The 1144434-nt window shown below is 36.8% G+C and overlaps 1 protein-coding gene across 3 annotated transcripts; it reads left to right on the forward strand.

Annotated features, from left to right (window-relative positions):
* The first annotated feature begins 133149 nt into the window (after positions 1 to 133149).
* CADM2 (cell adhesion molecule 2) lies at positions 133150 to 817795 on the forward strand. Of its 3 annotated transcripts, XM_042789099.1 has the most exons (11): positions 133150 to 133837; positions 576959 to 576985; positions 625504 to 625653; positions 683901 to 684053; positions 686525 to 686662; positions 692457 to 692627; positions 714200 to 714290; positions 746561 to 746739; positions 766539 to 766658; positions 808560 to 808685; positions 810236 to 817795. In XM_042789099.1, exons 1-11 carry the CDS (start codon positions 133228 to 133230, stop codon positions 810352 to 810354), a joined length of 1884 nt encoding a protein of 627 aa, XP_042645033.1. In that variant the 5' UTR covers positions 133150 to 133227; the 3' UTR covers positions 810355 to 817795. The 3 variants fall into 3 exon arrangements, with proteins under 3 accessions (XP_042645033.1, XP_042645035.1, XP_042645034.1); XM_042789101.1 differs by lacking the exon at positions 766539 to 766658; XM_042789100.1 differs by lacking the exon at positions 576959 to 576985.
* The last annotated feature ends 326639 nt before the right edge of the window (positions 817796 to 1144434 follow it).

Consider the following 1144434-nt stretch of genomic DNA (forward strand, 5'->3'; position numbering starts at 1 on the left):
GTCATTGGAACTCTTGGCTTTTTCCCTACTTTTATTTACTGCAGTGGACCATAACTACCAACTAAAGATATATCTACATATACAACTTGCTACCTTGGAAGGATGCTAAAAATTGTGACCATAACATAACAGCTCATGTACTTGGAAGTTTCTTTTCATTTGGGGTTATTTTGGTGGGTTAATTCAGGCCACCTGGAAAGAAATTTTCTAGTGCTTCCAACAGTTTTTGACATATTTAACGTGTGTTGTTGTATACCAATCCCAGAAAGAAAGGCTGCCTCCACTATATAACAAGAAATGAGTCTATGTTCCTACTTGACTCAGTCAGCTTTCTTCCACCTCACAGTGAAAGTAGACTACAAAGTTTTTCTTATCAGCCTTTCTGCTTGAATAAGGTTTTTATGGTGCATTTCCTGTTTATTTGTTATTGATATCTGTAGCTGTATAGTAACCACATCTTGTTCTTTTTTAGATTTCCTCAAGTCCTATTAACATGATAAATGTACTTGTACCTTAAAATCATTATAAAATCATGCTTTGCTGCATGCTCCTTCAGTGTTCTGATTAATCATTTTGTAGTGCTTCTCCGACTCTTGTTTAAGGATAATTATTCCTTTAAGAAACATTTACAGAGGTGTCACAAAGACAGGAGAGGCAGGAAAAAAATCTGACATTAACAGAGTTCTAGAAAACTTCTTAAAAAAATCAGGTTTTGGTCACTTTTAAGAAGAGGCCATAGAGATACTTGTTTAGGAAATAAACTTTTTTGCCACCACTTTTGGACAATTTGAAAATGAGCACTGGTGGGTGCACAGACGTAAGGGGGTTTTATTAATACTTTTTTAAACTTTAAATTAATTTCAAAATGTAATTCTATCTCTATGATTCAGTTTCTTGGAGAACAGTCTCAAAATTCAGATTCGAGGCAGGGGATGGTGGTTGGGTTTTGTGTTTTTTCATTTTTGAGGGTTTTTTTTAAGAATTCAAAGCTGTTCATTTTCATTTTGTGGCTAATCCATTTCTCTCTAGAAATAGAAGCTATATCTTTGCTGTAATGTGGACCTCATTGTTAGAAAAAGAAAAATCCAACTAAATCATGTAAAGAAATCAACTTCACTTTTTCTTAAACCGATTTTTCACTTAAATAGCTTCAACTGTAATGAGAACAAAGATCCATGACAAATCCATCATCTGCTCAAATGTATTATTCAGGTCAGTGTACTGTAAGTGTAAGCTCTGTGGGAAAATTTGAGTGGTAGTTATTTTTCTCCACAGAAATTACAGGTACAGAAGTTAAAATACATTTCTAAGCAAATAATTTCTTCCTAATGATTTGCATTCATTGATAAATGTCAAAACAGAATAATGCCTGATATTGTCCCTTAAACAGAACAACAATAAGTCCTTATGCACAAGAAGAATCTAAACTTCTGGCCTCTCATTCATGAAACTGCATCATAACAAGAAATTTATATTTTGTGATGCTATCTCAGTTAGAAATAAAATTTTTGAAAATATTCCAAACTACAAGCCAAGAAAATCTTATTTTAAAGAGCAGAGGAAAGTTGAAATAAAAATAAATAATATGGTATGAAAAGTATAAAATTAACTTAATAGGTATCCCCCTCTTTAAAATTACAATTAGATCCCAAGATCCTTCAAACCTTATTTAATTTGCATATCATTCATTGTCCATCTGTTGTATTTCCAATTTCTTCTTTGCCATCTGTTTTTCTAATACTGAATCCACCACACAAATTTTTCTACACATAAGGCCTCTAAATTGTAACCTACTGATTAAAATGTATTATAAAATAAATATGTCTAGGCTTTTTTGAAGACCTAGCTCACTGCTTAACACTAATTATACACCTTGAATCACCCAGTGTAGCTGATAAGGTAACTAGTGACTGTTAAGTTGACTCCTATGAAGAATGGAAGAAAAGAAGGAGCCAGAGCAAAAGGCCTAACCAGAGAAATCAAAGGAAGGGTTCTCAGAAAGGTTATGAAAAGATAAATCTCAAAGCAGTTCAGAAGAATGAAGATATTGACAAGAATACACAACTGAGAGGAAATCTGATGGTCCCAGAATGTGTCATGCCATGTGATAGGGAAGCAGTAGCAGCTGGTGAATGTTAAACAGTACTTTACTCTGCAATTGGTCCTAATAATTTTAACAGGATAGATTTCTATTCACTGGTGTTTCATAATCTGTCCTTTGTAATATATCCAGCAATTTTGTCTCTTCATACACCCCAGGACTCTTAGACTGTTCTAGTTGTTCATCTCAGCTGTTCTGATTTTTCTCTCTAACTGTTGCATGCTTTTCCCAACAGGCACTCCAACTCATTCAATTTAACAGCTGCTACAAACACTTCTATTTTTGGCACAGTATCCCAATGGTTTCAAGAGGTTTACTTGAAGAGTAGGTGGGTCAGAATCTATATTTCTGTAAAATAAGATACACATCTGATCCTACATGATCTTTATGGGTGTGGTCCAAGAGATTGTTCTGTATTCCATGGGTTCTGAAAACATACTCTAATTTTGCCCATTATATTTTCAGGCTCATCAAACAAATAATTTTATGAATCTACTCATCCAAAGAGGGGTCAGTTGTTGCAGAAGTGACTGCAAAGAATCAGGGAAAGTTAAAGATGTGTTAAGGAAAAAATGATGGCTTGTAAGTGAGGAAAATATGACATGGGGGGCCTAAGAATTTTAAATTCTGTTTAACCAACACAGTTGTAAGAGTTTATTTCAATCTTATCTACCTGCTTCTAGCTACATCTAGATGGTTTTTAATACCTTGTGATAATATACAAAGCTACACAAAATTTTTAGGTTTAATTCTGCCAAACTTGAAGTCCAATATTAGTGACTGTAAATCTACACTGCTTTCCTGGGAGTATGGGGAGATGTTCTTCCTTAGCAAAGTGTAGTGCTTTAATACATGCTCAATATATACTAATACATCAGGCACATTGCTTAACCTTCTTAGAATAAAACATCACTGATGCCCAGTCAATATGTAGACAAGAGCAATGATTTTTCTCTGCCTTCTCCCTTTCTTCTTCACTACAATATCTCTCAGTCTGTCTGAAGGAATAGGAGTGATATATCTTCTTAAACTGCAAGAACAAAATTTTGTGTAAGATATCTGTGGTTTACACTGTGATAAAGATGTGCAAGGCTGACACAGATTCTGACCCAAAATCTTCATTAAACCTACTCAAATTCTCTCCTTAAGGGACTCCAAGTCCAATGCAATTCAAGTGGACACAAATCTGGAGCAACATCAGATTCCAGTTATAAGCAAGACATGATTTCATGAAGTTCTAAATTAAAACACTCTAATTCTTAAATTACACCCCCATCTCAGGGGCATGTCACAACAGAAGAAAAAAAGCTTCAAAATGTTTTAGAAGGACATATTCAGATCCCTGATTTCTAGCTCTATCACTTGAAAAGTACTAAAAAAACCCAACATTCTGGTTCCTCATTGCAATATCTAACTAACAAATTTCACTTAACTGTCTCAAAAATGAAGTTAAAACTGCTAATTTCAAACAATTTCCCTTCCTAAAGAAAATCTTTTTGACAAGTAATGCTAATTGCGAAGAGACCGCATTCAGCTACCTTTTCTCATGTTACTTAGCCCTTTGTCAGCAATCCCTGCTTGAAGCAGGAAGTTATTCCATGTAAGCTAGAGTATGAAGACTGTTTTTAAGAACTTTTATTTCTCCCCGATTTCTGTTGTGAAAAAAATACATAGAGCTTACAGCAATGCAGAAGTTCCCACAAAACACTAAAACACATATTTTTTTGACTAAAACTTAAAAAGCTTTAGATATTTTATTATTTGCAGATTACAAACAAGAAAAGGATATAACATTCTAAATAGCTCCAGGAAAACAGCAAATATCATATGATACCTAATGTATTCATCTTTAATATTTTTTCTAAAGTGATCCTCCCATACAAGGACACTGACATCAGAGGAGATACCCATTTACAGGAAAAAAATTCCAAGGCAGAGACACCAACTGCACAATAATTCTATTCTGGAATAACAATATTAATCAAAAAGGAAGGATATATGTTGATATTTCTGTCCAATGAGGGTATGAATTTGAATCATGACACAACAGTTTCCTCACTAACTAAGCTCAGTATTTCTGTTGTCAATCCATCTAGCCAAGAAATGTACTGTAGATCTTCCCATTTTAAGGGTTGAAAAGAAAGGGGGAAATTGAAATGCCTCAATGACACTAAGCTGCATCATTTAACCAGAATCACAGCTGGCATTAGGACAGTTTTCCAAAAACTTAAATAACATTGAAATATGTTTTCACTAACATATACGACTAGCTGAAATGTTGTTCTGATGAACTGCCTAGAAAAAAAGTAAAAAATCCTACTGTATGTTTAATTTGCCTTTTAAACTCAAGTATTTTATTCCAAAGTAACTTTTCATGTAGACTATACTAAAATATTTTAACCAAAATAACATATATACTACTCCACAGTCTATGGATTACAAAACAGCAACATACTCTTATTTTTACTTGCACTGAAAAATCCTGCTTGCAGATGTACCATTTACATCCTCCTATTAAATGCTTCTTTTGGATTCAAAACAAATTTATAAGTCAAATTTTAGAACACAATTACAATGTTAAGTACACAACACGGTTTCTTCATATGTTGGAGGGAGATTGATTCTTTTTTTGCAAAGGTTCATGCCAACAAACTTTAGTTCAATGATTTGGCATTTGCCAAACTTTCATTTTCAAAAAGTGGAAGAAAGTAACACATTTTGAAATCCAGAGAAAAACGCAGCTGTACATAACAATATTGCACCTTAGAGACTTGATGCAGTGAACATATTTCTAGATTATATTTTTGATTGAATAAATATCCCATCCTTATATACATACACATGAAAATGATAGGTGGATATATATAAATTCTATAAAATGGGCTTTCCTTTCATGCACTTATTTTCTTACGCGGAATCATTTGTCTTATTACTCCCAAAACTTAGGGCCTCTCAGTTCACATTCACCATCATGTAATTAACACGCAAATTAAGTTTCATATTCAAAATAATTAGGTTTTCCCCCCCTCTGCTCCTTTACATTAGAAATTGTTCCAGAACCAATCTCTCCTGATTAATTGTTAGAAGCAAAAAAAAAAAAAGAGAAGCAAGATACCAAAAAAAGAATATTACACATTACTGTGGACTTTTACTGCCATTTTCATAAACGCATTCTTTCAGAAATTTAATTTCCCTTTCAATTTCTTATAATAAAATAGGAAGGCATATACAGGAAAGCTGAACTTATCTGTCTACCAATTCGCAGTACAAAATAAGAGGTTCCTAGGGCACACTCATTCTCATCAGAACTTGATCAGTGCAGAATTGTGGAGCCGCGGGTAAATGACACGCCGAGACGGGTTCAACGTGGAAGATAGAGCATCAAACTATGTGTGTGTTTATTGGTCCAGGGTACGTATATTTATACAGACAATGATAATTATTATGCCTACTAGTCACTAGCTGATTGTCTTAAGCTCTAAAGGTCGTACTCGCACGGTCCACCTACTTGCAGTTAGCTAACAGCACAAGCTTCTCATAACACTAAGTTTCTCATGTTACTATTTCTAATTCCTCTTGACTTGTTTTCGATACACAACAGTACCATAACACAATGTTTCTCAGACCACCGTTACCATAACACTGGGTTTCTCAGACCACTATTCCCAATTCCTCTCAACCTGTTTTCGACACACCACGGTGCACAAGGCCGAAGCGTCCTTGACATTCTTCATGTATCAGCAGCTGCAAGCAGCTGCAGGCAAACCCTAGTGAGGCCCAGCATCAGTGAGACAGCATCAGCCCTTAGAACAGGCTCTGATCGTACAATTGCTCGGTGGGCTCAGGACCCTTGTCTCTGAGCCATTCTCCAACACAGAATCATGGTAGACAGCTGCTAGAATGCAGGCTCCTCTCTGGTCCAAGTTAGAACTGGAAGCAAGCACTAATGGATAGAGGAATAAAAATCAACCTTAAGTTTCTACTTCATTGAAAGATATGGGTGTGTCATCTAGAACATTCAATGGGTAACTCACCACTGCTAATATCTTGATACAGATCTACCATGACTTTTATGTCACTGATTTGTGAGTTCACTTATAAATTGCATTACAATGTATTCTGGGTGTAAATGCATATGTTTACATAGAAAACATTTGCTGAAAATAATTAAATACTAGTAATAAAATTGCATCTCCCTTTTCTTTAAGAATATCTGGATCAAAGAAACTATATACCATGACAAGCTTTTGTTTTTGAAGGTTAGGATGGTGTGGACATTAAAGGCCAATGGCACTTGGCACTTTTCATAATGAAAATCAGACCTCAAGATGATTAAATCAAAGTGACACCAGAAGAAATTTATAATCCCTCTCCAGTGTCTTTTGAAAACTTTAACAAGTTGCAGTCTCTGTTGGTTACTTTGATTTAGCATTCACAACTGGTTTATTTCTATTTCTATCAAGTGTCACCAAAGCCATTTGTTGATACACACAGGTGTTTGGTGTCAGCTCAGAGGGAAGAATATCACAAAAGTACTTATTTTCCCTATGGGGGAAAAGCATATTTAAAAAAAATAAAAAAAAAAAGAAATGTTCTAACTTCTCCACTACTGGAAACTTCTTCAATACTAGAGTGACTACAACATGTTCTTAATTTCTGGGGGACTAAATACTCTCACCTATTTATTGTCTTCTCCTACCCATGATATCCATGGCTTTTTTTTATCCATAATATTTTCAATGTCTGTCCCTTCATTATACCACTCATTATACCATTCTCTCTAAAATCTATTAAAAACATTTTATCCTAAAATATGGGTCAACTTTTGGATGGCCAAATTACTTTGAGGGATCAAAATTTCACTCCTATGTACCATCAGAACTCTGGAAACATACAGGTTTCTGATTCCCTTTCACTGTTCATAATTTCACTGATATAGATTAGTAAGAATCCTCATGGCAAAGGGTAATGTAGTAAGAATACAAAGACAGAACTCAAGCTTCATTGTCTAGACTAGGAAATAACTGTTTTTTTCTGCTTTTTTGTAATGAGAAGCAAGTAGGGAGAATGACGCAATGAAAATAGTGGACAAAAATCAAAATGTGGATGAACTCAATATGAACAAACAATGCAGTTGAGAACGATTCCCTGGCCAGAGGTGCTAAGGTAAGATGTCTCAATTTGGTTGATCAGAATGAAGGAAATTGGCACAAAGAGCAAAATGCTTTAAAGTAGAACAAAGCTAAAACCAGAATTATTTCAGTTAAATTCATCCTTCTGAGAGTATAAAGACCCTCTTTCTTTCTGCCACCCTGTTCCACCTTATATGCCCAGTTGATATAAAATAAATAGTGCTATTAAAAATTAATTTGACTAATTTATTCGGAACATATTCCTTCTTTCAATTTTTTCAAAAATTTCCTGTTGAAAGTTTAAACATATTTTTCATTTGATATTAAGCTTTCATTTCTTCCTTACAGAGTTATGGCAGTTCCCTATGTGATGCACAGATATGTTCAAGTTGGTACACATTTTTAAACTGCAAATCACAGAATGCAATGCTCTTAGCACATGCTTTCCTTGACACTTTGTTCTTGCATGTTAATCAGTAAGTTCCTGGGGGTCTTTTTTGCCATTGAATACTGAAAAGGTTACTGCCACAAGGACAAAAAAATGCAAATGATTGAATTACAGGCAACATACAACACAGTGTCACACATCATAGATAATGATCACAACTGCTGAGGGGAAACTGTCAAAACAAAGAATTTAATGAACATTTCAATACAGTTTAAACTAAACATCAAACTTCATTAAATTTATTTATTAAAAAGATACTTTAAAATGAGAAAACATTCATTAGAAGTAAAGTATACAATTTTCACTGAATACTGACTTTCCTTGGGTAGATTTCTCTTTTAGATTTTTTTTTTATATATTCATGAAAATAATAATTAAAACCACCCTTGAGTATCTCTGAAATCCAGTACCTAAAAATTTTAATAAACTTATGCTTTCCCACACAAAAGATGTTCAAATTCACTTGCAACTATAACTGAGTTACATCGTGCTTCATAAAATGCTGTGATCACTTTAATAACTTTTCCACTTTATTTTAGAAGCATTGAAACAGAATCCCTATTGTACAAAAATTTGTGTTTCACTTTCATGCAGAGTATCCAATGCAAAGATAGAAAATTTAAAAATTAGCATATTAACAAATTAACCACTTTCCAGAATGATTGCACAAAATAGTAGAGGGTCAAGTTCCATTGAATAATTCATTATCAATTTTGTGATAAATCATGATACATTACTATTCTTTTTATATCCCATTTTGATTTCTGTCTAGCTATGTGTAAGAATTAATATTATTTTTGTTGCTAGAATATGTATATGTAGGATCAAGCTTTAGATCTGCAAATCTTATAGGAATAATTTGAGACATAACTTTATTAGAGAAAAAATACATATGTTTGCAATACTGACTGCAAAAGATGTGCTCTTGTAGAAAATTCTAGCCATCTGGAATGGTGCTAAATGAACTATTTGCTAGGTTAGTGTTTTGTTTTGTTGATAGCCAGAGCACTTGTTTTCTATCTTTGGCATTTATTGTTCTTTGCAAATTGCTTTTCTCAGCCACTATAACACTATTATAGCAACACATTTTAACCCTACTTAAAATACATTCTCACTTGTGACTGGAAAACTTTGACAACAAAACTGAATAAATTAATCATTACAAATTTCTCAAAGTCATTAGGATTGCATTTACTCTCATTTATCAGGCTTCAGTTGTCAGTTAGAAATACAGGAAGCAAAATTTAGCATAAAGAAAACAACTTTAAATGTTTATATTTGGCTTAATAATTATCTTCAGGCTGGATGACAAACTGTTAAAATGGTAAGTGGGCCAAGCTAATTGTATTTACTTGATTACAAAAAAACCCACAAGAGAAATAGAAACACATATATTTAATCTACATTTACACTCACTATTGAACATTTTCTGTGGGCAATCACAAACTATTAGGGGAGAAATTCCTATTAATGAAAAATTGATAAATTATATCAACACCAAATTATGATAGACGGGGCATATACCAAGTTATTTTACATGGACAGATCTATTAACCAACACTCAAAACCAAAATACAAAGTCTTGTGCACTAGTGGAAAACACACAAATGGTGCCAACAGAATCAAGGGAACAACTTCTGCCAACGTGTGTTCAGTGGTATGAACAGGAGGAGGTTTGGAGTCTCGTCTTAACAAAGGTTGACCTTGGCATTTGTTCCATATGCTTGACTAGAGTATGTATTGAGCGGACTATCCACATGGTCTCTGAATGTGAGTTTTGATCTAACCAAGCTTGCTGAAACACCAAGCAAAGTTTGGGATCTCAAGCCAAAGAATAAACAGATATATATTTATTCTTTACTTTTTGTACACAGTGCACAAACTATACTGCTTTGTTTTTTCCTTCTTCCTTCATGCATGTGCATGAATGTTTATTTTCGGTTGTATTGCTCTTTGCTAAGTGATACAATTTTAATAGCAGTACCTTACCTAAGAACTTAATTTTAAGCACACCATTAATCTCATTGGAACCAAATGAATATCAGCACATTTCATCTTAAATATTTTATTAAATCATTTGTGACTAAGTAGACAGTTCCTCCAATGCAGTGGGCTACCAGGTAAGGAAAAATGTAAATTAACATCCCGTTATCTCCAGATTTGGTGCAAGACAAGTCTCAAGAGTTAGATTTTTTTTTTTTTCCACTCTTCCTGCTGCCTTTTTCAATCTATTATGCAATGAATTCTGATGTCCCAAGTTTTACATGAAGAAAAGGCAATAAATCAGACTTGTAGTTTGATTACAATAAGTAACTTAAAACACAATAAACACAATAAATTGCTTCACAATTAACAGAAACAATAGAAACCTGGTGTAGATTTTACCTAAATATATGCATCTATGACATGGGCATCCTCATTTCAGGGATTCACACCAGAATCACACTCATGATGTAACAAGCTCACATACAGTTCATTGCTTTAACACCTCAGATTAAAAACCCATATGCCATTTAGAGTTCTAACTTCTGTAGATGTAAGATTTAGAATAGATTATGTTTGCCTTCAGTAGTTTGGCCATATTTTTAGGAAACTTGTCATAGATTACTATTATTAGAAGTTGCAATTTTCCTACTTTTCATAATTTATAAGGTAATTTTAGCAAAACTGAGATTAGAAAATAGCTGACAGTTTACCTGAGACAGAAGGATTTTGAGTTAACATGTTATTTCAGGGTATTTTTCTGCAATATAAACTATAAGACCATTTTGGTCCTTATGTACATGACTGTATTTCTATTATTATCAATAGAAAATGCATCTAACATGGAATATATGCTTCTGCCAAGTGAGGCAATCAAATGAGATACAAACTTTATCACTAAAGGTGAAATAATTTGATTTAACATGGGCATCTGAATTTCAGTTAGTCTTCCTAAGTTTTCTTTATAGTCATTGGAACCTGATCACTTTGGCCTGTGGTGTCTAAGGCACAGCTCAACACATCTAAAATTAGGTGTTTAAGACAAATCAGGCACTAAAAGTACATATTTCTACTCATCAGCTATAAAAGTAATGTAAGGTGATTAGATCTCTAAAGACAAAGACATTTCCACTAAATGTCTGAAATTCACTGAATGGTATTGAATGAAGATTTTGTATCTGTTCTAAATTCCTGGAAAATTTCACAAACTGTTGGAGAAAAGCTTGATGTCTTGATTTAACATTTCTATCTGGATCTGACAAAATAAAGTATATATATATATGTGAAAGACTTTAGAAATAATAAAAGTATCCATTGGTTTAGAGCTATTTTCCACCGTAGTCAAGCTCTAAACTGGACCGATAAAATCCAATGATACTACAGATTTCCTGGTGAAGAGTGGCATATGACATGTCAAGAGTAAAAATATGTGTAAGTCTACTATATAATACAACTACATGTATATTATATGGATATATAAATATATATTCTGACATACCTATTAAAATAAGACAAAACTTGCTGAATGTTATAAAAAATTACTTCCAAACTACCAAGATTTTGACATTTTTACAAATAAAAGGGTTTTTTCATAACATTACTTTATGTATTTTTAAAATTACATTCTGAAATTATATAGTTAGTACTTTGATAAATACTCTCATCTCCAATTCAATTATAGTTATTTTATTTCTGTCACTAGATGTAAGATGAGCTATTCAAATCTATCTGGAAAAAATATCCCACTTGGGAAAATAGTCACTCTGCTCTGTTACTATGAATTCTATGAAATACCTGTGGAAATTAGAGTAGAGCAAGAAAAAAAAAAAAAAAAAAAGCCAACAACTCAAACAGACAAACAAACAACAAATAACCAACCAACCAACCAAACAAACAAACAAACAAAACCCCACACCACAATTTTGAAATTTTAAGCACTTGGTCACTTTTGTATTTGTACAATTTGTACCTTGGATTGATCAAAAATCTATACTCAAAATACTCATAACAGAAAGTGGATGTGAACAAAACAAACATCTACTCTACTGAAATAAATTTCAAAACATTGTTTGGGGAGATTAAAAGTTCTTAAAAAAAAAAAAAAAACAAACACTGATTTAAACTAATTGAAGTATTTGCTAGCATGACTTTGAAGAGCTTAAAAATTACTCTATAAACAGTCTGTTATTCTTCAATAGAAAATATCTTTGAGGCTACAGTGTTTTCCCCTAAAAGGTAAACTTGTCCAAATCTTATTCCTATTAGCAAAGTATTGTTCAGATAAATAAATATTAACTCTGTTGAATATGAAATTAGTTGTCTGGCCCAATAAACATTTATTATGAAATACTATTCGACATACCTTATTTTTCCGTCTTTAAAACATGCAAAATGTTGTCACAGTTTTCTGTGTTTCCAGGTTGAATATTGAACATACAGCAACACAGCTGAAACCCTGGCCTCTTAAAAACGGAGCATATTCTAGTCCATGAGCAAATCGATATGGCTGTATTTATATGAAAGTAAAAGAGCTCTAGCAGCAAGGACTAAGTTAGAGAGCAACCTTCACATATCCACGAGAATGGAGGACATGGTTTCAAGTCATTGGCATAAAACATCTGTCCAGAAATTGAAATCTGTTTGATATATCCCAAGCAAATGCACATCACCATCACACTGTTAGCTATCTGATTTTCTTCATCTTTGTCTATTTTGAACCAGAAATTCCAACCTGAAGTGAAACACTCAAAGTTTTATTTTCTTATTGAATTCTCTTATCATTTTAATGTCTTGAATTTGCATGTTTTCCATTCAAAGATATAATAATGAATGTTTTCTGTCAAAGCTGTAGCGTAAATCCATTGCAGGACAATTTCACTAACTCTTAAAAACTGAAACTGTAAAGTTTAACTAAGCTAATTTGGCTTGAAAAATGGCTATGAACTCAAAGATTAAGGAGCCAAATTCTATCTAGAAACCCAGTAAATCAGCACCAATGCAATGGTTTCAATTTTTATATGCTAATTCAAAATAGTTGAAGCTCTATCCCAAGATTTTGTGAGTTAATGGAAGCTATCATTGTAATAGGAACATACTAGAGATTTACATAATTGGGTTGTAGAAAAGTCTCTCTCATTTAAAGCAGAGACTGTCAACTTTTCATCTCCTGTTAAAAATGAATTTTTGGTCCTTAAAAATCTATGGCAAACATTTTATTTAAATTAGGCAATTGAGGAATTGGGATTTGAGTATGAAGGTGATGCATGCTCCTGAGCTTCTCTGGACAAAAACTCCTCTTGACATTTCAGAAGGGTGTCTACACAGCATTTAAAAAAAATTAGAATCCTACTCAAACAGTTTCATTTTAGCTCCAAAGCTGCTTATAAACAAATGTAGGATGAAGGACGGGGTTTCTAGAGCAGAGAGAATTGCCTTAATCAAGCTAAGCTGAATAATAAAAACCCACAGGAAAGATTTTTGTTAATCAAACTCCCCATTGCCTGTAAAGGTATCTGGAAACCCCCATACCAGGCCAGAGCCCTGGGCCAGGCCCTCCCTGCTGCTCCCAGCCAGGGTTTGGGGTCCGAGGCAGGGCTGGCTCAGGACCCAGCAGGGACAACTGGGAAACCACATGTCGTGGGATGAGTCTTTTGGAAAGGGCTGTGGGAAGTCAGGACTCATCCTCCTGCCCTGAGAACTGCCTCTCAGCCCCAGACATTTTTCCCTAGTCAGCTCTGGGCCCTGATGAGACAGGCTTAACCCCAAGGCTGGCCTGTCCCAGGGGCTGCCTTCCTGGTGGGGCCTGGGGCCTGTGGCAGCACCTGTCTGTGGTCAACAGTGGCCGCTGTCCCCGGCCTGGATCACTGGTGGATCTGGGATAGAGCCGGCCAGGGGTAGAGGGCAGGGCTGGAGGCTTTGCTGGGCTGCCCCGGCCCATCCTTCTGTTTACTGCCCTATCTCTCACTGCGTCTGACACCACAAGTTTCAGACTACAGATACTTGATAAGAAAAGAATTTGTTTGTGAGGTTTTTTTTCATTCAGTTGTTTAAATTTAAATGCCAGTAGGATTTATTTCCTCAGCTGTTACAATTACTTTTTAATGCCACAGGTATGAACAACTCCAATCACTCGTTCCAGTTAGCATTTCTTTACATCTGTTAGGAACGAATAACATTATCCAACCTACTGCTTATTCATTTAACCTTATTATTTACTTCAGAATGTTTTCAAGTTTCATTATACTTGACTAGCCTCAGTAATTTAGTATCAACTATAAGTTTTGCTTCTCTGAAGTCCTTTTTTCCCTTTTTATATGCCATATAATTATCTGTAGAAAATTTGACATGGAAAGTATCATAACAACTGTTAGCTTTTGGACAAACAGAAGAGTTGATTTACACTCACATTGTCTGGCTTCTGCTTTTCATTCCTACTTTTTAATCATTACCGTTAATTTACTTCTCACTCTGACCATCTTCCCTGAATAGTCTCATGTAAAGAATTAACTCTGAAATGGTTAGAAAAATCAAATAAATTATTTTAAAGACAAACACATGATTATACCAATAGACTTTTAAAGAGTATACCTATATCTAAAGCACAAATACAAGCCACATTTGTTACGACTTAAAGACAGATACCTTTGTGACTTCTTGTCCAGAATCTGCTGCCCATTCATGTATGTGTGCAAGTACATGTGTATTCATACACACAAAAAGCCAGCTCTGTATACTTCAAAACTCAAGATGACATAATATTTTGGGGCTTGTGAGATGAAGCATGCAAGTCCCACCTTCTCCTCAACTGCTTTGTTGTTTTGTTTTGTTTTGGTTTTTTTTTAAGATAAACCAAAATCATATACACTCTTCAATGGGAACCTTTGACCATCCCCAAACTGAAGTCATGTCTTACTTATGGATATTGATATGGACTAAAATATGCCTGATCAGCAGTAAACAAACCAGCTTTAACTATCATATCCATACAGTAGAATGAGACACAAAATATAGTTGATAATGTCCACATCCTCATCAACAGCTCAGAATTATGTTGATCAGGAAAGAGTAAGATTTCCCTCCTGGTTCTCTCAAAATTGGCCTCTGGGCAAAAGGGAACATAATGCATACTTTGAGTTACAAATTTACTAATAGTTCAGTTAATACTTTGAGAGTGTATTAGTCTTAACAGTCTAATTAATACAGAAGAGACTCATTGGTATAACAGGCAAACCTGCTCCATAAAAACTTCCTAGTATCCATCCCTTTTCTCTGGTGTATGGCTTGCCCTTCTCATGTGCCTCTAGCTCCTATGGTCAACAGTTTCAGTAGCTTCAGTCATTCTCAAGAAGACTGGGGGTTGTTAGGGCGAGGCAGCAGCTACAAAAGCACTTTTCCAGGAAGAGAAAGGTGTGCACAGTGGCTGATTCTTCCTTGTCAACCTTTGATATGCTCAAGTCTACTTCTCTGTGCTTTCTCACCTCAAGCTACTCCCTTCTCGCACCTCCCAACCACAGCTGAAAGCTGTCCTGTGCCCCTCTCATGTTCACAGGCAGATGTTTGTCATGCAGGATCTGCCTGAGGTTGTTGGGCCCTTCCCCATGGTGGGACTTACACACCTAGACTCACACAGACTGGGTAAGAGTCACTCAGCCCCTAACAGTTGTTAAACCATCACAAAATCATTGGGGGCCATAACAAGTCTGGTCAAGGCCTGAGATCCTGTGCTGTCAAGTCAGTAAAAAGCCTACAACCTGGTACTACTGACAGTAAAAGCCGTATTATGTTAGGTTTGTATGTGGCAGGGTTTTGGCAGCAGGGGAGGGGGCTACAGAGGTGGCTCCTGCTAGAAGCTTCTTGAAGCTCCCCTGGCTCCAAGTTGGACCTGCCTCTGGGCAAGGCTGAGACAATTAACAATGGTGGCTGCACATCTGTGATAATGTATTTAAGAAGGGGAACCTAAGAGAGGGAGGAGGAGTTGTCAGATAAATACTTATGCAAACACTAAGGTCAATTTAAAAAAAAAAAAAAAAAAAAAAAAAAAGAGGAAGAAGGGGAGGAGGTAGACCAGAGCAGAGACTTCCCTGCAGCCTATGATGAGAGGGCAGGCTGTCCCCCTGCAGCTCGTAGAGGTCCACAGTGGAGCAGATGCCCACTTGTAGCCTGTGGAAGACCCCACACCAGAGCAGGTGGCTGCTCCCAAAGAAGGCCGGGGCTCTGAGGTAAGCCCTCATTGGAGCAGTCTGTTGCTGGGAGGATGGCAGCTCATGGCAGGGACCCATACTGGAGCCATTCATGAAGAGTTGCAGCCTGTGGGAAGGACTCACATTAGAGAGGTTTGTGGAGGACTGTCTACTGTGAGAGGGACCCTACACTGGAGCAGAGCAAGAGTGTGAAGAGTCCTACCCCTGAGGAGGAAGGAGGAGCAGAAACAAAAGGTGATGAACTGACCACAATCCCTATCCCCTGCGTCCTGCACCATGGGAGGGGGGAGGAGGTAGAGAAACTGGGAGCAAAGCTCAGCCCAGGAAGAAGGGAGGGGTGGAGTGAAGGTTTTGTTTATGATGTGGTTATATTTCTCACTGTCTTACTCTGATAAATTAGTGTTGGTGGTGTTCAATTTAAATTGATGTTCTTTTTTTTACTTCCCCAGTTGAGTCTGTCTTTTGCCTGTGACCATAATAGATGAGTCAGCCCTCCCTGTTCAGCAAGGGGCTGCATGCTGCTCAGTTGCCCTCTGGGTTTAAACCATGATACATATTTACCAGACTATAGTCACAAAACATTGATTGTTGCCTTTCTCTACAGATAATTCCTAATAATAGAGGAGTCAGGAGGAAGTTTGCATCTGTTTCCCTAATTTTAATATTAATTGTAACATAAAGGATGCATTTGACTAGAGAGAGTTACAGATATGAAGCAGAAGTTACTGTCAGCATTCCAAGAGTGATCAGCACTAGAGCCTGCTTAGTCCTTGATGTTCCAATCACAAATGTCTACTTTCAAATCATGAATTTGTGACTGGTTTGCAGATGTAAAATAACAACATGAACATTAGCTACTCTAGTCTGAAACAATATCTGCACCTGACACATGATCTGTTCCACCAGGTATAAATATGTCTCAAAATGGCTCATGTTACCTTCACCCAAAGGAAAAGATACAACTCAGGCTGATTAATGACCTTCAATAGCAGCTGGGATTTATCCTGCAAAAGATACTTTTAGACAAGTGACAAAATTTCAAGTGAACATTAAATGTTCCATCTGAATCAGGTGTGATATCTGAATATTCACCTGTAGACCCAGACATTTAGTAACAACCATACCATTCAATCACCTTCTTAGGCAAGACAGGCAATCAAACTATTCCATTAGATGCATTATGACGAATGTAAAGATTTATCTGAAGACTCTTGCTGTCAGGAAAAGCCAAATGAAAGGTCTTTATATGAGTGTCCTGGGTTGAGTGAGTGGTGGAGTTTTTTGGTGGCAGGGGAGGGGGCTATTGGGGCGGCCCCCTGAGAGAAGCTTCTCGAAGCTCCCCCAGCTCCACGTCAGCTCCACTTCTGTTTGGGAAATTGAGCCAATTGGCTGCGCCTCTGCGATAACATATTTAAGAAGGGACGTGGTGACGGGCAGTGGGACTTGTGAGGAGGAGTTGCTGCAGCTGCATGAACACCAAGGTCAGTGGAGGAACGGAGGAAGAAAGGAGGGGGGAGGTGTGCCGGAGCAGAGACCCCCCTGTATCCTGTGGTGAGACGGCAGGGTGGCCCCCCCTGCCACCCATGAAGATCTACGGTGGAGAAGACATTGATTTGTGGCCTGTTGCTCCTGATCGGATAATCAAGGTTCTGTGCCCGAAGAAGGCCGGGGTCTCATGGGAAAAGGTAGCTCCGCTGCTGTAATTCAGCGCTGGGAGGATTGCAGCATGCGGGGTTGTCCCACACCGGAGCAGCTCGGGAAGGGCTGCAGCCGTGGGAGAGAATCCAGTCGCAGGAAGTTAGTGACCCATGACGGAGCAGTGTGGGGAACGCTGCGGCCCGTGGGAGGAATTCAAGTCAGAGAAAGTTTGTGGAGGACTGTCTCCTGTGAGAGGGGGACCACGATGGAGCAGGGGGAACAAGTTTTGGACACTCCCCTCACCGATGATGAAGGAAGTGGCAGCACTGACTGCACCCCCCATTCCCTGCCCCTGCGCCACTGGGGGAGAAGGTAGAGATATCGGGAGCAGAGCTGAGCCTGGGAAGAAGGGAGGGGTGGGGAGAAGGTGTTCTCAAGATGTGGCAATGCTTCTCACTGTCTTACTCTGTTATGTGTTGTTAGTGTCTGTAATAAATGTATGTTCCTTTTTTCTTCCCCTAACGAGTCTGCCTTTTGCTCGTGGTCATAAAAGGGGGATTTTTCCCCATCCCAGTCCTATCTTGAACCCCAAGCCTGACTCTGTCCCTTCTCATTGCCGGAGGGGAAGGGAGAGAGAGGTGCTGCATTGTGGTTGGCTGCCAATCAGGCCTAAACCACGACAATGAGAATATCCTGTCCAGTTCAAAATGTAAATTTTTCTTGTTTGAAAACTTGAATAAGAAAGTTTACTTGAAATAATCAACTTTCAGGATGAGATAGATGTGTCAGGGAGACAGGGTGTTCAGTCTCCAGGCGTTCCATGGCCAATATTGAAAACACACCGCAAGTCTTCCTGGCTGCAGGAGTCAGACAGACATGTGCACGATCAAAACATCAGGATCCCTGTCCTGCTGCCCTCTAGTGAGTGGGCTGCTTAACAGGGATCCCTCAACTCACTCCTTACTTCATGATTTGCTACCTTTACATTCCTTTTTACACCTTCTAAGTCCTTTCTCTGTACCACACTCACCAAACCCCCAGCACTCTTTTCCACTTGGCTGATTTTACTCACTTATTTGATATTTGCAAGACTGTTGCCTCATTAATTTATATCTTAGTTAGAAATTCTGTCAAGCTACTGCCCCCTTTTGTTATATATGTAATTTTCCATTTCTCATGTTGTTATCTCATCACCTAAGAAGCATCTCTTCCTCATCTTTTCAGCTGAGTTTTGCAACACATCAACTAAGTCTTCTGTAACACTTTTACCCTTCTTAACAGTTTGATTTACTTTCTTCTACTCAGTCTCAATTTTCATGATTTTTTCTTCATCCAGTGTGCCATAGCATGCCAAAGTTTATTTTATATGTCTCTATTTCCTACTCAAGTTCTCTCATTATGGAAATACAGTTTTTGCCCAACACTTTGCTAGATATTATTTATACATTACTGAAGGAAGTTACATTTTGAAACTTGCCATTTAACCACATTATATATATTTTTATTCTTTTTGCAGTTTTGATCTAATCTGTATACCTTCTGACAGATATGATAAGCTTAACCTTCCCATATCTAAGGATTTCTAGTTTTACACTTTTCACTTTGAAGCCTATTTATTAAGGGTCTGCTGGAGGTTAGATATAGCCTGTTAAGGTTAGATGTATTTACTCATTTTTCTTCTTGAGCATCCAGTGTCATATTGGTAGGTTGTTTTTATACACACAGTTTATCCCTCAGGATGCTAAATTTAATTATATTGTGGCAGCCTCAACTGCTACAGGCTAATGGTGTTGAAACTTTCATGACTATTTCTTTACAATGTTGTATAACTTAGGTCATTGTTTTCTTCCTACATGACTTGATAAAAAGACAGTGGACATTTTTCCTTTAATCGGAACTTCCTATGAACAATAATGAAATGACATTAGAAGTGTTTTTTAATGCTTTTGCAAGTTCCCTTTCCATACCAGCCCACAAATCCAGTAGCTCAAATTATGTCTAATACAGGATTTCTATACAGGTTTAAAGTTTATTATCCTGCTCCTCCCCTAGCTTTTTCCACTCTAAATTGTGCCATGGGATCAAGGGGTAACCATTTTAAACTGAAGGAGGGTATGTTTAGATTGAAGATACAGAAAAAAATTTTAACCATGAGGGTGGTGAGACACTGAACAAGTCAACAAGAGCAGCCATGGATGCCCCATCATTGGATGTGTTCAAAGTCAGGTTGGATAGAGCTTTGAGAAATCTGATCTAGATGTCCCTGCTCATAGAAGGAAGATTAGACCAGATTATCTTCAAACATCCCTTCCAACTCAAACCATTATATGATCAAGAAAAGAAGATCTGATATTGCCCGAGTCTCTGGAAATGACAGGTAAGATTATACTAAGAGGTAAACCTTCTCACACTCTACATGAAGAGGAAAACTCTCTTTGGTCAACTTCCTCCCCAGAATTCCTAGAACAAAACTCAGCATTCAGTGCAAGCAACATGCAGCAAGCAGACACCCAGACAGGATCCTCTGTGCTCTGAATGCTTGCAGAACACTGGAAACTACATGATACACAGTACACTAGGTAAATATTTCAGAGAAAATTTGACACACGTTGCTCTAGACCCAAGCATTTAAATCATCCATGTTTCAGATTACAGTGGAAAAAGCAAAACTTGAAACACCAAGTTTTGTTGACACCCCTTATGTATTGGCTCAAGTGATGGAAGCCTACCTTTGTTTACAATCACCTTAGGCCCAGAAAGAGGAAAAATTTACTGTTTTGACCAATTACATAATATGGTCAAATGAGATTTGTTGTTAGTATGTGAGGAGCAATGTAGGCCACCTTGTACTTAAACCTTGACAAGAATGACCAGTTTCACACATATAATACTAAGCCTTGATGGATCTCAGATCATCCAACAAAATATATACGCACAAGTACCTACACATTTACACTGTAGAATTCTTTACATAAAAATATCTGTAGGTATCACAGCATTTCAATTTCATTACAAAAGGAAGTTCTCTGGACTATTTTACTACGTCTGCATTAAGAGAGTACTTCAGAGCCAATTTGAAAATAGCAGGGGTCACAGTACATTAACAAAGATCAGCCCCATGAGATTATTATGTTTTTTGCACTGCAGCCTAACAAGATATACATGAAGCTTAGATACTATTTCATAATGAAATAACAAGGTTGTGTTATTGCTGCTCAAAGGGAACACTTTAAATGTGACCAAACTGCTAATTCTACTATAACTGTCCAAAGTGCCTCAAGGGCCATTTATTAAAAATAAAAAATAAATTGCTTCTGCCACTGTATAAATCTCTAAATATACAAGGTCTTGAGGGCAGCATTTTGAAGGAGAAATATTTAAATCTTAGAAGCAAAATTTGCTTAGTAGGAGACTCTGGATTTTCATTTAGTTACAACAGAGCTACATGTGCCTGTCTCAAATTATGATAATATGTAGTTGAAGTCAAAACTGAATATCATAAAAGATAATGCCTACACTACATCAAAACACAGTATATAGACACACTCCATTTGCAAATCACTTTATTTATTACAGCTAGTGATAATCCAAATTGCCAAAGGGGAAGAGAGGACATCCTTTATGGAAAAAATTTGTCCTCTCTGTTCCATACTGCACCTAAATCATTAGATAATAAGAACCATTCCTTGGAAGTTTAAGCTACACATTAAAGTTAGTTTTTTTGTTTTGTTTTGTTTTGTTTTTTGTTTTTTTTTTTTTTTAATGGAAAGCTGACTACCTAAAAGACCTGCTAGTGGTCATTCTGTGGCTGTCAGCTGACATAATTTGTTATATTTTTAATGGGTAACTCAGTGCAGAACCAGTATGGGCCAGACTCTGCTTTGGTTTAAAGTGAATGCAATTTTAAAATACTTCCATGTAATTAATTTAATATGTACAATCTTTGTGATAAAAACTGCATAATTTGGCCTTTGAAATTAATTATTGTCCTGTGAAGTTATGTTGACATCTATAAAGTGTGTGGTATTTAATTATAAAGACAACCTGATAAGCATCTTACAAGTGTCTATAAAGAAAGCAGTAAATAAAAGGAACATTTAAACATGGAATTGTACTACTATTATCATGAACTATGCAGATCTGAGCACACAGAAGTGATCAGCCCTGCTTCTTATTAGCAGTGTCATAGTTACTATACAATAGTATTACATTATAGTAGCACTTACTGTCAATTTCTGACAAAGGAGACCCACTCTACTATGTTCTGTAAACACACACATGGAGAGACAGCACTGACTCCAAAATAATCTCATGTATTAGTAGACAAGGTTGAAAAGTTATCACCTGATCCAGAGTTCCCAAGTTCCAATTCAGTTCTCCAGCCAAAATACTATCTTTTATATTTTTTCCACACTGACTATTATAATTATGAAGTTGTTACTCTCAAACACGTTCTTCCCAAACAAAAGGAAATGTGATTGATATCAAGAAAAAAAAGGGAAAAGGAAAATATAGACTGTAGCAGACTAAAACCTTCTTTGCTGTAGCAGTCCTAGTGTCTGTACACTGCATACCAAAGATTTCCAATTCAAAGAAATGAAGCAATATCTTCCTATTTATCAAATTTTTCTATAATCAGCTGTGTTTGACCCTTTCTCAGCTCCTTTCCTTTTAATGCTTCATACTACAGCAAAAACATTATGCTGGATTTGTGACATAATTTTCATGACTGCAGTTCTACACATAAGATTACAATTTAACCAAAGGATCAAGCACAAAACAAGCTGTAAGCTTTGCTGCTGGATTAAAGCACAAATCTTCAACAGTAGTGAACAGGAAAATTACTAACCAAGGACATTGCTTCTACTATAAATGTTCTCACTCAAACTTGCTCCATTATAACAGCTCACCTCATCATCAAGATAGGCAAGCATCCAAAACTAGAAAAACTACAGGCAGCTTGTCTACATCAATGGATAACATGACTTTTTTCTTGCTACATTTTTTTAGCTACTTAAGGCTTTTTGGCCCATGTGAAAAAGGGGAGCAGTTCTTGCTCTGCAGAATAAGGAGACATGATCACCTGCTAGTTCTTATTTTATGTGGATATCAATGTACAGATGGTTTCTTCAAGAACCTACCATCCTTGTAGTTCATCACAGATTAAAATCTGGGCTTTAGCATTTGATAACTCATAAAGAAGTCTTAGTAAGTTACCTGGATGTCTGTATCATTTGTCAAACAGTAGCTGTCCCAGAGACTTGACTATTCACCTTCAAATATTTTTCAAAAGATAATCTGAAGTTTTCATTCAATAGCAAAAACCAATAACCTGTATTCACAAAGAAGAATGTTCTGTGCTATAAATACCTGTGCAAGAAGATAGACAGACTCTACACACCTATTTTGCTCTTTCACAGGATCAAGAATAGAGGAGCTGTGGATCATAAACACTTCCAGGCTGAAACAAGTAAGAGTAGATGTTGACATGCAAAACTGGTGCTTCACAAAGTACAGCACTTGGGTTTAGTATGAGTTCCCAGAACCTACTTTGTTAGTGCCTTGAGCAAACAAGGACAGCACAGTTCTACTTCTACTGATATAATCTTCATATGCAAATGATTACCATCATGTTATGCTAAAGTCTGTGTACTCATCATTTAAAAGGGGGTTTTCATTAACAAGCTGAGGGTTTTTTTGCCATGTAGAGTGGTAGATGCATTGGGACAGAGGAGGCTGGACATGGTGACAAAAAAAAAGGAGAAAACAAACCACACAGAACAATTGAGGTAACGTGCAGTGTTAAATTTCATAATGTGTATCCCTAAAGGCTCCACTGGGATTGAAGCCCTAAACATTTCTGCAGTGTCAAGTCAACTGGAGGGCATTTTGTTTTTTTCGTTAAATGAAAAGATGGAAGAATAACATTTATGGTAGTTGCTTTGTAAATATTTAAGACACCAAATGACTCAAATAGGGTCATCAGAATATGACGCAAAACTCCAACTCATTTTCATAAAATAATGTGAAACTAGTAAGGAAGAGTAATTTAGGCAATAGTCACCATCACTAAGTGCTGCTGAAGTACTGAAAATTAACAACCTATATTGTCAATTTCACATCTGGAAGAATTTCAGATTCTAAGGTAATAGTGTCAGTTGGAACTCATCAAACACTTGGAAATGCTGCAGGCAGAAGTGTATTTTGTACTCCTCAGCTCGTACTAAAGAAAGTAAGGTCTTCCCAGATAGATATTCTTAGATTAATGCTGTGAAATCAGTCTCATTTACAAGAACAAAATCCTTTATTAGTGTTACTACAGTAATTTTGAAAAGCTCTGACTTGAAACTCACAGCCAGTTCTGAAGAAACTACCAGTAGAAACAGCAACCACACTTCAAGTATCATGCAGTACATGGATAAATAGGAAGAAAAATGGAGAAACAGTAGGGCATCACACCTTGAAAATTATGGTGATTAAAAAGCAGAAGTTGAGTCCTAAACAAATAAATTACTTCTAATAGGGGAAAAAATATTAAAACAGCAATCCTAAACCTATACTCCTCAGAATTCAAAGTTTATAAGTGTAAAACAAAAAATAAAAATAAACAAAACACACACAAAAGCTGCCAGCAACCATTTAAAAATGTTTTTGTGAATAGGAATACATGCTTTAGATGAGTTTTTAATTCTGTTAGCACAGATTTGTCTTACTCCCAGATGAAGAGTCCACAGCAGCTTTAATCCAAAGAGAATCTCCAAGATCAGTCCAAGTTATTCTTGCAAAATTTTAACCACAAGAGACTCTACAACTCTAGCTGCAGTTGCACAAAACAGTAGGGAAATCCGCTCTAGACATTTACATGTTATCTTTTTCAGATTCTTGTAGTCAGATATAATATCTAGATACACAGTGTAAAGGCCTTTACTACAGCCTCCTCTTTCATAAAGTTTTGGCTACCTGGACTCAGGAGTAACTGGGAAAGAACATAGCTGTATCTAAGGAAGGGAAGCTGCTGGACCTCAAAAACATTCACAACTCTTCTCTGGGTGCTGCTTTTAAGCTGAGGCTCTCAAGGTTGGTTCCAGCTGCAAAACACTGTAGCTGTGTTACAGACCTGCCATGCTCCACCATCTCCCCATCGATTCAGACTCTGCTCCTGACCCACAGACTAGCTTGCCCTTGGGTCTGCCTTATCACTGTGATCTTGCCAACAAAGCGCTGGACTGTGTCTGACTCTGTTTACTGATCTGATGCTGTTCCAACCCAGGGGTTGTTTTCCTGGTTGGGCTCAGGGCCTGCAGCGGTGCCTGGGGATGGCTGGGCTGTGGCAAGCCCCATTGCCATCCCTGGCCCAGCCCAGCTCAGCAAGCTGGGGGCTGTGGGATAGGGCTGGCTGGGAAGGAAGGGCACTGCCTTTCCCTGACAGCCCTGGGTCCCCAGCCTTTGCACAGCAGTCCACTACCATGCTACCCAGACACAGAGGATCAAACTCTGATCATTGTTAGAGTTTCCAAATCAATAGGTAGCTACTGTAGTATGGTTCCCTAACTTTCTGTCAAGGCAAATAAGTCCAGCATGCTATATGTCTCCCCTGCCCTCTTCCATCCCTCCCATTCGCGCACTAGTACCCTCCTCAGCAGGAATGGCCTTCCTCAAGAAGAATGCTCTCATGGAGTCACTGAATTGGTCTCCTGGTTATTTACAAATACTGTACAAATATGTATCTGGGATAATATATCCCAAATAAAATCTTCCCTTCTCTCTCTGTTTTTTCAAACCTAATGCAATTATGGAATGGGACATTACACTCAGCTTCTATCATGTCATTAGTCTGAAACTGCAGTTAAATGACATTGTACAAATTAGAAATAAGAATCTTGTAAAAATTTCAGATTTATTCCTTAGGATGGGGTAAGGTCTAATGTCCCAAAAGACTTGTCCCTGAAATCCCAATAGATACATATCTGCCTCATTCAGCAGCTGGACTCCCAGGAAACCATTTTTCCACTTTCTTCAGCACAGAAAGAACACCACTGTCATAAAACTGATAAATCAGGATACTGGCCCTTTTTACAGTGAACCTAAACTGTAGACCTAATAAATACCACACAGATGTACTTGACAGGATGATAGTGAGGTAGAGCACCATTCTTCTACCTCTAGAAACTTCAGGGAACGTCACAGGCTTAATCTGCAATTTAAATGAAGACAGTGGATTCATCCTTGTCTACTCGTAACTCACGGATGCATTTCTCCTTGTACAACTATTTAAACTCATGTATCTTCATTGACTTCAACAGATTTCCTCCAGAATCACAGTGGAGTAAGGCATATCTAGCCTGTAGGATTTAATAGAAATGTTAACAAATGTAGCCAGTACATTATGAAAGAGTTTCCAAGTAAAGTCATCAAAAATGGGCTGAAATGTTTGAATTCATTGTGATGTAAATTGGAGGACATTCAGCTTACATTAGGGTTGAATTTGGCTATCAAATTTAGGAACTTATCCAAAGAAGGAAGACATGCATTTGCTGAAAGACATTGCTCCTGAAAAACTAAAGAACTATGCTGGTCTTAAAACAATTTAGCTAAAGAAAGGATTTGATCTGTAACTTTAGTAGATAATAAGCCTTATATGACAAGCAACACCAGTAGACATTACACTGCTATATTTGTTTCCATCAATTTAATGCAACAATTCATTATAGCACATGAAATAAACTGAAATTAAAAAAAAAAATATTCACAACCTCCTATTTTAAAGCTTAAACACTTAACTTTAAATAGGCTTTCAATTTAATACATAGAAAGAAATTGTGGGCAGATTTGATGTGCTAGTTTAAGGGAACTATAACACACTTGTATAACTTGGTATATACAGAAGGTCTTTCAGTACTAATACACTATTTAAAAAACTATAAGCTACAGGAAGGTTGGGTTTTGAAACAGAGCATAGGCATTTTGTTTTTCTTCCAATTAACCTTTTATGTAGGTGTTTGGTTGCAAAGCTCAAGATGTTAAAAGAGGTTTGTGACTGGAACAGCATAAAATAAAATGGCAGCAACATATATTTATATTGTTAGAAATCAATTAGGGTGAATTCTATGTCAAATCAGTTGAGGAAAGTACTGTACTGATTTTTGGGCTAATAAGATCGATTCAGGGCAATCATGTCTTGTGTTTCATTGTAGAATGAGTTGTAGTTCCATGCTGAGTCTTTGCACGTAATGTGAGGGATACTGACACAATCAATAGTCTGTTCACTACAAAAAATAGTTCAAAGATTCTATGTGAATAACATTATCTTATTTTCTCAAAATCCTTCCCAGCATCTAGTATGGCAACAGAAAAGGATTACAGCTAAATTTTAACATAAAAAAAAAAAAAAAAAAAAAAAGAAAAAAGACGATGAAGGTTCAGCAGACCAGTAGGAAGCAGAGAATTCGTGCATTCTTTCCTGAAACTAACTTGATTAAAGTCAATGATCTCAAATAAAATTAAGATAACTAAGGCCTAACTTCTTAGCAATAATTCTTGTTGAGATCTTTTCTTCTCAAAGACCAATTAACTGCTGTAATCACAGAAAAAATGAGGAGGAAAGTAGACTATTTATTTTTGTTGGGTTTATTGCGAGTTTTTTCCCTGCTGATAAAATAAATATGTGTAGGACCATAAAAAAATATCTCCTTCTGTCAGATTTTTTTTTTAAAGTATGCACTTACCTTTTCTGTCAATACTTTATTATTTTATTTTGCTGGGTTTATTTCTTTTTTTTAAATAGCCATTGTTTTGTTATAGTTTTCAGTTAGACCTGTTTAGTTTTGGGTTTGTTTTTTTTTTCAATTGTTGCACAGCAACTTTTAATTCTGGGGTAAACAAGTGCTTGCTGTAATGACCGTTTGTGTGTCTGGACTTCATTGCTTTTTGAACGTACATGGGCTTACATTACAAGTTTAACTAGGTCAATATTTACTCTAAGTCTAGATCCATGTGTTCCTTTTAATGAAAGTGTTTGCCATATTCATTACTAAAACATGGCATGATTTTTCCAGTGAAAATTTTATTTATTTCAACAAGAAGGCCATAAATAATCATTCACAGTAATTTTCAAAACTATTTCAAATATAATATAGTTACTTTAGGGCAAAAGAAGGAAAGAAAGAAGAAGAAAAGAAGGAAATCTCTACCTAGGAAAGAATTTTTTCCCCTCTATTTTGAAGTTAAATATTTTTTTGGTTTCAAAATACATTTTCCATGTTTTCACTTCTGCAGAAACATAAAAATAGACATAGAAATTAGTTTTTATACATACAGCTTTTAAGTGTACACAGTGGTGACCATCAGTAACAAATGACAATTACCCATATGGCTCAAATTATTTTAATGTGCATATTGTGTTTGGGAGTTTAATTTTGTTCACAGCCACTCCTCATGTATTCCTATATATTTCTAAATTGACAGCAAGACAACCTGGGGGAGAAGATTTCAGTGACCAAATGCTGTATCAGGGTCACATCAGGATGGTTGTACCAACAGGGCCTTGAATGAGACATGAAGAGCTTCTTATGAATCAAAGGGAACTGGGAACACTTTGCTGGAGCTTGAAAATCATAGATTTCCTGACAGCAAGGATACATTGAGCAGGGGAAAGCTGTACATAATCCATCATTACTCTAGTTTTGTCTTCTCTAATAGATCAGTGTTAGCTGTTCAAAAAGGTTAGAGAGTCTACTTAATTTTCTATTAAGAAATTTAAAAAATATTTAACAACCCTTTGATCTTCAGTAATTCATTTTATAGTGGAATGGAGACAGAACTAGACATATATTTCTCAAAGCTTTGGCCAACTTAGGTTAAATGGTAACAGGAGTTGTAAAATCACATTGAAAAAGCTCACTAACAGCATAGTAGCTCTTCTCAACCAAATTCCAGTATATGGTTTCAAACCCAAGTATGCTTTCTGAACAAATAAGAAGTACTAGCACTAACATGTATTAAAAAAACCAAAACACACACAAAAAAAAAAAAAAAAAAAAAAAAACTCAAAGAAACAAAAAAAAACATCAACCAGAACTAACTACTTTTCATACCCAAGCTACAAATACTGTGTCACTTCACTTTAAAAAACAAAATTACACAAGACAGCTTGAGCCAATCTAACACCTTGTCACTGCTCCTTACTACATGCTGTCTCTGTTTACCTAGCTTTAGCTGTAACATACATCAGGCCTCTCCATGAGACACTTTCAGATGGTTTTCTGCTAGGTTAGTGCAATCAACCTTTTCAGTGATGATCTTGAGTAGTGTAAAAAGGGGCAGAACCAAATCATGTGGAAGAAGGAGGAGAAGCTGCTCCTGCAGCCACATAAGAGGAAACGTCCCCATTTGGAAGTGGTCAGTTGTGGGACTGAATCAGGGTCTCACATAATTCCACCTTCAGAGAGATCAGGTGATAATCAATTTGACATCTTTAGTGCTTAGGATTTAACAAGCTTGAGAGGGACTTAAATAGATTAATGTTCATTCTGATGACTAAATACGTGTAGGATATATAATTTTACTATCTGATCATAGTGTAGAGAAAAAACATCAGATGTCAGGTTTCATTGTCAAAATTTCAAGAGCACTGGAAGACTGCTGTTGGTTAGAACTAACATGGCACTGCTGATAGAGCATGGCATGCCTATGATCTCAGAATATGAAAAGTTAATTGTTACGAGCACTGCAGAAATTGTGCTGCCTGTTCCATCTGCTGCTCTCCAATGGCAAGAGCCCCCTCCATTTTGTAGACATTAAGCTTTGTCTTAGGTGCACAAACAGTAGGTCAAACTGCATTCTTGAAATACCACAATGTACAGTTTCTGTTGTCTCAGCTCTTACAGTTCGATACAGAGACCCAGTAGGGAGGGAGTCACAGGAGAATTTAAAGGAAAAAATGTGCTAGTAGAAGGAAAAAAAAAATTATGAAAGGAGTTACCATCTATGTATGTAATTATGTCTAGATATGGTTTTGATTGTTAAATTGCCAATATTTTTTAGGATTATCTATTTTTTTAAGTGAAAATGAGAATAATTTTATGAAATGTTATTGAAATAATGTGTTTATTATTAGTGAAGTCACAGTGTTATTAAAATTCTATTGGTACAGGGAAGGTGAGCCCACTAAGTTTATATGTTATTATTTAGAAGCTCTTAAAAGATACCTGATGTATTTCACAGGTGTTTAGCTTCAGCATTTTAAAATGTTCTTATAATATAGAAAAGCTACAACAAACAAAGATAGAAGATTATACCAAAATTGCTTTAAATGTAAAGATTAAATCACAGCTTCCCATATTCATTTATTTATCTCATATCAGCACAGGTAAGGGTATACCTCTTTAGATTATGCATATCATGATCTGTCAGATCATGCATATCTCAAGAGCAAAGCCTGTCTTATAGACCAGAGGACTGATGCAAAGTAATCTTTCAAAAATGCAAAATAAAGTAAACCTAATATGTATGGGCATACAGTGGGATAAAGAAGGCCAGTAACTGATGATGGGAAAAGTAATTGTAACTATACATTTTTTGGCTTTCATCATGACTCCCTAAGATATTTGCATACTGAAAGGAAAGCAAGAGGAATAAAGGTGGACACTTTTTAAAGACAGTCAGCTTCTTTTATATGTCCCAGTTTTCTGAATCTTATTTTTATTCGCACACACACACACACACACATGACATTCTGAAAAGAAAAACAACAGCCCAGATACTTAAATTATAGAACTAATTTTCATTTTCTCAATGCATGATGGTCTTGAACTCATATGAATCCAACACCAGTGCAGAAATATTTCGGTGGAAAGGTCACCTTCCATGTGCAACTGTTGGGGATACACAAAAAAAAGGCACAGAGAAATCTGAGGATTCACTGTTCAATTAACCTTTTCACTCCACAGGAATAATCATATTCAAAAATCACCACATCCATTTCAATCATCAGGTGGATGTAGCTGTTGCCAAAATCAGAGTCAGTCCTCTTTCCTTCCATTGAACTCCATAACATGCAGCACAGTTTCCTGGCATAAAGCTGAAGAACATTCTGACATAGACATATTTGTAAAAATGAAGCAAACCCCACTCTCCAGCTGGGAAAAGCAAATTCAACATTTTCAGAATTCTAAGAAGGCTTATTTTCTCATTTAAAGCTGTAAATAGCTAAGTACACATGCATCTTGGCAAGTGGAGGCTTTTGCATTTTTTTAACAACACCTGCAAAAAGAAAGAGAAGAATGACAAACTAAAGTATGTGTGGGATGATCACATGCTAGAGGAATGGTTTTACATCCACTATATGATTTGTAAGAAATGAATTCATTTTGATTTAAAGTGATAAACACTTCTTTCAAAGAAAACTGTGACAGAAAATATATCATTTTAGTTTTCCTGTTCTAGAGCAATTTTACACTGAACTAATACTCTGCTAAGTTACTGCACACAGCATTTTACAGCAGCCTAAATTAAAATATTCATTATATGCAAGTGATAGTTTGTGACCTATTTCTATACAGGTCTTCACTTTGTTCACCTATCACCTTAAGATATATCAAGAATTTTTTCCTTTTATCTTTCACTGAACATGCCCTAAACCAAAAAGCACTTATATAAATCAGAATGATCAAGAAATGTGTTTGAAGTTTAACATTTTTAGCATCTCTGACATAGTTTTTCCATATTAATATTAAAAGGAAACAATCTCAGTGAACTACAGTACAATTTAAGGAATAATTTAGCTCCATAAATATTTTAGCAAACGCATTATTAACTCTTGTAAGTATGTAGCTTATCTACTTGTGTGACCAAATTAACTCTCTAATGCACTGAAAAAATCTGTATCCTTCTTAATTGAATGATCAGCCCTGCTTAATGATATAGTGTGTATTACAGAACTGAAATCACCTTACTTTGGTTTCCCTTAAAGAAAAAGGTAAGAATTTATTGTTGATACAGTTGCAATTCACTGTATGCAGTTGCTTTGCTATGTCAGTAATCTAAGTGTGAAATATAGATTGTTCTAGATGTTTAGCTCACAAGTTGCTCTAAATCTTGAGAACTGAGTATTAAATATTCAGATGTTAAATTTCTGATGTATTAGACTGGGAGTCTAGAGACTCAATTTCTGTCTGTTTCTATGTCACTTAAGATGCATTCATGTTTTCGAATAGTGTTTGTCTAACTTGTCCTGTATACTTATATGATAAGGTTCATGCTATATCATCAGGAAGGAAACATTATGTCATTTATTATTGTTGATTCCAAGATGGATTCCATACTCAGGTGTTACAGAAGCATCTCAGATATGAAAAAACACCAAAAATATTGCAAATCTAAATCAAAATGTAATATTTGTTCAGAAATCACATTTTATTTGACACTGTCATGCTTATCTTTCTTCCATATCTCAACCAGAAATAAGTAACTTTAAAGATACACAAATCAGTATGTTCTTCTAAGTGAAGCATTAGTTACACTCTTTTTAAACTTAATTTTGTGTACCACCATTTAGAAGACCTGCTTCTTTCTTTCAATAAGTTCAGTCTACTGAAACTGATGTTTCATTCATATACTGATCTGACATATGAACGTAAGAACAAATAGTTGAACAAACAGTGATAATTCCTAGGATGCTCCAAATGATCCTAAATTCCAGAACAAAACAGCAGGATAAGAACTTAAGTGTCTGTCCTGCTTAATGTCCTTGGCAATACAAAGGATGGAAAAAAAAACAAACCAAACAAAAAAAAAAAACACAAACAAATAAAAACAAAAACAAAACAAAACAAAACAAAACAACAAAACAAAAAAAACCACAACACATACACACACATCCCCCCCCCCCAAAAAAAAAAAAAAACAAAAAACAAAAAACAAAAAACAACAAAAAAAAAACCAAAAAAAAAAAAAAACAAACAAAAAACTAAAAAACAACCAGAAAATTTGGATATGTGATTTGCTGGTTTTGGCATAATGCTTTTGGTTTTGGTTGTGTTCCTCCCTCCTCCCCAAAAGCCATCTTCTACTATTTAACCCTTAGAAACACTATAAACGAGCTCCAGCCTGCCTGCTGAATGCCACAACACAAAATCTGTTCAGAGCTAGAAAACCTTTAGCAGTGACAACTTTCAAAAATACATCATCTTCAGATGAAACCCCAAGGGCAGAAGTAAAAGAGACCTTTGAATTGCTACCATTTCTTCAATCATCGTGGAAGATTCTGCTCACCTAATTTATATAGTCATTCCAAACCTCACTTGACTTATGTAGTTATTACCTTTATAGGTTTTTTCTCAGGGGTTGCCTAAGAAAGGTCAATTTCTGCATCTGACAACCAGCTGTTCAGCAACAAAGAACAAATGAGATTGTTTTACCTGGCTCTTGAATGTGTTATCCTGGAAGTAGGCTAGAAGGGAAGAATTGTGCCTCAATTCGGTGTGGATAAACTTCTTCTCCCCATCCATCCTAAGTGGTGGAAAAGGAGGGAGGGAAACCTCCCTTGAATGATCCCCTGTTGTCCCCCCTGCAGGGCAGCACCAACAGACCCCCACTCTCTGCAAGCTGGGAAGCACCTCAGCTCTTCTAGCGCTGCATTGCAGGTGGCCAGAGGAATAATAAAGCTGCCCACTTCTCCTTCACATGCCCGCTATTTAACTGAAACCTGGACGATCTCAAGTACCTCAAGATGGCTGTGTATTACATCCTGTTGCAGTGGCATTCCTCAGAATGTATTTTATCAAGAAATACTGGAGCTGCTGCTGCACTCTTAACTTGGAAGCAGTCATCCTGGATCTGCAGTAGTGAGAGGTTTTCCGAGATAACCATAACTGCTACTTTCACTGACTACTTACCATGCAAAGCAGATGGATAACATAGGCTTCCAAAACTACTCTCTTGCTTCTGACCAGCCCTAATAGTTGTTTGCTTTTTGTACAGCAGCTGATGGCTCACCTGATCAATTCCCTGTAGTCAAATACAGTTCTGTGAGTGGGTTCTTCCCTCAAAAGTCATGAGGAAAAATCTCAAATCATAAGCCATTCTTACTTTGCTTTAGAGTTTCTCTCACAATGAAGGTTCTTCTCTGCATAGTATCCGCAGCAGTTGTTTCACCAACAAAAAGTCACTGATTGATAAGACTTGACTTATTAATTGTGCAAAGGGACCAATTAAAATATATTATTAGGATGTACCTTTGTTCCTGTAGATGTTGAGACTAGAATCATAGGAAGTCAAATATTATGACAACTATTCATTTGGGCTTGGCTAAGGCTAAGGAGCTTGAAAGTTATTGAAATAAAATATAAATGGGTAGACACGCATTTAATATAATTAAATGTATTAAAATAGTGCAGGAGTTCCTAAAATGTGACTCATGCTTCTGGAAACACACAAAGGAAAAGAACTGTTGTTGCTAGAATGAACAGTTGACAAAAAGAGTTAGTATACAAAAGGAACCCAAATAAATAACCTTCTCAAATAAGAAAGCATGCAGCTGTATTCTTATATCAGAATATGACTATAAAGTAACATATCAAGGATGTGAAGTGTGAAATAGAATCATTTGGCTTCTATTTCAGAATTTTAGGATTTCAAATACTGAAGAGATGTTTCTGAGGTGAAAGAAAATTGTGTTCTAGATTATCATAATGCATCTGTTAAAAAAGTTCTAGATGATTATGTCACAATTAAAAAACAAAAACAATCCTGTAGATCACCTGGCACCTAGTAATTGGTTAAAAGCTGGCTAATGTAAACTGGTTTCTTTGCATAGAAATCTTAAGTGTTTGGAACCACAAGACAATATGGTTCCAGAAGGCACATTCTGTCTAGGTCAGTGCTATGCAGCACCATGACCGCCTAATGCCTGGTGTATTGCAGCAGGCAATATACAAAGCATTATTTACAGGACAGTGATATTTTCATGCAATGTGTGCATTGATGTGTTTTTAATACATTAAGTAATTTTAATATTCAGAGCTTGTCAATGTGTTTCAATGGCTTTGTACACATTTTTATTTCTTTGTGGCTGCATTACCTCTATCTAGATTACATTTTACGGTCATACAAATCCAAAAAGCAGAGATTTCTATCCATGAGTCTATGATGGACCAAAAGTAGTTTCTCCAGAGTGGAATAGAAAATGAAAGCTAGAAATATGTAAAGACAGCCAGATTATGGCATGAGTTTATTGCACCTAACCGTGTAATTCCTCTATCATTCATTTGGTCATACATTCCAATGACATAAATCCCATTTAAAAGGTCGAGTAACAACATGTAGTTTTAACTATTTTGTTCAATGGGCACATAAATGCTTTTCTGAATAGGAATCTATGCATTTTTTTCCTATTATCTTTTTGTCATATGCAATGACTTCTGAGAAGCAGTCTGTGTTCTGAAAATGACATGTATTTAGTACGTTGTAAAAATTTATGAAAGGGGAAGGGAGAGTCTGTATTGATTAGTCTTTAAGAGGATTTATGAATACTTTCTTAACTATTTTTCTTTCATATTTTATGCTTGCTAACTAAGCTTTAGTGACCATAAAACATTCATCTAAAAGAAATATCTTAAGGTTGCATATCCCCAGTTTTATTCTGATTTACAATTTGATCATAATTTAATTTTTTGGATTTCTGAAGAAATTGCACTGATAAATATAGCATAATCTTTTATTAGAAAATTATAATAGATCTCATAGAAGATTATCTCATTTATCTTTACATTCTTGTACCTTTTTTCTTTTCCTGTGTATGTGACAATTACCTTTTGTTATTGATGATACTGTGAATAAGACAATAGAGATCGTTGCTGATGGTGTAAGGTGAAAGTTGGCCCAAGGTTCCCTTCTTCAGAAGACACTATCACCTGTCCTTTTCAGAAAAAAGGAAATGCTGACATTTTGTAAACAAAATCAACTGGCTAAGCTAACAGTACATACAGTGTTCTGTATTCAAAGACCCTTAAAAGCTATTATCTGATGAACATTTGTGAAAAAATAAATATTACAATATGTAACGTTATTTTACCATTTTAGTGAGGATATTTGCATATGGCAAAGACAGAGAGATTTGTACACAATGTGAAGCTGACATGTTGGCATCACTGAAAAGATGTGGACTAGTCACTTTTGAAAGGTCATTCTCCAAAGGAAATTATTTTTCTCTGTTATCTCGCATACAATTGTTTAGTTTTCAAACTTTCTGAAGACATTCAGATTTCAATATAATCACAATGGTGCATTCCATTAACTATAAAAAAAAGATTATGAGTGACCTTTCATCAGGCAAAAAATATAGCACAACTGCAGCTGTATGTATTTATTTTCAATTAGATATAAAAATTCAACAATGATCCATTTTTTAGCTCCATACTTGCATAAAGACAGGCATTTTGGACTATGCAGATACTAAGAAAATTTAAATATTAAATGAAAAATAAATCTGTATGAAAAAGTAAGGATATTTTTACAAAACAAATGAAAATTTATTATGGCATCTGTGAGAAGATATAGTGCATTTAAACAAATAAAGAAAGCAAACATCTGTTTATGGTCATTGCTACAATACTTGTCCTTTTCATCAATATTTTTGCTTCTTTATAACCATTTTTGGGTACATGAAATATTCAAGCAGGAAAAGCCAGACCTGGCCAACAGATACCCTTTATTAGTGTTCCATCAAAACACAGGCTTGATTCATCTTCCATATAGTCTAGTAGCTTCTCCTAAACTACAAATTTGGTGAGATGTGGGCTGAGTGTTGCCATTTTGCCACCTTGGTCTGGATGATCTGTGCTTTCATCCCAGGTTTTCTTTCCAATAGGTACCTGGCTGTGAGAGGATAGGAAGAGAGTGGGAAAGAGACTAGAGGAAATGGTGTGTACCTAATTCTTGTCACACAAGTGGCCAGTCACAGCTTCCAATTTCAGGGTATGTCTGCCAAGCAATAGCTGTTCCTAGTCTGCTCCAAAACTTCTCGAATAACCCCAGGTACTTAGAGAATTATCTGTGATGGAATAAAGCTCAATGTTGGCAACACTCAAAAGCTCATTGATTTTTGTTCTATAAGCAGCTATCACTGCAGCAAAGACATGCTTTAAGAGTTTGCTAATGAAATCCTTCTGGCTCCCATCAGATTCATCTCGTCCAGTATGCAGTTTTATCTCCAATTCTCAGCTTTTTCTTCCTTATTAAAGAGCTCAGCCATAGGCAGGGTAGGGAGATCTCTTGATTAAGATAATTTGGGTTAGGTTGCAGCTTCAAGCTCTTCTGGAAGAGGCAGTATGCTCATTCACACACATGAATATTAGTACTAAATAAATCTCAGAGAACCATTTCTCAAATTGAATCTTGGAGCACACTTCTCACATATTATGACCTACACAACAGGAATGACCCTACACCTACTGAACTCATTTGACTCAATACCCACTGAAGACCATCAGTGGCCACTGCATGGAGATCTACTCATTTTCTTTGGCCTTGGGCACATGCAGAAATGGGTATACTCTGTGACATGGAGCCAAAGTCAATTGGGTAGTAGTTGTCACTGTTTCCTGGATTAATCTTGCCACACACTTACATGTGTCTTATGATAGAATAATTCATCTGAACCATCATTCTTCATCAAAATCCAAGAAATCAAATGTGATATATTTTGAGAATTTTGCATTATTACTATCATAATACCAGTTTGTGCAGAATTATAAGATTACAGCTGTATCAAAAACCAGGAAGAATTCATCTCAGCTCCAGGGATTTATTTTATAATAACTTCCTTTCTTTTCCAACAGATACCCAAAAGAGAGGAGTTCAAATACTTTTTAAAGGATCTCTGTCAAAATAAACTGATAAAAAGCAAAACTGAATCAACCCATTTCCTGGATGACCTAACTTTACTTCTTCCTTTGTCAACTCTCCCTGTTTGTAGAGCAATGAAAATCAGTTCTGACACTGATTAGTATTGCTAGACACATGCAAAAATGTGTGCTTTTTCTTTGTAAGAACATTCTACCTCCAAGGAACAGAATTCAAGCAGTTTATACAAGACAAAATTCTGAAAGTAGTTTGGCCACTGGAGTATTATCCCCAATTTCAATGTCTTTATTATGTTATCATCCAGCACTTACAATAATTAATTATGGTTATATCAGAAGAAAGTACATATATCTGATGCCTATATTAGACTTTTGAAGATTTGCTTTTTGCATGTAACTGCAGTGGGTAATTTCAGAATTCATATTCTAATAGTTTCTGCATATACAAATTTAATCAGTAGAAAAGAATGACATAAAAAGAACACAAACGTCAAACAAAAATTCCCAGGATCACTATCACAGCAGTAGCCAACCACCTTTCATGTAAAAGGAACTGCTGAAACACACACTGGATTTCACAGTCTGGCTTTTCCTAATTTAAACAGGAGCTCCGCTTCAAGCAGGCTTTTGTTTGAGATTTTTTTAAATTTAGTTAATTTATTTGGTGGAGAAAGAGGAGGAAGACAGTTTGAAATTTGCAGGTTGAAGTGAGAGACAGTGTTTGCAGTAGCAAGGCCTTTTAGAGTATTTTGTGTTTGCTCCCAAAGGGAGTCCGAGTGGATTCATGTAGGGTCCTGGCAGAGTGTGTTCCCTGGCAACCTCTCTTTGACTACAAAATAAATAAAGAAAGTGTAGTGAAAGCCTTTCTACTTTCAAATTTGAAAGTAGTATTTTTTGTGATATTAGTCTGCTTTCTACCTTTGCACATCATCAGTATCTGTACTCTTTAGGCAGAATTAAAAAAAAAAAAATAGTGTATTCAGTCATTTTTACAAGATCTGCAGAAAAAGCTGGTTTGTTAAAGTTACAGGTAATAATGAATGGACTCTGAAGTCCCCTAGAGAGAAAATCCCTGCCTTGTGCCAGATCTTTTGTATTACCAGTTTGATATTTCCTCTAGTAGCACAGAGCTGGCAGGACTGGCATGCACCGGATGGCTCACTGCCTTGGACTGTGCACTTTGTGGCAGTGTAACCAGGACAGCATATACCTCTCTTCTGTCAAGCCAACATTGTTTGAGTATGAACACTGTCCACTAAGGTTAAGAGTGGCCTAGGAGCATCAATAAAAGTAGCTATAGCATATATGAAAATGAGATAGATATGACGGTGTTGCAGACAGTTCCCTGCATAACCACTGGCCTTTCCCAAACAAGAAGCTGTCTCATAACACAGTTCCCAGTCTTTTCTGTCATGTATAACATATACAAAGAGGAGTCATTTTACATTTCTGTATGCCCTCCTCATTTCTTCCCCTCCCATACATATTCCCCTCTCACAGGCATGGATCAATTGCTAGTGTCACACATTTTAGTATTCATATCTACTGGTGCAAGGGTAAATATATGTATTCCAAATAAAAAGATAGTTCAAACTTTTAAAGGTTTATTTTTAAAAGTATATCATAAAATGCTTTTACAATGGTATCTAATTTTGTGTGTATGTGTTAAGGTACACAGGCTTCTGTCTAGAAATTCAATTCTCTCTTCCTTCTGACTTCATCTTTTCCTTTCTCAAGTTGAACTGGTGTTGAACTTAACGATAATTCCTTAAGAATACATGTCCTCAGTCAGAATTTTGAACATATGGCATATTCTTATCATGACATCAAAATAATTTTTGTACCCTTGAAATATACATTTTCAGTATTACTAATAGTAAGTTTCTTAGTTCCATATTGTGCTACATCAAAATGATTCTGGTAATATTATCATTTCTACTTACATAATATTATCATTTCTATTTATGTAATATTATAATTTCTATTTATATACTATTTCCAAACATTCTAGAAATGTTTCTTCTTCTAATCATGGTTTCTTTTCTATTAAAACAAGATACAAGTGCCAAATTTCCCTCCACATAGCTATTTTATTGGTCTTGATTTCAGAGATCAATTACGTTGTACACATACACATGAACACATACACACACACACAAAAGGAATTTAATTACCCATCCCCTTGTATCTAGCTTACTTATTTCTGCAAAATAGGTGGTACATATGAATGAATAGAAATGTCATATTTTGGTTTTCATACAAATAGTTGCACACAAATAAAAGGAGAATCAAACCCACAACTCTTACAAAAAATGCAGGAAAATATTACCAAACACACACGCTCACATTCCCTCCCCCCCCCCCCCCCCCCCCCCCGCGTTATCCAAGCTGATATGAAAGGACTCATCAGAATTAGCCAGCAAACACATTAATAACAGTAATCCTAGTCTAGACGAGGTATTATAATTTAAAAGGAGATTTACAGAATCGTCTGAGAGTTACTAGTCCTCTAGGTTTCAGGATGGGATCACAGATGCCTTAGATTTAGGTAAGAGTGAAACACAGTGAAACAGTTTAATGAGGTCAGTTACAGGACAAAGTGGATAATACACTATTAGCTTTATGTGAAAAAATCAAAAATGCAGAAAAAAAAATTGAAGAATTTAAAATATCATTGGATTTTCAGAAAATCCTTGATGTGTGTAAAAATTTGCACCTTAACTGACTACATTAATTAGCAATTACCAAAGCTATTAAAGGAACTTAGTTTCCTAAAATAAATTAAAGCAAAAAGACACCTGTATAAAACACAAGAAATTTTGAGGGACATACATTTTTTTTCCTGTAAATAAATCACCAGTCCCTGACAGCTTTTCTATTGATTTTTTTTTTTTAAACCTTTAAAGATTGCTTAGTTCCCCTCTATCAGTCACAGGTAGAGAAGTCTTATTCTCAGGATGTTTATTAGATGCTTTTTACTTCTATGATATTTTTTAAAAAGGTAAATATATCAAGGAAAGTAATTTCTATAGGCTGGTATCCACAGTTAAAAGAAAATCTACATTCTTGTTAAAGTACATGACTCCATCAGAGTTCTCTGTTTCTGGCAAGACCAGCAGAAATAAAATTTACTTTGGTTAAAAAGAGAATATGCATTGAACAACGGTACATGTTTATGGACATAAAACATGATCCAATCTACACACTACAAATACATTCCCAGGCACATATGTTTGAAATCTTACACATGATGAAAGAGTTAATGAAAGGTATATTAATCATGAGATTCTCTTTAGCACCTGAGTTAAAATGCTTCAGTAAAAAACACTGATGAGTTTCACAAAATTTGATAATTTTAATACAAACTCAGACAATAAGTACTATTGGGTGAAAGTGAGTACAGTATGTAGAAAGAAGGAACAGAGATAGAATGTGGTCATGACTATCTTCTCATCTTTTTGCTGCACTCGTGAAAAATTAGCATAGTATACCATTTTTTTCTGTCAGAAGATTCTTGCTGCCACCTTTCTTTATAAAAGTACATTTATTGAGCCAAGCAGCTGACCTCAGGAGAAAGAGAAGGCTTATATAAATCTTAGAAAGAAGCAAATATTCTTTCTCTTATATTCCTGAAAACATCTTTAAAGAAACATAAGTAGATGAGTTTACTCTCAAATTATACTTTGACTAACACACTAATGCCATTGTGGTGCCCTTCACATTACATCAGTTTATCCTACGTTGAATATTAATATATTAGGCATAGGTCATTTATCCCAACAATCCTTATCTGTATATCAGTTGAAGCAAATGTTATTTCTCTAACAATAGCAACAGGGTAACACATCCCACTTCACTTTCTTTTGACTATTGAATGGTTGCACTGCACTTAAAGGATTAAACATTGCATAATAATCATATCAACAAAAATATTACTAAGACAAAGTACATTAAAGCTGTTTCAAGGCACACTTTCTCATTTAATCTTTGTATGAAGAATCACATGCTCAGCTGTAAGAACACAGATAAAACTGGGAAAGTTTTTGTACACTTACTATAAAATAATGTGAACCACTAACATTATATGTCAATGGTGGACATGGAAGAAGCCTAAAATTGATAGCAAGTAACGTCTGAAAAAAAGAAACATTAAAAAAATAAATTGCTTTTTCTGTTTGGGCACCTTGTTTGGGCATCTGATAGTACCCAGAATATTCAGTGCAAATTATTTGATCTGTGATCAGTCCCTAGATAAGCACCAGCAAGATTAGAGGCTTAGATATTCCCCAAGTTTTGGACCCTAAAGAACCTGTTTCCCCAAACACTTTATAGTGTCTATCCTTTCTCAAGAGAACAGCCATTTGTATTTTAATTAACTTCTTATTTGAACAAAAGTACTCCTGTGTCTGAGATTTTCAGTGAGGTCAATACAGTGATTATATCATCAGCTTATTATCAGCTTTCCTTTCCAACACCTTTGTACCTAAAATTAAAAATTTTCTCATGTTAGCTCATTAGATACATGATCCATTGTTGAAAAATTTTATTGGGCTGTTTTTGTGATAGGCAAAAAAGCACTTTTTTCTTGCAATCATGTTATGCAAATACAAAACCAACAGGAACATGTTGAATCAGGGTTTTACACTTGGATAGAAGAGATTCTGGGATCCTAGTCTACTTAAGCTTTGAACTAAAGCATAAAACACAAATTTAAGAGCTACAATTGTCAAATTAACACAACATTAATGAGATAATATTAGCAAAAATATGACCTTGTAAAAATCACAATTTATATAACTCTGGGTTTTGGGGTTTTTTTCATTACTCATATTCAAAATCCTGGATTAAAACTTTAAAAATCTGCTGCTTGTGGATAAAGTAGAAGAGGAATATCATATATGGGAATGCTGATATTTTCTACATGTTAATGATTTCATTTTATACATTACTTCATCTAGATTTTTTTTTTCCCTATGAAGAGGGATAATTTTCAAGAGTTGCTGAATTTACCAATCTGGTATGACTGTGGGACTATAATACAACCCAATACAGTCCAATAGTTTTGTTAGCTAGGAACTTTGAATGTCTGATGTTTCTAGGTCTTCACAAAATATATTTCTATAAAATATAACATCCCCCTTCCTGTAGATCTGTAAGACATCAGTGCTGCATATTTTCACCTAAAAGATTTTTCAGTTGCTTGAAATACAGTCATAAGCTTTTTGTTTCTAATACTTTAGATTTTAATACCACAAGCTTCCATGGTCAGTGCTACATAGTCCTCAAATATATTTCCAGGTTTAGAATAAAAACTTACGATCACCTAAAGATGACCAAATCATGTTCACCAGGCAACAATATCTATATCCAGGACCATCTTACTCTGGGTTTACATGGAGGCATTAGAAAAGGTACTGCAGGGTTAAATGAGCCATGGACAAGGTAATAAAAATTAAGAACATGTACTATGATTTTTATCTTCAAGGTTAGCAAGCCATCTAAAGAAAGACTGATATTCCATAGTCCCGTGTCTGCTCATTTCCAGAGAAAGAAGTCAGAATACCAGCAAGCATGCTATGTTGCCTATGGCTGTTCTGATGGTGATAAAAAAAAACTTGTAAGCATGAAGTAATGTGGTTGAATTGTCTAGCTCTTTAGTTGCAGCTACAGATCCAAACTAATAATGGTCTTTTTGATATCTTAAGTAGGTACATTTTCTTTCTTGTGCCACTTCTTTTCATTATTTGAGAGATATCCTAGTCTTTTCATGTATTAATTTTATGACACCTGAGCATATTTCACTGCATAAGTGAAAGTCAGTATGGAAAGGCAAACAATCTGAATGCTCTCATTCAAATATTTTAAAGCATTCTGCACTCACTTAAGAGAATTAATCAGTCAGATTTAAACCACCACATCTTTTTGGTGTTTCATCTTTGTAACAGAAGAGATAGAAGGAGGGAATGGGAACACACAAAAAAAAAAAAAACAAACAAACAAAAAAAAGAAAAGAAAAGAAAAGAAAAGAAAAGAAAAGAAAAGAAAAGAAAAGAAAAGAAAAGAAAAGAAAAGAAAAGAAAAGAAAAGAAAAGAAAAGAAAAGAAAAGAAAAGAAAAGAAAAGAAAAGAAAAGAAAAGAAAAGAAAAGAAAAGAAAAGAAAAGAAAAGAAAAGAAAAGAAAAGAAAAGAAAAGAAAAGAAAAGAAAAGAAAAGAAAAGAAAAGAAAAGAAAACAAACAAAAAAACCCAAACAAACAAACAAAAAAAAAAAACCAAACAAACAAAAAAAAACAAAACAAACCCCACAACAGTTATGATCTAGACTTCAGACACTAATTCAGTTTCAGTATTCAAATACCCAAGTCCTTCTCTGGTAGACTGGAGAAGCCTGAGGGGAGACACCAAATTCCTCCCTAAGCCCTTTCACAGCACCCTAGGTTGGTGTAAATAACTTACACATGCAGTCTCAAAAAGAAAAATTAATACATGTATAACTCAAATCTCACTGCTAGGTCTTGAAAAATATGCTACCTTCTTGTGTATTTTAAAGTTTATGCACCTTTTAGTTTTGTTGTCAAAAAGAAGAGGGTAAGTGAGGGTCGGAGGGACACTGCAACAACAAAATACAGTTTTGGTTCACAAAGTTCTCTAGGGTAATGTTAAAGTAAACCCAGTTTCAACTGGATTCAGACTCCAAGTAAGCAATTCAAAGTATCATCTATCAGAGAAAGCATATGCTAATACTTTCCTAATCTGAAACTGAGGTTCGTAGTCAAACTGCAGAAAAAAACAGTGTGGGCAAAGCAAAATGGACTGAGACCTACATAGATATATCCTCACTGGACTTCTACAAGGGACTGTTAAGATGATTGAAAGTATGATCATTGCTAAATGTTGAATGTAATAATTTCTGAACATTTCTAACAAAAGTGTTCCACTGTCCTAAAAAGTAAATTTTCTGAAATCTCCTTTCCCTCTTACCTTCATTGATTATTAATGTAGGAGTAACAGATAGGTGCAAAACACGTGTGGATACTTATCACCTGTTTGTTGTGAAAATCAGTACTAGAATTTAACATAAATAATATAGTTTATTAAGTAGTTGATCTAAAATTCTGATTAATATAATTAGGGGGAGAAAAGTTTAGTTGTAGACTGAGGGGTTTTTTTAGAAATCAAAACTATTTCTGAGACTCATGCTTCATTGTATTTATATAACTAGTTGGGCAAGGAGGGGCATAAATCACACAGGCTGAAAAAATTAACTCTCTCGCTAAAAGTTTCTAAAATTCTTTGTAAGTACTTCATCTTAAGTCCAAACATATGAAAGGACCAATTCAAAGCTGCTCTCATAAAACTTAACCCAAACACAAAGCACAGATATAACGCTTTCTATTCTTGTTTTCTACCCAATATATATAATGGGATATTATGTTCAGTAACTAATAATTTTAAAAACATAGAAATTTCAACATGACTTACAAAATAAAGGAGCCATTTGTGTCTGTTTGGGCTTTTTAAAATCTTACTAGCATTTAACCTGAAAATCTACAGTCAAATTTATTTGAGCATACAAAGTTTGGTGAGTCTGAGGTTTTTTCAAACAAGGGTTTGGGGCCAATAATACAGTATTCAGTGTCCAAAATAAAGCACACAGGTCTTTCTAGGGTGAAATAAACTTTTCTGAGAAGAAATACATCAGAGGTTTAGCAGATTTGAACTCTGGAAAAAGAATGAAGTTATAAATACTGCCCTGTACAAGAGCAGCTACTGTGGATATGGACTATATTCATCTTCTCTCAGTGCATTCTTATTTATCTGCTACATCTTTTGGAGAAGTAACTGACAGGGTGAAACCCTTTAGAGGATCCTTGGTGAGCAATTGAGCCTGCTCTGAGAGAAATTTTAGGAGGTTATGGTGTTTAGGACTCCAGAGATTTGGAAAAGAAAGACAGCACCTGATGTGGAGACTGTAGTGAAGACCCCAATGCCAGCAGCCAGGACCTGGGAAGGACTGACCTTCAAGGAGACTCCAGAAGGCTGGGCAGAACTGAAGGAGTAAAATCAGGGCCAGGACCCAAAAGCAGACACAGGGGGTCAGAGGACATGTGCGTATGATCCCATTTTACTCTGATCTGGCCAGTTTAAGATATGAAGGATAAACATCCTACTTCTTTATTCTAAGAACGCCTAGCTTACTGATTTTAAAAGCTTTTCAGTGTTCCTTGGGGATATAAGGGTCCAGTTATATTCATCTCAAAACAGGGGCAAATTTACCATGTCAGGCAGTAGTTTTTATTATTTTTATTGTTTTCTTTGCATAATGTTTTAGCCTTACTTTCCATCTTTGCCAAGGAGACTATATCTTTCATAATATAAATCCAAGAAGCAAAATACTCTTAAGATATTTGTCAAAACTTTCAGAAAACTGTTATAATGGTGCGAGGTGGCACAGAGATACTCTTCTGTTAAATTATTAATGTAAAATCTTTGGGAGAGGTAGGAAGTGGGAAGGTATTAATATTAAATTGTATCCATCTATGAAATTCGAACACAAATGCTGAATTTGGGCTAGATATTTATTTGGTGTAATCAGCATAATTCTTTTGAATTCTCTCAAATCCAGACAGTATGTACAAGTTGATTAGCTGGTTCAGTTCTCATAGTCATCAGTACCTCTGCCAAGGACAGAATCGGACCATAGCCTCCATGTGTTCCATGCTGTTATTCCCTATGATAGACTGGAGTATCAGGCCATGTGAACCTCTATGCTTAAATATACATCAATTTTGATGAGAAGTCACACAGGCATAAGGGTCCATCTGCCTAAATGTCTTTCTGGAGCTGGAAGATAGTTTGTTTATTCTTTTCAAAGTAGATGCTTATCAAGCTCCACAGATTGAGACTATTTCATTTTTTAGAGAAGCCCTTGTCACATTTGTCAAAGTAACGGACTACTTATTCATTCATTCATTCATTCATTCATTCATTCATTCATTCATTCATTCATTTGTTCATTCATTCATTCATCTCTTTTTCTGTTTTCCAAACTTTTCTTTCCATTGTAGCAGTTGCAGTGGATCAGAGCCATATGGCTCTGACTTTTAACTGATGCAACAAGCTGTTCTACCACCTGGTGAAGGTCTGATACAGACTCTGAAGCCCTGCTCCTTATTTCCAGAAATTCAGTATCTACTTTTGCAGTGCCTAGGATTTTCACAAATCAGTGAAAGAATGAATCTAAACTCACTTAACAGACAATATACAGATTGTTGTATTGATATTTATTGAAAATATGTGTCTTAGAAGACTACAACACAGGAATTTCTTTTTAACATCTTAGCAGTGCAAAAATCGGGGAAATTCCTAATGATGACCAGAATGTGTTTTGTAGATTTTTCAATTAATCTTGCACTTAGAAATAGATGAGTAGATATATTTGATCTTCAAATACCACACACTTCAGGAGTTCAATGACAACTTCTTTTAAAAAAATAAAACAAAAAACCCTCTTCAAATTTTTTTTTTATATTTAGGACAGTATAATAGAATCAGTGTTTATCCCTTCACATTAGTTACATTTTCATATAACATGCAACAGTTTCTCTATATGGTATATATCAAAAGAGTCAAAAAGGACTACACATTTTTCCCTTTAAGTCTTGTAAGTGAAATATACATGTCATTATCATTCATGCTGTAACTGAGGAGCAGCTTGAAGGCCAACATGAAAAAAAAAAAATATAAACCAGGAGTACTTTAAATAAAATAGAAATAGAATATGCACTGAATATCCTTACTCAAGGGTGCATTTTCCTGAATATGCAGTAGTGGTAGGCTTCACAAACAGGATAGAATATGTAAAGTCTGTCTACATGTATTGTACTCCACAGGCTTCACGTTCATCAACATCAGCATTTTGTGGAATTGCATTTTCACCCTTAACAAATCTGGCTGATTCGTGATTTTATATTATACAGACTACTTGCAGTTTTTTGTTTGCAATTCATTGATCATAACCTAAAGTAACTGTGTAACAGCCTTATTAATTGAAATGCAAGCCGCATGAAGAGGAACTCTTTGTTCTCAAAAAGTCAACAAAGCTGTCATTTCTTGCAAGTAAGAGAAGATTGGGTGAGGACTGATCAAGGAGAGAGGTTTGAATGCTAGGATGGAAGGCATCAATAAGATACTTCTTCACATTAGACCATAAACCACTGACTGCATATGCTTTATAACAAGACATTTTTAAAAAAAGATGAAACATGGGAAAGGCAGAAGCACAACGGAACAGAAGGAGTGTGAGGATAAATAAGGAAGGCAGGAAGGAAAGATTATGATTTCAAGAAATGGAGAAGATTGGCTCGCCTGTCAGAAATGGAACTGTTTACATTCTAGTGTCCTGGAGAATGAACAGAATAAGAGCTCTGATATGAGCACTTTTATATAATCACACAAAACCCACACTACAGTGACTTCTAACATCCTTGAGGAACTGGAGGTGACTAAAAGAAGACCTCATAAAATTGAAGGGGAAACTAAACTTCTAAGAAAATTAGCAGCCCTGATGACTCTGATTTAACAACCCATCTTTCATTACCGCCTTGTCATGTGTTACTAAAAGCCCTTTTAAATTCCAGCTCATTGGATTTCTGACACATTATAGCATATTTTAAAGTGAACTTTGGTGCTAGCAAAGCTCAACAAACTTAAAATGTAAAACCCACTATAAGTACAGAGGAGTTACATTATGTGCAACTGCACAGTGAAGTTCATCAGCTCAGCTCCTTGTAGTGTGTTGTCAAAGGACATAAGAACAGCTCAGGGTCCTTTTTTCTCTGGGAACCAAGCTAAAATCTGGTATCTTTGTGACATCAAATAGAAATAATTCAGTAGCACTTAGGAAATGGAGACTTTTATCTACTAGTTTGACACCTCTTGGTCATAAATAGCCTTGACTTTCAGTCCTTGTTGATTTGATGGGGTTACATTATGTCCATTTCTACTCTGCTAGAGGACAAGTTCTTTATAACTCTATTTTAGCCTTCATCAATGCAAAAAGCCTGTTTTAATGATCTTCCAGTGGAATGGAGCAAGCATTATAAAAAATTTGCAGAAAATCCAGCCATTAAATTATTAACAAGTTCACATGGAACAGTGTTATCAATTACCCTGTCCAGCAGTTGTCATTGATTTCACGTAAGCACTAAATTATAGTATTATGTCATTCTTGATTTGGATTATTTTTGTTGTTAGGTTAGACAAAGATCTCCCTCTTCTGCTCCTCTTCTAACTTCTTCCTTCCTACAGCCCCACACCCCTCTTTCCAGAAGCCTCACATTCATGCAGTGTGCAAGTGCAACCCACCAACAGATGAAGAGAGCCCAGAAATGAAAACTGAATACCTGACTCATTTACACTCACTCATTAGCTATTTGTTAATTTAAGAACTGCTTCACTTATGTAATTATTTAAGATTTCTATTGTGAACAAATTAGTGTCATGGTTACTATGCAGTTGATGCACTCTGCACTCCTCAATTTTTGACAGTTTTCTACCACATCATAGAAAGAACAGCATACTAATGGACTAAAGCCTCTGTATACAGAAATGTTACTCTGTTGGATTATCATGTAGAAACTGGTAGCTACCCCAACTGGTATATTCAGTAAATAAATTATACGTAACATGCTTTTCCAAAGCCATGGAATAGGCCACAAAAAATTATGAAAATAATGGGGAAAAAAATGCAGTGTGCAATGATAAATTAAGTTTGCTGCAAAATATCAACACTGTTATAAATAGGAGGAAGAAGATGAAATAACACAAGTTAAGGATATAAGTTCAACTAATTACTGAACTTAAATTATGATACACATTTTTTCTTGTTTTTTCCCTATTTTAGACAGAAAGATAAATGTACTTGACAAAGTGAGAAAGAATACCTTTAGACAATAAAAGCTACAAAATGCATGTCTAAAATTGCAGATGCAGGCAAAATATTGGGTGTCCATGCACCTCTCTGGTTAAGGAAGAGTTTAGTTTTGATTTTAAGAACAGATTAATATGAGTATTTTAAAAGAGATATATGTGATTTACTCTATTCATCTACAGCTTTAAACTCTAGAATGTGAAAGTCAAATGATTTTTTAACATCTCGTTGTCACTACAGCACTGACTTATTGTAGCAAACTGACAGATGAAAAATATATACACTTGTCTGAGGCAGTGAAATTAGGATATGATAAATATCAAAAACTATTATTTAACAACTTAACATAGACATGTGTATACGGGTGCTTAATCATGAGGGAGGAGAGGAAGTAAAAAACCCATTTGACTGTTAGTATGATGTTCCTATAATGATACAAGTTTTGAACCATGAAAGGAATGAAACCACAGAACTTCAGAGATGGCTTCAATAGGAGCCTTATTCTTCTGTGTCCAGTAAGAGCAGATGCAATACTGTTTAAAAATATAAGCTTGTGTTCTTGTGCTTTCATCATAATCAGGTGCCTTAACAGATTGTGAGGGGATTTGGCCATCCAAAATGAAATAAATTTGTTATTTTACTTTCTTGCTGATCAGTGCTTTTCCTTCTTCTGTCAGTACCTCATATATCTTAATTCCCCTTTCTTATTGCTTAGCTCAGCCCGCCAACAAAAACAAGAAGCTATCCCTTTCTGAGATGTTTTCTGTTTGTTTATGAATCCCAGCTTCACACTCTGGTGAAAGGAAAACCTTGAGCCTCAGTTTCTAAAGATATACCACTGTTCTTTCTCGGTATCATTGCTGAGCTGGGAAGGCAGTTAGACACTACTTTTTTACCCTTCTTTCTCAGCAAATGGAAATGTACTTTAGTACAGATAGTGTCTTATTTTTCCTTCTGAATTATTCAGCTTTTTCCCTAGCTTTCCTTCATACTACATTATGTCTAAACTATGGTTTGTTTTTCTAGCCTGTGTCTTTGTAGCAGTGGAGCTATGATATGGAGCTCTGGGAAGGGTAATCACCAGAAGATAGGCCTGTCTTCTCAGGTAACATCTATAGCCTTCTTTCAAGTTCACAAAGATTCTATCATTATTTTATAGTATGGTCATATTCTCAGTCTTCTCTTTTCTTCCCTTAAATTTTCTTAGTGTTTTCAACTCTATTCTTTCTAGGGTCCTTCCCAAGCTACCTCTCAGAAAGCCTGAGGCGGATTTTTCTAAAGCAATCATTGGACAATTATGTCAGCAAAAACGTGCTTCCTCTTGCAGACAGTCTTGCTTTGAGTCTACTAATTACTCAGGTATTGCAAGTTCCAAAACATCTTGATTTTTGAGAAACCAACAAGTGATTTGTTATGCACAACATGAGACAGGCCTTTAGAGTAAGATCTATTTTATCTGACATAGCTCTGCTGTTGAAAAGATTAGATGAAAGAATTTAGCACCACATTGAGATTAATCTCATCTTTATTTTAAGGGTGGGTGAGGAAAATCTAGTCTGTCTCATACTCTGGAATATAGTTTTCTGAATGCCATAGAGTTCTGCACTAAAATTTCTACAAGGAAATGCAAGAAATCCTATCAACGTTGTATCAAATACTTTGAATATATGTTTTCTATCCAAAAATCATTCTGCACTACCTTCTGAACTTAGGATCAGCCAATGTTTTGGAGTGGAATCAAGGAAATACTTATGAGCATGCATGGTTTGGCAAAATGTTTCCATAAAATTGTAGACCCCAATTACTCAAATAATGTCTCTACAAAAATTATTAATATAATTAGAGGACAGAAGAGAGGATCAGAAGGATTCGAACAGTATCAGGACTCAACTGATACTAAATTAATTAACAAGACAATTGTATTTCTTTCCAGTATTGGAAGTTCTACTGTCACTTCCTCTGTTTTAGATTCAAATTCCTTACATGTTTTTGTATGTTGATATTTGGTATCTCAGCAGAACTGCATTGTGTCTCACCACCAGTTTGTGGTATAACAGTTTGAAGAATGACAAACATGTTTAAGGAAGTGGATTTTGCCAACTTTATAGTGGTGTAAGCCTGTTTTGGCAAAGGTCCACACAAGTGGGCATGAATTTACAAACCTTACTAAAAAAGAAGTAATCTAAGGAATCTGACATGAAGGGATCAATGGTTCTTCTTCCCTTTTTGATGAACACTAGGTGAAAAGACCAAGTTGCCACTTGTGCTAGGCCTAAACAATCTTCCACCTAGGTCTAGGAAGGGAACGCAGAGGAGACAAACGGCAAGGAAGATCATGTTTGGAGTCATATAATTATGTTTTTCTCACAGGCACACCTATTAAAAAGTGAAATACACAGTACAACAGTTCTAATGAGCATTGTAATAGAGCTGAGGGACAACATACAAGAATTTCTACAGTAATCTATTATAGCATTATATGTGAATGTATTTAACACTGTCTTTCTCAGATTGCTCATCCTTCATTACAGTAGCTCCTTAATAATTTGATATATATTACCACCTGAATATTATCCCTATCAACTTTAGGTACTTATAGTTGTCCCTGTGATACCTAACTGTTGTGTTCTGCACAATGCAGAATCTGTAATATTGTTTAAACAAGAACAGGTCTGTTTTTGAAGAAGTCTTATATTAGATCTTTTCCATATTTTCCATCTTCTCTTCATTGCAAGAGTATTTACGTAATAAATCATAGAATCATGTGGTCAACTCATGGACCACATCAAGGATACATATTAAATGCAATCAGCTAAAATCTAACTCTGCCCTGTCTGTCAAATCTTTACTTTTCAGAATGTAAACACACACCAGTGTTGGAACAGCTGCTTTTCTTTCTTCATTTTCTTTAATACAGTGGGACCTTTTTTCAACTACATTTATTTCCCCACAGAAAACTAATGTTTCTCCTCCCTCCTCTTCCCACCCTAAATATGATCAGTATGATGGATAGATGGGACAGGGTTTAGTCTACATCTAGGGATCTTTTTAAGGTACAACATCTACTAATTATCATTGCTAAAAAGTGGGTGAATTATACTAAACCTGCTCCATGCTGAAAGTAGTAAGAAGATATTTTCTTCCAGTCAAGAGGGATATCTTAGCAAGCTGGTCTGTCTGGGAAACTTCATAGACCATACGATGTTTCCAAAACAGATACATTAGGCACTGATCACACATACACAAATCCTAATCTAAATTTGCTTCTTAACAATAATCATGTGAAAGAACACTTTCTATAAACCATCTAGTTAGGTGCCCAACTACTTCAGTCAATATTACCTGATAGAACAGTCTTTTTAAGATACATGGTGAAGTAATCATTTGTCTCAAACTGATTAATGGGAATTAGAGATCTTAGAAATCGGAAGGAATTAGTGTTCTCACCATTACTGCTTTGTTTCCTTCAAGTGTTGTACACTCAGAGGAAAAGGGTATTTATTTGTCAACCTATAGCATTAGGAATTCTCAGTCTAGTGACTGACTAATGGAAAATTGATTGTAGTTAGATGCACAGACTCATTACAGAGGTATGTTTGAAGAGCATTATGATGAAAAAAGCCAGCCAAAACAAAGAATAAAGCCAAAGAAGGAAGTTAACAAAATAACCTAAGGAATGTAATTATATGGGAACAAACATTGAAGGATCATAAACACAGAAATTACCTTTATGTAATGACACTCTTTTAAACACTGGTCAAATCAATCTCTAATTTCCAACTAACCATGGAGCTTGTTGACACCAGCTGAGTCTGTACAAGTACAGGTGTTTCTGCTTTGCCAAACAGAGGCATAAAATCCTACACACACAGGAGGGCCTGTTTAAGCACATGAAAGAAATTTTGCAGGAAACATGAGCTGTACCAAAAAGAATGAGTGGAAATAAGGGTGAAAACAATAAGAAACCAGCACCTTAAATAAGTTAAGTACACTAAACTTCAGAAGATGATGACCAGAAAAGCTAGAGAAGGGAATTTTAAAAAGTGACTCAATATTTGCATGCCTTGAGTGTTCTGTGTCTTTACCTTTCTTTAAAGACAGAAGAGTAAAAAGGGCATCATATAGTTATTTTGCCTACTTAGCACAGTTAATTATTTAGGTCTGATACCCTTTATCTTATTGATTAACACATTATTCTGGGAGTAACACCTTGAAATCATAGGATCTCTCAGGCACAAGGTCTCCCTCAGTAAGAGTGTCAAAAAACAGCCCTTAATTAATCAACATTGAATTATTAAAGCTTTATTCAGTATTGAAGCCTATCATTTCTACAATCAGGAGAATAGACAATGAAGGAAGGGAAACTTGGTGTCTCAGAACAAACTAGCATTTGTCATGACCAATTTTTCAAAATGGATAATAAATGCAAGCTCTGGCAAGACTGGCTGTCATTAAGTTTGCATAAAACTAAGGATTTATGAACTGGAAACCCCAGTGTAAACATTTTGTAGCTATGCAGATAAAACATGGATCACCGCTAAACAAATTTCACAACGAAGGAGTATTTGCTTATTTGTGATGTGTGGTCTTTCTTGCAAATATAGGAATTTAATTGTGTTTTTTTAAGTAAGGTGTCTGAAATAGTTTGCATATTATGGCTGCCTGCATTATCCAGGGACTTGGACTTCGTAAGGCAAAAGATTCCTTTCTGTCAATTTCCTTGGTAAAATATTGTAGAATCTCTGCCCCTATTGTGTCTATTATGATTGTCTAATACAATCCCATCAGTATAACTGTAACCATTTGACAAACTGCAAAAGATCAAGTTTCACTGACTATCCTTTATTTACATATTCTGAGAAGCTTATTCTAATCAAACTTTATACTAAAACTACCTCACATTTCCTACTTAAAGGTGGAAGGGTTCAGAGCTTTAAACCTGCTGAAACCTGTATGATTGCTCATGTGTTCAGATGTTTACAAAATAATAACCTTCCTCATCCTTCTTCTCCCTGACCTGTCCCAAAGGCCCTCAAATTCAGGAAATCCTCAGATATCATGCACTGGAACAAAGATTTGACAATGTGAGTCAGAGGGATCAGTTTTGCCATTTCCTTGAAGTTCAGCCCAAATTTTGTCAAATTCCAAAACTTAAAAATTGCAGTTGTATAAGCATATGCATAAGGAAGAGTACATGTAAAAACAAAGTCCTGGCAATATTTTTGAACATTGGCGAAGCTTGTAATATATGGCCTTCAATTCATTATTTTTCTTCCTCTGTTTTTAGACACAGAGACAACATATGATAATAATCCTAAAAGAGTGAATTAGACTGGAGTCTGAGATACTCCCCAAAAAAATAAAATGAAGGTTTATTAGAAAAATAAAATAAAATAAAATCCTTACTGTGACAGTCATTCTCTGTTACTTCCTCATCTCCTTGCACCATCCTAGATTATTTTCTCCTCGAACACAATAATTACAGTATAAGGTACGCATCATGTTTAAATTGTTAACAATTACTCTTGGATAACAATGCAATCCACATATTATTTTGATCAGAATGTGTGCAACATGATTTTTTTGTTTGGTTGTAATGATATTCATCTGACTGTTGCTTTGATGAGTCTTGTCCAGTTAAACACATATATTAAAAGTTCAAATTTGTGACTTGGCTCCATGCAAATCCTCAGTTCGGGTAAATAATTTTAAGAACACCATCCTCCCGACCCAAATATGATAGCAAAGTGTCCTAGTTTAGGCCCAGAGGGCAAATGAGCACCACGCAGCCACTCACTCTTCCCCCCTGCCCCGTCCCAGAGAATATGGGACAGGAATGGCTCAAGGAATCCATTTAAGGACTGGAAGGAGTCACTCTTCCATTATGGTTACAGGCAGAAGACAGACAAATTAGGGGAAGAAAAAAAGAAAGCATCACTTTAATTCAAATGCTAAAAAGACAACACTTAACAGACAAGGTGGGGACATTGAGAAGTGCCACCACATCCAAAAACACCTCCCCCACCCCTGCCTTCTTCCAGGGCTCAGCTCTGCTCCCCATCTCTCTACCTCCTCCCCAAGCAGCACTGAGGGCAGGGAGTGGGGGTGCAGTCATCTCACAATTCCTTCCTTCTTGGGACAGGGGGTGAACGGCACACATTCCTCCGGTCCTCCACATGGCTTCCCTCTCACTACAGACAGTTCTCCATGAACCTTCTCCAGCATGAGTCCTCCCCACAGGCTGCAACTATTCCCATGCTCCTCCAGCACTGGTCACCCCCATGTGTTGCAGTCCTTCCAGTACCGAACGGGGCTGCTTCTCCCCTGAAACCTGGCTTCCTTTAAGTACAGACTCCTGTCCTGTCCTGGCGTGGGCTCCTCCACAGCACAACTCCACAGGTTGGCTTCTACTCCACTACAGACCTCCATGTGTGACAGGGTGGGCAGCCCTGCCGTCTTACCACAGGATACAGGGGTCTCTACTCCAGCGTACCTCCCCCACATCCTTCTCCTTCCTTCCACTAACTTCAGTGTCCATCCTTCTCCCAACTCCTCCTCACCACAAGTCCCCTCACAATTCCCAACCACCTCTCAGGTTCCCCTTCTTAAATACATTATTGCAGAGGTGCAATTGATTGGCTTGGCCCTGGTCAGAGGCAGGTCCAACTTGGATCAGGCGGAGGTTTTGAGAAGCTTCTCATAGGAGGCACTGCTGTAGTTCCTCCCCAGTACCAACCCCCCCACCCCCTAAAAAAATGTGCCACAGAAACCCAGCACATAAGGGTATGGGAAGCAGTTTCTTCCAGAAGATGAATCAGATAATAGCTCTTAGAAAAATCCACATTTTCACTCTCTAGGTATCAAGCAATTGTGAGCCACTGTCTTCTACAGCAACACCATTCAAGTGCTCAACTTTGTACTGTTAAGACCTGTTGGGAGCTCATATTGAGGCAATTATCCAGAATTACCTATACATCCATCAGCAAATTATTAGAGTTCCCAACACAGACTCTTCCATCCTCTTAGGATAACTTTCCCAGATGCAGTACCTTGCATTTGGCTAAACTGAAGTGCTTCTTCTTGGACATTATTCTCTATCCAAGTGATTCAGATTTCCCTGGTTTTGTACAATATCTTATCTCACAGATCTTTATTATCTCTATGCTTCACCAGCAGGGTTGTATAGCATCATCTGGATCACTGATACAAATATCACACAGCAAACAAGCTCTGAGCTCTGTGAACCGTACTAGATATGGTCCTATACACCCTTCTCAAAAACTGCATCATACAATCTGTCAAGTCTTTAATCCATCTAATCAATTCCTTTATATATGCAAACTTCTGAAACTTAATGTCATGTAGTGTCAAGTCAAATGTCTGGAGAAAATTAAATTTACAAGATCAACATATTTGCTTTTATCAGTCAGACCTTTAAACTTGGTGGAAAACATATCAAACCATTCTGGCTAACAAACCATTCTGGCTAACATTAATTATAATCTAGCCACTATTTATTTTGTTTATAGACCCCATAAATTACCTTTCCATTATGTGTCAGGCTAATTTTTCTTGTCTGTCTACATTCACTTGAAGTACTATAACAATAGGTAAGAATTTCTCTAGTTTTTCAAACGTAGTTTAAAAAGCTGTTGATTCAGATTATTCTATAGATGGTTCCTTAAGTGAAACTTAAGTGAGCCCATTTATTTGGAACTTTTAAGTTTTTGTTCAAATTTAAACAGTTATTGGGAGATGTTTTAATTGACTCAAGAAATAAATAAAATAAATAAATAAATAAATAAAGCTTCCCTTCAAATTATTTTTGATCTGTTTTCCTAGACCGAAATAGAAGCAGAAAGATTAATTTCTGGGAACATCTAAAAATACCCTCAAGGTTCTGGAGGTGGCACAACGTCAGTTTTGAAAACCCTCCCAGTGCAGGGAATGATCAGTAGTTTGCAGGATTTCTAGGGCTACCAAACCTCTGGCAAACTAAATCTGGAGTAGCAGTATGGCCATTCAGCTCTCAGGAGCCCTGCCAGCATGTCTGAGCAGCATTGCACTGCGCTCTGTACACATACCCAGAGGATGCGTGACCCTGAGCGCCCCAGTGTCAGACTGCGGTTGCATGGGCCTGAAAGGAAAATGAACGCATCGTTCCCAATCAGGCATCAAAACCTTTTACATAATAGATGGAGAGGGTTAGATGATTCAGAGTGAGATTAGCAGTAACTTGAATGCTAATGGAGTATGTCCTAGAATAAACAGATAAAATAAAACTGAGGTTTTATGCTACCACCTCCTCTCCTCACCAACCCCATCTGAGATTCAAGCATCTAATTCCAGGCTGCAAGAAGAAGCCGGCCTCCACATTCGGTCTATAACTCAACTGCTGCAAGATGGGTTTATAAGAAATTTCCATAAAAATTAAGGATTTACTCCTTCTTAGAGTATTACATGGCAGGAGGAAGCAGTACCATGCCCTGCCCATTTTATACTAACAAATATTTGAAATACGTTCAAGTTATGGAAGACAGTGTAAATTAACAGAGTAAGTTTTAGTCCAGGTCTTCACCCTTCACCACTTTACCACCACGAAAGGTCATTGTAACCTTTTATTCCATGTCTTCTGATCAGGTATATCTTTCCTGTTTTTCTGCTAACCAAACAGGTGAGAATAGAAAGTGTCCTCTTCCTCTCTCCCATGCACACACAGAACAATATGTAAACTAATAATTAGACCACCATCTGAAAGGGAAAAAATGTGAGTTTCAACACATTTTTGGACACTACATCTTCTAGTGAGACTAATCTTTTACACACGTGGTGTTTATTCTGAATATATCCATTAGGTGAGACCTCTTGTAGAACACAGAGGAAAACATCTATTTTCAGGAGCAAATTTAACTCCTATCTAGCTCGCCACTGAAAAGACTGAATCAGTTCTTGGGCTGAAATTAAATTTTGCCTAAATCCCATTTTAGCAAAATAAATTTATTACACATTTGGCTCTTTTACCTCCCCATTTTTAATCAGAGTCTTCACATTCTGCTGTGGCATTACTTACCTTGAAGTCAGTCCTGAAATATATAGGCTGCACTATTAACTTGTTTAAATTGGACTAGGACAATAGGAAACATAGCAGTTCACACCTGATTTCCTGATCCTATATTATCAAGAAGTCCTACAGTATTTAAAATGTTGTTTTATCTAACTGTAAAGTCTATTTAGATACATATTTTATCTTGTATTCTGAAGTCCAGAAAAAAAACATTACTTATGAAGACTCATGAATGAGGATCAAATTCATCTCAGGTGTAAATTAATTCATAGATACATTTGGCCAGATGCATTCTGTCTCAATGATTAGAACTTTTTAAACAACCGCTATGCTGTCTTCCATGTTCCCAATGAAAAGCACTGTTTTGGAAGCAGGGGGTAGAATACTTCCACATGGAAGAACTGGTAAGCCTTTTAAAATTACTGATTCATAAACTGTAGTGTTTGAAAGCTAATCTCAGTTATAATTCTAAGGCGTACTGTTGCACAATGTGATAATGGTGTTTTCTGCCTTAAGTGGACTTTGATTCAAACAACAGGCTCAAATAAAGAAAAGAGGAAAAAGAACCAGTCGCTTACTATATGTTCACTGTAAACCATGTAGATTTCTTTTTTTTTATACAGCGGGTACAAGAAAGCCTGTACAAAGGGCAGGAACATTTTTTTTTTTTTTCCTCCAAGATAATTTTGTCTTTACTGAACAGTAATTCTAAATATCTTTTAAGAAAGACATGTAAGATTTGAAAAAGAGATAACAGAATTTGATGGTTTTCACTAACATAGTAGTATTGCCACACTAATTTGTAACTAGTTCATAGTCATATAAAAGCTATGAATCAGTTTATTATTTGAATAAACATTAGAATAATTCCATTGACATCTTGACACTTGGGGGGGAGGATTAGTAAGAGTAAAAACAAATCCATGTCCTAAGATAAATGTAGTTTCTAACTCTAGCAGATAAAGTTTGAAAACACAGAATTCTCAAGAGCAGTTCAGGAGCAATTTCTTGCAAAATAAACTTTATAATAAACAAAAAATGCTGAAAAGGTACATCTTGGAAATAATACTGAAGTCTCAGATGTACTATCAACTTACTAGAACAGGAAACAGGGAATGTTGTTGCATTCCAGATACAGTACCCAATCCACAAATCCCGGGAATAAGCATCCGAAACACTTACAATGAAGAGCAAGCATTCACCTATTCTTGGCCTTCTTCCTAGAGGCTCCCTTTTGCAGACCCTGTCAGAGAAAGAACACGGTTTTTGACATGTCTTTGATTAAAACAATTGCTTAATAGACAGGAATATTTGAAACTGAACATGAATGAAGGGTAACTTTGTTTTTTGACATCCAGTCATTCAGAGTACATTATACTATTCATCTTAATCATTGCCAGCAGAACTTGTCTGTCTTTCAAAAAGCTCCATCTTTTCACCTTCTGACTGAGCTTTTCCTCCTCACAAGCAGATATTTGGTACCCACTTGTCGTGGTCTGAGCCTGGTCAGCAACCAAACACCACGCAGCCACTCACTCCCCCTTCTCTTCCAGCAATGAGAAGGGACAAATGAGCCATGCTTGGGGTTCAAGAGAGGACCAGGATGGGGAAAAATCACCCTTTATGGTCATGAGCAAAAGGCAGACTCATTAGGGGAAAAAAAAAAAAAAAGAACATATATTTATTACATACACTAACAACACTTAACAGAGTAGGACAGTGAGAAACATTGCCACATCTTAAGAACACCTTCACCCCACCCCTCCCTTCTTCCCGGGCTCAGTTCTGCTCCTGATATCTCTACCTCCTCCTCCCCCAGGGGTGCAGGGAATGGAGGGTGCAGTCAATGCTGCCACTTCCTTTATCTTCAATGGGGAGAGCTTCTGGAACTTCTTCCCACTGCTCCAGTGTGGTCCCCCTCTCACAAGAGATGGTCCTCCACAAACTTTCTCTGATCTGAGTCCCTCCCATGGGCCGCAGTGTTTCCTTACACTGCTCCAGCATGGGACACCAACTTGCTCCAACTGGAGTCCCTCCCACGGCTGCAGCCCTTCCCGAGCTGCTCCAGCGTGGGACACCCCCACATGCTGCAATCCTCCCAGCGCTGAATTACAGCAGTGGGTCTACCTTTTCCCACAAGACCCTGGCCTTCTTTGGGCACAGACACCTTGATCAGCTGGGAAAAACACAGGCCATAAATCGATGTCTGCTCCACCGTAGATCTTCATGGGTGGCAGGGGGGGCCGCCCTGCCGTCTCACCACAGGATACAGGGGGGTCTCTGCTCTGGCACACCTCCCCCCTCCTTTCTTCCTCCGATCCTCCACTGACCTTGGTGTTCACACAGCTGCCATAACTCCTTCTCACAAGTCTGACTCCTCCTCACCATGTCCCTTCTTAAATACGCTATTGCAGAACTGCAACTGATTGGCTCGGCCTTGGAGCAGAGGTGGGGCCAACTTGGAGCTGGGGGAGCTTTGAGAAGCTTCTCACAGGGGGCCACCCCTATAGCCCCCTCCCCTGCTACCAAAAACCCCACAACACACTCAAACCCAGGACACCCGTTTCAAATCCTGTCTCAGGAAATGACAAGATAACTTGCCTAGACCCACAGTACCTATCTGCAACAGCATTGTCATCACCAATACTCTAATACATTAGCAGACTTTGAATGAGGATCACTCTGTAAATGAATTAGCCAAAATTTCAAGACTTTGCTTTGGCTTCAGATGAAAAACCATTATGTAAAACACACTCCCAGTTTCTCTATGAATGTGAATTAAGCGAGAGAATGGGAAAAGAACATTTTCAACTACATTCATTCTGGTGAAAACTGAAGTAGCTCCCAGTAATCCACTGAAAGAGGTTTCCTTTTGCCACATGAGGATCCATCCCACAAGTAAGATATTGAAGATAATTTAAATGTTACAACAAGGCAAATAAATTTTCATAGGACAGAAGGGCAGATCTTAGCTTGGAGAGAGAACAGAGCCAGGTGTTTGAATTCCTGCAAAGGAAGCCTATTATCCAGAAAAAGAAGCTAGTCTTAAATGCCAATGCTCATAAACTTGGAAAGTCTCTGACTGAGAAACTCTTCAGAAGACCTGAAATGTATCTAGAGAACTAGATGTCATTTTAAACAGAACTATTTAGTTGGAAAATAAATATGCTGTTTATAGGAAATTAAAGTGCTAGAAAGTCTATCCCTGATGTGGTTTTTTTTTTGGTCTGTTTTTGTTTGTTTAATACCATTGTTCTATTTTCAGGGAAAAGCAAATGAAACATAGATCCACCCAATTCCATTACCCTTAACAGAGAAGTATATAAAATTGATATTCTTATCTGAGTTGAACATATTCTGGATGATTAGCACTGCTGGGATGAAATTTACATGATCATTAGAAATGGAGATATATTACTTCAACATCTTCGCAAAAATTGTGAATAAAAAATTTCTATTGCACAAATTATTTCAATAACAAAGCGTAGGAACCTAAGACAAGTGTTCTAACAAATATTAGAATTAAATATAGCAATGCAGCCTTCATTTGCTCTACTTTGTTAATACATAGCACTATAGATAAGTAAATCACATTCAGGAGTTATAGTCAACACAAACAAGGACAGAGATTTATCAATTTTATGCTGAAAGACAGTAGAATTATTTGGAGTAGTCCTGCCATACCAGAATCCTGATTATTTTCATGGCTTTGTCATGGATTACTTCCCAAGATTTCACTTTAATTATCAGTAAAATAGGGCAGCAGGAGGCTGTATCTACCTAATTCCTGAATTGCATGTGTGAGACTAGCACAGTTTGTTTTCTTAACCAAGAAGATATTTGGATAACAGCTAGAGGAACAGTATGCCCTTTCTGAATATTATCTGTGCACAGACTATACAGGAAGCCTAGTAGAGACTGGCAGTGTTTTCTCTGAATCTGGCACATACCAAAGCCTTTGGTACCGGAGCAGCTTCAGTGGTGATATAAAGCTCAAAAAGATCATATCAGGCCCCCGAATGTGATCTACTGAGCATATGTAAATGGTGATTTTCAGAGGTTTATGCCCCAGTCAAACTGAGAGGAATTTTCTTAGAGACAGTAATAGTCTCTTTGACCCAATGACTATTCTCCTGTCAAATTTTGGGCTCCTACTACAAAGCCAAAGAACCGTGCTTCAGAGAAATTATTTTACAAGAATCTGATATGAGTGAAATGGTCTGGATGGCTTAAGCTCCTTCATTTTTTTTTTTTTTTTCTTTTTTAATACATAGCTGATATGTTCTGTTCTGCAAATAAGGAAACAAATAAATGGCTTTAAGACAAACAAAAACACATACATAAAAGTTATCACAGAAATAAATGCAGCTGTCTGGTGCACAATACAATTGTAAACTATAATGACGCAAGGTGGGCACATATTTTTACATCAATTAATGAATTCACTGAAAATGCAGTGTTGAGGAGGCAATCTACTTGCAGTTTTGTGTTCAGATCTGCATAAAAAGAAGAGGCGGAGGGAAAAAATTAAATTTCAGTAATTTTGGAATATTTCCATTTCCCTTTTAAATACTAGCTTTTCATTTTCATTTTGAAGATGATGAAATTAGGTTTATGTTTGACCTCAAACTTTAAAAATAGGATGAAGCATATTTAATAATACCAAAATATAACAAAGTATTTCATTCTTAGTTAAATTAAAAATGAGTTCAAACAAACCCCAAATTTTTAATTTAAAAGAAACAAAGCTTCAATTCAGCCTCTACTTTTTTTTTTTTTTTTCTTAATTGTTCAGATTAGCAACAAAGCTCACAACCCACTTTTCTGACACCTGTACTAATGCTTAAGATCAGAGCCTCGGTACATAATTCATCGGATGCAGTAAAATACTATGTCTCAAAACTGCTGGAAAGTTCAGATTCCTTCTGCATTTCTTGACATGCACATTCTCACTATTTACCTTATGCTGGCTCTGGAGTTTGCCAGACTGCTCCACTAGTCCATTCAACTCTCTGAAGTGACATAAAGCAAACATGGGTGTTGAGTATGGTTTTCTACTCATTTAGTCAATCAAATCAGCTGAGGGAGGGGGCCAAGCATGCTGGAGTCAGCACAAGGAAGGAAAAAGGAGAATGCCACCTTCTCCTTTGGGTAACAGTGAACTATTATTCTGGTACAAATGTATGTGAAATTGTATTCATATAATAAAAATAGTAAGTCAAAACGCTAGTTTGGAAAAAGCACACTGGACCAGTCCAACTCCTTGCTGCTTGAGACAGATAGCTGCTATGATAAGCAACTGAACAATGTATATAAAATATACCGTCACAACTGCTGAGCATACAAGTTTACTTTCTTACCAGTTTTCTGAGTTAATTCAATTAAATTCACTTGTAGATAGGCAAATGCATATGATAAATTATGAAATTTCAGGTAAAAATAGAGTTATGTTTTCTTAAAAAAAAATACTTTCCTAAAAGTATTTAGGAAAACTTGAAGTAAGTACTTATTTCCATACCTTGCCAGAAAATATTTTCCTATCTACCTAAAATATACAAGTTATACATTACTCTAAATTATAGCTTCTAAAAAAATGTTTCTTTTTCTCACATTCCCGTTACTGAATTTTCATGAACTGATGTGTGGTAAGCTCTTTTACTTCCATAGGACTTAATTTCAGAAACTTTATTTGTAGTGGTGATTCTGAAGAATTTTAATTTGACATGAGTATCAGGGCTGAAACTGGATACAAACAATGTTCATCAGCCTGCACCAATAATAGCAGGCATTGTGTTATGAACTTACCAGACTCTACACTCTCAAATGAAAGAGCTTTGTGCTGAAGTTGATATTACATACTGTAAGAACCGGTATGGATGATGGATGCTTAAATGATCACTTGCTGTTAGCTTTGGACTGTGAAGCTGCAAGAAACACTGATATGAACAAAGCTAATGCAATTTCTGCTACTTTAAGATCATTCAGCTGTCTATTGATGTGAGCACAGATTTGATGGACACAACAATCTCTGGCTATTTGCTCCCAAGCGGCACATAAACTTTACTTGCAGTTCTTTATTGTCCTAAATTTTTAATCTGAGAATAGTGGAATAGTCCAAGAATCCCTTGGAGAAGAGTGATTGAAAATGAAAAAAGTAGAGCAAGTTTATTAATTGTTCATCTGAGCTGGAATAGTTTTTGTTGTAACAGTTTTCTTACATCAAGACTTTCCAATGAGTGAAAAAGTGACAAATGTTTACAGGAGCTGGACAACACTTCTTGCTATAGTTTAAAATGAAAGAATTCATCATGAAGTTGTTCCCCCTTGAAGTATAGCAGCATGCTCTGTGTGCCTACTTATTGCTCATAAACCTGGCAGATAGAGGTTCAAGGGCTGGAGAATTAGTCCACTGCCCAAGTCTCAATAGAGTTTGTTCCTTCCAGCAGCATCAGAGAACCTAACGAAGTCCAAATACCAATTGCATTTAGGACCACAGCACTGTTTTCTTCTTCCTGAAGAAAGAGTAGTTGTCTTAGGCTCCCACAGATAAGCCATAACAATAGTCCCACAGACAGAACTCATCAGGCTGCAGAACATGATCCATGTTGCAAAAAACCTAAACGTACTGAAACCACTCAGGTTATCCCTTCTGGAAGGTAGCCATGAGGAATTGAGGTTTTCACAGTTCTAGAACCAGCAGAGGATAGTTTTTCCCTTTTATATTCTCTCAGAAGTCTTAATTTATTATAGGAATGATTACTGAAAGTGATTTGAATGCAGAAATTTATTAACCTTCATGTGAATGAAAACTGCACATACATCATTAAAAACATTCAAAAAAGTGTTGAAATATTCAGTTGTTGTTTCATAGTTGTGTAGGTGTGCTTCTGATGTCTATGAAATGTGAGTGAGCAACTGATAATTATATGATTCAGTTTCAACATTTTCTGCATTTTCCCCTATAGGAAGTCTGCCTGTCTCGGACTGTGTTAATTTTTAATTATTGCATATTATTGCATGCAGACTGGTGGTTTTTTTTTTACATGGTTTAATTATTTTTCATGAATTATAGGTATGATCCACGGACCAATATAGTCAGAAGATGAGGATGACTTTTGATGAAAGAGGAGATTTATTAGTGCTCAGTGACTGTTCATGTAGCTATATTAAAGCCCAGTTATTTTTAGGATTTCAGAATGGGGTTCTGTGTGTGTTGGCTTGGGGATTTTTATTTTTTTATTCAACCAAACTTTGACCACTGAGCTCTTCTTTGTATTCTGCTTGTTTTACCTTCAACCCTCCCTCCCCCCATTTCTTTATTTCTTAATCACATGGGGTACAATGAAGCTGGAGGAACAGAAGACACCCATGAATACACAATAAATTACAAAGTGACTTAAGCAGATTGGAGAAAGAGCATCTGCAAACAATGGAATATTTGGCCCTGATAAGTGTAAAATATACTGAGAGAAAATAACTAGCAGAGATACTAAATGAGAGGATATGAACAAACTGCAGTGGATTTTCTTTTACTTTATTTTCTTAATTCTGTTTTAGTAATGCTATTTCATGTCACCAAACACTACAAGTTAGTGGTAAAAGTGGTTGGTGTTCATAAGAACTTTTGTTCTTTATTTTCTAAAAGAAGTTGCCAACAATATGGAAGTAACTGAAGACTTCATAGATTTAAGTAGTGGCTGAGATCTGGAGATGAGTTCTTAATGCTGGTGTATTACTTGTAGGAAAACAAAAGTGCATAGTTAGGCCACTTTTATCAGTCTGTTATTTGTTTAAATTTATGTAGCATTTGTGAATATACTGGTTTTATCCAAACATTCAGAAGATACACATAAAAGGAGGATAGGCATTTCCAACATTATTCCATCTGTACATCCTAGGTCAGCAGGAAGAGTGTTCAGTCCCCGAGTTCATTAATTTTGTGTCTATTATAAATCCTTGAGAACTTTTCTGAGATTTCTGTGGTGTTACAATAAAATAAATATACTTTCAGTAGGAAATATATTTATCCCAAATGTATTTACTTCATATAGGCTGGTGAACAGCCTTCTGATGTTAGCAATAGTTTTTTCAGCACTGGATTTGTGAAAGAGGTTAACAGTTTCCAGATAATTCAATGGCTTTACTCTAGTAGATCTTATGCCCTGGGTGTTTATGAATGAATTTGGTAAATTTAAACTAGTACTTTTTCCTGGGCTTTCTAATATGTACTTTCTGTCACAGATGCCTTTCTTAGATGTGCTCACTTACAGTCCCTCAATCATTTAGGCCCTTAATGTTAATCCCTGGGAGTCTGGAAGTAAAGACCCTAAGGAACCTGATAGTGGTTTCTCTTAATTCCACTTTACACCATTCTAATATCAACAGAGCCATAAAAATAATGTAAATATAAATTATTCCCATTTTAATGTCTCTTTATATCACCAGAGTGATGTTAAGTGCCCTTCTTACAAATGAGAATGAGGTCTCAGGAGCCTGAATTGATGTAATTCACATGCTGATGGACAAAATGATAGGAATAAAGCAAGCAAAATACAAATCTATGAGTTTACTTCAGAGCTTGTTTAACGGGCACCTTCTGTTTTCCTTTGGTTCCTTGTCAAGTCACTCATGGTACTTTAGTCACCTGTGTGTTTACGCACACGTAAGTTTCTGAAGAGGGTGAGGTGTGTGGTTGTCTGGGACTTGGGCCTTCTCTCAGCTTCACTGCTTAAACATTTCAGTGATTAAAGATGAGGCACCTCCTCCAGTGCCAGAGTCCCCAGGAGGAAAGCTGGAAATTCAGAAAGTACATTTTCTTCTTCATGTACAGTGAGAGTCCCAGCCCAGGCTTGTCTCCCCCAGCATAAGCTCAGGCAGCAGGTGCGGAGGTGCTGGCATGGCGGGGCACAGGCCTTCTCTGCCATTTTACCTCAGCAACAGAAGTTAAATACAAGGCACATAAAAGGTTGGGGAAGGTATCTTTCTAAACCCAACAAAATAACAAACACTACAGCAGCAACTACCACAGTACCAGGCATCATTTATTTGCCAAAACATAAGAAGTTTTGAGCGAATGAAATAAAAATTACCTTTCATCTTTCTGGGGGCTGTAGGATCGGGCTGGTCAGGGAAGGAAGGCAGGGCCTCTACCTGTCCTGTGCTCTCCTAATGGCAGCCACCTCCTCCCTGTCCATCCTTCCTGGGCCACCTTGCAAAGAGAAGTCCAGAGCATCGATCTCTAACTCTTGGCATTTTACCACCCTAAGAACAGGGCAGCTCCTCCTAATATATACACCGCTTCATTGGGCAGGAGTACAGCCTTACAAAACCTCTTGCTTCCTCGTAGCATAACAAACCAAGAGGAGTTTCTTGTAGACAAATGAGTAAGGTCTGTATCATCACAGCCATGATTTATCCCCCGAGGGAGAGTCACTGTTACCTTTTTTAACCTACTCTATTACTTTCATTGATAGAAAAATTAATTTCTTTGCACTCTTAACAATAATACTGTGAACAGGTATGTTATGATATGCATTTTGCCAATATTTGCTCTTTGTGTTTGCTTCTTGCTTAAATATTTTAAACAGATTGGATACAACATCTTTGGTCAAAAGTGCATGTTAACAATACCAAAGGATGCCTGAATGACTACCAAGTTATAAATGGAAAAACTAATCCAAATATTTTAAATAAGTAATTAAGCATTTTTTCATGTGAAGGTTTCTATTAGAAATGGAAGTTGCCATTAAATGTTTATTAAAGCCAAACAAGAACCCCTAGGAAAATAACAGATTTTGACATTTCAACAACTAGCAAAACATTTTATTTCATATCTCACAAATCTCAAAAACGTGGTACTTAAATGTGTTGGTGAAATATCAACATGTATTTTGATTATCAAATCCACTTTTGTGGTGTAACTATGCATGATTTATTCTATATTAATATTACCCATCATAATAATCCCATAAGAGATAAAAGCGCAGATAAATTATCTGGCAAAGTAATGAACAGATACCGTCACTTTTTCTGTTCAAATAGAATAAATAATGATATCAAGTCAGTCTCATTCTAGAGAAATGTTGCTAATTCTGAAATAGCCTGTTACAATTGTTCTTCAAGACTGTTATTTTTTCCTAGCAATCCAGTATGGTATCAGCTTGGTCTGCCTGGCATGCAGAGAGCAGCTCAGGAGCAGTTAGCATCAATGTACTCCTGTGTTTTATCAGATTCCATAGCTTTTACAGAACAATTTCAATATTGCAATTTAAATATGGCCTGTTTAAGCATTATAGCTAAAGAATTTCTTTTTATACAATTAAATAATTGTTACCTTACCACTCTTCTCTTATGTGGTCACAAATCAAGGGACAAGTATCCCAGAACACTTCATTATGTTTGGGAAAATAAAAGTTTCTATCTAAACACTGTTGCTCTCAGTTCAATGCCTTTAAAACATTGTTTTTATAAGTCAAAAGATATATTGTATAAAAATTATATAGTAGACTGTACTGAATGTTAACATTGTTTTTTTTCTTATGGTATTTTCCTGATAGCTGCAATTCTGTCATTGTGTCATGCAAAATATGCTCTAGTTAAATGGAGTTGATGTTCCTGAGGGTAGGTGTGTTCTTAATTAATCCAGACTGGAGAGACAATGTTGTTTGTGATGTTGAGCAGTGTGCCTCAAACAATCTAGGAATGCAGTGTTCATTTTACTTGAATCTTTAGGCAAAATGATAACATGACTACATTTACCAATATTAACAGCAGTATCTTGACAGTATCAGATTCATGTTAGGGGAACAGGAGTATTTGCTTCGCACAATCAAAGATGATAGCAGACTTAGGTCAGTTTCATTTTGTTGGACCCAGAATTCCCACATTGTATTCAATGTCTGAAAAACTTCTAAAATATGCTTATTTTTGTATATTTTCCAAAGATATGAAAAGACAGGCCACATCTCATTTCCGTGACTGTTGGCTAGAGATAAACGTGAAACATCTTTCGACCTTTGTAAGAGGTACTCCTAAAAGTTTTCTTTTTTTTTTTTTTTTTTTCCTTTCCCCTCCCCCAGTCCCAGGTATGTTAAAATATAAATCAAACACATTCTGAGATTCTAAATTGTCTGAGTCTCTGAAGTGCCTTAGGTATGAAACATCTTACCTTCAGTTTTAAGACACTATGTAAAATATTTTGTAAAATGAGGACTAATTGTGGTTACTAACCCTAGTACTTAAACAATTTACTAGCTGATGTCAGTTTTTAATTAAGCACTACGTATGTCTACCTGTATAATGGTATGGTAAAGATAGAAGAGTGTCAAACATGGACAGCTGATCTTAAGACATTTCAGACCTGAGGCCATGACAGTGCAAACTCATCTATTAGTAATTTATGTATCTTTGAAACTCTTCTTTGGCATTAAGTCCAACTGGAATAGAGTAGACCCTGCTGCACCTTTTAAAGACTCTCACCTTCCACAACATTCTGTCTGCATCCCAAGGGTCATTTCAGAATGTTCCCTGGCCCACACTGATGCCTGAGCAGTGCCTGGGGATTGCTCAGGAGGGTACTAGATGGAATGGACCAAAATCATGGTAGGGGCATATTACAAATAACATAGTTAGCTAGATTCCAGCAGTCAAGAACGTTCTCTGGCACTTTTTAATTTTCTTGTATAATCATATATATTTATGCCAACAGCTTTTCTTAAAGCTTAGAAAAGAACAAAGATGGCACAAAGTATATGACCATGTCTGAATAAATAAAGCAGATATCTTAGTTCCAAAGGGACACATTCATCCAGTGTCCTATGAATCTGAAATGTCCTGTATTTTCAATTAATAAATTGTTTAATAAAATTTTCATTTAACTCTTGTTTCATAAAATATACAAATTATGTTCCTTGGTTCTTTCATTGTAAGATATATTTTCCATTTCTTTAATCATTGTCTGAATCTTTGAAATTTCTCCAGGCCACTTACTTTTTTTTAAAACTGGAATCAATGAGAAATTAACATAATATTCCTGAAGCAATGACTTCAGTGCCAAAGAAAAAAAAAAAAAAAAAGTCAAGATGGTTTTAATGCAAATTGGCCTCTCTTTCAAAATACATCTAAATAGCAGCATAATTGCACTGTGAACTTGAGTTCAATTGATTATTCATCCAAATCTTTTCCAGAGTTTCGATCCTTCAAGAAGTATGGCTATATTTTTTATTCATAAAAATATGGTTTTACATTTGGCCATACTGAAAAGCATAATGTTTATTTGCAGTCATTTTACTAAAAATAAAGCTTTCTTTTTACTACATGATAGTTCCCTAATTCTTGTGCCATCCGCAAATGTTATCAGTAGTGATATTTTCTTCCAGTTACTTGTTAAAATAGTAAATAATGTAAAACACAATGAAAAAACCCTTCTAGGTCTTCAGTAGAAACATGCCTGAAAAATAAAAAAAAAAATATTAGAAAACCTGGGGTGTAACTGAGCTCTTCTGGATACTACATAGACCTTAGAAATAACTATTTATCTCGTTGAGACAGAAACTATTCATTTAAGAATAAAAAGTTTTAAAACTATATGTAAAGCCTCTCTATCTTCAATTTCTACATCTTGAAGCAACAGCATTGGTATCAGCTAGAAGGCACTCCAAAGAAATTGGGGGTTATATTTTACATATGAAGGAGGAAGTTCAAGCTTGTATTCAATCTAATTTCCATATGCAGAATAAAAGGAGGGCATTTTTCAGATTACTTTCAAACAGGAAAAACATAGAATCTGTACTGAAATCTGATACTTATTTTAATAGCATGTTGCTAAGAAAATTACCTGCTGGCATTATTTTTATGAGATATTATGGAAAATAAATTCTAGCTAGATATTTTGTGTAAATTGTGATGTACAACTAAGAAACGCACAGATTTTTAATGTGTAAGTAAGGGCTATAATTTCACCCTCTGGGCGATACTGGCTGCTCCATAGAGGAAGGCGAGCCAGGAGGCCAGCACGACGGCAAGGCGGGCACAGGACCAGGATCTGATCAGCATGGGCGCAGTCTGGTAACATCCAAGCGAGTGGAGCAGAGCAGGTCTGGTGCCAGTACCCAGGGTCAGCCAACAGCTCAGTGCTCGTCAGGCAAGTCCACAGAGATGAGGAAGGTTCCAGGTCAAGGCGGGAAGTCAGGCTGGTGGGGCAGGGGCAGAGGTTGGGGTGGGCTCTGCTGGGCACATGGCCAGGCACAGACTGGTCTGCAGAGCCGCTCGGGCAGAGACCAAGGTTGAGGGCCGGAACTTCAGTGCAGCCCCCAAGGGAAGGAGGGGAGGGTGAGTTCAGCTCTTCCACACAGGGCTCTGAACCAAGGTTGTACAGCTGCTTGCCAACACTGACCTTGAGTGTAGACAGCTAAACCCTTGGGGTGTATTCAGGGTCTTGATAGGCACTATAAATAAAACAACATATTTTAGGAGGGAAAGAGCTATAGGGATAGAATCTGTGTGGGTCACTTGCCCTCAGGGACAGCAACTGGTCATGGTACCTACTGGTACAGACATAGCCTCCAGTAGTGTCTTGTTGAAGGATGTGTACAGCAGACCTCATGCTTTGTTTATATCACAAGTAATGCAACCTAACAGTTAAAACAAGATCTTTCTAGGTATTTTCTACAAGTTAACATCTGTATACAGAGCACCTACTTAATCCATTGAGCAGATTTAATTCTAGCACACAACCAGGAGAAAACCTGCAAAAGAAAAGATGGGGTAATCACTCAGTGAAGTTCTTGCACTTCATTGTTTGTTTGTTTGTTTGTGTTTTTAAAAGAGATGCCTTCTAAACTGGGTGCCTTGCCATCCAGATGGACATGATTAAACTGTTCATTTCACATACACTTGGCAGCTTACCTAAGGTGAAAATAGAGATCTCAAGATCTCACACACCTCAGGAGATGGGTGTGTTGAAAATGAGGAGATGCTGAAAGGTACAATACTTTTTTATACTTCCACAATCTGTGATTTGTGTGTTTTTGTCGCTGTCGCTGTTGTTGATCTTCATTGTCATTTACCATATTGAGCAAGAAGATCATCAAAGAGCAAGTGTGTATGTCTTTCATCAGCACATATCTGCAATTTGTCAGTGTTAGCATTTCATGACTAATCTTTCCTGTGGGTTAATCTGATTAGGCTGTATGTCACAGCTTCCTGTAAATCAGCTCGCTGGTAATAAAGTCCAGGCAGAGAAGACTTCATTCCTGCAAAGTGCTCTGCTTCTCTTTCAGCTGAAGCTGCATTGTGTCATCATTGACATCAAATCAGGTTTTTTGTCCCCTAGATAAAGTCAATAATTTGCATAAATAATCACATAAAGCTTACTATTTTCCACATTGCTGATGTCATGAAAGACATTTTCAACTTTAGACAGAACATGGAATGGCTTTGAGCACACAGCTCCTTGTAATTTTCCCCGCTTTATATTTTTTCTTTATTTACTGCCATATTCAGGTTGCAGCCGTTATACAAGTGTTGTGATGAATTTTGAGCAAATTGAGTGACCTGTGTAGCAGTCAGCTGGAATCACATCAGTGATTTAAAAGTCACTCAAGTAGGTGATGATAATGCAGTTATTATGGGCCTTCTCAATACACCTTTTTCTTGGTTGGTTGTTGGAACATGATGCTGGTGATTGACTGGTCACAGCTCATATGTGAGATTACGAAGAAGATTTCACTACTATCAGCACAATCTGTCCTCTATCTGTACAGCACATAGAGAAGACAAACAGCCCTATTCCCCCTATGTCCATTGAAGTCTACCAGAATAAGAAACCTCTCAGATTTGAAGACATCCAGCCCCTGTTATACAGACTTTCTTTTTTCTTTTCTGGACATAACATAGTGCATAAAAGATCATATGCATTCAATAATGATTTATATATTACTATATTTTTTATGGTTTAGTATTGTTTCCAATACTTAATTTTATTCCTTATTGGAGAGCTAGACACAGGAAGACTATGTTCTTTAAAAGCAATTGACTGCAACAATTGCATGCTTCTTCAGAAGTTAATTTTCAATCAGTACAATAATGTTTATTGCATTTGAAGTTCACTGTTTACCAGGGAGATACAGAGATACAACTGGCTTTGGACTATTCATTACTACTCAGGCATTCCAAGTGATAATAGTAACTTCCTCTGGTCACCTTTGCAACACTGTATAGTTGGTTAAGATGATGTCCTTATGTATATAGTGCATTATCCCTTTACTCCAAGTACTACATAATATCTTTTTTTTTTTTTTTTTTTTTTTTACTTTTTAATGAGGCTTGTAATTCCTTATTTTTTTAACTCTTAATGTGATCCCTTAAATCCTAAAAGGAGAAATAATATTTTGTTTATTTATTTAATTTCATGAAAGAAAGAATGATAATGTATAGTACATATAAAAAAAGAAATCTCTTTAAAATGTAAGATAGAATAGAATTCCAGAAAAATGTTACCTCACTAATTGTTAGTGATTAATTTCTAAATTTATACCAAATTATCAAGCAAAGAACTAATTGATTTCCTGCATTAACTATTATATAAATATATATGTAATTTTTTCCCAGTATGGGGCTGATCTCATTCTCATTCAGATCAATAGTAATTTTTCAATTTAGCTCAACAGGTGTTAGAAAAGCTTTTCTGGGAAAAGTATCTTCCCCGAAGCTGATTAAAAACAGAGAGACTTTCCATATAAAAAGAACTCAACATGATTATCCCCTGTTAAAATAATAATGCCATTGATATTTGCATGTTATGCTACAGGTCACAGTTCTAAGGGCTTGCATCCAAAGTAGCACCATCCTCCTGTGTTTCTTGGAAGGCCATTTTCTTACACTCTATTGGTAATTTCTCTAAATATGGAAAATATAGCAGCAGTAGTCATTGTCCTAGAAATGTTGTGAATAGGTTGCAGGGTTTTTATGACAAAGTACTGTTTAGCTTGACACTGAAGAGGACACTTCAGTATATTTCATTATTAATTTAAAAATTATTTTAGATCAAGACATCTTCTCTGAAGGACTCTTAGTTGAAGCTATAAATTGGGAGCTGGTTGCATCTGTTAAAAAGATATCACATCACTTTCATCACTTACATCTTTCATAATGCATATTTTTAGACATTAAGAAAGAGAAATAAGAAACTATCTCTATGTATCAGTCATCTCGACATAATATCTAGTATGTGAGATCATACAGGCAGCATTTATTATAGAATCACAGAATGGTTTGGGTTGGAAGGTTCTTTAAAGATCATCTAATCCAACCCCCCTGTCATGGGCAGGGACATCTTTCACTAGACTAGGTTGCTCACAGCCCTGTCCAACACTTTCAGGGTGGGGACATCTACAGATTCTCTGGGCAACCTGTTCCAGTGTCTCACTACCTTCATCATAAAAAATTTCTTCCTTATGTCCAGTCTAAATCCACCCTTTTTCAGCATAAAACTGTTGCCCCTTGTCCTGCCACTACAGACCCTGATAAAAAGTCTCCCTCCACCTTTTTTTATGAATCCCCTTTTAGCACTGGCAGGCTGCTATAAGGTCTCCCCAGAGCCTTCTCTTCTCCAGGCTGGACAACTCCAATTCTCTCAGCCTGTCCTCATGGGAGAGGTGTTTGAATCCTCTGATTTGTACTTTTTCCTAATCTTGTTAAAATGTAAGACAAAATTTACATTTTTGTCCCTCCACATCATAGCATGCAAAATTCCTCACAAAATAAAGGTTTGCTGTCTCCTTGGCCTGCTATGTGATCTGTACTTTAAAGTAAAACTGTTCAGTTTACTGGTTGATCCACTGAAGTACAATTAACACTATAAATTAAGAGAAACACTTTGTAAAGTTATTTTTCCTTACCTCATTTGAATTATTTGAGATAAATGTAGTTAGTCAGAAGATTATCAGCACATTTTGTGATGCTGAACTGATCACTAGGTAAATCACTTAATAGTAACAATACATTGCTCATCTGATAACATCAGCTGCTTCTGGGTTGTCAGAATTACTTAAAGGATCTGAGAAGCCTTTTTTTTTTCCATACACCTTGATAGCATGATAATATCCAACTGTAGTCCCACGCTCCGATTATACCTGAGCATTACTAACTTATTGTATTCGAATACAAAAGTCTTCAGTAAAGTCATTAACTTAAAATGAAGATATAAAAGTCAAGAGACTTATAGATCATTCATGATGCTCATACAACAACATTTGTAGTTGGATTTAACCAAAACTTAATCCCAGTCTCTGAAGCTTTAGCCTCTGAAAGTTATTTTTGTCCAGTACCAGGCTGGTGATCTGATATTGCTTCTTACGATTTAAAAACAAAACGACTTCAGCATTGGAGTTCCTACTTTTTCTGATCAGCTTCAATGTAAGACTATATCATGCTATATTAATATACCTCTGTACCACGTTTGCCTTTCATTATGTTTTTTCATTTACTGTCTTTATGTTAAAACCTTTGAGAGATGTAAATATCTTCAAATTTTCTCCTTTAAAATTTCTCCTTGTATTGGATTTGCATGGCAAAGTTTTGGTAGCAGGAGGGCTGCAGGGGTGGCTTCTGTGAGAAATTGCCAGAAGCTGCCCCCATGTCCGACAGAGCCAGTGCCGCCGGCTCCAAGACAGCCCCACCGCTGGCCGGGACCGAGCCCGTCAGTGACAGTGGTAGCGCCGCTGGGATAGCGTATTTAAGAATGGGGATAAAGTGTTGCAAAACAGCAACTGCAGATGGAGAGAGGAGTGAGAATGTGTGAGAGGAACAGCTCTGCACACACCCAGGTCAGTGAAGAAGGAGAGGCAGGAGCTGCTCCAGGTACCAGAGCAGAGATTTCCCTGCAGCTCATGGTAAAACCATAGTGAAGCTGAGGCAGGCTGTGCCCCTGCAGCCCGTGGAGTTCTGCAGTGGAGCAGATCTCTACCTGCAGCCCATGGAGGACCCCACCCCAGAGCAGGTGTATGTCTGAAGGAGTCTCTAACCCCATGGGAAAACCACACTGGTAGCAGATTCCTGGCAGGACTTGTGACCCCATGGGGGACTCACGCTGGAGTAGTCTATCCCTGTGGGACTGCACCCCGTGGGAGGGACCCACACTGGAGCAGTTCGTGAAGAACTGCAGCCTGTGGGAAAGGCGCAGGTTGGAGAAGTTCATGGAGGACTGTCTCCTGTGGAAGACAACCCACACTGGAGCAGGAGAAGAGTGTGAGGAGTCCTCTCACTGAAGGGGAAGGAGCGGCACAAACAATGTGTGATGAACTGACCACAATCCCCTTACCCTGCCCCCCTGCACTGGTGTGAGGGAAGAGGTAGAGAATTTGGGAATAAAGTTAAGCCAATGAAGAAGGGACGGGCAGGGGAAAGGTGTTTTAAGATGTTGTTTTATTTCTCATTATACTGCTCTTATTTGATTTGCAATAAATTAAACTAATTTTCCTGAGTAAAGTCTGTTTTGCCCATGATGGTAACTGGTGAGTGATCTCTCTGCCCTCATCTTGAACCACAATCCTTTCATTGTATTTTTTTTTCTCTCTCCTGTCCTGCTGAGGAGGGGGAGTGATAAAGCGGCTTTGGTGGGCACCTGGTGTCCAGCCAGGTCAACCTGCCACAGCCTTTTAAAGTTGGAAGGATTTTTGGGGGCAGTCTGTCCAAACACATCTATGCCATAAACATACCCCTGAGCTCACCCTACTCTGAGTCACAAGCCTGAGCAAAGTTATTCTTGGCATACTGTACCAGTTTATATCTGAAATAAGGGAGAAGCACAGTTTTCTTTGAGTGACTGAAATAGCATTTTCAACCTGATTCAGTAACACTGAAGCTTTTGATTTTCTTATTACCATCCTGACTCACTGGAGTAGGTTCAGTTGTTAGTTCAGGAAATTGTGAAACCAAGGATTATATTTTTGTTTATGGATTAAGTACTCCTGTACTTCGAGTGACATGAAAAAAGCCTTTGTGAAGTTAATGATTCATCCAGTGATTTCTGAATCACAGAATACCCTAGATAAGCACCTAAGCAATGACAGTTCCAAAGAATGAGCTAGTATTCATTGTGTAATACACAACATGGTAAAGTGCAGTTTGGAGGTTTATGTAGTGAGATTTCTGTTGATACTGCACCTCCAGTGCAGAAATTCAGCTTCATAATCTATAGCTCCTTGAAGAAGCATTTTTGTATTTAGCATTCCAGTTTTGCATTCAATTAACAAGCCGTTTCGTCTGAAAGCCAGACAAAGCCAAGGAATTCTCTCTGGAATGTGCAGGTTTGATGTGATATATTTGATCTGACCTCTGTTCCCCAAGCAGCGTTATCCATCTAAGACAAAACAATCCAAAATCACATTCATGACAGAGAGACATTTCCCTGCTATAATAAAGTGCAAATCTTAAAGCTTGCTGAGCTACTATTTTGGCATTGTGAAAAAAAAAACAAGACCACGACACAGTAGGTATCTCAAAGAGAAAAGGGACATTGAAGGGAAAACTGTCTACAAAATCAATGAGACAAAAAGATAAACACTTTATTGAAGCACTGAATGTTCGGTCTGTCTTATACAATTCTTCTAATATAAAAACAGAAACCGACATTTGATTTAACTGAGAAATTAGATAATTCTGACTTCAAAGGAGGAGAAGAAAATTTAACAGACAGATGAAACCAGCTACAAAAGGGTGTTTACCCATCATTAGTAGAAAAGGAACTGAAGATTGAGGTCTCTGCCAGAGATCACTGATGACAAGAACAACCCAGTTTATTAGAAATGTTCTGATATTCTAAGTGCCCTAGTATAATAGTTGATCTCATTTAAAATGTTATTTTATTCTTTTTTTCTTCTTCATAAGTTAGAACTGACTCCCCCACAGCTGTAAAATCTTGTCTACTTTCAGCACAATCTCCCTGTTAATTTCTCTAATTTTCCAGAAAGCATTCAGCTTCTAGCAGGTATCCACCACGAGGCTGAATTATCAAACCTAGATTTCTTTACCTCTCTCTGAAAAATGAAAGGACTCTTGCAATGCATGAAGGTAACTCAGTGAGCTGTTATATTATCAGAATAATTAAAAGAAAGTCAGCATGAGAATCAAATTTCTTCTACGCATGGCAGAAGTAAGGAAAACTTCAATTCCCTGAGCCACTTTAGTTGCTGTAGCTGTAATGATTCTTTGGTAGGAAAAAAAAGACAGAAATTTTATATTTGGGAACTACTTAGAAAACAGTAGCACAACTTCAAATTATTTTTTAATATTATTGGACTTTTAAGGCTGGTAAGAGAAATAACTGGGATATAAAACCAGATAAGAACTTTTTATTTATTCTGACTTGTGGGTTTATTGATTTTACTTTTATCTAAACACACATACTTTCTTCTGAGGCTAGAAAATCTTAACTTCCACATAATCTTAGGAACTGATGCAGTGATTCAAAAAGTGCTATATTTTAACAACAACAGAAAAATTATAACAAGTCTTGGGATCTTGGTTAATTGGCTTTTATTTTCTAGCATCACAGCAAGCATAAAAGATGTTTTCTTCAAAGTTTCACTGACATCTGCTTTGTATGCATCACAGTTATGCATCTTTCTGATGTGTCATCTTTCTCCTCCTTGTCACAGGTGAATAAAGGACCTGGCCATAAACTTAACCTTGATATTAAATATTTGTGCCAAGAATCTCTGCTCTGATTTCTGAGCTGATTTGATTCACTGGAGCTGCTACTCAAAATACAGGTCTTTTGAAAAGCAATGTTCGTTCTTCCCAGACTGCATAGTGTCAGTGTTTGCCTGCCTGACATTAAAGAGCAGTTAAGTTTTCTTCTACTTTTGTTAAAAATTAATGAGATCAGAAGGACTTAAAAAGCTTTGTTGTTCTAAATTGCTTCTAAATTATTTTCAGGGCATGCTATGTTTGAAAACCTTTGAGCAACAGAAATATATGCCATTTGAGAATCTAGAATTCCCGTGCTGAACCCATAGGTGGTAATGACATTTCATAGAAGGAAGAGGTAAAATGCTTGAGGAGATCTGTTCTAATTGGATGATAGAAAATATGCACAAATTGTTGAGAGATAATTTATCCAAGAAAAGGAATGAGACAGAGGAGAGAACAATCCAAATCAGGTACAGAACAATACAAGTAATATATTGCCTCCAAAAGCCTTGAGAAACTACAGTTTGAGATCTTGTATCATCCATGGGATGCAGCAGTCTGCCTGCAGCTTTTTCTCAACAGAGAACAGTTAGAGGGGATTTAATATCTCTTCTTATAAAGAAGTGATTGCTACTTGGTGTAGATTTTGGCCACTAGAGAAGAAGAATGCAATGCTTAAGTCTCCTGATCAGAATCAGATTTGTCAGTTACACTAAGAATTATTTTCATCTGTTTTTACAAAAAGTGTCCAGCTAAGAAACTAGATGTTTGATTTGAGATGCATATGTTCTGTAGTAAAAATGATACATATAATAACAATTCAGACTTCTTTAATCCTTAATGTCTCACTAAATAGATGAGAGCAATTCTGTCTTTGACACTGAGCAGTTTTACCAACAGCAGCAATGTAAACAGTTTTGAATTTCTTTTGTGGTAACCCTCTGTGAGTCAAAACAATTCTTGTGCATCATCAGGCCTAATGTGTCCAGTGAAATTAACATACAGTACTTACTCACAGCAGGTCTGAATTTGGTATATTGATTTTAATTAGAAAATAAAATGTGAAGACAGAATCTTCCTGATGTAAAGCAAACTGACCACAGTAATTAAGGTAACTGACATCTTATGACCCATGTACAAGTCACAGAGGATCACAAAGAGAAGTTCTCCTAAAAATAAAACTAACGGAAGATGGCACAATAGAATATAAGGAAGATCTAGGAAACAATGAAAGAGCACTGCACATCCTTGCCAACAGGAAGAAGATGATTCCTGCAGATCTTCAATTATGTCTCAAAACGTAATTCTTCAAGAAGAAACACACTTTGAAAATTCCACAGAGGATGTTTCTGACAGAAAGGATATCTAAGATCAATGTTCTGTCATCATAACTGAGCCTAAGGACACAGATAAGAATCTGCAGGCAGCACATACGATTAGAAACAAACCTGAAGGTACAGAAAACCACTGTATTTTGTTACGAGTGTTGCTCTAGCCATTCATAGCAAAAGGAACTGGGATGCTCAGTAAATATTTGTAGATGAGAGCCATGTTTTACTACACTGTTTCTGGTCATCCTGGAAGTCTGACTGTGTTGAAAACCTCTAAAAGATCTTGATCCATGTGGTAGAAAACAGACGCCTGGGAAAAAAAAATTATAAAGCTCCAAATAGATGGCTCTTAGAATTAGGAATAACTGGACATTTACTTCAGTGATAAGGAAAGATCAGATTATGTTCAAATGATATTACTCCCATAATTAGTTTCAACATTATACTACCAGAACAGGCATCATTATTAAGTTAGTTACACACCCGAGGTTTGATGTCTCTTCTTATAAAGAAGGGATTAATACTTGGTGTGGATTTTGGCCAGTAGAATTTGGTCCAACAAATCTGACCACTACTGCAATTTCCAGACACTAGATAAGAGCATGGTTTTTATGCTTGAGATTAAAAATGCAACATTTTTGCCTGGATGATGACTTATGTACTGTTTCTACACAAATGTGAGCATTTTCATGATGTATAGTTGTAATTTTTCTCTGTATGGCATCTGTTGAGAATTCAGAGAAATACCAAATTTAAAGAGGAAACAATGATGAGTTTATTAATTTATGTTAGTAACTGGGTCATGGTGAAAGGTTATGATATTAGGGAAACTGTTTTAATTTTATCAAAATTATATTCTCCTATAAAAAATATTTTTATCAAAAGACAAATATTCCATGGGAGAAAGCAAGTTTAAACCTTTTTTTTTTCCTCTTTTCCAAAGAGATAGTTCAAAATTGTTTCCCCCTTGACACATCACAATTAAAATAAAAATGTCATTGGACTTTGAAAGTGTACCATTCTGTTTCCTGTGGGGGAAAAAAAAAAAAAATCATTTTTTGAGATTTTAAATTTGGATCCTTAAAGGCTCAAGTGAAAGGTAGCTACCTGGAAAGTAGTCATTAAGTCAAATATTTCCAGAGGAAATTAAAGGAGCTATGGTAGTAGCTCCAAATGAAGTTAGGATTTGGAAACATTGGGGCTGACACCTTCCAAAGACCTTGGGTCCAAAAGATAATCAGGAAATGTGAAACACCTTAAATTGTATTCATTCAAATGCAGAAGCATCTATGGAGAAGAGCACATATTTCAAACTAATTTCATAGAGTTGTATCAAGGAAGGCTACCCTCAGATAGATTACTTTAGGGACATAAAATCACCAGAAGCACTGTTGGTAAATCAGTGATAATGGCAATTAGACTCTCTTGGCTGTTTTCACGATTCACACTACCTTTTGTACATGTGCAGTATGTCAGTCTCCTCACTAGAATGACTCGCCATTCTGTACTTTACCAACCAGAATTGTGCCAAATATGGGATGAAAACAGTGTCTGGGGGGGGGGGGGGGGGGGGCAAACAAGAGACTGTGGAGAAACTCCAAACTGTGTTGCTATAGCTCTGTTACTAAACAAATGACATTAACATACAAAGAACATTATAACTGATTTTGTTATTCAGGCTTAGGCTACATGAAGGTTTGTTACTATGATATTATGTATCTACAGAATTTAAGTCAAACGCAGCCTTGTAGGATCTTTAGTAAAGTTACTCTCACTGTGGGATGTAAAACATTGTATACTCAGCTGAGTAAATATCTTACATACCCAACCAGATCCCAACATGAGTACGAGATAGTCTTCTTGTCCATTTTGTTATAAATTTGTTTCAGTTTCAGTACTAAGTGTCTAATTTCAATTATACATACTGTTCTTACACCAGTGAAATAAATGCAATAGCAGGCACAATTATAACGATGTATTAAGAGAAGGGTGTTGTTTCGGAGCAAAATTCACTGCTTCTTAATGGTGTCTGGTTGACCATGCTGATTGCTGAATCAAGCTTTTATCGATACCACTTTGAATGTATCTCTCCTCAGTGCTGGATTTGTGAACAGGATCATCTTTGAAAATAACAATAAAATATCCAAGAAAATAGTTTACCCATTAATGGCATAAATGTTAACTGTCCAGAAAGGACTTTCCAGGTTGCTAATTAATTCCAAACTAAGAGCTGGTATTTCCAGAATTGCTGAAGACATGGTATGTTCAGCGCTCTTTCACAGAACTGATGTGTGTAAAGAGAACAATACATGTTGGATATGACATGTTTTCACAATGAGTGTTGCAATCTTCTGTATCACACTTGAGTGCCTACACTCTCCTAAAGTAAGGAACATATGGTCACAAGCATGTGAAAATGGCGTATGTCTACACAAGAGATTACAGTGGACTGAAAAGTACTCAAAGATATAGATACAAATGTGCCATTCCAATACTGTAAGTAACCTAGCTGCACCGTTCAGTAGATTATTTGAAGTTATGCTTTTTGTCACTAGACCTTTCGTCTGGAAGCTTGTAACAAATTAACATCTCAGATATTTTCATCAAAAAATCAATCATCTCTTCATACAAAGATCCATATAACATAAAGAAAATAAAAACTTGATTATAGGTACATAAGATTTAATACATATTTCTTTCTTAGATGTATTCAATAAATTCTTGCCAACTTCTGAAATCCAGTTTCCCTCATTACTGGTTTGGGACTAGAGCCTAATCATTGCAGTTTTTGTGCTTCTAGCTGACCGAATCCTCTCTAAACAGCATGGGTCTGGAGATTTTACTTGAAACATCTTCCAGGAATATTTTTCTAGTTCATACCTATTTCACAGAAATGTGAATGCTATTTTAAAATATTGCAAAAAAAAAGTTTTGAGTGTGATAGTCAGACTACTGTTTTATTTCTATTTACCTTTCTTATAGTCTAAAAGGCCTAATAACATTTGAGGTTTTCAATATTAACAAATAAATTCACATTGGGCCTGGATAACAAGTAGCACAGAATAACATAACAGTGATTATTGACTGGCAGATGAAAATGCCACAAGCTGCCTTCAGCTAGAATAGTAAATGGTTGAACTGCCCAAGGCTCCAGTAAACAAATGACCAGCAAAATCTGTCAGCAAAAGTTGGTTAAGTTTTATTTTCATATAAATGAGTATAGCAAAATAAAGACCAGTGAGCAGGTATGCAACGTTGTTGTCTTGATATCTCCAAAAGAGTTGATAAAAATATATTGAAAGACAGACATATTGTAGAAGAAGAAGAAACCAGTGATTAATATATATTCTTCAGAAACATGCAGTAGCAGAAGTGAAATTTTGGAAAAAAATAAAAGCAGGAGTGAAATGTGTTTTTTGTCCAAACATTGGTCACAGCTAGGAGAAAATATGATAAGAACTGTGCAAATTAATTTTATTTTTAACTTCAAATCTGTGAAGGGGGGAGAAGATCCTACTGTGAGATAAAACTGACTGCTAAGAAAAAGTTAACAAACAATCTGCAATAATAGTTTTCATAGACTACAACTGAGAAAGTACCATCTCTTTTTCAGAATGTGTTAAAAAATTTCATTATGTCCTTCAGGCAGAAGTATTGAACTTAAAAACCAAGATTGAAATCTTTGAGCATATCAGGAAAAGGGCAGAAGCGGAAGTAGCATATGGGTGGATGGATGGATGAACAGATATATATCTTTCCTTTTGGTCCTTTATGTATAACCTTCTATGTCAAGTACATGCTTTCAGAACAAATGGTATTTCAGTCTTTCCAGTAGGTAGTTCACCAGCAACTGGCTTTCACTTTAAGGGACAATAAACAAATGAGCAGCCACAGAGGAAAATTATGAAATTTGATTCACTGAAGATAGTGGTCATTTTAAGATAAATAGTTGTGCATGAGCATGGATCTTGAGTTGCTCTGTGCATCTTAATGTTCTGAAACTGTGAAACATGAGAAGGCATATGTAGTGTTGCTTTTTTCATGTTGAAGTACCTATCTGGATGATGGCAAGCCCATTATTATAGATTTTTCTTCTTTACACAGAAACCATAAAGTGATTTGTAAGAGAGCCATTCATTACTTAATAAGGGCAACATATAATGTGCATCATAATAAGAACAGAGAAACAGCAAAATAAACTAGAAATTAAACATAAAAATGAAATTATTTTTAAATGCTGGCATTATTGAATTGAAAGCCTACGATGATATTTCTAGGCTATGTTTCTTTGTGTGTTATTAAAGAAAGTGTTTAAAACATCTCATAGGAAAATATAATGTCATACTTCCTTCAATACCGCACCAACTCTTATACTGACTTTTTTTTTCTAGCCATCTACATTTCACTGTTTATGCCTCTCAGGGGTGCTGCTTCAAGGTCAAAGTAGTACAAATTCATACTCACTTCACTGCCAGTTTTGCTCTTCCAAGCAGTTTCAGAGTAAGCTCCCATTCTATTTACAATTTGTCTCTTGTGGGAAGGATGTTGCTTGTCATTTTTTTTCAGTACTGTGATGTGGAATAGATATGTGCTGTCATGCTTTTGAGAGATTTGGGGAAAGGAAACAACTGATTTCTAAACCAGATTTAGGCATTTATTACATATCAACATGTAAGTCTTAGGAAAAATAAAGAAAAAAACCCCAGGAAATTACAAGATGTGCCATATTTTGAATATTGTCCTTCAAAAATGCTGGAAATTCAGCACTCTTTCCACGAAGAACTATTTGTTTTCCAGAAAATTAATTGGTGTTAACATTAAGCATTGCTTATTTGTTTTACTTTATGATTATTTAATGGGTTTTATGGATAATGAAATCTGTCTTTTGTCTTCTCTGTCAGATAATGAAATGACTCCAGAAAAGTCAGTATCAGGAAGGAAGCTCATGGGATGTACAGGAATAGTGAGCTCAATGTTACTTTTCTATTGACCCCTTTTCACTGTGCAGCCTTATGCTCTTCTAACTCTTCTGGATAGAATTTACTCCAAATCATGGCATCTACAAAGATAATAAAGGATAAAAGAAGGATTTTAGGGTCTTGGTAGGCAGCAAGATCAACATGAACCAGCAGCACGTCCTGGCAGCAAAAAAGGCCAACAGCAACCTAAACTGCATTAACAGAACCAGAGCCAATAAAGTGCTTTGTGACAAAACCCCAAACATTTAATATATTTGGGGAAAGAGTAAGGTTGTCAATAGCACAAAACAGTGACTTCTACCAGCAATGTGTTTTCTCAAAAAGCCTACTGAACGTAAATCTCTCTTGTCATGTAAAGGACAAATCCCATGTATCATGTCCTGCCTGGTACTCTATTTTGCTTCTTTTATATGGTGCAACTTCTATAGTAGTTGATGACATTTTAGTTCAACAGTTAAATGACAAGTCATATTTACATGGCAATTCTCACACATGTCCTTTACCAGCTGAACAGTAACAAGAGCCATTATGATAAGAAAATGCAGTAATTTCTGCTGTTAGCATATAACAGGCAACAAAAACTTCAGAATATTAGATCATACTGATTTTTTATTCAACTAGATCAGCTTGAATATAACAAGAACAAAAATTTTTAATAGGTAGAAGGTACAATAATTGGAATTTATATAGTTATTTTTCAAAAATCATCAATACAGTACTACATAAAAATACCATGAACTGATAACAGACAGAAAAGCTTTACCGTAAGATAAAAGATTCAGATAGCAACACCATTTTCCTCTGGTTTTCAGCACTGGGTTTTTCAGACAGGAAGCATGACAGCGGCAAAGGGGCCCAAATGTCTCTACATAGGCCAGTGTTGAGCTCAAAAGCCATAGCCTAATCTCTTAATGAAATGTTGAAATGCTAACAATTAAGGGTTCCTACCTCAAAGCTATTTTAGATCTTATGTTAAATTCAACCTAAGAACTCCAAGGACTAAACTGGGACAATCCTTCAATCCTTAATGGTAGCCGTTTCTGGTCATCACGATGACTGCACAGCAAAGCTGCTGCCTCTTTAAACAAGTATAAAACTCTCAGTACTTTACAAACACACTTTTCTGGAAAGAAAAGGAAGCAGAGTGAGCAGTGAGTGCCCTTTAAATTAAGGGTGAAATATGGCAGAGAATGATCTGGCTATTATGAAACATCCTGACAGCAAAGATATCTGAAAGATTGTTATGAATCAAGGCATACCATTAAATATATATTTGGGATAAACACAGTGAAAAAACTATAATTACCATCTTAGAAATGCCAGGATACAATATTCTTTTCTGTGTTGCCAGTTCACAAAGCTCATTTTCTCAACACACTTTCTAGTCTTGTTTCAGAGTTAAGTCAGAATCTAGTCACGGTGACAATCTCATCACAAGTTTTTAAAATATGTTTCAGTAAATGATGTTAAGCAAATGCTTAGCTTGAAAAAAATATTAGAAATTGTCATTCTTTCTGAAGAATCTGTATATTGGGAAATAGTTTTAAGGAATACATTTAAGAACTTGGAGACTGACTTGTGCCTCCCAGAAAAGGTATATACAAATACCAGATTTGTATGCACAGATGTGGCTGTTTTGAAAAATTGGCATTGTAAGTTGAGCACCTGATTGAACCTTTCCTATTTCTGCTGTGCAGTACTTAATTCCAGAAGTTTTTATAGACCAGTGTATATTGAACAGGCGTTGTGGTAACATTACTGCTTCTTTGCCCAGTTATATTTCTTTCTTAGAATTAGTGATCATTTAATGAATGCAATGTCTACTTTGCCTACTTGAATAACTGGTACTATGAACTAACCCCTCATTCTGAGAGTGTGTGGAATGGAATATTATTTCTGGAATCAGTTGTCAGCAACTCATGGCCCAGAGGATTCAAAAGACTCTGAAAAGATTACCCACAAGCTATCATTTTATATTGGTATAGGAAGATGGCTTCCAATTCACAACACTGCATATCCCAATTCTTGTTGACCTCTCCTCTGTGAACTCAGCTGTTCTGATCAATACGATTCATGGGGTAAAGAGAATTGGCTTGCCCATCACCTTACAGATGGGAGAATTACATGTATTTACTCCTATATGATGGTGCCTGGTGTTGAGGTAGTCTATCCGGAGTCAGGTAAAGAAGTTTCTTATTCTCCCATATCTCTTTGTGCAGATGATCAAGCCAAATCATGAGTTAAGTGCATTTTATTTCACTTCTCAGGAAATAAAATTTATTAGAAATCTTGCTTTGAAATATCTTTTTTTTTTTTTTTCCTGTTATGTTCCATTCCATAGTTTTCCCTTTTTGCTTTACCCTTGGACTTCCTTTATTTTCCAGCCTTCTAAATACTAAATGCTACATCACAACACAAAGTAAGCTATAAATGTCCATATATGCATGATCAGGTATTATCTTTCTAAGCTAAAACCAGATTATGCTACTAAATAAAACCAGGAAGTTATGTTAAAACAGTTTCAGGCAAGTAAAGACATGGGGCATTAAGAAAACTGGATGGACAGGGATTGAAACTTGCAGCTGAATGAGCAGGATAAATGATAACAAGCTTTAGTGATAGCAAGACTAAACAACAGGCTTCACTAAGGAAAAAACCCTCTGAACATTGTATGTCAGCAATGCACAGAGCTACAGAACAGATTATCCAGGAGTATAACAAAGATGAAATTAGCATTAGTATCTCCAGAGCTTACAAACAACATTATTAAAAAATCACAGATAAGGTATTTCTGCCTGCATATAAACAAGCAATGTTAAACCACCCCTTTCTTAATTTAGAAGTTAAGATTTATTTGTAAAAGCTGCATGGATTAAATAAAGATAGAATCCATATCCATGGAAGTGGAAAGACTACTATGCATATTACATTTAAAATGAGAAAGAATTTAGTTAATGAAATGGTGAGAAAAAATATCAAACCTTACGCCTGTAAGAAAAAACTGTACATCAGTAACTACACAGTATACCACATGCATCCAAACCATTTGAATCATATGGAATAGTCTTTTGGTGGTCAACCCATCCTTCTATGTGGGAAGATATTTTTTAGTAATAGATCCTGTTGATTTTCACTATAATGGCATTTCAAATAAACTAACTCAAAATTAAATGACAGCTTTAACCAGGACAGTCTTCTAATGCCTGTTTTGTGGCCCATGTTAAATCTTTGTCTCTATAAAAAATTTATAAAAGGCAAAACCTGTGACCAGCTTGCCTTTTCATTGATGAAGCCAAAGACTGTAGGGCAGTTTATCTTTAGAGGCATTGAGCAGTACTTTTGCTTCACTAGCAAAGTGCAAGTTGAATAAAACTTCGTGGTGATACTTAAATAAACCATAATTCTTGAGATATAGATGGTTACCACAGAGTGGAACTGAGACTCTCTAGTAGAACAGTGTACAAAACCCCCAGAATTGTCATTACTTGAGTTCTGTGAACTAATTAAATAGACAATTATGCTTTGCACAGCTGCTAGTCCAGCGCCTTTCAACAGAACAGTCAGCTCAGGTCTTGTAGAGAGAAACACCTACCTGCATAAAGTATAGCATCTACTTTCAGGAAAAAGTGATTCAAATATACAGAGAAATGTAATTGTCCATTTGTACTATAATTAACATAGCCCTTCGATAACAATAAACCAAGATTATCTGCAGAAGCTTGACTTTGGCTCTGTTGGTTTTTGATTTTGTTTTTGTTTTTGTTTTTTTGTTTGTTTGTTTTGTTTTTTTTTAATAACAGGAAACAGATAAAAATTCATTTTTTTCTACCTTTTAAATTAAAATCTGATTTCTTAGGTATGAGGTGGCATTTAAAATTTTACTTTTCACCTAGCTCATTAATATTAATAGATAAATAATATTTCAAAATAAAAGAATGATTGACACGGGAAAATGCTTTTTGCTTAGTCATTCTCCTTTTTATTTGCTAGACTATCTCAGTGTGATATGATCAAATTTTCTCTTCAGACTTTTCAGCTGACATGAGATCATGTTTGCAAATGCTTTCCATTTCAACCTTGTAAATCCAAATCAGACGAGATACAGGGATAAAGAACATGTGGAAGTATAATAACACTCTCAAGGCACTAAATGACAGCAGGATGAGAGCTCTTGGAACATTAACTATTTTTCTCTAGCACAGCAGGAATTTTTTTTTTTGAAGGAGCTTCTAAGAACATACACCTTGAGAACTTTTCTGATTGAATTTCTAGTCTTTTCTCCCCACAAAGGCCTTAATAAAGAAGAGCATTTTCTAAGACATCTAAGAGAACTGAGAACGAGACACCAAGATATCTGTTTGGCCCTGCAGAAGTCTTACATTACTTTTCCAGAAAAATTGCTTTGCAAGAGGTTTTAGCCTACCACATATCATACCTAGGCTGGAAAGACATATCTTTGTGCTAAATTTCATCCCTATTTGAAAACATGGTTCAGAAGTTTCCAGTAATATAACCTCCATATATCAAATCAGAGTCATAGTTATCATTACTTGTAGCTCCCCAGTTATTTGTCCAAAATAAACATCTGAAAATTATTATAGGGAAGTCAGAGCTAAAGGTGTGTCCACAGCAGGCAGAAAAAAATAAAAAAGACAGAAAATGAAGCAGATTGAAGCTAAGTGGAGTGAGTCACAGTCACAGTGAGTCTTACAGTTCCAGGCTGAAAAATAAATATTAATATTAACACTGATATTGATGGAGACTTGCAGGCAATTTCATTGTTCTTCACAGCAAAGTGGAGATTAGAAAAATGCAAAGAAAGGAAAAATATAGTCACAAAATAAGTTTCATAGTTACTGCTGGTTTCCTCTCATAGGTCAAAGAAATAATTAAAGGTGAAAATATCATGAAGAAAATGAAGAAAAGTGACAGAATGCAAGTGTAATGGAAAAGGAAATGTAATCTCCCAAAAGCCTGGCAACACAAGGTCTTAAATTTCTTAATTCTGCTTAGATGCTTCACCACTGGTTTTCATTCCACATACTACAATATTATATCTAGAAATGCCCTTCGTATTTTTAAGTTATATAATGGTATTAATAATCTCACTATACTTTCTTTTAGATACTGAAAAAAGCACCAAAAGGAAATACCTTGTTAATGGAGAAAATAAAGTCATCAGGTTTTTAAGATTTTTTTTCACATAATTATTAATTAAAATAGATCAATATGTCTGGTTCTAAAAAATCATGAGTTTGAATCTGAATACCAAATTCATATAAACAAGCAAGCAATCATGCACAACTGTCATGACCTAAAGGGTGTATAGAAATCACCACCGTGAGTTTGTAAGAACCCTTAATACACAAGGATGCAGAAGCTTTATCATCTAAACTTCTCTACTATACTACAGATTACCACAAATACCACACAGTGGTATTACACTATATTAAACTATATTAAATATACACCAGTAGCAAGTATAAAATAATATATACAAATATCTATCAAGCTATTACAAATTACTATCAGCAATAATATAATATCAGTCAAAGGTATAGGAAAAAACAATAATAGCAGTAACCAATTGTATAGCAACAGTCAGTAATAGCAATAGCAGAGCCACTATATACCATTACAGTTTGCTATAAACTTATCATTAGTAAAAAAATGTATCTTCACAACATAACAGCATATATAATGGTTACTTATATGTAGATATATAAATACCTATAAAAGATGCAAGATAAATATTAACTATATAAGATAAATCAATATCAAGTGAATTAGGTTTCAGAAGGGGCGAAACCAACACAAAGGGGAAGACAAACTGATCTCAGAAGGGAACCCAAATGTCCCAGAAGTGAGATGATAAACCGAACTGACCCCAAAAGAGAGCCCAAAGGAGGACCAGTAAGACAACAGACAGAGGGTCCCTTCAGAGGTGATCCGCAGAGTCTGGAGTCAGTCAGGCATCCTTGAGGAGTGTCCAAGATCTTGTAGAAATCCCCTGGCAGAATTCAGCCTGTTTAGGAAAAAGAAAAATTATATGTAGCATAGGATATTCTCAGAGAGAGAGGCTCCATTTGGGATAAAAAATAAGTCCTTTTTATAACATGAAAGGATGTAAGACATACTACTTTGAGCAGTCAATAGATGTTGTTAATTTTGATTTTTCACCTCTAGCAGCCAACAGATGTTGATGTTTTCTGTTCTTTCAGAGCAATTTTATTTTTCCAGACTGTTTTCCACCTTCTCAGATGACAAGCTGCTGTTTCAGTTCCCTGTTTTTGCACTTGCTGGTGGTATCTCAGAGAGTGTCTGGCTTCTAGGTCCCCCAGTTGTACTTCAAAGATGTCAGCTGCACTTTTCAAGAATGTTTCTGGTTCACAGGGCTAGTTCTTAGGCTCAATTTTCCAGGCTGGCAGGCCTTCCTCTGGTAGTATTTTTCAGAAGACAATTTCTTTTTCTCAGTAATTTTCCCCTTCTAACCAGTCCACCTTTGTTGCTGCTCATATCAACATCTTCAGGGTTTAAGGGTTATCTTTGAAGCCTTTTCTGCTGTCATCACTGTTTATGCAGCCCTAGCAAGGTCTAGTCATCTAAGACAACCCAGAAAGACTGAGAAAGGGGACAAGAGAAAAACCAGAAAATACTTCAAATTCAAGGTGCACAGATTAAGTAAAAGAAAACCATTTGCACACCAATTAAGCCTTTATTAGAGAGTTACAATTTTCTTATCAGTAAAGACCTCAACCCTTAGCATTAGATGATAGTGAATTTTCATAAATTTGGAAATCCCACTGAACCATGGAATGGTCTATCAAATAAAAATCCGAGTCAGCAGGTTTGAAGAATTACATTTTTTCTCTCTCTAGTCATCTAAAGTGAACAGATACATGCTTGATGATTTGCAGACGGAATAAAAGGCTAAGAAAATGGAGGAACAATTGGTCTAACCATGCAGTCATTTACCCAAGCAACCTATTTCCATTTAAATCAAAAAGCACTGCTTACATGAGCAAGCATTTCCCATCTACATAACAACTCGCAAAAATGGAATTGAAGTCATCCCAGTAAAGTATTACTTAAGAGTAAATGGACAACAGATCAACAGTCTTTCAATGAGATAAGCAAAATTTTAACAAAATTTTAAATCTGACAGTATTTTAAAAGTATCACATAGAAATCCTCCTGAGGAATGAACATTTAAAATATTCTCCAGATGACAGAGCACTTTCTAGCTCATGTATTTATTGTAATGTCTGTTTTTCAAATTGCAGTTTGCTTATTTTCCCAATTTAATTACAGGCCTAAGTCTGAAACAAACTTTTCTCCATTGTGCATTCTATCAAGGATAGAATTCTATCTAGTTTTCTTGCCTTCAAAAATCTATTTAGGAATACAGTTGGAATAAATATTTATATACATTTATAAGTTTATCAAATAATTTAGATGATGCTCACCTACTTACAGAGTGCCTTATACTACATGAAAACTGTTTGCATTCAGACAGTTCACTGTTCAGGTAAGGAGGAATATATTTGTGGATTTTGGCAAGGACAATGTTTCTTATTCAATAGACTTTACACAAAATTCACCTAATTAAAAGTTAGCTTTAAACAAAAGATACCAATGTTGAAAATATAGAACCTTAGGAGTTTTAGGCAGTCACAGTAGAGTACACTAGCATCAAGGATTGAAAGTACATTCTTATCCCTGTCTTATTTTCAGGAGGCTCATGAAACCTAAGGGCTGCTTCTGGCAATTCACCTGGATGCCCTTTTTCCCTTTTATCAGTTCCACTGTGTTTTACAAAATGTACAATGGCCTGTGGTGGCAGAAGATCACCCACAGAGTCTAAATCTGAGTCCAGCAGTGCACAGAATACATGTATGCAAGGAAAGTAACTTCTTTAGAATTAAAAGTAGAAGGGCCAGATTGTGGCATTGGCCTACACTGAAGGGGGTATGGAATGATATTTGCTTGTGGGAAAACACACTGAGCCTTCCTGATTTCTGTAGGAGTTCCAGTGCTCTTTAGACAGTGTGCTTATACTATCACACCCTGATATTTTAGCAAGCTCTTCCCTATATGTCAAACCTACCATAACATCAAAGTGGAACAAGAATAAAGAACAGCCTGAAGTGGTGTCAGGCACACAGGTAGCAACAGATCCCTTTTTGCCTCCTTCATTCCTGTGGGTGTTCAACAGGGCCAGAAACAATCTGTTGTTTCTCAGGTTCAGCTACAGAGTTTAAAAACAGCTACCTACTTAGAAAGAAGACATAGCAAACTAAGTCACCATGAACTTCTTACATCTGTTCAATACATAATAATGATGTGCAGGCTCATGGAATCCCCTTATTTTGCCAAGTCATTAGTTACATTGGCAAAGTTGATTTCGGGAAAAGGCAATGACATTGGACTGAAAATTATGTTTACTCTCTGGTTCTGTTACATTGTTTTATTATTACAGAAGTAAGTTCTACGCTTCAGATTTCTGATGCCAGAAAGTAAGCACAGACAAGTGGGATGGAGGAGTGTACGTTGTTTTTTGAGAAAAGTAGGGCCTTCCTTCCACTGTAGAATGGAAGCACTGAGAGGGAAGTAAGACAAATATATAACACAATGGAGCTTCATATTAACAAATTCAGGAGGCTTGAAAGTAAGCTAGAAAATGTAGGCACCCTAGACAACTGTGCTTTGCTGGTTAAAGTACTTGACTTAACTAATGGCGCTTCCCACCCAGCAAGTCAGAGTCTCTTGTGGTAAAAAAAGTCACGCATTTTTACTAACAATTAAAAAACAAAAAAAAAAATTATAAACAAGAAACAAATAAGAAAGCACATGCAAAGAAAAGTGCAGGACAAGGAAACCACACAGTTAGTTGTAGCTGCTACCAATTTATTCAGAAAACTAGTAGGTGTGGTCCTATGGATCTCTGAAGGGTATAGCAGCTCATAAAACTGGTAGGTCTTTAAAGATTACATCCTTCAAGTACAAGAATAGTCCATCCCAGTAATTAACGAAAAAAAAGGAGACATCAGAAGACTCATCCTAGCTAAGCATGAAACTCAAGGCACAGCTCCAATGAAAAAAGGCACTATACATGAGGTAGAAGCAGGGACAGACTATAAACAATGATGTTAAGAAATCCAAAGCTCAGTCAGAGTTGAGAGTTGCCAAGGGACATTAAGGGCAACAAGATCTTCTACTGCTACATCCATGGTAAAATGGTGAATAAGGAAGATGAGGGAATATTTGTGGGTCTTCATTGCACTAATAAACCCTATGGCCTTGACCACCTTCACCTGAGGTCTCTATCCACCATACTCCTTTGTCCACTGCTCCAGGAGCTGCATTTCAGTACAGGTCTAGACCTTTAGTCCTTGCCTGATCTGCATCATATCTATCCTTGTCTCCAACCTTGTCTCTGGTCCTATTTTCTGGCTGAACCTCTACATTGAAGATAGTCTGTCTCCTGGATTACTCTCTCTGACACTTGTCTATTGTCCCATCTTCTGCTGTCAGATGGCCTCTGGACCTTGTTTGCTACCTCACCTTGTCTGGCAGCAGATTCAGGCTGACCCAGCAGCAATCTGCTAGTACCTAGGAGTGGTTACCAAGATGGAGGCAGGCCTTTCAACGGTGCACAGTGGAAGCACAAAAGACAACAGTTAAAATAAGAGAAGTTCAGACTGGATATAAGAAAAAACTTTTACCCCATGAGGCCAGTCAGGTAGTGCAGCAGGTTGCCCAAAGAGGTTGTGCAATCTCCATCCTTGGAGATTTGAGACATGACTGGATAATACCCTGGTCAACCTGGTCTGACCTTGTAGCTAACTCCCCTCTTAACAGCAGATTGAATTTGAGACCTCCTGAGGCCCCTTCCAAGCTGAATTACCTTATGATCCTATAATTCTACCCCTAAGAAAATTAGCATTCTCACTTGAGGCACACCTGTCCACATTGTTACAAAGTAAACCCTGTAGTTGGAGTTCATGTTTTAATTATTATGCTACTCTCAGAAATCATTTTCACAGTGTACATATATAGAATCAAAAAGCTTATATTCCACATTAAATCAAAATTTAACAAGTGTATATAACAGATGAAGGGAGTGCCAAACATCACCAATGCTGCTAAACACAAGAAATGCCAGTCACACAGATGAGACTGGATTTAAGGCTTGGAGATATTTGCTCATTATTAAAAATGTTTCTAATAATAAAAATAGTAGGCATTATGAGTAGTCATTTTAGGTCATCTGTAAATCACTTATAACTGAATGGATCTTAACTGTCTTTGTATTACTTAAATAACTAATCTAACCAAGGCAATGATAAAAAAATTAAAAAGAACAAAAAATCATCCCCAAATCTACTAGAAGAATAGCTACTCCTATTACTAGAACTGTCATGGTTTGAGATCAGAGGGCAACTGAGCACCACACATCCACTTACCTTCCCCTTCCCCCAAATACTGAGAAGGAGAAAATAAGCCAAGCTTGAGATTCGAGATAAGACAGGGAGGGATAAATCACCATTATGGTCACGGGCAAAAGGCAGACTCGTTAGGGGAAGAAAAAAGAACATAAATTTATTACAAGCACTAACAACAACAACACTTAACAGGCAGAGTAGAACAGTGAGAAGCATTACCACCTCTTGAGAACACCTTCCCCCACCCCTCCTTTCTTCCCAGGCTCAGCTCTGCTCCTGATATCTCTACCTCCCCTCACCTCAGTGGTGAAGAGGGCAGGGAATGGAGGGTGCAGTCAGTGCTGCCACTTTTTCCATCTTAAATGAGGGGAGCTTCTGGAGCTTGTTCCCCCTGCTCCAGCGTGGTCCCCTTCTCCCAGAAGACAGTCCAACACAAATTTTCTCCAACGTGAGTCCCTCACACAGGCTACAGCTGCTCTGATGTGGGACAGCCCCACATGCTGCAATCCTCCCAGTGCCAAACTATAACAGCAGGCTGTCCTGGTTCGGTCTGGAATAGAGTTCATGTTTGGTTTTGGTAGCTGGAGGTGTGCTGATGCACACTGAGACTTCAGGGACTCTCCAGCTCTGTGTGTCCTGCCTGTGAGCAGGCACGCAAGAAGCGGGGAGGAAACACAGATGGAGCACTGGGCCCAGACTGGCTGATATTCCATGTCATGTGACATTATACTCACCATATAAGGGAAGGAATGGGCAGGAAAGGGTGCGCTCTCACTTCCGGGATTGTTGCCGCTGCATCTTTGTGTTTCAGGATCACCAGCCAGGAGTGGTTGGGGTGTCAGTTGGTGGGTGATGAGCAATTGCGTTGTACATTACTCGTTTATACTGTCACCATATTATTTTATTACTCTTATTAAACTGCTTTTATCTCAACCCACGAGTCTCCCTTTGCTCCTCTGATTCCCCCTCCATTCTCAAGTGAGGGAGGGTGGGTGAGCGGCTGTTTGGTGTTTGGCTGCCGACCAGTCTCAAACCATGACACAGGGGCTGCTTCTTCCCACAGAGTCCGGGCTGGCTTTGTGTGCAGCCACCTTAATTGGCCATGATGCAAGGTCCCTCATAGGCCATAAATCAGTGTCTGCTCCACTGTAGACCTTCATGGGTGGCAGTGGGGAGCCACCTTGATGTCTCACCACAGGATACAGGAGGGTCTCTGCTCCGGCACACCTCCCCCCTCCTTTCTTCCTCCATTCCTCCACTGACTTTGGTGTTCATGCAGCTGCAGCAACTCCTCACAACTCCAACTCCTCCTCCCAAGTCCCTTCTTAAATATGTTATCACAGAAGTGCAGCTGATGGGCTCGGCCTTGGTGGAGACGTGGGTCTGATTTAGAGCTGGGGGACCTTCAAGAAGCTTCTCACAGGGGGCCACCACTGTAGCCCCCTCCCTGGCTACCAAAAAACCCCACCACTCACTCAAACCCAGGGCAAGAACACAAGAAATGTGGACTTTGTAACATATCACACCATAGTTCTTTTCTCTAACTCTAGCATATACACCAAAGAAACAGAGCTATTCTCTTCCAACTGTAATTATCCACTTCTTTTTTTTCTTAAGTTTGCTCTTACTGCCGTGGTCTTCACCATCCACACACTCCACACCTAAGCTCCTCCATTCTTTCTGGGTTGCTGCCATGATCACATGTGCCCTCCTAGCATCTTGTCCTGCCCCAGTATCCCAGTTTATTGGATATCATCCCACACAGTTATTCTAGTGTACTTCACAGATGAGGTGTGTTTCCTCATTTGGGAATCAGTCTTGCACCTACCACCATCTTCCAAAGAACTTGCACCAAACAATTGCATCTTCAAACTAACTAAAATTAATAGTGTGTTCTTTCCAATCTAAATATGCTGAAACTTGGAAATGTCTTAAAGCAAATTTCTGACTCTCTATATAAACTACTAGACATGTCTTTTCTCAAATGCCTTCTAAAACGTTTGTGGTTTTTTGGTTTCCTTTCATTGACTTTTTAGGTATATGGTTTACCATTGACAACTGAGACAAATTTTCACTATCACTAGATCTGAGAAAACTCCAAAAGTGGTAAAGATATTCCTGGTAATATATTCTTTAATGGACACTGTCACTTATATGATTTTGATGTAGGAACTTACAAATGCAGAATTAAACAGGCATAAGAGAAAAATTACTTATATGACAGAATTGTACTATTAGTAATAAAATGCCATATTCTTATTTTTTTAGCCCCAGGAAGAGCATTTCCCTTTTTTTTCACCAAAATATATAATATATATTTTATATTATATTGATATAGTTCCAGAATTAAAATGTGTCATCCATCTGAGGGAATTCACTCTAAAGGAATTTAGCAGTCAAAATGAGAAGCCATATGAGAAGCCAGCCACAGCAGAACTGATACATTATTTAGGGCTATTTTCTTTAGATAACAGTAACTAACATGGATTAGGATTTAGAGGTTGATTTTTAACAAAAAGAAGCTTAGATGCAGTTGTTTGAACTATTCAAGGAATAGTTTCATATCACAGAAATCAATAGGAAAAGCAGCACAGAAATTTCATAAGATAGTTTACACTCTGTGTGGGGGTGGCTAAGAAGTTAAAGACAGAAGAATAAAGTACTGTGACTCACAGACCTCTTCCTCTGAAACCCATATGTTTGACTCATTCAGCTCCCTTTCTTCCACAGAGAATATAATGGTTCCATACTATGCAAGCATATAAGACTAATAATAGCATCCATCGTCATAATCATGCTATTAAGGCAGATGATGACAGCAGGAGTATGAAGAGAACAGCATTGTACATAAATCACACAACCCCAGCAGACAAAAAAAAAAAAATAGGGAGGGATTTGCAGCAAATCCTGTGCACTGACTTCTCCTAGACTCTCAGTAATGAAAGGATCAAAGCCAGGATCTTGGAATCAGTTCTGATATCAGCAGAAAGGGCAAAAGAGAAAGTTACAGGATAAGAAACAAGGTACTGCAGAAGTTCCATCAACAGAGGAACAAGCTTCAAAGAGTAGCAGGAAACAAAAAAAAAACATAGGAAGAAATTAAATTGTTCTATCTATAGCATGATAGCTAGAGAGTTTGACAAAGTGTTGGAAGAATAAATGTTTTCCCTAAAGCAAAAATGTCAGCGTATCCTCACTAGACCTAGCTGTGTGCCAAGAGCTTCAGCAGTTCCAAGAAGGTGTACTACAGTATCCAGTCTATCATTTTAAACGTAAGAAGTGATTTTGAATCACTGAAGCCCAATATTATAATATGAAGGTCAAACGATTCAAAAGAAAAGAAAAAAATACACTGCTGCAGGTAAGAGATCTGAAAAGAAAACAATAGGCGGGAAGAGAGAACAAAATAGCATTATATTGACTGTTAAGTACGAATATGAATCAGTAAAGAAACAGCAAAATAAAATTGACAAATTGTCAATGGCAGGAGTACTCTCTAAGCAAATAGAAGGAAGGTGTATTTGTTGTGAAAGAAGTTCGCAGCCTAAATGTTAAAACTGTATTGTGTCAAAAGTCAAGCATCTTCTCAGCATGCCTTCCCTTGAAGGTAAAAAAGGGAAAAGGGGAGGGCCTCAGAAAACCGGACAGCTAGGGTTGAACTGTGGGTAGTCAACCCAGACACAAACCATTAAGCAGCAGAGGAAAGGAAAAAAAAAGAAACAAAGGGAAAGTAAAAAAAAAAAAAAAAAAAAAGAAGGAAAGCAGTTTCATATGTTTCAGCTCAAAAAGAAATTGACACAGAATTAATTAAAAAGATACAGATAAATGATATCAAATAATGAATATTAGAGAGAAACTATACAAGCTATATAAGTTAACAATAAAGACCACAAATAATTAATCTGCTCCAGATATTAATAAATGACTAAATATTAATGTATGCAAATGATTAATATTTAAAGGCATGTTACCACCTGATTTAACCCAAGTGATTAATCAGTGGATCTCTATATAATTGATAGAAAACAAGTTCCTACCTGAAAATAAGGTACATAAGCAAACATTTCAGAAACAACTGAATATAAAGAGACACTGTTTGGCAAGAAATATAATTCAGTCCCAATACACAGACAACTAGGAAGACTAACATCCTTCTGGAGACCTGTAGAGTCAAGAGGACATGGCAGAGGCACTGCCAGAAAGCAAGGCAGAGCTGAGATTGCACAGAATTATAACAATGGGTGGCCAAGAGCAGGAGAGGAATGAAGTTTACATCAAGCAAGTCTTAGCACAGGTAAAATCTGAAACTCAAGCTACACCACCCAAATAGCTGTCAACAGTATACTCACTGATAGAGCACAGTAGTGTGAGTATGACTCATTTCTTGAAAAAGGCATAAAGTGATATATTTCCAAAATTATTTCTATTAAAAAAAAAAAAAAAAAAAAAAAAACAACAACAAACAAACAAAAAACAAGCAAACAAAAAACATAAAGAAAAAAATTTATATGGTTTATGCCATAATATTTGCTGGAGCAGCAAAACGCCTTCAGATATTCAAAACAGGCATAGGTGCACAATTCAACAGCTTTCCTTCCAGGTGATACACATAGAGCTTGGCAAGAACTCTGACATGACAGGCCAGGGGTCAGGTGAGGCCGGCTGTGCATGCACAGCAGCCACAGGATGTGAGGCAGAAATGCATAATGCAAACACCATCAGGGAAAACACTGAGTATCAAAAAGGTACGGAAGTTGACTGAAATTGCAATTACTCTGGGGAAAGCACACAATCATTTGTTTGGTTTAGGGTGCTAAACCAAACAAGTTTGCAGATGTGATGAAGGCATGGAGCACCTTAGGCATGACTGTGGGATAAACAGCAGCTAGCTTACATTGCACCACCCCCCTTCTGACCAAAAAGACTAAAGAAGAAATGTTTCCTATGCGAAGTACAAATCAGAAGAGCAGAAGCCTGAATGGATCTAAATCGATCACCTCAGTGATAGCTATAGCAAAGAAAAATACAAGAAAGAAATTGAATTTTTATATGTCCAAATGTGTTAGTAATATACTATTGTAGGAATACTACAGCCACCATTAAAGGCTGGGTGATATGACATTCAGGTTACTATATTCACTGTTCAAGGTGATCAAGTGATGCATTGACAAATGAAGCCAGATTAGAGAAGCAGCCTGCCAACTTGCAGCATGTCATTTGGCAGTTGCTGATTCTTGTAAATGTCCTTTGCATCTCATCTGCAGAAGAATGGGATTTTTTTTTCACTTTTCCAGAAGAAAGAACATGAGGTGCTGGAAGGACTGAACAGAGTGGATGTCATAACTGACAAAATTCCAAAGTATAAATTCACAAGTCAGCAGTATAACAAAAAATTCATAGTACTGCTTAAAAAAAACATATTTGCAATATATAGCTGATTCTGCACTCGTAAAAAAGCAGGTGGGAATCACACAGTTCAAAAACATTTTAGGAAATGCACTCGTAAAAAAGCAGGTGGGAATCACATAGTTCAAAAACATTTTAGGAAAGAGGTAGCAGACATGAAGAAAGATCAAAGGAAAAATAATCAATATATTTTCCAGTATATCCACAATTTGTCAAATATTTTGGGAGAGAGTAAAAATGCCTAGTGACATGAATTTGTACTGTAAGGCTTGACATTTGCCACAGCATCAATATTCAATCAATTAAAATGCCTAGAAGTTAAGCAGTTTGTGTATTCTGTGGTTTAGTAAACCTTGTTCTCTCTCCAAGCACGTCCTCCTTACTTTTTGTTACTGTTATCCTGAATGTTGTATAAAGAGTAAGTGCTGAATGAAGAATTAATGCTTTCACCTATGCACTGTAATATCATTGACTTCAAAATACCTATTATATTTTTGGGAAAATAAAGGAAATCCCAGAACGAGTTTGTTTTGTTAGGATCCTCCTGAATAAAAGACTACTACAATTCTGTTTTCCAAATTTCTAGAAAATTAAAATATTTTAAAGGTCAGAAAATTTGCAGAATTGGGATTCAGTTGTGATACAATTGCTTTTCAGAGTTTTCATCTCTACAGTATTTCAAATTTCACTCTTATCCTTCTAAGATTTAAGAAAATAGATATCAGCCTTAAAGAAGATTTTCTAGCTTGTAAAATCTCACTAAATTAAACAAGAATTTCCCATGTATATCACAGTGTCAGTAACTACAAAAAGAAATATTAGTTGTTATGCAGTAGAATTAAAATAATTTCTGAGACTGTAGAGATTAGCATATGCTCTCACTACTGAGTAAATCTGTCACTGAGGGTAGGCTTAAAAATATACGGTTGTGAATAAAGACTGAAAAAAAAAAATGGTTGTTCAGTCCTGAAGAGAGAAGATTTCAAGGAGGACTTGCTTTCAAATAAAGGAACAACACTGTACCTAGGTTCATAATCAATAATTTTCCAGGAAACTGGGGAAGATCAACAAGAAATAATTTTCATTTATAGAAGATATGTACATTGGACACTGAGCGGAACATTTTCTAACAATAAATGTTGAAATACCAGAACAAGTTCATAACTTGGAAAAAAAACCTACAGGGAAAGGTTAAATATACTTAATTTTTTCTCACTAAATGAATTAAGATAATCTCTTGAAGTAATTTTGAGTCCTATACTACTATGATAACTCCCAGAAGCAATTAAGGTGTTGTTGTTTTCTTTCCATTTATTAATTACTCTTTTCATAAGGCATTTCTTTTAATATATTTAGGCATTTGTCTCTGCTACTGATGAATTTCTCACTTTTTTAGCTATATATTGAAGTGGAGATTATTGTTGAGTTAAAAATACTTACTTTGAGTCTTTTCAGGTTTTTTTATGTTCAAATTGCTAATGAGTGAGTAAAACTCCTTTTATGTTTGTGATATTTCTTTCTGAATAGCCCTTGTATTTCTGAAAAGTCTGTAAAATCCACTTCTTATGAGCTTTTGCCTTCTAATACAGTATTTATGACTTCCTAAATACATTTTTTTCATAAATCAGTAACTCACGCCTCCAGCTTTTGTTTCAGTTTTTGACCATTTAAGTTATCACTTGTCTGCTGGAACAGAGTAAAGCTGATCTCATTGTCAGTCAAAACTTAATCTACTACCACACTTCTGTTAAACTGTGGAATAGTCTGTGTACAGATCATATCTACTCATCTTTGAGTGTTTCTCAACTTCAGTATTCTAGTCATTTGTTCAAAGTTTGAATTTATTTTAATGATACAAATCTATATCTAGTCATAAAGTCTTGATATTGCTGATCTTTGTTGCTGGCATGCCATAGTACTTTGCAGTGAATTGCAATGGAAGAGAAACTTACAACTCAATTTTGTCTTCTCCTTTATTTTCTTCTCATATATAAAACTAGTAGAGACAGCAATTTCACTTGTATGAAGATTCTAGGTAGGAGGATGTATCCACAAAATAAAAACTTCTTAGAGTATCATGAGTAAGACCCTACCTCCAGAGAAAAACAGATAGCAAATAAATCCTTGTGCAGAGAAGGATGACACCAAAACAACCAATTCAGCGAGAACAGCTGTTATCCAGAGCAAACAGCAGAGTCAACACACAGTCTAAATCCAAAAGAAACAAAATGTTAAAAGAAACAAAAGTGTTTGCAGAGGCATGGCTATTTTTCAAGTCTGTGAAAGAAAAGAAATGGATTAATAGTAGGTTTACTACAAATCATATTTAATGTTTTATTCTTGCCTATATAGCAGATTCTCATGCAGCCGAGTGAAGGATTATTTTCTCTGTATATTATGTTGAAAGTCAAAGTTAATGTTCTATGAATGCATATGATCCTTACCAATAGGCTGTATAGCATGCCTAGAGCAAGTACAACTGGTACACATGCAACATAAAAAGAAATATCTCATGTAATACCTAAAATTAATATAACTTCAAACAATATGCTACAGAATGGCAAAACCTTCAAGATTTAAGCTTAATGAAATCAAAGATACATAGGCTTAAAACTACTATTCAAGTTCTGTCAGCCATACTATTAACTTAGTTGGATATTTTTCATGTTGAATAGATTCTACTCATAAATGTCACCACAGGTATATTTGTTCACTAGAACATGTGCTAGTAATTGCAAACCTTTGAGCAAAGGTCCCCCATTGTGACACTTCTGTGATCAGGATGTCAGTGTGTTTTGGGATTTCAACTACCATGGCAGCTAAAATTCCAAGCAGAAGTTAAGATTCATTTACTATTTTTTAATAACTCTAAATGGAAAGGAAAAAACTGGAGGGAAAGACATAAAGAGAGAAGAGGGAGAGGGGGAGAGAGAGAGAGAAGAGCAACTAGCTTTTCGAGTCCAGCAATAAGATATTCTTTAAATTAGTAGCCACTTCTCAGCAGTATACAGAAGTCTTTTACCACAAGTATCTCCCATTTTGAATCCAAATTACCTGGGTATCCTACCATAAATAGATATTGTCATTCAATTAATAATAGGTGTAAAGAAGCATAACACTGTAAAACAGTTACCACAATGCTTGACTTGTCTGATTTATTCTTGGTGTTTTCTAGTCAGTTTGAAATGATGAATGTTTTCTTTTCATTATTCTTTATTTGGAGCTACACTTCTCATTTTCTCTCTCATATTGAGCTGGCAAAAGGTAAGAATTCACGTTCCTGACAATTGAATTATAAAAAACAAAACAAAACAAAACAAACAAACATGATTTTTAACTATAGATTAATCTATTATTCCTCTTTATTCCTACCTTCCTTCCTCCTACAAGCCCTTGCCAGTCCTTCTCACACAGTGACAGCAACTTATTTGCATGTTCAAAAGACAATACAATAAATTATAGTATATTTTTATTTAGTGGCATTTTTAGTTGTAGAAATATTTAAAAATAATAAAACCAGGAATTCCTGACTATTTTATACTTAGGGTTTTGCCTGTTGAGAGTTTTATGCTTTAAAAATTTTAACACGTAAAAAAGGGTGATATTGGATCTTCTGGTCTTTCTTTTGTGGAGATTTCACTGTACTTACAAATTCTCCCACAAAATTGATATTTTTGATTCAAGTGTCCCAATAATATGAAAGTTTTATAGTCTTACAAATAACTTTACTCCCTGTCTATGTGTAATTTTGCAGGGCAGGCTTCATACAAACTGGATCACTGCAGAATCAGTTTCCAAATTCTTCAAATCAGCCTAAATAATGATTTCAGTCTTGATCTTTTGCTGAGCTTCATGAAATGAATTCTCTGCATATACCAAGCCCCTGTATATTGGCACTGGGTTTGGTGCTGTACTTGTTTTTCAACTCACTGGATGTTATTTCCAGTTAAATTCACTGGATTGAAATTAAGATGGCATTTAGGGAAGTAGTCATGCTTTTCTGTGCTTCAGAAACTAAGCGGGAAATTCTGAAAAGAAAATATGAAAGAAAAACAAATGAATGGAACGCAGTGTGAGCAGCAACAGTACTCACCATCTCCTTCAGCTTTTCTGTTGGTGTTTCTGCAGTGTGTTTGAACTCCCACATAATCCCTCTTTGACTTTAATTTTTCTGCCAACTTTCTCTGACCATGACATTTTTTATCTCTTCAGTTCAGTCTCCAATTTTTGAAACAGAATATAATACCGGAAATCCAGTTTCAGTTTTAAAGTAAACAATGGAAAATGATTACTGTCTTCCCAAGACAACCTCAGTTACACTTTTAAAAGAAAATAGAGTTGATATTTCTCTGCATAATGCTAGGGCAGCTTTGGTTCCACTGAAAACTGTTTATAGAAGAGATAACATTCTGTCTCAACACAGCTGCCAGCTTTGTAGACGTTGCCAGGACTGGCTTGCTATAAAGCTGGAGGAAAGAAGCACCTAGATGTCAAAAGTCTAGGGTACATTTTCACTACAATTTCTTGAAAGGGAATCCTTCAGGCTTATCCTTTATTCTTCTGCTATTGTTTTATAAGTTTGAACTGTTCTCTTAAATCCACCAGAGATGGGCTGGAAGTCCCCTATGCATTTCCTAATCTTTCCCCTACACAAATACACTGATAACTCTATGTAGCTAATTACATTGTCTGAGTCAAACACATATACATATAAAGTATAAAAATGCATATTTATTACTAACTTAAAAAAAAAAAAAATGTAGCAAGAATGCAGTGTGTCTTTCTAAACTACATATCCACCACATTTGGTTTTCTATTGTCTATGCCCCCCACAATGTTTCTTAGTCTCATTGGCTCAGTCCTAGATACAGTATTACAGCATGAGATATGCTTCCTTTCTGCTTACAGAACAGGTAGATAGCTATTGTCTTTTGATCTACTTTTACATACTGCTTCTAGTTCCCTTTTATTGTAACCATAACAGAATTTAAAGCTTCCACCTATGGGAAACTTTAAACATCTGTAACCTCTGTGATAGCACTAACATGTACATAACTGCCCCTGCTATTCCCTAACTCTTGTACAGGACTATCACCTCTCCTCCACTGAGTGACCACAAAACACTCGCTGCTGACAAAAGGCCCGTATTTAAGCATTTATGTATTAAACCACACATCTTACAGAAGGCACAAATACAAACAGCATTATGGCCAGTACAAAGATGGGTCTCTTCAAGATCTTTTCTCCTATTCTTTCTCCGGAACAAGTCTGTCTTGGAATATAATGGCCAGGGGCATGAAGTCTGGTGCATGGTTAAGAAAACAAAAGCAGTTGTGAAAATGGATGACAGGAATCTTGCTAGCATCTTAACAAGATACACTAGTATTTAATACCAAGACAGTTGTGATGTTATCACAAGAATTGTCAATGCGACTTTTCATATGATCTATCTTCCAGGCAGGTAATATGTTTATGTACAGACTCCCACATAGTGAATACACCAGGTATTTAATGCAATACTGGAATCTAACTGTGCTGAGGTTATACGCCAGCTTTTTAGCTATGCACAGTAACACTATGAAAGCCATCTGTTAAAATTGTGGTAGGATTATAGGCAGTTAAACCGCTAAATGTTATTCGCCTGTCTTTTTTAGTTCTCCCTTCTGTTCACTGAGACTCACTGGAGCATGTGTAGTATTCTGCAACTCACTGAAATAGGAGGTACAGTATTCAGACTAGTCTGCTATCAGAGATACAGTATTATTTTGTCATTTTTCCTAAATAAGTCTCAGAGGAATAGAGAATGATGCTACCTGCAGGCTGCTGTTATTGCTTGACTCTCCAGTGATGGCCACGTCAGAATTTAGGATCTTTCATATCATTACTCATTCCAAATGTATGTTTGCTTGTCTGTTATGAAGAAAGTGGTCAGCCAGGAAAGTAGTACTGGTTAAGGTCAAGTCTGAATGGTTTGATATCAATTTCACTCACTGCATCAAGATTTTTTTCATAAGGGAGCTCTTCTCCAGAAAGACTGATGTTGTCTTCTTTGAGCAACTGTGTGCCCCTGTGCTAACTCAATCAAGCTAACTCAACAAAACCAAGCCAAGTTGGAGGGAAAGCAACAACACTGTAAGAGGAAAGGAGTGTGCTCAAAACCAAAAACCCCTTTTCTTTCTCTTCTGAACTAAAAGTCCAAAAGCTAGAGAATAAAAGATGTGCAGAGAGATGGTTGCTCTAAGACTAAACTGAATGATATCCCTAAAAATCAAGGACACCTATGAAAATTGTTGCACCCTTCTCACCTAAGAACATTTTAAGTTGTTTGGTGGTTTTTTTCACCAAATAAATCACAGTTGCCAAAAAAAAATCCACTCGTAAATACCCATGTTTCTGCTTTAATTCTTCCACCAGTTGTGTGAAACATTCAAAAAAAGATGAAACTTCATTCTCGTTCAAGATCAATCAAACTATGAGGTCTAATAGAGAATTCATAGTTTGTGAGATATCACATGTTATGTCACCAGGACAGGTTGTAAAGTATAAAACCCCACATTTCGTATGTTATAAATAAAGTAAGCTATAGGAACACTAATGGTAAGTTTTTCCAAAAACCTCAGTTTTCATGACAGCCAGAACTGAAGTTTAATACAAGTCCACAAAAAATGCAATGAAAGCCCACTTTTTAATACAGGTTCAAATAAAAGGTTATTTCTATTCATCTTCTTTTTACCTATGGAAAGAGAACAAAACTAATATGGGATAAGAACATAACTTTGTAAACTAATTTCAGATTGTTTTAGCTACCTCTTCAGACACTGCAGATACTAGCTTTTCTTCAAACATAGTCCGCAGGCATTTTGAAAAATAACATGTACCACTTCCTGGAATTAGGTCTTCAAACTGTTTTGAGACACTTTAACTTAAAAAAAGATGGTTATATCTTCTTTATATTTGAGCCCAGTAAAGGTACACCTATAAATATGAGTCACCAAAACTAAAAATCATTTTCCAGAAAGGTCACAGGATTTTCTCACAGACCTTGACAGTCTACTAAAAAACAAATGCCCTAATCCTTCAAATTTTAACATGTAGTCTCAACTTTATTGCTGTGCATCCTATTGAAGCTAGTAACACTTCTTACAGTGGAAAGTATATACATGAATATTTACAGGATTGTTGCTTAACTATTCAAAGGGATAGCTTGTTAGATAAGGAGAGAAGGCAACAAACACCCTTGTACTCATACCTAGGTATGGTAAGTGGTGACATATTCTAGAAAATTCCTGAAAGAGAAGTATTTTATATATGAAGTGACAGATCCAAGTTTTATAGGCTCCCACCAGACCTGTTTTCTGACTGCAAAAATAAGAGGCTTAATACTTCCTTAAAAAGCATATGTATGAAATCTTAAAGTAAACACTAATATTCAACAAGTTGCATATGTAAGTAGAGTGGTGGGGTCTGTCTGTCCACTAAAATCCATGGCAGAGGAGATAGCCTTCCTGACTTTGTACAGTGGCATTTATTTTTGTAAAATGAATCAGATTAATTCAAACTGTTTCAATGTGAAATTAAATTCTTATACAATTTCGGGATAAGAAAGTAGTTCAGGAATGCTGGACAACTTTAATGATTAATGTTTGTGATGCCTATACATGTACCTCTCAAGGGTAAATTTTCTGCATGGTTCATTATTAATGGAAATTGCATGCTTAAATCCCTGTACACCATGCAGAAAATATGCTCCTTTACATCTATCATGATAGAAACAGTAGGAAAATATTTATTTTCTTATTTTAAAATTATATTCAAAGTATCTCTGATAAGAAGCTAATAAATATGCAAAGCAGCTGAAGAGAAAAATAAGTAGAAAGAGGTTCTAGCAACAATTTATTCTTGACACAATAAGGTGATTTGCAATATCAATGTAAATATAAGCATTCTTTAAGTTTATATCTTCTTATAGTTTCAAAACAGAGTATATTTTATTTGTTTCTCCAGTAGTAATTATATAAGGTTATAAAATACATATTATGTACTTAAAACTACTATTACAGAAGAAAAAAACCCCAAACTACAGATAGCCTTTTTCTTACATTACTGAAACACATTGAGAAAGCATTTCTAGAGAAAGCAAGGTATAGAACCACACTAGTTTATTAAAACTTGATATGAAGGAGTTCCCCGTTTTACAAATGTTGACTCTTGACCACACATGTTCCCCTTCAAAATATTGGTAATTTAAATGTTTAGTTTCTGAACAGTGTTTCTGAACATCAGAATAAACCTTCTCGCTGCCTTATATATGAAACTTCAGTCAAATAAAACATATAATCATAGCATATCTCAAGTTGAAAAGGACCCATAAGGATCATCGAGTCCAACTCCCTGTTTCTCATAGGACTACCTAAAATTAAGTCATATGACTAAGAGCATCATCCAGATGCTCCTTGAACTCTGACAGGCTTGGTGCTGTGATCACTTCCCTGGGGAGCCTGTGGTAAAATAAAGTATGTGTGAGGTAAATGTCATGAGATATTTAAAGAATATATCATTTATCTGATATAAACTGCAGTATATCAGAAGACCTATCACAATATTAAACATAGCATCAAAGATATGCAAAGATATGGCTTGGGAAAAATGGGGTTTTTTTGAATGAATAAAATACTGTTTACAATACAAAATACACACAAATATACCATGAAAAATCAGATAAACAACAGTGGAGGGCAGAAAAAAATCCCAGGAAAGAACAGTATTGTATAAACAAAGAAGCCTTAGAAAGTGGGATACTCCAGGACTAACTAGAAACAAAACATGATTATGATTTGCTTGCAGAGTACTGGATAGGTGAATAATGATGTGACAAAACCCTTGGTGATGCAAAATTAATGTGAAGCTAAAACAGATTCCCAAGAGTTACAGAAGAATCTCATACAAAGTAACACAGTAAAATGGGAAATAAAATTCAATATCAGTAAATGCAGAAGAATGTATGTACAGCAGAAACAAAATCACCCCCTACATATTATATATATATATATACAGCCCCTTCCCCTTCCTCTCCTTTCCCCCAACATATGTACAAAGATAAGCAACTTCCATTCAGGCCTCTACTAGTCACTGTCTGGTTTTCTATTGAAACACTGATAGTGTTAAGTAGTAACAAAGCAATGTTAGAAAATATCAATAAAGAAAATGAGAACAAACCAAAATCATGGCATGCCACTGTATGAATCTATGGCTGCCCACATAAATACTATCTGTCTGGTCACTGCTTCTCAAAAAACATACAGAAGAACTGGAAAAGATACAGAGCAAGTCACAGAAAGATTGTAGCCACAGTACGCTCCCTTACCAAAGAGAAATTGAACAGAATGGAGAGGAGAGGGAAGGAATGTTTGTCCATGATGTAAGGAAATCATGTTGGGCTGATGAACTGAGTGAAGTGTTACTCACTTAATGAAATTATGAAGTAGTAGGCTTAAAACAAGAACAAGAAATAGGCTTAATACAAATAAAAAGAGTATAACTTATACCACACATTCAAAACTGTGGATGATTTTGCCACAGGATAGAGACAATTGCAGAAAAAAACTCTATTAAGATGATATTTACAAGGTGGCTTTGATATAACTTCCATCTCAGGAAATTCCTAATTGTCAGCCTTGCCTTCTTTCACTAGACATTCACCACTGGCCATTTTTGAAACTAGGAGACTAAGATGGATGGAACTCTGGAATTACATAGTTGGGTAATTCCCATATTTCTAGATTTCTACATGAAAAGCCAGAGTTAGTGTTCTCCCATTGTCTACTGTTGGAGAATGGCTCAGAGACAAGGGTCCTGAGCCCACCGAGCAATTGTATGATCAGAGCCTGTTCTAAGGGCTGATGCTGCCTCACTGATGCTGAGCCTCACTAGGGTTTGCCTGCAGCTGCTCGCAGCTGCTGATACATGAAGAATGTCAAGGACGTTTCGGCCTTGTGTACCGTGGTGTGTCAAAAACAGGTTGAGAGGAATTGGGAATAGTGGTCTGAGAAACCCAGTGTTATGGTAACGGTGGTCTGAGAAACTTTGTGTTATGGTACTGTTGTGTATCAAAAACAAGTTAAGAGGAATTAGAAATAGTGCGATGAGAAACTTAGTGTTATGAAAAGCTTGTGCTGTTAGCTAACTGCAAGTAGGTGGACCGTGCAAACACAACCTTTAGAGCTTAAGCAAATCAGCTAGTGACTAGTAGGCATAATAATTAGCGTTGTCTGTATAAATATATGTACCCTGGACCAATAACGAGATATGATGCTCTATCACCCATACTGAACCCGTCTCGGCGTGTTGTTCTTCTGCGGCTCCGCAATCTACTTTTATTCAAGTCTGGACTTGGAATTTCTTTATTTCATATTTATTAACAATGTACGTCTTCTATTGCTGTACAGTTACGCAGATGTTAAAACCAAGAGTTGCTTGCACAATACTCAACAGTTCAATGAAAATTCTAATAAATCCCATTGACAGTTCTTATCTGTAAATACTTGAGATATTTTTGAACATATTTCACCATTATTTGCTAAATATGAACAGCATATTATGTTGTAACTGATACTATATCTCCATATTAGAAAATATTTAAATCTACTACCTATTGCAAACCTATTGCCTACCTGACTCTCAAGATATCTCAGGACCCTTTTAGTATCACTGTCCAGAGCATGATTCTTAAAGCTACTAAGGGTGATTCTGTTAGATGCTATTAAGGAACCTCAGTGTCATCTTGAACCCTCCTATGCAGTTTCCTGCTCTCATGAGGTTAAAACAGGATGTGTTAGCAAAAACAGGGATGAAAATCAAAAATGAAAATAACTTATACCTCTCATTAGGACTCTGTATAACAAAATCAAGTAGAAAGCAGTATAGGGTACAGAACTCATTGTTCTATTCTAAATGTAAAAACTCGGTAACAATATTCTGTAATAAGCCAAGTTTCTGGATGGTTTTCAGATGTAATCTTGTATAGACCATGCAGTCTTGAAAAACCCAAACAGATCCTAGACTTGCTTTGTTTTCTTACCCTCTGGACATCTGGACACTGGAATTATTTGCTTTACCACTTTCCCACTTTAAGTGATCTCCTGTCATGTAATGAAAATGAGAAAGATTGGTCATAAATTGCTCTAATTTGGAACTCTGCACTGCAAATCATCTTTAATTCTGCAGAAATCAAAATATATTCAAATTGTTTATACTTAGTAAACCTATATACCCACATTTCATCAGCTTTTTCTGCTTTTTCTTCTTTTCTACAGAATGAAAAATACTGTTTGAGACAACCCATATGAAAGTACTAAGTACTATGAAATTAAACAGCAGCTGTAACACTTGTGCAAAATCTAATCTGCAAAAAGTTGAAGCATCCAATCTTACAATTTCAATTTATACCCCCAAATCTAAGCAAGGTGATTGATGAGGTAATCTTATTTTTGTGATTTGATATGGTTTTAAACATATTTTTTCACATTTCTCATGGCTATTCCATATTGCTAGTTGGGGAAGTAGGAAAAGAATTAATTAAATCAGAATTTATTATTTTATCTAATTTTTGTATCTGCTACCACTTGACAGAACTTTCTTTGAAGGAGTTAAAAGTATGGTCTTACAGTAATTTATTTTTCTAAATGAGAAGTGTTGGTTGACTGAGAGGTACTGTAAATATTTATGTCAGGTTCTCTGTACAACCAGTTCAAACACTAATGGCATACAGCAGCTATCTAGAGCCTTCATTCAAACTAAGATAGTCTACATACTGGGTTGCTGGCTGTAAAGAGTTTAACATCAATATTTAAAACAGTCCACAGACAGCACACACCTGGTAGCATTTTCATCTTCTGTGAGGAGATAGCAAGATTCGATACCAATAGATGAAAAATATAAACCCCTTGTTTCTGGACAATGAACAGCAAATATTATTCCCTTGTATCAGACCATCCACTCACATGGAACAACAAAGGGGCATAGCTCCACCTCAGTGGAACAATTCTTGTAAAAGCCATGGGAATTAATGGAACCATTCAGACATTTATATTTGAACATATGCTACATCTTTTACTCATTTAGTACCTGTGAAAGTTGCACTATCCAGGAGTTCTTGAATCATGCTGAGGAGATATAAAAAGGACACCAGGACAATAGACTTTCACAATGACATCAGTAAAGCATCCTCAGCATTTCTCCAAGGCTTCGAATCATTAGGAAGAAAATTATTATGATGCTAGTTTTACTGTTATTATATTAATTGTAAGATTAATAAGCATTAAAAAGCAGCTATATTGAAAAAGAAGCTTATTTGTAGATGGGAGGTACTGTTTGTAGTACATATAGATATGGAAAGAAAAAGTAAAATATTTCAGCAAAGTTTCAGTTTAGGAACATTTTTTCCCCAATATAAAATATACTATTTTTTTATTAGTTTCAAGAGATCATATAGTTAATGATATACAGCAGCTAAATTAGTATATATTGGGAAAACTGTTGGAGTTGGTAAGAGATTACAAAAGGAGTGCCACAAGAGCATTTACAGCCTATTTTGTTCAATTAATATAAGAATGACAGGTAAGTTGCTAAAACACGTTGATAACAAAACACAGAATGAAGAAGGGTCAGCCAACATGGAGAAGACAATGTAATTCAGAAAGTGCTGGAAAAACTAGCAGTAATGACTTATGCAATTCAGTGTATAGAAGTGTAAGACAAGCAGCCCAGGGCCAAAAAAAGAAAGGAAAAAAAAGTACAAGTTATTACACGCTCTCTACAGTAATATTTTCCACAGTACTGAACAAGCAGAAGTTCCCAGGAAGTAGTGTATAAAGTTTTAAATCCTTCAGAATACTATTCAGTGAGTAAAAAAAAGATACTCAGTGATAGACTGCATAAATGGATGCATTGCATATAAGACAGAAGAAATTCCTCTGCAGTATTATTACAGCAATGCTGTATTTTGATATTTTGTATAGATCCTGTCCCTTTCACTAGAACTAAGAACTTCTGAAGGAAACCACCAGGATGCAGAGAATCAGAAGTAGTTTCCATTCAAATAGGTAAAAAAATTTAGGTCTTACTTAGGGGAAAAAAACAAACAAACAAAGAAAAAAACCTTACACTGAAATTATTTGAGCTAGTTATCTTGAGGGACCTAAATGGCATGGGAATAATTGATTTCCATGAATTTTCTGATCTTCCATAAGATTTCTCTATAGATACCAAGCCATTCACACTGCTACACAACAATATTCTTGACCACATAACCTTATTGCAGAAGTCTGGTACATTAATTGAAATTTTTATATACCAATTTACCTTCTCTCTTTTTTTTTTTTTCTTCATATGGATATATCTAAGCCATTATAACAAAGTTTTATGAGCCTGTTGTGGTCTGAGCCCAGAGGGCAGCTCAGTGCCACGCAGCCATCCATTCACCACTTCCCTTGAGTGCTGGGAAGGAGAAAATGAAGTAAAAGACTCAGGAATCAAGGTAAGGACAGGGAGGGATGACTCACCCATTATGGTCATGGGCAAAAGACAGACTTGTTAGGTGAAGAAAAAGAACATCAGTTTAATACAAATACTACCAACAACACTTAACAGACAAGGTGGGACAGTGAGAAGCACCACCACATCTAAAAAGAACTTCCCCCACCCCTCCCTTCTTCCAGGGAAGATATTTTATCCAGACTTATTAGACTTATATTAGTCCAGAGCTCTGCTCCTGATCACTCTACCTCCTCCCCCAGCAGCACAGCGGGCAGGGGATGGGGGTTACAGTCAGCTCACCGCTCCTTCCTTCTCAGGGGGTGGGGTGAATGCCACACATTCCTCCGGTGCTCCACCTGGCTCCCTTCTCACTGCAGACAGTTCTCCATGAACCTTCTCCAGAGTGAGTCCTCCCCATGGGCAACAGCCATTCCTTTGCTGCTCCAGCATGGGTCTCACTCACGTGTTGCAGTCCTCCCAGCACCAAACTACAACAGCGTGGGCTGCTTCTCCCCTTAGAGTCCCAGCTTCCTTTAAGTGTAGAGCCCTGTCCTAGTGTGGGCTCCTCCACAGGCTTCAGGTCAGCTTCTGCTCCACTGTGAATCTCCATGTGCGGCAGGGGGGCAGCCCTGCCTCCTCACCATGGGATATAATGGGGGGGGGTCTCTAGTCCAGCACACCTCCCCCCCCTTCATCCTCCATTCCACTGACCTCAGTGTTTGCATAGGTGTCCTTCTCGTAACTCCACCTCACAAGTGCCCCCAACCTTCTCTCAAGTTCCCAGTCTTAAATATGTTATCACAGAGGCGTAGCCACTGTCACTAATTGGCTTGGCCCTGACCAGAGGTGGGTCTGGCTTAAAGCTGGGGGACCTTCGAGAAGGTTCTCACAGGGGCCACTGATGTAGCCCCCTCCTCCACTGCCAAAAACCCCACCACTCAAACCTAGTCATTCCTAATAGTCATTCCTAATAGTGATTAGTTCTGTGACTGCTAATCACTGTTCTTCCTGCTGTGTCCATCACTACTGCCAGACTAGAACTATTCCCACTAATTTCAGATCACCAAAAACTTTTTTCTCCCCAAAGCATGAAGCATACACAGCTCTAGATTGTCATTTCACATCCTTTTTGGTCAGTCTAAATCATCAGGAAATAAAAACTGTTCCTTTTCTGCTTGTTTATATTTTAGGTTGTTAAACGGCATTCCTGGAAACTTTCTTGAATTTCAAGTATCAGCTAGTTTATTAGCAAAACAGATGTTTTTTCTTTTAATATTTATCTTTCTGACATGTGCTACAGCATGGCACTGGCTCTGATTTTTAAGTAACACTTACTATTTGAGGAGCCCACTTCATACTCGTAGGACTCGAAGATGGAAACACTGCATACTTGTTTTAGAAATGAGCAATTCACTACAGTTTATTATTCTAACTTTTGGAAAATAGCGTCCATACCAAACCCAACTTTTATCATTGCATGCTATAAAGATTACTTTCCTGACATGGAATTTTTGGACCACCAGAGGTCTGTATATGCAGCATTTGCAGTAGCAGAATTTGAACACAACACTTCTTCTCCACGTGCTGAGCTCCTCAAATGGAAGGCAGAGAAATTCTCAACAAATATAAGAGAACAATATTTTTGGAAAAAGTAATTAAATACTAAAAACTATCACCAGATAGGAAAGAAGTTGGCAAATCCAAATGACAGCTTTACCATGGACAAATTCATACCAAAAGCAGAGCCTGGCACTTTCAGAGAAATTTCTGATTGTTTAAGCATGAACTTCAATGAAGTCATGTGGAAGGTATATGATGCATCTGTGCATCACTGACTATATGCTGCTAAGCCTTTTTCAAGTGGGACAGATATTAAAGGACATGCTTTAACAACACTCTTCCGTAACAAAAGGTCACACAGACATCACTTAGAAAGGGAAGTTCTTAAAACAATGTAGAGAAATATCTAGTCCATCAATACAATAGTCAAAAGACTGAATTGTACGGTCCAATGTGGAAATCATGAACAGTAATAGATGCTTTATGAACCTAAGAATGCAAATGCTAAACAATTAAAAACAGAAATACATTGTCCATATCATTATTTCCTTCACAAAAAAAAATATCATGTACTTCAGCTGCTTTTTCTTGTGCATAAACATATATAAACTGGAAGTAACAACAGTGAAGTGCAGGACAACTCAATTGCTCAGTTGTGGACTACTTAATGTTTCCGGTTCATTATATGTTCATTAATATTGTATAGATACTGATTTTACAAATTAAAATATCTCAAGTGCAACGTTATTACTTTAATGTAAGTAAAGTTTATAAATCTTAACTGATACCAGTAAAAATCACATAGTATATATTATATAGCTATTATTGCATATTATTATATAGTTATTATATAGTATATATTACTGACCGAGGTCAATATATTTCAAGACAATGAATTTACTTCATGCTACTGTATGAGCATTTTTACATCAAAATTCATGTTTTTTGAAACTTAGAAAGTAGAAAGAAACTGAGATAGCTATATGTACATTTAGAGGCTAGATTTTCTTCAAGAAAAGTTTGTACTTTCTGCATTAAAAAGGAAAAAGTATTACCCAGCCTGACTTATAAAAATTATTCTAAAATTTACAATCCAAGTAGATTTTGTTGTATTGTTAACTTAATGAAGTTTGTTTGGATTTGATAGAAAAGACACACTGGATTTGGAAAAAAAAAAAAAAAAAAACAAAAAAAAACCAGCTATATCATACAAATCCTTATATAAGCTTGGCTACTTCTGAGTCTGTCTAGTTTTGTGAATGAAGATTTAGGCAGGTAAGGACTGTATTTTGAATAAAACCAAGCTATAACTAGAACTATCTCATTATCCATATCCCTATTACCTCTTAATAATTTTGCTTCTTATAAATTTATCTTTCCTCATTGGAATTATCACAGAGATTTCTTCATGAAATGTAAATTACAACAGTACAAATAACTTATGGGCTTGTTAGCTGATTCACTACAAGTTAAGTGGGTGAGGATAGCTTGAGCATATGAGAAAGAGGACTGAATATGGATGCAGGAAGAGAATATGTACCCTAACAAGTTCTTGCCAAATTCCTAGGTCAGGGGAGTGGCAGTCTTAAACTCTGCTGCGAGGACTGCCACAATTTCTGCAGCAACAAGTGAAATAGAGATGTGAGATGCACAAAGTGAGAAGGAAAGAGAATCACCATCTGAGCTACAGATCCAGTCTGATACTGTTTTTCAGGAAATAAATGAGATTCCAAACCAAAGGAACACAAAATTCCCACTGTAACTGAAAGAGGGATTTTCTCCATTCAAAGGTACACTAAAAAAAAAGTGCTTTGTTTAAACTGCTCAGTGGCATACTATCAAAACTTCCATCCCACAGCATTCAACCAGGGTCATAGCATTCTCTTCAGGAAGATGCTAAGGAGAAAGACAGCCTCAAGGAGCATGTGTTTTTCTTATATATGTTTAATAGCATGTTATTAATAACATCTTATAAACATAACAACATCAAAACTGTTAGCCATAAATTAATCCCCTATTAAACTATTATGTCCATACATCTATTATCTGTTTGCTCTAAATTACACTTCTTAGAATTATTTGATGTTGTTAGTGTTCCTGCATACTGATCTTAATATTCCTTGCCAGTTCACAAAATTTTAATTAACTTTCCAAGATGCTCTGATTCTGGTCAAGTGATAGTTTTATCCAAACAAGGTTTCAAATAGAACTTAGTCACAACTTGGTTGTGCAACAGAAGAGGCCTTTCCAAGTAGTGATGACCCAAGTAGCACCGTGAGAAAAGGGGAAAAACTTAAGCTACATTCATTGTGAGAAGCAGCAAAATGCTTGGTTTTCTACTGAGACTGAAATGAGTTTGAACTGTTACTTGGAAAATCCAGGATTTGATATCTCTTGATTTTCCAGTGTTGAAAATAAGGGGGGACTATTTACAAAGTCCCATAGTCTGAAAAATTCAAAGCTATAGAAAATACAGGTTTTTGAAAGCAATTTCATTTAGTACAAGTAATCTTCTGAAGGAAAAGTTCAGTTGTCAATGAAGGAGGAAAATTTCATTCTAGGTCCACAAAAATCTTTGCAGATCTAGTGGTTTTTTTGTTCCCTCCTGTATTTCTAAAAAGCACCAAAACTCTGTCTCCTGCCTTTGAGTGAGTAGTGGGGTTTTTTGGTAGCAGGGGAGGGGGGCTACAGCAGTGGTCCCCTGTGAGAAGCTTCTCAAAGCTCCCCTGGCTCCAAGTTGGACCCACCTCTGCACCAAGGCTGAGCCAATTAGCTGTGCCTCCATGACAGCGTATTTAAGAAGGGATCTGGGAGGAGGAGTTATGACAACTATGTGATCACCAAGGTCAGTGGAGGAACAGAGGAGGAAAGGGGGGGAGGTATGCTGGAGCAGAGACCCCCCCTGTATCCTGTGGTGAGACAAGGCAGCCCCCACCCCCCCCCCCCCCACCACCACCCATGGAGGTCTACAGTGGAGCAGATGCTGACATACAGTTTGGCAGGGGGACCACACTACATTTAAGGTGATTGCAACTGAAGGCAGCTGGAATCCTGTGGGAAGAAGCAGCCCTTGCTGTTGCAGTTCAGTGCTGGGAGGATTGCAGCATGCAGGGGTGTCCCACTCTAGAACAGCTCAGGAAGGGCTGCAGCCCACAGGAAGGACTCCAGTTGGAGAAAATTTGTGGAGGACTGTCTCCTGTGAGAGGGGGATCATGCTGGAACCTGGGGAAAAAGTTCCAGAAGCTCCCCCCACTGAAGATGGAAGAAGTGGCAGCACTGACTGCACTCCCCATTCCCTGACCCTAAGCTGCTGGGGAGGAGGTAGAGATATCGGGAGCAGAGCTGAGCCTGGGAAGAAGGGAGGTCTGGGGAGAAAGTGTTCTCAAGATGTGGTAATGCTTCTCACTGTCCTATTCTGCCTTTTAAGTGTTGTTTTTGTCAGTGTCTAAATTATATTTATGCTCTTTTTCACTTCCTCCAATGTGTCAGTGTTTTGCCCATGGCCATAATGGGTAATTCATTCCTTCCTATCCTATCTTGAATCCTGAGCCTTTGCTTCTTTTCTTCTTCCCAGCACTTGAGGAGGGGTGGGAGAGAAGCAGGGAGTGAGAAGATGCAGGGTTCTCAGTTGCCCTATGGACTGGAACCAAGACACCCCATTATGCTTTCAATCATTAAATTAATACAATTCAATTAATGTAAAGAAATGCTTGTACATAAGGATATGCATATGCTACCGAGTAACAAGACAGATTAATAATGGATCCGCACAATAAAACTATTCTGAAACTATTATTAGCATATGGGCAGGGAGGGGTTACTTAGAATGACTGTTGTCCGGGTTTGTGTATAAAACACCTGTAAGCTGGTGAAGTGCATGAACTATATTCTCAAGCTTGCATTATGATTTAGTTTCATACAGAAGAAATCCAGCTTGTGCACTTCCAAGACCACTCCACAATGTTATGCAAAGCACAGTAAGTGTGGGTGATCTGGAATTTCACAGTAGCAGTACACAGGATCAAAAATACACCAGTGTAAGCAAACCTTAAAGTTACCATACAGTCAGAATTTAGAAAAGTAGCAAAGTGCCTGCATAGCTTTAAGCACAGGAATGTTCTCAGTGGTTTTGTTAGAAAAGCTCTTAAGTTCATGAACTTGGCAAAGTTTATATACCTCATTATCTGTATGCTTTGTTAAAATACAACCCAGCATCATTCTATGAAAACAGTTTTTACATTGCAAATCCATGTAGATTTTTAAATTAAATGACATGTTCTGAAACTCAAAAACATCCTGCACTTTCTTAATATTTATGTAGATAGTTCATTTATCTAGCTATTTGTTTCCCTTACAGTACAGAAGTACTTTCAGTGACAGATGTCTTAATGAAAAGGAATACGTCATCTTCTCTCAAAAGTATGAATATGCAGTTAATATCATCAGCTTGGTAATCAGAAGTTAGAATGACTAAAAGGTTGGAAAAACATTAGTGGTGTTCTGAGGGTCACCCAACCAAGCCAATATTTTCTGTTTTTACAAAAAGCTGTAGAAGGATTATCTCACTCTTCTATGACATGTCAAAACCCACTAAAGACACAAAATATTAATACATTTGAATTTCAAGAAAATCAGGGAATAAGTGGTTTTTACTTCTCATTTTTTTTCATCATCCACAAACAAGTATGGACTAGCATGGATGTCATGGAGAATAATCAGGTAATTCATCCTATAGAATTAGTTTTACAATGGTAACATCCTTGTGGTGAATGTCCATAAGCACAGGAATATATGTCTCCAGCTTTGCTACACCATACTATCGATTCATATAGCCAGATTATGAGACTATGAAAACATGACAAAATGAAAATGAAGACTGAGAAAGAGAGCTATTTCACGGTCATATTTGGAAGTGCAACTTATGGTCTATGATGACAAACAAAACACTTAAATTGGCACAATTCAAAGTGTCAGACTTGAATTCTGTATCATATGACATAATAAAAATTATAATTCTCCAGCCTTATTCATGACTGTAACCAACAGTGAATGACTAATGATAACAACCAGAATTTCAAATAAGCTGACTTTAGTTGATGTTAGTTTATGTAGTACAGATAAACGTGTTAGCTAAATGTAAATCAATTGTTGCACAGTATTAGACAAAGATCTAATGCTCACTGGAACTTGCAATGTGTTGACTGTCAGAATGATCATCATGATCTCATATTTTTATCAAATTGGACTGTCTAACCTCTCAAAGGAGTGGTGAAGTCCAACAGCTATAGGTTAAAGAGTTTAAAGAGATTCCTCAACAGCATGAACTGCAAAACCACACACAGCAAACATTTCAAACATTTCCCTAAAATTCCTGAAGAAACCCAGGCTAAAACATACTAGAGAGCATAGCTCTCAAAAGGTCAAGTTAAAAACCATGAAAACTCCTTTGCCTTTCTAATTTTGGTATTGTTCTCAGTATAAAAGATTAATGAATGGTACACTTAAATTATGTAAAACTGCTGGATGTGATAACCTCCATAAAAACTGGAGATCAAAAGTTACACCTTGGTAAATACACTGCAGTGAAGTCCAGAAAATTCATGAACATCCTTAAGCTTGGAAAGAAAACTGGACACAGAAGATACAGGAAAATATAGTTGCTTATCAGCTGTTTCAGATTGTTCTAGTGCCTTCACTTGCAGTTACTTTAGGGTCATCTTGAAACAACTGAGATTTTGGTCTTGATCTTCTACTGTATTACATTGGTCAGCCATGAAGGAAATTAAAGGCAATGGCTATACACATTGACCTCTTTCTGGGTATCAGTTCATATTGCCAACTGCTATAACTGCTGTACACTGAAAAGTCTGAAATGATCAGTAGTAGTCATCTGCATGATTATCTTGGCTTCCAAACTAGTTGCATAAGAAGTTTTGGTAATGAAATCCCTCTGAATTCTGTGTTTGTACCAATACTTTCCATAAGTAATACCCCATCCGCCTCCTTCTGCAAACATATGTGTACAAATCACATCACAATTACAGATTAGGCTCATTCCTAAGAGAAGATCACTCTTGAAGTTGATGCAACATTAGAAATCTACCTCAAGGTGCAGGAACTGAAACCAAGTACTTGAACAGTCAAAAATCTGTAAAATTTCTTCAGCAGGACTGGAGTACACTCAACTACACCTAAAGAAGACATAATTACATAATAGAGACAATAACGGCACATGCTCCAACTAACTTAAACTTCAAATTGTCTCACATACTCACATGGTTAACAATCTCTGAGTATGCCTGCATATAGGAGGCACAAAAAGAATTAATTGCATCTTCTCAGATACCTTTGAATTATTTAGTAAACTTGGTGACCATTTACAATCCGTCATGACCTTTGGAAATGTCATATGTGAAACAATTATGAAGAACAAAGAGAAACTTTATTCCTTAAGTTTAATCTTCTTTAAATATCTGAAATAAAAATCCAGATTCTTTTTTTTTAAAGATAGCCATGTATATCAGAGTGATATAATGATGATTAGTTTTAATATGCAGAAGCATTTTCATATATTAAGACACACTTTGGAGTGTAAATACTGGAAAAGTATCCATTCTTACCTTCCATTTTCCACATGTAGCAGGTGCCTGAACAGAATGCGTGAACTGAACATAAATAATATTTCTTATTTTTACCTTTTATATAATAAATAGTTATTGTATACTGTTAAAGTGAAATATTGTAATTATTTAATTAACCTGTTTTGCCCTCTGTAAAATGCAAAAGCTATAAATACAGAAGCAAATCAAATTGAGTTCTGCCGTAGGCAAGAAACCAGCCTCCAGTGGATAGCCTGCTGCTCAAACATCATTTGTTAATTTCAGTCTTTATATTTTCACGGGAAAAAGTAAGGGTACACATGCAGTATAGTGGTATTTAGCAATTTTCCAGAGTTTGGTACTATAAAAATAATTCTGATCTTAAAAAAGGAGACACAGCTTAATCCAATTAATTCAGGAAGAGAAGAATCTCTGTTCTAAGTGAAACATTTCAGACAAGTAAAACCCAGAAAAACAATTTTTAAAATGACATTTATATGTGTCCCTACTTAACATTGTTTCCATACACAGCCTCTAGCAAAAGCTGATTTTCAGTATAACTCATTTTACCCATTGTCTGTCACCTAAAAAATTACTGACAATAGGCTACAATACAGTCCTGATATTAATAAAAAACTCAGGAAATAACTTAAAACCATAAGAAAAAAATCTTGCTTTTTATGTCACTATTTTAAAGTGCTGTTGGTAACATCATCTAACGGCTGAAGTATTAATGGCAGCCAAATGCACTTGCCACAACCTAATTTTGTGATTATCAGAGAACTTAGATTTGCTTTAACAAGTACAAGCACACTGAAAACCTTTTTATAGTTTCTTATACTCCTCTGTCACAAATATCTTCATTTATAACTCTTATATCTCACTGCAAGAGAAATCTGAGTTATGGACGTTAACCCATTAAATCTCCTGTATTATAATTTTTTTATGGGAAAACAAATAATGCACCTCCTAATGGCTGCAGATACTGCAACATATATTTATTTTTTTTCTTAATTCTATTCTCCACTTAGTAGCAAGCTGTCTGACTTGATTGTCCTATATCACAATGGCAAGTCATCTAATGAAACACTTTACTGCATTCTTACGTAAAAGAGGAACATTAAAGAATATGCCATGTTTACTTCTTTGCTTGCTCATTAAACAACATATTAACAGGGCTTGTCATATTGCAGGTCTAGAACCAGACTTTCACCTCTGGTAGATTTCACATAAATAAATTTATCAAACTTATGAATGTTTGTATTTCATAGATCTCTGTGATGCACATACATTTCAATATGATCACAAATAAAAATGTTCTGCCTAAAAATAATTAGAAGTTTACTTGCAAAATAATGTAGCAATTACGGTAACAAACATCTCATCTACTCTGAAACAAGAAGTACAGGTCAACAAAGACTGACAAGTTGCTGTGTTTTGCATAATTCCTTCAGTTTTGTTTCTTGCCAAATATACTTCCACTGTTTTTCTTCTAAAGATGGGTGAAGTCAGTTCTGTATTTTGGGTTGGTAACAGGTAGCAATGTAAGTCATTATTTACCTTAGTAACCATAATGTCTGTGTTCAACTGTGATTTACTGGATTAACACAAGAGATTCACATTCTTCAGGGGAAAAAAATTCTGAAACTTTCACTGACTTCATTTGTGATGATTACATTTCTGAGATATAACAGATTTTAAAATAGTAAGCAAATATTTTAGAAGAGTAACTAAATTAAAGCTAATAAGCCAATACAACAAGAAAAGCAAATAACTGAATTCTTATAAATGACCAAATAGATAGACAAAGCCATATTAACACCACTAAAATTGCAAAATCAAAGTGTTAAGAAATGCCAGGATTCAGAACTGCTTATGCAACTTTAATTTGTCCTCACGCTGCAGATACATTATAATGGAGTGTTTAATTAAGATTAATGTTAAGGGTAACCACTAATTCCGAGTGGCCAATTTTCATTGCACAGCTCTGTGTGTTCCTAGTTCAGTTCACACTGACTTTAGGATGTCTGCAGTACTTCACATTTCTGCAGTTATAAGTCTTTGGATGAGGTTGGAAACTAAGAAAATGAGCATTAATATCAATTTATTACCACTGTAAAAACATTTGGTTTAAGTGACTTACCTAACATTGCAGAGGAACTCTGTGTCACAGTGAAACTTAATCCAATTCTCAAAGGCATCATTCAATTACTCTAAGACTGTCTTTTCCTCTTCTTTCAGACCTCTGCCATATTGACTGCATAGTTTCAATTTTTTTTTTCAGCTAATTAATTAGAGATTCTGTCTATGAATGCCTTCCTTCTCCCCAAAACCATGAATCATCCCTAAAGCTACTCCTTGGGCTGAATGAGACCAAGACTCTGTGTTATACAGGGTGGAACAGAACGACAGATGGACAAGGTGCAGGAGTAGACAGAAGGAAGGGCTACCACATAGTTATCATTCACCGTATAAAAATTCAAAGTCAACATAAAGATTGTATAACCAACAAGTTCATATCTTTCATTATGAACATCTCCTAAGTGTAAGATCCTTACATACAGTACATGCAGGTATTTCCCTAAATAGTGTGGAAGTGAATGACAGAAAAAAAATGTTATCACATTGATACCCATAGATCACCAGAAGGCTTACAGTCTTTAAATCCACCTCACGCCTTTACACTTAAGATCATCAGTTAGGGAGTAGTGCAGTAAATTACTACTCCCTAGAGGAGAGGGTAACCTCATATATGCTTTATAGTGAATCTTATTTACTAAAAGCAGATGTACTATGAAAGTGAGATACATTGAGTTTCAGGCTCTATTAAGCAATTTGGGTACAGACATTTCTTCTTTTTCTCTTAAAACTTGAAGTTTTGTTACTCTCTTTATCCTGTCTCATCCACTAGTAGCTACTTTTATTGCTCCCCTTTCCACTCCTCTGGCTTCTCACCTCATGTTGCGTTAGTGGTATTACTTAAGTCTTGATTTTCTTTTCCCATGCTTTATGTCTTTTTTTTTCTGCTCTTGTCATTTTTTTTTATTGTCATACATTATTTTCTGGTTCTACATCACCACAGAGTTTCCCTTTGTTACCTCTTTTCTAGTCTTGTCTCGTGATCCCCATCCTGTGGCTCCTTGGTCCAGTCTCTGTGCTCAAGGATTCTCAGTTTCTCTTTGAAGTTCTACTCTGTTTTCATATTTATCTTACACTTCTTATTTCCCAAATCATCTTCTGCTGGTCCTAAACTTCTTGTCTGGATGATCACACACTCCTTTCTTCCTGGGGTCTCAACAACACATTTCCCTTGTTTTGTTCTCCTTTACCAACAATTCAATTTTCCGCAGACACCAAGCTGTTATTCCAGCCTTTTTCATCCATTCAACACCTAGTCCTATTTTTACCCTGACCTTTCATCACACTTGGGCTTATTCTAGATCTAGTCTCCCCAAAATGTTTATCTGACTGTATTTTTCCTTCCTCCTTTATCTAGTTTTCCTTTTATTTTGGGCCCAGTGACATAATTTTGATTCTGTATAGTGTCAGCAGCTTAAAAAACAACACAAATCTCTGCAACCAAGGATCTGGAGCTATCTCACACTTCTTGGGTACTGTGTTCTCTCAGACCACAGCTGCTACGGAACAACACGAGCAGGGCTGCTCCCTACAAAAAGGTGAGCTAAGAGCACAGGGATGCCCAGCCCATCAGCACAGATACCTCACTCGCCACAGCCCCATCCCACACTACTCAAGCAAGAACAGACCCAGAAATTATAGCAAAGTCCAACCAAGAGCCCAGGTCATAAAGTAATACCAGGGCAATAAAGCAGGTCAGAAATCACAGCATGAAGTCAATCTGGAGATCGTGGTTCTGATCAGTGATCACTAGGCAAATTAAGATTAAGACACTGATTAAAACCTGGATTAAAGTATTCCAGGGCCATGTAAAACTAGAACTAAGCTAAAGACACAGCTTCTAACATGGCTCAGCTTAAATAGAGATTCCAGGCCCATGAGTGTGGGTGGAGACCCCAGGTGAAGCTGGTCAGGACCATTAAGTCTTACCAATGCCATCAGCATTCTGACTGAACATCAGGGCGAAAATTGGAGTATACAATTTCTCATATTCCCTGTTTTCTTGCTAAAGAGAATTTTGGTGTGCATGCCATGACACAATCAAGTAGGTCTTCAGTAAGGGCAATTTTAGCATCAGAACTGTTTAGACAAAAGCTAAGGATAGTCTACTCTTTCTACTCCTAATTGTGATATCTAACGTTATGCCACCCAACGAAATTGCAATCTCATTGCTAGAAAGCAATAGCAATCCAGTTGGGCTGGATAGCTGTATTTCACTGCTAGATCACCTAACTCTTAGGAGAATGTTGAGTAGAGAGAGAATGTGTAGAAATTTTAAAGGCTATGATCTAAGTCGGTCGTGTGCATTTTTTTTATTTCCCTGGGGCTTATGCCTTCAGCTGATTTTCATAAAGACAGCAAAAGAAATACTCTTGACAGAAAGGCCCCATCAAGTCTCAATTTTTTTTTTTTTTTTTTTAAGCAAGGATGTGCTAGAACAAATATCTTAGGAGTCTTTAGTATGGGCAAAACAATGTATTTGTTCAATTCTTTGAGTATTACTCTGGATCAGCTAAAATACTTCTGAGTTTTATTTTAAATAATTTTCAACTCATGATGCACTATTGTGAAAAATTTGGTTTGAAAAAAACAAAATCTTGAATCTAAATGCTTAGAGCCTCCTTTTAAATTACCAGAACGTCTGAAAAAATCACTGTAAATGTACTGGTGTCAGTAATCAAAGATGCTCTTAAGAAAGTAAAATGGATGACTGTGATCTACAGAATGAACAAGTTCCTTTTTACTGAGCTTTTGAATACTTCTTTGTCACCTCAGCCAGGTGAAAGAGAGGTTTTTTTTCAACACCTCACATAATCTCTGCATAAGTAATAAAACACAAAGCAATTAAAAATTACAAAGCATGAGAAATAACCAAACAATAGATAATTGGAAAAATATATATTTCAAAGACGTTAGATAGGATGTATTCTAAACTATATGTAAACATGTTCATCCAAGCATATTTAAAACACAGTCTCTAATTAATTCCATGCAGTAATATGTTCTTATGGTAAACTGTAATGTACATTATATGTGTTTCAATCATAAGTAAATAAGGATATAAGAGGTGTTAAAGTTATATAGTTCTGTAATTTTGTAGTTTGGGTTAAGTAAGTTTAAAATTTCTTCAAGTAGTTGCTTCTTACTTGACAGATAGAAGACGCGGGAGAGCACACACTTTTGATAATTATCAGACACTTAGGAGGAGGAGGACATAACTAGAATGTATGGAGAATCATGTTACCAGCACCATTTTTTCTGTGTCTTCATTTCACAAATTATATGGATGAGAGGTCAGGTAATGAATAAGATAATTCTGCTTCCACTCACTATAGGTAATTCTCATCTGCAATTATTTTCACCAACTCAAAGTGTCCATTATCTACTTTTCAATGAGAATGATACTAGTTCGGTTTGACCTTGGTTCCCTTTGCATTGCCATTGCATTGACAGCACTGTTTTAGAGACTTTTTTTTTTCCCCAAAAAAGCCAGCAAAATATCTCATATTTATAATTGCTATATAAATGGGACTTCATCCCACACATATTTTATACGTAGTAATTGCAGCATGCAATTCCTTTTACTTCGTTCATCTTACCAACTAACACAGAAGAAAATTTCACTGAATTCATAATATTGTTCTGGAACTGATACATACTGTATATTTACACACCAATATGTTTTATGGAAATGAACACATTTCTTCTCAGGAGCATATTTTCAAACTTCAATTGCTCTTTACTGAAGCCAATTTTTTTCAAACAAAAAAAATGCAATGCGTTTCAAGTCTATATATTTTTATACACACCAATATATTTTCACAGTTGGATAGATTTAACTAAATTAGTAGTTACAGTATTTGTTCAAACCAATGCATTTTTGCTGGCATCTGGTAAGTAAATGTTATCCAATTTTTTTTTAGGAATCGTCTTCAACCAAACCCACATCATTTAAAACAACAGCAATTCACCTCCACCCCCCAAAATTTCTTACCCAAAACAAACAGAGCCCCAACTCTGTTGTTCCAGCTGCTGAAGTGTGGCAAAGGGGTAACGTAAAAACCAAATACACAGACTTCAGTCAAGGCACGTCTGATCCCAATTTCCAGGTAGGCCCATAGCGGTGCACAGGGCAGGGAAATGCTCTTCCTGTGATGGTACATGTTGCCTTCTGGCCTCTGCCCTAGGGAAGCCATGCCGCCACTTCCAGGTGGGAGAGGGCAAATATAAGAATGAAGGACGCGCTGCTGCGAGAGACGGCTCTTACCCAACCGTAAGGCCTTCTGTAAGGCTAGGTGGCAGCTGCATGGGGTTTTTGTCACAACATTTTTGTATTGAGCCATGTAAATAAGTCTCACTTTCCAAATTACTATTTTAAATGTGATCGTGAGTGTTTAGCAGTATTGCAAGTCAGGATGGAATCTGTCTCTAACTTCTGTCACTTCCAGCTTGCCTTCTCCATACCTTATATCCTGTGGGGCTTTTTTGTTGTTGTTGTAACTCTGCAATTTTATTTTGACTACTTCCTCACTACCCTCTAGAATATACAAAGTTTACTTAAAAATATGTATCTTTCAGACCATAACACAGAGCAAGTGTTTCTAGAGCTGTGTTTCACAGCTTGTAAGACCGGAAATTTCTCCCTCCTTAAATTCTCTCAACATCTCCCACTGTTTCATGAATTTAACAGAACCACAATGTTTTATCAAATAAATAAGCCTTCCTTGGGTATCATTTGCTCTTCTTAATCCCTGACTGCTGATGCTATCAAGAGGCAGCATTGAAATCATGATTACCCCTTCAGATTCTCCTTGTCTTTCAAGGCAAACTCTAGAGGCAAACTGACCCAATGCAACAGACGCCTCCTTCTAGAGAAGGTGTAATTTAGCTTTTCAGAGAGAAGCCCAAACTCTTGATGATCAGGAGAAAAAAAGAGCATGCAAGCAAGTTAACAGAGCACGAGGTGGGCCAGGTAATGAAGTGGTTAGTGGTCTGAGCTGTCTATCGGGGCTGCACGCAGTTCCATCAACTATTCGCTGGCACCTGTGAAATCTATGTTGTCTAGAAAATGATGAACAGGAAGTAATTGAGAGGAAACAACTACGAAAGCTGGCTGGTCTGCTAGAGGAAGGGTTTGTCTGCTAGTTTTTGAGTGAACACAAACAAGAAAAAAATTGTGAGGCAGGAAAGTGCAATGTAAGATCTATGCTGAAAGTGTAGGGGAAGGTGGGCAACTTGCTATTTATTAATTCAGCGAGAGGCAAAACTTGCGGACTCCTGAATCATGCTTGGAGACTAAGTTATTTTGCTTTGTTTAGCATCAGGAGTATTTGTAAGTGTCAGCATGACGGATATCAGGATAATGCTGAAGAACTTCTCTCTGGTTCTGATAAAAAGTTTACCTTTTGCACCTGGTTTACAGTGTTATGTCCTGTTGGTATTTTAGGGGACTACTTTTTACTCTGTTCTGAAGTGTATTTCATGAAGAGACCCTGTTGCCCTTTCGGTCTGGAAGTGACAAGGCTTCTGGCCACTCTGTGCCCGAGCTCAAGCTCCGCAGGCTGATTACAAAGTTCTGCCCGTTAGGTTAGGTTTAGACATGAGCTGCCACTGAACGTCGTAAGACAGCTGTAGCTTTCCTATAGCGCTTCCTGGAACAAGGCTACAATCAAAAGTGTGTTTTATCAAAAGTACAGAGCTGTCAGTTATCATAATTAATGCAAAAGCACTTCAGGATGGATTACAGTCCCAATTTAGTGAAGGGTGTCAGTTACTTATTTTGTCAGAATTGCCTTTTTAATTTCCTCCCCTACCCAAAAAAATGCAAATTTGGAACATTTGTTAACATTTTTAGTGCTGCCTTAAAAATTATGTTTCTTTTTGTAAGACTTCTAAAATATTTTGAGAATCATTCCCCGTTCATTATTGCCTTACACGCACTGAACCTTAAGTACAGTGGGGAAACCTTCGCCTATTGTGTATTTTTTCAGTAGCAATAAAAAAGAAGTAAATCAAGAATGTACTCATCCACCAGAGACAGACTTCAGCTGCTTTCCTGTCCTCGGGCACATTCCAGTGCAACATCTTGGATAGCGTTCAAGTCACCTACTGAAGGCATGGAGATGTACGTGATGTTCATTTGCTACAAAACTGTACAGATGATAGAACTTTAAAATGTAATTCTGTAATTTGATTCTGTACTGTGCATGGACATCTTTTGGAGATAGGGGGAACTCAATGTAAATGCTGATGCAATCTCAACTGTTGCTAGGCATAATCATCACTTGCTAACGAACAAAGTGGAAGATATGACTGCAGAATACAGAAATTCCTGGATCCCACTCTAGTGCAAGCTCTTTAAGGTGAAGTTGACAACTGTTAACACTTCCCTAATGATCTGAGGCCATGCACTCTTCAGAGAAATGAGCTTTTAAAGAGCTTCTCTCTCCTATAGCTAAGAGTATTGCATCACTTCTTCATCTCAGTAAAAGCTGTTTGGTGTTAAAGAATGAGAGATCGAGGTGGAAATTCAGAGAGGTACTCTGCAAAATACACGGCATTGTATTGGAGAACACATCTCAGCAGAAAAAGGATGGAACCAGAGGTGGAGATACACCTGATCACCACAAGCATCTGGGTGCAGTGGAATCCTGCTTTCTGCAAGATAAGGCAACACAATTCCCTCCACAGATGTTTACAGACAAATCCAGCAACTTAAAAATAAGCTATTCTGACTTCATTAAGAGGTTTTGGAAAAAGGTGAATGACACTGTACTAAACACCAAATACGCAAACACGAAGCAGCAGCCTGCCATCCTGGATTTCTTATGTCTTATCTTTTAGGCCATAAGCAATTCAAGACTCCTAGCTGAATGCTACACATCCTCCCAAAGAAAGCCCTCAAATAAAAACCTTTCTTTGTTCCATTCAGAGTCCAAGCAACACTGCGAAAAGTCCAGAAAGTTCTTTATTGCCATCGTCTGGGTACCTCACAAAAGGAGCTGGTCTTATTGTTACAGTGGTGAAAATATTTAATTCTGAGGATACCGGAGACTCCGCCAATCCCTCTTTCATCTGCGGCGTTCAGGGAGACGGGAGGAGAGAGGGCTTTACACCTCCCGTGCAAGGGCCGGAGCTGGGTCCTTTCCACAGCCCCCGGCTCTGGCCGCAGCTCGCGGATACTTCCCCCGTTTGTCCGGGGCAGCGAGGCGGAGGATCCGGCAGTCCGAGAGGGGCGGGCGGGGCGCGGGCCCCGACATCCCGCGCTCCGTCACCTGCAAACTACTCCTCCCCCCGGGGCGGCTGGTGGGGTCGCTGGATTCGCGCTGGCGTCCCAACCCCACGGCCCCGCCGTCGCTGCGGCTCCCCCGCGCCGCCCGGCCCCGCCTGCCTGCGGGCTCCGGCCCCGCTCCCTCCCGTGCCGCCCGGACGAGGGGCGCCGGGCAGCGGCTCACGCCTGTCCCGCCCCGCCGCTAATCCGGCCGCAGGTGGCGGCTCCCCGCGTCGCCCCGCCTCGCCGCGCAGGGAGGCCGCCGCCGCCGCCGCCGCCGCCGGGGCTTTCCCGCTTTGGCCGCGCCGCAGCCCGGTGCTGGCGGCGCTGGGGGCCAGGGCGCGCGGCGACGGACACCTGCCGCTCCTCCCCACTTCGCGCCGCCGGTGTGGCCGCCGGGAGCGCCGCCCCCACCCCGCCGCCCGCCGCTCTCTGCCCCGGGGCGGCGCCTCCCCCCGCCGACCCCGCGCTCCGCCAAGCGCGCCGCCAGCCGCCACCGCTTCAGGACCGGGTCTGGACAGCGCCCCGCCGCCCGCCCCCCCCTCCGCCACCCGGTCGCTCACCGCCCATTGGCCGGAGAGCCGTCTCGGAGCCCGGTCTCCTCGCGATTGGCCCGAGCCGGCTGCCACTCAGCGGCGCGGGAGGTAGGGTCTGGAACCTCGCTCGCGGCTGAAGGCTCTGAGAAACGCCCGTTTGTTTTGTAACCTGCCGTCTCGCACCTCCTCCGTCACCACCTCATTGGCAGTCCGGCCCAACCCGGGGACTTCCTATTGGAGAGCCCTCGGTGCCAGTCACACACCCACCTGAGGGGGCGGTCCAGGAGCCAAGGGGCGTGCCGTGCCCCTGGAGGTGTGGCCAAGGAGGGGCAGGGGCGTGCCCACAGCACAGGGAGGGCCGGGGTGTGGTCCGGGGGGCGGAGATGTGGGCGTGGCTCCGGATAGAAAGGGGCGGGGCGGGCGGCGGGGGCGGGGCGAGGCCAGGGGAGCCTCGCAAGCGGAGATTGCCCTTGTGTCTCGAGCCGGGAAGCGGCTGGGAGCGGAGCGGAGCAACCTCCCCGCGCGCCGCGGCGCCAGTGCAGACCACCCCCTCCCTCCCCCCCCCGCGACGGGACGGGACAGGACAGGACGGAGAGGCGAGCGGACAGACGGACGGACCCTCGGGCAGGGGCAAGGAGAACCACCGGCGGCAGCCGGCACCGCTCCGCAGGGGGAATCTGAACCTGCCCAGCAGCGCCGGAGCCAACGGAGAGAGCCGCTCCCCCCTCCTCGTCTTCCTCCCTCCCCAATCCACCCCCGCGACCCTGGTCCTCCTCCTCCTCACCCCACTGGATACAGCGAGGGAGACACTGCGGCGGAGGCGGCGGCGGCGGCGGCTCCTGCGGGGGGAAGGAAGCGCCCGGAGAGCGGAGCGGCGGGAGGCTGCGGACCTGCGTGCCTGGCGCCCACCCAGCCCGAGGGGAGCCCCCAGGATGCGGCTGCAGCCGGGCGCACTCCTGCGCTTCTACAGCCTCTGCGGGATCCTCGTACAAGGTACCGCCTCCTCCCCACCCCTGCCCCGCGTGGGGAGGGAGGGACCCCGGGGGGCACCGCCGCGGCCCGGGGCACCCCAGGCGCCCCTGCCCACCCCCGCCCTTCCCCCCCGCCGCCCCTCTCCTGACCCGGTCATTTTCTCGCCCCTCTGCCGGCTCCCTCCGCTCCCCGCCGCCCTCTCCTCTCCTCGCCGGGCGCCCCCAGCCTCCCGCTCGGGTAGCGCTATCCAGCGCTAAACCGCCGCACGGTTGTTAACCCTTCCTGCCCTTCCCCCGTCAGCCTCTTCCCGCCCTCGTTCGCCCTCCGCGCTTCTCCCTTCCCTCCTCCCCCCCCCTCCCCCGCCGCCAGCCGCTCGCCGCCCCCCGCAGCCACCCCCTTCAACTCCCCGTCACCTCCTCGCTCGCCCGCCCGCCGCAGACGTGCCCCCGAAAGTGCGAGTGCAGCCGCAGCAGCGGCGTGTGCGCTGCAACAACATCCCGGGGAAACGTGCGGGCTCCGGCCGTGCCTCCCCGGGAGGGAGACGGGGGGGTGTGGGGGGGGGCGGTGCGGGGTGGTTGCGGGGGGGGTGTGGGGGGGTTGGGTCTGTGCCTCGGTCGCGCCGCCGCCGAGAATGCGTGTCTGTATGTGAGGAATAAAATATATACGCAGGGTAATCGGATGAGCCGGGGGTTCGGAAGCGGATCCCTTCACCATCCTGCTCCAGGCTGCTCATCCTGCAGCTAGTTTCCAGACTGGATGCATTCCCCTCTCCCTCCCCCTCCTCCCCACCGCCGCCTTCTCGCCCGCCGCACCGCCGCTCCCCGCAACTAACGCCATCCGTCCGAGGCCAGCGTAGCGGCCGCCGCGGAGGGGAGACCCGCGGCACGCTGCGAGGGTGACGGTGACCGCCGCGCCTGCCCGCGGGAGATCATCCCGTTCCCCCCTCCCCCGACCTCCCCGGCTCCGGGGGGTGAAGCGGGCCGGTAGCCGAGCTCGGCGGCGCTGCGCCGCCGCCGCCGAGAGTTTGCCCCCTCAGCGGCGGCGGGATGGCGGCGCAGCCCCCCCGCCGTGGGGCCCGCGCGGGGCGGGCGGGAGGTAACGGTCGGGCGCGCGGGTCACGGCGGGCGGCGGCCGCGAGCGGGGTCAGGCGGGCGGCCGCTCCTCAGGGCGGCGGCGAGGGCCGGGGGGGGTGGGCGTCCCCCTCCCCTCGCTCGGCTTGCGGGGTGTTTCGGTTTGGGAGGGAGAAGCGAATGAACGATTAAACTAAGTGACCTTCTGAGATTATTATATTTTTTCCTTTTTTTTTTTTTTTTTTTTTTTTGCCTTCTCGCCTCCGTTGTGCCATTTCGCGTCAAGTTTAATATATTTCGCGTTTCCCTCGGCTGCGTCATGTGTCGGGCGATCTCCGGCGGGAGTAGCGGCTGGCAGCCCGTAGCGGGAGCAGAGGCGGCCGCCCCGAGGGCCCGAAACACGCGAGCCTCGCACCCCACGCCTCCCCCCGCCCCCCCCCCCCCCCCCCCCCCGCCACCTCCCTCGGCCAGGAACCGCCGAGGGCTCCCGCCCCACAGCCCGGCGAAGTTACCGGTCTTGGAGGCGAGAACGAAGGGAAGGCGCTTGGCAACTGCAAAGGACAGTTTCATCGGGCAGATTATTTGTATTCTTTACCAATGTTTATGAGTTGCCCTGTACGTCACTGCACAAGGAGCTGCTGTGTTGGGGCTATACAAGATTATTTATTGGGGCATGTGTGGTGGGCTGCACCTGGGGGTTGGTTCCTCTCTGCCTTTTAACATTTCCCTGTGAATTGTCAATTCATTGCCCTGCAAAGAAGGGGGTGGGGGGGAGGGGGGGAGGCGTCTGGACTGACTTTCTGTCACCAATAGAATGGGGGATGCTGCTGGAGGAGGAGGATTTGATCTTTCCTAAGATGCAATCAGCTGCATTCAGCACTTCGCAGTTTTGAGAGTAAACCAGTGATTAAAAACAGTGATGCCTTTCACTGCAGTTTAGGGAGTGTGCCAGGCAAAATGTAACTCTGTGAACTGCATCAGGTAAAAAACATGTTGCAAGAAAAGGGGTGTAATACCAATCTGACAGTGGCTGTGTGAAAATAACCGGATTGGGCCTGTCCTTGCAGATGGGTAAAAGTGGTGCATAACACACTGCCCAGCTTGCTCTCTGCGTATATAAAACATCTTCTTCTTTCCAGTTTCTCACACAATTATTTTTTCAGTTCCTGATTAAAACTTCAATCAAAAATACTTAGTTGCTCCATATACCATGCTTCATCAGAGTGCTGTTTCAGGATGCACTTTTGCTGGGCACTATTTAAAAAAAAAAAAAAAAAAGGCCGAGTGACATGACAGATATATCAAGAACCCGTAACTCTCAAACAGGAGTGAGAGGAAATAAGTTCTACTCTCCTTTTCTCCTAAGGTAAAGGAAAATGGAGAAGATGATGAGTAAATATTTTCTAGGAGAAGACTGTCCTGAATAGTGACCATAGCTAACAGAACATTAAATTCTTTTGGTCCACCTTTTAGGGCTACTTCATAAATGTTGTTTTCTCAGTTTATGCCACTTATTTTGGCCCAGCTAGCAGGCACATTTACCATATTAGACACATTTCTTGTTGGCAGCTTTATACCTGCATTTAAAAGTAGTTTTTCCCGTTGGCTTGCTTTGCTTCCCCACACTGTGTGGTGAAGTGGCTCAATGGATTTGTTAGTTTCCTCTGATTTTCTGTTTGTGGGCCATGGGATACGCAGATTTTTCATTAGCTCTGTACATGAATAAGATCTTTGTTCTGAGGATTTGAAGCACTTCAGGATTTTAACTACGGATGGTTCCTGTTAGTGAAACTGAAGCTAATTAAGTTGAAAGACAAGGTGACAGAGTCAAGCTGACGTGTGTGCTGTATGGAAGTGTGCCTTTCTGGCATGATCTGAGGAGAGACTTGCTTAAGGAATCTGTCCTGAGTATTGATGGAGCATCAGCTGAGGGAAGAGGACATAGAAAAATGCTTCTCAGCTTGTGTGTGGAATAGCATTAACAGCAGGCAGTCCCTTCAGAAAGGAGGCAAACAAGAAGTAAAAGAGCCCAGTGTCAACTGCTTGCTGTGAAAGGGGAGCGATGGAGGTGGAAGAGGGAGTAATAACATGTTGAGCTGAGAAGCGGTTTGTCAGCTGAGTTCGGGTATGATAATAGTCTGCTCTGCCCTCTCCAGCGTTTGCTGTGAAAATGGTAGGATCTCTGGCTGCTGCTGTTCTTAGCTTGTGTACTGTAATGATTTTCGAGTACTTAAAGGGTGTCCCAAGGGGTTAAACTGTTACACGTGTTGACTGTCGGTGTTACATTTTTGGTTAGTTCTGATTGTTTTTTTCCTTTCAAGAATTTAGCCTTCCTTAGATAAAATGTAACAGTTGGAGGACAGCATGTATTTAGAACAACTGAAGTACGTCATCTGAGTTCTTTTTATGCGATCTGAAAAGTAAGCACTTTATTGTGAGGAGTTATCACATGAGAAACTGTAATATTAAAAATAGTTTTGTTGGATTCCTAACATACAGATACGGGTTAAGATTATCCCGGCATTGTAGCTGCTGTAGCCCCCTGCTGTGTGATAATGCAAATGGCATCGGATGCCTTAATGTGCTCCGCTTCCAAGAAGACTCCGGGTTGTGCTGTGTGTGGTAGCAAATGATCTACTTTCGGTTCTCTGCCAACACCAGGCAAATCTTCTCGACATGGTTTCTTCAGACACTACACTTCAAATGCTTGCAACCTGTCTACTAATGAGAATAATGTAGGGGCACTTTAATTTGTTTGAAACTGTGATCACTGATGCAACAAATCAGTCAAGACAGATAATTGCTTACGGTGGGACAGATTATTTTTTCTTTTTCATAAACCCAGATCTATTACAAGCAGAATTAAAACCAAACCAAGCAAATATGCAAATGAATGGCTGCTTCTCAGATCATCTAAGATGATTTAAGATAAAGTTGTCATATGCTACTCAGTATCTTGTGTACATAGATTGTTTGGAATTTTCAGTAGGATTTCTGTTAGTAGAATCTTGGCAACCCAGTGTCAAGGGTATGCATAGGAATTGTCTTGACAGCTAAGTGTTGTTGCACTAATACAGTGTAGAGCAAGCCAGAAGCATGTTGTTGTAATGCTGTAAGTTCTCAGAGCATGTAGACAATTTCAGAAGATTGTAGAAGAATAGATAGTTTTGATAGAATCTTTATTTGGAATATTTTATGCACAAGTTGAAACACAAAATGTATCACTCTACTTGATGGTGGCTGTCTTTCTATGACTTCTGTCAATTGAACCAAGGCTTGGCAGGTTTATTAGGTGCTGTTTTCAGGTTAGTTAATATTTTATGATTTTTTTTTGCTTGATTTCTTAATGATAGTCATCATATAGCAGTTCATGTTAAGTTTTAGAACATGAAGTAACTAAACCATCCAAATTCCCATTGATGACCTCATGCCACTTCCCTGAGGAATACATGAAAATGAATCATCTTCATAATATTTGACTCTTACACTCAAAATCATTATCAGGTTTCTATCATCAGTTCAACAGGAAACAGTTTTAAAGTATCTCACTGAAGAACTAACTCCACAGAGACGTTGATCAAGAGAAGCACCTCTGTTGAAACAAACACATTTTTCTTGTCGGCTTTCTTGTTAGATTTTTTTTTTTTTTTTTTTTTTTAATTTCAGGAATATAAAACAGTGAATTTCCCTATGTTTTTAGATTTGCTTAATTGTCAGTTGCAATTACATTATAATGTGCTATAAATGTCTTTAGCCATAGTATTTTTATTATGGAAGACTTAGTTGTTCTCATAATTAGCTTTCTCATCACTCTGGCCTGATCCTACTATTGACAGAATGTGTTGAGTGTGATTACCCTTTCTCTTTCCACCAAACAATCTTTTAAAAGTGCTAAGTAAAGTCAGGAGTGGATTTTGAGGTGTTTGGTATTTTTTTTTTTTTTTTAATTTATTCATCACAAATGGTGATTAAGTAAATGGTAACAACTGTATGTATGGTAATGACATGGATATCAGGTAGTTGCCAAGAGATTAGCAGCATAACCAGAGCATGGTTTGTTGTAATATTTTAAAAAATAGAAGATGCTGTCATTGTCCTCTCAATGCCTTCTCTGAAAGAAAGAATACATCAATTTTGTTTTAAAACATGAATCTAACAGCAGGCTAATTCTCTGAGACACTCTCAAAACAATGGAGGGTCTTCTCTAGAGAGAATGCCACTGATACACTTTTAAAAATATACGTTCCAAAACAAATGTAGAATGGTAAAATTATTAGACGTAGTTTAGGACTTGTCTCCTCCAGAATTGCATAAATATTAAGTATGATTATAATGAGCATATCCCTTCTTCCCAATGAGTTTTTGAGATGTGTTTGAAAGGAAGAAAAGCAAGTATCAAATTCCAGTGTCAAGGAGTAATTTGTAAAATCATGATTTCTCCCTGAAATCTGCCCTATGATCTTTCTACATAATGAAAATGTTTTGAAAACAATTGAATATTTAAAAAAAAATGAATGTGGGTGTCTTTGCAGGGGTAATTCCTGTTGTGGTTTTTTGTTTGTGTTGTTTATTTTTTTTTTCTATTAACCTATTTCAGGATCTTTTCCCTTTATTTTATAAATGAAAACTAAAGACAATGTTCAAATGTTTACAATTTCTCTTAAGTTAATGCACAATAAGTTCAGGATGGGTGCTGTAAATGTCAATACATTTGACATTATCATAATTGCATTTTAAAGGGGCAGAAGAAGAAGTAGAGAACGTTTCTTTCAATAACAAAACAGAGTGCTAAAACTGGAGGCTGTGTATTGCATCTTCCAGTGCTCTCTTAATACCAGTGTTTTGTGTCTTGGACTTTCTAACATGGAGAACTTCGAACAGGCAAAAAGGATTCAGTGAAGAATGTAGGTAATTATTTTTGTTGTGGATGGGCTGGAAGATTTCCCGTTTCTTCGTTTAACAACATCTGCCTGCCTATCGTCCTATCTCCTTTCTCTAACATCTGTAAATGTGAAAAATAAAATCATACTTGCGTCCTTTGCCATCTTTTTATTTGCAAAACAGAGCTCTTGGGATCTATGTAGGCCTTATTCAGGAGAGGTTTTGCCATCTGACAAGTTTGGGATTTTTGAGGGAAAGACCATTTTTTTCCTAATCATGAGTATTTAAGTTGTATTTACTGCTTTCTAGTTTAATCCAATGGCTCTTGGAGAGTGTGAATGCCTTTATAGCTTTCATGTTTTTCGTAACAACAGATCACTTCTAATATAGTTTTACATTACTATAAATTAACACATTTAACTTGTTTTCTATTGTAATTCTCAATTTAGGAATATTCTTTTTCATACATAGCTGTTAAAGAATATGAACTGTCCATAGGCAGCTGCTCTTCAGTTTAAAAAAAATAGTGTATAGTCTCTGTTTCTCACTTTGAATCCCTAAAGCTTTTGTCTGTGTAAGTTTTGTTCGCATAGAATATGCCACTGAACTAATCTCCAGCTTATTCTTTGTTCTGTGAATGGAGCTGGAAAGGTTTAGGTTATTCGTAAAACAGCGCATATTGTCATACATGCAGTACAGTGTTTGTCTGCGCTGCTTTGATATTCCCTCTATCATCATATTTCTGTAAACAATATGTTGACTACCTGTCTTTGTTGAATGGGAAGGATAGTGGGAGAGAGACTTTTCTTGTTAGAGGTGAAAATATTCTGATTATATTTTAAACTTCTTATATACCACAATATTAATTGAACAATTATTCTAATCATGGCAATTCAATTGCCAAATCTTAACTAAAGTAACCTGAGTATGCTATTATATGAAAAAATAATTTCTGTCCACCTATGAAAATACAGTTACACCTTCTGTATATCACCGATATATAATACCTTGCATTATTGCCACTTCTTCTGGCAGAAGCTGAATAGGTCAGCACAGCTGTACTGACCCATCTAAGTCTTAAAACTCTGGCTTTTTCAAGTTCAGTATTGGAAATCCCACTGCTGTGACTGACTGACAGCTCTGAAGAGAATAAGGCCAAATTACTTCACAGAAGCAGTTGTAGTAGGCACTTTGGTATTTTCCATTTGTTCTGGTATTTATCCCAAACTGACCTACATCTGTGGGATTAACAGTGTAACTTGACCTGCTTTTATTCCTGCTATGCTATAACGCAGGAAGGCTGTTCTGGTTAGTCCCTAACAAGGGGAAAAGCTGTACTGGTTGAAGCAGAAGCAATCAAATTACTGTTAATTACAAGATTGTACAAAATATGTTCTAGTGTCAAACTCATTTTATATTTATCCCTTTCAAAAGCTTTTTTTTTTTTTTTTTTTTTTTTTTAACTTCTTCCCTGAATGTTAACATGATTTTTTTATATGTGGAGTTTCAATCTTGACATGCTAGTTGGTGCTTTATTGTGATACATTGATGGATGTAAATTGAAGAACAGTGAAGAAGTCTCCATTGGTTTGCACACTTTATACAGAAAAAGTAAAACTTCATTTGATGTCTGAAAACACTTGTTCACGCTCCAGGTCACCACCTGAAAGAATTTTTTTATATCTTCACATGGACAGAAATGTCAAACCACACCTGTTTGCAAATTGGAAAATAAATGCAGTGACTAGAGCTATTACTCACTAAACTGATTACTAATCAAGGATTAACAGAGTATCTCAAATCAGTGACAAGTCATAGAACGCTACGATATATTGGATTATATTGTAGTATTTCCTTTACATGAATTCTTTTTGTTAACATCTAAAATAATAGTAATGAAAATGAGAGAACTTATTGTCAGTATGTTTGGAGAAACCTTAAAATAACATTGTAATTTTTCATGAGTTTAAATGACATGTGAAATATCTTGTTAATTAGAGTAAGCATAGCAGTGCATTTTCTTTTTAATTTTACCATTTTTTAACTTTTTCATTGCACTTGCAGATTTCTAATAATGTTATTAATGTCTCCAGGCTTGCATAGTGTGGCCTTGTAATACTATGACAAATAGATGAAATTTGGACTAATATGGAGGAAGCTGTAAGTACCATCTTGTTTAAGGATCATTTTGGTTAATGAAAAATTATATCTGTACAGTCAAAAGGAAATCCCTTCAATTTTAAATTAAAACCAATTGTAGCAAAATCAGCATCACCTAAATGGAGGAGCTTTTCAGAACTTAAATATCGTCTGGTAAATACTGGGACATTACATATTAAAAGAGAGTGTGTCTCATCTTTTGGTATAGAAACAAATTAGCAGTGAATTGGCTTCATTGGCTGTGCTTCCTCTACAGGCTGGAGTCCTGAATCTAACATATTACAGTCTTAGGATATATGTTGACTGCTGCTTATAGAAACACAATCAAGATGATGTGTATTTGAATGCAAATAGTGTGTAAGTTAAGTATGGGCTAGCACCTTGACTAGTCATTTGCCCAGCTTCTTCAGAAAATTCTCCTTACCTTATCTGGAATTTTTTTGTCAAGTTTTTAGCATATCTCTCCTCACTAAGTATAAAGTTTGTATGTTCCAAACAGCTGGTAATGCTGCTTTTTGGTATGTAAAATGCAAAATGTATGCCATCCTTAGAGTGAATAAGTCTCATTCATTCCTTAAAGAATGATCCAAAGCTCACATAATTTCAGTATTTTCCTCATGAAATAAGTTTGAATTTTAAAATTGTATTGGACTAAAATTAAAAGGTTTTCTGCTTCCTAAATCATCTTTGTTTTGCAAATTATAAATCATTATTGCTTTACTGTGTTCTGAATGGTGAATTTTGGAGGTGGTAGGGAAAGCATATAACGGAAATATATGGGCCATTTCTTTTTTTATTTATGGCAGATAAAAACCTCAGTGTCCTAGACTTATTTATGAGATGTTCACATATGTTTAATGCACAAAATTAATGTAATTTCAGAATAGCTTGAAAGGTAAGATTGTTTTAAGGGACTAGGTTTTCATATATTTTGTGTAAGCAACACTTGAGGTGGGGAGGATGTAATTTAAAGTAACATGATTGCAGAATTTCCTAAACTATCTTTGGATTTCGAGGAAGAGAACATCAGACTTTAAACAGATTTGCTTTTCTCTGTTAGAAAAGCAAGTGATACTTCTACAAAACCACTTTTTTTTTTTTTTTTTCCTAATCTGATGCAAAATGGAGTAACAGGAAATCTGGATAAAGAAGGCAGGTGAACATATTGTATAACGTGTGTACTCTTCATTTACTGTGACTCCTGTACTGCAGCATTTGGAAATGCAGATGTGTCTAACGTTCATTAGATTATGCCTATTGCAAATTGAAATTCATTATAAATCCCAACAAGAAAACAAAATCCAGTAGGCTATATCATTTAAAGTGAACAAATGAAAAATTGCTGTTTAATGAATTGTTATTATTATAGGCTTTTTTATTTTAATTGGTCATTAAAAACTCTTTTCATTTGAACTTCTTCCAGCAAGGAAACACTTTCAGAGAAAAAATTCAAAATAGGTGACTGGCTGGTCACAGATAAATGCAGAGTAATAACCTAGGCAGCCAAGGCCTGCAGGGAGACCTGTTTAGAAAACCAAACTTTGTTTTCTTCTGTTTGCTTCAAGACTTGAAGTGGGGAAACAGCAATAGCCCTACTCTCTATGCATGAAGGGATCTCCCTTCTTAAGACTGTGAGGATAAAGGTATCACATTTGGATTCTATTTAATCTGTTTACATTTATGTGTCAAGTCTGCAACAAGTGAGCTATGCCATGCTAACACCTAAGCGGCCTTCATTGATGATGCATAGATAGGTAGATAGAGAGGAACAGGGAACGGGTCAACTTATTTTCTCTAGGAATAAAACATCCCCTCCAGATGCTGTGAAAGATTAAGATGTATCTGAAGATTAGGCTGGAACAAAACACTATATGACTTCAGGCTTGGAGGATACAGCATACATTTTCATCTTTCTCCTGCTATGACTTTCCACCTCTTCCTTTCCCCAGGAAATTAAATGAAACAAGTGAAGGTTTTGAGGCAAGTGCATTCTCTAGAAGCTACAAGAAGACATTCTTCTCTCTACCTTGGAGTAGAAAATACCTGGGAGGAATGTGATAGGAGGCTTAGATTTTTTTTTTTTTTTAATTATTTTCTTTTCTTTCCCCTACTTATCTCTCCCTTCCTCAGATGTGCACTAACAGAAGTGAGGAGGGGAAACAGTGGGAATCAGTTGGTCCCTGGTACTGAGGTTTGACTCTTGCCATGGGCACCAGTTACAGAAGCTTTTCAGTGAGGTAGTCATAAAACTGTAGCCTCTTTAGTCTGTTAAGAGCCTGATTTTTTGCATCAATGCAGTATGGAAGACTGCTTATAGGCATTGGTAGGAAGGGTTAAATTTGAGGGCTGAGAATACTTCAAAAGCTACCCTATGAAAAACAGGAATTGAAATTAACTTCAGCAGATGGATGCAAATGTGCTACATGAGATCATTTCAGTGTAGCTGCATTTCATTTTCCTTGTTCTAACTTAGATAAATCAATTATTTGATTTGAACATTTTGTTCAAATGCAGCTAAAACACTCTGTAGGTGCGGTTAATTCCATTTTTCTCTATAATGTTACAAGACATGCCATCACAATGTAAAATGCAGTACTATGCAGAATAGTCATAGTATCAATGTCACTTGTGCTTTATTTCAATTAAGTGCCTTACAGAAAATATCTAGTCCAATGTATATTAGTATAAGAAACCAGAGTTGACTGTCAAAACAGATGATCTTGTCTTCAGAAATACAGTTCTGCTACTAGTATGTCCTGCTGATGTGAGATCTTAGAAAATCTACCATGTTGAGAAGAACAGACTAACTATTCTGCATGGGTAGCTGTGTGCTTATCAAATTGAAATACAGGCAGCTACACTAGTAAAACTTGGTTAAGACATCCACATGGTAGGAGTAGGTAGTTGCGACTGTTGTGTCATGGTAAACTTCTGGATTGTTTAAATATAGATCTTTTATTCTCTACCAGGAAAATTCTTGACAGGAAAATGTTAAGTCCAACTAACATCTAAAGTATCTACTCCATTAATGAAAGGTTTCTACTGTTTGCAGAGTAGAAAAGTAAATAGGAAACAACTTATATGAGCTATAATTAGTTTTATTTAAACATGTTGCTGAGGCTCTTGTGATGTCTGTATCATGAATATATTTTTTGCATCTGGAACACATACTATGAAGTGTCAGATTACTGTACGGGGGGAATCGGTACAAATACAGTGTTTTGGTTAAATTAGAGAAATGGTCCCACAAGTAATATTAGGGACAGATGAGCAATCCATTCAGTGTTTATGATGCTTCAGAACAATAATTGTATTATTACAAGTCTCTAGCATTCTTGCATATGCAAGCTTTTTTTTATTCAGAGTACACTTGTAAAATATCTGCATCAGATGCTTTAATAAGTCCTGACAAACCAGTTATTATTGTTTCCTATGGAAATGTGACAGACTTCATTGCAGAGTACACGTGCATATGTGAATATAGATTACAAAAATACATCAATGGATGATAATGTTTGAAAACTTTTAAATAGAGAACTAGGTGGTGCTGTTCTTTCATCTTTGTAGCTTAGCTGAATTCTTAAGTATGGACTAGGAACACCAGGCTACCACTTTTCAAGAATGCATTTAGCTCTCTTAGATGTTTGAAGAAGTTGTTATTTCTGATTTAATTGAGAATGTTACTTTGAGAGCTAATAACTACACAATATACTCTTTCTGTTTTATGTAGAAGAACTTCTGCATCCAACAAATGGTCTAGTTTTATTCAGCATGGTGATACACTTCCTTTTATTCTCAGCTTGAATGACTTTAGAGTGAATTCTAATAATCTGTTTCACCCTTTACTTGGCTGTACATTAGTGATTATTTGGTCAGATCAGTTTAGCATGATTAGATGCATGAACCTTTGAATCCTTTCCCATTGTTGGTTTCCTAAACACTTCGGGACTAATTTGCTAACAGCACAGTGAGATCATCAATAATAGCTGGAAGAAATTTGTTGTAATTATGTAGTAGCAATATATAAACCACAATTAATTAAGCAAGATAACAAATTTATTAATTTTTTTCCATTTACAAAAAATATAAAGTTTTAATCGCTGTCTTGTCTCAATGCCATTAATGCTGTAATAGGAAATAGTGAAGCTAGTCTATAATGAACTGCCTGGGACCTAGATAGATTTGTTATATCAGTGTTCAATGTTGCAGCAGAATAATAAATGTCTAATTAGAATCCAGCTTCACTATGTAGCACTTTGGTAGAGAATGCTTGTCATCGACCACTGCTTGAACAGGAATGTTGAAAGAACAGGTTTTAAGATAAATAACTAAGGGAAAATGTATTTCTGTACTGAAAAAGTGATGAAAATGTGCTCCAGCTAGGTCAGATTTATATGTTTGCTCTAAGTAGGTAATTACTTATTCAAAAAATAAGCTGTAGCTGTTAATAGTCCCAAATGGGGAAGTGCGAAAGCACTTTTTCTTGCAGCTTTTCTCCCCTATTCCTTCTAAAGCACTGGAATATACAGAGGAATTTGAAACAGAAAGTTTAGTTTGTACTTTTTTATTGTTCAAGAGTAAGCATAAAATGCACTTACTTGACTTGGATTAGAGATTTTGTAAAATATACAAATAATACCAATAATATTGCAAATTAGTGTCTACCAGGGTTAAAAGTATAACACTGATTTTTGTAAGATTTTAGTGTCATAACTCTAGTTATTGCTGTTCCAGTGTTTGAAAACTTCCAAAGGGTATTTTGATTTATTTTCAGAAATTGCAAAGAAACCCAAACCAACTTTAAAAGGAAGAATTTAAAAAATGCCTTTTCATTCTTGACAATCAAGTATTCTTGGCACTGAAGCAGAATCTATGTTTGAATAGTATACTGTGTATGTTAATAGACTTTGTACAAAGTTTTTGATTCATACCATTGAAAACTACTTGTAAAAACTCACTGCCATATTTAATTCTGTGCTTAGCATTTGCTTATTCCAGAATGGTATGTCAGAGATAGTGATTCAAGTTTCATGGGATAGCAGACTAATTACTTTTAAAAGGGATGCGTTAATAGATTATGTGTTGCTAAATGTGATTGGCTACAAGTGTGCAGAAGATTTCTGAATGCATATTATACAATGAAAATTGTTAAACTAGCTACCTTAAGAAGTTTCTGCTTTCTCCCATTACCTTCAGTTTGGCCTGTGGATTAGTACATACTCATGAATATTTGAAGTACTGCAAGTTGTAGTATTTTGCTCTTTTTCAGGAAAGTGCTGGACTCCTGAATCAGGTCCTCCTATATGCACGTGTCCTCCTAAAGAAGCATTTAGCTGGAAGGAGGGAGAGAATGTATTTCACGTAGTTACTTATTTTCAGTTCTTCTGATTCAAAACAAATAAAATTGACAGTTTGTGTACGGTATTCTAGATGGGTCTGGGCTGTAAATAAATAAATGAAGGACTGCTTCTAAGTCTTTATGCACCAGCCCATGCCTTTCGAAACAGCCAAGTATGAACATGTGAAGGAGTGAGGTGCTAGAGTCAGAGCTACTGGTGTTTTACTGAGAGATTTTTTCCAAGTTACAGATGCTATTTAAGAATCTAATTGAAACCAGTTGCACTGAAAATGTCTTGTGATTTCTAAAATATGCCAAAGTATTTTTTTTTATAAAATGGATGTTAGTTGATCTCCGGATTTGAAGAGAGAGAGGGTTATTATTTCAAGACAGAGCAAATAAGAAATAAAGCTGATTTTTTTTTTTTCATCTGTTCTGTGTAGATACTGTGAAATGCAATGGATCTGAAAGCATCAGTAAAGCTCTAGTTTGCTGTCTGAGTACATTAAAACAGTGCTAGGTTGTTTTTTATACCCCCCTCCCCCCCGCCCCGAGAATTACCGGTATGGGGAGAGATCTGAAATAGGTACTGAGTTTTAGGTAACTTTTCTATTTGAAATTATTGAGATTAGCACTGTAGTTTTTTTTTTTTTTTTCCCTTAGCTTACGTTGCAATGAATAATTTATACATGAAATGCAAGATAACACCATATATAACGTTACTTTTCTAATCTGAGAAGGTATCACAATGTCAAGAAACCTTAAAGTACTTTGCATTTTTATTTGTGAGAAAACGATACTTATTTTCTTCAACATTCTTTGATTTCCAAGGTCCCTTATTCTTTGTATACAATTTTCAGTTTTTATTCCCTTTTAATGTGCTCTTTCATCTCTTCTTCCTGCATTGTCTTGAGTTTTAGGTCTTTTTGTTCTTCTTATGTCAGTGTGCTGAGATAAGATTTTATATTTTCAGTATATTAAATCAGTTGATGAACAGGAGTCTGAATAAACCTGAAATTATTATCTGTCTCGGGCCAAAACATGAGGAACCCACTCTCACCTGAACTTCAAACCAGGGTTTTCTTATCTTGGACATAAGACAAAGTAAAGTTTTGTGAGGTTTTTTTTTTTTCAATTGATTTGTTTAGATTTGGTTAAGGATAATGGAGATCACCCTAAATAATGTCTAATTTAATAAAAAAGACAATCAAGTGTAACTTAAATTTCATTGTACCTATAGAAGGGATAAAGATTGTGAGAAATGTACAGTACAGAACTACCTTCTTTTCCTAATAATATCTCTGCTTTTGTTGTGGCTGCACCACTTTTAAGTTGTTAGATACTTTCTTTTGATATTTACAAAGACTTTCAGTTTGCTTTCATAGTTTTTTAGTTGCCACAGTTACAGTAGCTGTTTACTCTTAATATTATTAACACTGTAAAGATTAAGAGTAAATTAATAATTGACTCAATATTGTTAAGACTCTTTAGTATAACTTCAGTATAGTGTATGACTTTCATTTGATTCTTCATTACAACTTTAGACAACTCATACTTCAGAGTTCAGATTAAAAGAAAACTGATATGTGTAGGGAGTTTAAACTTGCTGTTAAACTCAAGGGGGTGGGGGAAAGCCTGAAATCTTTCTCCCAAATATGTAATTTAAAGGAAATATTTAAAATAAATATTAAATATTTATTTAAATGAGTACTTTCCCCTTCTTTTCCCTGATAATGGGATCACAGAACCTTTGGGTTTAACTTTTTAAATTGTAGTTCATCAGTTCTAATTAAATTGAGCTCTTAAGGCTATAGAGGTTTATGATAATACAAATGTGTTTTTTGAGGGCTGTTTCATAGTGTTTGTCATGATTAATTACTCTTGAAAACCTCTGTCTATGCATAACATTGCAAACATAAGGGAATTAAATGGAAATAGAGACTCGTGTTTGTGTACATCTGTCTATATCAAAACTGAAAATAAATGATCAATAAGATAGGGCAATTATTGCATGTTATTTGATGATCTAGTTATTTAGTTGGCTGTATATAAATATTCCCAATATCCAGGAAACAAGTTGTCTGTTTTCTCATTTTTGCCAGCCACCATCCATCTTCCCTCCACCCCTGAAGAATTTTAAGTGTGTATAAAACATTTCTGGCAACACTTAAAAAATAAGTAAAATACTGAAGTCCAATTCTTTTGTCATGAAACCAGTTATCTAAACTGAATCAAAGATGTTTTTTTCTTTTCATCTGGGGGTGACTGTATTATTTGCAATTCTGTTTATTTTCATTGTGAAACACAAGCATTGGTATCACTGCTCAGATAAAATCAAGATTTTGTTACTGCAACGGAATTACTTGTGTGTTGTCTATAATTTTTTTGCAATTGCAGGTATAGTCCATATGCGTGCTCTATATCTGTTTCTGAAAATTCAAAGATGCAGTCACAGTGTGTGAAAAGTCATTCAGTCGCACCAGTGTTGGCATTTTTTCAACTTGCCAAGTGCAACAACTATTTATCTTAAGTAATTGCTGTACAGAAACCTCATACATATAACAGGACCTTTTTATCTATGCTTATTTGTCATCACCTGCATCCCAGAATATACATGTTAAATAAGTACTAGTATTCTGCAATTTTCAGTTGTGCATGCTTTTAAAATTTCTCATCACACCAGCAAATCAAAACCTCTTCTGCCAGCCCCCCTCCAAAAGTCTGTTGAGATTATGCAAGTACTAAAATAGGTTAATTGAAGAGATATAATATCTAAAGCTTTTAGCCACTTAAAATGTTGGCTAAGTGGTGACTATTGGTTCTTTGTATGTTTTACCTTATTGCTGGGTCTGCTGTCAAATGCCTTTTAACATATTCAATTTTGGGGCGCTCTCATCAGAAAATATCATGAGACAAAGAATGAAGTGAAGCAAAGTTTTTTATTTTGCACTAACTTTTGTGTTGTGCCTGTCTTATTCCACATAAAGTATATCTTCTAAGTAGTTGAAGTTCATTGGCTTACCGTATATCTAGGTTATGAGGTTGAAAGTAGAGATCTCCAAACAAGTCTGGGAACTAGAAACATCATGGGGCTACAGCTGAGCTAATTAGCCCATGTAGTTCATCTCTGATCCACTTTTTTTTTTTCCTCTTGTGGTTACAAACTCAACCATTTAAGTATTTGTTAATACATGTCTCTGCAGCAAAGTATTTTAGTATCAAATCATGCTATCACTGTAGTAAACCAGTTCTATACATTAATCTTGGTTTCTAGTTATAATATTTCATAACATAAAGTGATGAAGCAGAATGCTAAAAATACGTGTTGAAATTCAGACTTTTGAGTGAGATGTTATTCAGCTTACAAAAGTGCAGTACCCATTGTGGTCAGTAGAAATTAATGTGCAGAAGCTAGAAAAGAATTGGATAGTTTTTCTGTTTTCTAAGTAAAAATATATGGTGTACAGACTGCATTTATTGAATATTCATATTTTAACAAACTTCATATTTTTCATCATTTGATTTGCTCTGCATTCAAAATTAGTAAATTAAGTGTCCATGCATGAGTTAATCTTCTGACAAGAAAGAGAGGACAAAACTAAAGAGAACTTAAGTGCAACAATTGAAGTGGTCTGAAAGTAAAAAGTGAAAACTGCTTTGGAAAATGTTTATTTTTGCTCTCTGTTAATAAAAGTCACTTTGAAAATATGCACTACTTGTTTTTAAGTGTTGCTATCAATACAGCTCCATTATGAAAGACCTGTTACCAGCTAGTTGAATAGACTCAGAGTTTTATTCCAGGTCATCATGGGTCATATGGTTAGTGCTGGATGTGAAAGGCTGTACTACATTCCAGCTTTTGTCCTATTTTTGTGAAACAGCTGTTCCTCACTGAAGAGACATAATTTCTATGAAATGGGTAGATGTCTAGTTGCCATTCTTTAAATACAAGCATTTTAGTTAATTTCTCTTAAACTATTGTTTATAGCTTCAGGAATGCATATGTTAAAGTTGTGAATTTCTTAGACTCCAAGATAAACTGAACAAATGGAAACAAATATCCAATATAAATATTTTCAGTACTTTTAAGTTTTTCACTTGTTTTGCAAGCATGAGATGATTAACCCTAAAAAAGGTGGTTTAAAGTAGTAACAAACATAACTGTTAATGTGACCTCCTGTTTTTATGCAAACAGCCTAAAATTTACAACACAAGGAGGTCACATGGAATGCATCTAGTTTTGCACTGAATTTGGTTTAATGATTGTTTTCTTTCTTTGAGATTTCATTGCTAAGCAGTAATTCTCCTGTAAAACATTAGGCTATTTACTAACGAGGTAAAAAGGTAATACGTCTAATGAAATACGATTGTACGAATTTTATTGTGTATTTGAAGTACATCACTAAAATTGCAGTGGCAGATGTATTGTTTTTATTATTGACTGACTTAGACTCAAATGAGGAGAGCTACCAAACCAGATCTTTTGAATGCACCTTGATAATACTGAGGTTTAAAGACTAATCTAACTAATCTACAGACCTGATTGTGCATGTATGCACGGAGTAAGCATCTGGGGAAAAGGATAAGATTTGCAAGGCTAGAAGACGCTGGTGTAGTCGGGTAGAAGAGGCTTTTGATTAAATCCAAACTTTTGGATCCTTTTCTTTCTCCTAGGTGGTATTGGTCTCAGTAGCTAGCAACAAACTATAATTAGTTGAGCTTGACATGAGTATCCCATCTGAACACTCCTCCTCTGATCCTTATAAGAAGACAAGGTCATTTTTCCTCTTCAAAATGAAAGTAAGAATGCCCTCTTCTAATGTTGACTCACCATGATTTGACCCTCAAAACTGCTAGATCAGATTCTTCTTAAGCAGTGTTCAGAGAATTAGAGAAGCACTAGGACTTTCTAAGAAATGACAAATATTCTTTCTGAACACCTGTTCAGACATCTGCTTCACTGCTCATTATTAACTGGAAAAATCTAGAAGCAAACTATAGTAATACAAAAAAGGAACAGATACAGTTTGATACAGAATGACAAAATTCCTGGAGGCAGGATTCATGAGAGTAATGCTGTTTTTCATTCTTTAACAAACTTCTCAACTTCTTTCATGTTTCCTTTTTTCAGAAGCTTGAACGTAGGACCACATTTCCTCAGATAATATCATGTTATCTGTAATGTCTATGTAATTGTTCTAAAATTTTCCTAACTGCTGTATGGAAAAAAGTTGTTAAGAATTTGATGCAATGAGAAAAACATTCATAAAACCAGTTTTGATTAGTCTCTTATGAACAAAACCCCTTGCATTATTCTCCTGTCTCCCTCTTTAACCACTCTCCACCGTGAACAATAAAAGTTTGTAAAGAAGATGCTTCAAGTTTGAACTTTCTTCCCCAGTGTTTTGCTAAAAATATAAACAAATGAAAGGAGGAAGTTTTTATAGCTGCAGCTTCTTTACTTGAAAATCAAGCAGCAACATATGCTGTATCAGTTACCTGAAATCCACATCTGTGCGGAAGAGCAACTGAAATCGGAGTTGGTTTAAATTTGTAATGACATATTAGAAGCATTTGGAAGATCTTCTCTTATGGGAGAAAAACCTTTTTGGTTCCTATTATCTGTTTTCATGTAAACTGGAAATTTGGCAGTGGAGTTTCATATACAGCCTTGGAAGTGTGGATTTCATCTGATGTCCAGTAGTGACCTGTCACAAAACTGTTAATGGTAAAGCTGTAGTCTTGTAACTTTCGTTCACCTCTCTCTAATTTTGAGTTTGAACATTGATACTTTCTGCACATTATAATGTTGCTTCAGTTGTCTTGGAGAGTGTCTTGTCTCATAAGACTTTTTTTTGCTTTATGGCAAAATGTCTTATGGCTTTTGCTTTTTGGCAGAATGGCTTGGTATGTGTGTTGCAGTTTCTCAGAGAACACATAGCCAAAGCACCAATGATGGAATTGATCTTAACATAGCAGCAAAAATATCCCCACCTTCCTGGATAGTGTTAGGTGTAAGGAGTGGTTGTGGGTTGTGTGTGGGTTCTTTGAGAGGTGTTTTGTTTGTTTGTTTTTTAATCTCTTGATCCTCTTACCAAGGTCTTTACTGTGTTGCCTTTTTAGTCAGAAAATTGTAAATTTGGAGAGGTAGTTCTTAATGAGACTAAGCTGCTGGTTGTGCTTGCACAGCTTAGAACTTCAGGAACTTCAGAATATGGCATAAGATTTATTCATTGCAAAGTCTTGCACCTTCCTAACAGCACTCAACAATGTATTACATCCTGGTGTTTCTGATGGGTACTTCTCTGTCAGATGAGGAGAGATTTGGGAGAAATATTGAGGTAGCAGGCAAGCAAACAAGAAGATATGACTAAATTGAATAAGATCTCCCCCTCTGCTGACCATTGCAAACAGTGGCAAATATTTGAAAATTCAGGGAGGATAGATAGCCAAAAAAAGGAGGCGGTGAAAAAAAGGAGTAGTAGAGCTGGCCAAGGTTTCATAGCTTCAGTTTGTCTGAGTGACATTTTTTTTTAATGCCAATACAGTAAACTTCCTACAATTCTAAATCTTCAGGAAATTATCAAGGTAGAGGTAGGCACAACTTTATTGACTTTGGAAATGAAGTTTGAGCATGAAAAAACCACAAGCACTGTAAAAGAGGAATATTGGACCCACAGAATATGCATGTGGTACTGCAAATGTAAATATCTTTTGGGCTGTTGTTTCTAGGCCAGATCACAGACAAAGACCTAAAACAAATGAGCATTGTCTGATGTTCAGCTTGCTCCCATTCCTTGGTAGCTACAGTCATATGGTAACTGAAGATGACGCTGTGATTAAAGAAAGGGCAGAGTGCAAATAGTTCTGAAATGGTGAGTGGAAAGTAGAGGGAGAGAAGTAATCTACAATAATACGTCAGAGGGGAGATAAACAGAATGTGTAACATGAAGGGGGGACTGCCTGCTGTAAGGTATAGGTATAGTAAAACAACATAGGCAGTTTCAGCTGGAAAAGAAATACAAAGATCCCTGCTATGTGTAACTAGGTTGGCCTCAATACATAGTTGTAACCAAACTGGAACTTAAAAATATTTTTTAAGTTCTTCATTAAAATTAAGAAATTACATGTTTTGCACAAGCTTCTGCTCTGTATGCCTTCTGTAATAAAAGAATAATGTACTATTAATTGTTTACTGTTCTAAAAATTGAGCAAGTTTATCTTATTTCCTCACTATTTTTCTATATGGGATCTCTTTAATTATGATTTTCCTGTTTCTGTGGTTGGTTCTTCTAGCATCTGATTTCAGAAGAACAACTTCAGTGAATTGCTCTATTCACTTGTTATATAGTGACAAATATCTCATACTTCTATACCTAATACTGTGTTCTTGACTAGCCTCAATCCAGAGGGTGAATATCCCTTTATGAACAGAGCCTATACTAATAGTTTTCAGAATACATATCAGCACCAATATACTTTTTAAAGCTGCCTCACAATATAGTCCCTTTTATGAACTAAGAATTCATTTATAAATAAGATTATGATTTTTTTACTAATCCTTCCTTACTTTTAATGTCCACTGCTGCTGGATTACTACATTCATCAGTTACAGGCACTGTCACATTTAGAGCTCACAGTTGTGATCTCTGAATTTTTTTTGGCTTTGCTTCGAAGTCCTAAACTGTCATCTTAAAACAGCAAACTCTATAGCATGAAAAAGGAACGAATAGCTACAATTTCTAATTTCAGAGTTTTTTATTGCTTCAGTACTTTAAGTCATGAAGTTTCTTCTAGATGTTAAATTGTGTTTGCTCCCTATACTGATAGCTCTTCCTAAATTTATCATCAGTAAATTTAATTATCACATTAACTATGTGGTAAGTGTTGCTTATAAGAATATTAAATGAAATTTGTCCAAAGATCAATCTGAGGCTCTCCAGAAATAAGCAGAATCTAGTAGAATTTATTTTCTATATGATATATGCAATATTTGCTGTCTTGGGACAATTTGCTAATATTTGATTCCTACCTTGTATTTGTGGTAAAAAAAAAAAAAAAAAAAAAAAAAGATGGTGATTTATTTTTTTTTTTTTTACATGTACTCTGTATGGCAGTCATCACACTTAAAATATTCTACAGCTTCTGATGCAGAATTTGAAATTTGCTTTACTTTTTAATCAAAATTCCATTTTCATTGCAGTAAAAAATAGTTTACATAGATATAAAGATCTAAGAAGGAAAAATATTTCTATATTCTTTGCAAGACTTTACTTGTTGATAGTTCTTTTAATCCTCTTTGTAAACATGAATTTACTCTTGCCTTGTTTTGTTTTGATTAATACATTTTTCTGTGTCACTGTTTTTAACAGGATTAGGTGAAAATTGATCAGAGTAGTCTCTTGATATAGCTGTCTAGTCAGTGAGAATAGATAGAAATCAGAAGTTTCTCCAATAGGTTTTTGGGTTTCTTCATTTTGATTAATATGCTCTTTCCAGACAAACTCATGTGAAAGTTCTGATTCTAAGAATCTTCTACATTTCAGTGGGCTTGGTGTAGATGCTTTAATTCTTCATTTTGTAATTCTGAAATAAAAATGCTTTATTTTAGGCTTGGTTTTGTTTATCCTCTAGTTTAATCTGAAATGCTTTCTGGTGGTTCAGTCCAAGGTTATATCTGCACTCTGATTTAGCTACTTAACAAAACAATGTCTAAGATAATACAGCGTCTAGTTTATACTTTGGCAAGAAGTTAAAAATCCCATGTCAATCACATTTCTTTATTCCCAATACTGGTACAGTGTGCTCTTGAATTTATATCTGGAAAGCTGAAAACTCTATAAATGATTTAACTTCTAGTAGTGTCTGGCTATAGACCAAAACCACCAAGTTGTCAATGGAGACTGTACTTAAAAAGGAAGATCTCCTACAAGACTTCCAGGATTCTTCTGTGAGTTAACATCACAAAGGAGAGAAAACAGATGGTATTTTATTTTTACTATTCAACTGCTTATAAACATTTACTTCTGTCTTTGACTAACATTTTAAAATATGGCTTTTTCAGATTTGCAGGGTTTTTCTATTACTTTGGAATAGCATGTAAAGTTACTTGACAGTAGTATAAAGAAATTATTGCTTAATATTAAGCTAATATTTTTACTGAACTAAAGCTGTTTTTCACCTGGGAACAGTGTATAGGTGTTACATTCATCTAGCAAGACTTCACTAGTATTAGTGCATATAATTTTGAAATGGATTCTTGACCATCTATAGTTACTTACCTATAAAATGTAAGTTCTAAATTTATAAAATCTTCTCATGACAGATATTTTATTAATGTGTGTGCATATATGTATGTGTGTGTATGTGACATTTAAAAAAAATACATTAAGAATGTCTGGTGTATTGAATTATGATTGATCTTTTTTTTTAGTAAGAAGGACAATATTTCTTAGCATCTTTTTACTTGTGGCAGTCTGATGTTGATGTGACTGAGGCTGAAGGTTTTTTGACTTACATTTTTTCCCCTAAGAAGTTTACAACTGCAAAACTTAACGTTCTTTTAGAAAGCAGGTAGTGGACTTAAATAACTCTAAATACTTATATATAATAAGCATATAGATAATGCTTATATACTTACGTGATATAATGATTCTGATACTCCATGTGCATATGTATGTAAACTCTTGTAGAATATTTTATGAGCATGTTATTGAACGTTTAATCTAACAGGTGTTCAGAAACAATCTTCAGTTTCTCCTTTGCTTAGTGAAACTTAGGAAGTGCTCCCTTTGCAGAGCATATTAGAGCAAATCTTTTGAACAGCTTCATCAGAAACTACAGAGTGCTTAAGGCAAGTTAGACACCAGAATGGCTTCTTTATGAAATCTGCTTATTACATGGTATTCGGACAGATTCATATTTATCTACAAGTCAATTTAAAATTATATTCTTTCAGTAAGCACCAAGACAATGGTTAGAAAATACTTCTTTCCATCATAGTTAGTGAAGGAAGAAAACCCAATAGGACCAGGTAACTGATCCATTTCTACCAAACTGTTTTCAAAGATTCACTTTAACGTTGGAGCAGACTAGAAAGTAACAACTAAAAGTAGTTCAGAATTGTGGTTTGCTGCTGTGTTTACCACAAATGACATCTGTTAAAATCATACTAAATCCAGGCACACATTTAAAAAGTTATTTAACTTATTTCAATTATTACACTGAGGTTGACAAATTAGAAGACTGAATCATTGTTTATTTTACCAGTGTCAGTTGCCAGAAAGATCACTATCTTCCCACGTTGTTTTTAAACATTTTTGCTTGGGAAAATGACCAAATTTTTCATAATTTCTGACTGCCAGGATGCATTTGTTCTGCATCTTAAAGCTGTTAGATATGCTCTAAATACTCTGAAAATTACAGATCAGTTGGATGGCAGTGTTAGTCAGCGTCTTCAGCTGCTGTGTTCTTCCAGTAGGCTTTTTAAGGGTGATAGGTAGAGCAAGCAGTGTTGCTCAGCTTTTGCATTTGGCTGTGTGCTCAATGGAGGTTTTCATTGTGTCATCCTTGGTGTGCCTGACAACTCAGAGAAACGTGGAGTGGCGCCTGAGGCAGCGGGTAGCTCCATCTCTGAATACTTTTGGTTCTGCACTTGCCCATACGGATGGAGCTGCAGCAGGAGGTAGGGAGGAGGTGGTACAACCACATTTGGGGAGTGGTGAAGGTTAGCAGAGGAGCCGTAAGGAAGAGTGACTGATGAGGAGACACTATGGTACCTGCAGGAGAGGAAAACAGAAGCTGTGAGGAAGAGGATATGACAGCAAAACTGGATCAGAGCAAGAGGGAAAGAGAGGCTGAAGCAGTGTGTGGTGAGGAGACAGCAGTCTGTGGAATATGGACAAGGAGAAGGGGAAAGCAATGGCCATGGGCTTCTTCAGAGAAGGTGGAACCAAGCCAATTAGTGCTTAGAACTACTTACCCTATTTTGTTTGTGTATATTTTTATACTGTTATCAACATTAAAATGGTTCAAGCAAGAACACATACAAATAAAATGAGGTATTCTTTGTCCCTTTTAGTGATGTAGCAACATAACCAGATGACCTTGGCACTGCTGAAAGTTTAATCCATGAGCTTGGAGTTCAGGACACAGTTGGAGTGCCATTGACCTCTGTATGTTTTTGCACTTGGGTAGTGTTCTGAGATGCTAAGATGATTTTGCTCCAAGTTTAAGACCTCTTAAGTTGTCTCTTGTGCTGCACAGAACAATTTTACTGCTGCCAACATTTGCAGGTTTGATAATGTCACAGAATTTATTTTACAGATGCATTAGCTTTTAAAATATTTAATAACTACAATTGCTAAAACAATTTAATATGTCTGTATATACTCTTTCATTATTTAAAATTGTGTTGCTTTGACTGTATCACACATACAATTAAAAGAAAAAAATAAATGCAAACTATAAGTATAATGAATTTAGACTTTTTTTCTGGTATATTAACACTGTGCTTTGATAATACGATGCTTGACTTTGGTAACCATTACAAATACCTTAACTGGTCGAGGCAATGTGTGAATTATGTGTGCATAAAAAAAGAACCAAACCTATTTCAAATATAGACATTATATTACTTTGAAAGACTTTAATATGTTAAAAAAATGTTATTTTTATAAGTATTTGTATATAAAATATTTTAAAATAATTTTGTAAATATATATTTATATAAGATTCTGAGACCTTATGGTGTTATAAATTGTGCAGTAAACCCTGATTTTGTAATAGTCATCCAGCAAAGATCAGGAAGAACTTCTGTCTAGCTTTTTCCTCAGCTTCACATCTGGCTTTTGCATGAGCTAAGAATACTCTTTTGTTATCCATCATTAGAGTTTGTCTGAAATTATTTGTCAAATTTAGAAGTTTTTTTTTTTAAAAAAAAACACCCCAAAACCAAAATCCAAAGCTAACCCTTCTCTCTCCATTTTCCTTTTTAGGCGTCTTAGATCTTTCAGGTGAAAGTGAAAAATGTAGCAGTAGAAGACATGGGCATGCTTTTCTACATGTCAAATTCAAAGCAAACTTCTACTTTTTTCCCCTCCCTTTTGCCAAACCATCCGAAATGGCTGGTTTCTTCCTCATCTACCAGTGGGGTATTTGAGAGGGGACAGGGGGCAGCTTGATGGATCCTTTTATTCATGCAGCTTCCTCCTGGCTTATCAGAACTATTTTGCCAGTTTTAAATCTTCTTTTAGCTGCCTCAAAGTTTATGGCCCATCTGTTGGACATAAACAAGCTAGCAAGTTCTCTTGGGTTGTAAGACCTGCCTGTCTGATTCAATCACCGCTCAAAGCAGAGCCCATTACTGGATAGGGACAGTGTTGTGTGCAAGTAGACATGTACAGCATTCTAGATGCTTTTGTAATACAGTGGATGTTAAGGAGTAGGGAAATTGAGTGGCTCGTGACTGAGAAAGAGGTAACTGATTCCACTGAGAGATTGTTCTTTCAGAATACCGGACCTTAAACAGTGAAAAGTAACTCCCCAAGCTGTGTTGCCAAAATCTCTAAATCAGCCGTTTGCATGCATACTTGCAGATAATTTACTACCTTAAACGTTCTGCACAGAAATAAATGAAAATATTTTATTCAGTTTCAGGGCATCAGGATTCAGTAGGTCCGTGACTTTTATAAAGTTGGAAAGTTTTTGCTGTTGCTCACTGATATAATGAACTGCACGGGTTACCTTGCTGAAGCTTAGCTGCGGTTCACTGGAACTCTAAACCCCAATACACCTGATCTTCCCCATGCCAGGTCGTGCAGACAGGTGTTTTGACACTGCAAGTCCCAATGCTCCCTCTGCTGCATCTGTTACCAGCTCCATGTGCTAGTGTATTATTGGAATGTAATGCAAGGCATGGAGACTTTTATTTATTAAATAGTCCAATTTTAATGTTGATGTTGAATTTGATGAAGAGTGTTCACTTGGTTCGAAAACTCTCAAATTGTTTATTTTTTGAAAGCAATATTTTTTCGCACAGTAAAATTTCTACAGCAGTGTAGTTTTATGTAAGAAGATACTCCATATTCATAGAGGTAAATGTGATTATCTAGGGAGAATATTGTGGTTACATATTAATAGGTACAGCCAGAAGTGATAGAAACACAGACTTGTTATTGATTTCTACTAACAAAATTATCATGCGTGGGGAACATGTTATAAGTTAAGAGAACATGAATTCAATACTCAAGGTGTGGTTATAACCACTCTGTTGTAGTGCTTAAAATTGCTAAGACTGAGCTGGTTTTATCACTTGTTTGCCTATGCCTGTACCTGTACTTGGTATGTTCTTTTCCAGCTTTCTCTGTTTAAAAGTAGAAAAATTAATATTTTTCTTCCTAACTGTATACAGCATATGTTTGCTGTATAATGTGGTGGGGGACAGCAAGTTTGCCTGTTGCTTTTAGGAGCTGTGAAGCTAATTAATTTAAATGCTCAGTCTGTTCTGGTGCCTCAAAGTAGACAATTTCATTTCCTGTACTTGTAGACACTATTCACAGGTGTCAGTTCACTGGTGTGGTAAAACACATTAAAGTTTGAAGTCAGGATTTTTTTTTTAATGGGGCTATTTATCTGGAGCATCTGGATGACTTAAAAAAATGTTGATCATGAAGTTTTTCTTTATTCTTTTCTTGTCATGATTTTCTACCCATTGGAATCTTAGTAGTTTTACTGCAAAGGTGCAGTTAGCATACATTTTCAAGGACAATATTAAGTTGAAAAATATTCTGACACACCCTTATCAATATGTTTCTCATTGTTCTCCTTGATGCGTGCAAATAGAAAGTACTTTCAGAGTTGCCTTAATATTTGCTTAGAACAGTGGGATATTTTGAGTGAACACTTAAGACATCTGGTTATTGTCTAATCCCTCTGCCGACAGCCCCTGATAAAACTGGGTTCTTTGACACTCATGTTCATCTGAAACTATTTCACAAAAGGCTCTCAAGCACACAAAAACAAAACAAAAACCCCTTTGCTTTTGAGGACTTCCTTAATGTACTCTTTTTTTTTTTTTTTTTTTTTTTCTTTTGTCCTGATTTAAAAGAGGGGGCATGTTGCATATCTCTTCAGGATCCTCAGCCTTACCCACTCTGGCTAGGGGCAGCTCCTCAGAGCACTGAGGTGCCTGCACCACACTTGCCCCTGACTAGCCAGGACCCCTGAATTTCATTAGGCCCTCAAAGGAGTTTGCAGCAGAGGGACAGGTGAATCATGTGGGCTGTATCCATGACATGCTTCTGCTACTCTCAAGGCATGCCTTTGGGGTTATTGTGCCAAAGTTAAAAGTTTGGACAGTTGTATATAATGAAGTGTTTTAATTCCCCAAATTCAGTAGCATAAAAATTGGAACTTTAAGGTCCTAATAATTTCTGTCAGTTCTCAATTTATATTTAGAACACGGGAGGGGCGGATGAGAAGAAGATTTGAAGTGTGTGAATAGTTACATTAAAAATAAATATTCTCAAGTTTAAATGATTTGCTGATAATGATGTAGCTTCTTGGCTTATATTTAAAATAACAATGTAACAACTTTTCTATACTTTCAAGCCAGCCTTCTGGTCCTTAAAATGGAATTTGTAACAGAAAAAAATTATACGTGTCTTCCAAAAAGAATTGAGCTTGGTCTTCTGATTGTGTCTGTTTTATGGAAGTATTGTGTATATGTAACGAAATACCTAGCTAAGTAAAAAGACAAACCATGTATATCTGAAAAAGCTTAGATCAGAATGTGTACCATAATAGTTTTGAATAAACTACTACCAGTGTTTGAGTGGTATGAATACTTTTTTCCAACCTTTGTAGGCTAGCACTTGATACATAAAGTGTAATGCTAGATGTGTGTAGTCAAACAGTAGTCAGTATTTGCCCACTCCATAGCCTGTATGCTACTCCCTACTTTGACAGGTATCTTCATTGTCTTCTTTCATCTGTGGTTCTAATTATGAAAATGTCTGAGTTTTCCAAGTAGAGTATTTTAACTTTCTATTCTGTAGGGCACATGGTTCAGTGATTTGTGTATGCTGTATGTCTGCATAAATTGAGGAATGTGTATTGTTTTGATGCATGGGTGAAAAAACTGTAGAGGATGCAGACGAGTAACTGAATTTTACATGCATTGGTTGCGCTCCTAAGCAGTTTTGGTTTACTTTGAAGGGATAACAGTTTTATGTACTTTGTTGAAGAGGGGTGTGGAAATGTAGGTGCTTCAAGTGCTTTGCTGTATCATGGCTTTTGATAGAAAAGTAGTGATTTTTATAGTCACATCTTACTCTAAAGTAAGCCTTTATTTTTTTTTCTCAAGTTCACAAGCTTTTATTAGGTGTGGGTAGTTTATTGTTTCAATGGATGGACCATAGATTTGATAAAAGATCATTTTCTTAGATGGAAATATATTTTCTCATACTGGATTTATTCTGTGGAAGATCTTGAGCATCAGAATATACTTTGAATTTATTTTTAAATGCAGCTGTATTGAACTGCAGTGTTTATGAAGTAAGGGAAGAGGTAAACCCAGTTGTTAGTTTGTATGTTAAAGACAAAATCATAGTTAATCTAGAGTGAGAAGGTGTGTCTGTACGTCAGTAAGTCTTACAAGAAGTTACTTAAAAGAGTCAAGGCAGGAAGTTCTATTCTGAAGGTAAAGCTTGTAATAGTTCCTCAATATATTACCTATATATTCAGTATATTGACAATGAACACTAATAGCTTTGTTATTGAGCCACTATGGTTGCAGATGACCCTTTTGTACACATAGCTTTTGTATTTAGGGTTTTCATTTGAAGCTTTCGAGATTTTCTGAGTCTCACCACTACTGTTCAAATAAAATACAAAATACAGATAAGTAAATTCAGCTAAGCTAATAAAAATGTGGAACTTGTATACCTAGGATACCTGGGATGCAAAGTCAACATTTCTATAACCTAAAGAAATCATAGGTGCCTAAATAAATGTCAAGGATTTATGGTTGCATACTAGAAGATGCACTGATTTCTTGTCTTTGTGGCTGAATTTGTAATTATTGATTTAATGAAAATGTGGCAAGAATAATTTGCATATTCATACAAAGACAAGCTTGATGCTAGTAGTCTGGAAAAATCATTGCTTCAAGCCAATGTGCTTGTTTCATCTACAAGTTGGACAAATCCTGTATTTCAAAATTACCCTTTTATTATCTTCTATTCTTTTGGGGTTTTGTTGCTCAATTAGTTTCACTCTTTTGAGGAATTTCTTCTCCCACAGCTATAGTATTTAAGCAGATAAAAGCTAACTAAAAGGGACGCTTTCCAGAGGCTTACTTGAGGTTTTATATACAAACCAGTTTCTTTGATCCGCTTCCCAAATAGTTAAATCTCTCACTTCCAGTGTGTAGGCCAAGATGCAAGTTGAGAAAAATAAAAGTGGAAAACTAAAGTGAAACAAATCTTGCTTTTGAGGACTTCCTCATTTTGAAAATATTATTTTTTTCCAGACAAAACAGAAACCATGCCTTAAGGTATATTCTGAGAATGAAAGACTGTGATTGTGCAATATGTTGGAAATAAAAAGTATTATGTAAAATAGTAGTAAATGTGTTGATACTTTGGTAATTTGCTGAGAGTTCTCATAGGCATTCTATACATCATAGAGCTGTATGCAAATTGCTGAATGAACATTAGTTTGCTGGTGTTAAAGAAGGAGAGTTTGGGTACACTTATATGCCCTAATAAGATGCAAGGAGATCAGAGTACTGATTTAGAGAACTAAGCTGAATTTAGTTTAGAAAATAAGAGGATTAAAACTCTGAACAAGCAGGGACTAAATTTACTTCTCCCTGTTACGGAAATCTTCTGGAGGACTAATTTGTTAATACCCCTGCAGCTCTACTGGAGGAGTCCTACAGTAATTTTGCAGGTAGATGTCAAGCAGGTTTTATTTTGTTTTTGTTTTGTTTTTGTTTTTGTGGTTTGTGCACTTCACTTTTACTATTCTGTGCTACCACTAGCTTCTCAGTAACATTGATAAAATTTTTAAATTACAACTTTACAGAATAGAAGATCATGTTGGTGGTATAAGTGAAAATGTAGGCTCTAATCTGTACCTGCTACTGTCAAATTGATATCTGTTTTTGTAATTGTGTATCAATTGACCTTTCAAGCTTTTGATACCAAATTGACAATGTAGTATTGTGAACTGCTTTCTTTCATTTACTTCTGTTTTCAATATTCCATTTAATTACTTAGCTCAGACTAATAAATGGTTTTGTTCTGAAATGTAGTTTTACTTTAATTGCTATATCTGATTTCACATTAGCGCTCAGTATCCTAGCAACTTAATTCCTTGGTAGTTTTTCTTCATTGTTATTACTTCTATTATTTGACCAATCTTTTTTTTTTTATTTTTTTCTGTTGCAATGCAAATCTAAACCTGGTTCTGTCCAATCTGCCATTTATTTATCCAAAAAAAATGGAGAATATCCAGATATAGAAATGGAGTCTAGATTAGTCAGGTCTACTGAAAACAGATGTAATGTGTATCTGCTTGCTGTGTTAATGGATTTCTATTCTTTCTCGTTTGTTCAGATGAGGTAAATGTAGCTTTGTGCCCTGAAATCTCTCGTGACCCTGAGAAACTGTTTTATAATCTTCAGTGCATAGAAAGTTATGTTGTGCAAAATTTGCATTCATATTGGGGAGATCATCCTTACAAGTATGTGTTTTCAACTCCAAGGCTGTTCGTTTTGGAAACTAAATGGAAAGAATGCTGTTATTTCTGCATATGTCTGATGTTGTAGCAAATAGGTTTTGTATATTGGATATCTAAATAGGTCTATTGTTGGTCTTTTTTTTTTTTTGAAAGATTTTGAATGCTTGTAATAGTTGGACGTGTCTACTGTTAAAGTGAAATAGAAATTGTAATGTATTTAGCATCACTTCTGGCTAGTTCCTTTATCAAAGAGTATATTTTTGAAATAAATTTGTTTACATTTTGGGTCCCTGAAATAGAAAGCAAACATCATCATGGATTTAAGATTAACATCAAGCTTGGAGAAAATAGGATTGGAGTGCTGTGCAGTTAGAATTATCTGAAAGTGCGCTGGGGGTGGGGAATTAAAGGACAGATGTTTTTCCATGTAAACTAATATGGATATATTAAATATGAAAGTAGTGCTGACATGTTTATAAAAATAAGAAGCAGAGTATATATATATTTTATACCGGGAAGAACTTAAAATCTTTTCTGACATTACAAACTTAAGCATTGAAGTAAATAAAATTAGTCGAACCCATGCATAATGCTTGGTTACTGAAGTGCTCAGTAACATGTGACTCAGCTTCAAGACTATAGCTTGATTTATTGAATTTCAGTCTCGGGCTTTAAGGAACCTGTTTGGAAATGGCCAAGTTGACAAAGCTATTTCTAGGAATAGAGACAATGCCTATGATACTGGATAATCTTTGCTAAATAAAATCCAGAATGTGTTTAGGAAAAAAGTAACTTGTTAGAAAAAGAATGGCTGTAAATACCTATTCCCACAGTGTACCTGTCTTAGCAGCTGTAAAGTCAGAAGACCAGAGAAGACTGGAGTTCTTGAGGATCCCTGTGGTTAGAAGGAGATGTGCAAAGAATCCGAACTGCACCTACTGGCTGCTGCTGGGCATTGGGAGTCCTTGGGGAAAACAGTAAAGCAGATTTAAATCTGATCTCATAAATCTGCTATGGAAAGGACAAGCCATCACTTCAGCTTGAACTCTGCATTTCTGTGTTCTGAAAACTTAGAAATATGACTATAGCTTTCCTTCCATCTCTCCCCACCTTCCCAGGATTCTGGATTTTTATCTTTGTGTGTAGTATTTATTCATTACTGCATCTTTTTAGTTGATGGATTAAATGGTTATGCTATTTAATAAGCAAAGTTACGTTTTTTTGAGTCTTCCCAATGGAATACTCCTTATCAATCCCTTATCCTTATGCTTTCCATACTAAGAGTGTAAAGAAAATGTGTAGTTATTATTAGGATTTTTAGGGGAAAAAAAAGTTGATCTGCATCTTAGATTAAGAATATAAGATATTCAAAGAAAAAATAATAGTAATGAGGATATTTAATACATGCTAATAGTTCCTTTTACTAATGAAATTTAATGTAATGTATCAACATATTTTCTAGGCACAAATGAAGAAAAATAGAGATCTAGTTTGTTTTAATCAATTTTTATTAATTCTGCCCTGAAGCTCTTCATGATTTCAGCATGGAACACAAACATGCAGAGCAGCAGATAGAGAGAAATCTGACTCATTAATCTTTTTTGGATGGAGCATGGTGGAGAGTCATTTAGTATGCAGACAGGCTTTATGGATAACATGCTGTCCATGTTTCTACCCAGGCCAGAAAGGCTTCCATGTCCTAGTCCAAAAAGTTGCCAAGCTGTTAGTACAGAGAGTGAAGTCAGAGAACAGGTGACCAGTTTCCTAACTTCACCTTGGGAGGTGGGGCGAAAAGGCAAAGATCTTGGGATTTTTCTCCTACTAAAAGAATTATTGATATTAAATTACATAACTGTGTCTGATCAGAGGCCTTGGGTGCTTTGTTTTTCTAAGTTGGGATAAAAACCACACAGCAATAATTGAAAAAATATTATGGGGAATACCTTAAAAAAACCCCGAACCAGAAAAATAAAAACCACACAAAAACCCAAACCTGTAGGAGATCAGAAGCTACCGATAGACCTTCATGCTGTTGCCTGTTTCACATTGCTAATAGCAGTCACTAATTTAATGAATAGCAGTTGTGCAGCAGATGAGACAAAAGTGATTATGCTGAAGAGTTTGTAGATTTTTTTAAGGCAGTTTGCTCATACTTAGCTACACCCTAGAAAACTCCCAGTTCTTCAGCCAGGAACTGGAAGCCTTCACAAACCAGGCTCCAGCTCAGACCTTTCATGTGCTCTTAGGCAGAGGCACTCTCATTACTCCTTGGAGCCTGTGCTCCAAAGTGTGTTCAGGCTCCCTGTTCCAGAGACAGGAGACATGGAAATTTGGGCTCAGAAAGGCTGTTCCCTATCTGTTTACCAACATCCTTATGTAATTGCTGGCATGATGGCAGCCTGTCCTGAAGTTGCAGACAGTGGAAAGTACCCTCCTCAGGTAGTGTGCCCTGAAATTTCTGATTTCATAAAAGGTTAGTCACCTCTGAGACATTTAGATAGTATTTAGCGTTTTGCAGAATTCTATTAGAAAATAACTAGTTGTATTTAAGAATCAATATTGAAAATACATCATATTACAGCTGTGTAAAATGGGATACTAATCTGTCTCTCCAAAGTGAGATTTAATTTATATTACATTTTTTACATTATTGTCTGAAAGAAACTAACATATGCTGTAGCTACAAAAAAAGTGTATGTTCTGTAATGGATCACAAAGATATTACTTGTTCTTACAGGGAAGTAAATGCTAAAGTTTTGTGTACACTTAGTACCCATATAGTCTGTATTCCTAATCCCCATTAAAAAAAGATAAATTCAGTTTTGTTTCATTGAGTTTTAAGGTTTCTTATTTAGTAACTTTAATGGCCACTTGCTTTTTCTAATCATCTGTATTTTAGAAGTGAAAGAACTAAGGAGCTTTCCAAGAGAAAAGGGTTGGGGGCAAAAACCCCAGCTGGACAGCTCCCATGTAGTTGTCTTGATAGATTATAAAATAAAGTGGCTCTTATGTATCTCTCTTTTTAGTTTTTTTGTTTGTTTGTTTGTTTTTTTTTTTTTTTTTTTTTTTGTTTTTTTTGTTTTTTTTGTTTGTTTGTTTTTCTGTTTTATCCCCTCCTCCAATATTTCAGCAATATTGCTGAATTGACATGAGGGAGAAAAAAACTGCAGTGCAGTAACAGAGGGCAACTGAGTTCTAAAAGTATAATGTTGGGGAATTTTCATAAGCCAAAAAATGAGTTTGCATTTTTTTGCTGTATTTTCTGCATTACACTTGCATTTTGGCTTTGGAGACTGATAATTTGCTGTCATAATCAGTGTTTTCTTTTTGTAAAGTGTATGACTGCTAAGTCACTCTTGTATACCCTATTTACTGCTACTTTTCCAACAAAGTTAATGTACAGGGGAGGATTATAGCCAGCATCTTTTGATGTGTCACTACATGATATCATAGAAATTTTTGAATGTCTGGGTTGGGTAAATATCTTGACAGATGAAAGCCATCAGGAAATTATATTTTTGGTTTAGCCTGCTGTTTTCTCTTTCTGGGCAAGAAACTAAAGTCCAGGTTCCCAGAACAACACTGGTGTAGGAAGGAAGATATCTGAAGGCTGATCTTCAGTTACCTGTCTAGGAGTCTAGATATGAATGAAAATTTAGTGTGCACTAAATAAGTTTCCAGGAGATCTCTCATCATGCATGAAAAAGGACCACCACTTGAACATCTCAGCATCTCTTTCATGCCAAATCAGAGAACAGATAAGTCTTCAGGGGCTGATTGATCAATAGATGTCACCTGTCTCAGGTAAGTGCTCTAACCAGAGGGCTTGGAGAATACTGCTTCATGAATTCTAACTCTCTAGTCCATTAGATAGTAAAGTGTTTGTTATGCAGTATTACAATTCTGACAGGAACACTGTGAAGTAAAATAACTTATTTCACTTGCTAAAAAAGCTTATTCCCTTGCTGAGACAGGATGGATTAAAACTCCTCTGAGCAGTGATTCTGTACTTTGCCATTTTTGATGATTCAAACCACGGTGCTTTTGGGATTCTGTGCATCCTACTTAAATGGTAGTAGATCAGCAATACCCTGTTGCATTTTGCCTTCCCTGACAGTCTTTTGAAAGTCAAGAAGGTTCCTCATTTTACAATTCCATTTCTAGTGATGGCAAATTTCAGATCTCTTTATCTGAAAAAGTTAAATTATTAAGTTAGATGCTTAAACCTCTGAGATTTGTGGAATGAAGTGTTCACTGTCATGCTGCTTGCATATTTTCCTGCTCAATATGTTTAAACTGTATTCTCTGCTCTTAAAATTGGTCTCTTCTGTGAATGCTCTATGTAAACTGGACCCTTACTGTTGATGTGGACTCCACACTGTTAAATAATTGCAGTGTAAATGCTATTATTGCTCTGACGTACCATAGTTTATCTGGTTGTATTAAAGATGGCTTTTGCAAGTTTTAACAGTTTTCTTTTGTTTGAAATTAAGAAGTTCTTCATAACTTTCGATTTTTTTTGGCCTGTCTTCATAATTTTCTCAAAATTATAGTCTCCAGATTTTTTTTTTTTAAAGCTAATACCTGCCAAGTAAGTGGCGTGATTACTCATCACTGCTAGAATAAAAAATTGGCTCAGTTGAATGCAAACCTCATGTAATACTAGTACAATGAGAGAAACAACAAGAGAAATTAGGAATGATAATATTGGCAGTTCTGTATGGCAATTGAAAATTCAGTCCACAGCTGGGATGTTGTGAAAAACAAATTAATTCTGCATATAGCCTGCTCTAAGAGGACAATCATTTTCTTCTGACCAGCAAAGTGAATATTCTAGGCTTGTGTTGCTACATGATTAACTTATTTGAATAGAATAGTTTTGATAAACTGACTTGTAGAGGTATTTTTTAATAGGTACTAGCAGACTAAAAATAACAAAGGTTTTAATTGAAATTTATTTTCTGTTAAATTCTTCACGGTTCCATACCTGCATTCTGTATAAGTTAGCTGTGCACCCTGGTTTGGGTAGCAGTAGAAAGATGTTGAGTTAAAATTGCTCAAATGGAGTAAAAAGTAGAGTTCATATGATCTTCCTCTGAGAGGAAGATATTCCTATCTCTGTGATTACTCTTCCTCTTCTTACTCTATTGAGTCCTCTAGACTGCTGATTACAAAAACCCCACGCTCTCTAGCCAAGGCATTTAGATAAAAGAAGCAATAAGTGGGCTTCTGAACTAAACTCAGAGGGCTGATTCCAAGGATATTTTCATTATTGTTCTGTTTCTTGTTTTCTGCAAAGAGTATTTAATAGTCAGTAAGTATTTATGTTTCAATTAGGATAACTTCACTGAGTCTTATTTCTAGTCTTGTTAGGTGTTCATACTGGTGACTTTTAGTAATTTACTGAAATGGCTTTATTATATTTATTTTTTAATTTATTTTATGTAATTCCATTTGATCTTGATATATTGTTTATGAGGTTTCTGAATATCTTTGTATCCCAGCTGGTTGGTTAAAAATAAGCATGAATGAATATTTTGTCACTCTTCTCACATCCTTAATTCGTACAACATTCTAAAGCCATTCACTTCTAAAATATTTTTTTAATTAGTTGGAACTTGCAAAATGTGTGTTAAGTTTATGCAGCAAAGTCTTTTATATTAGAAATGCTCTATAATTACATTTTTCCAGTCATGAAAAATGAATTAGTGCTGCATTTTATGTGATGACAAATTTTCCTGTTTGTTCTAATTTTACTGAATAGCATACTCTAGCTTCTTGGCACAGCCTAGAATAACTCTATTTAGCTATGAGAGTAGGAACTGTGCTTAATACCAGAAAAAGCCAATATTGTGTGTAAACAATTAACTTACAAGAAAACAAAGTAAAACAACTATGAGAAGGATGTCATGGGGGAATTGGGTATCAGACACCAGTACACCAGTTTGTTTAGACAAATGGGATCAATGAAAGTGCTTGAAATGGAGCTTCAGAGGGACTGCTGGGCAAGTGGTACAGATAATTCCTCTTATGGGAATACTAGTATATTCCTGCCTAACTTCATTTCTTTTAACAGTGGTGAAGTAGGAGATGGAAGACATCAGATGTAGTGTTTTTTCCTTCATTGCTGAATAATCTGATTAGAGACCTAAAAAGTTTGCCTTTTTTTTTTTTTTTTGTCCTATAGGGAAGTGTTGGCTTTTTTTTTTTTTTTTTTTTTTTTTTTTTTTTTTTTTTCTCCCCATTCCGGATGAAAGTGGAAAATGCCAGAGACAAATTCTCAAAAGAATTTTGAGAATTTTTTATTTCAGGTCTGTCAAAACAGTTTGTTTTGGTAAATATGCCCTCCTGTTATCTTGTTTTTAACTTTTATTAAATATTGGTAATCAGGTTGCTTACTATTTGATGCAGTTGGCTTGCTAGGCTCAATTCTTACTGATGCTTCTTTGTTCATGTAAATTGTCAAATGGAACCAAGCAACCATGTTCTTGCTTAACTCCAGAGAATTAGGAAACACTTCAAACAAATCAACAAAAAACCCTCAACAAACTGGGGTTCACTGAACTACCTCTATTTTATGTAGCTTTGCTAAGCAGATCCTGCTAATAAGTGAAAAGAGGGTTTTTAGACAGAGGAGAGAGAGAGAATGACTGTTAATCTAATTCCTGAATTAGATTGCTGTTCTGGAGCTGCCTAATATCTAGTTATTTGCTTTACTTTCTGCCATGTATGTGCTTGTTGCCATTGAGCCACTGTGCTTCTTTATATTTAAAGTTCAGAATGTTTTTATGTTGCATCTAATGTGATAAATGCATTGTTCAAACATTACAGAATACTTTCCATGCCTCTGTGTTGTATTCATAATGCCAAAGGAATCTCTTGTGAGTCACTTAATTCAGTGTTTTTACTCATCAACTGGAAGGCTTCCTCAGCTTTCAAATCTGAATGCTGTGTGAGATGGTCCAAAGCTCTCCAAAAGTCAATGTATATTGCATTTAGTACATTTTCCTTATCTTCATAGACATTCATTTTGTCACAGAGGGAAATGAGGTTGGTTGAGCATGATTTGTTCTTTGTAAGTCCATGTTGACTGCTCCTGATGGACCTTTTTTACATGTTTTGAAATGAATTGGAAGGATTTACAATCTATGGCTTATGCTTTTCTTATCTCAGGTGGTTGCCTGATTTCCTTTTAAAATAAAAGCAATCCCAAAACCCATAGTGAATGATTTTGGCTTTGCTTGAAAGCCTTTTGGAAATCTTTGTAAATTCCTTAGATGGAACATCATTAACCATGTGCTTGTTGTTCCTAACAGAACTGCAATATGTTTCCAGGCTTCTCTTCAAAAAAGCCATTTTGACTCTTCCAATATAAATTGTATTTATTCACACATTCTCCTAACTCTACTCTCTGTTATGGTCCCTGCTGTTTTGCCCAATGTAGGGATCAGGCATATGGACCTACAGTTCCCTTAACAAACAATGAAACTTTTTTTTTTAATTATGTTTATTTTATTTTAAACAACTGTTGTTTCCACTTCATAGATAGGAAGGTAATTTTAAATGCAAGTTTAAGGTGCCAGCTGTGAAGTATTGCAAAGCAATAAATATATTGTGTTGGAGGGACAGATCCCAACCAACCTAAAGGTTTGTGTTTTGGTTTGGTTTGTTTTTTTTTAAACTGAAAAATATGTTTGAGGCTGCCTTGAGGATCGATTATCAACTGCTGGTGCTGGTTAGAATATTCATATGTTTTTTGCTAAATATGATACTGAAAAAGTAGTCTGCTACCTACTTTAGTATCTTTAGGCTGTTCCAACAGGTTTAAGATATAACACAGTGAAGTGTGCGCTGCAATTACCTAATCTCAGTAACCAATGAAGGAAAAAAAAAAAAAAAAAAACAACACCTGCTTTAAAAAGGAAAGTTCATGATGTGCTGACTGTGCAGAGATCAGGAAAAGGTTATCACAGTTCAAGCAACACAGAAGCAGTCCTCTTCACAGTTTAGAACTTGTCACAAAATAATACAGCAGAAACAGTTTTGTAAATATACTAGCAGTAACAGCTGTCTCCATTATTATAATGTGACCTCTCTGCTAGTATATACAGTTTAAACTGAGTCTACATTAATTGGATAAATAGCCAAATGATGCAAGTGACTTCAAGTTCTGTAGGTGTTGCAAAAGCAGAGTCTCAGTGCAATTAGGTGTCTGCCTCACCCAATGTGAGACTTTTTCTTAACATTTTTAAATATATCTTTTCTTAAAACAGCATGCATGTTTCTAGCTGAGCTAGTGGTTAGTCACTTGGTAATTCATGCTGCTCCCGCTGATGTGAATTCCTAGTCATAATATGTAGGTGTTTTTTTCCACAGAATGTAAGACTGGTTGTGCCCACAACAGTAGTCAAAAAAGATGCCAAAAGAAAGAGCAAGCTAAAGATATTTGGTGAAACTTCCCTGGAATATTATCACAGTCTCCAATAAATTATGGTTGAGATACTTCCTGTGTTACAAGTGATGTTTCCTCTTATAATTAGATGTGTGGTTTTGTTCAGTCATCTTACCTTTATCATCTTCAATTAGCTAAGTATTAGCAGCAAATGCGGTTACTTTCCTATTCAACTCTTATTTGAGATAATTTAATAATGGACTATCTGGTTGATATCTAGAGCACTTAGTTGAACATCTCCGATTTCAGTACCAATCCTTGCAGAGTTCCACAAGTGACTTCTCTCTGCTGTAAACTATGAATCTGTGCTACTGCCCCATGTGTTAGCCAGTTATTTCTTCATGTTGGATCTTAGGCACTGTGGCAGCTTTGATTCCTTAAGCATATTTGGAAGGGGCATTGTTGAAATCCTTTTGCATTTCAGAGCAGACCCTTGTCCATGGCTTTCCTGACACCTTGACAAGACTCCAATAGCTTTGTGAAGTATCAGTCCCCTTTACAAAAGTCATGTTGATTCTTATACAGAATGTCCAAGTATAATCCTCAAGCCTGCTAACCTGTTCTTAGTTACAATTTCTACTAATTTACTCAATAAATACATCAATTTTACAGAGCTGTATGTTTTCATAGAATATTCAAAAAAGCTTTTAGAATTGGATGTAGCCATATTTTGTCCTTTAATGTCATGCTATAGTTAGTAGTTCCGCTGGTTTATTCTTGAGTTCATTTAGAGCTCTTGGGTGGAAACCATCTGGTCCTGCTCATTTGTTAATGTTCACTTTGTGTGTTTCTTTCACAGCCTTCTCAGCAAAGGCTTGAGCCCAGCCCTCTGAATTCCTCATGAAGTAGAAAGTCAGCATGGGAAGCTTCCTTCCCTAATGACCACTAGTGACTTATCTTTTGCACGTGCTCTTACACATCACACCTCAGAGGGTGCTACAAGCTTCCTGGTACATTACCTGCTCCAATTGTGCTTGGAAAAGGATTTACTATTAATTTTTATAACTTACTCCACCAAGTTATTTGGTCTATCTTACTGAGTTCTTACCTTTAACCCACTAAATTTTATGATGCCTCTTTCTTCTCATTGTGCTATTTTGGAGAATGACTTGTTTCTGCTATCATAGTTTATGCTGATGCCAAGCATCTTTTTGTGCTTTCTCAATTAATCTCTGGTAAATGGTATTAATTTGTTTTGAACCTTTTATAATATGGGGGGTTTTGGTTGGTTGTTTTTGGTTTTGTTTGTGGTTTTTTTTTTGGTTTTTTTTTTTTTTTTTTGGTCTCTGTGTGGGTGTCTCTATACTGTCTGCAAAGATGAACTCTTTTGAGCTTCCTTTCAGCTTTTTTTGGACAAGTATCCTTATTTTTATGCAGTGCTCTTTGAAAACAAGCACAACAGCCATAACAAACAGGAATATTGTTAATGTAGGACTATGAAAAATGTATGTAAAACCTTTTTCCAGTACTAATCTATGTAGTTCAGCTTCTTAAAGCTGGTTCAAGTATTTAAATAGCACTTTATTTCACAGTGAATTAAACCCTGTGGGACAGAAAAGTATCCATTTTAACAAATTTGGTAAAAACTGACTTTCGTTTTGTGGTGAGTGTCAAGGTCCGAGGACACTAATAAGCCTTAATTGCCCTGATCAACATCACCTGGGACCCCAGACCACACCCTCTGCCCATGGGCCCCAGAGCTCTATTTAAGCTCAGGCCAGGCACCTGATCCAGCCCTCAGTGTGGCTGTCTCCAGTCATGCTCCTGCCTGCTCCAGAATTGTCAGTGGGATTTCTCACATGGACTTTGGCTCATTTCTTTGCCAGCTGTTCATGGGGATCTGTTGGTGAGATCTCTTAATGTCATCTTGTGCCTTTGCTCAAGATGCTCAGATACTTCAGGGCTGTACTCTGCTGAGGAGGCACCACTTCGTGCTCCGATGGTCCAAGGCTCCTGGCTCTTGCTGCTCCCTGATAGTGAGGTTAGTGATATTTCATAGGATTTAGAGTAGCTGAACTAGTATTAAAGATTGTTCCTTCTAATTCTGAAGGAAGATACACTGAATAGTGGGTGGGTTTTTTAATTTTCTCTTTTCTAAAAGCAGTGATGGGGCACATACTGCAAATAAGCAGCAGTGACATAGCATTCCATGTCCTGTGATCTGTTTAGTTTTTCTTCCTCAGTTTCTCACTTGCAAGCTGCAGATACTGAAATTTAGCATGCTTTTAATTCTTAGTATGGAAGCGTTGTATGTTACGTACATGTGTTACATTAGCTTTTGCATTGTTGTAAATTAACTTAAACATTCGGTTAAATTTCTGAAATGAATATCATATACCTGTACTTTCAAGGAGCAATATCAGTGAGTTTTTTAATTTTGGTCTTTCATTTTTCTTCCTTTCATTGTCTATTTTTTCAGCTTCTGGTTGTTACATAAGTGAAAAGGCTCTTCTGATAATTTGGTGAAGACAGTTATATTCTAGATGTAAATTGATGGGTTCTTTTTCTTTTTGTTTTATCTTTTTTAAGCTTTGCATGACACCTCTGAAGAGATTAGTAGTTACATAAAAGGTTCTAAGCATTGGTGAGACATGACATCTGATGTGGGAAAAGCGTAAGGAAGAATGTGTGATTCATGGACTCCTGTTAGTTGTGTAGTGAGAGTAACAGGTTCAGTGTCTGTTACTGAAAACAGGTGTGTAGAGACACTGATATAGCCTACGTGGTGTCTCCAGCCTTATCTAGGCCTATTCCTACAGTGCAGCGCGAGGACTGTTCTCCTCTTTATAAAGAAACTGGCAAGGGTTTCAGTAGCTTAAAACTCAGCACTAGTATTTTTCAGAGATAGTATCTGCTATGTAAATATTATTTTTTTTTTCTTAAGCAACACTTTGAATTAATTCTGTTTTGTACATGATATGTATTGTATAATATATCAATGTGATATAAGCAGACATGAGACATGTTGTTGGGTCTTAAAGTCAACTGTACAACTGTAAGCAATGCACGTTTAAGTTGATGCATCCTGTCTTTCAGCAAAAATTACAGTTTTTGATTCAACATTGCCTGTGTGTTCAGTGGGCAGAGCTCACACTGTTAGAGCAAACAGTTTGCTCACATCTACCTACAAAAATCCATTATAGGCTTGACTGTTTTAAATTTGATACAAAAGTAGACAGTTCATAGTAAAAGAAGAAGTTTCTGTATTTTGCAGTAATAAAAAAAAGCCTGGGTTCTGTGTCATGATTGGTGCATGCTCAGAAAATACTAGAGAGCATACAGGTGCAAAAAAAAGCTGCTGCTGCTTAAAACATGCAAGTGTACTGCTTTAAGCAGCTCAGATGCACAAACATATCAGTAATTGTATTAATGTAGAATTAAAGGTAATTAAAGCCATGGAAGGTAAGCTGGAAGGTGATGTTCCTTTTTACCTGTTTCCTGCATATTTAGTGTTTAACTTGATAAAACTGAGCCTGAATTCTCTAAGGTCTACTTAATTTCAGGAAGAATCTGCTACTTCATCTTTGTACCAAGATTATTCACTGGTGGCTTCTGTCCTACTTATCTCTCTGCTGACTAAAAACTGTGTCTGTGCAAATATTTTTTTGACTGTTACCAGTTGAATTTGAGCATTACTGGTGTGCCTGTTGAGTTGCGTTTGAAGTAGCTCACTGTAGAGTGAGGTTTCACAGGCAGCAGTAGGAAGGTAGTTTCTCTGGAAGAACTTTTTACTGTGAATAATGCAGACTACTACTAACTGAATATCCAGGTTTAAGTTTGTGGGATTGCAAGCTAAAAATAATTTAATCTTTTCTTGTAAACTGATCAAGCTCTTTATGTTATTCTTAAAGGTAATAAATCAGTCTAGGTTAGTATAACCCTATAGCAGTACAATTTGTTAAGGTAGATGCCTTCAGAAATTGAGCTTTGTCCTTAGCTCATTGTTGATCTTTTTGAAAAGAAAAAGATTTAGAAGAATGTCACAAAACTTCCATAAGAATTAACTATAACTAAAAAAAGTTCACCTTGTTTCAAAAAATTCTGTCATATGAGACACTGTTTTGCCTGAAATAGAGGAAATAAATCATAAACTGAGAATAAATGTAAATATTCTGAAAATAAATATTTTAAAGCAAATATACAATAGTGTTAAAACTCACTGCAACATAGTTACCTACCCGTAACTAGTCTATTACAGAAACAGCTCTGCTTTTGAGTGCTTAGTTACCTATTGTAATTCACATGCCTTTCTCACTATCTCTGTCCACCTTTTAGTTGGATTATTTAAGAGATTACTGGAAAAGCAGGCGTACTTTTCTACATTGTTTTTTCTTCCATGTGTGGTCGTCAGAGTTTCTGTCTGTATTGCACTCTCTGCTACTTGAAGCTGATGTGTACCAATTATTACGGATTCTGTTGCCAGAAGGAATGGAAGTTAAACTAGTGTTGCTACCAGCCATTCACCAAACTAAATTTTGACATTCTGATAAAAGGCAGTGGAAGATTCAGAAAACTTCAGTAGAAAATGAATTAATGATTTATTTTATTATGCACTAAGATGCAAAGAGCTCTCTCGATTTATTATATCATCAACTCCTTTTTACTGTCACCCACCATGTTTTCTTCTTCCTTACAGCTGTAGAGAAATCCTGTCTCAAGGAAATCTACTTTTTTTTTTTTTTTTTTTTTAATAATAAGAGATATTGTAAAATATTTTTGCTCTACAAACTCTTTAGGTTTAAAGTAATGGTAGTCATTATTTCAGCTATTGAGTAAAATCTATGTACAGTCAATGCTCAGTGAAGCTCTATGTGGTCTTTATGTAGATCATATGTATATATTATTTCATATGATTTTCTTTTGTTTCTCATAAGTTTATTAAACTTCCCTCTTTAATGGTATTTCAGTACATGTGCACTGAAACCCTGTACAATTCATAATATGCATGGAGGCATGCAATAAGACAGACTGCTTCATTTCTGTCGTGAGAGCTATTCATATTTATCTCAGACCTTCAAATATACTAATACTGTAACTATGTAATTATTACTTACATGTCTCTTGTTGCTTCTGAGCCTCATTTGGATGCATACTCATACTTTGTACGGTGTTCAGGTTTTTTAATACCTAAGTTTAGAATCTGGAAGCCTTTGCCTTGAAGAAAAATGATCTTATCTTATTTGGAATTATTTCATACTTATTAGCCACTGTTTCTTGGCTGTCATTGTAAAGTTGTGGTCTAAGTTATTCTCTTTGAATATTGTGTCTCGCTTTGTGTTGAGTGTAACTGTATGGTTATCTGTGCAGTTCTTCCCTTTGGCTTGAATATTTCTCTGGAGGTCTTTAAACCTATCATAGTTTCTTTGATTTCAAGGTACTTGTTTTAGATCTGTTAGACTCTATAAGCATGACTGAACTATTTGAGCATCAGATGTTGGATGAGCAAATTGACTACTTTTACACACTTCAAACTTAAAGCATATATACAAAAATTTGTCTGTTTCTTGTTTTCTCTCATATTCATATCGGAAGACCAAGTGCCATCCAAACATATACTGACTTCAAATATGACATGAAGTCTTGCAAAATATTATCTATAAAGCTGCTTGCCTTTTTTTTTTTTTTTTCCTGCACTCAGAAAACATACTCATTTTTTAATCAAAGTGCCAGGGTTTTTTTCTGAACAGTTTTTGGTTACTGCTCTTACAGTGAGGCCAGAAAAAGTACATGTAGGTGACACAGGGTTTAGGAACTTGTAGATTAAAACTAATCATTCTGCTAGATTATTTTATGTTTCCCTTCCACAGTCCAGAGGCGAGCAATAAGAGTATAGGTGGCACAGCAACAGAAATAACCAATATGGGAATACAAGGAGAGATGGGGTTACTTCTTTTACTTCCTTACAGTGTTTAAGTTGATGTGAAATTAAAGTAATGGGGACAGAGAAGTCCATCTGAAAGGGCATTATTCACCATCTCAATACTTTTGAAATATGATAATGGCTTACATTTCACTGTAACTTCTTTCTGTTCTTGGAGATTTTGAAGAAATACTGAATTTTTCTTTGGAAAGGGCAGGTTGACAGTTTTGAACTTCAAACATCAGCTGAAACTGTTTTTTCAACAGCTAATAACTTCTTGCAGTTAAATTAGTTTTTCATTGCTCTGGCATTAGTAAAGACTTGGTCATGTTCTCCTCTGATTACTGGTTTGGTTGTTTTCATTTTAGTATTTATTTATTTATTTATTTTAAACAATGCAGCCAAATTTGAATTGTAAATACTTTGGAAAACATCCAGTTGAAGCAGATGTTTCTACTGTAATCTGTTTAATTACAAAAAATACTTTAATTGATTTTAAGGTTTGGGAAATCTGAAGTTTAAGCTGGCCTGGTTACATTTATTTGCAAATACTTTGATTTTTTTAATAAAAAAACCCCTAAATTTACAAAATATCATATGGAGACAAGTAAATAGTTGTCATTCATGATCCATTTTGAAGAAATGCCATCTATCCTTTTTCACCACTTCAGTGAGACTAACGCAGAGAATGTTACATCCTTCAGTTAGTCAGTATTTTCAGTTTATTTCATACTGCTACATAAGAAATTACTGTATGTAGTCATACTTAAAATGTCCTGCTTCACAGGTATTGCAAGTTAATGAATACATTCAATTGAGAAAAAGATTTTATACATGCCATTTCTAAAATTACAACACAGAAGAGAGATAAGATATTTCCAGTTGGAAGGGACCTTGGGAACTTTCTGCGCCATCTTTCTTGTCTCAAAGCAGGACCAGCTACAGGGTCAGAACAGGTTGCTCAGGTCTTCAAAGCCTTCAAGAATTGAGATTGCACAGTCTTTATGGCCCATCTCCACTGCTGCCTGCCTGCCCTCATAAGGAAGAAGATTCTCCTTATAGCTAGTCTGAACGTCCTTGTTTTAGCTTATACCTGTTGTCTCTTGTGCTCCCAAAATGTACCACTGAGGACCCTGGCTCCATCTCCTTGATGACCTTCCCATAGGCACTGGGAGGCTGCTGGGTCATCTGTGTGTGTGTGTGTTCCCAGTCTGTCTCTTCCTAAGGCAGAGCAAGTCCAGGTCCCTCAGCCTCCCCTCACTGGTCAAGTGCTCTTTTGAATTTGCTCCAGTCATTCAACATCTTGTATTGGGGTACCAAAAATTACAAGAACGCAGTTTTCTGTGTTATTTAATGACTGCTGAAGGGCATAGTCCCTTCCCTTGACCTACCACCTTGATCCAGGCAAGGATACTACTGGCCACTTCTGTTGGCAAGACAGCCTGCTGGCTCAGCTTGTCCCAGAGCCCCAGGGCCTTTCCAGTAGACTTATACCCCAGCCTGAACTGAATCAGGGAGTTAGTCTGTCCCAGGGACAGAATTTGGTAATTGCCCTTGTTGAACTTCTGAGGTTCCTCTTGGCCCATTTCTCTAGCACCAGTAGGCCTCTATAAATGGCAGCCATGTCTTTGAGTGCACCAATGGTACCACCTCAGTGTGGTGTTGTCATGAAACCTGATAAGAATGCACTTCCGAACCTCTTTCCAGTCCATTGATAAAGATGTTATATAGGATGTGTCTGGTTTCCATCTAGTAGGTCTCATTAGTTTTATACAGTCTGAAGAGAATTTAGAGATCATGTGATGTGTAGTTTATAATGGCTTACTTCATAGAATCCAGTAAGTTGCAAAAACATTTCTCTTGCTAATACAGAGTGGATTTTGTGTGTGGTTCCTCAGTATTAATGAGAGTACCCCTTGCATGGTAAGATAAAGTGTTGTTAATGTAGCTATTTTACAAAAAAATTCTTACTATCATGTTTTAAAGCCTGAAGGTTCATTGTCACTCAAAATGAAATCTAAGTTTTTTTCTGAACATAGTTTATTTGCCCATAGTTTTGTCTGGCTGGCAGTATTTCACACTTCTACTCTCTAGTTTTGGGGAACTGTTATTTCTCAAACAGGTCAGAATTAAGCATAGACCAATTTAAATGGAAATACAAATATCATTTCAGTTGTTAGACTCAAGAAATTTAATCATAGAAAATAAAACCTGAGCTTACATGTTAATATAAAATTGAAAAGAAGATTATCAGACCTAAAGTTTACTGGTAATTCTGTTTGAAAAACTTGATTTCATGCATGGTAACTATACAGGTTTTTTTCCTAATGCTTTATGCCACAGATTTTGAATGGACGCTATAACCATGTCTTCTGTTTCCTGCACCCTCACCTTGTGACTGAACAGTTTTTATGCAGCCATGTCTCCAAGTAGTTGTAATTAGATTGCTAAACATAAGGACAGTCTCTGACAGTCTATGCATGTAGACATCACCCATCCTACCTGTGTAAGATGAAAGATCACTTCTGTCTCTTCCCTCAGTTAGTGGATAGAAAGGGAGGAGTGGATGTTTCTAGATGTGGCAGATAGGCACCGGGAAGAAAATTATGATTAGTTAGTGTTCCAGTATAATGTGCTTTAACATCTACTGAGTCTGAATCAGAAAAGATTAATTGTTAGAAAACTTTAGTTTCCTTTATTCTAGTGAGTATCCCTACCGTGGTATCTGGCATGCTGCAAGGTGTTTTGTCTGCACCTCTATGGAACTGGCTCATTTCATTTTTTTTTCTTAGTCATCCTTGCCATTTTGATAACCAGCTGGATGGGAAGGGAACACTAAATCACCTAGTTTAATCTCCCTGATGTCACAACCCATTACATGTTAGTAATAATATTTTAAATTCAGTGACTTGGGTTAAGCTATATAATTCAAGTCCTTAAGACTAGGATGTAGGCACCATACAAAACTAGTCTTATTTAGATTTGCATCTTTTCCCTAGAACAACATGGTGTTATTTTCTGTCCAAGTCTATCAGTTTGTTCAGATTATAAATTTATTAAGAGCAGTTACTTTTTTTGGGCATCAGACTTGTCAGTATACATCAATAAAGACACCGCAGCAGCAGGTGCAGCTCTAGCCTGAAGAATGAGCCAATGCAGATGCAAGGATGCCATGATCTCCCCTGAAGTAGGGCGCTGCATATGCATTGATGATGGGGCGTTATCTCCTTGAGTCATTCTGTGTGTTCCTGTTGCACTTTTAAATTCCTATCCTGAGGGAAAACTGCCTTTTACTATTCAGTCCAGTAGTGATGATGGTATAGCTTGACTTTGGACCAAGAGCAGAATTGGGGAGCTAGAATTTGCAGACTTTATACAGACTGAAAAATTGTTTAGTTACGAGAAAGCTCTGTTAAGCAGGATAACAGCTAGGATTTTTGTATTGTGTCTTACTGAGTAATGGAAGGAATTGGAACATCTGGACATTTTCACATTATACTAATGGAGAGATAACAGGGGTGCGTGAGGGGGTGGTTTTGTTGCTTTGTTGATGTGTGGGGTTTTTGTGTTTTTTTTGTTGCTGTTTTTTTTTTTTTCTTTCCCCAACCAAAAGGAATTTCAGGCTTTTCTGAAGTGAGATGATACTTCTATCATGGAGTCCTTGGAAATGTAAGCTTACACATCAGACTGAAGAGAACAACAGTAACTGCTGGCTCATGTTCTCAAAGCCAGGTGGAAAACTAGAGTGATGCTTGCTAGCAGAGTTAACTTTCTCCAAACTGTAATTAATTCATAGCTCAGAAGCCTAGGACCAGCTAATACACACAGCATTTAAAATTAGGTTCACTTTCAGGCATCCTTAGTGCTGAACTTGTGTTTGTTGCTCCTTCTTTTGGTGAAAGTGTTACTACTTTAAGAAGTTTATCAGATATTCTCCTACCATTTTTTTTTTTTTTATCTAGCTGGCTGTGCTTGAAGTGATCAGCCTCCCTACCTTTTCGATTCCTTTCCTAGTTTAGCCTTGTGACTTGTTTGCCCTTAAAGACTTGCTGATGAAGATACTTTTCCATGCACATCTGTACTCATCTTCTCAGAAATAAGCTTATACTAGGTGAACAGTATATGTTATGCTACTAAAACTGATTGTAATAAACCGTTGACAATACAGCTTTTAGTATTGTCTACATTGTCTTTTCTACCAACTAATTGTATCACACAGAGGTGTTCTTGCACTCTTAGCTATCTGTACTTGAAAAAGTCCAAGGAAGATATAGTGTTGGTCCTCTACTCCATTCCCTCTGCCTAGTAAGAGCGCTGTATAATAGGTCATTTGACTGTATAGCAGCACTGTAGCCCCTGGTCTGTATTATGGCCACACGGTTCTCTGTATTTGACAGCATTCTGTAAAATATCTGCTGCTCCTAAAACATTATGAAAAGTGATTTAAACATATCTTTCTGCACGACGTTATATTATCCATTCCAAAAAAAAGGAATAGAAATTGTAACAAATTAATATGTCTGGATTTTACATACAAATTGTTGAGGTGTATCTATCACAGATAGATAATATATTACCTAATATATTAGGTTTTCTGAAAAAACAAAACTATAACTTGAAGTTGAGTGATAGATAAATGTATTTCATATTGCTTCACTCTGAAACTCAATGAAAACTATTATACCTGGTTCTCCTTATAAGGAACTAAGTAAGTTCAGTGTGTGGTTTGTGGTGGTTTTGTCTGTGTTTTTTTCATATTGTTCTACTGCTTCAGCTCTTTTTGGCAATGCTTTTTTTCTGCACTCTCCCATATAAGCAAGATTGCATTGGCTTCATCATTCCATGCAGGCACTCTCAATGAAAGTGATCTCCCAGAATTTGGTAAGGCAAATGGTGACTTTAACTGAGAGCTCGCAAGGTTCGTTGGGAAATAAGTGTAACTTCATTGAAGTTTAAGGTCTTGCTTTATAGTTTGCTTGCCTTTTCAGTTGAGTATTATCAGATGGAATAGGGGCAAAGCATGCTTCAGTCCTCAGAGGCACACTTTACATAAATTGTTGACTGATATTGGACAGTTGCTTTTGTCTGTAGTGAGGTAATTTGCTTTCTTTGATACAAATGCAAGAAAAACTTTCTCCCTTCCCTCAGCTGCATCCCCATGGGAATTTTTCACCATTTTTGTACTGGATGCACGAGTTTGGGGTAGGGTTATTTTGTGATATTTTTGTTTGTGGGTTTTTTGTTTGTTTGTTTGTTTGTTTTTGCTGGTTCCTAAAGTGGCTTGTTATTTCTTAGCGATTTTGGTATGTTGAAAAATAACTTTCCAGGGAATGACAGGAAACAGAGCAAAAGACAACCATGGAATGAGAGTCCTGCCTCGTTTGAATGCTTCTCCAGACCTAGGAGTGGTATTCGGCTGCATGTTCCTAAAAGCTCTACTTGTGCTTTTGCTGCTAGCGTCCATGGAGTATTGCACTTGGATCTGTCAGCCTGCTTTATCAGGACTTCACACCACTGCCAATAGGAGAAGGGGAAAAGGCCACATGGTGTTAAAAACTCAGTTACTAAAGTATTTAGTTCAAATGAACTTGTGCATGATAGAGCTGCCCTGCAAGCCCTTTGCCTTCCTACATCTTTGAGTCATTTGGAGAGCTGAAGCTGAGAGGCTGGGCACCCGCTGCCATGCACAGGGGCTGTTCCTAGGAGTGGAGGCAGGCTGCCATGTTTGACTATAAATAGGGCAATGTTTTGCATCTCATACTCTTATCACGCTTCAGATTTAGAGGTGGCATCACCACAGAAAGTTTTTTTCCTCATCACGTAACAATCTACTAATTATTAACTACTACAGAAGCTTGGGGAGAAATAAAAAGAATGAAAAGGGAAACAACTAGCATTGCACTTCCAGTATAACTTCGTTCTTGTTGAGATGAGTTTTAAATCTTATAGACAAAAAAAAAAAAAAAGTCTAGATTGAGGTGGTGACACCAGATGTCTGAATCTTAACTGCTGCACCGGGTGGGGGTGCCCCGGGGCTGGCAGCGGGGAGCTGCAGGGCGGGGGCTGTGAGGGGAGGCCGGGGCCGCCCCGGGCCGGACACAGCCGGTTCCAGCCGGCTCCCACCCACCCACCGCAGGGCACGGGTGGGCCCCGCGGCCAAGGTGGCGGCGCCTCGGCCAGAGCCGGGGGGGAGGAAGGGCAGAACGATGCCCGGCAGCCGGGGGAGAAGTGTGAGAAACGGCTCTGCAAGACACCAAGGTGAGAGCAGGAAGGGGAGGTTATCCAGGCACCAGAGCAGAAGTTCCCCTCCAGCTCCTAGAGAGGCTGGTAGGGCATACATTCCCTGGCAGCCTGTGAAGAGAATCATGCCAGAGCAAATATCCACACTGCAGCCTGTGGAGAGCCCATGCTGGAGCAGATTTATCCCAAAGGATTGCAGCCGGTGGAAAGCACCCACACCAGAGGAGGGGAAAAGTGAGAGGAAGGAGCAGCAAAGAGGAACTGAGGACTGACTATAAGTTGCTGTCTGTTCTGTGCAGGGAGGAAGGGAGATAGAGGAGCCAGGAGTGAAGGTGTGTGGGGGCAGGGGCAGGTGTTTTTGTTTTGGTTTCTCAATATACAACTCAATTTAATTTATTGCCAATTAAAATATTTTTTTTCCCAAGTAAAGTCTGTTTTGCCTGTGATGGTAATTGATAAGAGATCTCCCTGTCTTTATCTTGACCCACAAGCTTTTCCATCTCCCCACTTCCTTCCATGGATGAGAAGGGGGAGTTGAGAGAGCGTCTGGGTGTCTTGCAACTGGCTAAGGTCAGCTCAGTAGGACTAGTAAGTTGAAATCCATGTATGCTGTTGAGAATATTCACAACTGTTTAATTTCAGTTATTTTTTCTGCTAAAGCACTTCTAGAATTTCTGTGTTCAAAGGTCAGCAAAGTTATCAGTCTTCAAATTTTTAGCTTTTGAATTCCATTACTGTGATAGGTGAAGCCGAAACACTCCTTCACATGTATGTAAGATATATCTGTTAATGTGCCTTTTTTTTAATTCTGAAAAAACTCTTGAGCAGTACATACTTCTTAAGGCATGCAAAAGGCATTTCAGTTTTAGGGTGCTATGCCAGCTCAGGTTTGTTAAATAGAAGTGTCTTGTATGGTTTCTTAGCTAATTCAAATGGGGAAAATTAGTGTTTGCCAAATAGAACTTGATATAAATAGTAAGTTTCTGGAAAGATTTGAAATAAATATTATCATAAAAAATATGTTGGGAATTGTCATAGAGTGTCTCCATTTACAGAGAACAGATGGCATGAAGATTATTAATTGCATTCAAAGCTTTTTACCTCTTGGTTATGAGTTTGAACTGCCATGAGGCTGGACATGATTGAAAGTTGTGACCATCTGTCCAAGGGCCTACATGAAATGAGTTAGTTATCAAATCCAGCTACTAAAGAGCATCACCTGCATCATCATGTAAATATCACAATTAATACCCATTTTTGTCTTTTATCAGTTTGCCTTTTGGAAAAGAAACAGCTTTTCAAGAATAGTCAAATCTCCTATAGATTACAAATACATTTTTCCTATAACGGGAATTTATTTTGTTTTTCTCCAGATATAATGTGACTGAAAACATTAATTTAAAATTTAAGGAACTACATCTATGTCCTGGCTTATGTTGAAAGAGGCATTTTATTTCCTTTGCCAAGAGTCTTAATCTGACTCTGATCCCACAGTTACACTGTTGTTGTACCTCTGCTGTGCTATGTCTCCACACTAATTGAACCTTCCAAAGGTTTTAAGCCCAATTTTCTTAATTTTAAACTTGTCTTTCTGGCTCCTCAAAACTCAGAACTATGTTACCAAACCCTTTACTCAATTCACCCTGCAAAGCAAATGTTACTATTCTTTTGAAAACTTGATTGATGTCAAACAAGTAAAACTTTTTTCTAAGCAGATGTTTGTAAAAAGGGCTGACTTAAAAATCTAAGCCTTTTGATTCTTTAGCTTTTAGATCATAGAAAATTTTCAGAGAGGAAAAAAAATATTCATAAAAGGAAAAAAAATTACTGCTTTGAGAAGAAAAAAAACAACCTTTGCACCTCTGTTGTCTTTGTTCTACTTACTGTATGCACAGTTGAGAAGAATTCTCATACAGACCTGAAAGATTTGTTAAAATATTTGACATGTTTGTTTATAAACTGAGCATTTGGAAAGGCTTGAGATGGTGACTGCTTTCTTTTACAGCATTATAAAAACAGAACAGCTCATGCTGAGGATTCCTATGCTCTAGTTGGAATGCTAATAATCATATGAAAGAAATTAATGGGCTTTATTACTTGTCTGTATCAGTCCTTGTATGTTTTTGTTATTCTTTTAGTGACCAGTTTCCTAATAGGTTACCATGTAGTGAGAGAAGCAGAAGTCGGAAGGGACAGGAGGATAATCTGAATCCAGTTTTTCAGACAGATCCTTTTATTTCATGGAAAATATTTTCAAATACTTGTTTTATAGCTGTTTTGTTAATGTGTGAAAATAACATCTGAATGCAATAGGTCTTATCCTAAGTAACATTCTTTCACAGTTTGATCCTACATCATTTGCACGTTTTCACTGTCATGAATATTATTCCATAAATTATGCATAATATATTGGTTATAGCTAAATAATTTGATGCATGCATTGGCTATGCAAAGATAGAAGGAATTCTGAAGTAACTAGACTTCAGTTTCTGCACCCTCAAAGTCTTCCTTTATTGACAGATTAATTTGTACCATCTCCAATGAAATGCAGTCTCATCTGGTGTGCTGAATAACACTTCAGACAATACTATGCATTCTTTACCCACTTTATATTATGAAGAATGAGGGGGAGAGGAAGGGATGAACTTCTTTATGTCACCAAAACTGAAATAGTTGCAGGACAAGATATGCTTATGGTAGAAGCAATAGATAATTGATTGTTTCCGGGTGAAAAGTTGAAATGCCTATTTCAGACTTAACATTACTCCCTCTAAATGACTGGGAAAGACCACCTAGTGGCATTCCTCAGGGGTTGGTATTGGGACTGACATGGCTTACTATCTTTGTTGGCAATGTGGACAGTGGGACTGAGAGCACCCTCAGCAAGTTTGCCACTGACACCAAGGTGTGTGGTGAGGTCAACACGCTGGAGGGAAGGGATGCCATCCAGAGGGACCTGGACAGGCTTGAGAGGTGAGCTTGTGCAAACCTCATGAAGTTCAACAAGGCCAAGTGCAAGGTCCTGCACATGCATTGGGGCAATCCCAAGCACAAATACAGGCTGGGCGATGAGTGGATTGAGAGCAGCCCTGGGGAGAAGGACTTTGGGGTGTTGGTTAATGAGAAGCTTAGCATGACCGAGCAGTGTGTGCTTGCAGCCCAGAAGGCCAACCATATCTTGGGCTGCATTTAGAGAAGAGTGGCCAGCAGGTCAGGGGAGATTATTGTCTGCCCCCAGCATAAGAAGGACGTGGACCTGCTTGAGTGGGTTCAGAGAAGGCTGTGAAGATGACCAGGGGACTGGAGCACCTCCCCTATGAGGATAGGCTGAAAGAGTTAGGGTTGTTCAGCCTGGAGAAGGCTCCAGGGAGACCTTATAGCAGCCTTCCAGTACATAAAGGGGGCTACAGAAAAGCTGGGGAGGGATTCTTTGTCAGGGAGCGTAGTAATAGGATAAGGGGTAACAGTTTTAAACTGAAAGAGGGCAGATTTAGATTAGATACAAGGAAGAAATTCACTGTGAGGGTGGGGAGACACTGAAACATGTTGCCCAGAGAAGCTGTGGCTGCCCCCTCCCTGGAAGTGTTCAAGGCCAGGTTGGACGGGGCTTGGAGCAACCTGGTCTAGTGGAAGGTGTCCCTGTTAGTACTAGGTGATCTGTAGGATCCTTCCAACCCAAACCATTCTATGATTCTGTTGCAACTTAATGAGAAGCATAGTTTCTACATACTGAAAGGAAGCCCTTTTCTTTGTTGGCTCTCTTGGTCATAAGTCAGTCAAAAATCAAACCAAAACAGAAACAAACCAACCACCAACAACAAAAAGCAACAACTAAAAAAAAAACCAAAAAAAAAAAACAAAAAAAACAAAAAAAAAACCCAAACAAACAAACAAAAAAAACAGCAACAAGAAAAAATGTGGAAGGAATTGGCTGGTTATAGAGAAATCTTGCTAAAATGCAGTTAGTTATATACATCCACCACTTTTCTCTGAAACCATTCATAATATCCAAAAGTATGGAATGCCAAATTATCATTTATTTAGCTTTAAATAATGGCCTTTATAGCCTTAGGGCCATAGAAGGGGAATTAAGGATATTAGTTGCTTTGGAAACCATGGGAAGGCTTGTGTCCTGGGTTTGGGTGGTGGGGTTTTTGGTAGCAGAGGAGGGGGCTATAGGGGTGGCCCCCTGTGAGAAGCTTCTTGAAGCTCCCCTGGCTCCAAGTTGGCCCCACCGCTGCACCAAGGCTGAACCAATTTTCTGTGCTTCTGTGATAACATATTTAATAAGGGACCTGGGAGGCGGAGTCAGACTTGTAAGGAGGAGTTGCGGCAGCTGTGTGAATACCAAGGTCAGAGAGGAAATGGAGGAAGAAAGGAGGGGGGGGGCGGTGCAGACCCCCCTGTATCCTGTGGTGAGATGGCAGGGCAGCCCCCCCCCCGCCACCCATGAAGATCTACAGTGGAGCAGACACTGATTTATGGCCTGTGAGGGGCCTCATATGCAAATTAAGGTGGCTGCACCTGAAGGAGTCTGGGATCCTGTGGGAAGAAGCAGCCCCCGCTGTTGCAGTTCGGCGCTGGGAGGATTGCAGCATGAGGGGGTGTCCTATGCCAGAGCAGCTCAGGAAGGGCTGCAGCCCATGAGAGGGACTTCAGTTGGAGAAAGTTTGTGGAGGACTGTCCCCTGTGAGAGGGAGACTATGATGGAGCAGGGGAATAAGTTCCAGAAGCTCCCCCCACCAAATATGGAAGAAGTGGCAGCACTGGCTGCACCTCCCATTCTCTGCCCATGCTCTGCTGGGGGGAAGACGTAGAGATATCTGGAGCAGGGCTGAGCGTGGGAAGAAGGGAGGGGTGGGGGGAAGGTGTTCTCAAGATGTGGCAATGCTTCTCACTGTCCTACTCTGTTACGTGTTGTTAGTGTCTGTAATAAATGTATGGGGTTTTTTATCTTCTAATGAGTCTGCCTTTTGCCTGTGACCATGATGGGTGATTTGCTCTTCCCGGTCCTATCTTGAATCCCAATCCTGGCTTATTTTCTCGTACTCAACACTGAGGGGGGGAAGGGGGAAGTGAGTGGCTGTGTGGTACTCAGTTGCCCTCTGAGCTCAAATCGCAACAGTTTGTAACTTTATTGCCTTTTTTTCCTGATATGATTACTCATGGTCAGAGAGATGATAGCAATTGGCAGGTACTTTCCTGATGGTTAATATACTTTAGGTTTTACTCTGGAATTAGCTTAACAAGGAGATTGATTGGTAGGCATCCCTCTCTCAACTCTGGAAACGTCAGTGAAACTTTCCATGTAGAGGACACCTCTATCCCTAATCCATAACAAAATAAACTCCGTGCTATCTGCCTAGACTGAATCCTGTTAGTACATATAGTTTTAATGAAAGAGTACCTGTTCACAGATCAAGTTTAGATTCTTTTCAGGTTAATGTTCATTAATTTTTAGTGCTTACTGATGAAGTTTTCAGATCTATTAGGAGAAAACAATATCATGTTCTCCATAGAATATTTGTTAGTGAAATGTCGAGATGTGTTATATATATATATACGGGACACTCTGAAGAAATGCAAATCTTAAAGGCCTAGTTTGTGGAAGGTCAACATGAGTGTGCACGTGTGTATTTGATTTTGTTTACTTGTTCTGACTAGAAGGGTGAAAGCAGAGGTTTCATGTGTTTGTGTGTAGGATTTCTTTAACTTGCCACTGGCAAAGAGTTATATCGGTGAGAACCTGCAGTCTGAATTTGCAGAAAGAAAATATATGTCATTATCTAAGAATGTTTTATGAGCTTCCAAAGTAATGTTCAGCAGTGCCAGTCAGAACGCTGTTTTGGCATGCTTCGTAGTGTCTGCAGTGTTTGCACTGTTCTGCAGCTGCTAAAATCGTTAGGCTTTAAGCATAGTATATCTTTATCTACCATTGGGATTGAAATAACATGGTTTTGGTTTTGCACATAAAATATTGGTCATTAATATGCAAACAGATACCCAATTATTATTTGTCCTGCTGTTTTCAATTCTGGCAGATTGTCAGTGCTGGGATTTGAAACAAGCTCCTTGGTGTGAAAGGTCTCTCTTGTTTGTGAATAGTTCTGGAGAGCTGACATGCACACTGACTTTCTAAGGCTTACCTAAGTCATTAGGGAATGTTAAATGTATTACATTTTTTTGTAATTTTCAGGGTGTTTAAAAATGAATTTTGCTAGAGCATTTGAAATAATGGAGCTAATATCTTTCAAGTTACTTGACACGTTGCTATTTTTGTTAGGTAACTTATACAACTATGCTGATACAGTTAATATAAACTCTCAGCTGTATAACTTTCACAGGTAGTTGAGAAATAAGCATTTATTTTTGGCTGAGTCTAAAAGCTACTTAACTACAAGTAATTTATTGGTAGTCCTGTTAACTTTTTTTAACAGTCTAGTAATCCGAACTACCCAATTAATAGACGAAAAGCCTCAATAAAAATTATTTTAAAGTCTTTACCTATATCCACATAACCAGTAACCTACAAGTATTAGAAAAGCAACACTGCATTTGTTATTGATGTAGTAAAAAAATGAATGTCTTCAGCTTTCAGCTCTTTTAATGAAATTTCTCTTGAAACTTGTATGCTGCATTTGTGGGCTGAGACAGAAGGGACTGAGTGATTCTATCTATAGCAAACTTATGAACATAACAAAGGATAGCTTGTGCTATTGCGTATAGCAGCAGCCTGAGAGCTGAAGCTCAGTGCAGCAGACATACAAGTTTGATGGAAGAGAAGACAATGATAGAGATGATCAATGTTCAGACACGAACTGGGTAGCTGGTGAGGTTCAGTTATTTTTCACTCTCAAAACCTAATTTGGCTGAATTTCAGTGTGTGATTTTTAAGCAAATGTTACTTCATAGGAGCATATCTTTGTGCTTGGGTGCTCTTAAGTAAATTTAAAACAGTGTTTTAATTTAGCTCACTTGGAAAATACACCAGTAGATTTAACCACGAAGAAGTTTACACTTGCCAAAACAGATTTGTTTACACTTGTGTAAAAGTGATTTTGTTCTGGTAAAGTCTTAAACTTCCCCAGATTTGTTGTATGATGGAGAAATGTTCTGTAAATTGTACAGACATGTTGATAAAAGAAAGGACAAAGCGTTTCTGTTTTTATACCACCCAAGGAACATATATTTGAAAACTATAACAAAGGAGGTGTACTTGTGTTTCTTGAATGAATTTTGGCACAATAGATTTAAAATGATGGGGGTTTTGTGCCCTAAGCTTGTTAGTTATGCAAAATAAATCATATTTCATGTAATGAATCCCTTGATTGTAGAAGTTACTGATGGTACCACCTTACACTTACCACAGAAGATGATGGGGAGGTTGAGCTCCCCAAGAGGGAACTGCTTCTGTGCTTGAGGAGCAGGTGCAAGAGGGGGCTTCAGGTGCTGTGGCTCAAATGGGAACTGCCCAAACTGACACACTGGGAGCAGGAATCTGCCTTCAAGAACACTGCGATCAAGGGAAGGGTTTTATACAGACCTTGCACATTCGTGCTGACTGACCCAGTTGCTCTGACTGTTTTGCTTAATATGTTGTAAAGTTGTTGGTTTCTTTATCACTCTGCAAAGGGATGTATGCCCTCTGTGACATTCATTGACTTCTTGAGGAATTTTAGATGTGTACAGTTGTTATGCAGCATTATTCAGAGACAGCTTGGTTACAAAGATACTTGCAACTCTATTTGCCATGTAATTTCAAGATAAGTATACTTGCAGATGGCTTATTTTACAGTAGATTATACAAAATACACTTTCTTAGAATAAAAGTAGGGAAAAGAATAAAGTCAGATCAAGTTGTTAGCAGAAAATTTAGAGCTTCAAACAGGTTTTCCTAATTATCATATCTGTTCCAGAACTTTAAACAGTCCTCTGTCCTGACAGGTGACGATATTAACATAAATGCTTGAAAACTGAATGATACATGATTAAAATGTGGTTTTATTGCAGTCTCCTGAATACTTCACAAACATTTCAAGGAAGAATTAAAATAACGTAAATGTGGATCTGGATCTTGCCGTACTTCCAAATTTAGGAGAATGATGTACTATCAGTGTGGCAGACAGTTCAAAGGCATATATTGACATACTTGCTGTCAGTCATGTCTCAGATGGAGCTCAGATCAATTTCTCTCTAGCTCATCAAGACATAAAGGAACTTTTGCAAAATAATACGTGTTGCTAGTTCTTGAATATGTTGTTGCAGTAATATAAAGAAAGACGAACATATGTTTCATTCCAGTTCTATTTTTGTTTTGGTTATCTTTTTCTTGTTGTTTGTTTGAGTTTTTTTTTTGTGGTGGATTTTTTTTTTTTTAAGCAACAGTATCTGGACAAATTGACTTTTCATACCGGTGTTTTATATTATGACTATTCCTCGCCAATACTATTAATCATGTGGCTTTACATAGAATATAGATACATGCTTTTCATCAATGGTTTAAAAGTAAAAAAAAAATGTGTTTTCAATACTAGCACTGGGCTAAGTATATGTATTAGGAACGGGGAAGGGAATGAGCAAGGAAAAAAATAGGAAAGATGCAAATTAATTTCTGTAATTTATCAGAAATATTTTGAAACAGGAATGAAGTGGTAAGATTCAGGCTACAGGACCTCTGTCTCCAGCAGTGAACAGAGTAGCACAAGTATTTATGATGCTACCTCTAATGTATCTGTATATCTTAATTTGGTGAACATCTGGAGCCAGATATGGGGTTTTACATAATTCGTTACCCTCACTGCATTGATAGGGCATGAACTTGCCCGGGCTCCAGTGTAATTTTTAACTTGCACTTATCTTTTGGCAAGGGTTATAGCAGGTTTATTGCTTATTGCAATCAAACTACTTCCTTTTGCTTAAAACCTGTCTTCTACTAATTCATTGTGATAACTACTAGTTCACATACTAGTTAAGTATCCCTGTACACTCTGCTCTTTCTATGCCACTGATGACTATGTAGACTTTGTGGTCGTGGCGTTTGCATGCCTGAGTAAGCATAAGCTGATGGATGAGCTGATGCATGATTTTGTCATTGCCATTGCTCTTGGAATTTCTGCCTGACCCTGACCCCCCCCTTTCCACCCCCCTCCTTTTTTTTTTTTTTTTTTCCTGTATCCTTTTTGATGAGGTGATCAGAACCTAACACAGTATTCAAGATGCAGACAAACTGAATTTATGCTGTGGTCTAATGATGACTCCAGTTTGGTCTGTTGTTTTCCTAACAATCACTAGCATTCAGTTAGCTTTGGGGAAAAAAAAAAAGTATTGGCTTAATTTTATATCATCTAAAATTACACCAAATCCTCACTCTTGAATGGTGATAGTCAATTTTGCCCACCAATAAATATAAAATTGAAGTTAAGATCTTTGCCGTGTGTATCACATGACCCGTACTGAATTTCATATACCATTTTATTGCAAGTCAATCTCATTAAAATCATCTGCAATTCTTCACATTTGCCTTTTGTACTTCCTATTCAAAATAACTTTATAGCATCAATAAAAGCATATTAATTTATTGTTCATCTTTTTGAGATCATTTTTGTGTGTTTAGGTTTACTGCTATCTATAAGTTTGTTCAGCTTTTTGTTGAAGTGAAAAATAAACTGGAATTAGAATTGTCATAGTAGTAATTTACAAACTGTTTACAGGATAGGTCTCTGCCTATGATATCAGATTAAACATATCTGCTTTTGTTTTTTAAAGTTCCTGAGGGATCTCTTTCCTGTGCTGTCCTGTTCAACATCAAAGTTTCTCTTGCTCCTTTATACTAAGCCAGCTTCTGTTGCCTGTTTGTTAGCACTATTAAACTTTCTCCCTCACTGTTCCTCAGATGTGTGCCCAGTTCTCCATTAACATAAGCAAGCTGTTTCATGGTACTACTATCAACTGCAGATAAGACCTATCCTTTGCCTCCTGGAAAAACAGTCTTGACTTGTTTAAAGTCATTACCTCTTCATTCAGTTTCTGTGAAATTACACTGAAACCTCTGCCTGACATGCTGTTCTTTTCTCTGTATTGGTTCCTCAGGCATGTTCTTTTTTTTTTTTTTTTTTTTTTTTTTTTGTAGATACTTGTTAATTTACTAGGCATCATAGTAGGAGCCTGGTCTGTATTTTATGAACTTTACTAACATAGGTAAATGAAGTATCTTACACAGAAAGGAGCAGCTGCTGCTAAATGTAGCGGAAGCTCTATAATCATGCGCATCGATAAGGATGGTTACTGTAGACTGATTCTAATTTTTATCTCTATTGTATCTTTAGGCTTTCAGGTGAAGTTAAAAAACAAAATTAAGAATTTCTCTCCCTTTTTTTGATTGCATAGAATGTTATGATATGAACTGTAAAAGATAAACATGGGAGGGGATTGTATTTTATTTCCCTGAACCCTCTTGTTTTTGGGGCTGGATTTTTCCTTGATCTGAATGTTTAAACAGTACCAGGATTCCTGAAAGATGCCACATTCATTTGCTGTAGAGAAATCCAGACATTTGAGCTGTATGCTCAACAGAGGAAGCAATTGGACTGAAGTGGAGCTGTGTAACACATGCTTTAATTTTTGAAATCACGGTAGGTGATAGCAAGGAAGCTATCACCTGGATAGCTGGATTTGGGGGAAGAATGGGCCTGTTATTCCTGGCTGAAGTGAGAAACGGGGAACATGATATAGAAGGGAGCAGCAAACCACTAGGAATTGAACCAACATTAACTGGGAGTGATAAGTTTTACTGGGACAGGCAGGTGCAAAAGCAGTCTTGAAGTGCTTGAAGAATCTGGAAGAAAATCCAGAATTTTTGAGTCTCGGACTTCATTAGGTATTGGCAAGTAGCCATGAAATCCACTAACAGAAAATTTGCTCTCCGTTTCTCTCTTGCTAGTTCACACAGCTGTTGTAGGTTATAATCTTGTGTCAGTTAGGAATGCCAGAATCCATGTTACTTCTTCAATTCTAATGTGCCCCCCATTCTCCTTGCGAGTATGTATTACAGTTGTCTTTAATTACATGTTCACACACTGTCTATCACTGGATTTGTACTCAATTTAACGCATAGGATGTATGATGGTATTTGGAGAATGAATGAGAGTTGTATAGTTAATGGAGCTGTTGTCTCTAAGGTTTCTGCTGTAACTTGGTGCAGAAATTGAAATTCATGTAGTGAATGAAACAGATAAAGGAAGGACAAGAAAATTGATCGTCTTCCAATGTAAGCCATTTTAGAGTACTGAAGATTACTCTTCTCATGGCCTCTAACTTTGAAGTTGTTTAAAACAGGTTTTCATATGTGCCCAAAGATTGTTCATAAAGATGACTTTATATTAAGTCGCTTGCATGGTGTAGGTGTCTTGGAGTAGATTTTCAGACAACAGAACAATAAGGAGGAAGGATGACTTAAGTTAGCTTGCTGGAAATCAGAAGAGAAGGAAAATTCTTTGAACTCAGAGCTATGAACAGTGCTGTGTTGTGCCAGGGATCAAAGTAGTAAACTTGTGTTATACTAAAGAATCAATATCCTATTACAAAAAGGAAGAAGGCTTAAGAGATTTCAAAACCAGAATTTTATTGCTACTTTTATTTTCTCCCATCAATTTGGAGTAAATCCCAGGAGAGTACTGTACCCTATGTTGTTCTAGGCTGGTCTGTCTCACACTCCTTGAGCTCATTTTCTGTATAAATCCAGTGGAAGGAAATGGAAAACAAATCTTAGATTTTTATCACCATCTGGTGAAGGCCCTATTCACTGGGTAATTTTTTTAATAATAGAGACTTTTTCATGGTTGTGTAGTATTTGATGTGAAATAAGCATGTCTACCAGAGAATGGCAGGAAAGTAAGACAGGTAATACAATGAGTAGTCTTGTCAGTGTTAGCAGGCTTAGGTATGAACTGCTCAGTATTTGGATGGTATAAGCAGTAGCGTTTATGTACTGAAAATAGATGCTTTAAAATCCCTTTGTCATTTTGTAGGAGTTGTGCTTTTCTGGCAAAAGGTTGGGTTTAGAAACGCAGAAGGCTAGCTAGCACCATTCCCTGGCTCTACCTCTAGAGCAGAACACTGAAGACTTTGGAGCCCAGGTTCCTTAACTTGGCTCCAATAACACCGGGACTTTGCAGCCATAGGACACTTGTTGCCTTGGCATAACATAATGCCCATGCTAAATGAGGATGAAATCTCTTTCCTCATAACCCATCTCTGATACTAGTTGAAATGAATCTAGCTGTGGCTTGACTGATATCCCAGTGTGAGAAGGAATGAAAAATAAGAATGGACAGTAAACCTTATATTTCATAAAGTGGCATTGTATTTAAACCAGTCACTGTGATTTTTTTTCTGTGATTTTTTTTTTTTTTTAATTCTTTTGTTAATCACTGTGGAACAGCATCATGTCAACAACGAGGTGGTTGTTAGAGCTCTCTGAACTTACATTCACAAAAGAATTTTGTCTTTAGCTTTTTTTAAAATTATCAAACATGGTTAGAAATGCTAGCACATTTGCACCCAAACACAACAGCAAACATGTTGAGAATTTGTAATTCTAAAAAAAGAAATCCAAAAAGTGGTTTGCTATGAACACAGAAAATAGCAAATTCTCTGGAGTGTGTGTGTGTGAGGATAGTTGGTGATTGTGAGGTTGTAGAAATCTTAATGGGCCACTGAAAATGTATCCTTTAATATTAACTGTGATGTTTTATTTTCCCCATCTTTAAAGAAAGATATAACAACATATACTTTTACCTAATGGAAGGTTTTATAAAAATAAGCTAATGTTTCTGGAGTGCATAAATACTACATCGATTAAGAAAGTGGAGAAACGTGTAAGTGCTCAATTCAGAGAAAGATATGGCTATTTTTCAATAAATAATGCATAAGAATACATATTTAAGGATGAGGCAAAGTCAGAAGTACTAGTGCATTTTCTTATGCTATGAACTTCAAATGTTTTCCAGTATGATAGTGTTCTTGTTCTAATGTCATACATAACAAAGGTAAGTGTAAGTCTTTTTCAGAGCTTTTTCTGTAAATTTGAGCTTAAAAAGTAAAATTTTGACTATGGGTAACTAGGCTTGGTTATATGCCACTTTTATAAAAAGAAAATTAGCAGAACATTGTACATTCTTTTTATGTTACTGTGTTCTTTTTCCTTTTTGACATAGTTAAGAGCAAAAGTAAATACTTTTTTTTTTTTTCCTTGTGTGAGAAAAACTGGCGATTTTTTTACTTGCAAATTTTCATTTAAATTATTTATTTAAAATTATTAACGCTTTAACAGAGCTGGAACACAATCTCTTTCTCAGAATCTTTGGCCCATGTTCTTGATCATTGTCTTCCATTCTTTCCTCCTTCCTACTACACTTGTATTTTTCTAGAAGTTCAGCTTCCTAAAAATCTGTTTGCTGAAAGATTTTATATACCAGGTAGACAATGGCAGATTAATAACAAAAGTAATAAAAATGAATGTTAATTTGAAGATGCTTACACTAACTCTAATTGCTCAATTATTAAGGGTTTTGAAATTCTTGAGGATGACCTTTAGCTGAGTTGTTAACCAGTTCCTATTCAGTTTTCTTCAAATTAGCTATAGAGCACTTGTAACCTGATACTTTGGAATGTGAAAATCAAAGCTAACCTTTCACTTTTTTTAAGATTACTTTTTTATCATTAATGATTTCTGCCTTTTGAGTTGCCTTCTGAATCACTTGAGTTATTTCAAAGTGCTGATACTGTTGTGTACTGATGACAAATTTCAACAGAGTTAGTGTTAGTCTTACTTTCATTAAAAGTTTGGAAAAAATGAAGGGTGTAAAGGGAGGGACTGTGGTGTTTTGCTAAATGGAGTGGATTCTAGGGAAGGAGCTGTGGTTTTGCCCAGGATTTCCCTATTTCTTTCACCCTCTCCCCGAACCGTAATATGCTTACATGCTCTGTCAAATACATGCACAGCAAATATGACTGCCCGCAAACTTTTTGTGCCTTTGCTGAAAAAACTGTCTATGTATGTATAAGAATGACTTCTCAAGCATTTCTTGTAATTTATCTTTTATTTTTTATAGCACAGTTAGTCCAGTTAAATTCAGATAACTAGAAGCTCTGGACAAAATAACATCATGCATGTGGAGATCACCTGTGGTGTCTGTGAAGCTGGTGGCACAGGGCATCAGCAGTCCTGTGCCTGCACAAGCGCTTCCATCTGGAGTTTTCAAACATCTGCATCCTCGTTAACACAACAGTCTCTGAAGTCCCTGGGGAGATAGGAAGGGATATGTGTCACTTTCTTCAGTGACACATGTAGGCTCTGATTTTTTAATTTCAATTTTTCTGCAGTGCTCTCCGAGAGAAAAAAATGCTTTACATTTTATAGCTGTCAAAGGACTCCTCATTTAAAGGTGTACTGCTTTTGCGCACCCTACCTCTTTACAGGAAAAAAGCGAGTTTATTATTCATTCCTTATGTTAAAATCATGCGATGCGCTCCCTTGACCTGACATGTCTTTTCTAGGCTGAGGGGATCATAATCTATTTAGTTATTTCTTCTGCAGAAATAATTAGGTGTAGCACCTTCTTGTTATTTTGAAAGTCCTCAGCTACTGGAAGAATAAACTCTTATTTAAGATGCATTTATGGCTGGTTCAACTTTAGAGTATGAGTAGGGGAAAAAGAAATTTAAGACTTACCAAAGCCTTTTAGCTCCAGCTGAAATCAGCAATTATAAAAATATATTTGCCATTCCTTTTCTTTCCAGACATCCCAATTAAGTTACCTTGGATTCTAATCTAAACCTTATCCAATGTGAAGCAAATCCTAATACAATGATAAGTCTGGATCTTTAGGTTTTGACTTGTTTACAATGACAGTCTGTAACTATCCATGGAAATAAAACTGTAATTTTTAACCTAAAACTTAGTTTTAATCTTTTTGCTATACCACCTGTGGAGGACCAGGCTTGCCACTTGGTGTATCTGCCTTCCTTTGCCAAGGGTTTCTGAAACTATGAACATTGTTGAGAGCACTACACAGGAGAAAACATCTAACTAGTCAAGTCCACAACTACTGGTATTCCACCTAAGAAAAAGGCTACTATACTTAAATGCATGATAGCAGTTTGATTTGTGTTATTTTAGGAGCAATTAGAGCACAAAAATTGGAACTAAAGTGCTCTGTGATTCTGAAAAAGATAAACATTGAAACTACACTCCTTTTCCTTTCTGAATAGCAAGGAAACAGAAGGGAGATCAAGGCAGCAAAGATGTTATCACATTTTTCACTTTAAAAGATCAGTGTAGTTGCTAGGTTGTTTTGTTTTGTTTTTAAGGTGATGAAATTTAAGGAAAAGATTTCTAAAACACTTCTTAATCTCTGCACCACAGTTGTCATATCACTTTCAATTTCATAGATTGCATTAGGACCACCAAACAATAAAAGCAAATCAATTCCAATTTCAAGGTTTGGAAGACTTCTGAACTGTTAGAAACTTGGATAAATGTTGCAGCCTAATAAGACAGAAATAGCTTTTAAAAGTTGCCATGCAAACTTTGACTTTCTTACTTCCCTATACCGTATTAATATTTCAGTGTCTATATCTAAGTATTTGAGGAAGGCTAAATGCTTAGCACAGCCTCATATCCATGCAACGTGTAGAACTATCTGAGGTACACTTTTTGTCAACCACCTTTTACTTTTAAACATCAGTGTAAAGATTGATTCTTGGAAGATTTATGTACAAGACAAAATCTATACAACATTAGGACTAAACTTTGAAGCAGACTGATAATTTTTAGTAACCAATCTGCTTTTAAAAATCAAACTGTAATACTTTGTCTATTAACATTCTTTTTGTTAGATTTTTGTCATCACTGTTATGTTCTAAAATAATTTTAATGCTTAAAATTATTTTAGTGAATCTGCAATTGAGCAAGTCAAATTTATCTCTTGTCCTGCAAACCAATTATAGTAAATTACAGTCATTCAGAACCTAAAGACTGTAATAACTCCAACAGAATTATGAGCAAACTAATGGGTCATTTATTATCAGATAACTTTGCTTTCATTGAAAATGAATATATACTCAGCTATTTTTTCTTTCTAACTCAAGAACGGCTGTTAAACCGAAAAAAACTTGAAAGATAGCCTGCTATATTACTGCAATATAGTTCTACCTCATACCATGTTAACAAAGATCTATTAGATGGGAATAATATTTTACCAGTAACAGAGCTGACCAAGTTAATTTTCATCTGAATAGACCACTTGTTAAAACTTTAGTTTTCTGTCAGACAAGTATAGTCTGGATAACATTACCTGCGGGGGGAAAAAATCATCTACTATTGCTGTTGCAAAACAGAGCATCTGCACCAAAGAAGATTCTCACCATTTTAAGTTGTTCTACTTTCTGTTAAGGAAGACATGGTTTTGTTTAGTAATTCCTTTGTAGGGTATATATGTGGAGATAGTAAAATGTCAACAATAAAGCTTGGATCATGGAGATAATAGTTGTGTGGTTATTCTCCTAAAATTTTACAAACAAAACTATCATTCTATATTCAGATAAATTTGAAAATACATATATTCAAAACAGATATGAATGTTTCATTGCTTTTTATCCAGCAGTAGCAGTAATCACATGCAAATCTGTATATGAGTTATCTGGCACTGATACAGTTACTGTACAAAACTATAAAAGGCAAACAGAATTTAGGTTCTAAATATACAAACGTTTATAACCATTTGTTATTTTTTGGTTTATGGGTATTTTTTTTTTCCATATGCATATTGGTCTATTACTTGCTCTAAAATTCCAAAGTTTTTCTTTTCCTTAAAGCTGAAGTGCCTTTAGATGTATGCCAGAGAAATGTGATGTTTCTTTGATAAATATACCTGATCTAATTTGAAATGTAGGTACTAGTTTTGTGTTTAATCATGAGTATAAGAGTGAAAGAACATCAGTTCATCTGTTGTCTATAGTTGGAGGCACCTTTGAGAAATGTTTTCATAGGGTAATTGAGTGATGTGATCAACTAGCCTAATCTATTAAATATCACAGGGAGATGGAAGAGGCTTTTTAGTAAAGGATAGTTAACAGAAGGGTACGAAAAGATCAACTATCATGATTAATATCAGTACGAGTAAGCAGCATCAAAGCCTCAAACTGCCAAGAAAATAGGTTGCTGAAGGCTGTTAGTTCTGATGAGCTTAATCCAAAGGGACTTTAAGGCAGGATAATAGAGTTTGGAGGTATTCATAATTTTTAATTCAATTTATAAAACACTGAGAAACTAAATGGTGGTGGAGGGAGATATGTGAATATGTAAGCCATCAAAACACCTTTTATTCTTAAAAACTGTTGGAAGAAATAAAATAGTTATAAGCACAAAAAGGTAATCATGTGTGGAATTAATAGCTAAACAGTGTTTGAAGCTAAGGTATTTTGCAATCATATCACTTTTGCCTAAGAGAGTAAGCACAGAGGAAATACGAAGCATGGCTAATATTAACTATGGTATTGATACTTACAGCTTATGACTTTGCAGGATATCTCTAGGGCATCTTTGCTTTCATAGACAGTATCTGTGGGAACCAAATATCGTAATTAGGGACATGGTTTAGTGGTGGACTTGGCAGTGCTAGGTTAACTTTTGTCCTTGATGACCTTAAAGGTCTTTTTCAACCTAAACAATTCTATGAACTGCTGACTAAAACTCACTGAGACAGGGTCAGTTTGCTAACACTTATTTGGAGAAGTAAACTTTAAGGGACTTAAGGCCTGTGGCAGAATGGCTTTATCTATCAACTGGACCTTTTTTGGTCCTGTCTCATCTGACCTCAGTTACCTTTGTGAGGCAGAGTGATTCTCTGGTATAGGCGTACTTGCAGCTCAGTTTTGCTCAGACTTCAGTTTCTCCTTTGATTGTTTGCTATTATATTATTTTGTGTATCTTTTCATTTTTTTCTTTTTCTGGTGTACTGTGACTCCTTTAATGTTTTTCTGTCTGAGGGTCAAGTACTATTAACCAGTTATTTTCACTTGCTGTTTGTAGTGATTGGAGGATTCTTGCCAGTTAGTTAAATGCTCTGTTTTCTACGTCTTTAAGACCTACATTATTAATAAGAAATGAATGAATCCTCTGAAAACTTTCAAACTAGAATGGGTCATTTTTCAGTCACTTAAAGAACCAGGAACCAGTTGTTTCTCACTGTGTAATAATCTGTCTTAATTTCATATATAAATCAATGAAGTCAAACACTGAGATGACACCAGATCCCTAAAGAGGATCTGTCTAGCTGCAGCCAGCATTCAACATAGATTTTTCCCTTTCCCCTTTTCGTCTTCATCATAGTCTCTGGAACTGCCACAGTGCTCAGAGGTTCTCAGCTGACCTTTCCCAACACAACTCAATTGGACTTCATATTTGGGGTAAATGTCAGTTTCAGGTCTATGATGCACCTCATACTTATCCTGCTGGCTTCATTGCTTCCAGCTAACATTAGTCCACCTTGCTTAATGTTGCCAAATCATTCTTCATTCTTTTGCGATGTATGGGTATTTTGGCTTATGCTATCTGTTACTAGAGTTCATCAACTCATATTTTATTTTCCTCACAGAACTCTTCCAACATCATGTGTCTATGTGGGTGTATATATATATATATATTTGGTTACAAACTTTAATACTACATTCTAACTTAAATTCTTGGGCACCAGTTCAAGTGAACTGGAAAGACACAAGTTCAGTGGAAGAGAAGTTGTCTGGTCTTGAGCAGTAGGGCTTTCGTACAACTGTAATGTGTAAATGTGAATATGCATTTTGAAGCGCTCTGGTTTGTGATAAGTAGTTTTAGTAGTTTTTTCCCTCATCTTATTTTTGCATGACAACCAAAACAATTTATAGCAGAGTGTCACACTGATACAAAGCCTGTTATATCAGTCTGCATGTTTTTATCACATTGGTGTTTTTATTAGCACCATGAGCTGTTAATGATGTTTTTGGAAAAAACAAATCAGGAAAATTAGAAATAAGGTGTTAGATGCTACTGATAAACTATTAAGTATCTTTCATTAAGGCGTCATAAAAATAATGTGTTACAAATCACTTTTAAAAAGAAAATCTCCCTTATGAGGGAGAAAAAATCAAATAGACTGAGTCTCAAATTTGGAAAACACCACCTCTACATAAATGTGAAACGCCAGAATTATCTATGGTTAAATTCCTTCTTGCTGATGAATGGATACTTGCAATGGCATGCTGATTAAATTTTAGACTTGAAATTATTTTGACTGTGACATTTAGATAACCCTTCCAGCAACTGTGTTTGTTACAAGAATGAAGCACTACTTCAGTCATCATTTAGTCATTTCAGTAACTCTGGTGAAGATAAAAGATTAGAAATTTAAGGCCAAATGCTTTTTTCCTTCTTTTCTTTTTTCTTCCTTCAAGCCCAATAAAAAACACTGGTCTGTCTTTAATGGTTCTCTTCAATTACTGTTTTCGATTATTTTTGTGTTATTTATTTGTGAGAAGAATGTTTCTTTTTAAGATACTATGCTTTGTAGGTCTCTGTGTCACTGTGTGCCCTAGGTGTGTATTTTTTTTTTTGTTTTAATTTAGAACTTTGTGATTTAAATGGAATTTAAAAAAAAAAAAAAAAAGCAGATATATGAAGGTATTTCTCTTTTAGATTTTTTTTTTCTAGTCCCACAGTTTTAATCTCTAACTTCAAGAGTATAATTGTTTCTAAACATAAACATTTCTTGTAGACTCAGTTTTAAAAGTTGTCATTTATTAGTTAGCTGATCCTAGAGACAGTAGAAATTCTTTCTCTTTTTTTTTTTTTTTTTAATAGTTTTTTAATCTTAGAGTTATAGAATGGTTTGGGTTGGAAGGGACCTTTAGAGGTCATTTAGTCCAACTGCCTTGCAAGAAGCAGGGATGTCTTGAACTAGATCAGGTTGCTTTTCAATTTATTGATACTGCTGATGATTCAATATTTAATTATCCTTTATCTAAATAAGCTTTGCAAAAAGAGAAGAAAAGATGATAGGTGTTCATAGTTTGATGATGGTTTCACAGTCCTGTAGTTGGCTTCCAAACATATAAACCTTGTGAATATAAAGGAGCATTCTTTTGCCATTACTACTCCTTCAGGATTTAGATTATTGTGTTCTTCTACAGCTGGTGTAGTTGATTTAGGCAGCTGCTGAATGAATAATCTAGTTTTATGTAGTCCTGGAAGAATCTGACTAGTAGACAAACAACAGTGACTCAGCCCTGAATGCAAAGAGTAAGATTGAGTACAACTGCTCATAATCCTTGGCTGTGGAATAGCATCTTCATTTTAAGTAAGTGGGGACGAATGAAAAATTTCTTGAACTTGTTGTCTATGTAGATTAAAGCTAATTTTGAGCAAAACAGTGTCCTCACTGTATGGAATCTGTGTTCCACATGTTGACTTGACCAAGTTATGAGAGTATACTAGTAGTAATCTGAAGGGAAACCATGTATGTATTGTTTTCATAATACAGGGCACTAGATATATGCATTACAGATTACAGTGAGAGCTTTATTCAGCTGTTGTTCAGACACTGTGTTTAAAGATTTCCTGTATGGAAATCACATTACCTTCCTGTACCTAACTTGTTCTACTCAAGGCTTGCTGCTTTTTTTTTTTTTCTTTAGGAAAATCACTCTACAAATGAAGTTAATTACTTGTTTCTTTCAAATCACTTATTTCATGGTTTTCTGCAAACCCTGTCAGCCATTTAACTAGGTTTAGCTTTAGCAAACATGTCCTTTTTCACCTCTCATAGTAACAGCATTCACATATACTAAAATACCTGATAACCCGTGTTGTTGTAGAACCCTTTAATCATATGCCTGTAAAGCAAAACAAAATGAAGTATAAATTGTTTTCTGAAGTAGTTCAATCCCTGTGTGACTTCAGAAAATATGTGTACAACCCTATCTTAATAATCTTCATGTCAAAGTGGTGTGTTTTTTACTTTCTATCTGTAAGTTCATGTTTATGCCAGGAGTCAGCTTCCCATATGTCTGTACTGAGTCAGTACTGTCAGTCACTGAGCTGGTACTGTACTTGAATTGTCAAAGTTCAAAATTAGTATATATACATAAAAAAAAAAAAAAAAAAAAAAAAAAAAAAGTGGAAAAACATAGTGCTCCTTATTTAAAACTTCTAGCAATGTAATGAAAATTGCTTTGACACTTAAAAGCAATGAACTTGAAGAAAAGTGCAATCAATTAATATTGTGTCAGGAGTCGTGAAATTGGAAGATTTCTTTAATATTTCTGTTTTGGTATTTTTATTTTTTTTTTTTTTTTTAATGCTCTAGTATGCATCTGAGTCACTGCAAACATGAAAGTGTGACTTGGGTGAGATTTCCTTTTATCTCCACTCTGCTAACATCTATCCAGTATAATGCTTATTGCATGTTTTTCTGCAGTTATTTGAATTATTGTCAAATTCTTGAAGTTTTCTGGTACTCTGATGGAACTTTTAATATCTTTCCCTCTTAAAATTCTTTGAGTATTTCCATAAATTACTGCAAATGTCTGGTAGGGGGTCATTTTCTATTTAGAGCTTAGTATATAGATCATTAACATTCTCTTGAATCAGATCTGATGTGTGCTTTTTTTCAAACACAGTATCAATATGTGAAAAATTTGTTATATAATGGTCCCTTATCTAATGATCAAGTGTTTCATAGTTTAGCTTATAGTGAGAAACTAGGGGTTTGGGTTTGGCTTTTTACTGTTTCTGGTTCCATTCCTGAAGAGTTAAATTAAGTCACTGAATAAAATATCTTAATACAGGATTTCTGGTTACTGACATTTATTCTTTATGATATTCTGGAATTAATTTTAGTTTTCCTGTACAAAATAAACTATATATTAAGCTCACTTGCAAAATGAATCTTCTTGAGTATCATTGGCAAATCATGTATGTTCAAACTCAAAGACACTAAAGCACCTGCAAAAATTAAGTCCTTGTGCTGGGTTTGTGTGGTGGGGTTTTCAGTAGTGGGAGAGGGGGCTACGGTGGTGGCCCCTGTGAGAAGCTTCTCAAAGCTCCCTTGGCTCCAGGTCAGCCCCACCTCTGGCCAGGGATGAGCCAGTTAGCGATGGTGGCTGTGCCTCTGTGAGAAGGTATTTAATAAGGGGAACCTGGGAGTAGGAGGAGGCAGTTGTGAGGACGACACCAATGTGAACACCAAGGCCAGTGGAAGAAACACCCCCTTTGTACCCTGTGGTGAGATACCAGGGCTGTCCACTCATGGAGGTCCACAGTGGAACAGATCCTAACCTGTGGAGGAACCTACACCGGAGCAAGTGACTGTACCTGAAGAAGGCCAGGATCCTGTGGGAAGAAGCAGCCCTCACTGTTGTAGTTAGGTGCTGGCAGGACCACACCATGCGAGGGTGACCCATGCCAGATCACCTTGGGAACAGCTGCATCTTGTGGGAAAGACTCACAACAGAGAAGGTTTGTGGAGGACTGACTCCTGTGAAAGGGGAACCACACCAGAGCAGGGGAGAATGCAAGGAGTCCTACTCCTGAAGAGGAAGGAGCAGTGGACTGACTGTAACCCCCATCCCTGCCTCCCCCCCCACCCCGCCTCTGTGGGGAGGAGGTAGAGAGATCTGGAGCAGACCTGAACCTAGAAAGAAGTGAGAGGTGGGGGGAACATGTTTTTAAGATGTGGTAACACTTCTCACTGTCCCACTGTCTGTTACGTGTTGGTTTTGTTAGTGTTTGGATTAAATATATGTGTTTTCTTCTCCTAATGAGTATTTCTTTTGCCAGTGACCACAATGGGTGAGTCACCCCTCCCTGTCCTTATCTGGATTCCTGAGCGTTTTGCCTTATTGTTTACTTCCCATTCCTAAGGGAGGGAGGGGGTGAGTTAATGGCTTCTTGGTGCTCTATTACCCTCTGGGTTCAAACAACCATAGTCCTCAAATGTTATAGCAATGTAAGCCATAGGAGAGGGGAAGCTTTGTGTTTTTTCATCTTTCATCCACAGGAAAGCAGAAGTCCAATGCTAAAGACAGGTTTTTAAAATGATGAGTAGATAAAATGAGAACAGTTCTGCTACCGTAGGGACAATGAACTAGACTGAAAATCTAACAGCATATTAAAGAGTTGATGTCAGGTGTGAAGAAAATGTTAGATTTGTAGTAGAAAGGGTCCTTGCTAACTTAGAATTTTAAATTTTGCTGTTTAGCTTTGTGCAAGCTTGTGTTATCTAATGGAGAGGTTGATGAAGATGCTGCATAGTTGAAAGACAGTTGAATATGAAGAAATAAGAAATAATAGCATGAGAATTAATTGGCTGGGAAGAAGTAAAGTTATTACTATGTGTTGGGGGGGGCTCTGAAAGAAGAGAAAAATTAGGTAAAGAAGGTTCAGCTGTGTAACAAGCCTTTGTTTTGAGCGCATTTTGGCAGAGCAAAGGATTTCTGTGGATGTTACAATTGCAGATATTGAAGGGGGTAAGAGAAACAGAATAGGAGATTTTAATATTAAAGAATAGCTTTTAAAGTAATGCCATTTTTTTTTTTTTAATTGGTTAAAAAGCTATGAAGAAAGTGAAATGTAAGAAAATACTTGAGGGTAAATCAAGCACCACCAATGAGGAATTGGTTTCTACCAAGAAAAACATGTCTCTGTTGTAGAGAAGTTGAAAAGAAAAACGCAAACATTTCTAGTGAGTAAAGTGAGACAATATAGGTTAAGAAAAATATTGACCAATTTTGAAGTAGAAGTCAATAATTCTCAACTGTGTCTTTTTGTATTAGATAAAGCTTGCTGCGCTGTTTTTTCTTTTTGGTATATTTACAGGTAAGTAACAGCATCCATGTGGTTAGTGACTATTCCAGAAGAAACAACCACAGGGGTGGCATTAAAAAGTAGTGGTGTCTTATTTTGAGTGCTAGTTAAGCCTTCAACCTATGTTGGTGAAGCAAAGATGAAAAAATTTGGAAGAAAATGTAGTCAATGTAATGGGATGTTGAAAGACTTTAGTTCTGACTCTAAAAACAAATATTGTTACATACTATATTGTTTATACATGAATTCCTGAAAAGCAGATACTTCAAATATAAAATTGAATTTTTCTGTCTCAAGACTATTATAACACTACCTAATTAACAGGCAATCAAGTGCATCTTTTGATTTCATGAGGTTTGTTTTTTGTAAGGTTACTTAGCCTTGTCCTTTGTAAATTGTTCCCTTTATCCACCAACAGGCTCATAAAAAAATCCCCTCCCCCCCCCCATAAATTGCTGCTGTTTTCCTGTTTATAAACTAGACAATAATCAATGTTTTTTCAAATAGAACTAAATTGGATAAGGGGATAGAAATCTCAAAGCTATGAGTAAGGGATGCTTAGTGTCCCTACTGAAGGAATAGATTCAAATGGTACCAATCAGATAATCTAGATGGAGCCAGTGTGGTAATTATGTATCTCAGATGCCAGAAAAGCAATTATAAGAATGTCCTAATTTTGTGGAAAAAAGCTTTAGTTGAAGTTCAGACTCAACTACCAGAGGATTAATGCAGAAACTCAACAGTCGTGTACCTGGATATATGAACTGTGTGTATTTTTTCATATTTTATATTACACTTTTTTACTTATGTTCTCTGATACCTAGCAATAGAACTGCTAGGGTGAACGCGTTACAAACATTCAGATTACAATTTTAAATACAGAGTCTTAAGTGGAAATGCCACATCATGTGGCACAAACATTTTTATCTAACACAAGCTAACTGTAAAAGGAAAAAGGAGGACTGACTGAAGTTCATGCCATTGAAAAAAAGTAATGAAATAGGAGTATCTAAAATCTGTTGTGCAATAATCTTTGTTCTAAGTAAGAGCATATAAAAAAAAGTTTAGAATTTATTTTTATGACCTTGGGCTTTGGTTTCACATATGTGAAAGAACTTTATTGGTACTGTTTTCTAAAAATTTATTTTATTCTTTTAAAGTTGGGTTCCTCTGAAGGATAAATGTATGGCAATATCTGTTATAGATGAAGTCCATTTCCAAAGGTAGAATGAAGTTGGTCCAAAATAATGTAAAATAGATAACATTAGAAGTTCTTGGTATCAGTGTCTAAACTTGAGGTCGGGGCATTCTGGGGTACAGTGCCTCAGTTAGTCCTCACTCTGGAGTGTTCCTTCAGGCTGTCACACTTCTCTGATCCTTGTTTAAGATGGCAGGAGGAGAGGGGAAACATGCTTCTGCAGGTCCACGGTCCTTTTTTGATGTCAAAGCACATACAGTAGTGTGTCCCTTGGCTGTGGAAACACAGCCAGTACCAAGAACAATGATGTGCACACTGAAAAATGTTAGGATTTCCAGTTATTTCTATACTTTATGCTTATCTTTGGTTTCACCTGGTCTGAAACAGCCAACAGGAAATTTAACTTAATTTCTCAGCTCCCCATGCTTTTTACATTAACTATTTAGATCTCTAAGCTCTGCATCTCACCTTTCCATATTATCAAACAAACTTACTTGCACCAGTCTTGACTTAGAGCTGATCATTCTGACCTCACATTATGAAGTTCAGAGGGCTCCTTGTTAGTACCACGTGAATTTCAATGTCTGACTCAGTGAAGCAAGGTCAGTGGAAATGGGGCCCAAACACAGTGCCTTCTCATAAAAATAGAAAAGGTACAAATATAACCTTATGTGATGTTAAGGAAGTGAAACTAAATGGAAGTGATTTCAAGATTTTCAGAAAAATATAAATGTTCACATGATGTTTATGTTATACATATGTGTATGTTTTTGTGTTTTAGTTCATGTCATTTCTAAACTCAGGATGAGTCCTTTATTTCAGGTTTTTGGGGGAACTGGATAAAGGTGCCAACATGTATGTGTGTGATGATTTTCCTGCTTATTATTGTGTTTATATCCTTATATCTATTTATCTATACACATTATTAGCTAGATAAACATTAAGTTAACCATTGTCTCTAAGGAGAAAGAAGGTAAAGTGTTCCAAACTTGAATTATGAATGTGGCTGCCCTAACTGGAAGTTAGTTGGTCAAACAGTGGAACAGACTTCTTGGAGGGGTGGTCAATGCCCCAAGCCTGGCAGTATTTAGGAGGCATTTGGACAGTGCCCTTAATAATATGCTTTAGCTTTTCATCACCCCAAAGTGGTCAGGAAGTTGGACTAGATGATCATTGTAGGTCCCTTCTAGCTGAAATACTCTATTCTAATTAACTGTTATTGCCCAACCTAGTATCTTGAGAATGACAAAGTTAGGAGCCATGAATTATGAGTTACTTTTAAAAACAGAAGAGACTGCACAAAACATGCTGAAATGCCTCAGGCTTAGCTATTTCCTTTGTTACCTCATCCACAGTATATTTATCAGATTGTAATATGTCATTGTAGTTGACTGAAAATGACAAACATAATGTCCTTAATGAATTGTTTTTCACTCAGAACTGCTCACAGAGTGTTAATATAGCATATGGTCACTTTTTATTCAAGCTGTCAATTAGCTGGAATCTAAAAATCTTTAATTGAAGGTTTTCTGGGTAACAAGAGACACATAAAAATACTTAAAAATGAAACAGCAAATTGTAGACTATCACTGATAGCAGATAACAGTTACAAATTTTGTTTTCTGTGTTTTTAGTTGAAAATAGGAAGCATACAAGTCCAAGAGTTCTATAGGCAAAACTTACTTTAGGGCATAAGTATAGAATTTAACAGTAATTTTGATTATGTATATGTATCTAGTGTGCACATTAAGTCCCACTACTAACTACGAGTTAAATACTCCTTATTTTAATACTGTCTTCTATTTGACTATAAGCTGTTTCACTTTTCAGAGGTAGCTGTTGTTCAGCAAACGCCTTTTGATAACATGCACCTAGTTACGTTTTCTTAGATTTCTTGCAGTCTTGTTTCTTTTTCAGAAGTTTAATTTTCCTCCATTTTGGGGGGTAAGGGAATATTAGATTTAAGATATTATTTTTACGATGAGAAGAGTGTAACATGGTCAACAAATGTCTAGTTTTAAAATACCCTTGCTATTCTGAAGTTATTGAAATCAGTATATAGCCTATCAGTACTTGGTATTTCTTGTCACATGTTGAAATGAGTATTAGTCTTTTTTTGTGTGACACAATAAAAATATGAGTTGGAGCATTCTGCAGTCAAAGACAAACAGGAAGAGTTTTTGAGCAATGATTCTGGTAAGGCTTGTTTTTGTAGCATTCCTCTGAAGTTTGGTAAAACTTGCATTTCAAGTTCCCCATCGTTCTTTCCCTTGTAGGTACCATTGACTATATAAACATTTCCATAGAGCTTGGTGTGTAGATGAATCTTTCTATGTAAAATGTTTTCAGTATATTGTAGGGTGTTAAGACCTTTAAACTAATTTTGTTTGGTCTGATCTGCTATGAACCAGAAACTCTGCACCTCAAATGTATACTTCAGTGAGAATTTAGAGCAGTTATACAAGTTAGTGAGCTCTAGATTATGCCAAAATGCTGATTGTAACACTGTAGTAAGATTATCTTCTGACTGCCACAATAAAAGCAGCTGGTTTTAGTCAGCCAAAAAATGTTTAGAGAACAGAAAGATACACATTAAAATACAGCTGAAGTCCCATGAGAGTTCATGGGTGATTAGGAAAAATAAGAAGGTGCATGAAAAAGTGATGTTTTCACACTTTGTTATAGCATATGTTTGTGTGTGGGGGTGTGATAGCTCACCTTTCTTCCAGACTTCTGGATGAGGATCTGTTTGCAATGTTTAAAGTATCTCCCTTTATTACACAGTCTACGTATACTTCTGAGTTAGCTTTTAAATTGTGTAGCTAGATACCAAGATGCAAGAGGTTTGTCTTTTCCCTGTCTCCTTTAAGTACTTTTCTGGTGCTTCTGCAGTTTCTTGCCTTATAAGACCTTTAATCTGTTTGATTTTTTTGTATTAGCAGTAGTGTCCATATACACCTTGGTGATTTCCTCTCTTCAGAATCATTACTTGAGTGGCATTGATTTGACTGAAAGCTGACAGCCTTGCTCCTCCTCTTTTGTAATTCCTTTCATGAGGGACCAATGCCTGTAAAGCCAACTACATGTTTTGTAAATCCTGTTTTGAAAGTTGTTGATGTGAATTCAAACTGAACACTTGATAATTGTGCTGGGCTTGATGTATCTAAATGGAAAGTCCAGTATTTTGTTAATCAAATTTTAGTTACCTCATGATGACAGCTTCATACAAGGCCAAGTTCTGCAGTGCATATAGAAAAAAGGTCGTTTCCCCCAAGAATAATAGATATAGTATATTGCAATGAAGAGGAATACTAATATGTTAATACTTTACTTAGTTAAGATACCATAGTCATAAATAATTTGTAGAAAATTGATGTGATGACTATGCTTTTTTTTTTTTTTGTATGACAAACTTATTTAAAGAACTGCAACATCATTCTGTGAACGTGAGAAATACTGCACTCACTGTTTTCTTTTCTCATCTAAATGGTTTCTTTTTAAAAAAAAAACTCACCAAAATGAATTATTTTATTTCTGTAGAAGACAGCAAAAGATTCAAGGACTTGTGGCAAAGTACACAAGTGGTGAAAAAGAATCGCTGCTGTAGTTGGCTATATTAAACAATTTCACTGAAAGATATTTCTATGAAAAAGCTGATGCCTCCCCCTGTGAACATTTGGTTACCTGGATGAATGCCCATTCTTTGTGCTAAAGGCTGCAAAAACTGCAAACATATTTAATTATCCATTGACAGCATCTAATGATTATGTTAATATGATTAGTTAGAATTTTGGAGTTTTGCAGTAAGATATTAATGTTTTTTGGCAGAGTCTTTGGAACATGGTGACTCACATGCTGTAGCTGCATTTCTTTTACTTGGTTTCTTCTGTTTGATTTCCTTGAGAAGGTCTCTGGCATACACAAATTCAGCACTATTTGATTTTTGCAGATTCCCTTTTCACATACCTCTTTTTCCTAGTCCACGATGATGCTGTTGCTGACACTGTTTGGATTTCTCCTATGTTGATCTTGAATCCCAAGGATTTTGCATAGGTAGAAATTCTCCCTGAAGTCTTAGAAGTGTGTATTATTAGGTAACAAGGCATGTTCATCTGCAAAGTCAGCTGCCGTATCTTTTCTTCTGACCTGTCTCTTGATCATGCTTTAAAGGAGAACACTAGAACATATAATTGCTGGGTGGTGTTGCTCTTGTGAAACTCCAATTCTAGGTTTCTTTTTCAAACTGTTCATTTGGATTTCATGCGGATTTGCTTTTAGATTAACACGGTTGGATCTAGACCATTGCTTATAGACTACAAACCATTCACATAGGTCCTAAGTCCAGTGCACAAGCTGTGCAGGTCAGGTCAGCATAATGTTGGGCTGTATTTACTATTCCATAAGAGCAGGTGATTAGCTAGGGTATGGTCTTTTTGCTATGTGATTTCCAGACCAGAATTGTCTTGTATAAACCTAGATGGGATTGTGTGATAACCATATGCAGAATGCACCTGCAAAAAGACCCTTAAAAAGAAAATTCCATGTTCAGAATTGACTTGGATATTTTGAAACTTTTGCGAGTACTACTCCTGTATTTGTATATGGTATATGTGTTACAGGGTATTCATGACTGCGGCTTTGAGCCCAGGTATCTTATTTCCTTTATTCCAAATGCTTGCTGTAGATTCTGTGCTCTGTCCTGAATTTCTGGTTGGTTTTACATGAGAGAGTTAAAATATATGAAGAACTTCCTCAAAATAGGGATGTTTGAGTCTGATGCATAGTCTACCTCCTAAATTATTGTTTTAAGCTCCAAATCAGCTCTTATCATCTTATTTTACATATAATCTTATCTCTTATTCAGAGACTTATTTCTTATGTCCATATTGCTATTGGAAACAGCACTGCATGGTCTGTCTTTAAAAAGTTACAAGGCTTGTTGCACTTTGAGTAACGAAAGGCAAAGCAAGTACCAACCATGTAGGCCATATTTTGGTAGAGTTGTCAGCTGCTGTTGTGCTTCAAAACAGATGCTGTTTCAGCAGGCAGCTTTTCTGAAAGAAATGCCTTTAAAAATGAAACTAAAATTAAGTGCTTGGAGAGAAAAAAAAATTGAAACACTAAACTCAATACAGTTTATGATGAGATGGCCCTAGTGCACTGGGGGCAAGCCAGGCAGAAAAATTAAGTGCTTATCTGCTTTTTGTCATAGAGAAATATCTTAAAAGCTGGTGTGCTAGAAATGGCCAGCAAAATGATCCACAGTCTCACTGTGTTCTTCACAGGGTAAAGCTGCTTTCCTGAAGCTCTGTTAAATCACTTGTATCTACTACCATGCCGCATTGAAGTTTTAAATGAGTCAAGCATATGCAGCTTCCTTGGTTATCAATCTCCCACAAACGTTCACTGTGTTCTGCAGGACAGTGACTTCTGTAGAAAAACAAAATACTTTCTTCTAGGTGACGCCATACAGATCTCGGTCTGATAATTAGTTACATATAAATAATTCTAACTAGCCAAAGCAGAACTTACGATATTTCTAGGAACTTTAGGAAGATCTATCAAGCTGTTTCTAATAACTGTTTATTTATTTTTGTGGATTCAAAAAATTATTACAACCAGAGGCCATAAAAATCATATCGCAGTTTTGTTAAATGGCATTACATTTGAATATATTAATTTTATGTCCAGGTGAAAAAGCTTTAAACTACTTCTTGCTCTAAGCAAATGTAAACAATTTTCAGATTCTTATGTAAGGAAAGACTTTGAATTACTCTGTAGTTTTGTGCCAGCTGTATGTGGTAACTTTTAATTACTCTTCAGTAGTGCAGTCTTCAGAGAGTATTGACAAAAAAACATTATAGTGAAGTAATTTCTGCAACCAAGATGAATATGTCAACTCACTTCTCCTACTTAGCATATGTGCTGGGTTTCAGTACTATCAGAAGCATTTCAGGTTCCAAATTTTTAGCTGGACTTTCATTGTCCATGATGTATAAATCTAGAATTGTCAGTAAGATTGTAGCCTAGGAAATTTGTTCAGATTACTCAGAAAAAAATCTTCTACAAAACATTTTGTACTGAAATCCAGTATCAAAAGGGCTTTGTTTGGACAGAAGCTACAAAGAAGGTGAAACAAAACTCAGGATGGGGGAGAGATGATTTGTTATTTAGTTTGTTGGTTTTTGGTTTATGATTTTGTTCTGGTTTTGAGGGCTTGTTTTTTGTTGGTAGGGTGTTTTTTTTTTTTTTCTTTTTTTTTCTTTTTGTGTTTGTTTTGTTTTTGAATGAACACTTAGAAATTTGTTCTTTCAGTAGTGAACTGTAGTTCCTGAAGAAGAAATTAATGGAAGGGTAATCTCCCCAGCAAGTAGTCATCCTAATGGATACAAGCAGAATGAACCTGAACAGTGCATACTTTTGCATAGTCAGCTACGTGTTTCAGTGTTTTTATGTATGCTCTACTCTCATTTTTAACTGTGTCATTTGCTTGAAGAGATAGAGGGAAAACAAAGTATAAATAAGAATACTTTTAATTACTGAAAATATTTTAAGAAGTTTATTATAACTCATATTTATCTGAAAAGCATTGCATTCTGTTATGCATTGTTTGATAACAAAATGAAAGAGTGTTGAGATGGTCTATGGCTTATGGTATGGAAGCATGCAATGGTCACAGAAAATCATGTAGATATATTTGTGTTGGTCTGCTGTGAGATGTAGGGAGTACCTAAAGGTTGATACCTTAAAAAAAAGGGAGAGCGAAGGGTAGAAGGAAGCAGGAGTGGTAGGGAGAAGATTCTCGTTGACTCGGAATGGATGCAATACTAAACCAGAAGAATGTGATTTATGGTGATCTAATGTTTGAAAAAGAACACTCCTAGGTAGTTGAGGAGGAAGGTGCACAAAGCTGTAGTGAAGAACAGCTTTAAATGGAGATAGAGGTGGGTATATGGAAGTTCTTTGTCTCCACTTCAGAAACTTTTGTGAATATTGGATTTTATAATCCCGTGAGAATTTGTAATAAAAATTAATTGGAAGAAGGCATCATGAGCTACTTTGGCTGGCAATAGTTGACCGTAATCTCTACATGAGTAAGCGGATGTATATGACTTCACTGAGAGAGTACTTAGTATTTAGTATTGTAAAATGCACGCAAATGTTAAAACATATAAAAATATTCCTACCTCATTTCAGCAATTGGTGAAGAATAATTTTTTTTATTACTGAATAAAATGTATATTAGTAGCTACTAAGATATACCCAGTCAACATGAATACTGAATTGGTCAATGACACCATAAAATTTTTATGTTATTGAGATTTGGATGTTTTTACTCCATAAATTGAAGTACTAGAAAACAGAAAAAAAAATCAAGGCTATTTTGTTTTCTACCTTCTGAAAATAGGTAGAAAGTTTTGGTGTTTTTTTTTTTTTGTTTATTTGTTTTGCTTTTTTTTTTTTAATTTTAATTAAGCCATATCTGCATCTGCAAGGCAACTTTTCTTTCTACAGTTGACTCAAAGCACTTTAAGTATGGAAGGGGTATAAATACTGTGTGTGGAACAACACACGCAGTTGAGTGAGTAGCAGAACAACCCAACAGTTTTGGAGTAAGAAATCTAAAATTCATTCTAAAGAAAGTAAGTCAAAAGAGATCTACATTTAGAATAGTTTGGGTTTGTTTTTTTTTGGTTGTTGTGGTTTTTTTTTTTTTTTTTTTTTTTGTGTTTTTTTTTGTTTTTTTTTTGGGGGGGGAGGGGTGGAGGGATTGATTTTCAGTTTAAAATATACTAAAATACTGTAGTTGCATTTTTCCAATTACGTGTATTCAGTCTCTTATCTCCAGATTGTCTCCTGTGGCAACTGTGGCACAGCTACTAAAAATTACAATGAACACAGAGAAATAACGATTCTTCATGCTTCTTTTTATCCTGATGAAAAGTGGGCTAGGCAGTGCAAGTAATTTCTTAGCGAAGTTAGACTGCTCTTCCTCCCACCCCCTCCCAGCCTTTGATTTGAACAGAATGAGCAAATAGCCTTGACATTTGTTCGCTTTAGGAACTTAGTATGTTCTCTGAGCTTTTGTCTGAGTAATGGAGTAACTTAGTGAATTCTTTAACTTGAGTAGTATTGACTAAAATTGATAATTATTGAAAACTATTACTTTGTTAAAATTAACAGGTACTGGTATATTGCTTTTGATTTTTAAGTATTGTCAATTTATGACAGTTTCATGCTTGAAGAGGACTTAGTGTTTTAGTATTCAGATTTTGAAAGCTGTAAAAGACCCTAGAAACACTGTAGGAAATGTGTGAATAAACATGTGAAGAATTTTGAATATATGCAAACATGGTAATATATTTTAAATTTACTTAATTCTGTTTATTTTATATTAATGGGAAGGATTTGTGAACATTAATTCATTTGCAAGACCGACATATAACAAACTGTCCTTTCTTTTTGTAAGGTTAGGTACTAAAGTAAAAATAGATGAGGGAAACCTACTTTAATAAAGCTGGTCCCAAGACCTGGTTCTGTGCATTTACTGTTAGACCATATCCCTGTATCTTTCCGATGCTGTGCATTGTTTTGATAATGACCCAATGATTGAAGAGTTTTCCTTTCGCAAAGAAGTTGAAAAAATAGGCTAGTTCTAATGGACTGGAAAACAAAGGCAGCATATTTCCCTCATTCAACACACATTTTCTGGAACATCAATACCAAATTCATGGCATCAGATTAATAAACTCAGGGTATAAGTTTATAATAAAATAGGAGGAGGTTGTTTCTTAGTTCAGAGTTGTAAAACATTCATAGGCTGATGGAAGGAAAGGAGCATGCCTCTTGATTTCATTCTTTTTTTCATCCCATCCCACCATGTCTTACAAGTAGAATAAAGTTCTAGGAAGAAAACCATGTTGTCTCTCCCATTGTTGAAGGATTATTAAATGGATTTAAAGGAAAAATGTAATATCTGTAAATGTGTCTGTTGTACATCTGGCAGTGTAATTTACCTGCATACCCTATGTACTCTTCCATTAAGCCAGCATGAAATGTTCAGTTTGTAAGAAGCAGACTTAAGCTTGCCTTGAGCTCGAGTCAGTGTGTAAGTCCAATTTGATAATCTGAACAAACCTTTTCAAAACCAGCTCTTGTATGTTCCTGCTTTGGAAGAGTTTGCAGTGATAAAGTATTTTGATTTTGGGTAGCAAACACTGAGGCTGGGCAAATTCCCTTAATTCCTCATCATCTTTTATTAGTTTTTCTGTCTGGAAAGCAATGCTCTCAAATAGATCTCTTCTCTCCCCTTATAATACAATATTAAGTAAATAGCCCGAGTACATGCACAAGGAATGTTGTGTTGCAGCTGTTTCTCTTACTGGTTGCCTTTTTAGTTGTGGTTATTTCAGTCCAGAAAACTTGAGATTAGTCAAGCAATAGTATGCTTTCATAGCAGATTGGTTTTAATTTTTAATATATTACTGATCTTTCAACATTTCTTTCTTTATAAATAATGTCAAGTTTCATTTTTATGTCAATCCTGCTGATGGTCTCAAATTGTTAATAAACACTAGTCAAAACAGTCCCCACTGTTATTCAGTGAGACAAGGGGGAGTTTGACTTGCCCAAAGTGTCAAGCTAAGTATTTACTAACAGCAAACTCCTCTTTTAGCCACTACATGTCCTTCATTCGTTTAATGTGTATAAATACCAGTTTATTACTAGAGATGAGCTTCAAAAACTGGAAAAAAAAAATCCTTCATATGGAAAATGGAAGACATGTGCTCTTAGGTGCTATCAGTGCCTTAAAAATGGAAAGGAAGGATGAATAAAGACAATATATGCTGAGATAGATCAGATATCAGGTAATGTTGCCAAGCTTTTGTTTTAGTTGGATTATGAACAGCTCATATATACAGGTGGGAAGAAGGTGAATCAGCTTTCTCTCATGGTGAAGCGTCAGTGGTAGGCTTCCTTTTCACAGCTCAAACCTGCAAGACGCAGTAATGGGCGTCCAAGTGCAGCCGTGGAGAGGGTCGGGGTGCCCAGATGCAGGAGCAGGGTGAGGCTGGCCCATCCGTGTTCTCCCGCCTGCTGCCTGCCCCGCGGCTGTGTCTGCAGTGGCCAGCAAGGTCAGCTGTGCAGCGGGCAGCAGCAGGTACCGCCTGGGGACCCTGTGCAGGGCTAGTATGAAGATCTTTTTAGCCCCAGCGAATCTCCATATCTGAGGGTCACATGCTAAATTACTGGACTCGTATGTCCTCAAAAGGAAGATGGCAGCAGGGAAATGGTTTCTGTCAATAGCTGCACATAGGTGCAAGAACATGATTGTAAGAATTAGGGTGACTCTTAATTCAGATTGCCAAGCAGGAGTGTTGTGCACGATGTCTGAACCTGTGTGCTGGCTGGAGTGATCTGTGTCCTCATGCCCTTCTGGTCACCAGCAGCTCTGATGGCAGCTGGCAATAAGACTGGAGTGCATGAGGTTTTTACTTTTTTCATGGAAAGAATCCTGAAGTAGGAGGCGAGTGAAACTCACTGACAGCTTCCAAGCACATACCTTGCTATTGTTTTATGAGAATCTCACACCAGCCTGTAAACTGTTCAGGCTTGGGAAAGCCTTTATTTGCCTGGAGCCCCAGGGTGAATCTGAGGAGTGTTAACTAGTTAAGTAGAAAATGTCAAGTTTCTGTCCACTGCACAGGCAGAAAATGAAAGTGGCTGGTAGCAGGTTACAGAGCACCAGCAAAAGCAATGCTAGTGGCCAGTTCAAAGCAAATTTGACCTGGGATTTAGGGTGAGAAAAGAGAAGGAACTAGCATGAGGAAGGGGTAAGATGGACAAGCTGCCATGTGGCCACCAGGTTCCCAGACTGAGGAAACAGGTGCATGTTGGTGCCTTGCTCTGCTCTATGACCTCGCTGGGATGAAGGTATAATTTGCCAAGTACTGAAATTTTTTGTTCATTCTGTCGTTTTGGCCTTGATAAACACTCCTTATGTGAAACGATGCCCTGTGGTCTGCGTGATTTTGGAATGACAGATCTGGTGGTCCCTTCTGGACTTTTAATTATAAAAATGTCTTATGTTAAATGCAAATATATATTAAGTGAATTAAGGGCTACAAGTATGACTGAATAAAAGTGCACTGCTGATTATATATAAAGATTAAGTATTAAATGTGAACGTTTGTCTGGGAAATCTTCTAAAATGAGGTCTATTTTGGGTTTACTTTTTCCATATTCAGCATGCACTCTAGTTCTGAACTCTTCAGTGTCACACAAGCATTCTCAAAATAATTATCATGAAGACACAAAAACATTCTAGTATTCATTTGCTTTTGGGGAGATTCAACCTCTTTCCTAGTGTGCACTGCAGCCTACTGGAAAATTCAGTCAAATTTGCATCCAAAGGTTATGCATAGTAATCCCAGATCTTCCATGGATTGCTGTTAACAATCCTTATTATAAACCAGGGTTTCTTGCCTTGGGATATATCATTCACCTGGGTTGACTGACAGCTCGCTCAAAGTAATTTCAGGTAGAACTGAGAAAAAAGCCAAGTTTCGGCTTCACTGTGCAGTTTTTTTGTAAAGTATGGCTATACTGTTCATTGATAGAGCGTGGCTTTCTATTACCCTTCAACTACTCTGCGTATCAACATGTAACACTGCTACTGTTTCCATGCTAAGGAATTTAACTATTACCTGAGCCCACATTCACTCCTTCACATACCTTGGATAGAGCTGATACTGCATGTAGTTGTAACAACTGAACCACAGTTTCTTCCAGGAACTGAGAAAAATCTGCAGTATATATTGTCTAGATTTTTGTTGTTGTTGTTCTTGTGCATGCATTTGTTAGGACCCATTAATGTACATTAATATTTTTGTGCTCTCTGGAGGACAAGCAGGACAATTGCTTGTTTATTCCTGCTAATTATACTTGTAACTGAAATGATGTGCTTGGTAAGCACCAGTGTCAACTTCCACGCTATAGCTTTAATATACTCTACATTCTATCATGGGGTGGTTTGTTTGGGTTTTTTTAGGTAAAGAAACAGTTGATATTTCACTCTCTTGGGTCCTTTAGCATGCAGTCTTTTGGCTATATCCAAAATCAATTCATGTAACTTTGTAAGATGGCAAAATTGTTGTCTCATACCTAATTGAGGATGGGAAAACAAAATACAATAATATAGAATGTTTAGCTGCAGAGATCCAAGATGACGATTGCCATAGATCAAAAACAGACTGTAAAATGTGGATGCTCTTAGAAGACTTGGAGAATCTAGAGAATGTAGTCAGAGATGGAATGTAAATGACAGGAATGAATGACTGGAAGGCAGACTTAGGAGAACATAAAAGGAACTCACTGTTTCTCCTGATTTGTTTCTGGCACAAGGAGTTTGAAGGCAATTACTGTTCCATAGGGAATTCTGCTATTTAATTTTCACTCCAATTTGGGACAATAGCTCTGTTTAGCATAGAAATAACGTTGCAATATTTTCATTTTAGTTGTATTTGGAAGCTTTTTGTCTCCCTGATGTTGGATCGTTCTTATTTGATCTGAAAAATCAGAACTTTGTGGATTGAAATACCGCAAAAGTAAAAGAAAAATAGGAAAATAAAATTTTAGCAAAATGGAAAAATCTTAGTGAAGTGTTTCAAAACTTAGCAAGATAGAAAATGTTTTCAAACAGTTCTTAACAAAACATTTTGATTTAAAAACTACATCTTTGATGAAAAAGTATATGTAATTTTTTTATCCTTTTGAAATCCTGCAGGCTATTTCACACAGAGATGAAAATGAGGTAGTTGAAACTAGAATCAGACAAGGTTAGCTAGAAAGTAGTTGTAAAGGTGATAGGCTGAGATGGCATCCTGCTTCTGCTACATTTCTCTGTTGCTGCTGAGCAGCATACTACCTATTTGAAAAGGTACAGCAGTTCTTGTATGTCTCACAATAGAAATCATCTCTATGTTTTTAAGGACTTGACCAAAAATGTTTAACTGGAATACTATTACGACAGCAAGAGATTCAATGGATGACAATCAGGCTGCTCATGTAGAAGTTCACAATGTTATTTTTTATATTTATATTTGTCTCAAACAACTCGAGGTGAGGGGTAAGGGCTGCTTTTTTTTTTTTTTTTTTTTTTTTTTTTTTTTTTTTTTTTTCTTTCACTAAGTTATTAAGGGATTAATGTAAGCAGATCTGCAAAGTTGACTGGAGAAATTCTACAGAAATATGTGTACTTGCTTTTGCATAGAGTTGTACTGTCAGCAAAAGCAGTAAACCAGATTTTTCTGAATTTGTATAATCCCAGAGGCATGCACAAAAATCATACAGTGCTGGTTATATACTTAATGAAATAGGTGTATATGTAAATAGGAGAAGCAGTTTTTGTATACTTGCTGTAGATGCTTAGATAATCCAGGTCAGACCAAGAAGCCCTGCCTCTTGTTTCAAAATAAAATTGTAATAGGAGATATCCTTGGGTGACAGTGAAAAAAAAAAATGCTTCTGAATTCTTCATAAAAGGTGAAACTTTAACTTTTAAGTAGAATTTTAGAATACTTTTTGTTTTCATGTTCACATCTTGTTGTTGGTATTTGCCAAGACTCTAATTAGAATACACTGAAGTGAAATAAACCATCAGGTAACACTGAATGAATGCTGTGTTCATCTGTCTGTTCCTGTGAGGTTTCATTAATGTTTCTGTGCTTGAATTTTAGGTTGTAAGTTAACTGTCGTTATAACCTGTAATTTCAGGATAAGATGTCTGCTCATATGTAACCAGTAATGTGTGTGATTTCAGATAGTCTTTGTAACAGGAATCAAATACAACTGCTTGAAGATGGAAGTGCCCACAAGTACTGGTTTCCTTATATCTGTGCTCTAGGTATTCTTGTGTAAACAACAAATAATACCTTCAGAGAATGTTAATAAATAAGTACTGGTGTACCAATATGCCTCTTAGTTTTACCTGAAGAGGAAAAAGTAGGTTAAGATAGAGGCTGCTTTCCCTAATTTGAGAGAACATGTCAGTTGGGTAATTACCATACACTTATGAAGCAGTTAATCTCTTAAGTAGGCATCAAAACACAGGAAAGTCTAAATTTATCTGCAGCATTCAAATATGCCATAAAATGACATGAAGTCTTTAATATGATTCAAGTCTGTATCAGGTTTTTGGTGTTCTTTTTTATTTTGTTTTGTTTAATCTGTGGATTGGTATGTTTCTCGGATTGTGACTAGATTTCTAGGGTTTGTACTACTTGGTTTGGGGGGGTTGCAAAAAGTATTTAGGTAATTTTCCACCAATTTTAAATAATTAACAAATTGATACATTGGCCTAAACAAAAAGAAAAATCCCCAAACCTTTACCAAGAATACAGCAATGCAGTATTTCTAGTGATCTCAAAGATATCTATTTCTGGTCCAAAATATTGTCTTGCACTGGGATGTATTTTTGCATGCTAAGTGTGGTAAACAGCATTACAATGTGGATATTCTCTTTCAAGAAACTGTCTTTAATTTATTAGATATCATACTTGTTTCAGGAAGAAAATATAAAGTTGAATATATATATATATATATATATATATTAGAACTAGTGGTGCTTTAATGTGTTTTTTCAATAATTAACCAATTTGCTCACTCTGAACCTGAATGTGTGTTTTTGAGTGAGTAGTTATTAAATCCTCAGAACATCACTTTAAAACACTTAGACTGTGTAGCATTCATTTGTATAGCTCTTGTTTATTCATGGACAGTCTCTTAAAACATAATTGCTATCAAATTATAAGAAACACTTTTGACCAGTTTTTTGATTTATGAGAAACAGACAATGTTTATTCCTGAGTTTATTTAGATTTTATCAGGTAAATTAGTGAAGCTTTCTAGTAGTCGGCAATTATTTTATCTTTTAAAGTTAGTGTCCATGGTTGTAGCTTCACTGAAAAATAGGGCATATTAATCTCAGCCTTTTCAACTACTTTATTCTATGTTCAGAAATTAATTTTCTGAAAGCATCTATTTCTGAAACATTCAGCTAATTCTGCAGAGATACTTAACTGATAATCCAAGTCTTCTTCCTAGCTGTTTTTTTGTTTTTTTGTTTTTTTGTTTTTTTTTTTCCAGTGTGGAAACCTGGGTTCTGAGCAGAGGTTTACCCTTCCAGCATGGGAAATGTTAAGTGGATCAGACCACAGTCTGACTTTTTTACTTTCTCAAGAGAAGTAAAACCCTTAGGTAAATAACAGGAATAGTAATAATATATTGGCAAGCCCACTAATACTTCAGATTTTCTGAACCTTAATATCTTGAATAGCCTGGCCTTCAGAGGGTTTTGTACTCTTTATAACCATTAGGAAATTGAAGAGCATTTATTCTCTGTATATAATTTTTCATAGAAATACCTTCCATTTTTCAGTGTGATCATCACACTTCTTAAGTAAATTGGATCTGTAATTGAAGTTCACTTTTCATTCACTGTCAATGCTGCTCTTTAAGAGATGAGTGGATATAAGAGGAAGAAGTATATACTATAAATCTTTTACTCTCTTGGATAGGTTGTATCAAAAGGATAATTTCTTCAGTGTACTTTGAAAATAATTAGCTTTCATTTGTTAGGTTTCATTTATATTGTGTGATCCACAGCCACATTTTATTACCATGATCACATTAGTGTTTCCTACATGTTGCTCGGTATTTTTTGTGGTTTGGCTTTCATATTTTTGTTTGTTGAGTCCTAGAGAAAGATCAAAAAGGGAAATTAAGTTGTCGTTACTGTGACATGGTTGTGGCCTTGTTGATGATGCTCATGAGGATGTTGCATTGTCTGAGAGTCAGACTGGTGTGTTGTGATTCTGTTGAGGTACCCCATCAAGGATGGAGATGGTTGTACTATGTGTAGTCAGAACTGTATTATTTTCAGTTTTTCTAAATTACAGTACTACAGTCTGAAAGTGGCAAATATATCATAGCTGGATCCTCATCAGGTGGGAAAGGACACTGTTGTTCAACCTGGAAAACGTGATCTTTGGAGACTCTTTGGATGAAGACTGGACTTTCACAGTGTTCTTTTTGTAACATAAGCACCTGGATTTTGTGTTAACCACAGAAGCCTCTAGATATTTTCTCATACTCTACTAGAATGTACTTGTCTGCTGGGAGGTTGAGGTTAACTTTATTTCTCACTTGAATTAAAAATCTACCCCTTAGTCATAATGCTATAAACTACATTTGAGAAGCTGATCTAGTGTTGAATTATATGTGAGTTTGTGTTGGGAATTGAGTCTTAGTTTTCTGAAATGAAAGTTTTCATAAGATCACAGGCGCTTTTTTTTTTTTTTTTTTTTTTTTTTTCATTTAATAGCATCTGCTTTAATGAGAAGTAGCTATAAATTAGATTTTCCTAAAATGTAGAGGAGGTAGGATTTTCTGACTTTCTTTGCTTAGTTGCTGTTGTGGTTTGTTGTTTTTTTTTTTGTTTTTTTTTTTTTTTTTTTTTTTTTTAAAATTTTGGTTTTGTTTTGGCTTTTACTGTATTTGCATGGATCCAGCATAATGTAATAGTAATTTTATACCTGATTCTGAGAATCTTTTAATTAAATATTTATGGTCACATTGCAGGTCATAAAGACCAGTTCAGTATACAGGAAGAAATACTAAATGGCTGAGTAACATTTTGGCTGGTCATAATACAGACATTTTAGTTTTGATGTTTTTTTTCTTGTTTTGGTAATGTTCAGGCTTCCTTAAGGTGAAAATGTCAGAGACTATAGTTTTCCAGTTGAAATTTTTTGTATCTTTTAATGAGCATTTTTAGATTTGTTTTACTTCTGTTGCATGTTTTCTTTAGTCTCATCTATCAGTGACTCTGGAAGTGAGATTTATACAATTCAGCCATTTATGAGTCACTTCCCCTCCCTGCTTTGCTCATTTTTTTAACAACCTTGTCAACTGGCATAAATTCAAAGGAGAGGAAAAACTCCCATTAGTGCCACCACAAACAGAGGTAACCGTTATCTCTCTGTTTGGCCTGCACATATGTATTTTTGAATTAACTGTGTCAGGCAGCTGTTGCTGCAGCTCACAGTGCTATTAAGGTTGTTGGAACAGAGAGGAGGATGATGTGGAACTTAAGGGGAATGAAGGTGTGTTAAGGTGGAGGAGTTCATATGAGAAGAAACTGTTGGCTTTTTGGGTGGAAATAGAGCATTCAGATCCAAAGAAGGCTGAATTCATTCAGTTTGATTGCTCAGCTTCATCTTTTGTGCTTTACACTTTGGTACTACTTATTGTGGAATAGCTCTGTAGAAGTTGTAAAGTCTGTATGACAGTGGGCACATTATAAAGGCTTTGAGATTATTCAGACAGTCGTAGTTCTTGTAAATGTGTGACAACAAGAGAGGCACAGGGAGCACGTAAATAGCATGGAGAGCTCAAAAGAGAGCAGTCTATTCAATTTCCTCTGACTTTTATATTAATATAAACATGTTGTAGTTAATGAGAGTCACGAATTTATTGAAATATGTGAACTTCATAGCAGTGTTCAAGGATATTTTCTCCTCAGTTATGCTTAAGTCTACTGATTGCCCACTATGATATGGAGTAGCATTTTCTGTTTTATTTATATTTATTTTTCACGTGGGGAGAGGAGAATAAAAATTTCAGGTATCAATGAAATTTACAAGCAAGTGTTCAGGTCTAACCTGTTTTTCTTAATGACTTCTTCAAAATGTGGTCTGGAAACTTCAAAGTTATCTCATAGATCATGGTGAACTCATGCTACTTAAAAAAAAAAAAAAATATGAAGAGCCTTATCATTGCGTGTTTGTGCTGTTGAATGAATCTGTTTTGCTCTAATATTGTAGCTGTGACAGTCAGGAGTTCCTGGATTTGATAAACATGGGTCACATTACCACAGACCTAAGTGGGTACACATACTATATTTAAAATTACTAGAAATTATGTATTTATAAAGTACTGGTTTAGCATCTCTTTCTGAAAACACTACCAAAATTGTGAAATGAAAGACAAAGCACTTACCTTGGATTTTACTTTTCTAATAACTCTGCATGTAAAGTTTTCACTGAGTCTCTTCTATAGTAGATTCAATTCTTTTCTTTGTGAATTTAATAGGAACAATTGCAATAATCAAAACTACAGCTAACCAGGATATGTTAAAATGATTTGCTTTAATCTAGTAAAGCCACTCTGATTTCATATGTTGAAAATTATGATAATTTTGTCTTTCTGACTTGGAACAAGCCACTTAATCTTTATCTGCTTCCCATCTGTCAAAGCGTGACTGCTGTCTTTTATTCCCTGAAGGACAGCAATACTTGAAAGAAATATGTATAGAACCTGTGCATGGATGCTATTCTATTAACTGTTTTGTTGATATTCCCTATGTGTTTCAAACTGTTCTGACCTAACCCATGTATTTATACTCAAAGATGTGGTGTTTAAAAAAAAAAAAAAAAAATGCATGTCAAGAATTAGTCCAAATAGCTCAGTGGAACATTTAAGCATGTAGAAAATTTGCTATTTTTATCTATTTTTTTTCTGTCAGTGATGGCATTATTGATGACAAAATATACTGTTTGAATTTTGATGCCTAAATTTAAGAAGGAAGAATCTAGTAATGGACCTTGTAGCTCTGTGGAGAATTAAAAAATAGTGAAACAGGTGTCTGGTAACACTTTTTTGATTACTACCGCCATGGAAATGAAACTTTTTAAACAGTAGTTAGAAGAGTGAGAACAAAATAGTTTTATAATTTCTACAGCATATGCTTAATTTTACAGCAATGAGTAGTTCCAATTATTTAAATTGGATTACAATATTCACTTGTACAAATTAACTATCATCGACCTATTATTCAAGGTAAACATTTATAGAGACACTTTTTTGTAGCTACATCAAAGACCACTATTCTGAACAATTAAGTTCTTATACTTTCATGTTTTATTTTTCATGTTAATAAAAACCATAATCATATCTCATCATGTTTTTCAAGGTGTAAGAGAAAGCATGGATGAAGTGGTTTTTAGATTTTGTTGTTGGCTCATCAGAATTTTTTGCTTGCTGTTTCATTGTTTTAGGTGAGTAATCTTCAGTGCAGCTGTGACGCTCTTTGAGCCTTAACACTTTTTGTGTATGAATTTGTGATTTGGAAAAAAACCTCGCGAAGTAAGAATAAAAACCAAGCCCAACCAACTGACATGTTACTGTATATTCTTGTCTGATAAATATTGTATTGGCATACAACCACATAATGCCTATCTGCTTTATTACATGTTATGGATCGGTAATGTTCATTGTATCCCAATACAATCTACTTAATTATCTTTTTAGGGCATATAATAAGCATAGAAAGCCATTTGCTATAGAACTTTACGTCTTCATTTGTAAAGTAGTTGTATATAATACCACTTCAGCCACAGTGTACTTCATAAAGCATGAGATTTAGCCTTCCAAATCTTATAAGGAAAACATATGTTAGTGTTGACAAAACTGCATTTTCATTGTATGCCAGAAAGTGACAAATTTTAAAAAGGCTAAATTTTAGGATTTGTTGTGCAGAAGATGTTCTGTAATTTTGACAATGTGTGTATGTGACATCTTGGTTTGAGCCTTATTGATAGAACCGAAATAAGCCTTAGGATTTTTTTCAAGTTTACATGCTCTAGAGAAGTGACATTAAAGTTTTATTTTAGATTTTTTTTAATGAAAAAATTCTTCATATTATTTTTTACATAAGAACAGTATTCTCCCTTCTCCTAAACCATAGAGTCCACTAGGGCTTGAAAGCAAGAAAGCCATCTAGCTAAAGTAACCTTCTCTTCTATCATATGGTTCATATGGACTCTGATTCTTTTGTCCCCAATTATCAGTGACAATCAGTAACAACAGTAGTTAAGTTACATTAAATTTTTGAAAGGTATTTGGTTTTGGTTGTTTTGTTTAGTTTGTTTGTTTATTTAAAGAATATGTAGGGCATTGTTTTGTAGTTACATTAAAGAATTCCTGCAACATTCTCTTTATCACTACATAAAGTTCTGTCCTCTTAATTTCAAGAAAGATTTGGTGAAATTAGAGACAATGGAGACAAAAGCCAGTAATAGTATTAATGGTGTGGAGCAGCTGTCAATGAAAACAGACCAGAGGACCCTCAGCATTTCAGTCTGAAGAGGAGACAGTGAGGGATATGGCTGAAGTTTACAAATTCACGTAAGTTGTCAGGCAAGTGCAGAACTGATAGGCAAACAATGTCAGTACTGAGGACATCTGATGAAATGAACAGAACTCTATAAAGTGGATGAAAAGAGAAAAGAAAACAAACCCAAACACCTAATTTACACTGGGTAGTGAGCTTCTGGAAGTCGCTACCACAGGATATTTGTTGGAGATGGTACCAGTGTGTTCAAAAAAGGATTAGATACCTTCTAGTGCATCTTCTAACATCCTTAATTGAGCAGCTGAACACAAGAAAAATGAACTATGGAAAGCTGGTGTGCTTTCACTAAAGTGTCCCACTGTGCTGACAGAGCTGGGTTAGGGAAGCCATTGGCTTGAGCCAGTACAGCATTTCATATATTGTGAATTCAGAGTAAAATGTTGAGAATGAGCCCAAAATTCATGTGACTATGATGTGCAGAAGGACTTTCAGAATGAGGCTGCGTGTCCCTTCATTTTAAATATTAAGCCGTCTTGGGGTTTTAAAGAAAAATACTAACATTTAGGAGAGAGAAGAAACAAACCAAACCTATTATTCAGTAGGATATCTTCTAAACCCCTCTCTGAGCTATCCTGCATAGCAAGATTGTGTGACACCAGATGTTTTGGATTTTGCAGTAGGCATTGTGAAGTTCATGTACTGGGAGGTGAAATTACTTCTCCCCTCCTTTTTCTAATAGGAGGCTTTGATGTGTGAAGATCCTTGAAAAACCTTGGAACCTTGTGAGCTTTAGTTAGAAGTGCAGTACCAGTCTGGTAAAATAACCAGTGGGGAAAACTGCTCTTCATAACCCCAAACTGGAGTCTTCTTACAGTACGATGACACTTTACATTTGATTACCATTTGGCTAGTTTGTTTTTACTGAAGTCACACCTTTTATGTATTATCTTGCCTGTCAGATTGTAGAAGACTACAAAATTAGTACTAATTTTGGGTGGGTTAGTGTTGACCTGTTGCTAGTCCCTACATCAAAGTTGAACAGAGATGTTCCAGAAAAACATAGAAAGAATTGCTGGGATGGATTAGCAGTAGGCAATTTATTGATTGTGTTTCCATGTGGTACCTTATTTAAGTTAAACTGCATCTGTACTATTCTGTCTACCTGTGTGTGGTGTTCAAGACAATGACTGAACTGAAGCATTTGCAGATATGTGGTTTGAATTTATTAATAGTATTTTAGTGAATATAAAAGGATTCCTGCCACAAATAGGCTTTGTTTGAGAAACTGTGTAGCTGTTTTGTTCATAGAATACAGTACATCTTATTTGACTTTATTTCCTTTCAGTATATTTTAAAAACCTTTTCACATGTACAATAGGAACACAGCCAAATCCATATCAGACAGGAACAGTAAAGTGCACTTATACTTGTTGCTGCATGCAGTACATCAGATATAATGGGAATATAACAATATACTGTTGTACATAGTGATTTTTTTTTTAAGTCAGCCTCTTTAATAATAATTTTTAGTGTTGTAGTTTTCATAACTTATAGTTTGCTGTACTATTCTTTTTATAAGAATATATAAAGTTTAATACTTCGTTTTCCTGAAGTTTCAAGAAATTGAAATTATGTGGTGTGTAGTGCTTTCTTTTAGTGCTTTTCGTTGTGGGTTTTTTTGTTTGTTTGTTTGTTTGTTTTTTTTTAAACTCAGGAGTGAACAAGGTGTTAGAATTCTGGATGTTGTGATGTATTAGTGTTGTCCCCACTTTTGAGTTAATGGCTTTTCCGTAATCCCATATTTCCAAGTGTAAGTGAAAAATTAAAAATTCTTTTTGTAAGATAAAAAGAAAGCCTCATTAATGTGCCTTTATTAAAAACTCACCTTCCTTGGAAGAAAATGTGCAATACTAAATCTGTGTATATTCCAGAATCAGAGAGAACTTAGCTAATAAAGTAATTTTATGATACATCCCGTATTTCCAAAACAGCAGTTACAATACTGAAGTTGTGTTCGGTGGAAAATTCAGATAACTTTTATGTTCCATTTATAAAGTCTGAACTTCAAACAGGTAGGAGGCAGGTTCATCTCTTACTATTGTAAATTAAATGTGTCACTAGGTATTGAAATATTTGTGGCCATACCTAGTTGAAAACTTACTAGCTCTGTCTTCTTCTGTGCTTAGGTAACAGGAATGATAGGGATTGATAATGTCAAATTTGGTCTCCATTGCTCTGTCAGAGCCATGAGCCATTGGGGAACAGAACTGGTATCAGTAGAGTTGTGTCAGGCATCTGCTTGTGTTGATGTCACTGCAAAAATGGAACCATAATATTTATTCAATCTTCAGGTTTTTTTTGTGTTACATGAGTTTATTATTTGTTTTAAGTCAAATGTGGTTCTTTAGCTGTTCTGTGTCAGGCACTATCAAAATCTGTTGTACGTTAGTGTAGCATTTTGCTTACTTAAAAGCAGTTCATTTTGAGCACTAGGGTTTTGGGGTATTTTAATTAAATCATTTTAGAACAGTATCATTACAACACTAATGTGAACATTGACTTTCTATGTTTTTTTTATTTAATCTTCCTTGAATTGATTTTTAACAACTTCTCCTTGCTGCTTCATAATTAATGTTTTCTTTATGTGTTTCAGATTAAATTTTCCTAGTTTTGAGATTCTTAATTTCCTAGGAATTGGTTTCATAAAAGACACATTCAAAAGTGCTTCTAATTTTCTTCCTTCAGATTTACCAGAGGGACCTTCAGTTGTGAAGGGAACTAATAAATACAAAGCAATTTATTTAAGCCTGGGTTTCAGGTCTGCTTTCATGCAAAATAAGGCTACACAGAAAAGTAAGATTCCTTATGTCCATTCCTCCATTAAATAACCCCTTGATCATTAACACAAATAAAAGACCAAGACGTGTTTGACTGTTACCCAGCAGGGTGGAATTTGGGCAATGTGGTGGTGGTGGGGTAACCTGCATGTGCTAGGGATCCCTGAATGGGACTTCCTCTGTGGTCCTGGAAAGGGATTTCTGTCTCTCTTACTGTGTCAAATCCAGGGGTATCTCTTTTCAAATTGTAATCTTCAAGGGAAGTGGTCAATTACAGGCAGAACTGCTCTGATCTTAACTGGAGAGTTTCTCTCTGAATGACAGTTTTGAAGCCTATGGGGAAAACTGTTTCATTCTAAGATAAAGTAAGTACTGCTAGTGTTGAGACCTTGGGTATACAGTAAAGCCTTAAGGCTGGAATGTGAAAAAAGGACTTGATACTGAGAATTTATAAAATGAAAACATTGTTTGGTATTTTATCATTTTTAGTGTAACATAAAGTTAAACTACTCTGAAAGCTGCAAAATTATCAGACTAGGGGAATCTTAAAATATTTTATTACTAATGCAGAAACAATGCACATCTACTCAATAGATAATTTTTTTTTCCGAGACAAGGAGCCCTTAAGCCTAATCTTAGAGCACACAGTTGCTCATTCTCCAGCTGACCATGTAGGGTTCAATTGCATGTAAGCAGAACTTTACTAAATGCAAAGATGCTACATACAAATAAAGGAAATTCAAGTACAGCCTGCACATTTGAGAAAGTGGTTCAATCTTCATGCTGCTTTAGCCCCAAGCTTTGCTATAGAAAGGACAAAGAGAGGCTGCCAGTAGCTAAGTATACTTATTTCCCCTGCTTCCCTATGTATTGGGTTTGCATGGCAAGGTTTTAGTAGCGGGGAGGGCTGCAGGAGTGGCTTCTGTGAGGAGCTTCCAGAAGCTGCCCCCATGTCCGGCAGAGTTAGCACAGCCGGCTCCAAAACGGACCCACTGCTCACGAGCCCATCAGTGAGTGGTAGCACCTCTGGGATAGTGTATTTAAGAGGTGGGGGCGAAAACCCCTGCACAACAGCAGCTGCAGCTGGAGAGAGGAGTGAGAATGTGTGAGAACAACAACTCTGGACACACCCAGGTCAGTGAAGAAGGAGAGGCAGGAGGTGCTCCAGGTACCAGAGCAGAGATTCCCCTGCAGCCCGGGGTGAAGACCATGGGGTGAGGCAGGCTGTGCCCTGCAGCCAGGGAGGTCAGCAGTGGAGCAGCTCTCCACCTGCAGCCCATGGAGGACCCCACACCGGAGCATATGGATATGCCTGAAGGAGGCTGTGACCCCATAGGAAGCCCACACTGGAACGGGATCCTGGAAGGACCTGTGGCCCTGTGGAGAGAGAGGAGCTCACACTGGGGCAGGTTTGCTGGCAGGACTTGTCACACTGGGGGGGACCCACTCTGGAGCAGTTCATGAAGATCTGCAGCCAGTGGGAAGGAACCACACTGGAGTTGATGGACAACTGTCTCCTGTGGGAGGGATCCCACACTGCAGAAGAGGAAGGAACTGAAGAAACAATATGTGATGAACTGACCACAACCCCCATTTCCAGTGCCCTTGTGCTGCTGGGGAGGAGTAGGTAGAGAAAATCTGGAGTAAAGTTGAGCCCAGGAAGAAGAGAGGATGGGGGGAAGGTGTTCTAGGATTTGGTTTTATTTTCTCATTACCCTACTCTGATTTTGATTGGTAGTAAATTAAACTAATTTCCCTGAGTCAAGTCCGTTTTCCTTGTGAAGGCAATTGCTGAGTCACCTCTCACTGTCCTTGAGCCATGAACCTTTCATTGTATTTTTTCTCCTCTGTCCAGCTGAGGAGGAAGAGTGACAGAGCAGCTTTGGTGGGCACTTGGTGTCCATCAAGGGTCAACACACCACACCCTGTGATGTGGACAGGTGCTTCCTAGGAGTTGATTTATTTTACAGTAATCTAAAATAACTACCAAATAAGTCTCAGATAGGAATGATTTTTAGACTGGGAGAGGCTGTCGTTTGTTCCTATGATCTGTGCTGTGTAGTTAACTGAATATGGCCTCTACTTATAGAGTTCCTGAGATTCAAGTTTTAAAAAGTAATATTGATGTTGAAAATAAGCTTGATAGTCCACCACTGTAGTAATGAGTCTCTAAATTAGCCACTACTGTTACTGGGGGGGGGGGGGGGGGGGGGGGGGGGGGGGGGGGCGGGGAAATCGCAACCAACCCTTCTGAGGAGATACTATGGATAGTCATCTGAAAAAGTCAATCTAGTGTTTAGCTACTATTATTGAATTTCAGAAGGGAAATAGAATCAAGAAGAGAGAAAAGATCAGTGTGTAGTTTGAAATTCATGAGCCACACTATCTTAAAAAGGTGTAAATTAAAAATAAGGAAGTTACACAGCAGAATAACGATGATCTTCATTTTGGAAAGGTTTCCATTTGAGGTGAGACTATGTATACCCTAGTGCATTATGGCCTGGGAGACAATACAAGGCAATATACAACTCTGAAGAACATGGAAAAAAGGTACAAAGATATGTCATTCACAAACCAGTAACTTGGCTATAATAAAGTTAGAATCTCAGGAAATTGGTTTAAAATTAAAAGGAAGTGCCTATTCACTAATCAAATTACTGTGTACTGCATAGATTCAGGATAATACACTTACCCAGACATGAACTCAGAAATCTATTGCACAAATTAAGATATATCTACTGAACAACCGTTCATACTAATTATGTATGTGCAGCTCAAAGTACCTAAACTACAGGTTGTTGAAAGTGGGAATAATACAGACCCTCTGTCATAAAAAGCCTATACTTGTAATTTATTTGGTTTTTGGCCATCAGTGGAGGCATAACTGAGTATGTGGAGATTGGTTTTCAGTTGGTCATATGTTCCTAGTAGAGGAAAATGAGCTACTTAAGAAGAATAACTGTTTCTCTAAATTCCCCCTTCACCCATACTTTGACCACTTAGTATAGATTGGAAGGTATTCAAGAGCAAAATCTGTCCATTATTATATATTTACAGTTTTTGTAGAACTGTGGTGCTTGAATTTTCTATGTAGAAAAATCAAGAAAGCCAAAGAAAACTTACTTGTTAAATTCCCAAGTCAAAACCTCAGTCTTCAGGCTTCTCCCAAGACTGTAGTAGTATAGCTATTCAATTTGTACCAAAGCTTTCTCCTTGTCCTACTTGAACAAAACTTTTTTTTTTTTTTTTTATCATTTCATAGCTGAGAGAATTGCTTCCCTTTTCAGATAACTCAGAAAACTGTATTTATGCATTTTTACTGAAAACAAATAAAAATGGAAAAAGTCTGAAGAAGTCAGGAAGAGAGAACTTTGAGCTGCTCTGGAAAGGGGTGTTTTGTTGGGAAGAAAAAAAGAGAAAAATAATTTTTTGATGAAAATTTCTTCTTCCTATATTCAATAAATTTGTAGTTAGAGCATTCATATAAAAAAAGTAAATCAAATTATATTACTAGTTAGTAATAAATGAATTAGAAATTAGAATATTGTTTATTTTTCAGACAAAAGGCAAAATAATAACATGAAGTGGTTTTTGAAATAGTGAGAAGACTCCTTACAAGTATTCAGTCTCTCCTCACCTCTACTGTAGACTCTTTTTTCTATTTGGGATATATTGATCTTGACTTGAATGAAAAGAAGTCATTAAACAAAGAATCTGCCTCTGCTGGATAGATAGGTTTTTATTTTTTTTTTTAATTTTCATTAATTGTAAAGACATATTTCTCTGTCTCTGTATTATTTTCCTTTCATGAAATCATTTATATAAAAACACACACTTTTAATTATTAATTTGTTTAGTAATATTTTTTTATTCCATGTTCATATTGGGATATGACATAAAGAACTGAAAGGTACCCCAGATTATTTGCAAACAAGCCAAAAGTTCTGTATCTGACAACATGACTCATTTGTATTTGGAAACCTACCCAGAATAAATAGTTGCTGTCAGACAGGAAATCTTTGGGAATTTTTAAAATTCAGATTTGGTATAAAAACCTGGGGCAATGAGAAGTATCAGAACACTTGAGATTTAAATTGCACTGTTAATGTTTACAAGTACTTGGGTTTTAGACAGAAAAGCTCTAATTCATTCTAGACAGTTATGTTCAAATGAAATAGAAAACTGTCTTAGAATAAATAACATCTCTCTTTTTTTGGAAAGAAAATGGAGACTGTTTTAGAAAATCTGACATGATAACAGACTAGAACTCTGATAGGATGAGAAAGAGATAACTACATTACAATTGCAAAGTCAAAAAAACACAGACCCTTAATCATATCATTATGCAATCATAGAATACCAGGTTAGAAGGAACCTCAAGGATCATCTGGTCCAACCTTTCTTGGCAATAGCACAGTCTAGACAAGATGGCACAGCACCCTGTCCAGCTGAATTTTAAAATTGACCAATGTTGGGGAATCTACCACTTCCCTGGGGAGATTATTCCAGTGGCTGGTTGTTCTCACTGTGAAAAATTTTCCTCTTGTGTCCGATCAGAATCTCTCCATGATTAACACATTACCCCTCATTTTTCCCATGTGACTCCTTATAAAAAGGGAGCCTCCATCGTCTTTGTAGCCACCCTTTAAATACGGGAACATAGTGATAAGGTGTCCCCTTAGCCTTCTCTTCTTAAGGCTGTACAAATGCAATTCTCCCAGCCTCTCCTCGCATGGCAGGCTTCCCAGTCCCCTGATCATGGTTGTGGCCCTCCTCTGGACCCTGTGCAGCCTGTCCACATCTTTTTTGTATAGGGGGGACCAAAACTGAACAGAGTATTCCAGGTGTAGCCTGAGAAGCGCTGAGTAGAGTAGGATAATGACTTTTTTTATCTCTGCCAGTGATGACCTCATTGAAGTTCATCTTTCCTCAAAAGTAAGATATTCATCAATATACAGATTTTGTCAATAGTCAGTCAGTTGATTAGTAGATAAAACAACACTGGTTGCAAATATAGGTAGATTTATGACCAAAGTGTATGTCTTTTTTAATACTTTCAACGTAAAAATATATTTGATAGAGATTAACATAAACAGCATTATTTAGTTAACCTTCTGAGCATGACTATTAGGCTTTGAAATGTCACTTAATGAGTCTAAAAGCAGTGATTTTCATGTACTAGATAGATCTCCAGAAGGTTTTGTAGTTTCTACACATGCTGCAGTAAAAAGAAATACTGCAAAATTAATTTTATAATCAGAGAAAGCTATCATTGAAAATAAGTTTGCCAGTTGAAAAGAGGCCATTGGTTTCTGTACCAACTTAGTTGATTGATATACAGGGGAAGGTTTATATAAGAAACAGAATCAGATTAACTGCTCTCTGAATCTTAGGGGTTTTTTTGTAGTTGTTTCTGCATCTTTCTATTCATGGTCATTTCTTCAAAGTATTTTCTCAACTAAAAGGTAAGAATATTATCTAAGCACTGAGTTACCTAACTCAAGTGCTAAGAAAAAAATGAGAGTGAGCCCTTCAATGTAGACACAGTTGCTTTTCTGTGCTTGTACAGAACACAACTAAAGGCAGAAAGAAGCTCCATTCCTGAGTGGGAACTTTGAGTATTGACAGAACATGGGTATCTATAATCAGTTATTTTTTAATTATATATATTTTTAGATAGCTCCTAGAGATCCTGAGAAGCCTTTTCCTGAATATTTAAAAATGTACATGTTCTTTATATTGTTTATTTTGGTAGTCTGAACATGTTTATGAAGCCTAAAATAAGATTATGAAAATCTGAGTAACATTTGCCCTATTAAGTGATAAGAGAAAGCCTAATAAAATACAGGAACAATCTAAGGCTGTTTAACTAGAAGTATAGTATTAGAAAGAAGTAGGTGGTGTGCTTTATTAGTGTTGTAGCATCTGTAGTGTTAGCTTGGGTTACTATAATAATGGTAAGAAAATAGGAATAGAATTATGACGTTTTGAATTCTTGCAGCTATAAGAGCCAAACTCTATTTTCTCTCTGAAAATAAGATGAAGTAGCAGACCTTTTTTCACTACAAATACTTAAAAATGAGCTTGCCTTATCATACAAGGAAACTTGTGGAAGAAGAAAATAAACCTTACAGCTAAGTTCTTTTTAGAATGGAGGGGCTAAATTAAAGGATTTGACTATTTAACTGGTTTTCAAGGTCTTCAAACTGGTAAAGGCTCTCTCCAGTTTCAGTGGGCTTAAGGTTTCATCCACAGTTCTTATGATAGTTCCTATATTCTAATAGGACAAATAAATCTGTATCTATAGTGATCAGGTTTATTTTATATTTCCAGTATAATAAAAATCCTATTGCTTGCACACTTACTACCAATAGTAAATGTGATGTGCTAGACTATAGAAAAAATATTTTCTTGTTTTTCTTTTCTGACTTTTAAGTTGAAAATTGAAAGTAGGGGTTAAAAAAGAACTTAAAAAATTTATCAGCATGAAGGAACATTTATGGACATGCATTTTTGGTGTGCATGCAAATTCTCACATATCACTGATAAGACTGTGTAGGTATTTTTAATGTTTATGCATTCCTGAAGATAGGTTAATTTTTTTTTTTTTTCAGCTGATAATTGGAATGTGTATTGCATCCCTGTATAAAAATATAAAATAAATTCAGTCGTAGTTGGAATACGTGGTTTCAAATTTGCTATATAAATTTCTAATGTGATACAACTTGCAATAGGTAATCTGAAGAAATTTTTTTTTTTTTTAGATGAGGTAAGAGAATTATTCTTCTAAATTTAAATATTTAGCTTGTAGAAATTGCATCACTGATAGTGGCAGAGGATTAAAACATTAGAGGTTAAAATCTGTCAGGTCTGGTTAATCAACAGACATATTTATTGAACCATGAACACATTTTTATTTTCCATGACAGAATCAGTTATTAAAATGAACATTACACTTAAATAGCCATGTCACTCACATGCAAAACTGTAAAACATTAGTTCAGTACATAGGGTTTTGTTCACAACTGTAGTATTTGATCAGATATCGTGTCACAATGTGACACTAACTCTAAAATGTCTTTTATCCTGTAAACATTCCAAATTGTTCACAAAAAAACTGTAAACAGAGGTAGATTTCATTATGTATGCATATATGTATAGTTATGTATATATTTCAAGAAAATAAAATGCAAAATGTTAGATAATAAATTAATTTTATTTTTTAAATTATTATATTTTGAATTATAATTAACTTGTTTTCTTGTCCAAGATTAAGGAGTATATACAAATGCCAATGGAACAGAGTATATTTAATTTTACAGTAAACTAATAGTTGAAGATCATATCCCCTAGTTGGCAAGGGTGATTGTCGTGGTTTAGGCCTGGTTGGCAGCCAACCACAATGCAGCACCTATATCTCCCTTCCCCTCTGGCAATGAGAAGGGACAGAGAGCCAGGCTTGGGGTTTGAGATAGGACTGGGATGGGGAGAAATTCCCCTTTATGATCATGAACAATAGGCAGACTCGTTAGGGGAAGAAAAAAAGAACATACATTTATTACAGACACTAACAACACATAACAGAGTAGGGCAGTGAGAAGCATTGCCACATCTTGAGAACACCTTCCCCTCACCCATCCCTTCTTCCCAGGCTCAGCTCTGCTCCCGATATCTCTACCTCCTCCCCCAGTGGCGCAGGGGCAGGGAATGGGGGTTGCAGTCAGTGCTGCCACTTCCCTTATATTCGGTGAGGGGAGTGTCCGGAACTTGTTCCTCCTGCTCCATTGTGGTCCGCCTCTCACAGGAGACAGTCCTCCACAAACTTTCTCCGACATGAATTCCTCCCACGGGCCGCAGCGTTCCCCACACTGCTCCGTCATGGGTCACCAACTTCCTCCGACTGGATTCTCTCCCACGGCTGCAGCCCTTCCCGAGCTGCTCCGGCGTGGGACACCCCTGCATGCTGCAATCCTCCCAGCACTGAATTACAGCATGGGGCTAGCTTTTCCCATGAGACCCCAGCCTTCTTCGGGCACAGAACCTTGATCATCTGAGTAGGAGCCACAGGCCACAAATCAATTTCTGCTCCACCGTAGATCTTCATGGGTGGCAGGGGGGGCTGCCTTTCTGTCTCACCACAGGATACAGGGGGGTCTCTGCTCCGGCACACCTCCCCCCTCCTTTCTTCCTCCGTTCCTCCACTGACCTTGGTGTTCATGCAGCTGCAGCAACTCCTCCTCACAAGTCCGACTGCCCGTCACCACGTCGCTTCTTAAATACGTTATCGCAGAGGCGCAGCTGATTGGCTCAATTTCCCAAACGGAAGTGGAGCTGATGTGGAGCTGGGGGAGCTTCAAGAAGCTTCTCACAGGGGGCTGCCCCGATAGCCCCCTCCCCTGCCACCAAAAAACTCCACCACTCACTCAACCCAGGACAGTGATTAAAACAATTCAGATAATACCATCTTATTTAAAAAAAAAAAAAAACCAAAAATAAAAAACAAACCCCACAAAATTCAGAAACAAAGTTCCAGAAAATAGCTTGTTCTGCACTGCTCAGTACCAATTTGACTGTTAATCAGTGGACCCGAATAAACTGGTTTGACAAAACTACTCATGTAATATATGATGAAAAAATAGATTTAAAGAAATGAATGAAAAAGGGATTTTGGAAAAAGGTTTTGTTTTGTTTTGTTTTTTTTTCATCTTCTCACAGGCTTTGTCATCAGTGTTCATGATACAAACCATTCCAGGGCAGTTCTAGAAACAGCTCTTCATAACTCATCTCCCTCAGAAAGAATATGTGTTAGGTAGTGGAAACTTCTGGCTACCAAACTGTTTATCTTACCTAGGTAGTTGACCTCTTTCCTCAAGGGTATTTCCGTTTTCATTTCTGAAGATCAGCTGTCATTGTTCAGGGTCCCAGGTTAGCTTTGGATGCTGTCTCAAAATATGTCCTTCACTTAATTGTTGGACAAGCTGCAGAGGTGAAGCAGCCTTCAGTTTGGGTGTTCTGGGTGCTGCTTTTCTTCTTTAGAGAGTGGTTGGAGTTTCAGAGAATTCTGTAATAACATGAGTAAGAGGATTGCTTGGGAAGGTGAAGAGATGTATGGAGGGATATTTAGAATACCGTGAGGCTCTAGGGGAAGTAGATGGGGAAGGCACTTTGAGGGATGGACACTTATGTAGGAGGAGACTAGGGAACGATGAAGAGATTAACAAAGATGACAAAAATAAGTGAGTTTGAGACATTTGGGACTGTGGGGAAGAGGAAGAATAATACACCTTTTAGTTTTGTAGTAATTTCTAACTCAAACTCTATTTTGATATTTCCAAGACTCCCTTCTGCAGTCTTCCTCTCTACAGAAATGCACTGTCATTATTTTTTTTCTACCAAATTATTGTCTCAGAAGAGAGTGTCTACATCCACCATAATCGCAGTTCCAATATTTGCAGAGCTATTGCTTATAGGGGAGCTTTAATTGTTCTCATTTATTTTTACTCATTACTTCACTGTTGTTGGGATTCCAGGTGTGGCAAATTATAATCTTAATTCAAGTCAAGACCTTCCCAGAATCATGGCATGTATTTAGCATCATTAAATAGAAAAGTGTTCCATAATGTAGGACTACTTTCAATATAAATTTTTTTTCTTCCATGGAAGGTGGCAAAATAGCACATTTTTCAAAAGTAAATACTGTGGAACTTTGACATTCATTCATTGTTATTATTGTCAACATTGCAGGTAGGAACCGCGATACTGATTTAAAAATAACTTTTATAACTCTTGTTAAAAAATACTATTTTTTTCCCCATCTCAGAAGTTCATTATCTTTTAACTTTTAAAAAGAAAAAGGGGAATTGTCTCTTTATGCAAATATTGGATGAAACCTATATAGATTCACTTTATTACTACTGTTAACATTATATTAATTGAACTACTACAGTAGGTCCAAAAGTCTCCATTCAGTGCTGCTAGACTGTCATCTTTACAGTGGTATATATCTCTGCACTTCCTGTTTGATTCCTTGGAGTTGTGTGTTAATCTTCTAGAATATCAGGTACATATACTAAAAGAATGCTTTTGAAATTTGAAGAAACAGGAAGCATAACTAATATTCTGTAGTGTTGTGGTTTGAGCCTGGTCAGCAGCCAAACACCACACAGCCTCTCACTCCTCCCTTCCCTCCAATGATAAGGGACAAATGAGCCAGGCTTGGGATTTGAGATAGGACCGGGAGGGTCAAATCACCCATTATGGTCACAGGCAAAAGGCAGACTTGTTAGGGGAAGAAAAAAAAAAAGAACATATATTTATTACAGGCACTTACAACACTTAACAGATTAGGACAGTGAGAAGCATTGCCACATCTTTAAAACACCTTCCCCTTACCCCTCCCTTCTTCCCGGGCTCAGCTCTGCTCCTGATGTCTCTACCTCCTCCCCCAGTGGCTCAGGGGCAGGGAATGGGAGGTGCAGTCACTGCTGCTGCTTCTTCCATCTTCAGTGAGGGGAGCTTCTGGAACTTCTACACTTGCTCCATCATGGTCCCCCTCTCACAGGAGACAGTGTTCCACAAACTTTCTCCAACTGGAGTCCTTCCCATGGGCTGCAGCCCTGCCGGAGCTGCTCTGGCGTGGGACACCCCCACATGCTGCAATCCTCCCACCACTGAACTACAACAACAGGGTCTACTTTTTCCCACAAGACCCCAGCCTTCTTTGGGTACAGTCACCTTGATCATCCATGTGAAACACAGGCCATAAATCAGTGTCTGCTCCACCGTAGATCTTCATGGGTGGCAGGGGGGGCCGCCCTGCCGTCTCACCACAGGATACAGGGGAGTCTCTGCTCCGGCACACCTCCCCCCTCCTTTCTTCCTCGGTGTTCATGCAGCTGCTGCAACTCCTCATAGGTCCGACTCCCCCTTACCAGGTCTTTTCTTAAATACATTGTTGCAGAGGTGCAGCTGACTGGTTCAGTTTTGATGCAAAAGTGGAGCTGACTTGGAGCTGGGGGAGCTTCAAGAAGCTTCTCACAGGGGACCACTCCTATAGCCCCCTCCCCTGCTCCCAAAAAACTCCACCACTCACTCAAACCCGGGATATGTAGAGAGGGTAAGAGTTTACAGAATCCCATAAAAAAAAAGAAATTGGGGAGGAGTTTTCCTTTACATACAGGATCTTGTGTTTCTCTTTGAAATCAGTACTGGTAGAAGAAAAATAATCCAAGTGCAAAACTTGATACATCTTTAACTCAACTAAAACTAGAAATACAAACTCTTCTTTGTTAAACAAATAATTGATAGAAATAATTCAGTATCACAGTGTGTACTATTTCAGTGGCAATGAACAAACAATTTTCTATTGTCAACAGATATAGAAAAAATTTCACATGGGAAGAATTAACTTCACCTTTACACACTATATGATATTCTATGGTTGACCTTGAGTACCCAATGGCATAATCTGATTCTACCTAACCTATTAATGGATTTTGCTACTATAACATTTTGAGTCCAACTATCAAATGAATTACACATCATGAGTTAAGTGCTTCCAAATCTATCAGCACCAGTGTTTTTAAAATAAACTGGAAAAAAAAAGTTAAGGAAATATCTCCATAAAATGTACTTCAGAGATCATGTTATAGGTTTTAATTTAATGGAAAAGTCTTGACTACCAAGTCAATCTCCATGATTTACAGATTATATTAGCACAAATTATTAGAATTAATAATATCTTAATGATGGATCTTGGTACAAATGTATAATTTACCAGAAGTTTTCAGCTTCAAATCTTTGCCCTGACACAGATTTCTCATCTGAATATCAGACAGAAGAATACATATTTTAGATAGTTGGGAAAATAGGTGAGAAAATCCTACTTAATCCTTTTAAGGTTTGGAATTATTTTACAGGATTTCAGTGTTCAGTTTTGAAATGTCAAGAAATATGAAATATGACTAATTTAACTTTTCAGAATTCTTTCAGGTGAAAATTTTTAGAAGAGTATTTTAATTCAAAACTGCGTTAGCTACGGTTAAGAACTTTTTACATGTTGGGAGAAGTATAGTTTATGAAGTGGCTTCTGTGTCAATTACTACTTTATGTGGTGATTAAATAAATCTCTTCAGTCTCTTTAGATAAGATCTAGGTAAATTGCACTTCTCATTCCTGTACAGGAATCTAAATTATTTTATTAATAAATTAAACAACAAAAACCCCCATGAACCAAGCCAGTAGTTTATTATAAAAGGAAGTGGGATTCTTTTCCAGCAGCATGATTAGGAAAGAAGTAGCAAGAAGAAAGTTGAAATGAAGTAATTTTAAGCTTTTTTAAAAAAATCAAAACAACCACCAAAACCATAAAAATCTACCCTTCACCCCTTCCAACCCCCATACAAGTATAACCCACTATTTAAAAATATTTCTGGACGTCTTTTACAAATATGAATTATAAGCAATTAATTTGTAAACCAGATACAAAAGACAAATTCTTCTTATTATGATTTTTTTTCAGTCATTACAGGATTATTAAAAATATTGTCCTTGTTTTAAGATAGCAGTGTCTTTGCAGTTTAGTAGGAAAATAACAGAATAGTTAAAAAACTCCAGCTTTTTTCCTTAACTGTCCTAAGTAGTTTATAGCATGTCATGATTTGAAGCTATTACCAGATTTAAATTAGTAACTTTCAGATGTTAATCTGCATGTTAAACTTTTTTCTTATATCTTTTTTACTTTTATGCTCTCAGTAACACTGGCATATACTTGTGGCTTAAAAGTCTCCTGTAAGAATCTAAAGTTTACAATATATCAGTAGCATGTTTTTGCCTTTCTGTGTAAAACATGCATACATAGGAGATGAAATGATTCATCACATATCTGTTTTCTGTTGTTGTTTTTGGTTATTTTTTTTGTCATTTATTGTGTTTTCTGTTTTGTTTCTTTTTTTTTTTTTTTTCTTTGTTCTTTTTGTTTCTGTTTTTTTCTTTATTTTTTCTTTTTTTTTAAAATCTCAGGACTCTAGTATGAATTTAGTTTTAGGTATAATAATCATTTGAATTATCTTTGTCAAATCAGTATGTTAATGTAGTTAAACTTTTAATTTAGAAGAAAACAAATGTGTTTACTGAAGCTTGTTCTCACGTGTTGTAGTTACCAAACCAGAAATGTATTAAATGACTGCATTCAAAAAAGTATAAAGACTTTGTGATAAAGTTATTCATAGAATTTAACTCTTAAGTGTGCTAAGTACTTTGTATGAAAAGCACAGTTGCATAGGTGTGTGCAACATTAGCTGAATTCTGTTGCAATTCCTACACAGTCTTTAACACAGTAAATAAAAGTATTTCAATAATCTGTGGAGCTGTAGACAAGACTAAAGAGCTATATCTGGAATATTTTGAAGAAAACAAATGCTCTGTACACCTCTTTGGTTGAGGAAAATTTCTTTTAAACTTGAAACTTTAGAGGAAACTTTTAAAGAACATGGTTTTGCTAGAGTTCCTACCTTTCTGTAAATAGTAGAGAACAACATCTCAGTTGAGACTTTTAGACATATAACTATAAACCCACAAAACCACCTGAAGGAGGAGAACAAACCTGTTATATTATAAATCCAATTTAAATAAAAATAGGAAAATGTATCTAGGAAGATAAAAGCAGAAACGTAGAATTCACCAAGTATATGAGAAAAGTAACTTTCTGAATATCTTAGATATAATTTCTTTCAAATTTCTCTAATAATGTTGAAAAAAAAAAACCAGAATATGTGTATGTCTTCATTTCAGCAGTTACTTTGTGTGTAAAATACTGACTTCTTTCAGCACAGATTTCATCATTTATAGAAGAAAAACAAGATGTTTGTTTATTAGTTTTAGGAGTTATAGAGTATCTTAATAGCTTAGAGAAATATTAAACAGAAAAAATTTCAAAACTGGGAATAAAAATTACTTTCTAAATCTATGTTTTTGTACTTAACTTAAAATGGGTTGATTATTAAAAGGCAATGAATTCCTGCGGGTCCACTTCAGTTGATTTGTTGGAATTCAGTGATTCAGCTTCAGTCTAAACCTGGCCCTTCCCCTATGGCGTCTACTTCTGAGACTTCTATTTTCAGGTAGTGGACAGAAATTGGGAAAGCCAGTGATTAAATTATTCGTGTACTGAATGGTTGAGTTGTTTGGGATTATTGAAAGTTGACACCAATGCTAGTTATATTGAAACTCTGGACACTTTTTAATTCAGTTGATTTTTTATATCTTGTGTGTATATATATATATACACGTCTATGTATTGTGTCAGCGAATTTTTAATTCAGATTTTCATATTTTCGGAAATTTTAATTGATTTAATACAGAGCAAGTATGACTTTCACACTAACAGTACTTCATGCTGTTCAACTGGTATTATTCCCACCTGATTTAGGGACATCTTTCCCATGTTGAGAAAGTTACTGTTTTTTCTCATTTAAAAAAAATATTGTTTATCTCTCTTTGTCCTTGGAATCTACATAGACTTTTCAGAATAGAAGCTTTTCATTATTGTTTAATATTTTTAAAAATATATAATATGTATATATATATATACACACGCACACATATCTTGTCAGGCTCAAGATAGTTTTAAAGATTACTCTGTATTTTTTGAAATTATAGATTCTCGGTTCTTGACAGATACTTTTATTTGAGGAAGGCAATATTATAAATCAGTTGGGGGGAAGTGCAGGTAACCTTTATAAGCCCCAAATTAAAAATTAGCTAAACTACTTTCTTTAAATATAGAAAAAATAACATCCTGACATCTGAAGATGTAAAATGATCATATCATATATAGGAGATAATGAACTGAAGAACTGGGGAGGTGGTTGTATTACTATTGGAAGAAAATAGTACTTACATAAAGTATAATTTGTATAAGGTATACTTATGTGTGTGTAATATATTGAAAGATGCAGATCTAGATATGACATCTCTTTGTGCTATCTTAGAGTTTTCCTCAGCATAAGACTTGCATACAATTTATGACTTGCAACTGATATTTGAATATTCTGATTGAAGAGCGATTGTTTTTAAATTGCTACCCTAACTAAATTCTGAACAATGTCCTGTAACTGCCACAGGGATGAAATGCACTTCACCACTAGCTCTCTGGTTTAAGTTATGCCTTTGTGGATCTTAACCGTTGAGGTCTCACCTGCCTAAGAATGGGATCATGTTGATCTCCCATGCATAGGTGAGACCCTGGGACAAGGGTAGTTCTGATGGCCCGATTTAGCTGCTGATGCTAAAGTTTTTCTTCTGTTTTGACAAAGATGTTGATATTTGAATCATCAATCACATAAAAGTGTAGTGATTTACATAAAAAAACCCACATGTAAGGCAATGCAAAACTAATAGAATACATATGCTTAAGCTATTCCTTTGGACTTCACAACCACGGGAGCTATGGATAGCTAGGCTTTGTGTCTATTTGCTGCTTGTCAGCTTGATGTGCTGGCCAACTGCAGTCAGCTTGTTCCTTTTCCTTGGGTCCAGACTGCGTTTTTTTTTGATGACTCTAGGATTGTGCTTTGCTAGGTTCATAGTATAATCTTTCAGACATGTGCTTACACATCCTTGTCTCTAGTCCTTATTTAGTCTAAGATAGGTGGCAAAAGGGAAACCTTTTATCAATAAACAATTTTCTCCTTTTTGGCTAGGTATTAATTAAATGGATTTATAAGTTCAAAACTTTTAGAAGCTTTCCACTAGTAGTGATTGAGGGAGTAAGAGACCTGTTCCAATATATTTAATATTTCATTTTTTTAGAAGCTAATCCCAAAGACCTAGATTCACATCTCCATTCTGTTTTTTCCCCACATAGGAAATTCTTCTGGGAATATGACATGTAGGATCTTGTTCACGTTTTAGGTTGGACTGAGTTTCCAGCCAGGACTGACTCTGTAACACAGAGCATGAATTTCACTTATTTGTTCTCAGTTTGCAAGCTATGTTGTTTTAAGAAGGGAGAAATAAGGTGAAAATGCCTGGAAGAGCGGCTTCCTTCCTGAAAAGACTAATTAAACATGGGCATGAAGAGGCACCTCTTAAATGCAGGGTTGGTAGGCAGGAGAGAGAGAAGAAGGGGGAAGAACAGCAGAGAGGATCTGGAGTGTGCAGTGTGCTTGCAGACACTTACAAACTGCCGATATGAACAGACTAAAAGATAGGCAGGCCTTTGTGGCGTGGGAAGAGTGAACTTCTTAGGGATAGGAAGGTGCTGGGGTAGGCTTTGTTACAACCCAGGAAGTCACTGAGTCAGCTAAAACTGATACTCCAGTTGGTGGCATATTCTCTGCATAAAGACTTAACCGTCCTAGTTTATATTCGAATAAAACCTGGCTTCTCTGAATTTTGATTTTTTGGGGCAGCTCAGTAAAGGATGATGTGTAGACACTTGCCCTCAAAGTTCTGGTCAACTTTTAGTCCCATTATGTGTTCCATCAAAAAAAAAAACCAACCAAACAACAACAAACCAACCCCAAGAAGAACCCCCAGATCCATTTGAATAGAATTTTTCTGTATGTCTAGAACTCGTGAAATGTCTTAGACAAACTGTTGACTTTAATGAAATTCCAATGTGCCTGAAATTCTTAAGGCTGTTTATCAAATCATCATACCTTGTGCAATAACATTAAAGAAGAGAAAGCTAATAGGTATTTACTTTACTGGGAAATCTAATGAAGTAGTTGTTCACTAGGCAGTGTGTCCATTAATGGATGCATAATTTAAGGATCTGCATACCCAAAAGCAGCTTCTGAATACGAGATCAGCTGTGCTATTCTTATGCTTGCAGGGCCATGTAGCTTGGCTGTTATGAATTCAGCTACTGGCTGAATGTACTTCAAACCTGAATAGTATGTCCAGAGTAATTGTTTTAAAATTAATCTTACATTTTGTTTACTGTATTTTGCCATTTTCTGAGGCAGCCATCCTGCTAAGGATGAGCTTTTATTAATAGGCTTATAAAAGGCTACTGCATTTCCACGTGGATATTTTAGCGATCCCCTTAATCAGTTTGATGTGAAAATGCCCCAGGATTTTAGGCTTAGAAAATCTGCTTACTGTTTTGTTCTTTTTTTGATACCTTTCACAGTGAGTTTTTTCTATTCCAAAACTGAGTCTGCAAAACTGACTTCAGCCCTTTTTTTTTTTTTTTGCTTTGGCATGGCAGCAACTTGAAGGTTATGTCAAGTCACATTTTATCTGTAATATGTAAGCTTTTATATAAGCCTTCTCTGATCAGATTTAGTACCGAAGACTTTCCAGTTGGATGTATGGATCTTATGGTATAGTTTTTGAATAACATCTGTCAGATTTGTCATAAGGATAAATGTTTGACTCCTTCCCCTGCGCCGTATGTGTGCGCTACTGAAGAAATAAAAATAAAAAACAAAAGAAAAAACAAAACAAGCAAAAAACCTAGTAATTGATCTAAAAGTCTCTCACCTGAAATCTACCAGCCCTAACCCCGCAACACCTTCTCTTTCCAAAAGGAAGTTATCAACAGAATAAACAAGCCATGAGTAAAGGCATCTGGGAAAGAAACAGGAAGCAGAGTAGCAGGTTCATACTTTTCACTGGCTTTCATCTAAAGCTTCTAAGTCTTTGGTAATGCAGTCTGTGTGCAAAGGATCTCATGACTCTTGCAACTTTGCTGTTATTAAACAACTAATTTTGCCTACAATAATGACTTATTAGAGTTTATGAAAAAAAATCTGGAAAAGACATTGTGCCATATGGATCCAGTTCAACAAAACGGTTCAATTTTTGAAGGGGTAGTACTTTGGCAGAAATGAAATAAAACAAGCCATATATCAGATGGGGTGCTTTTTGTGAGAAGCAGACTGATGTGAGAAGAATCAGGGGAATAAAATAAAAGTTTGTCTGGTCTAAATAGTCACTATGATTGCTATGGAAAAACAAAAAAGGATAGTTCTTAGTAACTATAAGAGATAGTGCAGATAAATTGGTGGCAATGTCAAACAAGGTTGAAACAGTGAAATTTGCAGAAGAAAATACTAAGTCTTTGATGCCACTTAAATTTGCATGGAAAGGAAGAAAAGGAAATAAAGAAATATTCACTTCCTTGTTTTAAGTGGTGAGTTTCTGCTGTGACAGGCAGGGGGGAGACAGGTCTCTCTGGAGTAGAAGATTTCTCTTTCTCTAATAGCTTGTAGTTTATTTTTCCTTCTTTTTTGCTCCCCCCCCCCCCCCCCCCCCTTTTTTTTTTTTAATGAAGATTTTATTTCAGCCTATGCTCTTCTTTAGTGGAGTGTTCCATCCTTTTGATTCACGGTATTTTTAATTTGCAAATCTTTCTGCTGTTCCTGATATGTTTGCATCTCTCTGCACTAGTGCCATTTATACCTTTTGACAAATTTGTTTTGAAAAATTCACAGGAGATGCAAGAGTTACTTCTAACGACTGTCATGCACAATCTGTGTGGTTCTCAATGAAGACTTGATTTGATTTATATTTCACTCATTAAGTTCTTCACTTGAACAACATTTAAAAAAATTTATCCTGACCAACTATTTGGAACCAATTTTTAACAACAGGAGTGTGAAGTTGTAGGGGGGAAAGAGGGTTTGTTGTAGGAGATGTATCAGATATGTGAATAAGTTAACAGTAGAAAGGTATAGCAGTGCTTTAAATTGGAGAATAAGGAATGAAAGGTAAAGTGAAAGACAGGAAAACAAAACTGCCTTTTTTTATTAGGTGGCTTGCTAAAATATGGAGAGAGTACAAAATTAATTCAACAGAAATGCAGGACGGTTGGTTTTGTTTGTTTGATTTTTTTTCCCTTCCTTTTTCGACTTATTTAAACCTTAGGTAGACCCATTTGCAATACTTTATACATATCTGAAATTGTCATATGTGAAACCATTTGAAAGTAGGGACCTAGAAACTTGAGTTACAGTTTCCCCATTATTGAGAAAAAAATCAAAACTTTGATCTGTCAAGGCTACTTATCTCTACAAAACATTTAAATAATTTGGTTTTTATAATTATTATGGTCTCACCGTAAAATGTTTTGATAGGTATGAAGCTTATTAACTGTTTGAAAAACAAACATAATTAGAAAAACAGCTAGTATGTCTGGGCCTGCCATGCTATGGAAATGGTCAACAAGGGAAATAGGCCTGCTGTATGTAAAAAGGCATTAAACCAACAGCAATGAAAACCAGGGTTGGCAGCAGAATGACATGAGCAAACAGTAACAGTGTGCTGTCTGTGAAGATTTTGCTAGATTAATAATAAATAGGTATACATAAATAATTATAGTTTTTGACAGTTTTAATGGCAAATCATCCAAGGAAAAAAAAAATCTGCATATTTGGAATTGAAAAATGTCAAGTTTGAGATGACAGAGGGAAAGAGGTGGTTAGGAACAGAGACAGGCAGCTTGTCTAAATATGTGTAATACTAAATACAGGTGATTATATTATTTGAAATTAAAAATAAGATGTGATCTAGTTATTTTTAAATTGTTAGGCCTTCTCAGCTGCAAATTTCACCAGGTGCTAGGAGCAGTTGTAACAACAAGAATGTCATGTGTTGCTTAAAAATAACATTCCTAGGCATCAGTGGATCTTTCCACTAAAGGAAAGCTGTTTACTGTGGAGGGAAGCAAATTCCTTTTCACTCTTTTTCCCCCATTGAAATTAAGAATTATTCTAAAACCATGTAATTCAGAATCAATAACAAAGATTTTTAAAGGTTGCCCTTTTGAAATTAGTATATGGATGAATTAGGTAACTGCTGTATATGCTATGGATATTTTTCTTGTGGGTTACATCTGAAGCTGAATGAAGAAATACTCCTTTTGCCTTGTAAACCAAATTTTTTAAGTATGATCTTGTTTATTGCACCTCATCGATCTCATTTGTCTTACTGTAGCTTGAATTACTGTGGAAATCAATAGGCAAAAATAGAAACCTGTATTTTAAATTTTTTTTACAGCTCTCTGTCAATGCTAAATACATATAGAACACTGTAATATGTAAAACCCCTTTGTTTTTCCCTTGTTGGGCTGAACCACTGGGATAAATTCGTCATCATTCCACGGCTAAGTCAGGAGAAGCCTCAGAAGTCTGACAGTAAATAAAGTTATACTGCTTTTCAGGTCCAGAGTCTGTGCTACCCTGGAGCCAGAAAAGACTGGCATTGGAGCAGCGTTGGTGGTTGTAACTGCATCTGCTTCTCATGACATGCAATATAACACTGGCCCACCATAGCATAGTCTGCAAGGTGTGCCAAACTTTACTGGGGCCAACATGAATCCAACAAACAAGAAGGAAACATGGTATTGGTATCTGGAAGATTTTCATACCACCTAACTTTAGCTCTTGTTTCAGAAGATGACAGGAAAAGATTCCTCTTCCAAATTTATTATTAAAGTGCATATGTCTTAGACTCCTGTCACTGAAAAGATAGAGAGAGCTCATTAGGTTAATATTAAAATAAATAAAACAATCTTATAAATGCTTACAAACTTCAAAAAAGTAGCTTTTAAGTAAAGATGGGTCACTATCACAGTATGATGTGGTATCTCAGGATCTCAAAAACTTAAAATTCTAGTCTCAGTTTTCATTTGCAGTAAGTATAAAGATCTAATATACCTTCTTCAAGCTATTGGTTGTGATTTTTAGTAATGTCTAGACAAAGCTCAGCTCAGATAAGCTTATTCAGTTGTCATACATGTCAGGCTTCCAGTTAGTACAGGAGTGGCTGAAGAGGTATATTGTTTTAGTTGGAGATGTGTCAAAAAATAAACCTATTAAGATGATACTTAAACAACCAACACCCATAAATTTTAGCATGTTTTATTTTCATGTCTTGATTTGAAAATTTCTATGGTAAATGCTAAACTTGGAAAGAAACTTGGGGTCCCTTTTAATCTTTGTGAATTTAAATGCTGTCGACTTTCAAAAAGCAGAAAATGATAAATCAGTGTGTGTGTTTAGGTGTGATGCTAGTGTTTCTGTGATTGTCACTAAACAGAGAAAGTTTGTTCAGTGATATGAAAATCTTAGAATACTAATGTAAATTTTCAAGTATCACATCTAGTACGTTTTCAAGATCCTCTGAAGTATTGTGTGCATGTGTTCATCTGGCTGTATCTGAATATACATGAGCTGTTTTATACACTTAAATCATACAGTAAGTTTCCACACATATTTAACAAAAATGTGAAAGCTTTGATGCAATACTTTAATTTTGTCATACATTTGATCTTTTGATAACTGCAATTACTTTCTAGTATGCTTATATCCATATGGTATGTAGATGAAAGAAGTACATTGTGTTTGGAAAAGGCAGCACAAAAATGGCCTTGTATCTCTGAAGAAGATTATGCAAAATATAAGGAGCTAATTATTCACAAATTCATATTTCTAAATAATTCTGATGGTTTTTAAATAATTTCTGGAGGGAGTTTTTTTTGTTTAGAAGTTGAGTTACATGTAGCTCAAATACAGAACTTTCAACTTTCAGTTGATTTCAACTAGAGTTAAGTTACAGCAGTTTCTATTTTATATCTATGTTGATTTGTCCTGCCACCTTGTAAAAATTAGTTGGATGGCCCAGAGAATGTGTTAGCTAAACAATGAGTTTACATTTATTTCTCTGTCATTACCTAGTCACTAGCTTCTTGTTTCCTACAAAGGTCACCAAAATGAAGCTAGTTTGTCATGGCCCACAGCGGTCTCTGGCTTTTGATACTAAATTGTGGGTATCTCAGTCCTGCCTGAGGAGGTTTCCTGTTTCTCAGAGCAGCGGTCCATCTTCCCTACTGATGCTATATTTCATGGATTTTGAATATCATATGAAATATGACAGTTCTTCCACTGTATATCTTTACTGGTGTTTTACTAGTTTTCTTGCATGAGTGAAAGAGTCAACAGGTATTTGCTATTATAAATGTATTATTTACTCAGAAAAAAAATCAGTTTTTAATGTTTGACAGAAAAGACTAGGTAGTTAATGAAAAAACTGCATCCTTGCTACTTGTTACCATAAAAATGAGTATTACAAGCAAATTAAATCAATAGTTAAGTTATGCCTGACCCAAGATGAGATGCTGAGAGATGTCATCTGTTTCGGAAGAGCATTGGTGTGTGGAAAGTTTTGTGAAGGATATATGTTATCTAGGATAACCAAAATGATGTTAATTTATCTTTAAATCATTAAAGATTTCATTAAGGTTAATTGCACTGGAAGTTTAAAGAGTCTGTACAAAGATAATTAGAAAAGAAATAAACCTCTCAACAATTTTTTGCAGTCTTATAAAGAACTCACTTCAATTACTTAAATGATTTCTTAAACACTTAATTGACTAGAAAGTTTTCAGGAATTAACCTCTGCTATTAAAATGCAATTGTCACATGATTTTTCATACATAGACAGCTGAATTCTGGCTTAAGTGTATATCCAACCTTAATTCTACATTTTCTACAACTGAAGCCCCCATAACAATATTTTCTTTAAAAATTCACATAGATTGCCTAATCTGTTGAGTAGGTAATTTTTCTCTCTTTTGCACTGAACAGATGCTTATAGAAAGTACCCCAGTGCTTTCATGACTACTTTAACTGCCACTTTGCTTTATGCGAAGTTTAAGCTTACAGATTGTTACCTGTAAATAAATAAATAAATAAATGAAAAACAAAAAACAAACCCAAAAACCAAACAAACAGAAAAAAAAAAAAAAAACCCAAAAAAAAAAAAACCAAAACAAAACTGTCTAGTTTTGAATTAAGTTACAGTAGAGAGGGAGAGCTACATGCTTGCTAAGGCATGTTTATGTATTGTTTTTGCTACATAGCTTATACCTTTCTGCTATAGTTTATAGTAGGATTCCTTGTCTTATCCAGCCTGGATATTGAGCATTACTGTAAGACAGTGTAACTAGAAGATGGTTAGAAGCAACAAAACCTAAAAATCCTAGCCTTTAAGGTTATGGGAATGTTTATTTATTTATTTACGTATTTTGCTATTAAAACCTGAAATGTCTGTCTTTAAAACTGTGCATATATTTACTTTTAGATAAAAGTAGTCATGTAGAAGTCAAAAGGAACTTTATCCTTAGAATTAAATATACACATCTTCACTGTTCCTTTTTTCAATAATTTCTAATACTGACCTTTGTAAAATTATTTTCATTTTCTGTGAAGAAAATAGACGGATTTGGTTTAAACTACTTCATATGTCCTTTTGTTTGAAAGCTAATTGTGTATCTTTGGAAGTGGGATTTATCATCATGGCAATATTAAGAATAACTATAGAAGTCCCACTGAATGCCACTGTAATTGGGAATGAAGCTATTTACTTCCTAGATACATATTCCCAAGCAGAGCATGCTATTTAATATACATGTATCTTCCTTCAGTGAAATTAGACAAACTAATTATAGTATTTACTTAGTACTTAACATGAGGCACACAATGAGAAGTGCTAGACAGCCAAAAATACAAAGCAGAGAAAAATTCACTGTCATCAAGAGAAAGAGTTTGGAAATACCAGAAGAGTATGAAATCTCAGAGGATAACTCAAAAAGTAGGGTGGTGAGTATCTGAAAGAAAGAGGGTGTTTTTACAGTGCAATGAGTGTGTCAGGGGGGATGGGAAAGCTGGAAAATGGAACAAGGTAAAAAGAACAGGGGCAGGAAAAAAGGAATGTTAGGAAAAAAAAAAAAGTCTGTTTTTCAGCATTTTTTGCCTTACCTGTATGTTAGTAGTGCTGCATTACAATAGAGCTGTATGTTTGCTGCTTCTAAACAGAACAGCTCTATGCATAATAATCATCTCTGAGTTAGCAGGAGCCATTGCTGTTCATGCCACTTCTGGATAGTTTTCAGAGAAGTCATGAAATGCACCTTTCCTCTCTCAAAAATAACATTAATACGCTTTTGTATTACTGAAAATTTATGTTGTTATTAGTAAATTTGCCTATTTTTCACTTCACGAAAGAAGGAAAAAAGTAAAAAAGTAAAATTGGTCATTTGCAGCCCCCTCTCCTCTACACTCTTCCCCCCTCCCCCAAAAAAATTTGCACTAAGGCACGCAACCAACATAAAAGCATAGGTTAAGAAGACTGAAGTTCACCCAGCAATGTAGGATTTCTGTTTCTGATTAGGGCCTTTGGAATTACAAGGCTTTTATACAGTATTCCAGTTAATAATTGTGTGACAATTCTTTATTTAGCAGGAATTCTAATGCATAGTTATTTCATACTATACTAATACAATTACTGTGCCAGTAGCATAGTAAATTTGATTGATAATCTTTAAATTCTAAGTATATTTCTAACTGGCTACACATACTTATATTCAGATTTCCCACGTAGTCCCATATACATTTGAAAGTAGCAACTCATATACATTTGAAAGTAGAATTAAATTTTTAAAATGAGATTTAGTTCAGTTTTCAATTGCAGTATGATTTCATTTAGTTAGGAGCAATCATGAAACAGCAGTTGTTTTGGCTATCAATATTTTACAGGACAGTCTCAAGGTCACTTTAAGCATGTTAACTGTTTTACTCACTATTTTTGACTAATGACTGCAATTTGCTGTCATATTAATAGTCTGACACTGGGAAATCACAAAAGCATAACGTTGGAAAATGTAGTTGCTTAGAAGAGTTTTCACTGCGATGCTGATGTAATTTGAAGCACTTGCTGAAAGCATTTGCAGTTTTGTGGGTCTCCACTTCTGTAGAGTAGCTGCTTGTAAAAGAGTGATTCTTATTTAAAACAATAAAAAAGTAGCTCCTTCTAATAATGTTACAGCAACAAAAAGAGTATAGCATATATTAGAACCTGGCAAGCCTTTTATTTGTTGTTTGTCCTTATGGAAATGGGATGTAGTGAGATATACTTCATGGTTTGGTTTCATAGTAGAAATTTGATGTATTTCATTAAACTACACAATAATGGTAAGTAAATATTTTAAATGCTATTGGTATTGATTTTCTATTGCCTGCTTAGGAAAGAGCTTTGTCTCACTAGAGAGTGTTTTTATACTGCTGCTATGAGTTTTACATTTTCTGAAGTTTGGTAAGCCTTATCCTTGGTTGTTCAGTTTGTAAAAAATTACTACTTCGGAATGCAAACTGGGGGAGATCACAGTTATACTGGTATTGAGCACATTTGAAGGTCTTCTTACCTGTAGTAATAAACAAGTTATAACAATTAAATAGATGATTTATGGGTGCGGAGTTGGTCACCTGATACATCAGGAAAGTTCCACAGCCAGCAGCCACTGGCAGAAATTAATCCTCTCTTAGTACGGATAGGGCCAAGTTCTGTGCTCACATGGATTTCCTGTTGAAGTGAGATGCTCAGGTGTGTCTTCTCATAATCATTTTATTTGCTTAATGACTTTCTTGGACCTTCAGCCATACATTTCTTCTGCAGTCTTCTTAAATGGGGAGACAGGGAGGAACTGATCTCAGTCTAGGCATCCAGTCATGTACTTAGGTCCTAGAATATGAGATGTATCAGTTTGAACTTTTTTACAGTGAAGACTGGCTATTATTCCGCAGGGGTATTTAAAATCCTGTTATGAAAAATGTTGTGTATTCTTTAAATTGTTACAGCACTGTCACATACCCTTTTAGAAAAGTGTAAAGCCTGTTCAGATAAGCAGTTGCACTCTAGAAAAAACATAAAATAAAATAAAAACTCTTCATCTAAACCTTGGTTGCATATAAGAACTTACAATGACATCTAAGAGATGCAGCAATATAAAATTTTATTAGGTTTCCCACAGTAAGCCTGTCTAACATTCTAGGCACTATAATATTTTAAAGTTTTTGCTGAAGGACCTCTGTAAAAGAGCTGAGGTTTTATATTTGTACAATGAAGAATGTCAGGTATGTAACAGAAATGGTTTTAATAGTCCTCTACTACACCACTAGAAGTGACCACAGTTCTTGTGGATTATGCAAAGCACCTAGGTACCCTACTCACTCAGTCTGGATGTCTTTGCACCTCACAGGCAGTTAAGCAGTCTGGATCTCAGGGTACTAAAGTGAGATCTGTGAGATGCATCAGTGGCTGTCCATGAACTGAAATGTAGCAGTGTGTCACTATTATCACCCTTGAGACAATAGCTGGGATGCTTTGGGGTTTTCTAAGTTATATTCTGAAGAACTCTATTGTAGGTTGCTTAAAGTCATGACTGTACGTGTTGGCTGGGTAATGAAAGACAGACAAAAATCTTAACAGAAGATGACAACTGTTAGCAGCCTTCAAGAGCCTGAGTAATTAAAAGTACTTTTTATATCAACATTAAAAAACAAAGTAAATCACGTGTGAAAAATATTATTACCATTTTAAAGCTACTGTAGAAAAATCATGTTGCTTTTAAACTTTCTTCACTCATGGAGAGGACTAGCAAGTAGTTAGGTTTTTTTCATTTATGCTCAATTTTTAGCAAGCTTAATTAATTGGCGAAATCTCCCTAATTTGAAAAGGCATAGTCTTTCCTAAAAATAATGCAATTTTTGTTTAATGTATTACAGGAAAATATTAGCTTACTTGGTAAAGGTGTAATTTAATTTGCTTTTATTGTTTTTTTTTCTATTAATTTTAAACTTTTGAGATCTGAGCCTTTTTTTTTTTTTTTTAACAAAAGTGACTTATATGTATACATTCGTGAAGAAACCTTTTGTTCTGATATTCATCATTGTTTTCCGTTCACACTCCCCAATAACAAATGCTGAATTCATTAAACCTTTAGAACATACCATTGTTGATACTTATTTGGCATTACCTAAAGCATAGTATGTTCACTATTCTGTTAAAGAGGGAATAAGATAAAAATATATAAATACACCAATTCAGAAAATTTGTCTAATTTTATCAGGCAAAACTTTGGATCTCCCACAAGGCTTCACAGGAAACCCTGAAAGCGATTATGGTAGTCACAAAAGTTAATTAGTTTTGTAACTGTGTTCTGTTAAAAATGTTGCTTTAGGCAGTGTATTCTGAACACAGAATCTTTATCCATTTTGGTTTTAGAAGATTTTGAGACTCCTTGTGGTAGCAGAACAGTATTGTATCAGCGCTACAGATGAACGAACTGGTTGGATTTAACACAAATGCAACTTCTACCTAACTGCTGTTTTGTGATCCACTTCACTCTATGAAATATTTCCAATTTCTTCCTTTTAGCATGGATTTAAAGATAAACTATTTTATTTCAACAATTTCATAAACATATAAGCTTATTGCATAACTTACAAATTAATACTGTCTTCTTCCTCCCCGTACAAAGAGCGCTAATCCATTTTCTTCTTTTTCCTAGGTGAGTAACTGAAGGTTAACAGAATTCCTGGTTGTCAAGTATGCTTAATGCTTTTCTGTAGTATGCTGTGGGTAAGTAGGAAAAATATTACATGTTTTTTTGTTTGGAGTTTTTTGTTGTTTCCATTGTTTATTTGTTAGCCATAAACAAAAACGAATAATTGGTAATAGCTTCTGCAGTGGTGTTTTTAATCAGTGTCATAACTGGGTACTATATTAACACCGTGTAAAAACCTGCAACAGATTTGAAAAGGTCTTTTATATGGAGAAGCTTGGATGGTAAGCGTTACTCAGTTTCATAGAGTTTTCTGACTGTTCTGGCTTTTTGTCATTTAAATGATATATTTAGGGTAGAGTTTCAAACTTCGAAAAGTTTGTAGATGTGAAAGTGTTTTGGTTTCAAAAGGAGCAAGTATATATGGAAGTAGACTAAAATTCACAGTTGTGGAAATTATTTTATGAAATTATTTCACAGATTTAGAAAACTGTTTTGTGGTTGTGGTAACTACATTTATGAATACGTCTTGTATTTTGAATTTGGTAAATGGTCTACATTATGCTTTGGGGTAATGTTGGTTCTGCAGAAGTTGTTAGGAAAATTTTTGTTTGTGGTATATTACTCCCTAGTTGTTATTTACTCCTTAGTTATGTCTTTCATCTTTCATATGTTTGTTATAGCTGGAAAAAAAAAACAAAAACAAAAACAAAAAAACCACAACCAAACAAAAAATCCAAAAGACTTTTAAACAGAATGATTGACTTATACTGCATATACTTTATCAACCACTGGGTGTATGATCAGAAAAACTAGAACTATAAGCTTTTGTGGTAATCCTGGCCCTACTGGAATGCATTATACAATATTACCAGCAACTCCAGTGTCCACAGTGGCTTCAATTGGAAATGGCTTTCATATCAGTCAGAAATTGAAATTAATAGAAACACAGCTTTACATAATTACATTAAAACAGTTTAAGCCTTTAAAAATCGCAGTTCTGACTTCACATAAAATGGTATTTATTTAAATGCTAGTTAAATACTCTGTGATTAATCTGTTATACTTTAAATGTTAAAAACCAATCTCTACAAAAGATGGAGGGAAGGTGAGATAGATATTTTGTGTGTTTAGGTATGTCTGGTTTTATATTCTTAGATAGCAAATAAACTTTTCAAGAACTATTAAAACACACTTGAAGTTCAAATGTTTTGTGAAAACAATAAGAAATATTTTTCTCTCATTTGAAAACCTTGTTTTTAAAAACTTGTCCTATCAAATCTCAGACCATTTATTTCATTTGAAATCCAGAGAATAAAGTGATAAGCCTCATGGAAGTGAATTAAAATCTTGCTTTCGAGGGTCAGAAATTCACACAGTATGAAATTTTTCAGTATTGTATTATTTTCATTCTGTAATTCCTTAGATAGTAGCTACAATGTATAGACTAGTGTTTGAACCAAACTTTATTCAGATCTGACTGTAGTTTGTAGACTTCAGAGGTATTTTATACTCATTTCCAACTACCTGTATATGTAAATCTACCAAATGAAGTAACTGAAATTTAGTTTATTGTCTCCTCCCTGTATCAGTTCTGATGTTGGGAACTGTTCACAGTTGCATGTATCGTTATATACAAAGAAGCTTAAATCAGATACACAAGAGGAAATACTGAGGTCATGAATTTAAAGACTAAGTTGGATTCTATCTAGAAACTTAGATTTGAAAAAGTTAGTCCAGGGAAAAGAAAATTAATATGGAATACAAAAAACAGTTCCTTCCTTGATCGGTAGTATCTGACATTTTTATGGCAGAATTAATTCACTATTGGGGAAGCCTCTGACAGTGTAAGAATAGTCCCCAAATGTTGGTGACTTACATCTCTTGAATGTAGAATAGGTTGTATTCTTCTTATATGTTCTATGGAAATAATCTGAATTGCATTTCTTGAAGCTCAAAAGCAAAAAAAAAGCAAGTGACATTTAATTTAGATATGTTAATAAACAGTATTAGGAACAAATCAGTTTGAAAATATAAATACCATTTTTATTACTACCTGATTAAGTAATTCTATGAAAGGTCTTGAGGGATACAGTGTGTTTTCTAATTATAGAATTCTGTACATAAAATGGATTATATTTTAAAATCATAGCTACTTTAAAACATTACTACAGGAATGACAAATTCTTACATCTTTATTAGTTACATCAGCTTTGTTTATATGTTAAAATTATTCCTCATATCTTTCTTTGAGCAGGTTTCTGTTACTAACTACAGCAGTAATGGAAAACACTTGCTTTTGTAAATTTTGGAGACATTTTATTGAACTGTTATTTTTTATTTTTTAAAAAAAAGAAAAAAAAAAAAAGAAAGTTGCAACTTCCATTTTTATAGCCAGGTTGGTATTTCTTTTTGGTTCACATAAAACTTGATTAATAGTTAAAACTGATTAAATCTTCAATTCTATAAGAACAAATCAGAGCATATTGGTTCTTCCATCTTACAGCTCTTCCTCTGTCTTCACCCCCAGCCTTTTTGAGATTGTCTCATGGAGTTAATTGAACCATAAACTGCCTGAATCTAAAAATAACTCTGAAAACAGGAGCAACTTCCCAAATCTTTTCATGAACAGGTTTAAAATTCAGCTGACACAAAAGCAGGCATTATATCCTATCAAAAAACAGAGGCATTGCATTCATGCTGTCTCTACTGCAGCTATGAAATCAAGGTACAGCCAAACTACAAAATTTCAACAATTTAAGCAGTCAGGAATATGTCTAATGAAAAAAGTGTGTTTAAAATATAGCTTGATAATGGATTTTCCCTCAACTTCAAGTAATTTTAATAATTATTTACCCCAGTTTGAGATGAAATTTGAATTTAGTAGACTTTGAGTACTGTGACTGTGCCTTGGTTTATTCTGGTTGAAGGCAGAAAAAAATAAAGAAATAAATAGTCCAGTATTTTGATAAACTGTCACTTTTTTCTTCTTGGAGCTGTTTTTTGGTGTTTTTTGGGGGGGTTGGGTTTTGGGGGGATATTTTTTTTTTCCTTCCAGACAAATATGAATTCCTTATTTAAAACAATGGCCATTTTTCTCCCTTTTATTCCTAGGCTAAGTAAATCCTTCAGAATATCTGCATTGTACTTCAAAGTGAGACAATAAAATAGGAATTCTAGTGGTTTAGAGTTGATAGATTTAAGTTTCTTGTACATGCAGGTACTACTTGTGGAGCACTTTTGAGATCTCGTCAATTACAAATCAAATTATTTATTCAATAATATCTGCAAATCTTATGAAACTAAGATCAATTTGAAATTTGTCTATTTATATACTTTGTAGGGGACCATTCTTGGCACCAGTTATGGAAATATCTTTAGCATCCATATACAGAAGCTTTTCTATTGTTTTCTTTTTGGTAATATCTGTGTACTCAGAAGAAGGTCTGTGTAATGTGCTTAAAACCACAGATTTTGTTCATATCAATTGCTGGCTGTGTATTGAGAGTGATTTTATTCTCTGAATTCTTTTTTATTAACTTGATAAATCTTCTGTGTATGCTAGATAGAAACTAGTATCAACAGTAATTCACAGTGTAGATTAATGCACCTCAAATTTCAGATAGTTTTGTAGCGTCCCATTGAAAGGTGACAAGTTAGCCTTTACAGTGGCAAGTTAAGTGGCACAGAGACTGCATTTAAATAAGATATATACTACCTGTTTGTGTGTGTGCAAAAAACTGTTTTATTGAAGCTTTCCTGTGCAAATTATCTGCTATTAAGCAGATGACTTGAGGAAGAATCATTTAGTTCAGCTGAAGATCTGAAGTGGAGGCAGTAGCAACTGAAAATGCATATGCATCAGCTGATGGACAAGGCTCAAGCCTGCACATCTGGGAAGTCCATAACAGCAGCATTAGGAATGGGAGCAAGTGAGGCTGGAAGAGCATCAGCAGCTGGGTTAGGAACAGGAATGGGCAGTGGGGCTGGATGGGACAGTGCTTGAGGGTAAAAGCGCAGAGGAGGGGCGAAAGGAGAAGCTTAAGCCAAGAGGTTAACTGCCCCATATAAAATGGAGTGAGGCAGCTCTGCATACCTCGTGAGCTGGGAATGCAAGCTGCCACGCTCTGGGGTAGTCTTTGTGAGCCGCTACCCTGTGAGGTGGATTCTGGCCAGCAGCATGGGATGAGCTGCAGCTGTTTGGCCAAGTGGGCCAGGCAGGGGCAAAGAGCACGCAGAGTTCAAGTTTAAAGAGGAAAATGCACAGAATGGAGTTTATGATAGCTCTGCTGAAAGAGTTCATGTTTATTGCTAGAAGCTTTGCACATAGGTATATGACACTAAATATTTTTCCATATCAAAGCTACTATGTAATGACAGCCTGCATTAAGCAGAGTAATTATTAAGAGAATCTTCACAAAAATTTGTCATGTCTACAGCATATTTCTATGCAGTGAATGGAATCTGTTGCTAGGGGCACGATGTACTTTGTCTATGATCCACAATTTAATTGAACATCTTGCTATGTTTTTGTTTTATTACTTATAGCACTGAAAATATGCTATGTGACTTTCAATATAAACAAAATATACTATCCTCTATTCAGCTTGCAAGATACAGTGCTGTGCAGGAGTAAGATGATTATAAGGAGAAGGCAGGGAGGGAATATGAACTCACTGAGATGGTATTTACTCTTAATTTGATGTTAAAGGAATAAAATAAGTAAAAATCTTTGGAGTTTTTTGAGTTCAGAAGATATGAATCTTCCAAAAGACAGAAGGTAACCTACCTGGGTTAGCTCAGGAAACTCAGCTGATCAGTTGATCTGAAACATAGTATCTTGAATTGAAGCTGCTTGCTGGTCTTGCAGATAAACTCTGGTCTAGTTTGTACTATGCAGGAGTTGAGATGGAATGAAAACTACTAGTTTATGAAGCTGCCAGTTTGGGCAGCCACTCTGGCTGCCTAGATGCTCTTTTGCATGACGGTCATTTATTTTTTCAGTGGAGACAAGTACAAAACAAAACTGGCTGATTTACAGAACTGTGCTAGTTAGGTGCCCGTTTGAGTGATGGTGACTTTTGTGAGTGAGCTATTGTTTCTCTCCACATTCCTCACTCCAGGCTCTTTCTGTTCTGCTATGTTATAGTTTTCATCTAGGGAAGCTCCTTTTCTTCCTTCTCAACTACCCATTTTCTTCTTTCTTACCTGCCTCCCATGCCTTACTTACTAAATATGGATCATGTAGTTACTGTCTTTGAAAAGGAAGGAAATGCAAATTCATCTCTTCTGCAAGGAATGAGAGAAGACTTATTCTGTTTATGTCTGGCCAGAACTTTCTGTCAGTCTCCTCTTTTCTTGTATAAATAGTTAGAAATGTGTGAAGCCATGCAGAAAGGTGGAATAGATAACTAACTTAGTAATTTCATTGTTTACACTGCCTGTGGCAACTTTAAGACTTATTATTTTAGAAAGGGCCAAGTGCTTCAACATGAAACAAAGAGGCTTTCCAGAGAACAGCCAGTGGTAAGAGGCAACTTGGTGTATATGAAGACCTGAGATTCAAGTGCTGCTTCTATGTCAAACAGAGGAGGAGCCAAAACATGGTGGTTCTAAATGCAAGATGAAGATCATAAACAGTGTTCTGTTAATATTGGTGTGGTCTAGTGTTCTCAGTTCTTTTGGCCAGAGATTGGCCATATCTAGTTTGGATTAGAGAAATATCTTCTGAACTGTTATGTTTTCCAAAATAATACTAATAACAGTAAAAATAATTAGACTTTGATAAATGGTACTTTTTCTTCTGACAAGTTTTTTGTTTTGTTTTATTTTTCTGGAAAATTCATGATTTATTCAACTCTCACATTTCAACAACTCTAGTAAAATTCTACATGGAGCTTTCTTTTCTTATTCTACGTACTATAAATACAGTGTGTCCAGTATTGTATACCTCTTAACTTTTTTACAATAGAATTTATGATTATATACCTTAGACTTTTGGATTTATTTTTTCCAGGCTTACAACCATGAACTAGAAGTAGAAAACTATAAGCAACTTAATTCTGTTTGGTGTCATTGCCAGGTCCCTGATTTCTTATACATAATCTCTTGTAACAGGCAGTTAGATAGTTAGTGTCTTATCCTAAATACCTACTTAAAGTCTGTCTAGTAAGAATGTCTGTAAAACCATAGTCAATGAGATGAGCTTTAATTTATCCTCAAATCAATGACATATCTGTGTTGCTATGTAAGTTGTTGTTTAGGTCTATGTAGCTTCCAGGAAAGGAGAAAAGTTAAAATCTCTATACAAAATTAAGAAAAATGAGAGGCCTACACCTTTTATTTATGTGTAACAGACCTGTTCAGAACTTTTCTTTGATATAGGTTTGCTTGGTTTTTTTTTGTGTTTTTTTTTGTTTGTTTGTTTGGTTTGGGGTTTTTTTTCCCTTTTTTTTTTTTTTTTTTCTTTTTCATGTTTTTGTGTTTGGTGGTTTTACTGACTTTTTTTTTTTTTTTTTTTTCCCCTACTAAACAAGCTGGATGAATAGGATCATTTCACTTTCTTCTATTTTAGGGAAATAATAACAGGTTTCAGACATGAATGTGGTCTCTCTAATATAGTCCATTAAACAGAATGAAAACTAATGCCCTTTTTGATGATACTGTATATGGTTTATTAATAAAACGTTACCCTCTGATTGTAAATATATTCAGGCAAATTGTTTTGAACTCAGTCAGATGCATTTACTGAACTGGATTCAGCATAAGAAACTTCTGAGGTTTTTATGGGAAATAAATGCAAAAAGCTAAGTGGCTGACCATGTGGGTATCTTGTTTGTTAGTATTTTGTATGATTATACTTTGTATACTTAACTCATATTGGTTGGAAGGGGCGCTTTTCTAAGTGAATTAGTATTACTCCTCTTTGTAAGGTAAATTATGCTAGTTACAGACTATTTAATTCCTCTTCATTAGACATTTACTATTTCTTTTTTGTCCTTAAAATGACTGTGTTTGATACAGTATTATAAATTTATATAATGAAATTATGCTTTCTTGTCATATGCTGTATCTTCTTAATCCTGGGTACATAATCTATCAGTGTGAACCCTTAATAGGAAAATTATATTTGACTGAACATATTCTCTGCTTTTGCTCTATTTTCTCTGCAAAATCTGACATTCTTTTCTAGCTTTCTGATTTGCTTCTTTCCACTTCATCATCCTTTAGCCTTTGTAACAATTCTCTTCTTACTATTTATTCCTCATTGTTCTCACTGCAAACATTAATTTTCCTTTCTCCTTTTCTATAGATGTTAGCTTTATTTTCTTGACTGCTTTGTAGCTTCACTGGATATTATGAAAAAGTAATTGAGACTTTGATCTTATGGTAAGAAAGTCTCTTGTTCTTTGAGGGCAGAAGTGACTCACAGTACAGAATAAAGCTGTATAATATTACACTTATGTAATGGATTAAGTAGTGCTGAAGTTTTAACCATTTTAAAACTAAATAATTAAGAAGCTAAAAGTGATTTTAACTTGCTAGATCCAATGGCAACAACCATTACACTTTTTTTTTTATTATTTATTAAAATAATTATTTAAGCTGCAGCAAAAATATTAGGACACTTGACAAGTCAGTCTAATTTGAAAAGTTTCTCCTATTTTGGATGTAGAGGTGATAATTTTCTGATTTTGATTGTTCTTTAAGAGAAGCCTTACTTGAAGGTCTTTTGTATGGAATAAAGTTAGTTAAAAGGAACTAAAAATTTTTATTACTGCTGCTTCTGAGGAATAATTTTGTTTCCTTGAAGGTAAAATAAAACAAATTCATAAAAAGTAACAGAGTAATACTAGAAAATGTACCTTTTATACACTGATATATTTGCAGATGTTGTGCTAGAATAGCAAAAACTTAGCATATGGATTTTACTACCCACTAAAATCCAAGGCACACACTTGCCAAGATCATTCTGGTTTAGGGTACAGACTAATTATTTCTTTCGCAGTATATGTAGTTCTTTAAAACGGCTGCTGCATTACTAGTGATTACCACCTTTGTAGCTGAGTTAATAGGTTGTCTGATTGTTGTTCTTCATATCACGGTATGGCTCCTAGTAAATCCAAATAACTGTGCTGAAATGACCAGAGTCAGTACTGAGCATCTGGTACAGTAAGTTTTCAGTATTTCCAGTATTAGCTGTGCCAGACTTCATCATTCTGTGCCCTTGATCATTAAGTTTGCTGGGCTTTTTGTTCATTGACTCACAACAGAGTTGCAATAGGAAGTCTTGACTAACTAAACCAAAACCCTTTTCAGAAAAATAGTCAAAGAATGAAAAGTTTTTGGTTTTTTTTTTAAGAAAAAAAAAAAAAAAAAGGAAGAAAAGAAATAAATCAAGGAAAATATAAGAAAGGGCAAAAATGCTGGTGTCAAACTCCAGATTATTTTCAGAAAGCAGCATAAATCAATAGAAGCTTCAAGTGCTTTGAAAACCTCTGTATTCCTCTCTATGGTATATTTGATCTGGACTAGGACAGAAGTGCCAAAGGTAGAACAGTTGTTCCTCAAAACCCCAAAGCTGTCTGACTAGCAAGAAGGTTTGTATTTCTTTCTAATTTTAGTTCTGTTTTCATTGATGCCAGTGTGGAGTAATTTTTTCTGTTTAAATCTAGTATAAAATGCCAGCTTCACAATGTGCAAAACATCCAGTTGGTAATGTCAGGAGATTTTTCAGATGTTTGTTTCTGGTCTTCTGGCTTTATATATATATATATATATATATATATATATATATATTTTATATATTGGGATTTTTTTATAATGAAAGTAGACTAGTTGTAAGACATTGAATATTCTTTGTATAGTCAAGACATAGAATCATAGAATGGTTTGGGTTAGAAGGGACTTTAAAGGCCATCTAGTCCCAAGCCCCCTGCCATGGGCAGAGACACCTTCCCCCAGCCCAGGTTGCTCCCAGCCCCGTCTAACCTGGCCTTGAACCCTTCCAGGGAGGGGGCAGCCACAGCTGCTCTGGGCAACCTGGGCCAGTGTCTCACCACACTCACAAGAAAGAATTTCTTCCTTCTATCTAATCTAAATCTGCCCTCTGTAAGTTTAAAACTGTCACCCCTCATCCTATTACTATACTCCCTGACAAAGAGTCCCTCCCCACCTTCCCTGCAGCCCCCTTTAAGCACTGGCAGGCTGCTGTAAAGTCTCCCTGGAGCCTTCTCTTCTCCAGGCTGAACAACCCCAACTCTCTCAGCCTGGCCTCAGAGGGGAGGTGCTCCAGCCTCCTGATCATCTTTGTGGCCTCCCCTGGACCCACTTGAGCAGGTTTATGCCCTTCTTATACTGGGGGCTCCAGAGTTGTACTGCAGCACTGCAGGTGGGGTCTCACCAGAGCAGTGCAGAGGGGGAGGATCCCCTCTCTCGACCTGCTGGTCACAGTTCTCTTGAAGCAGCCCAGGAAACAGTTGCTTTTCTGTGCTGCAAGTGCACATTGCTGGCTCACAGTCAGTTTTCCATCCACTAATGTGCCCTTGTCCTTCTCTGCAGGGCTACTCTCAATCCACTCATTGCCCAGCCTGTATTTGTGCTTGGGATTGCCCTGACCCATGTGCAGGACCTTGTACTCTACCTTGTTGAACTTCATGAGGTTTTCATGGGCCCAGTCCCAAAGCCTGTCCAGGTCCCTCTGGATGACATCCTTTCCCTCCAGCGTGTCGCCTGCGCCACTGAGGGTGCGTTCAGTCCCATTGTCCGTGCCGTCAACAAAGTTGTTAAGCTGTGCTGGTCTCAGTACTGACCCCTGAGGAACTCTACTTGTCAGTGGTCTCCACTCGGACATCAGCCATTGACTGCAAGTCTTTGAGTGCGACCATCACATGATTGATTCTTAAATTTTGTATAAATGTTTCCTATGCATTTTCATGCTCCTGTATTCTGTTCTGAATATATAACCGCCAACTCTCACTGGAAAGTCTCAGATGGCTTTCTGATATCTTTTTACTTAGCAATTCCACTAGATTTGGAAATGTGAGGGAAACTGATATTCTTAATTCATATAATTGTCAAGTTTAGCCTGTCCATCACTGATAGAAGGACCTTCAGGTGTGTTTTTTTCTTTCATTTTTACTTTTGAGAATATGTACATGTTATGTACATACACATAATGAAGAACATGAAGTCTATTTTTTGAAGGATTTTTTTTAGTCTCTTTTTTCACTCCTAATGTGAAATTGTTTGTTGCTGTTTTGTTGTTTGTTTTTTTAAATAAAGGAGAAAGAGAAGGAAGTTTGATGGTTTTGCAAATGCTATATTGAAAAGATTGAAGAAAAAAATTCTAATGCAAAATTCAGCAGTTGTACTTCCACTCCATCGCATTAAAGAATTGCTGTCCACTGCATGAATGGAATTCTTATTTTCTTAAAATGCTTCTTACCAACTGGCTTCCTTCTGTAAATCACTTCCATTCACTACACCAAGGGAGGTCTCTTCAGCAAACAGTGACGGCTGCAATTGCTTGCAGATCTCTTCCTTTAACATGTAGGCAAAAACCAAACATCCAGTTTGACACATCCATCTGTAACTAAAATTTTATATATGAATATATGGCAGAGACTTCTTAGTGACTTAAGAATAATATTCTAAGAACTGTTGCATTATTTGCAATGCTCACAAAAGGACCTGTGTGCTGATGGCTGAAAATACACTTCACCACTTTTTCCCTAATCATATCAAAGTAAGTTACTTCAAAGACAAAAGGTCCCTCTGATTTATAGATTCTAGGTGCCTGGGGAGTCTGTCAGTATCAAGGTCATTACACCGCAGGTGCCTATGGTTCAGTCTATCAAAAAAAAAGGGGATATTAGGACAGCCTGAGGTCTGCTGACTCTATTTCCTGAATAGGCTTTGTTATAGTCTTTGGCAGATAAAATTGTTTGGAAAAATGTCTTGTAAAATGTCAGAGATACAACAAAAGGATTCATCTGAAAAGTGGTCTGGCCCCAAGACTGATGCCTGCCCTCACAAGATGGGAAAACAAACCAAATGAATATTATTTTTCTGGAGTAATTTATTAAAGAGTAGCAAAGCTTGGCTATGTAGGGAAATTAATTTTCAAGTGAGAAACTTTTCAAGAAGTATTTACCTCTGATGGCTACTGAACGGTAGTTTTAAGCTCCTAATATGTACTATATTATAATTGACTGTTCATAAAGAAGATGTTGTAAGAGTATAAATAAGACTTTCCAGTAAAACTTAATAAAGTGTTTGAGAGCCTTCTTTCTAAAGAATAACTAGTGTTTTTACCGAACAATGAGAATGATCTCTCTACTCTGTTTCTGAGACTCATGTATTGGCATTCTTTTTTAGCAATCCAGATTTTCATCAGTATGAAAGACAAAGGAAAACTTCTAATCACTATAAGTCTGTAGGAGATGGCTGCTATTTGAGACATACAAAGCTTTTATGAGCAGTGGAAATTTTGACAGAGGAGTAGTGCCTGCAGGAATTAAGGACTCCTCCAGAATGGGGTGACAGCTTGCAAAACTGAGAGCAGTAGTCTGATTTGTAGGGGAAGGTAATTTGGAGACGAGCACCATTGAGTAACTCTCTTCCTGTACCAGCTTAAGAAGTTTTATTCATAAAACTTCACAGTCCCTAGAATACTTGCAATTCCTGAATCATCTAACATTGCTTCATTCTGGCAGCCCCTTGGGAAATTTAATTGCTAGCAGCTTCTTAGAGGTCAATAATATAGATTGCTTTTTACAGAAAGATCAAGGAAAAGATCAAGCTGTACTTCTTATTTGAAGATGAGAGGGAGGAAGGATAGGTAGGAAAGGGCAGGGAGCTCAATAAAAGAATGTGATCAGCACACTGGGGCACTGAAACAACTTTTCATCGTAACCTGGTATTTGATGATGGTGTTCCAGAAATAAAGCCCAATGAAGAAAACAAAACAGGGCTAGTATCCACCTCTAGGACCACTAGCCCTGTTAAACAAATAATTTCCCATGGAGGAAAAAAGTTTTATTGATGAGCTTTGTTGTGTTTTGTTATACAAACAATTTTATTTTTTATTTTCTGAGTCAAACCTACATTTTGAAGCTCAGTTATATATATTTTTAAATTAATATAAATTTAGATTGTATTAGTTTTTGAAGAAGTAACTCTACCAAATAAGTCCTGTGTTTGATATGAAAAATATAAGACATAGATGTACCGAACACTTTTATTGAAAACAATGATGATAGCAAAAATGAACTTAAACTCCATCTGTTTATTTATAACATTATGAGAAACACCTTATTCCATATATCAGACATTGACTATGTTCTTCAACATAACCAGGCAAGATTTCAGTTGGATTTCTGTAGAAGATATCTGGAGAATATTAGAAAAATTGAGTTTCTGAACTCTGTTGTCTGTCTGAAAACTAGTACTTGTAGAATTTCTTGATAGAACATAGAGCAAGAGAAGGAGGCTTGTGCTACATTTATTTAGCTTTTATAATGAGACAGTGGAAGTTGATATAAATTTAGTTCACATTTAGGGAGATAATTTAATATAGAGAGCTCTGTTTTATTGACCATTTAAGAAAGCACTGGGCAACACAGCAATAACACTGTAGTATCATAATTCTAAAAGTATGTTTTATTACCACCTAATAATTTTGATTGTCACTGCAGATTTGAGATAATTGCAGTGCTAATCCTGGGCCTATATTGCCACTGTCTGACAGCATCTAGTCTTTTACTCCTTGTTGCTTTTTTCTACAGTCCAACCTGGAGTAATTATAGCAGCAGCTTCTCATTTGCAAAAATGAGTGGGGGAGCGAGAGGCTGGAGACGGATAACGTGCTCTCATAACACTGCCTGCCTGTGGCTGTTGTTGCAGTGGTTTAACACAGTGCCATGTCCTGCTAAAGCTGCTGTGTGTTTATAGGACTGGCAGCTCCTGAGGTGTGAAAGGAGAAAGCAGGGGAGGTTGGAATGAGGGAATGTCGTGGTGAAGGAGAGGTGAGTGGTAGGAAAGATTCACAGCTCTACTTTTCAGTACAGTATTTGGTCAAGCCTTCACCTTGTTCCTTCCTTTTCTGTTGCCCAGTGAAACCTGAAGTGGGTTAGAGCCACATGCTCCCCCAGAACTTCACCAGATTTCTTAATATCAAGGTGTACAATTAAAATTTGTGAGCTATTATGAATAAAAAAAATGTGAAGAAGTATAATTTTTTTGTTTGGACAAACTTTGATTTGGTAAACTTAAGTCCTCAAGGGACTCCTAATGAACAAACACGTAAAAGGTGATGGGTTTGAAAGGATCGACAGGACATGTAACCAGATAATAACACAGCTCATCAGCACTCTACAATGAACTTTGTCTCCATTAAAGCCTGAAACCCAGAAATGTAATGGGACAGTAAGGAGAAAACAATAGTAAAAAAGACCATGACTGATATCTTGGGTCCCTGCAGAAACAGGATCCTTATTAGGTAAATTAGAGCTCATTTTAGGAAGGACCAAACACCACAATCCAGGGGAGCATCAGTTTTGCTGGAACCACCTGGGTGAAGGCAGGGAACTCCCTTTTTTATACTGTTGTCAGTTTGAGTGCTTTCCTGGATGTTTGGTAGATTTTGCTTTTATAATTAGCAGGGTGTTATCAAGCCTTAGTAAGACAAAATCCTGTTTAGCTGAATGAACATTTTTCTGTTTGTGATTTTGCTCCAATTAGCTTTGAGCAATGCATCTTAAATAATGCTTCTCTGTAAGATAAATGTTTTGAAGGTACAATGATCAGTCAAAAAACACTAGAATAATGTAGTATAAATTTTGTCACGGATGCCTTACATACTGACTTAACTAGTTTATCACTTACTGTGCTGTAATGATTTCTTTTTCTGGTTGTCCAAATAACCTTTTGTATTTCATGCATATATGTTTTGACTGACACTGGGTATTTACTCTAATATATATATTTTAATAAATATAGAGCAGTTAAAAGAAAAGGAAGATGACACGATGGGAGACAACAAGTTTTCACTAGACTTTATAATTTATCATTTTGCTTCTATATTAGAAAGATAGAAAAGCTGTATACAGTTCTAGAGTGAAGGCAGTGGAGTGTAGAACCACATGCCCCTGTCAAATTGATAGAGTGAAGATGTTGAGGGAGATAATGGAAACTATCTATTCAGTGAGGAGTGGAATAAAGAAACCATTTTTAGTCATTCTTCAGCACTGATTGCCTTAGTGCTTTAGGCTTAGATCAAAACTTGCACATGATAAAGACAAAATCTCCAAATATGGAGATTCACTTTGTAAAATGTAGTTAGATGAGGCTTATCCTTTGGTGCAGAGAAATCACAAAAATATTTAATGTGGAAATTAACTGTAGGTGATAACTACAGTGGTGATAGACAAAGGAGTAAACTGCAGGCAATAGCTCTGTTAAAAAATAAAACATTTAGTGTGTAGTGGAATAAATGGTCCCATACAAAACAATAAAGTTCCACATTTCTTGTTGACCTTACTGCCAGGAAACAAAGGCAATAAAATAAACCCACATTTCAGATGTAGTAGTTCATACAATTCTTTCTTTGGGACAAATCAGAATTAATTAAATTTTCTTCACAGCTGTCTGTACCAGTCGGAAGATGCATATTCTACAGCTGTTAGTACCTTGCCTCTGCAGTCATTGTTGAAATGATTAATATATTAAATTTATAATTTAGGAATTAATTATGCAACCTTCTGAAGTTCTAATGTACTGTAAATTTAAAGTAGTGTCATTATGGTTGCTTTCTTGGTATTTTATGTTTAATTTTCATGATGCTTTGATATTCATTATTTATAGTTTAGAGTTGTCCAGAAGACTGGATTTTGTGAGACTTTATACAAGAATTTAGCAACACAGGGACTTAGAGTCACAACAACTGAAAGCTAATGACATACAAGAAGGCAATCAGAACAGCTGACGTTGCAACATATACAAGAATTTGTTGTTTCTGCATCAAAAACTGCAATAAAAATAATACAAATTTTGAGCATTTTCCTATGTGCTTCCATTATTTCTAGTATATTAAGTTGCTATTAATTGACAGTGTTTTTAATTGCCTGGTCTCAGGAACATTCCTTTTAATAGAAGCAGTGGTGATTGCTGTAGTTGAGAATAAATTAGAATTTCTGAGTCAGAGGTTTCAGATATTCATCAGTTTGGGACATTTTTGCTGTATAAGAATGTATGTGTGAGTTGGTGTATTAATAGAACAGAAAGCCACCTCACTATTATGAAAAACAAAAAAATAAACAAACAAACAAAAAACCTAAAGCCCCAGTTTGTTTACTTTTTTTAACTAGAGGGTGGAGGTCAGAAGATTAGAAAATGAGATTGCAGATAATGGGAAGAGAGAGACATTTTTGCACCAAAAACTGACTTTAAACAGAGAATGTTGTAAACCATAAAAGGAAAAGTCTGAACCTAGTAAATTTTTATCAGTGATACTACTCTGATGGTAAAATATCCATTGAAGTAATTTGGATTTCCTAATTTATTCTGGACTGTTTCTTCTAGTGGAAACAGTTCAGCTGCTTATTACTGTCTGTCTTTTCCTTTCCTCTCACTGTTCTCTTATGGGTAAAAAGATTTTTAAAAAGGTTGTAGGAGATACCAAAATTTTCCTTAATTCAGTTTGTTAGTATGTTTGCTAGTAGATCTATTTGTATATTGTTTATTTCAGTCTGACACTGGAAGAAGTAAGATAGAGAAGTGAATGGTCAGGAGAGTTTCATGACTGTCTTCTCTGCTTTAGCCAACTATTTAATGGGAAAACATGAGTTATATGGGTCAATCTGCTTTTGACAGCATGCTTCAAATGATTGTTGCCCATCTAAAAATGAAACTGCAATTATCCATTTGCCTAATTTTAGGTACAGTTATTTTTAATCCTCGCTTTAAATCAGAAAAATTTGGGCTCTGTGTCACTTATATTCTGGACTTTTCTATATAACTGTCAATATTTGTTCTTCAGCTTTGCAACATTTATTTTCACGTTTTAACTTCTACAGTTCCTTCTCTTAATTTTAATTGAAAATTTAAATGTTTCTGGTGAGATTCAGGCTAAAGCAAACAAACAGTATTTACAATAAAGCCTGTAAATATAAATGTCAGAAGGAAGGAATTTTCTATTAAAATCTCTCACTTTTACAGAACTAGTTGTATTATATTATGGTAAAAAACTGTTTCCCAATATTCTTTTTGTTGTCTCAGAACTGAAGACAATATTTAAAGGTTATTCTTTATATCTGAATACAGCCAAAATTAAAAAAAAAAAAAAAAAAAAAGAAAGAAAACAGTTGTTTCTTTCTATATCCTTAGGGGCTTAAAGAAAATAAATATTACTGTGATAGTTAAGATGACACTGAATGTGTAGATAATATGTTCTCAGGAGCTACACTGGAATTTAGTGTGAGTTAGTACATGCCTTGTATCACAGTGGCTAACCTGACTGGTTGTAATTCACACTGATAAGTATAAAACCAACTTATTACTACATTTCTTTTGTGTGAATAAAATTTTTATACATTCTTACACATTTGTTTAAATTTTTCAGCTCTCTTAAATCATTGCATAGATATAACCATTATATATACAAAAAATATTTACTATATAGTTTCATTAATTTGTATTTTGTTTTATGCAAGCATATCTGTGGATACATGTTTATGGATGTATGTGGAATTAAAGAAATTAGTAGCTTAAATCTAATTAGTTACTGTATCTCACATCTGCTTGAGAAGAAATTATTGAAAGTGCGAAACAAGCACTGAGAAGCAGAAGCCTTTTTAGCATTATAATGAATCATGGCTATGAGACAAAATATTTGTTGAAGATGTGACATGAGTGCTAAACAAATGGCAATATAGTAATGATAGCTACTATATTAGCCAGGAGTATCCAATATCTTTGTTTTTAAAATTTTTTTTAAATACCACCTCATATTTCTGATTTTTTTTTTTCTTAATGTTGTTTTAGTAAGATATCCCTTCTACAGTAAAGGCTACTCTGCAGGAGATTGATAAGGTTCATTTTTATATAAGTCTAATTTGTGGAAAAGGTATTCATTGATCATTAGAACAACCAAAATATAGTAAAGAATAGGTAGCTCATATTTCAGGTGTTTTTATTGAATAGCTTCCCTGTAAGGTTTCCATCAATGTTGTCAGTTAGTATTGTTGAAGTAGTAAGATATATTGAAGAGTAAAGCATAATAGAAAAATAATGTTGGATGAGATACTTGACTTAATGTTGATCAACTTGAAATACAAAGAATCAATTTGCTGGAATTTTTCAGCGTGCAAGCAACAACTGAGGTGACTTGCCATTTTTTAATAGCTATTCAAGACTTACTTTGGTTGATAACAGTAAGAAAAACAGCTATTTACTGCTCTGTTCTTACTCCCTATTTTCTTTTGTTAATTTTAAATACTAGATAAATCTGGAGAATATTAGACTTTAAAGCTCCTATTAAATAACTGAACATAAGTGAAATTAAAACAGTACATTATTCCATTTTGTGATATTGTGCTACTAGATTTGTTAAATAACAACTTGGTCTTATTTTCAAGGGCAATCACAAAATTGCAACCCTTGTAACCTTGTTCAGATAAGGCATCTGTGTCATGAAATGTTTCATACTGTGAAGAAGTAAAATGGCAGAAGTTACGAAAAATCATAAAAATTCATGACTTCCAAATATTTAAATGTGAACAGTTATTCATAACAAATACTGAAGCTCCTTTCCAAAAGATTTCTCCCTTCTTGATTTATTGTAAATTATTTAATTACCTGGTTGGGGGGAGAAGTAAGACTAACTTTGTTCTTGAAGGAATATTAGCTTTTTCATCATTTTAATGACTTTCATTGATGGATGTAATGTGTTATGATAGAGCCTGAATACAATGTGTCTGTTATTTGTAATGACCTGAACAGCTATCACAGTCTTAAAGTAAAACTGAATAAAAAGGAAAAAAAAAAAGTTTTCAAATACAGAAAAAGGAAGACAGACTTATCAAATTCTCCATTTTTGCTTGGTTTTACCCAAAGGAGGAGACTACTGAGCTAATTTTTGTTTGAAGTAGGGGGTGTTTTTAGGTTATCAAAAGGCTATTATTTGCAGAATCTATTGTTAAAATCTATTGTTAAGAAGATTAACAACTTGATGCCAACAGTGTTTCTCACTACTAAAACATCTCCTCTTCCTCTGTTTGAGGGAAAGTCCCTCTGACATTTCATTCTTCAAGATTTGTGAACTTCATCTGTTTGTAAGGCAGGAATTGGGTGAAAAATATACTTGTTGCCTTAGCAGATGACCTCTACTAACCAACATTTCAGTTGTTTTTTTTTTTTTTTTTCCTTAGTGATCACTTGAATTATTTCAATGGTTTCTAATGATTAGATATTTTTTTATTAGACTATATTCTTCTATGAGACTATCTTCTTTTATTAAACTTTCATTAGACTAGTATTATCTTTATTAGACTATCTGTCCTTTAGCCATATATTTTACTCTTTCTAAGGAAGCAAGGGAGACAGCATGGGGAACAGCATTTTCAGCAGACTGAAGAGATCTGTTTTTGTCCTTATCTGTAAGACTCTCCTGGGGCATAGATCAAAAGAAAGCTGTTTATGTGAGCTTAGGGTTTGGAGAGATCTATCTGCCTGTTAGCTAGCAATAAAGCACAGGTATAATAATTTCCTGACAAATGATGAGAAGATGGTAAGAGGAGATTACTGAAGTTTAGCTCTCCGGTGTTCATCAGAGTATGTTGTCAGGTCTTGTGCTACTTGTGACTTGCACTTACACTTTCACAAGTCACAAGTGATCCCTGCCACCATATTTTGGTGTGCATTAAACTTCTCTTTCTGGGGGAATGTCCTGTCAACATGGTCCAAGTACTTGTTATTTGGAGATTAGACTAGCACAATACTCTCTTCATAGGACTTTAACTGTTTTTTTTTTTTTTTTTTTTTCATCAGTTTACATAAAATCCGTTTGCCTAAAAAAATGCTGGTCTACTTACCAAGTGTTTCTGGACCTTGTATCAGTAGAAATGTCTGAGATACAGCCCTCTTAAAATAACTAGAAAGATACTGATAGCAGGATGCAATTGTGAGGTACATCTGATTTAGAGCTTTTTCCTATTGTTAGTTGGCCAGCATCCAAATTGATTAAGCTGCCAGAACACTACAGATATCACTCTCTCCCTTCTCTTCCTCCCATTTTCTCCTGCCTAGCACGTGTTCACACTCTTTTCATTCACTATTGGGGAACAAGTGGGTTGAGAACATTTATTGTCGTAGACAGATTGCTTTATGTTTCTACTTGTTTAATATAGTGTACACATGTGTTTTATGGCCTTTTTAAATGGACTTGGATAATAATATACACTTCTGAAGAAAGGAAGGACTGACTCCTTTCAATGGAAGGAATAGATACTTCAGATTCATGAGAAGAGGGAAACAGTGAATTTCATCTCTGTGCTGTCAATCTGATTACATTTTCAGTAGGTAATGAGTGACAGCTGTTACCAGCTGATGGCTGTACGGTGACCTGTGTGAAAGTGATTGCAATCCTGTTCCATTTCATGGTCTACAGGTGTCTACACACCAGAATAAACTAACAAAACTGACAGTAGTTGGCACTGGTTTCATCAGTCTCTACAAAAGGTCAAGGACAGTCCAGCATTCCAGAACACTGCTGCAGCATTTTGGAGTTGTCATCTGAGGAAACTGCTGTGGTTTCTCAAGCTCTAGCTGCCCTGAGGATCAAGAGAGGGTTTTAGTTTCCGGGACTGCCAGTTTTGCAGTCTTCAGCAGGACTGTCTTTCCTTTTTGAAAAATAAAACAGCGAAAGGGCTGGGGCTGGGGTGGCAAGATAACCATCTAGTTATGAAAGTATTAATTCCTTCATCAAAATACTCAACTGGAAGAATATCTTCCACATTTCTTTAAATATAATTGGAAATTACCTTTTAATAGTGGTTTTGATTTCAGTTTTAATTAAGAATAAGGGGAAAAAACAGTTCCTTTTGTGAACATGTGTATGTGTATACACATGTATATATGTAAACATATATGTATTTTATGTAAAACTATTAAACACAGCATATTGTGTGTGGTTGGACATTTATGACAGAAAGTGGCATGATTAAAAAAATAAATGCCACAATAAATCCTTAATTGCACCTTATGCTCTATACAGTTGTGCAATCATTTCCTTTTATATTGAACGAAGAGTCAACTATCGAAAGAACTTTTAGGATCCACCATGAACTTATGTATTTTGTGGTATAAAGTGATTTTGGGGGTTGTGTTTATTTTTTGGGTGGAGGGGCTCTTACTCTGAGTTTTAGCTCTGAAAGAAAATCTGTGGGTTCTGTTTTGATTAGAGAATAGTTTATTGTTTTTCCCTCAGCACTGTTACCTTGTTCAGAGCTAATTAAAGAAGTGATAGCAGAAGTTTACCAGCTTCAAACTGATATTTAAATACAGCTACATTGGAGTGCTGACAAGGACAGCTGGAAGAGACTCCTCAGGTGTCTAATGTATTGTTCTGCTATCAAATCTTTCTCTTTTGCTTTGGAGAGAAAGGGGGTGGAAGAGGTGTAAGGAATTTCCTCTTTGCTGATATAAACTGGAGAGTGAATGACTGTATCGGGGTATACACTGGGAGGTATATACTAGCTAGACTTTTGGAAGATAAAAAAAGGCTGGGAACATTTTGGCTGAGAACAGTCATCCTTTTCCACACTTTTGGCTCTAGGTTCCATCCTAAGAGTGACATCACCCCCCGTTCATACAACATGGTTAGATTCTAACCATGCAATTGTGTGCCCATTCCTTACTCACAGAATTTTACATAATAAAAGTCATATAAACATCTTAATAGCATCAATGAAATAGATGTCTTAATTCATTATTCACTTGTATTACTCTTTTTTAGTACTCTGAGTATCAGAAATATTTAATTAGCTAGCTGTAAGTACTCTTTAAATCAAAACTTGTGCCAACTCTTAGAGATCAGAATGTACTTCTAGAAAAGGGAAAAAAAAAAAAAAAACAACCACCACCATTGTAAATATAACTTATATCTATCATAATAGTTATCACTTTTAGTTTACCCTTTCTCCACAATTTTGGATCCCACAGGTTACTGCTAACTCAGCAAATGTTTCTAATCCTTCTGTGTTTAGAAATGGGTTCATGTCTGTCTGTCTGCTATCATTAGATGTAGATGTATTTGGTGCATTTTTCTCACTACAGAAGTTTAATGTATTGACTTTAGTATTTAGCAATATAATTATATATTTGTAAATAAAAAGGTCAATACATAGTGCTAAAACATTAAGATTTTTCTAAACTAGCATTTAACTCTGAAGAGAATTTGGTGTTTAACTCTTTCTGGTCCCTTGGATAAATCTTAGCATAACTGTGTATTAATTTGGAAACATGAACTTAATTTTTCTTCCTGTTTCTTCCTTTTCCCACAACTTCTCCTTGTTTGCCTTTCTTCTTTTCCCTTCCCACTTCTTTTGTGGGTTTTTTTGTTGGTTTTGGTGTTTTTTTTTTTTGTTTGTTTGTTTGTTTTTTTTTTTTTTTAATGGAACATGGAAACAGGATATTTTGTTGGTGAACTTTTGTCATAAAATATGGGGTTTTATTCATTTTTAATCCCATGGCATAGGAACTTGATTTTCTGTGCTATACTACAATTGAACCAATAAAGCAATTTTAGCACAGTTTGTATGTTTACTTAAATCTCATGCTGAGTCAAAGAAGGTATTTGTTGTTACATTGTGCTGTCTAGGATTAAAACAGAATGTACTCAAATACTTTTCTGCATTATAGTATTCACTGAAGAAGTATAAATAGTTATAGGTTGTCAATGTTATTAAATTACTGATGCATCTAACCTAAGTGATTCACATCAATATTATATTTCATTCTATATTTCAGTGCAGAGCAACATCTTATTTTCATTAATGCACATTTATGTAGAACTAATAAATGCTTTTAAAAAGTATATTAATGCTGTGGTTTTGAAAGATACTTGAACTAATGGCACAATTTGCTCCATCCCCTCACAAAGCTTATAAACAAAACAAATCAGGTGCATGATAGAGGTAATAATAACAAGAGGAAATATTTCTGTAGGAGATTTATTTCAAGAGATGTGAGGTTCACCTTAGGGGGCAAGTGGGAAAGGAGAAATGAGTTGATGAATGGGAACAGAGATATTTCTGGAAACACAGAACCATGTTTTTAAGGCAAAATAAGTAAAGAAAATGAAACATTTGGGAAATATATAAGAAAAGCATAGAAGGAAAATTATTTGAGATGCAAGTCTGATATAGCCCATATGCAGAACATAGGTGACTATGAAAAACTTCATTTCAGATATAAAGAAGAGGTTTGTGAAGCTAGGGAGAGATTCAAAAGTAGGTTGCATGATTTAGATGGTGAAATACAAGATTAGTTCAATAATAGCACTTTGGGAAGGAAATGAGTAAGATTTGGTTAGCTTGTTTTACTTAAAATAATATCTGTTCCAAGCCTGAATAGCTCATGCAACAAGACAAAGAAGAAAGTGTTATGATCATCTTTTGATTTCTACAGTTCCAATTACTAAGTCATATCTGGATTAGAAAGGAACAACTTTTCACATAGGTTTGGAGCAAGGCTGATGCATGACTGACTTAGTGATGAGATACATTAACTGTATATTAAGGATATAAAAAGTAAGTTTAAAGGTAAACCAAATTTATTGCAGCCCATTTCTAATTGTATTGCAGAATTTAATTATATTTTGAGAAATTTCAGTCACTGGAGAAGCAGAAATCTTCAGATTAAAAAGTGGCATATCATAAACATATTATGGATCAATAAAAAGTAATACGCAGTATAATTTGTATAAATGTGTGTTGAACAAATCGTTACCTTTAAGTGTATTAAAAGATGACATCTGTCTTTGCCTAAATGTTTGCCCTCTTATTTTTTCTGGAAAATTATAAAGTATTTGTTTTACTATTGTGTAAGCTCTTTACTCTGATGTTTAAGATATTATTTTCTTTTTTTTTGTTATGTTTTATTTCTGTATTAGGAGTTCATTTTTGATTCTTTACCAGATTTTCCCTATCTTTTTTCTGTTTCTGACCAGCTGATTTGCTACACCGTTTGTATTTCTACATATTTCACTTTGGTTGGAGGAAATTCAAGTGAAACCCATTTTGCTGCTTGCATGACAGATGCATCTTGATTCCTGTTACGTTTCTTGAATTAATTGTATGTTTTTCTCTATTTGTATTTAATGTTACTTTTTACTGTATCATTTATAGATGATGTGAGAAATCTTTGATCGGTATCAATTTTGTTTCCTTGCAAATGCAGCCAAAAAAGTCCATAATATTTCAATGTATACTGGTTGTTTATTGATCTATTATATATAACTTGCTTATCATCCTTCATCTTAGTGTACTGTGTTTTTAAGTATGTGACTGCCATTAAGTGCTATGAGTCATAGAGGTAAAATCCTGTGTGGTGATTTAAAAGTGCATTAATTAGATATTCCATGTGATATTTATATTTGCACTGTTTACTGTACTGCTGGTTTAGGATAAGATGGTGAGCCTTATTGTAATTTTCTTTGAGATTCTTGAGTGAAAGGTGGCAGGAGTACAAAATACTACAGAGGTTCATCTTCTTCATCTTCTCTAATACAATATTATATGATGAATCTGTAAGTATGCATGAGAAAAATGCGAGTTTCAGAAGCTGAAAATAATTGTTCATTTACCAATGTATTAGTAGATAATTCAGAGGAAACCAGTTGAAATCTTTCTTGTGACACACAACTTGTTTGTGATCTCTCAGGTAAATTACTGAGGGCCAGATTTTACAAAAGCAACAAACTCTTGTTTTATATTTTTAAAACTTGCTTATATTTTTGTGTGATAGTTTTTCCCTTGTGCTAAGAGAATAAAATAACTCAAAATGTAGACACAGGGGTGATTGAGTTGCTGTAGCAGTAGGGTGCTTGCATGTGTGAAAGCTGCTTACATAGATACAAGAATAGACTGATAATGTCTCGTGCAAGTTTTTGATGTTGTACTTTGTATTTGGAGGATGAGTGGCCTCCTTTCTACTCAGAGAAATTTTTTTTGTTAAAAATTATAGGGAAATAAATAGTTTGTCAGGTTTTGGGTTAACTGGAAATCAAGTGTTTTAAAATAAATGTCATAATAGCAAGCAACAAAAAATGAGAATCCAGACCTTGATCAGAGCGGAGAGTGGGGAAGAAAAAGTAGCAGGAGCCCATTAACTACACAACACCATACATTTGTTTAACTGTACAAGCAAATGCTTGTGGCAGACTAAGAAAGAGGCTTTTGCAATATTTACAGTCGAGAAAGTACCTTTAGATAATGTTGAAATTTTGTATATTTTGAGAGTTCAATAAAAATATCGTTACTTCCCTGAATTACAAGTCTTTAAACAGAGTGGATTCCACATTCTCTGAATGTATGATGAAGTCAATCATTCACTTAAATTCTTTTTGGTTTTAATTTTATAATAAGGGAAAATTGACTTAGTCAATATAACTTAAGTAAGTTTTGGATGTCATCAGGTCTCTGTCTCCACTATGACAATGGAGTATGTTTTTTCCCCCTTCATCCATATGAAAAAAAAAAATGTGGAATAAGTAGGTTCTAAGACTAATACTAGCAAGTTTTCAATTTGGGTGGTTTATTTCCCAACATAACATTAAATCAAGCAACTAGAAGCATTTATTTTTAAATCTGGCTCTCATATTATGATAGAAATTAAGCTGTCAAATGTATAGTTGTAAATGAACAGATTTTGCTGGGTTGGTTGAAGTAATCTAGCCTCCAGTTCCAGTCACCCAGTTTCATGGTCTCTGGAGGGAGTAATTAGGGGAGGTATCCCTTGTTCAGTTGCTGCTAGAGTGGAAGAACAGAACTAAAACTGCTAAACAGCCCCGTAGTATTTTGAAGTATCTTTGAGTTTAGTTGCTAGCTATTTTACCCATGCTATTTTTTAGGAAATGGCTGCTCACTTTTATTTTATACATATAATTTGTTTACAAAGGTCTAAATGGTATAGGGTTGGAGAGATGAGAGAGAATACCTATCCTTTCTTACCGAGTTTCAGCTGTTATATTGGATTTAGGAGATGTAGCATGTTTGTGCTGTTAGGTAGAATCCTTAGGAGAAAAGCCAGACTTCTGAAATCCATTGATGGCTTCTCCAAGGTTTTCCTTTTGATTTGATAAACCTATATGTTTGACTTACATAGAATGAAATCTCACATGAGAACTTGATGACAATTCCTCGTCTTTTTTTATTACAGTGTGAAAGATGTCAAATTGATTTAAAACAAGAAAATAGATCTTAATTGCGTGGTTTTATTAGGTTTCTTCATACAGTGTTTGAAGAAAGAAGGAAAGAAGACAATCTCTAAATTATTTTGAATCATTTGTTCTTTGATCTGTTTGTAAAACTGTTTTCTGCATGTGCGTAAACGTGTCTGATTGTATATACATGCATACATACACTTATTGTTTCTTACTGCCTAAATAGCTGGCAGGCTGTAGAATAAAGTATTTTTTTATAACTTCAAATAAAATGCATCTTCAGAACACATGAAGATGATCCTAGAACTATTCCTTACAGAATTTGCATTTATGATGTTGACTAAAGCATCTTATGTGTAAGGCCCTAGATAGTCTTCAGTGATATATGTTAAAGGTTTAGACACTAACTCTCCAAAAGCAGTGCCAGTCAAACATGAAATATCCTGCAGATACATTGTTCCTTAGTAATTTTTATTCTCAGATCTTACCATCTTGTTATTATAGCAACACTCAACAGTCTGAAAAAAATGTGTTCTCTTTCTTGTTAAATTGAAAGCAATAATTACTATTGCTGAAATCAATATTTAATTATTAGTCATTCAGTGTTTTCTGGATTTCTGGATGATCAGATTTCAAAGCAGATATTGGGGTTGTGCATATATCTTTCCTTTTTTATTGTTTTGGTTTTGTTTTGCTTTTGTTTTTGTAATGACAAAATCTTCTGTTGTTTCAGATGTTAGTATTGGCAAGATACTAAACTTCTAACCATATGTCCAAGTATCTGTGATTTAAAGCTTTCACACATGAAATAGGGTGATAGACTTTACTTACCTGGTATCACCTTATTCTTAAAGTAACTTATAATTTACTTCTTGAAATGGGATCAGAAATAAGATGTTAGAATGTCTTAAGTCTTCATCCTGATATTAATTAATTTTTATGGTAAATTTTACCGTGTTTTAATGCAGAGATAAAATGTTAAGATGTATATTGATTATTGTTCACTTATATAATGGGTTTTGATAACTTCTGTGAAAATGAATACAAATTTTAAGTATTTTTTAAAAATGTAATATAACATTATGTCTTACATACTTTTGCAAAGAAATCTGAGGATATATAGATAAATTAATCTATTTTTGCCTCAAATTCTACTTTACACAGTATTTTCATCAATCATTTTTTATTTATCACCTTCTTTCAGTAAATTTTATTGTGACATGTTTACTGGGATGTCTTAGTATTGATTGGTTTCATGCCCTACTTGAGAGATGATATATTTTATTGCTCTGAAGATTTTTAATTTGAACATTATCAATTATCAAATGTTTATGTTGAAATATTTCTTAATTTCCAATTTTAGTGTCAGTGCTTGATACTCTGATGTCTAGAAATGGCTGTTTGTAGGAATGAACATTGCACTTTGTTTTATTTCAAAATGCAGCCCTGTAACTTTCTAGGATGACTATAGTCACCCCTGCTGTGAGCATGGGTTTGGACCAGGTGACTTCTGAAGGTCCCTTCCAGCTCAATTAATCTATGATTCTAAGCTTCTCTGTGGTCAGATGATTGCCAAAATTCTTAGGGAAAGTAAGCTTGTAGGTGCTCCTGTCAGTAAAAGCAAGGCAAATAGCGTACAATTGGAGGAATGCTTCATCTAGCATCTAAACCTCAGTTGCCTTCACTTCTAGATTTTTTTTTTTCCAAATTATATGGTATAACATAGTTCAATCTATAAAATGTTTGCATACTAGTAGCTTCAGCCTTCTTTTAGATATCTAGTATTTTGATTTCCATTCTCTGATGTGTTTGTCAGCACACTCTGAATCTTTGAGGGGGTGTTGTTTTGCTGCTGTGATTTTTGTTTCATTGCTTGTTGTTTGTTGCTTCATTACTGTGACTGTGTGTGTGACCCTGAGGATAAGCTTGAAAACATGAGGTAATACATATCTTTGTGCATGTGTATGCATTCAACTCTCCTCTCTGCTAATAATTTGTGAAACTTGAAACAAAGTTTCACTGTTTGAAATTTTCAATTTATTTTATGATGCTTAATTTAGTATCCTTTTTTTTCTTGTTAACTTTTATTTACAGAGAGTGGTTAGTGTAGCTGCTGCAATATGGTAGGCTACCTCTTAACTGATCTATAAGACTTTAAATTTATGAATTTCTTCATGTAGCATTTGAAAATAAAACCTGTTGGAAGATATGGTCACTGGAATTTCTTTTTGACAAATCATACTTATTATAATGAGCTTAGAGGTCATTATGTGTGAGGTACAGTGCTATATAAATGTCTCGTATTATTTTTTATTACTGAGTAATTTACAATTCCTTTGTCAGTCAGTGACCCATGTATGAACATTTCTGTCAAAGCAGATCTTTTCTTTTACAGAAAAAAATGAAGTCCTCATTGCATTACAATATTCTCTGACAAAAGACATTATCATGAGATAATTGATTGTGCTGGAGAATTACAAATGTTGCAGCACAACCAAGGTCATCTAACCCTCACCAATGTTGGTTACCCTATGATAAGAGTGCTTTGTTCAGAAATATTGCTATTGCAAAATGGTTTAATAGTAACACAAAGAGGATGTTCACAATTTGAAAAAGCCATATTTTGAGAGAGAAATGCTACCCAGAAGCAAAAGCCATCATGACAATGATAACAGTATGATAACACTATGGATGATAAAAATGCTAATGGCTAGAAGTTAAGTATCTTATACCAAGTTCATGCAGTTTGCAGTATGATCTTTACTTTTTGAACCAAGTCGGATTTATTAAGAGCTGAATCAGTGTACCAAGGTGTTCTAGATGCAGAATGCATGCTTAAACTTTCTAAATCTCAAATATTGAACTTCAGGGTGTCAAGGATCCCAGTAATAATCTGGTGACACTTAAGAGGTCAAAATAATTTTGTATAATTGGTAGGATTTCTGTCATTCCTGAGTAGATAATTTACTTTAAGTATATTGTAACAGCAATTCAAACTGTTGCTTATTCATCTCTCCGTTTATGGCGACAGTGAACCTGATGATTGATTTTAGATGTGTCATTAGGATATAGAGATAAAAGTTGTAACTAGGACAAGCCTTGTGTGAAAAAGCATATGCCACAGAAAACCATAGGAAAGGTGCTCCAATTAATTTGTTTCTCTGTTGAAGAGACAATTCATCTGCATCCCATACACTTACATTCCCAAATTAGATTAGATTGAAAAGACTGTAATTCTATGTAACTAATACTGCTACTGCAATAAAGATGTTTTTACTGCGCTCCTGATTAATGTAAAAAGACATTAGCATCAAGAAGTTACTGCAGTAAGATTATACTGATAGATGCTACTTTTATTCCATACTTTGTGCAATAGCTGCTTCAGCAGTTTCAAAGTCAAGTATTTATACATACCATTTATTAGGATCCTTATTTATGCACTTAATGCTCCTACATTGATCTTATGTGTCTAGCGATTATTCATTATCATAGACCGACTTTCAAGTTGAGTTCTGAATGTATGTTTTAAAATATTTATTTCCACCTTTAAAGATATGAAAATGATATGAGTACATATTCTACAGAAAGATCTGTGTTGTTCTTGAAAAACAAAGATAATACAACTTCGTAGTAGTCACAAAAGAAAATGCGTAAACCTGCTGATGTTCCTTTGTACATTCAGCATTAGATATTGTGGATAGGGTGACCTCTTGGCTCATCCTGTGGAGGCTTTCCTGATTTAGTTAGTATCTCAGCTGATATGGGGCAGAACCACACACACAAGGTAGATGGAACTTCCTTAACATGAGGCACCAATGATAGTTTGATTGTTGTGCTTGTATAAAAGCTGCAGCTAACAGCCTCTTTGGGAATAGCTGAATAGTTGCAAATTTTTTTGTCATACATAACACTGGAGAACATTTTCTTATTGTGTAAATACAAATAATCAGATATCAAGCCAAGATACCAAGAAAATTATCAGACTGTGAAGCTAAGGGGTAAACCACACATATCTTTGTTCTTTGTAAAGACTATTTAAGGATTTGCTCTTTTTGTAAGCACTACTAGAACTACCTTTAAAGAAAATCCTTACCAGCATGCAATTTGAATTTCTCTTAAGAGAGATTTGACAAAAATACTGCTTTTATGTGGCAAAAAATAGTCTCAGAGTTAAGACCTCTTCTCTGCTGTGGGATGATTTCTGACAGTAGTAATTTGTGTAATGGCCAGCCAGTTAGCAATGGTGAATGAGTAGTCACACAGAACCTCAAGATTACAGCAGTTATACTTACTAGGGTCTGAGACCATTAATTTTTCTGTTTGTCTTACCATCCATTTTCATTGTATCAGACTTCATTCTTCCAATTTTTCTAGCTTGGTTGCTGTAGTTTGAAATTAATAATTTTATAAGTACAATTTTTTGTTTAGTGAAAAATTGGGAACTGGGATTAATAATGTAGGTTCTGAGTACTTGGTTCTGGAGCATGACTAACTTGGATTTCTAGTAATACGTTCTAAAACAGCTGCTCACTAAAATACAATGACATGTCTACTTACACAAAATAATTTCTAGAGGTTTTACAGGTACCTGCTTACTTTAACAACTCAAAATCTGTGCTGGAGCAGGATTACACAATTTTACAAATACTGAAAACTGAAGCACAGACGGGTGAAAAGACTCCAGTATGATTAAAGACAAATGTAGACTCTGAATAACAGACTGTCTTCATGCTTGAGAGAATATGGCAAGTGTTATTTTTATTCCTCACAACAAGAACTGTTCACTAGTTGATATTATTTCCAGATAACCACTGTATATTGTGCTGCCAGCTTTACTATGACATTTTTATGGCTTACTTTTAAGTCATCATCAGTTGGTCACTGCCATAAACAAGATTTCATTTTAACTGAATATGTGACACTGTGAAGGGTAGCCACGGAGAAATCGAAGTTGTATGATCACGGAAGGTTGGTTGTTTTTTTGATAAGCATATAGGGAATGTATACGAATTGAAAGACTAATTTACATCAGTCTGGGAATGTGAAAAGGTCACTGTCATGTGCTGATAGTAAAAATGGTTAAAGAAATTATGTATAATGATAATCAGATGCCAGATGATAACTTGAATATGCAATGGATATGACTGGAGTCTAGAAGTAATTTCACAAACAGGAGCTGTTTACTGTTTGAAGGATAAATTGACTTTTTTTGTTTCTTGTCATCTTTAATTTACTTTTAAAGTGCTATTTTCCCTCATTCTTGCATAGCTATAGAGCTGTACCAATCAAACTGAATTGCCTCTTCTTATTTCTTAAATTTTAATCACAATAGAAAACTGAGGGTATCCAGGTAGCTAATTATAGTAAACCCTCTTGATATTATTTATAGTTTGTTTATTTTCATTGTCATGTTCAGTTCAGTTTTGTTTCTTGTCATGTTCAGTTCTGTTCTTTTGAATGTTCATTCTCCTGTGAATAACTATTAACATAGTTGCACCAAAATGGTTAATTTTATCCTACTTCTTGAATATATGTTCATATTTACTTTGACATAGTTTAATTGTGATCTTTATTAGATTGGGGCGAGGGCTGAGGTTTGAAGTCAAGGGTACGGATAGTCTGCTGTGTTGCCTCAGGACTAATATAGAGATGACTTTTTAATTCGATGGTGGAGAATTCCACTCTCTTTACCACTTGCCCTGATACAGTGAGGTGTATTTCTGTCAGGTCTGTATCTAGTGAGCAGGAGAGTGGATTTTGGTCAGCTGACCCTATAGCCAGTGATGCATTCTCTCACCTTTAAAGTGTGGGCATGGGAAATCTAGGAATTCAGTTGCACCACCTGAGCTGCTGCCTGCAAAGCTGATGCCAATGCCAGCTGTGTATTGCTTTACTGGTCGGGCCACACTTTTCATTTAATGTTAACATTTCCAATCTGTTTTTCAATATTAGAGCACTTAATGATGTTGAGCTTCTTTTTTCCTCTTTTACAGATAAACTTCTGTCAGTGTCATATCTGTATTATTTGCTTGCTTTCAATTTTCTACGAGAATGTGCTGGTTTTGGCTGGGAGAGAGTTAATTTTCTTCATAGTAGCTAGTATGGAACTACGTTTTGGATTTGTGCTAAAAAGAGTGTTGATAATGCAGGACACTTTCATTATCACCAGTGGTGTTAAACCACAACAGAAACCTTAACTTACTCTTGGAAAGTCTAACTATTAGATGTTAGTTTTCCTGACATTTCTCTTTACAGTCAGTATACATTTATCTCTTTGAAAATCTTGACCCTATTGCTTGAGCCTTCATTATTTTAACTTTTTGTCATTTTAATTTGATTTGATTATCCTGAATATCATTATTCTTTTGTCAAGACATTTCTTACTCTTTTTTTGTTCTCCTGACATACCACCATCATAGTTATCGTACTTGTTGACTGATTATATAAGTTTTTTATTATTCATGAAAGTGTTTGACACTAGTTACTGCAAACACTGAGGGAGCTAAATAAGTCTTCTGGAGGATGATCCAATAAAACATCTGTCTTCATATGTAGTGATCCACTGAAGTGGAATTTCATCCTGTAGTATTTTGTGATTACATAGAACTTTTCATTTCAGAGTGCTTTGCACTTTTTATCTGGAGATTTGAGTGAGAATGCAACCATTCTCATTGCCCTCATGCTAGAAAAGCTTTAAAGAGAAGAATGCTTTTCACAGCAACTAACAGAAAACAGTATTGCTTTTGCCCTCAATATTGGTAAACCTTCGGCAAAGAATCAATACTTCTGAGAAGAGCTGGTAAACGTGCTTTATTTGCTGCCAGAAGAGGAAGGGAAAAGGTGGAATGTTGTCCAACTTATAAAGGATGTCCAAATGAAGAAGACTGGAAAGTTTCACACCAGCTGACAGGATGGGTGAAGCCCATACTAAGCCATTGAGATGACCACATGGACCCACCTTTACTGATGCCAAATCATTGTGAGTTTTGTGGAATTGAATATGTGTTTACCCTGCACTTCTTAAGGAACAGCAGCCTTTTTGCAACAAACTTACTGATAAACAGATACAATATTGCTAAAAATTGAGATCAGAAGTGTGAACCAGTCTCACACTGAGATGACCTCACTAAACAGTTTTCTTTAGAAGATTATATCATTATTATTTTTCATAATTTCTTCCTCTCTTAAACAGTCCTTAGTTTTGTCTTTGGCTCTGCAAGTGTGTTTAAAATATGTATGGCTGTGTCCCTTAAGCAATAATTAATTCTCCATGTTACTTAGTCTCATGATGCTCCCCAGAAAAGTTGATAGTCCCCAAAAGCTCTTTTTCATCATCTGACTCATCTTTACTTTTGCTTTTCATATATTTCTTCCCTTCTGTTTCAGTTTGAAGAGTGGCTATACCAGTGTCTTTTTGTCTTATCATGCTGGTTTTTGATAAATCACTGTAAGCCCTGCATTTTTTTTTCATGTATCTACACATTAAGATTTCAATACTATTGTTTAGTTAGACCTGCAATTTCTGAATGATGGAGGTCATAAAGGCTGTTAATCAAGTTCATATCAACATGTGTGGACTTTCACATTCCTGTACTCTGACTCCTTGATTCATCATGTTTTACCAGATTTGTCCTTTATGGAGAAAACCACCTCTGAATCCACTTATTTAGTCAGTGTTTCTGCTTTCAAACACATTGGGACTACAGTGAATGTCTTTGCAGTAACTGAATTCTGTTGCTATTGTACAAGGCTTAGGCCTGTATCATGAATTTACTTTTTCCCTAGTCTTCCTCTGCAAGCTGGAGTAAACTAGATTAGTTCACCGACCACTGTACTGCATCTACTGATAGGCCACCATCCCCCAGTGCTTTGCGGAAAACCAAAAGCACCCATTGGAAACCTGTCAATTGACTGTCCACTTGTCATGTTTTACTAAGCTCTTGGTAAAAGGAGAAGCTACAAAAACACAGAATAGCTCACAGACTTGAGATGATTCTTTTGCCCACAAAGCATTTTAGAGCAAGAAAACCCTCTGAAAATAGACTAATCATAGTTTGCGTTTCTTCTTACTGTTATCTTAACCTTCTCATTTTCAGAGACCAGCTGAGAGTGGGAAAGGTTTAAACTGTTTGTTAAAATGTCATGAGAAGAAACAGTAGAAATGTTTCTCAAAACTTGAAAAAAACTTACAACAAAATACTGTCATTCACTAATGTAAAGCAAAGGATTACATTTCTTAACAGGCAGCTTTTCCAGCAATAGCAGTGTATTTGTTGTTCACATTCTTTGTTATGTTAGTGTGAGAACTATCAACTTTTAAATTCTTCTTTTCCTTAAATACAATAGAAAATAGTCACAAAAAGCATTGTTACATTCATATTTATTTTTACCCTAGCTAGAGGACAATAATCCATCCCAAAAGGAGAAGTTCCTTTTTATAAAATGTTTATTCAGTAATTGATACTGTATTTTAAGAAACCAAAAACCTAATATTGAAAACTAAACCACAAAATACATTATTTAAAAATATATTTTCAAAGTTTATCCCTGAAAATAGTGTCATTTTGGCAATATATTTAATTTCAGTGAATGTAGGAAAATGTGTAAGATCCATTCAAACAAAATTTTTTGTATTCTATACATTCAAAAATATGTAAGCATAGATTAGTTTCTCAAATGAAGTTAATTTTATATGGAATTAATAACCTTAATCCAAAGCAAATTCAGTCAGACTTTAACCTACCTCCCTATCAGTTGTCTAGTGAGGAGAAGAAAATAAGACAAAAGAAAATCTGAGATGCAGGCAAAAATAACATTTAGAGCATTTTAGCTGATTGAGAGAATATGAGAACCTGTTTCCTGAGTTGAAATGTGGCATCAGTGAAATAAAAACCCTGCACATGAACCACGTGTACATGCTCAGAACTGTCAGGTCACATACAACAGATAGTTCTCCCAGATACCTGGTTCTCAGGGAATAGGGAAATATTTTTCCAACTTTGCTGGACAGGGGTCAGCATAGATCTTCCTTCAACTTAGAGGACGATAGATAATGAAAACCTATTCATTCAGAAATCCTTAAGACTAGCAGGAAAATTAAGGATTTTCCTTTCTCCTGCACAAGTTTCACCCCAGACAGGTTTAGTTCCTACAGTCATGAAAAATTAATCTGTTTCCTTTGTCTCCCTTCTCTCCTCTCTGTCTGCATATTTCTGCTTATTTAACAAAAATTAATCTGAACTTGCCAGACTTTGTGCCTTGTTCTGTTGCTTCATGTTATCTTCTAAATATTTTTTTTCTCCAGAATATTTGTGGTTTTCATGAAGGGACAATTTTGTCCTTTCTCAGTGTATTCACAAATTAAGCATAGGAGTGGCAATGACTCAGTGTAAGGAAGGGCCTTTAGGTCCTGAAACAAATTAGCTTTCACGTTGAATTGCTTTTGGATCCTGCTGCACTGAAGGACTAACGTGGGAGCTTCTAGAACATCTTAAACAGTCAATGTAAATATGAAAATGAATAATTTAATAGTTTTTCATGTGTAATGTAGTCCAGTTAATGGCCTCCACTCTTCAGCCAGTTCGGACCCCTTTGTCCTATAAAAGGCCTTGTGAATCAGTCTGAAAACAACAGAAGTTGCTCTTGGGAGGTACCCCTCCAGATTAATGCTTGTTTGTGGAAAGCAAATTTTCTACAAATTATTCTTATTCAAACCATCCCTCACTGCTGCTGAAAATAAAGTTGTATGCAAAGTATTTTGCAACTGTTGTAAGTAATGTTGTGGAACAAGTCTACCTGGATTTAAGATGATCCATAATTTAAAATGTCTTATATTATTTCTATCATAAAGTCAAAATCAAAAAGAAGCAGAATTTGGGTTAGACTTAGTGAACATGAAATACAAGCAAATTGGCAAGTAATATCAGGATAACAGTAAAGATTCTCTTTTTTATAGAAGTTGTAAGGATAGCTATAACTTTTCATATTCATTTGAAATGTATCTGGATTCTGTATCATTTAGATGCAGAATTTTAATTCTCCTGGTTTCAAAATAGCAGCATGTAGGAGTTTGCTTATCTGTGTTATAATTTGTTGCCATGGATAGATTTTAAGAAAAGAATAAAATGGATAGACATGTTTTCCTATGCTGTATGTATTAGGTGATGAAAATATTCGTGTCCATGAAGCTTTGCATGACCCACATGAAGGACAGCCTTCTTTTACTCTCATTCTGTAAGTGACATAAACTGGAAAATTATTATTGAAGGTTTCAGATTTTTTTTTTTTTAAGATAATAGCTAAAATTTACCCACTGTATGAAACACTTTAAAGCTGGAAAAATGTCCATTTTTGAGGGAATAAACGTATTTTTTCACATGCTTTAATTACTGAATATTATGATCAATATATTGTCACATGATGAAATTCTCTGAATAATAACTCATAAAAGCCAAGTGGTATAATATGCATTATGTTGATGCTCATATGCTTGCATGTAATTGACACCTAATTTCCACTCTTTTCCTTTATGCATCTCAATTCAGATTTTCACATATTTTATATCAGGGTAAATTGTCCAAAATAATGTTTTACAGCCTTTACTAGCTATAGATAATTTCTCATAAATTTTATTTCACTAAAATGACATTGCTGTAATGTGGCTTTAGTATTATCTAAAAGATCTATTATATTTGTGTTAGAGAAATAGCATTTTCTATATATGATTTTTTTTTTTTCAGTAGCTTAAGTGTTAAAGCCTGAAAGGATTTAGAAAGCTGCAGTGAATGTGTTAAGACTGTTAATGAAGCCTCTGAATCTAAGGACAAAATTAGCTCTCACACCCACACTGTGCAAAGTACAGCAACTGTCTGATAGAATTGCATCATGACTTTTACCTGGGGACACTAGTATTATATTCACTTGAAATTATGAAATTGGGAAGACAGATGTCCCCAAAGGACACTTTAAGGAGCTTGTACCTACATAAATTGCTTGACAAAAATCCCTGAAATTTGAATATGAGACGTACATAAAAATGCTTATCAAATGTGAGTGACAGATAATACATTCTATCATGTAATATTTGCTTTTAAGAGTGTACAAGAATATACTTTTGATACAGAGTAACCTGAGAAAGAAAGTGTGAAAAGAACTTTTGAAAGCAAGGACTTTTCACTATTTAATTTTGTTAGAGGGAAGGATAGGTCTGCATATGAGTTTTCTGATTCATCAAAATCAATGCTGTAGTACAAAAAAGGGGCAGCTACTTGTTTCCTCCAGTTCAGTGAGTGGGAAGGATGCCTGTGTCTGTAGTTATGGAGAAGAATCTCCAAGATTCAGAATATCCTGTTCTTCTCACCTCTCGGCCCACACAAGTTCCCTCTTTCAGGTATAGCACAGCCATCAGGCTCAGCAGATCTGTAAAGAATGAGGCCAGGAGGATCACCATTCCCTTGGCAACATGCTGCTAGTCCCCTGCTGCTGATTTAATCTATTCCTTCCCAATTCTATCTATCCATTTAAACTGCCTGTATTTGCACAAGATCATGAGGAATGAATAGCACTTGGCACTATCCAGCAATATAGGCTTGGAACAGGCCTGTATCAGAAAGCACTACAGGAGGAAGAGGGAGTACAGGGAGCAGGGAAGAAAGAAAAAAATTGTATTGCCATAGAGCACTGAAATAAAAATATTCTACATAGGGGTACATAATGGGAAATGTGTATACAAATGTGAATGGACATAGCTGAGAGTTAGTATAAAAGTACTAAGTAAAATTGCTAATTAAAAGAACAAAAAATGACTATGGCAGATGTATTATAACTGTACATTTTTGCAGTAATTTAAAAGGTTTCTCTTCATCCACTTTACCCAGAAATACAGGAAGTGACCTGCAGAGCAGATGTTTACCAGCAATACGGTGGTGCTCTTTGTCCAGCAGAAGCTCATGGATAAGCAGAAGTTATGGAACCATTTTTTTGCCCCTTTTTTTTTAACAGAAAACTTATAAGAGTCTGAAGCAGGTAGTAATTGAGAAAAACCTTAGCAGAGATTAAAAAAAGAATATTTATAAGTGACACCCCTGTTTAAGAAGGCTCATGCCTCTTAAAGTATCCAGCAAAGGCACCTTACCAAAGTAAATCAGGATTAAGCTTGAAATCTCCAGCCTCCAAAACAAATTTGCCAAGACAAAGTATAATTTTTTTATAGTGGGCTACTGATAGTGCTAATGTCTAAAAGAAAGCACTTCATAAACAAGGATTTAGTTATTTCTCCATAATGTGAATTGATTAATAACAAAGAACTAAATATTTCTGTAATATGTCTGCTCATCTCTCTAAGTTCAACAGTACTATGCAGGAGTGAAAAACCTACTGGCTACTTCCTTCTAGAGGAGAAAAATATGTTGCTTTTAATAAAAAGGAGATGTATTTAATGTCTGTCATTCTGTCACAGTTCTTACCGATATGGAGATAACAATTGTCCTTCACTTCATTAAGGTGAATGTTATTAAAACTATATATCCCATAATTATAAATTAGAATTTTTAGACCTGATCCTTGTAGCTGTTCTTAGAACCTTTTATAAAATCAAAATGAAAGAGTTTGAAAATACAGAATGCCATCTATTTGCATTCATCAAAATTTAGTGTGATTTTGCATCATGTAATAACATAAGGATATCAAAGTTTAGGAATTTATTTGGAAGAACTTTAGAAATAAGGAGTCTAGTACACATGAGAATATTAAAATTCTTATTCTTATATTCTTGAATAAGTTGATAAACTATGACACTGTTTTATCATTGCTGTTTTTTAGATGAAGATGAGTATTTTATAAACATAACATTAAGATGAAGTAAGCTAAAAATCTTTAGAGATTCATTTTATACCTACAGGCTAAGACACTCATACAATATCCTAGGCCTCTTACCAAATATGAGATATCAATTCACTGTGATACTGAAATCAATTTTATCCTACAACTTAGAACATATACTGAAATCTTACCAACGGACATACAGGTTAATTTATAGATAAACCTATATTTACTTTCTGCGTAGAGCACACCGCTGTATTCCTTACCACTCGTTAGTCATCAGATCAATACTTAGAAATGCAACCTCTACTACAGCATTGCCTGTTACTTTTGAAACACCATGAGCTATGAATGAAAACTAAAATACCAAGAAGAAAGCAGATGTAGTACAAAAAGTTGTATACGATATCGAAAGGATATTTGCCAAATTAGTTGACAACTATCTTAATTGAGTCAAAAACCTACAAAATTTGGGGGAAGAGGTGGGAAGTGGGGAAGGAACCAATGTAGTAATTTTGGATTTTTGCAAAATGTTGGCTGTTGCCTTGCTAAGCCTTACTTGCAAAATTAATTCAAATTGGCTTGGATAAGAGTACTGTCATGTGGATTCAAAAGCTGGCCAAATGACTGCAAACAAAGGGTGTCTTGAGGGTACCACTGGGATCAGTGCTAGAAGCAGTCATTTTTAACATCTTTATCAGTGATCTGGGAGAGAGTGTAACAACATGCTAATAAAATACTAAATTGTGAGGGGATAGAAATACTTGCAAGTTAAAAGAAAAATGATACAAGGCCTACAGAGAGATGAGAAACACTGGCAGAAGTACCACCATGAGCTTCAGCTTCAAGAAAATGCAGCCCAATTAGATCTCGTGAGGAGAATTTGGAAGATGAATAACGTACTTAAAGAAACTTTGAAGCAATTATGTGGAAAAAAATCTGAAAGTTGGAGTGATAATCAGTAGCAAACCAAATGTGTGTAAGCCATGTAAGAGGGTGGCAAAGGAGGACGGTAGGGACTGGAGCAGCCCGTGAGCCCCCAGGGCTGTGGGTCAGGTTTTCAGCATCAAATCTGGAAATCTTTTGTTTGTTAGAGCAGGCACCTGGTAAACTCCACAGTGGGCAACAGCCATAAAGTGACAGATTAGTTGTTTATGGGTTTTCTTCGTAATTTCTTTGGCTCTAACGTGGTGTTGTAAAGGCCACATTGCTCAAATGTTGCAACTACTAAATATGACCATTTAAGCTAATACTGAATAGGGGCATGTTACTAAATTGTCATTCCTGAAGTACCAATGGCAAATATCTAGCAGAATCTTAAATAGTTAATCAAATCATAAAGAAATAATGGAAAATACAGTAGTATTGAGTACCTCTGGAAGTGAAACCAATTTAGTGCATGTACAGCAGCAAATAAACATCTGCAGATCTCAAAAATTTGATAGTTCTGTAAGTGAAATATAAACCCTTTCTGTATCAGAATAATACATGCTAACTGATTCATGGTTAAGTGATATAGTTGCTGCTGAATTCTTAAAGAAATAGATTGGTTTTCTTAAAACTGTTCTGATCACTTCAAAAATTAATGAACTGCTTTTGGGAATCTCAGTATGCAGTGTACAAAATTTACTAGTCTTTTAAACTGTGTTTAAAACAGATCTCCACCCCCCACAAACCGTGTTAGTATGAGGTAACTTTCTTCCTATTTACTGTATCTGTCTAAAATCTGTATTTAGACTTTGGGAAAATAATCTAATGTTTTGGAGACACAAGTATTATATAAGAGCATAAATTATTGTAACTGCATTCCTAATTTAACTACAAATTTCTTCCATTTGAGAACTTATTTTTGGTTTAAATGCCTACTTTGTTTCAGCTGTAATAGCTGTATGTTAATGCCAACTGTTTGAGAAGTAAAAAAATAAAGGTTTAGTAACAAAAAAAATGCAATGCTATCCTTTTTAAGAAGAATAGATTACAGTTAGAGCATAAAGCTACATGTAACCATGAAGTTTACATCTGGTTGTAGGGATTTCTCCATCCTGACTTTAAAAAAAAAAATATCTAAAAAAAAAAAAAAAGCTTTTTTTCTTTTTTTTTTTTCCCTAGTAGAGAGGTCGAAAGATCTTTCTGACATACAACAAACCTGAGTCATTAAAATTATGGTCTTTAGTTCTTTTTATAAATATACAAAATTATGGTCTTCTGTCTGTTCTGCTTCTGACAGGGTAGCAAAGTGAATCTTTTGTCCTCTGAGTGTATTTTGTCATGAATGCTTACACACACGTTGACAACATGATTTGCTTGATGGAAGTGGTACTTCTCCCTGTTAATTTAATTTCGTTAAAGGGCATTTTCCAGACTGACTGTTTTCTCTTACAGAACTCCTCAAAAGTATTACCTATTTGGAGGATTCTGGATCATTGTTATTTGTAACCCTTTTTTATCCACCAGAGTAAATTAACCCATTTATCTTAGGAATCTATCACATTATTATTTTAGAAATTACTTATATTTTTCTGTCTGCTTAGACAGATTCTTTCAAACAGTTGAAGTTTAAAAAGATTTGCATCAACAAAAATCTGTAAATTAAAGCATCATTTCTCTGGTAGTGCTCAGTGTGGTTTTCCAGCTTTATCAGCTGAAGGAGAGGCAAGATTTGTTCTGGAAATGTGTGAACAATCTGTGGACATCAGATCTTCTTCACCAGCTGTTTATTCTTACATATCTGCTTCCAGTTGGCCCACGCTACTTGTTTTGGTCATAGTCAAGCATCTCACATTTTTGGAAAAGCATTTGCATTGAAATTGAAGCTCTGCATTCAGTGAGCATGTTTGAAGAAGCAGTGATAGTCCAGGCAACATATACTGCTATGTGAAATTAAAGGTGAATTATATTGGAAAATTGATTTGGCAGAACAGTTAACATTATATTATCTTAAAGCAGTTTACACAGCAATGTTATGTATGAAATGCAGTCTCAAAAGAGATCATCTCCTGTTGTAACTCTGTTGGTTAAATGGGAAGGAGCTGAAAGTCTGTCCATCACGTCTGATGGGATCTATACACATAGCAACCATCAAGGCTTTTGGGGATGTGGGGATGAAATTATAAGGACTTCTTGTTACACATACATTTCTGTGAAATTGCTAACAGAACCTAGAGATGAAAATGCTGGTGAAAAAGCTTTTGTGATGACTCATTTATGAGCTACAACTCTTTGAAAAATAATAGAAGTTTCCATCTTCTATAAAATTCTGAAAATTAAATTGACAGCAGTTGTGAGTTTTGTTGGTTGCGGTTCCAGTAATCTGTTTAGTATGCTACTGAAACCTGGGTCTGTCTGAGTGCTCTCTATCAATAACAAAGGTTCAGTTGTTTTATTTGCTTAGCGGTTTGCTCCAGCTTTAGTCAGCACATTGAAATCTACATTTTGAGTGCTTTTTTGAAACATTTGTTAAATAGATTTTTGCCTTCTGTTGATGATTAAGGTAACATTGTACAGTTCCAGACTGTAGTAAAATACACCGAGTTTTATTTGTGATTAAATAAACGCAAACCTGCATATATATTTTTTTTTTTTTCCATTTTACTTCAAACTGTGTGGCTACTCAGTCTATGGACATATTTATTCCGCTGTAGTACCAGCATAAGCAAATAAAGTGGTGGGCATGAAATTAGATTTTGTTCAGAAAATGAAATTCTGTTTAAGTACTCTTTGTGTGTAGTAGTATTATAGATTTACAATATTTGAGGGGACAAATATAATGTGCATCTTAATTTCTGAAGACTGAAGTCTGTCTTTGTCACACATGTAAATATAAATAAATCGAATTCATTAAGTGAGGTTTGTAAACAAGTCAAACTTGCAAGGTCACTTTGCAAGTCTTCTGCAACTTCTTAATCTTTTAAAGGTTTTAAAATATTAACTATCTAATCTTTTCAAAAGCTCAGTAAGAAAAGCAGTAAGTACATTCATACCATTCAAATCCAGGCAGCCAGAGCTAGGCTCCACTTTGGCACCCAGAAAGACTTGCCTGAGTCTGGATTTAAGCATGTGCCCTGACTCCAAGTTGGGCTGAGACCTAGACTGATTCTCCAGTCCTCCTCTTCTTCTCCCGCTTTTACATGCTGTGGTTTTCATGAGATTTAGCTAGCTTCATGGATGGCAATGACCATGGAGCACACTCCAGAGAGCATCCCAGACTGTTCCTTCCCTGAAGACTCAGTGCAACTTAATGTTAGCCAAAGCAGATAAGTGAGATGAAGTGGCATTATTCCTGTTTCAGGGGTGGGGCATTTTAGGAAACTGTTTAAGCAAACAAGTGATCATTAGAGCAATCTGTTTGTTAGGAGCAGTGATTGCTCTTTCTTGAAGGGTGTGCACTGCATATGCTCATTGACATACTGTAGAAGTATGACATGTTATTAATGAAAAGGCACTTTGTGGAATCAATTAACATAGACATTTGTTTGATTCATTATTGTTGTTCTTTGTTGTTCTATCAGTTATTTACTGAGCTTGCTTGATTAGTCCATTCTTCTCCATTTCCATTTACAGTGGAAAAATCTTCTGAAGAGTTTCTTTAAAGCTTTGACTTTGACGTGTAAGGCTAAAACTAATGCAATACACTGCTCAGATGCTCTTCAGAAAACTCCCAGCAGTGATGTAGGATGGAGTTGCACGAGACATGTTAAACTATCTAATTTTGCATTTAATTCACAAAGAAGTAAGCCAAACATTAGTGGTTAATGGTCTGGAGAACTGGTGGTAAAAACAGGATGATATCGCAGCTAATGTGCCAGATAAAAGGAAACACAGGAAGTAGATGGCTAGCATCTCTAGAAGGGAATATGGATTACCTAGCTTGTTGCTAGAAAAGACACCATCTGTTTTCTCATTGTCCTGCAAAGAGGTGGGGACATGGTAGCTGAGGGTTGGATTTCTTGAGTTTTATGTATGTGGAAATCTTGCCTTTTTTCTTTTTTTTTTTTTTTTTTTTTTTAACATGAGGTAAAATTAGACCTCAAAAAGAAGAGAAAAAATATTAAAAAACTGTTTTAGCTAACATTGGTAATAGAGTGTACTGCTGTAATCATTGCTGCAATATAATGTAAAGACTTGTACTGCAGTTACACGAGTGCCACAATGGTTTTGTTTTCAGGGAATCTCTATGACTTACTCACTGTGTGCAAGGTATGTTGTTATTTTTAAAAAGCCTTTACAGGTTTTGTTGTATGATAGCATTTATTAGTCATTTCTTACAGTCAGAAAAACTGCATAGCATAAAACCGTTTCATATTGTATGGTTTAATTGACTGTAATCAGCAATTTGCCACACATTGTTTGAAAGGGACTGAGTAATCTCAGCTAAGAATATTGCTTATAAGATGAAGCTCCTGTACAAATTGCTTCCTCAAATAAAAAAAAATGTGATCAGTTTCAAGTATCTAAAACAAATCTTGTGAAATTATGTAATGTTATGCTCACTGTATTATATGGAAGAAAACAATGCCTTATTTAAACAAATGCAATATTTAAATGTTAATAACACCTGATGGTGAATTTTATCATGAAGTAGTTGAGAACAGTGTTTAGTAAATAAGAATTAAGAGGAGATAGTTTTTTCCTCCATGAATTTATTTCATTGATTCCTTTGGTCCTATCATGCCATAGCTAAGAGGCAGTTCTGTAAATTTATGGCTGTTCCTCTCGTATCTGTCTTGGAATAAGAAAGATATTACTCTAAATCTTACATGAGAAATTATTCATAGCTCATTCCCACCTCCAGCAGCCTTTGAGAGAAGTATCATATTGCCCTCTCCATCCAACATGTTACTCCTTGCTGCTGCATTTAATAACAATAGATTCACTAGTACCTTTTTGTCTCCTGTAATGTTCAGCAGTGAAACAATTAACACTGACTTTCAAATTGTTATAATTTTGCTTTTTCATTAGCACCTGTTTTGACAAATAGGATCAGTTCACACCTCTGAATAGCTGTGTCAGCCTGTCTGTGGCTTTCCTCAGGTATCACTGCAAACCTAACCAAACCTTTGAAATTTATTTTCTCTGGTGTATGGACTAGAGAATTAGGGGTTGGTAAAGCTAACATTCTAGAGTACAGTTATGAAGGAGCCTAAACTAGAAAGGATAATTATGCAGGCATTTTTTGCAGCTGCATAATTGCTTTATACAGCAGGTCATGATAGTGCTGCAGTAATAAATTGTAATGTTGTCCGTGCCTTTTAAAATGTTACCTTTGCTTCTGCATGCAAGGAAATAACAAATGAGATGTATTCCAATTTGCAGGTAATCCAGTTCATTTAATTCTAGTTTGCATACATCACATTTCAGTTGAATTTATCACCACCACCAAAATCACCTCTTAGAAAGCAAAGTCTGAGTAATTTTGAATAATCTTGGCAACAGTACAAGCATTGCTTTTATTTGCATTTGGTTTTGTTGCCACATCTAACTTTTCAATATTTTTTAGAGTGTTTATTCAAGAAATACTATTTTTTCATTTGCAAATGTTTTCTGTTTATTCCAGCATCTTATAGGATCAATCACTACTTCACAATAAACCCTGTTTTCTTAGAACAGGTGCTTTTAGGATTTTTCAAAGTTCACTAGCTATATGGTAAAAGCAAAACTCCTGTAAGGTTCCATGCCACCCATGGCTACGTACTTATAGCTTTAAAAAATTCACTATAATTTCAATCACTTTAGTACATATTTTAGGATATTCATACAGAATACTTGTGTCATATATTCCTTTCCTAAAAGTGAAATTGCTTCTTTCATTTTAATAGAGGTTTCACTATTTAGCAAACACTTTTCAGATCCAATTACTGAATATTTGAATCAAAGCTTTTGTGCTAGTCTCAAAGTTAGTAAAGTTTAGAAAGAACTGAATTTAAATGTGAAAGGGAATTTCTTAATACATGAATACTAAGTTTTCACTGAAGCACTCACTCCTAGAAAAATAAAATATGTTGAATTCTTATCTGTAACTTAAAAAAAAAAAAAAACATCTACCTGTAATGTTGTCTTGTGGAGTTTAATCATCAAAGTAAATGTTATCTGTACATTTCCCTTGGGAAACTGTATCAGAGGAATCAACAGGGACTTCAGTCCAAGCAGGTGAAACACTGTTTCTGCTGTAAGGGGCAGAAACTGTGTTTGTTTTGATTTTTTTTTTTTTTTTTACATGGACAAATCAGCACTCTTTTCTTTCCCATTAGGAAATCAACTAGTTAGCTAAATTTTTTTCTGTTCTTGGGGTTAGAATGACCTTTCCCTTTCCTGTGACAAGATATTTAGAATCAAACCTTATCAGAATTAAGCAAAGGCTATATATATTATTTTGGTTAAAAAAAAAATATATTAAATAAAATCTAAATACAAGTCTTTCCAAACAGATAAATGATTGCCCTGGGGTAAATTCAGGTTTGCTTGCTTAAACATTCAGCATTGCTTGGCAATAAATTACTGTATCTGCAGTTTGATAACGCATAGGCTTATCATTATTTAGATGTAATTGTGTCACTGTCTTATCTTTTCCCTGTACTTGCACTAAGTCTTATCTCTCTATTAAAAATTAAATTAGACAATAACCCAAGTTACTTTTTGGACTTCTGAGGGGTTCTGACCTTTCTTCTCATCTTCTTAACATCTAATGATTAAATGTTTTAAGCTTGCATGTATTCACTATGCAAGTGAAAATCGAATTTCATATAAAATCATAAGACTTTGAGACCATTCATGAAGAAATTAGTGGATTTACCAACTCTGATCCAAACTGACTTGCCTATTTTCCAGTGACTGGTGTATCAACTTGCTTTACCCCTTGAAGGGAAACACAAACTTTCCTTCCTCCCTTGGCAAAGATGAGAATGTAGCTCCTTGGATCCAAGCTGGTTTTTTTTTTTTTTTTGTTTTGTTTTTTTTTTTGTTTTGTTTTGTTTTTTTTCAGCAGAGTTTTAATGAAAGTAATATTTGTTTGAGATCTCCTGCCCTGCCGTGGTTTCCCTTTAGCTTCTCCCAGGAGTTGGCAAAACTTTAAAACTCCTTTATTAGTAAAGATACACTAATTTGCGAAACTGATAATTTGTTTTTGTCGTAGTTATTTTAGAAAATGTCTCATCTTTAAGAATTTTGTCTTTTCTGTCATTGACAGTCAAATCAAATTACTAATCTGCAGGCAAAATCAGAATATTCATCTACTGCTTAAACTTTGTTCAACCAGGAACACAGAATCATGAAAGAAACCAACCTCCTCTTCCTGTCCTTCAGTTGTTCCTAAAACATCCTATTCCTGTTTCTACCAACTACACTACTTTGGATGCTGAATATAGGGGACTAACTTACCTCACACTAAGAAATAACCAATTAGGTTTTTTTCAGTTTGTATGGTGACTCTGTCACTGAGTAATTGAATCTGAATTATTCATATATCAATTAGTGACATGAAGTGTGTTACAAGTTTTCCAAGTGTATACATATAAATGTTTTTTTTCTAGCTGTGTTGTATTAATTTGTGGTGGAGGTGATGAATTCCATTTGCCTCACTGAGACAGCAAACCAGAAAGGAAATTTTGTTTTTATTTAGCATGTGAAAACAACAGAATAATAAAACATAGGAAGGAGAAGTAAATCTAAAAACTTGATTCAAGACTAGAGTAAATACCTGAGGGAGCACCACCTTGAGTTCATGCAACTAGAGAAAGCATAGATCCAATAAGATATATGACATAGAATGGGGAAAAAGTGAGAGGATATTACGTAAGTCAGTTGATGCTCATACCATTGGGGTTGCAGTACTTGATGCTGGGCACTGGCCACAGCCCAGCCCAGCTGGGCTCCTTGGCTCTCCATGACTGCTGAGCCATGCGTGCTGTGGGTGACGGAAGTTGAAGCAGCGGTGCACAAGCCAGGGTCGTGATTATTACAAGGACCAGAGCCTGAAAAAAAAAAAAAAAAAAAAGGCTTGTCAAGAAGTAATGCCAGAAATGCTGATTTGGAGACTACTTCTGTAGATAAATATTATTTCAAAAATCAGAGTTCAACTCCATTGCAGTTGCTCAGAAATCCTCTTTTTCTCCACAATAAGATCTTTTACTGGGTTTTAAAGAATTTTCTGTTCCACAGAGAGAAAAAAATCCAACTTTGTTGATTAGGATTTTTGCTGTCTTACATGTTTTTTAGGACAAAGTGAAAAATAAGGATAGTTTATAATGTGCAAGAGCAAAATGGGCTTTCTGAACTAACAGAATTGATACTGTAACATATACTGAGTATTGGAGAAAGAGGGAATCTCAGTCAGAACCAGTGAAAGGCTCTCAAAGAATCAATGAGCGTGCAAACTGCTTCAAGAATTAAATGGATCTGTGTATAAAGATTCATTCTTTAGACTAAGGAAGAGGACACATTGTTCCAGCTCCTACTATCAGGGATCTGGAGACAAATCTGCTTTGAAAGGCCTATAAGACCAGCGCTAAGAACCAAATGGTAATTTATCTCCAAGCTGTTTTATTTCAGATTTCTTACTTGAAAGATACTGGAAAATAAGTTGTTAAAATTGTGCTAGGTTGTCTTTGACAATGATTAAATAAGAGAAATTCCCAGAGGAAAAACTGCTAGTTGAAAATTATGGCTTTGCATGATATTTTATACTTGTATCTAAGGAAAATATGTTTGTTCTTGAGTGAACAGGAGAATGTCAGCAGAGATATTTATTTCTTAAGGAAAAAGTTACAAATATTCTAAAATAAATAAATAAAAAAATACTGGTTTTATCATCAATGAAATCTAAGATGTAGTTGATTGCAAGAATTGTGTTTTAAATTCTATTCATTACTCATATGTGAAACTGAAAATTTACAAATGTTGCCATTTTCCTGTCTTTTTAACCAAATAGATATTTAACAGAAGTAAGAAATTAAGCAAAGAAAACTCATTCAATACTGTACTGAATGCTGTTTTGCCTGTCTCCGATGCAACAGCTGAAGTAAAACAAATGAAGCATTTCTGGTCACACTCAGTTTACCAAGCATAACAAACTCAAAATACAAATAAAATAAAGCTGGTGCCAGAACACCATAAACTGGTATGATGCTTGTCTTGAGCTCTAAGACATTAATTCTAGTCCAGAACATTGCCTAGTTCACAGGTCCTTAAAATAACCTATTCAATTCCATACGATTGTGTCTTTGAGTAGATCAAACAGTATCTGTTTATTAGTTTCAGTACAGCAAAATGAATAAAAGCCAAGACAGAATTTGTTTTGGTATTTAACAGTGAAGTACTTAAATTGTGTTCTGCCTTACCTACACCATAAGCATTGCTGGGAGCTTGTGTGCCTTGATTACAGAACTCGTGAGAGGATATCAAAGGTCAGGTAGACTGTCACACCAAATTTCAAGAAAATATTGTAAATTAAGATATACTAATTTGTGTAACTGTGCAGACAACTTATTTGTTTTGTCAGTGGCTGTATGAGGTGTATCAGGTATTTAAAACATCTTAGAAATAGGATGTGATTGACTTGACCTTATTCTGTTCCAGTGGTTAAAATAGAACTTTGTTACCTACCTTGACAGACGGTGGCTGATGGTACATGGAGACTTGTCTAAATACAAGCAATCTGACCATAATACTCAAGGCACAGTAATTGGCATTTCATTCTGTCAGCACGTTCTTGTGACTACTGGGCCCAAAGATCCATCAGCACTAACGCAATTATGTGAATGCCTGGAATCCTTTATGCCCAAAGTGCTTTTAATCAGCAAATAAGGTAAATAATGCAAAGGCAAACCACTCATGAAAAGTAAGAATCTTCACGTCATATTTTTTTTCTCTTCAGTGATTGTTATGCCTGCATTTATGCCATTATGTATCCCTATCATACCATACCTTTTTTCTTTTCTATTTTGAATGCTATAAATTTGGCAAGGAGACTTTGTGCACAAATTGCAAAACCAGTATGACCTGAACTAATACATTTTCCATGAGTTAGGCTCAGTTTCTCATTTAGCTTCAAGAAATCTACTCAAAATGTGCTTTTTTTTTTTTTTATATATGTTGTGCTAAATGTAAGCCTTTGATCAGACAGTACATGAATAAGGAATGTTGTTTTTCTGAATTAAGTGGAAATCGGGCCTAAGGCAGCCTGATGTCAGGATTGTAAGTACTAAATAAAATATAAACTAGTTAAACTTTGCAACCTCCAAGGGCAGGCATAATTTTATATATTGAAAGAAATCTCCTATCATGAATGATTTGTCTTATATCATGCCATATATGCATTGTTACCACTTTAAATAAAAGGTTGAACTTTAAAAGTACTGAAGTATTAGAACATAGAGGAAAAAACCACCTTTCTCTACTTTCTCTCTATTAACATTTATTCTTTAGTTATCACAATATTATATTTTACTCTTATATTTTGCTGGACTTCTTTATATAAAAAATAATCTGGAGTTCTACTTGTGTTTCTTTCTTGGTGACCTAAAGACATAATAAAAGAAAGTTCATTCTTTATTTGGTATCATTTATCTTTTACATTCTTCTTTCTTTTATTTCATATGACTCACTACTGCAGCAAACAAATTGTCACAGTGGAACAGAGATGAATCTTGAGAATGTGATAACCAAAAAGTAAATGAACAATTTAACAGTATTTGTTCACACTCATGGAATAATTCTGACACTATTACAGTTTTCAGCCTGTGTTGGGAAACCATTCATATTCTCTTCTTTGAACACATTACTTTTGCATTCTTGGCTACTTTTATGGTCATCTGCTATAATTTTTCTTCCTTTTGTTTGATGGTCCTTATGTTTCAGTTTTCTTATTTTCCAATACATCAGCTATGTTCCGTGCATCTGAATTTTGGTCATAAGTACTAAGATTTTTACACTTCATGATGTAAGTTATTCCTCAACAATAACAAGAAGAGAGCAAGACCCTTGCAACTCCCCCTGCAGTCTCCCTCTCCCTGTCCACATATGACCACAGGCAATGGTAGCAATTGTGCCAGGCCATGAATCATTTAAAAACACTTATTTATCAGTAATGGTGCATATGCTGTGGTTTAGAAACTCATGATCTATATCATTCTTATGTCCTGCAGAGCTCTATGGAATTTTGTTTGCAAGTCCACTGGCATTTACATTTTGTATAATTCTCATGAACTTGGACCATGTAAGAGCAAAATCTAAATAAATCTCTTTTTTTTTCAGGGTGCTCCAGATCAATTTTTTTTTTTTTTCTTCCTCCCAAACATGGTTAACTGGATCCAGGCCTTCAGAGCCTATGTAGGCATATTGCTTAGATAAAATGGGATGTCCCTGAAATCACTCGAGAAATACTCCCCTGTACTCAGGTAGCTATGCAGTGTCCTGCTGGCTGGAAACATTTGGATCTGCTCTTTGTTGCCTTGTTTTTCTGATGTAGCTTCACTGTATCTTGTCTAATCAGTTTTTTACTTAATGTATTTTAGGTGTAGTGTGTAATTTTTTACTAGCGTCTAGGTATGTTCATTTATTATGTTCTTCATTTGAAATATTTCCTTCTTAGCACAAACCTTTCAAGCTAATAAAGAGAAAGTGCTACAGGTATTCTCTCTCAAAACTGGTGATAACTATCTACAAATTTTTTATGTCCTAATTTTATTCTGTGCACTGTTTAGATAAATTATTGCACATTACACATTGTTGAAAAATTTTAGTAAAGATATGTGATATTTTCTTGTGTTGCATTATCAATGGCATTTAATTGAAGCCATTTCTCATTTCAGATTGAAGCTTATAATTGATTTATCTTTAGCCTCCTGTTAAAATATTACCCACAATATTGTAACAAATATCATTAGTGTTTTTATAATGACATAGATGTTAGTAGGTTTAATCTGCACAGAAGCTTTCCTTTTAAATCTAACAATTCTGCCTTTATAAAATACAAAATCACTAGATATGGGAATTCATCACTTAAACAAAAAGAAGATAGCATAGGTATTCATTAATTTTACTATGTGGTTGTCAGTAATGCCACAAAATTAACACAAATTATCATAGAATCATGGAATGGTATGGTTGGAGGGAACCTTAAAGATCATCTAGTTCCAACCCCCTGCCACAGGCAGGGACACCTTCCACCAGACCAGGTTGCTCAAAGCCCCATCCAACCTGGCCTTGAACCCTTCCAAGGAGAGGGCAGCCACAGCTGCTCTGGGCAGCCTGTGCCAGTGTCTCACCATCCTCACAGGGAAGGATTTCTTCCTTATATCTATTCTAAATCTACCCTCTTTCAGTTTAAAACCATTACCTGTTGTCCTGTCACTGCACCCCCTGACAAAGAGTCCCTCCCCACCTTCCCTGTAGCCCCCTTTAAGCACTGGCAGGCCACTATAAGGTCTCCCTGGAGCCTTCTCTTCTCCAGGCTGAACAACCCCAACTCTCTCAGCCTGTCCTCACAGGGGAGGTGCTCCAGCCTCCTGATCATTTTTGTGGCATCCTCTGGACCTGCCATGCCCTTCTTACATAGGGGGATGCCAAGTTGGACACAGCACTGCAGGTGGGGTCTCATGAAAGGAGAGTAGAGGGACAGAATACCCTCCCTCGACCTGGTAGCCACACTTCTCTGATGCAGCCCAGGACGCAGTTGTCTTTCTGGGCTGCGAGCACATATTGCTGGCTCATAGTCAGTTTTCCATCTAATAACACCCCTAAGTCCTTCTTCACAAGGCTGCTCTCGATCCACTCATAGCCCATCTTGTATTTGTACTTGGGGGTGTCTCTGACCCATGTGCAGGAACTTGCACAGGGCTTTGTTGAACTTCATGAGGTTTGCACGAGTCCACCTCTCAAGCCCATCCAGGTCCCTCTGGTTGGCATCCCTTCCCTCCAGTATGTCGCCTGCACCACACAGCTTGGTGTCGTTGGCAAACTTGATGAAGGTGCACTCAGTCCCATTGTCCATGTTGCCAACAAAGTGGTTAAACAGCACCAGTCCCAACGCCAACTCCCGAGGAATGCCACTCATCACTGCTCTCCACTTGGAAACTGAGCCATTGACTGCAACTCTTTGTGACCAAACAGCTAATTTCTTATCCACTGAGTGGCCCATCCGTCAAATCCATGTCTCTCCAATTTAGAGATAAGGATATCATGTGGGATAGTGTCAAATGCTTTGCACAAATCAAAGAATTAGCTTACCATTTGTGGGTGCAACCACAATTTCTTACGTTCTGTGAAACTTACACAGAAATTTTATTTGATTTCAACTTGTATTACATTAATTAAACTCTGGTAGCTGTTCTGTGTATAGCAAAAAAAAAAAAAAAAAAAAAAGTGTGGTTGCCAAGATGGCAACAATAACAGGGTTCACTGACCTTTCTCCCCATATTTCAACTTTATCTCTTCTTTGTAGTCCACATGATATAGTGACATAACAGCATAATGAGGAAGGTGATGCATAACCAAGCTTTTAATCTTCTAATTTTCTTAGCTTGGTTATGCAGGTGATGTTTGAGAATATGATAATGAACAGCAAGAGTGCTTACTGTCTCTTTGCATCAACTTTTATCTGTAAATTATTTCGTGGGAGAAAAACATAAGGAAGAAGAGAACATTTGCAAAGTTTTCATGCCCAGCTTTGCTTTAGGACCATGGGACATGTAAAAATAAAAATAGCCTGCTAGATGTTTATATATCTAGTCTTTCTTTTCATTATCTTTCTTTGATAAACTTATGTACCAACCTCAAAACATTAATAGTGTCTCAAGCAGTACTTTAGGTGAGGAGACAAGGAAAACAATACAGCAGTGATATCTGATGTGCAGTACAAAATATCAACAAAAACCTATCATCATTTCTAACCATTTCTTCATATTGTATTGAGGCCAGGTAAAATTGCAGAAATATTTAAGTTTAGAGCCACATCACAGCTGTTTAAAAATTGCTATTAAACTTTGTTTTATTTTGTACCTTTTTACACTTCTTTAAATTGATAATATAGTGGAAGCCAAACCAGAAGATTTAGACTCTTTAATATAATGTGGAACAGTAGTTTGGAGATGTATGGCCTATGCTTCCTCTTTGTGGATGGTTGTTTAAAGAAGATTTTAGAGTCTGTACTGTTCCATTTTTCATGACTGATCACATCGGGAAAGGAGAGATGCAATTCCTCATCACGGTTACTAATGTCCATCTAATAAGGAGGATGTTCTGGAGAAGAGCCAGCAGCTCTTGTCTTCCTATTCATCAATTTGTAGAGTCAAAAGCATAAAGATAAGAATTAGACATCAGGGCAGGTTTATCTAATCTCAAGACACAACTTTGCATCTTAGTTTTAACAGTCAGTTCTTAAGGGCAGGGTACATATCAAGCACTCCATGTATTTTATATGTCCTAAAGAAACACACAGTGTATGCAAAACCAATACTTTGTTCTTAATCTTGTTGAAGTATTAAGTCTAATCAAAGAGCTGTTAGTCTTGTTACAATGATATTAATACTTATAGACCAAATTATGCAACTATTACAGCTCATTTCCACTAATGATACAGTTAGAACAGATATAAACAAATTTTCTACATGTACCCATTTCTCTAGTGTTACCTTTACCTTTTTTAGAGCCTCTCCAGGACTAAGACTGATGGTAGTAGTCTTATTCAGCAAAAAAGCAGGGTGGAGTTATGGTGAGTGGTCGGCACCTGAAGTTCTTCACCAAAAGTAGTTGATGTTAATGTTGATGGTTTCTTTCTTCTCTGTGGTGGGAAGAGTATGGTTTTGACCTAGGGTGATTCTTCCTCCACAATTCAGGTCTGCTTTGGTTAATTTTTATTTTTTACTAACACGGTCTCTTAACTTGATATTTATTCATTGGTAAAACCATTTTTTTTTCCCCAGCTCACAAGGTTGCACTCCCTTAGTGACTAGTGTCTGACCATTTCTAATTTGTGTTTATAGCCCTGTCAGCTTTGACATTGTCTTATGCTCCTACTGTCAAGGCCTTTGCTATCATATAGTATTTGTACTTTAGGGGGAACTGTGTTTAAATTCCCTGGTTTTCTTCAAAGTATAGTTTTCTGATAGCTTAAGTAATGTCTCATTACCAAAAAGTAATCACATGTACATCTTTGTTCTAAGACCATTAATGATTCACTTGACCAAAATAATCATCCTTTAGAAGCCATGCATGCATAAAGTAACATGTAGACATAGTGATCTGGTAACCATTTTCAACCTGTATCTTCTAGTTACAGCAACTTCATTGGTACATTATCAAAAGTACTTTGAAACAACAGTTACATAGGTCTTTCCCTCCACAGCAACATCAAATTCAGCAGCTCTTGCAATTAGCAGCTAGTTCCTTTCTTCTTCCCACTTTTTTCAGTATAAATTCCAGCTCAGATCCATTTTATCATCTGGTTCATTTTGCAGCCTCAAAAGTATTTTTTCCAACATAACTAAAGGGGGAAGGGGGGATTAATTGTGGGGATAGAAAAGAAGAACAAACATTGCTCAAACCACACTGTGGTTAAAGGGAACGCACATGCAACTACACCCTTAAACATCCAGTCTGATCTCATGCACATCTTCTCTGTTGTTTATCAGAGCAGAGATTGAAAATGCAAAGACAGAGAATGAGGGCACATGAATTCAGGAAAGCCTCCTGACAGTCACAGGGAACTGCAGGAAACTGTCAGCAAGAGAAAAGCAGGGAGTAGAAGATCTCATGCTAAGACTGAAGGAACCTAACAAAAGTTACAAGCTCTGGGAGAAGCTGGAGATGCATTGATTCACAGGAAAGTATCCAGAACTATAAAAAAAAGCCATGCAAAAGTAATTTTTTTTTCTTTTTTATTGCTTTTAGGGGTGAGGGGATTTTTTTTTTTTTTTCTTTCCCTAGGTCCATGAATTTCATTATGCTACTAGGTAAAGCTGTACCATGTTCTACATATATTGTGTTCTCTTTCACAGTGAATCTAAAGAACACATGGGACAGAAATTCTTGTGTATTACCAGAAATAAGGTCAGCACTGGTCTTGGAGGCCTAAAACAGTTTGGCTTTTGGACTTCTTCCCTGTCAAATATTAATAGGCAGATGCCACATCCAGGAAATATGCCAAGAGGCTCAGGGATTGAACAGTGGAGCAGCTTAATATAGTAATATTGCACACTACAGGACAGCTTTGGAGTTGGAGGCATTATAGCTTCAGACATTATAGCTTTGAACTAAATTAGCGGTGTACAACCTGAGCTAAGTAGCCTCTCTGGCAGCAAGACTTGCTAACTTCTTTCAGCGGCACTTGAAGATGGCATTGCATTGTGGCCTGACCATTCTCACAGAGCTCATGTGGGAGCTGAACTCAAATTGGCAGTAAAGCACACAGACAGCACCTGTGATTCACAGAAACTTCAGCAGCTATGTGGATTAAGAGCACACACAGCAAGTATGAGCATTGAACAGTAACAGTTCGTCCAAATTTTAGAGCTAACTGCAAACCTCCAAACAGAAGGTCTAGCTCTTGGTGTTAGGAGATATAAAGAGAAAAAAAAAAAAAATAGAAAAAGCCTTGTTTGGTTCTGCTCAATACTTTTCTTCCGGTTTGTGCAGGCTCAGGCAAACATGGCTGCAATAGTTGAAATTGAACTGTTTTCAGCAAGCTCTGCAAGCTTTTTATTTGTGACCAAGGGACATTTAAGCATGTCTGAGGTATTTGTTTTGGATTTTTTTCAAAAACAAAAGAATTTATTAGCATTTTTCAATATCTGTGTAATCAGAATTTTTTTCTAAAATCTGCTCTTACATCAAAATTTTAACTGTGTGTTTGAGATAACTTGTGGCCTGAGCTGTGGACAGAAACACTTCTCCTCATGCTCTGCTTTGAACCTTACTTACGCTAGTCATTATGGGTCCCAGTGTGAAGATCTAACATAACTTCCTTTGCATATAGCATGATTTTAACTAAATTAGAAATAAGAATGCTATGAGTGTACTAGACTATTTTTTTGTGAAGAAAACACGCAGAAAAAGAATATGAGGGATATGTAAGAAATATTTTGTGGAAGAATTTACTGAAGCTTAAAAGTATTTTTTTTTAAATTTGTTTTTTTTCAGAAATTTTGATTAGCTGCTGTGAAATGGAACTCAGTAGTATTTTTTGTGCTCATTCAGTATCTTTCAGGCATGGGTTTTGAAGTGCATCACACATTTATGGCAGAACCCATAACAGAAACTCAAATTTCCTGGCACATTTAGGATCCTAATTAGTGGCCTTGGTTTCAGGTGGATGCATGGGGGTAGATCAATACACACATATTAAACTCTACAGAACAAAACAGAACTGAGCTGAGTATTTACATTTGCACGTGCAGGAGCATGTTCTAAATTAACTTTTATTTTCTCAAATATCATACAACAGCCACTGAGAACAGGAGAAGTAATTGAATATGATTAACCTGTCATTGTGGTGTTAATTATATACGATGTAAGGTTGGGATGGCAACACCACCTCATCAGTTTTGTTTCAAACACAAGACTTCCAGGAAAGTGAGAATTTAGTAAATTTTAATTCCATCAAACATGCTGAGGTTAAGCTTGGTTGGAAGAACTTTATTCCTGAAATTTCTAGTCAAAGTTTAAACACTTGATTAACTTTATGAAACTAGAGGATTGACCTCAAATCCTCAGTCTCAATAAGAACTCTGCAGTGGATAAGATTCAGTAGAAAACACTTCCCTGTGTTCAGAAAAGCCTTTCTTTATATTCTTTAATTAAACTGGAAGGATGCAGTTAGCCTTTCATTATCAAATCAAGCTTCACTGAAATCTAAATTTCATGACTGGTGCCGTCAAAGTTACAGTCCACTTGTTATTTCCCTTTACGCTATTCCTACCTTTTCTCAGTGTAAAAATATAATTACTTGTTTACCAGTTAATGCTGTGTACCTCGATTCAGTTAATTGGAGGTAGCATCCACACTGCTGTTAGTCATTAGTTTCTTGTTGAGACTGATACGCTGCTGTAATGTTTCTTGTGGTGTCTTAAAATGTTCATCCTGACTAAGCACTGGGACATTTTTGGTGAAAAAAAGATCAACACAGTAAATCATCCACCTTCAGAAAAATGTGTCAGACTAGATTTCTGCACATATTTTGTATTGTTATTTCTCAGATGAACTGATTCTCTAGAGGTCAGATGAGACTTTATTCAACTAGAGCTTTTTCAGACATGATAGCATGCCTTGGGATACTCATTCAGATTGAGATTTGCAGAGCAGACTGTTGGAGTTCATTTAACACTTCAGCAAATTGTTACTTCAACATCGTTCCTTACAGAAAAGCAGAATTGTAGCTTGACTGAGTTGCAGTATTTTGAAGTATTTGTTATCTAGATCTTCCTTATTCCTTAACCTTGTTTTGTATTTTTTTTTCATGAATATTCCTGCTATTGTCTCTTTTACCCAAAATTAAAACTTATTCTTAAAAATACTTAGCTTGCAATTGATTTTAAATGTATCTCTTTTCTTTTAGTTTACCTTCTTTCCCCATTCCATAAAGCTTTTTCTGAATTTTTCAGATTTGATGATCTATTACTGCTGAAAAACAGAATGGGATAGCAAGATTACTCTCCTTTATTTATTGTTCTTTGGAGTTACACTGGCAGCTTTTCATGTCATCCTTTGCAATATAGCATAACATTTGGGATTATCAAAAATTCCTAGCTATTAGTTACTTGGACTCCACTCTAATTACAGTGAGATTTGTATTCCTAAATCACTTAGTACAGATTGCCATATACCCAGGTGTTAAACCAAAGCAGTCAGCATACCTGAAGAACATATACTGGGCAAGAAATTGGACTTTCTCCAGCCAATTACCAAATGCTAATTAGAAGATGAAGTAGGTCAAATGAGAACAAATAACTTCTCTTGCTTATCTCTGCTCAAATTCTTTGAGTGGACTCCCAGGCAAGACTTGGGAGAGATCACAACTTCCATGGGCAGATGTTTTATGTGCCCTGGCTCATTTCACTATGACTCTTTTACACCATGTGTTTCCTGTCACTAAGGCTCCTCTGATTTTTGTGTGGTTGATAATACTTCCTGAGGGCCCTTAACTCACACCTCCTTTTTATGTAGTACTGGTAATTTTATAGGTCAGAACATTCCTAAATACCTCCCGAAAATCTAGCAGAATGGAACTGGTATGGGAAGCCAAATTCAGTAGCCAGTATAAAAGTTTGTATAAATGTATGTGGTTGTAAATTGGAAAAGGAATATGCTTTCATGGTTTGTGGGCTGTGAACGTTTTTGGTGAAAGCTGCTCAGTACATCCAGGGAATGATTTTCAACAGTAAAATTTGGAACATTTAATAATAACGTTGATAAAGAATTTATGATAGTCCTCAAAACATTTTGATGTTTATCTGTGGTCCACTGGTACAAAAAAGTTTTAATTTCACTCAGTTATATTAAAGGAGTGAAGGAGTGCAGAAGATGCTAAACTTCTGTGAAGAACAGAGATTTAAAATATAAAAGAATTAGAGTAAAATTTTAAGGTTTAGTCTAGATTTCATTTGATGTGATTTTTATTTTCAGCAGTACTGAAATACTGTGGTGGCTGTTATCTTCTAATTGTTACTTATGTATTGCCCCTTGAACAAACTACACAATTTCTACAACATTTTCCCCCTTTTTTTTTATAACTATTTATGCTCCATGGAGAAGCCAAGACCTCTTCCTCCCAGAAGGAACACATAAATGTAGATTATTTCTTTCCTCTTCTACTCTTCTTAAGTCCTGATGTTTGGAGTGGAACATTAATGAACCTAATGGAACTTGATCAGATTTATAGAAATATTCAAAAAGGGTAGTTTTGAAGGGAAAATGAAACACCAAGAATGCATTGGTTAAGTTTAAAATATTAGATGAGTTTAAAATATTAGATAATTTTTCTTTGATTTGTATTGAAGAGAAAGAATGACATCTGCTAACTGTCTGGAGTTACAAGGAAATTTCCCCTTGAGGCTTTCTTACATCTTTTGAAACACCTTATACTGTCAATGTCACAGATGGCGCATCCTATTAGAAATCTTATGAAGTAATTCTTATATTTTATCTATAAAGTACGACTCTAAAGGAATCATGGCAGCAGAAACAAAGGGCATCTTGAAATACAATGAGCTCATCAGTGAGTAAGCCTTTAATGAGATTAGAAACATGCATAAATATCTTCCCGAATGTGTTTCATGGTATGAAGAGTAATGTAAAAATACCTATTATTCAAATCCTTACAGCATGGACAGTATAAGAGCATGTTTTCATTTAGTGCTTGGCATTTTATTCCTTTGCTTAACACTATTGAAATCTCTATGCTTTTTAATTTGAACACTTTTTAAAGGGTAGTATTTTGGAGTGAATTCAAGTCACTGTAAAGTGGGTGGGGAAATTGTTCTTCCTGGAAGTTCTATCAAAAAAAAGTTATAGCTTTTACATCTGGGAGTCTGAACCCAAGGACTGAAGCTTTCTGCTTTTATGATGAATGGCAAATGAGTCATTATTCTAATTATACATTTAAAATATCAATAGAAGTATCCAGTAAGTAGCAGTAAACATCTCTATACAAATTTCCTGTTCTATTGATTGTATCTCATATAATAGCACATTACCTGATTGTCGTTGATCAGCAAAATGAAATGAGATGATATTTATTACTTTTCATTCTTGGGTTTCATCATGAATTATTATGGTAGATGTGAGGGGCAGAAAAGTAATTGCTGCTACATTTATGTTAATTATTATTATTTCCAATATCAAACTTCTTTTAAAAATATATACAGAATAACTTAAATCAGCAGTTTATTATTGTACACTGAAAATGCAATAATTGTTTGATTGTTTTAGGCTTTAAAAACAGCATACATGTTTGTAATTTTAACCTACTACAGTGCTACAGCTCTCTTATAGTACTCTATAGTTTAATTTTTCCTATGCCAGGAAACAAATACTAAGAATGATAGTGCAGCTGCTGTGCATATGTGTAATCATTGACCTTCGTGACACTCTGCATTGATGATCCCAGATAGAAGGTCAGTGTACTAATTTCCTACCTGGACAGAGCATAAACTTACTCTGAGCTTTCTCAACTTCTTTATTAGCAGGTTGACATGTAGAAGAGCCTCTGTTCCCTTGATGGGTCAATTTCTCTATTTTGCTAAACCTATTTTATGTGCTAGCTTTGTCATTATAGTTTGCAGAGATTCTTATATTACCCTCACCTCTGTCACCTGAATGTCGACAGTCAAATTGACAGAGTAGCCTGTTTTCCATGCATTGAATTAATGCAAACTGAAAATATTAAAATATTTTGTTGACTTTTTGTATTTACATCATATTCAAATGTCCTTTGACTAGCAAAAGGAGAATACATGACCAGGTGATAGTGGATTTAACTCTTGACTTCAGTGTTATACACTGATCCTTGTCTGATGTATCAAAAATTCTTTCGTGTACTGTGAATTGTCATATTAATAACACCTCTCAGAACAGAAATCAGTGGCTACTCCTGTGCTCTCCTCTGAGCTGGTTCTGAAGCTTCGCCCTCACAGTGTGCACTAAAACCATTATTTACATCTTTATTGCAAACTGTTAGAGTTTCTGTGGGCTGCTCCTGTCCCAAGGCCATGTACTGTTTGTTCTGCCACTGACTTGCTCTTGTCCTTAGTGTCTTAGATGTTGTTGCCAGAATCCAAAGGAGTGTTGTGTCCAGCTGGGACAGGGTTCTTGCTCAAATACCTTTTCATATAATGTCCCCGAGTGGGGTGATGTTAATGGTCATCTATCTAGTATATCTGCTCTCATTGAAGATCTGTTAGTATCATCTATGAGATAGGCTTGATGCCACTGTGGAGAATGCTGTCAAGCCCACAGTGTGCTTCTGTGTGCTTCACAACGTGTTTGAGAAGGATAAGGAACTTTTGCTGTTGCAAGAGGATTGGTATTAATGGAGGATCCTCATCCAGTGACCGTCTTGAGCATTGCATTAATATGCATGGCTCCCTGCAGGAAAGAATAGTGTAGTTTCTTAGGTAACAAGATTAGTGTTTCTCCTTCACCTTGAGACTCTGAAATCCCCATTGCAACCTTGAAAACTCTACTCCTATGAAGGATGTCTCATTATTTTTCTTCTCCATCTGCAGGTATCAGAATTCTCCTGTTATTTAACAGCGAGCAGAAAGTTGATAATACTGGCAAGGTCATCTCAAATTTCTCGGAGTTGTTTCATTAAATTCCTCCTTAAGTGAAAAAAACATTAATTCTTCTGTGCTTTAGCCAGGTAACTGCAATGGAAATATGGTTTTGCTCCACTTAGGGTGCTAGCTGTCATTTCTTCCACTTTCTCATCACTGTGCTCTGCTGTTCAGAAAAAGAAGTATTCAACACACCATCTGTATGCATATCTGTGATACTTGGTTGTAGTCTTTATAGGACTCTCTTCATAAAGACTCATGCCAGGATGAAGATGCTGTTTTACAGCTCCCAATTAAAACTCTACCTCACTCTTCTGGTATTTTCCGTTCACTGTCTTTCAGTCTTGGCTCTTGGTCTCTGAAAAGCATTGTGAAATCTGGCTGCTTTGTATCTTTCCCCTGATTTACCAGTTGTGGTGATCATGGTGACCCCAGAGGGTTCTTCAAGAGACAGAGAATTTAGATGGTCAGAAACTTTATATTTAGTGAAGTTCCTACAGGCACTGCAAAATGATGACCTGTGTTTTTTACCTGTAGTGTCCACAGTGCTTTCATTATCTGGATTATAGACTCATGAAATCAGTAAGTAATAATTAGATATACATATATTTATAGGTAAAAATGGGTTTGATAGTAGGTATTTTCACTTATTTTCTCAAACACAATAGGATATTGTATCTCCAAGATACTTTTAGAGGTTCTATACTGTTGCCTATTTGTCATTATTGTGTCTGTGTGCCTTTCATGTTAAAATAATAATAATAGCATCTATAGGGAATTGTCTTGTAGTTCTGTTTGGGGGAAAATGTTCAGATGCAGGATTTTTGATTCATTGTCATTCATTCCTTTACACTTTCAGGAGGAGGTTGCTTTAGGTTATTAGATTCAAGGGAATGTCAGTTTTCTTCATACCATTTCTATAATGGAAGAAGAGTTTGAAGAAAAAGACAGATTTACAGTGTTTTCACTGAAGTTTTTCCATCTAGTTTTACCTGAAGTCCTTCAAAAACTTGAGAAAAGAGATAGAGTATGTGATGCTATTATATAAACTAAACAATCCATTTAATGTCCAAAAAGAATGAGAAAACATCACATTCTAAGCTTCATATTTGTTGTGTAGTATATCATATTCAGCAGGACTGAAGAAAAGCAGGTTTGCTAGAGAAATGATCTTTCATTGTTAGTGTATCACTTGCTTGATTGGGTGGTGAAAATTAAGTGGTCCAGATAAAGACAGATTGGCAAGACTTTCCTGCTTCTTTGTTTCAGTCTAGACTCCCATTCTCACTGTCATTAGCATTTTACCCTTCAGTACAAGGCTACGAATAACATGAATGAAATTAAAATCTCTGGGGGAAAACATTGGTTTCGATGAAGTACAGTCAATTGTAGCTTTGTTGCAATGCCTCTTTCTGCAATCATCAGTAAGATCTACTTCTAAGTAAGGTGTGTACCTAAATGTTTTGTTCCTATGGTTCATATATAGCAAATGTTATCCTTCAGACTGTAGCATTTTGAATTCAACAGGCAATTGTTGAACTCCATTTATCCAGGCTTCCTTTACTGGACGCAAGATGAAAGTGTGGTTTTGTGTAAGTGCACTGAGCTGGGGGAAATCTTTGCCAGCTGCACTTCAAACGTGAGATCATTTCAACAAATTATAATATATAGTTGTGGTAAGTTGTGGCAAATGAGAAAATGCTGTTAACAAAATTAACCAGTCAGCTGCACATTATTTCCTCTGTGCTTGTGTTTTCTGTTTGTTTTTACTTAAAATAGCCGTGGCCTTCACTTGTGTGTAATAGTGAAACATAATTCCTGCATTTCACAGCGTAATACAGCTGTATCTTTCTGACAAACTAAACAAACAATCACTTAGGTTGAATTAGCATTTACCCTGGTGGCAGCCAAAGGTAAGTGTAGTTTCATGTCAACTTTATGAAATCCCTCTCTGCGTGAACAACAGTACACAAAGGGCTGTAATGGGAATTTCTTACAAATCCTTCCCTGCAGGGATTTACGCTGTTAGTAGTCTCCCACATACAATATGCCATAATTGAAAGGCAGCCTCAGTCAGGTTTTTTTTTTCCTTCCTAATTATACAATAATATTGTTTTATATGTCCTGTAAAGTATTTTTATGTTTTGTATATATAGAGACTTCTAGCAAATAAAAAAGTGAAAGTAATTTTTTTCTTCTTTTTCTTTTCTCCAAGGCTAAGTGTATTTTGTTAGTTCTTAATCACTGGCTTTCATACCAGTAGGTTGTTTCCTGTAGCTTTGTCGGATTCTAGCATAGTCAGACAGGTATAACATCAGAAACAATAGCTGACTGAGAGGAAAAGAATGGACCATCACATAGTAATTTTTAGTGAACTATGAGCCAAGACCTTTTATCATGCATTTGTTTGTGGCAAAATGGATATTTAAAAGCAACTGATCTAATACTTGTACTTTTTATTTAGCTTGAATTACATATATTCACAGATGATAAATATGTCTAGAAAACTGGGCAAACCCAAATGAAAATTAAAACTATAAGAACGAGACTGTGGAAGTAGGAAAACTTGACACACTGAAGTTATTTGCGGTTGTCACAAAGGTTAAAGTCTTGGATTGGTCTATGTAGGCAAAATAATCTTGTAACTTTACTAATATGTACTGAAAATCAAATCACTGATAGGTCATGTGGCCTCTATGGTTTGTCATCAGTAATTTCCCTAAATGGTTTTTCCTGTTGCTTAAACCCCAGGCTAATGTTGAAATTTGGTCAGCATCTAAAGAAGTGAATCTGAACAAAGCAATCTATATGCGTACCTCTGAGGATGAAAAACTGAGACCCAAGCACTGAGAAGCCACCCTTAACAAGCTGCAGTGATCTGCAAGTGCTCAAGTTTGGGGGACACGTTATAACTGTTCTGCAGAAACATGAGGTGGACAGATGTTCCACAGCTCTAGGCAAACCCAGAGGTGACATATGTGGCTTTGTAATTCGGCTTCAGCTGAGTAAATCCTTTCACAACAGCTGAGTTAGGAGAGGCGGTGGAGGCATGATTACCATTTTAATGCTAGTCTAATGCAGAGCAACTGAAAGAGATGGGGTAGGAGAAGAGACACAGAAGACCTGAGCATAGATCTAACATTTTGATCTCATAATTTTAATATAACAATTACTAAGAACAAAAGGCCAGATTTCGCATTTTCCTGTGTCTGTTCAATAAAGGGCATAGATAACAGTAAAGGAAAGAAAATTCTCAGATGTCTGAGTAGTCTTGCCCTTGCTTTCTGGGCTACTCATCACCTTAGAGTTCAGTCAAGAGTTTCATCTGGTGAGGCAGATTGTTAGCTTTCTGCTGGGTAACCAGCTGTGATCCTCTGACACAGCTGTAATTATATGACATACAAGCTGTAGGTTCGTAGATGGAAATTAGGAAGGTAATACTGATTTTGTAATTAACTTTCCTAAAACAGTCACTGTCATAATATGCCTAATTTTAGTACCTGCTTTTTTTAAAAAAAAAAAAAAAAAACCAAAAAACAAACACCTTGAAAAATTTGAGAGGTGGCAGAAAAGTGTTACAGCTTATTTCAGGAAGCAAAATTAATTTGACTGTGCAGGCTAAAGAAACTCCATACACGCAGTTTATCAAGCAATGGGACATAACATCGTTTTTATACCAACTGTAATATGTATTCTGTGATGTTGTCCATGTAGACTGCAGTTGTCTCCTCTGGCTCTAAGATTTTCTGATTTTTTACTTTACTCAAAAAGACCTCATGGCAGAAAGGAGAGTTTGTATATAAACACCTAGGAGTGTTTCTTGACTTTTACGGTGAGCTTTGCCTTATGGATGGAAATTTCCTGTTGAAAACTGAATGGAAGTACTTATAATTGTATTGGTGAGATGACTTTGGAGTAAAAAGCATTCTTGTGATTTCTGTTTTGCAGACATATCAGATTTAATTCTAAATATGCAGTACAAATTGTATAAAAAAATGACTACTTATGTTGACTGATGTTGATATATATAATGCAACAATCAGAAAAGTCAGTTGTTTGGTTTAGGTTTTTTTTTTGTTGTTTTGTTTTTTGTTTTTGTTTTTGTTTTTTTTTTTTCCCAGGACAAATAGACAGTGCTTACAAGTGTATTGCCCATTTTCTGGCTTTTTTTTTGGCAATTAGTAGATTGAAGGATTAAGACTAACAAGTTTTTAATAGTTTGAATATTTAAAAAAAATAATTATCAGAAAAAAATAGTGAAATATGAAGGAGTCAGGTAACAAAGAAGAGAAGAAAGACATATATCTAGTATATTTCTGACACCACTTGAAATCTCCAGAATAATAAATTCAGGGGAAACGGAAGGCTAACAGAGGGCTGGAGGCTGCAATGTTTGCTTTGTTGTACCTCATCTACTTGCCTTGCCTTTTGGAGAACTATGTTGTTTACCCTTAATAGCGAAATTTCATCTTCTGCACATAAACGGTCGTATTTTCTTCAGCAGTGTATCGGTTTATATTACTAATTTGCTGTCTTTACATATCTTATTAATTTTAATGCAATACTCGAGAGAAAGGAAATACAACTGGAGTTTTTTAACCCTTAAAAGTTCAGTTTGGTTGTATTTTTAGATGATTCATGTTTGTACCTTTCAAAAGGTCTTCCATCAATATGGATATTGCATATGCTATAATACTCTATTTAAGTCCATATGCTCCTCTTCCCAACAGAGGTTTAGCTAGTCTTTAGATTGCATTACGCTCCTGCCAAATATAACTACTGTTTGATACCTAAGCACCACCCCATGATGAAAATATGAGTGTTGAGCAATCAAGCATGCAGGACATTAATTCCTTATTGGGAAAAGGTGTAAATTTGGACTCAGTTGCATATTACTTATAAAAGTAATATATCAGTTATAAAAACTACTGGATTTCCAGGCATTAATTAGACAAACTTCACCACAAAGCAAAAAAGTTTATAGCTTGGATAGAGGCTGATAAGATTTATAAGATGAGTTGGCATATCTTATCTCAAGGTTTCTACTCCAGTGAAGGAAAACTACTTATTTTTCTTCCCCCAAAGAAAAACCAAACCAGAATTTATGGCAGGTTTTTAACACTATTTTATAATTGAGAAATAAGAGGATTGTGATACATTTTCTACAAAACCTATCTTCCCTCACCAATCTGTACCTGAAGCACAAGTTTTAATTCACCAGAGCATATTTCATATAAATTTGTTTATCACAGGGATTACTTTAAGCACAGCTTGTAATGAAAATGTCATTAATACTTTTCAAACATTGCAGTATTACAAATTTTATTTTTAAAATGGTATTAAACACATGCTACAGGAAGAAACAACTTTTAAAATTGTAAGAGATGGAATCAGAGGAAAAATAACTGTTTTTTACATCCAAATCCTTATTTCTTAATGCCAGGAGCAGCCCAATTATAAGTGCAAGAGACCTTTCAATTTTTTTTCCCCAAAAATTGCTGTTTCAGGGCCAGGCTAATGTGGTGGCATGCCAGACAGTCAGCAAGAGAACAGCGGATAATGGAAAAAACCTTGAAAATACCCATACCATTGGGATGCGCAACACAGCCCAGCATGAAGGCTGTCATATGGACCCCGCTTATTAGTGCTGGCTCAATCCCACATCAACAGGACCCAGGCTGGCTCCTGCTGGCTCAGCCCCCTGTTCCTTGGTGTTTTGGATCCAGAAGGGGCTTATTAACTCAGGTGCATCGCCTTGCAGGGCCAGGTTTTGCCTGGGATTAAGCAGAGGCTAATAGGAACCCGGAGCTCCCCAGAGTCAGCTGAAGCATTGCCATAAGCAGCTGCACTGCTGACCTGGCTCGGAAATCTGTACATGGCTCTGCTAAAGCATCCTGCTGGACCAAGGATGTCTCCGCAAACTGCCAGGTCTAATATCTCAGCATCTGTGGTGCACTTAATCTACAACCCAGATAAACTATACATGGATATTTCGAAGCTGAATGTGTGTTCGAAGAACAGCTGTGGAACTAAATGATCTCCGACTCTTTCGCACCTTCCCCTTTTTCCCTGTTTGCAGCTTGCTGGTTGACTGTGAAATGGCACTGAAGGTTGAGCTGAGAGCAAGCATGCACTGATTAGCAGGCTAGTTAACCTATCAGTACATAGTTTCTCCAGGCCTGCCTCTACTTGTGTGCTGCATGTTGCTTAGTTGTGTTTGAGTTATTTTGGAGGCTGCCTAAAATTCCTGGATGTTGTCATGATCTAGCTGTCAGCTGATCATCTGCTCCAAACTATTTGAAAAATCAGTAAAGTGTATTAATGTGGAATTTGTGAAACCTGTACTGTGTAAGAATTAAAGTATTCACATAGGCTTCCTGATACATTTTAGTAATGTAGTTACTTCAGTAAATATATGATTTAGAAATTTAGCTTATTTTAGTTAATAATCTAACTTGTAATTTTGGTTAACTGGTCAACTGTTAATTTAAGTGTTAATATCAGACTAAAGAAGAGTATCAATACAGAGAACCTCAAATAAGAATGTTACATTGCTTTCTTCAGTAGTGAAGAGATGGGGAAACTGGATGTCTTCTGTTCCTTTAATGATTTGAACTCTCTGTCATAAGGCATAATAATATAACAATATTATACATTATTATAGGTATATAATAACTACTAAAAATCAGATATGTTGTAAAAGAATAAAAATGATTGTTATTATCTTTAAGAAATGGCTTCCTTTTTAAAGCACCATGAGAAACAGCTGTAACTTATTCATTAATAACTCCAAACAACTGTTTGTACTCTCTCTCTCACTACTCTTCCAGATATGGTTTTCTTTTTTGCTGTAGGGAACATTAGCTTTAAGAATTATTTGTTCATCTTTCTGTATGCTTTCTGTGTTTTTGAGGGTTCCATGGGAAACTGAATGTGGAGTTGATCACAGCAGTTAACATTTATATTGGTGGCTTCTACTGTCTTGCCAACTCTTGCTGAATCCACTGGTTGCCTGCTCTTTCAAGTTTGGACAATTTTTAATTTATTTATAAAATTAAATAGTTTATACTAAAGAATGCATAAAAGTAAATAGAATTAGGTATATTGTGTAAATTAATATAAACATTCTCTATAACTATTCCAGTACATTCTATATTTCTATTTCCTCAAAAGATACTTAAATTTTCAAAAGTATGCCTAAAAATAGTGCCTAAAAAGTAAATTGAGGGGAATGAAGCAATTATTTTACTTTGTTGATATGCAGATTTGCTCTGTGCAAAGTATTTTCTGCTTTTGGACATAGCCATGGGATTCTTTTTAGAGGAATAATCTCAGAGAAGATTGCAAAAAAACAAAGCCAAGATTTGGTGTTTTATTTAAAAAAAAAAAAAACAACATTATTATCATACACTCCAGTACAATTCTCATTAGCAGATTTTCAAGCCTGTCTTTTTTTGTGTGGATCCTGTAACTTCTAGCTCTCATTATCCATGTTTTTGAAAAGATCCATTTGAAAAGGAGGGAAGAAAAAGCAATTTTATTTTAAATTATGACTCCTATCTTAATAGTATTTTTGGTGGGTTTTTTTCAGATTTTTTTTAAATATTTTCTCATGTTACACGTTTAATATAATGCATGACTGACCATTGCTGCTTCATTTTCTTTTTTCTTTCTTCCTCCTTTTATGCTCTAGTCTACTTCTGTGAACATAAATTTATCTTTCTGCAAAACTAGTTGTGTCAAAACATTTTCTACCAGTCACTTATTTGTAGTGGGATTCTATTACAATCCAAGGGATTGCTCTTTTAAGAATCTCATTAAAGTCTGAACAAACAATATGAAATGAAAAATCCTTCCCCAAGGCAAAAAGACTATAGACAATACTGCATTGCAAAGCTAGCTAGGTAGGATAATATTAGACAGGCAGTAATGAAAATATCAGAAAAATTTAATAGCTAAAAATGTGTAACAATTAAGGTCAAGAAAGTGGCCCGTTTTCTGATTTTAAACATTAAATATAATTCACAGATGAGAGAACATAAATGCATAAAATCTTTCATCGTAAGACATTGGTCAGAGAGGGTTTTTCTTATGACCTTTTCATAGATCTACTGAAAATATTACACTAAATATAGTACTTTAAAGATCCCCACAAAAATATACCAAAAGTTGGGTTTTAATAGCTTATTATTAAAGCACGCATTTAAAACAAAAAGCATTAGTACATTAACATGCTGTAAAGCTCACACTGTAAAATATTTTCAATAAATTTACTAGTACTAACTTTACTGTCTGAGATTTGGACATACTCTAAAATAATCTTGCCAGTCATTAATCTGTGGGTAACTTCTGTTAGTTTAAAAAATATTTGTATTTAAACAAGTAGAGATCTTGAAATAAACTGTTCTATAATTCAGTATTTTATAAAACTTTATCTATAGTAAAGACTTACCTCTTTTTTCTAAATTTGTATTTCTGACCAGTTTCTTATGGTGACTCAGCAGTTTGTTACTGGAGTTCTCTCCTGAGAAGGAAAGAAGCTCTTGAAAGCTCTTATTCCTGAAAGGGTGATAGGATTAGAGGGATGGTCCAGAAACAGTAAAAGAAGTATTCTCTAAATGAGATAATTAGAAAATTTTTGCATTTTTTTGGTACTAAAACTTTTAGTTGTGAGGTTTTTGACAATTCATGTACTCCTCTGGGTGGACAAAAATTGATACAGTTCAGAGCAGATAGACTTGTGAGTTGTTAATTTTTTTCTGCTTGTATTTTAGGTGGAAGTCTGATCATTTTTCTTTTTGATACAGATCTCATTACCAGTATTCACTGCCACTATCACCCCCATTTAGAATCTGCTCTTGTTTCTTTAGCTGCATATTTGCCATAAAGACCCTGAGGGAAAGTAATCTAATTTAATAGAAACTGTCCCTGAATTAAAGCTTGAAGAAAGAGGTAATTAATATCAACAAAATCCATATCTTCTAAATAAAGATATACAGTAACTCACTTTCGTGTGCTTTGGACAGTTAGGATTTTTATTTTGAGGTATAATGCTGTTTGTCTTCATATCCTACTAATATGTAATTTCTGGATTTACTGTAAGATGTTAGCAAAGGGTTCATCAAAGGAATTAATTTATCAAAACAAGAAGGTTTAGCTATTTGAGGAGTACACACTGTCAATTAAGACAAATAGTTATTGGCTGGTGGGAAGCTCACAAGCAAGTAATTACAAGAGATGTTCCCTGTTGAACTACCACACATTATTCATCAGATTTCAGGTGAAGTGGATTAGTCTGTAAATTGAGTTGCATCATTTGTACCTTTTTCCACTAAAGTCACTTGCACTTTTTAATTTTGTTTCATTTGGAGTGGGGGGAGGGGTGGGTGGGGAAAAGCTTTCTTTTCAATTTAAGTCATTAGTAACTGAACTGAGAAAGTAATACGGAATCAAATGTCCTACTTAACCCTGCCTAGATGCAATCCTCTTTGCATTGCGGATGTGCCTCAATTGCTCCAGAAGAGGTACATAACCTTCCATTTTCCTTTCTATGGGGTCTCAAGGGTAATCCAGTTCCTATGAAGTTGACACAGTTGACTAGCAAAAATTCTTAGAGTGACTCAAATCACAGAAATATGGGCTGTTTTCCCACATACACAAGATTAGAAACTGCAGGGACACACTAAGGCAGGCTGAAGATAAATCCAGGAGCAGCCGGTTGGGGGATGGACTGCCCATGTGCGGATGGGAAATGCCATTTGGTCCTGGCTGTCTTTCTCTCCTTCTCCTCTAGTCCAGAGCAAGGACTGCAGAATAATAAAGAAGTACTAGTTATCTATTTCCAATTAATTACTTATAGCACAAGGCAATCAGTCTAGTGAAGGCAATTCCACCAAGACAGGGGCCACAAGTAAAGTACACAGTAGGGAGAGACTTGCCTGAAATCTCTGCATAAGAGGTTTATTTTCATCCACCTACTGCTATCCCCAGAGAAAAGGTGCAAGTATAACATTTAAAGTGCACTGTGGTGATACAAGTTTTCATATCACACGCATCAGTGTAAAAAGTTCCACAACCAAATACATTTAAGTGATTTTATATCTTCAAAAAAATATATAAAAAAGAGACAAAAAAGTTTTTATTTAGAAATATGAAAGACATACTGATCAGAAAAGTCATTAAAGGTACAAAAATTGTAAAATAACTCCTCCCATCCTCTGGCACAAATAATTTTTTCCATTTAGATAAAATTTACTGGCCATATAGCAGTTGGATTGCTTTAGAATAAGAAAGTTAGTAAACATCATCAGTCCCTTAGAAAAGATATGATCCCATTGCATGATTTAGCTCTGAAGTTGATATGTATGTTTGTTTGCTGTTCATTATTGTAGGCATAAATGCAAATAAAAAAACTTGTGAGCATTCCTGTTGTGGAATAAATTGCATATTAAAAATTAGAGTTTTAAAAAACAGGGTAAAAAAAATCAAGTGAGAGTAAATAGATACATCTGGGCCCTAATAGATTAAAAGCATTTTTTTTTTTTTTGTTTACAATTGTTCGCATGTGATACTAAATTAAAAAATAGACTTCACCAGGCACTCTTTTCCGTGACTGTTCCCATATGATATTTCACACCATGTCTGAACACAACATACAGGAAAAATAAATTTATAATTATATGATCAGGCCACGGAGAACTCTTAGACCAGACTGAAGAATTTTTTGCTTCATCAGTAGTTAGAGCTTTGGGGACAACATGATGAGGAGAACACACAGGAGAGATTTCTATTACATCTTTTGCCTTCAAAGGGCTGTATTGCATACATATGTTTGATTTTGCTTTAGTGAAGGACATATTTATCTGTGTGATCTATACCATGAAGCTGAGCTGAAATTTCCCTGCCCTCCTTTCTCTGCTTGCACTAACAGGCGTGATATGAATAGTAAATGTGGGCATGATTTGGGGCATATTCACCAAAATTACTGGGGCTTGTTAATATTTAACAGCCTAACAATAATATAAGAATTGTTACTGACTACTAACTACTTCTCTCAATGTTATTTTCTTGAGGCTTAGTGTGTTTGTACCTGGGCTGTTATGATGCCAGGTTAAACTGTAGTTTCGTGTTAGATGTAGATTTTTGTTGTGAATGCCTGATTAGGAACACATGAATAAGAACAAATACAAAATTCCACTTGTTCTGTTAAGTAGAGAGTTTTTGTCATAAACCTGTTTCAGGAACATTACTCTGAACTCTATGGACCATATAATACCGGATTATTTGCATGGTATACAAATTGTCTGGATTTTTCTCAACAAGACAGAAATCCTGTAGGCTGTATCAACATGTCACATTTGATTTAAATGAGTGTTTTTAAAAAAGGAAACTTGCAGAATGATCTGTCTTTGTAGGTATATTTTTGTGTCTAATAATGCAGTATAGTATCACTATATCTGATTTCCAGTAAGGATTAAATGTGCTTTGTGTTTAGGCCAATCTATAAACATACCTATTTTTTCCATCTAAACTGTACTGTTTACTGTGTGAAGTTGGGTTGCATAAATTAAATACACAGTGCCATACTGAAGCAATTTGTGGCATCTGGTTTCCTTTTGTAATTTTTCTCAAATTTCTGTTCTGATATTGCCTAGATAAATTGGTGTAATTTGGTTGAGATATAGAACAACCTGAAACTAAAAGGTACCACACACAGAATAACAGAAATTAAGTTGAGCATACCCGTGAGTGAGATTTGTGAGGTTACTATGTTAAGGTTTCTTTACAACTTTTCCAGACCTTTTCCTGTGGATGGGGAGCCTGGACTGATTTTAGTTATGGAGAAGCCAAAACCAGAGCCTTGTTACAGAATAATCTTTCACACTGATATTCAAGTGTAACTGGCATTCTGACACTGTCCTACAATGCTGAGCCACCCTAGCCATTTCCCTCTCCCTGTTCTGTTGAGTATATTAAAAGCTAATCAAAGAGAATTCTCAAGTTGTCATAGCAATAACTGGTCTTCATTAACTGTAGATATTTCAGTCTTTTGAATGTTTTTATGTATCAGGCTGCTTCTGGTTTTTTAGTTTTTTTGTTTGTTTGTTTGTTTTTGGTTTTGGTTTTTTTTTGTTTTGGTTTTTTTTTTTTTCCATATTCTACCACAGTGTAAAGTGAATTTGAGTGTAACTTGAGAACATCATCAGTGTTTTGTTTGTTGTTTTTCTTTAATTAAAACCTTAGTCAGACAAATCTCATTAGGCATCTTCCATGTCATTAATTTATAAAGAAAATACTGCATGTATTAAAATGTAATTTTGGTTCATGTCTAACATGACTAAAATTATTAATTACTTTTTTGGTCGTCATTACTCTTCAAACCTCTTCTTCATTGGATATCTACAGCAGCTGAAATGGCAGAACACTGTGCAAATATACAATATCAATCAGATATTGCCGAGTATGCTACACAGCAATGACAAAAACATTTGTGAAAAAAATGTCATCTCTGTTTCTTCTCCAGTAAAGCAGGCAAATATCTCTACACGGCTTTCAGTGTACTTATTTAGATGAGAGCAGAGTGCTTTGCACATGGCCAAATAGGAATATGTTTAGTATTCAGGAAAAACGAATGAAACCAGGACTGCAATCTAGTAGAAAATATTCTGATTGAGAAATATGCAGATGAGGAGGAAAATGATCCTATTCTATGTTGTTATCTAAATAATTCTCTCTGCAAAACATAAATACAGTTCAGATTGACACTAAAAGATACATAGTAAACCCAGTTTCCTACAGACTGCAGTTCACTATTAACATGTAAAATACTCAGTCATGTCTTTTTTATGTAACCCCTTGGAGCATTCCAAGTTTTTCAGTGTTACTTTGACTAGACTCTGTTGTGTAAATCTTTGCCAAGATGTTCTTCATGTTGACACTGACTCCCACAGAACAAGTGACGTCTTCTGTCCCCTGTTCAGAGATAAAACATTGTTCCAGTCGCTCACTTGGAACCATGGGATTTCTTATTGCAAAAATAGACTAGCAGCATTTATTATTATGGCATTCTTCATAGTTTTAAGACAAATGAAACATTTAAAAGGAATGAAGTTGGTTGGGTTGCTTGTTTCCATTTCTCTTAAAACAGGAGAATGCTTTTCTCAGACTCATACATCTGTATATATACACATGTACATATGTGCACACAGGCCATGTAAGACTTAATAGTTACAAATTGAGTTCTGTCTTTACTTTTTATTGTTGGTGGCTTTTACTAACTCAGAAATATTAGGCATAAAACTTTGAAGTTGGCTATGGCTTTGAAATTAACAGCGTGTAATTTTTGGACAGGAAGAAAAGAGAGTTTATTGCTTTAATTACAGTGTAATGTTCATATTAAATATATTTATATTTTAAAATTCCAGTTTTAAGGAGATTTTAATAGAAGCTGGAGCTGATGAGGCAAAAAATGCAAAAAGGCTGTTCCAGATGGCATATATCCAGAGGGAGACATTTGTGTATTGACAACGGTGGAAATATATGAAAAGAGAAATGAGTAACGAGTATGAGACTAGTGAAGAGAATCCGAGTGAGAATAGTTCAGGAATGTTGTAAGGAAAGGAGTAGCAGTATTCTCTACATGCTATAATCTGATCCCAGGGAAAGATACTGAAAATAGTAAGTGCTTCAGTCAAGCAATAGAGGAATTCAAGAATGAGTCAGCAGGACAGATATAGATGAAATTGCAGAGCAGGAGAAGAAAAATTTTGCAAATACAGAAGGAAAGGGAAAAGAAGGTGAATTTATAATGAAGGTCAGTCTCGAGGTGATGATAGAGATATAAAGGTAATTTTTATGGGTTAGAAAGAGAAAAGACTACATTCTGTGAGGCTTTAGTTACTGTCATGGGTAATTTGGTGGACCACTGATCTAATCTGGCATAATGGTGATTCTTCCTTGTGTTGGAGGGTATTTTTCTTCTCCAAGGAAAGCATTATGTGAAGCTAGATGTTTGCATTTAACTAACTGCATTTAAAATTAATTGAAATAAATATCAGAAATACTATTTAATGTTAAATATCTTTCCCATTCCTTTTCAACGTTGTTTAAAGTGACAACAGCAATTTTATGAATACCTTATAACTAGTTCAGGCAAAGATTAGAACTAAATATTGTGTCAAGGAAAGTAGGCTCTTTAGTTAAAAGCAAATAGCAGCTTCTACCTTTGATTGTAGAAGGGGAGATTTCTTGCTAAATGTCTGTGCTATGTGTCTGCTCACCTTCAGTGCAATGAAACTTATGTTTAAACTCCTTACTCTGAAGTTTCTTTCAAATTTGTTATTTAATTTTTAATCCAGTGATATTTGAATATTTTGGTTTAGGTTTTCATTGCTTCCTCATGGGCTTTTCTTCTCTATCCTATAAAGATTCTGCAGTGTCATGCCATAGGCACAGTGTACCAAGGGAGGCATTTTTTTACCTCCCCAGATACTAGCCAGCAAAGGCTCCCTAGGAGTACTCTTGGGAGCATGGAGAATTTCATAAATTTCAGATTAATTAAAAATTGCCTTGCTTGGAAATATAGATGTGCTACCTTGTACTTTATAACTTCCATCCGACATCTCCTACCCAACATGGCAGCATCCTCACTCTGGCTCTGCTGACCATAATATTAGCTACTAACGGGATGACCGATTCTCCTTTTCAATTCAAAATAAAGTGTAATATGCTATTTCTGTAGCCATCTTCTGAAAGTAATAGAGATTGTTTTTCTGTGGTGAAAAGTAGGTTCACTTTGTAACACTGCAAATTTATAAGAATAAATATACTGAATTAAAGTATGCTGATTATAACTTAGATCTTAAAAAATATTAGATTTCATTTTTCCTCTGCCAGAAAGAGTAACTGTTATATGTTCCTCATGAAGTTAAAGCAAGTCTGCTTTTATAATGACAGTTATTATGAGATGGTAGAGACATGGTTCAATGGCTGTATCATTGCCATCTTTTCAACTTTCTGAAAATGGTATCCATTTGGCAAGTACTGATTCATTTTCCCTTATTAAAATCACACATCATTCAAAAAAGACACCAATAAGTACCTAAACAATTACATATTTTTAAACATTTTTACTGTGACTCTGTCTACTGCTCTCTCTGCAGTCAGAAAATATTATCTTTGTGTTACACTAATTTATTGTGTAGTATATATTATATAGCATATCTGAATATTTTAGCAAGTTTTCTTCAAGTTAGTACAATAAATATGAAATGCAACAGAGTTTAGTTGCTATAGTTTCTGCAGAGAATGACCCATTTGAAAAACCCTTCTGAGCAGTAAGGCAGCATGCTAATACATTGGGATTTTGAAGGGGAGATTTTTCAAAGGTGGGAAGAATGTGTCTGAGTGCCCCTGCAAGCTGGGGGCTCTGGCTGCACTGGGGGTGGTAGGTTGCAGGGAGTGTGCTGCTCCCCAACCCCTCTGCTGATCTGCCCGAGTCCCACCTGAGCAGGGGAGGGGGCTCAGCCCTGCTTGGGAACCCTGGGGCTGCTGCTGGAGCACACATGGTGAGCAGACAGGGAAGGAAAATGTAGGGTAAAAAACAAAAGCAGTATTGAAAGTCAGGGGGGAGGGTGCAGAGGAAGGAAAATCTATGTTTTGTGGACATTTGCTTAAATTGAGCTGTTTTCTCGAGAATGTCTTCATTACTAAGGCACACTGGATATGGCTTTCAGTTTACACCCGTGTAAGCTGCAGGGTCTAAATTATTATACTTCATTGTACAACAAAGATGGAGCTAACCTCTGAAAAGAGCTTGCTAATATAGCCTTGTAATTTCAATTTTTCACACATTTTTCACTATGTATTTCAGTAAGAATCTAATCTACCCAATCACTGCTTTAGGCTAATAGCCTGTAATACAGTATAGTGTCAAAAATGTCAAACTTAATGAAAAAAACCTGGGGGAAATAATAAGTGTTCACTGAAACTGCTTCTTTGAATATTTTTTTCCACAAGATCTATGCATTCACTTTGGTGGGTTTTGTGGAATATGTATTAACCACATCTGAAATAAAAAGGGAAAACTGTACCACTATGAAACTCCTACAAGTCTTAATGTATGTATTAAAGCTCTAAATCCATTAAATATATTTTTACAAAATCAGTGACATATAACCTAAAAGAAGAAAAGAGTTTTACTCTAGGCATGTCAGATATATTTTACTGTAGATTGTTGAGATTGTACTTGAGCTTTTTAAAATGAAAAAACAGAAAATTTTTCTAATCTGCTGGGCAAGGTGGTCAAATTATATAACTTTAAAATAATTTAAAATTTGTTTTCTAAAATTAAAAGAAGGAATAGATTCTATAGTGTTCATGCTACTTAATTACAACAAAGAGTTTAATTACCTGACTCACTCATGTATGAACAAACTCCTGAAATCTCATAGGTTATTTGATGGTATATACAAGATGAAACACCTGCATGTCAATACTTTTGTCCATTTGCATAACTCCCTTAAATAGGGAGGCAATGGAAAATCTGCAACAACAAGTTAACAAGTCTTTATGTGTTCATTGCTGTCCTTCCATCTCTTCCATTAATATTTGTTTTGTTTTTCTCCTTCATGCTAGAGCAGTAATGCTGATGATGCAACCCCAGACAGTCATTTCTGTGTAATAGCTTTGGGCATGAAATGCTTGATTTGCACTCATGAGCAGCTATCACAGGCTTTGCTCCCCAGGTCTGTGTGTGTGAGAGGTCATGAAAATGAGGAGTTTTCTTAAACTTAAGGGATGTGGATAGTGCACAGAGAAAAAAGGGAATAGAGTGAATGAGTAATGCAGCCATAGTGGAATTGAAGGCAAGAGTAAGAAACTTTTTGCGCAAAACAACAGATTTACTTGATTCAGTTTTTGGGTGTTTGCTTTTCTAAAAGAGAAAAGTAAGCAAGAGCATAAGACAAGAAAATAAACAGATTATTCATAGTCTATCCTGCCATATATAAAGCTATAACAAAAACTGTAGACCATAATGAAGAACAAATTTTCCTCTGGACAAAGGCTGTCTGGACTCATGACAACTTTCTCCTTAGTTATTTAGATAGTAAATGCAGAAGGAAAGATGATTATATGCCAATATATTAAATACTCTATTTTTGAAGACTCAGAAAAGTCAAGAATTACAGCATTACCCGTTCTGGTTTAGAATTTCACAATTTACCTCCCCATATATGTATTCAAGAGATTTTATAATATTCCTTTAAATCTTCTCAAATGGTCTTAGCTAATATGATAAATGTCATGTATCTTTGAAAAAGTTCTGAAAGACTGGTGACACAAAATGAATTTGAAGCTGAGAAATTTTAATCTCTTTATCCTTGTATTCAAAGCTACAGAGGAAAAATCCAGAAATAAAAATTTAATCTGCTGTTGGAATATGTAAAATTGTTTGATCTGGGTGAAAATAAATTCATCTGCAGAGAAGAGAGCACTTGTAAATGTAATGATTTTGCTTCTGGATGAGAGATTGAGAAATAAGACTAGATAATTAAGAGTATACTAATAAAATATGCTGTATTCTTTTATGTTTCTGTACCCCTATATAGTAATATAATGTAAAATATGCTCTATTCCAGATATGCCCAAAACAGCATTCAACAAAAATCTTAAATGGTTGGACCTGTTCTTTTCAAACTATTTTGCCAATAACTTAAGTGTAGTATTCTGAAAAGTTGAAATATCTGAAAATTTTCAGGATATAAATTCAACCCCTGTAAGTAACTAGTGATCTATACAGATATCAAGAATGCCAATATTCTGTTTGCTGATGGCATTTCCAAATTAATTTTATTTTTATTTAACAATGCCTGAAAATTAAGTGAAGTAGTCTATTTTTACTTGACTTAGAAGCAATATCCACACTTTGGTTTTGAGCTTTGGTTTATGAGTTTATTTTCACCCCCCGCCCCCACCATTTGATCATCACTAATTGGGAGAGTTGTGTAAAAGTCAGTGATAAGGTTAGTCTTAACCATCTGCCCAAAAAGTCTCTTTTATGGAAGTTCACACGTGTATGCACAGAAACACACACCACAGGGTCACTGTACTCGTATAACAAGCTATTTAGGCATATCTGAATGAACAGGATTAACTGCATTAACTACAGAGATTTACTCATGCTTAAAGTTAGATGCAAACTCAATTAACGTCCTTATGTATTAAATTCAGTACTACTGGATCTCCATAGTGAAGAGATTCTTTTTGTTTAAAAACAGTGCAGGATGCATTTTCAACATAATTCAAAATGTTTTTAATCAGTTAAAGGGCAAATTTTGGGGTAGGAATGATTGGGGGATCGGGGAGGGAGATAATCCCAACACTACTGCTCCATCACGAGAAGGTATCTCAGCATCCTAAGTAACAGGCATTCACTTATTAAATAGGTAAATTTATGGTCAGCAACATAACAAATAAATTGCCTGGGTTTCTGTTTTAATACCAGATTTCCCTCTGGCTCTTGCACAAGAAAAGGAAGGAAGGAGATTGCTAGATTTGATTCTACATCTTTATAGTAAATTGTTAGAAGTATTACTCAGATACCACTATCCACCATGTTACTTATGGTAGTAACAAAATACTATATTCATTAGGAGTACGTCATGAATTCTTAGGTTTTCCTTCGACTTCAGGGCAAGTTACGGTGACTCAGAATCTATAGAAGACTAGCTTTAGTACATGCATATGTCTGTGTACGTATACATGTGAAGTCAGAAGCCTAATACATGCAAATTATGAATAATTCGATGACGGTATTTTAACCTATTTTCTACTAATCAGTACGTGAATATTTCTATATGAAATGCATCCTGTATATGAAACCACTACACCAGCATACCAGAATCTATAAGAATGTTAATAAAAAGAGAAGACCTGGTTACTGGCAGCATACCCTGCAGCCTGTATTTTAGCTACCCTGAATTAATTGTCATGGTTTAAACCTCTTCCAATTTATTTTCTTCCCCACAGATTTATCTTTATTTATTTAATAAAATGTAGTCTAAAATAAAGAGTCTCTTTCCTATTCAATACTTCATAGCAGGGATTGGAAAAAAAATGAAAGGGCCGGGGGTGAGGTTGATGTTTTATTTGTGACAAAATCTTCAGTTTTTCATTAACAATAACAAAAAAAAAAAATTAAAATAAATATAAAGAAATTGCTTGAATAAAATATGTCACTTGATCCTAAATTAATTTTTTCATTTTATATTTTGAACAGTTATCTTCTAAAGCATAAATTTAAGAAAGTTTCAAAAGGAAATTTTATTTTAAAAAATATCTACTATTTCTCTCCCATTTTAAAAAAATATTAAAAAAAGCAAAACAAAGAGTAACATTCTGTTCATTAAGGATAACTTATCAGATTTGCTTGTAATTCTCAACAGCATTATCTTAGTCTGAGGAGACATACATAGTTATGACTGGATTCCTGTCTGTACAGTTCTTAGAGTGTTGACACTCTTCAATTTATTCATAATCCTCTCTAGTTCTTCACTGATTTTTTTTTTCTGATGTTAGAAAGGTATAGTAATAAAACCATATACAAAATTGTTGCACTATAGGAAAAAAAATTGTGACAAAGATATAATTCATTCCTTAAATCTTTCATAGCTGTGTACTGTGATATCAGAACAACTAAACTGTAACATCAACAACATATTCAACAGAAGAACTAAACTTTCAGGAAAGGATGATCAGCAAGTGTACATTTGTAGATATATAGTCAGTGATTCAATTGAAAAATAAAATTTGAGAAATATATATCCTTATATTAAGATAGCATCTTTTGTGCTATAACTTGTATGATTGGGAAGAACATCTGAAATCAAGTTGACAGGTATAAAGGTATTCAAAACCTGAGATAAGGAACTGATTTTCCTCCTTAACAGAAAAGGAACAGGCAAACAAGAGGAATCAAGAAAATCGGTATGTAAAGTACTAAATAGGTTTCTTTATAAATATGGAATCAAATGCAGTTGAAGAATGACTTCAGTCATATTTCTGAAATTCCCCTTTGAAAGACATAGATGTTTTGTATTGATAATATTGTTGAAAAATATGAGTTAATTTCTTGCAGAGGACTAGGATATATTCTTAGATTTGAATTAAAGTTTTTGGATGAAGAGGAGGGTATAAAGTGTAAAATAAATATTGAAACAGAATGTAGGCTCAGTTTTTTATATTAACTCATATGAAATGGTTTGACTTTATATATAGTCATATCTACAAGATGCCATTTATAGCTATTTAGAAGTCACTTTATGAATGCTAAACTATTGCTCAGAACTGCATAATTTTAAGCACAATGGCTCATAAGTGCCATGGTGTGTTCTTTTCACTATGCACTGTGCATAAAATGTTGAATTATAGAATTATAATGAATATGTTCTAAGTTTTAAATATACTCTTTTGGCATATTAATATTACGCTGTGGATCTGTTCTGGAGGATAGCATTTATATATCTGAATTTCTAATTTGGTTCAATGGTGATAACTGAGTGGGAGATTTCTGAGGTGAGTACAAAATGCTGCGATGCCTTTTGTGTGTGCTATGATACTGGAGGCTTGGTCAAGTTTTTCTTGCACACCAGCAGTTCCTATCAGTTGAGTTATCCTCCTGCAAGTGCGTAGGCCTTTAGGACAATGATGTCAAAAGATGCTTTTAAAGATGGGCTGGCTGAGAGGGGTTACATCAAATTGCAAGCAATTTTACCACTAATTAAAGCAATAATTAAATCTAATATTTTTTAAGTTATTTTCTCCTAATAATTTCAGGACATTGCTTAGATACTAAAATTGAAAAAAAAAAAAAAAAAAAAAAGAAACAAAGAAAAAATCAAAACTTATTCAGACGCTTTTCACTTTTAAGAATAAAATGCTTTGTAACTTGCAGGATTACTGCCAAAATTCCCTTATTTTTCTCAGTGTTGTGAATTTATTATAACTGTGAAGAGACATAAAATTAACCTGTGATTTCTCTCTTCTATTACAATCATTTTATTTCCTTCAACTGTGTTTAAACCTGAAATTTGATCTTTTGCATAAGTAAATAAAGCTAGTTCTTAAAAACTTGTATTTTTTTTTAATTGCTTCTGGGTTTTATACAATGTTTCAAGCTATTTTGGAAGGGTTTTTAAAATTTTATTTTACTGAGTGCTCTCAAAAATTACGTCACATGTCCAAATGCACATAATAAATGAATGAAAAATACTTTATCTTTTTAACAAGTAGGTTGAAAAATGTTTACAGGTAAGGTTTTTATACCAAACATAGACAGTGTTTTTTCACTGTTGGCAAATATTCAATGCACTAAATTTTTTGTGTCAGGAATTATGAAAGACCATACATGATTAGATTAGGTAAAAGTGGCAAACTACAAGCTTCAGGAAATCTTCAGTTTGGGACAAAATTAAAATTATGAGATCTTCTTTTATCTTTCATTAGGTGGGCTTAATGTTAGTTTGTGCCAATATAGTTTATCTCAGTTTGGCTTTGGTACAGCCTGTGACAATAGTAGTTTTTATTGGAACTGTATGTTTTAGGATCTCCTGTAAAATTTTATCACTGGGGAGAATTACATCCTTTACATAGAACTGGAACTTGTTCTGGACAGATCTGTCCAACTGTTTTTGCTTAGAGCAATCACTGTCCTGGACTTTCACTGCTGTGATATGTCAGATGATCTTAAGCAATTAGAGTAGGTATTTTCAGTATTAAAATTAGGCAAAGAAATGATAACAACATTAGAAAGCCATTTAATTTGAAGAGGGGGAAAAAGATCTTAGATGAAGTGATGAAACTTGTGAAGAAAGGATTTTTGCCACATTCTCAATTTTATTTAATCAGCTTCCCAAGTCTGGCATGTCCTTGCTTCTTCAGTGTTAATATTTATATATTATTCTATAAACATGCGGACTATACAAAATTTGCCTGAGAAAAAAACATGAGACTTAAACTGACACATATAAAAAGCCAAACTAGACTGGAGCATAAATAAACTTTTTAGGTGCTCTAGTATTTTTTATGCCAGAAGTCTGTGAATCTGTAACACATCTATGAACTCCAATAGACAGAACTTCATTCAATCATTCAGAGGCTAATTTTTTTTCTTTATAACACCACCATATTTTGTGTGAATTCTTGTTCTCCCTGTGACCAGTACGTACTATTAAGATGGATTTTGCTGAGATAGAAGAAATAAAAGGTGTTAGAAAAATATGTACAAGGTAAGGGTTATAGAGAAACCTCTCTAAACTCCAAGAAGATGAGGTTGAAGAAGAAATATAAATCCTAACCAGGTTCCATCCCAACATCTCCCATCTATGAGACCTTTGTAGAAGTACTGAGAAAAAATTAGAATAGTATTTTAGTCTTATGACTGCCCTCTAATCTCCTAAAGATGAAACATGAACATTGGTGGACTTGCTAAAATTAAAGTATTGGTGGTATTGGTGCTATTTTCTTCAACAAAGAAACAGTTTTGGGCATTTTTTTTTTTTCTGATTTCAGATGCTTTAGAAATACCATGTTCTAGCTCCACTCTTCCTGTCTCTTAAGTCTTCTTAACAAAAGAATCACAGAGCAATTTGAAATGATGAACTCTTAACATGCTGGATTAATTTTTTTACTATATCTTTGCTACCTCCTGTTTTCTGTTTTTTTTCTCTATTCTTTTCCGCTTTCATATCATACAGGTCAAGCTACATTAGAATGTCTACTCTTGATTTACTAAGAAACATCACTGAGAAAATCCTGAATGCTTGTTGAGTCAGATTAAAGATTGTTTCAGTAGAGCTACAGTAGCCTCAGGTCAGCTTTTTCTGATGACATATGTAGGATAGCTCTTCTTAGTTCACTGCGTACTCTCATTAAACCTGCTGTGCTGACACAGTGTCATGGGCAGAATCTAAATGTGGGAGTGTGAGAGCCACCACAGCTGTTCGTTGCCTGAACATTCACAATTCATCTAACCCCGGGGTTTCTCTCCTATGCTCACGAAGTGTCTGGGCCGCATCCGCAGAACACTGCACAGAAGGTGTTAGGCGTTGGACTTGCTGGGCAAATAGTTGCTTGCTCAGGCTCCTGTATGGAACAACTAGACGTTGTATGTTCTCTTGTTTTAGCTAACAATTTTCTCTGTCCTTACATAATCAGTAATTAACAAGGCACTCTCTTCAGTGTTTTAAGTATATATCTTGAAGTTTAGATATTTTAAAAATTCAGAACTAACAGAGGAACAAAATACCAAGTGATATGCTTTCTGCTGTGAGTGCCGCATCTGTAGTCATCATGGTCATCTGGAAATGTATGGTTTCCAGATTTTGTGAAAGCATTTTTGTGTGGGGTACTAAAGTCAATACCATGAGAACTGCAGTAAGAGATAACTCTAACAGAAGGATATATGATAAAATATCTAATTATATCAGTAATACTCTCTGTAAGAGAACTCATCTGAAATCTTGTTTTCTATGTACATTTTCTGTGTAACTGTTGTTTCTAAAATTAAATCTCTTAGGAATAGCCATTTTATAGAATTAGCAGGATATACATGAAGTACTGTTACTTCAAGAAAAAAAAATCTCCCTTTTTAGTAGCTGTCCTAAAATCAAACTCAGTACTTCAACCATTCTAGTTTCAAACTACGCACCCCCACCCTGCCCCCCACATTAATAATTTTCTGGGGTTTTTTATTGCGGTTTGGGGAGAGGGGAGGTATTTGCTTTTTTTTTTTTTGGGGGGGGGCTGGTTTTTAAACTTAAAAAATATGTCTTAGAGAGAAGTCTTGAATCAGCTTTGCATAGGAAGCAAATTTTAGCTCTCAGGAAACTAGGATACATAGTAACCCCAAGTCTTGATATAATTAAGCCAACTGTCTGGTTGACCTTCATACTGATGATTAATGTTTCTATTTGCTACAAAATAATTTTGTTAGTTGTAGCAAATGGAATTTTGCAGCTTGCATCTCAAAATGAAGTACAATAGATATTATAGTGGAAAGCTACACTTATTTTGCATCCCAAGTTTAACATGAAAAGTATTTATAATAGTTAAGCATCAGTATGATTATTGAAGCTGCACATTCAAACCTTGTCTTTTCTCAGAAGACTTGTATCAATGGAGAGCCCCGTAGATATCCATCCAAATGAAACTTTTCAAGGACATACCTCATTATCAGCCAAGAGTGTTTATAGCCTTTGGATAGTTTACAGTTGTTTAGATCTGCAGTATTAATTCTTCATTACTCAACATCATACATACATTATTTAATATACACCAGACAGTCACCTCTCTAGGTGAATTCTTTGTTCTCCCTGGCTTCTAATTTTCTCTGAAAACAAAGCATTGCAGAAAAAATCTTTGAGATGAAACAAAATAATTATTTGAGAAAACTGATGCCATGTAAGGCCAAAAGTGTATTTGGGCTAATACTATTGATTAGCATTTTTAAGGTTTGATAGCTAATAGTTTAACATTTTTTTTTTTGCCTTAAGGATTTGATATTTTTTGCACAAATCATTGGGTTTAACATGACAGCCACATTATTAATTAACAGAAATTGGAAAGAATGACTTCAACTAACTGCTAGGTGCATAATTTATTAATTTATATACAGTATAAATATTTCTGGGTGTATGCCAAAGGAATTAATAATCATAGAAATAATATCACTCAACTGTCATATCAAGGAGACATGGTAATACTTTATTACAACATTTGAATTAATGTGCAGATTTAACATCCTTATTCTATGCTATGCTTATTACAAATCAGAGAGATAATATTACAGACCTAGAAGCAGGAAAGTACAACTCATAAAAAAACCAAACACACGAACAACCTATAAAGGTTGCCTTTCATTTTGTAATTGTGGAATATGAGTAGTGGAAGGAAACCTAACATTATCGTCTTTGGTTGGATGCCTGATGATTGAAAAAGGAAAAAAAAAAACAAAACAAAACAAAAAACGAACAAGATGCCTAATGATTGAAAAAGAAAAAAGAAAAAAAAAAAAGAAAAAAAAAAAAAAAAAGCAAACACCAAACCCAAACCTTTCATGAATTGCCAATATTTATACCTTATTGAGCTCCTACACCTCTCATATTTTTCTATGTAATAGGGAAGGAAATTAATATTTTACCACACATGCTTAGCTGATAATTATGCTAATAATATTTTTTGGTTATTTAACAGGAGGAAAATTAGCATAATTTTTGTTATGTTTTGCATTTTACGATATTTGAATCTGTAACACTTGAATATTCTAATGAATTCTGGTTGTTAATTTCTGATATCCAGATTTTAATAACTCACTTATGAAGTATATTATTCATCCATTAATTATTTCTCCAAGTAGATTATATGTAGATACAGGGCGTACTGAAGACAGACATCACCTGGGATTCTACTCTGTATTTTGTTATGTTAAATCATTAATTTGATCTCATTTGATGGCACAGACCAACTTTTCACATTTTGTTTTTGTATGTTGTACCTCTAGTCTTTCAAATACAGGGACCTGGGAGGCGCACAATACAATCATGGCTATATATTATTCACTGAAGTGATGTTTCCTCAACATCAAGAATAATGCTGACTAATAGGTACCAGAACATTCTTATGAGTGTTAGGAATTGTTAGTGATCAGAAAGAGTTCAGTATATGACAATATATTGAAAAACTACTTTTCAACAGTCATATGCATGTTATCTTCTCAGCTGTTATCTAATAGATGCATTGAGTTTGTGTCAGGACTTTAAAGCTTCCATATCGAATTTCTTAAATTTCTATTATGAGGCATCTGTATACAATCTTATTTTCAAATACCCTTCTACTAGGTGGATTTTCCTTAAGAAATGCCCTTTCTTCTGTAGAGTATTTTACCTCTTTTCCCATTATGCCATGATTTTACTGTGCTTTTTATATATTATAAACTCTCTCTATAGACTCAGTACTATTATTTCAGTCATGTTTAGTGTTGGATTTTAACTGCACTGTTTGCTTTGTGTTAATGAAGTCCTTGCGTGGAGTGTAATTGCAACAGTTTTATGTGAAGTATGTGGGTATCCAAGAATAGCAAATACAATTGCTTTTGTTACTTGGCTATCTCTTAATTTCCCTCAGGCTGACAATATTATAACTCATGCAGAGCACCAAAGTTCTAAAATTTCAAAGAAAATTTAATAATATGGAATTGTTAATAAAGAATAAGCTGTAGCTATTTTTTTAAAATTATTATTATTAAATTAATAGAAGATACTGCTTTTAACTGTATCGAAGTCTTAAAACTATTGATGTCTTTACCAGTAGAAAGAGAAAAGTCTTTAAAAGACACGGGAACACTTTTTCTTTAATGTCAACTACATTCTTCATACATAGTCAATGAGTCCAAGTTCAGTCATGTCATGTTAGTGAAAGAAAGTATTGAAACATTTTTATAATAATCAGCCTGTTGTATACTTGTGTTATTACAAAGTACACATGTGGAGGAGAAAGCTGATAATAGGCATAAGGATTTAATGAATGCAGTTTAACATTTTTTTCTCCCATTCTGTGCTGATGCACAAAACAACAGCAACAAAAAAATGAAAAAAAAGAAAAAAAAAACCAGCCATAACAATTGTTATGAATCATGCTGGACTTGGTAACTTATAAGACTCAAAATTCAGGAACTCTGGCTTCTCCTCATATTTCACAATCTGCTGTTTCACCTCCTTGTCAAGTTCAAAGGTCATACAAAAGCAGATATAAAACAAAGAGAGAAGTAGAGGAATTTAAATGGCAGCAATCCATCACAGTCAGCCAAGTCAGGAGCCAGGACAGTGCACAGAATGATGCTATTCTGTATGACTCAATCAAACCTAACTCCCTTAAATCATTAACAGCTATGGAATTAAAAAGAGATCTCATAGACCTTTTTTGCGAGTTAACCATCATCTAGTAAGGACAGTGCTTAACACTGTATGGTACTACAACTCTTAAAACCTTCCTCTTATGGTAGACTTGTTTGGCTTATTCCTTCTGTTAATCATACAATCGTAGAATACCGGGTTAGAAGGGACCTCAAGGAATATCTGATCCAACCTTTCTTGGCAAAAACACAGTCTAGACAAGATGGCCCAGCACCCTGTCCAGCTGAATCTTAAAAGTGCCCAACGCTGGGGAATCCATCATTTCCCTGGGGAGATTATTCCAGTGGCTGCTTGTTCTCATTGTGAAAAATTTTGTCCAATCAGAATCTCCCCAGGGGTAACTTTTACCTATTGCCCCTCATCTTTTCCATGTGACTCCTTGTAAAAAAGGGGTCTCCATCTTCTTTGTAGCCACCCTTTAAATACTGGAACATGGTGATAAGGTTTCCCCTAAGCCTTCTCTTCTCAAGGCTGAACAAACCCAGTTCTCTCAGCCTTTCCTCATATGGCAGGCTTCCTAGTCATTTAATCATCTTTGTGATTATGTAATTACCTTTGTGATAATGTTATTTTATTATCATCAAGAGGATCATTTTATTTTTGTTTTAGATCAATGGTTTTGACTGAGTCTTCAGCAAAATGGTATAAAATTTTTCAGTTGGTTTATGTTGTATTAGAATTACTCATTTTGTTCTGATGAAGATTTTGAAACCATGACTATCAGGTTTATACATGAACATTGAAATAAGGTTTATAATATCTAAGGGGAAATGTAAAGGAAATTATTTTTATTTGCTGTCTACATTACTACTTCAGTCTCCTTTCAGGATCAAAATATTTAGTGTCATAGTTAAGAGACTATGCTTTGGAAGAACAAATGTGTTGAAATTTCAAACTAAATTCCAAATGTCAAGAAAAATACCACCTGGGTAGGGAGCAAAAAATGATTGAAGTGCTTTTAAAAGAAAGTATATTAAATATAAAGAAATGTACTTTAAGAAAAAAACAAAAACACAACACAAGTAAACATATCAAGTGATTGTCTTCTCTACTTCTTCATAGAGTTAATACTGAAATATGGTTTGAAATTTCTATAACACACAAGACAAAGGATTTGTAATAACATTTTTAGAAATATTTATTATTTTGGGGTTTATCTTTCATTCTTTTTTCAGTTTTAAAGGACTTGAAATTGTAGCCTGAACTTTAACTCTTCTTCAGTAAGTTCTGTGTTACTTTTAGACAGGTAATGACAGAAATAATTAGGGATGTTGTCCTGAGGCTCCTTTACTGCAGGTGCAACTGTCTGATTGCTGTTTTGTAATTACTGTGTAATTCTAACCACCCATATGCATCAGATAAGTTGTACAGTGTGCTCCAAATATGTGAAAACTCCTTTCAAGTTCAAATAAGTACTTAATAATTTATGTTGCTCTGTTATTTAGTCTCAGATCTACTTCTTGTTATGTTGTTGTTTGGCTTGTGAAACTGAAAGCTAGTGGAGAATTTGTCATGCAATTGGTTAAATTGTTACAGAAAAATGTTGGATAATAGTGCTGATTAAAACATTGAAACAAGCATTCCTTGAAATATGGAAAAAGCTTTAAATGATTACAGAGGCAATGCCAACTTTAGGATTTTTGTTTTTGAAGTCTTTGAAGTCTGACTTTGCAGAACAGATTGTGAATCCCTGGCCCATTACACACCTGCAGAGATTTTGGTGTTTTATTTCTCTTGGGTGAAACAGCAGAAGTCCAAACCATGTTAATCACTGTCAGAACCAGTTGTATAAAATGCCAAAATGCAACGAACCAGGAATTTTATAATAAATATGACAATACAGTTTAAAATGTTGTTTTGTTAGGCTTGCAATTTGTTGTAATTTATCACTTATGATCGTACTGGAGGGGAAAAATATCTGGGAACTCCAAGTGATCCTTTCAGTTGGAAGAAATGGTGCTGTATTTGTATGCTGTTTTAAAGAGGAAGGGTAGAAAAAATTAACTGCAGCTATGAGGTGTGTAACGTGTATTTTAAACATATGAAATTAAAAGGAACTGAAAGTCTCTGCTAATATCTACTTAATACATGGTTTCCACTTGATATAATATAGAATTAGTCATCTTGTTTATAGAAAGAGGCCTGTTTTCTATTATCCTTCTAAACAATAGTCATTTTTATCTTATGAGAATATTGAACTTGTACATTATAGAAATGAACTACTAAAAGCTGGAAAGAGAAACAGGTCTCAGCTACATAAATAGAACCTGCTGTCTTTTATCGTTTCAGTATCCGTACTGCTCTGTATGAGTGAATTATTGTATCAGGAGTCACTTCTGAAAGTAGTTTTTAAGCAACTTTGTAAAATAATTTTCAGAAGTCTTTTCTGGAAAATAATCTGCTCCATTGCATCTGCTTGAAACAAAGGAGCGACAGTGATGTTCTGCAGCAGAACCGTACTGTTTTCTATTATATTGCCATGCATGCAAGTACAGTTCTTATCCCCTAGACTACTGAATTCCTAAATTACGGCATCACTTATCCAGGGGTGAATGGCTCCTGTGAAATAGGTTTAATTGCAAATACAAATAAACTATGTTCCATTCTAAAAGAATTTATAGATTCAAGTTCTCATCTTTAACCTACACATGTTTATGCAGATGATTAACTTAAAGCACAGGAGTAAGCTAGTTTAGTCCAGTGGAAATACATCTGAAATAAAACACTTAAATAAAACTTTGCAAGATTAAATTTCTAATGTACTTCTTTCCATGTCTTTGCTATTGTCTGTTGGCTATAGATTTCAAAGATACCTTGCTGTTGCTGAAGCTGTTGAAGATTTTTGCTTTGTTCCCACTGGAAATTTTCACTGCTTCTGGCACAGTGGTAGTGGAACTGCTGATCACAGAAAAACTGCCTCTGACTATGTCTTTGTTTGTTGTTCTTCCTGCTGTGACAGCTTCTTCTACTACTCAACTGTGTTATGATCTGGCTGAATCCCTCTCATGGCTCTTGGCGTCATTGTAGTACCTGCATGAGATAGTCACTGAATCGGGTCATTGGCAATTTAAACGCTAAGATATGACATAATTTCAAAGGTAGTTGTAGATCCAGCTCTCAAATAGGTGATCACCTATATGTTTTCTACAGTAATTTTCAGTTGGGAAAATTTGAAACAAATAGATCAGGGTAAATATGTTTTGAGGAGGAGTACACATGATCACCTTTGGAGGGGATCAGAAGAAGAAAAATTACCCAAAACTCAGTTCCAAAAGATGTTATCAAGTTGGATGATTGTCTTGATGTTTTTCCCGAAGATGGTCTTCCCAATCAGTAGTATAACAGCTGATATATTTCTCTGCAAGGCCATTAAAAAGAGATTTCATAATTGTTGAAATTAACTGCTATTTGTCATGCTGGTCATTTCCACACACTATATCCCAAACACAGCTTTGAAATAGATATAAATGATTTCTTGCATCCTGAGATGACTAAGAAGGATATGGTCCCTTGGAGGGGTAGTGAAATAAGTGCACATATCTATCATAATGCCCGCTGGATCTGTATTAGTAATATAGTAGGATCCATCACTCTTCAAAAACTCAGACAAGTCTTTCATATGGAGCCATAATATTATTTATGGTACTTCAGAGAACTACTTGCAGGAACTCACTTGGAATCACTGATACTTCATGAACATATGGATAAGAGTTTGTACTGTGAGCATTCCTGTCAAGTCCAAACTCAGCAGTTTAGATCAAAAAACAATGTAGGTTGAATTTAGGAGCATGTTTTTGGCCTCACTTACTGTATTTATTGGATATATACATCATTTTTCAGATATTTCTCTGTATTACAATAATCCATTTGGATTACTTACAATCCTATTTTCTAATGCAACAGAATGACAAGAAATTTATGTCACACTCTGTTCTTAAGAAATTTACTTCTCATGAAAACCTAGCATTCCTGTGTTTGTTTTCCAAACTTTTATTGAGTTTTGAATTTTACTAACTTCTAAGCTTCCTAAGGGGAGACAAGTGGTTTCTTCTAGAGGAATAATTGGAGTGAGTACTTAATTTCTCTAGCTAACACCCTAGAGGAACCAGTCTCTCTAAGGAAAGAGCCAAGAAAGTCCCTCATAAGTAAGCCATTTCTAATGACCTGCCTCTCTCAAATAGAGGGACGTGACTTTCATCCAGTTGTCCCTTTCAATTTCACCCAGTATTATGAATTTGAATAGCTTCCTTCCTTGAGAGACAAGTACTTTCTAAGGCTATAATTTATGACCAAAAGTATCTGAATGTGCTCAAAACAGGCAAAATTTCCATTTTAGGAAGCTTTCACATGCACAATCCTTTCCTCTACTAATTTTCCCTACAACAGTGAGACCTCTTCCTTCATTCACAATCAGACTGGTGAAAGTAAATTGCTTCACTCTTGCTTCACTGAAAGCTTTATGACCTAACAGAATAACAGGGCATGGCATTCAATTATTACATATCCATGTTTTGGTATGACAGCTTTTTTGTGATTTCATCTTAAAGCCTGAGAAGATTCTGCTGTGAAGTAGATCTCTGCTGAATGGATCTGAATTGAAACAAGCTCTCAAGATAGTGACTTTAACCTGGTTCCATTTGCTTCCTGTTATCTACTTTTATCTCCCATTTTGTCAAAGGTGTGATTTTTTTTTCCCCTTTTTCTGTTATCTCTGCTGTACCTGTGTGATAAGATCTCTTACGTTTGTTTATTTTTTGATGAGTTCTAAAAGTCTTCTGCTTGAAAGTCAAACAACAGTCTTGCTTTAAAGTGTCTTGTCTGAAATATAATTTTGGGTTACTGCTGTTTTATTTGAATTTGGCTTTAAATGATTTCAAGAAAGAGTCAGGTGTCTATGTGAATAGCTGACTGACTTTATTTTTTTCTGAACTTTTCACCATTAATATTCATCACTTTGTGGAGGGAAAGAAATACTGTGTGTGGTCTGTTTATGAAGTATGCACGCAGTCTAGGAAGTACATGCTTAGAAAATAAAATGTATTACAGAAAATATAAGCCCATTAGGCTCTATAAACAGTAAAAAGAAAGAGGAAATGGCTATAAGATAATGGAGTATTTAAATAAGGCTCCTCCTCAAGAGTCTCCCTCTACTTTCCAGAGGAATTTCTCCTGAGTACAGGCTATAGAAGGGGAACTGAGAGTTTCCGCTCTCCAGAATAAATCTGCCTTTAAACTAACACATCATTGGGCTGTAGAACTCCTTGCCACGGACTTTATAGATCCCAAAAAGTTTATGTAAGCTCAAAGAGCAGCCACTGGGTTAGAGATGAAAAAAAAAATCATTCAGAGCAATTAGATGGAAAGATGCCAACTTCATCACAGGAGATCCTTAAATGACACCTTTCTGCAGGCTACTAGAAAATTCAGAGAAAGATTAATACTTGTCTGTCCTGATATGCTTGTCCTTAAGCAACTTCTATTTACTAATGATACCTGACTTTATAACTTAATGTAGTTGCTTCTAGGTCCTTACATGAGAGAAATGTTACTGACTTTTGTGGATACTCCTCATGTCTTTGGTCACAGCAGGACAAAGTATTTATACCATACTTTCATTAAAATAAGGTCAAAATAATTTTTTTGGTGTTGATTAAACTGATATATTTATACTCATACTTTTTACATAAGTGTGAAAATCTTGAGGGTAGATCTAAATAAGACTAGTGAATGAATGTTATTTATTCCTGCATCCCATTCCATTATACTATAGATAATAGCTTATTAAAACATTTTTTTAACTAATTAATTGAAACATTTTCCACAAAAACAAATATTTCATTGGTTTGTTTTTTAAAGCTCCTAGTCGGACTTGAAGTCTGGAAGGAATCAGATCAAGGATAGGTAAAATAAATGTGAAACTCATTCCCTGAATATGTTTTCAGCTTATTTTGCAGATGAGCCTGGTCTCATAACAATTAATTCCAGCTATTTCTTCTCTTCACACCTCTGAATACTTCCCATTTCAAGCTTACAATTTTAATTTCCGATTCACACATAAGATATTATTTACATTTTCAGGTGTGTATCCTGAAATTTTGCATATCCCTATCAATCTGTAATGTTGGTGGCACTGGGCATGCTTACTTTTCAATGTTTAGTTTTAGACATGTGAGCAATTCATATCACTATCAAGGTTAGCTTGTGTTTGCTACTTATCAATAATAAATCAGTAACAAATAGTTCAAAAGTGTAAATATTATTTTTAAATTAATTAAGCCTTTAAGTATAAAAAGATTGCTTGTTTATAGTTCAATATATGAAAATAGATATTTCATTTATTCTGAGTGAAGTAATACATATGAAAGAATCATCCAAGTGAAGATAGATTTGAATATATTCCTGAATGTATTTTCATTTTAAGAATTCTGACTTTTTAGTATGATATTAAGGTGATTATTAAAATATCATTTTTCATTTTAACTATGTCTTGAATACTGTTAATGTTCAGATTTCTCACAGGCACTTGAGTCTGGGGTTATATTATCTAAGGGTATTGTTGAGCCGTGACAGAAGTACTATTTTGTCCTTCACAGGCCACTAGCTTCTGATAATCTCATTTTATCTTCAGTGCTTGTGTACAAGAAAGATCACATAAATGTGGTGCTATTGAGTGATGCTTTGGCTCTTGTGAAGAAGTGTTTGTGCCCAGGTTGGTACCACTGCAGAAGGGAGGGGAGGTTCCTGCGTAAGAAGGGCAGAGATGCGAGGCTTTCCAATTGCTTTTTCCAAGGTGATTATTTCACTCAGGCTTTCTTCCTACACTCCCAAAAGTCTTTACGTACATAGCCTGACCAATACGCTTCACAGCCACTTTTGAAAACAGCCTGTGCAACTGTTCTATGGTAATAATGGTGGAGTGTCTGGTCACATTAATCTTACATTATTTTTCTCATTTTTCAAGAGAGTGCATGGCACATCACAAGGAGTTGTAGCCCAGGGTTTGGTACAGAGAGTGTCCTGTGATTGCTGTCGAGTGAGGGGAAGGCAGGAATAGCTTGGCAAGGTATAGGCAGGGCCTTAAGGGAACTAAGGAGGAAAAAATGTAATTATAAAGACTTCAGGGTAATTTGGTATGAACAAAATATTTTGGTTAGGTATAGCATTATACAAGAGATAGTGGAGTTTGGGCATGCTCACTTCTTTTTATCCTGCTAATCCTGCACCAAGCATTTGTATAATTAAAATATTATTGATGTAGATGAATTGCAAGACCTAGGCATACATTCACATAGACACTGGGGCACTGGTGGCAGCTCAAGTATACCTAATATTATATTTTTAAAGGAGTATTAAGCAGTCTATGATAGGGATAATTTCACCTACTTCTTGGGGGAAGAAATGGAAACTAACACTGTGGCTCTGTGATCAGAAAGAAATAGGAAAGTATTCAGATATGCCCTCAACACTCTAATTAGAAAAAAAAAAAAATAAAAATCAAAACTTTGAGGAGAAAAAAAAAGAGGAATATGTGGACCAAAACCAAACTTTACCCACCAGTTTCTGGGCAAAGCAAAAGCTGAACAACATATATAGTTTATAAAATAGATGATATAAACATCTTACAACCTTGAACTAAAAGTAGAACAAACAAAAATCCCTATTCTGTAAATATTAAATGTTGAGTAGATAATATATGAAAGCTTCTCAATCAGGGATTTTTTTTAATGTATTTTCTCCCTTACGCCCCCTTGACACTATAATAATGAACAAGTTATTTAGTTAATGAAGAAAGCGTCTTGTATTTAAAGATCTACATATTAATGTGACCTTCCTTTGTTCATAGCTGTTAATATTTATTGCCTTTTCTTGTTGAGATTTTATTTGGTGTTCTGTGACAAACAAGAGTATGATTAGTGAAGCTGTAAAGTTCTCATGGTGGCTGCCTGTGTTCCCAAGATAGCAGCATTAGTGTCTGCAGAAGCAGCTAATGCTGTTTATCATTAGTGACAGAGGCTGGGAAGGACCTTCTGTGGCTTTTATCTTTCACCTTGCCAACAGAAGTTGATGAGCTTTGTGATTTAAATGCATAGGTGATATTGTAATATTTATATTCATTTCACATAGACAAGTGCACAGGTAAACTAATCTTGTTGATTGAGATTAATTAAACCATGTTACTGTAGGACTGGACAGGCTATGAGTGGATATACTTGGAAAAAAATAGCTATCAGCACTTTATTTACTTTATGATTAAGCTAACGTTTTCAAAATTTGTACAACAGAAGTATAGTTTAAGATTTATAACTGTTTTTCCACATGATTTTTTTAGCTGTAATTAAAGTTAATGTTCAGGTTTCTTTAGGAAGTTTTCAGTTTAGAATCTTGAACTCTACACCTTACATCTGCAATTTAGAATAAAATAATTTTAGCAACTTGTTGTAATGGACTCTACTTTTGAAAACACTCTGAATGTTTTGTAAAATTATCTGCCTTCTGAAGCTTCATATTCAGAGCTCCTTTTGTATGTACATACTCATGTAACTTGCATCTTCTCCATTTCCATCTGCATACAGAATGTTTCAACATTCAGCTTGTCGAATATTTTGCTGTTTAAATATGCATATCTGGAAAATAGATGATAAACACTGTTATTGTGCCAAAGGCTCATCATACAATTCTGCTTATGGAGAAAGTTGAAACTTTGTATATCTTGTATTTTACTTTTGAAACTCTTATTTTAATGTAAAGTAAGTTGGCTGTCTACATTTTATAGGATCTCATTTTTAACAGAAAACCTGTAATGAAAAATATCACTGAGAATAACAAAAGCAGTTGTACATTTGTATATATGTTAATGTAGAGTTCTTAAAGAAACCTTTAGCTGTTTAAAAAAATGCTGATTTTGAGAGTGAAATAAAAAAAAAAAAAAAAGTCTTTCATGACTACTGTCCAAAGGAGGTCCAGGCTGCTAACTTTCCTATGATCCTTATTTATATTCTGGGAAAAGTAAGAGATTTCATTGGATATTTTCACTATAGTAATGTCAAAAGAGAAAAGGTGATATATCTGATAGTAACCATAGGAAATGTTCTGAACTGAGCTCTTTATCAAAAGCTAAGACCCAGTGCCATGAAACCTTTCTGAACTTAATGTTATGCAGAGGGAATAGGCCTATAGCATGAGAATTTAAACAGAAATGTGGGTATGAAGTATATGCGCCTTTCCTATCAGCTCAGAGAATAAAGTGCCCAGGTATGAGATCCCCTTTGTACAAAGTATCTTTTTCTGATCATAGTTCTCCATTTTTTTTTAGCTGGAAGTGTTTTAAAGCATTAGTGATTTACAAGTATTTATAGTTTGGTGGTTATAATATTCCAGAATAAGTTCTGTGTTCTTTTTCCTAATTATTTTAAGCCAATTACAGGTGTATTATTTAACCACATAAATACTGCATAGTTACCTATAAAATTTTGGTCTCTAGCTAGTTGTAGCTGCTTTGATGGTCAAGGGGGGAAAGGAATAGAAGACATTCATGTAGGTGGAGGATTTTGTGGTATATCAAGTGACACCTACATAACAATGAAGATTAATTGTAATGTTTCTTGCCTGTTTGAATTATTGCAACATTTCTAATAGGGGTTGGAAACAGATTAAAGACTTAAATTTGTTTATTATAATGGAAAAGTTTAGGATTTATTTCTTAACTTGCTTAATATTATATGCCTTTCCTGTTGGGTTTGTTCCATTGAGTGATCTCTGGTACTTTTTTCATCTGAATTTAATTGGAGTGCAAACTTTAAAGACTGAGTGTTACATTTTCATGTATCATATCAGTTTAGGCAAAGTGTAACAAAAGAGTACTGCAAAAGAGAGGTATGGGATAAAATACACAAATATGCTTGTGTACATGATATATTATTACAGATGTTTTTTATATTCACTTGTTCTTACAAATGCAAGAGTGCTGCTTCGGTTTTAAAGGGTTAAGAGTTAACAATTTGACAGCCAGTTTTGTGACAATTTTCATACAATAGATATAAATCTGAGTTACCTTCCATTACTGATGTATTTTCTTATATCAGTTACCATCTGCAGAAGCAATATAAGCCTTTCTGCTTGACATCTGCAAACCATGACCTAATCTTTACTTAGACAATATAATTCTTATAGTTTGGAAGAAATAAATGTTCTCTACTTTCTTCCTTTTGCTGTCAAACATCTTTGAATCTACACATTATTTCAAGATTTACATTATATGTAAAACTAACTTTAACAAGAAGCAAGAGTATATTTGCAGAGGCTCATTTCCTCAGAGTGCTACTTCCTACAGTCTTTTTGCAGTCAGTGGTGAGATGGAAGCTTCTCCACTGAGTTACTCAGAACATCTGAGTTATGCCATCATCTGGACATTGTCTGGATTTCTTCTCTTTGAGGAAGAGACTTCAGGAAACCTGTCACGGTATACAAGACAGTCACAGCAAAAAAGAGGAGAATTACACTTACTGTCTTATATATGTTGATACAGTGTGTAAAGGGTGATAAAATACAAGTAAAACATAAAGAATCCACTTACTGTAATAGCGTAGTGTAGGATCACTACAGATGCAATCAGAAAAAGTACAAACTATATTCAAAACTTTGAATGTTACATGGAAGATTATCTTCAGATGACCATTCTATTAGGAGAGACGTAATACCAAGCTCATCTGAACTGATAGAAGAAGGTCTTAAAGTATTTGCAGGTAGGAACTTTTGCTTTAATCTACCTTTAATGCAGAAGGAACAGAATGTCAAATGAACGCCTATTTTTATTATCCTGTCACTAATATAAAATTGCCTTAATTATATATACAAGGCAATCAAATGCTACTAATAGAAACTTCTACTACGAGCTACTTACAATCAGTTTGGTTCAGTCAGCTTTGCCTATAGAAAGTTCCATTTTGATTTTCATTTTGATTTTTTTTTATTTCTGAGATTTTTTCAGTATTTTTTTACCAAGCTATCTTCTGCATTTCTTTTCATCTCTTTACAGTGTTATTTTATGCTATCTGATAAATCAAGTGTGAATAGATTAAGAAAGTTCTGTGCTGCACTACAGTTAAGATTTTACACTGAATCCTTTTCTAGATAGAAGGTGTATGGGATGTCTCAGCAACCTGAAGTTATCCTCTGTTGAGTACCCCCAATTGCAGACATGTACTGGCATGGATCTAATGACTACAGCAGAAGGAATTTCTTTCCAAGTAGTAGAAGTTCTTTGACCATCCAGGTCCCTTTGTTCAGCTTGCATAAGAATAGACAGTATTGATTTAAGATGTTTTTTTCTTTGTTGATACAAAGAGGACAGAATTCCAAATGACTAAGAATTAAAAGACTGTTGTGTTTATTTACTGAGCGTTGATGACTAGGAAGTGAATGATTGGAGTTTGCAAGTTTAGAAAATGGTTGAAGTGGCTGACAATAAACAAATGTAATAATTTGCTATATAACTAGTATATCTGTTTATTAACTCCATGAAAAAGATTTCTTCGATGACTAAATCATATCTCCGTTTTCCCTAGTAAGCACTGCAAACAGGATTATCATATTCACCCAGAATATAATGACTATCATATGTTTTCCAACAATAAAATCATTTGGATATAAACAGATCTTTTGTTCTATATGGAATTTAATCACAGACCTCACAGAATTCCTAGGCTGTCTTTCGCAACAATGGGTAACCTGAGATGCTCCAATAGGAGGGGAAAGCTGGTTTTCAGGACAATAATGAGAAATGATAAAACACCCATCCACAAGAAAAAATAACATGGTTTTATTACAATTTCTTGGAAATCTTTTTCATTAAGCAGAAAATAAAAGGTTTGAACCCATTTGTCACAGTGCATTTAGCCACCAAAGATTCCAGGTACTCTACCACCCAGAGCACAGGCAAATCAAAATGAGCATTTCTCTTAAATATATTTTCCCTTTTATATCTTGGAAACAATTGATTCTGTCACTGAATTAGTAATGGTAATTATTTAATAAAACATTTCCATAATCTATGTTGTATTCCACATCCACAACAATCATTGTTTCTTTCACTACTGCAGTATAAGAATCCACATATATTGCTACTTATGAAGCACAGAAGGGGACTTTTAAACTTTCCTGACTCATATGGCTGAAGGGTTTATGGAAAAAGTTAGTAATTTAGTTTTCATTTAGCACTCTTAAATCTTTTATATTTTATTTCTGTAATATGGATTTAAGATCTTATATTATATAACCTTTTTGAATAAGTTACCTCTGCACTAATCTGATTTATAGACTTTATGTGCTAGCTGGGAGATTCTTAGATAACAATTAGTCTAGGTAACTTCAAACTTTATGGTAAGAGGAATTCATTAAGGTCAATACTAATACAATGTTAGTTATGCCTGAAGCTGAAGCATATATGGAAAACACTGAGATTAAATTTTACTAGCATTTTCCACCAGTAATAGATTGATTGTTATAGTATGCTCAATGCAAGTAACAATGAACAACAGAAAAGTGTGGGCTAATATTATGTAATGTAAATTAATATTTCAGCAAGCTCTACTTTTTTAGGACTTATTTCTAGAGACCATCTTAAAAACTCCAAAATATAATGAAATCTTAGTTCAACAAGGAGAATGAAGGGAGTTGACCCATGGGTTTATTGATAATATATTTATTTTACCATTTTTATTACAATTAGGATTATAAATAATGGTTCAAAGAGAAACTTCTAAATGGTATTAGAAAAAAAATCTTGGAAGAGAAAGAAATGCTCTTAGGTGATATTTACATTTTACTTACATTACAGCCTTCTCTGTAAAGAAACCAGGATGTATATGATGTGGCTTTGTTTGAAATGATCTAATTTCTTCATCTGGTAAAGACTTTGGCAGTAAATTGTAGGATGAATGTGATCTTTCCTTTCTTATTCATTTCTGTCTGTTTTGTGAGCACACCTGTCATTTCTTTTCCTTTTTAAACTAGATCTAAGGCCATGCCCAAGACCTTACTTGTCTTTCTTTTGAATAAAGTTATATTGTGTTTATAGTGTATTTTCTCCTATACGAGATTTTATAAATTACAGCCTGCTCTTCCTTAGCTTTATTAAGGAAGCCTCTGTGGAAGCCTGCCACCATGTAACCTAGAAGAGCTTGTACTCACTTTCCTCATTTCTTTGTCTAGGTCACTGACCTGCTGTAGAATAGATGGGAAAGCTATTTCATCACAATAAACTAGTACTGATGTAAATTATGTCCTACATAGAAATCAAAAAGATGCTAGTAAATGGAGAGACAGAGAGAGGTTTATACAAACCATTTGTGAGACTGGAACCTAAAAAACTTATTTCTTAGTCAATTTTGATTTGTTTTTTACTTATGTTTTCATGGGAGCTGACTCAACAACTTTGTTATGGAATTGAGAAGGAAGAAGGAAAATACTAAATTTTCAGATACTAATAGTTTTTTCAAACTTTTTAAACACAAACAGGAGTGGAAAATAATGTCTCAATGGAAAAATATATCATATATGTGAATGAACAAATTAATTATCAAATTGTTTTTGTTTATGGTAGGATATGTTCTCTTTAAGAGGAAGCATTCTTCAGTGTTGAATGTGTCTTACATTTCTCTGGTTATTCTCCCTAAGATACTCCCGGAATAGTGCTGAACTTTACTTTTCTGTTAAATATTTTAAACATTCTCCTTTGTGCACACGATGAACAGAATGACAATTAGAAAGAGTTCTTCAGTGGGAATTTGATTTTTTTTTCTCTGTCTCTTTTTCAACCTATCATTGAGCAAATTCAGCTCCTTTATGATGTAAATACAATTTGTTAAAAAAAAAAAATGTATAAAACTGCCAATCAATAACATTCTGATTCTGATTAAAGAATACACCTGCTCTGTGGGTTTTATTTCCGCCATCTGTTTGAATAGCAGATATTAGTAACAGCAACCAATTGTAGATGCTGATTTTTGTTTATGAAAAATTCGTTTCAAAAATCAAATAATTACTTTTTAATTTGCTAAAATTTACAATTTAAGAAAGCTTTATGTTAGCAATTATTAAATTAAGTAACTCAGGCTATGCTTATTTTAGTTATACCATGTATTTGCCTTTGTTACATTAAGAAGTAAAAGCTTTTCAGAACCAAATGAACCACTTGAGGATAAGAGGCTGCAGAACTGGGTGTAAGATGAAGACTTCTAAATGACTAAAATGCTCTGGCTTATATTTAGTTTAACCATTTTTAGGCATGAAACTATTCTGGGAGTGGCTATAATAGTTACATAACCAAAGCTGACTCTTCAGTTTGTATTTTGAAAATGAAACATCTTTAGAAACACACAGGTCTTCAGAATCTGATACCAACTCTTTTTTTTATATATATTTTATACAAGTAATAAATTTACTGTAGGATTATAAGACACTGTCAGTTGGAGGGGACCTCAAGAAGTTTCCAGTTTAACCTCCTGCCCAAGCAGGGTCAGCTACAGGTCAGATCAGGTTGCTCAGGGTTTTCTCCAGTTGAGACTTGAAAATCACCCAGACTGAAGTTTGCACAACTTCTCTGGGCAACCTGCTTCACTGCTTGACTGTCCTCATGAGGAAAACTTTTTTTCTTACTCCTAGATGGAATTTCTCAATTAATTTTATGCCTGTGGAAGCAAAATCAAAAACTAGAGGCATCTTTTAAAAATCTCATGTTGGGAAAGTTTATACTTAATGTAGAAGTAAAGAATGCAGAGATCGATTCTGGAAAATATGTGGGTTTTGGTTTGGGTTTTTTCGCAGTGTTTTGTTGTTTTTTTTTTTTTTATATTTATGTGTTTATGTGGAAAGGCATTATTGTAGAATGCTCTTGTATCATTTGGTAAGATTGTATAGAAAACTTAGATTCAAATATATTGACACAGATTTCCATCTGCTTAATGTGATGACATCTTGGAATGGGTTCCACAAGTTTCTTGATGACACAAAAAAGAACTTAGCTCAGAAATGTCTTTCAATATATCTTATTTTAAATTCTTACAGCTTACTGCTTTAAATGGCTTTTTAGAGTTCTTGGACATTGGTCACTGCCATGGTAGAAAACTTTAATATGTGCTGGACGTAGTGCTATGTAGCAAAACAATTATTTTAAAGACTTTAAACAGTTCAGAGTTCTTAGTATATTTTAGAAATCCTGATGGAAATAAAATGGTAAGAAGATTGAAATGAGATGAAGAGAGATCAAAAGAACAAAGCTGTCTAAAAATATCTTACAAATACGTTAATGAAACTGTTGTTTATTTGCTAAATGGTAGGGAAAGGGTTTATCATGACCACATTAGACACAGGAAAGTTCTTCCAATCGTTTGTGCCAATTTTTATTTGCTTTGTCCATAATTTATTGTTTGCCAACACGTCTTTGCTTATGATTTAATATTTCAGCAGAAGACATCTCTTATCATTATAATTAGGACTTTTACTGTGGGGTGTGAAGACTGTTGCATTTTTTTAATCCCCTAATAAATGGTAATGATTTATATAGGTTGAAACCAACAGCTATAATTCTTTGAGATCTGTTCATTCATGTAAAGCCTAAACACTATTGTAGTTTTCATGGTGATCTCTTAGTCATCTATGTTGCATTTAATTTCAGTGTGCATTTTTTCTCAACTACATTCAGATAATTTGATCTTGAGTAATATTTTTGCATCTATAGTACCTACTGCTGTATATTATCTGAATGCATATATAAAGGCTAACCAAAATAATTAAAAACTAAACTGTGGAAGGGAGACTGACATTTAAAACAGCTCCATTCAGGAGAAGATGTCACATGCTCCTAAGTGAAAATAAGTGCGTGCAGGTATTCTATGTTACTGACAAAAAAGGCTGCTAAACATTACACCCCGACCCCTCAGATGTGCAGGCTCCTGAATATAGTTGCTCTGGTAAAACCTCTAGCCAAATGTAAAAGATGCTTAGGTAAAGAGCAAAGAACCAGGCAAAAAAAATAGTCGGATTCACATCTGTGTATATTCTCAGATTCCTGCAATGATGCAGTTTAAGATATTTCTAAACTAGAAGACATATTTTTTTGCTTCATAGTCTTGGAGATACTTTTCTGCCATGAATTTAATCTCATTTGCTTATGGAATCTATGTATGTTGTTTTATCATCCAGAACTGTCTATGGTAATGACTTTCAGTTTGGCTACGCATTGTGTAGTGAAAGGGCAAGCTCCCACCCTCTATTATTCAATGATTTCATATAATGATTTCTGGTTTTGTATTACAAGCAATAGTGAATTTCTTACTGACTTGTTCAGTCATAAAGATTTTATACTCAGCCATATTTAGTATTAAAAATTATTTTAAAAAATAAAAATAAAAAAAAAAAATGTTAACCATACCAAGCTTTGAAATGAAGAGGCCTTTATCACATGAAGATAAGTGAAAGGAAGTATGATTATTTTGGAAAAAAAAAAAAATCTAATTTAATATTTTTATGCATTGTTTTTAGACAAAGGTGATCTCAGAAAAATATGTGATTAACTTCAAGCTGACAACTGTTATTTATATCAAAATTATACTTGTATTTAAGAGTGGTATCATCTCTCATTGTTTCTGGGAGAAGTGTTGCTTCAGCAGGACTAGGCAAATGAGAATTTCCACAATTTTGCAAATTACTAAATGTCCACTGTAGTGACTGTGCTTTTGTTTCTACTTGCTCTAACTGATGAGTGAAATACATTTTATATTTGGGACAGGATGAGATCTTGTACACTGGCAGTTACAGAGCTCCAGGGGACTGGAGATAATTTCTGAAGCAATAGTAACTCATTTGCCTTTGATCCATAATCTTTGTCTCCCCAACTGCTTCAATCCTCCTAATTTCAGATCTGTATCAACCACCCATCTCACAAAAAAATCAGTTTGCCTTTCCCTGTCCAGCTATGCCTGGACTATAAGTCCTTATGTACTATGTGAAAAATGCTCAACAGATCTAATTTAGGTTTAGGACTTAACATGCTTCTCTCTGAAGAAGTGCATTAGCTGAAAAACTCTTTGAAAGCCAGTACTTTATATTAGGAAGAAAATATATTTTTGAGAAAACGTATCTTAAGAAAGCAATCTCCAGAAAACAAGAAAACCCACCAGTCTGTATAGATACCAGCACCTCAGATAACCACCTTCTACATAAAGACACATGAGAAATTGAATCCCAGGGCTTCAGGGGTAGATACCTAAAATAGCTAAAATCAATACAACTCTCATCTCATGAAGTCTTAACATTTTGCAAGCTTTTCTTTAATATTCTTCTAGGTCAGCTTGTCTCATTTCTCAAAATTCAGAAGCATGCCCTTGGAAAGGTAACTCTCCTTCCTTCACAAGGATTTGTGTACTTGAAGGTTTTTTGATCCTTATGCTTTCAATCTCACAAAAAGGTTATCAGTGTAACATACAGCTTAGGAAAATGATGTTGTCTTTCAAATCTGTGCTTGTCAGTTATTTTTTGGAAAGAGGTGGCAGTGTCTTCCTGAGCAGATTGCATTCATTTTACTTATAGGCATATGGTGAGCATCCCACAAACTTTAGCAGCAGAACATATTTGCACCAAAAATGTTGGTGCCTTATCATGCTCATAAATTATCTCACAGACTACAGTCATAAAATAGTTACATTTCAATATTCATAATGTTATTACATACAATTTCCATATCCATTATATATCTATATAATATAGCTTACAATAATCCTGTTCTCAATATCAGTGGAGATGCTCTTAACATTTCTGATAGAAGTATAATGGTAAAGTAAATGTTTAGAGACTTCACTTTATGAAACTATATAACATAATCAAAAATCCCAACAAGAGGTATACAGCTTGCCATTTTTTTTTTTTTTTTTTTTCCTTTAATGCGTAGGAAGTTTCTCATGCAGTAGCAGTTGGACTGTAGCTGCTTCTCTGGAAGGGTGAGAGGTTCCTACAGTCCTTCCTCATAGGCAGCAGAGGCCTATCATGGCCTAGTATGGGTATAGCAAAGGGTAGTAGATGCCTGTAGTTTAGGCAACTGAATTCTAGCTCTAGTACTGCTTCAGAGAGTTTATCAGGAATTAATCTCAAAAACATTACCTGTGAAGACTTTTTATTTTTCATGTTGATGGTTACAACACAACAGAATCCCTCTCATCCCAATTCAGTGTAGGAAAATATAGAATATCTCAGTAAATTATTCAGTTGTAACAACTATATCAGGTTACCTGTGTTGTACAATTTTCATACAGCAGAAAGATGTTGTCATGTTTATACAATCACAGTTATCTTGTAAATTACCTGAAAATGCACAGGTTCAATTTTAGAAATGTGTATCATTTTCAAATATCTCATTTGTTCTTTACAGAATAATGCAATAATTTTGTTCTATATTAATTCCCTGTGTATTTATCCACTGGTTTTTATGTTAACAGTTTACAAAGTACCAACCATTAGGATTGAAAACAACAAGGAAAAGCTTAGGTAAATCTAGGTTTTCTGAAGAGATGTGTACATTTTTGTATAGTCAAAATTCTGAGCTACAGTATTTGGAATTCTTCTGCGACAGAGACCACCTCTAACAGTGATTTAAAGGAATCAATTAAGAGCAGGAATTCAACAGGTAGAACAAATTGCAGTAATTTAGTTCTGGAGAAAAAGAAAACTTGTAGTGTCAAGATTTGCTGTTGAAATGAATGTCAAAAGAAGTAATGGGAAGCTTTGTTTCGTGACAACTGCTTAGCACAGAACATAAGATTTTCTGAAGAATATCTTGTTGTCTAAGTAGTGATCGTTGAGTATGCTTTTAGGCCCTCCAAAAATAATAACACCTATTGATAGGTATGCATCCAGAAGGGGATCATAATATTGTTGAACCTGTAAAGCAGGTAGACTGTGTTTCATGATTTCTTTTCTATGACTCCAGGCTCCTTGGAAAGAAAAACAGTGCAGAATTCTTAAATGAGTGGAATCTGACATTGCTATCCATCCTCCATTTTCTCCTGAAGTCTAGTTCATTTGAACTACAGAAGTTCAGAAAGACCCTGCAGTTTTAGGAGTTCAGAAATTTGTAAAACCACTGCAGAATACTTTCTCATTAAGTCACTCAGAACTTTGCAACCATAATGCAAAGATTCTTTGAACCTCAGAACATTAGAACTGAATTACAGTTTTGAATCAGACTGTGGTTGCTTTCCCTCCTGCTTCATCAACATGTCACTTCATCAGTGGCCAAAGTCAGCAGTTACCAGCATCCTTTTGTAATTAGAGCTGTGCTGTTAAGCAGGATACTCTGAAACCCAAAGGTTTCAACTAGTATCAAGGGACTGCATTTATGGGAAAGTTTTGCTGACATTTCTGACTACATACATCAATATTCTATTCCTTTAACTTTTTCAGAAGATGTGAGACTGAAACACTGAACTTCATTCATTAGTGAGGGGAACCATGGAGCCAACTAGAAGAAATGAGGCAAAAACTGTCCCAAAGCATTTCCAAACATGAAAGAATTTAGAAACAGAAAAATAGTATTAAACCATAAGTACATACCTCAGTATCCCCAACTGTCTGCAATGATGGGAATTAATACACGTTCAACTAAGATGATCCTAAATATTTAGTTACATTTTATTTTACTTTTCTCTTCTTTATATTCCTCATCACTGTGACATTTCTTAACACAGGGAAGTTTAAATAGTTTAAAATCAAAGTTTGTATAAGTGTATAAAGCTAGATTCTACAAGATTATGTGAAGGCATACAGTTCTTCCTATATGGAGTCCCATTGCTCTCATTGTGACTCCATGTGATAATGGCATATCCCCCACTCAGGACATAAGAGAAAATGTCTTGCTTTGCATCAAAGGAAAACATGATAATTAATATGATTGCTGCCACAATTTACTTTGACCCTCTAGTTGATGGGGATGAAAGCTTGTTGTGTTACCAGAGGGTATTTTGAGAGCGAGACAGGATTATTAACCTTCTCACTAATTTTGGCTTTGTGAAGTGTGCCACCATCCCCTGATACAACAGCTTTGACTCCTTTTCCCATTTGGGATGCACCATCTTCAGCTTTCTCCTCTGCTCTAAAAAAGGGTCCTTCCACCTTACATGATGGTCTTGAATACACCCTGGGAGCTGTGGCATGGCAAACTCTAATCCTGTAAGTTTATCTCCTTTCAGTGGCTGTAGCATTGGAAGGCAGCTGTGAGCCTGAGATGCCACCAGGCTCTGCATGCTGTGCTTGCAGCATTTCTGCCACACTGCTGGCCTTGGCACACACCGTGCCTGGGCCTCTTGGAAATAATTCATTTATGGACTTGTTTTTGTTTTCTTCAAGGGTAGAAGTGTAATTCTGTGCAACAGTTGCACTCTTTATGGATTTCGCTTTCTTTGCTTTTACGATAGTTTAGCTAAGGACATTTTCATCTGGTTGTTCTTCATGCTGTGCTGAACCAGGAAGAAGTCAAAGGAAGGTAATGCTTTATTTACAGAATTTGATTATTTCCACAAAATATTTGTCATGGTTCTGTCAGAATTTCTACTTATTTGACCAAAAATTCTTCTAACGTGCCAGTTCTAAAGAAAGAGCTTTAATATTCTTCTTATAATTGGTAATCTCTTCTGGTCTTTCTTGGAAGTCTGCTCCGTACAGCTCATTCGAAGAGACCCTTACGTTAGGCAGGTTGTTCTTTGAAACTGAGAGCAGGAAATATTCTGATATGCTCGTTAGTGTGATAGGAATTCATTTCATTATGTCAGAAAAATAAACCTTTAAAAAGAATAAATTACAAGAGGCATACTTTTGAATTCACAAATTGATGAATTATTGATTATGCCTAGCAATGCAGAAAACAAAGATAAGGGAAACTATTATTTGAAAAGCTGTGTTAATTCAAAATGCATCACAATCATGATATAAATACTTATAGAAAAGCTAAAATATTTTTAAAAGGCAAGACAGTCACAGTGGTTCTGATTCATCTTTCTGGCAGTTGTTAAGGCAGCTGCTATACATGAAAATGCATGTTTCTCTTGAAACGGTGCGTGGATATTTGACAGGAGAAGAAGGCTTAATGTTAAAACACAGAATACAAGAATAAAGAAGTATAAAATTAATTAAAAGGGAGAAAAAGGTGGTTCTTTCTAAGCAGGCATGCATGAGAACAAAATGTGTATGAAGCATTCAGTCCCCAAAGATTTTAGTTATGGAAAGAGGCAAGCTGTGAACATTTGAAAAGTGAACTCTAAAAGTGATTCAACTATTCAGTGCAGTGTGATGATGCCCACTTGGGAGTAAAATAATTACAGGATGGAAACTACACTAGTCCAAAGAAAAATCATTACCTATTCTCATCTACTATTTGAAATAACTTCCTAAAGTTCTATCTTAATTCTTTTTTTTAAATAAAAAATTTTAAATTAACTATTTTGAGTATATCTGACATAACTCCATTTTTAGTTCCATGTGTTAACTAGAAATGTCATTTATAATTAATATATTTGAAACAAATCCTTCTTTTAAAAATCTTTAAATGCTTTTAAATATGTCCATTTGCCTTCAATGACTTTCTAAGCAATCTTGAGTACATTGATTTGAAAGCTTGTGAAAAAGGCTTTATCAATTTTATTCTTTATTTATGTAATTCTATTTAAGCAGAAGCTGCTAGAGCATATGACAGTTTTAAGTGTGTGAATATTATAACTCTGTGCACATCTGTCTGGCATAGACACACATCAAGTTACTATGCATAAAATCTGTCTCTTGACTAATTAGCAGTCTCAACATGTCTCTGAAGTATAAATTAATTATTAAATGATGGCCCAGGACTGATGAGGAATGATTGAAGAGAAAGAATTACTTCTTTAGCCATTATGGATGAGGATGAGAAAAAAGGAAAATATTTCTACATTATTTAAAAAAAAAAAAAAAAAGAAAAAAAAGAAAATAGGATAAGTATAGATAGGTTTGATTTGCTTGATTTCCTGCTGAATTCTCCAAAAGGAGCATACTACATCTGTTCTTTTGACAGTTTTGTCAAAGGAAAGGTAGGGTTCGACACAGAAATAAAGTTGCAGAATTCTGAGCCTAATCCTGTAGCAATGAAACTCATTTTTATATATTTCCTCTTTATAAAAGGAACTAGTGGCTTTTCATGTACAAAAAGTCATCATTTGACCCCTATTACTTTAGTTGTTCATTTTGGGGAGAAAAAAAAAAATAAAATGAAAAACACATAACTTTTGGTTCTGTCTCTCTGTACTGTACAAGGTTTTCTTCCATGTTTTATGCTTATTTGGTCACACAAGTGTATTTTTCTCAATAAAAAGCTGAACTCTCTGATATACAAATGACTATCAGATTTTGTTAAATATATGAAATGAAGATCCAGACTATGGTAATGAAACAATGTCAGAACAAATTGTGACTTTACACTTTAAACCTGGTATCTCACCGGAGGTCATTGTTAGGACCCAATTAATCTTAAAATGCACACCATTTCTGAAGTAATACCACCTGATGCCTATGCCTGTACTATTAGCTCTGACCAAAAACTGTAAATCATTTTGTCACCATATATTGTGAAACAATCAATTTCAATCCCTTGAGATGTGATCTTTCTGAAGAAACTGTGTTTCACCAACAGTAAAGGGAGTTGTAAATCAGTTTCAAATGAATATTTGTCTAGGGCAAAGAAAAGAATTCACCCTATAAAATGCATCCATGCAGAAAAATGCATTGTAAAATCTAAAGATGTGTTAGGAGACATAATTTTAACATTGTTACAATTTCAGACTATATATTTTAAGATAAAGACTACCGGTATAAGGGGAACTTCATATTTAGTACAGTACCCTTATTCTTTCTAGACTTGTTTGATACTTCATACTGATGTAGTCATTTTATTCATACCCTCTTTGTCCTGTTTCTTAGTACTGCTTTTATGTATTACTGGCTTTAAGAGGAAGCACTGGAAAAACACAGTTCCTCTAAAGTGATTATTAATTTGTTTTACATCTTAAGAAATTCAGAGCCATGAATTTTTTTCAACTCTTTTCTCACATATATAGTTAATCTCTGAGAATAAGACAGAATGTTACAGACATTTGAATTAAAATAATTTAGGAATATTGCTGAGAAATAAAATACAATCTTATTTTCATGCCAATGTGAAAAATGTAGCTGATGAAATTAATAGCTAAATGAATCTTGTTTTAAATAAGAACAAATTTTAGTTTATTTTTAATTTCTGACTAATACCAACTTCTTTGGATACTGATTCCTTTAAACCTTGTAAGTCCTCTTGCTTTGACATCATCTGGCCTTTATGCGGTTAGAAAAAACATGCATTCATATGCTTATTTCATTTTTCAATGCCAACATTACCTTGTTTCCTCTCTTCAGAATGTTTGCTCCCTTTTAACTTAATGCCTCTGTATAAGCATGGGGCCTATGCATTTTTTTTTCCTTCTGTAGAGTTAGGATTCATCTTCACAGTTTCATTGTGTGGATAACATCTATAGCTTTTACAAAGCATTTATTATTAATGCTGTCTTTTCACATAAGGTACTTGGAATGAAATTAAATCAGTCTTTTGCCCTCAAAATCAATATGTACTCTGTTCCTCTTTTCAGTATTATCTGTCAGTCTCTTTTTTTTTTAAAAAAAAAAAAGCCAAAAAAAATGCCAGAGGAGGCAACCCCCCACACACACACACTTTTTTAATGCAAAAACTGAAATGGGAGTCAACAGCTGTTTAACATCTTTGTCGGTGACATGGACAACAGGACTTAGTGCACTCTCAGCAAGTTTGCCAATGACATCAAGCTGTGTGGTAAGTTTAACATGCTAGAGGGAAGGGATAACAACCAGAGGGACCTGGACAGGCTAGAGAGGTGAACACATGCAAACCTCATGAATCTCAACAAAGCCACATGCAAGGTCTTGCACATGGGAGAGGGCAACCTCAAGCACAAATACAGGATGGGTGATGAGTGGATTGAGAGCAGCCCTGTGGAGAAGGACTTGGGGGTATTACTAGGTGGAAAACTATGAGCCATCGATGTGAGCTTGCAGCCCAGAAAGCCAACCGCATCCTGGGCTGCATCAAGTGTGGCCAACATGTTGAGGGAAGTGATTCTCCCCCTCTACTCTGCTCTCGGAAGACCCCACCTGGAGTCCTGTGTCCAGCTCCGGGGTCTCCAACATAAGAAGGGCAGGGACCTTCTCAAGCAAGTCCAGAGGAGGCCACGAAGATGATCGGTGGGCTGGAACACCTCCCCTGTGAGCACAGGCTGAGAGATTTGGGGCTGTTCAGTCTGCCGAAGAGAAGGCTCCAGGGAGACCTTACAGTGGCCTGCCAGTGCTTAAAGGGGGCTGCAGGGAAGGTGGGGAGGGACTCTTTGTCAGGGAGTGCAGTGACAGGACAGCACGTAATGGTTTTAAACTAAAAGAGGGTATATTTGCATTAGATATAAGGAAGAAATTTCCTGTGAGGGTGGTGAGGCACTGGCACAGGGTGCCCAGAGCAGCTGTGGCTGCCCCCTCCCTGGAAGGGTTCAAGGCCAGGTTGGACGGGGCTGGGAGCAACCTGGGCTGGTGGAAGATTTGCCTGCCTGTAGCAGGGGTTTTGGAACTAGATGGTCTTTAAGGTCCCTTCCAACCCAAACCATTCTATGATTCTGTGGAATTATCCTGAAATTATTTTCCTCTCCCATTTTATCTGAAGACATTGTTGTCTTAGTAGATCAAAATAGACATACATCTGTTTATATATTATTAGTTATTTCTATTTAAACTTTCATGTAAACAGTCTATGAACTGTGTTGTTCTTGTTGCATTAAATGTGAATAAGATGGGGATGATAGCAAATGATCTTGGACTTGAAACATGTAGAGAATTTTTTTTATTTAATCTGGAGTTATTAAAATGTCAGAGGGGTGTTGATACAAATCATAAATTTTTCAGCTTAGGTTAAATTTTTATTTTAATTTGAGAAATAATATTTCTAAAATATATTTTAAGAAAAGGCCTCTTAAGAATAATGTAGTAAATGGAAGTCACTTATTTATTATCAGTTCTGTGATAATCTATGTGAATCAGTAATAGTCATCAAATACCACTTAAACAGCTAAACTGTTAGTTAAGAAGAAAATTTTCTTATATAAAAATGCAGTGTAGCTGTCAATCTTGCTGCTGAACTTAGCTTTGTAAAGTAGAACTTTCTTGATTGGTTAATATTTTCTGGTCATTTTTCCCATTTTCCTTTCTAATCTAGAAAGTAGGTTAAAAATAATTTACTTTGCTCTCTTATATTAGTTAAGTTAAAGAATTTCAGTGCAATCTTTTTTTCAAAATCATACATTCCAGCAAACATTTACTTTCCTTTTATAGAATTGTCAATTCTAATTATTAAGCATACCATCACATCATGGTAGATATTTATTTAAAACATCAAAAATTTATTTAAATTTCAGAGTGATTTTGTTTTGGTTTGGTTTATTTTTTATAATTATATTTGGGTTTTACTTTTTGTTTTCTTATCCTATTAACAGAAGATTGATTACCTGGATGCCATTATTTCCAGCTGTAAAAAGGTCATAATTTTCTCTTAATTTGACAGAAGATAGTAAACATTATCAGCTAGAAACCCCTATGTATTTTCTACTAGCACTTTAAATGAATTGCTGTCATGATATTTTTCTACCCTTAAGTGAATAACTGAATGCTCTGACATTCAGGAGCTTTAACTGATATTGATATCCCACCAGCCTGTTTTGTCATCCTCTGACCTAATGTCTGGAAAGAAGATACGGTAGCACAGCAGTAGAATTTTCTCATAATGAAACAACACAGTTGCTTGTATAGTGGAGTAGAATTTTTTGTTAGTTCTGGCCAAATTTATAGACAATTATTGAGTCCAGCAGCACCATATTGAGACTGATACAATTCAGTATATGGGGTTGTGTTGTCCACATTTTAACAAAATAGAAAGAAGTATCTACTTTGGCTTATGGAAATCCTTAATGTACAAGCTGTAAAATCTGTACTAAATGATACTGCAGATAAGGAAGTGATTCTGTCTGTAGTTGTCATTCACATAAATTATTTATTAGAAGAAAGTAATAGAAATTGGCAACAAAATGGCATAGGTAGTCCCAATGCCATAGACAGGGCATGTTTTCACATTTTTCTACAAATAAATTGCACTGATTGCTTTATCTTAGTGAGGTGAGATGTAGTGTTTATGAAGGGCTGGGGACAGTGACAAAATCATCTGTGTTCAAGAAGCAGAGAAGAAATGCCTGTCATTTTGTATTACATGGTTCGTTCAAAAAATAATTTGGCTTAGAAGCATTTTAGTTGCATGGGGTTTATTTTGACCTCCGAAAATAAATTCTCCACCTTGAGAATTTTTTTTTTTAAGACAGAAGTTAAACTGATGACAGGGAAATCATATCTTGCTCTCCCACAACCAGATTAACATTGTGAGATTTGGGAGCTTCAGGACAAAATGTAATTTTCTTGTAAATTTTATGGGCTGAGTAATTTCTCTGTAGGCAGTATAAACACCAAAATGCAGAAAACCTTCTTTTTTGAATTCTCCTAGTTTCTAATGACCAATAGATTGTAAAATATAAATAAAATCTCTATTTAAAATCTTGTTCATAAGTCAGGAATAGCAATAATAATCTATTAACAGGACTATATAATACTTACTGTTACATTAAGCGGGTTTTGTTTGTTTAGTTTGTTTTTAATTAGATATTAGGAAGTGAAATACTGTAAAATCTAAGGCAGAATCCTATTTTTTTTATACATTCCTATTTTTGGAAGTTGAACACTTTCTATTTAGGAGAATGAATTATATTATATTCTGGTTTATGCATGATCAACAGTGGTAACTATTCCAGTTCATAGTCTTTGTCAATGGAAAGAATGCATAAATGAGAAAGATAAAAACTTGATTTAAAATCTTAAACTGCATTTGCATTGGCTTACACATAATTGAATTTTACACTATATTGGAAATTAGAGAAAACTTTTTTTTTTTTGTGAACTTAAAAAAAAAAAAAAGGAAAAACTTTTAAACTTTTAAAACAAAGACATGATACACATGGAACACCAAGGTTACCAACTCTTTGAGTAGATTTCAGGTTTGTGTTTGTATTTTTTGATGTTTCTTCTTCTTTTCTTCTTGCATTTTAGGTTTTATATCATAATAAAGTATATGAGTTCTTATTTGAACAGCCATGTTTTAACTGTAGGTTTTGAAAATTAGATTTTAATCCATCCTTTAATCCAGCTCTCAGTTATAGTTGTTTCTTGTTTAGCAGTCTACTGCACTTCAAAAATTGATTCTGATGTTTATAAACTTTTTAATATCTGTTTACATTCATGGAAAGTTCATCATCATTCTCATGATGTATTTGACAGAATGTTAAAACAGCTGATTTTGAACTTTTTGTAGTATTATAGTAAACCATGCAACATATATATATGAAGACATGCTAAGCTAAGAAAGCAAACTGAAAATTTAACACTATGTTTTTTTTTAAAAAAAAGTTGGAAGGGAAGATCATCATAATGGGATCAAGGCATTTTGTTTATATTGAGTGTTCTCAAAAATCACCTAAAACTAGATTTCCTACATGAAATTTTTTCTTACTTCAAAAGAGAGCCTCACAAATTTCACAAATGGAAATACAGCTGCATGAGATCCACGGTTAGCCACTGTCAAAATCGGTGGTCTTGCAGGGTTCAGCTTCACCCTGGTGTCAAACCACAGGCCCCTCTGAGGAGTCACAAGTGGGAGTGCTGCTGCCGTTTGCCCGTGTAACGTGGCAGTGCGGGTGGCTACTGCCAATGCTTCCAGCTGCCCATTCATCCCTCTCCCCTTCCCTTTTAGGTGGCTTGCTCAATATTCTGTCTATTTTATCTGTAAAGCTTTGAACTCTTCATGAGATGATGGCATACATTCATTATGAACCTGAACTGTGAAGAAGTTGTGTTGTCTGGCTGTTCAGTGTACATGTTTGGAGCCTACTGCTTAGGGTCTGGGGCCATCTTTGGTCATGGCTCAAAGACCTCCTTTCCGAGTTTGGCTGTCTGTGTTTTCTCCTATGATACCATGTCAGAGAAACCTGTCAGGCAGCTAACATTTAAAATGGAGCCCTTTTCTGTAAGCCCCACAATTAGAGTATCTTTGTTTCTAGAGAGCATAAATATTCACACAATTCTTTTTTATAAAATGTCTATAATAACTTTTTAGTCAGTTTATTCAATTTACCACACCCAACCTCTCCAAGCAAACATAATATGAACATTCAACTCCAATTTTTAAAATTTAAATTTTTAGTTGCCAGCACTCATATATACTAGCTTCACTGGTCTCAAACTATGAATGCATATAAAGCGTATTCGATTTTTAGGAGATACTGTAGTGAAGACACACAGATTAGTTTAAAAAGAAGAGTTCAAAGAAGAGTTCAAACTTAATTAAAAGGACAGGAAAAAAGGGAAGGAAAAAAATTGTTTTTAACAGGAAAACAGTGAATTATTAGGAATAAAAATACCAGATTTTCCTATGCATTGTTCTTTTTTAGCCACAGCAAAAATTATAAAGTTCAAATAAAATCTCTTAAAGGCACACACAGTCTGCTTGCTTTCCCTTTCCCGCCCAGAAAACTGAAGTGCTACATCCTCTATGGACCAGCAATCTGCTAACCTGGTTTTCTTTCAGTAGGGAAACAAACCAACTGGAGCAAACTAATCACTTACTGATCTCTACATTCAGGTCAGGAGTAAACTAGACCCTCAGCAACTCATGATAATGTGTTGAAGAGGAAAAAAAAGATGTACTTAAGGAAATCCTTCTCTTGCTGTGCTTATTAATTTATCTTTGACTTTCTTCAGCAGACCCTGCCTCTGTCTGCAACCACCACTGAATTGGTGAGTCTGGTCTCATTTTAGATCATTCAGCTGAAGGATCATTCATCCTTCCCTGAGAATTTATGAATTACACCAGGAAAAAGAAAGCTACAGTATAAGAAAATAATTAAGAGAAAGATATCTGAAATCCTAAAAAAGCAAGTAACAACAACAAAAAAAAATCCTGTACATATTTTCAGAATTTATTCTATGATCATTTTATACAACAGCCAGACTAAAAATGGTTAGAGCCATTGCCTGGCTCATGGATATTTCCCATTGGAAATAATGTAGTGAATACGAATAGGTTTATGTGCCATAGCAGTACAACTTCTATCTTCTGTGGGAATTTATGATATAGCTATTAAGCCTTGCACTCCTTGCAAATTTCCCTGTGAAAAAAGGATTATTTTATGTGGTGTAAGTTATTTCATTCCAATACAAGCAACATTTTATTTGGTAATTTAGTCTGTGTAGCCCTGCATAAAAGATTAAAAAATGTTCACTGTGAAATCTTATTGGAGAATTTGCATGTCTTCTCAACTAGTTATAAAGTTCCTGGAAACAGAGTAATGGCTGGAGGGGTATCACGCCCAAAGCAAAATAAGTTTTCTGATTGATTGGTTTGTCTCAGCATAACCGTTTCAGTACTAGGGGAGAAATCAGCTTGCTGCAAGAAATAAGTACTTCTTTCAAACCAGTGGTCAGTGTGATACTATACTCAAACCATCTGTCTTATGAGTAGGAACTTTAATAGAGCAGATTATAAAGGTACTAAGTTTTTTTCTTTCAGGGATAAAAATCTGTTAAATTTTGATCTCTTGAGAGCTAATCCTCAGATGCTGTGTATCTTCTTTGGACTTTGGTGGAACTATAAGGATGTACATCAGTTCAGGATCTTGTTCTCTTCCCCATCTGTATTTTGACCTAGTCAAGTGAGAAATAAATGCTCACTGAAGAGGCAAGCAATTCCTTTTTACTCCTCACTTGATTTGGATAAGCTCTGGCACTTTGAAGAATTTATTAGATTTGCAATGTCCTTTGGTTCTATTCTTATGTATGACAAACAAGGCTTTATTTTAGCACTGATCCTTTTGTTGTGTTTTTATAAAAAATCTGTGTGTGTATTACTAGATTAGATTTAACTTAAAATGAATATTTTCTAGCCTGTGTTGTCTGTTGTTAGACAGCTGTTTGAAAACAGAAAAATCCTCATCCAACCTCCAATTTAAGAAAAAGGAAATAAAGAACTGGATCTAGCAGAAAGCCTGCTTTGAGAACAAATTATTCCTAATTGCAAGAGTCTTAGAAAAAGGTCTTCCACTCTGCAAAATGTACCAGCAATTAAGAATATTGTTGTGGGTCAAAATCAAAAAAAAACTTTTACAGTTCAGGAAGAAAAATTATAGACAGTATGTTTAAATATAAAATTATCTGCTTTTTAAGGGGAGTACATAGTAAATGTTTATATAGTCCTCCAGGAAAAAATAACAAACAAACAAAAAAAAAAATGGTTATAGAACTTTCTTTTGACAGCATTTATTTAAACTTAATTCAGTTGCTTAAAGTTAGGTGTCTAATGCCATGTAAGATGCCTTAACGTAGCAAACAGATCTACACAGGGTTGACAGACGTGACACCAGACCTGTATGAGACCTGAGGCTGTGGGTTAACAACTGGACACCAGACAAGATACCCCCAATGTTTGGGCAGCAGAACCACTCCAAGAATAGCTCAAAAACTGTGTCCTGGCTCCCTTTTCCCATTATTATTATAATAATTCATTATTATTATTTTCATTATAAATTTTTAAAAGTTGTAAGTCATTGAATGAGGAGAGCACCTTTATTTAATTGTCTACAATTTAATTCACAAAATATTAAATAATGTTTTGTGTTTATTTCATGGGTACTGCTTTTAACATGTCATTTTAACATTTACCTCTATGTATTCCCAAAGTTAATTTAAAAAATATTTTGACGTCTTTGCATTTCTCAGAAAACAAGTCTACAGACTGAGCTATTTTGATAAAAGAAAACAAACAGTGCATAAGAGTCCTATCAGGACAGAAAGGCATACCAAACAATATACCAAAATTGAATGATCAGATAACATTGCTCGCTAGGATAGGGATGACTTATTTGCAAAAGTGGGATCAGTCCTAAGATGTGTTCTTCTACTATCAGACAGCAAGTCAAGAATACGTCCATGAAGATACAGGTTTTCAGTCAGAATCCACTTCACAAATTTGAGTTTTGCAGGCAATTTTCATGTTGTCTAAACGATGATATTCATTCATTAATTTACATGAATTTATTATTTTTTGTGAAAATCAAAGTATTGTTTTTGCAAGTGAGAGACTGAATAATATTTTCTTATTACCTAATACTTTTGATGTCCTCGAAAGCATTATAGATGTACTTGGAAGTTAAGACATGTGAAAAGTATATATTTACATGAGAAGTGACACATCATCTGAATTTGCTGTAGTGGAGCAAGAACAATAAACAAAAAGTAGATAGCTGACTGTCAGAGCAGTTTTTCAACACATGAAAATCGGGCTATTGCAAAGGGAGATACAAGAATTATAGTTGCTTGATGACCTGTAATTATATTTGGACCAATATGTTGAAGGCAGTTATATTTTAAATATCAAGAACTGTCTCTTATAAGAGAGGTTCTACTACAATTCAGCTATTCTTTTCTCAACGCTTTGTAATGTGTTACCTCCCCTTAACATGTAATATATTACTTATTACTCTAAATCTGGTTTTCAGTTCCACAAAGCATAATTCATATGAGAGTTCGTTTGTTTGTTTTTTTTTTTTTTTTTCTGTAAAATGTTTTCTTCTGAGTCATTGTTCTCCTACTTCTTACAACTGTCATTTGTTTCTCATGTAAAATTGAAATATTCTTCAACTTTTTCCTTGCTATTATATTAAAATAATAATGAAAGAGTATTCACTGGAAGGTTGATATTTCTTCTTGCAGCAATTTAAAGTTTTCATGTTAAATAAGAACCTTCTATGTCCTTCCGTAGTATTTTATTTTCAGTAGTGAGAAATAAGGCTTAAGTCTGGTTTGAAGCAACACTACTCAGTACATGCATTATGAATTTTCCAGTTTGTTTAAAAGTAAGCCAAGTAATACTAAATGATTCCTTCTGCTTCCTTGGGTGTAAAGAAATGTATGTACTTGTGTGTCTAGGTGAAAATTTATGTTTCCATGTGAGACAGTGTGTATGTGCATCATTTTGGGTACTATCTTTGTCCTGATATCCTATGACAGTTTCATTGATTATTTATTCATCATGTATAGTCAAATAACAAGGGAGAGTTAATTAACCAGCTAACTATAGAGTAATTATAACAGTGAACAGGAAAAAAAAATAATAGAAAGCTATATTTTTTATTCTTTAATTACTGCTTTGCACCATTTACCATTCATCTAATAAGCATTTTTATTTTCTATTTTAACTTGAAATGTAATGGTTCTGCAGAAAGTATTTTCAGATTGCCTTATGTGTAGACGTTAACATCCCCCCATATTTCTCTCCTTCCTGCCTGAGCAGGGAGATTTCAGGAAAATGTTTCACTCTGAAGTTTATTCCTACAAAAGCCTTCACTCTGCTTAGTACCCAGGTGCAGGATCTTCAATTTTCAAGTTTCTCTTGCAGGTATTTCATTTTACTTCCGTTTGGTTTCATTTTATTTTATTTTATATACTGGAATATTTTTCATATTACTTTAGAATAAATTCTCTGATAAATGATCAATTCTTCTTATTAAAATGGAAAACATTTGAGTAGAAAACATAATGGATTCATCATGCAGAATGGAAAAATGGTGAGAATAAATTATTTTCTCTGGGACCTTCAAGTACGCCTTTAGAAAGTTCATATGAAAGTCTGGAGAAGTATAGAAGAGTAGTGGGCTGTCTGATAATCAATCCCAGGAACCCACTGAGGCAGACAACCAATGAAGAATACAAACCCAAGGGAATGCCAGAGACTATCCATCCCTTGATGACTTATATTTCAAAAATTAATATTGTATTCCTACTTGGCACCTTTGGTCAACTTAGTGTGAATAGCCCATGAGCAAGAATATGCAAGACTGTATATGTATGTAAAGGTTTAGGAAAATATGCCCACCCTCCTTGGTTTATTTTTTTGCTTTTATTTGTTTGTTTGGTATTTTGTTTTGTTTTTATTATATGGATTATGCATACCACAAAGCAGAGAAAAAGTTCTTCATATTTCTTCAAAATCCTTCCATTTTAATGTTGTAGCACTAACAAAAACTAGTTGTGTTTCTTTCTAGAGAAATAATAGAGAAACTTATACAAACCTTTTGGATTGTCGAACAGGGTCATTTCCTAACCTTGTATCTTATTTTCATAAACTTACTTTACTCTTGATACTTATATTATTTTAAAAGAATATATCCTTATCATCAACAGCGTATATATTGATACTCTTCTGTCACTCTGGCCCTTGAACCACCAGTGCCAAAGATGGGTAGACCAAAACTGAATTAATTTATTCTGGTTCAGTTTGTATCAGCACCTCAGGTCCCCACAGTATGGAGTTACAGCTGTGGTCTGAAAAATTATTTGGAGAAACCCATAGAGATGATTTCACAGGAATTATGCTAGAAGGAGGTCTTCCCGAGCTTTATTGTTGTTTACAAAGTAGATTGTGTTCATAGCTGAGGGAATCATCATGAGAAATGTTATCTGCACATGAGGGGCAGAGGCTTCTCTCCCATCTATTCCACCGGTCTGGCAAAGGGTGGAAAGATGTGTCTAGAAAAGCCCCTTTTGATTATGGGCTTTTTCTTCTGGACCAGGGTGGTTGTTAGTCTAATAATACTTCTATGATCTGATTTTTAGAGTTGATGTATCCCCTTCACCAAACTTTCCATCTTTACATTCACACACATGCACACTCCCAACCCCTGGGACTGACATGAGAAAATCCTCTTGTCATTGAAGAAATTCAGTTTTAAAAAAAACACTGTTTCAGCCTGTGAGGCCAGTAGAGTCCCATCTCCTTCAGTCTGCAGAAAGGCTCTGACAATGATAGGAAGGAAGCCTTGTTCCACAGCTCTGTCAGCTGTGACAAGAGAGGGCTTGTTGATGGTTTGACAGGTCTTGGAGTAACTGATACATTTGATTCAGGTCAATTCCCAGCTCAGGTTTTGGAGTTCTCTAGAAACATCCACCACTTGATGGAGGAGCCTGAAAGAATTCAGCTTGAGAAGAAATCAACCAGAACAACTTTTCAACCTAAGGGGAAAAAAAGAGATAAATACTATTGAGAGCACTCCCAGGAGTGCTTTTGATTATTACAGAAATATCAGGGAATATAACACTAAGTGAGGTTCTGCTTTTCAAAGGCAATTCAAAATTAAGCTGCTACATAAAGAATTTGGAAAATGGATTTATTAGGTAACTTGAAAAGTAAGCATGACGCTATGTGTTAAACAGGAGAAAGGCTTTATCAGGTCCTTCCAGACTGAGACAATATGTATAAATTTTACCTGGGTAATTAATGCACATCATTTTTAACTATTCTGGAAAAGTGAATTTCAGTAGTGAATGAAGTGAGTTTAAAAGTGTGTCTCCAACAAAGTGAATGAATCAGTCTTTGGAGCCTAACCCTCTGCTTCAGATTGTTATAATGCGAAACAGACTCCAGCTATGGAAAACTTTAAGTGAATATGTTTTCTTTAAATTGTAATCCTGTATGAACTCCCAGTAAACTGTAATGAGAATATATTCAAATAATAATTATTTGGACAACATTATGACCTTTATTGGTTGTCTGCATAGCATTTTATTGTTAAAGTGAGCAAACCTGAAGGAAATGGGGTAATTTTGATGCCAGTGTTCCAGTAGTGCTGTAGTCTGTCTTGCTGTATGTGGTAGTGAGCTGAAGAGGTTAACATGAAAAACAAATTGCTGTGCTTTTCTGTACTCTTCATTAATGATGTACTTCACCAGGAAAAGAAAAAGGCAACAAATGGGAATGGAACCAGCTTTGCAGGCTGAATTGGTATTCTGCTGTGCACAGTCTGTTTTACTCACTGGCAGCAAGATGGCTTGTTTTTTCCAATTTTTGATGGTAAAGGGTCAGGAAACAGTATTAACTAAGGCGAGTGATTAGAAAGAATTAAATTGAAAACTTTTCTCTGCCCAGAAGAAGTCAGCTTTGAAAACAACTTATATTGCTTAAGAGTAATTTATCATTTCACTTTTAAGTGATTTCCTCCTCTCCCGCACACTCCGATGATAAACCGCAAGTGCCACACACAAAAAAGATATTATTTGATCCTTAAAGTTCTTGCTTTTTATTAAGGTAGGAAGTTACTTCTTGAAGTTACATATGTAAAGCATGTTTGGGGATATTTCTGGTGTTTACTTGATAACTGCAATAAGCCTTGCTCCAGCCCTTGTAGTTTTTAAGGAATAGATTTAGGTATGCAGAGAACAATTAAATATATTTTTTTCTGAGCTCTATGTTACCCAACAACTCAGCTCTGGAGTTTTTGGGGCAGTCAATATCGGCAGTGGATACAGCAAAACAGAAACATTGGTATTCTCATTACTATACTGTTGCTTTTCTGTCCTCAGAAAATATACCTGACAGTACTTGATATCAGAGATGTCTAAGTTTCCAGCGTCCTAGTTCCATCTTAATGGTGATCTTCTTAGAAATATTCTGGGAAGTTTCATAAATTAATTTTTCAATAAATTCAACCTTTTTGTTTGTCTGGTTTTTGGTGTAAAACCAAGTGCTTTACACTAGTTTTTCCAAACTTTTCCATTCTTACATAGTGACTGGCAAGATTATTAAGAAGTATTGAATTAATTTCAATGGGACCCTGTGATTTTTTTATATTAAAGGCTGTATTTCTGTGGTAAATTAACCTTTACAAATTAAAATATTCTGATTTCTCTATTTTCGTAGAAGATGTTATTATAGAAATTACTGGTTTTCTTTTATTTGCCATGTTTCCATTCTTTGGGTCACAGAGGGAGAAAGAATATATTTTACCTCTTCTGTTAGGATTTAGTTTTAGTATATACTGAGGTGGACAGATAATTTCCATATCAAGTCTTCTAAGTTTCTGTACTGAAACATCTAATTAAAAACAAAACAAAAAAAAAATTAGTACTCTTTATACCTGTGTTAATGATTTGATTTACAAAAACCCCCTTCATGAGCACACATTTTGCAACAATAAAGCATAAAAGGCAAAATGTCCACAAAAAGTACACATTTAAAGAGTAAATCCTATCAGTTTTACACTTTCAAGAATATAAAACTGTCAAGAACTACTTGTGCTATCAAATATCATCTTTTCTGTAACCATATGAACTAGGAATGTGCAGTATTCAGTATTCCTCTTTATGTGTTTGGGGGAGGGGTGTGTGTGTTTCACCACAGACAAAGACTATATAATTAATAATGTACATTTGTTGTTAATTTATTTTAGACTAAAATATATTGATAATATTTTGTTCAGAACAGTCCTCAAAACATCTGCTTCCCTAGTGACTTTGGAAATAAAAATTTCCATTTTTGAGGCCTAAAATAAATTTTTTAAACAGGATTTAAGGAAGGCATTTCCTTATCAGGATTAAAAAGCAAAATCAAGTTATCTAAGTGTATACTTGTTTTGAAAAAATAGCCTGTCCACTTACAAGTGGACTATAGGTATAATTTCTATTTAGAAAACTGTCAAAACATTTAGGTGCTTTCAAAACTTACATTTATTAATTTCTGAAGGTACTATTTCCTCATTAGTTTTCCTGTATAATTGACCAGAACTTGAACTGAATAGATGGCTTTATCAAAACTTGGTCAAGGAAACCTTTTTACAGTCTGTGTGCTGTATATAACACTGTGTAAAATGATTTATGCATTCTTTAGAAAATAAGATAGTAAATTGCCAGCTTCTCTTTTAGTGCTTTTTGGCACAGATTGGTCTTTACAAAATAAGAAACCATGAACTGTTTTACTGGCTCGTCTATTTATCAGTATGTTTCTATTAAAAATTCAAACCAATTTGCAGTACACAGCACAACTCTGGTATTGTAATTATAACAAGTAGAAAAATTACTACAAAATTTGTCTTGTATTGATGTGAAAAAGGTTAATTCCACCTTTCCTCCAGATTTCTTTGGCTTTTCATTCTGGACAACTAATAAATAGCACTCTACATCTATCTAATGTAAATATGTATTGATTATCATATTGTCCTTCACTTCTTAAAACCATTTATTTAGTATTTCCTGTTTTGATTATATTTCAATACATTGTAGTAACTGCAAATATTTAAATATCCTCTTGCTTTTTTTTTTAATCTAATGGTTCAAGGTTAGACAAAGTTTTGAATTCAGGAAAATATAAAGTATTCCTCACAATTTAGTAGTAGCAGTTTATTTGCCTTCTATTTCTTCAACTGTTGTGTGATTATAGAAAGAAAGTAAATTTTCCTTCATAGGTCTTTTATGGTGCATGAATGCATATATGTGATATTGAACATATAATAAATCTCTATATTATTTTTTTCTTAATTTTTTTTCCTTTTCTGTTGTTTTGTCACATGAAAACATAACTTTGTTTCACTGACTACTCTCGCTACCTACTACTCTCCTTTCCAGAGTGAGGTCATTTTATACTTCAAGAATATCAATGAGGGTCTAGTCCTTAAACTTGAAATTAAAACAAAAGTACTTGTTTATGAAAGTCATTACATAGAATTAGCTCACAGGATGGTTTTAGATTAAATTAGTTATTATTCATTAAATATTTTTATATACTTAGGAGGACTTGCAAAATTCGAAACCAGTGGTTTAAGAGATTTATTAATAGTTTCTTATTTTGCAATATCTCTGTGAATTTTTCTAAAGATAACACCTCTTTAACTAAATAGTAAATTATAAATGTTACTTAAATAGTTATTCTGGTAAGACAAAAAAACTTCAGATCTTCATCAGGCTTTGTATCTCTTATACCTTATTTAAGAGATGTGGTTATTTATAGGGCTATTTTTATATATTAGAATTGTACAGTGAATTAATTTTAAAAGTCTTGGGAGTAAAGGAAAGGTCATTCAACTGAAAACGAGTCATGTTTTGTGGAAAATAGAGGAAATAGATTTTTATTTTTGAAACAATAGGTCTCTTTTGGAAAAGAAGAAACCACTAACTTCTGTAAGTCTGGACATTGTTTTTTCATTTATGTTTTCTTCCTAGAATGTTGTTAAGAAAGAAATTTTTGGCTTTTGGTGGTTTTATTGTGACTTTTTTTGTTCTTTTAAACTGTATTCTAGAAGTCTATTTTTTGGGGGTTGTTTGAATATCTTAAACTGGTTAGTAGAGATGTTTCTATGTCTTAATATAGAAAAATAAATTCCTCCTCCCACCTGTCCCCTCATACACACACACACAGACATTTGGCTGTTCTTTGAGAAATACTCTTGAACTCAGAAACTATTAAGGGGCTTCATCTTCTGGTTTCTGTTTTATAACAAAATATAACCTATAATTGATTCCATACAAATACAGCATTGCAAGTAGCTCATGTCACCTCATGGGCAAGGTCTACTGCCCCACCTCATAGAAGACCTTATTGTTACCAATGGAAGTGTGACTTGTCTTACTCAGTATTTATACTTTGTATTCACATTCAGTGTTACTTACTGAAGAGTTTCCAAGCTCCTTACAGGCACAAATACATAAAGATAAATAGATAGAGGAATTCTAATTAGTTAACAGTAAATTCCATTTGAATGGTTTCCATCTGCTAAAATTAGAACCAAGTGGTAAAATAAATTCAGCAGTGTCCTTCTAGAGTAATACATCTTGCAATTAAACTATGAGATTTGTTACGAATTGCAAATGTAATTGATTTTCTTTTAGTATCACATATTAAGGAGTTCCCTATTATACTGTATTTATTAATAAGCCATTTGACACATTTCTAATAAGAATCTGCATTCTTTAGCCAGATGTTACCCACACTGTGCATGCTTATAGAAATTACCTCTAAATAGGAAAAGCAATATAAGGTTCTATAGAGAAAGCTGCACTCAAATTTGCTATATTTCCTACTCTGCCTCTTGAGACCCTTAATGACTGCTCTCAGACACTTAAGCTTTTTTTCTTTTTCTGTGTTGCCCTATTTAAAAAAAAAAAAAAAATCACTTTGCACAGTCTAAGCAGACATGCAGTTTAAACTTGGGATTATATTTTTCTTATCCAATGTTTTTGATTTTAATAGAATTATCTGCTGAGTACTTTCCTGAGAAAATTAAATTCTGGGAAGGCTTCCAGTTCTCATCACCTTATACTACTGGTGGCTACCACTATTGGGAGGAAGATAACGTTACTAATTTTGTGCCAGTCTTGGCAAGCTTCCATTAGTTTTAAAGTAGTCATGAGATTCTTGTGGATACATAAGCTATTTTTCACTTCACTTCTCTCTCAAGCTTCCTTCCTTCCTTCCTTCCTTCCTTCCTTCCTTCCTTCCTTCCTTCCTTCCTTCCTTCCTTCCTTCCTTCCTTCCTTCCTTCCTTCCTTCCTTCCTTCCTTCCTTCCTTCCTTCCTTCCTTCCTTCCTTCCTTCCTTCCTTCCTTCCTTCCTTCCTTCCTTCCTTCCTTCCTTCCTTCCTTCCTTCCTTCCTTCCTTCCTTCCTTCCTTCCTTCCTTCCTTCCTTCCTTCCTTCCTTCCTTCCTTCCTTCCTTCCTTCCTTCCTTCCTTCCTTCCTTCCTTCCTTCCTTCCTTCCTTCCTTCCTTCCTTCCTTCCTTCCTTCCTTCCTTCCTTCCTTCCTTCCTTCCTTCCTTCCTTCCTTCCTTCCTTCCTTCCTTCCTTCCTTCCTTCCTTCCTTCCTTCCTTCCTTCCTTCCTTCCTTCCTTCCTTCCTTCCTTCCTTCCTTCCTTCCTTCCTTCCTTCCTTCCTTCCTTCCTTCCTTCCTTCCTTCCTTCCTTCCTTCCTTCCTTCCTTCCTTCCTTCCTTCCTTCCTTCCTTCCTTCCTTCCTTCCTTCCTTCCTTCCTTCCTTCCTTCCTTCCTTCCTTCCTTCCTTCCTTCCTTCCTTCCTTCCTTCCTTCCTTCCTTCCTTCCTTCCTTCCTTCCTTCCTTCCTTCCTTCCTTCCTTCCTTCCTTCCTTCCTTCCTTCCTTCCTTCCTTCCTTCCTTCCTTCCTTCCTTCCTTCCTTCCTTCCTTCCTTCCTTCCTTCCTTCCTTCCTTCCTTCCTTCCTTCCTTCCTTCCTTCCTTCCTTCCTTCCTTCCTTCCTTCCTTCCTTCCTTCCTTCCTTCCTTCCTTCCTTCCTTCCTTCCTTCCTTCCTTCCTTCCTTCCTTCCTTCCTTCCTTCCTTCCTTCCTTCCTTCCTTCCTTCCTTCCTTCCTTCCTTCCTTCCTTCCTTCCTTCCTTCCTTCCTTCCTTCCTTCCTTCCTTCCTTCCTTCCTTCCTTCCTTCCTTCCTTCCTTCCTTCCTTCCTTCCTTCCTTCCTTCCTTCCTTCCTTCCTTCCTTCCTTCCTTCCTTCCTTCCTTCCTTCCTTCCTTCCTTCCTTCCTTCCTTCCCTCCTTCCCTCCTTCCCTCCTTCCTTCCTTCCTTCCTTCCTTCCTTCCTTCCTTCCCTCCTTCCCTCCTTCCCTCCTTCCCTCCTTCCTTCCTTCCTTCCCTCCTTCCCTCCTTCCTTCCCTCCTTCCTTCCCTCCTTCCTTCCTTCCCTCCTTCCTTCCCTCCTTCCTTCCTTCCCTCCTTCCTTCCCTCCTTCCTTCCCTCCTTCCTTCCCTCCTTCCTTCCTTCCCTCCTTCCTTCCCTCCTTCCTTCCTTCCCTCCTTCCTTCCCTCCTTCCTTCCCTCCTTCCTTCCCTCCCTCCTTCCCTCCCTCCTTCCCTCCCTCCTTCCTTCCTTCCCTCCCCCCCTTCCTCCCTGTGTTTTGCCTTTTGCACTTGAGAACACAAAATGTTTATCTCTTTTTATTGTTTTTATGTTAGTATAAGATTGAATTGAGAAGAAAGTGGCAAATTTAGATGATGTTTTTGTCACCTCTAGTTTAGTGCACCTTTAAGTAATACAAATGCAAATTATAGCTATTATGATATTCAAACTATGATTTTCTGGTGACTATGTATATTGAACAGTTAAATTAAAAACTACCACATAAAAATCCCCACACTTTAAAATTTACACAATTTCAATAAACACATTTTCTCATTATGGAAATAAATTATTTCCTGCTTACTGTATCTAAAGATGTGAAGAGACTAGAAATTTTACATGTTTTCTTTGGCTATCTAACTGTATGATGGAAGTCTTCATTCATGAGACACAGAGGCCAACAAAATTAGCAAAATTAATTACTTTTTAATCCGTATATTCACTGCAAACAATATTTTCTTCTTGTGGTCAGAAATTATTGTTTTCCAGGAGTTTTAATACATGTGAGTTTAGTTTCATACATACTGCCTGTATTCTCCACCAATATTTCTTATTAGTAAAAAAAAAAAAAAAAGTTACATCAATGTCTTTCTACTATGTACTGGATTTGTCATCAAAATTGTAAATTATATCAGATAGTGTTTAAGATACAGGAATAGAGACATTTGTTTTATAATGAGCTCATAGAGTTTCTGTGATAAATCTGAATTTTCAATTAATAGTTTTAATTTGAAAATATTGTAATTGGAACATACAGAAATGAATATTGAAACCATAATTTATTTTTTAGTCTGCTTCTTCTCCAGCATGATCTGCATGGCTTTCACATCTTCTAACTCAGACTGAGGGCTAAACAGGGATGTGAAAACATTTTTTGGGGCAATGAAATATCTTGTTGTTGTTGTTCTCATAATTTAGAAGTTTCTTGTCATTAGAGATAGAAAGGAAATTATTCTTTAACATACCTCAACTTGAGAGCTCATAGAGACAGAGCCATGCATCATTTCAAAAATATACTTTCAGATAAGACTAATAAAAAAAAAAAAAAAAAAAGTAATATTTATTTTAAAAGGAAAAGGAAACCTGGTAGATTTTGGAAAAAAACTTCTCCATGATATCTGTTGCAGACAAGATAATCCGGATAATGTATAACATTATTTTAAATAACTTGGGAAAATTTTATTTAAGTTTTATGATTCAAAAATGTTCACAGTTTGACACACTGATTTGCTGATCCATTGTCTTCTCTTTTTAAAATTAGGATAATGAATTGGAAATAAACATACTATATTACTTCAGTGCAGAAATTGTAGCTTGAGGAAACTTCTCAGAGAAGTAGTCTGTGGCTGGAGGTGGAGGTTTTCTTCCAAAACCAGACAAGGGGCATTAAGGTGATAAAGAAGTTGAAACACAAAAGATTAAAATTACCCTAAAATTAAAGTGAATATCCACTGTAGGAAAGTTGTTTTATCTAGTATACTGAAAAAGGAAGAAAGATATTTAACTCTTCTGGATGAATGTGATTGCACTTTATCACCTGCTGGTCATAAAGACAGAGTTAACAGATTATTAACATGTAGCAGGAATGTAAAATGAGCTTTTGGAACTGTATTTGAGGGGGCAGGACACTAGTTAACATGGAAGTGACAAATGAGTGGATTGCAGTTAGTTTGAAACTCTGAATGCAAATGAAGTATCTTTAAATTTTCTGAAATATGCTTGAGCACGGGATTCACTCAATAATAGTAATAATATTTATAGTACTGGTATCATGAGAAGAATAAAGTAAATTAAACTATTCTTTCTCAGGACATATCCCTCTCTCTTCCAAGTAAAGCTCTGTCTCCTTAGAGTTGTTATCTACTGATGTTATCTGACCAAAGATATGTCATCATATCAAGTAAACTCAGTATTTAGATATGTCTTCAGTACATACATCACCAAAATTTTTGCCCTAAGTAGAGCATGGGTCTATAATGCTGTATGGAGCTGACAAAGAAAACTCAAAATAATGTATACAAACAATGCATTTTTATGTTACTCTTTTTGTCAGGTGGAATACAGATCTGCCAAAATGAAATATAAAATATTTTCTAAACTTACAGTGTACAAAGAACTTCTTGCAGATAATCTCACAAACAAAGGTGATTCATGTATTTTTATGTTAGACTCTTATGAAAAAAACATTGCACAAGCATCTTTCTCTAAGGAAAAATGCAGCGCTGCTTAATGAGGCTTTTGAACACGGAGACAATATTAAAATAAAATAGAAAGACTGTTAACATTCCCTATGTTACTTCAGAGGTGGAATAATGTTACACTTTAAACCATCATTAAATGCCCATTTTCTGCTTGACAGCTGCAGATATCAGGCTGTGTAGAGTTGGTTAGGTGCATTTGGGAATGATTTGTCTGAAGGTAGTAGTCGAATTCATTGCAGTCAAGGGAGAGTTATGGCTGGAGAAGGAAGGGAACCAGGGGCAGCATCAGCAGGCTGGCGAGAAGGCAGGCAGGAGAGATGGAGGGGTTGCTCAACAGCATGCCGCGAGAGAGACTCTGAGACAGGAGGAGAACTAGGGATGCACCGAGGCTAGCAGAGAATCATAGGTCAGGCAGTTAGAAGAGAAAGAAGCAAATACCAGTGATGATAACATTCATAAGCCATCAAAAGCTGGTGCAAAAAAGAGCAGGTGAAGTTGTTTGCTGTCACTGGAAGTTCCAAAATATTTAAATGTCACGATTTCTTAGATAAGTATAGTAACAAACAAAAGGTGTTAACATTCCAGAATCAAATTACAGTGCTTGTTTGTGGAACTGAATTATGTCATAGAATTGTGTTTTGGTTCAGTGTTTGCATACAATTTCAAACAAGAGTTAGGTGCAGAGAGAAGATCTGCAGTCGTGGCCAGAAGAGCAGATAAAACCCTTTTTACCTGTTGCTTATCCAATTCTCTTGAAACCTAACTTATTTTCTCCTTTGGAGTCAACTGGGGTTTTCAGTATCTCTCATATTTGTAAATTTCCTCCCCTTTGGGGAGAGTTTTTATATATAAAAACTTTTTTTGAGGAGAGTTATAGGAGTACTTTCCAATTCAATGTTCTCCATCACACCCAGGCAGTTATCTGAAATAATAATGTTCAGCCTTTGGCCTATGCCAGTGATTTGGTCTGCAATGGCAAATTACCTATCATTATAGATGCCTCTCTTTTTAAATTGTCATATGAATAATTTTATTTGTGGCATGACAAAAGGATAGGTTATAATGTGTAAGTTAAAACATAGTTTTGCCACAGATTAAAGCTTGTCACTGACACTGTCAAAGTTACTTTTGTTGCTGTTTTTCCATATTAGTAAAGCCACACTATTCTATGTAGTTACTCAATTTGAAAATGGTATAAGATAAAGCATAGCTGCTTCTGCTTCTACAAAGCAAAAAAAAATATTTGCACCAAATGCAAATTGTTGATTCAACAAAAATAATTTAATACATAATTAATTCACTGTAATTAACTGGCTACTAGCCAATGATGAAAGCGAGAGATTAGATAGTTTATAATGTTTCAATTTTATTTTATTTAAGTTAATCACTTTAATGAACAAGCATTTTATAGATCAGTTTAGGATTCAAAATCCTTCCCTTACTTGACAGCCTAACAAGGCATTCATAAGGTTGCTTCCTTTCTGCAAGAAAGTAGCAGCTCTGCTGGCACTTCTTTCCATGCACTTCCAAAATGTGGAACTTTTAAAGTTTCATGTGTAACAGTTTTGATGTAATTATATTCCTCTACTACCTGAACATGAACTCCCTTGAGAGCTAACTTTATGCAGGACCCTGGTAATAATGGAGCTGGATTAGTTAAATGGTCAAGTGAATCGTCACATATTCTTGATATTCTCTACCAACTGGCACCCAAAACTGGCACTGTCAAGCAAGGTCCTGATGTTAAAAAATTAAATAAGAAAGTATGGAAATATAATTATCTATTCATGACCCTGAACTGGCTTTTCTTGTCTCTGAAGCTGGTGATCATTGTATACACATTATCATTTGTATCTGGGTGTTTTCTGGAAGCTACAGTCATGAAATTGCAAAAGTGCTTCAATGATCAGAGTTTTCATAGCAGCAAAAATTAGATTTGTTTACTGTGAGACAGAATAGAGACCTATCCTTACCACCTGAGAATATTTCTGGGAAATTTCTGTGCTTCATCCAACTGTGGGTGGCTTGGGATGAGGATATGCCTTGCAACTGTCATCTCCTGTACCAGCTACCCCTGTCATTTAGTTAAGCAGATTCTTCAGGAGCAGTGGTTTCTGCTCTGCCTGCTATTTCTTGTAGCACTTTCTACAGCTACAGCAAGAACAAGCGGTGTTGAATGGTTCTTTGTTCTTCCTCTTGTCATAACCTCTATATCAAATGTCTGGGGTAATGCCTGCCTTCCTTCCTTTGCTACTAAAGAATCTCTCCTGTGGGAGATCTTGTTTTGATTATACAGTACCTTCTTAAAGCAAGCAGCATGCAAACTAAACCCCCTCCTACTTTTATTTAAAACCTGAAAGTTGTTAACAAGATATTGCTCAGCAAGTCATCTCATCCATACACGTTACTGGAGGACAAAATATTCTCTGGAGTCTCCTTCCCATCAGTTTGTATTTCTGCAAATTCTCCTAAGAGGAAAATGGGACTTCAGTACTAGAAAATAAAAACAACAGACCTTCAGTGCAGCAGTGTCTAGAAGTGTTTGTTTTAATTATGTGTTGTCATGAAAAATGAATAGTCCTAATGAAATTCAGGCATCTAAAATACAAAATCAGCCCCACATTGTATTTCAATTATGCCAATTCTGTTTTCAATACCTCTCTCAGAACCCCATAATAGAGTTTTAGGAATTCCCAGCTCAAGCAGGCTGCAGAAAGCATAAGCATGATTATGATAAAACTTTTGTGACCCTCTCTGACAAACCCTTTGCAGAGTGCCTGAAAAGAAGTCCCATCCTGGCCTAACTGGTCATGGAGATCTAATATTGAGACCACAAACCACAGGCTACACTTCTCAGTTCCAGTATCAAAAGAATGGTTTCCCAAGAAGATTTTAATCTTCCAAGATTCGGCCTGTTTTGCCTAAATTAAAATCAATTGAATTCCTTACATATCCAAATAATCAATACTCTGGAAGTCTGAGCTTTTGCTTTACCTTCAGATCAACAAAGAAGTGACCTTGAAAGGAAATAAGTCTGCCTAATCTGTCCTCCTCAGCATTCCAGAAATATGTGAAGGAATAAAGCATCTGTCAGGTACAAGATTCTAACAGTGGTATTAAATGCACATAGAAAATTGGAAAGACAATTTTGCTGCTTTGCTTTACCCTCAACTCTGAACCCACCATCCTTCTCTTTTTGAGGGAATGAGGGGATTGGTTTTAACCTTGTTCCACAGTGCAGGATGGTGGGTTCAGAGTTGAGTCTTACTGATCATTTCAATTCCTTTACTCTGATAGTCTTGCACAATGACTATATAAAAGGATATTTTTTTAAAAAAATCGATAATAGAAACACTAATATTTACAAGATATAAATATGAGGCATTTTATCTGATGTACATTTGAAATGATTAATGTTACTTTCTCATATATCTCTGAATAATGGGATGAATACAGAGTAAGTTAGGATGTGAATTTAAAGTGAGACATCTATACTACATTTACAAAAGTAGAGTAGCCCAACCTAGACAAGGTACTTCTGGGTCAGAATAAGAGCTCTTAGTCATGATCTTTGCTAATTCCTGCTGGGCATCTGAAGAGGATCCAGCCCATGTCTATCCTCCCTGTCACTCTACTGAAAGCTTCTGCCCCAAGAGTGGGGATGATGAAACGGTGGCATTTCTACTCTAGAGCCATGGTAGTATTAACATAAACAAAAGGATATTTAATTTAATTTGAATATGTGAGACAACAAGCCTGGTACCTGGATTCACAATCCCTGCAGGATTTACCTGCAGCAATTGAAGAAATTAAGTCATTCAAACTTTTGGTTTATTTTAACTGCGGGGGGGGGGGGGGGGGGGAGGGCGGAAGGGGAGGGGGCGAGGGGGGATGGGATGGACAGTAACATCTGCTGCTGCAACTTAATCAGGCAAGGATCATGAATCAGAGCCATAGAGCCGGTCAACCTGGACACCTGGGAGTTAGCAAAATGGGGTTAATTTACATTCTGGTTTATTCTGCCTTGTCTTCTCCTTTTACATAGGTCTTCCAACACTCAAGACACCATTGGGTTGACTTGCCTCAGCTCCACAGCACAGAGCTGCTGGCTCAGGAGGTGGTAGCTTCCTCATGAAGCAAAACTTGTTATCCTTTCACCTATGCCATATCCCAGTCTCACAGGGGATGAGGACACAGTTCATACCAACTTCAGTGGGAGGGGAGCAGATGCATAATGGGAAGGAGACAGTGTCTCTATCCTATAGTTTTGAATGCTCTGTGTTCTCATGGAGGGACTGTGGATTTGTATAAGATTTGTAAAAGATGACTACATTATTAGCTGACTAAAGAGCTAGTTTACACTCACAGGGGTGAGACATGCTTCAGAGAAGCACTTCAACAGAGAATTCCCTAAAGAATGTTCTTCCATTTATTGTAGAACCAGTTAAGCCTACAAAGTGATTCTCTTTAATTCTGTACATGTATGCTACGGTGTCTTTGTCTTAAAGATATTTATATGGGTAGAAAGATTTGTTTTCTCACTAGAGGTTTAGAAATTAAGAGATTAATATTTTTTAATTATTTTGTTTGCATTGTATAAAGACACTATAAAGACTTAGGGTAAATTTCACATCATATGCTTCTGAGGTTGAGTTTCTTTTCCACATACCATATGAACCTTTTTTGAACCTTTTTTTTTTTTTTTTTTGCATGTGAGTAGATGGATTCTTGACACAGCATTAAGGAAACGTGAAAGTAGACATCTATTCTTAGTCTGTAAGTCATTATTTAACAACTTCAAAGGTTTGACAACTACAAAGAAATTAATCACAAACACCTAGGTATTGATTTTGTCTTTTGCTTTGTCCATTAAATCCTATTGGCATTGACAACTGCTGAACTCTTCTTCAAAAATTCTGTGAGCTCTCTGTCTTTAAGGACAGCTTTATTTTATTTTCCACACCTTTTTCTTCTAAAATTTTTCTGTCATTAAACTATTATCACAGTCTTAAACCAAACTCTTTAAAATGAAATCTGTTGAAATTTATCCTTCCTTTATGTCCATGATGAAAGATAATGCTATAGTAAGATGTCATTAATGAATTTATGGGCACTTACTATCAATGGTTTCCAATATTAGATTTAGTTACCCAGTGTGAGGACTAATAATCAGTCACAAATGGCAGTTATATAAAATTGACAATACAAATAATAGATCATATATTCCAAAATGCATACAATTATACTAGCTGAAAAAAAATAATAAAAATGTTACATTTTTACTTAACTAAAATTATTAGAGCAGTCTGTAGATTGCTAGGTGGGAATATATTTCATTTTAAAATGAAGAATAAGTACATATCAATAGGCACTTCTGGAAATATCACTTACCTCACACTAGAAGACAAGATGACCACCTGAAACTGGAAACCAGAGAACTCTTCTGTATTGCTGTAGCCAATGCGGACAAAGTTACTACTGAGTGCAAAAGTCAGTGCCTTTTTCACACAATTAATCTGCAAAAATAGCTAGTCCCAGCTTGATACTAATGCGGTATTCTCATGGATATGTTTTGTGGTGTCTTCCATTATGACAAATCAATATACAACATTGGTTTTGCTTAATCTGTGAAATCTGGGAGAACTTTTCACCTTCCTTGACTCTACTGGCAGTGGAGTGACCTAGCCCTCTTTTGCCCTAGTCTTCATGGGAAGGTCACTAGATAAGTGGACTGGGGCAAAAAAAAAAGGTGCATTCCATTCAAGTCATTTGGGTTGGATAATATAATTGACTGATCCCACCAGCCAAGGATACTCCATGGAAAATGAACCCTCAGCTGATGAAGAGTCAACAGAACTGGCTAACAGTTTTGGCCTGAGCTCCGGGGTAAGCCAGTATTTATGAGATGGTTTAGTTTGAGTACTTTGCTTCAACTAGTTTCTGCTCTTGGGTAACCCTCCAAGGAAGCTCTGCACTGCAATGTAAAAAAAAAAAAAAAAGACAAGGAACAATCCCAGGCCCTGAGGCCAAAGACAGAAACAGAGCTACATTTATAACAACTCAAACTAGTTCTCTCTAGGGCACACTGGCCATGCCCATGTTACCAATCACTTTGCTCTGGGTATCCTCCACCCTTTATGGTGCCTGAGTCCCTAGACAAAACTGTTTTTCCTTGGTTAAGTTCAAATTGCATAAAATATCCAGGCTCTTTTGCACTGACCAACTTGCTATTTTGTAATATGAATGTGAAAGTATGTGTTGCTCTGTGCTGTGGCTGGGGTATATCTGAGGAAGCAAACAATGCCAAGATAATGTTGAGAGACTGTCTTGGGTGATGGGAGACTGCTGCATGTAATGTTATATATACTGTGTCTTAAGAGCAGAACTAGGAGTAAATTATCTCCAGAAATGGACAGAGGTTTTACTTTGGGAAGAGCTGGTTTGTTCCCTCCAAAAAAGGGTCTGGGATTAAAGTAAAGAAGCAGTGTGGATGATCAGGGATGATTCAGTGCTCAGTGTTGCTTTTAGACATCATTTATGTTTGGTGTAGATGTACCTTCAGGGACATTTACAAGTAACTTTAATATAAAGGAACCCAAAGATTTCTGAAAACTATTGATAAAACAAGGTAAAACTAGCTTGAAAGCCTGGAAGCTGTGGTTGCCTTTTATTTCTTATTATTTTAGGGGAAACTAGAGATGATTTGTCATTAAACTTGTATCTCAAATAATACACATATTATTTCACAAACTTTGGCCTTTATAAACAGGCAATCATACAACTTTCTCACTGAGTCATTCTCAGTGTCTACTTTTGGAATGAGGAATATGGTACAGAGCAAGTAACAAAACTAGAGATTTCTCATTCTGAGAGGGAGAGATGTGAGGTGCATGTTATAATGAGTGAAAGTAATATTTCTTCCTGGGGGGGTGAGAGTTAAAAAATAGCAGGAGGTGGTATTTGCAGATGATATTTTAACTGCAAGTTAAAGAACTGTCTCTGCTTTTAATTTTGCCAGTTTAATTTCTCCAGCCCTGGAGATACTATAAATCATCTTCCTTCAGTTTTGTGAATCTAGACCCTCAGTGCCTTTGCTTTCATTTTTTCACATTTAATTTCATATCAACTGGAACATATTAGGAAGGGCTAAGCCTTTACTTTGGAAAGGCAGGTTAGAAAAAAATTGGAACTTTTAAAACTCATTTTGATCTGGACAAAAATTTAAATTTAAATTTTTGGTTTAGTTGCAGATGAAACAGTATTGAACAGAGACCTTCTTAAAACTCTAGTTTCAAACTGACTTCAGAGGTTCTTTTGGTTCTTAACTGTTTCTTAATAATTTTATCTGTCTGGATTTCTATGAGGCAGAATTGGTGCCACTGAGGAAACCCTGTAGAATGATGTAATAAAATATATTAGGAATGATTGAATAATTTGTAAGGTTTTTTTTTGTAATAGTTTTTTAATACTTATTTCACTTATATATTGTAAAATATGAAACAATTGAATTTCAGCCAAACACTAACTGTATTTCCATTGAATAGCCAGCTGTAATCAAAGTATTATCAATGCTGTTTTAGGTAATGTTTCAGTGACAGTGGATAAAAAAAGGCAATGCATTTTTTTTAACCACACCTTACCTGTGATCCAGCCAAAGTGAAAAGAAACAAATGGAAAGAAGACTATAATGTGTGGGTTTATACATACTTGCATAATGAAAACACTACAAAAGAAGGAAAGACCTGTTGATATGTCTATTTGTAAGGAAATGACCATAATTTTCGAGTTCCTTGATCTTTTTCAGAATAACCCATAAGGACTTACTAGATTTTACGGTAGATCTTTCTGACAGTAAACCTGTGTTGGATATTGAAGTGTTGAAGGGTCTTTGAAATGCTTGTATTAATATAAGACATAGATGTTTGTGTATGCATTTTATTAGATCAATGTGGGGAAAACAAATAATTTTAAATGTAAGTGAAGTGATTAGCTTCTCTTTTAGATTTTTTGTTGGTTTCTTAAAGCAGATATGAAATTGTAATAGTAATTAGCTAACAATGAAGTTACTGGTATTTGCAGCTATATGGAGAGATATAAAATATTTTAATGGTGTCTTCAATTTTAGAGAATCTGAGAAGTATAAATGTATCACTCAAGCAAGAATCAGATTTAAGGATGCAAAAGTTTCCTAGAGATATCATTTTGTTGTTTTGTTTATTATTTTAATTATTTTTCAATTTAACCTTTTATAAGGTGACAAAATATTGTTTGGATATTGTTGTGAAATAGTAACCAGTTACATCATTATGTCCACTTATAATGGCTTTTAAGAAGGTACCATTTTTCTGCTTTCCAGCAAGGAATTGTGAGCTGCTATGTAGAAGAATTTTCAGTTGTCAAATTGAAACCTGCACCTAAAACCACTTCGAATAGAATTATAGAGTCATTTAGGTTGGAAAAGACATTTAAGATCATCAAGTCTAACTGTAAACTTAACACTGCCAAGTCCACCACTAAACCATGTCCCTAAAAGCATCATTTGATAAACATCAGTGTGGATATACAAAAGCAGACTGTTGTGAAAGAAGTAGTAAATCTTAAAATGACAAATACTTGAAGAGCCTCCTTAACTGAAAATGTATTTTGTGTTTTCAGGTAGTTCATTTGAAACTGACCTGTAGGATTCAAATGCTGTCTCATCCCCAGACGAGATGTATTGTCAAATTGGTTGAGAGATTAAGTGCTGGTTGTTTCAGGATGCAAGGAGAAAGAACACAACGCTAACTTTTTAGGGGGATGAGTTTAGCTTAGCGCCCAGTAGCTTGGCTAGAAGGATGGGCATTTGTGTTCATCTGGCTTGAGTTACTGCTTTGTGCTTACAACTTTAGCTCCTGCCTGCATCTCAGAGCTGGGGAGATGCAGAATTTACATGCAAATAAGGAGAGATATGCAATTGGAACTTTAAGCATTTTTGTTCTGGCATTTACTTTTTAGGGACCTGGGGGACAGATACCAACACATGTCTCAGCATCTAGAAAGTATTTTGCTAGTTCACACATCAGTTGATAGACTACCTTATCAACAGGAACTTTTGCTGCTGTTTCCCTATTGATTCATTTCATCTCATCTTAGACCCAAAATCCACATTTGCAACAGAACTTAGTTTCTTTAAAATATGTAGCTTTGGACTCTTTTCTCTATCATACCATGTTCCCAATAAACCAAATATTTTCTTCACCTTAAACAATTTTGTTCTAATTCTATATAAATATTTTCTGCTTATGGAGTCTGAAAGAATAACATTAAATGTTATTGTGTTTTATTTTTGTATTACAGAGATTCATTAAAATGGACTCAACTGCCTATAAGACTCACAAAGCAATAGTTTTCATTAAGTCACTGAAAATATCAACCCCTATTTTAAAGTTCAAAGGCTTTCTTCAGTTTTCTGGTAGAGTAATATCATTGCAGGAGAGTCAATAAATCCAGGCTGGGAAGCTAAAGGGGCATCCCATTTCAGAGTCAAGGGGCTTTGACAGTGAATGCCCTTCTAGGAGGTCCCACTTTACTAAATTGAGAGAGCTCTAGCACAAATCTCTCTGCTGCACAGTCACACAACAGAGAAAATGTCTCTCAAGTACACTTTTTCTCATCATTTAAAGGTCAAAACTAACTCCTTTGGTTCCATCTGAAAGCCCACAGGTGTGGTAAGTATCTTAGGTTACAAAGTTAATGACTGATGAAGTTTTTTTCTGCATGACAGAAGGAATACAGAGATTTCTCAAACAAGATTTAGTTTGTTACCTCTATTGCTAGCCCTGCTATTTTAACCTCTAGTAATTATATGACAGCTGTCCAGATTTGCTAAAAGATGTGTGGAAGTAAAGCAACTTCATGCATTTAAGACTTGGCTGTTGAAATGAGTTGGGGGGGAGGATTAGGGAAAGAGATACCACTTTCTTTATAGCTGTAAATAAGCGTCATACAAAGTTGGGCAATGTAGAAAGTTTTCCTTTCCTCCATCTGGGCTTCTCTATTCTTTCTCAAAGATGGATTGCCATAGGGCCAGTCAGCATGGTTTTGTTTTAAAGTTTTATTTTAAAGATAGAAACAAACCATTAATCCCTGTGATTTAGAATCTGGGGGGAAAAAAAAAAAAAAAAAAAAAAAAAAAAAGAGAAAAGTTCGATGGAGAAGAGGAAATCCTTTCCTGAAAATGAAGTGATTCCCTGCTCCTTACTGCCCCAGCGAGGCTGCAAGGAGGGCTGGGAAGCTCATCTTTGCCAGCTGCAGTATGAGGTTTGGAGTTTGGGAACTGATAACTTCCACTGTTGCTATCAGTTTAGCTGGGGGATATTTAGGAGACTGGGAAATTAAATTCCTCAGAGGCTGGATAGACATAACATCAAAGGACCAGAGAGGAAAACTGTCAGGAATGGCCCACCACTGTATTTCATTCTGACAACTGAAGTATTTCAGCTCAGTTGTTACAGCCCTGCATTGGCTGGAGAGGAAACCGTCTGGTGTAAAATTCATGACCAGTTCAAGCAGGGACATAAATAGATGGGGAGAGTACCCCACTTGCAAGTAGAAGTGGTAAATCTGCGAAGTTGTTAATCTCTCGGTGGTTACAGTAGTGCCATAGATCCAGCAAGGAAAAATAAGACCTCATTAAAATGCTCTCAGCTACTGGTAGGTGGGAAGGGTACAACAAAATTTCACCAAATTAACAAGAATACCAGTTCACTTTTTAATCTGGGATTACGTTTGAAAGGATGTGTTAAAAGCAGCCTAAGATAAAGTCAAAAAGAGGCAGAAGTTGCCTAGTGAATGGATGAAAACAGAGGAGGGGAAAAGGAGTGATTGTGTAAAAAGAAACAGGAAGATAAGAGGAAGGATTCAGTGAGCATAAAGGAAAGCCTAGCTGCGGCCAAGCAGGGAATCTGAGTCATGCCCTCTTGTCTGTGTTCTCCTAAAAATAATACTTCTTTTCCCTTTAAAAGTGGTTAGCTTTGTATTTTCCAGAGTGCTACTGCACACACTAGATACAGAAATTAATCGTTCCAGTAATTTTTAATTTCATTAATACTTTTTTTTTTTTTATTTTACTGATTTACAGACTTTTTGTTTTCTCAACATGATACTTTAAACTGAATTTATTTGTATTTGAACATGGTTGAATTTTTTCATCTTATTCTCTTTTGTTGTTATTGGTTGGACATTTGAGATTAGGAAATGGCAATAATAGCTTCATTTTTTCCTAGTTAGTGTCTTTCATCTTTTCTTACAACGCATTTTTGTTGAGGGTACTTGCTTAAAATTGTGACCATCTTGGATGATCCATAACCAGAAGTGGTAACTGACCAAATTAACATGTGGAAAATGGAAGGATTATAACTACAGTAAAGTATTCTTATCATGGGAAATCTTTAAACATCATAAAGTAACTTATAAAGCAACAGCCAAAACCATCATAGTAAATTAAAATGTACCATTAAAGAGAAAGTATACCCCAGAGCTGTCTGTATGGAAAATCAAGACTCTCACTAGAGTAATACTAACCACTTATATTACACTTCACATATTTCAAGCATTCAGATGTGACAACTGTGTTGTTTCCATTACATTGTTTCTGAGTGTATAGATACTGTTATCCTTATTTGAGAAGTGTGAGAGCTGAGAGGGAGTCTGTATTTTTACAACTACCACTTACCAAGTGTGAAGGGTCGAGATCAATAATGCTAGTCTTAAATACATGTATATGAGTACATTGGATTCCTCCTTTTTTATTTTTCTCCTTTTTTTTTTTTTTTTTTCGTAATCTGAGAAATGTTCTTTGCTTCCGAAAGAGATGTTTCAGAAATACCACAGAAGAATATATTTTCTTGTATTTCATATATTTCATTCAAATAGCCATAGACTATTGGAGATGTTCTGATGATGGGAACATTAGAAATGCCTTAAAGTGTTGGCTGGGAACCAGCTATGAAACAGAACACAGCGACCTAACTTTCTTATATTTACACATGAATTAGATTTCTGTTGGAGGTGTCAGTGTAAGCACAACAATGTGAAAGGTAAGGAAGAATTTCAGTTGAAGGCAACAAAATTAATAACTATTGGTCGAGACCATGGAATAACACAATTCTTCATATATTTCTTTATGGTATATATATGTGTATTTATGAGTAATATGTGTGTATGCAGTATTTTATTACTGTGTATAGGAAATGGATTAAATGCTATCACCTAGGAAAGAAAAATGGTGGTTTTAAAGTGATAACAGCAATACAGTGGAGGGGTCAGTCAGCCTTTATACAGCTTTGTGTCTCTAGATTGAAATGCAGTGTTCTTTCTGTTCCATTCCTGAACTAAGACAATGGGAAGGTTTCAGCTTTTTGAATTTTCTCTCCTCCCTCCCTTATCAGTGAGTGTTTGCATTGTATGTTATAGAATCTCTATTTAGGAAAACACTATGTAGTCTGTGTGGTCATGACACTTTTGTTTACAGATGATTCATTGTTGTCTTTCTTTGAAGAATATTTTCACATCTCTTATTTAGCTGTGCTGGCCATTCCACATTGTCTTTTCTAAAAAATTCTACTTCTGAGGTAAGAATTGAGATTTGTGAATACTGACCTCCCATTTTCAGATTTAAGGACTGGGATGCTATCTAAAGCCACAGTGATTAATTGAGGCAGACAAGATTAGATAAGAATATATATTTTCAAGGGAATGGAGGTTTGCTGGATAGTAAAGTGTGGGAATTAAAATCAACTGTTGAACGGCCGAAGAAGTAAGTACAGCATTAGCTCATCAACATGCTACACATCAGAGGGAGCATAGATGGCCGTTCAGTTCTTGGCTTATGCCAAGACTACCAACAAAGGCGATAATTGTGATGGGCTCCTTGATGTGAAGAACTGTCCACCAAAACCAATCAACAAGCAGCTGCCACACAGGAAGGCATTTAGGTAGCTAACACCTGTGGCTTCATTTAAAATTACAATTAGCTGTTTTGTTGGGCAGTGCTTACCAATTCCAAGAGATATCCACTTTCCTTTTTTCTGCAGTTGCTGACAGTTATATAATATAATTTTTCTGAAATTTGTTTATCAATGTATGCTATTCATTTACTAGGTCTGATTTTGAAGGATTAAGAAAATTTTTCTTCTGAATGCTGCATGTGGGTTTGATTTTTCAGCAGCATCTGTGCATAATGTGATGTACTTATACTGCTAGCTTGTTTGAATCTTTTTTTTCTCTGACCATGAAACATGACCCCTTGTGACAGAATTGTTTCATTTCAGAGGGTTACTACACTTAAAAGAAAATAAATAAATATAATGATCTATGAGCAGGCTACATGCTTTCTATTTTTCTCACTGCACCATCTATAAAAGGAAGAAAGGAGGAAGGAGGAAAGTAGCATTTTCTACCTTGCAAAGTGTACCCTTTAAATAAGGGCTGAAAATGCAGGTACAGAAGCTGAAATGTCCAGTTATGACCCTGAATGGGAAACAGGTGGGCTTGAGAAACTGTGATGAGGAAGTTTCACAATTAGACCAATTGACTTAGCAGTATGTTTGTTGGGTTGTGAGTTATTGCTGGGGTTTTTCCATTTAACACTTAATAATTTATCAAGGTCCAGAGATTTTTTACCACCATTTTTCCAGGTGGTAAAATTTTCTCTTAGCAGTGGGAAAGCTTGGAGGGACAGTAGAACAGCTGCATTAGCTGCTTGAATTATTACCTGAAATCAACAGCTAGTTTGAGATAGAGTCTGATTTAATATTTTTTCACCAGCTTCTTAAATTAACTCAGAGGCAGCTCAAACTTCCCACACAACTTCTTGTTATGTGAGGAGTGGCAGGCTCCATAGGTGAGCTGAAGTCAGTGGGATGTTTGGGCTCCTAATGCTGTTAGTGGTCAAGGAGCTGGCTGCAAGGTGCACAGCTCCACCAGCACACAGAGCAGATCCCCCCACCTCCTCCCTAGCCTGGAGACCCAGGCGGCACCACTTGCAGGACTTGCCTTAAGTGGGGAATAGGTTTCATGAGCTATAAAAGAAAAGCTGTTAAAAAAAAGTATTTGAAGTCTTTGTGAGTCAGTGATGTGGGAGTGACTGCCTTTTCCCAGGCTGCCTTTTGAAGTCCACTTCTGTCTTCCCTTTGTCATTTCTATTCTCTACATTTTCTCAAAATTGTTTATTTTTCTGATTTTTCAAAACAATTTAAAAGTTATCATTAGGGCTGCCTTGGTTTGAGCAATACATACAATTATTAGTCCTCTAGTTGGGTGCAATATTTGTAGGAAATAAGCAGGTATATCGATCGCTATAACAAAGACACTCTTAAGTGTTTTTTCAAAGACAACCCATTGAATAAAATGGAGGGAAACTCTCCACTGTGAAACTTCTTGAGTTTCCAAAAACTTATTTTTTCCTCATTGGATCAAATGAAGCCTTTTCAAAATCATGTGTGTGAGTGTATGGGTAGGGGATGTTGTTTCTAGCTTTGTTTTGTTTTGGTATGAAGAGAGAAAAATCAAAGGAAACCACCTTTCTAGAACTGGGGATTCTTACAGCAGAAATAAGATGGCAATAAATACTCAGCCAGGTTTCTGTCTTAGCAACTGTTTGCTGTCTAGCATGTGGGTCACTGCTTATAAATTTGAACTTTTTAATCATTTGGACATAGTAAGGAACAGAATATACATACTCTTTAGAGAATTGGAGATATCAAATAAAAGAGTGATTTCTATAGTGAAAGTCATGCTTAAAAAATTAGGTATTAAAACAAATTTTTTCAATCCAAACCTAGTAATGATGTGGTGCATGGAAGCTTTTAAAAAGAAACTTTTATATTTTGAAGCAAACACAAAAGAGTTTTGATGTTTTTATCGCTGTGCTCTGTCTTTGTGGGAAGACAGTAGAAAACAAACATGACAGTACATTAATTCATTGTTTCAGTACAAGATCAGATACATTCAAAATGCACATTTGTTTTCCTTCTTTGACTTTAGTCAGTGCAACATGGGGAAAGACCAACTTTCTGGTAGTAGAAGAATGTTTCAAGTGCATAATAAACCCAGATTTCCAAACACATCAGTCATGTGTCATCTGAAATATGCACTGTGTCTCACACTGCAATTGCTTCCCCGATATTCATGAAACATTCATGCTGGATATATGCAGTACATGCCACATGGATAGATGTGACATGAAGCAACAAGAATAATCAAGACTTCAGTACAAGGAGGCCAAATCAGAAGCAGAATGGCCTCTATTTCACCTTTACATATGGAATCAGGGAAAAAAAAATATAAATGAAGTATGCAAGGCTTCTCTATTTACACACGTGTGTGCATTCATGTACCTACAAAAACAGATGCACAGAGGTACATATGTACACATGCTCTCTTCTGTCTATCCAATTGGTCAAGTCAATGAAGAGCTGAGTGTCTAGTAACTCTGTTTTTTTCCTCTACTATAAGGGGATGACATGACCCTCTAATCATAGAGGAATCTTGGTTGTTAACGGTGAGTTTAGCTTCCTAAGGTCATGAAGCAAGTGGACATAAGAGAATATCCACACCTTACTCCCACTGCTTGAATTACAACTCTTTTTCCTGTTCAGTTAGTCAGTCCTGTTTATTTTCCTTGGAAGCTGAAAAGAGAAATGGATCTGTGCTTTGTTTTGTCACCACCCATAAATCCTCAGGAGATTGGAGTAATAAATTTCATTTCTTAGGTAGACTGTAGAGTTTATTTTTACTTAAAGTATTTTATATAGCTTCATGCTAGATGTCTGGTGTATTTGCATGACCTGGAAGAATTTCCAGACTTCAAGGTCTGGTCAGGTTCCACAGAAGTAGCCCAAGGAGGCTTGATTCAACCTCTCTGATTTCAAGAGGGGTTGAAATCTTTGCAGGTGTTTTCAGCTGTAAATTTCTTGTTTTGTTTTACAAAAACAAAAAAATAATTCCTAACCCTGAAAAAGGGCTATGAGTCATGGCATTTTATTATCTGTAGTGTTGTTGCCTTCCTTGAGTGTTCAAATATTTTCTCTAGACTTATCAAGTGATCCAGCAACTAGAGCTCTAAGATACTTCTGAAGTACTTGAAATGATTACATCCCATTTTAATTCCTTTTGCAGATAAAATAGTGAAATGTGTCTGTAACAGTGACAGCTGATAGGCACAAAACATGACTGTCTTAAAACAGATTTTGAAACTATCACCTGGTGACCTTCCAGAAGAGAAACGCAACACTTTCTAAATGAAACTTTTATTGGTGGCATACCTCGTCTGCCACTATTTGCAACTTGGTTTCATTTCACCATCATCAAGTTCACATGCAGGAGGTCTTTTTCAATGCTACTTTGGATAAAAGCTCTTGCTGTTGCATAAGACAAGTGTAGGAGGACTCTGGGCCAAGAGAGATCCATCCCTCATTAGAAGCTGACAGACACTGATTTCTTATCTTAGGCCATGGCAGCAATATATGAAACAGGTGTCAGAGGAGATGAAAGAAGGAAAGAGCAGAGGCACATGAGGATATCCACTGGTAAGCTTACTCATGGAGATGGTGAAATCTCCATGGAGGAGGATCAGCTGGTGCACTAGTCCATGCTGCTGTATGGGCCCTTTCATATATGAAGTTGCGCTGTGGGTGGTGACGCTCAACCAGTCCAACACAAAGGGAATCTGACAAATCTGCATAGGCTGGGTTGATATGATGATGGACAGCAGAGTCCATCAGTCAAGAAGCCGCAGTAAGTTTTTTTCTCCTCGGTTTGCATGTGGGTATGAAGAGGAGAGCAGCATACCTGAAACCAGCAGGTGTGCTGGGACTCCAGAGTGACTAGAGATCAGCAGGACTTTTTGTTTCCCTTATAAACTACATATGGCCTTTCAGATACGGGAGAGTACAGAGGGTGACCTGAGGTTCTAGCTGTTTAGTTGTCTGCATTACGCAGTCCTCATCCTCATACTATGTGAAATACTAAGTGTAGTTTTGAAGCACACTATATAGTCTAATCCCCAAATGCACATTTAATAAAAACTATTATTGATTTTTCCCTGCAGCCATTAATAAAAAAAATAAAAAATAAAATACTTTTAAAATTATTACTATAACAAAATAATATTTTATCAAGAGAAGGGTGTTAGTATGACTTTTTCAGATTTATTAATTTCATTAATCCAGCCACCCAAGTTTTACTCCCACAGTGAACCAGCAGAAGAGATACTTGCTCATTTGTACCAGTGAATTCATAGTAAGGTGCTTTCTTCTATGTGAAGAAAAGTTTTCTAAATGGTGGATTCTTGACAGTCTTTAACTGACTTAGAGAAGGTGTTATTTTTAAAATTACCATGTCAATTTAACTGTGACAGTAACAGAGGCAGGTACCAGCAGTTTTCTTCTGATTATGTTAAAATCTCATCTATTATTTAGTTTAAAACTGACAGCATATATTAAGGCTTAATGAAGGCTTTCAGTAATTTCAAAGATGAGATTTATCTCTGCAGATTCTGGGACGTTTCTGTCACTTCCAAGTGCTATGATTTGAAAAAAGGTTAATCTTGGGAGGAGTTTCATCCAAATTATTTTAACTTTGAAATAAGGAACTTCAAATTTACAAAAAAAAAAAGACATTATTTGAAAATTTGTTACATGTAGTCTGGTTTTAAAAGCAACCAGAATGGTGGGTTTGAGTTTGTTTTTGTTTTTGTTTTTTTCCTTTTAACAGCATATATTAAAATAGCATTGCATATGTAAAAAGTAATAGAACATAATGAGGAAAAGTTGGGAGTTCAGACTGGTTTATGAAAATTAATCTTGTTCATAGTCTTTTCATAGTGCTCGTTAAATTCACTGAATTTAAATTATTCTGTCTCCTGGAGTAATGAGTATTTTTGAAATTCATACCTCTGAAACATAGCTCAGAGATGAGACAGTTTCCATTTTATTTGTTAAGGTAACACTGGAATTGTTTGCTTGGTTGGTTTGTTGTTTTTAGTGTTTTGTTTTGTTTTGTTTTGTTTTTTTCCGTTTTCTAAAGGAAAAGTTGTTGTACAATTATTCAGTGTTTATGACTTTGTATGACTCTCTCTTCCTCTGAAAACATCTGAGGCTATTGCCTGATTTCAGTCAAATTTGACAGAAGGCTAGAGGTCTCCAAGGTAATTACGTTTCTTCCAATTTCATAAAGACAGACAGTCAGGAAAAAAGAAAGAGAGAGCTTTGAACTACCATAAATTTGCCTCAGGAACTTTTGTTCATGTTTTGGGATGGCAATTTTACAGAAATGGAAAGTAATTATGTTGGGGAAAGGAGGAAAATGTATAAGCATATGGAAAGATTATGGAAAATCATAAGTTAAAAAAAAATCAAATAATCAATAGCCATAAAATTTTAAGAAAGCAAGGGTTTTTTTTCATTCCAATGCATTTCTTTGTTTTAGCAGAGGGAAGCAAAAAGTTAGTGAAGTTGCCATAAAATATCATTAGCTCATCTTATAAGAGAGAGAAGAACTGAGATATAGAGATAATTACTTTTTTATCAACTACATTGCTAAACTAAGACAGTACTTGACAGAAGAATTTCCATTTTTGAATAGTGGTATATTTTTTCAAACACTGAGAACTCCATATTTTTCTAATTGCGTACTTTGCATGACGACAGACATATGGGTTAATCTTTCAAATTGAGCAGGAATTATGATTCATATTTAATTTTTGCTGTCAGGTGGGGAATCAAGGAACAACAAGTGGTATGGATCTTAAAATAATTTTTATAAATAAGCAATTCTGAGATTAATATCTCTGAAGAAGTGGAGACTGCATTTATGTTGTACTTCTGCATATATTCCTGAAATTAACTCTTCTGCTTTCGCAGAACAACATACAGCTAAATTTCAACCTTAAAGACATTGATAAATGATCAGAATTGACATTGTATGCACAGGTTATGAGTGTTGTGATTAATGTGTAGCCAGTATGCTATCCCCCTTTTCTTTTTCTTTTTTTTTTTTTTTTATTTTTAAGGAAATCTGAAATTCTTTGTGAGGATCTATGCATTTTGTCTCTATTATTGCAAAAACACTATATTGTTAATAAACTGGGATTTTTTTTTTAGATTTCCTAGCTTTTTTAGGTCATTATTATTGAGACTTTATTTTTTTTTTAAACTATAGGAAATATGCTTTTTTTTTTCTTCTCTTGTTACAATTTATTTTAATTTTTGCCATTAATTGATGAAAGTATCAATCAAAAAACACTTGGAATATTTGAGGTTTAAAAGGGAAATAAGACCAGCCAAGAGAAGTTGAGGCTTGTGATGTGGATCAGAATGTCCACCCTGGTGAAATGAAGCCATTTGCTATCCTGCTGGTATTCCTGCTGAAATTTCTGTAAAATGCATGCAGAAACAATGAATTCCACTCACATGGTAAGAAAGTATCTAGCATAGATATTGCATTCATCTAGTTTATGTTATTTACAGTACATAGTAAAACTCATATGTTCCATATTTCATTTATTTTGTAAAACAAAAGATATGTTTCATAACTGAGTTCTTCAATGGAACTTAATGAAGTGACAGCCCTCTTCCAGAGCAGTCTGGCTCTAAGTGGGAACTTCAGCCATTGCTGATCACAAATAGCATACATGCCATACTAAGCTTTGATGAAATAGCAGTTATCTTCCCCAAAGGCTTTCTGTGTCTTCTGAGCTATTAGTAGCAATGAAGAGGATGTCATCTTCTGATAGGGACCGGCTAGTCCATGACAAAATTGCCTGTAGACAAGGAAGTGCCTTCCTCGTCTGCAGACAGGAATGGAATCACTATTATTTCTGAGAAAGACAAACTTCTGACTGTAATGAGGAAAAAATTGGTTTTACTTACAACATAATTTTCCCATGTGCATTAATTATTTCAAAGTCCAAATTATACAGAGAGCGCGAACAATGGAAAACTAGCAATTTGTTACTGAATGGAATCAGACAGAAGTGAGCAGGCGCAGAAGTACAATTCTTATGAGACCCTATCTTTAATTATTTTTAATTCATAAGCTAAGTGACAGATTTAGCTAAAATCCTGAGAAAATTCAGTCTTTAATTAGAGTATGTCCTTTGAGTGGGGAAGGTGATATAATGTATCCTTCAAATAAAACAAAGAGGATAATTCCTTTTTTTTTTATACAAATATCTGAAGTCAATCTTAATACAGGGATTGTTTATATAATATGACATTAAAAGGAATGAAAATTAACATATGCCAAGGCTACTTCAAGGTTGCAAGGCAAGCACTTGCAGCCTAGGAAACGCTGTGATGAAGATTGCCTATGCAACACTGATTTGTCCCCTTCAGACAGGTGCACTAATACAGTCTTTAATTACCTGTTCGCAGACTAGTGTTGCCACACAACTTGTAACTTGAGCTGAGTACCGAGTGAGCTGCTATTCACTGTGTCCTTCCAACTTCACTGTTCCCATCAGCTTGTGACTGCATGTAATATTTACAGCACACAGCCTAGTCCTCACACTGAACACAGATTTATTCATTTCCTCATGTGCTTTTTCCAGGTATTTCAGCTGTTACATTTTACAACTAGATCCACAAAGGGGCACAGGTATTTTGCTAGTCAGCATTGTAATGCCGAATTTCTAGGTGTCTGGCTCTCAGCTTAGCTTGCACAACCCCAAGTTAAATTCCCTTTTCAGTGTGCGGACGCCTCCGGGTATTGCTGTTACAGGCTTTTGTACAGAACAGGGAATCCTCTGCTCCCTTTAGATGACATGAATACTTGCAGTAGTCAAGGCATGTCAGCACCAGTCTAATTTTCTCTACCATCATTAGATATAGCTTCTGGTGCCTGACACCGCAGTTGGGAGGCAGTCCACCACTGCACAGGTTGACCATGGATGCTTGTACGTACAAGGGGTGCTTGTATGTGTCAGGTCTGAACCCACATGCCTTCTGTTCTCTTGGCTCATTGACAGAAAACAAATCCAAGGGTGATTACCTAAACTCTTTCTTTATTTCTCCAGGAAAGGAGCATGATTCTGACTTTTATTCTGTTGGGATAGTAAAACCACTGTCCTCTTGCTTACCTCTTATATGCTGGCTCCTAGTTAGATACTCAGACTATGAGACACATAGGTTTAATTCTCACTGTTTTTTTGGGTGAGCTTTCATACTTGCAAGTACAGTCTTTTGGGGATAATCTTGTAACTACCAACCAGGTGATGTCAAGGTCTGCCAACACCTCCTGCCAGGTGCCACCACTGTCAAACGTGGACTGGTCTGCTGGTCACTTGCAACCTGGGGTGGGGTAGTTATGGTGGTGTGCAGCAGCAATGGAGCTCTGGGTAGCCATAGGGTTGAGGGCTGGGGAAGACTTGAGGTCAGGCCCCATGGTGCTAGGTTGGGGGGAACCACTGGGTCCCAGCCCCATGGCTGGGGGCAGCACAGCAGGCAGGGCACTGCCCTCAGCGAGCACAGCCCCATCCCATGGTGGCAAGAAAGGCAGGTCTGGTGTTGGTAGCCATGTTCAGCCAAGGGTCCTGATCATCTGCTGTGGCTGTAGGAACCAGGAGAGCCAAGGCCGGGTAGTGTTGGAGTCCAGCTCAGAAGGACTCATGGGCAGGCAGCATCAGGGCTGTGGCACAGGTGCAGCACAGCTTGGGCAGGAACCCAGAGCGAGAGGCTCGGTATGAAAGCAGCTCCCAAGGGAAGGGGAAGCAGCTCCCAAGGGAAGGGGGAGCAGCCCCAGATGAGGTTTCTTCTCACTTTCATCAGGGTGGCTGTCTTCAAGGTCACCAGCTGTGGTCTGAACTGGCTCATAGCCCAGCTAATCAAAGCCCCAGGAGGCAGGATGTGCTCAGAGTCCTGACAGCATGCTCCATTCCCACTGAAAAACTTCAAAGTGTCAGAAAGAGGGAAAGACCACAAGTATCTCAAAGGTCACATGGAAACAGACCCAAGCTTCCCCCTTCCAAGAGAATTTTATTGTAAAATATATATCTATTTATCTATCTAGCCCTAATGATTTATAAATCCGCTGACAAATTCAGCTTTAAAACATCTCTGTGATTGCAAGCCATATTACTATTATTCTTAAGTTGTACAGGGCAAACTCAGGCAAGATAATGTAAGTCCAACAATTTAAAAGCCTCAGTTGAGTCTTCAGTTTGACACACCTAAGGCATGGTTGTGTAGAGGTTTATGTGCTGATAACAGCATTTCCCTTCTCTCTGTTGCTGTTGTGAATGTTCTATGTCTGCAGTTAATGTTCCAGATGTCTCCAATTAATTGCCCCCAAATAAGTAATAGGTGATTAGTATCCATGAGGAGGAATTTGATTCAACATTTTTTGATGACAGTGTATGGGTAGGGTAGAGTCAGCTGGTTTCAGCCCTAAAATTATTTCTTCTATGATTATTACCTCTTTCCACCTCACTAGACAGCTGTGAGCTTCCATATCAGATTTGATGTGGATGGTAGAGGAATGGTCTTTCTTAGGTGGCAGTTCTGCTATAAATGAGTGGAATCCCACAGACGGAATGGATGACCTGAATGGAGGCTGTTCGGCTCTCAAGGGAGCTGAACCATGTTTGTGCAAGGGAACATAACGCTAATGTTTAAATTAGTAACCTCATATTCTTTAAAAATAGTTGGTTTACATACCACTAAGTAATGGCTTTGGTGTACAATATTATTGATCTTAATTCTTTCAATATTTCTATCCCTTTGAGGAGCAGTATTATAAATAGACATATATGCATATAATGGGAGAGACATATAAAGGAAAACAAAGTTTCAAAGGTGCAAATCATGGATTTGGCCTGCAGATTCATTTATCACCAAGGCTTACACACCCAACCTGCATTTTACAATGCAAAAACTTAACTGCTGAGACCTACTGCTCTGTCGAGCACTGTCTCTAAAAGCCTGCGATGATGTAAAAACAAGGGTTTTCAGAGGGGTTAAAATGTTAATTACATTACAATAAGAAGGGAGATTGAGAGAATTGGAAATGCCCAAGGTATGTACAACGAGTAAGTAATGGGAAAGACTGAAATGCATTAATATTAAACCTTCACTACATAACTCATCCTTATTGGACACAGCTGTCGATAAAATATGCCCTTACTCTTGACAAGTAGCTCCTGTGTTTTGCTTGTAGATTAGCTTGCAGCCCTGCTCTGTATTCTTTATCTTCATCACTGCACCAGTCCTTTAATTAGGCAGTGAAATCTTCTGCATAGTGATTAGGAAATCACAGTTAAGAAGGTGTTACAAAGAGAGGCTCTGGAAGCTGCTCAGAATAGCTTTCAGCTTTGGAAATTCCTCCATCTACTGTGGGAAGGAAATGTGTGTAGGGTTCAGAAGGGCATGAAAACTAACCTTTGCTCAGTTGATGTAGAAAATTGTTAGCCTTTAGTATAAGAATACCGTACTTAATAAAAATTAGTCTGCAAGTGAGTAGCTAGCAGTTGTTCCTTCTTGTCACCTGGCAAACAGAAATTATACTGAGATTTCCTACAGAAATTAAAGACATGTTCAACAGCTTCATGCTGATCAAGATTTTTGATTTCAAGTGAAATTATCTGACATTCTACCCAAATGTATTCAGAACTTCAGCTACTTACACAAATAAAATCTAGATTTGTTCTTCACAGCACTGCTTTTTGTAATGCACTATATCCCACTATTGTTGGTTTGGTCTGATTTTGTTCTTTGGTTTTGGAAACATACGCACGTCAGTTCCTAGCAATTGGCTAGTATTAACTTCTTAATATCCCAACCTCAGTCATTGACTGTTGCATATGAAAGCACACACATATACAGAGAAGCAGGGTAGAATATAACATTAGTGCTGTCAAAAAAAAAAAAATAAAAAAAGATAAAATTGTCTTTTTCCTTGAGGTTCATGCTCATGATTTTAGAGAGAAGTTATGTTTAGTAGGTATACTGAAATACTGTTAATTCAATCTGGAAACTGTTATGCCTGCTGCCTGCAAGAAAGAGATAAAATCAAGGCTTTTGTTACATGCTACATTATTACATGTAGTACCTACATACAGACCAAATTATAGACAGAGAGCGAGGAGGTTTGAGATTAGAAAACCTGGCTCAGGACAGCCCAGTGGTCAATAATGGGCTTTTTAGCTTCATCCTTCCTACTGGCTGGAATGTGCTTGGTAGCGCTGTGAGAAGGTAAACCTTCCTAACCTTACTGTGTGGAGGCAGAAGATGATGGAGATCATCTGCTGAGGGGCGTATTAATGTTCTTGCTATAAATATATGTGGAGAAAGGGAGGAAGACGCCGTTTTTCAAAGCATCTCCTATCTTGTTTTGCTTCATGTTTCTATATCTATATATTCCTTGTAGTTGTCAGAAATGTCTGCTTTTCAAAGCAAAGTGGGATTTTTATGAAAAAAATAACCATAACACTTAATCTTGGTGTAAAATTTTGAGTTGAACATCCAAGTGTAAAAAAAAAAAAAAAAAAACCAAAACTGAACAAAGAGTTCTTTGTGCTTGTATGATTTTTGTGGCAATAACATTTATCCCCTATAATTCTAGCATACTTTTTTCTTCAATGAGTTAAATGTCCAGAATCACTTGGGTCAAACTTCCTTTTTTTTATTTTTAACTCTTCACATGCATCTATAAGAAATTATAGAAATTGTGAACATTGAACTGTAGGTTTATTTCAGTGCATCTAAGTGGTATGCTGGAGAATCTTTATTTACAACATACACAGGATCAGTGCTCATGGTTAGAGGTTGCCTTCTTCCGTCAGTGTGGTTGCATAAGTGATCTAGTGTCTATGTCGCTTTTTTTATTATTATTTTATTTTCTTGTAGGAATTTTGTACTCATATGTATTGTCTGTTGTTAAGAGAGGAAACAATTTGGAGATTTCTTCTTAGTGTCTAGATAGCAGCAGAGGTCATAAGAGTCTTTATGGTTGGATGAATTAATACAAACTTTACTTTTGTATGCAAACTTCACCTTGTGAGTTGGTGGGATAGGCTTTGGCTGTCTGTTTAGTTTTGGGGGTTTTTTGGTTTGTTTGGTTTGTTTCTTTTCTAATTTTTCCATTCTGTTTTCTTCTGATATAATGCTATGAACTGCAGGGTGATAAAGTTTAAAAATAATAGGAACCTAGGCATTTTATATTGTAGCTTCTTTCCTAATGCAGTGGTAAATAATTCTCTTAATTGCAGAGAACGTATGACGTGATCTGCGTTACTTGTTCATTACTTGAAAAAACTTATATAGTGTTAAAATTGGTAAATGTACGACGAGTTGTGAATATTGTGTGTTCAGGATTGACTCTACTCATCTATTCTTTACATGTTTTCAAGAATGTGGTATGTGTTATTAGGGCAGGTTTAGGAAGTGAAGAATATTAATCTTTTAGAAATAGCTTTTTCTTTTTATGTAGCCACAGACCTTACTTTTTACTTCACTTCCTGCTGCACAATACATTTGTTCTTTGAGATTATGAAAAAAAGTACAAGGGAAATCACTGGAATGGGTGATGAAAAAGGTCTTTGGCTGGCATGAGATTATTTTGAACATTGGTCTCACTTTTTAATGACTCCTATTCTACATTGGTATATCTTAAATCAGAAAATAGTAGATTTCAAGGCTAAAGTGCATGTCTAGGACTACAGAATTCTAGGATTAACATATTTGTACTTTGCCAGGTAAAAGTGCTCTAAATTTCCTACACATTAGAGAAGCTGGACAATATAGAGTCAAATTCAAGGCAAGCAACATACTGAATAATAAAATATACCTCAGAGTCTGTGAATAACACTGAAATTTATGTGTATTGAAGAGAAGAATATGAGAAAGAGATGAAGGGAATTGGAAAAAAGGAAGATGAAGAAGGTTCTGATGTTTTTCTTCCTTCGTGGCATAAGTGTCAACTGGAAGACTTGCAGTTCATTTTCAAAGGCTGATCTTTCGCTCAGGTGTCTTGGTAATGTGCTTAAGCGGGACTGGACTTTTATTTCAAGCCAGGAGAAGTGTTAATAACCTTTCTGAGTGGGGCTAGGGCACAGTTTAACTTGCTTGGGAGCACCTGCACAGAGCTTCCAGACTCAGGTATTTTAGAGTGACTAGCTTGGGTTTCACAACATTGCTGCTGGAGTCAGCTGTTGAGCAGTCAATGGCATAAGCCCAGGATGGGAATAACAATGCAGAGGGGAAGAGAGAGCTGCCTGGGGATGGGAGGACAAGGAGATGAGAGGAAAGGGGAGAAAAAGCCGTGCTGAGGCGTTGGTACAAAATGACTGGTATTCTCCTGAGTATACTGCAGTTCCTTCTCAGCCTGCCTCCTTTCAAATTCTACCTCTCACTTCAGAGGATGGTTGGATGTTTTTGCAATAAATATTTCATAACATGAGTATTTGCAGGTGGGGTGTAGATTCAAATGAGTAGCTTAACCTCAAGCTGCAGGCTAGGCAGCTACAGGAGGCTGGGTTTGAGCTTTTCTACTCTGCTACTGAATCCAGACCACTCTGCAGCAAGTTTTGTAGGGTGAGAGGGAGAACATAAAACATTTGCTTTTGTGACCTGCTGTGAATTAGGCTCCTTTGAGAGTGACTGATTCCCAGTCCTGCTTCAATTAATGTTTATGTTTATTTTGCATCAAGGTGTTTTTGAATAACAGCACTGACAAGCAGGATCCAGATGATAGGACCCTTTCTCTTCTCACTGAGCAAGAGAGATACATATCTACATTACAAGTGACTTATTTGGAAGAACTTTCAAGTCCTTAAGCTCTAGCTAAAATGAAAAAGGGGTTCACTTATAACAGCCTTTTATAGGATCCAACACAGAATGATCTTGATTTTAGTTTGGTCATCAGTGTGCTATTGCCATTTTAAAGTAACTAACTTTGACAACTTTTTAGTTGTTATTTACTACCTGCTAGAGAAAACAAACATGGGACAAAAGGACATATGTGCAGTCTTTTCAATCCTTTTTTGTCTCTCTCATTTTCTCCTTTCCTTTCTTTCTTTCCTTTTATTTTTTTTTTTCCCTAATGTAAGCATGCATGATGCCAGTGGAGGAAATTGGAAGGGTTACCGTACCTTCATTTCCTGCTGTTTTATATAATATTATTCATTCCCTGTGTTATTAGAGTTATGGTAGGTAAGTTGAATTTCATAAGAAACACTCATTACTATCATTTTCCAGAGAATATATATTTTTTTTAATTCAGAAATACCACTTGTAAAATATATAACAATACATAGGTTTCAAGAGTTATGAACTCAACATTTATATTTAGTCTTCTGAGTAATAGTGATTATAAGGTAACAAACTGCATCCTCCAGAAAATTTTGATTTCTGGTTTTAATGGCATTTACATAACACAGTGTGTATTTTGAAAAACTTCAAAAACTCTTAACAAAGGAAAAAAATTCTGAATGTTTAGGTTAGAGCTCATAACAGTTCCTTTGACTTTTTCTCTGAAGTTATTTAATAGCTTGTGACAAGTCTATCTTTCATTTTTTTTAACCTCTTCACCAGGAATGTTAAACACCTGAAAAATATGAGTATGTGCATAGAGGCATAAATAGTGTTCTGTGCATTCTTTTATGACTCAAAACCATAAAATGTTGAAATGTAATATCTTGACCAAGAACTGATTCCTCATGCCTACATTTTGAGATGGTAGTTTGTTTTTGAAAAGAAGACAGTGCCATACTTTCTCAAAGCTTGATTACATGTATGTAATCTGCTGCAGGCAGATATAGGTAAATAGGGCAGGCTAATTCTGCATACACTTTATAGCAATGCTCAGAAGTATTGCCTTTGGAATTATGCATTACTTGGATAACCTGGGAGTATCTTTTTCCATACCTGCTTTATTTTAGAGGAAACATTAGAAAACAAATGAGGTAATACTTCATGGCATTGTATGTTTTTTTGTTATATCAACTTAAATTTGTGTCCTAGATCAAACAGAAAAAGGTAGTGGTAGTGTACCCTTGTACCAGTTAGACACATATAGTAACATAAAGGAAACTCTGAAAAGTTCAGTATTCCTGAAAAATCTTCCTCGTACTGCCTGTCATTGAATTAGTGTACAAGTAGATTTTCTTAAACAAAACATTCACACTCACATAATCACAAAAATGTTCTAGGGCTGTTTTTTTTTCCACTTTTCCCTTCAACACGGTTCCATTTGAAGCATTTCCCACATGCCGTTTGTTCTAGTAGGTATGTATGGGGGGGTGAGGGTGGAGGAGGCTGATCTTCTCATCTTCCTTTTAAGACACACATTATACCTTGAGGACACTAGCCTGAAGTTGATTACAGTTCTAAGACAGCTTAATAAAACCATTTTTTGTGACTCGTTCAACTCATTAAAATTCACTCCTTCATATATAATAAAATCACATTGTATACAATAAATCTTTTATGCAAAAGATTCAACTATGTTGTTCTCATCTGCAGCAGTGTTTTGTTTTAAAATTTAAGCATCTTTTTGAACGTGCTATATGAAACTCTCAAATAATTAATGTGTCTTCAATAATTAGGCTTTGGCAAAGTTGAAATTCTCCCAGTGACAGACAAATAACTTGATTTACACTATTAGAGTGTATTTAATTACAGCATTCAGCTGCACTGCCAAGTTATAAAAAGGTGTGTGAAAATGCTCTTTGGCTGTGATGCCTCTAGCATATAACATTGGAAAATAGATCTGTAACTCGATGAATTAAGACATTTTCCCTAAAGGCACAACTATTAGGCATGCATTTTGTGTGCCTCCAGGTGTATGTACACCACACCTATCATGTAATCCTCTGCTCCTTCATTCAGCGAATGGCTATAGTACATAGCTTTGAGTTTGTTTTTTTTTAGATTTTGTTTCCAATAGTTGTTAATTTTCCAGCTTTTTTTACTTAGTTTTAATTGTCCAGTTATTTTAGTAATATCATTAGAAATCTTTCATCCCTACATGTCTTTACAAAGTAAACCCACCAGAAAAACTGCCATTTTTCTTCAGAAAAAGAAAGAAAGCTAATTACAAATAAACCTTTTTTTTTTTTTTTTTTTTTTTCTTTTGAATATGATGTGCCAGTTGCTGCTGTTTTTCATAGCTATATAGCTCTTCTGGATAAAAGATCCACATGGAGTAGTCAGTCATTGGGCCAGAGTATGTGGTGTTTCTAACACTGCAGGATGCATTGAATGCCTTAAAAGTTTCTGGAGAATGCTTAGGGGCACTTTCAATAGTGCCATTAAAAGAAATTTATGTTTAAAGCAAATTATACTCCACACTTCAGATTTTAACCCTGAGTTATTCTTGCACTTTGAATGTAAGTGTATTTTGAAAGCCTGAAGGTGAACAGCAGAGATTTTTCTGGAACATCTAAAAAGTGTTGGTAAGAAAGCTAAGGGATTATTTTCAATAGATCCTGAGAAAGCTGTGAAAATTAGGGTAAAAAGAAAGGATGGGGAAGGAGAATGGATGTTGCCATAACTGTGCTTAGTCCTAGTTCTTACAGTGTGGTAAAATACACTCACAGAACAAGCCACTGGAAATAGCTTCCTTGTGGATTTAATTCCTTGTCCTAAATCTGAAGGTGAAGATGTTACATAAATGAGAATAGAAAATTTGCAAATTCTTAGCAAAGTGGCTTTAACAGTTAAGACTGGGACTAAGTACATCTGAAATTAAATATTCATGTACATTTAATGGTTTGGTTATAATTGTTATTAAAATTATTTAACCCTGGGGGCTCCAGGTACCTCTGCCATTTCCATTCCCAGCAAACAGCAGCAGTCAACTTCTACTGCAAAATATTTGTGTACCAGAGATAGGATTTATTTGGTGCAGATATAAATATCTGGATTTCACTTCCTCAGCTTTTTAGGTGGGTGAAAACTTATCTGTCCATGAAGATACAAAAATATAAGCCTAATTCTTTCACTTCCTCCCTGCCCTCTCATGAAAAGTACTGTTTTCCCATTAAACACTGCATAATGAATTGAGATATTTTTCTGTGAACTAAAATGAGCATCGAAATTAGGCTGTACAGAAATACCCAAGCAACATTTGATACTGGGAAAGGCATAGCTCCAGTGGTCAAAGTGGAATATAGTCCTCGTGAGCCAGTTGGAAAACCTGTATTTTTATTCTGGGTGTGGTTAATGTGACTATGTTTCCAAGTCACAGGCAACTTAGAAGCAGATTATCTTGAAAACTCATTAGGGAAAGTTTAATGTGGTGTGCCTGTTTAGTGTCTACTGCAGGCTACTAAATCACACCAGAAACCATTTATGGTTTGTTGGGGAAAATAACACTGAGCTATTAGGAGGTAGTTCTGTCTATGGCATACCGCATGTTTTGTGCTGCCAGTTATTTCTGAAACCTGGCAACTGTCGTTATAACCTCAACTATTGCCTCTACTAGCATTTTCCCATCAACATGAAGGATAGAATAGAGAGATAAATAAAAACTCAAACAAATGTTTGCTACCAATAACCACAACATTTCTTATCAATTTTGCTCTACAAGCACATAAATCCACATCAGAGTACTTAGTTGTGCAGATGTACTTACAAAAGTGGTACTTAAAGAATCTAGCATGCACCCTGAGAAGAGCAAATTTTTAATAACGGAGAGAGAGGAGAGAAGAATAAAATCACTGTGCTGCTCTTGTGTCCCAGAAATAATTATACTTGTTTAAAGGACTCTTATAGTATACCATGTTAGGTTTACGTGTGAATCCCAAAGGGGTGGGGATGCAGTGTTTAAACAGAAAATAAATATCAATAACTGTAAGCTATAAAACCCACATTCTGTGTTCACTAAGATGCAATTCCACAATCTGGAGGAGGGAAAGGTAAGAGGAGAGATGAGATTTTTAAATATCTGGCCCAGTGAAAATGAAAAATCAGTTGCTAAACTAGGAAGTTGTTTGTAAAGGCTGTATATCCAAAACTAGGAATGGTAGAAAATTGGTAGAGGTAAAGAGCATAATCTTTAACCAGCAGCCAGCAAGGACAGTCCAGAGAGAGTTTAAAATTATTAGGAGCAAAAGGAATCCTAATGATTTTTGTTATAAAAAGTAGTTTGCTTTAAAGGATGTGGAAAAGGTACAAGGACTAGATAATGTGTTTGTATTTGGGGGAGGAAGAAAGACAGACAGCTAATGTAGTTGCATTATGTAATGCTGAAATATTTTGTATTCCAAAAGGAAAGGAATGCTAATGACTGTGTAAGTAAGTCTATATTGGGTATTGGCTTAAAGATGTTTTAAAACAAGATAGAGGTTGGTCACGCAGTTGTGGAGCCAGCATTTCTCTCTCGCCTTCGTTATTGTGCCAGTGATGCTTTGCTCTATAAATTTAGTCTAAAATCTTGCGGTGTCTGTCTGGAAACAAACAGACAGAAATCTCACTCTCTTCTGCATTCTCGCTTCATCCGCCTCCATGCAAGTTTATCCAGCTTCTCTACTCACAGCCTGTATCTGAAAGAGCTCCCTCTAATTGGCGATTAGCTTGAATCTATCAATCTTACTGTTAGGAGGATTGACAGTTGAGACAGATGTCCGAGCTTATTCAATTAAAGCTCCAGTTGCATCCATTGCCAACCTTATGTCAGGTCAGTCCCTTCAAATGCAATTTACAAAGCTTCATGCAAAAGCTTTTCCTGTACATTTTCAAACCCATTCTCTAAAAATATTTTCCACAATTTTCTGTTAATTTTTCTGAGTGCGGTTGGAATCTAATTTTAACTTTGCGTTTGTTTTGTTATGTACTAGTCTAGAGCATAGACTCGTTATATTTTTAGAGCGTAAACTCTTTTAAATGTGCCAGACTAATGCTTCATGATTCAGTAGTCAATATCCATAGATGGCATTTCCAAAGGTGTTATTAGCTATGCACAGGTAAACAATTCCTTTTATTTATTTTTAAATTCAAATCCTTTATGTGAATCCCACAAAAGAGATTAGTTTCTCATTCAAATAAATGAGTCTCTAGCCAGATAAAATCTACTTGCAGTGTGACTATTAAGGTGGTGAATAAATGTCTTCTGTATGTCAGAAGGATTTCATTAACAAGTCAGAAAGGGCATTTTGATTTGTTTCCAACTTGGTACAAGTCTTTTTAATTCTCACTGATCAACACAAAGACAAGCAAGACATTTTACTTTATAATGTTTCCGAAAGCCACAACAAAAAGGGGGGTATGTGTACATTTTTTTCCAAATACCCAGGGAGGGGGGTGGGGGGATGAAGTCAGTTTGGTTTTGTCTTCTGAAAAAGTCTGAATTACTTCAAAAACACTGGAATTGCTGTGCGGAAATTTCATTACAAGTGCCCCCATGAGCAATCTATTGATGTCATTAGTCTTCTTTGTGAGCTGGAAGGAAGTTGTACCTCAAAAGAAGCTGGAAAGGATTAAAAATGCTAAATAAAAATTAAGTAGAGATTAGAACATCAATGCTTCCTCTGTCTTTGTAGCATGCTGGAGTGCTACCACTGATGAAAGGAAAAGGTGCAGCATAACATTTCATAATTCTGAGGGAAGTGATCTGATTGGTAACTGAACTAAGAACAGATATTCAGACAAAAATCAGTCTGAATAGTCTTGGATCACCATTTTTATTTTTGTTTCTTGTGTTCACTGTAGCACCATCACATTGTTGTATTTTTAGAAACAAAACCATATCTGTATTTAGTCTTGTTGACTGCATATAAGCAGAGAGTATGTATAGATAAATTATTTGAGAGGTTTGAGTCCCTAAAGTGGGGAGAAAGGAATTGACAGAGAGATTTAATTTCATTTTTATACTGCTACTAGATACTTCAGTTGTATTTTGTGCAGTGTATCATCCGTAAACTAGTTATTGGCGTGCCAGTGTTGGATAATTGAAATGCTCAGAGTAAAATCCTCTGCACAATATGTTTTCAGGTATTTCATTTGGCTATGTCATATTTCCTTGAAAATCCAGTTTCATTTTTGTGTTGATGTTCTAGTTTGGGTTTATGGGTATGCCTGTTTTTTTCTTTTATGTGATACAAATACTCTATTTATGGAGGCTCATTTTTTCTCAGACTGAACTGGTTCTCTAATTGGTTCCATAGCTCATATCTAGCAACATCTTTCAAAACTGCAAGAGAAATTATGGCTATATTCCAAAATATTGCATGCTGGACTTTAATCAAACTGAATTTTGAATGTATTTAAAAAATATGATATGTATAATGCCTTAGCCCATTTAACTTTTGAAGTTGTATGGGCAATAATGTCTGGAGGAGTTCCAAAAGAAAGAATTCCTTCCTTGTTGCTACAAAGGAGTTTTTTCTCATGAGAAGCACTTCTACTGTTCTTCACTTTCCAAATAACCTTGAAAATTTATAGGCTGAACAAGTGGGGCATACTTACTGAGAGTGTTCAGGGTCAGAAATTGAAAACTCACTTTTTTATAGTATCCCAAGAGTTTATATAGAAGTTTTATGTCTTCCTTTATTCCAAAGCGCACAGAGTCTTCTAGGTTTCTTTTAACAGAATAACAGTATCAGATTTTTATCATTTTTATACTTATGTATAACCAAAGCCTCAAAACCATAAGAAATTTTTTGCATTAGTTTTATGAAATACCATGATTTTGTTTAGTTATTTTGTGTGTGCATGCATATGTGTGTGTTGTTTCTTACCTCATCTCCAGGGGTTAACCTTTTACCAGTGGTATTCTCCATTTCCATCGACATTGTTTATAGAACCATAGAACCACAAAATGGTTTGGGTTGGAAGGACCTTTAAGATTATCTAGTCCCAACCCCGCTACCACAGTCAGGGACACCTTCTCCCAGCCCAGGTTGCTCCCAGCCCCGTCCAACCTGGCCTTGAACCCTTCCAGGGAGGGGGCAGCCACAGCTGCTCTGGGAAGCCTGTGCCAGTGCCTCACCACCCTCACAGGGAAGGCAATAACTGCTTAAGGACAGTGAAAAGATTAAAAAATCCCAATGGCATATGTATAAGTCCATTTGGGCAATATAGTGGATATAGTAAAGAAGCTGTCCAAGCAAGACAACAGCTTTGCCAAGTGGACCAGTGACCAGCTGCAGGATCATCTAGCATTTTGAGAAGAGACATTTTGACAAAACTCATTGCCAGGTTATTTGACAGTGTCTGGATACTGACAATCTGGGGAGGGCAGAATGCTTAATGCAGGTACAGGTGATGAGAGCCTCCTGCCTTAGAAGAGAAGCCAAGATCTGTACAAAGAGAAGCAGAGTGAACGTGCTTAGCAGTTTTGACAACATGTTGCAGTGCAATCAAGAGTAATGAGTGACACCAAGGAAGTATTTATATATATAATATGATTTGACCATGTCTGCATGTTAGGGCTGTGTTAAGTACAACTGAGATAAGAAATTCTGAAAATTACTCTCTTTTTCTTCAGCTGAGGCTTAGAAAAGCTAAACTACAAACCTGGACATCTGATTTATAGTGCTCAGGTAGCTGGCATTTGTCAGTAAATACAGAGTCCAGAAAAGCTATTGCCTTTTTTTTTTTTTTTCTGTTTGTTTGTTTTTTTTTTTTTTTGTCTGATACGGTGAGAAAGTGAAAACTCAAATCTTTGTGGAATCCTTTCCTAAGAAAAATTTATTCCTAAAAGCTTTTCTAGAAAACCTAAGGTCAGGACTGCATCTGATCTCTTTTCACACTGAGGAAGCTTAGCAATAAATGGATCTTGTCTGGGGTATAGGCAGAGCAGTGCAACCAGATTTGATCACAGAAAAGCTTTACTAGAACTAATGTCAAACAGAAGCGGAATTAAGCTGCTTGTTTCAGCTCTGGAACAGAGTGTTCAGAAATGCAAGATTTAAGGCTTGTCGATTCCTGACCTGAGCTGAGTCACTTATTATCCAGTTACACTCAGGGCATTCTAGCCTCAAAAGGTTTATTGGCATAGCACAGCAGCATGTTAATGCGGCTAGACTCCTTCCAGAACAGGACGAATAATTTCCCGCAGCACTGTATAGACTTGCTATTCTGGGACCTCTCTCTTGATCTTCCTTCCATGCTCTAATTACGTAGCCACTAATTCTTCTACATCCTTCATTCTGAGGAGGACTGTGTCATGCTACTAATTTAATAACGCACACTGCTTCTTTATAATGTTAAAAGTGTTTTGGTCAGCACTTGAAAATTTAAGTAGCTGAAATAGGTCACTGTAACTAGAGACCTGGTAATTTTAAGTGGTTTGGGGTTTGTTTGGGTTGGGGCTGGGGAGGAGAATACAAGGTTCCAATCAGGTTGCATTTTAACAAACTGGAAGTGCAGGTAGTCAGTCTGTTAATAGGCACGTGACAACATAAGGATTTAGAATTTTAGTTTTAGGCCCTGTATTCTGTATTTCTCTACCTCACTTGTTTTTGTCAATTATAAATGTGAACATGATGACGTAATTCACTGGGGTACTGATGCCAAATGCAGTGATGCTTTTCAGTGACAGTGACAAGTGGCAAGGACAGTGAAGTGTCTAAATATATATATAACTTTTGAGCAGTATCTGCTCTTATAGAACAAGAGGGCACTTTCATTATGTGAACTTGTGTTATAGTTGACACTATGTACAGCTAAAGTTCAAGAGGGTTCCGCTCACTGTTGACTGAATGGTTGATGGCTACATGGGAAAGATAACATTCATTTCTCTTAAAGAAATCATCAGCTTAGACCTCAGGTATAGTTTTGCTTGAAGTGGGGGGAGAATACGTGTATATGAACTAAGGCCTAATTTATTTTATAAGCAAACTGAGCTTTTCTCCCTTTTTCTTAAGGCTGCTTTAGAGTGTTTGTAATATATTACCACCAATGAAATTTTTCCCTGAAGAAACACACGAACAGAAGAGTGGATTTCTGAACCATGGTGCCAATGCTATTTTGTCTCTTATTATTGATATGGTTTGTGCACTGCATATATGATAGTGTTCACAACTGAAGAGTGAAGCATGAGGGGAGAACATATTTTGCCTGTGGTGAAAATCTGATAAGCTTGGATTGTAAGCTTCTGGGTTTCTGTGATTTAGGTGGGCAAGAGACAAAGAAAGAGCTTGTTTTGCATTTGTTTTTCCTACTGTTCATGATGCCAGCTTCAAAGTTCTTATGAGTAGAACTGTGTAAATGGCAAAATGTTAACAGTAGGGTGGTAAAACAGGTTCATGTATCTGAAAATTGCTCACACCTTTTATTGTGGAGATTGCCTGATCAGACCAGTTTGAGCCAAAGATTTATGACTGCAATGTATTTAAAAGGACAGGACAGTATTTTAAAAGGAAAATCTGATTTCCCCTACTAAATCTGGTACCTCTTGCTGCATGGAAGTTCTCATTTACTTTCGGTCCATGAATTACACACATACAGGTACAGCTTCCTGTAGAGGTGATTGTAGATAGGCCCTTAAACCAAAACCAGGAGAAGGAATCTCATGATGGTAATTTTCTATTTAATAGACAGTTTTCAGCAAGCCTGTTTTGTGAGTAATATAGAATAGAAATAGTAATTACTGAATCTCTGTGGTCATTTATGTTTCAGTCCTGAAGAAGGTACAGTCTATGCTAGCTTTATAGGATAACAAAGGAGGCTTGACACCTTCAGATTATTTTGGCTCTTGTTCAAGTCATTGCACACCCACTTGTTCACTGTGTGCATGCCCGGTGAAAAGAGGTTGCTGCCTCAGGCACCTATACCCCTGCATAAGGACTTGCTTTGAGTTAGAGTATTTACATGACAAGATTGTGAACTGAATGCAAACGTCACTTTTCATCTGAATTAGTTCCCTGGTATTCAGTGTGCAGCCACAGGAATACTCATACTGATACAAAGCAAGTGGTGTTATGAGGGCCAGAAGAAACAGAAGCAGCAGCTCCTTTTGAAGAGATAATTGGGGAAACATTGCTCCAACGTTTCAGCAATCACACTAAAAAGAGTTGTTAATATAGTAATTAGTCTATTGTAAGCATTCCCTTTTTTCTCTTTTCTTAAAAGGGCTCTGAAAAACATTCTTGTCCTGTGGTCTTGCAATCTGGTACTGGTGGTTATCCAGGAGTCCTTATTGTCTGCTGTCCAAACCACCTCCACATCTTTCTAAGGTGTCTGGCTACTGCGTAATTACTTAACAGCTCTAGTTATCCTCATTCAGTGCCTCCATAAGCCCAGCTTCTTACCATAAGCTTCTGTTTTACCTTAATATGTGCAGACCCTCTCAAAGATACAGATTACTTTTACTCCTTTTTCTCATCTGCCTCCTCAATCTCTCAACCTTCCCTGAAACCCAGCTCCTCATTATGCAAATTCACAGTGTTCATTGCCTCAGCCTCTTACCTCATCTAACAAGCTGGCATCCATTTACTCCTTAGACACCTTCAGCTTCCAATTGCCACATCCAGCACAGCTTGAAGGAGTTTGTTTTGCTACAAATTGGAGTTTATGGTAACATACAATGTTTTTGGAAACGTCACAATATTTAAATAACAAACTTCCATACCCATAAATAACAAAAAAAAACCAAACCAAACCAAAACAAAACATAAGCAGTGTAATATGATGACTCTGTTTCTATAGTCTTAATGACTTATATAGGTCCTTGTCTGTAACTGAAGTCTCTTTAGGAAACCAGAAGCCTCTTCTAACTTCAGTAGGTCTTAGATCAAGCCATATGTTTTCAGACAGGCTGTCAGACCACCCACCATCATCCATCTTCATCTTCTATTTATTTTTATTGCGACAACTTCAAATTACATTTTTCCTATTTTGTTCTCAGAACTTATTTTGCTTTTACAACAATCTCTCCAGATAAAGTATTTGCAAAGAAACAGATGGTGATCTTATTTTCTGTGCTGTGAAAGGACAGCACTTCTCAGTTTAGTAAGCAAAGTGAGACCCTTGTGGTATTCAGTGCATATAGAAGGATAAATCAAGCATCAGAGCATAGAGACAGTCTCTTTTCCATTAATCAGTACGGCAGCAACTATATGTTATTTCCAAAAAATTGCTGAGTTACATCTTGAGAGTTGATACAAAGAAAGTTGGTAATGACACACCTTTCCCAGTGACCACTAATACATTTTTAGTAAAACTAAGTATTTAATGAGAATATTTGTTTCAAGAACCACTATTATTCTTTCATTCATTGCTCTTCCGTTTTCTATGTTGGGAGCACAAATCATAAAATAACTGTTTACCATTGGATAAAACAACTTCTGGAGAACAGCATCCTTACAGATGAGTGTGCAATTTGTGGTAATTTCTTTATCTCAAATTTCAATTAGAAGAATAAAAATCCTTCTGATCTTGAAATAGAGTTCAATAAGAATACTACTTCTGAAAATCTGTGTTCTAAGAAAGTCTAGAGAATAAAGATACTTGATCTTTTTTCCTAATTGAATCACTTAGCATGTTCATTCATATTAAATAAACTATGTTGCAGGGTTTCTTTCTGTTCTTGTTAACTGCCATTACAAGTCTTAAAGTGATATATTTTGTAGTCATTAAGGCATGCTCTTCTTTTAATTCTTGCTTTCTTCTGAAGATTGCACCTCTTAATGGTGACTGTCAAAGATGGAAAGACCTATTGCTCTCCTTGCCTTCATACTTATATACTGACATATGAAAGCTTAAGATATATATTTAATTTATTTTATTTTTTCAGATTATATGTTTTAGAAGTCACACCAAAGGCAGCTTAAAAAGTAAAATGGAGTTCTCAAGTGTCTGAAACTTTAAAAAGAAAAATTAAGAGAAGGTTTTTTTTAAAGAAGTATTTAAAGCCAGTTTGAAGTTAAGTTAGCTTCTATGATGGTGAATGTTACGTTCAATAACTGCAGATGATGAAAATACTAATTGTTTTGCACACATACATGTGAAGAGAGATGTTGTAACAAATATCCCATGACACCAATAGCTTATTTAACAACAGCAATACTTGTTAGTCTTGAAATAGTTGCTCTTTCTTCCTTCAAAGTGAGATTTAAGAGCTGTTGAAATATGCAGTTAGTGCAATAAAGAACTCTGCTTGCTAACCCAGATGATGTGTTCATGTTGGTATGAAGTAAGTAAGATTTTGTATTTAGTTTCAGTAAATCACTTGAAAGGGAAATTTAGCAAAATCAGGGCTTACGACTCTACCAATTCTGACTACCATAACAATATCTGATGAGCACTGTAACAATTACTAGACATGATATTAAAATCTAAGATATTCTCAATGGCTGTTTCCTTCCTGTCTGCAGATCTTTTATTTTCATACATGTGGCTTTTTACTTGTTTCTCAGCACTACTGTAAGAAAACAGATGCATTTTAGTATAAACCTCATATATTTGTGATTATGTGCACATACCTTATTGCTGAGTTTGGCTCTTCTGCTGAATTTGGCTGACAAAAATATATGGTGGGGGATTTTCATGGTCAGAAATATTTATACAGACCCAAGACTTGTGTGCATTTCTAGTCTGATAGTAAAATTATTCTGCAGTCTTCTGCTGGCTCTCTACCTGAGAATTTGCAGAGTAATTCCTCCAAATTATTTTTTTTTTTAATTTTTTGTATTTATATTTATTTCCATAGTTATGGACTCTATAGATTGCTATAAGCTGCTTCCAGTATTGGCTAAGTGATTATTCTACTTCTAAACATTTAGGTTAAGTAACTGCTGACAACCTAAGTGAATAAGAGGATAGATAGGAAGATGTAAAATATCTTGGAGTTCTATTTCATGTTTGTCTGTATCACATGAATTGGCCATCCAAATTTGATCACAAGTTGTCTTTGACATCTGACAGCTGAAATAAAATTTATCTCAAAAATGTATATACTACAGTGCTAGGTACCAGTAAGAGAACTGCAGTCACAATTAGCACATGAAATCAGCACTGTGCTACTGACTGTATTTCAGTGTCTGTTATTTTAATTCATTTTAACAAACACTTATGAAAGCAAATGTCAAATAATATTTAATTTTAATACAATATCTGGCAATAATAAAGTGGCAACATAATCACCCCTTTATAATATAAGGCATAACTGGTGGCCTCAGGAGAACTGTAACAATTTAATTTGCATAATATATTCTTCTGACACAAAGATCCACAGGACTACCACTTAAGAAACTTATGAATGCTAAAAGATGGTAAAAAGAGCATGGAGAGTGAATTTGGCACTCTTTGGGTTCTGAGGCTTTTGTCATCTAGAAATACAGCATTTCCTTTAACAATTTATTTTTTGTCCAACTTTTATCATGTCTGGAACTAGATTGGAGTAATAGGACTCATCAGTTAAGACTAATACAATCAACTAGATTTGCTGAAGTCAGTAGAACTGCTCAAACGGTTACATCTAGATGTGTATTTAGGCACCTTTATTAATTCCTTAGAAAAGAAGTATAGTATTAACATTGCCAATGGAAGGTAGAGAATTAGTTCATAAAGTAGAAATTTGGGTACATATTTGCATAGTTTATACTACTTTGTATATACAGACAATTGGGTATATCCACAACATTGCTTAGTAAACGCATGATGAGTAGAAATAGGAAGAAAATTTACTGTTTTAATGTATCAGTGTTTTTTATGAAGTGTATTGATATGTTAGTATTTCATAAAACAATATTTCTCAGAAAAAAAAAAATATTTTTGCAGTCTTCTGCCTCTACCCACTGAGTTATAGTTTTGAATATAATAATAAATTATCTTGTACTTATTTTACTGAATATGGAAATATAATCTTCTGCCAATTAGCTTTTCTCCTTAGTATTTCTGAAGCATTCATTGCTGTTGTAAAATTCTATTAAGATAAGAAAATACAGACTGTTAGACTTCTTTGCTTAATTTTTCGTGAGACTATCGCACAGTGTTTCTCCCAGTAAGCTCAGAAGAGAGAGAATGTAATTTGTACTTTCCAAAGCTTTTGATTTGAACTGATTGGTATATTCTTTCCAAAAAGCTGAGAAAGTTTTATTACAGTACAAACATAACCTTCAGAAAAAGGTTAAAGATAACTTTAACAAACTACTTTCCCAACCACTCAAAAAGAAACAGTTAAGAAATGACTGGGCTCAGCTCCTCAGGTAAGTAGTCCTCATTAATTGTCTGTTACTGACATTGTTATCAGACAATTGACAATTGTTGATATTAAATCTGGAACAAGCATTGACAATCAACTAATGAAATTGAAATGCCAGAATTAAGATGCTGCTAGTTGGCTTTTATACCTAATGAGAAGATTTCTGTAGTCACACGGGTATTTGCAAGTGGTTTAATGGGATCCTTTATGGGGTTTATAGTTAGTAAGATCATGTGGTTTAATTATTTCTGGCATCTTAATATGATCTTCATTCTTTTCACCTTTCACACAAGGAGACTCATTACTTTTCTCCAAGGATCCAGTATGATAGGCAAAATGTCAGAAATAATTAAAACTAATGGTGGCTACACACAGAGAAATGTTGAGTAGGAATTCAGTCTATCTGGATCAATAATTCCCTCTGGAAATCTCAAATGAAATGCTTCCCAGTCATATTCAGAGTCCTTCTCATCAGCCTCATAGATTTATCAGTTTGATAGTGTTGTGCTTCTTTGGGACCCTGATTTATCAGTTTGTGGGAAAGAGGCCAAACATTTTATGGCCACACATTGTTTAGGCTGTCCTTATAATTCCCTGGATAAAATGACTGTTTTGAGATAGGAGTGCCTCCAGTTTAAAATCCAGTGTCCTGAAATTTGTTGTCATGGTCCTCAGGTCCCTTTGGCAATAAGAACTATGCTTGGCTGTGCTGTAATAATGATATGGCTTTTACACCAAAAATTAATGTTATTTGAAAACATAAATTGGGATTCCTTGCAATTCTGACTCATTGTATGTACTCCAGCAGTTTTGCCTTCACTAGAGTCTTGGCAAATTTTCATGACAGCCATATGAGTAATAATGTTTTTCCTAATACTGAATAGTTACAACATAGCAGGCACTAGATTTTCTATTCAGAATATGAAGAAGTTAGAATAAGATATTTTCTTCAAGCGGAATATGAATATTCAGCTCTTCTCTGAGACTTTAAAAACTTCCGCTGAAATTACTGATTCTGATTTTTAGTGCTGCCTGTAGCTCAGGCTGGCTGTGAGTGGTAAGGGCAACTAGATTATTAAAATCCTGCCAAACAAAAGCCTCAGAATTGAAAAGGAGAGGCTCTGCCATTTTGAGATGGATATACTGGGCTAAAGCCACTTACATTCAGTCAGGGACTGCTTTCATTTGTACCTCTGAACTTTTTCCTCGCCTGGTGAATGGCCCTGTAGATGGAAGTATGCCACTGCATTTGGTCATGGGATAGGGAAGACCTGAAACCGGAGGGTCTGCGATTTACAGCCAAGGTTTTTAGAGCATCTACTTGTCTGTCAGATCTGTTTGCTTCAAGCCTGGAACAGAGTAGACAAGCAGTGATCTGGCTGTAGAGCTTGTGGTGTGAGAACATGGGCAATGAAAGGGGAAAACTTAGCATAAGAGTTGGACAGTCATATAGTCAGAATACTGTTCTTAAGTAATCTCTACAATGTATACATCAGACATAAACAAATCTCTTTTTAACACTTGTGTGGGCAAAGGAGAGGTGTGGTGAAGATAATTGTGCAGAGCACCTAATCACACTGGCTGATGGTACAGATCTGTCTCAGCTGGGTTTTCCTCAAGCAGATAAATTGTAACCAAGTGAGCTCTTAATTCTGCTCACTTTTTAGCACTGCTTTAGGGAAAGGAAAGTGAATAAGGCAAATTATACGGCCAAAAATATATATATAAGTTCTGTTGATACTCTGAGGTAAAATGTTTATCCCTCAAATTCTAAGTGCTGGATTGTGTAGTTTCATTGATTTGGAATTATATTAGCAATATGACATGCATTCTTCAATGTGTAATTGCTTCAGGATCTTCACTAGAAATCTGTAAGTTTTTAGCCACAATTAGAAGTGACCCTGTGTATGACTTATGTGAAAATACTAGGAGCAAGGTTGAAGCATGATACTAATTAAATATTTATTTTTAAAATAATGTTTACTTTAACCCCTGAATCTCCCTTTCCTCAAATCTTCTCAGTGACCAAACTTTAGAAATTCTAAATCTGAGTGAAATTGTTACAAATGTTCTTAATTCCAAACACATGAGAATGAGTGTATGAGTCTATTTCTGTCTCTTTTTAAATTAATTTTATCTCTTCCATATGAGACAAATACAGACAGTGCTTGGAAGGTGAGGTATTTTGTAGACTGAAATATTACTGACTTCTTGCATGCATAGACTTCTAAGTTGTAATACATGTCATTTTCATCTAAGACCTACAGAAGTCCTATTAATAGAGGTTAAGTAATCATTAAGAATGGCCCTTCACCTAGAGCTATCAAGTCTCCTTCCCTTTTCCACAGTATTAGCCTTGCTTCAGGATAAATCTCGTAGCATTCTGCTTCATGTTTCGTAAATGAAATGCTGTTAATAAACCAATTACACACAGACTGCATGGCATTGCTAGCAATCTACCATATGTATCTACTGTTAAGCTTAACTGATGTTACTTTTAATTTTGCTTATCAGATCTAACTTCTCTCCCTGCCTTTTTGACAGCTGTGACTGAAGTGGAAATTGATTCTAGCTTTTTAAGATCACTTTGTCATTAGGCTTACCTTGCTACATTGAAAAGCCACAGATAAAAGGTGCTGATGGACGAGGTGCAAGGATTAAAACTGTGCCCCATTTGTGTTTGTATGTGAGATAATAGATCTGCAAGATTGAGTTCATTTTCTCCTTGCTATTGTTAATGCTGTTCTAGAAGATGAAAATAGAACCTGATTCTTTCCCAGTATTTTTTTTTCCTTCAATGCATTTCCATTTGTAAGATTATTCACCAGTGCTAAAAATGCATGCCCTATTTTTTTTTTTGTGAACAAAAAGCAGAATTTTTTTGAAAGAGAATATTTATATCCAGAGTACTGTAAGAGAAAATACAGGAAGAGTACATGAAATTTTGCACCCAACATGTGGACGATGTGCCAAGCTTGAATACAAAAATTGTTCAACTTTGACTGGAGAATATACAAAAAAATTAAGCATTACTGACAGCCTAAATGACAACTCCCACCTTTACCCATACACCACTCTGAGCTAGTGTTGGTTTATTCTTCTTATGCTTGGAAACCTAAAATGCAGACTGCTTTGCCTTCAAGTAACTCTTTTGCCACTGCAGTGCTGAAGAACAGATTGCGGGGTGGGGTTGAGTTCAGATCTTGAAAAGAAAACAAAATTGTTCAATTAGGCTCTCCAGAAGATCTTCATTTGTCGTAGTGAATTACATTGGTCACTGGCTACCATTAAGGAAGGAAAAGGGAAGGAACAAGGGATCACACATTCTGAGTAGGTCAGATTAAACCAGCCAGAGAGGTTCCCAGTGTCATAAACATTGCAGAGTGAAAAAAGACTTTGATAGCTGATAACTTAATTATCTGCCACTATCAGTTTGGAAGGGCTTTTAAACATGTCCAAAGTGCCTACCAAAATTTTCAGCAGGAGTGACAGCAGATTTTTAAGTAAGGATAAAAATGCAGCAGTCTTCCTGGAATAAGACTCTGACAGACTATGATGAATTACCTTATTATAGTTGTTCGAAAGACAAATGTACTTGATCAGTGTTTCTTCTTGGGAATAGTTGAGCTTATCCAGAGGCAAAAGTTGAAAGGAATTGAAAGCTAACTAGTAATCCTAAGTGGAATACATCAGAATTTCTAGCAACAGAAGCTGAGAAAACTAATCAATTATTGTGTATGTCAATAGCAAAACACTGCTCATGTCCCCCATAGTAGGACTTCTTCCTTTATCAGTTTAATATTATTGATAGAAATTTCAGATAACCATACTTTTATAATCAACTCAGTTAAAATGAAGATGTCTACTTAAAGCAAAATACTTTATAAATAGCAAGATTTAGCCTTTTTCCTTGCTGTAGGACCAGTCACAGCACTAACTTAGAGTACCTACCTTGAGCACACAGACTGACAGAGAAATTGCAATGGGCCACATCTGCCTGTTGACAAATTACAGCTGACTGTTGCCCAGCTTTCTAAGTGAATTTTGTAGCTTTGACAGTCCTACTTACAAAGACAGTTGTGGCTGTGCACCGGGTGGGGGTGCCCCGGGGCTGGCAGCGGGGAGCTGCAGGGCGGGTGCTGTGAGGGGAGGCCGGGGCCGCCCGGGCCGGACACAGCCGGTTCCAGCCGGCTCCCACCCACCCACCGCAGGGCACGGGTGGGCCCCGCGGCCAAGGTGGCGGCGCCTCGGCCAGAGCCGGGGGGAGGAAGGGCAGAACGATGCCCGGCAGTTGGGGGAGAAGTGTGAGAAACGGCTCTGCGAGCTCTGAGGGGAGAAAATGATGATGAGGAGGAGGTCATTCTGGCACCCAACTAGGGATTCCCCTACTGTCCCTGGAGAGACCATGGTGGAGCAAGTGTCCACACTGCACCCATGGAGGTCCCCATGCTGGAGCAGAGGAAAGCGTGAAGAGGAAGAAGCAGCAGAGAGAAGCTGTTGTGGACTGAACACAGCCACCATCCCCACGCATGCTCCACCACTTAGATACAGGGGGAGGCAGAGGAGTTGGGAATAAAGATGTGAATGTGTTTCAGTTTTTCGTCTGTTTCTGACCATCCAACTCTATTTTAACTGGAAATAAGTTAAATTAATTTTACCCAAGTCAAGTCTGGTTTGCCTATGGCAACAACAAATGAGCATTCTCATCTTCTTTCTCCCCTCCTGATCACTCTGCCCTTTTGAGGAAGGGGAGTGAGAGCAGCTGGGTGGGTGTCTGGCAGCCAGTTAAGGTTAATCCACTACAGCTTCTCTATGTTTTCTTTTGATATAACACCTCAATCCTGGCTTATATCTAGCATACACATATTTCTTTGGGGTGTTTTAAAGTGTTTGCAATTATGATAAACTTAAGGTATAGTGTGTGATGTAGAATAATATTCAGACATTTTAGATACCATTTATCAAAGTAATTTTTTTCAGTTTTGTAAAATACTACAAGTGAGACACAATAATTATAATTATTTTAATTTCTACATTATTTCAAAAGAAACTCAGGGCATAGGGCCTAATATGTGATTATTTAGCCAGTGTATAAGAGCTATCCTAAACTGTAATTCTCTGATCTGTTTACCTTATAGTTTAAGCATGAAAATAACCGAAATCTCACTCTAGAGATTAAAGTTAACAAATAAGCTTTTAATCACTGATATCTGTAAACATGTAAATTAGTTTGTTACCTCAAATTGCAATTGAGAGTCTGCATCTGACCATTCTGGCTTTGAGAGACAAGGCTACAAGCTTGTCTGTCAGGACATAAAAATCTGTGTAACAAAATGAGTGAAATTCAGACAGAGAAAAATCTCAATAGTTTTGGACAAATTAGATGTCTTGGTTTGACCCAGCATTTGCTTTTAATCTGGTCATATGCTTTTAAAATATTCTCAGCTATTTTTTTTTTTATTATTTAGTCCTTAAAGAAAATACATATGGTTCTTATTTCTACTAACACTTCTTACAAGACCCTGACATAGTAAGTTGATTAGTACACTAATGATGTAATGTTCTAGGTAATGAAAATTAAGCTGAAGTCAACTGGATGAAAACCATTTTTTTTGATGCACGTATCAAAGATGCTTAGGGGTTATTAAATGTGGTTTTACTATTCTGATTTAGTCATTGTCAATGGTTTTCCAGTCAGTAGTGTGAATTAGGGACATTTTTCTATGTTTCTAGTTTTATATAATTATTATTTTGTTTCAAGGCATGGTTTGAAAATCAACCACTCATGCAAAAAAGCTTGTGCTGTTGTTTATCTTGGCTTTAGAGGACAGATAAGTACATCTGCATCCAAGCTTTCAAACTTGTCAGAAAATCATTTTCTAAAGAAGAATTACTTCTGTCAGTGCTTAAATTTAAATTGTGGAAAATAAGATTTTGTTATTGTATGTGCTTTGTAATACTACATTCATGAAATGCTCAGCATACTTTAATCATCTTGATCACATTAAAATAAATACAGTTAACGGAATGTGTAGTCAGCTATTTTGGGAGTAATACTGCCAATATAACACAATTTTCCTCATTGTTTTCTTTGAATTGTTGTAGTGTTTCTATGATTTAGAGAATGTGAGTGGGACTGTATTTGGGTCAAAAGACATATTTTATTGTCACCATAAGTATCTGTCCAGACATAATACAAATATAATGTCTCTGAAAACATTAGCACCTGAAGGGGTTTGTTGGAAATTCTTTAACTCAAGCTCTTTAGTTCTTGTGTTCAAAGTTCAGGGTACATAGTCACATCAACTTAGCTGGCAGCAAAGCCTGCTAAACTGTGCTAGAGGTAGCAACACAGCTAGCATACTGCAGCTGTATTTTTTACAAACTTGTAAACTGTATTTTTTAATAAGTTAGCTTGATTACTGGAAGAACCTCTCCACAACAGTAAGGAACTCTGTGGGGACTTAAGAAGAACGTGTTTACTAAAGGAGATGAACAAAGAAGACACAAACCACTTTTTTGTTCATTTTTGTCTTCAATGTAGGCAGATATAAGCCAGATACATGGAGCATATTCACTCTGCCAATGGTAATACAACTGCAGAAGTAGGGCTGTGTGTTCCTACTGCCCAATGTAAATTTACAATGCACCCTATATAGACATTGTGCTCTATCTTTTGGGGGAAAAAAAAAAGCAAAGTATATTTTCTTTACAGGACTCAAGACTGATAGGCACTCTTCTATATAAACATACTCCTAAGGCATATTGATAATTTTCTTTAAAATTACCCAACACATTTCATCTTACTATGGCTAGCTTACTGTTGCTCTTACTATATAGCTAGCTTTGTGAAGCAAGAAGTAGGTTCTCACATTCTTCTGTTAGAAACATGCAGTAGGTATCACCTCTACTGACAACTTACATATAATAATTAAAAAAAAAACTCTGTCTGAAAAAAAAGGGTTCTGTAGTTTTTATACCAACCTTGACTGATGTTCTTATTTGATCAGTGTATGTCACCAACAATGTTTAAAAGGAAAAGTGAACTGAAAGGTTAAGAAGGCAAGTGGGGATTGTTTGAAGTAACCAAGGATGAAGCTGATGGACCTTACTGAAACAGCACTTTATCCTATTTGGGACTGATTTAATATCTTAATTGGGTTCACATGTTATTTGTGTTGTTGAATTCTATCAGACATTTTAATGAGACAGAAGAAATGTCAGTATCCTGCAAGTCTCGTATGCCTTTTCCCTTGAAAGCTTTTCTAATTTATACATTTGCTCCTTATTTCAGTTCTTGAATACTTTACTGCCTCTTTATACATCTTAATTTAATTTATTTCTTTATAAAATAGCAAAATTTAAAATTGCCAGTAAAGAGCAAATGCATACATTGGATAGCTAACTAAAATAGTAAAAGTTTGAGTAAGATTTTATTTTTTACTGCATTTTGTTGTGCAGAATTATCTATTTTTTCTTTATTTCAGATATGTAGCTTATTATTGTGCATGGCATAGATTCAGTCATATGGTACTTCTGTCGAAATTTTGACAAAGCAGTTAAACAGAACAGTGGATAAAACTGCAAATTAATTGAATGGATAGACTTGGGTCTAATGCTTCTTTAGCTGTCATTTGCTTGTTTTGTTCTGCTTAATTTAGCTGCTTTTCAGCTCATAAACTTCAAAGTCAACCCAAAGTCGAGCTCAAGGAGGATTCATATGATGCAAGCAGGCCCGATTAGCCTGAGAAATATGAGCAAGTCTGGTATCTATGCAGTCTGCACAACTGTGCTGAAGATGTAAATATTTATTTTTTGTCTCCTGTGTTTGGGCTCAAAGGATTAATCTATATTATGAAATTAAGGAGGAAGTTGCTGACATTCAATATATAAAATCACTACTTTTAATATCTTAAATAAGGCATCTGTCTGATGGGAAGGTAATTTAGAGTATCTTGTGATTTATAGTAGTCTGACTCATGAGCAGTGGTCACAACTGAAACTGATGTTTTGTTTCATTACTGTGGAGTATTTTAGAATGGCTTTTCCCAAGTGGGTTTTAAGAACAATGTATCTGTTTATTCAAGACTGCTAATTTATACTGTGCCATACCATAAGCACTGCTGTTGATTGCTAACTGGTCGGATATTAATTGAACTTGGCTTATTCCAGGATGGTAGATAATAAACCTTTTAAGTTCCAATTTACATCTCAGTTGTAAAGCTCTGATGTCTTTAAATCGTATGGAAATGGAATCTAAACCTTTATAGAAATCTGCAGTGGTGCTCTTTCCTCATACTATTTCCTGTTGCTTCAGTCTACATTACACAGAATTCTTCCTCGGTCTAGTTTTCTTTGCTTTCTTTGACTGTGTCAAATCAGAACATGTCAGTGCTGTTCTGCTAACCCACACTAAAGCACTTTCCTTACTCATTATTACATTTAAATTGCTTGTTGCTCACCAACATCTGCTGCTCAGTTTCTGAGCTTAAAATATATGGTGTAATAGTCTATCCTATCCTATGTTGTGTTGTTTTGTTGTTTTTTTTTTTTTTTTTTTTTTCCCCTGTAAAATGTGTCCTGGCTACTTAAAAACTGCAGATGTTTTGGTATTTCAGATCTAAGCAATATATCCCCATATATGCTCTTTGAATCTGTTTCTCTTTTGCAAACAAAATTTTAAAATTACTTTCACGCAACATGAAAGAGACAGTTCTGATCGCTGTAGTTGTGCTAGTCATTAATAAAAACAAAACCATAGAAATAAATCCTAAGACAAACACAGTTTTGATTCTGCAGTTTGATAGGAAGAGTAGAAAAGGAAGGGTAGAAAGGATGCAACAGCAAGAGTATTTCTCTGGAGCTCCTGTATTTTATGTCTTGGATGAATAGTATGACCACTGTTTGAATAAGGAAGATGCGTAGAACTGTCACGACACTTGTATGTTGTGGTTTAGGCCTGATTGGCAGCCAACCACAATGTAGCAGCTCTCTCTCCCTTCCCCTCCCGCAATGAGAAGGGACAGAGAGCCAGGCTTGAGGATCAAGATAGGACTGGGATGGGGAAAAATCCCCCTTTTATGATCACGAGCAAAAGGCAGACTCGTTAGGGGAAGGAAAAAAAGAACATACATTTATTACAGACACTAACAACACGTAACACCTTCCCCCCACCCCTCCCTTCTTCCCAGGCTCAGCTCTGCTCCCGATATCTCTACCTCCTCCCCCAGTGGCGCAGGGGCAGGGAATGGGAGGTGCAGTCAGCGCTGCCACTTCCTTCATCTTCGGTGAGGGGAGTGTCCGAAATTTGTTCCTCCTGCTCCATCGTGGTCCCCCTCTCACAGGAGACAGTCCTCCACAAATTTTCTCTGACTTGAATTCCTCCACGGGCCGCAGCGTTCCCCACACTGCTCCATCATGGGTCACCAACTTCCTCTGACTGGATTCTCTCCCACGGCTGCAGCCCTTCCCGAGCTGCTCAGGCGTGGGACTCCCCCGCATGCTGCAATCCTCCCAGCACTGAATTACAGCAGCGGGGCTACCTTTTCCATGAGACCCCGGCCTTCTTCGGGCACAGAACCTTGATCTTCATGGGTGGCAGGGGGGGGGCCGCCCTGCCGTCTCACCACAGGATACAGGGGGGTCTCTGCTCCAGCACACCTCCCCCCCCTTTCTTCCTCCGTTCCTCCACTGACCTTGGTGTTCATGCAGCTGCTGCAACTCCTCCTCACAAGTCCGACTGCACGTCACCACGTCCCTTCTTAAATACATTATCTCAGAGGCGCAGCCGATTGGCTTAATTTCCCAAACAGAAGTGGAGCTGACGTGGAGCTGGGGGAGCTTCGAGAAGCTTCTCACAGAGGGCCGCCCCGATAGCCCCCTCCCCTGCCACCAAAAAACTCCACCACTCACTCAGCTCATGACATTGTAGTAGAAGGACTTTCAGGTGTCAAAGTCTTCCTTTCTCAGAACCTGCTCTGCTTGCCCCGATGGGGGTCCAGCATGGATGTTCCCTTTGATACTCGCTGTAAGGAGGGGTCACTGGTGGCAGAATCCAGAGACTCTCCAGCATGGGCAGCTGTGGCTCTGAAAGATACTATCCTGGTGTTAACATGCCACTGGTACAGCTATTGCCATGGAAGTTTTGATGCTGTTAGAAAGGTGCTGATATGCTGAAAACTTGGTGTAGCATGGGTGGCCGATAGCCTGGGTTCTGTTGCCCAGCATCCTCCCTGATCTGAAACCAGCACTGCTGCCTAACTCAATCCTTCATTTTGAAATCCAGCTGCAGTGTTCAGGTCCAACAATGAGGAGAACAGTGGACCTTTCCCTCTTTGTTGAATTGGTGGTTTTCTAATTGGAATTTCTAATTGCTTCTTATTGACTTGGATCAATGGCTTATTGATATAGGAGCTCTTTTCTGGCCTGAGGTGGGCAGCTGGGCCACAGGGCAATGGGATGGGAGGAGGCCAAGCTGAGCTGCCCTGTTCCTCAGCTGCATACTGCCAGCACTGGAGCGGGCAGGCGTTAGGCCCCAGGATTTTGGGATGTGTGCAGCAGCCATTGCCCCAGGCATTGGCCATTCTCAGGGTGAGCCCAAGCTGATTGGTGAAGGCAGGGCCTGCACACCTCCAAACACCGGGGTGAGCCCCAAAGCCCAAATGGTGAGTGTGTGGACAAGACTTGGCAAAATCTTTGGGTGCGGAAATAAAAGGGATGAGAAAGAACTCCCTGGTTCCCGAATGGACGGCCTGAATGTGGGGTTGTGCTCTTGCACCCTGGGTTGTGGTGGAAAAAGTGTGGAAACTGGAGGAACAGAAGTGTAACCTGGGAAACAATGAAATTGCTCCCTGCTGGTCATTGGCACTCTGGGGAACTCTGATTTTCCTCCTCCCAGGGTGGTGGGGACAGATGGAGGAGAGCAGATTGATCCCACTCAGCGGAGTGGGATAAGGTAGTATGCCTGCTGACGTGACTTTTCCCCCCTCCCCACACACACATCCACCATGCCGGGAGTGTGCGACCTGAGAAGAGTGTGCAAATGGCGAACAGGGGAAAAGGATCAGTCATGGGGTTGGTGTGGTGGGGAGGGGGTAGCAGAGTCAGAGGGAAGGTGCTGGATGTGCAGTGCAAACTAGAAGCAAAACAGTACTGGATTGTGGATGATGCTGTGTGGGGAAAACAAGGATGATGTAGAAGAACAAAGATGAAAATGGGATAAATCCATCTGGACATCTCATCCAACACACAAAAAAAAAAAAAAAAAAAAAAAAAAAACAACAACAAAACCCTTGTATTAGTTTGTCAGGTGAGAGAATTACCAACATGTGCTGATCATGTCAGCAATGACACCTAATCTGTCCCTTAGGAACAAGGTTTGGAGTTTATAATAGCTAAAAGTTCACACCATGATGATGTTAACTCCCATAATCTCAGCCTATATACACATTGTACATTTTTAATTGGTGTTATCTGTCCCCAAGGACAAGAGCAGAGTTTCATAGATGTATATTAAGATTGTGATGATGTCAAAAGTTGAGTTTATAATCAATATAGCTTCAAACAGTTCTTAAAGTACATGTTTCACAGAGGTGAGGGATACAATGTATTGGACATAAATGACAGAGTGGGTGACACAGGGCTTGCAGTGGTGGCCTGTGCAGGAGCATTCAGTAAACTGCCCTGTGCCAGTTCTAGCTGGCTCTGAAACTGGAGTAAACACCCCATCACCTGCCAAAAACTTCAGCCATTTGGGGAGTCTGTGGTACACCTGCTCAGACACACTGAAGAAAAAGTAGCAGCCACTAGTGGCAGGAGACGTGTGGAGAAGGTCCTAGTGAGACATGCTGAGTAGACCCTCTGGAAGATGCTTTTGGTGAAACGTAAGGGAGGGATTTCAGGGATATATGGTAGACTCCTGAGGTATGTGAGGGAGAACCCAAAAGTTTCAAGAAGAGAGAAACTGAAGGACTCATCCAGGGGAGACAGAGGTCCTAGCCCTGGGCTGCACAAAGTGAGCATATCCAGAGCCTCTGCAGACCTACTTCCCTTTCTTCCCATACTCTGCTGTCTCTTCTGTGGGACATGGAGGTCATGTAATTTATAAAACTGCACATATATATGTGATTAAAGTGGTTTTGTATCCAAGTCCATTTAGTCTCCACACTGTCAATGTGATGTTAAACTATGACAGTGAATGTTTAAATAAGAGGTAGTAATAATTTCTCGGAGTAGTAAAGGACACCTCTGTCATATGCTGCGGGACAGAAGAGTATTAAAAGCCTTTGGACTAAGCAGTTGGTCAACATTAGGTGATAAATGGTAGCTTGTTAAAACATACTGGATACCTTTAACTAGGCAGAGACGCTACGTAAGAGGGAAGGAGAGGGGTGAATAGAACTCAAAATTACCAGCAGCAAGGCAGTCATAGGTGGACAGGATTTCATAGCATCAGTAAAGTTAGTTTAAATAGAGGAGTGATGACAACGTGAATGAAAAGGAAAATGTTGAAATAACTTTCCTAACAGAACACAATAGACCTGAAGGAAGAGAGATTGTAGTGGTGGATTTCAAGTTATCTATAAGCATTTGCCTCTTGAAGACATATTAGCTGGCTGTTTATGTATTAACTCTTGCAGTGTTGCTCATGAAAAGTTAAACTAAATTCAAGGCTTTGGTAAGATTTCATGCAAGTTGTTGTAAAATCATAAATATGATGGCTCTTTATAATTTGTTGATGTTTTCCAATCACCCTCACCCTAAAATGTACATACTAGCACAGTGAGCCCTAATGTTTTATGCCTACAGCATTAAATCAAGGGATTATTTGTTTTATTTTTCTCATAAGATGAACTCTGGTAAAAAATGAACAATTTTGTAGTCTTGGTGAGGCCCCAGTAATCCACACAAGTGTTGAACAACTTATAGGAAGTTTCAGTTGTCCCAGGAATCCATACATTCCATAGTTCAAGCAATTGAAAGAACTTGCAGTTGTTCTGTTGCTGGCATCATTAAAGTTACTTTGCTTAAAAGAATGTGTACTATTTAAAGGGTAGATTGTTCGAAAACTATATGTATTATCTAGCCTATACACTTTATGACTAGAAGGTGCCACTTTCTTCAGACATTCTTTGAGCTTCAAGACACTTTATACTGTTAACAGAAATCTCATGGTACATCTGTCGTTGTTGGTTGGCTATTGGAAAAGAAAGTGGAAGACAAAATGACACCAAAGCATTTGTGTAGTATCATTAGACAAAAAAAAAAAAAAAAAAAAAAAAAAGAATGAGTGTAGAGTGAGGAGTATAAAAACTGCCTTTGAGTTTATACTTTCCAAGAAGAATTGTATATGCATGTCCATTTGTACAAGTGGTGTTACGTGCACACTGGACAAAGTTAGCAAGATAAGAGCCTGAATCATACCAAAGTATATACAAACATGGATCTTGGATTTTTGTTGCGAGATTTGTTTTTTGACATTACTTGACTGAAAAGTTTCAGTTTATAGTCATCCAAAGAGAGGAAATGACAAGGTAGAAGATGCTGTCAAATCTCTTGTATTGTATTAATACTAAAAACCATTTTACAACTAAGTAGTCTACCTAACTTGTTGGTTGTATGTAGTCCTGTCATCGTTAATTTGCAAAATATATGATTTGACCAATGCTATGAATTAATCTAAAATAATCTCTTTTTTTGTGTTCTAGGTAAGAGAATATCAGGTTTCTCACTATAATCAGACTACATCAAGGTAACATATTTCAGGTATCTGAAGCCTATGATGGGACTATAATTGTGTGTGCATGTATGTGGACATCAGATTCTCTTGCATATGAAAAATGTCTGAATCAGTAATAGATTTGGTTTCCAAAGGAAAGGTAGTCATCTTTAGTAAATCTTTAGCAAACCTTGAAAATCTAATAGAAATAATTATGTTCCGTGCTAGTCTCATTTGTTATGTTCTACTTCTCTTCTGTGAAAACTATTTAATTCATGTTATCATACTGGATGTATTTTGTATGTCTGTATGTTTGCAAAGGAAGACTAAGACAACAACATGGTCACTTTGTGAAGTTATTTAAAAAATAAAGTAGGAAAAAAAATAGTTTGATGCAAATAACAAAAAAGTATGGAGTTGCATAGGTAGTTTACAATATTCAAGATTAAAGTAGAAAGATTCTGAAATACCAGTGTACCAGAAGTACAGCGTACTTGCTTCTGCTTTTAGTTACTAGATGTAGGCCAACATTTTGCTAAAAAGTGGAATTGACACAGTTTGCAATGCTGTGTAGACTAATGTGCTTAAGCATCCAAAATATTTATATAACCACAAATTATAATCTACTAAATCTCAAAAAAAAAAAAAATTAAAAAAGAAATTCCCACATTCTTTGTTGTTTCTTTGGTGTTTACAATGTTAAAAGAGGACTTCATCCAGCTTCTTTGTTTTCTTTGATTGTAAGTTAATATTAAATATAGAAAACTTTTTTTTTTTAAAAGTTGTTTTCTTTTTACATCATTGCTGTTAGTCAAGATTTATGGATATGACTTCAGTCAGCGTCTTGTATTTTGAACAGAAAAATGAACCTCATTTATCAACCTGCTTATTGAATAAAATACAATGGATTCCTTATGGTTAAACAGTCAGCAGTGGTTTCTGCCAGGATTCAGTACTAGAATGTCTGTCACCTATAGCTTTCTAAGATTTTCCTGGAAAATTAATTAAAATTGATATGTATTTTTCCCTTCAAGAATATTCTGTAGTTTTGCAGTCCTTGATATGGTAATTTTCCGGTAAGAGTAGTGTGTAGTATCTTGAAAAAAATCAGTACATTTATAGAAGTCTTTTTTTCACTTATTGTATCATATCTGTAAAATACAACTTTAAAAAATAGGGTAGTGCTGGTGTATCCTTGATACTGTTGTATTCACATTTCAGCAGCTGAGATCTTTTGTTGTCAGTATCTAGAATGTTGGATGCTGGGATACGTAAAATCCTACGCTACACAAAGGCAAGTAAACAGCATAAATCCTTTACTGCTAGACAGAATGCTGTGATGAATCAAAATGGCTTTTTAAAGGTAGGGTTTGGTGACATGTCCAGAGATTTCAAGATTATTTAGTTTATAGTAGAAATCACCCAGAGTTCTGTCATGAATAACATTGGGATGGGTGTATCTTTCCTTGTCCAGCTGCATTCTGAATGCCTTGTCAATGCCATTAGATCAGCATAAGATTGATAGTTATTTGATATAGTAACATCTGTTGTTCTGTGATGTACTTTCAGCAGATGCTCTTACTTTAAATGTAATATGCTATTTGTTTTAATCTTGAGCATGTTACCTTTAGTAGATGAATGGTAGTAAAGTTGCAGTGTGGGTTTTGAAGCCATCAATTGTGTATCTCTGGTCAAATTGATATCTGCAAATTGTGCAGAACATCATTAAGTTTAATAAGGATGGCAGTTGGAACGGTTTCTGATTTATTCCACAAATTGGCATACAGAATTCTTCTGACTGTGGGATAATTTGTGCTTTTATTTGTTCTTATTTTTTTTCTTTTTCATTTTTTTCTCTCACTTTTTTGCTTTTTCTTTTTTTCTTTTTTTTCTTTTTTCTTTTTTCTTTTTCTTTATTTTTTGTTTTTCTTTTTCTTTCCACCTCTCCCTGCCCCCAGTAGCCATTCTTTCTTGTTCCCAGTGAATTAATGAAACTGCATGGACATGTATCTTATCAGAACTAGAAGACTGTTCACAGAGTTTGTCACTGTGTTTTTACCTGTCACACTGTATGAAGAGTTGTAATGAGAAAAATGTCCAGTGCTGAAATCTGTGGCTTAATGGACTTTGCATGTATAACATGCTGGCAAACGGTCTAGATAAAGATAATTTTAAGACAATCAGTGTTTCCAACTTTACATAAGTGCATGATAGTATTTAAGATCAATAAAATGGTGATATCATTGAGTATTTCCCTAGTCAAGAAAAGTTTTGGTAAAAAAATTCTCCTTCTGTAGCAGGAATATTAAAACCAGAATATTGTAGAATGCAATGTTCTTAAATATATTTCCACATCAGGCATTCCATATTTCTTGGTATTAATAAGTCCACTTGTGAATACCATTTCCTTCTTTCAAGGACTGGCATGCTATTACTTCTATGCAAATCCTGGTTTCTGTTACAAAGCTACAGCAATCAAGAGATTCTCATATAATGACAGCACCTGCTGAATGCTGTTAAAATTCTTCAAACATACACGGACAAAACTGTAGGTAGCTGTAGATATTCGCTTTCATATTGCTGGCTGCTTAACCAGTATGCACTCTGAAGTTACTTTTCTGTTTAATTTTTTTAATAACTGAAAAAATGTTTAGCATTAATAATTCTGCATGTTTATATTTTACCCAGAGATAACACAGGAAGTTTCATATGGCAATGTAGCAGTTCATTTTCCTGTCTCTATCTTCACCCTAAGTGTCAAGTCAGTATGTTTGTAATACCTGTTCTGAGAATATTATCTTTCTTAGGGTTCTGTGGAGAACCAGAGAATTTTATAATTTCTTTGACTGTGAGAGAGCTCAGTCCAGGCTTCATGTGGGCATTTCTTTGACAGACATTAACTCTGCTTCTCCATCAAATACCTATTCATTTTAAGTAATAAGGTCTAGCTTCTTGGGCTGAATAGTGGTCTACCATACCTATTGTTGTGGATTAAACCCAGCCAGCAACTAAGCACCACCCAGCCTCTTGCTCACCACTCCCCTCCAGCGGGATGGGTGGAGAGAATTGGAAGGATAAAAGTGAGAAGACTAGTGGGTTGAGATAAAAAGAGTTTAATAATTGAAATTTAATTATGATGATGATAATAATAATAGGTAAAAGGGGAATAACAGAGAGAAATAAAATTCAAGAAAGACAAGAAATGCAAATTAAAACAATTGCTTCACCACCAACTGACTTATGCCCATCCAGTCCCTGAGCTGTGCCCCTCCCCACCCCCCCCAACCTTCCCCATAGTTTTATTGCTGAGCATGATGTCATATGGCATGGAATATCCCTTGGATCAGCTGTCCCGGCTGTGTCCCCTCTCAACTTCTTGTGCACCCCCAGCCTTCTCATGGGTGGGATGAAAAGCAGAAAAGGCTTGGACTCTGTGTAAGCACTGCTCAGCAATAATAAAAACGTTGGTTTTGTTTTATCAACACTGTTTCCAGAACAAATCCAAAACATAGCCCCTTACCAGTTACTGTGAAGAAAATTAACTGTATCCTAGCCAAAATCAGCACACCTGTATGGAAAGAGATGTTATCAAAGCTCTTAAGATATATTTCTATGGGTCCATTAAGATTAATAGAGGTTTCTGAGCAGTTTGATGAAATAGCTAATCATAAACATATTAACGCAGTATAGTGTTATATGAAGCTACATAATGCTTAACCAAAACTCTCTGGATAATTTGTGACAAAGGCTATTATAATCCATTAAACCATAATCTCCAAGACAATTATCAGTCAGTTTTAAGTTGTGGCAACAGTGTGTGCTGTAAATTATTATATGAATTGCAGATATTCTTGTTTTTTCATATTGTTTTCATGTACACCTACAACATTATAAACAGCCTTTTTATATGTGAGGTTACATTACGGCAAATTGGATTTTTGTCTCTATACCTATTGTGAATGGAGGCATGGTCTCTTTGTGATAATAATGGGTAGAGATAATGGACAATCCCTTCTTTTACCTCTGCATCCCTCGTCTAGGAAAAAGTAATTGAACAGAAGACTTGACTTCACCAGTAAAATAAAATGCCTTCAGTCTATGAGCTTTCTTGCCAGTGCAGGGATTAAATGAAATTTAGGACTATAAGTAGATTTATCAGGTTAAAAGCATACTGATTTTTTTCCCCCCCATGAACTGTCTAATGCAATGAATGAGGAGGGAGTTGTGCAGAAACACTAATATATCATTAAGTTGTTAAAGCATGCACTTGTATTAAATACACATATGGAATCAAATAAAAGATTGTGGAAAAATTATTTTTTTGCAAACTTTCTTTTTGTAATTTTTTTTTTCAAAATTTAATTATCTTGTACGATAGTGTGTGTGCATATTTCTTAAATTGATCTCCAAATTCAAGACTTTCCTACAGTAGATGAACAATTTAAAAGGGAAGAACGAAGTTCCCAATTGTCTGTGATAACACATAAAATGAGAAAAAATTAATTATATCTTCAAAAGTACATTTAGTTATTATTATGTGGCTTTAATAAATAATTACTCCTTCCCTCATGCGATATAGGGTCTTCTGCAGTTCTGACATAAATAATATTATTAAGACATGAAATTGAAAATATATTTTTCACAGAATTTGTATGTTGTACAGTTACTTATGCTGTAGCTTTACATGTTGTGATGGGCAGCAATATTTACCTACTCCTTAGATTGCTGGCAAAGTAACTCAAAATCCTCTTTCAGAATTCCTCCAAAGCAATGCCACATTGCATTGTCCTTGACACAGGACACATTATTATCTCATATTTTAGCTTATAATGACAGACCATAAAATCTTAATTCATGTACACACAAATCAATAGCAAGCTGAAGCAAAGCTCATTTCTATAGTAATCAAATTATTCAGTAAAAAAGCCAGCAAAATTACTCTACTGTTGTGATAATAATTAAAGAAAAATATATTATGTTGCAAATCATACAATTTTAGCAGAAATCAGCTAGAAAGCTAAATCAAAACTGTTTTCATATCAGTCAAACATCAATTAATTTTTAACCAGATTATTTAACAAGAAACCTTTAACATTAAGTTGCTATTAATGCATTAAAAAATAAATGAAAATATGTTACTTGGCAGATCATAGTGTTTCAAACCAAAAAGCAAGTTCTGGTGGAACACAGTCAACTAACATTTCCTCATCTGAGTCATTCAACTTCTCATCAGACCTCTTTCTATTCCTCTTGATTTGACTATTCAAAAATTTCACTTCTGTCACCCAGTCATAAAAGATATATATTTCCCTTTTTTTTTTTTTTTTTTTTTTTTTTTTCATTTTTGGTTTGACAAAGTTTAATTTCAAAAACAACAGTACTGTAGTGCATTCTAGTGCTCCTGCTCCATTGAAAAACAGGTTGTTGTTACTATGGTTCTGCATAGGTGACACTAGTAGTGAAGGCTCAGATCTCAGATGAAAATGTTCAAGCCAAACATGTAATGTGGGTACATGTGATGGTGATTGCTAGCCTATGTTAAAGTCTGTGCCTGCACATTTTATTGATGGATAAAGATCATTTGAGAAGGCATAATCCCATTAACACCACACAGTCATGTAACTGTGTGGATGTTCCCTTAAAGTCAACCATGTTGACTCACTCTATGTAAGTCAATAATGTAACTTACCTATTCCCATGGGTATTTATTCCATTCTAAAAATCATGATACCCAAGTTCCCTATACAATAGAAATTAGAAGATCTTTCTGTGAGGTGCTTTATTTTCTTCTATCAAAGTACTTTTGAAGTAGTGGAAGAGGAAGTCTAGATTTGTTTTGTCCACTTATAAATTCATTAAAAACCTGAAAGGCTTATGTAGGTACTGACATTTATCATCTCCTTCTGACCTATTTCTAAGTCATTGCCAAATGCCTAGCACTGGATAGAAGTACAGATGTTAGAACTTCTACAAGAATCCAAAAATAAGTATTCCTATGTGTCTGAAGGTTAAAAGATGACTCTTTCGTTAAATTAATATTTTGATATTTTTCTTTCTGTAGTTATTCTGTATTCAATTAATGCTATAACCCGTCATCATCTTAGACTTCTTCTTCTTGCCACCAAATGTTTTGCCTGCCTTCTTATGAAACTTGAAGTGCAGGAGGACTTAATGAATGAGTATGATTTTTAACTGCAAGCTTATGTGTCTTTATAAAGAATGAGGCTTAAATTCATGACTAAATATACATGGTTAAAATCAGTTCCCACAAAGGAATTTATTTTTTCATAAGTCCTTAATTGCTTACTCTTGGTAGCAATGAATGTTGATATAGTCATTTAGAAAATGCCAAGTTCAAGAAGTCTCCCATCATTATTTGGGATTTTCAGTGCTCGATCAATAAAATTAATGTGGATGAATATGGAAAGTATTTTAGCAGTATTTGCCTAAGGACGTGTTTCTTGACAATTACTGCTGTTCATGTGGAAGATGAGCTAGAGAATAAAATAAGTTGTAAACAAGTGAGTGAATTAAATGCTGTAAGAGACCCAACCTGCAACTTTTAAATTTTATACTTCAGTCTGAAAGTCTACATACCCAGAGATTTTATTCCAGAATGTTTTGTTTTGTTTTGTTTTGTTTTTTAATAATTGGCCAAATATTACAGGTGTTGACCAGAAATATACCAGGCTGTAAGAAAACCTACCAGTAATCGTTGTACTATTAGAAATCTCATGAGTTAATTGATTGCCATATTACCAATTTTGGTAGTAAAAGGGATTATTTTTCCTTTTTTTTTTTTTTTTTTTATTTATTATTCTTCCCTTATGTTCTGCTCTAAAAGTCACAGCAATACTCACTGCTGGAATCTCTTCTTGAAAATGCTTCTCGTTTGTCTTTGGAAAGAATTATTCTATAAAGAGTTCAGTTCCGGCATAACATGAAATACCAAGGAGTTGGAACTTGGAATGTGGCAATTATTCCTTAAAAGGAAAAATATGCATTGGGAATTAATAGCAAATGTACCACGTTAGGGTGCAAAAAAAAAAGTAAAATAGTTCCACCCTCTATTCACCTTTCCTCATTAAGTACTCTTTACTGGTATTTGCAAAGCAGGATGATCCTAACTCTATGCAGCAGGCAGAACTGACAAAGAAGTGAATGAAAGTTCCTCAGTGATTTCCAGTTAATCAGTCTAATTACCTTTCACTCCATTGCAGTGGCAGCATCAAGCTTATGAGGGAAAATTCTTCAAGAAATATCCTGGTTTCTCCTGTTGTACTTTGCATTCTTCACAGAAGCTCTGCTGCAAAAATTCTTTTTAATGTATGCTTTATCTCATTAAAGCAAGTCCCTGAAATTATAGAAGACCTGAGCCTATGTTTAGGCTTAACCTGTTTTGATACTCACTGAATGGACAGAGGCATGTACTGAAGCACTTTCCTGAATTGGGGTCTAGTAGTGAAGATGGAATTAAACACATTGACCCACTGAAGCTCATAACTCATAAAACAATGTAAGAACTGAGTTCAACTCCCTGCTCCTTGCAGGTGTCATCCTGTCTTCTTCTCCCATTACCCTCCCAGAGGGTAAATCTCTGGAAGATGAGATAGTCTGGAATTGAGCTGCCATATTTTAAATTTGACCACCAATAACAAGTTTCCAGTTTTACAGTAGACTTATTGAATCACTAGAAATGATGAGGTAGAGTTTTTAGAGAGGCCATACTATCTGTTCCCGGTTTGTCCACATTTAGTTTTTATGGCTACATAGTAAAAACTCACATAACAGTCATTGGCTAATATATCTGTAGATACGTTATCTATGTTTTATCTTTTTATATAACTCTACAACCTTAATTAATATCTCCTGTTTTAGAGACAGCTCATAGAATTTTATTTCCTCCTTTTTACTTCTGTGGCACTCATGCTTCTTGCATGAGTCCAGCAGATGTTTGCCTATTGCATCTTTAAATCTATTTTTTCTGTCATCTTAATTTTACTGTGATTTGATTTAATAATAACAGGGAGAAGTAAAATATAGTTTTTGATAATGATGCAAACTGTCAGAGGCTGAAAGCTGTTCACAGTAAACACAATTGCATATTCTCTTATATTCAGAAGTTAGAAGAGGGTTAGTCTACAACCCTGTAATCAGAGATCCTTGTCCTTTAATCAGCCTTATCCCAATGTTTAGTTAGTTTTAACACTGTTTTTGAAAATCGATTTGTAGATCAGTGTAGTGGTTTGATCTCAGAGGGCAACTGAGCACCACGCAGCTGTTCACTCCATCTTCCCCCCCCCCCCCCCCCCCCCCCCCCCCCCCCCCCCCCCCCCCCCCCCCCAATACTGCGAAGGAGAAAATAAATAAAGGCTTGGGATTTTAGATAGGACAGGGACAGATGAATCATCCATTACAGTCATGGGCAAAAGACAGACTTGTTAGGGGAAGGAAAAAGAACATGATTTTAATAGAGACACTAACAACAACACTTAACAGACAGACTAGGACAGTGAGAAGCATTACCACATCTTGAGAACACCTTCCCCCCACCGCTCCCTTCTTCACAGGCTCAGCTCTGCTCCCAATATCTCTAACTTTCCCACCATCCCTCAGTGGTGCAGAGGACAGGGGATGGAGGGGTGCAGTCAGTGCTGCCATTTCTTCCATCTTCAGGGTGGGGTGAACTTCTGGAACTTCTTCCCCCTGCTCCAGCGTGGTCTCCCTCTCACAGAATACAGTCCTCCACAACTTTTCTCCAACTCAAGTCCCTCCCATAAGCCACAGCATTTCCCTCACTGCTCTGGCATGGGACACCAACTTTCTCCAGCTTGAATTCATCCCATGGGCTGCAGCCCTTCCTGAGCTGCTCCAGCATCGGACACCCCCACATGCTGCAATCCTCCCAGAGCCGAACTACAACATCAGGGGCTGCTTTTTCCCACAGGGTCCTGGCTGCTTTTGGATATGACCACCTTAATTGTTTGTGTGGGGCCCCTCAAAGGCCATAAATGAGTGTCTGCTCCACCATAGACTTCCATGGGTGTCAGGGGGAGATGCTCTGCCGTCTCACCATAGGATACAGAGGGGTCTCTGCGCCGGAACACCTCAATTCCTTCGCTGACTTTGATGTTCACATAGATGTCACAACTCCTACTCACAAGTCCAACTCCTCTTCCCAGGTCCCTTATGTTATCACAGAGGCGCAGCTGATTGGCTCGGCCTTGGTGCAGAGGTGAGGCCGACTTGGAGGTGGGGGAGCGGAGCTTTGAGAAGCTTCTCACAGGGGGCCACTGCTGTAGCCTCCTCCCCTGCTACCAAAAAACCCCACCACTCACTCAAACCCAGGACAATGAGTAAAAAAGCCTATGCCATAAACCAAATTATTTGTTTTCTCCTGAGGGATGTATTAGATCTACATCTGTCCCCACAGGTAAAGTCTTTGTTTTGCCCAACATCTTTTCCATTCTCTTACTTCTAAGCATGTTTGCACAGGCACATACGGAATCCAAATAGCAATAATCAGTGTAAAAAAGGCTACACCAAAATGCCTCAGGTGCTCTATTTAGATAGACTATGCATCTAAATGGATTTAGATGTAATATGCACTTTGGCAAAGTGCCATGACTTTCAGACTTAACTGTAGAAAGATTCAGCAATGACAAATAAGCGGAGTTGGAGAAGGCAAAGAAATACAGATTGTCTTTTTGTGCATGCTGAATTTGGAAGTACCTTTCATTATAATATTTTATTTGAAATGTAGAATGCTGCAAAACAGCATGTTCTGTTAACCATTAACATTACCAATACAGGCTCTTTATGTGGCATCTTCTGTGCTTTGTGTTTGATTCAGTGGTGGTCAGTTTATACACAGAGATGCAGGGAAATCTACTTGGGAGTTTTCCACCCAGCCTGCTGGTCACCCATCACACCGTACATTGCACTTCTGTCCTCAACCATCACAAAATTTCTCATTAGAAACTAAGGATGATGACAGATCCACCGTCTCCTTAGGAGGAGAGCTCTGCAGCAGCACTAGACCCTGTGCCTAACTGATTTATAAACTAGTGTCTCTGAGACCCCAGTTTCCCAAGAGTGTTGAACTCTCCATGTCATAGACTACTCTCTGCTTTACCTCAGAGACCCCAAAATTCCTGTTTCTTCTCTTTTTTTCCTCCTTAGCTTCCTTGGTGTAGAAAATGAACCTCTACCAAAACCTGGAGGATTTGCCAAATCTGCAGCTGTCTTAAAAGACGGAGTGAGCCTTTGGGAACTATAGGAGACTTGAGTATGCAAGTCTGTTGAAATAACAATGTTCTTTTTAAAGACCTATAGACACATGGCAATAATTTGGTCTGTCATACACACATTTGTGTATGTAAGTGTGTCATGTGTCACACACACTTAAATTACACAGCTAGCTGTTGTCCCTTAGGGTGCTGCTTAAAATATTAATAATCCTTTTCATTTAAAAGCTTTTGAGAGAAAAACCTCATAGTTCATATAGTATATTTAAATAAATGACAATTTTGTTACCTTTGTGAGACCTCTTAATTCAATATAGAATGATAAACTCTATTTGTTGTCCAGTTTATACACTTGTATATTTCTACAGAAAATCCTAGTAGATTTTGTGAATTCTGTTGTTTCTGCCTAAAGTGCATATCATAAACAGTGCAGAAGGCCAAAGTCCCATGTAGTGTTAATTGGCACAGCTTAAGTGAAGCTAGAGAATTAGTGGCAAGCACCAGCTATGACCAAACCATTCTAACGAAGCAACTTGTTTTGAAGTGATCTGCATAAAGAATGGATGCATAGCTTGTCTTACTATACACTCAGTACTGCCAATGTCTTAAACTTTTCATTTCAAATTTAGTTGGGTATTATAAACTTCAAGTCACTGATCAGTAGACAAAAATACAACTCCTTAATTTTTTGCCCTGAAAATTAAGTATACACAGGATTCTTCCAATGCTCCTTTGCTGTATTTTATTCAGTAAACTGTGAGAGAGATGCTTACATGTTATGAATCTGTAAAACTGCAGTGTTCACTGGGAAGCTATCTGCATCTTGTGGTCTTTCTCAGTTGAGATTATTACCTGTAATTTGTGATTTATTAAAATAGTGGGCAACTACAAGATAAGCATATTCTAAGATGAAAACTGGCCTATAATTTCCGAGGAGTTGTAAAGGATTTAGGTCATTCTTGTTTGCAGATATGTAATTCTGAAGAAATTAACTTAGCGAACCTAATTTACTAGGACTTGTCATTAAGTACCTGGTGGCTAATTGCCTGTGGTAAAGCTTTTTTTTTTTTTTTTTTTTACCCTAAAGATAAACCCTGATAATAAATAATAAATAAATACAAAAAATTATACTCCCTTAATGAATTGTTTATCTTGAAAATAATAGAAAATATGATGCATCCTGAATACAGTTATAAAAACATCTGACCTGTATAGAAGCAAGCTTTGTTTCAATCAGAGGTTTCACTGAAGTCGTATTTTCGTTATTCAAATTAGTGAAGACTTCAAGAGTTGCTGATATTTTTTTTTTTTTTAGTAGTAAATATCTTTGTTTGGTTTTAAAAGAGGTCAGCTGTCTTGTCATTCTTGTTTCCTGACTTGTTTGTTGTTGATGTTGCTTTCCATCTGTGACCTAAGGAACATCCTTCAATTTCTGGAAATATTGAAGAAATCAACTACTCACATGCAGAGCATTTACCCTCATGCACCTTGCAAGTCCTACCTTTGGTGGTAGAACTTTTGTGATTTACAAAGAAAATACATTTTATAACTTTCTGCTTTTACTGCCAGTTTTTTTTTCTTTGGTTATAAAGTGCCCATGTGCACATGCAGAGGTTCACAGACATTCACCCATCTGTGTTTTATTGGTCAGACTATGTCTGCTCCTTTGACAAATACTGACATGAACCTGGAAAAGTGGCACTGTATAAGAACCTGGATACTCTGTCCTGTTTTGAAGTGTGTATGTAAATTCAAGAACTCCTTTTATGCACAACTGAATACTTTGCTTTTTTTTATTACATTCAGCTCTCATCCATTAAGTCATTTATTTCTGTATTAAGTCTGGCACCAGCTGTTAATGATAAAAGGAAAGTGAAAGTGAGCAATCAGAGAAACATAGGTGCATGCAGCTTAAGCAGCAACTTTGTTCTCTGGAAAAATGATGTGACTTTGTAATAGTAGATTTAGCATGTCTGTTCTGTAAAACAAAGTGACTCCTGTAGTGAAAAGTTCTCTAATGGAAATGAATGTTGTTTGTTCTTTAGGGATCTTTGTTTTTTATTGTTGGTCTAAACTATTTCTTGAAGTATCCAGGATAGGTGGTACTTATGAGCACCCTCTGTGTGAATGTCTGTTACTGTGGGGAAGGCAGGGAAGAGGAAATGAGTTTGTCTAATAAGGATGTTTACTTCATTCTCTCAGTGAGGCTTTTCTGCTGGAGAAAGTGTTGGAGGTTGAGCTGTTCAGACCTTGATAGGTTATATATCCCCTCAGCTCCCATTTAATTAATGGAAAAGAACTCTTAACAATATTTTGGTTTGAGAATCTTCACAAGAAGAGGTGACAGAAGCTGAGCCTATTATCCACCTTACCCTGTCTGTAGTCTTTTATCTTGTCTGCCTATCAAGCACAGAGTCAGTGTCTCATCATTCCCCTTGCTTCACGGTACTGTCCCACAGGGTCTGCTTCAGTCCTGATATGGGTCAATCAGTCATGGGATGGATTGCTGACTACACTGCAGGAGGTTAAAATGTTTCCCAGGGTTCATTGGTAGGATGAGAGAAAGGAAGCAGGGGAAGTCTAAGATAACATGCATTAGTGCAGAATTTCACTCAAAGGGGTATTTTAATTTAAATGCCTCTATTAAGAGTTTAATAGAGTTGTAGCTTCTATCCCCTCTGTGCTGACATGTAAGTATTTTTCTCCCCCTGTCCTTACTGTTTACACTCACTTCTTTCCCTCAAATGTCTTTTTTCTTAGGATTAACAGAGATACACTTGAGTTGTTGCATATCTCTTGTAGGAATTAAAATCTTAATAGAAAATATTTTTACTTTTAGAAGCAAGTGTGTGAAATAGCAATGCTTAAAAATGAAAGAGGAATTTGAAATCTTCAAGGGCAGCTTTGAGAGCAAGCAGTATGTAAAGTTGTGAGTACTTGTAGGAATAGGATGGAAGTAGTAAATACACAGGCAAAGAATAAACATTCCTCATACCTCCTTGAAGATAGAGCCAGTCATCCCTCACTGAAAAGAAACCTGAAATGAAATTCAGTTTCTCTGTAGAAGAGATAGCGGAAATAATAGGCACTGCAGGAAAAACAACTTGCAGGTAATATTAAGATTGTATGAAAATGTAGAGGCAAATGTTGACAGAGGCATATAAATTCTACAAAAGAAGTAGTAAAGACTTAGTAAAGAAGCCTGGCAAAGTGTCACAGAAACACAACATTACTGTAAGTGGATAAAAAGAATTCTTCAAATTAATATATCCCAACAGGTTCATGATTTTTCAAGACCAAATCTAAGATTCCTATTGTATTCAGAAAAATGTTTTTCATATGGTCCTTGTAAATAGTGATGATTTCTGTATTAGAGAAATACTGATTCTATCCTTAGCTTCCCCTCCAAGCATAAGACATCTGTAAGAACCCAAGCATTAACTGGCAGTCTGGATCAAATGGATAAGAAAATTCTGCAATGCTAGTGCACTCAGTTACTGTGTTCAAAGTTTATTCTAACTGTTGAATCATCTCATACATGTCTGTGTGTGTATATGCATACATTTATGCTTATACATACACTCATAAAGTACCCTTAAAAAACAGTTCTTTGTAGGAGGCCGAATTTGATCCCATTCCTGTAATGATTCTTGAGAGAGAACCTGTTACTCTTTGCACTAATGGTAACCCTGGGAAACAAGAATGGAATTAAACTTCCAAGTGCCTTCCCTGGTGTATCTAACCAAATTCTGAACAGTTATAAAAGAATGGCAGTTTGGCATAGGGGATTTGAAGTCAATTGTTCCTGCACTGGCCTATGTGTCTATGTAACGGTGCAGTATTATCAGGTAGATTATAGAATGGAGTGAGGCATTACTCCATGTTTACCAGTCCTCTGCCTTGTTTGTCACACAATGTCAAATATATATCCTTAAGGAGAATATATGCGTGTTGTAATTTTGGTGAGTCTTCATACTACAAATCAGTAGCATCCCTGGCATACTGAGATACAGGAGCTACAGGCTAAAGTCTTCTGCCATTAGGAGGGAAGTGAGGGTTGCTCCTTTTTTAAACAGAAGTGTAGTGGGGTGAATTGTAACATAGGCTCAAATCTTACTTTTAAGCAGCCTGTTATCATAGAGTGTATGCACAAGGAGTAGTGTATGCACAAGGAGTGGTGCATGCAGTTGCTACCAAACAAAGTGAAGAAAATAGGGAATTTGTTTTCAGATCTACAGGTGATGTTAAAATTCCAGGTTACCTATTCCTGTGCCTAAAGCTTGCCTTTTTTATATTTGATTTTTATAACTTCCTGTATTATTTGACATCTCCTTCCACAACTTTTCTTTTTATTTCTGAGGATAGAATTTTGACTTTTCATAAATTATGCACCTATGTGAACTAAAATACTGATGATTCTTGAATCCCCTACGCAAAGCCAAACCTGTGCAGTTAGCACTATAGCTCAACTCCAGCTGGCTAAAATTTCTGTATTTAAGTGAATTCATATTGTATGTTAGACTTTGTGTTTTCCAGTGTTATGTTGTATCTTTAATAAGTTCTAGTTCTCTTCATAAATAAAAGACTGTCTTTTTTTTTTTTTTTTGTAGACAGGAGCACAAGTTACAAATTACAGTAGCTGAATCCTGCTACACTGTAAATCAATTGTAGGCAAAATAGATTTTCCAATTATTGACTAACTAAATCAGCTTATTTTCACTGTATTGTTGTTTATACACTGGCAACATCTTTAAGCAGGAATTAACCTGTACCCTTGAAATTCCTACTGTCTAATTTGTAAGTGCTACTTTCCTGTGATATTTAAATGTAGCCTAGTGTTTTATTCTTTATTTTTATCAGTCCTGGTAGATCTATTAGTTTGATGTCTCTCTCTTTTCTATATGAAGCTCCATGTCACAGTTGCTTTATGTTTCAGTGAGGCTGTAGTTCTTCAGAGAGGCCAAGGGGTAAGATCATTTCCCCTCCACCAGGTTTTCATTGATGTCCATGGCATTCCATGTGTGAATGAGGATATGCCTAACTCATTCTACAGAATCAGACCAGAAGCTTACCCTTGGAATATAATTTGGCCATTGTAAGTGAATTTCCCTTTTCTAGGACAGATCAGAGGCTGCCTTTGCAGCTGATGTATAAGTAGCTCTGTAGGTTCCCTACAGAATGTTGCAGTGTCATATCTTACATGCTGTGATCCGTCAAGGGGGTAAACATCATCACTTCTTCCGTCTAAACTACTGTATTAATCAGTCAGGGTTTGAGGGCTTTAAAAGCTATCTCTGTGATGTATGTATATATACACACATATGTTACAAAACGTAAGAAAAGTCCTCTGTTATTTGAAGTTCAGTTTGTATTTACAGACTCTTGCATTTTATGCAAATGATTCATTATACTTTAGAAAAGGATTATATTAATTTGATTAATTTTTTACCTTATTTAAATCTTATAAAATGTCACCTGCCATTCAATTTACACACCAGTTATAACAAAACAACAAATATTACAAAGAGGTGAAGCATTAAATTTCTCCTAATCACAAGGCAGTTATGACAGGTCTCAGTTTATGCACACAGACATTGCTGAGTGTGCTGAAAATATGGAGATATTTTTTCTCCCTTCACAAAACTCATTAGAATCAAACCTTTGGTTTTAAATGTGTATCTGAAAATATTTGTCACGGAAAATAAACACACTTCTATAAATTTTCTTATGAGGCTCTGAACTAGATTTGATTTTTTAATAGATAGAAACAAAATATAAATAAAGTGCAGAATATCTTGAAAGTTTGGTGGTGGTGGCCTTTTTGCTTTTTTTTGGTAAGGGTACGCTTTGCTGTGGACTTTTAGAAATTTTGTTTCTGAAGCCTGATGTCTGTTGAGAAGAAATAAATTCCTTCATGCCTTCATTACATAGAAATGTAAAGTATTGTATCCTCATGTGTTCCTTGGTGCATCCAGTGGGTAGCCCATCAGTGCCATGACTATGAGAAGGCTTCTCCCAGCTGCCGTTAGACATCCATCATGCTTTACTGTAGAATGTCTGTTTGAAACCTGTTGAATTTAGCTTATTTTCTGTGAAAGATGGATATTTTTAAGTGTTAGTCCAGTATTTAGGTCTTAAAGATCTAGTCTCAGTTTACCATACTCATTTGAGACTGGGCAGATAAACTATACATTGCTAAAGTTTTACTTATTATGACATAGATGATTACAGCATTCCCAGAAAATTTGTGAAAGGATGATTTTTAAAGTTTTCAAATTAGTTTATATTCTTCTAGTGTGAGTGGTGTACAATTCTAGTCTAATAGTATTATTAGTGTGATTGGTTCTTTACTCCATCGGAGGCTTGAAAATAGATTTCTTTTAGTGATAGGCCTTACTACTATCTCCTGTTGAAAACATTTGCATCTCCAAATGTTTCCTGACACTGTCAAAGCACAACATGAATTAGAATTTAACCTTCATATGTACATATATAGATTTCTGACCACATATAAAATGCAGGTGCTGACTGAAACTTTCTCAGGTTTTTTGAGACAGTCATTCTAGGTTTATGAGTGCTTTGTGCATTATTTTTTTCCTATAATAATTTACTTATATCACAGAAACTATGAGACAGGTTAGAATGACCTTGAGTAGAAAAAAAAAAAAAAAAGTAATATGTTCTTAGTTAAATATGCATTTGAAAAAGAATATTTCAAATACCATTCCGTATGAGAGTAATGTCTACCTAGATTAATAGTTTTATTATTAATGGCTTTAGACTATATTATATCATTTAATTGATGTTTATAAATAGCTTCCTTCCCTGTGGTTATGAAATATAACATTTACCAAACTTCTTCTTTGATGGAATTTACATATGGCACATCATGATGATTAAAAGCCAGCCGTCTTTTCACAGCATGGCAAGAAATAGGATTTGATTTATCTTCATTTCTCGCCTACCACTTGCTGTGACTGTACTTTTGAAATTTTAATATTCTCATTTCTCAAAAGGAGCTTGTTATGTAAAGTATTATGTAAATATCTTTTAAGCTTTGTTTTTGGCTTTCTATGTAAAAATTAGTAATTTTAATGTGATGAGCAAATAAAGCAGGAAGGTGGGAATGAACAGCCTTCTTAGCCAAACATGTTTTAGTCAAAAGAAGCCAATTTCTACTTCAAAATCTGAAAGAATTTAAGTACAGTGTAATATGAACTGTGGGTACCAAGTCTCTTTCATATGAACTGTTTAGCAATTGATGAATGAGTGGCTTGAAATGTGTCATTTCTAGATTTCCGTTCCTAACCTTTTATAGATTAGTGCAAGCACAATATGATTTTCGAAGACAAACAACAGAGCACAAGCTTGTTGCATATGGGCAGACAGATCTCTTCTTCCACCCTCCTTCCTCACGCTCCCCTCTTGCCACTGCCTCCCCAGTAGCAAATACAGTGCAAGGTCCATACCTCGGGCTAGTCAGGCTGTGATGTCGTCATCTTTATGGTATGGAGATGCAACAGCCTGTGTCTGCTACAACAAACTGCATTTTGAAAGAGTAGGGATTGTGTATTCCTGTTGCATCTGCTCAGACTTTAACACTCTCCTTTTTAATGCTGGCCTTCCCGACACAAGAGATTTGATCAAGGTGTTCTTCAAAATTCTGTGTTGTGCTGGGAAAGTCTAGTATAAACCTCTTGTCTGTCACCTTCTAATTCTTTTTAAGCAGTTAAGCACCTGCTGATTTACTGAGGTTACACTAGGATTTTTACTTTGATTTTTCTCCATATTTTAGCTTAGTTCTTTTTTTTCTGTTGTTCAGTTCAACAAGGGAGCTAAAACTAATTTAACTGTCCTCTTTTTCCCTCCTTGTGAGACTGGCTGTGCCTACTAAACACTTGTTTCTTAGTAGAATGAAATTAAAGACAAATTAAATGTCCTCAATGCTATGATTTGGAAAATGGAATACAAAACTAAGTACCAAATTCAAATAAAGTATTGTCTAAAACTGTGCAGACAAAGAAGGAATAAGTATAACAAGGCCAGGTAAGGTATATATAGCTCTGACGGTCTGAACTGGTGAATATAAAGAAATATTGTCCTCTTTTCAAAAAAATCCTGCTTTATTACACCTTTAGAAAATGAGCAGAAAAAAATATATCCCTCTCCTAATTTTTTAATAGGATATTTCATACACTTGTCAGTTTTCTTTGGTAGTTTTTAGAAATTAGTATGTGAAAATGAGTAATTGTCAGTTCTAAAAAGAACAGATAAAATCATTTCAGTAGTACCTTGCTGGGGCTACAGAGCTGGTTAAGATAGGGTTTTTCTTGAAATGCTCTCAGGTCCTGCCCCATGAGATATTGTACATCCTTAAACCCCGTTGGATCTGAATGTTAAAAAGGATTAAATGTTCTGCAAGGCAGAGTAAGTGACTTCCTGTCTCAGGAAGAATAAACATATAAAACTAGTGCAAAATGTATTTTTCTTGCTCTGTGCATTGTTATAAATGCTATTTGTTGTGATAAACAATATATACAAATAGATTGCAACCACATTACCACGACTGAAACTTGTTTTGCTAGCTATAGGAGAAAAGAAATGAGGATTAGGTAGGACTTCTTGGGATTTAGTTTATAAACTGTAAACTGTGGCAAATCTCCATTTAAATAATTCTGGAAGGAAGCATGACACTCCTGAGTTTCAAATTCAGAAGTTTCTCACTTGCTAGCTGTGTCTGCAGTAGTGAACTCGTGCAGTTTCCAAAAAAATATTAAGCAACAGGCTGCTCTACCAATAGTAAGAGACGTTTCTGATTTCTAACATGGCGATTTTAGACACTCTGCATATTTTTTTTCTTTATCGTTTCAATTAAACAGCAATACAGAAGTCAGTAATTAAGCAAGAAAATATGAGGTGAACTATTCAAATAATTAAGCTAGTAAATAGATTGCAATTTATTATTTGTCTTTAACACACACTTTCAAATCACAGTGAAGACTTCATCAAGCTATTGGCTGTATAATGGGGAATTATATCAGACAGGTGTAATTTAAATATTTTTTTGTATCCGAAGGATATACTATAAGGAAAATAAAACAGTATACATGATTTATGGCTGATCTTTCATAGGCCTGAAAGAGCACTGTAACAAAGAGAAAAAGCTTTTTTTTTTTTTTTTTTTTTTTGTAGTCACTGTAATTATAGAAGATGCTTGTTAGGATGTTGATCTGAAGAATATTCAATTTCTGTGCAGGTATTTTAAAAGTTGTTATATAGTGCTAATGTTTAAGCTGGGATAAATATCTTTTTATTCCAATCATACAGTCATTTTTTGTTAAAACATAAAAGCCAGCTTATCTTTGTCTTGCAGAACAGAGTATAATTTGTGTTTACCATTACTGAGGAATGCTGTAATTATACTTGTGAAGATTAAGACATTGATGAAAAATGAGAGGCCTTTCACTGCATGTGCCAGGTAGGGCATACACTATGCAACCATGCTCATGTTGCTCCACTGCTGATCTCAGACATGCCCTGTTCTGATAGAGAATTTCTGTGCCTGCTTGCCTGATCTTCTACTAAGCAGAAACCATTGCTGCAGTGTGTCTGATAATGTGCTTTTGTATGTAGGAAACAATGGAGTATATATGTGGTCTCATGATGGCAGGAATAGTAAGAAACAGATGGCTTCAGTTTATCCCTACAGTGGGTACCCAATGAGCAGAAGTGAGTTATATTTTGCATTGTTCTCATAAATCTGTTTCACTGCAGTTATTCAAGATGTGACTAGGTTCATAATAACAGTAGCAAAATCTGTATAAACAGAGCTAAAAAAAAAAAAAAAGAAAATAATTTTGTGTCTAATTTTGAATTTGTTAAATGATTGCTAGATATGGGCAGTGTTTTTCAGAACATCTGTTTAATGCTGTTAAAATAAGAATATTCCCTAGCTTAGTCATAGTATGGATTCATGGTAGCTGACAGCTATCCTGACACTTGAATGTATCCCTGGTGTGTAACAAAATGATTTTTATTTCATTACTTTTCATTGCGATATAAGCAATGAGTGTTCTGACCTTACAGATACTTGGTCCAATCTGAGATGCTTAGCTGAAATAAAACTGGTTTAACCTATGGCTGAGCTTCAAGGCAAATGCATGCCAAAGAGACTAGTGCTCTGAGAAAATTCATACCAGAGATCTTTGTATAAACTAATAAGGCATTTAGTGATTACGAGGGGTGTGTGTGTGTGTTCTCATTTGTTTAATATACTTGTAAGACACTTAGAATAATTAAAAAGGTAGAGAGGAAAGAGGAAATAGGCTTATCCTGCTTTTGGGAGCATGTGAGGTACTGTTATAGTTGCTAGCAGTCGTTACATCTAAATGTAATCTCTACCAATTTGTTGTAAGAGTTTTACATTGCAGTCTTTGCAGTTTATGTGGACCAAAAAAACATAATCTTATGTGCAAAGCAAGGAGTTTATTGTTAGTCTAACTGAAATCTTGTCTAATCAAATAGTTGTTATTATTTGAGTTTACAAACAAAGTAGAAGAACGATATTACACACAAAGTCTCAAAAATAATACATTTTAAGTTGTTACATACACTTCATAATATCTTCCTCTTTGCTCTGATGTTATACCTACCTTCCAATTTCCTTCTGGCTTCCTCAACAGCTTCAGTTGTGCTCAAGCAGGAATGGAGGTAAGAGTGGGTTGCAATGAGTCATCAGCATCTTAAGTCATTTACTAGGACGAGTATGTTACAAATGCTTTATTTCCCTCCCACTCTAGCATTTCTTTGAGGCCAATTTAACACCTTGCTGTAACATGATGTATACCTTGCTCTGTTTTCACTGTTTTACAGTCCCGCATTACATCCTAGATGGTATGTTTTACAAATGTTGGATGCTTGTTCTTTTTTTATCTTATGATCCAGCTCCCAAGGTTGCATCCTTTAGTGACTAGTAATTGACTACTGAATATTATTCTACAGCCCTCGGTCTTCCATCTATACTTTGAAGGCCTCTGCTACCATTTCATGCCTGCACTGCTTTATGTTGCATTTTTATGCTAGATTCTTAGATAGCTTGCTACATGCAGAATAGCACCTTGCTACTGTTTTCCATTAGCTATAAAAATATATCAAAATTCTAATAACAGTAGTGTTTACACCACTCCATTGTACAAAGCTATCCAAATCAGGTCAGGTAGGAGTTACCTGATAATTAGGCAGTTGATGTTACAGCTTATTATGTTAATAATGCTCTAGGCAAGCCTAGAACAAGTCTAGACAAAAGCTGACAAGTCCATGTCTTGAGGCCTTGCAGCATTAGTACAAATCTTTGTGATCTGTTATTAACAGTGGCAAAAACTACTGGGTTACAGAGCTGCACAGCAGCTTCATGACTTGAAGCCAGTGTTGCCATTCAGTACTACTGTTTACATAATTTCATCATTAGATTTTTTCCTTCTCTCCATTTGCAATTTTTGGTATTGTTTTTCTACATTTGGAATTCCAGATTGTATTAGGATTGTTGACATCCTATTCTGAAAACACTAGATAGGAAGACAATCCAGGAAGATGTCTGTTGTGTTTTGAATATTTTGTGGGTAGGTTTGGTTTTGTTTTACCTCAAATTAATAGATTACCAGATAAATCATGGTAGTGATACCATTTAAAAGGTAGTACCTCTGTGGAGCCTGAAAGAAGTAATTGGATAATCAAGGTAGCCTTCACAGTCCTTTCAGTTGCATCAGGCTGCCCTTCAGTTGGGCTAGAGCCCTCCCCATTCTCTCCAAAAACAGCCCAAAAACTCACTCTGTGGAAATTCTCTAACATGCTTGGCAAAAATACCCAGACAGAATCCTAAAACCAACTTTTGCTAACACAGAGTTTAAGTTGCCCAATGATATGATACGCCTTTTCAGGAAATGTAGTTCAACAGAACTCAACATAAGGAGGGAATGAAAAGACAAAGGCAGTATGTCCTTACAACGTTAATTCTGTGTCTCTTGAAGTTAATAGGTAGTATCTGTGAGCAACTCAGCCACTTCTGTGAGGCATTCCAGTACAGCATGGTGGGGCGAATTACCACAGCTTGGTGAAGCATGATGTGATATGCAACACCTGGGAGAACTATGCCCTCAGGTTTAGCACCCTGAATATCATCAGTATAAAAAGGTGTATGCCCCCCTTAAGAGAAGCTCATTAGCTTCTTTTCACAGCTGCTTTGTATGTTGGGCCAAGGACCGAGCCAGTTGTCATCTTAAGGGATTTCTTACAATTAATCTGTATGTTCTGGAGGTTTAATGCTAGGTAAGTGAAATTACAGATTTAGATGGATTATGTGCTTATGGGTAAGGAAGGTGTAGAATGGGAAAAAGGCTTGGAAAAGAACTCTTCCGTGGAGCAGGCTGGAAATGAAAGATGACTGAGAGAGGAATTGAACAAAGGACTGAAAAAATAGAGGAATATTAAAGTAACAAGTCCTAAAAAAGAGTAATTGTGTTAAATTTTACAGTACAGATATATAGGTGCTGAATGGTTGGTAATCTAGGAAATTGGTAAATTAGGAAAAAACAAAAGGGTGTACTTTTTCAGATAATTCAAAGTGAAACTGTTACAACTTGATGCTATAGGGTATAGTGGATGACCAAAATCTGGACGCATTGAAAAAATATAAAACAGATAAAGGAAATTAAAACTGTGAAGGGTTCCTCAGCATAAAAATAGTGCCCTTTTTTCTGGGTAATCTGTTAAACTATATGAAAGCTACTGTGAGCTATGCAATTCTTGCAGTCCTCCACTCTGTATTTGCATGCTACTTCTTGATATGGGAGTCTGACTGTTCCTTTGTTACAGAGAGGAAAAATTGAGATGCAACCAGCTATTCTGAAAGGGGCCTAGGAGCCTGTCCACCATGAAGAAAATGTAGACCTTAAGATTCTCCACTATCTATTTCTTAACATATATTTACACTGTCTTCCAAGATGTATTCTTTATATTTTAGCCATTATTCCCTCTCCATAGAAGCCATGTTTACCATATAGTGTTGTCTCTAGTTTCAACTTTACAAAATGTGGGTATAGAGCTCTCTTCCTTTTTTTGCCTGCCTGCGTCCAAATGTTAGTTTTACTCATAACTGTACAAATGAGAGCTATATTATTGCAAATAACCTACTTCAAATTATCCATGATTTGTGTGAAGAGAAACAGTGTGGTCCCATTGGCTTAAGTAAAAAAGTCTCCATGAAACACTTGTGAAGTAGGCCGGCATTCCCCGAAGAACAAGAAGGAATCTTACTTCTAGGCTTTTACATATTTCACAAGGGCTGAAATCTGTAGTAGCTGGGTTTCAATCTTTGGCACGTGTTGCAAGATTAATGAAATGGGTTTCCATTTCCTTTTAGAAATGACTGCCAAAGGTAAATCTTAGATAGAAACATTTTTTTCTTAAGCTGAGACACATCAATGCATGTGTATTGAAGCAATTTATACTAATATACTTTTATGCAGCAGCATTGAAAACAGAGGAATTTTGAAGCATGTATTTTATTTTCTCTCCTGCCATGGGCCTCCTCCTTTTGGTAATTAGCTAAATTTATCTACTGCAATCAGTGAACCTGTTAAAGAATAATTATCCACATCTGTGTCTTTAATGTACTTTGAGTTACTTGTGTGAGTGTTATAGGTGCACAGTATTGATGTTTGTACTATAGTAAACAGGAAAATTAAAAGCACGAACTAGTCTTTATTAATAGATTGTGTTTTAACTGTATCGGACATGGATTTCACTGTCACCAGGAGTGCAGAAAAAACTCCTCCAGTACAGTGATTAGGTAACGAGTCATCATTACTGTGTGTTTTGGTGCTGGCAATTATTATTTAGACAATTATTATTAGAGGAATACATTATATATTATAGGAGTTAACTTGTCAGTTGTATGTGCAGTATATTACTTACGCTTATTACTTATACCAAAAATAAAACAATAAGGAGTAATAGATAATGAGTTAAGAATTTTGTTGAAAATGTAAATTGGTTTCTAGAGATATATATGCAGAGATTTTGTGTTCAGCTTAGGCACAAAGCTAGTCTAATTAACCTTCTACAGATGATGTGTGTGAACTATCAAATGATCGGCTGTAAATGAAAATACTAATCCATCAAATAAAAGGCCTAATTTTCTAGGCAATAAACTTTTTTCCTCCTTTGCTAGCTGTCATTCACATCATGCACAGATAGGCATGGCTGCTAGTGCTGACAAAGCTTGTGTCTGCGTGGAAAAAGTGGGAGGTAAGGCAGGATTTGCTGTATGGTTTTGCAAAGTGATTCTTAAGTGTTTGGACTTCATGCAAATCTTGTAACAAGTTAAGGTTTAAAAATGTAACTGTTGGAAAGTTTATATTGACCTTGACAAAAAACTTACAGTATTTATTGCGAAATTGTGATGTTAATTAAAACTGCTGTTTCAAGGTGTCTGTAAAAAAGGAAAACACCTTTTCAAAATCCAGACTATGTACTAATCTTGTAGTACATACTTGAATATACTTGATTACCAGACTCGCAAGTTTAAGGGTGGAGTTGGAGCTGAATGGAAATGACTTGTGTTAACCTATGGTATTTCTGTTCCTCGTTGCAGAGATCTAGGGTCTTGCAGAGTATGTTATCTTGTGCTGAAGTAGAGCAGGCCATTAAAAAAATTCCTTTGGGTAGCTGGAATATTCGTTTTTTGTATTCCCTTTTTGCAAAGACAGAGCTTTAAGAGATGCTCAAGGTGTGCTGCTACTGGGCAAAGTCAGTGCTGGAGGTGTTAAGTATGTCTTTGATCTTCATTTTTAAGTGTCATCTTTAAGGGTGGGTTTGGTATGTTGTTATGACTTTTTCTTGTAGCTTACACTTGTTTTTAAATTACTTTTTTTTTTTAATAACTCAGGTCTAGTGACAAAAGTAACTCTGACTAATTGCCATAATATCCCTTTTATAGGGGGCACATGCATTATTCAAAATCAAGTTATTTGCTACCCACTGAATTATGCTACCCCCAGAACACTTTAGGGAGATCCAATACTAAGCCTAAAAGGGTCTGTTCTTGGTGAGCATCGTAGTTTTCCAATGCAACTGAAATTTTGCTGAAATAGGGATTTCTCCTCAGCCTGACAAAATAGTAAAATTCTGGGCTTGATGCCCCTGCTTCAATCTGCATATGCCCACTCATTTCCTGGTTCCCAGGAGCTCTCTCTTTGCTTCTCTGCTTAGCATCTAAGTTTTTAATTGAGTCCTTTTGCCTCATTTCTGCAGCCTCTGCCTCCAGAGCTTTCAGGCCTCATTGCCAGCTTACACATCTCATCAGACATACAGTGCTGCTGACACACTTTTCATACCATTTTCTTCTGACTATGTCACACCCCTTTCTGCCCCCCTATTGTAGGCTTTGTTTTTTCCATGGTGTAATTTCACATGTGAACACATCACAACTTCTGTACGTCGCTTCCTTTTGTCTCTCCTCCCTACTTATGTCTGTGGCAATCTTAAGTGAAATTTAAGATGATAACTGCTAGTTCATGAGGGGGTTGTGGATGCCTATTAGTTGCCAGTATGTTCAGTCATAATGGACTATAAGAAAAATGACTTTGTATCATCTATGCAAGCATATGTAGTTACTGCTTGTCCTTCCTTTTACTTGCTCACTTACCTGTCCTTACTACTGCATTCCCTGTGCTTGTTTATGACCACACTGTATATTCCTGTTACAACAGACTATAGTCTGTTCAGGATATAAACCTGTGTTTGTACATCTGTTAGCAAAATAAGGATATAAACCTGATCAGAACTGTGTGCACTTCAAGAATGTAATCTGATAGGTAATTCCTTTAGGCCATTTTCTCAACAATATACTTAGTGAAGAAGTCAGTTATTTTTGTTTCCCTCAATGTATTTTCCAGCTTCTGTGATGTGCAACTATATAAAGAAAAAAAAAAAGGGGGGGGGAGGCTATGCAGAAATTGAATATGTTTTGGAATCGCACTTTAAGATTTTGTTAGTCACAGTAGACAGCAGAGTACTTGAATAAATAATACCTCAGTTGGTTTGCCATGGGAGGGAAGCAACATAAAACAACAAAAAACCCTACAAACATTTAACCTGTTTGTTATGCTAAAGAATTGGTAGGCATCTTAAAACAGAAATTAGCATTTATTTTTTTATTATGCAGCAACTAAAAATGTATAGTGTTAAATGTTAGTAAAAATACTTTTTTTCAAAACTTTTCAAAATTATTTTTAAGTAAAACCCCAAAGCCTAGTCTCATTGAAAATTTACAGATGGCTTGACCAATTGTTCATATGAGTTCAGTAAATATTTTTACTCTCTGACTATCTCAAGGTATTTGCTACACTTCAGTGCCCAGCAGCATACTAGCATGGCTTCAGATATGACTGATAGGAGCTGAAGATTGGTTACAACGAGTTTCATCAATTTAAAGAAACTGGTATTATGTCCAACAACGTAGGAACGTAAATTGACAGCTATCATTTCAGCTATAGGCCATTCAGCTGCTGAACAACTAACTCCTAGAGAAATCCATTTTTCTTTCAACTGCCTTTGCTTACAGTTTTAAGTATTACAAGAGTGGAATACATTTCTCCAACTCTAATTTAGCAGAAGCACAGCATAAAATAAGTTTCTGTTAGACTGACAACTAAAGTTACCAAATAAAACCATTATGTGGAAGACAGTAGACCTGTGAGGTTCTAAGAAACAAGGCTCATACATATATGCTTAAATGGCTTTGAGGGTTCTTTCTAGTTTGCTGCATGTATACGTGTTGAGGAATATTTTTTTTTTTTTTTTTTTTTTTTTTTTTTTTTTGTAAACTGAGGTTGTTAGTTCTGGCACTGAATTTAGGATTAAGTTACCCACAGTGTCCATCACTAGGTTCCCACCCAAGCCTGTAAATGAAGGGTGATTTGTTGCCAGTGGAACTGTGCAATGTTGGTTGTAACCAGTGGGAACTTTTAGGGCTTCAGAGTGGTGGTGGCTAGATCAGGAAAAAGAATCAAGCTGACATTATACTTGTCCAGTGTTATCCTATATGAACCATGAGAGTTTAGGATCACCATGATACCGTAAACATAGTATTTCCTTCATTTTTCTCACTTTTTTAAAGACTTTGAAGAAGATATGGCACATTCAGATGGCATAACTTTACTTTGTAGTAAAATCAATATAAAATACATAACATTATCTTTATTTTACAAATGCAACATATAGTGCCTTTGTCTATTCTCATGGATTTTTTTTTTAATTTTTGTTTTGTGTTTCATTTATTACTTTACCACCTGGAGTGTCAGGGACAGAAGCAGATTGACTTTTTTTTTTTTAATTATTTTTTTATATTGTTTGTTCTATACTAAGTCTTTGTCTGTAATGACTGACTAGATCTAAGCAACTTTACAGAATATACTTTCCATTGAATATAAATATGAATCTTGCATTGTAAATATGACCAGAATGCAATTGGCAATTAACACAATGAACATAAATCATGCTGATATAGTCCCTCATATTTTATTAAAATCTTAGATAAATGGACTTCATGAGCACTTGTTTTAAAATTATCAAACTGTGCAGTATTAAAACCAGGAAGTTCTTTTACAGGCAATTCAATACTAAATTGGCTTTCATCAAAATGGTGCAAAAAAAAAAAAAAAAATCAATTATAGCAATCATATTATCTTTCAAGTATGTCCAATCAAGTCAGCTAATGGATATAATTTATTCTTTATGGAATTACTGTTTAAATGTACTGGAATATACTTAAACACAGGAAATACTAAAGCAATTAAAATTTCTCTTTCTGGAATTAGATTTCTACAGAACAATATGGATTTTCTTGCTCCTGAAAGAAAAAAAAAATCTGTTGCTTCCACTTCCTTTGCTTGATTGAAATGTCATTAATTATACTGCCTGATGTAATAGATTTTGAAAATTTTTTCAACTTACACACTTCTCAGTCTTCCTAAACTTACCTTGAAATAATGCAATGGACACATATACTGTATGTCAGCCAGTAAATGACTTAAACATTTTGCATTTGTTTCTCCTTTCTCTACCCCATATGTCTTTTTTCCAGGTGAATAGTAAGGTAAAATTAGTCACCCTCTGCTTGTACCAATTATGTTTGTACTGCAAGCTTATATTGACAAATCCTACCTACTTATCTGTTCTGGAGGATGTCCAAACTGATTTTTTTGCTACTCCCTATTAGATGTATTTTGTAGAAATAAAAATGGTTTTATTAGGAACTACTCAAAGTTAAGTTGTACCATGAGGTGACTGTTACCTAAACACTCCTGGAGCTTGATATTTTATTGCATGAACAAGGACAGGTAGGAGAAGAGTGAAGCAACAGCAAAGGAAACAAATATTGAAAGCAATTTATGGGGCAGGGGTTACTGAAAAATAATAGGGGAAGAATCTGGGAGATGAGACAAATTCATTAGGCTGTAAGCAGGAGCACAATGACACAATTTCCCTTTTCGCTTCCTATTTGTGTGTTCATACTTATAAACATACATGTGTATAAGTATAAACAGATTATAATAATGTCCTTTCCCTCAATCAGTGAAGGCCAAAATTAATGAAAACATTCGTTTTTATTATTTTTTTATACTTTGATGACAATATATGTATCATATTTTCACTTACACACAGGTCAAAATGGCAAATAGCATAACTGAAATGTATAAGATTAACCTTTTCATTCATCTGATGGACTATATCACTGCTGCCACTTAATTCCCCGATAGTTCTGTAGTTCATGCAGTAGCCTTGATACCTGTTTATACATAGAAGTTTGCCTGGAGATTTACAAACCAAGATAGGCATTGGCATTTCCAGCCTTAGAAAATTGCTGCTGTGTGTCCATATGAATAGATTTTGACCTACTTTCTAAGAACATACTTAGTCCAATGAAGCAATGTTTTTATTCATGAATACACTTCATCATTGTTCAAGAAATATGCACAGGCTATTTGGTTGATACTACTAGCTTTCTTATCCTTGTGTAGTTTTATAATATGCTGCTGGCTTCATGAATCATAAATCTTAGGTGGCAAGGGGAAAGCAAAATGCAGTAAAAAGATGTCTTTTTTTTTTTTTTTTACTAATTTCAAAGTATTTTATTTTTTCTATCCATGTTCTGTAACACAGATTACTTGTCAAATAAATTTATAGTATGTTTCCAGGCTGTATAGCAACAAGAGTGTGATGAAACAAGTCATTGGAGAGAAGTTGGTAATATGTCCTACAGTTTTTCCTTGTGCTTCACAGTACAGTATTACTAACACTATCCTAACATTAAAAATAATGATTAAAAAAAGGACAAAAGTAGCCTAGGTCAGATAAGGGAAAATGAGGACTGTGACTGTCCCTGAGGTTTAGTGTCCCTGACCCTTCAGCCCTTGGAATGCTAAAATCAACAGGCAGGAAACTTCTGTACACAGCTTTTCTCTAGGGAGATGGGTTTGCATTATTGGATATACCTTTCTCCATTTGTGATTCTCAGCATGGAATGCTCCCTGACAGTGAAGTCTTATGCTATTGCTGCCAATAGGTTGAGGAGTGGTTTGGTTGCTTGCTTGCTTTCCTTAAACACAAAAGAGATCTTTGCATCTCTCTTTGTTACAATATCCTAATAGTTGGTGAGATGAAACATTCAGGATTCAAGACTTAACAGATGTTACCAGTAGTAGTACTGGACTAGGGCCACTTAAATGGCCCCTCTAAATTCAAGGGTCATTGGGTCATAGGGAAGGAAAGAAAAAAGATTGTAATGGGTCGCCCCTTAAACTGTGCAACCAGACTGGTGAGAACCTAGATTTCTATTGCTGCTCCTAGGTCTAGATATCTGTTCTACATTGAATATTCTAGCAGCTGAACGAACTGGCCATAGCTGTGTTTGAACAGAAATGAGCAGTTGTCGCAGCTTGTTGAGCAGAGCCTGTTGAGGTTGCTCTGTAAAAAGTATCTTTACGTTGCAGCCTGAATTCTTCAAAAGGAATAGGTAGGACACATCAAGTTCATGAATCTCAGTCTGGTCTTCCTGTGAGTTTGATGCAGAATTATTTAAAACCTTAGGATGTGTGCAGCACTCCTGGGCTTCAAGTCACCAAGCTTCTGTGGAGTATGCGGAAAGGAGGAAGATGGATCTCTTCCAAATAGCTTTTTTTACCATCAATATACTCTCTGGTAATTCACTGCTCCCTGTTCCTTACTTCTTTGTTTTTGTCTGCTGTCCAAACGCTGTGGAAAAGCAAAAGTGGAGATCTTACCTCACCAGATATCATTGTATAAGATATACAAAATAAATTTAGTCAGAATTTTAAACAGGTAGGATATATAGTCTCTGATAAAGTGCTTTTTTTAAACATTTTTCTGTTAGCTTTTTGGGGAGTATGGTTCGTATGAGCATTTCTGGAGAAAACAAAATATGTAAAATATATGATTGGATAAAATAGAATTGTTCTTCTGTTTCAGTAGGCTTAATATTCTGCATAATATCTTTATTTTTAGTATCTGCAGTAAAATATATAATTAAACTGAAAGATGTTTACAATGTCTCATGTAGTGTACAGATGGTATCTTTACCCCTATCCGTATGTCTTGTCCTTTCAAGGACATCCCTCTAGGTCTGTTGCCTCCATAGGAACGAATTCATTTTTCGAAAAAGGTGTTTTTTAAAATTTAATTTTATCGAAATAAACTACCTCTCATGAGTATAAAATGCTTGCCAGAAACTAATTTTCTTAATTTTCTCTTCAAATAATTTTTCTTCATTTTCTAGCCAGACCTGTTTGAAAAGGCTAAAGAAACAATTGTTAACTGTGCGTGATCTTTAAGAGCTGGACAGGATTAGCATCCCGGTCTTGGCTGTGGGGTGCTTTGGCCCTAATCTTTCAGTGAATTCCGAATAGATGGACAACTATTTCCCCACAGTAGAAAATGAGCCTCAGGGAAAGTGAGGTCAAGTTACTCACAGCTCATTATTTCGTCATGGTTTTTGTGCATGTGTGGCTTAGCAAAGTTGGTTTTGCTTTCTTTCTCTTCTATTATCCTGTGGTGACATGGTAATAAATCCTAATGGCTTAAGACTCCAATATCATAAGGCTACTCTCAACTATTTGTAGGAGAACACAGGACTGTAAATTAGACTTCATTTAAGTGAGGAAACATAGGGTGCAACAACCTGTCTAATAGACAAATAGTAGCTAAATCTCTGTAACCCAGAGAAGAAAGATGTTTTGAGCTTTATTCTGATCTGCCACTGTTCAAAGTGGCAGAGAAGGCCAAAAATTCATGACTTTCTAGAAGTGATTAGATCTTATCCATAATATTTGGAGGTCATGTGTGCATGAGGTGTGGAGACACAGCAGCAAAAAGGCTGTGAGTATCACAGAAGACTTGCTGGGTCTGTGAGAACTTTTTATTGTTTTGACCAGAGATAAAACAACAAACAAGATAAATATTTGCCAAGGAAGGATCATCAGATCTCTATTGCTGGGGGGCAAGGGAAGAATTCTCTGAATCTTACACCTGCCAAATGCATCACATGCTTGCTGGCTGCAGTGAAAGACCAAACACCATGCATGGAATAAACCTCTAAGGGCAGAATTATCCAAGCCAACAACATAAGGAAGTAGGGTCAAATAAATGCTGATTTTTATTTATTTATTTATTTTTTTAAAAAAAGACGCTTTTAAATTTGTGCCACAAACTCTCCCAGCAATTCTGTTTTATGTATTAAACTGTCTTTCCATTTCTGACAATGTCACTGGTGAAGAAAACAAAGTGCTGTGAGACACTTTATTAGTACTGAATACATCTGTAATAATCAGTGTACTCGCAGTAAATGGTTTAGCACGTAGCTTCTGTTTTCTGGAACAGTCTTCTCTGACCTTGTTGGAGGTGGAGTTGCTGCTGCTGTAGGAATAGACCCTCTACACTATATATTCTTTTCCCTTCTGAATAATTTAATTTTTGATTAAGCAGAGTTTGTTAAATCAACTTAGCTTGTTATGTGAATGACAATGAAGTCCTATTTGAAGAAAATTAGCCTCTTTATGCTGAAAGAAATTATGGTACCAGGAGAAGAAATAATAAATCCACCAACTCTACCTGAATCCTTATGTCTGTGCTTAACCATAGCACTGCAAAAGTATGGAAAAATTGCTTTTCTGGAGAACAGATTTCTTCCGCTATGATTTTATATATGTTTTAGGTATATAGTTACTGAGATATAAAAGCACAAAAAACCCCACCCAAACCAGCCAAGAAGCACTATTCAGTCTTCCTTATTATGGAACTGTTCTGATATCAGTTCTTAAGAGAACAAGCTTCAAATGTAAAGGAAACAACACCACAAGCTGTGGTCTAGTCAGTAGCTCTTAAGGTTAATGTCCTTTATGGCTGAAGTGGAAGACTTACCATTGGCTTGGTCTTTTTCTCTTTCCAGAGAATTAACACTCTAAAAATAAATTGCCCATGTCACAAAATACAAAAGAAAACTGGGGATGAGCTTTAGTTAAACTCATGTCGGCATTTATTTCTTTGCTTAATACTGCTCTGAACTGACCCACAACCTTGGCATAGATGTTTGCCCTTGTTGCTGTTCTTACTGTTCTGGATTTCGCATATTAAGATTGTATTGTGGGGTTGCATTTTTTTTTTTTTTTTTCTCCCAACTGCAATATCAAAGTATAGGGTATGGCTTAGTTTTTTTTTTTTTTTTTTTTGTTTTTTTTTTTATTCTGTAGTCACAGTTTGCACCAGAAAGCTTTCTGTAATATACATCTTCACACATTTAGTGTTTGTACCACATGGGTGGATTTTCATTAAACAGATAAATTTTTAAATTTTACTGAAAGCTTCTTTTGGAGGAAAAAGTCCACAGATGTTACTGGAATGAACAGTACATAGAAAGACATGTCAAAGAAGGGCTGGAGTTTCAGGCACTGTGACTGCAGAACATATCACTACAATATGCATCTTGTAAATTTTTAATACGCCTGTGTTTTCAGCATGGGTTATTGTAGTTGGTTCTTTTATGCATTGATGCCAGAATGGTATTGTGACACTAGTGATGTTAGGCAGCATAAGTGAGTTTTCTGTGCATTGCAGCAAAGGCTAATGGTGTCTCTTGCTATCTCCAGGCAGTCTTAGCACACAGCAGTTCTGGAATCAGTATCTGACACACCCTAGTACAAAAAGAGGTTAGAACCTGCTGCTGCTTCCCTTTTTTGATGTCCTTAAAATAACAATTAGTTTATCCCAACAAAATTTCCTCCTGAGAACTATAAACCAACACTGATCTTAAGAAAAAAAAATAGCTTGAGCATAAGAGAAGAAAGAGCAGCACTCCTGGATGGGAGGATAGAGGGAAAGATGAAATGTGGTTCATATCCAGATTTCCTGTTTCAGCTGATAAAATGGAGAGGCAAAGTAGATGCAGTTAGAGATCAAGTACCCGCTCCCTAGCAGGGTCTTACTCACTGGTCTAAAGAATTGGTTTTGCTCTTTGACAAAACATAAAGATTCACATCAAAGTACTGTTACTCATCGTATTTTCCTAAAACATGATTTTTTTTGTGCTAAACTCAGGCTCTAGGCCTGGCAGAGAACAAATTTCAGTTTGTCTGTGTCACCCATCAGACGGCTGTCTTCATTATTGGTCCACTGGATTTTTCTAAGTTATAATCCCTTTTCATCATTCCTGTTCAACTTCTGTTTTTTTCCATCCTCAGTTTGTTTACTATTATGATACTCTCTGTGAAACAGAGAGACTGAGGGCATTCTTATCAATTTGGAATCTTTTATAAAATGTAGGTACAGCAGTTGATGTGGTTTTTTGTTTGGTTTTGTTTTTTGTTTTTTTGGTTGGTTGGTTGTTTTTGTTTTTCTCTCTAAGGCTTCTGAAAATGGCACAAGTGAGTGGTGATGATTTAAGATCTCGGGGGATGAGTTCTGTAATGACAATCTGAGAGCATACTGTGGTGTTCTGGGTGTGTTTTAATCTGTGAAAATGTAGTTGTCATCATTACTAAACACAAATGGTTATTTCTGTCCTTGACAGCAGAACATCAACTATAAAATAAAAAGAACCACTTCTAGCAAAATCATTCTATTCTCCACACTTTATCTGCATTTCAGAAACTGAAATAATAGGGCCATAATAGCTAGATTTTAAGGTACTGAAAGTATGAATAATGCTTTATATACAGACCGGTTGGGTTTTTTTTCTCTGTGTGTGTAGTGCCAGGTATGTTTCAGGACTTAAAAAAGTGTCCCTTGAGAGTTTGAAAACATGTCCTTCAGAAGCACACAGTTCCTTCTGGGTGACTTGTTAAAGTCCTATGATTCTTACAACCTCTTACTGTAAGAAAGGGTAAGTGTATTTAAATGAGTTTAGTAAAGATTCTCCTTTTAACAATAATACAGTTCTTCAAATTGAAAATGCTGCAATAGTCTTCTGACAATAGGCATTAACTCTTGTACTTCTGAAATGTAGACATACTCAAATACTGCCAGATTTTGTGTGGACAGAAGTTACTGGAAGAATAACAAGCAACTGTGTACCTACCTTCTATTGTCTCCTAAGCCATAGTATGACACACAAAATGCTTTGAAACACAGTTCATTAAAGCAAATATCTTTGTCTTCACAAGCTGCTTACCTGTCAGTTGACTGTCAGTTATACCACTGCATACTAGTAAATGTAAATGTGTTTTAGTAAAATAACACCTGCAGCTGGGGGGAGTCTGAGGCAAATAATGCAATTCTGTGTACAGTCATGGCTGTTCATCTACCAGGATATCTAACAGACAGTCTAATGAGAATATGAAGAACAAGGAAAATAACAATTGCTTAGTAAGATGGTCTTTACTGCAGACTGTATATAAACTATTTTTTGACATTTTATAAAGTTGTTTCCATTTTGATTAGTGTGTGTTTTCATTATTCAAAAGGTTCTTCAGAGTTGAGATTTGATCTAGAGATTTTTTTTTTTTCCAAGTCATGCTTTACCAGGCAATCTGGATGGAGAACGTTATTTTTTTCCAGACCATTGTGAATTAGCAAACATATGAAGAGACCTTACAGGAGGAGGACATACTGTTATTGATAGCACTTCCTGTAAAGTTTTTCAAACGTTTGCTGCCTTTACTCTCAAATACAGTGGCCAGAGGATGTGCACACCATATGGCTATTAGCTTGCTTCATCCTTCTGGTTGGTTGTTGCAGGTGTTCCTAAAGGATAGCATTTAAGCAGTTTGAAACCTGAAGCAGTTAATGAGTAATGTTTCTAGAGATGAGGGATCAGATGTTGGTATCGGTAAGGCAAACCTAAGAAAAGTAATAACTCTATATTGTTTACTTTTCTGTATGTGGAGAATCATAGAATCTCTGCAAGAAATATCTAAACTTTCTCAGTGTCTAGATTTTCTTTTTTCCATGGTAACTATGAAAATGTAGATAATGAATACTTCTTTATTTAGCTGTGCTTTCCAAAGATATCAGATTAGCTTCATGACTGGAAGCCAGTGTTTGTAATTTCTGGCTGCATTTTCAAGGTGTTGTGTGAAACCTGTGGAATTGCAAATGGTTCCTTGCTGGCTGAGATGCTTCCTTTCTTTGCTTGATGCCATAGCAACAAAGGTCAGATGATGAGCTGAAAGTAACCATCTCTTCCTGTATCATATGAAAGAGCAAAACTCAGGTGTATTTTTAATGAAGGTATGATTGTCAGCTCTGCCACATCTCTTCTGTATTTGTCCATCTAATTGCAAATTTGTTTTGACTTCAGACTGTTATAAAAACCATCTTTGGTCTGAGGTTCATAACCGGTAAGATAGGAGAGAAGATTAAATAGTTTCTGGAAAATTTTATTGTGAGAACTTTTTTTACTAAATTTTATTTCATTCATGGTTTATCTGCATGCAAAACAAATTATGAAAGAATGTCAAGGGGATGTTTATAAAATAATACTAATTTAAGTATCCAAATCATCAATGAAAAAGTAGTTAGCTTTTCTAATGAAAATATGCATGAGAATATAACAAATACTGGTTGGAAGATTCAGATTTACATTCTCATCCTCTTAAATACAGCCAGAGTATTAGAGTGTGATGAGTTGGCTTTGTTTGTTTATTTTCTTGACAATTCTTCACTCCCTTTCTTTTCTTAGTAAGCTTGATAAATTAATGTTTGATTACTTACACTGCTGCCCAGGTCAGGTAGGTTGACTTTCTTAGTAACTTCCTAATGGAACGTGTGTTAGTAATATACCTGGTTCAAAAAATTACCAATTTCAACATAATGATTTTAGCAACATGCCGGGCATGATTTGATTCATGCCCATTTCAAGTAGAGAATGTCAGTTGTGACTCCAGACAACAGATGTTGGAACATTTTTTTTTAATGTGAATTAGTTCAGAGGCAGGAAAGTTGTTACTGGGCAACAGTTGGTAGTGGATCTTTCCGGAGAAAAAGGGGAGAATTTTCTTAGGCTGGAACTGGCATAAATAGTTAATGACAGTCACTTAGCTGAAATTGGAGTGGCTGCCAGAATTTAAGATATTCCATAATTTCCTAAACCTTCATCCAGATGGATTTAAATAATTTGTTTTGTATTTGTATATTTTGATACAAATTAGTTGGTACAGCCTTTTCATAGCTTGTCCTATTTATTTATATTGTGTTGAGTATATTATGAGAAAAGTGCCTGAATAGAAATTAAAAAATAATCTTTTTAATATAATGCAAGGTGAATTAATTTTATTAGCAAGTACCTTTTAGATAATATACTGGTTTATTTTGGGTAAATAGGTCTTCCATTAGTGATCACAAAGACCATGTCTTCATTTTTCTAGTAGCATGTACTTTAATAACTAATGTACAGGGCACATGTTTTAAGTGAGGAGGTGGAAATTGGAAAGCTTTTCTCTAACATCCTATAGGAAAGACCAAACTAAAAATATATGTATATTACTGCTGTGAAATGAAAGGTCATCTCTGCATTAGCAAGTAGTGTGGCATTAGAGGAAGGAAGCTGTAGATTGGAACAGGTGGCTCTGAGTACCCAACACCCATGCTGTGTGCCTTTTTGAAAGCTTGGTTTTGCATTAGTCTTGTGGACTGGAACACTTGTCAGAGGTTGGAGAGCACTAGAGGTGTTCTTAGAGTACATATTGTTTAGTTTCACCTTAAAGGAAACTTTTTGTGCTTTTCAAGACTGTTGTAAGGTGCGAACCAAAGCACTATAAGCAGGAATGAGCAGATTTGTTGTAAGAAATAGCAGCTCATCTAAACTAACATTGTTGTATATGACCCACCCAAAGACAGGCATGTTTGTAATTTGATTCTACTCAAATTCTATATTCTAATAATGAACAACTTCTTGTAAACATGTAAATATCTGAGTGTAAATTTATGCATTGGGTATGTTCTGGGAAAATATGCCTAAAGGAAGTAACTTTCTCCTAGGGCACTTTCTCAGCTCATCTATATAAACATACCACTTCTGTAAAAATTGCACTGATCTTTTTCATGCTCTTAGTGAGTAGTTAGCAGAGAAAGCTCAAAACAGAGGATGTAAGCCTGGCTTTGCCCAAGTCAGCTATGAACTCTTGGTAGCTTGAGAGGCTCTTCCTGAGTTTTGAAAGATGTTGCCCTTTCCCCATCTGCTGCTGTTTCAACTGCCAGAAAACTGTCTTGGTGGTTGGTTGGACCTATTTCAGATGTTCTGGGGGCTTTACTTTCACGGTCCTGATGGAAGTAGAGAACCACTCCTCCTGTAAGCTAAAATCTAATGTCTACCCTTCCCCTTGCATTTCTAAACTTTAAATAATGTGAATTTACATACTTATTCCATCTACCATTTTCTGGTTTAAATCTTGGCATTCCCTTCTCTCTTCCCTCTCTGTCTCCCTCTTCACTTCAAATAATACAAATATGTTGCTGTGGAAAATAATGTGTGCTATAGTTTTGGGCTTGTTTTGTTTGTGGGTTTTTGTTTGTTTGGGGTTTTGTTTTGTTTTTTTTTTTTTTGGTGTCCATGTGCTAACCCCCACCCCCTCAAAAAAAAGAAAAACAAAACAAAACAAAAAACAAACAAACAAACAAACAAACAAAAACACAAAAGTAACAAATCTCAAAGGCAGGGTAACAAGACAAAGCCAAAGTGCTGCCCCTGCACTCTGTGTCTGTCTGAATAGTGCAGGAATAGAGTTAGAGGAGCAGAGGCTTTTGGCTGCTTTGCTACTTCCTATATTCTGCATCCACTTTGGGCTACAGCAAGACTTGTGGGTCATGGGAACACAGAGAATGTGTAATAACAGATTGACTCTGCTCCCAATGTCCCTATCCCAGAGGCAGAAACTGGGCTCAGGCAGGGTTGTCGCATATGACTCAGGGATCAGTTTATGGGATATTCCTCAGGGCTTCTCAAATACTTCCTTATTTGCTCAGGCCTCAGTGTGATGGGAAACTATTTCCTCTGATTCTAGGACTCAGTCACTGACATGTGACGTGACAGTAGCGCTGGACCAGACTCCTTTTTGAGAGGAGATATTCCAGGGAAAAGCTTAAGATCAGTCATCTTCATTGCATCAGCCATACATATTTAGGATGAATGGGGTCTCTTCAAATACAAGAATTTTCTGTTAGAAAGGTGTAAAACTTGTATCTCTGAAAGAATACAGTATGCAAGTAGTCTCCTGCTTGAACGTGTGAATACAATGCCTACCTGAAACACTTTGGTTCTACAGACTGAAAGAATCTGCATAAAGTCAGTCTCACTGGGTAATAATATTAAACAGTGAAGCATACAAGCACATTGATCTCCAGAGATAACTTCAAATCTAGAGGGAATACACCCGTGTTAGCTGCATGACAGTGCTAGCAGGATCTCTGTCATGAGAAAACTGAAACTTGCCAGATGTTTGCATCTGAACTACACTCCAAGCCTGTCAAATATCAGGAAGATCATTGTGTCAGAGCGAAGGTCTTTTCAGTACATAAAACCTGCATTTACCACACAGGTAGAGGCGTATTTCAAGAAAAAGTAACTAATTAAAATGGGGAAAAAATTACATCTTCCCATTTTTGATGAGGATGGCAGTAAAAACCTATGTCCTCTAAAAATAATCTGACCAATACTAAAAGATGAACTTCCATGTATTTTGGAGTGTATACTGCTGTTGTGGTTTAAGACCACATTGCTAATGTGGAGACTAAATGGAGACTGATGCCAAACCACTTTAATCACATGCTCACTTTCACAAGTTAAAGGATTTCTGTTAAAGGATTTTCTCCCTGCAGGAGGGATGGTGGTCTGTTAGAGAAGTTGGGTGTGTCAACAGAAGGATTTCTGCTGTAATGTGCTCAGCCTGAATGCAGGGCTGCAGGGTCCCCTGGGCACCTCCCTTTTCTTTCTCTCTTCTGAAGTCTCTCATGTGTACCCTGGGAATCTCTTGTATATCCCCAAGTGTCTCCTTACCTGAAGCTTTTCCCTCTCTGTCTCCTGGAGCATCTTTCAGAATGTCTACTCAGCTTTTCTCCCCAGGAACCTGGTTCCACATGTCTCCTGTCCATGCGGTGGCCACACATGTAAGTGCTGGGGTGCTGTGGGCAGCAGTTCTGGGCACACTGGTGTCTTTGTCCCAGTGTTGGAGCTGGCTACAACTGGCAAGAGGTGACTCATGGTCTCCTTCCTCATGGGTCACCCTGCAACTCCCAACCATGCAGACTCTGCTGGTTTTGCCCAATATAACTGTGATCATCATTGTATTTACCAAAACATTTCCATAATATGTTTTCTAGAACAATAAACGTTCAATAACTGAACCTGTGTAAGCTAGAAAGACATATTGAGGGACAGAGAAGAAACCAAGAACAAAGTGAAGTAAGGCTACCTGTCTGTAGTTTTCTTGGAGGTTACTTGTCCCAAGCATAGACCCTGGACTCTCCAAGTCTAGCACAGTGTCACTAGGTCCTGATGCTGCCTTCTCTGATCACAGAAGGTTAACATGGCTCAGCACAGCTGTTGATACCATGACTGAAGATCCTAACTTGTGAATTCTAATGGCTTTAGCAGTGATGATGTGAAATGTCACCATCCGTTGCTAGTAGCTAGCTGTTCCGTGGGGGTTGCTATTGCAGGGGAGCACGCTGGCTAATATGCTTTAGTATACCAAAGAATGGTGCTTTGAGAAGCAGATTCACATCTGCTTCTGCTGCCTGCTCAATTGTGACAGTCATGTCCCTCAAATTTTTCCGAAAGATAGCTCGAAGCACTAACATCTTCAGTCACACAAATGAAATTCCTCAGAATCTATATAAAAACTGGGTTGTTATGGGGAAGAGGTAAGCTAATAAAAGATGAGAATATCTTTCAGGAAGTTCATTGTGCATTGAAAAGTAATGCAATTTGGTATGTTTATTTATTTTCATATGTTTTAAATATCTGTGAAATTATAACACTATTAACGGGTAGTAAAGTGCTACCAATACCCCGAAATACAGTTATCTAATACTCTTTATGGAATTTACCTTGATTTAGTTTAGAATTGTTGGCTGTTTTTCAACAGTAACTGATATGTTACAATGTATCTATATATGTGCATTTTTCTTTGTAAGATAAAAGAAAAAGTGAAAGTAAAAGCTGTTTATTTAACATATTGAAACATCAGTTTCATGTGTTAAGCCCCCTTTTAGAAATTAAAAATAAAAAAATGGTAGAAAAATCAGCAAACTGAAGTACAGGCAGCAGGTGGTACCGCCTGTTTGGTATTGGTGTATTGTCAATGTAGCAGATGGATGTCTGATTGAAGCAAAGTCAGGTGTTAAAGCAGTATAGATTAAAGTGGTATGGTGTAGTGGAAACTGGTGGCATGTGTTTATGCTTTTTTCACCTTTGGTTAAGAGTGTGCTATGCTATCTCTGTAGGTTTGTCTTGAAGAGTGATCCAGTAAAGCTTAAATATTTAAAAATCCTTAGAAAGGGAGTGCTTTGAATTTATATGAATGTGTTGTTACCTATTGTGACCGATACAGTGTTTTTTCACTATCCGGAATATAACTTCAAGAAAGCTCTGCAGTAACACTTATTTCTGAACGTTCTGTGTTTGAAATTTTGTTTTCTGGTATTTGATTTAAAACAAGACCAAAACATCCATGATGTTGCAATTAAATAATGATATAGAGAAAGAATTAAGGTAAAATAGAATAATCAACATATATAAGCAGTTAATCATGAAGGCATCTTACAAGCACCAACATGGAGGATTTTTAGTTTTGATGGCCGTGGCTCATGAAGGAGGCTTTCGGTACTGAATGGGTCTAGACTTGAGAGCATTGGATTAAGGTGAATTTCCCTGAAGCTGCTTCACCTGGCTTCCAGACGCTGAGACTTTGAACACAACTGTAACACAGATTCAGGACTAATATTTAGTTTCATAAAGGAAGTTTGAAACTAAATTTGTGGTGTTCGTGAAGTCCTTAAATACATCAGTGGAACACAATAGAAATATTCACAAATAAAATAATTATTTTATATACCAGATACTAGTTAGATACTGCTTTATTTTTTAAAATATAGGGCTATACAGTGAACATAAGGATGAAAATAAATTTACAATGAACTCATTCACTTCAATATGCAGGAGTCCTAATTGTGAAATGCAGTATTTTACTGTTTAATTAGAAGTTGTATCATAATATACAAGAACTGGATTTTACAGGCTGCCTTGAGTAGGGCATTTCCTCCTTTTGAATATTTTGCTTAGCAACCATCTCTTTAAAGGATTTTGTGGATGCAATTTAATATTTATATAGTGGTAGCGCCCATGGGCTTGATCACGATCAAAGACCTGTTGTACTAACATGCATATAAACACAGTTTCTTTGCTGTTAACTGTTTCTAAACTGGAACTTCTAATACAATGTCATCAAATTAAAGCTCCAGGGGAAATGTACCATTCTGTAGCTGCTTCTAGATTAACAAAACTGCATTATGACTTTGAAAAGAGTAATATTTATATTCCTGGAAAAAGACTTGGTATACAGGAACCTCCTTGAAGATGAAATGAAGCTGTAAGGAGTGTTGAAAATGAAGGTCCTCATAAGAACACTACTTTTTTTTTTATTTTTTGGCAGGGTGGTATAGGGACAATTATGCTGAATATCCTTTTTAAAATTTTTCTTTCCTATGAGTTAGGTAACTGAGAGGTAATGGGATGCAGCAGTTTTGAAGAAAATAGCAGTATTTCTTCTCTCTGCCTGCCTGGTACAGTGCAAAATCCATATAAAGAACACAGCACTGTGACTGGAGAAAAATAAAAAATGTTCTTGAGCATTATTCACATCCAGAAAATAGTATTCTTAATTTATTGGAAGCAATGTTTAGACCAAATCCCAGGCTGAAGTTTTCAGCACCGATTCTTAGATAATTTCTCTTCAGTGGGCAAAGAGGAAACACAAAAATAATACCAGGCTTCAAAGATTTAATTTATAAAGAAAGATTAAGAGGCTTATTTTGACTGAAAAAGAAGAATATATTTTATGGTGATTTTAGCAAACCTTATATATTTATAGAGAGGATGTCTAATGTTAAATGAACTATTTATTCTTGCAGGAAGAAAAGAGGAGGGAAAAATCAAAACACATTAGGAAGAACTGAGAAAAAGACAGCTCAGGTGAAACGTTTTTACACAGAGAGTAATAAATGTATGGAAAAAATTACTGAAAAGGTTATTGAAGCATGAAGCATTGATGGATTCTAAAGGCATCTAGTTTAGTTTCTGAGGATAAGAAGTTATGGAAATTAAATAGTTGAATACACGTGAGGAATGCATAGATAAGGTAGATAAAGGTGCAAAGCTTTTTTCTTTTCTGGAAATTTAAGTACTCAATAAGTGTAAGGGAAATGTATTTTAAAGCTAATCATTCTATTTTTCAAAAACATCCTTAAGAGATCAAAGCAAGATTTGGACTTCTCATGTATCATATGCTGACTGCAATGCACTCCAGGCTCACATGTTCACCATCCTTTAGTGACTGTAACTTTTGCTGGCTATGCACGTAAAAAAACTAGATTGTAGCGCTTAACACTTAGAGCTTCTTCCAATATCAGGGAGATCTTTTGTCTTCTTTTCTTGTTATAATTATCAGTGATATCAATGTAGCCAACTGAACAAGTGTATTGTTATTGGAAAATACCTGTGGGCTGCCCCATGAAATATGCCCAGAGCCTCTTGATTTCATCAGTAGGCATATGCTAGCATAGTCACTATTTTCCATGTAATAAAAGACAAATATCACTTGAAGATAAGTGCTTCCAATTCTCACATTTTCTCTAGGAAAATTATCTTAAATATTTCATTGATTATTGTTATGGTTTGAGCTCAGAGAGCAATTGAGAACCACACAGACACTCACTCCCCCCTTCCTGCCTAGTGCTGGGAAGAATAAAATAAGCAAAGTCTTGGGATTCGGGATAGGACAGGGAGTAATGAATCACCCATTAGTCAAGGACAAAAACCAGACTTGTTAGGGGAAGAAAAGATGACATAAATTTAATTCAGACACTAACAACAACACTTAACAGACTATGACAGTGAGTAGGCTCAGCTTTGCACCCGATTTCTCTACCTACTCCTGCCAGCAGCACAGAGGGCAGGGAAGGGGGGGTGCAGTCAGTGCTCCAGTAAGTTGCTTAGTTATGTTAAAATTTTCCCATATCAGTTTTCTATACCTGGATGCATTTCATGAAACTTCAGTAACCCAGGGCTATCATAACCTCCCACAAGAGTATGCAAGATAGTAGAAAATCTGTAAGTATTACAGCTTCTATTCAGACTTCTGAAAATGCATTTAGCAGCATACCAGATACAACTTTCCGCATGGTAGTTCTTCTGAATTTGAGATGAAATAGAAGATATGAGTTTAAGTACACACCTACTGATTAGAAAGTTCATTTCCCCTCTTCAGAATAGAGTATTTATATTTTATGCAGGTCATAGCATCAATTTTCTGTAAAAGCATCTGGATCGGAATAGGTTTTAGAATGTGCTTAAGGAATGTTGAAATCTTGTGGACTGTGTGGTAAGGCTAGGTGATATTGCAGAAGATGTGGAGGAAATGCTTATATTATTATATCTTTTTATAAATGTGTTCTCCATTGAAACTCCTGTTAAAAAAAGTTTTTCTAGACTAAATATGCCCAATTCAGCTATATTTTAGTTTTTGTCCCTCCAATGTAGTTTGGTGTTAAACCAAAAAAACCCATGAAAGTGCTCAAGTACTGTCTAGTTAGGTACTGTCCTAATTAAGCTTATGTAACAGTGGAAAAAGGAAATCACTCTTCAGTAGTATTCCTTATTTCCTCCTGTAGATCATGGACATGCCAGCTAATACAGTTGTCTAGACTATCCATCCCTTAATAGTCAATGAAAAGAAACAAGCATTTTTAGGTTGTAAGTCATCCCAATATTGAGTGGTTGACTAAAAGGAGTCAAATGGATGAAACCAAAATGCTCTGTTTTTTCTCCATGGACTCTATAAAGAGGGTGTCTTTAGCTGTGTGGGCAAGACACCTAAAATTAGATGAGCTGGATTGTACATTTATTTCCTTTGCTATACCTCCTCTGTAAAATTTGTTTATCTTTCTTAACCCAAATAGCAGGAGGATATATATAAACTTTTATGGATTGTACTTCATAGATTAGTGTTGCCTGGCCTGCAGTTCATCAGCAGTGTGTTACCTTTTAGACACGGAGATGGCTCCCAGCTACAGGAAGCTGCTGCTGCTGTCTTCCCCTAGCTGTGAGAAAGATGTTTCTAGCACAGTGTTAGTGCCTTAGTATGGTTGTTCAGGATTCAGTGAAGTTCGAAACCCAGTGACTATTAAAGTCATCTTACTTCTGCAGTTTTAAGAACTGCTTTAGGTGACTTTTCATATGAAAATGTTTTTCAGTCAAAGGGCACATTAAATTATTATTAAAATTCCTCTAAGTCTGTATTCACGCACCTATATAGAGAGAACTCTGTTAATGGAATTGGAAATTAATGCTAGTAAAGCATCACCTGAAGCCAGAACCCAGCTAAAACAAAACAAGAGAAGGTTTAGCAGAGACCTTGTCACCATCTTCCAGCATTTAAAGGGTGGCTACGAAGATGATGGAGACTCCCTTTTTACAAGGGGTCACATGGAAAAGACAAGGAATAATGGGTACAATTTACTCCTGGGGAGATTCCAATTGGATACAAGAGCCACTAGAATAATTTCCCCAGGGTAGTGGTGGATTCCCTGACTTTGGACACTTTTAAGATTCAGCTGAACAGGGTGCTGGGCCATCTTGTCTAGACCGTGCTTTTGCCAAGAAAAGTTTGACCAGATGATCCTTTAGATCCCTTCCAACCTGGTATTTTATGGTTCTGTCCTCTCCACCTCAGCCCCTGCCAAGTTAAACTGATAGTAGGACATAATTTCAGACCCTACCTTTTTACCTGCTTTATATAAACTCAAATTTCAAAATTAAAAGCAATTGCAATTAAAGGTTTTCAATTTAGGCTTTTATTAAAACATAAGCATACATATGCTCTAGATAGAAAGGTAAAATTTAACTAAGTTCAGCTGGGGGTTTTAAAAAAATCTGGTTATTTAGAACCCTTTTAATTTATGTTGCTATGTTCCCTGCTCTTTCAACCTCACCTCAAAATGGCATTATCTTGATAACTACTATAAAATATTATGACAAAATGCAACATGATATTTCATATAATAGTTTAGAGAAGGTTTTAAATTAACTAGTTGTGTTTAATGACTTGCAAGTGAATAGATTCCAGTCCAAGTTTTCTATATTGCTACAACATATGTAGGCCCATTGCACCGAGAATCCTAAAATGTAAAGAAAAAAACCCAAAATGCTTTGAAATATGCCACAGGCAAAAACTATGTTTGTGTTTTAGGAACACACTGAAGTAGTGGTATTTATATGTGAAATATTAGTATTCACCAAGATTTTTGGCAAAACAGGATGCTTCAGTGCGAAATTAAAATCACCAAGGGTTTTCTTGTTTGTTTCTCCTTAGCCTGTAGTAACACTGATCTAACAACTTTGATTAGATGCTTTTGTTTTTCACTTCAGAACAATGGGACGATTTCAATCTCAGTTCATAGTATGATGTTTTATTAGCTGGAATGTAGTGTTTATATGAAGTGTCCAGTTTGTTTCTGGACAGTAGACCATGTTTGAGTTCAGACCCTGTGAATAAACCCACTGAATTTCTGTAACCTGCTTCCTGACCCTTGTCTTCCAAGTGCTTGTGTCTTTATCTCTGGAGAAATCCCAGATTATAATCTCATAATTTAGATTTTTTAAAGGTCTTTAACATGCTTCACTAGCTATTCAGATCTGCCGGAAATCACAACTTAAGCCAACATCTTTTAGTCACTATGTTAATTTTAGCCCAGACTTTACCTTTCTTACACATACTGCTGAGGTAATCCATCATCTTGCTAAAGCAAGGGAAATTCAATCCATCACTGCTGGATTCTGATACAGGGCTGTAAGGGGGTTGCAAGTCATCTTCCTGCTAGTAATCAAACAGCTGTGATACATGCCACTTTAAGCTTGTATCATCCCATAATAGATGGTTTTCATCTACACGGGGGCCTGCTACAAAATCTTCTGACAGATGGACTGTCTTGCAGAGGTTTCTTTTTGTGGAGTTTAAGGCTGTGAACTAGTTATTGACAAACACTACATCATCAGTTCCAGTTGAAGACACAGACTAATATGTGGAACATTGGCACTAATCCTTATTTAATCAGCCTTAAAATGGTAATTTCAAATTGATGAGGGCACAGGGAATAGATTTTATACTTTTTAAGTGCTACTAAAAATACTGGGAATATGTGTATACAACCCAAGGATGAAGTTGAAGTGTATTCTGCATGTATGGTGACTGAAGCATGCTACAGAAACCTGAGGTCAGAATTGTACTGAGACCAAGGAGTTCCTTGTTTTAAAAACAATGCACTCCCTCTCTGAGTTTCACAGAATGTTTGTGGCAGCACTATTGCTTTATTTTTGTTCTTTGGCTTTTTGTTATGTTACTTGAGTCATTTCAAAAGCTGTTAAAATATGCTAAAGCATTAAGAAACTTTAATATTAAAAAAAAAAATGTAGCAAACTGAAGCTTCAGAATTCATGAAACTGAATTAAATTACCTATCTAATGTAGCCTCAGTATTGACAATAATTTCCCAGTCTACCTTACTGTTGTTTAAAGAACCTAAAGCTGATAGTTAACCCTTTGGCTTGTACAACATAACTCACTGATTTCTATAATGTGTTTATTTGGCAGGCTGTTTAAAAATGGTACTGATTATTTTTCTGAAGTATGAATGTTTCAGCTCAAAGAAACACAGTGCAGCAGGGGAAGATTGCTTGTCTGTTCAGATGGAGTAATACAAATACTGCATAAGCCTTACTGAGCACATTAGTCTGCAAACATCAATCTCAATCTATTTTGAAATTTAGGTGACTCATGAAACATGTAACAAGCATACAAGTACTTTAGTTGTTTTCTGAAGTTTTCTTACTTGAATATTTTGAGATTTGAGGTTTATCCAAATGCAGTTAATTAGTCAGCTAATGCTAGAAAGTAGCTTCATTGAAAGCTGAGCTCAGAAGTGTGAATAGGCACCAAATAAAATGGTGCCCATCAGATATTCAAAGTATGATAGCTGCATCATCATACAGTCCTGAGCTGTTTGAGTACAAGTATTTATCTAGCTATAGCAGAAAACATTCAGTCTGGGCTTCCCTGCACTGGCAAGAACTGGTGTGAATTCATCCAGTGCTGAAGTCTGTGCCACTTAAGGGAGACTGCTATTGGCACTTAAGTTACTTAAATTAATGTAGTCTAGGATAGCTTGTTACACTGCAGCATAGACTCATTCTGAGGCATGAATAAAGAATGCAGTATCTAGAAATGATCTAAGTAATTTTATGTAGAGATAGTTACATGGATAACAGGAAGATCTTACTACTGTGGGCAATATTTTGCCTGTTCTGTGAGTAAATAAGAGGTATCAGACTGGATCAGGAGTAACTTGCAACCTTCACATTCAGCAGCAGTTCAAGACAAACAATTAAGGCAAAGAATTTGAAACAGCAGCAAAAATGTGAATGTGCCATTGAACTTAACCTTCTATTTTCCACTTTCACTTCTTGCTCCAAACCAGGAAGCGGAGTTAGAACATGTTTATAAAGCTTTCAATAGTTGGTATAGTAAATCTGCTACAGATCATTTTGCATTCTTAAAATATATTTAAATTTAGTTTCCTTACTTCAGTGAAATAACCAGTAGATTTACTTGCATGTACAGTTTTAGCTATTCAAGAAGATTCTCATCAACTAGTGCAGCAGTTCTGAAACTAGCTTACAGACACCCCTACAAAAAAGAAGAGGAGGTGCATCTAAACCTTATTTTCAAAAAACTACACGAGGAATATTGGGAGATACAGAAAGCCTAAAGCAATTGATATGAGACCTTGGACTACTGAAGATAAGTAGATACAGAGAAATGGGTTATGTCCTTTCATAAGTAGTAGAATTTTGAGGGCATATTGTAAGCTTATGATGTGCCTTTCTCCCTTTCTCTTTTGAAAACACCTCAAACCTAACAAGCATCTATGTATGCATGCAAACACACAAACAAGGCAGTTTTATTTTTAAAAATTCTTGGGATATATTGGATGTGACCACGTTCTTTTATAGTATCCTGCTGGCAACAAACAATTATAGGACCCTTTTGTTGTTGTTAGTATATATTTGAAAGCCTTTTATTAGGACAACCCTTATAATAGCTATTTAGACCACCCACAACTATTTGCTCCTTCTAGGATCTCTGTCTGCCTTCTGCCACTGATGTCCTCTCATTAGAGGTAACCCTAGGCACTGTGTAATGGACTCTACTTAGAGCATTATCCTTGTTTTGTAGAAAACAATAAACTATACTTTGTAATTGCTATCTACTCTTTGAATTGAAAGTGATTGTATGTCATATCCAAATACTAAATACCTTTTAGAAGCAGAGGGAGAGGGAAAAGTAGTGAGACTATGATAGATCAACCTTGTGTTTTATGGAACGTTACTCCTTTTGAAGAGTAGCTTTGATAAAGCATCAGAACATCCAGGATGAGATAAACAGAATTTCAGTGCCGCTGATGACCATAAACTGCAGGCCTGTTTGCGTAGGCCAGAAAGGACATATGATGCTTACAGAATTCTGCTTATATTTTTGCTGGAACCAGTTTCATTACTCAAACAGAAGACACACAAAACACAGTGGAACTTCCTTGATCAAAGTTGGTTATGTGACACTAGTAAATTCTTTCATTTATTTCTTCCCAGATGCTCTGGAGCAAACCACAAAAGCCTATCTTATTTCTGTGACTAGTTCACCAAATGATCTTTTGTGGTTTTTTTTTTGTTTTGTTTTTTTGTTGTTTTTTTTTTTTGTAATTACTTAATTCCTGTATAGACTGTAACTGGTCAGCCACTCAGCTGGCTTAGGTCAGCTTAGTCACCATCTGTTCAAGACATGTTTAAATAAAGAAACCTCTCTCACATAACCAAACAGTGACAAATAATTTCCTAAATTGCTTTTGAGAATATGTTTTATTACCTAGTACACAAAAAAATGGTAAAAAGTGAAAGATAATTTGCAAGAGTAGATTCAGCATTATAAATCAGAAAAATTTGGGTAAAACATGCATGATGTTGTATAGAGTAAGACTGTTGTGGTTTGAGCCCAGAGGGCAACTGAGCACCACTCAGCCACTCACTCCGTCCCCCTCAGGGATGGGGATGAAAAAGTCCGTCAAAAGGCTCTGGGATCAAGATGTGGAAAGGGAGGGATAAGTCACCGGTTATGGTCATGGGCAAAAGACAGATTCAGTTGGGGAAGAAAGAACATAAATTTAATTTGAACACCACCACCACTACTTTACTAAACAAAAAAAAAAAAAAAAAGTAGAACATTAAGAAGTATTACTACAACTTAAAAACACCTTCCCCCTATCCCTCCCTTCTTCCAGGGCTCAGCTTTGCTCCTCCCCACTCCAGTGGCACAAGGGGGCAGGGGATGGGATTTGTGTTCACTTCATTACCTGTTGTTTCTGCAGCTCCTTCTTCCTTAGGGGGAAGACTCCTCACACTCTTCCCCTGCTCCAGTGGGGGTTACAGTCCTCCACGAAGTGCTCCAACATTGGTCCTTCCCATGAGCTGCAGCTCTTCATGAACTGCTCCAGTGTGGGTCCCTGCTGCCGGCTGCTGTCTTCCCAGCAACGGGCTGCTTCAGCATGGGCTTCCCTCAGAGTCCTGCCCTTTTGGCATGGTCCCCTGAGACAGCATGGGGTCCTCCACAGGCTGCAGGTGGGCATCTGCTCTACTGGTGACCTCCATGGATTTCAGGGGGGACAGCCTAACCTCTCACCATGGGCTGTAGAGGGGTGTCTCTGCACCAGTACACATCCCCCTCTCCACCTCTTTTATTCACTGACCTCAGTGTTTGCATAGGTATCTCCCTCACAACTCCTCCTCCTCCTCTCAGGTTTCCCTTCTTAAATAAGTTCTTGCAGAGGCGCAGCTACTGTCACTAATTGGCTCAGCCTTGGCCAGAGACAGGTCCTACTTGGAGCCATGGGATCTTCAAGAAGCTTCTCACACGGGGCCACTGTTGTAGCCCTTCTTCTACTACCAAAACCCCTGACACACACAAACCCAGCACAGCCTCTAGCACTCACAAGTAGAAACTATGAAATACCATCAGTAATAGTGCAGTTAGATAGAAGATACTCAGTATTTCATGTACACAAGTTGGAGCGCAGGAGTTCTGGAAATCAGACTCTCTCATACTGAAAAATGCAACAAATACCTCAACAGTGAGCAAACGATTTTATCTGGATCTCTTTCAAATTATCTACTCTCAATACCTAGTCAAAACTACCTGCTAAAATTCTGATGCATCCTGGTGACTGTAAGTTGGCTGATGAAGTCTAAGCCTTTAAAATATATTGTGCAATACTAATGGTTTTTACATGCTGAGCTCAATTTTCATTAATATTTTTCATCACTTACTGCATTTTCCTTAACACAGGTATTATAAAGTACTAATTAAAAATATGGTGTAATAGTCAAAATAGAACAGTTCTAGACAATTTATTTTTGATGAAACCCAGAGAATGAGAATGTTAGTGAATTGGTTAGTTACTGGGAAGTGCAGTAAATTGTTTGAATTTGATGTGGTGTCTCATGAATGTATATGCGTACTATAGATGTAGGTATTTATCCATCTGGTGTCTAAAAAGCCCTATCACAATGTTGAACACAAGACAAAAAGAGTGGTACCGCAACATCACACTTAAAGGATGTTATGATGATGTCTGATTATTGATTCATACCAGTCTACAGTTCCAACTACTTGTATACTAAAAGGTGGATTTGAACTTAGAAAAGGGCAGCTTACCTTTTTATCAAAGGAAATATGCTAGCAGCTGAAATAATTTGCTGACAGAAATATAGAGCTAGGCTTGACCCTGGCTCTACTTTACTTTTTTTTTTTTTTTTTCTTGTTGATAACATGCAAGTAGAAACTGTTTTCCAAAGGTAGATGTCCGAAGGTCAGTGATTCTCACAGTACACCACTGAACTCAGTGACAGTTTTAAGGTGAAATCTGTTCTACTTTTTTGAGAGTATCCTTGAGGTAATAACTCAATTACAGTGGCAAAAAAAGCATTTGGGGTTTGTGTTTAAAAGAAAAGCATATATTTGAGGCTTTTGTCCTGTGTCACAAACCTCTTTCATAACCATTCCAGATTGTGAAGTCAATTGATCGCTTTTTTGTAGCCTGGCACCAAAGAGCCACTGTCTCTCTAGCAAAAAGACAGGAAACCTTCTTCCAGAGGCTCTGAGTTACTCAGACATGTAGTTTATAAACATTAAACCGTATTTAGTGGGTCTACAAGTTCAGGATTTTGAGAAAGCTTCCAAACTGCTACCCTGCCTTACTCATGAAAAGGCTTCTTATAATCTGGAATAGATAAGACAGCTGCATAAAGTGTAGCACAGTGCCTGCTGGCAAGGGAAAGGGTTTTATTCCAGATAATGTATTGTGCAAAACTGCCAGAGATCTGGCTAACCCTCAATCAGGAAGTATCTCGATCAAGATAAGATCATGATAGCCAGTCTCTCAGACTTCAAGGGGAAGGCTGCTAGCTATCTAGTGTTGCCATTGAACATGTTTACAAGGAGTAACTTCCAAGAGCTGCAAATACTTCAGATTAGCTACCAGTGAGCAATAGTGTGACTATTATTTGCTGCTACTTTCCTGTCATCACAAGTCAGGAGTCAAATTCATTTAAAATTTCCATGTCTTTGTAATTAATGTGTTAAGAGAATATGCAGGCAGAAAAGAGAGGTTGGAGAGGCTGTTTACTAGGAGAAAACAACTTCTGTTGATGGTGTGTTTACAATCTTAAATGTAAATTCAGGGAGGTTAGTAATATCTTTTTCTTCAGTGAGAATTCTTCAATATTAACGTAGTTTGCTCTTGCTTTCTCTAATCTTTAATTGTTTGGCTCAACTGAGTTTTCTGAGAACTCATATAAGACAAAACTAGACGAAGAAGTTTTAAAAATACTAATGAGTCCTGCTTATCCATTCTGAAGATAGTTTAAATTTAGATTAAAATATCAGTAGAAAGCTTGAGTGCTACATAAATTCACATCTAAGCACACTCACTGTCAACTGTTATCTGATGAAGTGAAGTTTGGTTAACAGGTGAAATGTAAGTGCAGAGATGGCTTGTTAGAAGCAGCATTCATTTCAGGTGTCAGTGTAACTAATATTCTAAAGCCTTCACTTTCATGTAAGACATGAATGTCTTCAGCTCATATCTTAACTCTGAAGGTATAAAAAGAACTCTCAGTAATTAGAGGAGGTGAAATTTGAGTCTTCCCGAATATGCATTTGTTTTACATAGAAACCCTTGTCTCATACTGAAAGGATTGGTTTCTATGCTGATTCATGTAAGCATGTGTTCCTGTTGTAAAAGCTGAAGATAATAGGTTGAGGAGAAAAAGATTGACTAATTTGCTTTACTGATGCTTAAAAGTATACGTCATCTTATTCAGGAGCACCAGCATAGTATCAGTATAATCAGATGAGTTGCAAAAGCCTGACGGTCAATGTTGATTATATAAACAGACAATTTAAATATTACCTCTTTTTTTTTTTTTTTAATCCAAGTTGCTCAGTATATTGGAAGCTATCTAGGTATGATCTCAAATAGGCAATACGATTTTGAACAATGCAGCATCTAATGCTCTTTGTCAGGTCTTTACCAAAATCTCCTCAAGCCCTCTGACATTTGGCCTGCAACAGTATCATGATATTTGATGAAGTGCCAATAGAGGCACTGTAATTAAAGATGCATAAAAAGTAAGAAAAGGTTGGAGAGGGGGAGAGAAATTTTAGATGAGAACTGAAATGACAAAAAAAGTTTTTTTTAATATTTTTGTTTCATACTTTCTGTGAAACAAAGGAGGGAGCGATAACAAACTTCCACAGCACGTTATTTGATGAGCTGGTATTTCAGTGTTGGACTGCTTTTCTGGTCCTTTCTACTGCTCAGACAGTAAATCTCTAACTATTACATGATCTTTCAGACTTGTATACCGAACTGGTGATGAAATTTTATCCAAATGATGGAAGTCAGGGAAAGAAGTCATACAAAAGTCCTGACGACTGTGTCTGACGCATAGCCACTGACCTTTTTTTTTTTCCCAGAGCCACTGTGTTGGGCTTTCTCTATGCTTTTGAATTACAGCAGCTTTCTGAGATGCAGGACAAGGGATTGGGATGAGCTGCCAGATATTGGAGATGATGGAGAAAATGAGAACAGCCACAGAGGAGGTGGAAGATACAATTTTGCATGATCTATAATGCCTCTGGAAAAATAAGTTTATAATACAGTATTTTGACTCTATACTGACTAATACTCAGTTTAGATTTCAGGAAATTAATATCTTTATTGTAAGATAATTTAGCAACATATGGGAGAAACTTCATGCATCAGGCATCTCCTTAGCAGCAACCTAGCAGTAGCTTGATGCTGAGTGGCTTCTAACTGCCTGTTACTGTTGCTAGTACAGGATGTGGAAAATGTACCTAATGGAAATTGTATTGAAAAGAAGGGATAGCTACTTATAAAATGTCTGTTTCAAATAACTTCATGCCTGTTCCTTCCTTCTTTAAAATAACTGTAAAAATATATAGTCATATTGCTCTGGCATTCACACTGAAAACATTCAGTTACTGCTTTAAAGATCTGAAGGGCTATCACTTCCATTTTCTTCATTAGTAGTTTTTGATCTTTGTCAGTATTAGCAAAGTTGGCTATATGTATCTTGTGCACATATATATTGTGTATGTATATAAGTTTTAGAAACTTCAAATTATAATGATTAGATGGAGAAAAAAAAAAAAAAACAAAAAAACAAAACAAAACAAAACAAAACAAAAAAAAAACCAACCAACCAAACAAACAAACAAACAAAAAAAAAAACAACAAAAAAGCAAAACAAAACAAGAAAAGTCTAGGGGGGGAAAAAACAAAAACAAAACCAACAAAAAATGAACAAACAAAAAACCACAAACAAAGAAAAAACCAACAGATCAGACCTCTTATCTTCAGAGTTCTTCCCAACATTATCTCTGCTGACAGATGGGTCTTACTTTATTAAACAGTTAGGGCCTGTAGTCTCTTTTCTGAATTCGTTTGAGAGTCAGGTTTAGGGGGGACAGTGTGTTTGTCCATATGGGAGTACAGTCTTTCATGAAATCAGAAGTGTGAAGGATGATCTTCATAGCAGAACAGCTAAAAGAAGAGAAAATGATATGTAGTTAACCAGAGATATGGTAGTAAAAGTCTTGTTCTGAATGCTACGGACAAGAATATTTCAACCCCAAAGAAACTCCTTCTCCCATGGAACCCCTTTTTCATCTCATCTCTGCCTTATATGTCTTATCTCTACTCCTTAAACTTAAGCATGAAAATCATAAAAAGTCAGGAAGCTGTGTCTATAGGAGCTTGAAAGAAGTATAGGAGAATGAAACTCATTCAGTCATAGGGACAGAAAGAAATTATATCTTGGAGGATGAGGCTTGCCACCACATTTGTTCTTGATTTTTAGAGGATGCAATTACTTATTGGTGGATCTGATAACAGTTTTATTATCTAAAACTTAAAATTGGATATTTATTACTTTTAATAATGTTATATTAGAGATCGTGGTTGTATTAATTTCCTTTTCCCCAAGTAAAAAGCTAGGCAAAGATTTTTTTTTTTCAGAATAACAAGATAAAAATAACCTCTGCATTCAGACTTTCTTTATGAGTCTTAACTGTCAACAACTTCTTAATGTTGATTTCAGAACCCTGCAAATGGGTTCTGTAATGGGAATGCATTAATAAAAAGAGCATAGGTGTAACATTTTATATGTGCAGATCATTGCTGCAGACAGATATCTTCCTGCAATACAGTAGAAGCAAATGAGACACTATGTGCTGTTTTCAAATGATGTAAATGTGTATTTTAACATCATGGATTACAAAGATTACAAAAAATTGCTTAGGAGGATCTAAAGTAGAAAGTAAAAAATTGTTTAAATTTTAGCTTGGAGTTTTTCTTGATACTGTTTTTAATGTAAGTTCTAATGATCACTGTTTTTAGACAACCCATGTTCTAAATTATTAAAAGCCTAGTGACGAGAGATACCCTGTATAAATACATATTTACTGTAAGATATATTTAATAAGTAATAGTTAAAAATAAATAATCTGGGTTTCTTTAAAAGTGCTATTTAATATAACTAGTTTGTGATAATCTGTTCAAGTGTGACCTGATTCTTTCATATAAAGATCATAGGAAAAGCCTTAACTTATTTTTCCGTCTACCTACTTGTACTTCAGGGTAGAAAAGATTGGCTGGATGTGCTAAATGAAAAACTTCTGTAGTCTGAATAGAAAGGTATATAAGTATTCTTCTGTGTTACATGTATTTAGAATATGTAGAGTTTTTCATACATATATAATAATGATAACATAAAGAAGGATGTAAAGAGCACTTCAAACAGTAATCAGTTAGAACTGGAAATAAAAATACAGTTAAGTCTCAGTGCATTTGAAATGTATTAATATTGAATGGTGAATTCTACCATCCCATTAACTGTAAAATAATTTAGAGTAATTTAGACAATTGTTCCAGTAGATGAATTTGTATTTTGTGATGCATGATGTAGGCACTCAACAGATAGTACCACTTAGAATCTTCTACACCTTGAATCACCTTCAACAGGCAACCCTACCTTGACATTACTTATTCATTGTGCTGACAGAGTATTTGAGAGGGCAGTGGAATAGAAGGGTACTAAAAAGACGATATCTACACAGAGGTAGAGTTAGTGTTCTGTGCAATCTGTGCTATGTAAAAGCCACTACTCAAATTTTTGTGGTGTTCAAATTAAAATAAAACACAAATATAAGAAGATTTCTATTAATGGATATTCTCTATTAATGGATATATCTCTATTAATGGATAAATGGCAGAACATATTTCAAAAACAAAGCAATTCTAAAGTATTTTTAATAAGAACGTATTAGACGATCCTGACAGTTCTCCAAGCTTTTAGAAAATTTGAAAAGCATAAAACCAGCATTAAAAGAACATTTGATACTAAAAAGCAATCTGGAAAGAGAAATAAGGCCTTGTACACAAATTTTGAGCTTGCTCTGGAAGTACCAGCTCAGCAAATAACACATAATGTAATTGCTTTTCAACAAGATCAAGGAAATTAAGCTGTCGAGCTATTAGAATAGCGCGTACTGGGGTTATAAAACAGATACAATAACAAATATTAAAATGCTGGCTTATATCAAAACAAAAATGTGGCAAATTTAAGTTTTTAATTTTGATACATGAAAGCCTTTTCATCCTCCAGTAAGTATTGTTTCCTGTTTTTCACTAATCACTTCACTTCTACATGATTTTAAAATTTAATATTCTCTCTTTTTAATCATTTTTTTTTTTAAAGAAAGTAGCCAGCAGATATTCATATAATTGCAAGTGTCAGTCATCCCATCATGTGTATCAAATGCATTTTAAAACAGAAAAGAGTTTTGAAGTTTAAGGTTTAATTCTCCTTTGTCTTTTTTTCTGCTGTAGTAATGCTGTCTGTAACCAAATACCATATACAGAGTTTAGAATTTTTTTATTGTTGGATTCACAACTTGCTTAAAAAAAAAAAAAAAAAGCTGTTGCAGGAAAAAACTGTTATTGGACAGTTAATAAGTTTTGACAAATTACTAGTATATCACAAAAGTAGCAAATATTAATTACCAGCCTGGCTTCCTCCTCAATTTCAGTACCAAAAAGATAGAAGGGAAGCTTGTAAGGGGAAAAACAGAAATCCCCATTTTCTTCATAAGTTTTATAATGATACTAAAAAAAAAAAAAAAAAGATATTCTAGTCATTCTTCTTGTTTCTTTCATCTTTTTTAGAAAGTGTCAGTTGCTCAATTTTAAGGGAGTCTTCTAATGGATATTGAGAAATCTTGTTTTAATAAGATTCATCTGCTTACTTGCCCTTTCCCTCTTAGACTAGCTGTGTGCGTATGTGAAAAGTAATCACAGCTGCAGATTCCAAGGGATGTCAGTGACACTAGGAAACAAGCATAGACAAACATGCAGGCAGAAGCGAATACAGATTAAAAAATATAGATGTGACTAACTAAAAATATTAATTTTAGAACCATTACATATACTTCAAATACTGTAAGATTAATTTTAGAATCATCACATATACTTCAAATACTGTGTCAGGAGAATCGAGATTTATTAAAAGTTTATGCTTGTATTTTTTTCAAATACATACTTCTGGTGCTTTTGCATTTTTTTTTTCATTCTGTTCTTAGTTTTGGTTATATTAAGTTTTTTATCAAATAAAATAATATTAGGCAGTGGTTATTCCTGAAGTGACAATTTTATTTATAATGTGAAATTTAAATATATTTATTTAGCCTCATGATAAAATGTCTGTACAGCATACTGCCAACAGGGAGACCAGCTGCCAGATGAATTATCTGCGTCTCTCTGCCTCTTCTGGGGAAAGCAAAGCAAAGCTGTTCTATGACCAATGAAGAAGTCTGAATTAATCTCCAGTTTAATGAACAGTTCTCAGTCTTGAAATGGCAGTCTCAAATTTAAGTGAGGATTTTTGCGAAGTTGGGGGGTTTTGCATGCATTTTACCTAATAAATTACTTTGTCCAAATTTAGAATCCAGAGAAAGGTACCAACAGTGCAGGAGGCAGTAGGAATGCAAGATAAGCATTAAAAGGAAAAAGGATACTTTGTGTTTCTCTCAGAAAGTATCCCTCTTTCCTGATGGAGATTAATGTCTAAGAAAAATGGTTTTATGCAGTTTCAAATTGCTGAAGAAATAAACTGCTGTCCAGCCACCAAGTGTCATGTAAAAGTACCATGTATGCATGAAAAATATTAAAATATAACTAGAAGGATGAAATAGCATCACTGTGCTAGAGGAAGAACAGAACTTCCCTCATGCTTATACATTTTGATTCACAGTAGGCTGATTCACTTCCATTTGTTCAATTCTATGGAAATCCTAGGGTCTTTCACTGCCTGCACTATGGAAAAATGATTTGCTTAAAGTTAGTGATTTAACATGATCTGTTTTGAAAAGGTGTTTGTTTTTACAGCAGTCCGGGTAATACTGTCTTTGTGATTCCTCACCTAACTTGATTTTTAAAGACAAATCTTGGTGTCTACAAATTTGCTTCTGGACTTTGCCAGGAGCAAAAGAAAGAGTAAAGAATATCTTACTTTTGGACTTCTTACTCTTCCTTGTTTGGAAACACAAAGGCCACTTCTGAGATGCTAAATCAAAGCCAATACTAGATGTCAGAAAGTACAAGGAGTAAGCGGAGCCATAGTTCAAGTCGCTTGCCCTGTGTATTAGCCAGCCATGATTCTGAACGTGGTTTCCTAAGAGGCTATGTGCACTGCCTGTCTTTTCCCTGTCACTGGGAATCTGTGAACCAATAACTTCAAAAGCATTTGTCAAAAGGTTAGAGGTCTTCAAGATATTCAGTGTCCAGAATCTTGTGAAAGCAGCAGTGGCAAGAGAATTGTAATAACTCTTTATAGTGGGGAGAAAAAAAAAATAATAAAAAAGATTATTTGTATTCTGTTTGAAAGCATCTAGCTCACTGGTCAGTACAAATATACAAGCTAGAAAATCAGCTCCTGACTAACCATGGTATGTGTTGCATCTTCTGTCCAGTGGGCGTTTCATGGAAGGGATATGGGAATTTTTTTACTGGAGGAAGGAGATTTAGTAAGAAAGACAAATCTATAGGAAGACAATTAGTTTTGTTGTCAAAAAAAAAAACCTTTTTAAAATCCTTAATGAATTGGAACAGTCTGCAAAATTGTATTTGGATGTTTCCTTAGTAGAATAGTAGGGTCATAATTTAAGTTGGAAGGAACCTCCAGAGGTCATTTAGTCCAAGTGCCCCAAATGTGTCTAATTAGATCAGGTTGCTCAGGGTCATGTTCAGTCAAGTCTTAAACACCTCCAAGGACAGAGATTCCACAACCACTCTCAGTAACCTGTTCCAATATTTAAACACCCTCATGGTTTAAACAAAGAAACAAAACCCTTAACCCTTTTTTGCCTAATATAGAATTGAAGTTTCCCACATTTCATATTGTTCATTGTCTCTTGTCCTATCACTGCACACCCCTGAGAAGCATCTACCTCCACCTTCTCTGCATGCTCTGATCATCATTTTTTCAGGCTGTAAGGAGCTGAAGGAATTGATGTGTCAAACATTCCTCGAAACAGCCTCAAGGACAAGTTGTGGCCTTTGTGATTAGTCTAAGGAATGCTGCCCAGGGAAGCATGGAGTGTATTGAAGGATACATAGCTCCACTTCTTGCTGCTGTAGTACCAAATTCCTTAGATACGTCTCAAAAGAAGGAAATGTAGCCTGAGTGAAACTATATGTTTAGGGAAAATGACTGGTAAGAGAAACAAATAACCAGCACCAGATGGACCTAAGCAAAAACTGAGGAAAAAAAAAAAAAATGGGAGAAGGCATGACCATTGACTCAATTGAACAAGGGGGCTGGTGCACCCCATTCTACCTCAGTGCACATGCAGAACCCATGCTCCACCTTTTCCTCATCTCTCATGGAAATGAGTTTGTGGAATAGCTGCCTCTCTTTGCCTAGTATGCTAATTAGCTGATAAGATGAACTTAAAATGTGACAGAAAACTTTTCTATGTGTGTGCCCAACACCCAAGATAACCTGACCTCAGACAATGCTGGAACCTGGGTAATGGACCAGACTCTTTTCTTCTCTCTCTTCCTTTCCCCATTCTTTTCCCCATTCCTTTCCCTAATCCTTTCCATTTATTGATAAGACACTACATTGCTTACTGTCCTTTTCAAAGTTTAAGTTGTTTCTACCCCTAGTAAAACATTTTAACTGGTCATTTGATGTCATTTCACCTTAATTTAACCCAAGGGCATCAGAATCTTTACAACACTCTGGGGTCCCAGTCCAGGTTGTAACACATGCTGAACAGGCCCAGCTCTCTCAGCATCTCCTGTACCTTGTGTTCTCCAGCCCCCTGACCAACTTGGTGGCCCACCACTGGATCCACTTTTTTATGTCAATGTTTTTATTGTACGGTGGAGACTGAAACAATAGCCAGATGTGTCCTCTTAGAGGCTGAAGAGAGGAAAGCAGGCTCGCTGCCCTAAACGAGAAGGCTGTACTGTTACTAATGCAGCTTTGGCTGGCCTCCTTTGCTTCAAGGACACACTGATGGCCCCTGTGTAACTTGTGCACTAGGGACCCAGATCTTTTTTCCTGGTGCTGTGTGTTAGGATACAGTTTGCCTGCAACAAGAATTTTCAAGATGAAAACTGTCATCCTGTTCTTACACAGGAAATACAGAAAATAATAATAAATGCTATTCAGTTTTGGGTTTCTTCCTGTTTAATTTGGTGAAGAGGCGCTTGGACAGATTTTATTTATTCTTTTTAATTTTACACATTTGACTTGTTTTAATTTCTGATTAATTTCATCCTATCAATTTATTGGTAGAACATACTTTGTATTCTAGAAACATCATCTGCAGGCATGCAAGAAATTTTTTTTTTTCTTTTTTTAATGTTCCCCGACCCCCAACCCAGTGTGGATTTTAGAGAATTACAATATGTTCTCTTTTAAATCACAGAAGCAGTAAATTACTTTTAAGTTCATGCTGGACACTAGTTTGTTTTTTTTAACCTTAAAAATGCATACTTAATTTGCTTAGAAAATCAGAAAATGCTTCCAATGAGATCATGTTCTGTGTCTAATTATTCTTTCTCATTATTTTTACCTATTCATTAAAATCACCAGCTGGGTAGCTTCTTTAATTTACTTCTGAATCTCTTTAGAAATGTCTTCTATCAGTAATACTTTACCTCATACATATATAAAAACAGGTGCTGACCAGAGAGCAGCTTATGGCTGACAGAGTGTCAGCCTTATGTGCAGCACCTGCCTCACTTTTTTCATATGCTGTAAACAACAAGGTGAGAAATAATCATGCCATGGAGCTATTGAAACACAAAAGGAATCCCAATGTAGTTGCAACATGGATAATTCAGTTTGGAAAAAAATTAAGCGGCAAAGTATGTCAGTAAAACCAACAAAAGGAATGTGTTGTGTATTCTCCAGCTGCATATTCTACAATAAGAACAAAATTAGTTTACTGTGTCTTTTAATCCTGATATATATATAGATAGAAGGCTAATTAGCATTCATTTTTCTTATAATAGAGATTACTGGTATTTAGGTCTAACTGTTGGTACTACTTGAGGTTTTTTCCAAACATTTAAACTCTTCTTGAATCACAAAAATAAATGGTTGGATGACGCTTAAGTGTTTACTTATCTAAGCCCCCTGCAGAGACACAGAACCGGTTTATTATTTTTCAACAATATTCAGTCAGAGAGATTGCAGTGAGATCATCTCTTCCATTGCTTTAGTTCTTTTATAGATGGATTTTTGGGTTTGTGCTTTCCTTATAGTCAACGTGAATCTTTCCCTGCAAACTGAGTCCATCTCCACATCTCCCAACAGAGAACAGGGAGAAGAATTGACTGACTGTTCTCACAACACCTTGTATCTTGAGAACCTATGATCTGTCTAGAAAGCAAGCATGTGATGAGACACAAAAATACAGGTTTCCTTTAACCTTTTACTGTAAGTCATAAATTTTGACCTACATGAACTGCTGAAAGTTTCCTCATATATCAGTTTCCATTTATGTTTAGATAGTGCTACATGTTCTTCAAGGAATACCACGTACCTTACATAGAAAGAATAGATGTCTACTCTGTGTTGGTCAAAAGTTATCAAAATGAAAGGGTTTTGTACATATTTTGCTGTATATGGTAGTAGACAGTCAGCAAGCCATGAATAAAGAATAGTCAAAGCTCATTTAATTCTTGTTCCCCTATTTTGAGGATCTAGATCAGTTCAGTAATTCTGGCTTGACTGTGCAAGTGTCAGCATATTGAATCTGAAATTTCATGTTTGAATAAATGCCTGCTTCTGTTTCAGTATGCTGAATTTCAATTTTTAACTGTCTGATTAAAAAAAACATTGCCTGTGTAACACCGACATGTATCCACAAGTATCTTTTTTTTCCTAACCTGCTAGTTGTAAAGTAACTTTCACCAATTTTAATTATTTCAGTTGTTTTGTTCTATTAGTCTTGGTGGTAGTGGCTTCAGAATTCTCCTTCATTCTCATCCAAGAAGAAAATGCTTTGTCACAATGGAAGTCCTATCTTTGCACTCCTTTTGTGACAAGAGTACATGCTCTGGTATACCATGCTGGTTGTGTGAAACTACAAATGTTGACACGAAGAGAATAATTTCTGAAAAATATCTCAGCATCTAGTATTTCAGGCAATGAATGATGGCCATATTTAAGGAAGTCCAATTCATTTGCCTCCATGGCACCACTGCCTTGAGACAACATACCCAAAACTATCTGTGTTACAGTGCTCTGTACTGTAGGTTAGCTGTGCCTGAGCATATGCTTTCCAGGCTAACTGTTTCTGATATATAAATTTTGGTAGATTTTGGCCCCTTTAACTTGCCACATATGCATATTAGTCTTTACAGGAAACTTTTTATTTTTGAAGTAGCCTTTCTCACTCTCTGTAAAATTAATGCATACTTATTCTAATAATAATTTATGAATTAATATATATTGCAGACAAACAGAACAGTTTCATCCAATTACAGCAGCATGTAATTCCCCAAGGTTCTTCTTTATTTTTTCTTCTGTCCTTGAAGTAGTATGTCTGAATATACTTTTGGCTGTGGTGGTTGTGGGGGAAGCTGTTCATTTTCTATATATAGGTGACAGTTTTGTATAAAATTAGTTATAGTAAAATTCCTGGTTCTAGATTTTTCCTTAAACATATCTTCTTTCTTACTATGAGCTTATTCCTTATACATATGTATACCTCATGTACAGTTGGTCGTGATTTATGTTTTGAATCCAGTTCTGCATCAGAATCATCACTCAGGTCAGGTTTCCAGTATAATAGTGTTGGAGAATGGCTCAGAGACAAGGGTCCTGAGCCCACCGAGCAATTGTATGATCAGAGCCTGCTCTAGCTGCTGATGCTGAGCTTCACTAGGGTTTGCCTGCAGCTGCTCGCAGCTGCTGATACAGGAGGAATGTCAAGGACGCTTCAGCCCTGTGTACCGTGGTGTGTCGAAAACAGGTTAAGGGGAATTAGGAATAGTGGTCTGAGAAACCCAGTGTTATGATAACGGTGGTCTGAGAAACATTGTGTTACGGTACTGTTGTGTATCGAAAACAAGTAGCATGAGAAACTTAGTGTTATGAGAAGCTTGTGCTGTAAACTAACTGGAAGTAGGTGGACCGTGCGAATACGACTTTAGAGCTTAAGCCAATCAGCTAGTGACTAGTAGGCATAATAATTATCATTGTCTGTATAAATATATGTACCCTGGACCAATAAACACACACGTTGATTGATGCTCTATCACCCACACTGAACCCGTCTCGGCGTGTCGTTCGTCCGCAGCTCCGCATAATAGGAGCAACACAAGAATCAGTGGTGTATTGCTAGTCAAAAGACAGTACAGCAAACTGACCTATCCAGAAGCCAAAGTCTGAATATGATTGCCCACAATCTACCTTGGTGTTTATATTGTAGGTGACATTGTAAATATACAGTATCCAACAGTACATTGTTTGTAATGGATGATTGGTACTTACATGGCATCAAAGAAAATCACTGATTTACCCAGCCTGTTCCTGGCTAGCGACCCCAAGATACCAAGATCCCGCAATTGCAATCCCAGAAGCAAGAGAGAGCTCCTTCCCAACCACCCCTCCTCTATATAGTGACCATGACATTCCATGATATGGAATATTTCATTGGCCAATTTGGGTCTGGTGCTCTGGCCGTGCTCCCTCCCTGCTTCCTGTGCCCTTGCGCATGGGCAGGACATGGGGAGTCGGAGAGTCCTTGAAATCTCAGTATCAGATGGAAACATCAGTGTGCTATCAGCATTCTTCTCATACCAAATGCAAAGCTAAATCCAAAAAACAACACTATTCTAGTTCCCAAAAAGGAATATTAACTCTGTTTCAGCCCAACCAGGACAATGAGATTCTGTAGTTACTGTAAGCTGTAGTCTGCAGCAAGGACTGTCACAGGAAAAAGGTATATGCTCAGGAGAGATTTCTTCTATGCCAAATACTAGACAAGGCCTTGGAGACTGTTGTCACCTCTCCTCTCTCTAGTTCTTCTAGTACACGGTGATTTTTGACTAAAATTCCTATAGCCGTTTTAGTTCTAAACTGCAAGCATAAAGCAGGAGAGGTCCAAGATTATCTAGAAGTTATTTGAAGAAAATTGAAAACAGCTCTTGGTGACCATATCTGTAATGGCCTGCTTTTCATAGCTTATTCTCAATTCTACAAACACAAATGATGTTGCATAGCTGAACAGTTAAAATTAGCTCCTGCCTAGCCACACTACCAGATGTATGCAAATAATAAAGCTCATTCTGAGTCTCTGTTAGATCTTCCCATCTTGTGACTGTTTTTCTAGCACTCGCATACTACAGACTGTCACTGATGTTTACATTTCCATTTGTATCACTGGAGATACCACATTAAGGAGTACAGATTCTTAAACTGGAAAAGCATTTATTTATATGCAATCTATTTAGCTGTCATTCCTTACTGAAACCTATGCAGTTTGATTGGACAGGTATTTAAGAGGTGTTTTAAGATTTGCCTGTATCTCTGCCCAAATCTAAAAAAAATCTTGCTTCAGTATGAAAATTCTGGGAACACAAAGAGCTTTTATCCATTGATGGATAAAGATGAGGTGACCATGTCAATGCTTTTGATGATACTGGGCTCTAAGGCACAGCTGTTACGCTAATGTGTATAACTCCTGAAGCAATGGACAATGTCACTGAGTCTTTGATGCTTTCTTTCCAAGAGACTCAAACCAGTATTTCACCTTTGACTTCTTTTGTCTATGTTTAAGAGGGCAGAGTGTTCTCTTAAGCTTTTAAAAAGCAATATGCAGTAACATATGTTGTTCAGCCTTTCTTGTTGCGGCATAGGAAATGCTTTGGCAGTGTAACAATTGTATGGTATTTTATGGCTGGAACATAACAGACCTATGTTCTGCACTGGTTGCAGGCAGTAGCTGAATTTCAAGTAAAGTTTGGCATGTCAGTCTTGACCTACATCAGTTAGATAATATTTTTGGAAAGACTGCTTCTCTCAATCTAATATCATATTCCCAACTCTTTACAATATAGAAATTGCAATGAAAAAAGTCACTACTGAATAAGAATCAGGTATTTCACACTTAAGTTTTGTTGTTACTGTTATATAATTTTCCCATTAAAACATTTTGTGTTAGCATCAGCTTAAGTATTCTAGGACACAAAAAACACCTGAAGAACTTGAGAAGCATATGGCTTTCAGAACTTCCGTTGATTCCACTTGCATTCTTAATGCTATTTGTGTTATCCCTAGATAATTACTAATACAAATTTCCAAATATTTTGGGAGGATCTGATAAGATCTAAGGATTGCTCTGCATGGCAATAATTATCGAAAGGGTAAGAAATATACAATGACAAAAAATTGTACAAAATAAAGCAAAATTATGCCTTTTCCTTTCACTATAGGGTAATTAGAACATTCTGTATGCTGCTTCATATTTTAGCAAAACATTTTCTAATATTACTTCTTAAAATATATAGTGCTAAATCAGTCGTACTTTTAACTCCAAATCTCGCAGTCTTTTAACCTACATTTCTCTGAAGAGTTCCTGAAAACTTCCTTTATTCTGGCCCCTGCTTTTCTTTTGTTAGAGCACATGTTTTTTGTAAGTTTTAGGTAACTCTTCAAATGTTCACTGAAGATTTTCTTTGCCCCAAGTAACCAAGAAGCTCTTTGTCTACCTCAAAATCCATGTAGATCATCAGGCTGTGTTTTTACTTTCCTTACAGGGATTTGTTGTTTAGGGGAACACTGTAATGAGGTAATATTTACATTTTTAACTGTAGAGTGTGTTCTTACAGAATCAACATGCATACATCCTGTGCAAAATAAATTACTGCTTAAATTTGCTATGCACTTTGAAATAGTTTGCAATAGTTAGAAGCAGCAGTATTGAAAAATGGGTAGACCAACATCTTCAGCATTTCATTTCTTCCTTTGGTCAATTTAAATGAAAACTTCACAGGTACTTTGCATTTTTTTTTTTACTTTAATCTATTCATCAGTTTTATTGAAAGTAATATAAAGTGACACTTAATTCTATCATATTTGGCTAATATGTAACTCAGCTGTCATGCACTCAGATTCTTTAGGAAGTTCTGCTGTCGTGTAATTTATAATACAGTTTCACTGCATGAGAAAGGAATGTGTAAAGCTGAATATATTTGTGTCTTTTTCCTCTGTGAATGGAGGGGAGGGAATCGATTTTAAGATTTGATTTCCATATATTTGCTTTGATAATATTGACCTTGGACTTCTATAACAAAAAAAAAAAAAAAAAAAATTCAAAAAACTCAACAAAAAAAGATTCTTGCAAAAACATTCTGTCAGAAATCATACACCTGTAACATGCCTGCTCTTAGGAAGAAGAGGTCAGGAACAGTAGAGGAGATCAGATGATATCAAAGTAGCAACTTACACAATGTGAATAATTATAAACACAGTATTTAATTTGTATAATTCACTGAAAGTTCTAACTATCTCTTTGGCAGCTCTCTTACTAGGTCTTCCCAGGTATCCCCTCCAACACTGGGTACTCAAAATATTGAACTACACAGTATAATTTACTATCAAATGAAATGAATCTCAGTGGAATAAATCAAGTATGTCACCCATGAAGGGTAATTATCTTTCATTTTCTCAATTATTGCTCCATCCTAGATTTCATTCTTTTCATACTTGCGAAGTAGCATGAGTAGCAAACCCTTTATTTGGATGTTGTGGTTCAGCAACTGACTTGCTGCTTTTTGCAGCCTTGAGGGGCAAATGAGTTTAAAAAAAGAAAAAAAAAAAAAGGTTTTGCATCTTAACCTCTACTAAACTTTCTGTTGCTAAACAAGCAAGTCAAACATATATTATTGGATCTTTATTTGTTAACAACTTAAGCAATCTGTGGTTACCTCACTCCGACAAGAAGTTTTTTTTCTGTCCTTCAAAAAACTCTTTTAGAATTACGACTCCCTCTGGAACTTGCATGTACATGCAAGAGAAACTTAACTTTAACATTGTTTGCAGGTTTTCTTGATTCTTGTCTTTTAGTAAATGCTGTGCATCCAGCTTTAATTACCTTCCTGACACTTTTTTCATAGCCATTTCATAGCACTTTCATTATGGCCTGGTTATTTGGAGGTGAGCAAAATTTTTAAATGGTATAATTTTCTCATAAATCCTCAAAACTATTACAGCTCTTTCTGTTAATTTATCTAAAATGTATGAGACCAGTGCCATACATGAAACTAGGCTGATGTAGAGGAACATTTTCTCCCGAGACATACATAGTTTTCTGAGACATTTGGAAGAAGAAAAGCAGCTTTGACTGCTAGATTATTGTTCATAATGGCCTATCAAGCCACCAGGGTAGTTCTAGATTACATAATTTCTACCAGCTAAAGAAAGACAAGTGTAAAGTTGAAAAAAAAAAAAAAAAAAACAAAACAACTGAATGATGAACTAAGACACTACATTTCACCTCTCTTAAAACACTCCTGATAATCAAGACTAGTTTTACTGAGATCACAGCATATGCTGTGTTCCTGGAATTACAGTGCTAATATCTGAGTGACAGATGCTCACCTGATGCTCCATACACTGCTCTAAAAGATGTTTGCTTCTTAATCAAGTAAAAAACAAAACTGAGAAGACATTAATGGTAATATCTTATTTTTAGAGAAGGGGAAATAAAATATAGGATGACTATGTGGTATATCAATCTTTGCGTTGAAAGTCCATGCAAGAACTTCCGTGTCGTTGTAGTTAAATTTTTAAATGTTGTATTTGTATCATTAGGCAGTGAAAACTAATCACTTTTTAAACTATTAATTGAACGTGGCAGTTTGTTTTCAGTTTTTGATCCCAAATGTAAAGGGAAAAAATGTAAAGGGGTTATTTTGACAGTGCTGCACCATTGAATTGTGGTATTCATGGTAAATTTTAGGAATGCACTTAAATTCCTTCTTAATGAGAGTAGATTTCTGTGGGATTTCCAGTATTGATTGTGACAAATTTTTACTGAAGTCCAGTGTTAAAACTAGATTCCAGTTTGCATCTTTATTCATGTAGTTATTTTTTGCTTTTTGTCCATTTGTCATCTGTTTGTTAAGCCCTCTCTATGAATATTTCAGTCCTTCTGAATTCTGGGAGAAGTACAACTTGGAATCGGCAAGATTCATTTTCAGCCTCATTCTGGGATACACTTTACCTTATTTGTTCAAATTATAATGAATCATAATGAAAGAAATAGATGCCTAACTAAAAATGCAAACTGCAAAAATATATACGTCTATGTGAAACACATAGGTACCAGTTATTCCAAAATTATATACAGACACTGTTTAGACATCATCTTTGTTCATTAGTCAATGTAAAAATAATATATATTAACTCATTAATCTTTATGTTGTGCAGATATATCCAGAAGTCTCCACTATTCTTTTGCCATATTATTTACTTGTGCTCTTGGCTGATTCTAGACATGCCTGAAAAATCTCCATTTAGTTATCCCAGTAGTTCTCTCTTGCCACAAAATATAGTGCCAAAAATGCTGTGCTTTATAGTTTGCAAGCATTATATGCACATTAATATGATTATAAGATACTTAATCTTCCAAATCTCTGTAGTCCTTCTCAATACAAAGAAGAAAGGGCATCAGGAAGTAACACAAAAGTTGACAAGTGACAGCCTGGATTATCCTTCAGGCAACTCATCACTTCCAGCAGCCACATACGTATGCCGTTCCTTTGTTGCTTCAGCCTCTTGATCCACAATAGTTACTCTTCCTACTATTCTCAATTTTTCATCTCCAGTCCACACAATGTTTTGTCCAGACTCCTCCTCTTGCCCCATAGTATATGTTCCTTCAGTACCTTGTGATATCTAGGAGGAAGGAAAAGCATGATAAGGGATGGGACAAGGCAGGGTTGAGCATGAGGGACTCTGAGAGAGGCAGTGGTCTTGAAGGGTACTCCATAGTTCAGAAGTCCTTTAGTCCTGTCATGCTTGCTCCTTCATGACTGTGAGCTGGTTCCCATCAATTCCAGTACATGAAAAAACAGCAAGGTATTTTTTTCTGCCATGTGTGCCTTGTTCAACTATGATTCATTTCTGTAGGTTGACAGACTTGGAGGAGAAAAAAAGGGGAGGGGGGAGTTAGGATATGTTAAAAATGATAGCCATCATGTCTCAGTGAAGACAGCTATTGAAATCTGTCTTCTAAATAGATCTGATCAATTTAATATGAACAGTTTTACAAAATCAGTGGTTGAGATTTGTTTTGATCATTGCCTACCTCTGCTTCTTTGATCGCCTTAAGAAAATTTTGATCATAAGTAATGGACTACTACAACACTGAGAGTGTTTTGCTTGCACTTTTAGATGATAATGTAGAAAAAATAGTCATTCATTATATTTCTATCTGCAGGATTTCTAATATCCCAATTCAACCTATTCTTGCATCCTTACTGAATCAGAATGAGGAAGAGAAAAACAGATTATTAGGTGCTACTGAATTCTGTACTGGGAGTTATGGAACATCTACCTTTGATTGCTTTTTTGTTCTGTGGGAGAATACTGTGAGGAGTCTGATAATGTGTCCAGAGAACTGTTTAATGGAGTCACTGAAAAAGACTTTTACCTTGGAACATCATATTTGGGTTTGGCAGCAGAGGAAAAACATGTAGTTTTTAATATTTTTAAAAAACTGTCTGAATTCTCCTAAATCTTTCCAAGACATAGTAGAGTTGAAGTTCAGTGTTTCATTTCTGTGAGTTGATAGACATGGGGGAGAGAAAATGGGGGGAAGGGGCTTGGACATATACAAAGTAACAGTAATTATCTGTTCAATAAGCAGGTTAATATAAGCTGCAATGCATTTAATTTTTCTTTTTTTTTTTTTTTTCATTGTTCTGTTATTGAAAAATTGCACTACACAGAAAATTCTAGGCTATTGTAAAGCAAATTATAGTATTTGAATTAATCTGTTAGAACTCTTCTTCCAATTCATTTGACATGCCTAGAAACAGAACACAGGGCTCTCTTAAAGGAAAGGAATCTAAATCTCAGCTTTGCTTTAGAACACTGTTCATTGTATAAGTGAATTAATGAGAAATAAAGTGTATCTGAAGAAAATGGACATACGTACTGAAATAGCTGAGATTAGGCCCTAGACAATTTGGTGATGCATCCCATATTTAAGGTGATCAGTATACATTTCTATGTTTGGACAATAATGTTCCTTATAGTTATTTCTGCAGTTCAAAAATAATTTCCTGCCCAAATAACTCTTATTTTTCTGTCTTGGAGCGACTGGTCATCACAAACTAAGCTCCCTAGAAGTTTTCTATAATTCAAGCTATGTATATGGAAACCAAAGTGGAAGGAGGTAAGACATGATAAGACTGACCAAGGCAGAAGTACTGTACTTCTTTTTAATTCTGCAAGAAATCTGTATTTTAAAATTTCTAGGTATTTGTGTCTCATCTGAAAGATATAGAACATTTTCAGAGAGTTATGGCTGGGAGAATTTTGATGAGAATTGAAAGATATGGTTTTTTTCAAATGGACAGCACAGTTTAGAACAAAAAATCAGGTTTCACTTTCCTAAAGCTATTCAAAATTAGGAGTCTCTTAGGAGACTGACCTAGCTATTGTGTTTTCAAGTATGCTGAGCTTGGGTGATCTATCTACTCTTAAAACTTTTACGTTCTTCTAGACATAAAGCAATAAAGGAAAAATTGTTATAACTTCTAGTTCAATGTCAGTAACTACAGAATAAGGAAATCTTTTAATTCTCTTGATATATGTCTCAATGACTGTTTACACTTCTATACAGAGGAATATTTACAGTAGGTTTTAACTCAGAGTATCTTGTCACATGTTAATTAGGACAGTTATTTTACTGCAATGTGATTATACAGATCTTTGTGTGTTTGTTAAATGGAAAATAAAGACATGATATTTTTGTCAAGTTAAAATATTTGTGGTGTTTTTCAGTAATAATTTTGTCCAGGAATTAATTATATGATCAAATTGTTTTGACATGAGGCAACTTGCTATATACTTGAAGATTAATATGAATGTGAGCAAGCAATTTATACAGCTCCTAAGAACTGGATGATTTACTATGTTAACAAGTGTGGTGAAAAACGAATTTGTAAAAGAGGTAAAGATCTGTTTAAGGAAGAGATATTTAGCTTGCTTTCAATATCACAGCATCATGTTCTGCCACACTATATAACAAGTAAACAAGAACAGGATGAAGACTTGTTGGGAAATAACTGCTTCAGTTGAAGTAAAAGTATTTAAACTTTCCTTCCTAATTTCCTGCTACAGTGAACCTGTGATTTATTGTTAGAATTGTCATATGCAGAAAAAACCCCCAACAATCTAGCAGAAGCAAGAGTATTAATTTAGCTCTACCCAAATCTTACTCTAATCTGATAACTTGATTCTTACAAATTTGATTGCTATCAGATAAAATAAAACTTTGTGTCTTTGTTTTTTGTAACTCCTTGCCAGGTTTTTTCCTCTAAGTGCCCAAACTAAAATATTACAGATTGAATGTAAATTTTTTGTATCAGTTTCTTGTATGTTCTATACTTCCCTTGGCTGTATATTACCAATATATATCTTGGACTAGAAGTCTTCCATTTTTTTGGTTAAGGCTGTGAGCACTAAATTGGTTGTCAGCTCATTGTGGATTTGACAAAGGTTCACTGGAAAGCAAGGATTTCAGTTTGCAAAATTGAAGCAGTCACTTTGCCTCAAAGGATATGCAAGTGCTCAATGGGAGAGTATCATGAAAAAGTACAGGATGCACTGAAGAATTTGAGTGGTTTTTTTTAAATGCAGGTGAACTCTCACAACCACAAGAAATAGCCATCCAGGAAATGTATCAAAACTGTATCAAAAAACATGCAGGAATATTAACACCATAGATTTAATGACCACAGATGCATAAAAATTAAATCTTTAGCAACCTTTTATTCACCACAGTTTGACTGCTAATGAATGGAGTATTCATTTGAAGGTAAGGGAATGATATTAAGCTTCATTACTTCTAAATTTTCTATGAAATGTAATGTATGATTCATGATAAAGGGTCTGAAGTTCATATCTTGCCTTAGCATAATTTCTTTGTTCTTCACAAAGTAAGCTTGTCAACATCCTCGTTCCTTAGTTCACTGAAGTTATGAATTTTATATTAAATTATAGATACAAATCATTCCAGTGATTTGTTACGTGGACTGGCAGAGGCAATTATTGGAGCAAGAGCTAGAACAAAGACTGAGAGAGATCTGTTTTCCTCAACAAATAAATGAAATTTGCTAGGAAAATTAGTTTCCCCAAGAAATGAAACCTGAGTCTTTCTGTTTTACTCTGACTTTCTACAAGAAAAAAAAAAAAAAAAAAAACAAACGTAAACCCTATTACTGGTTTGCTTGTTTTTCACTGGATTTTATTTTTTATTATTATTTTTTTTCCTTTTGCGTGTGTGTGTTTGAAGGTCTTTGGTTTTCATAAAACCTTTATTTCTGTAAAGACGGAATACAGTTTAAGAGATCAAATAGATGGACTGATGTGAATCACTGGTGTTTAAAAGACTTGCGGTATTTGGCACTTGATCACTTACTACCCAAACTGAGTTGCAGAGTTGTTTTCCTCTTTGATGGAAAAGAGCAGTAGTGTTACAATTTTCTGCAGAAACAATCTTTAGTTTTATTTTCTTTATGTTTGAAAAACAGCTGGTTAAATAGATACCATCTCAACTGTATGTTTCCAAGACTTTGAAAACTCTTTAAGTGTGCCTTTCTATGCATAACCTATTTCATACTAAAGTTTTACTTCAGTAAACATTAAGTTTTTAAGTTATAATTTATGTATAACTTAAATGTGAGATGGCATATTTTATTGGTACTTGGTTGAGTGCAGGATATTTCATCAATAGTATCATAACAAATGAGTTTATAGGCACAACATTTTTTGAGGAGCATTGCTGGCAAAAATAAGTGGTGTGCTCTCATGTGCTTTCTGTTAAAATAGCTAAGTAATTTTCTAACTGTGCTTTATAGCTTTTGAAATAACTGCCAAAATCACAAATAGCCAAGTTAGACTATGTCTGTGATAACATTAAAATTAAAGATTTCTGTGAAGTTATGGTATTATTTCCAAAGTGCTTTTATCTTGTGTTTTTGAGGATGTTTTAGAAAGCTTCTGGTATTTGTGTTCTGAATTGTAGACAGGAAACATACTAGATTATGAAGTATAAAAATTAAATGTGACATTTACTTTTAATGGGCAACACCTAGAACATTATAGCAGATGGAAAATGTTCTCCATCTAATTCATTTCACTTGCATTTGAAACTAGGTTGAAGGGTGGTTGCACTGTTCAGCAGTGAGATAGATGACATTTTGCTGTAGAGTATAATATGGGATATGTCAAATGTCACAAAGTATGCACTTCCATGTTTTAGAAGCTTTCATAGTTACCTTTATTATTTTCTTGTCCCAAATTAAATTTCAGGATAATTAAGAATATAACTTATGCATAATTATTTTACAGGGGGAAAGTGAAGAACAGGTAAGTAGAGATGTGCTTGCTATGATTTCATAACAATGGGTAAAGAGTACAGAGAGCTCCTTACCTTTTACATTTTGATTATTATTAAAATATAATACTGTATTGCTGAAGCTACAATTGTAAATGTGTATTTTAATTGTTTTCTAAAATTAATATACTGATGATGAATTTGTAAAGCTTTGGCAGTAATATCAGTTATGAGCAATCACTCATTGTTGTAATGAGAGGCTCCAAAGCAATGATAGGACTCAAAATTTGAAATCTGTCATGCCATAGAATTGGTGACACTGTTAAACAGTGTCTTTAGTATTCACTTTCCTCAGTCAAAACACTTCCTCTTCTAATGTTCCAGTGTTCATCTGGAAAGCAGAATAGATAGACTTTTCTCGGGGGAAAAAAAAAAAAAAAAAAAAAAAGTTAATTAAATGAAATCAGCAAATTTAAGGAAATTGTTATAGAAGCAGAGATTATAGACAGTAGAGACAATTTTTGCATCTTTTTTTAATACCATCTTTTCGATTGCTAGATACAACTGGCTAGATAATTTATTTCATGCAGGATCTACAAATATAGATCAAGTTTGTAACAAAGCCTCATCATTTTAATTTCTTCATTATATGAATTATAAATTAAATATCTAAAGTTTATTTTGAATCATAGTAAATATTTTGGTTTTAACTTATCTTTCAAAAGTCTCTAATACAAATTCTCAATGTTTAAAATTTTAAATGAGAAATAATGGTAAAAGAAAAAAAGACAAGTATTTTGTAGGAAAAACTCCAAGTAAAATGTTTTTGACAGATTCTGAATATGTTTTTTCTTTGAAATGTGTTTTTTCTAAAATTGTCCCATTTCAAGTTTGGTGTTTTGTTTTGCTTGTTTGTTTGTTTGTTTGTTTTTTGTTGTTGTTGTTTTTGGTTTGTTTTTTTTTTTTTTTTTTAATTAAGCTGCACTTTATTAAAGACAGCTTTTCAGTCATTTCTGGCTTTCTTTTTTCTGTCCGAGTATCTTCAATAGGGTAGGTAGACAAGACTGTTTTTTAGTAAATTAAGTATAAAAGACTGTTGGCATATTCCCTTCTCTATTAGTTTGAGTTGAAGGAGTGCCATCTCGCACCGCTTTGTCCTTTCCCGATTTCCCCACAGCTGTGGTTATGCTTCAGTGGGTCCCTCTCAGTGGTGCAAATCTGCAGGTCTTGAAGTGTGAAACCAGTAAGGAAGGAGGCAATCTGTACTCAGAATTTCACTTCATTAAACAAGTCCTCTGCAATGCCTCCCAGACGTTTTGGAGCAATCCTCAGAGTTGCTGTCTGCTGTTTATTCCTCTCCACTGCTGCTTCCCTGCTTGTTCTCTCCCAAGGTGTCAGGGTTGAGCTGGAATTGAAGGGAGTCTGGGTAACACAAGGAACTGGGTCTAATGTGTGGCCAGCACAGATGGGGATCTGGAGTGATAATTTGTGGATGACTTGAATAATGTCAGTCTGGTGACTGCAGTACACAAGCATCAAATGTAAGCCTAAAGAAATATAAGTAAGGAAGCAAGGACTATTATTACTGGTAAGAGCTTGGGGATAAGGAAGGTGTGGGACTAGGACAGTGCTGCAGACATGTAACACTGGAGTGTATGGTGTCTAGGAGGAGGCTGGACAGTGGATGTGGGAGATGTCAGGCTCCCACACTGGTTGGAGGGAGTCTCGTACTTGCCCATCAGTGGCTTCCTTTCTCGCCATTCTTACTGGGGAACATAGAGAGAAGCAGCAGTGGTCCAGTCTAGGTATGCTTGGTTAGACAAAGGAAAGGACTCCATGTTCAGTGATACTGGAGCTGCAAAGAGTGTGAAGGATAGTCAAGAAGCAGGATCATCCCATCCTAATCTTGTCCTTGCTTTCTTCTGTAGGGAAGGGACATCCAGGAGAATGTTCAGGGAGATGACTAATTTGAGTTTTGTCTACCAAAGTATACTTGGGCTTTACTTTTGTCAGAAACTGCTGTTGTGATATCTGTAACAATACATTTGTCAGGGCATTAACTTTCCATCTGTCCCTTAGCACAACTAATGCAGAAAGGCACTGCAGCAGCCAGGCAGTGAGAAACAGCAGAGAATTAGTGGGTTTAGAGGGCGGTTTGTCCTCCAGTCAGATGAGGAAAAATGTAGGTAGACACTCCATGCCAAGAGCTCTTCAGAGAAACAATATAGAGAACAACTCCATTCTCTCCCATTTTACTGTTGTTTCAGAACAAAATGAAAGCACATACTCTAATTTCTTGATTCCTGCTAAACTTGTTTATTGTACATAAGATAAATTTATACTTTTTTTTCTGCATGTGATGTAGTGCTACTAAGTTTATTCTAAAAATGTTGGTTGTTGAAATTCTGAGTTGGCCTGTTTGTCCTTTTCAGATACCTTTTTTTCCTACATAAACTATACTTTTAAATTGCATTGTATTTGTTTAATGTAGCATACATATTCCTTGAGCTTTGTTATTTGTAATACCACAGCTCCTATCAGTGGCTCGCTCTCAGGGCCACATAGAATTCTACAAAGTTTTTATTCAGAGTGCTTCCACAATAATAGAATTTAGGATTATTGTTAAAAACACTGAAATATATATATATAAAATAAATAATTATGAGGATGCTATGTACAATATCTGGGTTCTTTACACTAAAGTCCTGATTTGCAAATGTGAGTGAAAGCTTGACTTTACATTTCGAGAGATGATTAGCTGCCAGCTCTAATCAAATTGAGAAGTAATTAGCAAATCAAAACTTGATTAGCTCTTTGCTTGATTTACTAAAATTACAGTTTATGCAGTTTAAATGATGGGGGAGGGGAAATGTCTCTTCTCTACATATAGCCTACCGTTCTGTATTAGGGGGGAGCAAGGGAAGACAATCATTGCTGATGGTGCTTAGCTACTTCAATACCCTACTACCGTTGCTTCAGTGAAAGTGATGCTGGATAAGCAAAGACTTCATCCCTTTATATCTTTGAAGTAAATGTGTTGTGAAACTTGTTTCGGATACGTGTGACCCAGACAACCTGACTTTTCTTTAGCAGTACCCTTCTTCCTTTACGAAGTGCTTCAGTGTTGTTGCAGAATTATTAAAATGTGAAGGTTACGCATGTGATTCTGCACTGAAGTTATCTAATTGCAACAGTACAGACAAGGTTGAAAGGGGAGAGTGATCTTGACAGTACTGGTGTTCAGTTTCCATCTCTGCCATGTACTGGCTGTGGGACATTTGCCTATGCTTAATTTCTGCAATACTGTTTTTACTTTCTGTAGAACGGGTACCGTTTGTTTTGTTCTTTTATCTTATTGAACTTTGAGTTCTGGAGGAAAAAAATAAATGTGGCTGGAGTCTAAAATGCTCTAATAGATGCTTCTTGAGCTACATAAATCAAATGCAAAATGTTAGATTTTTATCTGTATGGGGCCGAAAATAAATATACATGTTTTTCCAATATGCAATTTGCTACAGTCTTCCTTGTCTGTCTTCTCTGTGAGATTAGATGGCTGTAATGCTCTCTGCATTTACATTGTGACCAAGACACGTTTTAATGCATCTTTTATACTTGAGTCTTATTTGTTACAGAAGTAACTGCAGTGGAGAGCTTCTCTGAATTAATTTTATGGCAGAATTATCAGGCCAGCTGTAATCCCATTGAAGTACCTTAAAAGCTGCACTTTTTGGAGGTAGCTTTATTGGAAAAGCAAGAGGTTGGAAACAAATTCAGAACAGAGTGTGTGATGCTTCATTTTTTTTGGAACTTCTGTGCTAGTATCTTAAAAATAGAAAGTACAGTTTAATTAAACAGAAGTAGGGAGATAAGCCTGGTAATATTACAGTATAAAGTATTGCAGAAATGCTGATGTTTAGGGAGCCCGGTTCTGCTCTTAAATGCTAAGTATGAAACACTAATTAAAGAAAATTGAATCATCATCATGTTTTTATATCTGAAAGCCAAATTGATCCCTCACATAGTCTACATTTCAGAGTATATTCCAGCAAAATTCAGAAAAAAAAATAATTATGCTCTTTTCAATGGATGATTTTTTTTTTTTTCCTTTAGTTTTTATGGCACTTCATTCTCAGACATGGGTTGTTTATATAGCAATTTAATATATTGAGCATTTCTGCCTCAGGCTGCAAGGTTGTGGTATGGCAGCTGATCTATTTCTCTTTCGGATAAAGTATTTAATCCATAAAATTTTCCTTTCTCTAGGGGACATCAGTAGCCTTTAACATTACTCTTGGGCTTTCAAACTTGTATTGACTATTAAATGAACCGTTGTATATTTTTTATCAAAGGCTTTATTTACTTTTTCTTGAGCTCTCAAGAACTGTACCACGCTTCTCTTCCCCAATTCCTTTCCTCCTGCAGATTCAACCTGCTGTTAGGTTGCCTATCTCCATTTCCTACATCTACTGATTAGAAAGCCTTTCTCTCATGGGACTGGAGAGTGGTCTTAGTATCAGTTTGCAGGAACTGTCATGTTATCACAGGATGTCTCCTCTAGTGCAGTCATGCCATACAATGAAGCACAATTTATTTGAAAGAGGCTCTGTTTACCTTCAACTAAAATGTGCTATTGGAGAAGGTAAATCTCAAAAGGTACAGCAATCCTTGACAAGCAAAAATGATAGCCAATAGCTCTATGAATGGGATTATATGATGTGTTCTGAGATATGGGAGGGCTTAAATTGATCTCTCTTATGTCCCATCCAATACTTAATTCAGGTGCCACATACCTGGAACTTCAAGCTGATAGAATTCATACACTTAGAATGGGAAAAATTAGACTTTATCATTTTCAGCTGTGGTTGTTACATGAATAAACAGGACAAAATTATCTATCTTTTCTATGTAAAGACAATATAGCTGTTGTAATTTAAGGCTGATTTTAGTTACAGAGAACTGAGTTTCACTTAAGGGGTGTGGAGTTTGGTTTTTAGCTTGGAAGTGTTGCAGTGGGACAGGCAACATTTGATGAAAATGTGCATTTGTCAAAAAATAAAAGATATTCTTTTGACAGTGAGGATGAGGATTACATAACTGAAACTTTTTCATTTTTAAAATTATGTTTGATATTTACAGTGTTTTCCTTTGGTTATGATTTTTATAACTTCATTTGTGTATATTTTCATCTGCTTACAGTTTTTACTCTGAATTACATTGTGTTCTTGCACTCCATCTCATTGATAGAATTATTTTATCAAAAGTTTTTTCTTTGCTATTGTCATCTGTTCAGGGAAAAGCATGGTTTTCGTAAAAGCTTTGGGATGAATGTCAAGGGTTTTTTTGCAGGCAGCTGTCTTACAGGCTATGATAGACGTCTAAAATTATTAAGACATCTAAGGGATGTTTTTGTCTCACAGGTATCTTAGTGGCTTGGTTTGGGTTGTTTGTATCACAAATAATTGCAGTCTTTAGAACTGATTTTGGGGATTACTCATATATAGGTTTCTTTGTTGAGAGTCATGACTGCATTTTCCATTCCATTTGTACTAGATCTGGCAGGGACAGAGTTAACTTTCTTCATAGCAGTGGGTATGGCAGTGTGCTTTGCATTTGTGGCTAAAGCAGTGTTGGTAACTCAACTGGCTGTTGCTGAGCAGTGCTTGCAGAACCTCAAAGCCACCTCCTTTCTAGCCCTACAGAGGCTGGTAGGCTGGGGGTGAGCAAGAGGCTGGGAGGAGACGCAGCCAGGACAGCTGACCCCAGCTGACCATGGGGATGTCCCATGATGTTGTGCTCAGCCATAAAAGCTCAGGGAAAGAAGGAAGAAGAATGGACATTTGAGGTTATGCTGTTTGTTTTCCCAAGCAGCCATTAATGTGCAGTGAGGCCCGGCTTGAGCAGAGGTGGTTGGTCATCTGCCTGCCGATGGGAAACTGAATTTTGCCTTTCTTGCACATGCAGCTTTTGCTTTGCTTATTAGATTGTCATTACCTAAATCCGTGAGTCTTCTTGCCTTCCTTCTGTTCTCTCCCCATCCTGCAAAGAGGGGAGTGAGTAAGAGGTGGGGTGGGTGTTTGGCTGCTGGCCAAGGTCGACCCCTGCAAAATGACAGGGGTGAAAGAAGTTGCTTTCATCTGTTGGTTTAAAGGAGGTAGTCTTTCACAGGCCTTGAGGATAACGATATTGACTGGAAACTGCCTCTCTTTTATTGATAATGTTAGGAGACAAACTATAGGTACTGTCAGGAATTGAATTTGGAAGGCAAATAACTGTTTTGTGCTTTAGGATCTTTTCCTCAGTACTGGGATGTAGCTCTTACGTTCCATCCCTAATTTACATCTGCCAAGCCTCTGAAATAGGTATACCTATTACAGGTGTACCTATAGCCTCTGAAATGAAGATGTACTTGGAAAAAGGTCTGATCTATTCCTGCTGACCCTCAATCATGTAGCAACTGCTACAGTAGTGCTATGGCAAATCCCTTGTACCTTTTCCCTGGCAGTTTCAGTGGGAATTCTTTATGAAATAAGATTACTCTTAGGTAAACCACTGAAGATTCAGGGGATAACAAACTCCTATTTATAAATATTGCATTAAAATACTAATAATTAATGACATCCTAGTTTTCCACTATTTACACCAGTTGAGTAGGTAGGTAAAGTTTAAGAGGTTTTAACCTTAGAAGCATTGTGTCTCAACAGATGTGATGCTGCTTCATTCTATGTGTTGCCGTAATTAAGAAGCATTCAGAAGTTGTTTTTCTTTCAGCGATTTCAGACATGTTCTTGCGATTCGAATGTTAGTAAAGATCATAACCTGTACTCCACTAGTACAATTAAGGTAATTGACAAAGGCAAAACTAGTTTGCAAAGTTAATTAGATTTTTCCATCTCCTCACTTTCGATTAAGCTTCTTGGTCTGATGTGTTTCTTCCTGTTTAATTGCCATTATTTTTACACAGTATACAAGTTGTAGTAGTGTAGTAGTCTGTCCAATAGTGGTTATTGAAATAATCATGGAGCTGAACTATTTTTTGCAAGTTTTGATTGTCCCCTTTTGTTTGAGCAGCTGAGTCTTGTAATTAATATTTACTTCATTTATGTAGCAGTTTTGATTTGCACTTTAAAGTACATTAGGCTTTTTGCTGTTTTTTTGTTTGTTTGTTTGTTTTGTTTTGTTTTCTGGAGAATAAGAACCCTACTTTATTGCAGAAACAGACATAGCACATTAAAACAGCTGTAATTATAGCAGATGAAATATTAAGAAACTACAAATCCTTTAAACTGTTCATGGATTAGGGCAGAAATTATAGTGATACTGAATATTAAACCTGACACTGTCAGAAAAAAATATTTATGGCTTTGGTAGCACAGCAGTATTAAAAGTTGGATTGCTGCCCTGGGGATCATACAGTTCTGTCAAATACTGTTCATGAGCAACTATGTTATGACTCAAGCTAAATAATTCCCCTCTTTCAAAATATGTATTGTTTTTCTATACTGCTTATAAATTTATTCTTTTGATTGTCATCTAGGTGAAAGGAGGATGAATACAGCTAAAATAAGATTAGATGCAAGATCACCACTAGTGTTTATAATGTATAAATACATATGTTTAAAACAAAATGCGTGTTCAACATGTGGATGCAAGCATCTGTTCAGTCTCTGCAGTCATGAAATACCAAAGTCACTCGGTTCAGTTAAGTACCTTGTAGGATGACAAGTAAAAAATTCTGATTCTCTTGAATATGATGACATTTGTACATTTTGGTGAAAATCCATGGTCTGCCAAGTTTGAGGACTGAAATAGCAACTCAGATGGCTGTATTCTTCATTATGCTCACACCTCCTCTTACACCTCATGAGTCTGGAATTAGCTTCCATACATGCTGTGCTCCTTTCATTTTCCCCACTTCCCCTGTGAACTATGATGCTTACTCTTCCATATCTGACCTTAGCATACATGTCTTCATCAGAGAGGATCATTAGGAAGCGGTGCTGGGGCTGTGGTTATCTTGACTGTACCACAGGCCAAATGAACTGGCTGTCAGGCTATTGCTGCAAAATGTTGTCCTGTCATGTCTTCTTTATTTCACAAGAGAGTGTTTGATGTGATCTTTGCCATCCCACAGGACATGAGGTGTCTCTGTGCTGATGATAGTCTAAAGTTCTCACAAGTGGTGTGAACTGGACCTGGGTGAAGTAACTCCTGCCATGTCATTGTATGGTTTAAGATCCTAATGGAAATCACAGCTGTATTTATCCTGGATTATCACTATTTTGTGAATGTTGCTGCAAGTTGAGAGCCTTCAGAGAGAGTGAATCATTTGGGCATTGTAATGGGAGTGTTTAAATGGCCAAAAGGAATTCACAGAGGAGCTAATTTGCTGTTACTTCCCTGACCAGTAGCAGAAGTAGCTGTACAATACCTTATGCAGTTTGGCTGAAATCCCAGCATTATGCAAAGATCTTCCCAACATTTGAGCAAAATTATACAGGGTTAAAATGCCCCTGTGTGCACAGTGAGGGGTGCTAGCTGGCACCTGAGCAGTCACAGAATTCCTGCACATCTGGATGTGGTATCAACACTGTCTGTGGAGGTGTCAGCACTAGGATAAGACTGTGTTGTGGTTTGAGCCTGGTCAGCAGCCAACCACCCCGCAGCCGATCACCCACCCTTCCCCACCACCAGCTGGGAATGGGGGAGGGAAATGGAGGGGTAAAGGGAGACTCGCAAGTTAGGATAGAAACAGTTTAATAATGGTAATAAAATGAGAACAATGACAGTAATAGAAACTATAAACGGGCAATGCACAATGTAATTGCCCACCACGTGCTCACCAATACCCAGCCCATTCCTGGCTAGCGATCCCGAAACACCAAGATCCCATAATTGCAATTCCAGAACGTAGAGAGAGAGAGCGGGCCCTTTCCTGACCACCCCTCCTCTATATAGTGAGTATGATGTTCCATGATATGGAATATGTCATTGGCCAGTTAGGGTCAGTGCTCTGGCCGTGCTCCCTCCTTGCTTCCTGCGCCCTTGCGCACGGGCAGGACATGGGGAGTTGGAGAGTCCTTGAAATCTCAGTATCAGCTGAAAACATCAGTGTGCTATCAGCATTCTTCTTATACCAAACCCAATGCTGAACCTACAACACCACACTATTCTAGTTCCCAAAAAGGAATATTAACTCTGTTTCAGCCTAAACCAGGACAAACTGGTGCACTGACGAACATTTTGACACACTTGAGGAAAGCCTTCCTTGTTCACAGTTAGAGTTGGACATGTGCTGCTGCTGCTAGTGATGTGTCTAGTGATGCTGGTGGAAGTAAATTGCTGACCATGACTGTCTTGCAAGTAATGCAAAGATTACATGTGAAGCATCTGTGAAGCACCAGTTAAACTAGAATGAGTAGAAATGTTTCTGATCTTTTTACTTGGTCTTTTATGCATCTGACTTCCTGTTGTTGCACTTGTAAACACTTCCAGTCCATCTCCCTAAAAAATTAGATTATTATCATGCACGCTGGTCCAGAAGTCTAGATGTGTGGAATTTAATAATCTCATGGATAAAAGTCCCTTGACTTTGAAGTAATATATCCATTCTGGTCTCTGAATCCTAACAATTTCTAATTCTGATATTACCTGATACAAAATTCTTTGGTACAAATGATGTCTCCAATTTCTTTGAGACCAGTCCTGTATTCCTCTGAGAAATTACTTGAAAACATGTAAGGGCACAAGATTTTGGTCTTCATAGTCATTTGCAATGAAACATACTTGTGTGAGAGTTGGCTAGGCAACTAGATTTATATTTCAACTGTTGTTCAGTAAAATCTATGGGTCTTGTTTGCTGCTTTATTCAGTAGAGAGCAAAAGAGACTGCAGAAGGCTGTAGGAGGACTGATTGTTTTTACATCCATATTTCCCTAGAAAAGACAGATGTAAACAGAAAACTTGATACTTCCCCTGATGAATGTGTACAGATATTTTTCTGAGTGACAATGTAAAAATTTATGATGATCTATTAGGCAATTGTCTTGCTTAATGATATTTTTCAAATATATCTTGACACGTCAAAAATATTAAGCTTTTGTCTTATATTTATTCAGCTTTCTGAAGGACTATGATCTTTCCATGATGAAAATGTGCTGTTTAAATTAGAAGGACTAAGGACAGTGGTTTGGAAAGCAATGTGGAAGTATATAGTCAGGGAGGTTTTTGGTTTGTGGGGTTTTTTTGTTTGTTTCTGATAAAGATGTTTGGCCTTCCATACCAAAAGGCTAACAGAGTGAGCTCTCATTGAATTTCAGATGCAAATAGAAAGAGTTTTGGAACCTTTGAAGTCTTTGCAGGCTTTCAAACTGCTCTTAGACAGCAAGGATAGTTCAGTGAATTGATCTATGGCATGTAGGATGGGATGCATTTCTTAAATTGAAGGCTTTGTGCATTAAGACCCTAATCTGTTTCATTGTGAGATTGTGAAGTTGAGAGGGCATGTCTCTCGTTGCACTAAGTGTGTATCCTTTTCTGTAAATGTTATCAGTTATATCCATTCCAGAAAACTATATTTTTTGGCAGCTGAATTAATCATGTCATCTATCTGTGGTACTCAGATAGTTGGTTTTGTTTTCTTTTTAGTATTGGTTAGGTGACAAATTGGAACTTCATAAAGATCAACAAATTGAAAACCATTATTTCTAAAGCAATGCCCATAAACATGGAAATGCAGGGACTTGGAATTCTAAGTCTAGGTGTACAAGCTGTAATGCAGGTAATGCACTGGGTGGAATATGGTTTTTCATTTGAGGGCACAATAAAAGTAGTATTACATTATAGTAAATTAGTGAATATGTATTTGGGATGCTTCTGGATCCTGGAAAAGAGACCGCTCAAAAGAATTCAGTCAGAATATTTTCTTTCTACTATTAAGATAACTATATAAAACCATTTACCTCTTTTAGAAATGCTTATCGGTGTGTGATCCATTCAGTACTTTTCCTCAGAGTTTACCTGGCAGACACTGCTGCTTTTTATGAGTTGAGGGAAGGAACACCAACTTCTACACATTTCTCTAGTGGTTTAGTTTATTAGGGAAATGATGCATTTAACACCCCTACAAACAAATCAGTTGTGTCATGGGATATTAACTTTCTCTTGCCTGAATTAATGAAATCTGTTTGAGGATAATTTTTTCCCCAACCTCGAGTGCCTTAAATAGAAGGTTATTTTCTGGCAGAAGAAAATGCAGTTCACAGGCGCAATAAACTGCAAGGTCTAGTGACTGAACCACAAAATGTTAAAGCTAAAATGATGTTGCATGTTAATTCAGAATCTCCTCTGTGGAGTAATTCCATGGCAATCAGGCAGCCATGTCAATATTTTGTTTCTCTGTGCGGTAGTTTCAGAAAAGCCTAACTTCAAAAGAGAAGACCTGGGGGGGAGGGGGAAATAAGGCAGAAGGGGATAAATCTGACAATTTTTAGGAAGAACAAATGCAGATATCCAGAAAGCAAAGCCTAAATTTTGTTTTTAGTGTTACCTTCTATACCAGCCACTGTCCAGGCAACCTGAGCAGTAGAGTTGGCTACTTGCACTTCTCATTGATATTCTTTAGCAGTACTCATGCTTGTAGGTCAAGTAAAAGGTCATTCAACCAAAGCAGAAGAGAAGATACTTGCCAGCCTCAGGTTGGTACTGCCTCTAGATGTTTATATGTCAGCCACTTGGATTTTATTGCATACCTTTATTAAATACTAGAGCTACCATGTAGTCATTCAGGAATTAATGAAAAACATGTAAACTCTTCTTAATTAAAATACTCTAGGCATATTATAATTCTGATGTATGTGGTTGGGAAGATATCTGAATTTTTAAATATATGAATTCTTGTGCATCTTTGTTTCTTTCTCAAAAGCTGAGAGAGGGATACTTGTTTAAATATCAGTCTGAAACTTGTTAACCAAATTTCCTTGGAAAAAATCCCAATTTCCAAACTGAATGTAAAGTATGAGTTGTCAGCAAAGCCACATTTTAGATTTTTTTTTGTTTTGTTGCTGCCATATTGTTCTCTTAGCACTAGTGGGAAATAGATCAAGCAGTCAGCTGCCAGCAGAAGTCTCCAAAGGATAGCTAATGTTTTCTTCCTCAGCTGCTGCCAGTGTGGTATTTCTGAGTTTGCCTCTACAGGAGGAAAGGATGTTTGAAGAAGAGCTGGTGTTGACAATAACTAGATTGGATTATACTATCTGTAAAATCAAGCCTCCATCTATTAGATTTTAAAACTTGTGCTTTAAAAACATAGAAAACATGCTAGCAAAAAGCGCAGGGTTTTAAGCACTTGAGAGATTTAATCTATTTAAAACAGTTGGCAATACTATGCATTTTTAACTAATGTTTCCATGATCATCATTATTTATAAGTACTTTTTAACAAATTGGGAAATAAATTTGAAAATCTGTGGTAGCGCTATGATTCTGAGTGAATTCAAAATGATTCCTTTTTTTTTTTAGTAATTTTAAGGGCTCTAAGTATTCAGTGAATGGAGCAAAAAAAGGAGCAGCAAAATAGAGGAAACTTAAGGGCTGTATGGGTTCTAACTTAACAGGTAAAGTTTAGGTTTTGGTGCTTCCACTACAGAATGAAAACATTAGTACCAGTGGAGATATTTCCACACAATATTTCTGTAGTTATAATTGATGTCCATGGAAGGTTCAGACCTTTGCAGGAAACAGGAAAAAGCATTATAGTTGTGGTGATAGAACTGCTTAAGGTGATGAAAATAAGTATTTTGCCTCTGTTTCTTTTCCAGTGCTCTAGGTCTTTTAGGGAATATCTATTTCTGCATGTTAGGTTTGTGATCAGCATTTTCACTTCCTCATTCCGAGTTCAACAAAGAAAAAAAAAAAAATCCACTTTATCTGATCATTATTGATATCATATTAAAAAGAGAAGAAGGAATCAAAATAAAGAAGTACATAATCCTGAGTCATGTACAGAAGCCCTCCCACCTCTACCCCTCAGCCTTCCAGAAATCCACTTTCAGTTACATTTGTGAAAGGTTTTAAGCATCTGCTTCTTTGGTTCTCCTGGTTAAATCTAAGTGGGAAAGGATACTATAGGTCTTCACTTCTGTTGAAAAATCCTTGATCCTGCCATTTCAGATATGCAGAACTTTGAGAATCAATTAAATTATTGTCCATGTTAATGAATGATACCATGTAAGTATAGATGTACATTATATGTGTTATAAACTTCTTTCTTGGTGTGACACCTCAGATTATAATCTTGACAGTAAAAATAAGATATATTTATGGTTCAGTAAAGAAGGGGATATAGATTCTACGGAAAACAGACTTCCCTCAGTTTTTCAGGTACTTGGATTTATTTCTACTTTCTTTCATTCTTTTAATAGCAATACTTGTTTTCTGTTGTTTTAGTTCAATCATAGTCTTGATATCATGTTCATTTAAATGTTTATTTTGAATTGTTGTTCATCATGACTCTTGTCACCATTAATACCAAGAGTCTAGTGTTATATTTTGACCTCTTATTAGTATTCTTACCATCTTAAATAACAAAGTATTTTTTTCAATAATTGATAAGATAAAGAAATGTAATGTTCTGCAACTATCTCATTTTTCTTCATTTGGCTCCTTTATAAAGATGTTGTATAGCCATCTTCCTAAGCAGAGAGCACATTCTTTGCCTAAGGCCAATACAATTATCTGCCATCATAAAGAAGTTAAACCAGTGCGGATGAGGGGGAGAAAAGGCTTGAAGTGCTAGTTATAAATTCTAGCAGCAAATTTGTGGAAAAGTGGAAAGAATCAGTAAGGGTACCTTTTGAAAGCAAAGCCATGTCCTATTTGGTATATAAAACCCCGGGTGGTAGAGTTAGGACAAGCTGAAAGGATAAGCATGCTGCAAGGTTTTTGCATGTTTGTTGTTGTAAATGACTGTAACTTGAGAAGTAGTTAGACTAAAGATAGAGATGTTTTTTATATCTCTATATATAGTCAGACGTATAAAAGGGTAGCATTGCCAACTGAAAACGGTGACTTGAAATATTATGAAGTATTTTGACAATGGCTTATGAAAAGATTTGTCCTTTACTATTTTAAGCTTCTGCATTATTTTCGTTTCTTTTCAGTCACCGCATCTAAAATAATAGAAGGTATAGAATTAGAATAGAATTCTAATATAGAAAAGAATAGGTATAGAATCGTTGTATACAGTACTTTATGAAGCAGCAAATTTACCAAAAATGCATAATGTTGCTTTTATCCGTACGATTGCAGAATCTGAGGCCTTAAGAGGCATTTGTGTTCTTGCACAATTTGTCTGCTTTGCTTTAAGCCAAGTATAAGTATACTAATAAACTTTCTTATTTTTTATTATTTTTTTGTGAAGGATATTTCTCAGGAGTCCATTAATTTTGGTATCAAATAGCTGATCTCATGGATAAACTACTTGTTTATGGATGCTGAATGTCTAAATAATCAAGAGACCAGAATATAAAATATATTATGAAGAAATATTTTCTTGGGATAGAAAGTTCTCGTACGAGCATAAATATTAACTGTTGAGTACATTGTCAGCTAGACACAGCTCTTAAATGAAAATATTTAAAAATAATTTTGCTACAGAATAATGTTGATTTTAAAAAACTCCTCCCTCAATGCCCCTTCCTGCCCTCCCGTAGCTCTTTCTTGTACAGATGAATTTTGGAGTTTGAAAAAGCTTTTATTTTTTAAAATATGGTTCTAAAATATAAGTCATGCTCTAGCTGTTTCCCAGACTAGCTTTATAATTTGCTGAAATTAAAAAAGGTATAGTAACAGTAAGGTTTTTAAGTATAAATCATTTACATTATTTTTCATTCATTCACTGCATAAGTGATAAGACCATGCTGTACTACTCAATCTAAAAACACAGAGGTGAAAGCAGGTCCATGTCTTGCAAGACTAGAAAAGCTAACTATAAAGCAAAAACCCATAATCAAACAGAGAAATGGAATTCAGTAAGAAGGTGTCATGATCCTGATTGTCACAGTGGGCTGTAGTTCCAGTATTGCAACAGCCTTTGTTGTGATTCTGGCAGCATGAGGAAGGTGAATTTTAAGGAGATGTTTCAAGTTTAGGTTTTGCCAGCTTGTAGAATTGTCTTCTCTGTTAAATGGGCTTTCGCGGCTTCCAGCCTGGGTTGAGAGGTAGAAATTCGTATCTTAACATTGAGGTGGAGAATGGGATAGGACAAGAGGGCTGTGGAAATGAAGAAAGCTTATGTTTATACAATAAAGAAAATGATGCAAATGGCTTTAGAAAAGCACTGATGGAGTACAGATGAGCTTCCTTGGGGCTTTACATAGTTTTACTGGGGCTCAGAGTGAAAGGAATAGGAACATTTTTAAGTTGTACAACAGTGTGCTGAGACAATCCAGAGGACTCATATTGTAGCAGCCATTGCTAATGGGTACAGCAGTATGCTTATCTGTGCCGATAAACCTTTGCTTTGGTAGTAGCCATATTCAGAATAGATTTGAGCTGTGTAAAGCTTCACTTATTTAGACCAAAACAAGGAATGTTGCCATGCAGAAGCCAGGATGAGCTCCTTTTCTGCATAAAAATATGAGAAGAGCTATATTTTAGAGATGCTGTGCAAAAGGCATCTATGGACCAACAAGGTGAAGGATTTAGCAGAGGGTATAATCAGTATAGTTATTTAAGTCAAGTTTAGAAGGCTGAGCTGCAGGTAATTATTACTCTAGGCAGTAGTCATGAAAGATATTTTGAAAAGCAGAGAGTAGAGGGGAGGGAAAGGAGAGTACAGAATGAAAAGCCTCAGTTGATTCATAATATATCTGAGATGCATGCAAGACATCCATAAGAAAAGGCCAGAGGAAGATGATAATGAGATTTTAATTTGGACGCAGTAGGAGAGGACTAGAATATAGAGGTAAATTGGTGAGATAGGATCTTAGAGATGTTATATGAGTATATGTTATTTGAGTTTATGGATGGGATTATGCAATTAGGAGAACTATGTCAAGTATGGTGGTCTTGAAGAATCTTGCAGATAGCTGGGTTGAAATGAGGAGGCTCTGCTAAATGTCACTGAAAGAAAAATTAGAACACAGAAAGAAATGAGGCCATTGAAAAACAAGGGTGGGACACAAGGTGTAAAAAAAAAGAATATCTGGAATTTAGATTATCTGGACTTCAAAAACTTGAAGCAAAGTGACACAACTGGACTTAAAACAAAATGGGACAGGGTAGTAGCTGGTTAATTCAGTGCATTTAAGAATGTTTTCAATTTGTTCTTTAAGCAATTTGAAAGGACAAACAGAAGTTTGAGAGGAGAGACCTAAAGGAGAGAGAGTAGTTACCTAACAGTAGTAACAGTAGTTACCTAAGAGTTCTTTCTGTGAAGACAGCAGATAGAAAATATCCTTTTCCAGAGTTGGAAATCAGAGCTCTTCCATGGCTCTCTGCATTCTTCAAAATAAGAATAAAATAAATGTGTAAGGAATGAAGGTCCTGTCAAGTTATTAAATTTTCTGTGGAATAAGGAGAGGCATTCATGTTTTTAAAATAATACAGTTTTATATATGTTGCAGAATGTAGCCACAAAGTTCCTTTTTTTTTTTTTTTTTTTTTTAATTCTGGAAGCAAAAGAACTATTCTGAATTTAATATTTATATTCCTCTAATAAATTTCAATAATTATTTTTATTAGCAGCATATTTTATACACAGCCCTTCTAACTGCTGTAAAGAATCATGTGTATATAATAAAAAGATGTCTAAATAACTTGGCTATGACTCATAAGAAATTTGCTTGTTTTCCTGTTACAGGGTTTTAAATAACCTTTTAAAATTCAGTTTCACAAAGCTTTGCCAATCTATGCATAAGTCTATATAATATGTAATATGTTTTAAATAAAATTTGTGTAAACTTAAAAAAAGTGATGTTTTCATCTGTTGTTTTTCTATTGACTTTTTAATGGAATTTGTTCAGATAAAAGCCCTCAATAATGATGAACTCCAGAATTTCTTTTACAGAGTATTCTGTGAGGGTCCAGCTGTGAACTTACCACCCACTATTTTGAAGGTTCTTAAAATCTAGTAACTGCTACTGTTTACATTAAAGCAACATATATATATGTATCATACTGGATGTGTAGAAGTTCTGTCATGTTCAAAAGAGAAAGACTGTACAGAAAAAATACAATTTTTCAGGTCTAAAACTTTCCTCATAAATGTGAATTTTCTCACATTCTCACCCAGACTACCTCAGATATTAAAAAGTGAGAATTTTAGAAGGCAAAGCTGAAATAATGAATAAATGCTAAGCGTCCATATTTCATATCTGTCAGCAAAAAGTACTTTGAAGTATGGCTGTGATTGAATTTTTAATATGCATTTAATTGAATAATTGTGTTAATGTGTCCAAAACACTTGTCAGAAAAGACAACAGGTATGATTTTATCAAAATTGATTATGATAAATATTTTCCACTATCCCAATACAACTGGCATTACGTAAGCCCAGTTCTTCTGAAACTGCTGCTTTCAGAACTGAAAATGCCTTTTCACATAAGATAGTTGCACCTAGGGTTGTTTACCTGAGATTTTGACAGCAGACAATTTTGCATCAGAGTTGCTGGGGCAGATTTGCTGGTGTTAAAGTAATTATTTGGCTTAATACATTAATAGTAAATGTTTGTGAGTTTTCGTTTATTTCTATAAAATGGTTGAAACCTGTTTCTGAGACACTATCCCTACTGAGAACCTCACCCATTCTTAAACATGGTGTTTTGCTTTCCAACTCTTTCAGCAGTTTAAGGTCATAATTCTCATACTGTCAGGTCACCAAGATTCCTGGTTTTATGGTTGTTTTTTTAATTTGTTCCTCTATTTGCAAATTAAGTTTGATTCGTGAGCATGAAAATTGCTACATAATCTAATACTGTCTTGGGGCAAGTCATAATTTTCTGATGATGTCTGGTTGTTTCTTACTGGTGCTGGAAACATCAGAGTTTTTCCTTCCATCAGTGAAAACTCTATTTTTTTAACTAATTTAAATGCCTTTTCCAGTTTTGTTCACTTAACACAGGGAGAGCACTCTCACATACGGACCATTGCTGAATGTCAGTGGTTCCAAGCCAGTGCACAGCAGTACTGTTCCATCGGTAGGGGAAGGAGACCCAAACCACTGCTGTAACTGCAGTTGTTTGCTGTTTCACTGTACTGGAAAGGGAGGCTGAATATTTGCCCAATGCCTTTGCTCACAGTTACATTTTCCTCTGTCATTGGGCAAAATGGATCTGCTTCAAAAAATTTATTTTCTCCAACTTAGAGAAGAAAAACAAAGAGAAGAGCTATGATTCATGCCTCTAGGGGTTCATTAAAATGTATTTTAATCTGAAAGTGTTACATCTAAATATTCCTATTTCAGTTAGTTAAAGTTCATACTGGTTACTGAAACTTTCAGAGAATTAACATGTCTATTCTGAAAGTCATTGTTTAGTTCTGAGTATGAATTTCAAATAATTTTATTATAAACATAATGATTCTTAGATCTGTTGGATTTCAGAACAAGGCCACTAAAGAATGCAAAATATGGCCTTTGTTTAGTGGGCAAGTAGCAGGTGGTGATAGCGTGTGTCCCCTTCAGCCCAAGCCTGGCCAGGACACCATATGCTGGCTACCATAGAGAAAACAAAAAAGAGATATGCTACTTGTTATATTATGCTTGCTACGATGAGTTAGTTTTCAGAAGAAAACAGGAAATTAATACTCAAACTGGGTTTTATAGCTTCTCTCTAGCTTCTGAAGTATTTGTATATAGATGAGAGAGAGAGAGAGAGAGCAATATATGTTTTCATCAGTCAGCTTCCTGTCACTCATAAATTTTTTTTTTTCCTGAGGGTATCCTCAATCAGTGTATTTTTTACTGAAAAGGTTGCTTTGGATGCCTTAGCAGGAATGTCACGCTTACTCAGAAAAATCTGATGCTTGTTGATTTTGATGTCAGAGAGAAAAAGCAAACTTTTCTGTAGCTGGTCTAACAAGTCCACCTGATGTTTTTTGATCCAGAGTTCTTACAACTATTAGCAAAAGCCTGTTACAGGATGACCTAATGCAGTATGAAAAAAAAGAGCCATGAAATTGGGTCTTTGGTGGAGAGATTTATTTCTTGAAATGTAATTGTGTTTCCTGGTATCTACCATAGATGGTTGTGCCAGTGCAAATTAGAGTTTGAATTTCCTTGACTAGGTTTCTGAGAATATCAGTGGTTAACCATATTTTTTTTCTCAAAATCTTTTTCTTGTAACACTTAACCTGTAGAAATATTATTTTCTTTAAAATTTGTTAATTACAAACTTATTTAGGTCATGATGATAATGGCATTCTCAGGAATGATTTACAGAATGAACTACCAAGTGACTTGAGGTATTGCACAAGTAGTCAGTGTACTGAGGAAAAAATCAGATAATTCATAGCATACTATAGTATTACAATCTCTGTTAAATCCTGTGGTTATCCTGTACAAATAGTTGTCAAAGGTTTTATAGTATTATTAAAATCTGCTTTGAATCTAGGGTCTACTTTAAGGAAAAAAAAAAAAAAATATTATATGAAGGATTCCTTGCCAGAAGCCATTTAATATCACCTTTTGATTAACTATAAACCTGTAATATATTTTATACACAGCAAAATTCTACACAGGGTGTTGCAACTACTGGCTTGTTGCTGCTGCTGGTATAGCAGAAATGGATAAAATTGTCTCTTTTTTTTGTATGACTTGGTACTGGAAGGAGAATCAGTAGCAACAAAAATTTTTGGTGACCAGGAAGATGAAAGGTATTGGTTGCTAAGAGAGACATTATGTAATTCTTTGTTAGGTCTCAAAAAGGTTTGTCTTAATGAAAAATTTAAAGGACTGCGTAGCTAGGTGGTGCCAACGGCCAAGAGTACCAGTATAGGCACAAATAGATAGTGTTGAAGAAAAGGTACAAGAGAATAGTGGAATCTTTTATCCAGAGGGTACTGGGAAGAGTTCAATAAGAATTTGCAATCAGAAGTATAATTACGTAACATCTTGAATAAAGAAATAGGCATCCTAACTATAAGATTAAGATTATAATTTATTAAGATTAGAACTGATTTCATACACCTAGAAGGAGGCATTGTCCTTAAGGGAAAGAGAAGTTTCTGTGTTAGGTGTGCTGCAATTTGAGTGTAGATACTGCCACTGGAAAAAGGTCCTTCTTTCTGGTTTCCTTTTGTCACTGAGTGGCAAAGGAAACGGTAGAATTCATATTCTGAGCCCGACAGTCTATATGGAGCAAACTGTTATGTCTCTTTCCATTGATCGATTTGCACGGATGGCTTTTCACTTAGCAACGTGCACTGGTGTTGAAAGATGACAAAGTGGTCTTGGACTCTTGTAACTTCATGGAAATCATATTTGAACTTAAAATGTGAAGATAAATATTATGCAATTATGCCATCACCCTCTCATCTTTCTTACTAGTATGAGATTCACACAATAGTGACTAACTTGCGAAGTAGTAAACTACTGCTACCATAAATTTCTATGATATTCTTATTTTCCGTCTCTTTGCATTGTATGAGTAAAAGCAGAGTCAACAAGTAATTTGATTTGTTACTTTGAATTTGTGTATCATTATCTTTCACCTCATATCCAGAAATGAGTAAGTTTGGGTTTTGTCCTAATTTTACTGTAGCAAACATTCCAGAAAATGCACGGTGTGGTTTCCGCTTTCGGACTTTTGGGATGAAACTATGAGAGATTATTTATGTGTTCTACAAAAGAGAGATCCTCCTACCATAGCCTGTTCCCTTGGTAAATTTTACCTAATGAAATCTCTTCCCAAACTGTTTATTTACTTGCTCTCATTTTATTATTGTAGAATTTTCACTGGTGCCTAGCTGTTAAGGCTATGATATCAGTTTTAGGTCTTCATTTCACTTTTTTTCCTGACAAAAGATTTATAGTTTGAATATAGATAGGGTCTTGTGCTGGGTCTGGTTGAGGTGGAGTTAATTTTCTTCATAGCAGCCTGTATGGTGCTGTGTCTTATATCTGTGACCAAAACAGGTTGATAACACACCAGTGTGTTGGCTACTAGTAAGCAGTGCTTGCACAGCATGAAGACCTTCTCTGTTTCTCACTCCATGAACAGCTAACCTGAATTGACCAAAGAGACATTCCATACCATACCATAGTGTCATGCTCAGCAATAAAACTAGTGGGGGGTGTGGCTTATTTCCAAGGTAGCCATTGCTCAGACAGTGCCTAGTCATTTGTCTGCTGGTGGGAGGTGGTCAGTGATTGCCCCTTGCACCATGTCGTCCTCAGCAGCTAAACACCCTGCAGCCGCTCACCCACCCTCCCCCCACTTGGGAATGGGGAGGGAATCGGAGGGGCAAAGGGAGACTCCCGGGTTGAGATAAAAACAGTTTAATCACAGTAACAGAACAATACACTGACAGCAGTATCAGTGGGTAATGTACAATACAGCTGCTCACCACCCACTGACCGACCGACACCCACCTGCTCCCAGCCAGCGATCCCCAACACAAAGGCCCCACAGCCACACTCCCAGAAGTGAGAGCCCCTCCTGGCCCTCTCCTGCCTTTATATAGTGAGCACAATGTCACGTGACAGGGGATATCGGCCAATCGGGGCCCAGCCCTCCAGCTGTGCTCCCCCCGCCCCCGCACACAGGTGAGGGCACTGGGACCTGGGGAGCCCCTGGGGTCTCAGGGTGCTGCAGCTCCTCCCGCTGCCAGACCAACGGGAACTCTAGGCCAGCCCCAACCAGGACACACCACTTGGGGTATTCTTCTGGTTTGAGTTTTCTTCACTTTTCTTTGATTCACTTGGAGTTTTTTGGGTTTGTGGTTGCTGTTTTGTTTTTTTTTTTTTCCCTACTTATTAAACTTTCTTTATCTCAACTCACATTTATTTTCTTGGTTTTGCCCTTCCTTTTATTTCCCCCATCTGGGGAAGAATGATTGAGCGACTGGATGGGGGCTTAGGTGCTGGTTGGGGTCAACCCACCACACCCATTCTTCAGACACTGGATTTAAAAGCTCTTGATAGTGTCAGAATCTGGAAAATCTCTGTTTGTCTTTTCCTTTGAGAACAGTTGATCCTGCAATCATATTTAAGAACAAAGTGTATCTTTAGTTATTTGGTTGTTTCCTTCATCTTACTTGTTAGGCTGGCTAATGCATTTGCCTTGAATTATGGTCACTTGTTTGAATAAATGTCATCATTAGATTGATTAATATCCTGCCTTTCATAAGACCCATAAAATTTCCTGTCTAAATTCTCAGTGTCCTATTTTCAGTGTTACAGAGCAACTATTTTTCATATTTAATACACTGAAAATCAGTCTGGTAGAAAGGACTAAAGTAATAGAACAAAATTTTTAAAAATTATTTTATTCTTTCTTAGGAGATATTGAGATAAGACCAAAATTTCATGTAAGAATTGAAACAGTTGCTTAAATCTATGCAACAGAGGTTTAGCCCTTATTGCATGGTGGAATCATTGTTGGACACTCACAACTCCCTAGTGGTATAAATGCCCCCTGTAGCTGAGTGCAGATTCAGCAGACCTGAGCTAGACTGAAGATTTAGGCAGAGAGTGATTGATGTGAACTGGGTACATAGTCACTTATGCCCCATTTTGCTGTCTGTGATATTCTCCACGGTGCACATCTGGCAAGACTTTATGTGAGAGCCATAAAGTCTAATTTATCTTTTCTATCCAACTCTCTGGCCATTCTGCACAACAGACAGCTCTGGAATTTAGTATCAGTAGGGCTGAGACTACCATAATAGAGCAAGAGAGAGAAAGAAAACAACTCCAAACTCATCTTTGAAATGCTTATAATGAAGGGGCTAAACTGTTTACATCTTTTTATATAAATATGAATTGTCAGATCATCTGTATGACTTGATAGGTTATGACAGTTTCAGCAAAGAAAATTTTCCTTGATCAATTTATTGTTTTCTGTGGAGGATATGCCTTTCATATTTCCTGTCTCTTCTCAAGAACTTCCTCTGTTAAGGAGTCAGCCCTGAGTTCTTTCTATGTTGTGACCTACTATCTAGTGTCCAAACTTATAAATGGAGAGCTTTAGACGGTATCTGAATTGTTTTATCTTTGGTGGATCTTTACTGGTCTCAAGTTGTCTGTAATTCTTTGTTCTCAGCCGGTCCTTTGGTCTCTGGTTTGCTTTTGTGACACAGTGGGAAAACCGAGTCCTGTGCCTTGCAGATGACAGCAGCAAATGGTTTTCCTGCTTCAGGGAACTGCTGCTCACTGTTTCTCTTATGTCAGCTGTTAAGTCTGATACCTCAGGCACAGGCTGCTTTCAGCATCTTCTCCTTTCTGGGCTCAGCTCATATGGTGTTTAGCTCCTTCTGCCAATGCTTTCTCAGCACAAACTAGAAATTGTTTTGCTAAGGTGTCAGTCATATTTTGCATGTCACCTCTTGCTCCTCCTCTCTTGGCTCAGTGCATGGGCTAAGGTGGTGTCAGAACTGTTTACGGTAATATTTCTTCAGCTCCTAGCTAAACCTGTGTGAGCTCCTCTGTCCATCAGACAGGATCGGGGCATGCTTTTGCTTCCGCTCCAGAATGCTTTCGTGCTGTTATCTTTGAAAGCTGCTTCTCTCGCACTCCATCTGGCTGTGGGCTACAGCTTCTCTGGTTAACATTGTGCATTGTTGATGTTCCTGCTACTGTTTTAAGGTTGATGGCTCTTGCACTCCAGTGGTTTTTATTTCTTTCTTCACATTGCTTCTCTATAATGCCTCTTTTACAACATATTTATACATTTTTCTGCTGAGATGGGAACTCTCTGATCTTTCAGAAAAGTATACCTAATGAAATGATGGAATTTGGTACTTATTGCGATGATAGCTACTCAATTATTTCCTTTTTTTCTTCTTTCATTAAAAGCCCTTGGTATTATCTCCAGCCCAAAAGATGGTTTCATAAATATTGCTGACTATTGTTATTCTGAGGATAATAAATTTTCCCCTCTCTATTGAAACAGAAATATACCCTTGTTTGCTCCCTTAAGAGTAGTGAAGATATATTCTAGATCATATGATTTTGAGGAAGTAAGAATTATTTGAAATTCCGGACCTTCAGAGTCTGAAAATTGCTAGTCCTGTGATGGGTTTCTTTTTCTGGATAGATAACCTGGCTAGATAAATTAAGGGCCAGTCACAAAGATTATGCCACTTACCTCTAGGATGTTTTATAGATATTTGTCTAGATTGTGTGTGAATATGTACTATTTTCCTCAGATTAAAAGCAGCTTTGAATATTCTGTCTTTGTTAACTAATGTCTTTGTAGTTAACAAATTCATCATGTCTTCTTTTGCACCTTACACTGAGCGTTATCTTATAAAAATGAGTTAGCTAGGTGCAGGTATTAAAAAACTCTTCATATCATAAATAATTACCACTGCATATGGGATTCATTCATGTTCATACATGACATAGTGTTTTCGATAAAAGTATATCTATTAAATAATTACATTAATATCAGATACACATGAAGAATTATTAATCATGGTCGGTGTTATTATAATATTTTGTGTTCATGAAAGTGTCAGAAGTGCATTACAACTGCTGATTAATCTGGGAACTAAACTAATAGAAGAGCGCAAAGCTGAATGTCAGCGCAAGCATATTTACATGAGCTTTTGATTTAATCATGCCAGCTAAGTGCTGCAAGTGAATTGAGAGAAGCTTCCACCTGTAAAGTTCTAGTAATATTTAATGAATACATTGGTGTTTTAGTCACTGTAAGTTCAATGGATTTTTACTATCTGTGGTAATCTGTTCTTCTTTATAAAGAAGAGATTTCAGATGTCTCCATCTTGTATGCATTGCAAATCAGTCATTTAAGAGGATTTGCTGTTTAACCAAATGCAAAATATTCAAGGGGGGTGTGTGTGATATTTTTAATTTCATAGACTTTTATTTCTATACATATATTTTATTTTCCTCCTCATGTATAATTAAAATATCAGTATCTGCAAATTATGTTTTCCAAAGTACAACATCTCACTTTAATGAACAAACAGTTATAGAGATCTGTCATGCAATGTCTGTCCCTCTATGCAACACATAATACTTGTAAGTACAAAGCATTCTTCAACCTGCTGCCACTCTAAGAGGTGTAGCTGACTTCAGCTTCCAGTGAATCTGATTTTTCTCAGGCAGGAATAAAGGAAGAGCCCTTTGTCTTCTGCTCTAACCATTTTATTCCCAGTGCATATCTGCTGGACATAAACAGACAGGCTGACAACAGATTTGTTATCTACATGCCAGCAGAAAAATTAAATAATACAAGTAGGTGTCTAGAAGGGAGTAAGTATGCAGTAACAAACTGACAAACCCTTACAAAGCAGCTGAAGGAAAAGGAAAGCTGTTTGATAATCCTGGGCTTTGCTGGCTTACTTTTTTTTTTTTTTTTTTTTTTGATAGAACAAATGTTTAAATTAAAAATCCATATAGAGTGCTGTGTATTTCTAGGACAACTGTTCATTCTTTGTGTCTATTATGTTATGTGCTATTTGGAAAAAGTCTTAAGGTTTATTCATGCACATATTGATTTTTAACCTCTGGGCTAGCTGTGCAGTAAAGGAAAGTACGGCCAACAAAATGGAGGTGTGCTTATATTTAATGGTTCTTAATCCTGGGACTGGTGACTTCTGTCAAGGTTAAGGGTGCAGCTGTGTAAATCTTTGCAAGCAGGTGCTACTTGCTCCCTCTGCCTCCTAACCTGGCAGGAGGCTGCACGATTTCCACTGAGTACAAGTTGCAGTGCCATTGGTAAGTGAACATTGCTCTTGTCAACACTGTTAATTTTGACTTTATAATATTCCATAATAGTGTGTTCATATGGTTTCCGGTTATTATGTGGATTAAAGCTTCCAAGTGATGTAAACATGTTTAGTACAACAAAACAACTGTGAAGGTTTATCTCAGAAAAATTCAACTAGTTTTGGTTGAACTGCAACGATACCCTTCCCTCGTCCCCTTGCTCTTAAATCTTTCTGAAAAAGGGTTTTTCTCTAAATTTAGAATAAAAATATCAGAAAAAAAGACAACTTGCATGGGATGAAAACCATTGCGGTGTTGCCCAGAACTGTAAGTTTGAGCAACTGAAAGGTTTTATTTGTAACACAGAATTGCGCACCCTTTTTTTTTTTTTTTTTTTTTTTTTTTTTTAATTTTCATTACATGGAGGTATAAAAATGAGTTGCACATTAAGTAAAATTACAAAATCTAAATGCAACTCATTGAAGCACTTCTACATTTCTTAAACAGAATATTTTTAAATAAGCTGAAAAAGAGTTTACTTTTGATGAGTTGTTTTTTACTGGTGATGAGCACACCTTGAACATGTTGATGCAGTTGTGTTTTCAGTGGAAGGCTATACTGACCTCTCTCCTTTCCTCTCCAAAAGAGGTGACAGTGGTCAGTCATTTGTCTTTTCCGCAGTAAACCTATAAATTATTCTTGATAGTCTCTCCTTGTAGTATGCTACTTACTTATGGTGTTTATTGCATAGTTTTATTATATTATTTCCAGGCTAATCGAATACAATTTTTAAAATAATAGCTGATTAAATCACTCTTACAGGAAACAATTTGTTATATAAGAACATCTGCAGAGGTAGAATATACATTTGTATCCTGTGTTTCATGAGTTTTTCCCAGATTTTCTACTCAACATTCCTCTTATGGGGATGGAGGAAGGAAAAAAAAGAATTTCAATAAAGCAATGGTAGGGTAGTATCAGAGCTGAATTAGTATCTATTGCTTTTGGTAATTTTGTAGTAGAAGCCTAACTAACCAAATGCATGTTAGCTGTGGTTGGTTTTAGACTGTGACACACTGGTCACGTGAAAACTCATTTAGAAAATATGAAAATCACCATCACTTACACTTTTACACATTCTTTTTTAATACAATTTCTCAGAAGTTTCAAGAGTATAATGACCGTTGTTCTGTAAGTTAATTTGTACAGTATGTCCATACCACTGCAATTGCAATAACACACAGAAAAGGTCATATTTAAACAGATGATTGGTCTTTTCATGCTTTGATATTGCCCTCACTTCCTCTGATAAGACTTGAAGACATTGTCAGGAAGGTAAGTAAAAACTGTGTGGAGATTTATTTAATATTATTCTGACCCCTGTTTTCTACCCTCCTCACCCTTGTCCTCCCAAGAAGACTAAAGAAAAGACACTGAGTCTTTCTTGAGTCAGTCTGCCACTTTTCATAATCATAGGTGGGATGATAACTGTTTCAGCATGAAGGGAGCTTCCAGACATTTTATGCTCTAACCTGAGTCAAGGATGTCATGGATGTTTTTTTTCCCTCATTTGATTTGTCACTATTGAATCCAAATGCTACTGAATCTTTTTTTTCATTCTAATCCTTTTACCAGAATAGCCTCAGCCTAATTTATCCATCCTTTTGTTCTTCTTCCCTCTGTCTTTGTCCTTCTCTTCCTTTGGTTTGTAGTAGTTCTTTGCTGTTGTCCACTCCTCCTTTTCTCAGAAATGCCTTTCTCATTATCCCAGGCATGCATTCTGCTCCTTTCTTATAAAGCCACACAACACATATGCTAAAGGACTACACAACTTTCTTGCTGACTTGGTTCTCTTGTCCATCAGCTTCACAGTTCTCAGAACAAGGAGTGTGTGTTCCAGTGTTTGTGTAAGGCTCGATGCATTTCGATCTGTAACCATAGTAAAACTCTTACCATCTGCTGTTCTCCTCATGGAAGTGATCGTCTAAATTCCAATGTACAGTCCAGCCATTTGTTTCTGCTCTAAAGACAATTAAAAACTTGCACCCTAGTTTTGTTTTGTACAGTCAGATTTTCAGTAGTATTGCTACTAAAAAAAAAGACTTTTTTGTCAGTTCTTTCTTTCTTCTTTCCTATAAATTGTTATCAAATGATAGAGTCTTCAGAGTCTTAAAAAAAAAAAAAAATCTTTGATTCAACACCAAAAGTACGTGCAGAGAAATATCCATGTCATCTACCCATAAGCATCAGTCTTAAGAGATTCCATAATAAATGGAGGGAGAGACAGGTTCCTCTAGAGGGCAAGTCAGAGAGGAAGCCTAACCTAAATGCTCTGGACTCCCTCTGCTTTTCCACTGATTAAGACACCATTTTTCCAAAGTCAAACATCTCAGTGAGAGAACTAAGTTTGAGTAACATAATTGCAGGACACTCCGCTTTCCCTGTCTTTCCATACCGCTGACCTAAAAGGGCCTAAACCCAGCACCTTGCTCCACAGCAGCCAGAGCTTTGCTACATGGGGAGGCATAAGACACAGAAGTGCAAAGCAGAACCATGAAGACTCATCAGGATGTGCTCAATGCCAGTCAGCCAGCCGCTTTGTAATGCACAGGGCAGCACTCCCTCCCCATGGCAGAGCTGAGAGCCTGCTTTTGCACTCAACAGTGCAGTTCCCCAGTCTGCAAAGAAAAGTCAAAGCTGATTCATCTTTCATTGATTTCTACGGTCAGAAGACTTTTCTGTCAAGTTCCAATATATTTGAGGTACTTAATCAATACCAATGTTAAACTGCCACCCATAGCCATTTGCAGGGATATTTTTCTTTGATTTTCTGACTTACCCATATAATGTCGTGCGTGTGTTTTAAGAGATTAAAACCAGGAAGAATACATGTGTAGAAGTTTTTGATGAATAGGATCTTTAGTAGAAATTTAATAACCTCAAATATAAAATATTGATCTTGTTGTACTTACTCTTATAAACTACTTTAAAAGTGTAACTTTTTTTTTAGTTGCAATTACATGGAAAGGCAAACACAGTTTTAGCACCTGTAATCTAACATGTGACATGTATTTGCAGTCCTGAAGGTCAGGAACTTAAATGTTATTTATTAGAGACAGAGAACATGAATTGGCACTACAGCGAAAGGGTGTATTTTTAGACCGAAGTGGAGCAAAAGGGAGAGAATTCATGACATGTTGGATATTTTACACCTTGTAAGTGGCTATGGAAATCAAGTACGTGGACAAATTTTAGCAAATGTACTGACAGCAACACTAAAAAAAAATAAAATTGAGTAGTCTGTGCTATATATATATATATATATATGACAGAAGCATCTGATGATGAGCATAATAGCATCCTATAAAATTGCTAATAAAAAGACACTGTTAAGCAATGTTATGTTCTGAACTTCTTCTGCTAGTTTCAGCCTGGAATGAGAAGGCTGAGCTCTTCATGTATCTGATATAGTGTAGCTGGATTAAGTCAGCATTTGAAACAGTGGAAAGTACTTTCTGTGGTGAAAGTATCATAGAGTTTTTACCATAAAAACAGAGGAAGTAGGTAAAAATTTTTGGTGTTTTCTTTGTTTGTATTTACTACACCATGGATTATAACTGTGTCAGGACTCTATATGTTACCCCAAAAGAATGATTCTTTCTCCAGTTATGCAAGCCAATACACACAGGGTCGAAGTATTTCTTTTATTTCAGGTCTGCACAGAGATGGGTGCTAGGTGGTAACTCCACAAAGCTAGCACACCAACAGTACTTTTCACACTATATTTATATACAAAACTTGCAGAGTTAGTAGTTTTCCATGTCCATCCTTCCTATGATGATTGGTTAGTAATTTACATACAATTATAATACTGCTGACACAATGCCTTTACTATGCATGCTCAGGGGAAGGGTCTTCACCTGGGCAAGGGTCTTCTTGGCCTGTAGGAGTGACTTTTAGTACTATAATGACAGAAGTTCTGCTAAGGATGCATGGACCTTGAGTTTGATTGCCAAGTTGGAAATGTACCCTCTTCAGGGTCTAATTGATCTGGGATGTCCTTATTCAAAGAAGGCTATCTACTTGTTCTTCCAGTTAGGGATGCCGTTGGCTTTAACATATACAAAGGACATCTTTTTTAAACTAAGCATAGTATTGCTACATTGTTCTAAAAGTTTAACCTTCAACATGTATGCTGTGGAGATTTCCTGGATAAGTTTGACAATGAGTCTAAATTCCTGGCTAAATTTGACCATTTTCTAGCAGCTATTCCATTACCAAAATCCAAACTGGGTTGTTAGCATGCCTTATACTTCGGTACTCTGAGGAAAAGTTTGGTGGTGAGGACACTGCAAAACAGTTTTAGTTTCTTGAATTTTAAGATTGTCAGACTCTTGGGTTTGGGATGCCTTAGTGTTTGTTTGTTACGTGTAAATCACCCTTAACATAAACTAGTTTACAGTGTCATGTGAAAGGAATAAGTAATTTAAAAATTCTAACTATAGATAATACATTTACAACTTTATTGAGCTAATATCATTTTTATCTCTTTTTAATCTACACGAAGTGTCTCCTACTGTATATCATCTGTCTATTAACCTGTTTGTAATGTAAGAGTAAAAGTTTCTTCTTATAAAAATTCTTAATTTACAACCAGAGGAGGAAAAAAAACCATTCCTTCTGTATCTAGCCCAATTTGAGATTCCATACCAATTCCATCAAGAATAATATCTTTAATTCCTAATATAATTCAGAGGTGGCTTTAAATTTTTTCCTCTAGGTGATTCAAGAATCAGGTCAATTAGAAAACATTAGAAGAACTGTAATCATATGGTAAGATGAAGCATTATTTTTCTGGTGTGATCAAAAATCCTTCTAGTCTTTTGATGTACTCAACATATTATTTCTTATAAAATACCCAAGATAAAGCTGAAGTTTAGGAATGCAGACTTGAAGATGAGATAATTGCATGTAACTTTAGTGATTCTTGATGGAGTTAATGATGGACTAACTTAGGCTGGAAGGGTCCTCTGGAAGTCATGTGATCAACCCCATGAGCAGAGCAATTGCAATTCTGAAGTTAGATGGGGTTACTATGGGCCTTAATTGAACAAGTTTCGAGAGTTTCCAAGAAGCTGAGATTCCTCAGTTTCTCTGACACCCTGTTCCAGTGTTTGACTACCCTCATGGAGAAAGTTTTCCATCTGCTGCAAGAGCAGACTGTGATTATGACATTTCTGAGGTGATGATTGCCTGTGGTGACTAGCTCCTCAGTCTTCAAAGGATTCCATGATAGCATATATGTACAGTTTATTAAAGGAAACCAGGCTATAGCTGCCAGCAGCGATGGCTCTAATGTTCTTAAGCCAGTGAGTAACTTTCTGGCCCTGTGTGTTATGGTGCCAGGCTTGAAGCTGGCATGTCTGCCGTCACACTTAGAGCAAGTGAAGAATAATGCTCGATATTAACAAGGATTATAAAACTGGGGTGAAGATGGATGGATGCCAGGGTTTCCTGCTGAGCCACAAAGCAGCATAGATACTCTACCACACTGTGCTGACTGCACACTGGTAATGGTTTTTACAGCCCTCTCATCTTTTGGAACAGCAGAAGTGGAAACTCTGAGCTACTCCCACTTTACTAATCCACTTTTATTTCCTAGTCTTTGTTTCATGGTAAATTCATGTTACTTTTTTTCCATGCCTACCAACTGATTTAGTAAAAGATTTTATCTCTACATTGCATTGTACAGGAATTAAACAGAGTCATAGAACAGGTTAGATTGGGATAGATCTCTGGAAGTCATCTGGTGTAAACCCCTGGTCAAAACATGTTCAATTGTGAAGCTGTTGTTAGAGGTATACTAAATTCAGTCACTAAAAATAAGTGTTGGTATGTTTTCCATCCGTACTAAAAAATAATAATAATTTAGAATTCTGAAATAAAATTAAATAATCAGCTGGTGTAACAGAAAATGCTTTGACCAAGCTCATGAATTACAGTCAGGTAAATGTAGTGAACAAATCTGTGAATCCGGGTAACTGTTGAAAACTGTCTTCTATAATCATGCCCCTGTTAGTAATTCTGAAGATTTCTCTTAAACCCAAATGGATAGGATGACTATTAATCTGTTTTAATTAAGTCTATCATTATGACAAGAAGCTCTTAACAACAAGAGGGAGGTAAGATTTTTGTTTTATTTTGTTTTGTTTTTTGTTGCAGATAACTAGTTTTAATTCATGAGTAAAAAATAGAGGAAACTCTCTGTTTAGTTTTATACTTGTGTCTTGTTTATCTAGCTGAGTTGAAAATTGTTGCAGGAAGAAGCTGTTTATTTATTTTTACTATGTGAACTCTGAATATAGATACAATGTCTATTCAGATAGTACAGAAACTGCGGACAAAGTAACTCAGAAATGCACATTATACTGATGAGGCTGCAGATGGCAGCTCCTGAAAGCCTGAGGGCATGGGAGAATATTGAATCTAACTTGAAATGCATTTACTCACATCCTTGTTATAGGGGTTCTGCAACGTGTCTGTAGTCAGTGTTGCTGCTGTCACTTGTTTGCAAGATCAGAAGAGTGTGAGAGAGGTTGAGGAAGTGCGTGCCCTTGCTCTGACAATGAGCAGGGGCAGTGGGCAGTGCGGCTCGGTTTCTCTTGTCCGCTCTTTGCAGTAATTGGAAAGAAAGAAGCAGCAGGAGCAGTGTGCCTGTTCTCAGCAGCCTTACTGACAAATTCCAGTGACACCTCTATAGTCGGGGATTTTCAGCTTTGATTCCTTACTGATGACTGCCTTACCAGTGATGGTGCAGAAAGAGCCGATAGTGTGGCCACCTGGGTTTCAGGGGCCTTTTGGTTGCACTTCTTTGCAGACTGTCCTCTGAGTTACTGTATTGAGAAGTATGAAAAATTTTCATTAAGAATTATGATATGATCCTGTACTTTACGTGCTTTATTGGTTTAATGTTATTTTACTCCTTTGGTAGTGCTGTTTGCCATTTGTGGGAAGGTATATTTGTAGGCCATAGTGGTTTAAAGCAATATTGCTAAAGTGCTTCTACCAAAAAGGTGTTAATAATTTTTGCAATTTTATATTTTGATGTTTATATATGAAAATAGGTGCCAAAACTGATCAGGATGTAAATCTATTTGACAACATATTTCTTTGATAAAACACTGAAGTTCTCATTCAATTGCTTATAACTAAGTATATACTAATAAGCCTAACTTTTGTGGGTTTTTGTTGTTTTCATAACAGGCTAATTGTGAAATGATCTGAAATGTGTTATCTAGAGCTGTAAGTTTTCTGCTAAATATCTGGATAATGAAAGGACAGTCGAATTTTGTGCAATTCTTTTATGGCTTTTTGCATATGTGTGCTTCATTCCACTTTTCCTCATTTTTATTGTTTTTGTTGGATTGTTGGCTTTTATTCTTGTTTGCTAAAGTTTTAGTTTACTGAAGTGTTTCGGCACAGAGGAAGACATAGAAATGTTAACAAAGAAGTAATGCACACATGTTACACTGCCTGTGCCCAAATATATTTTTAAAAATTGTAATTCTTTTTAACAAATAATTATAAGTATTTGGTAAGTATGCAATGCCCATTTTCCATGTTTTCCAACACCATTTTTACATAGTGTTATTTCTCTGATATCTTCTCAGTTACACTATCAAAAATAAGCAACAATATAGAAATTTCAAGAAGATCGTTGGAAAATGTAAAATTCAGTTAGTCTACATTTCCTAGTATTGGCAAATTTGTCATCCTCATTTTCATTTATTGCAAATGACTTAGCATTATATGGATAGTACTGATGACGGTGTAGTCTTCTGGAGTTAGACTAGATAAAGGGTATTTGGTAGTAGGTAGTTGGAGGGAGACGTAGTTCTGCATTTACTTTTCTGGTGGCATTGTAGCACTTCATGGAAACACAGGCTCTGCTGAACCAAATCAACCCATGGTTTTCTCTAGTCTCATATGCTGCCCTTGGCAGTGGCAAATAGGTTAAGAGGCAGGCCAGATAACATAATTCACCTAGGAGTTTACATTTATGGGATGAATAATATGTTATTAATAACATTCTTGCTGTACTTGGGACAGAGGGATTCTACTTATACTCTGAAGCATGAGATTTAATTACTCTTACATCATTGTCTTTGTTTACAAAGCTGCTAGTGTTGTTTATCATCAGAAATTTATCCAACCCTTTTTAAAAAAGCAGCTTAAATATTTGTGTCAATGAACTTTCACAGCAGTAACTCCATAAATTAATTAAACATTGCCTTGGAAAAGTAGCTCCTTTTTGCACTTGAAAGTTTAGTATCATTTTATAGAAGCAGATTTTTCACACTCAGGGAATAAAGTTCAAAAGAAATTGGATAGTTTTCACTATTCTCTTCATTATTTTTTTATAATTTTTCCCAATTGATAAATTAATTGGCTGATTTGCAGCCGCCCCGATAGCCCCCTCCCCTGCCACCAAAAAACTCCACCACTCACTCAACCCAGGACAATCATGTGAGCTGCTTCTTCCCATTCACCCAGCCCCTATCCTTCTTTTGGACCAATTCAGTCAAAAATTAAATGTGTAATAAGCCTATAAATGTTAGTAATCTTATGATCTATCTTAAGTAGCTCTATTACCGATAGTATATTTATGATCTGTCTAAAGTATGTTCTTCTAAAGCTAAAACTTTAAACTTCAGTCGAATTTAGCAAATTCACTGAGTTAATTAACTTTATCTTAAATATATCCTGTTTGCAGATGCTGAAAGTTTCAAGTCATGTTCATTTTTCATTTGTTTTTCTTATGTTAGTATTCATTTCTATTTATGAGACAAGGTGTAGATTATATCTTACAGCTACCCAGTGTTCCCAATATTAACTGTAATGCATATTATATAATATTTTCAGATTAAAAGTGTGAGGGGAGGGCAGTATGGCTTTTTTGAGAGTGAAGTATAAAACAGTTATAGTTACATACAGTGAAAAAATATAAGTTGCAATTAGATCCACAAAGACAACTGAGTCCAAAACAGAACCGAACCCAAAACAGAGCAGTGCAAGAAATTAGTTTAATCTATATCACTTCCTTCCTCTGACTCTCCACCTAGTTGAAAATGAACTGATCCTGACATAAAAGTGAGGGGGGTGAAAGTATTTGGGGGGGATGAGCAGAGGACAGGAACATTCAATCTAGATATATGGTCTCTTAATTTAAAATGTGATTATGGTATAAATAAATCTATATGTCTTTCTAAAATTTTATTTTCCAGTATAAAAAGGCTTAATGTTAAAAAATGTATCATGTCAAGTTGATTATCTTCTGGTATTTAATTCTCTTCATTACTATTATACTTTCATGTCCTTAATGTCTTTTACACTGCTCTGAACTTCATGTCTTTAAATTACCTGGGATTATTGTTAATATAGTTTTTCATGGACTTTTGATGACTGTGCACTCAACCTGGCATTAAGCTTGAAGAGGACCTTCATCTGTCTGCCTTACATATAAACATATATGTGTAACAGACCCTGTATTCTTCAGTGGCAGATGTTTTACTCCTTTCAAAAATCTAGAATAGCAAATAGTTTTCTATACTTGAATGAACTATGTAGCTTTTAGGAGCATAATTCCCTGATAAAACTACACACTGTTTCTCAATTTTAGGGTGAAAGTGTGAAACGGCACGTGGCAGTCCTGAGAGTAAAATCATGGCACTGACAGCCAATGATCACCTTCCTGGAAGTTCCCTTTTAGTTTAACTAATTTTCAGCATACTGATGTGAACAACATATCAACCATGCATAATAACTGTCAAGAGACAGACAATTTTATGGCTGCTCCTTCTGCTTCTTAAGATACTTTTTTTTTTTTTTTTTTTTTTTTCCTTATAGGTTTAACTTCATGAGGTAGCTGTTTGCTATGACAGTATTGGTTGCATATTGATTCCTGGATCTTACCATATGAGTCATCACTTTGTCTGGGTAGCAAGTCTTTGAAGAAATTGTTTCTATTTGTTGCAAATACTCTCTCTGATAAAATTTCTTGGTTAATTTATTTTATCAATGATTTATATTGCACAATAGTCATCCATCTTCACTGATATATAATATTATGTACATGTGAATACTGATAATTGATGCATTAGAGGATGCTGAAAAATGCAATTTAATTTAGCCAAGGTTTATATAAGATTATACAGATCATTCTAGGGTTGTTTCTTTTTTTTTCCATTTATTTTTCCTAAATAACTATTATTTTCTTTCAATAATCTAATGGTATAATTACTGCTTAAATCATAGCCTACTAATGTCAATAGAAATATCCCTTTCATATTCAGTGGGTGTTAGATTTTTTTTTCCATGTCAGCCAAAATTGTTTCTTCCATGTACACCTTTTGCTTAAAATACTTGTTCAATTGCAAGATAAGTACTGTTCATGCTGCACAGTCCAAAACTTTTTCCTTCCTCTCCCTCTCTATTCGAATGTCAGATTATAGTTCTGATTGAAAGCCTTATAAAGTCAATGGAAAGACTTTTTTTTTTTTTTACTTAGAAGACAAAACAAAAAGGAATAAAAAACTTTTGTCGTTAAAGGAAGCAAAGTGTCTGAATCAGAAGGAACAAGTACATTGAATAGAAATGTTAACTTTCAAATAATATATATTCATATATGTCATAGAGGGACTCATCAATTGGCTCCAACAAATTTTCTGTTGGACTGTCATTGAGACATACTTTATTTGTGTATTACATAGTTCAACTTAAGTAGAGGAATACTTGGTAGTGAAAATATCTTTGGGACTATTTGTTGTATAATGAACTATGGAAGGTTATGCAAAGTTGCCCCTGTGCAAATGATACTTCCATTCCCAGTTCCTGTATTAGAAATGCAGAATACAAAAATATTGAGTCAAGTACATCTTTAGCACATTTTATGTGTGGCATAAGTTGTTTCAGAGCCCAAATATTTATACTTGGGTTACTTTCTGGTTGACAACTTCACACAGATCTCATACCAGCATTTTACCTTGAGTGGCAATTTTTTGTCAGCATTCTTTTTGTTTCTTTGAAGAGAATCTAATATGAACTGATAGTTTTAAACAATGTTCATCATACAGTACTTGGTGCTCAATATTGCTTGATAGACAAAGTGCTGTAGAAGCTGTTCAGTTTTTCTTCCTGAAAGTATTGTTATGAATTGTAAATTGCCAAAATAATGGTTAACCAAACAGCATACCATGGCAGTCTCTCTTTCTGTATGCATACTTCCATTGTGGGGAAAAGTAGGACAGAGAAGGAAGGTGGAATAAAATAAAATGGTGGACGTGAACTAATGTTTGTGTAAGTTTCAGAAAACGTACTATGAACCACCATCTTTTCAATGCTGTTCTTTTCATCCTAGACCTACTTTCATTCTTTCTGAAAAGCAGTTCTAAAAAAACTGCATATATGAGAACACATTTTGCTGTTAATCTGCTGGTTGACAGCTTAACCAAGCATTTATGTGGTACACCAGGGAGGCTTTGCAATCACCTTGTTCTGGCATGAGCGTGCTGACAGCAGAACCAAAGGTGGGTATTTTCAAACTCACTCACGTACTGTCACACAGCACTGTGGCTGGTGCAGCGTAGACCAGACATATAGTGGAATGAGAGGAGAACCAAGCCTTTGCTTTGTACTTGTCAGCAAAGTGCCGTGAGCACCTCAATGGCTGTAGAAGTGGTAATACCTAGTGGGAGACCTTGGCCTGTAAGCATTTGGAGAAAGCACTGTATTTTCTGATGATTCCACTGGTTGAATAAAAGATGCTTTTAATAAAGTAAAAAATGGCAAATCTCATTCAGCTCATCTGATCTGGACATAATACAGGGACATTGTAGAAGGTGGGTTTGAGAGATGTACTATGGAAAGGCCTGAAAACAGGAAGTCTCTTGACATTGTTTAGTTCATGTTCTTTGAGAAATAATTCTTTCATCTCTTTGCAGTCAGTGTGTCATGAAGCTATGACTGTCTTGATATATTCTCTGACTTCAGAACAATATCACCTAACCCAGTTTAGGGGATTTTTATAGCTTTTGTTAATATGTTCTGTTAGGCAGATCTGATGCATGTATTTATAACACTCATCTTATTATTATTTGCCAGTTTACAGAACACCACTTACCAATTCAACTAAGATGGTAATCGAAAGCTAAACTATATGTACAGAAAAACATTTTTTAAAGCATAATTACAGCTGGACAGACTATTGGTTAGCTGGTTAACTACAAAGATACAAGGCTGCTGAGATTTACCCAGACAACACAGCCTTGTTCTCCTCCCTTAAAAAAAATCAAACCAAATAAATGCCAAAAAATTTCAAAATTTCCATTTCTGTTGTCTGCAGAGTAAGATATGGCCTTACAGTATTTGCTTTGCATATTTACTTTTTATATGTAAATTGTGACCATGTGTTGTACAAAGTTCAACTTTAACATTCTGTTAATAAAGTATCCAATCATTCCAATTAAACTTGTAGTCAGCTACTCTTTTTGCTTTGCCGGTGGTACTGGCTTTAATCATCTGCTAGACTGATTGTGCTCTTCCCATGTTTTCCATATGTAATAGTATTCAAGCATCATGTGCTGTGGGAATTATAAAAACAAGAAGAGAATTTGCAGAAGGAGATCTTACTGAATATGAATAGAAATATTATAATGTGTAATTAAAACATTTTTAACATTAAATCTTTTTTTTATTTAAATGATATTTTGATGTTCTGTCAAGACAGCACTTATTTTATTTTGAAAATAATGAAAGAATGGGAAAGATAGCTTTTGCCATGGTAAAAGTGTAACGAAACTTTTCTGAAACACAGCTAGACAAAATAATGCTGTAAAAGTTCATTTTTTGTCACTCTTGCAGCTCATCAATCCAAATTACTGTTTTCTTTTATTTAAATAATTCTAACATACAGGTTCTTTGCCATTGTTTAGTTGTAAATCTAATAATAAGATTGGAATTGCTCAATAATCTTCTGTCTCAAGCTTTTCTTCATTTCTGATTCATTGTGTCTATTATTAAACCCAGCTGTTGATGTTTTTGAACAAACTGATTTCTGAATTAACTCTGCATTGTGTCCTATAATAACGCCACTTCTGAATTATCATGGGCTGCTCCCAATTTACTTTTAGATAATTAAAGGCTGTCTTTATTTCTATCCAAGTTGCTTGTTTTATTTCCCAGAACACAAGGATGTGATTTCATTCACGCTGCTCTAGGGGTCTGAAGTTGATAATCATTTTTCTACATCTGCCCTCATCAGTGTCATCTTCCAATATATGATGTTCCAGTGTTATTCCTTGGCTTTACTCATTAGCATTCACAGTGTTGGTGCAGTGTTTTTCTAGTCTGCCACAAGCCATTCCCTGTTGTTTTCCTAAGAAGTCTGTACCTTCATGCTGTGGAGTTAGCCTTGCTTTCTAGAGTACATTCCTCTTCTTTTTATTAACTTTTATTCATGTAAACTCCTTCCATGACAATATTAGTAATACCTTAAACCCATGCATTCTCTAAATATTTAAATATCAGATTTTATACGAATGAATATAAACATCACTGGGGTCATCATAGAGTATCTAATATTTGGTTCATATACTAATTGCTAAATTAAAGGACTTTAAAATTAAGATCTCAATATTTTGGATAATTAATTCATGAGGTTCTGTTTTCTGCAAAGTAAACTCATATATATTTTATTAAAAAAAAACACAACAAAAAAAAAAAACAGACAAACAAACAAAGCAGATGTATTTCAAATTAAAAGTCTGACCTGTTATATGCTTCCATGTGGGGTCATACGTAATATCTAATTTCCTTCTTTCACCAGCCCAAGTCATTGCTAATTGCTAATACAATAGGAAGACTTTCTAAAGAGAAAAAAAAAAAAAAAATAGAAAAAGGGGATTTACAGTAAAACCCCATTAAAAAGAATTATCTTGTTTATCCCCACTAAGGTTCATAAGGAAAAGGTATTTTAGGCTCTTAATAGTCTTTAAAATGAGTGTTAACCTCAATTTAAGAGTTATATTTATTTCCCCTTGACAAGAACAGGAATTATAATCTGATCCTACTGCTTTTTCTCCTGCCAAGGTGATACTCCTGTGACTTCTTCCACATTTAATAATCGAGAGCTTTATGGACTGGTTTATTCTATTTGCTGTTTTTTGAGGGACTGCTTGTGATACCTTTAAATGCTGTAGTAAAGCTGAGCAATGGTTGTGGCAAAGAATGATCCTCACCTTACTAATAAACAGGATTAATAAAACAGGGTGAGAATTTGATGTACAAGGCACATCATCTATTTGCTCAAAAACGTAGTAGCAACTTCTTCAAGGTTAATGTTGCCCTCATGCCCTCACAGAGCAACTACTTTTACCTACTTGGTTTCATGTAACTGTGGATGAGTAAGTGAAATCTTTAAATTGATGGCAGCATGATAAGTTTCTGCTTACTTCATTACTTTACATGCAGGATTTTTCTTATTATTCCTCAAGAGGCAGCACCTTAAGATGCTGTGTAAAATTTTCAGACAAGTGCTCAGGTACTCTAACAAAAAATGAGTCTTATTTATGATGTGTCAAATTACTGTTCTGAGAGTAGGCCTTTTAGGTTGCATTCAGCCTTTAATTCGAGTGAATTTAAATAGCATAAAACACCTTTTAGTTGGAACTTGGCTTGCATATTATATCTCTCATTTCAGTGAAAAACATTCAGATGCAAATACGGTTTGTTTGGACTGAGTACAAATGCCACTATCATGACTGATGAAGGCTTTTGATCACACATCTACAAACTGAAACCTTAAAAAGGAAGAGGCTATTTGGACTGGCATCTGCAGTGCCATGAATTATTTAGTTCCCATTATTCATAAATCTCTTTGAAGAGAAGGCTTATGAGGTTTTTAAGGAGGAGTAGTCATAGTTGCGTTGCCAGTTTCTGTTTATGCTGTGACTAACTGCATGTGCAGATTCTTCTAAACTGCAAGAATTGTACTGAATATGGAAGAGTTGTGTGTACAAACTTCTCATGAATGGCCCTGAAAGATTTCTTTGGTCTCATAGGATAAGAATGGGGATGCCTCTGTTGTTACTGTCTGCTTTGGCATACACCAAGAGATGGACAAGGCAAGAGCATGTCGGTATAATTTGGTGGGCTACCCAGTTAGCTGCTAGGGACCTGGCTGAATCTCGCAGAGCCCTTGTTCACAGCTGGAGTTTGTTCTGCCGCTCATACACTGAACTACAAATCTCCTTTGGCTGTGCTCTGACAGCAAAACAAAAATAGCAACACCACCCCACTTTTTGCATTCTTTCATTCAGAATCCTTTATTGTATGATGTTTTTGCTACAAAGGGGTGACATTTCAAAATGTTTCTTCTATCCACAGCAATGACTGAAGCTAAACTATATATAAACACTATTCAGCTATAAAGCAGGTCTGTGTGCTTGTTTAGCTCATTGAAATTGTGTAATAATGTTGTCTAGAAGATGCATGTTGGCAGAGATGTCAGGGCGTTAGCTAGAAATACCCAACAGTAACTTGTTTATCTGCCTTGCAGGCTAGTTTAGTGTTTGTTGTTAGTTTGGGTGGGGTTTTTTTCTTTTTTTTTCTTTTTATTTTTTCGGGATGGTTTCAGTTTGCATTACTGAGGAATACCTTTGGTATTTGTCTGGTATATGTCCTTCCAGTTGTTATAGGACTCACATTACGAATCAAAATACTGTGAAGACTCAACATGCAGTCGTTGTACAATTCAGAAATGTACCAGGTTCACAAATAATTTATTTACTATAACACTTTTTTCATTGTAGGAGTAGTAAGAATATTTTACTTCAGAAGTCATAATTAAGAGGATTACCCCAAGAATCACATAATTTCCTGTAAACAATCACTGTGACTATATTTAGTTTCTTTAATTTCCGATGATAATATTCAGAAGTTTCTCAAAAGTATTCTATGAAAGTGTTCTCATCTTTCATTTTCAATTGACTGTACATATTACTCTAACTTGATTCCACTCACTGTTGTTCAAATGTGCCAAAATGCATTATACTTTACAGGCAGTAATGTATGTGGATACACACACACACTTTTATATGTTATATAGTATTTCATTCATATGTATGTATCACATATTGCTTTATATATTATTTTCTATAATATAATAATGGGTGTGATATAAAACTATGAATATTGGATGAGTAAGTTTACATAACATAGAATATGGTTATCTTATTAAAAAATATGTTAAAATAATCTATACCAAATATCTAGTGTATATAATATAAAATATGATATGCATATATTATACATATATAAAAATAAGTAGTCATTCATATCATTTTAAATTCTGGGAGTATTTTCACTGATATGAAATATAAAAGAAATATGAGAAATTAAAAGTGCAAGAAACATATGCTTATTTTGCTATATATGAGAAAGGTTGTTTCTTAAGGTCATTAATGTAACAACCTTGTGGCAGTGTTGAAAGGAGAACAGGCAGAGATCATTGTAATGATAGTGAGGAAGTAATTATTATTAAGATACAAAAACTTTCCTGTCGTGTTATTAAGCATCCATTTGCAATTATTGTACAGTCTTAGTCTAATCACTTTAGAAATACTTTTTCAATATTGAAATACCGAAAATATAGATGACTGACATTTGAAATTTAGAGATTTCCCTAATAGTATGTATCATACTCAGTTGGTTCTCTGAGATTTCTGATCTGGGTCTTTTAATTTAATCTTCTCCTTTTCTCTTAATCTTGGCTTTTTTTTCCTCTTCTCTCTGGTTTCATCTTTTTTACGTCCCTGGTTTTTAGGTTTTCTTGTTGACTTTGAAGAACTTCTTTGTCATCTCTCATTTTTAATTCATCTTAATATATTAGCTTGCTACATATCCTAAACTCAGTTTTTAAAAATCCTGTGCTCCCTACAAGACACGATGCTTCGGTCTTCATTTTCATTCTGCCAAAGTGGAATGACTTGGTTTTTAAAGATCCTGTGCTATCTACAAACTGCAATGCTTCAGTCTTTTGATTTTCATTCCACCAAAGCAGCAGAACTCTCAGAATGTTGTTTTTCTCACTTCATTTATTTGTAGCAGTCAGTTGAAATCTGTCAATGGTGCTATCTCTACATTGGACAGTGCACCATCATGACTGTGTCTGCTTGCCTGGTGCATATGCTGACTGTACTTTGATTGTGTACGCATAACCTGGTAAAGGTGTTCTCTAGTAAGTCTGTATTTTGATGACTGATAGAACTGAGCAGTTCATTAAATGCATCTGGTCTGTTTTGGAGATATGGCCAACATGTACATCTACCGACCAAGAGTGAAGGGCACATGATGAAAGTCCCCAGTATAGAACAAAGCTGTGACAACCACATCAACAACAGCTGTAAGCCACACCTTCTGAAACTAACTCAGATGAAATGCAAACTGAAGAGTATTTAAATATCAATGTAATTATCTAATGGTAATTGTTGACCACCTAAACAGAGCTTTTCAGCCCATCAGCTTAGTCCCCAGTGTTAAAAATCACTTTTTTTTTTTTATTTTTATTTTATTTTTTTATTTCTGCAAAAAGCTTCCAGATTACATATTCCTTCACAGTGCCTCCAGCTTTTTACATACCAACACTTTAAGTGTACTATTGCATGTAGTATCCCAAGAGTGATATGGAGAGCCAGAACTACTGATAGCTGCTGTAATTGCAGATCAACTCTTAAATTAATCTTGCCTGCTAACAATTTCAGTAGAGTTGCAATATAAACAAAGGGGGAATAAAAATGTTTTTACTGCTCGGCTCAAAGAAAATTGGGGCTCAGATCAATATTAAGAGTATCCTATTTAGAACAATTATAGCTTCTTCGAAACTTTTTTTTTTCAAGCTTCTTTAACAATGTTTTAAATTCTGAATTTAATGTAACTTTATTTTATGCCTGAAAAACCCAATGGATGTTTCATGAGTTTTCAAATTATGAATATTCAGGCATATTCTTGTAGATTCTGCATATTCATTCCCCCAGTCTCTTGCTCAGAGAGCACTATTGGCTTGTCTTTCCTTATACAAGAGGGTAGGTGTTGGTTGTAAATTCTTAAGTCTGGAATTGTGAATTATTTGAATTTGTGAGCTTTCAGATCTAGTTCTAATAACTACGGGAAATTTGTAGAATACCTGACAACTTCTGCTGCATTAGTTTTTATATTCAAGACAGATATATATGTTTAAAACCATATCAAGAGATTAGAAGTACAGACAGGAAATTAAGTTGTTTTTAATATCACTAGTTGATTATGAATTTAATACGTAAGTCAGGTACAGTTTCAAACATACAATGAAAGATGGTGTGAGGTCAAATAGATATATAGTAAGGATGAAATATATTTCTGGACAGTGCATCCCTACAAAAATAATTTCTTATTTACATGTCTCACCCAAGATACAAATTTAAGTCTTGCTCAGTAAGTCTTGCCAAGGAAACTTTTCACCTTCACAGCACTAGTAGGCATCAAACTGGATATTAGCTGACAAAGTGGAGTGATAATAAGTCTTTTAAATTTTTAACACTGGAGTCCTTTTCTGTAAAGCCAGATATAATCAAGAAGTTAGCATTTAGCCTTATTTTTGATATGATTATGAATAACAGGATAAATTACAGTCAAATATTTGAACTTTGGGGATAGTATGCACTCGGTTATTTTTTTTCTTACAGTTTACCTGTGTTCCTTGAACTGTCAGAAAAATGTGGAAAAAATGGCAGTAAATCACATGGAAAAAAATGCAAGAGTTCTGTTTTGATATTACTTCACTAAGAGCAATATGATCAAGTCGAAAGATTTGCCTTAAGTTCCCCTTCATCCAAACTGGGTGCAGATGCAATTAATAATTCATATGGAAAGCAATGTATCTTCCTACCTTGTTTCTGAGAATAAATGACTATGTATTTGAGTTATTTGAGTGTGTTTAGTACTTTGGCATAGGTTTTATTTTGTTCTGCAGAGATCTTAAAACACCATGGCTGATTTGCTATTACATCTTCACCACTTCTATCATAGAGAGATAAATTATATTTTTATATTTAAGGTTTGAAAGATTTTTAATATACTTTTGATAAATGAATAATTGCTGAGAAAAAATATTTCATTACTCTTCAGAAAAGAATGTAGATTTTTAATAACAATATGATCTAATATTTAGTTTAAATAAATTTCACCAAATACTTATCATCACATAGAAATAGCTATTTTCAGGAATATTACATCTGTAGTCCCTCGGTTGTGAAGGTATTTTAATGTCTCTAAATTATTCCATAAGCCTCACTAGTTCCAAAGGAATCATTTTGTTCTATAATATTGAAACATACTCACTAGAAGGTGGCAAGGGGAAAGGCTATAATGTATCAGGTCAAGACAAGGAGTAAAGCTTTCCAATGTATTTCTTGACATGACAACTGCAGTGATTGCAAGTGGTCTTGAAGAAAATTCTGTGTAGAATTTTTAATGGCTGAATAAAATCGTCACTGAAAAATCGCATCTGAAATTCCCATTTTACAACTGAAGAACAGTTTAGACATCCATTTAAACTTATGAAAATCCTATCACTTGAGCTCTCCACTTAATTTATTACATTATTTTTTTCATCCGTCTTGTCGGTTACACAAGTTTGTCTTCTAATGTCTGGAAAAGCCTAAATTGATAACATGCAGGGAATTAAAAAAAACGATCTTATTTTTCTGTTCAAGGTTTTAATTCTCTATTCTTTAAGATATGAACTTGTTTTCACATGCTTCTGTTGTCCCAGTGGCCCTTAATATATACTTTAACCTTATTAAGAAATCATTTCATACAGATGATATAGTATGGATGCGATGTAACACTTTTAATACATAGATCCCATGGGCTGTGATAAAAAAAAAAAAAAAGAAAAATAAAACAAACTAGGGTAAGTAATGCTGTGATAAAAGCCAGTTGCCTCCTCAAAACCTTATTAGGATTTACAATAGATGAATTAGATGTATGTAGAGATAACGTAAGGAGAACCCTAGCTGTTTATCTGCCTAGCTAGCTCCTTGCTCTTGATTATAATGTTTCTGATTTCATGCTAGTTATAAGGAAATTCATTAATTTGAAAATAAGGGCTTATTTTCAAATAGAACTTTTAAAGTTTTATGAGTTATCAGAGCTGAGGACTGTGAATGGAAAATAAGCACAGTAGACTCAGAAAATGTCTATTTGTAATAATGTAGGATAGCTTATATATTTAAAAATAATCCACCAAAAACCTTGCAAGACATGTCACAGGTTGCTCTTGGGTTGAGCAAAATGGACAATGCAGAGTTTGAGGTTTTTTGCACACGTTGATCTGAAGATATGAGAAGCAACTTAAGCTCACTGCTTACAGCTGCTTATGCCAGATCACAGTTACATGATGACAGCACATGTGGGCCTTAGTAGTTTGCTACGTGTATCCAAGTAGGATCTTTTCCTTTCTACTCTTTCTGGAGACGACATAAACACAGAAGCTGGGCAAGTATGTGTGTGTACACGTTTTGCATGATGTAAAATTTTGATAGTTTTTCTGAGCTGCTGAATGAATATCAAAGCTTTTCAAATATTTAGTTTAAGTTTTGAAATAACTGTAAAAGAGATCTGAGAGCAGAACTGAGTACTTGTATTTCTGCTTGACATAACCACACCTAGAGCCTTGTGAAGTTCTTCATTCCACTTCTCCAGAGTTGTTCTTGTACACACTTCTTAAAACATTGTGTTACCTTGATAAAATGTAATATAAAAAATGTATTTGCTCTTGTTCACAAACTATATTACTTATTTGCAGGTGAAATTTGTGTGATGTTTTATGGAAACCCTGCTTATATTGAAATTGCTTACTTGCAACTTGCATTTCTTGTAGAAGTTACATGTCCAGCTCTATTATAGCATGCATAAAATTGGAATTTTGGGACAGGCAAATCATGTTATCTGGATGCTTGTAAGAGGAGCCTTTAGGACATGATTATACTTATTTTCTAGTTTCACTATACAGTAATGTACTGTTATGTGTTTCCAGCTGCTAAAGTGAGTCAGCTACAGCTGGAATCTTGAACTCTAGTGATGTTTAGATTGTAAAATGTTTCTGCTGATCACCACCATGCCAGTTGAAATGAGTATCAAGAAAAAAATTACTATATTTATAGTTTTCAATATTTTGTGATTAGTATTGCATAATAAAAGTCATTGCATGTAATAATCTAGTCGCAGTTTTAAAATATTTAAAATGTTTAGCAGCATATTAGAAAGTTCAAAAGATGCTTACAGTCATTTTAGCTTTTCCATTACAGTATATTAATTACTTCTCATTATTTGGATTCAGCAATTACTATTTTACAAATCTATATTCTATTAGGTTGGAAAGATTCTGAACACTGAACAATATCCTGTCATTACTGGGCATTGAATGCTAGTGTGGTAGGGTAGGGGAAAACCAAAACTCTGGAGCATGTGCTCCTTCATCACATCGCCTTTCAAAGTTTCACCAAGTAAAATATAATGTAACAGAGTTTCTAGAGTTAATGCATCCTATGCAGAAAAGTCTGTTTTAAAAGAACTCCTCTAAACCTTGCTTTCTTTTCTTCTCAGAGCACAGTAAACATACAGCAGACGCTGTTTGGATTTTCTGTTTGTCATTTAGTAACAGAACAGTTGACTATTATTGCCTATAATGTATGGTCAGCTCATAGGTTTGCTGGATGCTGTACACAGATAGTGTTTTGTCATTTGGGTCTGCACATTAGCTTATGTACTTTATGTCTGGCTTGCCTACAGGTTTTATAGTGTGTGTGTGCATAGGAAGGACATTGGGTAAAATTGATTAGATTTGTTTTGCTTAACAAGTTGTTTATTTATGTTTTGTGTTTTGGTTTTTTTTTTGCTAATTACGGGCTGAATGTAGACACACTGAACACAACTGAAGTCTTTTATGACCTTGTTAATCTTGGATTGGAACATCTGCTGCTGCTGTCAATTACTATATTCTTCAATAGAGTAGCAGAAATACAAAAATAATGTGGTACAGTATGTAGCTTTAAGATAGGTTTGTACTTCATAGATCAACAGTCAAGTATTTATTAATGAAATTGGAGGTCTGTGTTAGTATTGAAGATGACCTTAATAAATTGGGGAAGTAACTTCAAAGCCACAGAATCTTCTAAAGACAAGGGTGAAGTCCTGTACTCAGAAAGGATAAAATAAATATGTTAAAGCGTATGGTCAATAGGTAGTTGTACACCAATGTGGAGTGGAGGACCGAGGGATCATTGTGGACTTGAACACAATGTGGTATTCTTCTGTTAGAGCCAAAATGCTATTTTGGACTGCACAGCCAAAAGGATAGGTGGAAGGCATTGTAAATAATTATTCCTCTTTGCACTAGTGTCACTTCAGCTGGATGTCTTGCCTGATTTTAGATCAGTATAAATAAATTGTTGAAAATCCAGGAAAAAAGAAAAAGGAAATATGACAAAGAGGAAGATGGTAAAGATATATTAAGAAAGTGGAAGAATGTGATTGTTTAGGCACAGAAGAGAAGTAAGTCATCTTTAAATTTGCAGAGGATTATATTGAAGAAGTATAAATTCTGTTGTTTTTTATATTCATGGAAGGTATGAGAAGGGTTAAATAATTGGACTAGTCTCCTACATATGATGGTTAGGTTATATGTCAGGAAAACAATTTGCCATTTAGAGGACAACTGTGAACTAAAACAGATTACCTGGAGAGTTTTTGGAGTCCCTGTCACCAAAAGTTTTAACAGTATTTTAGGCAATCTCTTAGAAGTCCATGCTGCCTCAAACCCTGAGGATGCAGTGGCTGACCTCTTCATAATCCTTACAAGTTTGCATTTTTGTCCCCTTTTCAATTATATCTTCAAGAATATATTTGATATTCTAAGATGAAAAAATGATTAAAAATCACTGTATAGATGCATAATCCCTAGTATATTGCATATATTTTATATGTATTCAATTTTATACACATATAATTTTATATTTCTGATAAGAAAAATTAAATCAATTTTTTGTCATTGGAAAATCACATACTTTTTTTGCATACCCATTTCATTTGTAGTTTTTCTCTTAAACCCTAAGGGAAAAAAAATATATATTAAATTATCATAAGCAAAAAACTTCTTGTTTTTTCAGAGATTGATCAGTGAGTTCAGTAGGCAAAATGCATCTCTTTCTGAGGGAAATTACCAGATATCATCTTAGGAACTTGTGTTGTGGATAGAATGATGCAGATAGAATAAATAATAGGAGGTTGCATGTTTGAATTCCATATAATTAAATATACATGGCTGCACAGATCTTTAACAATTATACAAATAAAGAGATAAAGACTTACCTAGGAATATATGCATTCTGATTATATCTTCAAATGTCACTGATATTTTAGAAATCTCCATGAGAAGTGTGTGTAAAACTTACCTATAAAAAAGAATATTCATTATAAAATGCAAAGACATATCAATAGAGGGAATCAAACGAGAGGTCAAAACTCAGAAGTAAACAAATTTAGCCATGAGGATGTATCTAGGTTTTTTTAACTATATCTTAATCTAAAAGAACTCCCAAGGTCTCATGTTTCTCTGTCATCTGTTGGCCAGTCTTCAAGACTAGGCAGGAATATCTTCCTGAGTGCAGGAGACTCAAAATCCCACTAAGAATTTCAGGTGAGGATACTGGTTTCTTTTTCCTTCAGTGGCTTTTGGAAAATGCTGTTGTTAAAAAGTAGGCGGTGAAGCATCCTGCATTACAGCACATACTGGTATCTTTGCTTTGGATCTCTTAGTCTGTGAGAGCCTAGTAATTTGCATTATTCTCTGGAGAAAATGATCCTGCTAAACCTTCTGTCACACAGATCAGCTTTTCCAGTCAGAGAATCAGAGCTGGCATTTAGGTGTCCTAAATGGCCAGTGATAATCCATCAGTTTATTTGAGGGAAAAAAATGCAGTTGTTGTCATTATCATCATAAAATTAAAAAGAAAATTCTAAATTTAGGTAGCGTAAAAATAACTACTTTTCTTTTGAAAATTGTAAGTCTGCATTATATGTTGGGGAGATGGGGTTGGTTTGTGTTTGTTGTTGATTTTTTTTTTAATGTATGCTTCTTTGGTAATTTTTAGTATTCTGTGATTGCAAAAGGCTTTAAGACTCGAGTAAAAATATAGATGAATAAATATGTCCATCCTAAAGACTGTTGATGTCTTAATTTTTTTATTGAAGATGAGAGGACCTCCAGAATTGCTGGAACTGTAGGTTACTGTATTCAGGAGAAAATCAATGCTATGGGCTTTGAGTGTGACTTTTTTCTTGAAAAGACCTGTTTAGTTGTTATAACATGTAGATATTATACTCTAGCTGCATTCTTAGCACATGTAATAGGTAAAATGAGAACAAGACACTGACCTCATAACTTTCACTTTTTGTATTTTCTTTCTCCTTATTTTCTCAAATAAAAGGTTAGGTAAGTTGGACATCTGGAGGAAATACTTTTTCCCTTTTTTATTTTTATTGAGCTATTGAAGTAACTGGAAGGACATGTTTTTTTCCAAAGACAAAAGACAAAACCCCAAATCGAATAATAAATCATATATAAGAGAAAAATAAAATAAATGCTATATCAGATCTGTCTAAAAATGTCCACAAAATTGAACAGTGTAGAGACAGCTGAGTGTGGAGAAAATATTGAACAACTTGTAGCCACCATTTATCAAAGAATGTAATTTAACAATTGTTGGCATACAAAAAGCAAGAAGTCAGAAAGATATATCACAGAACAATAAAGTACAATATATTATTGATATGTGAGAGCAAGGGTATATTAGGGTTTTTGAAATTTGAATCCAGCTTTTTACATTGAGGCAATGATTTTTAAAAATATTGTTTCAGCAGTACAGCTACAGCAGAAATGCTTTTCTGATTTAAAAATGCCCTAATAATCTCAGTCCTGTGAAAATTAACTGCCATGATTCAAGACCTGGAGCAATTTTTCTCCCCTTTCCAGGTCCCTCAGAGTGGACTCCCCTGAGATCTCTGACTCTGAATGCTTGCTGCTCTGTGATCCCCCCACTCCTGGACCTTTCCCTAGTAGCCAACTTGCTTTGTTTGGCATATGCTGTGACTTAAGAATCTTCAGAAAATAAAATATTGTTTAATCTTGGTATAGCTAAGTTTTGATAGAAGAGATTATTATTTTTCTTTCTCAGTCTTAACTAGAAATCTAGTAGCTCTGTCATGCCTTTCAGCCTGACTTTTGAGAATATGTTCTTCCTTCCCTCATTGTCTGTCTGTCTTCTCTGGTCTTTAAAACCTTCCTTAAATTCCAACAAAGGTCACTGTTCATACTTTTCTGTAGTACGCTTCCCTAGCCAAAATCGATTTCCTAAGACAAGGCAGAGTAACTAAAGAAAAATGCCCCTGTAAATGTGTTCTGGTATTTAAAGAAATCCCTGAACATTGGGAATACCAGAAGTCATTGCCTTTTCTTTTTATCCATTTCCTGATTGGCTTGTTAATTTAGCTAAACAAAGTAAGTGCCAGCCAAATACAGTAAATTCCAGTTATCAGTTTATGCTGTAACCAGAAATTACTACTGGCCAGTCTTAATCCATTTTAAATGTATTACAGAAGTTTCAAATCAGTGTTGTACAAGTATACTACTTTAAGAAGTGCGAAACTTGTCTTGAAGAACTTGTTTCTTTAGTCAGCAAGCAAGGAAGTCTAGGTGGGGAAAAAGAATGTGTTATGTGAAATGCATAGAAATCAACTGACTTGCTGAAAACTTAAAGCAAATGTAAATCCTTTGACTGTAATACTGTTTGTTAAAACCCACAGGTCTTTTGTCACTAACTTCAGTTATCCCTTATCTGGTGCTCTAGCCAAGGGATCAGCCTCCCTCTGCTAAATTTCAGTCTTGATGATCATTTGAGACATTTATCTATGCTTGCCTGCTCCTATGACTTTTCATGTTAATTAATAACAGGTGGATAAAAATTTTCCAATGTATTGGATATAGGTTGAAAATTGTCTTCTCTTTCCCCAGAATGACAAGGAGAGCAAAGAGGGAAGAGAGAAAAATTCTTTCACCTTTGGAAAAAGAAATATGACCTTAATGTTAACAATGAAAGGGAATTTTCCCTCATGCTAGGTATCAAAAAGATAGGTCATTGATGGAAACAGCTTCAGCTAGTTTCCTTCAGTAGGCAGAATTATATTTTGAAAGACCATTTTCAGCTAATTTGGCTGTTGTGCAGTTTGAACTTTACGAATTGACTTGTAATTGGACCATGCTGTCAATGGAAAAACTTACAAGTATTGAACATGACATTTTTAAGAAGGTTACTGTCATCTAGTCCTCTATTAGTGGATTTGCAGAGAGTTATAATTGGTCTAACAAGCTTAGTAACCTGTCCTACTTCCAATTATAATGTACAACCTCATTTATATCTTTTCTATATTTACTGATACATGAGAGGTAATAATTCTCTATCTAGTGCTTATGCTTCAAAATAAAGCTGTATAGTCATAGAATGGTTAGATTCTTTTACTATACATGTATATATGAAACCATACACGTAGATTAATATACATGTATATATTTACCTATACACACAGATTATATATAATTTACATAAGCATGTATGGGTGTATATATGCTTATTCTGAATAACTAAAGTAGATAGATAATTTTTCACATACATATTGTGTATATATACGTCTTCTTATTCAGAATGATTATTTTAAGTATAAAGTCTCCTGTTGCTTTTAAATTACTGGGGGCAACATGTTTCCTCCAGACCTTTAAGTTTAAATAATTATTGATAATGTGTTCATGTAGATGTACTTCTCAGGTCTGAGAAAGTAGGAGAAGCATAAGAAAATTAGCAGGTTGATGAACTCAATGCATTCGTTATCGACTTCTATTTGCATGGAGGAGAAACTGTTCACTTATTATAAAATTAGAGTGGCACCATTAATTTTGTTTACTAGGCAAGCAATTTTTAGTGCATATAAGATTTACTGGCTGTTTTGCAGGTTAATATGTCTTGTTAAACAGCCTTATGGAAAGAGATCTACAGAAGCATCTGTATTTGTTGTACCTCCCCAAAGCAGAGCTCTTCTGTAGAGTAACGCTGATTTCAGACATGGGACTGCTTTTTTTAATTTTGTTTTCATTGCCAGGAGAATGACGGCAATGTAGAATGGTGCATCTAGAAGTAGAGGAGGGATCAGTGAAGAACTTTAAAAAAAAAAAAAAAGTAAAGCTAGAGAATTTACATTTTTGGATGCATTCATAAAGTTAAAAGCTTATTTTTTTTTTCAACATTTTCTTAATATATGGCAACTTGACCTTCACTGCCATGCTCTCCTTACTTGTCTTAGTAAGAACTGGTTGGTGAGACACGAGACTAGATGGAAAAATGAAAACAAACAAACAAAAAACCCACAACAGCTTAAAACCTCTAGATGTGAACAAGAGGAACAAAGAGAGCAAAAAGGGGATTTGGTATTTCTTTTTTTTTCCAGTCTTTTGGTCACAAGTGTAGCTGACTTTGAATTGTTACTGTAGTTCTGCTTTACAAGAAGGACCAGCAGAAGATGAATTTTTTTTTTTTTCCAAGGTACCTTTTTTTCATTAAGATGTCTTTTCAGAGTGCATTTGAGAGTTTAAAGATTGTGAATAATATATTTTGTGTAATTTACAGCTAATGGAGTGATTCCATTTTCACTTTGGGTTCTGATTAATATTGTGTATCAGCAACGTTGTCCGTGAACCTCAGAAAACAGGAAATAATGATTCTGTTGGTTTTGGTGTCAGGGCAGATGTTAGCAGAACATTTTAAGCCCCTATCATTTTTGCCATGCTGTTGTGCCTTTAGAACTAGTACTGTGAAGCAGTCTTGCTTCAGGAGACATAAGGAAGGCTGTAGTGTCTGCTCCTTGTCTGCATCTTTTTCTGAGTTTGAACACTGATCACTGTTAAAATATTGTCTGCTCTTTTTGCTTTGTGTGCTCTGTTAGGGTGAAGAACACTTTGAAGATATAGGCTTCAATGAAGAAAACCAATATTCATATAACATAGATTATAAATAATCCATTATAAATAGAGTACCTGCAGTTTAACTGATGTTTGTTTGAATCAGTTTCACAGAAGAATGATGTTTTAATAAATAGGAGTAAAGGAATGAAGTAAAATTTAGGTACATTAGAATGTACTTTTGGCAAGGGAAATTGTGCTGTAAGTTTTAGAATTCACAAATGTCTGTACATACACTCTCACCTACTTGTGATTAATGGTCCATGATTTTTCTGCACTCCTTGCCATGCTTTTTGAGTGTGTTTTGTGATATATTTTCTAAATTCTCAACACAGGTTTTCTGACAGAATCATAGATCTGAACTATCTCACAGTACTGCAGTGTCTCAAATAAATAGGTCAAATAATCCTAGAAACAGTGTTTGTTAGCTTTGAATCGATAGTGATAAAGTTTCTCTGTATTCTTACTTGCTCAAACGTCTGTCTAATCTATCTTTGTTCTCTTCTTCTTGTGCAATCTTTTCCTTGCTTCCAGTGGCTGCTACAAAGAACAAAGCTAGAGGTGAGTTTCTGCCTGCACTCTTCAATTTGCATTGCATGGTTCTGCAGCCCACATATTTTCTCATAAGATTTTTTCTGCTTTTCAAAACCGAGAAAGATATTTTCAGATCTTACAGTATAACAGATTAGTTTTTTACAATTTTGTAATTGCCTCTAGGTGCAGACTATTTTCAATGTTTATCAATCATTACTACTCATGCTGTACTTTGTTAATTGTTTTTATTTAGGAAGTTTTTAGGAAAAAGATAAAACCAAGTGCATTGTAGTTAGATTTCTGACATGTGTTATAGTAATGTAAGGATATTGATGGCATTTTAATCAAAATGAAGATGTTATATAAAAATGCTCATAAATATGTAAATGTAATTTATATTTTTTATCTCTAAACATAGTCATAAATATCTGAACAGCGAACAATGAACATAAGTGTCTCCTAAACATTCCCTATCTTTTCACACTAGTATAAAACGATCATCACTGTTTCTGATAGTATGCCAATATATAGAGAGGCAAACTATAATCTCTGCAGAGATTTATGACTTTAGAGCAGCAAGGTGATTGTCACAAATCAGTGTGACAAAGAAGTAAACCTTTCAGAACTAATCATGTAAGGTCAGTTGTGCCTTAAACCATTTCCTGAATTTCAATGAAGCAGCGATGTAGTAAATGTAATCTGAAGGGTTGTAGTTTTACTTGCATATAAATGTATACATACATGTGTATATATACATATGTATGTGTGTGTGTATATCTGAACATATATTTTCATAGAAAATCCTGAAAAGATATGCTTTACTAAAATTTATCTAATATTTCTGGTAGATAAAACTGAGTTGTCTGATAATTAGACATCAGATTTTAAGGCAAATATTTATGCTTATTTACATGTAGTTTGGAAGTTAAGAACTTCGTGGTGTTTAAGTTCAATTATATACATTGTCCGTCTTGAAGATGTAGAACAATAATAATAACCAAAGAAGACACAGCCAACTGATTGTGTTTACGTATTAGAATAATTAAATCAATAATTAAAATACAGATAAGTTATTTTAAACCCTTGCATGGCTTTTTGTAAAATCTTTTTCCAGAAAATTTGCATGCATTGAATGTCATGATTGAAGGGAGTAGATAAAGTCAAATTCACATACTTGTCTATGCATGCTATGAAGTTTGATTTACTCTTTTCTGTATTGTCATGTACTTGGCTGATGCTGTGTAAAAATGGTCAACAGTTTAAGACCTTCATCATCAATGAAAAAACAAGCAAAACCAAAACATATCCATGGAAGCAAACTTTCAGCAAAAATAGGCATGATCTCATCACTATTCAGCTATTATTTCATGTACCCATATATTGCCATTCAAACAGAAACTGCCCTGGAGGCACAGGAATTATAAAGTGAGTCCGAATTACTCATGGGCCCCATTCATCTGTGAACATTAACACACCCTTATTTCAGAAGTGCACATGCATATTGAATAAACAGCTGAAACTATATATAGTAAATGGGGTTTGACACTGTGATAAGAGAAAATCTCATAACCTGTAGCTATGCATTATCTTTGGAGGTCTCTTACTCAGTTGCACAGTGCTTTCAACAAGTCATCAGCTTTTCCTTTGGTGCTAAACAACCCTGTGATGAAGATACCCAGTATCCACAAGGAATTCAGGCCTGCAATAGTTGTCTTTTACCGAAAGCATAGAACCCATCTTGTAATCTCCTGTGGTGGAAGACATAAAATAGTTGACATCTTACTGCTTTTCACATTGCTCTGTCTAAGTGGTAAAGAAGGATCTGTTCCACCTTTTGAAGTATAATGTTTAACTGGCAAGCAGTTGTCTAATACAGCATTGGGAACAGCAACTCACAACTGAGGTAATGCTTTGCTGAAGGAGGAGTTTCTTTTTTAGCATTTATCTCTGAAATCCAACACTCTTATGTGTATGCTCCTGCTTATTGATCTTCATCTTTTCTTTCTGGAAGGAAATTTGTGCTGCCATTTTCAGCAAGGTGAAGTTGATGCTCATGCCTTCCCTGAGATGTGAGGGTTCCAGAGCACATTAGTAGGTGATAGTCTATGGGACCACCTCTCTTGAAATTTTGTTTACACTTTGTTAGCATGAAAAAACTCCTGCAGGTCTCCAGCTTTCCTCCACCTCCTTGTGGTATTGACTATAAGCAGACCATTAGAACCCTTGTTCTCAAACACTGCAATCAGTGCTCTTTCCTCAAGTATTTTCTCATACTTTGTTGAAGGCTCTTTTTATTAAGAGGTGTAAAACAGCTGTTGAACTCTCTAGTTTACCCTTATTTTGTGGCACTTAGAATCAGTTTATGTTGGAAGGTCGTCTGGTCTGCGGGTGATCTGGATCTAGCCACTATGTAAGTAAGCCCCACTTAGATCTGGTTGCTCAGAGCCTTCCTATCAAATTGAAGTATCTCAAGGGTCAGAGATTCCACAGCTCCAGTTTAGATTTGCACTATCATTGCTTTATTTTACTATGGTTTTCTTATTTCTTTTTTATACTTTCTGTTACCTAGAAGAAACTGCATGAAAATGTTTAGTGGTCTGCAGAAAGGGTAAATACTTGGATTTTGCATAGAAGGAAGGATCTTGTTTTGGACTATCTTGCTGCTATAGGACACTCATGTTCTGGACATAATACCTGTGACATTTCCAAGAAGTCTAGTTCAGAAGGATTTGAAAGAGTAAGAGATAAAATTAAACAGCAAAATGGTCATTGATAGAACTGAATTTGATGAAGTCGAAACCAAAGATGCCACCTGAAAATCACAGAATATCTGACTAGAGTTGTTTCAGTGCATTAATATTTTAAGGACTGTTCCTTAATGCACCAGATGACATTTGTTCAACTTGAGCTTTATAAATGAGCATTTCCTCTATAAAAGCACCAGTTTGAAGACCTCTTGACCTCTTAAGAGAAGGGCTGTTGTGACTTTTTGGTGACAATATTGTTCCAGATATCTTCTAGCAGCAGTTAACAATGATTTCCAGTCTCAGTGGTCTTATCAGAGCTGCTAATGACGTGTCAATTTTCAGTCAGCAGGTGAAAGAGAGAGGCCAAGTGTCTTCATTCAGATGTAATTAGTTGAAGAATTGAGTTCTGAGCTCCCACATTTTCACTTCTCTGATACACTCCCTGTGAGCTGCTATTAAAGTTATTTCCAGAGCTGTCCCACTAACCTTATGCAGTTAGACACTTGACTTTATAAACCTTCAAAATTTAAATTGGAATTTCTGATAGGTTTTTTGGTATTGGGAATGGTGTGGATGAATATGACAACTTCCTATAAAAAAAAAGAGGAGATTATAAAGACCAACTGCTGTTGAAGGAAGAGAAAGCAAGTCCTCCAGAAAGGCCTCTTACCATTTTCCTGTAGAGAAGTACAACATTCCTTCCTGCTCCTAAGACTCCCGAGGGTCACTGATTGGAAATGATGAAATTCCCAACAAGAGTCCCAAGTCTCAAGAAGGGACTTTTTGTATAGTGGAAGATATAACTGCCTTAACATTGCAGGATTCATACTATCCAATCTATGTAAAAACATGATGGATTGGTAACTATTTCAGCCATGCTTTCCCCCCCCCCCCCCCCCCCCCATTTTAGCTATGTAGGAAGTTTTATTTTTTTTCAGGAAGAAATAACTTTCATATCATAGTCCCACTGCGTCTCATAATGAAGTACTACTGTACTATCCATTCAGTCTATATATATACAGTGCAACGTTCTCTCTCCAAAACTATAAAAACTGTACTTCTGTAGTTTCTAGGGGGTGTCCTATTGATGGGAGATACCTTCAAACTTTTTATTCACTTAATACTACATTTTTAAATACTGTAAATGCCTTTAGTTCTATTTCACTTGCCTCACAAATTTGATACTAACAGTAATATTTTCTGTAGCTCATTGGATATCCAGGAGATTTTCAAGATGTGTCTTTTTCTTGACTTGTATTGCATCGGTGTCCCAAAGAAATTATCTTTATTTCTGAGTTCCATGGAAAAGCGCTTTTTTCTTTCAGTCTTCTCTTCTACAAATGCAGAGGTATGTTGCTTCTGCTTTGCTTTTAAAAGATGAGGCTTATTTCCCTTCACAAACATAAGATTAAATTTAGCTTTAACAATACTACTTAAAGCATACATCTCAATCTCTAATATAAATAATCATGGCAGTTGATACACTGTCTAAATGCAGCTTATCCAAGAGACAACGATCACTCTGGACTTTATTCACTTGATTTATTTTGTTTGTTCTCATTATATCAATTAAATTGGTATCATCTTATTTGAAGTTTAAATCAGGAGGGATTGTGTGAAGAATATTGTACAAATATACTTTGTTACTGCCTGGATAGTTGTGCAATGACTCATGTTCTCTTATAGCTAGTCATCAATTTGTTTCTCAAGACTTCACCAGATCTTCATCAGTGGTCATGTTCTACCTAGACATCTCTTTGATCTTCTTACAACATGTGATAAAGTTTATTGCATTGCTCTACATAAGTATTTGTCAACTTAGTAGATAATAGGTTTAATTCATCCCATTGTTTTGACTGAAAACCAGACAAACCAGAATAAATTGTGTTGACCAGAATTCCCTGTATGGAGGACTTACAGTTTAAATCCTTTCTTCAGTGCATGTAATTAGCCAAGCGTGTTTCTCATTCAAAGTAAAATTATTCTGAAATCAAGCAAGTAACACAGCAGCTGTCCATGTTAGGAACAGGTTGAAATAAATGTACAGAACGAAGACTGCTATTTGTCTTATTTGCATTATCTTCACAAAGGTCTGAGCTATTCAGTTATTAACATCAGTCAGGCATTAGCTCTGCTGTTGCAGAATTTTCTTCATTGAGGGATAGATAACTCAGGGTATCATCTGCATAGAAATGACACACTGAAATATTATGGCAAAAAATACAAACTAGTGGAAACATATAGATGTTGAATGTGTGAATCCAATATAGAGCCTAGAGAAACTCCATAACTCACAGTAGTTTGAAAGAGCATTTATTTATGGTTACAAGGTTTTACCACTGAGACATGTAGAAATGAAAACCTGTCAAATTCCACCTTTAATACAAGGTCATTACAAAAAACTTGCAAAGGCTGTTGTAATAGCATTGCATGATATGAAGCCTGATTGAAATTTTTCGGGTATTCTTATGCTCTTGAAATAAAGGATCTGGTTTTTTTTTTGTAAAATCTTCTCCTGATATTTTTATTCAAGATAGAGTTTTACCTTCTAAAAGTAGAATTTATATATGTCACTTTAAAGTAGTAAAAACACCTTTGGTATTTTTAAATAATTGTACTTTTGGGGCAGAACAACGAAGCTAATGAAGCCTTAATAACCATTCCTTTATGGAACCTCTTCAGTATTCCCTGCCCTGTAGTTTATTCACTGCTTCCAGTACATAACCTATGTGGTTCAGTGCTTTTCTCTGCTGATTAAATCATGTCCAATGGCTAAACCTGTGAGTTTGAAAGGTCTGGATTTCATTCCTAGGTCTGCCATGGTTTTCCTCTGTGATTTCTCATGGCACTTAAAGCCAGAGTTTTCTTACATTCAGTGGTTCTGATGGGGAGGAAAGTGGTGATGAAGAACAAAATTTGATACTTGTCTGTGAAGAGAGTGCACAAAAAAAGAAAAAAAAAAAAAAAAGGTTTGAAAATTACCATTTTAAGAGTGCAACAGGACTAAGAGGTATACATGAAATATTGCTGCTCCTTGCATGCTTTTTACTGTTGATACTTATACAGAAACAGGTATATGAGAAATTAATTTAGATAGGCAATTGTTCCTTTTTTTATCCAGTTCTTGTTCTACTTTGCTGAAAAAAATATGGAATTTTCAATTTAATGCTTAGTCTCTAAATATAAAAAATTGTTGGGTTTTGTTGTTTTTTATTAAAATACTGCTAAATGCAGAAGTTCACATTAGATCAAGTTAATAGGTAATTTCACAGTTTCAGTTTTCTGCTGGATAGCATAAAACGTTATAATTACATTAGACTGTCAAAAAATCAGATATATTTCTACTTCAGTATAATATATATGACTTTTGTCAAAAGAGATTTGGAAGACAAAACAGTTGCTTGAGTTCTGAGGGTTTTTTTAGAAGATTAATGAAATAAGTTGCTATATTTTTTTTTCCTTCCAAACTCTACCTAATCCTTGGAGGGAGAAAGCTGGAATCATAATGATCATAATAGTTCTTAACAAAGTTGCTGAGTGTTCTTTACCCTTTGAAACTATACTTGGGAAATAGCATCTGTAAGATCTTTCAGATATTGAGACAGCTGATATTTCCACATGATGTTGTGTATACACAGTCCAAATGCTCACCGTTGTAGTTCCAGCCAAAATACTTCTGCCATTCAGAGTCCCAAGTTCTGATACATACTAAGGAAACTGAGAAAATCTCAATCAGATTTTCCTTTCCTAGATTGAGACCTATGTTAGCAGCACTGGAAAAAGCAGTTATACAAGCCTGTATGTCCTCTTCACTGCTCTTAATCTATTTTATTTTGGTATGTTTTCCAGAATAGATGTAAACAAAGCAACCATTAATAGTTCTGGTAACATGCTCATTAAAATTTTGGGTCACCATGGAATAAAGCAGCTCTAGCAACATAGAAATTGCAAAGGAAAGTACAAAGTCTCACTGAAAAGAGATTGGCAGGTTATTGCTGCTAACATGCTCTTTTCATTTGAGAGACATCTACACTGAGCCAACTTGTCAGTCATTTATTGACTAAATAGTTTAATAACAGGTGTAGAAGAATTTGGTATGGAGTAAGATAATGTTTGTTTTCATTCTTGTGAAGTGCAACACAGTTATGAGAGAGGGACTCGAGGAAGGATGTTCCCTTTCAAGCTGCACTCGGTTATCATCACCTAAAGCTTTTTGTCAGTTCTTATTCCCTAACTTTCAGATACGCAACTCTTCCCTCCACAATGGTTAATACAAATTCTGATTGCTTTTTTTCAATTTGTCTGCCCTCGTTTGATTGTTAAGTATTTGAGACCAGACTGTCAAAAGCAGTGTATTAGGAGAGCTTGCCATACTTGAATAGAACTCTGCTGGAAATTTAGTTGCTTTATTTGCTATCTGAATGGCTGTACTGTTGTAAATCTAGTTGTGGCATTGAGCATTGAGCCCTTATGGCTATCTTCACAAAATTCTCATAGGCAGTGTGTTGCATTTTGGATATGAAAGTATTGTTAACACATGAGATGCAGACACATACTGCTCTGTGCTCACCCAGTGAAGTCAGTTTTCATATTCCAGCCAGACAAAACGCTTTGCTCCAGAGTCTGAACTTTTATTTTAGGCACAATCAAAAGGGTGTAGTGAGTACCCAAGATGTATTCACCATATTTTGTATGTGCTGTGGATTGCTGAGCATGATTTCCTAATATCTGGCAGTTGGATGGAGCTGTTGCTCTGAAGCAGGTTGTCCCAAATATCTAAATTCCTCAACTTCTATTGAGACAAAATTTGTGATAGAGAAAGGAATTTGATAATAATACCTAAAGACTGGGGAAAATATACAGTTGGTGTAGGGGTTACAGAAAACGTGATCATTGATTTTTACTTCTCTGTTGATAGTTATAGTTGCTTCTTAAAGCATAAACTTTTTTTTCAGGCTTGGCTTTCTTCCAGCGTGCTATTATAACCAAAGGAAGTGGAGAGAGTACTTTTAAATAAAAGTAAAGATTTTTTTTTTCTCAAATGATCTTTTAAAAAACAGAGGACTTGCACTGATTCTCCACATTAGCTCAGTTCTCAAGATTTGTTTCTTAAATCTCTGTGTGAGATCAGATCTTCAGATAATTTGTTTTACTTTAGTGGACAGTGGTCAGTGAAATCAGGGTGTTTAAATGGCTGAGGATTCACTAGTGCTGTTAACATTTGGTGCTTTACAATAATACCAGCTTAGTTTCTTGGTTCAGGCATAGGAACAGAAGAAAGGAAGTTAAGACTTTTCCATGTGTGCTACCCTTGTTCTATAGAGGATCTCCAGAAGTTCTTTGTAAGTAAGCACTAGGCTCTGCATTACTGTGGGATTCATTCAAGGGCTAATAACTTCAAGGTCTTCCTCACATTTTAATTAGATTATGGACAGAATATAAGGGAAAGGTAGTGGGAAACACTTGAGCAGAGCACTGTGTAGGTATTTTTGTTCATGTGCTGTTCATACACAACTACCTCAAAAATCTGGTCTCATCTGAAACAATTATGGGATTATTCATGTGGGTTTGTTGAGCACAAGATTCAGTGGATCATTAGAAATGAAGGAGAGAAACATGCAGTGTTCTGTTACCATGCACCTTAGGTTGTTGATTCTGAATTAACATCTTCACTCACTACTCGCCTGACTGCAGAATACCCAACTCCTTTTCCATTAAGCTGATAAAATGAATTTTATCTCTTACAAAAACTAGCTAGCAACATAATATTGCCTTTAGGCAACTTTTCAGCTCAAATTAAAGAACCAGAACTCTATTTGGCCTATTGCCAATAGCTGCAAATTTCAGTAGAGGCCTATGTTATTTATGTTTTGGAAACTGTTGCTGGCTCTCAGAAAGCTAAACAGATGAACAAGTGTGTTCCTCTTCACAGATTGCTGTAGCTGAAAATATGTCAGTAGCAGTACCTCAGGAAAGAGAAAATCTTAGGATTTTGTTTTTAGGAGCCTGATTCTATGAAAGCAGGTCCATAAGCTTAATGCTATAATGATAATAAATAAATGAATTATTATTTTTGTGGTGAACACTTATAATGACAATATATCTAAAACAGAGAAAATATTCAGTAATTAAGAAAAAATACTGTAAATACTGGATTTTTCATTTGTTATATCAGCATTCTCTTCATTGTTATTAGCTCCCTGAAGAGCTAATAACAAACTAAAAGTCATGATTACAACCTGACAACCTTCTACATTTATTATGTGTTTTATAAAATATGGTAAAAATCTTTAAAATGCTGTAACTTGACAAAAATCCTTCAAAGGGAAATGAGCAAGAGAATTAAGGCATTCAACATAAAATTAAGTGAAGCTGTCAGTAGGGAGGGAAACACTAGAAAGAGGACAATGTGAAGGAATCTTGCATGATGTCTACAAGTACAGTGAGCCTTTGCAGCAGCCAACAGTAGAGGTTCTATCTAGACTTTTCAGGTCCCCATGTGTCTTACAGCTGCTATTAGAAGTCACTGTCAGTTTGCCAAATTCTGGCTTTCCTAACTGTACTGGTTTAGATTTTGTAAGCAAAAACTATAGATTCCTGATTTATATCAGTACCTGTGCACAATACAATGCATCCAACTAGTCTCCCGACAGGCTTGCTTTTCAGTTGTTAACTGTTGTGGAGAGTACTGCAACCCTTTTTCACATATAAGGGTGGCTTTTCTCTTCATGTGAGTTTTCTAATAATTACTGTTATTTCTATATACATAAATAATACATGTTGCATGTGGTGCATCAGAAGTGCTTAAAGGATTATATTGTAGTTGGATTTAAAAACAATTGTACATAACTATAAGTTTCTCAGGGCAGAAATTTTTGCATTTCATTCCATACTTAGTAGATTCAAGATGTCTGTTATCTGTGATCCTTTTGTTTCTTTTCTTAGTTTCCTTCAGAAGTGTTTGTTTTCATTTGTTTTGGGGAATAGTACTTATTGTATTTATTTGTCACTGATTTCTGGAAATGCCAAGTGTGTCAGCTAATGCTTCTCAAGAAGCAAATCAGAAATGAAAGGAGAATATCAATCCCTGCATTGATGTCCATTTACATTTTAGGAATTTAGAAGTGTATAAAACTAATGAGCTAATAATTCCACATTCTTTTGAGATAATGTTATGTACAGGAATGAATGGGATGAATAGGCTTTCCTTCCATGGTTGAGCTTCTCTTACAGAATTTAATTTTTGTAATGATTATCTTAATGGACTGTCCATCCCATTACAACAATAAATGTTCCCCAGGGGGGCAGACTAGTAAAAGAAATGCTTCTCCAGAGCAGACATAATAAAATTCCTCTGGTCTTTGGCTTTCTCTGTTTTGAAACTCAGGAGGAGAAATTAAGAATTCCTTGTTTGTGCTCTGCCAATGTTCACTTCCACGTACATGCAAACACACACACACTCACAGTCTCTCTCTCACTTACTCACTCACACCCACTTCTGGTATGTCCCAGTAACACAAGAGGCAGTTTCTTAACCTTTTATTATTCCTTTTCCTATATTCAGATACCATCTTCATTTGATCTAAATATCTTTCAAAATATATTCAGTCATTTATGTTATTTGACAACTATTTTAATAACTTTACCTTTTTAAAAATAAATTTTACTTTCTTTAATGCTTTTGTGAAGAGCAAAGCATTATTTCCCATGGCAATTCCTTAAAATAAGATGTCGTATCAGAGATTTTGGCTGTAAACTTGTCAGTCTTACCTGAAGAATGTTACATGTTTTCCAAAGGATGTAAATTTGATTGACTTTTATGTACATTATTCTAGCCCTTAGCTGCTTCTTAAAAGCAAATTGTGCATGATATTCAGGAATACGGACAGCTATGAGATATTCTTGTCATCAAGTCCACTCTCTGCTTATAGGCATCACACATTACTTCCTCCATAAAAGCATTCTTCTGAAAAGCTGGGATTGTTGGTTGGTTAGTTGGTGTTTTCATTTTGATTTCTTTTCGGCTTGTTTTTGGTTTGTTTTCCTCCTCTTCTAGTGTTCTGATTAGGGAAACTGTGAACCCTTTCCTTGCATTGCCAGGCACGCCCTTCTAATTTATGGAAGCTGCTCATTCACGTAATTCGCATGTCAAGATTATCTTTAATTGTAAACTGATCATATTCTTCCTCCACGTTTTTTATCTTCGTGACTAATACAGAGATAACTATCATGTCTTCTCTCAGTCTTCATTTTGGTAGGCAGCCGGATACTTTTCAGTCTTTTCTCTTTCCAGGATGGCCTGGGCTATGTTAAACTTTTCCAGTGTGTCGCAGTGTGAATTGGCTGGTGTTGAATGAAGTGAGCAGAATGATTTGCAGTGTTTTACCTGGGGTTCACCCCATCTTTTCTATCAAGCCTTCCTACATCTACCAAAAATACGTCAACTGGCTTTTCTTATAACTGCTTTCTTTTGAAGCTTCTTCATATTGATCTTTCACAGTCATCCAGTGATAAATTAGAAAATGTGTCTTCTTCCTGCTCAGTTGTTCTCAGATGATGAGATTCTACTGTATAGCTGAAGTTTCAATTATTAATCCCCAAGTACAAGACTTTTTAAATTTCTATTACCACAGCCCTAAAGGTTGTCCAGCACTTTCTGTGAGATGTACCAGTCCTCTCTTTATGAATGATACCTTTAAAGATTTTGTCATTAACTTGCTCCTGCTGTCTGTTAATAAAATTATTAACATAAGAAAGAGTGAAGAAAAGTCCTAGAAAAAAGCCCAAGCACTAATGACTTCCCTTAAGTCTCTTCTTCCAGCTCCAGCCTGACACCATTTCTCAAGTACGTTCTTCATGTTTCCTACATTTCCTGTGCTGGTGTCTTCTGTCTAATTTACATGCTGTGTTTATGGGTTCTAACACATGTAAGTAAAGATTAAGCTACTAAATCTCTATTGTCTGACAACAATCAAATTAGACTTGGCTGATATATATATTTGTTAACTTTGTAATAATTTGCTGGTCTCATTTGACTATACCAGAGTTTCTGATCCTTTCTTTTACCTCTTTCTGGTCATTTCTAGGGAACAACTTCAATTATCCTTCCCAGTCTACATAAGATGACTTGATGGTGGATTTTCTATCTAGGGTTTTTTAGTCAAGACAACTTACACAATTACACAAACAAGTGTAATGTTGTTTAGTAGTGATAAAAAAGCAAGCAGTGGATTCAAAAAATACAAATTATGTCTAGTTTAATCTAAATTACAACTATACTTCATATGTAATAATTTCCTGATAGGTGTTTTTTTTGCATCTTTCTTATTACATTTTTCTGCTGGACATCTTTCATTGAGTTTGCACTTGGCTTGTTACTTTATCTGTATACTAAGTAAATATAGTAATTCTCATACTACATGTCCAGCAGTATTGTATTTGGCCAAGCTATGCATCTTTGAAGGATTTTATTGGATATTTCCTGGGTTTTGCACCTTTTTGCATATAATTCCACAAGTGGCTTATGTGTATGTTCCATAGTCTTCTAACCTGCTACATAAATCGTAAGTCCTATTCCATTATTTATTACCTGTATGCTTCTAGTTCATCAGTGCATCGGTGGTGGCCTTTAAAATTATTATAATTTTTTCTTTTTTTTTCCAGGCATCTATAGCATTATTTTATGTTATAAAGCTTTCCCTTGGAAATTCTTGGGATTCAGGCATGCTCCTTGTTGTAGAGTTTTCACAGTGACCCATGACAACCAGGGAAGTATATTTCCTCTGAATATGTGCAGTATCACTCAGAACCAGACTTGCTGCTCCTGGGGAGGCACACTTTGTTACCCTGTCAATAACTTGGTGTAGTGTCATAGGGAGCACGACACCTGCTCCGGTGACCAGGAAAGGTTAATGTCTTGTTTGTGAGATCATTTACTTAGCTTATCAGAATACAAGATTATGGGTAAAAAGGCATATTCACTTAAAAACACAGCTTATTGCATTTATGGAGCAAAATTGTGAAATGATAAAACATAGTATTAAGATACATTGTATATAACAGAGAGAGAGAGATACTAGCTGCTTCAGCTAGCTTCTGTGTCTGCATCCTTCATAGGTGATAGAGGAATCTCTTTTGACCTTGACGTAGGGTTTCTTCTGCTTAGACTGCCTTATCCATGCTTGGGGGAGAAAAGACGCCAGGAACAGAAGCAATTGGCATGTCCTCTGGGTGATTCCAGGCTAGGATGCCAAAGTCTTATTTATTTCCTTTTAATAAAAATTGTTTTCTTAGTTTTGCTACTGGCACAGTATTTAGCACTTCTGAGGGTACTGGGAATATCCTTCTTTCCACCTCTGAGAGTCTGCTGACATACACAAATACCATCAGCCTTCATTTTAAAAAATTATGAAACCTTATATATCACATCATGAGAGATGTTAAATACAATTTCTGGCTAGATTCGTTAGTGCTGCTTTTCTTCTCTTTTTTTGTGTTTAATACAATACCTACAGAGTGAAACTGGCAATAAAGAGCCTTACTTTAGAATATCCTGATCAATACCACTAGTGGTTTTAGGGGGTGTCCTAAGCATCCTGTTACTAAGAGGTACTGCCATTGTTAGAACCATGTGCTTTCTGAGAATTACCTCACTGCAGCAAAATTTATAGTCAAGTTGGTTTCCTTATTGTCAAAAGGTCGGTCTACTGCACAACCACCTCTAGTTCTAATGAACTAGAATAATTCCCAATAAAATCCTACCTACTAGCTTCTTCAAAATTAATTTGGTCCAAACAAAAATCTTTTCTGCCATCTCTTTTTCTTCATGCAGTTGCTATTAGGACCCAGATAATTTCATCTTTATTTTTATGTTTCATGAAAAACTCATGCTCTTGTTGTATTCTAACCATGACTGCTATTCCATCTTACTTCTCTTAATCCTGTAACAGAAGGCACGTGTCTACAGTTCCTGCAATTTGCTGTCCATATTCCTTGCATTAAAATGCAAATATTTCGCTTGTTTCTTATCTGTTCACTAATTGAATTAGGCACATCTTTTCACCAGCGACTCATGCATGTGAATACTCTTTATATCCAGCTTTAGGACTGTTTTTCTCATCTTTATAGACTGCTACAGTGATAAATCTGAATTTATTGTGGTGTCCTTATTGCCTTCCTTCTATGTACTAAACCAATATTTGGAGTTTACACAAAATCTCTCAATCTTCTCTCTTCATTTCTTACTCCAAGATGCTTCCTGCTGAGCAGTTCGGCCTAAACAATAGAAAACTGTTTTGAGACAGTCTGTCTTTGAGAAGGAGTTTTGTTTCCAGTAAAAGAATTCAAAATTTTATTTTAATTTGTCTAGTCCTACAAGCTTTTACTGCTGTTGGTTGTCTTTGTTATATTTCTTGCTTCTTCCCTGTATTTCCTTCACAAAGAACAGCAAGAATTATGACCTAGATTTCTTAATCTTTGAATGTCTCTTTGGTTTCATTTTGGTTTTGTTTTCTTTCCCTTTTCTCTTTCATCATGATTTTTATATTTAATAGTGTGTTAATTTCTACCAACAGTATGTAAGTATAAAAGTGCTCAAGGAGTAAGCATAGAAAAAACAAGAAAACAGTGTTCATTATATAGGGACATTCCACTAGTTCCTTCTGAAGTAACACCAGGATACTCTCCTGTTAGAAAGAAGAACATAGAGTTCATGTGCTTTTGATATAATTCTCCAGATTTTACAAGCTACTTTATTGACCAGAAATGTGTAGGTCAGCATTCTGAATCACTACTTTGCAAGTGCATGCATTTGTGAATTTGCAGCATGTCGTGGTTTGGGCCTGGTTGGCAGCCAACCACAATGCAGCAGCTCTCTCTCACTTCCCCTCCGGCAATGAGAAGGGACAGAGAGCCAGGCTTGGGGTTCGAGATAGGACTGGGATGGGGACAAAATTCCCCTTTATGGTCACAAGCAAAAGGCAGACTCGTTAGGGGAAGAAAAAAAAAAGAACATACATTTATTACAGACATACTACAGACACTAACAACACATAACAGAGTAGGACAGTGAGAAGCATTGCCACATCTTGAGAACACCTTCCCCCCACCTCTCCTTTCTTCCTGGGCTCAGCTCTGCTCCCGATATCTCTACCTCCTCCCCCAGTGGCGCAGGGAATGGGGGGTGCAGTCAGTGCTGCCACTTCCTTCCTGTTCGGTGAGGGGAGTATCCGGAACTTGTTCCCCCTGCTCCATCGTGGTCCCCCTCTCACAGGAGACAGTCCTCCATAAACTTTCTCTGACATGAGTTCCTCCCATGGGCCGCAGCGTTCCCCACACTGCTCCATCATGGGTCACTAACTTCCTCCGACTGGATTCCCTCCCACGGCTGCAGCCCTTCCCGAGCTGCTCCGGCGTGGGACACCCCCACATGCTGCAATACTCCCAGCACTGAATTACAGCAGCGGGGCTACCTTTTCCCATGAGACCCCGGCCTTCTTCGGGCACAGAACCTTGATTATCCGAGCAGGAGCAACAGGCCACAAATCAATGTCTGCTCCACCGTAGATCTTCATGGGTGGCAGGGGGGGCTGCCCTGCTGTCTCACCACAGGATACAGGGGAGTCTCTGCTCCGGCACACCTCCCCCCTCCTTTCTTCCTCCATTCCTCCACTGACCTTGGTGTTCATGCAGCTGCAGCAACTCCTCCTCACAAGTCCGACTGCCCGTCACCACGTCCCTTCTTAAATACGTTATCACAGAGGCGCAGCCGATTGGCTCAGTTTCCCAAACAGAAGTGGAGCTGACGTGGAGCTGGGGGAGCTTCGAGAAGCTTCTCACAGGGGTCCGCCCTGATAGCCCCCTCCCCTGCCACCAAAAAAACTCCACCATTCACTCAACCCAGGACACAGCACCTTCTTTTCCCTGTGAATAGGATTTAATCTCTCAGATGAAATGGAAATTAAACAGAAGATGAATCTTTCCAAAAAAGGATCATACTATTACCAATTGTCACTGTTTGTAAGGCCTTCAAATCTTTTGATATATTAGTCATGTTAATGTGCTAATAATAGTAAGGACATCATTATTTCTTTTTCTTTTCTTTTTTTTTTTTTTTTTTTTTTAGTTGAGTTGTACATGTCCCTTGATTTATGTAGATTCCTAAACAGAAAATAGTTTTATAGATGAAGGGTTGTCCAAACAGTCGTTTGAGCTATAGGTTTCTTCTTAGCACCCTGTATGGCATTCAGTGATCTATGTACCCTTGTGCCTTGTGTCATTTTATCCAATACTAACAAGAGGCAAATCCACATAACTGAAGCAGGGAGCAGAGTATTAAATAACACAGTGGGAAGGAAGTGGCCCATCGTGGTAATGGGGAAATATCTTTTAATGAGAGATTTTCAAATCCCGTCTCAAGCACAGCATAATAGCCTTTCTTCTGCCTCAAGATCCTGATGGTGGACATATCCAGCCAGTAGATCATGCCTAATATGCTGCATGGACAGCAAAGGCCAAAAAAAGAAGGTCCTTGCTCTAAGCCTTTACAGGAAGCTACCCAAGCCAGGAGGCCAGGCACACAGATGCACAACAGGTTTGGGATATGAAGACTGTGGATACCAAGGAAGATCTGGACTACAGAGCCAGGTGCTGGTTGCATGACAGTGATGCAGGAGGAGAGCAGACTTAAAATATAGGTATTGGTCAGCGTAAAAAATGGCAGGTTGGATTAATTGCACCTTGAGGGTTGAGTTGTTTGATTGAGGTAGGATAGTAGAGATGAAGGCAGAAGTAGTGTAAGATGTGTTAGGGAACTGACAGGTGGCAGAGAAATATTTAGGATTTGGGCTTTTGGGGGACTTAAGGTTTCATGCGAAGGGGTGCAGAGAGGTACGGTTGTTAGCTGTAATAAAGTTATGAAAAGTAATTCTTGTAGTGCAGAATGTTGACTATTACATGTTACAATATATTTGGTAAACTTAGAGGAGTGATACCTTTTTCCTCATTGTTTAATACTGTCAGGTGGGAAATTGAGTAACTTCAAATACTTTGTCATTATTCAGAAGAAAGTGTTATAAATTGAAAAAGTTGTTTTTCTCCAGTATAAGTATTATTACATTACAGCAACATAAACCAAGTTCCATATGAAAAGAGAGGAGTTTGATTTTAACTATGACAGACTGCATTTAATATGAGTTTGTCAGTGTTTGTCATAAGTATGTATACTTTCCCATTCTCAGCTTCAAACTTCTTCAGCTAGAGCAAACCTCTAATTCCTTCTCTAATGCACTGCAGCTGCCTACACCGTGCAGAGAATGTCATTCAAAGAAGGTTTTACAGCTTTCTCATGTAGAGTAGTGAAGCATCAGGCTTGTATGGATGATATATTTGAAACTTGATCCTGTAAACATTTACTTAGGTACTTAAAGTTAAGCCTGTAATTCTCCTGAAGTCAGTGAGTCCACCTGTTTATTTAAAGTTGGGGTAAAGTAAATGTAAATACCTGAAATATCTTAGTTATTGTACCACATCTCTAGGAAATAAATGGGTTACTTGATTCTGAGCCAACTTTTGTACGGGTACATCTGTCAGTGTCTGGGTCATAGGTTTTCTTGCATATTGCTTCCAGTGTTTCTGAAAATGCCAATGTATTTATCTGCACGGAAAAAAATAAAGTCAGGGTGCTGGGAAGCCTGAGGAGGATTAATTATTTATTTTTTAAACAAAGCCAGGCCAATTTGGGAATAATACAGAGTTATTTTGAAATGTCTCATAATAATTAGCTTAGTGACTTAGTGTTCGAATACTAATGGAGGCTGAAAAAGTAGTTTGAGTGCCTTCATATTGGCATCAGATTTCACTCAATATTATCTGAACCTACTTGGTATTTGGTAGAAAAAAGCCACGTGGTCAGAAGATGTGCTTTCCAAATAGCCATGCAATGAAAGAGTTTATTGCAAAGTTAGTTTAAGGTGGGGATTTTTGCTTGGTTGTTTTTTTTTCCTTAGCTCACTAGAGAAAATCAGCTCATACATTTCAGTGCATCTTAGTACTTGATCAGACAGCAGTAGCAGAATTCATTGAAGTCTTTTCTTCCCTCCAGTGGCCCTCAAACATTTTCCCTTGTTTAGCCCAAGGTTGCAGCATCTATTTACTGGAACAAAGACCTGTGCTTCATAAAATTACATCTTATTGCAGTTTCTTGTCAAAATTGGTATGGTTAGTGACAATTGCAATCCCTGTCACCTAGTAGACAGCTTTATAGCCTGGTTGTGAGATAAGCACTGTATGCTCTTCCTGAGAAGTCTGCACTTGAATTAAGCACTCAAAGCATGCCTCTAAACTGTTTATCACTTTCTTTTTTGGTCTCTCTTATGTTAAATGAATTTATGGAAATATCTCTTAAATCTTTTCCTGGTTTTATCCCACTACTTTTTGTCACAGTTGGAGGCTTCTTGTGCAATTTAATAGCTAAATATTTAACTGATTTTCTTTTAATCTCTTAGAATTTCTCTAGTTTGATGTTTCTTTTCTAATTTTTCACATTTCTTCCTAGACAAACAGATTCTGTATCTTTCAGTTTTCCATGGGACACATAAAATCGTGGTATAATTACTTTTCTTTTTCTTTTTTTTTTTTTTCCCCCTTTTTATTCCTAATGTCCTTGCTATCCCGAGAAGAGTCAGATTTGTCCTATTCTTTAAAAATTGTGTATTTTAAAATGTTTATTTTCTGTTGAGGTATTTTTGTGTGCTTGAATCTCATTTCTCTCTTTTGTTTCTGTATTTTAAAAAAGTGGCTGACAAGGGGTCAAAAATAGGAAAATACAAGTGATTAAAAAAAAATCACTACAAGTATAAAAGTAGATGCAGCCAGATTATCTTGAAGAATATTTCCACTAAGAGTCTGCACTTCTAGATGGAAAAGACCACAAGTAAAATTTCAGGAATATATGAGTATTTGAGAAGAATGTAAAACAAAAGAGGGCTGAAAAAAAAAAAAAAAAAAAAAATTCAGATTTCAGCCTGCAACCTCATCTGAGAGGATTTTTATTACTATTTGTTTAACATGTGTAACTAGTTTCTTTCTTTTAATATCCATGGGCATTGATATAACATGAAAGGTAAGGAGAAAGGTGAATGTGAATCACGTTATGTAACTTGGAAAAAAATTATACAGATGCCTTACATGCTGCTTTATCTTTTGTATTTAACTTAACATGGAAGGTAAATGTCTAGTCAGTCACTAGATCTGAAGAAAGATTATTTTACAAGTAATTACATTTTTATTTAAAGATAATTAAGATGCTGGAGAAAAAATAATGTAGAATGCACTGCGGAACTGGGCATATGGGTGGCTAGGTGTAATGGGTGTCAGAGTCAAGACTCCAAGTACTCTTCTCCTTTCCAGCTGATCACCAATATATTGCAATTAGAATAGAAGATAAAATGCAGAAAGAAATAATGGTTTGTATTGCAGAAGATATTTGCAACAAACCTAAGTTGGCTAAGGAAAATAAGGCTCTACATTCATCTTGATATCACTTTTTACCCCATATTAATAAATTTGAATCACGTACAAGGTATTAAAAGTTCTCCTACACGTTAATAGAATAAACCTATTATTTTGGAGAGACAGCTCAGTGTGTAATGTCTAGAGTGAAAAATAAAAGCTCTAAATACACAGATTTCCCAAAGCTTTTCCACTCCGTTAAAGTTCCAGTGTTTGAAACCCCACAGATGTGATAATGGAAGGCTGCTCACAAGTTGAACCAGCTGAAACCTTTGAACTGCTTGGCCATAGGAGTACTGAAGCCCCACACCTTGACCAAAGAGCTTCGTGCTGCTTTGGAGTACTTTTCTCTTGAATCTTATTTGACAGTCTTCTTGAAAGGTGAGATAAGAGCTGGGCTTGCTGCAATCAAAGCTGGGAAGGGGCTTTGTTTTTAGCAAAGTAGAGCACTTGAATGCTTTCACAGTACCACGTTTGACAAGGGTAATTGAAATTACAGTGTGGTCTTTGCATCTGCTGGGCTAATGTCAAAACATATTTATTTGAGAGGCTACTGGCTTCATTTCTATAGCTTCTTGAGTTGAGGTGAAGTTATCAGTTTCCAGAAGGTTTGTATCTCAACACTGGAATGTAGAATAGATCAACATTAAGAGAGAACTTACAAGAGGAGGCATTTTAAGGACTTCCCTGCATTTTCATTAGCAGGATCCTAGTAATACAGAAGAGAAGTAGTTATACAGAAGAGAAGTACATATGACTTTATGGATCTTGTTCACTTGTTTGCATGTAGTCTGTTCTGTGCTGCTGGAAGTAAAGAGAAGGTCGTCCGAGTCCTTGCCTGGATTCTGGTCAAAGCTAGTGTTCCAGTGTTTCACTTCTCTACATTGGGGCTGGGGTTTGAAAGCTGTACAGAAAACAAGGCAAAACAACAAGAGTTTGATATACTCAAGTGGCGGGAGGAAGGAACTCTATCCCTGAAACAAGAGGTAAAAAATTTTGAACTAAACATTAACACAGATCTTACATATCAATTAAATTAAACTGTAATTCTAGTGCTCAGATCTTCCAGCTTCCATACTGATTTAAATGTCAGACTTTTTCCTGGTAGGCCATCCCCTGGCCTCCTACTGGGACCTAGGGTGTTGATTTTTCTCCATTTTCAGTGTTGTTCTGTCACTTCTGTCATTCAAGTATTAAAGCCTTGCAGCTATAAAAGTGTCTGTAATGGTACTTGCTGGGCTGTTCATGGCAAGTTATCTTACAACACACTGTTTCCCTGTTTCTCTCCACTTTGTTCCCTTGAGTGTGTGAAGTGAACTTCTATTAGACATAAATTGTGTATCCTGGGGAAGCATAATAGAAAAACACAAAACACCAGTCAATCTGTAAAATTTAAAGCCACACTTAAAAAGCGTGGCAGAAAGGTGGGGATTCTTAGAAGAGGGGCGTTGTGCTGGAGGAGTGAGAGATCTGGGCTGGTGTCAGGAGGATGCCAATGAAAGGATAGACAAGGCTTTCTCAACTAGTTTCATTTATGATTGGAATAAGCCATTAAATCTTAAAACCCGTTGAGCTTTGTGTTTCACCCATTGCTATTCACTTAACCTGCAGTATGGTAATGTATTCATTATGCTTTGTATTGCTGTTGAGTGCATTACAATATGAAGTCAGACTGTAGCATGAAAGTTCACTAAAATGCTAGGTTTGCTTTTTCTCTAAACCATTGTGAAATGAAGCAGAATTATTCTGGTCCTGAACTCTGTGAGCTGGCCTCCAAAATACACAGATGCTGCCTTGTATACCTCTAGATTCATTCTTAATCAGAAGAAGAGACTGCCCAGCTGGGAGAGGTTTGGGCAGCTCAGGAAGTCTACAAAATTGATCTGAAACAGAAGCTGTAGAGAAGCAGCACCGCAAACTTATTTTATTTCCCATTGATTTAAAGTTTCTATCAAAATGTGATGATCACAGTGTTTTCTAGTGGGGATTGGCATCTACTTTTCTAAGAATAAAAGACAAAAATGATATCTGGATTCCAGAATAGATGTCATTTAGCTATGTCAAAGAAAGTGTAGGGGACTCTAATGACCTAGTTTCCTGTTAAATCTCTAGGCCATTGCTGAAGTTAGGAGCATAAGGAAAATACATTTCATCTTCAAAGACTTCAATATGAGGTTTATAACTTTCTTAAAGAGGAAAAAATGAATCCTCTCTGCTGAAATGAGACAGATAAAGTTTCAGTGTAAGATGGATATTTTTCCCTGAAGATCTGAAAATTAAACCACCTGCTTTAAATAAGTTTGAAAAAATGCAGTATGCTAAACCAGTGTCTTCAAGGTAAAAAGCGAGAGGAAGAAAATTACATATTTTTACTTCTGTTGAGGTCTAAATAAATAAAAAAAGACTTTGAACTCTGCAAGTAGTAGAAGGACTAAAAAATACTTTTATATTTTAGTTGGAATCAGAACAACTTTATTTGGAGGAGAAATTGCATTGTTTAGTAGCACTTTGTATTTTCCTGCCATATTATATTAAGACAAGTTGTATATGAAGTATATTTTGCTATATTTTTAGTTGAATCTCATAGCTTGCCTACAGATTTTTGTCATGTTAGGAAATGGTAAACTGCTCACAACCACGTGTGGCTTGTCCACACATGTATCAGGTAACCAAGGAGGCTCATAATGACTTCATGGGTTGGGTTTTAGTCGTTTAGTCATTCAATCTTTTGTTCCTGGTCTTCTGAAACAAGCCCAGTGTTTCTTTGTCCTTCACATATTTCTCCACAACAGACTACTGTCTCTTCATGTGCTCTAGATTTGGATAGGAAACCCTGCACTTGTTCTGCTTTGATTTGCATTCTGTTTAGTAAAAATACCTGCACATACACTCATGGAGTTCAGTGAGGCTACCAGAAAGAAATAGTGAGTTAGGTCTCAAATCAGAAACAGTACAGCTAGGGCATAGCTATACATCAAAGCAATCTAGGCATATTGATAGAAGCATAACAGATGTCTTCTGGATGTCACTGCCTCAGAGGGGGAAAGAGGTGATGCATTGTGCCTCATTGGGCCATATAGACATTCCCCACACTTCACTTGTACTTTAAATTCTTCTGAGTTTTGAATATAAATTAACCTTTTCTGAAATCATCCTTGTTTTGGAAGAAGCAAAAGCTTTTTGCAAATTAACTGTTCATAATGGAGGAAATACTCAAATTGACATACATGCTGGTTGTTATATTCTGAAATGCTGTTTCTGTTCATGGAATTTGGTACATCACTCCAATCAGTACTTTAAAGTTTTATGCAGCTGCATCACTTGAAGAAGGGAGACTTGCCAGGGTGCAGGGGGGAGGGGAGCAGGTGAGAAGAAAAGGAAAAAAAAACGAGAAGGGAGGTGGAGAAATTTTATTTGGCATTTTTCAATAAATCCATTTTTGTGTTAGTGGCAATTATTCTTCACAAAACATTGGACCTGAGTGAAAGGAAAAAGGTAATATTTTTGTCTCCTGCTTATTGAATGACTCGCAAACACTCATCTACATGAACTGTAGCACCTTAGCATAGTTGTGGTGTTGGAGCTTTCTGCATAATTCATCATAAAAGAACATGAGGCATTCAGCAGTCAGTGCTCATTCAGAAATGTTCTGCACTACTAGCAGCACTAGTAAATATGCCTGCTTCATACATAATTTACAGTTTTCAGCAAAGGTAGTTTTATGCTTCATAATAGCCTATCTTTGATCCCTTAAAAAATTTGTTTGTTAAACTTAGATGTTGGGTACAAAACAAAAACTTTAAAATCTCTTTCCTGCATTGCTTGTTTCAGTCTTCATTTTCGCCTCCCATTAACAAGGTTGAAATTGATTCTGACCCACTTTTGGGGAAATGAGCCTTCCTATAACAGATTTTGTGTGTAAGACTTTTTATTAGCCAATTCCCTCCACGCCCAACTTGAAGTAGAATGAAAATTGGTTTAGAAACCTTAGTATAGCCTTTTTTATACTTCTACTTAAATAACTTATTCTTATTTCTTGTGATCTGTAGGAGGAAACTGTAGATAGACTTTGTGTTTTGTGAATCCCTCTTTTAATGCTGTGATGCAGCTAGAGACTGTGAATAAATTTAAATGAATGTGTTGGAACTCATTGAAATTTGCTGGTTTTGTTTTGTAGGAACATTCCACATTAAAAAAAATCCAAGTTAGACTAAAGTACATTCCATCTTTCAAATAAGTATGGTGTCAAAGAAAAAAAAAAAGTTGGTTTAAAATGCTTGAGACTGCTAAAACTTAAAAGTTTTCTTTTATACTTCGTCTTTAGTTTGTTTAGCATTCTTTAAAAAATATGTGAATTTAAATATTATCAAATGTAAAAGGCAATATTTTAAAACAAAATAACAATCTAAAATGCATTCAAAATCTTGCTCTCTGGTGTTTCAAAGACTGCAAAGTTATTTTTCTTCTAAAGAGAATGTCATCATAATTGATGCATTTCTGTGAAATGTTTCAGTGCTGACATACCAGCACTTTCTGATGGAATTTGTTCTTTCAGCCTTCTTCCTGTTGATTCAATTTTCTCTGTACTGTTTTCTTTTGTTGGTTTTTGTTGTTTGGTGGTTTTTTGTTTTGTTTTGTTTTGTTTTTTTTTCTTTTATTTCCAGTTATCACTATACTTCAACATATTAAAAAGCCTTGTTCATACCCAAGATATTTCAGCAAGAAATTTTAGAATTGACTAGTGTTTTTCAGTTATTCAGCAAATGCAGAGATATGCCCTTTGGAAACTAGGTTTCTTTTATACATGTCAAGTTAGGCATATTAAAGACCGATTAAAAATTGCTCGTTGCTGTTCAAGCATCTTGTCATAATCTTTTTCTCTCCAGCTTTCCGTTGTTTCAGTCATCTGCAGATAGTCTGCCCAAAGCAATGATTTAAATATTCTCTCTGTCTGCAGTCCAGTTCAGTTGCTCCTTTTTTCTGCCCACTCTAGCAGCCTTCCAACTCTCGCTACATTAGATTCAATTTCTGTAGTGTTGTCTGCAAGACGTACCATTTCAGTCCCTCCTTCATTTCTGCTGTTACACTTTAATGTTCTAAATGTTGGGGGGTTTTATGCAATGTGGCCTCCTGGATATTTTTTTATTATAATAACTGATGCCTACATATACACCATAAATGCAAGATAGAGAATAGGATAAAACTAGCTCTTTTGCTCTGTCTTTGACTTATCTTCTGTAGTCATTAATCTGTAGATGATCATACACCAGCAAAGCTTTTTCTGGCTTATTAGGAGTGTGCTTGCTTAGAAGATAGATACGGCTATTCTATCTCGTCTTTAATGGCACAGCCACACTGGGCAGCTGTATGAGTGCTAGAAAAATTACCTTCTACTTTTTACCTCCATTTGGTATTTTAATACTTTGTGTACTGTTGAGTAATCTGGAAACATGTGAGGGAGAACAAATAAAAAGTTTACTTTCCTGGATAACTTCCTTGGCTTCCACAGCTAGTGAATGTTGCTTGCAGTAGTGAGGGGAAGGGAAGAGTCTTAGCTTCTCATTGTAATTGTTTTATTATATCTTTTAAGATGTTGTGATAATCTTTCATTAGATATCTATGCTTTCTGTAATTTGGGAGCAAAAATTTGATTTAATCTATCTTTTGCAATAATAAGTGTATTGGCATTTATTCATATTGGACGTTTTTTCCTATTGTGTTCTAGACAGCAAAAAAGAAACACCCTACCCCCACACACCTCCACTTAAGACAGCACAGCTCAACGTTTCTTCAAAGTCAGGCCACATATCTCACTTCAGAACCAGGAGGAGGCCCAAACAGACCTGCCGTTCATGCACAGTAAGAGTGCAAGACCTGTTCACAGGCATCACATTAAGCATTTTCCAAGAGCCTTGCATTGACTGTGTGTGAACAGAGTGGCTACGCTGCACAGTCTCGGGGGGCTTTCTGCAAGCACTGAGTTTGCTGTACATTTTGTTCTAGTCTTTTGGAACAGAACTTCCCATATACAAACACATGTGATATTGCCTTGGGGGGTGAGAGGGGTTGCTGGTTTTGTTGATTTTATTTTTTTTCCTTTCTTTCTTCCTTTGGATGTTGTCCTGCTGTATATGAAGCCTGAAGCAATGGTATCTGTAACAGCAGTAGTCAGAGCATTCAACAGCAAGTGAGTTTTCTGTATCACAGTACCAGTTCTCAAATAGAGACCAGCATAGAGCTTTCGTGCTTTGCCTGCTCTCATAGCATCAGCTTAATGGATTTGGTGTGGCTTTTGGAACAAAAGAATCAGGCTGGATCAGCAGTGTAACACACAGTTGTTTCTTTCACGTTTTCATTTGTATATGAAGAGAGTTGTTATCTCCTGCTGTCCTGTGACTAGTCTCATGTTGTTTGGTGTTGTATTTGTTTTCTTTTTTTATTGAAGCTCCAGTCTTGGAATTGTTGCATTATATATTTTTTTCCATATGGTATTGCATAAAAAATTTGAAATATTTATGCAAATCCCAAACCATAATTTCAATTGTTTTCTTTTCTTATTTTCAGCCTCTCTTGGAGAAGATTCATTTATTTTAAACAATTTTTTTCAATAGTATATTTAGATGGATCTGTTCTGCCTGTTGTAAAGACTAGATGGATTTTAAAATGTTCTCTTTTTGGGCCAGTGAAGGTCCACAACAGCTGTATATCAGCAGTTCTTGCTGAAAACATAAAAAGGGTCTGGTTTGGTTGGTTGCTTTTTCCCCCACTGCTGCCCCAAAGCAAAGCCATTAAAAGTTGTTTTACAGAGGACATCTACTGAGAACTTGTATATACTCATAGAAAGGAAAGTTTCCATGCATGGGGAATGAGATAAGCTAGCTACAGTGAATTTATTATTTAAAAAATAATTGTCCAGAAGCAGTGCAAATAATATTAGACTCTTTCAGTGGAACAGACACTGTAACAGTGGCTTGTTTGAAGACCATAACTGTTACCTTGTTTTGTTCTGATCAAAATATGGGGCAGAATTATGTTTAAGTAAAAGCCAAACAATTGCTTTTGGTCTGTTAAAGATATAAACTTCCCTTGTGAAATGTTATTGTAAGTTGTTTCTGTAAGTTAGTTTAGTGTAAAGTTAAGAGAACACTCCTGGATTTTGAGTCATCTTTTATAATCATTGCATTGTTATTCAGCACATATTTGCTGTGTGTATCTGTATATGAGTTTCTCTTGCACACCAGAAATCACAGGAATGTGATTTGATACCAGTTTTCTCTCTTACATGTTGGTATCAGGGAAGTTTTTTCCAGTCCTCATGACCTTGGTTGCAATCATTCAGCTGTTTGTCAGCTAGCCTGGGACTGTTGAAACCAAATCACTTCATAGATTCAGTTCAAGTTCTGGCCAGCCTGACAGTTGAAGTGGAACAGCAGCACATAGGATGAAGTAAGCAGGACTTGGCAAGGGAAATAAGTATCCTAGAAGAAAAGCAGCAGAGAACTTCTAGAGTCTGCTGCCAATGAAAGAGCGAGGTAGACTTACTGAGAAGCATGCTTGACAAAAGGCTTCAAGGCAACTGCTTTTGATGACAGAAAGTATAAATTGTAAATGGAAGAATATCTAAATTAGACATGATTTAATTATAGATCAAATTATTTGAGAAGATCAAATCCTCTTTTATGCCCCTGAATTTTTTAGAAGTGGATTATTTTACAGCAGGCTGCATTTCTCCTGACTTTTGACTAGTATTGGCATTACTGTGTTGATAAATCCATTTTCATCAGTGGATATTATTCTGGGAGAACTGAAGAATGGGAAGTCCAATGAGTGCTATAAGAAAGATTTATAAGTGCATGTAATAGACTGTAATTCCATGGTGCTCAGGAGAACTCACTCAGGCTTTTTATACAATGTCTTCATTACTGTCATTCTTACTGTTCCTTTGATTCTCAGAGTTGAGCAGAAGGAGCAATATCTAAAAGTGAGATAAAACAGCACTTGTAATATCAAGAGGTACAAGCCTACAGGAGAGCTAGTTTTTCACTACAAGTTTAGAAAGATATTGTTATGGATTTTGCTGTATCTTCTTGAAATGGGGATACATAACTACTGAACTTAAGGTAGCTTAAAAAAGGGATATAATGATGTTGGAAAGGACTGTGATCTCTACCCCACAATTGCCTGGCCCAAAGGGCAGACAAGGAAGCTACACACTGGTGATAGAATTTAGTTTACCTGAATCATTTAGTTGATATGATTTTGTGTTTGTGGATCTGTGAAAGAAGCTCAGGAAAATCAGTAAAACTGATGGTTACACCAGAAATTTGAGTATAGTGTGGAAATAGCTCTAGATCAGAAGTGTATAAACAGCATACATGAGCCCTTGTAGGTCTTGGTGCTGTAGCAGTTAGCTACTTCCCACAGCCTGTTCTGAAGAGAAAGCACTGAGCAGTGGATTGCAGACTGAAAAAAATAAATAAAAAAAAAAAAAAACTAAGTGTGACAGATGCCTTGAGGCTGAATATTGATGGAAGAATGATTTGAATCATGGGCAAAGTCACCTTTTCTGTTGTTTCATGTGCTCTGTGCTTAGAGACTTAGAACTTTGTGCACTCTTTTTAAACTGGTATGACTTCATCACAGAAAATCCCCACTATGTCATCGCTTCCCCTCCCAAATGAAACAGCTTTCTAATCTTTATATTCTTAGCTAACTACTTCAGAACAAAATCAACTGTTCTATAACAGCTGCAGTCAAAGGATTCTGTACATCAAGCACATAGATATGTGTGGGTATAAATCTGCACTAATGATGTTAATAAAACACATTGTGTTCTATGTATTTGCTTGTTTGCGTTGTCACTGTACATAAACAAGTGCATGGTCTTGAGAATACAGAAGTCTTGTTACTCAAAACAAAGGCACTTGGAGAGGGATATCAGCTCTCCTCTTACCTTCCTTTTATATATAGTTTTTCAGGCAGGGATTCCAATTGCCGAGTGGATGAATGCTGAGAAAAAGGTGCTTTGTGCAGCAGAAAGAGAAAAACTAGTTGAATGTAAGCATGCAACAAGATTTAGAAATATTAATCTTGCATTTTCTTTTGTTTAGATTTTTTAAAAAATCACAAAGACCAGGTAGAAAAAAATTACTTATTTTATTCAGATATAGAATGTACTGTGATTGACAGTCACTGAAATGATTATGCTTATTCTGAATATCTAAACCCAAGTTGGTTGTATGCAATGTATTTTAAAATCTTTAAAAACAGAAAGTTCAAAACCTCACATTTAAATTACATTACTCTACCTTGAAGCACATTAATTCAGTGTATGGCTGAATTTTTCTGGACACACTCTGCTGTCCAGGAAAAGTCTAGTTGTCTCAATCTGTGCAACAGATGTTAGTTATTGTGTTTCCTCCTCCCCTCTCCTGCCCTCCGCTGATATGCAAATGTGGTCTTTTGGCATTTATATTTCCCTAATGGGAAATATGTTTCCCTGTTTAGACTAGATGTTGTAACTGCTGAGACTAAAAAAAAAAAAAAAAAAAAAAAAAATTCCCTATAATGAAGCTGATAAATCAGTTATGTGAATTTTACCAGATATCTTCCTCTGCCATGTAATGAATTCCATTGTAAGTGGGAGATTTTTCTTCTTCCAGAGTGTGGGCAAACCCCTATATTTTCCAAAATTAATTTCTAGTTTATTTTAAGGCATTTTAATTCGTGCTTGCTCTGTTTGCTTTTTTTTCTTATGACTAAAACCCATCAACACTCAATGTAATTAGGAAGCACTTGGTAGAACCCACTGCAAGAAGAATCACATAAATGTTGCATGTGATTGTGCAGCTCACAAATTGCCAGGCTGCTATCCTGACAGCTCTTCAGTAATAGATGCAATTGAGAAATTCTTCTTTTCTTTGCATTTCCTAATTGTGTAACAGTATTTTTGTTAGTTTTGAAATGTTTCATCCTTTAGGGTGATGAAGGAAATGGCACACCTGTGGTTGTCCCATATGTTCCTTTCATAAATATTGCTGCTTCTTACGCCATGAACCATAAAGAGGGGGCTGCTTATTCTCATTTGCTGAATCATTTTTCTTCTTTCTGACTCTCACTACGATACCCCTTAGTGAACTCTGAGTTTCATTTTTGCATGGGCATTTGAGTATGACACTGATTCAGGTAATAACCATCTGTGGCTCTGTTATCTGAGCTACTGATGCCCATGCTAGCAAGACTAAAGCGTGTTCCAAAGATGCTTATCATTCAGCAAGCAAACCTTCAACTGCACTGCACTTTTTTCCTTAATATATGGTCACTCCACAGCCACTTTCGTTGCTGGGCTTTAAAGATATGTATGTTAGCACTCTGGTCTTTTGGTCATGAGAAAATAATGTTGTGATCTAATCCTGAAAAAAAAAAAAAAAAAACATATTTTTATCAATGTATTATGTAAAATGCATGAACTAAGGTACTGTTAATGTGACCAGTAAGAGAATTTTCTGCTATCCTTCAAGTTTGACACAAGCAAACATTTTCTCAACCATGTATAGAATGAGTGTTGTTCTCTCTCTTTTCTAGAAGAAACTCATTGAAGTCAACATTTTGTTAGATACCAAATAACCTTTAGAATAATTCAGTAAATTATGAAATAAAAGGCTTCAACCAAAATATTCTAACAGCCAAATAGGAAATCTAGTCAACCATTACTGACATGGATTTACTGATCTAGAAAATTACTTTAACGCACATATTAATATACTTGCCGATTTCTTACGTTTCAGTGGATTTTTTTAAAAAATGTTGTTACAGAAAGCCCTTGTGTTTTACATGTTATAAAATTCACTAAAAATTTCCTATACTAAAGCAATTATACAGCTACTATATCTCCTTAGGTTGACCTTTTTTTTAATAAAAATTAACAATTTTTTAAAGTGGAGCTTAGCTGTAAAAGCACAAGAGAGTTTATATGGAGCTGATAAATTAACTACATTCAAAAGGCAAAAAATCAAATCAAACTGTGAATCACATTCCATATCCGTAAGGGATTCCTTGTGGAAGAGGACATACCTAAATATGATTTTAAGGAAGACAGAAAATTTGCATTGTTGCATTGACATCCTTATTGTTAGGAGGAGTTGGAATTGCTTCCTAAGAAATATAAAATTTTTCTAATTGAAAATAATTGATGAATAAAGTTATTTTGTTGGCCTGTTGGACATACAGCAGGCTTTTTTAGTTAACAAGAGACAAAGATTTCAGTCCAGCTGACATTGAAGCTAATGGTAACATTTTATTGCCTCTTTCAGGAATTCAAAAATCAGTTCTGAATTCTTAGTTCTGCCATTGGCTTCACACAGGTAGACCTGTCCTGTCACTTTTTGTGCTTTCTGAGGAGTCAGAACTTTACTGACTCGTGAGAGACGATTAATGAATGCCTCTATATAAAATTACATCTCATGAATGCATAAAGTGAAGAAATTTTGAAAATGTTTTTCTGCTGATTCCTTCTGTCATACCAACTCATTACCTTTAAAAACAGTAAGGGCAAGAATTTCAGACAAATATGATATTTGAGTTGAATCATTTTATTCATAGACCACTGGAAATGACAGCCCCCTGTTAGATTGTCACAAATAAAATGGATTCAAAGGTCACAATAAAAAAAGAAACAGACTAGAATAAAAACTTAGTGATTTTGAATAAGAAACTATTCCATCGATTGTGAAAGCGAGGTCAAGTGATAAAAAAATTTTCTGTTTAGCTATTTTTGAGGACATCTGGAGAATCCAAGAATATAATTCCTCTTAATTAATCTATTTTAAAATAAACCTCAGATATATTTAAATTGTTCTTGTATATAAATCACCTTAACAGTTTCATTGACAGTTTGTACAATCTATTAGGGATATGATGCTAAATGCAACTTGCATTTAGACACTTCTATTTGTATTGGCAGGGAAAAAGAAGTCTAACACATGAATGTGTCTAATTTACATCTGTATATTAATCTAAGGTTCAGTAACACAAAAGGGGAAGTCTAGGGATACATTTAAAAAAACAGGTTTCATGTTCAGCTATATATGAGGAGTGTGGCATTTGAAAATAAACTCTCTTAGAGAGGACTGAAAAAAAATACAATCAGTATACAGCACCATGCTTAGCAAAGCCACAGCAGCTTTTTCCTGTCTCTGTTGCTACATGGCATGCATCCAGATATCTTCTGTACTAACATTTGCTCCTGGGAGGAGGTGAAGAAAAAAGGGTCCATAAGGTTTCCATTGGCCTAGACAACTGAAACATCTGCTGGATTCATGAGCAGCTTGCTGGCCTAAGTCAGCAGGGAGAACTGCTGCAGATCAGCACTGCCGTATCAATAGATATTTCATAGACCATAGGGAGAAAAAAAAAAAAAAAAACTCAGTAGAATAAGTGATTTTATTTCAAAGTACACTAAAGTCTTGTGTAATTTTATAAAAAATTATATCTAAATTGCACAGAATTAGAGTCACATCTAAAACTGATCAGTGTGCAAAACTTATTAGGGAACAGGTACATTGAAAGGGTAGCAGGATGCAATGCTAATCGCCTAATATCTGCTAATAGGACCAAGTCACTTAGCTTCCCAGATGAAATTTGACAAAAAACAGTCACCTAAGAAAATACTGCATTTACTCAGAAGCTTGCACCAGAATAAGCCTCCCCTGTCTTTCTGAAATACAAATAGTCTGAAGATGGTTGCTGGAAGGGAATTGGCAATTCTGTGTCAGGACACACCATAGAGAGAAAGAGCAAGTGTTGAAGCACAACGATAGAGGGAAGAGGAGAATGTACATCCTCATTTGGTGTAAACAGTCTTTCATTTCTGGTTTGGGTTCTGGCACCTAAAAGTGTAGTCTCGCCTAGGTAATTTTGTTTATAGTTTGGTGCCACTTAGGCTCCAAAGGGCTACTAGAAGCATATACAGCGATCATTCTCCAGACCAAATTCTTGGTGTTATTTTACTGTGTAAACTGAAAGAGGGGGGAAAAAATCAAATACTAAGTAAGTTTTAAAATTGTTGGTTTGTATTGGAACTTTAATTCGCTTAAACAGAGCTGTGTTTCAGAGATCTGTACTACAAACAAGAGGCAAACGTCACAGAAGTAAATATTGACATGGTGGGTGAAATCACCCGTAATTAAAAATTTGTGAATATACCATTGAGTGAATATACCAATGATCACAACTGGAGGATCTTTTATTAATCATTCAGTCTTTTGCTCTGGTAAGAATCAGAACTACTTTCTTCAGAGAATGTTCCCAGTTAGCTGGGATGCATCTACATGTTGATCGACACAAAGTCATTAAAGGAGTGCCTCTTCAGATCAAAACCATCTGCAGGTACCCATTCACAGTAGTTTTTACAGTAAATATATTTGTTATCAAAAGGATTTTATTTGAAAGTGTGTTTAATTGGTCCATATTGTGTTACATTGACAGAACTCAAGTATTTAACTTCTTGATATTGATCCCCATTTACCACTAGGATATTTTAATCAGGACTATTTACAGCTGCACAGTATTTCACTGAAAAACACTGGTAATCTGGTAAGTCTAACACCACATATAGCATCTCTGACCAAAATCTGTTTTTTCTACATTTGCTTTTTCATAATTTACCTTTGAGGTTATCATCTGAAACAAACTGAACAGTGAAAGTGTCGGAAGTCCAGGTAGCAAGGATTTATTTAAGGTACTAGTGCAATGACAGGTGATTCTTATTCAGACTAGTTTCCAAGCCAGATGTAGTAAAATCGGTGTTTAGATATGTTGTTATATTCTAATTAAAATACACAATCTGAAGTAAAAAGTTGGGTTTTATTGATGATTATATCAATGGTCTTCTTTGTCCCCCTTCCTGTTTGTGTATATATATGTAAAAATGTACAAGATACATGTTTACTTCTATATTTTAACAGGAATAAAAGCTGTTGTGTGGGCACATACTAAAGCAAACCCAGAACAGATTTCATTTTCACTTTTGCTCAGCTGTTTGGTACAGTGAAAAATTCCAGCTTCTGTTTAAACACAGGAAGATTAAAGTGCAGAGTGAGCTTTTGCCTGGGGTATTTATAAATAAGGTTAAGCAGTTCCGTGTTGATGAATTTTGAGGATTCCTGAATACTCTTTGTGGGTACACACATTCAAACAACAGCACTACTTGGAGCTGACTTGTATAGCTGCATCTTCTTCTGTGTTTTAACATCTCCTTTGGATGAAATTACAGAAGGTGGTAAGACAAAGCTAAAAGTGGAAGGATTTGAAACCTTGATTGTGTTCTGCTCAAATGGAAAGAGTGATTGAACAGAGAACATAGATAAACAGACAGAAATAACGTCCTTGCCAGATGGGTTACCTGCATGTTGGACTTCAAACTCCATTATCTATTTTAAGAATGAAGGAAAAAGGAAAACTGTTTCTTGAGAGGTGCAAGAGTATTTTATTTTATAATGACTCAATAGTTGGAAAAGCTGAGAGGGCATTTTTTCCGATAGAATTGAAAAGTTTCAGAGATGGGAGCAAGGAAATGATGAAAGGGGTTGTGGAGAAATTAGGAGAAAAAAAAAATAATCAAGTCTACTGATTTAATTGTGTTTTTTATTGGTTTTATAATTTGCTTTCAGTAGAATGTTCCGAAAAATCAAAATACTTCGCTAAGTATTTTGTAATAGAATTACATTACATAATGTAATTACAAAAAACAGTGAAAAATGGTTTGTTTTTAACATTTAGGGAAAAAATAGTATTTCTAATGTTTTCAGTCCATCTCTACTTTGCCAAAATTATTTTTTTATTATTTCTGAATTTCTAGTAATTTCAGTCTTCTTTAAGAATTATATTTCTCCAATAAACTTTTTTTTTTTCCAAAATATCTTCTCCAAATACTAAGGCTATATGCTTTCATATATCCCCAGAGTATTTAAAGCCAAGATTTAAATAGGATAGAATTATGGGAAAGGCCATGATTAGTCTGCTGAATTATCTGTGAGATGAGAACAGGTTCTGCAAGCAGATCAGTTGAATATCTGACTTAAATGAACAGATAATACATGCAGCCTTTGGAGAGACGCTCACCTGAGACAGTGCTAGGCACTACCAAGTTGTAAGGAAACACAAGTAACATGAGTTTAGCAGGTCAAATCCAACAACAGTTGCAAATGTCCGGTGCAGTTTGACCAGGCAGTGACAGCTGATAACACTTAATAGCTTACACAAGTTCTCAATTCACAGAAAAAAATGAAGCCTACAGGATTACAGTGAAAACCTGTGGATCTGATTGAGGAAGTCTATGGAAAGGATTAATTTAGTGCTTTGGTACATTAGCTTGTGGTGTGCTCCATATTGAAGCTTTGTGTATGAATATTTGTAGTTCTCAGTGGACACATACTAGTATGTTCTGGTATAACAATTTACACAAAATTATGTGGCGACTAGCTGTCTTCCCTTCCTATTAAAAAAAAAAAAAAAACCAACAAAAACAACAAAACAAACCAAACCAAAACAAAAACCCCATAACCAACGAAACAAAACAAAACAAAAAAAAAAACAAAACCAAAACAAAACCCCAAAGACTGTATTATCCTAGATGGGCTGAATCTTCACACTAATCCTAAAAAATCCAAGTACCTGTGCAGCATTTTTCAGAACACTTGCTATAGGTTGGTAGCTCAATCTAAGATTCAGTGAGTGACACTGTCTTCTTGTGAAAATGTCTCAATATGACTACATTTTTTCTCATTTTGTAACTGTTTACATTTCAAGTGTTCTTGTTGCTAGGGAAGAGAGAGATGTCCTCTTTTCTTGATTACCAACCTTTCAAGTGGCATTCTAGAAAGATAAAGTGCTTTTGTGAGACTGTAATAATTAACTTTCAGGACATTCTTGAAATTGCTTGCCTGTGTCACCTTTCTAGTAATTCCTTCTTTGAGAAAGATTAGATTCCCCTATTTATGTTTGTTGCAGAACTGTGGTTGATAATTTCATATTCTTCCCTACCATCCTTATTTACCTGTGAAATAATTCCTGGAGGGAGCATACTTGGAAGAAGATTATCAATGTGTCACCGTAAATTTTGGACATTGCCTCAGAGCACTTTTCCCAGTATTTCCTTTCTAGATACTGAAAAGATTTGTTGTTAAGAGTATTAAAATATGTATCTACAGATCCACATATTTTAAGTAATTCTTGGTTTTATGTTTGTTTAAGTAAAAATAAGTTATATTAATCATGCACTTTAAAGAGTAGGCATGGTTTGCATTGTGTTCAGATAAACATGTAAGCCTTTGGATGCTTATCAGCATTTTCTGGATGTTTTGAGTGTACAGAACTAGAAAGAAAATCTCTCACACAAAACATCCATTCAGGCATTGTAACTGTATCTCCAAAGCAGAACTGTGCAGTGCCAGGCTGGACACTTGTGTTCTTTTTGCTTTCTTTTGTTGTTGTTGTTTGGGGTTTTTTGCACTTGATGAAGCACAGTGGACTTGGAAAGTATAAAAGGCTGAGTCATGCCACCACAGCACCAAACATCTGTGGCTTGCAGTGAGTTATCATGTGGAGATAGGTCAGCAAATGTGTGAAAACTGCGTGCTTTAGATTGCATTTCATTACCGTCAATTTTAGAACCATTATATAAGTACTTGCGAATGGATTGTTTGTTTTAATACACTGTATTCAAATTATATTCACGATATATTTCAAATTCTATCTTTTCATTGTTAAACATCTGCAAGATAATTGTTTGATGTGATACGTAAAGAACTCACAGTATAAGTCAGATAGCATGTGTAGCTGCATGCTTTACTTTTAAATTGACAATGTAGGTGTAAATTGTCCATGAAGTTTAGGCTCAGATAGTTTTCCTGTTGACCTGTTGAACATCAGAATGATAAGAAAGAAAAGGTTTTTTGGCACACATACTACAGAATTGCTGCCTCACTGATGAGATGCTGGGTGTGGACAACCCTGGTTCTGTTACAGACATCTTGGAAAAATCAGCAATTTTAAGTTTTTCTTGTCCTTTTGTAGCCATTTGAGTAAACTTTTCAGATTCATGTGCATGTATCTAGAGTCAGATCTTTTGCTTGAAATTGCTGATTATTCTTTTTGCCAGGCTCTTATTCTATGCAGTCTTTCCACAGTGAAAGAGGAGAGTATCCAAAGTACAGTATTTTATACTTTTAACTGATTATTTATTGTAGGTAAGCAATTAATCAGAAGACAGAAAGCCATGTTCAGGCAGAGTGCTACTTCCAGATCGTATGTTGCAGTGTGGTGGCCAGTTTTTTAGGCCCCCAAATCACAATATTAAGATAGCAGTCTGGAGAACTGATTGTATTAACTACTACTGATGCTGAACTAGAATTTGAAATGTTGGCATAGCAAATACAAACAGTATAGGCTGACTGGCTACTTTTTTATCTGTATTATGTTTTTTAGGGGGAAGTCCTACAGTGGGCAAGATAAGACCTTTCCTCTATTTTGTGCAAAAGTCACTTTTTTTGTGATGGGCTAACATTGCTTGAGTGCCATGTATATTTCTATTGTAAATATATTTTATAAGTTACATTTCTTATCTATGTTAGTTTCATTACTTACTGTAGAAACATAAACATTTGCTTATTGTCTTGTTTATGTTGGCATGATTTACATTTCCAAATACTAATTTCACTTTGTCCTTAACCCCCCTAAATATTATTCAATTTCTAAAAAACATGGAGCCCTATCTTCAGTTCTGTCATTAAGTCACCTTTGTTCTAAGCCTGCCTCTAAGCAGTAGGGCACATTCATGCAGAGATAAAGTCAAAGCCATGAGCTATACAGCCTGCACCTCCAAGAACGCTGTGTAGTGTAGTTGGTCAGTGCTTAAAAGTCTGTCATGTGTTTACAGCTCTTTAATTATCTTTTGAAATTATATGTGCAGAGCTTAATTTCATTTGTTAGTCAGAGGAGAAGATTGAACCAGCTGGTAATAAATTGTTACAGAAAGACATTTCAGTAGCACAAATGGCCAAGTACATAACTGATGTGAAGTTGATAGTGCCTGATACTGACTTAAACCAATTCTAGACTGATTTTTATGAGAGGTTACCTGCCTTACTTTTGTAGGCTGTGTTAAGTAGAAGAAGTACCAATTAGTTTGTTGAAATGTTTAGATTTGGGGGAAAAGGAAGCGCATGGTATAACTTCATAACAAAAGGTAGATTTGATAGGGTTGCAGACGTATGTATATTTGTTTCCACCATAGCTTTATATATTTCTTCCCTTACCCTAGTATCTGGCTTCTGTGTAATTTTTTTGTGCATTTTATTCTTGGAGCACTGATGAGAATTAAAAATGCCATTATTCTCATTTTACAGATTAGGAATGGAGATATTATGACAAGGCCCAGATCCTCAAAGAAATTAATGTGCTAAATTCCTTATTCTTCATGTTAGAATTGTGTACCTTCCTGCTTTAAGAGGAAAAGGGCTCTACAGTTTGTTGAGAAACAAAGAATTAAGCATAACACTTTAGAGTAAGAAGTGACAGAAAGCTCTAAACCATATTTGCACTTATGAGAACCAGAAAATTCAGCAGTCTCTTATCACAGTTGTGTGAAGTTGAAGTTCACTTTACTTATTTTCAATTTTGTAACTTCCATATTGAATTTAGAGTGGTGCACAGGGATACCTTTTCCCCCTTTCTAAATAAAGAAATAATTGAATAAATAAATAAATAAATAAATAAATAAATATCACTGGATACTGTTCTACATTCACAAACAACTAATACCATGGTGATAGTCTGAAAAGAGTTAAAAATAATCACTTATGCAAGGTTCCTAGGAAATAACGCTATTTGTGCTTACTTTTTATTCCTTTGTGTCTCTCACGCATTTTCCTGTTTATCTTTATGGAATTGTACCACTATATGTAATTTTCTCAAATTTATATATTTGGTCTCCTTCACTGAAATATGGTCCAAATCAGTTATATCTTTGGTTAGCTGCAGCTGTAGAAACACACACCTGAAACACAGGGAGTGAAGGAAATAGCAAAGGCTTCCTCCTTCTCTGGTATTGCTGTCTAACATAAATTCTGTAGTCTGAAATCACTGGCAATACCAGTGTGCTCTTGTCCTTTGGATTATTGTAGTAATTACTTAGACATTTAAAAAAGCCCAGCGACCTTGAATACACAGTTTGGGTGTAACAGTTATTTCCTGAGTTATTTCTTCGCTCTCTCCTAAATCTCTGTCATTCTGTAGTAAGTTTCTGTAATGTTCTCATTAACTCCAATTTTCTCTGCAAGTGGTTTTATTACTGGAGCATGTAATGGTTACCAGAGCACACATTTTTTTTTCTTTGTTTTGTTTCTTTTTTAAACAATGTTTCTTCAGTGAGCAAACAATTTACAGGACATTCTCTCTGGGAATAAACTCTAAAAAGTATATGCTATCAGATATGGGACTAAATTATTTCCATTTAAGACAGCAAGTTAGGAAAGGCCAGTCAACCCAGACAAAGACTCTTTGTGTATCAAATTCTGCTCAGGCAAATTTATCTTTCTTTAAAAATCCTGTATGAATACAGGTTTAGTGTGCAGACTACATTGTCATCTTGTCTTTTAAAATAAAGTTCAGCAGGTAGTTATGTATCAAGAATTAAACTACCTTCTTTAATCTGTGGTCAATATTTTACCCCACTCTTAAGATGATTCTTAGAAATGAAAAAAAAAAAAAAAATACAACTTTTTTGTAGTTTCCTCCTTCAAAATTTCCAAGACACTAACCATCTATATGGTGTCCATGCTGAAAAAAATAGAGAAGGGGATTGATTCCTATTGAAAAGTTAGAAGAAACAATAGTTGAACAGTAATGCAGACCTCAATTTATGCCTGTTGAAATTAAGTTCACAGTATAATTTTTCTTTAGATTAGATAAAGACATGCTAATAACACTTCATCTCCTTGGAGAGATGTTTGCATTATTTCATATATAAATTAAGAGAGAAAGCCAGGAAATTCAGTATATTTGGATGTTTCATCATACTGGTTTTTGTTTCTAATGTTTTAGTTTGTTTGCTAAAAAAGAAGACCAAAATTGATGTATTCTCCCTACTGATGTAAGCTGCTATTTGAAATAGTAAGTTGCTTGCCTCCTCACCCAAATATTTACTCTTTTTTCTTTCTTTTTTTTTTTTTTTTTTAATTTTAAGGCTTGATCCTATTAAAGTCAATATTAAAAAATCTGATTAATTTGAAAAATAATTTGTTCAAGATTTATTTTCTTTTTATTTTCTTTATTTCTTCTCATACAGTTTTACATTTTTTATGAGTTCTGGTTTTGTCTGACATCATGTTATAAAGGTACCAAATAAAAGGCCAGTGGCTTTGTGGTTCTATGCAAGATTGAAAAGGATAAATCTCTGCTATAGGTTTTCTGTGGGAAAATGAATAGAACTATAGGCTCTATTCTTCCCCTCGCGTATGCTGGTAAACTCAATTTACCTCACAGGGACGCTGGGCATCCAGGCTTGTAGGAAAATGTGGAGCTGATATGGCAAAAGATTGCTAACTCACTGCTGTCACCTCTTGTCCAGTCCCTTCTCTCTTTCCACACCCATTCATTTTATGGCTGTCTGATATACAGTGACATGAGTAGGCAAATCTTGCTGCACTGATACTGTGAAATTCTCTTAATTTATAACATAACTGTTTCTTACAAAACCAGACCTCTGAAGAAACAAAAGTAAAGAGAGGATTATGTTTTCTCTCTGCTTACAGGCACCAAGTCACATTTATAATTAGCCTGGTAAATTGATTAGAATATATAACCTAAGCATCAAATGGAAGTGTTGAACTCATTAAAGAGCTTTCATTTTAATTGCAAAAAATATATTAAAAAAAAACCCAAACAAACAAAAAAACATAAACAAATAAACATGAGATGAACTCACAAGATGAATGTTTCCAAACTGGACCAAATAATGGTAATTATCCTGAACAGTCTTGTCACATACTGAGATAAAAATCAGTTTTAAAATCTGTAAAAGCAGTTGAGCCATGATTTCTGGGTGAAAAATAAAAAGCCTTTCCTGACTGAAAACAGCTTGTGGCTAATGAGATATGAGCTTGTCAGTTCTACTGGAAAGCAGTATTGGCCCTTCACAAAGCATTGCAAAAACAAATTGTGGTAGAATATACTTAACTATAGCTCCATCTAGTCAAAACAGGTGAAATAATTTTGCTAACAAAGCTTCCTCAAATGAGCAGAGGGGCTAGGATACAGTATGGTGACAGTGATATCTAGATGCTGCCTTCTTTTTACAATAGCTTCATTGCTTATTATAATCTATCTTTGTATAACCTTTCACTGTTTTCCAATGACTCTCTTTGCTTTGCCTTCAGATACAAGAGAATTGTAATGTGGCCCATCAGTACTTTTTTTGGTTTTCCCTTCTTTCTTTATTAGTATACTCCATACACAGTAAAGTTCTTTGGCTTGCCTCAAGATTTGATCATGGAACAAAATGTAACTGTATATACTGTATTAGATATATATGTGTCTGATTGACCTGACCTGCCAGTGGAGTATAGAAGTATCATTGCCAACAAGTTCTTGTGAAGAAAGCAAGCAAACTTTAATACTTACTAAGTAGTATTTGAGGGAGGGATTTCTCTTTGACCCAAATTAAAATTCATGTGAAAGATACAACTTTGACCCCCCTCTCCTGTTCCATTTTACCTTCTTACCCACTCCTTGCCCCCAGTTTACACTTCCACCTTCTGTTTCTTCAACGATATGGAATAATTCCCATATTCCTGGCACTGATCAGCCTTCTGCTTGTCTCTGCATTCTCTAAAAACTGACATGCAGCAAAAACATGGAGTGAATGTAGGTGTGTACCTTCAAGAGAGCCCTGGCTTTTGCAAGTCCAGTGTGCCACCATCATCATGTAACCTCATATGACATTTTTTCTCCTGGAGCATCTCCTAAACCAAGTATCAGTATCTGCCCTTAGTACAAGTACCAGATTTGGACATCTTTTCCATACCTGCGACCTGAAATAAGGGATTACTTGTGCTATTGTAAAATGTACTGCTAAGGTTTCTGGAGTAGCGTGTAGTGTCCTGGCTGCTTGTGTTCAAGGAACAGAAGGGCTGCCAAATTTTTCCGAGAATAGACAGGCCATCCCATGAGAGGCAAATAAAACTTCTTGGTTTGTTCAGCTAGCACAATGCATGCTAGAAGGTGATGTATCTGGGAAGTGCTTAATGCACTGATAAGCAGTGAGGGAAGTGCTTAGAGGTTTTCCACTGGATGTTGAAATTTAACATATAATTAATTATTATTAAGTCATATGCTACGCTCTTTATTCCTTTCTCTCATGCGTACTGACCATATAGGAAATATACTGTAGTCAAGAACAGTTTAATTCAGTATTGTTTGCTGTTGCTATGAGTGCAATTTTGTTACTGCCATCATCATTTTGGGGTTTCAACAAGATAAATTAAGCACGATGAAAGAATTTTTGTATTTGTGACATTAGTGAGTCCGAGTCAGAAATTAAAGAGATTTAGGTGGACTTGGATTCATTCCTCAAATCTGGAAGTTGTCTTAAAATTCTTCAGTCTGCTGTATTTTTGATGTTACTTCTTGATGCTGTCCAAAATTTGCACACCCAATATATAAAAATTTTGATAAATAGACATTTACATATGTTTAAAATTAATTTGATTAGAAGGGAACTATGATTAGATGGGGAAAATAGAAATTATCTCAAATCATTTGTAGAATAAGGATGTGTTATTTGGCAGTATATATGCAAAACCAGAAGATACATGTGATTTAAACAATATATTCAATGAAGTAAAAAAATTTTCATCCATTAAAGCAAGGGAAAGCTTTTATTTTATCACTGTTTTGAGCTTCTGTTTCCCATAAGTACATTTCTCTGTCACTTATCAGCAGCAGTATGGGCTGAAATGAGGTGAGAAAGAAGTGGAAACACGTATAAAACATTTTTTTAAAAAATCATTTTTGTATCTTTTAATCCAAATCTTTTTACAAGTTGAATAAGCATAATTATTTCTTTTATGTAGATTGGTTAGCAAAGCATAGATTAAATGGATTGCCTGATGTCATGTAAGAAGTCAGTGGTAGATTTAGGAATGTTTTTCAAATATTTGCAAAATCTCAGTTTGAAAAATTCATGGAATTATGTCTGACAGCCATCACTACCATTAAAGGAAATATGAATATTACTTTCTAGCTAAGTTTTCTTCCTTAACAGGAAATTTTATCATGCTCTATTACAAAATAAAGCTTCATTAGGAGGGAATTTGTTTTCAATATATTTATAAATGAATATGTGATCAATTTAACATTTTCATGAGTTCTTAAATTACAATTAGATCTGGAAAAAGGTAACCATAATCTTTAAAGTCTTTTTGACTGCTGTAAGGCCTTTGACTTGTAATATCATGACATCCTGAGCAATAACCAAAGCTTGTTCAAAACTGACCTTACAAGCATTAAGGAGGTTAGAACTGTTTGAAAAAAAGGGGTAAAAGTGTAATGATAAATAAGAATTCTCCATTGAACAGTCATGTTTCTATGTGTTTGTCTGCATAGGGAAGTGTGGTTGGTACTATACTATTTAGATGGTTTCCACAGTTGTTCTGTAGAAACAGCTTGGGAAACACAATTTATTGCTAGCAGTGTTTGTAGATGCCACAAAGACTGTGGATATATGAAATAATGAAGAGCACAGGTCACTGGGCTCAGAGAAAGATATTGTCATGGTTTGAGTCTGGTTGGCAGCCAAACACCATGCAGCCACTCTCTCCCCCTTCTCTTCTGGCAATGAGAAGGGACAGATGATCCAGGCTTGGGATTCAAGATAGGATCAGGAGGGGAAAATCACCCATTATGGTCATGGGCAAAAAGCAGACTCGTTAGGGGAAGAAAAAAAGAGCATATATTTATTACAGACACTAACAACACGTAACAGAGTAGGACAGTGAGAAGCATTGCCACATCTTGAGAACACCTTCCCCCCACCCCTCCCTTCCTCCCAGGCTCAGCTCTGCTCCCGATATCTCTACCTCCTCCCTGCAGTGGTGCAGGGGCAGGGAATGGGGGGGTGCAGTCAGTGCTTCCACTTTCTTCATCTTCGGAGGGGGGAGCTTCTGGAACTTGTTCCCCCTGCTCCATCGTGGTCCCCTTCTCACAGGACACAGTCCTTCACAAACCCACTCTGACATGAGTCCCTCCCACAGGCCGCAGCGTTTCCTTACACTGCTCTGGCGTGGGACACCAACTTCCTCCAACTGGAGTCCCTCCCATGGGCTGCAGCCCCTCCTGTGCTGCTCTGGTGTGAGACACCCCCGCATGCTGCAATCCTCCCAGTGCTGAACTACAACAGCGGGGCTACTTTTTCCCACAAGGTCCCAGCCTTCTTCGGGCACAGACACCTTGATCATGCAGGCAAAAAAACACAAGCTGTAAATCAGTGTCTGCTCCTCCATAGATCTTCATGGGTGGCAGGGGGGGGCGCCCTGCCGTCTCACCACAGGATACAGGGGGGTCTCTGCTCCGACATACCCCCCCCTCCTTTCTTCCTCCGTTCCTCCACTGACCTTGGTGTTCATGCAGCTGCCGCAACTCCTTCTCACAAGTCCGACTCCTCCTTACCACATCCCTTCTTAAATATGTTATCGCAGAGGGGCAGCCAATTGGCTCAGTTTTCGTGGTGAGATGGATCTGACTTGGAGCTGGGGGAGCTTCGAGAAGCTTCTCACAGGGGGCTATCCCTATAGCCCCCTCCCCTGCTACCAAAAAAAGCCTACCACTCACTCAAACCCAGGACAGATATGTTTTAGTGTAGTGAAACATAGGGGCATACATCTAAGAACTACAGGAGGAGAACTAGAATGAGGGGTTGTCTTTGGATCAGTGTCTGAGAAAAAACACGGTCATCATGGTAGACCATCAGTCAAACTTGGGTCCCCATCTGACCCTGTGGCTCTGTTGAACTCATTTAGGTGTGCAAACAAGCATATGAAGTGCTGGTAGGGAAGTAGCATCACCTCTGTATCTCCTTCTGTGACTGCTACAGTGGGGTTTCCAGGTTTGGGCTCCACGCTTCAGAAAAAAGATAACAAATTGAAGAGGGCACAGAGAAGAGCCACAGACTAATTAAGGGATTAGAAAAATATGATTTCTACAGAAAGACTTAGTATCTCAGTTTATTTAGATTACCAAAGAGAAGGTTAATGGGTGATATGATCACAGTATCTAATGTCTACAAAAGAAAGACAAATTTTATAACAGAGGGCTCTTCAGAGCAGGGAAAAATATATAACAAGAGCTGTGGATGCTAGGTGCTGCAGTGAAACCATTTCAGACTAGGAGTAAAATTCTCTTTTCTTGTTTAAACAATGATGACCATTGCTCTCTGAAATAAGTTACCAAAGGTGCTGCTAAGTTTTCCATTGCTAGACTTCTTAAGGCAGAATGCTTTAGGTAGAGGATATTGTCTTGTTCAATCTCTGCTCACAGAGTTAAGGAAGGAATTAAAAAATGGGAGTTTAATAACTATATTAAGAACTATTCATACTAAAGAAACACGGTGGTAGCACCCAGTTGAAGTGATGATGAAAACTGTGTTTCTTTTGACCCACTGTCCTCAGTCTGGCAGGGCCTTTATGCTTGCCTTCTTCTTGTAAGGCTCATCACTAAGCATCCTTTATTTAATGGGACTATTTCCATGGATCAGAACCAGTGTACTCAGTGCTGGGAGTATGCATGTTTTGTTGTTTGTTTTTGTTGTTGTTGTTGTTGTTGTTGTTGTTGTTGTTGTTGTTGTTGTTTTTTCCAGTGGTAATAAGTAATCCCAGGCATAAAAGTTTTTCCAAAGCAGGTCCCCTGAGGAATGTTGTAATTCCAGTTGTGGTGGCCTCTGGCCGTGGGTGGCTGCTCTTCAGTGGGCATCTGCTGCCCCGCAGCCCGGCAGTGGTACCTAGACATGGCTGAGAACACCTTGGCCTGGGTTCCTCATCCCACTGAACGCTTGCATGGGCTGGCAGCTTTGCTGGCATGCTTCCTGGGCACACGCTACTTACCTATTTAACAGAGGTGAGGCCTCTCCCACAAAATACTGTCAGTACCCCCAGGAATCAGGTCTAATCTTTAGTGGTGTAATCCCACTTCTTTGAAACTTATAATGTTGTGTTAAATGACACAATGTTGATGCTTGCTTTAATATTCATCTATCTGGTACAGGCTTTTACAACCTTCTCTAGTGCTTTCAGCCCCAAAGTTCCTACTTCAATAATCCAGGTTAGATGCTGATGCAAACAGTAAAGTAAACCTCATAAATGTTTCTCTGTCCTAGTTTTCCCATCGCTTACTAATAATTTAGGTTTTAATTAAGAGTTGTGCAGTATGCATACTTTCTGTCTTACTTTGTCTATTTTTCTCTGTTTCACACAGACTCCCTTCTTTCTACTTGGGCTAGTTTCCAGATTAAGTGGTTTGTTTTCTCTGTACCTCTTTCTCCACTTCAAGCTTCCTATGAAGCTATATGCATCTTCTCTAGATCCACAAAGCTTCCATATTGGTAAGGGATAGGAAGAATGCTTTGGTTTCACTTCTGTATGCTAGATTAATTGTTGCTTCCAAAACATCAGCATGTGGTAGTGTGCCCAGAGAAAATAAAGTTCTTCTGACATCTTCCAGATCATGGCATCTACAGTTTCCATTTAAATGGTTGATTGGAAAGGTTTACCTACTAGCCACTTTTCTGGTCAAACAAGTGTCTGATTTGACAATCATTAACATATGATAGACTGCATATACACTGACAAGTTCATGATAAGAATTATAATATCAGAAAAACAATATAGGGTAATTAGGGGGAGATCTCCAAAATCACGTTAATAGGGTCCTAAATCATTACAGCACTTCTTTATTAAGCTAACTTTCATTCCTAGTCTTTAATGTAAATGACCAATTTCACTGTGCTAATCTCTGGCACTAGGTTCTGTTTAATACTTCTTGTATGCAAAAAATATTTTAGCCCACAGAGCCTCTTGTCCACAACTCATACTTTAGAAGGTTATTTCTTTGGTAAGATGCCTGTAATTTAGTGGAAGTAATAACAGGCTGTGTGCATTTTTCTGGATTTTTAAAATTCTAATTTAAGCGATAAGCAATTTATGCAATATCTTGAGGTTGCTTGACACACTGGAATTGAAAGAGGAGAAATGGAAGGAAATGACAAATCTTTTCTGTTTTCTTTTTTTTTTTCCCATCCTTGTTTATGATTTTTCACTCATCAAGTATTTCTCAGCATGTGGTTTTCAAGAACCAGGGTTTGATTAATGAAGTGTCAGATACAGAGGATGTCATGAGAATTTTGGCATTTATTGTTTGCACCATTTAAATTATCCATGGTGTTTTCAATATCCTTTATTTTTTATTTACTATATCTGTTATCTTGTTGATAGTAAATACCCTCCTATAGTAAATATCAGTACATAGTAAATTTTGATCTTTAGATATCTGCAGTAAGTTGATATTTACAGAAAAATTATACCAGTTATTCAGATTTGCATTTTTATGAAAATCCCCTATTTATTTAATTATTTTAAGACAAGACAGTGGTTAGTGTTATACTACCTAAACACTAATGGTTTCAGTGACATAGATGTTTATGTAGCAGGCCTAAGGCCATCAAAATTATTTTACATAGGGAAATAGACAGCTATCAAAGTCTGGCTAGAAGTATATTTTTATGAATAATAGCAGGTCAAATAATACTTCAGTTGTTAATATTTTATTTAGTAATTCCTTACTCCGGTCATCTGAAAACCTGTATACTAGATAATAGACTTCTATATTATGTCTTCCATATAGAAGACATTCCTCAGTTTTATTTAGGTGGGAACAACTCTGATGAGAGCCACTAAAATAGGATTTCTCTGTGAAGGTTTTGTGCTGGATTTGTGGTTCCATATTGTTATAATTAGTAGATACTCTATATAGAATTTCCTTGATGCATTTAGAACATGACTATGAGCTTGTTCACTCATGCAGGACTGTAGAGATTTTCACTTCTGACACATCCTACTTGAGTGTCAATCTCAGCATTATATTTCTTATGCTAACAGCTCTACCTACCCTTGAGCACTTCTTGTATTAATAGAACCTGTATAAAAGGAGGGGAAGATGCATATTTTCAATTTAGACTATTGGATTATCTTTATTTTGTGTTGTATCCTTGAATAAATTAATATATATCCCAGATAATGTCTTGCTTATTACTGAAGAACTTTTCTTTCCCCACCCATGTTAAAAATTACTTCCATGTTTTTACTGTGCTCACTTGTTGCGATACTGTTTGTCAGAATGTGTTGTGCTGTTTGACAAGGGCTGTGTAATTCTCACAATACATAAACACTTTAGTCTAACTATGCCATTGAAAATGCTTGTGATTCAGGAACCTGGGTGTTACTGCTACTGCATTGTGTAAAGGTATTTGGAAATCTTCCCAGTGACTCCTCAGCAAGCACTTAATGTGATTCATAATCTTCTGGGATAGAATCACAGGTGTGAAAGAGACCTACTACATCATCACTTCCAGTTTCACATGAGATCAGGTTATATTCCCTCAACAGAGGATGCATTGATTATTAGATTCACACTACATTTGATCTCCAATAACTTTCCAAACCTGGCAGGAGAGACATCATCCTGAGAGTTCTTTAAAAGACATAAAAAGAAACAGGGAATCAAAGCTGTCCTGTCCCTTTAAAAATCCTATGCGGATTTTTCTGTTACACTTTTGGTGATGTTTTCAACAGCCATTCAACTATATTAACTGTAGGGAGGCATCTATGTAGATATGTAGCACATGAGCCCTATGCAGTCGTATTCTGGATATATGGGTATGTCTGAGGAGATAAAATTACAGAGTATTTCTTTGGATCTAATTAGTATGACTTACAGGAGGGAAAAAAGAGAGCGTAAAAAAATCCCTATTTCTTAATTAATCTCTTTCTCATATACAGAGAATATATTGCAAATATAATTTTTTCCAATTTATTGTACTACCTTTCTTTGGTCAGAATAGATTACACTGAATTCAGGCTCTGTCATCTGTGGGAAGTTGCTGCAATAAATTCAGTTCTACAACTTAAATCTTTTCTTTTTTTCTCTTACTCTCTTCCCTTCTCCATCCCTCCCCTCCCTCCTCAGGCAGCCAAGGGCAGTTTCCACTTACACAGAACGTCACGGTTGTTGAAGGGGGAACAGCAAATTTGACCTGCAGGGTCGATCAAAATGATAACACCTCCCTCCAGTGGTCAAATCCAGCTCAACAGACACTGTACTTCGATGACAAGAAAGGTAAATAATTTCCTAAACTTGCAGTTCTGCATCATTTTTTTCTAAGAAATAATGTTTAAAATAATTTCCCTTTAATATTTTAATGTGAAAATATTTGCTAGGATTATATGTTTTCAGCTATAGTTATATAATCCTTTTTGGAGGGGGGTTCACTGAAGTACGTTATTGAGTACAAAATTGTATTTTATTATTAAAGAAAAAGAGTAATATTTTAAATTATCATTTCAAGCTAATTTGGAAAATATTGTTGCAAAATGTCTTGGAAGAGTATTTATGGATGATGAGAGCCTAGCATGGGAAGAAGCAGTCCATAAACCCTGTGACTGGCTTTTATTAGTGTGTGTGTTTGTGTGTATATATATTTTATATATATTTATATGTATGTAATCCCACTATTTGCTTAAAGTGTACTGCAGTTTGGTTGTTAGTGCAATACGCAGTTACTGTAGTAGGGGTTCTTAATAGCTAATAAAAATGCTCAGTTTTTGTTTCCTCATTTCTCCAATTATACCATGCACAGATTTTTTAATTTTAGTTAAATTAGAGGGGAAAAAAGATGGAAAATGTCCATTCCTTTACAAAAAGAAGGGCATTATCACAGCAGTAGGATATATTTCTAAGACATTTATCTTAATGTGAAATGAAAAAGTATTACATTTTACATAATAGAATGTTAACGTAAAGATTACATTAGATTCTGTAAAGAAATTAAAACTAAAGTCACAAGAAATAAATTCACCACTTGGCTTCAAAATGCAAAAGCTTTGGTGTTGATTTCAGTGGTACAGAAGTTCAACAGTATTTTATACTTAATTCTACTGCTTGAATTTATTATGAAAGGCGCTACATACTCTAGAACATATTTTAACAACTGCAGTTATTCCTCTGCTTAAAATTAAAGAAGTGCTGTCTAAATGCTTTGCTGAATGATTACAAGACTTTAAAACACCTTGTAGGACTGAAAATGCTTTGTGAATCTATGCACTTCAATAAAAATCTAGTCTAAAACCTGTCATTTTATACCTGCAGAAGCTGCAATCAAAATATGTTTTTTTGCTATTAATATAATAGCTGAATAGAATCTCTTGGTGGTGTTGAAGTGGTTCCTTTCCCTTTTATCTAATTTCCTTTAGCGTGTAATCATTTGATTTGCAATTTCTTTGAAATTATAAGTACCTTTTGAATGTAGGATTGAAGATGAGAGGTTTATAAGGTGCAAACTTTTGAGCTGTAAGTCTAGTTCTGTAAACTTTACTTATATGGACCCTTTTATTTTATCTGTAATTGTTAATGATTTGGGATGGGTAAATAATGTCTGCAAAACTAAAAGCAGAGAAAACTTGTCTGTTGATAGAGCACATCAATACTCACAAAATCTATATCTTTTATAAAATAAGTGACATTTTAAAGGGTGCTGAGAAGGACATGGAAGGACTGCAAATAGATTAATTGGAACTTTGTAGCCATTTTGATGTGAATTGAATTTGCTGTGTACTTTAACTAAATCTGTACTTTTACAATGAATAATTGAAGTTTGTATTACTTTTTAATATAATGAATTGAAGCAACAGAATTTGAATGGTATGCAGCATAATAAGTACTTATAAGCAATTTATATTCCACACAGTAAATGTGAGGAGCTGAAGTGTGTAAATTTAAAGGACTGCACTCTTCATTGAACTTTTAGCTTGTCCCAGGACTCTGAGGAATACTTGATGATTCATTTTACAGAGGAACTACTGTGCATCTGTTAGACAGGAAAATCTCCTTTATGTGGTCAAGAAAAACTTTAGGTTCTTCTGAGATATTTAGTCTTTCTTACGTTGGCGAAGCTTTGCATTCTGTGTGACATTTTCTGGCTTGAGTATACTGAGGGGAGTGAGCAGTGCATCCAAGTCCTACATGGAAAACATTCTGCCATTTCTGAAAATGAAGTTACAGATTTCATTGGCAATTTTTTCTGTTTGTATATATGTATGTGTTCTTCTAAGTAAGGAAGAGATTTCATTTACATGCTTTTGATGCTTGCATTATTGTTCCAAAATGGAGAAAGATATTTATGGTTCTGATATCTTGACGCTTTTCTCAGTAAATGATGGCAAGCACAACTGTAAAGGCTTCCTCTTCATTTCTTTTTTTTTTTTCCTTTCCCACTTCTCCCAGTCAGCCGTACAATTTGGCTATAAAAAGCAGCTTTCTTCTAGATCCAGTCATTACATTTAATTTATTGTGAGCAATACCTCAGCCAGAGTCTTTTCAAACCTGTCTCTTAATGTTAGCCAACACCAACCTTCAGATCTTACTTCTCCCTTCAACACCATGAAAATTGTTATTTAATAACTATGTTTCTCAAACCATGAAAATTCATTAAAACTGTTGAGTTGGTGTAGGATACACAATGGTGTAGCATTAAGTTCTGTGTAGAAAACAGAACCTTAGAAGACAAGCACCACCGGTAGCCTTTATATCCATCAGAGCTGAGTAATTGTAAACGTTAACTCATTCAGAACCAAATCAAATTTACATTCCTTTAACTTTACTTCCCTTCAATAAGTTATTTTCTATACATTTACTCATAAGAATAACACACATAGGAATGACAGTATATTTCTTTTATGTCACAAAATGTTTCTATTGTTTGCTCTTTGTTTTAATCATAATGAGAGTCAGGTAGTAAAACAGAGGAAGGCAGACAAGTATCAAAAGAGGGTCCAAATTGCAATAGAAGATGATGGAGATGACAGCTGCCAGCATATGGCAGAATAGATGCCAGAAATAGAACAAGTTATCCATGCAGTGAAAAGCCCTCTGCTGCTAGATTGTCCCTGGTGGGACCCCTTTCAAGTTCACACTGCTTTCTAAAGCATGCTGGTTCCCCTGTCTTGCAAAAACATTTTCTGACCAAAATAGAACTTGCCATGGGCCAGGAAAAAAAAGAGTTGTTTGGTCACATGGAGGGAATATCTACTTCCCAGTCTGGTGCCTTTCAACAAGGGGTTTGTAGCAAATAGTCTCCATTTTAATCAAAGCAGACGACATATATTATGAAAAGCATGTTCATGTCATTTTGCTTTCTTCTGAACTGTGTTGCAACCATTGACATTGAAGTTAGGAGTCATATTCTTCCTTTTTCTGTTTTAGATGTTCTAAATAAATATGGAAATCCAATGAGCCAAATACACTAATACTAAAGCTACACTGTTAAAATTATTCCTCTGGTTCTCCTCAAATACTGCCATGGCCGCATGTTTTTAAGTACAGATTTTGCTCAGCTACGAGGATGTTGTGACTGTCCTGGGTTTGAGTGAGTGGTGGGGTTTTTTGGTAGCAGGGGAGGGGGCTATAGGGATAGCCCCCTGTGAGAAGCTTCTCGAAGCTCCCCCAGCTCCAAGTCAGATCCATCTCACCACGAAAACTGAGCCAATTGGCTGCCTCTCTGTGATAACATATTTAAGAAGGGATGTGGTGAGGAGGAGTTGGACTTGTGAGGAGGAGTTGCAGCAGCTGCATGAACACCAAGGTCAGTGGAGGAACAGAGGAAGAAAGGAGGGGGGGGTATGTCGGAGCAGAGACCCCCCTGTATCCTGTGGTGAGATGGCAGGGCGCCCCCCCCTGCCACCCATGAAGATCTACGGTGGAGCAGACACTGATTTACAGCTTGTGTTTTTTTGCCTGCATGATCAAGGTGTCTGTGCCCGAAGAAGGCTGGGACCTTGTGGGAAAAAGTAGCCCCGCTGTTGTAGTTCAGCACTGGGAGGATTGCAGCATGCGGGGGTGTCCCACGCCAGAGCAGCACAGGAGGGGCTGCAGCCCATGGGAGGGACTCCAGTTGGAGGAAGTTGGTGTCCCACGCCAGAGCAGTGTAAGGAAACGCTGCGGCCTGTGGGAGGGACTCATGTCAGAGTGGGTTTGTGAAGGACTGTCTCCTGTGAGAAGGGGACCACGATGGAGCAGGGGGAACAAGTTCCAGAAGCTCCCCCCTCCGAAGATGAAGAAAGTGGAAGCACTGACTGCACCGCCCCATTCCCTGCCCCTGCACCACTGCAGGGAGGAGGTAGAGATATCGGGAGCAGAGCTGAGCCTGGGAGGAAGGGAGGGGTGGGGGGAAGGTGTTCTCAAGATGTGGCAATGCTTCTCACTGTCCTACTCTGTTACGTGTTGTTAGTGTCTGTAATAAATATATGCTCTTTTTTTCTTCCCCTAACGAGTCTGCTTTTTGCCCATGACCATAATGGGTGATTTTCCCCTCCTGATCCTATCTTGAATCCCAAGCTTGGATTATTTGTCCCTTCTCATTGCTGGGAGGGAAGGTAGGAGTGAGCAGCTATGTTGTACTCAGTTGCCCTCCGAGGTTAAACCACGGCAGTGGCTGGTAAAGAACACTTCCTCCCACACCCTCCCAGCAATTTAATATTTATTTAAGATTTATGAAGGAGACATGGACTATTTTTAACTTGAGACATTTTTGGCACCTAGCTTATACAGCCCTACAGTGATACAGGTAGAAAATGAGTAGAGTTTTTTTTTTAGAAAAGGTAATCCTATAAATTTAGTGAATATGAAACTGCAGCTCAGAAGTAGTTTCCAGGTCCTTATCACTTGATGTAGTTGGTTTGGGGTTTTTTGTAAATTTAGGCTTAAAATGTGTTTGACTCATTGTGGTGATGGAAATTGGAGGAGGAAAGAAATCCTTCTTTCCTATAGGAAAATAAGTTATAGCTTTATTTTACTTGCCAAGTAAGGTAGAACAGTTGCTTCCTTCCAACTCTGACACTCTAAAATACACTAAAGCTGGAACTAACTTTTTCTTCTTTATTATGTTAACATGCAGTACACAGTAGCTAAAACATGTGAAAATACAAATGTTTGTGTGGATTTGGTCTGACTGATGACCTGTCTCCTTCAGCATGCTGTCTCTCTATTGTCCTTTCTGGTAGTTCTTTTTTTCTGGTTCCTCTGCCTTGTAGCTTCAAGGGCATTGTGTATTAATTTGATTTTTAACTCTTCCTCTTTCATTTGAAGCATAAAATCTTTACCTGACAGTAAAAAATAGATAGTCTAGTTTCATAAATGGATAAATGGTCCTAAATTTTAATAGGCTTAACAACCTTACCAAGACCCCCCTTGGTTTCCCACCCCCCAGGCAGAATTTTAAAGATTGTGTCTTCCTGGAAAATATGAATTCACCGCTCACCCTGAGCAAGTTCAGATTCTTTGGAAACAAATGCAAATTGCATGCTGCACATGAAACAAGTTTTTCCCTACACAATTTTCAATTAAAATGAATAATTGCCATAGAAACCTCCGTATCACTTTATGCACCCAAGTACCTATAATTATATAGCTGCCTTTGGAAGAAGCACAATGTGCAACAATGTAGAACTGGCAGATATGATTTTAAATGAATATAGGTTTTTTAATTTTATCTTCACTAGTGGTAATTCTTAAGGATTTTGAGTGGTCAATAAACACAGAGAGACATAATATGCATGCAGATGTATGAAAAAAAAGATGTAGCATGGAAATACAGAGATAGTTGATAAAGAGAAGACTGAAAAGAACCTTCATTCAGCTTGCTATAGCAGCCGTTTTCTCATATTCCCTTTTGGTAGTGAATATAGATACACATGAAGCAGGATATTGAGTTATAAAGGAGATGTATACAACTGGATGATGGCTGTTGATGTCAAATGTTTTTAATCTCATAGATATAAAAATGTGCAATGAGACTATAAAAAGGAAGAGAAATAGTACGTGGTGTATACATACCTAACAGTTTTTCTCAGTCAGGCAAGTGCAAGTGTAAAATACCTGCTCTTAACGTTAACAGGAAAGTTTGCAGGTCTGTTGATAGTAAAACAAGTTCTGTGATGGCACCATTCATGATAAATTTTCCACAAACTGACATGCTAGATTTTGACAATACCTACGCCTGATGCTAATGTTAGAATAGTTTGGGTTGGAAGTGATCTTAAAGATTATCTAATTCCAACCCGTCCTGTCACGGGCAGGGACACCTTCCACCAGACCAGGTTGCTCAAAGCCCCGTCCAACCCGGCCTTGAACACTTCCAGGGAGGGGGCAGCCACAGCTTCTCTGGGCAACCCATTCCAGTGTCTCACCACCCTCACAGTGAAGAACTTCTTCTTTACACCTAATCTAAATCTGCCCTCTTTCAGTTTAAAGCCATTAACCCTTGACCTATCACTACATGCCCTTGTAAAAAGTCCCTCTCTGGGTTTCTTGTAGGCCCCTTTTAGGTACTGAAAGGCCACTAAAAGGTCTCCCTGGAGCCTTCTCCTCTCTAGGCTGAACAACCCCAACTCTCTCAACCTGTCCTCATAGGGGAAGTGCTCCAGCCTCCTGATCATCTTCGTGGTCTCCTCTGGACCTGCTCAAGCAGGTTCATGTCCTTCTTATGTTCATGGCCCCAGAGCTGGACACAGGACTGCAGGTGGGGTCTCATGAGAGTGGAATAGAACGGGAGAATTCCTTCTTTCAACCTGCTGGCCCCAATTCTCTTGATGCAGCCCAGGATACAGTTGGCTTTCTGGGATGCAAGCATACATTGCCAGGTCACGTTGAGCTTCTCATCAACCAACACCCCCAAGTCCTTCTCTTCAGGGCTGCTCTCAATACACTCATTGCCTAGCCTGTATTTGTGCTTGGGATTGCCCTAACCCATATACAGGACCTTGCACATAGCCTTGTTGAACTTCACGAGGTTCACACAGGCCCTCCTGTCAAGGTTCCTCTGGATGGCATCCTTTCCCTCCAGTGTGTCGACTGCACCACACAGATTGGTGTCATCAGCGAACTTGCTGAGTGTGCACTCAATCTCACTGTCCATGTCACCAACTAAGATATTAAAGAACACTGGTCCCAATACCAACCCCAGAGGAATGCCACTCATCACTTGAACGTTGAGCCATAGTCCACAAGTCTTTGAGTGTAACTACCCAGCCAATTCCTTATCCATCAAGTGGTCTCTCCATCAAATCCATGTCTCTTCAATTTAGAGACAAGGATGTCATGTGGGACAGTGTCAAATGCTCTGCACAAGTCCAGGTAGATGACATCAGTTGCTCTTCCCTTGTCTACCAACTGTAACCCCATTGTAGAAGGCCACCAAATTTGTCAGGCACGATTTATCCTTAGTGAAGCCAACTTGGTTGTCACCAACCACCTCCTTATTTTCCATGTGCCTTAGCATAGTTTCCAGGAGGATCTACTGCATGATCTTCTGAGCACAGAGGTGAGACTGACTGCCCTGAGCTTGCCTGAGTCTTCCTTTTTTCCTTTTTAAAAATGGGGGTTATATTTCCTCCTTTTCTGTCAGTGGGAACTTCACCAGACTGCCACGACTTCTCAAGTATGATGGATACTGGCTTAGCCACTTCCTCCACCAGCTCCCTCAGGACCCACAGATGCATCTCATCAGGTCCCATGGATTAATGCACTTTCAGGTTCCTTAGATGATCTTGAACTTGATCTATAGTGGGAAGTTCTTCATTCTCCCAGTCCATTGGTTTTGTCTTCTGAGATTTGGGTGGTGTGGCTGGAGCCCTTGCCGGTGAAGACCGGGGGAAAAAAGTCACTGAGTACCTCAATCTTCTCTATATCCTGGGTAACCAGGTCTCCTGTTTCCTTCTGAAGAAGACCCACATTTTCCCTTGTCTTCCTTTTATCACTGACTTACCTATAGAAGCTTTTCTTGTTGCCCTTGATGTACCTGGCCAGATTTAGTTCTATCAGGGCTTTGGCTTTCCTAACCTGATCCCTGGCTGCTCAGACAATTTCTCTGTATTCCTTCCAGGCTACCTGTCCTTGCTTCCACTCTCTGTAGGATTTCTTTTCTTGTTTGAGTTTGCCCAGGCGCTCCTTATTCATCCATGCAGGCCTCCTGGTATTTTTGCCTGACTTCCTCTTTGTTGGGATGCATTGTTCTTGAGCTTGGAGAAAGTGATCCTTGAATATTGACCAGCTTTCTTGGGCCCCTCTTTCCTCCAGGGTTTTATCCCATGGTACCCTGCCAAGCAGATCCCTGAAGAGGCCAGTCTGTTCTCCTGAAGTCTGGGGTAGTGAGCTTGCTGTGTGCCCTCCTCACTGCCCTAAGGATCTTGAACTCCATCATTTCATGGTCACTGCAGCCAAGGCTGCCCTTGAGCTTCACACTCCATACCAGCCCCTCCTTGTTGGTGAGAAGAAGGTCCAGTATTACACCTCTCCTCATTGGCTCCTCTGTTACTTGGAGAAGGAAGTTATCATCAGTACCTTCCAGGAACCTCCTGGATTGATTCTGCCCTGCTGTGTTGTCCCTCCAGCAGATATCAGGGTGGTTGAAGTCCCCCATGAGGACCAGGGCTTGTGAATGTGAGCCTGCTCCTATCTGTCTATAGAGAGCCTCACCTCCTTGATCTTCCTCATTGGGTGGCCTGTAGCACACCCCAACTATAATGTCACCTGTCTCTGTCCTCCCTTTAATCCTGACCCATAAACTCTCTATCAGCTTCTCATCCATCCCCAGGCAAAGCTCCATGTGCTCCAGCTGGTCACTGGCATAGAGGGTGACCTCTGACTCACTCCTCATCTCCCCTGCCTGTCCTTTCTAAAAAGGCTGTATCCTTCCATTCCAACACTCCAGTCATAGGAGCCATCCCACCACTTTTCTGTGATGCCAATAAGATTGCATCCCTACAGGCATGTGCACGTCTCTATCTCATCTTGTTTATTCTCCATGTTACATGCATTTGAATAGAGACATTTAAGTTGGGCTCCTGATGGAGATGACTTACTGGCTGGAGTGGCTGGAATTCCTTTGTGCTGCTCTTCAGGTGCTCTCCTGTTGACCTGTGATACTTCTCCAGACTCTGGGCATCTATTGCTAGCATTGGCATCAAACTGGTAGGAGTGGGATAGATTGAAGTTCCTCTCCCCCAGCAGGTTTAGTTGATGGGTACCTAGATGGGTACATGTCCCTTGTGCCTTTCATCTAGTAGCAGCACTTTCATGCCCTACTTAAAAATTAGAAACTGTATTCCAACCTCACGATTATTCATCCCTCAGCAGCAGAATATATTTCTTTAGATGACTTGATTTTTTACATGTAAGAGTACTTGGCATTTATATAACTCCCTATCATCTTGAAAGCTTTCAAAGACACTCATGCACTAGGCAAGGGTTATGAGAGGGCACGTACTTGCAAAGCTCCTGAGAGCTTCCGATAGGCACAATGCCTCGGGTTAGCTTGTGGAAACATGTTTGGGTATAGCAGCTGCCCATAAGGTTCTGCATTTCCTCCCTCTCAGAGGTGGCACCATTACATTAGAACTTGCGGGTAAGTTTAGAGACAGGATGTGTCTGTAATCAAAATGTGCCTTTTGGCATACCTAGCTGTACTATCAACTCCAGAAAAAATGCTCCTAACCTTTTTATTTCTCAGTATAAAGATAGATAAAGGGAGACTCTGAAATTCACACTGCACAAGGTATGGGATTTTAATTACAGTGTCACGTGTGTCAGTTTAGGACCATTCATTAGTGTGGAGAACTTTAATTCTTACTGTAATGCTGTCAAAACTAAATGGTGATAGAATTTCCATACAAAAGGCTGGCATTTTCAGGCATGAAAATTCTGTCTTTGTGATATTGCAGACATATAACTCCTTCCTAGTTAGCTATATTTACCCTTTGACTTGTTTTGTGGAAGCCAGACTCCAGATATTGAATTTAAGTGTAAACCCATCTTACACAGTTCTGTGGTGATTCATCCTCAGATTCTAATCTACATAAACAAGCAGAATCACTTGCAAGTTACAAAAATAATTTGAGAATATTTCTGTTTGGGGTGAAATGGTAAATTTCTTCCTGTAGGATGTTTAATGATTCTAGTAAGCAGTTAATTTAAGATGTTGGTGTACATGTAGACAAACAGTTGTCAGACAGAAGGAATAGGCTTGTACAAAAAGAAAGTCAGAGAAGCAAGAAAAATAATGTTTCTTTTTGCAATAAAAAGAATGTAGGAAATACATGCTTTAGACTATTTATGCAGACAGGGAGGCAGACAGGCTGTATTGTTGGGAGGACTGAGAGTGTTAGCATTTAAGTAATGTGAAATCGAGTAGCAATGATGAATGGACTTATGTCTCCACCTTCACATGCTCTGTTTCCTATTACATAATCGAGTGGAGATGGTATCAGACAGTAGATGATGACCAAGCTTAACTCCATCCTAGTATACTCATATAAATTAGAGATTCACTGTTACTTAGAGGTTAATAGACCCTTTCAATGAGATAATACCTTGTAGTAAACCTATGATGTAGCATGAAAAGCAATGGAAGAAATGCAATAAAACTATACAGACAAATATTTAAGTATGACTTTGCAGCTGGAAAAGTTGGGGGGAAGGTATACAGAAGAACAGGTTTTTCTTTTATTTTTTTTTTTTCTCCCTGTAATGAATAGCAATAATTTGTAAATGCCTTATAACATTTGAGATGTTTCTAGCATTAAAAAAAAAAAAATTGTAGGAGATAGAAATCTGGTTTTCACAGAGAGCTTTCCATGAATATCTTTTAGAATAATTCTTCCAAGATCTGTAGTTAAATTTAATTTTTTTCTGTTGGTCAAATCTGTTGATTTCATAGTTATGCTGCATGACTGTCAGTAGCTGTCTGGCCAGCTCTTATCTTTCCTTGAGGCCCATGGTATTACATATAGGGAGAGATAATATAGGTTAATTCTTTAAACTGTAATTTTGTTTCTTACTAATGGGTTCTTACACTCAGTCACTCCCCTGAGGTGGGGTGTGGGAGAGAATTGGATGGGCAAAACTGAGAAAAACTCATAGATCAAGGTTAAGACAATTTAATAAGTGAAGGAAATAGAAAGAAAACAAACAAACAAACAAACAAACAAACAAAACCAAGTGATGGAAAGGCAATAATTCACTCCCTCCCACCAGCAGGCCAATGCCCATCCAGTCCCTGAGCAATACATAACTAGGGAAAATATCTCCCAAGTTTTATTGCTGAGCACAGCGACGCGTGGTATGGAACAGCCCTTTGGTCAGTTGGGCTCAGCTGTCCAAAATTTGTCCCCTCCCAACTTCTTGGCCACCACCAGCCTACTCACTGAGGGTGCAGAACAAGAAACAGAGAAGGCCTTGACACTGTGCAAACACTGCTCAGCAGTAGCCACTGCACTGTTGTGTTATCCACACTGTTTTGGTCATGAATCCAAAACACAGCATCATAGGGGCTGCTGTGAAGAAAATGAATTCCATCCCAACCAGAACCCATACACCTTACCTCTGAGACCTGGGTAGGAAATGAATTTAAATGATTTTGGATAGTAGTTCCTTAGAGCTCGGAGGAAAAATATAAATTATCTTAGAGCTTTTGAGATCAAGAAGTTTCTCAACTGATCCTTAAAAACCAAGGTTTCAAAAACAGGCTGCCACTTTCAAAAGACAGAATGCTTGTGTTCATGCATCTTAAAAATGATAACATGATAAAAGAGAACAGGAGTCTGTTAAAATATCTTGACAGTTATTGTCTGTATGAATATGAAAATTACATTTCAAAAATGTATTACAATACATTAGAATATTATTTCATTGTAGAAAATTAGTAGAACTACTCCCACTTAGAGCATTTATTTTTTCATTTCTTAGCAGTATTAAGGGAGTAAATGAGCATATTGTAGAGATGGTTAGAAAGTGTAGGAGTTTGCATTATATTGTGCTGAAGTGTGGGTACGTGCAGAAATTAAGTTTGCCAGCACTCAGGCTAAATGGAGAATGAAGCTGATACATAGGAATATGATGAAGTGAAGCTGTAGTTGTGACGACACTGCTAAGATTACTCTGTTATGAAGTTTCATGATACTCTGGCTGATGTCTATTTTTGTTTTAAATGGCAAAGAGTCTTCTAAAGAGTGAGAAATCTTTTGTGAGGGGTGAAGGCGAGGTTCAAAAAAAAGGTGGAAAGAGAAATTTCATATACCTGGCCTCTCTACATTAGTTGTTTGCGTGGATGAGCAAAACTTCCTGGGGTTTCTGAAGAAAATGGACCTATTACATTAAATTCTAAACCCACTGTTTTCTTTCAGACAACTATTAGAGCAAATGATAGCGAGGAACAATTTGAGTGCAGAGAAGGACAAGTGGGAGAACACGCTCACGGTGATAGGCAGTAGATCCAGGAGCAAGTAGAGCTCAGCATTGTACATCATAAGGAACATGAAGGTAGGCAGAAAAAGACATTTTTGTTTTTAATCAGGAACATGGAGAACAGTGCTCCTCAGGGAAAGTGAAGGTTATTTTTTTGAAGAAACTGGGTGACAGGAGAGAGTGCTGATTATTATATCACAGAGTATTCAGTACAGTAGAGTCATAGGGGTAAGAGAATTACCAGGCAGACCACAACCTGAATGTTTTGTTGTATAAGTGATTGTTAGATCCAAGGAAATTTAACTTCGGAGAATAGAAGGAACTGACTTTGCAAAGAATAGCTGATATTTTCAGGGCTGGTGAAAACTATGCTTCTAAAAGGAAAACAGCAGCAGTGGAAGAAGGTGAAGTACAAATATTTAGAAATGGAATATCAGATTATAAAGAAATAGACAATGCTTTAGGCCAAAAGAATGAAAAAATATTTATAGCTAAAAGGGAAAGACAATTGTGGAACATTCAGGTATTCCCAGGACAGAAAGATGTGATATATTGCATATAGAAATAAGAAAAAATCCACACCACAGGTACAGTCAAGACTTTGCATCTGGATGACAAAACTCTTACAAGGTCAAACCAGAAACCCCTGAAAACATGGCAGTATTTGCATGGCACAGTGCCCTAAAACACATCTGAGCTAGCACTTAAGATAGCTAAAATGTTGCTGGCAGGTCTGTCCATCTTCCACAATGTTTCTCCAAGCAAATTAGGTCAGCTGAAACGAAGAACCTTTTTAGTGTGGTTTATAAACATGGATGTAGCTTAACACATTTAAAATCTAAGGTTTTGCAACACACTGGCTGGTGATACTGGAAACGATCAATCAAAAGCCGACTTTGAAACAGGAACTGAAATTGAATGCAGTATAATCACAGCAGAACTAGACTAACAGCAGGTGGTACAGTCACTGCCATTCCAGCTGCTTTTAGAAGGGTTAACATGGAGATTAACTATCAGTCAATAAATGCTGGAGGAATAAAACCACAGCAGGTCAAGGAGAAATATAATCCAGAAGAGTGATTCAACAACATATTTTTAGAGAATTATCCAACTAGATGAAAAACAACTCCAAAGAATATGACTGAAGCACAGTGATTACTATATAGGAAAATAGTAAAAAAAAATAGGAAAAGTCTCTTCTATCAGTGTGATACAGAATTTCCAGTCTGGATTAACTAGACCTGAGACAACTGGATTCCAAACTTGCCCCAGAAGCCAATTTGATAACATAGCTGTATCTGTGGGCTTCAGCCCTCTGCCTTCTGAAAATACAAGTTCTCTGAGAAGATGGAGGCTTGCCAGATTGTGTCAGCATTTCCACACTGTTCAGTCAAATATAAGAGAAGTCCCAAAGCTACCTGTGATCCAAGATGGCAAGTCCCCACAATATTGTATTAGCAGGAGTTTATTGGCTAGGGGAGATAAATTCTCTCCAAGTTAGAGCTAACTGGCATACATTGAGTGTGAATGTCTCTGCAGCATGCTTTCCTTCACTTCTGTTTTCACACTTAGCAAGGGTGAAGACAGCTTGGGTCTCTTTTCACTGGTAGCATGGATTTGCTTTTCTTTAACCTAAAAATTGAGAAGATACTACCAAAGGCTCACTTTCAGCCTCTCTGTGTACAACAGGAAGACTTAATGGTAAGACTGGACTTCTTAATGTTTAAAGACTATGGTAAACCAGAATACCTTTTTTTTTTTTTTTTTTTAAATGGTCGCCCTAAAAAAATAAACCCTTGTTGACTGGCACTATGTGATATAAAGGAATGGAATGAGAAATCCTAATCTTATTTAGGATCAAGAGCTGCTTGTAAAAAAAAAACAAAACAAAACAAAACAAAACACCCCCAAAACACAGACAACAACAAAAAAAAAACCAAACCCAAATCAAATCAAAACAAATTATTAAAATTATTTAATATATATACTGAAACAAATTTGTAAAAGATATATTTTAAATCTAACTGTAATTTTTGATATCTCCCGTATATTATAATCACACCTTGTCATGTGACTATAAATCCCACTATGTCACTAAAAATAGAATACTTCATTTAAATTTACATTTGCAGTGGGAAGCAAATTAAAGACAAATTTTACCAGATCTAACATCAGATGTTATGAAGCCAGTCCAAAAGCTAGATTATTAGTTTATAGGAGGATTGCAGTATTAAGGTCAGGCAAGCTGAGGATTTTAATATTTCTGAAGATTTAAATAAAGGCATTAAATGTACACTTTTGTAGTGCCTGGACCCAAAAATATTACTCTTTGCAATTTTTGAGGTGGAATTGAAGGATCTACCATTATTAGAAGTGCTCATCTTTCCACTCCCTTTCTGGTAAAAACTTGTTTAAGGAGCTTTCCTTCATGATTGTTTCAGCATGAAAAGTGTAACAAATCATCATGTCCTGGATCTTTAAGGATCTGTGTGCAGAAAAGTAATTGCTGATGAGCTGCTGATATGGGGTGAAAATCCTCAATAACTCAATGAGAGACTGTGTGATGCTCTGCTGTGAGTCAAAGAAAATAACTTTAAATTGAACAGAAACAAGAACTGAATCAACCTGAATGAGATTACTTTCAGAGGTATGTACTCTGGGTAAAAAGAGCCTGAGGAAACACAAAAAACAAAGGGAATTGTATAAATGGAGAAGAAAAAGCCTCCAACAAACCATTAGCACGCAGAGGGTTCAAAGTGTGTTAACAGATGTTAAAAAAAAAAAAAAAAAAACAAAACAACAAAAAACAACATGCCTGTAACAGCTAATCCACAGTAACTGACTGATAGTTATTGTTATCTATATATTAACTGTCAAATATTAATGAGTTTTGAGCATACTGCTTAAAGAATATAAAATAATAACAAGACTGAGAAGAAGAATAAAGCTTCTGAAACATAAAATTAAACCAAGATGTAAGTTAAGTGTATAGACTGTAACAGAAATATTATTTGAAAGAAAAAGTCAGATGTGAATTTCCATCACGGAGACTGCGAAGCAAAAAAGCATTTTTTGTATGTGGCAAGTGTATTAAGTCTGGGGCTGTATCCCAAATGCCTTCCAGTTCAGTGAGATATAGACTGTTGGAACAACCATCATCTTTTCCTTCCTGGAACCTCAGCTTAGCTTTAGAAGCAAAGGTCCATTGATCAGTCTGATCAAACATTTTAAATGTAGCCCGTCACAATCTATTAATATTTTATTTCTATCTGTAGGTTTATTGTCCAGTAGCAGCCTAAAAGAACAATACTATGCAACTACACTGACAGCTCAGATGTATGTTAAATGGAAGAAAAAACAACTTAAAAAGAATTTTTCATTATCTAAGATAACATTTAAAGGAAAAAATACAATGCCATTTTACTAGATTGTTCTTCCCATACAGATTATCTGGTCATGGTTCAGTTTACACCAGAGAACAAAAGCTTGGTTTATAAAATGCGCATCTCAATGTACAATCTTACCATGTGTATTTATTTGTCTTCATAAAGGGGGTATTTTCCCTTACGATATTCTTCAGATTCTTCACTCAATTTTGAAGCCTAAAAATGAAGTGGGTGTCATCTGTATTTCTCCCACCTTGAAATAAATTATCATGTGTCTCAGTGCAAATCCCATCATTTTTATTTTAATACCATGGCTGTGCTTTTTACTAACACAGAGAAAAAAAAATCTGTCTGAATTGAACCATGTTGAATGAATATGCCAAACTTGACCAGACTTGCATGAAACTATGTATAATATGGGTAGGTACTACACAGAACTAGTACTTATAATACTTGTAAATGATACAAATAAGTGCATACAAGACTTCAAATCTGCCTTATTCAAAGGAAGAAAAAATTGCAATGACTTGCAAAGAAATTCATAGCATATGACTGTGGGGATAGAATAGTGCCCTTAAATTCTTTTTACCTCCCTTACAGATAGAATAAGTTTTATCAGCCAATAAAACAGTAGAAAATGAACAGTTGAACTGTTTATATTAGAATCAAACAGTTTTGCTTTTGATTGCTGTTTGAGCAATTGAGTGGTGAGCAAACTTACAAATTGTTATTATATTAAAAATACGTATGAATAGTTCAATCTCTTAATTGTCAAAGGTTGCTAAGGAGAATCACAGAACAGTTACATTCCATTTCTTTTAACAGCATGATAGAAAGTTTTTGTACACAATTAATGCAATGATCATCTGAAAATGAGGGATAGGGTCTGAGAAGTGAAGAATTGCCTCTGTTGAGTTGAACCATGGGGAACTTCTGGAAGATTTACAATTGTATTGGCTCATTACTTAATCAGATGGCAGAAAGATGTTCTCAGTATGAATTCCTTTCTTTAATGAAAGAGGCGATTAACCCATGCCAAACGCCATTTTTAGACTTTTTTCTTCAGCTACCTAGCCCTAGCAAAATTTTATTTAATCCTTATTTTGGTACTCTACTGATACACAGTATGTTCTGCTGGTGTACTTGATAAAAGACATTTTTGATCAGTTTTCATTTTTGAAGACTAAATATTTATCATAGTCCCATCTTGTGAGAAACACAGAAGAGGCATGAAGACAGTGTAAGGACACTGACAGCTGAGCTCTTGGCAAGTCTAGTAGCAACACTTTAAATGCTCCTGTCTCCAGTTGTCTGTCTTGCCCCACTGCCAGATGTTAGCTAAAGGCATTGTGAAAGCAGGAGCAGAAGGGAATTTGCTTCTTACCATACAGGAAAATTTGCAGCTGGTTTCCTTCTGATACTGTTCCTTTGTTCTGTTTCTGTTATGAGAGTAGTAATTGCTAGTGCTGGGAATAGAGTTAGAGGCTGTTTCTTAAACCACCATTGCTAATTCCATCAAAGCATTTACGCCACAACTCTTAGACTGCTACAGAATAACTCTCCTCTGCAATTCTCTGGTCTGCCTGAGGAATTCTCCTGACAGTTCTGATCCACTGGAGAGGTAGAAATGTCAACTTAAAAAGTCAGACTTGTATCTGCATTAGTCAGAGCTTTCTTAGCAACTGACTCACACATACGGAATTTTCTCTCTGTGCAGATAAACCAGGATTGTGAATGGATATTTTTCCAGACCTGTTGAAAGCTTCAGTTTCCCCCTATTAACATTAAAAAAAAAAATGCTTATCATTTTCTTTCTCACAATGCACAGCGCTTTGATGCTGCCTTGTCAATTTTTTGCATTTCATATGGCTGTCTTCCTGCAGATGAGCATCTATTAATGTGGCGCGGGGGGGGGACCATGGAAGGGAAAGCCTATTCCTTCTTTGTTTGTTGCAGTGTTCAATTTCATGCTGGAATTTTTCTTGCATTCATTGGAAGGATCACCTTAGAGCTGAGGCAAATGGGAGCACTGAAATCATGCAACCTGCTGTTCCTCTGAGTCAGGAGGCTGAGCACAATCTGCGGTGTTCTCGTTAGAGTACCTGGGTCAGCCTCTATTCACTAGTTCTTAGTAAAGCATTTGAGAAACTTCATGGGTTCCAGTTTCTTGTACCTGCTGAGGATCCTCCCTATGTGTTTTGCAGGTAAATTTGTTGGTCAACAGTCATAGTAAAAATTATGTTATAAACAAAGGGTCAAGGCTTCAGGTGAATAACACATGCCTGATCTTTCACCCTGAATTAACATCTGTAAAAGGCTGAGAAAAGGGAACATCTTTCACAGTGAGGAACTGTAAATATTTGGAAAAAAGGTACCAGACTATTGTACCCTCACCTTCTGTAACAGACATACTTAGTCATCAAGACGTCTTGCCCTTGTTTGTCTTTCAAGCATAGCTGTGTGTTCACGATCTGCAAGCTTCTTTACTAAATCTGAGCATTAATAAGGAAAATTTAATTTCCTTTTTAAAGCTATCCTGCTTTAGAACTTAACTGGAGGTATAGACTTGTTGTTTTGAAGGAAATATCATCACTTTAATATTCTTTTCAAAATGCAATATAAAATATTGAATTTGATTGGGGAGGGGGGAAGAAATTGCCTGGTGTAAACCAAAAACCTTTTTAAATTTTTTAATAAATTGTTTATTTCAGTTCAGCTTTATATGTAAAGCTTATTGTTCTAAAATGAAAATGCTCCCTTTCTATCCTATCACATAATTTATTTTTCTTTTAAAGTAAAAGTAGAAAATGAGGCATTACTACATCAATTAATTAGTATATTTTTCAACTGATAATATGCTTTTGTCAGTGTGATTTTTTACTAGTTTTTCTTAGAACACATCAACCCACAGACTACTGATAAAGCATCGTTCATTTTTTTTATCTCTATTCACTGGCTTCAAATTGAGAACTAAATTTGATATAGGGTTTTGTTATGAGTATGTGAAGTAAGTAACCTTACTTCACATACTCATAACAGGAGTGATCTGCTGGAGCAGTGGAAAGGTCCACTTCAAGAATCAGGTTCATATGTGTAAAAGTTGGCCTAAAACTCTGAATCCCCCAAGAAATAAGAGTGAGGCATGAACTTTGGCACCACAGAGCAAAATGCCACCAGAGCAACCCGTTCCTTAGAATGGCTCCTCCTCGCAAGCATTTCCTTACTCTCAGAGAAATATCCCATTCTCACAGAGGGGAGATCAAGCCACTGGGTTTGGGAGCTGCGAGCTCAATTCCCGGCTTCATCACAAATCCACTGAGGGCTAGGGCACACCTGGATGCCTGTCTGTAGATACTGAAGGGATAGCATTACAAGTTAATGTGCTGCTACATAACATTGCTTTCTGTTGTGAAAAGGTCTGACAGTAGTATAGCTGGATCATTTCAGATTCCTTTTGTGTCATTTCCTGGTGGAATTCATTTCTAGTAGAAACAGAAGCAGAAAAGATGGCTGCTGCTTCTTCACTAGGTCATCTTAAAGTTTTTTTCTGTTTATTTTCAGAAAGAAAGCAGCACCAATAGGGAGAAAGAAAGATACAGTTTACAAGTCCTTTAACCATTTCTTTCCTTGCTTATTAAAAATTAGGATCTTAATCACACCTGTACTTTAAAATAGGAGGGTAAAAAACCAAGATGTATCTTTGCTTTGATGCCCTGCTCTTTTTCTTAACTCTTTTAACTCCTGGGGAAATTAAAACTATAATATAAAACATGTTGTGGCTTTGTGTAAAATAGCTCACTTTCTTAATGTTAGACTCAAAATCCAACTTGGTTTGAGCATTGACGTTACCAAGGATGTACATACTTTTACCCATTTATAAATGAGTGTTCTAAGCAGAAAGACATATTTTACCCAGTCTTACAAACTATGCCCTTGCTTCATTACTCGTATTATTCTCTGTCTGACTGTATTCCAGTTAAGGTGATGTAAGAAGTGTTCATTCCAAACATATTTCTTTCTGTTCTGTCCCTGCTACTCGAGCTGGAGTTCATCACCACAAGATGATGCAGTGCCACATCAACACACAATGCCAAGGCTCCCAATGACAGTCATAAATGCTTTCCTATCATGTTATATTCGAACCACTTCTTTTGAGAGCCTTTAGAAGAATTCAGAAAAGCTAATGCAACTCAGGTCAGCTTGTGCTATTTCCCAGATTTTTAAGCCTGGATGAGCTTGGATTCATCTTCCAAATCGATGTGTCCTAAAGTGTATATCATTTCTTTTTCAAAAATGAGAGGATTTACTGTCCAAAAAATGTCAGCCTTGCTGCTGAAGAATTTAAGAGGTGCAGTTCATCTGTGTTTAACAAAATGTGCTGGCAATGATGTTGTCAATTTGTAATGAAATAAGTTAAGGGGTCTGTGTACAATCTATCAGTGTATTGCAGCTTCCAGAGAGGATGGTTTTCACACTGGTCAGTAATAAACCCATTTTGTTGAAAAAAAATCAAACCCCTATTAATATAGATTACCTCCTTCAGATTGTGGCAGAATCTCCCTCTTTCTCCTAACACAGTCAAATAGCCTACATCTATGTTTATCTTCTCAAACATGGGAGAGAGTAGCAAAGGAAAAGAGCAAATGGCAGTGATATGAAAATGTCCTTATTTGTTTTATATGCTTTGTAATGATCTTGAAGAATGATATTCAGGCAGTCATATTTTGTAGTGAGTTCCTATTTCTTCTTCTTACTACCAACAATAAACAGAGTGGGGTTTTTATGTCAGAATGATCAAGGCACTGTAGATCAGAATCGTCCTTCAAGATGTAATAGAGGCGATAAGGATTAATTTCTTATTTTAAAATGTGGAAATTACTCTTCTTGTCTGAGAGCAGTATGTCACCCAACCATCCCCCCATTACCACCATTTAACTTATGATAAAAAGGGCCTTGCATCTCACTATACAGGCGTGACATGAAGGAGACCTATTACTAAAGATTTAATAGGCCTGGAATAGCGGGTAATAGAAATTGAATTGGTGTAATTTATGTGGTACTGGCAACAATAGGAACTGAGAATCTTCAAAGGTTTTCCCTCTGCAGCAGTTTGAAATGAGCAGATATTTTCAAGTCATGTTCCTTCAAGGTGTATATTTTCAGTATGGTTTTTCTCAGACTTGTTCTGGAATTTTGTGAGTGTGTGTATTTAATATGAAATGTTGAAAGAAAAATCCTTTTTAAACCAGTATTCCTAGTGAATGGTAGCATATATGATTGCACAATTCTTTTCTTCCAAATGGTCCCTCATTAATGTTTGAATCTGTTGTCCAGTTCCAACCTATTTGAGAGAAAGTGTATGAAATATGTATGAATTCATGGGTATTAGGAGTAGGGAAAAAAAGTGATCTAAATTTATTCTGCTACTGCGAGAAAGGTAGAATTTTGTACTTCACCACTCGAAAAGGCAGATATGGATATAACTTCTTGGGAGTTCAGGTTTCAGTATCTCTTTGCTTAACAACTAACTAAAAATACGAATAGCTAGTGTTTTAAAAATTTTCTGTGTGTTCCAGAAATAAAATTACGATAGGTTGAACTCCAGGCTCTGTCCTAAGGATAAATATATAAGAACAGTTGCCTAATAGACAGGTTTTGTCTGTAACAGGCCAAATCATGACCTGTCATGGCAAACACAGCTTTATCCACTTCAGTAATATTGACTTGCTTTTGTAAGAAGTTGATTTGGCCCCACAGTTCTAGGTGTAATGAAGTTCTGCACCAAGCTGCAGAAGTCTACAATATGCAAACATGAAAACATTCTCTTTGCTGGAGCTTGGCTGGAACTTTATTGATCTGCTGTTAAAGTGAACACAAGCAAGTTCTCACTGCAAGCTAGTGTTTATTCCCAAGGTAAAAAGGAGTTTAAAATCTTGATTCATGATAAAGAAGACAAAATGAAGAATAAAACTTTTGTTCAGAATTTTTAAGCAACTTCTGAACAGATGAGGAAAAAATGATCCATTAATATCCATCTTAATTGTGTAAACTCTCTCTGAAATTAGAATGAGCTATTTTGACCATTTAAGGGTGATCATTTTTATAAGAAAAGAGGTAGAGCTGAAAGACTGTGCGAGTAATGAGGATCTCTCCCACTGCTAAAAATTCCCTGGGGGTAAAATTTCAGCAAAGAAGAAAACCAACACCATTAAATGGACTAACTTACTAGTTTATGCTTAAAAACAATGCTAGGTTTATGAAAAGGTGGAGTAATGTGAAATTGAAATCTTCCTTAGGCATGTCAGTAATACCAGATTGCAGACCTTTGGAATTGAATAATGGGCTTCAGCAGTAAGTTTCTGATGCACTGTACACCAGAGGCAGAGAGGGGTTTTTTATTGGAACAGGAAGTAGAATTTAAAGGCATTAAAATGAATTATGGAAAGCTTACTTCTCAGCTGAGGAGGTTGTCTTTGGGAGATTAAAATAACAAAACAAATTTAATTGCTTGCAATGTGTGCTCTGTTTAGCTATGGTATCATGTTTTATCAGATAGTCTTCTATATGTTCAGTGCATGAATGGAGGCCTTGTGATGGTGATTTAGTCAGATGATGATAATGTTGGAGATTGGCTGGGACAAACTTCTCGAACTGGTTTAAAACCATGATTCCAGAATAAAGGTGCTGCAAGTTGAATATTCTGGATGAGATTCACTTAACTGGGACCCTGACTGTGACCCTTTCTGCAGGAGCTACAAGGTGGATTTTTAGAGTAAGCTTTTAATGTACTTTAGAATCTTTTGAAAAAAAGTACTTACATGTTCATTTTCATTATACCCCTTGTGAACACCTATTTTTGTCTGAATTATTTTTATAAATCTGAGACCATGATATAAAAGATGTACAACTACACAGGTGAAATACAAGAACCTTATGCTCACTGCAGACAGACCCACTATTTAACCACCAAGACTTCCTATAAGGAAAGAATTTCTGGCAGTTGGCCATACTTTAAATGATGCTTGACATCAGGAATTGAGTTTTGCATCCTAATCCTAAAACAAATGTACTCCTAGATGTTAATTACTTGCCCAAGGCACTGAGGCAATGAGTTTCAAAGCTAGGATGAAAACACCAGGAGTCTTTGGCTTGTAAGTACCCTGTTAGACAAGGTATTCTCCTAAATGTCAAATATTAGTTTATAGAAGTAACTGATATAACAATAACAGTGCATTGTTTTTGATTGATGAGTCATATTTGTTTATATGCAAGACCTAGGAATTACTTATAAAGTTTCTGTATTAAGACCCTTTTTTTCACAGGCAGTTTAACACAGCATGTCAGTCCTTTTGTCTTTTGAGGTAATGACTTGAATCTTATTCTGTAAGTGTCACCCAGAGAATAATTATCTTTGCGTTACTATTCAAAAACAGAGTTTGGTTGATTTCTTTTAACTTGACAGCCATGTTTCTTTGGTTCAATAAATGTTATCAGGCATTCTTTGGCTGTTCCTATAGCATCAACTTTAATTAGTTTTTGATTGCTGTTAATTTCACAGCTTTTTCTCCTTAATAAATTGCATCAAAAATGCTTTAGTTTTTGTTGCACCAAGTTTAATTAGTTTTGTGCTTTGCTTACTCTATTTTGCTTGCTCTTTTTAAAGAAATTCCATCACAGCTTCTTCCTCTGAATATACCTCTGAGTCACTGATTCTGATGTTGATGATTAAAGGAGATCGTTGAACCTGTCACTCTCCAGAACTGTGAGGGTTCTCATGTCACACCAGGGTGCAGTAGTGAATGTGGTGCATGATAGAAAGGTCACCTTAAGATTTGCACAATGGTGCAATTTACAGAGCATTTTTACAGTACATCAGGAGCAGAATTCTTCAATTCTGATCTAAACAAAGACATGCTGAAAACTTTAAATGCAACATTTCTTCTAAGCAACTCAGAACAATAGCAATGTCATCAGAATGAAAGTCTGTTTCCTTGGTAGGGTAATGTGCAAATGAACTGCTTAGCTAGCTTGTGAAAGTGATAGGCCCACACCATTATTCTTTAACTATAATCAGGTTTTTTTTGAAGGCCATGTTTTGTGGGGGAGTGGACACTTCCTGAGAACCACCAATTCCCACCCTAATGAACTAGTCCCAAGTAACTTAAGTTCAAAAGCATAGACTTTGAATTAGACCCTTGTCATTCTCTAGCTTTCCTGACTCACTGCTTTATAGGTAAAGTTTGGCTCTTTCCAAACTCCATTTAACCCACTGTATGGTGGAAAGATGTCTTTTAAATCTCACTTCTGGCATCATCTGGAAGTCTCTGTACTCCTTGTTACTCTCTTTACTTTTGTGTGATTTCACTGAAGATTTATGTAGGACTCAAGATTTTGAGTAATGAGTGTCAGAAAGGTCCTTTGATAACTTCAAGAGGTGAGATTTCAGTATGCTACTTTTCTGTGTAGAGGAAGGTAGGGATTTCAAAGAGGCAAAGGAGGTAGAAGCCATATCTGAGAAAAGAACTGAAGAATGGAGAAGAAACATAGATGGCTTCAAAGGACCTCAGAAGAACATCTAAAGGGAAATTACAGGACAGGAAAAGAGATCATCTTAATTCACTTTCAAGTACTTTAGGTTTCAGCAGCAGAATGACTTCTCAGTAAGATACTCTGAGGGCAGAAACTGGCTTGAGGGGAAAATGATAATTACAGAAAAATAATTTTATGCTTAAGGCACTGGGTTAGGTTTTGTAAAATGCAGTTGATTTCTCTCTCAGTCAACATCTTCTTAGGTAACCTTTGGTAAATAAGTTGGAGTATCATTTTCAAAAATACCTGGGTGCTGAGAGAGAAGAGATATCTAAGCAAGTTAAATGTTTAAGAAAGACTTAAGCCAGACCAGAAAATACTATTTAGTGAATTTTAGATGTCTAGAACTGGATAGGGGCACACCTTTTTTGCTGGAAAGTTCACAAGGTGGGTAGATTGCTACTTCTGTTCATATCCTGAGCTACCTCAGCTAGAGCAGCTAAGCCCTACCAATATCCAAGGCAAGGTTTAAGCTTCCTGAGTAACCAGTCTCTCTCACAAATGAGCAAAGATCTTTGCAAGAGGTATTAATGTCTTACCCATTTTTTGTTTTAATGGAGGCAGTGGTAGTGTTTAGCCATATTTTTGTACCAGTTCCCTTGTTCAAACATTAAATTATCATTTAAAAAAAATCCTACCTCAGTAACTTAATATTCAATGCCATTTTCAGTCTAAATGACTCCCAATGTACACTTTTAATGTCTCGGATAAGATCCTTGACTGTCAGATAAAAGCTTGTGAGGGCTTTGATCACATTTTTAAGAAAAAGTATATTGTCTGTTTTCAGTAACAAGTGCTCTTGCATCCGTCCCTCATAAATTTGTGATCCAGAGAGAATGAATGTTCAGCATGTTTTTCATAAACTTTTATTTGTTTTCAGCATGGTGGTGGGGATTAGATAGACATTTACGAACCCTTAGTTCTCTGGATGTCTAAGGAGACAGTGTTCAGATGTGGTTTCTGTTTTGGCAAATAAGCACTTATGGAAATATGGCCACCAATCTTTCTCAGCTTCTGTGTGCTGCCTGTGGCTCGGAGGATCTAAGTTTTCCCTTCTATCTCTTCTTTGCCTTATATACTTCTTACACCTTTGAGGGCAGGGTGTCTTCCTCTTTGTTAGTGTACAGTGACTCAGTATTAAAGATGTGGCTTTAGGTATTTGTGTAACAACCAGAGCAAGTAGTAATTGTTATTTTCCTAGCAGCAGGCTTTGAGGCCACTTTGCTTTATTCAAGTGGAAAGTGTGTAGTATATTGGAAAACCTGTAGCAAATTTAATAATATTGGTTTTCTTCTCTATCAAGGTACTTTCAGATTTTCTGTATCTAGAAGTCAGAAAAGATAGATTCTTTATTCCACATATGAGACTTTACAAGTAACCTTTTATTCTTGCGAATTTATGAGTTTCCATCATAGTCTTCCCCTTAGCAACACCGTATATAAAATTATTGCTAATGTTTCAGATTGCTGACTTATTCTGAACAATATCTACCTTTTCCTAAGATCCAATATTTAAAGTGTAAAACCACTCTTCTGGAAGTCACACTATTACCATAAAATTTAGTTAGTTTCTTGTAGCTCCCAGAGTCCAAGAACATATTGTAACAGATATCTGTCTTAGAACTGAACAGATTGCTCATGGTCGCTTTCACTGTATGTCTAGCAACACTCCTATGAATCAAGTGAGGAGGTAATCAGATGTGTGGGAGTGACCTCCACAGTGTTTGATAGCAGTGTAGGTTCTTCCAGAGTTAGCTGACAAGTAGCTGTAGGAAAAAAAAATTACAATAAATCTGTAAATAAGAGAGTAAAAAATAAAAAAAAAAAAATAAGAAAAAAATAAAGATCATGATGTACTCTATGTTTAAAGATACTTCTCAGAATTCTAATTCCAAGTTGCTAGCCCCTAATGTGTCGTGATGCCACATAGTTGCTGCTTAATGATGATTTCTCTGTCACAGCCTTTTTAAAATGTGATCACTTTCCAACAGTAAGATTTTCAGGCTCAGTCACAGCACTTTTCACTTACTTTCTACTTTTTTTCCCTTCCTTGTTAAATGGGCTCATTGGCCTTATGACCATACAGAGCATGCTGTCTTTTTCTCAGATGTATTTTGCCTGTGTGTTGCACCAATTCTCTCCTGTTAATGAAACTGAGTAAATAGTTTGTAGCAATTTTAATGCAGTAGTTTCATAAAGTTATTAATTCCAATGCTACCTGTGAGTTTGCAATGCATGTTAAAGTTCACAGCTGCTTGCATATCTGAGATTTTTATTCTTTTTATGCATTTTGGACCTGTGTTCTCTTTTCCAAAGGCACTGTAGATTTGACTATAAGAAAATATTCTCCCAAGGCAAAAAGGAATTCACAGGTCACACGCAAGGAAACTAGTAATGGTATAAACTACTCTTTGATAGAAACAAGTCTAGCATCAGTTGAATGCTTAAGGTATGGCTTTTCCCCAAAACCCAAGCAGGGTAAAAAGTGGAAAGGCAGTGGGCTAGTGAGTTTTCTTGTTCGTATTGCTAGAAAGTTGTACATTCAGGTATAAAAATCTTACATCTAGTGTTCTAATTTGGGAAAATATCTTTAGGGATATAGGAACAGTTGGTTCAAGAGTACAAGTAGTTGTCCTGATCTTCAACTTATGTCAAAGCAGCTCAGTGTAGTAGAGTCAAGATAACAAATGAAATATAGTGTGTTCCTCATTTTTGGTAGCGAGTACTAAGGTATGTCTTGATTGTGGTGCACCCACCCAGTCCTCAGTCAGTGTCATTATTAGCATCCTCCACTAGTTAAGATGTGGGAGCGTTCCTAAAATCTAAGGCAAGCCCAAAGCCCGCCTGCCTATGCTCTTACAGCTGTATGCCTATTCAGGCCTACCTTCAGATTGTGGTGCAGATATATGTCATAATCATTAATAATAGCAATATGTACAAGTATAAAAAGAGAATGTAGGTAGCACCTGAAGCATAGCATGATAGTTGACTTCAGAGGACCATTCTCTTCCGTGCCCATGAAACTGTGGTTCCTCTTCAGTGGCAGCAGCAGTAGGTGGGTAATCTTGGACGTAGTTAGCCCTGTTTGACATGTCTTTCATTTCCCCCCCACCTTGTTAATTGATTAATAGTATAGAATCAGGCAACATATTACATATAGAAGGAATCAGATCGCTATCTTGTCTGACAAGTAGCATAGAACTATAATGAGTGATACGCTAAACTATAGAGCAATCTAAACATTGCTTTAAAACATAGTGTGGAGACATCTTTTTGTTTTCTCAGTATCCAGTACAATTAAAACATTGCTCAGATAAAACTAAATAAAATAACACTCCTCACAAACGCTTAAAATTGTGATCCCTGAAGTACAAAACAATAACTTAAAAACCTAGCTTTGTGGTACTTTTAAACTTAAAGTTTTCATATTGTCTGGCCAACACTAAGTTTAAAGGCTTTCACATGAAGCTTTGCACTGAGAACTCAATTCCAACAACTCATCATTAACTAATGATAAAAGGCAGGAGGAGAGTGAGTAATGCTTAATATATCATTTCAAATGTGCTTTTGAAAAAGCTCTTCAGTATTTGGTTTTCTAGTTTTTTTTTTCCAGTATGCTTTTGAGATGGGTAATAACTTGAGATAAGAACTGCTCAAACTGTAAATACAGCGGCAAAAGTATTTACACAAACAAAGATGTGTTTATTTTCCTGAAGGCTGTTTCTGGGGGATTATAGTGGCATCCTTTTTTTACTTTGACCAGTCATAATGTGTGGAGTTTATTTTTCCCCCTCCATTTCTAAGCCTTGGCATTACACACATTTCTTCTACAAATACGATCGGAAAGGTTTTCTTGGTTTTTATTTGTAATGGAAAGTTTAGCCTTTTTTATTACTTTCGCTATTGACTCTTGATGTGTTCTTGTCTCTGCAAATACTGCTGAAATAGCTGTTGTCATCCATTCTTTGTTATGTTTTGGCTGGACATGTGCTTTAAGGTCAAATGATGGCTCATTCAGCCAAAACTGTGGTAACAGCAATTGCCAGCCTCAGGCCAGTTCTTGCAGTTTAGATTTTCAGGGATGCAATCTTGCAGTTCTTAAATTTTCACCAGACAACACTGTTGCATTGCTACTCGTTATTAAAAGAAAAAAAAAAAAAAAAAAAAAAGAAAAAAAAATTTAAAAAGCACTGGCAGTATACTTCCTCTAAACCATTACGTTAGCTGTTCACTATGTGCTCAGGGATGCAGCATGTAAAGGAAATGGGTAAATTTTCATAAATGAGTTTGATATAGTAGAACATAATTATGTCTGTTGTCAGGAACTGATTAAACCTCAGTGACTTCCAAGATGTCAGGGTTCTGTGCTGACACAAACACCTGATATTTTCAGGTGCTGTTTATGGGATTCATTCATGGGATCCCTAGAAAGTTAGTCCACAGGTAATGACGGTTCAATAAATTCAAACACATGTTGTGTGTTTCCTTCTTATGTAGATGAATCCCCTTTGTCATTTTTAAGAAAATTTGCAGATTTTAATTTTAAGAAGATTTTGAATAAGATAAAGAAAACAAGAAGATTTGGATACATAGGGCAGCCAGAAGCAGGAAGGGGCAGCATTCATTCTTAGTTAAGTTTGAAGCATCAGCGTGGATGACAGTAGCAGTACCTGTCATTGAAAAGTATGCCAACTCTCTGAAACAGTAATGAAGTAGAACAGGCTTTTCTTAAAAGTTCTCTTCAACAGTTTCAGTATTTGGTCCTACTAAGTATCAGCAGGACCTAGAGGATTTGCTTCAACTACTGTTATTTAAAGAAATCAAGTCTTTAAAGAGGATTGGGGTCTTGATTTTGGCTTGAAGTGTAACATGGGCTGGTTGGAGGAGCTAGAATGCAGTATACATAAATAATACCCAACATTTTCTACTAAAAAAAACTTTATTACACTTCTGATAAAACTATTGACTTCATTCTTGGCTGTGTGTCCTTTTCAGTATTAGTTTTTCTTTTTTCATTGTATGCTATTTTATGTGCTGTCACAATGAAAAATACCATCTCTGATAACAATAGTAATTAGAACAGAAACTGTTAAAAGGAGAAATGTCCTACCAGCTGCTGCTATAAGTAGATTGTGACCTTGTTAAACTCCACAAGTAAAAGCTGTAAGTAACAAGGGTTTCTGTCTCTAGAAGTGCTAATCATGGTAAGAGTTTCTTTCCTAAGTAGTTTAGAGAGGCTTACCTGTATTTTTAACTCAACTTTACAATATTCTTAAACTGATTGACAGTAACATTTGATTACCTTTAAATAAGTGATAATGAAAACTTCATGTAGGTTTATGCCTTGGGCTACATTTTACATATCCAGATTATTGTCAGATTTGCAGTCTGCTCTGATGCACAGTAGCAGTGTTCAGAGTTTGTTTTCTTTAAGGATGTTCTTGCTGCCATTTTTCATTCTATCAACCCTTCATAAAAATGAAAGGATACCACACAATAGTTTCTTCTTTCACCTGTCCAAGACTGGTAGATGGCAAACTCTCTCAAATTTGGAAGTTGATTGGAATTGAGAATTCAGAGCATTGCTTAAGTTTTACACCATACTACAGGACTCAGTTCCAATCTTTTCCTGAGCTCACAATTTAATTGCAATCTTTTCATCTTCTGCCATGGAAAACAGTTATCTGAATGTGAAAACCCTTATTGCCTTATGTTTCATTGCCATTTTAAAGTCCTTGTGATTGATAACACCACTTATTAAGTGAAACATAAAGGTCATATTAGTTATTATTTTAAAATTATGTTATTCTTTTAAAAATATGCTAGCTAATAATTTATTGCATGGTATATTCTTTTTAATAACTTAAATAATGTCAGTATTTTTAATGTATTTTACAAAATCAAGAGTTGATGTTAATAGAAAAGGAAGAGCTCTAAATAACCCTGTAGTTACTTTAAAACTTTATGGTTAAATTCTAATTTTAAAATAATTATTTGGACAGGCTCATCAGGTAGTTGCAAGGGAAGCTGTATACACCAAACTCAATAGGATTATATGTTCAGAAGAAACTTCATCTTTCCCTTTTACGGTTTTCCCCCTTACAGAGCACTCATTCACATTTTCTACCAACAATTTAGAGATAATAAAGCTTTTCTTGTCTAGTGAATGAGTCACTGCTGTGATTTTCAAATAAGTCATATAAACAGAATAATATTTTTACATTCATTAATATTTTAAGTGAATAAAAGCTCCATAATTAAATGGACCATTTTCTTTTCTTAGAATATGCATTTTCTTAAGATTTGTTAATAAAGCTTACTAAAGTAGATAGAAAAAAAATAATGTAAGTCACAAAGGATATTTAAGGTTTACTTCTCAAATTTAAATTTGTTGTTATAATATGACTTAGCTTTACTGAATGTTGTTTATAGTTTGTTCCACTTTTATTAAGTTATTTTGTCATAAATGTGGTGACTGTTGTCACTTTCAAGATTAATATGCACTAAAAGTAGGCAAATCTATGCTACAGTGACATAAGACTATTGAACTGGGCCTATGAAGAATTTTGTGACAATGTTATCATCTTCAGTTAGGGTTTTTTTTCTATAACTTTAATATTTCAAGTTTATGTGCTCATTTTCATGTTCTTACAGTGATAACAAGATATCATCCATATGTGTAAAAGTTTGAATGATGTGCCTAGAAAGGATGATGCAGCTGGCTAGGAGCTTATCCTCTGCCATTAAATAGCTGTCAAAACATCTGCTTCCCAGCTGACTGAGATTAAAAATTAAGACTATTCCATAGGCTTTTCCAAAGCTTCATTCTTTCCATTGTATGAATGGCACTAATGTACCTCAGTCGAAAATACTGGCCCCTGAAGTACTCAGGAGCAATGACTTCAATTTTTGTAAGAACTTTAAACATTTTTATCTTATGTGTCAAAACCTGTGTGACTCATTATGACTTTAAAAAGTAGCAGCCATTATATTAATGAGAATTTTTGCTTCTAAATACAGATAAAATAGGAATATTTTATATTTGTCTCTCCTCTTATTTTAGTACTTTACACCCTCATTTATCCTTTGTGCAGAAATTAAGTGTACTTCTAACATCTGGGTATCCAAAACTTAGATACAGCTATAGTTTTACAGAAAAAAAATTCCAGCTGGACTATAGATAGATTCAGGTATTCTACCTTCTTAATAAATACTCAAACAATCCAGTATTAATTTCAAATACAAAAGGAGCTCCCCTTCCTCCTTTTCAAAGATAAATCTGCAAATATCTTAACCCTTCTGCCTACTTTTTAAGAAGGTCCCACAATTCTGGTTAATGGGAGAATGAAAAATAACAAGCAAACAAGCATTGCCAAAATGAAGACACCAGCTCATGTGGCACCACATCCTGTGCAAACAGGGGCTGTTGCAGCATGTTCTGAAAGTCAGCAGTTTTGGTCAAAGGCGAGGACAACTGCAGAATTAAAAGCCAAGCAGGGAAAGTATTTTCCCTTAATTTTTGTATGTTCTGCACGGAGCTGTTTCCAGCTCAAGCATTTCTGCTTATCCTAACCTTGCGTGGAAATATACGCTGTATCAGCACTCTGCATCTGCCTGCAACTTGGAGCTGTGTGGCTCAGAACTACATTTTACCTCCTGTCTGGAGATTAACAAACAGCCAGGCAGATCCCCGAACAGTTATGTGCAGTTTTGGCAATATATTCTTCCCTTAGGGTATGAGGCAGCATAATATGTGTTGAAGTAATCTGGATTAGGATTTTTCCATGTAAACCAACTGCAAATTTATCCTAAATCAGCATGTTACTGGTGCCTCTTTAAACTATTTCTAAAATGTATATCTCAAACCTTTGAAGCGTAATTTTAGAATAGCTGGTGTCAGCAAGAAAATTTGGCAAACTATGTGCTGCACAAGAATAAGTAAAAACTGTCCCTTTATATTATTTCTCCACAATCTCTTTGATTGTAATCTTCAAGAATAAAAGGCTGCTAGCCCCCTCCTTTCAATAGGCAGGCTCAGTGCTTGCAACATTATCCAGGTGCTCCTCAGAGGCTGCAGCAGTCACCTCAGTCCTGCCTGCCTGGAGCTACAAAGATAGGAGCTATACCTTCAGGCCCTCTTCCAAAGCAGGTAAAACACTTGACAGCAGTAGTTAAACTAAGCAAGATATTAAGGCTTTACTGAATGCTGTGCATGTAAAATGTCACTGCCCTCGCTTTTCACTCACATTCTGTAGGGAAATATAGATATATTGATTGATAGACACATTGAATGAGAATGGGGCTCTGTATGAGAAGGCACCTGAGGTAGAAAGTATTTGTGTAATACTGCCTTCACGTTGCCTCAGAGAAATAAGCCATTAAATGGTAGCTAACTGAAATTGTAATTGATAAATAGTTCAGCTGGTATGCTCTCTTAATCTGTGCAAAACTAAGCAGTATAAAAGAACACATGCCTTCTATTTATTTTAGAAGTCTCTCTGAAGTAGTCATTCTAATTTTTATAAAGGCTAAGGAGAAAATGATGAGTGCATATACTCACATTTTCCTCGTGTCACAGTTGTTAATAGCAAAAGTAGGAGCCAGCGTATTTATAAATACATAAAAGTCACATGCCCACACTTTGTAATTCTTAGTGCAGTAAAATAGTGTGGTTAAACTGCTTGTAGGAGACAACAGTAGCAAGTCTTCCAAAGATTTTTCATCATTGATGTGTTATGCATCCCTGGGCCTTGGTCCATACCTAGGAGAAGGTTTTGAGATAAGGACCAAACTTCCAAATTACTTACTTAAGGGAAACTATGAAAGTGACTGTGAGCTTCTTCATCCTGGCCACCATGATCTTCCCCAGAAAATAAGATGTTAATTTTGAATATTTGTACATAAGGGGATTTCTCACACAGAAATTACGTTTAGGGAAAACAAAAAGAATTCATTTTCTCTCTTCCCACCTTGTGGAGGAATTCATACAAGAAAATGAGGAGATGCTAATATATGCATCAAATGTCACCTCTATTTCAATTCTCCCATCTGCCTGATACATAATACTTATCATTATATAAACCATTAGGGAAAGAGTTGAATGTATTGAGATGGACCTTTTCATCTTCTTCTTTCATTTGGCAATGTGAAGCATGAATGCTCGATGCCCAAGTGTGTCATTCATTTGACAGTTTTTGCTGACATAGAATGAATCAAGGCTGTTTCTTCACAAAAGGATTTGAGAGGACAGCAGTTTGTTCACTGTTTTGTGATTCCAGTGTTTTCTTTAATCACATCTGAGGCTGTCCCTCATTCCTGCATTTGTTTAATAGATTCTTGTAGTAGCCCATCCTGGAGTCTGATGTAGATTGCTGTGACCATATACTGTATGACCTGAGGCAGCTACATGTTTCATCTGAGAGAATGACTAAGTACTGATTCTCAACCCCACCTTATTTTCATGGATTGTTCCTTTTGTCTGGTGATGTCTTACTTTAAGAACCTTTGGCACAAGGGAAAGGTGTAGTATATTGAATAATTTTCTCTGATGATCTTAGGAAAACTGTGGCATAAGCTGAGGCTAGACAAAGGCAAAAACCTATGCCATTATCAGACAAGCTAGGTGAGACTGAAGACTTTGCCCAGACAAATTTAACATTTTGATATTTGGATAAAAGGTAATTAATCTTTTTCTTCACTGAAGGTTACCTCCTTTCTGGTTCATTATTGTTCTTTTTTGGATATAGTTTCCTAGTATTTTATTCAGTCTAATTTTGAAAGTTACCCACAAAGCATCATCTGCCATTTTTGTACAGAGACTATTCTGTTGTCAAACTCACATTTTATTTTTTTAGGAAAACTTCTGTTCTTACTTGGGCTAAAGTTGTAGTTCATCCAAGAAAATGGTCCTCATTCTAGCTATGGTTATCTAAAACAAAGAACTGGCATATAGATACAGTTATAGTTACAGTGAGCGAGGTATTATCAGCTGGTCATTTCATACAATCTCAGTGTCATCAGCCAAAAAGACATCCATTATCACACATAATATCTTGAATATTGTGGACTTAGGAAAACAGACCAAAGGATCAGCTGAAAATACATCACTTCGCCAGGCCTGCTGAGCCCCTTAATCCTTATATGATTGAGGATACAAGCAAATATTTTAAGGGAATGAATATGAATCAAGTGTTTATTTTTACTCAAATAGAGGAAGTCTAATTTATTTCTGATTAAATTATGCCTGATTGAGTCAATGAAAACAGTCTGATATGATTGGTGCGGAACATTTTTAAGATAGTGTGCTATGATGCAAAATTTTATTTTCATATACTCAATATGTTCCATTAAATTGAAGGTCTCATTTGTTAATAAGAGTTTTATCAATATAAAAAAAAAAAGATGTCGGCGGTTATTTATGGCTTTGTTACAGAGAATGCTTTTTGTCTTGTTTTTAATGTACTAAAACTTCACGAAGAAACAAAAAGAACAATTTGACAGAGCATGATGTTTTCATGACATAATATAATTGCATAACAATCACAGAACAGGAAGAACTAATTAGATTACTAGAACAAGTATCATCAGAAATAGGAAACTTGTCAATTCTCATAACATTTTGAGAGTAACTTTGAAAAGACTGAAAAAAAGATGTTAAATGAGAGAACTGGGACTTTACTCACAACAGTAATTTTGCACTCTAATGGAAGTATAGATTCATAACATTGATAAAATAATTATCATTAGTAAATCAGGTAATAGTTGAGAATGTGTAGTCAAAAAATAAAAGGAAATTGTTCTGTAAACTGATTTATAAACAACTTTTTTTCATTATTTTCTAGATTAAATATGGAGTGAAGAATTTTACCTCTGAGAAGTCACTATTAAAAAAACAGAACAAAACCCCTGCTACTTTATATATAAATATGGAAACACAGACAGACATAACTGCATTATTTGCCACTCAATCTTTTTTTTTCATGTCTACATGAGGTCAGTGTCATGTACACAAATTTTGTATGTGTACAAAATGGACATCTTACAAGAGAAATAGGTTTAGATGAAGGAACAACAGGAAAAAAATAGGAGAGAGAAAAGGTTCATTAAAATACTTGTGACGTAATAATTTGATCCTGTTCTAGTTGCCAGATAGTTACCTATTTGTTGGCTTTTGCAAATTCTGAAAATGAAATTGTTTTAGGAAACAAGTTTTGCAAATAACAGTATCTAAAGATCCTTAAAGAGGAATTTCAGCATTAGGGCAGGCCTACCAGTATCATGTGCTTACATGGAGCAGGAGACTGACCATCTTCCCTTACTGTGCCATCACTGTGTCCACGTGTCATGCAGGCAACATGGCTCTGAACCCATTGCTCCATAGCCTTTCTATGTCATGCAAGAAGAGAAAGCATGCACTTTAAATTTCATCTGGTTGGTTAGTTCTTAAAGAGTATTTCCATTCATTTGTATTTCAATTAAAGTATTGAAATAAAGGGAAAAAGAGCATGTGAAATTATGAGGAGGAAGAGATAGGGGAGCTGAGATAGGACAGAATATGCATTCTTCAAATGTGTTTAATATTTCATGCAAGCGTCAGAAAGCATATGGAGTAATTTGCTATTTAGTTCCCTTCATGTTATCTTATCCCTCTGTTTGTCATTCCAGTGTGTTCAAATAGCAGTGTACAATTTATTTAGGAGAGTGTATAAGCCATGGCCATCATTTTGTTGGGTACAACTATACAAAAGAGTTCAGAAACCTTGTAATGTTTAGTAAAAAAGAGAAAGGCTATGGAAATAATATTCAGTATGGTTAGATACTGGAAACACAACTGAGCAATTACCTTGTTTCTACCAAAAAAAAAAAAAGGTAACTGAACCCAGATTAGGGCTGATTCCTTCCCTCTCTGAATTCAAACCCTCCTTAGAATGTATGATAGTTTCACTCGTATTGCATACTTCAGCACACTATAACAATACAAAGACATAAGATAAAGGGAAAACAAAAGAAGTAAAAGAAGTAGAATATAATAAAAAGCATAAAAAACAGACTAGTAAAACTCTGTAAAACAAAGTGCATTTATGAAGTACAGTAACATAAGAAAGGAAAAGAGAGTGAAAGCATAAGACAGGAAAACAGTATGTGGAAAGGAATCTTGAAGCAACAGAAATAATCATAAAATTTTTAGGGTTTGATTTATCAAATCTGAAATTATATGTAAGCCACAAAGAGCAAAGTAAAAGTAGCAACATCATTATTCAAGGAGAAAGTAGCTTGAAAGCTTTTGAGCAGCATAAATTGGATTGGAATACAATAGGACTACAGTAAGATTATTGATGCAGGAATTTATGTCACTAATTTCCTATTCAATTAATGTAATATAGTTTAGTATACCTCTGAGACATGTTTTGAGGAATATTTTTGGCAAAATCAGTACCACCAGTACTTAATGTGAACTGTGGAAGTCACAATATTAACTTCAAGAAAACAGGTTGTTTTGTGTACACCTACAAGTACTGGAGGGTTTTTTATGCATTTATATACCCATCTGAGAGATTGCGTGTCTACAATGTCTTACAGTTTGGAAGATAATGTCGTATTTACTGTCAGTTTTCTCTCCTAAGCATATACTGTCGTCCTCAGTGGCCCTGCAAATTTGCATCACACAGGTCTCCATCTTAGATACAAACTAGGTAGATCTTGCAAATTCTCCTTGGCCATCAGTTAATCTAATTACAATTCATTAATACAGTGCCCTTATCCTAACCTCAGTAAAAATGATGCAGTCTTATCAGTATGTTTTTCACTTCCTTTTGGCTCAAGAAAGGAGAGCACAATCTTGGCAGTTAAATGAAGAGCTATGTAGGCTCCCATAACTATTATTTCTAAGTAAACAGATACATTGCCCATCTCTGCTTCTCTGAGCTAGGGTATCTTAGGATAAGAAAGCAAAAATCATGCACAAAGCTAACTGCATGATGCTGATATGACCAGGGATCCACTATGAGTCCTTGAGAATATGTTTGCTGAAATACCACGTTCTCCTGTTTGGAACAAGAAGTGAGTGAAGGCGTTCCTCTGAGTCAGACTGACGCACTTGGACCAAAGGCTACCACAGGCAGGAATTGCCTTGTAATTGATTGCAGTGGGGCTTCCTGCCGATTAAGATGCTTCTCAGTGTGAGTAATAGTGACAGATGCTGTCTTGACTGAAAAAGTGTTTCACTGTAAATCTCTAGTGTCACTTTTTGAGGGCTCTCACTGATCCTACTCTTCCACTAGATCTTATAGTGAGGAGTAAAAAGACATCTAGAATTGTTACAGTAGGTAACTTGCCTATGCCTGGCAGAAGTCTTGTAAAACACTACCATGGCTGAGCTGTGATGTAGCAGCAGTCAGCTCTGTCTGCTCATATCAGGTCAATATGAGACCTGTCTGCTATTTCACAGAACAGTTTTCTTTCCCCTTTGAAAAGTAATTAAGTTTATCTGTGATGTATATTTTCTGCCCCAAACAATCTTTTGTGGTGCACTGATTCAAGTATCTTATTAGCAAAAACATCGCCTTGCAATGAAAAATAGAAAATAATTTCTGTTTTATCTTTCCACTTATAGACTTAAAAGCCACTTTTTATTCTATGCTGCAAAAACTCATTCGAAGAACTACAACTCCCGATACAATTTGCAGAGATAATGGCATAGGAAAACTACTTAAATCTAGAATAAATATTGCAATAGCTGAATGATAGAGACTGATCAAATATTTAGGTAATCAATGGTCCTGTAAATCATTACTGTGAATTGTGATGTACTTTTGCTAGTCCTGCTGGACAAATTATTATTATCCACTTTGTAATGACATAGTACAGTATCTGAAGGGTAAAAGGTTTCATTAACATGAAGGTTACACCTTATTAATTACAAGAATAAAACAATTCTCTGTTTTGTGGGGTTTTTTTTTCAGCAATCAGTGTGCCAGTAAAATCAAGTTCAACTCAGTAGACTGGAAAATGTGGAACATTCCCACAGTCAATTTTCAGCATTGCTGTGTTAGGGACACAAAAACCTAGAAAGAAGTCTTGAAAAATATCTGTATCTCAGTCAGTGGGCAGAGATTCTGACTGAGACATGCAGCTAAACGAAGTTCTGTGCAGAAAAAACAGCCTAGGTCCCCAGAGTGGTATAGCCATATCAGTGTGCTTACATAACTGATACTGAGCCCAGCTAATGCAGCTGGACTGGTTTCAGATACCTCTGCCTTATGCTATTAGCTGCATGCTAATTCTGATTTTCCTATTGTGGTGCTACATTGTCCACTGCAGAATCACCTTTTGTGGTCACTATACTGCTATTCCTTAGTATAATGCAAGCTTTGTGGTGCTTTACTTTGAGACTATTCAAAAGGTCATTAATTTGAGCAGTGACTACCAAGCACATTTGCACATAGAAGCACATGTTCATTGCATATTATATCCTGTTTCCACTTAACTTATCGGTACAGTTTAGCCTAGGTTTTTTGTGATTCAGTCTCATACAGTGGTGTGGTGTGTTGACCCTGGTTGGATGCCAGGTGCCCACCAAAGCTGCTCTATCACTCCCCTTCTCAACTGGACAGGGGAGAGAAAATGCAATGAAAGGCTCATGGGTCAAGATCAGGTAAGAGGGAGATCATTCAACAATTAATGTCATGGACAAAAAAGACTCAACATGTGGAAATTAGTTTAATTTATTGCCAATAAAATAAGAGCAGGATAATGAGAAATAAAACCAAATCTTAAAACACCTTCCCCCCTCCCCTCAATTCTTCCTGGGCTCAACTTTACTCCAGATTTTCTCTACCTACTCCTCCCCAGCAGCACAAGGGGACTGGGAATGGGGGTTGTGGTCAGTTCATCACACACTGTTTCTGCCACTCCTTCCTCCTCACACTCTTCCCCTGCTCCAGCATGGGGTCCATCTCACAGGAGACAGTCCTCCATGAACTTCTCCAATATGAGTCTTTCCCCCTGGCTGCAGATCTTCATGAACTGCTTCAGCGTGGGTCCTCCACAGGTCCTTCCAGGATCCCATTCCAGTGCGGGTTTCCTACGGGGTCACAGCCTCCTTCAGGCATATCCATATGCTCCCGTGTGGGGTCCTCCATGGGCTGCATGTGGAGAGCTGCTCCACTGCTGACCTCCCTGGCTGCAGGGCACAGCCTGCCTCACCCCATGGTCTTCACCCCGGGCTGCAGGGGAATCTCTCTTCTGCTGCCTGGAGCACCTCCTGCCTCTCCTTCTTCACTGACCTGGGTGTGTGCAGAGCTGTTCCTCTCACACATTCTCACTCCTCTCTCCATCTGCAGTTGCTGTTTGGCAACACTTTATCCCCATTCTTAAATACGCTATCCCAGCGGCGCTACCACTGTCACTGATGGGCTCGGCCCCGGCCAGCGGTGGGGCTGTTTTGGAGCCGGCAGCACTGGCTCTGTCGGACATGGGGGCAGCTTCTGGCAGCTTCTCTCAGCAGCCACCCCTGTAGCCCTCCCTGCTACCAAAACCTTGCCACGCAAACCCAATGCAGGATGCTGTTAATTATATTGTAGTTTTAAGAATTGAATTGGGAACGCTATTTATTTTCCTGAATATAAAAAAAAGTTTTGTTCTTTAGCTTTTTCCTCTAAATGTTTTCTATATTAATGAACTCAGTATCTCATGTGTTCCTAGTAGCTATCATCTGCATTTCTGAAATATGAGTAGAAGGTAAAAAGTTTACCTGATTTATCAGAGACTAAGAGACCGGTATAAATTTTGAGATAAGCATCTGCGATTCCTGCCTCCTAGGCATTTTGCTCATGTCTCATTTTTCTCAAAGTCTTTTAGTCCAGTTAAGAGCTATTCCCTTCCCAGTACCAGTGTTTGTTTCAGGGTGTTGCATGTGGCTGTGTGAGTATAATTTCTATTTACCATCATAAAGTTGTTAAGGATGTTTCTTTAGCAAAGCACTTAAAATTTTGAGGTAGAATCTTAACTGATCTAATGTCATCTGAGAATCTGTTTATGATGAGGAACGAGCAGGAATTGCATCTGAGCAGTTCTAACTGAGTGCTTCTCTTCATTGTTATTTCAGTCAAGATCACATTCTTTCATAGTCAGAATAAAGCTACTTTGACAGGAGGCTGACATCAGGGTGTAAAGAACACAGTGCTGCCAGGCTATCTTATAATATTTTTAGGCTGCCCTTGATACTACAAATTTTTTTAAATGCTTTCATTTAATTGTTGCTGAGTTTCACTATGGAGTGTGGCATGGAAAGAAGAGTAATGACATGGTATTGTGGCTATATATTTAAATGGCAGTCAATGTATCATGTTACTGCTTTAAATATATCAGACTGAATGATACAGTGCTATCAGATGATTTTTATTATACTATTAACGATAGCAATAAGTCCCTGTTTTCTGCACAAAAATTGCAGATAAAATAAGAGCAGATCTTCATATTAGAATGCAATGGTTTCTATATAAAATTTCTAGGGAAGTGCTTGTAAGAGGTGCTGATCTCTTTAAGAATGCTAACAGCTATACTGCAATAGGAAGAAGCAGTTCAGCTAATGCACACTTCAGCAAATTAAAAACCCCTCAATTCACTCAGGTATTTCATTCACATATTTTTCTCTTATCCTGCCCCAAGGAAGACAAGATGTTTGAAACATTGGCAGATTCTTGCACCTGAAATAACAATAAAATACTCTGTTATCACTGGAAACATGTGAGTGGAGTGCAGGGCAAGGGGATGGAGGAAGAGCTACCTGCTGCTAAGTTCACTGGCTAGACAGGTTTTCTGTATTACTGAAGTAATAAGACATGATAGTGTGTGCATTTCTGAGCTTTGAGGGGGATTCAGGTACCAAGACATGATGCCAAAGAGAAATAACTTCAACAGCTAGAATAATGGGCCTGTAGCACAGTGGTGCACACTGATACATGTCTCATTATAATATATATAAACTGCATTGTAATGCAGTTGTAATACAGGAGAGGGGAGTGTTCTGATTACCCTTTGCATTATAAATTCTTGTGCCTGCGTTGGCCAGTATTAAATACATTGCCAAAGGACAACCTTTAAGCAAAATGATTTGTTGAAACTTGAAAAATATATTTGTCATCAGTCAAAATCACTGAAATAAGGGAGAGTCGGATGAGCTGGTTTGTAGTCAGTGCAGAGATCAGAACTGAAACTTCCATCTCAAATACCACGGTAGCAAACACATGGACATATAGCAGCGAGGCTTAAAAGTGCAGTGAAATGTCTGCTCAGCTCAGCTGTTCCAGCCAAAGATTTTGTTCCTGTCCTTATTGCTGCTGCTCCAATGCTCAGCAACTGGGAGATGAATAGAGCTGTTAGAACTCAGCTAATTTGTTTTTCTGTGTCAATAAAGGAATGTTTTCCAGTCCACTCTGGAATGAGAACTGAATCTCCACCTTTCTTAGGTACCTTGCCTTTCCCCTTATAACACTTTACAGCAAGAAGGAAAAGTCACTGTTGCCACATGGGGTTAGAAATCATAGGCTCAGGGAACTAAAGTGGCTCCAGACAAGGTCAGACAACAAACCAGGATCCAAAGCAGAAGCAGACTGTGTGTTTTGCAGGAGTACGTTCAGTGCTTTGCAGGGGAGATGCCCAGCCTCAGTGGGAAACACACATATTGCTCCTCGGTATTGTACCTGTCACTGTCAGTTTCTGTATGAGAGGAAGAGTGAATCGGGAACAAAATGCCCTCCTTATTATTGTGTGCATTTGCTTTTAGAAGAGAAGATAACTCTTGGAAGTTTTAAAGATGTACCTTGCTAGCACAGGCCTGTGCAACCCTTCCAGTGAAAGGAATTAATTGCAAGACAGTATGGCTCTATATGTTTCCTTCTAAAATTCTATGAGGTTCTTCAGTATGAAACCAGAATAATTTGAGTTTTACTGGCATTGCATCCTTACATGCACACACACACACTTTTAGTTAGGGGAAGGTTTTGAAAATGCTGTCTCCTCTGATTTTAATAATGCAGACTTCCCCATGGAATTATCCTGCAGAACTCTGAAAGATACTTGGTTCATTTCAGAGTATTTTCTACCAGCTGTTTCCTACAAAGTAATTGGGGCAATAACCAGATAAGTCACTTGTTTTCAGCAGTGCTTCACTATGTAAACTGTTCCTTGTTCTCTTTGTAGTTTTAACCTGCCTTACAAGATTTATGTGCTAAAATTAATTGGTGCTGCTTCAGTGTTATGTTCTGTAGAGACCTGTGTCGTTTTCCATTTTTAGTAGTTGGGAGCTGATGTAGCAGGATGCATTTAGGCTTTGTTTTCTGAGACAGCTAAAAATAGAAATGTTTGATAATATTCCTTTATTCACCATGATAGTACCTAAGAGATGAGGCAAAACTTAGTTTTGTTTTCAACTAAGTTGGACACTTGTCCAGAAGCTGATACTGTTAATAAATTACTAGGGCACTGCAATATCAGCAGTTATAACTACTAATCATAAATTTAAAAAAGCAATGATAGCTATAAAAAAGTTATATCAAAATTTGTGAAAGATCACAAAGGTAGTGTAGAAAAAGGCAATAACAAATAAGCCACCCCTAAAACCATCAGTACGTTTTTCGAACAGAGTGCAAACTTTATGCTTAGGACTGTGCCCACGTCTGTTCTGTCAATCACCAACCTCCTTTTATTAGTCTTAGATAGAAGATAAACAACAAGACTGACAGCTTTGTGTCCTTTGGCATTTTTGTGTCACCATCACAGAGTAAGAGGGTATTATGTCATCACTCAAGCCTGTCAGGTTTAGTTTAGTCTGCTGTTTGTCTTAACGATTGTTTTCCTCATTTTTTCCTCTAAGTTGATACACATACCCTGTATAGATTATATATTGTTGATGTTACCAGAATTCATTTTTCAGACGAGACATGTCTTTAACTTCAACCATGGAAATGTTACTCTTTTCCCCTGTACACCAAATAGAAATTAGGAAAATAAGCATCTTTCTCACTCAATCAGTTCTGGTCTATACGGAAGTTTTCATGCCTCATACATGCAAACATCAATTGCATTAACATTACAAGTAATGAGAACTTTCAGATGTTTAAAAGAAAGGCTTTTTTTTAGGTAAGTTCATTATGTATACCTTTCTTGAGGAATCTGTATAGACTTTGACACTATGCGTTTATAACTAGTGCTGAGTACCTAACAATTATATCATTATTATGTGATGAAATAAAAAGAAAATCTTACTTAGTGTTTGGATTTTGAAAACAGTCAAGCAGATGTGGTGGGAGGTTGAAGAATCAACTCTTGGCTTTTGTTAGTGACGTTATAACACATGATCTTTAAATGAAAACCACAATTTTTTCTCACTAGGGAAGCAATAGACTGGTTCCACAAAAAAGGTACATGTATCTTTATGAAATGTCTGACTCAAATTACATGCTCAAGCTCTCTGAGAAATGTCTGGAAAGAACAAGACAAATTAAGAGTGGGATTGTGCAAAAACACCAGACTGAAGCAGAAGATATGTAAGCTAAATAGTAGGAAATCCCGGTGAGGGGAAATAGCAACTGGACAAGCAACTTCAACCTAAAGGGAGGTATTTAGTGCTTCTTGGGATTCTCCACTTCTCTCTCAAAGATGACATTTAAACCAGGTCAGCTCTTCCTCACACTGAAACAAAGGCACAAATGGAAGAACAGAGGAGAAGCTGCTTGGTCTATCCAGTAGCCAGGTAGTTAGAGCAGTCAGTGCTAGTGGGATGAGTAAGGAAGGGACAAGCTTTTTAAGTGCCACAGTCTTGACTACAAACCAGTAATAAAACCTCTGATCCACCAACCTTCTAAGAGAATGTCCTAACCATCTGGCCACTGTAATTTATTAATGGGCTTTGCTCATGCCTTCACTTACTGAAACTATTCCACTACAAATATTCACAGTAGGAAGCAGAAAAAATATGTGCTAGTGGGCAGGAAACACAGAAGAATAATGTTCAAGTCTTCACTTCAATTACTATGTATTTATATGTGTATAATGTGTATTCATACAAAGTAGGACAGTTTCAAAGGCTGTTTTAATGGCAAATTCCCAAAAGTCCAGTGGCAGTGGCATGCAGATGGTCAAGTGAGTTGGAAATTCTGGGGTCTACCCCTTCTGAGAAGGACACTCTAACCAGAAATTTGAGGGCAACAGTGAAGAGACAGATTTTGGAGAATCACAGTTGGCCTGCACCTCTTGTGCAAGATCTAGCAAGTAACTCTGAAGATGTCTAGTAGGTGAACTCATCGGTAAAATAAGTGAACCACCTTGTTTGTGAACTGCCCTGATGCAGACACAGGAAATACCCACCACCTCCCATGCGGTTAAGTCACCCAGGGCAATTCAGGCAGTAGCCCTTACATATTTGTACATCCTAAGAGACTTGAACTTAGCAACTCAGCTAGGTACCTGTCATTGCATAATTGAAGGATTTCAGCGGTGCCCAAAGGTTTTCCTTAGGCACAGAGATTCATGTTCCTGATGTTTGCTATTGTTTTATGTGGTAAGTTCACCCACAACTAGAGCTAGGTACTATTCCTTAACAAACTGACAGAACTATCAGAGACCAAATAACAGTGCAGAATGCCAGTGAGCTTCATGGGTATTGTTGTAGTGGCTTTTTGACATGCCTGTCTCAGCTGCCAGATTTATTCCAGTAGAGATCACCTTACAAGATGACACTTGATTTACATTATCTGATTTGTTCTATAATGGGAGAGATCAGAGTCAAGCCTTTGATTTCATTTTCACAGGGAACAATATATCTTTAATTTTAAAATGGATGATCAGTGACTACATTCACAGAATAATTCAGGACATCACTTCGGCTACCGCAACTCACATTGCAGAGCGATGTAATCATCGTTCCCATCCTACTTATTTGTCGCAGTCAGTAATGTTTCATCTAAGATCATCTGTAGTTGTCTGTCTTAGATCTAGACAGACATGCTTGGGCCAGATCCTCAAGTAGTTTCACAGTCTTTTTCCCCCCTTCCCCTTTCTCTGAATTTAAGCAGTCTCCAAGGAACTTTGTCCTCTAAAGTGCTGGGGTAGTCAAATAGGGGTTTTGCACCTTTTTGGCTTTAATCCACTTAACATTTTATGTCTGTTGGTAGAATTAGGAAGATAGATTTGCATATGAGGATTTCATTTTGTCTTCATTCCCTGGAGATCAACCTGGTTGCAGACTCTGCTAATTATTGATGTAAAACTCATGATCTAGATTTTATAGTAGGAGCTTCCCTGTGGTCTCCAACAGAACTTTACAGTGCTTTTGAGTTAGTGTTAATCCATATAGCTTTGATTACCCTTCTCTGCCTGGCTGTAAAGTGAAATCTGCTGGTATTCTTAAATTGATAGGATTGTATTTTTCTGTGCTAGATGTCTTTGATCGTTTTTTTTTTTTTTTTTTTCTTTTTTTTTTTTTTTTTTTCTTTTGGTAGCGGTGGTGGGGAATTATTTTATGATGTTTTAATCTATCACTATTTGGTGATATTTTCCAGGATTCAACTAGGTAAAATTAATCTGCAAAGAAAGTTACAAATTTAAGAAACACTAGAGAGAATATCAGCTCTGAGATTTTTTCTACAAAATTATTGTTGGTTTTCTTTCTTAATTCAAATTTTTAATTCAGTGTTAATAGGTGCTGTATGATTTAATTTTTTTTTTCTGCACTCAGAAGGTACCTCTTAGAAATAAAGTAATCCAGTATGATTCTTTTCTATCAAGCGTTAAGAGTTCAAAAGTACATTCAGTAAGTCAGCATTTGCGGATACTTCATGACTGCACCTTTAATAACTGGATTATAGAGCTCATTTTTTGTCTACTAAGGATTTTCTTAAATAGATTTCTTTGGTTCCAGCTGAATCCTGAGAACACCAGGGGATTGCTAGTCTGGGGAGGAAACACTGTAATTTCTAGCTAACACCAACATCCTTTCTCAATGAGGACATTAACCCTAGGTATGGCAGTAATTTATTGAGCTTTTCAACAACCCTGAAATCTAAGTCACCAGAGCTTCCAAAATTCTGGTTTTGGTGGTTTTATTTCTGACCATGATGTTGTAATTCTGTGTTGATCTAAAAGTTTTATTGGGGGACTCAACTTAGTAAGTTTTTGTTCAAGAATTTGGAAACACCCTGATTAAAGGGCAAGAGGAGGATCTGAGGAAAACATCAAGCTTGGTGAACAAAGTCTGCAAGCAAAATGGAAGACAGATGAAAGAATGCTGCTTTTGTTGAAAGTGGTAGTGTTAAAATATCATTGTGTACTAGAGGAAGTGGTTTTGATACCTGGATTTTTTCCAGAACTGTTGAATCTACCAGGAGTTCGGTAAGATGGAAAAGGAGATTCTGGATTTTTTCCAGAACTGTTGAATCTACCAGGAGTTCGGTAAGATGGAAAAGGAGACAGGTTTATTTTTCTAAATACTTTTTAAAATAGATGTCTTACACTTTGTGCTTAGAGAAGAGAAAAAAGTAGCTGATTGCTAGGTAGAAAGGAGTTAAATGAATCAGCTCTTAAGAGAAGAGATAGAAGGAGGAATCAAGGACATGGTATAATTAAAAATGTGATATTATAACTTAGATACCAAAAACATTCATGTATCCAGTGTTGCAGATTGTTACTGCAGCACTCTTTATTACGTCTGATGCAGTGAACATATTATCATCCAAATGTGCAATTAATGTCCTTTGACGGGCACTTTGTCGACAAGACCAAGAAAGAGTACAGTAAGATCCACTGCCCTGAAGGCCAAATGCCTCCTTCGCTTGTGCCATGTCTCAGCCAGTTTGTGAAGCAGAATTAGAAGTTACTCTTAACCCATTACATAAAATTCAGTAGTAAACAGTAAATTCAGAAATTCTTCTTAGACTGTATCTCCAATATTTAAGTGATTTACAGTCTATTAAAAATAGCTGCAAAAAGCAGCCAACATTGGAACAACTCCTTGCAATTTTTAAAATATTCAATGCTTCCTTCCCTATAACAATCATGATATACAAATCTACCCTTCAAAAGTAATAAACTGAAGAAAGGTTAGTTATGGTGGTTTATAGTGAGTTTTCAGACTATACCAGTTAAGAAAAGTGCAGTATGAGAACCAACATTATTAATCATCTGTCTCAAGTGTGAAGAGTAAGTAGCATTCTCTAACTATGTAACTGTAAATGGCACTCTATATATTTGCTTTTCAAATTAGTGACTTCAATCCTTTATTTACTACTGTAATTTAAACAGAAAGAAACAGCCAGAATATTTTCCCCCAACTCTTAAAAAAGAAAATGCCTGAAATAAATGATTAAATGAAAAATCCAGGATGCATTCAGCTGTTCTTTGTCTAGACATATGTGTTAAGCATGGACAAGTTTCTTCTGGTATACTTAAATATATCTGGTGTATGTGAATGGCCCTGAAAATGTCAGATATCAATGATAAATGCTACCAATGGTAGCATAACTCCATGCATCTATTACTGTCAGTATCTACTGTTTGTTAAATAATTCAGAGTTTTATTCAGTGCAGCTATCAATACTTAGTTTGCCATTGTATGTCAAATATTTGTTTTATTTTTCCAAATGATATTCTGTAGTACTTGGTGAATATGTCTGGTCACCACTTTGGACTCCAAATATCGTGTTACTGCCCTTGTGAAGTCACCACATTCTTGGAATATAGCCGCACAGGGAATGTATTTGCACAAACTAGGTGTAGCTTGGAAAAGCTGATTTTTCTTTTTCTCTTTTTTTTTTTTTTTTTTTTCTTTGACTAATATGGGAGAGACGGGCAGACTCTTCCAAGGGACTCAAATCCAAAGCCTCCATGAGGAAGAATATCACTTAGGAAAAGCTAAAGATGATTAATCTTTGTGAATATTCACCAAAGGGGTTTTTTTGGTGATGTTTCAGGATTGGTCACATTCCTGAATTTTGTGATACGCAGATTCTTTACCCCAAAAACATGTAAAATCGCAAGATCACAGAATGTTTCACATTGGAAAGTCCCTTTGGAGGTCACCTAGTCCATCTTTCTTCTCTAACTATGTCCAGTTAGAGCAGGTTCCTCAGAAAATTAGAGGTCTAGAAAATTCTGCTGTCAAATGCTTCTTTTGAATTTGGGTTAAGTTCATGATTTGCTGATTCTTCATGCTAAATAATCCCAAGTCTCTCAGCCTCTCCTTGTATAAGAGATGCTCCAATCCCTTAATTATCTGTTTCTGTCACCCTTTCTCACTAACAGTTTCCTTCACAGCACACTTGCATCTGGAAAAGAAAGACAAACCCTGCAAAAGAGGAAGCATCTGTTTATGTGTGGTTGAGAGGCAGATTGTCTGCTGCTAGGCTATATGAGAGAAATCATAAAACTTTAAAGGACTCTATCATTAAAGATGTTAAAACCACCAACGAGCTTTCTGACAATCCTCTCTGGAATTGCACTAGACTCATCTCGGATCTCTCCTGATACTTTGTTCCATATTTCAATTCCCTCAGTAGTGAGATCTGTGAGTCATCACTAACACCGCTACTATCTTCAGTATTGACATATACTTTAGTATTTGACTCTATATTGGCACTGGAATCAATTGCTAGATTGATTACAGATACACTCATCAGTCATTGATGATTTCTTTGCTGTTTTGTTCAGGTTCTGTAATATTTTCAAGGCAGTGACCTGTTCTTAATTGGCCTCTGGTGAAAGCTATCTTGCTGCACTGACTGCAGCAGGAGTTTAGTGAGTCTGACTTCTTAATGTAGTTAGGACAAATGAGTATTCCTACTGCATGTCTAGCCAATGTAGCCATCTGCTACATGAAGAACAATGTTAATTTATGTATCTACATGAATGATCAAGAAGTGCCAAAAGAACAGGGGCAACTTATAGCTGTTTTCACTTAGAGAGAGATCTCTCTTAGATCATCACTAAGTGAGAAAGTCTCTCCAAATTCTGCTGAAACAATATGTTTGAACAGGACCTCACTCTAGAAATTGGAAGACTGTGACTTTCCAAGAAATATGAAGCAATACCATAAACATAACTCTATCATTAGTATTACTCATTCATGCCACTAAAAACAATTTCAGTATGCTGGGATCATTAAGTTTAGCCAGTGAATGAGCAGAACTGTAATGTCACCATCTACAAGGTTAGAGAAATACACAGATAATTCAGTTCTGCAGCTTCCTTAAGACACAGTCAGCTGCAGACACATATAAAAAACATATTGCACATGAGCAGGTTTGAGGAGAAACTGGATTTCCAGTATTGATAGGAGCGTAAAATTTGGCCGAGTTGTTCTTGTTCCCTACCCTTTAGGAGTCCTTGCTTCCAAAGCTGACTAAAGCCAGTGCATGAGGGTCACCAGAAGTGACAGTAAAGGGCAGTCTCTTGGAGAAGAAAAAGTGAGTATACTGTAATTGATGTTCTTTAAAATACATAGACTGTCTCGGTAGAGCTCTGTGCTATTTGGCTAGACAGTTTTCAATACCTAAACAAGCTTAACTCAGGTTTGGTCAGCAGTCATTTAAGCACTGTTAACACAATGATAAGTATCAAAATCAGTAGCATAAGGAGAAATTGCCTGGTCTGGTCTTCACAGAAGAACAAACTTGGAAAACTATGTACCTTTGGTTTAGTCTGCAAGAGGATTAGTATTTATTTATCCCTTCAATAGCCACTTCAATAATGTCATTATCTCATATTTCTCACTTACAATGAACTCTCACTTAACCGGAAACTTACTGGTTTGTATTTTCAGTATTACCCTCAAAATTATAGAAAAAAAAATATTTTTCTAACTTCTATTAATATTTTCTTAGGTAGGTGTGGACTGTTATTACAGCTCTCCATTGTATTATTTTCATTTTTGTAGTATTACTTATGCAGTAGTATTCCATTGGTAGACCTTCAGAAATTACTTTTCCAACTGAGAACCTGTTTCTATCTGTAATTTACAATATATGACACAGTATGATGTATGCAGGTTTGGAATATTGAGGCATTATTTTTCCCTTTTACTGTAATTGCCAGGATCAGTACAACCCAGAGTAGGATTCATCTTTTTAGAGTGGTGCTGCTTTTGAACATATAGTTAAATAATTTCCTCTATAATCCTCAAGGCTTCTCTCCTGCATTACTGCTTTCAAAATATCAGTTTCCAACTTGGTATATAAGATTACCAATTACTTTTATCTATTGAATCTCATTTATTTTAATTCTGTCCGTCTCTCATCTTGCCAGATAATTTTACAATTTTAATTTTTGCAGCTACATATTTGAGAAGTATAATTTTTTAAGGTTTTCTGGGCTACCATGCTATGGCACATGTCCAGTTGTACTGGTATAATAGGAAATCTTGTAATTCCCTATTGCAGAAGGAGCCAGATGAGCAGAGTTTGTAAGACAATGTTTCATCCTGATTAATGTGATTTTTGTTTTATTTTTTGGAGGTACACTTAAAAATTATTCCAACACAATAAAACAATGAAGCATCTTCATAGTCCAAGACCTGTATGTTTTGGAAGAATTTGAAACTTAAATTTCTTATGTGAAAGTGAAGCAGCCCTCAGACCTTCTAAGACAATAAATGTTATCCTTATGATTCTCAAAAGACAAGCAGAACATAGGTGCAGTGCCTCTTTAATACCAGAAACAGGCATTATAAACACCCTAGAAGTCAAGTTAATCTCTTTTTGCATATTGCCACATTTCTTGAATGCTCTGGAAAAGAGAGAAACTGAAGAGAATACAGAAAATTATTGTGAGAGGAAATGTAGCTCAGTGCAGAAAATCTGGCATGCAGGTAAGTTTTACCATATTTATTCCATTCATGAAGGGCATATAATTGTCCTAGCCTTCTTTCATCAGTTGGCAACAGTTGGAGAAACCTCACTTAGCAGATGTGTTCAATATTGTAAGTTGTTGTAAATCACCTTGAACAGTTTTTGGTTTATCCAGATTGCAGAAGAAAAGAGAACTGTTGTCATTTCACTGAAGAAATTACATTGCTGTTTGGATTTTCCTCATAAGTATCTAAGGCTGTTCTTTAAATACAGCCCGCCCTGATAAATAACAAATAATGTTCTATGGACAGGTTCTGGCTCCCCAGTGCTTTGACCTTTTCAAGGCAGTAAGGAAGCACAGAGAAAATGCTTCTGTTAGTGAGACTGTCATCACCTCTTCTAATGAAGGGAGTTTGCTGTACTCCTTGACATAAGCATTATCCAACGTGCAAAAAATCTGAAAAATATAAAGAGAAAGCAGCTTGCTGTTGAACATTGTTCTCTAAATAAGCTAATCAAATATTTCAGCAGTATTTCTCAGCTGAAAACTATCTAGTCTTTTCTTATTAGATTGTAAGCTGCAGCATAAAGTAGAAGATGACCAGACGATTAGAGGTAGAAGTATATTCCTATTGACCCTGTTGTTTCTTCCTTTTGATTACCAAATAGTTTAGAAGGGTTCAAAGAGAAATAGAAATGTACTGGAATGAAAGTAAAACTAATCTCCAAGGATTGTTATGTTGTTCTTCCATTTCAAAAACCTTACTTAACACCTTCTGTGAGACTCAGTGATGCCCTGAATTTATTAAGTACATGAATGGTTTGGAAAATTCAGTGAAGTTGAAGTTTTCATAGTATCTGAGTGACACAAAACTGTGAAAGACACTGTTTGGAATGTCTGTTTGAACTCATCTGTGTTACTAATCACTTTCCTAATGGGGAAAAAAATCATCATGTATCTACAAATTGGCCAGAATGCTGTTCCACATCCAATTAGCTGAAGACCTGTCCACAGTATTGTGACCTTCAGTTTTTGTTATTTCCACTAATTTTACTTTGAAATTATGTCACCTTTAAAGGACCCCAATGGTATTTACGTCAGCCAATCTAATAGGTTGCATAGAAACTTCTAGTGTATTACCAAGTGCTTTTCCCTTTACATTAGCATTACCTATGAAAGTAGACTCAGTGTCAAGGTTTCTGTCCCAGTACCAAAATCTGTGATGACTGTAGACTGATTGAGATATCATCTATGTTTCTGACCTTTGGATTCTGTTGGAATCATGACCAGGTAGTAATAAGAGCAAAAGTCATAGTTTTACAGATGCAATGCTATGGACTTCATTTCCAGTGAGAGGTAAAACTGGCTTCATCACATACAGAAACAGAAATAGAAAACACATGATTACTAGATATCCACACAGCCACTCTAGCCTTGTAACCCTCCTTGTATAAAAATAATCAAATTGCATGACTGGAAATTAAAGAAGGAAAAGGATTTTCTTTCCATATACAAATAATTGAGAAGTTTTAAAATATTAGGAGTTCAGATACCGTGCAAGTACCTACTAGATAGTTTAGGCATCAATAGAACAACTGCATATCAATTGGAAATGGGCAAACAGTTAATACAGCAACAGACTAATGAGTACACTATTTTTTTAAAGGAAAATGAAATGTTTTGAAAAGAAGTATGAAGCCTTAGAAGAATAAACACATAATAACAATAACAGTTGGGTTTTTTTTCCATTTACTCCCTTCTTCTATCTCCTTTTTTCTTTCACCGGTGATGGTGGTGGTCTGTGGCCTGACAGATTTTGATGCACAACTATAAGTAAGTGCTGTAGATCATCCCTATAGGCATCTTGGTATATTGAATTCATTAGGAACAAAGCAAAAGGCCTTCTTGAGTATATCCAAGTATATCTGGAAACACAATATAAATCCCTTGAAATCTATTTCAGACTTGATGATGGTACTGCATTCAGAAGGTTGGAATCTGAAAATCAGAGGGATTGTTTCAGTTTCAGTAGTAATACCTTTCTGAGAGTTTAGCATGGCCTGTAGAGTGTTGGAAATCTTTCTGGTTCCAACTAATGGTTATGTTATTCCCATGACAAAGGGAACAGCTCTAACATAAAGAAGAAAATTTTCTTGAGTGAATCCCAGGATGGCAGCATATGTCAAGTTAGTATTGTCAAAACATCTGCAAATTACTCTGGAGGATTTGGGGGTTTTGTTGTTTGTTCTTTTCCCCATACTTCAAATATACAACTCAAAATACTAGTAAGATGTAGTCATTTTAGAGAAATAAGATTAGAGATGCTGCTCTCTGGCTACCACATCTAACAGGTCTGACTGCCTCTTCTGCCCAGTATGAAATGTGGAATTTTTTTTTTCCCCATGACAGTGTAAATTTCTAAGTTTCTTTTCTCTCTTTGATGTAATTCCTATTGCAAAATTTCACTACATGGCTACATATGAACATTATATTATTTTTTGCAAAAAAATAGAGTACACCTTTTTGTGATTGAGAACAAGGAGACCAATTTATTTCAGTGGTCATCAGTCTCAATAACTGCTAATTAATGCAGCTGAAATGCATTACTGTATCTTTTACTCATAACAACCTAAACTATGCAGATTATCAAAGTTGATTGTTTCTGTGTCACAAAGCATTCTGGAAGGTAATCTTTTCCATAGAAAAAGAGAGTGACAGGTAAAATAAATTAAGTGTGTCTGCTTAGGAACAAGTATTTTATGCATAATTATTTCATACCTTGCAAATTAACTACATCATATGTACCTGGGAATTACAGAAAACTGAAATAATGTACTTAGGGCATATTGGAATTTACTATGCGATTATATTTCTTGTTGCATTTTATATTTTTTTAAGTGCTTGCAATATAAGAATCCAGGAAGGAAACGTCAGTGGTAGTATTCTTTGTTATTGCTTTGGCACAGGTGCATTTTCCAGAAACGAAATACATTTTCTGCTTATTTATTCTTTTTCTAGCATCTCTATACCATGCAAAAATGTAGGTATGAAAACTATTGGTAAGGTAATGATTCAAACATCTGGGTGAAAATCCCCAAGAAGAAGCCAAAAAGGTCTGTTGGGCTTCTAGCTCAGTGAAATTGAAAAAAGAAAGATTCCAGAGAAGGTCCTGAAAGAGCAAGCAGAGTTAGGAGTGAGGGTAGGAAACCACGCAAGTCAAGTGAGGGCAGAGCTTGTAGAGCCTTTAAGCATAAAGCTCTCTTTTCTGTGCTCACCTGGTGCTCTAGTCACTACCACAATACAATAAATAGTATTCAGAAAGTACCCGTGGAATACAAATGGAGCTATTAGTATAACTTTCTTAAAAAATTGAGGAATAAATACTGTTACCTGAGTACAATATAGCAGCTGTATTTTAGTATGAGACATTTTAAAAAGAAGCTTGGTGTTTTCTGTTAACTCCTCTGGGGAGCTAGAAATACTTACCGCCTTTTGTGTTGAAAAATGCATGGACATTTCAGTATACAGGAAATTTGTTTATTAGAGTGTACCAAACTCCAAATTCATGCAGAATGTGTCCCCATACCTGTTCTACTTTTGTTTTTCAGCTGTTAATTAAATGAGAAAACATTTTGTATTTTATTTTAGGGTACTTTATTTAAACTACTATGGTATAGCCTTGAGTTGGCTTGAACCTGGTGGTAAAATTGCCCTGTTTGGGGCAATTCTCATTTCAAACAAAGATCAATCAAAAAACTTACAGAAAGCTTTTGAAGCTTTAAGTAGAGAATTACAAACTAGATGAGATCGCTCTTTAAACAAGTAGAACTCAGGTCTGCTGAAAGAGATCGTATACAGAGTAAATAAGCCTCCTTTTCATCCACTAGCACCTTGAGGAGTATATCTTCTTCAAGCTTTTGCTTGCCAAGTGATACCTTTCAGTGCTGCCTTTTGCTCAGTCTCCACAGAGGTTCTTTGCTCCAGCAGCCAGGCTTGGCAAGGGTTTGCTCTCTGCCATGCACAAGCCCCCTGCTCCACTCAGTCTGCATGCCTGGAGGTTTCTAGCTGGCTAGAAGTACTTCTGGCTTCTCCAGTGCCACCGACTGGTCGTTTGCTGTCCAATGGAGCAGTCACCCACTTCCAGAGGGTTCCCCCTACCCCAGGGTGTGGGACCCTGGCCTTAGATAGCTAGGCAGCCGCTTTTTCTCTGATCCAAGTTCACCCTTTTAGCAAAATATACCAAACACAGAAAATGGGAACAAACCAGTTCTGGCATCCATCACAGCTATCAATTTCATAAGAGGAATTGGTGTCTTTCTAAACAGATATAGATAAGGATATAGACATAGATATAGGAATAAAGCTTGAAAATAAAATTCTAAAAAGACTCCATCTAAGTGCTGGCATTCTCTACACAATAGCAGTAGAGATTTCTCACTGGTTTGCTCTGAAATCTGTGTAGACAGAAAAGCTTACAGATGTTTAGATTTGAAATTGATGGCACAGATAATTAATTGCATTTAGACATAACACTTATAAAAATGCTTCTGACAAACAGCTTTCTTGCAAAGGAGTATCATGTTGCTGCTATTTGCAGCATTTTTTTGCAAAGGTTCTGTGTTGGTATTTCCATTACCAAACTTTTTTTTTTCTGCTCTTTCAATAAAAATTCACTCCAGGCTGAAACATGGAACATCTGATCTCAGCTCTTGATCAGCGGTTGTTTCTACCAGTTCTCCAGAAAATTGACTTAGCTGCAGTTTCTATGTTGTACAAAGGTTAAAAAAGGTGTGGGGGGCAGGAAATGAGGGAGGGGAGCAGTAGGAATGTAGTTGTTGCAGGTGGTTTGTATTTCAATTGTTTTTTTCTCTACCAGCAGGATCAAAATGGTGTGCTATTGGCATAATCTGTAGACCATTTTTTCTCTACTTGAATTCATGATAGCTCTTTTTAGTGCATGAAATTCTGCACATTGCCCCATCTATAGGAAAAATTTCAACAGCTACATGAATCTTTATCACAAGGCAGTAGCAATTCAAAATTATAATAAAATAAAATATGATGCAAGATGATATACTGCATTATATTTTAAATAATTTCTGATTAAGAGGCCACAAAAATCACCACTTTCAAATTATGGGGTGCTGAGCATTTTTTGTTGGTTTTTTTTTTGTATTTCCTGGTCTGTTCTTCAAACAGTGCAGTGGTAGTCAAACTATTTGGAAGCACTGGGTCATTTTTGAAATATTTTTCTTTTAAAGGTCAGTAATGTGAAATAAACTACCATTCTTAAGTCTGTTCAGTTTGCATCTGACTAGGATTGAAAAGCTGAGAAATTAATTCTGAGTCCCCCAACTACTTCCTCAAAGATAGCAACAGCTTCATTGTTGTGAGGACTTTTGACTAGTAAACCCATAGTCATCAGCTTTGCCTGCTATTCTGGGTTGGTAGAAGTTTGCTTCTATGTACTTTTTGTTTTCTTGACCTTGTTTTTGTTGGCTGTTATGTCAGCCTAGTGGTATATACATAGCTTTTAATTTTATGGCTTATGTTTTGCTTGCTAGTTTGTTTTAATGTTGCACCTATTTTCCATCATTATATGCATTTTATATTATATACTACATAATTATTTTTTTCTTGCTGTGTCTGACCAGAAGATGTCTCAGTTATATTTGGAGTGTGTCCATTACACACAATCTCAGTCACTTTGATGTGCCTTGGAGCAGTTCATGGCACGCTTGTGCGTTAGGTCTGCTTAAACTGTCACCTTTCAGTCATCAGACCCTGCAGAGTATAAGTCAAGTTTTAGCTGGCCTATCCTGAAATGACCGACAAATTCAGCTTGAGATTGCTGTAAAGAAACCTGAATGGTAGCCTTAGAAGACAACAAATTCAAGTGACATTTTTGCTGAATCTTCACTGTAGCTGCTTATTTTGGTGTAAATCTTCCTGTAATGACAGCACTTGGAGAGCCTTGCAATGGGGCAGAAACATTTAGATTTAGCAGCAAAAGAACCACAGTAAAGCTTTCTTTTTATCATTGGAAGATATAAATGTTAGGAGAAACAAATCTAAGAACCTCTGGGGACTTGAGAAAGAGGAGAGTGAAAACAACATTAGGGACTTGAACAACTTGGTTCTTCTCACAAATCAAAACATAGCTCTCCCAGTAATTACAGTAGTCCCATTTTAATTTTGACTTTCAGAGGCTTACTATAAAAATAGACTCACTGAAGATTCAAATTCTGTCAGGTCAAAGATTTGAATCTGAAGTATATAACAAAACTTTCCAAGTCACAGAGGCTCTTTTATTCTTCACTTATGAGAATTACAGTATCTACTTACTTATGATATTAGTATTTCTATGCTGTGGAAAGACTTGATTAATATATGTAGATTGCCCAAACAGCTTTACTGAAGAAAAATTGAATGCTCATGGATGTTCTGACTGTTTTTCAATAGGAAATATGGATTAATCTAAATATAGGGTTTATAATATTTAAAATTTTAAAGCATTATTTAAAGTGACATTTTTAATTCAAGTAAATCTACCTGCTCCTCTTCCCTCAGTCATTTCATGCAAACAAAATTTTGTTAGGAAGGATTTTCTGATAGAAGATCAGATTTTTAGTCATAAGCAAAAAAATAATGCCATTATACTCAATTACCTCAAATCTTTAATATATTATATATGCATGTAAAAGTGAAATTTTCAATGTATTCATAATAAGAAATACCCTTACAACATTCAAGAAATCTGATATTCCAGTTCAATATGAATAATAATAGATGTGAGAAAAATCTGTAGGCAATCTATGCAATGCTACACTTCTTATTTGAAAATATACTTTATTAGGAGCTGAAACAGGATTCTCCATATTCACCCACATTTGTTAATACATGAAAAAGAAAATGGTTTTATGAAGGAGTTATTTTAGGCACTGAACAAAGCTGCTAGGGGGCAGAAATCAAAGTCAAGGTTGGGGTTTTTTTAGAGGAAGATCAAAGGTAACTGAAGTCCCTTAGTTCCTAGGTTTATGTACATTAGAAGTAACTCAGTATGCTATTCAGAAACTTGCTGAACTCTTGTACTTTATTCCACAGAGAAAGAAAAACTACTATGCATAAAGACAACTGTGTCCATATCCCTGTATTCTGGGGCGTGATTTCACTAGGCTACTTCATAGAGCCTCCTGTATAACATACAACACTTTGTTAATGTTCTGCTTTCTACCTTATAACATGAATTTTTGTTTTTCAGCTCTGAGGGACAACAGAATTGAGCTGGTCCGAGCTTCATGGCATGAACTGAGTATCAGTGTCAGTGATGTGTCTCTGTCAGATGAAGGGCAGTACACCTGCTCTTTATTTACTATGCCTGTCAAAACTTCCAAGGCTTTTCTTACAGTTCTCGGTAAGTATAAATAGCTGGGCATAAAGAAGCAAGTGTTAAACTTCTCAGGCTTTGGCAAATTATGATAAGAATGAACTTTTCTAAAGCTTGGCAGAAGATAAATGTAAATGTCTGATCTTGTTTCCCTGAAGTTTATTGTTTCATATTGCTGTGCTGAAAAATAACATGCCTCTTACTATTTGAGCTGTGGCAGGATAATGAATTAGGGAGCATACAAATACCACTGTATGAGTGCTCCATAAAATGGACATAACCCCTACATCCCAAGCACTAGAAGTGCGAGGAAGGTGCACGTGTTCATCTCCTAACAATGTATTGTATAGGGCAAAGGGGAGAAAATCAGAAAGCATGAAATCAAAACGGGCTTTAGAGCTTTATCGTTTTTCCTTAGCTGTGCATTTTCTTGGCTCATTCTGCTTTCTTTTTTTGTCTATAAAGTGTGTATTTTCACTGGGTTTGCTGCTTCTTTTATGTTTTATCCTCTAAATGCTCTGCTGTTTTCCCCAAAGGTTATAGATACACATAGAAAAGCAATAGATTTTGAGATGCTCAGGAAATAAAGTTTCTGCTCAAAGCTTTATATGATTCTATGAATGTCAGTAGCCCAATCAGCTGAAATTGCTATAGTTCATTGAAACACACCTGCGTACCTAAGAGGTTATATGATTTTAGAGATTGATTTTTATTCTTTTCTCCTTTTTCTGTCCCTGAACTTGACTCTTTATTTCTTTTTGGTTTATTTTTATATGTAGACAGGCAGACAGTTGAATTTAATAGGACTAATGTAGGATGTTCTCTGTGCCAGTAATATTCACATTAATCCATCCAGGGAATTTAGTTTGTGCATAGGATATGAAATACATCTTCCTTTCAGTCCCTGTGAGACTATTTTACAAAAATCTTCACAAGTTTGCCATTAAGGACAAAAAATACCCACTCAAATGAGAATATTCTGGAATAACAACTGCCTACGGTTAATCTCCTTTTCTGTAGAGAGGTATCTCATGATCTAAACAATAGATGAGTAGACCAGTTCAACCTTTTAAATGGCAGAAAGGCATAGAAAGGTATTACAAAGACAAAAAAACATCTATCCAATATTTATTAAGCAACATAAAATGATTTTTCACACTCCTTTTCGTATTACCTTCATCTTGGGGGATGGTTTAATGAAATTTTCCCAACATCAGTTACTGAACTTCTGAGAAAGAAAGCTGCAAGGTTAAAGGTGCCTGTCTTTTTTCACTTTGTATTTGTAATTTTCTATTTCAAAGTAACATTTTATACTCTTGGAACATTTTCTATCTGAGAAGGGGATATTTTCCATTGAGATGTATTACATCTTTTAATCAGATAGATAAACTATCCTTTTATGTACTAATAATCTCTTTATTGACTGCTCTGTTATGGATTAGAAGATTTAAGTGTCAGGGTATTATAGCAGACACCATTATCTGTCCTGAAAGAGAGGAGTAGATTTATTACAGAAATGTACTATGCAATAGGTACTGCTGCTTGGTTTTTATGTACATAATCTGTCATTTTGGAAAAGAGATGTAAACAAACCAAATTGTGAAATACAGGGCATGGGATCAATTACTGTGACTGATCCTTTTATCTAGCCACAAATATTAATGCATCAAAGTGCTGCAGATGCAAGTTATAACAATGATATTTTCAGAGATTTTAAAAATACAGTCAGCAGTATCACTCTAAAATAAATGATACTTGTATTTTCCGAAGTCAAATGGATTTTATACATGCAGTGATCAAATTTTTCCCATTTCTCTTCATAACTGTTTTTTAAAATCTTAAATGATTCACTGGAAAACAACAATTTCCAAATTAGTATTATGTGTATAGTATGTCATGATCATGCGACCTTCTCCAAAGAACTTGGATTCAGCTGAAGAATTCTCCATAGCAAGTGGAATTGTGATTATACCTATTGGGTTTTTTGGTTATGTGTTCTCTGTAGAGAAAGTAACTCCTGTACTTATTGTCATCCTCCCTTTCCCTGGATTTTATATTAAAATCTTCATAATTCCTGCTTAAACATCTGTTCTGAACTTAGATCAGTTCAGCTTTTTGTTGCCAGTTATATTTTATTTTCACAGCTGTACTTCTAATGTACTTTGTCATCCTGCTTGCTGTGCAGACCAGTTTCAACCTCATAATAGCAATTCAGACTAGACCTGCATGCAGAATATACATAGATAAAATAGGTTTTAAAATACAGTCTGTTTCCCTTAGAAAACTAGATAATTTCTATTTTCTTTAATTCTTCAGAATCAACTACAGTTCACATTGACAGTTTATTTACAATGGAAAACAGGATTCATTGATAAGGCAAGGGACTAATTATGCTATTCCCAGAATTTAGAGCATATGAAGAAGCGAACTTTAAGTTGGTCATATACTCATGGCAGCAGCTGACACTATCAGAGACATTTTGCTTGTTTGCTCGCTAGGTGTTCCTGAGAAGCCACAAATTACTGGATTTACCTCACCAGTTATGGAGGGAGAGAGGATGCAGCTGACTTGCAAGACATCTGGTAGTAAACCAGCAGCTGATATCAGATGGTTCAAGAACGACAAAGAAGTTAAAGGTATTTAGAAGGACTTTGATGTAATTTGGTCCAGTTGTCAAAACGATACATTATTTATATTTTTCAGTTCATGTTTGTAAAGTTTCTCATACTAAATTGTTAAATGAATTAGTGATAGTACATAGATAAGGATTTGATTGAAAATTATTGGAGTATATAACCATCTTTTTTATTTTTTCTTTGAATGATAAAAACTGATACCAGTTTTGAATTTCTCTGAACTCTGTTCAGCATAATAAACTCAACTATGATGCTTCATAAAGAAACGTATTATGAATGTTATCATAGCTACACCACTCACCACAGCTATTTTACCTTTTCACTTATTTTTGCCTTTCCAATATGACATATGTTTGATTTGGTCAATTGTCAGTTTTATGTTACACTTCTCTAAGTTAAGTGACCATGTGAGGCAGAACCGTCTGGAGGAGACAGGAGATTGCACTTCCCATAGGGGAGCTATGGAGACTGCTCTGGTAAGGAAGAGTCAGGATGTAGCAACTCAAGGAATCTCTGTTGGGAAACTGGGAACCTACAGCTGAGGCAAGGGTGCTGAGAGTCTGCGGGGAGGAGCAGTGAGAAGACAGACTTTAAAGGGGGGGGTTGGAGACAGTCTGCTGTAACTGAAAAGTCATTGGGTGAATAAAAATGAAGCTGAAATCAAGAATTTGCCTTTGAGGATGCAGTGAGATAGGAAAAAGTTACACAAAAGCTATTTATTTATTTTCTGTCTTCTTTTTCTCTATGTACATTTTTTATTTTAAACATAGCTTTCTAGTCCATATTCTCATAAATGCTGAGATAGTTTAAAACCCTTTTTGGAGAATGGGTGGAGAGAGCTTCCTATAACAGAAGGCTTACTCACATCTACCACAGGCAACTGAGGTGCTTATTATAGGGTAGATGAATAAAAAGGATAAGGTATTGGTATTTATTCATGTCACCTCTACCTCTATTCATGCTGCTATAACCACATATCAATAAATGATTCAAAATCCACCTTTTCTGTGTAGTTTATTAAAAAAAAAAAAAATAAAATAACAGAAACACAAAAAAAACCCAACCAAACAACTTCTATCAAATTTGTCTCATATTTGCATGACATTGTGGATTTTGTTAGCTCAATAAACGGCCTCAAGCAAAGCTACACAATTAATTACAGAATCCATTAATCTTCCTTTACTATTCTCACCACAGTTCAGTGTACCCAACCATACCTGTGATGTAAAACTGGTACAGGAGATTGCAGTTGATTGTCCAAGGAACCCAGTCCATTCTAGAAGTGTCTTTAGATTTCTGATGAAAATCAGAACAGTGTTGAAGGAGACAGGAATTTTAGGCTGGAATTATTTGAAATCTGTTTGAGCACTTATAACAGGGATAGAAAATGAAGAAACAGAGGATCATTCTTTCCAGCCATTGGGAAATCTGAGGAAATTGCTGAAAGAAAAACAGCACCTCAACAAAACTAATTAAAAAGAATTTAACAGCACAACTAAGACACATGGCACAGCATAGATTCTGTCATCCAGAAAAGATGACAGGATGAATATATATATTCAAGACATGTAAAGATTAAAAATCACTCTAAGCAATGTCAATACTTTAAGAGAATCACTGATACAGTTGGCCTAACAGCAAGGTAACACATATGAAAAGATGTTATTTTAAAAATTATGTTTTAAAAACTGGCATAATAACTTTGTCTTTCTCCCAGCTGACATGTAATTGAAGCCAGCAAGCAATTTGGTGATTTGACTCTTTAACTAATTTGCTCTTCTCAACAGTTCCTAAAGGGATGTTTTGTTTTGTTTTGTTTTGTTTTGTTTTGTTTTGTTTTGTTTTGTTTTTTAAAAAAAAAGGGCGTGGGGAAGGAACAAAGATGTGTGAAAAAGAAAAGTAAAGGAAAAAAAATGAGAGGAAAGTACTGAGCACATTCATTTCAGTTTAGTTTTCTAGGTCTTCTGAAGAGCACATTGCCATTTCACAAAGGTTAGAAATAAAATAACCTAACCAGTTTGCAGTGGCATCAGCAGAAGTTACATTAGCTTTGTGCACTGTAAAAGGTGAAATGATAAATCTGAGAAAATAGATATGAAATTATATGCTAATGCAGCTGACATTAAAGGTTAGGAGTTCGTCTGTCTAGCACCAGTAAATCCAATTGTGTTACAGTGTATTATACATGGTGCAAAAGAATATAAATGATGCATTGAGTTCAGAGTTGCACCAAAGGGGAAAAAGCCATTCTAAAATTGTAACTCCATTGCTATTACTTAAAAAAGGAATCATAATCTGGTAAAGGAATACTGTTTGATAGAGTAAGTGTTAGTAATGAGAGAGACTTAATGTGAAGCACTGAGTACCATACCTTTTACCTTAGTGTTCTGTCTCACATATATGCATTGAATTAACAAAGCAATCTGCAGTTTAGCATTATGGTGACATTTCTGCAAGACTATTAAAAGCAAAATTATCAGAGAAGCTAAGTACATAATTTTCATTAAAAAAAACCCTATTTTTTCAAACAAATTTGTTACATGCTATTTCAACAATAATACGTAAAAAAAATATATATTTTTAGGTTTTTAGGAATATTTTTAATGGATTTTCTTTTTTTTTCCCCTAGAAGATTTGGGCTTCAAAAATAAATAAAATAATATCAGTTCATTTTGTTGCAATAGATAAGACATTTTGAATTAAGTATATATTTTTAGTATATGGAAAGAATCGAGAGAGACACAGAACATTTTGTCTCAATAAGCCTCTAAAATGAAGATTAATTTTTTTTTAGATAACAAGGACATTTCAAGTTGGCCATTTAAAATCAATAGCTTGATTTTAAATGTAAACAAAAATTATATTTGCCTTGTAAAAACAGCAACACTGCCTTTTAAAAGATGAGTGTTTCTATGTGGATGTTACAAGTATGTGCTTTTATAAATAGTTGACAATGAACAATGAACGATAGACTTTCATTTCTATTTTTTATTTTCACTATCAAACATCTATACTTATGAGATATAAACTAGTATTAGTTAATACAAGCATATCTGATAGAGTCATAGAAGTGGGCCCATAGCTGACCCTTAGATTTCATATAGCCCAAACTCCGCTGAAAGGTTAGATCAGGTTGCTATAGGTCTTCTCCAATTCAGTTTTGAAAAATCTCCAAGGATGGAGGTTCCATAGTCTGTCTGGGCTAGATGTTTCAGTAGTTGAAAGTCATTATTGTGGAGAATTTTCAATATATGTAGATGTTTCATAGTACATAATCAGAATTTGCCTTGGTGTAACTTGTGTTCATTGCCCCTCAACTTTTGCTGTATGCCTCTGAGAGGACTGACTTTTTCTTCTCTATGACTGTTCATTAGGTATCTGAAGGCAGAAGTTTGATCTAGTTTTAGTCTTCATTTCCTCAGGTTGAACCAGCCCAACTATCTTAAGCTGTCCTTGTACACTGTATGCTCCTGCCACTGACCATCTCTATGGCTTTTGGCTGAACCTACTTGGGTTTGTTGATATTTTCCTTGAACCAGAAAGCCCAAAACTGGGCCTGGAACTCTAGATGCAGCCTGTTTAATCTGTCCTCAATACCCCCAGATTCCTCTCTACAAAGCTAATTTCTATCTAGCCATACCCCGACCTGTTTCATTCTAGTGATTTCCAGAGAAAGTGCCTTACCAATGGATCTTTTTTACCTTTTTTCAAGTGGGTATTTAAGAGAGAAAAGAGTAGCAAAATCACTGAAATAATGGACTATAGTAGACATACTTAAAAATTCTGTAAAAAATCTGGGTAAATATTCTGAATGCTAGCATACAGTAACATAGCCAGTACCTGATCTCCACTGCTCTTACATCCAGGTGAGCTTACATTCAGTTAGCATATACTACAATCACACCTTCATTTTGTTATGAAGATAGAGCTGATAAAGTGGACAAGCTAAGTATTTCTGTTGATGAGGATGTCAGCAGTTTATAGGATAGTATCACCATCCTTTTTAGAGAGTTAATTAAGAGTTGAACGCATCCAAACAATAGATGTCTAGAGAAAGGCTTCTAAACATCCGTTTAGGAAATAAACTGCTTTTGTTTTTCTAAAGGTTTAAGCACCCACAGTCTCTCACTGAAATTAAAGTTGTTGATGTTTTCAGGAACTGTCTGTCCTCCACCTGAAGTCAGTAAGAGATGTGTACATTACTTATAAGCAGAAGGCTATCTATATAGGTGCTTATTATTAAATTTGGAAACCTAACTCTGTGAACAAAATCTCATGTTTTCTTTAAATATTAGTGAAGACATTTGTTGTTTGATTATAATATCTTTGCTTTAGCTCTGGTCAATATTTCTCTCACCTCCTGATCCCTAAGTATGAATAGTCACCGTGACAGAAATTGCAATCTCTTAAAGCTTAGCAACCAACAGGCAGAAAAATGCTTGTATGCAAGAAATAATTATTTCTTACGAAAAAATGGAAATCATATAATTACATGGTGTATTCATCTATCTGGAGAAAACAAAACAGATCACCTTTCTGATTTCAGAACTATTTTTAATCTAAAAAAATGTAGCTTAAGCTATTGAAGATTTGCTTTCTAAAATTGATATTTCATTGAAATTTTATTTTCTTCTTCTCCAAAGGGATTTAGTATAATTTGTAAAATTGAAATGTCTCAATTTTTCTTTTTTTAGGACACAGAGAACGTGCAATCTCACTGTAATTTAATATGTATGTTTTTCTATTTATATGTCTTTTAAAGGTTTCATTATAACAAATCAATATAACAAGCTTATTATTTTGCTGAAATAAATTAAAATCAGTAAGTATATAAGTAGTTGAGAATGAAGTAAAACTATTCTAAAGTATGTGTAAGAAGATCTCATGTTGAAGTTATTACATTAAAGCTTTTAAAAATAAATGCTTGGTCTTTTGGATCTTTAGTTCTGGTCTAACAAAATTTTATGGATGTGAACCTTAACCTTCGACTGAGTTGAATACTTCTTAAACATAGCTGTAGGCTTCTCACACTCTTGTATCTGGGCTGAAAACTGTCAAAGAGATTTTTGACTGAATCTGCACAAAAACAGTAGGCCAATTTAGCATGGTATAAAGCAGAAAGTGAAGGTCTCTCTGAAGTAATTTTATTTCTACTCTTCTTGGGACTTGTCTGTAGATTCCAGTAAATACTATGACATGCTCTATTTACAGCTGTTCATCACCATTGGTAGCTATACTTTGGGATAATTTAATTAATAAATTAGCATAATTCTATCCAAACAACAGAATAAGCAATGAGTAAAGTAATCACAGGATTAATGTGACTACATGTGTGTAACCATTAATTCACATGGTTTCAGAAATATCTATGTATTGCATTACTATGAAAGATTATAAGCATGGACTTAGAAAACTTAATATTTAGTGACACTGTGAATACATAAGGGAAGTGAGGGTGAGAGGAGACCACTTGTTTTCTAATAAACTTCAGAGAAAGTTTATATCAAATTTGGACCTAAACATATAAGAGAGAATGATGAAAGGAATTTCCATTCAAATGCAGTATCATGTAACCGATTTTAAAATTTTCTTTCTCAAGATATATCTCCTGATCTGACAATTAGAGCAAATTGAGGAATCACTGTAGTCTAATTAATTTTGTCTTAAAGAGATCAATACAGTTATGAAAGATGTGTTTTTTTAACAATTGTAATAGATAATTTAGCTGTCTAATGCTGGGCTACTTTTCCTAAAAATATTGGAGAGAAAATTTTTTGTTTATTCTTTCTTGCAGATGTTAAATATTTAAAAGAAGAAGATGCAAATCGTAAAACATTCACAGTCAGCAGCACACTGGATTTCCTAGCAGATCGCAATGATGATGGTGCAGTTGTAAGTTGCAGAGTAGATCATGAGTCCCTAAACTCTACACCTCAGATAGCAATGCAGGTTCTAGAAATACACTGTAAGTAATACACTTTATATATACCTTCTTTTATAGCTTTGTTTTGTTTCAGAGTTTCTATTGTTGGAAAATGATAAAAATGTGTGGTATTAGGTGGATAGATAACATCTGGGTTTTAGCCAACATCTCTGGTTTGGTTTGGTTGGTTTTTGTTTGTTTGTTTCATTTTTTACAGGATTAACTCTAAAAATTTTAATGAGAGCTTTACCAATGAAAACACTATGGGACTGAGTTCCTGGTTTGCTTTCAGAAATGGTAGAAAGGAAATGCATTTGTCTTTTTTATCATTGTAACAATGTAAAAGAGTTCTTAAAAATCAGGATCATAGTAGTCCACAATTTTCCTTTAAAGTATCTAGTAACTTGAAACAAGGGTATGAAGAAGCAAAATTTGCCGTAGACTGCCTCAAAAACTTTGAATCCTACTAATGAATCTCTGTGTAATGCTGTTAATAACTCAAGCCCAAGAGAAGAAGCCCTTTAGAATTTATTTTTTAGGCTTTGTCTATACAGAATGTTACTCTGAACCCAAGCTTTAGTTGTTTTGTATCTCTATATATTGGCGTACTTTTTTAAATAGGATTTATGGAAGCTTTATGTTTTCCACAGTGCATTGTTTCAAAGTTGAATAAACCTGCCTATATATCTGTGTGCTCTACTCTGAAGTCATGTTGTCCTTTGAATCAGTTTTTTTCACTTATAAACTGTGAGACACTCAGATGAACACTTTTTGACCATCAGATGACATTTTCATATTCGCTTGCATTATAGCCACCAGGGTACAGCTATTTGGATTTCTGCAGAACACCTGTATTTTTGATTGCCAGTTAGCAAAAACAGGCATCTGCTAAATACTGTCAGACCAGGTGAAGGGGAGAGACCTTTCATGAATCTGTTTCTAGGGTAGGGCTAATCAACCCGTTATAAGGCAGACAAGCTTGTCCATAAAGCAGACAAGCTTCCAGTAACTGCAGTTAAGTTCCCAAGGTACCATGTCAAGGACTGCTGGCATATATAACTTGTTTCTAAACAAAGATATTTCTATAAGCATGTAAGACTTGGAGCACATATAAAATGCAGTAATGGCAAAGGCAATCCATGCACAGAAGCTGACAGCATTGCTAAAAATGCCATCTGCAAAAAAAGCCTGAAAATGAAGAGGAGGTGGATTAGCATCCGCAAGTAATATGTACTGAAAATAACTGTTTTGTGAAACATTCTACCCATCATTTTACTGAGGGAGATCAAAACCTTTCTTCACCAAATGACTATCAAACACCTGCCTCCCCTAACATGTTCAAATGGCATCTGTACTAGAGACATGACTCCTTAACAGCATTATCTCCTTGAATTCTAAATCTCACAACCATCAGCCACTGAGCTGGCCCATGCCTTCACTTCTAATTTGCTTGCTCTTCCTTCAGTGCCCTGCTCAAGATGTTGGCACTACAGGAGCTGAACAAAATTGAATGCAACAGTACATACAGAAATAGGACAGCTATACCAAGTTTAAACTGAGTCACAGTGGCTGCAATGTAATCTGATTCAAGATAAAGGCAGGGTTCTGTTTTGCATGAGCATCATAAGATCATAAGGCAAAGGAGCCTTTCTGTGGCCTCTCATATATAAAGCTTCTCGAATATTTGTTGTTTCCTTCCGATTTGCACCCTAGGTAGCAAGACACTACCTCACTAAATAGCAGCAGAGTGCATCTTCCTGTATGCCTTTCGCTTCATGTTATGAACAAGACCTTACTCTCTCTTCTGAGGGTTCACTGAAGTTCTGTAACAAGGACAAACTACACCGGGCATTTACAATCACTAATGTGCTTTATGTTACTGCCCCCTCAGACTGCCAACTTGTCAAGAGCCACAATGAGCAAGTAATTAATCTCTATCATTCCTGCTTGCTCCATTAATTTTCCACCAATCAATTTAATGCTCTCTACCACTAATATAGAATCAATATATATAGAAAAATAAGTGAGAAATGTGCCAAGAGAAGCTCAAGTTTAGAAAAGAGGGTGTAAATACCATTTGAAGACATGGAGAAAGCAGTATTTAATTATTGGTGACAAGGAGACTAAGAATAAGATATTATTGTCCTTTCCTTACCACCTAAATCTCCATGGTCAACATATTCAGAAGTCTTATGTTGGGCAAGTTTCTAAATGAAACTTTATAAAAAGAGAAGGAGATTCAAGGAACTATTGATGTGGTTCAACAGAGAACCTTGAAGGAAAAAGAGGAGAAGGATGATTTACTAGAGCAATCCCAAAGACTCTGAATGGAGTACATCACACTGGAACTGGGCCCCTTGATTTTATTCTCCTGATATTCCCCACCATTGTTGTGGGTATTACTGCAGTCACTGGAAGCTGTTGACTTTTTTCCATCCATCCATAAGACTTCAAACATATAAGAGACATCCTATTTGTATTAATGAGCGGCATGCTCACAGGACCCAATGTGAGCTGACCTAATATATCCTCAGTGCCACTTGACAGCAGTTCAAAAATAGTGCTGACAAAAGAGATGAATTATGGGAGCCCATGAGAAAAGTCAGGAGAATTTGTTGATCTGATGTCCTGTAGGCCCCAAAATCACAACCAAGTAGTGTGACATTGCCTCATAAGGCACTTGTTCTGAATGTCCCAGAGGTATTTCAGATAGTAGAGTGCTATGGGAGAATGATAAGACCTTAAAATGGTCAAGTAGAAAAGCACAGTTGAGCATCAGTTTGGCAGAGAACAGATGCACAATGATTGGACATCACCCACTCCAACCGCACTTGGGTTTTAAACACCTTCTTCAAAACTGAGTAGTTTTATCTGTGGTACATGGATGCTCCTTACAAATTATCAGTGTGTAATCATAGGTTAGGAAAAAAGGGCAACAGTAAATTGTCCATCCATTTCTGTCCTGTATAATTATGCTTGAAAATAAAAAAAGCATCTTTGTTTCAAGCAACTAGCTCCTGAGAATGGACAAAATATTTGTGGCTTCATCAAAACAATAAAAGCAAAGAAAAGGAAGACAATAGAACAGTAGGAATTACCGGATCGTGTTTGCATCCAGTGGATGATAGGTAGAGAACAAGGAAAGCAATGCAATGGTTGGAATGACAGGTTTTTATTTATGCCTAGTGAAAGATAGAATAAAATTAAATCTGTCCTAGATGAGGAAACTATATGAAACAGATATTTCTAATGAGTCCGTGGAGAGATGTAGATAGAGGTGCTTATAAGCCCACACAGCTGCTTTTATCATCAGCTTTAATAGGAAGTAAACTTAACAAAACGAAAGCTGGTAATGCCATCAGCAGCAATATCAATATGGAATATACTTTATTCCCTCTTCTTTTCCTCACACAAATCTTAGCTCTTATTAGTGTGATAGAGCAATCAAATCAGCTTTCCCCAGTAGTATTACAGTACATGAAATAAAACCGAGGACTCAACTATTAAGATAAAAAAAGTTTTTATGTTCTTTTAATATATATATGTGTATGTAGTAGAAATAACGTCTGAGTCCTGCTGCTGCTCTTTTCTCTTTTTTTAACAGTTAGGCCCAGAAGCAGAGATTACCTATATTATTTATAGCTTGACCAGAAGAAGGATATCTTGAAGGAGACCATGATCAGTCCTTGTTTTCACAGGGCTTTCCAGATTAATATTGCAAATTTCAAATATTAAAATAATAGGGATGCTGGTGGGGTAAGTATACTGTACCCCACCCCAGATTGTGGGATAATTAGCTCCTCCGATCTTTTGAGCTTTATTTATCACTAATTTATGTTACATCTCACTTTTGCTTAATCCTGTTCATCTGTATGTCTGCTCTGTGCACTGCAGGGCAGCCCAACTGCCCAAGTCTTTCTGCCGTGCTGAAAGCTTTGGCTGTAATTTAGTTTCTGCTTGGCCAGCAGAGGTTTGTGGTAGCATGACACTGCTTGCTGAGGTTATTTTTTCTCTGACCTTCACTGTCAACAGTAAACCTAAAATAGACTTGTATCCCCCGTGGCTTTGCTCTGAAGTTTGCTTGTCAGCCTAGCTGCCACTGATTATTAGGAAGTGCTTCTTGTAAGTGATAAATACAAATCTCAGAGGGATATTTCATTTCATTGTTTACTTCTGTGTTCAAACTAAACTAGGAATGTATTCTTTGTTCCTGTATTAAAGAATCACAGGTGTGGTACTTCAATTTTAAAAGCTTCTCAGTATGATATTTATGAGATTGTATACTGTAAGTCTTCATGCACACTCCCAAAAAGACATTTTGAGGGCAAGTACAGCTTCTGGTCCACATCTGGGAAACGAGTGAATTCTGCTCATCCCTCCTCAATGTCTCAGGCACATGCTGTTTCCCAGAAGCAGCATCTTCACTTTCCTCCAGGTCTTATCTGAGTAGAAGCCAGCCAACATGTTGCTTCCTGCTGAACTGAGTGCCATAAAATTACCTAGTCGTAATTACCTTACCTTAGTGAGGATTCTCTGACTACAGAAAATTACCCAGCAGACCTCGGTAAAAATTAATTGTGTAAGTCTGCCCCAGAGGCTGCTTTTGAAGCTTTAAAGTGAAATCAAATCATTTGAACTTCAAACCCAATCATCGTGATTCTAAAATGGCAGCTGTGATGTGATCCATGCTAACGGACTCAGATTTTTCTCAAAAGCTGACCATGCTCCCAAATGACAGCACTAATAAGCTAAATATGTGTTATGTAAAGAAGTGTCTAGAGAGGCAATTTTGAGTAAATTCTATATTGGCAGACACAGATGTGCAGTGAATTGTCGGTCTGACAAGTCTATAGCCATCAGATAACTTGCTTCTACAAGCTATTCCAACAGTGTTTGTATAATAGGCTGTTTCTTCATTTGTGAGTTGTTATTAGATTCCTTTGCAATGAACATCTGAACTTGACTTTAAAATTAGGCAGCTATTCCAAGAGAATGTTGGAATTATTGTCCGGGAAATAAACTTATTGATTTTGAATTAAGTAAACAAAATGCCTCGAATGCAGTGGACTACAGATAAGCAAATCATCAATGCACTTGTGCAGCCATTAGGAAAATAGTGTGTATGTGTGTGTGTGTATGTCTGACAATGGCGTAATACTGTGATTTCTGATGTATTAACAAATGGAGGTTTCTCTGACAACAGGATGGGTTTAGAATTTCTGCTGGAGTAAAGCAGAGTAATTTTATCAAACAGCTACTTTACATGATGCTCATTAAGAGTTTAGCCCATTATTTTTACTTATCTGGTTTCAAGTTTTTGTTGGAATACAGTTTCTACAATTACACATTTTGAGAAAAAATAAGCAAAAATATATGAAATGTAATATATATATGTATGTGTGTGAATATGTGAAAATACAAGATACTAAATATAGTATATATTATAATATACATTCATATAGTACTATGTGAAATAAGGCATTATTAAAAAAAGGCAAGAAAAGGGTCATGCATAGTTGACTGTTAGACCATTTGTCCAAGAAGAATGCCTAAAACAGTTGCACATCAGAATGGTATTTAGAGGGAAAAAAAAAAAAAAAAAAAAAAGCTTCCTTAAATCTTAACGTTTAATTCTAATGAATTAGTTAAATTTTAAATATGTTAGGTTGCTGTTCAGGATGACTGTCTCAACCATGGACTTGCTGTCTTTTTGTAGCTCAGAAGGGGCAGATGTGTACCAATGCAAAAACACACAAAATTGGACACCTCTTAGGTATAATAAAGTATGAGGAGGGAGGGACAGTTTTCTCTTTTGCCTACATATGGTCCTTCTGTACTGTAAATGGGTAAAATATATGTCACATATTCATTTTCTTTGAACTGTGTGGTTGAGGTAGACCATTTGTCTTTTTGAAGCCATTCAACTAAGACGTAAGATTTTAATTTTATTTTAGTGGGCTGCTTTATTGACACTTTAGTTATTTTCCCCAACTTTGTACTTAAAATTTGATCTTGCAGTTTGTCATGAGTTATCTCCTTTTTGACTTGGCCTCAGGATTTTTTTTTTTTTTTTTTAAACTTGATGTATGTCTTCTAGAACTTCCCAGGAGTTAAGGGGTACCCATGCTTTAGGAACAAAAGCACATTTCCCTTTTTTGGAAGCAGCTTGTAGTCTAGATGGAATGTTTTACCAAAGTGAATAAAATATTGGAGTTAAAAGAAATTTCATTCACTAATGCTGATCTTTTTCAGTTTCTGATCAGTCCACAGCTTTACTGGTCATTATCATTTGCTTATGACCATCTATTCATTACGCTGCGTGACACCCTCAAAGACACGCTGGCTAAAAGTAAAATCTGGGAATATTTGGCATGGTGACACACTGTCTCAATCTCTGTATGGACAGTCTGGCAAGAGATACATCCCCAGAGTCAGGAAATGGTTTACTAACTAGGATAATGAGGTGTCACAGCCTTACAATTTTTCATTTATTTTTTAACAGAGCCTCAAAATACTGAGCCAGCTCAAATAAATATAGATAGACTGTATGTTGAGTCAGTGAAAATAGCTGGAGTGTTGGTAGGAACTGAAATTTGTTTTGGCTTTGCCATGAGATAAAATGTTATCTAACTTTATCTTCAGTTGATAAGCTTAAGCACACAAATCTCCATAAATTCCGATACAGTGAAAAGATCTGGATTTTCCAAGGGCATAATTCTCTAAGGCCATAAATAAGAAACAACATAGCTTGAGATTTGCACATCCAGGGCTTTGCTGTTCTCTATTCCAAATTAGCACAATTTGGTCTCTTTTTATAACCATTTTGTCTCAGAATAATTTGAGTGTTTGGGAACTGTGATACCTCAGAGACCTCTGGAACTCATGGAAGGTGGCCAATATTTCAAGTTTAAGCCATTTTTCAAGAGTAACATGACGGCACAGATGCAGTGGCACAGTCTCTGGCATGGTCCATCCTATTGCATACTGCTCATAACAAATGACAAAGAGAATTTCCCTTTGAGGAAACAGAATTGGTTTATTCCAAACTGATATACTCCTAACGCTTTTATTGATTTTAATGCTTTATTCTTTGGTTCTTCAACTCAGCTCTGCAAATGAGACACATTTAGGCTATGTGTTCTTTTTTGAGGAAACAGTCTGCTGTCATCATTGTACAGCTACCTAGACCCAATCTTTTGGAAGTCACTAAGTCATTATCAGATTGTCATCAGTGCTTCTGCTAAGCATACCCGACAAAGCCAGGTATGAATAATAGGCCACAAGAGGGAAACCCAGAAAAAAATTTTCTTTTTTTTTCAGTGATTTGTCAGGTCTTTGGATGCTGTAAGAACAATGTCTTTACTTCAGACACAAAAGTGTTGGGTTTTGCTCCAGCATTGTCCTGTCCAAGGGGTCTTTTTCATATGTGTCCTTTATCCTTAGCAATGAAGTAGACTTCCCATCCTGAGTTAGTGCAGGGTAGTAGCTGGTTAGTGTAAGATACCACTCAGCATCTTGATCACCTGGGCTTGGCTATAGCAATATTGTTTACAGGATATACTCCATCCCAATGGAACAGGAGGCCTGGACCTTGCGTTCTTAGATCTCAGCTTTTCAAGTGAGATTCTCTATCCGACCTTTATCTCACAACTTAGATGGTCTTACTGATTAAAGCCACTCTTTGTTCCTGCCTAAAAAGCAAGAGGACTATTTTTCTGTGTGATCTGCAGATAGGACCTTGGTCTCTCACAAAACCTCCCTCTCTGATCATGGACAATCTCTGTAAGCCTAAGCAAGCAGGGATATCCTTCACTTCAGTGAAAGTCTGCCAGCTGTTTAAATCCTTTAGAAGCTCATGGGGGAAAGACAGATGCTTTCTTAAATGGCTACCTGAGTCTGAGAGGGAGGTACTGTCTCTTGCACTGATGCTCCCATCCTTTAGAGGTCAACTATGTGAGTGGTGTTCCTGCTTTTCTCTTTCATCGAATATGTCCTCCTGGACTGCTGCAACCTTGAGAATGAGAGAATTTCAAGATCTTCCAGCTGATTCCCTCTTGTATTGTGAGATACATTTACCCTTTATACACATCAGGTTACCAGTCAAGACTCAGCCATGTTGAGATGCTCTTCTGGTGTTTTAACCAGACAGATGTGGGGTTTTTTAATCCCCAAATCACAGTGTGAATGTTAATTTGGACAATAAATATATCTCAATGTTAATTCAGTATTTTGGTGATCAGCTTTCCATTTTGTCTCCCTTAAAGGAAACCTATTTCCATATATACCAGTGCAAGATACAGTTAAAAATGGTATTAATAATAATAATGCAAATTACAAGTTACAGATTCTGTACATGTACACCTCTTCATATTGAATGAAAATTAAATAAGAAGTTATTCTACTTAATTATTTAGCTCAATAATTATGTAAACACCATGTTAATAACTAAAATTATCTTGTTTAAACTTTTCCTATTAGCGAATGCTTGAAACAAATGAAACATAAAGAATAGTTACTGTAAACAGTAAAGAATGATATCTATGAACATGAAAAGTTCAGTGCCACAATTTGCATGTTTAAATGAGATCAATTAGGTTAATGATGGATGAAAATAAGAAATCCATGATTTAAATGCAAAATAATTCAAAAACTTGTAGGTCCATTTACTGCCAAACTTTCATCTTTCAAAGGGGATATCTAGTTCAAAGGGTTAATGTACAATCCTGACCTTTTCCATCTGGAGGCTTATGTTCAAATATGGTTTATAAGTGAAATATAATCTAATATAATTTATTTCTCTCTAACATCTTTTGTAGGAAAATCCACACAGTGACTTCTCTATTCTGCACAGAAACTGTAAAACGGTCTGGTCAGGTTATTCCATTTGCTTGTCATGTGTTTCAGAGAGGGTTCAAGAAGATTTTAAAGGAAGTTTGGAAAGGAATGTTTAATAATATTAATAGTAGGATGTTCAGGAAATAAACATAAAATAAACATAATTCCATTTCAGAGGAATAAGCCTTTAGGCATAGGAAAGAGACAACATGTGGTAAAAGGGCTGAAAAGACAGAGGGCGTGGCTACTCTGGGAAATGGAGCACAGTGAGGTTGTCCCTGAACCTGTACCAAATACATGTTTGAACCGCACAGAGCTTTCCAATGTGGAGATACTAGCTTCGGTCAGTGTGGTGGTGTTCTCAAATTAATGAGCACTGGTGGGCTAACAACTGTTTTCTCTCTGGGGGGGAGGCTGGGGACAAAACCTTACTCACTATAGGCTTTCAAGGTTGCATAGTTAATTTGGTCATGACTGGCCACATGCCATTGTCATCAGTAGAAATCCCCATAGTGAGTCATTCAAGCCACTGGAGGATATTCTTACATGGACATAAGAAAGAGAATGAGTTAGCTCATCTACCTGAAAACACCAGAAAACTAGTGTAATTGTGTAAAAAAGGCAGTGCAGCTGATTTCCTGTGATGATAAACCTTTCTCTGCATTAGGAGGTAGGTTCCAGAAATAATGATTCCTTACAGACAGCCCAGCAGCAGTATCCCCAAGACTGACTGACTAATTTTTGAAGCTTCTAAACTAAGTAACAGTTACTATAAAAGGGATTAAAAAAATAATTTCTCTGCATTGTATTTGATAAGACAAATGCCTACACAGATATAATATGAATATATTAGATGATTTATGTTAGAGTTATGCGGTGGAAGGTTGAATTTACAAAAAAATTAGAACGCAAGTTTTTAAATAAACTTGTTATAACTACTTTATGCTAGGTAGCACTAACAGGACAATAAAGACTGAGTGGCTGAATGACAGTCCACCGTCTGAGAAGTTCCACATCAGGTGGAGCAAGAATTTTTCAGGTACATGACTAAGATCCATTAAGCTCCATGCTGCCTTTGAAAATATGCTTAAAATAGCTTTTTCGATTTTCCTAGCCTAGACTTGGTATTATTTCAAATAGGACCATCTCGGAAGGAGGCTGAAAATTACAGAATCTGTATAGCTCACACCCCAGGTTACAATTACGGTCACCTTCAGTCAGTCAACTTAATGACAGAAGGACAGAGCTGTTACAGGCCTTCCCTATAGAACAGTTTGGGGGCCTGTTTATTTCCAAAACTAAAGACTAGCAAGCAGGTGAGACAGTTTGGAGGAAAACATATATAGAGACTGTTAGCAGGACCTCCCAGGGAATAGAAGTTTGCCCTTCATGAGTGTGTGGTATATATTTATAAGAAGCAAATAAAATTTTCATGCCTTGATACCACTGCTTAGTTATATTTATATAGATTAAACATTTATAGTGTCCAATATCTGATGTGAATGTCAGAGAAGGGCTTGAAGGGGTATTTGGATGTTCTGAGCAGCCAGAGCTCTTATTTACTCCAACAATTTTAGATGTGCTGCAATTCTCAAGCCATATTCAAGATAATTTAAGTCACACATAACAGAAAACTGAAGACCTTAAGCAAAAGAAACTGAGGATGCAGAAGATAAAATTACATTGAAAGGTCATGCGCTGACTCAGAGTTAAGCATTTCTTGATAACATATGTGATTTAGGCAGAAGGCTTTTTTTTTTATTCCTTGCTTTATTTCTTTATTCCTCTTAGGTGACATAGCAAAAATGAGATAAAATGTAAGTAAGTTGGAGAGAACATAGTGTAAGGCAATGGAGATGTTAAATGGAACAGAGGTTTATATATCTGCAGAGACTGGCAAAACAGATTGTTTGGTCTGAAGAAGTGTCATGACAGAAATAATTAAACAAGATAAAAGTTGTAAAACTAAGCTTCATCACTTGCATTCACTGAAGAAAACAACTGAGTTGCCAAAGAAAATATTATTTCTATCATATCATTCATGTATGTATGGAACTTAATGGATAACTAAGAAACCAGTGACCCATTCTGCAAAAGCATGTAAAGGGAAATAGCTGAATCTGTTGTTAACTATCTTCACAAAGTGGCAAACATTTAGAATTGTGATAACAGCATCACTCTGTTCACCACTTAATTCAGCGTCTACCAATATATCCAACATTATGACTACATTTATCTCTGCCAGTTTTAAGACCAAGCACAGAGTAGGTAAGAATGATCAATTAATACATTACATGACAAAGGAAGGGTAAGGTTTTAACATATTTTAAATAGAGCAGAGAAGAACCGTGGAGCTTTGGTAGTGTACCTCCATTTTCTCTTTCACCTTCCCAAACCCCCAAGCCATGCACTGTGTACTATGACAATTTAATTATTTTTCATTTTTATCAGTTGTGGTGAAAGTGTCTGGTACAACTGACAGGTGAGATGTTGAAATAGGTACTATGAACATTTTTAACAAAGTACTAGATAATCAGTGTTCACAGAATTAGTAACCTAAAGGGTTTTCTGCAAGGTTGGTGCTTGAATTCAGGCACACATAAATTATGAGTGTCAGGAGGGAATATTTCACTGATCAGGCTTTCTTTTCCTGCACATTGTCATTTGGCTCATTGTTTTGCATCCAGGAGAGTGTTTTTGCACTCTTCTGGTACAAACTGTTATTACATTTTTCTTCAACAAACATCATTTTAAACTAAATTAAAAGAGATGAGGTAAAGGATGACATAATAGTCATCAAAGAATCTCACATAACAAAGGGACCATATGCTGTTTCTGGTCTTGCTTGACTGTAAAGTAGTTTTTAAAGGAGAGTAAAAAGAAAATATAGGAATATCTATGTAGTTATGGTACCAAGTATTTACTTTTGTCAAACATAAGTAGTTAAAAAATATTATAAAGCTTAATTTTACTCTTTGTTGAATACTTTCATTGAAATGAAATACCATTGCCATGACATAATCACTTGATCTAGATTGTCTCACTCACAAATAGTAATAATAAAATAATTTGTTAGTATACATAATACTGAATTTGTCTCTCATCTGTTTAAGCAATGAGTCATTTGTTATATTCTGAAGCAGAACATCAAACTTACTGTATCTCCCAGGGTAATTTGATGAAGTTTACCAATGCAGACTTGCTTTGCAAGTGCTTATTCAAAGCAATAGGGCACAGGCAGAAGCCATGCTACTTGTCATTTAAAGAAGCAGCTCAATTTTGGGGAATGCTGATTCACAGCTGTAGGATGCATGCAGCTGGTAAGTGTAAAAGCTATTAAAAATGGTGAGCGCTTTCACAGAGTTGATTAGAGTGCTCCTCTCTCTTCTTTCAGATCTCATTGAGGATATCCAATTTGATGTTTATTTTTGCACATACTAGAGTGGTTTGTCCTTGGAATTTACTTTAAAAGTCATTTAAAAAAAAAAAAAAAAAAAAAAGAAAACCAACAAACTAATTACTTAGGGTTTTTAGAAACAGGAATAAAATTGTGTAGGAATACAGAATTTTCAGTGAGTTTTGTAATTACTATCAATCTATGAAAATTAGTATCTTTTCATGGTTTGTGGGGAAAAAAAAAAAAAGTTACATTAAATTGTCCTATGCTTACTCCAATGCTAATTAATCTGGAAAGTAGATATAATTTTCAGAGGTATCTGCTTATTTTCTCTTTGCATCTGGAAATGATGGAAAGGTTCCAAGGAAATAAGAGAGAAAAGCATGATGAAAAATGTAAAAGACTGTGGCAGAAATAGATTTCACAAATATGCTTTTTTGAAAAAAACAGTCAAAACCAGGTAGAAAATAAATGAATTAGTCTCTCAGGAAATACTTTAAAAATCTTATCATCTGGCAGTCATTTATTACCAGCTAGCAATAATCTTTTATTATCGGACTGTTAGATTTTTATAACATTTTTTAAAATGATAGCACCAGAACTGTTGTTGTTCACTGCCACAATAAAACATCAGCAAAATTTATGGAAGCTTTTCAATATTCAGAAGGTTTGTAGTCATAAAATAAAACTATGAAGTAAAGACATGCTGTTGCTAGCTCATAACTTAGTTAAACCTGTAAGAAGAAAAGTGTGTTGTAATGAATCATTCATGCTAATTTGGACTCTGGTACAAAGAGGAAATGGTGGTTAGTGTGCAAAGAATTAAACAAAGTAAATAAATTAATTAAAACTGGCAGAGTAAACCTAAGTATTATAGATCTAGGCAGGAGATGCTGCTGCACACAGATTATGTCAGAACTTAGAGTGGTCTGGGAACAGTCAACAGACAACAGAAGGAACCTGGATGGCTAATACATTTCTATCCCTTTTGATGGCAAAGGAAAATTTGTGAGTTTTTCTGGGCAGTGGCAATTGCTGGCTATGCAAACAGCTTGAAACAGTAACCCTCAGTGAGTGAAACCTAGCTGTTCTTCTGAGGAGGACAGTAATATTATGATCCATTGCTTTTGGGACTCTTGTTAGAAATAATGCAGCAGGTTATGGCAAGAAAAGAGTCCAGTGAACCACATCAACCAACCAAAGCAGAATTTCTTATATTGCAACAAGGTACAGTCTCCTTGCTGAGAAGATGAGAATCTTCCTGTTGTTCCTGGAAATTCCAACAGAATTTCCTCTAGAGAAGGAGAGAAATCTCATTCCAGTGACTCTGCCAAATGAGCTGGTAGGCATGACATGGATGTTATACCACAGGTAGGGCCTGTGTATTTTGTTCTGTGGGCTGCCTACAGCTTGAGTGACTGTTTTCTGAACTGGAGAGTAGTTAATAAGACATGTTCCTTGTATTGCTTAAGGTCCATGAAGGTGAAACCTGGCCTTCATGGGAAAGTTCACTGATCACAGTGGGGAGACTTGCTCTGTCACACAAGCATAGTTCTCCACCTGAATGAATCCAATTGCATAATTCATATTAGTGGATCCAATGCAGAATTACATTGTTAAACAAAGCCTTTTCTTACTAGCAGTACTTTTAAGGCTTTGTGTATAGAAGAAAACTTCTCATCACTAAAGGTAATTAAAAGCATCTAGTCATCATCCTAAAAGATAAAATAAGAAGACAGTATCAATGTTTTTAGAAAGAGGGATTTGAATAACACTCGTAACACATCCTGATGTATTATGAGCATTTGCTTCCTCTGACAAGTCCAGCAAATGATATATTCATACCCCCTTGTATTGGTGCCTTTCGTTTTACTGTTAACATAATTTACGCTCAAACAGTAAGTCCAGCAAGGATCACAGACTTCATTACAACAAACTCAGCTTCTTACTGCAGGTGGAGAGATATTCATAACATAAACTACAGAGAGAGAATCACCTTCAAAGAAAACATGCATCAGAATCAAAGTCTTCCAGTTGAGGCCTAGGGTCAAATGATGTTAATGAGCTGTTTTCAATTATTTAGAACATGGTTAGGGACAGGATTGTATTTGCCTTGATTTTGAAATAGGTACCTAACAATTCGGTTATATGGAAACTAATCAGATGGGAGGGCATTGTTTTGGAGGTTTAATAACATTTGTTGTAATATTATAGTGTATAGATGAATACATTTTTATTCACAACAGGCAAACAGATTTGAACAGTGCCTCATTTCTACCATTTTCAGTAGGTCTAGCACTTTTGGTACTAGTTTGAACTTGAAAGACTAAGTGGGACATTGTGAAAAGTAAAAAAAAAAAAAAAAACACAGAATCCCTCGTGTTTTAAGAAAGAGAGATTTAGAGAGCATATTTCACACAGATGTGTGTCATGCATAGTGGAAAGAACCTAAGCAATGGATTATTCTTTTTGAACCCCAAAGACTAATAAACTAAAATAATTCAAGAGATTAATCTTTCTCTATACACCTTATATGTATTGAACCTTATATGTTACTGTCAACAAATAGGACAATTTCAAAGTCTTCTAATATCCTGCAGACCAGAAAAAAATACATTCTCGGATGAAGGGACAGCAGAGGAAGCCAAGAGAAATACTATTTCTTCTTGACACTGTCACCTATTTCCTTAGAATGATGTGAACTAACCTTCCCAAAACTATAAGTTGAGACCAATCGTACTTTATGTAATGATTGTTACTTAAACAACAAATAACTTGTTTTATATTTATTATTGGTCTTCTTTGATTGTGGCAAAAACATGGAGCCAGGTACAAAGAAAAGATCGATATATTTTGCAAAATCACTGTATAGCATGCAAAACCATGAAGGGATAATACTACAGGAGATTGTCATTGAAATTTTACAGGACCCACAACTTCTGTTATGGTGTTTTACTTTCAGAAGTAGGAGTTACAGACTTCATGCAATAAACACATTTAAAAACCCAAAGACTTGAAGAGTCACTGCACTTCATATGAAATAATACTGTGTAAACATAAATGCCCTAGCTGAATATATATCTGTTACTAGTTTCAAAAAATTCTTCTTAAATTTGGGCTGGTATTTCTAAAATATCAAATATCTGCTTCTGGCATTGTGTTTACATTTAGTGATTTTTAATTTTTAAAAAAATGTTTAAAATTGTTTAAACATTAAAAATATTACCACCTTTGGCAAGTAAGAAGGAAACTCTGAGGGAACCAGCTCAAAGGCCTTTGAAAACATTTCAGTAAAATTTTTACATGTAAAACCCAAGAATGGATGTATCAAAGACATTTGATGTTAAGCATTGTCATAACTTTCAATTAAGCATCCTAGGAAATGTGTAGGGAATACTGAAGTTTTATGGCTTTTTCTTTTTACAAATATCATAATTTGGCTTTAGAAACCTTTTTTAAATGTAGGATGAGTTGTATGTTCCCTGTTATGTTGGCACTGATTGTAAAAAGGGACAATTTGCACAGTGCTGAGTTACTTGTGGAATTCTAATTCATAATGTGGAATGGGTTAAGAATTTTCTAATACCTATTATTTTTTAGCATGTCAGGAAATCCTGGTTTATCCAAACTAGAACATAAGTAGCAAAAAAGACTTCTCAGTTTCAAACTTAAACCTTAGTTCTAGACCTGAGTGGAAGGGAGAACTTAGAATACCTGCTAGACCTCTGCTATTGCATGGGAGGTCAGCACCCAAGTCCTTTCACTCTTTGAATCAGATCAAACCCTTAATCCAGAGTCCAAAGTGCTGAATGTTCTAATCACTGAATTACTGTCAGATAAGTATTTTCCTGGATCTGATCTACTTAGTGTCAATACTTCAGTACTTAGGGACCTCTTTTGTACATAAATCACTGCATCGGTTTTAGTAACCTGTCTAAAGAAAACTAGTTTTAGTTGGCTGATTACTATTTCTCATAAAAATCAAATCACTTGTAAGTAAGAGAGTATAGAAATGACTTCCTAAGACTTGGGGCAGGCTTCTAAAATGTGGAATGCTGAAGTACAGAACCCTTCTTTAGACATTAATAAAACTATCTATATAAGTGAAAAGAAAGATGTTCTTGTTACATTTTGCTTCTTGAAACTTTAGTCACATTGGAAAATATTTGAGGTGCTGAGTTTAAATTTCATAGTAAGTTATCGCATTTATTTTTTAAAAAATATCTGTAAATCAGCAAAGAAATTGAAAATTAGGAGCCCTGACTTGAATCTCTACATCTGGTACAAAATTCCTTTGTAAGTTTCTGCAGAGGAGAAACACTAGGACTTTTTCTGTTAATCCTCCTTTCACTGGAAGCCCAATGAAGGCTAAGATTTGATTAACACAGAGATTTATGTCTTAATAAAATGTGCAAAGGAGTCTGGTGGGAAGTTCTGTTCATATTACAGCTAAATGTGTATATATATATATATATATATATATATATATATACACATTTAGCTGTAATATATGTATATATCAATTCTCTGGAGGAAAAAACAGATGCATGCATCTCTGAATAGGTGAATTTCCGGCACTATTTGATTTCTAATGATTATGAGATTACTAATATTTCTACTCCTGAACAGTCTACTACTTGCAATAGTAATTTCTTAAAAGTCTAAACAAAATGTAGATACTCCACCCACCCTAACATCTGCCCGAGACAAGATGTTGTCTTATTTTCTGTTTCTGCAATTACATTAACCAAAAATGATTGCATTAGGGAGAGATTATTAGATAAAATAACATGATGCTGTCATAACATCATCACAAAGTTAATCCTTTTGTCTCACAATGTAATTTTTCTTCTGAATTCTGGTTATTTCCACACACCTTTTGCTGATTAATGCGCTAGGATGCATAGGGGTCATACTTTGATTTAGTTACTCAACCAGTAGCTGGGAGTTCCATGAAAAAAGGTATCCACAGAAGCTCTGGTAATTCAACATACTAAGGTCTAAAGGCACTTCAGACTCCAGAAGTTACACAGAAAATAGACACCAAATTATTTTTATAATATCTTGGTACTAAGAAGAGCTAGTAGAGATTCTTTTTCTGATTCTGTTGGTGACCTGCATTGTGATCTTAAGCAAGTTAGTTTACTTTTATGAATTCAGTTTCTGATTTTACACTGTGGTTGCTAAGGATTTACACATATAGTTGAACATAATGTATCATATAGGAATTTTCCAGCAGCTTCCATGTGATTACTTTATATGAGGAAATTTATCTGAAGTTTATATGAAGAAATTTAATCCTGCATATAACCTTATACGGACTTGGTGATAAAAGAATATAAATACTAAATACATAATGAAATCTTCCTTACTTCAAGCAATGTAAAAAGAGCAAATGTATTTAAAAAAAAACAAAAACAAAAACAAAAACAAACAAACAAAAAACAACAAAAAACAAACAAACAGAAACAACATAAACCTTTTAGATTTCAAGATCTGATTAACAGCCAAGGTCTGGTGACTGATATGAACCACTTTTATTTTGAAATAGTTTCAAAGAGATTAAATCGATCAATAAAACAGTTCCATAAGGTATTAATATTGCCATTAGTTATTGTTAAGAGTACAGCAAAAATCATGTGCTGAAGTATTTAATTTCTTCATATATCCAATTCATTACCAGTGTAAACTGAAATCAATTTTCCACATGCGTTTACCCATTTTGTATGTTGCTGAATAAAGAGATATTGCCTGATCAAAAATAGACAAATCTTCCCAAAGCTTTGAAATGGCTTCCCTAGTCTTGTGCAATGAGATGGACCTCAAATCCTAGAAAGACCGATGAAATAGAATCACTCAGTGGAACTTGTGCCTTTGGTCTGCTGGAACAGGAAAGGATATATTAAAAAACCCCATGCCACAGTTTTTATCTGTAACCACTGCTAAGCTGTATTTTCCAGAAAAAAAAGCAGATTCTTGGCACATAGGGAGTAGAAGGTGTTTTGCTATGTGTCTAAAGACATGCTTGAGTGTCGGTTCAGATTGGTGCTAGCAATCAATTGAGGCTCATAAGTATCTCATTACCCAGCCTAAAGACTGGAGGGCCAAACAGCTCTCATGTCGTTGGAGATGCATGCAAATAACTAAGTCACTGTGTACTGAAACCAGTATGTTTTAATGTGAAGGCTTGCTGTATGGCCTACACTCACATAAACCACTCTGTTGGTTTCTTTAAATTGTATTTTCACAATGCTTATTCTTTTTGGAGTATTTATCTCCCCCATGATGTCCTTAGAGCTCAGTATAAGGGCATATTTTTAGTTATTGTAAAGAAATTTTAGTCACCAGTGACCTGATCATAAGCATTCTGCTTGAAATACTGGTCTATGATATTTTATTACTGTGAAATTACTGGGCAAAATCCTGAAAAATGTGCAACTTATACAGTTCTGGTAAGTTTAACTGATGTAAACTGGTGTAGTTCTACTGACTTTAGAAGAGGACCCACAATAAAATCCTTGATCCTACCCCTTTTGTTTGTTTTGGCTGTAAAAGTAGAGATTTTTTTGGACATATATACATTACTTATAACAAGCCAATGAGCATATCTGAAAATAAATTGACCTCTCTTACTGCATTACTGTTCTTGATCTGTTTCTCTTTCTTCAGGCTTTGTTTTCTAGCGGTGGTGTTGTTTGCTGGAGATTAGATCATGTTTCAGTTTTCATGATTAATACTTCTGAATGTGGCAGGTTAAAGCTCACAGTATTGATAGAGCGCATTTAAACTTGTCAATTTTTTCTAAAATAAACTGTCCTAGCAGGAGGTGGTATTTTGTAACAGCACTTTTTTGTTCTGGAAAAATATCGGTCAGCAGGGTTTTATCGTCTTTGTTAAAATAACATATTTAGGTTAGTTTTGATGCAATTATTCTAAAGATTTCTTCTCATTTTAAATATTGATGTGAATGTGAAAGTGGAGGGCAAGTTTGTCTTAAAAGTTTTCCCCTTCTAAGTGTACCCTTTAATTCTGGAGAGAAATCAAACACAGCATGAAAATAAAGTGGCAACGGTAACACTGAGAATGAAGCACCCAAAATAGAATCTCAACTAGTTTTTGAAAAAGGACTGTTAATAAAATACAAAATTGTCAATTGTAAGCTCCTCTAAAATCTATATATTGAATTAATCCCTGTGTTTCCTGTTTTAAAGAAACAAGTAGTTACTCTACTAGTGAACAAGGGAAAACCACAAGGGAATATATTTCCTACACTACTTTATTGTGCATTAGAGAGTGAAACATAAATATAAGACCTTTCTTATTCGGTGTTAGTAAGCTCTGTTTAGAAGTGCATGGATAAGAGAGAGCTGTCTGGGGCATTAAATAAAGTGGGAATGGGTGCTTCAAGTAGTAGGAAGCAGCACTGTGTTGATCGACACAAATGAAAGTTTAATTGTCTGAAGTCCCCTCTTCTATTTTATGTGGGTCATTTACAGTAACGCATGAGAAGCTCATAATTTCTTAAATATTTAAGGCAGTAATACTAGCTACATGGGCCTTTAATTTCTTTCTTCACCTGTGGCTATCATGATTACTTCCATCAAAGTTTATCTCTTATTAATATTTCTCTGGAAACCTCTTGATCTCATTGCATTAGTTGTCTCCCTCCCTCCGTTAAATTCTTCATGTATTCCTATCTGAGACTAATTTGTTCCTCTGGTTCAATGTATAGTCAAGAGAGTAATTTATTCATTTTCAATAGCACCACTGAAATCACAGAAGTACTTGATGCCCTGATTTATTAAGGCACTTGAGGTCAGTGCCTTAAGAATGTGCTAAAAATGAAGGAAATGCCAGCACGACCTCCAAAGGATTAGTCACCTGCATAATGGTTTGCAGGGCCCTTAAAAATATGAACTTGTGGAACAGATTTTCTATTGGTGTAATGTTAGTGCAGCTGTACTGCTAGCTAAATGATGTTGACAATGCTTTCAGTGGAGTTATGACAAGCCTACTCTAAGCTTTCCCCTTTTCTTGTCTTGAACCATGCTGATACATTATGATATGCCAAAAATAAAAATCAGAGTTAGAAAAATGCCTCCAATATTTTTAATTGTTCATGTGTCATTTAGTGTTCAACAGGACTATTAGCATCTCAATAAGAAATTATATTGTTACAGCATATAATTTTTTTTCCATTTGATTTTGTAGGGTCACATATTCATGCTCTTTCACATTTGCTTGGTAATAGGGTATCTGTCGTGTCACTGCTACCCCACTGTTAATGAAAATAGGAATTTCAAATTGGATGAGACAAAATTAGATACCCTAGATTTGCAGGTTAAAGTATTTCTTCTGCCATAGATGAAGCTGTGTGTTTTGTATTAGGGAACTGTGGAGGAAATAAGAATATATATTTTTCTGAGTCTGAACATCTTCCTCACTATGATTATGAACTCTTTTTTCCTTTTCCTGAAGAAAAAACTGTTTTGTATAGAGATGTTTCTTTCTTTATGGTCTTCTTTTCCTTATAAGAGGTGTCCCTCTAACTCACATAAAATGTTTTGATTATGAGACTATATTTTTGCAAGCCAGATGGCAAAGTTTTTTAAAAGTTAGAGATCAACTGCAAATGTTTTATTCTACATGAATTCACAGTATCTATATTGTGTATCTTTTTGCAATTAAAACTATAAAGTTAATTCCAATGTATAGGAATAATGTTTTTGAATTTTTAAGATAGATTACAGACTTTTATGTAGTGCTTTTTGCAGATATTTCAAACATTCTCTTTGTATTTTTTTTTTTTTAAAAAGAGGATGTTCTGTTTTAGGGGCAGCATTATTGAATTTCATAAATAATATCCTGTAAAATGCCTGTAACAAGGTATTTTGTCTGAAAGCCCATTGTAGCTTTCTTATTATGAGTTTCAAGCTTCTGCAACAATAAAAGTGTTCTTATTCAAATGTATATTATTGCATTCATTCCTCTAATAGCAGCATTCTATCATATCAACCTATAAATAGACAAAGAAACAATTGCACAGAATGCTTGTTATTCATCCTCAATATTTTTTATTTTGTTGTTAGATATCAGACTGGAATAGTCATATGGCGTATTTGCATTGAATGCAGAAAGAAAAAAGTTATTTCCTCTGAATATATACTTACTTTCTATCTGTAATTCCTTGGGTTATAAAATGTCACTAGTTTAGTTCCATTGGTCATTTTTATTGCCTTCCTGAAGACAATGGAAATTGCACAAGGCTCCGAGTGTAAATTAAATCTATGGTATAGTCTTTTGTAAATAGAGAAGAATGTACTCTCAGATAATAAATCTTTTTTGTGTATATCAACAAGATGTCTATTTTTTTTCTTCCTAGATACACCTTTAGTTAAAATCATTTCTTCCAATTCATGGCCTGAAGAAGGACAGTCTATAATTTTGACTTGTGAATCCAAAGGAAAACCACTGTAAGTGATTTAACAAGTAATATGTTTTTGTTATTTTCATTTTTCTGCTGTGATTGCAATCTTTAGCTGCAGAAATCTGCTGTTTTTTTCTCATCCTGGGGTGTAAAATAATCTCTGGTGTAGAAAACCCCTTGAAGCCTGCCTTCATTAAGTGCCTTTAGAGGGTTGGTCTTTTACTTTGCCATGTATCTGAGTTTTCAGGAATAACTCCAGCTGTGAGATTTTTATTTTTTTTTCAGTCAGGTATATCAACCTGAAAGGAGTGCAGGTTTAATCAGTCACTGTTTACATCATTGAACTGATGATAGAAGAGAAAACGTCTCATGAAAATCTTCATACATCAACTAGCCTCAGAGAAAATACATTGAACTTTCTGGATGCCTTGGCTGTCATTTACAGGGGAATTTGAAGTTTAATGATATGTGCAACTTGGCTTCCTGTTTCTACCAGAATTTGAAAAGGTGTAGCCTGCTTTAAGAATATAAATTGTTTTACTCGGAAATTAACATCTCTGTCATCAATATTTTTTAAAGGCATATCTGCAGAGTTTAATTCTTGCACAGAATCTACTATTTAAATAGACTTCACTTTTTAAAACAGTATCTTCTCAGATGAGCTGTTATATATTTACACATGAAGATACATAAATAAGCCAATTGTTTAATATTAAGTTAATATGAATCAAGTTTCTTAAATATTGACCTTCTGCTCAAAAGATTAATATCTAGTGTTATATGGAGTGGTGATACACAGCTTTAGAATGGTATTGAAAATCATAGTGCAATAATATCTTGGTTCTAGAAAAGGTGCAAATTACATGCCAAACCCCATGTCTCTTAGGGTTGAATTTCCCCCTGGTGTAATTTCAGTGACTTTATTGAATTGCTTAATGTAGGAACCTGAAGTCAGATTTAGGTCAAGTCAGCCATTTCAGTCTAAAATTTCTATTTTGAAAAATAGCTCTAAACACTTCTGAGTTTAGTCTGGCATTGTTTAAGGTCCATAAGTACTTTACTTTTTTTTATATTATATACTTGTATCATCTTAAAGCAACTCTTCCAACCAAAACTTGTCTGGGCTGAGCAACTCAGCATCTAGATTATATTTCCAACCTGCTTGAGATCAGAACACCGGCGGACTGTCCAATTAGTCTTAGGTGGTGCTCAGTGCAATTGGTCTTCTGTGTACCTATGTACTTCTGAAGTAATATGCGTTTCTGAGATAGATACCTCTGCAGGTAACACAAAGATCAGTTGTAAACCACCTCTTGCAACTTGAATATACTCAAAGGAGAAGGAATTATACATTTACCTAATAGCCTTTGAGCATTCCCTTAGGTATCAGGAGGCACAGTCCCCAATATTTTCATATTCAGCAGAAGATGTGCAAGTGTTTAATTTTAGGAAAAAGGTCAGTCCTGATTGCCCTGAGTGTGCTGTTGGCTATGTGATATTTAGGATTTTCCCTGTGTTGCTGTTTTGCTCATGACTTAACAGGTGACAGGTGCATGCCAAGTGCACTGTTTGGCAAACAGACTTCAGACATCCTAGCCTCAGGTGCTTGATTTTCACTATTAGCCTAACATTCACTGTGGGGAAAAAAGATTAGAAGGCAGTCATTATGTATTTTTATATTTTTAATTACCTGTTGTTTGTTGGGGGTGGCCTTTCACATTAGGAGTTTGGCCCTTTATATTTGGAGTCTTTAAATAATAAGGAAGTTTGGAGGTTAGGGGTTGATTTCTTCTTTTTGTTCTTTTTAGTTTTGTGAGACAGATGGATGATTTGGCAGATGGATGTAATTGGCATGTGGGGAGGAAGGAGGAACTGGTGTATAATAGCAACTAGGGGTTCTATTCCTCCAATGATTTTGCCTGCCTCTGAGTATTACAAGGAGGCATGAAGTTTTCAGTTTCTGAGTGTATGGGAATCATTTCAACAGTCTTTAAACATCTGCACTGTAGGTATTTACATCTGAGCTGCTGACTTGGGCTTCTCTTTTTGTTCATTGGAGAGATTTAGGCACTTATGACATGACTGGTCTGCTCTACATTAGACAATTACAGAAGAGTGAGCCAGAGTGGATCATACCTCTGCTACTTTCTCTCCACTATCTACATGGAGTTTAGAGAGTTAATTCAGTCAGATATCTACCTCTATATTTTGGGATACCAAATATAGATGTCTAAATATAGACACTTGTATGGAATTTTATATTTATGTTTAGTTTTGGTCAGATGCAACTCACTCTCTACAGCTTATAACAACATTTTCACAATATTAATTGAAAATGGACTAACATTTTTTTTCACATGTCAAAGATGTTAGACTCTGTTAAAAAAATAGACAGTTAATCCCCTCAGATATCAGATTTTCCTCTAGATCCCTGTATTTGTTAGTCATTTCTGAAAGCAGTAAAAAACTATAGAAGTGGTATGTTTTTGATTGATATACACAATATTTTCTATTTGGTACATGTAATATTGTAGATATACTTTATATGTTACCATTAGGAGACACTAGTTAAAACATAATAATTAAAATGGAGCTTTACCTGAGGTGTTTACTGATTTATTTATTTTTTTTTAAATAAAACTCAGTTTCATCCTTAATGGATTCAAATGCAAACCTTGCATGTGGTTTTGAAAGGGCAGCCAAATAAGAGCTCCACACTACAGAATTATCAAGGCAGGGCACCTGTATGTGATAGCCTTTGGGGCACAAATATTTTGCCAATAAATGCACCTCTAATTGTCCGTGCTACAAGACCTGCCAACATCAGCTGTTCCGTATTGCTTCATTAGGTCAGTCTTTCAAGGCACAGAGCCAGTAATAAATAGGCATCCTCCTGGGAGCAGTTTGCAGTTTTTTAGCATGAGAAACAGTAATGTCATGACCCCCAACCTACATTATGATTACCTTCTGGCTTGTAGAGAAAGAGAAATTGGAAAGGGCCACAGAGCCCAGGTATGTCAGTGTCACAAGATAAGTGATGAACTGTGGGCTTCATGGAGAGCTCAGAGCCAACCATGGTCCCTCATAGCCGTTTACACACCATGGGTTAATTTCTATACACTGTCAACTTTATGTCACAGTTACAACAGTCTCTCCTGTTTCCCGTAGGCAGCAGTGAATCATACCAGTAAACGAACACTTACTGATAGGTACATTTCTCTCCTATCCCAGAGCAATTTTCACAAGCTTCAAAATGACATTTCAGATGAAAATGGAGAAAGAATGAAGCCAGGTTGTGGCTGTGGTGACATTCATGATACTGATAGCTGCTGCAGCGTAATTCTTTCCCAAAGGGGAAAAAGAGTTTGAGGCTAAAGCTAGAATATACTTATCCCATCTTACATCTTATTACCAAGCTCCTCTTTTCAGGGATTCTGTCCCTCAAACCATGTGCATCACAGATACCCAGATATTGTGTTTCAAATCTACAACACAGTCCTAAGGAAAAGCCTTACCTAACTTACTGTCCTGTCGCAGGGAATGGGAAAGAAGCCTTGCTCAGTCCAACACCTCTGGGAAGTAAACTGCCCTTTTGTATCCCTTGCTGAAGCAGTATTCTTCAGAGATACAGCAGAGATGATGAACAACTGCTTACTAGGCATTAGAACTGGAGAGCTAAGGCCCTGCTAAGGTTCCATAGTTTAGGGTATAATATTTGGCTTGACCAGCTGATGGTCATGACTTCAGACAAGTGAAAAAATGGCCTCAGACACTTGGATGTGTGAAGCATCAATTGTCATAATGTGTGAGATGGGCTGGAATTATTTATCCCAGACTCTGAGGTTGCTAGTTGCTATGAATGAGTTCATGTCACCTCACATTTGTGGTCTTAGCGCAGAGATACCAATGCTGGAACAGGAATCCTGAGAGTGGGCTAGATGGGAGAAGAGATGTTGGGGGGGTGGGAGAGGAGATGGAGAGGAAGATGGAAGTGTGGGTGAGACATTTTGAACAATGCGCAAATTCTGTCACCGTGCTGTTTTACCTCTCTGCTCATCACTGTGAAGATGAGGATAGCTCTGACTCTGGATGTCACCCTGTGCTTATTGCTGTTAGGGGAATTGCTTTGGAGGCAGGAGTTGTTCTTCTAGGTAAGCACTGTATTGCTGCTATAGCCGCGTGATGATACCAACACAAAGAGCAGGCCAGGTTTCCTGTCCGTTCTGCGGTGGCTTTGCAGAGGTAGTCCGTGTGGGAGATTAGTAAGGTGTCACAGATTGTTACAGACTCTGACACAGTTCCTTCCAGAGTATGGGCTGTGGCAAGTGCAGCTTCAAGCAGAGGTAGGCTGCCTGAGAGGTGCTGGGGAGGTTACTGCAAGAGCCATCAGTCCTTGGGTTTGCCCCTAGGGGCTCTGATGTAATGACACCAATCCCACGTGGCGAGATGACATACCGACCACAGCGCTGAGGCGAGGTTGAGCAGAGGAGGCTTCCTCATACATCAGCTTCCAAAACACCTGCCTCTTCCTTCCATATACAATTCTGGCTAAATTTATTCCTGTAGGATCTAGTGTCAAAGCTTCAGTATTCTCTAAAAGAATCAAGTTACACTTATGGATACAGACCTCTGGATTTCATGATGCTCTGATCCAGTTTGTGCAGCACTTGGAGCATCAGTTATAAACAGTAGAAGGCTGGTATTTGGAATATTGTACGCATAAAGATATGATATTTTCAATTAAAATTTGCCATTGGTGGAAAGGAAAAAAGTGGAATTATATTAATCAGTTTACCACGGATATTGTTTTTAAATTGACCTTATAAACATAACTCACTATCGAAACTTACCCTATTATATGTAATATTTTAAGAGAACTTGAAACATCACTTGTGAGGATTGTTGTCTGATTGATTGATGCCCAGTTGGTAGACCAAATTTAAGAGGTTTTTTTGAAAAATTCTAGCAACTGTGTTTGTGTCAGCTTAGTCTTTCCTTATGCAAGACTCCGTTGCTGGCTTGTTCAGCCTATTGACAGTTTTAATAATATTGACGTCTGGGTATTTTTTTTTAATGTGTAGGTAGATATATTTTTAGATATTTCTCTGTATAACTTAGGTCAAGACACTAGTTGACATCACTATTCAATAGCATTCTTCTTTTAGAGATATTATTGTATAGTTTCAAACCAAATTAAAACTTACCTCTTGTCTTTTCAATCCTTAGAGCTACATTGTCTTTTCCAATATTTTTGGCTGGATCCCTGGACAGTTGTCAGGCTATCACATTTTAGTAAATGAACTTGTCTAATATGTCTGTAAGGAGTAAGTGGCTCTTTTTAATTTATTTCTTTTTTAACATAATATAGTTTTACAAAGGTTTTGTTTATTTTCCAGAGAAGGAAATGTAATTAAGCTTCAGAAATCATAAACATCCTTATTCTGAACTTATATGCAATGACTAGACTTTTCTGAAGTCATATTGCCTGACAATATTTTGAGTATTTTAAAATAAACAAGACAGATGTAAAAAATAAAAAACAAATAACAAAATGATCATTTACAGTCATCTGTGCTTATAAAATATTTTAAAAGCCAATGTTTTCTTAGCGCAAGTTATAGCTTCTACACACTTGTGTCTTAACAATATAGTCTAGTGACCCAAAACTGATCCAAAAGTGAACTCAAAAACTGCCCCATGATGAAAGAATATGTTCAATATTTAATGTTCTTAGTCAACACTCTCACCAAAGCATGCATGAAATACGGAGGTTTTTTAAGTCAGTGTCATTTCAGCAGAAAGAATGTCAAAACATAATGGAATAATTAGGGCACAGGAAACAAAGAGAGAGTTGGCTGTCTCCTGTGTGCTTTCGAGAAATGTCTTTCCATTCCATGCAGCTCAGGGGAATCATAGTATCATTGGTTGACTAATGTAAAGTGAATATTTGGCCTTGTTTGAAATAAATAGGAAAAATTTTTATTTCAGGAGAACACTCATATAAATACCCTTTATTAGAATAACATCATTTGTAAGTTCATGAAAAAGTTATAGAGAAAAGCACAATCAGTAATAAACACTAATATTACACATACCCAGCAATATATAGTCAAATAAATATTTTAACATCAGAAAAATTGATCACTTTTAATTATGAAGACACACCAAATAATCAAGCTGGTACTATAAAGCTATTGTAAATTATGTGTGTGATATCACCACAGAAAGTTCTGTCTTTTCTAGTATCTATTTGAAGAAGACTCCCTTGAGTGAGACAAACATTTTGCAAAGGCTGATGGAAACAAATGCTAATGGTAACAGAAAGATATATAACACCATTCTGTCAGTGACCCCAGTGAGTGGGTGTTTCATTTGAGAAGGACCTGACAGGGCTCTAGGTGAAAAGAGAAAATTAAGTGAAGAGAGTTAACTAGGATTCAGTCACCTGGAAGCAGCGGAGCCTGGAATCATACTGATGCATGTTTAACCTCCTGTCATCCAGGACCCCCAGGTCCTTCTCAGATAAGCTGCTGGATTTTGCATCTCTCCTTGCTGAATTTCCCTGCTTCCCACGAGGGACCTGTTGGCACATTCCTCCAGCCTGCAGAGGCCCCTCTGAACAGTGGCCTTACCCTCAAGTGTCCTTGGTACAGCCAAAGTTTGGTGTAAACAACCAGCTTAATGACAGCACATTCCATTGCCTAAACCAGGTCTTTGATATTAAACAGTTAAACAGGACAGGACCCAGGATGGACTCCTGAAGAAGTCTGCTTATAACCAACCACCAGCTAGAATGTCCCTTTAACCCCAAAAATGGTCCAGCCAGCTTTTCACCTATTTGGTCACTGGAGACAGTGACCAAAGACTTGCTGAAGTCAAAGCTGACAACAGACACTGTCTTCTTCATCTACAGACCCTGTAATTTCTTCCAAGTTTTCACATCTGGTAGCTAGAAAATTATAGAAACATTTATTTGATGAATTGTTTTGTCACAGGCTCAAGGATAAAATGCACTATAAAGACCTCTGAACCTAAAGTATTTTGAGAAATGCTAAAAGGGACACATTTGGATTTCCTAATTTTCATTATATGATGAGAAACATCATAATACATTTCTTCCTGAAAACTATGGCATTATGAGCAGGTTATAGCCTTTGAAAGAGGATTCCTGACTCCTTTAGTGAAATAGTAATTATGAATGGTAGCTATGAATGACCTGTATGACTCAGGTCTTACTTGATGCATGCCCTCAGAACACAGAATTAAAATAATTTCTTCATAGGTATTCATATGTTTCTTTCCCCTGATATCTGAGAACTTGGCAATTATTTAATGTTTATTTTTATCACACCTGAGGACAATGAGGGTATTCGGTTGCCTCAAATTCACGGCTGGGAACTGAAGCAGAAAAAATTTCTAAGATCAAAATTGACAAATAGATCTCATATATTTTATGTCTGACATTGAACACAGTCCCCATTTTCCCAAGAGTATTTGATGGGACATAGTATCACACTCAGAAGATAGCTCATCATTGGTTTGAATTGTAACAGTGAGTTCTTAGCACATCTACAAATCTATGCTCAAGAGTCTGAAATCAGAAACTAGCAGAGAAAATTGCAGAAACCCACTTGACATTCAGCTGTTAACATTTTGGTGTAAGTAGTTTGCCAATATTGCTTTGAAACTACATCATAATGGCAGGTTTAGATTCGGAATCATTATTCTAACGGCCAGCTTTTTGTCCATGTACAATTCTTTCTTTCCTATTTTGACATGATACACTTCCCAGCTTCTCTAGCAGGTGAGATGGAAGTTCTCTAAGAAATTATCTCATTTTCTGCATAAATTTTATTCACTGCAGAATACTATCTGGATTGTGCCATGAATACCTAGCAGCCTAGAAAGGAATGCTAATATCAACTCCACCTGTATGAATTATCATAATGAATCTGGAAAAGCATGCATGTTTCTGTGTTTACAAATCACCTTGCAGAATGAATCTGTATTGAATCTGAGCTGGATGCTCAGGCAGTATCGATAAATACTAATGATTTGGAAAATTGGATGAATATGTCCTTGTCCAGGATGAAATACTATTCTAGCAAAATATAAATGTGGTATCAAAGTATTTCTCCCTTAAGCTTCATACATATTTGTTCATAATAAAACCTGGAATGTAAGAGTCTATTTCCAGGTTTCTCAGGAAAGGACCACCTACAACTGAAATCAAGTAGATTGAAAGAAGAAGGAAAGTTAGATACTGGAGTTTCACTGTTTTATGTTTAGATCTGGACAATCTTTGTTTTAGCAGAAAGGTGGATGGTTTTTAATTTTGTCATAACTTTTATGCATTTAACAAACTAGGATTCTCCCTGATGTCCTTCACCTTGATCCCACAATTAACTTTGACTTCTAATACCTCTCCATAACTGAAATATCTTTTTTTTTTTTAATCTGATTTATGCTTTCTGAGCACTCTGAGTTTACAGTTAAGTTTCCATGGGCACATGTCACACACAGCTTTGGGCAAGATTCTGTAAGTATATTCTTGAGTAAATGCCTATGTATATAGGAAAAAGTATTGTATCTGTGGGTGTAGACTTGGACAAAGATAAGTATCCCTCCTCGCAGATCTCAGCCCTGCGTTCCTCATCACTGGGGAACAGCTCTCAGGATAGATCAGGCCCTCCTATTCCTGTCTTTTGGGTCACTCGGTTGTCTTTCTTTGAATTTGGCTTGTTCAGCAATTAGAGAGAGCCTGTCTCCTACAAATATAGTAGGTAGCTCTGTCTTGTCTGTCTCTTCTGCCTTGTTGTAGTTTCTTGCAAATCTTCTTGTCTTTTTTTAAACAGTGTTTTTTCATCTTTGTATCTGTATCCTGTTTAGACTCTCTCTATATTCTTTTCTGTTTGGAGAAGTGTGAACTTCCATTTCTCCAAGAGGAATTTATTATATTTGAGGTGATTGTTAACTCAAAAACCACCTACTGTTAACTTGATCTGATGGGATATATTTCATGCTGGCTACTGTTAATCACTCTGTATCCCATGGTTATTGCCAACCAAGAAATGTCTTATCATCAACCAGACTTGTAAATAAAATATCTGGATTCTCCACCCATGTAGGCAGCAATGTATATATAAAATGTATTTTTGAAGAAAGCCTTATCAGTATTAAACACTGTATTTCAAGCTCTTTCAGTCAGGAAGGTACAGAGAAAATATATCATATGCAGCACAGAATGATCACATAGCATGTGACAGAAGTTTTGTAGATTGGAATATACATAACTGTTAATAATGGTGAACTTTTCAGTATCCAAATTCTATGCCCAGTTTATTTTTAAAACAATTCTAGTTAATAGTCATTGATGCCAGCCCAAATCTCTGTTGAGGCCAAACTTGGCAACATTTGCCAGTACTTTGCCATCATTTCTGTAATTACTTTCTTTGGATAGTTGACCAATTCTTAAATTATTGTCACTTTGAAAGGATTTCATCCTAATGATATCTCCTGCCTTGATTTAGAAGGCATCTGTTATATGCTATGTTGAATGAGTGATCATTTTCAGGAAAATATTCTAAAATCTTATGAAGAATATCATATGAATTGTAGAAAAAAATCTGCCTAGGGAAAGGTTGCAGATAGGTAGTTTGTCTTAGCAAGAAAAAAACAATTATTTTAAAGGATTAGGTAAATATTCAGCTTGTAACCTTCTACACCAATATTTCATTGACATTACATCTCCACTGTGGAATTATGCAGTGGTATAGTAGATAACATATTAAGAAGCAGGTAACATTTTTGCTGAGATACAGGATGTATATTTAATAGATTAAATTTCAGTTTGTGTTAAACATCCTGGCCGTCTGGGAGGATGTATCTTCTTCTTGCAGCTGGGACCTTCCATGCTTTTTTTTTTTCCCCTCAGTATTTTGCAGGGAGTAGGGAAATTGGTGTCATAAAAAGTGTGACACAAAAAGAAACAGGTGGGAGCATTAGTGCCTGTCTGAAAATTATATTTTACAATAAAGCCTCCTGCAGTGCTTAAGAAGTTCTCCTTTATTGTTCTGTAAAATGATCACATTGCCTAATAGACTCAATTCAATAATTGCTTTTCCTCTTTTTTAAGTGTCCCTTTTCTGCCGTGTTTACACATAAAATGGTGCAGAAGGTACAGTGTGAAAAACAACTAAATGTACCATTTTTAATGCTCATTAAATCCATTTTGAATGTGTATACCTTTTGAAATAATTATTTTCCTTGTTTTCAAGTGGGAACACATTCTAACATAAAAAAGGCTCATGGAATAGATTAATAGATAAAATTGAAATACAGCAAGGGTAATTCTAATTGAATACTGGGCTGGAAGTTAAAATGAGAAAAAAAAATTTTGGAGAGAGGATATGGTGCCCAGTCTTTTAGATACTTCATTTTCTATGGGTAAGGAATTAGCTACTCTTACGGGTAAAATTACAGCAAGTTTGAATCAACCATTAGCAGTAGACAGAAACAAAATTTGTTACGTGTATAACAGATGTGATCTGGAACACTAAGTGTCATAGAGAACACCAGCTCATTGAATATTTGCATTTTTACCCAACATTTATAGCAGCATAGTACCCTGAGGACATGTACATGCTGTAAGCTAGCAGGGTAAATGCCATCTTCCTAAAGAAGTGTGCATTTAAAGAACAGCGTAAGGACGGCACCTTAAAGTCAAATTAGGATTTCACTTTTTTCTTTTTTAATTTCTTCTTTGTATTTGGTGTCCTTTCATTCAGAAACTCACATCTCCTGTTCTGAAGACAGGTTATGTCTTTATGAAGTTGGACACTGATTTTGGAATTGCTACGTCTTCCCCTATTGAAAGTAGTTTGTATTGTTCATTTGTCCACTGTTACTTTTTTCAGTTCATTATTTTCAATGCAAAAATTACCTTTATTTTTCACCCTTCCCTAGCTTTCTGGGATTATGTTAGATATATTTTTTTCTTAAATTACAATTATCTGGGGGGTTTGCCTATTTATAAAACACTCAAAACAGGGAGAAACAGGTTTCTCTGACTTGGTCCATTATACATCAATTCTGTACATTTACTCTGATCTCAAGCTTTTGGTGTGCAGAACTCAAGCTCAGAATGTAACCTTTTTTGAAATCACTGAATCACTATGGAGGTGTAGGTACTGGCCTGCTCAGCAGTCATTACAAAATTGAGGCTTACATATGATTAATGTGTAAATGAGGTACAGAAAATGAACACTGGAAGAAAAGGTTTAATTGACAAACTCAAATGTAACCTTCTGCCTGATTGTCCTTCTCCAGAATTATAAATTCTCAGTCAGTCTGCAAATTTTAAAATGGGGTATATATGGAGTGAGTATGGGAGGATAACAGTATGGGTGTGACTGTTGGCATACTTCTGGAATAGCTGTCTTGTATGTGAAAGGCAAAGATACAATTTGTGGGTTTTTTTTTAAGTGAGCACTGAAGCCTATCCCTGTACCATTCCTACCTAATACTGCACTATTACTCATACTGCACTTGCACCAGACACACCCATTCAGTAAATCCAGTGCTTGATTAACTAAGTTTCTAAAACTGTATTGTCAATTTTCCTTTCCTCACAAAACTGAGACTCATAGTCCTTATTGGCAGCACTTCTCTTTGTTACAGGACAACCCAAGAGAACTGTTTGAAAGGTGATGAAATTGTTCCACTGCACAGCAAAGAGATTTTGTCCTGTTACTGAATAGGCAGTGAGACCTGTTCACAAATCCATTGAATTTCCCAGTGTCGCATGCATACATTATTGGCCTTTTTTTCATTGTTTTTTGGAAGAAGCTCTTTGCTCTCTTTTCCCTAGAGTTATTGCTGGGAAAAATCACTTGATACAGTTGTTCTCAGTTGCTCTGAGAGAGTACTATTCTGACATATATTTTGACAAATATGCCAAATGGGTGGCATGTTTACAAAATATGTGGTATTTGTATGGATGGAAGGAAGTGCATATCTCTCCACACAGAGAACTTTGTGGCATTAGCCCGGCCAAGTAAGCCACCTGCTAAGGGCTGGAAAACAAAGGTTGGAAAAAAATCTGAACAACCTTTTTAGGTGTGAAAATGTAAGCTTAATACTACTCTCTGGTGTGTGAGCATAGCCCCAGAACAAATGGAGATGACAGGGTAAGTGGGATTGTGGTTCTGACAGGCATGGCAGGAAATGGGTAAGAGAACAAAGAAATTAACACCATTCATTAGTAGTGTAAATTACAAATTATTCATTGTTCATTTTAGATAGTCTTTATCTTTCTATTGCAAGGAAAATCTCAGATATTTCTCAGACATAAGTTTGACTAGGTACAATGACATTTCCAGATTTAAGTTCTTAGTATTTAACATACCACTGTAAACTGTTTCCAAAATTTGTATTATAAGACCTGAAGAAAGACTGAGTCTGTGATCTGTAGTCTTGCACATGAGAGCAAAAGCAGTATGCTGGAAGGATGCAGAACCACAAGGAGAAGAGAACTGCCAGGAAACGGCTATACCTGGTTGCCTGGTTTGTCCCTCATTTAAGAACCTGTTATAAGCAGCTGAGGGTCTGAGCAGACACATCGGGGCTCTTAATGGTGAACAAACCAGTTAGGGAGTGATCTAACTGGGAGACAGTGGTGAGTCTACTGGGTTTTCCCTGGTGGGGCTCTGAATAGAAAATTTCATCACAGGTATGTACACTGAGCTGCATGCATACCTGTTTTTGTGCATTATGCAGTAGAGGCTTGAGGGAACAGTCTTCTACAAAGGAAGAACAGCACAGGCTATTCATTATCAAAAATAATACAAACAAGGTTAGACTATTTAGTGTTTATACATTGGAAAACAGAAAATATGACTATTACTTAGTAAAAGACCCTGTAACTTTCCCCTGTGCATCTCCATCCGTGGTTAACAGGAGTTGCCACAAGCCCATGTGTGGTGGGTTGACTATGACTGACTGCCAGATGCCCACCCGGCCACTCTCGCACTCACTCTCCTCAACATGACATGGATCAAGGTAAGAGCAAGGAGATCGCTTACCAGTTAGCATCAGAAGCAAAACAGACTTGGCTTGGGGAAAATTAATTTAATTTATTGCCAGTTAAAATAGAGTTGGATGGTGAGAAACAAAGAGAAAACCTTAAAACACCTTCCCTCCACTCCATACCTTTCTCCCAGGCTCACCTTCACATCCCCAGCCCTTTACCTCCTTCCTCCAGGGGACGGGGGATGGCAGCTGTGGTCAGTCCATAACAGCTCCTCTCTGATGCTTCTTTCTCCTCACACTGCTCCGGAGTGGTCTCCTACAGGGGCTGCAGCGGAGCCCCTGCTCTGGTGCCTGGAGCGCCTCCTCCCATTTTTCCTTTCCTCCCCTCAGAGCTCGCAGAGCTGTTTCTCACACTTCTCCCCCGGCTGCCGGGCATCGTTCTGCCCTTCCTCCCCCCGGCTCTGGCCGAGGCGCCGCCACCTTGGCCGCGGGGCCCACCCGTGCCCTGCGGTGGGTGGGTGGGAGCCGGCTGGAACCGGCTGTGTCCGGCCCGGGGCGGCCCCGGCCTCCCCTCACAGCCCCCGCCCTGCAGCTCCCCGCTGCCAGCCCCGGGGCACCCCCACCCAGGGCGGCCTCTCAGTGAGCGTCAGGATGGGCAGCTGAATCCTTGCGGGGGGCTGCTGCGCGGCCATGCGTGTGCACAAGGTTTCTGCAGTGGACTTTACAGTATAGGTCAACTTCTTAAAACACACGGCAGGTTTCCATAAATACAGACATGTTTTGTTGTTGTTGTTTTTTTGTTTGGTTGGTTGGCTTTTTTTTTTTTTTTTTTTTTTTTTTTTTTTTTTTTTTATATTACTGCTTAGAAACACTGCAGTGCACTTTTAAGGTGAAATTACAAATATTTTAGCAAGGACTAAGAAGTGCTAATGAGGTGGACTGTGATACCCCACAGTAGGAGCAGGAGATCCCGCCACACCTGCTCAGTGCACAGCGGTGCTCGCTGCAGGGCTGGGCGAGCTGACGGGGTACGGGGGAGTGTGGCTCCTTGCGGGACAGTGGGGGACGTAAGTGGGAGACAGGCCAGTGTATCTACATATTATTGCTATTTAACTGTGATTTGGAGTGTTGGGTTGTTTTTTTTTTTTTTTACTTTCTAGTGCTCTCAAATATCCCTAGCCTATCTTCTTACCTCATACATACAATTTCTAGAATGCTCCAAATGCAGTCAGCTTGTCCTGGGGAGTAACAGTCTGAGGGAGCTCTCAGCACCATCTACACTCAGCTCATTCTTTAAAATGTATTTACTTGCAGTTTGCACCTAGAGGCAAAAAAATGAAGTCTAGACAATTATATGGTAATCAACATCAAAAAGGGGAACTACATAAAAATGAAGAATCTTGTTAAAAGGAAGCAAAAAGGGGCAGCTAAGAGAATTAAATATTTCCAGGCAGCCTGAGGACTATGTTAGAAAAATAAAAATAAAGAGTTTAGAACCACAGGGTCAATACATATCACCTAGCAGAAATGCTTGAGAAGGAGAAATTGATGAAGGTAAGCAGAAGAGAAAGAAAGTAATAAAAATGGCGAAGCAATAATTTGAAAAACTGAAATTGTTTTCCAAAGGAAAGAGAAGATCCTTAGATTTTGGCAGATTAAATATGAAAATGCAGTAAGCCAAACTACCAAGAAAGAACCAAACCAAAACAAACGGGTAAAAAAGAGTGAGGAGCAGCTAGGAAAAGGAATTGAAAGTAATAGTTAATCTTTCTTGAAATATATGAGGAAGTATGCCTGTACATTTTTAGGATCAACTGAGGATTAAGGTATAAGTGGAAAGCAGATGAATTTGCTACCCATATTTACCGTGGAAGAGACTGGGTATATTACAGACTGACTCTCTTTTTTCTGAAGTGCTTTCCAGCAAGATTTTCTTAAATGGACTGTAGAGGCAGTTGTGGAACAAATGGGCAAAACGAGCAGTAAGAAGCCAGCAGGGCCAGATGGTTTCAGCCTGGCATTCAAAGGGAATTCAAGGATGAGATTGATGAATTATGAACAGTAACAGGAAACTTCATGCTTAAAACCACCTTGCTAACTTGGGACAACTGAGCTTCAGGAGAAATACCAAAATCTGCAAGTCTCTAGAACTGACATCTGGGCTTCACAAATAAAAATAAAAACTATACAGTAAAAATTGTAAAAAGGACTAGCATTAGAACATATGCCTTGTGGTTGCCTATTTGATATAGAGGGGAGATATTACAGATGTTTCCAAAACTGTAAATGGCAAAGAGATATTTATTAGGGATTGTTGGTTCATTCTCTCTTCAAATAGAAATGTTTAAGGATAAATTAAGCTAGTAAGAACCAGTTTTGTCACAAAGCAAGGTCATTTTCCATACAATGACTGGTAAACTTTGGAAATTGTTGTCAGTGGATATGTCAGATGGTAAAAACTCGTGGTAATTCAAGGGGAAACTGCATAACCTCATGGAAAGGAAAATCCTTGAGGTTTACAGAATATTTTTAAACTGTACTGGGTGTCAGAAGTGCCTGAGATAGTTTCAGGTCAGAGGAGCACTTAGGGAAGCAGCATCTGTGCTTGGCTTGTTCCCCAGACATCTGCTTATCCCTGGTTTTGCAGATAAGGCACAGACTAGCTGGACTTTTAGTCTGATCCAGTACAGCTGTTTCTGTGCTGTTAAGCGTTGAACATAGACTGTTGTGGCTTTCTAGGACTAGATGCTAATGGAGTTGGATCCCATTGAGAGCTTGAGGGTATCTCCTTTACAGTACTGAAATTATTACCATGAAAGTACTAATGAATAATTTTCTGTGTGAGAGAAGTTTGTGTGAACTAAAGCACTCCAAACTGTCTGGGGATAATGATACATTTGTGAGAAGAAAAGCAAACTCCTATAAGTAAATACTGTTTGTCTATTTTTTTTTTCCTTTTATCGAATTATTGTTTCATAAGTTATTTTTAGATGTAAAAGAAATTGACATAGACCACAGTATAGGACTTAGCTCTGAAATATATATAATCATAAATTCCAAGTGTATTGTAATTAAGATTTCATAATATTGTCTTGAAAGCATAAAGCATTTTATTATTTATTATGATCTAATACGATGTGCTTCAACATCAGCTTTTTTTGACACTGGTGAAAAAATAAAACTGAGTGTTATGACCCAGACTGGGTAGCCCAGAGAGTCATAGACTTTTCCTGACGCCCTCAGAATAAATTAAGGTGAAATGACACCAAACAACTGGTTAAAATGTTTAATTTGCAGTAGGAACAATATAAACTTGGAAAGAATAGTAAGCAATGTGGCCTCTTATTGAAAATCTATAAGAAAGAAAAGAAAAGGAAGGGAGAGAGAGTCAAAGAAACTGGATCACCACCCTGAGTTCTAGCATTCTCTCAGGTCTGGTAATCTTGGGTGGTGGGTGCACACCCAGCAATATTCTCTGTTGCCTTTTAAATTTGTCTTATATGCTGATTTGCATACTAGATGAAGAGAAGCGGGTTTTACACAAACTCATTTTCATGAGAGGCAAGGAAAAGGTGGAGCATGGGTTCTGTGCATGTGTTGAGGAGGGATGGAGTGCGTTAACCCTTTCATCCAATTGAGTCAGTGGTCATGATCTCCCCCTGCCACCATCATCTTTCCCCCGGTTCATACTTCCTGGGCATTCAACCAGCCTTTGGCTCCTTCTGTGGCAAGGTGTTTCCCTCTTACCTGTCTTTTAACTCTTCTTCAAGGGTGTAATTGCTAGCAAGGCCCACATCGTTTATACAAAGTATCAAACTTACACAGTAGAGCTAATGTTTAGTGGTCCTCCTTAGAAGATCAGTGCAGTCCTAAATTAAGGTGTAGGCACTAATCTGAACTTGTGGTTTTACTCAGTCTACATTCCCCCCCTTTGAGACTTACCTAGAGAACTTGGTAATACAGCTGCAAGGCAGCAGAGCTGTGCACCCTTCAATGCACTCTGAGCTTCCTTAGGCAGATAGTTCATTCCTTCAATTAATGCTTGAGGCATTAATTCATTTAGTTCCTCACACTGAGTTAAAAAAATATTTTTGGTTTATTTCCATTCCTTTGGTGCTCCTATAACTGTTAGAACTATCAACAAACATTTGTTTACACATTGAGAAGAACAGTGATTCAACTAAAAATCTTAGAAATGTCATTGTTATGGCTAGTTATTAAAGGTATCTTATCTGGTGAAAAGCGAGTATTCTGCTACATCTCCCAAACTTCATGATATTCGTACTTGCATTGAAAGTCAAGAAGCACATACCTTCATTAATGAGGATTAGTACTGAGACTTTGTATAGTCCTTGCTTGTCATTCAAGTTGCAGCAGGTATCAGCTCTCTGGGTGTTGTCACTGCACCTCAAGTGCATGAAGGAATTTTAGTTTAATGAGGCTTCTACTTCACTGCCTTACATCAACGGCAAATGATTTTAAAGAAGTAGTATTTGGACAAGCAAGTAACTGTGAATGAGATTTTCAACTGTTTGTTTAATGGAAAAAATGGAAGTGGATCAGCCAGTCTTCATTTTTCCCTTTGATTCTTGTGCCAGCAAGCATTTGACCTTAGCTCAATAAATGCAGCTGGTGTTTCTTAGATGGGATTATTCAGCTTGTTGTAACAAGATACAGAGTTTCTTATGAGTGTTGGGACACAGCTCTTACTAAAAACAGTGCAAGTTAGGCAGGTGAATATCCACCAAGCAGTCTAAAATCCTGACTCATCAAAGGGAAAAAAAAAACGCTCATAACAGTCTTTGCTCATTAATACCTTGATATAGCCTTCAGGCCTCACCTGGAAGGGAGGAATATCACCGATAGACATAAGAAAAGAGAAAAGGGAACTGAATATGTGGTGTGAGAGTAGTTACCTCCTGTTTCCTCTTTCTTGCAGTCTCCACCATTATCTCTGTGGCACTTCAGCATAGCCTATGTAAGCCAAGCTAGTTTCAGAAAATGTACATTTTAAAATCTTATAATATGAAAATGTAAAACATTTAAGTGATGATGAAGGTCTTTCTACTATTTTTCTGATATTGCAGATAAATCAGTATATTCCCCAGCTCTTGTTGCGCTGGCTAGGGATGCAGTATACTTACAGACTTGTATGAAGAAACACAGTGTTACAAATGGATCTGAAGACATGCAGGTTGAGAAGATGTTATTTTCCTCTGTTCTATGAAATGCATAGTAACTAAGGTGTTCACATTCTATCATTATGCTTTGCTGCTGCTTTCCTATCCCCAGCAGTACTTCATTAACATTAGGAGCATAGTTCCTGGTTAATCCCAGTAATTTTCAGCAGCCATTCTGATGCATCCACTTGAGCACCATATTATCTTAATACTGCTGACATTTGCATGTCTTTGCAATACATTTTTTTCAGATATCGTCCATTTAATCCACTGCAGTTTCTATCATCCTTTGTTCTTATAGTCATGCTTTGCTTACAGCTGATGAAAAAGAATAATCTACTAATTTCTCAACAGCTCTTAAAGGTTAAGAAGGAATCAACAAGGTGTAAACAGCAGTATAAGAAACCCAGAGATTTAGCTGTTAGAACACAGACTACATAATTAGAAACCTATAGAACTAGAATTATAGTGAAACAAGGCCATTAAGATTTGTATGTTTAATCAACGATTTTTCATGTGAATGAAATTCTTACATCCCATTTATCATCTCAGCTGTATGCTGACGGAAAAGAAAAAGCCCCTAGGAACAGCAATAAAATATTTAAGCAAGGTGTGACAATTGTTTGTTATATTCACTTGTCTGTATATAGTTTCTCCTCTTCTTCCCCCCTTCCCCTTATCTGAGAGTGTAGGTCTTAGCTTATGAGGCTGAAAGGAAAGGGATTTGTCTTTCTAATTCGCAAATCAATATATGGCACCAATCTGAGGCAGAACAAGGGAAGGGCATATATGACCTACGTGCTCTAGTACTGATCCAAAGTACTTCCAGCTCCAGAATTTAAAAGGAGTTTTTGGGGCATCACTGTTTCTCTGCTTCATCTTTTACCCATTCCCCTGACTGAAATAATGTTACTGTAGCCCAGAGTGAACCTCCCTTCTTTCCCTCAGATGTCAGTCTGAAGCTCAGGCTTTGCTGACTTTCCATTCTCCGGATGAGGTGGCAGCTTCACTGAGTCTGCTTTCCCCCTCTGCCTGCAGCACTTAAGAGAGATGCACCATATGGAGAAGGTTTCTCACCCTTCACTTTCTTCTACAGTCCCCTAAAAACAAGGCTGTCACTTTCCATTAATTATTGATATAACATTAGGGATATCTTATCCATTGCCTGTGAGAGCTGTTAAACAGCTGCATGGCAGATAATAAACTGTGCATCCACCTGAACAGCTTGTTGTTGTGCAGTCTGTCCATATCAGGCCTCCAATACAAGACTTCTGGTACAAAAGCATCATCTTTGCTACTTTACAGAAATTGGAATACACCTTATCTAATCTGTGGTCAAGCACAGTCTGACCTGTGCATATTCCCTGAAAAGTATTGTGTTCTTGAGCTAGTGTCAGTTAGCTAATGGTAGCAGCCACTTCTGCAAGGCCTCCATTCCCCAGAAAGTAAGGCAGGATTTATGACATAAGATTTTTTTAATGTATTTTTTTTCTTTCCTGCTGCTGTACTGGCTTATACCTCTCCTTCTGTCATTTTAGCCTCAGGAATCTTTATGAAAGAGATGTTGTGCTTCTGTGGAGGACTTATTTTTCCTGGTTAAAATTTAAAAGAAATATAAATTATTTATAAACTAGCAACACAAAATGAAAAGTATAACCATACATACCATTGTTTTCTACAGACAGAAGACTTTAAAGTGCACTTTTTATGAAAGCTGTTCATAAACTGTAGAGGTTATAGTGTTTTCTCTGAACTTAAGATGTTTTGAGTCTTACACATTAAAGTACATATGAAAAAGTGTGGTTAATAGCTGGCTACTAAAAATGTTCTAAAATACTAGGCATTTTAATTTAAAATACTAAAAATTCATTAAAATATCCAAGTCTGTTTCAGAATAAATCTGAAAAAAATGAAGTCAGTGCCTATTCCCTGACTTTTTAATGGTGTATTTAAGAGAGGTTTACCTTTTTTGTTTATGGTGTGCATCAGTGTGCCTGTATTCTTCAGTTCCCTGTTTGCTCCTAAGTGATGGTCTGGCCTTGAAAGTTTGGAAATATGGCAGCCTCTTTCTGCTTCCTCCATTTTGTGTTTCTACAATCATAACTGACGGAAGGCAGAAATAATCTATTTAGGCAAATTTTGCGTTTCATGAGGGTAATTGCCTGCCCAAGAAAAAGGGTGGAGAAAATCAACAGCTCCTTAGAAAGCATGCAGTATTTTTAATCTTAATTTATATCAAGAAGGTGGAGGTGCATAAGCACAAGATTCTTCTCTTCTTTTTCCACTGTGAAAATTAGTGTATATGCAAAATAGAGGACACAGCTCCAGTGCAAGAGCGACACAGATCTGCAACACTTTTTTTTTTTTTTTTTCCCCCTTTTTCTGTTTTTCTTTTTAAGACTGACCTAAAAAGCCTACTGGCAATGTCACATCAGTATGTGAATAAAAGCTGCTTTAGAATGGAAACTGACATCCTCCTCGTAAAAATTTTATACATATGGGATATATACACCATACACACATCTTCTGTAAAGTGCACCCATTTCTATGTATTAGTCTGACTTTTCAGAAATTATACAATGGAATCTAAGAGTTCAACCCACAAGTATAGCCATATCAAAATATTGGCAGGGCCCAGTAAGTGTAAGGAAAACTATGGCTAAAAAAGAAGAAAAAGCATCTGTTAGTGAAGACAACGAGTTTTTCATTTCTTGAAGAAAATTAGCCACAAAATCTATCACTTAATCTGATGAAGAAATTCCATTAGATAAATTAAGAAATTTGTTTGGATACCAATAATAACAGCAACAATGAAACACTTCAAGACTGTAACTGTAGGAAATTTTACAAGACATCTGAAGAGTTCAGATCTCAAAAGAAAAAAGAAAAGAAAAGAAAAGAAAAGAAAAGAAAAGAAAAGAAAAGAAAAGAAAAGAAAAGAAAAGAAAAGAAAAGAAAAGAAAAGAAAAGAAAAGAAAAGAAAAGAAAAGAAAAGAAAAGAAAAGAAAAGAAAAGAAAAGAAAAGAAAAGAAAAGAAAAGAAAAGAGAAAAGAAAAGAAAAGAAAAGAAAAGAAAAGAAAAGAAAAGAAAAGAAAGAAAAACTTGAAAATAATTTTGGATAAAACTCAAAAGTATACTTATAAAGAAAGTGTTGGGCTTGGAAGCATACTGGATATATTCTTGGGAAAATATTCAGTACCAAAATAAATTGGTTTAAAAGTAGAATCAGAATGAAGAAATGAAGGATTTCTGAGGTCTTATGATAGAACTCAAACATGAGAATGTTGCTTATCAAAAGAATAAAAATAGAAGTATTTTTTATTTCTTTTTTATATACAAATAGTAAAACTAGTGTCTTAGAAGAATATCATTTGGATTTATTTTCTTGTTTTAAAGCACAAACTTGGAAATGAAATCTGAAATCATTCAGAGATTTCATTGCACCAAAATAAGACTGGCAATCAGTAAGCAATTAAACATTCTTAAAACAGCTATAAAAACTGAAATTTTGCACTTCCATGAGAGTTAAAAATATTTTGCTGTAGCTTATCCTGAAACAGATGTCTGAACCTAAACTAGGTTGAAAAGATCCGATATTTAGAATACTTCATAGATTTACCTTCTCTAGAACTTGCTATTAGAACATATGTTTTGTCTTTTGGAATGATAAAAGTATTACACTTCTGCGTTACTATGAAAATGGTACTGAAACAGGCAACTGTCATATAAACCAAAGGACTGTTGTTCTTAGCGATACTGATCCTCCAAGTGGGTTTAAATATAATTGCAAGTTTAATTCTTTAATAGCAGAAAGTGTTCTGCATGTGTCTGTTGTTAAATGCTAACAAAAAATATGTTGAGTGAAAACTTAATATTCCTTTTTATAAGAATTTTTACATAGTTTATGGTAGTGCTGTATTAATTCCTGATTCAGACATAGACGAACTGATTCACTGATCAATGGACAAAATATCATTGTTCATATGAATCAGAAAGGGTTCCACTGCACAATGTATAATAGATGTGGATGGCTAGGATTTTAATGCCTTTTAATGTTTTAATGTCTGGTTTGAGCTGTTGTGACATGGAAATTCTAGACTCAGGAAATAAAGCATACTATATGGTGCAATACCTTTTGGAACAGTTTCTCAATATGGCATATTCAAAGGAAAATGGTTTGAAGAAATGATAATTGCTGAAAGATAGAAAAAAGTAGAAAATAGAAAGATTACATAAAAACACAGGCTGAATAATTTAAATAGTCAGCATGAACTGTAAGCCTTAAGCAATAGCAGGTGTCTGTTGATCCTGTTCTATCTTTATACACTGGCACGCAGTTAAGACCTTTTGTCATTGGTTCAGGAATTTATAGTTAATTTCCATTTAAGAATAATCAAGCTCTTTAAGACACAAAGTCTGAATTTTTTCCACTCTACAGGAAATCCATATGATTTGTAGAGGCTATGAACTTTTCAAAAAGGTTTCTAATTCTTATGTAAAGTGAAGATAATACGGATTCTCATGTTAATAAGTAAAAAATAAACTTTTCAATTTATAGGGTACAATTCAGCAAATGAATTGATCTATGGATTTTAAGTTATTAATATCGATTAGAAAAGCTGACTTTCTGTATGTCTCTACAAACCTTCCATTATTAGAACAAGTTTTAGAACAAAATTTAGCTGTCTACCATGATGGAAATGTAGATCGAGATTTGCTGGTACCTGTGTGTCATGGTTTGACCCCAGCTGGCAACTAAGCACTGTACAGCCGCTCACTTACTCCTGCCCCCACTGTGGGATGGGGAGGAGAATTAAAAATAGTAAAATTTGTGGGTTGAGATAAGAACAGTTTAATAATTGGAATAAAATAAAATACAATAATAATAACGATTGTAATCAAAAGGAAGATAAAAAGAGAGAAAAATAAAACCCCAGAAAGACAAGCGGTGCACAGTGCAGTTGGTCACCACCCACTGACCGATGCCCAGCCATTCCCCGAGCAGCGATCGGCCCCTCCCGGCCAGCTCCCCCCAGTTTATATACCGAGTGTGATGTTCTATGGTATGGAATAGCCCTGTGGCTAGTTTGGGCCAGCTGTCCTGGCCATGCTCCCTCCCAGATTCTCATGCACCTCCTCACTGGCAGAGCATGGGAAACTGAAACATTCTTGACTTAGGACAAGAGCTGCTTAGTAACAACTAAAATATCAGTGTGTTATCAGCATTATTCTCACACTAAATCCAAAACACAGCACTGTACTAGCTACTAGGAAGAAAATGAACTCTATTGCAGCCAAAACCAGGCCACTCTGCTAATGGTGTTGGCCCAAGTTATAGGGGGCTGTAAGGAAAGTAGGAACTCTGCAGCCAGAACTCTCTTCCCTCTTGCTCATTTTGCAGTCAAGCCTAACCTCATACCGAGTAGCTTCTAATAGGAGAGGGAAGCCAGGCAGAGCAGTAATGATTAATAAAGTTGAGAAATACAAAACAGACTATTTCTCTTCCAGATCAAGAGGATTGTCTTGCTTAAAATTACTTTTATTTTTTGTAGTTTATTATGACCACATATAGAGGAACTTTTAACAGAGGTCTCCTTCAGAACTTACTAAAAAATGTAAGACAAAACAGTTTGTCTGCATTCTTTAAAGACAGGTGACATTTGTAAGAGGTATTTTTATGGTATGCAATGGTAATTTAACTGCAAGGTGAGTTTAATAACTGTAAGACAAAAAGGAGATTCCTTCTGATAGAGAAGAGCAGAGCAGATAAGATGTTCAGATAAAAGCCTTAAAAAAAAGTGAATAGCATTAGGAGCAGCACTGCTGAAACTGGCAAAATAAAACATCTAACCTGAATGATTATAGTATTTTCTTAGAAATCTTTGTAATAAGAACAGTTTATAAGAAGATGCATTTTGAGATAAATGTTTTTCTGACTCTGAATACTTAGAGGTACTTGGTGTGATAAATGGCATTTACAAGAAACTGTGCACAGTTTGATTTTAGGTCTCACTGCATTTATTCTGAGTTGGCCATTTGCATGCTCTGGTATTGGGGACATAAGAAATCACTTAAATAAGTAACAGTGTTATCACACACTACAGTGATGGGTTCCTATGTATTCCACTATTGAGAAAATCTGCTAACATGACCTCAGTTTTGATGCATTGCATGATATCACAACAAAGCTTTTTCTGACATTGACCCATCAACCATATTGCACATTTGTGAGCAATGTGATTTTGCATTTCCTTCAAAGTTGAAGGGCTGGCAGTGCTAGCACAACCAAACTAACCCTGACAAAACACTGCTTCCCCAACATACACAGAGTGACTATTGTTAATTAACTACAATTCTCTGAACTTTTTTTTTTCATTTCTAATATGGATCGTGGGAAAACAGTGGATCACCCACAACAGTGAGCACACCAATTTCGTGTCCTCTTTTTCCTCCTGCATTAAACTTAATTTAGGGAGGATGGTATTTCATGAACAAGTTTAGGGGACTCCCCCACATCTGCCTTCATGTGGGGATGGATTTTGAATTTATTTAAATGAGATTCTGGACTACATTCCTATAGCATCTCACTAACAAAGTTTTGAGTTTTTCTGAGACAATCTTTTTGTCCATCTCTAGCCTCCATGCTGCTTACAATAGTAGAATACAAGAGATATTTCTGATGCAATTCACTGATAAGGTGTCTTCTGATTTCACATAAGTTCTCTTGTTGATCTGTCTCATGACTATGAGAAAGCCAATCTCCAAAATGTTATTCACAGCAGGATCTTTTATACTTCTTTTGGAAGACTGTGAATAATACTGGAATTAGGTAAGAAACTTCATATATAGATACATATATATATGGATTATGCACTTTTCAGGATATTCATTTGATATTGCCTTGCCTTCTTGAAAATGACTAACATAAAGGAAACATTTTGTGGAGGGTAGGGGGGGAGGATGGCACAGAAGGCAGGGGAGAAACTACAGGTAAATAGTTTCAAATAAGTTAACATTATAGTGGGTTGGTGATCAGTTGGGAAAAAGCTGTCCAGACAGAGAGCAGCAGCATTACACAGCTGTATTAAGGGCTGAAAGCCTTAAGTCAAAGGTCATCCTAGACTCTAAAGATACTAAAGAATAAAGGGAAATGGGTTATCAGCCTGATGAGAGGGAGATACAGAAGGAAAGAGAATTATGGCAGAAGGAGAACAGTCAGGTTATTACAGGCAAATGTGGCTACTAACTGACCTGAAAGGAGCCTTAAAATTAAGGAAAAAGCCTTAAAAATTAGGAGAGATCAGAGTGTAGATAGGGGGAAATATGAATATGAAAAATTACTCTTTTACCCCTTAGCAATCTATACTTTGTATCTTTGGGTAAAAGAATAAATGCCTTTGCTTTGAAAAGACTCTTCCTGAGTCACTTTAATCAATTGCTGTCACAGGCTGCTGAGGGATAAGGACTTTTGGCTGCAAATTTAGTCTATCATATAGGCATGGTTAGCACCTGTAATCCAGTGAGCCAATCTGAAGGTGAGAGGACTTCCTGATTTATCCAAAACAAGCTACAGGCAGGGAGGCCTATCACCCAAGTGCATTTGTGATGGACAAAGGAAAGACTTTATCTGTATCCAGGACAGAAGGTAAGTGCTGAAGAGGCCTGGGGTTTTTTGGTTGGTTGGTTTGGGTTTTTTCTTTTCTTTTCTGCTATCTTTTTTTTTTTTTCTCCCTGTTTTTGGTTTTCTCTTTTTTTTTTTTTTTTCTGTAAATGATGAATACTAACAACGTTTGAAATTCCTGTCACATCTTTATAATTCAAGCAACTTTTTAAAAGTCATAATACACTGCAAATGTCTTCAACATTTCTTGTTGTTCCTGTTGTCTTTATAGCTGTGAATTCCAGTCCAGTTTTTATGATATAAAAACTAGAAAACAATATTTTATTGCCACCTCATTTTTAACATAAATTGGTAATTTAATTCTTAACCTTTTAAAAAACATTGGTATAGGACATCAGAAATATTCCTGGGATACATTATGTCTGCTGAGATACTTAAAAGAGAAATGTAGAAACAAATGTAATAGTCAGTTCAGATGTTCAAAGCTTCTTTCTTAAGAAAAGGGAACTTCATAAAAGGTACTTATTCTTGACTAATTCTTCTGGGGAGAAGAACACTCTACGGGGGTTACTCAAGCTTTGCAGAACTACAAAATCACAGAGAGTCCTTATAAAATAAAAACCATCTATCCAAACCTTTTATGAAAGGATAGTAACTGTGGATATTGATGTTTTTGATAGATTAAATGCTCCCAGATCAGATCATCCCAATATGACTCATCAGACTGAGATTTTATATAAACAGGAGGTTCCCTCAGGATTTCAGTTTTCAACATGAGGATTAACTAACAAAGCTAAAAATCCAGATTCTCAACACAGAGAAACTGTAAGTTTCAAATTAATGAAGCAATCATTCCCTTGGATGACTTTTAACATTGCACCAGGATTTCAACAAAAAAATACTCTGATAAATGTGGTGATACCTTTTTCATTACTCATTTGAGAATATCCACTAGATTATGTTCTTATGGACTTAGAAGAATACAAGTGTGCCCCTGTTTGGAGAAGTAAAAGGCATTGCTCAAGAGGTCCATACTCAAAATAATGAATTTACTTGCCTTGTTAGTGTTCCACCAATCCTTCTTCCAACTCTCTTGGTTTTACCCACATTGACTACAAAATTTTGACAGGATGCTTATATACCCTGATGGATAATGATGTCCTCAGTGAAACCGAGTATGTTAAAAGCCCGCACAGGTTTTTGTAGTTGTTGTTTTGGGGGGGTTTTTGTGTGTGATCTTATGGAAATTAAAATGTTATCTTGCGCTGATATTATGGGCCCATAAGTTATCTGAGTGTTGTTTACTAAGGTCTCAGTGAAGAACATTTTGTATATGACCTTTCTGTACACAAAACTCAGAAAAGGGCAACAAAAATGAATAGTGCCAAGAACTTTCAAGTGGGAATGGATTACATTGCTTAAATTTACTTTGTTCAGAAAGAAGAGGTGATATGATAGATCTATGTATCATTTTTAAATGAAGGCTAAATTAAGATAGATATAATGGTTAGATATAAAGATATCGCTAGAAAGAATTATAGGAAAGCACTGAAACATCATAGTCCTTTGGTTAAGGATGGAAAAAAGAATGGAAAATTAATGAGCTTGTTTTAAAATACTACTGTGAAACTTTGAAGGTCTAGATTATCAAAAATATTAATGTGGACTTAAACATTAACTGTTAACTTTCATGTTACATAAGCACTTGTTGAAAAGGGAACTCTGTGCTAAAGTGTTATTTTCTGATCACATCTGACTGTGGTTTTTAAAACATCTTTTTTCCCAACACATTCCAGTTTGCCCTTAGCTTTCTCTCTGATTTATTTTGGAAGAAAAGTTTTCTTAGCCTCAGGATTAGAAAATAATTTTGCTTTATTTACAAATTCTTTGCTAAATTACTTGCAAAAATATTGTTCCACAATATAAAACATGAATCATCCTGGATCATGATACCAATTTTTCATATCCTCATTTTAGTCCCATTTCAGTTTGACTGAGAAAGAATACCAAATTCTGTTGCTTTTTATGTAAAGTTGATGCTAACATGCAGACAGTTAACGAAATCATTTATTTATACCAAAAATCAGTTCCCTTTTGCAAGTCAGTTACTGAAAGCTTCTGGGCATTTCTACTAGGATTAAACATAAATTATACCAAAATCTAAGTCCATTTAGCAGTTCTGAAGACTATAGAGTTCTAATTTCTTTTGGGGGGCTTGCAGAGAAATCATTGGTCATAATTAAGAATTTTTAGTATGCTTGTGATTAGTATCTCTGGCTTCTTTCAGTTTAACACAGTCCTGACAGTGCCACTGTGGGCAGCTGCATGCAAAGCCAAATCAGTGAAACCAATACATACTAGCCAAAGAAATAGCATGGGCTGTCACAGTTGAGCTGTGTCTTTGAAATAATTTCGTCAGTACAGCATGTTTAATTTGTTTGTTTTTGTTTTAAAAGGTGTCACACTGGGAGCAAATTAGAATAGGTAAGCCAGAAGCAGAGCTGTGCTTTGGGGAAGAAAATAGCATCTTGGTGCTTTGGCTCTGCTCCCTCCCTCAACCCAATGAAGGGTCTCAGTGGTAGCACAGCTCATTTACACTTAACTGCATCCACAAGGGAGGGATGAAACCAGGAATATAGAAAAGCACCTCTCATCCAAGATGGGAGACAGGGAGGATGGACTTGTTCTTTGGGTGGCTGCATGCTCCTATTAGGACACAGCAGGTCAGTGAGCTTGTTTGTGCCATGAAATGTGCAAAGGTAGTGACGTGCAATTGCAGTAGTGGCCACAGTGCTCGTTCTGACTTTATAGCTATTGTGCTCCAAGATGGATGTTTTCAGGATTGTCTGAGAAAAATGGCTATTAAGCTGGTAAGCGTGATTCAACTTGAAGTAAGGACAAATGCAAGGCACAGGGGTACCCTGTTTGTTCCAGTCCACACAGTCACAGATAGCATTATGACAACTCTTTAGTACATGAAGAAAAACTGAAATTCTGCAATGTTGGAGGTATATTCAATGGAGAAAAATGTGCAATATTGCAAGTGTACATGTTGGCTAGATGGTTTGGAATGTCAAACCTAAATATCCTCCACCTGAGCTAGAACCCTTGCAGAATGTTAAGTAGGAGAAAGAACCTCAGTCTGGATCTTCACCCATGAACATGTTTCAATAGGATAAACTATGGGGAATTCATACTTTTCTTCCCTATCATTGTTTCAGCTGCGTTTGTGCTTTGGACAATGAAGGTCCTAAAGTAATTATCAAGAAATAGCCAATATACTCTAAATTTACAGTTCGGTTACCCTTTTTTCTCGTGATTTTTTTTTTTTTCCCCCTGCCAATAATCTCAGAAGGTATCAAATTCAGACAGAGGAGGGAGAGAAAGAGGCCTACTAAGCACAAGGCTATCTTAAATTATAACAAGGTTATAATGTGCAAAAATGTTACCAGATCCTGCAAGATTCATTGCCACTGCTAGGAGATCAGTGTAAGACAGATAAAAGTAAACACATTTTTGCACAGCAGGTAGGGAACTTCCAGAATTCATTGCCACAGGAGGCTGTGTCAACAGACAGTATAAGCAGATTCAAAAGAGTGTTGGAAACATTCATAGGCAACAGGGCTAAATACTAAGTGGATGCAAAAAAGAACAAGAGATCTGCCCTCCAATATCCATGATTGTGAATGCTGGCAGAGGACAGGGGGAGTGGACCACAGGAAATGGCCACACTCTCATGCTTTCCTTAAACAGCCATCCCCCTTGTCACTGACCACAGCAGCATGCCAGTTGCATGAGCATGTCTCGTTCTTAGCTCACTTCTGCCTAACTAATTAATTGTTTAGACCAGAGTGTCTCAAATCTTCCCAGCAGTGCGGGCAAAATTTAATTCTGTGGCTGTGACAGAATTGCTGCTTTAGGCATCATCCTCTCTGAGAGTGGTGAGAAGGAGCGAGAGTTGTGCCCAGCCACCATCATGTGTTGACCATGGGCCAGCTGCCCCGGAACTGTTCTGATGCTGCCACTAAGCCAGCACAGGATGGCTTAATATTAACTGTTAATTAGCAGCTTTCCCGACATCCAGAATATATATATCTGCCTGATGTGATTTTTCTGCCACCATCATTTTGCAACCATAAGCTGAGCACTCTGCATAAGACTAGAGTTGGTATATTACAACGTGACAAAGCTCCCTGGATTACTTGTAACTAAGGCTCCATTTCATACTTATTTGTTATCCTATGGGTTTTCCCCTAGGATGTGTCATCTAATTTCAATTTAAAATGTAAGTTCCACAAATTACCACTGCACAGAAGTTTCTTTAACATGCCATTTATGAAAGCAGTGGTGCACACTGTAGCCAAAGTTTCAGAGTTTCCACTCCTGGGATTACAGATTCAGAGTAAATTGGTAAATGGGGAACAATGAGGAGTTTTCTAGAAAATTGAACAAATCCACCTTAGCATATCAAAATAAATCACACCTTAATGTTGTGAACTATGTAGGGCAATGTTTCTGCTACAGTATGGACATCTAGATTCCCTGCTTGCATTAAGCAGAAAGGAAGTGTGTATTTTGTCTGTCATGTATTTAAATACCAATTCCTGAAAGTGCATCTAGGAAGAGTATTAAGACATATTTACAGTATAGTATAAATAGGGTCCATTACACCGACAGTTCTTAATCCTTGGTTTAAAGTTATGTGAATTCTGTTTTATTCCCTGAGTATATGATTTTCTTATAAAGTCATAACTTCAGAGAATAGCCAGTCTAGGTAACAAGCTCAACAATGATTTATCAGGGTGTCATCCAAATATTACTAAAATGTGTATAAATCTCTGTTATTTTTCAAAAGAAACATGTTATAGTATTTTTACTTCTAAAAGAAATATAAATTTTATAGAAATAGGGGCATTTCAGAAAAATTCACTTTGTTTACCTGTCTTGCGTAACTTGAAAGAAAATCATGTCATTGCAGTCATTAGGACTAATTTTCTGTACATGAGGCCACATTTTGGTAAAATGTTTCTCTTTAGGTATTTAGGTTTAATTCTTATTCTTAACACTTATAATATTTAATAGGCCTTAAACACCTGCTTAAATCAGTGAAATTAAGTATTTCTTGAGTAAGACTAGCAACTAATTTGGCATCTGCTGATGTTATAAGTGTTTTATGTTTTGTTTTATTATTTAGTCATACAACTGCATACTTCAATTGGAAAATATAATGTAACATTCTCCTAGCAAATAAATGTGAAAATCTAGAACTGCTTCTGACTGAAATTACTGAGTAGTGTACTCAAAAGAAAGAGTTTGATATTTAGGTTATCATATACAAAGTTACCAGATACAAGTAACGTAGCAGTGAATCCCTAGGCTGTATATATCTTGCTTTAGTGACTAGTATCTAAGGATCTGAGATGCTCTGTTTGTTTGTGAATTAGTCAGGATTCAGTAAGCCAGCTTTTCATTCCCAGTCATGGACTTGTCTTTTTGGCAATTTCCCTCATGTAAATGTGAAAGTAGATCTTGTTATGTGTAAGTAAAGACTGCATGCCAGTAATAAATACATCCTGTTGTCTGTTAGGGAAATCTCATGGACTGTAGAGCTTCTTTAGAGTCTTTATGAAAGAGTTAGGTATCATTTGCCAGTGGGAAGGTATATGTGAAACTGCAAGACAGTCAGTTCCATTCTCTGCGGTGCCCTTAACTTGCCTAGGGGGTTATTGCTGTCAGTGCTTTGCCTTTGGCTTGTTTGATGCGAGTTTATGAGGCACAAAAGGAAAGGTTTGACAAAAGAAGGAAATCCAGGATTTTAAGTCAAATCTTATATTGCTTTTGATAACATGCATAACAAGCAATTATTTGAGGGAAGGGTGCAGAAGGGATGGAAAAGGGATGAGCTGTGACACAATGCAGCAACAGAACAAATTTAGATTGTGTGTAAGATGTGCTACTTTGAGACTGATATGCCTGGTTCAGGGAAAACACTCAGCGCATGCAAGTGCACTTGTGAATGTGAATGGCCTAAATAATTTTAGAATCCATTTACAAACCATTTACATCTACCTTAGCCTGCTTGCATGATTTCTGATGCCTGTCAGCCACACAGGACCATATTGCTCATCACACAAATGGAAAGCTGTTTTCACTTAGCTTGCCAAGCATCTTGCTGAACTGTGGGCCCTGAAACCTTACAAGAACTATTATTTAATTTAGGAAGGATCTTGGCCTGTTCCAGTACCATTCTGTTTCCTTCTTTGTTTTTCTTCCCTATTTGTTCTTTCACTTTCTTTAGCACTTCCCATCCAGAATGATGAGGTTGTAATAGTGACAATACATTATATCCAGTAACTCAGATGATCATTGATGATTCTTTGATGGCATTTTTCTATTCATAAGTTTCTGATTATGCTGTTTCTGATTCATATGTTGCATATACATGCTTCATGTATCTGATTAAATGCATTGCTTTGGATCCAACAGGCCAGAACCAGTACTGTGGACAAAGGATGGCGGAGAACTACCAGATCCAGAGAGAATGGTTGTCAACGGCAGGGTCCTAAGCATCAGTTTCCTAAACAAAACAGACAATGGCACATACCGATGTGAAGCAAAAAATCCTATTGGCCGAAACAGCACAGAATATGTCCTGATAGTACATGGTGAGTGTGGTTTTGGTGCATGTTATGTATATGTAGCATTTCAAGGAAATACAGTCAGTTGCTTATGATCTTTACTGAAAGAATAGCAAGAAAAAACTAGAAGTATGATGTCACATTTATTGATGCTATCATCTAGTTGTGGGGAGTGTGTTTACTTCCTTTTACTGGCATACCTTTCTTCATACAGTTTTAAACAAAATCTGTTCACTTATGTTGTGAGCTTTTTGCAAAGTAAGCACCTGTACTGTTTTATAAATACTTATCTCAGGCACGTGCTGTTCAGATAAAGCTGGTTACAAAAGGATATATGAAGGGAAATATAGAAATACCAGACTGGTGCTAGAGGTTTTTTGTTTAGTTTTTGATAGACCACCAAAGACAGGACATCAGATACTTTTCTTCACACACATTATAGACTGTCACTGAGAAAATTCAGCTTATATAAATTAATTTACCATCATCTGGCCTATTGTTACAGTCAATCCTCAAAAATATGTCATGTCCTAAATTCATGATAACTTCTAATAAAAATTAAAAATAGGAAGGTTCATGTTAAATTACAGCTGATTCGTTTTCCTTAATTAATTAGGCAGCAATACACGTCACATTAAAAGAATAGCTGGCTTTTATGTTGATCATGAAACAGATTGATATACCTTAGGTATAGGAGAAACTATAATACAAAGTTAGCATTTGCCTTTAATACAGTTTTACAATATGGATCTAGCAGTCTCAAAACAATGTTCTCTTATCATAGATAAGTATGTGATAATTCCTGGAAGATTACGAGTTCTGTAACTTGAATTTTAATTTAAGTGAGTATAGAAGCAAAAGATTCACTGTAATTCATGATGATACATTTTTTCCCTTTAGTTTTGAAAAAATACAATTTCATATAACTTTGACAAAATAAAGTGAAACAATCTAATATGAATTGTAGTCTCTAAGTAGACATGCAAACTATATAGATTTTATTTGCTTATGATGAATTCAAGTATAACAAATATATGTTCCTTTGGTGTTTGTAAAGTCTCAAAAACATTTTTCATTAAAGGTTTAACTTACATTTAGGTTTTTGGCAGAAAACTTCTAATAAGTGCTACTTTCAGCTTTCAGAAATGAGCTATATTTTGGCACTGTTGATGAAATGTCATTTATCAAAAGATCCCCTTAGATTACTTTTCATTTTTCTTAAAATTCACTCTTAGTTCATGTAGGATTAGTGGCACAAGTAAGGAGGAAGTCTTTACATGAGGAATACAGAGCCTGTACTGCTGCGTGAGTATTTCTGTGTTAAACAGAAAAACTAAACCCTCTGACCTCTACTTACATTGATTACTACAAGAAAAGAAAAAGAAAATATGTCTTATATATCCTGGAGATGGTGGTTTATTGGTTGTTGGCTACAGGCACCAAGTGCACTGCCTTTGGTGAGGTAATGGCTTCTGCACTTACCAAATGTTGAAGCTTCTGTCATTTGTGGGTTTTGCCCAATTTATGTGATTATTTCTGAAAACATGGCCTTTTATAATGGTAAATCTTTCCATCAGTGGCGAGTTTACAATATTCTCCTATCAAAGAATATTTCACGATCTCCTGTGTGTCTTTCACATAGTGGCATGCCCCCTGTTGATCTGATTATCTTGAAACAACTTCATGGCAGTCTGTAAAATCATTCATTATCAGGAAGGCATTTTGTTATGTTTGGCAGCACATTAGGCATGTTATCAGGTTTACCTTGCACATTGCTGACCTTTTCTGTTATGAGTACCAGAGTCTTCCTAATTGCATTTCTGCAATTCCAGTGTTAGAACTAGAGAAGGTAAATGTCAGGTGCTTCTGAGGTTTCTGAAACAATGGGAGTAATGTGACAGAGCATGTGATGATGTTTAGTGCTTAACAACTTACTGTGTTTCAGAGTTGTTAAGTTTATTTTAAGTACAGAATAGACTGACACAATTATTTTATCAAGTGTAGCACAATCAGTTGTATAGATCAATTTAAGCAGTGTCTTACCCCTTCTTTAGCTCATTAAATTCATGAATGTCTCGAGTGAAACATAATCCTCCCAAAATTATACAATATTCTCTCTCTCTCCTTCTCTCTCTCTCTCTGGGGGCTAGAAAACCTATTTTTTATCATTTTCTGAGATGCATTCTTCCATTTAATAGAGGATGTATTTTTTTTCTATACATTCCTAAATATATCTAGCAGCATCTTTTGGTTTCTCATCCCTTCCCCTGTGCCTGATGTATCGATGTAATTTTTTTTGTCCTACTCATTTGTTAGAGCTCATTTATCATATAAGTACACCTTCTTACCTTGAATGTTAGGTTTCTACTACAAGTACATGCCAGATTTAACATAAGGGGAAGTATGTTCATGAAGATATGGGAAGGCAGGTGGGAGCAATCTGCATGAAGAGAAAAATCTCGACACAAGAGATTCTTTTGAATTGCAGGTCAAGGAAGCAAGGTCTAGGAGAATGACCTACCAGATCTGTAAGGAGCAAGACATAAGTGTCCTGAGTGTTAGTAGCCACTGCCTTAATGGAGCCTCTGGAAGTCCGACTCCACAGCTGTTAAACAACTAATAGTTTTCTAGGAAACTCTTGAGCCCAGAGGAGTTGCAGTGGTGGAGAGAAAGAATGAAAATCACATGCCCAAATTTAGACGGATACTATGGCTGATTCAGTTTTTCCAGGCGAGCTTGTATAAGAAAGCAAAGAACATCAATGGAAGGTATCCCCTGCAGAGGCAGGGGAGTGTAACCTGATCCACAGCTTTGCTTTTCTTATACTGTGATTTCCTCTACATTTTTCCCTTTTTTCACTTCTACTTAAACAGATTTTCTGTCTCTCTGTTTATTAAGGTTGTAAAAGTTTCATCTGGCTTCTATTCCTATTTTTCCCTATGAAATCCCCTTAGTGGGACTCAGTCTACTAATTCTCTCGATTTCTGAACTTATCTTCCTAACTCAGAGGAGATCTAGACAGCTTTAGTGTAGAGAGAAGCTTGCCTAAAAATGGAAGGTATAGTTCTTCATAACTAGAAATTAATGGTAAGCAAAGTATTTATACATATTGATTATACAAATCAAGCAAAGAGTATCATGCCTTTAACTGGACCAACCTAGACACTGTAAATGATGAAGTAATACTGTTTTGATGTTAAGTGATGGCAGTGGAAATAAATACTGTTATAAGCAGTTGAAAGGCAGTCTGTCTGATATAATTAGTATCTGATAACATAAAAATTCTTTTTAGATTTGTAGTATAATTAAAGCAAGCAGACTTCAGAGAATAGAAATATATTTGAATCAGGTAAAAGACATGGACTTTGCTGCTTTGCTGAATCAATATGACTGCAACTTTCATTTATCTTAACTTTTATTATTAATAATAAACATCAAGAAAACACTTCATGAAGCAGGAAGGTGGGCACAAAGTCGGAGTTTATAGGCAGCAGTACAAAGACAAGACATGTAATTTACTCAAACATTTGTCTCGCGCAGTAACAAAGACAGAAGCTTTAATGCCTCTAGCTGTTGTCAATTCTGTATTCTAATTGGCGAGCTTAGTGCTTTAGAAGTGCACATTCTGGCTAGATATATTACACCCTCTCTTTGGTAATGGGCCCCAGGCAATTTTCACTCTCTTCCAATTTATTAAGAATTTTTTGTTTACCTTTGTCATTAATCATCAGTAAACAGAGCTACCTGTCAGACTCATGATGGTCAACCCAAACCCATAGATTCTGCTTGCAAACCTTAGGTAATAACTGCATTGATTTAGCTGGAGTTGAGAAAGGAGGTATTCCATCAAACCTGAACACACAGCTGGTATGTATGTAGCAGTAGTTCATAACCTCTGGATGTCACTACTGAAGACTTAGTTCAACATTATATTGAGTGGGCAACAGAAGTCCACATCATTGGGAAATCTTCTTAATGGAAACAGCAATATCTGATAATTTGCAGACCTATTTGAAATAAAGTACCTCGGTGAAATATCCCGATTTGCCAATCTAAAGACACACATTCAATTAATTGAAATATTCAGAGCTCTAATGTGTTGTACATCAGTTGTCTATCAAAGCAATATGGAAGTTTGCATGAATCAGCAGCTGTGGATGGTCAAGACAGTTCTTACTGCCACAATTATACATAGGGTAGAAAGTGATTGAGCCAGTAACTCAGTATCTCTGGAGAATAAAAAGTGGTATAACATATTACCTTGACTTCAGCCTCTCAATTATTTTGCATTTTTTTCTTGTGCAAGCTATTTTTTGCAAATAAAGGCAACTGAAAGACCAAGTGCATCCTCATTAATATTTTGAAATGTACTTTCAAACAGAAGATCTCCTACAATGTGTAAGACCAAAGGTCCCAGTACACTTTTCCTTTCGACTATGATGTATTTATCTTCTACCTGTTTGTCCAGTCCTATTTCAAAACATTTATCATCTTAGCTTTCACAGTAACCTGTGGCAAATAGTTTATGAACTGAATTATGTACTTTGAGGAAAAAATATTCTCTTTTGTTTTCTTAAGCCTGCTGCTTGATCACTTCAATTCCCAACTTTCCAATCTATTTGGCCATTTTTGCTGTTGGTGCTGTAAGTATGCAGTTAAAATCAGTTTTATTTTCATGCTGCTTCCCTTCAATAGATTCTCAAGTATTTCCACCTCGCTCTAAATTTCTCACTAATTGTGATCTTTGACTCTGCATTTCCTGGATTCCTGTTCCTTGTATCTACTCTCCTTCTTTCATGGTCTCTTTTTTACCTTTTCCTTCATTTTTGATCTAGCAGTCATTCTCTGTGATTGACTGATCTCCATATCTGGAACAACACCATGCCAAATTTGCACCAGATACCTTAGTTTGTTAACTCCTGCCTCCAAATACATTCATAGAGGCTCACCTTCTGTTGCCACCCATAATTCCATCACCATACACTTCTATACAAGTTTCTTTTTAAGCTAGTGGAAACTGTGGAATACAACACACATCTGAAGTGAAACAAACTCCACTACCTCTATCTGTTCTAGATTCCTTTATTTTTGCCCACTATCACATTTTTATTATGTTTAATTTCCATTGCAATGTTCTCACAGGGTGCCCTCGTCTTCCTTTATTTCTGTAACTCACTTGTGCACATCTTTCACTCTATGAAAGTAAAAACTGAGTACAACAGTAGTTTCAAATAAAACTGAAGTGATATTTTTTTCTATTTTTTTTTGAAAACGGAACTTATCAGAAAGGCAGTAGATCTCCTGGTTTGCAAATATTTTCACTACAGGTCTCTGATAAGCCTTGTGCACTGGTTTTGGACACGTTAGTCTCAGAAACATATATCAAAAAATGCATTTAAAATATTCACTGAATGGGCCAGGGGGAAGTGGGAAAGAAAGGAAACAGCATCCATGTGAAGCAGCACACTCATCAGTAATCTAGTTGCCTTCTGTCTTGGTGTTAAGACCCTAGAGATTGAGGTAGATGGACACTTTCTAAAGTTCCCTCCTTTATAGTTCCTAAGTTGAAGCATCTCATTTACAGACACATCTCAGAGAAAGTACTTTCTTTGCCTATAGGAAAATCCTATCATTTGAGTGAACAAAGCCTGGGCTTTGTGAAAAGAGAATTGAGGAGACCCATGGTATAATGGAACAATAATAACATGTACAGCTACAATAGAGGGTGTTTTTAGCAAAAAAACAACCTTGCCCTTACAGCAATCAAGACATATCAAGAATATAAGTCTCAAAAGACTGCTTAAGACTTCATTTGAAATTCTATGCACGTGAATACCTATGCTTTTTAGTTTTGAGATTTTTTTTAATATCTGTGTTTGAATTGAAAGATTTTCTCAGGTTTGAGTTCTTAAAAGAGGTGAAAAGTCTCTCCTATTCCCATCTTATAAAAAGTAAAAATAATATAAAAATGTACAGAAGACAGCTGTCAGGAAGAGGAGCCTGAGCTTTCAGATGAAAAACAAATAAAGAATGATCCTGAAGACTTGCTCCTTCTCAGCAGCCTTGCTTACCCCTAAAGCATCTCTTTTTTAATTTTTCTCTTTTCCCCTTCTTTGCTATGCATGTATGCATACACACACACAGAGCACGTGCACCCCCACACAAGCAAAACCAAACAAACAGAGGTTTGGTAACTTATCCAGCAAGAGATCTTTTTTTTTTTTTTTTTTTTAATCTTCATATCTTTTGAAATTCACAGCAACTGAATGGTTTTCTCGCAAAAGCTGAGGTGTAGAGGAGTGAGGTTTCACCGTGACACGCCTAAAAAAGTAACTCATTATAACCCTATGTTAAAGGTAGCATTATAAACAAAAGGATAATTTAATTGTGTTTTATTCTGCAAAGCATAACCCTTTAAATTGTGTTGAAATATTTTGATTTTGCGTCTACATCAACATTCTAAAGTGACATTAAGGTATTAAATCACTATCATGATAGTAAAGTTAACTTCTCTAGAGGACTCTCAGTTATGCTAAAAGAGGTGGCTCAGGCCTTAAAGCACAATGCAGATGAATGCTGCACAAACAGATGAATTAAGAAATCATTGTGTAATATAGCTTTTATTATTGGACTAAAGAAGAAGAATGTTTAGTTGACATTTTTAAGTATGAGAAGTCTGTGAAGAAACTTATGGTGGAATTGTTGGCTTAATTTTATGGATGAATTGTCCAGCTATTATCCCTGAACATTTGCAAGGCAGCTACTTTGAAATTGCTTTTTGTTGATAAATACTTGAATAGTGAGGTCTAGTTGAGTGTGTGAACTGATATTTCTTCATTTATGTTGACTTTAGAAAAATAAGATACAATTTTTTTTTTTTTTTTTTCAGATAAGCTCAAATTTATTTTGGAAATGTCAAGGAAATAATATTCCAAATCAGAGTAATGCTTTCAGGAAATCTGTCTGAAACTTCTATATTTTTACATTAAAATACTGTTTTTAATGAAAGAAAACTTTTAAAATAAATTAATTTTGTTAGTTAACATCTGGAAGATTTTAATTATTACTGTTTTCCATACAGCTGAAATTATTGAATTCAGAGTATTTCAGCTGAATTAAATCTGAATTTGTCTGGGGTTTGCTTTTCTTCCCTGCGCCCAACCCCCCACCCCTTTTTTTTTTTTTTTTCTCCTGGTGGTTGCAGCAAATTTTTCTCCAGGTCTAACCCTTAACACATATAGTTTATCCCTATTTTAATAGAAGTTGTACTTATTCTAAAAACCTGTAGTTTTAGATACTGTCTTTAATAACACACAACACTTGAAAATATTTCATTTTCTGTGCACATATTTGCCTAATGTGATAGTTCTTAATTTGGATTCCCTATGTGATTTCTGAAAAGGAAGAGATTGTGTTAGTTTTGAATTATAATGAGTATGAGTTTTTTCTCCATACACATTAATTGCATAAAGTTAACATTTTGGATGCTTGTATATGGGTAAAGCATCTACAGTAAGATACTTTTTGAACTAGATATACTAGATATATTGCTGTTGCTCTTTTGAAAAGGGCTGTTTTAACTGATCTTAAGTGGTGTGTATTTCTAAAATAGTACTGATAAGTTTATTATCACCGATTTGCTGTAGTAGCACAGCTTGCTCTCTAATTTTTCTGGATTTAAGCTTTGCTATTGCTTATACCTCTAGCATTCTTGAACTTTACTTGAATTGAGTTTTTTGTTTAAGAGGTCAGAATGTAAAATTACCATGTCTATGAACATCATATGCAATCTTCATGAAGAAAATATAACTGTGAACAGAATGATTTCACTTGAGACTGATGACAAAGTTATAGTCTAACAGTTGCTAATGATCTTCTCTTGCCATCTAGATCATTTATTATTCACAAAACTCAAAGCAGAAAGGAATTATTAAAGTGACTTAGTAATTTTCTAAATTGAAATCTTTCCTGCATCATTAGGTGCTACGTGGAATGCAGATAAGGGTGTCCTATCTCTGTTTTTCTCATATGGTGCTTTTATAACTTCTCTTTGTTTTGAGAATAGGTTGCTCAGTTTTTCACTCAATTCATGAAAGGAAAATGATACACTATGTAGTGACATTGCTTAAAATGTCAACTGGTGATGCTAGCCTGGTGATACATCAGTACCATGTTTTGTTTCAACTAAGATTACAAACCCTGGGAAGGTAGCACAAATCATTGGGTTTGAGTAAATGCTCAGATATAGATGCTTTGAGGAGATTGCAAAAAGCATCCTGAGTCTGAGAGGGGTAGGGAAAGCTTCTGTAAAAATTGTGTATCTTTCTCAGAGAGCTTTGAGAAGTTCTGTATCTAAGGTCTCTGATCACATGTGAAAATGAGCATAGAGACTCAGAGAGAAGTAGACACTTAGAAATTTGCTCATCTCAAACCATTAGTATTTCTAACATCCATAATTTGATATTAATAATTATTAGTTCTGATTATTCTATTTCTGCTATTTGTAATTTTAATGATTAATGACTTATGAACTTTTTCTGGTGTTTATCTTAGCCTGCATTTCTGTACTGTATAAAGGAAAATATATTCAATCAAATATTTCTTACAGTATTCTATTAATATTTTCCTTACAGCAAATAAGGTTTTTTTTCCCCCTTCTTTTCAGTATTCTTCCAACTAGAAAACAGATCAAACTGACAAAAATCTGAATTTTCTCTGAACAAAATTTAAAAATCTTTATAACATCTTTCATCACAACATAGGTTCAGTCTAAATTTGTGGTGGGACCCAAAGTGTCTTTAGCCCCTCCTCTGAAAGGGAAACCTCTAAACTGCAATCACAAACTATTTTTTCTAGTTCTAACTGCTTGACTTCTTGGCCCAATATAACAAAATTATCTTTGCTTTGCAATTGAAGTCACATTTTTATTTCTTTTTTTCTTTATCTGCCTTATTATATGATATGCATTTCCTTCACTTTTCCTTCACTGGTATCCACACAGATTGTTTACTCCCCAGATACGCCCTTGAAGAAAAAAATTGCTTTTTCTTGGTTACCTCATGCCTGAGAAGGGTGTATCTTTCAGCTGAAACTACCCATATGAAGCCTCATGGCAAGTGATGAAAAAAATAAACCAAAGGAGAAGAGGAAGGACAGAAATAAAGTTTGGCAGGGTAAAACTGTAGGAATGTGTAAGGTGTTTTCTTCTTTAGATATTGATGTGGGTCATTGCACTACTGGGTTTCTTTTTCCCTCTGTGGTTTCTGTGGTTTATATTTTCTGCAGGTTTCCTAGTCCTTGATTAGTAGGAGGTGGGGAGGAGTTGAAGGAGGCTGACATGTTGAAGAGCTAGTTTGCTGCTTGATTGAGGAGATCTCTGGATGGGTTTCATCATTCACAAGCTGGAACTGAAATATCTTTGCACAGATTTGTATATAATTTTGTTTAAAATAAAATAGCAGATATGACCAAGAATTCTTTATAAAAAATAGTGTAATATTCCATTCGTGAACTGTCCTATTTGATGGCTTAATAGTTAAGGTACCAAATGTCTGCCTCCCTGAAGGGAAGCTGGATAATTTAAATAAAATTAAGTATTGACTATATTTCATGTATCCCACTGTCGTGGTTTGAGCCTGGTTGGCAGCCAACCACCACTCACTCTCTCTCCCTTCTCTTTGGCAATAAGAAGGGACAGAGAGCCAGGCTTGGGGTTTGAGATAGGACTGGGATGGGGAAAAATCAACCTTTATAGTCACGAGCTAAATGCAGACTCGTTAGGGGAAGGAAAAAAAAGTACATACATTTATTACAGACACTAACAACATTTGACAGAGCAGGACAGTGAGAAGCATTGCCACACCTTAAGAACACCTTCCCCCCACCCCTCCCTTCTTCCTGGGCTCAGTTCTGCTCCCGATATCTCTACCTCCTCCCCCAGTGGCGCAGGGGCAGGGAATGGGGGGTGCAGCCAGTGCTGCCTCTTATTCCATCTTCGGTGGGGGGATCTTCTGGAACTTGTTCCCCCTGCTCCATCGTGGTCCCCCTCTCACAGGAGACAGTCCCTCACAAACTTCCTCTGATGTGAGTCCCTCCCATGGTCCGCAGTGTTCCACACACTGCTCCGTCATGGGTCACTAACTTATTCCAACTGGAGTCCCTCCCACGGCTGCAGCCCTTGCCAAGCTGCTCTGGTGTGGGACACCCCCGCATGCTGCAATCCTCCCAGTGCTGAATTACAACAGCGGGGCTGCCTTTTCCCACAAGACCCCGGCCTTCTTCGGGCACAGCACCTTGATCATCCAGGTGAAAAACACAGGCCATAAATCAGTGTCGGCTTCACTGTAGATCTTCATGGGTGGCAGGGGGGGCCGCCCTGCCGTCTCACCACAGGATACAGGGGGGTCTCTGCTCCAGCACACCTCCCCCCTCCTTTCTTCCTCCATTCCTCCACTGACCTTGGTGTTCACACATCTGCCGCAACTCCTACTTGCAAGTCCCACTGCTTGTCACCACCTCCCTTCTTAAATACGTTATCTCAGAGGCACAGCTGATTGGCTCAGTTTTGGTGCAGAGGTGGAGCTGACTTGGAGCTGGGGGAGCTTCGAGAAGCTTCTCACAGAGGGCCGCCCCGATAGCCCCCTCCCCTGCCACTAAAAAACTCCACCACTCACTCAAACCCAGGACACCCACCATTCATAATAGTGTGTTACTCAAACCCAGAGAGTTGTGGGGGGAAATTCAACTGCATGTATAGCACTCTGCTGAGCAAAAAAAAAAAGACAGAGCATAAAAGATTGACAGCTGGAAATATAGGGCCTTGTTTTCTCAGGTAATGTTCTATGGCGGTAGGCATGTGAGAATTAAGTGTATTAGTCAATGCAAAGAAGTACAATAAGCTATGTTTTAGGTTGAAAAGATATTGCCCAAGGTGATTTTCAAAGGGGTACAGCTATCTCACTGTGATAAAGTATTTCAGATTAGTGTTGAATCCCTTTGATTTTATTTTGAAATAAAGTAATTTAAAATAAATAACATTTTCTGTCATCCCTTTTTACTAACCTTAAAATTATTACAGTCAGTTTTGAGTTGTTTGAGCAATTTCAGTGATTTGTCCTGAATTTCTCAGAGAAATGAAAGTAGCAAACATAATAAAATAGAGATCAGCAACCTGTTTACCTCCATTTAGTTTCAACACTTGTCCCTTTAACAGGGAAATTTTAGAAAATTCTCCTTGGCCTCTTTCTTCTTCCTAGTTCAGTTCCGGCTGAGCTTTTTGAAGTTTTTTGCACAGAGTCAAGTGTCATTCTGAGAAAGCTGTCATCTTTGTTCAAGGCTGCTGGTGTCTGAATTTGTATTAGTACATTAGCTTTTCCTTATAGGTTTTCAAGGGCCAGCTGCTGGTACTTTATTTCATTTAATTTTGAATACTCCTATTTTATGGCTTGGTGAAACAAGGAAATATGGCTTGTCTGTTTACTTAAAAAGAATAAAAATGAACATCACAACCTTAATCTGACTTTTAAGCAGTGGCAATGGGCCTAGAACACCATCTTAATAATGATAGAATGCTGCACTTCTGGGGCAAATTGTGCTGGCTTTATTCTTACAAGATGTTTGGTGGCTTTTGTGGTAACATTTTGTCTTGAATACAGTGAAATTGTCACTTCAGGTATAAGGAGAACTGCTTTTTTAAATACTATTTTAAGAGGCTTTGTTCTCTTTTGCGGTTTTGATTGTTCTGGGTTTTTTAGTATAGGATTAAAATGGGACTTGAGAGGTCTATTCTGAACTCCCCTGTCAGGCTCAGAAGTCTCTAAAATATAAGACATTCTGCTTAATTCTTCTGTGTTCATTTCCCCAGCTGTGAAATGGGAATAATGCTACCTCCTTTCCCTAACACTTGTTCTGTACCATCTAAATAATGATCTTACAAAATCCTCAAGGTGGAGATCTATTTTTTACTGCATATATATTTGTTAATGTAGCATTGTGAACAAAATCAGGACATATATAGATGCCTTTTGATAAATAAAGCTACTTCATTTGAGGCTGCAGACTCAAAAAATGCTCTAAAACTTTACCTTTTTATTTAAAATACTGAATTACAAAACTCTTAACCTATTCCTTGCTCTGCAAATTTTACTTAATTTCTTTCAAGCAAGTTGCATATGTTTCAGTGATTTGCTCAGTGCAATATTTGTGACTATTTTAATTAGAAAGATGGTCTTTTATACAAGATAAGATGACTCCCTTCAAATAATGGGGTTTTTTAATATTACTATTATTAAATGGGAAAGGAATTTTTTTTAACTACTAGCAAAACTTATGGCAACTTTGGCAAAAAAAAAGGTCTTACACTATACTTTCAGAGTAATCTGAAGTATATATTGTATTCATATAACTCCAAAACATGGAAGATTAATCTTTATGTTGAATACTTGTTTTGATTTATCCTTAGAGGTATATTGTGCAAACCGTTAATAAAGTAAAAGATATAGCACTTGAAAACAGATTCTTCAGTATTAAAGAATTTGTCTGAGAATTTAGATATTCCTTATACTAAAATAATCTTTAATATCTAATCATCAGGTCAAGTTACTATCTTATCAAATTTATCCTTTTATGTTTTCTGTGTATCACCTGGTTTTAGCACAATTAGAAATTAAGAAGTAATATGTTACAACCTATTTGTTTTCTACAGAACAAATGTTGCAGTGTACATAATCTGCTTCAACAAAACTGAACAGCAATAGTGAAATGTATTGTGAGAGACTACATTATGTCACCTTTTATTCTTTAACTTCACTGAGAGCAAGAATGGGGAGCTTTTTAAATGGCTAGACTGGTGACAAACAATGAGTCTGATGAATGATGAAGTGGGAGTGTGTAACAGGATCTCAGGGCCTTCATTGCAAACTTCTGTTTCAGGGGAGCTGCAGATAGAGTGCTTTTGCTGATCACAAATTCAGCGGAGTGGTGTGGGGAGCAAAATGATCCCTAAAGTAAGCACTGAGGGCTTCAAAGGTCAAACCCTACATTTTGAAAGCTATCAGCCACTAGTGTAATAGTTAAGTGTTCATGTTAGATGCTTTCCTGTGAAATGCCTGATTCAGGTTTCCTGTGGTCCCTATGTGCAACTCCACCAACGGTGTGTGTCACTACTCTAGTCTCCAGGTGACAAAGCCATATTTGTGGCAACATCTGCGCTGTAGAGAAAGGTCATGTTTTTCTAGCCAGAAAAAAAAAAAAAAAAAAAAAAAAAAAAAAAAAAAAGCAAGCCTTTTTCTGTGTGTTTTCTACTACTCTTTGAATTTTAGCAAGTGCTCGTGAGCATTATAAAATAAAAAGACCCCGTGCCCACTAAATCCCAAATTCTGTTTTGTACAAGGGGAGAGGATCAAGAGAAGAGTGAGGACTACTTCCACTCAACACACTCTGCTTGTTAGAGTTCCCACAGAGGTTGGTAGAGGTGGGTTTTATCTAAATATCCTTCCCCAGTCGCCTGACCCAGGGCCCCACAGCATTGCATGGGAGCTGGCATGAGCCCAGGCTGCTGTACCTGGTGGTGGGAGGCAAGTCACAGAGCTGGTCTCTGCTCTCAGCTCTGAGAACTTGTTCTCCCTTACCACATCCTTCCTACCACATTAAGACACTTCCTTCCCATTGTTTCTTTCTTGTCACCTGCTTGAGAGCCACAGCTCCTTGTTTTCTGACAGCTCGCATACCTGCCCTGAGCCTGACCTAGCTTTAATGGTGGAAAATCAGCCTTTCATTCACCTGAGTCGTTGTGAGTCCTGCTGTTCCTCTGGTATACAAAATACATGAGATACTCAATAGAGGAGTTTTTTCAAGTCATTTAAGGGCAGTTAAGTTTTTCTTCATATTTCAATGTCAAATGAGATGGGCATAATCAGAAAGAACTTGCTACTACACCTTGTTTTTTCATATTCATCACATTTTTTATTTTGTCATAAGCAATTCTCGTCAGAGCGTATGCTGTAAAATGTGCCATGGTGTGATATCAGGTTCTCATTTTAAAGGATGAACTTTTGAGGGACAACACCATGCTGCCGTTACTAAGTACTAATATTGAAATGGTCTTTGTTCTTTTGAGTTGTATTCTTAACTCTCTATGGATAGAATTTGGGCTAGGAATGTGTAGATACAAATTTTTTGCTTGGCTATTTGAAAACAGAAGGAGACATTGTCTTTTTTTGCTGTAATTCTATAATACTTCATGCTCCTTCATTTGCTACTGAAACCTATTGCTTTCAAAACAGGAAGAGAAAATCCCACTGAACTACCAGACTTTCTATAAGAAGAGAGAACTATTCTTCCCAGTTCCTAAGTTAGGAGAAAAGAGCATGAGATCAAAACCCTAGTATCTCTCAACACTTGGGGTTTTTTCCTCTGTCCTGACTGTGCAATGAAACTATGTTTAATCAAACTTGAATGAGCTGTCCCACATCTTCTAACATTTAATATCATCTACAGGCCCATGAAACATCTTAGAATCATGGGACTTTGTGAATTTATTTTCTTTTCTTTCTAAGCTGCCTAGTCATTTTAGCCCAGCTGCATATCTTACATTATGAACTCATCTACCGGAAGTCTCTAATGATTTTGACTAGGGATCTACACCTACATGGATCGTTTGTTAAAAGGGTTTGGATATTTTTTAATGACATGTGATTTGTTAGCAAAAATGTCAAGCACATAATTGCCATTTCAGTGTTTCATAAATCTGAATCAATTAGTAAAAAGAACCCCTTGACCTCATGTCTGTGAGCCTTCATGATCATTCGGTCTAAGTGCTGAGGAGATACTGGCACATGATATTAAGGCTGAATGATCTTTTTGTTCAATCCTGTTTTCTTGGAGCAAGGCTAAATGCAGCTCCCTTTGAATTTAAAACCTTGCTAAATTATTTAGTACTACATACCACAGACTGATTAAATTTTGCACAGAGTAGTGAGATTGTTTCCCAGGTAGGTCATCACTCAGTTCAGTTTACCACTTAAAATTTATTTCATTCTCAGTCAAAATATAGCAAGGGCCATCCATCATTATCACTTTGTCCTTTAATTTTTCTGTCAGCCTTTGTCAAACTTAAAACAAAAGCCTTTACATTTTTATCAGCTGCAGCTATTGTTGTCTGAACTGTGCTCAGTCATTTCAGAACATCAGTTGTGTTTTTACCAAACAAGTCAAATATTTTCAATAGGTCAGATCTATCTTTCACATAAGCCACCTAAACCAAACAGAACCATTTCTCATTTCTTTGGAAATGGAGAGTGAAAATGCTTAGGGCCAAATCGACAGTGAGAGTAAATTGTCCAGGCTCCCTGCACTTAAATGGATGTATGTCTTCTGCCTTAGTAAGAATAATGTCACGTCAATTCAAGAAAGAACGAGAAGCAAACAGGAAATTTTGATCAGGCAGGACTTGACAGTGTTTTGAGCTGATCCTGTACAACACTGGTCTGCCACTTATAAACAGAGTACAGCTGAGCCTCTGCTAAAGAGCAGCCTCCAGACCAAGCCAAGCATTGCATGCTCCTCCTTCTTCCACTCTCCACTTGCAATCAGCCATCAGATTACCTGCTGTCTGCCTTCACCTTGCCAGTGCTCATGTAACTTCATGGTATGCAAACAGGCACTAGTGGCCATGGAGAGAACCATTCTAAAACCTTCCCCATACTTTCCTCTGCATCCACTGAAGTCTGACGTTGTGGCAGATCCTCACTGGAAAGAGAGTTCTTGGCTGAGCATTTGTGGCTCAGCTCAAACCCCCCTGGTGCCGCTAGAGAGAGGTTAGGTGCCTGTCTCTTTCACTGAAAATCCAATTCAGGTCTTACCTCTATAACCTGTGAGAAAAACAGCTGGGACAGGAGTCTAACCCCTTTTCTATTTCCAACAACTTTTATAAAAACAATCAGTTCTCTATGAATTGTTTGTATTTCAGAAGTAGCAAGGTGATAAAATGGATACCAGCTTGAATACATTATCGAATTTTTGACTGAATATCTGTCTGTCAACAAACATTCATTTTAGGAGTGAGGTTTCAAAATTAATGGTGGTAATTATTGCTTGACTAGATCTCTGAGCATGGCTTTTCTATCTTCTTTGGTTCCCCATCTGCAAAATATAGCTATTTTCTGCTTCACAGGAGGCTAAGGATTAATAACTTAATATTGAAATGGCAATCTGGTGCATTGATTTGGGTATGGCTACTTCAATTAAAAAGTTCCACTCTACAAGGTCTCTTGGTCATAATGATCCTTGGTATTTAGTGGCATGAGAGTCATAAACAAAAATTTGTTTTCAGCTGAACGTTGTGTACAACTAGAATCAGAAATTGCAAGGCCAGAAAATGGAATTAAGTTTTACTCCAACACAGATTTCTTGGGCAGAAATCTGCAAATCCATTCCATCAAGATCCTTCTTGACAGAGAGCTCAAGAGGACAAATCTACATAGTCCCTCTGATAGCGTGTGTCTGAGCAGCTGCCAACATGGAGCTCTGAATAACATAATGTGTGCCTCAACAGTGGTGTAAGATAGGTGTGCCCTGCAGTAAAAACAATGACCAAAAATCCTACAGGACTAGAGGCAGGTCAAATTGTAATTCCCTTTTTTTGGCACATAAATGAAACAGCACACCCTCTTTAAAACACAGTGGTTCATGTGCCTTAAACAGAAGCCTGTGCTGTTGAGTACCAGTTTATATTTGTAGTCTGTCTGATTTGGGGAACTACCAAACATGCTTACCTTCTACACATACAGTACCTGATGAGAGAACGAGGGGCACTGCACATTACTTCTCTTTTTTCTGAAGGGAATATTCTGCATTCTCTTATGCAAAAGCATTTTCAAGGCAAAGACAACTAAAACTTATGAGAATCCATAAATCTTCTTGGAAGAACTGATAAGGAGCCTTTCTGTCAGACTCACTAGGACTGGGGGGTCCCATACACCATATGTGGGGCTCAAGTGCTTTTCAGAATGCTAATCTATGACTGGATTTGGTCTGTCCAAATTGAGTTTAAGGATGGTATATTGTCCAAGAGTTCCAAAATGTGTTGTTTGCAGAGCTGTGAGCTATTCTATTGCTTTACACATATATCCCTGTTGCACACTCTCATGTCATTAAAGAAGCAATTCTACTGGGCAGAACCTTGAACCTGAGCAGGTATGAACCAGGAATTTCTAGAGTCCAGAGAAGACTTAGATTTCATTGCTTGAGCAATTCAGTGCTCTTCAGGCTGCTGATTCCTGGTTGCAATCCTGTGCTGTAGTCTTTGAGAGCAAATAATCGTAATTCTGTGAGCAAAGCAGACCAACTGCAGTCATTTGCATGGTGAATTTCACCTAAGAGAGAAACAAAGCCAATGCTATTGCTTCTATTTACGTTTCTTTTGAGAACATATGTTTTTCTTTGAGGCTTCTGACAAGCTGCCATTTTGATGTTTGGCATCAGAGTTTGTGTCTTTGATTAGGAAACTAATTTCTGCACAAGTTTTCATTGTTCTTGATCTGATCCGAAAAGATTAATCTACCACATCGGTATTAAAACACTGATATATCCTATTTCTTGTTAACTAGTCTGTTTCCTAGGTAGTCTTTCTTTTAAAATAAGAAATCTTGTAGGAAATACTTAAATCAGAAGAGAAACCAGAAAGCAATGAACTTCTAAATTCACCAGTGATTCATTTAAGCTATTATGTGGTAAAATAGGCAGACAGTGTGTTTGCAGAATGGAAAACACTGTCATAAAGCCATAACTATATTTGCCAGCTGCAGTTAACTTGCCATTGCATAGACCTAAGTAAATGGCATTTTTAAGAAAGATAATTAATGGAACTGTAAGTCACACTAATTAGGTTTTATGTACAAGACTGATTTGTAAAGATTTCCTAATAAACAAGCCTTTGCTCTCTTTATGAAGTAAGTGGGTTTTTTCTGTTTGATTTCATTTTTAGCAGATACTTGTCAGGGAAGGGGTTTCCCTTTATGAGAAGCAATTGCATAGATCAGTACATGTGACATATATCTTTTTATCATGTTATTTTTTTTCTGATGCTTGTTATTCTCAGTTTTGTTTAATTATTGTGGTACTCACATTTCAGGTAATGTTACCATTTTTCCCAGTGATTAATGTGGCTACACTGGGGGCAGGGGTTAAAATCCTGTTTTAATTTTTCTGGTTTGGGAATATTTTGTACTAAGAAACAGCTTAAATATCAGCGTACAACAGATGAAAGAGGCATCTCATGCCATTTTCTGATGGCTTCAAAAGTGAAAAATCCCACAAGTATAGATTCTAGAGAGAACAGTGCTGGTGTTTATCAAAACCAGAGGAATACAGAAAGTTGTAGGTGATTCATAGATGTTAACTGACAGGGAGACCTTTAAAGTGGCAAAATAATTTGTCATCCAGTATGAAAATAAGGTAAGCATGCTAATTTGAAGTCTTAAGAGAGTAATTAGGCAATGCTGAACTCAAGGACCCTGTGTCTGAAATGTGTTCTGTAGGGCCCAATACTTCCATTGATTTCAGTCAGAATTGATGGTACTTGGAGACCAGTTGCATTTCTTTCCACAGCAAGGGAAGACAGACTGTGGGTCAGATTTTTACTCTTTTATTACATTGAATATCACCCTTCAGAAATATTTTCACTGAAATCAGTGTAGAATGAGTTACTCACCATCAACTGCTGAGAAACTAGTCCTTTCCTTTTAAACTTGCAGTATAAATAATCTGGAAAATGTCAGATGCTTTTTATGTTCTCATGGAAGTGCTTTTCTCTAATTCACTTCAGGGCTTTTGTTTGTTTGTTCTTTAAAACCTGCAGTCACTTTATAAGCAAAGTGATACTGGTCTTTATTGCTTTTGGCAGTGTAATCAAAGTATTTTCTATCTGTACATCTGGTTATGTTATGTTCTGCTCTACGCTGGAGCATTTTGCAACAGACATTGTTGGTTCCTCTGCAACGAAGCAGCAGCACACCTAAGCCTGGCATACCTGCATTTATTTGATCAAAAGCTGAAGGGTTTTGTAGGATGCTGTCATCAGGGCTATGCATTTTTCCTGACTTGTATACACACGGTTTTAATAGTAATATTAGTATTTCTGATTTTTACTTCTAAGCGGTTTTAGAGAAATACTGATGTGTGTATTAACAATAAATTTTAAGTGTTAAAGATGACTGAAAGATGACTGTGCCTGCTAATTAGGTTAAATATTTTGAAATATACTCTGCTCTAGATCTTAGCAGACAACTGTGTCTTAAACAAATGTGTGGGAAGAAGAAAAGCAATCCGGAAAAAGCAGCTCTTATAGTTAGTAGCATTTTCTCCCCTTTTTCCTTCCATTCAGTCTGTCTGAAAGTGGGTGTTTTAACATACAGCCATTTCTCGTTAACATGTGTGTGTTTATTTTAGCATGATGGTGTTGGTTTTTTTCATCTCCCACTCTGACACAGCATGTTTCATCCGTATATGGTTTCTACTGTATGAGACATTTAAAATGGCTCAGTGAAGAAATGGATTCTTGTCACTTAAACAGTCACTCTCCAGATCTTTGGAAACTTGATCATTTTAACAGTGTTTTAAATTCCATATATGTGAAGATTGATTATAAAATTCGAGAGTGATATAATGTCAAGAATTTAAAGGTACTCTTGTACCAGTAATAATTTATGTTAATCATGTTTTAATTTTGTCATTTTCGACATACTTGTATTTACAAATTAAACCACTGTTATGTTTCTCCTTTGTTTGCATGATATGATTTTATTTTATATTTTTTTTCCACTCACCAGATGTTTTCAACACTTTGCTTCCCACTACTGTCATCCCCTCCCTTACCACTGCAACAGTCACAACCACTGTAGCCTTAACAACCAGCACAACCACATCGGCAACAGCCACCAGCACCAGAGGTACAGTATGCTTCTTTGTTATGGCCTGAAAATCACATTAAAAACAGGAATTAAAGGTTTTATTTTTAAGGATAGAAATTGCTAAAGAGAGGGTTCAGACACGTCAGTTCAATATATATATTTAATAGAATAATCCACATGATGGTATATGGTTAAGAAAGATTTCATATGACCTTGAATATTTCATTGCTCTAGCAGTGTGTATGTGAACTTTGACAGGATGTTTAAATTATTTGTATACATTTGCATTTATTTTTTTTAAGGTTCATAAATTAACTTTAATGTAAAACATAAGCAAGTTATTTTTAAATAAACATGACCTTTTAAGACTGGTTATTTTGGATGCTAATGTTTAAAACAAGATGGGTGTCTCGGCATTGGAATTACTGTTGATGCAATCTTGCTTGATAACAAAAAGGCATCGCATTACATCACCCTTCTTAGTCTTTTACAATTTAAGGTATTCCTAACTCAGAAGTGTCTTTATCTTAGCAGAACTAGAGTAAATGAGCTGAAATTTCTCCCTCCCCTTCCTGCCTCCCATCCTGTTGGGTTTTTGTCTGTTACAGCTTTTTTAATGTTTCTAGTAAAGCTTTGCTTTGTTATGAGCAACATATAAAGCTTAATTTTACTGTTGTGTTCAGAGACTGATCAGATCACTGTTCAGTAACGAAGATGTGTGTGTAAGGTTTTGCAGATTATCATCTTCCAGGTAGCTAGTAATCTCTCATGGTGAGAGAAATGGCAGAAGGTTCCTATGTGGTCTGTTGAAGGCTTTCATTGTGCAAGGAGAGAGGAGGTAATATCCACTTACCACACTGCAAGTATTCACATGATGAGGTATAATTATCCCAAGAAAGTTAAGACAGAGTTATTAAATCTTTTCTTTCTGGAAGAATTGTTACAAGTCAGTTGCAGTGACCTGCCTAACCTGCAAGAATAAGCTGAGCTAAATGCAAGTCCATTGTATGAAGATTTTGATAGTATCAGATCATCAATCTTCTTCCTCCATAGGCCACTGCTATTTCAGTACTATGGCCTTCATGTAATAAACTGACATAAAACTTGAAATTACATTTTTAAGCTTTAATATTACTTGTAGCGTAAAAAACTTAATGCTTTTTTAGTGAATAAGAGAGTGTTATATTAGTCCTTTCCCTCCAGAAAAAAAAAAGACAGACCATGGGAAACAACCCAGTGTTCATGGGCCTGAGTAGTTAGAAAGAGGGACATTTCCTGAAAAGCAACATAATGACAGGAATGATCGTGTTTTTATAAAAAAGTGTTTTGAGTCAAGCAGAAGAAGCTTCCCATCTTTCTGAGGACTTGGATACTGGAAGGGCAAAGTGCTTGGTATGCCATGTTGGTGTTTGCTATCCTTAATGAATTGTTTTCTTCTTGTTATGCGGTCATAACTAGCATATGTCGCTGTTGTGGTTGTATATTTAGTATACCGATGCTATTAAGGCATCGTGTTACATTCTAAGTGTGGTTTAGAACCTCATTTTCCTTTACTCTGAAGTGTTCATTTTCACCATTTGTGTGCCCAGCATCAAGAGAAAGATCAGGAATAAGAGAACCCTCTTCTAAGCTTCAGCAATAACATGTATGAGAATGCATGCAATTTGATGCTACAGCAACAAAGAGATACTGCTTTAGGAGAAAGTAAAAAAAAGGAAATCTGGATGAAGGTGATCAATCACTAAAATGTGAACACCCTCTTTTCCCAGGAAAAAAAAAAAAAAAGTGAATGCAGCAAAATGGCTGAGATGATGATACTACTTCAGCCTCAAGGAACTGGTAGATACGGTCTCTTGGGCAGATAATCTAAGAGACAAAGGAGTGTGGGAAGACTGTTCTTTGAAAAGATTGTATTGAAAGAAAAATTACAGTCTATACCAATGTAGAGGAGAAATAGGACACATGTAATATACTAATGAAGTTGTCTAATAATCTAAGAAATCAAAACCACAAAAATGTGAAAACGAGAAGACTACTATAAGCATATCAGTGTGGAAGAAACAGGAAAGCAGGCATAAAATCAGAATAAAACAGATGCAAAATTAATTGCAACTAGCAAGGTGTGAGAAATTTAACAAAATAAAAGGGTTTAGAAATATATTAGATGAAAAACAGAAATAAAGAAACGTAGTGATCCTATTCATGAGTGATTAGGACAAGGCTGAAGTAATTGGTGTTTTATCCAGCAATGAATGACAACTGGAGTGCTGTTTCTAATAGGGGTGTCACAATAAAAGATGACCACAAATAGAGACAGGTCAAAGGACAAGAACAGGAGATTTAAAGATATGCTCTACAAGGAAGCCAAATGCACCAGTTTCCTTTTGCTTTCAAAAAAGAAAAGTCAGTACGACTGTGATAAAGAGTTGTTTTCCAAGTTCAATGGGGAAAATGAATCTACTGAATTAGTGGCAAAGGCATTTAGTAGGGAAGTGCTAAATGCATGGAAGGCAGTGACGCAGTGTAGCTGTAAAGGTTCTACGGCTTCCTTCATCCTTGCTTTCTTTAAAAATGTTTGATGCCTATGGCAGAGGGAAATAGACAAGATACTGTCCTCAGGTCTCTTCCTCTCATATTTTCTTGGACCCATAAACAGATAATGTTCCCAAACTTACAGTGAATGTTGTGAAGGCAGAGTTCTGCCATCCTGAAATACTAGACTGAACCGTGACTAGATTGTCAGAGCACCTACACATCAAAGGTACAAACAGCATAACAGCCATTTTGGAGATGATCAGATTTTCCGGTGTCTTTCTGGCTGAGCAAAAAGTACCATATAAGCATCTGTTCCTTTGACACTTCCGCTTCTTATTACAGTACAACTTTTGACATAAAGGAGTATATAAGGACATAAAGTTCAGAAGCTATTAATATATTTTCAACCTTCAGAACAACTTTTATTTTATTGTGTTTTGGCTTCCAGGTACATTGGAAGCAGCATTTCTCTTTATCTTACTTTATCAGATGTTGTTTGATTGTGACTTACAGAAACAGAAGTTTGCCCCAGATCATAGGGTAGTTCATACTAATTAATAATATCTTTGAACTGGATTTCCAATAGCTGACATAATAGTCTTGCTGGATGGATTTCACTAATCCTATTCTAAAATTATTACTTGATACTTTTGAATCACCTCAGGTAAATTTTACAAGATATTCTTCCATTCTGCATGACTTTTGCATAGTCCACCTTGAGGATATGTTACTCCATATCCAGTCACAGGAAATGTCTTAACAGGACTATGATACAGGATATAAAGAACCCAGAAAGTCTGTAAATCTAAGGCATTTTACATTATGATGATTGCACCTCATCATTACCAAAAGCCTGAGTTAATGGAAAAAAAAATAATTCTCCAAACCATCATCAGTTAATCCTGGAACTGTGTGACCCATCTCTGTCTTAATTTGCATGGCATTTAGTAAACATGAAAAAAAAGCTACTGCTTCAGTTGGATGACAGCATGATAATTCATAAACATCCTGTTTAGTAAAACTTTTCACTTTCTCAGACAAATGTATGCTTGTGTTTGTGCTCAGTCCTTCAGGAATTAATTATTCTTTTACTGGTACATTACCTACTAACTCAAAAAATCTAAACACAATTTGATGCCAGTGAAGAGTATTGCCCTTTATATATTTGTCAAGGGTATCTTAAAGCCTAATAACCATGATGAGGAATGTACAACCAAATGAGAATAAAATGTATGAGAAGAAACAATTCTAGAGGACTACTGAAAGAATAATTATATATTGTAAGAGTAGTTTCCTTTCTATCAGATTTATGTAGTGTTATTTGTGAAAGCTGTGCATGAATCTGTGTTAGTATTCCATTTTGTGACTGGGAAGAGGCACAAGAGGATTGTGGATTTGCCCCCAGTAGTGAAACGAGGGATGCCTCCCTTGGAGAAATTCTATGTTAGCATAAAGTTAATTTAGATAGTTCTGTGCCAATCCTTCAAAGTCCTGTAGATGGAGAGGGAGTGTGATTAACAGTCTAGGAGAAGCCACCTCAAGTCAGAACAGCTCTGTGTTTCTGGATTCACAGAGGGTAGAAGCTTGTGCACACAAATGTATGTAAAACCCTCCCACAGACTGGCATCTCTCTCTCTCTCTCTCTCTCTCTCTCTCTCTCTCACACACACACACACACAGACACACACACACAGACACACAGACAGACACACAGACAGACACACAGACACACACACACAGACACACACAGACACAGACACACAGACACACACAGACAGACACACAGACACACACACACTCTCTCTTCCCCACACACATACACCATCCTCCCCCCCCACACTCACCCACACCAAGAAGAAAAAAAATAAGTAAAAGAGGTTATAAAACTTGGGAATTTTGATTTATTCTTATTACCGAAGATTGAAATTTCACCACTGCCCCCCAAATAGGTACAAAATTAACATTGCAAAAACATCCCAAACTCAAAAGATAGATCCATTCAGTTCAACTGCACTTATCAGGGTGATTCAGTATCAGCTGACTCACTTGTATAATGACTGCCAGAATGTTCAAAGCTTTATATAGCACTGCCTGAAAAAATCTCCAAAAGTCATTGCGTATAGCAGAGATATAATGCTGCTCCCAGGCAGCTGCACTTTGAAGTTCAAGAGTTTATTTAATAGTCAGGGTGACCACAAAGACAATGAATGTACACATTTATATGTGAATGAAATCCCTGCTTTATTATAGTCCACTTTGCTTTCATTGGTTTTGGGCCTGATATAAAAGAAAGATTTCTTAAAGGAGATCTGTGGAGCTAAATTTAGAAGAACAGTTTACAGTGGATTAAGGAAGCATTTGAGGATGTGATCATTTTGAAAACTATTGTGAATTTAAGTGTGAATATTTCTATTTAATAGCATAGATTTCAACCATCTTAACGAAAAAATTACATTAGTTTCTTTTTGCCCCATTTTTACTTTGGAGTCTATATGGGAGAAAAAAAGAAAAAAAAAAAAAAAAAAAAAAAAAAGAAAAAGACCAGACTACCTGTTTCATTACAGGCAGTTTAAATGCAGAAACTACTTGGACAGTACTTGTAGTCTTCAGATTTTTTTGTATCAAAAAAAAGTTAAGCATTACCAGTTCTTTCCTTGTGATTTCATTTTTCTTTCACCTAATCTGATTAATATAATTTGACACTTTGAGATATTAACAGAAAAAGAAGCAACAAAGCAAGGAAAAGGTATAGAATGGGTGAGGGACAAGGGAGATAAGGGTAGACTTGTATCTTAAATATAGTTGTGTATGCTTACTTCCATTCAACTCATAATAAAAAAAAATGATCACTGACTAATGTTAAGAGCAGGTTTATATGAAAGCATGCTAAAGAGATAAATGTATTCTATACTACTTTATAGCTGTAGCATTAACATATAATCTAATTTGTGTCTGGTTTTACTCAAACCAGGTAAGAAAATTACAACTTTCCAGTTTTTATTTCTTCTTTCTCATCTTCCCTTCTCTTACAATAATCTCTTACTCGTTTATACAACTTCTAGATTTCCCAGGAGGCCAAAAAGTTTGAGGTTCAAACTAACAGTTCTTTAGATTATTTTTTTCCCACCAGACATTCAAGTAAGCCTTTAGCACCCATCTTACAAGAACTGCATCTCTTGATTTTATAATGACTTCTTCCATTACCTTTATTTTTCATTCTGCTTGTTTCCCAGCTGTTTAGAAGGTGCGCTAATAAGTCATGGTAAACCTAAGTTAGACTGTGATGAAATCCCAAACCTATTTTACAAGTCTGTTTCCCTAAGTCTTGAAACCTCCAGGGCTGTCTCTGGTCAGAGCTACCCAGGTGAAACAACCGCAAGCTACAGCTGAGTAGTAGCTGGGAAACCTTTCCTAGCCAGCACCTGCAACCAGCTGATAGAGAGGCCAGGGATAAAAAGCGCCCTTCCATTCTTTGGCACTTGTATGAGCTAGATAGAGGAGACCAGGAAGAGAAATGGTGCCCGGTTTCCCAAGGTCTGCTACGAGCTAACAGGTGCAGAGAAGAGATGCAGGAGTGTAACACTGTCTGCCTCCTTTTCCATGTACTCTCTGCTACCAAGGGCTCCAGCATTGGAAGAAAAACTCCACAGCTGTGTTTGTGTACAGCTTCAGGTCATCAGCAGGCATGTGGCTCCTTGGGCCAAATCCTAGGCTGTTGTGCAACTGGGAGGACAAACCCAAAGCAGAAATCCAGAGTGCCCAGAGAGCAGAGAGCAAGGTGGCAAGATCTGAGAGTTGGTCTTTTAGGATCAAACAGTTGAAATTTTTTATATCAAAATATACCTATTGTGAGATTCAAATGTGATGTTTATGGAAATATGAGGAAATTAGAACTCTGAGTTTAAAAAAAAAATAATAATAATTATGCAGGCCTGTGCTCCTCTCTTCTCTTGTGGTACTTGTAGAATACATAAGAGTTATGCCATGCACAATACTTTTGCACAACATAAGCAAGGAAGGTAAATTGTTATTAGTTCTGTCTGTTTCTTTGTAGATCCCTCAGTGTTTCTTCTGACTTCTTCAGTATATATAGCTCCTTTGATTTCACTCACTATGTAAATTGAATTACTCTTGCTAATTTATAGTTTCTGGAAAGAGAAAAACAAAAGGATTAAAACAAAGGGAAAAAAAAAAAAGCTCCATAGTGTTGATGCTTAAGTCTAGTTTGCCATCTTTTTCTCAATAAATTATTCTTATGTGTACCTGCCTAATCCTCATGTGTCTGTGCCTTCTCTGGCTCCTCATGTGTTGAACGGTACTTGGACTTTCCAAAGTTCTACAAGTGTATTTTCAAGGGGTTTAGTAGTCCACAGTGCCCATTTTAGGGGAAACAGAGTATTTGTTCCCTTCCCTAAGCTACATTTAATTAGGGTTTCATCCCACTAGACAGGCTTGGTGGTACAAACAATGCTACAAATTCTCAAAGCTCACAAAATTAAGATCAACAGAGGAGATTGTAGTATCTGTTCTAACTCAAAAAACTCTATGTTTTTTAGGTCTGATAGATGCACAGCCATGAAAAGCCTTCTTATTAATATCATGAATGTGTTTTTTGAAAATGTTAGTGTAGTGGATCATGTACACAGATGTGACAGATGCAAAAAAAAAATTAAAATTAGGGGGCCTCAGGTGTTCCTCTTGTGCTTTAGCCTTATGGTGTAAGGTATCTTCTTGTAGCAAACAACCAACAAAAACTCAAACAAACAAACAAAAAAAACAAACAACAAAACAAACCCCAAACTCAAGCAGTTTTCTACATCACTGGCTAGATTCCTACATATCTCTAAGTATGTCCAGAGAGAATCAGAGTCATGACAAACTATATGCTCACATGCATGGTGATCCTAGATTAAAAATATGCTAGCTCCAGGCAAGAGGCTGTGCAAACATAGTATGAAAATAATCTGTATTTTTTTAAATTAAGGCTGGGAATTTTAGATATTGTTGCATACAAAGAAGATATCTTCCTGTTGCTCAGAGGAAATAAGACAACAGGGCAGTAAATAGCATCAGATTGTGGTTATGAAAGGGAGCACTTCTTGATGTAGTGTGAAACTAAATGTGAAACTGCATTACCACTACACACTAAAAAAAAAGGAAATATCATGATGTTTATATTGTGAACAGACCAAAATCAAAACCAAATGATTCTGTGTGGAATTACCACTTCTCAAATACTTTTAAAAGATGCTTTACAGTTGTAATATCAATCCAAGAGTAAACCTTGAGTCAACATACACAGCACTAAAGCAGTCTAGCCACAAACAAAAATTCTGGCAACACGACCCACATCATGTTGGTACCTCAGTTGCCGTGAAATGTACTTGGGCTTTGCAATTTTTCTTCTACAAGCTAAAGCAAAAAAATATGAAGTTTAGAAAATTGCAGTTTTCTCTGCTTAACAGCTATTATGATGTAAGTTAAAGACTGTCGTCATTATTATATGTTATTTGGCCATATTATTCATGAAATGAGGCTGGCTGTTGCATTCTGGAACAAATAAAGATAGATTTCATACTCTGAATAGTTTGTCGTGTAAATGAACATCATAAATGAGAAAGAGATTACAACACAGGCATGCTGAATACATGAAAAGAAAAGAAATATCATAATATCATATATTAGGAATCTGCTCTTTGTGTCTGGAACAAATATTTCTAGTGCTAACAAATCCATCCAGCTGTCTGCTTGCAGTAATGAAGTATGCAACTTAAAAAGTACACAATGATTTCCAGCCTTGATGGATTATCACTTAACCCAAAATGCAACGCTGTACAGATAAGTATCACAATTGGTTGATGGTCTGATAAAGATTCCATTATATAGCTGAGCTCCACAGAGGCTTCAGCAATGCATCAGGAATTCAAACATTCCTAACCTGAGCTCTGATCACACTGGGTTTTTTTCTACTTCATATGAATTATGCAGTCTAGCAGTCTATTGTAAGCCAGCAGTACAAGAGATTTTCCAAATTAAGAGTCCCTTCTGCTGGAAGCATGCTCACTGCCTGTAAAGAAAGTCCTTTGCTCAGAATTAATCTTGGGACTTTCCCTCAGGTGCCATGGACTGCAGGGTCTTAGCACTCCTTCTGCCCAGCCACCACATGGAGGCTCCTAGCAAGGAAACACAGGCTTTTCAAAACAGGTACAGGGGAAGGACTGGAGTCATCAGTATCACCACCTCCACATAAAGCGTAACATCACAGTCAATGTCTACTGAAGACTGTAACCATACTGTAACCATTTCATCTGACCTCTAGTTGAGTGGTAACCTCAGTCATAATGTTTACTACATTTTATTAGTGTGTAGTCATTTTCAACACTCAGATGCAGATGTAAACTAGACATGAAACCTAAATTATTCATACTAACTTCATACTCTGGTCATACTTAATAATCATGTGACCTTCCAGAAAAACAAAAAAAAAAAAAAAAAAAATTATTACCTGCTGCTTTAAAAGCCATAATTCCACTGACTTCAAGAGACTTTGAGAATCAGTATTTACAGTTCTACAAGCAGTTTGGCTTGCAAATTGGTTAAATGAGTGTATCCCACCTAACTGACAGGTAGTTTTGGGGTTTGGATGAATCTGAATTTTCCAGTCCAAAGAGAGACAGACTGTTTTTAGTCTGTATTGCCAGTGTTGCCTCTATAAGCTTGAGAATGTCCTGAAGATATGTGAAGAATTTCCTCTATAGGAGAACAGGCTGTAATATACTTTCTTCTATGTAATACCTTACATATACATAAGCTCATAAATTTTCAGTGGCACTATATGTAGTTTAGTATGTTATTCATAGATAAAATCTGTGATCTGCTAAGTCCAGAGAGACCCACTTGGTCAGTCAGCCTAAATTCTTGTATAGATTTTACTCTCATGGATTTATAATGAGCAACAGAAACATTTATTTTATCAAAGAGCATCCACCAGAACATATGTAGACTTAATTTAGGACCTAAGGAAATGGAGAATCCATGATTTCCCTTGATGTTTCTCTCCAGTAGTTAACTATCATTGTTACAAACTTGAGCCTTGCTTCTCAGTTAAATTACTCTGAGGTTAACAACCATACATTGGCTCTTGTTAAACCTTTCTCCAGTAAAAAGGTTCCTCATTCCATATGTATTTTCTTCTCAAAAGTGAAGATTTATTATAAAGAAGACTCTCAATATGCTTCAAAATTTATTGCTGGACTTTATTTGAAATAACTGAATCTATGATCTTTAGGATCTTATTAAGCCTTTTTCTTGGTTTGGTTTCTTTTAAAGACATTGTCAAGCACATCTTCAATGATGAATTTTAAGGGAAATATAATGTAGTTCTTATAACAAGAAGAAAGACTAGGCAAATAGTTTCTGTTGAACATGTCTAATTGTTGCTGTATTTATATCAAGTCACAAGGCTAACAGGTTGTTTTTTTTTTTTTATTTAGGGAGATATTTATGGTATTTAAAGATAGTACCAGTGAAAACCAAGATATTTTTTTCAGATGTTACTGTGTAAGACAGATTTTGTCAAGTTTTGTGCTGTCAGGATACTGATGAAATGCTTCACTGTTAAAAGCAAAAGTATACAACGAAGTATCATTACAGTTTACAGCAAGGACAACTAAAGAAACTGTTCCAATGCCATGTGGGATGTTAAAAAAAAGACTCAAAAGGTGCCGACAAGGTCTAAAAGTGAGTAAAAGAAAGAAAAAGAGAGAAAAATGCTTAGTTTCAAATTTATTGCTAACACCTTTAATAAAAAATGCACATCTTTCTCACTAACCAGTGAACTAAAGTCATCAGCTGTGCCTTTGAAGCTGAAAAGATTACTGTCTCTGCCCTTGGTTTCTCTGACACTCCACTGGAAACACAGTTAATAACTTACAGTGTGAGCCTCACAAAATACAGAATTGATACTAATTATATTAAGTTTTTTGGATGAAAGATGACCTTGGTAAAACTCAAAGCTACAGCATTCCCCAGAACAATAAAATAAAAGCAAAATCTACAAAGAGTGACTTTGGAGATGATTTAATCTGACCTATTAATTTTTCGATGTGAGGTTATTCAGATAGTGAATACAAAAAAAGGGTATTCTTAAGGTAATATTTTTTAATTTTTCAGAGCATTGAAATCACTTGTCTAGCCATCCCCCTTTTTTGCTTTATTGGTGATTCAGGTCATCTCTTCTGTGTTGACTTCAAAGACTGTGCCATGGAGAAAACTGGATGCCGTGATGCTTGGAGAAGCTCATTTGTGTGCACACTTCATGGAAGTAGCTCCTCCAGGAGCCAAGAGAAACATCAGTACATCTTAGGACTTGGCCTGGGTCTCCTCTCAGACCCATTTAGGGGCCCCGTATGGGATGTCATATTTTACGTAGGTTATTTTCAATGCACTGTGTACACCTTGGTTAACAGGCTGAGTAACAGCATGACAAAGATGTGTTCATAGAGCAGAATGCCAAGCGTGTGCCTTGCACATCTCAGTGCGCCATGCCAAAATGCTGAAGGTGCAGGGCCTGGTGTGGTGGTGGTGGTGCATCTCAGCTGTACTGCGCTTCTGACAATAGGGTTAAAATGTGTTTCTTTGTTACAACTAGGAGAGGGAGAGAGACTAGAAACACAAAGAGGGCATTGCTTTAAAACTCTAAACCAAAAATCTTTAAAGGCTAATATTTTGCTGCAGTGTGACTGTCACATTGGGTGCAGAAAAGCAGAGTCAAGAAAGCTGAAGTGTAAAAAGGTGAAAAAAAAATGAATACCAATGTTTTAAAAGATCACCTTAAAACACACTTTAGAGGAAAGAAGCAGAAGTATGGTTTGAAGTGTACAGTATCGTAAATGGCTGTACCTAATCACAGCTGAGTTCGTTTTTTTCATCGTAAAAATTGAGAAAGAGAGAGAATTACAAACTCATCTACTCTGAGAAATACAAGGTGGAAAACCTTATTCAATAACGTTTGACTCACTGGCTGAGTATAAAAGACTGAACAGGAAAGCACAAATGGAAGTGACTGAAAAAAAATGAAATTCAGAACCAACACAAGGAAGTACTTTTCACTCAAAGAGAAATACAATTTTTCAATAGCCTACTGAGCCAAGTTTGGAATTGGAGGCACTAGGGTCATTAAAGAAGGGAGATACTATTCTGGAGGAACTGTGTTAACCAAGATGACTTGCAATGGGCTGAAGGGCCTTTTCCTTTTCCCCAAATTTATGTTCTTTTTGAAAAACTTTGATTATAAGTCATCCTGCTGTGATTTAGATAGCATGAATTTGAAAAGAATGTATCAAATCCTTTCAATCAAGATGCTTGGGTTTCTTTCCAGCCTGAATTCTTGCAAGCCTGTAATAGAAAACCATCAGTCAAGGGAAAGAAGTATCAGGAGTAGCAATTTACGTTAATATACAATTTCCTTTTCCAGCATAAAGGGTAAGAGACAAGGATCCTGGGCAACAAAGGCCAGAATATAAATCTTTATGGGAATATGTTATGGGTATTTAAAAAAAAAAAAAAAAAAAAGGAAAAATCCCCAAGACTGACAAATCCCCAAAACTGGCAATTTAAGGAAGTCATCCTATTTATTTTATATACTTCTTTTCTTATGGCTAACAAGTCTCTACTGTATACACATCAGGTCATGAACTGCATTCAGCACCCTACAGAGAAGAGACAACTTTCATTTTAATGAATTCAAAGTACCCTATCAGTCTTTAGCATTGACTTTGAACCAGCTCCCTAGACATACTTGACAGAAGCTAGTTTTTATGACTATATTAATTCATTAGAGAACGAGAACTTTGTAGAAGGTTAATATGTAAAGCCTTTCTTACTTTTTTGTATGTGTGTGTGTTTGTAGTTTTCTGTACAGAGAGGAACATTTTTAACATTTAAGTTTCAGTTTGACTCAATTACTGTCTCCAGTGTAGAAATTCACTCTGTTCCTGGGCTGAATTACATTCTTAGGCACACTTGGAGATTCTTTGGCACAATTACTGCCATCAATCCTGAATTTGTTTATCCCCTACAATGCAGTATTTTTAGTGTGAGTGCTGGGTTGCTATTGTATGCGGACATCCATATGTCAGATTGTGGGTTTTGTGGTTTGTTTTTTTTTTTTTTTTTAGATAAACTGTGTGTTTTACAAAACAGTAGCAGTGCTGTGTTATTTAAGTTTTTAAAGATTGCTTAATTCCAGAGCCCTATCCCTCCAGTTCATCTCTGAAGCATCTGTTCCCAGTATTTCTGGAGTTAATAACGCTAAGAAGAAATTAGTCTTTTATGACAACCAGGTTGGCTCTCCTCCACCACAAGACCTTGTGCCAAGTAATTTGTGAGTGGTTTCATAGATTCCCAGTCCCTATGGGACTTTTTTGTTGTTACTGTTATCATAACTCCCTGTATTATAGCTTTACTGTGGGGAAGTATGTTAATTGTTTTTGTGTGATTAAATTGTCTGCTTTTTTACTTCCTGGTGCTTTTGAGTAATATCCACTAATTCTTACCTAATCATTTTTGTGAAAAAATTTGCTGCAAATTGCTACTATGACACTAAGATATTTTAGTTTCTATTTCTTGTCCAGAATGTTCTTCTCTATATTTATTATGAAATATGAGTGAACTGTAGGATTTTTACATAATTCTAAATCCTTCTCAGGCAAATAAACACTCAGGGGAATAATTCACCCACAGGAGAATTTCACAGTAGTGTGTGGTTGCCTTCAGCTACATAGTAAAATAGATGGGTTATATGCAGTGCAAAACATCTTGCTCTTGGTATATTTGTAGTGTTATGGAGAAATTAGGAACATCAGGAAGGTTCAAGGGCAGGAAACATTTTCTTCTGTTTTTATAGGCAATTCTTGCATGCACTTGTATATAACAGAATAAATAATGTTCATAATGAGAACAACACATGGGTCAGTCTAAAATATTTTCTAATGTGTCTGTTCTATTTAAAAAGTGATGAACTGTTAAGCTATCTGTTCTGAAGACAGAACACAGTGAACAGATTCTAGGGCTTGGGATATTAATGCTGCTCAAATACTTCCAGGATTTTTTTTTTTTTTCACTTTTTTTACTGTTGAAAATATATCTGAGTTGTCTCATGTTGCAGTCCACTTACCCTGTTTAAACTATCCCAGTTTCTAGTCTGTCTGAACAGCTTTCAAAATCCTAACATAATAAACCATTTTGTGAAGAATTCTCTGAATTTATGGTGGATGCATGGCCACATTTGAGCTTAGTTCTGTATTCAAGCACAAGCCTAAATCACATTTTTTATCTCAATGTAAATGAAAATTAAACATGCTCAACAGCTAGCATGTGCTTTAAACAGAGATCATGTACAACACCATCTTCATTCCCTTAGGGATCATCTGATTAGGGTTTTGTAGGATTGGTTATATCTTAGACCCTTCTCTCCCTTTTGACTTGATGGCTACAGAACAGTGCCGCTAATTCTTCATGCTTTCACAATCTTTAGTGGAGAACCCAAAGTAAACTTTTAATTAGTGTTTACAATCACAGGTGTCTAAAATTGAATGGGTCTGTCATTGGCCAAACTGGTTGGGGAAGGCAATAGGAGAAACAAAGCTGGAGAAATTAAAGAAAATGAGTGGCTTCGGATTAATGAAAATTTTCTGTGTGTAGTAACCTCTCCAAGTTCCCTATTGCTGTCCATTTCAGCCTTCTATTTCTCTATCACACTTTTTGTTATTATCAGATGCTTTTTATTTATATCACTTTTATTATTGATTTCCTTATTTTAAAAATGAAGTCATTTACTTGGGGAAGTATTTTGGATATGCCCTTATTTAAATTGCTCTATTAATTCAGAGTCTTAGACTTGGCATCCATTCATCAAATTGAGGAGTGGCTAAGGATTCAGGGCTTATCTAGTTTGGAGAAAAGGAGTCTGAGGAGCAACCTCATTGCTCTCTGCACCTTCCTGAGGAAGGGAAATGGGGAGAGAGGTGCTGATCTCTTCTCCCTGGTATCCAGTAATAGGACATGTGAGAATGGTTCAAACCTGTGCTAGGGGAGGTTCAGACTGGACATTAGGAAGCATTGCTTTACTGAAAGGGTGGTCAAATGGTGGAATAGGCTTCCTAGAGAGGTGGTCAATGCCCCAAGCCTGTCAATATTTAAGAGGATTTGGACAATGCCCTTAATAACGTGCTTTAGTTTTTGATCAGCCCTGCAGCAGTCAGGCAGTTGGACTAGATGATTGTTGTAGGTTCCTTCCATCTCGACTGTTCTGTTCTGTTCTATTATATTCAGCCTTAAGATTTATATCATGCTGGCCACAGCAGATACCTGATATTGCACAAGAACTCACAAGCCTCCAGTTCAGACAGGTTCCTAAAAAGATCTAAGTTTTACATTTAATATCACACATGAAGATCTAGGTCATCTTTCTTTTCAAATAAATTATAATTGAAGGATTTGAGTTATGAAAGAATATAGTATAATTTTTAAAAAGACACACAAACATTTAGAAACATTAGAGTCATAGATTTCCACACCTGTTGATGGATTCCTTCAATATATGGCTATTCATTGCTTCAAACAGCTATTTTCATTCTCTTTGTAAGGGTTAGAGGATCATCATTTATACTGTGTTCAAAAGACTAATGTTGGAAAGGTGCAGTTATTTTAGCCATATTGCAACATTAACAGTATGGTGAAAAGTTTTCTGGAAAGGGGAGAAATTAAAATAGCAGTCAGATGTTCTCAGAGTTAGTCTTGGTCAGTTGAGAGTTCCAAAAATCAGTTTTATTAGTCCTGAACATCAACTAAAACCTAACTTCTAACTTTAGTTCTTGGTGAAAAATAACTATGGATGATTTATTTATTAGTGAATGCAGTAAACATGTTGGAATTTTCCAAGATGATTATCATGAGAATGGGCACTTTTTCTTTTCTGTCAAAAAAGCCTGTTCTTTATTTAATTTTTAATTAATTGACCTTTGTCAATAAATTTATTGTTTCCATCAGCATCTTATATTTTAAAATCTCAGTTTTATCTTCTGATATTTCATTAGCATTAATTACTGTCTTTACATTGCCTGTATCTTAGTAAAATATAAATACAGATAAAAACATAGAAATAAAAGTATGTAGCACTGAAAAAAGTGGTTTTTTAAGATTGTGGCAGTAAGTGCCATAAAATATGTGATGACCACTAACTGATACAAGAATGTGAACTAATCCAGACTGCATTCTACAGCTATTCTTTCAGCAATCAAAACCGAAATGATGTATCAGCAGCAGAGCTGTGCTGCATTGGAAGCACTACTTACATACATAGCAGGGCAAAAGCATTAGAAAGAATAGGACCTGCAATCTAGCAATGTGTTATTCAGACTAAACTTTATAGAAGGTATCTTTTGTCAGGTCTGCACTAGAATTGTAAGAACTTTTCATCAGTTTTACATGGCATTAAAAATACATTATAATTACATGTTGATTGAATTGGTTTGTGACTACTTAATCATGCAGTACGTTGCTAAAATTAGCACCTTGATAGGTGCCTTCCTATGATCTGCAATTTCTTGTTTTCTGGACAAATATAATTAGTCAGGCTATAGATACCAGCCCGATCCTGCATAAGCTTATCTGCATACTCTGTGTGTTATGAGCAATGCCGTGGAAATCATGGAAGATACATCTGGTTTTTAAGTCAAATGCATGTGTGTCTTTGGAAGATTAGGACCATGTTTAACATTAGGGCTAAACCCCATTCTTTGAGCTTCATTTAAGAAAGTTTATTTTGAAGGTTGTGTAGCATGCATGTGGACAAAATCGTGCCCAAATATTCCATTAATTTGACTTCTTTTCCTTCCACTTATTTGTTGCATACTTAGACAAGTAGAACAAAATTATTTTTTTGGTTTGTTCTTTTTTCTTTGCACTCTGTATGTGTTATTATAGATAAATAATTTTTATGATAAGGTTGAAACGTTTATATTGTTATGCACTTATCAAACATTGACTCTATCTGCTCATTTGATGTATTTTATTCACAACTTTGATAAGGTGTGAATAATAAGATAAGAACCAATTTCTGTCTGAAGTGTCCACAGAACCTGCTTCAAAGAACGAAAAACTAATGGGACTTCAAATTTTTACATGTTTTCAAAATGTGTATCTGAACATCTGCAGCACCATACTAGATAATGCTAAATATTGTTGCTACCAGACAGCAACAGTAAAACTGTATTTTTATGACAGAAATTTAAAATAAATTATAACTATGTACGCATATACTGAACAGTCCCCATTCCCATTTCACAGATCTTATATGTAGTGAAAGTATTTAACGAAAATACATGATTACCTTGCAATTCACATAACCTTTGAAATCACTTTTATGATAAGATTATGAAAAATTCATAATTTTTAGTGTTGGTGTATAGATATCTACCAGACATTATGCATATTTTTCCTTCACATATTAAGGAGATAATTCCCCTCTACCCCTCCTCCCCAGTAGTGTTATTTTCACAAGCTACTTGTAAAATAGCTTGCAGTATTTCAAGACTGTGAATAGTACAAAAGTCTTTAATTTGTTATCTGAACTGGTATTAATTATTTCAGTACCAAGAAACAAGTCATACAGCCCTACTGTGTCACTGACCCAGTCATCTGACTCCACAACACTTTTGCTCATTGCTGGGGAGAGAAAGGACAACTGCCAAGCAGAGAGAAGAGAAGGAGGAAGGGCTGGATTACACTGTGCAGAAAGAGGCCACTAAACAAAAAGACATGACCATTATGGGCATGTGACATTTAACCAACTTAAGAATTTTGTATAATTGCATTGTACAGTTGCAGAGGCGATTTACTGAAAATATTAAAAGTAACAAATGCAAGTGATGCATTGGTTCTAGAAAACCAACTCAACTGTACCTACTTGAACAGTGAATGTGAAGTCTGAATGAGCTGCTGATTATAGTTTGTAAAGAGATGTTGGATCATTGCCGCTAGTTCTTTGAAAACAAGTCAAGATTCAGTGACGATACAGAAAGGCAGGTAAAATGGTGGCACAAGCGGGAGAGGATTAGAAACCCAATAAGGAATCATTGCCTTGTCATTGCATAAATCTATAGTACACCTTTATTAGTGCACCTTATGGTGTGCCTTACATGCTTAATACTGCACCTCTGCATTAGAAATACTGCATGAAGTTATGGTTATCTGGCATCAAAAAGATATAATAGAAATGAGAAAAAAAAAATATGAGAAGGATGGCTGGTGTTTGAAAATGGTGTCTGTGCTAAGAGAGATTAAGCAGACTAGCACTCTTCACCTTGGAAAAAGAGATAGCCTGAAAGAGAGGTGGTAGCGGTTAAATTAAATTATAAATGACGTGGAAAAAGTGAATGATGTGAATACAGTCACCAATGCCGACAGTTTCTAGACTCTGGAGTCAGAAAATGGGTGAGTGAACAAGGGGAACTTTATGTATTCTATTTTCCATCTGATTGTAAATGGAATTGTACTAGATGGTGGTGTTTTCCAACCTACTACAGAAATTCCCATGTTCTAAGATTTTTCTGCACAGGAAAAAAATTGCGAATCTCATATTGATCATCATTTTGATGAATAAAAACATATCAACCTCAAATCATAGGTTTAATTATTATTAAAAATAATAAAATTGTTAAATCAGAATGAGTCTTTGTTAGGTTATTGACTAAGGTAATTGTAGACTACAAGGCTCTTTTTTTGCAATGTTAAGAAAAGTAAATTTGAATATATTAACTTAATAACCACAGATGAAAATACTAAAAATTGCAAGGTGACTAAATCACAACTATAATTTCCATCTACCTTAATCAAATTTAGTTAAATTAAATCTTCTAACAATGTAATTTACTATTAAAACCTTATTGATATACAAACAATGTAAATATACTGCTATCCATATCAGAGTTCATTTACCACAGCAAGCACAGGTAAAAATCATTTGATACAAATCTTATGAAATCAGATTAAGTCAGTGATTATTACACAAATCAACATTTTCAAGAACTGCGGTGTCCCTGTTTTTCTCATAAACTGACCATTCAGAAATTTGTGTTGACTTATGATAGTTTCAGAAGAGACTTCCTGTAATTTTTTGTCAAAATGAGGTTTAGCAGGGAGAAACAAAGCCTGCTGGAGAAACGTCTTCATGCAGCTTCATGCAACATGAGAATATTTTTGTCATCTTGTCTGCTGTGGCTCTAGCTGTACCTTGAAAACGGATCTGTGATGTGAGTGCATAGTTTGTTTGGAACTCTAAAACAAAACCACTGCTTTCTTATTGTCTGGTAAAAAGAAAAAGCAGTTACAGTTTAAACTGGAGTCTGTGTTGCTATAATATAGTAAAGCTAGGTTGTTTAAGTATTGTATAATGTTTTGGAAGTTTATTTTTACAAAGTTACATTTATCTACCTGTGTAGAATTTAAATACTAGGACAGGGCTGAGTCTGAAGGCTTGTGAAAAACAGAAAATACTGGAATTTGTTGTCAATTAAAATAATTTTTTAAAAGTTCCATGGTGTATTTTAATTAGGCCTCAACCCTGAAAACATAAAAGTAAATTGGGAACTTATTATGCATGTACTCATAACAGTAAAGTACTCTGTTCTTTCCTGATGGACACTTTTGAATAAAGTGTGTTTTCTTCTACTGTTACAGAATTTGCAAGTTTTCCCCTAAATTTAAGATTTTATTTGTAAGTAAGCCAAATGGAAGTCTAACGGTTGTGAAGAAGACAGAGATATTTAAGAGTACAGCTTGATTCCCCCATTATTGCCGTAAATAATAGTGATGTAACATCTTAACAAAATTAATTACAAATTTAGACTCTTAATTGTCCAGTCCCACTGTTTCAATGAAATTATAAAATCATAAAAACCAAGTTATGAGTTTTCCTCCTTCTCGATAATGCAAATAAAAATTACGGAGGAAAAAGGCATTTACTCATCTCACTATATGATTTAGTTTATGAGAAGAAAGCAAAAAGGATACCATAACACAGATAATGCTCATCAGATGTGACTCTTACTGCTATAAGGGAAAAAATAATGTTTCTCCATGGCCAGCTACTGTGTGAGTTCAGTGGTAAAATGATTATCAGACTAATTGGCAATCACACTGCTATAAACTTACAAGTCTCAAATACCATGTATGTGTAAAGAAATATTGTAAGGGTGGCTTAAGGTTGTAATAGCAGTAATGGTTCCTCAATTAACCAAAGTAGTAGGGAAAACCTATAGACCATATGTTATAATAACAGTAGGAATAGGAAACATAAAACATATAGAGTGGTAATACAAATTTATAACCACAGATAAAAATACTAAAAAATTGTGTGATGATTAAATCACAACTGTAATAACCCTCTACCTTAATCCAATGTAGTTAAACTACATATTCTAGCAGTATAATTTGCTGTTAGAACCTTACTGATGTACAAAACATACAAGTATGCTGCCATCCATATCAGAGTTCATTTATCACAGCAAACATAAGTAAAATGTTTGGTACAATTGTTATGAAATCAGAGTAAGTTTGTGATCATTACACAAATCTAAATTTGAGTGTAGAACCAATGAGGGCAAATTTATATGGTCATGAACTACATTGTGAATAATTTATAAATACACATTGTCTTTCTTGCCAAAAATGCCCACGTTTCTGTATTCAGAAGTTACAAACCCATGAATGAAGCCATAAAAATAGGGATCTTATATAGTGGATTCAAGAAAATAATTATTATGTTGGAATTTTGTGGTGGTGTTTTTTTTTTTTTTTTGTCCTCTGAGAAAAAGAGCTATGTAATCAGAGATGTTTCATTGATCTTTTTTCTTCTGGTGATATACATAAATTTCAGGCTGATTTTCATGTTCAGGAGTACTCCTAGAAAGATCATGCAGCAAAGGTGATGCTGTCCAGATCTAAGGAGCATCAACAGAGCTTTTATAGTTTATTGTCCTGAAAGAGTAAGCACTGGAAACTGGCACCCAGCTGAGGCTGTGTTCCGGTTCTCTCCACACAGAGCAAGGAGAAGCATGCTGCTCTCTAGGTCCCAAGCTGTACCTCTGCTGTAAACCAGCAATGAAGCTGCTGCAGTTCTTGACACTTCTTAGCATGTCTTTTTCAATTTCTGCTTTTACTGAAATGCTGGGTGTGAAAATCTAGCTTCTAAGAAGATACATATCCTGGTCAGTCCACCCTACCCCCTCCAAAATGTAGCCAGGAGAAAGAACAGTTAATTCACATCCAGCCATAAATGAGAAATGGTGACTTTTAGCCCTGAAAATTTAAAAGTGTCTGGATTTTACTCTCCTTGGTCAATACTCACCCATTTATGAGTAAGAGAAGAATCACTGGAAACAACTAGAGGGACGGCAATGGGTAGAAGTTAATGATCTGTGTAGACATTCTCATCCAAATTATGTGGTTTTACACATCCTGAGCAGGCTCCTTCCTACTACACATCAGTGAAAGCTGATAAATAACAGTATCTTAGAGTGCTCAAGCCCTGTGAGTCTAACCTAGTAAGTCCATGTATGAAATATAGTGCATGTTACATTGAATACATGAGGGAATATTCAGGTTTGGGTTGCATGGGGGAGTTAGGGTGGATGGGTGGATGAGGTATTGAGTTGATTCCTGGCCTGTACATTAAGTATGTCCTAATTATATCTTCTTCTGATAAACAAACAAACAAACAAAAGTGATACACAGCTAAATACAGTGCTACAACTGGACTAAAGCGTAAGATGCTTGAAGTGTGCTAAATAATATATAGCGAACATACAACAGCACTTCTATTCCACTAGATGATGCAGAGAAGACCTTGCTGCCCCTGTGTGTATATTCAGGCAATTGAACTGAGCATACACTCTCAAGGCATACTTTTGCTTGCAATAGGGATGTTAAAGTTTCATTTCAGCAGAGTCTCTTTTCTGCTTCAGGCAAAAATTGGAATCCTGGCTTGGTCCCAGCAACTTGAAAAGAATCTGATGCCTATACAAATATACATAATGGCAGTCTTAATCATTAGGAATTATGTTATTTTTCTGTTTCTCCAGTAATGTTTCATAATGAATCAAAATGAGCTAGATGGTTTGCTAGTAGTTTGAATACTAATTAAATGGAGACCTTCAGCAGTTTGTGACCACTTCTAATGCTTCTAATTTCTGTTTGTTTATATTTCTGTTTATCAGTGAGGTTTGTGTTGTAGAAAACCCCAGCATAACAGAGGAATCTTAATTTCTCACTCTTTCTTTCCTTCTTTTAACAAGTCAAGCTTCCAAATCTACAGTACACTCTTCCTGCTCAGACATCAGTGCAACTCATACTATGCCAACAGGGTTTTCATCTCTCTGAAGTAGGGATTCAGAATATTAAGCAGTTCAGAGTAGGATTTACAAGGATTTTACCTGCCTATTTTCCCCATTATTTTCTCACTTCTTGTCTTCACTTTTGCTTCAATGAACAGAAAATGAGATTCTTTGAAAACAAAAGAAATTTAGCAACAGCAAAGCAACCAACTAATTGAGGAAAGGAAAGTAAAAAAAGGGAAAAACATCCTAAAATATGCATTGTTTCCCCATCTGGTTTTTGCTAATCATACAACAGTGAATAGAACATTGGCAAGTATTCTGTCTTGAAATCTGGTTTTGCTAGTTGAAGTTCCTGCTGACTTAATAGGGACTGAGTTTGATCATTGCAGCTATTCGCATCCTTACTCTTCCCAAAGAGGACGCCATTTCATGTCTCTGCATCCCCTTTTTGATAACATTACATACTTAGAACACACACTAAATATGAAGCAGAACCCATGAGCTCAGTTCTGCTATTGCCGTTTTAACTGTTATGATGGGTGAACAGAGCAAAGTTCGGAGCTGGTTCCCTACTAGGAGGAGGCAGCTCTCAAAGTGTGGGGAAGGGACCCACCAGTTCTGTGCACCAGTGGGCTGCATTTTGCACACCAAGGAAACAGAAACATTTCCTAAAGCTCAGTCTCTCCTTTAGTGGTGTTCATGTAGAAAAACAAAGATGCACATGGATATACAAGCATATATTTTATTTCTCTGTTGGTATGCTTCTGTTTTTCAATGCCATAAGAATATAAATGAGCAGTAGTGCAATCCAGGGAAAGATGTATCTTATTTCCTATCATTATTTAAAGAATCCCTTGTAGTTTCTTTAACTGATGTGTAAAGAGACAGCATTTGGAGAAGCAAGCACAAGACCAGTTTATAACATTGATTTTCATTTCCTTGAATGATAGAGGGAACTATATATTTAAAATAATACTGGTACTCCTATTCCTGCTACTAATTATAACAGCAATAACTAAGAGAAGGGCATGCTCATTTTAATTCATTATTCTTTTAAAGAACCTCTGAAAATCTGTCTTTCCTTTCCTCATTCCTACCACAGAAAGAGAACAAACGTATCCAGTACTTTTTCTTGGTCCTGGCTGATTTCATGCACAGACCCAGTAACTCTTCCTGCTGAATTTTAGAGCATTCTGTTATGTAGGAAAACAGAGATCATGGCTGTATCTCTATCATTCAACACAGTTTATGAACAAACATGAATAAAACAGGAAAAATTGAAAGAAAGAGGTTTGTGTTCATAGGGCAGATTCTTTTTTCACTTTCCCAGTCTTTCCAGTCTCTTCTGTTTCTTTAAAATCTCTTAAAATATTTTGTTTATGTTCTTGCATCAAAATGTTAATAAGCACGTAATGCTGTAAAGAAAAACATGGCTTTGGTTTTTCCAAAATTTTCACAACTAGTGTAACATCTCTTTCATTACAATTGATTTTCAAGTTTGTTTAAAATGTTTCATGAGTCATAACCTGTTGAAATGCGTCATCTAGTTTTCAGTGTTCTGGGAATGAAAGGTTCCTGTACACTTTAGGTGTAAAAACACTATTAAAATGTTAGCACTAGAATATCTCTCTAAATATGTTGAAAATGAAGTTTGATTTTTTGATTTGAAAGAACAGTTCAACTCACCATCAATTACACTCAGAGCTCATTATGTCTGTGCTGTTATAATTATCAGTCCTTTCATGTCTTAGGTCTTTCTTGTAGATCTTTGGAAGAACATTTTGGTTTTGATGCACAGCTGCTTGTTTCACACAGGTTCTACCTCAAAAAGGAAGATCTGATATCAAAATGCTGTTGTCATCTATGAAAAGCAATCACAGCCAACATTTTTTATGTTTCCTCAAAAGGCACATATGAGACATTTCAAAGTGTTGTGTTGGAGTGTTTCACAACATTAATTTTATTCACTTCAAGCAACTCCCTGAACTGGTACCTTCAATGTGTCATGGATCCCATACACATTGTTGCTTCTTTAAAGGACAATACTCTGAAGTTTTTATACTGTGTGGTATTTTACTCCTCAAGTAATCCTATCCATATTGCTGTTGGCATATGAAGAGGTGGAATAATTTGAAGTCAGATTCTGAGAACTGGGAGTTAAAAGGAGATAATTTCTCTAGCACTTCCCTCAGGATGCATTTCTCTGTGTGAGTCTATGGACTAAACAAATTTATTTTTTTAATATTTTCCTTCACATGTCAGCATTTTAAACAAGGATTTCTGCAATAGCTGATTATAAAGCTTGTCTGGTCTCTAAAAAATCACCAGTCCATAAAAAAGCATTATGCCAAAATATGCGATTTTAAATTATAACTATTATCTTGAAATTCTACTGCTTGGGCTTGGCTTCTGGGGACGTACCAGCACAAGGGTTTTTCTTTCCCACCAGGCTGCACATATTTCTTGAGTTTGTTCTCTACTCTGAGATAATGTGACAGACTTCCATTAAAGATTAGAAATCTGGTTCAAGAAATCTTCTTGATGATACTGTGTTTAAATATATGCCAGTCCACAATGTAAACATGTACATGACATAAATACCTGTTCAGTGTTTTCAGAATATTTTCTGTATTCTTTGTATTAAGAAGAAACACATCTTTGACCATCCTGCACACAGAGAATGTCCCAGAAGTAGTTTGTATTGGCTGAGAAACATCTCCGTCAGCCAGCAACCCTTAGTAGTAGTTTTAAGTTGTTTAAAATATTTAAAAGCTTGAAATGCACATTGAGTCAGATGGGAGAAAGACTTCATCCTTAGATACTGAAGTAAAGCAAGCATGAAGCTTGCTTTAAACTGTTCGTGGTTCAGCCGCTGATTAGGGGCTCAACATAACAGTATTTATTTAAAGGTTTGGCTGGTGTAGTTCTTCATGGACATAATGGAAAACCAAACCATTTGTTTTGATTGGGCAAGTTTTGTTTCTAGCATATTTCACAAAAGGCAAGTCAACTACTTTTCTCTGTTTTGTGAAATGGCAGACATCTCTTCTGGCAAAAACATTTTGCAGTAATTTGTCTGACTATCACCAGACAGGTAAAGCTTGAAAAGCAGATGTTTCATAGAACAAATTTAAGGAACATTAGACAATATGTTATACATTCAACTGTGCTTCTTAACTTCTACAGATTTTCCTTTAATAACTAGAAAATAAATTCTATAAAAAAAAAAGCAGTGCTTAGAAGAAAGATTTCCAAGAAGGTTTCACATGTACTATTTTCTTCTATGTTCCCATAAAAAGGTTAACAGTACAGAAAATTAGTCAATGAACTATAAATTCCTGTCATAAGATGCTAAAATGGAATTGTTTAAACTGAATAGTCATGAACATAAATGAGTAATGTACCCTATCGACTAAATGTAATTGTGCTTTAAACCATTATGTTCTAATCAACTGCTCTGTCAGAAGTACACACCTCTGAAGGGATGCAAAATGCAGAGAGAGAGAGAAAGAGAGAAAGAGATTTTAACTGGGTGTCTGTGTTCTATTGAACATACAGTCAGGAATCAAACTAATCATTATAGAAGGTAGCAGAACATGTTAATGACACTGTTCTTTATATATGATGTATTCAAATACAGAATTCCAGTTCATTCCTAGATGAAATGTTGTTGAAAAATTACCCAGCTGAGAGTAGTTTATATCTCATTAGGAATGCTGGAACATTCTGATCATGCCCAAGGCCAAATCATACCATTGCTGGTCAACATACACTTGCTCATGCATGAAAGGAAGATGCGTCAAAAGATGTGTCACTGCATCCATCTTCTGAATTACTTGCCCAGGAGGAATTTGCATTTCTAGGGATCTCTAGTCAAAGAAGAATGAGGCCAAAGAAGAGGCAATCTGATACTCAGTACATGATGTTAGGCAGCCATCTATAGAAGAGGAGGTCAATGCTGAATTAGGCGTTTCAATCTGTTCTTTGGGTACAATAACTCCTGTTCACTTTACCTATGATCCAAGCCAGTTCCATTCAAAAGTAGCGTTCTCTTAAATTAAGATCACAAAACCCGACCTCTCAGATAATATGACTATCAGCTTCCGGGGACTTGACTTCATTTCTGTCTCATAGTGTGAAGATGATCATGGCCATGGCATGTAATTTTGTTGTGGTGATGTCCTTATGATTTTCAGGGGGTTTCACACTCTATCATGCATCCCAGAATTGTATTTATTTTAATATTCCCTGTTAATCTCCACAGACCTAGTGAGACATAACGATTCTGCTCCTCTTCACGTTGCATCTTGAATAAAATTGTCTGTGGTTAGTACAATTTGATTTGAATTCAGTGTTTTCAAGTGTGTATTTAACATTCTTGAGGTGAAACAAATCAGTTGGGCCCTGAGGCAACTTAGGGCTAGAGACACCCACTTTGTGAATTTAAAACAACTTTATGGGGCACACAGATACACAGATGATCAGCTCAGCCAAAACAGTGCTGCCTCCAGGCATGCACAGTACAGAATATCAGTTATCCAAAGATGTGTTCATCAGGGACACATTTGTCTTGCTGTCCTTTAAATGGCTTAAGCTATGCTTTTGTGAACAGACTTCATGATTTTGTTGCTCAAATTTGACCTAATATGTATTAAGGATATTTAAATGTGCATTTGGTTCTCATCTTGAGTGCACGGTAACATTGAATAACAAAAAAAATCAAGAGGTCTCATGGAACATACTTTTGAGACAAGAAAAACTTCATTTCTAAGGCAATAGCAGAAGGTAACAACAACACAATAGCAAAGCAATAATGGGATTTATGCAGATACTTGTGACACTGAGGAATTAATTTTAATGACAGTTTTGCTGCAGCTGTATGAGCATCTTTCATGAAAAAATGCCAGAAAAGAAGAATGGTGCTAAAGCTGTGGAAGGCAGGAGACCCAGAAAACTGTGTGGAAGCACACTCCTAAATACAGTTGAGATACTATATTATCAGCAGATTTTCTGAGAAATTTTCCTCTCCTTGAAGTCAAATGACCAAAAAGGAAAGGATTGAGGGTAGCAGGAGTCAAAAAAAGATTGCTGATGCACTCCAGAATGTTTTCCCACAGAATTTGGGGGTTGAGGAAGACTTCAGATCAGAGTTTTTGCAGCAGGATTTTAGCTTGTGGAGAAGATTTTGACCATATATTTAGTTGTCAGATTGTTAGATGAGGTTTTTCATGTGGTAGTCCCATCAGAGCCCCTGCCGTGTACTTTGAAAAGATGCGTGCTCACTGTTATTACATGGAGATAAGTCGCAGTATATTTTTATCTACTTTTTTTATGCATTGAATATCAGGTCTGACAGGCAGAGAAGCAATTTCTGTGGTTGCTGGTTCTTACTCCCTGCTATTACAGAGAAACAACACCATCCAGAGTTTTACTTGTATGACAATTTCTCTAGTGAGTAAAGAGATACAAGAGAATTCAAATGAGTTGACCTTGCTATAAATAAACCTACCTATACCCAAGAAAAACAGAATTACACTAGCTTTATCAAGCTGGCCATAAAACTGAAATCCTCAGACTGAAAATACCGCAATTGCCACAGAATGCTGAAATTTCAGCTCATTTCTTTGCAAATCTAATCCCTCAGTAATTTTAAACATAATTTGATGTAAAGCCCATGGAAACAATTTGCTGATCTTTCACATTATTATTATGTATAATGCTTTGTAAAACATTTTCTGAAATAATCTAGTATGGATTCTTTTTTTCAGAATATCTGATGTGACCCTGTTTTTGAGATAAAGAAAAAAGAATATTTCAAGAAAAAATAAATTATTAGGGGAAGACAAGGCCCTTTATATCACATAGAGTTTTCCTCTGCCAACATACAGCTGCTTTCTGCAGTATAATTTCTAAGGTTTTATGTGAACTCCTGCTCCCTGATTCAAGTGTGTCCATTACTGGAAGGTAGAAGAAAAGTAATTGGAGAGCCTGTCGAATTTTTGACAGTATGGATATAACAGTGATGGCAACAGTGTAAGACAACACAGAATGAACAGTACATCTTGAAGCAATAGTAGGATCTTAGCATCTGTCTGCTGGATGCTGGTTTATTATTAACTCTGTTCATTTTAAAATGCAGAAATCTGGAAAACCTCTTTATCTAATTTTTCCATGTAATCTTCATTTTGGTGGCTTATGACCCATTTTGTAGAATTTTAGAATATGTTAATTGTAAGGGGCCTCTGAAGATCATCTGGTCCAAACACAGCTTAGAGCAGGGCCACTGTACATCAGGTTCCTCAGGGCCTCATTCAGGTGAGTTTTATATATGTCCAAGAATGGATAGCCCACAGCATGTCTGGGTAACTTGTTCCAGTGTTTGACCATCCTTGTCATGAAAATTAATTTCTTAATATCTAATTTGAATTTCTGATATTCCAGCTTGTGCCCATTGCCTCCCATTTCTGTGCACCTCTAAGAAGAGTCTGGCTCGATCATCTCTTCTTCCCATGTAGAAGCTGAAAATAGAAATAATGTTTCCTTCCTTAGCTCTCTCTTCTTAAGACTGAAAATAAAGTAATTCTGTCAACATCTCTTCATATATTATGTGCTCCAGCCCCCAACCACCTTGCTGGCCCTTACTGTGTATGAGTGCAGGCAGTCACTAACTAGTTGACCTCTGCAGGGTATGAATTTGCTGCTCTCTTTTATTTTTGTGTATCATTCACCAGGATTGTCATTCTAACATACATGAAATATATTATATTACGGCATTTATTTGCAGATCCATGGTAACTTTTAATATAAACTAGTAAAATACTAGCTTATAGTACCATGAAGATTTAACTGCTTATAACCTATGGCAGGTATGCAAGGCACAAATGTCCCTTGAAACGTCTAACATGTTCATGTGCTTGAACAGTTACTAAAGTTATTAAGAGAAATTATTGTACCTGTACACACATTTTTTTAAAACAGTAACATTTTATACATCTTTTATTGCAAATGTTGTGATTGCTTTTGTTGCTTAGTTGTCATGGAAATGGTAGGATTACCTTGTAATACTATTCACTGAAACCTTGACAGCTAGATATAGGTTTACTTGTTTTATGAAATCTTGAAGTTCCAAACTGTATTGTTACATTTGATTAACATATGATGAAGGAACCAATCTTTAAATGCTCCCCTGAGATTTTAGGAAGTTAGTGTAACTAAATATAAAGAAGTTTTAATCATCATTTTCTAAGCTTAATTGTAATGCATAAATTATTGGCACTTATGAGAAAGTAGACATTACTTGGATGAAAAAGAAAACTGAAGACAAGAGACTATAGGTGTTGGGTTTTTAAACTTTGATTCTCTGCTACCTTCTTGTATCAGCTGACATAGATCTCCAGTGAATCTATTATTAAAATGGAATAACTTTTCCTCTTAAATTCAAGGTTATTTATGAACCCAAGGGTGTTCATGTTGACATGTTTAACAACATCCTTAATAATTCTTTGTTTGTTTCCATAATCTGGAAGTAGATTCATCCTATTTCTGGCTTCTTCCCATATTTCTGTTTATTTTTATCTTCATCAATTACCTGGTGTGAATTGCTTTCAGTAATGTAGCTGTGTAAGGCTATCTTGTTCAGTCTCATCTCTTGGAAATAAAGGCATCCAGCTATTAATTTCTTCATTATGCAGACACATAATAATAGATGTTTAGTTTCCTTTTATCCAAAGAACAAAAAATATATCCAACAAAAGCTTAGTAAAAATTAAGCCCATAAAAGTCTATATCAGATGTTTTAAAATGGTATTATATAGAATATTGTTTGTAAGGACAGGTGAAGTACCTGCCTTACCCCTACTACTGCAATATCTCAAAATTATTCACTGTTCTATGAGTTATTCTATGAGTCAAGATTATTTATTGCTCATGAGTCTCTATTTTAGGGGAACTGAGGCACAGATAAAGAAAACACTTTACTAAAATCCACACCCAGGAACATGTTGCATGGCAAGGATTTAAACCTGGTTTTCTATGCTTATTCCTGGAAAAACTAACCTTCCTCTCAAAGGGTGTCACCAGCATGATGCCCTGGAGGGTCGTCTCACCAACCTTTCGGCCTTAGGCATTGATGTGAGAAGACTAAGTTATTGCTAGGCAGAGCAAGTGTACATTTTTATGATTTTGCTGAGCTGCAAGGTGTAAAAAAACCCTTTCCACCTTAAGTAGTGGAATAGATTTTGCAGGAACAGGCCACATGCTGCCTTCTTGGCCCAGGTGACAAGAGCGGCACTTTGATGAGAGGCTGCTACTAGTGAGGGGGACTCTCTGATTATGTGCTGCCCAGTGCCGTGGGCTCACCGCTGCTTCTGGCACCAGACCCAGACATGCTGGTGTCAGAGAGAAGCTGTCATAATGGGCTCTGAATTCATGAACCTCACCTCTTCAGGAGGAGGAACAGCTTGCTAAAGCTTTCCAAAGGGCAAGGAAGGCTAAAAGCACTGCTTCTCACAGCTAAAGGAATCCTAACTCCTTCTTTCGTTTATCTGTGTCTCCTTTGGTAGCCAGTGTCTTGTAAACTGAAGTTGGGATCTAACACTTCAGTGCCAACTCAACAAAAGCACTTAATCTTGTTTTAAGTCCCATTTGCTGCATGCTTATTTGTTTTGCTGAATTAAGGACTGTAACACCAGTAAGCTTGAAATATCCACATTGGCTTCATATGCTCAACCTTTCAGAACGAATCTTTGTTTTTCAGCTGAATGTAGTATCTACTAGCATCATGTTAGGAATGATGTTGTTATAGATGTTAGTGAGAGAGTAATAACTAAAATTTTTCTGCCTAACAAAAGCTTCTGCATTGAACAGAATGACATAATGATCAGAATCACATTTTTAGAGTGCAGCTTTATTTTTAATCAGTTTAAGCACATAGAAAACTGGTATTCCGTGATTCTGTGAATACTTCAGAGAGAAACATCATGTCCCTTACATGACTGTAATGTAAAGAGAACAAACATTTTAGGAAGAAAGGGAAGAAGAAAAGAGATAAAGGAAAGTTGCTCAGCAGTGGCATTTGGAAGAGTTGTGTTAATTCCAGCTTTTTTGGAACATTGTTTTTTGCTTTCACATTTTGTGTTCATGCTTTCCTTAAAAGAGGACTAAGTTTTTAGAGGCCTTCTAAGAGGAAATGTCATTTAATGAACCACTTCGGTTAAGTAAAAGTGTATGCCAAGTGATGTAGATTAATGAGACAATTTAGGGTGAAGGGATTATATGGAAAATCTCATGCAGTTAAAACAATAAGAACTGAGCAGGGAAAGGAAGGGAAATTTACTTGTTGGACTGATCAAATAGGAGATGAGCAGAATACTTCTAGAGCACAGAATGTCATGAGATGTTTCCGAAGCTCATGAAAGCTTCAAAGAACATTTTCCAGACCAATCACTAGATGGAAACCAATTTTAACCACTGCAAGTACAAAGATGCTGTCCTTTCAAGATCTGTAGAGCAACAAGGGCTTTCTGCGGGGCTTTACAACAAGAATTTAAAGAGCCAAATCTCTCCTTGCTGGGCAGCACCTTGATTTACACAGGGTGTCCTGGTACACTTTCTGGGCAGAATGAATGTTCAATAAGAAGTACAAATGTGATACAGAAGACCAGAAATATCCATAGTTTGGCTAGGAAGGAGATTTGTCTTTTTTTTTAAAAAAAAAAAAAAGCACTGGCATTTTCCATTTTGATTTAATTTTGTTGTTCTGTAAACTGTAAACCTTAAGGAGCTGTAAATCATAAGAACAGCCATTCTAACCACAAAGTTGCTCTGTGAATATCCCACAAATATGTTTCCCCCAATCTTTCTTTCTTACCATAAGTTTTTAACAACACATTCAGTGATGCAGTAAATTTTGACTCTCCACATATTTCAACCACCACTGCAAGGAGAGGTGTAAAGTAAATGGAGAAATGGCAGCCTAATTTTCTGGGTTTCCCTTTAAATTTCTATTATTCCTCTTTCAGGTAGCTGTTTGGGATTTTCCTTTAATGAAAGGCCCTGAACCTCTGGATTTCTGCTCAGAGAGGCCTGCATTTTTTCAGCAGATAGAGTATAATTTGAAACTATTGGCATATTTTCCAGGATTTTTCTGATTTTTAAATTTTTAAGAAGTGTTAAGTGTCAAGAAGTGTTCCAGCACACCGCTTACACTTATTTCCCCAGTGTTACACTTCTTACAGCTTTTCAGCATCAGGAGTAGGCTCAGGCTACTATTAAATTGGGTTTGCCATCTTCAAATAACGTGAGCACAATCGGCGTTTAGTAAAATAAACATGGCCCCATTATTTCTTAATGCCTTGCTTAACAACTTTAAGATTAGACCGCGTCTCCCATACTCCCAGTAGGCAGCACTTAAACAGTGAGTAATATTTCTGTCTGCCGTAGTCAAGTAATCCCAAATGTAAGTAATTTACAGGATGGCATTAGGGACTGTTACAAGAGACATATTGTAATATGTCACTGAAAATCAGCCTGCCTCTGCACATTTGATCAACAGCCAGATGGAGGCTTTTATCACATTTATTTAATCTGAAATATACATAGTAATTACAGTGGACCTCTGATTTTTTCAGTCCTCACTACTGTCTCAAGAGAAGGTAGGAAATGAATCTGTCAGTTGCAAACTGGTGTAGACGTGACCCCCTTGGTAGAATCCGGATGTATTGCAGCTAGCGGTGCTGACAGTAGCGATCATGAATGCTGCTGGAAATGAATGCATGCTGCTGAGTTAAAAAAAAATTAGACCCATAAAGCAAAAATTATGTAGCTTTATTTTTTTATGAATACAAAAAGCCTTTAGGAATGGAAAGATCAACCTTATTCTTAGAAAATCCATTACCAATCAATGGCATTAAGAGGAAACAGTCTCCTACTAATAGCTCAATGATATTTAACTTTAAGGTATCTGAAAACAACAAAGTCTTAATGTTCCCAGAGGAGAATTTGGTTAAGATATTGAATTCCATCAAGCATGTCATTATTAAATGGGGAAAATATTGTTGTTTCCATTAGTACAGAGTTGGCATAAAGAATGGATAGCATTCAGTTAAACCACAGACAAAAATTCAAACAAACTGAAGATAGTTTCATTGCTTGACCAGAACCTTCACTAATGGATATTGTCATTATTCTAAAGAATTTACGTAAGATTTCATGCCCTAATTAAAACATCTATAAAAGATGCCTCACATATTAACAGAGGGGCCCACCTTCCTATCAATAATTTACTCTTCTGCTACTCTGTGCATTACAACAGACTGTCTAATGTCTCTCACATCTGTTTCTGAGATAAGATGGGTCAGTCAACAACCTCTTTTGGATAAGTTACCCTAACCACAAGTATGCCTAGCTAATATTCTAAAGATATATTGACAGATAAAATATGCTATTAAATGCCAAAGAGGAAATTCCGTTACAATTACTCATACTGAGTAATCTCACGACAGATTAAATTGCTATTCAGCATGAATAAGGTGTCAGATTCTGGCTGTAAGTGGCTGGTTTACCAGGGTGTTTTGATGTCATTATAGTCTTATAATTATTCTAATCTGATTTGGTAAGAAAAAATTAGTATGACAAGCATAAAGAATTCATTTGAACAATAGGTTTTCTTCTACCACAGAGTAAGTTTTAATTAGAGCTGTTCTTCAATTAAATTAAAGCTGCCCTTCTTGGTTTTAAAACTCTCAAGAACATATTCAGTACAATGTACCTTGTGTAGCTGTAAATCTGTTCATGCCTCTGATCCTTATACAACCATACATGTTCTCAGCTAACTTTATGGCTATGGCTCTGCTCTACTGGTGAGAAAGCTTTGTGCCCCCTAGCTTCAAGCATCTGGAGCAGCTTTGTCTCTAATCCTGCACTTCACTGATCCTCTCCATTTGTTTCATACTATTTTTCAGCTGAAATCATGTCTTTCTTGCACTGCTTACTTGAGATAGTATTTATTATTTGAGCTCTGCATCAATACTGATTAGCTCTGAGAAGCAATCTGTGAGGGAGTTTGTATAACAAATAGCATAAAAACTAAGTGACAAACAAGTCACTGTGGAAACATTTATACTGCTTTCTGGTAGGCCTAAGCTATTGAGACTTCCTTAAGGTTAGAAGAATAACTTTCTTAAATGCTTTGAGCAATTACTCTCTTCTCAATCTCACCATAGTTCATGATGTGAAATAGTGGTGATAATGTGTTGCTTTCCCATGGTGTGTGAAAGATGAGACTGCTAGAGACCATCTGAGTGCCTGGCCCCAGCCCCCACGACAGCAGGCATCAATAGATGCCTACGCTCAGAAAACTCTGCTGAGCACATGCTCCATGCTCCCTTCCCACATGATCATGTTCATATTCTCTCTAGCAAACCAAAGTCTGTAGGAAGTGACCAAAAGCCACAGCTATAAGGTATTACAAGGAAGGGAGCAGAAGAGTACATTGACATCTCCAGTCTCTGTGTTAATTAGAGAATGGTTCATAATTTGTATAGATAATTAACTTATGATGACAGGAGAAGGAGTTGTGCGCGCACACACACACACCTACTCCAGCTGGTGCCTGTCCTTTTTTTGATGAAGAAAACCAAGAAGAGCAGGGATCTTACTATATTTATTGATGGAAAGTCATCAGAATAAAGATGACACTCATGAAATGTGTTTTTTTCTCACAAAGTAAGAAGTCATGCTTCTTGATTTTCTAGGTAGAGATGGGGTCATCCTCTAATAGGCAGAAGTTTCCAAATTTCAATCTGCTTTCTTTTGTTTTCTGAAATGGAGGGACTGAGCATTTTGGAACTTCAAAAGAAGATGAAAATTAAAATGCTGGAAGCAGTGTTAAGCTATCACCTGCCTGTTGCTGCAGCCCACAGTCAACTTATTCTGGGAGAGAAACTTAACAGGGAAATCCTACAGTCAACTGTGCCAGTTGTCTCTTTCCCTACAGCCTCCAGTTTCAGTAGACAGAAGTTATAGCTGGACAGGCTGCAAGTGTTTCTTCAAACCCTGAATTGACTTAATTATCCTCTACAGAAAATAGGATGAAGGCAACAATTTGCAGATTTTAGTTCTTTTTTCCTAAGACAAAGTCTGAAGCAATTAATGAGTTTATTGATGGACAAAAATATAATGTTGTCAATGAGAAAAATCTTTTATGTTCTCTAATTAGAGTAACTGTTCCCTTTAGGAAGCTGGAGCTTCTAAAGCAACATTAAGGAAGAAAAAAAAAAAAAAAAAAAACCTTTTAAAAAAACTGTATCGATGACACAAGGCACAAAATCTGGAATAAGACTCTAAGGACACTGAAAAATTTCATTAAACTTTTCATCTTAACACTGTAGGTACACAGCTCTCTTATCAACATTGCAAAAAATACATTTACAAAATAATGGGTATAAAAGTATGGGTAATGCTTTTATTTACCATAGTCAAGGGCCACCTACATACAAATACACATCAAAAGACATTGGGGTTTTTCTGTTCATGGAAAGAAGTCTTAGATTCACAAGAACAACATGAACTCTTCAAAAGGAGCTGTAGTTTCAACTGCTGAAACATTATTCTGGGACTGATTTTGAAACATCCTTCTGGGATGTGGGGTCTTCTTAATATGAATGTATATATAATTCAGTATTGGGGAAAAAAAAAAAAAACAACAGAGGCAAAGTGGGCCAAATGTGCTACTGCAATAACATGGGAAGAAAAGGCTAACGATTCCTTTGAAGGTTTACAAGTAAACTTTTTTCTGCCTGTCTTCTCTATGGTTGATGATGTTCTACTATTAAAATAGCAGTTTATATATGCTGCATATTAGTACACTGTTTTGTTCTTCTTTGCTTCAGGCATTGAAGGAAAAGAAGCTTGTCACATATTTTAAGTTCAGAATTGTTTAATAACAAAACCCATTTTCAATGAATTTCACAACCAGCCCCTTCAGGCAGCTATTCTTTGCAATTTAAATGAAGGTGCAGAAACTTTCTTTTCCCCTTAACAATACTTTCGGAAGTTTCACGTACATGTATTTTAGTGGTTAGCAGTATATTACAAAATGAGATTAAAAATTCCTGTTTCATCACTCCAGGCCAGGCAAGGGAAATTGAATTCTGGGGTGCCCAAATTAAGATGCCAAAATGGGAAAATTCTACTTACCAGCATTTATCACAGACAGCACTATTACCACTATTCTTAAAGGAAATACCTTGTCAGCTATCACTTCAGTCCTACTTCCTATCCATATTGTGAGTAAATTCCTATTTTAGTCTATTTTCCTACTGATGTTAGACAAATCATTGAGGGTTTTTTGGAATTTTTTAATTTTTAGGTTTTTTTCCAGAGCTTACATTTGTGGGACAGTTAAAAACTATATGGACCCTTTGGCTAAATCTGGCTAATTATATTAGCCTAAATGCATTTTAAAAGCCAAGTTTGATCCATAAACTGCAGAAAGAACTCTTCTCAGGTTTCCCATAAGATTGTGCCTCATGGTTGACAGTCTTTTTAACTGAATTATACAAATGCTGCAGTGTGAGCTGACCTGTTATGAGACAAGAAGGAAGATAAGCAGGATTAGTGGGTATGGGGGGAAGAGGAAAAAGATGAGGTGGAAAGGGCTCAGATGTGATAAATGCCACAAAACCATGTGAAAAGCTTCAAACAGGAACTGTGCTGTATTGGACAGCAGAGTACTTGCAATGGAGAGAAACCTCTAATGAATAATTGGTTCCTGGGCATAGATTTTGACTGAAGATTTTTCTCTGTTAGGTTTTTTCTAAACGCACCCTTCCTATAGATTCTGTGATATCTAATAAGGTCTGAGCTCCTGCAGCAACCTGTCCTCTCAGGTTAGTTATAAGAAAACAATGATCTTGAGATTGTACTGACTCTTAAAAATCTTTTTAATGGATCCATGGTTCTTAAGTAATTTGGACAGAGTGAAAGAGCATGATCACACAAGCTATCTCTCTTTAGGAATTTAAGCTGAAATGCAGAGAAATTTCAATGCGTAATATTTCTAATTTAACTTACATTCACTAGTGGCATTCACAAACCCCAAAAATACTTGCTTCCCATTGCTTTTACAGTTTTCTCTCCTCTGGCTAAAGCACTTAAAAGCAGTGCAGGTTTAGACATCTCCTGATTTGTGGTTCCTTGCTAGATTTTCTCAAGAGACATTCACTGGCTCCCACCCCTTTTTTTCACCCTGCCCTCATCTGCAACAATTCAACAGCCCTTCAAATATGGCAGAGTCATTTATTTAATTTCTGTGGGTTTGGGGTTTCCCCACCCTAAAATGCACATTGTTTTACTGATCTGATTTTGAGCCGGGCCCTTCAAACAATTGCTTTTGCAAAAGTATGAAATACAATTTGTACTGGGAGTGATAACGAGTCCCTGAATATGGGGAAAGAAACAGGAATCACTTGAAGAGATTTTTCTGCCACATTAATTGTAACATGGAGCCATGGCCCAGGATCCCTTGCTGGAGCAGTTCTATTTTGGCTCAGCAGCTGATTATTCATTAAATCAGTAAGAGTGACTGTAGGATGGTGGTTTCAGAACTTCTTTGAGAAATGAGACATCCCTGTTCTTTTCTCAGACTTGAGGAGTAGTAATTTATGAATAATATATCTGCTTAGTATGTCTTCATTTTGTGAATGCTATTTAAGCTCCACAGCAAATTAGGACCTTTTTTTCCAATTTTTCTTTTAGTAGAAATGGTCAAAACAAATTATTATTTCGGATGCCTTTAACCTGGGCACATCTCATTTTCAGAGTGATTTTTTAAAACTACAGCATCTGAGCCAAAAATACATGTTAATAAAGTTCTGCAATAAAGGGGGCTACTTGAGCATATATTCCCCAAAATATGCCATTTCAGCATTCACAAATGTGCTTGTTCTCCCTTTGCTCAGGAAAGGGTTATCTGACCCTTTTCTGCAGCCTGCTCAGTCAAGTCAGCTATGCATAAATAAGAAGGAAACTTATGCAGGAAGAAAATGAAATTAGATGAATAATTAACATATACTTTATGCAAAAGCATGATAAACTGTTCCAAAATTTCTCTGCTTAATTAACGTTTGAGTTCATATGAAAATATTCTACACTGAAATTTTGTCAACAGGTCATAAAAAGTGCATATCTACTTATTTAATAGGTCTAAGATTTATCTGATGTGTTTCATTCCTTAGTGAATGATACATTTCTTTCCTCTTAGTCATTTTAAATGTGATATTTCTGCAGGTTTGTGAACAAACAGTAACAGGCAAATCCCAGAAGTTGAAAATGGTTGTAACTTCACAGCATCAGCAATCAGTACTTTATAGAGGCTTCCTAAATTTAGGACAAAACCAAATAAAAGAGAATTATGAGATTTTGTGTCATTATCTTGCTATAAGATTTCCTTAGTCTCATCAAAGGATGAAATAAACAGAAAAAAAAAAAAAAAAAACAAAACGATCTTTGAAGAAGATCTGGTCTGGTTACAAAATTTTAATTTCAGTTTCAGGGCATGACTACAGTAGCTGCCTGTGCTCACACAGTAAAAAACAATCTGTATTTAAAACAGGAATACTTTAATTCATTTATTTATTTTTTTATGGAAACAGCTGGATTATACATATTTATTGCATAGTTGCATACTTAAGATTTCATTTGCTGGAGTTATGTGTGTGGCCGGGTAGGATTTGCCTGGTAAAGCCCATGAAGTTTATAATAGGAATCTAAAAATAATCTCAATTCTGTTCTGTTTTTCTGAAAGCAAACTGTGGGGTGATCAGTGCCCAAGTACACACTTAGCACTTGCAGGAACTTTAATGGGAGTTGCTAATACAGATGCCCAGAAGGCTTGGATAGTTATACATGTTCACTGTATAAATACCTAAAACATGAAATGGCAGTTTCCAAACCCTTGCATTTCTATCTTTCAGATACTGTCCAGAGACATTTTGACATAGTAATTATTTATATGATGATAAATAGCCCCAGATCTATAATTCACTCATGGGGCTTAGGTCATTTCATGAAAGGCAAAAGTATAGTGCATTACTGTGTATGCATAATGTAGAGCATATTTATATTTAATGTTAACATTATTTTTCTATGAAGATAATATTTCTATGAGGTGCACTTCCTGTTCAGAATATTGTTTATGTTGTACAGAGTTTCATTTTGAGATGAAAGAATGCTTATTTCCCAATAAAATGTTGGCTATTTTTAGGGATACTTCTTTATTTCCTTCCCTTCCATCTCTTCCTTCCTCTCCTTCCTTTCTTTTTTTTCTTTTTAACAAATAAATTGCTCAGTGGTAATAGGTCGTGTACAAGTTTTTCATAGACAAACTTGTCTAGCATTACTTATTAATATAATCTGGCTTTGATACCAAATTTAAGAGATTATAGCAGAAATACAATACTACCTTTGCATTCCAATGAATACCTAAATTAATTTTAAAGTTAAATATTTCAACCTATAGTAGCAGTAGAATCTCATTAATCCACACTAATAGGTGGGAACCTTATATTTATGCTGGCTTTAGGTCACTTCTTGTAGTCACATCAGGTATGTCAGAGGAGGAGCTATATATAGGAAATCATCCGAGGATGAAAACACAGACATATTCATCTCAGTGTATTGTGAGGATTTTTATCTATAACATTTATTAAAGCTCACAGAGGAGATACATTGTAAATCTAGGTATTGAGCTAAGGCTGCGCACACTGCAATCAGCTTTTCAAAAAATGCCTTTAGATAAAGTGCTGTGCTAACCCTTCTCTGGATTACACTATGCATCAGGAAGTATATTATCCCTTAAAATAACTCCTTTCTTTCTTTAATTTTACTGCTAGTATACTAGCAGGAGTTAGCTTTTAGTGGGGAAACATGTTCATGCTGCTCCTGGCCCTGTGTTGGGGAAGATCATCTCCTGCAGGTCACATGCAGCACCTGGGGACACTGATGCTCCTTAGTGCCCAACTGGGTGCTTCCTTTTTGATGCAGGGAGGAGGTTTACAGCAACATTGCTACAGGCACCACAGAAGGAGGAATTTGATAGGTGGCCCAAGCATGCTGACAATCCTGCACCAAGAGCTTTTATTTTCTCAAGCGAGCAGTCATGTCCTCCTTACTCTCCTCAGAAAACAGTCTCTGAAAGGCATGAGAAAGGATGGCTGCATGCTCCAAGCTGTTGTTTTGGCGAGGCAAGACTTCAGCCATCTTGCTTTTCACTGAGAGGCTGCTGGCTCATAGAACTTGGGGTCATATTTAATCACCAGAATAGAGCTGATACCCCTTGGACCAATGCTGTGTACCCAGACTACTGTCACCAACAGTAGCACTGTGCCCAGAGGATCATGGAGGTGGAGGAGGGGCCAGGCACAGCTGACTTTATAAGGTGTTTCTAGCTTCTTTGAGGCCAATACCTATTATTTGCCATCGTCCACAGAAGTGCTGTGACCAGATTCCCCAAAGTTCTCTTAGCAGCCAGAAGAGAAAGATGTGGGATCTCAGAAAGCCAGCAATAAGTGACAAAGCCATGCCTGACGGGTTCAGTGACTGTTAAGAGCAGAACTGTATCTGTAACAGTGGCCGTATCACTCTGTGCTCCAGCAAACCTGAAAGTGTAGTTTCAGTATGCCTCACAGTTTACAAAAGGAAGGGAAAACAGATTCTTTTATTTCATCTGTATAACATTATATTTATGTACATTTGTGTGATTGTAGATACACCTATACATCTTACTGTTATACAATGATCCTGGTCAGCAGAATGTAATTATGGTATCATGGAATCACACCTTCTTGGCATTATCAGAGGCTCTTCTATCATCTTTACAGACTTGACCTCTTTTCTGTGTTAATATTCTTCTTCCCTTTCTCTTTTGCAAAGCAAAGAAGTTTTTGGCAAACTAATTGTAGAATATAAACAGCTCCTACAAGGGAAATGCCCTTGAAGCAGTGAAAGTAGACTGATTGCAACATAGAGTACATGCTAATATCATCTTCAGAGAATTACTATTACTTTGCAACAGAGCCATTTTCATTAAAATAGAAAGTTTACCATGATCCTTAGATTGAATTTTTACCTTCTTTTGCATATTTCAGGTGAGTCAACAGTCACGGGTTGCTGGTTCATTGTTCAAAAGCTCCAAAGAATTACTCACCTCTAAGTAGTGCCATTTCCCACGATTGCCTCTTTGCAACTTTTCTGAAGCACCAGGCAACAGAACAGGCAAATGACCAGGACAGAAAGCTTCAGTCTGGCAGTACTCCTAGCACTGTGCACAGAGTTAGTAAAATGAACCTGATAATCCATTGTTATATCTATTACAGCTTGCTCACGTTGGGTGTTAATTGATTAGTCATTGTAAATTCACAAACTGATGCTTGAGACTGAACAATGATCTTTCAGGTTGCCTGATACCTTTATCTGACCAAATTCATGCAGACTCAGCCATGTGCAGAGGAACTTGGCACGGCTGCACTTTATCTGTCTTTTTATTTCTGGTGCAATAGGATAGGACTGAGAGGAAGAGAATATATAAGAGTTCCCCACTGAGAATCAGTTCTATAAATTATGTATTATGCAGACACTATTCTGCTGATGCTATCTGATCCCCAATTCTCAGTTCCTTGTTTTCCCTTCTAAAATAGCTATGGCCAGGTTTTCATTTGTAAAATGACGATGACAAAAGCAGAAACCTTTCCCATTTAATAACCTCCGCCAAAGAAGAATAAGGTAATATTTTTCATAACTATGATGTCCTCAGGGCTTTAACAATCTGGGAATACAAGCAATACTATGTTGTTGATAACATACTGGTAGTAAAAGTGGGAATAACCATGCTGAATATTAAAGAGGGAAATGCCCTATTTTCAGGATGATCAGTATAAAACTTGGTATTGTGAATTTTGCTGTCAATTTTTGTCTGTGTAGGACCACTTTTGCTTTTTGTTTCTCCCTGTAGATCCAAATGCTTTGGCTGGACAGACTGGACCTGACCATGCTCTTATAGGAGGAATAGTGGCTGTAGTTGTCTTTGTAACACTATGTTCTATAATCCTCCTTGGTCGATACCTGGCAAGACATAAAGGTAGGACAGATTTAGTGGAAGTTCAGTCACTTTTGGAAGCAAGGCATGATTTCGCCTGGAAGTGCTGTTCCCTTTCACCTTCCCCATCTGCTAAATGATTTAGACAATAAAACTCAGTTCACAATCCAGTTGCAAATGAAGTCCCAGCAAAAGACATCTAGTTACATGCCCAACGTTATCTCATTAGTCAGTGATTTCGAGAGACCAAGAGTTAAAATTGCCCCTTGGTTTTGGCCCTTAGCTCTAGACACTTGTTTACACAATCTCATAGTTTTAATGGGTGTATCAATTCAGAATAATATATATATAGAGAGAGAGAGATTGAACAATATTTTTAATTTCAATAAGTTGTGCTAATACTTTAGTATGTATTTAAAGGATAATATTAGAAGCTGGTGGTGAGTTTTCAGATCAGTGACTCACCAATGATCCCACTGAAATAAGGGGTTCATTCATGGCCCAAGTTTCACTTTATTCAGAAATTTCACCTTAAGAATTCTAGTCCCTTTATTTTCAGTGCCCCCCACCATTAGAGATAACAGTGGTGTGACACCAACTTCTGACTAAGCTCCTCTATGATCTTATATTAACCTAGTTTATTTCAGAAGAATTTCTTGAGATTTGACCTCTGAATGGCTTCTAGACTTATTGTTAAAATTCAATTGATTCCCTAACCAGCCCCCTTTCCAAAAAAAAAGAAAAGTTAAGAGAGGATTAGTGTTGGTATTAACTCATTAAATCTCATTTTAGATAGAATAATCAAATGGCTAGTAGACATAAGCTGATAAAATTATCTTTTAAATTTGATTCAACTGTGGGGGAAAACCAAGGCTTTTTAATAGGCCAGTGAAAGTGTGTCTCTTGTTTTATTTTCATGAATGAACAGTTATACACCTTATGCCAACATAAACAATGCTTTTCACAAAGGGAAAGTTGACTATTGTACATAATTCTTTTTATTCATGTCCTGAGCATAAAAATATCTGTGGTAGTGTAATGTGAGTAGGTTCAATTAATAAAACTACCTTAATTTTGTAATTCTTGGGAATTACTTTGATATAGTTCTGTAAAATTAAAGTATAGATACTATAAAAAAAATAGAAATACAGAAATAATCAGTAGCTATTTAAACCAAAAAATAAGCATTTATGAATATCTAGGTCTTCAAAGTTGGTTTGCTTTTTATGGGTGGCTGTTCCATGAAATAACCAAGATTTGATCACTTATTCTGTAATTGCAAGATATATTGCATATAACTGCAGTTCGATAAAGTGGATTTGTATTAAATGATTTCCTTAAATTGTTGTGGATATACTGGAATTTGTGTGTGCATTATCAGTATTAATACTGTAAGTATTTCTTAGACAAATTAGGAAGTTGAGCATACCTGTATGATGTATACTAAAATTGTGGAAAAATATTTCTCCACTTATAAAGCAATTGGAGCATTGGTAGAAATGTACTTCCTATAATGCAGTGTAAAGTTAAAAAAACTCCTAACTTTTCTTTTCTTTTTTTTTTTTCCTTTTCTTTTGTACTGATTCCTGTAGGAACGTATTTAACAAATGAAGCAAAAGGAGCTGAAGATGCACCTGATGCCGACACAGCCATTATCAATGCAGAAGGCAGCCAAGTCAATGCAGAGGAGAAAAAAGAGTATTTCATTTAGATGCAGAGCTAGAATCTTGGAGTTTTACTTATCAGGCTGACTGCTGGAGAAAACTGGCTATCATTTCTCAGAATTCATTTCTGCCATCTTCTGCTATCTTTATTAACTCTCATACCTGCTATTAGTAGCCAGTTTATGCCAACAATCAGCTGTTGACATCCTCATTCTATAATTACAGTATCATGCGTAAAGCAGGACATTTCTTATTGCCTAAAATTCATATCCACTGCTCTCTTAACATACAGTGCTTGAATATACAGCCTTAACAATGTTAATCATCATCTTAATCCAGGTTTTCTACATTTTTAAATGTTATGCAGCTTTCTTCTTTTTCAGTTTTCTTTTATCATGTCCCTACTAGTGTGTCATAGAACAATATTCATAACAAATACTATTAAGTAAGGACCTAATTTACTTACATAAAAAATTAAGTCTCAGATTAGAGGTTTACAAAGAATGTTTTATACATGTCTATCTATAATTCGAAAAGCAACTTGTTTTTGACACATGCGCCCTAGGAAACACAAACTGAAATTTTTTAGTGTAGTTTCTTGTATGCTCGGATTTGGTGGAAAAAAACTATCAGTCCACTGAATTTTATGTTTTGCTTTGCTTTGTTTTGTTATGTTTTAAATGGTACCTTGACAGCAGTGCCATGTTTCAGTGGTAAAAACATGCTGAATAGCTATACAGATTCTGTAAAGTTAGGTAATAGTGCTTCATTTGAAACAAATTAGTCCTGCCCTCTTACTGCTTTTTGGGATCGCAAAGATTAGAGAACTTTCTGATTAATTTCTGTTTTTATAATTTATTTGCTTCACATGAACTCACCTGCCTACTCAAATTTGAAGTGTTCATGGGGTACAACTACAAGGCATTTTAGTATCTGTATATAGTGCATATAATAAATTCAATTAAACATTATTTGATACATATTTAACTTTTTTGGCAGTAGCTAAGTCAGTCACAAGTAAGCATTTTCTAATGTCCATTATATCCCTTTAGATATGACTCAAATCAATATTCTGAGTAGATAACATGTATTAGTATTTTTTTGTCTGTATGTCCTAGCACTGTTCAGCAGCAAACTTTTCTAGTTCTTGTTAATTTTTTGTTATACAATGGAAGCACAATGTTATATGGAAAGGTAGTTTTAAGCTAACAAGCAGTGCACAGCCTCAGGTTTTAAATTACAACCACATTTGATTACTATCCTTAAAAAATACTATTGAGTTGCTAAAATTCTCAATTTTTAATTTGGCAGTTTCAGAGCTGCTTCTCTATGTTGGTTTGCCAAAAAAAAAAAAAAAAAAAAAAAAAGAAAAAAAAAAAGAAAAAAATAGAAGTGTTAAAACAAAAGATATATGTTTTGTGTATACAGTAAATGGACTAATTCTTTATATTAAATTCCTGTCTATGCATTTTGTGAGGTACAAACTTATGTCACCGTGAATGATAGAGAATTACTGCCATGCTTTTAGCTCCACAGTGAAAGTCTCTGTTTGGATTATTTCTGAAATTTTTTGTGTAATTGACAGTTGAAAAATCACATGCTCTTAAATATGACAACAAAACACTGTAAGCCCATTGGCTTATTTCCTCTTCCAATGAAATGAACAGGTTGCCGTAAGAGCTCTTGGAAATGATTCTACACTGGAGAATGCAAGTTAGTCCAACAGGAGTTTGTCTAGCTCCTAAATTTTGCACCTTTGACAAAAGAGTATTTCTCTTTGGTTGCTGTACTTGTGAAGCCTAAAAGCATGATGGTCTGCTGTAAAAGACTTTCTCCTGGAATTTTATTTTTGTGTGGGGAAGGGAGAGTTTGGAATATGACATCATGTAGTATGGTAAAATGGAAGATAAAGGTGCTGTGTCAGATTATTTATCAGAAGAGTATAAACCTTTTAAGGACAATATTAGAGTATTTTAATTGTTTTTGTTGAAACATTTATCTTGTTAATTTCTAAGAAAGAAGGGTGACGTCAATCAAAGCAGCACTTTTTTTCAAAATATACAGACATAAATAATATGATGTGGTTGAGTGTTAACATAATAAATCATATACAGTATGACATTTTAAAGAAATAAGTCTGCATTGATGTGATTGCATGCTTGTTTTTGCAGTTCACTCCATACCCATCTGTGGAAAAATGCAATAATATGTTAATATAATATGGTAGTTTGAGAGAACCAGGTAGGTGCTACTAGACACATTGAAAACTAGTATAGGTTTACAAGATATTCATGTCTTTCAAAACATACACATGTAAAAGTCTGGCAAAGGAAGTAATTCAGTTAAATACCAAAAATATGGGTTCTTGTCACAATGGGAAGTTCCATTAACAACAGTACAGTATTGTATACAACAAAGTTTTATTTCAGGACCCGGGGCCCAGTTCAACTAAACATCTAAGCACGTGCTTAGCTCCAGATGTTGGAGAAGTTCCATTGGACTGTAAGGCACTATTCATATGCTTAAAAGTAAGTGCTTCCCTGGATGAGGGCCTTATTTGCTCATGTGGAATTCCCTTTTTTCACTCTTCCTATTCCAGCTTGCTTGAATAGTGGGGTTGTTGAACCATTACCAACCCAAGCTTGCAGGACCTTTAAAAACAGGTTTGCCCTTGGGGTAACCATTCCAAACCATTTTCTCCAGTGGCTTAGAAACAGCATTTAAACTTCGCAAAAAGAGATATAAATTGTATTGTTAAAATAGGTTATTTAATTGTTTTTCAATTAAAACTTCTCACATGCTCATATTTAACAACATTGATCTTCCATTATCTTGCACCTGTGTCCCTTGCATCTGTGCAAAGCAGGTGTGAAAAGAAGCCCCACAACAGCATTCTACCTGAATATCAGGTGGCCTGTTTGGTCTTGAGGGTTTTAAATTACTACACTGGGTGTAAAGAGGCATCCCTCTTTTTTGTAAGCAGAACCATGGCTCAACACTAACGATGCTCAGCAGGCTAAAAGCCAATCCTCCGTCCAAGATCCCATTCTGAAATACTGCTTTTATTATGGTGTGAGGTATCCAGAGAACGTGTAAAATGGAGGCTCTGAATGGGAAGCACCCTCGCTAAAATGTATGTGAGATCCTCTCCCACACACACTTGCAGAATAGTTTTCTCAAGACCAGGTAGCTAGTTTCTGCCAGTGTACTGTTTACAGTGTCGATTGCTGATTATTTTTAAACTTTCTGATGTAGATTTTTTTTTTTTAAATGCTTCAAGAACATTCTCATGATTTGAACAAGAAAGCCGTGCATCAGAAGACAAAGGATGCATCCTCCCCCTCTTTTAGTATCATCTGACAAACCAAGAAACAGATTAAGGAACCTGATGTTTAACTTGAGGCTCAGAATTTAAGCTAGAACACTTTAAAAAGTTTCCACATTAAGGATGGTTCATCTTGCACTGAGACTCCCTCTCTAAAGGAATACATGAAGAAAACTAACTTTTCTAAATAAGACATGAAAAATAACATCTTGTGTATTTTCATTACAGTATAATATATATATAACTATTTCAATTAAAAGAAAGGACAGAATCATCTGTAATTATGTAATTCATGATTGTAACAGCACTGAAGTTACCATGTACGCACATGTACAGTAGCTATTTCAACAGTTACAGTGTAGTTACATGTAATTCCCTGTAACATAGCAGTTATAGTGTAATTTAGTGCCACTTACTGTAAAGTGTTACCAAAAGGAAAATGGAGTTCTTACCTTTACAATTCAATTCAAATTAAAGGTAAGTTTATTAAATTAACACTATAAATCTGATACTGCATTTCTTAATTAAGGAGGTGATTTAAAACTTCATGTTCTCACTTCAGCTTCTCCCACTGCTTACCCAGACTCCTCCAAGTGTCTAAACTCTACACTCCTAGGAACTGGTAGTCTGTGATGAACATACCAAAAATCCAGCTATTTCAACTTTATTTGAATAAGCTGTCTAATAGAGAAAAATAAATAACAAAAAAAAATGAGTAATGCTTTTTATTAAGTGGCACAAAGTACACACTAAAAACTATGCAAAAATATAGGTAAATACAGTGTACTTACATGTAAGTATCTTGTACTTGCTGTGTATGGATATTGGAAAACCGTGTAATTATAATATGCATTTTGATTATTTCAAGCAGGGGGATGACCCCTAACAGTCATAAGGAAAAACTGGAAGGTACATATACAAGCAGTGGATATCCTAATGCAATATGTGTAATTCCTCTACTTTCAGTGAGAACTAATTTATAAAAATGCTTCTACCACTCCACATTCTCACTAGCTTTGCTTTCCATTTCTTTGAGGCCCATTAAATATCACTGTAACACCTTTAGGCAAATACACTGATTCTGCTAATGGCTTTGCTGCCAACACTCTGTATGTCTGGCAACACTATTCTGTAATCTATTTCTGGCTCAACAGCAAAAGTTTCCTCTTTTTTTCTGTCCTCAAGGGAGCCTAGTATGTTAAGATGGTGAAATATGCTGCCATATGCCCTGGTATTTTTAGCATGAACAACAGAGAAAGAGAGCGCTGCATTCTTCTGACCCCTATTTTGCTGAATCACCTCACCTGGAATTTCCACTACTTGCTCAGTAACGCAAGGTAATCTTAAATTGTAAGTACAAAATGCTTCCATCAAAGTACAGAGGATGCCTTTAATGATAAAGCTAATGTTTTGTAAATGAAAAGTTTTGTATTACTGATCTTTTTATTTCTCACCACTTTTTTGTCATACCCTTCCAGAAGGAATGCACCAAAAGACAGATAACATAGAATAGCAAAAGAAGAAAAGAATATTATAAGCCTTCTTGTGGTTGCCATTGCTATAACCCTCCTTTGTGTCCTGTGTAACAGGCAAATAGATGTATTTAGCAACTGCCATTAGCATCATTCCACACTTTAATATTCCTAGAATATGACATCTACCTCTTAGTCTAAATACTAGCTATGAGATATTTGTATACATTTTAAATATTACTGAATCTTTGGTGTAGTCTTGAAATGAGATCACTGTACTTTTTTTTTTTTTTTTTGTTAAAAATATAAAAAAGTATTGCCTGGGTTCGTAATTCTTGCCCTGTTCTTTATTAATTTTGGGATAGTTTGAGCTTTTAACAGGGCATAAGAACACAGCCTCAGCTGGTATAAATCAGCTTCACTCTGTTGCCTTAAATGTGGGCCAATTTACACTGGCTGGGGATTAATCCCAAACAACTTAAAAATAAACTGCTATAACACATCAATATTTAGTCAACACTAGACAATGATGTGCAATCCAACTGCAACACAATTCTTTCCAGTAAGTCATGCAGGTTTGAAGAGAAACTTTTAAAAGCACATGCAAGCTTTTGAAATAAATATGCAATACCAATATTGTTGAGATATTCTGACATGTCTCTTACTTATTTAAACATAATATTGCCAGGGCATGTTTACATTAAAAACACTCTAATGTATGGGGGACAGGGAAGGACTATTTCAAACAATAAGAGAAAATTAAATGCATAGAGCAGCCTTTGATGTCAACAGAGCAGAACAGAATCTCTTATCAAGAGTAGGACTTCCTACAGGGTTTTTCAGAGTGGACCTAGTACCTATGAAGCAAATGGGAGTTGTGTACTTGACATTAACAGAAACTAGCACAGTTCCTTCTTGCTATTGATGTATCTAACCCAGCACTCTGCACTTGTTTTAACTCAGGAGGAAATAAGGGTACAAACATGGTTTAACAGCACACTTCTGTATCACTCCACATCCTCAGGATGCTCCAAGCTTTCTGCGCTTCCAGCAGCCCTTCAGGGAATTCTTCCAGCATCTAGGAATCATCTTGTTGCAAAGCCATGTTAATTTTCTTCACCCATGTTTAATGTACTTGCTACCAGACAGAAGATGGTGTGGAGCCAATATGATCACTCTACAGTGTTAGGGGCTTCCAGACCCTTTCAGTATATGGCATAAAAAAAAAAAAAAAAAAAAAAAAAAATTCTGCATGGCTTCTGTGTTTATTATAGATCTGCCCTCCATATTCTGTGTCTTCAGTCATTTGTCCTCTGATGGGCTAAAAGCAGCAGTCTAATTGGAAAGGAGGTAGGAAAAAATTCTCTCCTCTAAAAGGAGCAGTCTGTGTTACTATTAAAGAAAAGTTCAAGGATTTTTATTTCTTCTCTTTTTTAAAAAAAAAAAAAAGATTTCAGGTGCAAAGCCAAGCCTGTTGGGGTCAGCACTTTAGCACTTTCCCTGTGCTCAGGGTCAAGCCAGCAGTGTTTCATGTGTGAGCTCTGATCTCACATTTCAGCACAAACTACAGACAGCCTTACCCTGCCCTTATGCATAGTGCTGAAAATGACTGATGTTATTTTCTTCCAAACATACTCATTTTCTTAGTCTTACTCTGCAATGAAATCATTGAAGTGTTTTCACAGTAGGTTCAAAAGGAGGGGTTTTAAAGTAATAACTTGCAAATAAAATAATAATGATGATCAGCAATGGTTTATGTTGATTATGAAGAGGAGGAAAATCTTTAATTGCTGGACTGAATTCTTTATCACTTCCTCTTTCCTGTCTATGCATATTGATTAATGTTAGTAAATATGCTGTTGCACGTGTTGTCCTTTTTCAGTGAAAGCAGATTTGCTTATACTCCCTTATAGCTTCCATAGAAATATGCAAATATGACCTACAGTCATCTGCTTCTGCCTAAACAGCAAGCCAAGAGAGTGAACTCGTGGATTACTGGACTCATATATGTCCTGATTCCATAAAAGTTGGGTACAATATGTCTATTATTTTCAAAAAAAAAAAGGCTCAAGTCCTTAATGCACATGTTTGAGTTGCTATTTAGCTCTTTTCCAACAGAATTATAAAGCAATCCTTGTGCATCCTTTACTTTTAGCCTAGATATTTTATAACTACAAAAGAAACCCTTCAGTTCATCAGGAAGTTTCCTAGAATAAATAATAAGGCATAATTTGTGAAAGGACTATAACAACTTCATCTATTCATAGTCAGTGTAAGTGTATTCTCCTAGGAACTCCAGTGTACTCTGCTCTTACACTGGCAATTTATGGCCTTGGGAAGGATATATTTGAATGGTTCAGAAATACAACCACTAACCTGTAAACAAAATCCATGGGAATTAAACATATTGCACTGATGATGAGACACATTTACTTCATTTAATTTCCTCATGAATAACTTTAAGCAGACAAAATGCATATTGTAATGTTAGGTACATGACACTTGCATGTTGCTATGCCTATATACTTACAAAGTATTCAATGTGTACTTAGTGGCGCTTAAAAAATGTCATGTACAATTCTTCTAAACATTCTTACAGGGTTCCCATTTGCACTTCATCTTTCAGAAAAGTCTTGTCAGAAAATTGTCTGATGAATATTATTGAAAAAAATAAAATTTCAATTTTAGTTATCTGTTGGACATTTCTGAATTGTCTATTCATTTAATATATTTCCAGGTGCTTGCCAGTTTGGCAGTGGAGTTGATTTAGACCAGTGGCTGTACAAACAGACTGCTCACTGAGCAGATTTTGCTGCTTCTAGTAGAACTGTTATAATCATATACTTCTCTAAGTATTAATTCTGAGATTTTAAACAGTTATCCGAGAAAATAATCTGCAAGACACTGTTATTTTACAGATAATTGCAAATTCTATTATTTTATTTTATGTTTATGTACTATTTATTGTGTATTGCTTTACAGTTTCTTCTAACTGACAAAGTAACAACTTTTGGATGCTGTCCTCACTGTAGGAGAAATTCATCCTTATGAAGAGGTCAAGTGCTGAAAAAGCATTTAAGCCTGTGGGACTTAAATGGTGGCTTAGCCCTCTTGAAGGAGCTAGAGAATTCATGCCAGGTTTTCTACATCACTTACCATGCTTGAGTTGATGTTATAAAGGGCAAGAAGGCCACTGGTCTCAAAGGGATAGAGACAAATGTCACAGGGAAGAGGAAATTCTGAGAGGCTCTGTGTTTATGACAAAGAAACAAGTCCTAGATAGAGTGAGACACTAATAGAGTTTGGTACCTCCGTGCAGAGGATATCCCAGTGTTGTTGTGCATCTCTGATGGCAGAGCTTTCCTGTGACCTAAACTAAGCATGCATTTGACAAGTGTACAACCCTGTTGAATTCATCAGATTTGTTCTTATATTTATTACTCCTTTTCACTAAACTAAAATATGTCCCCTTGAGCAATTTTTAATGTGCAATAGTATACTTTTTAAATACAGTAACAGTGCAGATTTCCACATGATCCTCAAGGTCATATGCCCATGATCTAGGGCAAAGCATGCTGGAAATCCACAGTGTATCCAAGTAAAACGACACAGTCCAGCAAATGACACAATCTACCACTGGATTTATAGTTTTCTGCATTCAAGCTGTAATTCTTTTAGTACTTTTCTGTTTTCCATCATCAGCCAAAAGTTTCCCCAAAGGTAACTGCACTCTCCTCTGTGCCTTTCCCTGCCTGACAGTAGATTCTTACAGTGATCACCCTAACCTGGTATGTCCCTTAAATGATTCCTTTTTTAAAAAAAAAATAGAGTCCTAAATCTATAAATGCCGGCAAGTGATCTCTTTCATCAACAGCAAACAAAATATCTGCCCTCCACTCCTCCTTCTGCAGTAATAAAAGACAATAATCCCTTTTTGTCTGGGTTTTTGGTTTGATTTGGTTTGATTTGGTTTGCTTGTTTGGGTTTCTTTTGCAATAGGAATACTGTAAGGGGGAAACAAACGTGATTTCTTTTAAACTATAAAGACTGCTTGAAATTTCCTTGAATACTGAGAATAATTTCATTGAATACAGAGTCTCTGTACCAGACTGTCATGGCATTATACACTGATGTGAAAGAGAGTCTACTTACTGCTTTTAATAGTCATCAGGCACCTACATGAAGATACACACACTTTCTCAAAAGTAGTGTTATAGAGCAACACTTGGCCAAGCTCTGATGGTAAGTGTAAAGTAAAGGTAAGTGCAATTAGTGAAATTCAGAGATAATCAAGTGGAGATAATGAATATGATTCCTTGCTTGACAAAAGAGTCATAGTACATTGCTTTCTGGTTTTGCTTGAAGCAATTGACAACATCCTGAGCCATGGGAGGGCACTTTTGATTAGCTCTGAGCTACTTACTTGCCCTAGCTCTTGCTCCTGCTGAGTTCGTAGCAATAGCTTCTCTGCTGCTCAAGGCTAAGAGGCTAGGGCCTTATTGATTCTGCAAGCTGCATGCAGGAAGAAAAGAAGACAGAGACTGTTTTTAAGCAAGCCGGAAAGATTTTTTAGAAAGAAGCTTCTTCTTTATTCTGTGGCAACTTAACAGGAAATTAGCACTGATGTCAGCTGGTAGGGATAGTAACCATCCCTGCTTGGTGTACAGTGGGGGAGTACATCCTCTGGGTTGTGCCAGCTGGCTGGATGAAAGGGGGAGGGAATGAAGAGAGGAGGCAAAGCTGTGCACATGCCAGGAACATGGGACACAGGTTTGTCCCTTGGTAGGTGTAAGACCAAAGGGGAGCCTGTTACTCTTCTCTTCAGTTTGTATTCACATTTACAGCTTCAGCTAAAAGGGCTGCAAAAAGAAACTGGCCCAACCAGCAGAATCACAGAGCTACTGAACAGTGAGAAATATTCTTCAGAACACTGATGCCAACACCTGGCAGACAGGCAGTACTTCCCATTTCAAGGGCTTTGAGTTGTTTGAACTTATAGAGAGGTGGAAATGTATAAGATACAAAGGAAGGAAGAAGAAACAAGCAAATTGGAATTTGGACCTTGACAGATGAAGTTGGATAGAATGTACAAGTAATTGAAATGGAAAAAATACCTTTTGCAAGAGCTTTTAGTTCTGTAGCAGAGCATTAACCAGCTCTGTCTCAGGAAAAAGAAAATATTTCATATAATTCTGTAATCTTTTCAGAGAATTTTTACTCTTTCTGGAGCATCTAATGCTAACCTCAGAGACAAAAGTACATATACCATGATGCGATCCAGTTAAAGTACATCATTATATTGCACTCACTAATGTAGTATGAGATTACCCTCCAGAACAGCAGTAAGCATTATGACTAAGAGCTGTCGTATTTATTTTTTCATCCACTCCCTGTGGAGGAGTGTGTGTGCAATGAAGTATTGTCGTTTATTTATTTATTTATTTATTTATCTTCATATTTCCCCTATGTTTATGTAAGAAGTTTAGATTTAAAAAGCAGCTTGTACTTGGAGAAGAAACCAATACAGTTTGTGATTATCCCTTCTTCCTGTGAGATTCGATGGTCCAGTTTTAGAAAATTCTCCCTGTGAAACCTTCAGTGTGATAGAGGAATAAAGTCATTGATGATCATCTACATTTATGAGCTCTAGCGACCCTTTCAGTTACACTCAGATCTGGCCTTTAAAATAAAGTCCAAGACCTTGGACTAACTTCCAAAAACTGTAAGAAGCATAGTAGGCTGCAGGGAGCAGTCTGAGTTTGCTTGTTACTAAGAAGATGCATCCAAGTTTGCATGCATTTGAAGGTACATGAAGACATCCTTCATGGTGAGCTATATTGCACAGCTGTAGCCTACCTGAGAGGTGAAATAGATGAACTGTTGCCACCACCTTCAAATTCATTTATTGCCTAAAGGTGGTAAAAAGCAATGGTCGTGGCTGCTGCTGTAGTGAAGGGTAGCAATACTCCTGTTGGGAAGGTAGCAATGCTGCTGTGTCAGTTTGGGGCCTGGTTTTGGCATTCCCCAGAGGCAGACTGACCCCTGAATATTATTTACCTGGACACATTTGAGATTGGTGTTCTCTTCATGCAGCTGGCACATGATTGCAGCACATCTGAACAACCAGCCTCCTGTCTGCATGGGAAAGCTGAGGCTGATGTAGGAGATGATTAATCCTGTAGGACTGGGCAGTTGCAAGATGGAGATATCATTTCCCATAACTACTCTTTGGGTGTCTCATGCCAGAAAAGCCATTGTCAGTACCTTCTCCTTTGACAGAAACCTTTGTGCAGCACCCAAAAACATCTTTGAGAGCTACATCACTTCACAGATTAGAAGGGAAGAGGGCCACCAGGTCATTAGAGTCTCATTCACACATCATAAACTTCTCTGACAGGTGGTTTAGGGACTGCAAGAAGTCTGTTACATTTAATACAACAGATTACTGAAATTTGATTGCAGGGTCTTCTTCTGGTTCTCTATGAAATTAGCAGTGGGCTATAATTTAGGATTTTCACTTTTCAGGTTGTATGAGCTCATAAACACACAGGCATGGATGCACATAAACATACACATAAGCACACACTTACTTTGTGTATTTTTCTATGCCTTCTTCTTACCCCAGTAGTTGTCTTCTACTTGCTCTGCTACTCCAAGATCATGATTTTACATCTACCATAGTCTCTCAGGACACAACTTTCTCTTTTTCATGTTTGTTTTATACTTGCAGAGCTGCCAGTGATGCTTTGTGTGGCATAGGTAAACTAACTCTAGGTTTACTCATTGATTAGCAGCTTTGGTTGAAAGTTTTTCACAAGGAGGCATATTCAGTCTTTCTAAAGGAGGCCCTAATATATAAAAAGGGGGGTGGAGGGAAACATTTTGGATTTTTTCCACTCTATTCAGTACAGCTAGGCTGTATTCCCTGGAGTAGGAGAGAGATTGAGCATCTGTCCCTGAAGATGCTAATCGCTGCACCCAGGATGGGAAGGAAGATGTTGATTGTGTTGCTGCCTTTTGGCCCTGCTGCAGCTTGGCAGAGTGTGTGTGTCAGCAGAAGCACCAGATCAGGACATTATTTGACCACAAAATCCCATACTTTCCTCTAGCAACATCATTCTTTATTTCTTTCAGAGTGGGAGGGAAATAGTGTGTCTTGTTTCAATGCCCCTGGGGCCTTGAATCTACTTTTTCGTTCAGGAAATTAATCATGACCATCCTGCTTTGCTGTTGGGCAAAAACAGACAATGTGTTATTTCCCTTTAATGCACAAAGCTAACAAATAATTGCTCCTGTAAGGTACTGGGAATAGGGAGAAGAGAATTATATAGGTTGGGTGGGGTAGATAAGAACAAGAAATACAACAAAAGTGAGAAAAGGTCTTGGCAGAAGGAAATGCTTCAATACCTCACCCAGCACCATGAGTCTCACAATTAAAACATAAACAAGAGGTTCACAATTAAAGAAGGGGGATGTAGCTAAAGATTCAGATAAGACTATAAAGACTGCTAGGGGCTCAGAGAGGGAGTGAAAGAAATTTCAAAGCAAAGGCAAAGAAAGGAAAAGGCCTCTGAAAGAAGATGATGTCAGGCTGACAGAGTGTCACTTGTCACTGCTGATATGCCTTAAAGTCCCCAGAGCTGGGGATGAGGTGGCATCACATCAGGTTCCAGATAGAAAGGACTTCCACTGTCACTCACAGGTGGCCTTCGAACTGATCAAAGGGTACTGTGAAAAACACATGCTGAACTCGGGAGTCCAAGAGAGAGCAGGTCACCTACAGACAACACCTTCAGCATAAAATATGTAGTAGACAATAAAGCAAAAGGCGATTGCTTGTGGTTCCTCTAGCTGCAAGAGACTCCCTCCCCACAACTAATGGGAAATGATGACAATGTCTAAAGCATTCCCTATTCTTTTGGGGTAAAAGTATACTAACAGCTTCAATTGGAACAAACATATTTGATATCTGCATAACTCCCCTCATTAACTGTGTTGGAGACATAAGGAACTCAGCAGCAATTGCTTCAGGCCAATGCTCTGCTTCAGCTATCACAAGAAAATGGCAAGTGCAGTCATAGCCTTTGTCACCAGCTGCCACCCACTTACTTGGGCACTTGCCAAAAAGAAAGACAGACCGTTACTCTCTGACAATGGCAGAGGCATTCTCGCTTCTTTATAGCTAAAAGGAACTCTAAAACTCCTCTGTTAAATTCCTAGTAAAAGAGGCTAAACCTTGGTGCACTATTAATATGCTCAAGAGACAAAACTTGGAAATCTCTCACCTTCTTATATACCTCCGGCAGGAATTTCCTTCCCAGAAATAATCTCCTTTGTAAAGAGGCAATGAAATTTGTTATAAGTAACCAAAAGAAAGGAGTGAAGACCATTGTCAGAGTTCCATGAGCCACAGAGTTCATTGTACAAGTCATGAAATTCTCTTGCAAATGGAAATGAAATATTCTGTAGAAACTAGGATCATTATATATGAAGATAAAGAAAAGTCCTTACTGCCCTATATCCCTAAGGAATAAGTTAATTTATGGTTTGATTTAGTTTTTCTAATAACCAACAATGATTTGGTATATGTATGAAACAACGTAAAACAGAACCACATAAATAAAACTAAATTATACCAAAGCTAGCTCAGTTTGAAATCAGCCTAACTCCCTAGATTTCTGTGAAATTGTTCCTGATTCATCTGGATGTAAGTAAGTACAGAACCCAATTATTGTTTTTGCTAAGGGCTGGATGTAGTGTCACCCTGGAGCAAGGAAAGAAGAAAGGTTCAGTTCTGTCTTTTTTTTTTCCTTTTTCCTTCTCTCTTTTTTTTTTTTTTTTTTTTTTTTTTTTTTCCCATTTGAATGACCTTCTATGTCAAAGTTCTCATTAGGCAGCATCAGAGATGTCCAAAAAAAATGCATGAAGTGTTCCAGTCCTGCTGACTTTGCCCCACACCTCATCTAGCCTTGGAAAAAAACAGTAGCATGTTAATGCACTGACCTCTTGCAAAAAGCAGAGACAGCTATATATCTTGTTTCTAAGCTAATACATAGAAATTGGAGGTGGGAGGATATCGGGAATGATGAGCATCTGGCACACTTGTATACTGGTAGTGAATTGTCCATGTTTCAAGTCAGAAAATGTGCAATTACAGCTGGACAGGGAAAAAAAAAAAAAAGAAAAAACAAACTAAAAATAATGGAGGGATGGGGTATTTGCTTTTTTGTTTTGTTTTCTCTGAAGTCCTATATATTTACTAGAAGTAGTGGGATAGCAGGCTATTTTTTGTGATAGACTACAGGAAGATTTGGCAAATATGACAGAGGAAAACCATGAGCACATATTCCTAAGAAGAAGTGGTTATGTGAGTGAAATGTGGGCCTGCAGGGAAAGGTCTGGGAATTAAATGTCCTCATAAAATTCACTGGGCACAGCTGCTTTCAGTAGCTGTGCTGAGCTCCAAGAAATGCAAATGACTGATTTCTAAAAAATGCAGAGCCTGGTACAGTGTGACTAACCCACATCCCCTTGCTTCTTGCTAGCCACACAGCCACTCTAATGCTCCGTTTGCTATGAAAAACTAACACTTTTGTTGGTACAGAGATGGCACCAATAACCAGCTAAATCTCGTATGATGTGACTGATCTGAAAGCTTCATCTGGCTGGTACAGGATTACAGCAACATTTCCTTGGTGGAGAAGCAGGCTTTAAACTGAAAGCTGTAGTGTGTCTGTAAGACTCCTGCGTGAAATGACCCTTTGCAAATCATCTCTCATCAGGAGAATTTCCCTTTCCCATGAACTGGTAAAAAATATTAATAAAAGTGTAAAAAAAATCTTGAGGTCATCCCTTAGCTTCTTGATATTCCCTATTATTTCATAAATTTATTTGTACCAGGTAAAATTCTTTTGGAAATATCTGATATCCAAAAAACCAAGAAAACTGGTAAGAAAGAAAGGTTTAAATGGTATGCAAAGTTTTTTGGTTTTGTTTTTGTTTTTTTTTTTTCCATTTTATTTGTTTTTTAAACACAAATGCATCAAGAAGTACCTGGGTTTCTTATTGCTTCCTACTGTCATGAATTAGAAAGTTTGTTCACACATGAAATGCATATTGTAAAACAGCATCTCAGATGGGACTTGAGCTGTGATGAATGAGGCCAAGGATTGCCCAGCTTACTAATGTGCCTGTACCTCGTTAACCAAAAGTCCCATAGCAGTGTGGCTAGAGAATACAGATCTATATCTGATCTGATCTCAAAATGTATTTGAGATATATATACTGAAATCTCTAAATATTCAAATCCCTAGCCGTCTTCGAAAAAAATAATTGTGTCTCTGACTCTGTCAATGTGTGCAAAATACATTTTGTTGTCAACATGTTTGAAGGGCAAGGAGTTACTTTAGGGGGTATTTTCTTCCTTAAAGCCCTTTAACTGACAGGAGCAAGGTCAGTAACGGTATACCTAGGTTTTACTGTTTTTTTGTTTCTTTGAGCAAGTCTGGTGTTCATTCCATGTTTTCCAGCTGTGAAAAGAAGGTAATACTTAAGGCACTTTTTAAAAACACTTTAAAGATTGTCATATTAAAAATTAGCCTTTGCCTCTTACTAGCATGTTATTTTAACACTTATTATAAATCCCATTAGATTTGCACTTGTGTTAAGCAATATCAGAAAAGCAAATGTCTGTGACAACCACTGATGTAGAATGAAACTGAATTCAGCAGGATCTACTGAATTTGTTAATAATCCCAATTCAGATATCTCACAGAGCTGGAACTGCAGTGCCTAGTCTGGAAATAAGCAGGCATTTCTGCATCCTGACATTGGAAAAAGTGTGTCCTCCACAGGACAACTCATCTCCTGACGTAATGTCTACTGCATCTTCAGCAATGTAAAGCAAAACAACTTTGGAAACAGATGGGCTGTGTGACAGTCAGATGTGTCAATATCTTGACTCAAGAGAATAGGAGGCTGTAATTAAGGTTCTGCTTTAGCGCAGGAGTTTTAATAGCACAGATATTGTTCCTGGTATTTGTTTCAAATAGAAATCAATAACTTACAGGGAACTGACAGTAGTGACAGGTATTGAAGTGGCAAAAACTACTGGACATTGCTCTAACTTTTGCTGCTTTTATAAAAGATTTGAATAGTCCAGGTATAGCATAATGCAACCCTCTTTGTCCACCCAAGGAAGATAAATTAATGTGTGAATTGATAATAATATTAATGATTTTAAGATATTACCTCATACTAATGTACCTCCTGGTTGCACATAGTATGAGTTCTGTACAGAAGAATTTATCTGGTTTTTCACTGTAGCTGTTCCTTGCTTTATTTAGAAATAGTCAAATTATTTTTTCTTACTCCGTGTCCCTGATATGGACTAAACAATAAGTATTACTAGAAGACACAAGAATATAACAATATATCTTTATTGGAGCTACTGCTGAGTTAGAAACCTTGCATCAACACTTCCATCATACTCTTAGACTTTAAAACTAGTGCTTCAGCTTGTATGGTTAGTTCAAAAGACTGCAAATGCAAAGTTTACAGAAGTGTATGTCAGTGATATATTTGCCAGTAGCAAATTAGTCCAAGTGAGTTGTAAAGCTTGCACTGACATATATAATTCTTAGCAGGTTTCAAACTGTCTCCTCCAGGCTATGATTAATTTCATTAGATATTCTTAAAGTTAAGAAAAAAAAGGAAGAGTAATAAGGTAGTCTGTCAATCACAAGTTCTAGAACAAAAAAAAAAAAAACATATCTCAGATTAAGTAATCTTTCCATACTGTGGACTTGATTCTCATCTCACTGACATGAGAATAGTTCTGCTGTATGCATAGCCCATACATTTAAGTGGATGAAGATGTAATTTTAGCACCAAAAACTGAAATTCCAGTCTGATGTATTTATCTCAAAAGATCTCCAAAATGGACACTATGCAACAACATGTTTTAAATTTACCTGTTCCCAAATAATATGAAATATCATAAAAATGGTGAAATTATATGCCCATAATAAAATGCCACTATATTGTTAATATGCAAAACTATGCATATTGTGCAGTAACGATTATTTATGCCATAAGTGAAAGATTAAAATAGCAATTTACAGCTAGAATTCTGCATTGTTATGGTCAAGTTATGAAACAAATTGATACATTTATCACAAAGACAGATCTTATGTGGGAAAGCAACTCCCAGCCTAAGTACCTAATAATAGAAAACATTAGGAAGTCCCCATTGGCTAATGACAATATGGCTTTTGTTAATCATTGATGATTAACAATTTTTCTCCTCCCTGATGCTTCCATCACAGATTTGAATTCCTAAAAGAAATTTGACCTACTGATAACAGTGATATTTTTGGGAATTCACAGTTTGGGCACTATTTCTCTGCTCTGGTAACACCCAGTCCTCCTTTCCCTCCACATGGCCTTCGAACCATCATTTGCTCATTTGGCTGATTGACTTGTCTGATCAGGAGCATCCCATCGCCATTGCCATTGGGTTGTCTGGCACCTGGCTATCATTGGCCTCAGCTGTTGCCGTTTTCAGCGACTCTTTGACAGATATGGGAGGGCAGGTGTGGGGAGGGGAGGGGAAGGGAAGGGAAGACGGATGGGAAGGGAAGGGAAGACGGACGGACGGACGGACGGACGGACGGACGGACGGACGGATGGACAGACAGACAGGTGAGGTGAGGTGAGGTGGTTGCTTATTTCTTACTTCAGTCTATTCCTCTTCATGTGGTGTTCACTACAGCCCTCTATAATATAAAGAGCCTGTTTTCTCTCCTGTGTCTTTTTTGCTTTTACATAATTACTGCATCTTTGGGGTTTGAGTATTTTTATTTTGTTTTCAGTTTCTTTTTTACTCTCTGTCTTCTTGACTAATGGGCTTTTGCCCCACTTCCAGCTCTTTGTGATAGCACATCTGAAGGCAGACAATGGCAGATGAGGAGCGTGGCAGTGAGTATAAATAACCTGTATCCAGAAGGGCATCCAAATTTTCTCAGAAATTACTGCTTTTAGTTTCACAAGAGGCCTGTGATAAAGGGTGGGTAGTGATTTCATGTCACAGAGAAGAATCTAAACAGAAAAAGGTGGACTGGTAAAGATTTTAAGGATTAAAGTGATGTGTTTTGATATCTAACCTTTAGTGCCTACCCACTAGAACAGAGTCTAGAGCTCTGCATTAAATCTACAGGGGTGTATCTGGGTGCCTAGGATGAGGATCCTCAGCCTTATCCCACTGGAAACAGATGCATTTAAAATTGATGTGGAGTGTTAGACAGCAGGAGATGCTTATGAAAGGGCTATGTTTGAACTTCCATTCTTCTCTGGAATTTTGCCAAATTAGCTGAGCCTATAATAAATCAGCTATTCATTTAGGCTCAGTACTGGAACCTTTTACCTGAACCTCTTCCAGAAACCAGGTCAAACGGCAGATTTACCAGGAAGGGTAATGGGGTTGTATGGTCCCCAGTGTCAGTGTTTTCAGTTCTGGCACGCGTGCTCTCCTGTAAAGTGATATGGATGCAGAGACACCCACGTTTGCCTCAGGGTTTGTTTGTCGCCACTGCCAACTCTTGGAAGAGTAAGATTACAATTTAACTGGGTCAGTGGTGATGAGAATAACTCTTGAGTTATTAACAGCTAGGGACCTAACCCATTCTTCTGCAAAGTCAAATCATCTGAAAAAAGGAGGGGAGAACCATTCTCCAGCACTGCTTTTGGTTCAGCTGTGTGGTAGCTGCACATGTGCTGGAAGATGTGGGCTTGAATGACCCTGACTGGAGTGGCCTTCTCCTGGATCTGAACTGAAATAAGATGTCCTATGCATTCATTCTTTACCCATTTAGGCCTATGTAAGATGTCTAGACACCACTGGTGCGTTTTCTATCTGATTTTTTTTTGAGACAAAATGAGATATGTCACTGGTTCTCTGACTCAGCAAAATGTACAAAGCACAGGCCGTCCGTTCTCTTGGCATCGGATGAACATCTCTGTGGTGAATAGCTCAGGGGTGACCAGCGTACTTCTCGCACAGGAAATGCACCAGCCTGCCGAGAAGGGAGTTTTATATGTCCGGATTGAGCAGCTGCAATTTTTCACTTGGCACTGCTCGCTTAGGAGTTACTGCTAGTGCCAGCATCAACTTAGGGACTGCCTCAGGAAAGGTGCTACACTTCATACAACCATTTGCATCCCCATTTGAACCTTTCTCATCACAGTAGGTCCTTTTCAGTCTTCCATGGATGTTGTCACATGGGTAACAACACAAACTAATATGTGTAGTCATTCTTCTAATTTCTGTGTAGGATTATAGTGCAGTGGAAAAATAAGAGCTAATAGAAATGCTTGAGCAGGCAAAGGGGAGTTGGGCTTTTTGCCACTTTCTCACTATAGCTCCTCCGATGCCTCTCACTTCTGCTTTGCAATAACCCCTGCTACTCCCATCACACGAATCTTGATCAGAGTCTGTCAGTCATGGTTTCAATGTGCCAGATGTGATGTTATGTTATGCCAAATGTGGCCTGAACTGAGTGCTAGCGTGACTCGCTATCAAACCATTTTCTCCTGTGAGCCAAACAGGATTTAATTAAAAAAAAATAGAAGAAAAACGACAGGAGGGGTGGTGATTTTAGACATGTCTGGTTTGTATGGTGGTTGGGTCTGTTGGCTTAGCTCCCTACACATGTTAAAAAGCAGTATATTTACTAGACTTTGTTTTTACACAAGTGAACAGTGAGTGGCCTCAAATAATATGGGTGGAAAATAGCTTGAAAAGATGATTTTTTTTTTTTTTTTTTTTTTTTTTTTTTTTTTTTTGTAAAAGCTCATGGATTTTTGGGGTTGTCTGGAGCGATTTCACAGAAACAAGACCAGATTAAAGGAAGTAATGACATGTTTGTAATTTCATTCCTAAGGCTCACAGTGTCCTTGCCTCTGTCTAGTTTTCAACCTGGAGATAAATCAAGGGCTTCAATTTCCAAATCTGTCATAGGAGCTTCACAAATAAAAATGCTGACAAAAAATATCTGCTTTTAAATGGCTACTTGCAAGCACTGACAACGAGCAGTCTATACATCTTTCACCTTACAGGGAAGAGCAGCAGCAGTGTGTATTGCCAGGAAAAATTAAGAGGAAAAAGGCAGTGCTCCTAAAGTTAAAGTAATCTAAAAGTATGACAACAATAAAACATTTACAGTCATGTTTTGAATGCTAGATGAAAATAGATTTCAGGTGGTGTATTAACAAAGCCTCACAGCTGCCTGGCATGGAAAAAAAAATGGATGTGGAGTTAGAATATGAAGTATAGAGACCATGTGGACAAGCAGAATTCCTTCCCACCCCCAGCTGCCCTCGCAGCTGCTGTGGCTGCTCCACATGTGCTCCACCATGCCCATGGAGAGGGCTTGTGCGTGACTGGGAGGAGTGGGAAACAGGCACCGTGAAAACCAGCGCAGATTATACTGGTTAGTGCTGAATAATTTGCAGTATCTGTTAGCTGCAGGGTCTAGATTTTGCAGGATATGAATTCCAATTAAAAGGTAGACCTGGAACAGTCCATAGTAATAGGTATACTAGGCCAGTAACTTTGCTGAAACTAGGGGTGACAGAGCTGAAATGGCAGCCAGGAGTGCTTCATCTGGCAGCCCTGGAGAGTCCCTGAACTTCCAGAGACCGTGGCCATGGCTCCGCGCAGTGTCACCCCGCAGTGACTGGTGTCTTGTGATCATCTCTATAGTCTCCTTGGTCTGTGGGATTGAATTTTGTATGAAGATTGTAGAGACATATCATGTTTTTGAATCCCACCCCTTATAACCTCGTTGCCATTAGAGGTAGAATAGCTTAAGTAAGGACCCCCACGCTATGCCTAGGTTACCCAGCTTCACGAAAGATTTGACCTGCTTTAGCCTAAAGCCAGAGGATAACTCAGCACGCAGACTGGGTGGGGCTTGGTCTGAGTGCGAGATCTGAACTAATGTGGCAGAATAAATGCACTCACATGCTCTTCCCAGGACAGCTCTTGCTCTTTATTCCCTGCTAATGTCTGTACTTGTGTGTACTGTGAAATCCTGAAGAGAAATGTCTGGCAGTTCCCAGATCCAGGGAATGAACAGTACAAGTTCTACACAGTTGAAGTGCCCTACATACATTTTTTTAATGCACAAGTATGTCACCCTTATGCTGTGTGGCTCCTAGGATTCACCTGACCATGTGCCATGGACAGGATCTGTGATGACTGCAATTCCTGTTCCAGCGGGAACTGTGCTTGTACCTTACACAGCAGACAAATGGCTGCAGTCTGCCTGGATCTGATTTTTAAAGCAGAAAAAGAGAACATGTCAAGGGAAACTTGTATTTAGTATAGTCCTGCAGATCAGAAAGGACAGGGTATGAAAGACAGAGGATCATGTTGTCTAAATAAAATAAGGATTATTTGAAATTCATGAAAACTGCCTATGGGACAGAATAGCTTTCTAGAGCAAGGAATTTGTACACGTACCACTGCCTTCCATCAATGGGGATATAAAACCTGCTCAAGACTGATTATCTTCATTGCCTCCATTTTTTTCATCTGGTTAGATTCAAAACCAGCCTGGAGAAGGTGGGTGCTCTCATTTTGCTCTTCAACTTATGCTTCAAGGTCAAGCAACCCCTGTGAACCTCACTATTCTAATTTTGCTTCTAGTTGTATAGCAGTTGTAAAAGGAAGGGTTAGGAAAAGTTTTTACTTCAAGTAGAGGACTTGCCACCTCAAAGCCATTGAGAGACAGGGCTCAGTAAGTAGCTCTTGCTGAGTTTTTATTTCAGGGAAAGTTTTAGAAAAGAATACTTTAATCTGTAGATCTGGAAAGTAATCTGTGAATAAGGGCAAAAAGGGTTAGTATTTTTAGGACATATTATATGTTCAAAGAGCTGTGCACAGTGCTAATGCACAGCCATTAACAAATTGATCTTCAGCCCCTGTGTGCAGTTAAGTAGGAAAGTTTTATAGATGGGGGAGACTGAGACAAAACAACTTGCTTGAGGCTGCCCAGCAACAGAACTGGCTTCAGAAGTCAGCATGTCCCGTGTCATCTCTCCAGATGGCACTGCCAAGCAGCAAAAAAATGAATGAGGCACCTTTCTGTGAGGCTTAAAAAGAATGACCGTGAAATAAATATAACAACTAAAGTAAAAGGCAGTCTGAACAGTCCTGCTGCATTTTGAGTATCAGGGTCTGCAGAGCAAAGCTGCTGATATTTTGGTAAAACTAACACCAAAGACATTAAGTTTTATTATCAATATCAGATCATTGCCCATCTCAGTAATCACTGGACTGTGTGTTTGATAAAAGAACGTTTGAGAACTGCTAGGCTGTTATTATGTATAATTGCTCTTTACAATGACTGGATATCTCTAGTGAAAATGAATCGGTGATCTCCACTGTAGCAGAATCTATTAAATAATTGGAGAGCATGGCTAGTATCTTTGATGTTGAAAGGAAGAAATTCAATAAGCAGTCTCATCAGGCTTTCTAACACAGCAGAAAAAAAAGGCTGCAGGCAGGAACATACTGACACTACAGGTCAGTGAAGGTTTATGGATTTGTGTGCCTTAGAAAGGAGGGAGAACCTAGCTGTACAGGACTGTTGAACCATTAGATACCTCAGGGGGTGTCAGAGTATTGTTGTGTAGCCTTCTAAAAATATAAATGGTAGGGCCAGACATCAAATGTTTCTTCCCTGCCCAGATTTTATGAGAATATTTTGTGTCCTGAGGAGATGTCAGAACTGTGCTTCAGCTGTTTTGCTACTTGACACTGGCACATTATCCTTAAAAGATTCATTTTCACATTTATTAACCCATTTCTACCTCACAGGCTCACAACTTTCCATCAAAGAAGTGCCTGTTTGTCTTTGAATTAATACCTTAGATGTATATAGTGGCCTTCATTACAAAAAAGTGTTCAGCTCCCTCTACTAGATGGAAGACAGCTGGCAGATACTTAGTACATTGCCCTGGGAGGAGAGCGCTTGGCTGAAGAAAGCACAAAAAAAAAAAAAAAAAAAAAAAAAAAAAAAAAAAAAAAATCCTTATTCTCTTCTAACAAGAGGTACCCTGGGACCTTTAATGTGACCATGGGACCAACTTTTACTGGCTCCTCTGAAAAAACAGTGCACAATACACCTCATGATGCACTCTTTATGTGGAAGACTGAAAGAGGAAAAGGGATCAATGAGCTTTTGAGATTAAATTATACCTCTCTAATGATCATAGTAACATTTGTGCTGGCATTAGGCTGTAGAAAGGATATTTGAAGAAACAGATGAGAAGATTGGTTTAGTGATTTCCTCTGTAAAGATGTATAGTAAATGAGAGCGAAGGACCCCAGCTGCAGAGTGAGTTATTGCTTCTTCAATGTGATGGGGGCAGTTGGTACACGATGCTGGGACAGTGTCAGAGTAGACTGCCCCACAACGTGTGGTGGCCAATTCCTGTATTATACCTCATTTATCCCACCTGCCTGGAGGGACGAGACAGACAGATTGAAGGGAACTGGTCAGGAGAAAGCACGAGCACTCTGTCCATGACTACTTCTCAGTCCCTAGGGCGGAAAAACGACCTCGTTTGTGGTGCTGACCAGTGCTCCAGGCGACTGGTGAAGCAATGGGAAAGACGGTTGTTGCCAGGGTCTGTGCAAGAGCATGGCATGCTGGAGAAGCTGAAGGGACCTTCGTCTATTCTCAAATCCCTTTGTCAGTCCCGAAGCTGTGTGGCACAGCCTTGGGTGTAAGCAATAAAATGGGGTCACCTCAGTGCCTTCATAAACAGATATCCAAATCCTTCTGACTTGCAGGCTGTATGTGAAGCTACTGTCCTTTATCTTGATATGGCATTGAAAATCCTCTGGACAGCATTATCTACTATGCAGATCTATTATACGATGTTCACATTATGTCTCAAGGAGTCCACATTACCACTGTTCCATATCTGTCCATCTCTCATCCATTATCTATTTGTTTCAAAATTCACAAATATAGAGCTAATTTTAAATGTAAATTTTGCAATTGTAAAGTTTTAACTAATAATCTTATTCAAAAGGTTCTCACCTTTAGTGAGACATGTCTCCTGTATAACATGATGATCTAAGCACTTTAAGGGCTGTATATCTTTTTCCTACTTGGTGCTAAATGGTGGGGGGAAAAAAAGTCTAAAAGAGAGACAGATATATAGTGTATAAGTTAATGCTTTTTCAGACGTCTCAAATGATGTTGGATTTCTGTGAAACCATTTCTTTCATAAAACCTTCTCTTCCTTGTCCACCTTTTTCAAGCTTAAGCAAATTAAACAACGAAGTCATACACAGATCAAAGAGAATGTTAAACTGTAACTTTCTTGACTCTTTTTTTTTTTAGGATCAGTAACTTTTCATCTCAGATGTAGTGTCTTGATTAGCTTCTTTTTTTTCTTATCTCTGTGCTATGCTACAATATTTCTATTAAAAATTGCTTTGCAGATTCATAACATCCCAATACAGTGAGGAGCTGAAGCCCCCATGCTGTAGAAATTATTAAAAAGGGCAGACAAGTACAGGAAAGCAAGCTAATCTCAAGGGCATATTGATCTTCAAATATTGATCTGTGTTTTAGACACTACTTAAAACATCCATTACAGGTGTTGGGTTCTGTAGGAAAATAACAAGTTTGCATTTTTGGACCATCTTCCAAGGTATCCCAGTATTTTTGCACTTGAGGTTTACCAGTGCATGCTCAGCCACAACAGGGTAGATAATCTTTGTTAGAGCATAGCTGTGGATAGATTTGGGATTCAGAGCCTGCAGTTCTTGAGGGATGAGGCTTTAAATCTCTTCTGCTGTGAGGCAGAGTATGAGCTGAACACAGAGCTGGAAATTGGGGTGTATATGTTCTGGTTGTCTGACAATGGGCTGCTGATGCTTTGTGCTGCCCAGTTGCTTTGAGGCAGCTGTCCTTGCTGCAATGCACAGCATTCCAGCTACTCTCCAAACAGCATGTCCCAATTATCTCTCTCTCCTTTTTCCTTTTTTTTTTTTTTTTAATTGCCTCTGCTGTGTCTTTTAATTGAAAGGAATTATGGCCTTTAGTTTTCAATTTGTACTTAGGTGTGTATTTTTCCTCTGATGCCAAATAATGGATTCTTTCTTCCAAATTCCAATTTATGAAAAACATAAACCAGATTTTTGTTCCCATTTTACCTGTGACACCTCAGTGTCATACCATGCTCGTAGCTCTCTGGTCTGGGGTCCTCTCAGGCTGAGAGATGAGCTCCCAGTAGCGCCGATGTGAGGGCTTCAGCCCCACTCCCTGCAATCCCCTGCAAGAGACACCCTGTTTCAAGCAGGGCAAAGGAAAAGGAGCCTCATTTGTGCATCACAGAGCTCTGCGTTCTTCCACTAGGATATGTTAGGAGCCACGTGGCTATTGCCACTTGCAACAAGACGGAACATCTCCATGTTGTAAAGATGGGAACATTGCAGTGTGATTAAAAGCTGATTTTGCCTGCTCCTTTGCCTCCGCTGAATGCGGCTGTTTTGCTACAAAAGCAGGCCAATGTTCTTGTGATACCCTGGCTTATGGAAACAATAAGCCAGTGTAAAATGGCTTTTCCATCCTTGAAATAGAAAATCCCTAAGCAAAAATGATTTGAATAGTTTCCTAGAGGTACCTTTTCTAAAAAGCTATGCTTTCTGTAATTCAGATATGCTTTTTATCTCATCAGCACTTCACTGCAAAGACCATAAAGGTTTTAAATTGGCTCATTTTATGTTTATGAAGACTTCCTATATTTAAAAATAATGTCAGTTAGAAAGCTTACTGGTATATACTGATACTTCAAAAGCAGTACAGAAAGTTGTATGTTTCAGATATTTGGCACTCCTGGGGTGAGCTGGATTTAATATTTTGACAGGGAGAAGTTGCATTAACTTCATATAATTAACACCAAAGAAAGGGTATTCTTTATTTATTAAAAAGCTTAACATTTTATTGCATTAAACATCAATCTTGAATTTTGGGTTGTTTTTTTTTTTTTTTTTTTGTCTGAAGATATCCATTTTATATTTAACCTTGAATGTGTACTCTTTGCTATATTCTGCTGTTGTAACTTTAATACACAACCCCCATTTATCACAGAGCATCTTGTTATCCACAGTCTCATTTCACTTCTTGCACTTGGATTCTTTGCTGTTGGGACTTTATCATTTTTACTCTTCAGTTTATTGTTTATTTTAAGGATGTTATCATATATGTGAGATTCACAATTAAAAGTCATTGGATTTTTCTTTTAATGTTAGTTTACAAAAATGGAAGTAAATTAAAGCAGATTCACAACTCTGTCAAGATAGCTTTCTGAAAATGAACAACATGAGCTGACCTTGATCTGTTTTCCAAATGCCATGGAACCAGTCCTATGCCAGTGATGTGGTCCACTGAAGTGGAAAACATGGAGCTGGAATAATATGTGTTCTGCTGGTTCCTAGTACATGGGTAGTGTCACCTCAGCTGTTCTTCTAGCTGCCATAAAACAGTTCCATAGCTCCTACAAATTAAATAGTGAGAGTGGGAAGTGCTTAGCCCTTTGAATGATTCAAGATAAAGGAAAGTAGAGGCAGCTTTAAGCCCCAAGCAATTTATAATCTGATTTTAGAAGAATATGATACACAGGATAAGAGTAAAATTGTAAGATAGGGTGTGATACTGACAGCATTTAGAGCACTAGTGTCAATCTTAGTGAAATGTAGGTTATATGGAGGGATTTGAAGGACAAGAATGAGACTGCTTTGCTGACAAGAGAGAAGGATTTTTTTTTTTCTTAAATATGAGAACTCTGCTTTGAAGAGAATAGCAAGTTTAGAGAAGAAATAGACAAAAAAAGGGAAGTGGTGTTATGCTGATGGTAATATCTCTAATGTTTAAGAAATAATGAGCCTAATGACATATGTGAAAATTCTTTTGAAAAGTATTACAGGTAAACCTAACAATGTATTTTTCATGGTTAGCAGTTTCCAAACCCTACTCTGCCCTAGAGTTTCCTTTAATTGGTTACAGAATTAGCTATTGTCCTGAAAGTATTTGGAGTTTAATAATATTTGTTCATTTACTCTGTTTAAAAAAGAAAGGAATAAGGAAAAAAGTAAAAGCATTTTGGAAACCATTTTAGATTTGTATTTTCAAACAAGTTAAACATAGGAGTACATAAAAGTGGCACACTAGTACTCATCCACTTAATTAAATTACCATATTTGCTTGTTTTACTGATTGAACTTAAATTCTCTCAGGATGGGCTTGTAAATTAAGTAACAAGTTAGAGAGAAAACTACTTATCGTATTCTTGCATCAAAACACTGAGCAGTTCTTTTCTGTAGGACCCCTTTAAGTACTAGAAAGCCAATATAAAGTCTACCCAGAGCCTTCTCTTCTCTGGGCTGAACAACCCCAACTCTCTCAACCTGTCCTTATGGGGGAGAAGCTCCAGCCCCCTGATCATCTTCATAGTCCCAGAGGTGGACACAGCACTCCAGGTTGGTTCTCACAAGAGTGGAGTAGAGGAGGAAAATCACCCCCCTCGACCTTCTGGCCACACTTCTCTTGATGCAGCCCAGGGTGTGGTTGGCTTTCTGGGCTGTGAGCACACATTCCCAGGTCATGTTGAGCTTCTCATCAGCCAACACCCCCAGTCATTCTCTGTAGGGCTGTTCTCAATCCACTCATCACCTGGCCTGTATTTGTGCTTGGGATTGCCTAAACTCATGTGCAGGACCTTGAATGTGGCCTTGTTGAACTTCACAAGTTTCACACAGGCCCAACTCTCCCAGGCTATCCAGGTCCCTCTGGATGGCATACTTTCCCTCCAGCGTGTTCATTGAACCACACATCTCTGTGTCATCATCAAACTTGCTGAGGGTGCATTCAGTCCTGCTGTCCAAGTTGCCAACAAAGATGTTAAACAGCACTGGTCCCAGTGCCAACCCCAGAGGAATCTCACTTGTAATGCCCTTCCACTTGGACATAGCCACCTGATAGTTGGTGTTTCAGTCCACCTGTGCATGTGAATACTAAGTTTTTATTCAGTCTTCAGCTGTTGTTCCTTATTCAATTCTCCTTGTGATTTGATACTGAAAAACAATCAGTCTACTTTCATTCATTTCTATGCTTCAGAAGATTCTCTATTTTTGAGCCTAGACATTATAGATGTGGGTAAAACATCTCTATGCGAGAATAAACTTGAAGATCAGTTGAAAGTTTTTAAGCAGGCATGTCCTCTTGTATCCTAGATCAAGAGAAATGTAACAGCACAACAACAACAAAAAAAGGTTTTGTGTAAAACTTCCCAGTTTTTCTGACCTTAGAAAAGGGAACAGGTCAATTAATATAGTTCAACATGTTTGTAATGTATCTATGGCAATCTAACTCCTTGAACAAACACTTTGGAAACTTTTTATAGAAACCTACAGAATTTTTTTTCTAATAGCTAATATTTTATTATTTTTAAGTGATATGCTTTGAGGTGGGTTAATGTTCTTTCTTAGTCCTAAATGACCATCTAGATACTTTGTCTCAGTTTTGCCCCTAAACACAAGGGATAGTCCACTCAGACCTTGAAACTAGAAAAACATTGGCTTTAAGAATATGGTTTTGTTCAAATTTATCAGTTACTCCTTTGTATCAAGAGTATATAATGCCTTCCTGTATCTGGCCTTTCTAATCTGTAAATTTTCCCCTTTTCTTTCTCTTCTTTTGCCTCAAATTCATTTGATACTTCTGGGACTAAGTTCTCCTCCTGGCAATGATGACTGAGCTTGCAGTTTCCTCCTAATAAATAGGCCTAGCTACCTAATTAATCTTCACTTTCTCTGCAAGGGGTGCTATCTCATAGCAATGACTTGAATTTTGAATTTTTTTTTTCTTCACAAAGAAACTGAGGGCTAAATCAAATAAATAACTGATATACCTGAAAATTCAGCATATTCTCCTCAACTCTGAATTTATAGTCCAGAGTCCTGTGGTGGGTGCCTCAATAGGTGAATGGATGGGGCTGCATTCTTGCAAGTAGGATACATCTTAGGGACACTTAAAATTGGCATTTGGATGCCTTTTACTAGTAAATAGAAACCTCAGAAGATGCGATCAGCTCTTATGTCTCAGCCCTTCTTTGCTACATACACACCTGAGGGAGCAAGTGTGTTGATTTGTATGCAAACCACCAAGTCCCACATCCTAAAATCTTTAGTTTATTGCTCTCAACTAAGATTGCCATTATTTTAACAGGCATCTACTGGAAGAGGTGTGGAGGAGGTGGATGGTATCACTCCACGCATATCTAGTAACTTAGTATGTATTGTCATTCTCTGTCTGCTGCAATGAGAATGGATGCCTACCCTATATCTGAATGCTGTTTTAGTAGCAACTCTTCCTTTCAAATTCCTTTCCACGTACATCCAAAATCCATTGCGACAGGACAGAAAAGCCCTGTGACTCTGTGGGGAATTGTTTCCTGGAATTGGAAAGACCCAGATTCCTGGTCAGTGGCTGTTTGCCATTTGACGTGTATTATATGTCATGTAGAACGCTTTTGAGAAAATACTGGAACACACACACACACTACCCGTTGTCTTCCTCTCCCTCCACTACAGAGTACAGATGGGATTACCCATGCACATACATGCATGTAAGCTCATCCCTTAAGAGCATTACAGGAGAGAGTACTGTATATTTGTAATTCTTTCCCACTTGACTCCAAGTATTGTATTCCAACTGTGTCTCAGATTCAGCAAACTCCTAGCCAAGAGCCTGGTGTTTAGGACACTTTTTAGGGAAGCAGCAGGATTTTTTTGTTTTGTTTTTTGAAAGGAGGGTGTGGAAGCATTTCTTTTGCGAGCGTGCGTCTCTCCCTCCTCCTCCTCCCTGCCTTTTTTTAGTAAAGAAAATTGAGACAACCACTTTTTTCTTTTTTTTTCCTGAAGGCTTCTTACCAACATAGACAAAACTGAATATTGCCCATTCCAAAAGAGGAAGATGGCTGTTGTCTCATGTTTTCATGTTCCAATCCTTCTCTCTGTCCTTTAACCACCACCGACCTCTTGGCTTTGAGCAGGAATTAACAGACTTTTTTTTTTTTTTTTTTTCCCATCACATATGTGACCTTGCATAAAGTGTCTTCAGTCTAGGCTGGTGTTTGCCAGTTAGGACACTTTCTTGGGACTGCATCACATCACTTTTTTTACAATGACCCATAATTGTGATTTTCTCTACTCTGTCTAGCACCAGCAGTGCTTATTTTCTATGCACCAGTATCAGGTGGAGCCTGGGTGATCTGCCTTTGCCCCAGATGGTGGCAAGATGGATTTTCAAAACCATGGTGAAGAATGGAGGTAGAGTTTTCCATCTGCAGAAGCAGTCTGGGCATATGGGACTGTGACTGCTTACTGCAGAGCAGAGGAGCTTGCTCAGCTGCTTGACAATAGACATCCTCTAAAGGAGTTGTTGCCTTGTCCGTATTTTAATTCATGTGCAAAATTAGAGCTTGGGCAGCTTAAAAATGATAATCTTTATGTAACATAGAGGCCTGCAAGTTTAGGTGATTTGAGGACTGAATTTCAGGTCTGCAATTTGAGCTATTCAAGGATGACTTTTATTTTCATTTGACTCACAAGGGTTTTCTTTCTTCCAGTAATTACTTTATATATGTATTTATATTTCATGCTTTGAATGGTATATCTGACCTCACAAACTATGTTTTTCTGTCTATAAAGATTGTTCCTCTAAATAACCCAACTCTTCTTTCATTCTTGAAGCTTCATGCATTCATGACATTTTGAGGATAGCATTTTAAGTGCTGATTGTAAAAAAACAGACCTATAGTAAAACGGATGTGAAGTCTTAATAAAAAGTATTCCCTTTTTAACTTCTTTCTGAAGTTTAGCTAGTTTTATAGGAGTGAAACGAAGAGCAGGGATTTATTGAGTAAACGTGCTGTTAAGCTCCTACAGCTTAAGAATATATCTGATGTTTACTGTGTTGACCAATTTGTTCTGGCAGCTCTAATTCCCAGGTTGTAAGGTATTTTGGCTTTACCCTTTGGAGAAAAAGCTAAGGCATAAAAGCTTACTTCTTGTGTATGGTCAGTAAATAACAATTAAAATTATTCCTGAAGATTTTTGACATTTGTTGTACGCCCTTGACAACCAGATTGACATGAAAGACTATAATAGCTCCTGAGCAGCTGTTAAATTCCTTTGTATCAATGATCTGTGAACTAAACAGAAGTTGACTGATAAACTGTATCTGGTTTTGAAGAAGCCATCATGGGCCATTGGATCAAAAATGATTTTTTAAGAAGGGGCCTAAGTATAAATTCACAGCACCTTGAAAGGAAAATTAAATAGCCTCAGGGCTATTTGTATTCTATTTCAAAACTTCAAATGCTTTCAGAGTGTAAACCCTTAGAGATGGAGCTCCGGCTTAATATGTGTCTGTAAAGCACTAAGCATATCTACAGCTGAGTAATCATCATCCACCCCGATGGCATATGAGCGTACATGCTACATCTACAGCTCTGAATAAGAGGACTAGTCCCTCACCCTAAGACTGTATGGTATCTGCCAGTTCATGTCCAGACTGTATGAGCAGATTAGCAAAATCTGCACTTAAGTGGTCCTTGAAGCTGGGATTCCTCTGGGTCCCCAAGACTGTTTTGTTGTGAAATAGTTTGTGTGGTTTTTTTTCTGTTTGAAACATCTCATATCACGTAAAAGATTTTGTAGTAGCCTAGAGGAGTGGTTTTCCTTTGTCACGAACTTTCCAGGTTAGTAATAAATAACTGTCTAGAGAAAAGAATCCAGATGCTGCAAAGTCTCATCTATATCACCTCTGGAGTGAGCTATATATCTGGATGGACTTGGGCACTGTGATGGAGAGGTATAGTTGAAATAGTCAAAACAGCTAAGAAACAGCCAGTCTAGATGATCAGGGTCCAGTGCCAAAACTTGTTTCCTGGTCCTTTTTTTAGTGAGTGGTGGAGCCACAGCTACGAATCTCTTCATGCCACCTCTCCTGCCTGTACAGTAACAGCAATAAACTTCTCTTCAGAAATCTGAATTATCACAGAATTTTTTGTTTGTTTGTTTGTTTCTCTAAATTAGTGAGTGTCTGCTATCATATTCTCTCCACACCTGGCCTGTTGCATTTTGAGCCAGCTAATAAAATCCCCATTCAGGACTCTCTTGGGAAGGTGTAGAAAGGAAACAGCTGGCTGTGACAGATAATGCTTTGTGTGCTACTGAAAAGTGCTAAGCGTTACAGAGGTACAAGGCTTGTATGAAAAAAACTCACGAATCAGATGCAAACTTTTTGTTAGATGCAGATGGCAAAAAGAAATTTGCATTTGGGTGTTGCAGTAGTCTTTTAGATATATAAAGAGGCCAGTGGTGGGCCTCTTGGAAAACTGGCAGCAGGACTCTGTGGCAATCACTGTCATAATACCAGGAACTTCATGCCAGTGCAGTAGTTGCAGACCTAAAGGCTGCAATATAGTGTATTTATGCATCAGATTGTTCCCCACCTGACAAAATTGGGGAATTCTTTTTTTCTGCCTCGTTACCTGTCATTTTTGTCTATCCTGGGATCAGCTGAGCAGACAAGTGTGTATGTGAGGGCAGTGAAGAAGTTCTTACTGACCTGCTGCAGGTGTAATTTAAATTACTTTGTTTGTCCTTGATTCAGATGCTTGAATTGGGCTTTGTTTCCCTCTGCTACTTGTGGTTTGTACTGGCTATATAGAATGCACTTTCTATGCTTAACTGTTCTTCTGAAAAATAACTTCTTGTTCAAGGCTGGTAGAAAAATTATCCAAAAGATGATAGCTATTTATTCTCAAGTAAATTGCTGTGAATTAGTAGAAAAAAGTCGGTAAGATTAATAGTCTTAATTACCCACTCTAATTAATAACCATGAGGAAGTTTTCCCTAGCTACTTGCACAAATTGTATTTTCAAAGTACAGAAGATCTCCCCATAATGCTAATTCATTATGAGTTTATGCATTTACAGTTGCTCATCCTTGGACCTATAATGAGGTTGCATCTGTGTGTCGATGAAAAGTGGAGCAAGCACTTCCTTTTTTTAGTAGATCCACATAAAGCTGATGAATGGTGAGTGATTTGCTTATGAAAAATATCCTCAAGTCTGACAACTGCCAAGCAAAACTTTTTCTTATCAAGTCCTATGGAGAAATCTGAGGAGCAATGAATACATGCTTTTGTTTATGACAATGTATTAAAAAAGGAAGCTGCTGAATACTGAGAACAATTTTCTTCTGAAGATATACAGAGAAAGCTGACAAATGCCAAATGGATGTTTCTGTAATAATGAGATGAGGAGAAAGCTAACAGCTACAGCATAGATGGTTTGCCCTATGCTTATTAAAATTTATAGAGGAGAAACTAATTGTTCACTTGTGGAAACTCAGTCAATGGGCCAAAGATATTTGCATGATTATGAATACTCTTGAGCATGTGGTGTTAGTATACATTGCTTGGTTAGTCTAAGTATCTTGCCTAGCTGATTGTTTGCCAAAAGAAGGGATGTAACTGTTTTTGCTCTTGGTTATGCAGAGATATTCTACGAGCACTTCACAAAACCTTCATTTTATTAGCAGATACTACTTGCTGTTTGGCTGAGTTAGAGAAGTATGAAAGCACAATAATGTTAAAGAGTTCCAAGCTGAATTACAGCAAAACAGCTGATTTATATTGGATTTATGGAGCTTTGTTTAACTGATACTGTTAAGAGAGTTTGGTGGGGGGAGGGGGACAGAAAAAGATTTCCCAGAAATTGTTAGAACTCTTCGTCACTGTGGGTTTGACACTGAAAAATCCTGCATGAATCTCTGGTATTAAAGGCACTGCAGCCTATAGCAGAGATGTGTCAGACAAGAAACAATGATTGCTAAAGATGAAAGGGTACGATAAGAAGTTGAGTCCTGCCTGTAATGCCTCCCCCTGCCTTCATCCCTTGGAGCAGACTAGATTTTACTTCCCTGGTCCATGGTAGATCTGTGACTTCAGGGAAGGCATTAAATGATTTAAGAGTTGGGGTTTATCCCTTTCTGGGTAACATTTACTTCTTAATTCTGGGTTTTCTGATAGAAGTCTTCTATCTTTTGGTTGCTCATAGTTTATTTGGGACTATGAAGGAGTATATTGTTTTAATTTGTTCACTTTTTACTTTGTGTTTTGGAAAGAGGCTAGGGTGGGAGGCAGGTGCCTAATGCTAGCTCTTGCCAGGTTGCAGTGCCTTGTGTCATTAGGATGGTTTTTGGAGTGGGTGGGAGGCCAATTCAGCCCAATGAGCAGCAGGGCTGTCTGGAGGGAGATGGATCATGTAGGGGGCAGAGAAAGAGGTGGCCAGAGTAAGAAAGCAGAATAAGTCAAGGAGATTGCTTAGGGGAACAGAAGCATGGTGGTGCTAACAGCCCAGACTATGAGGGCACAGTGTACAGGAGAAGTCAAGTATAAAATCATTTGCCAACCTGTCTCTCACTGGCAGATCTGAGCTGCTAGAGCTAGTGTTTTCTCTGATAAATCAGTGTTTAGTGCTTGGTTTTAAGAAGAGACATTCATACCTCAAAACTTTGGTTAACTGAGGATAGCGGTACAGAAACATTTAAACTCCTTCATATATAAAAAAGAGACTTTATTTTTTTTAAAATTTGTATCTTGACATATCTGCGCTACTTGATTAATTTTTGTTTCAGTTAAAGCAAATGGAGAGTACATGGATTCCTCCATAGTTCAGCAACACCTTCCAGGCCCTTTTCCAGATTGTTCCAGCCATGCACAGGACTGTAGGAGAGAAAAGGAAAGTGGGAAATGCCATAAAGTTATCTTCTAAAAGCAAAGGTGAATCTTGTTTCTTGGTTCCTGTGGGAGCTCTGATTGTTAAATCAGGGTCATCCTATTCCAGAGCAAAAATCTCCACCACCTACTTTCGCCCAGCCTTGTATACTCTTTATTTCAGATAAATAACCATGCTGTGCAGCCAGAAAAGGGATGTGTCTTGTGTTGTGGCTCAGCTGTCTGATGATACAACAGTGTCTACCATTCAGATGTAAAATCTGAAAGAACAATAGTTATAATAGTGTTTTTTGATCATAATTTGGTCATAAAATATGGATTGTATAACTAAAACAAGTAGATCACAGCTCTGTTTTTCAGACTGAGACTCAGCGGCTCTTAAATGTACATTGGCTTGACATATGTATCCGTGTTTCTTTTTTGTCTTGCTAAAAACTAGATCGTTTATGTAAGGCACAGCCCATCCCTCCCTCTGCCATCATAATACAGATTTTCAAAGCCTCCCTAATATGTATTCCAGGAGAGTCAAACATTGTGACTATCATAATCTTCAGTCACCAGTCTCCCCTCCTAATGACATGCTTTGTCTATGCTTCCTCTGAAGTCCTGAGTTAGGGAGGAGATGGGTCTGTGTCCTTCACTGAGAGAGGAAAGTGCCTGGGAGTGGTGATGGTCTGGTGTCATGGCACTGCCCAGACCTCTTTAAATCAGCCCCTGCTATAGTCTTTAGAGACTCCAAGATCGTGTTTCCAGTCTGCAAGAGCTATAGTTCAAATGGACGTTTGTCCTAGCACACTCTGAACTGTACTTTTAGCCTCTTCTGTCCTACCATCCTCCTGCTGCATCATGACAGCCCTGAGTTAACATCTAAGAATATGTACTAGGGTGAATTCTTTTAACAAGAAAATCAGTGTGCAGCCTACCATCCTGCAAAATCACGTGCCACCCAACAGTCCCCAGGGGCATCATCCTTCCCTAAAAGCACCCATTTCACTGCTTGGTTCTCTCTCATATGTGCTGAAAAAGGACTTGTTGTGCAGAGTTCTTATGCATAATTCAATTTCCAATTTTGATTTAGAAGCTGCCTTAAAATCTGAAGGCAAAAGGGTTTCTTTTGCTTTGCCCCACCTGTGAGGAGAATTTGAATTTCTTCTAGAAGAAACTGCATTCGTTGGATTGGGGTCACTCCTCCCTTATTCTCCCATCCATGGCTGTGCAAAAGCACGTAAAGAGAACTGCATTAGGAGAAGCTTGTAATCCAAGTCCCATCACAGAAATCTTCGGTGAGTCAATCTCATTCTAGGCAGCTCCTGGTATTTGACCATTTATTTCCTTTATTCTTCATCCTGAAATAACTCATAATGGATGCACCTGTCCAGTCATGCAGAGAAAATGAGGGCACTGCGTGAAAGTTAAGTAATGACTCTCTAGCCCTAAATGTTTCCCCCAGCACTTTGGTCCCCAGCATGTAGTGGTACATATTTTTTTTGTCTCTCTTTTGAAGCAAGACTCAATTTAATTCTCTTCAAAGTGTCAACTGCTGTGATTGCTTTATTACACAGTCTTATGCCACTCATAGCTTATCAGATTTTAAATTACCATATAAATCTACATAGTTAGACAATATAAGAAACATCATTTTAAATGTATCTAATCTCATTTTCAAAGTTAGATAAGAAACAATCAACACTTTAGAATTAAAGTGATACCCCTAAGCTAGAAAACGGGAACCTAACAAAATTATCTACACTAATCATCATTAACTATAATAATAATTTGAAAACAAAAAACACTGGTGTAATTAATTGTAACACCTAGGGGGTGAAATGAACCAGACAAAAAAAATTTCTCAGATTACACATTGTTTGCTAATTCTACAATGTGTTAATATGAGGGTTTGCTAATTATATATGCTAATATTGCTTAAATTTTAGCAGAATAATTGTAGTGTACTGGGTGCATTATAATGTGGTAGGCGTGGCATAACCTCTCAGAGTTTGAACTCCCTAAGTGGAGAAAACAAAAATTAAGCTAGCAACAGTGCTTGGCTGGAAATCTGTATACAATTACCTTGCGGTCAGTGTAAAGAAAGCCTGATGCAAGAACAGACCTGAGAGTAATGCTTTATTAATATATGAGGGGAAGATAGTTTGGAAGAAACCTTTGCCTGCCTTGGGAGTGGAGCTTTGGCTGGAGTTGAAGTGGGAATACTGTACCAAACAAATCAGGAAAACTTGTTTTGAATTTTATTAGTTGTTTGAAAGCAAGCTCTCCAAAGTCCCATTACTGAGAAAGCATTCAGTCTGATTCCTTAGGCAAGAAAGGAAAACAAAGATAAACAGGCCTGAGGCAAGAGTGGCCAAGATGTCATACAGTAAACATGACTTGTGTTGTGTAGACCTGGGTCTTAGAAGCTGAGTGTTTTGAGGACTAGGATGTACACTGACCAAAGATATGGTCACCTAGTGAAAGCTTGACCTCCTGTGATCTGAGCATCATGTTCCACAGGTGGAACTTCTGCAGGAACAGCCGCCCGATGGCATTGGCATTCTGCTGCCTTATGCGCTCACTCATAACTGTGCTGCTCAGGGAGCATTTCTAGCTGCTTTTCTATTAGCTCCTGTCTGAACACACAGTAAGGAGATTGCAGCACTTCCTCAACTGTTTTCATGCTTTTGCTCAGGTTGATTCTGATTGTTAAATATTCAGTGTATGTCCTGGACTGCAAAGTCTTCCTTTTGTAAAAGGACTGTTCAACTATGTGAATAAGAATTGACATGAGTAATTGAAGCTTATGGTGGACTTGGCCCAATACATATGAAATGAAATGAAATATAAGTAGACTGAAAGGAATGGGACTTCTGAGGAGAGCTGGTACTGCTGCCCATCAACTGGATGGACGGCTTTGTGCTAGAAAAGCCTGCCTTCACCTGCGTATAATTTATGACTTTGGGAGTTATACAGAAGGTTTGTAAGATGTGCATCTGCTTTAAGGTGATAAATGTGTGGGTGTGTGTTTGCATTTAAAAGTTTCACATGATATATGTTGTTCCTAAAAGGAAAAAACATTGGGTTTTCCTCTGGGTAAGTTAAATACAAGCACCTCACTGAGAAGCTACAGAGCCTCTATTATAAGGGGAAGAAACCTTCTGGGTTTAGTCAGGGGAGATCTCTACATTCCCTGACTGATGCTCCAGAAAAGATCAGCTTGTGGTCAGATGGCTGCCTCTGGAGCCCCGGGAGCTGAAGTTGCAGGAGGCAGTCAGTGCCTGGGCTGGTTGCTCCGGTGGAGCACTGCCCTTGCCAGGCTGAGCAGTTGGCATGCAGAGGCTCAGGACTTGCAGCAGAGGACCCTTGCTATCTTTTGATGGTCCCAGGGTGTTGGCAGTGAGAGAGCAGTCTCCCCGCATGGGAGGGGAGCTGGAAACGGGAATGCCAGGATCTCAAGGAATTGCTTCAGGCTCGGGTGACTAGAGAGGCTGTGCTGTGCAAAAGCAGCTTGCTCTTCCCCTCTTCCCCACCTCTGCCTCTTGTAGCTGCACTACTGTGCCATGTGGGGTGTGAAATGTCCCACAGCCACTGCCCACAGAGTGGGGAGGGAGGGAAGGACTTGGCTGGTCACGCCTGACAGCAGCTGTCAGCTCTCACCTCTGCTTTCCTGCGCTGGCACTGGCAAAGCCCGTGGGCAAACCTTGTTCCCTGCAGTGCCAGCTGCTGTCAAGGAGGGTGGGAGAGGCCTCTGTGGCACCCTCACTGGTCTAAGCCCCTGCACGGCCGGGGGCGTCAGCAGGCTCCTATGCAGTGTGGTCTCTGCTTGAGGAAATGGCAATACCAAAGAATTCTGAAGAAGTACTCGTAAGGGTGGCATGGCCAAGTCTCCAAAGATAATTAGGAAAAAAACCATCTTTCTCTGATTGTCACAGCGTGAGACAAAGTCCCCAGTGGCTCTATTGCTTTATTGTAGCTGTGCTGGTCTATCTGGGCAGACGAACTTACTCAGATGTAGATAGTGTCCAAGATTCAAATCACTAGACCTGTAAACAGCTGTAAAGCACAGGTACTTATAGTGGGGAACACTTAAAAATTATTTTTAATTGCAAGAACTGAGAACCTATGATTTGCATTTTGGCCATTTATTTTGTTCATGATTTCCTAGCACTTCCAAGTCAAGTCTCTTTATCTGTTCTCTTTTCATGTTAAGATGTATTTCATAAAGACAAGCACAGATATCTTAAAATCTTATAAAACTGAATTCTAAGAAGTCTTCTACTGTACTCTTTTCCAAAATAAGGAGAGCCTGTAATCTTTTTCCTTATTTTTCCTTTTTTTTCTTTTTTTTTTTTTTTCTTTTTCCTCTCCTTATAATGGAAATTCTGTGTATAATTTGCTGTTTTACAAAAATAATTCTGGCTGACTCCATCAATTTTTTTCACTTATGATTATGTACTGTGTTTGAAAATGCAAACTTACTACAAACTGAACAGTAAGCTGGGAAATTTTTACTTTGACGATGGTTCTGTTTTTTGGAAAACTTACAGAATATTAACTCAATCTGTCTAGCATGCAAAATTCAGTACAATATAGGTATAAATTTGTACAAAATTTCTGCTGAAACCTAATAGAGCTTATGAATTGAAACTGGTCAGCCTAGTCTCTTTTCTCTAAATATCGAAGTTGATTAAATCATCTCAGATGAAAAATAAAAGACAGGTATACACTGTCTAATAGAAATTATAAGTTATATAAGTGATGGTGTCGACAGAATAAAGTAGGATAAGATCCTATTTTCAAATAAGTATCTGGCATGTCTATCATTTGGCACCTAATAAATGTTTCATTCCCATCTTTTCACTATCTCTCCAGTTGTCCTGTATCATCAGATTTTTTTGTTGTTATTGTTTTTTGGGTTGTGTATTTTTTGTCCCCCTTTCTGACTAGTTCTGATGACCAGCCTCAGAATCTGAGAGGAAAAAAACCTAGGAAATATATTGCTCTAGTTGCTTCTATTCTGTATTATGACAGATTTTCTTTCTGATACTCATTTTCCTTCTGACACCTTATCAGATTACTGCAACTTATTTTTAGACTGGGAAATTGAATGAAGAGTTGAAGCTGGTGTATGAAGTAGGCCCACTTTATTGATAGTAGATGGAAGAAGCACTTGCTACACTGTAAATAATGTAAGTTGCCTTCACTGCAAAGCCACTTTCTAGCCTGTCAGTCCCCAGCCTGTACTGTTGCCTGGGGTTATTCTGTCCCACATGCAGAAGTTTCCTTTTGTCCTTGTTGAATCTCCTGAGTTTTCCTTTTGGCCCTTTTTCCCACCTTGTCATTGTGGCAGCCCTGCCCTTTGTTTCCTACTGGTACCATCCACAGAGTGACCAAGAGGCCAGATCCCACCTGTCATCTAGCTCTCAGGTGATGATATTTAACACTATCGGCTTCACTATCAAACCCTAAGATATGCTAGTCATTTAAAAAAAAAAAAGTTATGACTGACGATTAGGCTTCAAACTGTTGACACTAAAAGTCCAGCCAGTCTAGCCACCTCATAGACCATCCATTCAGTCCCAGACACTGTAATTTATCTGCCAGGTGACACTGGTGAAAGTCCTTAGAAACTGGAAGTACATTACATTTTCTGCTGTTCCCCCATTCACAAAGCCAGTCATTTCATCATAGTAGGTAATCACACTGCTCAAGTGCAATTTTGTAAATGTGCTGACTGTTCCAAATCACCTCCCTGTCCTTCACGTGCGTAGAAGTACCTTTCATAAGGACGTGCCAAATAAACAGGACTTAAGGGTGCCTTAGTGCCTTGTAGTTCCCTGGAATCTAGCCCTGCTGTTCAGAATTTTTTTTTTTTTTTTTTTTACATGGCAGTAATATTTGCCTTTTTCTAGTCATTGGGGACCATGCAAGACAACACAGCCATCTGAAGATGACAGAGTGGCCTTATGGTGATATTGGACAGCATGCTTTGTCCTGTTCCATGGATGGGTATACACACGGCTTACTCAAGTATCCCTTAATTTGATTCTCCTCTGTCTGGTAGTTCCTATTTACCCCAGCTGACACTGAGACTGGGAGCAGACCTCCTCAGTAAAGACTGATGCAAAGAAGGTATTAAATACCCTGGCCTTTTCTGTTTTTCTTATATAGGCCAAGTCCCCATTCAGTGGCAAGCTCACATTTTCCTCCATCCTGATTTTGCTACCGAGGTACTTGTAGACTCCTTCCTTGTTGCCCTGCTCAACTCAGCTGTTTCATCTCCAGCCAAACTTTGCTCATCCTGAATCCAACACTGCACATGGGTGATGTCTCTTTTGTAGCCTCTCCCTGCTCCCACCTTCCCTGTTCTTGCATTTCATTTCTGGACTCCCTCAGGATTTCCCAATTCAACCAGGGCATGCCTGCCCTACTTTGCCAGGGGAATTCTGCCAGTCCCCAGAAGTTCCTCACGCTTCAAAGAGGGTCCTGTTGTCACAGAAGGCCAAATCCTGTTACAGATACCAGCAGAAGAGGCAGCCCATATGTGCAGTGAAGTCCGTGTAGCAGTTTGAATATTGTTGAGAAGTCAGCAGAGATCCGAGGATGGCAGAAGGGACCTTGCAAACTGACTCTGAAAGCAAGCCTACAGAGATTCTTTCTGGCAAAAACTGTTCAAAGACTGGTAATATTTGAGCAAAGAAATTCTGTCTCATTACTTGTGTCTATTTTATTGATGAGGCTTGGAAATTTTTAAGCCTTGTATGAAACACAAATGACTTAAAAACCAACAGCAATCAAACACCAAATTCAGCAAGCTTTTTCTCCTCAAGTGTCGTCCTGACATTCATGGGTCTGAATGAGTAATAGTTTAATTTTCCTTCCCCACTGTTCTTGATGTACCTTCCCTCCTCCCCCACCCTTTTTTTTTTTTAGCTGGTATTAGATCTCCATTCTTTCAAAAAACATAGAAATGGGTATCCATGGCATTAGGAGCTCAGGAAGTAGAAAAGTGAGATCAGTCCATAGAGTATTGTTGTTCTGTGCTCCTCAGGTGAAGTGGGACTAAAGTAGTTTTATATCAGCATTCATCAGCATCCCCAGCAGGGAAGATGACTGGGTTGCTTTGTTAATGTGCTCTTGCTGTTCTCAGTTACTAAAACATCTGTTAGGGGTCACTGACATTTGGACGCAAAGTAGGACTATTCCCAATAACTCTCAACAAGGAAAGGAGAGCAAATGAAAGTAATATTAACCCAGGTCAGGCTGATAAATAGATGTTCATAACCCTGTTGTTGTTGTTTTCCCACTTATTTCCTCATTTTGTTTTAGAAATTCTCATGTAGCTTGTGCAACATTATTTTTAAGAGGCAAAAATTAATATAACTGATATAATTCTTACCGAACTTAGGCAATAACAAACATAAGCATTTATTGTACGTTTGAGTATTTTTTGTTCGGTTGGTTTTTGTGTTTTTTTTTTTTTTTTTAAATTTTTTTTTTTTTTTTTTTTCCAGGCTGTACAGCTTAATTTCATACCTTTTAAACATAAAAATTTAACTTTTGGAATCATAACAATATGCTTAATTACACAGATAATTTTACACAAACTGGGACTACCAACCTCAACTGCAATTGCAAGAGTAGTAAACCTCCAAAATGTCTGTTTAATCAACAATGAATTTCAAACCACTCTGTACTTTTTCCAACTTGTCTTGATTATTTGGAGTTGGGTTTGGGTTTTTTCATTATATTTTGTAACATAACATATAGTAAGGAAAAACATATTTTGACAAGTTTATTTTTGTAGAATTATGGATTAAGGAACTCCTGTTTCTAGGGTTTTCATCCTGCTATGATTATTACCAGGAACAGTGTTGTTATTTTTCCTACAGTATATATTGTTTTAGTTATAATTGATTTCCAGATTGACTTCTATTCAGATTGATGTTTGTATGCCCATATTATACAAAGTTCAGACCACCTGTGGTATGGCTGAAGCATGTGGAATATTGCTTGTGGAATTCTGTGCCTGACTTCATTACAAGTTTTGCGGGAAACAAGGCAAATGACCCTGCTCCTGTTGTTACATGTTTTCCCTTCTCTTCCTGCGCACCCCTGCCCCACCCCAACACACACACTTCAGAGAAGATATTCTGATTATTGATATTTACACTGTTAAAAGCCAAATAATTTGGTTTTGATGTTTGACATTGAAAAAAGAGTTATTCCCTTTTGAAAAAAAATAGTTGTTCCCTTTTTCCTTATAGTCAGTTTATTTTTTTTTTATTCTTTATAAACCGTTAGAAACATGGTTGGTCTTTCAGCACATCCATTGTCTCACTGACTTCAAGCAAAGTGCCAGCAATGGGGGTCTCACACTGACTCCAGCCAACTGTGACATATAAATTGTTTTTAAAGATTATATGCCATGACTGCGTGAAAAGCAAAAATGTTTTTTATGCTTTTACCCTAACATCTGTTCTTAGAGGTTGATGGACAAATCCTTGCTATCATTAGCTGGGCTATATGGTTGGGTTTTGCTTGTTATTCTGAAGTCAGAATTGCTGAGAGAGGGACCAAAATAGCTACTTCCATGGAAACAGGGAAGTGGTCTTTCCTCTCACAGTACTGTACACCAATAGATTTTAAACTGCTACATGGTGCAGGCCTCAATGGTGATAAGTTGGCGAACTGTTGCCCTCTGTCACATCTCTTTTTTGTGTAGAAAATCACTGAGAAAATTCTGCCTTGATAAAGATGGAAGCTTTTGAATTACTTTAATTTCCCTGCCCCTATCAAGGCATGGAAAAACATGGTGGAGAATGACATTTTTGTTAACTTTGCGATTATGGGACAAAACTAAAATATTTTGCTAATTCCTTTAGATTTGTGGATAACTTGTGGATGAAGCTCTTTTTTTTTTTTTTTTTTTTTTTTTTTTTCTTTACACTGTTTATGTGCATGTAGGTGCTAGTGCAGATCTTGTTAGCTGAGTTAGTGAGTTAGAGAAATGCTTTTCTGATAGCTCTTACTTTGTATTCTTATATTCCTGGGAGACTACAAAAGCAGCTGTGAGCAAGGTTCACTCTTCACCCTCTCTCCCAAAATCCCCTCTCAAGGAGTTACAGCAGCATACATCTCTCTGGCAAGAGATGTATATGCTGTAGGAGCATTCAGGAGCAGACATGAAATGAAAGCATGTAAGCTGTTGTCGTAATTAGGCTAGTAGAATGCATTAAATAGTGTCCAGATAAGGGTTTGGATAAAAGATTATTAAATAGCCAAAAGTTAATCTGTGAGGACTGTGGTAGTACTTTGGGCAACTCCTCAGGATTTCAGCTAGAGGGGACAGTTCCTGGAATTGAGCCAAGTCACACTGGCCTTCATCTCCACAGGTCTGCCCAAAGTCTTATGTGTTTAGAAAAACAAAGAGTTAGCAACAAGAAGTGCAAAAGACAGAAAGCCAGAATGACTTGCTGTTAAGGCAGTGTTTGCAATGTTCCAAATTTGAGTTAATAATTTCTGTTCTCACATTTCTCTGTTACTGGATATGATATTCACAGGGTCTTACAGGCATACCAATAAACATTTTTGTTTAGATGAACTCAGTCCTCTTGACTTCAAATTCAGTAGCCTAACATTTCCTTTTCAATTGTCATATTCCTACCCAAAAGAAAACACCATACTCTATTACTTTTGCAGCATGTAGTTCCTGGTGAGAGACACTACTAGTCTTTCATCTTTCCTGTCAGCATTAATGTGATTGGAGCATTCTCTTCCAGCATGGTAAGGTGAATGGAAATTTAAGAATATATTTTTACTGATTAAGAATGGGAGATCCTGCATGCTAAATGTACTGTTTTTTTCCACTTTTGCCTTGCAAGATGTCAATTGCCATGTTTGCTCTCCAAGCTGATTTTGAATAATAAGCCCTCATACCTTTATTACTTGAAGGTTAAATGTTAATGTATGCTATGTGGGACTGTACCTTGAAGTCATTTATGAGCTGAATACAGGAGCCAAACCTGTTGCTTATTATACATTGCTCTGCCTACATTTAAATACTTATCAAGAATCATGTCAACTATTTTGATTTTAAGGTTTAAACTAAGCCTCTAGGATTTGATTTAATACAATTTTATGTCTCCCTTTGTATTAAAAGTTGCAGAAAAGAAGAAAATCTCAATGGACCTGTGACATGACAAACAATATAAGTTTTTCAGGAGCCATTATCATTTCTCATGTCATTGCAAACAAATAAGGAACCTTTAATCCAAGGACAAATGTCATGTAACATTTTATCTATCATCTCAACATACATTTTCATATTTAAAATGATCATGCAGCATTAGCAAGCTATTGTACTACATACTAAAAATACTGTGAAAAAGTCATTAGGGCATATATTAACTGGCTGTGAAGACTCATTACTTTGGTTCTAGTTAATATTTGTAATTGCAGCTGATTGTTGACTTGCAGGGTTTCTTTTTTTTTTTTTAAAAAAGGAAATTTGTCTATTTACTCACCAAAGCTTTATCAATACATTTTTAAAAATATGTAACAGGTAACATGTAACAGTGAATGCTCTGCGAATACAGCTGATAATAAATTTCATCCAGAAAAAGAAATATAAATATGATGCAGAAGTCTTAATCACAGATTGAAAATTCAGGAAAAAGAGTGAATATTCCCTTTAGAGACATGAGACTTATTACTGCATCTCACATTTGTTTTCACTTATTGTGCAAATAAGCATAAGACAATTGATTATGATTTTCAAAATAAGGCAAAGATACATGCTCACTCAATAATCCTTTTAGTTACTTCTGGCATCTCAATAACAACCTCAAACTCATTTTTTGTTCAGATATATATGGTTTCTTTATATTAAATAGTAGCCTGATGCAAGAAATCAACGAACATATCTATCTATCTCAGTTTCAAGAGAGTATCAATGGAATTGATCTAAATGGTTCAGCAAACAAGAGCTACATTTTAGGGGTAGCCTGAAATACTGTATGACTAAGAAGGTCCAGGAAGCACTGTGATCTAGACTGTTCTCTGAATCATTGCTCATCTTTCTTATTTGGAGGGGGCAAGAATTTACTGCTACCCTATTGTAGTAAATTGCAAACTTTTTTCCAGCTCCTGTTTGCTCAGCTGCTTTTCATTAGTGAGTTGGAGAGGGGAAGCGAAGGGGACAGTCAGCAAGTAGTCATTTCTCTTCTTAAACATGCTGATAAGCCAGGTAGCTCCAGGATGATTTCCCTTGTGTGACTGTACAACCTGAGACAGAACTGAGTGTGACTAAAAGCTGTTCCTAAGAACAGAAATTATTTACCCTCTTTTGTTACCTCTTTATTCTAAAAATAAGCAGAACTGAGAATGAACAATGGATTATTTTTTCCTACTGATTTATTTGTTGTTTTCTTTTTTTTTTTCCCTCAGTTAGTTACAGAATGGGATTTTTCCCTCTATATGCAAATGCTTCGTCTGTAGGAACAGAAGTATAAAGATGTCCATCACAGTACTGTCAACATTTGCAAGTAACTGCTTCAACCATGTAAATTCCTATCCGTTGCATGATTGCAGCTGGATAGCTACTGTAAAGTGTGGTCAGACCTTAGCTCAGCTAATATCTATTCTCACACAAGCTACTTTGTATCAGTGGAGTGATTTTGGCCAAAATGTTTATAGATAGAAAGTAGGATGTATCATACACAGTCAGGAGATAAAAAGAGCTCTGCACCACTGGTGCACTCCCCAAGTTTATTTTTCACTATCTTCTTTAAGAAAGCCATGGTTTGGCCCTTCCTATTTTTTTTTTTTTTCCTTTATGTCATAGCCTTTACTCTGTTCCTATTCGTTCTCCCAAATGTTGTCTCTTTCCTCATATAATAACTTCTTAAACAAAGAAAAAATGAAGAGGGAGGTGGGAAGAGGAAATGCCTTTAATTCTCCAAAACATTTTAATGATCTGTTGGTATACTTTATCTAATTTTCCTCTTCCAAATCTCACCCTTTGTTTTCAAGAGCCTTATTCTCTTCTGTGTTTTCCCCTTATTCTCACTCAGTCCATCCTGCTCTCTTTATCATGAAAGTCTCAATGCACTTTCCTCTTACTGTCCTTCCCCTGTCCTCAGTCTTTTCTTTGACTTTTCTTTCCCTCAGGATTTCCCTCTTGTTCCTTGAAGATTTGTTGCCCCCTGTTCCCACGTGGATGATGGCCTGATGTGGGTGCCTGCAGGCACCAGCTCCTGCAGTAAGTGCATGAGAGGGAGAGGGGGAGCAGGAGCAGACACCTGCTGGCAAAGGGCACTCTGCAGCTCCTTCCCAATTCTTGAGCGTGGCATCCCCTCTGTAGCTCAGGTGGGAAGAAAGAGTGGCTTGGTACATCCCGCAGGCTCTATTTCCCTCCTGTATCCTTTCTTTTCTCTTCACAGCCAACAGAAGATGGGAGTATATTCTTGCGCCTGAAGCAGAGAAGGGTGTGTGGGCAAAGAGCACTGTTCCTCAACCTGACTCCCCCTTGTAATGCTTAGCTCTCAAGATATTTTCCTGTAATAACTAGCGTGCAGTTCTTGGGGAGGGGGAGAAGAACTGTGAAAGCATTATTTTTAACTTCCATGGGACAGGATTTGTCTTCTATTGGTCATATACGGTTATGTGAATGTGATAAAATGTGGGGAATAACATTTCAAATAAATACAAAAAATTATTTCTCTTTGTTAGATTCTTGCCTGAGAAATGGCTGGCTGAGGAGAATGAGCCACTCTTTCACTTATAAGTGGATGCCTCCAGCTGCACAGGAAAGAAACCTGTGCTATACTACTTCTATGGAAAGATAAAAGACCTCACTCTTCAAGAGCTTTTATGATTACTTAAAAGACGTTTTGCAATCTGAAAAACAAAACAAACCCCAAGCCCCCAAACAACAAAAGGTTAAATAAATCTGAAGGGAATACAAACAGAAGGAAAATAGGAGTTAAGTTTTCCTTGTTGTTAAGCTCTACAATATGTAGATAGTGTAAGTATCTGTAATGTCTGATTTTGTGTTCTCTTCTGTTCCCACCCCTGAAAAAGTAGAGACTTATTCTCTACTAAAAGGCAAGTAAAAGTTAAACTAAATTCTGATTCTAATTAGCCACTAAGAGTTTTGCTGTTGACTTTCATGGTACTGGAATGTCACTCTGTGTGTTTCATGGCAGAGGTAGAACTTCCAGAGCTCTGGGAAGATCGAGAGGGAAGAGGTTTTATGAATTTAGAAGAAAATATAGAAGAGAGGAAAAGACCACACAGTTTCTAGGCAAGGGCAGGAACCATACCTATGAAGGGTGCCCAGCCCAGAGTGGCACCCAGACATTCTCAGCTTCATCAGCTTGGGAAATTCCCTGCTGAAGAGCTGGACCAGGAGGATTTAGACTCTTCCAGGTGGCACTTTTCAGCATCCTGATAGAGCCAAGAACTGCATCCCTACACTGGGCAAGGCGGACTCCAAGTTCTAATAAAAACCAGGGTTTCCTTGGCAGTGTCTTGCCAAGGAAAGTTTTTCACAAAGACAGTGATGAGTTGGGACGTGAAAGTAGGGGTCAGACTTGTCATCTGGGACTATAAGCCCCAGGATAAGGCAGCATGCCTTGCCTTGGTGGGGCTGGAACCCTCTGCCTTCACAGAGGCAGTGGGTCTAGATTCATTATGTTTGCAGGGACTTTGCAGGCACTGAGACTCCTGCTGAATTCTGAATAGGGTTGCTTCACACTGAAAAGCCACAAAACAAAAAGTATAATTTGCTATAGTCTGTCCAGCACTACTTCAAGCAGTTTACACAACGAAAGAGAGACAACAGAGCCAAGTACCATATCTGCTAAAAGCCAGGCTGCCGTAGAAATCTGTGCCCTGTGGTTGTCTCAGACTGCAATCCAATAAAATAATCTGGCAATTTTTTGTAAGAGTTGAATTTTGCTTCAGGAAGGATGAGGTTTTTACCTCTGTTTTAAAACATCTTGTAGCATGTGATCCTTTGGGGGAAGGAGAAGGAAGAGTCAGGGCATCACACAAACCTCAGTCCTGAGGCTGAGAGTAATGACATCAAATAAATCCTAGATTACTTAAAATGATAAATGGATGTGAAAATGCACGGTCTGAAATTACATGCCTAAATGTATGATCCCACCTCTGTGAAAATGGAGGTAGCCAGCTGAATGAGATGTCCTGTCTCACACCATTTATTTTTCCTGGCCAAATAACATACTAAAACAGAACCACCACACAGGCGGTGTCCATACTTTTTATTTCTGTGAGAAAAGACCTGATGAAATACAGAGAGAAACAAGATGAAAGAAAGGTGAGCACAGTCTTTGTCTTCCACAAAATGCTTCTCCATTGCATCTTTTCTGTTCAATATCTGGACCTAAAATCCCACTGCTTTCTGTATTTCAGCATTTTCAGTATGTTTAGAATCACAGTCACTGAAAAAATCTGAAACAAACCCCCTGAAGGCTGAGTAAGCCAAACTCACTCACCTTCTTTTCACTACCTTGATAAAGAGAAGGGCTCACTAAGGTTTTTCTTGAATAATGTGGAGCAAACTCCATCTGCAGCCTTGTGAATTTTCTATTTGTGTTTCCAGAGCTTCCATGTTGGAGTTTTACATAATTGTCCTAGGAAAGGTTTGCCCTTCTATGAACTTAGCATAGAATATTACTAAACCCTGGAAATAAATGCTTTCATAAGCACCCTGATGCCTTTCATTTTACGTTCTTTCTTTGTATTTTATGGACATGGGTCACCACACTAGTTGAAAGTAAAAGTACTGCAGTTTCAATAGTTCTCACTAGCACCTGTGAAGGCCACTGGCTTCTGAAGAAAGAGCACAAAGCTCTGAATTAAATCTTCTCCCTGTTAGCTCCTGACATATCAACAATTGGTGAAGAGAGAGACAGAGAGGGAGAAAATAACATTTACATTTTCTCACTAATTTAATGAGAAACGAAAAGACAAGAAGAGATAGGGGTTGGTTAATTTTTCACTCAGCACTGACTTCAATGCTTTTACAAGGACAGGCTAGGAAAGACAGGGAGCTGTACAGTGTAATAAATCTAGAGCTTCTTGGGTAGCTGGGAGAAGATGCTGTGGTGCCAAATTCCGGGGGTGTAATCCTGTAATTCAGTGGTTCCAGACCAGTGAGTGCCACACTGCTTTCCACTGAGCTCATTTACGATCCCAAGCAGTTCCTCTCTGTCAGTTCCTATTTGCATCTTCTCTTTCCTTAGTTTTTTCCTTTTTCTGAAATCTTGCCTGTCACATTTCATCTTAGCTCTGATTTCTCGTCATCTTTCCTTGAGCTGTTTCAACTTACATTTTTTTTTTCTATCACCCACCATTTCCATCATTGAGGGGTTAATGAAGCTAGGACCAGCACAGTCCCCAGATCAAAGCTTTTCTCATTTCCCCTGTCTCAAAGCAAGTACAGGTTCTTTATATACTCGCTGTCTCTGATATGCCTAATTTTTGCAGCTAAACCAGAACCTCTGCTTCTTTCTCACATCAAGCCTCCAACAGAAGAGCCTGAGTGATGGACTCTTTATGGGGCAGTAAGAGTCAATGGAGCACCATAACCAGTGTATGCTGACACTGGCAGAACTAATAGTAGTTTATACCAAAGATGGATGTAGGCTATTTCAGTTGCAGTCTGATACTTCTTGATCTCCCTTTTCTGTTTAATACTTTTACTTTCTTGAAGCAGCCAGATTAATCTTCATCTCTTTCTTCTTGTCTAAAGTTTCTTGAGACTAGAAACTCATTGCAAATTGATTTTAATCTGAGTACCTCTGGGTTATTATTTGGCTTCGTCTTTTATATAAACAAGTAATACAGTGTTGGTTGATATTTTTCTGAGCTTGAACTTGAACAGGTGTGTGCCATTGCTGTCTTCCCTAATTTACTGCTAGTTTAACACTGTTCCTCTTGAGCAAATTCCATTCCCGTCTCAGCATTAGTCATGCGTAATCTTGTAGCCATGAAACTTTCCTGTTGTTTGGTCAATGACCTAGCCATCTAATTCTCCTTGGCAATCCTGTCGCTTACTGATTCAGCAAGCATATCATTTCAGCAAATATACTCTTCTGTTGGCATTTGACAGTGTTGTTCTACCACATCTCAGTCAATGAGTTCACAAATTTTCACGTTATCTCATCCCAGTCTGGTTGTCAGCATCTTTGCTGTCCAGCGACCTTTGTGTGCTGTGAAATGTGATGAGGTACAGTAACATCAAAAAAGCCAAGCTGACTTTCTGATAGAGACATCCTCAGTGCAGTACCACTGTGGGAGTTGATGGGCAGGAGGCGCAGTCCCTGGATCCTGATGATCCTTTTGCCCTGGCTGAAATGACCAGCTGAAAAGCTGCTCAGTTAATGACTAGGAGTGGAAACTCTTCTTAGTGTAGGAGTGCACCATTTTCAGGACCTCTTCCCTAAATACTTGTATTTCAATGACAAGCAGGGTAAGAATTCTTACACAAATCAGCACCATCCTGGAGTCATATGGCCCAAGACAACTACTATACATGCCTGAGAGCTGCTTGATTCTGGTAGGTTTGCTGTATTTTCAAGCTACTACATTTAGCTGTGAATATCAAAAAGTGCATATAGTTTTCTTTTCAGTTATTTTGCATGTGCTCCAGCTTTAAATCAAAGCTTTTAAATAACTGACAGTTTCATCATTGTACATTTCTTTTGGGTTAAACAAAATATTTTGTTACAATTAAGTGGAATTTTTTGTTGTTGTTCCAGTGGTTTTGAAGATTTTTACAATTACATAGTTTACTTTAAACTTTGCACATACATAAATACGATATGTTTTTAAGAATGGTGTGTATTCATAGGTAACTGTGGTAAAAAAGGTCATCTTGTTAAAACAGAACATTTGGGGCAAGAAGGAATTGGAAGAAGTTTCATGCTGATGTTACTGATTATATATTCTCTTCACCTTCTAAGAAAGCACTGCATATGAGAAATTTGTCCACAACATTTAAATGCAGGAATTCTTTAAAAGCACGTGTATAGAGTTTCCCTTTTTTGGTAAAAGACGCTAATTCTTGTGTAGAGAACTAACTCTTTTCTTCTTAGAACTCTTTATTTTTTCTTCTTTCACATGAGAAATATTTTGGATAAATTCTCCTGAGATATTTACCAATATGTATTGAGACAATGTCTGGGGGAGGGGGAAGAAAATTATACTGACCAATATGCTAGTAATAAAAAACTGTATTAATATTTAGAAGCTGTGTATGCAAAATATAAAACAAGGACATGTGGCAAGCGATATAGTGGACTATTTGTCATGGTGTGTGTTCTTTTTCTCCATTTCTTGTAAATTTGATTTTGGTTTGTTTAGCAGATCTCTGGATATCCAGTAGGTGTGTGCTCAGGGTGGACCTGTCTCAGGTTTCTTCATATGAATAACTTAAAAAAAAATACAAAAAAAAATGTGATCAGTTAGGTATTGCTTCAGCCTAAATAATGATAAGAAAGAGACAGTATGCTCACATTTAGACAATATTTCTGTGACTACGTGAAATATTCAGGACTGTGGGGTGATTACCATAAGATGGAGCACAGGAGAATTTGTTTAAATAATAGGAAAAATAAAAAATTCTCTTGATCATAAACTGTTTCCTTCAACAGAGAACAGATATTTGGTTACAGGAGATTGAAAAGGACAATGCTTCTGCCTTTATAAGGAGCAAAAAGCATTCTGAGGCCAAGGTTTGAAAGATGTTGATTTTTTTTAATCTCCTTTTTTCCCTTTTTGTGAAGCTGTTTTTTTTCTCAACTAGAAAATGTCATAGTAGAAATGGAAAGTCTCATCACAAACAGACCATAGACCCAAGTAATTCTTCCAGCAAATACTGCCTTATTCATATCTGGCAATCATACTAATTAGAGTAGTTACCAAAAAGTACAACCTTTTCAAAAATATTTCCACCACATTTTTTCAGGGTAGCAAAAGGAAATATAGTGACTTAGTAAATATTTTGAATGGGCAGGGAACTGACTTCAAATTGTAGATTATAGGGTTTAAAGGGATTTCAGGATGCCCTGGAGGAAGACACTGCAGAAAATGACAAGACAAACTTTGTCTGCATTTCTTGAAAAATGCTTGTCTTGCCTGTTCTTAAAAAATTCTGGTGATGGAAAGTGGATTTCCTTGGCTGCAGTTTTAGCCTGTTAATTCTTGTTCTTTCCTTCATGGACATGGACAATAAATTATTCCTTCTCTCTCTTTGCAAAAGTCTTTAATATATTTGAAGATTTTTTCAATTAGCAACCCCAATTTGTTCAGCCCTTCCTCATAGGTTAATGTATTTTAGCTCTCTGATCCTTAGGAATCTATGTATTTTTGGTGGGCATTACCCAAAGCTGAACCTATTACTACAGCAAAATGGATGAAAGCTAGGAAATACAGAAGCAGTAGATTTTATGCTGTTGTCTATAATCCTGCTTTGATGTCCACCTTTTTTTTTTGCCAGTGAATGACACTGTTGATTCATGTTCTTTCTGTGATCCACTGTAATATCACGGATTTGTCTGGTTTTATAATGTTGATCTCCAGCCTGTATTTGTGCAAGCATTATTTTCTTTTGCTAACTGTATCTGGCTGTGTGGAGCACCATTCTCAGGAAAAAAAAAAAAAAAAAAAAAAAAAAAAAAAAAAAAAAAAAAAAGGGAAGAGGCCCTCTAATATGCAAGATAATTTTAAATCACAGTCTCTTGTATTGTGCTTGCTGCCTCCCTCAAGTTGGTGTCACTTTTATATTTAACAAATAGACCCATTTTGTTCCATCACTCAAACCACTAATGAAAGTATTGAATCAAAACTGGTACCCATTGGACTAATTCTGATGCATCTTTTGATTTTAGAGAGTGAACACCTAGTAAGTACTCTGAAGACAACCCAGGAAATGTTATACACGTTGTTGATCTAGACTTTACTTCCTTCCATTGCTGTCTGTGACTTCCTCATAAGCAGCACAGAGTCAGTGCAAGATGTTTACCAGTTTCTTTACCACAGAAGGGTTAAGGTCGGAAGACCTGCTCTCCCACCATAAAAAGATATTGTACAGATTAGATAAAACTCTTTCTTCACAATTATTCATGTCCTTATTTCCTTGCTAGTTCTTAAAAGTTGTTTGATTGTGCTGATAGTTTATTAGGTACTAGGTTAAGGCAGCTGATGTATAATTTCTACCAATTCTCTTTTCTGTCTGAAATACATACTATATTTTATTTCTTCCAGTTTTCTGGAGATTTACCCATTTCCCAAAAATTCTCAAAATGAGCCATTAATGTGAAAGAACTTTCAGATATTTTAAATTCCCCAAAATTAAGCTTTTCAGGCTCATGGAGTCTGAAAACAAATCACAAGTCTCTCTGAGTTGTTTGTTCCTGACTCTAGCCTTCTGCTGATGACATCAGTTATACATCACTGTTCTAGTGAAGACTGACAGCAAAGGTGGAATGCAGTACTTCAACTTTATGGTCATCCTCTCTCTCTGAAGAGGATGTCAATATTAAGGTTTTGTTTTTCCAGACTTACATTGGTGTACTTGTAGGTTGATTTCTTGTTATCTTTTACATTCTTTGCTAGTAAACTATCTTGTTGCTTTATACTAATATTATTCTTTTATTCCTATTCTTAGTAATCCTGAGTGTCTTCCTCTAAAATGAAGTCAATGAAGATCTTGTGATTTAGTCAGTGGAGGTACTGATCTCCCTTTATACTCAGCAACTCACTGGGTTCAGTGTCAAGCTGCATAAGCAGTTTCTGCAGGCTTTGATAAATTCCCTGTGTTTGGAAAAATACCAAAGACCTCGAGCAAAGCATGGTCCATGGCCTTAATGATTTGACATTGTATTGCTAAGCAGAGATCCTATGAGATATTTTAAGCAATGGTTTCCATTTTTTTCATTCTAATGCAGACATCTTATATGCTATTCTTCTTTCTCTTCTGTATATTCTTTCATTTGAAATAATTTACTGAGTCTCACTGATGTAATTTCACAATGTAAAAAGCAATGTTATATAGTGACATCTGTGAATCTATACAGTCCCAACTGACAACTTCCAAATGCATTTTCTACGTATACTTAGCTAAGATATTTTTTCTTGCTTGCTTTTCTCGTATACACACATGTACCATCACATCCAATCTTTGATAGAATCAGGTCAGTGGTGAGGACAGAAGCAATAAATCTCTTTATTTCTAGCTTTTATGGAAACAACACCTTTTAAAATATTTTTTTCTCTTGACTTCTTTCATGCTAGGTTGCTGACTGGTTTAGGCAATGGAGCACTGTGGTCAACTAAATCTCACAAAATCTAATATTAAAAGATGAAAGGGAAGGACCTTTGTGCCAGCAGAATAAACTGAGAAAAGTTCAGGAAGCACCAGCAATTCTCTCTCAGGAAAGCAGAAAAATACATTTATATTTTCCTGTTTTCTGTTTACACCTGTTACTGACTTCCTTTCATTAATGTTACAGTTATTTGTTGATACAAAGATGGTGCCTAATTTATTCTAGATACTTTTGATTTGGACGGTAGAAACATGTTGAAGAGAAACATTTTTACTTTTTTTTATTAAGCTCTCCTATTTAAGAATATTATTTTGTCTCATACAAAGAGAAAAGGAACATAACATTTCTTAAGTGAAAATAAATTTATCAGAGACATCAATGAAAATAAAAAACATTCTGTAGTAACTGCAGAAAGCTCATTTTTAATTTCTTCACAGAGTTACAAATAAAGTTTCAACTTATTACTGAAGTTTTCCTGTCTTCCTCATAGTTCTTCCCCTCTGGATGCACTGACAGTGTCCTGCAGTTAAGGGTCTGCTCACACGTCTGGTAGGCTCCTCAAATTTTGTAGGTAGAATTTTTGTATTTAGACTTTTTCAGATGAATAAGATACATCCAAAACAGAGATTAGAACATATGTGCCAGTCTTGTTTGATATTGAGTTTTGGCATTGTGAAAGCTTCTTATTTTTATATTGACATTTCTAAAGGTGTTTCTATGCAGACAAAACAAATCCAAACAAGTCAGCACAAAAGCCTCCAATTTCTCTGATTAGCCTTCCATCAAAAGCAGTGTTTCATCTCCATTTATCCATTTCAGGCTGAAGAGTCTTTCTTATACATTTCCTCTAGTTCCATTGTGCATGAATAAGTGAAGTGTCTACTTTTCCAGTTTTACTATAAAGATATTAGCAGGACAGCTCAGTGCACTTTTGCATTTGCATTACAGAACTGCTGCAAAACCATTCTATGGCTTTTTTTCTTTTTTTCTTGTTGGCCTGATTGTCTTCACGGCTAGTCACATTAGCACATAAATTGTTATTGTGGAATTAATGGCTTCATTTGTCCCTTACTTCCTTGCAAAACAAGGTCTGGGTTTGGTCCCTATTATAGGTTTACTTTAATGTTGATGGTTAAAATGTTATAATATTTTAAAATGATAGCAATGATTACTACAAGTGTTTCCTCTTTGATGAAAAGAGAGATGTACTAGGCTAGGACATGTATTTCCTGCAGGCACTGAAGCACGTATTTTCTGACACATCAGGGCTGAGGCATAAAGAAGCTTCACGCTAACAAGAAGTTTCCAGCAGATAATTTCTCCCTGTGACCCTGGTGCAGAGCACAGACACTTTCTGTGTCACTTTTTTCAAGTCTATGCCCATCAGCTGGGAATGAGGGAACATTTGATAACTTTCCTTGAAACTCCATCCTGATGGAGTTTATCATCCAGTTTATAAGCCTGATATATTGGATGAGTTTTTAGACAGGCTATCCCAATTCCTTTAAGACAGAGCGCCATGTTGGAAAGGCAGTGTCTGCATCCCTCCAGTACCAAAAACTATAAAACAGAATATGTGGTGTATGAGTACTCTTAGTCCTTGCAGTCAGTAATTGCTGACTCAAAGCATAAATGAGAAATATCCCTTTCCACATGAGTATGAATAGAAGTTTTACTTTAATTCTTAATGTCCTGTTTGTCTATGCCAGTGTTTTCTTGCAAAGGCATCCTACTTATACACAAGCTTGCAATGGCAGCGAGGAAGCACTGGGAAGCTCTGCCTGTCCATGGGAAGTCTTGGAGAGGTTGTTTTCTTGGGGATGACTAATCCTCATACATAACCTCTTTGGGGTCTCCCATGGCAGGACAAGGCTTTATAGTCTCTCACAAACAATTAATTCTGGGTCACTCTAGGCCATGACAGGATATGCTCTTGAGTACAGCCCTCCTTCCCTTTTAGGTAGCTGACCTTGCTCTGGGAGCTGAAGAGATGGCAACTTCAATGGCTTTGCTCCTGCATTTCTTCAAGTGCAGAGCTTGCAGCTGCCACTCCTTTGCATGAAGGGACTGCGCAAGGGATTGCTGCCTTTCCACGCACTTCTGCCTCCTTTCATCTGGGATGAGACTCACTTGAGGGCTGCTTACATTCTGGTTCCTAGGATTTGCTTACAGTGCTATGCTCTGAGAATCTAGGTGCTGTATTTGTGCATGCCAAGGAATTATAGTTATGCATTACAGCAGATGTTTTATGGTAGTTCTGTAATTAGCACTCTGCATTATTATGCCAGAGGCACAGATTTGATCTCTTGCTCTTTGAGCTGGCAGGGGATGGGAGCACTGCCTAGGCAGTGTGCAAAACCCCAGATGGGCAGGGAAAAGGAATATTTTCCATTGCTCTGCAGTGGCCCTTGTAGCTAATGGTGATGGTGTTTTGTGCTCTTATGCCTTTCATTTAAGGATCTCCAAGTGCATTACAAGCATTAAGTAAGACATTCTGTACCCCAGTGAAACAGCTAGTGTGGGATACAGAGAGATCACTTCATCACTTACCTCTGGGCCGTAACATATGAGCTGTCCAGCAAGGCATGGCAGAATTAGTCACCATTTTAGGATGGGCAGTAAGCAATATAGCATTCAATTAAAACCACAGAGAAAATTGAGGTAGCCAGAATGCAATGGTACTTGCACTTAGCCAGAGTGTTTGGGCCAATGTATCTAATTTGAAGGGAAATTGCTAGGTTTCTTAATCCAAGCACACAAGCCTTCCATCAGCACCAGTCCCTCCCTGCCCCTGACATGATTATGGGTCATTGGCTTAGCGATTCAGTGGGAAAAGTGCCATTCCCTCACTGATCAGAGTCCCACAGCCTGGCACTGCAAATTTCAAAAGAGCCAGACAAATGATCTGAGCCTCCACCACCCAGAATTTAAGACTTGCATCAATAAATGTGGATTAAGGCCTTTGAGCTGCAGCCATTAGATCAAGCTTCCAGCTCCATTTAGCAGCTCCTACCAGGACTCAGAGTGTATTTTGGTGAATTTTTGTTGGCTTCCTCTACTATTTCCTTTAGACTCTTTAGTCCTATAATGTACTTCCCAGGCTCAAATGAGAAGTCTTTTCATCTCAGATGTTCAGCAGTGTTTCCTTAGTAAATACAGAAAACTCAAAGACATTAATTAAATTTGCTAAACTAAGAGATCTGTGTACAGGTTTTTGATTTGCCCATTCTTTCATTTATCATCATTTTCTCTCATCTCTTATGTCTCTATCTTAATTTCTTTCCTTAGTTCTATTTCTTTTTGTTGTATAGATTATTTTATTGTCAGTTGTTATACTCCCCTTTAGTCATAGGGCCAAAATAATTGTTTTATTCTCTTTAATCTGAGATCAATGCAGTGACCTACATTTTATATCTTCTTTATATATATATATATATGTGACAGATTTTGTAGATGTGTTTATGTAACTGTGAGTGTTGAACTGTTTCATGATTCAGGCTTTTTAGGCTGCTTTTTATTTCTGCAACAAACTTCATAAAATTCTTTTTTTTTAATGACATTTGGGTGGACATCTTCACTTTTCTGTTGTTGCTGTGTGGTTACAAGTGACAGTGTTGATTCTTTGTTGATCTCTGCTGTTCAACAAGTACAACAGCTGCAAGTAGGTTGGTATTTCCATCCCAAATGCTTGAAATCCAATACAAGCTATAGCTTGAAAAGTTCCTGGATTATCATCTCTTTATTTAGCTAAATTGTTGACTACTTCTACAGAAACAATCAGCAATCACAGGACATTGCAGAATATGAGCCTGGGAACTCTGAATACTAAATGGCAAATATAGCCATTCAGCACAGCACATCAGAATCATATTACCACTGGCTGCCACCAAATTTTCCTCTTGTGTGTATAAAGCCTGGTTAGGTGATCCAAATTCTCCATGCTTTATTTGTTTTGATTATAATATGAACTAATATCAGGCTTGCTGTCTTCTGAAATAGTCTTGTTGTCTTCAGTGCAACAGGATGATGCTACAGCTTTTCCTTTCTTTGGCACCCAGCTTACTAGCACTGTGGTCTGGTGAAAACAGAACACAGATGTTTTCTTTGCACATGGATGATTTGGGAATAACTCGATTGGAACCTCGTGTCAGTTTTTCCAGATCACATCAGCAATTGTACCAACAACAAAAGTTCCTCTGCCAGGTTCCTCTGCAGGAAAAAATGCCACTGTGACATTTTAACCTTTCCTTTCTGTAGGTTTCCAGTCATCTGGTGAAATCAGAGATATTACTGTCTTTTTTTCCACCTCTCTTGCATGTTGTCATGAATGCATTTGTTGGTCAGGAGACATGACACTGTAAAACCACAATACTAATATATTTGTAATCCATAGCTGTCCTTTCTCAGCAATATTCATACAATTATCTGGCAAAATTTTCCTTCCATACTTTCACAAAATCATCTCTACACCCCTCTGAATGCAGCCATCTTTCATTCTCTTATCTATGTTTTCATGTTATCTTTTTTGCAAAGCAGCTGAAGCATAGCAAAATCTGAAACTGCTGCCTAAGATATTGCAATGCAAAATATGCAGATGACCATGGCTATCCTGTTAATTCTTTCTGCTATCTCCAATTGAAAAGTATTAATCCAATAAATACAACATTTTTACATGCCTATCCATTGATCATACCATGTAGGACAAACTCTGCTCTTCATGGGCAGCATTTGTTCCTCTGTTCTGTATTACATATCAGTTCATAATATTCCCGGTTGAATGTAAACAAAACTAGTGTATGTGTAACATCTTTTTCCCTCCTTCACTACAATACATCGTGGTCGGTTTGTTGCACAGATCTGTACCTAAGTATTGTATCTAATTACTACATTTTGTTATGTGTCACACAAATACCTCTGCAAAGAAGCCAGCTAGGTAAGCTTGTTAAGTCTTGTTTCCATAGATGGTGGAACATTTTCAAGAGAATGTTATTGCTGCATTTGGGGTCTTCCAACTCAGGAAAATAGCCAATATTTTTTTTGGTAGTTGCTATTGCTGTGTTGAAAGGGATAAGAACAGCAACTTTTGGGAGAAAAGTGTATCCCAGTTGTGCCATGCTACAAGGATCTGTTTCAACTTTATAGGGCCCAGTCAGTGAGGCAGAGTATTTGTAGAGGCCAATGGGCTGGGGCTGGTGAGCAGCAGCCTAACAGCCACCAGCAGAGTCTTCTCCTGTGAGCAGGCTGGCACCTTGCTTTCATTCTTGTCCTAGAGATCAAGAAGACATTTTGGGTTTCTGGAGGCTATTAATTGGTATCAAAGACTGTCATGCTACATGGTGAGAATAAATGATAGGGCGCCTTGTCAATACTTGGAGAAGTTCAATATGTTGACCTGTATAACTCAGGGGTCTCATGGGCTCTGCTGTGTAAAAGCAGGCCATGCTCCATGGGAAAAAAAAATGAGCTATTATTTTAAAGAGTGTGATTACTATAAAAATATATATGTGTTTAATGTTCCATTGGTGCTATCTTTGAAATGTTGTAAAGAAGGTTATTGCAAATATTGCTGAGTTGTAATAAAATGGCTTTTTTCTATGGCAGCATGAAGAGCTAGGCAAGTAAGGGTTAAACAGCATAAATATAGTTTTATTTCTTCTTTCATGTTACCCATCTATTTGATTTCTCTCATGTTATTCTTTCACTTCCTTCCATGTTTATTTATATCTGGCTTAGAAGCCAGAGCTTCAGTGTTCTGGGCATTGCACAAATACAGAACAAAGGCAGAGCCCCTGTGACAGAAGCTTTTATTTTTTTCATCTATTTATTGTAGCCTGTTATGGAAAGGCTGCCTTTTGACAGCTAAAGACAAAATGTGTGTGCACCTGGAAAATAAATGGAAACTTGGGTTCCCCCCGCCCCCTCCTTCAGCCTTCACCAAAATAATTTGCTTTAACTTTGGCTGTAAAGAGAACAAACTTTCTTGGCATTTTTCAAATTCAATTATACAAGACATTTCATTCTCTTGTTTGCTTTTAGAAGGAAATAATTAGCAGACATTTCTGTTTTCCACATGGATCTTAGTATTCTGCAAAGAAGATGACATTATACCTGGGTAAACAGCAAAGTGATTATCAAAACAAAGTCAAATAAAACAAAGGAGACTTTCCCTTGCTTTCAGAAACTCTTGGTACTCTGCAGCATTTCATGTATAACTGAATCTTTTTTTCTTATATTAATTTCTGTTACTGTGTATGTGGCTAAATATAGACTAATCGAAGTAGTTTTAAGACTAGTAATTTATTTACGATAATTTTATTGGCCCTCATTCCCCTGCGATTGCATTGGGCTTAATTTGTATTACAGCAGTCTGCATGTAGAAAAATAGGTTTAATGATTTTTCGTTATGGAGCTTTATTTTACAGCATGCTTTGTTCTTTAGTATTTGGCAACAACCGTTCCTCCTCTTCCTAAGGTCAGAATGATTTGAGCTTCAACTAGTTATTTAGAGAGATCTGATAAAGAAATTTCATCTCTGTGGGTGCTGGCCAGTGATGAACAGAACCCTAGGTTTCAATAGAGACTAATCTTAACTCAGGAGGGAAAATTCAGGAGGGGAAAAGTAATCTGCTCTTCAGTGACAGATCGCTGACAATTTACTTCCACTAGCCACCTCTCTCTTCCTGCCTAAACTGTCAGAGTGCCATGGAAGAAAAAGCCCTTTGTGCCTGTGTGCAGAAAGTGACTGTCATCACCATTATGAATGGTATTTTACATAGGGCTTGTAAAGATCAGCAATTACTTCATCCTTCCTGCCTCTTCTTTGTGCCGGTTTCTCTTCGTGCTGCAACCAGCTGAGGTTTGGCCCATAGGACATCTGCTTCCCTGCCGTGCGAGTACCTCTAATAGGTTGCCTCATACTATGGCTCCTTCATTCTAGTCATCTTCCCAAATCTCAGGGGTGGGGGAGCAGCTTTCCTTTCTCTCCCAGCAGTCTTGGACCAAGATTCATAACTCTGTTTTTGACTTAGAGCCCTAGATCAGGCTAAGGGGCAGCTGCAGTTGCTGGCTGTGGCTGCTTCAACCCCCAGGAAGTCCTGCTGGGAAGAGCGAGAAGGTGGGTGGGAGAAGTGAACAGATGGATTTGAAGAGGGCAGAAAGGACAGAAATGGATGGGTATGTTAAGGAGCATTGTGAATGGCAGTAGGGCCATGCAAGTTGAATGGTAATTAAAGTGGTGTGAAAGAGTTTGAAAATCTGTGATTTCAACATTTAATTTTGCCCTGGATTGAGAGGAGAAAAAAAATATTTATTAGAATGGGAAATTCTAAAATAACTTGAGCTTTCAAAAGAGTTTTTAAGCTAGACATTACACTGTGCGTGCCTAAGTGGGACCAGCACCTTATGAAAACTGAAATTCAGTTCTTTGTTTCTTTTGGCTCAGATTTGGGCTCAAACTACATCATTCATCAGGCACTGTAGTCTTGTGACTCAGATGGTGTGTTTAACAGCTTAATTGGAGGGGATGCTGTGGTGTATAAATGTAGCTGTAGTTCAACAAAGGTGCCTACGGGAAAAGGTGAGTTCTGGAAGGTGTAGAGTACTGCTCCCGTGAGGTGCCATTGCAGCTACAGAAAACAGAGTAGTGGTAGATCCAGCCCAAAATGAAGAGGCATGGTTTGAATTGAAGACAACACTGCTTCGTTTCAGATCAAGTGGTCTCCAAAATAAATATTCCTTCCTTCCATCTTGAAAAAGAAAGCATAAAACATTGTCATAATAGAGATTTCCTGTATAAAGCAACCAGGTTAGGCAAGACACTTTGATTTCCATTGAATATGCTTGTCACAGTAAAATTCCCAGTCCCTGCTATTCAGTGAGTCAGAGAAGTGAGATGAATAGGGATGAGTCAGGGTTTTTATGACAAAACAGTGAGTGAAGATTGATGTGCTGAAGGTATCTCTGGTGTGGGCGAAACGAGTACGAAATGACTTTGTGTAGACAAAGTTTGTTCTGAGAATTATATGTGTCTGAATGATACCAGCAATGGTTTTTTATGTAAGAAAGGACAGCCCTTGTGCACAGCCAGTGAGGATTATGATTGCTCACATTTTTAAGTAGCTCCTTCCCACATTTCTTTGAAACCTGATGAGTTTTAAATTAATGAGCTTGTCTGGATACAACAGCCAGATCTCTGGTTTAGATAGAATAGAAGCCTGGAAATAATTTAATTTGTGGGTGCTTTGCTTTTTTTTTTTTTTTTAAATAACAAATAACCAATATATTTAGAGAGTTAGCAGATGAAGACCCTTTTTGTTACATGAAAAATTATTCTGTGTGTTAGAAACAAGAGATATTAAACAAGTTGGATTATCGTATTAATTTAATAAGAATCATACAAATTAAAAAGCAGCATATTATAAACACAAAAGATAAGAATTCCTTAAATTGCACCTTTGTGTGCAATTCCTGTGGATCAGAATTATGGGATCCTAGCATCACAGTCAGCTTGTTTACCTACAAGAATCAGGGTGGAAAAGGAGATTTTACTGCTACTTCTTCATGTTTTTCTGCTGTGATTCTGTGAATGTTTTCTGTACTATTATTCTCTTTGCCTCATTTGCCTTTCACCTCTTCATGTTCTGTCTATATTTCATCCAGTCTATGATAGTTATCTCATTTCCTTTTTAATCCTTTTAGTAATTGTCTTTCTAAGTATTCTTGATATTTAAATTTCTTTAGAACTGTTTAATGTTGGTGTCCATGTTCTTTACTGGCTGTTTCCAAGGAGATATTTGGTTTTGGTCTCCTACAAATTTTCTGAATATTTCTTACTAATACGTAGTAAAAATATTAAAAATTTTATTTTTAAATTGTTTCAGTGGTTTATTTCCCTTTTTTTTTTTTTTAATTTGCTAAATTAATTACAGTTCACATTTATTAAGTACAATAATTATGTCTCTGGAGCAATGACAAACGTACTGCAGAATCTGGAGGAGTTGAGAGCTCATTTTAAACATTCTCATAACCAATAAATTTTTTCACTGGAGAACAACATCAAAGCAAGATTCACTGTGTAGTATTTTAAATATAGAGAAGGGTCTGAGACTATCAAAAGATTCAAGAATTTATGTCTGGTTGGTACGTACTAAGCACATCAGGAAATCGTGGTGACATTCTTCAGTCTAAAATAAGCTTTTACCATTTTTCAGAAGTACACAAACCCTAGCTGCAATACGTGTGCTTCTGTGTGTTAAATGATAGCGTCCTCTGAGGTAGGAGACTGAGGACATACCTGTGCTGTCAGAAGTAGCTCTGCATGAGCTAACTCCTAAATCAGCAGAGATGGGAATTATTGTGTCTCCCATCTAGTATCCATAAAGAGAATAGTTTTTTCACTTAGTCACTGTGCCTGGGGCAATAATTGATTGCAGTAGAACCTGAACTGGTATGTCCAGCCTTGGCTTGTGCCAGTTGGGGTTACTGGCCACAGCAAGTGTTAACTGTAAGGTCTTCACACCTTGCCCTGCTGCATGAAGTTGACATAAGAAAAGCATGTGAAGGTGATTCAAAACTGTGCTGGGGTGCAGTAACTCAGTCTCTGCTACAAAGCTTTAGATTTCCTCCCTTGCCATTTCTCAGTGCTTGGTTTCTCCAGCACCTACAGTAACCTCCTAAAACAAGTAACAGATATTATTTCCTCAGTGGATATTGTCTCCAAATCTAAAGAAAGAGGCTGAGAGCAAGAGACAGCTTTTTCACTCCCAGTCAGCAGGTGATAAACCTGAAGACTTTTAGTTCCAAGTATTTTTTATTTACTTTTTTTTCTATGAATTCTATGATTTTGGGCAAAGCACTAAGCTCTCTATCATAAGGTTTTAGTCTGTAAAACTTAGAAGACTAATAACCTGCTTCCTGAAGCTTGGGGGATTCTTCTTTTTGAGGAAAGTATGACTATTTTATGTTGTATCTTACTGTCTTATAAGTTCTTACTGTTTATTGCAGTAACAGCAGGTCTCATGATATTTCATATTCTGTTTTCTCTTAACATCCCAGCTCTTGCAGACTCATGACTGTAGAAAAATTTCTGCTTTAACTGGAATAAGTTTCTATTTCTTGTGGTTGTAAAGAAAGAATACCATGATAAAGTAAATCCCTGCAGACTAAAAGAAAAACTAGGACAGAAATGAAGAGGACCCAAACTGTGTTGCTTCTTAAACTGAATAATATCTTGGAGTCTAAGCCATGGTGTGTGAATGTCAGGTTCTGCAGCATTGCATACATGAACAGCAAGGTGGGACTGAAAATGTTGAATATGTGTAGACAGGTTGATAATCAGAGAATTGTCAACCATTTATCTTCAATTCAGAGGAAACATTTGATCAGAGAATGTAACTGAACAAAGTCCCATGCAAAGGAAGGAAACATTAAGTATGCTTTATTTACCTCCTCTCCCTGTGCCTTTCTCTTTGGCATATTGCATCAGAGGATTTAGGTGCAAAGTTCTCTCCCCCTTTTTATTGCAACCTTTCAGTCTTACTAGTAATTAGAAATCAATAGCCTTAGTTTACCTTCAGCATTGAAAAATTTTGACATGCAGGAACATATATTTTAAAACTGCATTTATGTAAACAAGGTGACCTTAGTAAACTTGCAAATAGGAAAAAGCAGTGTAAAAGCTGGTGGGTGACAAAGTAACTATAGCAATGTTGGTTTCATGGTATTGCTACTTTTTGCTTTCCTTTTTTTCCCAACATTTTTCTAGACTAGATCTCACACATTTTAGGTAATATCTCATAAAAATACCTCTACCTATTCCATACTTTTATGTTCACTAGCGTTTTCATCATCAGCCCTGCATACTGTTAACATGACTATGAAGAAAAAAAAAAAAAAAAAAAAAAAAAAAACACAGAATAAATAAGAACTTGATATTTAATAAACTAAAGTTAAAAAAATAATCTCCTTCATACATCATTAAAAAGAAAAGTAGTATAAATGCTTTTTCAACATTGCCTTTAAAGCATTTTAAATTAAAAGGACAAATCCCTGTGTGGAATAAATTGAACATGTACCCATTGAAATCAGTGGAGCTACACAGATTTAAAGCAATTTGGTATCTGGTCCTCTACAGGAAATGCTAGATTAAGTTGGAAAGATATGTACTTGAGATCAGTTCTTTTCAAAACATACCTTTCACCTGGGAATCTATAATGACCCTAAAAAAATCTGAGATACTCTCAAAATTGTGATTTGCACAAAGGAAAAAAAAAAAAAAATCTGCTTTATATCTTTGTACTTCTTTTACCTGGGAAAATATACTTGAAGTAGTTTTCAAAATGACTGAAGCAAATCTGACAATTTATCATAATTGAAAGTATCTTAGGAAAATGTCTTGGAGGCTCAATTTCCTGCTGAGAAAGGGAATGTCACTGTTGTCACTGACCTGTGGCTGTAAGAGGCACATGATCAAGACTTATTAATTACAACATTAAATGCCAAATATATGAGATACCGCAGACATTTTATTGGATGTGGGAACTAATCAACTTGCTACTGAAGTAATTCAATTCTGTGCAGGTTTATTATTCAAGCACTTTAAAGCTCAAGGAATGACAGCTGATATATATGAGGGAAAACTAAGAGAGACAGCAATAGTTCCTTTTAATTGTATTTATTGTATTGGATAAAAGTGATATACAGCTTTCTTTTTTGGTCTTGAAGTGATTTGTCTCATGCTTAATTATCACTTAAGTATCAATGACCAGAAAAGAAAAATAACATCCATTCTGAAAAACACAGTCATCTTCAGAGAACTTCTGCTCTGCAGGCATCAAGTGAGTGGGCTGCAAGGCAACGGTGCCCCCCCTAGCTTTAAGTTAGCCAGCTCTAGTACCTACAACCTTCCAGAGCTCAGCTTGGGCTAATCTGCCTCACTGAGCAAGGAAGATGCTGAGGTGAAGCGTGTCCCCTCAGTGCCATCACAGGCAGCAGCTGCCCAGGTTGCCCACCCCAGCTGGAGACGCACCCAGGCTGGGCTCTCCAGGCACGATCTGTCCAGTAAATGGTTGGCTCACTGTGCTTTGGAAAAAGTGGGTGCATGCTTTTGCCTCCTTGAATGTGAAGAAACTTCTTCAGCCAAATTTACACCTGATGCCCAGGGATCAGTGCTGTGTGCTGACTGGGCCAGTCAGCATGGCAAGCTGGAGCCCCCTTGTCAGCTGAAACTGTGTTTTCCACAGTCTTTGCGGTGAAGCATGTGGGATTGCATTAGTTTCAAATGAGAAAAACCTACTAAATTATACTCCTCTGCAAGTACAAAGATGCTTTGTTAGTGGAGAGCACATGACCATTTCAGTAAGACAGGATTCTTGATGGTAGATTTTGCTTTCACAGGAATGCATTACATGGCATGTATGAGAAACTGTAAGTTAGTGGAAATGGAAAGATGCTCATGTTCTTGAATGATGAACTAGATGGGGACTAGATGGTCTCTTCACAGATGACATATCTCCTTCAAATGGGAATATTATGGTTTTAGAATAGACTAAGCAAAACAAACTGATGCTTCCTCAGTTCTCAGGGACTGGATGGTTATGATTTGAATTCATTCAAACATATTTTATTTGTACGTTAAGTTTGAAAGCAAGATATGCCCCTGGCTTGGGAAGAAAACTTAGAAGGAGAATATGCATCTACTTAGCCTCTAAGGCTGAAATTTTATGCAAAACTTGTTTTGTGAGTTTTGCTTTTGAATTTGAAATGCAGACTTCATTTCTGTTTACCCTAAGTTCAGTCATTCATGAACATATTGATACAAGTATTAAAGTTATTCCAACAGAGTCAGTTTGGGGTCTTTTTAGAGTACTTGAAAATACTTTATTGTTATTTCTCTAGCATGGTAGTAGGAGGACTGAAGTGTTGTTATTTTTTTTGCAATGCAGTAGTGAGTCCAGATATAGCAATAAAATTAAAGTTTCTGATTTAATTTTTTTCTATATTATGGCTGTTCAGCTCTATTCAGATAGAATGTCTATTTGCTTGCTGCCCAAAGATTTTCTAAAACAAAAAATTATAATATCTGTAGAGTTATTTTCACTGTTTTCAAACTGGTTTAAATATGAACACTTCTTTGGAACATTTACACTCCTCCCTGTGTTTACAACGGGTTACAAGCTCATTCTTTGTGTTAGTACCTAAATCCTTACCTGTAAATCAATTAGGAGTTGGGAAAGAAGACAAATATGCACAGCAGAGTTTAAAGTTGCATAAAATCCTTGTGACAGTTAAGTCATATGCTTGCACAGATTAGTAGCTTTAGAGTAAAACTAGAGAATGATTAGCGAATGATTTTTTAACTTCTTTTTACAGGTGATTTAACCAGAGGAATTAAGAGGGAACTGCTAGCATAATTAGATAAGTGTTTCACTTGTAATTAACATGTGATAAACACAGTGATACCAGCTAAATTTTGAGTTGGAATTTTAGACAGCATGCTAGCAAGGGGGAAGTGTGCCCACAGGGATATTTCTGTTACTCATTCCTAATGGAGCTTCACTTAGATAAGGCAATGGATGCCATCTTCATACAATGCCTTCTGGCCAGAACTAGCAATAAAAATATACAATAGTTTTAATGGAGCTTGCCTGTCCTCTGACCAGCAAGTTATTCTGCCAGTTGGCTATAAGCACGGACAAAGAGTACACTGAGTTTCCTCAGCCTTGCTCCTAAGTCTTTTATTATCATAGTGTTATGCAGTGGGCATAAGTTGGAAATAACCCATTGAAACTGTGAAAATGCAGAACAGAATAATAATAGTGAAAGCATAGACACTACCATAAATGTAAGAAATCTTGCACTAAAATAGAATTTAAGAATGTGTTTGTAAACACATTTTTGGTATTGATAATTTAATACGTTAATCTTAATGCTATGATTATCTACTTCTCAAGATTTTTCTATTTGATAGTGTCAATTTTAAATAATTTTTAGGCAAGGACAGAACTGGTAGGCTGATGATAGTCATATGGAAATCTTATCCTAATCAAGCAAAAGTTTGTTTTGTGGTTTACTATAGCAGTTTAGTGTGCAAGATATGTTCTTTTTAAATATGAAACTTCATTGTAATCCACAGCTGGATGTATGCAGTACCTTATGCATACCCCTGGTGCATATAGAATATTTTCCCTTTTGCTGAAATGAAGGTGGAGGGAGTGTGAAGGGCTTCAGTGCTAATGGGAACACAAAGTACCACACTGTGGTGTGAGCCACACCAGGACCATGCCCCTCCACTCAGGAGGTATACTTTCCAAACAGGTATGCATGGGTACTATTCTGGAAATATATGTACAACTTTTTGTCTTTGATCAAGAGAGCTAAAAAAGATCAGGAAGGCAACAAGTTCTGGCACCACTCTCAGATTTTTAACTGAGGCAGAGATATTGGTATTATTAGCATGGAGCAGTATTACTGTAGTCATGTGTGGGCAGATTACTGGAGAATGTAATCTCTATAGAAATCTAGCAGTAAATTCTTTAGATTCCAACCGTCAACATCGAATAGGTAAATTACAAATTAATTTGAATGAAGAAGATGGACCTGAGTCACCCATCCAAGAAGTGCAATTCAAAATCCTTCTGTAAGACCATAATCAGAACAAATGTGCAGATTTCTGTTTCATACAGTGTTAGTTTCCTTTTAAATGGAAATTAAATTATTTCTGATTTATGCTGGTGATGTCTTGAGCAGGTTTGTGCCCACTTGCTTACCTGGTTTACAAGAGGTATATTTCTCCTCTGGGCCAAATCTTGTACTCCCTGTAAAACAAAGGTTGTGGCACTAACACAAGCTACTTCCTTGAGGCCATATTCTACCCACAGTTTCTTGAATGCAAATCACTGGCATTACACATGGGTAACTGAAAGCTGAATTTACCCTTGAGTGCTCAGTTCAGTTAAAATTATTTTGCAGCTTCCCTGCTGATGGCTAAGAAATCATCCAACCCCAGTAGTATACTACCTTTTATTCAGTATTCCCTTCACAAATGTAACATAAGGGTTGCTTATAAATATAAATACTTTAGTTTAAAATTGTTGTTGAAATTCACTGCTTTACATACTACAGGTATAGTGAAAGCAATATCTGAAAGCTCATAATTAACCATTCCTTTTTTTTCAGAGAATGCAAAATGGGATACATTTTTACATATTGTATCCAAGGTATTGTATCCAAATTTTTTTTGTGATTCTTCACACAATTGTGACTGGTTTATGGCAGAGCTGTACTAGTTAACATTTCTGATCATCATCATCACTGCCAATGCATTCTGTCTTGTGCTTCAGATCCAATTCTGCCTTGCTCTGAGTACAAATAATTCAACTCCCCACTGTAAATCCTTTCTAATTAGGTTATTTTTGTCTTTTAATCTCTTACTCTGAGAGCCATTAATGATTTTGAACTGAGAGATGTATAATTTGTAATAATTTAGCTTATCTGGCTTTAAAAGACCATTTGTTTTGCTTTTAATCTTTAACAACCCTGTTTGCATTTAAGACTGTGTGCAGTAAATGCCAAAGGTAGAGACAATTGTGGTTACATTATGTAATCCTTAACCTGGTGCTGAGGCCTCTAGCTGCAAAGTTTATAATGCCACCCATGAATGAATTAAAACAAAACAAAAACCAAAACCCAAAGATCAACCCCAAACCAAAAAGCCTGGAGAGCTTAGATGATAATGATACTAGTATGTTCATATGTTCATTAATTGCTATGCTACTGTACCAAATACCAAACTTAGTGTTATTCCCTTGCCTATTTGAACTGGTATCTTCAGCTTAATTTTCTATGATGAAATGTCACAGATTATTGGAACTTTCTTGAATCTAAGCTTTCAGAGATCACTGTGGACACAGGCTATATCAAACAAACTGCTTTGAATGTATCTAGCTTGATTAACTATGCAGAAATTTGTTTTAGTGGAGAACAATAGTGAATTTCTTCAGTCACGTATCAGAATATGATCACTACCTTAGACAGTAATTGGAAGTTGTAGTAGAAAGGCCAAGGATTTAATTAATTTTCAAGATCCTATCACATTAGGTTGCTAGATGCTCCTCTACAGTGTGATATATACATAAAACAGTCGAGTAAGGTTTAAAATCCCTGTATATTTGTCATATGTTTTTAAAAAACTTGTAGAATGATTATTTATTTATTTATTTATTGTCAACCCATCCATTTATATAGAAAAACTATACATACTTTGAAAATTTCTGGAATACAGTTGTCAACAAAGAAAAGATATCATTCTTTATTGGAGAACATTATTTTACTCAGTAAGCTTTGTAGAAACCCGGGGAGGTTACTATATTTCATGTCACTTCTTCCTATACATCCAAAAAGTTTTCATTGCCAACATTTTCTATTTTTTCTGCCTTTTGGAAACAACCATTAACTCTTCTATTGGGTCTTGCAATGCATTATGTGTTGCCTTACCTCTAGTGCATCTGGGATGTTGCTATATTACAGTTTTGGTTAATCGATGATTTATGGTAAGATGGGGTGTTTAGGAAAGTTGGATAAACGCATCAAATATGGATGGTCCTTTACTAAAATAGAAAGATTTTTACATAAGTGTCCGAATCAGCCAACTAGTGATTTTTTGATGAAAGTCTTGGTTACATCTAAGTGGAGGTTTTTTTGTTTCAGTTAAGTGCTACAAAGGAAAATAAGTTTCAGATGGTTTTGGTTTATTTAGTCTTTACACCACTTCTGCTCTACACAGCCAGACAAGTACGTGCCCGTGAAACTTTGAGAGCTACCAAGGATGCCAGTTCACATAAAACAGCACTTAAACATATGTTCAATCCCACTAGACTTCAAGTCAAGCAAGTAGTGAGAGCACATTGTTTTAGGAAGGATGAACAGTTTTCTATTGCAGTTGCCCATGACTTCTTGGAAAGGATAATTTTACATACCAGTCAAGTAGACTGGATGAATCTAGAGCAACTTGAGAAAAATAACATCAAAAGTGGTTAGAAGAGATGACATAGTGACTTGCTTATGTCCATCTGTGGAGAATGCTGTTGATTTCTGACCAGTGTAGTCATCTTTGAAAATCTCAACTAAGTAGAAAACAAACGTCTTGTAAATAGGCATGTGCAGGTTTAGATATTTACACTACGTGCGAAACCACATTTAACTGTAAAGGGAAACAGCTTTTTCTAAGTAAGGTAATATTTTTTCTTTTGCTATTGCAAGTCTGTCAAGCCTTGACCTGGACTAAATTCCCAATGTTGGTAATTTCACAAATGGCTTTGAAATAACATGAGTTTGAATAGTGCACAGAGCTATGACGACGCCAGGCACACCACTGGTTGGGGCCCTGCAGGTGAGGTGGTGTGGTGCCCTTCCTCCCTGACCAGTCCTGTCCTCCAAGGAGAGCTGTGCTGGGCAGGGGATGGTGACAGGGTCAATGGCAGCCCGGCCACCCCCAGGTGCCACCTCAAGCCTGGCCAGTGTCTGTACAGGAGGCAGTGCCCTTCAGTGGGGACTGGCCAGATCTGAGTGAAAATGTGACTTCAGAGTCAAGGGGAACCATGTGCGTGGAGGACCCCAGTGATGTTTATCCCTGGTCTTTCCCATGGCTTAGCTATTTTTCCCAAAGCCTTCTCCAAGGTTGCGCTAGTATGCTGTGTCAGAGCATAACCCATTTGTTCCAGTTCTTTTCCAAATGGACAAAAGAGTTTCAGGTACCAGCTGACCTCCTGCTGGCTGTGTGAACCCGAACAGCGTGATGACCCATCTCTGATCACAAATCCTCTTCAGTGAGAGAAGTGCCACTAAGGAGTAGGAGACCATGTAAAAATGGCTTTCTGTGCTGGGAAATGCTTGGAGTTAATGTGTTTGTGGGAGAATAAATGGATCTGTTCATTATTCTGCTGCTTTGTTCTCAATGATAACTACAAAACAGAAATTGTCCCTCACCCCAAATCTGTGTTATTGAAGGTTTTCACTGGATTTATTCCATCAAATTCCAAATCTCATTGGAGTTGGACAGCAAGAGAAGTTGAAATGAAAGTCAGAAAGTTTTCTTGTCAACAGGGAAGCCTGATAATTCTGGTTCATTGGGGTGAGGAGATGGAACACATATGGACATAACCCCAGATGAATACATCAGCACTGAAGAACCACCATGAACTTTGAGGAAGACAGGATACGTTCTTCATGCTTGACAGTCCAAGGAAATTGAGCTGTGTTTGTGACATCAACTTATTTTCAGCATTTCCAGCACTTTTGCATGCTCCAGCAGGGCACAATGCTTCCACTGTCACCATATAAATTATGCTTTCTCTCTCCCTCTCTGTCCAGTCTTATTTGCCTATGTGGCAGAGACTTTACTGAGGAGAGAAGTCCTCTTATAAATTGCAGGTTTTACCCTGCTTGAAGTCTGAGCAGAGGCTTAACTGCTGACTTCTGTTCTCAGTCTCTTAACAAAGAAAACAAGTCTTGTTCTGAAAATATCCTTTTTTGATGGAAGTTTCACGCATGTTAAAATCCACTGGTTTAATGATTATCTTTGGTCAGAGCTTAGTGTCTAAATTCGCTGAAAATAAGCAGAAAGGCCTTTCTTTCAAATGGGAAGAAAGGTGGCTTAAAAAGTAGACCTTAATATTCTAGAGTCCTTTTTTATTAACTTCACATTTGAGGAAAAAAAAATCTTATGACTTATGTCAGGATCTTTTGTTCACTTAATGAATTTTTCAAGGTATTAAAAATAATTTGTGCAATGTGATGACTATTAAGCTAGTAGGTGAGGATGGGAGTAGAATATAATTTCAATTAATATCCCATCTGAAATAAAAAGAACATTCTCAAAGATTTTAAAAAAAAATCTTCAGTGATTCAAGGAAAAATCTCATCTTTGTTAGAAACTAAACCATACGACACGTCAGTAACAGCTCCATAAAAGAGAGAGTGGGAAGTATGTTGAAGATCAGTCTTCACATTTAACACTTCAAAAAATGAACCTCAGTGAAGCTACCAGGCAGCCATACTCCTCATGCACACTCACAACATATGTGTGAGGAGTTATATATATGTATATGTAATATACACAGACACACATGCCTCTCCTCCTCATCTTGCTGATTTCTGCGGGTATTATGATTACTGACTGGGAGTAGATTAAACCTCAGAGCACAGCCACATGGTGGCTCTAAGCAAGTTTACTTTGGAAGTGTTAAATGTGTGAAGTGATCTTCAATATATGCAAATTAAAAGCTTCTGGGAGTACTGTGCATGCAATGAAAAGAAAATATAGCCTTCTGCAGATGGAAAAAGCAAGCTTATTAGGAATTAATAACTGTCTCAGTCCTAGGGAAATAAGAGAAAATGGTGCATCTAATTCTTACTATAGCAAAATGTAATTAACAGGAAGGTCATAGGGCAAGGACATAGTATGCAATTAAGTCTTCCTCAATCTTGCTCTACACAGGTAAACACAATACAAGTTTAATAATGAACAAATCCTCTGGTACCTAGCACACATTTTTAGAGCTCTCATTTACATGAACTCTGTGGGGATCTTATTTCTTGCTATAGTGTATTTTACGGTTCTATATAGAAAATTTAGGAAGACTCTAAAGACCTTTTCCTCACATCTTTCTTTAGGTTTTCTCTGATCCCCCTTCCACTGAAACATTATTGTAGTTCATTTTACTACATGTTACTTGAGATTTAGTGCTAATGCAGATAATGCAAAGCTGTAAGAAGGCTGCTGCTAACATGTGAAATCTGTGCTTTGAAGTGATAGTGTAATGAATACCTATGTTAGTTACTGATGGATACATTCTTTACCTTTCAGTTGTCAAGCTATTTTAGGAGGTGATACCTGATTTTTTTTCTTAGCCCAAGACACTTGGTCAGGATATAGTAATCTTTACATACCTGTTCATAAATGCATAGTGAGAACGGATTAATCTCTGATCATGCTTTGTGTAGGAGGTCGGAGCAGATGACCTCCCAAGGTCACTCCTGACCTGAATTAATCTACAAGTCTAAGATTTGCTTGCAGATCTCTGTGTTACTATATTATAGTTCTTTTAGGGAAGCAAAGCATTTCAGCTAAATATTGGATTTCACCTGCAGTATATTCAAGTTCTCAGAAGTGGTCTGCTTTTTATTCATGCCCCTCTGCCACCACTTTACTTTCTCTTGTCTCATTTTCTGTCAAGAGCTTCCAGACTTGCCCTTGATTTCTGCCTCATATCAAATCTGACTAAGACCCACTTCCTTTTCTGTTTCTGCTTTCCAAACTCTCTCTTCTCCCTGGCTTTGAGCCCAGGGAGTAATATATAAAATGCTGCAAACCAAAACACAGAAACACAGCAGCTAGCAGTCACTGAAATAGGATGCAGCTTTACAAAATAACACCAGCAGAAGGGACTATGTTATAAACTTACCTTTGTAGGCAGCATCAGCTAAGATTTATGCAAAGGGGCTCTCTAGTCTTGGAAACATCAAGGAACGTATCGAAAGGGCAAATTTATACACTAAATCATCCCCTAACCCCTCATGTCAGACCTCCCAACCTTATACTGTGGATAACTGTGAATGACAAGCTAACACATAATCTGAAAACCGTGTAATGAGATTAAAGATGAGTGTAAAACTAACCTGGTTCATCTTTCTTGTCATCAGTGGAGAAGTCCCTTGCTATAAATGTTACAGGATTTTTTTTTTTTTTTTTTTTTACATGGGCATGGTTCCTTGTGAGCAGAAACAAGACTGCAGTAAAGGGTCAATGCCCTTCCAAACAATCTGTGAAAATCCAAATTGTGTTATTGTAAAAAGAAGGGAAAAAGAAAAAAAAAAAAAAAAAAGGGACAAGTACATTGACTAATTAGAAAATTAGACCAGAGAATAATGATTTTGCCAAAATATTATCTCCGTTTCTTGAGTCTTGACTTGTAACATTTGACTAACCATAAGCAATCATTTTGAAAATTGGGGGAAATCCTGTTCAGTCTAAATCCTCCAGAGATGGGAATAAAAGCCTCTACAGAAAACAATTTTGGTCTCAATTAAGATAGAAACAAGGACTGAAGAAGAAGAAAGCCATTTTTGTCTCCTTTGGAAAAGACAAGTCTGAAATTCAGGTAGTAGGTCCTTTTCTGCCACGTGGATGAGATGTGAGGCAGCAGAAGAATGAGTGCCAGTGTGTGAGCTAGGAGCTTGCTCCCTCCCACAGCCCCTTTTTCCAAATGCTCAGATGTGAAATGAATTTCATGCACTCAGCAGCTAAAAAAGTTGTATGTTTTTAGTTTGTTGATTTTTTTGTTTTGTTTTGTGTTTTTCCCCAGGCAGTCATACTTTTTACTGCATCAAAGCAAGACGAAATGAACAGCCGACATACTAGCCAGCGAGGGGGAGTGCAGAGGGTGAATTGGGGGTTACCCTTTGAGAAAAGGGCACGCCAACCACATCTGACACATCCACCTCTACCGTGGCCCCAGCCTTGCGCCTGCCTGCGCCACTTCAGCTTTCGTGGGGGGCCCTCCTCTGCTGCTCCCCCGAACGCCGAGCGGGGCTGGTGCTGGAGCTGTCTCGCCTCTTGCACAGGGTGCAGCCCAGCTGCGAGGACTCTGCTCGCTGGCGAGGCTGCAGGGGCTGCCGGAGGTGCACGGCGGCTCCAAAAATACAGCCCTAATTAGGCAAAAGCTCTGTAAAATGTTCCTTTCTTCTTCAGCTTTAAAACTCATTTACCCTTTCCGTACATGTCAAAACATGTCAGATATTCCGAGCGTGATCTCTTGAGATCATGTTAATTCATGACTCCCTTAATCTTACAGCTCTTTTTATTGAATGATTGTGGTATGTTTTATACTCATTTTTTGCTCGCTTGCTTTCTCTGGTATAAGTTGAGGTTATGTTTGTTTTCAGGAATATGACTATATTTTGTCTGACAGAAAATAGGTGGTTAGTTTGAAATATCTGTTATTCTGTGCATCTCCCCCTTTCTTCTAGAAAAAAATAGGGAGGCAGAAGATAATCGTACTGCAATGCTTGTACTGGCAGGGGAAAGAGTACAGATATTTCTGGTTTACTGAATACTGCATACAAAAAGGTTAAAAAAATCCCAAATGAATCAGAATTAATTTACAAACAAAATCATAGTGAAATTATTATGAGCTTGAACAATCTTAAAGAAGGTAGTACAGATGGATTCAGTATTTTAAAATTAAAATGAGAAAAAATGTTCTTGAACTTGTGGATTTGGGGGGGAGAATGAGTTTCTTTAGTATTAATAATCTCCACACAGCTGCGTAGAACAAATGGTAATAGGGGAAATAACCTTATCTATACTCAGCAGTGCATATATTGAGACTGATATTTACAGTTCTTTAGACCTATATTAATTTTACAGAGGAAATCTAGCCCTCTTTTTTTCCCTTTGTGTTGGTATCTCCAATTTAATATGATCACTAGGAGCAAACTGAAGCTCCTGCACTTCTGTCTTTTCTTGCAAATCTCATAGCTAAAGAATGGTGATGATAACCTGACCAAGTTTTTAATTTTTGCACACTATCAGTGCTCAGTTTCAGCCACCTTACTTATAAAATTAACACGAACATTATGGAATGTATTGTCTTCATCATGGTTCAGACGTCAGTCTGAGATAACTATACAGAAGTGTACTGCACTCCTCCTTATCTGAATGCAGTGACTCAATAAATACACTAATACTAACTGATCGATTTTCTACTTATAGTGACCCACACACCCCTTATAGTGACCAAAGGGCTTGTGCTTGCTTGTTTTATCAGAAATTTTAAAAAACCCTGTAGCTGACTTTGGTAGGAATTTTGCCTGAACAAAGACTGCAGGCTTCAGTCCAAATGCGATTTCTTTCAGCACATATCTCTCTCATTTTCTAAAGTTTCCATATCTTGATAGCACATATGGGAGTAACATAAATTTGAGCTTAAAATTGCTGCTTTTGGAGACTAAACTGCTGCAGTGATGTTGGGCTGTTATGCGTTAGTTAAGGCTCTGCTTTGTTGCCAACGTGATTGCTTGGAAGTTGCCAGTGTTTATCTGAAGTCCAGATGAGTAGCTAGGAGAATTTTATGCAGCAGAGAGGAGGAAGAAGAGCAGCTGCATTCGTAGCAACTTTTTCTTTACCTAAGTGCATTCATCCACGACAGCCATCCTTCACCCTGACACGGTACAAAGGTCTTGCTAATGCTGCTCCTATCCAGTGTACTGAAGGCTTTGGGCGCGCTACACAACTGCAGGTTGGCAAGGGCATGACACTATTAACCAAAGCTGTCTCTCAAATCTCAACTGACCTCAATACCAAAGTGGAACTTGAGGCAAGCCCTTACTCCCATCAGATGCTGATCAGTTCTTTTTAAGTGGATGGGAATGTAGGGTTTTGAGCTTCTAGCACAATTTGCAAAATATGTGTAATCCAATATGTAGAAATTGGAAAAAAACTGCATAGAGTGTTAGATTTAAGAATTAAAAAGTGCTTAATCACTTGAGTATTAAGTATGTTCATTTAATCTATATATTTTTAAGTGTGTGCATATAAGTAATATATATTTATACGCATAGGTGTTTCCAACATATATCCAACTGGTTTATGCAAATCTCGGCAAAAGATATTAAAAATGGCTGTTTATAAATATAAATAGCTGAAGCAGATATTTGCTTTACCATTACTCCACCTACTGGTATTGTGCTAAACTGACTGAGATATCAGAGTTTACTCAATAAAATAAAGGAAATAAAAGTATTCCCACAGCATAGGCACTGAGTGATTAATTAAACAGCAATTGTAGGTAATGATGGTTTTAAGGAATAAATAATGGTTTATTTCAGATGGGTGGAGGCTGTATTATGCCTTTTTGTCCATAAATACATGTCAGGGTATTCTTGCCGTTAAAAATATCTAAAAATTAATTTGGGATGAGTCAATATTATAACAGATGTATCTGACTATATATTTACAACAAAACCATGTGCACATATATTATTTGTGTAATGGTGTAGAATTACTTTAGAAAAGTAGAATATCAATTAAAATTAAGTCTTCTAAAAGCCACAGCAATGTGAGTAAATAGAGTATGACACTGTCTGAAAAATTACAATGGGGCAAACAGACACTGTCACAAATGGTCTATGCTCAGCTACTTGGGGATGAAGTTTACAAGATATGATTTCTTATCACAACGTAATTGCTGGGGAAGCCCAATCTCTAAGACGTGCTTCAGACACCTCCATGGAAGCTGTCAGTTCTATATGTGACATGGCCCTTGTGCAAACACAGTGGATGCTTGTGAGGTCTAAATGAAATTCAGGTAAATCAGACACAACTGCAGGGCCACCCTAGGCTCTGCTGCAGAAAAAAAAAAGAATGGTCTTTTGCTTTCAGAGGGTCTGTAGCCCCAAAACAGCTTTTCGGTTGCCTGGTTTTTCATTCTTTCCACCTTCACTGAACTAATATAATACATCCTTTTGCTGGGGCTATCATAGGGTTTCGTAAAGAGCCCACCATACTGTGAGAACTGTGAGAAGCCCCTTCAGTGAATTCCCTGGACAAGGCTATCTTCTGGCTTGTTAATATTTAAAAAAAATAAAAAGGGGACAGTTATGAACTGAGTCTACTGTTTGGCAATCTTGCCTGTTTTATATATGTACATCATAATATGTACATCATATGTATGCTCATGGCCAGCTCCCTTATTTCCTTCTTATTGGTTACTGTCTTGTCAGTTGCCTTTTTTTAATAAGTGTTAAGAGAAATTTCACTTATTTTAGTGAATTTACAACAGTGTAACTGTGCAAAGCAGACATTTTTAATTTCTGTGTCATGGTTCCCTGTAAAGGCCTGGTAGTGAACCTCTTCCTCTGTTTTTGTAATTGAAAGGATGATGAGAGCACAGTCAACTTTTACACCTACTGACACCAACCAGAAAGAATCCTTCCAGCTGTGGTTTAAAGGGTGTTTAATTTCATTTTCTGTACAAGACTGCATGCATGCAAGAGCAAAGCAAAACCTGATACCTCCACCAAAGGGATCTGGAAAACATAATGGACTTCTGCTGAGAGGTGTAACCAGGTAGTCCATTAAATCCAGACTTCTCAGCTAAGCCTAATTCAAGGGTGAAGGGGGGGGAATGTTTTCATCATCATGGGTCTGCGTGCATTGGTCTTTTGAACCCTGATTAACAATAGAGAAATATGGGTGTGTGCACCGAAGGGCAGGCACGCTGTGTTCTGATCAGGTCCTCACCCGTGTGACCAATCCCCAGGACCTTGGAACGCAGTGTGGTGCATACCTGTCACCCAGCTCCGGTGTGCTTCATGTTTCTGCTGTAGGTATCAAGCCCCATTCGGCTGAACCCCTTCACACAATCACATAGCTGGATGTGTAGTCCTACTGGTGGTGTATCCTCCCCTTCTTCCCAGCTGCTAATGCCTTTCCTTTAGATGACTGAAGCCTTGTGGCAGGAATCAGTACACTATTATGCCAGGAAGCTGCCCAAGGGTTTAGGAAGGGAGAGACCTGAGGAGTGTGTAATGACTCTTTTGGACTGACAAAAGGTACTTCCTTTGCACTGGGGAGGCAGGAGGGAGTAGTTAGTAGGAAGCTAGTAGTAGTTAGTAGCAGGCTGAGCGCCAAGGAGGGAACAGTACATTGGAAGATGTCATTATAGGAGGAAGCGTGGAGGGGTAATTAGGTGAGTTTGCTCCTGCTCTGTGCTGTAGTGCTGAACACGGTGCTTATTCTCAGCAGTGCAGAGGTTAAGAGGCACAGGTCTAAATGGTCATCCAAGGGGTATGCAATTAGCTTTCATGTGGAGTAAAGCCAAAGCCAGAGAGCTTGCACCTGTGGATTCCTGATGGAAAAACACTCTTGACTGAGCATAGTCTAAAGTGAGATCTTTTTTTCTGTGGAGCACAGGAAGGCTGTGTGCTGAATACAAGAGGATCAACACAGCTGGTTGCTAGCATCTTGATTAGGGATGGATGAACTAGTTTGGATAAAACAGCAACTGGTCTGACTGTGCACAGACCTCAAGCTGAGCCTGAATTTGGAAGGGGCAAAACAATACAAAGCTTATATTACTATTTTCAGTCTTACACATTAACATTTGTCTGTAGTTCTTGGTTGCAGCAAAACAGCGAAAGACTGTGCAAGGATGGCATATTTCCTGGCTAGCTGAAAAGAAAGGAGGTCACTTGGTCTCCCTATCACCAGACATGTTTCTAGGCAAGAAATATTTTTCTCTGAATCCACCCGCATATCCAAATATCTGGTTGCCCATCTCTATTCAGAGTATTCAACCTGTAGCAGTTAAGAGAAATCTACTAGTAACATCCCTATCCCTGAAAGGTTTTTTGAAGTGTCTGTGAAGTTTCTGTAGAGGAGGTTAGTCTGGGAGCACTGAAAATTGCCATGTGTGCCATTGCCAGTGTATTCTCATTATGCTCAGATGTCTGCATAAACTTGGTGGTGTGGCCACTTTGTATATCACAGCCAAAGGGAGGTTGTACTTCTTGCTCAATCATATAAATGACGTCTTGGCAATGCTCAGCATTGTGGCTTTGTGGGAACATTGTGGAAATACTTGGATTCTCATTTAAAGTGGGCATCCACCTGGCAGTTGTGCTGGAACGTTTGTTTTTTGAAAGTGCATCTCAGTATTTTGCACAATAAAATACTAGCTTTGTCCAAAAGATCTCTTAATGTGCTATAATAAATAAATTACAGTTCAGTATTCTTTCTGAATATACTCACACAGTCCCTTTTTCAGTCACCTTTAATTTCATGAAGATAGAACACAGGAAATCATGTTCTATGGCCATTCATTTAAACCATGGATAATCTTTGGAGAGCTATATTTTACAATGAAAGCTGCTATTTAACATACATAATAGGTTTTTTTCTCTTTAATTGCACAGAAGGGATTGTTTCCAGTAAATTAAAATTTCTTTGACACCAATTATTTGGCAAAATGAAGATGTAGTAGTTTACCTCCATTTAATTTCCTCTAAATTAATCTGATGATGATTAGATTTAAATAATAAAAATAATGAGGTGTGTTTCCTTCTCTAAATTACTTCTTTGTCATGTGTGCTTCCCTTTGTATTGAACTTGGTGACTTATTTGCTTTTAGTAGTTCTGAAATATTCTGACACTAATTACATTTTGAAATATAACCTTCCAACTATGTTGCTTCTGTTTTTTACTCATTTCAGATTGGTTTAGAAGCATTGGCTTGTTATTTTATTGCTGAGTATTGAAGCTGAGAGCCATATTACATATATCAGTGTGCTTTCTTTTCCATCTTTAGCTTTGTTAATTAAATTCTGTATCCTCTATATTGCTCATGATTTGTAATGTCTTTGCCAAATTCTGGGCTCTGCAATGTGAAATCTATTCAATATAAATATTTTATTTGTCCAACTGTTTTTGAAAACTAGTACAGCCATAATCTCCAGCATTTTCTTTCTTTTCAGTGTACTAAATGGCCACTGCATTATCTTACAAAAACAAAGGAAAATGTTTTGACATACTCCATGCAAAAATAACAGATTAAGCACATATTTCTCCTGCTGCTAGTAAAAACTAAAAAGATCTGTCATTAGGGTTGCTGGGCTATATGTGACAGAAAGATAGCAGATTAGCAACCACAGCAGATGAGCCCAGTGCTGCTCCTGGTTGAGCACCAGATATGGGACAAACCCAAGGACCAAGAATGTAAGAAGAAGTTACAAATAACTTTGCATTCTTCAGTTGTAATATATTTAATGCGCAGGGGGAAAGATTAATATGTTGCAGGTGGCACTTGCCTTACATCCTAAATCTATAAACACATAAAGACAATCACAGTGGGTCAGACCCAAGGTCCATCTAATGTACTCTGACTTCGTAGGAGTCTATAAGTGAATGTTTAGAAAATAGTAAAAGCAGAGTAAGGACGTAGGGTGCTTCCTTTCAGTATTTTTACTGGTCTCCACCTGTTTTCAGTCAGGGAACTGCTTCTGGTCATGGAACTCTATATTCCAAGTTTGATCTCCTGTTTAGTAGATGTATTTCTCTTCTATGTTCTGTCTCCCCTTAAGCTCTGAATTTGCATCCCACACCATTTTAGGGGTCCCAGATACTGCACAGGCAATCTGTTCCTTTTCTGTGTGTGGAGCTTGGCTCCAGGTATCTTAATTTGATGCCCCCTAGTTCTGATACTATAAAGGAGAAATTAAACAGTTCATTCCTATCCAGTCCTTCATACCAGCCATAATTTTGTAAATTTTTCTCATATCCCCTCTCAGTAACTTCATTTCTATGCCAGAGATTGTTAGTGTAGTTGTGCCATGTACAAAAGCTGTCATACACCTTTGATTTTCTGCTGATTTTTTCTGCATGTATTTTGTGTTACTGCATCTGTTCTAAGATTAAGGAATACACAACATTCAAGATATGGGTGTATCATGGATTTGTACAATGACATAATGAAATTCTCCATTTTATTCTCTCTTCATTTTGAAATAGTTTCTAACATATGATTTGTCTTTTTTGGCTACTATTGGGCACTGAGCATGCCTTTTCATAGAATTGTCAACCACAATCGAAAGATCATGCTCTGAAACTGTAACACTTAGCTCAGCAGCAATCACTTTAAATGTGGAGTGGAGATTATTTTTCTTCCATCTGACTAACTGTACTTTTACCTATATTGAACAGCATCTGACATTTTATTGCTCAGCTTCTTAGTCTCATAAGATCCTTCTGCAATTTTTCATGAGTCTTGTCCTTCCTACTTTAATAATTCAGTATCATCAGCAAACTTTGTCAGCTCACCACTCACCCCCTTTGGGAGGTTATATTTATGACCATATAGAACAGCAGGGGTCCCAGCGAAACTCCACTGATGAATTTCTTTCCCTGCTTGAGATCCGGTTGTATTACATCTTCTTTAACCCATCGTTAAGCCAATTATCTAGCAAGGATTTTTTCCCTTGCATACAGACATCTAGTTCTGCAAAAGCTTTTAGTGAAAGAATTTGTTGAAAAGTTTTTGGAAGACTAAATAGGTTATATATGATCTGTATCTGGATTTCTGTTGAAATTCAACACTGAGAACCCCAATAGGTTTTTAAGGCATTGCTGCTTCTTTGAAAAGATGTTGACTTTTTCCAAGTAGATCATGTTTGTTCAAGTTTCTATTTATCCTGTCTTTTATTAAGGGTTTGCTAACTAGCCCTCTGCAGCTACCAGACTTCCATCTTGTTCCTTTGGCATCTTTTTCCTGCATTCATTTTATTTTATTTTTTAATTATGCCAAGTTCTTTATCTTCAGGTACCAGCACAGTTTTAGGCAGGAATTTATAAACTGTTATTTTTCTACTTCATCCTCAAGCTTCCTTGAAACTCCTGGGTGGACACCATCTGGTCCCAGTGAGCTCCTACTGTTCATTTTGTCCATTTGTGTCATGACTTTTTTTACAGTGATTTTAATTTCATATGGATCCTCTGACAGGTCTCCTAGGCAAAAGGATTACAGCATGGGAGTCTATAATACTTTCCATAGTGAACAGTGGTGTAAAAAATTAATTTGGTTACTCTGCAATATTTGCACTTTCGCTGAGTCTTTTTCTGTAGCCTTATCATTTACTGGTCATATGGGCTTTTGGCTGGTTGACCCTTCTTTGAGGTTACTTTTTATAGCCTTATCATTTATTGATCATACAGGATTTTTTTTGGTTTCTTGTCCCTTTTGTAGGAAGGATTTATTATTAGGTTTTGTTGCATGTTTATATTCAGTCTGTGAATTTGATTTGTGTGTGTGTGTGTGTCTGGGTGTCTGTGTTTTCATTAGTAGGCTCAGCCTCTTTGAAGGGTGTCTTATAATATCCCAAACCCTACTGTTTAAATATTCTGGCTTTTTCTTCTGTTCTTTAGAGGTGTTTCTTAAAAGGATTTATATGTTTTTCAGAAAACTATATGTATTTATTTTTCCATTAGCTCTGGATATTTGGGATGCTCAGTTTGTTTGAAATCCAGTTGTCATGACTGGTACAGTAATCTGTTGACAAATTCTGAACAAACAGTTAATTCTTTCATCAGATATACAGAGTAGCCTATAACTGGTGTTTATGTATTTTTTCAAATTAATCCATTTGTAGCAGAGCTAGTAAAAAGTATCTAGAATTCTAATCAGCTGATTTCTTGTTAATTTGAATCTGTATATAAACAAGCTTTAAATGAAAAGGGATATGGAAATTATTTAGCGAAGGAGACCCACAGAGAATTCTATGATTGCTATAAACATGAGGGATTCCAGACGGGGTCCCCCACAGGAGCTAACGTATGGAAACCTGAACATTGTGCAGATGCTGTAAAAATTCAGTAGAGCAAAGCTGCCACTTTTTTCTCTGTCTTGCCCACCTCATCGCACATTGGAAAAAAAAAAAAAAAAAAAAAAAAAGAGAGAGAAAAAGAAAGAGAAAAAGACAATAAATATATATTGTCAAGGTTAAATTCCTTTCTTGTCTTGACTGAAAAATTACTGAATACCTCTAACAGCACTGCATAATATCTGTTTTTCTAAGAGATACAGTGTGTATTGAAGCTGGATGGTGGGAAGTCTTTCCCGTTGTTTTGGGAGGGTATTGTAAATTGGAATATTGCATTATGTTGTGAGTTATAGAAATTATTGAAGGTTTCTTAGGAATGCAAATGAAATTCTGTTTTGTGATTTTGATTCCATGAGAGGGAATGGGGAAAGGAGATGGAAAGAAGTCCTGGAGTCCAGAGATGAGATGAGATCATGGGACCAAAGGGTCTGGAAAGACTCTTGTAGTAGGAGATGGGTTAAAAGATAGTGAACAAGGAAAGAACATTGTCCTATCCATTCTGGGAAAAGAGAGACAGAGAACTGGGCCAAGGGTCTTGAAAACAGCATTAGTAATGTTGTAATGGAAAGGGATAGAGTGTATGTAGCAAGAGAACCCACCCCATATAATCTAGAATCTTGTATGTAGCAAGAGAACCCACCTCATATAATCTAGAATCATCTCTAGAAAAGCACATAAAACAGGAGCTATTTGTTCAGATTCCTTTGACTTTGAATCAGATTAATAAACTTTACCTAATCTGAATAGCTAAATCTAAAATCCAGACATTTTCTTCAATACAGATGTGAATGCTTCCACAATCACAGCCTGAGATTTGCTTAGTTCGTTCATTTACTTGGCTTGTTCTCTGAAACAGAATAGAAGAAAGATATTTTACAAGCCTGGGAATAAGCAATATAATGAGAAGTGAATTCCCAAACTTTTACTGAGTAAACAACGGCATCAACTAGTCATTTTGGATATATTGATTATAGAGCACCCAAGTATGTAAATACTTGGATGTGGGATGAAGACAAGCACTCACAGGTCTGTCCTGTTAAGCATAGAAGAAAATTTCACCTTGAAAACTAGGTGTATTTATCTCATTTTTTGGCTTGTAGTAAGTTAGATTCCCATGTTGGAGATTGTCAGTGGCTATCATGCTCACTGAACAACATGGAAAAATGCTAAAGATTATCTAAATGGCTCTCAGCTGTGGAATAAGTAAGTGTCATGATGCTCCCTTTTTGTCCCTGATTTGTTTTGGGTTGTTTTTTTGTTTGTTTGGGGTTTTTTTGTGTTTTTTGTTTGTTTGTTTGTTTGTGGGTGGTTTTTTTTTTTTTTTTTTCTTGCATGTGTAGTGGCTACCTATGAACTTTGTAAATGGAGCTATAAATGCTCTAACTAGCCCTAACTGCCTCGTAATTATTTCCTACAAGGGCATCTTTTTCTTACTCTCACAAGAAAAGCTAAGCAGTATTAGTATAAAACTTGGAAACTGGCATTGAAAAAGGCCTAAAAATCCTAGGTATAGCCTAGGTATTTGTTGGCTAAGGTTACAAGGTCACAAATTTTCTGCTTTCTTAAGCATCTGTGGCAAAGATTATTCCTGGGTTTCTCCATTTGTAGTGTTGCTATTTAGAAATCTAAGCAGAAGCCCAGAGTTGTCAGTAAAAAAAAGAGGGAGCAAATTGGTGATACCAGAGCAAAACAGTTTATGGGCCTCTCTTTGTGCACACACTGGTGCAAATAATAGAAGAGGATTAAATTTAATCTGCTTAGAAAGAGAGGCAAAATTTAAATGAGGTAAAACACAGAGGGAAGCAAGAGAATAAGAGACAAGCAAAATCACTCTCAAGGCAGTTAGTCAGTGAAGTGTCCATTAGTTAACAGCTAACATGGCACAAGACACAGCATTTAATTTTTTTTTATTTTATTTTATTGGTAAAGGGAAGCCTTGTATATGTGTATAAACTACATTTCTGCAGGTTAATATTAGGGACATGGATTTTTAAGTCATATAATTAATGGGAACATCTGTGAACAATATAAAACCAGAAGAAATATAGATATTTCATAGAAAGTAATTCTACCCCACTCATCTGCTATTCAAGAGATAAGAGCTGAACTGCAGCTTGGAGAGAGACCCAGGGGAGTAACGTGCATTGGAACTTTATGTACAGGAGCAAGAATAAGTCCCATTTCAATGGAAAGTCCTCTTGCAAGGTTATGTTAAAGAATTAGGTCATTTCACATTTATTCCAGTTAACACAGCACTTCAAAAGCTCCGGAAGAATATGAAGTATAAGAATTAATTAAAATACTAGGGAAAGGTGTTTCTGTCTGGAAGACAAATAGTGCAACTGGTGATGCTTATGCAGAGGAAGCAGCGGGCAGGCTGTCAATTTCTACATGGAAAACTACTTTTCTCTGGATTTCTAACTTTCTTTCTAAGTAACAGAGGTAACTGCAAAAGTAGAAGAGCACACTAGCATAAACAGATACCTGCCTAGAATGCCATGTTTGTATACATTCAAGACACCTACTTACCCTGCTGCTAATAATGTGTTGATTTGTAGTTTAAGCTGGCATTAGTCACCCATTGGATTTCATGCATAGATAATGAGGAATTCAGAGAATTGGCAGCTCACAGAGATAGCACTACAGTTAGTCTAAAAAGGACTCTCTGTTGGCACTTCATCTTGGCAAAGAGCACTGCTTTGGTGGAGAAGGAGTGCTCAGCTGAATCATGGCCTCAGGTCTCTTGCTCCCATGCCTGGCAGAATGTACATGCTTTTGGGATGACCTGCAGCTACAAAAATCAAGTTCTGAGGCTTCACTGGCAGTGCTGGCTCAGTGCTCAAAAGTGGTCTCCTGCTCACTCTCTTGATAAGCTTCAGAGGAAGCTGCTTACTGACTTCTGTGGCAAAAAACTCAAATTTCATGTTCACACTAATCTAAATTTTTTGACACATGGCAGAGGAAGAGGAGTGGGAGGGAGAGAAAGTTCTCATGTGACCTATTTATATTTCACCTCACCTCACATTTTCTCTCTTTTTTCTTTTTTTTTTTTTTTTTAGTCTTCAGTGTCAAATTAAAGTTAGAAAGTGCTCCTTATCATATGAGATCAAAACACCTGCTTGTCTTCTTTTAACCTTTCCTGCATATAATCTTACTAGGTTTAGTGTACCTGATATTGATTCTGTGACTACAGCTGCACACAAAATACTAAAACCTTATTTTAAAAAACTTAAAGCCAACCAAGGACAGATTCACTTGCTTCCAAATATTGGGTTTCCATTGGATAAAGGACTGTTGCTTCATAGGGGCTTTGACTTACTATTTTTTTTCTTTTTTTTTTTTTTTTTCATTTGTTTGTTTTGATTTGTTTTGGTTTTAAGATGTTTTGTCAGGCTTCTTTAAGAGGACTTTAACTTAATTTGCCCTCCTTGCTTCTCTGTATCAGATTACTTACCTGATGTCTTTCTTCCTCTTTAAAATGGCAAAGAATAATTGGACAAAGTTGGATTATCCCCCAAAATCTTGCCATTCCTTTTCCTGTGGAGATTAGACATGTGATCATTGACTAATAATCTTCTAAGCCTCCTCTAACAGAGATGTGGATGGAAATCTCTGCAGTGATTAGAATACCATTTAGAGAACACTGTGTTCCTTATCAGTTGCAAAGAGAATGATAATAGATTAGAATGCCTAGACTTCAATTAAAGAAAAGAAATTACATTTCTGCACATCTAGAAAAAGGACTTCAACCTAGGAGATCTAAAAAAAATAGACTGTGGTTTAGCAGTGCTTGTGCTCAGCACTGATTTCAACTTGCTTCTCAGATATCTGGCTGGAAAATGAAGCCAAAAGTAATGTTTTACTAATCTTAAAAATAGTGATTCAAACACACTACTATAATCTCAGAAAACAAGACATACACATTTCTGACAAAAATAATCAGTCAGGTTAATTACATGCCTAATACTGAAGGGGACATGTCCATGACTTTGTGTGGGCTCCTGCCTCCTAAAAAGCCCATTCTCTCCACTAACAAATAAGTAAGCCCCAATCTGTACAAGATATATAATAAGGAAATTAATGGTGTTCTACCACTGAGGTCATTCATCAGCCTATGAGTTTCTCAAAGATTTAATACAGTGATCCTTCTTTGTTTCGTTTTCCCCTACATCCAAGATCTATAGCATAGTTGTTAATTATTTATTTTAGTAAAAACACAAATGCTCCAGTGATCACTGCCAACAGTTCAGCACTAATGAGCAGCTCTCTTGTAAATGACCATTGTGTGAATTTAATATGAGAAAGAAAACTGGTAAGGAAAAAGCTTTAGACGATACTATGTTGTTACAGATAACAGTAAGGAGTAAAAATATTATCCTCAATTATTAAAAAGTTTTACTTTCAATCTGAGAACTGAATCTTATTGATCTATAACTATTACCACTACTGCTACTATTATTATTGTTATTGGGGCAGCAATGTTTTGTTCATGATGAATTAACAAAGGCAGTGGAGAACCACTAACATGGTTTGCAGAAGTTACTTTCTGGTTGAAAAGAGAACAAGGAAAGCTTTTATTTTATCCTAAAATGCCATTCAAGGTAACCTATAAACCCAACACATTTTTATCTCTTTCAGATATTCATATCTGAACTCCATAGAAAATCTTTAAGGTATGAGTAGTAATTTTTCAAAAAGCTAATTAATTTAACAAAGTTTCTGATAGCAAATGGTTTATTCAGCTTCACTAGAACTCTCTTCTTCAGGGTCTGCACTAGAAGTCAAGACCCCATTATATCATCTGCTCTGACCACCTGCATATCCCTTGACTTTAACATTTCACCAATTTATGAAACAAGGAGGTCCTGTGATATGAATTCTTGGAAGCCTACTGTGGCTTGAACCTATACTGCAACCTTTCAGTAGGAACTTCAGTAGGATCACTTTCCTTACTTTCTTGTTTTCATAGAAGCTGTAAGAACTTAATATTTTTGAAAATAAATTGTCCAATTAATGTGAAAGATTGTCATGCATCCCATACATCTTCCTTTTGGTATCTCTAGCATTTCTACATCTGCCATGAAATATGTACTTGAACTAGGTGCGTAAATTCCAATAGTTGTCTCACCTATGTTGGGACCACTCATATCCTCTCTCCAAGGACTTATTAGACCTTTTAACAGTAATGTTGTGTTCACAGTTCATGAACAGGCAACCTCTGACCTCATCTTCACCTGACTCACTGTTTTCAAGGCCAAGTTCCCCAATGTCCTGCAGTCCAAATCTCTACATATTACCCTGAATTTTTGGCTGACTTCAAGTATATACTGATAAACCATTATTTAATAACATTAATGATCTGCTGCATCTCGTTGCTACCCACTAACCCTTTTGTGCTCTGCAGATTCAAATATGTTTATGTCCTTGTCCAAAGCAAGGAAAGATGTTATTAATATTGTTGTAAAAGTGTACCTGTTTAATTTCTTATTGTAATGTAGGAGCCTTGTATCCCTGTACAGCACATTAATTCTTCAGAGCGTTCAAGTCAGGTGTAACAGAGGACTTCAAAACACAGATCTGAGAGAGAGATAAATTCTCTCCCCTAAAGAGTCTCTGCTTATCATTAGTTCAAATATTCCCCATGTTTGTACTTCACTAGTATGTGGCTACTGAGATGCACTTTCAGCTGCCCAGTGCTTTGATAGAGATCACAAATGAGTCATTCTTCAAATCCTAGTGAAAACAGAGATTGAGATATGTCTTTTTTTGAGAAGTTCATAGTTCATCCAATACTGACATTCTTTCCAGGTGAATTTTTACGTTTCAGAAATTTGTCTTATTGTATTTTCAGTTTTTTGTTTTGCATTAATTTCTCTTCAAAACAATTGTTAATTTTAGTAAAATTAAACTGTTTCCTTTTCTCAACACTGTATTTATTAATACATAATTCTTATGACATCACAGCTTTATTCAGAAGAATATCTTATTTCATTCGAATGTGGTGAACACTAATTTTGAAAATAGTCCCACTTTTATATGAAAGTCATACTGTGAAAATCTTTTCCAGTTATGGTCTTTTCTTCAGCCTAAATGCTAGTGGATGTATTTTGCACTGATTTCTGATGCTATAGTTGTTCCTCAGACAGATTCCTTCTTGCCTAATGGCTCAGAAGTGCCAGGAGCCACTTGTAGTCAGTAGAAGGGTTGCCTTGGGTTCAGCTAAGCAATGTATCAGCCCTTTTGTACGCTGTAGCTGTTGTACTCAGAATCCTTTGCTTTAATTTTTTAACAGTGGTGTGGTGTGTATGTTCCATAGGGTTGATTCTTACCATTACCTGCTTACAAATTTACAGTAGTAGCAACTGCCTTTTCAGAGCAGAGTCTGAATGCATTGCTGAAGGTAATCGTGGAGAAAAGGCAATGGAAATCAGAAAGTTCTGAAGTTTTATAAGATACAGTAATTGTACAAAACAGCATTGCAAGTTTGTGCAGACAATGTACAGTTTGTTTCTTCTTTATTGCAGATGATATTTCCAGAAATGATGCAGACAGGCCTTTTAAATGAACTGGTTTATCTCTTTTTTGCAAAGGCACCATCCCATATCACCAAAGGAAAAAAAAAAAAAAAAAACCAAAACCCTCTACCTTCCCTCAATCTCTGTGAAAGCACTGGGCATACAGAGCTTAAGATAAAGGATATTTGTTTATTTTACTGAATTACTGTGTGGCAGAAGTGACTCTCAGCATGATCCAGCCCCTTCCTGTATATCATCACAGCTGCAGTATGTGCTTTATCCACATAATCTCTCTGGGTCTTGGGCATCGTTGTGGTTCAGCTGGCACTCAGCCATGCTCATACAGTGAGTGAAGGCAGAGAAATCAGTCTGTTCAATCAAAACAATGACTTATAATTGTTTGGGCTGGGTGCTGACGTTGTGATTTCTGTCTGCTGTCATGAATGTCAAGGTGAAGAAATATATTTACACAATATTGGGTAGATTTTGTAATTTGGGTAAAGTGAAACTTAAGAATTATTTGAGAGAGTTGATGCTTATGCCATTCACACCCATACACTTTAGAGAGGTCACTAGGGAAGTAATAACATTAAGAAGATCACAGATCAGATTTGGATTCATTTTACAAGTCCTACAAAGTCAGATAACACAAACAATGTGTTTTAAGCATACCAAATACTTTTTGTGATCCAAACAGTCTTTCTTTACATTGTTTTTGCAGAACTTACTGAATTCTCTAAGAATACTTAATAGACTTTATTAAGTTTTGTTAAATTAATATTTTATTAATTTAAATTAATTATAACTTGATATCAGCTGGTTGAAGTTGTTGCTGTGGACTGATTGGTATTGAAGAGGAATTCTTGGTTACCTTAGGCAAGGAGAAGGAATATAGATTTCGGTCCCAGTCTAAGCCCATCAACTATTAATAGGTCAGACAGACTGATATCTAAAATGGATGCTGAAGTAGAAGAGCAGACTTAGAAGTTTTTAGATGAAGTAGAGGAGACAAAAATCTTTCTCAGGTCCTTTGTCATGCATTCTAGTCCACTGAGGCTTTTTAACCAAAACAGTTCCTATATTCTGTTAAGCTTCAGATGAAAATAACCCTGAAGTGAAAGTATTGTAAGGAAACGATGTCTCTTTGTTAAAGACAGTTCCTGCTGAGGAACAGTCTAGCTCATTTCCTCTGGTAACTTCTATAGATGCGTACTAATGGAAGCATTCCCTCAGGTATGAATGGGGTGGAAGAAAACACAGCGGAGGAGACAATAGCGTTCACCTTCCCACCTTCCTCAGCCCCTCACTCTCCGTGTGCTCACCCACCCCCACAGACAGAAGAGATCTCCGGGCCCATTTTATTTGGTGGGTAAGAGGGTTGTTTCTCAGCGATGAAGCCAAAACACAGTTTTTGTAAGGTTTTCATCCTTCAGCCTCACACCTGTTACTTTAACATTTTCTGTCTTCCCTAAGTTGTAGACATTATTGAGAAGCTTCTTTTTGTCCCTGCTGGGTTAAGGACTGTGGAAGCACCTGCCTGGGTGCAAAAAGTTCCCTCACGGCTCAGGAAGCGCCCTGTCACAGAGGCTCATCCTGCAGTTGCTCGTCTATGCTATGGCATGAAGGCTGCCACTGGGAGCAGCTCTACCCGAGTGGCATCGCTTTGGTCTGCTGGTCAGCTGCTGGCTGCTGCTGTGGACCCCAGTGGCACCTCACTCTCTGGCTTCTCCCACGATGGGTTCGGGGGTCCCTCTTGGATGGATGGCATCAGGTTGTGCTTCAGAAGGCATCGTGAGCTTGGGGCCCCAGTTTGAGAGGTAAGGGGAGGGAGAAGGGTTTTCCTGGTGGAAAGTGTAAAGAAACGAGGTAGGAATGAGAGGATAGGGAGAAAAAAGGCCTTTTCTTGTGCCTTTTCTCAGATCTACACAGAGCTGGGAGTGAGCACTGTCAATGGTGGTGATACCTGCTGCAGCCAGTGACACCCAAGCAAAGGAAACTGAGAAACCTCTTTCCTAACTTTTGCACCAGATGTGGAAGAATTTCAATTCCTTTTCAGCCTGAACAAATTCAATTCCGTATTTCCCATCTCCCTGAGGAGAGTCAATTATGGATTGCTCTGGAAAAAAACCATGCTGCACACTTCATGGTGAAGCTGTTCCAATTTTCAGAAAAGATTGTAAGATTTGTTGGGCCACAGAGAAAAAGAAAATGACAGGAACATCACTATACAGCCTGTTGGCTAGGCATTCCATGACAGAAAAGAGATATATGTTTTGGTCCCTGCTTCACAGAATATTGCTCCATTTTCCAATACTGTAAAATAGATTAAAAAAACAAATCTTGGTGATGAATCAGTTGTTTCCAGTCAGGATACTTGACCTTGAAAGTCTGAACCTAGTAATGTACAGGGTTAATTGTTGATGTGGTAAGAACTGCTGAGATTTCTTTTCATGTTAATAACTTAATCTTGTCTTTAAATCAGCAACACTTAAAGAGATATGGGACTAAAGCAAAGTCATAAGACTGCTTTGAAAAATGTTTCCTGAGGAACTTCATAAGGCTTCGCACAGTGCTCTGTTAGTTTTACCGTATTTATTTCTGTAATACTTCTTTCTGTTTTCCGTCCAAAAATACTCTTTTCACTTTCTTTTGTCTGGCCTAGATTATTTCTTCCCATAGAAATATTTACCTGTGCTTGGCAGTGTGCAAACCCAACTTAAAGATTTTTTTTTAAGATGCATTATTTTCTCCCCTGACTATGCAGGAAGCTGGAGAGGATTAGAGTTTCACATCATCTATTTTCAGGTTTCTACAATATCTAGATCTACGCTAAATTTCTAGGCTCCACATATTGTCAAGGGAGTAAAATGTCGATATAAGGAATTATTTGATTCATTCTAAGTGACAGAAACTGGATCAGAGGACCCACTGTCTAGAAGTAAATGCTTGTCTACACTGACTGTGAATATTCCATCTCCATGTAGACCTGTGAAAATGTATAGTTTATTGCCAAATAGCTGTGTTTGTATGCACACATATCAGGCTTAGTTGCACGCCTGCTGTTGCGCTGCTTAGTTTCAAGGATCTTCTAATATGTAAAACACAGTGAAACAATTTATATGGTTTGGGAACTAATTAATGAGATATCACAGTATGCTTAATACAGTGCATGATGTTACCAATCATCCAATCAGTTACTGATTTTTGACTAAAGTTTAACAGAATGTTCACTGGTGGGATGGTTGCACAAAACCAAGATGAATGTTGACTCTCATCTTTGACTTTCTAAAACAGTCACAGTTCATGCCACACATTCGTTTATTTGAGTTGCTAAAAATTTATCGAGAGTTTCCATTTAATTCTTGGTGGTCCATATGTATCTTCCTTTGCAAGACACTGGAAGGAGATTGTTGTTTCCAATACTGCATGCAAGGAGTGTGAGTTGAGCTTGAAACTATGAGCTTTATGACTGATGTTTCCCTGGGACCTTTTCTTCTGTTTTGCAATTTGATTGGTTAAGTATGTGGCCAGCCAGCAATGCTTCCAGTCAGGGTAAAGGGGAGAGGGTACAGTTACCAGTTTAATGAGAACCACAGCCTTGCACAGGAGCACATGCCAGCTTTCATTAGGAAAGGCAACAGCTCCCCAGGTACAGGAACTCATCAGAAACTGGGAGCCAGGAGGGACTGCCTCTTGCAGAGTGAAATGCTGTTAATCATCTGTTCTCTGGGCAGCCTGCTTCGCTGTGCCCAGAGGAGCTCGGGAGGCCTCTAACTCTTATCTGACTGTCTCTGTGCAAGACAATAATTCTCTCTGAGTTTCTGCAGATGTTTCTCTCTTCTTTAAATTCTTTAAAATGCAGTAGTCCTGGAAAGGTTTAAAACATTTTTTTTTTTTAAGTAATTATGTTGAATACTGCTCTACTTTGTGTATGTTGAATGAAGCAGAGGTTTGCAAGAGTTGAAACTACAGGTGTTTTAGGTCTTGATCTGACCTTTAAAGTCCTGCTGTGCTCTCAAGTGCAGGCAGGCGTTTGGTTACAAATGCTTGATTCCCTTCCATGTCTAGCCTGTAGGCTGAGGATATATGGAATGTGTACATGCATTATGTTTTGAGGTTCTTTGGGCAGCTTAAAAGCCTTGCAGTACGTGTCCTGAGATAGCTTTAAGCCATCATGTAGCATGGTACTATGCAAAGATATTAATTGGGATCCCAAAAACCAAGCAGCTATGATAGGCACTCTGGCTAGTAAACCTTTCCTCTTCATAGGATTCGTTGTGCTGTTTACTGTGCTGCGTTGCTAGAGTTGCACTCTTTCCAGTTGCAGACTTTTCAGCGGTCAGTGCGCACACAACTGTCTGTGGATCATGTTCCACTTTGTGCCACGTGTGACCTTTTCACAGTGAGTGGTAAGAGGAAACAAGGCAGATTAACTGTCCTAAGCATTTAAATATTGCTTTCAAAGCTTCAGAAAACACAGATTTTTTATCCAGTCATGGGGGTTTTTGGTAGGTGTTTCCAGATTGAAGTATTGTTGTTGAAGTGATGACTGTGAGAATTATTTTAGAAAATTTTAAACAAGAAAGAAAGATATACCACAGACTAAACCCATTTTAAATTGAGATAGGGTGAATGATAGAATAGCCCAAGCATCTGCATTCACACAAGAGAAGAGAGAAATGGAATCTCACTGAGTGGCAAATTTAAATCTCATCAAGAGGAGACACAAAGAAAATATGGACTAAAGCCTCCCCAGAGAGACATGCTATAAATCAGAGTCCTTTTGATAACATCAGTTCAATAACTACAACAACAAAAAAGATTATTTTTTAATAACTTGGTCACCAACTAGGACAGTACCTTGTAAAATCAAGAGGATGACTGACAGACACAAATATATTTCAAAAGAGAGAGTCTCTTTTTAATAATGCAAGTTTAACTAAATTATAAATCGTTTCATTATCTTTGCCCAGAGAAATCCCATGTCACAGGCCTCACTGATATTAGCCTGTAGTTCCACACCTATGATGCCAAAACAGCTGCTCAGACTCAAGCTTTCCCTTTTTTTGTGTGGGCAATTTTCCTACCATTTTTCCCTCTGTCTGTTTAATTGCTTGGAGACTAAATTCCAGATCAGATTGCCCCCACAGACAAATACAGAAAAGTGATGCTATTGCTGAAGGAATAGAAGTCTTGGGAGCTTCTCACAAGAATTATTCCTCTTCTCTGGAATCACTTTAAAAGTTTGTTAGATTGCCTTTGGGCCTTATGTATGTTTTTTAGGGGAAGTATATAGAGGTGAAAGGAATGTTAACCTGACATATTGTTCAAGTCAGGGAAGTCACAATCTCTGTGCTTGATAAAGAGCAGGAATTCTTCCACCCACAAAGCATCTCATTGCAAAAGGGCATTGGGACTCTTTATGCCCTTCATGCATTCTCCACGGTCATGGGGGACTGAAGAAGTAGAGTTTCCCCTCAGCCCACTGTCTCTCTCTATGGCTCTTCTGGAGTTGTTCACTGGCTAAGAGCACCTGCACAGCAGCTTACTATGTCCTTTCTTGATTCAGAAAAACAGCTTCAGAGGAGCTGGTATGCACTCTTCTTCCTTTAAGTTCATCCTTAAAATTCTGTCTGAGATGTTCAGTATGGAGAAAGAGGACATGCAAAGGCAGTCCTTCCTGCAAGCCTGCTGCCCCATTTGAGGGAGAGGATGGGAGAGCATTTCCTTGTCTACTGTTGCTGGGAAGGCAGCAACCTCTGTCAGTTGTGATATGCTATGGAGTATTAAACAAGAACATACGATCCTTTCTTGGCACATGACTACCAGACAAAGGCTTCACAGTAAAAATAGCTGACAATAAGGCAGATAATAAATAAGAAAATTTACACACTCCAATTATTAAAAATCTTGAAAATACCTTAAAATACATGAGCAATTTCTTAAAAATTATATTTTGAGATTTGCATTTTTGCTACCTTTGCTCTTTATTTCTGTGTTGCTAGTTTGCATGATGGTAATTTTTTATTCTCGTTCTCAGAAACATGTAGGCTGGAAAGCTGTTTAAATTAAAAACAAGATAGCTGATGTATTCATACATTCTGATAATTCTTGCACTGAGAACTACTTGGAGGAATAAAAACCAAACCAACCAACCAACCAAAAAGAACAGGACTAACAGGACTCCATGAGACAACCAAGGTGCTAAGACTGACAGTCTTGATTAAGCTCCCTTAGCTTATATTTCTGGAACCTTTTGCTGATTTAATGAAATTATTGCCCAGCAGTAAAACAAGGACAATTTTTTAGCTAGCAAGTGTTTGAAATAACATGTCAGTAATAAAATCTTCCTTACCACCCTCAGCCAGTCCTTTTTTCCCCACTCTACATATGAACTTTTAACTTACATATGTACGTAATCAGTTCCCTTTCATATGATGGGGATGACATGCTGAATAGAAAGATGTTTTCTGCAACGACAAACTTTGATCTGGTTTTTGCTGTACTCTGCAGATTACATTCTCTACCTTCTGTCCTTAGTTAAGGACTGAAATAGTGTGAGATTTCTTCAACTGGGTTGGTTTATTCAGCAATATTTAAACCCTATTTGTGTGTGTCTGTGTGAGAATGAGAATATTATGTGTTCTACAACTATTTACAAAAACAAGAAACATATTAAAGATGTCAAAAGGATGGTTTGTTCTCCTGAGGGCTTCTGCAGTGTTTCTTTTTCTGTGAAATATGGTCTTGAAAAAAAATAAAAAAAAAAAAAAAAAAAGAAAAACCCACCCTGGAAATTTAGTGCCGTTGCCTGACTTGTATAGGAAAAAAAAGATATAGTGAAGTGCTATATTCCTTCAGCCAGCACGTGTTTCTGAGCTGTTTCTAGTGGGTTATAGTTTGTTAGTGGGATGATGTATGTTACGTTGTGGAGGCAACAGTGTACTGTCATTTCTGCAGTTTGTCCGAAGAATTTTTGCCAACCATACTATTTTTCTGAGCATAGCACAGCTGCCCATTCCACTCTGACAGGGCACGATATGCTGATATAAATCACACTGTGGTTCCTGATCTCTGATGAATCTCTTAAAATGAGAGGATAGTCTGCTGTAATTAAATTGTGGAGCAATCCCTATAGAAAAACATACTTCCCTTAAGGTATCATATGTTTTTAATAAAAAGGGTAGATCTCACTGCAGTGTATTCCATCCCAGCTGCCTGACAGTGCTTAGCTCTGCAGGATGTTAAATCAAACCCTTGCAATAATAAAATTTGAATTCTGAGATTCTGTATTTCTTTTTGATGAGGAACTAATTGTACCATATCACTGACATGCTGAAGAAATATTGCTTAAAGATCAAGCTGCAACAGCAGTAAGCACATTTTGAAGATGAAGTTGCACACTTTCAACTATGAGAAGAGGACTCGTTTGTGATCTGTCAGTTATGTTAGGTAGCAATTTTCAAAAATACAGCCAAAAGAAGTCCATTGGGGTAGCAATTGGAAATATGTTAGTCTTTTTAGTTCTGATTGTTTTGATTAATAATTTTTAATTTTAATATACAGTATACAGAAATATTGAAGATGACTGATGTTCTCATAAAGCAACTCAGCTAATTAAAAGATGCAAAAATTCTACATTCAAATAGCCTAGCCGATATCTATCACCATCAGAGGCCATCATTTCATAAAAAAGAAACCCTACAGCAAAATTCAAGTAGCGGCTGTCTAAGTGGACTGTTTAATTTAATTGTCTCCTTTAGGGGTTCTTCACTTTTAATAATGAATGCCATTTTACCACCTGGAAATGTGTGTGTGTACATCATGTGCCTGCAGCCACACAATTGAGAAAACCTCACATTAAGGAAGGATCTGGCCTTGGCCACCTAGAAACAACACATGGAATTATACACTTAAACGTGGCTCTCCTTTCTGCATAAAGTACAACATAATCGTCATATTTGCAGCTGGGAAGGAATTTTCCATTTTGGCAGTTTGGTAGACTATTTTTTTTTTTTTTCCACAGTAGGGCTAAGTAAAAGGCTGTTTCATTCTTATCTAACTTTTCTGAAACGTAAACTGTATCAGGGTATTTCACTCTGGCTTTGTATGAGGGCATGTTTAAGAGACAGTATTGACTCATCAGTTCTTCAGTTGGCTGACCGGACTGCCAATTTATTATAAAACTGTAAACCCGAGTACACGATGGGGCTGCCTATTTCTAGCTTGGCTAGCCACTTTACCTGCCTTTCTCATGGATTATAGTTCCTGAGCATTTCCAGTTGGAATAGAAAGGTGGACAGTCAAGAAGAACAACCCTGTATTTCTCTCTTTAACATACCTGTACGATCCCCCCAGATTACTATGGTGTCTGAGCAATTCTTATTCTCTTACTGCAGTTACCTTCACAAAAGCCGAGTAGCCTGGAACATCCCTGTTATCTGCATTTTATTGACAGGAGCTGAGAAACAGGCTATGTCTGTGTGCCTATTGACAGATTTCTGCTAGGTCTGCCCTTTTATGCAGAAGTGTTGTGGTTAGAGCACTTGAATGGGAAGTTCAGCCTCAAGAGGCTGAATTTTCACCATCTAGTTCCTCTAGGAGTGACTCAAAAGCAGCACTGTTGGATAGCTGGGCTGAGACAGGAGCATGGACTTTGTCCTCCTTAGGGAGGTGCACCACAGGGTGAAACATTCAGGATGCTAGGAAAAGATATTGAGAAAATGATAGCCTGAGGTTATGACCCAGTGAGGACCATTCTCCCTCAGAAGTGTGTTTAAGGGTGTGCTCCATGCTTGAGGGACTGCACTGGAATTTTTCAATTTAAGCATCATTAAGTGAAATGTATAAACTGATCAGATTGCAGTGCTGAGAAACAGGGACAGCTCTGCATTAATCTCTTTTGAATGAGGTAAAAATAGGCTGACTAGAATCAAAACTGAATTCAGGGGTGCATTACAAAGGACTACTTTCCACTTAGTTTCCTGTCAGCCTTCCTTGAGGCAAGGATCAAAGAAGTGGGTGCTTTTAATTCATCATTGCTGTTGATTTGTTTGTGTGGTTCTAAACAGGGATTCACAGTCTTAGACAGAGCTGTAGTGCCATTCAGTGAAGATCAAAAATACCTCAAACAGCAAAAGGTCAAACCAAATTAGATACTGAACGAAATCTGGAGGAATTCAGCAAAACTGCTTCTGAGCAATTGTTTGTGAATATTCACCCCTGTTTTTCTCTTCCTGTTTCTTGTTTTCCAGCTGACTGTAAGGTCTGCACTCAAGCACTTCAGGGCCATGGGTGCCACTGAGCAGTGGCACTGTTTGTGTGCCAATATCCTAGGGACATCATTCCCTCAGGACTCATATCTAAAGACGCATTTTTTTGAGGGGTGAATAAATTGGGTGATAGACGAGCAAGGACAATCAAAGTTCTGTTGATGACTTGAAAAACATCATTGGGGGGGGTGTTGAATTATTATTGACTTTACATCATGACCAGAACCACAGAACATGTCTGTTACCAAGATGCTGTCTCTCAGTTGAGAGAAAAAGCTGTATTTCAATAAAGAAATATTGAGCTCAGTCTCATCCTGCTTTTCAAAACATAGTCATAGGCTGACCACAGTATTCTGTCTATTTGATTAGTTGCTTTCAATCTGCTCAATTTATTATGGGTTGCATTTTCTTTAATTGTGTGGGGACCTAAAGTTGCAGACTTGCCAATATGAGTTCATAAACCTTGAGGATTAAATCCCTATTGATATTGAGTCTCTGAAGCTGCAATATTCTTTATTCTTTTCCTATATTGTTGTGCGGTGATCCTCTGCGCTACTAAAGCACTTCTAAAACTCAATGCAGCCATGTCTGCATTTTAATTATAGGTGAAATGATCCTTGTCTGTGGTTTGTTAAATGCTTTAACATCCTTCTGAATTAAAGGTGTTATAGAAATGTAAGATGGTTATGTGGTTTTAGATTCCCAAGCATCTCCTACATGTATTTGAATACTGATAAACTCATGGCTTTAAAATGCTGCGATTGCAACTTCAGAAATTTTTCCTGTTCCAGTTTGTTTAACCAAAGCTTGTTTAACATTAAATATTTAGCAAATATCTTTCTTCAGATCAGCATACTCATTAATAACTTAAAATATAAACTATCATACATTAAACATGCAAATCAGACTTTTTATTCAAACTGAGTCCTCAGTATCCTACACATAGTTATGATAAATGGCACCTTCTGCAGTGAGTCACAGCACTGTTTCTGTCAAAATTACTCCTTGAGCAACGAGTGAGGCAGAGCGAGGCAACAGAGTCTGGCTGTGACTTTGGCCAGTGCCAACTGCCAGTTACAGCACACCGTTAAACTTTCGGTCTCTGTTTTCCTGTTACTGTGCTCTGGCAAGGCATTACATTTAACTCACTTCATGGTGTCTTTACATGGGGACAGTGATATAACATTTTTTAGTATGAGGTTTTTGGCAGCTTGATCTGTGGCATGTTTACTAAATTATTGCCACAAAACAGCTCGCCCATTTTAGGAATACTGGGAGTTGAGGACCAGCCAGCCTGGTTCAAGCTATAGTTTTGTGAGGGAAAGTGAGGCTGGAATAGGGGGAACAGGGTCTGTTTCATGATGCTGCCAGATTGCATATAGGTACATAAGAGAAGCTTATATCATATCTTAGTCACTGGCACAATAAGGGACTATAGAGCATACATAGATAGAACATATCAACCTTGTGTGGAACTTGAAATGGTCACAATTAAATATAAGCAAAAAAAAAGACACCTGCACAGAGTTTTTTCTCTGAGTGAAGTATTTGTAATAGGTTTTTGAGAAGGGTTCCCAAGGGAATTGTGAAGGATTGGTAAAGACTATGAGAACCATTGAACCCTTGGGGGGACTTGGACACTGATGAAAATAGGAATGATGTTGACTTTGAAATAAACTACTGTTTTATATAAACAAAGTAGATCCTGGAAACAGTAAGTAATCCCATCCAAACCTAAATACTTAAATAAAAACTAAATAGTTTTTGTAGGGAAAAAGGAAGTTTGAAGAGACAGTTGATACAGCCTGCCAACTCAACTTCTTTTGGCAAGGAGGGAAACTGAGGCAATGCATTACACAGCCCTGACATGGGCAAGGTCCTATAGTCAGATTGAGAGCATTTGTTATTTATTTTACTAAGCCCTATCATAATGCTGAGTTTTCAGATCAGATAACATCAGGATTTAACAGACATGCTGCTCCTCTGCCTTCATCACAGACTCTCTGCTTGTGTGCACTGTCAGCATACAATGGTGAACATACAGCAATTTCTTACATTACATAGCTTCAAAAATATAATGAGGTCATTTCATACATAGACTTTTTTACTCGAGATGAAACAATTATTTTTAAGGATTTTAAAACAATAATTACCTTAAGAGACTACAGTGGTTTGAATATGTATTTCATTCTGAAAACAACGTGTTTTTAATATTTTTGGTTGAGGCTCTGCTATTTGATAAAATCCTTTTTTGCAGAAAATAATTTCAGCAGCTTTAGCCAATGCCTCCTATTTTAAATTATGTTTAAGTTTGTAGGGCCCAGGCTGTGAGACTGTGAGACAGAGGAGGACTTATACAAGGAAGGAAAACATTAGCAGGACACGGATTGTACTATATTCTACCCAGGATTTTAATTCAGAAGTATTTTCTGGGAACTGTTAGTCTTATTTTGACTCTAGCATAATATTGGTAACGTAGCTTTTAAATTCTGAAAACTCTACAGTCTGGAATATGGTGGCTTAATTTATATGAACTCTTTGTTTCAAACATATATAGGTCTCACCTAGTTATCTTCTTTTTCCTAGCTTTCATACAAGTTGATATTTATTAAAACAGAAAGGATCTTCAACTTTCAGAGAATTTGGCTGAATGGCCACCACGCTGCAGGTTGCCTTTTCTTTTAAGCTATTTCTATTTCATCTGAGTGTAGAAGCTGTTTAGCACACTACAGCCATGTGAAAACTGTTGTTTTCCTTAATTCTTTATTTTCCTTTCATCCTAACTGATTACCACCTCAGTCAGAATTTATCAGCACTGCTCTGTGCATTGGACTGTGTGACCTAAATTTTATGACCTTGTGTCCAAATCTAATTCTCTGGTACAAACTCATATTTCTCTGTTGATCTTTTAAAGACATTTTCCTCATTAGCATGGCAGGAAAGCATGTGGAAACCAAGTGAAACAATATGCAATTTTGCATTACACTCAAATTCTTTGCTGCAATGCACTCAACTAACCTTCTATTAAAATTGTATTTTCTCCCCATAGCCTTGTTTTCTCTTTTGCAAATGAATAATCTATCAGTGCTAAGGAGATATTTATTTTGTCTGTCTTTGATTATTCCTGTTAGCTACCAGCCTTCAATTCAGCCATTTTCTGTGACTACTCAGGTAACCACAGTGCTATCAAAGCCTTTACAGTACATTAAAAATCCCCAGTGATTTTGTTTCCACTGCAAGGGTATCTTTATTTAAAATTGTAATATTAACAATAAATTATATACAACAAGAAAATAAAACTAACTCTCAGCTTCTGCAGAAATCAGGTGAGTGATTGTAAGTAGCAGTGTTTTTTTTTTTTTCTCCACACAAGAGTTCTACAAGAATTTTGATTCTTTAATAAATGTGAAACTAAGGACCTCTCCAAGGCTTTTATATATCCATTCATATGCAAATGTATTTATATGTAGCTGTCAAGGCAACATTATTTGATCATGTCACTTCCTAATAAGCACACAAATTCTTATGGGTCACTTGCAAAGTTGCATAACAAATTTTCCTCCAGAAATATCTAGGATCATCAGCTGAACAGCTTTAGTTACAAATTTAAGGTGCTCTTTACAATCATGATATTTTCTAAACCACATGCAGTGATGAAAAGTAGGTTTTGTACTCAATGTATGTAGAAAATTCACCACAGTAAAAGTTGGAAATAAAAAAGAATGAAGATTATCTAAAGGATTTTACTATGATGCAAGGCATAAGCTCAGACTGATACATTCTCTTTTTACTTGTTGGTGAATTTGCTAGTTGTATTTAAAGCTGATGTAGATGACATAACACCTTCAAAAACAGTGAACTGGAAAAAAGGTTTTATTCCTACTCCTGTGCTCATTTCTTAAGATATTGTATGACCCAAGTGTCTCAATATGTGATAGTTAACAGGAATTAAACACAGGTGACGTTTTTGCCCTCATTCATAGGAGAACCCTCTACTAGTTATGTGGTACGTAATACAGCGCATATTAAGTGAACAGCTGGAGAAATTATTAGTATTAGACATATTTGAGGGAAGGGAGGAGAACATAGTGATGTTGAAAATGCCTGATGTTTACACATTTCCATGTTTCTTGTTACAAAGAATTAGCAGTTCCTGAGGCTCTGTACAAGGTTACATAGTCCTTTCCTAGTCAGTACTAGAGAAGAGCCATTTTACAGAGTTAGAAAGTTAGGAAATCCTAAAGCACAAACACTTTTTTTTTTTTATTTTGTTTGCTGCAATTAAAATATGTGTACCTTTACTAGCTTCAGAGAAACTTTTCACTGTTCACAATTTATTCACACATGATAATGCACTTGATTAGGTACTTAACCTCCTTTTAAATTCATTGACTCTTGTTGAGTTAAGGAGGGTTGACTTGTGTGCATGTTGAACTGGGTTTGGTTTTGTTTTGTTTTGTTTTTTTTTTTTTCATACTAGCTGAGAAGTTCAGCATGCCAAGATTTCCTGCTGTCTCTCATAGGTGACAAAAACTCCTGCCATGTTCTTTGTCAAAAGTGGCCTGGGGGGCCCCAGTTCCCAGCATCTCTCTCCTCTAGAAATGACTCAAGTATCTTGCCAACAGGAGCATCCCAGACAATAGTATATACCCCTACAGTGGTCAGATGCAAAAACTGGTTTAGCTGAAACACACTGAGATTATAATTCACAAATCCACGGCATCATTTCTGTCTCAAGAATGCAAATACCTTCATTTTTAAATAATTGCATACAGAAGCATTCAAAGCACAAACAATAATGAGACAATACACAATGTTTGCTATGGCAACATGAGTTCTGAAGCCAGCAATACAGTAATGATGCCTCTGAAGAAAAAAATGTGGAATTTCTCTGGAAGGCAGATAGGAGACAGCTGGTGAATTCCAAAGTAAAAAGATAGTGCAAATCCATATAAGCAGCTCTTCCAATGTTGTTGTAAGGTAAACTGAAATCATCATGTGGTCACATTACAGAATCTACTGCTGTGTTTGATTATATTTGCATTGCTACAGTCCTTCATCCGAGAAGATAATTATGGCTCTAGACAAAATGGTGCAGAATGGCTTGCATCTGCACTGTCTAAGGGTATCTCAGCACTGTTTAGCACTTGATTCAGACTTCCCCTGGGCCCTACCATTGCATCTTAAATAAGGTTATTTGTTTGTGTGTGGTTTCTTGCTTAATTCAGAGCATCTGATATAATGTTAAAAAAGTCTATAAAAGAAGTAATCTTTTTTTTTTTTCTAGCATGAGAGTCAAGGGTCTGCACTGCCTGCTTTGGAACACAACGGGAAAGTGTATAGAGAGATTTTAGGATACAGAAGATGCTGCAGCAGTATTGGAGGACTACACATGGTGAGCAGAGGCAAATAAATTTAGTGCTAACCACAAAGAAATATAAGCAACTGTCCCTGGAGTAAAGTATTTGGAACAACTCACTTTTGGTTTGGTGGAAACTGGTGGGTTGACTTCAAAACAGAACCTAGAATTGAATTTGACTTGTATACGGTTTGGACAAGCAGGGTACCAGAACTTAAGGCTGAACTGTGGAGTGCAGTTGCTAGCAAAGACAAATCCTTTATTGTATTTACTCCTCTGTTCAGTGGTTGAAAGAAAGCATTTGGATGCTTATATATAAAATTCAGTCTAAGTGTTACATTCCCAGGAGAAACCATTTGCAAATGTTTTTATAAGCCTCTGTAGAAATCAAAGGCCAAAGTATATCAGAAGCTTCTGATGTATATTTTATAACCTCTAGGGCCACAGTGTCTTCAGTGACAATAACAAAATATTTCAAAACCTGCAAACATCGGATCAAGCCTTTGTGTTGCAAAAGAGATAGTTGAACGAGTCAGATCATTCTGATAGCTGAATGATCACAATCTCACTCATGTGTTGATTGGTGTTGCATTTCAGTAAGACTTGAGAAGTATTGTCAGAACACATCTGCTACCACAGATAATGTGGTTAACATGTTGACTGCAATTAAAGAAACAGAGCTGTCCTCTCATATTAGATGCCTCACATACTCTCAGTTCAGTCACTGAAAAGGGCCTAAATGTTCACCCGGTGAACAGTGTTTGCGTCATTTTTCCAAAGCATCCACACAGCAAGTACTGTGCTGAAAAAAAAAAGCAGCTCCTGCTGGCTGTTTCCTGATGTAAATTAATAACAGATGTTCCAACAAAGTTACAACACATTATCTAGATAGTTAGAGCAGCAATAATCTATTAGTGCCACTTTATTGTCAAAACAGATCTGGAGAAATGGATAAGACCTCATGACTTCTTTGAAGGTGATTTGACAGGAGTTGAAAGTGTCGTCAAGATCCTAGAGCCCATGCAAACTGTCATTACAGTTCTTTGTGACAAAGACACACATACTGTTTCAGTTATCTATCCATGTTATAAAATGATACGTTTGTTACTGGAAGTTACCAAGCCTGGATTGGCAGTTTATTGGTAACAGCAGTGAAAACTCAAGTGGATAAACATCTAGGTTCAGCCACCAAGCCAGATATTGTGAGGTTTATTGTTTTGTTTCTTTGGGGACACACATGTGCACACACACAGAGGGTGGTGATGGGGAGGAAAAGGTGTTAATTTCTTGCAGGGAGCTGTGTATTCGATTCCAGATGCAAGATCTGTTCCCATAAGGAAGCCCAGAAAATTAAGATTTATGATAGATCCTGTAATTCTAGTTCTATAATATTGCATGGACAGAGAGAGACACGTGTAAGGGGATAACAGCACTTCTGATAAACCTTTAGCAGGCAAATCCTCACAATTTACCCCCTACCTGTGTAGTCCTCAAGTGCAAGGATTCCAAAATGTGCACTTGAGAAGATATTAGTGGGTGTTCTGGTACAAATCAAGAAGGTATTAAATATGTTCATGTATGAGATTACCAGCTGAAAATTGAAGACAGTAAAATGCGATTTCCCCATGTGGTTGAAGCTGTGCAAAACCAGGTATTCATTACTGTAAGCACTAGCAAAGGAATACCCTACATGTTCCAGTAATTTCAAGTAGTTAGTGAAAGAATCTGCTCAGCTGCTGGTGATATTATCAGTGTTCAGAAGCCTGCCCCTCTGGGGAGTATATCAATCAACTCATTATCATTAAAAAAAAAAAAAAAAAAAAAAAAAAAAGAAGTAAATTTTGAAATGTGGATTCTGCTACCCTGAATTTACACAGGTTTTGACATGCTCCTTGTTCATTAAAAACACTTAATATGTTTTGTCAGAGTCGATTTCACTTTGAAACAGTTGCAAATATCTTTTTTTCTATAGTGGCACATACCTTAAGTAAAGTATTGCAATATATATGATATTATTGGGGACAATTTTTTCCATTCCTATTCAATAATTACCTTAAATAACCTGCAAAATTCACAACAGTTTAGGAAGACAGTGACTGCTTTTAAAATGGGCTGTCTGAAGCACAGTTAAGAAATGTGACAGTTGATAGAAAATGTCATGAAGGAGAGGAAAAGGCCGATGATTACCGAAAGGAAGAAATAAGAATATGTGGTATATCCAAGTGTATGTGTATGTTTCATGAAGGCTTTGCTTGATAAACTTTCAAGACGAACTATAAAACTCCAAGATTAGGATACTTTTAAATGTGATAGTTGAGATCAAAGAAAAAATCACAACATTAAATGTACAAAAGCACTCATATCTCTAGAATACATTACTCAGTCATGATAAGCAACCCACTTTAGATTTCATGATTACTTGAAAAACACTTTGTGGCTTACACTCTGCAGACATAGCACTTAAGATATGCTTTCATTCATGTATTGTAGAAAACAAGCTAGAAATTGCATAAAAATCTTGCATCTATTGCATAGGAAATCAGCTAGGAAGCTTAACAGTATAGATTGCATTAAGATGTCAAAGGGAGCTATGTTCAAGGATCTTTTGTGGGGTTTTTTTCAACTTTACAAAATAGACATATGATGGTCATTGGCCTTAATCTTTCAATAACTCACTTCTTCGGGGACAGAAGTAATGTTAAACAAATGAGAAAGAGTAAAAGTTGTATGAGCACAGCTTTTCCAATTCTAAGACACAGAAGATAATGAGTGTTCTGCTAGGTTAATACCCTTGGTGAGGGACAGAAGGCATTACAAAGGCTTTTAATTAACATCCCCAGAGCACTTGTTACAACAGTGAATAATCAATAGTACAGAGACAATGTCTATTTGTATCTGTCTCCATATGAAGGAACACTTTGAAAAATAAAAGTAATAAGAATGAAAACAACAAAAAATAGGTATTTTTCTCAGTGACAACAATCGTAATTGTGAGTGGTTAGTGACTTAAACACACTAAATGGATGTTTCATAAGAGATGGTGATAATCCCCTTGAAGAGTATGTCTAGATAGTTACCTGTGCAAGAGGAGAGGGTGGGAGAAAAAAACACCTTATTTTCTATAGTCAGTGTTTAGGCCTAACTATACACTGATGGAGAAAGATATAGTGTCATAGACAGAGCAACCAGTCATCTATTCTTAGCACTTATATAGTGCTTTACAGGTTTAAAGCATTAAAGATTGAACAATCTGTATTTATAGAAGTGGTTTTAACTCCCCATGTGCCTTCTGGATAGTGTTAATACACGCTGGTTTTGTTGTTGTTCTCATGTTTTGTTTTGTTTGCAGCTTTGGGGTTTTTTTCCCCCTGCAAAATTACAACCTCTGCAACAGGCAATCATAATTATCTTGATCCATTTTACCACAAGAAGTATTTTTTTGACAATCGTATCTCTGAGTAGTCATCTATAAAGACATGTCAGCTGGTTCTTGGTGATGGAAGGTGCACTGTCATTCTTTTCTTTCTATCTTCTGGGCTCTACCAACAAACTTCTCTCACCATTTCACATTTCAGTAGTGACTTGTAATGGATTTGGAGATGCTTGGTGAGAGTGATGTGATAGATTTGGAGCTATGCAGAAGTAATTGATTAGTTCATCCAGGAGACTGGTACCTTTCCTGCTTGATAAGAAAGTGTAACTTCAGCTTCTCCTCATAGGAGGCACTATAATGGTCCGTGACTCTGGAAATCTTTTCTGCATAGAACCAGTGCATCCATTTTCAGTCTGGTGCTTTCTTTTCTTGTCCTCAGCACTGAGAGGCTTTCTCAGTGGAGCATATAAATCAGTCTGCTTTTTTACCACATATCCCATCTCTTACTGCTTTGTTATTTATAAAATTATGAGCATTCACTAGTGTTTTTAAGAACACAATCTGTTTAAGTAATTCCTTATGTTTGTGCTAGGTGTCAGTTTTAGCCCCAGAGAGACAAAACGTATACTGCTGTTCTCTTCATTTCTACTGATGACAAGCTCACTAACAGGTACCCATAGTCACACTAAATTAAGTATGGCAATTCTTTGTTTATTTTCATTCTTTTCTTTCCTTAATCTTGGTTACTGTTCTCTCTTTCTACATTTGCTGGAACTATTTTTATTTCTCTTTGCCTTTTTCTTCCATGTCCTATTCCATCTTCTCATCCTAAATATTGTATATGACAAATTCCTTTTCTCCTCTGTTAGGTCTCCTTCAACATTACTTCACAAGCACTCTTTCACATGCCTGCCCAGAAATGTGCCCTGTATGTATTGGCTCAGAGCCAACCAGTGAATCATGCCTGGTAACTCCTCCAGTATTTCCTCAGTATATCAGCTGTATCTCTAAACTTGGGAAATTCTCTTCCATGAAGTCCATTAATGAAAAGTCCACAGAGAAGCAGAATATTTCTTGTTGTGTAAGCTATCATGCTCCAGCTGATCATATTTCTTTGCTGAGCCATGCCCTTAAGAGCAATGAATTCTTTTCCAGACCTTGTCAGAGGGTTAAGACATCTAAGGCAAATGTCTATGTAAAATTTCCTCTTCACATAGGTGTCAATTGAATTGTTGGTACAACACAGCATGTAGTATCAGTCCTGAGACTTTACATTTCTGTCCTTAAGAAGTGCATCTCTGAATAGCTATGCCTTAATTTCTACAGAGGGTTGTTTTCGGTATAGTTTAAGGCTCTTGTATATTTCTGAAAGCTGGCATTTCCTTTGGTTTAAGTCCCTTGAACACTACAAAGCAAACTACATGACACAAAACAGCCCATACCTGTGAAACAGTTTCCTTTTAAATTAAAATCAACCTCGTGTTTTTGCAACTGGAAAAAAAAATCCTGGAGAAGGTGTCTTCCCCAACAGGGAATGGGTATCAGGGCTTTAAAGCTATTCTCACTTACTGCAATCTGAAGCCAACTATCATGCTTCAACCCATGGCTATATACCCTCATTTTTGCTTGGGGAATGGTATTCATGCTCCTTCAGTTTTGAACTATTGCCCCTCTTTCCAGTGCTGAGATTGCATAGGCTGTGTATGTTTCAAATATTTTTTTTATTTGTGTAGCTGACCTGAGACAAAAAGGATTCTTTGGCAGGTATCTCATTAAAAGCATGAGTGCTGCTGCAGACTTCACCAGTACTGGAAACCCAAGACTTTGGATAGTGAAAGTGTATACAATCATTCAGTATATTGCAAGTTTGAAAACTGCTGGGGTTTGCATGTTGCAGACGAAGCTTTTCAAAGGTATTGAGCACTGAACTAGCTCAGCTCTCTTAGCTGCTGAGGGCTCCTTTCCACTCATTGGAAGCAGTGATCAGTCAATAAAAAGTGCCTTTGTAAGTATCATCCATTCCACATTCACCACCCATTTCACAGCTCCAGAATTTCTTTTTTCCCATTTGAGTTTTCTAGTATATTGTGCTATGTATTTCTCTTCCTTAGTGTCTTACTTAATAAAGATGCTGTTCAGAGTTAATACCTTATCTGATGATGGCTGGAGTCAGTTTCTCCATGTATAAAGACTTTCTGGATTGATTTAGTTTACACCACTACCTGTTTTGCATTTGCTCTTGTGGGTTTTTTGAGATTTTCTTGGTTTTGCGTGGAGGATGTTCAGCATTAATATCTTGTTGCTACTCTGTTTTATGTTTGTCTCTGACTTGCTGATTTTTTTTGAAGAGATATCTATAAAGACATAAGCTCTTGTGTGAAAAATCAGATATCCCAGAATTTAAAATTAGGCAAATTATTCCCATATACTATTATATAGTTTTTGCATGTACAAAGGTACAAAACTTTTTGTAGCAGATTGAAGATAACGAGCCCTCACATAAGTGTCTGCATGTAATATAGCAGCAAATTACTTTGATTTATTATACTCTAATTGTATAGAAAGCCCGAGAATTGATATGTCATACGCTCAAAGTAATATAATTTAACTAGAACAATTATGTAGCTAACTAGAATTAGAATTTGATTGCTAGTCTATAATAACCTCTCACAGCAGAAAAATTTCTTATTTATCTTTTTTTTAGCAATAATGAAAGGTAAGATGATGTCTTCACACTTCAGGAAGAGAAGGCATAACAGGGAAAGATGAAAGCAACATAGAGGTTGGAACTAATAAATCTATTTTTATGCAGTACTGTTTCTTTTCTCTGTATATATGGACAACAACAACAACAAAAATTTTAAAAACCCTCTTTTTTCACAATATCCCAGTTCAAGACCAAGATGGAACCAAATCCTAAGGTTGTTCCTCCCAAAACTTCTGCTGTAGCCTGAATGGATAATTCACCTCATGTGCTAGTTTAATGCAAGCCTATACTTAATAGGTACTGACAGCTGCACTAACTAATATTGAAGAATCAAGTGTGTGGTGATGTGAAAAACTTATTGTGCAAAACTTGTTACCATTTTGCTTAAAACTGTAGATCATTGTTGTGCTTTGCATCAGAGGAGAAAAGGCAAGACAGCATCTTATACCAGTGATGGACTTTTACAAGATGTATTGTCAAGTTTCACTAGCAATCAAGCTTGATCTTGTTTGGTAAGTCTGTGTTTTATGTACTGACATTTAAAGGAAGTCAACCTCAGGAAAAGTAGTGGGGCTAAAATATGAGACTGATGGACAGGAGTCCATAAGGTCCTTTACCTTACTGTGACATTGACTTCTGTGACTTCTGTGACTTCACCTCTGAGGCTAATTTCTGATTTGTGGAGTGCTGCTGAGCTGAGGGAAAACAGGTTGCAATTATTCACAGCTACATCACAGAATACTCATTTAACAGTTTTTGAAAGGTGTAGGGTCCCTACTGATACATCAGATACATCCTACAGCATCAATTGTTAGGCTGTTATTGTGCCTTATGTAGTCCCTCAGCAGGCCTTGGTACGGCTGCCAGGGGAGAAGAGGCTGGGTGTGATGGAGTCTGAAATACAACGCTCTTGATTTTATGTCTTATGTTGCAAAGGAATACATTTCACCCTCTACTTATGGTAGGATATGAGGGAGCAAGTTTTTTTCTTCAGGAAGTGAAACAGGGAGGCATACTTGTTATTACATCCTATCACCCACAAATGCAAGTGTCCAGCATCTTTCTCAGTATCAGTAAAATGAATATAAGAGTTGCCGTCTGCCAATACATTCCCACTGAGCCAGTAGGGTAGGAAGGAAACAATTAACTGACATGTACTGCCAATAATAGCTGCTCTAGGCAGCACATTAAGCAGTGCATTAATTGATGTATTAATTGATTTATAAACATCAACTTCCTGATTAGCTTGATTATTGCCTTTGTACTGGGATGAGGAGGATGGTGGGGGTCTGAATAAGCCTTAGTGACAGTGTAATTAAACATTTCTTTTGTTATAACTCTGTGACATTCACTAAGACACTGCATATATGATGCATTTTTCTCTGCTTGATTAATGAGTTGGATTCATTTCAGCAAACTTTGCAATGCTCAGAGTTGCATAAGTGTTCCCTGAACTACAACTTGTCTGAAAAAGAAGGTGGTTTAGTGAAATGAACAATGAGAAGGTACAGGGACCTGGAAGGCAGAGAAGGGTTAAGAACCAGATGTTTAATGTAATAAGGAAACTTGTTCTGCTCCCTGCCACATCTGGACCTTAGAAGACAGTCTGCCTTGATGAGGGGCTTTCCAAATCCTTTTTCTGTCATAAACTTCAAGCTTCAGATAGTCATGAGGAACTGAACTGAGACATGGTGTTACTTGGCCAAGCAGATAGATTAATGGTACAGCTCTTCTCCCCTGCTGACTCTGCTTTTGCTTACAGGGCTGTGCTGCCCTCCCATGCTCTGGGTGTTTCTACTGGCAATAAGCAAAAGGAAACCCAAAAGAAACAGGGAGGCTGTGTATCCCTGATCAGTCCTTACCCAATGCTGGGCACAGGGGGGGCTGCAGGAGTGTAAATTGCACACTTCAAGGGCCACAGAAGAGGGTATGTGTGAGACAACTCAACTACATGTTTCTTTGCAACAGGGGTTGTAAGTAAAGGTTTGGACTGACCCGGGCTTCCTCTCTGTGCAGCATCATTTGATCACCTTCTTTCTGCAGCCTCTTCCTCCCTACCTATCTCTGCAGCCTGCTCCTCTCTTACTAGTGGATCATCTGGAGCTGTGACTCATTCAACACCTCATACTGAAACTCAGAACAATATTTAATCCCTTGACATCCCCCTCAAGTTGTTAATGGACTCTGTTTCTTCTCCTTTTTCCCTCTTATCACAGTGGAGTCATAGAAGCATCTCTGGGGTCTGTCAACACTGCTCAGTCAGTTGATTGGGCATTGTCTCCATGTTAGCAGCAGGCATTAGTGGAGAATCAGGAGTGTAAGGAACAAATCTATTCTAGCTTTGAAATGGTGCAACGTTACAGTTTAAAATACAGATGCTGCCCAGTGTGTGGATAAGGTGTTATGGAATCATTACTAAGTGGGTGCCATGAGAAATCAGAAAAAAAATTATATACACGCATCCCCCTCCCTCACATACCATTTCAAACATCCCATTGATTGTTTTTAAGGTGAAAGGGTTTGTCATTGCCTGAAGCACAATGATGGAAAGAATGAGAAGCTGCAGTGGAAACACAGAATAATAATACTCATGTAAAAATCCCTTATTCCAAGATTTTTCTTTGCTTATGTTTTCAGTTAAATGTCTTACACTAATTTCTAGCAGTTGAAGATATGTGTGAACTCCAGGGAAATGAAGTTCTACTGACCATGCTCTGTATTTGTTATGAGCCAAATATATTGCCCATACCAGCAAGATTTCATTCTCATCAACATTGACATATTCCTCCCCCATGTATAAATGTTTGAGTACAGCTCAGTGGTCAGGGCATAAAACTGGTGCATCTGGACTTTGTCCTTCTAAGTTACTAGATTGTATTAATATCTGGGCAGTGAAGGAAGCTACTAAATCTAATCGTACCTTGGGAAATGCTGCACACATTTGTAATCTAGGTACAAATCTGGTGAAAAGAATGCCTTAGACTTAATGAGGAGAGTGAAAAGCAATTAGAAGCAAAAGTCCCATTAGTTTTAATGGAATCTGTGTTGCTGAAATCTCTTAGATATTCTTTAAAATCCCTTTCTAACTTGGCTAGAAATGTTGGAAGATGAAACAGGAGATATGTTTCTATGCTAAATAACTCTCCAGAGTCTATCTTTCCCTGGTGATTGCAACTGACAATGAGTAGTCTTTTGTTGCTTGGGTCATTGGCACTGTCTAAATAATTTGGGGCAAAAAAACAGAATAACTTCAGTAATGTTTATCTTTTTTTTACTTTTATAGACTCTGTCCCAAAAGGACAGCAGTTGAGCAAGTGTGTTTCTTTAACAGCAATGCCATTAGCAGCCTGCTGGTGGAAGAAGGGATCTGGATATAGAAGTCTTGAGGCTGGGAACTGAGGCTAACAGGCTAATGCCACATTTCAGCTTGAAATCGAAGCACAGGGATGATCCTGTGCTCTGTTTGGCATTTTACTCACCTCCAAATCTGGGCTATTTTTCCTACATGCTCTATATTTCTGTTTTTCCATTAGTAAAAAAACAATAGCTCAAGAGCAATACAACCATCTGGATTCTCAGTAACTGCACCATGACCCCCTTATATTACAAGTGAATAAAACAGAACAAATTTCATGTAGCTTGATAACTTACATGAAGGCATCTCATCTCTAGACAGTTAATTCTACCTCTGTTATCATTGAGACAGCTCTTCTGGTTAGTCCTTTTTCACAAGAGTCCTTTCCTGTAATAAATGATAACTCTCTTCTCCAACTGAACACAAATTTCATAGATGAAAACAAGTTTATTCTTTATAAATGCCCATAATATAATATTAAGTTTAATCCTCTCATATTTTACCACATACTGGTTTTGTCCTAAATGCTCCAGAAGTACTGAATTCAGGCCTTCCATTACAACTAGAATGGCTTACATTATGTTACTGTTAATCATCTGTTAATATATTGTTTGACTGATAGTGTCACTTTAGAGGGGCAGCCTTGCTGGCTGTGGAGATGTATGCAAAATCTGATCATACAGGGAACCAGGTCTGTCTACTCTGGAAAACGGTTTGAATAATTCAGGGTCTCTTGAATTTGATGCTATAGTAATCACAAAACTTGTTTTAACCTGCTCAGCAAATGAACCCATGTGATGCGAAATATTGCTTCTGAAGATGTGGATTGTGGCTGTTCCTTACTTTCAGCAGAGTGAGAATAAGCAGATTAAAGGTTGTCAGGTACTCGGAGATGATGGAAATGGGGTAAGTAAGCAGGCATTACTTTATTTGGCCAGGGATATGAGGGAATCATTCTACCTAACATATCTACTGTATGTTACAATAGCCAAAGCTTATATCACTCTGTTACGTACATGTTCATCAAATTTCCTAGAACTCATTATCATATTTACATAGTTATTATACATGTGGTTTAGATCTCTAGGGTGACCATGGGTGTCATTAGTGGTCTTTGGAGAGGAGCTTTTCTTGAACTTTGTCTGAACTTTTGAGTTTTTCTTTTTCATATGGTAAGGACTTGGCCTTTCTTTGGTTTATGTCTGCACTTTCTTATCTTTTGCCTAGCTTCAACTTGTTCATTATTTTTCAGAGGGCCTTAATCTTCAAGGACAGGGGCTTCTGATTAGGAGTCTCTCTCAATTTACGCATTTTTCAGGAGGTAGTTATCACTCTTGACTAGTTCAAAGAACTTTGTGCAATGGACAACAAGTTCCCTGGTGTTTGACTGTTTGCTTAAGTTCTTATGCTACCCTAAACAAAACTTTTTCCTTCACCCATTTTCCAACAAGATATTTCTGAAAAGGTGTCATATATTTCTCTTGTGCTACTGGGGGTCAGCATCAATGGCATGAACTGACATCCAGTCTGTAAATCCATTTCAGTCACAGAACAGTTACTATGATTCTGGGGGACTGAAAGTGGGGAGAGGGTTTGTGATTGGGGTCCCGCTTCCACCGACAGCTCTGTTACTGATAATGTTTGCTGGCATTCTGTGATTTCTTATGGTGTGGTAGAACAGTTGCTTATCTGAGTGTTGTGGTTTAGGCCTGATTGGCAGCCAATCACAATGCAGCAGCTCTCTCTCCCTTCCCCTCTGGCAATGAGAAGGGACAGAGAGCCAGGCTTGGGGTTCAAGATAGGTCTAGGATGGGGAAAAATCCCCCTTTTATGATCAAGAGCAAAAGGCAGACTCGTTAGGGGAAGAAAAAAAAAAGAACATACATTTATTACAGACACTAACAACACGTAAAAGAGTAGGACAGTGAGAAGCATTGCCACATCTTGAGAACACCTTCCCCCCACCCCTCCCTTCTTCCTGGGCTCAGCTCTGCTCCCGATATCTCTACCTCCTCCCCCAGTGGCGCAGGGGCAGGGAATGGGGGGTGCAGTCAGCGCTGCCACTTCCTTCATGTTTGGTGAGGGGAGTGTCCAAAATTTGTTCCTCCTGCTCCATCGTGGTCCCCCTCTCACAGGAGACAGTCCTCCACAAACTTTCTCCGACATGAATTCATCCCATGGGCCGCAGCGTTCCCCACACTGCTCCGTCATGGGTCACTAACTTCCTCCGACTGGATTCTCTCCCACGACTGCAGCCCTTCCCGAGCTGCTCCGGTGTGGGACTCCCCCGCATGCTGCAATCCTCCCAGCACTGAATTACAGCAGCAGGGCTACCTTTTCCCATGAGGCCCCGGCCTTCTTCGGGCACAGAACCTTGATCATGTGAGCAGGAGCAACAGGCCATAAATCAATGTCTGCTCCACCGTAGATCTTCATGGGTGGCAGGGGGGGCCGTCCTGCCGTCTCACCACAGGATACAGGGGAGTCTCTGCTCTGGCACACCTCCCCCCTCCTCTCTTCCTCCATTCCTCCACTGACCTTGGTGTTCACACAGCTGCAGCAACTCCTCCTCACAAGTCCGACTGCACGTCACCATGTCCCTTCTTAAATACGTTATCACAGAGGCGCAGCCAATTGGCTCAATTTCCCAAACAGAAGTGGAGCTGACGTGGAGCTGGGGGAGCTTCGAGAAGCTTCTCACAGTGGGCCGCCCCGATAGCCCCCTCCCCTGCCACCAAAAAACTCCACCACTCACTCAACCCAGGACACTGAGCTGTCCTGTATTCTTAATAAACAATACTGTTGATAGTTCAGAGGACAAAAAGAGAATGGTAATTATTCAGCCCACCAGACATATTAAGATGTTTTCTGATTACTAACTGAGTTGCAGTAGTATCCGGAGTGTCCCCTTGTGAATCAGGCATTGTCCTGAGCTTCCACAAGTGCAAGGCATCCCTCCTGCCAAATACTATGTGCCCTACAGCCATCAGAGCAGGATTGTCACAGGGGGTGTTTCCCACTGCCATTAATGACAAGGGACATAATATCAACAAGAGGAGAGGTACTCTTATGACAGCAGTTAGAGGCAACTGACTCTAGCTGTAATTAAAATTGAAATTGTAAATGAGTTTCTCTAGACTAAATGGGCATTAGATCAGGTACTCTTTGAGAGGTAGACAGGAAAGACTGAAGGACCTGACTGATGTATTACATGGTTTTGTCTCATTTTGCTTCCTCTAAATCATCACTATTGTTATGCTCAGATTTTCCTAGTCATGGAAACATTTGAAAGTAGGAAGATTCTTGAGGGTTCATTGGTGTGATGAAAAGTGCAGAAGCCTATGCTGGTGGATTAAGTTTTCATTCTCTTGGATAAGGAGGCAGTGTTGGAGAATGAAAAACTGTCAGTTTAGGACATATAGCTCCAAATACTCACTCTTCTGTAAGGCTGAATAAAGCAATGTAATGAAACTACTGCTAACAAAATGAATTATGGTTTGGATTAATGTTCACAGAGAATGTCTGTTGATCTTTTTTTTTTTTTCTTTTCCCCTGTAAGCAAGACATTTTGATTTCAGATTTAATAATCTCTAATAGCCTTTTTTTAAGGTCTGTTAAACTAACAGTATGGGGTAACTACCATTGATCTTAACTTGATTTATGGTCTATAGATGACCAGACAAAGACTTGCAAAACTACTTTGCACTAAAGAATAGGTACAAAACCCTCTTTTCCATCAGAATGAATTTTCTTAGTCTGAAGATTCTGGTGGAAAAAACCTTGGTATCATGCTTACCAGATAATAAATTATCTGCAACCTTTCCCAGTCAGCAATCAATATGTTATTCGCTATTTATTTCCCAATTTTAATCAAATCTAAAGACAGAAAACTCAGAAAAGCCAACCCAGGACAAAACTGATGATAACAATGACATTTATTGACATTTCTGTGGCATAAGGAGATTTAAATTAAGTTAAAATACCTTTCAGCAAATGACAAGTGATCTAATGAAAACCCAGTGAACACAATAAAATATGCACTGCCAGCTGCATGCAGGTCAAAGATGGAATTTACATAAAAGTAAGATAACTTTGCTTCTGTGTCAGTTGATCCTGCTGCTAGACAGCTGCCTGGTTGTTGCAAACCACAGCAAGAACTTCATGCTGCCCAGGCCACGTGTCCTTATTTCTGATTATATAAAAGAGAAGAAAACTATAAGGAAGTGATGAGAGGCAGAGACAATCCAGCAGCTAAAACTCAAAGATCTTTAGGTGCTCTTTTAGTCATTTATGATATATAAAAATATATTTATTTATATATATATATATATATATATTTAACTGGATTTCTATTTGCTAACAGACAGATTTCTTTATTTACATCTCTGATTCTGGTGGATACATGCATTTTAACATCCCACATGTTTGGGCCATGCATTCCTGATAGATCTAGTCCTGTTCCATCAGGTCTTCTGCCTATACAGTTGTTATCAACACCAGTTTCAACTAAGGAGTGTTGTTTTTCCCGTTCTCACTAGGGACAGTGTTATTTGACATTACTCTGCTCAGTATGACCCTCAAAATGTCTGAAAAGTTCTCTTTTAGCTGTCACTTATCATTTTTATGATCACTTTGTCTCCAACCTGCAGTGACTGAGGGGGCTGTACAAAAAAAAAACTTTAAGGTAAATTCCTGTAACAGATGACTGTAGGTAACACAGTACCTTTAAGTTGATTCTTTGTAAGGCTGAGTAAATAAAATCCTTGCTAAAATCTACTTGAACATTCAGCCCCTCCAGAAATCCAATGGCTGGAGAAAAAATCAGGCAGTACGAGGTGACAGTGGTCTACGATTGTTAGTGTAGCTGAAAGCAGACAAGGTAGCAGTTGCCTCGTGGAGCTTTCTGGGATGAAGTCATGGAGGAGGGAAACAAATGAAGTATTGACTATTTCTATCTACCTATCAATCTGTCTGTCTATCTATCTATCCATCCATCCATCCATCCATCCATCCATCTATCCACCCAAGTATAAAGCATCCATGAGATCCTGCAGACCATGTGAAACACCTGGCATGTTTAGGACAGCAGTGTCTACTTCCATAGGAGCTATCTCTGCAGCACCTGTGTGGACAGAAAATATGTGGGAGAGTAAGCCTGCAGCACTTTTCAGCTCCTTGAGAGGCCATTTTCAGAGGGCAGGGTGGTACATGTACAAGGTATATGAGAAGTTTTGCAAAACTTACATTTCAGTTGATAGATTCTTCAGAGAAGGTACTATCATTTGTTCTCCTGGCACCTAGAAGTCTTAATCCTAGAACACAAATAATAATTTAGCAATGTGGAGGGGTGGAGAGGTATACTTTATCACGGCTGGTATGAGGGCCTGGCATACAACCATGGGAGATGATTAAGGGAAATGTTTTTTGGAAACAGCAGGAGAGTCCAAAAGTCAAAGCAGCATTTAAATGGAACCAGGTAGGGCTGATTTTACAAGGATATTCATCTACCTGTGGATTGTACATCATAAGACTCTGTCAAAAATTGCAATGCTATTGAAGCACTGAACAATAATAACTATTTCATTACAATTCCTCCAAACTTCTTTTTAATGGCTCAGAAATAAAATTGTAAATCCAATGAGAAGTTTAAAAAAATTTGAGAGTAACTTCAGTTTTCACAGTCCCATCATGGATGATAGGAGAGATTCAGATTTTATTTAGAAGTACAGTGGTACTTAGAACCGAAGCACTGCAAATGTAGACCTGGATTTCACAGTGCTACATATTATGCAACCACTAAAATAAAGGCAGGTCCTTGTCTTATCTTTAAATTCAAAATCACACAAAAAATATAGTTAATGCTATGAAATTATATTGGTAGCTGATGTAAAAAGGCATCCAGTGGACTTTTTTCACATTGGATCAGACCCTCGGTAAATACATACGGCTACTGTATATTGTTTATGAGTCTTTGTACTGTAAATAACTGGGATACTGAGTTATTCTGCTAGAATTTATTTTGTATGAATATATGAAATGACATATGTATAATTACTCCTTTGCAGTATCACAAAGCAGAAAAAAATATACAATCAAGTAAAATTCTTATTTTACCTTTTTTCTTAGGCTGGCATAAAATGTGTGATATAGTCATTTAAAAGGTATGTTTTTAATATTCTTCCATACAGAGAAATGAAACAAATCGGTGTGATATAAATGACAGCTTCTGAAGGGGTACTTCCATTTACTTAATTCTGCCTTTCTACTCTATCCTATTGTATAGCTGACGACTTGCTTTTAAAGCTGTTACTTTGCATGAATTGTATAAATTCATACACCTTTAGTGTACCAGGCATCTTCTGAAATATTTTTACAGTTAGGCAGCTGAAAGTGTTAGCTTCTCTTTTATTATAGATTGGGTTTTTGCATTTATCTTTGCTACTTCATGCTCTCTTGTGATCAATTTCTGTCCTGATAAGGTGGAAATCACAATCAAACAAAATTTAGATTGATTTTATATTTATACTTATCATCCTACATCATACAATTTGTCGAGATAGGAGCTGTAGTAGAGCTGTTGCTGTACCTACTAAAGTCATTATACCATAGCTCCATTGTGCTGTTTTATGAGACCATAATCTGCTTCCTTATGAGGCAACTAGATTAGTGCCTCATAAAAATGGCAAAAGCACCAATATTACTGTTCTACAAGTTTTTATGCTTTGCTGAATTTTATCATTATTATTATTGTTGTTTTACTGTTAGTGTGGCCTAGTGAAGCTGTGGTTAGAAATGAGAGTGCTTTGTCTGAAAAACCAAACCCACTATCTTGACAGAAATATAATGACCTTTGACAGAAGCAGTTTTGTCTGTGGGTTTTGGAAGGGATACATGCCCAGGCTACATGTGTGTCTATGGTGCTATTGATGGGGATATGTGATGTGTGAGGCTAAATGAATTTGCAAGTCTGCCTTTTTAAGTGGGGTGAAATAGTTGCCATGAAAACTGTTGAAGTAAGTGATAAAAGGGAGATATATATCTACACATTTGGTTATTTAAATACCTGTTGCAATGTTTGAATGCTGAACTTCTGTAGCTCTTACAAAGCCCCTTGTCACTTTTGTCACACAAATTTATTGACACATACCAGCATTTTTGAAACTAGAACCATTTTTTAATATCTCCATTTCTAGATAACAGTCATGACAACAACAGGCATTAGCATGCTGAACTTGGGACAAAAAGGGGGTATTCTGCTTCTAACTGGGGGCAAGCAAGTGGAATTATACCTATTTAGTCTGTGTGGAAGTTCCCTAAGGAAACTGAGGGAGTCTTGCCTGTTAATTGCATATGTATTTATCACTCTGGGAAAGCTATGAACAGCCTTTATTTTCCTCTAAATGTGCCCTCAATTTTAGAAAAGCAGGATAATCATAAGGACAGTGGTCCACGAGTTTTAATGAACACTTCTGTAAATGCAGAATGATATGAATTATATCCCTTGTGCCGGGGGGGGGGGGGGGTGGGGGTGGGGGTGGGGCAGGGAGGGAAATTCTTAGGGTGAGGAGGAAGGGAATTTGTCTAGTCCTGCAGCTTTTGAGGGAGAAAGACCCTCTTTTAGAAGGACAGAGCTGTAGTTTCTGGTGAACAGCTAGCCAGGGGAAGAACTGAAACCAAAGTCTTGGGGGCAGGTGGCCGTGTCCCTGCTCCTTGCTTTGGGCACTTTGCCTCAGTCAGGACACAGAGCTCAGGGCTGACCTCTGCAAAGGCTTTTCGATGCAAGAACTGGTGCCAGCCCACAGTAAATCATTATGCCACCTGGCTGAGTCAAACACAAAATATTAACTTATTTGCAGCTATTTGCTAACTGACTTGAACTATTTAGCTACATTTTGGTGTTGCAGTTTCTGAATACCCCACCTTTTAAAGTTCATTTTTCTTCTGTTGTATCTGGTGCTTTATTCTGAGTATAAATCATAACTGTAGACACAAATAAGAAAATTTGTTTTGACATCACTTTTAATATATTTTAGCAGTGTGATTCTTGAGTACCCATTCAACAAAATGCATCCTTTTGGGTAGGATCATTTGCTTTTCCTTAACCTGACAGACAGAAGACTATTTCAGCTTTAGTCTCAAATAACTTAGGATGCCTCTTGGTTTAAATTTATTAGAAGCCAGGGAAGTTGCCCTGCTACAGTGTAACCTTGGATGCCTTACAAGTTTTTCAGCCGCAGTATAAGGGCAATGCCCTGAGTAGATACAAATTTAACTAGACATGAGAAATTGCAAAATCCTTTTATTTATCACCAGTTTTCAAGTCCCTTCATTCGACCAGCAAAATAGATTTTCTATGATCTCATAACTTCAAAAGCTCTCTTCACTCCCCTCTTCCCCCCCATCTGTTTAACCAATAACCTATTCTCACAAACACTGAGAATCATATTATGAACAAAGTTGTCTTGATCGGCCTGTAATGTACCATGGATCCATATTGAATTAGGTTACCTGTGTGCTGAGACTATGCAGTCAAGAGTAAAAGTGGCTACTTCTTTTTCTTTCCTTAAAGTTAGATTTTCTGAAAAATACTTTTTTTTCAGGGAAAAGAGTAATGAATTTGGGGTAAATTTAGAAAAATGGGGATAATTTCTACAGCTGAAATGGAGCTTTTTTCTTCAAAAATATTATATATCTTCAGGCAATATGGATAGCAAGATTTTTTCCCACCATTTCTTAATATTACTGACAAGTCAGAATCATAATTTGATGACTTGTTTAATTTGTTCCCCTAAATAATTCAAATCAATGTTGCCAATAATCTCTTTCTTAATAAATACACATTGAGTATCCAAGATCTGAATACAGTTGTAGGAAGTGAGGTTAGTATAGGGTTGTCAGAGATGGTGGTTATCATGAGGGATACCTAGATGCCCATCTTCAAAAACTGAAGGAGCCAGTGAAGTATGGCTATATTGGGTAATTAAAATTTTTAGAAAAATGTTAGATCAAAGCTTCCCCAGCCATTCTAAGGACTTGGAAGTTAATGTGGAGACAAATAGTTCCATAACTGTTTTTTTTTGAGGAGACAATGGTGTCAGACAAACATACATGCATGTTCTACAGCATGCCAGAGAAGCAGCACTGAACCCCATGTGTCTTGACTTTGAAAAGTCTTCTGACCATGTCACTTCTGACATCCTCAAAAGTAAAGAAAGCATGGTCTACAAAGAACTGTGACAGTGTGTGTGCAAAATTGTTTGAAACTTTTACAGAGAAGGTAATTATCAGTTTCCCTATCAAAATAGAGTCATATATAGTGCTGCCCGGTACTGCTCATTGTTCATTAGTGATCACCACCCTCAAGGCATTAGCAAGTTGAGAGAGAGGAAGCTAGATGCATGGGACGATAAGAGCAGAATTCAAAATGATCTCGACAACCTGGGGAAGATGAGCTGAAATGGAATAGGGGGAAGTGCATGGTTCTTCACGTAGGCAAGCTGAGTCAGCTGCATAAATAAAGAATGAGGAGCAGCTGGCTAGGAAGCTGTTATACAGAAAAGGGTCAGGGGTTGTACTGAACCACAAGCTAATACATATGAGTCATGAGTTTAAAATGTCATACTGCTGTGGTAAATCCAAATACCATACTGGGAGGCAGCAAGGCACTTGAGGTAATATTTCCAGTCTGCTCAACTTTGATAAAGACTCAAGGGCCTCAAGCCTAAAGGTCTATATTGAATTTTGGGGCCCCCACTTAGAGATCTGGATCAGATGGAGACACTTTAAAGGAAGTAACAAGAATAATTAGATACTTAGAAACCATCATCTGAGATCAGAGACTAAATTGGAATTGCATATCCCAAAAAAAAAAAAAAAAAAAAAAACCAAAACAAACAAACAAACAAACAAAAAAAGATGGATAAGATGGAGAGGAATACATGATATTTTTTAAAGTCACAAAACTTTCTGGGAGGAAGGAAAAATGGACCTCTTCACCCTGCTTATGGGGTAAAACCCACAATCTGTAGTGGACTACATCTGCAGCAGTGTAAATACAATTTATTGGAAGATACAGGAATATAAGGAGGGATTTAGGAATGGGAACACTTCAGGAGCTTCTTGACTAACTGTGTAAATGAGAATTAGGAATTGTTTGTATTATCAGACAAAAGGTGACATAATGTCACTGGTAGGCAAGTAAGAGTGTGGGATGATTAATCTTGTCTTTCCTATATGTATAAAATTTCCAGATATAGTTCTGGTGATGTGTGGAAAATGGGTACTGGCAATTTGTATTGTGACAGGAAGGAAAATGTGACAAGTAACAACCTGCTTGTTCAAACTTATCTAGAAAACAAGAAGAATAAAGGACAGAGTATTTATGGAGGAAGAAAAAGAAGAGACTCTACTATGTAAGGAAGATTGTTATATTGCATATACCAAAGGTTTACATGCAAACTTTCTATGTATTTCTTCCTGCTTTAAAAGACAAAAAATTAAAGTCTTTCTTTTGAAGTGTTAGGAGATTGAAGACACTCAGGAGGGGCTAGACCAGTCTCTGACAGCCCTTTATTGAAAAAAAGTAGTCAATGGACAATAGTATCTGCTTGTAAACACTCCAGAAACCTTCTATACCTACTTTGGCTGCCACTGCATGGTGAAATGCACATCATCATTGCTGCATAACTATCACTGTACCAGCCAGATACAACTAGCAAGGAGTATATTGACACTGCAATTACACTTTTGTTCTGCTTTGTAGATGCCCCTGTGGTGCAGAAGTCTTGTAGAGTGCCCATGGGCTTTGCAGGGTGAGGCCAATTCTGATGGGCAGAAATGGAGGACCAGTCAAATATCATCTTTAATTTAGACCCCACTTGAAAACTATAATCTGTGTCTTGGCTTGTATTAAAGCAAATACATAAGTCATGAGGTGAAGACAAAACCTCAGGTTACACTGTCAAAACAAAACAGAAAATTTCTATCCTTCGGGGAAAAATGAGGAAAAAAAACAACCAAAAAAGCAAAACTGGATATGACTGATGCACCAAAACATTTCTGACTCTGGCTGACTGGACAGAAGAGAGATGAAAAAAGAGACTCCAGGAAGTGAGATGGAAGAGGGAGCAGGGAATATACTTTCCCTATCCATCGTGAGCTTTGGATAGGATGGTAAGTAAGAGAACTTGGACTGTGGCTGCAGAAAGGGGATGTTTCGCTGCAACAGGCACGCTTGCTTGTGAGGTCTCTTTACTGCTGCCTTCCTTTTGTGAACGGAGGGGACACTCTTTATTGTTCAGCTATCAATAATCTAACCACCGATATGGCAATCTACTGCTGTTTTGCATCCCATGTTGCTATCTCCATGGGTCAGAGAGAAAAAAAAAAAATCAGTGAGGCCAGGTGAGGATGTAGCCATCAGCACATGCTTTTTATGGAGGCCTGAGTTAAACAGATCTGACCCAATCAGGGTCCTCACTCCCGAGCAGATTTTAGTGCATCCTTATAGCCATCTAGTTTTTGGGATGAGTAGTTTGTTCTTTCTTCACTTAGATTTTTAAAAAGTGTGTTACTTTAAAGTGCCTGGACACTGTACATATCCATAAAAATGACATTCTCAGTGAGATCAAGAAAGCTCTACAGTCTCCTAAAATAGTGTCTGAATTCTAAGCAAGAAAAACAGAGAAAGGAAAAAGAAGAAAAGAATCCCTCACTTCCTTTAGATGAAGAGGCCATTTATCATTCTATCATTAATCTGCTCATACTGGGGAAAGATTATGGGAAAAGTGGTAGCTCTTCAGTTACTTCATTATCTCTTTAGCCATGTGTCTTCTGAGAAACTTCAGTCTTTTCCTGACCCAAACATAGCAGTGAGATAACCTTGCTTCTTATTAACGTTGACAGAGGTACCTTGTCTCAACAGCCTCCACAGATCTCTCTTCCTTTGGCATTGTACATCACAGAGTCCTTGTATGAACATCTCAAGGATATGCAGTAGCTGGCTTTACAGCTGTGTCCTTTAAGGCTTTTCAATCTTTCATGTCACTCCCCCAACCTTTGGAAATGATGTGTTATCCAATTCTTCACATTAAGAATTTACCATTCCTTGGGATGCCATGCTGGCATCCACCCCCTGTGGTGCTTAAAAAGACAGCAGTATTTCAGAGTGTTAGTCACTGTAAGAGTAACCTAGTTTTACAAACACTTTTAAATAGGATTGCTCTTGGAACTTTGAAGTGAGCTGTAAAAATTATTTGAACTCACCCCGTGACCTGAATATTCACATTCTTGTCACACCCATCCATTTGGATCTAATGACATCATAACAGATTTGGGGAAGGCTCAGACAAGTGGCTTTTCAGCTTAAGTAATTCTGGACAATATTCATAAAATATAAAGCAAATTAAAAACCACAGTACATGAGCCAGACAATGGAGCTCTGTGTGCTTAAAACAAACATTTAGCAATGAAAATACACTGGAAAGAGTAGAGGAGAAGAGCTTTGGAAATTGTTTATACTACCGAAGCCAGGAAAGAGATATTCAGCACTCTATCATTGAGTGGTAAAATCCAGATTAGTTATGCAAACTTTTTACCACAAATCATAAAAAAAAAAAATACACCAGGGAGGTGCAGTAAGATAATGGAGTGCAAATAAATGATAACCTAATATCAGCTTTCCTTTTTTTTTTTTTTTTTTTCCTATATCCTGCTATTTGATTATGTAAGTGACAGTTTTCTTCACTGCCATACTAGTAATTTTGTTTTCTTTTTGGATATTGTATTTTTTGTGGCTTATTGCAGACTGCATTCTGCCATCTACGTTGCTACCATATAGCTCACATTCTGCCCTCCTAGTTACATCAGGAATATAAAGGGAGTAAGAGACTAATCAGAGTGAGCACAAAAGGAGACAGAATGTGTCCCTGAATGCTTAAACTCATCAAGAGGTGGCCTGCTGCCTTTTCTATTTTGAATGCACAGTTGGTGCCCAATATCAAATACTTTTCTTTTGGTAGTGAGGTCTATGGTTGCCTGCATTGAAAGCATTATAATCCAAGCACTAATTCCTGTTCCCTCCTTTATTCTACAAAAAGTTGTCAGTTTATCTCTTTAGGCTTGCATGCACTCGTGTGCAAATTTGAAGTAGTTTAATCCTACTGCCTTTCTGACACCTGAATAAAACCATACTCCCTGCATGGTTTAAGGGGCTGAGCAGATGCTTCTGTGAGGCAGAAATGAAAACAGGGATATTCAGGTCAGTGGCATTGAATAGACAGTAGTCAAGAGCCAAAAAAAGGCATGAGATGTAGCAGCAAGTTAAGGTGAAAGATCTCTGTCAGACCTATCAGGAGGAAGAGGAGACCAGGACAGCAGCTGCTAACTCCCCACCAGTCCGCACCTACCTAAATATATATATGAAGAGGTGAACAAGAGTGTTTGTATATGTACAGCAAGTATAAATATATTTACACATGTTAAAGGAGGACCGTGCTTTTGCTTGTATGTAGCTGTAAATACAATAATGAACCACAAAAAAATAATTTCACCAGAGGTCGGGAAGAAGAGATACATGGGATGCAGTCCAGGCTCTGTTAGGCATTTGGACCGCTCTGAAATTTACTGGGATCAGACATAGGGAATCCAGAAAAAGCCCAATAAAGGATGAAGTTAAGGTAGAGATAACGCATATGATTATTTTTCCAACCAAAAAAGGTTGAAAACACTCTTTAAAAAATAATGTTCATTTCATGGCCAAAAGGCATAAGAATGGATTTTGAAAATAACTTTTTTATTTAAAGACCTAGCAATAAAGCAAGAGAATATTAGAGCTATTAGTTATCCACCATGTCTTAATATCAGTGGTAGAATTTCAGCTGTCATAGAGCAACAACATCAGAAAATGCAGATCATAGCAACAAAGAAATATCTACAGATCTAGTTATATAACTACAATAAAATAGACTGCATCAAGACACGCTTCACAAACAGCAGTGGTGATTCAGTCTGAGGTCTCAGGTTTTAAGAATAAATTCTCATAAACCTCTAGTACAGTGGAAATGTAAAAATTACAGAAGGCTGTAGCCCCATTTAGAAATCCAATTTTGCCAGTTTCAGATGTTTCACACCTGCACTGTACTTTCACAAGGGTAAAGGAGCAATTACAATATCAATATACTTGATTCGTGACTTCTGGTTTCTTTTGACATGCAGTGTTCTGTGCCAAGGACAACTCATCTTTCTTTGTGAGATAGCTGTGTTGATCTGTACAGAGATGTCCTTTTTATGCTTCATGCTAAACAACAGAATTTTCAATGAATAGTTCAAAAAACTTTTCCTGAGGTTTCTAGGAATAAAAGTTTTATTTCTTCTATCCTGATCTAGTATCTTCCTGTATCCTTCCCTTAGCTCTTATGGGTCTTCATGCAAATAACTGAGCAGCAGTGAGGCCCTCATGCCATTAGCTGCTTGTAGCTTCAGCCTTACCCAAGCCCTTTTCAACCTCCAGAGCAATACGTTAGCCATAATCAACATGTCTGGAGCAATTTAGCATCATCTGCTTTTCTGTTCCCACCTTGATAACTTAAGACCCTTTGAGAAGGTTACTTTTTCTCTGCACATTTGGCCTTCCTGTGGGCTCACTGTGATCTGACAGGGCTCCTGAGATACATTCCATGAAATACATTCTCTATTCTTCAAATAATTTCTCGGTAAAGACTTTAAGAAGTTTAAGATTGACATTTTTTTCTTTGCACAGTTATTTAAAAATTTGTGGTTTGTCTAGCAGATTTGGCTAACAGGAGAATAACCTCTCTGTTTTCTGGAAGACTCACCAAGACTACCTGTACTGCCCACAGGTTGCTTATGAAAAAGTGTTTTGCAGGCTTTAGAGGGAAGGATTGCAAGGTACCTAAACATTGTCTAACTCTTAAGCACTGGGTAATAGTACTGCAGATTATTATGGACTAGAATCAGAAAAAGCCATTATCTCACCACTTTTTGGAGGCCATGTACTACCCCTACTGTGACGGACACACATGACCAGCATCCTTCTCTATTTCAAATGCATGTCAGTGATAAATCAGGAAGATCTGTGACATTGCCTATATGCCTAAATCATGCTATTGCAAGCACCATGTTCTTCCCAGTGATGTTATGAAAGAGTATCTGCAGAATACATTGCTCTCTTCCTGTTTTTTGTGAAGGGTTTACACTGCTTCCTTTTCTGATGCCTACATTCAATTAAATATGTACATTTATTATGAAATTTATTAAAAGATCATAGATGCCCAAACAGCACTCTCCTCTCTAATATGTTTCATATAATTTGTTCATATGGCACATAATTTCAATATTCTAGCCAACACACAGTAAAAAAAGCAGGCAGTTCTGTACTCAGACATACTGTTAAGATCTTGTTAGGGCCTCTCTGATCTGAGCAGAGTCTTGGTAGATTTTCATAAATGCCTTTGTATCTGGATGTTGAAAATTAGGAAGCAAATTTTCTAATTTTAATGTGCTTTTAACCTCTGCTGCTAATAGTCACCTTAGCTTACAAAGATGATTCAGTACACTGTACATAGCAATAATAATAGAAACATTAACTTTGCTAATATCAGTCTGACTCATTATACATTTTCATATCCCTTCAGGAAACTAAAAGTATATTACATTTAATTTGTGCATGTTCTCAAATGTTAGCTGAATCTTTGTGGTACTGGTCAGATGTCTCTCTTATGGGCCCCAAAACGAGGGAAGCAAATGATAAAACTACCCTTGATACTGCAATTCCAGAAATGTGGAGGGCTTGGTGGAGAAAAAAGATCCCTGCTTGCATCTTCTGAAAATGACATATGTTCCTAATGATGTAAATATTATGTTACACACCACCTTTGACCAGCCACCACAGGTAGTCAATTAAATGTTCCCACTTGAGACAGGTGCTTACATGACTGAAGAAAATTAACAGCTTTCCTGTTCATATGAAAAAAAAATCTCATTAGGATATGGGTCATATCTCTGACTGCACTACTCTTCAGGAAGCTATTTCATTCACACTTTACACAGAAGAATGGAAGCATTGGCCTTGCATACTTGATTGACAGTCCTTTTCTCTGTCTATTTTCTGACCTGAAACTGCTTCTCTAGTGACTGGCACAAGCTAGACTTGCAGTCTCTTGGTGGTGTTCACCACTCTCTTTTCCATTGCCAAAGTTAACTTGCTTTCTGTTTCTGAGCTGTTGAGTCGTAGTCCAGATTGAACCCTTCCTGTCCAAAAATTTGGCAGCTATTTCCAATAGTCCCAGATTTGCATGAAAGAGTGGTCCTATCAGTTAGTGTTTGTTTCTTAGATCCTGAAGTATCATTCTTCCTTCTGTAGCTGATAGATGCTTGTACTAGCCAGCATTGGTTGCTTTTCACTTCAGTAAACTCTATATCCTCTTCCTGATGTCTTCAAATACTGGTTTAGTTTTATTTCTTGAATTTCTGCATATGCAAAATAATTGCCTAGGATGTCTACAGATCAGACACAAGAATGCTGCAGATTTTTTCGGTGTCCATGCAGGTGGCAGAAAGACTAAAAGTAAGAAGGAATATTAGGATGTTTTCAAAAGGGTGAATATTTTAGGAATATTTAGAAAACCTTGTAGGATAGAAAAAAAATAATTAAGTATCTGATACTTGGCTGATATCTCATTATACACTGCAGCTGTATCCCTGTGCATCCTGGGGCATGGAGCCACCCAAGGGATGGGGAACATGGAGATGCTGGTCATGGGGTACTGAGTCTTTGTTGTGTTTATTAGCTGGCAGTAATGATACAGGATTGCCAGTATCATTACTGCCAAAGTGCACAGGCACAATTAAAAATGCAGTGCTGTTGACTAATAAAGCTTCTGTAAGTTTCTTCTAGAATTAAATTTGGCTGATCTTGGCAGAGACATAGATATGCATACACAGAAGAGTCCTAACTTATGCTTTAGCACCCTGTAAAAGAGCATTGATCAAACTTACCTCTCCTGTTATTAAAGAGTAGCACACAAGAAAAGAAAAAGAAGCAAAAGACAACCAGGAAAGAAAACAAAAGAAACCCACCCAGCTGATGGCAAGGCTTTTAAATTTTATTTTTTTTTTTTTAGTGAAGAGAAGTTACTAAACATCCGTAAGAGCAAAAGAACACCAGCCCACTCTGCAATCATAGCTTGCAGTGACACCAAGGTGACACACTGAGGCTCTTTGCTGGTTCAGGATCAAAGAACTGAAAGGAGCAGTTCACAGGAGAATGCTGTAATAAAGATGTGGTAAGGCTTTAGGGGTTTGCTGTTGGAGGGAAAGAAAACAAATATAAATATTTCTTAACTGTTTGGTAAATATGAACTTGGTTGAACTTTTAAAAAGTAGGAAGAACATAAATGATGTTTCAGGCATTTATTTTATTTTCTTTTTTAAAAAATCTTTTTCGAAAGAAAAACATGTACCAATTACAAACCTTTAAGATAACAAAATTCTTTAAAATAAATTGTCAGGAGATATCAACAAATGAATCAGGAATGTAAGAAATGCTGTGTCATACCCAATAAATAATTAGTGTTTCTTTAGCATGTTGCTAAACATAACCAGGATCCAGTCTTTTGCATAAAGCACAAGAAGCCTTGGTGTAGGTGCAGGGCTAGTGTGCTTAAAGAAAAGAGGAAGAAAGAGTAAAACAGAAAAAGTTTTTAGCATCTTCTCTTGGCTGTAGATGATTTTTCACAATCTGTTATTTGATCGATTGTTGGGACTGGTCAGACCTTGTAGCAGATACTGGCAAGGTTGAAAGAAATGCCACTGACGGGGAAGGAAGGAGTCGAGAGCAGTGGCAGCACAAAGATGACTCATCCATAAACAAGATATGGGTAGCAGAAAAATCTGGCTGGCTGTACAGCTCAATTTAAAAAAACTAAAATCAGAAGCCATCTCACTGCAGACCTCTCATTTTTTCTTGCTGCTCAGAATTTTCTGGAATGTTGCAGTTGCTTTTCTTCAAGCTGTTACTTTCAGGTATCACATCTTTGGCAGGTCAGCTGCTTTTCTGTAGATTACATCTGAGCATGTAGTGCACTGTCCTGAGTAACAATGAGTGTTCTATCTTCTGCCTCTTCCAAAACTGAGACATGATTTAAAATACAGCATTTTTAACACCACCCACCTGCCAAGGACTCATCAAGTGGCAGTCCTGGAAGAACCTTTTGTGGACTGAGAGCAGACCTTGCATCCTTGCAAATTTTCCTCTTTGCCCACACACACCTCAACTTGTGTCTGCTCTATTTGCCAGGCACCCTGACAAATCTGTTGGGATGATGCAGGTGAGCTACAGCACCACCAGTGTGCATTGCACAGCCAAGAGTTGGTAGACTCCAACATTGCTTTCAGTAACGTCCCTGAAAAACAAAGCTTAATGTCAACTGGTGGGATACCCTTCTGACTTCCAAGATACAACAGCTGATGCTAAGTTCAGCTTAAGCAGAGCAAAGTGAGGAGTCTATACCACAAAACATTTAGTGCTGAAAGATAAGCATGACTAAATGCTCTGTTAAATGCAGCTGTGTGCCAGAACCAAGGTATATATGAAGCTTGCCCTTTAATGTTTCTATTTACTTATGTGTCACAGGGGTAGAGTTGTCCTGAGATGGGTACCACAAGAGTTTCCATGGTGGTTGTGTTTCAGAAGTGTAGCAGGTCGTTACAGCACACAATGCGTAAGAAATTGTAATACATGTTTTTATGGCAGGCTACACAGCTAGCAGTCTGATGGGTGGGTGGGTGAAAAGCCTTGCAAATATAAATTTTGTGGTGGCAGTGAATGTTCCCATCTGATGCTAGACATTTATCTAAATGGGGACCTCACTGAACTTTTAATTAACTAAAAATAATAGTTCTATTAGCACAATAAAACAGTACATGAGCTGTTGAAAGATAAAAGAGGAGGGTTAATGGAACAAATTCCTATGATTCAATAACAATATCCAGCTAGTTATACAGGGTAGATTTTTGTGGTTTGTTCATTGGTTTGGTTTTTGTTTTGTTTTTTTTTTTTTATAACCTCTCTGGAAGCCCTTCCTTATCTGCATTTTCTTGGCAGAAACAGACTTTCCCAGGGTGATAAAACAGATTATATATTTTACTAATGTTAGAAAAATATAAAAAAATAATTAATAAATCATTATATTTCATTTTGGCTAAATAATTCTATTTCAGAATATTTATTCTGTTTGAAGTCTCATGATTTAGGCTGATTTTCCAGGCAAGCAAGAATAAATGATCCTGTTGTGTCTCAGTCCTGCTTCCTCTTAATTCTGAAATTGTTCCTCAATTCAGCCAAGATTTAGATGGATTAGGAGATCTCAAATATGAAAGCCATATTTCATGAAAACTTGTTCAGGAGAAAAACTGAATTCCTTGCTTCTGTGAAGGAAAATTCACAACATCAGGTCAACAGTTGGTTGTCCCGCTGGCCTCTCCTTCAAGTAAATCCAGCTAGAGTTTAGGAGTAGTGCTAATGCTGGCTTTCCAAAGAAGGAAGAGGATAATACCCTGTTGGCACAGGGTCTAGTGGTTTAAATCATATGCAGAATTAGGAGTATTCTAGTAACAGGGATAGTGAAACCTGTCTCTGGAAAGATCTGCTCATCATAGAATTAGTTGTGTCCTCCCTTTTCCTTCCAGACTGGGTGGTGAAGCCAGTTCTCACATGGAGATAAAATTATATTCATATCAGGGTTTTTTTGGGTTTGTTTGCTTTTTTTTTTTTTTTTTATAATGATGTTATCTCTACCTTATCGTGGATTCTGTGGAGATGAATTGAACTCCGTATTCCAAAACAATTCCTTAAATCCTCTGTGGAATGATTTCCATCTCTAGTGTTTGTGCACCACACTGTGGTAGTGCTGTACAAATGATGAAACAAGCATGTGAAGGAGTCTCAGTAGAATATGATTAATTTATAAACATTATAATTTTTTTTTATTAAACTGTCTTATCTCCTAGCTACCAATGATGAGTTCCCCTTCCAATATCTCCTCATAATTCTCTATGTCGATTTTCATCTTGGAGTTCTCTGAACTTAACTCCAAGATCTTTGCTTAGCTACTTTATTAAGTGTATGAAGAAATGCGCTGGTGCCTCTCATTCCTTTCTTGAGTGCCTGGAAACAGGGGAAGTGAAAAGAATGAAGGCAAATGAGTGTAAGGCGGTGGCAGGTTCTGTTTTCTCTCACCTGCATTGCTCCATGAGCTGCTCTTGTAGCTCTGTACTTGCTACTTGGCTGCTGAGCCCTGGCCCAGTGTAAGACCTGGTCTGCCAAAGGCTTGCAGTGACAGCCTGATGAGATGCTTCTTCAGCCATTATGTGCAGAGAGAAAAAGGGGAAAAGATTTAAAAAACAAACAAACAAACCAAAACCAGGGTTGACTGCACCTGTCTACAAAACAAGACCACAGGAATTGCCATGCCCTATTAGACCACTGGTCCATTGAGTCTGGTGTCCTAACTCAAATTCTGGCCAATGCCAGATGCTTCAAAGCATGAAACAAGGCACTGTGCAGCAGGCAGCCTTAGTAGCAGGAGGTGTGTCTATTAATAATCACTTGCTTATATATCTTTTTTTTTATTTCCTGCTTGGTTTTGCCTTGGAAGCTTAACTCATTAAATTAATTTCAGCACATTCCTTTCTCCTAACCTTTCCTCTGCTTCAAAAAAGATTGTTTCTCCTACTGCAATAGCAGTTTCCCAGTCATCTTTGCTAAGCAGTTGAAGGATTCACTCACAGAGAGAAATATGTGTTCTCTTAATATTAGTTTATTTCTGTAGGGATTGAAAGCTGAGGGAATTCGTCTGCAGTTATATCTGCTCTTTGGCTGTGTGCAGTAACTTCTCAGGCAGGTCATGTACTCTGTTCCACTGCTATCTGCTGTTTCTCTGTATATTTTCCTGCATTTTGCATTATCATTTGTTAAATACATTCCAACCTGCAATTTATCTTAGTCAGCAGATTTAGGACCTCTGTGTCTCTCTGTACACCCAGGGAATTCAGAAATAAATCACTGCTCCTAAAGGTTGTTTTTAATGCAACAAATGTTTTAGAGAAAGTCAGGAGGGGCTTGGTCAATATCGTCTGGACTCTCCTGCGCAATAAAACATTTTCCCCATGCTTTCCCAGGTGGTAGGAGAATCCTGATTAAATTCAATTTTCTGCACTTGCTATTTTTAATTTTTAATATGTATTTTTTTCATTGAATTCAAGCTCTGCTGGCTAAATTTCATGTGTCGGAGATAATACATGCAGTAGTCAAAATTATTTTTCTACCACTTATGCACTGATTTTTGTTGTCAGGTTTTACACAAAAATACTCTTTCTGAAATGTTTTGTAGGTTAGATAATGCAGAATAAGCTAAGAAAACAAGAAACCACATACAACTCAAGTTTGTTAGGCAGGGTTTCTTAGATATTCAAAACCAGAACCTGTTTTTAATAGGATGTTTCTTAAACTACGTTGATTTACTGAGGTGGAAACTGCATTAATATAAGACAAACATGTTGTTTCCTTAAAACCTGTCAAAAATAGGGTTCTTTGAAGCGAGGGGAAATATTTGCACAAAGATCTAGGTCTCCCTCCTGCAACCATTTAAACCAGGGAAAGCCTTTATGCATCTGAGTCTGATCTTACACATATGTGAAGGTGAAGATTCTGCTCCCAGTGAGGTGAGTTACACTTCCTAGACTTCCCTGCCTTACCTAACCACTTACCTAGCTATTAGGTGCTGGTGTAAATGGGCTACTTTGGTGCTCAATGTAAACACCCATGCCTCTGCACTCTTCTAGATCAAAACCAGAGCACTTGTCACTGGCAGGGTTGCAGCGCTACCCTTGGCCTCGATGTCCCCCTTGGGTGCTGTGTGGGCAAGTGGTGGAGCTCCTTTTGTCACCATATGTGGCATGTTTTGGACCATTGACTGCAAATGTCTTGGAGCGAAGGCTGTTTGCCCACCGATTTGTATATTGCTCTCAGCAGGACGAGTCCTCTACAGTGATGGGAGTCACTGAGCACTCAGGTAATAATACATAATAAATAATCACATAGTAAAAAATTGTTGTGAGGCTTGTGTAAAATTGATTCAAATGGGAGGCAATTGTCATGACTTAGTTCAAAAACAAAGGCAGTGGTTTTTAACAGAGCTGTAGTTATAATGCTTCATTATTGCAATCAAGTTTCTGTCAAGAGCTAAGAAAGGCTGGGAGCTCACAGGGGCTCCTCTTGATAAACAAGTAACATTCACATTTTGTTTGTGAAATTAGTCTACAGGTTTAACAAATTATAAATAATTGCTGAAATGAAAAATGATTGAATAATGCATTCAAGGGACAGTTTTGATATTAGAGAACTGATCTGTTATACAGTCAGAGGAATTCTGTGCCATGTTATTTAGCAGCAGGGATCAGAAATATTCATTTTCTCACAGTAAGATGCATCTAATGCTTTTCTTAATTTGGAGACAATTAAGACTGGAATGTGGAGGGACTATTGCAGTGGAGTGACTCATGCCATACTTATTGGGGAACAATGAGATTACTTTGATTTCTGAAGCAAAGCTAAATCTCCAGACTACTTATTTTTAAATAACTGCAGACTTTATATGAATTGGGATAATCGGATTCTAGAGATTTTTCTCTGTTACTGAACCAACAAAAAGCTGACACATCTATTTGCTGTGTCTGAACAAAATGAAGAAAAAACTAACAGCCTAGAGAAAATGACTTAAGTTTACAAATACAATTGATGTTTGCAAATGTGTGTTAATATTCTCAGTGTGGTTTTTTGAGGTGCTCCCAACAGTGGTAAATGAAGTTATTTTCAGCTGAGGCAGTGGGCAGATCTTTGCAGCTTGTGCTTCCTTATTACTTCATCAAAAGTACAGTCCTGATATATACAGACAAACTCTGAAAGAAGGAAGATATTATCTTGCCAGTTTACCTACCCTTACCTATTTGTTATGTTGCAAGACTGCTATGTGCTGTAGTTGTGGTTTTAAAACATGTGTCATGCCTCTGCCTACAGCTGGATGGATATATCTCTCTTCAAAGTTGTTTCTTCTTCAGGTAGTCACAAGACTTTCAAATAGACATCCTTCTGCCTTATTGGCCTAAAAGTCACCATCTTCTAAATGTTTTGCCAGAAAGTCTATTTGCTTAGACATCTATGGCAAGAGAATATGGCTGAAAAAAATGTGTCTGTGCATTTCAGGCTTTATAGTTTTATTGACTTAAACAAAATTTCACGTTAAATTGTTCATGTGGGCTTCAGTGCTAAAAATTTTACAAATAAAAGTTCTGATGTCACAAATGGATTTGGGGCAGAATTAGGGAGTCACCAAAATAGGAGACACTAGCAAAAATGTTCAATAATTTTGAAAATAGGAGTGGGACTGTCCTGTGCAGCCTTTGTGGCTTTCTTAACTCATTTTTGGGGGAGATATTTGTCCTTCACTGAACTTCAAGTGTAATAATATACTACAAGGAAAGAAGAGGTCAGTTCTGGTCAGAGGAAGAGTTTTATAGAGATGTGAGGGGAGAGTACATGAACTGAATGGAGTGAGAGAGGGAGAGAATGAAAAAAAAAGAGTATGAGATGTGAGGGGAGAGTACATGAACTGAATGGGGTGAGAGAGGGAGAGAATGAAAAAAAAAGAGTACGACCTTGCTGTAGCTACAGCAAGAAAGGAAGCTGAACTTGTCCTGAAGAAAGGGAGAGGGGAGGAGCACAGAAAGTGGGACAAGGAATTTTAGTCATTGCAAAGGAAAGAACAGGCTTAGCAGTAGGAGTAATGAGGAATGATCAGCTATACAACCCAGAAACCACGGCAGCTGGTATGGAAAGGAGGCTGTACAGAGGTAGCTACAGGGAAAGGTAGATGAAGACATAATTACATAGAAGTAAATCATAAAGCAATATGTCTGTGTAAAGAGTTTAAGAAGAAATTCAGTAAAGAAAAAAAGTTTTATATACATTTTCAGCTAGATTTCAGCTCAAATAGATTTAATGGAGATATTCACTATTTTTAAGGACAGGTGAGTAAGTTCTTTGTAATGTTCTTCTGAGAAAGGAGTTTTGTGACATTTGCTAGGAAGTAAAAGGCCTTTCAGAAGATAGTAATTCCTGTTTACAGTCACGTTTTTAAGAGAACCTGAAGCATTTTAAGGCATCAATAAAGTAGCCAGTAGCATGTTGTTTGAATTCTGCAAAAATCCAGACATCATTTTTGCAGAAGTAATGGCTGGACACTAAACACTTTTTGAAAGTGTGTCCTGCTGTAGCCACGAACATTTAAAAACCAGCTTCTCAACAACAAAAAAAAATCTCTTCTCCTGAGATTTCTGTCTTTTTTTGGCTTTTCTTTAGATTTATTAAAATTAAAGAATCTAAGAAAATAGCATTTATTTCTTCTAGTCACTTTTGACAAGGGCATTATCATTAGAGAATACTTCCCAAATCCACATGCTACCAGAAATGGGATATCTAGTGAAAAATTAATTCAGTGTGACCTCACAAAAGATGTCTGAACTGATAAACTCAGAGCACCTCAATTGGATCTAGTAGAATTGTGGATGCTTTGAAATCACAGGAGAGTTGTTTAGTGCTCTTAAAGACTGTAACAACAAAAAAATTGATAGAACATCAACTGTCCTGGGTTGAGTGAGTGGTGGGGTTTTTTGTTTGGTGGCAGGGGAGGGGACTGCAGGGGTGTCCCCCTGTGAGAAGCTTCTCGAAGCTCCCCCAGCTCCAAGTCAGCTCCACCTCTGTTTGGAAACTGAGCCAATCAGCTGCGCCTCTGCGATAACGTATTTAAGAAGGGACGAAGGGACGTGGTGACGGGCAGTCGGACTTGTGAGGAGGAGTTGCTGCAGCTGCGTGAACACCAAGGTCAGTGGAGGAACGGAGGAAGAAAGGAGGGGGGAGGTGTGCCGGAGCAGAGACCCCCCTGTATCCTGTGGGGAGACGGCAGGGCGGCCCCCCCCGCCACCCATGGAGATCTACGGTGGGGCAGATGTTGATTTGTGGCCTGTGTTTTTTTTTCACCTGGCTGAGCAAAGTGCTGTGCCCAAAGAAGGCTGGGGTCTTGTGGGAAAAAGATAGACCCCGCTGCTGTAATTCAGTGCTGGGAGGATTGCAGCATGCGGGGGAGTCCCACGCCGGAGCAGCTCGGGAAGGGCTGCAGCCGTGGGAGAGAGACTCCTGTGGAGGACTGTCTTCTGGGAGAGGGGGACCACGACGGAGCAGGTGGAGCAAGTTCCAGAAGCTTCCCCCCCCACCACCAAAGATAGAAGAACTGACAGCACTGACTGCACCCCCCATTCCCTGCCCCTGCACCACTGGGGGAGGAGATAGAGATACAGGGAGCAGAGCTGAGCCCGGGAAGAAGGGAGGGGTGGGGGGGAGGTGTTCTCAAGATGTGGCAATGCTTCTCACTGTCCTACTTTGTTATGTGTTGTTAGTGTCTGTAATAAATGTATGGTTTTTGTTCTTCCCCTAACAAGTCTGCCTTTTGCTCATGACCATCTGCAGCGGTTGGCTGCTAACCCAACTCAAACCACTACATCAACAAAAAAAAGCTATGATTTGCAGCAGCTTTGGGATAACTTCACTTAATAAAATTCCTTTTATTTGTCTTACTGTGTTGACCATTGTTATCCTGAACGTAGAGAAGATAAGGAAAAGCAATTTACTTATCCAATTTCTCAGGGAAAAAAAAAAAAATAAAAGCACAAGGAAAATACTAAAATTCAAAAACTAAAAATGTAGGGAGCTCATGACTCTGCATCCAGCTGTGAGTCATTAGTCACATGAGTAGTCACACTGATTGCAGTGGATCTATTTGTGGAAGCTGGAGCTTACACCTGGGAGCAGAATCAGCAAATGGCATAGGAAACATAGGCACCAGTTTAAGGAGGCAGGCTGTAGCAGAGAAGGGCTGTTCTGCCTATGTTGGAGGATATATAGGTCAGTATGGATGTACTCCTACAGTCTTACTCTCTGGTGGCACTAACATGCATGAGGTATGAGGGCAGATGTTGCTTTATTACTCTGAAGCCTCTGCTCTGCACTGCCTCCCTGGCCCAGGGGCAACAGAAGCAGTAAGCAGGGGATTGGGGTAGGGTCATTTGGATCATGAACAAAGAAGAGCAAAAAAACCAGAAGGGAGAACAACACAAGATGGAGGTGAAATTCCAAGGCTGGGCTTTCTTCTCCCCTCACTTACTGGGTTATTCCACCAATGACCCTCAATCCCTTTCCCACTTACTCCCTTTCCTCCACATAGTGCCCCAACTCTACATTTCCTCCCCACCTGATGTGGATCCTAAATCCCTCTCATTTACCCAATAACACAACTCTGTCTCATTCACCTGTAGTCCTTTCTGCCATATAGAAAGCCTCAAAATTTTACTACGTTCCTGTTGTCACACAAATACTAGTTTGCAACTCCTTGTGCCTCTCCTGACCCTTCAGCAATCCTATCACCACACCATGCTCACTTGCCAGCAGGTGACCTCTTCAAATTTGGCCTGTTGCTTGAGCTGCTAAATTGAATTTGCTTGAAGGATCTTTGGAAGGACAGAACTGAATTTGTGGTTGGGAAGCCTTGAGCTTTCACATCTATAAAAGAAGGTGGGGGAAGAGTCAAATTCAAAATCCAGCATTTAGCAATTCATATGTGAAATGAGTTTTACAGAAATGTCTTAAATGGGCTATGACATAAAACTTGAAGATCTCAGCTAATAGCTCAAAACCAAAGGAATAAGGCATGACACGTTAAATCCCCTTATTAAAAACTACTTACCTATTCCAATTGCAAAGATGTCTCATCAGGGGCTGAAATATGATCTAGAACCTATTCCTCAAACTGGTTTTATGGTGGCAGAAATCTATGTGTGACAGATAAAAGGGACCTAAAATGCCCTTTATCTTCTTTATCATTTTCTTCATGGATTTACAACTTGGGCATCTCTGTTTTTGCTAAATACACAGAGTGTTGTGGCCAAGTATATGAATCTCAGCTTTCAGATGACTGTGGAAAACTGGAAAGAAAACTGGAAGGATAACTGGCCTATCCTGTTTCTCTTTGACTTTCTTTCTACCAATGGTATCCTTAAACAATAATTTCAGCTGAAAAGATCTAAAAGTGACATACAACCAAATACAGGTAAAAGTTTTGGCGAGATTTGAAGTGTCCCTGGGAAGGCAATGCCTCATTCTAGGAAAATATCCTCATTCAGTATAATATTGAGGCGAATACTTATATTTATGGTAACATAAATATGGATTGAAGCATGTGCTTCAGTGCTTTCATAGATCAGACACTAAGATCATAATAAGCACCTAATTCAAATTTCATTTCTTTTGTCTTTAATGCTCAAAGTATATTTGCAGGGAATCCAGACAGTTTTCCAATTCAGTTAATATGTTATTTAATAAGATAACAGCCATTTGATATAAATTCTGTGATTTTATTACATATTTCTTACCTCATTTGAATTGTTCTTGTTTATTGCTGGGTTTTTATTTCTCTGTCTACAAAGCTCATGATGATCTATGATTTGGTTCTGTTGTTTAAGGGCCAGTTGTCATTCAAGACACTCAGGCTCAGTGCTTTGTCCCAGTTCTAGAAATCTTCTATGCTTTCAGGTGAGTGGCTAGAGTTGCCAAGATATGTGCATCCTGTATTCACATTTATTTTTGTAAAAGCAAGGTGCCCAGACATCTCCCCAAGAAACGTTGCTTAGCTCATTGGAAGTCTATACTATTATGAGTAAAACTGCTCAAACAAGATATATTTGTGAGTGTGCCTCACAATATCTAATCCCGATAAGGATTTAACTCTGATCAGCTGTGTTGCAACCCACAAAGAAAGGTTTCCTCCTCTGTCTTGTCTGTGTGGCCAAATCCACCGTGTGTCAAAACAAATCTACCTGACACTTTCTTACACAAAATATGGCAGGTCATGGCAGATATACTGTCCCCTTTTTATTTTCCCTTAATACCAGACTAAAGAGTAACATCCACTCTGTCTTGCTCCCTCCCTTTTTCTCATCCAATTACTAGTTAATTATTCAATACAAACTGAACCATTTCTAGCATTGAAAGAGAGCCATTGATGACTCCTGAATACCTATCACTCATTGCTAAAACACCTTCTTCAGAAGATAGACAATACAGGTTCAAATAATATTAAATGACATTCTCCCTATTTCTGTCTATAAACTTTAAAATGTCTGCAGACCTGCCAGGCTATGCATCTGCTGAGCCTAGCAATCCCATAATGTATAAAATTTAATCTGTGTGGTATCCAGCGCATTCAAGACATACTGAACTTGGAGCATATTTGCTCTAAGTTGATCCTGAATCTACAGTGGTATTTGTCAGGCACTTTGGGGCATTTAGACTTCCTGCTCAGATCATCAAAATCCTCAGGTTCTGCTGGCTGGAAAAATAATTTGTCTGAAGAAAACCTGGGTAGTTCGACACAAAGGAAAAGGTATTCTGGGCATGCCAAAACCCCAACTTGACATATGCAAGTAGTTAAGTATGCAGAAGACTCTGAAAGCCTATGTGGTGGACTTTGGCAGCTAACTATGGAGTCATTAAATACAGGACAGCCATTATCACAGCCTCTGCCTTGTGACAAACAGCAGACCTGGACACCTAAATCCCAACAGGCTGGAAAAAGTGTTAATCCCAAAAGGAGGTCAAAGCAGCTCATCATAAAGCACCTGCACATCTTGGAGAAGAGTAACTCTGTGTCTTTTGGGTTACTTCTGTTAGGTCACTCCTTCAGCAACTTAAAGTTGGTGAAAATCAATACATAGGCACCAATCTTTTCCAACGTGCTCCATGCACTTCTCACCCTGAGCAAGGGATTAGAGTAGGTAGCAAAGAATATAAAAGTTGAAAGCTGCAGTTTTATGGGTGACTGAGCTGATTTTGTGCCTTTCATCCAAAAGAAAGCAAACTCACTTTTTCCTCCTTCATACACAACTTTAGTACTCATCAGATGCCTTTGGAAGTTGTGCTCTGCCTTTCCTCTTTCGGTAGGAGAGGACTTTCAGAACAGCTCACCAAATGCTTGTGCAGCTCTGTTATGAGGTTCACAGTCTATAAACCGCAAGCAAAAATTACTTTTCTTGATGGATTCCCACACTAAGACAGTGAGGAGTTCAGGGGTTCCAGTAATGGAGATTATATAAGTACTGTAGACAAATTTAGCAAGATTATTTTATCTAAACTAAATAAAATATTTCAGACAAGATTGCATGTCAGGATTTTGGAGTGCAGTATTATTAAATTTTGCACTATGTGTTGATCACAGTTGGAGAGCTCAGTGATGGCAAAGGTATATATTGACTGAACTGAGTACCCTCAGAAAAGTTGAATATTTTCAGACAATTATTGCGTACAATCATGTATACCATACAAATGTGTGCTCCTATATGTGCCCTTGTTTTCCACACACCAAATGGGACTTTTCCCACCTAAACAGAGTTGTGCTAAAGTCAGATGTTAAAAAGACTGGGTATTCTTCTTAGTCATTTTAGACTCTTATGAATTTTTAAAATTCATTAACATTTGTCTAAATGCATACTTATTATTACAAATTCTAAAGAGTTCCATTTTTATTTTTCAAGAACAAATTAGAAATTATTTTTGCAATCTTATGCACTGTGATATAGTATCTTTATACATGAATACTTTTTTGCTGATAGTTTTCTGGTTTTCATTACTCTAACCAATGCTATGTTCTAGAAACCATTTTCCCACTCTATTCTGCAACACAAAGCTGGTGAACCCCATTATGGGCCATTTTGCCACCTCTGGCTGCTCACTGAACTTGCTTGGGTTAAAGCGGGTAAATATTCTAATTTCCATTCTGTTTTCTGTGATTGCTTTTTCACATTTCTGAGATGTCATATTTGTAAATTCATGAAATGTTTTAAATATTATTATAAATGCTTCTTAAGTGTTGCCAAGGTCAGGGCAGAAATGACACAAGTCATAAAGTTTTTAGTAAAAGTAAAAAGTATTTATCTCCTGCTGCTTTGTATGTATGAATTAAAGATGATGTGACTGTCAAATCAGCAAGAGAGAGTACAGCCTAAAATAATGTGTTCTGAAACAAAGTATTTAAATAAGTTTGTCATTTTGGCCCCAGCTTTAAATGTTTATGCATATATGTAACATTCAGTATACGCATATTAAGTGACTTTATGTATATATATGTGTACATAAATATGCATGTACGCACATACATAAACACTCATATAAAAATAGAAGAATTTGTAAGATTCTTTGAAAAATAATGTTAGGTTTCCTCTAACAGTTAACAATCTGTTTCAGATGGTTGGCTATTAATATGTTTAGGAGCAAGGCTCTTCCATTTAGATTTTAATAAGTACCTTCTGAAACCAGCATTTCCCAAAATTCTAATATAGTACTTTTTAAAAAATATTTCTGTGCTTAATAAACTTTCTTTTTATGGATTAGACTTACATGACACTTTTTTTTTCCTATAATTTTAAATTCCCTAGCCTTATTTAAAATAATGAATGTGGTATTGGATATCATGCACTAAAATTTGTTATTTAAAATATGATACATGATATACCCATGAAACATTTTTTCCTGATGAGAGAAAAAATTACCAAGAGAAAATAAAAATCGCAAGTCACACATGAATTACCTGGAGAATGAAATTTCCTTCTATTGTATAATAACTTTTATAAAGATAGTGATCCCACTGAAGATTTCATATTGCTAGCTCTAAAATACAGCTGCTTACATGAACTTATAACAACACAAAAATGTTGGAAAGGGAGTGAACTCACTCCTTTATAATGGTAAAGTTATTGAGCTAAGACAGCCATTTCTGTGGAGTGTATATTGACTGATGAAAAAAATGTGCTCTGAATAGTAAGCCATTGGGCTGAGAGGGGATCTGGGTTTATTCATTCTGTCTGTTCTCCCAGAAATAGATGGTTGACCCTGAAGACACTCAAATCCAAGGTGTTTGGATACAAGCCCATTTTAAGCTGAAGACCTCGTTGACGTCCTAGAGCTTGGTCAAGGGGAATCCTTGACTGGTTGCCCAAAGCATGACACCCCCTTGCAGTGCAGATGGGCTATGCCTGGCTGAACTTACCTCTCCCCATCCCATAATGCCATGGGGTTGACTGACAGAGCAGGAAAGCCTCTTCCTAGAGTGGCACAACACTTACTTATGTGTGTACGTTAGTGCTGCAGTCTGGGTCAGGTGTGTGGTTTTGAAACAAATCCCCCAGTTATCCTCACTTACTCTCTTACGTGATGAGTTTTGTTTTGTACCATGAAGCAGCCTCAGAGCACACAAACTGGATTCCCCTGGCATGAAATTAAGCAGGAAGATGCCCTCCAGCATGCCATCAAGAATACAGCCCACAGGGATATACTAGTTATCTCATAGTAAACCCATTTAAATGCTTATAGTGTGAAATCCACATCTTTGCCACCAACTGGGGGACTTGATAAATCTCCTACTGAGTTGCTCTACACAGCCATGGTGTGCAGTCATGTTGTAGGAGATGGTTAAGCAGTGAATTAGCAGTATGATCTTTCTGCCAGTGTGGTATGTGGGGTATAGCAAGTACAGCATGCCTGTGTCCGCTCTTAGATCAAGGCAAGGCAGGATAGACATGCCCTATTTGACTCAGAGCAACTAGTTTTTCAATTCTTTGCCATTTTCCCTTTTTCATTCATTGTATTTCATTGGAAAGTGAGTACAAGATGACTTGTAAAATGCTTACACTGATAGAGATTTATGTTAATAGCCTCAGAGAACTTGTGACAAGGTACTGCAAATTTGTAACCAAAATATCTAATCCAAGGCATCTTCTCGAATGCAGTTTTGTTTACCACAATAACATGAAACTATGTTTCTCAAACGTCCTTCAGTTTTAGGGCTCCTTTCATGTAAAAGATAATTAGAGTCAAAGTAATCACCATTCTACATAGTTTAAAAGCTCGTTTTCCTCTCAATTCTCTTGTTAAAGTTACCTTTGAGACAACGCTTTCCTTCTCGCCCCCAATAAACGATGATATAGCAAGAGCTGTTTCTTAAGTGGAATGAAGTCTGTGTTGTTTTAAGGATGTTGAGTCTGGAGTCCTAATTTTTTTTTTTCTTTAGTAAATATTTGGAATCCCTCATTCTAGTTCTTTGTTAGACATTATGCTACACATGTGGACTCTGGCAAGTTGAGAGCTATGGGAATAATTTTGATCTGAAACAGCCTGTTGGTAAACACATAAAAGAGTGTATACCAATTTCTGAACCTCTCTATCTAGAATTACCAAAACAAACAGCTTTGAAATTGGAAATGTGTTTATCCTCATCCTTCAGCCCGTCAGAGCAATCTGGCCCCATGAAATGGAAACTATGCACTTGAAACATCACAGGCACTATAAAGGTTTGGAGACCAAATATGGAAAAGGCTGTGAACACTCTGGCTTGAAATGCATAATGAAGGGAGGAAACATCTTGCTGGATTCACAAGATAATGTGACACCCTTCAGTTGTACAGGGTTAGTGACAAAGCTCTTCATTTTTGAATGTAAGCAACTAAAGTAACTTCAGGAGTCTGGAATTCCATAAATGCTAAAGTAACTAACACTGATTGGTTTTCAGTTGCATTGCAAATATTGTAACGGGAACCATAGTATGCTTTTGTCTGTACTATCTGTCTATCAACAAAAAAGTAAGAGGCAGGAAATTACTGGTTTTTAATCCTATAATTATCAGTCTGGGAACTTTTCAGAAAAAAAAAAAATGTATCTTATGTTATTTTCTATAACTTCCATGATTAAAATACAAGTTAAAATGACAAAGTTTACAATTAAATATATATTTTGATGATCCCAAACTTTAACGATTAGATGGCTTTATAAGGTCTTCTGAAAAGGTTATGGAAAATAGTAATAATCTAAAATAAGTCATATTAAGAAGGTTTCTGCACTGGTAAAATACATGCTACCTGGCAAGAGTTTTAATGTAGCATGGTTGTCACAGTTGACCACTATTTTACGTACATAATGGGCCAGAACTGACTGAAAATAGTTTATCTTCATAGTGTCCATGGACTAACCAAGTGCTTAAGCATATTGTTACTATATTCAGTGTATTTATAGGGATCCTAAGAAGGATGTAATTAGTGCATTGTAATTTTATTTCCAACACTAAATAGCAGAGCAAGTCTGTGAGCCAAGTTTCACAGTCAACTTTCACTCCACTGATTTCTATTGTGCTTTTCTTATTTAATCCACCAATTATTTCAGAATTAAATTTATAATTTAATAATTTCCTTGGTAATCCTGAATGATTCTAGCCAGTGCTGCCTGATTTATTTGTAGTTATAGTCTGGATTGTATTCAAGGTACATCTGTGAGATGGTTATATTTCTCTCCAGATACATTTAGGCACAGCAGAAAATTACAGGCCTTTCCAAAGTTGTGTATATCTTAACAGGATATGCTACACAATGGAGAGGCTCTCTGTAGAAAAGCAGATCATGCTGAGGATCCAGCAGACACACTGTAGGTATTCCTGCATTTTTCTTTGCACTGGCTCCAGACAGATCCCATGGACTGAACACCCAATCCTGGCTGAAGTATGTAAAGAGCATACGAAGTGCATCCTCCAGTTTAACTTGATCTGCAAAGAACCAGTTTGTGAACTCTCAGACTACCTTGTGATGCAGACCAAGGCATGGTGAATAGGAACAGCCACATTTTAATTACTGGTCTGAATGTAAATGTTAATGTCGAGGCATTCTGTAAAAGATATTCAAAATCATTCAGAGCCTGCATAGCTGTTTAGATAATTTCATCTTTCAGCAGTCCTGTTTGAAGTCAGAATCACACAGCCTAACTTCTATGTATCAGTGAGAGTTAACCCATGACATGTCCAGAATTCCTTCCAAAATACTCTCATTATATTCCCTCTTTTTTGTTTTACAATATCCAGGCATCCATCACTTCAGAGAAGGAAAGAGTCACTGATTTGAGGGTTTTCCTTTTTTTTAATACTGCCAGAAAAAGACCAAGGTATGAAAGTAATTTGCTCCAAAAATGCAGTGCAGTGAAGGAAAAAAGGCATAGTAACACCATGGAAAATACATTACCAAATTAGATAGAGGGGAAAGTAAAAATTACTGAGGGCTTCATTACTCAAGGATTTTACAGTACAGAAAAGCAATGGAGTATAGGATTCTTGTGTTTGTGGGGACATGTAAACTGCAGTAAAGCTGTTGAGATGAAACATGAGCTTGTAAGAAAAGCTAGATCGCTTAAGCAGTCCTTGTCTTGTCTTTGAATAGGTTGCAGTCCTAATGAACAAGTCTTCACACATCTCTTGCAAACACTTTCACCTGATAGTTTCCAAACATCTGGAAGGCTTTACCTTTAGGCAGCCAATGAACACTTCAACAGAATATTGTCTCATGATTCTTCATTGAACAAGTTATGAGTGCTTTGGTGATTTAATAATATACTTAGTTGATGCACTGAAGAGCGGAATTTTTAACATGAACAAATGATGTCAAGTCTTGGACTCAGATGGGGCTTTTAGGTGGATAGCATCATAGTATCTATAAGACTTACACTGACAGCACAAACCTTCCTTCTTGCATGTTCTAGCAAGACAGCACAACCATTCTCCTCACCAGTCAAAGTATGTGTCCCATTTGAGCATACACTGTCTAGTCAAGTCCACCATTTCCAATAGCTGTCACACTTTTAGGACAGTTTTTCAACTCTTTGAACAAACTTTGTGCAGTGTTGGTAGAAGAAAGTGAGAAAAGGCAGTTCTTCAATTATAACAAAGTTTCCATGCATACACTGAGCAAAACCACTCAGCTGTATAGTGACAGTAGAATCACAAGTCTCATGACTTGCAAATGAAAATTATTTATATGCAGCTTTTTAAAAAGTAATTTGGGTTGATATATCATTGAACATCTCCTCAAATCCTTTTCATGATTATATTAAGTGAAAGTACAGTTCCATCAATTGTTACCTGCTTTTTCTGGGTCACCACTATGTACATCAGTGCTGACTGTTTCATTTCTTTACTGCTTCCTGTAAATTGGAACTATATTTATTTCATGTCATCATCATAGATTACACTTTATTTTATTATATTATATGTATAGGTATGTCTTTGTGTATATATATTCTATGACATTATATAGCTACATGCGTATATATGTGTGTGTATAAAATTAAATAGAGGTATAGAAATATACGTGTGTGTGTGTACATAATGAATGAACTTCTGTACTGGGTGGTTGTTCTTTCTGGTATGAGAGATGATCACATAACACATTGTCAAGATACTGTGGAATAATTTATTTGTGGTTTCCATGAAATGCTACCCTGTATTGAACTTCTTTGTGGGTATAGTCTTTTAAGCCAAACAGGTTGAAAATCCGTCTGTACATAAGACATGGATTTCCCATATTGTATTTCTTTCTCTCCTTGCTGTGTCATCATTCTTTTTTTCTTTTATTTTGGTCATGTTTTGCTCTTCCTGTTCATGATCACAATATATCCACTTACAACAAAATTCAAAGTAACTTTTGAAGTTATTTCATAAAATGAGGCAGGTAAGACCCTGGCTTCATTCTCTGAGAACTTTCTGCTCTTTATCATTTTCTTTTTCTGAAACATCATCTGTCACAGATGAAGGAAACCTTGTACTGTGCAATTCCAGGCCTGCAGGCAGCTGTTAAGGATTTGTGCTGCTGTGACTACATGCAGAACCTTTCATCACTGGGTGTCTTCCTGACTGCAAATTCTTCATTCTGGATATTTTCTACTTGAAATTTGTTGCTTTACAGGTTTGTTTCCTGGGAGTGCCACACTGGCTTATAATTCTTTTTCTCTTTGAGATATGAGTTCTGTCACAGTTGAGAGTGTATAGCATCCCTCATGGTGTGTGAGCCATAGAGTGGTCACTCCTGCTTTAAACTAAGAGAGCTAAAATAAATTCTGTGACTCCTTGTGCCTCCCTTTGGATTCTTTGCAGAGAAACAACATTTAGAAGAAATCTGCAGACCATGACTGCAAATTACCATAAACCCTGTAATAAAGCAAAATGAATTTAAATACTCTAAGCTTCCATATGACCAAGGCATAGAACTCCTAGTCCATTATCTTTATAATTCTACCTGCTAATGATTTCTGTGACTTGCTTCTGGATCAAAATGCAGCTTATCAATGTTAGCGAACCTTTATTGCTTTTCCCTTAAAAAGTTGATGTTCTGAGCCTTTTGGCTCGAGGAGTGTTGTGAAGAGAGATGCTTTATAAAAGAGCTATTAGTCTTGTGCAGCCTAAGATTTGACAACCTGAGAGGTTCCCGAGACCATTTGCCAGTATCATTTTACATTCTTTAGGCATTTCCTTCAGCAGTCAAGGAAAGATGTGAAACCTAGGCTAGTTTTCTTACAAACCTGTGAGACATTATGGAAAAATATTTATTTTATTACAGGTTGAAACAGGACATTTCATCTAAATGTTTCATAAAAGTTATTTTTACACTATTACATTTCAAAGCTGGCAAATATGTTGGTATACAAACATGAACAGTAGTTGACATAAAAATATCTGCATTTATGTTTCTTAGACAAGGGACTTAATCACTTTAAGGAGTTATTTATTCAAACATTATTCAGAAGATGGAAAAATTTCAAACTTGGAGATGCGTTATTCTATGAATTTAATTTAAAATTGCAGCTGACTTCACAGTGAGGTATAGGTCCCTGGTTTAAAGAGTGAGAGGCAGACTATACTTTTTTTCTGACATTTTTTATTGGATTAATGTTGGATACAAATAAAACTATTCTGTATCTCTGAACATGGGATTTTTTCAAAAAGACAAAAATGCATGTTGTTTAAATATTAGACATCCGTGTCAAATGTTCCCTTTGTACATATAGTCTCAGTATATTGGAATTACCTAGGTTTAATTTACTGCATATCTACTTGAAGAATTTAAAAGTTATTATTTTCTGGATTTGGTTTTTTAACACTGAGTTTTTTCACATCATTCATTTCAATATTCTGCTTCTCTTTGGGAAGCATTACTCTATTGGAAAGTAGCATTACGATTTCATGGCAACAGCACGTTATCCAAGACAGTCGATTACTATTGTAATTTCTCATAGATCTTTTAACCCGGTGGGTTTAAATTGATATCCAAGTAAGTTTTAAGAGACTTCACAAAATGGATGTGTATCACTACTCTACATATGATTATCTTCCTGACAGTACAACTTATTATCTGTAAGGAAACACCATATGGCTTTAACTCAGATGAGACAGCACCACTGTGTAGTAGATGAGTTTCTCTAAAGCTGAACAGCAAAACTTTAATGCACCATGCAAAAATGCATATGTGAAGAAACCAAGAGTGTTATAAACACAGGTGATGGCCTGGCAGGCTTTTCTGGAAGCATCACTTGTCCTATCAAGATGACTCATGATGAATAGATATTGGCTGTAAACCTTCTTCATCCTTACTTAGCTCTTGGTGATGTTTATATTGCTTATACAGTTGGGTTCTTTGGTAGTACCATTAATAATGTTGTCAGGTTTGACCTCTAAAGACCTATGCAGTAAATTACATTCTCCAATGCTTTATATTAGTCAGTGGACTCTCAAACTGTGGGAAATGCATGTATTATAGAGAAGGTTTCTTAAAAGTTGTATTTCCCACTGGGCTGCCATAACAGTTGACATATGGCCTCATGTTATGTGTAGAAGTTACCACTGTACAAAACCCACTGCAGCTCTCAAGAAAATATATTAAGAAGTGACTTAAATGAGAAATCTCACAAAGAAATTTGGGTAGGGACATTTTTTCTGGGGTCACAGAGAGATTTTGTTTTTACCAGTGTTATTCAGTAAGTCACTTTTGCCACTTTCCAGTATCTTTTAAATTATGCAATTTTCTTGAGTAGTAAAAATGCATAGAGGTTTCTGATACATTTACAACAAATGTCTTTGATAGATTTACAAACAACTCTGTAATGAGCCCTATTATGTCAAATATTGCCTAGATAAACTGGTGAATTTCCAGCTATCACTGTAAACAAAGTGGAATCATTTAAAGAGAGCTTTGATGGGCTGACCAGATAAACTATATAAAATAAAAAATTGCAAGATTTCCTTAGTTTTTTCCCTTCCTGCTGATGTTCTCCTTCCCATTCTTTGAGGTTCTTTCAGTATCATTCCTGGTGTTCTTTTTCCTTACATTTATTTGTCCTCTTCTCCACTGGTCTCTCTTCTCTTTTGTGTCTATAAGGTTTTCTCCAAAGACAGCCTCTGTATGTTTAGCTGTTCCTCTTTCAAGGTACACACTCTGGACACATGGATTACAAAAAGGAAAAGCATAATTTACTCTTGTCTCTGCAGGCATTATGAATTATTTTTTCACCTTGTCATTTATCTTTTTTAAAAAAAACTTCAGATTCTTTTCCATTCAGGTCTCTTCCTTTTCGGATCTCTGGTACAGCAGAAGGATGCGATTATTCAGGAAACTGCAATGTAGGTTAAAAATGGAGATGAATACAAGAAATTTCTGTTGAGAGCCAAGGATGTATGGAGTAGAGAAATTCAAAGCTGGGGATAAGTCTAGGGAGGAAAATACCAAAAATCAACAACATACCTGTAAATGGTCTGAGAGCTCCTTGCATCGTGACCATAGCTACATTTCCAGATAGTTCACTAACAAACTTATGTATCCCATCTGTTCTGGAAGCTTGTTTTCACCAACATCTTTAATGTTTTCTGCAGCTTCTTTCATGAAAGGTATACATTTTGTTCTCCCTCACCCATGATGTAGTAAAAAGCAACCAGTAAATAAAATTTACCAAATATTCCAAAAAAAGTTTTCAATTGAATTATTTTTTAAAGTGCAAAGTGTTAAATGATCTCATCTCTACACCCCTGTCCCAAACAGTACCACTATCTGTATTCCTTCTTTATATATTCCTTCTTTGTATTCCTCTCACTTGTATAGGTTTCCAGTCTTATTCAAGATGAAAAACACACCTATATGGGAAGTTGTGAACAGCCACATATATGGGTGTTTTGATTATAAAGGAGAAAAGAGTAATTCATAGCAGGTAGGAATAAACATACTTTAATATCATCATGGTGAAAATATATTTTGTTGAGAATGTCCACACAGTCTAAAGTACAGTGAAATCAGTTTAACAAGACAACTTTATTGACAAATTAGTTATAACTACCATTGTACTTTACAGTGCATTTCAGTATTTTTGTTTGCTTTTGGTGGGGAGGAGGAGATGACATGGGGTATTGCAATCTTCTTCTGACTACAGAAATGGATTTCCATTCTACTCTTTTTCAATATAAATACATTTCACTGTGCAGGCCTTTCAATAGCTTGGTAAAATGTTTCAGATCTGAACTCTCACTCCACTGACTGAACTTTGCAATTTAAAACTAATGTGCTGTTTCACTGTCTAAAGGCAGTCCTAATGGGTAACTTTAACATTGTTTAGATGCCGGGTAATTTGTTACAACCTGAATTTCCTCTTCTATTTAATGGCTGAAAGTTAAATGTTTGCTATCAAAAACTGGTGGTCTGTTGAGCAGTGATCCATGTGAGAACAGTGAACCTATGTCTCTGCAAATTTGTTAGTCATCTATAAGGTAAAGCAAAGCTGACCTCATAATGTCAAACCCCATTTAGAGTTGGTGAATAGGCTGGAAAGAAGGTACTTGATATCTTTTGAGCAGTATTAAAAAATACGTTGCTGTGCAGAGGGATGAAAGCCTCAGTAAATTAATGTGGAGACTCTGGCCTTTCCAAATAATTTATAGTTGAATTCTGTCTTTTAGGAGAAAAGGAATGCAGTTAATAAAGGTTGTGACTTCAGTAAACAGTTTCAGAGCAGAGATACTTCCATATAAGTGTTTGAAGCTGTAGCTTTGCCCTTCTCTGTGCACCATTTTCTTTGTGAGGTCTTTCCTTAAACCTCATTAGTAGTTGCCCTTTCTAGCTTACTCAAAAGCAGACATTCACACCACTTTGCTAAAACACCAGGCTGAAATTGAAATATCATATACCTAACTGCATTTTACTAAAAGAAGGAGCTTTCTTGTACTCTGTATTTTACTTATATTTTTCTTATTCCTTGGCTACAGCTCACAGGAGCACCTAGGCACAGAGAGTCATTCATGAAGCTGGGGCTGGTGCCCACAGTGACACAGTTCATGTTAACACTTGCACTAGTCTTTCTATTTCCCTGCCAGGTGACTGCGTTGCCCTCACTCAATCAATTCACTCCTCTGAATGCCAGCTATGAAACTTTAAGGTTTTCCAGGGTTTCATCTTTAAGATCTGCCTCACAAAGCTTGAAATTTGCTGCGTAATTTACTGGATAGGTATCCACTTTATTTGGCTAAACTAGTAGACATTGTTGCTGTTTTAACATTAGGTTTTGCATATTAAGAATTAAATTGTAAGGAATTTTTTTTCAAACCTAAATAACCAGTGAACTGCAAATATTTAGGTAAGCAAGCTTTCACTTGTAGGTATTGCACAGTCTGTGAGCAAATGCAAGATCTACATCCACTCTCCTGCCATATTGTCACTGCACCTTTTTTAGCACAAACCCACTGGCATCACCTAAAGTAGGATTTGAAATCAAAATCAAAATTATTTTGAAGGGCAGGCAACAATTGATCAGAATTGTCAGAGACCAGTGAAGAGGACAGTTGCTGAGTATAAAAATAGGATGTGACTGTGATGGCTGTGTGTGCTAATATATTTATGAGTTTGGGCAGAAGATGACTGGACACTTCATCTATGCCTAATGCAATTTCATGCAGATTCTCAGCAGTTGTGACCTCTTTGTGTTGCTCCAGAATGTTATGCCTGAAATAGCTTGCCCCCTTCATGCCAGTATTTTTATTAGGCTTCTCCTATGGCCAAAACCTACAAAATCTAACTATGTAGACTGTGAAGTGTAATGTTTTCTGAGGAATTTAAGAGGAGCCAAAAAAACAGGCTCCAATTAGACAGCTTGCTTCATTCTCACCAGGGAGAGGAGACAGCATGTAAACTACCCGTATGCATTAATTATAATCTCCTACCCTACCTTCCATTTTTCAGCTTGCCAAGTTTCTCCCCTAACTAAATTGTCCTGCTCTTCCTGTGTGGAAAAGGAGTAGTCATCTGGTGTTTGTTTGTGGCTAAGACTAACGGGTTTTCCCCATGAAATTGAAAAGAGATGGGCACAACCCAAAAAGGCTTATCCACAGGGACCTGATCAAGACGGTGTATGCTTTTATGATTTTTTTGCTTTTTCACTGAGTCATTGGTGTTAAGACTGACAGTGGGGAGCAATTAGGGTTTTCATAAAACTTAGACCTAGGGCTGAGGAGAGAGCAGGAAGCAATTTATCTGTGGTGAGCAAGCCTCAAGAGTCATAATTTCCCTGTTTGTGTTTCAGTTCAGATGAGTGTCATCCTGTTGTTTGTTTTATAAACTGCTTAATAAACTGTAATGTTTATTAACAGTAATCCATTAAGATTGTCTCCTTTGAGATCTTTTCTGTACAGTCAATGCTCTGCGCTTCAACTAGGAACCCAGTTTTATTTTTCTCTTAGTTCTTTCCTGCTTTCACGCCCACTCAGAAACTTTAATGATTTTATCTGAACTTTTATACTGCTATGCACAGAGAAAGAGTTCTTAAAGCTGTTTAGATACAACTTCTGCCAGCTTCAGCTTGCCATACAGAAAAATAATGAAGTCTAAAATATATGTATCTAAGCCCCATAGCCTAAAATTGTAGCAGCTCAATTTCCTTGCTGGGAAGTATGAAAATTAGCTGTGCTTTGTCATGTGGTGGATCAGGGTGGGAGGTAGCACAGGTGGTCATAACAACTGCAAAGGGTTTATTATACAAGGCTCTGCTCATTTTTAATAAAATTTTCCTTGAAACCCATCTAGACCAGAAATTATTAGGAAGCTTGCAACAATTTTTTCTCAGTAAAGCAGTCTGAAATTTCACATGGTGAAAATCACTTATCAGTGCATTTAAACTGAGTTTTATTTTTAAATACAGTTTTTAATTAAAGTTTTCAATTCTGAGCCTGCTGCTAGTACCTGATATCTTGCTAAAAGGTCACAGCACTGGTGGCATTAGTGATATGAGAACCTGATATAGGAGATTATGAATGTTCAAACTGTGCTTCAGTGCTGGTTTATCATTAGGAGGGGCTGCAGCCGTTCCTTGCTAAAAGTAAGCTTAGAGATGAAAGTCAGGGGCTCTCATTCCTTGTCTTAGTTGTGGTCACAGGCAAACCAGGCAGGTTCCTAGGGTGTGTGTGTGCAGAGAAGGAAGGAGCAAATGGTCGTCTGTGGTCTCAGCTGCCTCCGTTGAGGAAGGTGGGGCTCCAGCAGCCCCCAGCATAGCTTCTACAGTGGTGTGGTGGGCAGGGTAGGGATGGTGACTGGGGGACAGGCATGCTCACACCTCTGGAGATGATGGGGACAAAAACTCCACCTCACTGTCCAAGCCCCATGCCTTCTTCTGAGATGTCCTTACCAAGAACAGGAACTGCTTGATGCAGCTTGTGCCCTTTATTCTTCATGTGAGAAAAGTGACTTTTCCTGTACGGCTGGAAAGCCTTGAACTGGCCTGATTCCAGTTATATCTTGAAATGTAAACCAGATCTTATAGCTGCTTTACTGCAGTTGACTATGATACAGGGGGACAGTGGAGCAGTGGACTTCTGCCAGAGGAGAGATGAGCTGCAGCAGTTCTCAGAGTGGTATTGCAGGGAGCTGAAGAGGAACAAAATTAATTTGGAAGCTTTAAAAGGACCTTGCAAGAGGGAGGTAGAAATAGCTGGTTTATTGCATGGGGCTGGCATTATTATCTTCTGAGCTCCTGAAGCAGACCAGTGTTGCAACTCCTGGCTCTGGAGGATGTCTGAAGTAAAATAGAATGATGAATTTTGCACAGCAACTTGTGTAACTGGTGTTGCCTGAATCAGCAACCTAAAGTTGCTGTGGTACAGGTGGGAGGCAATGGACAAGAATTGCAAATCCTCCAGTATGGCACAGAGGAAGATGTTAAAGAGGCCTCAGAGCTAAGGTTCTCCAGTACTAAGCACAAGACTAAACTGTCCACAAACAACCCCAAGGATAGATTTGGTATAGTCATGTTACCACTCTGTTCATAACTCTAAATTACTATTACTTTAAAAATATATTGGCCTAGTGAAGGCTGAAACTAAATGGAACATATTGCCATTGCCCAGAGGGATCTGGCATACAATCACCACTGAAAGCGTAAATGATCATTTGTGAACAGAACAGAAACGAGAGCTTTGATAGTCAGAGGTGCACACTTCAGAACATCTGCCAGATGATCTGTGGCATAAACTCCAATGATAGATTATATGTGTTGGGTTGTTGGGTTTTGTTGTTATTTTCTTTTAAAATTGCTGTTTGGTCTGGGATAAAAGGGTGTCTCTTTGCCAAAGCTACTGCTGAGGATGAGACTCCAAAGAAAGTAATTAGGACTAGCACAGGTTATCTGAGAGAGCATATTTCTAAACCTGTGTTAACAATATGAAAGTGAGTTATCAATAGTAGGTATGCTTCAGAATGCTTCAGAAGATAAACAAGTAAATAAAAGGGCACTTTTAAAAGATTTTAATTTAGGAATGGAAAATCTAAGCCATAGCCTCAGCCATAATGAGGAAACCACTCTGCCAAAAATACTACCTGCAACAGCTAAAAATACCTATACAGTGGATAAGACAGGCTTCTTTCTGTTTACTTTTCCTATATGGAAAAGAAACTGTTCTTGTTCTAAACTATTATTGTTGTTTTCCTGAAGTATCCTTTCTGTAAAAAGACAAGCTAAAGAAACTTTATCATTTGGAACCTTGGGAACTGCAACACTTTCAAGAGAATAAGTCTATGGAAATTGGTGGTGAGAAACAGAGGTCTTAGGTCACAGTGATATCAAAAAGGACTTTTATCATTGCAGAGAAATACATGCTCTGGCAGAATAGGTTACATCAGTATACTGCCAAAATGGGAGGGAAGCAAAGGTCTTTCTGCCCAAGACAGCTTTAGATGGGCAATAACCACCCCGGGATGAGCTGGCTGAATCTGGGGACATGATTCATCTGGTACTAATGAGCTTTTCACTGCCCTAGAAGGGGTGAGACAACACAGGGTGTCTCAGAGATTAGCTGATTACAGTTAGTAGGTCGCTTTTATGTGTTGAAGATTTTTTATTATGCCAACTGCTATTAGGGTTGTGTTTGGTTGAGGAAGGAGGAAGAAGTGGAAAACTGTTATTCTAGGAAAATCTTTGTGCAGGGGTTGGTGTTAGAGGTTCAAGGCCAAGCAATAGATCTTAGAAACTGAATGAGTTTCTCAACACAATTTTTGTGTTGCTCAGCACCCAGGAAACTGATCTGAAGATAATGGTTTTTGAGAAAGGTAAAGACTAAATATCTTTCAGTTTCCTCATTAAAATTTTCTCATTATTTAAAAAGATGTTCACCTAACACAGCAAGTTGCTGGTTTGTATTTCAGCCATCCTCTGAAACTGGGCCTCTAAGAGTTTATACTGTCAAGCATATAGAAAGAGAAAAAAATCGGTAGGACCTGATTGCCCAAGGTGACAAAGCAAATCCAGGAATTAAATCCAGGCTGATTTATTCCCTCATCCTACATACAGCCTGAGGATGCTGGCCAGTATCAGGTTACTCTGTATGAGCAAGTGACACAGTTTAACACATAGTTCTTATGCTTATGAAAAAAATTATAATCCCTGATAAGAGTCTCCATATACCTTGTCCTTTTAAAAACAAAGTTAACCACTGGAAAAGGCTTTGCATGTAAATGAGATTCTCTTCATGTTTCAAGTCTAGTCAAAATGGATACAACTTTCTTCTAAAGAATATGAAAACTATGTGGTCAAACATCCTTCAGCCTCTAAGTTTATCACTAGCCTGACATAAGCCTGGAAATCCCAACTTTCTTAAGAGATGATAAATGTTATCTGCCAATCTCTTCTGCTGAATAAACTCTGTTTGATCTGCATTAATCACACTTGGCAGAAGCTGTTCAAGCCTGCTAGCAGCAATCCTGGTGAACAGCTTGGTATCATTGCTTAATAATGAAGTGGAACAGTATGAAAAACAACATGAAGCAGCCTTCTTTTCATTCCCACCCCAAAGTTAATGAAACACACATTAAAGTGAATGGTTTAAAATATTCAACAGATCTGAAACTGTTTTGCTGTAATCATATTATTATTCGCAAGGGCAAAACATATCCCTTTTCTTTACTTTTTGCTATATGTGCTAGAAGTGCACAGAACTGAGAAATACCAGGTACTTCTGTAATTTTTGGTACTTTTCATAATTTTAATAAATAAGTGTTCAATTTTCTGAACTAGTCTTCACAAATTTTGCCCAAAGATGTTTGAGTCATTATCATTTTCATTCCAACATGGTCAAGCATAGTTCAGAGCTCAGCTCCTCCTGTCATTTTTCTCAGTCAAGAGAGAGGGTCAGAGACAGGTCTGTGCATCACTTCAGTCCAACAAACCCTGTTGTGAGGGGCTCTCCTGGTGGAACACATACTGAGTATTTCTACAAAAAAAAAAAGCTAGATCTGGTTGCAGGTTCTCATCCAGCAAATACTTGAAAACATTTTTCAGTAACTTCACTTGAGTGTGTAGATGCACTAAACTCAGTGGGACTGCTGACACAGGAAAAGTTCAGCACAGAAATAAGGCATTGGTAGAAACAGCTGTTAGAGTACTCAGGAAGGGTGAGAAATGTAATCCTGTGAGGTTACATAGCACCTGCCTTGGTTTTGAATAAATGGGAAGAAGGAGCAACAAAGAAAGAGAGCAGGGAGGGAAGTGCAGAAAGTGGAGCCTTAGCACTGAAAAATGAGGTGGAAGAATGGAAAATAATTGAAGAGGCAAGGAAAGACCAGAGTGAAAATACTTAATTTTATTGTGGCCAGATGGAGAAAATAGTATTTTGAAAAAAGGAAAGATCTTTTTCAAATAATTTTGTGACGTACCATACAATTTCTGGGAATTCCGGGTGTACAGCGCCCACTCAGCAGTGACTTGCAATGTTGTACTGAGGAACCTCTCTTGCAAAAAATAGCATTGGTAAAAACAGTATGATGGCAAAGAAAAAAACACCAATGAACTTTTTCCCCTAAAAAGGATATTAGACTTGCCTAGAGACATTTAAAAATATTTCCATGTTAGGGGAATATAGAAATATAAGGATAATGCAGCTGAGCTTCTTTATAAATGTGTGCTCAAATCAGATGAAACCTCAGCCAAAACCTCAGCTTTTCGAGACTAAAGGACAACTTATACACAGGTTTTTGGAGGCATCATCATTTTGTGATCTTCTTGTCCCCTCTGGGCCTTTTTGTAAACTTTTGTTTCTGGATAGCTGAAGTTGCTTTAAATAAACCACTTTAATAAGTTAAAAAAAAAAAATTTTTATTCACAGATTCAGTGAATCCATTCTGTTTAGATATAAACTTCCTCCTCTAGTTTATAATATAAACTATTATTATTTGTTTTCTAAATAAAAACTATATAATCTTAATTCCAAGAGACACATGTCCTATGAAATAATTTAATGTTGTAGTTAAATAACAATTAACCTTCCCATTTTTCTCAGGAATTCATTGCATTGCACAGAATTACAGATGGGAAAGGCTTAGAATAAATAAAGAAGTGAGGGTGTAAATATGTATCAGATAAGACATAAGCATGATGTATGACATTGTTTCTGAAGTTTGTGGATTCATACAAGGAAATTAAATAGGAATAAATTAAATTATCTTGTTTTGGAAGATGTGTCCAAATACCTCAGCTTTGTGCTGGCTGCAGATGCTACTTTGCTTCTTAAATAAAAAATTAAAAAATAAAATAAAAGAAAATGTTATAACTCTTCAGACAAAGTAGTAAGTCCTTCTCTTCTGTCCTTCTTCTGGTTTTGGTGATATACCACACATGCATGACTAGCTTGAATAAATCTGCATTAAGATGCATCTTATAAAATAGACACACCTACCACTTCACTAGCAATAAATAAAATTACTGCAATTCTGAGTATTTTAGAGTATATGCTTCTGTTGTCATCATGGAGATACAGTTCTTCAGTCTACATCATTATCAATTGATCTACAGGCAAGAGTTACTACAGGCAAGAGTTCATCAATGAAATTTAAAAAAAAAATCTATACATTAGACACTTGGAAATCTCTGAAACTATTTAACTAATGACTAGCGTACCAAAAGATTTCCTGTTACTGGTAACATACGTTTTCTTTCTTGCATACGCATGTACACAACGTCTCGTTAATTTAAAGGGATTCACAACATAGTAATTTCTCTTGAAATTCACTTTTGTCTATACTCACAAATAACCTATGCTTTTAGTTCATTAAGTATTACAGTAACCAAATGGCTATATATATAATGCATAATATGTTAATTCAAATTGCTCTTTCTTGTCTAAGAAGCTGTCAACTTAAATGAGACATCACAAATAATGTGCCATCTGAAAAAAATCTCCCAGCTATAATTGCTCAGATCATGCGTTCTATCTCTAAACTGCATTTTCACTGCATGTGTAGCATTTTTAAAGTGATGTTGACTGTAATGCCTCTTGCTCTGAACACTCTTCATTTACTGGCTTGAAATTCCTTCTTGATATAAGGGGGAAAAGTAGAAATTGCTTCTAGATATCTGGGGAAACCATTAGAATATAGATTAAATTCTTTACAAGTTTTTGATATCAGGAGTCCACTCTCTGAGAAGCTGTTAAACTAATCAATAATGAAGCAATGTTAATTACTTTATGTGCTTGTACTGGGGCATCATCTTACATATACATAAGACCTGGCAAAGGCTACATTCTTTTTCTCTGGTATTCAAAGGAGCTCTTCCTAAAGCCTCTACTGAATACTGAATCTAACCACACAAAACAGGAAGAATATAAAAAAATAAAATAATATAAATGAAGATAAAGGAATGTACAAAAGAAGAATCTAACAAAAAAAGTATAAAAAGAAAAAATATGGATACAAGAGTATGGGAAGTATGGAAACAAAAATGTATAGATAAAATTTTCAGAAGCATCTTATTCTCAGATTCAGAAATGCCAGACTATAGTAAATTGAAATTTATACCTATCTCCTGGAATATCTGCCCTCAGCCACTTTTTAAATCTAGGACTCCAAAAACAGCTGATGCTCAAGTGCATTTTTGTTAGGAACTTTTGTATTTAAATGTAGATGTTCAGACAAAGAATCATTTATAATGGGATGATATATATTGATATATATATGTATATGTTTGTAACCATAACGTCTCAATTTAATTTTTATTTTTGATCTGATTTTGATTTTTTGTTTTTTTTTTTTTGTTTTGTTTTGTTTTTCTGTAAATTACAAGGTTCCAGTAATTTCAGTACTCTCAGCAGAGCTGTTTCGGATAATTTATGAGGAGTGATACCATTTTGGAAATACGCAGCTTTTAGTATCAATCTGAATTTTTCAGATAAAGGATAAGAGTAAAAATTGTCTCGAATAAAACAGAACATAGAAGACTTTTTAAAAGGTTAATGTAAATAGCAGGCAAACATTTAGATTTTTTTTTATTTTGTTTAGGAAGATTAAAGGATTTATTGCTGTTCTGAAGTGAAACTTCAATGCCTCAGGGGAAAAAAAAAAGTCTGCTTAGAAATTCAGGTACTGCTTACAGATACACACTCTATGGGGTGAAATATGTGAGAAAACTGATACCTAGCATGCTTGACAACTTGGAAGATTATTAGCAAGGCTGAAATATTTCCTTGTTTCAACATAAGATATGTTTTAATAGTTATATATTTATACCATAGAGAAAACGGTTGTTATTTATCATTGAATTCACTTAACAAATGAAAATAGTAAGTACTCTGCTGTCCTTTTGAAACGTATTGTCATTGCAGAATAGTCAGGACTGTGAAGTACTTGGAGACAAAAAGGTGATCTCAGGATAATGAAAAGTGAATCTATGTGCATGCTGAATATTTGAATTTGATCGTTATAAACACTACTGTTACAGAGATCTAAAAATAATGGAAACATACTTCTCAAGATGGCTTATTAGGATTTCTGGTGAGCACCTTTTTGGGCTTCTTTTTTCTACTGTAAACTTTGGTGTTAAGAACCAAATCATTCCCCAAGTTTTAACTTCACAACTATAGCAGGCAGCTGGGATATTCAGGTAAATGTACTTATCTTTTCAAGAAAAGAAACCAGTCATTCTCATGGAGACCTGAAGGGCTTCTAGCCTGAATTTTCTTCCTATATGGATTTGACTCTCTAGGTAATCTGCCAAGTCTCTCTTCTCATCTCTTTTTATTTTTTTTTTTTTCTTCCCCTCAAGTCATGGCCATGTTTGCTGTTGGTGTTTACTAATGTTAGCTGTATTCATCAACACCCTTTCATTTCTGGTGACCCGTGCTAGTGTTTTTAATGTAAATTTATCTAGAACTACTGACAGAAATTGAATTGTAAACAAATAAACAAACAGTTCTGGTCAGAGTCATGACAGATTTGTACTTGTCTTCCAGGTAGCTGTCAGTGACTTAATTCTTTTTAAGTAAATGCCATCTTTCTTTGAGAGAAATGGCCATTAGAATATCTGAAATGACATGAGGAACTTTAAAATAACAAGATACAGCACAGTAAAGCATACAGTAATTTTGTCACTTTAAAACAAAAATACAGGTTCAAAACTAAAATGAAGACAAAGACATAATATACTTGAATTCATTTTTCAAATCAGATCACTCATGATGCATATAAAATTAATCAAGTATCACCTGATTTGAGAAACAGAAAAAAAGTTGTTTAAACATGGAGGAACGAATCTGACAGGTGTATTTTTTGCCTTTTGTTAGAGAGGCAGAAATGCAGACAGTTGCCTACAGCAAATGTATTCAGAAGCAATGGTTACCAGTATTAATCTGGATAATTAGAAAAAACTGCAAATATTTTTCAATATTGAGGTAGAGTAAGAAGCACCCAGGAGAAACATTTCGTTTTCTTTGACATAGGGGAAATTTTGAACTTCAATTTAAACAGTGGAATATGTATTATTGAATCTAGAATTTAGAAGAACATTTGTTTCAACATGTGTATAGGTTCAGTTTTAATATTTCTTTTAATACGTGTAGCCAAGTTTGATTTACCTCTTGGTTTAACCTTAGCATATTGCCATGTTTCTTCCTTGGAAGTATTTTGTACTTTTATTACTTAAAAAAAAAAAAAAAAAAAAAAAAGCTTCAGAATATGTCAAAGTTCTTATGGTGAATACTTGGACCTGCCTTGGCAGTGTTATAATCTGGAAAAATGCTTGCCAAAAAGATGTGATAGTATCAGTCAACACAGACTGCCTTTAAGGACCTTGGTTACTATTTCTTCAGAGTTGATTTGATTGTTTGTAAATCTAGGAGATTAAAAAACAGATCTTCCTCTACCTCTACTTATGGGATTTTCAAACATTCCACATTTTCTGGTGATGAGACGGATATATGTAGGTTAACTTGATTATTTGCTATCACATAGACTTTGAGATCCAGCTCTGTCATCATTTATCTTGCCAGGTGATGCTTTTTCCTATGATTTTTAAAAATAGGATCAGTCCAGAGAAGAAAAACTTTTTGCAATTTCAGGGTTAACTCTAGTTTTGACATCTTGCAGGGTTTCTTCCAAGGCACCTGACCACCAGCAATCACCTTAATCCCAGTGGGCTTCATCCCTTGCCGTAAAAATGAGTTTATGGATTAATCCCCTTGCCATAATCAGTTTAACAACTCTGTTTTAGCTTACTCTTTGTAGTTGCTGTTGTCTCTCAGCACTAACAGAGTTAATGGCAGCCTTCATAAAACACAGCACTGGTTTTCCTGTAGACAGAATAACTGCAATGAAAAAAAATGAAGTTATGAATTAAATGATTAAATAAACATCTTTAAATGAGGCATGCTACATACTAGGTAATATCTATGAAAGAATTGAGACCTTGTTTGATATAAACATGTTCCTGCTTTGTTTTCAGATATGTGACCTGCCCTGAGCTCATGGGTTATTGTTTAAAACCTTTTCCTCTAGCCTCCTCCCCTCCAAAAAAAGAGAAACAAACAAACAAAGAAAAAAACAAACAAACAAACAAAAAGTAAGTGTTATTTGCAGTTTAACTGTGGAAGGAGAAAGGAAAGAAGGCAGAAGGGAAGGTTAGAAGCAATTAGGGCTGCTGTTATTTCAGAAAATTTGCAACAGTTACTCTTTGTTCACTATGTAACATATAATTAGGGACTATATTAGGGTAACAGGCATTTTTTTTTTTTGATCCTTTTATGTTCCTGACCTCACATGACACATAATGGCTACTTCTTCACACTGGTACAAGCAGTCAATTCTGAACAAGCAACAGAGTGATACATCCCTTGTAGCATTAAAGTCATTGTCCTAGAAGCACAGATATAGAGAATTTTAATTTTAAACTAAATATGTGAAAAAGAGAACAAAATTTTGTCTAATACAATTGCACCTTAGCTGTTTAATAGAGACAAAAGGAGCATACATTTGTTATCAACTGAGGAAGGAAAGCTAAATGTTCTGCCATCTGGGAATTTTATTGAGAAGCAGTATGAAATATTCTCAAAATGAAAGTGAGTAGACTGATCCATGTGTTGGCAAAGGAGAGAATAATTTGAATTAAATTTGCTACTGTTGGTTCTAAGAGAGTATTGGTCATCATAACCTTGGAGGTAAGAAGGGTGTAATTGCCTTTCTGCAATGACAGGTGGAGTTCATATAGGAATACTTCCTAAAAAGACAAGGGAAGTATCAGCCAATGGCCTACTAATGCAAGCTAAATTATCTGCGTATAGAAATAGATACGACCCCATTGGCATTAGAGGAGTTTTATCCACTTACAATAGCAGGGATCTGCCTTCTTACTGAGGTTTATTGTTGTACACATTCTGCCCTAGGGTCATTCTGTAATTACTATAGAAAATAGTGTATTCACTTGATAACTTCTTCTAACAGAAAAGCAATTAGCCTGTCAAGTGACTTGATGTTCCTAAGAAGGTACTGAAGTTTTGGAGGCTGGAAGTTTTAGCAGAAAGAAATAAAAGTGAAAGAGGGAAAATGTCTGCCTGGCAGGCAGAGTACAAAAGAGAGTGCTGGGTAGGCAGATAGAGATGGTCATTTTAGGAAGTACAATTCACAACAAAAAGCTTGGGCTTTAATGCAATATCAAAACTGGAAAAATATTTTGCTAGTCCACTAAATCCTTTCAGTACTGAACCTTTGCAATACTGAGAAAGACACCCAGACTCTTCATCTGAACAAACTGCTTAGGCTATTCATGGCTAGGTAAGCAGTAGCCACATTCTAAAAGATCAGTTGTCACATCTTTCTGATCTAAAATATTATTGATGTAAGAAGGAAAGAGGTCCTTCTACACAGAAGAGTTATTAGCATATGAATAACATTGTTAATATGTAAAATGCTGTTTGACCAGTGCTTCAGCCTTTACTGGATTAAGATGGTGCTGTTGAAATCTCGGTTTACTGGGCACAAAGGCAGAGATGGAAACACCAGTGGATATCTCAGATTGTTGCAGTATTGTTATCACAATAGGACAATGTGGTATTATTTTGTTATGGAAATCAAGACAATTTCTCTCATACAGAAAATAGATGCAACATATGACAGACTGGGCAACATTTGAAAAAACTGCTTAGGCAGTTAGGGAATGGAAGAATAAATTAGATAAAGTGCAGCAACCTTAAAGCATAATAACCATTTTTTACTCTATTAGAGGGAAAAATGATTTTGTAAACTGTGATTTACCTGGTTCCGTAGAGCAGACTGTATTGCATGCCTCCTTTCTTTTCTCTTTATAACTGCTCAAACAACAATTTAGAATCAATAGGTTGTGGAATACTGGAATGTCAGTAACTATTGAAAATGAACTGGTTTATGGTGATCTGATAGAATTAAAATCAATGCATATATCTTTAGAAATATACGTTTTCTTTTGTTGGTGAAGCCATATAGGGATATTGGATAAATAAAATTCTCCCAATTGTCTGCTTTTTCAGAAAAAGTCCTTATGTGAATTAACTTCTATTTATTGTTAGCTTATGTTCTTTTTTATTTCATACAAACTAGATTAAAAAAAGACATCATTCACACAAAAATGTATTCTAAGAGATAAGACTACGTATGTGTAAACAAACATTCCCAGATTATACATTACTAACATATAGTTGGAACAAATATAATGTTAAATCTATATATACTTAAAGGCTTCATGGTTTTAGATGCAAGATAAATCCTTAGATTGTATTTCCCCATCTTCTTTTTAAAAATGTAAATAAAACACCAGCCATTAAAAAAAAAAAAAAAAAAAAAAAAACAAACACAACTCATTTGAAAATCCTAATCAAGTTCTTAGAAGTCTTATACCAGCCTTATTTCAGTTTTGTAAATCATTACAAAGTCAGGAGGAAGTGGATCTATTCTTCTGCTATACAGTGCCTCTGAGGAGACAAGGAACACAGACTAGATCTAAGAAAATGGTTTTTAATTTTTTTTTCTTCTGTCAAAAATGCACATTCATCTCAGTTCATCAATTCTTGAAATCTTCATTTTTTTAAGGTTAAAAAAGAAAAAAAGAGGCAGGTGAGAAAATGTTGCAAGTTGACATTTGTTAAGGGAAACTTAAGTTCTGGCTTCACTTTAAGTTTAAAAGGAGAAATAAATTTGTCCAAGAAAATAACAGTTGGTCAAATTTAAGTAGTCATCTAGCTCTGAGGTGATAATAACACCACTAAGAACAGTTGCAAGATAGAATTAACTTCATGCATCTCTCAGAGGTTGTACAACAGCAAGAGTTGCCATTACTACTGAGAGACTACAGATTGTGGGAGATTTCCTGATGGATCAAGAGAAACATGAAGTCAGCCATGCACATCTCATAAGCACTGGTGGGCTTATCCTTCTCTTATTCCTAGGTTTTGCAGGAACAGAATCCTGCAGATTCATGTACAGGGATCCTACAGATCCATGGTCTCACTTAAAGGAGTAAAATTTCCAGGTTAAGGAAAACACTTACAGGTAAAGTTTTATTTGCAGACACATTGTTTTGAGCACGTTCTTTTTCAGAGATATTAGATGTAATGAACAAATCCTGAAAGTGCAACAGGACACACCAAAACAATTAGTTTTAACCTTGCTTCAGTCAGGAGAGCTGAATCCAACACTCAAGTTTGGTTCATAGGTTTTAAAAAAGCCACTTCTTACACTAAGCAGTTACCAAGAGCTGATGTACTAAATACAAATCTGGGATTTCATTAGACCAGTTGTAATAATCTAACCTAAAAATGCACTTAGGTTCCTTTCTTCCACACATATACAAAATACTAGCATTTTATGTATTCTGTCACTGGACACATAGAGAACACCACTTTCAACCTCAAAGCATATGTTCTGCTCTTGAGGAGATACATGTTCAGATGCAGAAAAAAAAAAATTACTCTTAACTAAAATTTACATGCACTTTCATAAAAATGTCATAGAGTTATTTCTGCATGCAGGGTCTACAGATATAGAGGTATGATTAAGCCAAATGTATAGTTAGGAAAGTATTCAAGTGTAACCCCGTCATTGCTTCAAGCTGGGAGTGATAGTTATATGCAACAGAGTTCAGTCTGCAAGTATTTGACACCCATATGCAATGTCAAATAATCTTCTAAGGCCAGATAGTCATGAATAAAAGTTCATAGATTAATTCAACACTTTGCTACACTTCTTAATGAGTTCTCTCACTTAAATACAGATTTCCATAAGGCAGCCTGTTAAAAATGAAAATGAGATGCTTCCACCATCAATCTGAGCATGCTATAACATCACAAGTCTACTAGGACAAAGTAAAGTTTGAGATACCATTTTTTTAGCATTGCTTTTAGTTTTGCATTGCTTTTGGAGGGTGATTTAATGACAAATTTTTTATCTTGTAAATGTTTTTTAGCTATCTTGAAGAAAACATAAACATTGCTTTCGGTGTACAATTTATTGTAATGACTTATGCATGTATCTGTGCTACATACTGCCCTCAGCCCCTTCACTGCAGCATAAAACATTTTGGGGTGAAGCTTATACAAGGTGTGCTGTGTACAGTCACAGGTAAAAACAGTTTTGTGCAATTAAGTCAGCGAATTTCAAGACCACAGCTTGACATAATGCTTGTCCTGTCACTATAGAAAACTTTACACATGAGGAAAATGTCATGTAATTATCAGAAGTGAATCCTGAAGCAAGGTGTCTTACCTACTTATGTCATTTCCAGCTATGGAAGTTTCAGAAACTCTGACATAAACTCACCATCTCGTAATCAATGTGCTTGCTTTGATGCACCCCTTTCTTTTGACTGCATATACAGCAGCTTTTCCCCTCTCATTCCATATGCACTCCCAAATTGCCCATGCTGGCAGCTGTTTGCAGTGAGCTAGCATCACAGTTTTAATAAGCTGGTTTGTGGAAATTTCTTTTCTCTGAAGGCATATCAAGCATTTCAGGCCTCTAATTAGTGGTAGTCATAGTCAAAGTTCAATAGACAGGTCTTTTGAGGCATTAAGAGATTATATCCTTTAATAGCTCTGAAATGAATGGAAAACATCCTTATTTGCTTCTCATTTTTCAGCCTTACCAATTTCAGGACATAATTTGGTGTCATGGAATGTGTGCATTACCTATGATCAAGAGGCTATGCTGGTGCATTGGCATTTCACCAGAACAGTGAGAAAGCTGTTGTCTCTAAAAGAACAATAAAACCCAAACAATTGAGTGAATCAAAATTAATATGTGTTTGTTTGTTTCTGTCAGGGATAACTTCTATTTCTTCATCCTTGGCTATGAACTTGCAATAGATCATATTATCCCTTCTCTTTCATTTGACTGACAGCAGAGTCAACACTTGCTGAAACTTTTTTTGGTTCCTTGTGTTTCTCATCCCCTTTTTTGAAAACTTAATTTTTCTCTCTTCCTCTCCAGAGATCCATCACAGCAACATGCATCTCCCAAGTGTTCTCTTTGATTTTTTTGGCAGTATATGTCTAAATCAAACATGAGGAGCAGAAAGTATCCTGGCTGATCTGCGACATTATAACGATTTTCTTCCATAATCCCTCACAGAAGGCCATTCAAGGAAAAGCTAAATAACTACTTTTATAACAAGACCTCAAAGCTTCGTGATCATGTTCTGCACATCAAGAGCTGTATCTCAAGTGTATGAAATAGTCCATCTTGTCAATCAGTCAGTCAATTAAAAAAAAAAAAATCAAAACCAAAAAGGATCCAAACCCTTGAAATATATTCTAACAAATCTGTGACCCTAGCTAGTAGTCATCAGGCTTGATCCCAGATACCCAGAATATTCTAATTTCTGACTGCTGTGAATAACGTGTTACAGTAAAAGTCAATGAGGACTGCCTTGACTTACTTTCCCACCAAATTAAGGGTATTGAGTTGTCAATATATATCAGGCTTCATAGATCATATCAGATACAGCTGAAATCTGCAACGTAAGAGCATTTTTTTCTTTTCTACCATGATGCTTAATTGAAGAACAATTTCAATTGTTGTCAACATCAAAAACATTCAGCAAATTACTATCACATCTCATTTTAAAAATATCTTAGCAGGAATGAAACTTTTTTTTATGGAGTTGCTTACATTTTGTAATTATGGAGGACATTTATTTATCTGTGAGGTTTTCAGTTCTACAGGCAACACATCTGTTTATTAGATATACCAATTTGCTTTCCGTATTTTAAACTGTGTGTCACATACATACATACGTATTAGTATAGTAAAGCATACACATGCAAATATATATATAAACCAGATGCTTATTAAAATATAACTTGGTTCATTGTTGTGCATATTTTGACGCATTTAAAGAAGGATGACCTTTGGTTCTTGAGTGCAGCTTTCCCACAGTTGAAGCCAGTGTAAAGGAAACATCCCAGTGTATCTTCATGAGCTACACTCCTGTGATAAAGCTCTGGCAACAGAAAAGGAGTCAACATGTTGTCATTTGAGCCTTCTCAGCAGCTAAACACCTCGCAGCCACTCACCCACCCTCCCCCCACTTGGGAACGGGGAAGGAATCAGAGGGGCAAAGGGAGACTCGTGGGTTGAGATAAAAACAGTTTAATCACAGTAACAGAACAGTACACTGACAGCAGTATCAGTGGGTAACGTACAATACAGCTGCTCACCACCCACTGACCAACACCTGCCTGCTCCCAGCCCAGCAATCCCAAACACAAAGGCCCCACAGCCACACTCCCAGAAGTCAGAGCCCCTCCTGGCCCACTCCTGCCTTTATATAGGGAGCACAATGTCACGTGACAGGAGATATCGGCCAATCGGGGCCCAGCCCTCCAGCTGTGCTCCCCCCGCCCCCGCACACAGGTGAGGGCACTGGGACCTGGGGAGCCCCTGGGGTCTCAGGGTGCTGCAGCTCCTCCCGCTGCCAGACCAACGGGAACTCTAGTCCAGCCCAAACTAGGACGTGTATTTCCTCAAAGTTGAATTAATTTTATTTTTTATCTCTTAAGTTCTTTGCAATTTTTTTTAAGTATGTTTGGCTTTGTGACACATACCCTGCTGGACACCCTCAAGTGTGGTGTAAGAACACTTGCAAGCTACAGTCTGAACCATAAATCCCTAAATGTCCATTCAGTTTGTGAGATCTCCTTGGCACCTACACTTTTACCTTCTAAGCTGTTTAAGTTCTGCTAATATATATATCCAGTAGCACAACCATCATGCCTGAGCTAATGGCAACAATTTCATGCCTCAAGACCATTTTCTATGCTTTGAGAAGTCAGTTCTGCTGGGAAAATTCAGTGTATTTCATTTGCAATCACAGCAGTGATGGGCACTTCTGTCAAAACTGCAACCAGAGGAGATGATGACATTCTCTAATTTTTAACAAGTTAATAACACAGGCTGCCATCTGGGAAGTGGAAGACTTGTCTTTTTAAATATCAGAAAGTTCAAACCTATATTACTTTCCTACCAGATGATCATCCTTATTAATGATTAGACTTGCAGTTTTCTTAATTTCTTTCTACTGTGTTTGGCCCTCTGAATCCTGGATTTTTTGTTTTTCAGTATGGTGACGATGAAATGTTTCTGCCTCAGTCTAGTGGATAGCCATCGGCTCAGGACATCATACAGGAAGGCTAAAGCTATTAATTTAAACTACTTCTGGCTAGGGAAGGTCAAGAATTGTACTTCTAATCTCAGGTAAAATTATACTGGCATAACTGTAGTGTAGTGATGATATACCCTCTTCTTATCCTACTATCCCAAAACTCAGTCATTCTCCTCAAAAACTCACTCTGTGCCTAAATGCAGGAATACATTTCCTGGATATATACCAAGTCCTATACATACTATAGCCCTGAGTCAAAGAGAACATTTCAAATGAACTTTTATTTTGGGAACATTTGCACTGTTTGAGTTGTTATGAATCTTACTCTTAATAGGAAGTCTTGTTGTCTCTGCTTACTTAGGAGAGAATTTTGGACCTAATCTGGATTTATGAATACAGAGTTTGTCACTAGGTTGCACTGGCCTTTATTTGTACACATTTACTGGAAATTCAATGAGAAGCCCAGATTGATGAACTATGGACACGAACATCATTGCTACCTGACTTGATTGTGTTGTATTAAGTAATGGTGCAAGCATAGAAAATTTGCCAGAGAGACAATGGTGAAAGACTTTGAAGTACCAAAGGAATGATAATTAATTTCATTCTCTTTTCTATTAAAATATTCAGAAATATGCTATGAGGGGAAGTTCATAGTGCTGGAGTACTTTATAGAATCAGTAAAATGCATTCTTATTCTGTGTCCATATAGCATTCCAAGTTAAATAATAACATCATTATCACTTATTCAAACTTTTTTCATGTTCTGCATATGTGAGTTATACTTTGCTGTTATTAGCAATTCAGCTGGTGTGGAAAATGATATAAAACAGCATAAAAATAGAATACAGCTTGATGTAATGCTTTTTATATTCAAGGCATCCCAAAATACTTTCTAGAATGTCTTGATGTTAAGTATTATTAAAGATGTCCCATTAACCGGGAAAAGATATTTGATGGATTCAAAGCTAATTGAGAAGATGTTTCTTAATGTAGGACTAAAAAGACAAAGCATTCTCTAACATGCCGCAGAGAACAAGCTGGAGAGAGAACTGGCATTTGTCCTCTCTTGGTCAATAAATTGTTATTAAATCTCTAAAATCATATTAAACGATATTTTAAGGAACTGACTTAAATCCACAAGGGGAATAAAAGAGAATGAAGGCAGGTATTTATTCTGAAATGTCATACTATTGTGACTGTATTTCAGAGTCTGATGACATACTATGCACATGTTATTATTAACCTTCGGTCAGACAGCATGGGTTAAGATAGGAATGTCATCCCAGGTGTTAGCCATTAATCTGGGTATCTCATTGCTTTACTGAGGTTTAGGTTATACGGATAATAACTCCAGGCCATATTTTGACATTTTTCTTCATGCTGAATGGTATCTTATGCAGAATCAAGTCCCACTAAAATCAGAAGGTTATTTCCAGAGAAATGCATTAGTCAGTGTAGTAGAATATTGTCCTTTGGCAACATCTGTAGATGAAATTGTACTGTAAAACATTACCACATCAGTCAGAGTAGGGCATCAAAATGGCTTTGTATACAAATTTGAAACAAATTCTGTGATAGTGGCTCCTGATAATGCCATTTCACTCTCTCTTTCAACGTGTGATTGCTTGCCACAGAACAGTAATGACAATACAACACTATCATTTTATCAAAAAATGACAGTTGAACCATGGATATGAGTTATCAAAGTTATGACACTGAGACATGTTTGGGACTCGAAGTCAGGTAGAAATTCAATGTGATGAACTTAAAAACTGCCTTAGTTCATTGTAGACCACTCTATGGGGAATCAAACCTCTTGTGTATTAATTTAAAGAATTGCAAAGATGTATGTTTTGCACATAAATCACATTAAACAACGCCACTTTAGTGCTGTATCTTTTTTTTTATTGTAAAGTTTTAATGATATATTCTACACACAAAATCATACATAATTCTTTTAAAACATGATTTAAGCTGCTTTCGGTAACTGGTTAGGCTCCTTCAGAGTCATTTCAATCTACTTGAATCTGTGTGACAGCCATAATATTGGAAAATATTATTGTAAGTCCTGTAACTAATATTGCTAATGGTAAATCCTACTCCAATAACCTCAAATAACTACATTTTCAAAGAACTGACAAGGAGATAATTTGGGGGGAAATTAACACAAAAAAAGAAATGGCAAAAATTAGCAATGGAAAACTTCTAGTTCAAGAGAGAATAGAGAGAACATTTTATTTGATTTAATCAGTGTCCTGGTTGGGGCTGGACTAGAGTTCCCCATTGGTTTGGCAGAGGGAGGAGTGCTGTAGCACCCTGAGACCCCAGGGGCTCCCCAGGTCCCAGTGCCCTCACCTGTGCGGGGGGAGCACAGCTGGAGGGATGGGCCCCGACTGGCTGATATTCCATGTTTTTATCTCAACCCGTGAGTTTCCCTTTGCCCCTCCAATTCCCTCCCCATTCCCAAGTGGTGGAAGGGTGGGTGAGCGACTGCGGGGTGTTTAGCTGCTGACCAGGCTCAAATAACAAGAGTCAGATACCCAGTTTCAGCATGATCTTAGTAGCTAATGTAATCAAAAAAATTGTCATATCAACAACTGATGGAGAATAACAAAACGTTATTGTGTAATTGAAGATGATACGATATTAAATGCACACCAGGTACTTTTGTGAAGAGACTACCAGTTTTGACTTCAAGAATGGGAGTTACAGGAGAATCTTGGGCCTGCCTTTAAGCATCTTTGCCATTTGATCTGCTGTGGCTACATCTTGTCTTTGGCAAGCTTTCCTAGGTTTACAATACTACAAACAGCTTTAAGAGAAGCTGATCAGGTGTTGATAGGAGCTGCTTCATTCTCCCAGAAAATAGCTAGTTCTCCACTGCTGTACAGCATATTATCAGACTGCCAAGGTTGGTCCCTGTGGCTTGGAAAATGTCACAGAAAGTGACAAAAGCCTGGGAGCTTTAAAGTAAATGAGTATGAAAACAACATCCTGAAATGAGAAGTGTTGTGAAGCTTTAAGACTGGCTGAAACTAAAGGCAGGACTTTTAATTAAGATCTAGATACAACATAGATATAGATACCTGGGCTAAACTCTGTCCTTGGATATACCTACTTCTTGTGGTTTGAGCCTACTCAGCAGCTAAATGTCACACAGCCGCTCACCCACCCTCCCCCCACTTGGGAACGGGGAGGGAATCAGAGGGGCAAAGGGAGACACGTGGGTTGAGATAAAAACAGTTTAATCACAGTAACAGAACAATACACTGACAGCAGTATCAGTGGGTAACGTACAATACAGCTGCTCACCACCCACTGACCAACACCCGCCTGCTGCCGGCCCAGCAATCCCAAACACAAAGGCCCCATGGCCACACCCCCGGAAGTAAGACCCCCTCCTGGCCCACTCCTGCCTTTATATAGTGAGTGTAATGTCACGTGACGTGGCATATCGGCCAATCGGGGCCCAGCCCTCCAGCTGTGCTCCCCCCGCCCCCGCACACAGGTGAGGGCACTGGGACCTGGGGAGCCCCTGGGGTCTCAGTGTGCTGCAGCTCCTCCTGCTGCCAGACCAACGGGAACTCTAGTCCAGCCCCAACCAGGACACTACTGTAAGAAGCTGTTATCAACTTCCAGCAGAAACATTTGCACTGATCCAGGGGTGGGCTTCAGCCTGGGTTTGCAGAGCGTCATGCTTGATTTTGTACTGGCATCATTATCAGTTACAACTGCCATAATTTCTGTCATTATATATGCCTTGTCATGAGAACAAATATCATCAGCATGTTACGATGGTAAAAAAGAGGAAAAGCTTTAAGTATCATTACAATATAATCATATTACACTATTGGGCATTATAATGCTTCTACGACATGCACAGTGTCACAGATGGAAATTTTAATTTTTACTACTGATAAGATTATTACTTTATTACTTCCTTGAAATTTTCATTCTCCTTATGGGAGAGTTCCAGGGGAAACAAATGTGAAGTAAACGGAGCAAAAATATACAGTATGGGTGATGAAACTGCCAAGTTAAATTACTTTGTTCTGTGTTTAGTAGTTGTAGACAATTCTCTTTGATTTATTAAAAGTTAAAAATGTACATGAAAATAATCGAGACCCTAGTGAATTACAAGGAACAAAAGAAATGACATGCTTTGGTAGACACAGATGTACAAATACAATATCAATGCTTAGCATAAGTAATGCAATAAATTGTCCACTAAACAAATTTGAATGCAGTTGGGAATCCAAGCCTTTCTAGGAATTGATACTGATGCCAAATGAATTAATGACCTATATGCAATATGAGTAATAGCAGAGAAAGCAAAGTGAACAATTAACTCATATTGTGGCTTAGTAATTAAATTGTGGCTCTTAAAACATTGTCCCCACACACAAGTCCTTACAAGTAAATGAGTTGCCTGTAAGTGTAGTTTTAATAAAATTGACTTAGGTACATTCCAGCCTACTTCTACTTCCTTGTGCTTTTTACATTTAATACCATATTTCTAGTTAATCCTTTTCAACACAATCAAAATTTCTAAAACATTTGCTCTGAGATTCTGCATTAAAGTTTAATTGTAGAACCTTTGTCTAGAAATCAAAGAACCACTGCATCATATTGATTGCTACTGCCAAGTGCCTCTCAGTCCTTCAGATGCTGAGCAATCTTCTTGGGGGATTGGAGCTAACTAGGGCCAGTAACAGCTCACCTCTGTCTCATTCTCTGACTGTTTGTAAAAGAAAGTTCTTTTGCAACAACTTGAAGTCTTTGATCTGCAGACTGCTCCTCCCAATAATTTAATGGTTAACCTCCCTTATCTATTGCCTTTCTTAAATATGGTCACAAAATTTCAGCTCACAGATTTAAGTCTAAGACTTCTCTGACTGCAAAACTACTGCACTATCTTGAGCTTATTTTGCATCCTTTACTCTTCCAACAGATGTGCAGTGATTTGATAATATTACTTTCTAATAGCAGCATCTCCTTCCTGAGTGTAGTCCTAAATGCTACGATTTTGTACATAGGTGTCAGGTTGGTCTAAGAATCTGAGAAGTGTCAGCTCTCATCAGAACACAAAAAAAGCTTGTGCTCTTCAAAACCTCATCACTTTTCATCTATGGCAATTTGCCCGAAAGAACACACTCCCTCTTCCATAATATCTTGCCATCTTGAATATATTTGTATTCTGGGCAAAATAACTTGCTATAGCAGGACTTACTCCTCTGATCATTGATGTGAGAGAGAGCAGAGAGTGCATCTAGCAATGAGAATTAAACTCTCTGTAGTGCAGAGGGCCATTTAATCTTGTGGGGTGCAGGCATCAACCTTAAGGTGCCATGTTGAAAGCAATAATAATACTTTAGTCAAAAGAAAAAATCCCCATATTTATGAAATCTTGGCCCCGTTGAAGTCAATGGAAAAACTTCTGTTAACTTCAGAGAAGCCAGTATTTATATTCTATTTTCAAATTGTGTAGAGGGTAGAAAAATGGGGCCTTAGAAATTGCTCTGCCAGCCGGGCACAAAGAGCCAGCAGCTGGAATATCCTCCATTCCCCTTTAAGAGCAGTTACTTGGATCCATTAGCTCCTGACATCAGCCTTCCTGTTTGAAAGCAGTACTTAAGATCACAGGTAACATTACAAATGATGTTATGTTTTCCTTCTGTTAAAACCATCTGCCTTTGTACTCTCTTCCTGCACAGCTAGTAACAACCTAGAACAGAGTAAAGCAAATGTTCCCAAAGTCACCCACCAGTCTCCACTAATGAGGTGAAATAGAGATTAATTCCTTTCATATATGTCACCATCACCGTAATTTGTACTGGGAAGGAAATATCTCTTTGCAGTTTATCAGTCTCATTTTGAAGCTTTTTGTTTCCCCATTTTCCTTGGTGAATAAGAGGGAGGTTGCCATCAAAGATTTAGATGGATGCACTGCATTTCATTGAGCTTATAGCTATATAGCAGATGTAATTCAGTGATGTGATGTGATCACAACTCATGTGATGAATATTGCCTCTTTTCCATTTCACTGTCTTGGTCTATGTGGACAATTTAAAACACCTTCAAACTTTCAAAAACTCTCCTCTGAAATTCAGTCTCATCCAAACAAGGATCAGGCACTCGGCCTCAGCGAGGAGGCATGTCACACTGCTCTCGATGGCTGACAGCACTGCTGTGTTTCCTGACTTTTGTGTCTCCTTTCCAAGGGGAAGACCTTTTCAGAGGGCCCCCAGCATTGTTGGGGGTTGCTCTCTGGCTGAGCTGGTAGGTTCATATCAGCCAAAGCCAGGCCTGCAGCCACAGCAGCCGGGGTGGCGGGAGCACATCATGCTCAAGTGCTTCTTCTGCTGGGTCCAAGTTGGGAGATGGCGAAGGGAGAAGAGGGCAAGATCTTGGGGACATTCTCTCTATTGCTTGTTTTTGTTGGTCTCTTTAACATTTAATTTTCCATTTCTCAAAGGAAAAGAGTGAAAGTGGTCACAGAAACGTGGTTTCTTACTCTCCTTTGAGGCCAGGTCTCATAGCTCATGGTGTAAAAGTGTTTGCAAAGAGCACAGAATCACCCCAGCTGAATCTCTGTTCTTTAGAAGTGCTGTAAATACTACTGCTAGTTTTTGGGTTGTTGTTTTTATTTTTTTTTTCTCTAGTGGCTTGTTATTTTAAAATATCCTATATTTGCTTGATCTCTTCCACTTTTAAATAAATAACAGTGACACTTGACAGATGTTTTCTGGGAAGTCAAAAGGGGAAACAGACAAAGTTTGTTAGAACTGGTCTTTTTTGTCATCCTGCCAGCTTTACTATATGACAAGGGATAAAGCTTAGAGGAAACAGCAGGACTGATCCCACATCAAAGTAAGAAATGAACTCTTTTGCTTAAAACTGTGCTTATATAAATGTAACAATTGAATGGCAAATAGATCTCTGAAGTTGAATGCTTTCAAAAAATATTTCAGCTATTTAAAAATATACACATGCACAGAAGTCTTTCTGAGAATTTGACACTTCTTATTCATACTGCATTTTTGGTGACAACTGGATGACCAATCAAGCGCTCCAAACACAAGCATTCAAATCCGCAAATCAATAAATAACCATGCCAAACAGTGCAGAGAGGACTTGGGAGTTCTCTTATCTTCAGACATCCCTACTAGTTTAAAAAACAAACAAAAGAGACATCACCTGCCTGATACTGAGAAGAAAAAAGAAATATACAAAAAGCAGTGAAAACTCATTGCACATATCTGAGTGAAACTTTGCAAGAACATTTTGGCCATGGATGTTGATTACTCAGTGCTTTGACTTCCATTAGAAGCTTCTCGTTGTATTTGATTTGTTTATGTATTTATTGCAACATATTTTCATGCAAAACTTATTTTTTTGGTTGTATATCCCAGTCCTTTTCTCAAAGTGTATACCATGGCAGTGAAGCAATAGATGTGGTGGCTTGTAATAAGCTTTTACAATGAGTCAAATGTAAGTGTTTTGATCAAAGGCATAGCTGAACTGAAAAGAAACCATTGTTCCTATAATTTCCAGTATAGGGTTTAATGCCTTTGCATCAGTTCTTAGTCTCTGAGCACAGAGACAAAGGGGAACTGGGTGATCAGCTGGCTATGGTTTTAATATCACAGACAACAGTCTATTATATCTGTAGAGACTCTGTAAGATTTATTACTGTTATCCCAAATGACAACAGTAGTGTCACTATTGCCGTATCTGCTCTGTTGTTCTTGGGTCATATGCTGTCATTGCCACAGTACTGCGTGAACGTTGAAACTGAATTAGCTTGGAACGGTACAGCCAGGAAGACATGCAGTGGATGGGGGAGGCAACAAGAGTAGAAAAGCCATGTTGCATTTCAGGCAAAAATGCTCAGGATGAGAAAAAGCCACATATACACACACAAAACACTCTCAAAAGTAGAGAATCTAGAAAAAACAGAGTTGGGTGAATTGAAAGGATACATAAAATTGTAAGACATTGTCCCATTGTTAAAATTTCCAGTCTCATCTCAGCTTTTCCCCTGCTGCACTAGACTGGTTAATGCCTGACATTGGGATTAGCTTTTGATCTTTTGATTTCACAGTACAAAATGCAAAATTATTTCAGTGCTTTTTACTTCTTACCTCTCTCACTCCATATCTTTAAAAGTTTAGGATTTTATTTTAATTCCTTCCCTTCACAATACCCTATATCATATCTTTCTCCATGAACAATATTTTGCATATTGCAATTCTGTATCACATGGATGTGCAACCTGCAATAATATACAATTAGGTGATCTTTTTTCTCCATTTTTTCTAGTAAGACACCTGTCTTGTGATGATCTTTGTCTGCTGCCAGTGCAAGTGTCAGTGTCTGTCAATATAGCTCTTTTGTACCAGTAAGAATAAATTATTACTGAATTCAGATTAAAACCAAGGATATGTTTTTAAAACCAAAGATACTACTGGTGCTTTTATATTCCTTACAAATTTTATCCATCTTTACTGTGGTGCAAGAGATTTTGTTTTACAAGTATATGATTGGGTAAATAAAAACTATTTAAACTTTAAGTTAGAAAAAGATATAAAGAAGGAAGAAATTAACTATAATGAGAATTCATCTCTTTTTCAAAAAGATTATTTGCATATCCAACCCCCAGTGATTTGTCAGTGAGCCACATTCCACTTTCATGTCTTTATAGGATTATTACTTAACAGGTTTTATTGAAATTTGTGATACAGCTTAAAGAAAGACAAGACAAGAGAAGCCTGAGGGACAAAGCATTTGATTTATGTATGCTTTTCTTGTGTGTGATAGTAAACAAACAAAAAAGCAAATAAAGTTCTCCACCAGATGTATAAAAGTAAACCCATAGGAAGAAGTTTCAAAGGAGAACAGCATTAATGGCAATTTTAACATAACCAAACAATCAAAGGAACCTCTGATGCAGTATTACTTTAACAAGAATAGTAGTGAAGAATTTGCTAAAAGGAAAAAAGAAAAAAATTCTTTTCACAGTGAAATGATGACAAGGCCTGCAAAGCATGCTAAAAAGAGCAAACTAAACATGGTAATTAGACTTTTTGCTTGTCAGTGCAGCCTCTGAAGACTTAAGAAGGTTGAGCTAAAATGTTGAAGAGAAATTGCCTGCAAATCTGTGATGGCTGAATGTTACTGAATCATGTTCTGTATTTAAGTTTTTGTGTTGTTGGTTTTTTGTTTGTTTTTTTTTTTTCTCCTTGTTATTTCAGTCCAAACTGTTTATCCCTGCACCCCACTGCCATTGCTAGTATTTTAGGACAATCTGACTCCGTAAAGAGGTGGCAGTGTGGCTAGCTCTCAGAGTGGCACAGCCAGGCATAGTTCCCTCCACTCAGGACTGCCGCATGGAAATTGTGTAATGTTACTGCTGCTTTAAACTGAGTTTCACTAGTGGCAATAGCAAACAGCTTGCTGTATAATAACACTATGTAAAGTGTGACGCCCACACCTTTAAACAAGAGGACTGTATGTTGCTATCATAAAGCTAATCATCTGAAATACTACCCATCTTCATATTCTGCCAGAATTATTTCCCACAGCAGCGAAGTCTTTGATACAGGATTATATTATTGAGAAGTTTTTGGCTGCTGCTTTACTTTCTTGGAAAGCCAGAGGACTTGGTCAGAAAGATTACACTAAGTTTCTCAGTTATGTTATCAGTTTAATGATCAAATCAAGGAGCAATTGTAATTTGCAACGACATATCTGAGCCGGATCTTGAAAGCTCATTTATTCTGAGAGTTATTTCCTACTTTCTTGGTCATGGTGATTATTGGGCTCCAATGAGGCAGCTGACCTCTAGTTGGAAAGTGAATCTTAAGGTGTTTTGTGCCGGCATTGATATATGTGCTGGGCAACACACAGGTGCTCTGTGTATAGAGCCCCTCAACTGCTTGGAATAAATTCTGGTAGAAGCAATTTGTACCACAAATTACAAGAACATTGGAAATGTCTCTTCAATTTACCAGGCTCCTTGCTGCCAAGGTTTCTTATATAAAGGGCTGATTCTCCACTATGGCACATCACTGTGAGGCTGGTGTTTCTACAGCAGTCTCAGAGCTATCACAGAATGACTCCTATAGTGCTGAAACCTTAGGCCCAAGGGCTGCAGCTGTAAAGGGATACTGGCTCTACTACGGTAAATTTTGGGAGAATTTAAGTGATCAAGTGAATTCTAAGTAGGCTTCTTCTTCTACTGTCCCTAGTATTCTTGCTCCCTTGGATCTATTAATAATTGAGCTTTTGTCCAGCTTGAAGCAGCCTTTCTCTCAGTACTCCTCTGTGATGTCCTACAGCATCAGCACCTTTTTACCATTTCAATATCAGCAACCATTTTAGCTGCCTTCATTCGAAGTCTCTCTACAGATGCAGCCCTATGGCAGCAGCAGCCACTCCTCTTGTCCTTCGTGTGAAGCCTGCTCAGGTCTCTCAGCCATTCTTCTTGCTTTGGCTAGCAGAAATCAAGTTATGTAGGAACAAATTTGCCCCACTTTCCATTTCATGAGGTTTTCTTATACTTCCATATGCATGTTTCTCTTCTGACTCCATTCTACCACTTCACTTTTTCTATTTCTTTTGGTAATTGTAGCGCCCCATGGTGCTCTTCTTTCTCCATATATTTTTGTTTCACTTGTGTGTGTCACTTTGTCTAATTCCCCCATGTCACATCAACCTATGAAAAAAGCTTCTATTTCCTCTCCAGCTCTCAGGCAACAGTTTCTACCTAGAGAGGTCTAAAGTACTTCCTCCCTTGACTTTAGATTGGTTTTGTACATCTTGTTTTCAGTGCAGAACTTGAAAAAGCAGATGAAAATAAGAAGCTAACATTAAGAGGCTTTGCTACTGTGAGGTTGGTCATTGAAATCCTGAGATTAGTTCTCAGACTACAGATTGGAAATCAGTATTTTACTTTCTAGAAAATGAAAGAAAAGTATTAATAAATGTAACAATCCATCAGAGCATAGTTAAGTGTAAACTAAAAGCCACAATTATAGCAGAATGAATTGTTTTTCTATCTCTTTGCATCAGTCATACTTAAGAAGTTAATGAATTCTGTATGTCTTCTCATTTAAATTAGAGGGAATATCTCTCATACTGAGACACCATTTCTAAAGAGAGAGCTTACATGGGAGCTGCTGTACTGCTTTTAAGAAAAAAATAATGAATTTTAAAAGAATGACTTTCAGAGTGAACCAAATCTGAAAAATTAAATATAAAGCATTTATACAAGATCAAGGTATGTGGTCATGTCCCCACTTGCTTTTCCTGGTGATAACAGTAATACACTAGTCAGGTCTGTTTCTAAAAATTTACAACTGCTGCTTCTGATTTGTTTTGCCTTGATATAATCAATCTGAATTCATGGTATCACCCTGTGCTGCCACAGAAATGACTCATGGGAAACAGAGCAAAATACAACAGATCCTGCCTTAGTACAAATGGGTGTGACACAATGTCTCTACTACAAGGTTAGTTAGGAGCAGATTGCCTATGACCTTCTTCTTGATTGTAAATTTAATTGCTTTGGTTGTTAGCTAATATCCTGAAAAAAAAAAAAAAAAAAAAAAAAAAAAAGAATGTAACAGGCTGATTTATATTTATGCATTCTATATTTGAAAGTTTTACCTATAAAAAAAGTCATTGCCTGGAATTGTGAACGTTGCCCGAACGTGAATATTTGCAGTGCTGACATTCCAGACTAGTTTACTGTATTATTGCATTTTCAGATGATGGTTTATGCATGTCCTTATTCAAGAATATACTAAACACTGCTGTCCTGACTGCCTTTATATTTGGCTGTCATATATGTTTACATTCAAGTGCGCCATACTGTGATGGGATCTGTCCCTGAAAACCTCTCTTATAAATACCTCATTCACAAAGCAGAGGTGGAGAGGCATTGCAACTCAAATTATGGGATTCATGTGGATTCAGTTGCACTGGTGTGAAATTGTCCAATTATGCATAAGAGTTAGGTACTTCTGCCTTGTATGCAGATGGGCAGGAGGGCAAAGGAATCACTGGGACAGTGATTTATAAACAGTTAGATTTCATCTTTGGGGATTATTTATCTTATTTCCTTTAAATTAAAAAAAAAAAAAAAAAGAAAAAAAAGCAGTGTGTGCTTCCCCATTTCTCATTCATTTAGTCACTTGCAGTGAAGCCAAGCACTAAGACTGGTTTGGCCTGAAAATTGAACAAGCAGATAATCAAAATGCAATGAGGAATGGTCCAGAACTGTGTATTGGTTTTGTTCACAACATTTCACAACACTTTTCAGTTGTGTTGTTCACTTTGCTGAATAGTCTTTTATCTAGTCAGGAATTTTACTGATTTGACCATTGCTGAGGCTGAGACCACAAAAGCATCTCCCAACCACTTTTGCGAGTTTGAATAAATGAAAAAGTCGGTCACTGTAGTGGCACTGTCAGAAAAAAAAAAAAAAAAATCACTCCTGAGAACCCCCAGTAGATAGGAACTTTGTTAATTAGCAGTGGGAAATGGGAGTAAGAACAATTTTCTTTTCACAGGGAAGACATTAGGTTTTTGTTTTTTACTTGAATATTAAAGCAATAAAGCCTTGATATGTTAATTTGTTGGATCTGAATGTGCTTAGACTCTGCGATGAAGCTGTTTTGACATTGGATGATGGGGATGTTTTGATAGTGCATCTCTGAGGTTGGGCTGTTTTGACACAAAAGGCTTTGACAAGATATTTGTAAGGTCACTGTGACCTACCACTGCTGTTAATGTGGAAGTGATGGAAATGTAAATGCACTGATGTCTAATCAATGGAATAAGGTACTGTGGGATATATGTAAATTGATATGTAAATTAGCTAGTTTGGGTTATAAATGAGCATGTTTGAAAAATACTTCATGGGAGCTTTCCTGGCCATATTGATTTGGCAGTCCTGGGGGGAGAGGAGTGTTTAACTATGAAAACCTTATGTGACCTTATAGCAGCCTTCCAGTACTTAGAGGGGGCCTACAGGAAAGCTAGGGGTGGACACTTTCTCAGGGAGCACAGTTATAGGACAAGGGGTAACGGTTTTAAACTGAAAGAGGGCAGATTTAGATTAGATATTAGGAAAAAATTCTTGACTGTGAGGGTGGTGAGACACCGGCACAGGTTGCCCAGAGCAGCTGTGGCTGCCCCCTCCCTGGAAGGGTTCAAGGCCAGGTTGGATGGGGCTGGGAGCAACCTGGGCTGGTGGAAGGTGTCCCTGCCCATGGCCATGGGGTTGGGACTAGATGATCTTTAAGGTCCCTCCCAACCCAAACCCTTCTATGATGATTCTATGATTGTATGAAAACAGTGTTTGGCTTTGCAGAAGTGCTTCTTTCCACTCACTAGGACAGGGAAAATGCACCTTTTTGATTTCTGGTTAAGCAAACTAGTGACTTCCTATAATAACCTTACAAATTTGAATTTAGAAAAAGCAAAACATTTAGCTGTGCCTTGTATAATCTCAACCTAATCTTCTGGTCAACCCCCAAAGGGAAAGCTGCTGGTTTAGTGGTTGATGTAGAATCCACATCACAAAATTCATTTTCCCTCTTACAGAAAAGAGACCGTTGTCATTTCTGCTCCTGTGATAACGCCTGGATAAAGCAGGCAGACCCAGCAATGCAAACTACAGGGGTGGCAAAGCACAGGGAGGTGGTGAGGCACCACCCAGTGAAACAATGCTGGCCTGGGCTATAGGATGCTTGTGGCTGTCTTTTGTTAGTATTTATGCCAGGCCAGCCAGCTATTGAAGAATCAGCAGGGGGCTGCTACACAAATAGAGCAGCCTGTTGTATCGGTGTGTTATGCAATTTAATGCCCTCAACAGTGGGTGGATCAATATCACAGCAGGAGAGGTAAGGAATCCAAGGAGATTAGTCACAGAAGGTGAAGAGTGAAGAGAGAGAATAGTCTAGAAGAGGAAGGAAGAAAGTTTCCTCCTCTCCTTCAGAATTAATATTATTTTTATTTTTTTATTTTCTTTCAGATTTGGTCTGTGTGCCTGTATATGTTTGGGGTTTGCTGGAAGTCTTTTTCCAGGCCCTCTTTTTATCTTTTTTATTTTCATAATCATATGTCTGTTTTGTTGTTCTAAAACCTGCCAGAGCTCAATGTCAGTGAGTTGCTGCTGAAGAGCTTGTACTGGCCTCTGTTTCCAATCTTGTACAACCTCAGTTTAATCACTATGGCAGTCAGCTAAGAAGTGCCTATAGGTGTAAAACTTCACTGTAACATGATGCAGTTGATTTTACTTCAGCAGGGCCATGAGACAAGCCATACTGGCACATGGAAACTGTGTACCAACTCCTCTTTCCCTCTACCAATTCACACACTCACAGATATGAATTTGTCCTTTCTCAAAACAATTTTAGAAAATGTACAATAAGCCACCATTATTCTTTATAAGGTAAGAGCAAGTATTAAACAGATTGCAAACAAGGCAGCCTGGCAGAGAAACTTAAGATATCCCATTAAGTAAATGCATCATTCCTTGCTCCCTTCAGTACACTTTCACCCATCTTATCACTTCCATCAATCTTCAATCACTTTAATCATCTCCTTCCAGCCTCTGCAGCCTGCAAAGAGCATAAAAAGCCCTGCACTGGCTCTGTGGTTTCATTTCTTTTCTCTTTGCTCCCAGCAACACAAATAAGTGATTTCACAACCATTGGGAAGGGGGAGCAGAGGGAAAAAAGATTTAACCTACCTCATATAATCAGAAGCTCCTAACAGATGGAGGGAAACTGCTCCCTGTGCCCAACAGGGAACTGAGCCAGGGTTCTTCCCTCACCACCAACTGCTGCCAGCTAAACATCTGAATTTCCTCTCTTCTGGAAGCTTACAAAAGCTCCAATCCAAGAAACAACACCTTGTTCTCTCCTCTTCCCTCCCTCATGCCATTCCCTTCTCCCAGAGCACATGGCAGAACACCCTTCCAGCATGATGAGTTTCAACATTGTGACAATGTCTAATTCACCACATTCCACCCACTGTCTAAATCCACTGTTAAAAAAAAAAAAAAAAAAAAAACAGCAAAAATTGGTAATGCTTTCTCTTTCTAACATGTCCTCTCAAGTTTTTTTTTGTCAAAAGGTTCTGAGCACAACTGTGTAGGAAACAGGTTTTTTGCATCCTGGACCATCGTGTCTGAGATATCATGAAGAGTGCCATTTTCTATCAGGAGGGTATTAACAAGGGTAGAAATAAGGATAAACACAGCTACAAGTAGAGAAGTCAAGGAACTTGTGATTTGAGAGACCTAAAATTCAAGTCTCTTTCTGGCAAAAGGTAGCATTTTTTAGCTAGCCACTTGCATCTTTGTGGGCTTGCCTTTCCTGTTTGGAAGAGAAATTTCATCCTGTGCCTGACAGACCTCCAAACTGAAGATGATACCTTGGTCCCTGTCAGAGCACCAACCTTATTTGCCAAAATTAAATCGCTCATTACACCAGTTACTCATTTCCAGCTATTTGCCATATCTGGGCTGAGTAACAGGTATACATGATAGCATATTTCATAGTCTAGCTCCTGCCCTGTCATCCAGCTGGGGGAACACAGTCAGTACTCATTGGATTCCTTCCTACGAAGTATTGCTGTGTAAAGGATGGGGCTGTTTGATTACCCAAATATGACTAGTCAGACCCAAGGGCTAGAAAGACTGCAGTCCTCCCTAGGTTAGACATAGTTTACAAGCCATAGTAAGGAAATTTTTGTAGACAATGGAAATGAGTATCATTACTATTCAGTCCCAGGGAGGCCAGAATTAGCTCATCTGGAAGTTAAACAGAAAAACAAATTTACCTGGTACTGACCAGGTAGGATCTCTGGGAATTTGTTGCAAAAGATCTGCCCAATGCAATCCACCTGTGGAAGTTCAGCAGAATGACCCTTGATGAAAATTCCTGTTCAATTCACTTCATCAGACATTATTCTGTATTTCATCTCCCTGAAAGGGACTAGAACCAATCCCTTTATAGAAATCAGTCTGAACACAAGTTATGCAAGTTACCAGCTGGGAATTAAGGACTTTCTGAGGAAGGGACCAGCAGCAATGTCTGTGACAGCACTGAAGTTCATGAAGTTTTGCAGTTGTTTGAATGTCACCCAGATAATATTTTTGATAGTCACCACGATGCTCCTGCTCAAACTCTATACCACAGACTATTGGTGGATTCTCCAGCATCCACTTTTGAGATTCAAATACAAAATTAATCAAGTTTGCACTTAATGTTTTCTTCAGAGACCTAATGTGCATGCAACCATGCACATGCACATCTCTCACATACATTCAAATGGAATCTAATGGTAAAAAACAAACAATTTTCCTATAGTTTTAAAAGAAGGGACAAGAGCAATAGTATAATTTCTGGCTTAATACCTACTGATATTACTATGCCAAAAATTATTCAGTGTCTTCTATTCCAGCATTCACTGGCAAATAATTCCTTTACTTCTCTAAACAGCCAGTGTATTTTTCATATGTATTACAGTGAATAAGATACTACTTTTGTTTCATAAAGACTTCGATGCATCTAGTAGCACAAATATCTAGGTTGGTATTACAATTACACTTTGACAACTTTTGCAGAAAAATAGGTGCACATTTGTAGATGATTTATTTTTCCTGCAGAAAATGCCCTGACAAGAAACCTGTTTTGTCATTGTAATGAGATGTGACTTTCAAAAGTAGTAGACAGTCAGAAATCGAAATATAAAAAATTCTTTTTAAACAAAGGGAAAACATCAAAACACTTTTTTTTTTTTTTTTTTTTTTTTTTTACTCTGAGACTGATTAAACGCTGGCACAGGTTGATGAAAGAGACTGTTAAGACTCCATCACTGGAGATATTCAAACCCTCACTGGGCATAGCCCTGAGCAACCTGCTGTAGGTGACACTGCTTTGAGCAGAGGGGTTGGACTAGACAATTTGGAGAGATGTCTTCCAGCCTCAGCTACTCTGTTATTCTAAATAGTTGTGTTTTCTGTACAGTGACAAAGGGGATGTTTCTTTTTAGATAGTTCCATGAATTCCTCTCATTGTCAGATTCAGTAGCATCAGTCATCTCTCTGCTTTTGTAATAGCTGAAGCTTATCAGAAATAAGAGGGACACTTCAGAGGCAATTTCCACCTTTCCAGGCGAGAGGGTTGAAACAAAGGTGAGCTTTAAAGCTGTTGCAAATTATGGATGCTGAGTTAGATATAACAGCGTATACCTTCTTTAAGTAGGCATTATTTACAGTCTTTCATTTTAATAGTTCCTCTTAATGTTTAAAGTCTCTCCATCCTTTGAATGTAAAAATCCTTCATGCAACTTGGAAATAAGGAGAGTTAATGCCCTAAGTGATCAAGAGAAAATAGCCAAAATGAAGACTTGTTTTATTCCTGAAACTGCATCCTAATCTGATATGCTACAAAGGGATAAAACTGAAAAGAGAGGGATAAAATGTGGTTGTACCAACTGTATAACTCATGTGTCAAATGTGTTCACTAAACCAGTGAAAGAGAATATGATAAACTGTGAAGGTTAATTACTAACAAAAAATAAACACAAAAAAGAGGGGGGAAACGAAGGAGAACTCTGGAGTTTGTAATGATTGAATGCAACATGCTTAGGGGACTATTGCCACACATCTGTTTTGTGACAAGTACAGTAAAATTAGTTATGGATCATCAAAGAGATTCCTAGCACTTAACAAAATGAGACTGAAAGTGCTTTTTTTCCCAGGTTCAGACATCTGGGAAAACATTAATCAAACATACAGAATCAGTGGGAGGAAAAATTTGGAAAACAGCAATGTAGAAAGAGACTGAGTAGATAATATTGGCAGAAAATTAGATGCGAATCTGCAATGCAGTATCACAGCAAAAGAGCCATTTTAAAATTTTATTTCCTTTTTATATTTTTTAATCTGCAGATGAAGAACCATCATACCTTTATTCAGGAAGGAACAATAATCCTGTTCTATTTGATAATGGTGAAATGGAAAATTCTGGTTGATCCTAGTAAATGCTTAATGTTTCCTACTGAATGCCCTTGGGTTCTTCTGATGCAGAAGGGAGCCAGCCCTTCTAAGACAGTGTACAGGGCTGGACAACCTCTTACCATAATGTTGCAGATCAGTTGGATTGGAATTCAAATCAGTCCAATGCTAGTGATTGCTGAAGGGATTGGCTTATGAGAAAAGATTAAAACTTTTCTGATTACATCTGTGCCTAGTGGGGTGTAGTGAGGATCTTCCTAACAAGTAGACAGAAAAAAGAAATTTTATGATATTGGCCACTACATAAGAGCTGGTTCCTCATTGGGAGAAGTGAGTTGGCTCTCTTTTCTCTAGTGTGCAGAGGCAATCTCTTGGGCAGAGCTTGGTATTCATCTAATTTGCTCAGCTTATCTTGAACACTTCTTCTTAACCTAATTTAAATTGTCAGGTTTAAGAGTCTTGCTTCTCTTTATCTATGTATTCTATTTTTTATTATTTCTAGTGAGTAGGTGATGATATCAAACAACAGTTACAAATATGGAATATAGGGAGAAGAGTGCAAAGGGGTATAAAGAAGGGCAAGGGAATGATGCTCTGAAACAGACAAGTGACTTTGAATCTCATCAGAAACAGCATCTCCCAGATCTATCAATGTGACCCCTTTGGTTTGCACAAAAGCATGACCCTTTTAGCAGTTGCTTATTCTATAGTACACTATATCCATCTCAGTGAGTTTGCTTCCTCCTCCCTACCCACTCTGTTCTATTTTTTGTGTGTGTAGGCGATAGGCATTGTGAATTTTTTTTTCTTTTGGTGTGCTGTGAACCTTGCTTCTCTGAAACTGTAATTCTAGGACTAATTCATGCATACCCATTCTTAAATTTGTCCCTTTTGACAATCTGGTACCTTTTCAAACTGCTTTGAATAAGAAGTGCCCAGTGTTTCATTGCTCGTCTTTACCAATATGTATCAGATTTGGGGGAGGGGATGGATTTGACATCTTGCCATCTGCTGGCCTCGTCTCTGTAAGTCAGAGCTCAGAGTCAGACCAGCTTCTGTAACACATTTGGCCTTGTACATTATTATGGCAACTTTATCAATATCACTGTAGCATGATTAGCAAAAGCACAAGATGTACTGCTTGCCAGTAAGCCATACCTATTTCCTTTAGTGAAACAGATAGTGCTGTTCCTACCACCTTGATCACATTAATAGACATGACAGAACTTTTATCTTAGGAGACCCTGCTAACTCTCACCTGACTTTTTCTAAACAAGAATAATTACAAGAAAGGGCAATTTAACTATCTCCTAAGCTACTGGAGGATAAAGAAGTTTTGGAAACTGAGGGCAGATGACACTGCACTGTAAGTAGGCTACCAGCTGCTGGGCAGTACCTGCTCTCTCACATAATTGCATGCTACAATTTGTAGAGCTAAGAGAGCAGAGAAATGAAGAGAAACTCCTTCCTCAAAGTGCATTTTCCATGGATGATCAGAGAAGACTTTTGTGTTCTACATGGACAATAAACAGGGATGGTTTAAAATTCAGAGCTTAGGGGCTATATGATTTCTCCTTTTTTTGTTTAGTATTTTAATGTGTATTTCATGAACATTTAGTAGATTATTTCTAAAGGAGTTCACAAACTATTTTGTGAATGTGCAGGGTTATTGAACAAAGACCTTTTAAAGTGGGGAAACACTGCTCATTGTGTGTGTGGTGTGGTTATGTTCCCACTGTTATTCCATTTTAGTTTAAACTTAGTCTATTGAACCATGAAGAAATCTTAAGTATGAGAAATGTACTTTTCTTTTATGTAGCTCGTATTACAAGCTTCATAAAAAAAAACCCATAGATGAATAAAGCAAATCTTTATTTTTGCAAAATACAAGTAAGAAGATATAACTATTTAACTACTGCTTCAAGAAACTGTGCAAAATTACACACATTGCAACCAACGTGTTGTTCCATAGCCGTGGGTAGAAATGAAGCTAGGTTTCCCACAGATCTGCGCCCTACATCCCTTCACCTCGCAGCCCCCACATCAGCAATAAACCCATACCTCCTCCTGCCCTTACCCCTCCCACACACACCACATCACAGCAATATCCCTCCGTCTTCCCTACATCCTTCACATATCATATTCTTATTTCCTCTCTGTGTCCCCAATATTCCTGACTGCAATAAGCCCCCTCCTCTATATACATGTGGTATGCAAGAAGCACCATATGCCATCAGCACAGGTTGGGAGCTGTGCATGAGGAGCCTGCCCAGCCAGCTGTGGTCCTTGGCTGCTGGGAGGGCCAAGCAACAAGGCTGGGGGCTGAGCCATCCCTGCCTGTCCTTCAGCACGTTTCTCTCTTCCACCCGTCCCCACATTTCCCCCAAAGTTTCTTGGAGCGCCATATGTTTGAAACCTGATATTCTTTGTCAAATGTGGCTGAAACGCTCCCGTCAGTTCAAAAGTTACTGAAAGGTAAGAAGGAAAGCAGGCATACAGGTACATGGAAAGCTTTCTTGTACAAGCCTCATTTCTGAAGAAAGCCAGCCAAGTTGAAGGTAAGAAAGAAATAGCGAGAGCTGTAGGGGTGCAACAGTTTGAAACAATTAGTTCACAAAATGACAGGGAAAAGCTTGCAGCCTTTAAGCTTCCTGTTGACATATTTTTTTTTTCCTGCTGCTTCCCACCTTGGATTTGCTGTGCCATAAATTTCACATCACACCTCTTGAGTACAGACACAAAATACACAGATGGAGCAACAGTGTTCTGAAACAATTGTCCAGAACATCAAGAGTTAACGATGTCCACAGCTTCCTGCCTCACTTGCTAAGTCTGTGCATTTCTTATGCAGAGCTCATTTACAGCTGCACTGCTAAGTTTTATCCTGGGAGAAAGCCTCAAAAATGTGTTTCTGCTACAGAAATCCTGACCCTTATAATTGGGGAAGAAAATGCCTGTAAAATAAGCTATAGAGATCTACAATGCAGCACTTCGAAATGTACTTCATTACATACCATGAAAACTGGAGCTTCAGAACCCATTGATTAAAACAAGAGCACTATTGTACCCTGTTAATTAGGATAGAGTGCTTAACACTATTCTTAGTTTCACTGTGCACAGTAAGTACACTTCTATTAATAGTTTTTTTAGGAGGCGTAAGGAGGACAGTGTTTATCTTTCTTTTTTTTTTTTTTTTTTTTGCATCAAAAGGCAGGAGCTGGCAGTCACCATTTTGAGAATGCAATGGGAAGACGAGGTTTCCTGCTGGGAGGAGCCAAAGAAGAGTGGAAGGAAAAAATCTATGTGTCAGATGGCAGAAGGGAAAGGGAGAACGGTTAGGAATGGATAGCTGAGATACAGTGAACTACTACATTCTCACAACATTTTTTTAAACCAGCATTTCTGGGGTTCAGTGGGGAAAATAGTTACTCTTCTGAGTATTTAGGGGAAAAGGTTATCTGCATTCAGGAAGAAAAACAGGGCTTGTGCAAATACATACAAATACCTATTTGATAGTCAGATGGGGAGCGGTGAATTTTAAATGTACACAACAAGCAGTGAGTCTGAGTAGCATTTTCTCTGCCACAGTCACTGCGTTCAGCACATGAGGAAAGGTTAAAAATTCAAACAGCTACAAATCTGCAGCAGATAGGTAGAAAAAAACAGGTTCTGGCAATGTATGAAAATATATCATATTGTTTACATCTAATGGAAGCAAAAGGAAAGGTAAAAGCCAGAAAAGTCAAAATAAAAAATATAACAAGCCCAGATCCCTGTCTTGGTACTAACAAGCTGCCTATGCAGAGTGCTGGCAGGGTTTACACCAGGGAGGGTAAAAGGGTTCATGCTGGTCCCTCATTGCAGTCCGAAACAGCAGAAAAACTCATCTCTGACCCATCTGCAAATCAGCCACTTGAAGAGTTATCCCCGTTGCCCCATTTCACCGCACAGCAGTCAGAACCTTCACCTGTCTGTCCCCTTCTAGGATGTCTGTCCCACCCTAGGCAGGTAACGCTCCTGGGCCAGATCATGGGTACATGAATTGGTGCGTATGGCCTGTGCAAACTCCAGGTTGTGTTTGCCACCAGCAAAGGGCTCACCCCAGATGCCTGTCAGCATTTAACCTGGCAGCAAGACCCGGTGGTGAGAGGCGAGGGCAGGCTGTCCCCTATCAGAGCGCTCGGCAGCTCTCGGGGGGGCCATGTGGTCCGGCTGCGCCCCGCCAGTGCCAGCACACTTCCAGCTAACGCACTCTGGATGTACTGCGGTTTCAAAAGGAGCACAGAACATATTTTATCTCAGCCGTTAATTCATGACAAGATTTGTGCCATGTGAATGCAAGCCATCTGAACGTGCAGAACCCAAGCTCAGAGTGAATGTGAAGGGAGCCCCCTGCTCCCCTACGTAAACAAGTTATTAATCTCTCTAGGCTCTACCTGAGAAAGGAATTAGCATGCTGATCCTCAATTTTGTCAGTCTCCTCTCCATCATCTGTGGGTATTTATTGAAGCACTGAGCTGGTTACATAATTTTTCACAGGCTGTCCAATGTGTGAAGTTGGTCTTTAATTGGAGTTTCTATTTGCACGCTTCACAACCCTTAAAATATTTTGCTTGGAATGTCAGATGAGGTTAATTGAGGACTCACTTGATGATGGTATTATTGCAATTTGAACTTGGAGAAACCTAGTATTAATTCTGGGAGGATTCTATAAGATTTGTTTTTCTTCTTTAAGTTTTATCTTTGTATTGAGAATTAGTTTATAGTTTAAATTCAAACTGATCTTCAATGTATTGAAATTCATAGCATTCTAATGAATTACAGAAATTATACTTTCTTAGAAATAGGATGATATCACCATATTTAAATACTATTCTTTGGATTCTACAACATAGGAGACTGCATTATACCCTTTTCTGCGTGGTATGATTTGGGGGATTTTTATTTCCTCTTGGCTATATGCAGGAAATTATTTCTCAGGTTTGGCTGAGCTCAGGCATAGTTACTGTTCTAGGCTGTTGCCTCACTGTGACAGGTTTGTGTATTTACCTTTGGAAAACTGACTGTAAGAGTAATTTTTTTCCTGCCAATAATATTGTTTAGGAATCTCCTCCTTCATATTTTCCCCTCCATTTTTCAGCAAACAGGTCATCTCCATAAGGAAGAATATTTGTCTCTGTTTAAAATACAGAATAGCACTGTAACAACCTAAGTGAAAGGCATCTTTGTCAAAGGATTGAAGTATTGTTCCAATCTTTGTGAAGATCTGTAAATGCAAACTTTATCACTCAAAAGTTATGGCAACATTTTTTTTTTCCCTAAGCATATCTTGGCATCTGTCATTCTGTCATAGTAAGCTCATGTCTTGTTGAAGCATTAGGTTTTACCTTGTGTTGGCAATGTTTTCTGTGTTTACATCGGATACATTCATACAGATTCTGTAACACAGGTATCCAGTGGCATAGTAATAAACTTAAATTCCTTAAATTCCCAACAACAACACTAATTTAACATCTAAGTATTCCCTGCACAGTCTAAAATTTCCATGATATAATCCTCTGTCAATTGATTTATATTAGAAAGGAAATTGAATGTTTATTTCCTAGCAGATCATACTCTGCTCCCATAGAACCAAAAAGTTTGGATACAACTGTGATATTCTTGCACTGAAGCAATAGACAGTTTTTTAAAATCTGTATTTTAGGCAAAATTTACATAGATTTGTTATTTCAAGTTTTGTGTCTGATCCTTCAGAAACAAAAGGAGAGAGACTTTTACCTCCATAAGGAGTCAATGGTTATATTCTAAGGGTTATCTACAGAGAGTTTTTTGAAAACATGAATTTCATGCTCATGTTGATATCAGTTCATGAAAAGATGTTCATGTTCATTTCATTTTTATGCAGTAGGACTTGGTTTTTCTCTGCTCTACTATGCAACAAAGTTTTGAGGTTTTTTTAAGCTTAGTATTCTGGCCTTTTATTTTTACTCCTCTGCACACCTGTATTTGAGTCATGCACTGAGAAAAAGTGCAACATTTTATTGTAGAACAATGAAGTAACCATCCTCCTGCCGCACAGCCATTACTGTTGTTTCTGTGCAGAGGATACTCATTATCCAGTATGTGAAATTACAATGGGAGAAAATAGTGAACATCTCAGAGAAGTAATTACCATGTACCATAAATTATATGGTTATGTTTGTCTTTAAAAGATGTTGTGGAAAGTTTTTTTTCTTTTTTTCTTTCCTTTTTGAAACTTCAGATGTTTTAAAGTACTGTGGATTTCAATACCATCACCCCTTTCTGTCTTAAATATCATAGCTTCATACCATCCTGAGCTATCACTATTGCAGGAACAAATGTGACAAATCATATCATGTCACTTAATACCCAGCTCCTACACGTTGACTGGCCAATTAAAGAAACCAAAACAAAAAAAAAGTCCGTAAAAAAAGCATTATTGTTTCTTTACAAAATAGCATATGAATTTAACCTCCCAAGAAAAGCTCAGATGCTATTCTGAATAGTTTGGAATAGTACTGGACACTGGAGTGACTGAGCAATACAGGAGCAACACATGGTTCATAGGTAAGGATGCTGTAAAAGTCAAAAGTTTAGTGAATACCTTATTTTTCTATTTTTCTTACGCAAGGGCTAAAGGTCAGAATCTTATGATCCACTATGTACAGACTTATAGCAAAGAAATCAAAGAATTTATCTTTTTCATTCTTCTTTTATAAAGTAGCCAGCTAAACTACCCAATAAAATGGGTCAGTCACTATGGACCAGAAATAAGAATTTGGGCTCCCCTAAGAACATTGGCATTTTTCCCCTTAAAGGTTAACATTCTCATCCAAATACATTAAGTTGTAAGGGGGAAAGGGTGCTTACCACAAATTTATTTTCATTCATTTTCACATAGTGCATGAAAGCTGGGTTGTTTTCACAAAGATTATATAAGCAAGGAAGAGGTTTTTTATTTTTTCTTGACCTTCATGGAAGGCTGTCTTTTCTCCTAAAAGTTCTGCGTTCACCTGTGTTTCACTACATTAGAAAAAGCAAGCTTGGAGTGCTCAAATCCCCATGTAGCACAATCCTGTTGATATTAACTGCAGATCACTCTGTAACATGTCTAGCCAGGAGCAAGAGGAGCTGTTGTGAGGGGCAGGTGTCCATATGGATCACTCCTCTCTTTATGCATGCACAGGGTCTTTCCCTGCAGATTTTCAAGCTGCTTCTTATCTTATTCCCTTTAGATGGGAACTTACAGTTGTCTCTCTCTGCTAGCCCTCTCCCTAAGGTGTTATAGCAAGGGTAGGTGATTTGTCCATGGGTTATTAGAGCAGACACCACATACACTAGGAATTCCCAGTGTATAAATAATGTCCTTGCTAATTAATTTATTTCTGTTTGAGTCTCTACTCCTGTCCTGTTACTGGCACCTGTGATTATTAGAACAGAAAACCCAAGTCCTTTCCTAGTCTTTGTCAGATGGTCACCTTTTGTGTTAACTAGTGGGCTGCTCTGTACACCATCCCTGGAATGAAAATTAGCTACTCTGCAAAAAGCAACAGCAGAAGAAGAATGGAAATTACAGAGTTTGAAACCCCACAACCATATGTGATTTTAAAGAAGTGTATTGTTGTCATGGTAAACCTGAAGATTAACAAGGAAGTTGTGTAAAACATCCGACTGCCTGCTGGCTCAGTGAAATGAGACGTCCCCTTTCTTGTAAAAGAAGAAGTGTTAAGTTGGTTATGACAAAAGCACATCCATTCAGGTCAAATTAAGATTTTTGTTTTTTTAGAAGAAGTAAACAGTAGTTAGACTCTTCCCTTAATTTCGCTTTTCCCCAGTGGTGCCATATGAATCTGAAGTTGTTGCAAATGTCTGCTCCAAAACTTCCCCCTCCCAAGGTGAGCTGCTTGCTGAGAGGAAACTGGTGGAGATGATAAAGCCAGCTTCTTTGGCCTCTCACAAAAGAGGGATTAATGTAGGGGAAGTAAGCTTGAAATTTCAGACTGCCACCACCATTAGGTCACAGACATCAGAAAGTCATGGAGGATAGGAATTGCTCTGACATACACAAGAGCACATAAAAAACACAGCTCTTGGTGCAGTTGCAGTACGTCCCCTTGTCCTTCACCGGTTCCATCCAAGCTATGCCTGAGTGGTAAGGAGATAAGATCTTCACTGTGAGATGGGATGTAGTAAACAGAATACTTTAAAAAATGGTGCTGCTTGTCTGACCACTGTTATCACTGCTAGCAACTGTCACTATATAGATTTCCAGTAGCTACAAGAAATATAGCTAGATCTAGCTGAGCAGATGTTCCAAACACTGTGGCAGGTCTTGTCTAGGTGAAGAAGACAAAAATAAATGTTTATCAAAGAGTTCTGATTGCTAGAGAATAGTCACTCTGGCTCCTAATGGAAAGTTACATTTTGCAGAACAATCTATAGATGCTATCTCACAGCTGTCACAGTGAAATTACCTTCACATAAGTAAACCAGGAGCTCTGCTAGGAGTCGTAGAGTGTGGAAAGGTCCTGAATCCAAGAGTACCTCAGTGGTGCAAAGTTATGTTTCATTTTCATCAAAAAAAAAAAAAAAAAAAATGCAGTGAGGGAAGATTTGACATTATCCTTTAAGATAACATGAAAACCACATCAATTCTGGACTGTAACATTCTTATTCTACCCAAAAGTAATTTGCTCTCTATGCATGAGTAAACTGCTATTTTGTTTTGTGCATCTCCAGAAGTATGTATTTTATTTCCCACTCAACAGAAACTCTGTGTGAAAGGAAATATATAAATTACTTCTAGCTCTGTATGGCAACTATACAGAGTGCCTGACTTACAGTTCAGAAGGCTGAGAAAGAAGACTCTTCAGTTTATATTAGTATTTTTTCCTGAACAGTATCTGTGCTGAGGGCAATGGAAATAATCAATAAACTGAAGAGACAAGCAACAACAGTCACCACAGAAAAGTTCAGAAAAATCTAACTGATGAAAAAGTTAAGCAAACAGCCTATAGAAAATACAAGGAAGCTGTTAATTTTTTTTCTATTTATTTTCTGTAAGTCATAAGCAAAATGATATAAAAAGTATGGGGTTTGGGTGTTTGTTTTGTTTTGTTTTGTTTCATTTTCCTAAGGGCTAGACACATGCACGAAGCAATTATGGCCTAAAATTAAGAAAGTAAAAATGTGGACTACTCAGCGGGAGGCAGTTGGTAACAGTTAAGTCTGTCAGGGAAGTAAAAAAAAAACCTAGGTATCGAAGGTGAAAACACACACAAAACTAAGATGGATTCTATACAAAGCGCTGAACAACACTTATTCAGAAACCACAAGTCTCATCTGATGCTTTTTAATCTATAAGCATAAAATCTTTTCTCCCTCTTATTTGGTAATACATAGGTTAAATTGATATTCACTGTAATGCATACTCTGAAGGACTTTCCAAAACAAGGAAGCTATAGGTTCCTGAAAAATCCAGAATCAGAGAAGGACTTTGTATTTGGTAGCTAGAAGTAAATGGACAATCCCTCTTCTCATGGGTTTAAGACCAAAACTGCAACATATAAAGGGTCTCAGAAGCTGTTTTAACAGAATCTGTGAAGGCAAAGAGAGGATTGTGTACCAAACTGGTGGCTAAAGCTTGATGCACCTTAATGAGCTTTTTCACCTACTTCTGGCTGGACACAGTCCAGTGCTAAGCTATCCACACATGCAGCTGGGGCTCCTTGTGGCTGTTTCCTTGTGAGGAGGTTGTACTGAAGCCATACCTCCCGTAACATGCATACAGCAAATTGAACTTTCGGATCAGCCACCCACATCTTAGCAATTTGGTGCTGAGAAATGGCAGACAGGACTGCAGAGTTATTGGGGGGAAAGGGGAGAGGAGAGAGCGCTTGTTTCATTATCCTACTCCAAGTTGATTGCTACAGTGTTATCTTAAAAGTGCAAATATTTGGCAAATAGATTTCTGGTTCAGAATTTCTGGTTCTGTTGAGAAGACTAGCACCCAGGATCTTTTGCTGAGGATTTACTCAGAGTAGAAAGGAACACCCAGCCTGTCACAGTCTCTGGTCCCACCAGCAGACCAGCTATCGGATGTGCAGGCAGGCGGGCGCGCCAGGCCCGCGGAGCAGGGGCGCTCGGGGGGCCGGTAACAAAGAGGGGGGCTAAGTGACAGGGGTGGGGAGTGACACATTTCATCCTTCGTGACCCAGCCCATGCTCGCTGTGCTACACCAGCGGGTTTGTAGGCACTGCTGTCACCACTTCCTAATTCCAGATGATACTCTTCAGTCATTTACTGCCTTGGGTGAGGCTGAACTCCAGCACATATAATAAAAAGGAGCTTTAAGCAAGTAGTCAAGAATGACGTGAATATGAATGTGATGAGTTGTTGATACAGTGTTGCTAAATTATCCAGTCTGCAGCTGCAGTACAGGGGGAAACCGAAAGAAAGTATCACAAAAACATGAAGCAGCACAAGTGCCCTTCCACAGTGGGAGGTAAACAGCACCGTTAGTTGGACAAAAGATACATTTATATAATAAATTGCAAAGAATTAACCTGCATAAACTCTCTTGGGGCCTGTGCATGTAACACATCCAGTAGTAGAATATACGCGAAAACTACCGCTGTCTTCTACAACTATCTCAGGCAGCACATGCTATCTGAGACAGATTGGAGCAAACTGCTTGGATCCCCAAAATGACTACTCGTATGAGACCGCAATCCTCTGATTACTCCCTAGACTCGTACATATTTCAGGAGACCTTTTGGGGTATATGTTGGCAGAAGCAGGAAAAATGGAGGAATTTGCCAACGTAATATTAAGGAAACTTGCTGTCCACCAGTTGTGATACTGGCTGGGAGCTTGGGCAGCTACCACATAAATACCTGCTTGTATTTTGTGAACAGTGCTGTGACACAAGGTTAAGCAGTGTCATGAAGCTCTTTATATGGACATGGTCTAGGTTGAAAGCTTTGTAAGCAACTTTTAGTTGGCAGTACTGTCTAACATTTTCTTTGTTGCATGCCGTTCATCCTTAGAGAAAGAAGAGCCTCTGTGCACATCTGGGCTTTGGAACAGCGATTCCCTTGAACACAGCAGGCACTCAACCTGGGGCTGACCAAGTTCAGGCATTGGACCATGCAGCCTTAAGTATGCATGCTTGCCTTGCATAAAGAGGGATTTCTGAGTCGCTACTAGGGACAGATAGCTGCTATTTGAAAATAAGAGAAAATGCATTAACATAAATTCAATTTAGTTTAAAAAAAAAAAAAAAAAAAAAAAGAGAGAGAGAGAGAGAGAGAGAGACCTACCTGGTTAATTTTAGGAGAATTCCTGAGTTAAAATATAAGACCTTTAGTTAGGAAATAATTGCACACTTCTGACCTGAGGCAACAGTCAGAATTTGCTGGGGGGAAAAAAAAAAAAAAAAAAAAAAAAAAAAAGGCACATGTCATTAAATTTAATAATACTTAATTATAGAATCATAAATATGTGAGATTGAAAAGGCCCAACAAGTCTTTTAAGTCCCCCTTCTTATCAATGCAGGACTGTTCCCTATTGCATATAAGCTGGTATGTTTTCTGCAGACTATCAGAATTCATTGTCAGGAGGATTTGCCTTAAATTCTGCCTCCATTTTCCATTTCTTAATTTCATCCCATTACTCCCAGATATACCTGCTTGTTTCATGCTAAGTAATTCCTTTCCCTCCCTAGTGTCTACGCCAGTCAAATATTTGTAGATGGTTAGCACACCTCTACTTAGTTATTGCTTAGCCAAACTATACATATTTATTTAGTTCTTTTAATCTTCCTCATAGGTAAATCCCTCCAGCCCCTTAATTATTTTGTTGCTCTTTTATGAACTCTCTGTTTTCAAATATTTCTGTTGGTCATATTGAAGGCAGTATCCCAGTTTTGCCATCCAGAGCCACAGAAAAATCAGGGGGGGCTATTGCATTTCTGTTGCGATGCAATGTGTCTTTGTGTCTGACCCAGTATAATTTGTTTTCCCTGCTCTATCATGCTGAGCACCATGCAAAGCTTGAGAGAGGTCAAGACAACCTCTGTTTTTAAAATTCTGCCCTGAAGCTATCCCTCATGGTACTGTCAGCAGGGAAGACATTTCTTCCAAAACCTTACTTCTGATAGTTTTTTCATCTAAAGATGTTGTAACTTGAGCCTTCTTCTGCATTGGGCAATAACTTCACTTATACTTCTCCCCTCTTTCTGTGCTTCATTACTGTCCTCTGCTCTTTGTGTTTCAGAGGAGATCAGTAAGAATGGGAGAACAGACAGAGCAAGAACAAAAAAAAAAAAAAAAAAAAAAAAAAAAAAAAAAAAAAGGTAGCTGACTGCAATGGCAGGAAAAAGCTTTGTCTCCCAGGTTTTATCATCCCACAGATTAGTAGCCCAGGATGAGGAAAAGGCTCTAGGGAGGCACTGTGATGAAAAACGCGAGGAGGAAGACTAAAGTGAGGAGACAAAGTGGTACAGAAATATCTTAGTGGGGCAAGCTGACAGGGAAGATGAAAACAGGGAAGACAGCACATGTATTTTCTTCCTGGCCAGCACCTAGCAACAGATTCTGTTTCTGAATAATTGGTACTATGTTGATTACTGTGGATGACTTTTTTTTGACTTTTCCTTGTCAGTTTTGACATCTCCATTTACACTGAAACACCTTCTTCCTCAGCCCTAGGTTCAACTGAGTTGAGAGGTGGACCTTCCACACAGACTCTAACTTTTCTTTCCTGGCAAGTCCACTGCTCTCATGACAAGGTGCCCTAGACAATAAGGTCCACCTCTTAAATGTCTTGGGCACTGACCATGAAGTGGTTTCTAACAGCATATTGAAGAAAAGATAGAGGATTTAGGATAACCTGGTTGGTGCCCTAGGTTAGAAAGAGACTACTCATCAACCGCTTGTTCACTTGAGACCTTACTTGATTAAATGGAACATAAATATTTCCCAAGAAGCACTAGATTCAAATAATATGTATCAATTGTCCAAACTACAGAATTTTGTAGTTTGTTTTATCCTTCTCTTTGTAACCTTTTATTTCATCTTGTAAATCATGTCAACTGACAGATCTGTGCAAGAATGCAAAACGTAAATTTAAAATCTGCAAACAAAGTTATATGTGTAAATATTCCAGTATTGACATGAATGTCTATATAAAGGATAACCTATTTCTCCTTCCTTTCTCAAAATCCTTAGCTCTTTTGTTTTTTTCCCCTCCCGAAAATAAAGATAGGGTAACTTAGAGAGGTAGGACCAGCTGTAGTATTACAGTGTTCCAGATTTGTAAAGGTATTTAGGTACCTAACTGACAACTTGACACACACAAGACTGTGTCTGTTTATTTTTAAAATCTGTTTGTTTATATGACAGTTGTCATGATATTTGTTAAAAATAAAAGAAAATACTTTTCTTTTTTTTTTTTTCATTTCCATGTCACTGCCAAGTATCTCTCTTGTATAAATGCATCTGATAAACCATATTATCAGAGTAACTGTCTGAAACCATTCTACGAGAAGAAATTGACCCTTGTGTGCAACCTATTTCAAACAATGAGAGAACAATAATGAATAGGGAATGGTTCCATCTTTAATACAAGCCAATATTTTCCAACCTACCCATGAATTTTGTGCACACCCAGTCATTCACGAAAGAGTGCCCCTGTCCATGTTTGGATAAGGAATCAGCATCTGAAGCTGACATGACTTGAGGAAGCCATCACCTGCCTGTGAATGTCATGGTGCTTAAACAAGGGATCCTGAGGAGCTCTCATCATTGAAACAACCTTTTACAGTTGCACATGCGCATGAATCTAATAGCTGCAAAGCCACAAAGGCGAGGAGCACAGGGGACTGTGAGATCACACTCTTACAACATGGGCTTGGCTCTGGTTGTCTACGGTCCCAGGAGTATTCCTCTCATATTCCTTTTGGGTGCTTCAAGAACCTAAATAAAGTTGAAAAATGAAGTCCTGAGGTAAATTCAGATGGCAGACACGGAAAGCTTTTGTCTTTCACTGACTTATCTAATGCGTCAGGCAGCCAGCATAGTACAGAAAGAAGGGCGTTTATGCAGAATTTTTCCCATCTTATACTCTTTTTTCAGCTTATGTCTGAAATGCTATGACACTCTTAGTTGCTTCTTCCCCTTTTAAAAATGTTTTGAGACATTTTTTGAAAAAAAAAAAAAAAAAAAAAAAGGCAAAATATCCAGACATTAAACTCCACCCTCTGAATCTCCTTATTTTATATCTTTGTTTTGGTGGCTCAGAAAATGAAGGCGATCGGCTCCTGGATTATGTAAACTGACATGGTACATTTCATTTCATTTTCTTCAGAGTGCATGCATCAACTTATCCATAAAGTATTGATTGCATGGGGCTGAAGCTGTCTGCACAGCGCTGGCTGATTTTATAAGATATTTTATTTGCAAACCTGCCACAAAAGCAAGGTGTTACTGTTATTCATATTAGAAAGTACACAATGCTAAAGACATGCAGGTATCTGTGAGAGAGTGTCTTGCACTCTAATGCCCAAATTTCTGTCTTTAAACACAGTATACATGAAAACATGAGGAAGTTACTGCACTTGAGTCATTCCTCTGGGGCAAATTGCTTTGAAAGCTTTCTTTTCCCTGCTACATCTGCTACACTGCTTACTCTCTCCTTTTCACATGTCTATATCTGCAAGGGATTTGCCAGGCAAAAACATGTACCTATGTGCCAAACACTTGTTCTGTACACAAGCAGTAAAGATAATGTTTCAGGGATGTATCATACACCAAGCTCATTCTCAGCAGATCCAACAAACACATCCTGGGAGCATCAGCCTTGCTGAGCACTGCTACACAGCACAACTACAGAAACCCTGAGCATCTCAGCGTACATCTGGCCCATGGCCAAAGCAGAGACATATCACATCTGAGAGGCCCAGGCACATGGTAAAACCTTTGCACAGCTAAACATCTCAGAGGTCTGTGAAAGCTTGCATGGTCTTCTATATGAGCTGGACAAAACTTCTTCAGACAAAAGGCTGTTTCAAGAAAACCCACAATTGCTACGTGGATTTTGACACAGGAGTCACTGGAGGGGGTTGCACAAGCTCCCAGGGCAAGGCTGAAGCTGCATCTTCTCCCTTCCCCTTCATACTCATTTCCTCCAGGAGAGGACAGGCATTGCTGCCTCTGGCTCTTGGTTTGGAGTCACAGGTGGTGTATGTTTCTTGTGTATGCATAGGTATATGCTTTTATCTTCGGGGTGAATGGCCTGGCCACCTGGCCCAGGGTCCCTCAGCATGAGTGAGAGCTGTCCCCAGCCCAGCAGCCGTGCCTGGCAGGGAGGGAGGTGGCAGAGCTGGTCACTGGTCCCAGCCCCCACAAGCTGTCTCCTGTTTGAAATGCTTGCCTGGTCTGCCAGCCCTTGCCTCCTTTCTTGTTGCCTCTTCAGCCCTCAGCTCTGAGAGGTAGCAGCATGTCCCACCTTTCTGGGTGTTTTCCTGATAATTACTTAATGCTGAGGGTGCAGCCAAGGTCTGGGTCCTGGACTCCAGCCACGTAAGGGTGCTAGTCTCGCGCCGCTCCCAGCCTGCCTGTGACTTCTGTAAAGGGTGCTCACACTACGGCTTGCAAATAGCTTGCTGATGCTTCAAATAATTTTTTAAAGCTTCTCCAAACACCATAATAATTTCCTACCTGCATTCAGGATAGGTCAGAAATTTTACTGCTGAGACGTGATAAATACGATCTTGCTTGACATCCAGAAGGTGTTAAGCATTTCCAAGGTTTCATAATGCTTAAAGAGATTGTGTTATAAACAAAATGGACATCTCTGCCCATTGGATTTTATTTTTTTAGGCAGCGGTTTGCTGCCTTCTGGCTCCTCGGAGTGGCCAGCATTGGCAATGCTTCCCTCTACCGGGAAAATGCCGGGGCTCTAGCAGGCAGCTGGGGGGGCTTCTTTCGTTGACCCAGATTTTGAAGCACTGCGGAATAAAAATGTACAGCTCCTACTAGTCCTGACTGATGACTGAATTAGTAAACTGATTATGTCGCAAGGTGTCTACCTTTTTTTGCTGTGTTTCTGTGGTGTGTTTCTGTGCTTTATGTCTTGCACTTTCTTTACACAGACCATCCAGAATTTTTTCTGCATCTTAATTTGTCACCCCCATGTCACACGTTTTAAAAAGGATTTCTCAAAACCAGAGGGGTCTAGCTGATTAATAAAATTCACGTATTCATTAATAAACATATATTTATGAATTTTAATAACGCATGTTGCAGCAGCTTCTTGTGCTCTTATTTTATGGAATCAGTATTTGCACCAAGAAATTCAGAATCAGTCACTTTCTCAGATTTTGTAGCCCATCTGCCCTACACTGGAGATCCCTGGAGATGTCATTACTGAAGTGATGAGACATTCTGGTTTAAGTGCTCATGGTCTCTGCAGAGCAAGGGGCTGGGAATTAAGTATGCGTCTTATGCATAATAGTGCAGAACAGCATCAATAAATGACTAGTCTCCTCCTTAATGTTTGCTTTTAGATTCATGGGGACTAGAAGGAACTAGTGCCAGGCCAGACTCATGATTTTTAATTCTTGTTCAGGCCTGGATTGGTAGTGCTAAACTCCATTGTGCCTCTGGAAAACAGACATAATACTTGCATTTACCATTGAGCTGTTGTGCTGATCAGCTGCTGTTCAAGCAGTTCTTTGAATAAGAAAGTGCTATATGGGAAGGAAGGTTTATGTTTGTAATGGAACAGGGCTTCACTAATGATCCTTGGCTAAGATGAGACACCTAGAGAGACTTTACCTGGCTTGTCCAGTGAAATCACAGGTGGTTTGCCAGTGATCTGTGGAAGAGAATTATTTTGTTTTTCGTATTAGTTTTTCAGTTACAAATGCTTCTATTTTTTCTTGTAGTATATGTAGTGTGGTACAACAAACATGTCTGTGTTTACAACACATTCTATAATTTGGTTTTTGTTTGGATCACACACATTGAAAAACAGAGTAATCATCTGATAGCAAGGTAAGCTTTGTGTTAAGGTTAGCACTAATATATAGCAGATCTCCTTGTGCTTAAAACACAGCTACAGTAAGCTGAATTATTGTCCCTGTGCAGTTTTCATAGTTATTACTTGGTAGGTTGCCTCTTCAGTGTCAAATTAGAAGTCACTCGGCTAGAACCGTTGCAGTGGTGCCTCTTGAGGTTTGTAGGCCTACATACTTGAAGTTTATTACATACTTTTCCAAACAGCTGTGCTTTCACGGGGGTCTATATTAGAACAGCATGAAATCTGCTGTTTACCTGGGTTTCATCTAAACCTCGCTGGTGGGTTCACTTTGTGCAGTGTCAGCAGCACTGAGAGTCAAACTCTGTCTCTGTTTCAGACAAACTTGAAACTTAAAAGAAAACTTGAACTCAACTACCTGAATTCCTTCCAATGTCTTTTTCCTTTCAGCACCTTTTCCTGCTTCTCAAGAGCCATTTTATTTTGCAGTTTTGTTTCCCCTTCTGCCTTACCTTGCACACACTCATCCATGTTGCATACTGGTTCTGGTATACTGAAAGCAGGATGGGAAGCAAGTATAGACTGCATTCATCTTTTTGTTTTATATATTTGTGGGCACACAGGATGAATTTTTTAAAGTGTTTGTTTAAATACTGGTCTGCAGAGACCATAAAACAAAGGACAAGGTACACAAGGGCCGAGGAAAACGTTTAAGGAACCAACTGCCTTATTCACGTGAAGAGGAATTTTAGGGAAGAAGTGCTTACAGATTATAAAAATGAGGTTTATATTGGTCATAAAGGCAGAAAGTCTTTTTCTGTACCTTAGTAATTAAAAAATTGACTTGTTGGTGAAGCAGAGAAGTGTTGTGGTCCTCATTTCACTGTAAGGATTCTACAGCTCCAATAATTGAAGTGAAGGTGGGGAGAGATATCTAACCATCTTAAGTTTGTGTAGAAACATGGTAAAAGGGGTAGGCACCAAATTAAGAAATGTGGAATTAAGCAAAATAGTGATGCATTTTATTTTCTTTAAATCCTCTCTCTGCCCTGGTTTATATATGGATCTTCTGCTCTTTTTAATTTTGTTTGGTCTCACACATTTTTTTTTAAAGAATTCCTCTTTTAATAAATCATACAAGCAGCTATTATTGTGGTATCTTGTCCTTTAGATTTGACTGAAAACTGGCATTATTTTTCAGATAGTGCCTTTGACTGAAAATTATCTTTACAATCTTCTGGCAAACAAGAGGGAGATTTGAGTAAGGTGAAAGACAAATCTGTATATAGGATTAAATCAGGGAAGAGTTCCAGTCTCCCCATAGGATTCTTAATCTTAGAAAGTAAAAAAAAAAAAAAAAAAAAAAAAAAAAAAAAGAGATTAAAAAGAGCTATACAGAAAAGAGAGTTAATGCTTTTATCTAATGTAATAGCAAGGTATAATTTTAAACACAGACAATTATTTTTAGTTAAAAATAATAAAACTGAGCATAATATATATGTTTTATATTCTCCAATGCATGTTAACATGAAGTCTCCAGAGAATCTGTTAGAGTTTAAGATTCAAACTAAAAAAATGTGACTGAAAATCTAGCCTTGATCATGGTTATTAAAACAGATATCATGAACCTGAATTGGTCCTTGTACAGTTTAATTCATGTGTCTTTGTGTAAGAAGATGAACTACCATAAACTTTGGTTTGATACTTCTTTTTCTGTTCTGGAGAAAAGATGAGAAAATTTCCCTCTACTACAGTTTGTATTTTCAAAGCATGATGGATAACTTGCTTCAAAGTGACTGAGCATCCACTAAAATATTTTCATTATATGTCTGGTGTAATTTTTTTATGTGAAAGAATGACAGATTGTGATAACCAGCAGACCCCTTATATATCCCATTTTCTATTAAAAGGACAGGCATGCATGTAACAGTTCCTTTATTCGTCAGACATGAGAGTATATAAAAGCAGCACCTTCTCTGATTGCTTTCTCTATACATCCATGTTCATACACTCACAGGTATGCATGCATTTTACTTCAAAGAGACCTTTCTATGGCCCTGCCCAACTTTTTCCTTCTATATATGTCAATTAATTTGTTTCATTTTGCTGCTAGAAAATAATATTATAGCTGGATTATAAACAGATCTATGCAGAGTAGGAATGGGATTTTTTTATTGTCTAAGGGGCAGCTGTGATGAATGAGACTGCTTAATATTGATGGACACTCATGGACGTATCCTTCACGAGCCTCCCTTCGGGTTCACCCACACACCACTGCATCAAATACAGAAAGCAGAAGGTCCACGGAGGGGCACTGATGCCAACGGAGCTTGAAGTATTGGGCAGGAAAAGTCTTGGGTTTCCTCAAACGCCAACACAGACTAAGCAAGGATAACAGGAGCTTTTGCAAAGTCTCAGTGGGAGAGTGTGGCTGCAGCTACAACCCTGAAAGCTGTCTAGAAAAAATTTCATACATCATGTATGATGTGTTGCCCCAATTGTTGGAAGTTGACCAAGCATCCTGCTCAGGCTTCCCAACAGGGGAGTCTTGCTTACATGAGAAGATGCTGGGCAAAGTCTGTTGTAAGATTAATGAGGGTAAGTGACAGCTCACTAACAATGACAATGAAAAGTAGCTAATGAAATTCTCTCCAGGCCTTTCCTGTCTGCAGAGTATAACACAAAACCCTCAGCTACATAAGAAACAAAATAAATTCTTTCTAGGTCATTTTATTTTTAAAGATTGACTTGAGATCAGAGACTTGCATCATGCTGTGCTGATGACTCTGTGTTTTGCATTATAGTTATTGTACAGATTTCTAAGGACTAAATTGTCAAAATAGTTCAGTAGTTGTGTGAAATCTAATAATTTTGTACAGAATACAGTACCTCTGTATTTGAAATGGATTTTTAAATTCCAATTGCTGGAGCTGCATCTTCAGTTGTTCCTTGATTGTTTGTAGATGTTACGAATGCCTTTGGATCCAGGCAGAGTGATAATGGCTTTGAGCATAGAAATGGACTTGCAGCTGTATTCTCAGGAGAGCTTTCTATACTGAGTAATAGATCACATACTGAAATGTGCTCATCAAAGAGGCATTATGGCGACAGTAAAGGGAACCAAGATTCGCCTGCAAAGTGGAGATGAGAAACAGGAGCTGGTAGAAAGAATCTAATTTCTCATGGAAGTTCTGGTAAAAATGAAACCCCATTATTTCCATAACTAATTTTAGGTCAGGATCCTCAACCGTTGCTGAAGGTACCTGTTACCTTGTTTCCAGTGCAATTCCTTTTATTAAAGTATGTGTCAAAGAAACATGGAAAATTGTTCTTCCCAAGGTAAGCTGCTGCTTAACATAAGCGTCAGAAGTGTCTAGGCCTTATTGGTTCAAATTCTGAGTTCTTTATATGGTATAACCATTCTAAACAGAAATAGCTAATGTTCTGAAAGGCAGTACATTGTATTTGCAAAAAGAACAGCGTGAAAGGATCTATGCTCCAGTGATGTCTTGTTTTCTTTACTGTTGCTACGGAGCTGAAAGCCCATCTGTCCTCTTTATTATGTTAAATTCATTCAGGAATCACTTAACTGAAGTATCCTTAACCTAGTGCTTCTGCAAACTAGTACATGTACATAGAGAATAGTTATTAAAATAAACATCTCATTATCAGCATCCTAATGCAGTACCATTGTGAGTAATCAATGAGGTCTCTGGCAATCATGGGAATTATGCAACATAATCGAGTTATTTATAATAAAATTGCTAAAGAGTTGCTGACCTTCCTGGTTAAATCTTTTTTCTTTTTTTTTCATGCAGCCTGATGATCTTGCTCTGAATTTTTAACACACCATGTTTTCTTTTTTGTCCCAACATAACTATAGAATAGAAATTTATTAAGCTAAGCTCAGGTTTATAAAAGAATAAAATTATCATGGAGTTGCAGTACAGAATCATGTTTCATTCCTTAAACTTTCAAACCATCACTACAGATAAGAATTTTATGCTATCCTCCAAAATGAAATAGAAGCTGAAAATATATGAGAAATTTTTCTGTGTTGCTTCCGCCCCATACTAACAGCCTGTGTTTTGACCCTTTTACTTTAGTCTCTTAGTCAGCTATCCAGTAAAATGGGTTTGAATCCCCTGCACACTATTGCAGAGAACATGTAAGTATCAAGCTAATACTGAAGCCTCAGCTCTGAGAAAATAAATATGGGAATAAGAAGCTTCCAGCAGATACAATAAAGGCATACAAATGCCTTTGCTTTGCAAACGTATGCATCCCTCCCTGTTTGTCCCAGCTTCTCCACTGGGGGTTATGGACATAGAAAAGTCCTGGTAGAAAGCAACTGGTGGCTACTCCTCATCTGCCTCAGAGCCAAGACTTCCTGCTTAGCTTAAACCGATGATGAAGATGACATAAGATCACCTTGCAGATTTAACACAAAAATTAATGAAAGAACACCCATGCTCTGTAGTTTCAGAAATGAGGGCAGTGATCTTTACCAGGTGAGTGCTGATAATCATCTGCAGCTAGTAAAGTTATTAAGCACATCCAAAACAGCATGTTTTCTCAGTCTCTAACTGGAAAGGGAAGGGATAAGCATGCAGCTGTAAGTTTGACCTCTAGAATCTCTGACAACACAGAACATGGATGTACTGGATATCTTTAAATTTATTACAAATATTTTCCTCTCTCCATAAAATACTCCAGCAGTTCTTTGGACCTTCAGAGTTAGATTGCCATGAGAAGACATTGTCCAGGTCTGCATCAGGACAGCTCTGTTGTGCGACTTAGTGGGTTTGGATGAGTGTTGAAGGGATTGGAATAGATGCTGTAGTTTCAATTATGTACCTTTTTTGTAAAGTGGCAATAGGCTGGTCCCCTTTTAGGTGGGTACAGGGTTTGCAATGCTGTATACTGTTCCAAGACCGGTAAGTTAGACGTCACGCAAGTCGCCAGCATGAAAATTAAACAAATTATATTTAGAGAGCCTATTCCACGTCAAGAAAAAAACCTTCAGAAAGTAGCAGTTAAAGCTTGCTTATTTATCAGGCTATTGAGTTTGTAGGTGAACTGACTCCTAGCTACACTGTAGTTGGGGAGCTTTTCTGTTGACCAACAACACTGAGCTGAGAAGTCCACCTCAGAAGTCCGGTGGGAAAAGGTTGCTCGCTTCCAAAGAGAGGCCTTAGGGACAGCATATGTCTGTGGGAGGAGGGTGGGAGAGGTAAAACATGACTATGACTGGTATAAAATAAAAGTTAGATCTAGATCCTCTAGGCTTGGAGGGTCTTTGACCTGGCCTTAGAGACAGACAAGGACAAATCGCTTGAAGACTTTCAGGGGATGTTGCCTTGCATCTTTAGTGATGCATATCAGTGATGATGGAGGTGGGGTCTTGCCAGCTCTTTTTCCTCATTTGAAAAGCTGTACTGCTGTGTTTCATTTTACTTAACCATGCAAAAATGGCAGAATGAGGGAGGGAGGGAGGAGAAAAGCATACACATCAGACACAGCAGAAGGAAATATGGGAGGAGGGCGGAGAGGTGGGTTGGTGTTGTCTGGTTTATGGCCCTTCTGTGCCATCTGAGTGGTATGAAAGGCTAAAAACCAGCTTGAGCATCTGTGTTACTGTCTGCACCACTATGATAACGAAAATCCACAAATGCTTAGAGAAATAAACAACATTTCAAGTTTCCTGAGGTTATATAAAAGAAATATATATTCTATCCGAGAAAGAGTATGCAGAGAAGTATTGAAGCTAAAAAAAGGCATAATGTGTTCACAATGTAAGGGAGCAGAGCAGCACAGTGAGAAACCTTAACTAGGCTGTTTCCAAACTTTTGACTGCCTAACCATGCAGCCTTAATGCTCTGTTACCATATTTGTTATGCACACAATATTATATAGATATATATGACACCAACTGTCTGGCTAGATATAGATATCTTAGTTTTATTGGAATTTTATCCTCAGTCTCCTCTCTGCTTCTCTTTTCACAGTTTTTCTTAAGCAGAATATGAAACTAATACTTTAAAATTTCAGCTGCACTTTTGAACCCGTGATATTTGGAAGCAATTTTTTCTCATCACAACCTGAAACTGATATGTTGTTACACAAGAAATGTTGCACATCTCAAAACTCTCCATTTATAGAAGATGCAGTACATATCCTTTCAAAGATGTGGGATGCATGTGAAAAAAGGTATCAGGATTACTTGGCTCATTGGAAATTATCACTGCAGCTCTTTTCTCCGACTCTTTTTTTTTTTTTTTTCTTTACACAAATGCCAAAATTGTCTCTTAAAAATGTTTAAAATTCATATTCTGTCAGGTAGATACTGGAGTTTATTTTGAAATGCAAGCTTGTCTGTGAAAGCTGTACTATATATTTTAGTATTTATGCTATATAAAAATATTAATGTAAAGTAAATCCAAGCTCACTTGAATGATCCCCAAGACCAAATCCTACCTGCCCAGTGAAAACCAATGATACTGGGATCCTCCAACTCTTAGATTCTTGAACCACTTAGATTCTTAACACCCAGGTGGTCTCACAGATTTAGGTACCTAAGTCTACCATCTGAGGTTGGACAATTTCTCTCTATTTTTTTACAAAGACTTATGATTTGGGGGCCAGAGTGGAGGGACAGAAGATGGAGCACAGTCTTGTAGCACAGTGAGGATGATGTCTTGAATTTGTGAGTGTTAAAGGAAATTACAAAACAGTCCCCAAAACAAGAAGGAGAAGCCTTGGCTCCTCCTCATACAGAAGGGGATAGGAGGAGATAGATAATACTTTTTGTCACTTCCAAGCAGTATCAAGTGCAAGACAAGCTGCACCAGGGAACTTCTTTGTGAAAACCCAAGTATCCTTATCTTTTTGGATGCTGGGGAGGTTAAGCAAGGTTTTGTGAGTTGAGTTCTTGGACTAAAGTGTCTACATCTCACTGAAAACCTACCCAGGATATCTAATGCCCTCTGCTGAATCAAGTTTTTTTCCCAGTATTTTTTATTTTTCCTGGTTACTTATATATATATATATGTATATATATATATATTTCTTACATATGTATGTATGTGAACCCTGCAAATGCTGCCACGTTATATATCAGTTTAAAGTTTGACACAGGTGAGACCAAATTTCTCTCTACTTTCTCTCGATCCCCAGAGTTCAGTAAACTCTAGATAAGAAACATTTGGCATGCAGTAAAAGCTCTAGTGTTGATTCTGTCGCCAGTAATCACACATCCATCTAATCCATCATACTTGACCAGATCATATGTAAATCTGATTAGCTCATGTAAGAATGTAAAAGAGTTTCTTGCTCCCTTTGGTAAGCATATCAGTCCAATAACCTAGATGTCAACAGAAACAGGCTTTACACTTTGCAGAGGAGAATCAATAATCCTAAGGATATGCCGATTAAAGTGTATACAACTGCCAGGAAGGTTGTAGGCAGCTGAAAAGATAAATCCTTCATCTCTTAAACTGGTCAGACCCGAAGATTTGTTTGGTTAGCTGATCATGCTTTCTTTGAGACAACCTATGTGCTTAATGCAACAGCTCAATATGCAACATTAATTTTAATTAACAAATTGCTTGTGGACCTATAGTTCTATCATATTGTTACTGTAGGCGAGGTTAGCAAATTATCTGAAGGAAATAAATTTGAAGCAATTCAGGCACAGGTAAATAGCCTGTTATTATCCATGAACCATTGTCATTATGGTCACTTCTGAAAAATCATGTGTTTCCCATGGTTCATTAAATCTGTTTTTCTCCCTGAATAAATGAGCTACTTTGAGATGTCAGCTGTGGAGACTGAAACAACCCCAAGCAGGATTTATTCCACTAAGAAAGATGGCAATCAGTAACATGAAAGACCTTCCAGAAAACATCCTATACAAAATTCATGGTTTTATTAATTCATAATGTTAAATGTTTTTAGCAGCTAACTAGTCACAGGATTTCATCAAGATGTGCATTCATAAACAAAGGGAAGGCATTAGCTTTTCTTTAGCAACTTTCCTCTGATACCTTTATTCTTTCAGAAAAAAAAGCATAACATTCTCAAAATGGAAATTTTCTATTTCAGCAGGTCTGTCTGTCAGAAAATATCTTCAAAATGGCCAACATGAGGCTTCCACCAAGACTTATTGACAACTGAGCAACAAAACCCCCTGTGTTATGGAATCAGAAAAAGGCAGGAAAGGAACAGGAGAGCTGGTGGTGTGCTCCCTTCAGCCAAAGCTTCGTGCTGCCCTTGCTCACAGACAGATTTTAGAGCAGGCCAGGCTGGTTAATGTGACTGTAGTTCCTGAGCTGGTACTGACACGGTGGCATATTGTATTTATATCATGACATATCATTATAGGAATGCTGTGAAGAGGGGCAGCAGAGAGGTAAGCTGGTCCTGGTGACTGCACCGTGGGTTGAAGGGAAATACCCAGGAAGAAGGGAGGAAGGGAAACCACAACTTCCCCAAGAGCATCCAAGCAATCCAGACTGCAAATCCCTCTGGAGGGCAGGGCAGGGCAAGTGGTGGGAAGAAGAGGAAAGCAGAGAAAAGCCTGAAGGAGTGGAGACTGGAGGATTTCTGAAGGAAGCAAGAGGCTACCCGCACTGGAACACAGACCTACTCCAAACCTCAGAAATGACAGAAAGTGACCTTCTTAAGGACTCCAAAGAGAAGTCAGGGAGAGGACACTTTGTCTCAAACACAGAAACACTGAAAGTTGTTACATTTGAAAGAAAGCCTGGAGAAAATGACACTGTCTTCTCAAGAAGGTTGTTGGTTTTCCACCTTTTTGCATGTTTTATTTCTGAATCTGTAGGTTCCCAAGTTTCCCTGCTTAGATAGTTAGCTTGTTTTACTGTGTATGAGATTTGGGGTTTATTTTTTTTTTTCCCCTAATAAAGCTTAATTTAAAAGGCTACAAAGCCATTAACTTTGGGTTGACAGGAAGAACTTGATTTCTATTTCATGGCCCTTCTGGTGCAGGGCTTGTGAGCAGGTAACCCTACACCACCAGTTGCAGCTATCAGTACTGACAGACCCTACAAAAGTAGAGGATAGCTAAGGAATAATATTGAAACACTGTAGGAGAGAAGCACAGGGACAGAGAGATAGCTCTTCCTCCTTTCCTTTCTCGTCACAGTACCAAAATCTGGGATCATATATCCTGAGTATTTGTGATCCCTTGGAGCTAAGCAACACTACCCAGCTTCTTGGACCTTTCAAAGGAAAAATCCAGCCAGCCTTGGACATGAACATGCAGTAGAAAAGTGATGGTGAGGAAATAAGGAATTGGTTGCTAGAAACCAATGAGTGACTGCCCTGAAAGATTCTGGTGACTTACTTGAGAGTGTACTGTCACAAGATTCATCTTGATGTGTATCCATATGATGGCCCTTTTGTACAGTCCCCATCAAAGCATAAACCAGACCATTACCCAACACCGCCTGTGAGGTAGTCTGTGCTCCAAACCGGCCACAGTCAGGATATTGAACATGCTCTCTTCCCCAGCGCAATAGGGTATATGTGGGATATGTACAACATATTAGATTGGTTTCCAGCCACCTGCCAGAATTTGATGGCAGGAAATTTGCACAGCTCTTGTTGTAACCAAGTGACAGATAATAAGAGAAAGGTGCCATTGTTGGAACTATCAGCATCAGATTTTCTAATACAGCCCTGTTGTAATGAGATCATACACATTGCTCAAGCTGCAATCAGAACTTCCACTGAAGGAATGAGCCTGAATAATAATAAAAGCAGAAAGCATTTTAAGTAAATAGAATTTCCCAGATACTGCATAATGTTGTTTGTTATTGCTATCTTTTATGAGCATTGAGAAATATATTGTATAAGAATGACTTCCTTCAATATAAGCTGTTATCATGGAGGTCTCCTATGTCAATTCTTATTTAAAATATATTTCCTTATAGTCTCGATTATGAAAGCATAAATTAATGCAACCTCTTTGCTTCCATTCCATGTTCTTATAAAGTCTCGCCGTGGCTCTCCAAAGAACAGTTACATGCTGCTTTGTACAAATGTAGCCTAAAACACTCCAAATAATAAGATCTATTTTGGCAGTAAAAATTCATTTTATGTACAGCTTTTGTAGCTCCTGAAAAGCCAAGGTCCTTCAGTGAATGTTGCACAGAGCATTTTTTTTTCTAAGCTCAAGTGAGAGTGAAGAAGCATGTAGGTGATCTCCCTCTCCGTTCTCCTAATGGAAAACTTCCATAAGCCCAAACAAGTGCTGCTTCTTTTGAAGAGCTTGTGGGAGCATAAACAAGGAGCTTGACAGCACTAACAGCCAGTGCAACAACACCCTGGCAACTGTAGAAGGGAGGGCAGACTATTTCCATGAGCTATAGTAGTACATTATTTCTCTCTTGCCTAAAGCTTGCCATTGGCAAAAAGACAAAGCCAAAACAAACTCCTACGGTGAAATTCACATTCTGGATTAACATTTCCCTATTAAGACCATTTTCCTGTTTTGCACAGTTTTCTTTTTATTTTGATATGTTTTTATTATTGCTGGCAGCATATAAAAAATATCATTTCATTGTTTCATATACATCAATTTCAGACTACTGTATCTTATTATAATATTTTCTACTTAAAATGTTGAAGTGTAAAAGAGCTATATGTTCTACTGTAAAAGACCTGTATATGTTTCTAGTGTAAAAGAGCTGTATGTTTTCAAAATTTTTTCCTTAGGTAATTAATAATCTTGTTTACAGACAAAGAAGAAACATACATAAAGTCAAAATTTATTATTAGTACAATTGAAATCCTAATAGTCTATTCCAAGAATCATTATTACTCCAGACATAATCATTATGTACAAAAGGTTCAGTAATAATAATAATAATACAGTTAAATGTTCACACATGCATTTAGTTTCTACCTTTTTTCCTGATCTTATGCTCACCCTTCTGGTATTCCTCTTAGTCCTAAGGTCGGGGATTTCATTATGGTGTTGGTGGTGTTAACAGTGAGTTGTCAGCATCTGAAGTCCTTTGCCAGCAGAAATATAATGTTCACATTGACGTTTTCCTCTTTCTCTCTTTTGGATTCATTCAGAGTCGGTTTTATATGTCTGCTAAAATACTTTTACACTTAGCCTTTATTTCATCAATCAGCACCTCCGCATTATAGCCAGTTTTTTTATGATGGATTACATATGTTCAATACTCTATTTGTTCGCTTTCTTATGTTAAAAATCATTTTTGTCCAGCTCTAGGTCTGTATTCCTTTAGCTGTGGGGACTTCAGTGTCAATCCTGTGCCCCATATTTTATCATCCCGTGCCTGTACCTCTCCACATTACACCCTGTGTCCTTTATATCTTGCCTGGCCTGTATTTGTCTGTGCTGGTAACACCATGGTGGTGCCACACAAGAAGATAAACAAAAGTAAAGAAAATCAGCCATAAAGTCCTAAACAGTTAGAGAAATTGCTATCACAACTAAACCAACTCAAACAAGGCTGCAGGCAGGTCAAGAAAAGTTCAGACAGAGCAAGTCCTGACACCTTGCAAACTCAATGCAAACCTTATGGCATGTTACTAGCCAGGGCAATCCTGTATTACAGATTAACATAATCACAGTAGGTTCTTGTATAATATCTTTTCACCTTTCTTAGAGACATGAAACAGATTTATCTTCTTTACTGTATTTATCTTTTACTGTAAAGCATGAATTTCACCCCCCAGGTAATTCTGTAGTTCTTTTAAGTACCCCACTTTATTCTGTGATCATCAGCAAAATGTTTATATGACAATGATAATAAAATAGTTATATAATATAACATGTATAAGTTAGTGAAATTCATCCTAAAGGACAAGGTGTTAAATTTTCTGGTTGTCACCTGTCCAGACAGTGCTTCATGCTCATTTAACCTCCAGCATTTTTAATTCTATCATGTAACATGTCTCAAAACAAATCTAGAAGCTGTTACATATAGAGAAAAAGAAAAAAGCTGGTACATGCAGAGCCTTGTATAAGCAAAGGTAAACACTGTTGGAACTGTTCTGTGTGCTTTATTTTAAAAAACATCACATGCCCAGACCCTATCACTAGATTATCCAATACACATCCACCACAATTAGCTTTAATGAAATCTCGTAGTCTTATTACCTAAGGAATGACATTTGAGATCATGGTAGCTATATGAATATTTTACTTTGGTCTATTTCTCTTTCCTTCCAAAAAGTCTTTGTACCATTTCCCACAGTTTGTCTAATTCAAAACAGGGGTAAGCCATGTCAGAAAATACTTATTTCTTACTGAGGGAAACATAAATTCAATCATTATCGAATACAAGAAAATCCCATAGACAACCCAGACCCAAGTCTACATCTCCCTTGTATTTGCTGGGATGCTGTTCGTGGAACAGCTTGTTGACCAGTTAACAGCTTGCTGGTCAGTGTTCAGTGCTAGCCACTGCAACAACTCTTGGCTAGCTGAAAAAATTTATGCTAGATAAATAAGAATAAATAAGGTAAGATGAGATAAGATAAGATAAGGGGGTGTGAAGACACTTACAAGTTTCTATCTTCAATCATCTTGCCATAGCATTCCCGGTACAAGACCACAGTTTTTCCCTGATTCCCCGTGCATCAACCCAGGAGGTGCAGAAGAGCTGTTGTACTGTATAACAGCTGGGGATAGAACAGCTGGAACGGGCCCTTCTACATCAGCAGCCCCATGCTACAAGTCTGCTCCTGTCACTGTCACACAGAAAATGTAACAGGGATGAGGGAAAAAAAGAGTCAATACATTGCTCCTCAACCACATATACCAATGCTATGTCCACCCTGGTATCCATACTCGGAGCTTTCTGCTAATTTTCCATTTATTGCTATCATTAGCACATAGCACAAGTGTGGAGATAGTTGCAGGCAACAGAACCATGAATAAGAATGGATATGGAGATTTATACCACTTAACAATCAGGTCAGAACACAAAGGACTAGTGCTGAAAATGCTAGCATTACCCTTAACAGTCTACAGTAGAATTATCTTTAGGACTTTCCTGTTGTTACCAGAAGTATGACATTTTTCCTAAATCCCTTAGTACAAGTCTTGTGAGACAGCAGTTGTCTCTTTGAAACATAAAAAAACCCCAACTGTCATAAGTTCATATTTAAAGAAAAGGAAAGACAGCATACAGCCACAAAGTAGCTGAAAGATTCTTTGGTTTTAAGTATTTCTTCTGTTTGCTTGGGGTTTTTGCTTCCACCTAATTTCTACTGATTTTGTAAATTATAAGTTTTCACAGAAAAATATTTATTTTTTTCTGTGATAAATACACAGACATCATACTATCAAATACCGTGCTGCTGAACTGATCTGAGTGAAAAATAACAGTTCTTATTCTGCTGCTACTGCTTTATTTCAGCAGCATCTAAATATCCCAGCGCCAGAGAGGACACGATACTACAAGTTGCTGTCTACATATACAGTGAGCAGCGGCTTCTGTTCTGATAAATTTATTATTATCCACTCCATTTATCTCAATGAGATATGAACTTCTACGTTTGCATGGTCCATTAGGACCTCAAGTGAGCAAGGCATTTAAGCATGTGCTTAAATCCATCCATATTTAGAAAACCAATTAAGTACATGCTTAATTTTAATGATGGATCCTGTACTGAGGCTTATAAAGCTAAACTGCCATTAAAGTTGGACAATGTCCCCTTCTTTTTTCTTTCAGAAAAAAATAACCTTGCAAGTTATGTGAAAGAGCTCATGTTAGTGCAAAACAAGGCTTTTCAATTTCCCTGTGCAAATATCAGGAATTGAAATTGTGAGGATTAGTTGTAATAACTTTAACCTATCCAGCCAACTAATATGCAGGGAGGCAGAAGGGTTAATTTACAAAAGCTAACTTTTTCCTAGTGAGACAGGGCAATTCCATGGTTTTAAAACAAGGCTTCTGCCTCTTCACTGACTACCAAGGCAGATTAGGAAGATTAATACAACTAATGTCAAGCTAGCAGTAATTCAATACTTGTGTATCCAGACTTAGATTTCAAGTCTCCTATAATAGACAGTATATAAGAGTACAAAGTAAATTAGTTGATGTTACATTTCTTATCCTGACTTCTGTGCATTTTCATCTGCAGCTTTAATCGTTCCATTAACAGTGCCATAGATGTCTTTATTTTATTTTCTAAGCATTGCTATCATAAGACTAACCAAAGCTATAAAGTTATATCACACTGAGATATGTATGGTGCCTATTGATGTCAAAATTAAAGGTTTCCTATGGAACAGTGCTGCAACCTTATTATTAGTTCACTAATTGCTCATCCAATCTGGACTGGGTATGACATTTCATAATATATTCCATTTCACCCTCTTTACTGCACTATGTAGGTCGGCTAAGTACTTTGAAAGCTTTAAGGAGGTCTTTCTATTTATGAGGGCAAAGGCAATGTGTAGGCATTCCTTAATAATGTAGGTCTGAATCAGCGTAAGAAAGTTAGAAATTAAGAGGGAGCATATTAAGAAAGAGGTTGAGAGCTGATTTTAACAAAGCTGGTATTTGAAACTACTGGAGAGTACCCAACAACACCACAGAATTTAAACAGGGAGACAAATACCACAAGTGTCCCATCCCTGAATTTTGACCTATATTAAGTGCTTGATCTACAGAGTTCAGTTTAACACCATTAGAAAAAAATGAGTACACATTTAGTAAGTGGACATAAAAATACCTCAAAGCTCATGCTCAGCTTGTACTATGCAATATAGCTGTTAGAGCAACATTGGCCTGGGGCACATGACAAGTGGTAGAACAAGAAGATAGAGGCCAGCAATATATTTACAGATACTAAAATTACACTTTTGGAAAGAATTATGTGTTTCCTTCATAAATGTACACATTGTGGAAAAGGTAATGATTTCTTTAATGCAGTGAATTAATGGGCTGTTTTTTTCAACAGACAACTATAATAAAAAGGACTTTTTTTAGTAGCATTTGTGCCTGAAATTCATCAGCATTCAGATGTCCAATTATTAGAGATGAGAAGAAGATGCATCCTTACCTTTTCCCTCCCCCTGTCTCTTTGTTAACTTTCTGTTCTGTACCCAGGTTCCCTCTCTTTTGCCTAACCATCAACTAAATTGATCCAGACCCACATGCACACTTGACCCTCCTTACAAATATTGTATCTCCCTGGCAGCAGAAGCTTGTGCTGGCAGCCAGCGTGAGGCCACATGTGCTCTGTGTACAATCCCCACACACCCCACCCCAGGAACTGGGAGAACTCATAATTCCCTTTTTTGCAGCATGTGCAATTTTGCAGGGTTTGCAATGTGGCAACTATTCTCAGGGAAATGGGAGAGATATCACATTTCCCTTTGTGAGAAATAGTTAAGTATCTGCTGGGTGACAGAGAGAAAGCGAATGTGCTGCAGAAGTGAGCCCAAAATGCACTGGACCAGAAAAGAAAGAGAAGGTCCCTCACTTCCAAGGATATTTATCCAATGCCATCTTATTCCAAAATATGTAAAACACTGACACAGTCCTGGGAGCAACTCTTGCTTTCCTGTCTGTTGTGTGACTGCCCAGACAACAAGACTGCTGTCTGAAAAGTGGGCCCTCCTCCTGCTTTGACCATGTTTTAAAAGAAAACAACTGTTGCCTCTGTATCCTTTACATGTCCTCCAAAAACCCTGCAGATCAGCCCTCGTTTGGAGGATGTTTTTTTTTCTAGGTCCCAGCTGACTTGGGCTTTGCTATGAGCCATTGAAAAATGGAGCACTTCTTCATATACTTCCAGGGACATGAGAAAATTGCATGTGGTGTTTGGGCAACTCCAAAATTAGGACACTAATCAGTAGGGGTGTTCCAGGGTTGCAATGGTAGTTTTGGAGGTGGCTTTGGATCCTGTCCCTGAGCCTGCAGGTAGGCAGGAGTTTTGTGACAGAGCTCTCCTCAGCATTTCTTACTGCAGGAACCTTCAGCCTTTGCCACAGAACCTCAACTTTCTTCTTTTTTTCTTTTATATATATCTGAAAGTGTCCTAAAAACATATGCCTTCAATCTCCTTTGAGTCATCGAAGAGCCTAAAACAACACTCCTGAGAGTGGGTCAGAATTCATGCTGTGCCACCATGAAATCTGACATTTTGCTAAGGTATCATATGAATCAGTGTTTTACTGCAGATTTAATTATTTTGCTCTATCAGAAGTCTACATGTATTTTAATTTTTTAGGGCCTGTTCCTTAGTAAAAAGGGATATAGCTGCATCTTGCTCTGTATTTTTCCTCACAAAAGAGGAAGTCATTGATTGCAGTGGGAGCATGAGAACCAAAGCTATATCGCTTAGTCTAGAAAAAGAGTTGAGAGCAAAGAAAGAATAAATGGCTTTCTACTAACTACATTTGCCTGTTGGTGAGAGACATGATAGTGTAAAGTAAGGTGATGAAATTCTTTGTATAAGGATACAAAGCCTGACAAGCAGAGGAGAAAATACTCCTTAGCATCTGCTATGACAGCAGGAAAGTGAGAACAAAGGAAAATCCTGTATAACCTTTCCCTTTGCACTGTATGCCCATACCTATACAACACTTGGATTCTATTACAGCTCTTTTTTCACTGCACACAAACTTCTCTCCTTTGATCTTTGTGGACTTCTGTTCTTTGGATGAATTTTTCCTTGGGTGATAAAAAGTCCATGTGTTTTTGACAGTAAGATTTTATGCATGCCACTTGAGAACAGGTGTTAAATAATGTTTACAACCTCAAAATGTAAGTTGGATCCTGATAAAGGTATCAACTGGAAAAATGACCTTAAAGACACATCCAGGAACATGTATGGGCTAGATCTGCAACCAGCTGAAAATTGTGTAGGTGACATGGACTGTTATTAAACTGCACTGGCATTCACCACCTGATCTGGTCCAAGGTCAGGATGGAAGAATCAGGGCAATAATTAGACATTCTGTTTTGCAATTAGAAACCACAGACGAAGTAATTAAAAGCTTTCCAGAATATCATTTATTATATTATTAGGTGGATTTTTTTTAATTGGTTCTTAAAAATAATTCTGCTTAAGTGCCTAACTAGACAGTCACTATTCAACTTGGGAAGTGCAAACAGGCTGGGGTAACCAAAACAAAAAGGACTGAATTGATTTTCATACTAATAGGAGAGTTTGTTCTAGAGAGAAAAGGTTAATTTGCTTTTCAGTGAGTTTATGAAGGGAGTGCTTGTGGCTAGGGTGATAATTTATAGCTAAATCATATGTTTAAAAGCAAAAGTGATTACAGAAAAACTAGAGGCAACATTTACGGTATTATGCAACAGAATTGTCAACAATATTCTCTGTGCTTTCTTCTTCCCCCAAGCACAAGGATTTGAGAAACAGGACAGCATGATAGCACTGCCAGTTGTGGTTTTATTTTTTCTCTACACAACCGATATCTTCACAAATGCAGAACCAGAGACCATGTTGGCCCACCCAGCTTTAACGCTGATTGTTCTGGTAGTCTGAGAGTATTCCTCAAATACACATGGCTTTTGGTGGCCTTGGCTTCCCCACAAGAGTGCTGTCTGTAGGTACTGAATTTTCACCTAGTTATCATACTAATTCCTGAGATTTGTGACTTTTCAGAGATGTAAGGAAAACAATTTGTGCTTGAACTGAAGACTTGACGTAGATAAAATAATGGTGAATATGGGTTGATTTTTTTTTTTTTGTTGACTTCTACTTTAGCCAAGAATATGTTGTGATATTTGGACAACTGAGTATGAGATGGGCTAATGTCCTGGGTTTGAGTGAGTGGTGCAGTTTTTTGGTAGCAGGGGAGGAGGCCATAAGGGGGGCCCCCTGTGAGAAGCTTATCGAAGCTCCCAGGGCTTCAAGTCAGCCCCACCTCTGCACCAAGGCCGAGCCAATCAGCTGCACCTCTGCAATAATATATTTAAGAAGAGACCTGGTGAGGAGGAGTTGGTTGAGTTTCAGCAGCTGTGTGAACATCAAGGCCAGTGGAGGAAAGGCAGAAGAAAGGGGGTTACTTGTGCTGGAGGAGAGACTACGCTATACCCTGTGGTGAGATGGCAGGGCAGCCCGACCCTGCCAACCATGAAGGTCTACAGTGGAGCAGACACTGATTTATGGCCTGGGTGGGGGGCCCACACAACAAATTAAGGTGATCATGCCTGAAGGCAGCTGGGATCCTGTGGGAAGAAGCAGCCCTTGCTGTTGTAGTTTGACGCTGGGAGGATTGCAGCATGTGGGGGTGTCCCATGCTGGAGCAGCTTGAGAAGGGCCATGGGAGGGACTCCAGTTGGAGAACGTTGGTGGAGAACTGTCTCTTGTGAGAGGAAGACCATCCTGGAGCAGGGGAAAGAAGTTTCAGAAGTTCCCTCCCCCGAAGATGGAAGAAGCGACAGCACTGACTGCACCCCCCCATTCCCTGCCCCCTGTGCCACTGGAGGGAGGAGGTAGAGATATCAGGAGCAGAGCTGAGCCCAGGAAGAAGGGAGGAGTGGAACGAAGGTGTTTGCAGGATGTGGTAATGTTTCTCACTGTCCTACTCTGTCTGTTAAGTGTTGTTGTTGTTAGTGTCCATAATAAATCTATGTTCCTTTTTTCTTCCCCTAACGAATCTGCCTTTTGCCTGTGATTATAATGGGTGATTCATCTCTCCCTGTCCTGTCTTGAATCCTGAGTCTTTGCTTATTTTCTCCTTCTCAGCGCTGGAGGGAAAGAGAAAGTGAGCAGCTGCATGGTGCGCAGTTGTCCTTGGAGCTGAAATCACCGAGCCTTCTGCTTTGTTTTATCCTCTCAGCACTGCAGGGTAAGGGGGGAGTGAGCGGCTGTATGGTGCTCAGTGGCCCTCTGAGCTGAAACCATGACAGCTAACTTGTTTCTTTGATATGTCTAGGTTTATTAGTTAAAATTTTGGCCAGCCACCTGAAAGGTTAAGTAGAAATAACAGTGGTAACTGTGCTACTGTGTTAAGAAGTGCTGCAATAAATGTGACCTGATGCAAGTGACTTAGAAGATGTTAATATAATTATATGTTTGTAATGGCATTGTACTTACGTAGGTGAGGAACAGTGACAGCAGCTTGCCTGTCCTACCTTTAATGCTATATTGAAGGCTTAAACAAACATGCAAACCTCGGCAAGTTCAACAAACAAATATCTAACAAGGTTTGCCCTTTGGAATTTTTGAAAGAAAAAATTCTAATGCATCACCTTTAAAATTGTCATTTTTGCTACATCCGCCGTAGTTTGGACAGTGGTGGAGTGAGAAGCCCAAATCAGACTGACATCTGAAAGGCCACACTTTAAAATTCTACCCCGTTTTGTGTGTGCGTCTGAACTTTCAGATTTCTAAGGGAAAATTACCAAGAAAATAAGAGATTCACTCAAAATGTATCATTTAGCAGTACCTAAACTGCTAAGCAGAACCAAGTGATAACATTATCACTGGCTTTCTTGTTCCACCAAATTCTCTTAAAAAACTCAAAAATCTAATTTGTCTTTTAAAGTTAGATGGAAACTTTCTTCACTGTGAAAAGTGTTATGGTCACAAAGTCAGCAGTGGTGCACAAAAATTGATATTAATGATATTACTTCATAGTCAGATGAGCCTATTTGATTTAAAGTAACTCTTCGGGTTCTATGTGGTTTTTATTGTTTCATATTGTATGAGCTGTCACTTTAATCAGAAACATATTCCATATTAATTTTTTCAACGTACCATTGTTTATCCTTTGTCCATAGTTGCCCATAGGATTTAGATAAATAACTGCAATCTCTGTCAATGAAAGTTACCCATGCACTTCAAGACCTCAGTCCTACAAACATGAGCTATCCCATTAAACTGAATGAGCCTTTTTACAATGCAGAAAGTTTCTCAGACAGAGAGGTGCTGGAAAGATCAAGCCCTAATACATCACATTCATTCATAGGAGAGCTTATACCTGCACTGCCTACCTTATGCAAAAGGAAAATTATATGGAAAGCACCTATATGTCAGCAGTGGGGTTTATTTTGGTTAGTTGTCATCAGAGGATGTGTTCTGCAAGACAGAAGTGGATGAGTATAACAGGAATGCAATACTGAACATCTCAGTCTTAACCAAGTTGATGACATATAGGAAGAGCAATAGACAGTGCGACAAAGATACACTGGATTTGTCCAGCTCTAGTAGGACATGATTGGCGTTTAATCAGAAGAGAAACCATGGAAGATCTATAACACGTTTGAACATCAAGTTTCACTCACATCTCACAGCTGAATCAAATTGCTGACAACTTGCATGATTGATACATCATTTTGTCCAAACAGAGAGACCCTGGTACCTCTTTTGGTCCTGCCAAATTATCACTATTTTCACTGTGAAGAAGGTGGTAAAACTCTATGCCTGATATAACAGAAGAATTTGAAACAGCTTGGAGCTAAAAAGAAAACCAATAACCTCTTTTTAGCATCATGGCAGGACTGAAAGATATTTGAGGAAGCCAGCATACAACACTGTAGAAGCAGGTTTTCAAAGGATATTTTTACATTTATTAGCTTAGTTTTAGTGCAGCAATACCCATAAGCTTCAGTTATGGACCAGGATAACACAGGACAGCAGCAACAAAAAGCTTACTTCCAAGTAGTTTGAAATTGCACCAGATAACCCTCTTCCTGTGCAAAACAACAGATCTGCACAAAACGGGTATCCGCTTTTAATACTTAGAGCAAATTCTTAAGGACAAGGAACAGGTGGAGTGCCTGCAGGGGCTTTTTACAAAACTTGATAGTAAAATCTAAATGGCTTTTGAGTAGTTGGTGCTACCTCCCAAAAGAATGTTCACTTTTCTTTATGCCAATAGCTACGTTTTGCAGTTTGAGGCTGCACCTTGCAAAATATCACAGCTCATCTCCAGGATAAAGTCTGAACTTCACAAAGCTGGAGAAGACAACTAAACCATCCTCAATCCAAACAGGCTGTTGACACTCAGGTTGGAAAGGCATGTATCAGGAGATGATCTGAGGTTGTTTTATACAGGGATGCTTCAGGCTAGAACTACTTTAGGCTCATCTTCTAGTGCAGAAAGGTCCCTGATAGTCCTGAATGAATGGGGCCAAAGAGAGAGTAATCCTGCACATTATAAACAACCTTGCCTGATATGTACAAAGGTAGATACAGGTATTTTCACAGGCTATAAAATAAGAGTTCAAATTGACCAAGAAACAGATAGAACCTGTAATCTTGAGGATGCTATCTGCAGTAAAGATTATGTATTGCAGATCACAAACTATGTTAAAAAAAGTATCTTCTTTGCTATGGCAAGAGAACAGTTGCACCTTCCACATTTCCAAGCTCACACGTGGGCATGATAAAATCTTAACAACATGCCATTAAATGTGCCTTTATAACATTCTGTCCGCCTTTGCTAGATATATCTGTGAATCCTCCCTTTGCGCTGGAGATTAAATAAACTCCCTGGACATCTGAGAAGAATTAAAGTATGACCTGATAGTTTCTCTGCTTGACAATAATATTCTCTGTTGGTTTGTGCTGTATCCAAGATACTGTTTTCTGATCCATGCTTAGAAAACAGATATTGATGGGTTTAGCTGATTAGCATCTATATACTATTTGGCATTTCAGTTCCAAAACATATTTTACAAAATGTTGTAGCAGGTGGTTTCTAGACCGTGCACAGTGATGCTTAATGCAAATATTTCCCTGTATCACCTAGCTAATGCCTCAAAACTTTTTTCTGTCTTAAACAAACAGCAGTACTGTTGAGTTTGGCCAGTGGAGTCCAACCTTTTGACTGAGACATGTCTTGCACGCCATGGGAATTTATGGGAAGGTTGTCTGACCATTCCCATCCTCTGTTACAGGAAAGGACATCAGATGCTAGCTGGTCAAAATGCAGGTACTGGTACTCTTACATCCCAAATGCATCTAGTAGTTTTGGTTAAGGCACCTGGACAGGTCACAACACAGGGAAGGAACCCGCTGTTACATGCTATAAAGTTTACAGCCACTCCTTAAACATGAGCACACTCTCACCTGTCACACAACTGGAATACCCAAATTTTGGTCAAGCAGCAGATGCACATCAGGTTATGTGAGAAGGAAGAGGCTGTGAGGATCCCTCAAGAAAAGGGCAGAGGAGAGCAGGACAAAGGGGCTGCAGCTTGCTCCCTGCTCTGAGATGCCTTTAAGAAAATGTTTGCTTGCCCATTGTTTATTTAATAAAACAGTACTTTAGACCTTTCATACATTTAATCTGTCCATCAAAATTCCCTGGAATTCCTTTAAACACAGAGTATTTTGGCAGTAAGTGAAAAGAGCAGGTAACTGTGATGTATCTCACAGGAACCATCACTCATCTTCAAGGCGTGTGAGAAGAGAGGGTGGACACAAATCTGGGGAAACCAAGCAGATTCAGAGAAAATATTACATTTTATTAAGTTTAACATCCATTACCTTTCTCACTGTGAACAGCTTGTCCAATCCCAAAACCGAGGGAGTGCATCAGTTTTCAGAATTAGGAATAGGTTCTCTGGGTAAAAGGTAAAATTCACTCTTCCTATGAAAAGCTGTGGAGGAGAAACCCAGTGAGACTGCCCTCAGATACTTCCCCTCCTCAACCAGTCCATGGAAAATGGACAGAAATTTCAGGAAATGGCGCTCAGTCAATAGCAAAGGTTCAACTCCCTCTGGCGCCCTGGACGTAACAGAGCAGAATCTGCGCGTCAGCCACTGATACACGTCTCCAGGCTGGCTCTGTGGGAGCTGAGCACCATCAGACCGAGGGTGGATGGCACCATCACAAGCTGCCCAGGTCCTGCACTGACCCCAGGGCAGCTGGGGAGAGATTTAGGCACTGCTGATCCCCCACACCCTGCCACCCCTCAGCCCCAGGCCTCCAGAGAGACCCAGGGCAAAGGCTGAGAGGGGAGGCAGCTGTGACATTTTGGTTCCTGCTTGTTTTCAGTTTATGACCGAAATGTCCTGTTCCAGCTTCAGGTCACAGAGCACGAGCCTGCCATGCCATGCAGATGGCATCTGTGTGGAAAGCAGTTCAAAGAAGATAAATTAACCAGAAAGTGTGTGGTGGCATAACAAGGATGATGAACTACAACCATGGTTGCATAAGAATTGTACATGTTCTACAAGGTATAATAATGAATTAAGGCTGTTATGAAAATACATACATTTTCCTTTTTCTTTTTCTTTTTTTTTTTTTTTTATTTTTATTTTCATTAACTTCTGCTGGCTTGGGACCCATTTCTGTACATACTTCCAAATTCCATAAAGTGATTTATGGACCACTGGAAATGATTTTAGATATTCAGGCCCATGTTGCAACAAACTTCAAGCTGATGGCTGAACTATAACTTTGGAATCCAATTTAAATTGGCCATTTTAGCACAAAGCTACACACATTTTTTTTATTGCAAATTGATAGAGGAGACATTCTCTGTTGTAAAACAAATTGTATTTTGTTTATCTAGCATTTAAATGTCCACTGCTGAAGCAATACAAAAAAAAAAAAAAAAAAAAGAGCTGAAGTAATGAATAAGACAAATTCCAACTCAGTTTGACATTTTCCTCCAGCATGATGATTTTCAACCTTTTTTTCTTCATTTTCAGACACCTCCTAGCCTTTCATTGAAAACTGCTCCCAGCTGAATTCATCTTTCTTAGATATGGCTGATTAAAACTGGAGACAGTATTGCAGATGAGGTCTCAGCAGTACCTTGTAAAATGGCATGAACTCTCCCTCATCTCTACTGAAAACATCCTGTCAGAGGCATTTTTGGATTGCCATTGCCTTTTCACAGCACCGGTGGTTCTCAGCTGTTCCACGGCCAATACACCCAGATCCTTCTCAGCATCAGTCATCCCCAGCTAATGAACTCCCAGTATAAATCAAAAAAGTGATAATAGTCCCCAAGCCCAAGCCCATTTACACTCTGTACTATAAAATTTAATTCCATTTTTATTACATTTTCCCCTGAGGTCATCCAGTTCTCCCCCCATGACAGCCTGATGATCTTTACACTGGTGCCTCCTCATGGTGTCGTCAGCAAATATCATTTTTGCTCTTTGTGCTACATTGTGTCATTTGCATGCCAACCCCACTAAAATAAATATTGTGTAAAAAGAGTCATGTCCTCTATCACATTGCTCTGAAAACACCTATGAAACTAAAGTGAGCCCATTCTTTTAACAGGGGCACAGATGTACAGCTAGAGGAGTGCTTAGCCAAGCACAGACATCCCTGTATGGGCTCCCCCACGCCATGCCATTACAGCTCCATCCGCACTAAGGACCTCGCCGCAGAGCTCCTGTGGAAGCACGTTCCAAGAGGGTTACACACCGTGCAGTATGGCGTATGGATGTGCCAGGCAGGAGCCAAAGCACTCAGGAGAACAGCCACAGGGCACGGCTGCATGCTGCTGGGGCGAGCACGGGCCTCCCTGCTGCACCAGGGCTGCCAAGTCCCCCCGAGCCCGAGGGCCATCACGTACCCTCGCGTGCAGCAGCCACCACGGCAGCATCACCACTGCTGGGGCCCCCTGGCAGCATCGACCCCCCCAGGCTGCCAAGAGCCAGGCTAAGCCACAGCAGCCACAGGGCACATGGGATCAATAAGAGAAAGAAATGGAGTCAAGGCATAGGCCCTCCAGGTGGCGAATACAACAGACGTCTCAGAATTTCATTTTGATAATCTTCAACTCGTCTTGCCACTGGCTTTAAATGCCCGTGTGCAGGTGTCACATCCTTGTCCTCCAGCTCTCTCCCTGGTCATGTAATACACACACTTTTATTTGAAGGAAGCCCAAGTAAGTGAAACTCTATGGCCTTGACTTTTATTCTCAGCACCCCATGCAGGTTTTCTGAAAAGAACTGTTATAAAGATTTTTCAAAGAAATTGGGGTCACCTGCTGCAGTGAACTGAACATAATTGGGAAGTACTCTAGATATCCTCTGTTTGGAAATGCATTGCGTGTGGATGATGGCTAGTTCAGTTTTGTATGAGTTTCTGGCTTCTCATGCTATTTTTAAGAGCTGTAAATGGAGCAGGTCCTGCCCCCCTTACCCCCTCTTCCACCCTCTCTTCCTACTCACTGATTTCTCATCTTAAATTAAATTGGGTACAAATACTGTAACAAATAATTTTCTCTCTACACTATAAGAAGATAGTCATAGACAGAAGTTCAGACACATACAGCATGCAGCATCTTTACAAGATAAGATCAGTAGTGTGTATTTTTGTCACAGGGTTTGCCTTTAAAAATTGTAATCATCATCTTATCATGTTTATCATCCTGTGAGAGGCATGCTCCTACCACTGCCCATGAAGAGAGATGGCTGTGATAAAAGATCACCTTTATGTTTATCAGAACCTTTTAATTGCCCACAGCATGCACCCCTTGAGGATCTAAATTGTGACCCTTACAAGCATTTGCATTAAGAAAGGAAGGTGTCACTATCATTTGAAAAGGTGTTCTCAGAGCCACATGTTAAAATGGATGCATCTCCTTCATCTCAAATTTAAAAGGGGAGCAGTGAGGTTGCTGGTGTCCTCAGCTTCCTTTGCCCTCACAAGAGAAAGGAGCTAGAAAGCAAATACCCCTTCCCTGTGGTTGTTTTCTGCTTTTTGCAGAGTAAAAGGTGAGTAGAGCAGCCCTGGCTGCTACATTTGTTTTGCTTGAATCAGGAGATGGATAACAGCAGAAGCAGACTCCCTTCCTGTCTCCCCCAGCCTTCCATGTCTGCCAGCCCCAGAACTGTTCACAGGAGCTGACAGTTAAAACTTGCTGATTTGGCCCAAGCTCAAGCCTTTTTAACTTGCTCCCGATATTGACTGTTTTATAGAGTCAGGTGCCAGATGGAAATGGGATGCCCCAAACCCCACAAGTAAATGCTCTTCTTGTGCTGTTTCATACAGCAAAAAGTACAGCACAAGAGACTCTCATTTGTAGTGCAGAAAGTAGCTCAGGGTGTCTTCAAAGCAACTTGTTCAACACACAGGTTGAGACGATCGGATATTATTGCTGTAAATCAGACTTTGCCAAACAGTTGTCATTTTTTTATAGCTCTTCCCTGAATTCTTGCCACCTTCTCTTCCTTCTATCACAAGTCTCTGGATCATTTCCCCACTTGGACCAAGCAGTCAATCAAAAGATGCAGGGACTTACTGTCTGTTTCATTCAGGAGGAGAACTTGATGAGCATACCAGATAACTTGTAGATAATTGTGCTCCTTCTCAAGAACAGGCAAAGTCCACTTTACCACTTCTATCACTTCAGGAGGGACTGAAAAACATACACTTGTTCCATTGCTGTCAGAATCAAATCTCCTTTCTGAAATGGCCCCCAGGGCCTTTCCTTGGGCTAGACTTACCTTACATACTTGGATTGTGCTGGAACAATCATCACTGTCTGCCTACAGTGTGTGTTTGTGTGTCACCTACACGCTCCAGTTCAATAGAGTACTGAAATGAAAGTCCATTATTCTGATCTGTGGGGTCCCAGCTGCACACAACTTCGGATCGAACAGAGAGGAGTATTTTCTGGGGTTTGGAGGTGACCATTGCACACAGCCATGTACTTTCAGGAGCTCTAGAACTTCTTGCAGCCAACCTGAAGGACTATGATTTTTCCCAAGAGTTTGACCCAATCTGCAACAACATCTTATATGCATCTACCCAAAGCCACGTGACAAGTGAATAGTAAACTCTGGCTCTGTAACATGACTCTTTTCCATGCCACAGCCAGCTTGCAAGACATGCTCTTAGCAATTTTGCTGTCTGCTCTGCTGCTTCTAAAATGTAGACTGATTCTAGGTAACAACGAGGTAATTCTGGATCGAACTCATTTATTTACTATTTTCCTGAGGAATAACTGAACAATTCAACACAAAACTGTTTGCTAAAATCCCATTCCAATCATTACAAAAATGTTCTTAGGAAAAAGCTATTCCTTTGCTTCTTCTCACACATCCTGTGTATGTATTCACCGTCTATTTGACCTTCAGTGGTTGGCATCAGTTATTATATCAGCCCAGCAAAATACAGGTGGAACTATAGCAAGTGGTGGCATACCTCTGAAAGCTTAATCTAACAGAAGTAACATTAAGGGTATTTTCTTCAGGAAAAGCAGATTTTTGCTCAAGGAGTAGAATATGAAAATGTTCAGATACAAAATGTTATGAATCCAGCAATAACATATCTCCCCTGATAATGACAATGGTTTGAATATTTTTTATTTTAATACATCTGCCTGCATTACCAATATCTACAGTGTTGCTTGGTAACTATTTTCTGATATCAGGAGACTGAAAAACACTTTTTCAAAACTAAATTCCAATTCTGATATTAAGTCTTGCATTTTAGTCGTTTCAGTCTGTCCTCTGTATTACTGTCCAGCTACAGCAATATTCTTGGTAACATTTTTATGTGGCATAAACATTTTTTCACTTTCTTTCCTTTCCTAGAAGATGGCAAGTGAGTTTACAAGTAAATGCACTCCTTCTTTGGAAGATACTTTGATGTTGTAAGAAGCGTCAGTGAAAGAAACTGTAAAGTGAGAATGCAGGTGGCTTCAGACACCAGCTACATAATTCGGGATGAATTTAATGATGTAAGTAGAAGGCAACTCTAGATTATCAGTGGACAGAAATAAAAATACCACAGAAAGTAAGGAAGCAAGTGATATTAAAGTGTTACATGGAACAAAGGTGAATATGTTTAAAAATTAGTCACACTTCCATTTATATATTTTGCTGGTGGTGCAGTGCCAGCATTCACTGATTTTTCAGAAGCTGTGTTGTGTGGTCATGAAGGTAAAGGAACAGAATAATAATAGCAATAATAGTAATAATAATAACAAATGTAACACTGTTGATAGTATCATAATACAGTAATTAATAAAATACCACAGTGCTCTACTAAATTACTTGTTAAAATTTAACTCAGACAATAAATAGGATAATTAAAAAGAGGAAGGAACAAAACACCACTGTGTTGTAGTTTTAAAAGTGTATCTGCATATTTTCTCATGTTGCAAATTTCTGTTAAAAAGCCATTTCTTTCCATTTTTTTAAGGATTAACAGGTTCACTTCTGCCTTCTATGTTAACATCAACAGTGCTACAGAAGGTGGTAGAATGCTTGTAAATGCCACAGTTTTGTTGATTTGTGGATGCTTCAATGACTAAAGAAAAGTAGCAGTTATGTGAGACATCCCTTAAAATCTCTTTTTGCTCTCTGACAATGCCAGATTGTGCAGGAAGCTGCCTAGGGACCTGTGTTCAAAAATGAGATTCCCACCTCCCCAAATGTATGTGCATTGACTTTCTGAAACATGACTGGTTTTCACAAGTACCCACTGGTAATTTGCTTTCTAAATGCCCTCTTTTGACTGAAGGCATGAGACTGGCAGTTCAGAACTATAAGGGCAGAAGAAGATCAGAAGAAATCATATAACATTTATTTAACAGCTATTAGTGGTAGCAAAATTTTAGCTGAAAAGTGGGTAAGTGATTACATCACTTCTATTCCATAGCTCTTATAAAAGAAGATAATGCCTTAAAAATCACTTCAAAACACCTTTTCCCTGGCTTTGAAGGAACAGCAAAGTCTGTGCAGTAGATGATGGAGAAGTTCTGGTTTGCACAAAAGCCCACAGTCAATAGAAACAGTTCTGTAAAAAGTCCTTCTCAAATTATGACCAACCAGACAGTTTGGTGGAGCCTGGGAATTTCAACAGTGGCAAGGTTTTGAAATGTAGAAATGAACAACATCTGTAGAAAAAATAGCAGTCTAAAACTTCCCCCAGTTCACCAGGTGAAAACTGTCTTCTCATGTTTTAAAAGAATTGAAATTGAAGGTTTGTTTTGTAGCACTGGCCTCCATATGGTCTCCAGAGCCCAACAGTGTACTGAGTGCTGCCTTGCTAGGGAGTCTCTGGATCCTCCAGCACTGGAAGTCTTTAAAAAACAGGTTAGACAGAGCTCTCTGGAGTGAACAGGCACCTGTAGCTAAGCTTTCTGTAGGTCAAGGGAACAGACCAGAGGTCGTCACTTCAGGACGTCCCACTTCCATCGTTAGATTTCTAATACTGCCGGGCTGGGCGAGCCGAGGACGCAGGCCAAGGAGGAAGAACGCAGCCAACTCAGTATGAGTGATAAAGCATGCTTCAGTTTATTGATTTTCATTACAGCCTTTTATAATCCTTCTGCTTAATTATGCCTACTAGTCAATCATTGATTGGATAAAATACAAGCAAGCCATGCCAGGGCTTGTTGGCCCAAGCCCTGGGAAAGACCCAGATAAGTTAGTTTAGGAGAAACAAAGAATGCTCATTTCTCCATCCTCCACTGATTAAAGAAGAACAAGGAATGTTTCCCAACCTTGACGAGACAGAGAATGTTTCATTTCAAAACCTTAGTCAGTGCTTTCCCACGGGATTCACTCTTGCTGTTGTTCACCCTTGCTGACTGAGGCCTACTCATGCTAACTTAAAAGAGACTCTCGTCACAAAGAGGATCTCTAGATCCATGTCCCTTTTCCCTTAGCCATTCTCCAACATAATACTATTAATAGCATTCAGTAATAATTGCACTGGCAGACTTGTCCTTTTTATGCAAATACTGTAAGTACTTAAGGCCAGATATCTTTCAGAAGGAATGCTATGCTTCAGATATGCTGGGAAGAGATGAGTCAGGAGATTTTTGCCCTGTGCTACAGAAAATGTCAAGCCTGATGGTTGCAATGATCCCCAGCAATTCTAAATTCACATAATGTATGACAGCATTTGTTTCTTCATTGTTCAACTACAGATGTACTTAATATTGCTCCAAACCAGACGTGACGGGAGAAAATTCTTCACTAAACCCCTCTCTCACCCAGTAACAGAGCATCTGTGATTCCTCAAATTGCCGTGGTGGTTCATTCAATCACATGTGAAATTACTGAGACAATAAAGACACAATGTGGTCCTCATGGTACCACCATCCCCAAATACCCCAGAGTCATGAACTCAATGCCAAGAAACAATGGTTGATAAATTGTTGGTTCTCTTTATTTGTTTTTGGTTGGGTTTTTTTTGTTTGTTTTTGTTTTTTGTTTTGGGTTTTTTTTTTTTATGGAGTTTTGAACTTCTAGGGGTCACATCAACTTTTTTGTCAAAACCATGAAGTTCTGAGATCATATGGCTCAGTCTGGTGGGGCTTTTCAAATAGCAGTATCCTAGAGTGGGCAATGTTAAATTAAAAAATAGATACTCCTCTTGCTGAGGGGAAAAAGGGCACACTGTTGGGTGGTTTGGCATTTCATGGGTATGATATGCTAGGAACTCGAAACTCCTCCCAAGCTCTGGGAATTTAACATCTCAAGGCATCAAGCCATGCAGAACCAGAAATTACTGTTGTTACTTCAGTGATCTTTTACAATTAGACGTTTTCCTCATGTATTTTGATGCTTTTGATCACTAATATTGCACTGTTTATTTCTCTCCTTTTATTACTGTCAGGCTAAAATAATATATGGGGGAGAAATGCACTCAGAAAAGACAGATTCTAGTTTTATTCCCACACCCACACTGCAAAATACAGCATACAATAAATCTGCAAGTGAATCTGGATTCGTGACTTATGTGGGTCATTATTATTTAATATATTCAGTACCCTACTCTTTTGCAGGTTTGTCTATATCCCATTCTAATGTCCTGTAAACAGGCTCCAGATAATTTCTGACATCTCTGGAGCAGGAAACTGCTATGTATACAAAATTCAAACTGTGCTGAAGATGAGAAATGATGGCAGAAATAAGTGTTAGAGCCCTTTGATCCCCCCTTCCTCTCTGCAGCAGTAAATATATTCAGAAAAGCAGCGCTGTAGATTTATAAATGTTAGCACTCTGAGTGAAGTCAAACTAATTTACTCTGTGAACTTCTCTGACATTATGAAAACTTTACAAAGAGATCCTTGCATGTGAAGTATTAAAATACTATAATTTTAACTGAAAAACCCCACTCACCAGACATTTAAGTGCCTTTCTCTATATCTTCTGTGTTTAGAAGTGTTTTAAGAATAAGTGGGAACACCATAAAGATGGCAAAATAAATTATGCCTCTTGAAGCCTAGGAATAACACCAACATAAAATAAAATGGCATTAATCCATTTTTCATAGATCCAGACTCAAGCAGCAGACCCAAGCAGCTAGGGAGAGGAAGCATAGAAGGAGCTTGTTCTGAATGAATCGATGGTGACGAGGGAGATAACAATGCCACTGGAAGTGTCTAACACAGTTACAGAGGGGTTGATCATAGATACCTTGCGGGGTTTGCCTTGCCTCTCAGGTGATAAGCTAATGTACCATTTGTCTTGGGGGGAAACTATTTGATTGGTGTCAGTGCAGGACTCAATTAGTTGCAAAGCTGAGAGTGGCTGAATGGAGTGTGTGAACATCTCATCGTGAGCACTGAACTGGACCATTTTCAAGATAGATGGCTTGAAGCTGTACGTTACAGCGTTTGGCCACACTGCTCCAGTCTGGAAGGCACGCACCCAGCACCACTGCCTGCAGGAGCAGAGCAGCCTATACAACAGTACAAAATGCAGTTGCATTTTTAGACCTTTTACTCTTCTCATGCTCCATGCTGAGAGCTGGAGCAAAGGAGGAATCCCAAAAGGAGACAGAGCCCAAAGGCTGGATAAATTCTTCATCACATCTCAGCAGATGATCATGTCTGTCAAGGAAGAGGATGAATAGTGGGTGGAGGAATAATTTTCCTCCTGGTGCAAAGCTCCCGCCTAGCAGCAACTGTAGGTATCACTTTCATAACATCCATAACAGGCTAGGAAAACCTTGATGCATTAATTAGTTCAGAAGGGTGCTCTGCTGAAACAGACCCATAAAGACCTTTGTTCCACTGTCTATGATGATTTTCCATAGATTTTTAAATCCTGTTGGTTCTCGTGTGAGCACATGCCTCAGCGACCATCTGTGACTGGGAGGTAAAAGTCATACATGACATCTACATGTTTTTTGGCATTTGGCTGGGGAACCTGACCTCTCGTGGGTACTGGTCAGATGATGGTTCTCACCGCTTTCCAGTCCTAAAGGAAGTAATCTAGTGCAATCCTAAGCAGCAATGTATATCTACTTTATACAGCTGACTAATGTGGCTATCCAAATTTCAGCACCCAACTTACACTGCTGAGAGCTAGCTTAGATATTTTTCTTTATAGCACCATCTAGTGCTACTTATGAAAGCCACAATTTTCTTTGACCTTGCCTTCTCTCACATAAATACACAATCACATGTACGTTTTAAAATAAATACAGAATGAACCCAAGTCCTTTCCAAAAAAGTACTTGAATAAATACTGTTTGTTATTTTTTACCCTGGGGAAATAATGAGAAAAAAAAAATCACAGCAATAGATGTGCAGTGGAACAATGCACTCTAGAAACAATGCTGATGTAGACATTACAAGAATCTGAACAAAGCAGGAAAAAGTAAAATAAAATAAAATAAAACAAAATAAATAAAATAAAATAATAAAATAAAATAAAATGTTGGTTGTTTAAAACTACATGTTTTGTCTGGACTAAAAAAGTGCTTGTGGTTAGGTGTGGGTTTGTTAAGATGGACTCCCTTGCCTTTAATATGCCTTGCCCACATTTTCTCACCTCAGACAAAGCCTTTTGCTTGACATTGTTAAAACATGTTTAACTTCACTGAATAATGAACGCTGAAGATAAAGATTGTCTTTGCCAATAGCTCAACAACCACCATCAATTACAGTGTGAGTTCTTACAGTAAACATTCCCTGAACCTCCATGATGATCATTGCCACAAGAACCAAAGACCCTGCAACCTCTCCCACAAAACTTGATTTGTCCTTTGATGTGGTAAAAGCAACAAAATAACGAACAGTCAAAAAAAAAAAAAAATAAGAAAGAGAAAAAATGGAAAGGAAGGAAGGAAGGGGGAAAAGATAGAAAGGGAAAAGATAAAAAGGGAAAAAGGGAAAGGGGAAAAGAGGGGAAAAGGGGAAAAAGTGAAAAAGGAAAGGAAAAGCAAGAATAGGTAAATACAACCAAGCAAACAAAATGCTTCTTTTATTTTATTTTTAAAAAATACTGATTATAAATAAATAAGTAATAAAATTTTTCCAATCATCCTGAAATTTGCCAACATATGGAGGAGTAAGATATGACATCAGCCAGAGGTTTGCCCAGGGATTTTTCACATGATCATCTTGTACTGTTGTATTAAATTCTTACAGAGTCTTCTGGAGATCACAGTGGGAAACATTGGCCATCTAGACAAAGCAGGGACACAGAGTGCTGTAGTGACTACCAGAACACTATATATTGGTAGGATTTAGATGTATAAGTATTCTCCCTCCATAAAATAATATCTAGTCTAGTCTCATACGCATTGATTGTAACTTTGTAATTTGACCTTGGCAGCTTGTAAATTTTCAGGACATTATTCTTAAAAGCAATCCTGGCAAGTTATGCTCTCAAATCACTGGTTTCATGGTTGGACTTTATAGGGAAAGGTACATGTTTTAAATAGCTTTTGTGTAAAAATCTCGCAGGGTATGCCAAAGGCAAACTAATGACCTCTGGTGAAGCCACAAATGGAATTGGGTAATATATTGATACAAGCAGTAAACTGTACTCAATTTTAACAGCAACTGGTATAGAATAACATGTCTAATTTAATTTATGAACCTAATTTAAACACTGGAGAGACTTGACACAGAAAGACTAGTTGCTATATTGTTTCTCTATTTTTATTTGCTGCCCATCAGAAAATAGGAAGGACATTATAGCACTTGATGCTAATTTGTTTATCTGCTTATGCTGTTGGCATTTCTTGTCTACTTGTGGCATTTTTGCAAGTAATTCTAGATGTTCTTAATCCTGATTCAAAGAAACAATTGATTTTCTTGTTATGATTTATTATCATTGATCAGTATGTGAGTAACATTTTTGCTTTTGGCACATTGTACAGACACAGTTCAGGTTACCAACCTTTTTCTATTTCCCTCTGTAGAAAAGAAGTAACTATGGCTCCAGAAGCACAAATGCTGTTTCTTTGTGAGCAGCTATGCCCATGTGGGTAAATCCCAGTGAAGTCACTGGGATAATTCACATGCACAAGACTGTGCCACCCAGGACCATGACACTTGTGTATGGCTCAGATAGAAAGCCTCTGAATCTTCTTTTCTTTATGGCATGCATTTTTAAAGATGTCCAAACTGTTTATATTAGTAATTGTGAAAGCTGAGGCTCTGAGCTTGCCTGAATTGTAGTTCTAGTAGATCCCTGAAAGACAGTAGGGATTCTTTATAATAAATAAACAAAAAAAGCTTTGTTTTGGGGTGTTTCAGTGCTGACCCTATGAAGTATATTGAAATGAAAGAAAGAAGTTTGCTGCTAAGTTTTTTGTACAAAGTAAAACAAGAGTTACTAACTGTAAGATGTACTAACTGTCTCATTTCCAGGCCTTATGGGCCTGTCCTGTTTCACTCATACCATTGCTAAATAAAAATTATCATTATATTGTTGTAAAACAGCTAAAAGTGGAAGATTTCACTGAAATCTTTTGCTGAAAGACAAAATGTACCATAAAACATATATATATGCTCTAGAAGATACCATGTACTAACTAATAAGAAAAATATTTTTGACCTTCACAAGGAGAATCATATTTATACTTTTTAATATTTCTTTGTGCTGGTGAATAACATGAATTTCACTTGACTTTTGGTATTAAACTTTTGCAAGCATTCTCTATCTTGCACAAGTGCAGACTTCTCCCAGTCACCGAGGGAGAGATGAAAGGCAGGAGGGGTTTGAACTTCTGTGATCCCCCCAGAGAGTGGATTAGTTAGGATTTCTACATCTCAGGAGTGGCCCCTTCCTCCAAATGATTTGTTGGACTCATGGGTGTAGGTCAAGATGATGCTAATAAAGAAAATACCACCACGACACAATCTCAGTACTGCATCACCTACCCCTGTTGCAATTTTAGTGTGAAACATTTTTCTCAGTAGGTTTCTTTTTGTTTGTGGCTGGATATCTGCAAAGAAAAGCACAGCAATGCATTGCAAAGCAATGCCACTGTGTTTCTGAGATTAAACAAGGTTGTTTTTAACAAGACATTTTCAGAAAAAGGTAGGTTTTCTGAAATCAGAAATGAATGACCAAAATCTTGATGACTGTCTGGATTTAATGATAACAGCATCTGGCACAACAATAGGAATTAGATCGGGGAAATTATTTTATGGCTCACCTGTTTTTATTTCCAAACTGTAATTAACAAGAAAAGAAAGACGTCAGTTATTCTTATTCTGAAAACAAGAATTTGTGACATTGAGAGTCTTTTACCTTCACAAATTTAGTCTGTGAATGAGTATCCAACTAATGTTTCAAGTATACTGTCTGAAACAACACTTAAAACCACAGGAAGTGCAAGCTTGGTAGCAGTAGAAAAAAAAATCTATTTTTTTTATTTTTGCTCTGAATCATCAATAGCTAAATAACTGAAAGTAGAAATTCGTTATTTACGTGAAGAGAAAAATAGATTTGGAGTGGAAACTTTTTTGGCAACTATGAGTCTAACACTATTTGAAGTAGATGGGATATTGATCCCTAAAATAAATAAATAAATACAAATGCCTAAACCTTTTAAACTTCAACCATCTGCAAAGTTAACAACCTCACATTCAGAAAACTGATAAAAAAAATTTCCTTTCTATAAAATTGCCATGAAACAGGACTTCTCTCATCTTTCCTTTCTGAGGACAACAGCACGTCTGTATTTGTATATGGCAGGAGGAGAAGTGCGTGACCTTAGGAGTGGTTCCTGGACTTTGTACCCCAGGCCAGACCAATCTGATAAACGAAGATGTTAACAAAGATATAATCGGTGTCCAAACTGGCTATTAAAATAGCAGCAACAGCAAAAAATCCCAACCCTCTAGCAAACTCAGTTTTGGAGCTCCGGCTTTTTCCCCTGGGCTGTTCCTGGGACTGGAATACTGTTAATTTGGTAGCATACACTCGATCAGAGCCATGAAGAGATGTCTTCAGACTGATAGCACACCTAAACAGTGCTGCATGCTCTCAGTTCTCTGGGTGCAAATCCACTCTGGTCCCCAAGCCACATAAACATGGCTCCAAGCCCTAAGCCAGCATACCTTGCCTTTCAGCTGCACTTTGTATCTTAAATCAAGTTCCACATTCTCCAGTTGTGAGGCTCAAAAGAAGCCATTAGTGTCCAGCTGACCAGCCTTGTGGCAGCAGCATTTTTCTTAATATTTTTTATTATTCCCCACTAAGGTACCACCATTCATGGGGAGGCCACCCCTTTTGTGTGCCATAGCTCTGTTTACAGCCGAGCAGTGATTTGAGATCAGGAGCAGCCACCAATTGGAAACCCGTGAGCTGACAGTCCTGCAGGACAGAGTGCTGCCAAGCATCTCTGCAGAAATGTCTCTCAATAGGTACCAGTTTTCCGATCGGAATTGAGGGCTAGAATGAAAAAAAAAAAAAAAATAAAAGAGAGAGAAAGGGAAAGAAACTGCATGCAGTAATCTGAGATGGATATATCGCATAGCGGAGTCAAAAAATCCTCCCCACTTTATTTCACTAAAAGGCTGCAGGGCTGTTTTTCAGCTCCAGCAACAGCAAGCCCTGGCCGGGTGCTCGCCCCTCTTTGCATGGGCTCCCGCAAAGCCCCCCCGGCCAGAGCATGGGGGGGTCAGGCAGCCACCCCGGCTCTTGGCTGGTTTTCGGCAGTGCCTGGTGAAGCACCCCCTAACCCGTGAGTCACCCTGGCTGGCTGCCCAACTCTCCTCAGTCTGCATCAGAAGTGTGGGTCCTGCTTGCTTGCTTTGTTATTTATGAATATCAGGAGGCTCACACATTTTTCAGGCTTTCCTCTAAAATGGTCACAAATATCCTTTTCAACAACAACAACAAAAAAATCTGAGAAAATGTTGTTTTTACAAGTGGGTTGAATACAAACACAAGGCATCACAAACCAGAAAATAAAATTTTCAGAGTTGGCAGCACTGGAATATGATTTTGGTAGATATTTTGAATAAAATAGAGCATGTCACAAATTCATCTCCCAATGAGGAAGCAGCTCACTTTTGGATCCTTACAAATTGACACTGAAAATGCTTGTGGAAAGAAAAATTTGATCCTGTGTTACAAAAGGAAATTTGCTATTGATAGAATTAGTTTATCTGTAACGCATAGCCTAATCTCTATAGAAGTTATCCAATTCATTTATTTACTGAACCCGAACATAATATACAATGAAAGAAAAAGCAGCCTTATATCTTAAAAATGTCATTTCTTGTAAAACAGAAGCTTAGCCCCAGCCTACATGCAAGTACAAGGTGTTGCAGAAAGACAAGCAGTCATTATGAGGAGATATATCTGCGTGCAAATACAGTGCACATTTTATGGAAAGACAAAAATAAATCAAATAAAATCCCTTTTAAAGATAAATTGTCACTGCATTCCAGCAAGGGAAGGGAGGTGAAGGAGGAGGGGGAAGAGAGTTAAATCTGAAAAACCTCTAAATTCTTCCTTGCAGCCTGCGGTCCACTCCTCCACTTCTTGTGAGTATCTGGTATTGATTTCCCAGTCTTAATAGACCATTATGGATGAAGCACTGCTGCACTCTGACATGCTCATTTGTAGGAATGTGCGGCGGCTTGTGAACAGTTATTTGAAATTTTGCTACCAGATGGCTGCAGCTTTGCAAACCACCTGCCACAAGGCTGAGCCACGCTGGCTCTGGTTTGAGCTGGAGCAGTCACTGCTGCAGCTCCGGCTTCCCCTCCTGACTGCACCGAGAGAGCGTGAGATTGCAGATAAAGATGGGGGAGCAGAGGACATGGAGCAGCATTTCTAGTAGAGACATTTCTTGGAATATCTGGATTCCAGGCAACCAACATCTTACTGGATTGAGGAAAAAAAATCAACCAACCAACCCTCCCCCTTACCCCCAACCCCCCCCCCCCCAAAAAAAAAAAAAAGATTAGTGAATACAGATTAAGTTACAGCTTGTCGATCTTCAAAATAACACACCAAAGCAGCAAGCCTCTAAAACACAATTTGTTAATAAAAAAACCCTCTCAAGTACAAATTTCAGTATAAAATCACTGATCTCACTGCACTCTAATTTAGATTTAATTTATCTTATCTATAGAATAGATACAATAGATGAAATGATTTAACTCAACATTCTGACTACATACAATTCATATATCTCTATAATAAACCAGGAGTAGTCAAAACGTATTATTTCCCCTTTAAATCCCACACTAGTGACTTTTGGATTTAGCTTGTCAATGGAATAGCAGTGTTTTTTCATACCCAGAGACTTGTTTAAACTGTGTATGATAAATTTATAAAAAATTGGATTTACATTCTCAAACTTGGATAAAATAAAATTAATAAGTGGGATATTAAAAGTTGCTACAGAGCCCTGTGAGAGTTCTGTGGCCAAGGTGAAAAAATCCAGAGTTCACAATTACCTGCTTAATGATCAGTGAAGTTAAGCAAACAGTAAGGCACCTGATGAATTGTGCCCTTAGGATATAAAAGATTTCTGTTGAATTTTTTTTCCCTTTTAGCTTCAAAAATTGAAGTCTTTGTACCTCAACTGCTGAAATGTGTTCTTCCCAGAAATACATTTTCCCAAAAAGAGAATTAAGGCAGGCAAGCATTTCAGGTATTCTTCTTCAACAGTTTCGTCTGAAAACTACAATTTTTCTGTCATCGACTCACTGTAAAGCAACCTGGAATGTCAAGTCCATACTTATTGTAGCCAGTAAGCCTCACGGATAAACTCATATTGAATTATGAACAACTACATCAAAATGGAAAAGGAAAACTATTCATCCAAAACACATCAGAAGCCCCTCTTCACCACATGAATGCTACTATGTGACAGATTCTGATTTACAGTGAGTGGGCTGGTAAGGGTATATAGAGAGAGATTAAAATGTGGATGATATGAAAGTACAATAGGTGATCCAAAGTGTGCAACAAGTAGCATAGGGTTTGTGGTTTGGTTTGTTTGGGGATTTTTAACATGAGAATTATAGGGATCTAAAAAAGAGAAATTTGACACGTTTAGAGTTGCTAAAGTTTCACTTTTCTTGAAGAGTTGAAGTCTATCTCCCTGGCTTGTTACTTACATGTTGCTACAGTTTATAATATTTTAATTACATGATGGTCACTTTGCCAGCATTACAACTCTGACGTATTTCAAAAGGGTTTTCCCTTTGAGACGTTGGTATTCAGCATCATATCCACTAGATGTCACTCAATAGTCATAATAATTTCCAGCATTGACATAAACACACAAAACAAAACAAACATATAAAGGGCAAAAAATGTTTGTTTGGGGTTTTTGTTTTGTTTTTTGTTTTTTATTGGACTCAAAATTATGTTCTTTCAAAAACTTATATAGTCACTGTTTAAAGTTAAGATGCAATGTCTGAAAGGTTTTCATCATCACTTCAAAAATTATAACTTTAAGCTTGTGTATTGATCCCATTTAGAAGCCCTGGTTGTCATCTGGAAGTATTTCTTTAATAAATCTGGTTCTTTAAAACAAAAAAATGAAGAAAAAATAAAAAAAAATAAAAAAATAAAAAAAAGAAGCAATCATGTTTGGAGGGTAGTGGACTTGATCTTAATGGGTAATCATGTCTCTGGACTGTGAACACACTGTTCAACATTTTGATCTGCATGATGCCTAATAGCATTGATCTTCAGTGATGTTGTTTTCTATCTCAGATGTTCATGCCCTCTGGGTTTTTGCCATTAAGAGATGTCTTGAATCCACATCCCCCAAAAAACATCAATTTACGAGGATGGATAGAGTCTCTAGCTATTCTGCTTGCAATGGTGTGTTTCTATGTGGCCATTCTCTAGCTCCCACTTCCAGGTATTTGCTCTCGTATGGATTTCAGGTACCCTAATCACATCACGATACAGTTGGTTTTTCTTGGGAAACTAAAAAAATTTTTCTCTAGCCTTCAAATTATTTTGTCAGCTTTTTCCATATTCCCTCTGGCTTCCAAACAGTCTTTTCAAAATATGGGTACTAAAACTGTTCCCAGTAATGTAACACTGGAAACATTGTGTATGGGGAGAAAATAGCTTCACACATCCACTTTTTACTGTTTTATATGATTTTTATTCAGAAATAAGCCTATAATATTGTTATATTTGGTTCTTAAATTATTTCAGGGATACCTTGCCATCCCACCTTCCACTAGATTTGTATTTTTCCTGATGTGGCTAGCATCCCTCATGAATTCACATGTTCAGTACATATTGACAGTTCACTTATTCCCCCAAATCCCAAAAGAAACCTCTCTCTCTGAGGAAGCCATGAACCTTTATCATCTCTTACCCTAATCACCAGCAAGGGTGACATTTTCAAATATGTACTACAAAGACACACAACAAATTCTGCTCAGCTCCATATTTAGCCCTAGTGCTTAGAACAAGGAATGCCAAAAAAATTTATTTACTATTCTGTGCAAATTATTCTTTACATGCAAATTAAACTCACTATATTATTTCCATAACATGCCTTTGTGAAAGGATGGGCTTACCGTCCCTCCAAAATGTGCTGAAAAATTCATAAGAGAACAAGACCTTTCAGCTTCAAAAGACAGAGGCTGTTGCAGTAGCTAGAGACACGGGTCACGCCTAAAGGCCACAGCCAGGTGGGCTCCATTGTTCTAGGACTCTTCAAGCATGCAGTGAATGGTATTTTGGGGCCAACTCACCTCATCTTTTGGCAAAAGACACTGGCTTACTCAAACATCAAAACTGAGTTGGATCTTGGTTCATCGTAACACTTGCAGTGGTTATAAAACCCAGTCTCCCTTTTATTTCTTTCCCACAGGTTTAGAAGACGACATTTAAATCTCAATAAATTTCTCTTTTCAAATGCATTTAAAAGCCTTGATGGATCTAGACCCATACCATGAGATGGAGTCTAAGAATTATGAAATGCTCTGCATGATTTAAACAGAACCCAAAATTACCTGTCCCTTCTAAAACTTTTTTCCAAAGGCCAAATACAGCTATATTTTTTATTTTTATATTATTTGTAATAACAGTCCTGCTGAGGGGAAGGTGGGTCATGCTTCTGTAGCAAAAACCCCCACCCTATTATATACAAAGGTTTTAATTTTAAAGCTTATTTTCTACCATTTGTTTAGTACTATGGTGGAGAAACTTTTTTTGAGACCTGCATCTAACTTCTGCTTTGCTATGTTCAGCTACAGAAATGGGCCAAGGGAGTGAAAGGTGTTTGTATGATCTTGGTTTTGGACAACATTAAATCCTTCATTGATCTGGGGTTCCAAGAGCAAAGAGTTTAGCTTCCTTAATCACATGGAAAACAATCATAAAATAATAATTTTCTTAACTAATACTTACAAGGGTAGGAAAAAAAAAGGAAAGAAGGGAGAGCACGTGGAAGTTACAGAATTAAATAGAATTTTCTTTTTTTAGTCTCCGTTTTTCTCTTTTGCCACCAGCGTTTTAACACATAAAGGATGCTGTTTGGCAAATCTATCAGAAGGGGAATTACAAGGGAAATAACAGGCCTTTTGACAGCAAAGGAAAACAAATGCTGAAGTGAGCTGGAATTATTGTTGCTACTGCTGTTTCTATTGTAGCTTGATCCTCTTTCCTCAAAGACAAAGCAAGCTTGAAAAGGGCAGAAAATAAAAAGAGCTATGAAGATTAAAAAAATGCAGCTTCTGTTTCTGAAGTGCTCTCACTTGCTATCAGTGGCAAGTCCCCAGCACAAGATCTTTACGTGTCACGTTTAGATCTGACAAACTTCTCCAAGTCAAGCTTGAGCAGCCTTTGCGATCACAGATTCTCTGACATGCTACAAAACAATCCTAGCTAGCAAAGCCCAACACTTGAACAAAAGCAGAAGGAGAGCAAGAGAAGGGAAGAAATACACAATACACTGGGAAACGAAAAAAAAATAAAATAAAATAAAAGGGAGCAGGGAGGGAGGAAGTGAGAGCGGGGCTTCAGATCTCATAGTCTGGCACTGACCATGATTTTGTTGAAGCCAATGGAGATGGTGATAACAGACAGGTCCCTTTCATCTGCCCAATCCAATAAGGACATGGTTCAAGAGAGGGATGTTTTCACCGGTGGTGCTGTTTTTATGATGTAAGAACTCACTGTCCTCTGACACTCCCCAGAAGCACTGTTACTTTCTGGACGTGAAGAAGGGATGATGGACAGTATAGCTTAAGTTTTCTTTACTCTGGTTACTATTTCAGTGAATTCCCAGCACATAAATATTATGCCATTAATTTTTATCCACATGCCAGTTATTTACCCACCTTGATCTCACCACAGCTGGTTAGCCCATTTTAACTAGACTAATTCGTATTCATTGACTTTCAGCCCATAGGCTGAATGGAAGCACTTTTTGCTTTAGAAGACTTAGAGCAGTAGTTCCCAAGGAAATACCTCCTGAGGCCACATGATACAACTAATGAAACTGCACATCATTTTAATCCACACTGCAGGACTGCACTTGCTATCAGGCAAAGCTATTTACTCCTGTGGAATTTGGAAGAAAACGGATGGGAGATACACTGCTCCACAGCTTTGTTTTTAAATTAAGTATATTTCACGTTATCTGGAGACTCCAAGCAAAACAGAGGTTGTAAAAACAAGTACAGAAATGGTTTACCCTCCACAGAGTTGATACGGTACAGAAGTAGACACACAGTCAAGAACAAGGGGAAACAATCCAAGCTGTCCAAGGTCAACAGGTCATTTGATAGATTCCTGACTTCGACCTCAATGCTTTATCCATACCATACCGATAGGAAATTAGTAGTGAGGGCAATCCCACTGCTCTTTGAAATAATGAAGATTTACTTTTCTAGTAGTTAATTCCATGCAGAATCTATTTTCTGAACAGCAGTAGATGTGTCATCTGGCTTACCTGGCTGATGTATTTGATCAGATACATACATTGTCCTAAGACAGTATACATCTCAGCATGGCAGGAGAAATAACTGAACTTATAAGAAATGTAGGTGTATAGCAAGGAAAGAGAAAAAATCAATGACTTGGCTTCACTATAATTCCTTTGTCACTACTGTGCAAGGTTGGGAAGAACAGTTGATGATGTGAAAGTCAGAATGTAAAAATAATTATCGAATGAGTCCAAGTCTGAGGTGAAGAAAATAACTGAGCAAAAACTCCTTCCAGTGAAGCAGTTGTTAATTGTGCTCATCAGTACCGTGAATGTAGAGGAAAATGAAATTAACTCCTGACCAGCTGCTTTTTGGAGATTTTTTTCTTCCATTCTCATTCATCGTGCCAGTTCTGGGTGCCTGCACTGAAATGGCACGCTTGTTGCAGGCTCTGAGCCATTAATACTGTCACTACTTTTTGGACCTACATAAGCTTTTCAACACTTTTTCTCCACAGGAATCATGATAAAGGAAAAAAAACAGCACCAAAACATAATCCCCCTGTCTCTTGAAAGTAATGCCTCATACCTTCCCTGAGAGCACAGAAAGTGCTCCAGAGGCAGAGACCAACACAACTCAGAGTCTCTGGGCTTGTGCTAAAGGAAATAACTCAGCCTTCTACTCCCATCTGTCTCTATTCAAAGTAGACAGTACAGAAGAGACACACAGCTAAGTTTAAGAAGTGTTCAGGTAGAATTACGTTTTGTGATAAACCCCATTCCCTAGATGCTATTATCCTTTTCTTCAAAAAAATACTTCCCCTCAGTAATATTCTTCTATTGTAGTTTCTGATCTGCTGTTCCTTTGCAAATATTTTCTTTATTTTTCTTCCTCTTTCTTCTTTTTTTTTTTTTATTTCTCTTTAATCTCCATTGAATGAGGACTTTATAATCTTTTCATAATCACATAAAGATTGGCCTTGTTTCTTTTGCAAACAGCACAAATGTGAAGACATCCATATTGAGAATAAGAGAATTTGAAACCAAGTTATGTCTTCAGTGATTGCTAAAAGGCTTCCCTGAAGACAAGACTCAGCTACCATCACCAGGGTACCCTGAAAGCTCACACCTGAATCCAACTAGCATGCTCCCTGTGCCACGAGACCCATACATCCCAACTCTCCTGACCAGGTAACACCACCAGGCACACTCAAAGAAGCTATCCACAGGTAGTCTATAAACTGTCCAATAAAACCAAAAGGAGAAGGTACAGCATGAAATGCTTGCAGATGCAGCTGCTCGGAACACCTTTTGTTTCCCCCCCACCCACAGAGCAGTGTGGCACAGCCATTCTGTATGAAATAAGCATTTGACAGTGGAAAGTATCTCAGACAAGAAAGCTTAAACTGTGCTTAGCTGTGCTGGCTTTGGCTGGGATAGAGTTAATTTTCTTCACAGTGGCTAGTATGGGGCTGTGTCCTGGATTTATGCTGAAAACAGTGTTGATAATTCATGGATGTTATCGTTATTGCTGAGCAGTGCTTACACAAAGTCAAGGCCTTTTGTATTTTACACACCCCCCCACCTTGTGCACCTGAGGGTGCACAAGAAGCTGGGAGGTGGCACAGCTGGGACAGCTGACCCCAACTGATCAAAGGGGTGTCCCAGAACATGTGGAATCCTGCTCAGCAATAAAAGCCAGGGGAAGAAGAAATAATGCGGGGATGTTGGGAGTGATGGTGTTTGTCTTCCCAAGTCACCATTATACGTGATGGAGCCCGGCTGTCCTGGGGGGCGGCTGAGCCCCTGCCTGCTGGTGGGAAGGGGTGAATGAATCCCTTGTTTTATTTCACTTGTGTGTGCAGCTTTTATTTTATCTATTAATCTGTCTTTATCTCAACCCTTGAGTTTTCTCACTTTTACCCTTCCACTTCTCTTCCCTATCCCAGCAGTTGTGTGGGGCTTCGTTGCCAGCTGAGTTTAACTACAACATTAGCTTAGGTAGCTATTGCTAATCTTAAAGGCTATACAGGCAAAGCATCAAATTTCCATTTGTTTTCATTGAAGTCAGGGAAAAAAAAAAGAAATCACAAGAGTCTTAAACATAAAACTGCTTTTGCTTTACATAAGAGGAAGGGAGCCAGCCTCTAAATAAACTCAAAGCCCCACAACAGTTACATGAAAGGGACTAGAGTGTTCTGCAAACCTGAACGGTCTTTTTAAGAACTGCAAAATTGATTATAAAGAAGATTTTGTCAAAAGGGAAAATGTATTAAAGGCAAGCCTTTCTTTTGAAAGGCAACAGGTTGGTGACTACAAAGACAAAGGAGCTTTTAAGGAGCACTCTGAAATTCTTACACCACTGAGTTTTGTACAAGGGCAACAGAGATTCATGCAATAGGGTGCACTTGATGTTAACTGAATTAGTCAACTGACAGTTTAAAAATGTAGATTTACAGATTATTTCATTAGTTGCTCACTGAGCAAGGTATACAGTAGATTTTAAAAGGCTATCTGTACTAGCACTACAAAAGAAAATCTCTTAATGCTTCTTTTGGTTAGGCAAATGTGTATCTTCTCCATACTCTGCATCTCTGCAGCAGTAAGTGGTAAGGGTAATTAAGTAGTAGTTAGGAATCTGCTGAGTGTTGCATGTCCTTAATGTGCTTTAAGGAAATTCTAGCATTACAGATGCATGGCATTCCTATTACTCGATAATTACATTTTAAAGTTTGGCATTTTAATTATGCTAATATTCATGAGGTCATATTTTAAATTTAGAACCTTATTTTATGGAGAGTGCTATAAGTTCTTGCCCCTAGATTAGTAAAATTTCATGGAAACCTGGATGGTAACATCCTATCACTTTATCCTCATATTCTAATTAAATGCTGACATTGTTTAAATGAGTTAAATCGAGTATGTTGGTTTTGTGTGCGTTTTGCCAATTCAAAACAGATTTAAATTAAGAGCCTTTATGAGAGTTTCATGCTCCTTCTGGCATGTTGCATTATTATATCATAATAGATGTAATTTAGAAGATTATATCACTCCTTAATTCATTCTCCCAGTTGTTTAGGAGACAAGTTTGCACTCATCAATTCAGTTTGAATATTTTGTCGCCTGTTTTAGCTATGTAAGTAACCAAGTAACTCTTAGTGGGTCACTTCTAAAATTTGAATAAGTGCAGGATGCTGTGGTGGGGCCTGTATTTTTAAAAGGGCCTGGTGATCTAAATACCAATTAAATTCTTGAAACTCCTGCCTTAAGAAACATGTAAACAAGACTCATTTTCAGAATAGAAGTACTTCACATTCTCTAGAAAATCACAGTCCTCTTAGGTTTCTCAAGTCTGGCAGCCAAAATAATTAGCTGGTTTGGAAGCTGAGGCTAAAAAGTAATTAAAACAGAAATTCTCAGAACTGATTATCCTTCTTAAAATGGCTTACATACTTAGAAACACTGTCTCTAGGCTGTACTCTATTATCTACGTTTAAAGTCTGTCTATAACCTATGGCTGAAAAAATAAATAGGGACAATCAGTTGTGTTCCGTCTATTTTAATTTTGCAATTGCATCAAAACAGATGAACAAATTAACATGATTTGGCTACAAGACTATGGCACCACTCCAGTAACTCAGGAAGTTTCAAAGGAGAGAGGAAGTGCAAGAGAAGGGGAACTTACGCTCCTATATTAACATAAGAAAAGCAAGATACTGTAAAACTGAGGCAGGTTTAATAACACCAAAAAAATGGATTAGGCCACCTGAGCAGGAAGGAGTTGTGAGAAATTAAATGAAAGTACAAGGGAAAAGTGACTAGAGAGGACAGTGAAAGCAGAAAACATTATGAATAGCAAAAATACCATCCGTCAAAGTGACAGATTAAATGGAATGTGATACAAAGTAGAAGAAAAAAATACAATAAAGCTGTCCTGAGCTGAAGTAGATTTTGAAGTTTCAGGTGGCTTTTTTTACAAACTGATCATCAGCTCTCAAGACCATCTAACATCTGAAATATTGTGCTGTATATGAGATTCTATTGGGATGATTAAATGGTCTCATTGTTGCTTAAAACAGTTTGTATTTATTTACCTGTAACTTTTGTTTATCCAAACATTTACTCTTGCCTTTGTTTCATTGATAAGGTTACCTAGCATTAGGGGAACACAGTGAAAAGAGGTAAAACTAAGAGGATGCTCTACCAGCAGGTAGACTTGAGATGAACATGCAGTCCAGCACAGCTGTAGCTTCCAATCCCACACATATTTTAGAAGGTGTGAAACATAACTGGCAGTCTACAAGGAGTTGCTGTGGGAACCTACGTCCTTGGTTTTGGGGACAGAGGGAGACAGCAAAGGATAGAAAAGGAGAAGACAGCAGAGACACACCTGATGGCTATGAATAAATCAAATAAAAGTGCCTAAGGGGAGATGCTGGCATGTATACAAATAGGCTAGAAAACACCTGCTTCATGAATAAGCTTAAAAGGTATCACACCTGATAACCCACTGTGCTTCCTCTCCTGTAATCAAAAGTTAATCACTATGCTCCCTGCCTGATTAGGATTATTTTTACATTCTATTTGCAATTGCTTGTCTACAAGAGGAAAGTTTAAGCAAATTAAGGCAAATCAACTGCTGGCATCATGTCTGCATTCCGTTATCATCTTTTAATTTCTGATCTTTTTTTACTGACCTGACCCATGTTACTGGAATTAGAGAAATCAAAGTAAAAACCTGAAAATTTCAAAATGCCTAGTACTAGGACACTTTTAATATATACACAGACAGGATCTCAGCCATGACTTACCCAGGAATCCTTCTGCCCAGTAAAAGAGCTGAAAAGTGGAACCTGTAGCATCCCCCAAACCTGAGAAAGTAGAGGAACAATGATTTCTGAACCAGTTTCTTGTTTTTTAAAAGTATCTGACTCAATGTATTTGAACTGTTACATGTTTACCTTTTTATTTAGGGCATATTTCCTGTTCTTCACACTGCCAAAAATCTCCAGTGCCTCAAAGCATGACTCTCTAAGTAGCTTCCCTCCTACTATCTCAGCATGGTGAGCAAATGCAGAACTAGGAATGATTGTGCATCTTCATCACAGGATTTCTCACCAAAAACCTTAAGGAGGAGAACTGAGAATAGGAACATTTAGGACCATAAAGCCATGATATTTTTCCTCATCACAATAAAGGAACTGCAACCAAAATTATGATGCTTTTATAGACAGAGCTGATCTTTGCCTTCCACGTGACAACCCAGTAAGTCAGGAAATGGTCTTCCTAGCACAAAACAGAGCCATTCACCTCCTTCATGCTCTGAATAAGGATCCAGCATCTGATTTCCTGAAAGAACTGACACCTCTATTCCCATTATAACAAACCAGTCTGGACAGCTGAGACTTGCATTATATGGATTCAAAAGCAATGAATCCTAGTGACCAGTTTTTACCTGTTAGAATTCTCCCACTAGTCAACAGCCAATTCAAATTCAGACTGTTCTATGTGCTTGTGAAAAAGATTGCATATACTCATATAATTAATACAGGGACAAAGTGGAACAAATTAAAATGCCCAAAGCATAGTTAATTACAGTATTTTCTACTTTTTGAATAATTGGCAAATATCTTTAACCAGTATGCAATGGTAAACATTACAAGTGGTATGTTATAAACACCTGCATCCTAAGCTCCTGGGAGAATGCAGTCTAGACTCCACTGATGGCTACCATTTGTGCGGGGGGCTAAACTCCCAGACAATTTTGGGGGTCACTTTATCACTGTGGATACAAAGAGTGTGCCTCCACACATTAATGATGGCAAGAGGCACATTTATTGTCACAAGGTCCTACTAGGGCTAGAAAAAACATTCTGTGATTTCCTTCTCTTACACAGTCACACCAGGGCCAGCTGTACTGTGGCCATCTGTGAGTCAAATTGTCAAACTCTACTTCAGATTCCATAAGAAGTGAAACTGTCTAATTTTCTATGTCTGTGCATACCAACATTCATGCATCTTGCCTAATGCAGATATTAAATTAAAAGATCCTACTGGTTCTAATTGGTCTTCCAGAGTCAAAGTGTTTTATCCATTCCACTTTAGGGAAAGCTCCATAGAGAGCCTATTTATAAACGTTGCCAACATGTGGTTAATGCTTTTGACCTTTGATGGTAAGCAATTCTAATGGTTGTGTAACACAGCCGCAACATTTTTCGTCACCATTCTGGATGTTCTTGTTTGGGAGCGGTCTGATGGCCTCTATTTCCCTCTCTCTCTCTCTTTCTCTATTTTTTAAAGTCTGCCAAATAAATGAATTGTTTGCTCAGAGTACAGACCAACTGAGTTTTGCAGCAATAATCCACAGAACAGTGCACATATCAGCTTCTGAGAAAGATACTGACATCCACCCCATCAAAACACACAGTCCTTGTGCCAAGCTTTTTATGGTATCAGACCCAAAACGAACATGAGGGGAGGAGGTACCTGCACTTGTGTTCCTAGGATAAAGTATCTGCAGTTGCGTCTTCCCCATATGAGCAATGCAATTACTTCATGGGTTCTGAGTCAGGGCAGCTGAGGGCAAATTAAGGAGGGCCAACTTAAAATACTTAATCAATTGCTTAAGTTATAAAGGAAGACTGTGTCTACTTTAAAGAAATAACTCAAATGAAAGAAGTTATGAAATTGATCCTTTGTGTTTTCATCTATCCTAGTATTTATTTTACTTCACTGCTTTAGAGGTGTCCTACAACTCTACCCTAGCTATGTTTATTTAATATGTGATGGACAGATGGGTGCATACATGGTTTCAGAGTGATAGGAATTAATAGCGACAAGTCTTAATCCTGACTGTTTGGAGATGCTTGCTGAAGTGACAGCTGTTGCTGTTATAGAACGTATTTGTCTTCAGGCACTTACCTCCACAGCTCAGGTGCATGCTTCCACCCAGACAGTTCCTAGGTAGCTATCTATGGGGAGGCTACTTGAGCCATAATGTCAGCATCTCCAGACAAATGCAGATACTGTACTACTTCTGTTTGTGTATAGCCAAGTTGCTTGTTCCCCGTGTTTTTCCAGCAAACAGTAAGCAAGAGGAACTAGACAATGTTGACGTGCCACTTCCTAATCCAGACATTGGATCAGGAGCAAGGGAGCACGGAGCTGGTAAACAGAAGGTACTGCATGAGGGAGTCGGATGTGGCATGTTGCTGGAGCTTTAGTATCCATCTACATAGAGGAAGCCTTGGACCATGGAGGTGAAGAGTTTGGTTTGATAAAGTCATAGAGTTTAAATTCCTCTCATCTAGATAAGTGCAGGGGGGGACATGCTGCAGGAGAGCTGGGGAAAAGGGGATAGGGGGATTCCTCCTGCTACATTTATACACTACAGTACAGAGCAATTGCCTTCAGTGCCCTCTGCACTAAGAAGAAAACCAAGTTCCTGGTCTGTTACTTTCCTGTATTGCTGGTTCAAGATATTTCTGGCTTAGCTATGTAGAAGTTAGGTTTAAACCTTTGGGTTGCAGTGCAGAAGATTGAATCTGTGATGGAAGACATATTGGCAGTGTTCCTTCACCCTTTCTTGAGCTGTTGAAATGAAGCAGGATATGCCCGCCTAACTGTTGAGTTCTCAGCAAAGAAACAAGAATCCCAGCATGGATTCAGGTCTGGCAAAAGGCCAGAGCCAGTAGAACTATGCCAACCCAATGTCATCACTTACTGGCAATCTGCCACAACAGAAACTGCACAGTTGAAAACTGTTTGGTTACACCAGTGGTTCAGATTTTCTTGATGGAAAGATGCTCATTTCTGATATTGAACATTAAGAAAAGCATAACAATTCTATCCCTTGTATTTTTCAAAGGGACAGATGGGGGGGAAATAAAAAAATGTTCCTCTATATAATCTCAATACCCTTCCCAGACAGTTCCTAGGATCCTGGAGAGGGGAACAAGAGAATATCATTGTATGTACTCTTTTTAGACAAGTGGAACAAAGCATGAAGAAGCTACGGAATACATCCCAGAGAATCACTGAAAATGATGTTTTTGCCAAGCAATTCCAGTGTGAAATCCAGATGTGCAGTTTAAATGCTCAAGAACCTAGGATACTATAAGCATCTTCATGCACTGGTAGAGTCATGTAGGCACCTTATCTCCCACCTAGGGAATACTGTCCAATGGGCACACTTTACTTCTAGCTGTATCAACATCAATGTTTCAGTCCAGATCAGGACTTTTGAGGTGATCCCCACTTAATGACACTTCAGTTCACATTTTAGACTGGTCACAGCATGTGCACAAACACACAATGGCCTTCAGGTGAACCTATCCCAAAAGATGAGGACCAATTGTGCATCTGATGCTCTTCAGCTGCTAAAATGAGCTCTCTGCACGCAGAGTACTAGTCCAGAGGAAAACCTCTCAAACTGTGTGACTGCTGGCTCCTCTGCACCAACTGTTTTGCTCCTCAAATCTACTCCTCTTGGCTTGCTAAGAGCCCCTAAAACACAACTACATATCAGCTACAGGCATCTCCCTGTTAGAAAAAAAAAAAAAAACATTCAGAAGCATTGGAGGCCTCAGCTCTTGCAATCCCAAATTCTCCCACATCCTCAGCCCTAGGCACATTCACAGCCTCGCCAGCTGCCCCCGTAGAGAAGGACTTAGACACAAGTCCTCCTGAAGTGCTGGTGCTTTGAGGAGATTAAATATTCACAGGGTGAATAGCCAGTAGTATTTTGCGGTAATGAAGTGGCAAAGGCGCTTCCCTGAGACGAGGGTCTGCTCTCTGCCTAGAGATGACTTCATATGCATTGCACAGCAGGACATATTAACCTCCTTGGCATTAGGCACCAAACCCAGGATTCCCCAGCACTGGTACCCACAGGCCACCTGCCTGAGATGCTGTTTAGGCAATGCATCCTGGGACTCTAATGAAAATAAATCGGTAAGCAGGTATTGCACAAGGGCCATGTTCCCTGCAGTCAGAAACTACATGGTTTGACTCCTGCATCACCTGTGGGCTGTCTGAAGTGTGTCCCCCAGTTAAGCTTTTGGGGCACATACCTCCCCCATGCACTGTGCAGGCAATTTAAGCACTCAGGTGAGGTTTGTGAATTCCACTCCTGGAAGCAGCTGCCTAAAATTTAAGTGTAGCTGTGCTCAGTACAACTACTTTCACACTGACTGGTGGATCTGGGCCAACGTGACAGGTCCAGGGCCAGAGCCAAAACTAGGAGTGGAACTCAGGCATTTCTTTTGCATATTTTGACTATCTCAATTGCATTCTCAGATACATGAGTCACAGACCAAGGTGAGTGCAATAGACACACACTACCAACCCCTTCATTAGCACCAAAAAAAAAAAAAAAAAGTTATTTTTAAGAAGTCAGAATATAGTTTGGTTGTTCTTGCTGTCGTCTACTGCCACCACAATGACAGCCTTTAATTCAGTGTTAATTTGAGTCAATAAGAGATTGCCTATGCCAGCAAAGGAATACAGATTGTGATAGTTATTCTTGACACACTGCTTGCAATATATAGCCTCCAAGGACACTTCTATTTAATGTCTTTTAACCTTCTTCAATTGTGAATTACAGTCTTGGAATTTCGTTACATGTTCATCTGTAAGGCTGCATACGGCAGAGTGACTTACTCCACATGCCCCACAGTAATGGGACTGTGAGAGTAATTAGGGTAATGTGTTAATGGATGGCCCTGGGAGGACTTGCTTGACAACACACACACACACACACACACATACACACACATACGAAAAGAAGGAAAAAAAAAAAAGAAAAGAAAAGAAAAATTGCAAGAGAGTCATGGAGAAAGGAATAATTGACAGCATTTCTTCACACCTCTAGCCAGACAACATCTGTTCAAATTAGACTTTATGAATTTGATACTATCTGAACAGCAGGTCTGGTCCAAAAGCCACCAATAACTCTTTTTCTCTCCTTCTCCCTTTTCTACAGAAAAAAAAATAGCTCTAAAACAGATTCCTTGGAAAAGGATCCGGGTAAATGGATTTTTTTTTTATACCAAACAGAGCTTTATTAACATCAGTAAAATCAACATGGGTATAGGAGATTGCTCATTAAAAGGTGGAATCTTCATATTCTGCTCTTCCAAGAGCTGAGATATTTTAAAGACAAACATATTTCTTATTCATCTTTTCTCCCTCGTGACAAGTTGGTATTGGACACGTCAGTTAATAGCTTTGCAGACACTTCCTGAAGAGTGAGAAAATTTATCTCCTCTGAAAATGGATTTTCTTTGAGTGGGAAAATCCACAGATCTAGCTCACTTGGCATGAGGATTACTATTCTGAGGCAAGCTTAAACTGTCACATCCATCCAAGCACATTTTTGTTGTTGTTGTTGGACAGAATACTTAGAAATAGAAGGGGAAGGGCTACCCTATAGTTAAAGTCTCCTTAAAAACTGTAATTCTTCTGCTGGGTGCATTGGATCATGGAGCTGGCTACTAAAAGAAAGGACATTTAAAGAAAGAAAAATATCTGTACTTAATTTTACTAATAGAATTCACAAAATGCAACTTTCAGTGTCCCATGCAGAAAAATTCCTGCAGACAACTGTAAAATCTTATGCATGAGTGTTTGAATCAGAAATGCTGGCACATTTATCTAATCACTGTATAATGAACAGTGTTCACCAGCTGTACAAGAATAGAAGTCATACCTGGCCAGATCAAAGGTGCATCCACCCAGCATGCAGTTTCTGATAACAACAAGTAAGGGATACCTACAGATAACACATAGAACAACCCTTCCCCTGAATTGTCTATTGTCTTTAGAAAAATCAGCAAATTAAGGGCAGTTAAAATAATTAATGAATTTCATCAGATGCTGCTAATAAAATTAAATTAAGCGGTGATCTGGCCATTTGCATTCCACAAGCAGAAAAATAAGAGCCAAAACTAGTCTTCCTAAATTATTTGGTCACATGTAAAACTATTTCAACAGACGACATTGTTTACTGATATATTTCTTTAGCTAATAATTATACTTCACACAAAGTAAATGATTTGTTTAATATTTAGCTATAAGGTAGAAAACTTCTGGGACATCTGTAATCTTAGATCAACTTTTAAAGACAAGGACAGATACTTTTAACAGTTTTAATGGGAATTATTTTCCCTTCTAGGCTGATCTAGAACAGCAAATCAATATCACAAAGGTTATGTTATGTCTCTTTTTGCTGCAGAACATCAAGCCATTGATGATTTGCTTTTTGTAAATGGCTCATTATATTAGTAGAGAAGTCGTGTATTGTCTGTCTCTGAAATCATTATGCCTCTAGGATTTTTATCCCTTAATGAAGTATAGTGGCTCTTGAAGCTAGCGGTTAGAAGAAAGTTTGCTTTATGGAAAAAAATCCGGAAATTTACACATGATTTCATATATATGGCATCTTGGTCATGTTAGGATCAAAAATACTCCCCCACAGCTATTGACGAGAGTTTTTTAATGCCATTCAGTTATTCACTTTTTATGCTAAGTAAGGAATGTCATATAACAATAAAATTAAGCTGCTTACAGGAAATGTGCAATAATCCATCCTCACTCAAGATAGCTAATGAAAACCGGGATTCATCAAATTGTGCTGATATAAGGGACTAACTGCATCCAGAACAAATTTATCTAACATTCTGGCAACAGATAAATATACAGTCTCTCTTTTAATTAGAAAATCTGTCTCTCTCCATTTGATTCTACGAGTCATAAGCATAAATAAAATTAAGCTGCATGCTGCATGTACTGACTTACAAGTTCGCTAAACAGAAAGGATGCTTCCAAGATTGTTTTAGTTGGCAATCAAGGCATCTGTGCTACAACCCATTTAAATGGTGGAGCCCTAACCAAGCACATACTTATAAGGACAAAGCAATCTGACCTCTTGCTCTGCTGGTCACTATACAAAGAGTGCCCCAGAGAGGCACGTGCTTTAAGGGGATTTCTGAAATGTAGGCATAAAGCCAACCTGCTGCAAAAGGAGGTGGCAACAGTGAGGATAACAACTGTGCCACAGGTAAAAAGCTTGAAAGGGAGTAGTAGAGCCATCATTTGGAAATGCACAGAGAAGGGGAAGGCTTCCCTGCTTCCATGGCCTGCATTGGAAGAGAAAGTAGCAGCTGGATCACCCCATAGCCAAAAAACAAAGCACAGGATCTGTACAAAAGCATTTGGCTATTTAAGCTACAACAGCTAAGGGAACACAGTGTTGCTGCCCCTCTGCTTCTGCCCACTGCATTGCTTTATCTGGCTGTCAGGGAGAAATACGGGAGTTGGATGTAGGTAGCTCTTATCCTCTGTCTCTTCTCTCCCTTTTCCTGCTTCTCTGTATTTACCTGTCCTTCCCTCCCTCTTCAGCTCCTACAAGTTTTATTTCTTGGCTCTATCCATAATACACTGAGGTTATTTTTCATTAAACTGTACTGAAAAGGCAGGATATTTGTATTGCTCAGGCTCAGGTGGGTATGAAAGAATAAATGAAGCTGGAGGCTGTCTGCTCAACAACTTGATAATTTCTATTATAGATCTTATTGTTAGGAACAATAAAGAGAAGTTCTTTTTGTTCTTAATGAAAAGAAAAAAAAAAAAAAAAAAAGGAAAAAAAAAAGGTAAGCCAGAAGCATATTACACTTTGCAGCAAGTAGACTAGGAACAAGAAGCATCTTAGCAAATGATGAAAAACAAACAAAAGTGGGGTTTGCTCTTCCACCATCCATGGCCAATCAATCCCCCCTTTTTTTTTCTGCTTACAGACTCTAGAAAAGACACATCTTTATTAAAAGATAAGCTACTATACAAAAAAAAAATTGACCACATGGCCATGAGAGCACAGGCAGAGGCCGCAGTGGCAAGCCACCCAGCCCAGGGCTGGTCACCAGGGTCAGACATAGCCCAGTCATTCCCTGGCACCACCGCAGGCCCCGGGCCCAGCCAGGAAGGCAGCTCCTGGGCCAGGGCGGGGCCCAGGCGTCCATCTTGAAAGCAGTTAAGCTCTTCTTGCAATCCACTCCCACCCCTGTGAACTAGCTTTGGATTTCACGGTGCCTGCCTGGAAGAACCACGGACCAGGCCTTTCCTTCTCCGCGCGTGCTGCCACGCCTGTGGGCACAGCGAGCATGGCAGCCCTGGCGGCTGCAGGCCTTGGGGGCTGGCCGGCGCGCCCCGGGGAGAGCAGCCATGGGCCTGATGGCTGGGGAGCAGCAGTCTGCATGGTAGTGTGCAATTCAGCACACACCGTGCTAAACCAGCATCTCAAAGTCAAATCTAGCTCTTTTTACTGCCTCTCATTTAACACTGCTCTTTTTATTTCCCTCAGAAACATCCCCTGGAAGCCTATGTCTATAGCTGGAATTTGAAGCTACCTTTGTCAGTCTTCTGCCAGGAGGAGGGCTGTTGCTTTGGCATGGCTGGTGAGGGCAGCGAGATGAACCCAACAGCAGGGGAGGGAAAAAGTGGAAAAAGCCTTGTCTCACACATTTGCACACAGGATAAGACTAAGCCAATCCCAAGGCTGCAGCTGGTACCCGACAACTCTGGTGATGCCCAGATAACTGTTTGTCAACACCTCTTCCAGATGACTTCCTGAAAAGCAACAGAAAATATAACCATCATCTTAAGAATAATAGAAATTAACTTACTATGACTGGCTTTCATGAGTCTCTTCCTTCCATACGTATCAGGGGAGTCTTCTGAAAGGGGAGTTTTCGTGCACACATACATGCATTTCCTAAAAGCTTCCTAAAGCTGTAGGGCCTCTTTTCAAGCTGTCTCCTCAACAGGAACTTGTACACTTACTGATACAGATGGAGGAAAGGTGTAGTGCAGTTTGAGCTGTACTCTTTCAGCTGATATGTTTTTTCTCTTTCCTCTCCATTGATCCTCTTCATGAGGAAAACATTGAGCTTCATTGTGGCTACTCTTCTAATGATCTTTAGGCAAAGGTATACTAAGGAGTGTAAGAGATTGGGGTATTTCACCTGCATGCAGTGGGGTTTGACAGCAAAGATACCTTAAAGCTTATTCTTACATAAAATCTATAGTTTTAAATACATTAAAGGAATATGAACTCTATAATGTTGTTGTCCTCATATGAATGTATCTCTCTATCAATACATCTTTGTTTCCCTATAGGAAAGCAGTAACAACAGTGATATAAGGCATTTCTAGACTGGTATAATTAAATCACCCTTTGACATTGCACTGGTTTAGCTGTACTAGCAAAAACACCTGTAACTGACTGATAGCCCAAATCCATACACAAACTCTTTTGAAATTCTTCTAAACAAAGCTATATGCTTCAGTAACCAATACAACATAACATATTAGCACAGGAAATGTGCAGGTACACTGTTTGATGAACTATGGAAAGATTTCCATATATTTTCTTTCTAGTCAAACAGAGAGAACATTACAGATATATTTGCAAAAAAAATAAGAAAGCAGAAGTAGACAATACTAGTCATATATTTAAAATGGAAATCTGCAGGTTTGGGTTTGGTTTTTTGTTTTTGTTTTGGTTTCTTTTTTTTAATTTCTTTAAGCAACTGTAGTTGTAACCTAGTATTTGCAAGGTAAGACCTAATCTGTAATGCTGTTTCATTTGAACATTAAGTGCTTTTTTCAATTCACATATCAGAGTGTTTTTAAAGAAATACATCTTGGTTTATATGCTTTCAACATCAATAAAGAGCTGCAAATGTCACTTCTTATATTATAACATTCATTTCAAGTGGCTCTTGCTAGGAGACAAGGCTTCTAAACCTGTCCAGTAAAACATCTGAAATACTAAACTACACATAACATTTTCGCTGTTTCCTGCTTTACTGACTAATACAAATTTTATGTAGTGACAGAATAATGCCACAAACACTATGGCATTATGCCACATGCTAAGAGTGCACGTGCTCTCTCACAACACTTGAGCAATGCACCTGTAGGCTTTTGGAATGTAAGCCAAAGCAACACATTTCATCTGATGTTAGAAAACTTAAATTCTGGAATATGGAAGTGAGTAAGGATGACAGCCTCACTGTAAATAGGAATCAGTTCTCAAATCCAGATTCCTTAAATTCAGATCAATAACTTAAGTTTTAAGCATGAAGCTTGCAGATATTCAGACTGCAGACTCAGAGGGAAAGCCAGGAATAGTGGTGGTACATGCCATCACACTGCTGAAAGTTGGCAGGGAGGCAGCAAAAAATGGTTTTTTAGCAAAGGGAAAAGTTACTTTCACTCAAAAAAAAATAGCAACCCTCAAACTGAGAACTCTTTATTTTCCTTTTGCCCTTTTGTCACCCAAAAACGTCCAGTAACCTAGCATGTTAAACAAAAGGTTTAACATAAATAGAAACCGAAAAGAACTTTTCTGCATAAGGTAACAAGAGTTTCTTACAGAAATACAACTGTTATACCTTACAGAGGAAAAAAATACCTCTTTAAAAAGAATTGCAAAGCATTCAAGGTACCTCTCAGCCTCTCAGGTACAGTTTTGCTCATCCCCCCCACCATTCCAGTCTGACAAAGGCTCCTAAGAACATGCTCGATTCCAACATATTGTTAAGTCCTCAGGATGATCTGGTATTAATTCTTTACAATGATACTACAACTCTTAACCTCAGTGTATTCCTGTAGAGAGAATTACAGATTTTGAATCTACAATTCAAATTTTGCATTACAGAACTGTAGTGCAGTGCACTTGCTACTAAAAGCCCTATCAAGGCCAGAAAAGGACCTTTCCTCTTGTCTTGTCTTGGTTCACACAAATGCTAACCTTAGAAAGAAGAAAAGCTCCTTAAACAATGTTGTGCCAAGATACATGCTATAATACTGTATTTGAGCTTTCTCATGACAGATAGGAAGGTTCTGATGCTGAACCATCAGGCCAGAAATCAAGATTTGAGATTGGTTTTCAGCTCAGTCAGACTTCTTTCTGATTTTGTGACAGCTAGTAGTTTTTCTATGCCTTTTTTTTTCTGCCGCACTACCCATCTCTGTCTCCTGATGAGAAAAACAGACTCGATACTTCTATTTTCTGTTTCCAAATTGTTTTTCTTTTAGAAGTGCTTCATAAAGAACGTAGTTTATCACATCTCCTCACATATGTTGCACCAAGTATATTTTCATTATACGAGCTATAAAACTATGGGCCAAACTCTCTTATGAGAGTCCTTGACACCAAAGCTTGTTAACCAATCCACTGAGACAGAGGAAGAGGAATGTTACCTAAAGAGTATTTCTGAAACTGCAAAATACCTCCCAGTTGGCTGATCATACAGGTGACTGTTGTTCCACATGTACAACTGTTACACATTACAGAAACTGGAAAAATGTGAAGGCACATCCCTAAAGAGGAATATATGAAAAAACAGGTTATTTTCCTCCCCTGCTTACCAAAAGAGAAATTAAAATTATTATAAAAATAATTTGAAACCAGACATAGTTTTGTTCTAGCTCTTTAAAAATCTTTGAGAAGTTGTAACATTTTACTTTGGCAATATCATATAAAGGTAATTTATACCTTTTCTGTAGCATTGAACTGTTTACCAAGTTTAATCTAAGTGGACTTAGTACTTAATTCCTCCAAGAGCATCAATTTTAGGAGGCAAATCTACCATTTCTATGTACCTCAGTTTCTACCATTCCATTTCCACATCAGCAGTAGTTACATTGGCCTAAAATTGCATTAACTGCTCTATCAGTAACCCTGAAGCAAAGCAATATTAATCAATCACTGGGACACAGGACCAGGGAAAGCTACACAGTCATGTCTGGCTATTTTTCTCCAAGATAGAGTACAGTTCAAATATAAATTACAAGCTTGATCAAGGAATTACAGGATAAGATGTTATGGCCTAAGTTATACAGGAGATAAAGCACAATTGTATTGGTTCCTTTGAGTGCTTCCATCTCAGTTTCTGTTAATTGAGTCTTTCACAAAAGGCAATGCCATAACCAATGAAAATTAAGAATATCCATGTTAGAGAAATATTTTAGAAGATGATAAGAAAGCCACTGCTTTTTCACCAGCTAGTGAAAGGCAGGTACTAGAAAGTATGACTTTTTAAACTACATGACAATATACTGGTAAATATGAAAACCCTTTCGCAGGTATGAACCAATATACTGCCTTTCTGGAAGATAATAGCACTAGACACACATAACAAGATAATTAAATCAAACTAAGCTATTGTGCTCGGGAACTTAAAATTAAAATATATATATAATAATCCAGAGATATAAATTCATTTATAATTAAATTCAAAACAACAATAAGATCAATGCATTCAGAAGGTATGTGGTATATTATTTATTTAATGTTGTGACTTCAGAAAATAGAGCATCTCTGATGATGTCAGTTGCAAATATCAGCAGGAGTGTTTACAGCCACTAAGGCTGCTTAGAAGGGAAATTAAGTTGTTTTTTACCACTGGCAGAGTACAACAAACACTCTTCTTGAATGCCTCTTCAGGAGCCAGCATTCAAACATGGTGGTCAGATTTAGAACAGAAAGCATCTCTGCATCTAATTGCAAGCAAGTGCCACAAACTGCAAGACTAGGTCTGTAATGACTGCCATTAAATCCATACTGCTATTTACCCTTCTACATAATTTTCTGTTTACTTTAGGGCAATTTACCATAAAACTTAGTCATTAAAAACACCTATGCCTAATGTTAGGACAAGGATGTCCCATGATGTGTTTCAAAATCTAAGCATCCACGTTTTTAAATTTTATTACAAAGGCTATTCAAGGTCTATGCTACTTCTCTCCTACTCCCGCATCAGTGAAAGGCAACACTATCTCAGCTAATTTGCTATGTAGGACTTGAAAGTTTTGTGCTGAGGGATTTTACTGTCACTTGAATTAGAACATTTCATTTTTTGGTGTTTTACACTGGGGTTTGAGAGGAGCTTCCTGAGGAATAAATTTAATTTATGGCATCCTACTTACTAGTATATGTTGAAAAGTTGATATCATGGAGACTAAGATAATTGCACAAGTCAATGGCTGATACGTGTGAGCTCTGTACTTCCTCAGGTTTTATGACTAGAGTGGGAAAAGCTTTTCATAGAGTTGTCCACGAGGTGGCAGGAAAAGTTAACTAAAGCTTCGGTGGTCCCTTCGCGTCAAGTTATAATGCAGGGGCAGGAGCTGCTTCCACTGCTTAATTAGACCCATTATGAGCTGGGAAGCACAAGAGTTACCAGTAAGTAAAGGTGATAAAGTCTGATTACGCGTGGATTACTGAAAAATAGAAAAGCCCCTCTCTTGAATACTTGGGGTTTTTTGGATCCAGTGTCTGTGTGTGTGTAATACACGCAGTTGTAAATTTACTCCATTTTTAATGAAATCCCATCTGCAACAGCATTCCAGCACTGTAATTAATATCTAGAGTCCAACTTCATTTTTATTCCAACTCCATTTCAGTTTCATTTTATAGAAGTAGTTTTGCAATAGTCAGTTTATCCAAAAGGCAACAATTTAAAGGAATCTAGTGGCAAAAAAAAAAAAAAAAAGGAAAAAAGAAAAAAATAGTGACCCAACTGAAAACCACCCATCACTGATGTTCACACTCTGTAACTGGAACACTAGAACACGAAGTATTTTTACTGAGAAATCTCATTAGTACTTTCATATTTATTCATATTGCAACAAGAGAGCCAAGGCCACAATTCTAGATTTTGTACAGAAAAAGTTGGTCTCTAATTTGAGTTAAAAATAAAAAGAATGAGTAATGAAAAAAAAATAAGCCTCTGCCCATATTTCCTAGAATTGGTGCTTTGTTCATCCTTTTTTAATTATTTCAAAATCTATTTGTCACTCAGTTCATTTTCCTTTTCTTTCACAACCACTGTGCACAGGAAAAAAGAACTGGCTCTTGGGAATTTCATATTCATTAGGCAACAGCCATTAATTAAAATGAATCAAAGTTCTCTGGCTTTATAACAATTATTAAATGATATTCACTTAGTTTTGCTTTAGTAGAACACTAAATTTAGATAAATTATTCAAATTTGGCCAAAATACAAATGTTGAGTAAAAATATCCAGAAAACTGTTTTTCATAAGTTGTTAATTCATGTAAATAGACAGCCTGGGGCAAGAATGCCTAATACCATTACTTATTCAGATGTTTAAGTGATAATTTTTTGTTTCTAGGCGCACAACTACCACAGTATGCAAGTTACATCTGGAGAAAAGTCACGAAGTAAACACGTTCTCTTTTGTTATATACAACACAGAAAATAGATACCCCCAATATGCAGCGAGCAGTTTAGGAAGCCAAAAAGTTTAGCAAGTATCAAGCTTCTACGATAGCAGATCGAGCCATGCCACAGGCAGCCTGTGACAGAGCTCTGCTGCAGATGCATGTGTGCTCTGCTGATAGGAAACTTCTTAGATGGTGGTGTCAGTAATCAGGAACTTTCACCCGAGGCAAATAGTGCTAAGTGCAATGGAGAGTTAGTCTGCACTACATTTTCTCAAACTTTCCCCTTTTTCAGTTTGGGGAGGCAAGGGCTGGAGGGGGGTAGGGAAGAGAAAGAAAAAGGTATTTTCTGCAGAAACATAATATTTTGTTGGTAAGACCTCGGGACTTTTCTGGCTGATCTGAGTTCTCTCTAGTGTAGTTTCCCAAACTTGCTGAATCCTCCACTGGCTTGTTAAATGAACAGTCATATCTGTCATAGCAGAATAGCTATAAGATGACATTCAATGTTAGACACCATACCAATATAAGCCACTGCAGAAAGTCAGTTTTCCCCATAAAACAACAGAAAGCCAGTTGGTAAAATGCAACTTTAAAAACATCAAGGCAGCAGTGGGCACAACAGCCCTGAAATCAGACTTTATCTCATTCAATATTGACACGTCATACTGGGATCAGGAAAAGAAACCTGCTAGGCCAAGGTCATCATATATGCATATGTGAGCAGAGGCATTAGGTATGACAAGGTCGTGACAGCAGGAGGCCCAACTCTAACCAAAGCAGAGCACCCGGATGTCTTCCTCAGTCCTCAACTCTGTTTCACAGCCAGAGAGAAAACACAGTGCTGAGCACATGTGAGAGCAAAAGTAGCAGAGGTAGGGAAGCCAGAGTTGGTGGCAATTCTCCCATCCAGAGCACAAGATGTGACTGTTTCCTTCCCTAGCCCAACCCACCCCCATCTTCAGGTCATCAGATGCTTACCAGCATTTTATTACATCATTTGTACTTTGCTTCTAATCACATGGATTTAATTCTCTCATTAGCACTACGTTGACGAGTGCTGCTACAAAGCACTGGAAGCGCCAGATTCACAGTTACGGAGCAATGCACAAAGATGTGTTTGCCATTTACTGATTGCTTGCAGCGCAAGCCTTTGATCCTAACCAAACACATCACTTCTGTAAATGTAAGGATCTTGAGTTTCTCCCTTTCATGGATTTGCTGAGGGTCCTTGGGAAGGTGAGAGCTCAGACTCCTCCTATACTTCTTGGTCTCCTAAGGACACCAATAGGCTCAATTCAGTTCCAAAGAGAAGGAATGTCATGAAATGTTACTACTTTTTTTTTTTCTCCCCAAAACAGAATGAAAATATATTTTTAAGACTTTCTTCAAGTGAATTAGAATTGAGTACTAAAGGGTAAACTGTTTTGCTTTGCCATTAACTTTAAAAGCATGCAATTTTAGTACTCCACCACAGCAGAGAGGCTTTAAATTAGACTGTGTTCAACAGAGGAGTGATGGCCTCATCTGAAGTTCTCCTGGTTGCCATGTTCATTAGCAACCCTTCTGCAGGTGCTCCTTGGATCCGTACAAAACAAACCATATCAATCCCATATAATTTCCCTCTCAGAATGGGTAACAAACCTTGGGACTAAGTAAATTTTGCATCTTGATGTTAGCAAGACATGATGTGTGTCCTGAGTCATAGTCTTATTAGGCTGCATGGAAATTTCAAAATTGTATGTGTGTGTATATATACTGGAAAAAAAAAAAAAATCTCATTTAAATGAATTATTAATTATTTGTTTTCTAGAGGGAAGGGAGTGGGGGAGGGTTGTGTAGGGAACTGTTTTGGATTTGGTACTGTTACAAGTTTTCTACAGAGACCCGAACAAGGAGGGACAGGGTCCTTAGTTTGGAAACCAGACCATGCTGGCAAGGACTTCAAATGTAAAAAAGATACAAGTAACCCTAAGAAGGATTATGCAAACTGCAGAAGGTAGTCTGAAAAAAACCAAACAAACAACAAAAAAACCCAAAACAAAACAACAAAAACCAAGCAAAAAACCCAAACAAAACACAAACCTAAAAATCCCCTTCAAGATATAGTGCAAAAATTCTTTCAAGTAACAAGCACGGGGTTTTATGTTTGAGCAAGGATAAGACAGTGCACAAGACAGTATGGGGAAATTGGTGAGGAAGCAACTTTGCTGAACATCCTGGGATTAAAGTCAATTACCTGATAAAACAAAATAAAAAAACCCTAAAACCAAACAAAACAAAACCAAAACAAAACAACACAACACAACCCTGGAATACGTAAACAGGAAGCCTATTAGCTTTATACAGTAACCCTTTCATTTTATTCTGAACTGGTAAAGCCTGTGCTGGAACATGTAGTTTCCAGCATTATACTAGAAGACATAATGGAGGTATCGTAAAGAATAGGTCTGACAATTATTACACGTACAGAATATATGATTTATGAAGAAAGATGTTACTTTTTATGTCATGTTTCCTTACCTCTCCCCTTATGAGCAGCTAATTAAGTCTTCAGATACTGAATGGTTTTAGCAATGTTTTTTTGCCACGCTACGACATTCCACAAACAAGGAATCAGAAAAGCATGGATCCCTGCTGCTAGGATAGAAATGCGTTAGGTGTCTAAGACAATACAGGTAAGGCTCTGTCACAAACTTCCTGCAAAATTAGAGATGGGTATGAATAACTAACATCAAATACAAGCATTAAAATTCTGTTATTAAAAGACATTAACTTCTATGTATAATGAAGAGCAAATGTAAGTGATAAAATGCTCAGAAGCACTCAAGCATAACAGAAAGTTATCTTCAGGCGTTCACTAAGGTAACAATGTTTTAGGTTAAGACAATGCTGTTTTAGACACAATTTTGAAAGGTAGCATGGACCTTAGAGAAAAAATTATCATAAAAATGGTCCTGAATAGAACTACCACAAATTTATAACATGAGAGTTCTGCAAATCAAGCTTATGATCTCAAAAAGGCAAATCTAGAAAACCAGGGAATTCACCTGGACTGAAATTCAAACATCTAAATTGGAATTTAACTAAGTACACCCTGAGGTAGGGGATCAGTGATGTTGCCGCATCCTTGTATGAACATAATGTAAGACAGAACATATTTACCTCCAAAATGAGAAAAGGATTAAGACAGAAGAAATGAGGATATAGTTACAACGATTGTCAAAGGGACTAATCACAAGGGGAGCTTTATGTTATTGGGCATCAAGTGTTGGAACCACACAGGCGTTGCTAGAAGTGGAATTAGAACTTATGAAGAAAATTTATAGAAATAACACATGCTTCAATGGGCATATATCAGGGAAAAAAAGGTAAAAGAACACATGCTAGTTTACCATGTAGTAGAAGGGGTGAATTTAAGATAAAAATTAATCCGTTCAAATTCTAAGGCTGAATTAATATTCTGCCTCCATTTTCAAGACAGTAATTTTCAATGCAGAATGGAGGATAAGTAGCTAACGAGATGAGGGATCACTACATGTAATATAGAAGTACATTGCCAAAATTTACACCCAATATATTCAAATCAGAAGATAGGGGTCTTTTCCTTCCTAAAATGCTGATAGATTTTATACTTGAAATCACAGGTCCTGTAAGAAAGGTTTAAGCGCTGTTTGTTTTTTTTTTTTTTTTTCTTTAAAAGATGTCAAACTAAGATAGCATATGAATAGCAAGGACCTCTAATACCTGTACAGAAAAATAAGAGAAGGGATACCTATTAATCTGCATTTAGTAATACCCAAGAGCTATGAACAACTTTTGGAGGAGGTAATTAGAAACAGACATAAACAGGAAAAAGGGACAAAATGCAGCCTGTGTTCAGTGAAGATATCTTAGATAAGCAACTTCTTTTTTATTAAGATAGGAGCTTTACCAGCAAAGGAGTTGTTTTAATCCAGAATATGCTTAGTCCATTTGATCTAGTCTAACAAGCACAAAATGTATTTATTACCAGTACCATTTATAAAAAGAAAAAAAAAAAAAATGTAAAGCAAGTTAAGAACTGCTTAAGGGAAAAATGAGAATAGCATTTTCTGACAGGGAAACTGTTGACGTGAAAGAAAGTTATGAATGAAACTCCACAACCATGGGTGCTATATATTTAACTAAAGGTGGTGGCACAAAAATGCAACAATATACTGAATAAGTGGTGTGGATGAAACTGTTATACGCTGGTAAATTGAAAGGGATTGAAACATCATGCAAAAAGGTCTGGAGAAGCCTGAGGACTGAAGTAAGTGAAAGGAAATGGACAGTGAAATAAAAGATCATTCACTTAGCATTTGATAAGAGTATTTCCTACAAATCCACGCTCATGAATCAAAATAGACCAAAAAGAAGGAAGATACAATTGCCCTACAGAATGGTGAATTCACCAATAATTTATCACTGTGAAAGGACAAATGTGACACACCAGGCTACATTTTTCACGGAAATAGGAAAGTACAAAACACTGGTAGGCAGTTCACTGAAGATATAAGACACCTGAATCATGAGTGAATTCATCCTAAACAAAACATGGATGTAAACCACTCAGACCATTAGCATTAAAACCATAAAACCTGTAGAAGTGAGTGATTCCCTAGGCCTCCTAAAATGAAAAGTTTGCTGTTTATCCTGATGAAGTGAAAATGCCAGGGAAGTAGAAGACTCATTTAAACTAAGGGATTATATCACCCAGTGAGCTTTAATAGATCATCAATTAATTTTGATCAGAAATTTGAAAAAGATTAAATACAAAGAAAGTGATATTCTGGAGCAGGTACTTAACAAAAGCAGCCAGGACAAGAAATCATCATAGTGTCATTCAGAAGAGAGATAAGTGACATGAATGCTCACGGTAGCAAAAACTAGACATCTTTAGGTGGTCATTTAGAGTACACACTCCGGTTTGGAATAGGAACCTGTGCACTTTTGTACAAAGAGCAGCCAGGCATAGTTGCAAAATGTTGTCTGAATTAATCCAAGTTTTATAGGCTAATTTTGATTTGGGAGTTGGGTCAATCTTCTGGTCAGAGTTGTTTTTCTTCTCCATCTTAAATATGATTCACTTATTGCTAACATGTGCTGTGTCTGAGTTGCAGGAGGAAACAGTTCTGCCTCTGAAGCACAGGATAAAAAAAAAAAAAAAAAAAGATACAGCTGGCTTGTGTATACACTTAAAAAAAAAAAAAAAAAAAGAAAAAAAAAGAAAAACAGTCTTGCTGGTTTTACTCCTTTAGAAGTGTTGGGCAGCTTGTACTATTAATGCCATATAATTCTTTGAAGGCAGATTCTGATATCTGTGCCAGGAGAAGAAATAACTTTCATCTTTTAGAAGAATTAGTTGCTGGTGCAAGAGGTCATTGCAACATTTTCCTGTGAATCATGGGCTGGATAATAAAGCCAACAGTCTAACAAGACTTTGCATCCCACTATTGCCCTGGGACTCTGAAGAATGCACATTGAAAAACTCAAATGCAAATTATCTGTGACTGCACTCCACACAATTGCTTTTGTTAAAAGAAAACAACCAGTAAGATTCCAGAGATAGATAGGAATGCTTATCACAGTAGTGTGAGTGATGCACAAAAGAAATTGACAGGATAGTACAGTTATGTTTTTTTAAATTCAGCTTTTTTATGTAACTTAACATGATCAAAAGTATTTATATCACATTATCTTGATAGCCTGAAAAGTCACAATGGGGCTGTCTTGGACACTAGGAACTTTATGTTAGAAGGCTTACCTATTCGTGCAAACATTCAACTACACATCATCACATTCACTGTACAGCCTGCCCTCTAGTCAAAAATTCCGAGATAGCTCCACATGATTCAGATGATAGGCCCCAGCACAAAAGACTGTTTATCCCAGGGCTAAATCTGCACTAAAATATATTTGTGAGGCATAAAGTCAATTTTTAATTCATTCATATTTAGCAGATGGCCTAATTAAGATGTAAGAATCAAGAAGTTATCAAAATAATAAGTACCAAACCTGAATTTAAAAAAAAACAAACAAACCAAAACAAACAAACAAACAAAAAGACAAAACCAAAACCAAATGTACAAACAGCCACCCTCTCACATCCCCATCTTTATGTTTTCTTTTTGTTCTGCACATACAGGCCTAGACACTGGCTGAAGTCAACAAGGTTGATGAAACACAGGAACAGGTTGCTCAGAGCTGCAGAAAGATTTCCAACACTGAAGAGACTCACAACCCACCTCGTCAAGACCCTGAGTTATCAGAGCTCACCTCAAAGTTAGATCCAGCAAAATCAGCAGGAAGCCTGAAGCCACACACAGGGTTTTACTCAGCACTACCACTTGAGGAACATCCCTGCTGTGGGGCACACCAGGGACACACCCTGCTCTGCTACACAGTAAGACGCAACCACCCCTCTCAGTAAACACAAGGGCTGCTTTCCTTTACTTGACTCACCAAGACCTCTCCCTTCTCTTTCCCATGCTCTTACAAATTAACCTTTGTTTGTGACTTTATGACAGGTGCCGAGAATCACTTAATCCAAAGTGTTAATCAGGTGACTAAAACCACCAAGGCTGCCTTGCAAAAATACTCAGAAATGTGGTCACATATATGCTGTAGGAGAATCCTGGATAGGAGTCAGATGTAAGGTCAGCCTGTCCTTCTCTCTTCTGATTATGACCAGTTGTATCAAGAGTCAACTTACACTATATCATTCAGCATTTTTTCTAAGAGTAAAAATACTTGGAAAAATGCTTTGCATGTGAGCCATTAGAAACTGGATCACCATAGAGGAAAATAAGTGTCAGCTGAACTTCCCCTGTGGTTAAAAAAAATGATTTTTTTAATTTAAATTCAACCTCTGTTTCTCTTTTCTAGATGACTTTTTAATATTGAAAATATTTCCATTGTTTCAGCCATGTTTTTTCAGTCATTTTCTTTACTTACAAGAAAAATTATCAAATTACTAAACATCCTACCATATCATGGCAAATCTTTTTAACCTTTTAAGCAATTAACTGGGAATTTTTAAAAAACCTACATCCAGGCATCAACAATTTCTGAATTTAAGGCCCAAGCTGATAAATTTGGAGTTTCCATACATTAGAGAATACTATTACTAAATTCTTACACAAAGGTTACCCGTTTAATGATGCATGCACTGTATCACAGGCAAAGAGATATTTCAATGTTGTATTTGAACATAGCTATCAAACCCAATTTTCAATTAAAATAGTGCCTGATACACCTAAATGGGCAAAAGTAAATTTAGAGAGGTCACACAGTAAAATCAAGATTTACTTATATAGAGAGACCTATATGTAAACGTATACATTTTAAAAGCCACACGTACATAAAACAGGCTATCTCTTCAGACTTGTGAGACTCCGATCTGTCACCAGTGAGTGAGATTTTTCTCATGGTGCAGGTCTGGAGGTTACACAGAAAGATTTGCAATATCATCTTCATTTGCCATAGGCTGTTTGAGTCCTCACAGACAATGCCAACAGAGCTTTCTCCCCATGCAGAACTTTAATTTTAGCCACCATTTTTTTTAACTTATTCCATTTCCTAAATTCTGTCTTTCCCCTCTTAGTTCACAAGTACCTTGTGCATAGTGCCTCACTATTGCTCCAAAAACAGGGATAGCAGAAAAATGCCATCTCTTCTCAAACCAAAGAGACAAAGCAAGGGTGCATTGTTTCTGTTACCTCAAACTGCCCTGAAGGACAAAGGACTCCTTTCCTATTCAACATCAGAGGGTAAACCAGCACATCTGGCTCTCAGGGCATTTTCTTACTGTTATGGTCCAAATGAGTACTGAGCACTGGGGCACATTGTCACGCCAGAGAAGACAGTGTCCCATATTTGCAAACATGTTGGGTTTTGTTTTGGTTTGTTTTTTTTCCTTGTAACAGTAAACTTAGTTTAGTGGATTTAAAAAGATCTCAAATAAATAACTTTTTGAAGGCTAAGGCATAAATCATGAAGCGTTGATCTTTCTTCCCTTACGTTTCTGCTCAGGTAGCCAAGTAGATGAGAAAACAGTGATTCTAGCCCAAGGCACACTTTATCTTGAGGAAAACGAAATCTGAAAAAATGAATACTTCCTTATATGGAATTATGAATCCATGGCCAGCTCTCATAGTTTCATCCTCTTTGCAAGCACCGTTCTTTCAATGGTGCAAAATACTGAGACACAGCTCCTCCTAGCCAGAACATCACAAGTTTTGCTGACTGATATTTCCATCGCTTCTCCCTTTGATGCAGATGCCTCGCTGAATAACATTTTCATTTTGTCTAGAACTATGGCAACCTGGGCAGCTGCCAGAAGGCAGCTTTGGTTGACAACTCAAAAGAGTGATTCTCAGGCAAAACAATTAGTGGTAACTGCTCTTTTCCAGGGAGGCAGACATTTTGGCAAATTGCACAACTAAGTCAGAGAATTCAGACAAGGAGAAATCCAGCCTGCTTTGCCCAAAGGAAGGAATTCAGGTTTTTATAGCGTGGAAGGAGGAATTCTTTTGGTTTCTCTCTGGAGCTCCAAATACCAAAGCTGTCTGTGGCAAGGGTCTGCCCTGAAGCGTGCTCCATGGTGGCATGGTAGGCACTACCAGGGCTGTTCAGGGCACCACAACATCACATGCTGCCCATAGAAGAAGCAGCACTGAAGTTTTCCTGTGGGTGCATTAGCCTTGCCGTGACAGACTTGCTGCTCCTCAGGCCCAGTGCTGCCTGCCCAAGCACACCGGCTCGCTCGGCGGGGTGATGCACCCCTGCACTGTTCTGCAGAGAAACAGCCGCAGTACCCCGTGGGTTCCTGCACAGGATCCCCTGCCAAAACAGTCAAGTCCATCCTTCAGGGATCTGCTTTTGAGGCAAAGCCCATCACAGTTCCCATTCCGCAGGGGGCCCAGAGCAAGCGCTGCTACGAGTTCTAAACTCTCTCAGACTCCTATGGGGTCCTTCTAACAACCCCACTCTCACCCCTCAGTCCATATTATTAAACAGCCTTTCTAGGCACCGGCCTCTCCTTCTCCCTCTGCTGCCAGGCAGCACCAGCCACAGCTAGGAAAACTGCTTTACTCATTAGTAGCACAGTAGCAATTGGGAGGTGAAATCCTTTCAAAGAATTTGCTTAAATCGTGCCTGGAGAGTGGCTGAAATTGGTTGTGAATTGATGATTTTAAGCCTGGGCTTTTCTTACTTCCTTCTGCTTGATTTGTAAGTTGCTTTTTGCTCTTACTTTCCCCTCCTCACATGTCCCCTGTATATACATAGGCAGTTTGCAGCTTTTTCCATTAACACTGAGTCAGTGCCCATTTGTGAGAAACCCTCTGCTCAAATACGTAATCCAGTAGATTTGCTGAAGATACCTGTGGGTTAATTTTTTTTTTAATCTGACTGTTGCCTTTTGAAATATTTCAAACCTATAGTCTTTTTGTTGGTATATTTTATTAGATACCTATTAGATAGATGTTCTGTATCTGCTCTCTCTACCAACAGTTTACAAGTACAGCCCAAACTTACAGGCCAGTTTAAACAAGATGTAAGGCAAAACAATTAACAAGATTCTGTCCCCAGTGAGTTTGCAGTCTAATTCATATACAAACAGTGTTGGTTTATTTCTAGCTAAAAGTCAGAAATCTAATGCTGTTTAATAAGACAATGCACACACAGAAACCTTTTGCTGACAAAAATGTTCATTCAAATTGCCCTTTTTAAAAAAGTTGGAATTTTATTTCACTTCCTATACTTTTAATTTAATGATTTGCATAATTTTTCTTCCATAATACCCAGTAATAGCTAATACTATTATTTACTTTCCATTTGTTTTTGCTTCCTGCTGTTGAATGAACAATCAGTGTTTACAGATTAGCAGCGGTTGTAAAGTGCCCTGACTTTCTCTTCCATTTCAAAGTTATGAGTGAGAAGCGCATTATATTGGTTGCTCTGGCATTTTTGGAGTAGCTTAGGCATTCACAGTGCAAACCACTGTTATTCATACTGTTATAATTCCTCTGCAGTTAAGTCATTACTAGCAATCAGAGCAGGCTTGTAGTACAATTCCTTATTTGGGAATGTCATGTGAGATGCCCAGAGCAATGTGAAAAAATAAAGGCCAACTTGTCTGGCTGTGGAGGGATTTATAGCAGGCCCACTGGCAGAGATCTGCTGGGAAGTATTAAGAGCTCCTGCTTAGCTGATCATATAAACACCCAAGCCAGCAGGTGCATTACATTTGTACACTATCTTTTTCCTTCAGGTGCAGTATTAAAAATCCTGTCATCACAGCATGTTTATAGAAACTTGAATTATAATGGCCTTTTCCTGCAGATGGTTGAGCTGACGTTTTTCTTTAGGTAAACGTGAGATTCATTTAAAATCACTTAAATATTTTTGTTCTGCTTTTTAACAAACGGCAATATTGCTATGAAAAATTCTACTTCAGACAACATTTTTCTTTTAGTAAAAAATAAGCCTCTCTTAGAGCAGAAATATCTGTTTATTAGTTACTAAAGACAACATCTGAGGGTGTTTATTTCCAAACAGCTAGACTCAAACCAGACTCTGTCCTTCCCAAAATACAGACATCTCACCCAAATGTGAAACTTTGGATAAGTAACTTTAAACTTGACTCAGACCCATAACTTTTATTATAAGTGTCGGTTTTTTTAATGTACAGAACATTTTATTAAATTAAAATGTCATCTACTTAGAAATAATCATACACTAGGGAAAACCAAGACTGAAGTTCATGAATAAAATGATATCTGGTTAAGGGTACTGTAATAATTAATTTATTAGGAATAACTTGCAACTTGCTATTGTACATGAGAAAAACACAGCCACCCTGTGTTAATGCAACCATCTGTTTAGCTGGTCAAAGAATTACAGTCAGGAAATGGATAAATTAATGTTTTATATGTAATTTTAGCTTAGCTTTCCATCTCAAGTGCTTTAATACACAGACTTCAATTGCACAATCACATTCTTTCCTACTTTCCATAGCAGCCCTATGTGATACATAACTATTTTCTACTGTAACACTTGATGAGTCATTACTGTAGAAGAAATGGAGCATGTTTGTGAGTGTGTGTATTTAATGGCACTATAATCAAGTCAAGAATATTATCTCTTCCTGTAGTCTCCTTTTATGGAATTCAGAACAAAACAGAACAACTTAGTAGAGGGAGGAAGGATGATCCCATAGGTATGGTACCATACTCACACTTGAGGACTTTAATTCAGTCTAAAATTCAGTCTATTCACCCACTGGTGCCCTACTCTGTCTTGAATTAAGGCACTTAAGGTGAAGTTTTACAACATGGATGCTTTCTTTTTGCTTTTTGACACGTAGCAGTATTACTAAGAAAAGGTCAGCTTCAGAAAATAATTATCTCTTATTAAGTAAAGAACCGCCTTTTGTAATAGAAATAGGCCCACTTCATGCATAATTTTTGCTTCAAGATGCCACCACCTCTCTTGCCCTTATCCTGGCTTTTTTTCAAACCCTCTACATTCGCAGAAAATTAATTAGCAACCAAGAAGAATAGGTTTCAATCAGTTTAGTGAGCAGAACCACCTGTACTCATCAGGGTGTTAGATGAATGCCAGTGAGAACCCAAGGGAAGTGGGGAGATGACCTTTTGGCAGCAGCAAGCTACCAGATGACCAACTCTGGTATCTCATTTTGACTCTAAGCCTCTTATCACCCCCCTGTCAACATAAGTATGACAGTATTTATTATCTCATGAGGATGTTCTGAGGGTAAACACACCAAGAGTTACAAGGCACTCGTTACAAATACAGGGGCCTTATATAAGCAGTGGACAAATCTGTTTGTTTACTGCAGCAATAATATGTCTTATTCTACAGGGGGAGAGTTTGTACATAAGTGTGTTAAAATGGAAACTCACTTCTTTGGTAAAATACATTATTGTGACATAGCTGGTGTTCTATCTACACATAGTTTTGCTAGGAATCATAGAATAATTTGGGTTGGAAGGGACCTTTAAAGGTCACCTAGTCCAACACCCATTGGACTAGATGGAAGATCCAGAAGCATTAGCTGTTGTAACAAGGAAGAGGCTTACACATGTAGTGCTGCTCAGGGTTTAATTTTCAGAGATGATGAGCACCTTTGACTAAAGAATTTGGTACAAGGAAAGTCTGTGTCAAATAGCACACATTATGCTATAGACCTCCTCAGCCAGCACCACCTTAAGTATATCCTCCCTCCTCCCCACAAAAAGTCATCCTGGCATTTAGCGTTTGTGGTGCAGCAAACCAGACACTCTCCTGCTCTGTAACCTCATATGTTACGCTGATTGCTCTCATCCGTGATCTGCTCACCAGCTGCTCCTGATGCAAGAGGGCCCTAGGGAGGAGGTATAGGACTCTGCAACATGTCCGTGGCAAGGGCTGCACCAAGGCCTGGCCTTCTACATATCGAGTGAGATCCCCCACTGGAAGTGTCCCCAGTGTGCTCTAGTACCCAGGGTATGAGTTGCAGAGGGGCAAAATAGCTGAAAGCTCTGCAAAGACTACAGCAAACCAGGCAGAAATAACTCAATACATGCCAGTGTGAGTCCCAGTGCCAGTGGCCAGGCTGAGCAGTGATTTTGATGACAGTAGGAGCCCTGAACATGGTGATTACTAGCTGCCAACAGGACCCTGTGATGGCAAATGCTCGAATACTCTAACTTGAGGTATTTGAAATGTATGGAGGAATTGACTGGGAGTACAGGTCTGGTGTTTATGAGCTTGAGAAACCTCTATATAAGAGCAAATCCCCCTTACCCAAGCCATTTACTAGTGTGAGGATAGCATTGTGTGACCCCAATATGTTCCTCTCTTACAGAACTTGTATGACAAGTCAGGCCAGCAGAGTTTAGTGACCTGGTAGGCATGTTGGACTTTTAATCAGCTGTCTCTAGATCACATCTGTTAGAAATTGCCAGATGTGATCTATATTGTCAGACCTGATATTTTCCTGGTGGAAAAGGACCCAGAGGTGGTGGTCAACAGCCGGCTGAATAATAGCCAGCAGTGTGCCTGGGTGGCCAAGAAAGCCAATGACATCCTGGCTTGTATCAGAGATAGTGTGGCCAGCAGGACAAGGAAAGTGATTGTCCCCCTGTACTTGACACTGTTGAAACCCATTTCGAATACTGTGTTCAGTTTTGGGCCCCTCACTACAAGAAAGACACTGAGGTACTGGAGAGTGTCCAACAAAGAGTAACAAAGCTGGTGAAGGGTCTAGAGCACAAGTCTTATGAGAAGCAGCTGAGGGAACCGGGGTTGTTTAGCCTGGAGAAAAGGAGGTTCAGAGGAGACCTTATTACTCTCTACAACTACCTGAAAGGAGGTTGTAGCGATGTAGGTGTCAGTCTCTTCTACCAAGTAACAAGTGATAGGATGAGAGGAAATGGCCTGAAGTTGTGCCAGGGGAGGTTTAAATTGGATATTAGGGAAAATTTCTTCACTGAAAGGGTTGTCAAGCACTGGAACAGGATGCCTAGGGAGGTGGTTGAGTCACCATCCCTGGAGGTATTTAAAAGACATGTAGATGTGGTGCTCAGGGACATGGTTTAGGGGTGGATTTGGCAATGTTAGGTTTATAGTTGGACTCAATGATCTTAAAGGTCTTTTCCAACCTAAATGTTTCTATGATTCTATATTATTGGCAAGAGACTATAAGATGAAGTATATGAGAGAGGAGAAGGAGAATGTGGGGGGTGTAACAGCAGAATCTGCACGGAAAGGGTATATTTTTCAAGGTTAGGAAGAATTGAATTCAGGTTGGCCTAGAAGATAAAGGAGGAATTGAGCATGGCTTTCCTTAAGGCAAAGGGAAGGCAAAATAAAGATAGTAAAGGTTTCCTTGAGAGTGAGAGGACCAAAAGTTTTTTCCTCTCTAAGATAAATTGATGACTGTTTGACTCCAGCCAACAGGAGTGATTCGTATGTCTTTCTGTTGGGAAGCAAGGAGTAAGACTGGATGGATCAGGAACAGTACCTTTTCTCCTAGTCTGTGGCTAGAATTGCCATCCTTTTGTGGGCTATTTTGCTTATTGTGCTGGTTCAGGTGAGTCTTTCTCCTATTTTCCAATGACTTTAAATCATCATCACCTCATCCTGTAGCTGAGGTATGTACTATACATGTCCTAAGTGTTAGATTACAGAAATGTTTCTATTTGAAAAGGATTCAAACTTTTTCCTTTCATTCAATATACGAAATTTATGTCATGAAGTGACAACTGCTAACATTTTGGCCACATACAACTTTTAAACATTTTAAAGTAGTTTTTATTCTTCAGGAAAAGCTCTGATTGTACCCTGAAGAGTTTAAAGTATAGTGATAATGTTAAAATAAAATTTTTAAAAACCCCAAAAACTAAAGGACAGGGATATGAAAACTATTTTTAGTCTGAAAAAACTTGCTTTCTCCCCATAGATAAAATATTCTAAATTAATTCTGTGAATTGGTCTATTCTGCACTTTACTCCATAGTGCCTTTACCAGCACTTACAGAGAGATTTACAAATGGAAAGTCTCTCTACTCTGCTTGTTGTACTATCATTACCAATAAGCAGTTTTTAGGAGTCCAGCAACCTTCTAGTCACAGAGCAAATGGGCACTGGGGGAACAGCTATACCCTGGACGCTTTTCACAGTTCATTTGGAGTTCAGCCTCCCCAGGGCACCATAAATGTTGCGTACTGCATTCTGTTTCACTGAAGCTAAACTGCCATCTCTAGTCTTTCATTAGTTATTCTTCAGTCTAATGGTGAAAATATGGGACTGATGATGGTGGCAGAGTGTAGATGGAGTCTTTATAAACTTCTCTTTGGAACTCAGCTGAGGTTCCTCTTTCGACCCATATTAGCCTCAGCATTGCACAACTTGGGGTCTCCTGAGGAGAAATTGCAGATCTCGCCAAACTGCAGACAGTATAATGGCAAGGTGGGGAAATACTAATTAGGTGTCAGGTTGAGACCACCAGCCTTTTTTAACTGTGAGGCCAAGCTGGCTGAAACTTTGTCTCCAAGCTAGATATGGACAAACTGTTGTGTGAGCAACATTTCTGATAAAGTCGTCTTTTTCTTCTGTTTATACACAGGAAGCAGACTAAAACTCTCAAAAATGTGTTCTTAGTTGTTCGTTGAACCATTTTTGTTTGTGACCACAGGGGCAAGAGTAAAGGTCTGGACTATCTGTTTTTCTTAGTACTCTCAGCCCCCTAAATGTGATCAGATCCAAAAGTTAATTCATGCTTTCTCTGGCTTTTTAGACTCAATTAAAGAAGAAAAAAAAAAAAAAAAAAAAAAAAGAAAAAGAAAAAAAGCAGTATTTAGAGAGCATTCATATCCATCCAGACAGTACAGGGCATTTATTTTGATCTTAATTCTTTGGCAGGAGCAGATTGCAGTATGTGCAGGTTGGGCTTACAAGCACACTCTACCAACTTTTACGGCCCAGGAAAAAGACTGTGAAGGGCCTGTCAATTCCTGGTGGTGTATCTTTTTGCTCCTTGGGCATTGCCCTGAAGGGTCTAATACTGTGCTCCTCTACTCTGACTGTAGCCTTTGAATAATAAAAAATTGCTCTGAGGGAATTTATTTCCCCCAGCAACGGAACTTCTCTAGCAGCTACTGTAGGGATGCATTTCTCCTTAAACACTACACAACTACTTCATGCAATATAGCTCGTAAAGACCACGCTAGAGACAACATCCAGTTAGAAGCCCTATATGCCCAAACAAAGAAACATGCTTCTTTGCATAATGGAAGTGACAGGGGGACTGCACAGGGCCATAAATTTGAAAAGTCAAACAAAAAGAATATTGTTTTCTTCTTCTCTCTCTTTTTTAAAGACTTTTTCTCAAGGGGACAGGAAACCAGTTTAATTCCAATGATATAATACTGCCTAAACTGGCCATGGTTCAGCTCCTAGTAGTGACAACACTGTAATGCTATGCCTTTTTTTCTGAGCTAAGCTTGTCTGACTTAAGATTTCATTTCAAAGCTACTGAATATTTAAAAGGCAAACAAATGATGTAGTTTATGTTTGACAAGTGTACTAATATTGTAATTCTAAACTATAATAAATTAAAGAATCAAAGAACATTAATATTAACCTCTGAGAACCATATAATGGATGGTTTCTTTTTCAAAATGTATGAAACCTTGTTACAAGAAGGAAGAGAGACTGCACCTACTAGTAACTTGTGACACCACAGAGGCCTTGAAAAATTCATTCCTTTCAGAAGACTGAAGAAATACTTAAGCAGTTACTTTTCTGACTTAAGTCCAAATGCTACTCAATTCAGAATTTATAAAGTTACCAAACAGTCTGACTTAGAGAATATATGCTTAGCATTTGAGAAATAGGACTACCTCATAACAGAGACAAGTAGTTATTTTCCTCATGAAATAGCCACAGGAGAAAAAAACTAAGTCTATTTTGCAGATCTCACCAACAAATTAATTTTAATTAAAAATAAAAGTGTTTTCAGACTCAATTATTGCTTTTTCTGAACACACCACATGGAATAAATAAAGATTGCTTCATTAACTTTGTAATATGGAGGTATAAGGGATCTCAACCTTGATGCATTTTCCCTGCATTTGCTTCTTTTCAATTTCAACTGATTACTCTTGGTTGCATTTATGAATTAGAACCAATTTTACTAAAGCAACAAATGCCAAGAAAATGTGTTTTTCCTTTTTTGTCTAGTCATATGTTTACTATATATTTGTCAGTGTGTATTGGAAAACTGTTACAGGAAAATTAGTAAAAGCTAGTTGGATGTCTCTCTCCTTATATTTCCAGGAAAATAAGATGTCCAAATCCATAAACCAAAATTAATTAAAAAGCCCATGCCCATGGAGAAAGGTAAATTATTCTATGAGGCAGCATCTGTGTAGTTGTCAACTTATAGTGCAGTGTAAGCTTCTATCATCATCATCATTTATATGCCCTTTAGACTAGATTGTCTGCTCCAGTAGTGTAACTACTGATTTATTGCCATAAAACGATGCTTTGTGTTTTCCTTGTTTCTCTCTCAGGCACCCTCTCTATATCAAATGATTGTGATATTTCCTTCTTCCATTTGAAAATACTTGGTTGTTAGGTGTTTTATTTAATTATATTTAGCCTTGATAGAAAATTCTAATGTTTAAAATGAATGATCTAGCATATGACTGTTTGAAAAAGGAATAAAAACCACTTTCCAACACACAGACTTCACAGTTTTTATTTTATTCTATTTCCCACTCTGCTCAGTCATCTTTTCTTTACTAGAATGATTCTGTTCCTCAAAAGAGGAAGAAAAATTACTCTGTTGACACCTAAACAAAGGTGTGGAATCTATTTGTCATTTTAGAGTTGTAAAAAAAAAAAAAATCTTGAATTTTATGGTTTTAGAATTGCAAAAAGCTTATGAAATATGCCTTGCTCTCTGCTAAGATAATTCATGTCAAATTCAACACTGAAAAGAACACATTACAAAAAGAGACATCTCTAATTTATTCTCGTGTTTGCAGCTTGTAGAGAAGCGATATTATTCCCCAGACTATGTGCCTTGCTTTCTAAACCAACTGTACTCATGATCACAAAAGCAGAGAAACTAGTTAGATTCTTTTCCCCAGATAAAAAGAAATCAGGGAAAAATAGTGTAAATTTCTGCTTTTTAAATTTCTTTTACTTTTTGGTTGAAAAATGGAAAAGATATGGACCTCTTTTTTCACTAAATGCTAGTATTTTTCTGTGATGAGCAAGTGGAAGCTTTCTGTGAATGCTTGTTGAATGAAAAGTGAAAAAATAATTTTCATTGCAAATCTGAAAATTTATGACCAGTCACACAGCAACTTTTACCATCACACATGCACTCTCTTTGATTTAGAATCTCCTTCCTGACAGAATGGTAACTCAGAATCTTTTTAGCTACACTGCATCCTCCCTGCTACTGTACACCATATTTTACATTGCTTATGTTCACCAGGTCTCCATACACCACTACCCTTAGTTAATGCAGAAGGATTCTTGGGACTGGTCTTAGGACAGTGGCATTTGGGGGAATCTCAGTTATGCAGGGCATTCACAAATGTATGTAGTGCCACTCACTGAATGCTACAAAGGGCCTATTTTTTAAACTGTCAAAGAAACACTTGTGGCACTGCGGAAACCAGAGAAAAGCTGTCAATTCTATTATTAAATTGACATTCCACACATGCTACTTTCTGATGACAGTCCATAATAAAGTTGCCCTCTATTCATGTCACTACCTAAAGTTTTCTCTTGCATCTCCCTCAGACACTGACTGATAGAGCATCAGACATGTAAGCTCAACAAGAGGTCAACATTGTGGTGCAGTGACAGATGTTTATAACACCTGAAAAAAAAGAGGGAACGAAGGTCCTAAAGCACCCTTGGTACGCTAGGCTATTACAATGCATGGAGCAAGGACAGTGACATCTCCCAGGGTATTGTCAATCAAGGAATACTGAGACAAAGACAGACAACAGAGACCATTGTAATCCCACTGGAGGGAAAAGGAAAAAAAAAAAGCATAACAAGGCTTTGTCTTGGTCTTCAGAACAGAGACACATCTGTGTATTTCTCTAACTGCTGCAAGCTAATAGGATAACATGGGTTGATCTGACCCTAATGGGAAATGATACAAATTGGATGCTAATTCCATTGTGCCTCGTTCTCCACTGAGGCCATCCATGCTAAGTGGCCTTCCCAGGAAAAGGAACTCCCACTTTCCATGCTTGTTTGTTTTTAGACTTGTCTAAAAGATATAGGTTGCAGAAGCCTGGGTTTCCCAGGTGAGCTGTACCACCATGCTTCCTGCTGGGAAGCTTCTGTGAAGATAACAAGACAAGAGAGTAGCTAGTTCTCACCCTCAGGGGTGTCTTGTTTAGTAAGAGCCTGTGATTGACAGCTGTTAAGAAGAATGACAAGATATTTTACATCTGTTTAGTGTCTTGACTGTCACCCATTCCTTCCCACACTGGCTATTGTCATTCTTCCTATATCCAGGAATCCTACTGCTACCAATGCAAATGCCAGACCACTGTGGAGCTATAGTGCCATGCAGGATACATTATACAAGAAATGAAAAGTGGATCAGGGTCATTGCATAGGGGAATGCAACAATTCCAAAGTATGTTCATTATTCCAGACCTACAATTTTGGACCAATAATTGGACCACCAGCTATTCTGTTGTGGATATCAAATTTGAGAGTAAATTGAACACACATGGCCTTTTTTCCCCCTTTTTTGTCTTTTCCTTGCAATTTACTTATTATTTACTTTGCAGCAAACCTTAAGCTTTCCTCCAGTGATGGTGCGTGAATAACACAGATCATCTACAGCATTTATTATACATAGAAAACTCATTTCTCCATTGTTAGAGCATTCACAGAATAATCATTAGAAGCTTTGGATTTTTATAGTCTCTTTATTCACATCAAATTTGCTAATTATTAACCAGTGATTTTTGGAACCTGAGAGAAACAGCATATAAAATACGGTATAAAGAAAACAATATGCACTTTCTGGAGAAACCAGATAACTTTATCTTATGACTTCAATTACCAGTTACAACAGGCAAAACTGAAGTACGTGGAGAATGTTTTGTCCAATTAATAAGGGCAATGTTTTTTGCTCTAAATCTGGCCCGACAACTGCAAATAAAGAAAAGGAATAAAGCTCACAATGCGAAACCATAAGTGACCTGCCCAATGAAGACTATCCAAACTAGAAGAGATGTATAACTGCTTAAAATAAACAACAATTATAATGAACCTATTCAATCTTCATCACTCTTCAACCCACTCCAAGTCAAAAGACTGTATAAATTATGAGCTCTGCAGCATGTCTGGAATGTTAACAAATCTGGGCTCTGAAGCAGTGGTAGCGAGTGAACTTCAGAGTGAAGGATCCTTCACAGGATTTTAGTCAGCTTCAGAAGTATCATCATCCTTCAGCTAAAAACATCTCAAGCCATTTCAAGCAAATCTAAATTCAGTTCACCATGTTTCCACAGGCAGAGCAAACTACAGAGCACCAGCATGCTACATTCTTGGTGCAAATTTCTAATGCATGAGAAGAGCACAGCACTTCCAAATTGTATTTGGGTTGCATGCATCCTCCAAACTCAAGCTAGAAATGGTCTGGATAACACCTCCAAGAATCTTCCTGGTACCTTTTTCAACCTAAGGAGTCATGTCAGTATTGTTTACTTCAGGAGCTAATAACAGAATTACATGTAACAAAGCCACTGGGATTCTGCATCCATGTTAGTCTACTATGGGAAACTACTATGGATTAATCACGAGACACAGTCTAGTTACCTAGACTGAAGAACTGAAAAGTGTGTATCTGACTATGAAAAGAGATATAAAAGTCTATGAATGTAGATGTAATATAGCATCTTCAAAGAAGAAATTCAACTTGAGGTGATGAATCTTGTGTATCAGATGTTATGTACCTATCAGTCATCAGTGAAAGGGACTTTTCTACTCATCTCAATCTCTTTCATGCTTTGTGAGTGATATTCTTTGTGAAGGGAGGTAAAAATGGATATTTGTACTCTTTCTTTTTCCTATGGCTTGTAGTACGCACTCTCCCATGTTTTCTCAGTTACCTAGTGCCACTGGGACAGCTGGTGAAAACAAAGTCCTTGAGCACACATGCAATGGGCACTCAATAGGTCGCTTGGTCCACATATCATTGATATAGAACTGCTACTGAAGACCCATTTCAAGTTAGCTTCTAAAAACAACTACCCAGGCTCCAACTGCTGGTTGGAACTCCATTCAATAATTAAAATCTACAATTATCTAATTTTATACCAAAAAGACAATGTAACTGCAACCAGACCTGCAGCCTAGTCAGATCTCGGCATAAATGATACTGTACAGCCTAACAGTCCTCATATATTCTCATTGCTGCACCTCCTGATTAAGTTGAAGCAGAAGACAAGTTCTTCTGATGATTCTTTTAAAACATAATGATGGAAAAGTAGTGAAAGAAGGCAGGATTTGCATTTTACTCTCTTAACCCCTGGGGTCCACAGAGAAAACTTTGGCTCTGGTTTTATTTTTCCGGCAGACAGCTTTATTTTTCCTGTAGAACATAGCTGTTGGCATAACAGAGGAACAGGAGGCTGGCAAAATGGCATGAAACAAATAGTCTAGATCTTTTCCAAGCTGTTCCTACTGCCACTACATAGCTAAGAGCTTAATAAAATGTGCTACCAAGATGCAAACATCTTGCATGCATTCAAGCATTTTCTTTATTAACTTAAGTGATAAACCTGCCCATTCAATGCACATGTTCAGATACTAGCAATCTTGACCATCTGAGCCAAAATCTAATATAAAAAACCAAAGTGATTTTCAGATGATGATGATAACATCCAACATACTCTTTCCCCAGTTCAAAAATGAGAAGATGGAACAAGATTCCTACAATCTGCTGGTTCACAAGAGAGAAGAAACTATTGTGTGGGTTTGAACTCTGGTGTGTTGCCTTTAAGCATTTGGTGGTACTCACTACTGCTTAAGAAGATATTTAGAATTCCAACATGAAAGGTCTGTTTCATATTTTAAGCCCAATAAATCTCGATCACAGCTCTCAATTGAGACAGCAGTCTGGCAAAACTACATGGACAGCAGACACTTTACTGTGGCTCTTTCTCTCCACTCAGCCTCTCCCCCCCACCTCCCCCAAACTGAAGTTTATTGTTGCCAGAAAAAACAAGAAACAGCATATCTGAAATTTAATCTTCCTTAAATTTGCAGAGCAAGCCTACAGAGAAGATTAACCATATAAACTGGGCATATTTTATTATTCCTCTCAGGATATGCGTCATGCTTTTCCCCCACTCAGTATTTTCTGTTGTTATTGACTATCAAGTTTCACCCCTCAATAAATCCAGTCTTAGCAAAGGTAAGACTGTTTTTTGGTGTTTTGTTGTTGTTGTTCTGTTTGGGGGTTTTTGTTTGTTTTTTTTTTTTTTTTTTTTTTTTTGTTTTGTTTTGTTTGTTTGTTGTTTGTTTTTTTTTGTTGTTGTTTTCCTATTCAATACACCTTTGCCATGAAAATAAAATCAGATCAATACAGCTGCTTCTGTGGAGATATTGTTGACAGATGAATACACTGGGGAAAAACAGCAACTTATTTGATATATTAGTCACAGTGCAATCAACAATGGTGTTAAGAAGTACATCTTTTCAATATACTTTAGAAAATTATCTTACCATGACTTTCAATTGTCCTAAGAAGCAGACCACTATAACGTCCCTCTCCTTGCACGCCAACACTTAACTGACAAGTGTATTGTTATAGCTAGCTGAAGAACAGCTTCGTGGTACAGCACAGTTTTTACTGGTATTAATCTTTTTTGAGACCAAAGCCTACTTAGGCATGATGTAGAACCTGATGAATCCTGTGGAAACCCTCTGGTAGCCTCAAATGGTTTGGGGTGATGGGTAGATCTATAGGCTTTATTTAACATCAGTACTTACCAGTTCTTGATGCTCTTTCTGGTGATTATCACTTAAGGCTTCAATAGAGAGGATGTGACTATACTCTATGAGGTATGGATGTTCCCTTGTTCTCGCTGGAGGGGTCTTCCTCAGGAGAGCTATCAGTGTGATTACAAGCAAAATGTGACAGTAGAGTATGTCAGCAAATTGATGAAGATGTTTAATTTCTAATAACAGTACATTAGCTTTTACTTATGCAGATGTCTGCAGCTCTTAGGCACAGAAAACGCAAAGACTGACACATCTAAAACGTGTGTGTAAATGAGTTTGCCTGCAGATGAAGTTGGAAACATGGTTGAAACCAGACTGAATACTTAATATTATTACTGTTCATAGATTCACTGCTGCTTAAATGAGAAAGGACAACAGTGAGCAATTCATCACATGCTTTGAATAACAGAGGATATAGGTTTGTATCACATAATTCCTAAATCAACCCTAAAACTTTTCATTGACTGAGACCATTTTTGTAGGCAAACCTTAATTTCAATACCCTCAAGGATAAATTAGCTATGAGAGATAAGCTGTTACTACAATAGGGGCCTAAACAAAAAGCAGTAACATCTTGTGTAAGCATGTGTATGACTGAACAGTTTTAATTTTGGCAGAAAATAATGGCAGAATTACTACCACTTTAATTTTTGGCTCTGCTTTACCGTACTCATATGGCATATGTGAGAACACGTGTGAGTCCAACAGAATAGGAAGAAAAAAACCTAAATCCAAGTAAGTAAGCTTGATCCACTTTCTGCTCCAAAATTCATACAGATCTGGGTGCAGAATTTCATTTTTATTTGTATCACCAATTTAACAGTATAGTATGTGACAAAACCTCATGATATACATGATTATGGTGATTTTATGAAGCAATCTATTTGTGCTTAGAGAATAAGTACAAAGGCCAGTTAGAAAGTCTATGCCGAATGTTATTCTGGAAAAGGGCCCTATACATAGCAGCTCTTTAGTTCATGCTCATGTCACACTGAAGTTAATGCACTGAAAAGCAGTTCTCATAGTAAAAAAGAATAGAGCACTAGACTCACTCAGATATTATACCTGGGTCATTCATACAGATGTAGAAAAGGAAATGCTACAAGTATTTTGAAGAGGAACAAGTTGATATCAAGATCTTGACCCCTACACAACTCTATCTGGACAATTCCAGTGCCATGAAGGAATTATAGGGAGAGCTTAGCTCACCACCTGAAGGTTAATTTTGTAACACTCAGAGGAGTAACACAAAGAAGTAACTGTATGCAGAGTGTGAAGAAGTGGCCTGTCTTCCACCTGGCCTGATTCTTCATGTTCTTCAGGTATCCTGGGAAGAGAGACTTCAGGGGAAGTGTAGAGGGGAGAAATTGCACATAAATTGGATAAAATCTCCAAACAGGTTATGGCGCTTAGCTTGCTTTCCCATCAGTGACTAAAATAACCCTTTTGGTTTGTTCTGGGGTTTGGGTTTTTGTTCTAATTTGTTTTTACTTTAATATGTTCTTCTTGGTTTTTTAGTACAGCACACAAGAACTTCTAGCCCTTTCACTTTATGGCAAATGTCACTGCAGGCCAATGCAAGGGTAAAATCTGCTAAAATCACTGTCTCTCCTCCATCTCTGCCATGACTCTATTCAATTTCATATTAAAAGCAATTCAAGACAACATTTCATACAGAATCTTCTTTCTTTCTAGAGAATTGCTTTAGTCAAGTTGTGTTAGTGGGATTTGCTTTTTCTTTTGAAGGCAGAAGAGAATGAAAGACAGCTATGGAAATGGTAGTCTTTCCATTAAAAGTTTTAATGGAAATAGTCTATTCCTACATATTTTGGTTTGCAACACAGGTTTCCTTTTAAACCATCTGATAAAAAGAAGGGGGGCACTCCTCTCAGCAGGAAAAAGAAACCCCAAAGAACATTATTTTCTGAGCAGCAGCATTCAGAAGTCCCTCAAATGACATTCTTTATAAAGCTGTTACTGTATCACAGGCCAGATTAAAGTACATTTACTAAGTCCTAGTTCTCCTTAGATCTAAATTTGTCTTTAGATGACCTTCCTGATTTAATCCAGATCATAAGCATGCTCAACATCCTTTCCTATATATTTGGTAGAAGTGACTGAAATGGAATGCAGTATCAGAGCTGCCCTTATTTGTAATTTATCTGGGAGGTGTTCCTATAAATGATAAGCACCGTTCTCCTTTTTTTTGTTATGCTTTTATGAAAGGTTCATCTAACCTACTGATATCCTGAATAGGTGTTCCATTATAAAGGACATGGTGGTTTTGCTGTTGTAATACTGCAGGGTTTTTCTGCAAAAGGTATTAAGTTTTTGAACTGAAAACTACTAAAGGGGGCGGGGGGGGAAAGACGAAACTCAAAGAACTAAAAATAAAGTGAAACAGCTCTTTTCTCTGGGTTTATTTTTCTTTTTTAATTGAATCATCTACATTTAGATGCCATTGTTCAAAATACACTCTTTATTTCTAGACCATGTCTAGCTTAAATTTTAATGCCATTAAGTGCCTTGTCCTCTGAATCTGAGGGTCAAGTAAGCAAGACTTAGTGAAAGATAGTGTTAAGACATGACAGTGTACTGTTATGCTACTGCAATATTTCCACTATCCAGAAGACATTTGCTTTGTCTACTTCTGATGTTCAGACCTGCAGGCTGAAAATACCTTCAGAAAAAAAAAAAAAAAAGTTTCTTCATATGCTTTAATTCAGTGCTCCAACACATTTATGACTCTATGGCAGGAAAGTGGGTATTTCAAATGATATGGAAGAAATAAGACTTTAAAAGAATAAGATCAACTCAAAGCAGACTGATAAAAGCAGAATCCTTCATATGATGAACTTAAAGTACAGCCTTTAAGAAATATACTGTTTACAGATTAGTTACCAGTACTGTTGTACTGACATCATAGAATTAAGCCTTTCCAAATGATGAGGAATGACCCACCTGCCAGAAGGTACTGAAAAGTTTTGTACCAAGTACAAACCAAATTAGAGGTGACCTGTAGCAACAGAGAGGAAGACATGATTTAGCAGGTCAGTTTGAATGCTTAATGCTCACTAATGCATTTAAATATGTATTCTAATCAAGGACGATCATAACAATTTTTCCCAGACTACTCATCATTTTCTATCATTATAATAATGTCTGAGTGTCCTTGTATTGGACTAAAAGAATATCTCTATTTAAGCTTGCGTTTAAATGACTGTTGGAAGTATAATTCTCAGTCAGCAGGTTATAGCACCAAAGCTAATGTTTGTTGAGCACTGTATTTGAACTCAGCTATGAACTATTTGAGCAAGAGTTTCTAGCACACAGTTTAGCTTGGGTAGTTTTCAAAAAGACAGTTCTTTTCCTTGCTGAATATGAAAGTCAAAATAGAACTTTCCCACCGAGACCCATTCTGCTACCAGAGATCTGCAGCACCCTCCTGATTCTGAGTGCTCAGGAATGACGGTATGGCTTATAGAAAAACACTTATTGCTTCCAGGTTGGAAACCCAAGAAAGGAGTTATTCCTAATGTAATTTTCTATACTGTGTGCAGCTCAGATATTAAGTGGATGATATACAGACAACACCGAATATAAGAATAAATGTCCCCACTTACAATGAGAGATAATCTTTCCACTTACATCCAATGCTGATGTAAACTGAAATAAGGGTATAGCTTCAATCTGTTGTTCATGAAGAAGAATAAGGTGCACATTGTACAAGACAAAAACAAGTGTATTACTGATAGCAGGAGTTCTGTGACCCGACCTTCAGATTTGAACATACAGCCTACCTTGACACCATAAGCATCCTTGGAACAGGCAGCAGCTGTGCCTAAATAACTGCAATTTGCTACAACACTGGAAGATAAAAAATATGAAAAGCTCTTCAGAAAACATCCCTAGTACCATGTCATTAAAATTGTTTATCAGTTAGTGAGTCAAGAATTTAGGGCACCAAAAAGATGGCTGTGGTGTAGGACCAGAGAACACATCTATTACTGAAGCTCAGGAATCAGCAAACACGCATTTTCCTTTAAGCATGCAACCTTGTTTTATCTCCTCTTTCTACCTGTAATTTACTTCCTAGCTGAAGAATAATATTCTTTCTCAGCAAATCTAATCTTGTCCCAGTGTCTGCCCTCATTCTTCTTTCTTCTGCTCGTTATACACCTGTTTTATCTATAATCCACCAGGAGTGCTCATGACAGAGCCAAGGCGTCCTGTATTGACTTTCTATACTTAGTGTAATAAACATATATGGTCACATTCTTTCAATCAAAACATTTTTCAGCAAAAGAAAGAAAAGGCCTCTCCTGAAATGGATACTTTTAGAGACATTATGTTTTGTTCAGGTTTTTCTTTTTTGTCTATAGCTATGTGAGCCCAAAATATTTCATCTGTGTTTCTAAAAGCCAAGATTTTATCAAAACATTTCAAAAATTGGAAAATAAAGCTGGACTTCTGGGTGCTCAGCTGTTTTAGTGGAACCTTTCTGTTAATATTTTTAAACAAAACATTTCTTGAGTTTTTCTATTTTATGGAGAACACTTACCATTTTCTAATCAACCTCAGTTATAATAGCTGCTATGGCTTTGGGCCAAGGAGTTGAGTTACCTTCTGGAAGCAGAGAGCTAGAAAAGGCCTGGTAGTCTCAGAGACTGCTCAAAGACCTTTGCTTTCTCATAGATGTCTCACTACCTCAGCTTACTGTTCCTCCAAACCCAGCATTTACTACTTCTGCTTCACAGCAAGCGTACATACAATATATAAAAAGAGGCTTTCAGCAGGCCAGTTTTAAACTCAGTTTCCACCTAGATGGGAGGAAGACATATAGCTCTTTTTTTTTTTTTTTTTTTCACACCATTAAGAGCCTTGTAGCAGATTTTCTTAAAGAATCGCTTCAAGAATTGAGAGTTGTTGAGATTATCCAAGGCTTTCTAGTTGCTAAAATATTCCCTCCCATATGCTGAGTGTCCACTTTGAAAACCTTGCTCATTCTTTCCCGCATCTGGCATAGATTTCCAGGGGGGTGGGGGGAGCTCTGCGGTCGGCATGAGAGGAGCCCGACTTCACAGCTGCCGTTTCCTTCCTCTGACAATGCAGAAAATATCTTCAAGGAGGGAATCCCATTTAACATGCAAGTGGTAATACCAAAGATGCTTTAGCTTCTCATCCTCTTTGTGACAGGGTCCTGAAACAAAACAGTGTAGCTAATATTAGCCTGTAGGCTCGCCCCCATCTCAAGTCTTCATCCCTTTTCTTAACTCCTGTCGTGACTGAGATCAATATAAATACCATAAAATCAAAATGTAGTTTGCTTATTTACAGTGAACAATTTATTTGATGAGCTTCATCCCCCTTTCAAATATTTTTTCCAGCCAGCTTTGATTTTTACACGTCAGTTTACATTCAGTTGTTATGTGCCAAGTAGAATACCAGTCACAGACTATTTTTTCCCTATTTCTAGTAGTATTTCTGCATCATGGCAAAAGTGGGTACATAGGATGCTTTGCAATAGGATAAAGAAATCATACCAGGGTCAGGGTATTGTCCAGACATATAAAGGAAACACTGAATGTTATGATCTAAACAGAAAAGACATAGGCACCACAGATGTTAAAGTTTAATCAGAATCCCTCAGCAAGCTTATGTAGCTAAAATTTAAATACAGTATGAGGACACTTAGCTATAGCTGTTGAAACCAGCAGACATATCAGCTTTGTCTTGTTCTATATGGAAAGGGATTAATATATTTAATTAGAATATAAACAACATACAGCTTGTGTTTAGCTGCAGGTAGGCAAGCATTTCTGTGAATTTTAACCACAACCATATTGTGCCCAAAGAGGAATTTTTCCTACACCTTGGTCTAGCTCTTGCTTCCACAGTTATATATTGGGTGTTAACAAGTCACCACACTTCAGCGCATCTGTGGAAACCACTGGTGTGGGCTCTCTCACTCTGTAGGCAGAGATCGTTTTAGGTAGCCAGAGACCAACAGCATGATTACTAGGACCCTATGTGTATTGGGGTGCCCTGCTGTTAGAGCCAACCCCAAGTGGAAGCCTTGCAGCCCAGAGCCCCTACTAGGGGCTGGCAGTTGCAGTGCCAAAACCTACTGCCCGGTCTGCTGAAGGGGGTTGTCAGCTATACAGTGTTGATTACCAACAGAAGCATTATAATCACATCGCAGAGCAGGGTAAAGACAACTCCTCTTTGATCCTCTTAAAAATTTCACTGAAATTTTGCTGAGCTTAGCTAGAATATGCTAGTGAGCCAAAAAAAAAAAAAAAAAAAAAAAAAAGAGAAGAGAGGAAAAAGAAGAGGAGAAAGGGAAAATAATAGAAAAGAGGGAAAAGAAGAGAAAAAGAGGGAAAAAATATTTTAAGAGAAAAAAGATAAAAAGAAGTGTATTACAGACATGGGCTAAAACAGGTCTCAGTTTAGTTTCTTCAATCCACACATAGTGTGACTTATCCTGAGCTTAATGGAGAAAAAATGCTGAAACTGGTCAGGTTTAGCTGGTGGGTGTGAACTCTGCTCAGCCTAACTTAAGCTAGATCTCTCTGTCAAGGTTAGTCCTCGATCTGAAAAATGTCCCAGGGCATGTCAACACAGCCACAAAGCAGCAGCCACAGCCGATCTGGGTGCTTGAGGAGGGGGCTCAGGCGTGCTCAGGGACTAGTGAGAAGCGGTGGGCACTGTGACTCGGTGGGTAAGTAGGGGCTGCGTAGCAGTGTCCGTGCCTCCTGTTTGACTTGCTTTCTTCTCTGGACGTTCCGCCACGTGGCCCTGGGCAGTGGGGAAAGCAAATGCTGCAGCCAGGTCTGACATCTGTCCCAGGACACAGAAGGGAGCGGTGTAGCTTTTCCCTGCTCACACACCACAGCCCAGCTGGGCCCAGCTGGCACTACACACTGACAGGACTGGGAAAACTTATGAATTACAGTCACTTAGACTACCTGAATTAAGCACTGAGGGTCTAAGCGCTTAAGAATTTTGCCTTTAGAGGGACTTTCTCTTCATGCTTTATTTCTCAGCAAGAATACAGAAATGGTTTTGATTCAACTGCTAGTCCAGCTTATTTAACATGAGGCTATAATTTACCATGCATTTCCATCAGTACCATGCTTGCCATTCCCATCCCATTTAGGTGGGAATGCCCATTCCTCTTTTTCAAACAATGTAAATTGTACAAGCAAGTGGATTTTAGTCTAAAACCAAAAAGCTAGTAAGAATAGATGCATAAGACCTTAAATTGCCGCTATGCACCAAATAGTCAACATTCATCACATATATTGCTTTTGCGTTCTCTGCATCTGAATTTTTGGCCAGTGGAAGTGTTACCATGGCTGACTGTTGAGTGACCGTCTCCAGAAAAAAAACAAATCTTTATATAGCAATGATCAAACCAATTCAGTGAAAGGAATTATTATCTGCCTGTAAATTGTTCAGCCTGGAGGGATCTCAGTGAGTCCTGGGTGACTCAAGATATACGTATTAATTTCTCTGTTTGTCTCCACTGCAATAGATTATCCATGGATAATTTCTACAAAGGTTTTCCCTCTTTGCCCCTTCCCAAGTTGTTTGTTCTTAGTTCTATGGAATCTACCTCCTGCTGTTATGAACCTGGAGTACTTGATTTAAAATCTGTTAATTAGCGTATGCAATTTCCTTACGCCTGTTCCTAAACAAAATTAAAATACTATATCTCCCTTAATCTTGGTGATAAGGTTCACATGGTCAGCCCTTGTTTAATAGCAGTTTCACTCAAAACACCATGCAGCTGAAACAAAAATGAGTCTTCCCAGAGTGAAATAAATACATTAAGAGGAAGATTAAGGGTGCCTGAAGTTTTGTGGCTTTGTTTTGTTGGTTTTGGGGTATTGAGATCCAAAGTGAAAAACATGTATTCCTCCCTTTTACGCTCTTCTTCCTAACAACAGTCAGACCATTTCAAGGGGGAGAAGTAGTAGTAAACAAAGAATATTTCTTGTTGATGGGTCAGTCAGTTTCATGTAGGCTGAAAAGTAGATTGTAATCCTGTGAAATGGCAGCATACTTTTGTTCCTCCCTCCCTGCCCCCATCCTGAAAACACACATGGCTTGACAAAATGCCACTAGAACGTGCTTGAAAACAGTGATCTCATTGTGAAGGCTGAAAACTTAGGGCTCAGTATAGTTGGATGATTGAGAAGCACAACATGCTCAACAGATGTAAAAACTGTATAATTCATGACTTTCTCAAGTGGGGAATGAGCTTCCACAGCCAGTTACTAAACCGCTGCAAGAGGTGTAAAATATCCAGCGATTTCCTATGCGAGTGCACCAACTATTTCAGATATGTACATACTACTTGTGAGTTTTGGCTAGTGGTCACTGGGGTTATTTCTCCCCGTTCTGTTCTGTACTTGTTTTAGGGTATTTTAATAAGAGAGGAGAGACTTAACATTTTATCCTTGGTTTTCCGATTAAATGGCGGGGAGGTGGGGGGAAGGGAGCAAGCAAACAAACTCTAAGCAACTTAAATCCAGAGAAAACTTAAAAGGAGATACAAACCTCGGACTTCCCACTTGTCTTAGTGAGCTGGCAGGAAAGCCAGTTTAAGCCAACTGGGTTTGTTGCTCCCTTGGGTCTGCAATCCTGCATAGACCTCCCTGGCAGACTCTGAAATTCTGGAAAGCTAAACTGAGGCTTGCACGATCCCTTTTCCTTTTTTTTTTAAAAAAAAAAAAAGAGTTTCCATTTCTTGCTTTCTTCTGAACCTCAAAACAATTCATTTCTGAAACTTGTCTAAAAATTACCAGATTTTGTTCCTTTAAAATTAAGCAGTTCTCTCTGCTACTGCACATAGTTTCTGCAGGGCCTCACGGGGAAGGCTGCTGATGTTTCTTGCTTCCAGATCCAGCAGACAGCTGGAAGACATTTTACCTTCCCATACTACAGGTTAGAATAGTGTCAAGGCTGATCTAAATTGTGCCCAGGGGACTTCTTGCTCACTGAGGACTGTCATTCCCATCCTGGCTGCATCTCTTCTGGCTCCAGACATACTCTCCAAAATGAGAGCAGCTATCCCTGCCTTCGTAAAATGACTTCATACCAATACTGTCAATAGAATCATGGGCCAGAAAAAGAAATAAAATCAGTGCATGGGTACAATCCTGGGTGCCATATGGCCAGCATCTGATTAGAGAATAGAGAGTTAACTTGGGAAACAGAAAAATCAACCTTGGCCCATCAGATGTGTCTCAATATATATATGTTTTGAAAGAGGATCTCTTCACAAGAAGAGCATGAATGAGGTAGAATTATAGCATATCCACTATCTACTAGAGATTTGAAGAAGTCTTCCCAAATTAACACGCCTCTTTAATTTAAACTACACAGAGCCTTCTACGCAGCTTGCCAGCTTTCACAGCTGTTCGCAGGTAAAAGAAGATGGAGCAGGAGATAAGAGCAGAAGAGAGAATATACCTTTTGGGAACATGCAGCCACTGAAGGCAGATGTTGATTTAGAGATTTTATTTGGCACCTGTCAGAGGTTACTGTGATGTTCATAACTGCTGTCCCCTAGCATAAGTTTATCACTGATGCCATGCAGTAGCTATTTGTGACAGTATTTTAATGCTAAACCTCATTTAAAAAGACTTGTAACTTCCCCTCCCTCTTTACTGTTTTGGGTTAAAATTTCTTGTACTCATTGAATACCCAAGATGCATTATTATTTCTGGACACTTCTGAGGTTGTCCACGTGTAAAAAATAATAGGTTGTCCAGCTGTTACATACGGTCAAATTCTTTATTGAGCTGGAATAAATCAGCTCCCCTTCTCTCCTCCTCTCTCTTTTTTTAAGGCTTCAGATTTGGCAGGTACTTACTCCTGACTACTGAACTCATGCCTTGCCCCAGTTGAAAAATTTGGATTTCACAGAACACAGGAATAGCGTGTCAGGAATAGTGAAAATTAAGTACGCAATTAGTTTTTCTTTTTTCCCGGACCTTATGGAAACAGAGCAAGGTGCACATCTCCAAGTAGATACAGGCTCATGATAGATAAATGATCTCACTGGCTGGCAAAGAAAATCTTTCTATCCTTGTCCCAAGAGAGTGAGGTTTTTTCCCCCTCCTCCAACTCATCTTCCTGATGCAGTTAAAGTCACCCTTGCCTTTCCCTTATTTTGATCTCCTTCCTCCACCTCAAGAAACAGTCCAATATTCATGCACAGAATGAACCAATAAAAAAAGGTAGATGAAGATGCTTATGTCCAGGTTAATATTACATAACTATAAAAACAGACAATGTCCCCCGCCAACTTTGCAGGCATGAACATACCACACGGCTATAGGTGACGGTAGGGTGAAAAAGTTGTAGTAGTATGTAATGAGGTTGCAAAGCCTTGGCTTTCCTCCAGACTTCACAAGTCAAACTGTCTGGTTTGTCATTTGGAGAAATTTTGGCCAAAGAATTAAGTGCACATTTTGTCCCAAGTTTGCTTTAGTTGTACTTTATAAAAAAGGAAACTTCATTTTGCATTAGCTTTTTACTTGAATTCAGCCTGTTAATCCTTTTTCTGTATGTCTAATTCTTGTATTCCAAGACCAGGAACATGCATCAGAAAACCACCATTTTTAAAAAAGATTCTTAATATTGTCAGGGTACTAAGAGCCAGCAGCACGTACATTCCTACTTCTGCAAACTCCAGTAGACTTGTGGTAACTGAGTAGCAGATTTTAGAGAAACAGAAAAAACAATCCCAGAAAAAATATATCCTAAAACTCTGAGCTTAATAAACCTATTTTGATTGCCACAAGTGACACAAAAGACTAAGACTGTCTTACTAGCATGGCATGGGATGACTTATGTTATGCACTCATCACTGTCCAAAATTATGCCCACTCCAAATGCAGGGATAAAAAACTCTTCATGATTTCTCTGGTTCAAAATGGTAGAGGGCACTTACTAAGAAGGAACAAGAAAACCAGAATCAAAAGACTAAATATAATACACAACTTCATTTCATTCAGCTGACAGTCATACCTAGGATTTCAGTGCTTCTAAAATTAAAAGGGCTTTTACAGTCCAGTCACAGTTTATCCAAGTTAACTCAAATAGGATTTATTATTCCTTGCTTGAGGTCTAAGACACACTAGGGCAATATTTATTTTCATTGTTTGGTTCACTGTAAGAAAACCCCTTGATTGTAGTTTGGGCAAAACATGGCTGTCCTGATGTCAGTGGAGTTTTCCCCCTGCATTGTGGACAATGTTGTTTACTTCAGCGGAGCCAAACATAATTTGTAACTTTATTTCATGAAAAGACACACAAAGTTAGCCCTTTTCTGCAACTTCAGAATTATGGAAAGCAAACATTGCCAGAATTGGCTTATCATTAATGTGATCTCTTGACTTTGTCTCAACAACAGGGCATATATCTTTCATTAAGTAAAAAAATATTGATCAAAGTACTTTACTCATCCCTTCCGCAGCCATCTCAGGCTCACACCAAAATCTGTTAATTTTCAAGGAACCCTGAAAAATAACTTTACCTGCTGAAGTTCTCAGTAAGGAGAAAACTGTATGGAAACAAGGCAAATCATACAACTGCTAGAAGACATTTGTCTTCTTGCTGGTTACTTATGTTTTGGAATCCGGCTTAATCTGAAAGGCTTTGTCAGTATTTATATTTTTCCTGTATTTATAATCATCTGTGTAAGTATCTGGTGTTTGAGGACAGGCCCTTTTAAAGTAGAAAGTAAACATTGGCTCAACCCATATTCCAAAATATTCTAAATAACAAAGTCCTGAAAGTGTATTCCTGACCTTGCTTGGCATTGCTGCAGCATGACTACCCTCTGTTCTCTCACAAGGAGAGAGGAAAGTTGGATACTTCAGTCAAAATAAGCAGTCTGGCTTGCTTAAAGGCCTACTTACTTACTAAAGTAAACCCAAAATAATGAACTAACTTTGATTCTTAAATAAACATCTTTGAGATTGTTATTTTAACACATCTGGTAACATGAAATGACCTATTCTAGGTCGCACAAGCATCCATGTATGAGTCCCAAATCCTCATAAGCAGAGAAGAAGCCACTTCAAATTTTTATTTTCCTATTTGTCTTCTGGCTTGAATCATTTTAACCAAAAGTGTCACTGAACCTACCATACTTCTTAAGTAGGTAATCGAAGAGGCGATAAGATAGGGAGAAATTAAAAATAAATCCCTGTAGATTATGAATGAGAATAATTACTGGAGTCTGCAAGGTACTTGCATGGGCAAAACCAACAAAAAATCATTTATTTGTATTCTGCCAGCCGTTCCAACCTACAGCACCCATTCGCTGCAGTAGACTACTGGAGAGTTTCACTGGTGGTATCCAGGTCTGGCAAGCAGATAAGAGCTATTATCAAGAAACTCTTGTACTCTGGGAAACTCTTGCAAATACTGTCCAAGAACAATATCACTGCATGATGTGGACCTACTTGTTGAAGAAAAAAGAAAAAGAAAACCTGTCAAACACTGTGAGGATACCTAATAAAAGTTTATTAAAATGCTTCAATTGACTGAATATATATGGTATTTTAATAGTTCTGCTGATCTGAGAGTATCTTAGACACATGAATGCTTAAGTTTATCTTAAAGCATTCTAAGGTTAAATTTGTTAAAAGTAAGGTAATTAAAATATAGTAAATAGTGTGTATAAAGTCTGGGTGAATAAAAACTACAGAGTTCCCATTTGTCAAGAAACAAGATATCAAATTATGGTGAATTGGATTCTTGTAAGAAGGTCCGTGTCTACAGTAATATTATATACTATACTTTTTTTTCTAACTCTAAGCTTCCTGTATATGTCATTTGGTGGCATTAGAGAACTATGAATTCCTCACAAGTCTTTATCTGTCTTTCAGACACGTTTCCACAGCTTCTGGCTTCTGTAACTCTCAGCAACGATGTAATCAAAACTAATCCTGAAGTCAGAAAATCAGTTGTTAATTGTGATTCAAAAATGCCTGTTGGGGTAATATTTTTTTTAAATATATACTAAAAATATATACACATATATACCTATCTCACATTAATCCTAAACATGCATTCATTGACTAAAAACTCCAAACATCAATTTCTCCATTTTCTTCATATATATCTGCAGCCACTTTATAAACAAAAGCAATATTTAAATTTTAGTCTGTTGTAAATCTTTATGTTACTTTCTTGATGTAACAGAATATTAAAATGATAGCTAATTCTTTACTTTATAATTCTATAAAATAAGCCTTTTTTTTTCTGAAAACCCCAAAATTTCACATGATCTTATAATTACTATTTTAATTTGGTAGATTTGTGGTCTGGAATAATATGAATGATTTCCAGATAAACCCTTTGTTTTGTTGAACTGGTGTGATGAGCTTTACTAGCCTCAAAACTCAGAATCACTTTTTTTAGTCAATGCTTTTTCTATGAAGCTGAGGAAGAACCTGTTATCAAAGTGCAAGTGCAGGTCTTGAAGACTTTCAAACACTCTTTCCAATATTAATAAATACTCTCCAGAGAGTATTTATCTTTGTTATCTTAATCCAAAAAGGAAAAGTCATTGCAAAAGTTATTTTTACTTATCCAGTGGAGTTGATACACAGAAAAATCCTGCCATTCATTAAGATGTCTGGTTTGCCAAAACATATCAATCTTTAGGTCTAGTCAAAGCAGTTTTTGGTCCACGTGGTGTGTCACTAATACCACTGTGGTCTTTTCTTATGCAGTAGGGGAAGATCAGTAATTTGTTCAAGATGGCACTATCAGAACCTCAAACCATCCTTCTGCCTGTAGAGTTACAGTGAATCAGAGGCAAAAAAATAAGTTATTCTTTGATGAATCTACCAAGGACTGGCTGCTAGTAAAACAAGTATCAAGTAGGATTTGTGACCTGTACCAAGTGCTTCAGCCTAGAAATTTCAACATTTACAAGGGTTTATAATTGAAATATGTATATTTTACTGTATTTTATAAATATTTTACACATCCCTGAATTAGAAGCAATGTCATCCAAGAATATCAGTATAAAAGTCAGCATCCAGGAGCTAACCCAGTAAAGGCAGAACCACCTCCTGCCTTTTGCTTCCAGCTCTGTGGATATGATTTTCATAATTCCCATCAAACCAGTGCAGTGAAAGCTGCTAGTCCAATGGGATCCCAGGGAAAGTTAATGACTCACTTTAAACTGAGGTAATTGATAAACATGCTTTTTGTTCTAATGAAATCAAGTATTTTCTTCACTTTTCTGGGATACAGAGAATGCCAGAAGCCAAATCTCTTACATAGATTACTGTGAATATACATCCAGGCCTGGTTTTGATGAATTTCCTCAACCTGAGTAGATCCTATGTATTACAAAGCATGAGTCAACATGAGCAAAGGTGTCAGAGACTGGCTCCTAGGGCTGGCTTAATCTCTGCAGCAGCAGGGTTGCCATCTAAATTTAGACTAGAATTTGGGCAGCCAACAGAATAATTAATTACTGGAACAAACTGCCAAGGGCAATGATAGTGACTCCCACCAACATGTTTAAATCAAGTGTCAGTTTTGGGCTATTCTGGTATCCCTATATTACAGCGCACCTGCACCACTGAGGATGTCTGAATATTGCATAAACAACGTTGCTCCCTCAGCAGGAGGAGGAAACAGTCAGTTGTATGCCCACCTTATTCTGGTTCAGCTTCACATAAAGGGGATGGAATGAAACCTCAAGTCCTTCTTAGTTTCCTCAACTATTTCACTGCTCTCTCAGGGTAAAGGGGAGAAGAGGTTGAATGGTGATTCAAGGATATTACTGGAATTCTACAGTAACCTGGGTCAGAGTTTAATCACCATTACCCATGGGTACCAGGTTGAGCTCATCACATGGCGCAGAAACTGTTGGCCAGAATTAAACCCACGCAAGACGAGTTACATTTGCAAACAAAACAAAATATCATTTCTAGGAGGCAGTTGCCACAGAGCTGTCTCCAATGGTTAAGGGCATGTACCAAGAGATCCTCAAGGAGAGACCACAAGTTCGAGACCTGCATTCCTCAGTGATTCACAGGCAGCACTGCCTGTAATAGGCCATGACAGGTCGAGACTCCATCAGCTCCTCACTGACGATGATCTGACCCTACAGCAGTTCTTGCCCTTTCCAAACAAGATTACAGATCTGGAATTAATCTGAATTAGAAATAGGCAATCCCAACAAAAAATGCAAAACTTGAGATTTTCTCAAGTTGCTCCTGCTAGAATCCTAAGGTTTAAGCCTGCCCCTCAATAGCAGCCTTCAAGATAAGGCTCGGATTTACCTATGCATTTAGGTCTTGCACTGTAATCTCATTTGTTATCATTACCTCTATTTGGTACTGATGCCTCTTGAATATAGGTGCTTCACCTTTTTCAGTCTCAGGCCAAAACCCATGCAATTCAGTATCAGCTGAACCCAGATTGACAACAACCCTAAGGCATTCAAACTTTCCATGTTCTGTACAGGCATACACTCAGATATTAAAAAACAAACAATTGAGTAAGTTTTCTCTGGAAAGAGATGGTAACAAGGCCTTGTTGACTATACTGAATTTATATTGACTAACAGAAGTCTTCTGGTTCATTTCTAGATGCGGAGAGCACTCAGATGCTACCATGATAAAGACAAGGTTAAAAATCCTGCACAGAACAGGATTCTTAACAACTTCAGGTGCTTGGCTGTCAGGCTGAATTATGCTTTTTGTTAAACACCAAGTAGTTGTTCTGAGAAAGTTAAAGCCCATAACAAGTGGAGGAAGGAACCTAGAACTCCCATGCTTACCTTGATGCATACTCACTTTCTGAGATTTAAGAGCAAAAAGGAACCACTAAGGAAATCCAGACTACATGATGAATGTTGTATGCAGTAAAGATGCATGCATATTTTTATAATGTGTGTGAAATAAGAAAATAATATACAGTCTTAACACAGGTTTTTCTCCCATCCTAAATCACAGGCCTCAGGAAGATAAGAATACATGTTAACCACATAGTTTGGATGCTTCCAGGAAGGAGTTTCCTTGTGATCCCAAGAGTTTCTCTTTGTAAATTTGAAAGATGAATATCCTAATTCCCAGTGGACTGCTTTAATAAATATGATTGCTAGGGAAACAAAAGCAAAAAGCAATGAGCTACAAGCCTACACTTCAAGAAACTTAACTGTGAACTAGCAAATTCAGTATGAAAATTATATCCAAAATTAATTGGAAACAATAAATTATGCATTACTTTTTCCTGTAAAAGACGAGCTAATGAGAAGGCATATAGATAGAACAAGTGAGGAACTGACTGATCTAAAAATAAACCACTCCCGCTATAGCCAGATACCATTTTGAGGTGCATCCGGGGTTGTATTAAAGCACAGTTCTTTTCCGAGATGTCATTTCAGAGGGGGCATTTTCCTTATGTGGTTTTTTTCATATTGCTCACTGGAAGCAGTGGCACAGCAGAAGGGCTTTTCTGTTTGTCTGGTTTCTGCCACAGAGAAGGTAGTACAGTGGCTTCCTGACAGGGTACAGATAAAGTCCTCCTGCTCCAAAAAAATAAATCTGTGTGGTACCTTCCCTCAAAACATGACCCCTCAGAAGAAGCAGCATTATTGACATTTAGTTCTTGCATCTGTTCCCTGCTATCCTCCCGTGTTTGAATGGCAAGGAGGACAGGAGGAAGAGATGGACTGCAGAGCTTGTATCTAATTCACAGGGCAGCACAAGGGCCTGTGAGTTGTTTGCACCGTTAGTGATAACCCTCACTTCAAATCTGATTTTAAAGTGCATGGGAAAGGGTGTAGCTACATTTAAACCCTTTTCTTGGCCAAACACCACTGCTACCATGTATGCCCTTCCTCAGGGGGCTATTTCTGGAGTCAGTTTAAAACAAGGACGAACTTGCCACCTTTCCTAATTTTTGATCCTCATCCTACTCCTCAAATAGAGCCATACAAAGTAAAACACAGAAGTAGTAATGGAGGCAGACCCAGGGTCAAACCATAAATGCTGATACTCAGACATCACACAGGAGCCAGGGCCACAGTCAGTTGGGGTTCAGTACAGGATAAAACAGCTCCATTTTTTGCTGTAATCTGCTATTTCTCAGCAGGAAATTGTGTTCTGGTCATAGGTTTACCTTCAGGACACCCCCTGTTTTTTGTGGCTGGGTCTTGCACCGCATTGACAATGCAGTTTTGCAGCACTGCCTTCCCAACAAGCAAGATGCAGGAGATCAGAAAGAGGTGTAGCAGTTGCTGTAGGATGGCCTGAAGCACCACCTTTCCAGGACCATGTCCATCCTTAAGTTCACCTGTGCTCCAGGCTGGACAGGAGTACATCTTTTGAGTTCTCCTTGTCAAAGCTGTAGGAACCAACTATTGTCATGGCAACATCTGCATGTGGAAGGTACCATTTACCTCAAACGTTGGGCTCTGCGTAATCTCAGCTAGACTGTTGCCTCAGTTAAAGTTAGATCACCATGGTACCAGACAAATGACTTTCAGAGAAAAACGTCTAGAATTGGCTTTCGTGTCAGTTCAGCCATTTCGACATTGGCCGTTTGTGTGGATTTAGACTGAAAGAAATCTGATTTCTCACAAAAGGAAATTCTAACAATAATTCCTCTGGTCTCAATTTAAATATCTGGTTGGACAAAACAAGGTCCACTTTTACTTGAATTGTGACTATTTTTTCAAGTAGAGAGAGATTTATAAAAGGTAGAAGGAAAGGAAAAAAGCATGAAAATGTATTTTGGGCAGGGTATTTTAGTTAAAAAATGCTATAAGAAAGAACAACGTCTCAAAGTCATCTCCACTAAATGCTTTTATTTTGACAAATGATGACTTTCTAGGGTAAGATCAGCAACCAGATGTGCTAGCACAGGGCAGACCCACGTTCATGGGACCCACTGCTCAAAAATAATAGCTACATAAGGAGCTAGCACTGAAATGAGCAAAAAGCAGGAAATCAAGGGTAGCAAATAACTAAAGAGGAAACGTGAGGTCAAGTAAAGCTGCTACAAACACACAAGTTCAAGCAGTCTGTGTCTTGGATCAGGCAAATTGTAGTTTAAACTTCTAACTCACAGACATTTACATAAGTAAGCTTTACATCTATGCAAAGTGCCACTGATTTCCAACCAGGGCAATGATTTCTTTTGCACTGAAAGGGTTTGAAGCAGAAAACCAGGTTATGGAAGGAAAACAGTATCAGTATCAGATACTTGTTTCCACTGGGACACAACAAGGAAGGATATTTCTAAAGGCGCACGCAAGCAACACAAAACACGGCATATAGGCAAGCTCCACAGATGCCTTTCAAAAATCCACAAGACTGGCAGAGAAAAGAATGGGTTTACTTCTCAAGGAGAGACAGAAGTTGTGCCCGTCTTTGTTAATCAGTCTCACAGAATTGCTGCCATCTCCATACACTATACATCCAACAGTCAGACACACTCTTGCCAACACATACGTGGGCCTAGACCCACTGACTCTAGGATTTAATGCAAAGCATGCTTTCAGCAGCAAGAGGCTTATTTTTGTGATCTTGAAGAAAAGTTGCCTTCCTTCTGTTCTTAAAACAAATGGGATTGTTCCATATTTCCAGAATATCAGATATTTATTTCATAACAATGGTGTATTACAGTGATGTATGTTTACAATAAAAAAATGCTGAAGTGTTATATTTCCTAATTACTTTCTTAAAGAATTCACATCCAATACCAGAGCATGAGACACCTCCCAAAAGGAATGACAGGGGTCCTTTCTACTAGCCTGGGAAGGAAAATAAGCCCCTGAGTCATAGAAAATTATATTTAAAATTCTGTCTAGAGGGTAAAAGTGCCCTCTTAGGTGGCTCTTGAATAAATGGAAAGCAGCCCACAGGAATCCTGCTGTTAATTTTGACAGTCTTTGGATCTGTCCCTATTGTTTCATTAAAAACTGGAAATAAGTCTTGTCTACTCACATAATTTGAAACATACTGTAGCTATGCAAGTATAATTCACTGCAGTCTAATCCTCCTGTGGGGATAGAGGCATAAATTCATATTATGTGAAAGGGACATAATCCATAACTGCATCCACAAGATGTCTCTGACCAGTATAACATTATTGATCAGAAAACCACCTGCCTTCCCCCTCCCCAACACAGCCAAGCACATGGCACAGCAGCTGTTCGTCAGGGGGCTCCTTTCCCACAGCCCTTCTAATTTGTGCCTATCGCCTGTGAGCATGCACACAGAGCTCTTGGGCTTCCATTTGCTAGGTCTCTCTGCTGCTTCAGAAAGTCAGGACATTAAGAAAGCTATTAAATAGACAAGAAAAAAAAATGGCAAGTAGCCATAAATTTTGCATAAGCTCAAACTGCTGATGCTGCTTCTGGATATGTACTGCATGCTTTGCAATGGGCATCTTGGACAGATTCCCTAAAAGTAAGGTAGTGTTTGAGTGCATAACAGAAGGACAAATTTTAAAAAACAACCAACAAAAAAAACCTTGGCCAGCTGACTTCTGATTAAAGCTTGATTCCCAGCTGCTTGCCACCTCCAGCCCCATTCTGACACTAAGGGCATTTCACCCTTTTTAGTTGCAGAGAAACTGAAAGTAGGTATAGATGTACAGTTACCCACTCTTACAGGTGTTCCCCTTTCTCTACAACAGTGGACATATTTTAATAAGTTTTAAGCCCTCCATCTAACTACTTATGGCAGTGAAACTAGAGTATAAATCACTCCCTGACCCCCCCCCCTTTCTGCACAGAGAGAAATTAATGCACTGAGTACCAGGAGGAAAGACACATTACCTCTTCTCTCTACCTGCCAAGGAGTTCAAACACACACATCATTCCTTTTGATTTATGTCAAATTTGTTTTCAAACTAAGGGAAGTTTTGGAAATGAGTAATAAACACTAGATATACACGATGATTAGGCAAGGTGGATAATCATATCCACGTGCAGAAGTGTCAGCCTGGTTTCCTGGTAACAGGAGAGGAAGACAGGCGGGGAAAGAGCAGGGATCCGAGACTGCAAAGACAGACTTGCTCATCGAGGAGGTCACTGATGGCTCTCAGTCCATGCAGCAGTCCAAGGAAAAGAGTAAGCAATTCAGGGTGTTGAGCACTCACCCTCAGCAGCCTTTGGCTACAAGGGCCTGACTGCTTCCCTCCTACTGTCCACCCAATACATGCCACTAAAGTCAATCAAAATTCTTACTGATGCCTCGTGGAATAATTACAAGCCAAAAAGGATGTGAATCCGGAGACACTATTTTACTGTAAGTGTGACTGACTACTGGCACAGGTTACCCAGAGAGGTTATGTATTCTCCCACCTTGGAGATATTCAAAAGCTGTCTGGACATAGTCCTGGGCAACCAGGTCTAGGTGATGCTGTCTGAGTGGGAGGGTTGGATCAGATGACCTCCAGAGGTCCCTTCCAACCACAACCATTCTGGGAAAAAGTGAAGTAGCAATGTTCCACACACATACCAAGTCTGTCTATATGGGTCTTTAGCAATGAACTTAGTATTTTGAACAGAAACATTAACTGGGCATGTGCCATGATTATTTCCAAGTAAAGTCATTTTCTCCTCTCTCCCTCACTAAAATTCAAAGTTGCCTTCTATAAGCTTTAAAGATTGTTTTGAAATAACTAGCCAAAAATATACACATGTTGTGCATAGTCCTACAGAGTTTGCAGCAAAACAAATTATAGTCTGGGGTGGATGAAGGAAGATGAATCAAAAAATATCTCTGTACAAAATGCTTGTGGCTTAGCAGAAGTGGTCTTTTTCTTTCCTCTCATGGTTAAAATATATTGTGTTATGAGCCATCTCATGCTAAGAAGCACAGAGAAGTAACTATACTGGTCTCTTAAATAGACAGCTGTAGGACCAAAGCTAATCCACAGAAAATTCCAAATACCTTCAAAATGGAAGAGTTACATTGCTGCCTCTCTTCAGAAGTCTGATAATGTCCTCATATTAGATTTTATCATCAGGTTCATAACAGCATTTCAACAGCATTCAGAGAAAGGGAGACAAGAAAACAGCATCTCTGAATTGTGACCAGAATACATTCCAAGCAAAATTCAAAGTTCACATTTTACTCTCAAACCGTTACCCACCAATAAACAGGTGCAGTTGCAGGTTGTGTTGGTACTGAACCCAACCAAATTATTTCAGGTGAAAATACTTAAACAGCGCAGAACTCAAGGCAGGCCAAAACTCACTTGTATTTTCCACCTGGCCACAGTAATGCTAGCCTGTGTGTTGGGTCTTCCAGTACCTTGGCTACATTGTGATCAGCCTCCAGACAGGGACATTTTAACACTGGAGGTGTGATCTAAACTCTGTCTGGTTTACCATCCAGACATAAAAGCAGCTAATTTCCAGTAAGAGAAATGCTAAGCAATTCATACTGGTAAATTGCAATTTCTGTTATGAAAATGGCCTGGATACTATTACATTTGCAGGTATCTTCCATAAGATAATCCATGCCATCTAAATGCAGCTAAGTGCTCAGCAAGTATGAATAACTTATGTGTCATGCACCAAGCATGTTTCCTCTGAGGGTCAGGTATGCCACAAGCCACCTGCTTTATCACTCTCGTACATATAGGTCCTGTTCTGTAAGCTTCGTCCCAAGGAGTCATTGGGCAGCTTAATTAAAGTAGTTGCACAAATCATATCACCTTATGCTTCTGTCTTGTCATCTCACCTCCTTGCATTCATAGCGTTGAATAGCTGGTTATGATTTTCATTCCACTTAACACTAAAAGGCAACAGAATACAAATCTAGAAGAAAGCACTAGGGAGAACATAGAGTCTGCTTATATTTAATAGGCAGATATTGCACACTCCAAGTACTGTCCTTCATGGATTTCTGTGGTACTGTATTTGCATATCCTCAGAATAAGGATTTTATTTGTTTTTCTTTAAGAAAGTAAATAAAGTCTTGAATATAAAATCTTGTACTTCTCTGGTAATGTCATCCTTCTAGTCCACTTGGAGCAAAAGCCATCTTCTCTCAACAATCTACATGTTTTGCTTTAGATTTTTAATCCTTAATAACGAAACTCCATGCACAGTGTATCTTTTAGCACAATTAAAAGAAGCCAAATGAAAATTACCACAGTTCAGCTTTAAGACTGATGTCAAAATAATTCAAGTGCTTCAATATTCAGTATTGCTTTCTCAAGATAAACATGGTTGGGGAGGGGAGCTACATTTCTTTTTTGTTTACTTGCTTTTTAATTGCTGCAATAGTAGAGCAAATAGATGAGAAAAAGCTTTTTGGAGCATCTCATGTCTTGTGCTATACTAAATAGTGTGCCCACTTCAGAGTCAACCAACTGGTTTTAATCATCCCAGGAGGAGATCATCTTATTCATAGAAGGGAAGCTTCAGGAAAAAAAAAAAAAAAAAAAAAAAAAAAAAAAAAAAAGCCACCAAAAAAATACAAAAAACCAACAACATAAAAAGACAGAGAGCAATGCTGAACTGGCAAAGGCACCATTATCCAGACTAAGTTTTACAGTGAGGTCTGTCTATTCATCCATTGCTGAACACTGTCTTGTGGAATTCGGAGTTTATACCAAGAGAAGATAAGAGTCACCTCAGCATCCTTCCCAGAATCTTGAGCGAATGCTTTTGCTTGCTTAGGGCTGTGCATGAGCAACTGTTATGCATAAAGTGACAGCTGTTTGTCTATATGTTTTTACAGCAGTACCACTGTTAAAGAAGCTGATTTGGACCAAACTACAGGTTAAAGACATTCAGTTGACAGATAAAATCCAGCAGCATCTATATGCGTATATGAAAATATATATATTTCCAGAGAGTTATCTTAATCCCACAGGGCTCGTGTCCAGTGTATTGGGAGGTTCTGTACTGCCCTGGCTCTGGCCTCAGTCAACCCCCCGTCTTCCCTCATTTCTGTCTCAGTACAGCAAGAGTGAGACTTTTCATTCTGAAATGGTACTGGGATCACTGTGTCACACTCTTCTGGGGGTGAGGGAGGGTCAGACCAGAGCCCAGGAGTGCTGTCAGGACAGTGGTGACCCTCAACACTGACTCAAGCACTCTTTAAGATCCTCTTTGTGCCAGAGGCTTGGTTGGCCTTGCAAAAGGAAAAGGCTAACTTTAAAGTTCCCTTCAGCCTTCCCCCGAACAACTAAACCACATCTCCTGTTCTCTAATTCTGTTGGGGTTTTTTAAGCTGATTTATTTCTCCAACACTATTCACTGAAGGTGAAATGATTTCCCATCCTGGAAAATATTATCTCCCTAGCATACCTACACGAGCCTCAGTGTAAATTTCTACACCCTGTGCCTGCACTAATCTTGTCTCTGTTGAAACATCTGAGGCCCAAATTTAGGCTAGAACATATGCAATAGGAGACAAAATCTGGCTTCCCAAGTGTGAAATAGCTCAGTTGTCCACTGACTCAACATCAAAAAAAAGATCAGCCTGTTGGAAAGGATTCATTTTCAAAACTTAAAGTGGTAAGGAGGTGAGGAGAGGGGAAAAAGGAAGACAGAAAAGAAAAAAGCACTTCATCTTTTATGCAGCTGAGTATCCATTCAGAATGCTCTGTTGAAAATACTGACACACATGACAAACTTTTTTTTCCCCCCCAAATTAACCAGAATGTTTTTCTGCTATCTTAAATTTACCTTTCCTTTCAGCTTTTTTACTAGCATTTATAAAGCATCTGCTGATACAATCATCCTTAATTAGAACTTACAGGAAGTCATCCGCACCATACAGTCTGAATTCAGGTACCTCTAAGAAGAAGCGGGCGCTACTTTCTGCAGTTGGCTAGGGTAGCAGAAGTTTTTATGCTTATTTTCATTCCATATTTTAAAGGAGACTGGCCATAGCCTCACAATCCTTTAAAAAGAAACCCAAACACAGTGCTCATTCAATGAGATTTTAATCTCCAGCTCAAGCAAAACCATCAACTCTTTCGGTGGTGCAGCGGGGTGCCTGGCCAACCTGGGGTGCCGGCACCTGCTGCCCGTTCTCCGCGCCGGCAGCTCCAACCAGCAAAGACACCGGCAGCCCCACGCTGCCACCCAAGCCGGGGATAGGGGCAGGTCTCCTGGGGACACAGCTCAACCTGCACCACAAAACCTCTGCTGACAGCCCCGGACATTTGGTTCCAAGCACAGAGATGTTTTGCTGGCTTGTGAATGCTCGTACGTGAACTTATGCAGTGTTTAAAAAGAATAAAACACCAAGACCCAACATCTTCTTATGCAGCAGAAAATGTATTGCTATGAATGATGGGAATAGTAGGACTCATACCCGACAGGCACTAAGTACACCCCTTTATTATACTACCATGAGACACTAAAATGCTCCAGTGACAGGCACAGCACAGGAACCTGATTATACACGGCAATACCAAGCCCGCTCTTATCCTTGGCTTTATTCTTCCTTCAAGCCTCCCACTGCACATTCCTCTCACCCATCATAAACACGGAAAGCAAAGCCCAGGGATTTCACTGAACAGAGCTCTGAGTGGAAGGGATAAAGCTATAGGACGTGATTCCTGGTTACATGAAAGCAAAGGATGCCAAAGTCTTAAAGTACTTTGGCAGAAAGCAAGCTCTGCATAACCAAGAATGCAAGCTCTGTGGTTAGTTTAATCCTTGGAATAGCTCTGCAGATTTCTGAGTAATATTGCACAGGGTGAGTTTGGCTGCAATTTTTTGATATCTTTAAATTACTTACTGCTGTATTTTCCTTTCTTGTCTTTTTGGTCTTTTATATAAGCTTGCCTTTTAAAACATAAAAGAGAAGTGAGAAAAATAAGTATCTATCTGAAAACAGACTGCTACTTCCACTGTAGAAAATCTGAATCCTGGGAGAGAAATTAGTTCCAGTAGCTGCCCAAACAGTGATGTAGCCCCATCTAGAAAAAATACATCTGCTGCCTCAAGGAGTTTTTCAAGGAAAAGAGCATTCCAAAAATATTTATTACTGTTACTACTCTTTTTATTGTCATTAAATGAGTCTTAGACTGATAAAGCTGCACCAACATTTTCCTGTATTATTGTCACTCTTCTGTGCTCAGAGAAATAATATCAGTAAAGAGATTGAGCAGAAAGGGGCACTGGAGTTGCACGAATGAGACAGATGAGTTGGAATTATTACAGGGTATTTCAGAAATACTATTTCTTTTCCCCTTTTCTTCAAACACAGGCATAGCATCTGAATACAGAAATCTAGCTTAGTGGAGAAAGAAGAGAGAGAAATGGCTTATGATTCCCATATGTTTCGGTACCTTTAAAATAAAGGCATGGTAGTACTTAAAGAGTATTAAGCTTCAAACAGCTGGTACTGTGTTTGTTACTATAATCATCTGTCTAATTATATTGGAATGTGACAAAAAAGTGAAAAAGGGGGTTGCTTTGACAGGTCTGTGCTCAGGGCTCCCAACAGGCCACCAATTAGAACCTCGAAAAAAGGAAGGAACTTGTAAAAAGTAATGACTTCTAAGCTATGGGATATAGACCTATTTTTGTTGTAAAAGTACTTTTTTCCTACAAGAAATCTAGCCTCCTCTAGCTAAAGCAATTTTCGTTAAGTAACCTTCATGATATATCAACAAAATTAAAGATCTTTTTGTCAGTCAGCACTTATTTTCTGTTTTTTCAATTATATCCCTTGGTTTCTATAAACATGCAAAACCTGTCATGAATCTTAACGTGAATTCCTGCTGGTGAATGAAGATATTCTAATTTCCAAAAGTTCACAATCAATCTGAAGGGTTTAATTCAGTGGCTCTATGTACATTTGCACAAGAGGATCTAATTCCCATAGCATTCAGAGAACAAGTTTTCAGTGCACTGATCCAGTCTCTATCTACTGGTGACTGATTTCTTCTTTCTCAGACTCAGTGACATCTCCCATGCTTAAGAAGAAAAGTTATACAAAATGATGATCGCTACCAATGTTATTTAAAGCAGCATGCAGCTGAAAAGGCTTAACAACATACAGGATGAGATGTAGAATATGATTCACTAAGTCAGTCGGTTATACCAGTTGAAGGCTTAATCCAGCTGCACAGAGGTTAATGGGGATCTTTTCCCTCACTCCAGAGCAATTGGATTTGGCCTAAACTATTGTGTCTGTAATGAAAAGAAATGAGCTTTATGCATCTGCTACATTTCTTTTACCACTGCACTGTAGCATCCATATCTTGTCTTTTCCACCATACTCTTGTTCACATTTTAAAATAGAATTACATTTCCACAGTACAAGCATAATAGCATATGAATTCAAGTCTCATTTAGGTGATGGTAAATAAAGCTTTTCAAACATTTTTGGATCTGTTTTGGTGCTTGTCTGAGTCTATTCCACAATACTTATCAATTCAATTTTCTAGTTTGAAATTGCACAGAATGTTTTTCCACAGACAAGACTTGCCTAGGTAGTTCAGTTCAAAGTCAAAGAAGGCCAAGTTTGCATAGAAAATTCTTTACTTTTAAGTCCCTGCATTGAGGTTTTTTGTACTCAGAAGCTCTGCTCAATGACAGCAGCACAACTGGAGCCTCAGCTGGAGGAAGGGCTGTGCTTGGTATTACAAGTCTGTCATTTCAAAGTGAGATGGTTCAAGCAAGAACCATTTATCTATGTTCACACATGGCATACAAGTCATTTTGGCTCCATATCCAAAGGACTTCTTTTAATTTCGCATTTAAAAACATGAGTGTTGATAGGGGAGGTTCCTTTTTTTGGTTGGGTGGTTGTTTGCTTGTTCAGTAGCTTAACCCTACCTTAGTTAAGAGCAAAGAACCTAATTGAGCCAAGGACTTGTGCCTAAATACAATCACATATATTAGCTCTACCTTTCTCCCAAGTTTAGATGACAGGCTAAAAAGATATGAACTCGAAAAATAAGAATACACAGTTTATACTCAAATACTTTTTGGGAAACACAGCTTATAGGAGTAACTGAACTGATCTTTCAATAAGATTTTTCTATTAACATTTTCTGCCCACCAGTTCTATAGAGCTCTCACTTTCCACAGAATTTCCTTCTCCATTTTGTCTAGATATGATAACAACCACACATCTTTGAGTGCCTTGTAATGAAAATAGGAAGTAATCTCATTTTAAATGTACATGAAGTTGTTGACAGTACAATACATGTACTTTCAATACATGTATTAAAAGAGAGAACATATACAAGAGATGAGACTGTCATCTTAAATATCTGCTACAATTATAATATGCTATGAGTTACTTCAGTTGTATTATTAGCTAAATTATCTCATTGGCCCATCAGTTATTAGCATGAAACAGATGCTCAATTTCTCCACTTCTCTTCACGGCATTCCTTTGGTCACCAAAATTCTTGTATTTATTTCTGCAACTATAGTGATGGAAGACATTTACTGAGAGGAGTCACATAAATTTAAAACAGGTATACGATATTAATTTTTAATGACTCAGAATATTTTCTTAACACCCTAGTAACAGGCATTTAGAGAATGCATCCTTGAAATTGCTTTAATAGGTATTTCCTATTATTTCCAGTTTTGTAACAGGATTTCAGAAGTCTTTTCAAGAATCTCAAAGCTTATCAAGATGTGTTCCTCTACTGTAACGTTCTTCCCAGTTTCTGATGTGAAGTCTAAGTCCATCTTGTTTTGCAAACCTAGTTTGTGAATGTAGTTAATTAGTTATTGTAGTCTTCCCATTAATGATTTCACTGGAACAGACTGAAACTGCTCTCGGAAACTAATATTATATTTTTCCATACTCTCCAGTTTCTCTTCCGCTCTCAAGTAGCACTGCGACAGTGATTGACATCATATGGTTTGCAGGGCACAATTGCAAGCCCCTTTTCTTTACCAAAAAAATATTGGTCTTATTAAGGCCTTAATTGAAAAGGAAGATGCACTGGGCTGGCTTCTGAACTTGATATTCACAGTTTGTATTATTTCAATTTAAAAGTGACAGAGTGCAAACAGAAAAAGGTAAGCCCACAAGAGCTGCAAGGCAAACTTGTGTGAAGCCGCTGGGAGCCCCACAGCCCCCCAGATCCCACAGCTTAGCAAGGTGCCGCTTGCCACTGCCTGCCTGGCTGCCACCGGAGATGTGCTGGGCGCCCCAGCCTGGTGTGCCCTCCGAGCCGCGCATGCCAGTTTAACTGGGATTGTTGACTAACCAATATTAATCTAGAGCAATACACCTTTCTAATGACGTACAACCTGTTTTAAGCTTCAGATCCAACCTTTGTGTAAGAGGTTACATGAACAAAATGCAAGGGACAAAGAAGGAGGACAAATATGCAAAAGGTACTTTTTCCTCTTTTCATACACATAGGTAGGACTGTATCTTTCCACTATACCTCCTAGAGATGGACTGACACATCGGAGATTTCCATGCAACCAGTTAAATCAAGTTAATTATGTTTTTTATCTGTTTCACACAGCTGGAGCTACACACACACATACAAAAAAAAAAAAAAAAATCAGTGTCAGAGAATGAATCTGATCTGCTGGCTTTCTCTAATAGTGCTGCAGCCATTCAAAAGAGGTTCAAATAGTATCTTTCCATCATGAAAAAACGTTTTATACAGAAAAACCTAACAGTGACAAACAATGCTGCTCTCAGAAATTACAGTTTAAGGAGGGTTTGAATACATCCAGTGAAGCCATCACCAGAAAAGGCTGATATCTCAATGAACACTAGCAGAAGGAGATGGTGTCTGTGATCCACAGCCCCAAAATGATGGTACCGACAGTAGCACCAGGTTGTGCTTTAGTCTTTGTCCTCAGCCCTGCCTCTGCTGGGAGCCTTTCCCCCAGCAGCAGAGCTGGGAGGTTTTCAGTGGACAGCTGTGGACAGGCTGCTTACAGGCGTAACCCTTCCCTGTGCTGTGGGTCTAGCGTGGAGAAGCTCCCCCATATAGTAAGCTCTTTTCTCACTTCAAAACCTATCCAACTGCCATTCTTTTTCCTGTTGCATTCCCCTTCCTGAACATACACTCAATTTTTAACCAATGTAAAAACTTTCCTTTTCAAGGCCACATCTGAGACCATGTTGTGTGCCTGTACTGGCATATCATGGTGGTTATAGTAGCACAAATTTATCCTACTGTGGTAAAATGATCATGTTAAAAAATAAAAACAAAAAGCAAACCAAACAGCAGTGTAAAAGCAGGTACAGGTAAAGCACACAGCTTTCTTGAATGACCAATTTCATAATAAGTTACATCATTACCCATTTCACCTCTTCCTCAACAGCTTTTTTTTTCCCTTGTTTCCCAGCTTGACTTCTTTAGATGAGATCAGCTGTTCATATCCAGTCCATAAACAGCTGGAGAAATTTACCCTACTGTGAATGAGACTTTGTTTGTATAACTGAGGAAAATTAGCTCAATCTTAACTTCTCTGTTTAGGACAGAAAAGCAGCCTGCTGTAGTAGTGCACTGTGAAAGCTAAATACATATACAGGTGTCTTCAAAATAGTTTATAAATATAAGAGCCTGATCACAGTCTTTAAGGGTAGATTTACATCTCTACATTTAAATCTCTCTTAAAAAAACTAAAACAAAACCTCTGTTTTGTCCAAAACCGTGTGCTTTCAATGTGGCTCATTCAGCTATTTTTCATTTTAACAGTTCAGTGCCACTGAAAATGCTCCTGTCTCCAATACTAGCTAGAGAGGTGCCAGTAATGGTTTTCTAATTAAAGCTGATTTAACTTTTGTATGTTAATTAGTCTCAGTTAATATCAATTAAATAAAGGAATAATGGGGTCATTTCACATTTAAATCACTGAAGCTTCAAGCATAAGCTGTCCTAGAGGAAATTAGCTTTCAATTAAGCAGTGTTATTAATAATTGCTTGTAAATGGTAACAGCCAAGCTGTTGCACAGGCCATGCCTAGTGGTTACAATTATAGCCAAACACACAAAAATTGACAGAGGTAAATTCTGAATAATCCTTTCTCAGGACTTCAATCTGCTTGTTTTGTTTAAATCTCTTGACTTTGTAATTAATGTTATCTGCCACTGTTTGTCAACAAGACATTTGTTTCACAGGTTATTATAATGTTCTATTCCACAGTCCCTGTCTGCATTCACCTGCCTCCTGACAGCAGGGGGACCTCCCTGTTCTCCGAACTCCTCTCAGCTACACTTACAGGGAGAAGGCAATTTTTCTAACTTAAAGAACTGTATTCACACACAGCAGTTAACACAGAATGAGCCTCTGGTTGTACTAGAGCCCTTAATGTAAAACTACAATGTGAGAACTAATATTAATAATATTGTCCACTGACATATTTGAATTTCCTTTTACCTGCACAATCTCTGTATTAATAGTCTGAATATACAACCAAGCAACTGATACATGCTGTCCTCAGAAAATAGATATTTATCCTCATAACAAGCTTAAAGTCTTCAGTTATGCATGTTTTTTTCTGAAAGGCTAGACAGAATGCCCTCGCTTCTCACAATTAGACATGAGCGGTTTGGGAAAGCAGATAAAACTAAAAAAAAAAGAAAAAAAAAAAAAAAAGAAAGAAAAGGGAGACCTTATCAGAGTCAATATCAAAACACCATCTACCTTCAGCTGGGCTACAATTTTACTCAAGGACTGACTGTCAGCAGATTTTGTGCTGTCACACACATCCCCAGAAGAATACCCATTGTTGTGTATCCAGCACAACAAAACACTGCACCCCGTAAAGAGTTCATTTCAAATGCAAGTTTCTCTAAAAATTTCCCAGAAAAAAAAAATAAAATAAAAAAAAAAGATTGGGAGGAAGACAACCTCAAATCTAGAAAACTGCATGATTCCCTCAGTAAAGAAACTAAATACATAAGTAATGACCAGATGTCAAAACAGAGTAAACACAGCAATAGTGGTATCATGCTATGCCTCTAAGCTTCCACCTACTTAAGAATCTCAGCCAGATTTTGTAAGTTTTACTAAGTGAACAGTTGTAAGGTAGCTATTGAGAAACCAAGTAACTTCCTCAGCTTCAGGAGTAGAATCACAGAAAACTTAAGAACCACTCAGATCAGTATCATTTGCTTAGCTGATTTCAGTGCTCTCAATCAGTCTCTACAAAAATAGAGAAGGCAATTTTACTGGTGAAAAACAGATGGCAACCTACCTGAGTATTTATCTTTGTCAGCAAAGGTCTGATGAAATACAATAAAACCTCTTCTCTCTTCCTTCAGTTTGGTTAGCAGTGTGCTCAGCTCCGCTGGGAATTTCTGTCATTACCCTGACTTTTAATTAGTTAATCAGTCTACTTTGCTTTATTTTGGAATATAGTGATCACAAAAAATACCATTCATCACCATCCTGGAAGTGAAGTATCCTTTAGTGAAGTCTTCATTCAGTGAACCAACACCTATAAAAATAAAGCCAGATCCATCACACTGTGTTTTCTAATCAGTGTTTTTCCCCCACTCCAGACATCATATCACAGCTGCTAAGAAGTCAGACCATATTCAGCTGTGTACTGGGAAAGGCAACACCAGTTAGAGGGCTCTGAAGTGCACAGAGCACCAGCATCAGTGGTGGTACTGCTTTTGGATAACATCTTGGTATTAAGCACTTCCATAATAGGACAGAAAGAACAAAGAGGAATAACTCTTTCACTGAACTTTTGTGAAATTGTCATAGATTGCTTCCCCCTGGTAAATCAGCTTGTAAAGAGAGGGGAGAAAACATAATCTGAAAACTGTTTTCTTGTTCTCATTTGCGCTTTTAGAGACCGTGGCTAGGGTAGCAGTATGGAGGTAAATATATATCACCAAGGGAGAGAGCTGCACCACTGACAGAACGGCACACCTCTCCATCTGTCTGTTTACAGGGGTTGTGTTGATCTGTGGGTTTTTTCCTGAGAGGCAGAGGCTGAACACTGTTTGTAGCGGCTGCAAGATGCATTTGTATCCCACAGTGCTTTCTCTACCAACTTCTTTTGGATGGCCTCAGGTTTTTCTCTCCTTAGAATGTCCCACAGATCAGTTCAGAGCTCAGTAAGTTAGCAGCTCTCATGCTACTTTCTGTCTTAGGTTTGTTTCAGGTTCTCTTGTTATTTGAGCCTGTTAGCCTCCTCCTCTCGAGAAGGGACAGGGATTGCTACAGACGCACCTGCTCAGAGATCACAGTTGAGGCACTTGCAACTGGATCTGCCATAGGGGAATTAATCACTTAGACCTACAGACAGCAGAAAACTACATGAAAATGAATGGCTCTGAGAAACTGGGACAACCTCATCTCCTTGAGAGCATTTTGTATCCTCCCTCTTTTTCATTTACAAAGATAGCAGTGGGCAGCAAACACATAAACACGCAAGTGAATATTGGCTTCTTTTTCCAGACCTTCAGAGAAAACAAGGTAGAAATCAGATCTCCTGCAGCAGCAGCACTGCCAGGGAAGCAGAGGTGGGTTGGCTCCATCGCCTCACTCTCCCACCACTCGCCGTGCAAGCTGGTGGAGATCCCACCCACAGCAGTGGTACAGCTTGGCCGGGTGAGTCCAGGTGAGCCAGGGGCAGCAGGATGCTGGGGATGGTTTTCTGCTCTTCGGCCACTTCTGTGCTCCTTGACATCAGTGTTAAGTGGGTGAAAATTAGCGTAAACAGTGCTGAAGGGGAATATTTCACACCCACTTTGTGCAGGTGTAAATAACTATGCCAAGTCCATAGTTGGGAACATGGACCCTTACATCCTCCTGCTAAAACTGCAAATAATACGTGTCCAAGCACTGTATATCAAGCACAGAGGTAGGAGAAAATATTCCCTTTTTCAGATTCAGTTTTGATGCACTTAATGCTAAATCTCATTACTCTTTCCAACAGATTTATACTTGCTGGATTAATAAAAGTGACACGAATAGGATTTGGCCTCTGGTCTATGTGATCTATCTTTTCTGAGCTCCCTCCCATCGCCTCCCGGTGATATTGCCAATAGATCTCTAATTTCTTAGTTTTCTTAGTGAAATAAAAGAAATGAAACATCTTCAGGGCTTTCCTTTCCTCACAGACTAACCGAATTATAACCACTGCAGCAGCATGGTCCCATCTTGCCTTGATCCAAGATAGGTGTGAAGCTGGGTCTTCTGAGCTATTTGAAAAGACTAGCTATCTGATGAACCATTTCCAAAATTGCTTTCAGTTTAAGCTGTTGTACAACACATTCAGTAACCACAGAATAACAAGAGTGCAACTCAAAAGTTGTGCACAGATGACTTAATGATAGATAATAGCTCACAGTTCATGCATGTCTTATTCTCTTAAATTTGCTGAGCTCAAGCACATTCTGTCTACAGATGTATATGGACAAATTATTTGGGGGAAAAAAAACACAACATGAATAAATACCAACACGACAGTGTCAGACCTGAGAGATGAAAATGATACATGGTTGTCACTTCAAAGCAGAAAAATACAGTTACCAATGACTGCATAAGATTGTCACTCTCAAAACTTATGATGAAAAGGACAAAAATTTTATTGTTAACTTAGACCACATTGCTGGTGTTAATACTGAAGTGGTTAAAAAATGCAAACAAACAACAACAACAACAACAAAAAAAAAAAAAAAAAAAAAAACAAAACTCAAAACACACAAAACCACAGCAAAACTCTGCCATTAAATGGAAAAAAAATATACCGGGACGGTCTTGTGATTAAAAGCTTCACATTGCCAATGAAAAATCGCACTTCTACAGTGCAGAAGAAGATTTGCGTTTTAGTCCATTTTGGAAATTCATTTGTGTTTCTTGAAGATGCCTAGTTTGGTACAAGCAGGAGGAACAGTTACTCTTACAAACCCTAACAAGAACACCAGCAGTGAGATGCACGAGCTCCCAGCGGACCTGGCTTTCATGCAGACTTGGCTCCTGTGGAAAGGCCTGCTTTCAAAACAAGCAGTGTTGGTATCACCAAGGAGCCACTAGTGTTCAGACACGAAGCAGTGAAGTAATCTTCCAGTCCACGCTGGGAGAGTTTGAGTCATAGTTCCTGGTGTCCCCCCTAAAACGATCTGCTTTAAACCCTTTTTCATTGACTGCATTTGTTAATGATGGAGCCATAAATTAAACTGAATTATAAAAGCAATACATCATGACAGGTACTGGAAGCGATGGCTGCAGCCTCTGCCGTGTGGTAGGCCAGTCACAAAACAGTGGTCTCTATGATATATTGTGACTATCACTTAGAGAGTCACCCCCCTTGTGCCAAAACCAACAGGGTCTCACTGAGGACCAGGAAAAGCAGTACATAATTCAGTGAAGAACTCTCTCTGAAAAGCACGCGAGTATGGCTAAGTAATGATCTTGTTTACCTCATTTAGCCCCAAGTTCTCCAAATAAGAACTGGCCATGAAGAGTCCTTATGCTCTCTGATATCCAGCTGGGACAATGTGTCCTGTCTTTGTTTTCAGCCATCAGGCTTGTGTCAAACACACCCTGACAGCTGCAAAATTTTTTGGTGAAAACAATAATTCCACTTTTCCTTTCCATGTGGCTGCAGATGGTTTAAATCTGACCCATCAAAAGGAGAAGGAAAAAAAAAAAAAAAAAAGGAAAAATAATATTCCGGCTGAGATGAAATTATAATGATTGCTGACTTCATATAAAGAAAATAACAGGTTTGAGATTTGCAGAAGAGTCTTTGCAATGATGAATTAAACTGTTCATGGTAGAACTGGAGGTTTTACCAGCTGATCTAGGTTCTCTATACTTCCTCTCAGACCTCTTCAAATCAGCAAACAGCCACATGAAAAATAATCAGCAACATTTGTCATGGATGACAGATACATTTTCTCCTTTACTGAGGAGAACCTTTGTTAAGAATCACTGAAATACAGTCCAAAATATTAGAAGGGAATAATTTCTGAAGGGGCAAATTTGAAGCTTGAGGATCCTACTTAGTTTCTGTGTTCCTCTAAGCTTCTCTATGTTTCAAATCCAAACTAAAAAACTGATGTCCTTCCCTGTTTGTTACCAACCTCCTGCATTGCAAATGCTGCTTTGCAAGTGCACATTGTGAAAGATGAGTTTGTTCATGGAGAACATCAGTTATTGCAGGCAAATCATGAGACAACTGGTTTCAGTGCTTGCTGTCCACATGTTTGTTGAGACCAGCACATGCTGCAAAGTATCATAAATACAAAGCAAAAAAAATAAATTACTTTCTGCCTATGGATATAGCAGTGAAGAATGAAACAGCATCTCTTGTTGTGCTGGTCTCTTCAGGACAACACACAGACATTGTAATGAGGGGGAAAGTGAGAAGTTCAGTGCCCTGTTCTTGAGTTGTTTCTGCCTCTGAGCCTCCACTTGGGCTCTCTGCACAAATAGGATGTTCTAGTCTTTTGGTATCTACTTTCATACAAAAAAACAACTATTTCTCCATCACAGAAAATTAACCAGGCCACACATGAGCCACAAACCAGTAAATTATTTTGAAGTCATGGGCTTTAATGGTGGCTTCAAAGCCTTTACTGCATCATCCAGGCTGGTAGCAATTTCCAGTCACTGCAAGAGGAAACTGGTGGTAGAATATATGCCATCACTGGAAGATATCATGTGGGACAAGAGCTGAGGAAACAAGTTAAGGAACCGGTTGCTTTTTAAACTATAGCATTAAGGCAATGTAAAATACTATAGGTTGCCAGAGTGCCCTGTCCCCATGGTGTTGTTTTTTTTTGCATTAGGACACAGGTAAGGTGGGGATGAGGTTCCTAACAGCACTAGATCTCATAAAGATCCTCTCAAACCTATTCTCACAGAGATGCCATTGACAGCATAGCAAAAAGGCAAGCTAGGCTAACTGGGAGCAAGGAGAATAAGCAGCAGCAGATCTCTATAGGATTCACTTAAGCTATTTCCCCTGCCAGGGCAAACGTGGCTTTTTCTGAGGGAGCCAGAATGTCCTCTGTGGTCCTGCTGAATGATGCTCCACTTCTCCTCTGCCCTTTATCCAGGGCTGTTGTTCCTGCCAAAGTCTTCCATTTGCTATGACTGAAACCACAAAACAAACAAATGGAGCTTGTATTTGTATTGCACCTTCTGACATCCATGAGTCCAGGTGTCACTGCTTATGGACAGGTCAAACTTGCCGTGCACACAGATACTAACTGTGTGACATAGAGTCACTGTGCCATGTCCCTGGATATCCACATTGCCAGACAGACTGGAGTTTGAAAGACTGCCCTTAAAGCAGTGGAACTAGAAAACAAGAACAAGAATAAGGGTGGAAAAAATCATTAAAAACAACAGGTGGCTGAGTCACACAAAGTATCTTGCAGAATTCAGAAGCAGTGAAGAGACTTATTGTGCATAGAGGATGAATTACCCTCTCTGAAAGGATGTCTGAAAAGCAGCACACTGTTTAATTTTTTTAAAAAATTATGTGAAAATGCTAGTACTTCTATGGACTGAGCTTATTCTGAGTGACTTTCTTTTCTTCTTACTGCAGTTCTCCCAAAGTCTTCAGTAGGATCACATGCATATGTGGGCTTTGGCTCTCCCTGGCTAAATAAAGGGCTTGAGGCTGCAAAACTGTCACCCTTTCCTAAGCAACAAATTCAATTCAGGAAATCAAGACTCATACACCGGTGACTAATGCTTTTGTCAGGCTAGTTGTGAAGCATCGGAATGGCTGTGTGCTACATGCTGTCTTGCATTATCTTTCTTGAAAGGACAAGTTCAGTGGGACCCAGGAGCCATCCCACCTCTAAGGACAAGCAATTGCTGTGTGCTGCCCTCAGGGCATGTGTTCCTGTGCTCAGTGGAAAGCAGGTTTCACCTTACAGTAGGAGGTTCTTCTCAGAAATTCAGGCAGATTTTTAGGGCATCACATAGGCCCATGAAGCCTCCTCCCTCTTTGTCTAGTGGGAATCACACAGAAGTGATTATCTTGGAAGAGACACAGATGCTTAAAAAAAGGGGATGATGGAAAAAAAAATTACACAAAGCTTCCTCACGTGAGCTACGAGTACACCCCACAGCTGTTAGCTTTGTTTTGCATATTTTACATATTTACATACTCAAAGTATTTCCAAACATCCCTGTGTTTACTTAAAACTCCATCAGTAACATGTCTGGCAGAACAGATCCAGTGCAAATATATTCACTGGACGACACTTCCCTGCATTGGTTTTAAATTGCATCAGGGGTCCAAGGGCTGCTTCTATTGAAGCCAACCAAAAAAAAAAAAAAAAAAAACCAACAAAAAACAGTCACCAAAAAACAGGTTTCCAAAGGAGGAAGAGCTAACTCTATAATCCTGAAGTATTCACCCTACAGCAAAGGCCTTCAGCCAAACAGTCTGAAAATGAATGAGGCAACACTTCTGAAACAAGGACAGCCTGTACGTTAGAGAAAGGGATTTTTTTTTTCTCACGTCACAGATACCAGTTGCTTATGGGTGGGTGGTGGGGGTAGGTTGGAATGGGAATAAATCCTTCGAAGGAAAGGCTGAATAGCTTTCCTCAGATGGTGTAGAAGTCAAAGAAACTGCTCAAGATCAGAAAGAGGTGGAGGGGTGGGCGTGTTGCTTTCTCCTAAAAGCATATTCCAATTTAAAAACAGGTAGTGTGACACCCAGGTACATGCTCATCTTCAGGTGGCATTAGCTCCAATTCAGAAAAGTTCAAACCATTACCCGAGGAAGCATTTAGTCATTAACATTTCTGGGTTTTATTTCTAAGACATCCCTTCTCTTCCAGCCCAGCCAGACGGGCAGGGTATTGGGCAGCCCCACTGCCCCTGGTCACCCTCTGTGGGCACCACACAGCTTGAAAGTCTGTCCATGAGAAAGAGCATAGGGCTGGTTTCTCACACGCTCCCTCTGATGAGAAAACCAAGGAGGGAGGGAGAGTGGGGCAATGCTGCTGCTCCACACTGCCTCATCAAGCTTACTTGCCAGGTGGAGCAGGGATCTGTCCCTCAGAGTCAAGGAATTAACTTCTCCACAAAAGCAAACCAGAAAGAAAAGGGTGAAGAAAAAGCAAGGGTAGTTGTGCAACTTATGGAGTTCCCATTCAGCATTGGCTCTGTTGCTCAGAAGACAGTCAAAGCAGGGCAGAAAAAGCACACCAGCAAGTAGGAAATACTTAACCAGACTACTGCCCCAAAAGTGCTTTAGCTGATGGGGCTCTACAGAAATCTCCCCACTGGCTCCTACACAGATGCCAAAAAGTAAGTTCATACCCTTTACACTAGGCATTCGAGAGAGACTAGGGAGTTTCCGACAGAGAAACTGGCTTCCTTAAAGTTGAATTTTCTCTTTATCCATCTCCATCAGAAAAGAATAGAGTGTTATTCTTAAAAGGGAACAGATTTTTTGGTTTTGGCCAGATATAGAAATCTTTGTTGCTATATTTGGCTTCCAATGTAGGACTCTCTGCTTGCTGGTGGGAGGAGGAAATTAGAGCTGGTGTTATTCATAACTAAATGGGCATGAAAAACAAACCAGCTCTCTTTGAACCTTGGTGCTACTATGGGCATTCACATAACAAATCATTTTCAAAGCCTGTGATACCTCTGTACATGCAACGGCCAACATCAAAACTTTATTACCCACTCATTTTCCCATAGTGATAAACCATTGCAGATGTACATTTATTGTCAAGGCAAAGACATTGGTGTAGTTCCTGGTGGTGCTGGCTTGTTGTTTTGTTTTGTTGTGTTTTTTTTTTTTTTTAAAAAAATATCATTTCTCACTTGTCTTCAAAGAAAACAAAAGTGATATTCTGGAGAGACAATTACTGGAAGGCTGTGGCATTCAGCCCCCCTCCTCCTCCCAACAACCCCAAAAAAGAAATCAGCTAAATTAATCGGCATCCCAGCCCAACGCACAGCTCAGCTGTGAGGAATTCTCACCAGATGTCTTGGTCCCCACCCGGACTCCCACGTCATGCAGGCAGCATAACCCCTTGGAGTCCAAGGTCCTGCCAGGACGACTGGCCCCACCGCACCTGGGGTCTCCATGAAGGGCTGATGGCACCTCTGTCCCACCAGGGCCAGCCAGCCCCAGCCTCAGTAGCTGGCCCCTGGCCATGCTCACCTCCCTTGCCAGCATGGAGGATGCTAGCCCTGCTCCTCACATTTCCTGTGGCATTTCCCCCGCACCAGGTGGGCTGAGTACCACTGAGATCACCTGGCTGGATCCTAGCTCCGAGGAACACACCTCCCCCAGGTCAGGACCCAATTTCCAGCTGATAATACCCAAAACGATATTTATCTGGATGTAACCTATGAGATTCTTAATGTCACTAAAGCCAACTGAGTGCCACTGATTTACATTAAGAAAGGGCATCAGTCACCACTAATAAAATCAGTCACAAAATAATGCTTACTCTTGAGCATCACTTCCCCTCTTGTCATTTATTGACGCAATGAGAACATGTAGAAATAACCCCCATGAGCAAGGGCAATGCAGCTGGAGCCCTACTCTAATGAGAGCCATAGAAATTACAGGGAGAAGAAAAAACACTTCAGCTAGATTACCCCCTAGCTTAATGCACTCTTGCTTCCTAAAATATAATTGCTTCACTGATGATAATTGTGATTGTGTTAAAGCAACAGGGCTCCCACGTCCTTTCTCACAGACTAAACCACAGT

The sequence above is a fragment of the Tyto alba genome, unplaced genomic scaffold (assembly GCF_018691265.1).
Source record: "Tyto alba isolate M040663 unplaced genomic scaffold, T.alba_DEE_v4.0 Super-Scaffold_14, whole genome shotgun sequence".
Classification (NCBI taxonomy): Eukaryota; Metazoa; Chordata; class Aves; order Strigiformes; family Tytonidae; genus Tyto; species Tyto alba.

Excerpts from the sequence above, each read along its gene's own strand:
- CADM2 (XM_042789099.1), top strand. The coding sequence starts at position 133,228 with ATGTGGGCGTGGCTCCGGATAGAAAGGGGCGGGGCGGGCGGCGGGGGC. Across the intron at positions 684,054-686,524 it reads GGCTTTTCTTACAGTTCTCG|GTGTTCCTGAGAAGCCACAA; the intron begins GTAAGTATAAAT and ends TTTGCTCGCTAG. Across the intron at positions 766,659-808,559 it reads AACAGCCACCAGCACCAGAG|ATCCAAATGCTTTGGCTGGA; the intron begins GTACAGTATGCT and ends TTCTCCCTGTAG.